At 42.4% G+C, this 976,016-nt stretch overlaps 4 protein-coding genes and 1 long non-coding RNA gene across 9 annotated transcripts; 3 read left to right on the forward strand and 2 right to left on the reverse strand.

Moving 5' to 3' along the window:
• On the forward strand, positions 3,807–55,014 carry LOC106505102. Of its 3 annotated transcripts, XR_001299189.2 has the most exons (6): positions 3,807–4,254; positions 5,228–5,318; positions 43,642–43,720; positions 46,764–46,862; positions 47,409–47,505; positions 53,668–54,061. It is a non-coding gene; the product is annotated as an uncharacterized LOC106505102 (long non-coding RNA). The 3 variants fall into 3 exon arrangements; XR_002336129.1 differs by lacking the exons at positions 43,642–43,720; positions 46,764–46,862 and having other exon boundaries at positions 53,668–54,060; XR_002336128.1 differs by lacking the exons at positions 43,642–43,720; positions 46,764–46,862; positions 47,409–47,505 and having other exon boundaries at positions 53,668–55,014.
• On the reverse strand, positions 45,884–797,806 carry SMYD3 (SET and MYND domain containing 3). The gene is given in 12 exon segments (NM_001160092.2): positions 45,884–46,208; positions 78,116–78,224; positions 178,044–178,218; positions 185,136–185,223; positions 227,699–227,809; positions 240,051–240,153; positions 241,997–242,064; positions 607,835–607,971; positions 610,486–610,543; positions 613,020–613,127; positions 639,756–639,819; positions 797,566–797,806. Coding segments are annotated over 12 exon segments (1,287 nt in total). The 5' UTR covers positions 797,730–797,806; the 3' UTR covers positions 45,884–46,106.
• On the reverse strand, positions 807,099–824,629 carry TFB2M (transcription factor B2, mitochondrial). 2 transcript variants are annotated; one of them, XM_021064472.1, is made up of 8 exons: positions 824,174–824,629; positions 822,974–823,062; positions 819,253–819,406; positions 818,079–818,227; positions 815,442–815,531; positions 812,610–812,672; positions 808,950–809,098; positions 807,099–808,105 (listed from the first exon to the last, which is right to left on the reverse strand). In XM_021064472.1, exons 1-8 carry the CDS (start codon positions 824,475–824,477, stop codon positions 807,928–807,930), a joined length of 1,176 nt encoding a protein of 391 aa, XP_020920131.1. In that variant the 5' UTR covers positions 824,478–824,629; the 3' UTR covers positions 807,099–807,927. The 2 variants fall into 2 exon arrangements, with proteins under 2 accessions (XP_020920131.1, XP_020920132.1); XM_021064473.1 differs by lacking the exon at positions 815,442–815,531 and having other exon boundaries at positions 824,174–824,624.
• CNST (consortin, connexin sorting protein) lies at positions 824,670–917,948 on the forward strand. 2 transcript variants are annotated; one of them, XM_021064469.1, is made up of 11 exons: positions 824,670–824,979; positions 853,017–853,445; positions 876,840–877,045; positions 882,644–882,674; positions 886,637–886,723; positions 887,173–887,287; positions 892,031–892,052; positions 892,232–892,328; positions 900,080–900,969; positions 912,333–912,468; positions 915,016–917,948. In XM_021064469.1, the coding sequence occupies exons 2-11, from the start codon at positions 853,067–853,069 to the stop codon at positions 915,219–915,221; spliced, it is 2,169 nt and encodes a 722-aa protein (XP_020920128.1). In that variant the 5' UTR covers positions 824,670–824,979; positions 853,017–853,066; the 3' UTR covers positions 915,222–917,948. The 2 variants fall into 2 exon arrangements, with proteins under 2 accessions (XP_020920128.1, XP_020920129.1); XM_021064470.1 differs by lacking the exons at positions 824,670–824,979; positions 853,017–853,445 and adding an exon at positions 862,381–862,809.
• LOC102162044 (saccharopine dehydrogenase-like oxidoreductase) lies at positions 926,966–962,179 on the forward strand. Its single transcript, XM_021064265.1, has 8 exons — positions 926,966–926,999; positions 931,724–931,831; positions 931,901–931,987; positions 934,216–934,328; positions 952,594–952,724; positions 953,431–953,548; positions 954,870–954,989; positions 959,214–962,179. Exons 1-8 carry the CDS (start codon positions 926,966–926,968, stop codon positions 959,235–959,237), a joined length of 735 nt encoding a protein of 244 aa, XP_020919924.1. The 3' UTR covers positions 959,238–962,179.

A 976,016-nucleotide genomic window follows, 5' to 3' on the forward strand; every position in this document is an offset into this window, starting at 1 on the left:
ACAGTCCCCCTCAAGGTAGGGTGAAGTCTTCTCCCGCCACCCCCCAACCCCCACCGTGCACCCCTTTTCCTCTATTTGGAGCCTTGGGCCAGGCCTTACTTCCAGAAGAGTCTTCTTGGGCCCAAGGTCTAAGAGAGGGGAAGGAAGGAGCGAGAACAAGCATAGCTCCTTCTGCAGGTCACTCCCCCTGCTCCCCACCACTGCCCCATGGACGTTCAGCCCCCCCACGGAGCCCCAGGGCAGCCCAGCCCTCGGCCTGTCTGCTGGGCCTCACTGTCCCCAGTGCCCCTCAGCTGTGCCCAGAAGCCCTTGCCCAGAAGCCTTCTCCCTGCATTTGCCAAGAGCTGGAGAAGAATCTAGGAGGCTGAGGGGTTTAGGAGGAGGGGCAGACTTCTCCAAGCCCCACCCCCACCCCCAAGCCACCTAGCCTCTCTATCAGGGAAGGTGACCGATCCGAAGCCACCTGAGGAAGTTGCTCTGGGTGCCCAGGTCCAGGTCCGTCTGCGTGCTGGGGAAACAATGTGGCATCTGTTTGCCACTTGTAATTAAGTTGCCCCTGCTCAGCCCAGCCTTCCGGCCCCTTCCCTCCTCAGGGGTCCTGGGTCCAGATGTCTGCATGACACCTCCTTGCATGTGCTCAGAAGAAAAACTGGAAATAAAGGCTTTGCATTGGCTAACAGAGCTCTACAAACCCCAAGTTCCCTGAAGAGCCAGCAAAAAAAAAAAAAAAAGCCTTTTTTAAAAACTGGACTTTGGAAAAGCTGGAACTAGACAATAAACATGACCTTTAATCTCACTCCCTAGAACCCCTGTGATTATTTTATAAACACACACAAACACCTGTACAAATTTTGTATAATCATAGACATAACCCTTTTGGAACTGGCTTTCCACCCATTAAAAATCCCACCACGCACATTTATTTCCCCAATCAGAACATGTGCTCCTAATTGACTTTAACTGGCTGCAGAATATTCCAACCATTATTCCATATTACACTTCCCTGCTATTGGATCTTAAAATCATTTTCACTTTTTTTTTTTTTTTTTTTGGTCTTTTTATGGCCACACCTGAGGCATATGGAGGTTCCCAAGCTAGGCGGCAAATCCCACAGCCACAGCAACACAGGATCCGAGTTGCATCTGTGACCTACACCACAGCTCAGGACAACGCCGGATGTTAACCCACCGAGGGAGGCCAGGGATCGCACTGGTGTCCTCATGGATGCGAGTCAGATTCATTTCCACTGAGCCACGACGGGAACTCCTGTTGTCACTTTTTTGCTATGATAAATTATAATATGATAAACATGTTGAACATAAATCTCTTTGGCCTCTCTGGCAAGCCCCGTAGGATAAATTCCTAAAAGTGAAACAGCTGTAACAAGACGAATAAAACATTACTAGCGTTTTACACACACTGAGAGTAACCATGTCTTAAATTGCCTCCCCTGAACAGTACTTAGAGGCCTCCCCTGATGGCCCCACTTAGAGTGATGTCTTCCTCTCTCAACTCCGATTTCATTGAGTCACTGATTTGTTCATTCCACAAATACATAGCGAGGAGGTCCAGCGTGGGCCGCCCTCCTGCTGTAAGATGCAACAAGTTCTCACTATGAGTTCCGTTATACCTAAAGTAGGACATGTGTATACATCCCTAAATATTAGGCTCTAGAGACGTAGCAAAGGCAAGACTTTATCTCGCCTCTTAGGGGCTGGGCCTTGGACTTAAATTGACATGAGACAGATTAACACGAGGAAAGCACACACACTAATTTAATATGAGCTTTCCATACCACGAGAGCCTTCCTTAAAAAAAAAAAAAAAAAAGAAGAACCAGAGTTCCCACTGTGTCTCAGTGGTAACGAACCCGACTAGGATCCATGAGGATGTGGGTTCGATCCCTGGCCTTGCTCAGTGGGTTGGGGAATCCTGCGTTGCCATGAGCTGTGGTGTAGGCCAGCAGCTGCAGCTCTGATTCGACCCCTAGCCTGGGAATGTCCATATGCTGCAGCTGCAGCCCTAAAAAAAAAAAAAAAGAAAAGAACCAAAGACTTGGCAGAACCTAAATGCTTTGAAAAACAGCTGTGGAAATGGAACCAGAATATGTGGGGAGCCTAAAGGAAGATGAGCTACCTTAATAAGGCTGTTTGCAGAGATTTTTCTCAGCTTTGACTCCCCATCCCTGAGGATAAGGATGTTTCTTTTCGCCTAGTACCTGGAGGGTATCTTACCTGTGGGAGTGTCTCTCCTGTTTTCAGAAAGAAAAGGGGAGATCAGAACATCCTTCTTGCCTCTGCTATTTTTCAAACTCCTTTAGCTCAAAATAATCCTCATGCTGAGCTCGCATGTTTTGGTGGCAGCTTCTGCAACTTTTCCAAGGGTAGTGGATCTTTCTACGGCTTCCAGTGTGTATGTAGCACAGTCCTGGGCGTGTAGTGAGTGTTAAGATAGAAGTTTTGGGTCATCACTCTCAGAAAGGAACTTTTATATACATTATGCATACCCATGTTTGGGGAATGCTTCTCTGAGAATTCTGACATGTATCTTTTTTTTTTTTTTTTAAGGACCACACCTGAGCCACATGGAAGTTCCCAGGTCGAATTGGAGCTGCAGCTGCCGACCTGCACCACAGCCACAGCAATGCCAGATTCTCCACCCACTGAATGAGGCCCACGTCCTCATGGATACTAGTTGGGTTCTTAACCTCCGGCCATGATGGGAACTCGCTGACGTGCATCTTAACTCTTAGCCAAGGAGTCACCGAGCCTGGGTGCTGGTTTGAGAACTGCCTCCTGCAGTCGACTTGGAGGGAGTTGGAGAAACTCTCTGGGCTCAGATTCTTTGTCCCTGCAGAAGAGAAGCCTTATCGGTCTGGCCTGGGTCCCTCTGGCTTGTTCGGAGGATGAGACACTGTATGCAGGAGGATGTCGGAATCTGGCTAAGTGCTCAGCAGATGTATGGGATAGAGTGACAGGCATTTGTTTTAATAATTGGATGGAACAAAGACCCATTTGGCAGGCTTTTTCTTCTTCAGGACCTTGCCTGTTGCCCAGTGGTCTCATTCAGCCCTTGTCCATTCATTTGCAAATGTCAATGGCCTCCATCTGTTAGAAGCCCACGGGCTGTATATGCCCACGCCCTAAACCATCCCCAGGTGGGATGATTGACAAAGGCCCGGATGGGATTCTGCTACAGGTGTAACCTGGTTCACCCACAAGTTCGCGGTTCCCTGCAGCCATGCCTGCTCTCTGTCCTCAGCCCGTCCGTCCGAGGAGAGCCCCACATAAAGGGCGCAGGCAGCTGGCTCTACCGGCAGCGCAACCAGCCCCTCCCTGAGCGGAGGGGACTCGGGACCAAGAGGCGCACTAGACCCAGGGCCTTGCTTTGGCCTCTCTTTGGAGAGAACAAGTCAGGGCTTGCTGGATGCAGATAGGCCCCTCAGGTAAGGATGGGCCAGCTGGTTTTTCAACTCGATCACATGTCTTCAACCTCTCTTATTTTACTGAGAAAAATAATTCCAAAAATGCCTTGGCTATTAATTCACAAGCCTCCTGGTTCGATTCAGGTAATGAGATTTAAAGTGCTTATTATAGGGGAGTGTATGCGCGGAGTCTTGCGCGTGCTGACTAGCCACTGCAAGATGCGCCTCCAGACTAAGTTGCAGACGCTAACTACCCCTGAGATGCATACTGAAAGCTTTAAACCGAAGCCCCGGCACAGCACTGTCAGCAGCCGGGCTCAGGGGGGCCCGAGCCACTCTGCGCAGGCGCGGGGCCTCAGCGGGGCTCTCCCGTGGGCGGGGCCGGAGCTGCCTGGTCGGAGCACCTGCCGCTCGTGCGGCCGCCCCGCCCTGGGCTGACCCGGGTGTTCATGGGGTCTTCGCCGAATACCGGATCCCTCAGAAACCGAGAATTGAGGCTTGAGACCGTGCCTCTCAGGAGAGAGGCAGCCTTGCCCTCCACGGTTTACCGAAGTCCGCTGAGAGAGGTCCGCGGGCATCCTCCGCGTCCACAGCGGGCACTAGGGCTGCAGCCTGCGCGCCCCCCGACCTCCCGGCCACCTGGCCCCGCCCGGATAGTGCTGCTGCCCTGAACCTGGGCGGCGGCAGTGCTGCCTAATCCGAAGACACCAGCCTCGGACTGCTGATCCTTCTGCAGAGTTTGAACTGTGAAGGGGAAAGAACAGGTCTTCGCTTTAGAAGCTAGGCCTGCCTCGAGGGCCTGGATTCTAAGAAGTAGCGAGGAGGCCGCAGGTGAGAAAGGTTCAAAGGCTAAGAGGAGACAGGTTTTACCTTCTTCACAGCCTCTCTCAGCCCCCAAGCTCCACCGCCCCCCCCCAACCCCAAGTTTCCTTTTTGGACATCTGAACACCTGAGCTGACTTTGCCAGCCCCTAGATCCGGCCTGGTCCCTTTTCTTGCGGTGCCTGTGTCTGGGGAGAATATTAGCATCTACCCCGTCTTTCTCCAATCGGCATCACGTGCTTTTTAACAGGCAGCGGAGGCTGTGCTGTAAAACGCCCGCATAAGCATCTTAGACCACGGTGCTGCGCCAGCCCGGAGAAGGGAGCGACCTAAACCCTCAGGCTTCTCGCATTTCTCATGAGGTCACCTCGTTTGTCCCTGACCTCCGGCAGCTGAGTTCCTAAGCCATAGCACGGGACTGGGGATGTCTCGGCTCTGGGGCTCTTGGGGAGAAGGAAGCGCTTCCCAACACCCCAGCCCCTGCAGGTTTCAAGTCACTAAGGCACAAGCAGGACCAGGGGCTTGCTCCAGGATGCACCTCTCGGCAGCCACCTGAGCCGTCTCAGGCTCCAGTGACAGCCCCGCTTCCAGCCCCAACTCATGATCCAAGCCTGGTTTAGACCTTCCATCCTCCTGCACGACCCACGTGGTGAATGGAAACCTTTTTTTCCTCTATGTACATACATCCTCCCAGTACTGTTTCTCTGGAGAACCCCGACTATCGCAGGCTCTACCTCCCACCATGACCGTGGAATTCCTTTTTCTCTAATAAGCGCTCCCTGTGGGAGAGCACAACATGAAAAAAGAAAAACCCTCATTAGGAGTGCCCACAGGAGCAGTGGCTGCTGAACCCTCGTTACTGCACCTGAATTATTCGTTTCTCATTGCCAAGGAAGGAATCTCTAAGGTCCTTATTAAAACCTACGAAACTTCTAAAGAATGGTAAATTGAGAATGCTTGAGTCTCTTTTTGTGTATTGGCAGGAGCATACATAGGTCCTGAGGGCATCCGAACCCCTACCAGCCCAGCCCAGCACTGACTTCACCCCACCTACCTCTTGGAAGGGAAGCAGCGGTGAGTCGTAACTCATGTTTATAGACCACTTTCTACTAAGCTAAGTGCGTTCATATTTATTAGGGCTTTTGATCTTCAGCACCACCCCTACTGAGGTAAGTATTAGCTCACATCTTTGGACAAGTCAGAAAGGGAGAGGGAAGGTGGGAAAAGCATTTGCCAGAAACACAGGAAGGAGGACCTGGTTGTTGGTTCATTCTTGCGCTCATCACATAGACACTTACTGGTTGCCGCAATGTGTCAGATGTGCTGGAAGCTGGGGAGACAGCAGTGAATGGGGCAGGCACGGTCCACATCCTTACGGAGCTGAGAGTCTAGCAGCCCTTTATGTCTGCAACACTGGCCCCTGGAAAGGCTCTTGTTGGCAACGTCCAAGGGTGTCAAGCCATCTTAATGGAAGGCTTTCCACATCTGAAACCTGCCCTCCGTGAGCTTCCTCATCACCTCCAGCTTACCTCTGTCCCTTCCTGCCAAGTGGTTGCCCATTTTATCATCTTTCCTCCCTCTCTTGGCCTGAGAGCTGCCCCAAGGCAGGATCCCTCTCCACCTGGCCCAGCACAGTGTCTGGTCCACAGTTCCTAAGGCGCATTCATTCAGCGATGATCCATGATGAGCCACATGGGGTGTCAGTAGCTGAGGCTGCAGAGAAAGATGCAGCCCAGAGATTTGGCATCTCGTGGGGAGGAAGACAAATACAAATCCATTTATCGGGATGTGATGCATTTTGAGGGGGAGGAACTGTGCTCAAGCTCAAAAGGAGGGCATGCTTGGAAAGGTCAGGAAGAAAGAGTAGGATGTAGCCAGGGGCATCCGGAGGAGGGAAGAAGGGCCTTTGGCACAAGAGGCCTGATCACAGGCACATGAGGGAACAGACTGCCAGGAGCTTGGCCTGGCTGCAGGGCAGGAGGCAGCTGGCCAATTACATGCAGATGAGGGTGAACACTGGGTTAAAGGCCATCGGCTGGCAAGCACAGCGGGCAAAGGGTGGGCAGGGGTGCTTGGCACTAGTGGACAGGACTGAGTCATCTTTGCCCTTTAACCTCATGGTAGGAAAAAAAAATGCCCTCAGACATTAAAATCACAGAGTGCTTGCGTAGGACGTGAACTCGCATGTTGCATAGTCCAGTTGTCACTGGAAGCAGAGGTGATTTCGCCAAGGTCCCCAAGCTTAGGTAGAGCCAGGACACAGCCTTGTTCTAATATCCCACACCCTCGGGGAGGCCTGTGCTTTGCTCTCAGGAAGTGCTACCCCATCCCTCATTTTCTGCAGCGTGAACCTGTCTCCATTAGAATCTTCGCCTCACTTGGAGAAAACTCTTAGGAACTTTGTCGTGTGTCAACAATTTACTTTCACACTTTCATTACTTTTATGGGGAAAAAAATTTTTTTTTCTGTCCTGTGCTTGCCACTTTTCTGGGGTTTTTTGTTTGTTTGTTTGTTTCAAAAAACCCAATAGAAATAATAGTTAATATATTGGTTTGCTAGGGCTGCCATAACAAAATACCACAGGCTTACACAACAGACGTGTGTTCTTACTGTTCTGGAGGCTGGAAATTCAAAATCAAGGTGCTGGCAGGGTTTGTTTCCTCTGAGATCCTCCCCGCCCCCCCTTAGATGGCTGCCCCCCTGCTGCCCCTTCACATGGTCTTTTGTCCGCGTACATGCCCCCCTGGTGTAAGTTTTTGTTTTTGTTTTTTGGCATATGGAGGTTCCCAGGTAGGGTCAATCGAGCTGCAGCTGGCCTACACCACAGCCACAGCAATGCGGGATCCAAGGCACATCTGCCACCTACACCACAGCTTACGGCAACGCCGGATCCTTAACCCACTGAGCGAGGTCAGGGATCGAACCCACAACCTCGTGGTTCCTAGTCAGATTCATTTCTGCTGTGCCACGACCATGACAATGGGAACTCCCTTTCTTTGTCTGAATTTCCTCTTTTAAGGGCATCAGTCAGATAGGATAATGGCCCATCCTAATAGCCTCTTTTTAATTCAGTCGGTTTTATAAAGGCCTTCTGTGGGATACAGTCGTATCCTGAGGTGCTAGGGGCTAGGATTGCAACATACGACTTTGGGAGAAGGCAGAATTCAGCCCACAACCATTCATTTCTTCACTTTATCGTCTCCTCTCTTTTTTTTTTTTTTGTCTTTTTTTTTTTTTTTGCTATTTCTTTGGCCGCTCCGCAGCATATGGAGTTTCCCAGGCTGGGGGTCCAATCGGAGCTGTAGCCACTGGCCTACGCCAGAGCCACAGCAGCTCAGGATCCGAGCCGCGTCTGCAACCTACACCACAGCTCACGGCAACGCCGGATTGTTAACCCACTGAGCAAGGGCAGGGACCGAACCGCAATCTCATGATTCCTTGTCGGATTCGTTAACCACTGTGCTACTCTTGAGAGTCAAATATCCTCAATTTTCTGGGAATTGGCAATGATGACTCTCTAGAAGGCTCATCCTATGTCTTCAGCACTCAGGAGAAGCGTACTTAGTGGCTAAAAATGAGGCATTATTATTTTGTCCGCTCTGTGTCTTCACTATGGGACAGTGAGCTCTGGGGGTCTCTGCAGCGTCTTTTTCCCAGTACCCACCCAGCACAGGGCCTTGCACAAAACAGACATGATTTCAGTGAGTAAATGAGTTCAGGAGTCACGTAACAGGGAATCTGAAGTTATTTAAGAAAGTCAGAATTGCAAAGAACTGGATAACATTTCATCTTTTATATTAGTTAAAAATGCATACTCTATGCTCAGGAAGTACAGACCCATAAAGTCCCAGAGCACAGTTTTTATAAGTGCTTGAAATGTGATGCATCATTGTTCTCTGAAAACTCATAAAAATCCAGTAATAGCCCCATACTTAACGAATGAAAAAGCTCCCTGAATCACAGGGGAATGTTGCTTGATGGGACACAGTCAATTTTCTTATCTAATTCTTGTTTTTGTTTCGCATTGGTCATTGCAAATGCAGGTACCGCCACATGATCATAAAGATTAATATCTGGTTTCTGGGAGTTCCTGTCGTGGCTCAGCAGTTAAGGAATCTGACTAGCATCCTCAAGGATCCAGTTTGGATCCCTCGCCTTGCTCAGTGGGTTAAGGATCTGGCATTGCCGTGAGCTGTGGTGTAGGTCGCATATATGGCTCAGATCCTGAGTAGCTGAGGCTGTGGTGTAGGCCCGCAGATGCAGCTCCAATTTGACCCCTAGCCTGGGAACCTCCATATGCCACAGGTGCAGCCCTAAAAAACAAAAAAAAAAACAAAACAAAAAATCTGGTTTCTGTAGGAGATTCTCAGAAGGTAGGAAACCTCTCTGTCTTTCCAGAATCTTGCCTAACTCAGCACATTGCTATTCTCAGGGACATTCAGAGCCTGAAGTATCTCAGAAATTAGTCTGTGGGTGATGCTTATTATTTTTACAGGTTTTGTTTGGTAATTACCCTGTCAGACTTTCTCACACTCTGTTATTCGAGAGGCACTAGTTTCTAAGGAGTAAAATGCCTGCAGGAGAAATAAAACAGAGTGGTTGAGGAAAGGAAGGAAGTGTAATTCCATTCACTCCTCATGGGTCATGCTTCTCAACTTAGCTGCAGGAAAATCCTAGTTCATGCAAAAGTAATTCTGTCTTTATTATTCCATCATCCAGGGGTGTCTGTGGCAATTTGAGCCCTCCTTTTCTGAAAGGAGAAAATCAGCCTGTGTGTCTTAGCAATGCATTCCTCTTGTTCTTTCTGAAATGTTACATTACTGACCGCCCTTGATTGCTGTGTAACCTGGCTCAGGCCCCCTGCTGGGTTCTTACAGACCATTGTTAATGCAGACCCCTTCGGGGCCTGTAATTTGAGACTCAATTTGCCGTAAAATTGTCCTAAGTGTCACCTTAGTAATCGAGGATCATGTGACCCGTGAAACACATTGAACCGAAAGATGGCACCTCTTGAAAATTAATGTCAAATTGTCTCCAATAGTAAAAAGGCTCTGGCCATTGTATATGAAGCGAACATCACTGTAGCTCAGAGATGATGAGGGGTTGAGAGAAGGGTGCTCCCCCTCACGCCTTGAGCTGGGGTTACGTGGCCTCCCAGCAGAACCTTTCCCAGTAAATATCCCAAGGCTCAGCACGCAGACTGGCCAGTCCGGCAACCCCTCCAGTTGATTTTGATGGCATGTACCTTCTTTTTAACCAAAGATCTACATGTGGTCTAGCAAAGGACTTTTAGTCTGAGTCTAGATATAAAGGCAGTTGAAGTGTCAAATCTGGCCAAACATAGGCATTCTGGCTCATCACTTGGGAAATGCTAATCAAAAGCACAGTGAAATATCACTTCTCACCCATTAGGATGGCTGATGCTAGGAAGGGAGGAAGGATGAGGGAGGCAAGAAGGAATAGCAGGTGTTAGCGAGGATATGAAGAAGTTGGACCCATTGTGCATCGCAGATAGGCATGTAAGAAGGTGCAGCTGCTGTGAAAAATAGGACAGCAGTGCCTCAAAAAATCAAACACAGGATTATCCTGTGTAATTCCACTTCTGGTGAGTGTACATAAAATAATTGGAAAGATGTGCTTGAAAAGACGTTCGTATGCCAGTGTTTGTAGCAACACTATTCACAATAGCGAAAAGGTGGAAACAACCCAAATGTCCATGGAGTGAATACACACAATGTGGTATGTATTTGGTACAAACACCACACACACACACACACACACACACACACACACACACACACACACACACGCGTATTTGTTAGCCTTAAAAAGGAATTAAGTCTGACACATGCTACAACATGGATGAACCTGGGAGACATTATGCTAAGTGAAATAAGCCAGACACAAAAGGAAAACTAGTGTATGATTCTACTTATACCTAGAAGAGTCAAGTTCAGAGAGACAGAAAGCAGAGTGGTGCTTGTAGGAGGCTGCAGGGAATGAGGAATGAAGGGTCATTGTTTAGTGGGTATAGAATTTTAGTTTGACAAGAGTTTTTGGAGACTGGCTGTCCCACAGTTGGAATGTACTTAAGGTCCTGGAGCTGTACTTTTAAAAATAATTAAAATGATGAATTACATGTTAGGTATTTTTCACTCTAATTTCTTTTTTAAATGGTAATTTGGTTGTCGCAGTGTTAGAATTTCAGAGCTATCTTAATTGTTCATGGAGGCAAAAAAGTAAATGTGCAAAATCTGGGAAAGCCCTGGAAAAGCCTAGGCATTTGGATGGCTCCCTTGTAACTGTGTTATAGGTAAGACAGCTCAAGACAGGGAGACCCTGAGGAGAAGCAGGTGGAGCCATAGAGATGGACAGACTGGACCTGTCTGCCTCCATCCGTGGCATCAAGTGCAGTGGTGACTTGCTCACCTTTACCTGATGGCTCTGGCTCTAGAGAGGTGCAGCCTTAGTGCCTTTGTTTATCCCTGAGGCCCATTTGGAAACTTCAACCAAATCAGCTTTTTTGCAGCCTTATTCTACCACAGGGACTTCTGCTGTTCCTTCTGTTCATGGTGACTCCCTTGATTCGGAATTGAGCCAAGCAGAGTGGGATGCCCTACACAGGGGCCCTTCTGGACATTGCCTTCATTCTCACGTATGTCCTTGCCCCAACTCTCCCCAACAAGGCACCAGCAGCAACATTCCTCGCTATGTTCTACAGCAGAGATCAGAGGCACTAGTGCCCTGATAATATTAGAACTTCAAAGCCACAGCACATAAGGCACTCTTAGGTGATTCTACTCTAAAAAAAAATTGCATGATTTATCTGATCACTTGGAGGGACCAGGTCAGTATGATCACAATGCTTTTTATAGACATGAGAGTACTTTTAATGAAACAAAAATTGACAGGAGATCAAGTTGGTATTTTTTATCCCATTATTGAAGGTGTTTTATACATTGGCATCACCTCTTCCCACTACACTGACTTCAGAAGAGTCTGTGAGAAGCTGAAAAGCCGAGCAACACTTTGGACAGCTTCATGGGACCATGGGACAAAAGTTGGGTCTAGAGCTTGACCACAGGGGCCTGACGATCCCCTCTACTTTGGGTTGTGGCCCCAAAGGGCTGCACCCTAAGAGTGAGGGTAAACTGGAGTAGACTGAAGCTCAGCATAGATCATCTCAGTTCTTGAAGTTGGATTATGATAATCCAAGATGGGTACTCTGCCTTGCCAAGATAACATTTTCCTATGTCTTATTTCTGACTTTGTAATGTTCAGCACTCAAAAAATAATCAGGCATACAAAAATAAACACAGTATGAAAGAAAACAAAAACAACAACATATGCGTCAAACAGTTACATGGAGGCTCAGATAATGGCATGATCAGATACAGGCTTTCAAATAGGTATGCTTAATATATTCAAAAAGAAGAAGGGCAAAATTTAGAATTTGTACAGGAACTAGGCTATTTTAAAAAAAGAGCTATAAAAAGCAGCTGAAATTAAGAACTAAGAACTATTAGGTTTAATAGCCGATGAGACTCAGCTGAAGAAAGAACTAATAAACTAATTTTCAGAAGCAAATATCCAGTATGAAGTGATAAAGTCAAAAGAATGTAAAATAGAAGCGAGGCTAAGAGACAAGGAGACTCAGAAACAAGGTCTAACATATATGGAATTGGAGTCTCTGAAGAAGCAAGAGAATGAGTCAGAAGCAATAGTTGAATAGATGTTTGCTGAGAATTTTCTGTGACAGATGAAAGATATAGTGTTGCACCAATGTACATTCCCACCAACAGTGTGAGAGGGTTGCCTTTTCTCCACACCTTCTCCAGGATTTATTATTTGTACACTTTTTGATGATAGTTATTCTGGCTGGTGTAAAGTGGTACCTCATAGTAGTTTTGACTTGCATTTTTCTAATAATTGGTGATGTTGAGCAGTTTTTCATGTGTTTTATGGCCATCCATATGTCCTTCTTTGGAAATATCTATTTAGATCTTCTGCTAATTTTTGTAGTGGGTTGTTTGTTTCTTTGATATTGAGCTGTGGGAGGTGTTGTATATCTTGGATATTAATCCCTTGTCAGTTGCTTCATTTGCAAATATTTTCTCCCATTCTGTGGGTTGTCTTTTTGTTGTTGTTGTGTATGGTTTCCTTTGCTGTGCAAAACCTTTTAAGTTTAACTGGGTCCCATTTGTTTATTATTGCTTTTATTGTAATTATTCTAGGAGGTGGATCTGAGAAGAATTTGCTGCGGTTTACATGAGAGAGGTTTTGGCCTATGTTTTCCTCCAAGAGATTTATAGTGTCCAGTTGTATGTTTAGGTATATAATCCATTTTTGGTTTATTTTTGAGTATGGTGTTAGAGAGTGTTCTAATTTCATACTTTTGCATGTAGCTGTCCAGTTTTCCCAGCACCACTTATTGAAGAAACTGTCTTTTCAGCATTGTATATTCCTGCCTCCTTTGTCATAGATTGACCATTGGTGCTTTGGTTTATTTCTGGGCTTTCTATCCTGTCCCATTGATCTATATTTGTTTTTGTGTCAGTACTATACTGTTTAGATGACTATAGTTTTGTGGTATAGTTGAAGTCAGGGAGCCTTATTCCACCAGCTCCACTTTTATTTCTCAGGATTGCTTTGGGTATTCAGGGTCTTTTGTGTTTCCATGCAAATTAAAAATTTTTCTGATCTATTTCTGTAAAAAATGCCATTGGTGATTTGATAGGGATTGCATTGAATTTGTAGATTGCCTTGGGTAGATACTCATTTTGACAATATTGATTCTTCCAATCCAAGAACGTGGTATGTATTTCCATCTATTTGATCATCTTTGATTTCTTTCATCAACATCTTGTAGTTCTTAGAGTACAGGTCTTTTGTCTCTTTTTGTAGGTTTATCCCTAGGTATTTTATTCTTTTTGATAGAATGGTAAATGGGACTTTTTTTCCTAATTTCTCTTTCTGACCTTTCATTGTTAACATATAGAAATGCAATGGATTTCTGTGTATTAATTTTGTATCCTGCAAATTTACCAAATTCATTGATGAGGTCTAAGAGTTTTCTGATATTGTTTTTAGGATTTTCTAGGTACAGTATCATGTCACCTGCAAAGTGATAGTTTCACTTCTTCCTTTTCAGTTTGGATTCTTTTTTTTTTTTTTTTTTTTTTGGTCTTTTTGCTATTTCTTTGGGCCGCTCCCGCGGCATATGGAGGTTCCCAGGCTAGGGGTCCAATCGGAACTGTAACCACCGGCCTACGCCAGAGCCACAGCAACGCGGGATCCGAGCCGCGTCTGCAACCTACACCACAGCTCACGGCAACGCCGGATCGTCAACCCACAGAGCAAGCGCAGGGACCGAACCCGCAACCTCATGGTTCCTAGTCGGATTCGTTAACCACTGCGCCACGACAGGAACTCCAGTTTGGATTCTTTTTAGCTCCTTTTCTCCTCTGATTGCTGGAGGATTTCTAAAACTATGTTGAATAGAAGTGGCGAGAGTGGACATCCTTGTTTTGTTCCTAATCTTAGCGGAAATTCTTTCAGCTTTTCACCATTGAGAATGATGTTAGCTGTGGGTTTGTCATATATGGTGGCCTTTATTATGTTGAGGTAGGTTCCCTCTCTGCCCACTTTCTGGAGGATTTTATCGGAATTGTGTGTTGGATTTTGTCAAAAGCTTTCTCTGCATCTATTGAGAGAATCATATGGTTTTTATTCTTTAGTTTGTTAATTGGTGTATTGCACTGATTGATTTGTGATTATTGAAAAATCCTTACATCCCTGGGATAAAATCTCACTTGATCATGGTGTATGATCCTTTTAACGTATTGCTGGATTTGGTTTGCTAGTATTTTGTTGAGAATTTTTTGCATCTATGTTTATCAGTGATATTGGCCTTTAATTTTCTTTTTTTGTGATATCTTTGTCTGGTTTTGGTATCATGGTGATGGTGGCCTCATAGGATGAGTTTGGAAATGTTCGTTCCTCTGCAATTAGTTGGGAGAGTTTCAGAGGGATAGGTGTTAACTCTTCTCTAAATGTTTGATAGAATTCACCTGTGAGGCTCTCTGGTCCTGGACTTTTGTTTGTTGGAAGTTTTTAAATCATGGTTTTAATTTCAGTCCTTGCGATTTGTCCGTTCATCTCTTCTACTTCTTCCTGGTTTAGTCCTAGAAGATTGTTCCTTTCTAGGAATTTGTCCATTTCTTTGAGGTTGTCCATTTTATTAGCATATAGTTGCTTGTAGTGGTCTTATGATCCTTTCTATTTCTGTGATCCACTGAAACATCTCCTTTTTCATTTCTATTTTTTTTTTTGTCTTTTTGCTATTTCTTGGGCCGCTCCCGCGGCATATGGAGGTTCCCAGGATAGGGGTCTAATCAGAGCTATAGTCTCCAGCCTACGCCAGAGCCACAGCAACTCGGGATCCAGCCGCGTCTGCAACCTACACCACAGCTCACAGCAACGCCCGATCGTCAACCCACTGAGCAAGGGCAGGGACTGAACCCGGAACCTCATGGTTCCTAGTCGGATTCGTTAACCACTGCGCCATGACAGGAACTCCTTTCATTTCTAATTTTATTGATTTGGGTCCTCTCTCTTTTTTCCTTGGTGAGTCTGGCTGTTTATCAATTCTGTTGATCTTTACAAAGAACCAGCTTTTAGTTTCATTGACCTTTTCTATTTTCTTTGTTTCTGTTTCATTTATTTCTGCTCTGATCTTTATGATTTCTTTCCCTCTGCTAACTTTGGGTTTTATTTGTTCTTTCTCTAGTTGCTCTAGGTGTAAAGTTAGGTTGTTTATTGGAGATTTTTTTGTGTCCTGAGGTAGGTTTGCATTGCTATAAATGTCCCTCTATAATTGCTTTTGCTGCATCCCATAGCTTTTGGATTGTTGTGTCTTTGTTGTCATTTGCTTCTAGGCATTTTTTAATACCCTCTTTGATTTCCTCAGTGATCCATTGGTTGTTTAGTACCATGTTGTTTAGTCTCCATGTGTTTTTTGGCAGTTTTTTTCTTGCTGATTTCTAATCATATAGTGCTGCCATTGGAAAAGATGCTTGATATTGTTTCAGGTTTTTTTTTTTTTAATTTACTGAGACTTGATTTGTGGCCCAGAATGTGATCTGTCCCAGAGAATATTCCATGTACACTTGAGAAGATTTTGCATTCTGCTGCTTTTGGACAGAAGATTCTATAAATATCTATTCAGTCCATCTGGTCAAATTCATCATTTAAGGAATAGTCTGTAAACTAGGCCCTTTTTTTTCCTTTCTCTGTCAACTGATCATAAAGAATCCCTATGGACTGATGGAGGTAGCATTGTAACAAGCATGGGTGTTGTGGCAAATGAACCTATCTACAAAACAGAAGCGGACTCACAGCATAGAGAACAGATTTGTGGTTGCAAGAGGGAAGGTGGAAGGAATGGGTGGACTGGGAGTTTGGGGTTAGTAGATACAAGTTATTACATTTAGAATGGATAAGCAATGAGGTCCTGCTCTATAGCATGGGGAACTATAGCCAGTCTCTTGAGATGGACCACAACGGAAGATAATATAAGAAAAAGAATGTATAGATATGTATGATTGAGTCACTTTACAGTAGAAATTGGCACAACATTGTAAATCAACTATAATTAAAAAATTTTAGGGAGTTCCCATTGTGGTGCAGTGGAAATAATCCAACTAGTATCCATGAGGATGTGGGTTTGATCCCTGGCCTCGCTCGGTGGGTCAGGGATCTGGTGTCACCCTGAGATGTGGTGTAGGTTGCAGATGCAGCTTGGATCCTGCATTGCAGTGTCTGTAGCTCTAAATTGACCCCAGCCTGGAACTTCCATTTGCCATGGGTGTGGCCCTAAAAAGAAAAAAAAATTTTTAAAGGAATGGAAACCTGAGCTACCTGCTCATGCAACTTATTTTTTGTGTCTTTATGACTTACCTGAACCTAATAACTGTATATACTATTTCTACCTGGTTTCAAATTGAATCTTCATGTACTAAGTATGTATCTTGGTGAATTAGATAACACCCAGTTCTTATCTGGTAGCTCTGTTGCAAGGCAGATGCTGATTATATTAAAAAAAAAAAATTATCTGGAGTTCCTGTCATGGCGCAGTGGTTAACGAATCCGACTAGGAACCATGAGGTTGTGGGTTCGGTCCCTGCCCTTGCTCAGTGGGTTAAGGATCCGGCGTTGCTGTGAGCTGTGGTGTAGGTTGCAGACACGGCTTGGATCCCATGTTGCTGTGGCTCTGGCGTAGGCCGGTGGCTACAGCTCCGATTAGACCCCTAGCCTGGGAACCTCCATATGCTGCGGGAGTGGCCCAAGAAATAGCAACAACAACAATAACAACAACAACAACAAAAAAAGACAAAAAAAAATTATCTGCAGAAGAGGGAGTGCCTTTGCTCCTAAACTCTAGGGATCTTCATGTGATTTTTGAATGAATGTCAGAGGTTCCATGCAGTGTCTCTGTTTTACACAAAGACTTCAAATATCTAAGTGGCAGAGCCTTCCTTGCCCTGGTTCAAGTTAAAACTGACAGCCTTATGGGTAATAGATCAAAGTAGCACAGTCAAACGTGTATATAGCACCTCAAAAATCAAAGAAGTCCACCAAGTGCTCTGCCATTCTCTTAGTGGTAGGTTTTGTAAAGTGCAATAACTCATTTTTTACTTTGAAAAGGAGACTCCTAATTCTCTACATTGTTATAACTTAGAAACTGTATTTTTGTAGTAAAGTCCTGAACTTTGTCTCCCACTCTCTGGCATGTACAGAATCACTGAATCAGTGAAGTTACGTTCTATTTACTGTACACCAGGTTAATTTAGCATGTGTAGTGGATCTGTGAAGGCTAGATTTTGGCAGGAGAATTGATAGCCCAGAGGCAAAATGGTGCAGGTGTACTGCTGACTCGACCAGGTGAAAGCAAACTGCTCTGGTGGTCCTTGCAAAAAAATTAATGTCTGAAGTCAAAACATTCTGATTGCCACATTGTCTGTGCTACTCATTATGGTCAATTAGTCCCACCTTGTATCTGGAGGTTAAGCCCTGTCTCTCTGGCATCTCATCATTCCCAATGAAAGCAGAGAATGGGTTCAGTACTCATCATCCCTGAGTCTGAGAGCATCACCACCTCAGGTTTTCAAGGAGCTCTTGGTGTAGTAAGGCTCCCTTCAGTAGCGCTTCTTAGAATGTGTTAGTAAAGGGAGTGTCTTCTGCAGGTTGTGTGATTGTGGAGATGTGGTAGCACATGATGGAACATTCAACGATTTTTAATCTCATGTTTTTGGATGCTTTCCTCTTCATCCTACCTGGTACATCCTGACACTTCAACCTCATTGAATGAGGCAACTTAATCTAGGTTTCAGTCAACCGAGCAAGCACATTGTTTTAGCTACTCACAGATCTCAGGTTAAAACATTAAATCCATAATCTCTGCTATGTTCGCCCATATTGATAAATTCAGCCTGCATAGTCATCTCCCTTGCCCTAATAACTTTAGACTTAATCCCTACACGTGTTCCTCAGGATATATAAGCTGTCTCTTGCTGGGTAGTCCCCATGCAGGGTTTAAGATCCAACTCTAGTTATGGATCTGCAGGTATTGAAAGGTGGTAAGGGTGTTCCTGGAGAGGAAGGAGAGTATCCATTGTAAGTCAGTTACTTCTAATGGCATTGCTGCTGGGTCTTCAATCAAAGGAAAGGAGGTGTCCTCACACAGGGGAGGAGGAGCTGCTTTCTTCAGTAGTAAGGAACCTCAGTGCTATTTGGAAAGTCAGGCTGGTCAGACTTCTTAAACATGCTTCTTCCATATCCTCAATGCTGTATCTTTTAGGTAAGAGGTTTGGTGGGGCCCTGGAATCAACTTTCATGGAATTCTACCTATAATTACAAGAAAAAGTCCTCTTAGGACTGCCCTAGGAGTTTTCCATTTCTCTCATATTATATCTTGAATGAGACTTTAGAATACTAAGCTTGTCTTTTTTTAAAAACTTTGATCTCTCTGACATAGAAAAAGTTATCCCAACCACAGCCTTCATAGGCATCATTACAACACCAGTCAAGTGCAGTAACAACCTCTTCTCTCCAAATCTTTCTTCATAGGTTCTTTAATCCTAAGCAAGCACAGGTAGTCACGATGCCTCTACAGTCTTTAGACTAACAGTATCTATTTCCATCAGCAGTGAGGTCTTTACTGTTCAAATCAAAGAAGTCAATACTAAATCCCTGGTTCCCAGGTTTTTTCCTGGAATCTCACTAAACTGCCACCTGTATATGTTGAGGTACATTCTGGAAAACAGAATGCAGACTCAGTACAGGAAAGGGTTGGCAAAGGTGTTGGGAGCAAGAAGAGAAAGATGTGATAATCCAGAATTTAGTAACAGCAGAAAGCAGCCACCACTCGTAAGGCTGGAGAAACAAATGTAGAAAATGATGTTGCCAGAGCCCAGGAGCTTCTGGGCTCCCCAGTATAGTTTGGAGTGCTAAGTTCACCAAAGGAGGAGCAGCACAACAGGTGCTAGGACTGTGGAAGAGGGTTCATCCTGGCTTTGGTGAGTCTCTAAATGAGATGCAGCCATTTCCAGAGACCCTGCAAGAAGCTAAAATAATGAAGATCAAGGTCAGGAGGGAGAGAGGAAATGGAAGAGAGGGAGAGGCCGGGAAGAGCAGGAGGGAAGAAGGAAGGACGAGGACTGCCTCTTCTTCTCTTCCTCCCACCTCTCGTAGTCCGTTACACGTACCACTGGAAGAACCTAATACTAGGACCGCTGGCAAGGGAACCCCTGAAAAATATAGTTTGAAATGCTCCAAGACAAAGATTTCAGAGCAGAGTACAAAAGGGCAAAAAATGGGACTGAGAGACCATAGTGAAGTACTGGCACCATTCAAGTTGTCCCTGTACCACTTATTGGAGACTGTCCTTTCTCCACTGCTTTGTAAGATATTTCTGTCCCCTTTCAAGTGTCCATATACATTCAAGTGTGGATCTGTTCCAGAGCGTCTGTGCTGCTCTGGCAGTCTATTTGCTGTATTGTGCTATACTGCATTGCTCGCTGTTGCATTATAACGTATCTCAATGTCTAATAGAGACACTTGATCTCACCTTGATCTTCAAAAGTATTTGGTCACTTTTGAGACTTTGAACTTCCTTATACTTTTTAGAATAAGCTGATCAAATTCCATGAAATAAAATCTCTTGAGATTGGAATTGAAATTTATATTAAGTCTATAAATCAATTTCGGTAGAATTGACATCTTAACAGTATTGTATTCCAAATGAGGAAGTTGGCATCTTTTCTGGAAATTTTATTTGATGTTTATCATAAGTTAAATTTTTCTTTGTTGAATTACAGTCTTACACATATTTGGTATATTCCTAAGTACTTAAGGGGTTTTTAAATACTTTTTGTAAATGGCATAATTTATAAAATTTCACTTTTTGTTTACTGATGGTATATAGAAATAGGATTGATTTTTTACATTACTTTTTCTATCCAGAAACTTAGTGAAATCACTTAACTCAGAGTTTTTATTAGGTTATTTTGGATTTCTATGTGTACACATATCATTTGAGAGAAATCATTATTTAAGAACATGATTTTAATGATTATATCACTACAATGATTACATCATTACAATGATTATATGTGTGATTATTTTATTTGTGATTATATTTATTATCTATTTTATATAATATATATTACAATGTAATTATTATATCATTATATCAATAATGATATAATGATTATAATGATTAATAATGATTCTTAAATCTTTTATTTCTTTTTCTTGCCTTATGACACTGGCTAGGAGCTCTTGTACAATGCTGAGAAAATATTTCTTGGTAGGATCTTTTTTTAAGTCAAATATATTTGACACATAACATGTATGTTTAAGGTGTACAAAATGTTGATTTGATATATTTATATATGATGGCCATTGTAGTGCGAGCACCTCTGTCACATCACATGATCATCATTTCTTTTTTTGTGATAGGAATAATTGAGATCTAGTCTCTTAGCAAATTTGATTATTATAATACAGTATTGTTGCTTATATTCACTATACTATGCATTGAGCTCTAGGACGTATCAACACATAAAGACAAGCTTTCAACGTTCACTATAAATATGATGCTTGTTATAGATTTTTGTAGATATCCTTCACCTTTTAAGAAGTTTCTTCTGGAGTTCCCGTCATGGCACAGTGGTTAATGAATCCAACTAGGAACATGAGGTTGCAGGTTTGATCGCTGGCCTTGCTCAGTGGGTTAAGGACCGGCATTGCTGTGAGCTGTGGTAGGTGGCAGATGCGGTTCAGATCCCGCGTTGCTGTGGCTCTGGATAGGCCAGCAGCTACAGCTCTGATGAGACCCCTAGCCTGTGAACCTCCATGTGCAAGGGTAAAGACCCTAAAAATTAAAAAAAAAAAGTTTCCTTCTATTTTTAGCTTGCTGAGATTTTATTTAATCTTGAAAAGATGTTGAAGTTTATCAAATGCTTTCTCTGTGCATCCTAAGATGGTCACATGATAACATCTCTCTAATGTGTTATAGTGGATTTACTGGATGCATTATCACTTTTATTTATGCTAACTTTGGTTTAGCAACTATGTATGCTATCTTTGGCTTGGTAATATTTGTTTAGGATTCTTAGACCTATATTTTTGAGTGAAATTATTTTTTACTTTTCCATTCTGTACTGTCAGATTTTGGTACTAGGTAGAACATCTGAGTTCTCTTACTTGAAACAAAATTGTCAAGGGTTGGATTTTTTTCTTAAATGTTTTGATGGAATACACTAGTGAAACCAACTCAGCTTGTCATTATCTTTTTGAAAAGAGTCATGTGTTCATTGTTTTTCATCAGTGCATGTGTAATTTTTTCAAAATTTTTAAAATGTTCTTCAGTCAACTTTAGTAGGTATATTTCTCTAGGAATTTGTTAATTTTACCTATCTTTTCAATATTTTTGGTGTAAAGCTCTTAAAATTCTCCTACTTCTTAAATGCTGAAGCATCTAGAGTTGCTGTTCTCTTTTCATTTCTGATACTAGATACTTGTAGTTTCTCTTTTTTTCTTCATTAATTTTGTCAGAGGTTTTGTCAGTTTATATAGTCTTTTCAAAAAATAGACTTTTTGTTCTTGTTGTTGATCCACTCTATTTTGTGCTTGCTTTGTACTTTCTCGAATTGTGTTCTGATCTTTACCATTTCCTTCCTTCTGCTTTTGTTGGGTAAAATTTCTGAATTTTTCCTAAGCCCTTGAGATAGGTTCTCGTTTATTTTTGGCCTAATTTTCTATTTGAACAATACAAGGACTTTAGAACATTTGTGGCTTATATATTTATGATTGTTTATATCTGATTAACTACTTCTGATCCTACAAGTTTTTGTTATCATTCAGTTAGGATATGTTCATATTCCCATTGTAATTTTTTTGTTCGATCCATGAGTTAATACCTTATTATGATTGTTGATATGGCTGTTTCATTGAAAATGTTGTTCATTTTCTGCTTTGGATATAATAATGCTCTATTATGTGCCCACAAATTATAGAGTTGTCAGACTTTCCTGGTAGATTCAACATTTTACCTTGGTTAATATCTCTATGTTTAATAATACCTTTTGCCTTAAATTCTCTTACGTTATATTATATTATATTACATTACATTCTAATAGCCATACCAGATTTCTTTTTTCTTTTTCTTTCTTTTTTTTTTTTTGCCATTTCTTGGGCTGCTCCTGTGGCATATGCAGGCCACTGGCCTATGCCAGAACCACAGCAACGCGGGATCCGAGCCGCATCTGCAACCTACACCACAGCTCATGGCAACGCCAGATCCTTAACCCACTGAGCAAGGGCAGGGACCGAACCCGCAACCTCATGGTTCCTAGTCGGATTCGTTAACCACTGAGCCACAACGGGAACTCCCAGATTTCTTTTTGATAGTATGTGCATAACATACCCTTAAATTTTTTAATTGAAGTGTAGTTATGTACAATATCGTGTTAGTTTCAAGCATACAGAATAGCGATTCAGTTTTATATATATATATATTTATACATGCATACATAAATACAGATACTTTTTCAGAGTCTTTCACTTACAGATTGTAACAAAATAGTGTAGTTCCCTGTTCTATCCAGTAGGTCCTTGTTGGTTAACAATTTTATATATAGTAGTATGTATATGTTATCGCACCTCCTCATTTATCCCTCCCTACACCCTCATTTGCCCTTTGGTAACCATAACTTGGTTTCTATTTCTATGAGTCTCTTGCTGTTTTGGAAAAAAGGTAATTTGCATATATATGTATATATATATTATTTATATTTTAGATTCCACATATAAGTGATATCATATGATATGTGTCTTTGGTTTGCTTCGCTAAGTATTATAATTTCTAGGTCCATTAATGTTGTGGCAAATGGCATTATTTCTTTCCATTTTATGGTTGAGTAATATTCCATATGTGTGTGTGTGTACACCACATCTTAAACCATTCATCCATCAGTGGTAATTTATTTTGCTTTCATGTCTTGGGTATTGTTAATATTACTGCAATGAACATGTATGTGAATCTTTTCAGATTATGGCTTTTTTCAGATATATATTCAGGAGTGGGGTTGCAGGATCATATGGTAGCTCTATTTTTAATTTTTTAACGAACCTCCATACCATTCTCCATAGTGGCTATATGAATTTACTTTCCCACCAACAATGTAGGAAGGTTCCATTTTCTCCACACCCTCTCCAGCATTTATTGTTTGTAGACTTTGATGATGAGCATTCTGACTGGTGTAAGGTGGTATCTCATTGTAGCTTTGATTTGCATTTCTCATATGCCTACTGGCCATCTTTAGGTCTTATTTGGAGAAATGTTGGTTTAGATTTTCTGCCCATTTTTTTATTGAGTTATTTGTTTTTTCATGTTCAGCTGCGTGAGCTGTTCATATATTTTGGAGATTAACCCCTTGTTAATTTTTATTTATTTATTTTTTGTCTTTTTGCCATTTCTTGGGCTGCTCTCGTGGCATATGGAGGTTCCCAGGCTAGGGTTCAAATCGGAGCCATAGCTGCCGGCCTATGCCAGAGCCACAGCAACACAGGATCTGAGCCGCATCTGCAGCCTACACCACAGCTCACGGCAACGCCAGATCCTTAACCCACTGAGCAAGGGCAGGGATTGAACCTGCAACCTCATGGTTCCTAGTCGGATTCGTTAATCACTGAGCCATGATGGGAACTCCTAAACCCTGTTTATTACAAATATTTTCTCCCACTCTGTAGGTTGTCTCTTTGTTTTGTTTATAATTTCTTTTCCTGTGGAAAAGCTTTTAAGTGTGATTAGGTCCCATTTGTTTATTTTTGTTTTTATTTCTGTTACACTAGGAGATGGATCAAAAAATATTACTGCAATTTAGACAGAGTGTTCTGCCTATGTTTTTATAGTATCTGAACTTAAATTTGATCTCTAATCCATCTTGAGTTTTTTTTGTGTGTGTGTTAGAGAACGTTCTAATTTCATTCTTTTACACATAGCTGTCCAGTTTTTCTAGCACCACTTATTAAAGAGACTATCTTTTCTCTATTATATATTCTTCCCCCCTTTGCTATAAATTAATTGACCATAGGCATGTGGGTTTATTTCTGGTCTTTCTGTCCTGTTCCACTGTCTATATGTCTGTTTCTGTGCCAGTACCATACTGTTTTGATGACTATAGATTGTCTTGGGTAGTATAGTCATTTTGACAGTATTGATTCTTCCAATCCAAGAACATGGTATGTCCTTCCATCTGTTTGTGTCATCTTCAGTTTCTTTCACCAGCATCTTATAGTTTTCAGAGTGCAGATTTTTCACCTCCTTAGGCAGGATTATTCCAAAGTATTTCATTCTTTTTGATGAAATGTAAGTGGAATTGTTTCCCTAATTTCTCTTTCTGATCTTTCATTATTAGTATATAGAATTGCAAGAGATTTCTGTGTATTAATTTTGAATTCTGCAACCTAACTAAATTCATTGATGATCCCTAGTAGTTTTCTGGTAGCATTTAGGATTTTCTGTGTATAGTATCATGTCATACACTAACAACAACAGTTTTACTTCATTTTCCAGTTTAGATGTCTTTTCATTTGTTTTTCATCTCTGGTTGCTATGGCTAGGACCTCTGAAACTATGTTGAATAAAAGTGGCGAGAATGCACATTCTTGTCTTTTTTCCTGATCTTAGCAGAAATGCTTTCATTGTTTCACATTGAGTATGATGTTAGCTATGGTTTTGTCATTTACAGCCTTTATTGAGATATGTTCCTTCTATGCCCACTTTCTAGATAGGTTTTTAATCATAAATAATGGAGAATTTTCTTAAAAGCTTTCTCTGCATCTCTTGAGATGATCATATGTTTTTTATTCTTCAGTTTGTTAATGTGGTGTATCACACTGATTGATTTGCAGATATTGAAAAATCCTTACAGACATGAATGAGAGCATAATTGTGAGCATAGAGTTTGAGAAAAACTGGGTTAGGTTTTGATGGAATGGTGGTTCCATAGGGTCATACTCTCTTTAAGTCTCTAGCACTGAATGTTCAGTCCATTCCACTGAGTGCTGGTTGTACCTTAACTCTTTGGGGCTCAGGCTCATGACAGTCTTTGAGTATTTTAGCTTTTTCTCCTGTTCCCTTTGCCTTCCCATATTTCATGGGCATTACTTTTACCCTAGGGAAGGTGCAAGAATAAAAGCAGCTGCATAAGAAAAAAGAGAAAGAAAAATCTTTGTATCCCTGGGATAAATCCCACTCGATCACGGGGTATGATCCTGTTGATATATTTGGGTTTGGTTTGCTAGTATTTTATTGAGATTTTTTTTTTCTATTTTGGCCACCCCATGGAACATGGAGTTCCCAGGGCAGGGATCAGGTCTGAGCCACAGCTGCAGCAATGTCATATCCTTAAACCAGTGTGCTGGGCCAGGGATTGAACCTATGTCCCAGAGCTCCAGAGACACAGAAAACCCCATTGCGCCACAGCTGGAACCCCTTGTTGAGAAGTTTTGCATCTATGTTCATCAGTTAAGTTGACCTGTACTTTCTTTTTTTGTATTATCTTTGTCTGGTTTTTGTATCAGGGTAATGGTACCTTCATAGAATGAAGTGGGAGAATTCCTTCCTCTGCAATTATTTGGAATAGTCAGAAAGATAGGGGTTAACTCTTCTTTAAACGTTTGGTAGAACTCAGCCATGACACCATCTGGTTCTGGAGTTATTTGTTGGAAGTTTTTGAACCACAGTTAGATTCAATTTCGGTAGTTGTATTTGGTCTGTTCATATTTTCCATTTCTTCCTGGTTCAGTCTTGGGAAATTGTACATGTCTACAAATTTATCCATTTCTTGTAGGTTGTCCATATTATTGGCATATAGCTTCCTGTAGTAGTTTCATATGGCCTTTTGTATTTCTGTGGTGTCAGTTGTAACTTCTTTTTCATTTCTAATTGCATTTCCAATTTTCTAACTTTAAATTTCTAAATTTTCCAATTTCATTTCTAATTATGGACCCTCTTCCTTTTTTCTTGATGAGTCTAGCTAAAGGCTTATCTTTTCAAATAACCAGGTTTTAGTTTCATTGACCTTTTTATTTTTTCTTTCTATTTCATTTATTTCTGATTTGATCTTTATGATTTCTTTCCTTCTACTATTTTTGGGTTTTGTTTGTTCTTCTTTATCTGGTTGCTTTAGGTATAAGGTTAGGTGGTTTGAGATTATTCTTATTTCCTGAGGTAAGTTTGTATCACTGTACACTTCACTCGTAGAACTGCCTTTCTGTATCCCATAGGTTTTGGATCATTGTGGCTTCATTTTCATTTGTCTCTATGTATTGTTTATTTCATCTTTGGTTTATTCAATGATTGTTTAGTAGTACATTGTTTAGCCTCCACGTATCCATGTTTTTTTGCCGTTTTTTCTATATTTGATTTCTAATCCCACAGCATTGTGGTCAGAAAAGAAGGTTGATATGATTTCCATTTTCTTCAATTTGCTGAGGTGCAGTGGGTTAATAATCCGACTGCAATGGCTAAGTTTGCTGTGGAGGTATGATTTTGATCCCTGGCCCAGCACAGTGGGTTAAAGGATCTGGCATTGCCACAGCTGCAGCTCATGTCACAGCTATGGCTTGGATTCAGTCCCTGGCCTGGGAACTTATAAATGCCATGGGTGCAGCCATAAAAAAAAAAATTACTGAGGCTTGCTTGTGGCCTGTCCTGTGATCTCTGCTGGAGAATATTCCCTGTGCACTTGAGAATAACGTGTATATTTCTGCCTTCAGATGGAACACTATATAAATGTCAATTAAATCCATCTGGTCTAATGTGTTATTTAAGGTGTGTGTTTCCTTATTGCTATTTCTCCCTAGATGAGCTGTCCGTTAATGTATATGGGTCTTATAATTCATCAACTATTATTGTATTACTGTCAATTTCTCCTTTTATATCTGTTAACATTTCCCTTATATATTTAGGTGCTCCTGTGTTTGGTGCATATATATTCACAATTGTTATATCTTCTTCTTGGATTAATCCCTTGATCCTTACGTAGTGTCCTTGTCTCTTATAACAGTCTTTATTTTGAAGTCTATTTTGTCTGATATGACTATTGCTATTCCACCTTTCTTTCAGTTTCCATTTCCATGGAATATCTACTTTCATCCTCTCACATTCAGTTTGTATGTGTCCCTGGAACTGAATGGGTCTCTTGTAGATAGCATATGTATGGGTCTTTTTGTATCTGTTCAGCCAGTCTGTGTCTTTTGGTTGAACATTTAGTCCATATACATTTAAGATAATTTTTGATATGTATGTTCTTAATGCCATTTTGTTAATTGTTTTGGACTTGTTGTTATAGGTCTTTTTCTTCTCTTCTTCTTTTGTTCTCTTGTGATTTGATGACCATATTTAATTGTTGTGGTTGGATCCTTTTTCCTTTTTTTTTTTTTTTTTTTTTTTTTTTTTTTTTTTGTCTTTTTGCTTTTTTGGCACTCCTCGGCATATGGAGTTCCAGGCTAGGGTCTAATCAGAGCCGTAGCACGCCTACCAGAGCACAGAACGCAGATCGAGGCGTCTGCAACTACACACAGCTCACGCACCCAGATCGTTACCACTGAGCAGGCAGGACGACCTGCAACTCATGTTCTAGTCGGATTCGTTAACCACTGTGCCACGACAGGAACTTCCCTTTTTCCTTTTTTGGTGTGTATAGATAATTTAGATTTTTCATTTATGGTTACCATGGTTTTTTTTTTCTTTTTCTTTTTTAGCCACCCCATGGCATATGGAGTTACCAGGCCAGGGATCAGATCCGAGCTGCAGTTGCCACCTATGCTGCAGCTGTGGCAACCCTGAATTGTTTAATCCCCTGTACCTGGTTGGGGCTCATATCTGCATCCTGATGCTGCAGGGATGCAACCAATCCTGTTGCACCACAGTGGGAATTCCTTTATTATTATTGTTATTAAAGTATTGTTGATTTACAATGTTGTGCCAATTTCTGCTATACAGTAAAGTGACCCAGTCTCACATTCATATATATATATGCATTCTTTATCTCATATTATCTTCGGTCATGTTCTATCTCAAGAGAAGGATATAGTTCCCTATGCTATATAGTAGGATCTCATTCCTTATCCTTCTAAATGTAATAGTTTGTATCTGCTAATCCCAAACTCCCACCTCATCCCACTCCCTCCTCATTCCCCCTTGGCAACCACAAATCTGTTCTCTATGTTTGTGAGTCTGTTTCTGTTTGGTAGATAGGTTCATTTGTGCCATATCTTAGATTCTACATATAAGTGATATAATATGGTGTTTGCCTTTCTCTTTCTGACTGACTTCACTTAGGACGAGCACCTTTAGTTGCATCCTTGTTGCTTCAAATGGTGTCTTTTAATTGACCAAGTAGTATTCCATTGTATATATGTCCCACATCTTCATACAGTCATCTGTCAGTAGACATTTAAGTTGTTTCTGTGTCTTGGCTGTTCTGAATAATGCTGCTCTGAACATAGGAATGCATGTATCTTTTTGAATTATAGGTTTTTTTTCTGGCTATATGCACAGGAGTGGGATTTCTGAACCATATCATAGTTTTATATTTAGTTGTTGAGGAACCTCCATACAGTTTTCCTAGTGGTTGTACCATTTACATTCCCACAAACAGTATGGGGGGGGTCCCTTTTCTCCACACCCTCTCCAGCATTTGTTATTCGTAGACTTACTAATATTGGCTATTCTGACTGTGGTAAGATGGTACCTCATTGTAGTTTTGATTTGGATTCCTCTTATAATTAGTGATGTCGAACAACTTTTAATGTGCCTATTGGACAGCTGTATGTCTTATTGGAGAAATGTCTATGTCATTCCCAGGCTAGGGGTTGAACTGGAGCTGTAGCTATCAGCCTCCACCACAGCCACAGCAACTCCAGATCCATGCCTCATCTGTGACCTACACTACAGCTCATGGCAACAATGGATCCTTAACCCACTGAGCGAGGCAAAGGATTGAACCTGTGTCCTCATGGATCCTAGTTGGGTTTGTTACCACTGAGCCACAACTCCCTCTGCTCTCATTTTTATGATTTATTTCCTTATAATAACTTTGGGCTTTGTTGCTTCTTCCTTCTCTAGTTGCTTTAGGTGTAAGGTTAGGTTGTTTATTTGAGATTTTTCTTGTTTCCTGAGATAAGATAGTATTGCTGTAAATTTCCTTCTCAGAACTGATTTTGCTATGTCCCACAGGTTTTGAATTGCCACATCTTTGTTGTCATTTTTCTCTAAGTATCTTTTGATTTCCTCTGTGATTTCTTCAGTGACCCATTGTTTGTTCAGTAGCATATTGTCTAGCTTCCAGGAGATTGTGTTTTTTAGCTGTTTTTTTTTTTTTTTCATGTAGTTGATTTCTAGTTTCATAAGGTTGTGGTCAGAAAAAAAATGCTTGATATTATTTCATCTTTAAAAATTTACCAAGTCTTGATCTGTGGCCCAAGGTGTGATCTGGCCTTGGAGAACGTTCCATGTGCCCTTGAGAAGAATGTATATCCTACTGATCTGGGATAGAATGTTCTATAAATATCAGTTAAGTCTGTCTGGTCTGGGTGTCATTTAAGGCCTGTGTTTCTTTGTTGATATTCTATCTGGATGGTCTGTCCATTGATGGAAGTTGGGTGTTGAAGCCCCCCATTGTTGTATTTTTCTTGGTTTCTCCTTTTATTGTTGTTAGTAGTTGTCTTATATATTGGGGTGCTCCTATCTTGGGAGAATAAATATTTACAACTGTTATATCTCTTTCTTGGATTGATTCTTTGATCGTTATGCAGTGTCTCTCTTTGTCTCTTATAACTTATATTTTAAAGTCTATTTTGTCTGATATGAGTATTGCTATTCCAGCTTTCTTTTGATTTCCATTTTATGTGATACCTTCTTCCATCCCCTCACTATCAGTCTTTTTAGGTCTAAAACAGGTCTCTCATAAACAGCATATATACAAGTCTTGTTTTTGGATCCATTCAGCCAGTCTGTGTGTTTTGGTTGGAGCATTTAATCCATTTACATTCAATGTAATGATGGATATGTATCTACTTATTTCCATTTTCTTAATTGTTTTGGATTTATTATTTTAGGTCTTTTTTCTTCCCTTACTCTTCTGTTGTCATGTGATTTTCTGACCATCTTTAGTGTTGCATTTTGTTTGCTTTTTCTTTTTTATTTATGTCTTATTATAGTTCTTTTTCGTTTGCAGTTTCCATTAGATTGTGATATAGCAATCTATATATGTAGAGAACTATTTTTTTTTGGTTGCTGGTGTCTTAATTTCAAATGTATTTTCAATGTTCTGCATTCATCCTTTCCTCACACATGCTAGTTTTGATAGCATATTTGTCAATGGATGATTTCCTGCATTTATATTATGTTTGCCTTCACCAGTGAACTTTCTCATTTGTAGTTTTCTTGTTTCTAATTGTGCTCTTTCTTTTCTGCATAGAGAAGTTCCTTTAGTAGTTGTAAATCTGTTTTGGAGGTCCTGTATTCTCTTAACTTTTGCTTGTATGAAAAGCTTTTGACTCTGTCAAATTTGAATGAGAGCCTTGCTGTGTAGAGTATTCTTGGTTTTAGGTTCCTCCCCTTCATCACCTTAAATACTCCCTTCTAGCTTGCAGAGTTTCTGCGGAAAAATCAGCTGTTATTCTTATGTAGGTTCCCTTGTATGTTATTTGTTGCTTTTCCCTAGTAGCTTTTACTATTTTTTTCTTGGTATTTAATTTTTGTCAGTTTGATTAGTATGTGTCTTGCTGTGTTCCTCCTTGTGTTTATGCTGATTGGGATTCTCTGTGCTTCTTCAACTTGAGTGTTTCCTTTCCCACATTGGCGATGTCTTTGGTTATAACCTCTTCAGTGGTTTTTCTGGCCCTTTCCCTATTCTCATTCTGTAACCTCTGTGATGTGAATGTTGGCATCTTTAATGTCTGAGGTCTCAGACTCTCAACTCTTTCATTCTTTGTTCTTTTCTGAGGCAGTGATTTCTATCACTCTGTCTTCCACCTCACTTATTCATTCTTCTGCCTCCATTATACTGCTGTTGATTCTTTCTAGTGTGTTTTTCATTTAAAATAATGTGCTGTATCTATCTTAATTTGCTTGTTCTTTAAATCTGTGAGATCTTTGTTAAATATTTCTTGTAACTTCTCCATCTGTGCCTCCATTCTTTTCCTGATATCCTAGATCATCTTTACTTTCGTCACTCAGAATTCCTTTTCAGGTAGATTGCCTGTCTCCACTTCATTTGATGTTTTTTGTGTTTTTTTTCTTGTTCCTTTGTCCTAAAGCTATTTCCTTGTTGTCTTATTTTGTCTAACTTTCCATGTTTGTGGTCCACTTGACAGCAGGTGTGTAGATGCAGCACTTGGTGTCCATTCCTGGAGTTCTCGAGGATGGTGGGGGCTCACGTGTACCCATAGCACATGAACGGAGCAGATATAACATGCTACTTCTCCTGGAGCCAGGTGGCTGCTAGGGATGAAGTCCTCTGAGGGAGGTGGCAGTCATTCACGGTTCACAGAACTCCTAGCAGGCAGGAGTAGCAATAGCTTCTGCGACCCCCACCTGTTACCAAGCAGCTCTCAGGACTGTTTCCTATAGCTGGCAATGTCAGCAGCTGTTCCTGCAATCCCTCCCTTTGCTGGTAGGCTTGTGGGAGCATCCTCTGTAGTCCCAAGGCAAAGGGCTGCTCCCTAGCTGTTGCTATGCAGCAGCTGCTCGGGCTGTGGCTCCTCGAGCTGGAGCAGGTGGCATCCTACCACCTGAGAGCATAAGCAGGGAACAAGGCTGTCCTGATGGATCCAGCCCCTTCTTGCCAACAGCCCCTAACAATGGTGTCTGCCCTCCAGGTTTCCTCAGCCAACACCCTCAGATGTGATCACCCTAAACTCTAGTCCCTTCAGGCTGTTTCTGTGCAGCCAAACACAGTTTTTTTTTCATATGCAGCCAATCATTCCACATATAGATGTATTTTCACTGTATTTGTAGGAATAGGTGAGCTTCATGTCCTACTATTCTGCCATCCTCTCCTGTTTCCCATGAGGTTTGATATGTGTATGTCTATACTACACCTGATTTTATCAAAAAGGCTGAGAAGCAATGTGTGTGTTTGTTTTAAGTTGCCAATCTCTTAATTTCAAATGAATTTCAAATATCCTGCATTCCTACTTTACTTTCAGGATTACTGGTTTTGATGGCACATTTGTGTGTGGACAATTTCCTACCTTTACTATACGTTAGCTTTTACTGGTGAGTTTTTCTATTTCATAATTTCTTCTTTCTAGTTATGCCCTTTTCTTTTCCATTTAGAGAGGTCCTTCAGTATTTGTTTCTTTTCCAATTAGAGAGTTCCTCTGGTATTTGTTATAAAGCTGATTTGGTGGTTCTGCATTCTTTTAGCTTTTGCTTGTCTTTATTTCTCCATCAAATCAGAATGAGATCCCTGCTAGGTATTCTTGGCTGAAGTTTTTCCCTTTAATCACTTTAAATATATTGTGCCACTCCCTTTCAGCCTGCAGAGTTTCTGCTGAAAGATCAGCTGTTACCTTTATGAAGCTTCCCTTGTATGTTATTTGTTGCTTTTAGTATTTTCTCTGACTTTAATTTTTTTTTCTCAGTTTGATTACTCTGTGTCTCAGGGTATTCTTCCTTGGGTTAATCCTGTATGGAATGCTGCACTTCCTGGACTTGGGTGATCTTTCCCTTTCCCATGTAAGAGAAGTTTTAGTTATTAGCTCTTCAGATATTTTCTCAGGCCCTTTCTGTCTGTCTTTTCCTTCAGGGACCCCTAGGGATCTTAAACTGTCCTCATTTCTTTTCATTCTTTTTTCTTTGTTCTGTTCTGTTGCAGTGACTCCCACCACTCTGTCTTCCAGCTCACTGATTTTTTTTCATTCTTATGCCTCATTTATTCTGATGTTGATTCCTTCTAGTGTTGTTGTTGTTGTTTTTCATTTAGTTAGTGTATTCTTTAGCTCTGTTTGGTTGTTCTTTATGTTTTGTAACTTTTGGCTAAAAACTTCTTGTAACTTCTTGATCTGTCCATCCATTCTTTTCCTGAGTTCCTGGATCATCTTTACAATATGTTCATTACTTTAAACTCTCTTTGGGTAGATTTCCTATCTCCACTTGAGTTGGTTGTTCTTCTAGGGTTTAATCTTGTTCCTTCATCTGGAACATATTCCTTCACTGTCTCATTTTGCTTACATTTCTAATTATATTTTTACATATGCAGTAGCTTAGTTATGTTAGTTATGTTTCTCCATCTCAGAAAAGTGGTAGGGGATGTCCTATGTGTCCCAGCAACATACTCCCCTCTCATCACCCAAGGTCTAGGCACAAGTTGGTCCCAGGGGAGGTTCTGACTTGTGTTTGTGAACTCAGTTCTGCAGGCTGCAGGATCATATTTTCTTGCTTTGGGTCCCTGCTTCCTGGTGGGTGAGGCTGGTCTAGAGGCTTGTACAGTCTTCCTGGTGGAAGGGGCTGGTGCCTACCCACTGGTGGATTGATGTGGTCATGGCTCTCTGGTGGACAAAGCCACATCAAGGGACTTGTCTAAAGGTGACTGTGATCTCACAGTGTCTTTAACCAACCTTTGGCTGATGGGTAGGGCTGTGTTCCACCCTATTGGGTTTTGGAGCTGGGAGCACTGGAGCTAAAGGATTTTGTGTCATGCCAGGTCTCAGTGCCAAAGACTCAAAATGTCTGTCTGTAGCTAAAGTTCATGTAGGTCCCTATTGTGTCTGCTATGACCCCATGGAGAGAGCCAAATCCCCCCCCAACCCTACCCCTGCCTCCCCAGATGACCCTCCAAGACAGTAGGTAGGTCTGGTCTAGGCTTCTATGGAGTAACTGCTTTTTAACTGGGTTCTGGGACATGTGAAGTCTTGTGTGTGCCCTCTAAAAATGGAATCTCTGCTTCTACCAGTTATTTGGAGCTCCTGCAATCAAGCCCTGCTGCCTTCAAAGCTAAATGCTCTGGGGCTCCTGCTCCTGGACCCCTAGACTGGGGAGCCTGGCATGGGACTCAGAGATTTCTCTCTTTTTTTTTTTTTTGGACAACTTCTGTGATATAATTATTCTCCAGTTTGTGAGTCACCCACCTGGGTGGCATGGAATTTGATTATGAGTATGACAATCCTTCCATCTTATGGTTCCTTGTTTATGTCTTTGGATATCTTTTTTTTTTTTTTTGGAGATTCCAGTCTTTTTTATTAATGGTTGTTCAGCTGTTAGTTGTGATTTTGGTGTTCTCATGATAGGAAGAGGTCCATAACATACTTTTTTCTTTTACTTTAAAATTATAGGAGCTTCCACTGTGGGATAATGGGATAGGTGGTGTCTTGGGAGCACTGGGACATGGGTTTGATCCCTGGCCCAGCACAGTGGGTTAAGAATCATTGCTGGAGCTGCAGCTTAGGTTGTGACTGCAGCTTGATCTGATCCTGGTCTCAGAGCTCCACATGCCATGGGGTGGCCAAAATGAAAAAAAATTCTGTATCCCTCTGTTTAGATGTCTCTCTTTAACAGCATATAATTGGAATTTTAAAATCTGGTCTGATATTATTTTAATGGAAACGTTTACTCTTTTTATATATACTCTGTTTACTAAATTACACTTAGTATAATTACTGATATATTTAGATTTAAATCTAATATTTTGTGCTTAAAAACTCCCTCTTATTTTAAAATTTCTACTTCTCCTTGTTCTCTGTCCCTTGTCTCTGTCTGAGAGATGTCTGAATATTTTAAAAATGATTCCCTTTTCTCTTCTAAGTGTTATACACTCTAACTGTATCCTCTTGGTGGTTACCCTAGAAATTAAAACATGTGTAATTAACTTACCAAGTATAAAGTTAATCAGAATCTTTATTCTCAATTTGAACCATAAAAGAACCCTAGAACATTTCGAGTTTATTTACTCCTTTCCTATATACTTTTATTGTTATCTAATGTTCACGTGTAATTTTTTTAACCCTGGTAGACATTATTGTTACTCTTTGTAAAAATAAACGTCATTTATATTTTTCTTTTTTCTTATTTTCTTTTTAGGGCTGCACCCATGGCGTATGGAAGTTCCCAGGCTAGGGGTCGAATCAGAGCTACAGCTGCCAGCCTACACCACAGCCACAGCAACGCAGGATCTGAGCTGTGTCTGTGACCTACACCACAGCTCATGGCAATGCCAGATCCTTAACCCACTGAGTGAGGCCAAGGGTTGAGCCCACCTCATGGTTCCTAATCGGATTAGTTTCTGCTGCGCCACACCAGGAATCCGGTTTGTTTTTAAATGTCTTCATTTCATCCTTACTATTGAAAGGTACTTTTGCAGAGTGCAACATTGTAGGGGACTGTTAAGGTTCTTTCAGCAGTAGAAAAACAGCATTCCATTTTTTCTGACTTCTAGTGATGCTGAAGTGAAATCATCTGTGAGTCTCACTGGGTTTTTTTTTTTTTTAAGGTTATTTGCCTTTTTTACTTTTATTACTTTAAATTTTCTCTTTTTTCACTTTAAATTCACAGTGATTCATCATGTTATTTATCATGATAAATACTGGATTTATTGAAATTACTGGATCTTTGAATCTGAGGATTAGTGCTTTTATTAGTTTTGGAAATTTTTCAACCATTATATGGTCAAATCTGGTCTCTGTATTCTTACTCTTCTACTATTTTTATGGATCTTAGATCAAATGTGTGGTAAACCTTATTACTATTTCCTCCTCATATCTTCACTTATTTTTCTCTTTCTGTGCTGCCTTATGGATAATTCTTCTGACTATCTTCCAGTCCACAATTTTTTCTTCTATTCTGACCAGTCAGCTGCCAAAGACATCCACTGCAGTTTTCATTTCAGCTATAGTATTTTTGAATCTCAAGTATCTGTATGATTCTTTTTCAAATATACTGTTTCACTTTTTTATTATTCCTCATTCTCTATAGTTTAAAAATCTATCATTTATTTAGTTAAATAGTGAACCTAATTGTTTTAAAATACATGTATGATGTTTCTGTAATTTGGAAAATGAGTATGTAGCAGTTGTTTGTTGCTTTCCTGGTACATGTTCATATTGCTTTTGTTCTCAAGTTCCTGATTTCAAGGTCTTCACTGACCTTGAAAAAGGACTTGTGGGATTTCCCACAGGCTGAGGATAAATGTATTCTTCTGCACTGAGGCTTTTCATTTGTTTCTGCCGGAGATTTGTGGGCATTATCAGCTGAGAGTCGCCTCAAGTCAGTTCACAACCTGAGGTTCTGTGGTCAACCCAGGCTTTGCTGCTTGGACAGTAAATTCATGTAAGTTCTGATCTTAGGCACTAGTGTTACTGGGTCTTCTTTTTGACTCTCTTTTCATTTCATTTTTCATGTATACTCTTCAATACAAAGACTCTGAGCCTGCTTCCCCTTACAATAAGTGTTTAGCCTTGTGGGGTCCCAGTTCAATATAAATAGAATCTCTTTTAAGTCTTATCACTTTAGAGATTTTGTGAGCCTTAACTTCTTCCCCCATTTCTCCATAAGCATCTGAAATTCAAGTATGTGGCACTGACAAATGCCTCTAGTGGACAAACAGCTTTGGTTGTGATATCTAGTAGTTCAATAACTTCTCTGTTACAGCCTTTTATCCAAAAATTAGCCTGGATTTAATCTCTTCAGTGTTTTCAAAGTTATTCTTCTGTTTTTCCTCTGCATTTTTCATTGTTTTTGATGAGAGGACTGTGCCACAAAACTCAGGCATCTGTAATCGGAAGCCAAAAAATCTACCAGTTTTTAAGGAATCTTACTCTGAATGATAAATGGATAGCCAATGGTCACTAGATATTTGAGAAAAAATATTATAGGAAAGATAGAGTACAATACAAACAAAAAGAGAAAGGTAAGTTGGCAGAAACAAATTCTGCAGAGAAAAATAAATCAACCTTCTCCTTACTATTATTAGCATCTTTAGATAAGAACTGAATTCATAAAATAAGAAAAGTATCGTATTTTAAAAGAACACTGGAAGGTAAAACAGGAGCTCTTGAAATTTAAAAGTAATGCTAATACCCACATACCTATGGACAGTTAATCTTGGAAAAAGGAAAGAATATAAAATGGGGAAGAGAAAGTCTCTTTGGAAAGTGGTGTTGGGAAAGTTGGACAACTGCATATAAATCAGTGAAACTAGAACACAGCCTCCCCATGCACAAAACAACTCAAAATGGCTTCAAGACTTAAATATAAGACATGAGACCATAAAACTCCTAGAAGAGAACATAGGCAGAATATTCTCTGACATAAAACATACCAATGTTTTCTTAGATCACTCCCCAAAGACAAAATAAATAAAAGCAAAAGTAATCAATGAGACCTAATCAAACCTATAGGCTTTTGCATAGCAAAGGAAACCATTAAAAAATGAAAAGACAACCCACAGTCTGGTAGAAAATATTTGCAAATGATCCAACCGACAAGGGCTTAGTTTCCAAAATATACAAACAGCTCATATAACTCAATATGAAAAAAGCAAACAACCCAATCAAAAAATGGGCAGGGAGTACCTTCGTGGCGCAGCTAGAAACAAATCTGACTACGAACCATGAGGTTGTGGATTTGATCCCTGGCCTGGCTCAGTGGGTTAAGGATCTGGCATTGCCGTGAGTTGTGGTGTAGGTCACAGATACAGCTCAGATCTGGCATTGCTGTGGCTGTGGTGTAGGCCGGCAGCTGTAGCTCTGATTGGACCCCCTAGCCTGGGAACCTCCATATGCCACTGGTATGCCCTAAAAAGACAAATGACCCCCTGCCAAAAAAAGGGCAGATGTCCTAAATAGACATTTCTCCAAAGAAGACATACAAATGGCCAATGGGCACATGTATAGATGCTCATTATTACTAATTATTAGAGAATGCAAATAAAAACTACAATGAGGTGCCATCTCACACCAGTCAGAATGGCCATCATTAAAAAGTCTACAAATAACAAAGGCTGGGAGGGTGTGGAGAAGATGGAACCCTCCTACACTATTGGTGGGAGTTTAAATTGATGCAACCACTATGGAAAACTAAAAATAGAGTTTCCACATGATCCAGCAGTCTCACTCCTGCACATCTGTCTGTACAAAAGTATAATTTAGAAAGATACCTGCACCCGTATGTTCATTGCAACATTATTCACAATAGCCAAGACATGGAAGAAACCCAAATGGTCATCAGAAGATGAATGGATAAAGAAGATGTGGGTATTCCCATCGTGGCTCAGCAGGTTACAAACCTGACTAGTATCCACGAGGAGGGGGTTTGATCCCTGGCCTCGCTCAGTGGGTTAAGGATCTAGCATTCCCATGAGCTGTGGTATAGGTCACTCTTGCAGCTTGGGTTCCATGTGGCTGTGCCTGTGTCTGTGGCAGCTGCAGCTCTGATTAGACCCCTAGCCTGGGAACTTCCGTGTGCCACAGGTGCAGCCCTGAACAGCGAGGGGGGGTAAAAAAAAAAAGGAAGCTATGGGAATATATACATATGGTAGAATACTAGTTAACTATAAAAACAATGAAATCATGCCATTTGCAGTAATGTGGATGCACCTAGAGATTATCATACTAAGTGAAGTGTGAAAGAGAAAGACAAACACCGTATGGTAGCATTTTTACGTGGGATCTAAAATACAACACAAATGAACATATCTACAAAATGGAAATAGATTCACAGACCTAGAGAACAGACTTGTGGTTGTCGGGGGCGGGGGGAGAGGTAGGGCGAGGGAAGGATTGGGAGTTTGGGATTAGCAGATGCCAACTATTATATATAGGATGGCTAGAGTCCTACTGTATAGCACAGGGAACTATATTCAGTGGAAAAGAATATGAAAAAGAATATATATATTCTTCAGATATATATATATATCTGCATCACTTTGCTGTACAGCAGAAACTAACACAATTATTGTAAACCAGTTGTACTTCAATAAAATTTTAAAAAATGCTAGAAGTGAAAAAACTCATAAAAATTGGGGTTTAAAATGGTGAAAATCTTTCACAACATAAAACAAAAATATAATAGAAAATAAGAAAGAAAGAGACAAGATAAAATTAGAGAACTAAAACTATCCAAGAATTCCCATTTGTGGCTCAGCAGTGATGAGCCTGACTGGTGTCCGTAAAGATGTGGATTCGATCCCTGGCCTTGCTCAGTGGGTTGGGGATCTGGCACTGCCATGAGCTGTGGTGTAGGTCGCAGATGCGGCTCAGATCCCGCGTTGCTGTGGCTCTGGCATAGGCTGGCAGCTGTAGCTCTGATTTGACCCCTAGCCTGGGAACCTCCAAATGCCGTGGGTGCAGCCCTAAAAAGAAAGAGAAAAAAAAGTATTCATGGGAAACACAATTTCGGAGACTTGCATTTACTTTTAACATATGAGGTTGATATTCAAATATAGTATTGTAAATTTTTTTCCCTTTACAATTACAGTTTGTATTTGTGGAGTTTTTGGGATTCCTATGACTTTGGGATCTGCTGGTTTAAGTATCTTTTTTTTTTTGTCTTTTCCTAGGGCCGCACCCACGGCACATGGAGGTTCCCAGGCTAGGGGTCCAATCGGGAGCTGTAGCCGCCAGCCTACACCACAGCCACAACAACGCAGGATCTGAGCCGCCTCTGCAACCTACACCACAGCTCATGGCAGTGCCAGATCCTCAACCCACTGAGCGAGGCCAGGGATCGAATCCGCAACCGTATAGTTCCTAGTTGGGTTCGCCAACCACTGCACCATGACAGGGACTTCTCCTTAAGTGTCTTTCTAAGGAAGGAATGGTTCCTCCAGGGACTAGAGCAGTGGCTCCACTACCAAGGAGACTGCGACTGCCATGCATTCCTCTGGGGCTCTTCATGCCTCTGAAACTACAGGCAAAGAAGCAGATTACTGATTGGGTTGAATAGATTGATGCTGATCTCAAATTGCTGCTCTACAGTGGGGTGAAGGAGGACCATGTCTGAACAGAGGGGATTCTCCGAAGTACATCTCAAGTAGTTGTATATCTGGTTTAATGACGATCGAAGCAACATACAAAGCCAAGGCCAGTAAGGAGCCCAGATAGTTGAGGAGTGAAGGTCAAGAACCTGATGCTGGCTGAAGATGAGACGGTCATAGAATAGGTCGTAGAAGAATGAATTTTTAAATATCAGTTCGACTCGAGTTGTTAACAATCAAGAACCATATGAGGAAGGTTGGTGGTGCTTTGCCTTATAACTGCAGTCTGATTTATCATGGAGTAGATTTCTTCTGGAATGTTTTTGAAAATTCTGTCTACAGGAACCCAGGACCAAAAACGAAAGCAAAGTCAAAAAGCAGGAGTTGCCATTGTGCTCAGTGGGTTAAGAACCCACCATAGTGTTCGTGAGGGTGCAGGTTAGATACCCGGTCTCATTCAGTGGGTGACAGGTCTGGCATTGCCGTGAGCTGTGGCATGGCTTGCATATGCGGCTTGGATCTAGTACTGCTGTGGCTGTGGTGTAGGCTGGCAGCTGCAGCTCTGATTCAACCCTAGCCCAGGAACTTCCACATGCTTCAGGTGTAGGCATAAAACGAAGAAGAAGAAAACGACCAGGTGGGAGATTAAAAATACTAGAGAGGGGAGTCGTGGCGCAGGTAACGATCGATAGAACATGAGGGGGGATCGGCAGGGCAGGTTGGGGCATGAGTGGGGGTCAGACGAGGGATTGGTGGGTTGGGTAGGGCAGTACATGAGAAAAGAACCCATAGGAGAGGAAGAAATAAAAAAAAAAAAAAAGAAAAATACTAGAGAGGGACAATCTCCCTAAATATAAAGAGAAAAAGAAACTAAAAAAACTGATAGAAAAATGAGAAAAATATAAGGTAGCTCATGAAGGCCTTTAAATATTTGAAGACATCCAACTTCACTAATGAGAAAAAATGCAAGTTTAAACTAAATTGAGATACCTTTTTTCACCTACCAGCTTAGAACAGCCCATACTGTTGGCAAGGCTGAGGGGAAATAGGCATTATTATATCACCCTTCTCAATGTAAATTTGACAATAACTAATAAAATTACATATACATTTACCCTTTGACTCAGCAGTTGCCACTTTTAGGAAATTACCCTGAAGATAGATCTCTAGCAATAGGCAAAAACACAGGCACAGAGTTTTTCATTAGGGCATTATTTATAATAGCAATATATAATATGTATTAATATACATATTGACATTTATATACTAGCAGAAATCAATAGGGCAAACCCTAAAGTTGAATAATAAATCTAATTGGATATCAAATTGATTGATTACATAATCACCCAGGAAAATTTAATTCAAAGAATTTTTTAAAATAGTATTTTGAAAATACAGCCTTTTTTGCCTAAGAATAAAGAACACTAGAAATGAACCTTGGAGTTCCCTGGTGGCTCAGCAGGTTAAGGATCCAGCATTGTCACTACTGTGGCTCTGGTTACTGCTGTGGTGGGGGTTTGATCCCTGGCCTGGGAACTTCTGCATGCTGCAGGCATGACCCAAAAGAAAAGAATCTTAAATTTTACTTGGTAGGTTTTCTGTTAGTAGTGGTCATAGTCGTACTTTTTGCAACTATTTTGTGTGTATGAGAGAAGTACAGACATGGAAGGAGGAAGATGAAAAGCCATCCCACGTATTGGATTTTAATTGATGGTGTTAGAGTGAACTCATGATTTTAAAAAGGCGTGGAAAGTAGACTCCCTAGGAGCACTGAGAAAGTGCAGAGCCTTGGGAGTTCCCGTGGTGGTGCAGCAGAAACGAATCCTACTAGGGACCATGAGGTTGTGGGTTCGATCCCTGGCCTTGCTCAGTGGGTTAAGGAGCCAGCATTGCCATGACCTATGGTGTAGGCCATAGATGTGTCTTGGATCCCAAGTTGCTATGACTGTGGTGTAGGCTGGCACCTGTAGCTCCGATTCAACCCTAGGCTGGGAACCTCGTATGCCGTGGGTGCAGCCCCCAAAAGACAAAATAAATAGATAAAAAGTAGAAAAAGAAAGAAGAGACTTGGGCTAGACCTTTGAGAATGAGATTTGAATAGATGGAGAAGAAAGGTCACTTGATATGAACAGAATAAGGACCCGTAAAGAAGAGGGCATCACCCAGGAGACTGGAGTGGGCTGGGGGGTGGTCCAGCTGGCTCGGCAGGCTCACAGGGACACCAGTTAGTATGGCAGTCGGTAGCGGGAGATCATCCTTGCCAGTCGGAAGATGAGACTTTGAGGGTTGTGGCAGTGGGGCGCCCCTGTGTTTGGGCAGAGGAGTTGTATGAGGAAATGACAAACTCGGTGTTTTGGGGTGACGACTGGCCTTTAGATGGAAGACTGGGAAAGGAGGGCAGCGAGTAAGGCGGTCACCGAGGAAGTCTTTGCAGAGGTGCCGGGGCCCGCAAAGAGCCTGCAAATGGGTGAGGACAAGAATGGCTGACACTTAAAAAAGCACTTCAGAGGGTGAATAGACAGAATTTCTCCTCTGATCAAGGACAAGGGACGAGTCCGTGACTCTGAGTTTCTGTGCCAAAGGGGAGGAGCATGATGCTGGAACTGAGCTGACATGAAGAGCAGAGAATTGAGTGTTGATACATTTTCAATTGGTTCTGAACATATTGACGGCGAGCCAGTAGCATTTTGATGTTTACAAACCTCAGAAAGGTCAGGCGAGCGTCCCACTTTGGGGGTGGCGCTGCTGGGCCTCCTCACCCAGCTCCATCTCTCACAGAGCTCAGGCCAAAGCACGGCTCTGCTGTTTCTCTGCAGCTGCTGCCAGTGATTGCGTGTCATAGAATTTTATGATGCACCACGGATAATGCTCAGAATCGTCTCCCCGTGGAACCCCTACTCGGAGTGATGGTCACTTCCTGGTTGGGCCAGAAAAGAATTTTTGATTTTTTTTTTTTTTTTTTTTTTTTTTTTGCTTTTTTAGGGCTGCATGTGCGGCTTATGGAGGTTCCCAGGCTAGGGGTCAAATCGGAGCTGCAGCTGCCGACCTACCCCACAGCCACAGCAACACAGGATCCCAGCCGCGTCTGTGACCTACACCACAGCTCACACAATGCCGGATCCTTAGCTCACTAAGCAAGGCCAGGGATTGAGTCCGCATCCTTGAGTCCTCTTGGATACTAGTTGGGTTCATTACTGCTGAGCCGTGATGGGAACTCCCAGAAAAGAATTTTTAAGACATAACTCAGAGGAGGGCCTGTACGTATGGAATTTCTCTTTGATCCCTGCCATGGATCCTGGCTCAGGAGCCTCTGTGGCTTGGGCTGTCTGGCTTCACAGGAGGACGGCTGCCCTCTCCACCGGCCCGGCACTCTTGCTCGGCTAGAGGAAGCCAGACCTGAGCTCTCACAGTCAGCAGGCTTGCCAGGCAGCCTTCCTCCTCTGCGCTCTTGGCATTCACGTGGCACGGCCATAAATTATGCCCAGCGTGTTCCTTTTCAGTTTAAATGTGCTCTCATCCCAGAGGAGCAACTAATGGCTTTAAGTTACTGATGTGAAAAAAGCCCGCCGCTACAATGACTGTGGATTAATGAAGCAGCACATACGGAGACTGGGGCAGCAGTAAATTGTCAGCCATGGGTGACATGGATTTTAAATTATGTGCTCCATCTCCTTCCTCCTTCTCCAAAATTATTTTGCGGTAGAGTTGTTTGGTAAATGTTTATTTACCATTGTGTTTGCGTTCCATTAAAAGTTGGTGCAAACTGGGGCCCTCCCTCTTAAACGTCTTTCCTCAGAAAACTGGAGGTGGCCTGAGAGGGATTTAAAAGCCTATCCTGCTTTCTCTAGGAGGCATGAAGGCAAATCTCTTAATCCGGGATCATCACTGACTGATAAATTTCATTCTGGGAACGCTGCTCGTTGGCATGTAAGTTACTCCTTCCACCTGTTATGGCTTTTTTCTTTTCCTGATGAATTTAAAATGAGGAACCCATACAACACGCAGTGTTTTTGAAAGGAAGCAAGTCTCTTTTTAAAAATTATTATTAGATGAAGGACCCCAGGAAGTCTATTAATGGGCCATAGGAGAGTTCAAGAATCCTTGATCCACAAGCAAATTGCTCATATGTATGTTTCTCTAGGAAGAAGGTCTACGGATGGCATCAGATTCACTAAATGTTCCCTAACACTGAGACAGCTTGCAGGCTGCTGGGGTGGGCGGCACCAACGACCACAGTGCCTTCCTCTCCCCAGATCTATGTTCTGGCAATGGAATTGGAAGCACCCCTGATTCTAGGCTTGTATTGTGATTGGCGTCGGCCCATGGCACGTGACTAAGTGTGACACAAGCAGCTGTAAACAGCGCTTGCACCCGGGGGCTTGCCTCCTTTCTGTTTCTGGAACCCTCCTGCCACGTGAAGAAGGCTGGACCAGCCCAGTGAGCTTCGTGGCCCAGTCATCCTCGTTTCCCCGCGGACCCACCAGCAAGTACTGACAGTGAGGTGCCCAAGCCAAGGTCAGCGGAGTTCGCCAGATTCCCTGAATGCTCGTTACCCCCGGTAGCGCAAAGGCTGCTACGGGCAACTGGACACATGGCCACAACTTCTTCCTCTCCAGACTTCCACCCCTTGCAGTGGGACTTTATAGGGCCAGGGGTGTGTGGAGCCTGGGCCAAACCAGAAGCAACTGTCCAGCCCACATCGCTGCCATAGAGAATAATGAACAAAATCAGCACATTTGTGGGTCATTGTCATGCAATCAAAGCTGCCTAATACAAATACTCTCCCAGACAGTGTACATTTTGACAACAAGGGGCACATTTTTATTCAGGTTTGGTATCTCTTTTTCCTAAAAACGCCATAACCATTCCATAAATATTTGTGGCATTGGGTAGAACTGGTCTCTGAGAAAGACTGAGATTCAGCTACTTTCTCAAGGTCACTGAATAAATCAGAAGAGATCCCCGAGCCCTAACTCCGGGCGTCAGTTTCCTAACTTATAGACATGGGGGCCGTGGCTGGTAGAGACACTGTGTGCTTTCGAGGCGCCTGGTACTCAACAGTGGCTGGAGCCAGGCAGGCTGATGATGTGGCCGAGGGGCTCATCAGCGTGCAGATGGGCACGTCTCAGCGATCAGTGACCACCAGGCGTTTGGCAGGTAGGCTCCCCCTTCCAGGCATCAGTCAGCTTTCCCGGCTGCCAAATGAGGCAGGTTCCTGCCGACGTGATCAGAGGCCCAAGTGTCACTGTGACAGCGCTGCTGCCGCAGTGCAGCCACGTGGCCAGAGGACGTGCCACTCCCTCTGTGAGGGTTGAGGAGGCTCCTGAACAGAACTGGGGAAACACAGGTCACGGCGGGTGGCTTCCGCCGCGACCAGTGTCTCCGCTAAGCCTGAGGGACCAAACTGCTTACAGCATCACTGAGCTGTGAAAGGACTTACCTTTGTTTTTGCGGGAGGAAAAAGAAGAGGTTTTCTGTGTTTGTCTAAAGCAGAAGGTGGAAAAGCATGCCATAGAATCGGGGGCTCCTAGAGAGAAAGGGGGGAGAAAAGCCTGATTTGAGCTGGGGTGTGAGAACCCTGCTTCCTGCAGGAGCTTCGTGCGAGGCAGATCATATATGCTCGATCCATAAACATAGAGAATTACAGAAAAAAAATTTCAAAAGAAAAGCGTGACACACGCGAAGGGTTATAAAATGCTCAGAACGAGTTACGCAAAGAGCCGTGAGACATAGGAAAAGACATTTTTTTTTCTTTTCCATTAAGATCGCCTGTCCTTTTTGAAGAAAACCTAACGTGACTTCTTTCTAGGATTTAGGATAAAACTTCTTGTGTTGGAGATGGATTTGGAAGTGAATAATGGACACACATGTCACTTACCACAAGCAGTGAAGACAACAGCTGAAAATCTTATTTTTTGCCAAAAATAGGCAGTAAGCTTTTGCTTGGAAGCAAATGTGAAAGGATTGATTTTTATCCAAGGAGAGAGTTACAGTCTACTCTGTTATGCTTTTAATAGGATATTCTATCTTTAATGTGAAATAGTGAACATTAAAATTACTCATGAGTAAGCAAGGAAAACAACTGCCAGATGGCATTTTCAACCAAGTTTTTAATATTTATTATAATCGTGTTTCTCTATAACTAAGGATTCTCATGGTGTGCAAACCATATGTCTGCCTTGATTTAGCTACATAAACACACAACAGCATTGCCAAGAGGGGAGGTTCACACAGCAAACAAAATAACAGAGTGTGTGACCCCAGTAAGGCATTCAATAAAGGTATAAGCCGTCTCTCCCTGAATGGGGTTCTCTTAGGATGCTCGGATGTTGGCGTCACATTCTTCTAAGAGTAGGATCAAATCTTCAATCAGGCTGTGCTCTCTGCCATGTGTCACTCTCATAATATCAAAAGCCTACAGGGAAAAGAGAGAGATGGATTAGATCTCTGCCTGCTCCTTGTCGTTTCCCAGGACTCCAGGATGCCAGAGAGGCCTGCAGTCCTCAGATGAAGAGACCAGGGTGATTTTGTAATGCGGTGCGAGGCAAGCACAATGACCCCTTGAGTCACGCTGGACCTAGTGTCCAGCTCTGATCTTTAGGGTGGTGGTTAGCACTTAGGTTGGGTGGGGTAGTTACAGAGGTTTAAGAAGAGTTACTGAAATTATTAAGTAGTATTAAAGATGAACTACCATGTTAAATTTGTCATTTTTCCATACTGTATTTAATTTTCAACTATATGCACTGATACATACAATGTATACACATTTTTGGATTCTTTTTAAAACAATTTTATTGTAGTTGATTTACAATGTTGTGTTAATTTCTATTGTACAGCAAGGTGAATTAGTTACATATATGTGTGTGTGTATATATATATTCTTTTCTGTTATGATTTTCCTTGTCTAATTGCCATGGACTTCTAACACTGTGTTGGAGTGGTAAGAGTGGGTATACTTGTCTTGGTCTAGATTTTAGCAGGAAGACTTCACCGTTGAGTATTATGTTGGCTGTGGATGTCACAACTGGCTTTTGTTACATTGAGATATGTTCCTTCTGTACCCACTTTGGTAAGAGTTTTTATCATTCATGCATGTTGAATTTTATGGAATGCTTTTTCTGCATCTATTGAGATGATCATTTTGTGTGTTTGTTTATGTGGTGTTATCTCATTGATTCATTTGCATATGTCGAACTATCTTGTGACCCTGGAATGAACTGCACTTGGTCATGGTGTGTGATCTTTTTTATGTGTTGTTGGATTCAGTTTGCTAAATTTCTTTTTCTTTTTTCTTTTTATGGTTGCACCTGCAGCATATGGAAGCTCTCAGGCTATGGGTGGAATCAGAGCTGCAGATGCCAGTCTATACCATAGCCACAGCAATGCTGGCACTGGATCTGAGCCACATCTGTGACCTACACTGCAGGCTGGGGCAATGCCAGATCCATAACCCACTGAGTGAGGCCAGGGATTGAACCTGCATCCTCATGGACACCACATTGGGTTTTTAAGCCATTGAGCTACAGTGAGGACTCTAATTTGCTAAAATTTTGATGAGAATTTTTGCATCTTTATTCATCAAAGTCATGGACCTGTAATTTTCTTTTTTTGGCAGGTCTTTGGTTTTGGTACCAGCGTGATGGAGGCTTCACATGATGTCTTTGGAAGTGTTCCCTCCTCTTCAGTCTTTTGGAAGAGTTTGAGAAGAACTGGTATAAGTCATTTATAAGTTTGGTAGAATTCGCTTGTGAAGCTCTCTGGCCCTGGATGTTTGTTTGTAAGGGTGTTCTTTTTGGTAGATTCTGTTTCATTTCTGGTGAAATTGGTCTGTTCAAGTTATCAATTTGTTCTTAATTCAGTTTTAGTGGGCTATATGTTTCCAGAAAGTTAATCTGTTTCTTGTAGGTTGTTACATTTGTTGGCATATAATTGTTCATAGTATTCTCTTAGGTATTATTTTGCATTTCTGTGGTATCAATTGTGAATTCTCCTCTTTCATTTCTTACTTTATTTGGGTCTTCTCTGTTTTCTTCTTGGTGAGCCTGGCCAGAAAGAAGTTTGTCAATTTTGTTTACCGGTTCAAATAATCAGCTCTTGGTTTTACTGGTTTTTTTTCTGTTCTTTTTTAATTAAAATTTTATTTCCTCTCTAATTTTTATTATCTCCTTCCTTCTGCTCACTAGGTTTTGTTTATTCTTCTTTTTCTAATTCCTGTAGTTGGTGGGTTATGTTGTTTGAGATTTTAAGAAGGCCTGCATCACTGTGAACTTCCATCTAAGAACTGATTTTGCTGCATCCCATAGATCGTGTATGGTCATGTTTTCATTTCTATTTTCCTCAAGGTTCTTTTTAATTTCCTTGTTCACTCACTGGTTTTTTAGAGGCATGTTGTTTAGTATCCATGTAACTGTTTCAATCCTAGAGAATGTTCCATGTTACTTAAAAAGAATGTATTCTGGGAGTTCCCGCTGTGGTGCAGTGGGTTAAGAATCTGACTGCAGTGGCTCAGGTCACTACAGAAGCATGGGTTCAATCCCTGGCCCAGCACAGTGGGTTAAAGGATCTGGAGTTGCCAGAGCTACAGTATAGGTCACAGCTGCAGCTTGGATTCACTTTCTGGCCCAGGAACTTCCAAATGCCATGGGTGTGGCCATTAAAAAAAAAAAAAAAGAATGTTTATTCTCCTGTTTTTGGATGTAATGTTCTGAACATGTCAATTAAGCCTAGCTGTTATATTGCACTATTTAGGATCTCTGTTGCTTTACTGATTTTCTGTCTAGAAGTGCCATCCAAAGTGTGAGTGGGGTGTTAAATTCTCCGTGGCATTGTGTTCCCATCAGTTTCTTCCTTTGTGTATATTAGTATTTGTTTTACGCATTTGGGTGTTCCTGTATTGGGTGCATAGATGTTGACGAGTATAATATCCTCTTCTTGTATTGTTCCTTTTATCATTACAACTGCACTTCTCTTTATAGCCTGTTTTATTTTGTCTGGTATAAGTATTGTGGCTCCCACTTTGTCATTTGTTTGCATGAAATGTCTTTTTCCTTCTCTCACTTTCACTCTATATGTCTCCTTTGCCCTAAAGCAGATCTCTTGTAAGCAGCATATTGTAGGCTGTTTTTTTTTTTTTAAAAAAATCCAATCTGCCACTCTGTGTCTTTTTATTACAGCATTGAGTCTATGGACATTTAAGGTAATTTATGATACATATGTATTTATTGCCATTTTAGATCTTGTTTTCCCATTGATTTTATTTTCTTCCTTGTCCCTTTCTTTTCTTTTTCCTTTTGTGGTTTGATGATTTCTTTGGTCCTGATGCTTCTTTTTGGTTTTTGTGAATCTACTTTATGTTTTTGTGTTTTCCCCTGTTTTTCAAATACGTTACCCCTTCCTATATTTACTTGCTTTAGACTGGTAGTCATATAGGCTCAAACACACTCTAGGAAAAAAATCTACATTTTCTTACTCTCTTTCCACACATTTTATGATTTTGCTGTCCTCTTGTACATCTTCATAGTCACTCTTCTGCTCTTCATCGTGGTTGTCATCACTTTCACAGAAATGTTTTGATTTTTTTTTTTTTAAATCTGTGTATTGGGTTAAGTGATTTACTTTCCAGCTGTGCTTTTCTCTTTCTTCTGGATTCTTACTTCTATTCTATTTAGAGAAGACCTTTCGATATTTCCTTTAGGATAGGTTTAGTATTGCTGTATTTGAGTTTTTGCTTGTCTGAGAAATTCTCTCGCTCTCCTTCTATCCTAAGTGATAATCTTGTTGGGGAGAGTATCCCAGGCTGCAGATTTTTCCCTTTCAGGACTTTGAATATATCTTGTCACTCCCTTTTGGCCTGCAGTGTTTATGTAGAGAAGTCAGCTGATACTCTTAGAAGGTTCCCTTGTAATTAACTGTTGCTCTCTTGCAGCCTTTAGAATCCTCTCTTTAACTTCTGCCTTTATTATGATGTCATGGTGTAGATCTGTTTGGGTTTATCTTTTTGGGGACCCTCTGTGCTTCCTGTACTTGAAGATCTGCTTCTTTAGGTTTGGGAAGTTTTCAGCCACTATTTGGTCTAATAACATTTTCAATTCCCTTTTCTCTTTCTTCTCCTTCTAAGATCCCTATAGATTGGAATACGTTACATTATCCACAGGTCTTTTTTTTTTTTTCTTTTTAGTTGGCTTTCTATCTGCTGTTTATTAGGTGATTTCTATTGTCTTCCACTTCGCTATTTGTTCTTCTGCACTATTCATTCTGCTATTCATTGCCTCAGCTGAAATTTTTTTTTTTTGACTTTTGCTTTTTCTAGGGCCGCTCCCGAGGCATATGGAGGTTCCCAGGCTAGGGGTCTAATTGGAGCTGTAGCTGCTGGCCTACGCCAGAGCCACAGCAGTGGGGGATCTGAGCTGCGCCTACGAACTACACCACAGCTCACGGCAACACATCCTTGACCTACACCACAGCTCACAGCAACGCTGGATCTCTAACCCACTGAACCAAGCCAGGGATTGAACCTGCAACCTCATGGTTCCTAGTCAGATTCCTTAACCACTGAGCCACGATGGGAACTCCTCAGGTTTAGTCTTGATGAATGAATTTTCTAATTTTTCTTGGCTTTTCTTTATAGTTTCTAGTTCCCGTTTACAGTAATCAGCATTTCTACCAATAGTCCTTAATTCCTTCAGTATTTTCATTACCTCCTTGTTGAAATTGATGTCTGTTAGGCTGAAGAGGTCAATTTCATTGTTCTATCAGGGGAATTCTCTGAATCATAATTGGGAGTGGTTTCTTTGTCTCTTCATTGTACTTCTATTTCTCTTGTTCTATGAGTTTAGTAGAAGCAATTATCTATTATGGTCTTGGAGGGCTATTTTGATGTGGGAGCATCTCTGTGTAGTCTGTGTGGGTTTAATGATTTTGGGGACAAGGATTTTTAGTGTGGATGCCTGCTGCACCTTTCCTCAGTGTATTCTGGCCGTTTATCCCCTTGATAGGAGGTGTGAGTGGTGTTACGATGACCAGAACCTGCACTGGATATTGAGTGACATCTCCTCTTTGCTCTGCCATTGTCACTGACCTGGCAGGGGCCAGGTCTGTTCCCTAGTTGTTTGAGTAGAAGCCCCAGGTTCATTTCTGAGCTGCAGTGCAAAGTAAGTGGGGTTGGCACACTCCCAGTGGGAGAAGAGCCCCTGAGTATTCCTCTTCCAGAGCTCTTCACCAATTAGTGTGCTCTTTTGTGTCACCTGTCACCTGTTGTGCAGGCTCACAAAGTACACTGCTGTTGGCACTGCTCTTGGCCCCATCTCAGCCTTGGGCATGCTGGCAGTAGGCCCTGGTGTCCATCCCTCAGATATTGTTTTCACAAGCCACCAGTACAGATCCACTGAGGTCAGATACCAGAATTGCAGTAGTCATGCACCTGGACCTGATATGGGAGGTATGGATGGAGGCATCTCAGACATTTGCCCGGCCCAGCCCCTATGTGCAGGCACCCACAAATAGCTGCTAAGGCCAGACGGGTCCCAGCCACAGGAGCACCTGCTGTCCACTTGGAAGTCCTGCAGCTGGTGGTGGAGCATAAGTCAGCAGCTTGTGCAGCAACAGGGAGAGATTTCAACCCTGCTTCCTAAGTCGCAAGGGCCCTGGAGCTCAGCTGTGGTTTCAGCTCTGCTTCTGCATGTGAACAACTAGCTGGCATCTGGCTTCCAGAGCCCACTGAGAAGGTGGCTGAGGCCCGAGACCCTGCAGAGGTGGGGGCTGGTGCGTGGAGAAAAAAGCTGTCAGGCAGCCCTGCCTCTTTGTGTGCCACTTAACAGTGGGTGCTTTGCTTCCATGGTAGGCCCAGGCTTCTTCCACGAACACTCCCATTGCAGCAGTACCCTAGTCCAGCCCTTGAGGCTCTATGCATCCAGGAGCAGCCCTCTGCCTGGGTCTGTCCCCTGTCCCCTGAGTTTTAGCACCCAGCCCTTGCCCATTCTAGCAGACGAGTGTCTCAGGCTGGAGCAGAGAGTGTGGTGGCCTGGCCGTCTGCGCAGGTCTCGCTCTTCTGCCTGCCACGAACCAGTTGTTGCTCTCTCCTCCCTTCCAACCTTAAGAATCAGGCCTTCTCCTTGAGAGCCAAAGTTCGTGTGGCTGATGGGGAGGCTTCCCTTTCATTCCTGCTCATCCCACGGCAGGGCAGGTGCCTGAGGTCAGCAGGAGGCTTCCAGCCCCGCAGCCCTCTCGGAACCACAGAACCAGAGCCAGGAAGGGCAGCAGCCTGGCCTTCCTCAGGCCTCACTTCCACACCTCATCTCCCAGCCTGTTTCCTGGCGGAAGGGCTGTTAAGACCATCTGGTCCAGTGTCCTCCTGTTTGGCCTGAGAGGTGGGTGGGGTGAGCATCTAGCGCTCAGGACTCAGTCCAGTGTTTGTTCCATGACTGCCTGTGCAGCTTCCACCTACAGTCTGCAGTGGCCAAGGAGGGCCTGGAGGGTCTCCAAGATGGGGCTTCTGAGACACCCGGAGGGGGACGAAGATCTTCTAGTCAGGATGTGCCTGGTATGTCCTGTGTTCTCTTATTGGTGTTGAATGCGGCACCAGAAGCAAGAGCAGGCTGGGGGCAACGCCTGGGTGCGGATGTGTAGGATGTGAGATGCTAAGATCAGAAGATCTTATCCCCAGGGGTGGCTAGAAGTGGAGAGGAAATCGATGTAACTGGGAGCAGAGGACCAATTTGAAGAGTCTAGAAAAAAATCCATATCATTCGTCTAGAAGGTGAAACCAAAACATAAGTGCGATTGTTAAGCAAACACTCATTTTCTCTGCATGATGGGTGGGCTGGAAAGGAAAAGGAAGAAAGAAGAGAGGAAAGGGAGGAGTAGGATTTAGTGAACTATGCGAGATAGGACAGCACCTATGTTTTCTGTGTGTGTGGTGTGTGTCAAGTGGAGTGTACAGGAAGCCGAAACCTGGACCTGGCCAGGAGGGTATCTGGTCCTTGTCCTGGATGTCACCTGGGTTGCAGGTGAGCTGGGGCGGCAGTTCTCGGAGATGTAGGATGGGACCCCTCTGCTGCTGTCAGCATGGGCAGGCTCTCCGGGGTGGCCACAGCCCCCCCAGTGCAGCAAGATAAGGAGGGGCTGTTTTCCCCACCCGAAATTTACCATAAATCTCTGACAAACCAGAACAGTTGTTTCCTGGAGCTCTGTGTCTGCCTCCCCTCTCCGCGCTCCCAACTGCCACACACGCGCATGTCAGAGAGGGCAATTTGGGTTTAATTTCCTGCAGCAGTATGTAAAACAGATTAAGGAAATATAAAATTGGAGCCGGCCTGTGCTGGGAAAAGCTTATCTCTTTCCATTAAATTTTATTTTTTTTAATGGTAGCATTTAAAAAGAGCGTGCACGTAATCTTCCACAAAAGACCCATTTGAAGCCTTCAACGGGGGGTTGGTGCCCCCGTGCACAGACTCTAAATGTCACACGAGAAATGGAAGCATAGACTGTCTGCCCCACGACAGGCATGGTTCACTCAGGAGTAAAAAGATAGGGTCCCCAGGACTGATTTCAATCTTATCACAGCTTTTTTTAAAAAAAGCAATTTTAGCACTGTGGCCATGTATTACATAAAATGAATTCAAATCAAATTATGATTTAACGTTGCAAACAATATAGCTTTCTTATTAATTTTTAATAAAAATATATTAAGCTTATCAGGGATCTCATATACTCTCTGCTATAAGCCTGAGGGAATCCATTAAAATGACTTCCCCAAGCAGGATTTAAATACGGATATAAATCAGAGGGAAAAGAAATGAATGCGTGGTAAGAACCTCTGGCATTAGATCACAAGAGGGAAGCAATGCAAGCAAGTTTTCTTACTCTGCCCACTTCAGGATGAAAACAGAGGAGGGACCGGGCAGTCCCAGCAGGATGGGGAAGCAGACAGACCTATGACACACCAAGCAGCTCCAGAGCCATGACCAGCCCCTGACAAGGAGCAGCAGAAGTCTCAAAGCCTGTGATGACCAGCCTGAGCTCACAGCAGCCCTGCTGACTGCTGTGCCCTGCACCTTGTAGAGGATCTGCTGGGAGGACCTGGCTTCCTGGGAGGCAAAACTTCCTTGAAGAAAACACCTCTCCATTCATTCACGAAATACTGTCTAGGCAGCTGTGATGACTAAGACCTGGCCCTTGCCGTGGGAGGGGTGCTGGCACAGCCAGGATTATAGCAGGGCAGTGTGTGATGGAGATGTAAGGTGCTGGGGGGCTAGAGGAGGGAGGGATCAGCAGAGCTGGGGCAGGGGAGTGCAGAAGGGGCTACAGATGTGGTGGACTCAGGTCTGTGCCTTCCATGGGAGTAGCTATTCCAGAAGAGAGCTGCTGCTATTTGCTGTGTTTAATCAGTCAATCCAGTGCATATTTACTGAGTACCCGAGGACCCTGAAGACATCCTGTCTCCTCCCTGAGCCCCTGTTTCTTCACTTGAATAATGAGGAAATTAGACTAGGTAAATTCTAGGGACAAACTGAGTCCCAGATACAGAGCTAAGAAGTACAGATTTGGGTTTTTTTCCCCTAAATACTGTGTTATTGATCTAATTTAATAACTCTATTGTGGTCAGAGAATTTACTTCGTATGACTGAATACATTTACATGTATAGAGACTTGTTTTATGGCCCAGAATATGGTCCTTCTTGGTATATGGTCTGTGTGTACTTGAAAAGAATGTGCATTTTGCTACTGTTGGTGGAATTTTACGTCAGATCCTGTTGGTTGATGGTGTTGTTAACGTCTATATCTTTTCTGTTTATGTCTAGTTTTGGTGGAGTTTTTTTATTTTTTATTTTTTTTAGGGCTGCACCTGCCGCATATGGAAGTTCCAAGGCTAGGGGTTGAATTGGAGCTGCAGCTGCTGGCCTGTGCCACAGCCACAGCAATGCCAGATCCAAGCCCCACCTGTGACCTACACCACAGTTCACGGCAATGCCAGATCCATAAACTACTGAGCAAGGCCAGGGACTGAACCATGTCCTCCTGGATACTAGTCGGGTTCATTACCGCTGAGTCACAATGGGAATTCCTGCTTTTGTCTAGTTCTGTCAGTTGTTGATGGCAGGGGCGGGGGGCGCGATATCCCCACCTATATCTGTATCCATAAGCCTATTTATTGTCTGTTTCTTCTTTCTGTTCTATCAGTTTTTGTTTCCCACAATTTGCAAATGGTTGTTTGGTGTATACACATTTAGGATTGCAAAGTATATTCTTCATAAGTGGACATTTTTTTCTCATTATATAATGACCTTCTCTGTTTCTAGCAACATTTGCTTTGCTCTGAAGCCAATATTAATATAGCCTCTCAAGCTTTCTTTTAATGTTTAGTGTTTTCATTATGTATCTTTTTCCATCCTCTTAGTTTCAACCTGCCTGTATCACTATATTTAGTTTCCTATAGACAGCATATAGCTGAGTCCTTAAAAAAAATCCACTGTAATAACCTGTGTCATTCAATTAGTATATTTAAGATAACACATATTTTTACATAGGTCACTTACATAATAATTAAGGTAGTCATTCATATATTAGGGTTTTAAGTTTGCCATTCTTTGGCCACACCAACAGAATGTGGAAGTTCCCGAGCAGGGGATGAAGCCTGCTCCACAGCAGCAATCCAAGATGCTTCAGTGACAAGGCCAGATCCTTGACCTGCTGCACCACAAAAGGACTACAAGTCTGCCATTGTTTTTTGGTTTTCTGTTTATTCTGGGTTTTTTGCTTCTATATATTTTTCTTGCCATTCTGGTAGATTACCACATTTTTTCGAATTCTGTTCTGTAATATTTTGAATGTATTCATTTTTATAGATTTTTTAAGGGGTTGCTCTAGGTCTTACCTTATATGTATGTGCATGTGAGTATATATATATGATATATGTAAGATACATAAGTGTGGGGATATATATACACACACACACATGTGTGTGTGTGTGTATCACTCTACTGGTGTCCTCATTTTACCAGCAAGGTAGCATTTTTCAGTTGCTGCTTTTAAGATATTTTCTTTGTCTTTAGTTTTCAGAAGTTTGACTAGGATGAATCTTGATGTGGATTTCCTGGGATTTTTCATATTTGGATTCACTTAGCATCTGGAATCTGCAGATAAGTTTTTATGTGTACAGGTCAGTGGCACTGTGTACCTTCACACTGCTGTGCATCCATCACCACTATCCATATCCAAAACTTCTGCATTATCCCAAACTGAATCTGTGTACTCCCTAAACAATAATTACCCATTCCTTCTCTCTCCAGCCCTGGTTACCACTATTCTACTTTCTGTCTCTGTTTTCAACTACTATGGGTACCTCATATAAGTGCAAGCATACAATATTTGTCCTTTTGTGACTGGCTTATTTCACTCAGCATGATCTCTTCAAGCTTCTTCTATGTGGTTTCACTTTTAAGGCTGAATGATATTTCATTGTATGTATATTCCACATTTTATTTATTCATCTATCCATGGACAATTAGGTTATTTCAACCTTTTAGCTATTTTCAATAATGCCTGTTATGAACACTGGTGTACAAATATTTGTTCAAGCCCCTGCTTTCAGTTTTTTTTGTGTGTGTATACCAGAAGTGGAATTGCTGGATCAAATGGTAATTCTATGTTTGATATTTTTGAGGAACTGCTATACTCTTTCCCCACAGTGACTGCTCAACTTTGCATTGCTGCCAGTAATGCAAAGGGTTGAGTTTTTCCACATCCATACCAACAACTTGTTTTTTGTTTTTGTTTTTGTTTTTTAACAATAGCTGTCCTAGGATATGGGTAAGATGTAACATCTCATTGTGGTCTTGGTTTGCATTTCCCTAATGATTAGTGATGTTAAGCATCTTTTAATATGCATTTTGGCTATTTGTATATCTTCTTTGGAGAAATGTCTATTCAAGTCCTTTGCCTATTTTTGACTTGGGCTATTTTGATATTGAAGTTTAGGTGTTCTGGATACTAATCCCTTATCAGATATGTGACCTGCGAATATTTTATTCCATTCCGTTGATTGCTTCTTTACTCTGTTGATAGTGTTCTTTGATGCACAAATGTTTTTAATTTTTAAAAAATTCAATTTTTCGATATTTTCTTTTTTGCCTGTGCCTTTGGTGTCACATCCAAAAAAATAATTGCCAAACCCAATGTCATGAAGCTTTACATCTGTTTTCTTCTAAGAGTTTTATAGCTTTAGCTCTTATATTAGGTCTTTAATCCATGCATTACTGTATCCTTTTTAAGATTCTTTTCCATTATATTTTTTAAGATTTTAATTTTTCCATTATAGTTGATTTATAGCATTGTGTCAATTTATACTATATAGCAAAATGACCCAGTCAAATATAAATATATATATAGAATACATATCTTTTTCTCACATTACCCTCCATCATGCTCCATCACAAGTGACCAGATATATTTCCCTGTGCTATACAGCAGGATCCCATTGCTTATCCACTCCAAATGTCATAGTTTGCATCTATTAACCCCAAACTCCCAGTTTATCCCACTCCCTCCCCTCTCCCTTGGCAACCACAAATCTGTTCTCCAAGTCTATGAGTTTCTTTTCTACTACAGGTATTGAACATAGTTCCCTGGGGTATACAGTAGGATTCTGTTGTTTATCTATTTTGTATATAGTAGTGTGTATATGTTAATTCCAAACTCCTCATTTATCACCTCCTTCCTCTTTGGTAACCATAAATTTGTGAGTCTATTTCTGTTTTGTGAATAAGTTCATTCTCTAAGATTCCACTTCAGGGATATCATATTTGTCTTTTGCTGTCTGTGCATGATAATCTCTAGGTCTGTGCATGTTGCTGGAAATTGCATTATTTCATTATTTTTAATAACTAATAGTCCATATATGAACCACATCCTCTTTATCCATTACTCTGTTGATGGACACATAGGTGCTTCTATGTCTCAGATATTATGAATAGCGCTGAGATGAACATTGGGGTGCATGTATCTTTTTGAATTATAGATTTTGTATTTTCCGAATATATGCCTGGAAGTGGGATTGCGAGATCATATGGTAACTCTATTTTTAGTTTTTATCAGGAATGTCTGTTCTGTTCTCCATAGTGGCCTCACCAGTGAGGGCAACACCCTTCCCACCAACGGTGTAAGAAGGTTCCCTTTTCTCCACACCCTGTTAAGCATTAATTCCTTGTAGACTTTTTGATGATGGCCATTATGACTGGTATGAGGTAATACCTCACTGTAGTCTCGATTTACATTTGTTTCATTATTTAGCAGCATTGAGCATCTTTTCATTGCCTATTAGGCCATCTGGATGTTGTCTTTGGAGAAATGTCTATTTAGGTTCTTTGCCCATTTTTTGATTGGGTCGTTTTTTTTTAATATTGAGATATATGAATTGTTTGTATATTTTGGAACTAAAGCCCTTGTTGGATACATTATTCAAGTATCACTTTTTTATATGGTGTTAGGGAAGGGTCCAACATCATTCTTTTGCATGTGGATATCTAGTTTTCCCAACATAATTTGTTCAATAGACTGTCCTATCCCCACCGAATGGTATTGGATGCTTGCCAAAAAGTTGTTTATTTGATATATATGTGAGAGTTTATTTCTGGGCTCTCTATTCTACTCCATTGCTCTATATAGCTGTCTTTATGTAGTAAAATTGGACATTAGAAAGTGTGAGTCTTCCACCTTTTTCTTTTTCAAGATTTTTATGCTGGTGGGGTCCCTTGAGGTTTATAGAATGGATTTTTCCACTTCTAGAAAAACGTCATTGGGATTTTGATAGTGATTGCACTGAATCTAAAGATTGTTTGGGTAGTTTTGACATCTTAACAATATTAAGTCTTTCAGTCAATACGAAATTTTAATCTGTTTATGTCTCCTTAAATTTTTTTTCAGCAGTGTTTTATAGTTTGCAGTGCATAACACATTGGTTAACTTAACTCCTTGGTTAAGGTAATTCGTAAGAACTTTGTTCAGAAAATTGCTATTGTGCCTGGAACTGTTTACTTAATTTCCTTTTGGGATTGTTCCCTGTCAGTGTATAGAAACACAGCTGACTTTTGCATGTTAATTTTATATCCTACTACCTTCCTGAATTTGTTATTGTTATTGTTATTATTATTTTTTGAGGGCCACATCCACAGTATAAGGAAGTTCCCAGGCTAGGGGTCAAATCGCAGGTGCAGCTGCCAGCTTACACCACAGCCACAGCAATGCCAGATCTGAGCTGCATCTGCAACCTACATACACCACAGCTCATGGCAATGCTGGATCCTTAACCCACTGAGCAAGGCCAGGGGCTGAACCCATCCCCCATGGACCCTAGTTGGGTTACCTCTGAGTCACAAGGGGAACTCCTGAATTTATTTTTTTTTTAATTTTGTGGAGTCTTTAGGGTTTCCTATAGTATAATATCATGTTATCTATGAAGAGAGATAATTTTACTTCTATTCAATTTAGATATCTATTATTTCTTCAAATACTTTTTCCACTCTGCCCTCTTTTTCCTCCTTCTGGGACTTCAATATTAGATCTTTTGTTATAGGTATGATGGGCCTCTGAAGCTCTTTCCAGTTTTACCTTTTTATTAGTCACTTTATCTATTTTTGAGATTAGACAGATTATATTGTTCTTTCTTTAGGTTCATTAATTAATTCCTCTATTTTTTACATTCTGTTAAGCTCAAATCTGTCAGTTTTGGTAATGTCAATTTTGGTATTATTTATCAGTGCTTAAATTTCTGTTCATTTCTTATTTATATCTTATATTTCTTTACTGAGATGATCTCTTTTTTCATTTGTTTTGAGGATGTTTCTAACTGCTTGTTAAGCACTTTTATGATGACTTTAAAATCTTTGTCAGATCATTATAAAATCTGTAATCTTGCAGTTGATCTATTGATTGGCATCTATTTTTTCTTAAGATTGAGATCCTCCTGATTCAGGACTTGGAGACAAGTTGGTGGAGTAGGAGGACTCCAGCTCATCTCCTCCATGAAAACACCAAAATCACAACTAAGTGCTGAACAACTATCAACAAAAAATACTGGAAACTACCAAAAACCAAGTATTTTATACATGAAGACAAAGCAGAAGCCACAATGAGACTGTAGGAGGGGCTTTTTTGCAGCATAAGCAAATCTCATACCCACTGGGTGAGTGACCCACAAACTGGAATATAACTATGTCACAGAGGTTCCCCACAGGAAGGAGAGTTCTGAACCCCATGTCATGTTCCCCAGCCTGGATGTCTGGCATCAGGAGGAGGAGCCCCCAAAGAATTTGGCTTTACATTTGGTGGAGCTTGACTGCAGGAGCTCCACAGGACTGGGGAAAATAGAGACTCCCCTCTTGGAGGGTGCACATGAGGTTTCATGTGCAAAGCAGTGTCTCCATAGGCATCTGGACCAGACCTACCTGTGGGTCTTGGAGGGTCTCCTGGGGAGGCAGGGGTTGGCTGTGGGTCATTGTAGAGGAAGGAAAATAATCATTGGTGTAAACTTTCCTGGAAGGTACCATTTTGGAAATGGGACCTGGCCCCACCCAACTGGGAAGCCTCAGGCCAAATATCCAACAGGGTGGGAACAGAGTTCTACACATCAGCAGACAGGCTGCTTAAAGTTGTGCTGGGCACACAGCTGCCTCTAAACACAACATGGCCCAGCCCACCAGAGGTACAAAACCAGTTCCACCCACCAGTGGGCAGGGCCCAGTTCAATGCACCAGGAAGCCTGGGCAAGCCCCTGGATCAACTTCACCCATCAGGGGACAGACACCAGAAATAAGAGGGGCTACAACCCTGAAGCATGTGGAAAGAAGACCACAGATTTACAGAAAGTTAGATAAAATGAGATGGCAGAGAAATATGTTTCTGACAAAGTAACAAACAAAAAGCCGTAAGAACAACTAAATACAACCAAGGCTATCCAGCAAGACTCTTGTTTGGAGTTGACAGAGAAATCAAAAGCTCTGCAGACAAGAAAAGCTAAGTGAATTCAGCACAACAGCCAGCTTTACAGCAAAAGCTAAAGGAACTTCTCTAGGTGGAAAAGAAAAAGCCACAACTGAAAATAAGAAAATTACACATGGAAAAGGTTACTGAGAAAAGGCAAACATATAGTACAGATAGGAAATCATCCATGTACAAATATGATATCAAAACCAGTAATCTTTGGAGCAGGACCAAGACGGTGGAGGAGTAAGATGTGGGGCTAACCTTCTCCCACAAACAAACAAAAGCATCTCCATGCAGAATGATTGGCACAGATCACCTAGAGAATGCTGGCCAAACACCTTAAAGCTCCACAAAGGGCAAGAAACCCTCCTCATAACTGGGTAGAACAAAGGAGACAAAAAGAGAGAAGAGAAAAAGTATTTAAAAAGTCAGGATGGAAGCAGCACTCCTGAAAGGGAGCTGTGAAGAGGAAAGGAATCTGCACCCTGAGAGGCCACCTAACTAACAGGGAGATCAGCCAGGATGGAGGGGAATCTCAAAGCATTAGGTTAAGTGCAGCAGCTGGACGAAGGAGGGAAAGCACAAAGAGGGCCTCACAGACTATGGGCATCACTGCCCCCAGACACCACAGCCTGAGATTCAAGCTCCAGAAATCAGTTTGGGGGGAAGAAGTGGGTTGGCTGTGTGTGTAGACAGCCAGAGGGGCTAGGGTGTGGTGTGCCATAGGTTGGGGGGCAGAGTGCCACAGCCGAGGAAGCCTGGGAGGCCTGGGCCCTCAGGAGAAGCAAGGTGCCATTGCTGGAGAGGGCAAGAAGAGGAAGGGCGGGACCACCATAGGATTATCCTTCTCTCTGTATGTATGGGCTCTTGGGAGGTGGGACCTTTTGCATGGGCTACAGGGGCAAACCACTGCAGCCATCTCAGACGCCAGAGGTGGACACAGCCTGCGGCCACTAGGGGTCAGTGACAGGCAGCACCTGCAGTTCCAATAACCTGAGAGGTTGATAAGGAGGGCACTGCAACTGAGAGCCACCCATTGTCTTACTCACCTGGGAACGAACATGCTCTGCTGCTGCCACTGCCAAAGACTCTGGGCATGGCCTCCACCTACCTGAGCGTCACTGGACTTCCTAAGGCCATGCAACCAGGAGCAGCCTGTGCCACCTCCCTGTGGGTCCTCACCACTGTCAAGGGCCCAGCAACCAGGCATGGGCTACAGGCCTTACCCACAGCCTCCATCTTCCTGGAAGCATGCACATGCCATATGTGGGCATACCCCCATCAAGGGGCCAACAGCCTGAATGCACTGGGGAAAGACAGAAAGCATCCAAACCAAAAGCAGCCCTCATGTCCCCACCCCACCCCCAAAAAACCAGTAAGCCCTACAAGCTACCTAGGTGTGCTCCACATAAAAAACAGCCCTTTTCCAAGACTAAAGTACATAGTTGCTTTCCCTAAACTCAGAGAATAAAATTATAAGCATAATGAAGCAGTTCAGGAACCATTCCCGGTTAAAAGAACATTTCCCCTGAAGGAACAAACAATGAAATAGACCGCTAGAGTCTATCAGACTTTGAGTTAAAAAAGAAGAAAGTGAAAATACTGAAGGAATTAAGAGTAGATATGAACAGTAATGCAGATTACTTTAGAAAGGAACTAGAAGTATCAGGAGAAGCCAAGAAAAATTAGAAAATTCTTTTGCAGAGACACAAGCTGAGTTGCAGGCACTGAAGAGCAGAATGAATAATGCAGAGGAACAAAGAAGTGACCTGGAAGATAGAATAATGGAAATCACACAATGAGGACAGCAGACAGAATACCAAATGAAAAAACAAGAAAGCAATATAAGACATTTAAGGGATAATATAAAGAGGGCCAATCTGTACCTAATTGGGATTCCAGAAGGAGAAGAGAAAGAAAAGGGGATTGGAAATATATTTGGAGAAATGATGGCTGAAAACTTTCCAAAGCTAAAGAAATGGGTATCAAGATACAGGAAGCACAGAGGGCCCCAATAAGTTGACCCAAACAGACCCACACCAAAATATATTAATGGCAAAAGTTAAAGATAAGGAGAGGATTTAAAGGCAGCAAGAGAAAAACAAACAGTTAATTATAAGGGAACCCCCATAAGGCTATCAGCTGACTTTTCTACAAAAACACTAACAGGCCAGAAGCAAGTGGCAGGATATATTCAAAAACGTAAAAGGGAAAAATTTATGGCCTAGAATACTCTACCCAGCAAAATTATCATTTTAAAATAGAAGAAGAAATAATTTCTCAAACAAACAAAAACCAAAGAGTATGGCAAAACTAAACTCATTCTAAAGAAATACTGAAAGGTCTCCTATAAATAGCAAAGAATTAAGAAGATAAGGATGGATGAAGTCATAGCTGGAAAATAATTACTTAAGCCAGTATACAGATCTAAATTGGGGAAAAGAAAAAAAAAAACCTATTTGTAAAAGTGACAATAAACACAAGGAACAGAAAAATCAAAATCATAAAATGTGGGGAAGAGAAAGCAAGAAAATCTTTTTTTTTTTTTTTTTTTTTTTAGAATATCTTTGAGCCTGTGACTATGGGCTTAATTAAAGCAAGCAGATATAGGAGGGGGTTAATATGCAAAACAGCAACACAAATCAAAACCAAAAAACACATTCACAAAAACTAAAGAGAACACAGTCATAAAAGGAAATCATCCAATCAAAAAAAGAAAGGAACAAAGGAAAAACTTAGAACCAACTGGAAAACAAGGTTTAAAATGGCAATAAATACATTTTTATTGATAATTACCTTAAATGTCAATAGACTGAATGCTCCAATCAAAAGAGACAGAGTGGCAGACTGGATAAAAAAAATAAGAGCCTACAATATGCTGCCTACAAGAGATTCATCTAAGGGCAAAGGACACATATAAATTGAAAAGTGAAGGGATGGAAAAAGATAATTCATGCAAATAGAAATGACTAGAAAGCAGGAGCTGCAATAGTCATAGCAAACAAAATAGACTTTAAAACAAAGGCCAGAAAGACAAGAAGGACACTACTTAATGATAAAAGGATCATTCAAGAAGGGGATATTATACTTGTCAGTATACATGTGCTAATATAAGAGCACCCAAATACATACAAAAATACTAACAGGTATGGTTGATGGGAATGCAATAATAGCAGGAGATTTTGAACAAACCATACACATCAATGGACAGGTCCTCTATACAGAAAATCAATAAGGCAACAGAGATCCTAAGTAACACAATAGAACAGTTAGACTTAATTGATATTTTCTGGACAGTACATCCACCCCCACCCCAAAGAATATACATTCTTTGCAAGTGTACATGGAACATTCTCAAGAACTGACTCAATACTGGGGCACAAAACTAACCTCAACAAATTTAAGGGTATAGAAATTATTTCAAGCATCTTCTCTGACCACAATGGCATGAAACTAGAAATCAATCACAGGAAAAGAAATGAGAAAAAAAAATGACTACATGAAGACTAAACAATATGCTACTAAAAAGCCAGTGGGTCAACGAAAATCAAAAGGGAAATTAAAAAATAACTCGAGACAAATGACATTGAAAAACAACTGTACAAAATCTATGGGATGCTGCAAAAGCAGTGCTTAGAGGGAAGTTCATAGCGATACAGGCCCTCCTCAAAAAAGAAGAAAAATCTTAAATCATCAACTTAACCTACCACCTGAAAGAATTACAAAAAGAAGAACAAAGAAAACCTAAAGTCAGCAGAGGAAGGAAATCATAACAATCAGAGAGGAAATCAATAAAATAGAGATTTAAAAAATAGAAAAAAAGCAGTAATACCAAGATCTATTTTTTTGAAAGGGTAAACAAAATTGACAAAACTCTGATCATACTCACCAAGAAGAGACAGAGAGAACCCAAATAAGAAGTAAAATAAAAGAGAAACCTCATTGGATGCTGCAAAAATAATAAAAAAGAGTACTATGAACAATTAAATGCCAATGTATTTGACAATCTAGAAGAAATGGACAACTTTCTAGAGACTTACAGCCCACCAAAATTGAATCAGGAAGAAATAGATTGTCTGAATAAGCCCATAACTAGAAATGAAATTGAATATGTAATAATAAAAGAAAAACACTCCCTAAAACAAAAGTCCAGGATCAGATGGCTTCACAGGCAAATTCTACCAAACATACAATGAAGAACTTATACCCATTCTTCTTAAACGTTTCCAAAAGGTTGAAGAAGAAGGAACATTCCCAAAGACATTCTATGAAGCCACATCACCCTAACACCAAAACCAGACAAAGAAACTACAAAAAAAAAAATTATAGGCCAATATCTTCCATTAATATGGATGTAAAAATTCTCAACAAAATCTTAGCCAACCGAATTCAACAACATATAGAAGATCATACAGCACAACCAAGTGGGATTTATCCTACATTCACAAGGATGGTTCAACATTTGCAAATCAATCAACATCATACACCACATTAACAAAAGTCAGAACCCACATGATCATCTCAATAGATGCAGAAAAAGCATTTGGCAAAATCCAGCATCCATTCATGATAAAAACTCCAACCAAAGTAGGCAGAGAGAGAACATAATAAAACATTAATATCTTAACATAATAAACATTATTATCTTAACATAATAAAAGCCGTGTATGACAAACCCACAGCCAATATAATATTCAACAGAGGAAAGCTGAAAACCTTTATGCTAAAGTTTGGAACAAGACAATTATGCCCATTCTCACTACTTTTATTCAATATAGTACTAGAAGTTCTAGCCACAGCAATCAGACAAACAAAAGAAATGAAAGGTATCCAAATTGAATGAAAGAAGTAAAACATAATACTATATATAGATGACATAATACTATATATAGAAAATCCTAAGGACTCCATACAGAAACAACTAAAACCGATCAATGAATTCAGCAAAGTAGCAGGATACAAGACTAACATTCAGAAATGAGTTGCATTTCTCTATACTGCAATGAAATATTAGAAAATACTTAAAAGTAACCTTTTTAAATTGCACCCCAGAAAATTAAATACCTAGGAATAAACCTGACAAAGGAGGTGAAAAACATATGCTGAGAAGTAGAAAACATTAATTAAGAAATAAAAGAGGATTCAAAGAAATGAAAGATATCCCATGTTCTTGGATTGGAAGAACTAATATCACTAAATAAGCCATACAACCCAAGCAATCTGCAGATTTAATGCAATCGCTATCAAATTATCCATGGCATTTTTCATAGGAACTGGAACAAACAATCCAGAAATTAACATGGAACCATAAAAGTCCCAGAATTGCCAAAGCAACACTGAGGGGGAAAAAAACAAGCAGCAGGCACATTAAGAAGATATGGTACAGGAGTTTCTGTCATGGTACAGTGGAAACAAATCTGACTAGGAACCATGAGGTTGTGGGTTCAATCCCTGGCCTCGCTTATGGGTTAAGGATCTGGCATGCCGTGAGCTGTGGTGTAGGTTGCAGACAGGGCTCGGATCCTGCATTGCTATGGCTGTGGCATAGGCTGGCAGCTGTAGCTGTAGCCTGGGAACCTCCATATGCTGTGAGTGTGGTCCTAAAAAGTGGAAAAAAAAAAAAGGTGTGGTACATATACACAATGGAATACTACTCAGCCATTAAAGGGAACAAAATAATTCCAGTTGCAGCAACATGGATGGAACTAGAGATTCTCATGCTAAGTGAAGTAAGTCAGAAAGAGAAAACAAATACCATATGATATCACTTATTTGTGAAATCTAAAATAGGGCACAGATGCACCTATCTACAGAACATAAACAGTCTCACAGACCTTGAGGGCAGACCTGTGGTTGCCAGTGGAGAGGGGGAGGAGTGGGAAGGACTGGGAGATTGGGGTTAACAGAGGCAAACCATTACATTTAGAATGATACCAGTGAGGTCCTGTTGTATAGCACAAGAACTATATTTAATCACTTGTGATAGAACATGATGGAAGATAATGTGAGAAGAAGAGTGTGTATGTATGTATGACTAGGTCACTTTGCTGTGCAGCAGAAACTGACAGAACATTAGAAATCAACTATAGTAAAAATTTTAAAAAACAGTAATTTTGAAAGGAGAGTACAAATTCAGGCTATTAGAAAGTGATTTCAGGTTGAGACAAGCAACTTAAAAAAATCTTGTGTGTGGGTTTGTGTGCACTTGTATGATGTATGTATATATAGACAGTTATGAAAACCTCCTGGTAACAGCAAACCAGAAATATACAACACAAACACACACACACACAGAAAAAGCAGTTCAAATACAACACTAAAATAGTCATCAAACCACAAGAAAGGAAAACAAAAGAAGAAGGGAAAAAAAAAAAGACCTACAAAAACAAATCCAAATCAATTAACAAAATGGGAGTAAAGACATACATATCTATTATTACCTTAAATGTAAATGGATTAAATTCTCCAACACAAGATACAGATTGACTGAATGGATCAAAACACAAGACCTGTCTATATGCTGTGTACAAGTTCCTTCAGATTTGGGAACATATACAGATTCAAAAGTCAGGGGATAGATAAAATTATTCCATGCAAATAGAAATCTAAAGAAAGCTATACTGGTATATCAATGTTCATAGACAAAGTAGACTCTAAAATAAAGATGTTAGGAGTTCCCTGGTGGCTCAGTGGGTTAAAGATATGTCATTGTCACTGCTGTGAGGTAGGTTCCACTCCAGGCCCCAGAACTTCTGCATGCTGCAGGCACAGCCAAAAATAAAAATAAAAAAAATAAAGAAGGCTACATGAGACAAAGAAGGATACTACATAGTGACAAAGGATTTATCCAAGAAGAAGACAGAACATTGCAAATATATGTGCACATATACATGCACCCAACATAGGAGAACCTCAATATATAAGACAAATGCTAACAACCATAAAAGGAAAAATCGACCGTAACACATAAAGGTGGGGGGATTTTAACAATCCACTTACATCAATGGACAGATCATTGAGACAGAAAATCAGTAAGGAAACAGGCCTCCAATGACACATTAGACAGAGGGACTTAATATTTTAGAATATTCCATGTGAAAGCAGCCGAATATACATTCTTCCCAGTGCGCACAGAACATTCTGCAGGATAGAACACAGCTGGGCCACAAATCAAGCCTCTTTAACTTAAGAAGAAAACAAATAATATCAAACATCTTTTCTAATCACAGTGCTGAGATATTAGAAATCAGTTTCATGACAAAAAAAACAAAACAAAAACCTGCAAAAAAAAAAACCCACAAAAACACGGAGACTAAACAATATACTACTAAACAATCACTGAATAAATCAAAAAATGAAGTAAAAAAAATTCCTAGAGACAAATGAAAACACTATGACCTAAATCCTATGGGACACAGCAAAACCAATTCTAAGAGGAAAGTTTATAGCAATACAATCTTATTTCAGGGAACAAAAATCTCAAACAACCTAACCTTACACCTAAAGCAACTAGAGAAAGAAGAACAAACAAAACCCAAATTTAGTAAAGGAAAGAAATCAAAGATCAGAGCAAAACAAATGAAATAGAGACAAAGAAAACAATAGGAAAGATCAATGAAACCAAAGTTGGTTCTTTGAAAAGATCAACAAAACTGGTAAACTTTTAGCCACCTCATCTAGAAAAAAAAAGGGGAGAGGGTTCAAATCAGTAAAATTAGAAGTGAAAAAAGAGAAGTTATAACTGTCACCACAGAAATACAAAGGATCATAAGAGACTATTTCAGGCAACAATATTCCAATAAAATGGACAATCTAGAAGAAATGGACAAATTCTTAGAAAGGTACAATCTTCCAAGACTAAACCAGGAAGAAATAGAAAATATGAACAGACTAATCACAAGTTGTAAAAATGAAACTGTGATTTTAAAACTTCCAAAAAACAAAGTCTAGGACCAGATAGCTTCATGAGTGAATTCTATCAAATATTCATAGAAGAGTTAACATCTATCCTTCTGACTATTCCAAAAGATTGTAGAGGAAGGAATACTTCCAACTCTTTCTATGAAGCTATTATCACCCTGATACCTATTTATGAGAAATACTCTCCAGAAAGTGGGCATAGAGGGAACCTACCTCAAATAATAAAGGCCATATATGACAAACCTGCAGCTAACATTAGAGTTAATGGTGAAAAAGTGAAAGCATTTCCACTAAGATCAGGAACAAGACAAGGATGTCCATTTTCTTTCTTTCTTTCTTTCTTTTTTAAGGGCTGTACCCATGGCATATGGAAGTTCCCATGACAAGTATTGAATTGAGCTACAAATGCCAGCCTATGCTACAGCCACAGAAACACTAGATCTGAGCCATGTCTGCAACCTACACCACAGATCACAGCAATGCCAGATCCTTAACCCACTGAGTGGGGCCATGGATCAAACCCATGTCCTCATGGATACTAGTTGGGTTCGTTACCACTGAGCCACAATAAGAACTCTGGACGTCCATTTTCACCACTGTTATTCAACATGGTTTTAGAATTCCTAACAGTAACCAGGGACAGAAAAAGAAATGAATACAGTGCAGAAAAGAATTAGTAAATGTGTCACTCTTGATACCAAACATATAAAAGTATGGCCTAATCTCCAAAATATACAAACAACTCATACAACTCAACAGCAAAAAACCCAAAGAACCCAATCAAAACATGGCAGAAGACCTAAATACACGTTTCTCAAAAGAAGACATGGTTAGCCAGTAGGCATGTGAAAAAATGCTCAACATCATTAATTACTAGAGAAATGAAGGTAAATAAACTACATGAGGTACCATCTCACACCTGTCAGAAGCCATCATTAACAAGTCAATGAATAACATGCTGGAGAGGGTGTGGAGAAAAGGGAGAGAATGTAAATTGATACAACCACTATGGAAAACAGTATGGAGGTACCTCAGAAAACTAAATGTAGAGCTACTACATGATCTACCAATCCCACTTCTGGACATATATCTGGATAAAACATTCATTCAAAAACATAAATACACCCCTATGTTCACTGCAGCACTATTCACAATAGACAAGACATGGAAACAACCTAATGTCCACTGACAGATGAATGGATTAAGAAGATGTGATATATATACACACACACATACATACACACAATGGAATACTACTTGGCCATAAAAAGGACAAAATAATGCCATTTGCAGCAACATGGATGCAACTAGAGATTCTCGTACTAAATGAAGTCATTCAAAAAGAGAAAGACAGATACCGTATGATATCGCTTATACGTGGAATCTAAAATATGGCACAAATGATCCTATTTACAAAACAGAAACAGATCACAGACATGAAGAGCAGACTTGTGATTGCTGGGGGGTGGGGAGTGGGATGGATGGGGAGTTTGGGGCTAGTAGATGCAGTTTGTTATATTTGGAATGGATAAGCAAGGGGGTCCTACTGTACAGCACAGGGAATTATGTCCAGTTCTTGGGCTGGAACATGATGGAAGATAGTATTAAAAAAATGTACATATATGTATGACTGGGTCAGTTTGCTTTAAAACAGAAACAAAGAAACACTGTAAATCAACCATACTTTAATATAAATAAATAAATAAATAAGCTACCAGAAAACTACTAGAGCTCATCAGTAAAGCTGCAGGATACAAAATTAATACACAGAAATGTCTTGCATTTCTATACACTAACAATTAACAATCAGAAAGAGAAATTAAGGAAACAGTCCCATTTACCTATGCATCAAAAAGAATAGAATACCTAGTAATAAACCTACCTAAAGAGGTAAAAGACATGTACTCTGAAAAGATGTGGATGTAAGAAAAAGAAGGTGACACAAACAGATGGAATGATATACCATGTTCTTGGACTGGAATAATCAATCTTGTCAAAACAACTGCACTACCCAAGGCAACCTACAGATTCAATGCAATCTCAATCAAATAATCAATAGCATTTTTTCATAGAACTACAACAAAAATTTAAATTTGAAAAACAGAGTTGGGGGAATCAGGCTCCCTGACTTCAGACTGTACTACAAAACTACAATCATCAAAACAGTATGATACAGCCACAAAAAAAGAAATATAGATCAATGGAACAGGATTGAATCCCAGAAACAAACTCTCACACCTATGGTCAATTAATCTAAGAAAAATGGGGCAAGAATATACAATGGAAAAAAGTCTCTTCAATAATTGTCCTGGAAAAACTGGACACCACATGTAAAAGAATATGAGAATATTCTCTAATACCATAGACAAAAATAAACTCGAAATAGATTAGCGATCAAAATATAGGTCTGGATACTATAAAACTCTTAGAGGAAAACATAACAGAATACTCTCTGACGTTAACTACAGCAATATCTTTTCAGATCCACCTCCTAGAGTAATGAAATGAAAAACAAAAATAAACAAATGGGACCTAATTAAACTTGAAAGTTTTTGCAACCAAAGAGAACCATAAACAAAACGAAAAGACAACCCTCAGCATGGGAGAAAATATTTGCAAATGAAGCAACAGACAAGGGATTAATCTCCAAAACAAATAACTCATGCAGCTCAATATCAAAAAAAAAAAAAAACCAAACAGCCCAATTAAAAAGTGGGCAGAAACCTAAATAGACATTTCTCCAAAGAAGATGTTCAGATGGCCAATAGGCACATGAAAAGATGCTCATCATCACTAATTATTAGAGAAATGCATATCAGAATTACAGTGGGGTATCTCACCTCACACTGTTCAAAATGGCCATCATCAAGAAGACTACAAACAATAAATGCTGGAGAGAGCATGAATCAATGGGAACCATCCTACACTGCTGGTGGGAATGTAAACTGGTACAATTACTATGAACAACAATATGGAGTTTCCTCAAAAACCAAAAATAAAACTACCATATGATCCAGGAATCCCACTCCTGGTATATATTCAGAGAAAACCATAATTGGAAAAGATACATGCACCCCAACGTTCACTGCAGCACTATTTACAATAGCTAAAACATGGAAGCCACCTGAATGTTCAACAGAGGAATGGATTAAGAAGATGTGGTACATATACTCAATGGAATATTAGTCATTAAAAATAATGAAATAATGCCATTTGCAGTAACATGGATGGGCCTTATCAAAGTAAGTGAGTAAGTTGGACAGAGAAAGACAAACACCATATGATATCACTTATGTGGGGAACCCCAAAATTGATACAAGTGAACTTATTTACAAAACAGAAATAGACTCACAGATTTTGAAAACAAACTTAGGGTTATTAAAAGGGAAACCTGGTGGTAGAGGATGGACTGGGAATTTAGGATTGGTATAATATACAAACTATTATATATAAATTGGATGGTCGATGGGAATCTGCTATACAGGACAGGGAACTGTACTTGATATTCTGTCCTAACTCATGGGAAAATAATATGAAAAAAATGGATATGTGTATATGTATAACTAAGTTACTTTGTTGTACAGGAGAAATTAACACAACATTGTGAATCAACTATGCTTCAATAAAATTTTTAACAATAAAGATTGAGATCTTCCAGGTTCTTAGTATGATGAGTGATTTTCAATTGAAACCCAGACATTTTTTAAAATAATGATTTTTATTTTTTCCATTATAGCTGGTTTACAGTGTTCTGTCAAGTTTTCTACTGTACAGCAAGGTGACCCAGTCACACATACAAATATACATTCTTTTTCTCACTTTATCCTCCATCCTGCTCCATCACAAGTGCCTGGATATAGCTCCCTGTGCTCTACAGCAGGATCTCATTGCTTATCCACTCATAGGGCAATAGTTTGCATCTGTTAACCCCAAATTCCCAGGAAACCTGGACATTTTGAATGTTATGTTGGGAATTTTATTTAAACTTTCTGTTTTAGCTGACCCTCTCCCCAGCATTGCTCCAGCAGGAGAACAGCAAGTGGCTCCTTGTTACTGCTGGGCGAGGTACAAGTTCAGGTTCCTCCCGTGGCTCCTTGTTACTGCTAGGCTTAAACTTGCTGGTAGGTAAATTTCTGTTTATCTCCTTTAATGTGACATAATCACTGTGCTTTCATTTCACGATCATTCTCTTCTCCTTTTTTGAATCAGAAACATACATAGTCTTGAGACTAATGTTCTCTACTTCAGATCAGCAGGGGACAGTCAAAAATATCAGAGCCACAGACTTGGAAACAACTCTTCAAAGGCATTACTGATGGGAATGGCACATCTCCTCTGCATGCCCTCTTGTCCCCCCTTTCTCCTGTCCATCTGTCCACATCTTAAGGTGACATGATACATTTAGAGGAGAGCTTTTAAACCTAGAGACTGTAGGTCTGTAGACAGTCCATGGGGAGGTTACAGGTGGTCCCTAAATCCCCCTTCCCACCAACTATAACAAACGTTCTGTGTCTATACATTCTCTGATGGTGCTTCTCCCAGTTCCTCAGTAAGAGCATGACCAAGGAGGCTAAGAATCACTGCAGCAGATTAAGAAATGGGAACAATAGAATTTCAGGCTCTCAGTCATCCATTTAGAGGGGCTTGAAATCAGGGTGCAGGCTGGGGAAGACAGGGACCAGGATGTGCTTGGATCTGTCCCTTGATGTGCTGGAACAGATACTAACCATGTGGGTCTGAGAGGAGCAACACTGGGGACTGGGCCTGAAAAAGGTCCAGAAAAAGCTCAAGATCCTCGAAAGGTACAAGGTCTCAACATAAGAAATGAGAAAAAGCATTATAATGTCATGTCAGAAATGTGTATCTGAATTAAAAAATGGTTATTGTGGGAGAAGAAGTTAGATTTTTTTTTTCCCAACCCAGCTTCGGTTAAGAAGGCACTCCTAACAAAGCAGCGAGTCTAGCCCAGGGTGAGGGGGTGGCAGCAGGCAGACCTCACAGAAGAGGCGTCTGATGAGACAGCCCACGTGAGGATGGTTGCCCTGAGGTCCACGAAGTCAAACTAGTGGCTAACAAAATTCTTCTAAGAAATGGAAAGAAATGACAATAGATTAGAGACAGGAGAGAGCAGGAGGGAGGTACTGAGAAAGCACCCCAGGACTGTCCTGTGGCAGCAGCAATCACAAGACTCTCGGCTGGGCCCTGTGGAGATGGGAGCCTAAACCAAATCAGAGCTGGGCTAAGTGGATTCCTTTCCTGGAGGAGGCTGGGCCTAATTGAATCTGTCACAAATTTCTGTGTCTGAAGTACTTCTCATTTTTGTTCCACACTCAGCCTTTGAAAACTTTATTCAAACACTTTCTTTCACTGTATTATCTCTAGTTTCTAAAAAAGAATATCTAGGGGTGCCAGTCTAAAGAGAACCTGAGTTTAAAAAGGCACAAAAGATATCTTCCATTCCCCTCTCTGGGTTACTGAGCCCTGAGAAAGCTCAGGAGGAGAGGCTTTCTGCAGAAGGAAACTGACCAGCTTCTAGACTCACAGGTCCTGTGAGCTTGCAGAGATGCATGTGTTCAGGACAGCCCGCTTGAGACACTCTGATAGAGAATAAGCAATACATGCTTGGTGCTCATCCCTGTTTCTGACAAAGAGCTCCTGAAACCCTTGGAGTTCCCTAAGAGATAAAAACAATAAAGTGCCTTTTTCTTATTTGACAAAGGTGACTTTTAGAAGCACCTAAAGATGGAGGCTGGTTGTCAGGAAAGCCAACCATGTGATTAGAGAATTGGAACTTTAGTCCTAACCCCTGAGCTCTGGGCAGGGATGAGGGGCTGGAGGTTGAATCAGTCACCAACGACCAGTGGTTTAATCACACGTGCCTGTAATGAAGCCTCCATAAAACCCTAAAAGGACAGACTTTGGAAAGCTTGCAGGTTGGTGAACACATAGAGGTCTGAGCATGTGTGTTCTCCACACCCTTTCCCAATGCCCTGCCCTATATGCCTCTCTTCCATCTGGCTGCTCCTGATTTATGGCCTTTTATAATAAACTGGTGATCTAGTAAGTAAAGTGTTTCTGTGAGTTCTGTGAGCTGCCATTAGCAAATTAATCAAACCTAAGGTGGGGTGCTTCTTCACCAAGAAGAGAAGAAAACCCAAATAAACAAAATAAGAAACGAAATATGAGACATCTCAATGGATACTGCAGAAATACAAAAAACCATAAGAGAATACTATGAATAATTATATGCCAACAAATTTGACAATCTAGAAGAAATGGACAACTTTCTAGAGACATACAGCTGCTAAATCTGAATCGAGGAAAAAAATTAATTTGAATAGACTTGAAAAATGAAATTGAATATGTAATAAAAGACACTCCTTACAAACAAAAGTACAGGATCAGATGGCTTAACAGGTGAATTCTACCAAACCTACAAAGAAGAACTTATACCCATCCTTCTTAAACTTTTCCAAAATGTTGAAGAAGGAATACTTCCAAAGACCTTCTATGAAGCCACCATTGCCCTAATACAAAAACTAGACAAAGATAACACCAAAAGAAAAAAATTATAGCAATACGAGAAATAGACAAAATTCTAAAAATTTTAGGCCCAATATCAGGCATTGTGGATGAATAATAGAACCAAATTCCTTGCTCAAAAAGATTTTTAGCGCAACCGCCGGAACTCCCAACCAACATATTAGAAAAATCAATCATACAGCACAACCAAGCAGGATTCATCCCAAGTTCACAAGGATGGTTCAACATTTGAAAATCAAACAATTACACATTAACAAAAGAAAAGTCAAATACCACATGATCATCTCAATAGACGTAGAATAAGCATTTGACAAAATCCAACATCCATTTAAGATAAAAATTCTTACCAAAGTGGGTATATAGGGAACACACCTTAACACAATAAAAGTCATTTGTGCAAAGCCACAGCCAGTGTAATACTCAATGGAGAAAAGCTGTAAACCTTTCTGCTAAAATCTGGAACAAGACAAGGATGCCCACTCTCACTACTTTTCTTCAACAGAGTATTGGAAGTCCTAGCATTAGCAATCACACAAACAAAAGAAATAAAAGGTATCCAAATTGGAAGGGAAGAGATAAAGTTGTTACTCTATGCAGATGACATGAAACTATATATAGAAAACCCTAAGGACTCCACACAAAACTATTCAAACTGATCAATGAATTCAGCAAAGTAGCAGGGTACAAGATTAACATTCAGAAATCATCGAAACAATGAAATATTAGAAAAGGAATATAAAAATAAAATACCTTTTAAAATCACCCCAAAAACCTAAATACCTAGGAATAACCTGACCAAGGAGGTGAAAGATTTATATGCTGAGAACTATAAAACATTAATCAAGGAAATTAGAGAATTTGAAGAAATGGAAAGATATTCCATGAGCCTGGACTGGAAGAATTAATATCATTAAAATGGCCATACTACCCCAAAAATCTCAGATTTAATGCCATCTCTAACAAATTACCCATGACATTTTTCAGAGAACTAGACCAATCAATCCAAAAATTAATATGGAACCATAAAAGACCCAGAATTGCTAAAGCAATCCTGAGGAAAAAAAACAAGCAGGAGGCATAACTCTCCCAGACTTCAGACAATCTTACAAAGCTACAGTCATCAAGACAGTGTGGTGCTGGTACAAAAATAGACATATGGACCAATGGAACAAAATAGAGAGCCCAGAAATAAACCAAAACACCTACACTCAATTAATCTTTGACAAAGAAGGCAAGAATATTAAATGGGAAAAGACAGTCTCTTTAGCAGGTGGTGCTGGGAAAACTGGACAGCTGCATGTAAATCAAGGAAGTTAGAACATAACCTCATTCCATGCACAAAGATAAACTCAAAATGGCTTAAAGACTTAAATATAAGACAAGACACCATAAAACTCCTAGAAGAGAACATAGGCAAAACATTCTCTGACATCAACTGTACAAATGTTTTAAGTCAGTCTCCAAGGCAATAGAAATAAAAACAAAAAATAAACCAATGGAACCTAATCAAACTTAAAAACTTTTGCACACAAAGGAAACCATAAACAACAACAACAAAAACAACCTAAGAAATGGGAGAAAATAGTTGCAAACAATGCAGCCAACAAGGGCTTAATCTCCAAAATATACAAACAACTCACAACCACTCAACAGCAAAAAAACATTAACAACCAAATTTAAAAATGGGCAGAAGGCCTAAATAGACATTTCTCCAAGGAAAACATATGGACGACCCACAGGCACACAAAAAATGCTCAACATCACTAATTATTAGAGAATGCAAATCAAAACTACAATGAGGTACAACCTCACCAGTCAGAATGGCTCTCATTAATAAGTCTACAAACAAATGTTGGAGAGGGTGTAGAGAAAAGGCAACCCTCCTACACTGGTGGGAATGTAAATTGGTACAATCACTATGAAGAACAGTATGGAGGTACCTAGAAAACTAAGTATACAACTACCATATGACCCAGCATTGCAGCACTATTCACAACAGCCAAGATATGGAAACAAATGTCCATCAACAGATGAATGGATTAAGAAGATGTGGTATATATACATATGGAATACAACTCAACCATGAAAAAGAACAAAATAATGTCATTTGCCATTTGCAGCAACATGGATGGAACTAGAGATTCTCATACTAAGTGGAGTAAGTCAGAAACAGAAAGACAAATACCATATGATTTCACTTCAATGTGGAATCTAAAATATGGCACAAATGAACCTATCTACAAAACAGAAACAAACTTCTGGTCAGAGAGAACAGACTGTGGTGGCGATGGGGAGAGGGAGGGAGTGGGATGGACTGGGAGTCTGGGGTTAGCAGATACAAACGATTGCATTTGGAGTGGATAAGCAATGAGGTCCTGCTGTATGTATAGCACAGGGAACTCTATCCCATCATTGTGATAGAAAATGACATTAGTAATATGATAAAAAGAGTGTGTCTATATGTATGACTGGGTCACTTTGCTATACAGCAGAAATTGACAGAACATTATAAAACCAACAATGAAAATTTTTTAAAAGAAGTGAAGAGAGTTGAAAAAATGTTGTTAACATTTTCCTGATTTTTGTCATTGGTTGATTGGAAATTAGTAGTTTAAAATTAGCCACAGTGGGCATGTTTATACCATAGAAATTGGCAAACATACAAATCAGCTTTTTCTTTTTTTCCCCCAGAGCCAGTTTGTGACTCCGTGACTCCTCATTTGTGGGCATGTATTTGTGCATGAATAGGTGCATGTGTACATGTGCGTATACATGCATGTCATTGCACTGGTGTGTAGAGTTGCTAGAAATCACAGGGAAGAAGCCAGCAATAGCCAGAAAAAGGTCTGAAAGGCAGAACGCAAACAGTCCCGGCATACTCACCAGCCTCAGATTCTTCATCGCCTGGGGAAACATGCCTTGGTGTAACTGCAGTTTGCCAACTTTCATGACTTGCACACCTCTGACAGGGTGGCTTCCTGGGAAAAAAATCCTGGAAGAAAACAAATAGCAAACAGCATCAGTACTTCTCATCTTTGCAGTCGGCATTTCATCAGGAGACAATGCAAGTGGAGCAGGAGTTCCCGTTGTGGCTCAGCAGGTTAAGAACCTGATTAAGTATCCATTAGGATGTGGGTTCCATTCCTGGCCTCACTCAGAGGGTTAAGGATCTGGCGTTGCTGCAAGCTATGGTGTAGGTCGCAGATGGGGCTCGTATCCTGCATTACTAGGGCTGTGGTATAGGCTACCTGCAGCTATAGCTCCAATTCGACCCCTAGCCTGGGCACGTCCATATGCTGCAGGTGCAGCCTTAAGAAGAAAGAAAGAAAGAAAGAGGAGGCAAACACTGGCTGTGAATGTCAATGAGCTGCTGGGAAGTAACCAGCTTTGCAGCCAGGAGCGCTCAATACCATCCATCTCCTGCTCTCCTGAAGTGCCTTTTGCATTAGGGAAAAAAAAAAAATCACAGGACTGGATTGACTCTCTAATAAACATAGAAAAGAGAATCTGACCTCTGTGTTTACATTTGGCAGGGGGTGTGGGAAGCAGGTGTGCATCTTATCCTCCAATCTGCCCATGAAGCTCTAGCACCCAGGACAGCCTTGCACAGAAGCTGGCCTCTCAGTTGTAACGGAGAAGTCAATGAATGAAAGCTCCGTGACTCCTCATCTAGAGACGCTCTCAGCCTCCTTTTAACTGCAGAGCCCTCTGAGTCTCAGGCACAGAGTTCATTGTTCATCCCAGTCCACCTTTCTTACAGGTCCTGTGTATCTATTCTGTCCTCCCACTGGATTTCAGAGCTTTCAGTTCAGACACCCCATCTCTATCTGCCACGATGTCCTGCCTGCAGGAACTCCACACATAGCTCTTTCACACATAACAGAATAGTAATAGGTTGTGGGAGTGGACCAAAGAATGAAAACGTAGGGCTCGGTTTCAGCTCCAATGTTATTTCAAGTCGATTCGACAATAATTTATCATATCAGAGTTTGGCCTCTTTGGCTCCCCACATCCTCCAAGCATCTCCCGAGCTCCCACTGTGTATGAACGATCCATCCTGGGGCCATGGAAATCCCGTGCTGTTGTTATGTGATCTGTTCCCTCGAGGCCCAATAATCCCATCAGACCCAAGACAAACATTCACACAATAGTCAAAAATACCACGGGATGGTGCCTGATTCAGCACCTGGGTGAAGCCTACATTAATGCACGGCTCTGCTCAGTTCAGGTGTGTGGAACTGAACTGAGAAAAGGATACAGGAATTTTGAAGAGCAGTGACTGATGACGGGCTGGACCAGGGAAGGTTTCCTGGAGGAGGGAAGCGGGACTGAACTTGGCTCCTCTGGATCGGGGAAGGCTTGTCTCCGTGGGGAGAATGGAAATGCATCCAGGCTGCTGGAGGGCACGAGCCAGGGTGCAGCCCAGATGCTGCTCATCCGGAGACCCCAGGAGGCCCCAGGGCCTCCAAGAGAGCATCCTGAGGGGTGACTTACATGGGGCTGGCCATGTGCCAAGCAGTGTTCTGCTTTCATTTATGAACAAGTCATGGACCCACATCTATGCTGCTGTGTCACAGAGACGAGCAAGATTCAGCATGAGAGACACACATGTCCTCTGAAGAACAGACACATGTCTGCAAACCATTCCATGTCCCTCTTCCTCACGTGCAATGTGAGACGACACCTTTTTTCATCCAGGCTCTTCGAGTGGACAGCAGCACCTGAGAGGGAGGTGTTTCAACTAATAGAAGGTGGGCCACGCTTCTTTGAAAGAACTGAAAAGGGAGGAGATGGGAGAAACAAAGGAGACACTGGGTCCCGAACTTCCGTCATCGGCTGAGCGTGCCAAGAGATCAGTCACATCACCTCTTGCCCTTAAAAACGAACATCAGGAGTTCCCGTCGTGGCGCAGTGGTTAGCGAATCCGACTAGGAACCATGAGGTTGCGGGTTCGGTCCCTGGCCTCGCTCAGTGGGTTAAGGATCCGGCGTTGCCATGAGCTGTGGTGTAGGGCTCGGATCCCACGTTGCTGTGGCTCTGGCGTAGGCCAGTGGCTACAGCTCCGATTCGATCCCTAGCCTGGGAAACTCCATATGCCACGGGAGTGGCCCAAGAAATAGCAAAAAGACAAAAACAAACAAACAAACAAACAAAAACAAACATCATTATCTACTTGTGTGGGAACAACTTTAAGATCCCCGGACCAAAGGTCTCAGCATAGGATGCTATTGTCCTGGACTTAACCGGCCTGGACACTTGCCTTGAAAAGGACACCTGGATTTGGCCATGATTTGACTGCTCTGAAAGTAGCATGATTATGTTTAAGGCACAAAGTAATTTCATATGAATAATCATTCCATTAAGAGGCTTTCTGTCATGTCAGTTAGCAGAGGGAAAGGAAATCTTTGGTTCTATGGTAGCAAGTTACTCTGGGATAGGCACCTGCTCTGGTTGCTTAAAGATCTTAAAAAAAAAAACAGCAAAAAAAACCCAGTGGAGTTTAATCAGGAGAGGGTGAGGAAGGGCCTGGGAGGGGGGCTTCCACATAAATATTTACGGAGCAGCCTCCCCGGCTCCGGCAGGGGTGCTGAGCGTGTGCCTGGCTTGTTGCTGGAGTCTTCCCAGCTGACATATGGAACGAGCATCCTGAGGACTGGCTGGAATAGCACCCCGAGGAAAACTGGTGAAGCTCGCTCCTGCTGGGAGAAGTTCTCACCCAACTTCACCATGTGGGTCAGTGAGGAGGAGGGAGGAGGGCTTGCGAGTCGTCCGCAATCACAGGGCTGCCAGAGAGCCAGGCCGGGCTGAGAGCCTGAACCAGAGAGGAGGCCCGGATGCCAGCGGACTTCGAAGACTGAAACAGGGATGTGGGTGAGAAGGTGAGGGGAAGGTGCAGCTAGGAGAGAGAAGCCAGGTTCTGTGTTCCGGGCGTGAGGGATGCGAGAAGTCCAAGGTGAGTCCCCACCCTTGATTCGTGTGGTTGCAGATTAGAGGCAAGTTGAGTCACCATAGGGAGAGGAGAGCTGAGAGCTGCTAGACCTGGGCATGGACAATGGGTGCTCCTGAAGCAGCGGAGACTGCAGTGATCAGGGGAGGTTCCTGGCAGAGGAACTGGGTGGTTCAGCCTGGGAGCAGTGATGGGCTCCCAGGCAGCAGGTGGGGCCTGGGGAGGGCGGGTCGCTCTGTGATAGTGCAGGAGGCTGAATACAAAGGGCCAGCGAGCTCAGGACCTGGTTGGCAGAGTGGGTGAGAGCTGTGCCTGAGGCCAGGCTGGGCAGAGGCAGCCGGGCTATGCTAGGAGGTTAGCCTCCACTGCAGAAGCATCCGCGCCCCGCTAGGAGGTTAGCCTTCGCTGCAGAAGCACCTGCGCCCTGCTAGGAGGTTAGCCTCCGCTGGCAGGCAGCCACATAAGGGGGCTGAACGTATTTCACCAAAACAGGAAACAAGGAAAAGAGACCCTAGAGGCAGAGGGGTCTGGGCCAGGATGAGGGTAATGAGAATAGAAAAAAAAGGATCTGATGCAAAGCATGTTCTATAGCTGATTCAATAGGACCTAGACACCTGCTCAGATCCGGTGGTCAGAGCTGACTTCAAGAGGCAGAAATGATGCTACAAAATATGCAAGCAAACTATGTAATAACAAAAGCATTCAACAAGGCATGCTACTTGTTTGGGTTGTTACAATATTTTCTTTTCATGAGGTCCAGGATGCTGGGCCCAGAATGGAAAAAGTGCCCTTGGTGTTCCTGGGATAAGTGCATGGCAAGGAAGGTGTTAAGCAGAGAAACGCTGCAGCACACAGGCTAGTTTGACTCAGACCCATGAGCACCAAGATCTTGCTGCCAAGGAGCGGGGAGGCTGAGGGTCAAAACTGCGGTGTCTCCAGTTAAAAGGGGGTAGAGAAAAACATACCCAATGGTGGGACCTACGTTGTTGGTCTTGCAAGCAAAGGATTTTTTCATGATACAATTACCAGTCACACTGCTTCACTACAGATAGCAGTTTTCACATGGAAATGGCAGGAAAAACCTTTATTGTTAGGAATATTTTTTTAGAACGGATAAAATACATCACAATCTAAAGCAAGAGTTTAACTTGACTATATAAACTGCATTTTAGAGTCAACAAAGAGCTCCAGTGTATGAATTTTAGCTGATCAATGTGAAATATAATTCTATGATGGACTTAGAGAAAGCAGTAGTTTGCAATTTTGAAGAAACAACTGCTCCAGAGAAAACGTATCACTAGACAAAACCAGTAGATCAAAGACTGATGGAAATTTTTAAATGGATAAATTAGGTTGTTACCGTTTAAACTCAATGATCAGTCTTAAGATCATTCAATGTGACACTACCAGACATTACATGCTATCTGATATGATGCAACAGGAATTATTTTCAAGTACCTGTAAAGGATCCTTGATACAAAAACAAAAACAAACCGAATTTAATCAAACTGAAGTTAAATTTCATTTCACAGGAAAAATAAGTGAGAGCGGAACAAAGGAAAGCCCCCACCCAAATTCAAGATATGGAAAATTCTACCGGACTTTTACCCAGGATCTTCAACAGGTCAACAGCATGAAAAGAAAAAGATAGCAGGGGAGGAGAACACTCTAGATTAAAAGAGACCTAAGAGCTACAACAAATCTAATTTGTAGACCTTTTGCATCTTAAACAAATGAAAAATTATAAAAAACATTTCTAAGTCAATCTAGGAAATTGAACATGAAGTGGCATTGTGGGTGTGTAAGAAAATGTCCATACGCTTTTTGGAGATACAAATTGAAGTATGCATGGATGCAATGATTTAATGTCTGAATTTGATTAAATTTCTTCAGCCTGATTTCTCCTTCCAGCAATGATGGATTAGCTTGTTTCAGACCAAACTCCTTCATAAGACCAAGAAAAGTTAGATAAAATATTTTTTTAATCTGTTAGAAGGAATCAAAGAACCACTGAGGGAGAGGGGTGTGAATAAGTCAAGACATCAATAAGAGCAGAAGCCAAGACCGTTATCCTCACATTTGTTGCTACTTTTCCCTTTGATGATTTGAAAGTAGAAGCAGATAAGCTAAAGAGCTGAGAAGAAGTGCTGGCAGTCTCAAAGATACAGAGACACAGAATTTGGAAATCAGGGCTCAGCAAAGGTGAGAAGGAGCCCTAGTAAACATCGTTTGTGACGACAGAGGCCTACAGTCCAGGAATAGCAGTAAGCTAGAAACAGACCAGCCTTCACAAAGACTGAATTGGCTCAAATCTTGATACAATTAAGGTGACCTGTTTCTACCCTGACTGCCAGAAGCAAAAAGTAAATTCTCCCTGAAAGAAGATAATGTCATTCTGAACCTCAAATTATCTATTTTTCTATACAATGTCCTGCATTCAGTAAAATTATAACCAAGCACACAAAAAGACAAGGACTATCTGAAAACCAAGAGAAAACATAGACAATGAAACAGACCTACAGGGGTGGAAATGACTGAGGCTCTCATAAATCAACTTTCAAATAATTATAATAAGTATGTGTGCAAACTTAATAATAGAAAAGAATTTCAGCAGAAAATTAGAAACTATATAAAAATAGCTAACAAAAATTCTAGCACTGAAAAATAGAAAACTGAAATTAAGAACTCAAGAGTTTAACATCAGACTTGTCACAGCCAAGGAAAGAATTAAAGAACTGGAAGGCAGGTCAAAAGAAAATATCAATTGTAAAACTTAAAGAGATGATGAAAAGAAAATAAAGAGGAACACAGTTTTCATTACAGGTTAAATGGAATCTCAAATGAAAGGAGGGATAGAATGGGGCAGAGGTAATACAGAAAGCCATAATGGCTGAGAATTTTGTAAAGCAATGGCAGTTAATACCTGTGAAAAGAATAAAATAATTCGACAAAGGGAAAAAAGGGGGAGAGGTCATGTGGGAAATAAGTGTTGCAAAACCTTGATAATTATTAAAACTGGATGACAGATATCAGAAGGTTTATTGTATTATTCTATTTTTGTGTATGTTTGGGATTTTTCATAATTAAAAGAGCAGGACACTGGGTTTTACTTCTTCACTCTCAGAAGTTATGGACGCTGATAGATAACTGCACCAAGCTGCAAAAGATTTTGCAATTTTACTGAATTAAAGGCTTATCCCGAAATGAAAATGATACAGTGAGTGGCACACAGTGGCCTTCCACACTGTTTCAAGACATAAGACACTGACTTGAGAGCTAGAAGAACAGCACATGTAACAGCACCTCACGCTCAACATCAAGAAGCTTTGTTTTATTTAGGTCTTAAAACATGTCATACAGCATGGGAACTGGGACAAGAAAGCATGGAAAGGCAGACAGAGTCGTATGCTGTTCCTTAAGTTCTAAGTTGAACCAGCTGCTGAATGGAATTTATTTATGCTTTTGTGGTAGGGTAGCTTTATTTTTTTATTTATTATTTTTTTAAATCATCATAAACTTCTTGTGTTTCCCTACTTTTGAACAGTAAGTGAACAGATGGTCTTTTTGTCTTTTTTTTTTAGGACCGCACCTGTGGCACATGGAGGTTCCCAGACTAGGGGTTGAATCAGGGCTGTAGCCACCAGCCTACACCACCGCCACAGTAATGTCATATCTGAGCTGCGTCTGTGACCTACACCACAACTCACGGCAATGCCAGATCCTTAACCCACTGAGCAAGGCCAGGGATCAAACCCATGTCCTCATGGATGCTAGTAGGTTCGCTAACCACTGAGCCATGACGGGAGCTCCAGGATAACTTTATTGGTAATATGATACGTTTTTATTGTGGTTAGTTTTTTTTTTTTTTTAATCCTAACATCAGAAACAAAACCAAAGACAGAAAAGATAGACCACACCATCTAAGAACTTCAGAACTAGGAGGCGTATTTCTTACCATGACCTTAATAATTCACGGAGTTACTGTGGAGAGGTGCTCCCCCCCCCCCCCGGGGTGATGAATCCTTATTCCTCCATCACCTCTACTGCTTGACTCTGCTGGGGACAGGAGGGTCAGAGCCACGAATTCTCACTTGTTTTCGAAAGAAAAGATCCTGGGTTCCAGCTCGATTGACCCCTCAATTCCTGCTTTATCTACAACAAATGCTGCTGGCCCCACATCACTGAGGGAGGTGAGTCTGTCACATACCCCCACCTCCCGCAACCTAATATGTAAAAATACATTCATGGTGCTTCTTATAATTCCACCACAAGGGACAACAGGATTTCCCCAATGTTACAAGGAGATTGTGTCTCATTGAAATGAGATTTTTCTTGGGTATATTTTATCCCATAAAACGAGTAAGCAGGATCATTTCCTTACACAAAGGAAATGCTTCTCTTAATTTCCACCAAAGAAGTCCTTCACTCACAAAGCAGGGCTTTCTTACTCTCAGAAGTTTAACAATTTATAATTATTAGTATCTGATCTGTTGTTCCAAACCACCTCTAGATCAAATAATAAGAACAAAAAAGAGCTTTTTTTTTTTTTTTTGTCTTTTTTGCCATTTCTTGGGCCGCTCCCATGGCATATGGAGGTTCCCAGGCTAGGGGTCTCATCGGAGCTGTAGCCCTGTCCTAAACCACAGCCACAGCAACGCGGGATCCAAGCCACGTCTGCAACCTACACCACAGCTCATGGCAACGCTGGATCCTTAACCCACGAGCAAGGCCAGGGATCGAACCCATAACCTCATGGCTCCTAGTCAGATTCATTAACCACTGATCCACATGGGAACTCCCTTTTTTGGTTTATTTTAAATGCTCCTTCTTTCAGCCTCTGGAGCAGAGGTTTGCTGGTAGATAAATTAGAATGCGGGAGTTAAAGGAGATTTCCATTCAAGACCTGGTTGTTCCAGGCATTAGTGAAGTGACCACTTCACATGACAATTAACTTGCTGGTAAGAAAAGATGAACATATAAGAACGTATACAACTACCTACAAACACAAACTAGTGTTATGAAGTTCCCAGGGACAGTAGCTATAAGATAGTTAGCTGCAAGGCACTTTTACACCCATATTGAGAAAAACAATGGGCGAAGAAAAAGTCACCCAATTTTGTTGCAAAGTTAAAAGAAATAAATAGGGAGCTCTTGTTGTGGCTCAGCAGTAATGAACCCAACTAGTATCCATGAGGATGTGGGTTCGATCCCTGGCCTTGCTCAGTGGGTTAAGGATCTGGTGTTGCCATGAGCTGTGGCATAGGTCACAAGATGCAGCCGGATCTGGCATTGCTGTGGCTGTGGCGTAGGCCAGCAACCACAGCTCCTATTCGACCCCTAGCCTGGGAAATTCCATATGCTGCAGGTGTAGCCCTAAAAAGCAAAATAATAATAACAACATATAGATATAGATATAGCCTAAGAGCACCAAAACATTATTTTCCAACAGCCAAAAGACCCACTTGGATCATCTGTATGTTTAAGGGGTTTGTTTTGTTTTGTTTTTAGGCAAGTTGAATGAATAAGTAGCAACACAAAGAGAAGTCTGGCAGGGCTTGGAGGAGTGGAGAAGATACTGGATGAGTGGCCAGGAGCTGCCTCAGGAAGGCAAAGGAAGGACTTATGTTACACATAGGGTTAAGTGTCCAATTTTGAACCTAAAAGTTTTATCTTGCTTTTTGAAAAATAAATGGAGAAGACATTGCCCATATTTGTAACTTTCAACTTAGGTTGAAAGTTATTTTCAATTAACTTGTGCACAAATTTCCTCATCCTCTTGCCAGACTTGCTCGTGGGCTGCCCGGCCCACTGGAAGTTCACCTTGTAAGCAGCAGGGAGGCGTCACAGCCTGTTCACGCAGCTGACCTTGCATTTAGCAGAATCAGGGTCAGAATCTTCCAGGCAGGCAGGATGCTAGCCCACGGCATGCAAACAGTTTCCTTTTTAGTACGCACAAGGGTGATACTACTGTCCTTTGTCTGGCTTTTGCCTCTCTCATATCTTAAAGCACTTTTTTTTGGGGGGGGGAATGTTTAATAATATTTTGAAATGTTTCAAAAAGGTCAGCCAGCATGACTGAATTATACTCCAACTATAATTAAGTCCTTGAGAAAAAAATGGCAATGAGATTTGTGATAAAAGTTGCACTTTTTATCCCATATAAGATCTATTTATCCACTTATATGGGCAATAAAAGCCACCTCTGAAGTTCTGGAAATATACTCTAAATCCCCTCAACATCTGAATACACAGATGGTCATATGACCTGGAGATCATTTCTCAAGAAGAAGCCTTTGAGTAGAAATTTTAAGGTTATTTTAAGTGACAATTTTAAGTTACTGTATTTATTTGAGCCTGTTAGTCCAAATTTATGACAATTGTTTTGCATGCTGTTTCTGGTAATATAGCAAGCTTGGGAGCCATATTCATTATCTCATTGCAAACAATGTATTATGCTAGATAAAACATTTTAAAAGGAAAAAAGTGATGGCAAGATAGAAAAGTATTATCAGGCCAAGATCTAAATGCAAAGGGACCCTTGAGAAAAATGGATAGGTAAAAGGTACATTATTTTTTTCCCTTGCTTTTTAGTGCTGCACCCATGGCACATGGAAGTTTCCAGGCTAGGGGTCAAACTGGAGCTGCAGCCACAGCAACACCAGATCCGAGCTGCGTCTGCAACCTACACCACAGCTCATGGCAATGCTGGATCCCTGACATACTGAGCAAGGCCCGGGATCAAACCCACATCCTCATGGATACTAGTTGGATTCGTTTCTGCTGCATCACAGCGGGAACTCCGAAGGTTACTTTTGAAGTGATGTAATGTTCTAGAATTGACTGTGTTGATAGTTGTACTTATCTTTGAACATACTTTAAACATCAGTGAATTGTATGCTTTAAATGGGTAACTTGCATGGTATGTGAGTTATAACAAAACTGCCTTAAAAAAAATTCAGACATTAGGGAGTTCCCGTGTGGCGCAGTGGTTAATGAATCCGACTAGGAACCATGAGGCTGTGGGTTCGGTCCCTGCCCTTGCTCAGTGGGTTAACGATCCGGCGTTGCCATGAGCTGTGGTGTAGGTTGCAGACGCAGCTCGGATCCCGCGTTGCTGTGGCTCTGGCGTAGGCCGGTGGCTGCAGCTCCGATTGGACCCTAGCCTGGGAACCTATGCGCAGCCCAAAGAAATAGCAAAAAAAGACAAAAAAAAAAAAATTCAGACATTAGCACCCCCCCAAAATGAAATACTTAGGATTAAATCTAACAAAATACACAGAAGGTCTATATCAGGAAAACTACAAAACCTGATGAGGATTCCGTCGTGGCAGTGGTTAACGATCGACTGACCATGAGGTGGGTGGTGCGCGGGGTTCGATCCGCGTGCGTGAGCTGTGGGTAGGGCGCGGGCTGGATCCGGTGTGGCCTGGCGGGGGGCTACAGCTCGATTCAACCCTAGCTGGAACTCATATGCGGACGCCAAAAATAGCACAAAACAAAACAACAAAAAAAAACAAAAACAAACAAACAAAAAAAAAACCCTGATGAACCAAATCAGAATATGTGGAAAGATATTCCACATTCACTGACGGGAAAATTCAGTATTATCAAATGTCAGTTCTTGATCTAGAGACTCAATGCAAACTCAATCAAACCTAGCAAGTTATTTTGTGATGCTGACAAACTGATTCTAAAGTTTAAACGGAGGGGCAAAAGGCCCAGAATAGCTGGCACAGTACTGAGGAAGGAGAATAAAGTTGGAGAATTGGCCCTACATAACTTTACCACTACTATAAAGCTATAGCAATCAAGACAGTGTGGTATTAGAGAAAAGACAAAACAGATGACTGAAACAGAATCGAGAGCTCAGAAAGACCCACATGCATAGTCAGCTGATCTCTGACCAAAGGCGATGTATAATGAGACAAAGAGAGGTTTTTCAAGAAATGGTTCTGAAACAACTGGATATCCACATGCAAACAAAATGAATCTAGGAGTTCCGTTGTGGCTCAGCGGAAACGAATCCAACTAGTATCCATGAGGACTCAGGTTGGGACCTTGGCTTCGCTCAGTGGGTTAAGGATCCAGCATTGCTATGAGCTGTGGTGTAGGTTGCAGACAAGGTTAGGATCCTGTGGGGCAGGCAGGCCAGCAGCTGCAGCTCTGATTTGATCCTAGGCTGGGAACTTTCATATGCTGTGGGTGCAGCCCTAAAAAACAAACAAACAAACAAAAAAGAATATAAAGATCCTGCACCCCTCACAAAAAAGATCTCAAAATCAATCATGGGTATAGTACTGCCTTTTAAGATACAACACCAAAGACATGATCCATGAGAATGCTTATATGGGCAAATCTATGAACACTGACAGACAAAAATATTTTATTTAATAATTTTGTTGTTGTTGTTGTTGTTGTTGTTGCTATTTCTTGGGCCGCTCCCGCGGCATATGGAGGTTCCCAGGCTAGGGGTCAATTGGAGCTGTAGCCACCAGTCTACGCCAGAGCCACAGCAACGCGGGATCCGAGCCACGTCTGCAACCTACACCACAGCTCACGGCAACGCCGGATCCTTAACCCACTGATCGAGGCCAGGGACCGAACCCACAACCTCATGGTTCCTAGTAGGATTGTTAACCACTGCGCCATGACGGGAACTCCTAATTTGTTTTTTTTTTTTAGGGCCATTCTGCAGCATCTGGTGGTTCGCAGGCTAGGGGTAGAACCAGAGGTACAGCTGCTGGCCTGCACCACAGCCACAGCCACACCAGATCCTTAACCCACTGATCGAGGCCAGGGATGGAACTTGCATCCTCATGGATTCTAGTAGGGTTCTAACCTGCTGTGCCACAGCGGGAACTCTACAGACAAAACTATTTTAGAAGGTTAAAATTACTCGAGTTCCCGCTGTGGCACAGCAGGTTAAGGATCCAGCACTGTTGCAGCTGCAGTAGGTCCTGTGACCCAGGATTCGATCCCTGGTCCAGGAACTTCCATATGCTGTGGGTGTGGCCACAGAAACCCCCCAAAATGGTAAAAATAAAAGATACAAGCACATGATATATGTAGTCGGGAAGAAAACAGGATTCGTGAGCTCTCAAGTCCTGCTATAGCCACGAAGAACCTAACCTATATTTACTTTATAATTCTTTAAGCAGCTCGTCTGTAATTTATATACTGTTGGAATGTATGATATATTTAGTAATAAAATAGTCTTAAAAACTGATGTATCATTCTGTCCTAATTTCTAGGCACAAAGCCATTGTGTAAGGAGCAATTAGATTAGTATAATCTATCGCTTTAATGCTCTTCCAAAGATTGAGTGTTAAGGCAAAAAGGGAATATTGTGGTTTTAAAAATGTACATACCTTTCCTTTGTGTAGAAGGGAAAAACTCTATTTATAAGAGTTAAATATAGAACTACCATATGATCCAGCAATCCCATCCTGGGCATCTACCCAAACAAAACTACAATTCAAAAGATACAAGCACCTGTATGTTCACAGCAGCACTATTCACAATGGACCTAGAGAGTCTCATCCTAAGTGAAGTCCGTCAGAAAGAGAAAGACAAATACCGTATGATATCACTTATATGTAGAATCTAAAACATGGCACAAGTGAACCTATCTACAAAACAGAGACAGACCCACAGACACAGAGAACAGGCGTGTGGTTGCCGAGGGGGAGGTGGGGGGAGTGGGGTGGGCAGGGAGTTTGGGGTTAGCAGATGCAAACTCTTGCATTTAGAATGGATAAGCAATGAGGTCCTACTGTAGAGCACAGGGAACTATATCCAATCTCTTGTGAGAGACCATGATGGAAAATAATATCAGAAAAAGAAAAAGAACGTGTGTGTGTGTGTGTGTGAGAGAGAGAGAGAGAGAGAGAGAGAGAGAGAGAGAGGAGAGAGAGAGAGAGAGAGAGAGAGGAGAGAGAGAGAGAGAGAGAGAGAGAGACGGGTCACTTTTGCTGTACAACAGAAATTGGCACACCATTGTAAATCAACTATAACTTTTAAAAAATTTAAAAAACTAACAAAAAGCTATACAATCGAGTTCTAGATAGAATAGTTTTCCATCAATAAGCTTAACTAACTCCTGTGTCTATGTCTACAATACAATGTGTTGCTATCTAATAACACTAAGTGGCGTTCTTGACGTATATCCAGAAGTGACAGGTCCTTCTCCTGAAATCACTTGATAAGGATGCCAAGTACCCAAGGGCCCCGTGCTCTGGAAGAAGTCTTAGCTCCCAGAGCTCAGGTGTTGGGAGGGGTTGGAGTGTGTGCCAGGAGTCTCTTCTTCTTCAGTGCTTTTCAAAGGAAAATACAGCCTGTCAGGGCTGGGCTGATGGCACTGCTTAGATGCACAATCATGAGACAGTGTGTCTGCAGCAGGGGTTGCCAAACTATAGTCCGGAGGCCAAATCCCACGGGCAGCAGGTTCTCATAAACAGTCTTCCTGGTTTAGAGCCACACCTGTTCATTTACATACTGTCTACGGCTGCTCTCAGCCTGCATCAGCAGCACTGAGCAGACAGGTGACCGGGGGACTTGCAAAGCCTAAGTATTGACTACCTGGCACTTTACAGAAAATGTTTGCAGACAGCTGGTCTACATAGTAAAGGAGTTTCTAGAAGTTAAGAGGCTGGAGAGGAGTTCCCGTAGTGGCACGGTGGTTAACGAATCTGGCTAGGAACCATGAGGTTGCAGGTTCGATCCTGGCCTTGCTCAGTGGGTTAGGGATCCGGCGATGCCGTGAGCTGTGGTATAGGTTGCAGACACGGCTTGGATCCCATGTTGTTGTGGCTCCGGTGTAGGCCGGTGGCTACAGCTCCAATTGGACCCCTAGCCTAGGAACCTCCATATGCCACGAGAGCAGCCCTAGAAAAGGCAAAAAGACAAAAAAAAGAGGCTGGAGAGAGGATCTAAAATAAACAACAACAAACCCCACTGTATAGGGGTTACAATGTATGTATGTGAGTATACAGTTGTGTCTGTCACAAGAATAATGATAACTGTAAGAAATACAGTTAGAGCCCTTGCTACATATCATGCACTGTCCAAGGATTTTATTTGTTTGAGCTATATGTCTTCTCAAACAACCTTATGCAAGTAAACTTGGTAAAGATGATGTGATCAGAGAGTCTTTTCTGCAAAAAAACAAGTATGAAGCTGGACACAATTGCCAAAAGCAATCACTTCCAGGCATGAGAAACTGACCAGAGGTAAGCAACACATTGAGAAATGTTTATTCTTTAAAAACAACTAGAACTTAAGAGTGCCCTTGTGGCTCAGCTGGTTAAGGATCCAGTGTCGTCGCTGCTGTGGCTCTGGTTACAGCTGTAGCTCAGGTTCCGTCCCTTGCCCGAGAACTTCCTCATGCTGTGGGCATGGCCAAAAAAGTCAAAGTAATAAAAAACTGGAGCTTCGAGTAAGAAAAGCGGGAGTCTATGGTCTGCGTCCCTGGGTCTATTTGCATCCACCACCGCCCCTCCACGGGAATGAGCATGGAAGGACACAGACATGCTCTCCGTATCACCTGATGTACAGAAGGGAGACATCACTGAGCCCAGTGAAAAGTGAAGGGCAAAGGAGGCTTGAGAACTAGCTACAGCTTTGTATGCATACACCTCCCTACACACAGCAGATGGTGGAAGCCTTCCAGGTTCAAGGGGTTGGAGCAACACCTCCGGCCACATCACTGGCTGACCACTATGCGATGCAGACACAGGGGAGACCCCAGGAAGCGAGGCTAAAAACATAAAAATAAAAACCTGAGCAAGGCCACCATGAATAAACTGCACGGCCCACTCCACAGTTTATACCCAGGCAAGTTACAAAAACAACACATGACAAAACAACCACTAACAACCTTCAGAACAATAAAACAGAATGCAGAGCTAATGTATGATTTTAAATGTTCAGTTTTCAATTAAAAAAAATCATTAGACATACTGTGGTAAAGAGAGAAATGGCCCCCAATAAATCCATAACCTAATCTCCAGCGTCTGTCAATATTTACCTTACAAAAGCAAAATGAATTTGGGGGATGTGATTGAGGTTAAAAACTTTGAGATGGGGAGAATATTCTGGATTTTCCAAGTAGGTCCCATCTAATCTCATGAATCTTTAAAAGCGGAGACCCATTCCCAGCTGTGGTCAGGGAAAGAGATGTGATGATGGAAGCAGGCTCAGAGAGATGTTATGTTGTCAGCTTTGAAGATTCAGGAAGGGAACCATGAACCAAGGAATGTGAGCAGCCTCTATAAACGGGAAAAGGGAGAGAAACAGGTTCTCCCACAGAACCTTCAGGAAGGAGCTCGGGCCTGCTGACACCTGAATTTTAGCCCAGTGAGATCCACGCTATGCTTCTGACCAACGGAACTGTAAGGTAATTTATGTTGTTTTAAACCACTGAATTTGTGATCATTTGCTACAACAGCAAAAGAAAACTTATAAAACACGTGTAATAAAGCAGAAAGTAGGAGAGTTCCTGTTGTGGCTTGGCAGTAACAAACCCAATTAGTATCCATGAAGACGTGGGTTTGATCCCTGGCCTGCTCAGTGGGTAAAGGATCTGGCATTGCTGTGAGCTGTGGTGTAGGTCACAGACGTGGCTCAGATCTGGCGTTGTTGTGGCTGTAGCGTAGACTGGCAGCTACAGCTCTGATTTGACTCCTAGCCTGGGAACTTCCATATGTTGTGAGTGGGGCCCTAAAAAGACCAAAACAGACAGACAAACAAAAAGGAAAGTAGGAATCATACTTTGGAAAAGAAAAAAAAAAGGCTGTCAAAAGAATTTGACTCTGAGTGAACCCAGATGTTAGATTTAGAAGACACAATCATTAAAGCAGTTATTGTAAATATTTTTAAGGAATTCAAGTAAATATGTTCAAAGGATTAAAGAGATACAGTAAAGAAAAGGGGGAATTGGGAAGGAATTTTAATGGAGAAATAAAAACTATAAAAAAGAACCGAATGTAAATTTCAGGGCTGAAATGAAAAGTTCCCTAGGGGGAATTCAACCGCAGATTTGATATGCAGGAGAAATAATCAGTAAACTAGTAGATCAACAGAAATGTCAAAACTGCAGAACAGAGAAAAGAAAAATAATGGAAGAAGAATAAACAGAACCCCCAAATACAGTGAGATGTCACCTCACACCAGAAAGAATGACCATCATCAAAAAAAGTCTACAAATAAGAAAGGCTGGAGAGGGTGTGGGGAAAAGGGAACCCTCTACACTGTAGGTGGGAATATAAATTGGTACAAGCATTATGGAGAACAGTATGGAAGTCCTTGAAAAACTAAATATAGAACTACCATATGATCCAACAATCTCACTCCTGGGCATATTTGGGAAAAAAACCTAACTCAAAAAGATACATGCCCCTCAATGTTCACTGCAATGCTATGTACAATAGCCAAGACATGGAAACAACCTAAATGTCCACTGACAGAGGACTGGGTCAAGAAGATGTGGGTACATATACACAATGGAATATTACTTAGCTCTAAAAAGGAAAGAAATAATGCCATTTGCAGCCACAAGGATGGACCTAGAGATTATCATACTAAATAAAGTAGAAGGAAAAAGACAAAAACCATACGATATCATTTATATGTGGAATATAATAAAAATGATACAAAAGAACTCATAAAACAGAAACAGACTCAAAGATTTCAAAATCAAACTTATGGTCACAAAAGGGGAAATGGGGGGGAGGGATAAACTAGGAGACTGAGATTGACACTATTGTATATAAATATCGGTGTCTATACACACTACCATATATAAAATAGGTAACTTACAAGGACCTACTGTACAGCACAGGGAAATAAATCTACTCAAGAGTATAATAACCTACACGGGAATAGAATCTGAAAAATAATGGATGTATGTAACGTATAACTGATTCACGTTGCTGAACACATGAAACTAAGATAGCATTTTAAGTCAACGATACACCAATAAAACGTTTTAAAAGAGAGAAAAAAGGTAAAAACTGACAAGCTGGATTTCATAAAAATTAAAAGTGCTCTACAAAAGATACTGTTAAGAGCATGAAAAGAAATCTAAAGATTGGATGAAATTATTTGCAAAATCCACTTCCAAGACTTCTATCCAACATGTATCAATAACTTCTACAACTCCGTAATATGACAAAAACAAAACATGAAAACTAAGCAGGACACTTTACTAGATATTTCAAAGGAGATATATGAATGGCAAGTCAGTTCATGAAAAGATGCCCAAGATAATTAACCATCCAGGAACTATTTTACAGCGAGTAGCCCTATATGCCCACCAGAGGGGCTAAAATTAGAGTGACCGACAATACTGTGGGTTTTGTTGTTGTTGTTGTTGTTGTATTGGCGAGCATATGGAGGAACTGGGATTCCCATAAATTGCTAGCAGGAATATAAAAAGGTGCAAGCCCTTTGAAAACATCTTGTTAATTTCTTAAAACAAACAGAAGATGAACTAATTGAAATGGACAAAGGATTTGAATAGACAGTTCTCCAAAGATGATATACAAGCATTGAATAAGCACACAAGAAGCTCACCATCATTGGTCATTAGGGAAGTGCAAAATGAAAACCAAAATGAGTTACTCCTTTACAACCACTATGGCTTTAATAAAAAAAAAAAAAAAAAAAGACAAGACAGCAAGTGTGGGGTGAAGACAGAGACACTGGAATTTTCATATCCCATTGATGGAAATGCAAACTGGTGCAGGCACTTTGGAGACTAGTCTGGCAGACAGTGTTCTGCTGTATGATTCCATTTACTGAATATCCAGAACAGGTGAATCCATAGAGATAGAAAGTAGATTAGTGGTTTCTAGAAGCTGGGGAAAGGAGAGCAGAGGATTAGGGGTGAGTGCCATGGGTTTCTTTGTGGGTGATAAAAATATTCTTGAATTAGTGATAAAGTTGTAAAACTTTGAGAATATACTAAAACCACTGAATTGTACCTTTTTTTTTTTTTAGGGCCGTGCCAGTGGCATAAGGAAATTCCCGGGCTAGGCGTTGAATAGGAGCCGCAGCTGCCGGTCTACGCCACAGCCACAGCAACACAAGATCTGAGCCACGTCTGCGACCTACACCACAGCTCGTGGCAACACTGGATCCTTAACCCACCAAGCGACACCAGGGATCGAACATACATCCTCATGGATACTAGTTGGGTCCATAACCTATTGAGCCATAACATTTTAAAAATGTATAGTGAGTTATAGCCAGATTTTTTTGAAAGTATATTTGACCATGTGTCCTTGCTATGATCTGAATGTTTGGGTTCCCCCAAAATTCACACATTAAAATCCTAGCCTCAAAAGATGATGGCATTAGGAAGCAGAGCTTTTGGGAGGTGCACAGGTCATGACAGTGGAATCCTCGTGTATGAGATTAGAGCTGCTGGAGTTCCTATTGTGGCTCAGCGGAAATGAATCTGACTAGCATCCATGAGGATGCAGGTTCGATCCCTGGCCTTGATCAGTGGGTTAAGGATCCTAAGGATCCGGTGTTGCCATGAGCTGTGGTATAGGTTGCACATGTGGCTTGGATCCTGCATTGCTATGGCTGTGGCGTAGGCTGGCAGCTACAGCTCTGATTCAATCCCTAGCCTGGGATCATCCATATCCCCCAGCTGCAGCCCCCCCAAAAAAAAAAAGAGAGAGAGAGAGAGATTAGAGTTGCTATAAACGATATAAAAGAGATGTGAGCGAGATTCTGGGCCCTTCCACCATCGTGAGGACACAGTGAGAAGGCGCCAGCTGTGAATCAGAAGGTCCTCACCCAGCGGTGTTGGCACCGTGATCTCGCACTTCCAGCCTCCAGAACTATGAGGGATAGTTTTTGTTTATGGGCTACCCAGTCTACGATATTTTTATGCAGCAGCACAAATGGACTAAGACGGCCCCAGAGTTCCATTACTAGGAATTCATTCAGGAGAAATGAAAATGTCTCTACACAAGGATTTATATGTGCATGATCATAGAAGTATCAGTCAAAATATCCAAAAAGGTAGAAGTAGCACAAATAATTCACTGCTGAATGGATAAATAAAATGCGATATATCCATACGATGTAATATTATTCTGCAATACAAAGGAATGAAGTACTGCTGTAACATCCACGAATTTCAAACAACACTCAGTGAAAGAAACTAGACAACAAGGCTACATATTGTACGTTCGAGTGATGTGACATTTCTAGAAAAAGCAAAACTACAGAAACAGCAGTTAAGTGGTTGCCTGGGGCTGGGTGTGGAAGTAGGACGCAACAGCAAAGAGCCACAAAGGAATCGTTGGAGATGAGAGAAATCATTGAAGAAATGGGTGTTCCTATTGTGGTGCAGCGGAAGTGAACCCAGCTAGTATCCATAAAGATGAGGGTTCAATCCCTGGTCTCGCTCTAGTGGGTCAAGGATCTCGTGTTGCCGTGAGCTATGCTGTAGGTTGTAGACACGGCTCAGATCCTGCACTACTGTGGCTGTGGTGTGGGTCAGCAGCCACAGCTCCAATTCGATTAGACCCCTAGCTTGGCAACTTCCCTATGCCACACCTGTGGCTCTAAAAAGCAAAATAATAATAATAATAATAATAATAATAGAAATAGATTGTGGTGCTCATTATCCAACTGTAAAATTTTGTAAAACTCTAGAGCTGTACACTTAAAATGGTTGCATTTTATGGTACTTACATACTTTAATAAAGCTGCTTAAAAAATTAACCTTATGAGGCACATAACATTACCATTCTTTCACCAATGAGAACACTGAAGCACAGAGAGATTTGTGAACTTGATAGAAAATCGTGGCGTTATGAACTGGCTCCTTACAAGGGGTTCTCAACAATGGGTCAAATCTAGTGTAATTTGCTAAAGATGAGAGTCAGGGACTAGGGACATGGAATAAAGTCCTGCCTCCTCCTCAGCCATTCTCTTTCTTTTTTTCTTTTTTCTTTTTTTTTTTTGGCTGCCCCCTTGGCATGCGCAAGTTCCCAGGCCAGGAGTCAAACCTGTGCCGCAGGACTGACACCACCAGATCCTTAACCTGCTAGGCTGGTAGTCATTTTACATGAAATAAGAGGAGCTACCTCACACTAAGTGTAACCCACAAGCCTGACCCTGTGCAAGGAACCTTCGTTCCATTTGCTCTAATTAGCACAATTTGCAGGGTCGTTACTGTGATTACCTATTTCACAAATTAGGAAATGAGCACAGAAAAATGAAATAATCTGTTGAATATCACACATCTAGTTATGTTATTCCGGTAAGAACTTAAACCAGTGTCTGTCTGAATCCAACATCTTTGTATAGTGGACCAGTGAACAACCTGGGTTTGAACAGCACCAGTCCATTTATATGTGCATAATTTTTCAAGAATAGCCTTGCACTGTTCAGGGGTCAACTGCATGGTACTGCAATTTGCACAAAAATAGATTTCTCTTTTAAATAGGATATTTAAACGATCTGGCCTTTTAACATTAAAATACACAACTTTTTTTAAAGAGTCCCAAGTGCTCTTGGGAAGTTCCCGTTGTGCCTCAGTGGTCACAAACCTGACTAGCATCCATGAGGACACAGGTTCCATCCCTGGCCTCACTCAGTGGGTTGAGGATCTGGCGTTGCCATGAGCTGCGGTATAGTTTGCAGATGTGGCTCGGCTGCAGCTCGAATGCTGCATGCCTGTTGGCATAAGCTGGCAGCTATGGCTCCGATTGGACCCCTAGCCTGGGAACTTCCATATGCTGCATGTGTGGCCCTAAAAAGCAAAAGGGAAGAGAGAGAGAAAAAGAGAGAGAAAGAAAAAGTTATGTGCTATTGAATAGTTTCCCTGAATTCTGCAGTGTCTATGAGAAAATATATCTTTCAGTTACAGGTATACGTAAAACTCTCTTTGCTAATGGATCCTCTTCTCACACAACGTGAGGGCCAGGTAGGCACAGACAGGTAGCTCTCTACTTTCTCTGCACCCAAACATATATCACTCTCTCTAGATTACAGAAATATATCTTCATTCACTTTATTACATCATAAAAATCTCTACTTAGATGTCAAATTACCCTAGTTCCTTTAGTCTTGTTTCTAGAAGAGCCACTGCAGCTGTAACTATTTTTTTCTCAAGCTTATCACCTTATAAGATTTTACCAGTTATGAGTACTGCTGACATTATACACAGACATAAAGACGGCGCACATGGCATTTTTCAAAGGGAGGATTAAGGCAAAGAGATCAGGCAGGAGGAAACGTTCACAAAAGGAAGGCTCTTCTTTGGGGAAGCTGTTTCTCCTGCCACTGTTGAAAAGGATGTGAATCAAAAGTTCAGCGTGATAGAGAAGCAGCAACACCACTGGAACCAGGAAACCTCCGGCAATACTTTCCTTCTGCGAGAATAATTAATGATCTGCTTACTCTTTCGGCCCATTTCAAGAAGGGACTATAACTGCCTGTGACAAAATCAATAATCAGCCAAGGTACTCATAATTAAAATAGCCCCTGAAAAGTTATCTCCCAATTTTTTACTAAAATGCCTATGAAGCGAGTTCCCATCATGGCTCAGTGGCTATCGAATCCGACTAGGAACCATGAGGTTGTGGGTTCGATCCCTGGCCTCGATCAGTGGGTTAAGGATCCGGCACCGCCGTGAGCTGTGGTGTAGGCCGGCAGCTATAGCTCCGTTAAGATCCCTAGCCTGGGAACCTCCATATGCTTTCTAGGTGCGGCCCTAGAAAAGAGGGAAAAAAAAAAAAAAACCACACCCCCCCAAAAAAATGCCTATGAAGACATAATTTAGATTTTAAAAAATCACCTTGCAACGTAAAACTAACGCTAATAAGCCAACCTAATGCCGAAGTCTAGGCAGTCTTTTTAGATACAACTTAGCTGAGTGTAACACATACTGAAACACTCTCTGAATAAGTCTGTCTGCTTGAAAGGGATAGGGAGGCGCTTTCCCACAATCTGAGTTGTTGACCAGTAATGCAAATCTGTGCTAAGCAGGAATCAGTGACACTGTCCATGCCCTGGGTGGGGCTGGTTTTTGAAGTAGCCAAAGCCAGCCATCCTGCATCCCTCTTTCCCCTTAACCAATTCAGACCTTTATTCCATGTACAGACTGTAACTCCTAGGGAAACAAAAATCCAAGGTAGAGAGGGAGTTAACGGGCAAAAGTGGAGTAGATGTACCACACTGAATACTGAGCAGGTGCCCTAAATAACGTGTTAAGTGGACATATCCTGAGAAATGAGGAGCCTTGATAGAAGTACATTGTGGGGTGTGTGGTTTTCAAGATGCACAAGTCTGTTTCAACTCCCAGAGGGCCAGGATAAGAGAAGATGGCATTTAAATCCAATTAGTACCCAATTGATGAAAATCCACTACATTATGAGAAATGGTTCTAAGCTGAGCATATCAGCCTGCTGTCCACTTACAGATTCAATGAGGAAACTCAAAATCTATGGGGTTAAGGGCATTTTACATACTATGTCCACTGGCACACACCAAGACTCAATGTTTTCTCACTAAAATTGGGGAAAAGGCAAGAATATCCACTGCCATCCTTAGACACAACGTAGTACTAGCCAATGCAATCAGGCAAGAAAAGAGATAAAAAAGGAAAAAATAAACTGTCCCTATTTGCAGGTAACATGACTGCATGTATAGAAAATACCAAGCAATTTATAAAAGCATTCCTAGGACTAATAAATGAATTCGGTAAAGTCACAGGATAATAAACTCAGCACAAACAATTAATGATAGGAGCAATAAACACATGAAGATCAATATTAAAGATATAATACCAATTATAATTAACTTAGAAAATGAAGTACTTAGGTATAAATCTAAAAATACCATGTATAATGTCTATATGTTGAAAATTATAAAACACTGATGAAAGAAATCCAAGAGAGAGAAGACATTCTGTGGTCATGGATTAGAAGATACGATATAGTAAAGATAACAATTCTCCCCATAGTGATTTACAGGTTACACATAATTTTTATAAAAATCCCAGTAAGAATGTTTGTAGATAGAAACTAGATGATTCTAAAACTTATATGGAAAAACAAAGGAACTGGAATAGCTAGCACGACTTTGAAAAAGAGGGAGGAAACTGGAAGATTCACTCTGATCTCAAGTTTTTCTACAGAAGTACAGCAATCAAAGCAGTAATCAAGACCAGAAGTAACTCTATTCTATTCCCAGCTCTTGGCACATTCACGTACCACATTTCCCTCTGTTCCCAGGTTTCCACTATGCCCTGGCAAAGCTAGTGTTAAAGCTATATAGGAAGACTATCTAAGTATCTTTAGATGGCAAATGGTTGTTCTAGTTACCTACTGCTGTGTAATATACACCCTTCCAAAATGTAATGGTATAAAGAAGCAATCGTTTCTTAATGCTCACATTTTGTGGGTCAGAAATTAAGAAGACAGTAGGACACCTCGGTTCTATAATATGTGGGACCTTAGCTGGGATGGCTAGAGGTGTCTCAAAACAGCTCTGGAGTCTGGAACAGCTAGAGCAAGAGGATCTGCTGGGTGATACCAAGATAATTTCTTCTGGCACCTGAGCTGGGGAGGATGAAGAATAAGCTCAAGCAAGGACTTTTGACCAGATTACTTATATGGTCTTTTGAGGCAGCTTCTCAAAACATGGCAGCTAAAAGGATAAAACTCTTAATTTTAATGAACATTTCCAAAATGAAGTCTTTCAAAACCAAAACCAACCAACCTAAAAACCATGGCAGCTAGGTTCTGAGAGGGATTGTCCAAAGAATAAGCATCTGGAGAGGAGTGTTCCAAGGGACCAAGATAGAGGCTGCAAGGGTTCATCTTATTCTTACAGAGAACAAAGCTCCACAAGAATAAGCTTGGAGTTGAAACTGGTTGTATTGGTGGGAAAGGGGTACTGATGGCCAACAAAGGATTAAGAATATGGAGAACAGTTTGGAGATACCTTAGAAATCTATACATAGAACTTCCATATGACCCCGCAATCCCACTCTAGGGCATATATCCTGACAAAACTCTACTTAAAAGAGACACATGCACCCGCATGTTCATTGCAGCACTCTTCACAATAGCCAGGACATGGAAACAATCCAAATGTCCATCAACAGATGATTGGATTCGGAAGATGTGGTATATATACACAATGGAATACTACTCAGCCATAAAAAAGAATGACATAATGCCATTTGCAGCAACACGGATGGAACTAGAGAATCTCATACTGAGTGAAATGAGCCAGAAAGACAAAGACAAATACCATATGATATCACTGATAACTGGAATCTAATATCCAGCACAAATGAACATCTCCTCAGAAAAGGAAATCATGGACTTGGAGAAGAGACTTGTGGCTGCCTGATGGGAGGGGGAGGGAGTGGGAGGGATCGGGAGCTTGGGCTTATCAGACACAACTTAGAATAGATTTACAAGGAGATCCTGCTGAGTAGCATTGAGAACTTTGTTTAGATACTCATGTTGCAACAGAACAACGGGTGGGGGGAAAAATGTAATTGTAATGTATACATGTAAGGATAACCTGACCCCCTTACTGTACAGTGGGAAAATAAAAAAATTTTTAAAAAAAGTTTTAACCTTAAAAAAAAAAAAAAGAATATTCAAAAGGCTATGAAAAGCTGGGAAGGTACCAAGGCAGCAAAGATTATACAAAACAATTTCATATCCACTATTTCACTGATAACTAATTATAATTATGATGTTTATTATCCTGGTTATACAGATGTATGGGTGTAGACCCCAAAGTTTAAGGGGCTATCTATTTAATTTTCCCAAAGTGGTAGAGCCAGTCAATGGAGGAGCTGATTTCAGGAACACAGCAATGGCTTCCTAAGTCTGCTCTCTTACCCATCTACCTCACTGCCTCACGAAACCTCCCCAAACTAGGTTTTGCCTTAGATTAGCTCTGTGCACTTTGTTAATTTCCTATAGTGCAATGAAGACATCATCAATTTCCACAGCCCCTAACACACAGCTTTGATTCCACTGAGTACAAACATGCCAGCAGCCTGATATCACCCCTCGCCACCAGAAGCCTACAGGTGAAACCAAAATCATCACTTAACGGGAAAAAAAAAAAGTGTTGAAAAAATGTGAAACCAATGAAACTGTCAGCATGGTTGTTTCACACAGAAAACCGGGAATCCAGCATCCAAATAGCATACTACTACTGCCAGCTGTGTTTCCATTTAAGATGCCATTTGTGGAAAATATTTATCACAGTCTTCCATTTTCTCTGTGCAAAATCAAAGAAAAAATTGAGAAATGCCAAATTACATTGTCTTCAGAAATCCTGCCATAGCGCATATCAGCTCTCACAAGCTATTCTCTGAAGACATTATTGATGTTCTACCCAGTTGATGGAGTAATATAATCTGCTAGCAGGAAGAAAGGCTGGCAAACAGAACTGTGTTCATTAAAGGAGTATCTTTACAATGCCTTGCTCCATTTTCATTACTTTTCAAGATCACACATTACATCACAGGGCAGAATGATTGCTCTGGCTATGCCCTGGGTGTTTCAGTATTTTTACAGTTGGGAGTAGATTTTTAACGCTTTGGCAAATTAGAGCTGTTCTTGCTAGAAAGGGCTCTTTATGTAGCTGGGGGTGTGAACACTCTCTGAAAGCCTTGGGGGCCTTGTTTACATGCAGCTACCATCATTTTAGACTCATAAATTCCTATGGAGACAATCTCTTCCACAATCAATTCACCAAGCCCAGTCCTACTACTGGACCAGCTCTAGAACTGACATCAAAGTTCTGAGGTCATCTGCCTTCACTCTTTTCATTTCTCCTATATCCTGGAAAATTTTCTCTTTTATTCAGGCTGAAGGACCCACCCATGGTCTCCTCCGTGGTGCCTCATAAATGCTGCCTTCCTCAGTATAACTCTTCCCCCTCAAAAAAAAAAAAAAAAAAAAATCCATCACCCAATCAAAACTCCAAAGCCTCCTTTCAAAAAGTCTGATCTCAGCAAGGTGTTGAAGCAATCTTTATTAAGATTAAATTACACTTGTTAGTGATTGATAATTTCATAGAGGAATCTGCAATTTGGAGGAGACATGTTCATTAACTCCAAAGAATTTCTAACAGAAAAAAATTCAAAACAATGTAACCAAGTGATGACTTTTCATCAGTGAGGGGGACAAGTATTTTAGGGCATAAGTACATCCTAGAATTTGAAAAAAACCCATGGTGAGTTGAGGTTCACAAGTGTGGTAGTTGACAACCAAGCATATGGTACAGCTAAGGTGAGCCATGTCCTGGCTGCTCAACCTTCCTGCCAAGATGCCCACTAGATTGCCCAGTCCTGAGAGGTGAATGCAAGATGCCAGGAAGGGCTTCAAACCACCTGCCAGACTCCGCCACGGTGAACAGGAAGCGGGGAAACTTTAGGCATTTCACACTTTCTAAGTTGTTGGTATTTGGAAAGACTTAAAACGATGAACTCTGTCATGTGCCTTCCTCTGCCTCTACCCATCTTTCATAGGATTGGGGTGGCCAGGTGATATTCTTGGTACTTGTCTTGAGAAAAAGGGGTGGGAGGTGCTCTGCTTATAACTATTAAAATGATAACACAGGACAGTTTTAGAACTAGAAAGAATCAGAGATCACCTCCTTCAATCCCTTCCATTTAAAGAAGAGATACTCAGAGTTCTTGTTATGGTGCAGGGAGAACAGCTCCGACTGGGAACCATAAGGTTGTGGCTTCGATCCCTGGCCTCCCTCAGTGGGGATCCGGCATTGTGGTGAGCTGTGTGTGGTGTAGGTTGCAGATGTGGCTCGGATCTGGTGTTGCTGTGGCTGTGGTGTAGGCCGGTGGCTGCAGGTCCAGTTGGACCCCTGGCCTGGGAACTTCATGTGCCGTGGGTGCAAGCCCTAAAAAAAAAGACAAAAATAAATAAATAAATAAATAAATAAATAAAGATGAGATACTCTGGGCCCACTGACTCACTCTAGGTCATGTTAGCAGGATAACGTGCTGTCTTTTAGGAACCGAAGAATAGAACTCCTTTTAGAGATGTTTTCAAAGGCAGCTCACTAAGGAGGCAAATGTCCCATCACCATCACCTATAAATGGAAAGCTGTTCACAGAGCGGATAAGGGTCTATCCCCAGAGCAGGAATGGCGCTCGAACCAAGTGCAATTTAGCACAGACCTGGGATTATGAGTAGTTTGCAACTTGGCAAGCTGTGGGCAAGCCAGGATCCCAATTAAAAAATAAATAAATTTTAGAGTCATGAAAAAGCTGTAGTCCATTTTTGATTACTGAATTCAATGGACAAGAACAAGCAACTAGGGCAATTCAAACAGGGAATGACCTGGAATCCTTTGTGTTGATGACAGAATATTATTATTTAAATGTGAGTAGGACTATGTGGTCTGTGTTCTGGAAATTTCCTTCAAACCAAATACTGGTGCCAGACAAGTGACTTCTAAAGCAAAGAGAATTCCATCGGTTTTCCATTGTACCTACTTTCACCGTTTTCCAACTCCACTCAACACTGAGAGCGGACTTCTTTCGGCTGCTTTCAAACTGTTGCTGGCACAAGGACTATCAATCGGTTAATGGATTTCCCTGCTCAGGGGTTTGGCTGGAAAGCAAAGCTCCTTACATATTCTTTTTGTTTTTTCTTTTTTAGGGCCGCACCCATAGCACATGAAGGTTCCCAAACGAGGGGTCAAATGGGAACTGTAGCTGCCAGCCTACACCACAGCTACAGCAACGCTAGATCACAGCCATGTCTGCAACCTACACCACAGCTCACAGCAACGCTGGATCCTTAACCCACTGAGTGAGGCCAGGAATTGAAACCCACATCCTCATGGTCACTAGTCAGGTTTATAACCCACTGAGCCACAATGGGAACTCCTCCATACATATATATATTTTTTTAATTATTCAATTTATTACATTTACAGTTGTACAATGATCATCACAATTCAATTTTATAGGCTCTCCATCCCACAACCCCAGCGCATCCCCCCACCCCCGACCTGTCTCCTTTGGAAACCATAAGTTTTTCAAAGTCTGTGAGTCAGTATCTGTTCTGCAAAGAAGTTCCTTCTGTCCTTTTTTCAGATTCCACATGTCAATAAAAGCATTTATTGTGTCTCATTGTATGACAAAAAGCCCCATCATTGACGCACCAGGAGACATCACTTATCTGTTCCTTTGTTCTTTAGTTCATTCTTTCATTCACTCACATTTACTGAGACCCCTTATGTGCCAGGCATTACAGAGATAAACTGGGAAAGAAGGCCGACAAAGGTTCCTGTCCTTATGACACTTTCATCACTGTGGAAGCACCAGACACTGCACAGTATTAACAAGACTGATGAGTACCAGGTAGGCGCCAAGAGGGGTCTATGGCAGGGCACCTACTCTAAACTGAAGGGTCAGGAAAACTCCTGAGATGAGGAAACATTCTAGTTGGAGGCAGATAGATGAGTCAATGTTAGACCAATGAAGAATATTCAGGGCAGAAGGAACAGTAGGCACAAAAGTTCTCGGGCACAAAACAACACTAAGTGCTACAAAGTCCAGATGTCCTGAGTATGAAATGAAGGTTATACACGTAATATCGATTTGCAGTGGGAAGAAAGGGTGCACCCCTCTACCTGCTCATCAGCTGCACCAACCCTGGTGATAAGTGAGGTGACACAGGGCCAAGCCCCCCCTTATCCACCCACTTGGGTATGGAGTCCAAGCAAGGGAGAGTCACCAGGGTCAGGGTCAAGGTCAGCAAAGCTCTTCAAGGGCAGGCCCTGGGGCTCACAGGCGACTATATCCTTCACATCTAGCTCCAAACCAGGTCAACACCCGACACAGGTGAAGGCTTTCAAAATAGGGAGAGAGAGGCCCAAGCACATAATTAAAGGCAGAGTGGCAGCCGCATTTCTGAAGCGGGAATTTCCACGGACAAGCCACCATGGGAGGCAAGTGTGTTATGTAATTCTCTGGTACCACCGCTTGAATCATCTACATGAAGCAAGGTGACTTTAAGAGAGACATCTGGGAGTTACCGCTGTGGCTCAGCAGTAACAAACCCGACTAGAATCCACAAGGATGTGGGTTCCATCCCTGGCCTTGCTCAGTGGACTGGAGATCCAGTGTTGCCATGAGCTGTGATGTAGGTCACAGACCCGGCTTGGAACTGGCGGTGCTGTGGCTGTGGTATAGACCAGCAGCTGCAGCTATGATTTGACCCCTAGCCTGGGAACTTCCATATGTTGAGGGTGTGGCCCTAAAAAAAGAGGACCCCCCCAAAAAAAAGGAGAAAAAAATAGACATCTGAGCACCTTTATGGATCAACCAAAATTTGAAACTTAGCAACAGGGTTGAATTTGAATCCAAGACTCTCAATGGCTTTGTTCCATCTAACCATCAGGCCCATTCGTTTCCAGTGTGGAATAATCAAGTTTTTGCTTAATTCACCATATATTCTTGAGTAAGTTGTATTTTTCAGTTGAAAAAGCATTTCATCTTCCTCAAAAGCCCATGGAATTTAAAGATGGGTGATACAACTGAATCTGTTTTCTATAATCACAGGCGTGCATTTGGCCGTAAGAAGGGATGCAGGGAAGAAAGGAGGCAGCTGCAGAGACATATTGGAGCAGCCTGTGTGTCTTCAGTAAGCTGTGCTGTTAGAATGCCACGTCCTTATCAGATGAGCAGTTCTTCCGCAGCATCTAAGAACTCTGTCATTTCCTGAAACTGGTCGTTTTTGCCCCTCATCCACAAGGGACGTCTTTATGAAACTGTTTTGGGCATTTTGCAGGGAATGGAATCAGCTGGGAAAAAGACCACTTGTTATTTCACCCAGGCAAAGGGGGCTGGCGAGCACAGCAAGAGCCTTTCCAAATCCCTCTTGGGCACCAGAGCACTGCTTGCAGCACTTGTTAGCGTGGTGGATCAGTTTATCCCACTAACTCCATGACGCCGGGAAATGGCATATGGGAACGGCAGGAGCCCCCAACTTGGGGCACTGTGACGCTGTGGTCACCAAGGTTTATGTGCTCACTGTCCAGGTTTTTCTTGAGTAGGGCTGTGGAGCAGGGCTCAGCCTGGAGGATGATCATTTTCTATAGTGAATGAATTTGTCTCTTAGGAAAGAAACAGAAGGGCGGGGAGGGAGAGAGAGTGAAACAGCAAGAATGTGTCCACGCTCTATGAGCATCGGTGGACATTTGTTGTGTAGAAATTCAATTTATTAAACAGAGATTCTGGTCTTTTTTATCCTCCAGCCAGATTGTTGCTGATACCCAGAGGGTCACATGTGTTGAGAAGCCACGGAAGAGGTGACACGGACCAGCTTCTGCAGGACAGGCAGCCTCCTCCACTCTTCTTGTTTTTCTCTCCGGAATCACCGCCGGCCACCCCTGTCTCGGAGCCTCTCCCTCCCCCACTGTCTGCTCTCCTCTCATCCTTTCCGTCTTTTTTTTTTTTTTTTTTTTGCTTTTTAGGGGCCACGCCTTGGCATATGGAGGTTTCCAGGCTGGGGTTGAATTGGAGCTACAGCTGCCAGCCTACACCACAGCCACCGCAACACAAGGCCCGAGCTGCGTCTGCAACCTACACCATAGCTCATGGCAACACTGGATCCTTAATCCACTGAACGAGGCCAGGGACCAAACCCACATCCTCATGGATGCTAGTTGGATTGCATGCACTGTGCCGCAAAGGGAACTCCCTTCTTATTCTTTCTGATTAGTTCTCATTGCCAGGGCCAATGAAAGATAACCCCCTGATTAGATCTTTTAAACATTCTAATCTTAAACACTGTGTGTGTGTGTGTGCTAGTGGGATGCATAAATTCCTTCCCCAAAAGGCTGCTCAGTGGAACTCTGTCCTTGTCACTACTGTCGGCTTGCTCTCAAATACGGTTAAAAGCGCCCTGTGCTAAGGGCTTGCCCTCCCTCCCCTGCTCGCTTCCTCGCCCCCACCACCTTCCTTCCTAGAGTATCTACTGAGTACCTACAATTAGCCAAGTCCTTTCCTAGGTGCTGAGTACTGTTCCGGAAAAGCATTACCTCAAAGAATGTTAACATTCTTTTTTTAAAAAAAAATAATGATTCTTATTTTTTCCATTATAGCTGGTTTAATTTACAGGGTTCTGTCAATTTTCTACTGTACAGCAAGGTGACTCAGTCACACATACATATATACATTCTTTTTCTCACATTATCATGCTCCATCCTAAGTGACTAGATATAGTTTCCAGTGCTACACAGCAGGATCTCATTGCTAATCCATTCCAAAGGCAATAGTTTGCATCTATTAACCCCAAATTCCCAGTCCATCCCACTCCCTCCCCCTATCCCGAGGACAGGGCAACCACAAGTCTGTTCTCCAAGTCCATGGGTTTCTTTTCTGTGGAAAGGTTCATTTGTGCCTTATATTAGATTCCAGATATAAGTGATATCATACGGTATTTGTCTTTCTCTTTCTGACTTACTTCACTTAGCATGAGAGTTTCTAGTTTCATCCATGTTGCTGCAAATGGCATTATTTTGTTCTTTTTTATGGCTGAGTAGTTTTCCATTGTGTATATATACCACATCTTCTTGATCCATTCATCTGTCAATGGACATTTAGGTTGTTTCCATGTCTTGGCTGTTGTGAATAGTGCTGCAATGAGCATGCAGGTGCATGTTTTTTTTTCATGGAAAGTTTTGTCCGGATATGTGCCCAAGAGTGGGATTGCTGGGTTATATGGTAGTTCTATATATGGTTTTCTGTATATAGTTTTCTAAGGTAACTCCATGCTGTTTTCCATAGTGGTTGTACCAGCTTACATTCCCACCAAGCGTTAACATTCTTATTCCCATTTTACATATGAGAAAACTGCAGCTCACAGAGGTTAAGTCACATAACCAGTCCTGTGCAAAACTGGCCTGTCTCTAATGGTACTCTTTTCACAATGCTATACGTTATTAGTACATAGCATCTTTCTCACTCTGTAATCAGATCAGGTAAATACACAGGCCGCCTTCTTCAGGCCACAGTAGACTCCAAAAATTGATTTGTTAATGATGACCACCAACGGGCAAAATCTTGGGAATAAGTCGAGAATGGATTTCTATCCCGCTTCTCAATGAGCATGGAATTTTGACCTTTCACTTGTCTTTCCTTTTGGGGTACCAAGCAAATGGGGAACACAATGAGTATGTCAAAATTATCTGTAGGCCATGACCCTTGGTGCTATCTGAAAACTGCCTATAGTTAACACACAGCTTCTTTATAAATAGTGGCCAGTAAATAGTTGAGAGAGCAGGAGCAGTCTCTGTAGAGTTAGCGTTAGAGCAGGGGTGGGGTGGGCAAGGGCCAGAAATCAAGGTTGAAGACAATGAAATTCTCCAGGATTCCACACGGGCTCAGCTCATTCATCTCAGCAGCTGCCTGGTGGCTGTGGCCATCCAGCTCCATAACGACGACAAAATGTGCTCCCTTAAGTTATCAAGACTCTGTTACAAGCAATACCCTCAGATAAAGGCTTGCGTTTCAGCAGAGTCACTGCATGGCCTTTGCTGCATTTCTTGTCAGAAACTGTCTCTCACCTGGAGTCTTTGCTATGTTCTCTGGGGGGTGGCAGAGACAGGACAGCACTGATTTGGCTGTGATTCCCAGACCAGACTCAGGTGAGACTGGAAAAGGGGGCAGCAATGTCCTGCCTTCTGGCCAGGCCGCGGCTTCCCCCAGGCCCTCTCAACCGCCACACCTGCACCTGAGTGATGCCACCATCCCACGCCACCTTCACCCCTCCACAGAGGGCACTGGTTTATCTTTCCTCCAAGCAGGCCCTCCTGGCATCCCTAAGACACACCCCTCAGCCCCTCTGCCCCACTCACCCCACCTCTCAGCCTCTGCCCTGCCCTCCGCATAGCTCTTGTCTGCACTGACTGCCCATGAAGTAAGGACGCCAAGCAAACTCCCACCACGGCCACTGCTCTTTTCCAACTACACAGAATGTTATCGTTATGAAATTTTTTTTTTTTTGCCTTAAACCCGCATTATCTTAGGATTGTCACCCTTATTTCTCCTGGTTAATGTTGTATTAGTGTCGCTCTTTCCAACAACTATTTTAAGCCATTTGGGGTTGTCTCCTGAAGCAGCGTGTAACTTTGTTTTTATTTTTTAACCTAGCTAATAACTTGGGGGGGGCACACCTGTGGCATGTGAAACTTCTGGGCCAGGGATTGAACCCGTGTCACAGCAGTAACCAGAGCCATGGCAGTGACAACACTGGGTCCTTAACCTGCCGAGCCACCAGGGAACTCCATCTCTTTTACTATTTACATGTAATCTTAATCCATTTATATTTATGGTGATACATGTTGATTTATAAGCTTCTTGTCATTGTTATCCAGAATTTGAGTTTCACCTTTTGATATAAACATGGGGAAATAGTTATTTTGGTGGCCATTATTCATTTTATTTACTGACATTTCAGTCACTTCCATATTCGCTATTATTCTAGGCATCTTAAAACGTTCCTCTGGGATTACTTTTCTTCTTGTAATATACATGATTTCACAATTCTTTCAGCAAGTTTCGTTGTAAAATATCTTTATTTCATTCTCACTCTTGAAAGATAGTGTTTTTTTTTGGTCTTTTTGCCTTTTCTAGGGCCACTCCCGTGGCATATAGAGCTTCCCAGGTTAGGGGTTGAATTGGAGCTGTAGCTGCCGGCCTATGCCAGAGCCACAGCAACTCAGGATCCGAGCCACGTCTGCAACCTGCACCACAGCTCATGGCAACGCCGGATCCTTAACCCACTGAGCAAGGCCAGGGATCGAACCCACAACCTCATGGTTCCTAGTCAAATTCGTTAACCACTGTGTCAAAACAGGAACTCTGAAAGACAGTTTTGCTACAGAGAATTCTTTCTAGACAATTATTTGCTTTCATATGTTGAAGATATTATTCCATGTGTTCTGGCATCGTTGGCTATTGATGAGAAAATGTCTATCAACCTCACTGAAATCAGGCTTTAAGATCCTTTATCCTTGATGTTTTGAAGTTTCACTACAACATGTCCGAGTTTGGAGGTATTTTATGGATCCTACTCAGTACTGAGGAGTATAGTTAAATTTGAGCACTCAGATCTTCTAAAAATTCCAGCCCAAAAAAAAAAAATTCTGATTATTGGTTCTATTCTTTGGTTTAGAACCTCTTATTAGAAGTTTACTGGAGAGTCCCAAAATATCTTTCATGCTTCTTAGCTGCTTTTTGGTATTTTTCTAAAAATTTCTTTTTTTCTGAGTTGTCTTCTTCACATTTTTAACAATTATTAATTTGAAATATAGCTGATCTACCATATTGTGCTAAGTTTCAGGAACAATGTGTACAACATGGTGAATCAACATTTAAATGTATTATGAACAGAATACCTCGGTTAAGTCCAATAATGACGTGTCCTCATAAAAGTTGTTACTGCATTATTAACGATGCTATTTCTTACGCTGTATATTACATCCCCAAGACTCATTTATTTTATAACTGCAGGTTTGTACTTCTTAACTGCCTCCACCTATTTCATTACTGCCTCTTGCCATTTCTTTCTGGTAAGAAGCCAGTAGTTCTCTGTATCTATGAGTCTGCTATCATTTTATTTATTTGGATTTTTTAGATTCCACATATGAATGAGATCACACAGTTTTAGAGAGAGTACATATATTCTATAGGCCAATTTGTTCATCGTCTTCTGGTTCTTTTTGGAGTTCTTTTTTCTTCTTTTCTTGCTCTCTTCCCTTGTGATTTGATGACTACCTTTAGTCTTATGTTTTGATTCCTTTCTCTTTGTATGTCCTTATTATCAATTTTTGGTTTGTGCTTAGCATGAGGGGTGTGTGTGTGTGTGATTACTATATATATAGAGAGAGTAATATATATTTATAATTATAAATATATAATATCATTATATATAAATCATATATATATAAATCATATATTATATATATATATAAATCATTATATATATATATGATTTTTTTCTTGTCTTTTTCTAGGGCCACACCCACGGCATATGGAGATTCCCAGGCTAGGGGTCTAATAGAGGCTGTAGCTGCTGGCCTACACCACAGCCACAGCAATGTAGGATCCAAGCTGTGTCTGCAACCTATACTACAGCTCACAGCAACATTGGATCCTTAACCCACTGAGTGAGGCCAGGGGTCGAACCTGCAACCTCATGGTTCCTAGTCGGATTCGTTAACCACTGCGCCATGATGAGAACTCCCTCTATGTGATTATTTAATATATGATTACTTATGATTATTTTACATATCTCTGAACATTTTATATATAATTATAAGGTGATGGTCTCTTGAAAACATCCTAACAGGCCTGTATTTTTACCTTCTCACTACATTTTATGTTTCTGATATCATATTTCACATCATTTTATTTTGTGTGGCCCATAACTACTTATTGTAACTATAGATTATTTTACTATTACTTTTGTTTTTTAACTTCCTACTACCTTTATAAGTGGTTGATCCACCACCTTTACTATAATGTTTTCCTTTCGTAATTTTTATTTCTAGTTGTGCCCTTTTCTTTCCCACTTAAGAGAAAAATTTAACACTTAACATTTCTTGTAAGGCGAGTTTAGTGATGATAAATTCTTTTATCTTTTGCTTGTCTGTAAAAAACTCTTTATATCTCCTTCAATTCTGAAGGATAAAATTTCTGAGTACAATATTCATAATTGTAGGTTTTTTCCTTTCAGCACTTTGAATATATTGTGCCCTTCCCTTTTGGCCTGCAAAGTTTATGCTAAAAAGTCAGGTAATAGTCTTATGGAAGTTCCTTCTTATGCAAGTAGTTGATTAACTCTTGCTGACTTTAAGATTCTCTCTTTTAGGTAAAGGACCTATATGCCGAGAACTATAAAACTTTAATCAAAGAAATCAAAGAAGATGTAAAGAAATGGAAAGATATTCCATGTTCATGGATTGGAAAAACCAATATTGCAAAAATGGCCATACTACCCAAAGCAATCTACACATTCAATGCAATCCCTATCAAATGACCCAGGACATTTTTCACAGAACTAGAACAAACTATCCAAACATTTCTATGGAACCACAAAAGACCCAGAATCGCCAAAGCAATCCTGAGAAACAAAAACCAAGCAGGAGGCATCACTCTCCCAGACTTCAAGAAATACTACAAAGCCACAGGCATCAAAACAGTGTGGTACTGGGATCAAAACAGACAGACAGACCAATGGAACAGAATAGAGAATCCGGAAATAAACCCTGACACCTATGGTCAATTAATCTTTGACAAGGGAGGCAAGAACATAAAATGGGAAAAAGAAAGTCTATTCAGCAAGCATTGCTGGGAAACCTGGACAGCTGCATGCAAAGCAATGAAGCTAGAACACACCCTCACACCATGCACAAAAATAAACTCCAAATGGCTGAAAGACTTAAATATACGACAGGACACCATCAAACTCCTAGAAGGGAACATAGGCAAAACACTCGCTGACATCAACCTCATGAATATTTTCTCAGATCAGTCTCCCAAAGCAATAGAAATTAGAGCAAACATCAACCAATGGGACCTCATCAAATTGAAAAGCTTTTGCACAGCAAAGGAAACCAAAAAGAAAACAAAAAGACACCTTTCAGAATGGAAGAAAATAGTTTCAAATGATGCAACGACAAGGGCTTAATCTCTAGAATATATAAGCAACTTATATAACCCAACAGCAAAAAAGCCAATCAACCAATGGAAAAATGGGCAAAAGACCTGAATAGACTTTCTCCAAGGAAGATATACAGATGGCCAGCAAACACATGAAAAAATGTTCAACATCGCTGATTATAAGAGAAATGCAAATCAAAACTACCATGAGGTATCACCTCACACCAGTCAGAATGGCCATCATTAATAATCCACAAATAACAAGTGCTGGAGGGGCTGTGGAGAAAAGGGAACCCTCCTGCACTGTTGGTGGGAATGGAAACTGGTACAGCCACTATGGAGAACAGTTTGGAGATACCTTAGAAATCTATACATAGAACTTCCATATGACCCCGCAATCCCACTCTTGGGCATATATCCGGACAAAACTCTACTTAAAAGAGACACATGCGCCCACGTGTTCATTGCAGCACTATTCACAATAGCCAGGACATGGAAACAACCCAAATGTCCATCGACAGATGATTGGATTCAGAAGATGTGGTGTATATATACACAATGGAATACTACTCAGCCATAAAAAAGAATGACATAATGCCATTTGCAGCAACATGGATGGAACTAGAGACTCTCATACTGAGTGAAATGAGCCAGAAAGACAAATACCATATGATATCACTTATAACTGGAATCTAATATCCAGCACAAATGAACATCTCCTCAGAAAAGAAAATCATGGACTTGGAGAAGAGACTTGTGGCTGCCTGATGGGAGGGGGAGGGAGTGGGAGGGATCGGGAGCTTGGGCTTATCAGACACAACTTTGAATAGATTTACAAGGAGATCCTGCTGAGTAGCATTGAGAACTTTGTTTAGATACTCATGTTGCAACAGAACAAAGGGTGGGGGGAAAAATGTAATTGTAATGTATACATGTAAGGATAACTTGATCCCCTTGCTGTACAGTGGGGAAAAAAAAGATTCTCTCTTTTAAGTTTTGCCATTTTATTTATAATACGTCTTTGTGTGAACCTCTTCTCTTTGTGTTCATCTTGTTCGGGATTCTCTTTGCTTCCTGGACCTGGATATCTGTTTCCTTCCCCAGGTTAGGAAAGTTTTCCACTACTATTTCTTCCAGAAATTTCTCTGTTCCTCTCTCCCCCTCGTTTCCTTCTGGGACCCTCATAATGTGTATGTTAGAATGCTTTATGCTGTCCCAGAGGTCTGTTAAACTATCTTCACTTTTTAATATACTTTTTCTTTTTTCAGTGGTTAATTTCCACTACTCTGTCTTCCAGATTGCTGATCTGTTCTTCTATATCATCTCATCTACTGTTGATTCCCAGTAGTATTTTTTGAGTTATTGTATTCTTTACCTTTGAGGTGTTTTTTTTTTTTTTAAGTTTTCTAACTGTTGAAGTTCTCACTGTGTTCACCCATTCTCCTGAGATCAAAGAACATTTTTATGATCACTACTTTGAACTTTTTGTCTCTTTGATGAGTTCTTTTTTTCTGAGGTTTTGTCTTGTTCATTCATTTAGAACATATTCCTCTGTCTCCTTATTTTGCTTAATTCTCTGTATTTACTTGGTACAGACATAATGGTAGTTCCATTATGTCTCCAAGTCTTAGAGAAGTGGCCTTATATAAAAGATGCCTTATGGGGCCCAGCATCATGCTCCCCTGCCCACCACAGCTAGAGAGTTCAGGGGTGTCTGCTATGTGAGTTGCATGCACCCTTCTGTTGTGGCATGGCTGACTGTGTTGTGGGTGAACTGGTGGGTGGGGTTAGCCCTCAACCCAGTTGGCTGCCAGACCCTGCCTTATGTGGTGGTTGCTAGCGTCGAGGTCATTCTCACAGACAGCAACTCTGTAAGTAGTTGTGATTTGGGTGTGTCTGTGAGAGGAGAGTTCAGAGTCTTCCTATTCTACCATCTTGATTCCCCTCCACCTCTGAACTGCATGCTGAACAAATACCTAAGTACTATCTTTTTCTTTTTGGTCTTTTTAGGACTGCACCTGTAGCATGTGGAAATTCCCAGGCTAGGAGTCAAACTGGAGCTGTAGCTGCCAGCCATAGCCACAGCCACACCAGATCTGAAGCTGTGGCAGCTCATGGCAATGCCAGACCCCCAACCCACCGAATGAGCCAAGGGATTGAACCCGCATCCTCATGGTTACTAGTTGAGTTTGCTACTGCTGAGCCACAATGGGAATGCCAGTGCTCTCTTTAAATTCAATATACTTATATTGGCTTTTTATTTTAGTGACTATAGTTTTCATTCTTAAGACCTCTAATTGGTTCTTTTCCTCCTCTTCCCCTATCCTGTTTCGTTTCTGTCTGCCCCCAACCTTGGTAGATAGTATTTTTCCCTCTGCAAATTCAAAATATATTTAAAACTTTTATTATGTAATTTTATTTGCATATGGAGTGATTTTTATCTTCTGACCATGGATGTCACTGGTTCACTTTCTTGATGTTGTGTCTCCTCACATGTTTTGGAATTTTGGTGCATAAATTCATTTTCAGTGGGACATTCTCACTCATCTGTCTCTGTCCTTGTCTCTATTTGCACCAAGTCCCCACAACTGCCTGGGAACCCATCTTGAATAGAATCTTAAATGATAGCTCAAGGATCCTACCTTCAGCAACAGAAATATTGCAATTCTAGGCACTAAAGCAGCAAGTAGTCTGGCTCAGGTCCTAGTCAGAACCCTGTGTCTGAGATGCTATACCTCTATAGAGATACAAGAATCATTTAGTCCATGATCTAGGCAACCATTGTTTAGCAGTCACTTTTATCTGCCTCTTGTCATAAGTGAAGATGCCCTTTCTCACTATAAACAGCCCTGGTTTTAAGCAGTGAGCCTGATGCCACTCCCCATTTCACAGAGTACATATCTAGTCTTTGAAACATTACAGGAGCCAAATTACCAGCCTTTCTGCCTGCTTTATCCCAGAGCTGGGCAACTGGTGGCTTCAGCTCTGTACCTGCTTTGTAACTCCCTTCTTTTTCTGATCCACAGAGATATTTATCTTGCTTTGATCCTTGCTCTAACATTTAAATTTCCCCAATAAACTTGCTGTTATATTTTATCTCTTGTGGCTTAAAGCATGATCTAATAATGCCATCTTACCAAGAAATTCCCTGAGTACCTTTATAATCCCATCTCATGCAACTGGCTCATATGCTCCACTCACCTTCTGTGGTATCTGCTCAGGTATCAGGCCAACTAAGACTTCTCCCACCTCGGGACCGGATACATACCTAGAGACATATAGCCAAGCACCAAAACCTCTAGGTTCCTCTTCTCCCCAAAGGCCTTTCTCAGTCTTCACATTTCAGCTCGAATACATCTTCTGAGAGTTCTTTTCTGACCACTCTATCTTAGACCCCTCCCCCAAGTATTTATTGTGATATGCGGCTAATTTTCTTCAAAGTTGCAAAGAGGCACCAGATCTCCAAGACAGTAGCCACAGGCTGTTGTTCTGTCCAAACCTCCCTACATAACAGACACTGAGAGGAGTGCTATATACACAATGTAAAGGTCGAGATTACACACAGACATGCCCTCAAGTGCAAGGAAACATACTTCTTGGGTTGGGAAACCGGATTTCCTTTCTGGGACTTAGATGATGAAATTATCCAGAAGTTAATTTTATGTTTAATAAGTAAAGATTCTGTTGTTTCAACATTTCATAAAAATACCATAAAATAAATCCTTTTGGGAGTTCCCATCGTGGCGCAGCAGAAACAAATCCGACTAGGAACCATGAGGTTGTGGGTTCGATCCCTGACCTCACTCAGTGGGTTAAGGATCTGGCAATGCTATGAGCTGTGGTGTCAGTCGCAGATGTGACTGAGATCTGGGGTTGCTGTGGTATAGACCAGCAGCTACAGCTCCAATTTGACCCCTAGCCTGGGAACCTCCCTACGTCACAGGTGCAGCCCTAAAAGGACAAAAAACGACAAAAAAAAAAATCCTTTTGTATTAAAACTAACTGGGATGATGAAACAATCTATTTAATAGAAATCTGACATTCTGGTTTCTTTTAGTAAAATAAAGGTTGATTTTTCTTCTATGAGTCTGTGCAATAACACAGAGTAAATGGCTAAGAGAACACTGCCAAGAAGAGACCTACTGTAATAAAGACTGAGGAATTATCTATGACTAGCATTGTTTACTTGGGACAGCAGAAGGTGGTGTGAATGAGTATGTCCCCTATAGTTTTCTGCATATTCATTACTGGCTTTTTAGGAAATATTTTTCTTTCTTCTGTCAATACTGCAAATGCGAACATGAGCCCAAGTCCCTTCTCAACTACCATAAATTCAAAACCGATGAGGCCAGATCAATGGGATTTGATCTGCACAAAATTCCTGCAGGTTCTGATAGGAATTTGGAAGACTCCCTCTCAGCCACAGTCTCTGCTCTTCTGCTGCATAGGATGCTCTTCCACTGAAACTCCATCACTGCCCCATTCTGTCAATTTCAATCAGACGGCAAATATCTGGGGAAGTGAGGCGTCTCGAGTGTTTCCTTCTCCTCCTTCCTCTCTCAGTCTCTCTACAGAAGGCATCACTATCCTGATGAGTCTGTCAAAAATGAAAAGCCATGATTAAAGTGCAAAGCCCCTAAGAGACAACGATGCATTTGGACGAACAGGAGGCGGCATAGCTATACCAGCTCGTGCCCTCAGGAATCAGATGATGGAAGAAATTGCTTCTTCGGTAGCAAGGAATGAAAGTTTTCCGAACAGGCACTACAAAGAACTTTCTATTTAAGTATGAAATTGCTGGATACAGAATATAAGGGGATTCGGTGCATGGTTTCCTTTGAACAGAGCTTTCCTTTCAAAAGGCTGCTGATGGCAGGGCAGGAAATGACCAACTCCAGGAGATGTCAGGTCTGCTGCAAACATGCACTACTAGCAGCCTTTCAAAACTATGCCAAGACATGTCCCCTACGTGTTTCTGGGTTCGAAGAGAGCTGAACCAAGAGATCATCAGGGCTCATTATACGTGGTCTGTTTCCTGTGTGTTCTAGTGAATTTCATTTTCAAAACCTGTAGGGTTTTTCATGCGATGGGTTCAAGGATCCTCAGTGTTTGAGATTAGTAGCTTTGGGTATAGAAAACAGATAAAGATTAGGCATAAATCTCCAGCATTTCCCTATGTAAATGAATCACAGTCCAGAATATCAAAATAATCTCTTTTTTAAAAGTTTTTATAGACATTATCTTACTTTTAAAAGTATATAAAGGAGTTCCCATTCTGGCTCAGTGGAAATGAATCTGACTGGCATCCATGAGGATGCAGGTTTGATCCCTGGCCTCGCTCAATGAGTTAAGGATCTGGCGTTCCTGTGAGCTGTGGTGTAGGCTGGCAGCTGCAGCTCCAATTCGACCCCTAGCTTGGGAACTTCTATGTGCCATGGGTGCGACTATACAATTCATGGCTGTCTCTGGCTACTTCGAATTCCAGGAAAGCACACGTGAGGATTCTCACATCAAGTGGCGGCAGGTGAGCCGGACAGCCCCAGCCACCCCATCCCAGCCCCTCCGCCCGGCCCAGGCTGTTCCAGCCCTGAGTAGAGGGGGTGCCAGGCTTGGCCATGGTCCCTCTGCCCTGCACAGAGGAGGGAGTTTCCAGTGTAAGCCAGAGAGGTCCCAGCCCACAGGGAATCACAGTCTGAGAAGCCTTCTGATGAGGAGCCTTGGCTGTTCAGCATGCACACGTGCACTCATGCACACACACACACGCGCGCGCTCCCATGCCGAGCCTTCTCCATGCTGCAGTGTCACCCAGCTTCTCAGTGTGCCCACTGCAGAGCACGAAGGAGAAGAGTAGCATCAAGGGTTCAGGCTGATGCCAGGCTCGTCTGGGATGAGGCGGCACCAGAGCAGCACAGGCATCCTGATGCTGCTCTCGCTGTGCCTCCCGCATCCCCTCGTTCCCGTCCCTGGACCACCACTCCGAGCATCACTCCTCACTCAGGTTGTTTGAGGCTCTTCAGATCAGCACCCCTGCCTGGCTCTTCTTACTCTCCCACTTCTCCCCTTCAGTTCCCCCTAAGAATGTAGCGGGCCCCTCAGTCCAGTTGTTCTCTCGCTCCCCTCAGAACTGTGGCAGCGCCCCCCACAAGCATGTCCTGCCCCCTTCTGCTTCCAACTTCTGACGACATCCCTGTGACTTTTTCACAGACGTGCATCCATCCACACGCCCTCTATATGCTTTCCAGCAGCCCCAGCCTTTCCACGGTCAGAGAACCTGCCTCTCCTCTAGGAAACAACTGCATTTCCAGAAGCAGAGCTGCATGCAAAAGCCCCCGCTTCAGGTCAGATGCACAGCGCAATGGGGGTGGGGGGCTGGGCATCCTCTGACACATGTGGGCAAGGAGCACAGCCAGGTCACAGCACAGGGTGGGGCAGGGAGCAGCTGTGGCTCAACAGGCAAGTCCACAAGCTGGACTTCACCCAGACACTCGTTTCTACACATTCTGCTTCTTGCACCCAGACCCAATGGCAGCCGCTTAGGACCCCGAAACGAGGGTCTGCAAACAGCTCATCCACCAGAATCACCAGGGAGTGTCCTCATAGGCGGGAGACACCATCTTCTATGGGGAAGCCCCTTTCCTCTCCTTTCCAATGAAATGAAATGAAAACGTCATAGGCTTAAATGCATGGAGGCTGGACATAGATTTAGTTGCCCTGAAGCAGACCACAGGCTGTGTGTTTATGAAAATGACCATTTTCCTGCTTTGTTGGAAAGCATCAATAACATAAATCACGGGTGTCCACAGAGCTCAGCGCACAGCTCTCCCTGCATCCGGCCGCGGTGCTGGTGGAGGAGGTATCTGTCCCGCCCCGGAGAAGGTTCTCTCTGCTATCTGCTTGTGAACTGGCAAGCCAGAGAGGATGCCTGTGGCATCTCCAGCCACGGGCTGCACCTGCCCACCTGCCCGCCTGCCCACCTCAGGCGGCTCCGCAGGAATTCACACCAACCACGTGAGCAGTTGGCATCCACTCGACACCCCAAGGGGGCATCCACACGTAGTACCAAAAACCCGAGACACCTACCGGGTAACAACAGCGGACCCAAGGCACGTGCCCACTTTCTAGCCTCATTCCGGGCCATTACTCCTGCCCGGGCTTCAGCGCCCACCCTGGCCCCCACCCACGCTACCCTCTATCCCTCCTCCCTCACGACCTGTGGGCGAGCGTCTCTCTGAGGCTGGCCAGCCCGGGGCCACTCACATCAGTCTCTCAGAGCAGTGTCCCCTCCACACCCCTGTCCCTCTCCACCCAGACCAGGTCCGCACCTTCCAGCTGAAGCTCTTAGAACAGTGTCTGCTTGCACAGCTCGAACACAGGTCCCAGCCACAGGCCAGGTTTTTAAAATTATGTCATTAAGGTATGTCTCTCACACCAGGGTGGGAGCTGCCTGGTGGCAGGATTCCTATATGCTTTTCATTAAAAAAAAAAAAATCTAGATCTAATGGTGCTTGGGACATGGGGGATACTCAATAAATAAATATTTCAGAAGCTGATGACTGAATGTGAGTAAGAATGCAGACAGACCTTGGTGAGCCAGAGAGCCCCCATCTGGCCTGTGTAAACAAGCAGTGAACTTTCACAGACCACACTGCCTGCGAAAAATCAAAGTGACAGAAACTTTGTTCTTAAAACTCTGTTTTTATCCAAAGCGTAAGAAAAGACTAGGACCTTTTGGGGGGACTTAGTCATACGGATCCTAAAACAAGCAGTAGAGCACCTGGCACCATTTACAGGAGAATCAGACACACTGGGGGGGGGGGGGCAGGGCCTGGGAGAAGGGTGCAGTCTGGCCCATGAAAGAGGCTGTTTTCCCCAGACACTGTGGCTCAAGCTAAGCATCACCATCCCCACGGGGAAGCAAGAGAAACTAACACCGTGGGGCACCTGAGTGGTCAGTTGTACGTGACCGAATGCAGGTGACGCAGTTCTCATTAACGGAGCACGGCCCTTGGTTATTCTGCACAAATTCATTGTCCATCACACCGAATCCCGCGTTGGCGAAGCTCTCTAGATGGGACCGGGTAGAGGTGCCAGGACACCCTGGCTCCAATCTGGCTTTTCAAGTCAAGTGTCTGGAAGGCAAACCAAACACACGGCCCCACGTGCAGAGAATTTGATCCGCAAGCAGTTTATTTTTGTCTGGGTGTGCTACATAGGATACCAGGACCCATCACAAATGTTTAAAATAGCTGAACTTTTAAAAACCTGTTGGATGCTTTTATACGGAAAAGCGTTTTCAAAAACAATAATAATGTCAACGCACAGAGTATCGGCTTTGACAAGGCGGATTAGTAAGTGGTTGAAGCCCTGTTCCCAGAGGAAGGTGATTAACGTTCACCTCCGGCCTGGAGGGCATTGGAAACAGGCCATCCCTGGCCTGGGTTTATTCAACATTCTCCAGCCAGGATCTGGGTAAAGATAGTCAAGGCATGTTTATCAAACCTGCAGCTGCTACAAAGTTCAGAGGAAGGGATAATCGCCCTAGAATCCTGGCGTGTTACTTAATCCACTGGATGCTCCATTTCCTCATCTATAAAATGGGGCTAACGAGTCCTACCTTACAGGGGGACTGTGCAGCATGAACGAGCTAAACGTAGGTAATGTGAGCCAGTAACGGTAGATATCCTCCTTCCTAAGCAGCTGGATAGACTCAGGATTTCTCAAAAAGTCTCAAGCTGGAGAAATAGACGAACGATTCTTACATCAAAGTAAAAGGCGAATCCTGCACGTACGCTTCCAAAAGAATGGCGTTAGGGAAGGACCACACAATGACAAGGTACACGAGGACACCAACACGTGGGAAAGAAAAAGAAAACATCAAAAAAAAAAAAAAAAAAAAAAAAAAAAAAAAAAAAACCCAAGCCTGGAATAATGTCATCAAATCACATGCTTCCAAAATAGGACAATGTCCTGTACAGCGTCTTGATTACAGCTATGCTATACCCGTCAATCAGTCCTTCCGTTAAAGGCAGGCCGTGTGTTGTACCATCCAGTCCAATGATTCCTGGGGAATGGATTTCAGGAATGTATCAACATTGCTGTGAATGCATTCCACTGTGTTTTACACTCTAATCATTTGATTTATTTAAAATAAATTTGAGTTACCTTCAGAATGAACCTGCACATAAACAAAAAATTACTGAAAGTCCACAGCATGGGAGAGACCCGACCTGACCCTGTTCCTGAGATAGAGTTCTACAAGTTTTCACTGGGGACCAGCTCAACAGGTGCTACAAGGCCACTGCGGCCCCCAGCTACGTGAGTCCTAGCATCAGAGTCAAGTACTGATCTGTCCTTCACCCCAAATCATGCAGTGACTCTCTCCTCTTCTTTACTATAAACTATAAAAATAGCTACTTGATAGTAAGACCAAGGCGAATTTTATTTATTTAATTTCTTTGAAATGATTATTTGTTTTTAAGATGATGTTTTTTAAATTTCTCCAACATATTTTTTTTTTTCTACTGGACTTGGAGAAATAATCTTTTAAAAACTTCTTCTGGCTCCTAGAGCAGAAGGATTGTTGTATTAGAGATGGAATTCAATCACACTTCAGAGACCCCAGGTCAGCGGCTGCAGGCTGTCGTCTAGGGCCTGGCTCTGGGCTCTGAAGATTTCTGGCTTCAGTTTCTAATGTCCCTCCATCTATCTATCTGTGACCTAAAATTCCATAATTAAAAAGAATAAACAGGAGTTCCCGTTGTGGCGCAGCAGAAACAAATCCAACTAGGATCCATGAGGACGTGGGTTCGATCTCTGGCTCACTCAGTGGATTAAGGATCCAGCGTTGCCATGAGCTGTGGTGTAGGTCATAGATGAAGCTTGGGTCCCATGTTGCTGTGGCTGTGGCATAGGCTTGTGGCTACAGTTCCAGTGTGACCCCTAACCTGGGAACTTCTATACGCCAAAGGTTCAGCCCTAAAAAGAAAAAAAAAAAAGAATAACCAAAGTGGAGGTATGAAGAGGGTAGGGAATGATATGATGTCCCTCTCTGGAAGGCCAGTCAGCATTGCTCTCTGAAATGACAGAATATGAGGGAAAAGTCAGGACCAGGAGGCCCTGAGCCCTGTCCTGGTTCTGACCCTGGGCAAGTTTCTTAACTCGCTGATATGATACTTGCATCTATAAAGGGACAGGCTGTAGCTCAACAATCCTTAGAGTCCTCTCCACAAAAAGACACACACACACACAATGGAGTCCGTCGTGGCGCAGTGGTTAATGAATCCGACTAGGAATCATGAGGTTGCGGGTTTGATCCCTGGCCCCGCTCAGTGGGTTAAGGATCCGGTGTTGCCGTGATCCTGTCATGTAGGCAGGCGGCTACAGCTCTGATTCGACCCCTAGCCTAGGAAACTCCATATGCCATAGGTGCAGCCCTAGACAAAGACCAAAAAAAAAAAAAAAAAATCAAGTTATTAGATTGCAGCTATTAGAATATTCCCACATTATTCTAGTAATAAAAACACTGGAGGAGTTCCCTGGTGGCTCAGTAGGTTAAAGATCTGGCGTTTTCATGACTGTGGCTTGGGTTACTGCTGTGGTGTGGGTTGGATCCCTGGCCCAGGAACTTCTGCATGCTGCACACAGCCAAAAATAAGTAAACTTTTAAAATAAGATAAAATTAAAAAATCAGAATAATACTCAATGTTCCGAGTAAAATCTGTCTCTTCTCTGAACCCGTTAAACATCTGCGAATGCACAATGCAGAAAGTAATAACCATCTGCTCGTTTGTGTCCTGAGTCCTCCTGCCTACTTTCTGCTCTTGTAATTTATTGTTTCAGGCAAATAAAGGTTGATTTTAATGTACTGCCAAAATCGGTGGCATGGGCAAAGCACGAGATGGAACCAAAAAACATTCTGCCTTTTCCTATCTATTAGTCACCATTGGAAAATCAGTATTCAGTGTTCACCCCATCCCTGGCTCCAGACGACCGAACGAAAATGGTGCACTGTTCCCAATGCCGACTGATGATGCATTGTGCCATTATCCCGTGAGCTAATAGGAGACTCCGTAGCTGCTGTCTCACCTGATAAATATGCTTTCAGCATCCAGGCGCGGGCACATTACTTGAAGAATCTGCGGCTACGAGTTTAGCATAATTTATACTCCCAAGTCCCTCGCTACTGCTGCTGCGTGCGGCAGATGACTGGAGACGGAAGGATACAGAAATCAGAATGGTTCTTTTCTCTCCGACCCCACGGTCTAATTGGTTTTGGACCTTCCTTCTACCCCGTAGACATCCATTATACATTGAGGCCTACCAGGCGCCCTGAAACAAGTTAGCTGCTGGTGAGATGATGAAGAATAAAACAGTCTTTCCAGGGGGTTCAACTTCCTTGCTATTCACGGGGACGGGCAAAGGAAGAGAAAGACAAGGGGAAGAAGTCTAAGCTGTAGGGTGTTAGGAAGTATTCTAAAAGAACTCCAAAGTGGCGATGCGGAATTAAAATGTGCCCCCCAAAAAGGAGGTCCTGCTGTGTTGCAACAGATCGAGGGTGTCTTGGGCGCGCTGGGATGCAGGTTCGGTCTCCAGCCTGGCACCGTGGGTTAAGGATCTGGCATTGCCACGGCTGCAGCTTAGGTCACAATGCAGCTCAATCTGATCCCTGGCCCAGGAACTCCCTATGCCACAGGGCAGCCAAAAAAACAAAAAACAAACAAAACAAAACCCCAAAAAGAATGCCAATACTCCATCCCATATATCAATAATGAAAACATTCGCAGCAAATATTTGCTGAGTGCTTGTTGTGTGCCATGCATTTCACTAAGATTTATCTCCTGTAAGCCTTATTACAACCCTATGGAGCGGGTAATGTCAACACATCCACCTTAGAGATAGGAAAAGTGAGGCTGAGAGACGCAGAAACCTATGTCTAAACTAAGAGACTTCAAAGCAGTGGATATGCAGCACTGCCCTACTTGATTCCTATCTCACCTCTTAGCTGCTACATTGGACTGTGCAAATTTGCTCAAAAACTTATGTAAGAGGAAGAACAAATCTGACTCCACATCAGATCCGTTCTTTTTCGTTTAACTTTAACCTCATCTTCTGTCACTCGTGCTGAGTCATCCTGGCTCTGCACCTATTGCAAAAGGATGTTACCCAGAGCTTGAAATATCCAGGAGAGTCTATTCTCAAGGCTACAACTTTTAAAAGTATTACATTTTTAGATAAAAAGTTGGAGAACAGGGCGTTCCCGTCGTGGCTCAGTAGTTAAGGAACCCGACTAGTAACCATGAGGGTGCGGGTTCGATCCCTGGCCTTGCTCAGTGGGTTAAGGATCCGGCATCGCCGTGAGATATGGTGTAGGTTGCACACGTGGCTTGGATCCCATATTGCTGTGGCTGTGGTGTAGGCCGGTGGCAACAGCTCCAATTAGACCCCTAGCCTGGGAACCTCCATATGCTGTGGGAGCAACCCTAGAAAAAGGCAAAAAGACCCCCCCCCAAAAAAAAAAGTTGCAGAGCAGAGAAGGACACTTGTTTGTTTGGAGGTTTACAGGACCATGGCGACCTGACTGTGACCTGAGCGAGGAGGAGAGCCCCGAGAACAAAGGCTTTTCTGCAACAAGAGGTTTGCAACAACTGACCACAGGACTGCTCCCCTTCCACTTTCTGGTAAAAAAGGAGCCTGCATTCTGACTTTGGGGAGAAGGGTCTATGAGACACTGGTCTGCCGGCTTTCGGATTAAAAATTGTTATTCTGGAGTTCCCATTGTGGCTCAGCAGGTTACAAACTCCACTAATATCCATGAAGATGCGAGTTCAATCCCTGGTCTCTCTCAGTGGGTTAAGGATCTGGTGTTGCCGTGAGCTGTGGTGTAGGCTGCAGATGTGGCTTGGATCCTGTGTTGCTGTGGCTGTGGCGTAGGCCAGCAGCTGCAGCTCCGATTTGACCCCTAGCCTGGGAACTTCCATATGCCGCGGATGCAGGCCTAAAAAGCAAAGATGTTGTCCTTGCCCCGGCACCTCATCTCCCGATTTACTGGCCTGTCGTGTGGTGAACAGAATGAGCTTGGACTCGGTAACACTTACATCCTGCCAATTCGGGATGTGGTATTTCTCGAGATGAATTTGCAAAATGGGATTTTTTTTTTTTTTTAAAGCCATATCTTCCCAAAAGTTTGAAATGAATCTGATTGAAGATAGGGCCTGAAGGTGGGCCTCTGTGACACTCAGGGGTGAGGCACGGTCCAGCTGCTGCTTCCAAGTCTCACCCCTTCCCAGCCAGCACCCTAGCATCTCCTGGCACAGTGGCCAGGCTAAGGGAGCTGGAGCTCTACTCTAGGTGCTTCACCTCCGGCCAGGGTGCTCTCAGCATGGAGACCCCAGAACTGACCAGGTCTCGGTGGAGCCACTGGCCTCAGATCGAGTCAAGAAATTCCTTATTAGCACAGCCCTGCAACCCAAGGACATTGTCAATGAAGGGAAGGAAAGAAGGAAAAAAACATTTGGCCAATGCCAGACCGGGTCAAGAAATGAAGCCTCCCAACTTCTGCCCAGGGTGACAAGTCGGGAAGGGGCCCTGGATTGTGCAAAGTTACTTGCAAAAAGCGAAGCTGGCAGCGGAACTGTCACTGCTGGCACATGTTCGTGAGAGGCAGCAACAGCCAATTTGAAAATGGCCTTTCATTCATGGACTGGTAGTTATTTTCTGGTCTCTAAGAAACCAAATAAAATTAAAATGCACCATTAATATCACGACAATACCATACTATTCCCCTTCCCTTTCAGAGAGCCGTCAGCAACTGCATCTGATCAAAGCTGAATTATTAAATGTCTGTAGATTAATCCCATAACTCTCAAGGGCCCGGAGTTTGTAATTTCCCTGAAAAAAACAGTCACCATCTACACCGTGAAAAATTTAATTGCACTTTAATTACCAGTTAGGCTGACTAGCATGAGATATGGGTGCCTTCAATTTCTAATAGTCATTATGATTCCAAGAGAATTTTGAAGGGAAATAATTGAATCTCTTGGGAGTATTCTCTTCTTCTGCCCCTGCCAAAATCAAAATGAGAACAGGGAAAAAAACGTAAAGGGTGATTCAAATTCTTCCAGATCATAACCCAGGACGGCCCCCAGCCATAATAATCTGGCCATTCCCAGGCAGCTGCAGTGCACATTTTGATGATATGCTAACACAGGAACCGGTTTCCTGCAGTTGAGTTCTGGTACATTAAACAGATAAAGGCTCTGGGCTGGGGTGTTGCTTTTCTTCTTTAAAATCAGAGGCAAAGATGCCACACTCATTTCTTTGTTTCTCAGAGCTGGGCACCAGGGTGGGCATGTGTGCCCCAGCCCCATGGCGCATACGCGGCACACACATGCACGCACACTCCTCTCCCACCTGTTTCCACGTTTCACAAGTATCATTTATGAAGGGGAAAAAAAGGAGAGAAAGTAACATCCTCATGGAAGTCTCTGGCAGAAATGGAAATTCAAGCGGATACAACTAGTTTAGCCTTCCAACATCCTCCCTTTATCAGAGACGCTGCCTGACCCGAGGAAGAGCTGGCCTCCTGGGAGCTGGTGCAGGAGGGGCCCACTGACCACTCCTCTACCATCCTCAAGGCCCTGCTGGCCTTGGAGACATGCCGAGGTTCTTGAGGTGTTTGCCGTGTGTGTGTGTGTGTGTGTGTGTGTGTGTGTCCATGTCCATCTAGACGACAGAATGCCCCAGCCACGTCTAGGGACACTGTCCTGCTCCAACACAGGACTTTCCACATGGAAAGAAATCTGGCTGTGCTTTTAAAAAGTCAGGCTGCAGTCAAAATAAGGTGTTTCAGGAGATCTCCAAACAACCTGGAGCTCCGTGCTAGCTGCCTCTGCTCAGGACCGCCGGGTCCACCACCTCGCTATCAGGGAGTGACTGGGAGCGGGATTACCATTTTGTCAGCCAGGTAAATAAGAGAAGAAAAAAAAAAAAAACTGTTCAGAATCATTTGCCACTTTTCTCCACCTGTGCACTCATTTCCCCCGGAAGCCTCTGCATCAAACCTGCACCGACACACAGCACTGTACTGGATTTTGGCGGGATTTACACGTGTCTCCATCAGGGACCCAACAGCTGGGTTGACCCACGTCCTACCCCAGCCACATGGGTCCCAAGCTACAGAGCACGGCGCAGTGACCTCTTCTTCCTGAGCCCCAGGGTTCAAGAGGCGGAAGAAGCGGAGTTTGACTCTGCCATCAACACTCAGAGGCACCCTTCACGGGGTCCCTGCTCGTAACTTTCTCGGGGCGGCAGCTAGGCCCACAGACACAAAATCCTCAGGTTAGAGACCAAGAGTCGGGGGGGGCAACATCAGAACGACATTCTACAGATCACCAAGGAGTGACCGTGAGGAAGTGAGACGTAGCAGGGAGCCTAGCTCGGGTGAACTGCACAAGCGAGGATCCAGGCCAGCCCGGCCCAGGGCTGGTTCCAGAACCCCGCTGCTCAGGGACAATCCCTTCGTGAGACAGAACTGGGGGGACTGGTAGCAGTTCCTTGAAAGTATCCTTGAAAAACTGTTATAAGCATCTGGAATAAGTGTCTCGAGTCTTATAGATGGTGAACTCTCACTCTCACTTTCACCAAGTCACAAGACAAAGGGAGCCTCTGGGGAGCTGATCTGCAGGTGCCCAGGTTACACCAGAGCCAAGATCCTACAGCAGAGGAAGCAAACTGATGAGCAGGCAGCTTTGGCGCATGCATTTCGCCAGGAGAAGCCGGCTACACTGGGATTAATAGGTCTCCCTGCTTCCTGGGCAGAAGGAGGCGCGCCTCCCTCCAATCACGCTCTGTGGGGTTTCAGCCAGGACGGCAGAGGAGCTCCTGAGTGACAGTGGCCCTTCTAAGCCTGCACTGCCTCCCTTGCTGGGTGCCAAGCAGAAGCCCCTCACCCTACAGGCTGGGGAGGCTGTGTCCATGCAACACAGAACAGGGAATCTAGAACCTGTTCCGGAGATGCCCAGGGGAGCACAGCAACCTGGACTGGTGACCCGTCCCATCCCCAGGTGATGACACGGAACCTGTGGGGCTCTAAGTGGGGGGGGGGGGCACCTAGTCAGTGTCCCCCCAGATGCTCCGTACTCCATTCCTGGGGCTGGGAAGGTCCCTGTACAAAGGGTTTGAAACTGACCAGCATGAGTGGTCAGGATGCAGCACCACCTCCTGTCATTGATCGAGAGCTCCGTCTCCACTGAGCCCCTCCTTCCAGGCAGGGTGGGCTGGTGGTGGGGGGACCTGACGGGCCCTCCAAGCTGGGCTCCTGCTGGCCGCTGTCTTCAGAGCCTGGAGCAGCAGCTTTAGCTTTGAGGAGGCTGGAATGTGAAAGCCATCAGAGCCTCTGTGCCCGTCCCGGGCCGGTGGATCCAAGTCACAATGGTGCAGTTTGAGAGACAGAACCGAACCAGGAGCCGAGGAGAACGGACTGGGGTTCAAAAACCTCCTCGATGGAAAACTGAACTGTGACAGCAGCAAGATGCTGCCCGGGGACTGGCTGCTAAAGCCTGGGCGACAGGAAATGCAGCTGCCACACTGAGGCAGGCTGGAAAAAAAGATTCCCAGGGAATTTATTACCAGCTGTGGAGGTTATCAGATATTCTGGCCCAAGTCCCCAGTGCTCATTATCCTCCGATATTATTTTCTCTCCTCCCTGCAGGCTATGGGCACGCCTGCCCGTTCAGCAGGGCCACCTATCTCTGAACGGAGGGCTAGTCCTGCTCAGATGTTAAAAGCGTGAAGGCTGCGCTGCTGCTGTCACATGCGGGCAGATCACTGACACATCCTCCATCGGCGGCCCCAGGTTGTCAGTGGGCTGCGAATGAACACTGTGCAGCAGGTAAACAGAGTGCAAAGCCAGCTCGTATTTATAGATCAAACACCTGCCATCAATTTAAACAGTAGTTAGCTAACTTGAAAGTTGAGCAAGAGACCAAATGCCCGCTTGAAGCAAGAAATTCTGAAGCGGCAGTTCATGTATACAGAAGTGTCTAAAGCCTACTTCAGAACGCTGTAATTATCATCAAAAAGACAGATTCCGTTAAATATCTGTTATGCTCTTCGTATCTGTACCCTCGGGCAGATCTGAACAAATGATGGACAGTCCTGGGTTTCTTAATACTGCACTTTTAACATTGTCTCTTTAAAGGACTGGTGCTTAGGATCTTCAGAATTTGGAAAACCATCTGATCAGAGGTTTGTGGCAGAGTTAGTGATACAATGTGGCTGTGCCTGTCCTTTTGCCTTTTCAACCACAGTTCTGTTTCTAGCCTCTCTCTCTTTCTCTCTCTCTGATACATAACAAACAATATTTGCAAAAAGGTATCTTAACACACGTCAGTGAAGAATGAATGGATCTCTACTTGCCAAGCAAATACTGACCATCATTTCTTGGCTATTAAAAATTAGGATGTGCATTACAGGTAAACTATGGATGTTATTCTACTTGTGATGAACTCTTTTTTTTTTTCCTTTGGTCTTTTTTTTGCTATTTCTTGGGCCGCTCCCGTGGCATATGGAGTTTCCCAGGCTAGGGGTCTAATCGGAGCTGTAGCTGCCAGCCTATGCCAGAGCCACAGCAACTCGGGATCCGAGCCGCGTCTGCAACCTACACCACAGCTCACAGCAACACCAGATCCTTAACCCACTGAGCAAGGGCAGGGATCGAACCCGCAACCTCATGGTTCCTAGTCGGATTCGTTAACCACTGCGCCACGATGGGAACTCCTCTTTTTTTTTTTTTTTTTTTTCATTTTAGGGCGGCACCTGTGGCACATGGAAGCTCCCAAGCTAGGGGTCAGATTAGAGTTGCAGCTGGTGCACACAGTCATACAACTACATCACAGTCATAGCAACTCAGGATCTGAGCCGCATCTGTGACCTCCACCACAGCTCACGGAAACGCCAGATCCTTAACCCACTGAGTGAAGCCAGGGATCGAACCTGCATCCTCATGGATACTAGCTGGGTTTGTTACTGCTGGGCCACAGCGGGAACTCCAGAACTCTTGAAGGTGGATGTTTTTATCTTCACTTTACAAATGATAAATACTGAGGTTCTGAGAGGTTAAGTACACTGCCTGAGGTCGCCCAGGTAGGAAGTGGAAGAATCTGGATTTGACTGTGGGCTGGTCTGGCTCCAAAGGCCTTGTTCTTCCCACTAGACCATGCTAGCTTAGGAAATGCCCCTTCTTCTTTGCTCAGGTGACTGCACAACTGATTTTCATATACAGGGACATGAAATGTCCTTCTGGAAATAACTGACGACTGTGTGCAGCCGCTTGAGACTGGCCTGACCTTTGAGACATGAGCCAGCCAAGGACGGGCCTCAGCTGCAGGCCACTGCGGTCAGTCACACGTGTGGGCAGGTCCCTTCCCTCAGGGGTCTTTCTTCTCCCCCAGGAACTCATAAGGTCGGAGAACTTCGACGGTCCTTGTCATTCTCAACTTCTCTTATCTTTTGCAGTCACGACTGTTCCAGGCTTTGCCTGAGGAGGACGGGCTTGTGCTCAGAGGAGCCTGTACTAGTTGGGGTCCCCGACTGAACCAGCCCTCCTCACGTAGGAGCTGTTCTCGTGACTCAGAATACCCTCCTCCTTCCACCAGGTAGCTGGCTTGCCGTGGGAGGAATGGAACGTGGCCGTGTGTGAACTTGGCATGCACCTGTCTGTCTACCCTAAGCTCTGCGGGAGGCGGTGCTGACTTGGTGCCCCCTTTATGACCAACAGCACACCTACAGCCCGACACAGCCTATACACCGAGGGGAAACCAAGCCTGGGGTCAGGTGGAGAGCGCCTTCCCCTCATCTGGGTGGCCTGACAAAGCATAGTCCCAGTCACCTGACACAAATGAGAGACTCACCCAGCAGCAGAAACAGAAAAGACAGAGGTGCCTTGAGAGGGAAGCATTCTTGCATTTGCTAGGATCTAATAAGCAGCACCTTTTTCTTTTTTTTTTGTTCAAAATGTTTGCTTTATAGAGCTGCACCAATGGCCTACAGAAGTTCCAGGCCAGGGTTGAATCAGAGCCTCAGCTACAGGCCTGCACCACAGCCACAGCAACTCAGGATCTGAGCCACGTCTGCAACCTACACCACACTCACAGCAATGCCGGATCCTTAACACATTGAGTGAGCCAGGGATCAAACCTGTGTCCTCATGGATACTAGTTGGGTTCATTACCACTGAGCCACAGTGGGAACTCCCAGCCCCTTTTTCTTTTTTTGGTACCAGCTCCTGTGATGAGCTCCAGCTCATCCAATGGGCAAGCCAGAGAATTGGACCAGAGGGGACAGAGATGCAGCCTGGGTGTGGGGAAGGTGCAGGCACAGAGGGGCAGCAATGGGGATGAGAGGGCTGCGTTCATTTGAAAAGGTCCCTTCGATAAAACATCAGAGGTCAACGCGCAGCCTGAGGGGCAAACCTCCCTCCCTCTGCAGGCTCAGCAGCTGGCCTCGGGCTAAGATTCAATGAATCCATGCCCTGAAGCAGGGAGGCTGCCCAAGCAGAAGAACCACAGCTTGAAGATGGCAGGAAAGGAGGCTATTCCCTAGTGGAAAGGCATCTGAACAGTTGATCTGAAAAGAGAGAGCCAACCAAGATTGAGAAGGCCAAGCCCCAGTCTAACTTACGGTAGCAACCCTTACTCTAAGGCTAAAGGCAAGGTGGATAATGGCCTGCTCATCAGAGAGTTTACTGTGATTTCTAGCAGCTCCACACAAGGCCTCCAGATAAGACCAGAAGCTGGGGAAAGGCTCTGGGAAGCACAACGTCAAAGCGGGACGAGGGGAGTAGCTGTCGCAGGAGAAAGGCAAAAGTTAGTATTTAGAGGCCATCAGGATATTAGCACCTAAACCGCTCTTTCACGTGGGGGACCTCCTGGGCCATATCTACGCCCCGTGGATCACTGGTATGAAAGGAGCTAACTATTCATTGTAGTTGCTTCTGGGTGATGGGATGGTTGGAGGGGTCCACTGTTAAATATTTTTTAAAAAAATCAACGATAGCATAACTTTTATAATCAGAATAAAAAAGCGGGGGTAGGGGGAGGGAAAGGGCAGTCATACTGCTGGCCTCACATGCTGTGAAAGCCGCAACAAGGAACCCAAGTCAGTGGCAGTGCTCTTTGCTCCTAGCGAAGGAGTGAACATGACTCTTGCATTGTGAATGATTACATAAGGTTTGGACTGCTGTTCCCAGGAGAAGCACTCACATCTCTGGTACCTCCTGCTCTGAACGGAAACAACGGAATGATGTCACTTATAACCATGGCCAATTATCCAAGCCATCGTCTTTGTAGAAATCTTGGAAAATTACAATGGAAAAAAAATTTGTGAAGCAGCAAGTGTAAGGACAGATACAGCTCAGCTTCCTAAAAGATGATTCCTTCCTTTTTGATCTTCTCATTTAATTGGTGGCAAAAAGAGACCCCTCCACTGTGACGTCACAGCCATGTTTCAAAGCCGTGTCTCTCTGGTATTGAACACACGCCACCGCAGGGAGCAGGGAAATGGATGCTGCCTGTCAGTGACACACAGGATCTGGTGTCAGTGACTCACTGGATCTCCCGTGCTGTGTGACCTGAGACCGGCATTGCTGAGTCTCTGCTCTTTCTAAAGGGTATGAGATCACTTTGCTTGGCCAGCTCTGCCAGGAGCTCCAGTGAGGACTTTAGCAACCTTGGCCTTCCCAGCAGGTATGTCCTCCTCAGCTTCTGGATCCTTGGCCATGACCTTAGACCATGGATTCCATCACTCCTACAGCTGACTTCAAGGCTCCCAAGACATCTCACAAAAGAGCCTCTGGAGATGAAGGGTAAATGGAGGTCACGGAGGATGAGGGTGGACGAGGTGAGGGCAGGCAATGGTCTGGATCCCTACTCGACATTTCCAGGTACCACCTCCAAGGGAAAGGACTTCAAGGCAAGCCAGGCAATTACTGCTACCCAAACGGTGGGATCTTCCGTGTAAGACACAGAGGATGCTCTGCATCCGTGACCCCTGCTCTACCCCAAGGCCTCCTTCCCAGACAGGGGGATGACCACTCTGTGTGTGGCTAGGGATGCCCACTGACTTCCCAGGCATGGAAGCTCTGGGATGGGATATGCTCCAGCCCTCTTTCTAAAGTAACAAGTAGATGCAAAACTCAACATCAGAAATCTGCGACCAAGCATTGCTTCTTATCCACAACTACGAGAAGCCAAATATCCCAACCAGAAGAAAACAGGAACACACAGAGGGAGCTCTTGTTGACAAAGGGGACATCACAGTGGCAGAACCAGAAGAGCTGCTAGTTACCTCACCATAAGGAATCCTGCCTCCCACAGGTGCGATGGGCACGTGGATATCACACCTGTGTCCCCTTGCATGCCCCAGTCACCCGTTCCTGTAGTGCACTCTAAGTTTTCTTGAAGTGCAGTTTATATAACATGCCTCAGAAGAGTTGGGGAGCTAATAACACATGGATCCAGACTGACCAAGGAGCTATTAGAGTCAGGGTCCAGGGAATCTGTATGTTGAACCCCCAATGAATCCTGATGCTATCAACATTTGAGCATCACACCCAGGGAAGGATTCAGATCCCGTTGCCAACACAACCTGAGGGGTGGTAGCAGAAGCCACCGTGTCCCTGCAGCACCTCCTCTGTGTGGCTGCCAACTGGCTGGATGCCATCAGAATACCCTTCACAAGTTCTCTGGTGGCCTAGTGGTTGGGACCCAGTGCTTTCACCACTGCAGCCTGGGTTCAATCCCTGGTCTGGGAAGTGAGATCCCACACCATGCCACGGCCAAAAAAAAAAAAAAAAAAAAAAAAAAAAAAAGAATATCCTTCACAGATAAGGACGGTGACAAAAAGTAACATGTTTAACACCTCACAGCCTACAAACTTTTTCCACAGTCATTGTCTCATTGCAACAACCCCCCTCTGAGGTAGGAATCAGAATCCATATTTTTGCAAACTCAGAAATCATGTGCCTGACAAGGGATTCATCTCCAGAATTTATAAACACCTTCTGCAGCTCCATACCAAAAAAACAAACAACCCCATCAAAAATGGGCAGAAGATCTAAACAGACAATTCTCCAAAGAGACATACAGGTGGCCAAGAAACACATGAAAAGATGTTCAACATCACTCATTATTAGAGAAACTCAAATCAAAACTACAATGAGGTACCACCTTACACCAGCCAGAATGGCCATCATCAAAACGTCTACAAACAGTTAAGTGCTGGAGAGGGTGTGCAGAAAAGGACCCTATGACACTGTTGGTGGGATTGTAAATTGGTGCAACCACTGTGGAAAGCAGTATGGAGATGCCTCAGAAAACTAAACATAGAACTACCATTTGACCCAGCAATCCCACTCCTGGGCATCTATCCAGAGAAAACCACGACTCGCAAAAACAGATGTACTCCGATGTTCATTGCAGCCCTATTTGCAATAGCCAAGACATGGAAACAACCTAAATGTCCATCGACAGAGGAGTGGATCAAGAAGATGTGGTACATATACACAACGGAATATGACTCAGCCATTAAAAGGAACAAAATACTGGCATTTTTAGCAACATGGATGGACCTAGAAACTATCATGCTAAGTGAAGTCAGCCATACAATGAGACACCAACATCATATGCTTTCACTGACATGTGGAATCTGAAAAAAGAACAGACTGAACTTCTTTGCAGAACAGATGCTGACTCACAGACATTGAAAAACTTACAGTCTCCGGAGGAAACAGTTTGGGGGGTGGGGGGATGTGCTTGGTTGTGGGATGGAAATCCTGTGAAACTGGATTGTTATAATGATTATACAACTACAGATGTGATAAATTCATTTGAGTAATAAAAAAAAATAAACTGGAAAAAAAAAAAAAAAGAAATCACGTGCCCTAAAAATACTGCGCAGCTAGCTGGTAACGAACTGAGCTGAGTCAGCCTTGGACACAGGCTTGGTGATTCCGAACCCTACAATTCAGCCATTCATGAGAGAGCCTCCTTCCACCTGCCCACGGGGCTGCCCCGCCGTGCTCACCGACGTGGAGTGAGTGGGTCAGGTAAGGCTCACAGTTCTTTAAAATAAAAACAAAACCAAAAAGCACCCCCATGCAAAGAAGATGGGCCAGGGTACCTCGGAGGGATGTTGGGTGAAGGCTTGGGGGGTGAGGAGTCATGTCAGAGGGAAGAGAAGACCAGGTCCAGGAGCTCCTTCCGCCAGTCGGCCAAGGATCTACGCCAAGGGATCAAGATTTTATCCAAACGGATTACAACTGAGCAGAAAAGAAGTTCAAGTCTGTTCCTGTGCAGAGCACCGGGGTACCTCCCCCCACCCAGGGTGTTGGGGGCACAGCGCCATCACTCTGCCAAGACAGACCAGGGAGTGGGGCTCACTCTCACATTGGTGGAATCTGCTCAGCTAAGCAGGATCCTCAGACACATCTCAAGATGGAAGACCGAGGTGACGCGCTAATCGGCTGAGCCACGGCAAGGCCAGACATCACCTGGTCCCAGGCGACCTCCTCCACGAGAGGTCCTCTGCCTCTGCAGAGAAAACGCCACAGCCAGCTGGCTGCCTGGGTGCTGGTGGTTCAGGGTTACACTGAACGCTCTACGTTCGGGCAGACACTGTGTGGTTGTAGCATCCTCTGCAAGATGCTCACTTCCCCAGCAGAGGACAAGGACTCAGAATCGCTCTCCATGACCCCCAGTGACCTCAAGTCCACTGCCCCTCCCCGTGGCTCCTTCAGCCACCTGCTGTACCCCAGGTCTCTAGCCTGCCTCTAACTCTTCAATCAAAAGACATTTTCCTGGCCAGACTCACTAAAAAGAGGATAGAAAGAACTCAAATAAACAAAATTATAAATGAAAAAGGAGAAATCACAATGGATACAGCAGAAATACAAAAAACCGTAAGAGAATACTATGAACCACTATACACCAACAAATTTGACAATCTGGAAGAAATGGACAATTTTCTAGAATCTTACAGCCTGCCAAAACTGAATCAAGAAGAAACAGACCCAAATGAACAGACCGATCACTAGAAATGAAATTGAAGAAGTCATAAAAACACTCCCTACAAATAAACGTCCAGGACCAGATGGCTTCACAGGTGAACTCTATCAAACATATAAAGAGGAACTGGTGCCCATCCTCCTTAAACTCTTTCAAAAGGTTGAAGAAGAAGGAATACTCCCAAAGACATTCTATGATGCCACCATCACCCTCATTCCAAAACCAGACAAAGATAACACCAAAAAAGAAAACTATCGGCCAATATCTTTGATGAATATAGATGCAAAAATTCTCAACAAAATCTTAGCCAACTGAATCCAACAACATATCAAAAAAATTATACACCATGACCAGGTTGGGTTCATCCCAGGTTCACAAGGATGGTTCAACATATGCAAATCAATCAGCATCATACACCACATTAACAAAAAAAAAGTCAAAAATCATATGATCATCTCAATAGACGCAGAAAAAGCATTTGACAAAGTTCAACATCCACTCATGATCAAGACCCTCACTAAAGTGGGTATAGAGGGAACATTCCTGAACATAATCAAAGCCATTTATGATAAACCCACAGCAAATATAATCCTCAATGGGGAAAAACTGAAAGCCTTCTCACTCAATCTGGAACAAGACAGGGATGCCCACTCTCACCATTGCATTTCAACATAGTTTTGGAAGTCCTAGCCACAGCAATTAGACAAACAAAAGAAATCAAAGGCATCAATATAGGAAGAGAAGAGATAAAACTGTCACTGTTCACAGACGACATGATACTATACATAGAAAACCCTAAGGACTCAACCCCAAAACTACTTGAACTGATTAATAAATTCAGCAAAGTAGCAGGATATAAGATTAACATTCAGAAGTCAGTCGCATTTCTGTATACCAGCAATGAAATATTAGAAAAGGAATACAAAAATACGATACCTTTTAAAATTGCACCTCACAAAATCAAATACCTCGGAATACACCTGACCAAGGAGGTAAAGGACTTATATGCCGAGAACTATAAAACTTTAATCAAAGAAATCAAAGAAGACGTAAAGAAATGGAAAGATACTCCATGTTCATGGATTGGAAAAATCAATATTGTAAAAATGGCCATACTACCCAAAGCAATCTACAGATTCAATGCAATCCCTATCAAATGACCCATGACATTTTTCACAGAACTAGAACAAACTATCCAAACATTTCTATGGAACAACCAAAGACCCAGAATCGCCAAAGCAATCCTGAGAAACAAAAACCAAGCAGGAGGCATCACTCTCCCAGACTTCAAGAAATACTACAAAGCCACAGGCATCAAAACAGTGTGGTACTGGGATCAAAACAGACAGACAGACCAATGGAACAGAATAGAGAACCCGGAAATAAACCCTGACGCCTATGGTCAATTAAGCTTTCACAAGGGAGGCAAGAACATAAAATGGGAAAAAGAAAGTCTCTTCAGCAAGCATTGCTGGGAAACCTGGACAGCTGCATGAAAAGCAATGAAACTAGAACACACCCCCACACCATGCACAAAAATAAACTCCAAATGGCTGAAAGACTTAAATATACGACAGGACACCATCAAACTCCTAGAAGAAAACATAGGCAAAACACTCTCTGACATCAACATCATGAATATTTTCTCAGGTCAGTCTCCCAAAGCAATAGAAATTAGAGCAAACATCAACCAATGGGACCTCATCAAACTGAAAATCTTTTTCACAGCAAAGGAAACCCAAAAGAAAACAAAAAGACAACTTAACAGAATGGAAGAAAATAGTTTCAAATGATGCAATGGACAAGGGCTTAATCTCTAGAATATATAAACAACTTATACAACCCAACAGCAAAAAAGCCAATCACCCAATGGAAAAATGGGCAAAAGACCTGAATAGACTGTTCTCCAAGGAAGATATACAGATGGCCAGCAAACACATGAGAAAATGCTCAACATCGCTGATCATAAGAGAAATGCAAATCAAAACTACCATGAGATACCACCTCACACCAGTCAGAATGGCCATCATTAATAAATCCACAAATAACAAGTGCTAGAGGGGCTGTGGAGAAAAGGGAACCCTCCTGCACTGTTGGTGGAGAACAGTTTGGAGATACCTTAGAAATTTATACATAGAACTTCCATGTGACCCCGCAATCCCACTCTTGGGCATATATCCGGACAAAACTCTACTTAAAAGAGACACATGCACCTGCATGTTCATTGCAGCACTATTCACAATAGCCAGGACATGGAAACAACCCAAATGTCCATCAATAGATGATTGGATTCGGAAGATGTGGTATATATACACAATGGAATACTACTCAGCCATAAAAAAGAATGACATAATGCCATTTGCAGCAACATAGATGGAACTAAAGACTCTCATACTGAGTGAAATGAGCCAGAAAGACAAAGACAAATACCATATGATATCACTTATAACTGGAATCTAATATCCAGCACAAAGGAACATCTCCACAGAAAAGAAAATCATGGACTTGGAGAAAAGACTTGTGGCTGCCTGATGGGAGGGGGAGGGAGTGGGAGGGATCGGGAGCTTGGGCTTATCAGACACAACTTAGAATAGATTTACAAGGAGATCCTGCTGAGTAGCATTGAGAACTGTCTAGACACTCATATTGCAACAGAACAAAGGGTGGGGGAAAAATGTATACATGTAAGAATAACTTGATCCCCATGCTGTACAGCGGGAAAAAATTTTAAAAAAATTAAAAGAAAAAAAGACATTTTCCCACAGGTGGCATAAAGGCCCATTAAAAATCCTCCTGTGAAAGACTGTCATCAAATCTACAAGAAGAGGGCTGAGCCCAAGTGGGCATTTAATAAACAGAACCGGGGGAGGATAAAGACACGCTCTGCTCTGGCTCCATCAGTCCAGGGCCAGCGCCGTGAAGCACCAGATGCCGTGGGAGCAAAGGGTTTCGTCCTCTGCCTCCTAATGGCCATGAGGCCCCGAGGAGGGAGAGCTCGGTCCTCTGGTGACAGTACAGAGTGACAGAGGCCTTGGCTTTAGGAGAACAGGCTGGATACATAGGTATAAAAGGGAACAAGGGAATAGTACTTAGAGGATCTGATTCTTTCTTGCCTGTTTCCTCTTCCACCTTTAGGACAAGCTTAAAACCCACTTTTTTTCTCTCGTCCTCCTTCTCTGCCCTTTCCCAAAGTTTTTCTGTGCTTGAGCTCGCCCTTCTCACACACACGTGCACGCACATGCATGCACGATGCACGTACACACACCTGAATGCCTGTTTCCGAGGCTGTGGCATTTGTGCCCAGAAGCACACCTTAGAAATGCAGCGGAGTCAGTGAGGAAATGAAAGTGAACATCCTTTAAACTCTAACTATCTAAACCTGGTACCACATGCTCTTGCTAGTTTCTGAGTCAACTACTTTATCCAGGCAAAGCTGCCACTCACGTCACGGTCTGGGAGGATTTATCAATTGGCCATAAGGACGGTGTTCATAGGTGTTCCGTTCAGGAAGCTCGCACTATTCCCGTGTTGACGGCTGACTCTCTCTCTCATCTGCTTTTTTTCCCCAAGTTGTTCACTTACGTCATGGGCGACCTTTCAGAGAAGCCTGTAAGCAGGGTTTCTGCTCTCCTTTCCCGCTGAAGAGAGGACGGGCATGGTGGCATTAAGGCCCAGTGTGGACCGAAAGCTGGAATGACCTCCCTGACTCGGTGCCGGTCCTGCCCCAGAAGGAAATGGCACTGGCAGAGCAGCAAGTGCCAGGGGCAGGCGAGGTGCTGAGCCCGCACCCCCCACAGCTCACTGTGCAACGGAGGGGGTGCACTGCCACAAGAGCGCCTTCTAGGCAGGGCCTGGCGTGGCCCAAATGATGCAAGACACCAGCTCTTTTTATTGGTGTTTTAATTATAGTTGATTTACAATGTTTCTTCAATTTCCATTGTACACACAGTTCCCTGAGCTGTACCGTAGGACCCCACTGCCCATCCATTCCAAATGTTACAGCTTGCATCCACCAACCCCAAGCTCGCCGTCCATCCGCTCCCTCCCCCGCACCCCCATCCCAGCAACCACAAGTCTACGCTCCATGTCCGTAATCTGTTTCGGTTTTGTAGATCGGATCATCTGTGCCATACTTTAGATTCCACACAAAAGTGGTATCTTATAGTATTTGTCTTTCTCTTTCTGACTTGGTTCACTTAGTATGAGAGTCTCTAGTTCCATCCACGTTGCTGCAAATGGCATTATTTTTTCTTTTTTATGGCCCAGTAGTATTCCATTGTGTATATGTACCACTTCTTCTTAATCCATTCATCTGTCGATGGACATTTTTGGTCGTTTCCATGTCTTGTCTATTGTCAATAGTACTGCAATGAACATAGGGGTGCATGTACCTTTTTCAAGGAAAGTTGTGTCTGGATATACGCCCAGGAATAGGATTGCTGGATCATATGGTATTTCTAGATTTAGTTTTCCATAGTGGTTGTACCAATTTACATTCCCACCAACAAACAGTGCAGGAGGGTTCCCTTTTCTCCACCCCCTCTCCAGCATTTGTTATTTGTGGACTTATTACTGAGGGCCATTCTGACCCATATGAGGTGGTACCTAGTTGTAGTTTTGATTTGCGTTTCTCTAGTAATTAGTGCTGTTGAACATTTTTTCATGTGCCTGTTGACCATCTCTGAAGACACCGGCAGGGACCCAAAGGCCGGGGTGCGCTTCCTGTTACACAGCAGCCTCCTCTCCCATCACGACCGCAAAGGAGCTTCTTTCCCATTTGTCACAGCCAACTTGTGGGCAGGTCTGAAAGCACTAGGGCCCAGGCCATTGGTGATGCTTTCCAGGCAGGTGACAACAGAGTCGAGTCAGCACAGCCTTGGCACAGAGGCATCCTCACGGCCACCCTGCACTCCCATGACTGGCCCTGGATCACGATACCCCCTCACCATTTAGGCAAATGGCCTGAAAGAAGAGATGCTTCATAGCAGGGGTTCTCTTCCATACTGGACACCACAAAAGGTTTGCTGTCTAAGTGACGGGGAGATGAAGGGATGACAGGACGAGAGAAAGGCAGGCGCCAGTCTCTCACGCCACAGGCTGGGCACTCACTGAGTGACCCTGGGAAATGGAGACCGACCAAGTGACCAGCAGGGATCTGGATATGTCACCCTTAGGGAGGACCCCAGAAAAGCCACCCCAGATGCGTGAGAGCACTGCTTTGCCGTAGGTCAGACGTTAAAGGAAGAAGCTCTACCAGGACTCCCAGCGCTTCCTAGCCGTCACCCTCGGGAGGTTTTCCATTTCTCCGCCACCTCCTAGAGTCTCACGGCAGCTCCCAACCACCTCTTCCAGAAGGCTGCACACCTGCTATGGTCCAAGGCCTTTGCCAGTCCCAGATCTAGAAGGAGATTCCACCACTGCTAAGTCACTGGGATGACATTTCTGAGTGACCGACCGTATTCATCTGCTGGGACCACTACACCAAAGTACTATAACCGGGGTGGCTTAAATGATGCAGTCACTTCTCACAGATCTGGAAGCCCCGGGACAGAGGCATCCTCACGTCACGTTCAAGGTGCCAGCTGATTCCGCTCCTGGTGAGAACCCCCGTCCAGGCTTGCAGACAGCGCCCTTCGGACTGCGGGAAGAGACAGGGAGCGAGCCTTCTGGTCTCTTCTTATGCTCCCGTCGTGAGGACCCCCCTCTCAGGACCTCCTCTAAACCCAAGACCTCCAAAGGCGCTACCTCCAAACACGGTCGCATAGAGGATGAGGCTTCAACATATGAAATCTGGGGGAACACGAATCCTCTGTCCCTAATAGCAGCCACCCTCAGGTCGGCTTTCCTGTCTCCAGACCAGCAGCGCGAAGAAGCTGGGACGCGGCGGTCCCTGGGCTTCCCCGAACACCTCCTCCCTCCACCACTTTTCTCCTGCCTCCAGGGATACTGGGGGGGACAGTCTTTCCCTTACCTCCCCCGATGATGAGGAACCGATGATGAGCGCACTTACTGAGCATGTGGTTTGGGGCTGGCCCGTGCACACTGAGGTATAAGGAATGACTGGCCCCTGGGGGTCTGCTGTAGCGCACAGGGAGCTCTTCCCAATAGTCTATGATGATCTATATAATACAGGAACAGAATCTCACAGCAAGAATGGGTGTGTGTGTACACATAGAACTGAGTCACTCTGTTGTACAGCAAAAAATGATCACAACCTTGTAAACGCTACTTCAATAAACTTGAAAAAATGAAAAAAAAAACCATTTTCATTTAATTCCTAGGACAGCCCGTGAGATCAATATGAATCATTCCTATTTTACATCTGCAGAGTTCCAGAGTTTGGGAGAAGTAACGTGCCCAAGGTCATGCCCCAGCTAGAGCTTGTCTCACACTGGAATTGAGGTCTCTCCGCAAGACTCTGTTATTTTCCTCTTTCACGACACTCCCCTGAAAGCAGGACCCTCCTCTGAGATACCCGTGTACCCCTGCTCCTACCTCTAGCACCTCTAGGGCATATGAAAAGTACCATCTTTTAATTTCTACAGGGAAAAGAAGATGAAAAGGAAATACTGGACAGAAATACATAAAGACTAGTGCAAATTCCCTATTCTTAGATATTCAACAACTGAAAGGCAAGACTGTTTCTCGCTCACCTTCTTTCTCTGCCCCCTCCCACCCCAACACTGCTTGCTTTTGAGGAAGACCAAGGAGAATGCAACTCACTCCAGGGTAAAGTGTGAAAATTCTAGAAAGGGGCACTCACACTTGATGACCTAGGACGTTTCAATAAATTAACTTTATTAGGGAGTTCCGGCTGTGGCGCAGTGTTTAACGAATCCGACTAGGAACCATGAGGTTGCAGGTTCGGTCCCTGCCCTTGCTCAGTGGGTTAACGATCTGGCGTTGCCGTGCGCTGCAGTGTAGGTTGCAGACGCGGCTCGGATCCTGCATTGCTGTGGCTCTGGCGTAGGCGGTGGCTACAGCTCCGATTCGACCCCCAGCCTGGGAACCTCCATATGCCGAGGGAGCGGCCCAAGAAATAGCAAAAAGACAAAAAAAAAAAAAATTAACTTTATTAAAGGATCTCTGGTTTTTCAGTACCTTGGAAATGAAATGACTCCTTCTAGAAAATATATATTCACCTCATTTGCAGGTTTGCTACCCATATCTCTTTCCACTAGAAAGAAAGGAAATCATACATTTCTGTAGCATTCTGAAGTTTCTAAAACAGCTGAACACATTATTTTTTTTTTTTAAAAAAAGCCTATCCTCAAGTTCCCATTGTGGCTCAGTGGTAATGAGCCCAACTAGTATCCATGAGGATATGGGTCCAATCCCTGGCCTTGCTCAGTGGGTTAAGGATCCGGCATTGCCCTGAGCTGTGGTATAGGTCACAGTCATGGCTTGGATCTGGTACTGCTGTGGCTGTGGTGTAGACCAGCAGCGACAGCTCCGATTCGACCTCTAGCCTGGAAACTTCCATATGCGCAGGTCCAGCCCTAAAAAGACAGAAAAATAAAAGCCTATCTTATAATAAACCTAAGAGATTATATAATGGAGGTATAATTTATCTAATCAACAAATATTTTCTGAGAGCCTACTGTGTGCCGGGCATTATTCTAGGCCCTTGGGATGCAGGCTTAAACAAAGCAGAGGAAGTTCCTGCTCTCCTGGGGTTTATATCCAATTAGCTCCCCTTTCATGAGACAATTGAGTCTTAGACAGCAGGTTAGTGATTTGCCCATGGCTGCCTGGTTAATGAGCAAGAGGACTGGAACTTGGATCAAGGCTTAAGATGACAGCTGTTGCTCTTTTGGCTTCGAATACTCCTGCTTTGTGTGAACAAGGTTTGTTTTCTCTGAGGTCAAGAGTGTCTTTGTTCTCTGGACACCTGTCCCTCACTGGTGGGATATGGCTGTGCAGAGCCGGTGGTCCTTAACACAACCAGAGCGACTGTCCATAAAAGGCCTCTGCTTTTCTCTCTTAGATGATATACAACACCTGGATATCCGCCCTACACCTCATTTCCATGAACAAACTTTAACTCAAGATGGATCAAAGACCTGAATGTTAGAGCTAAAACAACAAAACTATTAGAAGAAAACACAGGCATGAATCTTCATGGCTTCGTATTAGGCAATGGTTTCTTAGGACACCAAAAGTGCAAGTGACAAAAGAAAACACACATAAACGAAACACCATTAAAATGAAAACTTATGTGCTGCAAAAAAAAAAAAAAGGCGAAACAATAACCCATAGAATGGGAGAAAGCATATGCAAATTGTCTATGTGGTAAAGCACTTGTCTCTAGAATACATCAAGAACTATTACAACTCAATAATGCCAAGACAAATAACTCAGTTAAAATACGGGCAAAGGGTATAAACAGACATTTCTCTAAAGGAGAAATACTAATGACCAATAGGCAAATTGAAGCCACGGGGCGCTACCAATGCACACCCACTGGATGGCTAGACTCAAAAGACAGATACGAGCAAGTGGTAGTGAGGATATGGAGTGATTGGAACCCTCCAGTATTACCAGTGAGAATGGCAAATTATGCACCCATTTAGGAAAAGTTTGGCAGTTCCTCTCAAGGTTACACATAGAGTTACCACATGATCCAGCCGCACCACTCTTTGGTGTATATCTGAGAGAGATGAAAACAGATGCCCATACAAAAAGTTGTGCACAAATAAATGTTCACAGCAACATTATTCTTAATAGCCAAGAAGTAAGAAAAACCACATGTCCATCATCAACTGATGCGTGGATAACTAAAGTGTGGTCCACCCAGAAAATGGAATATTATTTGTCAATAAAAAGAAATAGAGTACTAATATGAGCTACGATATGGGGGAACCTTGAAAATATGCCAAGTGAAAGAAGCCAGTCACAAAAGTCCACATATTGTATGACTTCATTCATATAAAATGTCCAGAAGAGGCAAACAGAAAGAGACAGGAAGCAGGTTGCTAGCTGCTTAGGGATCAGGGGCTGAGAGACTGTGGTGTGAGTCCTAAAATGGTATTGAAAAGATAGTTGCATTCTATAATTCTATGCATATACTGAAAGCTATGGAGTTGTACACTTTAAATGGGTGAGTTATATACTGCAAGAATCACACATCAACAGAACTGTTTAAAAAAGAAAAGATGATGCATAACTGGTATGAAGACAACAGGGAGCTGGTGGAAGATGGCCCCAGGAGCTCTGTGTCTGAGTGAGCAGGATGCTGGCCTGGGCAGGACTTCGTCTTTTATCTTCTGTAAACCTATAGAGAATGAGCCTCTGGGTCCACTTTCTAGACCTAACTATTCATGACAGACTGTAGGCAGCAAATACTGCCCAGACCACCATTGAAAGCAGAAGGCTTAGTCAGAGATGACCAATGTTCCTGGCAAAACAGCTACTGATCAGGTTTACAACTCACTACAGTGGCACAAGCTGCAGGCAGAGTCACAGATCTTTCATCCGAGATAGCCATTACATCTGTCTTTGAACGAGACGAGACCTATTATTTCTTTTTTCTTCCTCTCTAAATGTCACCCCTCTGCACCTGGCCTCACAATGCCTGTCCTGAGTTTCAGAATCGGCATTTAGCGTAAGGTGAGGCGCCTTGGTGGGCAGCCTCTTAGCAGAGGGTCCCTGCCCCACTCCCCACCTTATAGCACAAGTACCCTGGTTTCTCTCACCACAAACAGCAGTATCAACAACCCCATCCAAAAGCCACGGCTTCTTAACCAAACTAGAGCTAATTCCAAGTAAACCGTACTTGAACCTCCCAAGTCTGGGTCCATACATTTGTGTGAATGACACACTTTGCAATCTTTAGCCAGGGCCCACCCTCAGTTACTGTGCTCCTCTAAGAATGCTTCTCCACTTTCCTGAGGGTGGTAAATGCTTGTCTTTCGCAACAGAGCCACACACGTGACCTTAAATGACAACGTGGCTAAAATACAGCTGCTCTGTATCCAGTGAGGGAACGCTGGCCATGACCTATACAAAGAAACTAAGTGTCTTGCCTCATCTTCACCACTGGCAATGAGCTAAGACATCTTTTTTTTTTTTTTTTTTTTGTCTTTTTGCCATTTCTTGGGCTGCTCCTGCGGCATATGGTGGTTCCCAGGCTAGGGGTCGAATCCGAGCTATAGCTGCTGGCCTAAGCCACAGCCACAGCAACTCGGGATCCGAGCCGCATCTGCGACCTACACCACAGCTCACAGCAACGCCTGATCCTTAACCCACTGAGCTAAGCCAGGGACCGAACCCGCATCCTCATGGTTCCTAGTCAGATTCATTAACCACTGAGCCAAGGCGGGAACTCCACTAAGACATCTATCCACGGCTCTTCGGGGGCAAAGCACGTGCCTCAGTACCTTTCTCTCTCATTTGTTATTTGGCCGCAGTGGGGGCCACTTCGGCCCTTACCGCCTGTCCCAGAAGTGCCATTACCAAGCAGGGGTCTCCAGAAGCTGGAAACACACCTGTCACGCCGCTGCTTTAGGGCATCGCTCACGCAAAGGTTGCCAACGTCTGGACCAAGGCCCACAGAGTGTTTTTCATCTAGTTGAAGCTGTTGTTAATGTTTTCTTGTTTCCCAGTGATGGAAGGTCACGTCTGGAGCAGGGGACTGGATGAGTAAAGCCCTTGCCAGGGGAACTGCGGCAATGACACTTTAACCCTTGGGTCCCCAGAGAACAGGAAACTGCCAAGCAAGCCTCTGGGGGCAGCAACTCTCAAACAGGCCCTCAATAAACTGGTGCAGCTTCTGGAGAAAGCCAAGGTCTATAAACGTATGTGTGTGTGTGTGCGCGCACGTGCGTGCACGCGGGATAGAGGCAAATCACTGCTCACACGTAGGGAGTTTTGAATCAGAAACCTTACTAGCTGTCTCCCAAGCCAGTGTCACAGGAGTAGTTTGTTTCTTGCCTCCGTGACCGATGCAGGTTTCCTAGTGCTCATTGCCCTTCCTGAGGGAGCCGGGAAGACCTGGGCAACTCTGTGTGTCGCCATGCTTTTCAGCCCTATTGTGTAATGAATGGGCAAGGGCTGGGGCACCCTGATCGTGTTCCAAGAATCTAAAAAGGATCTTTATGTCACATCCGACTTGAAGCCTGGCTCAGGATTCAGCCAAGAACCTGGCTCTCCCCTCTTTAGGGCTCGTTTATATGCATAGCGCCTCTGGGTTCTGAAACTCTGAATAAACCAGTGTGTAGCACATGCATCCCCCAACATAACAGCTTCAGTCTTGATGGCCTTTAGGCTGAGAATCGATCCTGGATCAAAAGGATTGGCAGGGAGCAGAAGACAGCATTGCTACCCAAGTGTGTTGCATGGAGCCCCAGGGTTCCACGGGCAGGCACGTTTGAAAAACACATTCCGCCTCTGCTTTATTCTGGGATGTCAATCGTAAGCTCCCTGTTGGTTTCACAGCAGTTTTTGGAAGGGATGGGGAGAAACATGTGATTTCAAGTAGATGGTTTTGTTTTTAAATAAGAACTCACATTTACCTATGCAGGTTCTTGTAGACTTCTTTCTTCAGTAGCTCAGTAACAGTCTGTATCTCAACATTCTCTGCTTTCAGTTTCTGAAGGCTTTTTTGAGTCACTTTTTTTTTTTTTTTTTTTTTTGTCTTTTTACAGCTGCAGCTGTGGCATATGGAGGTTCCCAGGCTAGGAGTCGAATTGGAGCCATAGCTGCTGGCCTACACCACAGCCACAGCCACATCAGATCCGAGCCGCATCCGAGACCTATGCTGCAGCGACAATGCCAGATCCTTAACCCACTGAGTGATGCCAGGGATTGAACTCACAACCTCATGGATACTAGTTGGGTTCTTAACACACTGAGCCACAGCAGGAACTCCTTCTGAGTCCCTTTTGACTTTGGAAGTTATCTTAACTATCACAGCGATGACTTGCTTTTTATGAACTTTCCATAATCTTGATTTCCTTCGCCTCTTTAGGACAAACAACATAACTCTGAATCCTATAAAGGAATATTAGTTTCATGTGCCTTCTCTTTTGGGTAAGTTTGTCGTTTCATCTTTTCCTTACCTGAATAACATGTCACTAGAAGGTACCAACATCACTTAAGTGTTAGCTGGAAGCTTTTGATAGACGCTCAGGGACAAAGTTAAGGTTCTTCATCATGAAGGAATTATCATTTTAAGAACTGTCACACCATCTTCTTGTGTTTAAGCTTTTATGATCCATTCCTTGAAATTGGGCAATTTTGATCACCTTTAACGATACTGCCTGGGGCGTGACAGATAATCTGCCTTTATAATGCTACTTTATAAGCATCTTTTCAAAAACACACTTTGGGGATAATTTTAGATTTACAGACAAGTTGAAAAGATAGTACAGAGTTCCCATAAACCCTTCTTCAGTTGTGCCTGTTGTTAAAATCTCACATTACCCACCAGTCAGAATGGCCATCACCAAAAAGTCTACAAACAATAAGTGCTGGAGAGGGTGCGGAGAAAAGGGAACCCTATTACACTGTTGGTGGGAATGTAAATTGGGGCAACCACTATGGAAAACACCACGGAAGTGCCTCAAAAAACTAAAAATAGAATTACCATATGATCCAGCAACTCCACTCCTTGGCATCTATCAGAAAAAACCATGACTCGAAAAGATACACGTACCCCAATGTTCACTGCAGCACTACATGCAATAGCCAAGACATGGAAACAACCTAAATGTCCATCGACAGAGGAGTGGATAAAGATGCAGTACATATACACACTGGAATATTACGCAGCCATTAAAAGCATGAAAAAATGCTATTTGCAGCAACATGGTTGGACCGAGAAATTATCATACTAAATGAAGTTAGACAGTGAGACACAAACATCATATGGTATCACTTGTATGTGGAATCTAAAAAAAGGATACAATGAACTTAATTGCAGAACAGAAACAGACTCACAGATTTTGAAAACATATGGCTACCAAAGGGGACAAGTTGAAGGGGCGTGGGCTGGGGGTTTGGGATGGAAATGTTCTAACATTAGGTTGTGATGATGGTTGCACAACTATAAATACAATAAAACTCACTGAATTTAAAAAAGAAAAAAGAAAAAAAAAGATCTCACATCACCAAGGCATGTTTGTCAAAACTAGCAAACCGATGTTGGTAGATTACAGTTCTTTAAGTTCCAGGCTCTCCTTGCGTTTCCAACAAAGTGCTCTCTCTGTTCTGGAGAGAGCCAGAACAATTCAGGAGCCACATTGCATTCAGCCATCATGCCTCCCTAGTCCCTTCTGGTCTATGGCAGTTCCTCAGTCTTTCCTTGACAGTCTTAAATAGCACTGGCCAGGGATTCTGCACAACGTACCCCTCTCTGGGTTTTTCTCACGACTAAATGAGTGTTCACACTATCACAGGGGACATGGCAGCACTGCTGATGCTAAATGGACTGCTACTTGGTGAAGGTGCTGTTCACTAGGCTGTTCCCACTGTAATTAATAATAGTTTCTCCTGTTCTTTTTTTTTTTTTTACAGCTGCACCTGCAGCATATGGAAGTTCACAGGCCAGGGGTCGAATCACAGCTGTAGCTGCCAGCCTATACCACAGCCATGCCAAATCCGAGCCTGTCTGTGACCTACACCACAGCTCATGGCAATGCCAGATCCTTAACCCACTGAGTGAGGCCAGGGATCGAACCTGCATCATCATGGATACTAGCAGGATTCTTAACCCGCTGAGCCACAATGGGAATGCCCGATCTTCTTTTTTTATATAATAACCCTTTAAAAAGCATGTTAAGGAGTTCCTGTCATGGCTCAGTGGTTAATGAATCCAACTAGGAACCATGAGGTTGCAGGTTCAATCCCTGGCCTTGCTCAGTGGCTTAAGGATCTGGAGTTGCCGTGAGCTGTGGTGTAAGTTGCAGACGTGGCTCAGATTCTGCATTGCTGTGGCTCTGGCATAGGCTGGCAGCTACAGCTCCGATTAGACCCCTAGCCTGGGAACCTCCATGTGCCACCGGAGCGGCCCTAGAAAAGGCAAAAAAAAAACAAAATAAATAAATAAATAGCAAGCATGTTAAGAGTCAATGAAAAGACCTAAGTTAAAATTGAACCTTGGTGGGCTAGGATGGACTGGGAGTTTGGGGTTAGTAGGTGCAAACTATGGCATTTGGAGTGGATGAGCAATGAGATCCTGCTAAATAGCATAGGGAACTCTATCTAGTCACTCATGATGGAGCATGATGGAGGATAACGTGAGAAAAAGAATGTATACATACGTGTATGACTGGCCACTTTGCTTACAGCAGAAATTGACAGAACACTGTAAATCAACTATCATAGCAAAAATAAAAATCTTTCAAAAAAGAAAAAAACCAACAAAACAACAACAAAAGAATGCCACGGAAACCAATGGACACCAAGTCCCGGCATTTTGTGCAGGTGGGGCAGCCTCAGCACAGCAGCGTCCCCGTGCTGGGCACCCGGCAGGTGCTCTGACCAGGGTCTGAGGGAGGAGGCTCTGGGCACACACACTCCCGGGTCTTTCCTGCAGGACCTGAGAAGCCTGGCACCCTCCAGCCTTACCTCTCCCTCCCCCAGTCCCGCTTCTGACACCACTTCTAAGGTTTACTCTGTTTCGAAACACGAGAAGGTACAAAGATGTACTCTTCATTTCAGGATGCAGTGTACAGCAGAGGCTCTGACACAGCTCTTGAGCCCACTGTTTCTCAACTTGATCCCAGAGTCACTCCCCCTGCCACTTTTTTTTTTTCACTTAGGAGCCCTTTCTTCACCCAAACCTATGAATACTCTTTGGGGAAATGAGAAGAGAGGGGGAGGCAGTGGATGGGGTCCAGCCACTGGGGTCCTGGACCAGAGTCGGCCTCCAGTCCCACCTGCTTGATGGGACCAAGTTCCCTCATCAAGAAACCCCCTTCAAAGAGAGAAAAAAAAAAGAGGAGTTCCTGTCGTGGTGCAGTGGTTAACGAATCCGACTAGGAACCATGAGGTTGCGGGTTCGACCCCTGCCCTTGCTCAGTGGGTTAAGGATATGGCGTTGCTGTGAGCTGTGGTGTAGGTCGAAGACGCAGCTCAGATCCCGCGTTGCTGTGGCTCTGGTGTAGGCCAGTGGCTACAGCTCCAATTAGACCCCTAGCCTGGGAACCTCCATATGCTGCGGGAGAGGCCCAAGAAATGGCAAAAAAAAAAAAGAAAAAAAAGAAATCCTCTTTGGAGCTGCCGACATCCGCGGCCCCCATCTCTGATGCATTTAAATGGATTTCTTTGACCTCTCCCTCACCCCAGGATGGCTGTGCTTGCAGTTCTGAGCGCTGTGGATGGTCCTGCTGGAAGTCCTCTGGGAGGGGCTGACCCCTGTCACCATGTCAGGGAGTCAAAACCAGCTGGAAAATAACTATTTAAAAAGAAATAACAACAACAACAACAAAACCCGGCTGGATGGGCAGCCAAGCGCTCAAACACGGACTCTAGTGAGAATCCCACCAGAACCGCTCACTGTCCCCCGTGAAGGGCTGTGGGCTGCAGCATGCCCAGTGCTGGCCCCCCACCCACTGACCCTTGTGTCTCTTAACAGCCAGGACTCAGCACAGCTGTCACGGAACAGATTCCTGTTCTCTGACACACGATCGTTAATATCCTCTGAAGAACACTGCACCCGCAGGCCAGTAAGCTGAGAATTTAGGAAGCAAATTACGACAGCCAACCTCATCGCACAGATCTGAGTAGTTCGGATGGAGGAATCTTCCCGTTCAGAAGATCCCAGCACCCCACCAGTCATGGTTCAGCCCATAAGCCAGAGACCAGAAAGGGAGATTGAATGTCAGCTCTGCCTCGGCTCTTGACAAGGGCTCTTAGGACGAAGGCTTCTATTTTCCCTACAAATGACAGCAGCACTTGGTGGGCAGCGGGCATACGTGTACACACGTGCAGAGGGCCACCCATCAAATGACTAAGTCACATGAGGGGTCTCTGGGGAAAATTCCACAGTCTGAGAATGGGAGCCTTTTTTCCCCCGCTTTTTTCTTCTTAAGACTACACCTGCAGCATATGGAGGTTCCCAGGCTAGGGGTGGAATCAGAGCAGCAGCTACAGGCCTATGCCACAGCCACACCAGATCCAAGCCGCTTCGGTCACCTACACCACAGCCACGCCAGATCCGAGCCTCGTTGGGCACCTATGCCACAGCGCATGGCAACACTGGATTCTTAACCCACTGAGCGAGGTCAGGGAGCGAACTCACATTCTCAGGGACATATTGGGTTAACCTGCTGAGCCACAACAGGAACTCCATGGAGCCTTTTCAACTATCCAATGAGGCAAGCTTAGAAATCAACGAAGGCAGCTATTCACTTACTGTGAAAAAAAAACAAAAAGAGACCTGCCATCTTTTATGAAAAGACGAGTGTTAGGGGAGAACAGCTCTGAGACTTGGAGGTGGACGATCCCAAGACTCCAAGTCTGTTTCCCGGAGCAAGTTTCTTAACGTCTCTGAATGTCAGTTTCCTCATCAGTGAAATGAAGATACTAACACAAGAATTATTATATCAATGATGATCCTTAACAGATCAGTGAGATAACTTGTCTAAAGCATGTGAGCCCGAGCCTGGCACAGGGTGATGAGTAGGAAGCAGGGCACTTCTCCTCCCTGAAAGCTTCCGTCTCAAGGGATCATCTCATGGCTGGCACCACAGGAGATGGCCTCAATTCTACAAAGCCCGGTATTCCGATGCCCCAGTTTTGAGAAGGTCTCAAGAACAGTCTAGAGGCAGATGCCTTTCAAGCCAGTCTCTGGATTGGGCGGCAGGCGATGGGGACAGGTGCCAGCGCCTGAAGCGAGTGCATCTGAACCGCCGGCACTGCCCAGAGCAAAGATGTCTCATCCTCATTCGGCATCCTCAGAACAGTATTTCTCCCTCTTTTGCCAGCTCGCTCTCTGCCCACATTTTGTCTGTGTGCAGTTACACTGCTCACGGGCAGGAATGAAGAGGGCAGCTCAAACTTGAGCTGCCGATGTAGCCATACCCAGCCTGCTGGACGAGGGGTGAGGGGAGTTCAAGGGCCGGGATGGTCCAGGGGCCGTTGCACTGGTTTGTGCCTGGTGACCAGGTACGATCATCACAGTTTTGCCAATTTAGCTTCAGGCTTTGCTTCCTGTTAAAATCCAGGTGGCCTTGGGGAAGCCAGCTTAGAGCTCGCCCAGGGAGATGAAGGATCTGCGAATGGGTTTAGAAAGGACTAGAGGGAGATGAGAGCGAGGCCTGGAGCCCCTCGGGGGCTAGAGGAGCCAGCACTGGGGGAGCCAGGGAAGAGGGTACGGGAGGACTGGCACCAAGTAAGAGGTGGGCCTGCCACAGACTCGCCCAGCACTGGGAGCCATGAAACTAACTCCTGCATTAACCGAGGGGAAGGGACAGACCTCACTTCTCTATCTTTTCCATTCTTCTTTCCTAGGACCGTGGCTGCAGGTGGCTTCTTCTTAGGCATCGGTAACTCCCTATTTTCAATGGTTTGGTCCCTCCACCCGTCATTTAAGAGATGCTTTGTAGCATAATACCTGGGCCCATGTGGTCAGCCTCCTTCCTGCCAGACCAAAAGCCCCCGGCTCCTGCCAAACACTCGCCACGCTGCTGGGTGTGGAGTCTCTAAAGCAACTGGGGAAATACCTTTTGGCAAAAAACCAATTCTGGCCAATGTGGTTCATTTTAAATACTGCTGTGACCATGAGACAAAAAGATGACCCTGTCTGAGTTATATACACACATAACCTAGAGGCTTAAGAGGTGAGATGGGATAAACCCAAAGCAATGACTCGGTCCAGGAGGGCCTGGCTCACACTGAGCAGAGGGGTGAGGCTGACTACTAGCCAGGCTAGTGCTCCCTCTTCTTGGCCGCTGGCCTTTCCACCTGCTGCCTGGCCACGCACCCACGACACATAGCTTTCGGGAGCCGGCTGTTCAGGAGTGAGCTTTTCTCGCAGGACATCTGGAGAGAGGAGTCTGTGTTTAAGAAGGTTAATTCCAGGCTCAACCAAAGGCCACCTAAGGTGCTAAGGCGCTGGGTCCGGTGGGTTTGACATGTTCTGTCTGTTGCTGAACACCTGGCTGTGGACTGTTTCCAGACGACTGTCCCAAACATTTTAGGCTGCTGATGGACAAAGGCCAGCCTCACTGGTGGCACTCGTTCCTTGATTTGTACACAAGCCCCCTAAGGAAGCGGAGCTCAGGGCACCTCACTCTCTCACAGCCGGGGTCTGGTGCTCCCCAAAATGGCCAGACTTGGACTCAGGAACGGCTCCAGTGCCTTAGTTTGTGCCTTTCCTGTCACCTGTGTTGATGAAGCCCTGACAAAGCAAAGCCAAAAGGCAGGTGTGCCTTGACAGAAGGCCTGAGACTCAACCTTTAAAGGGGCAGCTGTGCTTCTGATGTGCCAAAGAACCGGGGTGTCAAACAGGAGCCTATTACCCATTTCAACACCCTCCCCCTCCAAGTGATCATACTTTGTCAGAACTTGGGCTGATTTTTCAAATATTTAATAACCTGCAATATGGCACAGTCTCTAACCAATTAGAAGCCATGCCAGCCACAGCAATGGAGCAGGGGCCCAGAAGTGCCCTGTGGTGCATCCACCCTTTCTTTTCTTTTTTTTTTTATTTTAGATCACACATGTGGCACATGGAGCCTTCCAGGTCAGGGGTTGAACAGGAGCTACAGCTGCCAGCCTACGCCACAGCCACAGCAACGGCAGATCCAAGCCACGTCTGCGACTTACACCCCAGCTCACGGCAACGCCAGATCTTCAACCCACTGAGCGAGGCCAGGGTTTGAACCCACATCCTCATGGATACCAGTCAGGTTCTTAACTGCTGAGCCACAACGGGAACTCCACATGTGCCTTTTTTGGCTCTCAGATATGGGAAAGTTTCAGAAGAGCCTGAGTAGCTGCTCAGAGCCTTGGGGGCAGTGCTTGCTTGTCATCTTGGAAGAGAGGATCCTGACACCACCATGAGCGCAAGTCAGCACCAAGCCAAGGTGATTCTCGGGACTTTGATGCGTTGGGGGCACAGAGGGAAGAGGTGACAAAGGAAGGAAGCCTATAATCGTTGCCCTTCGGATCACACCACGGTATTACCCGGGAGACTTTGTGCCCTTAACTTGCTAGTGGACCAATAACCTCAGAATAAGGAAGTTCTGGGAGGAAGGAAACGCCTCCTGGAGCCAAGTCCCCATGAGCCCGGGGGCTGGCAGGCCACGGGAGACTCAGACCCGAGACGTCTGGAGATCACTTCTCTGTCTCCGGGGAATGGTCTCAGTCCTGCAGCAGACAGAGACTGTCTCCTCCAGGCCTTGCCGGCTCAGGTTTCTACTCAAAACACACACACTCATGTCTGGGGAAAGGCAAGCATGAAATATACTTCGTGGCAAAGTTGAAATGCATGGAGGCTAAGTTCACTTTCAAAGAAGAAAGTCAGCGGCATGACATGACAGGATGCGGGGATGCGCGGCTCACCTCTGCGGAGCACTGATTTTCCCACCTGGGAGAGTCATCAAATTAGCTGGCAGATGACAATACCATCTCTGACTTTTTTTTTTTTTTCCATTCCCCTTAGATCGTATATTTTAACCGTGAAACAACATGAGATTAAAAGCCTGACGCAGAAACAGAAGTGGAAAGGAGAATTCAGTGTCTCTCTTTGTTCAGAGAAAATACTTTCAAAAGTTTCTTTCATAACTAGAAGTGACATATGTCGGTGGAGGGAGGGCAGGGCGGCGGCTGTCCTTGCTTGGTTCTTGTTGGAGAGAAAGAGACAGCCTGTGAGCTTGGGGGGATCAGAAGCCTCTCCCCAACTACGGTCATCACTGGTTGCCCTGGATCCAGCCCTTACTGATGGATATTTGCAGAATGCTCAGCTCTGCGTTGCTCCCTATGGCTGGTCCTGGGTACCAATCCGAAGCTGTCTGTCTTACGGGAGTGGGGGCAGGGAGGACAAGAAAGGGGAGAAATCGTTCAGCCAGTTACTGGATGATGTGGGATTTGGGGCAAGGCACCCAACTCTCTCAGCCATAGCTTTTTTTTTTTTTTTAATTGAGGTATAGTTGATTTACAATGTTGTTTTAATTTCTGCTGTAAAGTGATTCAGTTATATATATATATATATATATATATATATATATATATATATATACACATTCTTTTAAAATATTCTTTTCCTTTATGGTTTATCACAGGATAGTGATTCTAGTTCCCTGTGTTCTACAGTGGGACCTTGTGGTTTATACACTATTATATATATATATATATATGTTAGTTTGCATCTGCTAATCCCAGCCTCCCAGTCTATCCCTCCCCACCTGCCTACTCCTTGGCAACCATGGTCTGTTCTCTACGTCTGTGAGTCTGTTTCTGTTTTGTAGGTAGGTTCGTTTGTGTCTTAGTTTAGACTTCACATATACATGATAGCATCTGGTATTTGCCTTTCTCTTTCTCACTTACTTTGCTCAGCAGGATAATCTCTAGGTCTATCTACATTGGCACAAATGGTATATTATTTTGTTCTTTTTAGGACTGAGTACTATTTCATTGCATATTCCATTGTATATATGACCACATATTCTTTATCTATTCCTCTATCAATGGCCATTTAAGCTGTTTCCATGTCTTTATGCCACAGTTTTTTTATGGTTCTAAATTGGGGTTAATCATTCCTGTTACCTAGAGAGGCAGATCTAGGTTCAGGTTTTCTGACGCCTGACTTTACGACATATAACTGTGTAGGCCTTCCTTGAGGAAAAGAATGCAACACTGACAAATACATAATTCAGAACAGGGTTTTGGAAGGGGTTCATGCATGTGGGGGGGTCCTACAGCTTAGGCCTCATTAGCTCCATGGTGAATCTACTTTTGCATACCTGGCTATCTCAAATGAGCTAAGAGCTGAGGGCATAAATATACTTTGCAAATTTATCTAAGGCATTATATAAATGAATGACACTGAATTCTTCTACCAGGATATAATACCTACTGTGTGCTAAACAATATGCCAAGAGCAAGAGACAGAGCTGCAAAGACAGACGTGTCCCCTCCCCCACCCCCTCCCGCTCCACCTTATGAAACCTAGAGTCTGGTGGTGCTGCAGCATTGTCTGCGGCAGAATGGCCTCTGAATCCTGAGTACAGAATGGATGCTGGTCCACACAGAAGGTCCGACTGCTTATTTGCAACACCAGCCCCTTTCAAGGCTCTCCAAGGTTCTGATTCCCACACCCAGCTTTCTGGGACTTGGTTTCTACTCAGTCTCCTCCTCTGCCTTCTCTTTCTTCCCGAGCACTGTCTTCTTGGCAAATGTCATTTTGAAAACCCCAGAGCAATGGGTCCAACTTTTTTCAAATGAACAATATGAATGGACAGTGCTTGCTGGGGTGGGGGGGCGGTGAGTGAAAAGATTAGGGGAGGGATAGCAGCTGAGGAGCACGGCGAGCGCTCGAAGATGCTCGCAACATGATTATTCTATTAGATCGATGCCCAACTTGTCCATACACTGCAAGCCAGGGAATTGCAAACTTTAAATGGCTAAGTTAAATGATATGGGAATTACAGCTCAATCAAGTTGTTAAAAGATATGCATGGACAACTGAGAAACACAAATTCAAGAAAAATTCAGAACAAGAAAAAGACCAGAATAAATAAATAGAAGGGGAAAAAATCTGAAGGAAGGAAATGGAGATCATTCAGAAAATGGGAAATAATTTTTTTCAAAGGCCAATTTTCTTCAGATTTGAGAAAACATTGTTTCCAAAAAATAAGAATAGGGGGCTATGAAAAAGGAAATCTTCAAGAACAAGAGTTCTTATAAACTGAAATGGGGGAGTTCCCGTCGTGGCGCAGTGGCTAACGAATCCGACTAGGAACCATGAGGTTGAAGGTTCGATCCCTGGCCTTGCTCAGTGGGTTAAGGATCCGGCGTTGCCATGAGCTGTGGTGTAGATTGCAGACGCGGTTCAGATCCCGTGTTGCTGTGGCTCTGGCATAGGCTGGCAGCTACAGCTCCAATTTGACCCCTAGCCTGGGAACCTCCATGTGCCGAGGGAGCAGCCCAAGAAAATGGCAAAAAGACAAAAATAAATAAATAGATAAACTGAAACAGGGAAGTGAAAAGATGCTCATCATTGCTAATTATTAGAGAAATGCAAATCAAAACTGCAATGAGGTACCACTCCCCACTGGTCAGATTGGCCATCATTAAAAAGTCTACAAATAGAAGTTCCCACTGGGGTCCAGTAGGTTAAGAATCTGACTGCAGCAGCTCAGATGGCTGCAGAAGCACAGTTTGATCCATGGCCCCATGCAGTGGGTTAAGGGATCTGGCATTGCCACAACTACAGTATAGGTTGCAGCTGCAGTGTGAGTTCAATCCCTAGGCCAGGAACTTCCACATGCCACAGGTACAGCCATTAAAAAAAGAAAAAAAAAAAAAAGACTACAAATAACAAATGTTGGAGCAAGTGTGGAGAAAAGACAACTCTCCTACCATGTTGGTGGGAATGTAAATTGGTGCAACCGTTATGGAGAACAGTGTGGAAATTTCCTTAAAAAACTAAAAATAGAGTTGCCATATGATCCTGCAATCCCTTCCTGGGCATATTATCTGGAGAAAAGTCTAATTCAAAAAGATACATGCACCCCAATGTTCACAGCAGCACTATTCACAACAGCCAAGACACGGAGACAACCTAAATGTCCATCAACAGATGAATGGATAGAGAAGACGTGGTACATATACACAATGGAATACTACTCAGCCATAAAAAGGAATAATGCCATTTGCAGCAACACGGATGCAACTGGAGATGATCATACTAAGCAAAGTAGAGAAAGAGAAAGACAAATACTATGTGCTATCACTCACATGTGGAGTCTAAAATATGACACAAACGAGGAGTTCCCATTGTGGCTCAGTGGATTAAGAACCCGACATAGTGTCCATGAGGATGCAGGTTCAATCCTTGGTCTCACTCAGTGGGTTAAGGATCCAGCACTGCTGCAACTTGCAGTGTAGGTCACAGATGTGGCTTTGATCTGGTGTTGCTGTGACATAGGCCAGCTGTAGTTCTGATGTGACCCCTAGCCCAGGAACTTCCATATGCTGCAGGTGAAGCCATAAATATACATAAGGCACAAGTGAACTTACCTGCAAAACAGAAACAGACTCACAGACATAGAGAACAGACTTGTAATTGCCAATGAGGAGTGAGGAGGAGGGACAGATGGGGAGTTTGAGATTAGCAGATTCAAACTAGTATATACATGATGGATAAACAACAAGTCCCACTGTATAGCACAGGGAACTATATTCAATAACCTATAATAAATCATAACGGAAATAATATAAAAAATATATATATGTAGAACGGAATCACTTTGCTGTAGAGCAGAAATTAACACAATATTTTAAATCAATTATCCATCAATAAAATAACTTTTTTTAAAAAATCCGAATAAAGCTTTGGAAGATAAAGTCAAGGATAAGTCTCAGAACATAGAGCAAAAGACCCAAGACGTCAGAAACATAGAAAGTTAACATCTGACGACCAGGACTTTGAGGACAAAAGAACAGAGAAAACACAGGAAATGGAATTAAAAAGGAAAAAATAAAGAAAAATTTCCCCAGTGATAAAGGAAGACAGGAGTCTTTAAAATGAAAGAGTCCAGCCTAAATGAAAAAATACCCATGCTTGGATACATCAATGTGAATTTTCAGAACATCAAAGGGCAGAACAGTGCCTAAAAACTTACAGAAAGATAAAATGGGGATCAACAAAGAAGTCCAAATCCAAGTGGAATTGGAAATAATAGATCTTGGAAGACAAAGTCACAGGCTTTTCCAATGGCCACTGAAAGTAATTTTGACCCCTCAAAAGACAGTCCATTTCGTACTTTGTAAAGTGTTCATTAAAATGGAGGGGGAAGAAAAGGAATTTTGAACGAGAATTTTATATTCTAATTTCCCATGAAGAACAAGAGCCCTAAACCTCCATCTAATATTATCGTGGGAAATCCAGAGGCACTGCCCAAAGTTGACAAAATGAGAAACAGAAAATCCAGTGTACGGTTTGACGCTTAGCAGGGAGCCATTAAAAGAATTAAGCAATCTTCGTAATTTTTTAAGGGAAGGGAAGACGAAGGATAGAGAAAAGAGGAGGGTTTCACCAACAGCTTTACTTTTTCATAACTGGGAGGAGAAAATTAATTTAGTTGATAACACAAGAAACATACATCTGAAGTATTATTCAAAGGGATAAAAACTATCAGAAGTACTGAAAACGAAAATGGTTTTTCACAGTTGCTATTAAGAAGCAGGCTTGAAAGTTGGGAGGGGGCAGGCAAAGCCTGTGCTTGTGATTTAAAAAATGAGATACAAGGTTAAAATAAAAAAGTTTTACAATCTAATTAACAGGACTTTTGAATACAGAGCCCAAAAGCTCCAAGCAGAGCCCAAACCCAACAGCAGAGCAGCCACTCCCAAAGTTACCGCGTGAAATCAACTCCTTCAATGTTTGTGGCTTTGCGGTTATTTGAGATGCAGAAACATCATCTTACTCAAAATGCCTCTTTCGGAGGTTCAAAATCTACATAAGTTTACAAAAACTCTGAGAAGTTCTACAGAAATGAGACCAGTTTAACTTCATGTGAAAGCAGGTCAATTCACTGAAAGATCAATTTGAGGAATTATTTGCCGAGTTTAATAAATTTACCAATAGTCATTTTTCTTTCCTTTAAGATTTATGACTTGGGAATATTTTCAAAGCTTTGACAGGAAGGTGCAAGTGGCAGAAAAAAATGTTAAATAGGAAAAAAGTTAGTAAAACATAAATTAACCTCAATGGATAACTTTCCAGAAATGAAATTGTTTAGGCTGTTTCTGGTTTCTTTTGGATGTTTCTGAGTATTAACTTCATTTAAAATGTCAAGCATTTAAAGTTTCTCTTTCCCACAATTCCTCCAGCGGCTTGTCAGCCTTAATTTAGTGTTTCTAGCAATTAAACATTTAAATTAAATATAAATTCAAAAATGTCCCAAAGATACCAGAATTTTAAATTAATTTAAATTGAATCTAAATTCTAAATTGACAGAAATATAAAATTAAGGGTAATAAGCTATTTAGGAATTGGTAAAAAAAAATTAAAATGCTTAAATTTTAAAAAATATTTTAAAAAGCATAGAAAAAAATCAAATATACTTGGAACAGTCCTGTCACATATGAAATGTCAAACCAGTAGACAGAAAATTGTAGTATTCCAACTACTATATTATCCAGTATTCAATAATACTGAATTCTGTTTTGCCAGCCTTCCAGAATTCATAGGATTCCCCCCCACCCAATATCTTGGGGGGCATCTCTATGTTAGAGTTGAGTTGGTTTCTTTGTTTATTTTATTTGTGACTAAAACCTAAAAGGTTTCAGAGGGTTCTGAAACTCAAGACTCAGCCAGAAAGGACATTAAGGCTCATTTGGACAAGGCTCCCATCTAATAATTATTTTGACAATATTCCAACAGATGGTCACCTAGTATGTAAACACTTCCAAAGACGGGTTATTTACTAGTCATCGAAATAGACTGGATACCTGAACTGTTACAAATTGCTCGCCTTCCTCTAACTCCAAGGCATTCATCCTAGTTCCTCCTCCTCTGGGCATAAGGAAGAGCCTTCTCCCTTCCTTCACGGCTGCCCTTTTAAGATTTGAAACCTTAAAACAAGGTCTCCTTTTCCTGCACAAAGTCTTTTCATCTGGTGATGAAACCTCTCCAGTTCTCAATGGCCGTTTCTCACAGAATGTTGCTACGAGATTCTTCTCATGCTGGTCCCTCTCGGCTACAGTCGCCAGACACAGTGCGATGGATATAAGTATCCCATCTCTTACAGTTACTTATAATCATGCAGCATAAGGTTGTATTATCTTTCCTGGCCCCGGCACTGCACTAGTTCCCAGCAAACTTCCCCCCAACCCCTGCCCCGTATACATCCGTTAGGATTCTTGATGTTGTATGAACCATGAAATTCAACTCAGGAGTTCCCGTTGTGGCTCAGCGGTAATGAACCTGACTGGTATCCATGAGGATACGGGCTCGATCCCTGGCCTCTCTCAGTGGGTTAAGGATCCAGTGTTGCTGTGAGCTGAGGTGTAGGTCGGCAGCTGCAGCTCTGATGTGACCCCTAGCCTGGGAACTTCCATATGCTGCAGGTGTGGCCCTAAAAAGGAACAACAACAAAAAATTTTTCAATTCAAATTGATAAAAAATGAAATCTATCAGCCCAAGTGTTTCTGTAACTCAATCCTACAGGGCTAAATTTGGTTTCAGGCAAGGTTTGAACAACATGAGTAGGCTCTCTCTCCATCCTTTACATCTGCTTCCGGGGCTTCATCTCTCATCTCTCTCTTTGTGATCCCAAGAGACCTGACAGCCTGCATCTTCTATGGCCATATGTTTCCTCTATCCCAAGCCATAGGAAAGGGAAGTTTACTTTCTTAATGCTGCAAATAAAAGTCTAAGAATAGACCACCATTGGCTCTCATTGGTCCCACTGGAGTCAGGTGACCAGGGAAATAGGATTCTCTAGCTTAAGCTAATCATGGACTGCCCCTTTGGTCAATCCATAACATACAAACTGAGGTTCTGTTAAGAAAGAGAAGGGAGGAATTAATGCTAGGGAGGCAACCAAAAAAAAAAAAAATCCATTAAAAATCACTAGAAAGGGAGCTCCACTGTGGCTCAGCGGTAATGAACTCAACTAATAGCCATGAGGACGCGGGTTCAAGCCCTGGCCTCGATCAGTGGGTTAAGGACCTGGCATTGCTGTGAGCTGAGGTGTAGGTCACAGACATGGCTTGGATCTGGCGTTGCTGTGGTGTATGCCGACAACTGCAGCTCCAATTTGACCCCTAGCCTGGGAACTTCCATATGTCGCAGGTACCGCCCTAAAAAGACAAAAACAAACAAACTAGAAAAATTTTCCACCCTGTTACTGAATTTTTAATCACAAATGCAGACATTTCCATGTATCCCTAAGTTCATCTTGTTGATATCAACCAAACGTTTCTAATTAAGGAGATAATTTTGAAGTTTGGTTTAGCTCCCCCAAAGTATTAGTTATTCTTCTCAATTTTGCATCCCTTACAAATTTGATATACATAACGTCTATGTATTCAGCTCATTAAGTCTTTAATAAAAATGTTGACACGCAACCAAAAAAGTGGAGCTTTGGGGCATACCATTATATATTGCCCCAAAGGAGTCTACCAATCCATTAATGGCTGCTGTTCAGAAAGAGCTGTTTAATGGGTATAAATAATAAACCCGACTAGCCCAAGTTTTCCATCTAAAAGGAATGTAGCAGAAGATGTTATCAAATACGCTGCTGGAATCCAGGTGCTCTCTTTCTGCAGCATTTCCAGAATGAAGGCAGTCTTCTGGCTATGCTCCGTAGCGCATGCAGCCAGAAATAAGTAGTCGTACACTGGGACCTTGAAACATCCACAAAACGTGTCACACGCTCCCATCGGGGACTTTCTCACATACCTCTTTGCCTCAGAAAGCGTCTCACCAGCTTCCCGAGCCTTCCTTTCCTCTTATAGCTGACAGACTCCTCGAGCAGCGAGCTTGTATTCTGGTTCAAATGAATACGGCTGCTCCCTTAAAATTCTCGGAATCTGCTCTTGCAAAACTTCATTCCCCACATAGAGCCATAATGGTGCAGGGCTGCTACGGCTTCTTCCTCTCCCATGTCACAGCTTTTTATTTATCAGCCTTTGGATTTTTTTTTTTCCTTTCCTGTCTTTTTAGGGCCACACCTGCGGCATATGGAAGTTCCCAGGCTAGGGGTCGAATTGGAGCTGCAGCTGCCAACCTACACCACAGCCACAGCAACGCAGGATCCAAGCCGCATCTGTGACCTGCACCACAGCTCACGGCCACACTGGATCCTTAACCCACTGAGTGAGGCCAGGGATCAAACCCACATCCTCATGGAGACTAGTCAGATTCATTTCCCCTGAGCCACAGTGGGAACTCCTGGACTCTCTTTACCACCTCTGCATCTTCTTCTTTCCAAAGTTGTCACTAGATGATTTCTGGGTCAGCCAGGACGGCGGGCAACTTCCTTCTGGCTTGTCCATCACCTACCACCCTCTGAGCTTCTGAATAACGTCTGTCCCATGCAAACCTCCTTCCTGGTAGGGCTGCCAGCACATCATCCCCCCTGGTCCAGGCGGCATGGGCATCATGAGACCCAAAGAGGCCAAAGACGTCTGTCCTAAACACCTATTTTTAAACTTGGAGGAAACAACCTTTCCTTTGGTCACAGGGCTAGGAGAATGCCAGCGGGGGTGGGGTCCCCATCTTCTCCACGGCATTGTGGGGAGACCGCCTGAGTGGGAGAGAGTGAAGACGACGTGCAGGAATGAGCGGTGCAGAGAGAAGCAGATCCAGGGAGATGGGGGGCTGAGAGTAAGACAGAGCGAGGCCAATCTGCTGACCCCGAGTGTGTCCCCGAATTCTGCCACACCACTTCTGTCCCTGCATGTGAGGTTATGAGGGCAGCAACCCCCCCCCCTTTTTTTGTCTTTTTAGGGCCGCACCCATGGCATATGGAGGGTCCCAGGCTAGGGGTCGAATTGGAGCTGTCGGCCTCCAACACAGCCACAGAAACCAGATCTGAGCCTCATCTGTGACCTACACCACAGCTCATGGCCAACACTGGATCCTTAACCCCCTGAGCAAGGCCAGGGATCAAACCTGCCTCCTCATGGATACTAGTTGGGTTCGTTACCACTGAGGCACAAGGGGAACTCCCAGCAAACCCCCTCTTATGCTCAGGCAGTTGGAGCTGGGTTTCTGTCATTTGGAACACCAAGAATCTTGATAGGTTCCTGCAGTAGGAAGGCGGGGTGGTGTAGCTGCAAAGACAGCTCAGGCCTCTATAGCACAGTCATGGCCTAGACCTTCATAACCAGGTGACTCTGAGGCCCTGTGGGTAAACTCTCATCAAGATAAAATAAATAAACCTGAGGCCCTAGTTTGAAGCCCAGCCCTGCCCTGGAACGGGCAAGCCATCCTGGCCTCCTCACTGGAAGACAGGACGGCTAGCTTCCCCCTCGCTGTGCAGGAGGATGAGAAGGAGCTGCCTGGTCTGCAGGAACCTCTTAACACACAACAGCAATTACTCTGGAGTTCAGGAAAGTTGAAAGGCAGAGGAGAGTTCTTACAGCCCGCTCGTCCAGTCCTCTCAGAAGATGAGGCTAACAAATAGCTGGCAGATGCTTCCACGACGGCCGAACGTGATTTATCTTACTTTGGGAGGATATTACAGGGGTAGTGCCCATTACGAGTGAGAGCAGATCTGTTCCTCTTTAAATGAGAAGGGCAGTGGCAGAGTGTGACTGGTGTTCTTTGGGCAGGAAGAGCCACAGCCATGAGCCACCCATGCTTTGCAGAGCAGGTGCCATGTCCACTCCCCAAGCCCCCTCTGCCCCATTCAAGGCCACAGCCCGCTGCTCGCCTGCACTCCGGTTTCCTAGTACCTGGCTGGGCCACTTCCCCAGAGCATTCCTCACAACACGAACCTCACACATTTTTCCAGCCAGTACACGCTCATGAGCTCAAGAGCTGTGCACCATCTAGGCCGAGGGATGTTTTTCAAGCTCAAAATAACTTGGCTATCTCAAAAAAAAACGATCATTTGCAGGGCCATGTACTCCCCATCTTTCATTTCTTTCCAGGACCTCTTACCGTTCCTTACAAAACGGTATCACCGTTCTAAGTGATCAAATGCACAAGGTTTGATAAATCGGTTTTACTTGCACAATTTAATTGAAGGTCCATTCATCTATCCTTGGAGAATTTCTGAAAACTCAGTATGGATGGATGTCACTCAAAACACACAGAGAAATACCATGTGTGTTCATCAAGAAAAAAATTTTTTTAATCTCAAAACATGTATTTATAGGAAATTAACGTTTTTTAATCAATTCTTTTGGAGGCTTTCAAAGTCATATCCTCATTTCCCATTTCCCAGGATGACCTGATTTTCTGTCGGCTCCCTACAGGGGAAAATAGGATATTTTTTTCTACTTTTCCTTCCAAGAGCTGAGAAAAAGGCAAAGAGATAGCAGCTATGGAGCTGCAGGGGCAGCCAAGCAAGAGATTGATTCAACTGGAGAAATTCAATGCGTCCCCAAAGATTCCCTCGGATTTGCTATCCTGCTGCTTAGAGTACGATTTGTCGTAATAAGAAACTGAAGATTTTCTGTCAGGAAAGTCAAAGCACTCAGTGATGGCTTGTGAAAGTTAAGGGGGAAAAAAGTGAAATGCAATGGGAAGTGTTTTTATTCTGGAAATGCCTTCATAAATCGGAAGACTAAAGACCCCTTCTCCAAGGATGTCACTGGCACACGCAGAAGATGAAATGTTTTGCTGTGCAGGTGACCCAACCAGGGGTGGGGTGGGGGGGTCGGTTTTCATCCTGCTCCACGGGAGGTTGTTTGTTTACTGGGAATCAGGCAAATGCAACAGAGGACAAGTATGTCCTGTGTGCTGACCCGGCCGCATGTCTCTAGAGTCAAGGCAGGTGGGAGTGTGGGAGTGGGTGAGGTCACGTCCTTGGCTGGGGACAATGTATGGATCTAACAATCCCAGCAGAGAGGGAGGTGGTGGAATAAAGGTCAGCCGAGGATTTCAACTCTGTGATCCAGGATCAAGCAGAAGGCGGGGGTTTCTGGCTCTGCAGTGGCCAGGAGAGACAAACCACACAGCTGTGTGGCCAGGAGAAGTGGGAAGCATAAGCACAGGTTTCTCACCTGCTCAGCCACACAGAGCATGTGGGAAGCCAGGTGGGGTCACCTTCCCCTCCCCAGCAGGGGCTGTAACATGTATCAGTAGTGCCCAGTTATTCGTGCCATCTGTAAGGCGCATGGGGAGAGCCAGGCTGGGCATAGACTGGGTCTCGGTAGCTGTCACCCAGAGCTGCGTCAGGATCTACAGCCCTTGCCCAAGCGCCCGAGGCCTGGGTGGCAGCAATGGGAGAGGAGGTACTGCGCCGGGGAGAAATGGACAGGCTCAGGGCCACCTGCTTCCTCCTTTTGGGGGGCTGGAGGGTCAGCGCCTGATGCCAGTTCCCAGCACGTATGGTCCTTTATGTCTTTTTCAGAACTGAGGTCACAAGACTGGGTCATTCTCATGCAACTAGTGGGTTCAGGGCTGGAACCAACCAGCACATTCGTCAATAAGTATGTCTTTACCCAAGCACAAAGGGGGCATCTCCAGCAGGACGGTTTGAGCCAAAGGGAAGTTAGGGCCCTTTTAGAGGGTGGCCGCTGAAGGTGAGATGTTTCCATGGCTCTGCTGCTTCAAGAAACATACAGTCTGAGAAATTGCTTGTCCAGCCCTCTTTTATTCTCCTACTAATAACCTCACACCAGCTCTGGGTTTCCCTTCCTGAAAAGCACAAGTAACGCCGCCGCCCAGGCTCAAGCCAGCAGTTTAGCAAACACATGCATACCTGAACTGCTGCCCTCATCATCGTCACCATCCTCACCTCCTCTCTCTTCCTCTATCCTCTCCCTTGCCTTCTTTTCCCTTTTGTTGTATGCTGACATTCTGAATTTTAAAAGCCCTTTGATGTAGAGAAGAGGGAACCCTCTTACACTGCACCATAGTTGGTGCAGCCACTACGGAAGAGCATGGAGGTTCTTAGAAAACTAAGGATAGAGTAACCCTGTGACCCAGCAATCCCACCCCTGGGCATCTATCCAGACAAAGCTATCATTCAGAAAGACACATGCACCTGTATGTTCACAGTAGCACTAGCCAAGACATGGAAACAACCTAAATGTCCATTGACAGATGAACGGATTAAGAAGATGTGGTATGTATATACAATGGAATACTACTCAGCCATAAAAAAGAACAAAAAAATGCCATTTGCAACAACATGGATGGACCGAGAGACTGTCATACTAAGTGAAGTCAGACAGAGAAAGAAAAATACCGCATGTTATCATGTATATGTGGACTCCAAAATAGGACACAAATGAACCTATCTACAAAACAGAAACAGAGTCACAGACAAGAACAGACCTGTACTTGCCAAGGGAGGAGGGGGTTGGGACAGGGATGGACTGGGAGGCTGGGGTTAAGCTATTATGCACAGAGGGGGATAAGTGACAAGGTCCTACTGTATGGCACAGAGAACTATATTAATGTCCCATGATCAACCATAAAGGAAAAGAACATATAAAAAAGACTGTATACATGTATACACATGTATGTATAACTGAGTCACTTTGCTGTATAGCAGAAATTAACACATTGCAAATCAACTCTATTTGAATAAAAAATAAAAACGTTTTTAAAAAGCCCTTTGGAATTAAATTAAGGGACTGATATTAAACCGGTTAAATTAAGAGTGCTGGCACCTTGCTGCCACCCCCCCACCACCACAGCCAGGGAAGGTAGTCACTGCTCCAGGGTCAAGACAAGGGGCTGTGGCTAAGAAATCATCTCACAGAACTGGCAGCAAAGGAAGAGAGGCCCTGATTACAGGTAACTTGGCATTTCTCTCTCTCCCTCTCTCTCTCACACTCACTCACTCACTCACACACACACACACACACACAGAGCTCAAAATCTCTATACAGGGGTTTGGCCACCAAAGACACTTTAATTGAAAATTACAGTGTGGAAAAAAATGATTAAGTGGCTAAAGGATTATCGCCCACATCAATAAGCAGAGAATAAAACATGTGATCATTCACTGGGCAAAAGAATTCTGTAAACCTCACCGCGGAAGGGAGATGGCAAACGAGGGAAGGGAACACAACACTGGGTGACGCTCTGGCTCTCAGGCCCCCCCCCTCCCCCCAGGTTGGGGACCCCACCGTGTGAGTGTGGCTTCGGGAAGTCCCACAGCAGACACCTCGGCCAGGACCCTGCCCCCCAGGAACAAACTTCACTGACAGGACATCAACATCCTCCGGGAGCAACCTGACAACTTGTGTCTGTGCCACAGAGAGACGAGGGGAGGCGGGGCAGGTCCAGGAAAGGGCCTAGCACCGCAAGGCTGCGCCCCATGTAACGTGCGCCCACACGTCCTGCTGGCTCCTGGGCTGTAATGTCACAGCGACTGATGATAAAAACCCACAAAGGAGCAATTGTCTTAAGGAGAAAAACCAGCTTGAAGACAGTAATAGAAGGTACCGCTGTGATGAAACCTTACTTTTTTTTTTCTTTTTGTCTTTTTAGGGCTGCACCCAAGGCATATGGAGGTTCCCAGGCAAGGGGTGGAATCAGAGCTGTAGCTGCTGGCCCACGCCACAGCCACAGCAACGTGGGATCCAAGCCACATCTTCAGCCTACACCACAGCTCACAGCAATGCTGGATCCTTGACCCACTGAGCGAGGCCAGGGATCAAACCCATGTCCTCATGGATGCTCCCGTCAGATTCGCTTCCACTGAGTCACAACAGAACTCCCCGAAACCTTACATTTTATCAATTTATCTATGAAAGCTTCTGAGGGAGAAGTTCAAAAATTACTGGAAAAATGGAAACAGATACAGCTGCTATGTAATGACTGGCCATCTCTGAGCTACAAACACTGACTTGTAACTCTGTCATGTATACAAGAGACTGGCTACATTGGACTTCCAGTCTTCCCATTATTATTTTTTTTTTTTTCCTAACGACAAAGCACAGAAAATGAACTCAGTTTTAATCTGGCTCTTTCACAGTTTCTCCTCTTTGAGGGGGGTTTCCTACCCTTGGGCTCTTTCTCTGATCAGGGTGCCACCCCCCACACGCACGCTCAAGGTCTGGTTTAAGACCCTTCCTCATTCCTGTTCTTCCGTCTCTTTCCAAGTAACGTGCAAAATGTCAGACCCGTCACTATTTGTGGACAAGAAAATCAATACAAGCAAACCTTACTTTAGAAACACGGATGGATCAGGAAAATGAGAAGCCCTTATATATTATGAAATGAATTTAAATCAGATATCGTGTTATCCATTCTTAACTTTTGAGAAATTAGGGACATTTTGGTGGATGGGGGATGCAATTTGGTAACAGTCATCTACATTTAAAATGAACATAACCTAATTGGCACAACACTGTAAATCACCTATACTTTAATTTTAAAAATGCTAATGGGGAGTTCACGTGGTGGCTCAGCGGTAACAAACCTGACTAGTATCCATGAGGATGCAGGTTCGATCCCCAGCCCCTGCTCAGTGGGTTAAGGATCCGGTGTTGCTGTGAGCTGTGGTGTAGGTCGCAGACATGGCTCGGATCCCATGTTGCGATGGCTGTGGTTGGCAGGTTCAGCTCTGATTAGACCCCTAGCCTGGGAACTTCCACATGCCTCAAGGGCGGCCCTAAAAAACAAAAATAAAAACATTTTTTTAATAAAAAAGGTTAAATGAAAAAAATTAAATGAGTATAATCTTTGATGCGTCGAGTTAGTATTTAGGGATTTATCCTATGGATTGAGTCACATCCGAGCACAAAGGTACATACAGTACATGGGTGCTAATCGCAGTACCGTTTGCCATAGTAACATAAATGGAAGAGAGACTGACAAATGATGATAGATTCATAAGATGACATCTATTAAAAAGAATGAGGCAGGTATTTAGGAGTCAATCTGCGCAGGATGAAAGTGAAAAAAGCAAGTTATGGAACATGAGACGGTGAGGCCCTATTTTTCCCCTCCTCTTGCCCACAAAGGGTGAGTCCTGGCTTCCCCATCCGGCTTCCCCCTCGCCTCCCCTTCCCCATCCACACGCTAGGAGGCACTTTAATAGATCAGGATTGGGGGGACTGAATTTCTCCCCAAGAAGGACAAGAAGGAGAGAGACAGAAAGGAAGGAAAGGAGGGACAAGTGAAAAAACCTACGTGAACAGCACAGTTTTGAGGGAAGGGAGTCGAGAGCGAGGGAAAGGAGATGCTCTGGGGGTGTGAGGACAGTGCGGAGAAGAGCGCCAAACTGGGGGCTCGGAACATATATGGAATTCTACCCTGAATGGAACCCCCACTCATGTTCTTTGAGGGACTCTGGTAAAGGTTAGGATGGTTTATTTGCTTTCAATGTTCCCTCTCCATCCCCCTACCTCTGCTCCGGCCAAGACTGAGTCACGTGAGGCTTTGGACTCTATTCAGACAGGTGCCTCCCATGGAAAAGTTCAGAAAGAAACTTGCCATGGTTATCTTCAGGGAGTGGGACAGGCGTGTGAAAGGTGAGGTGCTTTTTACCTTTCCATTCTGTGGAAAATGTCCTTCCCTAAAAGTATATATTATTCATACAACAAAAATGAACAGAACATGTGCACATCTATGGAAAGCCCCCTGCAAAGCCTTAAAAAGTCTCTGTATCACCATGTCTTCTTCTAAAGAAAATCAAGGTCCATGTGTATTCAACATAATTTAAATCTTAATTTTTAACAACTATGTTCAATTTTCATTTTTCTTTCCTTTTTTGCAGCCACACTCGTGGCCTATGGAAGTTCCCAGGCTAGGGGTCCAATTAGAGCTACAGCTGCTGACCCACACCACAGCCACAGTAATACCAGATCTGAACTGCTTCTGTGACCTACACCACAGCTCACAGCAACGCCGGATCCTTAACCCACTGACGGAGGCCGGGGATCGAACCCACATCCTCACGGATACTCGCAGGGCATCAGAGCCACGGGCTCCTATTTTCCCTTTTGTCAGGTTCTTAACCCACTGAGCCACAACGGGAACTCCAGCAACTATGTTCAGTTTTCTTTTTGTATTCCTTTCTCTTATTTTTTTTTTTCCCCAGTTTATAGCCTACATTGATGACATTACAGGCTGAGCAGACTTTCACAGGCTAGACCAGGGGACCTCGACCTGATCTGTCACACCCTCCTCAGTAGGGAAACCCTTTCCAAGTTCGAAACTCTACCAACTAGCAAAGTAACTTGGAACCTGATTCATCTTACAGTCGAGATTTGACTGAATTATGTTTTAAAGTAAAATTTGTGAAATACCTTCAAATCGTTTTCATTCCACTGAATGTTTATAGGGCTAAGTGACTGCATATATAATCACAGATACACAGACCCTCTCAGAAGTGTCATGAGCTAATATGAAAGATTATACATTTTGCTGCATATGAATGACTTCTAAATTGCTTTATGAAACATAAAGAACTCAACATTTTGTATTGCATCATAAAAAGAACTTGTATGAGCAAATACAGATGATGGAGTAGCAAGAAAGGCGGGGAAGGCAATGCGGTGGTGATTTGGATAAAAATGGAACATGGACACTTTCCCCCCTAAGGGCAGCAGTGAAGATCGAGCCAAGGTCAGAAGGGACAAAGTCATCCCTTAGAGCCTTGACCTCACTCTAGTTGTTGCAAGCAGCATATTAACATGATAACACTATTACAGCGGATGGCAATCCAGTCACCTTGCAGTAACTGGGGACTAACTGTACACGTCCTCAGCTGCAGGGGGACACAGAGCCTGCCCAGAGCACTGGCCAGGAGGCCATGTAGACGGCTGACGGCCCATGGCCTGGTTTCCTCGTGCACACCTGGGCCGAAAACCAGGGCCCACCTCTGGACTCCTGCCCACACTCGGGGGGGGGGGGGGGCCTTGCAGGGCATGGGATCCTCGGGCTCCTATTTTCGCTTTTGCCTGAGCTAAAGTGGACAAAGGCCAACAGCTACGGCCTCCCTGCTCTGCTGTCTCTTGACTCTGTTGGTCTGGACTGCACACAGCTCTTGCCTCTGCTGTGACTCAGAAAGCCAACGGTTCGGATCTCACTCACATGAGGTGGATCAGTGCAGACTGGATTTCCCGAAACACCGCAGAACAAGCCCTCAACAAGCTCCAGGAAAAAGAACCGCGGGGGGACCCGGGTCACCCGCCTAAGAACCGCGCGTGCGTTTATTTCCAGAGGGTTCTCGACCTGCAAAAACGCCGGGAAGACATAACCCAGAGTTTCTCAAACACCGTGGAGGACGTTCCATGGACTCGGCCTGGCCTATGAGAAAGGCCTCTTTGACTCTGGGCGACTGCTGGTTAAGGGAGAGGTAGGAAGGTCCCTGAGAGAAGCCTTGATGGGTACAGGGAAAGAAGATTCGGAGAAACGAGGACCCTCAAAGGCGTGCGGCCTTCTTAAAGATGCGGGGGACCACGGACATGCTGTGCAGGGGGCGGGGGCCTGGGCGGTAAAGGAAGGGGGGCGAGGGGGAGGGAGAGGGAGGTGGAGGGGGGGCGAGGGAGAGGGAGGCGGAGGGGGGGCGAGGGGGAGTGAGAGAGGGGGAGGAGGAGGGGAGGGTCAGGGTACAGCCAGCACCAGCCAGCAGCACGGGGCCTGCAGTCACCCAGGGCTCCGGAGGAAGGCGCATTTTCGTGTCCGTCTCCTGGCCGGCGTCCATCCCCTCACCCAGCCACCTGCGGTCTGGCTTCCTGAGAGCGAGCCCCAAGTTCACAGAGGTGACGCCAACCGTCCCCAGCCTGCCTCTGGGTTGCAACACAGAGGCTCAGAGAACGCACGCAGCCTTATCGCTTTGCATTCACTTCGTATTTTCTGAGAACCCACAAGATTCATCATACCTCGCAGACGTTTCAGGCTCCTGGGAACGTCTACAGTCTCGGCCCCCAGGGCGATCTCCTCTCCGCTTGATTACAGCTGACTCACAGTCTGGATTCCTAAGCTGCTCAACCACAAGGCAGTGGAAGAAACCACCTAGAGAGGCTCTGAAAACACCCTCCCGGTCACCCCAGTGCCACGGCTGGCCCGTGGGCTTCAGCCACGCACCTGGCTGATGGGACCATGCCATCTTCAGGCTCTTCTCTGCCTGCACCGAGCTCCGGGCCCAGGCCGGCCTCCCGATCCATGCACCATTTCCGGCTTCCACCTTTGCACGAACTGCTGTCTGAGACTCTGAACTTGCTTCTGCTCTTCTCCAGCAGATCCTGGTAACTCCCCCCCTCAGCTGTCTTCTAAGGCTCCCCCTCAAGTGGGGACGGGCCATCCCCGGAGCTCTGCCCCCGCCACTCACCCTCCCTGAGGACCACTCCCCTGCCTGTTGCTCCATGTCACACAGGTCTAGACCTGAAGTCCCTCTGCTCAGCCTCTTAGGGCCAATGTCATGTTTGCATGATCTTCAGATCTGGGCAACTCAAGCTCTGCCCAGAATGGTAGCCCTCCTCCCCAGGGACACCCCCACAACCCTCCCCAGTCCCAGATGTTTCAGGGCACCTTCCTGAAGGTGAGTGACCTTGTTCTGGGCTGGAGACGGCTACTCCAACCCCAGATGACGGCATGTAAGTCTCTGTGGCCTTTCCTGTGCACCGGTCTATCTCGTCTTCCAAACGTAGGTCCTAGCCCACTGCAAACCAGGGTCCCACACCCACCAGCACCAGATTCTCGGCTCTTCCATACTGCCCTCCCTCCCAAAGCTCCTCTGAGTTACCAGAACATCTAGGAGCAAAACACCTGCTGGTCTGGAGGAGCCAGTCAGGAACATGGATTAGCAATTGTTCCTTCACTGGACTGCATGACATATTTGAGCAGGGCTGTCTCCTCAAAAGAGGGTTATGAGGCCACATGATTCAGGGAAGGCCCCCTGGGAACCACGAAGCCCTGAAAAACGGAAGAAACCAGCACCGCTGTCAGCCAGACTGAGGGTCCCACAGGGCCACGCTCCCCTGCATGGAGGCGGGGTGGGGGTGGAGCCAATGATAGCCACGCCCCCCAGCTACTGCAGAGCTGCTCGCCTCTTTGCTCCCCAGCGCTGTGGACTTGCCTCTGCCATCGCCAGCAGCACATCTTGGCACCCCTGGCTCCGCCTGGGGATGGCCTCTCATTAGTCTGGACACACCCACAGTGCCCGACGCGCAAAAGGAACTTTGCAAGTGAGGCGTGAACGATAAACGCACAACCGAGCGAGCGAGCGAGACAAGGATCGGTTTTACCCCCTGATTGAGAAGCGGATGGAACGCGCTCCATGTAAAGCAGTAGCGATGGGAATGACGTCACGCTGTCTGGCCTTTGCCAGCCCCCTCCCTGGGACTCACCTGTACGGCTCCATGGTCCGCATGCCGTAGAAGAGCGCCTCCTCCAGCAGCCCCAGGTTGATGCAGGCGTCCATGGCGCAGTCGAGCACCTTCAGCTGGTAGATGTTGATGTCAGGAAGCCGCTCGGCATTGCTGCTTATGATCGTCTGGCACATGGCCAGAACCTGCTCCCACTCTGTTATTAACCTCAGTTAAGGATTCATTGTCTTCATCAGGAAAAACACAAAAGTAAAATGAGATTCTTTAAAAGACTGAAGAGCTCCTGGCGCAGGAGGGAAGGAAGCGCCATTATTTTGCACAGATGAGCTGCCTGAAAACACACTTGAGAAACAAAAACACCTAAGTGGTGTCTCAGAGAAGGAAATTCTGTTTACATCAACAAACCATCTCCCAGCCAAGCCGATGCTCTGGGGGATTAAGATTTATTGAGAACCACTCTCGCTTCACACTCTTACATGTATTCTCCTTAAACCCAGGCATGAGATGCATGCAGCTGTTTATTACACTGAATGAAAGATGAAGTTCAGTTTAACAGACTTATTTACTCTGTTGGCTTCTGTTTCACAACCGATCTGAGATTAAAGACACTTTAAAGAGATTCCTCTTTTAAAAGAACCTTGTTTTGGAGTTCCCATTGTGGTACAACAGGATCAGCAGTGTCTTGGAAGTTCTGGGTTGCAGAGTCGATCCCCGGCCCAGCACAGTGGGTTAAGGATCCAGTGTTGCCGTAGCTGTGACTTAGGTCACACCTGCGGCTCGGATCTGATTCCTGGTCCAGGAACTCCATATCCTGTGGGGCGACCAAAAATGAAAAAAGAAAAGAGAAAAAAAATAGGAAAAAAAAAAAAAAAGGAGCTCATTTTGCTTGTATCATTTGAACCTCAGGCATACATGAAACCAAAAACACAACTCATTAGGGGAGGCTTCTCAAAGAAATCCATTTCCACTTTAAGTTTTTTGATTATAAAGCAAAAGTGATCCAAGCCTATACCTAACCAAACAAAGGTATTCTTATTTTAAACACCCAAAGTAAAAGATAGTATCAAGAACATGTGGCTTCTGTACACAAAGTGTAGACAGGGGGAAAGGATGGTTTAGAAAGGACGGGGAGAAGCCCCAACCGTCACTTCAGAGCTGACTTGACCATTAACCATGAGGCCATAACTTGCTCTCAGGGAGCCTCCGTGTGACTTTTTAAAAAAACTGATGGGGTAGTCAGAGTGAGGACCTGGCACCTGCAGCCTCGAGTCCCTCTGGGGTATCTCCCTGTGGAAGCACAGGGGGGAGGGCAGGTCCCAGGGCCTCACAGCACTTCTTTCCTGCACTGCCCTGTTAGGTGAGGCGGAGGCCAAGGGCAACGCTAGGCTGGAACAGGCCCTGCTCCCATCTCTCCCTCACCTTCACCTGTGTAGCTCCAAATTCATCTGCTTCCATATGCTGGAACCCCCCTGGGCGAAAGGTGTGCAGATTTACAGAAATGGCATAGCCTCTGACTGGAGAAAAGGCTGGATTTAAACCTGAGTGCGTTCTGTCCCTTGTCAGATGAGAGGTTCTGAGGACGTCACCTGTGCTTTGAGGTAGGCCAGAAATGGAAAAACCTCGTGTCACTGTAAGAACTAAAGAAGATACGGTACTTCTTCTGCACTTCTGTAACATTTTAAAAAATGTTTCATGGTTCTGCACAGCAAAGGAAACCCTAAACACAACAAAAAGACAACCCACAGAATGGGAGAAAATCTTTGCAAATGAATCGACTGACAAGGGATTCATCTCCAAAATTTATCAACACCTTCTGCAGCTCCATACCAGAAAAACAAACAACCCCATCAAAAAATAGGCAGAAGATCTAAACAGACCGTTCTCCAAGGAAGACATACAGATGGCCAAAAAACACATGAAAAGATGTTCAACATCACTCATTATTAGAGAAATGCAACTCAAAACCACTCTGAGGTACCTACCACCTTATACCAGCCAGAATGGCCATCATCAAAAAGTCTACGGACAATAAGTGCTTGAGAGGGTGTGGAGAAAAAGGAACCCTGTGACACTGTTGGTGGGATTGTAAATTGGTGCAACCACTGTGGAAAACAGTATGGAGATTGTTCAGAAAACTAAACATAGAGCTACCATTTGATCCAGCAATCCCACGCCTGGGCATCTACCCAGAGAAAACCATGACTCGCAAACACACATGTACTCCGATGATCACTGCAGCACTCTTTGCAATAGTCAACACATGGAAACAACCTAAATGTCCATCGACAGAGGAGTGGATCAAGAAGATGGGGCACATCTACACCTTGGAATATGACTCAGCCTTTAAAAGGAATGAAATCCCGGCATTTTTAGCAACATGGATGGATCTAGAAATTATGCTAAGTGAAGTCAGTCAAACAATGAGACACCAACATCCAATGCTTTCACTGACATGTGGAATCTGAAAAAAAGGACAGAATGAACTTCTTTGCAAAACAGATACTGACTCACAGACTTTGAAAAACTTATGGTTTCCAAAGGAGACAGTTCAGGGGTGGAGGGATGCGCTGGGGTTGTGGGATGGAAATCCTATAAAATTGGATTGTGATGATCATTGTACAACTATAAATGTAATAAATTCATTGAGTAATAAAAAACAACAAAAGCTTCATGGGTCCTCTCCTGAGCCAGGCAGAACCCGGGGGACACTGAGTGGCATACAGAGAATCATGCTGCAGGAACATCAGTGCCTCCCTCCTCCTTTTACTGTGTCACCACCTCTGAGTGTGACGGGGCTTAAGGAAAATGGTTCAATGGACGGAGTGTGATCAATTTCCCCACATGCAGGCACAGCTCTCCGGCTCTCACACCTGCCAGCGCTCTGCTCCACCCTGCCTCCAAGTCCAAGGCCCCTCTCGGGTCCTGGGGCGCCATGCCCTGCCCTGGCTGGAGACAGGGCACCTGGGCTACCATGCTCCTCTGCCTCCTTCCAGCAAAATCTACCTCTTCTGGCATTCACACTCTGGACTCATGATGCCCACACAAGAGGAAACCCTTTCAGTCAACCAACAAAGCCCCGAGTGGGAACTCCTATCTTTGTTAACTTTTTATAAATTAAGTCATTCTTCAAAAGTGCATTTTTCTTTCATTAGCAGCCCCCTGGAGGCACGACACCTAACCCCACAGGCTTGACGTCCTGGTGAGAACTTTAAGCACCACCACACATGGCTGAGGGCCTTGCCGTCCCCCTTTCTGTAGTGACACACTCTCTAATTTTAGGACAAGTCCCATCTCTGAGGCATTGACTCTGGTCTCAGAAGAGGCATATTCCTTGAAGAAAAGGGACTTGGTGACTTTCTTTTGTATTCATCCGACCGGTAGGTTGAAAGTTTGCTAAATGTACCCCCTAGAGGCTGGGGGAGGCAGCGACATCGGCAGGGCACTGGTTTTGTAACAGACTCTGCGGGGCTCACCGCTGTGGCTTTTCATTCCAGCCTTAGAGATCTGATGGGCTGTCAGGAGCAATGACTGTCTGTTACGCAATGCTAGACGTTTCTGTGGCAAGACTTCGTACCCTGTTTTAACATCACGTTGTGTGACCTCAGGATTATTTCCCTATTCACGTACATATGCTTCAGGTTTTTTTTTGTTTGTTTGTTTTTTCTGCCTTTTCTAGGGCCACACCCATGGCACATGGAGGTTCCCAAGCTAGGGGTTGGATCGGAGCTGCAGCCACCGGCCTACGCCACAGCCACAGCCACAGGGGATCTGAACCACGTCTGTGACCTACACCACAACCCAAGGCAATCCCAGATCCTTAACCCACTGAGCGAGGCCAGGGGTTGAACCCATGTCCTCGTGGACACTGGTCAAGCTCGTTACTGCTGAGCCACGACAGAAACTCCGCTCCGGCTCTTTCTACAGAGGTTTGAGGTGACAAGCCTGGGAAGTAAAAGCCAGATGCAGCCAGTGATAGGAGCACATCCAGTTTCCCCCCAGCCAGTGGGGAGGGACCACATAACCAGGTCTCCCCGCAACACTGGCAACAGTCTCCCAGCCCACCGGGCAAACCTCTGCTGTACGGCGCCCCAGGGAGCAAAAAAATGGAATTATTTTAACTAAGAGGCTTTCCTCCCAAGCTAAGGCTGACATGTATTTGCTCAAAAATATAGTCCCTGGCATCTGCTTGGTGTTCACAAGTCAGTCTGTTCCGGTGAGACGAGCAGGGCAGGGAGCCACGGGGAGCAGAGACGATCAAGGGCAGCACAGGCCCCTTTCTGCAAACTTTTAAATGACCACGAGGATTAGGGGCGAAGAGAAAGGGGAAGGCAGAGAACCCTCTTGGGAGTTAATCCCCTCCTTAGACTCCAAGACGGAGGGACCCCGGGCTCTTACAATATTCCACTGCTTACAGCCGCTCCCAGGGGGCCCTCGCCTGTCGGTCTGGTCGCCCTTGCATGGCATTCAAGGCCTTGCCCGGGCCCCTCTCTGGCACGGACACTGATCACTCCCAACAGCAGGGTGTGCACCTTCTCTGCGCATGTGCAGGCTCCGGCTCTGAGGGGCTCCCCTCTGTCACTGTCACCGCTGGCCCGGCCATGGCCTAAGAGCCCTGCCAGACACAACTCTGCAACTCTACAGCAGTCGCCTCCTCTGTGAACCTCCTTCGCCTCCCCAAGCAAACTGCTGTGCCTCTGATACCCCTCAAATATTTTATTTTTCTTTTCTGGCTTCCCTGTGGCATATGGAGCTCCTGGGCCAGGGATCAGATCTGAGCTGTAGGCTCAACCTGAGCTGCAGCTGTGGCAACACCAGATCCTTAATCCACTGTGCTGGGCCGGGAATCAAACCTGTGTCCCAGCGCTCCCAAGACACCACCAATCCCGTGGCGCCACAGCAGCAACACCCCCCTCAAATATCAGTTTAAGTATTTAGTACCCTGCTGCTTGTAAGTGTTGTGAGTGCAGGGTTGTGAATGTCTTCTTCATCCTGTCTGGACCGGAAGGCGAGTTACAAAGCACCCAGCACAGGGTTAGTTTTTAGGACAGCTTCGTCCCTTGGAGGCTGATCCGTAGCTGGGTCATCCTTGCGTGGGACACACAGAAAAGTCTTCTCTGCAGAGAAACAGCTCTTTGAGCCCACAAACAGCCCTCTTGCCCTCACTTCTGACTGTTTTCTCAACATCTCCCATCCTGCCTACAGACAGGGGTTCCAATTCCATCTTGATACCGGTTTCATTCCTCAAAACTTCTTTTCCTTTTTCGCCATCCCTCTGAATATGCCTCCCTCAAGCTGAGGAGAAAATTCCAGATACGATCAGACCAACCCTATGATCTTTCTCATGTTCTCTTCTCTAATTCTCTTCATGCAGCCCCAGACTGCAGGAGGTCATAGTAGGTTTAGGGGGATTATATCATACTCTTAAACTTTACCCAATTTTGCTGTTTTCTAAAATCCTAAAACTCATCAGTTCTGTTGCTAAGCTGTTCTCTGTATTTCTGCACTTGAACTGTGGGGCACAAATAGGAGATGTGAGACACAGTCTGGTTGAAGTTCACCTTTTTAGACTCAGGCATCATTGTGTCATTGAGACCTTCAAAGATCTTTTGAGCTCCTGATTCTATCATCTGCCACCCCCTATCCATAGCCCTTTGGGATGTGAAGAGCCTCATTCAAGGAACAGAATCAAAAGTGGAAGAGGACTGGGATGGGAACAGAGCTCTCCACAGGGACAATGGGCCATGAAGCATCACTTTTTCAGGAGGGCTATTCAACCATTTAGTGAGACGTCTGGTAAGGCCAGCATAGCACACATTTCTTGGCTCTTTTTCAATCAAATCTCTTTCTGAAATCTACTGCTATCTCTACATCTTTACCAAAGAGAGTCATGACTCTGCACACTCGCTGGCTCTTAGTGAATCCCGAGCAGCATCCTGGTGACTCCACCTTCCCTTCCGTTCCTATAGTAGCCAATTCTAGATTCTTCCTTTTTTTTTTTAGGGCTGCACCCATGGCATATGGAAGTTACCGGCGAGGGGTTGAAATGGACCTGTAGCCTCTGCCCTAAGCCACAGCCACAACCATGCCAGATCCAAGCCACGTCTGCAACCTACACCATAGCTCACAGCAACGTTGGATCCTTAACCCACTGAGCGAGGCCATGGATTGAACCTGCGTCCTCATGGATGCTAGTCAGATTCGTTTCCGCTGAGCCGCAATGGGAGCTCCCCAATCCTAGATTCTTTCCCAAAACTTGCTAACAACAAACAAACCACCCACTGGGCTACAGATTGCAGATATTACTTAATTCATCTTTAAAAACAGGAACACTTGTCACGCTGCCTCTCCTGTTCCTTACAATTCTTTAAAGAACACGGTAGACTAGAAACCTCAATTGTGGAGTTTCCTAGTGCTCCAGATATGATTTACCCAAGGCATCTGAAGGCCTTTCATGATCTTTTTTACCTACCTGTGTTTCTTCCTTCTTACCTTCTGGTTTCCTTTTGTCACATTTTTGCCCCAACTAAGTCCTCTACTGGAAGTGACTCCTTCTTAGCCTCTGCTTATCCAAACCCTTTCCCTAACTTGGGCTGCCGTTCACAAGGTATCCCATCGATGGAGGCTTCCCTTCATCATCAGTGGTCTCTCCTTCCTCTGAGATTTGACCTGCTTGTGGTCCTTACTATTTATGCCAAGAAAATTCATTGTGCAGCAACTCCCATGGCCACTGCGGACACGGTAGACAACAGTCATCAAATGCTAAGGATTCTAAGTGTACTTTTTAGAGGCGTAGGTTATGAGAAGAAGGGAATCCAGAAATTTGCTACCTTGTACGTATACAGAGAGCACGCCTTACTGTCCTGTGATACTGGCTCTGAGTTTTGATTACCATCTAACGGGGTCGAGGAATCTGTGCTGACCTCACCACAAGCCAGCCGAGACATTACCAAAATTGTTGGCCTGGAGTCAGGAAGGCAGCCCGAGACCATGTAAGAGAATGAAGCTCACCGGTTCATGGAGAGGTCAAAGCCTGGACTGGGATCATTAATACCAGGCTCGGATCAATAGGGAAGCAATCACACAGTACCACTCAATCCACAGGTCAAAGGATACTCCAATGTGCCTTCAGTTCTTCAATTTTTTTCAGGGATTCTTGCACTTCCTTCCATACTTGTTCATCACCGGTCAGCATGTCAGCATCCTGCTCAGGCCAAAGGAAAAGAACAGCAGAGAAAAATGCCTCAATTAAAAAATGGGCAAAGGATCTGAAGAGACATTTCTCCAAAGAAGATATACAAACAGCCAATAAGTGCATGAAAAGATGCTAACATTATTAGCCATCAAGGAAATACAAAATCAAGGAGTTCCCTTGTGGTGCAGCAGAGATGAATAGTATCCATGAGGATGTAGGTATCAATTCCTGATCAGTGGGTTAAGGACCCAGTGTTGCTGTGAGCTGTGGTGCAGGCTGCAGATGCAGCTCGGATCCCAAGTTGCTGTGGTAGATACAGCTCCGATTCAACCCCTAGCCTGGGAACTTGCAGACTACATGGTGGGTTCAGCCTTAAAAAGCAAAAAAAAAAAAAAAAGGAAATACAACTCAAAACCAAAGGAGATAACACTTCACACCTAATAGGATGACTATAATCAAAAAGGCAGATAGTAACCCATGCTGGTAAGGCTGTGGAGAAATTGGAACCCTCAAACATTACTGGGAGGAATGTAAAATGGCACAACCGCTTTGGAAAACAGACTGGCAGCTCCTCTAAAAATTCAATGTAGAATTATTCATAACCATTCTACTCCTCAGGTATATTTGCAACAGAAATGAAAATACATGTTCACACAATAACTTATGCATAAATGTTCATAGCAGCATTTATCAGAGCAGCAAATAAAGTGGACACCACCCAAATGTCCATCAACTGACGAATGGATAAACACAATGTGGCACAGGCACACAATGGGATGCCAGCTGACAATGAGAAGAAATGAGGTGTGAATACGTGCTACAGCATGGATGAACCTTAACACGCCATGGTAAGTGAAAGTAGCTATACACAAATATTGTATGATTCTACCAATACGAAATGTTCACAACAGATCAATCCATAGAGACAGGCAAACAGATTAGTAAATGGCTAGGGCAGGGGTGGTGGGTGGGGAGGACTGGGGAGTGATGGCTAATGAGTTTTGGTGGGATGATGAACATGTTCTGAACTCAATCACAGGAGTTCCCATCATCGTGGCTCAGTGGTTAACGAATCCGACTAGGAACCATGAGGTTGCAGGTTCGATCCCTGGCCTTGCTCAGCGGGTTAAGGATCCGGCATTGCCGTGAGCTACAGTGTAGGTTGCAGATGTGGCTCAGATCCCGCATGGCTGTAGCTCTGGCATAGGCCGGTGGGTACAGCTCCAATTGGACCCCTAGCCTGGGAACCTCCATATGCCGCGGGAGCGGCCCAAGAAATGGCAAAAAGACAAAAAAATAAAATAAAATCAATCACAGTGATGGTTACACAACTGTTATACCAAAAGCTGCTAAGTTATACACTTTAACAGACTGAATTATATCATATGTGAATTATACCTCAATAAAGCATGCATATATACATGTGCTTATTATTATATAGGCATGCATAGGAATATATCATGCATACATATATAATTATGCATGTATATTATGCATAATATATACACTTATGCATATATTATATAATCTGGAGAACAGAGGAAAGAGAATCATTTATCAGGAGATCTACAGATAACACTAATCCAATGGAGTTATCAACCAAAACAGGTGAACAATGAATACAGTTACACCATATGAACCATTCTGACTCCTGCGAAAACAAACAAAAATAGTTTAAGAAGCAATTCAAAATGAAAGTAGGAGTTACCATTGATTAACTGCCTGTCCCCTCTCTAGTCCTCTATTTTATCTTGTACTTCTGCATTTCAAGAACTCAAGAGGCGCACGTAGCTGTGGCTGTCATATCGGGCAGCACAGATACAGAAAAGTTTTATCATCACAGAAAGTTCTACTGGACAGCACTGCTTTAAAGAGGCTAATCAAAGGGTAAGAAATTCTCATCAGACTTTATTCAAAAGCCAGGTGTTCAGAGTTCCCATTGTGGCTCAGTGGTAATGAACCCGACTAGGATTCATGGTGATGGGGGTTTGATCCCTGGCCTGGCTCAGTGGGTTAAGGATCCGGCACTGCTGTGAGCCATGGTATAAGTCACAAATGAGGTTCAGATCCTGTGTTGCTGTGGTGTAGGCCGGTGGCTACAGCTCCAATTCGACCCCTAGCCTGGGAATTTCCATATGCCGCACATGCAGCCTTTAAAAATAAAAAATAAAAAAAAAAACCCTCAAAACAGGTGTTCAATATCTGTTAGTCCTCAGTGGATGCCAGGGAGAACCATTCTACCATTCTAGGAAGTTACATCTAATCATGGCCACGGGGGGGAGGGCGGGTGACGATCAAGGCAAAGGAGGGAGACTTTTTCTAACTACAGTCTCTCCCTGGAGATTCTTCTGTGCCCTAGGGGGAGGTTTACAGAATGACCCCTGTGAGAACCACTGGCACAGCAGATAAGCCCTTGTCCCTCAGGGGTGCCAGGGCAGGGGGAGAAAATGAGCGCCACTGAGAACCACAGAAAAGAGATCCCAAGAAGAGTTTGTGGCAGTGGGCGGGGTGAGGATGTGTGAGTGTGAGTGTGTCTGGGTAACAGGGCTTTATGAGTTTCTAAGCACATGTTTTGTACATATGCATAAGACACCGGAAGTGGATCCTGCCACTTTTAGGAAATTTCTTTTTTTCTGCCTTTTTTTTAGGGCCACACCTGCAACCTATGGAGTTTCCCAGGCTAGGGGTCTAATTGGAGATACAGCTGCCGGCCTACCCCACAGCCACAGCAATGCTGGATTCAAACTGCATGTCTGCAACCTACACCACAGCTCACGGCAACGCAGCATCCTTAACCCACAGAGCGAGGCCAGGGATCGAACCTGAAAACTCATGGTTCCTAGTCAGATTTGTTTCTGCTGCACCACGACAGCAACTCCAGGAAATAAGAATCTAGCTTTCTGTATGTAGAAGGAAATAAAAATCAATTGCTTTTTAAAAGGTAAACACCAATATCTCCCTCCAAACACCTGTTCGAAGTCCATCTTCATCTCCTGAAGCCTCAGTTCCACCAATCACTTCAAAGTCTTTAGTAACTGCCTAGTGTGGGCTTCCCAGGTAAAGCCCATCTAGTTCTATTTTTCTTTTTCTTTTTTTTTTTTGGCTGCACCTGCAACTTATGGACGTTCCTGAGCCAGTGGTCAAACTTGTGCCACATCAGTACCCAAGCCGCTGCAGGGGCAAGATGGATCCTTAACCTGCTGCACCAGAAGAGAGCTCCTAAAGCCCACCTATTAAATCTCAACAAACATGCCCTTCTTGATCAATTTTCCGCTCCAACCTTAGGCTCTAGGCTCAACATCTTGCTTGTTAGACTCTATGGTAGGCAGAATAATGGGTCCCCACAGATGTCCACGTCCCGAGCCCCCAGAACCTGTGGAATCTGTTAGGTTACACGGCAAAGGGGAATTAAGACGTAAGCAGGACTGAGATTGTGGGTCAGCTGATCGTAAAGTAAGGAGAGTGCCCTGGACTAGCCAGGCCAGCCCACTGGAATCACAATGAAAGGAGGCAGAAGAGAAGCTCAGAGCAGTGGGTGAGGACTTAAACTGCCTTCGTTGGCTTTAAAGAAGGAGGGAGGAGCCCACAGACCAAGGAACGGAGGCAGCCCCCAGAAGCTGGAAAAGGCAGGGAAACGGATTCTCCCCCGGAGCCTCCAGAAAGAACCTAGCCCTGCCAAGAGCTTGATTGTGGCCCAGGGAGACCTGGATCAGGGCTCTGACCTACAAAACCGTAATAATGAATTTGTGTTAAGTCACTAATTTGCTGATGATCTGTTACAGCAGCCACAGGAAACCAATACAGTCCCTAACACACTACTATCCTTTTGGCCACTGGCACGTGGCCCAGGCCCCTTCTGGCACCTGGTTAATGAATGTGATCACTCATCTACTCAGTTAACATCGACTGATGCCTACTAGGCACGGTTCTGGGTACTGAGGAGAGAGCGGTAAAGACAGCAGACAATCGCCGTGTTGATACTGAGACGCTGGAGGAGCCTGAGATGACAGAACACACAACAGTCGGAGGAAAGAACCACTGGGAGTTGAGACTGATCGAGAGTGATCCTGCTAAGAGGATGGCATGAGTGAAGGAAGAGGTGAAAGAGCAGGGGATAAGCATTGTAGGGAGAGGGAACAGTAAATCCTGCAGTGCAGAGGCAGGAGCGTGCCTGAATGTTCCAGGAGCAGCAAGGGAGCTGGTGTGGACAGAGTTCTGGGCTGTAGGTTGTGTGTGTGTCATGTCTTCCCCATTTTGGAGCTGTTTACAACAAGGTCTTAATGGTTTTCGATCTTGCTTCTCCCCAATACCTAGCATAGAACGATGTCGGTAACAAATGCTCAGTTACACATCTGGAGAATGGATCTGCAAGAAGAAAATTAACATTTATTTGATAATGATGTGGATGACTCGTGCATGGACTTCAGCTGTGCTCACCATCCTTGGAGAGCATCCCTGCTTACAATTTACAAAGCACAAGATAGTCCTAAAGCTTAAGTAACTGCGACCCATGTCGTTTTGCCCCTAAATACCAGAGCTAAGAGCCAAGTCTGTCTGGCTTCAGAACCATGCTTTCCCCACTATCTTTGTGTTTCATTGGACTTTGTTTTGCTCCTAGGCTTGCTTAAGAGGTGAAACGCGTTCGGGTGAGACAGTGAGCTCACCATATAGTCAACTACCATCTTCCTAGTCTTGGCAGCTGGAAAAGGGCAATCAAATTCTTCAATATGGAAGCCACGGTGGAACGCGTATCTGTCCACCAAGCAGAGCGAGACCGCGGCCCGAGATAGAACAGTTTCGTCTGGGAACTAGATTCACAACTAAATCCCCCCCATAATCTGATTAGCTGCTCTCTAAATAAAGCCTCAGGCTCAACCCACTTACCAGAAGAGAGGCAAGCTTTGAAACTGTTTCCAAACATTCAGAAAACAATAGCTCTTGGGAACACTTCATATTGGAGTTGGACAAAGCTGCAATCACCAACGGTACCCAACCACTCTCCCGTCACCACCCTCACTGCCACCCCCTGAGCCTCCCGATCCACTCGAGCCCCTCTCCCCAAACTACCCCTACAAGGTGACTGGCCCCCTACCCCCATACCAAGCGTAGGAAGAGACCCTTCAGAGGGGTGGGCGTGTGTGATATACACAGAGGAGCAGAACTTAAATCTTCAACTTTTTCAATGTGGACATATGAGTAAATTATTATGCTCTTTTTTCACAGTCCCTGTGGCATGAAATTAGTACATTTCATTATTTCTTATCCAAACATATCAAGGATACCTGTGATCATTTAGGACAAAGTTATTTAGGGAAAAAAGTTCCTTTTTTGAATTCAATTTCTGCTATAATAGGTAAAAGGGGCTTGAAGAGTTCCCATTGTGGCGCAGCGGAAACCAGTCTGACTAGCGTCCATGAGGACGCAGGTTCGATCCCTGGCCTTGCTCAGTGGGTTAATAAGGAGCCGGCGTTACGGTGAGCTGCGGTGTAGGTTGCAGATGCAGCTCAGCTCCCACGTTGCTGTGGCTGTAGTGTAGGCTGGCAGCTGCATCTCTGATTGCACCCCTAGCCTGGGAACCTCCAGATGCCACAGGTGCAGCCCTAAAAATCGGGAAAAAAAAAAAAAAAAAAAAAAGGAAATCTGTTTCCTCAACTAGGCTCAGAACACCTTGCGGGACCACAACCTAATCCTATCTACTCCCAGGGCTGGCACAGTATGTTATTCATTCAGTAAACATTTGGTAACAGAGTAAATGAATGCAGAGAGGAGTGATCTTCTAGAATCTATAGTCCAGTCTTGTATGAATAAAATGCCTTAATTCCACAACAGTCACAATGACAATCTCACCCAAGGAAAAAGAAGAGTGTTCTTTTCACTCCATGCTTTCACCCCAAGTCCTACCTTGACTTGTCTCTAATATTGCACTATGGTAATTATGTTGGAAAATGAGGTGTTCTCACTGTAAATGTTGGTATTTACCAAATGCTCAGATATCGGTCCAGAACCTAAGTGTGATTTCTACCGCCAGCATAAGAAATCCCACACTTAAAGGGGGAAAAAAAAAAAAAAAGTTCCTGCTGTGGCTCAGTGGGTTAAGGACCTGATGAATATCCATGAGGTTGTGAGATCAATCCTTGGCCTTGCTCAGTGGGTTAAGGATCTGGTGTTGCCGTGAGCTGTAGTGTAGGTCACTGATGCAGCTCGAATCTGGCGTTGCTGTGGCTGTGCTGTAGGTCACAGATGTGGTTCGGATTCAACCCCTAGCCAGGGGTCATATGCCCAAGGTGTGGCCCTAAAAAGAAAAAAAAAGAACCCCAACACTAGCCGAGGACCTGTACTCTCGGACAACAGTATCGAGCCCATCCAGGAGTGAGCTCTGTGGACTTTCCTGGCTTCTACCTCCACCATCAGCCTGAGCCTCTTGTCACTCAAGTCAGCAGAGAGGTCCCTGCACCATCTACCCATGGCTGGAACCCTGAGGCCATCTAAGTGCCCCCAGACATAGCCACTAAATCAATACCCTAAAGTTATTCCCTTAAGAGCAAAAAAAAAAAAAAAAAAAAAAAAAAAAAAAAAAAAAAAAGGTACCAGAAGAGATGAGATAATGCACTACATAAAATCCACACCAAGACATTCAAGTGGCCCACTGTTCCCTCTGGGTTTCAGAAGCATCCCTGCCAGCTGGTTACTGTTACAAGTCCTGAGTGTCTTCCATAGGGCCAGGCTGGAATCCAGCAAGACCAGCTGAGCACACCCTTGTTAAAACATGACCAATGGGTCTATCAGTCTCAAGCATCAGATGCAGCCATCCAGACCGACTCTGCCTCTGGACCACCTGAACAGGTGTGTTCGCTTGGCTTACAAGTGTTTGATGTTGAAACTCTCGACTAGATTAATTTCACATTAAAAGGAAAGAGAGAAAGGCAATCTGCTTTCCAGTACTTCCTGGTATCCGAGCCTCATGCAAACCAGAATTAGATTGGATCAGAGAGAGATGAGGCTAGGTGGGAAATAAAATTTCTCATACACTTACAAACTTTTCTTGCGATTCAATAATTTGAGGGTCTTGCAAGAAGAAGTTCTTTTGTGTTTTGTTTCTCAAGCAAAATGAGGTTTAAATACAGTGTCTGCACTCAAGAGAGATTGAGAAGTCCCGCTTCAAAATTAGGAAGGAAACCAAATTTAATTTGCAGGGCTTTCAATTGAGGTGCTCCGGTTCTCAGATACTAAACTGGGTCTAATATTAACATCCAACACCATTCAAAACCTTCATGATTCACAGGAAACATCTCTGCTGGAACCAATTTCCACCTCCTTTGGAAAAAAACTGAAAACATTTCAGATTTAACTGGAGGGGAAAAGTGGCTCTTTCATCAAGTGGAAAAATAGTGGTTAAAAATAGAGCTTTCATGATTATCCCATCAACCACAGACCAGTCAATGGGGCATCATGGCCTAGGGAAGAGGAAAAAGAGGTTCCCAACCTGAAGCACGTTCAGCTGGCGGAAGGCTCGAATGAGCAATTAACAAGCAACAGAACCCGAGAATGGAGTTTCCATTGGGGTGCAGCAGAGAGGAACCTGATGAATATCCATGAGGTCGCAGGTTCGATCCCTGGCCTGGCTCAATGGTTAAGGACCTGGCATTGCCATGAACTGTGGTGTAGGTTACAGACGTGGGTCAAATCTGGCATTGCTGTGGTGTAGGCGGGTAGCTGTAGCTCTGATTCGAACCCTAGCCTGGGAACCTCCATGTGCCTCGGGTGCACCTTAAAATTAAAAAAAAAAAAAAACGCACAGTAATTAGAATTTAGTGAAAGGAACACTGGATTTAGTTATAAAGAGACTCTCTGCTCCACAGCTGTGTCACGTGGCAAGATCCGTAACCTCCCAAAGCTAAGATTTTCAATGGTAATAACCCTCTGAGTGGATGCCCTTTCTAACCACAACCTGGATACCCTCCAGCAGCCCACATGTCACCAATGGCACAGCGGTCTGAGTTTTCAGTTCCCATCCCTGAGACCAGGGGTCTGACTGGGGTTTGCTTTGCTGGGTGGGAGGAAGGAAAACAGTCTCACCTGAACGGAGTGGGGGCATTGACTCGCCGTGTGATCCATAACCACGCTGCCACACCCTGATCTCTGCATCTTTCACCCCCTCTGTCACCCCTTCCTAAGCTTAGTCATCCAGACAAATGCCTCTCAGGCACTAAGAACATCTGACCTCCAGGGACGCGATCCTCTGGGTGCACCTTCCTCTGGCGGGGGTGGTAGGGGGTGAGGTGGTCCCATGGTAACTATAGCAACAGGTCCCACCCAGATGCAGGTGAAAAGGTGCTATTCCCAGTCCATAGCCTGGGAAATAAAATCACCTGGCAAAAGTTCTGTCTTCCATCTCCTTCAGAAAAAGGGGAGATCTCAGCACCTGCAGGGCTGGGCACAAGCTGGATCCAGCAGGGCTCTAAGCTCTGGGTCCCCCAGGAGCCCAAAGCTCTAGCCTCTGGCCCCTCGCACCCCCAGAGCTGGCTGATCGCAGAATAGATGTTTTCTTCTCTGGCTGGCAAGCCTTCTCCGGCCCTTCCTCAGATCCAGGTGAGGACCATCTGGTCCACCAGGAGCATCAAGCCAACAAGGGCTCATGTTCATGCAGCAACCGAGGCCTCCAGCAGCGCGGTTCCACTACCTGCTGTGGGACTTTCTGTTCCCATGGCAGCTGCCAGCACCTGCCCACGCTTATTCAGCTGTACCCCTCAGGACTCCATGGCAACTCGGATTTCCACAGGCTGGGGAACCAACTGCGGGGTCAAGGTTAAATGTCCAGGAACACAGAACTGCCAGAAGGAAGGTGCGTGTCCCCTTCATGCTTCAGAAACATGGCCAAAGCCTTGAGTGTGGAAAGCTGGAACACTGAGAACCATCAGAGGCTTTTACCAGCTACAACCTCCACACCTCCACCCTCTGTGTTGGACCTTTTGTCCCAGGGACTAAAACCCCTTCTCAGAGACCTAAGCTCATTTGCTTATAAAAAATCAGGTCAATTTCCAGGAAATAAAAAACAGCTCCGGAGTCCTTACTGTGGTGAAGTCTCAATGAACCCGACTTGTATCTATGAGGATGCAGATTGGATCCCTGGCCTCACTCAGTGGGTTAAGGATCTGGCATTGCCATGAACTGTGGTGTAGGTTGCAGACGTGGCTCAGATCCCGTGTGGTGTGGCTGTGGTGTAGGCTGACATCTGTAGCTCCGATTCGACCCCTAGCCTGGGAACTTCCATATGCTACAGGTGCGGCCCTAGAAAGCAAAAAAAAAAAAAAAAAAAAAGCCAGCTGGCATCCATATTTGGGGGAATTTGAAGGCCTACCTTGTCAGTGGTACTGGCTGGAAATCTGCCCTTAACGCAACACTGTGGAAAACTAGCATGACTGGCTGATATACAAAGGCAGTTAAAGGCTACGTGAAGATACTGAGAAAGCAGACACTTCCTAGCACCCAACTCCTGAAACTGACAGCACTAACGGCCTGAACCCAGCCTAAAACCAGACTGGGGACTTAAACCCATGTTTTTTTGTATGTTCGTTTGTTTTAAACCCACGGTTTTAAATTCGAGTTACCTATATCTGGACTCACTGGGGTTCAGGTTCTTCAAGGCTCCGCGCAGAAGGAATTCAGCAAGAGACAAAGTGACAGGCAAGAAACAGACTTATTAGGATACGACGCTTGTAAGAGCTACAAGCAGGCAGGCACAGAAGTTCTCTCTGCCCGAGGATGGAGGACCCGTGGACCACAATTTTATCAGCCCAGGGGCGTGGGGATTGGAAAAACCCGCCTCTTCCTTTCTGGGAGTAGTAGCTCCTCCTTGGTATCCTGTAAGGTGTGTATTCAAATCAGCTGAAGGGTGGTCCTCAAACTCAGGCCCTTGGTCTGAAAATGAATGAAGCACTCATCCCATCTCCCCACCAACGACCTGAGGCAATTCTCTCACTTTCACTAGTCAAGCCAGGCTGCCCTGTTCCGATGGCTTTCTTGAACTTACAGTGGGCTCCCAACACCCCCAGGTTTCCCTCTTTCTCTATAATCCCCAACGGGGACCACAATCACCTGTGCCTACTCCATCCCTCTCACTCCCAAACTAGACAGCTATCCTCCTGAGAATTCATACGAAGCAGAAGGCTACTGACTCTGCAGAAGCACATTTAAGCAGAATTTGCACAGAGACGGGCTTTGATGTTTAGTTTTTGGTTTGGGTTTTTTTTTTTTCCCTTTTTAGGGCCACACCTGTGGTAAATGGAGGTTCCCAGACTAGGGGTCGAATCCCAGCTGCAGCTGCTGGCCTACACCACAGCCACAGCCACGCTGGATCCTTAACCCACTGAGCGGGGCCAGGGACCGAACCTGTGTCCTCATGGCTACTAGTCATATTTGTTTCTGCTGCGCCATGATGGGAACTCCCGGATGGTTTTGAGAAGCTGTAAACTCACAAAACCATCTGGAGCTGGAGCTGTAGTCGCAGCTCCCTGCAGCGTCCTGCCAACCTTGTTGTGGAAACGCCACGAGGTGGGAGGTTGGAGACTGGGGAAAATTGTCCGAATGGCACTTTCAGGGCAGACTTGGTTTTCATGGAGTCGCTAACCGCGGCCCTCACCTCCTCCTTTCTGCCACGCCTCCGCCTGTCTGGCCTTAGGATCGGCTGCTTTCACTTTCCACGAGAGGCACATGCTCGATGGCACAGCGCACGCACCACAACAGATTCAAGTTAGGTGTAGGGGGCACCGTGCTGAGATCGATGGTTAGCATCAGCCAGACGGGGCTCCTCCAGAGACCTTTGTAAACAGGATGAGCAGCAGCATGACGTGGTTCTGTGCTCCTGGGAGTGCATGGCAGGCAGCAGCACGAAATGGAAAAACAAGGCGGCTGCGGCCCCCATCCCAGCTCTGCTGCAGGCCAGCTGGGCGCCTGAGGCTCACGGGGCCTCCCGGCTCCGCGTCCCCAGGTGAGAACCTGATGAAGGTTACCATGGCAATGGAAGCGCATCCTTCCCCTCCATTAGTCACCTGTGGACGTGGTGGCTGCTGTGTGTGAAGAGAGACCTGAGATTCTGATGAGAGAGCCTTTGGAATTTGCGGTTGTGCCACCGATTACAGATGCCTTCATTCTAGGTTTTTTTCCCTTCATTCTCTTTTAAGCTGCTTTTTCTCACATATAAAATAACGCCGGGCAGAGCAGAGGGAGTATGCGGACGACTGAACAAAGATGAGACCCAGCCCAGTACCTGCCCTCTGCCAACCCAGGAACTTGACAATGATTATCTAATTCTCACGTCCCCCGTAGCACTTGAATGGATAATGATTTAGAGTGGGCAACATTCCAAACTCACACGAGAACACGGTGTTTGCTTATCTGCTAAAGCAAGCACGTCGGAGTATTTACTCCTCGATCTCAAACCAAGGGATTGTTTAACTGGGGTCCACACTAACAATGTCAGATAATAGTCCTGGATAGAAGTCTAGACAGGCTTTTGGTGGGGGAGAGTTTAATCATAAGGGTCACCATAGGAAATTCTTTTTTTTTTTTGGTCTTTTTAGGGCCGCACCTGCAGCATATGGAGGTTCCCAGGCTAGGGGTCAAATCAGAGGTGTAGCCACCAGCCTATACCACAGCAACTCAGGATCCAAGCCGCGTCGGCAACCTACAACCACAGCTCATGGCAATGCCAGCTCCTTAACCCCCTGAGCAAGGCCAGGGATCGAACCTGCGTCCTCATGGATCCTAGTCAGATTCGTTTCCACTGAGCCACGACGGGAACTTCCCCAGGAAATCATATAAGGTGACATCAGAAGCTGTTCCTAAACACCAGTGAATGCAATTCCCATTAGCCTCCTGTACCCTTTCAGAGCTGGCGTGCACAGACTCACCAGTTCTTCCTAACGCCTTGCAAGGCAGCATTGAAATCTGCAGACCATGGGCCACGCAGGCAAAAATTTCCAGAGAAATATGTCCCTGTTTGAGGGGAAGAATTATCTGTATCATCTCAGCCATATTTTCGAAGAGACAGAGCCCAGAATTGCATCTGCCCCCCGAAGGAGAAGAGCCAGGGCTCCAACAGTTATTCTTCAACCATTCTGCCTGTGAATTAATCTGCTCAGAGCTCTGTTCCTGGAGGCGGGTGGGGCGGGGGTGGGGGAGGGGAGGGTGATTCCAGAGGGTGCCACTCATCAGCTGAGGGGGAGGGCTGGCGGGGAGACCACTCCTTCTAAAGTCTGGGAGGAGATGGGAGAGGAGGTGACCCATGGTTCAGCTTTTCTGGTTATTTCTGGCTGCCTTATGGCATATGGAGCTCCTGAACCAGGCATCAGATATGAGCCACAGGCTCCACCGAAGCCAAAGCTGCAGCAACACCAGATCCCTAATCCACTGTGCCAGGCTGGGGATCGAACCCTCATTCCAGTGGCTCCCAAGATGCTGCCAATCCTGTTGCACCACAGCAGGAACTCCGGGTCAGCTCTTTTTTGCCCCTCTTCATACCCACGAGAGATCCTGCACACAATCACCAGGACCCAGAGGCTCTTCCTGGCAGCTGTGCATCCGTGCAAGTGATGTGCTGGCCAAACGCATGGCGAGCCTTCTCTGGTGCCTCACCAGCACAACGCACACCTCTGCATTTTATATGCCGGGAAGCTCCAATCTGGCCCTCGGCCAGGGGACCTTTTCATAAACTCAAAGATAAAAGCACGGGCCCTGTTGGGTACCCCGCCCCACCTCCATCCCCTGTCCACCGTCTCATCAGCCAGGCAGGCATTACGTTCACGGAGCCTCAAGACAAAAGTCTGATGGAGCTTTGGAAGCATTTCCAGATGCCGGTCAGAAATGCCCCCATGGCCCAGGAAGAGAAAGATGTGTAGGAAGGGGCGTGGGGTGTCGCACTGGAAGTCCTAGGGAGAGCTGGAAACACACACTCGGGATATGCCTGCTCCTGGAGAGCCATGGGCATCTTCCGTGAGGACCTGGGGTGTTGGTGACGCCAAATCTCGGATCTGCCCCCAACAGGAGAGGTAGAGATATAATCTGTATATGAATGTCTGACAAGGTCTCTGTCAAAGCTGGGGTGTCCAAGATGGCCTGCTTCTCTCTTCTCATTCCCTTTGCTGCAGGAAATGCTGGGAGACCAGCCACAGAGGATTTATAAAATCACTGCCTCTGCATCAGCTTTTGCTTTCTTCTTGAGTCACAGTATAGACTCCCAGCTGTTTTCCCTTAACACGTCTGTTTTACTATTTGTTTAATGTTCTACATTACCTGAAAGTACGATTCCAAGAGTAGTCAATGATCATCATCAATTAGACTGTGTGTGGAGGAGTTCCCATCATGGCGCAGTGGTTAACGAATCCGACTAGGAACCATGAGGTTGTGGGTTCAATCCCTGGCCTTGCTCAGTGGGTTAAGGAGCCGGCGTTGCCATGAGCTGTGGTGTAGGTTGCAGATGTGGCTCGGATCCCGTGTTGCTGTGGCTGTGGTGTAAGTCAGCAGCTGCAGCTCTGATTCGATCCCTAGCCTGGGAACCTCCATGTGCCTCGAGTGTGGCCCTAAAAAGGAAAAAAAAAAAAAAAAAAAAAAAAGAATATGTGTGGAATCCTTTTCTGGAAGTAAACAAAAAGGAAAATCCCTCTTGCTCTGTACAAGAGTAGACAGAACTCCATTCAGAGTGTTTAACATATGACAAGACCTGTTTCTCATCACCAGTGGGAGCTGAATTTTTGGGGATATGCCTATTTTTTATATATCAGAGACTTTGATTCAGTCCAGGAGGCTAGAGCGTGCCAACTTCCTCTCCCATCCCACCAAGAACTCACAAGGAGCAGATGCCTCAACGTGCAATCCGGCCCTAGGGAGGCGCTTTAAGGGATCCCAAGGTCTCTGACTTTGCTCTAAACCCAGACCTATGGCTCTCTCCTCTGCTGTCGGGTCCGATGCAGTGGGCATATTTTTAGGATCACCTAGAGAGCTTTTTAAACACAGAAGCCCAGGTCTCCTGGAGGCAAAAGAGAGCAGAAGGCCTCGGAGGCGAGCAGGTATCCGCACTGTTTAAGCCCCTCAGGTGATTCCACTGCACAGTCGGGGCCCAAGGGCCACACCTGGTCTTTGCTGCCTCAGTCAAGGCTGCTTTTTGTTTTTTTGATTTTGGGGGCCGCACCTGCGGCCTATGGAGGTTCCCAGGTTAGGGGTCAAATCAGAGCTGCAGCTGCCAGCCTACACCACAGCCACAGCAACGCCAGAACCGAGCCACATCTGCAACCTACATACAGCTCACCAGAAAGTTGGATCCCACTGAGTGAGGTCAGGGATAAAGCCACGTCCTCATGGGTACTAGTCAGGTTTGTAACCACTGAGCAACGACGGGAACTCCAAGGCTTCTAATCTCTGCAGTCAGATTCACTTTTCTTGCCAGCACTGTTCAGATTTGCTGCAAGTGGCTGCTTAATGGTTGAGGCTGCTTTTCCTGGTCTCCTCAAGCTACAGTTGCATCTCCCATGCTCCCTGCTTCTGCACAAATCAGTTTATTTATAAGAGACACAAAAAGTGACCCAGTCCAGGACACTACGACTGTTTTAAGCTCAACATACATCAGTATGTCCAAATGCACATGAGGGCGAGGCAGTGGGCCTATGGAGATATTGATAAGACGAGGCCTTAGCCTTGAGGGGCTTAGAGTCTAAAGGTGAAAGAGCCAGTAAACATAACATTTCTAACTACAGCGCGTGATAAGAGAGAGAAGCCGTCCTGGGGCTGTGAGCCCAGAGGCAGGGCCCTCTGCCCAAGAGGGTTTAGGGAATGTATGGCAGAGAGGACAATGCCTGAGCTTGGTCTTGAAGGCTACAGGAGAGTTAGGCAGAGGAGGCGAGCAGGAGGGGAAGCCTGAGGAAAGAGAGGGGCCGGCACCGCTGAGCAGGTGGCTGACGGTCAGGGTGGGCGGCCCCCGCAGTCCGCTATTACCCTCCTGTGTCCGCAGGTACTTGCTGCTTGGTGGCTGCTCTTTCACAGCTCGCGGATTTATTAGGGGGCCTAGTTCAGGACACATCCACAGACCTGAAAACCTAAGGTTGGGTTAACAGGTGAATGGAGGGCATTCCCATCGTGGCTCAGCAGAAACGAACCCGATGAGTAACCACAAGGACATGGGTTCGATCCCTGGCCTCGCTCAGTGGGTTAAGGATCTGGGATTGCCGTGAGCTGTGGTGTAGATCAAAAATGTGGCTTGGATCCCGCATGGCTGTGGCTGTGGCTGTGGCATAGGCCGGCAGCTGCAGCTCCAGTTGGACCCCTAGCCTGGGAACCTCCATATGCTGCAGGGGTGGCCCTAAAAAGACAAAAAAATAAAAGGAATAAAAGGTGAATGGAGCAAAAGAGGAGAAAATAAAGGCTTAGAGATGAGGATGCAGAGCAGGGCAGGGCCAGATGGAAGGGGGGGGGGTCCGATCCCGTGTGGGCCACGTGGAGACGGGGAAGGATCTGAAGAATAACCACCGTGTGGTCCAACATTCATGTGGAAAACACACTGACAGGTGGAGGGACTCGGGTGAGGGGCAGCTGGGTAGCTGCTCCAGCAGGTGCACAAAGAGATGCCTGAACCCAGATAAGGCCATGGCCTTAGGGACAGAGAGAGGGGAAGGGATCAGTTTAAGGGGGCTTGAAAAAGGGAGTGACTCAGGAGGAAATAGTCTGTGGAGGAAGATGATAGAATAACGGCCAAGCATCTGCCTTCAGTTACTGAATGCATGGAGAGGCTTCAGTGAGGTTAGGGATGAAGGAAGAAGGCATTCAGAAAGGCGAGTTCCAAAAATAGAGGTTAAAAAATTAAAAAAGGAGTTCCCGTCATGGCTCACGGGTAATGAACCTGACTAGTATCCATGAGGATGTGGGTTCGACCCCTGGTCTTGCTCAGTGGGTTAAGGATCCGGCGTTGCTGTGGCTGTGGAGTAGGCCGGCAGCTGTAGCTCCTACTTGATTCCTAGCCTGGGAACTTCCATAAGCCGCAGGTGTGGCCCTAAAAAAATTTTTTTTTAATGCAGTTTAACTACTGGAAAACTCTGAGTTTGTCTAATTCCTGATAGTCACTTAAGTTTGCATTTGCTTTACCCATTTCTGCTCATACAAGGGCATTCATTTGCCTTTCAGAAGAAAGCCTGAGAATGATGATGCTAAAATAGCTGTTAAGCACTTTCCAACAGGGACTAGAGGACCCACCTCGTAGGCTGTTATCAAGACTAAATGAGAGAATGTGTGTAAAATGCTCTGCACAGCAACAAGAACTGCTCCACACACACGCGCACGCACGCACGCATGCACGTGCAAGGTATAGCATGACAGAAGCTGAGTCACGAGCAGACAGCACCAGGGCAGTCCCAGGAGAGGAGCAGTCACTTATAAGAGTGCAATAAGGAGGAACAAACCTGACTCCATATTGGATCTATTCTGCTGCCTGTTGGTGCTGGCTCTGTACCTTTTGTAAAACAACCTTGCCTATAGCCTAAAATACACAGGATGGACTCGTCCCAGGACTCTGACCTTTAAGAGTCCATTCATACAGAGAGAAAAAGTTGCAGAGCAGAGAATAACATTTGTTATTGGAGGTTTATAGGGATATTGTATACGTGGACATGCCTCTCCCTCACCTTGCCTTTTAAAGTGCTTTGCTGAAACCCTTCCACAAGTTGGGGGAGGGGGGGCTTGGGAGGCATAAGCTGCCAATCTCCAGGCATGGCCCTGACAGGAACCCTTCTTTGCTCTCAACTCTGTTTTGTTTCGGTTTGTCTGGCCTCACTGTGTGTCTAGCACACGAAACTGTGTTAGCTAACAAGAACGCTACGGAGTTCCCGACGTGGCACAGCGGAAAGGAATCCGACTAGGAACCATGGGGTTGCAGGCTTGATCCCTGGCTTCACTCAGTGGGTTAGGGATTTGGAGTTGCTGTGAGAGGTGGTGTAGGTTGCAGATGCAGCTCGGATCTTGAGTTGCTCTGGCTGTGGTGTAGGCTGGCAGCTGCAGCTCTGATTCGACCCCTAGCCTGGGAACCTCCATATGTCATGGGTGCAGCCCTAAAAAACCAAAACACAAACACACACAAAAAACAAGAATGTGAAGAAGATATCACTGAATGAGCGGAGCTTTTTTCTTTTCTGTCTTTTTAGGGCCCCACCTGTGGCATATGGAGGTTCCCAGGCTAGGGGTCGAATCAGAGCTGCAGCTGCTGGCCTACACCACAGCCACAGCAACACCAGATCCAGGCCTCATCTGTGACCTACACCACAGCTCACGGCAACGCCAGATCCTTAACCCACTGAGCGAGGCCAGGGATCGAACCCACAACCCCAAGGTTCCCAGTTGGATTCGTTTCCACTGCGCCACGACGGGAACTCCATGAATGAGTGGAGCTTCTGAGAGAAGGTTCCAGGTTCTTCTGTGAGGCATGAAGGCCATTCCCTGTCTGCGGCAAGTGGTACAAGATTAACGGACACAGAAAGAACAAAGCACTTGATGCTGAGTTTTTTCCCTTTCCTTTCTCCCAAAAGAAATTATTCTCAAACAGGACAGAGTAGAACAGGGTATTTCAGGAACGTTCCCATGCTTCATTCCAGGTGAACTATATACATCCTGGGGTGGTCCAGGAGCTTGACAAAGGCAGTCAGGAGCTATTCCTATTCCTCTGCAGAACCGAGGAAAAGGGAGTGGCAGCAGAAGCCCGAAGTGGTGGCACATAGAGTCCCCAAAAAACATAAACAAAAATAGATGGTGCCTCATGAAGCCTCCTCCAGTGAGATAACTTAATGGCTTTCTTTGGTTCATGCTTATTACTGAGACTTAAAAGGATAAAGTGGTCTCGACGAGAGGGTACCAGCAAGGGGGCTGCTGGAGCTGATGCACTACAGCCACAAGGCTGCCACTGGAGCTGATACACTGCAGCTGCGGGGCTGCTGGGCCGCTGCCATAACAGGTTCAAGTCCCAGTCTGGGTTTTGGCTGGGCTCGAGTCCCAATCTGTGTTCTGGCGAGGTTCAGGCCATTAGTGCTGTCAGTTTCAAAAGTGTTCCATGATATTCTGCGGGCAAGATACTAAAAAATCTGAGATCTACTCTATGTCACAGTGCCTATCTTTAACAAGACTGGATTGTATTCTTAAAAATGTGCAATGAGAGTAGATCTTACTTTACGTGTTCTTATCACAAAAATAGAACAATAAAGACAGTTGAAGGGACTCTTGGAGGTGATGGACGTGTTTATAGCACTAATCGTGGTGATGGTTTCACGTGGGTGTACGTACCTCCAAATTCATCAAGTAGCGTGCATTAAATATGTACAACTCTTGGTATGTCAATCATCCTTCAATAAAGTGGGTTTTTTCTTTCTTTCTTTTTTTTTTTGGCATTTTAGGACCAAACCCACAGCATGTGGAAGTTCCCAGGCTAGGAGCTGAATCGGAGCTGCAACTGCTGGCCTACACTACAGCCACAGCCATGCGGGATCCTTAACACACTGCTCAAGGCCAGGGATCAAACCCATGTCCTCATGAACACTAGTCAGGGTCATTATCACTGAGCCACAGTGGGAACTCCAAAAGAATTTTTTTTTTAAAGGTAATTAAATCTGGTTAGGATGAGAATGCCTGTATAGATCTCTGGCTAGTGGAACAACCAACCACCTCTTAGGATGCACTGAGGTCACCCTCGGACCAGTGCTTGATAGGAATCATTTTCCTTATTTTACAGAGGAGGCTGAGTTTCAAAGAGCTGGCAGGCTGCAGGTCAAATAATAATAATGACATTTATCCAGGGGCTACTGATCGTATCACTTTAAGGGCTTTACTGCATTTAATCATTTCGCTAAGGTAGGAGGTAAAACCACTCAGTCCCTCATTTATAGATAAGACTGCAGCTGAGAAAGATGAAGTAACACCCTCAAGTTCAAGTAGCTGGAAAGTGGTGGAGACGGAGCTGAGCTCCTGGTGGTGTACCTGGAAAGCCTGAGTGCTCTTTGCTACACCACACTGCCTGGAACCCTCGAGCACGCGAAGACCGGCAGGTGAAATAAGGAATCTATTCACTTTTTTTTTTTTTTCTCCCAGGGCCGCACCCTCAGCAAATGGAAGTTCCCAGGCTAGGAGGGGTGGAAGCAGAGCTGCAGCTGCCAGCCTGCACCGCAGCCATAGCCACATGGGATCTCAGCGCGTCTGCAACCTACACCACAGCTCACGGCAATGCCGCATCCCTGACCCGCTGAGCAGCCAGGGATCGAGCCTGCATCTTCATGGATACTAGTGGGGTTCCTTTCCACTGTGCCACAACGGGAACTCCCCCTGTTTACTTTCTACTGCTCCACAGGGCAGAACTAGGACTCTGATGTAAGTTTAAAGGGGCAGATTTTAGTTCATGAGGCTAATTCACTTTGCAATCACAGTTGCCCGAGGGTGGAATGGTCTAGTCAAAAGACTGAGTGTGCCGAGATCTCCACTAAAAATGTTTGCATTGGGCGTTCTCATTGTGGCTCATCGGGTTAAGATCCTGACTAGTATCCATGAAAATGTGGGTTAAGGATCGGGCATTGCTGTGAGCATCGGGGTAGGTCGAAGATGTGGCTCGGATCCTGCGTTGCTGTGGCTGTGGTGTAGGCTGGCAGCTGTGGCTCTGATTCAGCCCCTCGCCTGGGAACCTCCACATGCTGAGGGCACAGCCCTAAAAAGAAAAAAGAAAAAAAAAAAGTGTTCCCATCAAGTCAGACACCCACCTGGCAGGAATTTGACGATGAGGGTCCCAGCCTGGCCAGGTGGAGCCTCCAAGGTCAGGTGCAATCCTGGGCTTACGGACCCCTAGGAAATGACTCTTTTATACTTTATGAATTATAAACACCACACAGATATCCAACAAGATATAGGAATACTATTTGTTCCTAGTCAGACTAGAAAAGTCACACAGAAAGGTATACATGAGGCTGTGTTCCCAAAATCTGGTTTCGCACACTCTTGAAATGTATGCTTTCCAGGAAAAGGCACAAACTGCACAGGAAAGAATCATCCATGGAGGTCCCTGGAACTATGCAAACTGTCTTTCTGGCTGGTTTACTTGAGGGCGTGTGAGCCTTGGTGTTGGGAACTGGGAGAGGTCAAGTTCAAAGCCACAAGCTACTGGAAGAAGAAGGGCAAGAATATTCCTTCCTGATAGCCCATCCTTTAAACTATTATGAAGTTAGTTGTTTTATGAGCAAAAGTCATTTCGAAGCTTCCAGGAATACTGTTACTTGGCATAGCCTACAGAGCTTCATTCGATGCTAGGCAAATGGGAGTATTTATTGACTTAGCCATGCGACATCAATTTGTTACGTGCTGTAAGAATTACGGAAGCCCTGTGCTGGGCAGTGAGGACACAAGAAAAGCAAGACCGATAAATTCATTCTTGCTTAATAAGTGAGCAAGTGATCATATCTTTTTTTTTTTGTCTTTTTGCCAAATTTTTTTTGGGGGGGCCGCTCCCGTGGCATATGGAGGTTCCCAGGCTGGGGGTCCAATCGGAGCTGTAGCCGCCGGCCTACGCCAGAGCCACAGCAACGCGGGATCCGAGCCGCATCTGCAACCTATACCACAGCTGACAGCAACACCGGATCGTTAACCCACTGAGCAAGGGCAGGGATCGAACCCGCAACCTCATGGTTCCTAGTTGGATTCGTTAACCACTGCGCCACGACGGGAACTCCAAGTGATCATATCTAATCACTGTCTGTGCTCCGAAAGATAAAGAGGGATGAGGGAGTTCCCGACGTGACTCAGAATAACGAACCCAACTAGTATCCATGAGGACGTGGGTTTGATCCCTGGCCTTGCTCAGAGGTTAAGGATCCAGCACTGCCACGAGCTGTGGTATAGGTCGCAGACACAGTGCAGATCTGGCATTGCTGTGGCTGTGGCGTAGGCTAGCAGCTGTAGCTCGGATTCGACCACTAGCCTGGGAACTTCCATATGCTCCTGTGGAGGCCCTAAAGAGACAAAAATAAACAAAATTCTGATGGAAAAAGGGGGGAGTGATCAGGACATAGCAAGGAGGGGGGCCCTGACTTTCACAGGGCAGAGTCCAGGATGCCTCTCTGAGGATGGAGGCTGAGCTGGGAGTCGAGTAATAATAATAAAAAAAGAGCCAGACAAGCATGGAGCTGCAGAAAGACTGTGTCAGACCCAGGGGAGACCAGGGCAAGGACCCCAGGGCTGGAAAAGCACTGGGCAAGTTGCAGCCAATGGCCTGGCAAGGTGAGCAGGAGCCCGACCACACAGGGGCCCGTGGGTCTCATCAGAGATGCCCTGCCTCCCCTTCCAGGGACTGGGAAGTGACTGAGGTCCTTCCTCCTCCTGGCTTCTGTCTGAAAACGAAATTCCAGACCCGCAGGGTAGAAAGAGGCAGATCACTTAGGACTCTCCTGCAGCAGCTCAGGTAGGAGAGAACGGGGCTGAAGAGATCCTTAGAAAATTACAGCTGTAATTGGCAAGAAAGAAGTGTCAACAGTCTGGTGTAGTCGTGAGGGCTTAACTTATTTCACTCTGGTGTGCTGGTCTGCAAATCACTGGTTTGGTTTTGCTTTTTTTTTTTTTTTTTTCCTTTGTTGGCCGCCCCTTGGCACATGCAGTTCCCGGGCCAGGGATCAGATCCAAGCTGCAAGAGTGACTTATGCCACAGCTGCAGCCATGCTGGATCCTTAACCCAATGAGCTGGGCCGGGGATCGAACTCACAGCCCAGGGCTCTGAAGACGCTGCCGATCCCACAGGGCCACAGCAGGAACTCCAACGCTGGTTTGGTTTATTAACCTAGCCCCAGCTACCAACAAACAGCTGCTGCGAAACCTTCTGCAGGTTTCCAACAAAAGCCCCTGTTTATGTAATGTATTCTCAACTCTTAGTCATCAAACTTTTATCTCATCTGAAAGAGAGGCTATTTGTAGCTTGGAAAATGAGCCAAAAATGAGTTGATAATTGGGGGTGATTCCTCTCAACTGACTTTTAACCATAAGTGGGGGTGGGGGGGTAGTAATGGTAAAGAAAACAAACTTTTGGAAATCTGCAATGAGGTGTCTGAATCAACAAGAACGCCTTAAAATAAAAAATAAACAAACGTGCTAGAGGGCCCTGGGACCGCAGTTCTTAGTTACACATCTGTTCTGCAGCGGAACGAGGAAGTTAATCGCTTCCCCGTGACACGCATGCATTTTGTGAGACACTGCACTGTACCAGTTAATAATGATCTACGTTCTGTTGACACAAGATGTTTACATAAATAAAAATCTAAATGATACAGCTCATAACAAAGCGTATTCTGTTAAAAGGCTGGATGGCGGGAGTAGTCATTTTCCCGGGTAAAAATTATTGGGATGAGCTTATGGTAGCACGAAAAGCTCAGTCAATAGAGGGGCTTGTGCAGGCAAATTGTTTTCAAGTGTCTATACTTCAAAGAAAGGGTAGGCTTGGCTGCTCGAATTGCTAATAGAGTGGCATTGGAATTGGTACAGAAAGCAACGGAGACTGATGGCCAATCCCTGCCCGTAATTGACAATATTAGCAATTTTCCATTTCAGCCTGTCTGTTCGGTCTTTACCGTCTGTAATGACAAATGCAGAAAGGGCATAAGCAACCTCGTGAGGCTCTGCTATGAACATTAAAAATCTTCCTGCTCTTTGCTGAGTGCACCCTTGGTAACCAGATATCCAACCAATGGCATTATGGAAACGGTTTATTCTTCCCAAACTATAGAATGTGATTAGATTTCCTCCAAAGAATCCAGATGACACCTAGAGCAGGCGCCCAGCACTAAGATTCAGGGGCACTGTCCAAAGAAAGCTGACAGCAAGGTCTTGTTCAAGCCCTGAAACCACCCAAAGAAAAGTCTGAAACCCAGGACACCCTGAAATAATTTTGCTATTTTCCACATATCTGGGGGAAAAGAACAAAGCGGTTGACGACCTTTCTTTCATTTTTAAACTTCCCCTCTCACTGCTTTTTCTGCCATTCTATCTGGCTTTAGGAACAGAACAAAAACAGTATGGAAATATCTCAGAAAACTAAATCTAGAACTAGCCTCTGACCCAGCAATCCCACTCCTGGGCATATATCCAGACAAAACTTGCATTCAAAAAGACACATGCACCCCTACATTCACTGCAGCACTATTCACAAGAGCCAAGACATGGAAACAGCCTAAATGCCCATCGACAGATGAATGGATTAAGACGATGTGGTACATCTACACAATGGAACACGACTCAGCCACTAAAAAGAGCAAAATAATGCCACTTGCAGCAGCGTGGATGCAACTAGAGACTCGCAGGCTAAGTGAAGTAGGTCCGAAAGAGAAAGACAAATACCATATGATTTCACTTATATCTGGAATCTAGTATACGGCACAAATGAACCTGTCTACAGAAAAGAAACAAACTCATGGACTTGGAGACCAGACTTGTGGTTCCAGGGGGTGGGGAGGGAGCGAGAAGGACTGGAAATTTGGGGTGAGTAGATGCAAACTATTGCCTTAGGAACACATAAGTGATGAGATCCTGCTGTAGAGCCCTGGGAACTGTATCTAGTCACTTGTGATGGAACATGACGGAGGATGATGTGAGAAAGAGAATGTATATATATCTGTGTGTGTGTGTGTGTGTGTGTGTGACTGGGTCGCTGTGCTGTACAGCAGAAATTGACAGAATGCTGTAAATCAACTATAATGGAAAGAATAAAAATCTTACAAAAAAAAAAAAAAAGAGAGAGAACAAAAACGACAATATTGACACTGAAGTCCAGGAGAACACTGCGTGTCCTGTGTACTAATTTTTCCTTTTTGGGTGATGATAATGACGGGCCAGGGAAGACAATTCCTTTTTTTCTGACCACTCGACATCTTTAGTCAATGAGCCCAACATAAAAGGGCATGATTGGATGAGAAATTAGACCTCAACCTAACAGGCTTAACCCTTTCCTCACCCTTGCCGACTTCTGGCTTGCTTTCTAGAACTTCAGGTAACAGGGTCTTCTCTTAGGCCTTTGAGTACATAGCAGGCACTCAGCAAATGCCTGTTGATCACGGGTCATGGTAATCCACAGAAGAAAGGGAAAATGGCCCAAACCCAGAGTCAGTGATGTAAAAATAAATACTCATTTTATAGGGTAAAATTCTTTTTTTAGAGGTGGAATGTGTGATTTATTTATTTATTTATTTATTTATTTTGCTTTTTAGAGCCACACCCATGGCATATGGAGGTTCCCAGGCTAGGGGTTGAATTGGAGCTGCAGCTGCCAGCCTAAGACACAGCCACAGAAACATGGGGTCCAAGCCACGTCGGTGACCTACACCATAGCTCGCGGCAACACCAGATCCTTAACCCACTGAGCGAGGCCAGGGATCGAACCCGCAACCTCATGGTTCCTTGTGGGATTCATTTCCGCTGCGCCACAATGGGAACTCCTCGAATGTGTGATTTTTTAAAGGCTGCTGCCCTCCACCCCCTTTCCGTATCTAACTTATCTAGGGACCTATTTCAGTCAAGGTACACCAGAATTTGTGGACTGGGAAGCTTCTTGGGAATTCAACCCATCTTCAGATGGGAAAGACTTTGTTCCTAGAAGAGGCCCCACAAAGCTAATGCCACCATTCCCTAAAAAAGAAAGTTTGGGTGTTTCCTTTGTGACTCAGTGGTTAACAACCTCAACTAGGATCCACAAGGATGTGGGTTCGATCCCTGGCCTTGCTCACTGGGTTAAGGATCCAGCGTTGCTGTGGCTGTGGCATAGGCTGACAGACGCAGCTCCCATTTGACCCTGAGCCTGGGAACTTCCTTATGCCGAGGGTACAGCCCTAAAAATGAGGCACCTTCAAAATGCAATTATTGGCCTTGGGAGTCAGGGCCTGGGATCTCATTCACAATTTGGGCTGCCCTCCCTGCCCCTAGAAGGGTGACCACTTGCAGAGAGACTGCTGAACTGCCATGTGCACAAACACACACTCTGTCACACACACACACACACCCCTCTCCCAGGCACACACAGTAGGAACTGTCATCATTCAGAACAATGGCTATTAAAAGAATCTTAAGGAATTCCCATTGTGGCTCAGTGGTAATGAGCTCAACTCATATCATGAGGATGTGAGTTCAATCCCTGGCCTCGCTCAGCGGATTAAGGATCTGGCATTGTTGTGAGCTATGATGTAGGTCGCAGATGCAGCTCAGATTCTGAGTTGCTGTGGCTGTGGTATAGGCCAGCAGCTGTAGCTCCAATTCGACCTCTAGCCTGGGAACCCCCATATGCTGAGGGTACAGCCCTAAAAAGCAAAAAAAAAGAAAAGAACCTTTGGAAGGTTGGTGGACCTAATCCAAATGCCTGCAGGTTAGGTCTGTTTCTGTAACCAAGTTAGGGCCCTGTGGGGCTCCTGGGCACACAAGTCTTTCTGTGTCCTCCTTTTTTTGTTTTTAGTGAATCAACTTCGGCCCCCATGACCTTCCCTGAGCTCCCAAGGGCAGGTTCTAGGTTCTAGGGAAGGGAGGGGATTGAGACCAGGCAAGAGCCGTCCAGAGACGATAGTGCAGCCTTGGGACAGGGTCCTGGGTCCTCCTCAAGGAAGATACAGAACAATACCTTTGAGCCTTTCTGCAGAACAACTATCTGATGAAGCTTCTTCATTCCTGAAAGAAGGAGAACCACCAGAACCAGTCCTGGGGCCACTAAACACCAGCTCTGAGAAATAATGCAAGCTGGCCTCTCCCCTGATCCTTATCTACAGCTCTGATGCTTATTCCACTCCCCAAACTATAAAACTACCTCCTAATCTCTCCCAAGAGGGCACAGTCTTTAGGGCATGAGCCTGCTGTGACCCTCCTTTGCCTGGCAAAGCAATAAAGCTGTCTTTTTCTCCTCCACCCAAACTCTGTCTCTGCGCATTCTATTCCGCAACGGTGGACAGAGGCCAAGTTATGGCAACATTTCCCCAGCTTAGTGATGACTGCAGATGGGAGTTCACCCCCCTGGGAGCAGCCCCCACCCTTCCTCTTCATCTCTTAGGCATCTTACTTTTCTATGGTGCTTCTTGGAGCACAGGGAGGTTCTCCTTGTCCTTTTGTAAAGGGATGGGGCTGCTGGACATGGTGAACTGTGACAGGTTTCCTGGAGGACAGAGACAGACCCCCCCCAACCCCCAAATGTGGCTGTTCACCCTGGAGACCTGCAGTGGACACCCTCTCCCCGAAGGTGGAGGCTCAAGTTGGGCAGCAAGAAACAATGGCTTGTGGGAAACAACTGCCTGCATAGATTAACCTACTACAAGGATTCACTGCCCTGTCCTGGGACTCTTCGACCCTCTACCCCTCCCTTGATCTTCCCCTCCTTCTATTGCCCTTCCTGCCACAAATTCCCACCATGAACTCCATCCAGCCACAGATTCCCGCCACAGATCCTGTATAAGCCTAACCCCCCACCCCCACAGTCAGAGCTGGTGCCATCTGGAGCTCAGCCCGTCCCCTCTGACGCCTTAATAAGTCTCTTTTGCTTTACTACCTTGGCCTTGTGCGTTCCTCCCTCGGCAAACCTAACAAACTGAAGCTATAGAAAAGATGTGGTATATATACACAATGGAATACTACTCGGCCATGAAAAATAACAAAATGCCATTTGCAGCAACATGGATGCAACTAGAGACTCTCATATTAAGTGAAGTAAGTTAGAAGGAGAAAGATAAATACCATACGATATCACTTATATCTGGAATCCAATATATGGCACAAATGAATCTGTCTACAGAAAAGAAACAAACTCATGGACTTGGAGAAAAGACTTATGGTTGCCAACAGGACAGGGAGGGAGTGGGATGGACTGGGAGTCTAGGGTTAGTAGATGCAAACTATTGTATTTGGAGTAGATAAGCAATGAGACCCTGCTGTATAGCACAGAGAACTATATTTAGTCACTTATGATGCAGCATGATGGAGGAAAACATGAGAAAAATATATATATATATATATATTTATGTGACTGGGTCACTTTGCTGTATAGTAGACAATTGATGGAACACTAAACCAACCATAATGGAAAAAATAAAAATCACTTTTTTAAAAAAGAAAAAATCTGCTCTGGGTCTTTGGTTGAGCTGAAAGGTGATGCTACAGAATTAAGGAGGCTGGTATTCACGATTCTTTCAATGCCTTTAATTGACCTTATTCATAACAAGAAGCAGTGGCAAAAAGTAGCTCTTCATGGACATGATGTCAAACTCAGGGAGTTCTCAGCTTCTAAGGCTGCGTGCTGTTCCTACTGAGGAACTCTCCATGGTGAATGCAGCCTAATTGTTTAGAAATAATTAACATGTTTTTATTTCATTTGCAGAAAGCATAATTTATTAATTGGCTGCTACTTTATGTGTTTCTTCTTAAGAAGCACGATAAATAAAGAAATTAGCATAAGAAGGCACTGAAAAAAAATGCCAAGATTGACTAAAATCTGAAAAAAGCAAAATGATGCTAAATTAAGGATCGGCAAATTTATTGCATAAAGGGGCTTAATGACAAATGCGGAGACAACTGCTTTTATGGGATTTCAGGAGCAGCTTTCAAATTTTAATTTCAGGGACAGCAAAGCATCATCAATGCTTTAATAATGCCAGGAATCCAATTTACATATCAAATCGCAGGACCCAGAAAGCCTCCATTTCTCTACTTGGTTCTCTGCCTCTGAAGATGAGTTGGCAATAAAGGTTGAAAGAAAAGAAAACAGCAGCTATGCTGATGTCTGCATCTGAAGCAACAGGATATCCTAATTACTAAGAAGTAGGCTTAGGTCAGAGACCCATCCCACCCCCTCCTCAGCAATTACTAGTCAGCATGATTGGTAAACACAGCCTTCTTTTTTTTTTTTTTGGCTTTTTGGGGCCACACTCGTGGCATATGGAAGGTCCTGATCAGAGCTCTAGCCGCTGGCCTATGCCACAGCCACAGCCATGCCAGATCCGAGCCTCATCCATCCACAGTTCACGGCAACACTGGATCCTTGAACCCACTGAGCGAGGCCAGGGATCCTCATGGATACTAGTCAGATTTGTTACTGCTGTGCCACGATGGGAACTCTGGTTAAGAGTCTTTAATTGAAGCCCCCAGCCTGTAAGCAGATAACCATGTGAAAGGAGCCTTTTGCCATATCCCCCCCACCCCAGATACTAACTGGACCCAATACCACCTGACTCTGTGGGAGGGAGAAAGGCTGCCATCACAGATATGCAAAGGCAGCTCTCAGAAGGCCCCTCTTCTGGGAGCAATAGTGTGAGAACCACGCTCATTTCCTCATTTGTGTTTAGAGTTTACGATTCTCCTTCTTTGTGAAATAGCTTCTGACTTTTTTTTTTTTTTTTTGACCGCACCCACGGGGTGTGGAATTTCCCAGACTGGGAATCAAACCTGCACCCCAGCAGCAACCCAAGCCACGGCAGTGAAAACGTGGGCTCCTTAACCTGCTGCACCACAAGGGGACTCCACTGGCGTTTTGCTTCGATATACATCATTATGGTTTTCTGGCTGCTGCTGGTCAAAAGCCAATCCTCACTTTCTGCAATGGCTTCCCATCCCTACACGAGGAAAACCTGAAGCCTGTGCCTGGCACACCTGCCTCCTTGCCCCGGGCACTCCCCTCGCCAGCCTTTATTCCCCAGGAACACTGAACCATGTGGAATCTCCTGATTCGCCACTCTCCAGACCTCCGGGACATTTCCTGGGGTGTGTCCCCAGTCTGAAATGCCCCCTCTGAACCCCCTCACTGGAGAGCCTCCCTATCTGAGGTTAATGTCTCCTCCTCTGTGAAGCCCTCCCTGACTGACCAGGGAGATTTTTTTTCTCCTCTGTTCCCACTGCCCTCAAAACAGACTTCCACTAAAATAATGGCCACAGGTGCTCCCTTCGTGGCTCAGCGGTTACCGAACCCGACTAGGATCCGTGAGGATGCAGGTTCGATTCCTGGCCTTGTTCAGTGGGTTAAGGATCTGGCATTGCCATGAGCTGTGGTGCAGGCTGCAGACGCAGCTCAGATCCCGAGTTGCTGTGGCTGTGGCGTAGGCCAGCCGCTGTAGCTCCAATTCAACCCCTAGCCTGGGAACTTCCATGTGCCCCAGGTGTAGCCCTAAAAAGCAAAAAAAAAAAAAAAAAAAAAAAAAAAAAAAAAAAAAAAAAGGCAATGGCCATATTGAACTGAACTGTGTGTTTGGTGTCTGACTCCAAGCTAGAATATAAGCCGCTTGCAGGAAGGGGAGATCTTTTCATCTTAGGATTCCCATAGTTGGTATAAGCCTTCTCTCACTAATACCGGAGGGAGGAAGGAAGAAGGGGGGGGGCAATGAGGGAGGAGCCGTCCAGAGACAATAGTGCAGCCTTGGGGAAGGGTCCTGGGTCCTCCTCAAGGAAGATACAGAACGATACCTTTGAGTTCTTCTGCAGAACTCACCCTCCAACACATGAAAGCCAGAGAGAAGGAGCACCAGAACCAGTCCCGGGGCCCCTAAACACCAACTGTGAAGAATGACAGCTCGCCTCTACCCTGAGCCTTATCTGCGGCCCTATTTCCTGCCCCTAAATGATGAAACCCCTTCCTAAGCTCTGCCAAGGTGGGGCGCCGTCTTTAAGGCATTAGGCGGTTGTGGCCCCCTTTGCCTGGCAAAGCAGTCAAGCTATGTTTTTCTCCCTTGCCCAAAACTCCATCTCCATATTTCTATTCGGCACCGGTGGACAGAGGCTGAGTTTCGGCAACAAGAGCAGAGACGTGCACCTGCTCAACCTGCCATATTTACCTGGAGCCCAAGAGCTGCTTTTCAGAGCAAGGGACTGAGGAGGCGGAACCACAGTTGGGAGCCTGCCGCCCCGAGTTGAGAAAGCTGCATGGTACATTCTCCTGGAGTTTCACCCATGGCACCAATTCCCCAGCTTCAAGGAGACAGTGTCGCTGCCGGGCCTGTCTAGGACTGGGCACATGAGGCGCCCCAAAGAGTTACCATGAAATTCACTAGTTTGCTTCGTCACATATTCCAACACTGAGGGGTTGGTGCAAGTTTGTGCAACAGAAACCTGCAGGACTCCAAACCGCCGCGCAGTTGGGCATGTCGTGTTTTGAAGGGCCTTGGGCAGGTACCGTGGACCCAAAGTGTCCACCTTCAAGTTCACTGTTGAGCCCAGCAAACAGCTAAGGAGAAGCGTGTACTTTGCAAGTAGATTCAATGAAAGCTCTTTCTGAATGGCACCATATCCCCTTCATTCCTACATAGACTAAGACCATGGAAAGGACTGGAACACCCATCGCCCCACTCCTGACATCTGGGACATCCTTCCCCTTGTCACTGCTGGGCCCGTGACAGGTTTGATGCACAGCCCTCTGCTGCCGCCCCCACTGCAGGGGGATCTGGTCCCCAGCACCTGGGCGCCCTGGGGAGGCCTCGCCTCGGGCTCAGGCTGAGGAAGTGTGGGCGACACGCCCCTGCACCGCCGTACAGAGCACACAGCAAAGGCAGCCGCGTCCGCTCTCGGTTCCCCCGGGGTTTCATTACATCGGTTTCATTGTGGGCAAAAGACTCCGAGGGCGGTCCCCCTCAGAAGGGAAGGCCAGTGGCCCCAGGGTCAACCCTAAAAGAAGAATCAGCTGCTTTGGGAGAGAAGTGGAGCAAAGAGCCAAAGATGCCACCTAAGCTGTCCAGGGATGGGGGTGGGGACGGGAGGGAGAAATGGCCTGCGCGTTACTCATGCTGTCTTCTTACTCAGTCTGAAAACCCCCTCCCTAGGACACCCCCTCAACACACAACCCCCCCCCCAAGCTCTCAGTGTGGACCGTGTCGGGAACTGCAGGCAGGGAAGGGGAGAACACGAGCGTGAAAAGCACCAGCCACCGCGACACCGTGGCCACCAGAACCACGCCACTGGCACCGGGAACAAAAACAGGGAAGGGAGCAGAGATTACTGAAAGTCGGAGCAGGCAGAATTGAAAGGCTCTTGGAAGATGACACGAGCAATTCAGGGAACCTGATCGGCCACTGATGGGAAGCAAGGAGGCTCTAGTTCCTGGAACTTTCCAAACAGTCTATTTCCTCAGGTCATTCAATAACAATAACGGCTCCCATGATTGAGGAACTCCCGTCTCCCAAGCTAGACTTTCATTCTCTAATTGACCCTCCAAGCAGCTTTGCCAAATATGGATTCTTCTCGTCTTACAAGAGAAAACTAAGACTAATGTAGGGAACGCTGCCCAAGTCAGGAGGCAGCCTGTAGATGTTTCCAAGAGTCATATGCCCTGTAACCCACCATGCAGGTCTCATCTCTCTGGCCAGTGTCACCGGTGTCACCAGTAGATGGTCTGGGACCAGAATGCAACTACTGCTATATCTAATGCTGCACTCTTTCTATAAGATCCTACTGTTTCACATAAGACAGTGGTTCAGCCAATGGCACTGCAATACTGGGACATACATGTGCCAAAAAATAAATCTTGTGCCATGTATAAAAAAATTAACTCAAAATGTATTGAAGACCTAAATGTAAAACCTAAAACTATCAAAGTTGTAACAGAGGACGCAGGAGAAAAATCTTCATTCCCTTAGATGAGGCAAAGGTTTCTTCGATATGGAATCCAAAAAAGTGAACTGTGAAAGAAAAAGAATGAAAACTGGACGACATCAAAATTTCAAACTTTGGCTCTTCAAAATACTCTGTCAAAAGAATGAAAGGACAAGTCACGGACAGGGAAAAAAGATGTCTGAAACACATACCAGATTTAAAAAACTTGCCTACAGAATAAAGAATTCTCAAAACTCAGTAAGAAGGAAACACCTAATTTTAAAAATAGAAAAAAGATCTGAACAAATCTATCCCCAAATAAGACATACAGATGGCAAATAAGCACATGAAAAAAAAACCCCACGTCATTAGCCAGTAAGGGACTGCCAATTAATACCAGAATGCAATATACATCTACTGGAATGATTCAAAACAAAAACAAAAGCCAAACTGACATGAACAAGTGCTGGCAACTGGAACCTGCCTTCCTTGCTGGTGGGAAGTCAAAATGGTACAGCTCCTTTGGAAAACAATTTGGCAATTTCTTATAAAGTGCAGCATGTATGTACCACACAACCCAGCAATCTTACTCCTCGGCATGTACCCAAACAAGACGAAAACTTAGGTTCACCTGTATGTGAATGTTTAAAGTGGCTTTATTGATAACCACCCCGCATTGGTAAAGAACTAAATTCCTTCCATGGGTGAAGAGGTAAACAAACCGTGAGAGAGCCACGTAACAGAAGACAAGTGGGCAATAAAAAGGAACCAAATGCTGAGATGATCTCCTTGTGTGTGTGTCAAAACAATACGGCTGACGATCAAATAAATGCATGACGCTAAGTAGAGGAAGTCAGAATCAGATGGCGGTTTAGACCAACTTCTAGACGTTCTGGAAAAGGTAAAGCTGTAGGGACAGGAAGCAGGTCAGGGTGGCAGGGGCTGGAAGCGGGGTCAGAGGCTGACTAGAAAGCGGTGGAAGGGAACTTGGGGAGGGGTGATGGGATGGTTCCCGGTCTTGGTAGTGGCGGCGATGGGGACGATGCACTTGGCAAAACTGATAGGACTGGGTGCTAGAACGAGTGAATTTTCCTGGCTGCAAATGACACTCCAATATTTAAAAAACTAAGATAGGGAAGTGTATCTGTTATTCATGAAGTTTGAGAGACAGTAGAGAGGCGTGGTTAAAAATATAGCTCTTGGGAGTTCCCGTCATGGTGCAGCGCAAACGAATCGGACTAGGAACCATGAAGTTGCAGGTTCGATCCCTGGCCTCCCTCAGTGGGTGAAGGATCCGGTGTTGCCGTGAGCTGTGGTGTAGGCCAGCAGCTGCAGCTCCGATTCGACCCCTAGCCTGGGAACCTCCATATGCTGTGGGTGCGGCCCTAAAAAGACAAAAAACAAACAAAAAAATTCATCTCACACACACAGAGACACACACACACACAGACACACACACACTCTCTCTCCCCATTCAATTCTCTGCCAAATCTTCCTAATCTTGCTGAAGATAATGTAATTCGGTTATGATGAAAACCTTAGAAACAGGAAACACATTCTGCTTAGATTGTTAAAACTTGAACCATAAAACAATTCAGAGCTGGTTGGGCTCATCATCCCCCCACGAGGCATTTCTGCTTATAATGAAGTCAGCAAATGAGAGGAAGGCAGCAGGAAAAAAAAAAAAATCTTTTTTTAATGACCTTTAAGTAATTGCTCATATTTCAAATAGACTCAAGTTACTATAAAAACTTGTTCTGTGGCAAAAAAAATGCTCATTTCCTCTGAAGGCAGTTTTAACTCCAACATTCCTTCACTCCTTCTTGAGACAAATACTGTTCCTCCTGCTGGTTCCTGTTCCTCCCTGTGGATCACTGTCTCTCCCTGTGGGTCCCCCCTGCCTCCTCTGCCCGGTTTCTCCAGTTTAACTTAAACAGTCGAGTGAAGGTGCCACACCTATAGGAACTGAGGCCCTTCTTGCTGGGGAACCGGCCCTGGCTGTGTCTCTGCGGCGTGCTGGGCTCCCCAACCCGCAGATGCAGTGGAGGGTCTCTGAGGGACCCAAGAAACATGATTCCACGTTACAAAAGAGTCGCAAGAAGAAACTGAAATAATTACATGACAGCCATTAACATGGCTTTTTGGAGTTCCCACTGTGGCTCAGTGGTAATGAACCCGACTAGCATCCATGAGGATGCGGGTTGGATCCCTGGCCTCACTCAGTGGATTCAGGATCTGGCGTTGCCATGTGCTGTGATGTAGGTCACAGGCGCGGCCCTAAAAAGACAAAACAAAAACCAAACAAAAAAACCAGGAGTTCCCGTCCTGGTGCAGTGGTTAATGAATCCGACTAGGAACCATGAGGGTGCGGGTTCGATCCCTGGCCTCACTCAGTGGGTTAAGGATCTGGTGTTGCCGTGAGCTGTGGTGTAGGCTGCAGACAAGGCTCAGATCCTATGTTGCTGTGGCTCTGGCGTAGGCCAGTGGCTACAGCTCTGATTCGACCCCTAGCCTGGGAATCTCCATATGCCACAGAAGCGGCCCTAGAAAAGGCAAACAAACAAACAAACAAACAAAAAACCCCACACGTTGCTTTATTTCTACAGAAGAAAATAAGAGCAAGTGGACTTAGAAGTGTAGCATGACCTCTCAGGACTTTTCTCCCTACAGAACCATTATTAAACTATTTTTTGAGATGGATACATTTTCATAATGACTCTACTCTACTCTCCGTCCTTAGAAGGCTCAGTGATAAAAGACACAGATCCCAGCTCTGCAGACAGGCTGGTACTGGGTAAAAATGCACACATGCATGGAAGCCCTCGGGAGAATTAGATCATTGTTTATCCTTCTAGTTCCTTTTGCCGCCAGTCTTGAATGCTTAGCTATGCAGTCGAAAAGCAAACTGCAGGCTTCCAACAAGATGTTTTCAGTTCAGATTTGGAGGGGCTCCCCTTTACACCAAACTCACAATAATGGTAAATAAAATAGAAAAAGAGAAGCCAAAAATGGCTTTAGTAATTCACAAACTAGATAGACATCTCCCTGGACTAACAATAGAACAGAAATGCAGAGCAGTCTGTACAGCTGAGCCAGGGCCTCAGGTCGGAAAGCTGGCGGTCACAGGCGCGAGTTCAGTTGCAATGGTTAAAAGAGATAAAAATGCTTCACCTACGAAAGTGAGTACATCTGGCTTTAACACTTAAAGCTCAGGGATGAGATGCAGCTCCCTGACAAAAACGGGATGAATTTTTTTTAAAGGAGTTCCCTGGTGGCTCAGCAAGTTAAGGACCTGGCATTGTCACTGCTGTGGCTCTGGTTACCTCTGTGGCATGGCTTTGATCCCTGGCCCAGGAACTTCTGCATGTCATGGGTGTGGCCAATTAAAAAAAAAAAAAAAAGAGGAGTTCCCTTCGTGGTGCATCGGAAACAAATCTGACTAGGAACCTTGAGTTGCAGGTTCAATCTCTGGCCTTGCTCAATGGGTTAAGGATCCGGTGTTGCTGTGAGCTGGGGTGTCAGTTGCAGACTCGGCTAGGATCTCAGGTTGCTGTGGCTGTGGTATAGGCTGGCGGCTACAGCTCCAATTGGACCCCTAGCCTGGGAACCTCCATATGTTGCAGGTGCAGGCCCAAAAAGACCAAAAAAAAAAAAAAAGAGGCTAAAAATACAGGTTGATATCATGTTGCCTTGGGTTAAATATCTATGGGAATCTTGGGCCTGGTGAGGCTGGAAGACACAGAGCTGGAGGCGTCCCTGCAGTGCAACACTTGCAAGGCCATTAGGTCCTGGCTCTGACCTGGGGCCTGAGTAGCCTGAGGGAGGCCAGTGCAAGGCCACCAGACAGAGGGGATGAGCAGAGAAGGAGAAAAAGGAACACAAACCCTTTCCCAAACTAAAAATGGGCCCGCCATACAAAATTCCAGAACGCTTGGCAGAACACAGCACTCAGGAAGATAACCGACAAAAATCAAAAATCACCAATCAGAATGTGATACGACTCCACTAAAATAAGCGACAGCACTGACTGACTGACCAAGATTTAAATGAAGCATGATCAGGAGGCTCCAACAGGTAAAGAACAGCGCAGCATGCATTGGAAGAGAATGAGACATCATGAAACAAAAATAGGTAGAAATAAAACCTAAACCGGGAGATATGGGGTGGGAGGAAGCAACCTTGAAATCCTGAAAATAAAAAGTCCTTAAACCGACCCAAGAGCAAAAAACATCCCTAGGATGTGATTTAAGGGAGCTGTAGTTTTAGAAACGTGGAATAAATGCCAGAAGCCGAAAGGGCTTCCCTCAGCATGGAGAGGGCCAGACTTGGGCAGGAGAGGGAAAATGCCCTAACATTTGCACCTGGGGTCAGTACTTTGTTCAAACTACATGCATGTATAGTTTAAATAATCTTTTTTTTTTTTCTTTTTAGGGCCGCACCTGAGGCATATGGTGGTCCCCAGGCTTGGAGTTAAATCAGAGCTACAGCAGCCAGCCTATGCCAGCGCCACAGCCATGCCGGATCCGAGCCGCGGCTGCAACCTACACCACAACTCATAGATCCTTAACCCACTGAGTGAGGCCAGGGATTGAACCTGCATCCTCATAGATTCTAATCAGATTCATTACCACTGAGCCACCACGGGAACTCCTCTTAACTTCTTTTATTAAGCTGTAATGTGAAACGATGTCCATCAGCCACACTAAGGAATCTTATAAACCCAGCACTTTGAACCACTGCGGATGTTTGACAAGAGTGCTGACTCTTCAGTGTTGGTGGGACCCTTGGTGATTGCTCAGCCCTCAGGACCAGGAAAAACTGCTCTTGCCAAAGAACATGGATGTGTCCAGTCTTGCAGGTACTGCTTCTGAAATGAGTCTTTTAGCTTTGCTGAGAAATTTAGAGCAAATATGTGATTTATGTCTTGTTACCATATAAGATCAAAGAAAAAGCTGGCTAAGAACCTGCTTTTATCTTCTGTTTTGTCACTCTTGTTTCACCAATCAATGTGAAATTTATTGTTCTTGGATTACACACACATGCATACATTCATACATCATGTGTATGTGTGTGCCGGTGCGACTGGAAGCTTCATGAAAGCCTCTTGGGTGAGGGAAAGGGTATAATGAAATAAAACAAGTTAAAGAAGAGAAGCGAGGAGAATGGAAAAGAAAAGAGCAAAACGAAGCAAAGATAGGCTGGATCTTGGGGTCACACCTTTGGAGGACAACTGAACATCTTTTTAAAAAAAAAAGAAAAAAAGACTCAATGGATTTTATTCCATTTATAGTCATACAATGATCATCACAACCCAATTTTATAGCCTTTCCATCCCAACCTCCCACCCCCAACCTGTCTCCTTTGGAAACCGTATGTTTTTCAAAGTCTGTGAGTCAGGATCTGTTCTGCAAAGGAGCTCACTGTGGAGGACACTGAGCATCTAGCTAAGAGTTTGATGTTTATCCTGGAGACTAAAGATAAGCCTAAATATTTTTAAAATTTCCAAGCAAAGCAACGGCATGGAAACAGGGCTAGTTCAGAAACCTTACTCTAAAACTGGGCAAAATGGAGGAAAGGAAAGAAATTGAGGGCCGGGTGACCAACCAGGGGCTGTTTCCACAATCTAGGAACGAGGCAAGAGGGCTGTAAGTAAATTGATCAACACTGCGGTTGCGGGGGGCGGGGGGGGTGCCTTTTTGTCTTTTTACGGCTGCACGTGCAGCACATGGATGTCCCCAGGCAAGGGGTCAAATCTGAGCTGTAGCCGCCGGCCTACGCCAGAGCCACAGCAACGCCAGATCCGAGCTGTGTCTGTGACCTACACCACAGCTACAGCAACGCTGGATCCTTAACCCACTGAGCGAAGCCAGGGATCGAACCCACAACCTCATGGTTCCTAGTCGGATTGTTTTCACTGTGCCATGACAGGAACTCCTGACACTGCATTTTAAAAGAAGGGTCAAATGTAAGAGGCATTAGGAAAGAATGTGACATGGAAAGTAAATATAGCTTGTTTTGTGTGTGTGTGTGTGTGTGTGTGTGTGTGTGTGTGTGTGTGTGTGTGTGTGTGTGTGTGTGTGTTATTTGCAATAAAGCCTGTGGCATTCAGGCAAGTACACTATGTACTATCCACAGACTTATGGAAACAATCAATTCCATTTGGTCTGTTCTGCTTCTATTGCCTTGGCTCAAGCCACAGGAGAATTCGTATCATTCCCAAACCTCCTTTCGAAGGTAAGTTTTATTTCTTACAGAAATTGAGTGGCTGCTGATTACAAATGACAACTAACTCCACACATGCAAATTACACTCACTTTTCAAAGGTCTCTCGCCTGCCTGAAACATGATACCTTGCAAGCCCCATACCATGCAAATGTGGGCATCTGATAAATATTTCTAGATGTAGAAACCTGTTGAGATGAATATTCTAGGTTCCAGGAAAAGCAGAAAAATAAGCTTGAAAACTTTTAAGTCTAGGAAGTGAACTCATTTTGAGTTTATACTCTTTAGGGGATGCATGAAGGCAAAGTGACCTCTGAAGAATTTCTTCAAAAGAAATTGACAGTATAGAGATTTCAAAAGGGATGCTTCTAGTACTACACAGAACACATTTCTCAGATACATAGAAATTCAAAAATACAACGGACGGTGCAGGCTCTAAAAAAATATAACTGATGAACTAAGTGACATCAAGTTGACAGTTCGCATCTAAATACATCCTATGTCCGACTCACTTCCACTAGGAAACATTTCATAGAAATGGGGGACAGCAGAACTGGAAAGGGCCTGAAGACCATCTAGCCTAATTCCCTCGAATTACGGATGATGGAGCCAGTCTCTCTGGCTGAATAACTTGCCCAAGACCGCCCCTCCTGTTAGGTTCAGAATGGACCGGAATCCAGCAGAGCAAACACGCACGTTTTTCTTTCATAATTGAGATTTTCTGGGTTGTTTTGAAGAGGAGGACACAGACATTTCAGTTTGTACACAATTCTTAAAATCTAAAAAATGGCGTAGTTGGGACAGTCATTCCAGTGACTCTCTAGCTTCAAATTCGAAGGCAAATTTCCCAGTCGGCAATCAAGTACCAAAGTGCTCAATTACTGTTAAGTGGTTATGTCCTCAGTTCCACGAGTTCCCAATTTATTTTTTATGTATTTATTTATTTATTTTGTCTTTTCAGGGCCGCACCCGTGGCATATGGAGGTTCTCAGGTGAGGGGTCGAATTGGAGCTGTAGCCGCCGGTCTACACCACAGCCACAGCAATGCTGGATCTGAGCTGCGTCTGTGACCTACACCACAGCTCACAGCAATGACGGATCCTTAACCCACTGAGCAAAGCCAGGGCTCAAACCCACCTCCTCATGGATGCTCATCAGGTTCGTTTACTTCTAAGCCATGACAGGAACTCCTGTGGTGATGAACAGATGTCAACTTGACTGGGCCACAGGATACCCAGACATTTGGTCAAACATTATTCTGGTGTGTCTGTGAGAGTGTTTGTGGATGAAATGAACATTAAGATACACTGACTGAATAAGACAGATTGCTCTCCCCAGCCTGGGTGGGCCACACCTAATCAGTTGAAGCCCTGAATAGAACAAAAAGGCTGATCCTCCTATGAGTAAGAGGGAACTCCTCCTCCCTGACTACCTTCTAGGGGGGACATCAGTTTCTTCCTGCCTTTGGACTCAAACTCAAACACTGGCTTTCTTGGGTCTGGACTCTGCCAGTTTTCTATTTATTTATTTACCTATTTATTTATTTTTGTCTTTTTGCCATTTCTTGGGCTACTCCCACGGCACGTGGAGGTTCCCAGGCTAGGGGTCAAATTGGAGCTGTAGCCACCGGCCTACGCCAGAGCCACAGCAATGCGAGACCTGAGCCGCGTTTGCAACCTATACCACAGCTCACAGCAACGCCGGATCATTAACCCACTGAGCAAGGGCAGGGACCGAACCTGCAACCTCATGGTTCCTAGTCGGATTCGTTAACCACTGCGCCACGATGGGAACTCCCCTGCCGGTTTTCAGACTGGAACTTACACCATCGGCAACCCTGGGCCTCCCACCTGTTGACTACAAATCTTGCAACCTGTCAGACTCCACAATCACATAAGCCAAATCCTTTTAATCAATCAATCAATCTATCTATCTATCTATCTCTCTTTCTACACACACACACACACACACACACACACACACACATGCACTCGCGCACACACCCTGCTAGTTCTCTTTCTTTAGACAATCATACTATTATCTCAAACGAAATTAATGGATATGATAGACATTGTAGATCGGCTCCCAAAAAGCTGTTCACAGCGTTCTCCTCCCTTCTCTTCTTCTAGCATAAAGGCTGAAAAGGTCAAGTTCTGTTTCCTTGCCTCTTTTACACCTAAGGTGGCAGGTGACATAGCTCTGACCCATAAGGTCTAGGTGGAAATCCTAAGAAGGATCCTCCTTATTCTTTGCTTTATCACCCCTTTCGTTTTCCTGTCTAGAGCACGGATGCACTGACTAGAGGTTGCAGGCAGCAGTCATCCTGGAACCATGAAGACCAAAGCAAATGCTTGGCAGGCTAAGGAGGAAGATGGAAGGAGTTTGGGTCTGTGTTGAGACCAAGGAATAGCTGTTCCCGTCTTGAATGGCTTCTCTAGAATTCTTGAGAAAAACATTCTTATGAAAGCCAGTTTTCGTTGGGTTATCTGGTATTCGTAGCCAAACCCTACTTTAGTGCAGATTTCTGCTATGACAATAACCCCAAAGTGAACAAGACCTCAGTTTAAAAAAAAATCACCTACTTCAAAAAATAACTGAGAGTCTGCAATCCAGATGGCATGTAAGCGGCATTAAATTTAAAAGCCTTCCCATTCCCATCCAGGGAAGCTTATGGGAAGCTAGCTGCTCCCTACCGTTTCCCACTATACTCTGAGGAGGGATTATAGGGGATCCCCTGTGATTCCTAGAAAGCTGGCAAATGGCAAAATGTGACCATGACAGTGGACTGAATCTTGGGGAGCTCTTAGCAGTGGATCCAACTTTCCCCGTTCAATTCACTTATTCCTAAAAGTTCTTCTTTAAAAAAAAAAGTATATATTTTATTTTTCATTTATTGGCTGCCCTGTGGCACATGGAATTCCTGGCCCAGGGGTCAGATCCAAGCCGCAGCTGCGACCTAGGCCACAGCTGCAGCAATGCCAGATCCTTTAACACACTGTGCCTGGCCAGGGATCAAACCTGCATCCTGGTGCTGCAGAGATACCACCGATCACACTGCACCACAGCAGGAACTCCTTTTTTAATTTTTTTTTTTTTTTTTTTTTTGGCTTTTTACAGTCATACCTGTGGCATATGGAAGTTCCTGGGCCAGAGGTTGAATCAGAGTTGCAGCCTCAGGCCGGCACCACAGCCACAGCAACACCAGATCTAAGCCGCATCCATGACCTACACCACAGCTTAGCAGCTGGATCCTTAACCCACTGAGAGAGGCCAGGAACCAAACCAGCATCCTCAGAGACATTTTTTTTTTTTTTTTGGTCCTTTTGTTGTCTTTTAGGGCTGCTCCCGTGGTATATGGAGGTTTCCAGGCTAGGGGTCAAATTGGAGCTGTAGCTACCGGCCTATGCCAGACCCACAGCAACAGGGGATCTGAGCAGCATTTGTGACCTACACCACAGCTCACGGCAACACCAGCTCCTTAACGCACTGATCGAGGCCAGGGATCGAACCCACATTTACAGGGATGCTAGTCAGGTTCGTTAACCACTGAGCCACGATGGGAACTCTCTAAAAGTTCTTCTTAGTGAAAAACTAATCCTGATCACTGACACCTGCATCTTCAGAACGAGCTAGTGGTCCCTTCACATGCAGTGAAAGCAACCACCTCTCTGCATCAATGCTGGTGCCTGAAGTCCCAGGAAGCTGTGGGACAGGGGAGGAGCACCAGATTGATTGAGTTTGAGACTTGGGCCTGTCACTTTTTCCTGCATCCTATCCCAGAGGCCTATCTCCGAACCTTTCTGAGTTCTGTTTCCTATTTTATGAGCATGAAGTCCAAATGAGATAGTGACTATAAAAGAACGCCAACAAATGTAAAACACACCATCAAAGTAAGATTTCCTGAGACCACCGATTGTGTGCCAACTAACAATAAATAGTCAACGTGAGGAAAGGGTACGAGTCACGTGAGAAGAGCTCAATCACTATCTTTACGGCCTGTATTCTGGCTCCTCTTCGTTTCTCAGAGAGTGAACGTTGCTAGATAAGTGATTTCATCTCCATCTGAGAAAGAACTGCAGCCAAAAGGCTCACAGAAGACACTTCAAAGAAATAAAAAACGAGATAAAACTTGGTGTGTTTATTACTGAGCAATAGCTGTTATAATCATAACGTGACTTAACTCTCTTGCCCTGTGTTCTAACAGCACTCCAGCCCTCAACAATTTTTTTTTTTTTTTTTTTTTTTGGTCTTTTTAGGGCTGCGCCCACAGCATATGGAAGTTCCCAGGCTAGGGGTCAAATCGGAGCTGTGTCTGCGACCTACACCACTGCTCACGGCAATGCCGGATCCTTAACCCGCGGAGCAAGGCCAGGGATCAAACCTGCGTCCTCATGATTGCTAGCCAGATTTGTTTCCACTGCACCATGACGGGAACTCCCTCAACATCCTTTTAACTACATGTTTCATACCTACGTTCCTTCCAAACCCTAAGCTCCGTGGACCCTTTCCTGAGATCAAACCTCTTACTGCTTGGTAGTCACAATGCATTATTTTATGTACCCTTGTTTCCTCCTATGCACGGAGGGTCATTTACTTTTGGTTCAATGAAGGAAAAGCAGAGTTCTCTGAAAAATCAGGGAGCGATTGCCTGGGAGGTGTTCCAAGCTGGTTCCGTACAACATACCTTGTCCTGGGTTTGACACCGGAAACAGTCACACTCGAAGCAGTACTGGTCCCTCAGCTGCTTCCGGCGCTCCTCACTGGTCATCAGCATATCCAGGTAGCAGATGGTGAGCTGGCAGGGCAGAGAGGGAGGGGTCACACCGCTGCTGTGCTCATTTTCCTTAACAATGGCTATGATGGCTGATCATTTTTTTGTTTTTGTTTTTGTCTTTTTGCCATTTCCAGGGCCGTGCCAGCAGCTTATGGAGGTTCCCAGGCTAGGGGTCTAATCAGAGCTGTAGCCACCGGCCCAGGCCACAGCCACAGCAACGCAAGATCCCAGCTGCACCTTCAACCTGCACCACAGCTCGCGGCAACGCCGGATCCTTAACCCACCAATCGAGGCCAGGGATCAAACCCGAAACCTCATGGTTCCCAGTCGGACTCCTTAACCACTGAGCCATGATGGGGAACTCCTCCTATGATGGCTAATTGTTGAAGTCACTTGTCTTCATGACACACCAAACAGTGTAAGAGAGAAGATTCTATTCACACTCTCTCCACGCAAATAATCACACGTAAAAATTTAATGCACTACCTTCCAGTCTTTGTGATGAGTGCATGTGCATCAAGTATTTACTTGAGGAGTTCCCATTGTGGTGCAGTGGGAATGAACCTGACTAGTAACCATAAGGATGTGGGTTCAATCCCTGGCCTTGCTCAGTGGGTTAAGGATCCAGCATTGCCGTGAGCTGTGGTGTAGCTCACAGATGTGGCTCGGATCCTGCATTGCTGCAGCTGTGGCATAGGCTGGGAGCTCTAGCTCCAATTCACCCCTAGCCTGGGAACTTCCATATACCACCGATGCAGCTCCCCCACACACACACACAAAAAAGGCAAAAAAAAAGAATTTGTTTGAAAGAATTTGTCTCATTAACTCTACATATTTTTGCTCCTTCTCTTTTATTCACTAAACAGTAAAAGATCAAGAGCTGTTCTGTGTTTGGTAGTACCAAGTTCTGGCAATAAATTCTGTATCCATTGGCGATCAGAGAAGCTAAATTAATGCTGGCAGTCAAATGAGTGGCAGATCATCCAGGCAGACTGCTCTTAAATCCTAAAAATCCTATAGCTGCTTCATGGAATTTAGGGTCAACCAGATATGAAGTCTGGCCAACATAGGTTTACATGTATATTTTATTGTATACAAAATTTATACAATTTATACAATTACTAACCTAATCTCTTGTTGCAGGGACTTCTTGGGCTTCTCTCTAGCACTAAGATTCCACTTTAAGACCTGAGTCTTACAGAAAACAGACTTGTGGTTGCAAAGGGGTGGAGGTGGGGGGAGGGAGTGGGATGGACGGGGAGTTTGGGCTTAGTAGATGCAAACTATTCCATTTAGAATGGATAAGCAATGAGGTCCTGCTGTGTAGCAAAGGGAACACTATCCAATCTCTTGGGATAAACCATGATGGAAGATAATATAAGGAAGGAAATGTATACATATGTATGTATGACTAGGTCACTGTGCAGAAATTGGCACAACACTGTAAATCAACTATAATTTTTTTTTTTTTGTCTTTTCTAGGGCTGCACCCATGGCACATGAAGGTTCCCAGGCTAGGGGTCACATCAGAGCTGTAGCCTCAGGCCTACACCACAGCCACAGCAACACAAGATCCCAGCCAAGTCTGCGACCTACACCACAGCTCTCGGCAACGCCGGATCCTTACCCCACTGAGCGAGGCCAGGGATTGAACACGTGTCCTCATGGACCCTAGTCAGATTCATTAACCACTGAGCCATGTCGGGAACTCCAATCAACTATAATTTTTTTAATTTTTTTTTAAAAGGCTTAAGTCTTTAGGTAACATCGTGATAATTTAACCATTTCTCGCTTGACTCGATCTCCTATGTACCAAGAGCCTAATTCAAAATATACAAACCGGGAACTCCTGATTTCCCCAATCCTTGCATCACCACTGTGGCCTCCCCAATCTCAGGGGATATTAATTCATGTGTTATTCAAGCCAAAACCCTGGAGTTACCCCGACTTTTCTTGCTCTCACACCCCCCACTCCATCCACTAGGCAACTCGACTGGGCTCAATGGTAGAGATATACCCGGGACCAACCACCTTCCACCTTTCCCAATGCTGGCCTCCTGATCCAGCCTGGTCTGAGCCACCGCCACTTCCTGCCTGTAAGATACAAGTCACACCGCTGGTCTCTCTGCCTCTGCCCTGGGCCCCCTGCATGCCATCCTCCAATCAGAGTGATTCACTTAAAATGTCAGTTGGATCAGATCTTTCCTCTATTTGAAACATTCCAACAGCTCCTTTTTTTTTTTTTTTTTTGCTTTTTAGGGCCATACCTGCAGCACATGGAGGTTCCCAGGCTAGGGGTTGAATTGGAGCTACAGCTGCTGGCCTACATCACAGCCAAAGCAATGCCAGATCCGAGCCATGTTTGCGACCTACACCACAGCTCACAGCAACACTGGATCTTAACCCAGTGAGCGAGGCCAGGGATCAAAGCTGCATCCTCATGGCAACTAGTCGGGTTCGTTAACACTGAGTCACAACAGGAACTCCCTATTTTCATTAAATTTTATAAAAATATAAGGATGCAATGGATTAGGGAAAAAAGTAATAAAGAAACCAGTTCTTGGAGTTCTCATCGTGTTGCAGTGGAAATGAATCCAACTAGGAACCATGAGGATTCAGGTTCGATCCCTGGCCTTGCTCAGTGGGTTACGGATCCAGCGTTGCTGTGAGCTGTGGTGTAGGTCTTAGACGTGGCTCAGATCCTGCATTGCTGCGGCAGTGGTGGAAGCCGGCAGCCGTAACTCTGATTTGACTCCTAGCCTGGGAACCTCCATATGCCGCAGGTGCGGCCCTTAAAAGCAAAAAAAAGAGAAAAAAAGAAAGAAGCCAGTTCTTCACCCCAGGTAGTGGGACAGCCAGTGGCTTCACCTCACCCAGCCCCGATCCTGCTCAGAACTCATCCCATCTCCCCTCTTCGTTGCCCCAGGCAGCCAGCCTCATCTGGGTTCCACGCACACTCCCGCGTCAAGGCCTGGGCACTGGCTGTTTCCCCTGCCCTCCCCCCCAGATCCATCACGGGCCCGCCCTCATCTCCCTCTCTCTCCCTCTAACTCTCACTTTTTTAATGGCTGACTCTGCCGTATATGGAAGTTCCTGGGCCAGGGATTGAATCTGATCTGCAGCCTCACCGGATCCTTTAATCCGCTGCGCAGGGATCTAACCTGTGCCTGTGCAGCTACCAGAGTCACTGCAGTGGGATTCTCAACGCGCTGCGCCCTGGCAAGATCGCCCATCCCCACCTCTTTTGAGCTTCAATCAAATCTCGGGGTCTCACTGAGGTCTCACTGCCCGATGAAGAATAAACCAGCTCCTTCCTTGGCCATGCACTCTCAGGTCCCTCATGCTTCTCTGGTTCTCCTTTTTGTAACATACTGTACAGATTACTTCTTCTTTTTTTTTGCCTTTTAGGGCCGCACTTGAGGCACGCAGAGGTTCCCAGGCTAGGGGTCGAATCGGAGTTGTGGCTGCCGGCTTACACCACAGCCATAGCCACGCCCGATCCTTAACCCACTGAGCAAAGCCAGGCATCGAACCTGCATCCTCACGGATACTGGCTGGATCCGTTTCCACTGTGCCATGCCCAGAACGCCCTACAGATTACTTCTTCATTTGCTTTTACAAGAAGAAAATGATGACGGCGGCGTGTGCGTGTTGGGGAAGAAAGGAGAGGAAGGCAGCAGGATTACCCACTACGGGAGATGACAAAACCCCCTAGAGCAGAACACTCCGTGGGGTTTTTGTAGACTTAAAGGAAAACATCTCGTGTCTATAAAGCATGACCTTACTTGCTTGACAGATTGGCAGGGCAGAGAGGCCATCCTCACACAGAAAACACAGCCTCATTAAAGTGGTCAGCGGGGAAAGAGGTCAAGTCCACCCTGGCCATCACCAGGGTGACAGAAACCACAGCATCATCCGGCAGGCGGGCCCTCTAGAGACCCTTCACGTGTTAGGAGCGGTAACACACTGCTCCACACACGGGACCGGGAGTCCCTGCCTTTAAGAAACGTACAAGGACGTTACTGAATGACCACGGTGGGCCGGGCACACCGCGAACCAGGCAGCAGGAGACAGTGGAAACCAGCCAAGGATTAGATCCCTTTGGGATTTGCAGCCATATCTATTGATTCAGGCCTGATGCTCTTTTTGACAAGTACGCAGCTGCTGCTCATACCTCTGCTGGGGTGGGGAGCCGGGCAACAGGAGACCCCTTTCTTCGGGAGCAGCTGCAGCACTCTCAGACCCGCAGCACGCAGGTCCCCGCCAAGCAATGACCTGTAATAACTGGGCTCCTGCCGCTGACACCACAGACACTTTTTAATTCCCTAAATCGTTCTTTTGCTTCATGATCTGAAGCCAAGCTGCCTCTGAGGTACAAAGGGCCATCACATCGGGCAAGTTCCTCTTAAATTCCAAATCACCAGTTTCTTTCTTTCTTTCTCTCTTTCCTCTTTCTCTCTCTTTATTTCATGAAAGTATAGCTGATTTACAATATTGTGCTATTTTCTACTGCACAACAAAGTGGCCCAGCTATATATACACATACATTCTTTTTCTCATATTATCTTCCATCATGTTCTAGCCCAAGAGACCGGATAGAGTCCCCTGTGCTCTAGAGCAAGACCTCATTGCTTATCCATTCTGAGTGTAATAGTTTGCATCTACTAAGCCCAATCTCCCCTTCTATCCCACTCTCTCCCCCTCCCCCTCAGCAACCACATGTCTCTTCTCTATGTGTGTGAGTCTGTTTCTGTTCTGTAGACAGGTTCATTTGTGCCATATTTTAGCTTCCACATATAAGTAATATCATATGATATTCACCTTTCTCTTTCTGACTTACTTAGTATGAGAGTGTCTAGTTGCATCCATGTTGCTGCAAATGTCATTATTTTGTTCTTTTTTATGGCTGAGTAGTATTCCACTGTATATATGTACCACATCCTCTTAATCCATTCATCTGTCCATGGATGTTGAAGTTGTTTCCATGTCTTAGGTATTGTGAATAGGGCTGCTATGAGCATAGGAATGAATATATCTTTTTGAATTATAGTTTTGTCTGGATATATGCCCAGGAGTGGGACTGCTGGATCATATATGGTAGTTCTAGATTTAATTTTCTGAGGAACCTCCATACTATTTTCCACGGTGGTTGTACCCACTTACACTCCCACCAGCAGTGTAGAAAGGCTCCCTTTCCAAATGACCAATTTCTAAGCACACTTTTGAAAGATTCTAACGGGGAGTTTGGGGGACCGTATGCATTCATTGTATATTTTCAGTCTCTCAGGGCCCCAGTTTCCTGCTATGAGGTGAGGTGGTAAAATGAGCTGGTCTCTGTTTTCCCTCCTGGGTGAACTCCAGGCCCCTATTCTCTGTCCAGCCCAGTGGCTCTTAGGCATCCACCCCAGCGAGAGGGTCAGATTAATCAGTAGTAGTTACCGGGTGATTAAATGTTCTCATCGAGAAGCCAACAAATCCAGGGCCTGCCACACCAGAGAAATACGCTTGACAAATCTGAGATTTATTACAGGGGCCAAAACTCATGAGTGATCATACAGGGCACTGAATAGGGAGCGAGAGACTATTTCACTGAATGCCTGTAAAGAGACTCCCGCGGCCTCCCTCCGTGTTCTGTAACCACCGTGACCAGAACTCTCTCCTTCAGGCTTGGCTCAAATATGCTTCCTCCACCCCCACCCCCCCACCTCCCGCCTTCATGCCTGTTTCATGTCTTTAAAGTTTACAAAATACACTGCATCAAAACCGAAGTTCTTGGAGTTCCCGTCATGGCGCAGCAGAAACAAATTCGACTAGAAACCATGAGGTTGCAGGTTCAATCCCTGGCCTCGCTCTGTGGGTTGAGGATCCAGTGTTGCCGTGAGCTGTGGTGTAGGTTGCAGATGCGGCTCGGATCCCATGTTGCTGTGGCTCTGGTGTAGGCCAGAGGCTACAGCTCCAATTCGACCCCTCACCCGGGAACCTCCATGTGCTGGGGGTGCGGCCCTAAAAAGACAAGAAGAGCCCCCCCCCAAAAAAAACCCCACAAACCCTGAAGTTCTCAACAGCAAAAACATTGTTATTCATATTTTGGGGGTGGGGGGGGAAGAACACGGCCAGAGTACTAACTAGTACTGACAGCGAAATCATTTTATCTGCCCACGTTAAAAACCTTGATTAAAGACGCAGAGACTCACCAGTTTTAATGGAGAGACTGCTCCCTAAATGTATGGTTCATTTAGTGGGAACATACACATGAAACTCCGCCATCGATCAGTGGATGCTTTAACAGCACAAAACAAAATCACGTTGAAATATTAATGCTACTGACCATTGCTTTACCATTTTAGTGCAGCTCTTACGGAAAACACAGTAAATCATTTCCAACATTAGAGTAATATCAAGAAAACCATTTGCTGGATATTGAATTTGTGGCCTATTTGAAATTTCAAGGCAACATGCACCCCTTTTCCATGAAGCCCATCATTATGTCCTTTCATTCTAGACTTCCGGGTGGATAATAAGATCAAATTAAAATAAGACTTTGTATTCCTTTCTCAAATTACACTGTCACAATTATCAATGTTCCTAATACAGGTTCTGAATTGAAAACATCTTCCTTCTCTTTCAAATCCAACCGGAGTGTTATTCACGTCTCTTCACTTTGTCACACCCTCGTTGCCAGTCAAGTTTCCAGTTCTGCTCATTCTAGCTTCTAAATGTATTCTTCAGACCCCATCACAAGCCAACATCTGCATCGCCTCAGTCTTCGATCTGCCACTGTCACCTCTGGCCTGGATTATGCATCATTTGACCCTTATTCATCCAACCTTGCTCACACCCAGAACACCCGTTCACGCAGTTCCTCTGCGTAAACTCTTCAACGAAGCCCCGTTTTCTGTCACCCTCTCTTCCAACAAATACGGACTGAGTGCATCCTATGTGGGAGGCACCAGTACGGAAGCTTCGGGTGAACCAAGGGCCTCAATAAGGCCCCCGGGGGTTGCCTGGTCTGGTCCCTCAATATCCCCTTATCTGCTGTCACATCTGAATTCTTCCATCTATTGATGTGAACGGATTCCCATTCCTTGAAGTCACCATTCCTGTCTCTGGCCCCTGCGTCTTTGTCTAGGATGCCTGCCCCTGTCTTAGCTAAATTTTTTTTTTCTTTTTTTAGGGCCGCACCCATGGCATATGGAGGTTCCCAGGTGAGGGGTTGAATCTGAGCTGCAGCCACAACAACGCCAGATCCGAACCATGTCTGTGACCTACACCACAGCTCACAGCAATGATGGATTCTTAACCCACTGGGCAAGGCCAGGGATCGAACCTGCATCCTCCTGGATGCTAGTTGGGTTTGTAACCCACTGAGTCACAATGGGAACTCCCTGTCTTAGCCAGTTTGAACTCGATGGATCCTTTAGGAGTCTAAGAGCCGCTTTTCTGAAAGCCTTCCTTTACTGCACCCTGGCCCCCACTCCAACCACCCCTTGGGTACCCTTGCTCTGAATTTCTAGAATGCCCTGTGCCCACTTACTCTATTTGAGTTTTCCTGTTCTATTTTTGTGCTCTGTTCTGTGTCAGTTTCCCCAAAGACACTGTAGACTCTTGAGGGCCAGGCCGGGTCTTACTCATCTTTATTCCCAACGCCCACCCCAACAAGATACCAGTAAGCATGCCGTGAATTTGTTAAGTGACTTAGAAAGTAAGCGAAAATGGCTGGTGGAAGAAACAGACTGTTCTGACCCCCAAACACTTTAGCTGACACCTAACAGCGGGGATGCTGATATGCTCAATGTATGCAAATCACATTTCTCCCAACAGCGATGGCGCCAGAGAACGCGGGCTGCCAATGGCATTATTCACAACAACTGCAACGTCTTCTCGCCATGGTTTTGCCCCATTGTTTGTACCAGCCTCAACCTCTTCTAGCCCTAACATTTTCCAATCCCATGAGGGTGGACTGTCCCGCTGTCTTCCCCGACCGTATCCTAGAAGACTGGCAGAGGGGAACATGTTCCACGGCTTCACAAAACCCTGAAGAGGCAGCCACCAGCACGCCAGCCAGTGAGCCCTGACACGCACATCTCTTCGCAGGAGGTGCTGGATGAGGACACAAAAACCCAAGACTGGAGTTCTCGTCATGTTCAGTGGTTAACGAATCCGACTAGGAACCATGAGGTTGCAGGTTCGATCCCTGCCCTTGCTCAGTGGGTCAAGGATCCGGGCATTGCTGTGAGCTGTGGTGTAGGTCACAGACTGGCTCGGATCCGGAGTTGCTGTGGCTGTGGTGTAGGCCGGCGCTATGGCTCCGGTGAGACCCCCAGCCTGGGAACCTCCATATGCCACAGGAGCAGCCCTGGAAAAGGCGAAAAGACACAAACAAAACAAAACAAAAAAAAAAAACCAAGACCAAGAAAACAAACACCCCCCTTCATCACACACACACACACACACACACACACACACACGAGACCCAACAACTCAACATCATATGAAAATTCCTCCAGCGCAGAGCGTTAGACATGACGCTGCTCTGAAGGGAAATGGTCCCAAAGGCCCAAAGCCTGGCTCCGTGTGGACGGAAACCAAACCCTGAGCGGCGTTCCAGTTCTCCTTGCCTGGCTGTGAAAGCTTCTCATCAAAGGGCAGGGGGCTGGCTTTCGTGTTCCTTCCATGTCATCCACCGAGCACACTGAGGCTTGGTGGCAGCTGCAAAATGGCTGGTTCTGGTTCTGTTAGCAAGCCTCATTCATTCACTCGACAAACACAGGCTGAGGCGCTTCCGTATCACGGGTGCTGTCCAGGCTTCCCTTACGGAGTCTACGTTCTGAGACTTCCATCCCAAATAGCACATTTTATTATTTTATTTTATTATTTATTTATTTGTTTGTCTTTTTAGGGCCGCACCTGCGGCACATGGAGGTTCCCAGGCTAGGGGTCAAATTGAAGCTGCAGCTGCTGGTCTATACCACAGCCACAGCAACGCCAGATCCAAGCTGCATCTGTGACCTACACCACAGCTCATTGCAATGCCAGATCCCTAACCCAGTGGGTGAGGTCAGGGATCGAACCTGCATCCTCATGATGCTAGTCAGATTCGTTTCCGCTGAGACGCGACAGGAACTCCCCAAGTAGCACATTTTAAAAGTGGGGGTGACTTAATGAGCAATAAGGCCAAACTGCAAAAGTGATGTGATCAAATTAAAAGATGTCTCACTTGACTTCCTTATCCAATTTCCCAAAAGTGAATATTTTCACAATAAAAAAGAAGTGCTCCTCTGACCCTCCAAATGTCCTTTCTCATGGGTCTCCCTCTCTCCCACCTCTGCCGCAAGGGACCAGTGTTAAGCGTGCAGGCTGCATCTTAGGTGTTGGGGTGGCTGCAAGCATTAACTGAGCAGAGGCTAGACACCATTCTTCAGGGATGCAAGAGTCCTGTGCAACGAAGAGCTGTTCCATGTGAGAAACTCTGCCAGTGGTTATAGCACGTATGCTCAATTTAACAGAAAGACCCTCAAAACAAAGTCCATGCAGGATTAAAAAGATGGGGTACATACACACAACGGAGTACTATTCAGCCACAACAAGAACAAAATAATGCCATCCATCTGCAGCAACATGGATGCAAGCTGAGACTCTCATATTAAGTGATGTAAGTAAGAAAGAGAAAGGCATATACCATATGGTATCATTTACAGGTAGAATCTAAAATAAGGCACAGATGAAACTATCTATAGAACAGAAACAGACTCAGACACGGACTGCAGACTTGTGATTGCCAAGGGGGAGAGGGAGGGAGTAGGATGGAGTAGGAGTTTGGGATTCATAGATGCAAACTGTTACATTAAGAATGGATAGGCAGGAGTTCCTGTTGTGGCACAGTGGCAACGAAGTATCCACGAGGACTTGGGTCGATCCCTGGCCTTGTTCGGTGGGTGGGGGATCTGGCGTTGCCAAGAGCTGTGGTGTAGGTGGCAGACACAGCTTGGATCAGGCGTTGCTGTGGCTGTGGTACAGGCCGGCAGCTACAGCTCTGATTCAACCCCTAGCCTAGGAATTTCCGTGTGCTGAGAGTGCGGCCCTAAAAAGACCCCCCCCCCCGCCAAAAAAAAAAAAAAAAGAATGGATAGTCAATGTGGTTCTGCAGTATAGCACAGGGAACCATGTCCAATCATTTGTAATAGAACATGATAAAAGACAGTATGAGAAAAAGAATGTATATGTGTATGTGTATGACTGGGTCCCCTTTACTGTGCAGCAGAAATTGACAAAACTGTGTAAATCAACTATAATAAAATATTTTTTTAAAGGGAAAAAAGAGTCCATTCAATAACAAAGAGTTACTGATTGCCTCTTGGGCGTAAGACAAAGTGCTAGGTTCTAAAGGAGACATAGTAAGACACCACTGCCCGCCCTCGTGAAGCTCAAAGCTGGATGGAGAAGACACCAGAAGAGCCAGAATAAATACCAAAGAAATATCAGTAACTGCTATGAGAGATCTCAGAGGAAAAGTGCTCCCTTTAATTCAGGAAATCAGGGACAGCTGTATAGAAGAGGGTGTTTGAGAGGGGCTTGAAGGGTGGATAATGTAAGGACAGACAGACAGACGTGATGGCCAGACAGAGGGAAGCAACGGGGCAGAGAAGATGACATGGACCAGGATGAGTGTCATGGCAGGGAAAGCATTTTATTTTCTGCACAAGCTGATACGTAAAGGACTTAGGAGGAGCATCTGCTCTTTGGTGGGAAGCCTCTTTGATAAGTACCGCAGAGAAAACGATCTGAGTCTGAACGGCCTGATGCTGAGCAGAGCTAGTCTGTGTCTGGCAAAAAAAAAAAATCTGCTTGTTGCTCCAGAAATGGAAAGAGATGGACATGAAATAAACACCACAAGACAATGTTTTCGCAACTAAATGAAAACCAACCAAGGAGAATAAGTGGCACCCAAGCCCAGAAAACAAGATATAAAGAAATATCTTTGTTGTGTCTGAAAATTCCAACTCTTTCTCGCAGTTTTTCTGTTTGCTTGTCAAATGACCTGTTAGGTTTTGTTTTGTTTTTTTTTAAATTTAATAACACACCACCACCATCATATCAAAAGGCCATCATCCCTCAGCTCCCAAACGCCATTGTTGAAAGTGGAGAGTGGTCCCTGTCTTATCTGCTTTGAAGTCACATGTGGCCCAAGGGGAAAAAAACCCTAAATTCCACATATTGTTGACAGATACCCCAGTGTACCTGGTACGCTGGACCTAAAAACTGGAAATTTAATAAGAGGCAGCTTATTCAGTTGAAAATCAGTTTAGAAGGAGTCTTATCAAAGCCAAATCCCTGTCTACATAAAATATGGGACCTCTGAGTTTCGGTTTTATGGGCTGAGTGCTGCATAAATGTAATAAAAGCTTATGATAGTCTGTTTTCCCTGCAATAAATATCCACTTTAGCAAATTGGAAGGTAGAGGGAAACTGGTTTCTAAAAAGCATAAACATCTTTAACCCAGAATTCAGGGTTAGCAGTTGTGCAAACCCTGCCAGCCTCAGGTTCAGCAGCCCTGGAGCAGCCCATCTGCAGCTGCCTCGTGAGATCTCAGACTTCACAGAAGGCTCCCCATCAAAACAGGCTGGCTGGGCAGCCTGCAGAACTGGAGGGGTCAAAGCCAAGGCACCGTGGGAGGTCAAGCTGCCTGTCCTCCTGCCCCCTTCACGTCTTTGCTCAGACAGTTACCCCGAGATGCTGATACGTTTGTCAAGGAACAAAGATACCCTGAAAGGGTAACACTTGTTTGCTTTCTTAATAAAAAGGTAAAAACGAGCCACCTTCAGGAGTTCCCATTGTGGCTCAGTGGTAATGAGCTCAACTAGTATCATGAGGATGTGGGTTCCATCCCTGGCCTCGCTTAGTGGGTTAAGGATCTGGGGTTGCTGAGAGCGGTGATGTAGGTTGCAGACACAGCTCGGATCCTGCATTGCTGCGGCTGTGGTGTAGGCCAGCAGCTGCAGCTCCGATTGGACCCCTAGCCTGGGAACCTCCATATGCTGTGGGTGTGGCCCTAAAAAGACCAAAAAAAAATAGCCCATCTGGGAGAAGTCACGATGGGCAGTGTCTCTGCCTCCATCACTGGGCAGATGTATTACCTACCTTCTCCTTGGCAGAAAGACGCTAAAAAGCTGCTCCTCAGCCCCAACTGGTGTGAGGGAAGAGCCTTGCTGAGAGGGTCTTGCATGGAAAAGAAGGTGGGCAGGGCGAACAAGAGCTCCTTACCTCCTCTCCCGCCTCAATGTCTCGGACTGCGCGCAGTAAGAGGTGGGGCCCATTGAACACAATCGAACAGTTGGGGTCACAGCTGTGATTGAGCAAAGACATACTGGAAGCAAGAGAAAAAGAAAAAAAAAAGTAAGAGACCATCCTGGCTCAGTAGGTAGAGCCAGACATCTATATTTGATGAGTATAAAGACACTTCAGCTTAGGGGCAGGGGGCAGGTAAGGCTGACAGGGGTACCAGGGATTGAGCGCTCTCGGGATGTGCTCTTAGGAAGGTGGGGTAATAACAACATTTTCTGAGTCCTTTAGGGGGGTGGGGGTGGGGAGGTGGCTGTCTCATTAGATACCAGCCCATAAGGCGACCCAACAGGAAGATGGGAAAAGAAAAACTGACCTGCAGAGAAATAATCTCTGAGATAATGGGATGCGGCAGTTACCATGGCAGTTATCAAAGCCCAGGGACCAGTGAGCTTTCCACTCAGGATCTCAGACGTGAGGTCCTTTGGGAGAACGGCCATGCCTACTAGAACATGCATGGTGACACTGAAGAATAGTTAGGAGCGCTTCCTCTTCAATGCAACAGTGAGGTTATCTTGCTAACTAGCTCCTCATGCCTTCCAAGCCATGAGCCATGGCCCAGGAATTTTACGACCTTGGAGGCACATTTTTTTTTTTTTTTTAACCATCTGGGAAGGTAGTGGATTTAAGCTGCCACCACATTTGATAATAATTAGAAATAACTGTGAGTGAGCATCCATGATGGAGAACGCACTTTCTGAGCACCTGAGCATGTTTACCACATTTAATCATCCCAATAATCTTAGGAGGACCATTTAGAGATGAAGAAGCTGATATGCGGACGTCTGATAACTTGCCCAAGGATGCAATAACTAGCAAGTGGTGACTGAATTGAAACCAGGTGGTCTGAACTCAGGGCCATGTCTGCCCCATTCTATGTTACTGCTTTTTTTTTTTGTTGTTGTTGTTGTTGTTGTTGTTGTTGTTGTTGCTATTTCTTGGGCCGCTCCCGCGGCATATGGAGGTTCCCAGGCTAGGGGTCGAATTGGAGCTGTAGCCACCAGCCTACGCCAGAGCCACAGCAACTCAGGATCCGAGCCGCGTCTGCAACCTACACCACAGCTCACGGCAACGCCGGATCATTAACCCACTGAGCAAGGGCAGGGACTGAACCCGCAACCTCATGGTTCCTAGTCGGATTCGTTAACCACTGCGCCACGACGGGAACTCCTGTTACTGCTTTTTGAAGATCCATTGGGCAGATCGGTAGCTTATAATGTGTCAGAAATAAGCTGGGTTCTCAGATTCACCGTTAATTATAAGCAAGACCCATTTTGTATTAGATCCTAACAGCATGAAGACAAAACGGAAGTAGCAGTGACCCTGGAGTGCCTGTGGAAGGACAGCCTGGTTCCTCAGTGCCATCGCCTCAGGGGTAGAGAGAGAACACTTTCCAGGGCAAAGCCCCGTGAGTGCTCTTGCCTCCTGGAGCACTGGGCCCAGAGCATCAAGCTGAAAGACCAAACGAACCCAAATGGTACAGGACCACAAGTCTGCTGAAATAATCATGTGCATCAGCCCAGAAGGTTGGGGAAAAGGACCAAGGCAGGAGTGGGGGATTAACCAAACCTCAGGTGGATGGTTTATTAGCATCCACAGTCCCCAGCTTGGTACCTCAAAGTTCCTGAAAACAAGACTTTAGATCGGAGGTCTGCCTCTTTGTTAATACCGCACCGTATACTGTGGGTTATGGAACCGTTTTCGTTACACTTCACATTTTCCATTTTCTGGTAATTTATCATTACGTTTCAAGCCTGGTTCTGGAAGCAGCTGCCTGTAATAGCCTTTTGAACTCCTTTTAAAAGGCTGGGAAGCTGGGTGGGAATTAAAGTCATTTCTTCCAGTAAATGAAATACCATCCACCATACCTGGGATACAGGCCAACACCAACTTCCTGCATCTCTGCATTACAGATGGTGAAGGAGTTGCAGATCACCTGTAAAAACAAGAGGAAAACACTTAGGATTACGAGTCACCTAAGAAACTTCATAGGCAAGAGAACAAAAGTTTTCAAACTAAAAGGGAGCCTTTTAGCAACTGCTTAGGGAAGACTCAAGCCAAACGCAGATGCTCTTCCCTTTGCAAGAGAACAGGTCTGGAATACACTTTCCTTGAGAACGTCAGGTAGGTAAATGCAGAACTAGCAACACCCTGTTAAAACTCAGGCTTAAACCCAGCACAGTCTAATCCTCTCCCCCACGTTACGAGGTTACGTGAAATGTTCAAAATTCCGAATACAAATCGTCTACTTATTGAGAACGAGGCTCTGGTGGTGTTGGATTTTTCACGCAAACAAAACTGCCTGTGGTTTCCGGACACCACTGTGTGTCTGATGAGTAACAGCGGCTTGTCTTTTATTCCTAAGAAGGATGAAATATACCCTGAGTGAGTCTATGATCCAAGTCGATGACAGACCACAACGAGCACAGGAAGTAATTCAGGCAAGCTACGGCATTTACTGGGCACAAGGAGCCCCTCACTGAGTGGACAGCAGGGTCCTATACCCTATCAAAGAAATAAGAGATGCTCGGAGGACTTAAAACCTATGAAAGGCCACACGCAGTCCCAGAAAGAACACTGGCCTTAGAATCCGAAAATCTAGGTCCTGGCCCACACATCACTGCCTCAGGCAGGTGCTGAAGAGTGAAGGCAACAACCACAATCCCTGCCTTCACATGAGCTTCCATTCTAGTGGGGAAGACAGATAAAAATTCTAGAGAAAAATGTCACATGTGGATAAATGCTAAGAAAGAAAGTTGGTTGTTCCCTTCATGGCTCAGGGGTTGACAAACCTGACTAGGATCCATGAGGACACAGGTTGGATCCGTGGCCTTGCTCAGTGGGTGAAGGATCTGGCATTGCTGTGAGCCTGCGGTGTAGGTCACAGATGCAGCTTGGATCCTGTGTTGCTGGGGCTGTGCTGCGGGCTGGCAGCTGCAGCTCTGATTCGACCCCTAGCCTGGGAACTTCCATATGCCCTGGGTGGGGCCCTAAAAAGCAAAATAAATAAAAAATAAATTTTAAAAAAAGAAAATAAAAGGGCAGGAAAAAGTGCTCAGGATATTTAAGAAGAAACCTGAAGGCAGCAAGGAAATGGAGGTGCTGAAGGTTCACATCAGAGCAGGTGCAAAGGCCCTGAGGCGGGGATGTTCTTGGGTACAGAAAACATCAAGAAGGCTGGCATGACCAAAGAGAGCAGGGGCAAGACATGAGATGAGAGAGGCAGCTAGAGCATATGGAGACTTATAGCCATGTTTGGATTTTATTCTGAATGAGACAGAAAACCACCATCTTGATTCTGAGCCACAGATTGAAAGGAGCTGGTTTCCATTTTGAAAGGATCATTCTGGTTGTTTTGTAGAGAATAGGCTATAGAAAGACAGGGTGGGGAGTTCCCGTGGTGGCTCAGCAGTAAGAACCCAACTAGTGTTCATGAGGAGGCAGGGTCGATCCCTGGCCTCGCTCAGGGGGTTAAGGATCCAGCGTTGCCGTGAGCTGTGGTGTAAGTCACAGATGCAGCTCACATCTGGCGTTGCTGTGGCTGTGGTGTAGGCTGGGAGCTGTAGCTCTGATTCAACCCCTATTTGGGGAACTTCCATATGCCACATGCACAGCCCTAAAAAAATTTTTTTTTATATATTAAAATTAAAAAAAAAAAAAAAAAAAAAAGGAAGACAAGGGTGGAGGCAGAGGAAGCAGGAGAGCACGGCAACAGCCCAGGCAAGAGATGACGGTGGCTTGGAGGCTGGCAGCGTAGAAGTGGTTCTGCCAGCAGGATCTAGGGAGGGGCTGCTGCTGGGAATGAAAGGCATCAAGGACCACGCCTGGGGCCTGAACAAGTTGCCCTACACCAAGGAAGACCATGAAAGGCACAGGCTTGGCTGCAGGGAGTTGGAGGGAAGTCCAAGGGTTGTGTTTTGGTTACGTTCACCTTGCAACGGCCCATTAGACATCAAGCCGAGACTAAGAATGAGCGGTTGGAGTTCAGGGGGGCAGTTAGGGCGGGAGATGGAGACTTAGGGCCAGTGGTTAATGCATCCAACTAGGAACCATGAGGTGGCGGGTTCAATCCCTGGCCTTGCTCAGTGGGTTAAGGATCGGGCATTGCAGTGAGCTGTGGTGTAGGTTGCAGATGAGGCTCGGATCTGGCCTTGCTGTGGCTGTGGTGTAGACCAGCGTCTACAGCTCCGATTCAACCCCTAGCCTGGGAACCTCCAAAGCCGCGGGTGCGGCCCTAAAAAGACAAAAGACAAAAAAAGAGAGAAGGAAATAGAAGAGGCCCCGACAGACCTATGGTGAACCCATGACTGCAAATGGATCTGACTTATTAAATAGTTTCTGCAAAGGCAAAGGCAGCAAGAAGCAATTTCTCTAAATCAGATTTCCTTGAAGGAACATAAAGTATGAAACAGCCTTGAGTCCTCTGGGCCTCTCCCACTGCTCCGAGGAGCTCTTCGATGAAATCTCGTGCAACCTATTGTGATTTGGCATTTTTTCCTCCAACAGTCTGATAAAACTGCACGTTCAAATCAGAAAATAAATTGGTGCACGTATTTTAAACACACATTAGTTCAACTGCTTTAAGGGCATCTGTTTCGAATTAAGATGCAAGAGTGTACTGCCCGTGCATATGTATGCACCAAATGGATGGTAAAAATACCGCACAAAAGAGTCTGTGGTTTTTTTTTTTTTTTTTTTTTTTTGGTCTTTTTGCCATTTCTTGGGCCGCTCCCGCGGCATATGGAGGTTCCCAGGCTAGGGGTCGAATCAGAGCTATAGCCACCAGACTACACCACAGCCACAGCAACTCGGGATCCTTAACCCACTGAGCAAGGGCAGGGATCGAACCTGCACCCTCATGGTTCCTAGTCGGATTCGTTAACCACTGTGCCACGACAGGATCTCCTTGTGTTTTCTTTTCGAAACTTTAAACATTTAAAAATGGGTATGAATTATTTTGGGGGGCAGAATATGAATTATAACACATATTTTTAAAAGTATAATCAGGATTCTTTTTTTTTTTTTTGTCTTTTGTCTTTTTTGTTGTTGTTGTTGTTGCTATTTCTTGGGCCGCTCCCTCGGCATATGGAGGTTCCCAGGCTAGGGGTCGAATCGGAGCTGTAGCCACTGGCCTACACCACAGCCACAGCAACGCAGGATCCGAGCCGCGTCTGCAACCTACACCACAGCTCACGGCAACGCCGGATCGTTAACCCACTGAGCAAGGGCAGGGACCGAACCTGCAACCTCATTTCCTAGTCGGATTCGTTAACCACTGTGCCACGACAGGATCTCCTTGTGTTTTCTTTTCAAAACTTTAAACATTTAAAGATGGGTATGAATTATTTTGGGGGGCAGAATATGAATTATAACACATATTTTTAAAAGTATAATCAGGATTCTACCTGAAGCAATTCACCAATGAAAACCCAGGCCAAGGAGATTTGGTTTGAATAAAAGCAAATTTCAAATTTTTTTCCTGGCTGTAAAGTAAATTAAAGGTTTTGGGGTTTTTTTCCCCACCAAAAATAATGGAATTTTCTTAAAAGGAAGAGCTATTGTTGGGAAATGTCGACTTAGCTGTTTCTTCCTCCAGGAAACGCTTCCTGATCCCTTGACTAAGCTGACTTTTTCCTCTCTCTCTTTTTTTGCACCCGCAGCATATGGAGGTTCCCAGGATAGAGGTTGAATTGGAGCTGCAGCTGCCGGTTACACCACAGCCACAGCCACGCCAGATCTGATCAGGGTCTGCAACCTACACCACAACTCACGGCAACGCCAGATCCTAGACCTACTGAGCGAGGCCAGGGATCGAACCCATGTCCTCACGGTTCCTACTTGGATCTGTTTCTGCTGCACCACGATGGGAACTCCTGACTTTTCTCTCTTAAGCAGCATTTATCACACTGAATCGTTTACCATTTACTGGATCCTATATACGGTGAGCCTGTGAAGTACTCCGAGGGCAGTGACAGCATCTCATTCACCTCTGCAGTCCTGTGTCTACACAAGGCCCAGCACAGGGAAGATATTAATAAACGTTTTTTCTTTTTTTCATTTCCTTCTAAGTGGTTTTTATTTTTTTACTTTTTAAAATATTTTTTAAAATTAAAGTATAGTTGATAAAACTTTTTTTTCACTCAGTAGTTGCAATGGGTATGGTGCTCAGTGTCCACAGAGAGTCATCATGCAAACAGGGGCAGAGAGGGGGCTGGAAACAAATTATAGGTATCCTGTGGGTGTGGAAGGGGGGGATGGATGTAGTTCTGTGCCATGAAAAGGAGGGAGTAGAAGTTGACTTCCGTCTCTCTTGTCCTTAGGCCTCCGGTTTTCATATGCACCTGCTCTTATCTCTCTGTCCATTCTTTCTTTCCATTCTAGCCCATCTTTTTGTGTGTGTGTCTTTTCAAGGCCTCACTCACGGCTTATTGAAGTTCCCGGGCTAGGGGTCGAATCGGAGCTTCAGCTGCCGGACTGCACCACAGCCACAGCAATGCCAGATCTGAGCCTCATCTTTGACTTACACCACAGCTCATGGCCATGCTGGATCCTTAACCCACTGAGGGAGGCCAGGGATCGAACCCTTGTCCTTATGGAGGCTACTTGGGTTGAACCACGACGGGAACTCGCTGGCTTATCTTTTGTCTCCTCCTCTTTTCTATCAGTCCAGTGGATGGGAAGACTGGATTATCCTCAGAGGAGCACAAGGACTTGTTTGGTTCCCTGATTCGTTGGGCACAAAATAAGTATCTGCAAAATGAATGAATCAACGAATGGAAGACAGGCCTTCTCGTCCCCTTTCACTTCTCTTCTTGCATCTTCTCCTTTTATCGCTCACTTTCCTCCCTTCTTTTCCTATTTTCACTATTATGCCTCTGCCACCATCTCTCATTCTGCCCCACTCCACAATATAAGTAGGACTGTTTTAAAGTTTTATGTAACACATTCCTGGAGGAGTTCCTGTCGTGGCGCAGAGGAAACAAATCTGACTAGCATTCATGAAGATGCAGGTTTGATCCCTGGCCTCGCACAGGGGGTTAAGGACCCAGCATTGCCGTGAGCTGTGATGTAGGTCACAGACCCAGTTTGGATCTGGTGTTGCTGTGGCTGTGGTGTAGGCCGGCAGCTGTAGCTCCAATTTAAGTCCTAGCCTGGGAACCTCCATATACTGTGGGTATGGCCCTAAAAAAAAAATTCTTGACCAGTTCCTCATTTGCATTCTTCTGAGAGATGTTATGGGCTCTGTTATCAAGCTAGTAAATAAAAAGTTTAACTATTTGCCTATATCCACTTTTACTAAAAAATATTGGTTCCATTCAGCAATACTGATTTAAGAAGCATGTTACGGGGAAGTACTTTTTACATACAGAACTGATAGCATTGGTGGATATGGGTTAGCCCTCAGGTTTGATTTTTTTTTTTTTTGTCTTTTTTTGTCTTTTTGCCATTTTTGGGGCTGTTCCCTCAGCATATGGAGGTTTCCAGGCTAGGGGTCGAATCGGAGCTGTAGCCACCGCCTGTAGCCACAAGCCTACACCAGAGCCACAGCAACATGGGATCCGAGCCGCATTTGCAACCTACACCACAGCTCACGGCAACGCCATATCCTTAACCCACTGAGCAAGGGCAGGGACCGAACCCGCAACCTCATGGTTCTTAGTCGGATTCGTTAACCACTGTGCCACAACGGGAACTCCCCAGGTTTGATCTTTTTTTAAAACGATGTATAGGTAGATAATATGTCCATATGTGCTTTACTGAAAATTTGTAAACTGTAAATCAACTATACTTTAATAATTTTTTTATTTTAAGGAATTTTTCTTTCTATAAAGAAAGAGAAGAATATAAGCAAAGCCAAGAAATAAAAGTTGGAACATTTTTCAAAATATTATCTTTGTATAAACCATTTTCCTAGGAAATTAAACAAGTTCAACAATTAATGAATGAATATTTCACGCAAAAATGCATTTAGAAAAGCATATAAATAGGATTACTTCAATACAAAAGCAATTAGGTTAAAAAAAGTTCTTTCTAAAGGCTAAGCTTGAGTATTACTTTAATAAGACTATTTCCCATGGCACAAAATTAAAACATTCATTTAAATTATTTTACCATTATTGAATATAAAGTTGTTTACTCTTCATAATGTCTTTTGAAATAATGGGAAACCTTTGCCTTTCTAAATGATAAAAGCTAGTGAACTAGTACAAGTAGCCATTGAACCTCTATGTTTAATTACAAAACAACTGAAGTGAAATTTATTTATTTACTTAGGGTTTTAGGGCCGCACGTGTGGCATATGGAGGTTCACATGATCGGGGTTGAATCAGAGCTGCTACTGCCAGCCTTCACAGCCACAGCAACGCCAGATCTGAGCTGCATCTGCGACCTACACCACAGCTCACGGTAATGCTAGATCTTTAACCCACTCAGCAAGACCAGGGTTCGAACCTATATCTTCATGTACACTATAGTTGGGCTCATTACCACTGAGCCACAGCAGGAACTCCAAAGTGAATGTTAAAGTAGTCGATAGGAGTTCCCATCACGGCTTAGCAGTAACGAATCTGACTACTCTCCATGAGGATGCAGGTTCGATCCCTAGCCTCAATCAGCGGGTTAAGGATCCAGTGTTGCCACGAGCTGTGGTGCAGGTCGAAGACTCGACTTGGATCCCGAGTGGCTGTGGCTCTGGTGTAGGCCAGAGCTACAGCTCTGATTCGACCCCTAGCCTGGGAAACTCCCCATGCCGCAGGTGTGGCCATAAAAAGACAAAAATAAATAAATAAATAAAGTAGTCTACAAATCAAATTCTTATGTCATTTGGCTCATGTTCTAGATATAGAACCTAATGTTTTTGTTCTTTTTTATTTTTATTTTTGGCTTCCCCGAAGCATATGGAGTTCCCTTAACCCACTGAGCTGGGCTGGGGATTGAACCTGCTTGCTGGTGCTACAGAGGTGCTGCCCTTCCTGACGCGCCACAGTGGGAACCCCCAGAACCTGACCTTTTTTTGTTCAGAGTTTAAAAATCCCCTTGCAGCAAATCAATATCATGTATTTAACATTTTTTTTGTGAAACATTATGAACTAGAAGCCTTTTATTACAGCACTAAACATATGAATATGTTTGAGACACAAGAGAAAAGCAGCAACATACATGGCGAAGCTGAACAGCCATAAGAGAGCTTACAACCGCCAGAAAGAGAAAGACAAATTCCAAATGATGTCCCTTATACCTGGAATCTAATAATACGGCACAAATGAACCTTTCCGCAGAAAAGAAACTCACGGACAGACGTGTGGTTGCCAACCAGGAGGGGGAGGGAGTGGGATGGATGGGGAATCCGGGGTTCAGAGATGCTGACTGTTGCCTTTGGAGTGGATGAGCAATGAGATCCTGCTGCACAGCACTGGGAACTCTATCTCATCACTTATGATGGAGCGTGATGGAGGATAAAGTGAGAAAAAGAATATATATGTGTGTGTGCCTGGGTCACTTTGCTGTGCAGTAGAAAACTGACAGAACACTGTAAACCAACTATGATAATAATTTAAAAAAATAAGACAAGAGAGCTTACAAGCTATTCAGAACAGGGTAACTCCGCGTCACGACAGCAAAAGCCATCTACGTCCTAACCACCCCCACTCAGGTCCATTCCTGATTCTTCCAAAGAACTGAGTGTGTGTGTGCAAGGAGCTTTAGCTGGTGTCTAAGCCGACTTCAAAGAATGCTTTCAATTTATATATATATAGATAGATAGAAATTTTAAAACATTTAAACAGAAGGAAACTCAGTTTCTGAACACAAATATAAAGCAATTTCCTCAAAGACCATCTGTGTCTCCTTTAAAATGTCTCTGTTTGAAGCCCAAGTAGAACATTCAGGACACAGAACTTCTGACACACAGAGCTGATGAATTAGAGGGACGGAAGGTAACTTTTCAAAAGGAAGCTTACTGCACTTGGTTTTATTAAGCTCCGTGGACACAAGGGGAAGAAGAGAAGGAAGAGCTGGCAGGTTTGAACACCCAAAGTCGGGGTTTTCGTACAAAATAACTGCCCCTCCTGCCTACTCTTTGCACTAATAATTCTCTAACTTAAAAACAAGGTAAGTATTTCAGTCAGGGCATATTAAGCTCTTCTCACAGCATATGATAGTTTATTACATACAGAACTATTTTTTCCTGAACATTCTCATAAACCTTAAGAGATTAAAAATCCTCCCTCTTGCTTCCTCCTATCCACATGGTGCATATTTATCCCACTTTTATGAGTCAAATCGGGCCTTTCCTAATCATTCCCTTCTAGGGTGGCTCATTTACAACCCTTTCCTACCCTTGAAGATGCAGGTTTTGCAATCTCCAAACCAGAAGAACAAGAGGAGGAGACTAAGCTGGGGAAGGAAGTCAGCCCACAAGCAAAGAGGTATTTCTTTTATTTCTTTTTTAGGGCCGCACCCTCGGCATATGAAGTTCCCAGGCTAGGGGTCAAGTTGGGGCTGCAGCCACCAGCTTATACCACGGCCACAGCAACACGGGATCCTTAACCCACTGAGCAGGGCCAGGGATTGAACCTGTGTCCTCATGGATACTAGTCGGGTTTGTTACCACGGAGCCACAACGGGAACTCCCAAGAGGCGGCATTTCTCAAAAGACAAAATCACAAATCCCGGGCTTCATGAAAGTGTTTCCAGAAGGTTTACAACAATAAGAATGGTTACGGCATCTGTTTCAATTATGCTTTTTAAAAATCAATGAGTAAGACGAGTACAGCAATATATTTTCCCTTTATCGGGAAGTAGCTGGAGAGCTTCCGTGGTTTGCCAGTGATCAGGCTTGAAGGAGACGGCGGCCGACCAGGATGCTGACAACTCCATCACTGATCTGCGTCTTTGCTCCGTGGCTAGCCTGCTGGAGGGCTGACCTTAGAATGTTTTCTGATGTTTCTCAGTCATAAACTATTTCATTTGGAAACCTAATGGACCACTGGCTAAAGACAGCAAGCAAGGTTATTGGAAAATAAGTTAAGGAGGAACATAAAAATGGTAATTCCAGAAATCTGACTCAAGATGCTCCATATAATGACTTTTACCTGGTTGAAATTCTTAGACAGCCCCTAAGACGCCTCTAGTATTTAGGAAATGTTACAAAGGGAATATATAATGAGCATATGATCTTATTTTTAGCAGACTCTTAAAGCCTGCAGTGTGTGACTTGAAATGTGCCTTGCACCTAGTCACGGAAAACCTTATCTACTTACCTCGTCACTTAGAAACAGATCATAAAAATGACGAAATCTAATTGTCTAAATGACAGGGATGGCAAAACATCAGGTCACTAAGCCATGACGCTATCAAAAGCCAAATCAAAAATATTCATTTCCAAATTTATGTGTTGGGAGTTCCCGTTGTGACTCAAGGGTTAACAAATCTGACTATCATCCATGAGGATGCAGGTTCGATCCCTGGCCTCGCTCAGTGGGTTAAGGATCTGGTGTTGCCATGAGCTGTGGTGTAGGTCGCAGATGAGGCTCAGATCCCGCATTGCTGTGGCTGAGACGTAGGCCGGCAGCTACAGCTCCGATTGGACCCCTAGCCTGGGAACCTCCATATGCTGCAGCTGCGGCCCTAAATAAAGCAAAAATAAAAATAAAAAAGAATAAAAATCTACACGTCGATAAATAAGACTTTGTTGGGGCACAAAACTAAAGCAAATTAAACCCCCTCTTCCACTTGTTAAGTAGAAAAATCAAAATTTATCTTTAATTGACCATCGAAGTAATATCGATTTTGCAAACATACCTTATACTATAAGCCCAGTAATAAAGACATTCATCTTACGTAAGTAAACTCCTTTAATACATCCCAGGTAACAATATCCTCGGACATGTGTCTTTCTAGACCGTGGTCCATGCAAGCACGGTGTCCACACCTTCAGAAGTGTCTGTCACATTTCAAGCTGTGGTCACAACTTGAGCACACAAGACACACAGAACACTTAGCATCCACGTGCCACGGCTAAAATCAACATTAAAGCCAGCAGCAGAAGCAAGCGACTAGCAGACCCCAAATGGTGCTTCCCATTTTACATCTGTCCCAAGGTCAAGCTACCAAATGTTAGCAAACGAAGATGCACGGAACGAAGCCCCGGCAGAGAACATGTTCGCTTTCTAAAATCCACCCCCATGTTCATTTTTCTAAGGGCTTTACTCACGGCAGAACTTACTTTAGCGTCAACAGTCATCCTTGACGATAGAAAGCAAAACAGGAGTGATATTCACACAGGGACCCATTGTTCTTTCCCTGAGGATACTACCTGGCATTTCACCTCCACAGAAGTCATCTGATGAAAAAAAGCACTGACTCTAGATGTCTGTCCAGTGCGTATAAAGATAGAAAGCCCTGGAACACGATTTCCATTGTTTAATATTCCTCCCACATTCTGCGGCTCAGCACTACAATATTCTTCAATAATTTATTACGAGATATTCTTGTAGGTTTCCATAGCTCCGACATGAGTCTTTTCTGCTAAAAATTTCATTCAGTCATGTTCCCACCTAAAAGGTTTATTATGGAGTTCCCGTCGTGGCGAAGCGGAAACGAATCCGACTAGGAACCATGAGGTGGCGGGTTCGATCCCTGGCCTCGCTCAGTGGCTCAGTGGGTTAAGGATCTGGCGTTGCCGTGAGCTGTGGTGTAGGTCACAGATGAGGCTCGGATCTGGCGTTGTTGTGGCTGTGGTGTAGGCCGGAAACAACAGCTCTGATTGGACTCCTAGCCTGGGAACCTCCATATGCCACAGGTGCGGCCCTAAAAAGCAAAAAGTAAAAAGCTTCTTAGCCAAAAATTCAATCCTGAAGGAATTATACACAGGACAGACTGGGAGAGGGGGTTAAGTGAAAGGCAAGGCTTGGAACAGTGTTGTAATCCGGGGCTTTCCGAAATGAAGATTCGTTCATTCCTTTATCAAGGGCCTACTGCGTCCCAGGCACCAGGAGCAAGGAGCAGAAACGGGCCCTTTGCACCACGTTGCCTGCGGATCCAAGTGAAAGAAGACTGTACAAAGTGTCACGTTTCTCTCTGGTTCGGACAAATGGGAGCCCTCCTCAGCCTAAGATGATTTTCCTGACTCCTGGCTGTTTGTCTTTGTAAGTCACTGTGTCAAGATACAAGCTGCCGTCATGCAGGGCCGCCCTCGGATCTGTCAGATCAATTTAGAAACACACGCGTCTGCTGCTCTTCCAGGGCCCTGGGAAGGGGGCGGGCCTCGCATCCTCTGATCATCCCCACGAAGGCCGGCCGGGGATTACGGAGGACCAGCTGGGAGACGTGCACCGAAACGGACGGCCTCTGAGGTCTCCACCCTCCCACTCACCGTCTGAGGGCAGCCAGCCCCCGTTACCAAATGACAGCCACAAAGAGCCAGATCCTCGCTCCCCAGGGCAGGCTGGAAAGATCAATCGGCTCCAAAGGAGCAAGTGGCTAGAGGAGGAAGGAGGAAGCCAGGCCTTGCTCCTCCGTCAGGGGATGGTCACAACCTCTGCAGGTATTCCTGCAGGGCCTGATGAGAGACGGAACCGGAAGGGACCCTTCCCTCCCACCTGGCCCTCCGGCCTTCTCCATCCTAAATAAGCATGCGTGTTCGCTCTGGTTTCCTGCAGGCCTTCTGCCTTCCCACCTGATGGCATTTAAGAACATCAGAGAAGCCACAGTTTTAGGTGGGGGGAAATGTGCAAAATTATGTATGTGTCTGCATTTCCACACTACTGGCCACTTAGTTTAGATTAGGAAGAGCCCAGAAATAAAGGACCAGACTCCACCAGAGAGCCATAAAACAGAGGAATTGGGAGGATGAAGGGAGATATTACATGTAGGCCTCAGAAGGGTTCCTGGCACATAGGAAGCCGAGCAACTGTAGCAAGATTATTATTCCTCCCCAGCTCATCGGCTACACGCTAATGAAGAGTAAGATGCACTATTAAGTCATGCACAGCTGGAGCTACGGCAGTGGCGCAACAGGATCAGCTGTGTCTTGGGAGCGCGGGGACAAGGGTTTGGACCCTGACCCGGCACCATGGATGAAGGATCCCACGTCCTTGCTGCAGCTGCGGTTTAGATCTTGACTGGGGATCGGATCTGATTCCTGGCCCAGGAGCTCCACACACTGCAGGGTGGCCAAAAATCATAAAAAAAACAAACAAACAAACAAAACACACACACACACACACACACAACTAAGAAAAACCACCACCACCAGCACCAAAAAAGTAAAATTGAAAGAAAGAAAACAAACCTATGGTTACCTAAGGGGAAAGGAGTGGGATGGATTAGAGGTTTGGGACTGGCAAATGAACTCTGCAGTATACAGAGCGGATGGTCAACAGGGACCTGCTGGATAGCACAGGACACTCCGCTCGAACTCTGTGATGACCTGTATGGGAAATGAATCTGTAAAAGAATGACTGTCTCTCTGAGTATAACTGAATCGCTCTGCTGTACAGGAGAAATAACACGACACTGTAAATCAACTATGCAGTGTCAAATCAATACAATTTTTAAAATTAAAAAAAAGAAAGAAAAACCACCAACAAACTGTGTCAGGCTATCAGTTGTAAAACTAATTCCAATTTCAGAGATGTCATATTGTTTTGGGGGGGGTTGTTCTTTTCACAGCCACACCTGTAGCACGTGGCGGTTCCCAGGCTAAGGGTCGAATTGCAACTGTAGCTATAGATGCCGGCTTATGCCACAGCCACAGCAACACGGGATCCGAGCTGGGCCTGCAACCTACACCACAGCTCACAGCAACACTGGATCCTTAACCCACTGAGCAAGGCCAGGGATGGAACCTGCGTCCTCATGGATGCTAGTCGGATTCGTTTCTGCTGAGCCATGACAGGAACTCCAGAGAGGGCATATTGTGAAAAAATACACATCTTGAAATTACTGAAATACAGCATCACTATGTACCCTCCAGTTTCCTGGAAGAACCGCAATTGAGGTTGTATAGCTGGTGTCTGAGGATGTACAGGACGTTGGTGTCAGCACAGCCTCATCAGCCCTGAGTTTCTGACCCCTGAGAACCTCTTCCACTAAGAGACCGGTTAGCTCTCTCTGGACTCTTAGCGTCACCCAAAGGCACTCACCACCACTGTCAGCTCATTGTTTTCATCACCCTCTGAATCAGTCATCACAGAACAGACTATCATAAGTCACTCAAAATCCAAAGTACAACCCTGATATAAAGTTACATTGCTTAAGCCAAGTCTACAGTCTTGCCAAATGTAGCTGTACTCTGGAGGTGACCTAATGCACATATGGTCCCAGGATCTTCTTTCAGGACTGAGTCAAGCAGTGCAATTTCCCCCAGAGCGGAATTTAAATTAGTTACTTTAAAACCCACATTCACATTCCACCCCTACCCCTCAACATACACTCATGCCACATAACTCACGCTAAATAACAAGGTGAAAGCACTTATGAGGAGAGTTTGGGTAGAGAAGCTGCGCATGGATTGCAAAGTCACTCATCGTTAGCCTGACAAATCATACGGATAGGGATCGAATGCTCTGGAATCTTCACTGGCTATTTTTCAAGGAGCGCACTGGCCTCCAAGTCTACTTCACATATTAGGAACTGAAGAGAGATACACAAAGACAGATACAGAAAATACATATGACCCAAAGTAAAACAGGGCGCACATTGTTTCTGCGACACCCTTGTGACGTCAATGCCAAGAAGTGGGTGATCTTCCAAAGCGCCAGCTGGAGCCTTGGTGTTTGGTCCTTGAGCCAAGAGCCACTGCATTCCTCGGCTCTGCAAATATCTGCACACGAACTGTCCACTCAATGGTCACTTAATCATAATGCACATATCCTCTTTAGATATACTTTCAAGAACACTTTTTCAGGGAGCTCCCGTTGTGGCTCCATGGTTAACAAATCCAACTAGAACCCATGAGGACGGGCGTTCGATCCTTGTCCTCAGTGAGCTGAGGATCCAGCAGTGCTGTGGCTGTGGCATAGGCCGGTGGCTACAGGTCCGATTCAGCCCCTAGCCCCGAACTTCCATATGCCACAGGTGCGGCCCTAAAAAGACAAAAAAATCAAACAAACATTTGTTCATGACTATTGACATAACGTACTTATTAAAAGACAAATTATGCTGCCTGTGGTCTGGCCATGAAAACATCCTGCTTCCTGGAGTTCCTGCTGTGGAGCAATGGGATGGGCAGTGTCCTGGGAGCACTGGGACCAAGGTTCGATCCCCAGCCCAGCACAGTTGGGTTAAGGATCTGGCATTGCCACAGCTGCAGCTTGGGTGGCAACTGTGGTTCGGATTTGAGCCCTGGCCCAGGAACTCCATGTGCTGCGGGGGCGGCCAAAAAAGAAAAAAACAAAAACAAAACGAAAAAAACCCTCCCTGCATCCTCTGCACTGTCCTTTGTAATGATCACTCACTACACAGCGTCCACGAGGAAGGAACCTTTCCCTAATTTGAAAGGTTCACCAATCCACCCACCTGATCCCAAGAGGCAAGCCTTCCTTTTCTTAGGTTATACACGGATTTAATCAGTTATTTTTAATAAAACATAAATGCCAAAAGATTCTTTCTTTCCCTCCAGCCTTATTTGGCACATATTCTCCTCATTTTCCCGCAACATCTAAATGCAAAACAGAACACATTCACTGCAGGAAACAGATGATAATGAAAGCAAACATACAGGAATTTGCATATGTGAAGTTTCCAACTCTGAATTCAGAGACAAGGAAGAGCAAGAGTCCACATGAGAATCAACCTGTGGTTGGTGAAGAAATCACAGTGGTTAATGGCAGGAAAAGAAATGTTAGTTTCAAAGAAAAATAACACGAAAAGACCTGTAAGTGAAGATTATTATGGTAAAGCCTATTGGAAGGAGAAAAATACACCAAAGCATTATTTATAAAAGACATATCTAAAAAAACTGAAATGCAAGGATCATTTTGGGAAACAGAGCAAAAATGAAACAGCAAGGAAAAAGGCATGCAAAGAAAATCAAGGAAACAATAAGCTGACAATCAAAAATCTAAAGAGAGGTATGAGATTTACTGATGGCCATGGATGTGTCTGGATTGCCAGGAAGAAAAAGAGAAGATGGACGAGAACAGAAAAAAAGATGCCAAGACTTGACGTGGCTGCCGGATCACAGTTCAGTCCAATAAGTCAGGGGGTTGATTTTCGGAAGTAAATCAATGAAGACGTAGCTTATGGGCAAATGAGGAGCATATTGGGTGATGGGCGCCATTGTCACCACCGTTCTAATCTGAGCAGATGGTGATACAGGCTCCTCAGACGCTCCTGTTACTCACAGGAGAAAGGCACGGCCCCTGCTTCCACCACCACGAAGAGTTCAGTCCAAAAGAAACCACTGCAAGTCTACATGCACTCCTGGTATGTTTTCTGCAGCCCAGGTGTTTACTCAGCGAAAGGCGGATAAAGCATCGGCTACACACGGTAGCAGAAAGCTGTAAAAGCTCTTTCTAAAATGATGGACCCTCCACTCCCCCAAGGTCCTTAAGCACATAGACAGTGTCGCCACCCCTTCAGAGCCTTTTGAACAGACCCAACTCCTGGTCCTCAGGCGGGGGTCAGTGCGTGCCTAGGTGCTCTATTGAGGTGGAGACTCACTATCTTTAGTTTTAGGAAGGCACGAGGTTCAGAGCAGAAGAGAGGTATCAGGGAAAGTAGGTAGCAATGAGAGGCCCAGCAGGAAGCTGCAGGAATCTGAAACAGAGGAACGTGGCAGGCGTGTAATCATGAACACCGCCCCCCCCCGCCAAACATCCCAGAAAGTGAGAAAGATCCATACCTGTGGGTAAAGTGTTGTTATTTTCCCAAAGAGGAATTCAAGACAGTTAGACGTCTTTGGTCATAATATAAACTATTATCAGTGAATTAAGAGAAAGAAACGAAGCAAAGTAAGATGCTTTTTTTCCTTCCATGTGTAACTTGGTTACACTGGGAAACTTGTCCACACATGGCTGCACTGCACTCCAACCACACAGAATCTTTCAATAAACTAAAAATATTTTTTTCAGGATGTGACTCGGAGGAGAGGAGACGGGGAGAGCAAATGTCCAGAAAACTAGCTCCTATGCAGGGTTCGGTTTTTAAAAATGAATGGCAAATGTGACAAAAACCCTACTTATATTTTTTGAGGTATATTTGGTGATGAGCCTGTTCTTCAACCACAGGGCTACAAGTTCAACATCAGGTAAGGTTACAATGTGTTTAGGAAATTGTACCTACTCACACCAACAGAACTTCAGCAAGATCTTCAACAATGATTTTTTTTGTTGAAATTTATTATCATTATTATGATTATTACTTTGGTCTTTTGACTTTTTAGGGCTGCACCTGCAGCATATGGAGGTTCCCAGGCTAGGGGTCTAATCAGAGCTGCAATGGCTGGCCTACACCACAGCTCACAGCAATGCTGGATCCTTAACCCACTGAGCGAGGCCAGGGATTGAACCCGAATCCTCATGGATACTAGTTGGGTTCGTTACCACGGACCCACGATGGGAACTCCCTTTTGTTGAAATTTATTAATTTTTAAATTTTTTTTTATTTTTTGTTTATTTATATTATTATTATTATTATTTGTCTTTTGTCTTTATAGGGCTGCACCTGTGGCACATGGAGGTTCCCAGGCCAGGGGTCTAATCAGAGCTATAGCTGCCGGCCTACGCCAGAGCCACAGCCACAGATCCGAGACTCGTCTGCAACCTACACCGCGGCTCACAGCAACGAGAGATCCTTAACCCACCGAGCTAGGCCAGGGATCGAACCTGTAACCTCATGGTTCCTAGTCAGATTTGTTTCTGCTATGCCATGATGGGAACTCCACCTTTTGTTGAAATTAAAACAAGATTTTATGTTTAACTGTTTTGAAATACATTAATCCTCTTTGTCTTGAATAATTAAAAATAAGAAAGCTAATTAATGCCATACTTTTTTTTTTTTTTTGCCTTTTTAGGGCCACACCTGAGGCACATGCAAGTTCCCAGGCTAGGCGTCGAATCAGAGTTACAGCCGCTGGCCTACAGGACAGTCAGCAACAATGCAGGATCCAAACTGAGTGTGCGACCTACACCACAGCTCATGGCAATGCCGGATCCCTAACCCACTGAGCAAGGCCAGGGATCGAACCCGCATCCCTATGGATCCTAGTCAGGTTCGTTAACCACTGAGCCATGAAGGGAACTCCCTGGTATCTCCTCTTTAGCAAATACTTCCATCATGACTTTTGTTGCTTCTAGTTTTATTCATCCTTCAAGATCCAGCTTAAATGGCACCTCCTTCCAGAAGCTTCCTATATCCTATAAATTTCTCTAGACTCTCAGAGCACTTTATTCATATATGACCTACAGCTCTGATCACATTCTGCTTTGAATGGAAGCTAATTATGCAAAAATCAATCTCCACCAGTAGACTGGAAGCCACGGACCACCACCCGAGACGTCGCTGAAGCAGTTTGCGGCATTTATTTGCTCATCTGTCTTTTCTAGTCATTAAACCATCAATTTCTTGAGGTCATGATCCACGCTTACCTTTGAAAACACTTTAACTACAAGTTAAAGGCATATTTAAACTATAAATATAGTCTTACTATAAATGGTTCCACTGTCCCACCACGCACTGGTCAGAACTACCCGGACCTTCCAGTAGTGGCAGAACAGCGCAGCATCCTCGGGCTCCTTCCCCTCTCACTCCCTCTCCATCGTGCAGAGATAGTCGCTCTCTTCGTTTTGTGTGTCTTAGCCCCTTGTTTTTATGATAGTCTTATTCCATGGGCATGTATCCATAAACAACCTATTGTTTCTTTTTGTATGGTTTTGGTGTCTTATAAACGGAACCATACTGCATTTATTGTGCTGCAACTCGTATGTGTTTGTTTTGGGTTTGGGGCTCAACAGTATGTGCCTAAGATTCACATACACTGACGCGTGTAGCTATAGCACACTCATGTTCACTAAGACAACCTCCTGCAGAGGAGCTTTGGGCGGCACAAATGAAAAGAATGTCCATAGTAACATCGTTTGTAAATGCAAGAACTGTAAATGACCAAACGTTCATGCTCAAGAGGAGACATAAATAAATTATGATATTTCCTACACTTTCACTTCCTAACATGTCGGGCATACAGTAAAGCATCCATAAGTATTTATCGAGTGGATAATGGGCTTAAGGAAAAGAAAAAAAAACTGATGCATCACGGCCTCTGAGCTCAGCCCATGCTCAGATGCTCAGGAAACAACGGAGACATTCACCCACAAAACCATGTTATTAGCCCCCAAGGCTGGCACTGGACAGATACTCAGGCAAACTGACAACTCAGAGGACCTGCACTGAGTGACTGAGAAAACAAAATGGGAATCTTGATGTGGGAATGCCTAGCATAAGCTAGGCAGACAGCGTGTTATCTTGGATGCTGTTATTTCGACCTGCTTACTTTCAAGTCCCAACGAACCATTGTGGTTCACAAGTATCCCTGTCTCTCCCTATAGGCCCACCCGAAACATCTCCTCAGCTGCTCCCTACTGGCTGTGTCTGCTCTGATACACCTGGGAAGGATTTCACGTCGGGGATAAGAACTGACGTTCGAATTTCCCTTCTCTGCCTCCCCATCTCAAGCTCTGACGTCGTCCAAGGGTAATTACATTCTGTTGGGCAGCGATTGGTCTCACGCTCTGCCACCCTTTGAGCGCTGCATACCCATTTTAAGGCAGTTGAGCCAGCCTACTTATTGCCTTTTTAAACATAGTTGAAGTCAGCTCTTCAGCAGCACCAACTCCCTAGAAAAATGATCACCATCCCAGCATGTTATTCGTCTACTTCTCATTTTACTGAAATAGAAACGAATCCTCAGGATGACGCTGCCGGTAAAGATGCAGAGGAAGACAAATTACATCAAACCAAAAGCGTGTGTGCTTCTCTGCAGCACAAGTCAATTACTTTCCAAAGAACCAGTGTAGAAAATCATGAGAGGGAACACAAAGGTACAGAAAAGACAGTCAACTCCAACTTTTTCCATGAAAGGGATTATGATTCACAGAAATTCATCTTACTTTGAGCTGATTTCACCATGGTCATAACTTCCACCTGACTATTCAGTCAAAAGAACGGGGGATGGGGGTTGGAGAGGAAGGAAGAGAAAAAGCTATGATTCTGACAGGAGACATACAGCATCTTTCCTTCGCGGCCGTTTCATCGTTAAATCTTTCTCTGTTCCCTTTCCTATTCCCCCGCTAGACTCACTTCCTCTTTCACATTTCTCTCGCCCGCTCGCCTCTCTTGATAAAGATCCTTGAATGGGATTAAAGAGCACAGTCCTTACTTTTAAAGTTCAACTTTTCTCCAGGCAAACTTTTTTCTCGGCGGGGGGCCGGGTGTGTGTGTGTGTGTGTGTGTGTGTGTGTGTGTGTGTGTGTGTGCGGCATCTGGAAGTTCCCAGGCTAGGGGATGAATGTGAACTGTAGCTGCCGGTCTACGCCAATAGCCACAGCAACTCAGGATCCGAGCTGTGTCTGTGGGCTATACCACAGCTCATGGCAATCCTTAACCCACAGAGCAAGGCCAGGGATGGAACCCACATCCTCATGGATGCTAGTCGGGTTCATTACCGCAGAGCCACGGTAGGAACTCCAAGCCCTTTTCCTTTTCATTTGTGCTACCGTTTCACCGCAAAGAATTTAACTTTTTCTTTTACCAAATGGATCTTTCCTAAGGTTACTATATTTCTTATCCGCACTTTAGCTAAAGCACACTACACCCTCTGCTCCAGATATACTGCTACTATGTTTGAGTAGGTTCAAAAAACATACCTGTCATATAAATACTGTCTCCTCCACGTACTTCAATCAAATCCACTAGCTTCCCTGACCTTTCTGTCTGTCCCTACCCTAAGTCCTCATCATCTAACTCTTTTAGTTAGCAGCCGGCTAAAAGCAGGATATCTGGAAAAGTCATAACTTACCTTTCTAATTACTTCCACTCCCAAGCCTTAGGAAGTAATAAGGGAAATCTTTACTTTGGACTTAATTTCACTCCAAAATATATTATTGTGTGGTTAGGTAAAAAGGACAGATCTTTGCAGGAAAAAAAAAAAAAAAAAGAGCCAGTCTAATGGTAAGAGTTCATAACAGCCAAGGCAGGGACTCTGGATGTAATTATTACAGAGACTTTAGGAAAAGAAGGGAAACCAATATGTTGAATGGCTACAGTGAGTCAGACACAATGTCACAATGTAAGGTGCCTTCAGCCCTCCTTTTAGCTCCCCAAAAGTTGGGAGAAGTTACTTCCGCCCTCATTTTACAGATGAGATGAATGCTTAGAAAGGCCAAATCCTGGTGTCAGGATTTGGATCCAGAGTTTTCTGATCCTCAAGCTCCAAAGTAGGGCAAGTTAAATTTGAAGGCATTTAAGAGAAATGAAGGCCATCAAATACTCTTCTGGCAATTCGACCGTGCCCGATGTAGGCGGCTGCACCTCCTCTCCTGTCACTGACCGTCAATCTCCCTCATGCGCTGCGCAAAACCTTGTCCTCTTCTCTCAAGTGACAGGCAGATGGAGTTCCCATCGTGGCTCAGTGGTTACTGAATCCGACTAGGATCCATGAGCTTGCGGGTTCGATCCCTGGCCTTGCTCAGCGGGTTAACGATCCGGCATTGCCATGAGCTGTGGTGTGGGTTGCAGACGAGGCTTGGATCCCAGAGTCGCTGTGGCTCTGGCAAAGGCCGGCGGCTATGGCTCCAATTCAACCCCTAGCCTGGGAACCTCCATATGCCGCAGGAGCAGCCCAAGAAATGACCCAAAAAAAAAGACAAAAAAATAACTAACTAACTAAATAAAGTGATGGGCTGATGAATAATTCTGTGCCTTTCCACAGGTCCTTTCCTTTGTCTGAGATGCTCCTCCTTCTTTTTTCAGTCTCTCATCTCCTCCTTCAAAATCCAGCTCAAGGGATCACCTCCTTCCAGAAGCATTTCCTCACCTGCTTCCAGTCTGATGGAGAAGTTCCTTCCACACCACAAATACCTACTCACCCCATGGACCGTGAGTGCTCGCGTAACTGTTGGCTTCCCCTACAAAGCGATAAAGCTTCGCCTGGAGGGAAGGGACTACGTTTTCTTTCACTTTGTATCGCTAGCAGGTGGCGCAAGGAAGAAAATCGGGATGCACGGACAGACATCCTCAGACAGTCTGACGGGGATCCCCACATCGAGCAGCTTTCAGAAATGGACCAACCCATCTCGTGAACCCGTGTTTAGATAGAAGCTGGACAGCAACCTACCGGGCGTGGTTAAAGACCTCAGACCTCATGAGAAGAGGTGCAGACAGTCTGCCGCTTCGGACAGCGCCCCGTCCAAGTTCTCTGACAAGATGAGCCAACATCTCAGAAGCTACTGTGCCAGGTGGTAAGAAGACGGGGGGCTCGGAAAACCTGGGTTCCATTGTATGACTTTAGGGAGACATGTCGTTTCCTCTCAGTTTTCCCATTTAAAAAATCAAAGGTGAAGCATGCCTGCTGTGGCTCAGCAGTAATGAGCCCGACTAGTATCCATGAAGACGTGGGTTCGATCCCTGGCCTCGCTCGGTGGGTTGAGGATCCAGGGTTGCCGTGAGCTGTGGTGTAGGTCGGATCCCACGTTGCGGTGGCTGTAGTGTAGGCTGGCAGCTGCAGCTCCAAGTTGACCCTAGCCTGGGAACTTCCATGTGCTGCGGGTGTGGCCCTAACAAGAAAAAAAGAAAAGAAAAAGAAAAATCAAAGGGGAAAAGAGAGTTGGATAGAGGTGCCCATCTGGATGGCCTTCCTACATTAAGAAACACTTCCATCATTGAGTAATAAAAACAAAACAAAAACAAAAACAAAAAACAAACAAACAAAGAAATGCTTCCAGTTTCTTTCCCCATCACTCACTGTGTCCCCACACGGCACACTCATGCCCAAAGTCCACTACCTGGCACCAAGATTTTTTTTCTCTGTCTGATGGCTCCTTTTTCTAAACAACAAGCCATCCTATGCCCAGGAAAACTTGAGTGAAGTCTAATATTTGAGTGTCCTGGACACGATGACTTTGGGGAAAAAATTAATAAAACAAATGAATGCTGGTAAAATCCGAATCCAAAGGGAAACTGGTGTTGGACTTACAACATTTAATCAGCTGCAGTACAGGAGACATTTAGTATTCCTGGATCTTACACTTGTGTATTTGGCTGTGCTTGACGCTGAAGGTACACTATAGGGGGTCATTTGTAATTTTATTGAGGAAGACGTCAGCATCGTGCTTGCCACAAGGCTGATGTCCTCAGGAAAAGGTTCCCTACCTAATGTCTGGTCCACAGGCTTTGTGATGCTTGGCTCTTTGTTACAAAAGCAGAAACTTGGGCAAAATGGCAAAAACTTTTTGCTGCCTGAAAATGATCCTGACATGAAAACCAACGGTGTTGGTGATGGAAGTGAATCAGTCTAAAAAATAGCCAGAGGGGTTCCCGTCATGGCTCAGTGGTTAATGAACCCAACCAGTATCCTTGAGGACAAGGGTTTGATCCCTGGCCTTGCTCAGTGGGTTAAGGATCCATTGTTGCCGTGAGCTGTGGTGTAGGCTGGCACCTACAGCTCAGATTTGACCCCTAGCCTGGGAACCTCCATATGCTGTGGGTGAGGCCCTAAAAAGACCAAAAAAAAAAAAAAAAAGGCCAGAAGTTGGCTTTCTAAATCACTTTAATCCTGAATGTACAGAATCAATGCCTATCTGGGTTAATTAACTTTTTCAATTATACTTTATATTTTTCAGGGCAAGAGAAAAGAAGAATTACATGTTACATGGCATTTTTATACTTGGACTTTTTTTTTTTTTTTTGGTCTTTTTTGGGCCACCCACAGCATATGAAGATTCCCAGGCCAGGGGTTGAATCAGAGCTGTAGCTGCTGGCCTACGCCACAGCCACAGCCACAAGGGATCCCAGTTGCATCTGCAACCTATACCACAGCTCACAGCAATGCTGGATCCTTAACCCACTGAGCAAGGCCAGGGATCTAACCGGCAACCTCATGGTTCCTAGTCGGATTCGTTTCTGCTGCTCCATGACAGGAACTCCATACTTGGAAATTTGTAATCATCCTGGGACATCTTTCAGAAGGAGGCCAAAGGTTTCCTATGGCAACAGTAGGAGCCCTTTAACATGGCAATGGTAAAAAAAAAACAACAAACCAAAAACAAAAAAAACCTACTCCTTTCCCCCTCAAAATGAACTGTTTGCTGAAATGCTCCCAGATGTCTTTGAAAATGACTGAGGGAAGGCCGAGTTAGAGAAGGTTTGCGTGTTTGTAGGTATCTGAAAAGAACTGGAGATAATCACGAAATAGGGTTCATTATCCACCCTGAGTTTGCTCTCAGGCACCACAACAAAGCAGTTTCATGTGCTTCCTTGCAGAGCAGCACGTGCTCATTCTTCTGATATTAACCGAGTCAACCGCGATGTCTAAGAACATAATTTTCAACCAAATGTTTTGCTAGAGGCTTCTACTTTCCCCACATCAGTTGGCTAAGAGAAGATTATCTGGCTTGTCACTTCACTTTGAAGGGGAATGAGTCCTTGGAGAACATTTTAACCTTGTTAGCATTTTGGATCTGAATTTCCTTCGCATCCATCCTCTCACCTAATAGTAACCGCCTGCATGAGACGCAAAGTAAGATGCACAGCAACGAGCATTCAAGATGCTTAAGGAGGTGTTCCCGTTGTGGCTCAGGAGTAAAGAACCTGACTAGTATCCACGAAGATTCGGGTTCTATCCCTGGCCTTGCTCAGCGGGTTAAAGGATCCAGCATCACTGTGAGCTGCAGTGTGGGTCCAGAATCGGCTTGGATCCCGTGTTGCCGTGGCTGCGGCAAAGGCCAGCCGCTGAAGCTCCGATCTGAGCCCTAGCCTGGGAACTTCCACAGGGCCCTAAAAACCAAAACAAACAAAAACAACAACAAAAAAAAGATGCTTAAGGAGGGAAAAGCAGACAAGCTGCTCATCAACTCCGCAAACTGGACCCTCAAACATAGAAATCATCCTTCTCTCCTACCTGATCTTTCTGGAAGAGTTTATGTCAGTAATGGAACACTGAGATGGCATCATTCAATTCCACTTCTTTGCCCCCCAGTCTAGCTCTGCACAATGTTCTGGGTGTTAAGATGTACCTACAGCCTATTGCAGTGGTTTTCACACGGTGCCCTCAGGAGAGGAGAGAAAGGAGGTAGAATCAGCAGAGGTCCTGGGTCTCCTGACCCCGCTTCACTACAGGTAATGTTTATCATGAGAATGTAAGTTCCATGAAAGCGAGGTATCTGTTTTCTTCTCTGCTGTAACCCCGTGCTTCAAACAGGGCCTAGGATATGGTCAAAGGGGCTCCACAAAAACTTTTTTTTTTTTTTTGTCTTTTTGCTATTTCTTTGGGCCGCTCCCACGGCATATGGAGGTTCCCAGGCTAGGGATCTAATCAGAGCTGTAGTCTCTGGCCTACACCAGAGCCACAGCAATGCGGGATCCGAGCCGCGTCTGCAACCTACACCACAGCTCACGGCAACGCCGGATCGTTAACCCACCGAGCAAGCGCAGGGACCGAACCCGCAACCTCATGGTTCCTAGTCGGATTCGTTAACCACTGCACCACGACGGGAACTCCCCACAAAAACTTTTGAATGAACAAATGAGAGGCTGGATGAACTGTACGTGCTCCACAGCGGGCACGGTTCGGGGTGATCAGCAGAGCCACCGTCTGAAGCAGGTACCCGGTTATCCTCATTGTTCAGATGAGGTACCCAGGAGGTGCATCTCCACATGGCCACACTGCACGGCCTCTCACGTGGGCCAGCAGCTTTTTCTCACCTACGTCACATGTTTCCCAGCCCTTGACTAAAGAAAGGGCTGGTGGTAAAGAAAAAATATGCTTCAAAAGCACTGACTTCACGGCGAGATCCAGAGGCTGCAAGGACCACAACTCACTTCTTGCTCCGTGGGTACCACTACACCCTTGGGTCTTGAAACATGTGGCTGAATTTCTCACTGTTTCCAGTTTCTTCATCTCATTTTATCGCGTATTTTGCAAGGTCATTACACGTGAAATGATTAGAGAATCCTGAGGCTGTCAGAAATACAACTTTGTGGGGTTCCTGTTGTATCTCAGCAGTAACAAACTCGACTAGTATCCATAAGGACACGAGTTCAATTCCTGGCCTCGCTCAGTGGGTTAAGCATCCGGCATTGCTGTGAGCTGCGATGTAGGTCGCAGACACAGCTCGGATCCCACAGATGCTGTGGCTTGGTGTAGGCTGGCAGCTACAGGTTCAATTCAACCCCTAGCCTGGGAACTTCCATATGACATGGGTGTGGCCCTAAAAAAAAAGAAAGAAAGAAAAAGAAATACAGCTTTGCTAACATGGATTGCAGAACTATGAAAGGGGGGGATGAGGTGACTACAACGCTCCTTCTAAAGTCCAATGCCTCCACGACTGAAGACTTTGTGCAGGGCTGTCCCAAGCTTATTTTATCCTGAACATCCTTTCCGACTAAATAAGCCATATGGCTTTTGGTTCAGTTGCCAGGCAGCCTGGCCAAGCTCCTATCAACATGTCAAGCAGATGAAGTGGATGGGAAGGAGAAACAGAACTCTGCGTGTTGGTTGTGCCAAACACGAAAGAGCAAACAGAGATACAAAACCTTGGGCCAAGGTTTGACCTCCACAGCTGCGAAACCAATCATCTCCACATTTCTCTATGGTTCTAGAAACATCCATAGAGGAAAAATCACAGTAGCCCTTAATATACGATGATGCCTCTCGTGGGCTTACTTCTGGTATGGTGTTTTAAATACGGGACAAAACCAAAAAGCTACAGTTTCGGATCTTGCCAGAAATTGGGATTTTATTTAGACTGTAAAAGAGTCAAGGGGAACTTACTGGGTAAGACATGAAGTCTTTCTTTATAAGCTCTTCAAAACCAGAAACCACTGGATTGCTATGTAGTTCCTGCCGCTGGCGCTGTGTTCAGGAAAACAGACATGTCCAAAGCCTTGTTTTAAAAACAGGATGAGACTTCTAGTGTCTGGCCCAGTGTGTAAGGAGCTTAGAGGTCATCACTCCATCCTAACAAATGAACATCAACAATTCCTTCTTAACACTGTCAGAGACGTGAGGTCACAGGGAAGGTTGCTGCCCCCAAACTGGAGAGACAGATACAGAGAATCACAGCCTACAGGAAGCAGAAACCTCCACGGGAACCAGTGCTGGCAAAGGAAAAGCTGAACTGTAACTGACAAGTTGCTAGAGGCTCAGTGTGGACAAATCTGAGACTGAAAAACGCCAGGGCCCCCCCAGCACACACACACCTTTGTGAGTTTTACTTCCAAGAGCTCTACTAGCCCCTCACAGTGAATGCTGGAGAGAAATCCTTTCATGCTTTTGGCAGAAAGAGAGGAAAAGGAACCATTTTGAAAACCACCACAGAATCCTGTTCTTGACAAGACTTGGCCTTGGGAGAAACTATTTACCAGAACCCCCCACCACTCACTGGGATTTTTTTTTTTTTTTTTGGCTTTTTAGGGCCCCACCCATGGCATATGGAGGTTCCCAGGCTAGGGGTCGAATCAGAGCTACAGCTGCCAGCCTACACCACAGCCACAGCAATGCAGGATCTGAGCTGCGTCTGCAACCTACACCACAGCTCATGGCGATGCCAGATCCTTAACCCACTGAGTGAGGCCAGGGATCGAACCTGAAATCTCATGGTTCCTGGTCAGATTTGTTTCCACTGCACCAGGATGGGAACTCCCCCCTCCCTGGGATTTTACCTGAGCCTAAATGACCTGGGGGAAGGGAAGTAAAGTAGCTTCCTCTAACTTGGCTAAATACTCGAGCCATCTTGCTCCACCTAAGGGGGAGGGGTGAGACTGAGAAACACTGGTGAAGACCACAGCCCAGGACACACGCTCGCCAAAAGACGGAGACCTAATCCCAGGTCCCTCGCACCTTATTCAAGGTCTGGCTACAGCAGTTCCTTTTCCCCATGACACCATGTCTACCTTTCAACAACAAATGACAAGGTGCAATAAAAGGCAAACAGCACAGTTTGAACAGACTGAGAAAGCATCAGAACCAGAATCACATGTGGTCGCAATGCTGGAATTATCAGACCAGGCATTTAAAAATACAGATTAGCATGCTGAGGGCTTTAATGGACCAACTAGACAACATGCCAAAGTAGATGGATAATATTAGCAGAGAGATGGAAGTTCTAAGAAAGAATCCACAAGAAATGCTCGAGGTGAAAAACAAAGTAACAGGAATGAAGAATGCCTCTGATGGACACAGCTAAGAAAAAACAAACAAAACAGCAACAACAAAACCCCTCTGAACTTGAGGGTGTGGCAGTAGAAACTTCCAAAATGGAAAAGCAAAGAAAAAAAAAAAAAAGACTAGAAAAAAATAGAACAGAATATCTAAGAATTTGGGGGCAACTATAAAAGGTGTAACACATGTGTAATGGGAAGTCCAGAAGGAGAAGAGAGAAAGAAATCAAAGCACTATTTGAAGCAATAATAATTGAAAACTTCCCCCCAATTAATGTCAGACACCAAACCATAGCTCCAGAAGCTCAAAATGCACCAAGCAGGATAAATGCCAAAAAAGCTACACCTAAAACATATCATATCTAAACTTCAAAAAAAATCAAAGATTAAAAAAAAAATCCTGATTGGATTGTGATGATCATTGTACAACTACAAATGTAATAAATTCATTGAGTGATAAAAAAAGAAAATCCTGGAGTTCCCATCGTGGTGCAGTAGTTAACGAATCCAACTAGGAACCATGAGGTTGCAGGTTCAATCCCTGGCCTCACTCAGTGAGTTAAGGATCCAGCATTGCCATGAGCTGTGGTGTAGGTTGCAGACATGGCTCGGATCCCAAGTTGCTGTGGCTGTGATGTAGGCTGGCGGCTACAGACCCAATTAGACCCCAGGCCTGGGAACCTCCATATGCTGTGGGTGCAGCCCTAGGAAAAAAAAAAAGAATCCTAAAAGAGCCAGAAGGAAACAGAACCTTACCTTTAGAGGAACAAGAACAAGAATTCATCTGACTTCTCAGAAACCATGCAAGCAAGATAGTAGAATGAAATATTTAAAATATTGAGAGAAAAAAAATCACCAACGGAGAACTCTGTACCCTATGAAATTATGCTTCAAAAGTGAGGGAGCATTAAAGGCTTTCTCAGATAAACAAAACTTGTGGGAAAGTGTTTCCAAAAGATCTGCTTTGCAAGAAATGTTAAATAAGTTCTTCAGAGAAAAGGAAAATGATATAGATGTGAAATTTGTATCTACATCAAAAAAAAGAGCACAGAAGAAAGAGTACATGAGGGCAAAGTAAAAACTTTTATATTTTTAATTGATCTAACAAACCAAAGTTTGTTCAAAATAATAATAGTAACAATGTACTCAATTAAATATACTTACATAAAAGTGATATGAACGACAGCAATTACACAAAGATCAGGAAGGAGAAATCAGGATTATTTTGTTCTTATAAGTACTCACACAAACCATGAAGTGGTGGTACAGAGTTATTTGAACGTGGACTTGGTTGTAAATACATATTGCAATATATTTTATATATATTATAAATATGTATTGTAAATATATATTTCAAACTCTAGGGCATCCTCTAAAAAAGTTGTAAAATGTATATAATTCATATGCTAAGATTAATATGCTAAGAAAAGAAAGAAAACAGAATCACAGAAACGAAAATCATATAAAATACAGCTTTCACTTCCCAAACCTAGAAGCAACCAAGATGTCTTTCAGTAGGTGAATGGATAAACAAACAGTGAAATATTCAATGCTGAAGAAAAATGAGCTATCCAGCCATGAAAGACATGGGGGAAGTTAAATGCACATTGCTCACTAAGTGATGAAGCCGACCTGAAAAGGCAATATGCTGTGTGATTCCAACTATAGGACTTTCTGGAAAGGGGAAAACCACGGAGACAGTAAAGAGATGAGTGTTGCCAGGAGTTAATGGGGAGGATGGATAGGCAGAGCCCGTAGGGTGTGCATCTACTCTCTGTGATGGATACGTTACACACCTGTTTAAACCCACAGAATGTGCAACACCAAGAGTGCACCCTAACCATGGGCCAGGGTGGGTGCACTGACTGTAACAAATGGACCACTGTGGTGGGGATGGCAGAAGTGGGCAAGGCTGTGCTTGTGTGGGGACAGCTGGTTTACGGGAGCCCTCTGCACCTGCCATACAACATTGCTGAGAACCTAAAACAGCTCTAAAAAAGAGTTTGTTAAAAAAAAAAGAAAAAGAAAAAGATGATTTTGGAGTTCCCGTCGTGGTGTAGCAAAAATGAATCCAACTAGGAACAGTGAGGTTGCAGGTTCGATCCCTGGCCTCGCTCAGTGGGTTAAGGATCCGGCATTGCCATGAGCTGTGGTGTAGGTCGCAGACGCGGCTTGGATCCCGAGTTGCTGTGGCTCTGGCATAGGCCAGTGGCTACAGCTCCGATTGGACCCCTAGCCTGGGAACCTCCATATGCCGCGGGAGCGGCCCAAGAAATAACTAAAAAGACAAAAAAAAAAAAAAAAAAAAAGATTATGGACATGATGCCACATAAATAAATTGGAGAGAAGTTCAAAATTCCAAACATCATTTTCTGGGTGGAACTTCCTCCATCAATTCCTAAGATACTGCCAGGCACATAGCTGGTGATCAATACCTGTTGAGTGATCATGATATGCTGTGTGGGAAGAGTCAAGAGCATAGGGGCATTTACAAATAAACCTTTCCACAGAAAGGAAACTCAGGGACTTGGAGAACAGACTCGTGGTTGCCAAGGGGGAGGAGGAGAGAGTGGGAAGGACTGGGAGTCTGAGGTTCATAGATGCAAACTATTGCCTTTGGGGTGTATAAGCAATGAGACCTGCTGTAGAGCAATGGGAACTATATCTAGTCACTTATGATGGAGCATGATAATGTGAGAAAAAAAGAATGTATGTATGTATGTGTGACTGGGTCACCTGACTGTGCAGTAGAAAATTGAACACTGTAAACCAGCTATGACGGAAAAATAAAAATCATTAAAAAAAAAAAAAAAAGAACATAGGGGCATTTATGGAACCCTGGGCTTGTAGGTGACCATCTGTGTCCTGTGAATTGTTTTAGGCTGAGAAGCAAGGAAGGCTGGCCTGTGGCCACATCTGGTGTCTATATGCACCTACTACGCTGTGTGTTGGGCCATAAAAAATGAAGCATCTGTAACACAGACTTAGTTCATCTGGAGGGCTCATGCTTGGGCTGCTTACTGTGTGACACAGACTTCCTGGGGCCCTGGGATCAGGGGCAGGCATAATTCAAGAATTTCTTCTTAATTAAAGCAACAGAGATCAAAGACCTAAACAGAGCGGTAACGGCAGAGCATTAAATGCATCATTCCTTGAATAATTCCATTTGTGACCAATTTACCCAAAGAGGCATAGGAGAAACCAAGTGGCAGCGGAGTGGCTGGTGAAAGGCAAAAGGCAGAAAGCGTGGTATGAATTAGCGTTTTCCTATTTCCACTGCTTTTGCACCACTTCTAGGGCATATTTAATTTTTAAGCATCTACCTTGTGGCGTAAGGGTGTGCCTTAACTTCCCCTCAAACCTTGCATCTGGAACTAGTATAATGTAGTATTTATTCCTATTGCTGGGAAATATTTGAAACAAAGTTAACATGGCCCCAACTCAACAAATGAAAACCCAGATTTCTCTAGCTCCCTAACAGCTTCTATGGATAATGCTACTTCTCCATTAGTTTATTTCAGCACCCCTCCAATCTAAGTCTACACACCACTGCCTGAACAATCTTAGAACCCAACTCTGACACCTGAATCCTCTCTTAGAAATGGCTCTGCTCACCAGCTCCTGGGCTAGGTCTCCACAGGCTTGTCAGGATTAAAACCCGTTGATACCTAGTGATGCACTCAGACAGCCTCAAAACAAGCCACTCTTTATTCCCTAAGCCTGCCATCTGTCACCCCCGTGCCTTCACCATGCTGCATCTTGCACCTGAAGTGCCGTCCATCAGACAAGTGAAATGCTGATCATCCTTCAAGGCCCCCTACTCCTCTTTTAAGAAGACATGGTTAGAACTTTTCACTTCAACAAAATCATTCAGAATTTGCATTATAGGGATTTCCCTTTGTGGTTCAGTGGTTAACGATCTGGACTAGGATCCATGAGGATCTGGGTTCGATCCCTGGCCTCGCTCATTGGGTTAACGATCCGGCATTGCTGTGAGCTGTGGTGCAGGTTGCAGTGCGGCTTGGATCCTGCTTTGCTGTGGCTGTGGCGTCGGCTGGCATTTTCATCTCCAATTCAACCCCTAGCCTGCGAACTTCCATATGCTGTGGGTGCAGCCCTAAAAAGGCGGAAAAAAAAAAAAATCTGTGGAGGAAATGTTCTCTCGTCCCATCCCTGCTCATGCGAGAAGCTGATAACATTCTACATTGTACAATGCTGAGACTTCCCGACTTCAGATTCTGAGCGTCTCCTGTGAAGGCAACCTCTAAAAAGCATGCAATTCTGCCTGTTTTCTCAATTAAGACTGTGTTACCCTGCTAATACTATTTAAACAGATCTCTCTACTTTCTCAAAAATGTAAGTACAAGAATTCTCGTTGTTGAGTCAGAAGGGGCGGCAAGATAAAATAAAAATAAATCTGCAGGATTTCTCATTTAAACGGAGAAATTGAGAGTCTGGGATGAATTATAATTAACATTGTGGAAATTAATCTCAACAATTAACAAATGACTGCTCTGGAGCTGGCACATAACAAAAGAGAGCAACAATGTAGCAACTGTGACCATTTCTTCAGACAGTAATGATGCCCATACCCTTCTGCCAGCACCCACAGTATCCGTGCTTTCAAGGTCTTGGCCAAACCCTCTCTCCTACAGTTGGGGGGAAGCGTAAGCAAAGCTCTCGGGACTGAATTAGCTGAGCGTCTCAGCCAGGGTACTTGCCTGACCGTGTTTTCTGTGCTGAATTTGCCATCCTGTTGTAAATCAGTCATCACAAACCCAGAAACATACTCTGTTCATTTACTGAATCGTGTCCAACTCTTCAAAGTGCAAAGGGGTCCCAAGGAAATCCGAACTAACTGACGAGGGAAAAGGCCAGCAGTATGGGTTCCTCTGCTGGAGATAAATGGTACTTATCAAACACGCCTCCAGATCCCTGGATAAATCCCAAGAGCATTCCTTTTTGGTTGTTTTCAAATTTAGGCTGCATTAAGAAAAGAGCAAGGAGACTTACTTTTTGTCACACGGCTAAGTCGTCCCTCCGTCAGAATGCCATAAGCCTTAATGGGAGGTTTTATTACCTCTCATAGTGCGTGTAAAAACCAAGTGTCTCTAAAAAGTATTATTTTGTTGGCATTTACCATAAAGTCTATTAAAACCACATATAAAAATGTCAATGTTTCATTTGAATACCCAGTTGCACCCAAACTGGCTATTGCACAATTTTAGTTTATACAACCTATTAACAGAGCACACACTCCAGTCTGATTAGACGGCATTATCCTTCCCGAGGGAAAACCTGACGCTATTTTGTGGCAGGTCCTCGACGTACGTGATCCATGGTACTTAAAACAGGGCTGCGAAGTAGGTTTAATTAACCCCACTTTTCAGAGGAGAAATCTCAAGCTTAAGAAGATTAAGAAACCTGTCCAGGGAGTTCCCGTTGTGGCTCAGTGATAACAAACCTGACGAGTATCCATGAGGACGTGGGTTCAATCCCTGGCCTCGCTGAGTGGGTTAAGGATCAGGCATTGCGGTGAGCTGTGGTGCCAGTCGCAGACACAGCTCAGATCCCCAAGTTGCTGTGGCTGTGGTGTAGGCCGGTGGCTACAGCTTCGATTGGACCCCTAGCCTGGGAACTTCCATATGCTGTGGGTACGGCCCTGGGGAAAACAACAACAACCAAAAAAACAAAAACAAACCAAAAAAAAAAACAAAAAAACACTGGCTCAAGGAACAAGGAAGCAAACTCTTCTAAGTCTGAGCATCCGGAGAAGTTTGGTATCTTTTTATGTTCTGGAACTCAGTCCCAGTTCTATTATTTATGGAGGTAATTGTTTTCTCTCCCCTGCTAATTAATAAGCAAGAATCATGTCTTCTCCGTCTTCATAGCCCTCATGGTATCCAATACAATGGCAGGTGCTCAAAACAGTTGGCCTCGTATGTGTGCTGGCAAATTAAAAGTTAGTAGAAATGAACCAGCACTGCAATGAACTAAAGGTCGTTGGTCTGTCCCTCTACAACTAAGTACCCCAGTCGCCCCTTGTCATTCTGGTCACTCACAGAGTTGATCTGATCTGATCTGATTCCCCGTGTTTCCAAAACTAAAGAGCCATGTGGTGGACTCGGGTGTTCTACTCCAGAGTGAGGAGAAGTCATCTTTCCTGAAAACATTCAGGGTGGGGGAGGGAAGGGAGAATGATTTCAGAAGCCTAAATCCCCCCCAAGCAGGCAGCCCGCCTCAAGCCTGGCATTCCAGGGCATGGCTCATCCACCACAAGCCTTGCAAGCCACGGCAGCCCAGCCTGGTCCTCCAAGGGGCTTTCTCGCTTCTGATCAGCACTGCTCCCAGCACGGCCCTCTGCTCCTGCTTCCCAGGCTGCTTGCCCACTTCCTCCTGGAACCTCCAACTTCTGCAATACCTGATCCTTAACCCACTGAGTGAGGCGAGGGATCGAACCTGCATCCTCATGGATACTAGTCAGGTTCATTACCGCTGAGCCACAATGGGAACGCCCTCCTTTCTGCCATGCGAATAAAGAACTCCTTTCCCGGGAAACTGGGGAGAGGGACTAAAAATTCAGGGCACCGCAGCCGAATCTGAAATATCTATCCTCTGACAATGGGTGTGGATTTTGCGAGAATAAGGCTACTGTAATAAACTAGAGATCCCATCTGGGGAATGTGGCTTTCTGTTCCACGAGAGGGTAGAAACGGTCTTTAGTGAAAAGAATGCACTCAGCTTCACATGGAAGGACATCTAGATGACAGAAGATTTGTCATTCAACCCTTCTCTGCAAACAGAAGTACCCTGAAGGCAGGAACAGTCAAGGCAAATGTCCGACGAGGCCAGAAGCGCAGAGATTTGTGGATCTGTCCTAGAGGAAATTAAAGCGAGTGAAGTGGGGGCGAATGGGGGGTTTCTGTCCTGTCCAAAGGTATCTGTTACGGGTGGAATTATGTCCCCGTCGAAAAAGATATGCCGGGAGTTCCCCATGTGGCGCAGCGGTAACAAACCTGACTAGTATCCATGAGGATGCAGGTTTGATCCCTGGCCTCACTCAGTGGATCCAGAGTCGCCATGAGCTGCGGTGTAGGTCGTAGATAAGGCTCAGATTCCACATTGCTGTGGCTGTGGTGTAGGTGGCAGCTGTATCTCCAATTTGACTCCTGGCCTGGGAACTTCCATGTGTCACGGGTGTGGCCCTAAAAGACCCCACCCACCCACCCCCAAAAAGATAAGCTGATGCCCCAACCATGGGCACCTCAGGATGTGGCTTTATTTGGAACTAGGTACTGCAGATGTGATTAGTTAAGCTGAGGTCACACTGGAGTGGGGGTGGGCCCTCAGCAGAAGCTGGTGACCCCATAAGAAGGCTGGAGAAAGACGAGGAGAAGGCTGCGTGGAGACGGAGGCAGAGGCTGGCGCAACGTTATCTACACACCAGGAAGCAGGGAGGGCTGCCCGCTGGCACCAAGAGACTAATGGGACACACTCGCCCTGGGGACCCTCGGGAGGTGCTAACTCTGCCGACCCTGGGAGAGCAGACAGCTGGCCTGCAGCACCGTGAGGGAATAAACTGCTCTTGTTTTAAGCCACCCAGTTTGCAGTACCTTTTTGTTTTGTTTTGTTTTGCAGTCCTAGGAAACTAATCCAGTGTTCAAATTAGATCTCTCAATAAACCCTGTGTTGGCCCAGCAGCACATCTGTGGGCTGGATCCAGACCCCAGCAGCCAGACTGCCTCTAATTCGGTGCTCAAGGTCCGGGGGTGGGGGGGAGTCATGGTTTTGCTGAGAAATGAAAACGCTGTTACAAAACTTTTGTTTTGTTTCCCCAAAATTCAATCTGGATGTTACTTGTCAGCACATACACTTATAAAGAGCAGGATGAGGAGTTCCCACTATGGTTCAGTGGTAATGAACCTGACTAGTGTCCATGAGGATGTGTGTTCAATCCCCGGCCTCGATCAGTGGGTTAAGGATCTGGCGGGGCTGTGGCTGTGGAGGAGGCCAGCAGCTTCAGGTCTGATTTGACCCCTAGCTTGGGAACCTCCATATGCCACGTGCGGCCCAAAAAAGCAAATAAAATAAAATAAAGAGCAGGATTATCTTTCAGGGTCTGGAGGGAAGAAGCATGGGTTCTAGGGTCAGACTGCCTAGGTTCATATGCTAGCCCTGCAGAACCTAGCTGTGGGGTTTGGGTCTCTGCACCTCAGGTTTCTCGTCAGTAAATGGGGATGACACTGTGACCGTGCTTTACCGAAGAGCACCCTGGGAACCTTCTGAATGTCACAGAGGAAGGGGAACTCAGGAAGCAGGATGGTGCTGTTTCCAGCACAGGCTGCATACCAGATTGCACGTTGCTCTGCATGCTTTCTGTCTGCTTTCTTGTGAACTGGTCTAGGACAGGGCCTGGGTCCTGGCCATTGTCACCTTCCTTGTATGTATGTGACGGGCAGTCAAACCTCTATGGGGAAGAAAGGCAGGATTTACTTCATCTATCTCACGTCTGTGATCGGGAACTCCCTGAGAGCCAAACCTAAATTGCGTATAATACGCAGGGACCAGCCCCAGCTAAAAGGTGACACACAGAGTAAATGGGAGACTTTTACTGGACTGGAGCTGTGTCTGTGGCTGTGTCCCTCCACTCTACCAAGCTGGAACGGGAGCCGGAATTAAATGCTTCATTCCAAGTTCAGAGTTTGAACCTGGGTTTGCCTATTTCCTTTCTGCTTATCACACACACATGACATGTAGAACAAATTACAGTGATACTTCCTAACTCAGGACTCAGGGAAAACCTATTACATCTAAGGCAGAGGAAACGAGTCCAAGAACATGACAAATGCAGCGGTTAGTAATTCTGCAATAACCAGCAGAGGCGGAGAAGTGCATGCACTCTCTCATGCCTGCCTGATGCAGTCTGCGGAGATGCCTTAGAGTCTAGAAAAAGAAATCCTAGTCCAGACTGAGTGATATGGAGGCTTCCCCACTGGATCACTGGCATTAGCTGGGCAAACTGCAGCTCATGATCCATCATCCATCTGTTGTATAAATAAAGTTTTATTGATACTTAGCCCTCCCCATCATTCACTTACACATTGTCCGTGACTGCTTTTGCCTTCAAGGACAGGCTAGTAGATTTATAATGAAGATCAGAAAGCCTAAAAAGGCCCAGAAAGCCTACAATAGTTACTGTCTGTTTTGAGTTTTGTTTTTTGTTTTTTGCTTTTTTAGGGCCGCCGCACTTGCAGCATATGGAGGTTCCCAGGCCCGGGGTCAAATTGGAGCTACAGCCACCAGCCTACACCACAGTCACAGCCACAGGGATCCAAGCTGCATCTGCAACCTATACCACAGCTCACAGCAACACAGAGCCTTAACCCACTGATCGAGGCCAGGGATTGAACCCACGTCCTCATGAATACTATTCGGGTTCATTAACCACTAAGCTGCGGCGGGAATTCCTACTGCCTGGTTCTTTACAGAAAAGTCTGCCAACCCCTAATCTGAGCCATCCTCCTGTGACAGTACTACAATTTAAAGTCCAAGAGGACAGAAGCCTTGTCTGTCTGGCTCAGCCCTCTACCTCTGATGCCTAAGATGCCTGGTTGATAGCAGTAGGCAATAAACCCCTGAGTATGAATGACGACACAGCTGAATAAATGGCGAGATTTCAAGACAGGTAGTACCAACAGCACACAAAGTCCTAGCGGGGGAGGCCCATGCGGTTGGGCCAGTGTCCAGAGCTCTGCCTCCTTTAAGAGGCAAAACCACTGGTGTGGTCGCTGGCTGTTCCTTGGCTAATCAAAGACCTAGGAGCCCTCACTGAGCACCAGGCTGGACAAACACCCAGGACAGAATCATGACAAGAATCCAATAATGCTGGTCTGTCAGGACAGATTAAACCTCAGAAACTTTCATACACACACACACACACACACACACACACACACATTTACATTAGACATGTTTTAAGGGAATAAACACTTGCAAAGCAGTTCAGATTCAAGGGTTCCCTTACACAGTTGAACCCAAAACAGCTGTCAGAAGCCAAACATTTATAAACACAAATGCTCAAGGTATTGCGGAAAAAAAAGAAAAAAAAAGATGTTCAGATCTGAAAGAAAAAGCCCAATCTAACCTGCCATAACAAAAGCAAAGAAAGAAACAGAAAAGCCAGACATTTCTGAGAAAGATCCTTTAGGGTAAATATTAAAAGCATGTGCATGTTCTGGCTCCAATAAAATCGTTTAGGGTTGGACTGAAAGTAAGAACAGGTCCTTTAACTTGGAAAATGATCACACAGAATTTGTTGCATAAAGGAAGAGTTTGATATTATTTTTTTCTCTTTCTATTTTTGCCCTTCAATCAAAGAACTATTGCTTCCATGCACATGTCTTGAAGGCAGGCTTGAGTGAGGGACTCTCCCAGCCCTGCCTCCAGTGATCTGGGGGACATTCAAGGTCCCTGAGACCCTAAGCACTGCAGTGTCTTCTTTTCAGGAGGCCTACAGAGCTGTGACTCTCTCAGAATCCACGTATATCCCCCCTTAAAATTTTGGGAGTAACACTGAATTATCATCTTTGAAGACAGTGGGAGTTTAAATGATAGTTATGATAGGATCACATTTAGGAGTACCCGTAGTGGCGCAGCGGAAACGAATCCTCCTAGGAACCATGAGGTTGAGGGTTCGATCCCTGGACCTGCTCAGTGGGTTAAGGATCTGGCATTGCCGAAAGCTGCTCAGATCCTGTGTTGCTAGGCTGTGGCATAGGCCGGCAGTCGTAGCTCCGATTGGACCCCCTAGCCTGGGAACCTCCATGTGCCATGGGTGTGGACCTAAAAAAAAAAAAAAAAAGGGATCACATTTATACTTAAATAAAAGCAGCATTTATTTAATTACTCATTGGCTACAACGCTGGCATGTGGAATTTCCTGGGCCAGGGGATCGAACCCGAGCCACAGCAGTGACCTGAGCCACTGCAGTGACAACACCAGATCCTTAGCCTGCTAAGTCATCAGGGCACTCCAAAAAGTGGCCTTTATGATCTCAGTTTCTGATCAAATATGAAACAGTCAAAATGTCAGCCTGAAGGCTGGCCTAACAGTAAAAGCCTTATTTATAAGTTAAATACTGAGTCAAAGAAATCTCAACATAACAAGTTTTTAAAAATTAATTCAGGAGTTCCCACTGTGGCTCAGCAGTAGCAAACCCAACTAGTACCCATGCGACCGCGGGTTTGACGCCTGGCTTGCTCGGTGGGTTAAGGATCTCGTGTTGCTGTGGCTGGGGTGTAGGCCGACACCTACAGCTCTGATTCGACCCCTAGCCTGGGAACTTCCATATGCTGCAGGTGTGGCCTTAAAAAGACAGAAAAAAAAAAATTCCCTCCTAAGCCCATATAATTCTTATTTAATTCATATTCCCCCATAACAACAGCAATAACAAAAATCCAGGTACTACAGAAAATTAGCATGGTCCATATAAACTGTTTTACAACATGAAGAAGAATTATTTATTCCACAGGCTGAACAAAGAATCAGGCAAGGATTGACTTCCTGGACTTGGTGACATCCCAGCGTTACCTGCTCCCCTGCTACCAGCTGGAAACACCAGGGACCAAAGATCTAACAGACCTGGCACGTCCCCTCCTCCTCCCTTATGTCATTTTCCCCTGGCCCTCACGACACTTTTTTCAGTTGCAAAATTCAGACCCTCGCCCTTAAGGGTCTCTGAGCCTCTAAAAGAATTAATACAAATGCACATTCATTAAAAGGAAAGAAAATAGGAAAAAAGACAATGAATGGTTAATTACAGCAAATCATATTTTTCTGTAAAAACCAGGCATGTCAAAATGGTGCTTCTTTGTCAAAGTTGCCATAATCCTGAAATTGTAAAATGAAATAACAGCCACTTTTTTCACGACCAGCCAAGAAACACATCTGCAGAGATCCAAAGTCCAGCATCCTGGATCCTTGACCAGGCACCTACAGTAGATTTTGAAATTGTTTGGCTTTTCTTTTTAAAATACATGTTCTGCTTTCCTCTTGATCATTTCAAGCTGGCTGTGTGGGAGTGTGAATAAATCTAACGTCTCTAAATCTTTCCTATTGATAGGATGGATCCTTGATCAAATTTTCTTCTGGTTCTGAGTCACATGATCTCAGGCATTTCCTAAAGTACCCAATGACCAAGACGATGTAAAAGCCTCACTGAAATCACAGATGGACAAAAAGCCCCCAAACACCTAAAAGACAGAGACTCCAAAACACATGATCTGATGGGATAGTTGTAGTTGGAAGGCATTAGAAACCTGGCAAGTGAAATAGTTTGTACCTGGTGAGAAAGAGCCAGGAGGAAGAATAGAATGAAAGAATAAAAGCACATTGTAGCTTAAAATTAATCATATTGCAGTTCAATGAAAAAGCAAAAGGTTTCCAAAGCTTTCATGTGTATTACATTTGTATGAGCTCAATCAAGCCTACTCTCATCCCAGAATCTTTCAGTAGACAAAGCTGCTGCCTATTTCTGAAAGAAACATGATGCAACCAAAAGCAATGCCACAACCACCCACCATGAATCTATTTGCACTGAAACCCTGCAGAGGCACCGCCCCTCCTGGGCAAGGTGCCGGCACCCACCTGGCCTCTGGACCCCACCCTTCATCTCCCTCCAGGACAGGAGACCTCGAACTTGAGTGGGCCTCATGTCACCAAGAGGGCTTGTTAAAACTCTGGCTGCCTGGACCCAAACCCAGAGTTTCTGATTCAGCAGATACGAGGTGAAGACTGAAAATTACTTTTCTCACAACTTTCCAGGTAATGCTGATACTGCTGATCCCAAACCAGACTTTGAGAAACGCTTGTCTAGAACCTGCTACACTGTCCTCTCTAATCCCAGATTCTTTTTTTTTTTTTTTTTTTTTTTTTGTCTTTTAGGTTCACACTCACGGCACATGGAGGTTCCCAGGCTAGGGCTCGAATCAGAGCTGCAGCCACCAGCCACAGCCACAGCCACAGCAACTCTGTCTTCGACCTACACCACAGCTCATCGCAACGCTGGATCCTTAACCCACAGAGCAAGGCCAGGGATCGAACCGTGTCCTCATGTCCTCATGGATGCTAGTCAGGTTCACCAACCACTGAGCCACGACGGGAACTCCTCTAATGCCAGATCCTGAGATCCCCTCCAGATCACTCTAAGCATATAAACCTGTTCAAATGTCCCTCATCTTAAAATACAAATGGGCGTTCCCATCGTGGCTCTGCAGTAATGAACCCAACTAGGATCCATGAGGATGCGGGTTTGATCCCTGTCCTCACTCAGTGGGTTAAGGATCCAGCTGTGAGCTGTGGTGTAGGTTTCAGATGCGGCTCAGACCTGTCGCTGCTGTGGCTGTGCTGTAGGCCGGCAGCTGCAGCTCTGATCTGACCCCTAGCCTAGGAACTTCCATATGCTACAGACGCGGCAAAAGAAAGAAAGAAAAGAAAGGAAAAGAAAAGAAGCATCGCCTCTGCCATCTCGGGGAACGAGCTTGGCATGTTTCACCTCCTCCCTCACACACTCAAACTCTCAAGAGAATCTTCTCCGAGTATCACATTCTTCCCACTTACTTGTCGCTGCCTTGCAAGCTGACAGCTGCCCTGACAAGTTCACTGGACCCGCACAGCCTGGGGTCCTGCGTGAACTAGAGTTTCCAGGTCGAGGGCTACTTCTCAGTCCCTGTTTTACGCAATCCTTCTGCTCCGTCTGGCTCGCTCACCTGCCCAGACGGCATCCCCTTTCCGCCTGGATTCTGTAACGTCTGCCTCTATCCTGCGTCTGGACCACCTCCCTCGCTGTCCCTTCTTGGTCTCCTTTTTAGGAATGTGTGCTCTTCACCAGTCCCTTAAGGGCTGGCGATCCTCTGAGTCCTTTCCGTGGCCGTTCTCCTCTTGCTCCATACATCTTGCCCGAGAATTCCCATCTGTGCCTGCATTTCGACTGTCACCTATACGCTGATGACTCCTGAAGAATTTAGACTTCTTTCCTCAACTACAAATATACAGAATAGTCACCAACTAGACAGTTCTATTTACCCAAGAGACACCTCAAAGATTTCGATGCCTAAAAGTAAACCTCCTTCTCCCCTTCCTTTATTTTCTATCTAACACAATTCCCCTACTACTCAGTCATGCAAACCAGTCCTTAAGGACAAGCCTGTCCTTAGGTCTCATGCCCAATTACATCCCAACCTCTGCAATCCACCTCCTATCTCAAATCTGTCCATGTGTTCCCATCTCCACGACCTCTGCCCCAACTTGGGGCAACATCATCCAGGGGACCAAGGTCATGTCTCCCACCCAGGTCTCCTTACTTCTAAGCTCTCCCCTTCCCGTCTCGACATTGCAAATGCACTGACCTTTCAGTCACACCTGTCACTTCTCTCTGCAAAATGATTCAGTGCCCCCCGTTACCACTGAAAGAGTTTTTAACTCTTCTTCCCGGCATTCAGAGCTTTCCATATCTGGCTCTTCCTGAGTTCCTCTTGTGGCTCAGTGGTAATGAACCTGACTAGGATCCGTGAAGATGGAGGTTCGATCCCCAGCCTCGCTCAGTGGGTTAAGGATCTGGAGTTGCCACTGAGCTGTGGTGTAGGTTGCAGACATGGTTGGATCCTGCGTTGCTGTGGCTGTGGTGTAGGCTGGCAGCTGCAGCTCTGATTCAACCCCCAGCCTGGGAACTTTCATAGGCTGCAGGTAACGTCCTAAAAAGATAAAAAAAATGAGGAGGAAATGACTAGAAATTAGCTTAGATAGATAGGGAAGAGCCTTTTTTTTCTTCTTTTTTAAATAGGGTGTAATAGAACCTGAGCCACATCTGCAAACTACACCACAGCTCATGGCAATGCCGGATTCTTAATCCACTGAATGAGGCCAGAGACTGAACCAGCACCCTCGTGGATACTACTCAGGTTCATAACCCGATGAGCCACGATGGGAACTCCCCTCATACTTTAAGCTCTAGCAATATCAAACTATTTAATTACATCTTCGAATACATCGTGTTCTCTTACCTCTGAAAGTGTCTGTATATCTTATTCCTTCTGTCTAGAAAACTATGTGTATCTTTAAACCCCTGCAGCAGTATTTCCTTCTTGCCAAAACCTTCCCTAGTTCTCTTGGATTCTGGTCCTCTTTCTGCTCCCATTCCCCAGGGCTCCTGCCTGCACGAAAGCAACGTTCTGTTCCCAAGCTACCACTGCACTGGACTGTAGCACTCACAAAGGGAAATCTTCGAATCTCCACTGCTGAGAGTCGTACCTGGCTCAGAGTATGGGTCCTCCAAAAAGTAAATTTGACCTAACTCAGCAGTGACCCTGAACGAGAGAACACGTCCCTCTGGCAGGGTCCCTGACATAGGACATTTTAGTCAACCAGGGTCTTTCTTTCACTTCAACAGGCATACTCTCGTCTCGTGTTCATTTCTTCAAGGAACTGGGGAAGGAGACACTGATGGTGGATTTGGGGATGGTTAGGAGTCTGTTCAAACAGTTTCGGTTGTTTTTTTTTTTTTTTTTTTTTTTTGTCTTTTTGTCTTTTTGCCTTTTCTAGGGCCACTCCTGCAGCATATGGAGGTTCCCAGGCCAGGGGTCCAATCGGAGCTGTAGCCGCCGGCCTACACCACAGCCACAGCAACATGGGATCCAAGCCACGTCTGCCACCTACGCCACAGCTCACGGCAATGCTGGATCCTTAACCCACTGAGCAAGGCCAGGGATCGAACCTGCAACCTCATAGTTCCTAGTCGGATTCGTTAACCACTGAGCCACGACGGGAACTCTCAAACAGTTTTTGAAGTGCCTCTCATGACAACAGTTTTTCTCCTCCAGTTGTCGGAAGAATGAGGGGAGCTAAAGGAAGCTGGTACTTGGGAATGTTCCATTTTGGGTAAGTACCTGAGTTTGTTTTCTGACATTTGAATCCAAGACGGCCACCTCGAAACACAGTCATAGTACAGGAAGCTGGGCTGTTATTCCTGCAGCTGGGCCAAGTGTGACAGACGACTTAGCCCCTTGGTAAGCCCGACTGCTGTTACACTGTAATGAGACCATAAACAAGACATTTTAAGGCCCATCATAAAGGCCTCCAGTAGCTGACGGAAAACCAGGAGCCTTTGGGCGTGTTCATGGTCTTTAGCAAAGGCTTTACAGCCCTGAAGGGCCCACCCTGTGCACAGCAAAGAAGCACCGACACCCCACCATCCAGTCCCAGCTCTTCCGCATGAGGTGTGGCCCAGGCAAGGCTGCAGCAGGGTGCCCCTCAGAGAGGCAGGCTGGGCGCCTTGCAACTCGGGTGCTACCTCCATCAAGACTGAGCAGTCACAGAGTTCCCGTCGTGGCTCAGTGGTTAGCGAATCTGACTAGGAACCATGAGGTTGCGGGTTGGATACCTGGCCTTGCTCAGTGGGTTAATGATCTGGCGTTGCCTATGAGCTGTGTGGTGTACGTAGAATATGCGGCTCGGATCCTGCATTTCTGTGGCTCTGGCATAGGCCAATGTCTACAGCTCCAATGAGACCCCTAGCCTGGGGACCTCCATATGCCACAGGAAGCAGCCCTAGAAAAAGACAAAAAAAAAAAAAAAAAGACCGAGCGGTTGCGGTCTTGCCCCACAGCTATTTTATTATTTATTGATTGATTTATGTTTGCTTTTTAGGGCCGCACCTGAGGCATATGGAGGTTCCCAGGCTAGGGGTTGAATTGGAGCTACAGCTGCTGGTCTATGCCAGAGCCACAGCAACGCAGGACCTGAGCCCCGTCTGTGACCTATACCATAGCCCACGGCAACGCTGGATCCTTAACCCACTGAGCAAGGCCAGGGATCGAACCTGCGTCCTCATGGATACTCGCTGGGTTCGCTACCGCTGAGCCGCTAGGGAACTCCCCCTCACAGCTATCTTAAAGAAAAGATATTCAGAGGGATACAGCACACAAACATGGATTTGAGGAACAAGAAACAAAAATAAATGGAACTAAATGAACACACCTGCATGTTACGTAGATGTCAACGCATGTGTTGGGGTCAAGCCGGCTCTGCTGGAGAGGACACCGAGTTTCAAGCGCATCACCAGCAGAGCTGTGCTGGCAAATGCTGACAGATCTGTACGAGATAAAACGGAGCATGGCCGTCTTGGAACCAACCCACTCTGATGTGAAACCAACGCTCCTATTCATACCTCCAGACACAGAAAGCTAAGCTGAAGAAATGTCCAAAAAATCTGAAAGAATCCAGATGTTCTTGTAATTGTCCACTGATAAATTTCCCAATCGAAGAGAACGTGCACAAGGATGGGAAAGTCCAAGATGTTTAATATCCAGAGACGATCTGCAGGCAGAGAAACTTTGCCCTCAGAGGCCAGGAAGCTATAGTCCTGCTGTTTGGCGGCGCGGCCAGGTATCCAGAGACTTCTGGGCTAACATCCACCCCCCACACCACCACCCACTGCTTTCCAAAGAAAGTAGAAGGGAATCACATTTTAAGAGAAAAATTAAAATGCACCAAAAATTACAAGTGGGAGATAGGGATCTTGAAAACACTTTGGTAAAAAGAGTTGCAGGAACCGAGGCATTTCATTGTTTTTAATAACTAGTAACATCCATTGAACCCCTTCTGTGTGCCAGCATCCTGCAGCTCCGATTCAACCCCTAGCCTGGGAACTTCCATATGCTGAGGTAAAGCCCTATAAAAAAGAGGCAAAATATATATATAATATGTATATATGTATGTGTATGTATGTATATTTGGTTCTTCCCTATCTAACCTAATTTCTAGGCACCTCCTCTTTCTTTCCTTTTTTTTTTTTTTTCTTTTTAGGGCCACACCAGAATATGACATGCTTTAATTTTTTTTTAATAATTTTTTTGTCTTTTATCTTTTTAGGGCTGCACCCAAGGCATATGGAGGTTCCCAGGCTAGGGGTCTCATTGGAGCTGCAGCTGCCAGCCTACACCACAGTAACAGCAACGCCAGATCCAAGCTGTGTCTGTGACCTACACCACCGCTCAGGGCAACACCTGATCCTCAACCCACTGAGTGAGGCCAGGGATCGAACCTGCAACCTCATGGTTCCTAGTCAGATTCGTTAACCACTGCGCCACGACGGGAACTCCTATCCCCTTTTATAATTTAAGCTGGTTTGCGGTTGTTTTTCTATGACTGAGACTGCCTGGACGATCCTGTCCTCTTCCACCCCCTAAAAATCCTCCTCGCCTTGTAGGGCCCAACCTAAATGTCACCATTGCTGCAAGGCCTCGAGGAGAAACACCCTCTCCCCTGCACTCCCTCAAGCACTTTAGCATTCCCCTTTTGTCCCCAATGTCCCTGAGGATTTGCCCCAGGCCTTTCTCCCCCAAAACACAGGCTTGTGAGCACCCCGAGGCCACCATCCCTAAGCATGATCTGCTTACAGGCAAACTGTGCAGCTCGCACAAATCTAGCTTACTGTGCATGTCTGATGCCTAGGACGGGGCCGGACCTGCAGGCGGCATGCAGTAAATTACTGCTGGTTCATTCAGTGCCAGACGACTGGCGGGCTGCAGACAAGAGAGGAAGATACTATGACAAAGACTGGAGCCCTGAACCTTCTAGATGCTTTGCCTTCGGCCTTGAAGGAATCAAAGAGGAACACATTCTCCACCTTGCACTGTGGATTTCCGATTGCGAGTGTTTTGTTTTGTTTCTTCCCCCAGACGCTTACAGGTTAATTGAAGTGGGTGGGATACAGTTGGGGTGACAGAGGTGGCTGAGAGTCTTTTCCAACCTTATTAAACTTAATCAGAGCTTAACGTGTAGGATAAAAGTAGAAAACTCCACCCCTATGGATACCTGGTCTTAAGGTATAAAAATTCAATGTCAAAATATTACAGACGCCAAATAAAAGATATCTATCCAGTCATCTCTGACCGACGTGAGGAAACCATCACCTCGTCTGTAAACTATAAACATCACACATCTAAATTCTTTTTTTAAAAGAGGGATTGATTGATTGGTTTTGCTTTTTAGGGCCACACCTGCAGCATATGGAGGTTCCCAGACTAGGGGTCAAATCGGAGCTACAGCTGCCGGTCTAGACCACAGCCACAGCAATGCTGGATCCAAGCCGAATCTGTGACCTACACCACACCTCAGGGCAACACCAGAGCCTTAACCCACTGAGCGAGGCCTTTCGGAGACTGAATCAGCTTCTTAACAACGGGAACTCCCAAATGAGTGGTTTTCAAAGCCCCTGGGTTAGTGGTACTTTGTTAGGATGGTATGAGAACCCCAACATACTGACTTTCCCAGAGAGGTGACTGCTCTCTCCTTGCTATTTACAGCAGCTCCTTCCCACCTGACTAACGCTACTTCAAAGAAACCGCTGCGATTATCAAGCAGAAATCTCGATAAGAAGTCATGATAATAAGTCAAGGTTAAATCGGGAAAAAGAAAGTATTATTAAAATGTATCATGGATCCAAAGAAGAGGAAAACTCAGATAACCGCCCAGATCTGAGTATGAAACATTCCTCTCATATTTACAAAACAGACTTAAATAAGCAGATACGTTAACTTGAATGCCTTTTTGTCTTTACTTGGGTAAAATGTATGTATTCATTAACTCCACGCATAATTTACAGACACCCCCCACACACACACACCACGTCGCAGGCACTGTGGGGAGTCCTGAGAAGGTTCTCCCTTCGAGATGCTTACAATCTGTGTGAGCGCGGGCAGGCACCGAAAGCAATTCTTCCCATCTTAGCTCCTCGATGCCAAAATAGGAAACGGCGGTGGAACCAGAGGTTAAAGCTACGTCATTACAGACAGAAAGACTGAGACCACGGCCACGTGTGTGTGTCGCCCCTGCTGCATCGTACCTTAGCTGCTTAGAGCACAAACATTCCTGCACAGTCTTGGGGCTCAGGATTGCGGAGATGGCTGAGCTGGTTGGTTGGGGCTCAGGGCATCTCACGAGGTTGCCGTCAAGCTGTCGGCAGGGACCACGGTCAGTTCAAGGATGGACGGGGGCTGGAGGACTGGCTCCCAAGCTCACGCCCGAGACTGCCAGCAGACCTCAGGTGCTCGCTGGCTGTTTCAGAGGCTTCCACCCCCACCCCATGGCCTCTCCCTACAGCTGCTTGGAGAAGACAGGGGGCCTCTCCCCAAGAAGGAAAGGACCAAACCGGAAGCCAGTGCCTTTCCTAATTTCAAAAACAACACAGCATCCATTCCGCTGTATTCCACTGGTCACAGAGACCAGCTCTCATCCGAGGCGGAAGGGGACCCTACACACGGCTGTGAATATCTGGCCGCAGGACTCACTGGGGGCCATGGTGGAGGGGGGCTGTCACACTACGTTCTCCCAAAACATTTCAGAAGGAAAGCCAAAGAGCATCACAAGCATGGCTCTAGAATATGGTCACAGGGTCTGGTGTCACCATGGATCTGCTACCAGCTAGCGGGTGTGACCCATCAAGGCTCCGTGTCCAGGACTGTAAGGTGTGATGGAGCCACAACCAGTAACAACCCTAATGGTAGCAGGGCTGCCACTCCTGCTACTTGACACATGCTGAGTGTTTGCCCCACGCCAGACACTGTCAGAAGCATCGCACCCTCATGAGTTTATCGCCTCCTCACTGCACCCCATGAGGCCCGCACAGGGTTCACCCCTACGTGCTGGCTGGGGAGACTGAAGCACAGAGAGGTTCATCCACCTGCCTGGAGATGCAGCGCTAGGAAGAGGCAGTCAGGATTTGAACCTCAGCAGTAAAGATGCTGGCTCTCTAACAGAATGGAAATAACACAGGTAAGTATACTACTTATAAAACTCTAGCAATAGTAAAGCTTACAAAAAGAAATCACATTGAAAAATGTGGTTCCAGAGTTCCCATTGTGGCTCAGCAGTAACAAACCCGACTAGCATCCGTGAGGATGCAGTTTTGATCCCTGGCCCTGTTCAGTGGGTTAAGGATCTGGCATGGTCCCTGCAGCAGCCTGGGTCACCGCTGTGGCACGGGTTTGATCTCTGGCCCAGGACCTCCAACATGCCACAGGCATGGCCATAAATAAATAAATTTGGCTTTAAACTAGTACGTGTCCACTCTTTGAAGGAGCTAGAGTAGCCAAATTCATAAAGACAGGACACAGAACAGTGGATGCCAGGGGCTGGGGGAGGACGAGAATGAGGAGTTATTGCTTGATGGGTATAGAGGTTCAGGTTGAGAAGATGGAAAGTTCTAGAGATGACGGGTGGTGATGGCTGCACAACACTGGGCATGTACCTAACATCGCAGAACTGCAGGCTTAGAAATGGGTAAAACGGTAACATCTGTGTTCTATATTTTACCATAATTAAAAAAAAAACCCAGTAAACTCAGTATCTGATATTTTGTTCAGAATTTCAGACACAATGAAGAATCCCACGTGGTTAAGCACGTTAGATGCTTAGCAAAGTGCTGTAAAGCACGGAAAGGCAGCCAGAGGACTGTGTGTCCTCGTTGGCTCTTCGTCTTTCTCATGCCTTCCTCTCGCTGCTCTTTCCTTCACACAAAAAATAAAATGTTAGAATAGTTTCCTCTATGCTTCTATCTCCCAAGTCGTATAAGCAGCAATTCTAAAGTGGAGATTGCCGGGAGTTCCCATCGTGGCGCAGTGGTTAACGAATCCAGCTAGGAACCATGAGGTTTCGGGTTCGATCCCTGGCCTTGCTCAGTGGGTTAAGGATCCAGCTGTGAGCTGTGGTGTAGGTTGCAGACGCAGCTTGGATCCCACGTTGCTGTGGCTCTGGTGTAAGCCGGTGGCTACAGCTCCGATTCGACCCCTCGCCTAGGAACCTCCCTATGCCGTGGGTGCGGCCCTAAAAGACAAAAAATAATAATAATAAAATAAATAAAGTGGAGACCCTAAACCCTAAGCCCAGGGAAAAGCTGCCCACACTCTGAAGTGCTTCAGAGCCTCCACGTGAGAAGCTGCTCTGAGATGATCACTCTCCCGACTCTTCCCAGACATCTCCTGTGTGCTTCCAGAGTCAGAGATGGGCCCAGTGAACCCAAAGCTCCAGAGTCAGCAGAGAGGGAGCTGGGACTTCGGGGTAAAAGATGCCCAGTGACAAACAGGCCCCTGGCAGTGGGGGGGTGGGTTCTCATTCAATTCCCGCTGCGGACGCGCTGGCTCAGGGGAGGGGATACGGAAGGTTAGTCTCTCCCAGGGTCGGCTCCCCTGTGCGCATCCTCTGCAACAGGCACTTTCTCCCGGTGCACCTGGAGCCAGGGGTTCACAGCCCACGGCTTTGGCTACTTCCTCACCAACCCGGTGACCTTCCACGGTGGCGCAGGAGTTACACTTCCACAAGGCATTTCAGGTCTCGTTTCAGAAACAAGAAAGACCCGATTCATAAATGACGTTCTCTGCCCTTAGTAAAGAACACAGGAGTTCCTGTCATGTCCCAGCGGTAACGAACCTGACTAGTAGCCATGAGGATGCGGGTTCGATCCCTGGTCTCGCTCAGTGGGTTAAGGATCTGGTGTTGCTGTGGCTGTGGCTGGCAGCTGTAGCTCCAATTTGACCCCTAGCCTCGGAACCTCCATATGCTGCAGCATACTTTTTTTTTTTTTTTTTTTTTTATGGCCTGCATATGGAAGTTTCCAGACTAGGGGTGGAATCGAAGCTGAACCCACTGAGTGAGGCCAGGGATGGAATCTGCATCCATGTGACTGCTAGTCCAGTTCTTAATCTGCTGATCCAGATCACCGTACTAGGTAGTATGGAGCAAGATAAAGTAAAAGATATAGAAAAACATTTTTAAAGAGGATACCATAAAAAGGACAGTTTGCAAAACCCAACCTTCAAAGAAATTACATTCTTTACAAATACAAATAAAGACATAAAACAAAGTTCACCGTTTACCTGACGTTCCTAATGCACACTTGCTAAAGGAACTTTCCTGCCTGTGAAAGCTACTCATCAGGGGAGGCTTCGTAAACCTCAGAACACCCCGAGATGTTCTCTGCTGCAGAAAGATCACCGCTAATTCCTTCACTGCCCGCGTGATTTCCAGTGACAGCACATAACCTAAGCCTGTTTCATGCACCTGAACAACGGTGAGACCAGCAACAAACTGGGAGTTCCTGCTGTGGCTCAACAGGTTACCAACCCGATTAGGATCCATGAGGATGCAGGTTCCATCCCTGGCCCTGCTCAGTGGGTTAAGGATCCAGCGTTGCCACGAGCTGTGGTGTAGGTTGCAGATGCAGCTCAGATCTGGCGCTGCGGCTGTGGTGTAGACCAGCAGCGGCAGCTCCGATTCGACCCCTAGCCTGGGAACCTCCATATGCCACAAGTGCAGCCCTTAAAAAAAAAAAAAGAACAGTAACAAACTCATAGGTGCTGTGAGGACTAACTAGATAATTTCAACCTGTTTGGTAAATCTTTACAGATTAGATGGATATGAACTGTGGGGCCGGGTGACGTGTCGAAGCATTACTGAGCATTCTCCTCTTTGCACGGCCTCTTTCTCTTTCTCACAGGGGGAAGACTCTGTCCCAGGGGCCTCGGGTGAGGCCAAGGGGCAACGGGGGAGGCCGGGAAGTCCGAGCCAGTGGGGGCCCGAGCCCTTATGCCTGGTAGTGCTGACACCTGGCAACACAACTTCTCCAGGAGGAGGAAATGTGTAACCAGAGCTACATGCAACCTCTCGAGAGACTCCCGAGAAATCTGGATGGCGAGGAAGCAGCAGGGAGCAGCCAGCTGCAGCAGAGACGCCGCTGAGAGACCCGATCCGCTCATGGCTGGGTCCTGGGGTGACCCCAGAACCTGGAGAGGGAGGCTGTGTTCCACCACACCAGTGGAAAGAGGAATCTGAGCCAGAAATTGGGCAGCTTTATAGAAAAACTTTAAAATGTTATTTCTTATGCACTGTAGTTTTTTCCACGGAGATTATGCTCATTACAGCTTCTAATTTTCCAACACCTAATGTCTTTCTGGCAGTTAATAATGCTCAGTGCAATGAATGTTTAATGCAGTTTCTACTTTTATTATACAAATATATATAAATAAGCCATCTTATCTGACACACACATTACACTGCTCTAGCAAAAAGAGCATTAGCAGGGCATGTTCTGAAATGCTTCTCTCCATGTGCACAGGTACACAGAAGATGCTCCATGCAAACCTACTGGCTGCCTGGAAACAAAGTGTCTCTAGCACCTCGGCATCAATGGCACAAACCTGCCAACCAGGTGGCTGGAATTAGGGATACGGTGTGCTGTGACGAAGAAGATTTTCCTCTATGCAATGCTAATGGGTTTGCATGGAAATGAACTCACGATATGGATGTTACTTTATACACCAGGATCTGGAGTTCCCGTTGTGGCAGAGTGATTACTGCATCCGACTAGGAATCATGAGGCTGTGCATTCGATCCCTGGCCTTGCTCAGTGGGTTAAGGATCCGGCATTGCCATGAGCTGTGGTGTAGGTTGCAGACGCGGCTTGGATCCAGTGTTGCTGTGGCTCTGGCGTAGGCCGGCGGCTTCAGCTCTGATGGGACCCCCAGCCTGGGAATCTCCATATGCCATGGGAGCAGCCCTACAAAAAGGCAAAAAGACAAAAAAAAAAAAAAAAAAAAAAAAAAAAAAATACCATGATCTAACCATAGGAGAATGGAACAAGCAGATAAACCCATGAGGCCAGGACCTAATGCATTTCCAGGGTCCAGAAAAGGGCTCAGCACATCGTAGGAATTCAATAAATACCTGGTATGTTTTGATTGACTGTCAAAAGACACAAGATTTCTTTTATATATATATATATATATATATATATACATATATATTTGTAAAATATAAATAAAGTAGGGGTAGCCTCAACAAATACAGCCAAATCCAGGATTCAAGAACCCAACAAGACAAAATCAAGAAGGGCATGTGGGGAGTTCCCGCTGTGGCTCAGGGGTAATGAACCTGACTAGTATCCATGAGGATGTGGGTTCAATCCCTGGCCTCACTCCGTGGGTTAAGGATCCAGTGTTGCCCTGAGTTGCAGTGCAGGTCACAGATGTGGTTTGGATCTGGCATGCTGTGGCTGTGGTGTAGGCCGGCAGCTGCACTTCTGATTCGACCCCTAGTCTGGGAACTTCCATATGCAGCAGGTGCGGCCCTAAGGAGCCAAAAAGAAAAAGCATGTGGAACAAGGGCTGACTGGCTTTCCAGTGCCGCCAACCAAACTGTGGACACCTCCTGAGACACAAAAAGCTCAAAGCCTGTGGATGTTGGGGCAGAGTGAAGAGGAAGCAGCTATTCATCAGTGCCAGGCTTAAACTTCCTCCAGCTCCTTCCTACTGTTTATTTAACAAGATGCCTCTGTGCTCTGGACGAAGGAGTCTGCCCCAGATCCTGAAGTCCTAACATGACCTACACTGCACAGAAGTTCTGACTGGTTCCAGGACCACACCGGCTGGTGCAGATCCCATGGTGTCTGTTTCCAGGAGAGGCACACATAGAGTGTTTTTCCACGGTTGAGGTCAGCTCCGGCTTTCTTAGGGCTTCTGAGCCCAGTTCAGGGCATGAACTTTAATCAAAGAAATGACACACTGGGAGTTTCCATCATGGCTCAGTGGTTAACGAATCCGATTAACCATGAGGTTGCGGGTTCGATCCCTGGCCTTGCTCAGTGGGTTAAGGATCTGGCATTGCCGTGAGCTGTGGTGTATGTAGGTCGCAGACACAGCTTGGATCCCACGTTGCTGTGGCTCTGGCGTAGGCTGGCAGCTACAGCTCCGATTAGACCCCTAGCCTGGGAATCTCCATATCCTGCGAGAGCAGCCCTAGAAAAGGCAAAAAGACAAAAATAAAAAAAATTTAAAAAATAAAAAGAAATGACACGCTGGCCCTGCACAATGGGACACTGAATGACTATATTTCATGGTGGCAAATACGGGAGCCCCTTTTCAATGAAACAGCACAAGGAGCAGGAAAAGAAAGAAGGACCGATTTGTTAGAAGCCACCTCCAAGCGGCTGAGTCACCTGAAAGTTAATCGAAGACAACTGGGAATGTCATGGGGCTGGGGGGGGGGAAATAGATCCCTGGAGAACTGACTTGGTTGTGAAATCGGAAGTGTGAGCCTCTTGCTTTGGGCTGGAATGTACTGAGCTTGTGCTTTGTGCTCCAAGACACAGAAGACTCCCTCTCTCCCCAAGAGGCTTTGGACAGATACCAACAGCTACCATTTGGGATGAGCAATGCACTTTCATCTCACACAATCTCATTCCGTCTTAGCTGGGCATCAGCAGTGGCAGGGATTGTTCTCCCCGGGAAAAAAATGAGAGGTGGGCTGGGGCAGGCAGGGCTTGCAGTGCGGTAAGAGGCTCTCTCCAGGTCACTTAGCTATGCAAATGGTGCGCCCTGAGCAAGGGCTGCAGCCCACGCTCATGCTTCCCAGCCCTTCCCAGAACCTCAGAGCATCCGCAGCACCAGGAAAACTGGACCTGACCCAAGGCAGCTGGAAGTATGTGAGGACACAGGAGGAAGTACAAAGGTGAGTGGTGAGACAGAATGCAGGCCTTGCGGTCAGGGAGTGATGAGAGCTGCTGGGAGCAGGACCAGCCCCTATCAGGGGCATCTTCAAGCCCTCAGCTGCCCTGCAGAGATAAGAGCTTTCTCTGGCAGGTGCTCAGACAAGAGGTCATGCGTAGGTACGGCTCTGGCAACGCCCAGACAAACCAACCTCTCTCTGATCCCAGCCGAAAGGTTTGACAATAACACAGTCTGCAGACAAGGAAATCCAAAGAGTGGCGCTTCTCCAGTGAAAACGGTGTGCTGGACCTAAGCCAGGGCTGCCAACAACTGCGAGTGAGTGAATTCCCAAATGTACAGTCACAGGTTGGCTCCCAAGGCTCCGCTCACAGCATTTCTGCCAAACGGAGAAACGGAGACGAGCAGGTATCTCCCTGCTAAGAGCCCCAGTTGGCAGCATCCCACCCTCTCTTAAGTGCCTTTTGGGGAGGGCATGCAGAGAGAGAGCCCTGGATAAAAAGTACAATAAAACTTCCTCTTCTGAACTCTCAGGGTTTTGAAACCTGATAGATCTCATCAAGGCATGATTCTTCTTGAATAAAGAATTCGAAGTTAGCAACCTACCCAGAGATTCACATCTGAAACATAGTTTGGCGTCTTCGAGTTTTATTATGCACTAGCTTCAGTTTATTTAATAGCTATAATTCTTTTTTTTCTTTTTTTTTGTCTTTTTGTCTTTTTGTCTTTTTGCCATTTCTTGGGCCACTCCTGCGGCACATGGAGGTTCCCAGGCAAGGGGTCTAATCGGAGCTGTAGCTACCGGCCTATACCAGAGCCACAGCAACACGGGATCCGAGCCACGTCTGCAACCTACACCACAGCTCACGGCAACACCAGATCGTTAACCCACTGAGCAAGGCCAGGGATCGAACCCGCAACCTCATGGTTCCTAGTTGGATTTGTTAACCACTGTGCCACGACGGGAACTCCAAATAGCTATAATTCTGATAAGGACTATGTGACAGCCAAATGAGATACCACTTCCTATCTATTAGGATAGCTGGAAGGAAGGAGAAAGGATGGAAGGAAGAAAGGAAGAGAAGAAGGGAGAGGGAGAGAAAAAAAAAAAAAAGAGGGAGAGAGGGAAGAAGAAAAGAGAGGAAAGAGAAAAATCAATGTCCAAGGTGAAGATGTGGAGAAACCAGAACCCCTGTGCCTTGATGGTGGGAAGGGAAAGCAGTATAGCTGCTGTGAAAAGCAGTCTGGCAGCTGCTGAAAGAACTAAACATATAATTACCACATGATCCAGCAATGCCACTTTTTATACCGAAGAGAATTAAAAGCCGGAACTCAAAAGGATGCTTGTGCCCCAATCTTCACAGCAGTACTATTCACAACAGCAAAAAAAGGTGGAAACAACCCAAATGTCCTTGGGCAGAGGAATAAATAAACAAAATGTGGTTTATACAGCCAATGGACTATTATTCAGCTATAAAAATTAATGCAGTTCTGATACATGCTACAATATGGATGAATCTTGCAGACATTTTGCTAAGTGAAAAAAGGAGAGATTATTGATGAAGAGGATACAGTTTCAGGTGATGAAAAACTTTGGAAATAAACCGTGGTGATGTTGCACAATGTCGTGAATGTAATTAATGCCAATGAACTGGACGTTTAAAGATGGTTAAAATGGCATGTTTTACCTCGATACAAATAAACAACCCATCGTGAAATTAAAACATGAGGAAGAAAACAATGTGTCAATTTTTAAAATATCAACAGAGAGCTTATCAAAAAGTATTTAAAAAAAAAATAAAGACTGTGATAATGACACACTCTGCTGTCCTGCAGTTTATTTCCAAAGGTAGGAAAAACACAGGATAATGGTAAAAACATTCACCACAGGGCGACCTGGATACCAATAATTAATTACATTCACATAGTACCGATTCTATACCAGGAATTGTTTTAAATGCTATACACATAATCCTCACAATAACCCCTTGATGTACCTTCTATTTTCATCCCTATTTTAAAGTTAGTGACTCTGAGACACCTAAAGGTTAAATAACTTGCTCAAGGTCACAGAGCCAGTAGGTGGCAGGAAACTCAGGACGTCTGGACCCGGAATTTCTATGTTCACCACTGAGCCTCCTGCCAATATAAAAGACGTAAGGATGAAAAAAGAGGGGGGACTCAGGATAGGAATGTCTAACAAAAATTATAAGCTAAACTAAAGTTAAAGAGACAGATAAAGGCTAATGAAACAGACATATTCCTCTTCTTTGCAAATCCGACATTAACTGTTGACTAAACAGCACGGGATACCATGGATCTTTTAGGCTCATCCAAGTCCCTCCCAGGAAGACAAATACTAGAGCAGAAAGAGCACTGGACTTGAGTGTACAAAATCAGGCTTTAAATCCTGGCTCTGTGACTTTGCTTCTTCATTTAGCAAGTACCGATGGACCACCAGCTAGGGACTGGGCACTGCGCTGGCCAGTTCACTCAATGTTTTGAATCCTAGGGCCTCGGCCAAAAAATGGGGATAATTATACCTACCTCCTAAGATTGTCAAGGGAGTAAACGAGATAAGCTATGACAGTTCTTGACTCCCACTTATTCTCCGTGATGGTTGATGGAAGACTTTCTCTTGCTTCATTCCTCAGAATAAAGATTCTTGATAATGATCAGATCTATAAATCTCACTGCTTGTTTTTCCAAGGCATGGTGCCCGCCAGGCTGCAGACAAATACACACAAACAGCTACCTTGTTTCTTCTGCTCCTCCCAACTTTTTACCCTCAAGCCAGCCAGATGGTGACACATGGCAGGGCACGGATGAGAGCGTCAGGACTTTTCTTCTCAGAAGAGGAGGGAGGGAAGAGAGGAAAGGAGAAAAGAGGAGGAGAGAGGGGGAAAAAAGAACACAGAAGACAAGGAAACAGGATGTGAAGACAGAGATGGGGCATTACTTCCTTCCCTTCCCCCCCCCCGCTGGTCTGTAGGAGGCTCCCACCTTCCACTGATCTCCAGAATGTTCCAGAACATCGTCCATGTTCGCGCACTGAAGAAGACGGGAAATAGCGACCTTCAAAACCAGGCTTGGGTCCAAAGGATTCCTCCCCTGCGCCCCTCCCCTGGCCACCAGCACACACACTTATATTAGGACTCTTTCGTTCGCAACGTGGCCAAAACAGTCATCAGGAGTTTCATTGTCATCTACGCACCAACCAAAATAACAGGGAACTTAAATACGAAGTCAACAGGCCTTATGTTGATCACTGGTTATTCACTGAGTTCGCACTGTCAAGTAAACTGTAGGATTCTGGGAGGCAGAAAACCCGCCTTAATATAAGTCACATCCGAGAGTTCTTGTTAACTTCATCCTTGGTTTATTTGGTGTTGGAAAACAAAGGGATCAAAGATTTCTTTGAAAAAATATATTCTGTACAGACTGAAGGTTTAGATAAAACCGATTTATTTCACCTAAGTAAGATTTGACTTAATCGTTAAAGTCTTGTAACATGTAAGGGCAAGTCTGCCAATCAATTACACATTTTTTTTTAACCACTATTTCGCCCATGTCTTAGGAAATGGGGCCACTGTCCCACCTCCCTGAAGAAGGGAGCGAGGTGAACGCAAAGGACACTCCTCAGATCACCAGACAGAACCATATTCAGGGTCTTTACAGGCCCGTTGCAAACACTGCCTTCCAAGCGTCTCACCAAGAGTCTAGTCTGAAGAGCCCCTCCCCGTCAGTCGTTAGTGTGGATTAAATGACATCTGGGAAAATGTGCTTCTGACTAGCGAGGAAGTTTTGTTTCAACAGAAGATGAATCGCACCTGAGAGAAAACACATCAGGCAAGTCCAAACATGTTTGCCCAACTACACGGTTGGTTCCCATAAGCACCTCCTTCTCTTGCCAACCCGTCTTCAACCTCACAAGGTGTAGGTGTTTCGAAAGTTTCTCCCTGCTCTAGGCACTCTGAAGAGACAGCACCTAGCTTCATTCTAGAAACCAAAGGACCTGAGGAGGAATATCAACAAGTGTTGAAGGTGGGGAGTCGTTTTTACATTAGCCGCCCTTGCAAAAATCTAAGTCTGGGAAGCAGGTCTGGTTCCCACCACGCAATGCCTGGCTTTGCAAAGCTGTGGTTTGAAGATGGAAACAATAATAATCCCATGCAGCAAAGACAAATACTTGATGGGGACGATTGAAAATAGTTTAAATGTTTTTCGTGCTCCTCTTTTGAACTAAAGATGATAGTCAAGCGGAGGTCACCTCTCTGAGTAATCCTCAGAACTGCAACCCTACAATAAAAAACATTCACAGATGGTTCCTGTCCCTGCCTGTCAAGGCTCTCCCTCTTTGGAGCTGGCAGCTACTCAGCAGACAGCCCTCAACTGACCAGGAGGAGACAGGACTCTTCCAGGCATCTCTTGCCTCGCTTCAAAATGAGGGATTGAGATACAAGCTCTGGCAGCTCCCTTTCAACCCTGGTTCTGGGCGATGCCTTCGAAGATCAAAATACTTTATGCACCTCCCACAGTCTACGCGCCATCCCAGGGTCCCTATCCTTCTTTTGACTGTATTGGCTAAAGCCAAAACCACCGCTTTTGAGAAAGCACCACATTCCCTGCAAGAGGAGCCCACTGAGGAGCCCACACATGCGTGAGGAAAGAGTCTAGTCTGAAGAGCAAGACGACCCTCTCCTTGCAAAGTAGCCCCAGCGGTTCCGTTGAACAGCTCATCAATGTCTCTGTTTACATCATTGCACAACATTCCCCTCAAAGAGAAAACGTGTGAAGAATAAAGGAGAGAAGAGGGAAGGTTCCCGGTAAACAGGGTTGGTGGGCAGGACTTAGGAAAAAAAATATGTGGAAGAGCTACAGGGAAAGAGGGTAACAGGACAAAGAAGGACCCCAGGTGAGGATACACAGACACACAGAAAAAGAACTGGAACCAGATCCAGAAGTGGGGCTTGAATTCACCCTTGGTTAGGCTGATCTGTTATCCCAACAGAGCACCCAAAGGTCTTCGCCTGCTTCTCAAACCCATGGTGGGGCATCAGGCATATCTATGCTACCACGGCGCCATCTAGTGGAGTGGCGGGACTTGTGATGACCTCACCAGAAGTGTCCAGGACTAAGTCCATAAAGAAAATATGCCAGGCAATAAATACAGGTGACAGAAACTATTACCAAGAAATATGTACAACTGAAGTTCAAAATTTTTTTTATGTCCTATGGGTTACCTCCTCTCGGAACAAATGGAGCATAACTTGACAGTCCACATTCTGAAAGATCTCCTGCCCCCACCCTTTAAAATCAGCACAGCTATTCATGACATTTTTAATGAAAAAAATTGTTATTGTTCTAATGAAAGCTACTTTAAGCATGTCTTCAAATTAGATACAGATGTCATGAAACACATGTTTATTGTTATAATATAAATATTTCCTATATAGTCATTAAACACTAACATACAATTTTACTGCATTTCTTTCGCCATTGTTTTCCCATGAAATGCCCTTGAAAGGTTACAACGGTGTGAATCTCAGTGCTTTATTGTATAACTGATTATACTGGGGATATCTGGACCCAGGACATGGGGCTTCAGCAGTGCTACTGGTTTTTCTGTGGCCTCAGGTATGAGTCCTGGGAGGCAACATACGGTGCTGCAGGCAGAGCACATGTTCTGGCTCAGCTCTTGGCTGAAATTCAGGCACTACCACCTACTGAGTGACCATGGACTGATGACTTCATTTCTTGAGTCTGTCTCATTCCTACCTGTAAAATGGGAATTCTAGCATTCACCTCATTGGACTGCTATGAGGATTCAATGAAAACAATTGAACACCAAATGGCTTAGAAAGTCGTAAAGATCTACTCCTTCTTTTTCAGCTGCCCTTTCCTGGAGAGACCCAACCGAGAAAGAACAATTCTCATTTCCAGGTGAGCAACCAGAGTAAGTCCCCTCACCTCTGATCTGCTTTGTGAAAAGCACAAAGACGAGAGAAAAGAAAAAGCCTTCCAAGATCCTGCAACCCGCCCCCCACCATCCCAGGTTTCAGTTGAAAGTCAACCAATTAATGAGCACTAGGGTGAAGCTGGAATCCTGCCAGGCAGGGTACCTGGGAGAGGTCACAACACACTTGACTTTAATTCATGTGCACTATAATCCTGTGGGTTAAGGGGCCATAAAAGTTGTTCTGGTTTTTCTTACACTTCAAAGGAAGCAATTTAATGACCATGAATTACAGTTTCCCGATTGCACTGTAACTATGAAACACAACTGTTCTGGTACGATTTCCAGCCTGGCTCCTTCACCAAAGGAACTTCAAGGAAAGAATTTAAACAAAATAACCTTTCCAGGCTTCCATCCAGCTTCCTCCTGCAGGAGACTATCTTTGGGAGGCCAAGGACACATGTGCACACAAAGGGTTATGCTGGGTCTGGAATTAGAACAGGGTGGGGTCACAGAGTCCAGCTGGGGTGGGGACAACTCACATGAAATGGGGAGCAAATAAACACAGCTCCCTAGGGAGACCCATACGATGACAAATGTTATTAGAAATCAAAGAATGGAATAATAATAAAACATCTACAGGGAGGAGGGTCAGGAGTTCCCGTTGTGGCTCAGCAGTAATGAACCCAACTAGCATCCATGAGGACGCAGGTTTGATCCCTGACCTCACTCAGTGGCTTAAGGATCGGGCATTTCCGTGAGCTGCGGTGTAGGTCACAGATACGGTTCAGATCCCGAGTTCCTGTGGCTGTGGTATAGGCCAGCAGGTGTAGCTCTGATATGATCCCTAGCCTGGGAACTTCCACAAACTACAAGTGTGGCCCTTTTTTTCTTTTCTTTTCTTTTTTTTTTTTTTTTTTTTTTTTGCCTTTTCTAGGGCCGCTCCCTCGGCATATGGAGGCTCCCAGGCTAGGGGTCGAATCGGAGCTGTAGCCTCCGGCCTACACCAGAGCCATAGCAACTCGGGATCTGAGCCGTGTCTGCAATCTATACTAGAGCTCACGGCAAAGCCAGATCCTTAACCCACTGAGCAAGGCCAGGGATCAAACCTACAACCTCATGGTTCCTAGTCGGATTCATTAACCACTGTGCCACAACGGGAACTCCCAGGTGTGGCCCTTTAAAAAAAAGAAAATAATACATAAAAATTTAAAAGGGAGGAGGGCCATACGAAGAATATAAGAAAGACTTCACAAGTGTGGGCTCTTCTCATCTTTTGAACCAGGTATTAATTAGGTTCAGGCAAGCCTAAGAGATTCCCATTGTCCTGAGGCTCAGCAGGCAAAGCGTAACTCTTGTTCATGGGGGCAGAGCAAATCCTTACAGCAAGGACGTGCTCCCACACGGCGGAGAGAAGACTGCGCTTGGAATCAGCTTTAAACCCTCGCTTCTCGACGACCTCGCTGCCCGACTTCGGACGACGCCCCTGTACACGGTGTGGTCACCTAACTGTACAAGGAGCTGCCGCGAGGCTAAGAGGAGAGGATGTGAGAAAGGAGATCAAACCGCTTAAGGTCCTCAAGGAGGCTCCACTCCTGAGCTCCAGTGGACCACAGCTAGCGACACAGCCATGGTTAAGGAAGAAGCCAAGAGGCATCTTTAGAATGACACTGCGAAGGCACAACAGGCATATTGGCTCCCGACGGAGTTCTCTTACAGAGTCCAGTGAAAGCGGCCAAGGGGGAAAGAAAAGGCAGCGAAGCCAAGGCCCCCCGCCCCAAGCTCCAGTCACCTGACATCCCCAGGGAAGCTGGAACCAGCTAGAGGGTGCAGCCCAGGTGGGAGGTCAGCCTGCCTCTCTTGGTAACGTTCCTCTGCAGTCAGTCTCTGCACAGCGCTGACCTCTGCAGCCAGATGTGGCGTTTGAGAACCTAACTGTTCCCAAGATCCCCGAATCAAACTGAGTCACTCTAAAGACCACTGGGCATTTACATGGTAAGGGGAAAGCAGAAACAGGGGATCTTGCTTTTGGGGGGGGGAACACACCCGCAGCATATGGAGGTTCCCAGGCTAGGGGTCGAATCAGAGCTACAGCTGCCGGTCTACACCACAGCCACAGCAACACTGAATCCTTAACCCACTGAGCAAGGCCAGGGGTGGAACCCGCATCCTCACGGATCCTAGTCGGATTCATTTCCACTGTGCCACAACAGGAACTCCAAAAAACAGGGGATCCTGACTGCACACTGGGAAGCAGTTCTACTATGTTTTAAGATCAGTTTAAAAGTCAACATTGTGCATTTGATGTTTGCATTAAGAGCACAAACAGGCCCTGGCTGCTAAAAGAAATCTAACTGTATGCAGTGGACCCCTGAGGTCAATTTTAAAGTTGTTGGAGTCAAAATAGACTTGGTGTGGGAAGCAAGTCTTGCTGTTGTGCTTTATGACCGACTATAAAGGGAGAGGGATAGGAGAGGGAGAGAAAATGTGTGGAGACGGCAGCTCAGGAACGTTCCGACAGACCCACCGACGTGCCTCTTCTGGCCACAGGGCAGATAACACCCGCTCCCCGCCTTCCCAGATGGAAGTCCTGAGCGGTAACAGGGCAAGCCTCTCCCTCACATCTGCCTTTCCCCACATTTTAAACAATGAGAGGAAGGTGGGGCATGATATGCAACCCAGGAGCTCCCCCTGTGGCACAGCAAAAATGAATCCACTCAGATCCATGAGGAGGTGGGTACTACCCCTGACCTTGCTCAGTGGGTTAAGGATCCGGCATTGCCATGAGCTGTGGTATAGGTTGTACATGCAGCTCAGATCCTGCATTGCTGTGGCTGTGGTGTAGACCGGCAGCTGTGGCTCTGATTCGACCCCTAACCTGGGAACTTCCATATGCCACGGGTGCGGTCATAAAAAAAGCAAAAAAAAAAAAAAAAAGAGCAGCCCATCTGTAATTCTGACTTACTCTGAGAAGATTGTCTGAATAAAAGAGATGGTGAACCAGGGAAACCAGCTAGTTTCTGTCGTTCTTAGGGACAGGTCAAGGTTGGTCATTGCCAAAGACAACAGGGTGAGCCAAAGGGGTCGGTTTTTAAGGTGTCTTTTAAGAAAATCCGAAGAAACCGGAATTGGGCTGCAGCCTTCCTGATGTGTAATTCAACAGGTGGGGCATCAGGTGCGGTCCACGGACCCGTCTCACGTAGCAGAGGGCCTGTCTTTCCCAACCACAGAACACAGGTGGGGCACAAGCTGGCCCTGCAGACCCCGTCCACGCAGACCCCGACGGCATGGACCGCATCCACCATCATGAGCACAATCACTGGTAACCGGCAATGAGCAAGGCAAAGGAGCCTGGACCCTCTAGAACATAAAAGCGATTAACATCCTGAAATGCAAGATCAGGAACAGCCAGAGATTGAGAAAGGCGGGGGAGGGGAAAAGCGGGTGTATTCTCTCCTGATCTGGAGCAAAAAAGGCTAGGTCTCTCTTTCCCTTCTCTCTTCCTTCCTGCCATCCCAGGTGGGAGAGGGCCTTTCCCTTCTGGTCTGGAACCGAGGCTGAGGCCCAACGCTAAATGCCCCACAGTCTGAGCAGACTATTGGAGAAGCTGCCAGCAGTTGGCACCAGACTCTCCCCAGAGCTTACGAGGCAGAACTCTGCCATCGGCTCTCTGTTGACCCTGCTTGTCCTTCCCCAAGGGTACAATCTGAAGTGCCAGTTTGTCTTTGGCCTTGTTTTCAAAGTGAAAAGTGATTCCATGGGGGCTGGGAGGGAAGGGGTGCTTTCCCTTCCAGAGGAAATGGTCTGGGACCTGCAAGAAATGAGCCTAGGAGTTCCCGCCGTGGCGCAGCGGTTTACAGACCCAACTAGTATCCAGCTCGGATGTGGTGTGGCTGTGGCGGTGGGGCTGGCCGGCAGCTGCAGCTCTGATTCGACCCCTAGCCTGGGAACCTCCATTTGCCACGGGAGCAGCCCAAGAAATGGCAAAAAGACAAATAAATAAATAAATACATAAATTCTTTTATTTCAGTTGATTTACAATGATCGGCCCATTTCTGCTGTACAGCAAATTAACTCAGTTATGCATATATATAAATATGTATATATACACATTCTTTTTCTCATCTTCTATCACTTTCTATCACAAGTGATTAGATACAGTTCCCTGTGCCATCCACACGACCTCATCACATATCTGTTCTAAAAGTAACAGTTTGCATCTACGAACCCCAGATTCCCAGTCCATCCCACTCCCTCCCCTCTGCCTGGCAACCACAAGTCCACTCTCCATGTCTGTTTCTGTTCGATTGATAAGTTCATTTGTGCCGTATGTTAGATTTCACCGTGGCATTACCGATAGTGGCCTAGATGTGGAAACAATCCAAATGTCCATCAAAGGATGAACGGATTTTTTTTTTTTTTTGGTCTTTTTGTCCTGTTAGGGCCACATCTGTGGCATGTGGAAGTTCCGAGGGGCTAGGGTTCGAATCGGAGTTACAGCTCCTGGCCTAAGCCACAGCCACAGCAACACGGGATCCGTGTCTGCAACCTACACCACAGCTCACGGCAATGCTGGATCCTCAACCTACTGAGCGAGGCCAGGGATCGAACCCACGTCCTCGTGGATGCTAGTTGGGTTCGCTAACCGCTGAGCCTCGACAGGAACTCCTGAATGGATTTCTAAAATGTGGTATATACATACAATGCAATATTATTCAGCCTTAAAGAAGAAGAAAATTCTGCAGTGTGCAACGACGTGGATAAACCTTGAGAACATAAGGCTAAGTCAAATAAAAGATTCGCAGAAGCACAAATACTGCATGATTCCACCTATATGAGATATCTAAAATAGTCAAACATGAGAGTTCCCATTGTGGCTCAGTGGGTTTGGAGCCTGACTAGTATCCTTGAGGACACAGGTTCGATGCCTGGCCCCACTCAGTAGGTTAAGGATTCAGCATTGCCGTGAGCTGTGGTGTAGGCTGCAGATGCGGCTCGGATCTGGTGTTGCTCTGGTTGTGGTGTAGGCCGGCAGCTGCAACTCCAAGTCGACCCCTAGCCTGGCACCTTCCATATGCTGCACGGGCGACCCTAAATTAAAAAAAAAAAAAAAAAGATAGTCAAACACACATAAAAGCAAAGGACAGAATGGTGGATGTCAGGGGCTGGGGGGAGGGAGGGGAACTGCTCATCAATGGATAAAGACTTTCAGTTATGGAAGATGAGTAAGTTCCAGAGATCTGTTGTACAATATTGTGCCTCTAGATAACAACATAAGAACAACTGTGCCTTATACATGTAAAAATCTGTTTAGGCGGTAGATCTTACCTTGTGTCCTTGCCGTAATAAAACAAATTTTTTTTTTTTTTTTGGTCTTTTCTAGGGCCGCTCCCAAGGCATATGGAGGTTCCCAGGCTAGGGGTCCAATCGGAGCTGTAGCCACCAGCCTACACCACAGCCACAGCAACACAGGATCAGAGCCGCATCTTCGACCTACACCACAGCTCACGGCAATGCCAGATCCTTAACCCACTGAGCAAGGCCAGGGATCGAACCTGCAACCTCATGGTTCCTAGTCGGATTCGTTAACCACTGCGCCACGACGGGAACTCCAATAAAACAATTTTAAAGAAAATAATGGAAGAAAAGGCAGAAGGGGAAGAAATGTACTCCAGGACAATTAGTACCCAGAGTACTAATTAGTACCAATTAGTACCCAGCAGTGAGAACTGGGGGGGTTACATTCATTAGAAAAGAACAAAGTTGGAATTATGAAAAATGGCATCAATTAGTCCATTAACAAGCTATTACCTATGTTAAGAAAGTGATTTTATACCAAAGGAAAAAAAAAAACCCAAAAACAAAAAGAAAAAGAATCTGTCAGGGCCCCGCTCAGACAGCAAAGCAATGCCAGCCAGTGCGTGCTGTTCCCGGATGCTGGCTGCCTGGAGGAAGATCACTGGTACCGCAGCTGTGTGACAGTAATGAGGTCCCTTCCCAAGTCTCCTTATCTGCAAATAGGGCAAGAGAGGAAGGTAAAATACCCGGGGCCTCTCAACTCTGGACGGTAATGAGGAGCCACAGGCTACACTCAGCAGCTTGTCCAGGGGACTCCAGGGAAGAGCGGCCGTCAGGCCCCTACCCCCCCACACACACACCCGAGCCCGTGGGGGACCCCCGTTCCCGCTCGCCTCTGCCAGGTCTGCGGGCTCCTTGATGTATTCTGCGCCTCCACATAAATAAGAAATCAAGGTGGGCCCTGGCGAGGCCAGTGCCTCGCAGGACCTGAGGACTGGCTCAGCCAGAACTGCTCAGACGGAGGCCGCCTCCCACCTCCCGATTAACATTTCTGGGCTTGGAAGTCAAGGCTGGCATCCCCCGGGAGCAAGGGCTCTAGGAAAGCCACCACCAGTTTTCCAGTTTTGGAAAGTAGGTACTGGAAGCTCCGGCAACGACAGGGCTCTGGGAGGAGCTGCCGCACCTCTGAAGTTCTCCTCTCCCTCCTCCAGCAACACGGGCAGGGAGTCCTTTCAGGAGGAGCAGCCACGCAGCGAAACAAAGCAGCGGTGTCTGCACACAAAGCCGGGTGCCCGCAGTTTTCTAGGCCTCGTTTTTTCTTTCATGAATGCCAACATCATTGATTTGGAAAATAGGCGCCCCTCCTGTGCCCTCGGCAGACCTGTTAAGAAATTAAACCATGGAGTTCCCGCCCTGGTGCAGGGGAAGCAATCCAACTAGGAACCATGAGGTTGCGGGTTCGGTCCCTGCCCTTGCTCAGTGGGTTAAGGATCCGGCGTTGCCGTGAGCTGTGGTGTAGGTTGCAGACACGGCTCGGATCCCGCGTTGCTGTGGCTCTGGTGTAGGCTGGTGGCTACAGCTCCGATTGGACCCCTAGCCTGGGAACCTCCATATGCCGCGGGAGTGGCCCTAGAAAAGGCAAAAAGACAAAATAGATAAATAAATAAATAAAAGAAAGAAAGAAATTAAACCACAGGACTGTGTTTAGGCTTGCAGAGTGTGCACAGATCCTCGGCGACACCATCGCACCTTTTCCAGGTGACATGGCAGAGTACACGGGTGAGGAGCTTCTTAGACTCTGGAGTCGGAGACCCAAGTTCAAGTACCAGCCAAGCCACACGCCGGCAGTGTGACCTTGGGCGAGACATTCAGAATCAGTTTCTTCTCCTTAGCTGAAACTAAGGAACGTAGCGTTGCTGTGAAATGCCTGACTCCTGCACAGTCAATGCTCAATAAACGTTAACTACATAAAACAGGGGCCACACTGACAAAATACCTACAGGAGTGTGTAACCCTGGGCTGCAACGTGACATCCCACCCAAAGCACTGGACTCGCATCCATCACTAGGCTCGCGGTGTCTGAGGCGGTCACGTCATAAATGCCCCGTGGATCCTTGTGATGGAGGAGACACTCTACCAACATAAAGTTTAGGCGATTTGTCAAGGGTTTTTTTTGGTGCAGAACAGCCCGAAGCTAGAGGATTTAATTAACTTACTCTTAAGTGTCCTTTCCATTTCAGAGTAGATTCTCCAATCCTAACTTTAATAATGCATTCTCATCTAAACTAGGAGTCTTCCACTTTTTGTTTTCCTTCGAGCCCCACCCTTGGCGTATGTAAGTTCCTAGGCTAGGGGTCAAATCGAATTGTAGCTGGGGCCTACGCCACAACCACAGCCACAGCAACACCACATCCGAGCCGCGTCTGCTACCTACACTGCCGCTCACAGCAACAGCGGATCCTTAACCCACTGAGCAAGTGCAGGGATCGAACCCATGTCCTCATGGATACGAGTCTGGTTCATTACCTCTGAGCCACAGTGGGAACTCCACGGAGTCTTTCCACGTTTTGAAGCTGTGGAAGTATTTACGGGTACATATTTTTAATTGGAACTTTGATTGCTCTCTAATATGTATATGAAAGGGTATCAAAGGAGAAAATAACACTGGTTTGTATGGGGAATATCAGTGGAAAGAGTATTAGATTCCAAGGTAGACCACCTACTTCTAATACTAAACACAGCAGGAGTCTTCGGTCTCAGCCTCTCTAGGTCCAGTCTCAGGAGTCTCATTATTTAAAAAAGGAAAGAAACATTTGAAAGGTTTTCAGAAATGAGAAATGCCTACAGAATATTGTTGTGAGCCCAAGAAGAATAACTAAACAAAGGGGAAAGAGCTACTGGGAGGTGATTTTGTCTCATCTCAGAGTGTGTATACCACAAAGCTTAGTATTGTCCCCAGTAAGAATAAAAGCTGGAAATAATAATAAGGCTGATAACAGTGTTAGAAATAACACTGGAAATGGCATTTACGGGTGTTACGGGACCCTCCTCTTTTTCTGGATGTCTCATGGAAAGCAACACAGCATCATAGTTTCTACTGGGAGCACCAGTGTGGTTGTAACGAAAATGCACAAAGGGGATAAAAGTGGACTTTTTTGTCTTTGTCTTTTTAGGGCCGCACCCACAGCATATGGAAGTTCCCAGGCCAGGGCTCCAATCTGGGCTGTAGCTGCCCGCCTACACCGCAGCCACAGCCACGCAGGATCCAAGCCGCGTCTGCGACCTACACCACAGCTCACGGCAACACCGGATCCTTACCCCACGGAGCGAGGCCAGGGATTGAATCTGCGTCCTCATGGATGCTAGACAGATTCGTTTCCCCTGAGCCAGAACCGGAACTCCAAAATGGACTTTTAAAAGTGGATCTTTCCTCTGGTTTTCTCCCCTCTTTGGCCAGTTTATTACTAGACCTCACGTGAGCGATGAACCATCTCCCTACATAAAGTGAGGACCTACTGCTCCAGTGCAAGGTCCTGACCAACGCACATTCTGCCCACCCTCGTCCCTGGACACAAATGTTCCCTAAAGCAAGCGGCCAGGTCAACATGTACCCAGAATAAGCACAATTTTATAAACTCTGTTGTCTTCTTTACCTATTACTTTGGTTTGCTTAAAAATGAGTTCGGGCAGGAGAAATCTAAGTGCATGTTTGGTGAACCATTAACTGAATTACCTTTGCCAATCATGGAATGGATCGTTATGATGGAGAAAATCCAAATAGGAAAACAAAACAAAACAGGAAATGAGGAAAAGTTAATTTCCCCATCTTTTTTTTTTTTTTTTTTTTTGCCTTTTCTAGGGCCACTCCTGCGGCATATGGAGGTTCCCAGGCTAGGGGTCGAATTGGAGCTGTAGCCACCGGCCTACGCCAGAGCCATAGTAACTCTAGTAACTCGGGATCTGAGCCGCGTCTGCAACCTACACCACAGCTCACAGCAACGCCGGATCGTTAACCCACTGAGCAAGGGCAGGGACCAAACCCGCAACCTCATGGTTCCCAGTCGGATTCGTTAACCACTGCGCCACGACGGGAACTCCACCCCACCTTTTTTGACCATCATATTTCTTAGATTAAAAAAACATCTTATTCATGCTTAAAGTCTGGAGGTCGAAAATAACTGTTCCAAAACACAGCTGTTAAGAGGTATCAGATATTGGAGTTCCCGTTGTGGCGCAGTGATTAACGAATCCGACTAGGAACCATGAGGTTTCGGGTTCGATCCCTGCCCTTGCTCAGTGGGTTAACAATCCAGCGTTGTTGCCGTGAGCTGTGGTGCAGGTTGCAGACGCGGCTCGGATCCCGCGTTGCTGTGGCTCTGGCGTAGGCCGGCGGCTACAGCTCTGATTCGACCCCTAGCCTGGGAACCTCCATATGCCGTGGGAGCGGCCCAAAGAAATAGCAAAAAGACAAAAAAAAAAAAAAAAAAAAAAGTATCAGATATTTACTGACCTGTTCTTTAGGGATGTAAAATTCGTGTCATCTATTTATTTATTGTGTGATGAAAATCAAAAACATTAGGCTGAAGAGGACTAAGGGAAGACAGTATTTCCCCAGGGAAAGCTGTGTGTATCCTAAGTTATCTGCGATTCTTCTAGGAAAACTTTGGAGAATTTCTGCCACAGGAAACATGTGTAATGTTCTCCCCAAATCATGGGGCTACAAGAAGTCTGGAGAGGTTGTCCCGTCGCCACACAAGAGATCCAGGGAAAGGAAAAGCTAGCATTGCAACTGCACTAGGAATCTGCATTTTATGTATTTATTTAGTCTTTTTAGGCCACACCTGTGGCATATGGAGGTCCCCAGGCTAGGGGCCAAGTCAGAGCTGTAGCTGCCAGCCTACACCACAGCCTGCGGGCAACTTGGGATCCAAGCCCCATCTGTGACCTACATCACAGCTCATGGCAGCACCAGATCCCTAACCCACTGAGCAAGGCCAGGGATCGAACCTGCGTCCTCATGGATACTAGTCGGGTTCTAAACACACTGAACCACACAGGAACACCAAGTCTATCCTCTTTAGTTGGACTGGTGTTGCCTTCTGACCTAGCTTTCTGTTCCTAGGCATAGAATATTTTAATTCTGTGAAAGCCGCTGAATTATACCGTGGTAAATCCATACAGCAGGCATTGGTCTCGAGCAATTAAAGAGATCTGAAACCTACATGATCACAGACCGTCTGTCAGAAACTCCTCCTACTACGTTCACATTTGCCCCACTACATAAACTTAACACCCGCTCTTAATGCCCCAACGAGCGATCCTTCTTTCCCTGCAGGACAAACACCCAGGACCAAAGCAAGTCACCTGCTACCTAAATCAGGCCACACATGGACAGCAGTCAAAGCAACCGTAGTGGCCGTCACAGACTGTGCTGAGCTGCTGGCTGGATGACAGAATGTGACATGACACTAGTCTCAAGCACCCCACTACTTTTTTATCCATCATCAGCAGCTGTAAGGTAGAGAAATTCCTTTTGTTTTTGTTTCCTTGAGAGACAGAGCAGCGATATGGAGAGCTCCAAGCTCCACCGTGTGTAAGGCGTTGAAAATCACACGACATAAACAAGGACCAATGTATGTTTTTAATTTAAATGATCGTCCTATATGCTGTGAAAATTTATTTGATCCATAGCCTACTTTATAAGGAATGCAGAAGATTAAAAACAAGGAGTTGGAGTTTCCCTGCGTGGAGACAAGAGAAAAGCTTGCTGGTGTTCCCTCCCCGCGTTTGGCCCCTGTTTGTGCAACAGAACGTGACGCTGTTCTCAGGCTTAAACAACCGCGGCATTGCCATGTCTACATTTTTCCCTGGCAAGAAATCTTTGCAGTTTGCGATTTCACCTTCCAGGAGGCATCAACAGTTTTTGTAATCACCTCTATCGATAGCACGTTCCTACGTGATAGATGCAAACACGCGTAGAGAGATGGAATTTGTGTCAATGCAGTTTCACCAACCACCACCCCCACGCTCACGCCCCTCCCACATGATCGTCTACACACGTCCTGTCCATCCAGGAAACACCACAGCAGGGACGAAGCAGAGAGGAACTGGATTCCGTCGCACATGTTCTGATCTTCGGTTACTAAATCCATGTGGACAAGGGCGGCGTCACAAGGTCCCTGGGCACATTCTAGGCAAATGACTATGAAATCTCGGACCTGGGGAGTCTGTTGATTAATTCACATCAAGAAAAAACACCCTACTGTCCATTTTCTATAAGCACTGTCTCCACTCTCCTACACCCAAAGAGCATGCTTCATGCTTGGAAGGAACGAATAGGTCCAGAAATTACATCTCCACGAGGAAAACACAGAATTCAGAACTGTTCTCAAAGGTGCCAAGAAGACAGATGACATTCCACAGGCTTTTTTATCTGCTTTAAAAATGAGAAAATTGCTTTGTCAAGAATCTCTCATTCAACACCTACGGCTCATTTTCGTACTCACAGGCAAAATTGTATTATGTAGCAGCAGTTCCTATATGATTTCTGGACTATAATGTAACAGTTATTGGTTCCATATATATTAAATTTATTTAATTTTGAGTTTGTGAGTTGCTTTTTTTTTTTTTTTCCCCCAGTAGGACAATTTAACAATGGAAATCTTGCCAAGATGACGGATGGGCAAGTCATGAGCCTAAAGGGAATGCCAGGTATGAGACAGTTTGGCATATTTAGCCAAGCAAGTACTCAAAAATGTATTTTTGTAAAGATGGATGGGGAGATAAGAGGAATATTACACAGAATGATAGTTTGTACTACAAAGAGATAGTGTGCTTTTCTTGTGCCATCTGTGACACAACATCAAATGTCCAAACTCCTGCTTTCTGAGAAGAGTCTGAAAAGTCTGCCTGAGAGGCCTTCTGGTGTACAATTTACACTCTTATTATCTTAAAAACAGAAAGAGAGAGAGAGAAATGCAGAAAAAAATCAAAATACATCTCCTAGGTTCAAAAGCATCATAGAAATCTGGCTTTCGGGAGTTCCCGTTGTGGTGCCATGGAAACAAATCCGACTAGGGACCGTGAGGTTTTGGGTTCGATCCCTGGCCTCACTCAGTGGGTTAAGGATCTGGCATCGCTATGAGCTGTGGTGTAGATCACAGATGAGGCTCAGATCCCACCTTGCTGACCGCTGTAGCTGCGATCCAACCCCTAGCCTGGGACTCTCCATATGCTGTGGGTGCGGCCCTAAAAAGCAAAAGAAAGAAAGAAATCTGGCTCTCATTAGCAACTTTGTCACAAAGAGCAAGTACACGTCCTAGGCAATAAATTGTGATGTTTAGCCCTTATGATTCCCTGGTGATCAGAAAACATTTCACCTGTGCTTTCTACAGGAACTGGGGTTTCATGAAAAGACATGAATTTGAACCAACAGGTGTGGGCTGACTCTACCGCTTACTAGCTGGTTAACCAGTCCTAATGTGAGCCTCTCTAAACGCCACTTTCCTGTTGTGATAACACAACAAATCTAAAGCTATTATGAATCTTTTTAAAGGGTTATGTATGTATAGCAGATATTTGATAAAAGTTAGTTTTAGGCTTTCTGGATTTTAGTAGATGTCTTCTTTTAATTTCCCAGTAAAATACCCAAAAAGATGCCCACAATCCAGCCACAGTACCATAAACCAAAGATGAGAGAAGACTCCTAACTGAACAATCTGAGGGGAGTTTCCTTTGAGGATGACACTGATGGATGAGTGCTTAAGCTTCTAATTGGCTGGCATTTTGAAATCTAGGATGTAGAACCCAAGCAATAATCCCTGCCTACATCAAAGCGGGCACCTGGGGCTGCCCACAGCTACACAATCCTGTCCATCTTTATTGGTAGTTGCAGATTTGAAAGAGAACAGCCTTAACCCGGGTCTACCACGAGGGAATAGGATCAAAACACACATTTTCAAATGTTTCAACACAAGAAACAGATGCAGGAGGGCAGAGGGAGGCAGCGACAGACTAAAACAAGGGGGCAGGGGGCATAGTAAGCTGGCTAAGGCCAAAGGAAAAAGGATACAAGGAAATGGAACTACCTTAATGGAAATAAAATGTACACTGAAAAAAAAAATAATGGGAAAATAGTTTAGCCAATTTGTGGCTATTCAGAGCATTCAGAGTCATCCTGCCTTGAAAGGCTAACACTAAGAATAATGGGGGGGGGTTCCAGTCTTTTAATATTTTTGTACATAGTAAATAACCTACTGTATGTACAGATCATTGATAGAACTTTTCCACTTAACACTATAATACAACTACCTTTTCAATATTTTTCTTTGTTTCCATAGAAGAGAATACTAGATGTTGGTCAGGATGTGGGCATTTAAGGCTTCTGATACAGATTGTTAACTTGGTATGTAAAGGGTGATATCAACAAGGTATGAAGCTACCAGCACTGCCATTTTTAATTTTTTTTATTTCAAAAGAATAGCAAACTTAGAAGAAAAGGTGCAAAAACAGGATAATTTGGAGTTCCCATTGTGGCTCAGTGGGTTAAGAATCCAACTAGTGTCCATGAGGATGCAGCTTCAATCCCTGGCCTTGCTTAATGGGTTAAGGATGTGGCACTGCCGTGAACTGTGGTGTCGTTGCATATGTAGTTGCTGATGCAGCTCAGATCTGACGTGGCTGTGGCTGTGGCATAAGTCCCCAGCTGCAGCTCTGATTCAACCCCTAGCCTGGGAACCTCCATATGTCACAGGAGTGGCCCTAAAAAGACAAAAAAAAAAAAAAAAAGGATAACTTACTTTTGTTCTGAACCAACTGAGAGGAAGTTGCCCCATCCCCACCAAATAGCATATTTCCCATAAGCAACAACACTATCCTATGATGATGAAAATTAGGAAATTAACCCTGGCATATTACTGCCACCTAATCTTTAAACTCTATATAAGGTTCACCAATTGCTCCATAATGACTTCCATGGCAATAGGAGCCCATTCAAAGCATACGTTTCTTTACCTTTCACAACTCTGACACTTTTGAAGATGAGAGGTAAGTTATTTTACAAAATGCCCTCAAATTTGGGTCTGCTCGTTGTTTCTTCACGATTAGATTCAAGTTATGCATCTTTGGCGAGACTATCACAGCGACGGTACTGTATTCTTCTCATTACATCCTAGCAGGTGGTCATAATCTCAATCAGTCCTATTACCAAGGCTGTTAACTCTGATCACTTGTTAACGTGGAGTCTGCCTGGCTTCTCTATTGTGAAGTCACCCATTTTCCCTTTGCAATTAGTAAGTATCTGAGGGTAGGGCAGTCACTTTGACACGATGCAAATATCCCATTCCCCATCAAACTTGGACTTTAAGCACTGACTTATTTCGACCAGTTGGGGCTCATGAATTCCTCTTTTATTCGACTCTATTACTATCATTACTTGGATGTTCAAATTGCAGCAGACTTGGCTAGAGGGAGCCCCTTTAAGCTTGCTCCTATGTCCTTTTGATGACTCCCCATCTTCCTCGGAGCACTTCCTGACTTTATGGAACAGAAAGATATTCCAGGCTCATCTTTTGCGTTCTCTTGGCCCTAGAATTAGCCATGTGTCCAAGGAAGACTTTAAGTGGAGACAGTTTTTAGAAACGGAATGCTAAAACAAGTTCCTACTGTATAGCACAGAGAACTATATATTCAACCTAAGACACACCAACAGTGGAAAAGAATATTTAAAAAAGAGTGTTCTGCCATACCCTTGGCTGTACGGCAGAAATTAACACAACATTGTAAGTCAGCTATGCTTCAATTACAAAAAGAAACCAAGTTCTAGGACCAGGTGTACACTAGGTACTCACAGACCCTTTCTGTGGACAGAGCTAGGAAATACATGTATGCATCTATGTCTATTTCTGCAACGCTCTACTTAACATCAGGTGTTCACACCAATACCTACAGTGAAGAGAGTTTATTCTAGTTTCTTCCCTTTCCAAAACAAGAAGTCATGTCTCTGTCGCTCTCCCCATCCTGCTCCGACATGAACTTATGGAAAGTTCTCCTGACTTGCCCTGAGTTTAGACCCTCAGCTCTGGGCCACTGTGGCTCTCTTCCCTCCCAGAACCCTTTCTTGATTTTTTTAAAAAAATTTTAAGTGATACTTGTCAATTCCTGCTCTACAGCAGCAAGGTGATCCAGTTATATATACATAGACATTCTTTGTCTCATAATATCTTCCATCGTATTCCACCTCAACAGCACTCATTATTAGAGAAATGCAAATCAAAACTACAATGAGGGACCACCTCACATCGGTCAGAATGGCCATCATTAATAAGACAACAAACAACAAATGCTAGAGAGGGTGTGGAGAAAAGGGAACCCTCCTATGCCGTCGGTGGGAATGTAAATTGGTACAACCACTGTGGAAAACAGTATGGAGGTTCTTCCCAAAACTAAATATAGAACTGCCTTATGATCCAGTGGTCCCACGGCAGGGCATCTATCCAGACAGAACTTTGACTCAAAAAGATACATGCACCCCCATGTTCACTGCAGCACTATTCACAATAGCCAAGACATGGAAACAACCCAAATGTCCACTGATAAATGAATAGATTAAGAAGATGTGGTACCAGGACACTTTCTTAAAAACAGCCCCTATTTTTCTCTGCTTCATTTAATAACTTTTGCGCTGAACCGTAAAGCAACAGTAAGAATAACAAATGCTGTAAATTTTGCCTATGAGTTTGAATATTGCATTCTGCCATTATATTTCCATGAGAAAATTGTTTCATGGTCTTTGTCCATTTATCTAAATGGGTCTTTGTCAATTTCCTGTTGATTCACTTATGATCTCTGTACGGTAAAAGTATTAACTTTGATTTACACGTTGCAAATAATTTTCTGATGTCTTTTTTAGTTCTTAATTTTTTATCTTTTTGATGTGGACTTTTATTTTATTGATCGAGAAATCTGGGCCTCTTGCAGTTTTTAGACTGCCTCTGAGTTCTACTTTTTTCTTTTTCTTTCTTTCTTCCTCTTTTATTGGCCATGCCCACAGCATGTGGAAGTTCCCAGGCCAGGGAGCAAACCTGAACCACAGCAGTGACCCAAGCCACAGCAGGGACAACACCAGGTCCTTAACCCACTGAGCCACCAGGGGACTCCAAGTCCCACTCTTTGCTGAGTTTTTGCCATTTCTGTTATTCTCTCCTCCAGCAGTTCTCAATCAGGGATAATGTTACCCGGCAGGGAACGTGTGACAACATCAGGAGACATTTAGGATTGTTGTTGCTCGGGGAGGGAGGCAAGTGATTGGCATCGAGTAGGTAAGCCAAGGATGGTGCTAATCTTCCTACAACACACAGGACAGCCTCACAACCAAAAACTAAATGTCAGCAGCGCCGAGGTTGAAAAACCCTGTTGTATGGCTCTCTCCACTGCTTATAGGTAGTCTTTTGGTTTCTTCCAAAACAAGACATAGGAGGGAAAAAAAGGATAAAGAGACGTATCTTAAATGTAGACAATGGCTTTCTCTAAATGTGATTTATAAATATTGGTCATAGAGTCTTCTATAATCCAAAGCCACTGTCCAAAAAAAAAAAAAAAGAAAGAAAAAGAAAAAGAAAAAAAAAAAAAAGAAAAAAAGCTGCTACTACTATTTCCACGAAGGATTCTCTGAGCAGAGGTCTTAACATAAAGACACTCACCTGCTCCATTAAGTCTTGAATCTGTGTTTGTTCTGTTGTCAAAAATTCATATCTAAATTATCTGGGGGCATTTGTTCCACCTTACCTTAAATGCCCATAAAGAGGAAGGCAATGAATAATCTAATTTTTCAAATCCTAGGATGCAGGTACCAAAACAAACAAACAAAAAAAAACCCAAAAAATAAATATGTATTTTTTTAAAAAATAAAGAGCAGTATTAAAAACTAAAATCCCAGGAGTTCCCATCGTGGCACAGTGGAAACAAATCCGACTAGGAACCATGAGGTTGTGGGTTCGATCCCTGGCCTTGCTCAGTGGGTTAAGGGCCCAGCATTGCTGTGAGCTGTGGTGTATGTAGGCTGCAGACACGGCTTGGATCTGGCATTGTTGTGGCTCTGATGCAGGCCGGCAGCTGTACCTCTGATTAGACCCCTAGCCTGGGAATCTCCGTATGCCGAGGCTGCGGCCCTAAAAAGCCAAAAATAAAAAAAAAAGAACACCTAAAATCCCCACTTTCTTGGAGTTCAGGTCCTTGAAAGAAAACATTTATATAGCAGAATAACATGAAGAAATATAACAAGAGTCAATTATACCTCAATAAAGCTGGATGAAAAAAGAAATTGAACAAGATGTATAAGGTCTATTAGGAAGATAGGAGATGTTACAGTATTTTTCTCTTGGCACACACAGCATCTATCTTCTTGCTTATGGAATCGTTACTGGCCTGCCAGAACAGTTTACGATCATTTTCACAAGTATCCAATTCTTAGAACCGAGGGATTGCATGAGCTCCTCTGCCCCATCAGAGCAATATCTTTGTTCCAGATGCATCTGATCATAATCCTATTCTCCTGACAGATTTGACATCTTTCTGCCATCACCCCACAGGAACAGAGCAGAGAGCTGAATCCGCTAAGACTCATCTAGAGGCTAACAGCCAAACAAAACCCACACTGGCTCCCTTTTCTTCTGCACAATACCTTTTAAAAAGCACCGCCGGTAAAGCCGTATGTTCTCCGAAACTCTGATTTCCAGTGAGAAATTGCTCTACTCATTAGAGAGGCTTCTTGTGGTCTAGCTTCCCTAATGGGTTGTGGGAACTTACATAATGAAGAGAACTTTTCTAGGCCTACCTGGGTTAAAAGCCTACAAATTCTGTCAATCCTGCTTCCTCTCCTACAAAGCACCAAATCCAGCTTTTGTTCACATTTCTAACCGCTCTATGTTACATGCTTTTGTCTCTTTCCTGACTTGTTATAAGAAACAAGCCTATGAGAATGACAAAATAATAATTATTATTTAATAATAACACAATCATAATAGCAGCTAACATTTATTGCATCGAGGGCTTTCTATGGGTGCTACATGCTCTTCTAAATGCTTTACGTGTGTTAACCCCATGACAACCTACAAAGTAGATACTATTATTAGTAGTAATAGATAAAGAAACTGAAGCCCAGGGCTTTTTCTGACCTTTTTCTAGGTTCAAACCAGGACTGAAATCAGAAAGCCTGATTATAAAACCCATGGGACCAACCACTATTCTGCTTCTCTGGTTTACACCCTCCTCATAGCATCGTGGTTTCTCTTTTAGGTACTTTAAAACATATGCTAAAAAGGATGTTACTTTTTTTTTTTTTTGTCTTTTTGCCTTTTCTAGGGCCACTTCTGAAGTATATGGAGGTTCCCAGGCTAGGGGTCTAATTGGAGCTGTAGCCACAGGCCTACGCCAGAGCCACAGAAACGCAGGATCCGAGCTGAGTCTGCAACCTACACCACAGCTGACGGTAACGCCGGATCCTTAACCCACTAAGTGAGGCCAGGGACCGAACCTGAAACCTCATGGTTCCGAGTCGGATACGTTAACCGCTGAGCCACGACGGGAACTCCAAAGGATGTTACTATTAAATGGAAAAAATTTTTAAACTTTCTTCAACTTAAAAAAAAACAAAAAAATTGAGGAGTTCCTGTCGTGGCTCAGCGGTTAACGTATCTGACTCGGAACCATGAGATTGTGGGTTCGCTCCCTGGCCTTGCTCAGTGGGTTAAGGATCCGGCATTGCCATGAGCTGTGGTGTAGGTGGCAGATGCGGCTCGGGTCTGGTGTTGCTGTGGCTGTGGTGTAGGCTGGTGGCTACAGCTCTAATTAGACCCCTAGCCTGGGAACCTCCATATGCTGCAGGTACCGCCCTAAAAAAACAAAAAAAGGGAGTTCCCGTCGCGGCGCAGTGGTTAGCGAATCCGACTAGGAACCATGAGGTTGCGGGTATAGTCCCTGCCCTTGCTCAGTGGGTTAACGATCCGGCGTTGCCGTGAGCTGTGGTGTAGGTTGCAGACGCGGCTCGGATCCCGAGTTGCTGTGGCTCTGGTATAGGCCGGTGGCTACAGCTCCGATTCAACCCCTAGCCTGGGAACCTCCATATGCCGCGGGAGCGGCCCAAGAAATAGCAACAATAATAACAACAACAAAAAAGACAAAAGACAAAAAAAAAAAAAAATTTGAATCTGATAGGTCAATGTTCATTAGAGCACAAAAGCCAGAACTCCTTTTTTATAAGGCCTAACTGCATAATCATATACCTGGACTTGTGTTTATATAGTTGCCAGTACAAATCTTCATAGGTTTGTCTGGGTCAATGGCAAATTTGATGGGAAAAATAAAAGCTAAGGCGCATATGAGATGCTTTTTGAAGATGATGAGCAACTATTCTCAAGGCCAAGGGAAGAAACACGTGATTCTCACCAGGTGGTCTGCAAATTATCTGAGGAAAACGAGAAACCGAGCACATCTCTCCAAACTCGGATGAAAGCCCCCTCTCTGTCCTCCTCACCACCTAGAGCAAAGGGCAGAAGGAGCTTCTGCTGCCCTGGCTGTCACGAGCAGAGTTCAGAGAAGACAGAAGAGCTTTGAAGCCTCGTGACCTGGGTGCAGAATTCCACGAGGTCTATCTCCGTGCAAAAGATAAACTCTACCGTGATGGAAAGTGTGCAGAGTGAATATTCCCATGGTCAGGATCGCATATTCTGCATCTTTCTTTCTTTTCTTTCTTCCTTTCTTTCTTTCTTTCTCTCTTTCTTTCTTTCTGTTTCTTTCCTTCCTTCCTTCCTTCTTTCTTTCTTTTTTTCTCTCTCTCTCCCTCCCTTCCCTCCTTTTCTTTCTCTCCCTTTCTTGCTTTCAGTCTTTCTTTAATTGGCCGCACCTGCCAATTACATTCAAAAATTTAATTCGACCCAGGCTAGGGGTGGAATCGGAGCTGCAGCTTCCGGCCTACACCACAGCCACAGCAATGCCAGACCCGAGTCCCATCTGCGATCTACACCACAGCTCATGGCAACACTGGATCCTTAACCCACTGAGCGAGGCCAGGGATCGAACCTGCATCCTCATGGACACTATGTTGGTTCTTAACCTGCTGAGCCACAGCGGGAACTCCTATATTCTGACTTCAGATCTACCTACACTATCCCAGAGGCACCTGCCACAGGGCAAGTTTGTGGTCAGGCAATGGGAGGTTGTGGGCTGAAACCTACATTTAGAAGGACCACAGCCCATGGATTTGGAATCCTACAACCACAAAGACGCAGACCTGGCCAACCGGCCTCCCAATCTAGCATAAGGATCTGTTGGGTAGATAGTAGGAAGGAATTTCCTGGGAGGCAAGAAATTCCCTTATCAATCATTATATTACTGATCAGCCTCCACATTCTCGGATGTCGTAATTTAATCACTCTATCAATGAAAAGCCATCTCAGCGTTACACTTCTGTTGCTTTCTCAGCATTACAGGCAAAAATTTCACAGACCAAGTTCTTTTGGTTTATTTTGTACTCATTTTTTAGCAAATCTACACCCATTCAAATGGGAAATGGAAAAAAAAAACAAAAACAAACCCTGTGCTTTTCAGTGTGACACAGACTGTAAGATATCAGCACCTCATGTTATAAGTGCTATGTCCAATATCCTGCAGGTGACATCTTCAAAGATTTGACTCCTGAAGAGTCAAACTCCAAACTGGTACACAATCAGGGTTTCCTCTCCTGGGCTTTGAATGACACTGACAGTAGAAAACAGGACTTCCAGCAGCAACTGAGAGCACTGCTGAACCCAAAGATTGGTAGGCTTGTGTTAAATAAATAAAAGTCTAATAAAATGGCAAAAGAATAGAAATTCATTGTCATTATCAAAAGAATGCATTGCTATGCTTAAGGCTTCAGCCCCTCAGCAGGTAGGGTGTAACTTCTTCACACAAGTCAACATGGACTAAAATCATTTTTTAAAAAACAGACAGGGTCTCAAACATCAAAAGATTTGTATCAGGGAGTTCCTATCACGCATGGCTCAGCGAGAATGAATCTGACTAATACCCATGAGGACGCATGCTTGATCTCTGGCCTCGATCGGTGGGGTTCAGGATCTGGTGTGGCTGTGGCTTTGGCTGTGGCTGTAGCTCCAATTCGACCCCTAGCCTGGGAACCTCCAAATGCCACGGGTGTGCCCTACAAAAAGACCACACACACAAAAAGATATGTATCAAAGAGAAACACTTGCACAAGCATCTATGTACAAAGAAGGTCCTTACAGAAATGTGTGTCACAGCGAAATAATGTCCTCAAGCAGAGGACTAGTTCCATGGATTACAGTGCACACATGGGTTCTGGTGCCACATGGCCTGGGTTTAAATGCTGGTTCTGCCACATACTGTGTGGCCTTGGGCGAATTACTTAATCTCTATGAATCTTGGTTTCCTCATCTGTATGTACAGGTCTTAGTACAATAGCTGACACAGAATAAGAGTTCGACCAATGTGAGCAATCATTATCATACAATGTCACTACTGTGCTATGTGGCCATTACAAAAGGATAGACCTGGCTCTTTTAGCATGTAAAGGTGACCTTGCATCATTGTTGCAAGCTGGAGATGAGTACAAGTTGCATATAGCTCAGCATGTGTGCACAGGCATGTGTGTGTGTGTGTGTGTGTGTACACGCACATAAGCAGCATATACCTTGGCACGTGTGCACACGCCTGTGTGTGTGTGTGTATGTGTGTGTACACACACACCCACATGTGGAAGGGCTGCAGGGATACATCCCAGATTGTTACATGGATCCCCCTGGAAGAAGACGCGTGGCCGACCGATGGCAGGCTTTCCTTTCTACCCTTGCCATGGTGCCAGGGTGATCCGACAACATTAAATAGCAGTCCTAACAACCTGAACTCTAAATTGCCTCATCTAAATTTTAATTCTGTGAAGAATTTTCCATTTCTTCTTTTTCACATCAGGACAGTAGAATGGGATTGAGCAAGAGTGAGGTCACTCGTTAGCTCGTGAATTTTTAGAGCAGCAATAAAGTACACTGCTCAGCTTCTCTACCAAGCCAATGTCTAAACTTCCCAGCCAGGGTCGCCTCTCCAGCTAGGACACAGGCAGACTTTTGTTCCTCTCAGATTCACTGGGTAATGGTCTTGGATTGAGACTCTTTGGTGAATGAAAACAACTAAGAGACACAAGTGATGGGAATTAAAGAAGCATCTACTTCAAAAGCAAACTCTTGCTAATCAGTGATGGGAGTCTCAAGAAATGATATGCTGAAGTACTGATGGGAAGCTTTTTAGAGTAAAATTAGCAATTAGAAAATAGAATATTAGCTAATACGGCAAGCTCTAACTGATAAATCAAATGTGTCTTGTTACTATATTATGGAATGAGATATGATAAGAGAATACTGGCTGTCTGAAAATGACCAAGTGAAGCTGTCTGAATCATTTTCCTCGCCACCCCCTGTGCCCAGTTTTCACCAGAAAGGGGTCATGCTTTGTCATTTTTCCAAAGTCATTGCTATTTTGGAATGATCCAGAAAAGAGGATACGTGTTTTGTTCTTTTCAGTGTCTAAGATGATGCTGAGAATGAACTGCTTCACTTGGGGTTCTTGTCTTGCTTGGAAAATGAAGCTGTAGCTTTCATGTTAAGACAAAGAGAAGCAGGTAACAGAAGAAAAGAGAGATCACGGCTCAGGAGTTAAACTGCATGAGTTCAAACTGGCTCTCCACTTTTCAATTATGTTAGGCAAGTTATATAGCCTCTCTGGAGCTACGTTTCTTCATCATGTAAATGAGGATACTACTAGAATCCCCTTCACCGGATTGTCAACTGGATCATATGAATTAATACATATAAAGTGCTTTAAAACAATGCCTGGTTCTTGGTACAACCTAGTAGCTGCTGGTTATTATTTCAGAGAGATCTTTGTGGATGGTAAATACTGATCATTTAGTGAAACTAAATAGAGAATAATGACAGACTGACTTCTTCAAATTGCTATATGATTACCATTCTATTAGGTGGGAGGAGATAACATAAGAAATTACAGAAATCATCAAATTTAGAGTCGAATGTCTTGGCCAGGTCATCTAGGAATGAACTTGAGCTAAAATTGGGTCCCACTCCCAGACGAAACTAAACAGGGAAGCACTTGCCAGGGAAGGAACCTCATTACACATAAAAGCTTTTTTTCTATATGCTTCTAGCAGTGGTGTTTTATGACTCTATTATATGAGGTCCTCATCGGAAATCACATAAACAGAGAAAGGATCATTGGCAACATACTAAATAGATCATACTAAGCAATTCTGGTGGCAAATTAGCTACCTGCCAAGAAAAGAGGGAGTGAGAGCTTAATCAGACCATCGTGGGGTCTTATTCATATATTTATTATATATAAAATATTGAGATCTGGAACTGAGTGAAGAATTAATGGGGGAAATTCGTTGTTATAACAGAAATGATACTGACCTCTGGAAATAAACATTATTTCAGGTTAAAAAGATGTTGTTATGCAAGACGATGATTTCAAAAGGCTTTGCTGCTATGAACATAAAATCAGGTCATTTTCATTCCAGCCCCAACACAGTCTGCAAGGACTAAACTGACATCAGCCATCTTAATTCAGAAACAATATTTCGGTTACAGAGAGCAGTGATCACCACCCTGCCTTTGTTCAAAATCTCTGAAACAAAAGGGATATTTTCTATAATTGCATGAATTACACAGGCTCTCAAGTTAGGTGAAAAAGACTCTTTCACTCTAGCAGCAACGTGCAATTTTGTGGCTGCAATTTTACGAAACTGCTTAATGAAACTCGCTCCTTTTTATTGGAAAAAATAAGCTCCAAACCCAATAGCTCCAAAGCCGATGCCCAGGTAACATCATTCTACTGATCAGGGCATGAAGTATTAATAATTAACTGTTGGTCGGGCGCACTGAGTGAGCACTTTTCTCCCACAGGACAGTTCCCTGTCAAGATGTCACCCAGAAATAACCCTTTAGATTCCAGGAAGGGGCTGCAGTGCCCCACAGGGCATCTCATAACCACAGACATCGTCAGTTTCAGTACCTGCCACGATCAGCTCATCCCACACCCAGAACTGCCTCATCGCCTCCTTCCTGACTCACATCGCTCCCACGCACGGCAATAATGGACAGCACATGCCTTTCTGAGGATCCCCTGTCACCAGCTGCCTGCCCCGGCACTGAACGATGTACAAGTAGAAGAGAGATGACAACCAGATGGAAGCGGGAGGGAGGGTTTCTATCCATCCGAGCCCAGGCTCTGCTCCTGAGTCACTGGGCAAGCAGTTCCAGCCCTTCGACCTCTCGGCAAAGAGGGGATCATAAAACTTGCTGCCTTTGCACTGAAATGCTGGGAGTCCTAATTAATCAGGTCTGCATGGTTTCTAGTACCTTCTGTACTGATACTTGCTTTCTGCGCTCTGAGATTAAAAATATGTACAGTGGGGTAACCATTAAATCACCCCTCAGTTTTAGGGATCCACGGTCAGGTGTAACGGCATCCTTAGTTTCTCATTCCAAACACATGTAAAGACTAACTACTGTATTGGAGTTCCTGATTTAAAAAAAAAAAAAAAAAAAAAAAAGTAGTTCCCCTTGTGGCTCAGTGGAGTCCATCTAGGAACCATGAGGTTGTGGGTTCCATCCCTGGCCTTGCTCAGTGGGTTAAGGATCCACTGTTGCCGTGAGCCGTGGTGTAGGTCGTAGACGCGACTCAGATCTGGTTTTGCTGTGGCTCTGGTGTCGGCAGGCAGCTACGGCTCCAATTAGACCCCTAGCCTGGGAACCTCCATATGCCATAGGTGCAGCCCTAAAAAGACAAAAAAAAGAAAAAAGAAAAAAAAGAAGAAGAAGAAGAAGCTATGGATTTGGAGAGTCTGAAAGACCCGAGTCTGACTTCAAGTCGTAGCTCTACTACTTATTAGCCATGGACGTAAGCCTGGGCAAGTCCACAAACTACTCTGAGCTTCAGTTCCCTCATCTGCAAATAATTAATAATAGCAGCAGTAGCACTAATAATAAATAAAGATAATGCACACTCGAGAGGGTCACTGCAAGTTGACATACAACTACCATCCAAACTCTCAATGAGTCGCCTGAGCATGTATCACCTAGAGATGAAAATGTATGTTTCTGTAAAAACCTGCACATGAATTTTATAGCAACTGTATTTGTAATAGCCAGAAACTGGAAGCAATGCAGATGTCCTTCTTTGGGGTGACAGGTTAAACGGGGGTATATCCATACCATGGAATACGACGTCATTAATACACCAGGAAGAAAAAGATGGATAGACACAACCACCTTGGATGGATCGTCAAAGAGTTATGTTGAGTGAAAAAAAACAGTTCAAAAGGTGACATAGTCTCTGTTTCTATTTACACGATTTGACATTTATACATTTTCTGGAAATGATAAAATTATAGAAATGGAGTAGAGATTAGGGGTTGTTTGGGTTAAAGATGGGTGAAGGTGGAAAGAAAATGGATGTAACCATAAAATTGCAACATTCAAGGGATTCTCTTGGCGATGAAATGCTGTCTCTTGACTGCAGCAAAGTCAGTGTTCTAGTTGTGACACTATAGTTTTGCAGGATGTTACCCCTGGAGGAAACTGGGTAACAGAAACAGAGATTCCTCTGTATTATTTACTTATGTACTTAATTTTTTCCCCCTTTTTTGGCTGCCCCCATGGCACATAGAAACTTCCCAGGCCAAGGAATGAACCTGAGTTGTATGTGTGGCCCACACCACAGCTGTGGCAATGCCAGATCCTTAACTCACTGTGTGGAGCCGGGGATCAAACTGGCAATGCCCAGAGATAAGCCAGATCATTAACCTACTACGCCAGAGTGGAAACGCCTCTCTGTATTATTAATGACAACTGCATCTGAATCTACAACTATTTCAAAAGAAAAGGTTTAGTTAAAAGAAAATTTTAGGGGCACGGACTGGGAGTTTGGAGCTAGCAGATGCAAACTATTCCATTTAGGATGGATAAGCAATGAGGTCCTACTGTATAGCACAGGGAACTATGTCCAGTCTCTTGGGACAGAACATGAAGGAAGGTAATATCAGAAAAGGAATGTATATATATGTATGACTAGGTCACTCTGTGGTGCAGCAGAAATTGACACGACCTTGTAAACGAACTACACCTTAATAAAAAATAGGAGTTCCTGCTGTGGCACAGTGGAAACGAATCCGACTAGTATATATGGGGATGTGGGTTCGATCCCTGCCCTCACTCATTGGGCTGGGGATCTGGCATTGCTGTGAGCTGTGAAGGTCACAGAAGCGGCTCAGACCCTGCCTTGCTGTGGCTGTAGCACAGGCCGGCAGCTGTAGCTCCGATTTGACCCCTAAACTTCTATATGCCATGGGTGCCGGCCCTAAAAAGCAGAAACATTAAAAAATAAAAAATAAATTAAAAAAGAAAAATTTTAAATAATGCATATTACAGACTATCACTACAAGGATTAATATATGAAACGGAACAATAATTAAATAATCAGTAAATATTATATTGAAAATCTAGCACAGTCAGTTCTCAGCAAAAACAGACTGAGTAAAGATTCATTTCTTTTCTTTAGGAAGTTGCTCATAGAATTCAGTCCACCGGATTTTTGTTTGTGGATCAAATGAAAATGTAACTACGTAAAAACAATCCGGTAATAATAAAACCTTTCTTGGCCTGTTCAGCCTTTTTTTCTGTAAATCCCGACTTTCAGAAAAATTTATATTATTTCTTATCAAACAGAATCAGTCCAATTCCCACGGCAAACTTGTGCTATTCAGACACCATCAAAAATGTGAATAGTCGGGAGTTCCTGTTGTGGCTCAGCGGAAACAAATCTGACTGGCATCCAGGAGGACACATCCTTAACCCCCTGGCCTCGCTCAGTGGGTTAAGGATCCGGCGTTACTGTGAGCTGTGGTATAAGCCAGCAGCTGTAGCCCCAATATGACCCCTCACCTGGGAACCTCCATATGCCTAAAAAGACAAAAAAAAAAAAGTGTCTGTAGTGGATTTTGATTCAACTGGCCCAGAACAAAAAAAAAAAAAAAGTGTCTGTAGTGGATTTTGATTCAACTGGCCCAGAGCCACAGTCAAAAGAGAAAAACCATAGCCAAAAATCAATCTGTATGTTCTGCTAGAGACACTGAAGAAAGCAAATGGAAAGGATTGGTATGGCACATGCACACTGGGGAATCTGGAACGGATGGTTCACGGGGACCTGCTGTCTAGCACCGGGACCTCTACTCAACATTGTGTGCTAACCTTTATGGGAAAAGACGCTGAAAAAGAATGGCTATATGCATGTATATAATGGAATGGCTTTGTTGTACAGCAGAAATGAATACAACATTGTAAATCAACTATACTTCAAATTTTAAGATTCGGGAAAAAAATTTTTTTTTTTTTAAACCCTGGTGGCAATTTGGTCGAAATTTCACATCTGGTTAAGAAAGGAAAAGTCTCGCACATAAGGAGTCAGAGAACAAGAGAGCGCAGAACTGGCCATTAAGGTGACCCTCAGTGCAACGTGAAGAGAAGGGAAGTTAAGCGTGGGCTGGGCATCTGGGCATGGGGCTGGGAGGGGGCAAGCAGGATGCTGCTGACTCCACATGGTACCACTCCTGGTGCTGCTGGCTGGTACATGACCTTGGCCTCCTCAAGGACGGCAGCAATCCTCAGTACTTTGTTGATGCTGTAAAGTAATCCCACCTTCCCCAGAGACCTCTGACTTTGCCTGATCCCTGCTGTGTAAAGCTCCTGGTTACAACACAAGCAAAGGAAAAGAATGAACAGAAACACACACACACACACACACACAGAGGAAGAAGCATCATAGTGTTCTAGCCTAGGAGCAAAGTCTTTGGCTGTGCAAATGTCTGCAGCCCTCTTCAGCCAGTGCACTGCCCCAGGACATGTAATTACCAGTGGCCCTGTGTGAACTCTATCTTTTTTTTTTTTTTTTTTGCCATTTCTTGGGCCGCTCCCGCAGCATATGGAGGTTCCCAGGCCCGGGGTCGAATCAGAACTGTAGCCGCAGGCCTTCGCCAAAGCCACAGCAATGCAGGATCCGAGCCGCGTCTGCAACCTACACCACAGCTGACGGTAACGCCGGATCGTTAACCCACTGAGCAAGGACAGGGATCGAACCCGCAACCTCATGGTTCCTAGTTGGATTCGTTAACCACTGAGCCACGACGGGAACTCTGTGAACTCTTCCATTCTAAATTAGGACCAGAAATGGTCCACACACTGTCCCAAGCATTTTCATGCCACAATCAAGGTGGTAAACCTATCTTTATTCCAGTGATCAAAGCCTGGCCATTTGCTATGTTAAACCCCCACTCCGCAGCCTTGTATTGGAAGAGCATATGTTTTCAGAATTGCATTTATTGCATAAAGGCCATTTTGTTCCTGGCCTTCCAGCTCAGAGGGTTCCCTGGAAGCTGCTGGTCCTGAGTTGAAGTAAATGGAAGGGAATGAGGGTCACAGCCCACAGCAAAGTTTCCAGGATGACTCCTGCGCCACTCACTAAATGAGCCTTCTGACTGACTTCAACATCAGGACAGTATTGTCATTTCATGAGGTGAGCTGTTGGCAGACAGATGCCTCCGAATCACATTAATTGGAACCTCTTGTCACAAGATAGCAGCATTTCAATTTCTCTGTGGATGCTTGTGTGCGCCACATGGTATCTGGCAGGTGTAGGAATCTCATCTCTGATTGCCTATATTCTCAATCTACTTTCTCTGTCTATTTTCGTCCTGCAAAGCAATTACGGTTGAAAATCAGTTTGCAACATGCGCTCATCCATATTCAGTTTATTCCACTTCAGGCAAATATTGCCCAGAAAAAAAAAAAATTCAAAAAGGAGACAGAATTGAGAAATCCAGATTTGCTCCTATATTTTGATCCTCTGATTGTCCAAATGTTTACTTGTTAGTAATCCACAATTTGCTCTACATCAAAATAAATATTCAAAAGACATGGCTCCAAATAGCTACAGCATACATCTATCTTTGGGAGGAATGACACATGCACCGTAACATCTCCATAAGTCACAAAAATAGATGGGGGTAGGATGAATTCGTTGAAAGCCCAGTGATGGAGAACAGTTTAAAAACTAAATGGCATTATTGATTGAAAGTATGCAAGGAAAACAAAGATTGAAGAGGCGATACCTAGGACCAACACCAACTGGCCAAGGAAACTGGGTCTCCAAGGAGACAGAACATGCTCTCTGAAGACTTAAGAGCCAGCACATGACACTGGATCTGCCAATCAGCTTCTCAGATCCTACTGGTGAAATTACCAGAAGTCCTGAGTCAGGACTAGAATTTTGAGATTCTCCTAAATGAAATTTTCAGGTGAAACCTATCTAAGACTGAAACTAACTAGTCCACATTATTCTTACTTTCTGTATTATTAAAGAGGTAAACCACTGACATGAATCACAATTTTAAAGGTTCAAACACATGCAAAAGTCTCTTGCTCCCAGCAGCCCCCCAATTCCCCAGAGCCATCCAGTTTTATGAGTTCGTGGGTTTTCTAATTTCTGCCTATATAAGAAAGTATATTTATGTATTCTCCTTCCTAATTTTTACCTAAATGACCATATACTACACATCCCATTTTCATTTCCTCTGCTCGCTTAACAACAGAACTTAGATTTAATGTCACATGAGGCCAGAAGAGCTTCTTCATTCTTTTTAACGACTTCATAGTATTCCATCGACTGGATATAGCTTAATTTATATAACCAGTTTACTGGTGGACATTAGGCTATTTCCATTCTTTTCATATTACAAATAAGGATGCAGTGAACAGCCTTATACATGTCACTTCATGTATTTGCTAAACTATCTATTGGATAAATTCATAGTAATCTGTGTAACTGCTGAGTCAAAGGGTGTGTGTATTTTTAATTTGGGAGATCCTGTATTCACATGTGTGCACACACACAGACGCACAGTTCTGCCATCCTCCTGCAAACCCAGGGGACTAGCAAACACCTTGCTCTTGGCCCATTTGATTGGTAAAAATGACATCTCAGTGTAGGTTTCACTTACACTGCCCTTAGAATGAAGGAGTTGAGCATCTTGTCGTCTGTGTCCTAGGAGGCTGACCTCTGAGGACAGCATCCCTTGGTCTTCCTTGCCTGATAAGGATCAGTCCCTGGGAGGCACCACGAGGAGACTAGATATATGTCAGAGTCTTCCTTTCCTATCTCTGTCTTGTTTCAATGCCATAGTTTTCACAATGGCCACATCCCTCCACCTTCTAGCTCCCTTTGGACAATCTGTCCCTTCCTGCTACAGTTCCCACTAAGTCTGGTAAACACTATTTTCTCTCTTTGTGCCTTCAATTCAAGGGGTAATAACGGCTCCCCAACTTGCTGGTCTTGGAGTGCCTCACCACGCCTTGTTCATTCCCTTACTTTTTTTTTTTTTTTTTTTTTTAAGCATCATCTCTTACCTTGGAAAGCCTTTTTTATTTTAAAAAGATTTTTTTAAAAATTATAGTTGATTTACAGTGTTCTGCCCATTCCTTTAATCTTGCCCCTTAATCTATGTCTCCTCATGCAAACCATTTGGGAGAAAACAACTTGCTGATTTTGTGTTTTGCTGAGACATGCACCTACAAACCTCTTGCCTATTTTTCTATTGAGTTGTTAGTCTTTTTCATATTGATTTGTAGCTGAAGAAACTTATTAGGCATCAGAGCAAGGGGTGGCAAACTTTTTCTGTAAAGGGCTGTAAATATTATTCTGAAAATATTTTTGGCTTTGCGGGCCATAGGGTTTCTGCTGCAACTGCTCAGCTCTGCCATCTTAAAGTGCAAACAGTCTCCAAAAAGATGCAAGCAAATGTGTGTGGCTGTGTTCTAATAAAACTTGATTTCTTTTCTTTCTTTTTTTTTTTTTTTCTTTTTTGCCTTTTCTAGGGCCGCTCCCACGACATATGGAGGTTCCCAGGCTAGGAGTCCAATTGGAGCTGTAGCCGCCGGCCTACACCAGAGCCACAACAACGCAGGATCCAAGCCATGTCTGCAACCTATACCACAGCTCACGGCAACACCGGATCCCTAACCCACTGAGCAAGGCCAGGGATCGAACCCGCAACCTCATGGTTCCTAGTCAGATTCGTTAACCACTGAGCCACGACGGGAACTCCAAAACTTGATTTCTAAAAGCAGGCTGGATTGGGCTCTGGGGCTGTAGTTAAAACCATCTATTAGGTAAATGATCCCTTCTCTAGGACGTAGGCTGCAAATATTTTTTTCCCCCCAGTTTGGTCTTTAACTTTTCTCCTAGGGGGGTTGCGATGCAAAATTTTTAATTTTTAATTTGCACATGGTAGAATTCATCTGCTATTTGTGGCTTCAGGTTTCTGTGTTATGCTCAGAAAGAAAACAAAGAGTAAAACTGCAAGAAATTCAAGGCGGAAAGACTGCACCTTAAGCTGAAACCGGCAGCCTGTGCCGCCATTAATGGGCTTAGTAATGAGACCACCACTCAGCCTTCAAACCAGGGTTTTAACAACATGTCTTAATTAGCAGAACCTATTTCTCAAGTGAAATCTTCCATGGAAGGAAGGTTGGAACATGAAAGGGAGCGAGCACCAAGGCTAAGGCAAACTATCTTCTCCCAAGTGCCTAGGGGAACCTCATGGGCTGCTGGACTCTGGACATTAAAAACCATTTCTCCACATGAACACTCAGGACCTCAGAAATCAGAAGAGTTTTCTACATTATATCCTTGTAAAAATCCCAGGGCATCTCCACTGCATCACGTACGGAATTAGAAGGGCATATGCCCACGCCAAGGTCCCTCCACCTGCAGTGATACACCTGCTACAGTTGTCATCACCCAAGGGTCTCCTGGTGTTTCCATCTCAGACCCACACTCACTTTCCTGCATAATTTTGCTCCAGGGTCTAGGGGATCTTAGTCTAACTCTATAATGAATTTAGTGCAGAGAATTTCTGCCTTCTACAAATTGAAAAACAAATATCTTCAGGGAAATTTTGGAAGCAGAAACAGGGAAATTAAAATGTTGCCAATTTAAATACTTATTTGCATAAACTAGGATAGGTTTTTCTCGCAGGAAAAAAAAAAAAAACATTGGACATTCAAGTCCCTCCTGGGGTTTAATATTTTAAAACGACAATCCGCTTTGCTTATTTTCTCCCACGAGGAAGAAGAGAACCCAGTTATAGGTGAAGGAATGAAATACAGACTGTGGAAACTTGGAGGTTTCAGCATGGATTTGCATTCTAAATAACAGTAGTAGCAATGAGCACAAATAATCTGAAATTTCTCAGCTGATACATAAAAATAATCCTTGCAATTGCAATCACTTGCTCTGTCCCTGGCAGAACAAACATTCATATTTAGATGCTCTCTCTACATGTATGTGGATATGCAGGTATATATTTTATATGCTCATCCACACGGAAACAACCACATATACAGATCCACACCCACCCCATCTCACTACGTTGCCTATAAAATATGTATTTACAAAGGCCAACATACAAACCCAAAGTGGCTGAGGTAAATGTATACACTTCGGGGAACAGGAAAGACATAGCTTAATAAAAACTACAATACCTAGCATAATCTGAGGCAGCCTTTGAAATGTGACCATAATATAACCATACCCCTCAAACTGGTTAGCAATCTCATGTCTCCGTTTACTAACTGCCTCCATAAATTTTACGAAGTGCCCATGAGCAAGAATACCATGTGGGATTAAAAAGGTAGGAGTAATTGGTGGCAGCTGAGTTGAGTCCCGGCTAACAAACATCAGTGATATGGCAATAAAGAGAGGGGCACCCGCAAAAGGAAAGCTGTGGACAGGACTTCCCTCAATTGATTGGGTCGGACTGTAGGGCGGCAAGGTCACAGGTTCAATCCTCTCTTTGCCAATTACCTTTTATTGTCTTTCAAAGACAGAGCCCAGGCCTGAGGGTTCCCTATGTCTGACTGCAAGATCAAAAGAGATTTAGGAAGGAAAAAAGAGTGTCTGAGCACAAATTCATTCCAAGAACTAGAACAGTAACTTAGACTAATTCAGAGTGGCTCAGTGCCATTGCTGTAGCATACATTATACTCAATGTCCAGCATAATCTGCAACGATACGAAACAAAGACATTTCTCCTAGGTAGTGGGAATAATCTGAATTTTTTCAAACGACCTTACAAGACCCTGTGATGAATGAGAAAAAGCATCCACCTTGCAAATGGATGTGTTCTAATGCTTTGGTTTACAATTCATTTGGGGCTCTTTTGAATACTTCCAGCACCATATACACAATCTGAATGTTATGGACATGCAAAGATTTAAAAAGGGGAGGATTTATTTAACTCTAAGATGAGGAGTTAAAGAAATGGGCAAACCACCAGGTGAAACCTCTTGGTTTGACACCCCACCATTCCAGCCTATTCAAAAATCAATTACCTGGGCTTTGCCATCATAGATCTAAGAATGGCTCCTGTTTAATCTTTTCTCTCGCGCAAATATGAATGTGGGCTTGCAATGGCTCTGACACAATGCTTTGCTTCTCTCCGATGAAAGAGTCCAATAAAGCTGATAGATGCCCTCTGAACAACGCTTTCTGATAGGAATTGGCTAAATTAATTCAAAATGCAGCTTCCCAAAGACAGAAGCAGTCTGAGTTTAGCCACACTGGGATAACTCCTGGGTGCTGAGGTTTCAGCTAGGGCTTATAGCAAACCAGTAGCTACAAAGTCTGCTTCCCAGAACTTCCCTGGAATCCAATAAGCTGAGTGAGAGACAGTCAAGGAAAAGGCACCGGGCTCGTGGGGCTTCCCACCGCCCCCACCCCCAACTCCCCTCAGTAAGCATCATGGATACACTTTTACCAAAGTGGCTCGGGGGAGCTCCAGGATCTTCTTTTATTTGAAAAAGGGGTTTTATGTTAAAATATCCTGACAACTCCTCCACTAAGCTAATTTTTAAATTCCTGTAGAGCTTTATCATTTTGTGGTCTACACTTCACTGACTCTACTGCATCTTAATATCCTGCTGCTAAGAGTTATGTTTGAAAATTGTTCAATAGTGCACAAATGGCAAATAACCGAAAGACAGATGGTTGTGCTTTTCGCATCTCTGACATAGAATTGTTGAAGAACTACAAACTACACACTGGCAACTCCTTCCTAATTAAGATATACCTATCATCCTGCGGGTGGGAATGAAATCTTTAAAGCCTCCATGCCATGAAAAGAGGCGGTCTCCTTCCTTTCGTCCTACGCTGTGGATTTCAAAATAGAAACAACACTACATATCAAAAGAAAAAATATTATGTATGCTAAAATTAATGTGACATCTTTACATATAAGCGTTTTCTTTCTTTTTTTTTTTTTTTTTGTCTTTTTGCCATTTCTTGGGCTGCTCCCATGGCATATGGAGGTTCCCAGGCTAGGGGTCAGATCGGAACTGTAGCAGCCAGCCTACACCAGAGCCACAGCAATGCCAGATCCAAGCCGCATCTGCGACCTACACCACAGCTCACGGCAACGCCGGATCCTTAACCCACTGGGCAAGGCCAGGGATCGAGCCCACAACCTCATGGTTCCTAGTCGGATTCATTAACCACTGAGCCACGACGGGAACTCCAAGGTACAGCGAATTTAAAGATGACACAGGCAGTCTCGTATTTGGCAGAGAGGCTAGAAGTCAGGTCACTGAAGAAATAATTCATGGAGCAAACTGATTTCCAACCCTCTTCATCAGGCACAACATTTTATAATGAAGCATTCTCTATTTGAATCAAGGCTGCAGAGACCAGCATATATACAAACAAATGAAGTCAATAAGTGTGCAAAAAATGCTTAAATATGAAAGATGAAAATTACTTGAACGTCTAAAAGACATTTTGGCAAAATTCAATAACAAACGACGCTAAATTGTTAAATGTTAAAGTCATTTTTATTAAAATGAGAAACTTGACAAGTATGGCTATTATTATTAACTCTTTAAAAATACTGCTTTGAAGGTTCTGGTTGATGTAAGAAAAAATTCACATGTATATACATTTTTATATGTGCATACAAATAGTCTTTCCTTGCAGATGATATGACCCCGAGCCTAGGAATCCCTATATGCCGTGGGTGTGGCCCTAAACACACACACACACACACACACACACGCACACGCACACACACAAAGAGAATCACCAAAAAGTCTGAGCCCACGTAATGGTCTCTAAACAGGTCAGCCCAGTCCAACGCACACAGAGATTTCATAGGTAAAATCTTTGGTAACTATGAATTTTAAAAGTATCCATATACAACATAGTATTTCTTCGGTATCTGCCAAGGATTGGTTCCAGAACCCATCAAAGATGATAAAACCTGTGGATGCTCGAGTGCCTTATATAAAATGGAATGGTCTTTGCAGATAACCTAGGCACCTCCTCCTGTGTACTTTTAGTCACCTCTAGATTATCTGTAATACCTAATGCAATGTACATACTATGTAAATAGTTGCTAGCCCACAGCAATCAAGGTTTGCTTCTTGGAACTTTTGGGAATTGCTTTTTAATTCCCTGGATATTTTCAATCCGTGGTTGAATCTGAGGATGCAGAACCCATGGATATGGAAGACCAACTGCGTATGTGTTAAGAGAGAGCTCCCAGATGAACTAGGAGGAGGGTATCCTGTATAAGAGGCTCAGCCAAAAAATGAGGTCTTAAGGGCAGGAGGGCTGGGTATGCTGTTCACCTGGTGTAACTAAAGGTCGTCTGCCTGCAGGAACAGTATCAATCTCCGTCATGGAAGGAAGCAAAAGCACAGACAAGAGGTGGTGCTGAGTTTCAGGCCCAACACACAGGACGAGCTCATCAAAAGCCAAAGGAATTCCGAGGTCAGACATGAGGAAGATCAGGAGCTAAAGAGTATGGAGGAAGAAAACTGGATCTCTGCTAGCAGTTCGAAACAAAAATTGTGAATTCTGAGCACTGGCTGGAGAATTTCTGTTATATTGTGCCAGTCGCATAGTGTGTGCGATTATGCAGGCCATACGTGGATGCAAATCCACAGAGAGCCGGCGAGGAAAGTGCAGGTCTCATGGCTTAAAGGAGGTAGACAAGACCAGAGTTCCGACCGAATATTAACCACCAAATTCTATTTGAATATTGTCCTTTCCTGAATAACATTTCAGGACTGCTTGGGACCAAGCATAGTGAAACTGAAAGACTCAATTATGCAAGTGGGGAAAAGCTCTGAAGGGCATCAGGACCACATGGTCAGAGCTAAAAGGATGAGCAAGTTCAAGACCACAGACATACTTTGATTTAGAAAGTATAAAACTATGAAGAGGACGCCACCCCAAGAACAAGTCTTTAAAAAAGAGAATTTTGTTAAGTGCAGCTGAATATTAATTTCCTTTTTAATGTGGTAGATCAGCCAGTCCTATGGAAGTTGGTCATTATGTCTAAAACAAACTGAGCGTAAAAATATCCCCAAACCTTTAAATACAAATTATGTAACTCAGGCTAACATGAGTCACTTTCCTTTTTTTCACATCAATTTCTAGCTTAGATCCTTCTCTCTGACCCTGGAAAAAAATCAGCAATTAAACTAAACACTATGAAACTAATTTCTTCTCCAGTACAAAAATCACAGTAAGCCAAATATAATTTCTTTTCTCTTTGAGCTCGATTATACAGATCACTTTAGATGTTTTATTTCCCATATGTACCAGAAGGTTCAAATGATACATAACCTTCTAAGAAGACTTTGCCTCATTCCCCTGTGGTTCTTTCTCTGAAACAACAAACTTCACTCATTAACCATTCTGAAAACTGTGTGCTCACAAAAACATGAGCAAAACTGAAAGCACGAACTACCCCAAATTAAACAGCCAGTGAAATCAGATAGACAGGTTATTTCCCCCCCGCCCCCAATCAGGCACTGCTGGCATGATCACAAAATTTAGAAGACCCAGATGATTCTGCATAAATCTAACTCATCATCTTTCTTATAAAAAGTCCAGCTCTAATGAAGTCCATAATGATCGGGATAAAATACATTTAATTAGATTATAAACTGCAACATAAAACAGCTGCACCATCCCTTTCAACATTTTCCTCTCTGAAGATCAGAGGATTGAAAAAGGGCTATAAAAGAGCCCGTTCGCTTTGCTTGTCTTTTAAAAGGAGGAAGAAAGAACCATTAGGCACAACTAAATTTCCAGGCAACTTTTAACAAATGCAACCCAAGTCTTCCATATTCTGAGACCTCACACAGAGGGCAAGATAACGGTCCAGGTGACCAGCACATCAATGGGGTGGCATGTCATCAGAACATGGGAACCTTCTAATGATTTCCTATGCTATACTGACAGCCTAAGACTTATTTTCTCCTCGATGGTGTCTAGATGAGCAAGACAAGAGAGAAAAAAATTCAGGCTCCTTGAAATGCATTTCAGAACTAATCCTGACATGACTTTCTAATGACACACGAGTCCACTGTGAGTCTGACATGGTGGACTACAGACATATCTCTCCTTCCATGAATTGTATCTATCCACCCATATAGTTTATATGTTTATTTCAGGTTGGAAGAAATAGGTGAAAAATTGACAGGCAACAATGGCTAAGCGTATCTTTACATAAATATCTGCAGTGCCCCCACATATCATCTTGACTATTGGTGGCGAAGATCATGGCCTCTGGACGCCGCAGACCTTTCTTGCATGCCAGTTCCCATACTCCTTAGCTCTGTGATTCTGGGCAAGTGACATCCTTTCTCAATTCCAGGTGCCCCACCGAACATGGTGAGAATAACACAGGCTTTAGGACAGTAACAGGGGGTGAAGGTATGGGACTTTGTCGTTTGCCTGACGTAGAGTAGGTGTTGCATAATCATAATCAAAAGAGACAAGCACACTTGAGAAAATTAAAGATGACCACTATATAAATGAAGAGATTCGGAGTTCCCGTCGTGGCTCAGTAGTTAAGGAATCTGACTAGGAGCCATGAGGTTGTGGGTTTAATCCCTGGACTTGCTTAGTGGGTTAAGGATCTGGCATTGCCGTGAGCTATGGTGTAGGTTGCAGACTTGGCTCAGATCCCGTGTTGCTGCAGTTGTGGTGTAGGCCAGCAGCTACAGCTCCAATTCGATCCCTAGCCTGGGAACCTCCATATGCCATGGCAGCGGCCCAAGAAATGGCAAAAAGACAAAAAATAAATAAGTAAATAAATAAATGAAGAGATTCACTAAGTTTATAGACTAGAAAATTTAACATTAATATGTCAAATCTCCCAAGTGCTCTATATTCAATACTGTTTCAATTGAAATAGCAACAGGCTTAAGGGAAAAAGAAACACCAAAACTGATGCTAAAATTTATATGGAATAAACAACCTGGAACAGCCAAATCAATTTTAAAAAAGAAAATAAATTAGAGGATGTGCACTACCTGATTTCAAGGCTTATTAAAAAGTGACACTCGTCAGAGTTCCTGTCGGGGCGCAGCAGAAATGAATCCGACTAGGAACCATGAGGTTGCACAAAAAGATTTGTATATCAATGTACATAGCAGATTTATTCGGAGTAAGTAACCATCAGCAGATAAATGAAAAAACAGAATGGGATATGTTTCCACAATGGAAGGCTACTCATCAGTAAGTGTCAGTCAATTACTGATAGTGCCAACAGAATGGGTATATCTCAAGACCATTATGCCAAGTGAAAGAAGTCAGATATAAAGATATATACCAGATGATTTTGCTTACATAAAATGCCAGCTAGGAGTTCCCATCGTGGCTTAGCGGAAAAGAATATGACTAGCATCCATAAGGACACAGGTTCGACCCCTGGCCTCACTCAGTGGGTTAAAGATCCAGTGTTGCTGTGAGCTATGGTGTAGGGTGCAGATGTGGTTTGGCTCGGATCCCGTGTTGCTGTGACTGTACAGCTCCGACTGGACCCCTAGCCTGGGAACCTCCATATCCCGCAGGTGTAGCCCTAAAAAGACAAAAAAAATGCACATGAATGTGGAGTAACAAAAAGGAGCTCAGTGGTTACCTAGCGCTGAGGATGCAGGGAGGGAGGGATGGACCCGAAAAGGGTAGAGTCGCAGAGACCATCATCGCACCCAGGAAAAAATGTTCAACATCACCAATTATTAGGGAAATGCCAATTAAAACCTTCACACCAGCAGGATCACTATTATCAAAAACAAAACAAAAGTTGACAGGATGCAGAGAAACTAGAGCTTTTGTGTGATTACTGGTGAGAATGTAAAATGGTGCAGCTGCTGTGGAAAACATGATGGCAGTTCCTCAAAAAACTAAACACAGTATGATCCAGCAATTCCACCCTAGGTAAATAAAAGAAGTGAAAGCAGAGGCTCATATTTTTTATACCAATATGCATCACGGCATTAACGACCACAGCCAAAAAGGTGGAGACAACCAAATATCAAAACAGGTAAGTGGATAAACAAACAGCGATGTATATACACACCTACACACACACACACACACACAGGAATATTATTCAGTCATAAAAAGGAAAGAGGTTCCAATAGATGCTTCAACATAGAAGAATCTTGAAAACATGCTAAGTGAGAAAAGCCAGACATAAAAGGAGAAATATCGTATGATTCCACTGACATGAAATATCCAGAATGGGCAAATTCATAGAGAAAGAAAGTAGGCTGGAAGTTACCAGAAGCTGGAGGGAGGGACAGAAGGAGGAGTTACTGTTTTATGCCTACAGAGGTTCTGTTAGGGGCAATGAAAACTGTTGCAAACAGTGGTAATGGTTGTACAATGTTGCGAATGTAATTAATGCCCCTGAGTTGTATACTTAAAAATAGTTTAGGCTGTTCCTGTGGTGGCTCAGTGGTAATGAAACCAACTAGGATCCATGAGGACGTGGGTTCGATCCCTGGCCTCACTCAATGGGTTGGGGATCCAGCATTGCCGTGAGCTGTAGTGTAGTCCCAGACACAGTTTATCTGGGGTTGTTGCTGTGGCTGTGGTGTAGGCCGGCAGCTGTAGCTCTGATTTGACCCCTAGCCCAGGAACTTCCATATGCCCCAGTCGCAGGCCCTAAAAAGTCAGAAAAAAAAAAGTTAAAATGGCAAATTTCATATTGGGCATATTTTACTGTAATAAAAAAATTATAAAGAAAAAAAGTGGCACAGAAAATCTTTTTAGAGTAATGGAGATGTTCTGTATCTTGAGTGTGATTATGGTTTCATGGGTACATAAAACTGTCAAAACTCATCCAATTAAATAGATTCATTTAATTGCATAAAATTATTGCTCAATAAAGTTGATAAGGGAAAAAAAGAAACCAACAAATTAGCGAGAATATAATTGATTATGCCTCCGCTCTCTGCCTTCCCTCATTTCATTCTGTCATGCGCTCCCCACCCCCAGCCATGACACGCAGGAGGAAAAGTAAGAAAAAGCGAGAAAAAAATCATTCATTCAACAAAGATTTTGGAAGCATCTATTTCATCTGTTATTCCAGTAACAGGTGTATGGATGAGGAACCTAGGTTTGGCATGGTGAAGTAATTTATTTAGGTCACACAGAGTAAATGGCTGAGCTCAGCTGGCAACCACTGTCTGTGATGCAAAGTCCTGGCAGATGTGCACTGCAAAGATTTTCTCCCTACCTGTGATCTCACCAGGCCCATGAGCATGAGGGGAGATGGTACACAAGTAGGACCCTCCATCCAGGAGGGGAAGTGATAAAATGCAAAGCCATCACAACCGTGCATTATCAATGAAAATCAAATATGTGGAACACAGGCACAAGAACTTGTAAAGAGTTCAACACTTTGTCTTTGCCAACATCTCCTTACTGAAGTCAATACTGCATGATGAATTTAAGAGCACACGCCAGAGTCACACTTTCCAGGTCCAAATCCTGGTGCTATTGATAGGGATGGAGTAGACACAGGTATTTTTAGAAGTCCCAGTAAAGAACCACAGATAATGAGGCAAATGTAGGGGACATTGGGAGATCCCTGTAAGTTAATACATTGCACAAAAAAGCCATCAGCACAAGGCAGGCTTGCCTCAGTAGTGGAGCCTTGAGAACTGCCTCAGGTCATCGGGTGGGGGGTGGGAGGGGGTCTGCATTGAGATTCAGACCCAGGGCAGGAGTTTGAGGACCACCCTTCTGCGGATTTGAATACACACCTTACCTGATACTAAGGAGCTACCACTCCCAGAAAGGAAGAGGCGGGCTTTTCCAACCCCCACTCCCCTTGAATGTTAAAAATGGTAGCCCACTGGGATCCTCGAGGCAGAGCTTCTGTGCCAGTCTGCTTGCATCTCTCCCAAGCGTCCCATCTTAACAAATCTATTTCTTGTCTATCACTTTGTCTCTCGCTGAATTCCTTCTGTACGGAGACATGAAGAACCTGAGCCTCCGTGAGTCCAGACATAGGGTAAGGGATTCTAATTTAAAACCTTGGATTCAGGTCCCAATCTGGGTTTAGGCCGGGTTCGAGTCCCAGCATGTGGGTTCAAGTCCCAATCTGGGTTCTGGCTGGGTTCAGGCCGTTAATGCTGTCAGGTTCTCTATGAGCGGATGGGATCCCTTCCTGCTTCATTTTCCTCCAAGGCAAAGTGGAGACCATGACAGCATCTGCCACAAAAGGCCTTTGCAACAATTAAATTAAATAACGGATGTGACACATTTTACATAATGTTGGGGACATCATAACTTGTTAATAAATGTTAGCCTTCCTCTTCATTCATAAATTCCACTTGTAATATCTAGGTACAGAAAGTATAGAGTTGGAGTTCCCGTCGTGGCGCAGTGGTTAACGAAACCGACTAGGAACCATGAGGTTGCGGGTTCGGTCCCTGGCCTTGCTCAGTGGGTTGATGATCCGGCATTGCCGTGAGCTGTGGTGTAGGTGGGAGAGGAGGCTTGGATCCCACGTTGCTGTGGCTGAGGCGTAGGCCGGTGGCTGCAGCTCTGATTCAACCACTAGCTTGGGAACCTCCATATGCTGTGGGAGTGGCCCAAAGAAATAGCAAAAAGACAAAAAAAAAAAAAAAAAGAAAAAGAAAAAAAAAGAAAGAAAGAAAGTATAGAGTTACTTGCAAAAATGAAAAAGAAAAATGCAGCTTCTTAGACGGTGGTTTCACTGGTGTTTTGCCTCCTCTTTGAATGCACTACTGTTCTTCAAATAAAGTTTTTGCATTAAAAATGTATGATGGAAACCATGAATGATAGAAACACACCCCAGTCAGGAACCTAAAGGACCACATTATCTTATGAAGGAATAAATGATTCATTTCTCTTTGGCAGAACTGGGTCCTTTCCCTGTCTTTCTCTTTCTAGGGAAATAAAAAGTTTATTCTTTCTCAAAAACTTGGAAGATTGCTTTTGATAAGTCAGTATGAGGAAGCTTGAGGAAGTCTTTTTATAGCAAAGTGTAACAGCTGGCAATCTGAAGGGCCATATAAAAACATTCTCTGTTCTCTAGAACTCAAACTGTAGTAGCTCACAAAAGCAAAACCATTTTATTGAGGAAACAATAAAAAATTGCCGGAAATTTTCAAACTCATGCAGTACAGAAATGGACTTTTAGCGCACTAAAATTAATGGAGAGATAATGCTTCCTATTATTAACAAAGGGGACCACTTGCCTACTCAAATCCTGCATTTTCTAATGGACTTCAAATTCACTAGCGGTTGAAGTAAATGAGAAAGGAAACAGGACCTTTGGGTGTGATGTGAAGTCAGGTGCCATGCTGCTGCTAGCTTTTCCAAAGCAGCGGAGTCTGGGATGATAAAAGACAGTCACTTAGAAAAATAAAGAAAGAACTATTCAAATTAAAATGATTAGGCATCATCTAAAATAAAAGGAAAGCTTTTAAATTAGAAGTGAATCCCTTGTGCTTAAAATTGAATAGATATTTGAGCAACTGGAGGTGTTTCATCTCCTGCTATGACACTGGAATTAGGATCCTTTTTTTTTTTTAACTCATGTTTTACTAGCAGGTATGTTGAGCTGACCTGTGTCATATTAGAATGTTGCATCAGTCTCATGAACAAGAACTAAAAGCATTATCTCTCAGAAGTTACAAGAAGTAATTTTTTTTTTTTTTTTTTTTTTTGCTTTTTAGGGCTACACCTGCAGTATTTGTAAGTTCCCAGGCTAGGGGTCAAATTGGAGCTTCGGCCACAGCTACATCAGATCCAAGCCTTGTCTGTGACCTACACCACAGCTCATGACAAAAATCGAATGCTTAACTCACTGTGAGGCCAGGGACAAAACCCGCACCCTCATGGATACTAGTGGGGCTCATGACCACTGAGCCATGATGGGAATTTCCCATAAAAAGTAATTTTAGACTTGAGGCTGAGGGATAGATTTAAGAAAAACAATTGGTCTTCTCTTTTTAAAAGATCTTAAATGTTTAAGAAGCTTAGGGGAAAAGGCAAATAAGACAATCATGCTACGGCATAGTCATATTTCATTTTCTGAAACTCAATTAGGAGAACTAATGAAGAAGAAATGTGTTTCTTGCTTGTAAAAAGCCTAATTACCAGCAATATTTGTTAGGAAAAATCCATTTATCCTGGAAAGAAGGCGTGTAAGTATTACCGTGAAAGTTAAAATAGACAGTGCAGAACACTTACGGGACGATTTCAAATTTGGCAGTGCCAACAAATAGAGCTGCTCCAGACAGTACTGCACTTATTACTTTAAAAAATTTTCATAAATAACATGTTTCTGACTTGTCTATTTTAATGTATTTTTAGTTGTTGTTATTCCCATTTGCAGAGTAAGTCCTACATCTGAGCATAATCACTCAGTTTCCACTAAAAAAGACACCAGGACCCATTCCACCTTCTTGTTACTTTGCTCATAAGCCAGGCAATCAAAAGCCTGGGGAGGCGGTCACTCTTCCCCCTCCTGGGAAAACCCTCCAGCTTGGTACATCACCTCCCCAACAACCATGCCTTCTCTTCCATTTCTAACCTAATCCTGATTTTACTCAGGTTCCCACCCTCACTAGAAATAGATATTTAAACCCTTTAAAATGCTTCATGGTAAAACGGAAGGGAAAGAGAGTTGCAACAAGATATTTAAGTGAGGACTTGGGTACCATCAGAGTGTTTCAGCCAATGGATAGCCAATAGATAAATGGAGAAAATGTACTGATGCCTGCTCTTGTAGGGTCATCACGTGTGACAATGCACATCAAGGCCACAAAAAGTAGTTTAAAATATTAAATTTAGCAAAATATAAGAAACCAACCTAACATAAAAATCCAGAAATAGTGTACCCAGAAGAGGACCTTTTGATCCATTTGCAAGAAAAGGAGACCTGCCTTGACAGACTGGCTCTATCACAAAGACGTGCGCAGCTTCAGAAAAAAAAAAGCAGTGCTGCTCAGATGTTTTAAATCAAAGTCTGATGCAGGAAAGGGTCTCAGTTCATCTACACGTGTTTCACATCACTGACTTCCTGGTAACATAAAGACCATCACCATACACTGCTCGTAAGAAGGAAAAAAAAATCTGGAGAATATTTCCCAGAGACGATCAAGAAGTCACCACTGAATTAAGTGTCACCATTTAAGGGTGACTTGACCTCTCTTCGGGTGAAAATACCCATCAAGAAGAGCCGGAAAATGTTGTGCTGAATTTAGGGCACTCGTTTCAAGTGATGATGGCTCTGCAACGCCTAAACAATGAAAAGGCTCTGAGGCTTAGTTTTAAATATATTGTGACATCAGAATAGAAGAATTATTGCTCAAGTGATGATGATGAACCTGGTATGTGTGGGTGTCCATGTAGAAACAAGTACAATTTTCCCGATTTCATATTCTAGTGTCTTGGACTGCTAACTTGAGGTATGGTTTCTCTCAAGGACAAAAAATATTTACATATTGAAATATTTCAATATTTCACATCTGAAATGGATGCCTTTTTTTTTTTTTTTTTTTTTGCCTTTTCTAGGGCCGCTCCTGCGGCATATGGAGGTTCCCAGGCTAGGGGTCCAATTGGAGCTGTAGCCGCCGGCCTACGCCAGAGCCACAGCAACGCAGGATCCAAGCCACATCTGCAACCTACACTACAGCTCACGGCAACACCGGATCCTTAACCTACTGAGCAATGCCAGGATCGAACCCGCAACCTCAAGGTTCCTAGTCAGATTCATTAACCACTGCGCCACGACGGGAACTCCGCCATTCTATTGTTTTAAAGGCAAATATCTCATTTTCCCAGTGACATGATAACCTCTCTGAACACTAGACCCATATTCCAAAGTATCATTTATGGCCTATAAAACGTCTAACTAGTTCCAAACATTCAATACGGTTTTCCACAAACATTTTAAATGAATGAATGGGTGAATATGTTGAAAAAAAATTCCTATAAATTAATTTTGAAATAGCCCCCACACAGTCAATAACTAATGCTAGATCAAAAGAACTCTAATAGGAGTTCCCGTCATGGCGCAGTGGTTAACGAATCTGACTAGGAACCATGAGGTTGCGGGTTCGGTCCCTGCCCTTGCTCAGTGGGTTAACGATCCGGCGTTGCCGTGAGCTGTGGTGTAGGTTGCAGACGCGGCTCGGATCCCGCGTTGCTGTGGCTCTGGCGTAGGCCGGCGGCTACAGCTCCGATTCAACCCCTAGCCTGGGAACCTCCATATGCTGCGGGAGCGGCCCAAGAAATAGCAACAACAGCCAAAAAGACAAAAGACAAAAGACAAAAAAAAAAAAAAAAGAACTCTAATAAAGCAGTTCAGAACTAAACTGGAAACCTTAGAGAATTTATCACTGGTTCCACTCCCAACCCAAACTTGCTCCTCCTTTTGTGTGCTTTCTCTGCAAGAGGTACCTCTTTCTAGAGAGACAACTCTATCAAGAGAGAGCCAACACCACCCCCAGTTTCGATGGTTCCTAAGGACAGATAAGCATGGTCATACTCAAGGCTGTGACGTATTACACTGAAAGGACACCAAGCACAATCAGCAAAGGGAAAAGGAAACCAACGAAATGCAAGGTTTCAAGGGTCCTCTCCCAGGAGAGTCACCAAGGAGTGCACACTTCCTCTTGCAAAGAATTGTGATTACACCTGTGGCATTCAGTCAAACAGAAGCTTGGACTCAGCAGCCAGGGCGTTCCCGGGGGGGCTGGTCACACAGACAGCCTCTGTCCAATTTCAGACTCCCAGAAGGACAGCGGGTCCTCCGCAAGAACTACAGGGTTTGTGCAAACAGCTTCACATGGTTGAGCCACTCTTAGGAGATACAGGGAAAACCATCCTGAAACCTAAGTTCCCAGATGTCGGCCAAGGACCAACCTTGCAAGTGGCCCTTTCCAGGGACAGCACATCAGGCTCTGCTGCCCCAAACTAGAATGACCTCAGTTCCTGCTTCTTCCTCACTGTCCCTCATCCGTTGAAGGCCGAACCGGTCAGTTCTGGCCCTTAGTAATGCCTGCATCCACCCCTTCTCCCGGCCTATCCCCACTCTGGTCCAGACCTCAGTCATTCCTTACTCGAATCCCTGCCGTAAGTCCCATCTGGTTCCCGGCCTATGCTCCACTCCATTTGTCGGGATCTTATCAGGACCAACGCCTTGATGTCTTCATCTTGTAACCGAGCAGGGCCCTATGGGGCTCCCAGGAACACAAGCCTTTCCGCGTCCTCCATTGCTTGTTTTTAGCGAATGAGCCTCAGCCTCCATGCCCTTCCCTGAGTTTCCAAAGGGCAGTTGCTCATCAGGAAAGGGAGGGGGTGAGAGACCAGGGAGGAGCCATCAAGACACACAGTGCAGCCTCAGGGCAGGGTCCTGGCTCCTCCTTAAGGAATATACAGAACAATAGCTTTGATTCTTTCTGCAGAACTGAAACCCCCAGCAAAAGGAAGAACTACCTGATGAAGCGTCTTCATTCCAGGAAGGAGGAGGACCAGCAGAGCCAGTCCTGGGGCCACTAAACACCAGCTTTGAAAGACAATGCAAGCTTGCTTCTACCAGGATCCTTATCTAAGGGCCTATTTCCATGCCCCAAACTATAAAACCACCTCCTAATCTCTACGGAGAGGGGGCACAGTCTTTAAGGCTGGGCCCTTAAAGGTCCTGCTGTGACCCTCTCTAGCAAAGCCATAAAGCTATTGGTTTCTCCTTTCCCCAAAACTCTTGTCTCTACATTTCTATTCAGCACCAGTGGACAGAGGTTGAGTTTTGGCAACAATCTCCTGCCCTCTATCACCATTTTTGGAGGGTTCTCCTGAGGTCAGCTTTATCTCTCAGTTTTGGGAGGAGGACACAGACTCTGGGGTGTTGCATTATTCATGCTGTCCTCTTTGTACTGGCTTTGTTCAAAAGCTAAAGCCAAACATGGGGTCGATCTCCTGGGACCGGTGCATGGAATCTGGACCCCAATCCCAAATCTGCTTTCAACTCATTTTCCTTCCTTCATCTTTTATCCTGATTACTTCATTTATGCTTTATCTGTTTGTATTCTCCTTTTATTCTTCTCTTTAGGGGGCATGGGTGTGGCATATGGAGGTTCCCAGGCTAGGGGTCAAATTGGAGCTACAGTTGCCGGTAGTCTACACCACAACCACAGCAACCAATCCCCTGAGCCACACCAGGGATCGAACCCAAATCATCATGGATCCTAGTCGGATTCGTTACGGCTGAGCCACGAAGGGAACTCCTGTTTTTTCTTTTTTACTTAGATTCTTTCTAGAACAAGGCAGAATATAAAGTCCAGAGAGAGGAAAACACTATCCCATTTTTCTCTAGAAGAAGTGAACCCTTAGTGTTCCTCGGCCACCCATTCCTAGCTGAATCTGAGTCAGTGTAGGCGCATGGGCTTTGATGCATTCTTTGATGTGGCCACTGATGAACATTTGTGGCTTAAGGGCTCCGGGGAGTGACATCCCCACAGGCCTTGTTTACTGTAGGGAGTGTGCCTACCCCCAGATGGACATGAATCCCTAGCCCCCTGAGACTCAGTTTAAAGGAGGAAAAGGGCAAAGAAGCTATGAGACTTACGGGTCATTTCCACCCCTAAGACCCTATTGGACAAGGATTGATAGAGGTAACTGGGCAAGGCCAATGGGAGAAAGCCACATCTTTCTGGACCCCACGTTGGTACCCCCTCATCTTTAAGAGATAAAATCCCCTATAGGACAATAGAGAAAGGGGGGCTCTTCTCCCCTCTCCCAGCAGCCCTGGGAGCTATCTGCTTCCCCTTCATAAAGACTTTGCTTCCTTGCTGCCTGTGTGTTCGCGGAATTCATTCTTCAACTGCCGTGAACAAGAATCCAGATTCCGGTATCATCTTTCCAGTATCAAAAGTAATATAAAGCACATCTTACAGAAGGAAATCTTTTCCTTCTGGTTCTGCAGCTCAACTTCATGCAATTAAGTCAAACAAAGGCAAGCATAGGTGGGCCCACAGTTTCCTCCCAAGGTTTAGAAATGAAACTCAAGCAAGTCCAGATGTGTACCTCGCTTTATTCAGTACATGCACTGCTAAAAAGCTATGTGTAATGTGAGCTGTGTAAACAATCACACAAAAAAACTTTTTTTTGTCTTTTTAGGACCTTCTAGGGCTGCAGCCTATGGAGGTTGCCAGGCTAGGGGCTGAATCAGAGCTATAGTCAGTCGCTGGCCTACGCCACAGCCACAGCAACACCAGATCCGAACCACATCTGCAACCTATACTGCAGCTCATGACAACGCCGGAGCCTAAACCCACTGGGCGAGGCCAGGGATCAAACCTGCCTCCTCATGGATACTCGTTGGGTTTGTTACTGCTGAGCCACGATGAGAACTCCCAACAGAATCCAAATTTAAATTTCCTTGAGATGCTCACAATTGAGAGGAATGCTGGGACACATCAGTGAAGTCACACTAGGGCAAAGGGAGTGATCATCTCACCATGTTCCAACTTGGCGATGCCGCATTTACAGACGGAGGCTCTTTAAAACTGTCCTGTGCGAAAACCCTGCTCGGACTCTACTGGGTATAAACACACAAGCCTCTTCACGCGTTTCCTCACCTCTAAGCAGAAATCAAATTCAAGATCAGCAAGAGAAATCAAATTAATAGGACATACGGAGACACTGTTATCACCAAATTCACACCAGAGATGATTAGCACCTCAAATGTGAGAATGAGCTCAGAGCTCTGTTCATGTCTGCACCCCCCCCCGCCCCCCGACAGACACGCCTTGACAGCATCCTAAGTAAAATACTGTGCTGAGTGTCCAATGGGATTCAAGGTAACTAAGGTACAGTTCTTGTCCTCAAGGAACTTGAATGCCTATTTCATGAGCAAACTCATGCAGTTCCATCCCTCCCTCCCTCTTCTTTCATTATGATAAGAATATCTAACTACTATTGACATCAGATGATTTTTTTTCCAGTTTCTTTTTTTTTTTTAATTTATTTTTGGGCCACATCCAAGGCATGCAGCATTTCCCTGGCCAGGGATCAAACCCACACCACATCAGTGACAAATGTCAGATCCTTAATCCACACAGCCACCAAAAAGCTCCACAAGTTATTGTCTTTATTTTTTTCCCTCCTTTATATCTGCTTTTATTTCATAAACACCCAGCAGGAGACAGGTTTCATGAATTTGCTTTTTAAAATTCCTAACAACTACAAAGCTTCATAGAGGGAGGACAGAACATACAGGGTTGGGAGGGAAAAAAAAGAAAACCCTGAAGAAGATTCAAAGCTTTTGTCACCAGAACAATATCTAAATTTAATACATAATCTTACTGTTAGGATGGCAGAGTCGAGAGAAACAGAGGCTGCAGCACTGAGATCACAAGCAGGTTTATGGACCAACACAGTGGCCGGGAGCACCGAGCAGGGAGAACTCAGGCTCCCCACTATTGGGGCAAGGGCTTTTTTATAGCTAGGGTTTCGTGGGATGGATCACAGAGGCTCAAGGGGAATGGGGAAGAGAGCTTGAGAAACGCAGAGGGAGGATTTAGGTCTTAGGTGTGAGTTTCAGTAGTCTTTTTGGCTCTGTTCATTTTGAGGTTTCAACAGCTCCTTAACTTATCTTGGTCCTGGAGCCTTCATCCTGCCGGCATCTGTTTTTCCTGTTGGTTTGCTCCGCTGACAAGGTGTCTGGAGCCTGGGTGGGATCTTGATGGCGTGGTGTTTTCTGTCCTCCATTTAGTGTTCTCTCTCCAGTTTATAGACCCCAACACTTACTAGTTTTTGGGGTTTTTTTTGTCTTTTGTCTTTTTAGCCCCCACTCCCCCACCTGGCATATGGAGGTTCCCAGGCTAGGGGTCAAATCAGACCTGTAGCCGCCAGCCTACAGCCACAGCCACGCCAGATCCGAGCCGCATCTGCGACCTACACCATAGCTCACGGCAAGGCCGTTCCTTAACCTGCTGAGCAAGGCCAGGGATGGAACCCTCAACCTCATGGTTCCCAGTCGATTCGTTTCCGCTGCGCCACGACGGGAACTTCAACACTTACTAGTTTTAATTACAGGATGAAAACTCTGAATTAATTACAGATTTGAATTTTTAAAGTAGTTCAGTTTATCTCAAGTACGAAAGACAGTAATTCAAACTGCGCTAATCAAAGGTGGCTCAGTGGACATCCTAAGAGGTTTAGTTTTAATGAATTAATAGATTTATGATTCACTTCTCAACAATTTGAGTAGAAACAAGATATTTTAGACAGGATCTGAAAATTGTTCTTTAATGTCGGTTAAGAATCCGTCTTGGAGAGTTCCTGTCATGGCTCAACAGTTAACGAACCCAAATAGCATCCAAGAGGACGCAGGCTCAGTCCCTGGCCTCACTCAGTGCATTGGGGATCTGACGTTGCTGTGAGCTGTGGTGTAGGTGGCAGGCAAGGCTCGGATCCCGAGTTGCTGTGGTGTGGTGTCGGCTGGTGGCTACAGCTCCAATTCCACCCCTGGGAACCTGGGAACCTCCACGTGGCCGCAGGTGTGGAGGAAAAGGCAAAAGAAAAAAGAATCAGTCTTGGAGTTCCCCTTGTGCTGCAGCATAAATGAACCCGACTAGAATCCATGAAGATGAGGGTTCGATCCCTGCCGTTACTCAGTGGGTTAAGGATCCATGAGCTGTGGTGTAGGTCACAGAGGCCAGCCCCTAGCATGGGAACTTCCTTATGCTGTGGGTGAGGCCCTAAAAAAAAATAAATCATCTTTTTAGTATGGTAACAGATGGAAACCAAATTCTGGGGAGTGAGCACAATGCAGTGTATACAAAAGTAGAAACAGAATGTATACATAGAGTATATAACATTATAAACCAATGTATCTCAATTTTTTAAAGGTATAAAAAAAGAATCAGTCTTTTCATACTTTTTACATTACTCTTTTTGTCTTCAAATAATTTTTCCAAACAGTGAAAAGATAAATTTTAGCCAGTTTATATCCAAAATAACAACAATTTCTAAATAAGTATGACCAAATGGAAAATATCTTGTGAATAAATCTGGCAATGGACTTAGCTGTTCTTTCAGTTGCTCAATAAAATTTGAGCCCAATTCTAAATTTACAAGCAAATATTTTCTAAAATATCTGATAGGTGTGTTTTTAAATCCTTGTTAACTGTTTAAAAGTTCCTTAGGTTGTCACACCTGTTATATCTGCATATACTTAACCTACTCATAGATATTTATGCTAATTCATTAGCTCCCTCAGGGTGGGAAGGGCCGACTTTATCGTCTTAGAGCACTGATGCATGGCTTCCCGGGTCAGAGACAAATAAATCTTTTAGTATAATTGCGGTTGCTTTATGTGCCGCTGTCTCCCTGCTGGGAAAAATGTTAAAATATTTAAGGTTTACTATCTCCTGTGAGGGTGCTTGTATAATTAAAATGTGGGATGGGAGGAGAGAATGGCAGAATTTAATACTTGCTTTTAGTTGGAATAAGTTAGTTTGAATTAGTAAACTTTGAGAGAGAGTCGATAGAAGGACAAGTTTTGCTGAAGAAGAGCTGGCAGCGTCGTTTTGAGATCTCTGCGACAGTCCTTTGGATTCAGACTAGCTCAGGTAGGACAGAGGTAGAACTGGGGGATAGGTATGGCACAGAGATCACGATTCCTGTCCATGTTAAACTAAACTAAACCCTATCATCAGTGCTCACACACACCAAGCCTTCATACCACATCTGCTTTTACCTTTCTCCTCCGTATCTGTCTACACACCTGAAGAGCAGGTGGGAAAGCAGTTTTGTCCTTAATAAGCACATGATTTTGGAGTTCCCATGGTGGCTCAGTGGTTAACGAACCTGGCTAGGAACCATGAGGTTGCGGGTTTGATCCCTGGCCTTGCTCAGTGGGTTAAGGATCCAGTGTTGCCGTGAGCTGTGGTGTAGGTGGCAGACGCGGCTCGGATGCCACGTTGGTGTGGCTCTGGCGTAGGCCGGTGGCTATGGCTCCAATTGGACCACTAGCCTGGGAACCTCCATATGCCGTGAGAGCGGCCGCAGAAATGGCAAAAAAAAAAGACAAATAAATAAATAAATAAATAAATAAATAAGCACATGAGTTCGAGCTGAACTATCCGACTGCAGAGATTCTTCAAATTCTTCATCTTGGCCTTGCTCTGCAGACTTGTGCTTCCCAGTACAACCAATAGATACGCCTCGGCTCACCAATTCCCTCCCAGGGCCCACAGCCTTGGGGTTCTCCAAGGAAAATAAAGTTCCATCTCACACCTAAGAAGGATGACTTACTCCTGGATGTGAATCCAACGAGCAAGATTATTTTTCTTTGAAACATAATTCAGTCAATAACCTGATTTCATTCTAGTCGCTTATCCTGTTTGAGGGGAAAGCATGTGCATAAGAGCAGCCTGCAAGAGAAACCAGAGTTTTCCAGTGCACATTACGGTCTGTGCACTGTGCCCCGGAGAGGGCTGGATCAGTCAGCATCATGGGGCAGGAAAAACGCAAACGGTTATAAAGGCCACACACTCCAGTGACAGCTACGCTGCTGCAGCCAGAAGAGGAGCAAATGGTCCTTAGTAAGACCCTATTTGGGGGAAGAAGAGACTGTGCAGAGGGTCCAAGAGAATGACTCTGTGGTTTGCAATTGGCTAGTCAATTCTCAACATAAGTGAATCCAGCAGACATGATTGTTTAGAAAAGCAATTAAACACGGTTCAATCTTTCTTGGTTAATTAAGGGATTTTCATCTGGAGGTGTGGCTGGAGGAAGGAGCCTCCTGGAAACCAGGATCTGAAAGAAGTGTTAAGTGTGAAAAAAAATCAGTTCCAGATGATTCTGTTTATATCCAGACTATTACATCTAGACACTGGAAATTAAACTATAGGTCAGCAAAAAAAAAAAAAAAAAACCAAAAACAAACACAAAAAACACCCAAGCGGGAAAATGCTGTCAGTCATGTCACTTTGTCCTTTGTCTTTCTTTATTCAAGGAGTACAATTTGCTTCCTTCAAATCAATGTTTTATAATTCTCTTCTTCATAGCAAAACCTGGATTCTGATGATACAAACAATTTTAAAGGAAAAATTAAAAGTAATAATAAAACAAAACTAAACGCTTAAGCACAATGTCTGTGCTGATCCATGCAACGCTCAGGAGGAGGATATGATTGGGAAGGAACATGAAAGGCTGGGGAAGAACAAGGGCAGAAGAGACAGTGCCCTTCAGCCGATCACACTGTCCCATCTCTACCAAAAGTACAGTAATGCATGCAAGTTAGCATCAGTAGTAAGGACCTCCCCAAGCATTTGCTACTGTTACACAAATAGAAACCACAATAACAAGTGCCACTCATTAGTAACAAATCAACAAATTCATATGGAATCCGGGTGAATGGCTCTCAAGAGGGAATCAGTTATATAGGCTTATGCCTTATGAGCCATACAATTGGCAAAGTCATCCATCCAGCATCACCATGCACAGCTCCACAGGGAAAGGGCCAACGTTTAGTGTGTATGGTTATTGAAAAGGTGATCGCCCTGTCAAAAATAAAGCATGAAAACCAACACGGGAAGAAGAATCGTGCACGAGGCTATGTCTAAACTGGAAACAAGGGAGCTCCCATCTGAAAATAAAACAGTGGTGATCAGCTACACAGAGCACCATCTGTATTGCTAGCTCCATTTTTCAGATGCTGCAACAGAGTCACAGAGAGGTCAGTAACTTTGTCAATGGCAAAATGCTAATCAAGTGCCCTGCTCTGGAACCCATGTTTTGTTTGTTTTGGCCATGCCCATGGCATACAGAAGTTCCCGGGCCAGGGATCGAACCTGTGACCTGAGCCATAGCAAGGACCTGAGCCACAGCACTGACAACACCTAATCCTTAACCTGCTGAGCCACCAGGGAACTACTGGACCCTGTGATCTCAGTCATGACATTGCAGCTGCCTCATCTTGTCCTGCTATGAAAAGAAGAATTCTGAAACAAAAATCTACATTAAAATATTCTAGTGTTTAATAAAAGAAAACTATGAGATTTTTCTCACAGCATACATTTTTTCTTCTGCATGAGGAAAGCTTCATGCCAAATGCCTTCGACTCAAGATTAATATCCAACACATTTCATACAAAACAAAAGAATATTGTCATGGTAATTATGCTTCTAAACTGGATAAAAATCTTGAAAACAAGTCTCTCTGCAGATGTAAATCTGCATTGTAAAACTACAATGATGCACTGTATTTGTTTTTTCCAATAAACCATGCAAAACATTTAAGGACAAAAACGTTGTCAGAAATTAAACCTAAGACAATTTCCTAAAGGTATGTGTTATTTTCATAATTATTTTAATGTTAATAAGCCAAACAAACACAATCTCACATCAAGAAACAAGGACAACCTAAGAGAGAAAGATGGCTTTTTTTTTTTTTTTTTTTTTTTTTTTGTCTTTTGCCTTTTTAGGGCCCCACCCCTGGCATATGGAAGCTCCCAGGCTAGCAGTCCAATCGGAGCAATAGCCACCTGCCTACCCGGAGCCACACAGCAACACCAGATCTGAGCCGCTTCTGCGACCCACACCACAGCTCTTGGCAATGCCGGATCCTTAACCCACTCGGCGAGGACAGGGATCGATCCTTAACCCACTGGGCGAGGACAGGGATTGAACCCACGACCTCATGGTTCCTAGTCAGATTCGTTAACCATTGAGCCATGACCAGAACTCCAGCTTTGTTGCTTCTGAACAGGAAGACACCATTCTCTGCAGGCTCATTCCTGAATCAGAGGCAGCCGTATTCTCTCACTACTTCAGGCCTCTGCCAAGGCTCAATTCCACTTGGAGTTAGCACCTTGCAGGCCTTGCAGAGGGTACTGCCTCAGACCCCATCATCCCCCAACATCCACGTGTGTGTAGATTCGGTGTGAGGGGAAGGAAATTAGGAGACCCCACTTCCCTCTCCGCTAAGGGGCTGAATCTGTGCTCAGAGGGATGGTCACCCTCCCCTTTCTAACCTACTTCAGGGCTGAGAGGCAATGGGGATTCAGAGTCCCAGAAACCAAGAGACGCAGAAAACTAGCCAGGTGTGAACTGGCAATGCCTAAATGCATGGCAATAGTGTGTGTGTCAGGTCCTCTTCTTGTCCTGTCCCTGCCATCCTTGAGGGCTGCACTGGCAACCTCTTTATGAAAGATGAGAGAAGATGCTACAAGTGAGTCAAATTCTCAAAAAAGGAGAAAGCAGGTGTTTTTTGTTTTTGTTTTTGTTTTTTTTTTGGTTTGTCTTTTTGAGGCCACACATGTGGCATATGGAGGTTCTCAGGCTGGGGGTCAAATCAGAGCTATAGCTGCGGGCCTACAGCACAGCCATAGCAACACGGGATCTGAAGTGCATTTGTGACCTATATACCACAGCTCACGGCAATGCCGGATCCTTGACCCACTGATTGAGGCCAGGGATTGAACCTGCATCCTCATGGATACTAGTCGGGTTCGGTAACTGGTGAGCCACAACGGGAACACCAAGAAAGTAGAATTTTACATCAGGTCCAATTATACTTTCTTGGTGTTCAGTCTGAAATACATATGGGTATATCGATAGCAATCTGTAGGAGACTTTGTAAATGTATCCATTTAAAAATAATTGGCTTTGGAGTTCCCACTGTGGCTCAGTGGTTAACAAATCTGACTAGCAACCATAAGGTTGCGGGTTCGATCCCTGGCCTCACTCAGTGGGTTAAGGATCCGGCATCGCCGTGAGCTGTGGTGTAGGTCGCAGACTCGGCTCGGATCCCACGTTGCTGTGGCTGTGGTGTAGGCCGGTGGCTACAACTCCCATTAGACCCCTAGCCTGGGAACCTCCATATGCTGTGGGTGCGGCCCCAAAAAGACAGATAGATAGATAGATAGATAGATAGATAGATAGATAGATAAATTAAATAATGGGCTTTGAACTTTCCCTTGTGGCTCAGCGATGTGACCCTAAAAAAAAAAAATTATATTTTAAAATAATAGGCTCTAAGTTATTAGTTGTATGATACATGCTTTATTCACTTCCATTTTATCTTCTGAAAATGATATCTAAAATGACCAAAAAAAAAAAAAAAAAGGTTTAGGCTATAGAAGCACCAGAGGACCAAGTCTCTGTCTGTATTCCCTTCCCCTAAGGATGCAGGAATAGGCCCAAGGGGTGTCCTCTTCACCAAGACGTAAGGTCCTTACCCAGGGATCTGGCAGAACTCTCCACAGAAAGTAAGAGAGCCAAGTGATGAGTGGGATAAAATGGTTAAGTGATGTATTTAACGTACAAACGCAGAGTCCTAATTAGTGACAAGTCTGATTGTGGAATTATTTTAATGGCATGTACCTTTTATTGCTTGCAAATGCATAGAGTTAGTAGAACAAGCTAATACCTTGTTAGATAATGAAACGGATAAAACTTTATGTGTAATTGGTACATTTTAAACGAGGGTTTAAAAGCTATTTATCTCTTAGAAAAATATTCTTTTAAAGTCATTAATTGGCATCTGTAAATTTTAATTCTGTTCTTAGACTAATTATCGCAAATTTCAAGTAAGTAGGCTCCAAAACAATGAGGCTTTACTGGTTCAATTAAGAATACTAGTTGAAGAGTTTCCTAAAGAGATTACAACAGGATAAATTAACTCTATCTACAGAAACCCTGGAGTATGGAATATCAAATGTAGTGTATCTGCATATAGTAAACATGGAAAGATATCCAAGGCCCATTTAGTCAGTAAAAATAAAGATGTTACATATATGTGCACATATCTATGCACACACATAGATACACGCACACACTATAAAGGTACGTATCAAAACGGCACAGAACAATTCTCTATTTTCTTATGGTGTGTGTGGGAGAGAGAGTGAGTTAGACCTTGAAAATCACATGCAAAAACGTTTGCAAGGACAAGGACAGGGAGAAGCAGAGGAAATGGGCATTTGGGACAATGACCAAGGGGTGTTTTAGCTTTGTATGGATTTTTCTTTAGTGAAATGATTTTTGCAACTAAAAATTAATTTCAAAATTTCAGATTATTTATTTATACCTCATTGTCATTAATCGCAAATAGTGACTGCTGAGAACCGAAGATGTACGCTGCACTACAGCCGAGGCTGCAGAAGTCCCTAAAGCATATGCCTCCACTCATGCCCCCCCTTATGAGAACCGTGTCTCCGGCACAATTTCCAAAGAAGAAATCAAGTGCACGGACTGGCAAACTGATTGGGGCCTAGGCCTCGAATACCACAGGAAAATCTAGACAGGATCACACGAAATTAACAAGTGGTCTGTAGCACCAAAGAATCTCCTTCAATCCTTCTGAGAGTCAGACTGATTCTGAGTAAAATACTTTTTTTTTTTTTTAAGCTGTGCCTATAGCTTGAAGAAGTTCCCGGTGCAGGGATTGAACCTGTGTCACAGCAGTGACCCGAGCCAGTGGATATCGCCGGATCCTTTTTTGTTTGTTTGTTCGGTTTTGGTCTTTTTAGGGCCACACCCACAGCATTTGGAATTTCCCAGGCTAGGGGTTGAATCTGAGCTACAGCTGCTGGCCTACACCACAGCCACAGTAATGCAGGATCCAAGCTGTGTCTGCGACCTACACTGCAACTCACAGCAATGCCAGATCCCTTGCCTAACCACTGAGCGAGGCCAGGGATTGAATTTGTGTCCTCATGGATACTAGCCAGATTAGTTACTGTGGAGCTGCGACAGGAACTTACCCCCTGCCCTTTTTTAGGAGAACCTTTTTATTATTTCCATTTTTAAAGGAGAAAAATAAAACACAGAGTTTAAATGATTTTTTGAGATCACATAACTAAGGATGATGCCAGAATGGACTCAGCAATCAGACTCCAGAATCCTTTGATACTATACTCTCTAGGTGTAGTCTATATTTGGCTTCAAAAAGGCATATACATCTAAGGATCATGATAAAATTGCAAATGAATTACAGGTACTGTAAAATCAAACTATAAATTATGAAGGCAAATGTATCCGTATTTTGAATATATCTTTACGAATCCTTTCTTCTCTTACAGTCAATGTCATTTTATCCTTGTCTCCAAATATCACCTTGTGAAAAGCAAATCTGAAATAATACACATTAAAAAGGTATATAACGCCAGATCCTAACTCTGAACTACCAGGGAACTCCTCTGAGTAAAACACTTTTTGCAAATAAAAACAGGGGAAAAAATTATCTTTCTTTTTTATTGGCTTGCTTTAAAAAAGCTATAAACATATATTAGAAGCAACAATTATTAAAAATTATAATAAGCTGGACTTCCTATCGTGGCTCAGCAGTTAGCAAACCCGACTAGCATCCATGAGGACACGGGTTCGATCCCTGGCCTCACTCAGTGGGCTAAGGATCTGGCATTGCCATGAGCTGTGGTGTAGGTTGCAGACACGGCTCAGATCTGGCATTGCTGTGGCAGTGGTGCAGGCCAGCAGCCGTGGTTCCCGTTAGACCCCTAGCCTGGGATCTTCCATATGCCGTGGGCACGGCCCTGAGAAGCAAAAACAAACACAAAAATTTACTGCATAAACTCTGCCTGAATCTCTGGTTGATCCCTGAAACTCAACTGCATCAAGTAGATGCCAAGCAGCCCAGCTAAGGCCAAAGGAACTTAAAGGCTGCCCTTGAGAGAATTAAAATATTTGGAGCATCAGTGGTTAATGAACCCAGCTAGTATTCATGAGGACATAGGTTTGATCCCTGGCCTGGCTCAAGTGGGTAAGGATCCAGCGTTGCTGTGAACTAGGGTGTAGGTTGCAGGCTCGGCTCAGATCTGGTGTTGCTGTGGCTGTGGTGTAGGCTGGCGGTTGCAGCTCCACTTGGGCCCCTAGCCTGGGAACCTCCATATGCCATGGGTGCGGGCCTCAAAACAAATAAACCAACAAACAAACCAAAAACATTTCAGTACGTGTATTGTAATCCCTAAAAAAGAATACGGAAGTATAGCCAGAAAGCCAAAAGAAAACATCAATAAAAATTTTTCAATTAACCCAAAGACAGCAAAAAAGGAGGAATAGGGCAACAAAAAACAAGAGAACAAACAGAAAATAAATAGTAAAATGGTACCTGAACATTATCATAACTACAGCACAATAAAGCAGCATTTCCCAACATAAATTGTCATGGAGTAAATGTTGGTGTTTCCAGGAAATTCATGCGTTGAGGCACCAAACCCTAATGTGATGGTACGTGGAAGCAGGGTCTTTGAGAGGTACTTAGGTCATGAGAGCTGAGCCTTCATGGATGGGATTAATGTCTTCCTAAGAGACACAGAGAGGGGCTCTCCTTCTCTGCCATGTGAGGATATAGCAAGAAGGCAGCCATCTGCCACCCAGGAGGTGGGCCCTCGCCAGACACTGAATCCACGGCCCCCCTGCCCCCCTCCCCTAGATGTTGGATGTCTCAGATTCCAGAACTGTGACAAATATTTATTGTTTCAGCTCCCCAGTGAAGGTTAACTAGTTAGAGCAGTGTTAGCGAAAGTCCGTGTGCCCCACACACACCGAAGTCGTAAGAACCAAAATGTAAGCTTGGAGCAGAGAAGAGTTGATTACATGGCCATGCGAGGGAGGAGAGAGGGTGGTGTGTGGCCCCCAAACAGCTCAAACTCTCTGAACCAAAATTGCAAAGTATTTTTAAAGGCAAGGTGAGGGAGGAGCGGGGTTGGTTGTTGCAAACTTCTTGGTGCAGAAGTCCTTTGTTCTTGTAGCTGTCCTCGGGGGTTAGGTCACATGTTCCTATAAACCTCCAACAAGACACATGGTATACACTTCAGAGAGGAGCTGCAGCAGAGGATATGGGGGAAGGGCCTGCCCCAGGAAGGCCCTGTAGCATCCTGCTTGGTTACAGTTGCCCAACTAAGAAATAAGCTTTCTTTGAAGTGTGCTGCCCTGGTACAAGTTTAGGAAACACTGGGATAAACAAAGTTAAACAAGTTGTTTGTTTGTATTTTTTTAGAGCAGAGCCTCTCATCCTTTAATGTGCAAATATACACTGGGTCGCTCCAGGGTTTGTACCACCCAAGCCCTGTACCTTTATATCCTCATTCGGGATTAGTTTTTCACAGAAAAACTAATGAATACTTTTGGCAATGCTATTATAAAGTCTCAGCCAGCAATGATCTCATTCATGCAGTTCCTGCCAATATGGTCATTTGCATAAGAAGTGGTATGAGATATACTGGCAGATTTAAACACATACACAAACACATATGTCCATTAAAATGTTTTCGTTTTCTACTTTTCATTCAATTAAAGAAGAATGAAGCCACGGAAACAGACACCAAAATGCAAAATAACAAATCTATCTCTAGTTCTGCTGTTAGCCATTCACAAGTCCCATTGAGGAAAGAAAAAATGGAAGAGAAGCAACAACAGAGCTGAGAATGCATTTCCCACATGCTCAGCCAAGCAGTGCATTTCTTCAGTCTTAATCCACACCGATTCGCCCACACTGAGAAATGCAAGGTGAGGTTTCACTGTCTTTCTAATATATCCCACTTTATTTGAGGCAAATTTGATTCAGTGTAACTCTTCTGGGTTAAAAAAAAGTTCAAAGTCTCAACACTTGACAGCACGGTTGTTTAATATATAAACTAATGAATTAATGGTACTGGCTGAAATATTTCTAAACATGCCCCAGAGTTATTTCAGTCACTTGCCCTTTGTGGCTCCTTTATTTGAACTGCTTCCACTAGCATCCTACAATTTTTGCCATGGTCAGGCTATACAAATGATTGAATTGTCTTCCCTTTGGTTGAGGCAAAAAAATAAAAATAAAAAAGAGAGAGAGAGAGAAAATGCTTTACCTCATAGTGAGCCCGCATTTGTTGAATGTATTTATTGTAACAGAGTATTTATTGAAAGACTATCATTGGGAGATAGAGACAAATCTGAGACAGAGCTAAGATGGATTTAAGATGAATAAGGCAGCCCTATCCTCTAAGAGTTTTTTGTTTTTGTTTTGCTGTAATCAGAATTCCTACTATCTAGTAAGAAATCAAAAGGGAGTTCCCTGGTGGCTCAGTGGGTTAAGGATCCAATATGGTCACTGCTGTGGCATGAATTCAATCCCTTGCCCAGGAACTCACACATGCCATAGGTGGTGACCAAAAAAAAAAAAGTCATAAAATAGTGCAAAACAATATTATTAGCCTAAGAGAAGAAAGAGGTTTTGGTTTTTTGTTATTTTTTCTTTTTTGCAGATTTTTTTTTCTGCAGTGACAAAGGCCAGATTCTTAACCTACTGCACCACAGGAGAACTCTGGACGAGTTTTTTTTTGGTAGCAAAATTATTGCAGAACTTATTTGCAAAATTTACTTGTTCCTTTCCTGTTCTGATGATATTCTCATTTTTAAAAAGAAAATAATGGTTTGTCAAATGAAAACAGTAACTAATATCTTCTCTTCTTGCCAGGGATCAAACCTGCAACCTCATGGTAACTAGTTGGATTTGTTTCTGCTGCACCACAGTGGGAACTCTCATAGTTTCATTTATAACCACAGCAACAACAAAATGAACTCTTTCTTTTTTTAAGCTGGTTCCCCTCTACCCTACAACATTGATGTTTTCTCACCTCTAATAATATTCAGTTCACTTCAGTCTTGAGAGTATATGAAGTCCATCCATCTTGCAATTGGACATTCAAGTTCCACTAATTAGCCTTTCACTCATTCATTCAATATTTATTGCACGCTATATGCCAGACTTCTGATTGCTCCTAGAATTAAAAAATTTCATAAAACAGAGTTCCTGGCCTCAGAGAGATAACAGAATGTTGGAGGAGTCAGAGAAGTAAAACGTAATTTTTTTCTTTTGCTTTTTAGGGGCACGCCTGTGGTTCCCAGGCTAGGGGTTGAATCGGAGCTACCGCTGCTGACCTACGCTACAGCCACAGCAACACGGGATCTGAGCTGCGTCTGCAACCTACACCACAGCTCATGGCAACGCCAGATCCTTAACCCACTCAGCAAGGCCAGGGATCAAACCTGCAACCTCATAGTTCCTAGTCGGATTCGTTTCTGCTGCGCCATGACAGGAACTCTGTAAACAGGTAATTTTAACACCATGGGATAAGCATCCTAATCACAGAGAGAGAAGCAGGGCACTATGGGAGCCTAAAGGTGTGAAAGCTCAGCCAGACTGTAAAGTCAAGTCCAGGGAAAGCTTTACAGAACAGTTACAGCCCTAAAGAATGGGGGTGGAGAGAGGAAGGCGGCAGTTCAGACATGGACCATGGCTTACAGGAACCATCTTGAGGAGAAAAGCACGGCAGGATGAGGGAACTTCAGTAAGGGAGAAACACACAAGGCACATGAGGGTACACGGTCAAAAGACTGCAGAGGAAGCAGGAGACAGCTTATGAAGGGTTTTATATTTATGTCAAGTTAAAGACTCTTGACTTTTATAAGAAGCCAGTGGGGAGTCATAAAGGATTTCAAGAGTAGTTTTTCAATCCACATGCTTTGGAAGGATCCTTGCTGACAGACAGCAAGACTGGAAGCACCTGCACCCGGTGGCGGTGTGACCCATGTAATGGTGTGGGTGGTAGCGATGCAGAGCAATGCATAGAGATTCTGTGACTCAAAGAGAAGGAGCGGATAGAACTGATACAATGTATTGACTAACTGCATGTGGCGATAAGACAGGGAAGAAGAGCCGATGACTTCCAGGTTTCCTGCAGTCATTTACCAATTTTTCTTTTTTTTTTTTTTCTTTGTATTTTCTAGGGCTGCACCTGTGGCATATGGAGGTTCCCAGGCTAGGGGTCTAATTTGGAGCTGTAGCCGCCGGCCTATGCCAGAGTCACAGCAACGCGGGATCTGAGCCGCGTCTGAAACCTACACCACAGCTCATGGCAACGCCGGATCCTTAACCCACTGAGTGAGGCCAGGGATCGAACCCACAACCTCAAGGTTCCTAGCCGGATTTGTTAATCACTAAGCCACGACAGGAACTCCCATTTAACAATCTGCGATTAAGCACCTGGTATATACCATGGTTCTAGGTACCAGAGATACACTAATGCACAAAAGAACACTGTGTGCTACCTTGGTGGTTCTGTTCTATCAAGAGAAAATAGACCATAAACAAATAAAGCTGTCCATAAAACCATCCCTGCTCATTCTGGCCCAAAGTCATTTTTCTGTCCTCTTAAGAGTGATGGAGTACAACACACATTTGGGAACTAGACGACACAGAGTGGAGGCATATCACATACACACTGATGGTAAGTGAGCCTGGCTGGAAGTCCCACAGCGCTTCCATTAGAGAAATGATGGGGCCGATCAGTCTGAAAGAGGCCATTCGTGTTGCAACATCTCAGTAATTTTAGGGCTTCTTCTGGCTTTTGGTAAAGAAGTAAAATATTGTCTATATTTTTTGGACAATTTAAGAAATGATCAAAATAATTTTGACTATTCCTTTTTTTTCACGTTATGCAATAAATTTAAGACCTAATTTATTTCCCATCCCTGCTTCTTCCCAAGTAGACACTACTGTATTTTTCATTATTTTTCTCTAATTGAAAAACTACTTAGGTAAGGGAGTTCCCATCGTGGCTCAGTGGTTAACGAACCCAACTAGCATTTATGAGGATGCGGGTTTGATCCCTGGCCTCGCTCAGTGGTTTAAGGATCTGGTGTTGCTGTGAGCTGTGGTGTAGGTTGCAGACAAGGCTCAGATCCTGCGTTGCTGTGGCTGTGGTGTAGGCTGGCGGCTACGGCTCCGAATGGACCCCTGGCCTGGGAACTTCCATATGCTGCAGGGGCGGCCCTAAAAGACAAAAAAAAAAAAAAAAAAATGACTTAGGTAAGTTTCTGAGTAGTTTGAGGAGGCTCACAGAACACAGCACTGTGCCCTGCATGTCTTCACAATCCCTGTGGTTCACCAGCAGGGTTCCAGCCACATATGAAGTGTTCCATAAACATTAGCTGAATGGAAACTGAGGAGGCTACGTATAAAACCTCATTGTAAATTCTGGTCTCTGGTCCAAAAACAAAGACAAAACCATAACCAGAGACACACTAGAGGATGTTAGCAGTAAAGGAAAAAGATAAAAATCTGTCTCCAACAAGAGTAGACTGTAACAAAATTTCACACAAAAGCATAAATGTTACTGCATTTAAATGACCTCTGTAAGCCTTTGAATGTGATGGAAAAAAAAAATTTCCCATATTGAGGTATGAAGAAGTCATCTGGCTTATACAGGATTTGGCTCGAACTTTATATCAACTAGAATAGCTTGTCTGATGGCCTGTCAAACATAACGTTGTACATCTGCTACCACCACTGAGAGAGAGAGAGAGAGAGAGAGAGAGAGAGAGAGAGAGAGAGAGAGAGAGAGAGAGAGAGAGAGAGAGAGAAGGAAAAAGAAAATGCACTTACAAGCCCGTTTAGAATGTCTACCTAGAAGTTCCCGTCGTGGCGCAGTGGTTAACAAATCCGACTAGGAACCATGAGGTTGCAGGTTCGATCCCTGGCCTCACTCAGTGGGTTGAGGATCCGGCGTTGCCAGGAGCTGTGGTGGAGGTTGCAGATGTGGCTCAGATCTGGCGTTGCTGTGGCTCTGGCGTAGGCTGGCAGCTGTAGCTCCGATCTGACCCCTAGCCTGGGAACATCCACATGCCGCGGGAGCAGCTCAAGAAAAAGCAAAAAGACAGGAAAAAAAAAAGAATGTCTACCTTGAAGACAGGGACAGATGGCCAGGGTACTGACATTCCCATTCCAGACACCAAGATGGGGTGACTCACTGTGTACATGCTGATCTCTTTTGAAACCCTGAAGGAATATACCCCGGTCATGTCTGATGTTTGTTCTTTGTTCTGACGGGATTCAACTCGGGTTCAGGTATCCAAGATGGATCCAATGACCACTGTGAGTGCGGGTTCAGGCCTGTTCTTGCAACACTGAGAACATGAATTTTCTGAACTGTATCAAACTTAAATGCGCCACCAGCCATTCTCAACACAACATCTGCTAGCAGCTGCAGCCTCACGGTCTCAAGGTCTCCGCCCTGGAACTATGCAACCTCTTCCGGCCCCAACCAATCCTTGCTTATTAACAAGCACTCTTACTTCTTGCCAGCTCCCATCCTAATTCTTGACAGTTCATGTAACTTGTGGGTTTTGCCATTGTAAGACTCCCCCATTTTGTAGTCCAGCAAAACACAATTCAAGTGCTTCTTTTTTTTTTTTTCTTTTGTCGTCTTTTGTCTTTGTTGTTGTTGTTGTTGTTGTTGTTGTTGTTGCTATTTCTTGGGCCGCTCCCGTGGCATATGGAGGTTCCCAGGCTAGGGGTTGAATCGGAGCTGTAGCCACCGGCCTACACCAGAGCCACAGCAACGTGGGATCCGAGCCGCGTCTGCAACCTACACCACAGCTCACGGCAACGCCGGATCGTTAACCCACTGAGCAAGGCCAGGGACCGAACCCGCAACCTCATGGTTCCTAGTCGGATTCGTTAACCACTGCGCCATGACGGGAACTCCTCTTTTGTCTTTTTAGGGCCACACCCGTGGCATATGGGTTCTGAGACCTCCACCACAGCTCATGGCAACACCAGAACCTTAATCCATGGAGCGAGGCCAGGGATCGAACTTGCATTCTCATGGATACTAGTCAGATTCGTTTCCGCTGAGCCACAGCAGGAACTCTTCAAGTGCTTCTTGAATCTGTGTGTCTCCCAGGGTATCATCCTTAGCTTGGTTCAAATAAAACTCCTCTCTTCCTATTATAGATTGTTTATTGATTATTTCCATTGAAAAATGTGATCTCTAATGAGTCACCGTAGAGCAGTTTAATGTCCAAATAATTACAAAAGAATTGAGAAAAGCAGAATGAGGAGAGAGAAGATCAATTAGGGAAACAGACAATTTTTTGAGGGGGGGAGCTGTCCTTTCAGACCCTTTGGGGCAACCTGGAATAGTAGCGCTACACATGAAAATGCACCTGTCATCATCCCTAAATTTATCTTTTACTTTTTTCATCAACACTTAACTCAATGTCCAAGGGGAACCTTACCTTATAGGAAAAGTCCTTTAAGAAAGCAGAGGGATTTAGAAGGAAAGAGAACTATTATTAATGTAAAAAGAAAGATTATCAAGGACTCTTTTCCAGAGATCTCTTATGGTCTAGTGGGTTGAGGCTCCTGTGTTCTCACCGAAATGTCTCTGGTTGTTGCTGTGTGGTGTAGGTTCGATCCCTGGCCCAGGAACTTCCATATACTGCCTGTGTGGCACGCGTGCACACTTACACACACACACACACACACACACACACACACACGAGAACCTGAAATAAACATTGCAACTCTCATTAAAAAAAAAGAATTCTACTTCTTGCCAGACAAAGAGGGGAAACCCTTAAGGTACCTTGAACTTAAGAGTCCATCCTCAGTGTACTTTCTTTTTTTGGCTTTTTAGGGCCACACTTGAGGCATATGGAAGTTCCCAGGCTAGGGGGCGAATCAGAGCTGCAACTGCTGGCCTCCACCACAGCCACAGCTACATGGATCCAAGCCACATCTGCGACCTACACCAGAGCTCACGGCAACACCAGATCCCCCAGCCCACTAAGGGGGGCCAAGGATGGAACCTGTGTCCTCATGGATCCTAGTCGGGTTCCTTACTGGTGAGCACGATGGGAACTCCGGGTACTCTTTCAGTATATAATACCCAACACTTTACTCTTTACTGTCTGCCTCCCAACTAGGATTCGAACTCCACAGGACAAGGAACTACCAAAGAATACAATATTTCTTACAAACTCTAAGTGTGGTTACATAGAGGATGGTTTTCTTTTTCCCCCAGCTTCTATCTCTTAATTACTAGGGTGCCAGCTTAGAATTGAAATATATCTTTCCCTTTGGTAGAAAAAAAATTTTAAGTAGATGTACCTCTCTCAAGTTGGCTTAAGGACCAAACTGAGCTCCTGGATTTCTCAAGAGCTCCCTTCACACAGAATAAGGCGCCAAACCAATAACACAGCTGGTCTTGCTTACATTTCAGATAACGTCAAAACTCTCAGCCCCCTTCCTTCCTGGGTCCCAAGGACCACTCTTGGATCCAAACCGATAAACAAACAAAAATAGAGACAAAACACATACAAAGGTCACAATTTGGTATCTGCTTAAGAGTCAGGTAATTCAATATAAACCAAAACCAAACTAAACAAAAACCCTGTTAGGAAAAACCATGAAAAATTTAGAAATAAGGATAACTTCATGCCCTTTCGATATTACACTGGATTGGAGTTCCCACAGTGGCTCAGCAGTAACAAACCCAACTAGATCCATGAGGACTCAGGTTCAATCCCTGGCCTCACTTAGTGGGTGCTGGATCCAGGTGCTGGATTGCGTTGCCAGTCACAGATGTGGCTCAGATCCCAAGTTGCTGTGGCTGTGGTCTAGGCCGGCACCTGTGGCTCCAATTTGACCCCTAACCTGGGACCTACCATATGCCGCAGGTGCGGCCCTAAAAAGACAAAATATATATACATCAATCACACTGGCATGGCCTAACAGGCCCACCCAAGGATTATTTAGTAGTGCAAGATAAGGCCCCTTTGTTTGGCTTACCATTTATTATCCGTCAGGGTCCAGACTGCTGTTACCTGCTAATTGGTAGATTTTTGTCATTTGATGCAAATGAATTTTCTGTGGTAGAAAGATAACCCCAAAGATTACACTTTCACTGCCCTATACAATCATAACCAGCATCCAGTCTTACAACCTTACGTCAGCCTTCTGGAAGTGTTCCCATGTACTGAATCTGGAATTTGGGGCAAATCGGCTTTACCCTGCTGTTGACGGCCACACCCATGAGGGAGGCCAAGGCACGCAGGCCATGTGCTCATTTTGTAGGAGAATCTTATTTTCATGGCTACAGAATACAGGAAAGGGAAACTGTCACTGTCCGATCAAGGGCAACAAAAGACTGTGAATCAACTGCATTATCCATTCTTCAGCCAGCTGACTATTGATCCTCTAGTGCTACTGCTGAATTATTTACTTAAAAAATCTAGTAATTACAAAGTATCAGGTGACTGTTTGTATTCTTTAGTGCACACTATTTTATCCCTAAAGTGCACATTAATATTTTATGATTAGAGTGGCCAGAAGATAAAGTATATACTAAATGCCGCGTCTACCTGTGCTTTCCTCTTAATGCAGCTTTACGCTGTATTTACGCTGGACCTACTGAGGACTACTGCATTTTCTCTGTTAAAACCACCTGGATTTTTGGGAGTTCCCATCGTGGCTCAGTGGTTAGCGAATCCGACTAGGAACCATGAGGACGAGGGTTTGATCCCTGGCCTTGCTCAGTGGGTTAAGGATCCGTCGTTGTGGTGAGCTGTGGTGTAGGTCATAGACATGGCTCGGATCCCGCATCGCTGTGGCTCTGGCACAGGCTGGTGGCTGCAGCTCCAACTGGACTCCTAACCTGGGATCCTCCATATGCCATGGGTGTGGCCCTTAAAAAAAAAAAAAAAAAGACAAAAAATAAAAATAAAAAAATAAAATAAAACCACCTGGATTTTATCTTCCAGCAAAGGTACTGCTCCACTTTCTGTAGTAACTTTTAAGTACTTCAATATAGAAGTATGACAGTGTGATTTATATGTTCTAGTGAGTTTCAATTCACATCTGAAAGGTATTAGTTAACATCTCAAGAACATTAATGAGGAATTACTCCACGAGTGGTTAGTTATTATCTGACATGTGATGCCACAGAGCCCAAAGTAGCTACAAAAAGGTTTCAGATATCTTTGTCTCTGGCCAACCTTACTGCGTATGTCAATCTGCGTCAGAGATGATAGAAATAATTTTTCCTTGGTGGAAACAATGGGTGTTTAACGTATGTGATGTAAAAATAGTATGTAAATACTATGTAAATAGTATTTAAATAGGTATTTTTGCTGTGCTTAGACAGGGTATAAGAATCGAGCCGCCCAATGCTAGGATAATCACAGGTTCCAATTTGCCGGGAACTGTCCGGATTTACACCACTTATCCCAGAATAATTACCAATAGCTCCTCCCACCCTACAACAATAGCATACCGTTCTTAAGGGTCTTGTACAGTTAATACCACAATGCAAACTGAATGGATTTTTGTCAACCAACCAGGATGAACAGCTGAGCCCGGAAGCTAAAATACTATCGCATCTACTTCTAGTGACCAATTCCCTGCAAAGGACTTGCGAGAGCACTAAAAGGACAAAGGGCTAGGGGCTTCCAGAGTTTACAGGACAGGCTGTGTGACAGTTTTTGTGCCTGGTTGGTAACAAATGTTTGTGTTTGTCCATGATTCAGTCTGATATTTGCTTTCATTACAACCCACTGCCTGGAACTGGGCTTGCAGGTGACAAGACCTTCGGTTCTCTTTGACCTCTAACTCTTGGAGGCGACAGGCATATTTCCAAAGAATCAGTAACAAATAAATCTGCTTCAGTCAGTTTGCACCTGAGACACATCTGGAGGATGTCATGAAGTTTGTCACTCTGTACATATCTCTAAAAACCCTGCGAACAAAGCTGAATGGCAGAAAGAGTGACACGAGGGGACTGACCATTTACACAAAAGTACAGTGGAGAAGGCAGGAAAATGCTTCAGTCTCTGAGAGAGCAATGTCACAAGGATAAACAAAAGGAATGAAATACTTTAAAAGCTCCAGGCCAGGAAGCAGATCAACCTCTGAGCTGGAAATCTTGGGGATGAGCTGGGTAACAACAGACTCAAACACAGCACAAACAAGCAGAACTACCAAGAAAGTTTACAAAAGCTCTTCTAAGGAAGTGGTGCTGGATGTTTCTGCGTCCCTCCTGGGTCTGCAGAACACTGCAGAAGCAGCTCCAACGGCACCATACGATCCCTTCTCCTGACTCTTTTCCTTGCTGTTATTACCTATAAACATTAATGTGGTTTGTGTGGATGTGTCTTAAAGGTAAAGGTACTTCAGTACTTTTATATCTTGGGAACAAGAGACAGCGAACTGAAATGCATCCAAAAATTCCTCAGTTCCATCAGCTTTTCTTTTTTTTCTTTTTTCTTTTTTTTTTTTAATTTATTTATTGTCTTTTTGCCTTTTCTAGGGCCGCTTCCGAGGCATATTGAGGTTCCTAGGCCAGGGGTTGAATCAGAGCTGTAGCCCCCGGCCTACGCCAGAGTCACAGCAAGCGAGATCCGAGCTGCGTCTGCAAACTACACCACAGCTCACGGCAACACCGGATCCTTAACCCACTGAGCAAGGCCAGGGATCGAACCCACAACCTCATGGTTCCTAGTCGTATTCGTTAACCACTGAGCCACGACGGGAACTCCCCATCAGCTTTTCTGTTAGGGCAAGAATATTAACCTGTGTGCCGACCAAAAGTCCAATCTTACATAAATATAGATGACTATGTTGTGTGTGTATAAAAACATTAAAGATAGGCCGAATACCAGAAGAGGAAGAATATGAATGCAACTTACTTTTTTGTTTGTTTGTTTTTTTGTCTTTTTAGGGCCACGCCCATAGCATATGGAGGTTCCCAGGCTAGGGGTCAGATCAGAGCTACAGCTGCCAGCCTACGCCAGATCTGAGCCACATCTGCAACCTACACTACAGCTCATGGCAACGCCGGATCCACTGAGCAAGGCCAGGGATCGAACCCACAACCTCACGGTTCCTAGTTAGATGCACTTCCCCTGCGTCATGACGGGAACTCCACAACTTACTTTTAAAAAGCAAATATCTTCATAGACACAGCCTCAGAGGCAGTATCACTGATTTTCTTTTAAGTAGATTCCAACCTACGGGAACAATTAAAATTCTTCTTAAGAACTTAAAACTCCTCTCAATACACTGATCTCTAGAGCTGAACTTCGAGTTGGAAATCTTGTTTATGACTGGCTTAGGCAATAATGACAAGTTCTGACAAGCTCTGACAGCTTTTTCTGGTCAGGACCCTAAGCAAAGCCCATCAGAGCTGCTTGCCAACTCCCGCCCTTGAGACCAGATCAGGGCTCCAGGGACCGAGGTTCTGGGCGCATCCAGATAAATCATGTGGAACTAAAACTAAAGGTTAATGGTTTGGGGAAAGCATAAGATTCTCAACGGCAAAATGTTTCCTATAAATTCTCAGGTGTGGGAAGAAAAATGGAACATTTTCGAGATCTCTCTTAGGAATACCTGCTCAACACAGAAAAGCACAACTTCATCTAATACACCTTATACAAAATACCTCTTATGTTCTCACAAAATAAGAGAGGTAAAGAGAGAGCAAGAAAAACTAAGGGAAGAAGGAAATGTACTTTTTTTTTTTTTGGCTTCTGTCTTTTTAGGGCTGCACCTGTGGCACATGGAGGTTCCCAGACTAGGGGTCGAATTGGAGCTGTAGCCACCAGCCTACACCACAGCCACGGCAACACCAGATCCGAACCACATCTTCAACCTACACCACAGCTCATGGTAACGCCAGATCCTTAATCCACTGAGCAAGGCCGGGGATCGAACCCGCAACCTCACGGTTCCTAGTCGGGTTCATTAACCACTGAGCCACAACGGGAACTCCAAGAAGGAAATGTACTGACCCTGCACACTTATTAAGCATCTTTAAAACATCTTCTATTTTACAAGGAGATCCTGCTGAATAGCATTGAGAACTTTGTCTAGATACTCATGTTGCAACAGAAGAAAGAGTGGGGGAAAAAATGTAATTGTAATGTATACATGTAAGGATAACCTGACTCCCTTGCTGTACAGTGGGAAAATAAAAAAAAAATTTATTAAAAAAAATTAAAATTAAAAAAAAATCTTCTATTGATTTAATCTTGCTCTCTCTTTCTCTCTCTCTTTTGCATCTGGGGGGGTCTTTAGGGCCGCACCTGTGGCATATGGAAGTTCCCAGGCTAGGGGTCGAATCAGGGCTATAGCCGCCGGCCTACACCACAGCCACAGCAATGCCACACCCAAGCCTCATCTGCGACCTACACCACGGCTCATGACAACACCGGATCCCTAACCCACTAAGCAAGGCCACTGAACTCTCGACCTTTGGATACTAGTTGGGTTTGTTACCACTGAGCCACAACGGGAACTCCCTAATCTCATTTTAAATTAGTTTCTCAGACAGAAATATTATGCTCAGCTCCCAAAGAAGGGATCATTAGCCAGAACACCTTAGAAAGATGTCTTCTCCTTCAGAATGAGTGATTTCTATAGTACAAGGTCAATTTTAACCATTTTTGCCAACTTACATGATCATATAAGCTCTTAAAAACCTCCTATGAGGTTTATTTGTCTTTCTATAGTAAAATGTCAATTTTAACCTTTTTTATTGTCTTTCTATAGTACAATGTCAATTTTAACCATTTTTGCCAACGTCCTTGATCATATAAGCTCTTAAAAACCTCTTATGAGGATTTTTTTTTGTCTTTTTTTCTAGGGCCACACCCGCAGCATATGGAGGTTCCCAGCCTAGGAGTCCAGTTGGAGCTACAGCCACTGGCCCTCACCACAGCCCCAGCAAGCCAGATCGAGCTGCATCTTCGACCTATACCACAGCTCACAGCAACGCTGTATCCTTAACCCACTGAATGAGGCCAGGGTTTGAACCCACAACCTCATGGTTCCTAGTCGGATTCATTAACCGTGGAGCCATGACGGGAACTACTCAATTTTTTTTTTTTTTTTTTTTTTTTGCCTTTTGCCTTTTTGCCATTTCTTGGGCCACTCCCATGGCATATGGAGGTTCCCAGGCTAGGGGCCGAATCAGAGCTGTAGCCGCCGGCCTATGCCAGAGCCATAGCAACATGGGATCCGAGCCACATCTGCAACCTACACCACAGCTCACGGCAACGCCGGATCCTTAACCCACTGAGCAAGGCCAGGGATCGAACCTGCAACCTCATGGTTCCTAGTCGGATTCGTTAACCACTGAGGCACAATAGGAACTCCAAGAGAATCATTATTTTAGAAAGGATGTATATCCAACTCAGGCACATTTCTCGTTGGAATCACCTGAACTGCTGCAAATCACTTAAACTGTTCTTTTAAGACCTCCAGAAAGGAACATTTCCAATCTTCATAAAATCTTCACCGAAGCTCACTGAAGTTACCATTCCTTTTTAAGCTCATCATGCTTTTCTTTTGATTTCCATCTGCAGGGAATACTTTTTCCATCTCCTCCTTCCTGGCTGAATGTGTCCACAGAGCTGAAGTGGGTCTCTTATAGAGAGCATAGAAATGGGTTTGGTATCCATTCAGCTAGTCTAGGTCTTTTACTTGGAGCATTAATCCACTTACATTTAAGAAAATAATCAACATGTATGTTTTTATTGTCATTTTGTTAATTGTTTTAGATTTCACTTTGTAGGTTTTTTTTTCCCCCTTCATCTTTTGCTCTGTTCTCTTGTGATTTGATGACTAACTTTAGTATTGTGTTTGGATTGATTTTCCTTTTTTGTATGTATACATATTTTTTAATTAATTAATTTATTTATTTATTTGTGTTTCTGTCCTTTTTAGGGCTGCACCCACAGCATAGGGAGGTTCCCAGGCTAAGGGTCTAATCAGAGCTGTAGCTGCCAGCCTACACCACAGCCACAGCAACGCCAGATCTGAGCCACATCTGCAACCTACACCACAGCTCACAGGAACGCCGGATCTTTAACCCACTGAGCAAGGCCAGGGATCGAACTGGAAACCTCATGGTTCCTAGTCAGATTCGTTTCCACTGCACCAAGATGGGAACTCCTGTATACCTATTTTAGATTTTTTATTTGCTGTTACCATGAGATTGATAAAGCAGTCTATACATATACCAGTTTAAGTTGCTGGTCTCTTAATTTCAAATGCATTTCCAACATCCTGCATTTGTACTCTCCTCTTCTTACCATTGCTGTTGATTTGTGTGTGGATAGCTGACGTCCTACCTGTAGAGTTTGTTTGCCTTTACCAGTAAGCTTTCCTTTCATTATCTTCTTGTTTCTACTTATTGCCTTTTCTTTTCCACCTAGATAAATTCCTTTACCATTTGTTGTCAGGCTGCATTGGTGGTGCTTAAGTCTCCTAGCTTTGGCTTGCTTGTAAAGCTTAGGATTTCTCCATCGAATCTGAACGAGAGCCTTGCTAGATAGCGTACTCTTGGCTGTTAAGTTTTTTCTTTTCATCACTTTAAACATATTGTGCCATTCCCTTCTGACCTTCAGAGTTTCTTCTGAAAAATCAGCTGATAACCTTATGGGGATTCCCTTGTATTTGTTGCTTTTCCCTTCCTGCTTTTAATATTTTCTCTTTGTCTTTGATTTTAGTCAATTCCATTAACGTGTCAGCATGTTCCTCCTTGGGACTTTGTGTTTCCTGGACTTCAGTGTGTTTTCTTTTCACATATTATGGAAGTTTTTGTTATAATCTCTTCAAATATTTTCTCTGGCCCTTTCTCTCTTCACCTTCTGGGACCCCTACAATGTGAATGTTGGTGCGTTTAATCTTGTCCCAGAGTTCTTTTAGACTGTCATTATTTTTTATAATTATTTTTTCCTTTATTCTGTTCCATGGCAGTGATTTGTCTTCCAGCTCACTGATTCATTGTTCTGTCTCATTTATTCTGGTACTGATTGCTTCTAGTGTATTTTTCATTTCAGTTATTACATTATTCAACCATGTTCTTTAAATCTTCTAGCTCTTTGTTAAACAATTCTTGTATCTTCTCAATCTGTGGCTCCATTCTTTTTATAAGATCTTGGATCATCTATACTATCAATACGCCAATTTTCAGGTAGATTGCCTATGTCCACTTCACTTAGTTATTCTGGGATTTTATCTTGTTCCCTCATCTGGAAAATATTCCTCTTCTGTTTCATTCTGTCTGACTTTCTGTGTTTGTGGTTTCTGTTCAGCAGGCAGCAGGATTATAAATTCCTCTTGTTTCTGGTGAGCTTCCTAGTGGGAGGGACTGGTACCTGCCCACAGGTAGGGGGTCTTGTCCCTCTGGTAGGCAGCTCCATGTCAAGAGGTGGGTTTAAAGGTAGCTATGGACTCAAGTTGACATTAGGCAGCCTGTCTGCTGATGAGTGGAGCTATGTTCCCACCCAGCTGATTGTTTCGCCTGAGACATCCTAACACTGGAGCTTGCAGGCTGTTGGGTAGGGCCAGACATGATGTCAAAATGGTGACAGCCAGGAGAGCTCACACCAATGACTATTCCCTGGGGCATCTGCCACCAGTGTGCTTGTCCTCACAGTGAGCCACAGCCAACCCCTACCTCCCTGGGAGATCCTCCAAGACCTGCAGATAGGTCTGGACCAGGCTCCTGTGGCATTACTGCTTTGCTTTGGGTCCCAGTGCGTGTGAGACCTTGTGTGTGCCCTCCAAGAGTGGAGTCTCTGTTACATCCAGTCCTGTGGAGCTCCTGCACTCAGGCCCCACTGACCTTCAAAGCCAAATGCTCTGGGGGATCCTCTTCCTGATTCTAGATCCTTAGGCTAGGGAGCCTGACGTGGGGCTCAGAACTCTCAGTCCTGTGGGAGAACCTCTGTGGTATAATTATTTTCTGGTTTGTAGGTCGCCCACCTGGTGGGTACAAGATTTGATCAGACTGCAAAAGTGCCCCTCACACTGTCTCATTGTGGCTCCCTCTTTGTCTTTGGAGCTTTTCTCATGGGTTCTAGTCTTTTTTGTCAATGGTTGCTTAGAAGTTGTGATTTTTATTGTTTTGGTGAGAGGGGGTAAGCTCAAGTCCTTCTATTCTGCCATCTTGTCTCTGATTCTCTGTGATTTTCATCTTATGTAACTTCTATACATCCATGAAAACAGACTTCTGACTGTTCAACCAAGGCCTCTGGCAGAAGACTGCCCATCCTTCTCATAGAGGCAGGAGTAGTAAAGGAGATAAGAACACACAGTGACAGACCCTAATTTACCACCTTCTGCCACTCCAGATGCCAGCCACACACACATACAACATTGAACCAGCCTCCAAATAGCTCAGAGGTTTCTATGGTGCTCTTATTTAATACCTAGCTTGGAATTAGTAAGGTTTGTTTTTTCTTTTCTTTTTTTTTTTTTTTTTGTGAGGGGAGATTGGGGGAAATATGAGTAGGGAATAATTATTTCCAATTCGCAGTGGCTAAGACTAGAAAAATCTAGTCACTTTTTTTTCCTGCTATTTTTCCCCTCTGTCCTATAGGAGTTGCCCTCAGAGTGTCTACTTTTCAATCTACCATTTAACAAGGAATTATTTTTCCAACAAAGAAAATGCGAAGCTGTTTCATATCTAGGCTTAAACTACAGACGGATAAAATATAAAAGTGTAAGAAGTAGAAAAATAATCTACAAAGATGCATACAAACAGCAAAACTGACCAAAATACATACTTTTGCATGAACACTCAATATGTCCTAAAATAGAGAGAACTCAGTTCTAGAAAAAGAAATTCGTATCATCATATCCAAGAGCTCTTCGCTTCCAGCCCCTCACTGACAGCTAAAAGTTGGTTATAAAACAGGCACTGGGGAACCAGACAGAGTGGTGTGCTCTTTTTGAACAAAACCCCAGTGTCAGCCAAGAACTGAAATCAGTTCTGGCCTCATACTGGGAAAATGTGCTTTAAATTTGGCTGAGGTTCTTTTCGCCCATGGTCAAGAAGAGAGTATGCTAGTGATCTGGGCTTTGGCACTTCCACTGCACCCTGACAGGCAGCTCTTTTTAAACACATCCTTGAGGGATTTAGACAAAGTTCTGTGTATGACTGTAGCTTCGCTAGAAATCCTAACAGTTCCTGGAAAAGTATATGCTCACTGAGTAAAACACAGTGGCAGCAGGCATGAGTGATTAGCTGGGTGCTAACTCTGCATCAGGAATGTTCATTTTATGCTTCAAATGCTACTTTCATCTTTGATCACAAAGGATATTTCTTTAAACATTCCTTTCCATAACACCTGTAACCTTTCTGTTGGGCATGGAAGACAAAACAGAGGGAAAAAATAGGTGTTTTAAGCAAGTTATCACCATGTATCACCAGTAAAACTGGTAATAATCACTGAACACTTGATCCGATTTCTTCTAATCATTTAATAAAATTTAAACATATGTAGCCATTACTCATCTATGTTATAAAAACTTCTGTCCTAATTATGCACATCATCCTTTGAAATCTTACTTCAAGACTAAAAGTATCAACTTAGATGAAAGGCCACGTGTGCACCATTATACTTCACTTATGACAAAATGTGACTAACTGTGGGGTTAATCTTACTTTCTCAGGGTCGAGGTCACCCTATATGTTTATTTTTTTCCAAAAGAGAAAATGCTGAAATAGCTTCAAAATCCTTACATGGCAGAGGGCAAACTTAGGCTGCTGTTTGAAATTACCCAAGACCCATCAAATAAGAGGAAACCACAGAGGGAATAAGGAAAACCAGGAATAAACATATTCCTACTTTTTGGAAAACAACTCTGTACATAAAATCTGAAGATTCTAACACTAGAAAACAGTTTCTTTGGGAAACCAATTTCTAGTTTATTTTTAAAATTCCAACAAAAATTATATTAACATAAGGATAAGTTCTAAAATGTTATGAAAGGGCCCTGTGCTTATTTGGATACACTGAAAATGTAAATAAATCTCATTTACTGGCATTTCTCTCTCTGCCTGTTACTGTCAACTTTTTTTAAAAAAAAAGAAGAAAAAAAATACAATCTATACACATTTCTGGTTGATGTGCCCTGTCACCTCACACACATGCCCATCAGGACAGGGACAGGGCTGTGACAAAACCCACTTGGCCATGAGCAAGTGGCGAAGAGCTGTGTTCTCACTACAGAGACTTCTCCAGCCCCTCCCATAGGGGCAAATGCCTAGGAGAGGCCCCTGGGATCATGCAGTGCTTTTAATATTCCCATGTTTCTGGCCAAAGGAAAAATACTACCATGAAGGCTGGTGGTAACCTTATACTATAACAAAGAAAGGGAAAGGCGGAGTTCCTGTTGTGGCTCAGCAGTAATGAGCCTGACTAGTATCTATAAGGATCAGGGTTCGATCCCTGGCCTCCCTCAGTGGGTTTAGGATCTGGTGTTGCCTAGAGCTGTGGTACAGGTCGCAGATGCAGCTCAGATCCTCTGTTTTGGTGGCTGTGGCATAGGCTGGCAGCTGTAGCTCCAATTCGACCCCTAGCCTGGGAACTTCCATATGCCACAGGTACAGCCCTAAAAAGAAAAAAATAATAATAATAAATTAAAAATTAAAAAAATAAAAGAATGCAGAATAGCTTGCTGCTGAGTATATATAAGCACTCATGCTTATTTCTATTAGCTCAAGTGCATAGAGCTTGCTTTGTGTCTAGAGCTTGCTTTCTTCAATCTGCAAACTCAGAACAAGCAGAATAGACAATCTGAAACACTAAACCCTTAACTGGCCTTGCCAGAGGGCTTGGCGGAAGCTCTGTGTAGATGGGCTCTTATTATCCCCTTGGCCAGGCCTCTTTGCTGGCAAAAAGTATAACTGAACAAACAGAGAGACAAGGTCTGTAATGCCTCGGCATTTAGAAAAATATGACAGTGGGAAGAATGAAGATCTGAGGTCTAAATCCTTTAAACTGAAATACTCTTTGCTCCATACAAGAAACCTGGCAACCTCAGTCCACTGTGTTTTATGGCAACACTCTTTAGATACTCTGCTTAATACAGGTACTCTGGAATAGGACTACAAAGACCCAATGACAATACACCGCAAACCAGAGCCTCAGTCTCCAAATGAGTTGAGTCAGTGGCCTGAGAAAACAACATATATGAAAAAGATGCCAGACCAGCTTTTGCTGAACAAAGGATTCATGGCTTTTGCAAGTGTTTGTCATCTAAACTCAACTTCCAATTATATGACAAAAAGCAGAGTTTATGAGAAGAGACACTTATAACTGGCCCATGATGCGCCCATCTTATCAAAGACAAGGAAAACACGGGCTCTCTGCCAGTGCATGAACACTTTTTATCCAAGTCTTTGATTTCCATGTGTTCAATCCATTTTCTCATGTGTAATCCCGGACTAGAAGGAGTTTCATAAGTACTAGCCACAGAATACAATTTAAAGTCACCCTACAGGGCCAGTTAAATGTTCTTCCATTACAAAGTATTTATGTAATGATTTTTTTCCATTACAGTTGATTTGCAGTATTCTGTCGATTTCTACTGTACAGCCAAGTGACCCAGTTATACATACATATATTTTTTTTTCTTTTCCTCACATTATCCTCCAGCATGTTCCATCACAAACGACTAGATATAGTTCCCTGTGTTGTACAGCAGGATCTTATCCACTCCAAATACAATAGTCTGTATCTAGTAAGCCCAGACTCCCAGTCTATCCCACTCCCTCCACCTCCTCCTCGGCAACCACAAGTCTTTTCTCCAAGTCCATGAGTTTCTTTTCTGTGGAAAGGTTCATTGTGCCATATATTAGATTCTAGATATAAGTGATATCATATGGTATTTGTCTTTCTCTTTCTGACTGAATTCACTTTGTATGAGTCTCTAGTTCCATCCATGTTGCTGCAAATGGCATTATTTTTGTTCTTTGTATGGCTGAGTAGTATTCCATTGTGCCTTCTTAATCCATTCATCCGTCAGGGGACATTTAGGCTGTTTCCATGTCTTGACTATTGTGAATAGGACTGCAATGAATGTACAGCTGTATGTATCTTTTTCAGTGAAAGCTGTGTCTGGATACATGCCCACGAGTGGGACAGCTGGGTCATATGGTAGTTGTAGATTAGTTTTCTGAGGTACCTCCATACTGTTTTCCATAGTGGTTGTACTAACTCACATTGCCACCAACAGTGAGGGAGGGTTCCCTTTTCTGCGAACTCTCTCCAGCATTTTTTACTTGTTGACTTGATGATGGCCATTCTGACCGGTATGAGGTGGTGCCACATCCTAGTTTTGATCTGCGTTTCTCTAATAATCAGTGATGCTGAGCATTTTTTCATGTGCTTCTTGACAGCAGTTTTCAACTAGCAGATTTAACCTGTTTGGTTTTGTGGAACTAGTGAGTTAAGAACAAAAGGTGGTAACCGCACAGTTGGGGGACTGCAATACTCTGGAGATGGACGCTGCCCTGAGACCCTCACTGCCCAACGGCCTCCAAACAAAAGAGGTGGTGCCAAGTCTCTGCCTATCAAACTGTCTCATAAACTAGTTTTCAAGCTCTTTGTTGATTTGAAAGAGAATCCATATCCACTATTCAATGCTTGGTAAAGTGTCTTGAAGAAGTGTTGACAGAGCTGTTAGGACAGCAGAGTCGAGAGAAACAGAGGCTGCAGCACTGAGATCACAAGCAGGTGTATGGACCAACAGAGTGGCCAGGAGTACCAAGCAGGGAGAACTCAGGCTCCCTGCTTTTGGGGCAAGGGCTTTTTTTCATAGTTAGGGTTTTGTGGGATAGGTCACGGGGTCTCAAGGAGGAAGGGGAAGAGGGCTTGGGAAACAGAGAAGGAGGATTTAGGTCATTAAGTGTGATTTTTTTGTTGTTGTTGTCATTTTAGGGCCACACCCCTGGCATATGGAGGTTCCCAGGCTAGGGGTCAAATTGGAACTGTAGTCGCCAGCCCACACCACAGCCACAGCAATGCGGGATCCGAGCCGTGTCTGCGACCTACACCACAGCTCATGGCAACGCTGGATCCTTAACCGATGAGCGAGGTCAGGGATCAAACCTGAGTCCTCATGGATGCCAGTCAGATTCGTTTCCGCTGAGCCACGACAGAATTCCTGATGGTGAATTGTAATAGTCCTTTTGGCTCTGTTTATTTTGAGGTTTAACAGCTCCTTAAATTATCTTGGTCCTGGAGCCTTCATCCTGCTGGCATCTGGTTTTCCTGTTTTGTTTGGGTTTTGGAGCCCAGGTAGGATCTTGATGGAGTGGTTGTGTTACACACTTAATGTAACACACTTAAACTGTGAGTGTCTAGGTCCACAATAAGTACATAAGCCTTCAACAAAAAGGAGTTCTTATCATGAATACCCCTGGATCGAATAGGCAAGTTCTCGCCTCAGAATAACATTCAATTTGAGCTGTATTTTGACACAAACAATTATTCTGTCCCATGGCTGGCTGCAGAATAAACAGCCTTCTCTAAGTTACTGGTAAAAGGACAGCAAAATTCGACCACGTCATCTACCCATCTGCTTCTCTGTGGCAACAAACTGATCTACGTGCAACACATGCCTACAGCAAAGCTGTTTGTTCAAAAGGACAGAACCAGGCCTGCAAGAAACAATGGAGCAATTACGGAAACTGAGCACTAAAAGCTGTCACCGACAGCCACAATAATAAAGCTTTAAACTCAAAAAGCTATAAAGAAAACTTAAAACTGATTCTGGTCTGGTCCCAGTGGAGCTCTGAAAAACTACTCTCTAATAAACACTGATTCACTGACAATTGGAAGGGAAAAAATATAAATTCCAACAGTTATGCTGTTAATAATAATTTCATCTGCAGCAACATTCAGGAAGTTGATTAGATGATCCTAATGGGTGATTTAAAGTGAAAGGAAAAGACACCCTTCGCATAATTTAATAAGTTCTTCAGACTGAAGCATATTCAAGAGTTGCATGAAAGACCTTCTCATGGCCTTTTAATAGCTCTTTCCAGTTCCAATTAACTTGTTAAATGCCAATTCTTATTACCTCATCAGAAATCTACAGGCAGCCCTTTCTGATTAAATCATTAAATAAGCATTAACAGCACAATGCCTAGTAAGTATTTATGGACAGTCCAGCACAGATAAGCAGCTCATCATTTTTCATGCCAATAAAAAAGCGAAGCTGGAGTTTTGCTCCAGTTAATTAAAAATAGTAATAAATTCTCTTCATCTTTTGGATGCTTACCTAACACATCACCCTTCCTAATTGTTTAGATTAGCATAACCTTTTTATGGTCCCTCAATAGACAGTGCAGAAATGTTGATTAGGAGAGAGCTCATTTACATGACAACGATGGTTTGGTACAGAAGAAATCCAGAGACACCTGACAAGCCTGCTGAGCAGTCACCCCAGTCCTGAGTCACTCAAACGTCTGTCTGCAGACTCCTCTGCTGGGCAAGCACGACACTGACAGGCAGTGCCAACCTCAGTCCCATCCTGACACCCGCTATTTCCACCCATCTGCCTGCAACCTTCGCCTCCCCAACTCTTAGACTGCTCGCTGCCAGAGGACTGGACAAGCCTGGCTCAAAACACCAACAAGCACACCTAGGAGTCTGGTTCAAAGTTCAAGGTCATTCCCAGCCTCCTGAGACAGAGGACACCTACCTCCTGAACGGTGAACAGGCCAGCTCTGCTGCATCCCCTTTCCTCGGACTTTGTTTGACTCCTTGCATTCAGGAGTCATCTCAGACCCTAACCCTCTGAGAGAGTTACTTAATTTGCAAAGGGGGATCCAAAGGTAGCCGAGCCTCCTGTGCTTAGAGTATTGTACAGACTCCGGTGGACCTGTCTAGTTTCCCTGCACCTGTTCGCCCGGCAGGCATACAGACATTATCATGAGGGAAAACAGACTGTGAGGATGGAAAGCAAAATAAAACAATAAATAAAAACTACCCTTGAACTTACACTATTGGATACTACACTCAAGAAAAGGGACGATGAGCAGTTTCCATAGCAGCTCAGTGGGTTATGAACCTGACTAGTATCGTTGAGGATGCAGGTTCTATCCCTGGCCTCGCTCAGTGGGTTAAGGATCCAGGGTTGCCCTGAGCTTCGGTGTAGGTCAAGGATCTGGCTGGGATCCCGTGCTGCTATGGCTGTGGTATAGGCTGTCAGCTGCAGCTTCAACTTGACCCCTAGCTTGGGAATGTCCATAGGCCACAGGTGTGGCCCTTTAAAAAAAAAGGCAAAAACCGCCCCAAAAACCCTCCCTTCAAGCAAAGGGATGATTAAGTTCCAGTCTCTTCCAGAAACCAGATAAATTATTAAAACTTATTTCAATGAATATGTTACTAGTAACACTTTCATTTTTTTATGGATTAAGAAGCTTGTAATATGCGAAGTTCTGTCAACTACTTCTTGAGATGCTAGGGTTGGTTCTGCTTACAATTACATTTTTAATCAGAGGCAGCCAAATATAACGTTTGAATGTGAAACAAAATTTAGTTGCAATGCTAGTATAACTCTATATCTTCCAATTAAGGGCTAACAGCAGCACACAGGAACGAATATCACAAAATCACATTCAGACCAATAGTTTCATGAAGACAGGGTGTTATCCTTTAAAAACTGTTTACAATGTTACCAGACTGACTGTATATCCCTGCCTCTTCCAGCATCGCATCTGGCACACAGTGGGCTCTAATTCTGCCCATGTCCACCAACACAACCTTCCAACTAGCAGGGAATTGTGATATTTTTAACTTTCTCTGAAATGTCATAGTACTTAAATGCCTAATTTATAACTGTATCTTTTTCTTTTTTCTTTCTTTTTTGATTTTTAGGGCTGCATCTGTGGCATATGGAAGTTCCCAGGCTAGGGGTCAAATCGGAGCTGCAGCTCCCAGCCTACGACACAGCCACAGCAACGCCAGATTGGAGCCTTGTCTGCGACCTTCACCGCAGCTCATGGCAACGCTGGATCCTTATCCTACTGCATGAGGCCAGGGATCAAACCCACGTCCTCATGGATACTAGTCAGGTTCATTACTGCTATACCACAATGGGAACTCCTAACTATATCTTTTCATACTTAAAAAATACGGCTTACATAAATTATATAAGAATTATTTAATTGTACACTTGAAGTGGTATCTTATGTTAATATATTGCTTTTGTTCTCAAATTATTGCCTGTTCACATTTTTTTTAATTTCTTCAACTGTACAGTCCAAGGAAAGATCCCCTCTTTGCTTCTTTAGTATCTCTGCACCCATCCTAGTAGGAAAGCAAAAGAAAAACACTAGAAGTTCCACTTAAATTGGCTGCTTTTGTTTTGGGGGGGGGGTCAATTCCCTATAAATTTTACCCAGAGAATGAAACAGGATGACAATGTCAATTCTCAACTCCACCCGTGAAAACTCCTCCATTCTTCCAAGCCGCCTCTTCCCACAGGTTGATGACTTTCCCCAAATCCGCATCTGCTAACACGTCTCCAGGGTCCTCTGTACATGAACATTCACCTGCCGGCTAGACCTCTCCAGGTGTCCCCTAGTGTGTGGAAAGCTCAGCTCATCATCTTTCTCCCCAGTGTGGTTGGCCCGGGCACTGAGAGGTGGTCCCAGCAAGTATGCAGCTCAAGTTCAAACCTGTGTCATCGCAAACTCCTTCCCTCTCCCTTTCTGACCTGAATCCATCTCTACGTCCTGTCCACGCTGCTTCTCTTTCTCCTGGTAACTCCTTGTTCTAGCCCCCACATTGCCTGTCGAGTTCAGATCCCAATCATTTCTCACTTGAGCTACTGCCATGTCTCCCAGCGGGTCTCGCTGATTCTGCCCTTGGCTGGCAGGACGTACATCCACTCTCCAGCATCCTCTACCTAAACCGAGAGGCGTTCACTTAACTGCGCCTCTTAAACCTTCCAAAGACTCCTCCTCACTCACCCTAAACTCGCACGTGTCATACTGGCCCTTTAAGAATCTGGCGCCAGCTTGCCTCGCCCTCTAACCTCTACTGTCCCCTCTTCCTGGTAAGACCCTCTGACTTCTTTTTACCTTAGAAGGTCCTCAAAACTCATGTCTTTCAGTGCTTTGCATGGCCCTCGGTCTTGTTATCAGCAACATTAGACACCCCTTCGGTGAGCCTGTACAAGTGTCTGGCCCTAATAGTCAGTCTGGGTGATCCTGTGGGCAGGGCTTGTATCTCACATATATATCTCTAGCTCATAATCCCAGACTTCTCACATGGTAGCCTTCAATAAATACCGAAGAATGGGCAGTTCCTGCTGTGGCTCAGTGGCTTATGAACCTGAACTAGTATGCATGAGGATGTGGGTTTGATCCCTGGCCTCTCTCAGTGGGTTAAGGATCCGATGTTGCCATGAGCTGTGGTGTAGGTCGCAGACACGGCTCAGATCCCGCGTTGCCGTGGCTGTGGTGTAGGCCGGCAGCTGCAGCTCCAATTTGACCCCTAGCCTGGGAACCTCCATATGCCGTGGGTATGGCCCTAAAAAGAAAAATAATAATAACAAAATAAAAATACTTAGGAATGAATGACCATGTGGAGTTTTATATAGTTCTAAAGATCTATATAAAAAGATGAGAGTCAAAGATCCCAGCTGCTTTGCAATAAAACTCGTTCCCTAGGGCAAATTTGTGTTTTTTCCATTGTCCTCCAATTCAGTTTTTAAACCGCTTCTCCCATTCCTGAAGTAACTTCAATTATTTTGAGAATATCAAAACACCCTTGAAGGTGACATTTCTATCCTCTCTTCTCCTTGCTGCAAAAATGATTTGGATCTTCATCCTCAGAAAAACACATCCCTCTGTGATTCAGTTTACCCGAGGGAAGAAGCTCCTGATGATGGGAAGCAGCTCCCAGCCTCTCTCCTCCTGCAATCCACCCTTCACTTTCACCTCGGAAAAGGTCCTGAGACCACTGACCCCTCCTCTGCACTCCCAGGGCCAGGTCTTCACCACGCCTCACTCTTACTATTTTAACACGCTTCTAACTAGTCTCCCATTCTTCAGTCTCTCCTTTTAATAACCTACTCTTTCAGCTGTCTGAGCCGTACCCACCAACCTGATCAGGTTCCTACCATCCTGCCCCATCCTGCCTCTCTAACCTTACCTCCCTTGGTACACTCTAGAATCACAACTATCTGCCAATCCCTGATCCCTTCTTAGCAAGCTATGGTTGGCCGCCTATTGCCAGTGGTGCTCATGTTTGTGCCCTGGACTCTATCCCTTCGTCAGTTTGAAAAATCCCTACTCATCCTTTAAGAAGACCCAGTTCAGGAGTTCCCTTCGAGGTGCAGCGGAAATGAATCCACCTGGGAACCATGAGGTTGTGGGTTCAATCCCAGGCCTTGACCAGTGGGTTATGGATCCAGCATTGCCGTGAGCTGTGGCTCGGATCCCGCGTTGCTGTGGGTGTGGTGTAGGCCGGTGGCTACAGCTCTGATTAGACCCCTAGCCTGGGAACCTCCATATGCCATGGGTGCAGCCCCCCCCAAAAAAAAAACAAAAGACAAAAAACAAACAAAAAAAGAAGCCCCAGTTCAAATAAGCTTCTTTTCTACAAAACCTTTCAACCAGTCCAATTACAAATCATTCCAATTTTCAGGGTCTCCACAGCATTTAGCATATACACCTGGTATGGATAAAAAAATATTGGATCTCTCTCTACTATAAGATGGAAACTCCTTTAAAAAAAAAAGCCTATGAATTACACATCTTTGAATATTTGCTGCCTAAGATAAAGCTTAAGACAAAGCAAGTGCTCAAAAAAGAAAAAAGTTAAATTAAGCTGCCTTCATCACATAGCAAATTTTTGTCAACCGGAGCAATGTCATTCATCCCCACATTTTTAGGTGCACCCAGCACAGCTCCGAGATCAAGGTCAACTTGCAGAATAAAAGAATGGCCCACTTTTGGATCGAACATGCAGAATAGGTAAATGAGCTCACATGAAATGTTTGGAAAACATAAATAAATATTTCCAAAACGATTCAAATGCTTTCCTCATGAAGTATTTCTGGCATACAAAGCCTAGAGGGTCCTATTGACCAGGACATAGTTGCAGTTCTACTGTGAGATGAGAACTGAAATTAAGAAGATTTGCTTAGAAACTTTTACAGCAAGTTGACAAGGCTGATGCATCCATAAATACCATCGTGGGCTTGTCTGAAGGTGCTGGCTTAAGGCATTGAGGTATTGGCTGGGTCGTATTGAATGGACGTGGTACGTGGCACGAGCAGCAAGAGCTGCAGGCCATTTACGGCTCAACAGGTCTGCATATCAGTTCAAGATAGACTGTAAGTGAGAAGAAACAAGTCTTTCACTAGAGACAGTTTGAAAGACACCAGCAAAGAGAATACTCTACTAACCTCCTATGTACCACAACCAATTTCTTCATATTCACCTTCCATATCTGCTTGAAAACTTTTCCCTATGACATAAAATATTACAGATACATTGAAGCCACCTCTATGTCCTTCCTGAATCCTTGTGTCCTCATTTCCTCTACAGAAACAGCCTCCAATAAGTTTTTTTTTTTTTTTTTTTTTTTTTTGGTCTTTTTGCCTTTTCTAGGGCTGCTTCCCATGACATACGGAGGTTCCCAGGCTAGGGGTCTAATCAGAGCTGTAGCCACCGGTCTATGCCAGAGCCAAAGCAACATGGGATCCAAGCCACATCTACGACCTGCACCACAGCTCATGGCAACGCAGGATTCCCAACCCATGGAGCAAGGCCAGGGATCAAACCCGAAGCCCCATGGTTCCTAGTTGGATTCGCTAACCACTGTGCCCCATGACAGGAACTCCACAATTTTTTAAATAGGGTACTAAGCCCTGTTTAATAGTGTAAAAATTTCCTGCTGAGGTTTATGGAAATGTTTCACTAGAAAACACTAAAACTTAACAGTTATCTTGGGAGTTCCCATAGTGGCTCAGAGGTTAACGAAACCGACTAGCATCCATGAGGATGTGGGTTCGATCCGAGGCTGCTCAGTGGGTTAAGGATCCCGAGTTGCCGTGAGCTGTGGTGTAGGTCGAAGACGTGACTCGGATCCCACATTGCTGTGGCTGTGCTGTAGGCCAGCAGCTGTAGCTCCAATGAGACCCCTAGCCTGGGAACCTCCATATGCCACAGGTGCAGCCTTAAAAGAGACAAAAAGACAAAAAGAAAAAAACAGAAAAACAGGGATCAAGGTTATTTTGAAGACTTCTGCCTATTTAATATCATCGTATGTGAAACATGCATTGTGTCCCCTATGTGTGATTCTTCAGCTACTGAAAGACTTGAACTCCAAGTCAAGGGAATCGTCTCCTACCTCAATCTTTAGAGAAAGACCTTAAAATGCCCACACCTTGCAAAGAAAGATGAAAGCATGTGTGGCAGGAGTGGAGCAAAATGGTCCCACTGATTTCCACTGATATAACAGGCTTTCTGAGAACTGGGCTGATGCGACTTGACTATAAAAGACGCCTATTTCAATGGAACAGGTCAACTTGGAGAAGACACAGGAAAGAGAAGAGACGCCTGACAGAAAACACGGGCTTTCTACAGTTAATCAAATGGGCCCTGCCTGCAAAGCCAACATGTCTCCTGAAATCCAAACCTTTGATTTTTGCATGGCTGCCAGCTCATTTCCAAAGCATCCACTGCTAATCAAACTTGTTTGGCTGCTTCCTTATCGAAACTTTACAAAACTTTAATTTCAGCCTCATGAGCCCTGCAGCTGTAAATTAATTGAATAAAATTTACAAATATTATGCAGTGAGATAATGCACTTTCAAAGTCTTTTCCCTATTCAGTTGACTTAGCGCCCAGCACGCCAGTTTTGCTTGACGTGAGTTCAGAGCCCCCTGGAAACCTTCCTAATCCTACTCTCTAGGCCTTGTGCCTATTCGTGGAACCATGTTAACCCATATCTGGAAAATTAATAAACCTCAGATGGGTTGAAGCACTCAGAAATATCCCTGATACTTCTTGCCATTCATTATATTTAGGTATCCTTTGCAGTGGCAGAATCCTTCTCCAAAGACCACCACAGCAGCAGATAAAATCCCTGAAGTTATCAGCATGCAACAAAATATCTCATTTAAGATTTCTGTCATCTAAAGCCGAAGCCAGGAATTAAACGTACTGAAGGTGAAATCGCTTACGCTTTGGTTTAATACAGATATTCCCCAAAACTGTTTGCTGAACTCATCTACTTCACAACGACAGTGCAAAAATTATCATGATTTTTTAAAGCAGCAAAAGGAGTAAAACTGACTGTTCCGACGTATGCCAACAGGCGAGCAGCTCATCAGTGGTTGCTCGGTCCCACATCACACTGACAGAGAGAAGACAAAAGACTATTCATTTCTCAAAATATACTCAGGTGCCATCATTCATTTATGATTTCCATGGTTACCAAGGAAGAAGTTGAAATGTCCCTCTCTGGTTGATTATCACAGCACAACTGTCACCCTTTCCAACCTGGGTGGGCTTTCGTTTCCAACAATTTTATCAGCATCTGGAAGCCTTCTAGCCCTTCTGGAGCTGCGCAGACAGACGCTTATCTCAGAAGCTTCCCCCTTAAGCCAGAAGATGTTGCTTTGAAGGAACTTCCCTGTCCCCCACACCTGTGGCATGAGGAAGTCCCCAGGCCAGGGATCGAACCTGTGCCACAGCAGTGAGCCAAGCAGTTGCCGTGGCAATGCCGGATCTTTAACCCGCTCAGCCACAAGAGAACTCCTGAAATAACTTCTGATATTGCCTGCTAAGGGAGTTTTATAGATTTCTTAAGCTCTCAGAAACATGGTTCTGAACAGTAAAGTGAGGATAAAAACAGTACTCAAGGAGGGTTGGTGTGAACGTAAAATAAGAGAAAGCAAGGCAACAGCCGGGCATAAAACAGCTCTCCGTGAGAAAATTGCAAAATGTAAGCATAGCTATTTTTCCCTTCTTTAGAAAACAAACCAAAAATAAAGCCAATTTATCTCACTGCTGACTGGTCTTTGAAAATAGGGTCTTGATAAACAACAAGGTCTTACTGGTTGACACAGGGAACTATATTTGCTATCCTGTGATAAAGCCTAATGGAAAAGAATACAAAAAAATATACATATACATGTATAATGAGGTCACTTTGTAGAACAAGTCCGGCGTCGGAAATCAACGCAACTTCAATACATTTTTTTTTAATGCAGCCTTATACAGAACCAAGGAAGTTCACAAATTCTTCTTAAAATGAATCCCAGAAAAGAAAAATATCATGTGTTCCGGGGCAATAAAAGTGGTACCTCTGCCTCTGCCCTTCCGAGCAAGAACTGGATGGACTCTGCCTTGCAATAACTACTCATGACTTCCCTCAAGAATTTCAGACAGTGGGAAAATTAGCTGACGCAAACAAAAGTTCATGAAATAAATAAAATCCCAACCCGCGTCCCTTTAGACAAAAAGCAGATGGAAACAATACAAAAGATTGTTAATGCTCTGGCAAACTCATCGTTCTTCCAAATGGCATTTACAAAAGCTCACCAGACCTCCAGCTGTGGCTATGCCATGGGAAGCCCCTACAGCAATCGTGAGTGTATTTAACTCAAGACCATAAATACAAGAGTATTAAAAAAAAAAAACCTCCTAAATAAATAAATCTAGAAAAGAATTACTGTTTATATTAGAGCCATAGGTTCAAATAGCCAAAGTTAAAGATAGATAGATAGATAGATAGATAGATAGATAGATAGAGCATAGGTATTTGTGTGTGTATTTACATATGTATATGTCAGGATGAAATTATACCACGCGCGCACGCACACACACACACACACACACAAACTCTTCTCTTGAGTTCTTGTAGCTAAACTAATAATAAAATTGATACAATACAGATTATCAGAAGAGAAACAAATTTTAACTCATGTGCACCAGGTCTCATAGAAATGGGACCTAAGAAGTCACCAAAGCAGGCGGCTTTTACGTGTTTTAGACAAAGAAACATAAATTTGCCACGAATCAACAGGACAAAGAAACTTAGGCTTTGGATGCTTACTTAGTGGCCAGTCTAAAGAGTGTGGGCTTGGGTAGTAAATTAAAGAAGTAACAGGTTTGTGGACATAAGCTTCTTGGCCCCAAATTCCCTATTTCTGGTGATGAAGGTGTCCTTCCATCTCCAGATGCCCGGAGCGTACCTTTCACACGAGAGATTTATTTCCTGTTTCAGGGAGACAGAGAGGAGGGGCGGAGTGTCCCGCTTGCACTGGCTGTTTCTTAAGTCGCTTTAATTCAAAACAATCCATATGTCATGAGGCGCAGTTGGGAACGGCCTGCCTTGGGCCCCAACCTATACACCGACTTCATCATGTAATCTCTAAACAGTAAGACCTTTGGTGAGTTGTCACCAAGGAAACAGTCAAAGGTAAGCCTGGGCAGTTTCTGGAACATCAACGTCCAGCGAAACTTGCGCACACACTGAAAATTATAACTTTTAGAACTAATTAGTCTTGTTTCTGACAAGAAATTAAATCTTGGACAAAGGAAGACGTCTGTAGAGACATTCCATGAGGAAGTGGCTGATGCATCTATCCAACATCGAAGTCCTTGCCGAGAACCTACTGCACACCAAACACCGAGCCAGGCGCTACAGTAACAGCCACAACAGAGTAAAAGGAGCCCCTGACCCCACAGCGTTGATAGTCCAGGGAAATGACAATGACCATACAAAAAGCACAAGGGCTGTTATGCCCAAGAGGGTCGAAGGTTAGCTATGAGTGCAGGAATCTCAGAAAATCACTCTACTTACAACCTCGATGCTCAGAGAGAAAATGCCCTCCCATGATGAATGCTATTAACATTAACCAGTGTCTAAAAATCACCCTCTTCTAAATTCCCTGCTTTCCTGAGTTCCAGACCTACCTCCAGAATATCTTCCAAGTTGATTCTGACATCACAGCCACTGCCTGCTTCTCAGCACATACCCCGCACCTTCTACTGTAAATGCTTCTGAATCAGTGTACACCCCCTTCCTTATTTAACAGTTAGCTACTAAAATACTTTTTACAAACAAGAACCTGACTTCACTCTATTTCTGAAAAACCTCCAACAGTTCCTGAGAGAGGATGACGTTTAGCTAGTACAGCTCTGCCTAACGAGCAAAGCAAAGACTAGCTTTATCCTCCCAAGCCAGCTCACACAGAGGCAATGAGACTGAACTCAGCATTGACACACCACCCCAGGCTCCCTCAAGCCTCCCTTGGTTTGTACATGCTGTTCCCTCTCCGTAGAACATGCTGTTCCCCTTCCCCTTGGCCTTGCCCCGGCTGGATCATTCTCTTTCTTCTAGTTACTGTCTTCTTTGGCTGGGGGCAGATTTAACATCTTGACCCTGGGCAACTACATACGTCACAAAATGGTATTCGGTACATTGGTATAATGTTATTAGTCCTTTCTCTTCCTAGAAAAGGGCCATTTCTTAATCATCTCCCAGAACTTAGCATAATGCGTGATGCCAAGAATATGTTGGAGAAAAATCTGATGAATGAACAAGAATTACTAGTCCATCCTAAACACAAATTTAATAAAGGAAATGACTGCCTATTAGGTTGGTACTGTACCATGTTACGAAGATAAAAGTATCCTGGGCCTCATAAAGAAATACGATTATACTCCTGGAGAGAGCTGGAAGGGAAGGCTTTTTATCAATGGATTCCCTACCACTCAACGGCATCAACCTCTAAGGCTGGCCCCACAGCAGTCACCTTGCAGTCTGCGGGTCATTGGACATGGGAAAATAAGATTGGGATCTGACAGACTTATTTTTCAGCTTAAGGTCAGATTTTATTTGGAAAAAAAAAAAAAAAAAGGACAAGTGTGTCCTAAGAATCAGAAGGCTTTTTTAACTTTTATCATTAAATTTATTTTTTATTAAGGTAGAGTAGATTTACAGTGTTGCGTTGGTTTTTGCTGTACAGTGTAGTGATCCAGTCATACATATATATATATGTGTGTGTGTATATATATATATATACACATATATATGTGTGTGTGTGTATATATACATATATATGTGTGTGTGTATATATACATATATACATTCTTTTTCTCATATTATCTTCCATTGTTGTCTATCCCAAGAGACTGGATTTTTTTTTTTTTTTAATCTCTGCAGCTGAAATCTCTGCATGGTCAAGAAAACCTTAATTGTTTGCTTGCTTCCAAGAATGTCATTAACCCACCCTACAAAAACCCAGGTTTTCATCAACAGCCTCACACATCCTATAAACAGTTCACAACAAAAAATGATTAGAGGTCTCTGACCGAGTTCTCACTTAAACCCAAACCACTGATTATAGATCTCCCAGTCTCCAAGTTTGTTTGTTTCACTAAAATAAATTTCTCCTGGGGCTGCAGATGTGTACCAGGGAGCTGCCAGGTGGAAAGAGGTCTGACTGTGAGGATGTCACTTTGCCACCTGGGAGCCCAGAGGAGAAGCAGAGACTCAGGAGAGGGCTCAGGAGTGAGGGACTTTGTTGCAGGGTCCCTGGACTCCCCATCAGATGCTGCAGGAAGGCAGGGCTCTTAGGATAAGAGCAAGAATCAAAACAAGGGCCAGTGATGCTGGGTATCAGTCAGCGCTCCAGCTGCAGCCACAACAGAACACACATCCAAGCTATTTCTCATTCAGCGATATACACCTACTGCAGGTGGACAGACTCAGCCACAAGTAAACAGAAATGCGAATTGCATGCCAGTGAGTGAGGAAGGGTCCCGGTCTAGGAGTCAGAAGTCAGGTTCCGGCTTGGCTTCGTCTCTAAACGAGATGTGTGGCCTGGGACAAGTCACTTACCCTGTGGGGGACCCAGTCTCTTGTCTCTAAAGTAAGAGTCCAATCAGATCATCTCTTAGGTCCCTTCTAATTGTCAACTCCCACCATTCCATGTAAGGGCTCTAAACTCTGAAAGCGAAGATGTTATGAGCTTAGATATTTTTCAAATACAAATTGAAGACAGGATCTCTCATTGGGATGTTTCCTCTTTCACTGCCTGTGAGATAAATCGCCATATCCTCTCACAAAGGGAAACAAGTATAAAATACAATGGAAATGCCAACGAAGCCTCACCCAGCACAGCATTTGAGCATAGCATGGAATTCAAACACGGTCCTCATATAACACAGACATGCCTGGAGCTTTCACACCCCCTTTAATAGCTCATTGAGAAGTGTCAACCCCCAAAGAAGGCAACTTCTGTTCTTCTTCCTTAAGAGAATCCAGGTGTTTTCACCCGTGATGCTCTCGAAGCGATCCCATCCATTGGAACCAGTTCTGCCAGCGTTACAGCTAGCTTCAGGTTTCCTAAGGCTCATGCCCTCCCTCTTATTGTGACTCAGGAGTAAATGATCTTGAAGGGAACCTGCATGGGCCAGCGTGGCTGCAGAAAGCAGAGGTTCTTTCCAGGTCACACAAGGAATGCAGCCTGAAGAATCTTTAGCATTGCCTTAACACTCTTCTGGAGAGCTCTGCTCAAGAAGTTGACTAGAGGGAGTTCCTGTTGTGGTGCAGCAGAAACGAACCCGACTCGGATCCATGAGGAGGTAGGTTCCATCCCTGGCCTCGCCCAGTGGGCTAAGGATCTGGCATTGCCCTGAGCTGTGGTGTAGGTCGCAGAGGCAGCTCAGATCTGGCACTGCCGCGGCTGTGGTGCAGGCCGGTGGCTACGGCCCTGACTCGACCCCTAGCCTGGGAACTTCCATATGCAGCAGGTGCATCCCTCATTGACAAAAAAAAAAAAAAAAAAAAAAAAAAAAAAAAAAAACCAAACCCAAACAGTTTACTTGAGCCATCCTTCCTGTACACAAGCTCGTGCATATCAGGAGGACTGCTTGCACTCATGTCGTAATGTCTCTACTCAGCTCATAAGCAAACTCTCTGATCCTGTCCTCCTTGACAAGGAGGGGTACACAACAGTCTCCAAAACACTCGACATCCTCTTTGCATCTCCACAGCGTTCTGGTGGCTTATGCAATATCTCAACCACAGCCACCTGTCTGGAGTGGACAAATGACAGAACTTTTTCCCCACAGTATTGTACCATGTAGGGGGAACAATACAGTTAGCCATAGATCTGCTCAGTTTATGGCTAACACAGGATAGGCCTGCTTATGATAGACCGTCAGGAGCTGCTTATTAACCAGCTCTAACTGACCAGTTAATTTATACATACTGGAGTTCCCATAGTGGCTTGGCGGTGAACAAACCCTACGAGCATCCATGAGGACACAGGTTTGATCCCTGGCCTCACTCAGTGGGTTAAGGATCCGGTGTCACCGTGAGCTGTGGTGTAGGTCCCAGAGGCGGCTCGGATCCAGCTTTGCTGTGACTGTGGTGTAGGCCGGCAGCTGCAGCTCCGATTGAACCCCTAGCCTGGGAACCCCCATATGCTGAGGGTGTGGCCCTAAAAAGACAAAAAAAAAAGGTTGTTTTAACATACTGCCCAGAAATGAGTGTTGCAGGAATCGTGCTTGTATAATACTATGCTTAACCTTGGAAAGGATTCTGTAGTTTTCAATGAGGAGTGTTCACCCTGGAGAGAATGGCTGCTTACACGCGAAACACTTAAAATGCTAATTACTACGTTAGTCCCGGATTAAGGCTGTATTACATGTTAGAAACACCCCTAAATTTACCCTTATGAGGTGATTCTTCAAAAGATAAGACAGATTACCATGCAAAAAGAGGAGAACCAATCTCCATTTTTTTGTGGTGGCCAATATTTGAGCTGTTTTCTCTAGGATTCTCATTGACTGTTACGAAAAAATTCAAAATGGGTGAATTTCGCAAGAAATTTTAAAATGGCCAAATGTTCTAATAAATCTAAGTTCCATGTTTGGGTCTCCAATGAGTAGAGCCATTACTCTACTTTGGATTACTTTATTTCTCCCAAATCACTTCTTTACCAGAGACTCCGAAATTAGGTAAATAATTAGGTTTCTTTGAGAGAAGCCAATGACAATACACAGAGATTGCCAGGTCCAATCTCTTGGGATAGAACATGATGGAGGATAATATGAGAAAAAAGAATGTGCATATATATATAATATATATATATATTATATATATATATATGTTGTATATATGTAATATATATATGTTGTGTATATATGTAATATATATGTGTTGTGTATATATGTGTTGTGTGTATATAATATATATATATATGTTGTGTATATATATAATATATATGTTGTATATATAATATATATGTGTGTGTTGTATATATATATATGTGTTGTGTGTATATATGTATATATAATATATATATATGACCGGGTCACTTTGCTGTATAGCAGAAATTGACACCACAGTAAACATCAACTACACCTTAATAAAAAAATTTTTTTAAAGGAAAAGGATCAGAGCTAAACAAGTTCAGTGCTTCTTCCTCCATGTGCGACAGAGAACAAGTTGCTGAAAAACTTATATTGTGGATGATGTGTGAAAACTTTGAAAGCTTTGAAAACCCAAGCTTTGAGAAGTCATATTTTATTTGTTTGTTTTGGTATCAAAAGATATAACAACGAAAATTAAAAGCCAGGCATACTAATGTGCTTTGTCAAATATACCTGGAAAAGAAAACTATTTCATTTAATAATATCTTGCAGTATAGCAAGGCTTCGGGAATATATTTTTTGCAGAAATAATTCTGCTTCTTAAAGCACAGGTTAAAATACCAGTGAAGACCAAACATCTCACAGTCGTTTTATGAAAAAACAGAAGAAATTTAATAAAAAGAGACAATCCTATTTTTTCTGCTAGAATTGCTGCCAAAGGGAATGTATATTTTAAAGATGAAGGCTTAGAATTGCCCTCTCCATGGTAAACAGAATAAAACCCATCACCAGCTCAAATAATTATAAAAACAAACAGCAAATTCTAGGTAGGTGGCTACAAACTGGATAAATTAATAAAACGTATCACACGGAGATAGTCTTGGTAAGAAGGAATGTTTAAAGTATTCTTCTGCACTTTGATGGTTTGCTGACAAATGATAAAACAGAGAAGTTTGTTTTCGCCAAGAAATCCAAAGTACAAAAAAAAGCACCACCAGGATGGTATTGCACTGCTTATGTTATAATAATACAAGGAATGACAGACCATCTCTGCTAAGTGTTTAAATAGGAAAACCACAGCTTATCACATTGTGTTATTGTTTCTATCTGCATATTCATTTCTCACGTAGGTCATGAGCAAGCTCCCCATAGGCTACAACATCTGCTTGCCATTCATCCTGTATCCTGAGCATCATAACAGGTCATGACTGGTACACAGAGAGCCTTTAAAAGTGCCGCACTTTACAACGTCAACCTTGAGCCTTTGAAAAAGAGGCTGTGGGAAACAATGAACACATTGGCTTAGAAACAGCCACCTTGTCCTGCTCTTTTTCAGAATGCCCACCCCATGCTGAGTCACTACCAACAGGCAGAGATGTGGCCATCCTCACGGGGCTCCCTAAATCCACCAAAGGAAGCGATCCAGCAGGCAGCATGGGGATGGTGCTTCTTGGGGAGGCTGTGTGGTTTTCCATGGTGGGACCCAGAACGTAAACATGCACCACAACTAACAGAATGCCAACAAGAGGAGAGAAAAAAACACGAAGGTTAGGTTGGCTCTGACAAGGGACAGCGTTAAGAATTTAGATAGAGGAGTTCCCATGGTGGCTCACTGGTACAACTCCAATTAGTATCCATGAGGATGCAGGTTCAATCCCTGGCCTGGCTCAGTGGGTGAAGGATCCGGTGTTGCCATGAGCTATCGTGTAGGTCACAGATGCAGCTCGGATCCCACGTTGCTGTGGCTGTGTGGTGTAGGCCTGTAGCTGCAGCTCTGATTCGACCCGTAACCTGGAAACTCCCATATGGGTGTGGCCCTATTTTTTTTTCTTTAAAGAGGAATTTAGATTGAGACATTTCAGCTACCAATCATAATGGAGGGATAGAACTGGATCTACTCTTCCACATGAAACAGCCAAAAACCTAGACAAAGTATATGAAAAAAAAAAGTGGGAAAAATAGTTCTTATGACACTGAACATCAGGAAATGAAGAACCAGGGGTTGCTGAGAGACGGAAAAGGAAGCAAAAGTTGGCCCCAGCTTACTGAAGTCATGACGAAGGGAGGGGAAGCCTGGTGGATTCCCTGGGTTAAGATGATGAAGTTGAGAGCCCAGAGAGACCAACAAGGGTAGACCTCACAGGTCAGAAGGCCAGAGAAGAAAGAACTGCACAGTGGGAACTCTACAAACCAGCCTGGGCTCCCCCTAGGTACTCAACAGAGTACTGATCAGCACGGGCGCATGGGTCACCATGGCTCTAGGCTGGGGACAGACCAAGGGAAAAGACTAGAGGTGATAGGACCAGGTACTCGAATAGGGCCCCAAACCTGTCCCCATCCACCAGAATAGAAAATCTCAAGAGTCACAGGGCACTGGACAGAAGACTCAGAGTCCTGCCTCAGTAATTTAACTTAGACTAAACATTGCTCTGGCACCACCCTGAAAATCTTGAAAGCAAACCTCCGCAAAATCCAACTATTCCCAAGTAACTTAATCATGTTCCGGGGGGGGGGAAAGCACAAGAATTTGAAGGAATACAAACATATCCAGCACCCCAAAAAGTAAAATAATCATATTCAACATTCAATCAAACAGTATTAGGTGGAGAGAGAATCAGGAAAATACAGCGAAGGAAGAAAAAAACAACAAACTGAAATGAACCCAGAACCAACACAGATGTTAGCATGAACAGACAAGGCCGTGAAGAGATATTCTAATTGTATTGCATATGTTCAATAAACTAGCAAGGAAAAGATACAAAAAAGGCGCCCCCCAAAAACCTCCTACAGATGAAAACCACAAGGTCAGAGATGAAAAATGCACTGGATGAGATTCACAGTGGGTGACTTGAAGACACAGTAAAATTGTGGAAATATACCAAATAAAGTATGGACAAAAAATAATTTTTAAAAAAAGGAAAGTGCATCAGGGAGCTGTGACTTCAAGAAGGCAAATACCCCTGAGAGGAAAGAGTCTGGTCTCGGCACACTTTAACCAGGCAGCTGGCCCATAATGAGGTCAAGGACATGGTCTGGAGGCACGGAGGACCACAAAGGTCACGCTTCCTTGATGAAATCAGATCCATTACTTCTGTACAATTAGCACTTAACAAATGTCATCTACCACTTGGGGGAGAAGGCGGAGGACCAGGATCGAGAGCCACCAAGCGCTTTCGGTGAGAATGAACTGTAATCCTAGGTGTGAGGCACCTTGAAATTCTCTTTCTCTCTCTCTCACACACACTTTTTGGTCTTTTTTTAGGGTCACACCTACAGTATAGGGATGTTCCCAGGCTAGGGGTCAAATCAGAGCTGCAGCCGCTGGCCTACACCACAGCCACCGAAACAACGGGATCTGAGCCGTGTCTGTGACCTACACCACAGCTCAGAGCAACACCGGATCCTCAACCCACCAGGCCAGGGGTGGAACTTGCAAAACCTCATGGGTGCTGGTCAGGTCTGTAACCTGCTGAGCCCCACAGGAAGTCCCTCCCTCCACCTTCTTAGACTTCCTGCTAAACACTAGGCCCTGGTACATAACCTTTAAAGTACAGCTAACACTTCTCACTTTGTAAATCACATTGAGGCCATTTACTTCACAGTTTATCTTACAAAACAGCGCTATAACAAAGAAATCAATAGGTTAAATTTACCACAATATAAAAACAACACATGTAATAGATTTAGAACAGAATTGCAGCTCTATCTTCATTGGTTTCCTTGCAGAGGGAGATACTATAAAACTTTAGGATCCCGAGGTTTCACTTGTAAACCAGTGCAAAGAAGCACCAGTTACGTGTTAAGCACTAGACACTGTTCTTTATCTTAAACACAGAATATATTAAAATACCAGATTGGCTTTCAGAGAGAAGCCCTTAGCTCGGTATTTTACTGTCCTTAATCATGGAGGAAAAAAATATCAAAGATTAATGAGAAACAGAATAGCTTTCATACATAGTAAATAAAACTACTTAGCCAGGCCCATGGACATAACCTAAGCCATCCTTTACAGAAAATAGTATTCCTTCAATTAATTACACAACACATTCTGAAAGGTCAAGGACATGAAACCAATCAGCCAGCTTAGACCTCATTCCTTGCAATGAACAGGAAAAAAAAATCATGCAGGCTATATATAGATAGATAGATAGATAGATAGATAGATAGGTAGATAGATAGATAGATAGATAGATAGATAGATAGATAGACAGGCTTTTTAGGGCCGCACCTGTGGCATATGGAGGTTTCCAGGCTAGGGGTCTCATTGGGGCTACAGCTACCAGCCTACACCACAGCCACCAGCCTACACCACAGCCACAGCAACGCCAGACCCTTAACCCCCTGAGCGAGGCCAGGGATTATACCCGCAACCTCATGGTTCCTAGTCGGATCTGTTTCCGCTGCGTCATGACGGGAAGTCTGTAGGCAATGTTTTTTATTTTATTTTTTTATTATTTATTTATTTATTTTTGTCTTTTTTCCTCTTCTAGGGCCGCTTCCTGTGGCATATGGAGGTTCCCAGGCTAGGGGTCTAATTGGAGCTGTAGCCACCGGCCTACGCCAGAGCCACAGCAACTCGGGATTCGAGCCGCGTCTGCCACCTACACCATAGCTCATGGCAACGCCAGATCCTTAACCCACTGAGCAAGGTCAGGGAGCAAACTCGCAACCTCATGGTTCCTAGTTGGATTCGTTAACCGAGCCATGATGGGAACTCCCTCTAGGCAATGTTTTTTAAATGAAACAACAAAAAATCAGATCTCAGACTCTACAACCAAAATTCAGTCAAAAGGCATTAAATTCCCTTTGTTTTAACAAGAAATGAAGTGGTTTTCTTTAGAAACTCTAACTCCAATGGAGAAACACATTAGAATAAACCACAAAAAACCATCGGAGCATCTGCTTTTCTATAAACACGCAGGATGTCTTGGGAGGAACAAGCCTCACTGAAAGCAGAACTGCCTTAAATAATGGGGCTCTACGTTTGCTTGTCAGATTTTAGAAGACCAACAAAACTCACAAACACTACATCCACTTTGCAACGTCCATATAACAAAGCTAAAACTGACAAGCACACATCCCAATCACGGTATTTTAATTTTGTTCGAATAATCTCTAGGTTTAAAGAAATGAAAAATATTGATTTCAATTTTCATTTCCTTTCGATATGTTTATATGGCACAACTTCTATTGGAAGGAAACAAACCAGGATGTTGCCTTTCCAACTGGTTTCTCTGCTGCCCCCTGCTGTTTAAACAGGACACTGGGAGCAGGTTCCCCATATGACAAAAATATCTTGAAGCCAGGATAACAGAATGCAAAATCCAGACTGGCACTAAGACTTGATTCTCTCTCTCTCTCTCTCTCTTTTTTTTTTTTAGGGACGTTTTTCATTTTACAACAGACATCATTTCACGTGCATCCTGAAATCTGATTCATGCGCCAGGTTATGCAAAGCCAGTAAGAACAAGGCACTTATGCTGTTTAACAGGAAGCAATTTAGGAAGCCATTTTGTCATGCATGCAGCCAGCAACTTCACGCTTATAGTTAAAAAAAAAAAAAAAAAAAAAAAAAAAAAAAAACCTGTAAAAATTAGGTGCTTTTATTCCTACAAAACAATGCAATAATAGTATTTCTCACCACTGGTCAAATGTATGTATTCTTTCTATGACAGCATTTCCTCCTGCCAGGAACTTAGAAGCTAATAGTTACAATGTCAAGATTCTCAGTGTATTTCTCCATCTCACGATGTAGCACAAGTGATATAAATCCCCAGGAGGTGAAAAACAATACCTGCGTAACCTTGATAATGAACTTTTAAAGGGAAGGGAGTACAAGAACAAGAAGTGGTTCCAAAAAGGCCTGTTATCAGTAACGGAGTATGTACATCTGAAGCGCTGTAACATTTTACAAATAATTACTTTAAAATACAATAGAAGAGAGAATGAAGGGGGAAAAGGGAGCCGAACACACCTCTGTTTTCTAGTTGCATTTTCCAAAATTCATATGTTAGAAAATAAGAGAAGCAAAGGAGTTCCTGCTGTGGCACAACAGGATTGGTGGTGTCTTGGGAGTGCTGGGATGAAGGATCGATCCCCGGCCCGGCACAGAGGGTTAAGGATGGGGTGTTGCCACAGCTGCTGCTTAGGTCACAACTGTGGATCAGATCTGAATGCTGGCCCAGGACCTCCATATGCTGCAGGGCAGCCAAAAAAGAAGGGAGGGGGGAAAAAAAAGCAGCAGCAGAAGACATCATAAGGGCTGCCTTGAAGACCACTCAAAGGGCAAACATAATTTTACTTTATTTATTTATTTATTTTTTTGTCTTTTTTTCTTTCCTAGGGCCGATTCCACGGCATATGGAGGTTCCCAGGCTAGGGGTCGAATCGGAGCCGTAGCCACCAGCTTACGCCAGAGCCACAGCAACGCAGGATCCAAGCCACGTCTGCAACCTTCACCACAGCTCACAGCAACACCGGATCCCTAACCCACTGAGCAAGGCCAGGGATCGAACCCGCAACCTCATGGTTCCTAGTCGGATTCGTTAACCACTGCGCCACAACGGGAACTCCGGCAAACATAATTTTAAAAGCAGATTTTGAGATTTTTTTTTTTCTAGGTTCAAGGTCCACCAAAAAAATGAAATCATAGACGACTGAATGCAACATTAACCCTTCATCTCGAAGGCACTGAAAACATGCAGAGGCCTACAGTACATCCCACTGGGAGTTACTCATGCAGGTATCATGGGGGACACAGTTCACCTTCACCCAGAGGGGAAGGGAATCAAGCTGGAACTACCATTTGTGCCTCTCCTCAAGAAGGTCAGGGATGGGAAACACTGGCGAGAGAAAGAGACTGAGGAGGGCCTGGTTCTGGTCCTTGCAGGTCCATTTCCCACCCTGTCTAACACACTCTCCATCCTCTGCCAGAGAATCCTTACAAATCCAGATGTGGTGTCACCCCTCCAGGTGACAGGGACTGCCACCTGCTGTCACACATCTCTTCTCCCTCTTCCTCAATAAAGAAGACCCCCCCCCTTTTTTTTGCTTGCTTGTTTTTAAGTGTGTGGTACATAGAAGCAGTGTAAAACCTTGAGGAGCTTACTTCAAAGGCATGGGGCAGGTGGCCTCGTAGGCTTCCCTGCCCTCGTCACCGGTGCAGAAACTATGGCTGAAGCTCCAACCGCTGCCCTAAAGCAGGCAGCTCCCAGGAGAAAGCCCGGGGCGGGGCAGCCAAAGACAGACCGAGCCAAGACCTCTGAGGACATAAAGCTATGACTCCAGCCCTGGAATACCTGCCTGGCTTCTTTTACGTGGGAGTCACCTCCTCTATCTCCGCCCCTCTAGATGTATCTCTGTTTCTCGCAGCTACATACCCGTGCTACCTAACACCCTCACCCCTGAATGATGCTCCATTCCCCACCAGATGTTCCAAATCCTGCTTCGCCTTCTGTCACATACTGCGCTGCCTTTGCTAAGAATGCTCTTCCTTATCAGGCCCCAGATTTTCATAGCCCCGTTCCCCTTGCCTGAAACCAGAGCCAGGGCTGGCTTATGAAATTCCCCGCCATCCTCCTAGGCTCAGGGCATTCCTGTGGGGGCTTTGCTGGACTGGACCCCTCTTCTGCAGCCCAAGGGAGGCTCTTCTCTTCTGTCTCCCTTCTTCCCCGCCAGCAGCCCACTCTCAGCGCTCCTTGTGGGTTTCAACCCTCTGGATATGTATCTGTCTTCAACAAAACCCTGTTCTTGAGGGCGGGGAGTGCGTCCTGTTCATCTCTATTACCCTTAACATCTGGCGGAGTGTCTGGCTCATGACCTTGACTGGTTGGCCAATACTCTGATTTATAAATAATGGGGCACGGGCCACCCAAGCATGAATGTGACTTGTTCTGTGAGATCGTTATCCTCAAGCCAACCTCTCCCTCCCGTGTGTCTCTGGAACACTCTGTACAGTCCATTGATGATGGACTGCGGTGAGCTATTCACACATTTGCCTCTGCTGCTCGTCTGGGAGACCCACAAGGGCAGGGACCACGTATCACATGAGTTGGTACCGACACTGAGCACCATGCCTGACTTACAACATCTGCTCAATAAGTATCTACTCAGGGCTGACGCAGAATGACTGGATGAAGAGCAGCCTTCTTTAATCTCCTGTTCATCACATACTCCTGCAGTGGGGTTGAACATAAATCCGATACAGGAGTTTCCGTCGTGGCCCAGCAGTTAACGAATCTGACTAGCATCCATGAAGACACAGGTTCCATCCCTGGCCTCGCTCAGTGGGTTAAGGATCTGGCATTGCCATGAGCTATGGTGTAGGTTGCAGATGCCGCTCAGATCCTGTGTTGCTGTGGCTGTGGTGTAGGCCGGCAGCTATAGCTCCAATTCGATCCCTAGCCTGGGACCCTCCATATGCCGCAGGTGCAGCCCTAAAAAAGCAAAAAAAAAAAAAAAAAATCAGATACAGTCTCTGCTTTGAGAAGGTGATATCTAAAAATAATTAGAAAGCAAGAACAGACCTTTTAAGACCAAACATTGGAATTCTCTTGTGCCACAGCAGGTTAAAGATCTGCTGTCGTCACTGCAGTGGCTGGGTTCGATCCCTGATCTGGGAGGCTCCCACATGCCACAGGCATGGCCCCCGCCCCCCAAAAAAGACAGAACATCATGCCGTGTCTCCATCTCTAGCCCATATTATGTGATAGTCTGTAAATATTTTGTTGTTGTTTGTTGTTACTGTTGTTTTCTTTTTATGACTCCATCGGCAGCATGGAGAAGTTCCCGGGCCATGGGCTGAATCAGAACTGCAGTTGCAGGCCGCAGCCACAGCCACACCAGATCCACGCCTCATCTGTGACCCACACCACAGCTTATGGCAAAGCCAGATCCTTAACCCACTGAGTGAGGCTTGGGATCGACCCTGCATCCTCCGAGAGACAATGCCAGGTCCCTAACCTACTGATGTACAACAGGACCCCCCAGTCTGTAAGTATGTTGTAATACTCAAGATGAAGCAAAAGTAACTAGGATATCATCCTAGTGTATGCTATTTCCTGTTCTATGAGTATTTTTCAAACCCATGTAATACATAAGCAGCAAGTCATCATCTTGCAAACTGAGTGGGATCATGGCTGAGATTCTCGCTCGAGTCTGGCTGTTTGACTTGACTTTCCACCATCACCTGACATTCTGACACTCCTCCCATTTCGTCAAGGACAACTGCCTTCCTAATTATTGCTCACTTTAACTGTACTCTTCTCAAAATGAAAAACTACAGCAAGTTCCCACGGTGGTGAAGCAGGGTAAGGATCCAGAGTTTGTCCCTGTGGCAGTGTTGGTTCGATCCCTGGCCTGGTGTGGTGGGTTAACCATCCGGCGTTGCTGCAGCTGTGGCGCAGGTCACGGCTGTGGCTCAACTTTCATCCCTGGCCTGGAAACTTCCATGTGCCACAAGTGTGCCTATGAAAATTGTTCAAAAAATAGGAAAAATGGGATTTCCCGTCGTGGTTTAGTGGTTAACGAATCCGACTAGTAACTACGAAGTTGCGGGTTTGATCCCTGACCTCACTCAGTGGGTTAAGGATCCAGCGTTGCCATGAGCTGTGGCGTAGGTCACAGATGCAGCTCAGATCCCACGTTGCTGTGGCTGTGGTGCAGGCCTGCGGCTATAGCTCCGATTCGACCCTAGCCTGGGAACCTCCATATGCTGCAGGTACAGCCCTAAAAAAAAGGCAAAAGACAAAAGACAAAAAAAAAAAAAAGGAAAAACGAATCATGGAAACTGGCCCTTAAATGAGAATTCAACAATGCCCTTCTGGGATTAGGAGCAGGGTTAATGAGGGCATCTGGGAATACTATTCATTAAGGGGCATCAGGACCCAAGAGAGATTTACTAAAAGATTTCTAATCAAACAAAACACTGTAAGCAAATTTAAAATTTCCAAGGTCAGAACAAAACTTTGGTTAATATAATACCTATGTCTTTTATAGTAACATATACACCTCTGATGAGCGATCATGATACCCAAAAATATTTCCATTTTTAAGGGAAAAATCCCCTTTTATTTATCCTCTTGAATTTCAAAAAGAAACATATTTTATAGAATGTTTGGGAAGGAAAAACTGATAGCACACAAAGGAAGAAAAGAAAAAGAGAATTTCCAATATTTTATCGCACCAAGCAGACACAATGCCAAGAATATATATGTGTTCACCTCAATGACACACATCTACAAACCCTTATGAAAATGCATTCATATAGGATGGCACTAAGGATTCTCAAAACGACGTCTTACTGCCAAGTGATAAACTACTAAGGCCCCAAACATCTGTCATGTATTTCAAAAATGATTCGCTAAATATTAATCCTATTACATGTTAATGAAATATCCCCAGTTGCCAAGTAATTTTCAAAAATACACCAACGCATTAAAGAAAAAACTCAGAGGCATGACTAAAGGACATACTTCATTTAACTCTTAGCTGAACCTTTTCATGGAAGCCTAGGAAGTTAGTCTGAATAACTCAGTAACCAAATGCAAGAGGGCAGCGTGCGTGGTGCCAGACCAAACACAGGGATGTCCTAACCAAGGAACTCAACCAGCATTCCCCCTGCCATCCAGGACCACTTTCAGACGCGTGATGAAAAACACAGCGTGGAATACAACAATTACCTTCAGGCAAATCCAAAGGTTCCCAAAGGAGGGATAATTTTAAATCCGTAGATCATGGAATGTATTCAGAGCAAGTTTCTGCCAAGAGAAAACATACTTGGAGTTTTGGGTTTTCACTTCGATTTCCAGGGACCAATGCTCAGCCAAGTGCAGTTCAAGAGAAAGATTGGGGAGCTCCTGTCATGGCTCAGAGGCAACAAGCCCGACTAGGATCCATGAAGATGTAGGTTCGATCCCTGGCCTTGCTCAGTGGGTTAAGGATCCAGCGTTGCCCTGAGCTGTGGTGTAGGTCACAGATGCAGCTCAGATCCCGCGTTGCTGTGGCTGTGGCGCAGGCCGGCGGCTATAGCTCCGATCCGCCCCTTAGCCTGGGAACTTCCATATGCTGCAGGTGCAGCCTTAAAAAGAAAAAAAAAAAAAAAAGAGAGAGAGAGAGAGAAAGATTAAAGGGCAGCGAAGAGCCCATCCCTATAATGATTTCTCCTCCTTTGTTATCCTGTTCTCTCACCAAAGCCTGAATAACTTCAGTCAACTATGAAGTTCAAAAACCACAGAAATCCAAAATTTGGAAGTACCAGAACACGTGCCAGATAGTAACTGGAACTGATTATGTTTAAACATAATACAGCAATTCAGAATTAAAGAGAACTTCATGTTGCAGGCATCTGAGGCCCAAACAAAAGGAGAGCCGCAGAGGCAGTGGCCTAAGTCGGTCTGTGTTATAAAATAAGACCTTTCCTGATGGCGACCGTCCTTGGTCTGCATCTTTATATTTTTGTTCCTAATAAAACCAGTGCTACTAAAATTTATTACATGCTTTTAGTGTTTCACATAAGGTCATATAAACACAAAGTCCAAAAGACCTAATTAAACTATCACACAGACACTGTTATCAAATTTTCCTTGTTTTTTTTTTTTTTTTTTTTTTTTTTTTTTCTGGGAAATGCCTAGTTTTATAGAAAGGCTGTCAAAGTAAGAGCAGCCCCAGCACCGAGGGTAAGGGGGCTACTGATCCATCTACTGCCATCAGGGGTTCCTCCCACCCCCGCCTCACACAGGTCATCTCTGCACCCCTTTCATTACCGTTCTACAATTGCATTACGGTTTTTCAATTTTAATTGTTTTAATTTTAGGGTTGCACCTGCAGAATAAGGAAGTGCCCAGGCCAGGGGCTGAATTGGAGTTTTGCCTGCTGACCTACACCACAGCCACAGCCATGCCAGATCTGAGCCACATCTGTGACCTACACCACAGCTCATGGCAAGGCCAGATCCTCAACCCACTGATCAAGGACAGGGATAGAACCCAAATCCTCATGGATACTAGTCGGGTTCTTAACCTGCTGAGCCAGAATGGGAACTCCATGTTTTCTTTATCCATGTTTTCTTTTTTAATCTCTGCATTTAAGATCCTTCTCAGAAACATGCTTGTCCTTGTATAGACCTCACTGCTAAAGCCTAATACTGTATTTATGCATAAAAAATCGCCAATGCGTATTTGTTGAATTAATGATGAATTAGCCGACATGTATCACTGTGAAAGCAGTAGTCAGTTTTAGTAAATGAAAAATAATCTCTTTCTAAAGTACTTTGAGACCCCTAGCCTGGGAACCTCCATATGCCACAGGTGCACCCCTAAAAAGACCAAAAAAAAAATGTTCTTTGGCCTATACTTTTGACTTAGTGCTGTTACCAACTAGTTAATGATTTAGAGCAAGTCACTAACCTCTCTAGTTTTCTGTTCCCCCATCTTTATATATGAAGTTGGCCATGGTGATCTTTTAAGAAATTCTTTCCAGCAATAAAAGTCTGGAATGCTGGAGTTCCCATCGTGGTGCAGCAGAAATGAATCCAACTAGGAACCATGAGGTTGCAGGTTTCATCCCTGGCCTCACTCAGTCGGTTAAGGATCTGGCGTTGCCGTGAGCTGTAGTGTAGGTCACAGATGTGGCTTGGATCCAGCTTTGCTGTGGCTCTGGCATGGGCTGGCAGTTGTAGCTCTGGTGAGACCCCTAGCTTGGGAACCTCCATATGCCATGGGTGTGGCCGTAAAAAAAAAAAAAGTCTGGAATGCTATGATTTTTTTAAAAGACAGTATTAGCTGAATCACTGTCTAAAAGTCTTTGCAGGTGATTTGAAAATGGCATAAAATTTGAAGATGCTGTGCTCTAAGAAGATGAAGTGGAGGTAGACAGGTTTGCTAACGTGTATTGATCAAGGATTAAGTGTAACACACTACGCTAGGCAATATGATCTCGGATTAAGTGCACAAAAGTCACAAGCCTATCCCCAGGGCTTCCAATCTACTGGGGAGATGAATAAGCAAAAGACTAACTCTAACACAAGGCAGATGTTCTAAGCACTAGAGAGACACACAAAGAGCATAATTTTAAAAAGAAAACAACTGGCTGTGACGTCTCAAGCGAGAACAGAAACCTGGAAAGCTTGCATCCCAAGGCACCCACGACACTGCATGGGAGTGTGTTCTACTTAAAACAAAATCTGATCCTATTTCCTTTAATGGATTTCTGATGTGTCAAAAATTATGGAATTTTATTCTAATTGGTAAAGATGATGATAGTGGCATATTTAAAATCTTGAATAGGATTTCCCGTCATGGCGCAGTGGTTAACGAATCTGACTAGGAACCATGAGGTTGCGGGTTCGGTCCCTGCCCTTGCTCAGTGGGTTAACGATCCGGCGTTGCCGTGAGCTGTGGTGTAGGTTGCAGATGCAGCTCGGATCCCGCATTGCTGTGGCTCTGGCGTAGGCCGGCGACTACAGCGCTGATTCGACCCCTAGCCTGGGAACCTCCCATATGCCGCGGGAGCGGCCCAAAGAAATAGCAAAAAGACCAAAAAAACCCCCCCAAAAAAACAAAAAAAAACCTTGAATAATTTTCCTTAGTATGCCATATACGGAAAGAGAATCCACATCCAATTTTTCTCCCTCCGAAAACCCCACCAAAACAAACGCTGGAGAATAAATGCAATTTAAGGCATCAGGATACAACTTTCATCATTTCACTCACCTCAAGACCATGTACTCATTCTTTATTGTCTGCCCCATCAAAGACATGAAAGACAAGGTCCTATTGCGGCCGTGTGAGAAACGTGGTAACCATATTATATACTACAGGTTTCTGTGACAAAGAAGCTAGAGCTTTCTGGATCAAGTCGTTCAGCTAGTTCTTATTCTGGCATAGACAGAACAGAAAACGGAGTCAATAAAAGGCTTCCTGAACTTTAAATGAATTTTTAAAAATCCCAATATTAAACAAGGCATTCCTGAGTTTATAGCAGTGTTAAAGGCACAGCCAAGAACCGTGATGAACTGATGAGCTAGAAGGAAAGAAATACTCTGATGAAGTGGTGATAAATCTTAACAGAGAACAGCTATAGTGATGACGACCAAGATCAGAAGGGGTAACAGAGATACTGAAAAACACACAAATGTCAGGAAATGGCCACAAAATTTAGATGAAAACGGAAAGAAAAACAGCCAATCAATCAATAAATCCCCAACAACAACCACCAGTTCTGGAATCAGGAAGGTGGTGAAAAGCACTGAAAACCACCTATCCATCCTACTCCTTTTCTACACAATAATCTTTGAAGAATCTGAACAATGTATCTGCAGACAGGGGCTAGGGAATCAGGAGAATTAGAAGCCTCCTGAACAGACGTCAGCATCCCCAGAAGCTATCAGCCAGCCATCTGGAAAGTGCTTTTAGCACAACATTTCCAGAGCACTAAAGGGCACTCAGGCGTGGGGCAGCACGGTGCCAAGCGAAGAAGCAAAAAGCTCTGTGGCTTGGGTAGGACCTCACGTGGGCACAGCACGCAGAACAGCCTCAGACCTAGTTCTCCGTGCGAGGGGCCTAGGGACCATTTTGTGTGCTTTCCATGCTCATGATGGCATCTGGCAAGGTGCAGCTAGGCAGGCTAGACAGGGAAGTTTTGAAAAATGAAGAATTATCCTGCCTCCTGCAAGTCTTTCACATGGGCCACTGGACTTTGCTGTAGATGAAAACGTGCTGTTTGTAATTATCTAAATGTTTCATGCACATTTCAATGTTTACTAAATTTTCAAAGACGGCAACTTCCTTGAATGGAAAATGAGGAAGGGTTATACTTTGTTCTGCTTGTAACTGCACCAAGAGTAGTGCCCCATTTGGGAAAACTGCCACTAACTCATGGTGTTTAAGTTACCAAACACCTGCATCGATCTGCATTGGCAGCTGCTACATTTATGATCATTCTGTGTATGTCCGTATATACTTATTTGGTCGTTATTTCAAAGTTTCAAATATAAAGAACTTTTGCCAATACTCAGTTGAACTTTTCTTTAACCCAAACTTATTCATTACCAACCGGTTCCAATATCTGATAACTTCATTATATCTCTTAGCATAGGAAGGAGCCAAGTATTTACATAGTAAAATACATTAGAAGTTATCCTTTTTATTTATAATCACAGCATTATTCTAATTTCAAAATTACATGTGTAGGTGGTAATATGATCTATAAATTTCATTACAGATAACTCATTATTTTATATTATTTCATTCCAGAAATGAGGGGAGGGGCATTTCCAAATACATTATCAAGAGGGGGCACTGAATCTGAGGGGCTGGTAACTTCTATTTTAGCAGCATCAGAGAAAAGCTACAGAATAGATTCTGACTTTCCTATAGAGAAAGGCAAAGTATCCAAAGTTGACGCTAGCACTGAAAAAGAAAACACCACCAAATTGTGACTAGAAAAGGGAAATACTACCAGATTTGAGCAGCACCAGCATCTGAAAGGGCAGCTTCCCATTCTTTCAGGTGCACCATGGAGCCAGTCGGTATCAACAGTTAATTCTCATTCACAAAGAAGGCAACACCTGAAACTGAAATGAACCCTGTATTTTCAGAAACACTGCTGCTTCAGTGTGATGATATTATTATTTTTAAAATTTTTTTGTCTTTTTAGGGCCACACCCGTGGTATATGGAAGTTCCCAGATTAGAGGTGGAATCGGAGCTGTAGCCGCCGCCCTACACCACAGCCACAGCAACGCCAGATCCGAGCCGTGACTCCAACCTACACCACAGCTCATGGCAATGCCGGATCCTTAACCCACTGACTGAGTGAGGCCAGGGATCGAACCTGCGTCCTCATGGATACCAGTTGGGTTTGCTTCTGCTGAGCCACAATGGGAACACCCCAGTGTGATGATATTCTATCGCAAAGTATTTGACAAAAGATAGTTGGGACATCTTGAATCTGCAGAACAGTTCTCTATTGTCCATTCTATTTTGCTTTGAAAGAACTGATTTCCAAACGAGTTGAATCCATAAACTCAGTGAAGACAGGAGAGCTGCAGAGGCTGAGAAGAGGCGTACATAGAGTCTACTGTCTTTTCTGTGATTAGAGGTACATTTACGAGCATTAGGTATCAAGTTGACCTACACATGGGGAGGGCAGAAGTGTAGACACAAAGTAACACTGGATTTGGCAGAGTTCATCATATTAACTTTATTATTTTTTATTTTATTTTATTTTATTTATTTATTTTTTTGTCTTTTTGCTATTTCTTGGGCCACTCTCGAGGCATATGGAGGTTCCCAGGCTAGGGGTCGAATCGGAGCTGTAGCCACTGGCCTACGCCAGAGCCACAGCAACACGGGATCCGAGCCGCCTCTGCAACCTACACCACAGCTCACGGCAACGCCGGATCGTTAACCCACTGAGCAAGGGCAGGGACTGAACCCACAACCTCATGGTTCCTAGTCGGATTCGTTAACCACTGCGCCATGACGGGAACTCCCATCATATTAACTTTAAAGACCTTGAATGTCATCTCCTCAATGAGGCCTAAAGTGACTCCCTGCTTAAAACTGTCATTTACTCCAGAGCCCACACTCCCAACCCCTGCAAGGATGCTCAGTTTTGCCCCATAGCGCTCATCAATTTTAGCATGCTTCCTAATTGACTTATTGATTATCTTTATTGTTGCCTCCTGTTACTAAAGCATAAGTGCCTCGAACGGAGGAGAAACACTGGCTATTCTGCTCACATTAGATCCTAGCATCTAGGACACTGCCTGAAACATAGTAGGTACAATATACACATTTGTGCAAAGAATGAATAAGAGCACCTACCATTTACGGAATGCTTTCCATGTGCCAGATACACTGTAACGTGTTAAAGCACACAGAAGATTTGTTGGGGTTTTTTGTCTTTTTATGGCCACACCTGCGGCATATGAAAGTTCCCAAGCTAGGGGTCAAATCCGAGCTCTAGCTGCTGGCCTACACCACAGCCACAGCAACGCCGGATTCAAGCCGCACCTGCGACCTACCCCACAGCTCAGGACAATACCAGATCTTTAACCCACTGAGCGAGGCCAGGGATTGAACCTGCGTCCTCATGGATACTGGTCAGATTTGTTTCCACTGAGCCACGATGGGAACTCCACAGAAGGTTTTTGTTTAATCCTTACTAATAAAGCCTGCAAGGTAAATATTCTTTTCTTTTCTTTTCTTTTTTTTTTTTTTTTGTCTTTTGTCTTTTTAGGGCCACACCCACAGCATATGCAGGTTCGCAAGTGAGAGGTCGAATCAGAGCTGTTGCTGCTGGCCTACATCAGAACCACAGCAATGCCAGATCTGAGCCGTGTCTGCAACCTACACCACAGCTCACGGCAATGCTGGATCTTTAACCCACTGAGCGAGGCCGGGGATCGAACCCACAACCTCATGGTTCCTACTCGGATTTGCTTCCGCTGCGCCAAGACAGGAACTCTAGGTAAATATTCTTAATCTCCATTTTATAGATAAGAAAATTGGAACTTGGAGAAATTAAGAAAGTTCTTTAATATGGTACAGCCAGTGAGCAGTGGGGCTGGCATTAACGTTAAGCCTGTCCCATAATCCATGCAATGAACCTTGGTAGAGCTCAGACGTGGCCCTTCTCCCTTCAGGGGATGAAAAAGGTCTCTGGACTACTCAGTCCCAGTGCTAATCCCAATTTTGCTCACTGACACCCTCAACAAAATATACAAGATAAAAAACAATGCCTTAACACATCTGTGTTTCTAAATATTCCTGTTTTGTGCCATACAAGCTTTATTACGTAATTGTCAACACCTCTGAGACAAAGAAAGGCTTGCACCAAAAAATTCCTTAAGATGAAATGTAGTCATCAAATGCAGTAAAAATAAAAATTAACAATAGAGCAAGAGCATGGTTGATCTCAACTTCCAAAAGCGACATTCTGACATTTTCTCATTCTTCAATCTTTGAGAGACTAACCTTTGGACATTCAGTGCTATTTCTTTTCAACTCACAGCATCTTCGGCTGCATGTTCACTATTCAAACTAGACTAAAGGGAACAAGGAGCGTCGGCATCCATGATGTTGCTGTTTCATCGAACCTGAATAAAGCGTTTGTGCCCACAAGGCAAGGGACGTGGGCCAAGGGACTCACTAGAGGTTACATGGAGGGGCTGCCAGGAGAGGACTCAGCTGTTCACACCAGAGGAATACCTTCTCCATTGGGGTTGAGGGAGTGCTGAACTTATTTATTTATTTATTTTTGCCTTTTCTAGGGCTGCACCCATGGCATATGGAGGTTCCCAGGCTAGGGGTCTCATCGGAGCTGTAGCTGCCAGCCTACGTCAGAGCCACAGCAACGCATGATCCCCAGCCATGTCTGCAACCTACAGCACAGCTCACGGCATCACCGGATCCTTAACCCACTGAGCGAGGCCAGGGATCGAACCCACAATCTCATGCTTCCTAGTCGGATTCGTTAAGCACTGAGCCACAATGGGAACTCCTGAATACATGTCTTTCTCTCTCTTTTTTTAAGATGGAGAATAGAGATGATTCCACAGCACCTGTTCACTGGAAAGGCAAAGACTCTTGACAGATAAATAAATAACCATGACCCCACAGCAGACAATACATCTTTGGACACTGTTTACTGAATTATCTCAAGTATTTCTAATGAATCAAGTATGCAACTGTAGCTATGTCTACTCCTACTTGAAGGCACAGAGGCTAGAAAACGAAGAACATCAAGTGAGGCCGCAATCTCAAGAGGAGTTAAAAATGCAGAAGAAGAAAGAGTATCCCCAAGAAGATCGGGTCTTCAGAAGCAGGTGACCACAGAAAGTTATCTGCATTCTTAAGCATCAATTCCTCACATCACTTTAGGAGGTTATAGTTTAGGATGAAGGACTTACGGCTCAGTATATAGACAAAACTATCTCCAAAAAAGACTTAGGCTTGTCCACTCTTTTACACCTTAGTTCCCAGAACTCCAATCTGTGGTGTTATACACAGAGATAGAATTTGCTCAAATTGAGCTCCTATACCCATTCAATATCCCCCCAAAACCAAAAGTTTTCAAGTGCATAAGATAATCCAGAGTGACTGCCTCCCATAAGAACACCAATTTATGCTAGAAGGTGCTTATTCTTATAGTGACTGCCCTTTTAAAATTCAAAACCGCATCACTCAGAGAAAATTACAATCTACATTTATTATTTTTAAAGAAGCTAGAAATCGTAAGTGAAAACAATGCATTTTTGTTTTCAAAAGCCCAGGTTTTATTCTCCTATAACAGAGAATTTTAATCTCCTCCTCATCACAAGGAGGAAACGCTGTCTGGATGAAAGGCAGCAGCTATGTGCCACTCACTGCCCTTCAGATGGTTTGGACCCTTCTGAAAGAGCCCAATGCTGCATCTCCACTTCGGCCTAAACCTCCGTAAGGACTGGGCTCCTTCTCACTTTTGAATCTATCTGTGACATCATCGCCAGAATCCTTTGACTAAATCAGCATAACAGCGTTCTCCTCCTGTTTAGAAACCTGAAGTCGCTCCCTATTTACTGCAGAACAAGGTCCAAACTTTATACCAGAGCATTGAAGAACCCCACAATCAAAGCTGGTTTCACGTTCCCAGGCCCCTATGTCACACACAAAGCCCAACAGCCCCGGGGCTCCAAGGACTGGGTGCACGCTGAGTCCTTTACTGGTCTGCCTCTGAAATGTAACAACCCGACTCCACACAAAGTCTATCTTTTTCATGAAGGTGTTCCTGGGTCCTCTCTGTCAGAATTACCTGTTTCTTCCTTTGCATTCTCACCACACACAGGTTTTCTCTCTAGAACAATGCTTATTTTGCCATGATTAGTATTACAGGTGGTTGTCTGCATTGCTTTTTTTTTTTTTTTTTTGCTACTGTATGAGATCAAAGGTCCTGTCTTTTTTAACTCCAAATTAACAGAGGTACCTAACAAAGAACTATGGACAGGGTGGCCATCCAGTGACTGTTTGCTAAATGAAAGAATGAACGGATCAAGTAGTCGCCCAACCAATCAGTAAGAAAAGGGAAAGATGAAGCTTAGAGTCAAAGACAGGACTTCTGCACTTACACATATCATTGCCATAGATTTTTTAGGACACAAGGTAAACATACCAAAATCAAGTAAGTGTGTGTGTTTGTGTGTGTGTGTGAACATGCATGTGTGTGCATGCACGTACACATGCATGCAAGAACACATAAACACACAAATTTGAGATTCAATGTTATCAATACTTGCTCAAAAAGTGAAATACTTAGTTGGAAACCTACCAAAACATGCACAGGACTTGTATGATGAAACTACTAATTGTTGATAAAAGAAATTATAGAAAATCTAAAAAAATGGAGAGACATATCACGTGCCAGGATTAGAAGACTCAACGTAGTAAAAGTGTAAATTCTTCCCCAAACTGATACACAGGTTTAATGTAATTACCATTGAAATCCTAGCAAGAAATTTTACAGCTACACAGAAGGTTATTCTAAAATCTAGTTGGAAAGACAAAGGAACCAGTATAGCCGAAATAATGAACAAGAATATAAGGAGAAAAATCAATCTACCTGATTTCAAGACACTATACAGCTTCCAGGGACTAAGACTGTGTAATATTGGTAAAGGGAGAGACACAGATCAGTGAAACAGAAAAGAGTCTACAAATAGAGACAAAGTATTTTTGATCCAGGGCTAGGGCAAAGAGCTCTTAGACTCAACACCAAAAAGCACTATCCTCCCCACCACAAAAAAAAAAAAAGAAAAAAAAAAACTATTGATAAAATGGATTTCAACAAAATTTGAAACTTTTGTCCTGCAAAAGACTTCAGAGAATGAAAAGCTGAATTACATACTAGGAGAAACTTATTTGCAAACCCTATATCTGATAAAGGACTAGAATCTAGAATAAAGAAAGAACACAAAAAACTCAACAGTTTGAAAAACTGAGTATTTTTTTATTTAATGCAGGAAAGATAACTTTCTCGAAATGTGTCCTTTAAGTTAATTTGTAGAGCCTGACTGAGGGAAGAGTATCCTGAGCATTCTGTTCCCAGGCTCTTGGATTTATTGAAAATGTCAGTTAGGGAGTTCCCGTCATGGCGCAGCAGAAACGAATCCAACTAGGAACCATGAGGTTGCGGGTTCTATCCCTGGCCTCAATCAGTGGGTTAAGGATCTGGCGTTGCCGTGAGCTGTGGTGTAGGTGGCAGACACGGCTCGGATCTGGCTGTGGCTGTGGCTGGGGTGTAGGCTGGCACCTATACCTCCGATTCGACCCTTAGCCTAGGAACCTCCATAAGCTGTGGGTGTGGCCATAAAAAGACAAAAAGACCAAAAAAAAAAAAAAAGAAAAGAAAAGAAAAAGAAAATGTCAGTTGGTCCAATTCCCACAAAGTCAGAGGAGGAGGAGAATGTTTTCCACGGTGCTTCGTGCTGCACTAAATGGAGAAGCTAGAAAGCTTAAAAAAAGAAAAGAAATTCCTTCAAAAGGCCTGAAAGTTATCAGACTTGCTATCTAACGATAGTAACTCATTGCCTCTTAGGAGTTTTCAATTTTGTTTTCCTTGGTTGAGAATTTCTACAAAATGAAGGGCCTGAGGCGCCAATCTGTTACAAAGGCTTACTTGGTCTAAAACCTGATCTTGATTCAAGTCGCTAATTGGAGGGAGGAACATGCTATCCTGGGAACAGCAGAAGAAAACATCCTCTTAAAGAAATGAAAACTTAACTCTCTTTCATGAACATATTACAAAAAAAAAAAAAAGCAGCAAAAGAGCACAATACATTCAACTGCTATCAAAATAATGCTTCAAAACATTTCATTATTTTACTAATAGCCAAAGCTAAGTTAGGCAATTGATACTGTACGGCTATTATTATTATAATTAAAATTATACCCTTAAGTTTTCCTTTTAAACTCCATAATTAAACCACTGCCATCTATAGGCTAAAAGAACTTCAAAAGGAACGTCTTATTGTTCTGATCAACTATTTAAAAATGCATGATTTTTTGCACCAAAAGAACCCATTTTCATACACAGGCAAAGATAGCCCTGGGGAAATGACTAGTGAATCTTCAGATAAAATGACATTTTAATCTTTCTTTACAAACTACATCTCCACCTAGCTTCCTAAGCATGTCAGCTCACTTTGTCACTTGCTGTACTACATTAAGAAAAATATTTTTATTTTCTCACCTTTCCTTCGAGAAGTGGCATATGACTGACATTTAAAGAGGAATATAGCCTTTTCCTGAAAATACTTTCTTTTAGAAATGTACTCTAAAAGTATATTCTAACCTAAACTCCATTAAGACATGATTTAAATTGGGGTTTTTCATATAAAGCACTTACTAACATATATATGTGTATGTATTATATATATATACATATATATATTCAACACAGCTAGTTTATATTTGTTATAAATAACCTAATTTATAAATATTACAGACAAAATTTAAATTATATATCATAAAATAAATTAACACATGCTATTTATATGCTCTTAGCAGGTCCACTACTGTATTTCAGAATCCATGAACCTCTTGAAATTATATGCAAATTTTGTTTTGTTTTTTTTTTTGGTTTTTTTTTTTTGTTTTTTTGTGTTTTTTTTGTCTTTTGTCTTTTTTGTTGTTGTTATTATTGTTGCTATTTCTTGGGCCGCTCCCGTGGCATATGGAGGTTCCCAGGCTAGGGGTTGAATCGGAGCTGTAGCCACCGGCCTACGCCAGAGCCACAGCAACGCGGGATCCGAGCCGCGTCTGCAACCTACACCACAGCTCACGGCAACGCCAGATCGTTAACCCACTGAGCAAGGGCAGGGATCGAACCCGCAACCTCATGGTTCCTAGTCGGATTCGTTAACCAATGCACCACGACGGGAACTCCTATATGCAAATTTTGTATGCATGCTTAGCTTTAACCAGTCCCTGGTTTATTCCCAAATGACCATTATTTAACTGTAAGTAGAGTGTCAAACAGGAAGCCTCTGACTTTTGAAGGGCTTAAGTACCCATATAGCTTTCCATTACACTATACCTACATGCAACTGAAATGGGTTAGGTTTACTAAAATTTTCTTTTTGTCCCACTCCCTCTTAATTATTCACTTTAAATATCTACTCAAGCACTAAGTAACAGATACTTTCAAAGGATGCTTGTCTGTACATGCAGATGACCTAAAAATTATGTCCCCTAGAAAATGTCGGCAGTCAAACCACAAAGAAAATTGGGCTCATACACTGGAGAAGCTGCTGTGTGATCCCTTGATTGGTGCTGAAGTAGAGAGGAAGAACTAGAAATGAGGAAAGAGCTTCTCTGACTCAAAACTACATCAATATTTGAGTGCAAAACATTACTATTATTTAAAACTCGAAAGTGCTCATTAAAATCAACAACTAAATCTAAATCTTTCTTCTGCCTCAATATGCCAAAGAGCCACAACAGTAGTAATCTACCTGAAAGCTTTTCAGTTTAAACCTTTTTTTTTTTTTTTTTTTTTTTTTTTTTGTCTTTTTGCTATTTCTTGGGCCACTCCCACAGCATATGGAGTTTCCCAGGCTAGGGGTTGAATCGGAGCTGTAGCTGCCAGCCTGTGCCAGAGCCACAGCAACGCGGGATCCGAGCCACGTCTGCAACCTACACCACAGCTCACGGCAACGCCGGATCGTTAACCCACTGAGCAAGGGCAGGGACCGAACCTGCAACCTCATGGTTCCTAGTCGGATTCGTTAACCACTGCGCCACGACAGGAACTCCTCAGTTTAAACCTTTTAAAATAGCTCTGCCTCTGCTATTCCTTAAACGCTGCTTAGAATAGGGACCTTTGTCTCATTCATCCTTCTATATCTAGTGTCACATACAGGAGCCGGTTAACACAGCAGATTAAACCATTTTTAATTAGTTAATACTACATTACCTAATTAAATCCTATCATCTGACCTTTGGAAAGCAATCCAAATTCGGATAGCTTCAGTATGCTCTAAAACAATGGAAGGTCATAAATAAAATAAGCCATCTTAGGGCCATGTGTCAAATTCCTCCAAAGAACGGTCACTTCCGGTAGCATTCCTTGACTCATTTCAAAACAAGTCAGTGGTCATAAACATAGAAGCAATTGGACAAAGATCATAAACTTGCTTAAAATACAGAGATAGTAAGTGATTCCAATATCAACTACTCTGAAGCTTCTTCATTAAAAGGAATATGGAAATTTTCAACAACAAAAGCACATAGAGAGTTCCCGTTGTGGCTCAGAGCTCCCATCGTGGCTCAGTGGTTAACAAATCTGACTAGGAACCATGAGGTTGTGGGTTTGATGCTCAGTGGGTTAAGGATCCAGCGTTGCTGTGAGCTGTGCTGTAGGTTGCACACGAGGCTCGGATCTGGCGTTGCTGTGGCTGTGGTGTAGGCCAGCAGCTACTTCTCTGATGAGACCCCTAGCCTGGGAATCTCCATATGCCGCAGGTGTGGCCCTAGAAAACACAAAAACAAAAACAAAAACCAAAAACCTCACATATGTAAAAAACAGAGGGGGAAATACACAGTTGAAATTCTTTTCCTGTTCAAACCAAAATGAAATTCTAAACAAAAGAGAGGCATAAGAGTTCATCCAAATAGAAGGAATTGCTAAATCATCTCATTCACACTCCAGTCTGGCCATTTGTCATGCAAAGTAAGGTTTACCTTTTGTTTTTAAGAGGATTCTGGGATTACACAATGCATTATTTGCTGTAAAGCTTTCCAAAATCATCCTTTGTTCACTTACACCAACAGGAAAGAAAACTGGATGGGAAAGCGGAGGGTTTTCAGATCCGGCAGTGCCCACAGATAACAAGGGTCCTTGGGATTGTCTCATCAGTCCCTCGTGCCGGTTTCTGATCCCTGGCCTTGCTCAGTGGGTTAAGGATCCAGCGTTGCTGTGAGCTGTGAACCATCACTCGTATCCTTAAATCCTCTCACATACGCCAGGAGGTGCCCTTGTCCCGAAGCTACCATCTCAGCATTGTCCCAACAGATCTGAGTTAACCATAAACAGAACACTCTACAGAGATGAAGCTTACGCCGCCGACTCTGGTAAATATGTAGATCTTCCTTGATTTGTAGTTACTCTCCCACAATAGCAAAAAAACTAGCTAACTGGGTGAGGAGCAGCTCTTCATTTTTCAGTTTGAAAATCCTTTAACAACTCCCAAAGCATAGGTCCCTCATGTTCAGATCTGAAAGCTGAAAGCAAGGCAGGTATTTTCCAGAAACAGCTGGGAAGAATGACTCTCCTTATTGTTTCTGTTCCCACTTTAAGATAGAATCTTCTTTTGCTGTTTATGGAGGACTTTGCAGAGAGGAAATACTGACCCTGCAATGGCAAAGAAAAGTTGCAGAGAAGAGGGAATGTAAGGAGGGCTTTGAGGATGCCTAGGAGTTGAAGGAAGCAAATGGGGAAGGACTGGGATGAAAAAAGCATGGTCTCTGCAGATCAGACAGAGGGAACACACCAACCAGAGAGCAATTTTTTGTTTTGTTTTGTCTTTTTGTCTTTTCTGGGGCCACACCGGCGGCATATACCAGCGAGCAATTTTAAGATGAGAAACACAGTTTATTGAGTGAGTGAATAAATGAATGAACCAACAAAGCAACCAATGAACAAATAAAATAAATGAAAAAATAAGTAAGTGAATGAGGTTGATGAGGGGTAGGCGGAAACTAAGATGCAGGTAGACCTAAATGCCAAGCAATGTTTGAATCGATCCGAAAAAGCAGGATAAAGCGACAGTCTGCCCAACTGCATGAAAAGACTTGCCAAAAGCAGAGTTCAATCTAAGTTTCTATCAGTATGAAATAAGTGATTGAGGAAGGTTAATTAGGAAGCAGTAGGTAAAATATAAGACAAAGAAGCCTTACAACAGGTCATCAAGTAAAAGCTAAGCCACTGTTTTGATTACACAACACTGGCATATGGTATCAGATGAGAACTAGAATTTTAGAAGTAATGACCTTTTTAAAAATTGGATATATAATTTACATGCTAAAATATCTATGCTCTTAAAGCATATAATTCAGTGGTTTGAGTATATTTGCCATTATGAAATTTACCACTATCTAATTTCAGAAAATGTCATCACAATTCCTATTAACAGCGGCTCGCCTCCAGCCCATGGATTCAACATGCGATAATCTTAATATGAATTTCCACTTTTTAAAAATTACCCCCCCCTCAGAGTTCCCGTCATGGCGCAGTGGAAATGAATCTGACTAGGCACCATGAGGCTGCAGGTTTGATCCCTGGCCTCGTTCAATGGGTTAAGGATCTGGCGTTGCCCTGAGCTGTGGTGTAGGCTGGCAGCTGTAGCTCTGATTAGACCCCTAGCCTGGGAACCTCCATGTGCCTTGGGTGCGGCCCTAAAAAGACAAAAGACAAAAAAATAAAAACAAAAAACATTATCCCAAAGTGCACGTATGGAGATTTGCACACATAAGAATCTCAGTAGAAGATAAATGATTATTTACTGAAGAAATACTGCCCAAACTGAGGAAGTATCAAAGAAGAAAACGTCTGTTTGATGTGGCATTTTCACTTTCACATGGTAAGTGACAATTTTCAAGGTTCATTAAGTTTTGTAAAGTATCACTTGATTTCCTAATTGCAAAAGTTTAAGGTTTTTCTCTCCCTTTTGGATATGATAACAACCTAAATAGAGCGGCCAGATCAAAAAGATGGTTAAAGTTGATGGCACACAGCTAATCACCCACTTCAGCAACCCCAACCTTAGGTCATAATTGATTTTTCCTTCAAGCCACAGTATGAAACTGAAGTTCTATCCAAGAATGCACAGATACTTCTCTGCAAGTCCCTAGATGGTATTTTTTTTTTTTTTATTTCCACTTTAAGGTCAACTGAGAATGAACCTCCATGAAATTATGTACTTACAGTTCTGCTACTGGGTTTGAGAATTGTTCTTTAGTAGCATATTTAAAAAAAATCAGATCTCCAAATTTCAACCAAAATAATATGAGGGTCTTACTGTGTTTCCCCATTAGATGAATATAGCCCAAGAGACTGAATTTCCAAACAGGACAGATGTTGTACCCAGGTCTCACATGCCCCACCCCCACTCGGCCTGCAGGTGCTGTGGTCCGAGGACACGCATCCCCCACGCATCCCCTTCACTCATATGGAAACACCAGTTATAAGACGTTAATATTAAAAGAACTGCTTTAATGACAGTCAGCTTCTGGGATTGAAAAAAATAAAACCCAAGCACCCAAATATAAAGAATGTATTTGAGTCAATTTACCTTTTCGTACCGACTATTAAGAAAAAATCTATTTTTTTATGTGTCTTTTTATTCCCGCTCCCGTGGCATATGGAGGTTCCCACATATGCAGCCACTGGCCACAGCCACAGCCACAGCCAAAGTCACGAGGGACCCAAGCCGTGTCTGTGACAGCTTACGGCAGCCAGATCCCTAAACCACTAAGCAGGGCCAGGGATCAAACCAGCAACCTCATGGATCCCAGTCAGATTTGTTTCTGCTGAGCCATAATGAGGAATCCTCTACTTTGTTTTTTTTTTTTTAAGTTTAAATACTTCTTCCAATGCCTAAAGTTCTTTGAACTGCTCTCTGTCAATAAGTCTATGTGAAATATCTTTTTCTAAAGTGGTCAGGCCCATCAAGTTTGCTGGGCACAGTCTAAGCCTTTCATATCTGCTCCCAGTGACTCTGGACTTTGTAGGGCCACAAGGTGGTTGAGATAACAGGGAGCCAAGGGAGGTGGCCTTCACAGGCAGCAAAGCCACCAAGCCCCTTGTCTGAGCCATTCAGAGAAAGAGGTTTTATTTTCTCCCTTTGCAATACCAGAATACTCTAAGGGGATCTTCTATCAATAATTCATGAGCAGCCAAAGAACGTGAGCTAATCAATAACAAGTAATGGTGAAACTCACAGCAGGTGCCACAGGACTGATGGGATGGCGCATTAACATCTGATTAAACTTCCCGGGAAATGTAATTCTTCATAAACCAAAGACCTAAAATTAAACTTTTAACCTTAGGTTTATAAAGTATCTTTCCCAAGGATGCAAAAAAAAAAAAAAGTTCAAAAAGCATATTTAATGAAAACAAGAGGCTGAAATGAGGATTTCAATATGTGGGAGATTTGGTCGAGATCACACAGCAGAAGAGAGTTAGTATTGCTTTTTCCTCACACTTACCTAAAACATTCTTAATGAGATTATTTTTACCTACATTTAACAATTATTTTCAGGTGCAAGCTATACGGGCTTTACAATACACTCGAGTTATTTTCAACAGCCAATTCCACATATTCAAGAAAGGAATTCAGATTACTCTCCATCTTATTTCTCTTTTTCTAGTAACTTCCTTTGTCATTCATAGCAAATCAATCAAATCGCATACTTATGTGACGTCTCAGAAAGTCAAATTAATAAACGTCTAACTCTGGGTTCCCGTCACAGCTCAGCAGTTAATGAACCCATCTAGTATCCCTGAGGATGTGGGTTCGATCCCTGGCCTTGCTCCGTGGGTTAAGGATCCGGCACTGCTGTGACCTGTGGTGTAGGCTGTAGGTGCGATGCGGATCCCGCGTTGCTGTGGCTGTGGTGTAGGCTGGCAGCTACAGCTCTGATTTGACCCCTAGCCAGGGAACCTCCATATGCCGCAGATGCGGGCCTAAAAAGACAAAAAGACCAAAAAAAAAAAAAAAAGTCTAACTATATATAAAATGAAGAACTGCAAGGATAGATTGTACAGCATAGGGAATATAGCCAATATGTCATAACGATAAATGGAGTGTAAGCTTTAAAAACTGTAAATCACTATGTTGTATACTGGACACACATAGTATTATAAAGCAACCATACCGTAATAAAAAAAAATCAATTAAAGTCTAAATTCTCAAGATTTTGCTTATTTATGTTTGGGACCCCATAAGGAACTCCTCCTCCGTGGCCACGATACTTCGCAAAATTGCCCCGGATCCTTTCATCTGAGGAGCAGGTCAACCTCATTCATCGACACCCCAACTACATAACCGCACTGAAGGGCACTGGATGAAGATATCAAAATCTGATTGAATGCAGAAAAAGTAGCTTTCCCAAAGCGTTTGCAAGGTCAGGCAGACATTTTCATTCTCACAGAGCCGCAGCATGGCTAATAAACTGCTTCTAGAAGCTCCTGTAAAGATTGATAACAGTAGCTGGAAGAAAAGCTGGAGATTTCTTTTCCATTCCCGGACTGTACTTATAACTACTTACTGCACCCCAGCAAGGCTCTCCTTGCCCAAATCGACAGCATCCTCGTAGAGCTGACAAGTGGCGATGGATCTATCTGCCGGGGTATAACTGAGGATTTGAGAGGCTGTCACTGCCATGTCGCTGGCACTCCTCTGAATGACAGCGTTGCCCCTCAGATGCAGCAAAATTCTGAGATGGAACCAGCTTTAAAATTCTAACCCGGTCCCATGTCAATTCAATTTCTTCTCTGGGTTACACCAAGGAAGCAATATGTTTTTGTTCGGGTATCTGAAGCTCATTGTTATGTTTGCAATGGTGTCAGTTTGATTGACCCATTATTATTAAACTACAGTTGTTAATGAAACTCCATGTCACCAGAGCATCTAAAATACTACAGCTGAAATTGATTCATTACACCCTAGAAGAAAGTAATAACAGGCTTTCCTATTTCAGATACATAATGGGAGGCTGCCGCTTTATTCCTCTAATTATGTAAGAATGGACAAAGTAATATACCTTCCCTGTCAACAAAGTTCAAGAATCTGCTTTTATCTTTTTCTTTCTTTTCTCCAGTTAGGATTGTTATTAATGACAGGAGCATATCATAATTTAATGAGCTGACACTGACTGGCAATCTATCCACTTCTTTTTAATTGGAACCATTTCACAGAACTATTCATCAAGGCAGATTCTGTATAATTAATAACCGCCATCAAAAGAGACCCTGAGAAATCTCATAGAAGGATAGAAAATCTTTGGACACAGTCACTGTGTCCCACGTCACTGAAGACTAGGACACAGAATTTCCCCTGCAGCATACACACCTGGCTAGTTCTGAAAGCATGAAACAAGTGCCCCGGGGCAGCACAAAACTGCCAAAAAGTCACCTTGGCTGCCACCTCACATAGGCATCCTTTAATGATATGCAGTGGCCCAGAGGTGTGGCTCTGTTTGGGAGAGGCTTGGAAAGTATTTCAGAAGGCTGGGTCTCACTAACTTGTCAAATGTAACTAAAGAGGAAGGAACTGCATCTTAAAAACATGATGGGAAATGTGGTTACAGCCAAATGTCAGGTTCACGCCCTCAAGATAAAATATATGCTTTATCTGCCTGAAAATAGTTTGCAGACAATCTCTAGTACATTATTTTTCTGGTAACTAGAGTTAGAAAAGTGTGGAAGTGTGGGATGTGTGCCTGTGTGGATGTGTGACTCCAGAAAATTGTACAAGTATTTTCTTTTAGGGAACAAAGTCTGGGGAACGAAGATAAATGATAAAATAATGTTTAGGTTTATGCTCACTCTTTTTATATAAAATGTCAGGCTCCTTTGAAGTAGATTCTTTTTTTTTTTTTTTTTTTTTTTTTTTTGTCTTTTTAGGGCTGCACCGGTGGCATATGGAAGTTCCCAGATTAGGGGTTGAATAGGAGCTGCAGCTGCTGGCCTAGGCCACAGCCACAGCAACGTGGGATTCGAGCCACATCTGTGACCTACACCTCAGATTCCCCCACCCACTGAGCAAGGCCAGGGATCGAATCTGCATTCTCATGTATACTAGTCAGATTCGTTTCCGCTGAGCTACAATGGGAACTCTGAGGAAGTAGATTTTTAAAACAGAAATATCAATAAAATAATTGTTTAAAATATGACTCCAAGAAAAGGGAACTTCCCTACACTACTGGTAGGAATGTAACATGATGCAGCCTCTATGGAAACCAGGATGGAGGTTCCTCAGAAAACTAAAAATAGGGTTGGCTTATGAACCAGCAATCCCACTCCTGGGCATATACTCAGACAAAACTTTAATTCCAAAAGATACATGCACCCCTATGTTCCTACCAGCACTACTGACAAATAGCCAAGACCTGGAACCAACATAAATGTCCACTGACAGATGATTGGATAAAGAAGGTGTGGCATTTACATACGATGGATATGAGCCATTAAAAGAATGAAGTACTGCCATGTGCAGCAATGTAGACAGACCTAGAGATTATCATGCTAAATGACGTACGTCAGAAAGAGAAGGACAAACATCCTAGGATATCCCTTATATGTGGAATCTAAAATATAACACAAATGAGCTTATCGTCACAGATACAGAGAACAAACATCTTGTTGCCAAGGAAGGAGTGGGATAGGGAATGACTGGGAGTTTGGGATGAGCAGATGCAAAGTTTTTTGTTTGTTTGTTTTTTTGTCTTTTTGCCTTTTCTAGGCCCACTCCCGAGGCATATGGAGGTTCCCAGGCCAGGGATCGAACCCGCAACCTCATGGTTTCTAGTCGGATTCATTAACCACTGTGCCACAACGGGAACTATATAATGCAAACTATTATATAGATGATGGATAAACAACAAGTTGTACTGTAGAGCACAGGGAACTATATTCAATATCCTGTGATAAACCACATTGGAAAGGAAGATGAAACAGAATATATGGGAGTTCCCTGTCATGGCTCCGTGGTTAATGAACCCAACTAGGATCCATGAGGACACAAATTTGATCCCCGGCCTCCCTCAGTGGGTCAAGGACCCGGCGTTGCCGTGAGCTGTGGTGTAGGGCTCACGGCTACAGCTCCAATTGGACACCTAGGGGATGGGGCTCAGATCCCATGTTGCTGTGGCTGTGGCGTAGGCTGGCGGCTACAGCTCCAATTGGACACCTAGCCTGGGACCCTCCATATGCCACGGGTGCAGCCCTAAAAGACAAAAAGACCAAAAAGACAAAAAAAAAAAAAGAGTGTATGTATAACTGAATCATTTTGCTGTACAGCAGAAATTAATACAACATTGTACATCAACTGTACTTCAATGAAATAAAAAATAAAATAAATTACGACTCTTCTCTCAATTCACAACATTTCTGTCCACCCACAATTTTGTAGGAACCTAAGTCAAACTGGACTTTTCCCTTTGTAGGGTGATGGTGGTCTCACTGAGAAAGCTCTACATGCAGTCAAGTAGGCTGGGCTCTCTAGTCACAGTTCTAATTTATTAGGTGTGTGTACAGGGAAGAACATGGACTTGGGAATCGGATCCGAGTTCCAATATGAGTTCTGCCACTGTCGCTACAAGGAGACCTTGATCACTTTTGTTGATGCCTCTGAGCCTGAGGTTCTTATTTGAAAAATGAAGGCACGCTAGTAACACCATTGCTGCATCTCATCTTCATTGGATTAAAGGCAATTTTTAACGTATCGTTCCGGTCCTTCATTTGATTTGATTATCAAAGTGCAGTTATTGAATAACTGCTACATTTTCACCGAACATTCCTACTTTCAAAGAGCCAGCAAGCTAAGAAACATAGGCTCGGGACTCAGAGGACCAAGTATTAACTTCTAGCTCAGCCATGTCCTAGCTGTGTGACCTTGAGTGAGTGACTTAAACTTCTTAAAGCCTTGACTTTCCCATTCAAAAATAGCAAGTAATAAGAAACAGTTCGGCGGTTTCCCAGGAACCTAAAAGTAGAACTATCATATGACCACATGACACAGCACTTGCTCTTCTGGGCATATATCCATAAAACCCCCCCAAAACAAAAACACAAATTCAAAAAGATACATGCACCCCTATGTTCTCAGGAGCACGACTGACAATAGCCAAGTCATGGAAGCAACCTAAGAGTCCATTAACAAATGAATGGATAAAGAAAATGTCACACACACACACACACACACACACACACACACACACACACACACACACAGGAATATTACTCAGCCATAAAAAAGAAAAAAAATCTGCCATTTGAAACAACACGGATGGACTTGGAGGGCATTATGCTAAGTGAGTAAAGTCAGAAGAGAAAGACAAATCCTATTTGATCTCACTTCTATGTGGAATCTAAAAATGTAACAAACTAGTGAATAAAACCAAACAGAAACAGGCTCACAGACACAGAGAACACTCTAGGGAGAGAGGAAAGGCAGGGGAGAGAGGGAAGGTGGGGGGGAACAGACGGTTGGAGAGAAAAAGGTTATCACCGAATTCTATGAAATCATGCATGTGAAACTTCTGAAAACTGTAAAGCACTACAGAATTTAAAGACTCCTTCATTCAACTAAAAAATAAAAAACAATGTGCTAAGCTAAACGTGACTATCCAGACACATCCACTATAAAATGAGCCTACTGTACACAGATCAAAGGCTAGTAATTCTCTTACACTTTTTACCCTTGTCCATAAAGATGTCTTTCCCACAAGCGAACAAAACCAAAAACAGCAGTTAAGGGAGTTCCCTCTTGGCGCAGGGAGCTAAGGATCCGGTGTTTTCCTTGCAGCGGCTGGGGTCACTACTGCGGTGTGGGTTCAATCCCTGGGCCAGGAATGTCCGCTGCTGTGGGCATGGCCAAACCCACACAAACAAGCAAGCAAACAAAACAGCAGGTAGTGATAACAGTACTAACGTCACACATGCTTCGAAGGTTCAACGAAACGTTCCCGGCAGATCGCTTAGCACAATGCCGGCACTTAGCACCCCACGTGTGTCAGCTGTGACTACCTGATTAATGACAAATCAAGATCATACCTGCTACAGGGGCTTACAAAGGTCCGATCCTTGCTGCTGTTCAGAAGTAGAGGTGGGGATTTTATCCCCAGTCTGTCTGACTTATGATAATGAACAAGATGCAGGGAGCTCACGTATCTGGGAGAAACAGACAAGAGACTGGACTTTACAAGACAGGGTGCCCTTGAGCTGACAGGAAAAATACACAGGGCTCAGGGAGCACCAGTGGGGAGGGACTGGAAAGTGAACAAACGTGGGACTTTTTAGAAGACAGGAATATAGGTAACAGAAATGCTGACATCACCTCACATTTGACCGTTTCTGAAAACCAAAATTTCCAGAGATGTCCAGCAGCTTAGGACATTGGAGGAGCAAAAATTCAGGCTGCAGGCATATGAATGCCCCCAAAAGAAGGACTGAAATGAGTGGATCGAGTACAGGCAGAGTTATGTCAGAGGTTTGATAAAGAGTCCCCTGCCAAGCTGTTCACACAAGGGGCACAACTTTCTCTTCTACAACTAAGGAAAAGTCTTCAAATACAACAGCAAATGGGCCGGAGGCATTGTGAGGCATGAATGACTGACAGGAGATCTTTCCTGAAGATTTTTTGTTTGTTCGTTTGTTTGTTTTGTTTTGTTGTTTGCTTTTTAGGGCTGCAGGTGCAGCATATGGAGGTTCCCAGGCTAAGGGTCAAATCAGAACTGCAGCATATGGAGGTTCCCAGGCTAAGGGTCAAATCAGAACTGCTGTGCCTACACCACAGCCACAGCAACACCAGATCCAAGCCACATCTGTGACCTACACCACAGCCACAGCAACACTGGATACTTAACTCACTGAGTGAGGCCAGGGATCGAACCTGCATCCTCATGGATACTAGTGGGGTTCATTACTGCTGATCCATAATGGGAACTCCCTGAAGGTGAGTTTTAAGGAGGGCCTGGAAGGGACGCAAGGTATGGAAAACTGGAGTGGAAAACGGGAGAGCAAAAAGGAGGTGAACCAGCTGAGGAATCTAAATAATGGAGCCTCTACATCCATGTTCTCCGGAGCCACATACCAATAATGAACTTGCTATTAGCAAGTCATTAAAATGCATTCAGAGAGGAGGAGAAACAGGAGTGGGGATGGAGAGAAAAGAAGCAGCTTAAAATTTCAAGCTCCAGGAGTTCCTGCTGTGGCTTAGCGGGTTTAGAGCCCCACTAGTATCCATGAGGATGCAGGTTGGATCCCTGGCCTCTCTCAGTGGGTTAAAGATCCGGTGTTGCTGTGGCTGTGGTGTAGGCTAGCAGCTACAGCTCCGATTTGACTCCTAGCCTGAGAGCTTCCATGTGCGGCAGATTTGGCCCTAAAAAGAGAAGAAAAAAAAAAAAAAATCAAGCTCTAAACAGTTCCTTATCTGGTGAAGATTGATGGTATTTTCCATCTAGTCAGTGCAGTTGACTGTCAGAGGCCAGAGACAGCTCTGCGCGGTTTCTGAGTTGGACACGGGCCGTGTTCTTGTTCATCTGCACTCAAGGACGATACAGCACTTGGCAGAGGAATAATGAGATTCCCCCTCACCTCTTGCCTTGGTGGCAGAAGCACCCAGTATATTCACAGTATCCCATTTTGCTTCCATCTGAACACATATGTTCGCTGATAAGGTTAAAGCTGGAGCTGCAATGGCACATTTCTCACTGTAAACAAACTTTGCTTCAGCAAACCCGTGGGGAAAGTAGAGGATTCTGCTCTCTTAATTTCCTAGGTCAAGGAAAGGCTCCCCTTTGGGAACAGGAGTAGCTAAGCTGATTTATTGCTAGAGAGAGGCCATGCCTCAGAGGATTCATGTCAAGAGCTGCAGGTGCAGCCAAGGGAGCAGCCCCCATTCACGCTGAGACAGGAGAGAAAAGCTGGGAAACAGCCACTGTGAAGAATATGCCTTTAGGAGTTCCTGTCGTGGCTCAGTGGAAACGAATCCCACTAGAAACCATGAGGTTGTGGGTTCAATCCCTGGCTTTGCTCAGTGGGTTAAGGATCCGGCATTGCCATGAGCTGTGGTATAGGTCGCAGACACGGCTCAGATCTGGCATTGCTGTGGCTCTGGCATAGGCTGGTGGCTACAGCTCTGATTAGACCCCTAGCTTGGGAACCTCCATGTGCAGCAGTGCGGCCCTACAAAGACAAAAGACAAATAAAATAAAATAAAAGAATATGCCTTTTTACAAAAGACAAAAAATAAAAAAAAAAGAATATGACGTTATTACATGTTGAATCAGGATATGCTCTGTGGTTATAATGCTATGCTATGATTTAAAGGCCAAGCCTAGGAGTTCCCGCTGTGGCTCAGCAGTAATGAACCCAACTAGTATCCATGAGGATGTGGGTTCGATCCCTGGCCTTGCTCAGTGGGTTAAGGATCTGGCGTTGCTGTGGCTGTGGCATAGGCTAGCAGCTGTAGCTCTGAATCGACCCCTAGCCTAGGAACTTTCCTATGCCGCAAGAATAGCTCTAAAAAGCAAACAAAACGAAAAAACCAAAAATGAAGACCAAGGCTAAAGGGTGGAGGAAAGATAGAGGGAGGAAGAAAAGATGGAGAAAAATCCTACAGTTGTAGAGTGCCTGCTGTTCACCAGCCACTGTGCTAGGCACGCTTCACAGGTGATCTCAAAGAACAGGTTACCTTGTGACATCTGAGGGGAAAAGCGCAATTCCCATTCGAGGCTCCATCAATTTCCCAGGATCAGCCCTTTCCTTGGGTAGTAAATAAGTGATAACACATCTGTCACAATTCTGTCTTCAGGATGACACTACGGCAGAGACTCACGTGCCCTAAGCAGCCAAGGGCACTTGAAGGCTTAGTTAGTGCTCTCAGGTGGATGGGTGGCAAGGAAACCCTACGCCCCACGGTGGATCCTAGGACAAATGCATAGGGTTTAACAATGCAGTTACTTTGACAGCAGGTGTGACTGCAGTGGCGGGGACCAATGAGTGATGGAGAAAGTTTAAGAAAAATAAAATAAAAAGGGACTAAGAAGCTGAGAAGTAGAACAAGGAGTAGCAACATCTCCTTAGAAAAGTGTTTCTGTAGGGGGCTCCCATTGTGGCGCAGCGGAAACGAATCCTACCAGGAACCATGAGGTTGCGGGTTCGATCCCTGGCCTTGCTCAGTGGGTTAAGGATCTGGTGTTGCCGTGAGCTGTGGTGTAGGTCACAAACGCAGGTCAGATCCCACGTTGCTGTGGCTCTGGCGTAGGCTGGTGACTACAGCTCTGATTAGACCCCTAGCCTGGGAACCTCCATGTGCCGAGGGAGCGGCTCTAGAAAAGGCAAAAAAAAGACAAAAAAAAAAAAAAAAAAAAAAAGAGAGAGAGAGAGTGAGAGAGAGAGAGTTTAGGTGGCTTCCTGTGTAAGACACAGTTCTAAGGAAGAGCAGGGCTGGGTTCAGAATTGGGGTGTCCAGCCGCATCCCTGAGCCTCTGCTCCACCCATTATCATGCCACACAACGCCACGTCCCTCCCTCCTCCATGTCTTTACCGGATGTTCTGGTTTTGTTTTCCCTGAGATATTTCACAAGACTTGAAGGCCAAAGTACCAGATTAACTAGAAAAAGTGAATTTTTTTTTCTCCCCTTTCAGAAGGGAAATTTTAACTACCTCACCAACAAAGGGATTAAGTCTGCTCTATGACAGAACTGCATTCAAAATAATGAGGCGGATAAAGAAAAGCTTTTATTATTTTAATGAATTCAAGAGCTGGAAGCATTATTGAGATGAGCAATGTGTTCACTGCCCTAATCCAATGTAATCATGTTTAAAAAATTATTCTGCTTAGGAATTTTTCTGCTACATCAGAACAAATCCAAAAGGTGCTAAGGAGACAGGATATTAAAATTAACTTCAAGTCCCAAGTGCCTTCAAAATAGAGATCAGTACTCTAAGCACCATCTTTGAAATTATTAACACATGTAAGACACAAAGCTTCCTGATATTCTAAGATGGTCCTACTATTTACAATTTAACCCAAAGATTTATCTGTCTGTCATTTAACTCATGTCCTAAGACTTTTTTTTTTTTTTTTTTTTTTGCTTTTGGCCACGCCGGCACAATGCAGAAGTTCCTGGGCCAGGGATCAAACCCACATCATAGCAGTGACAATGTCAGGTTCTTAACCAACTAAACCACCAGGGAACTAACTCCATACAAAATCTATGATTCTATATAATTTTTCCACCTGAATCAACTATTTACTTCTGTGTATAAGGAAGCGCATTTAACTACTCTGTTCTTTTGCATCCAAAGCTACTGAAAAAGAAATTTGGTTTCTGACTCCCCTATTCACTGAGTTTCTTGCTTTGTTTTGTTATGTGTTTTTATTTATTTTTTGGCCTCGGCATGCAGTGGCTTGATGTGGGATCCACACCAGGGATTGAAGCCCAGTCGTAGCAGTGAAAACACTGAGTCCTAACTACTAGACTGCTATGGAAGTCTAGTAGTTATCGCTGAGATTGATTCTAAAGAAGAAAACACCATAGTAACTCTTAGCATAAAAACAAATTTGCAGAGTTCCCATGGTGGCGCAGCGGAAACGAATCCGACTAGGAACCATGAGGTTGTGGGTTCGATCCCTGGCCTCCCTCAGTGGGTTAAGGATCCAGCATTGCCATGAGCTGTGGTGTAGGTCGAAGACGAGGCTCGGATCCCTCGTTGCTGTGGCTCTGGTGTGGGCCGGCAGCTACAGCTCCGATTCGACCCCTAGCCTGGGAACCACCATGTGCCGCGGGTACAGCCCTAAAAAGACAAAAAGACAAAAATAAATAAATAAATAAATAAATAAATAAATTTGCTATACAAATGTTTTCATCTTTTAAATTGCTGAAAAAAAGATCAAAATCTTTTCTTTCTCAACAATTTGAATGCCCAAAGAAATAAATGTTACCCAGAGAAAGTATAACATAGGACGTCTATAGTAATACTCTCTTCTTTCTCAAAATATATCACACTTCTTGGCTATTACCTACTACAATCCTGAAACACCAAGCATAGATACGTGTACTCAAGTAACTGTAGGGGCAAAAATGACTTTGATGAAGTGAGGTTAATTGCAGTTCACATACTTTGAGGTTTTGTATTTTTCACTACAGCTCACTCATGATGAACACATCATTTCAACAATAAAAAAGCAAGTCACCAATCTTGGGTTCAGCTTTAATTTTAGCAAGAGCACAGCAGTAGTTATAATTAAATGTGGGAGGAGAGTTCAATTCATCTTCCTACAGATATGTGATTAAAACCACTCATCCCAAATTATTCCAAAATCCTGTCCTCGCTATCTTCAAATGATTATGCCATGTTCAACAACCCCCAAAACCTCCCTCAACATCCAATCTAGACTACAGTACATGAATTGGTCAAAATGCTCTATACCCAAAATTTGGAATAGAATACAATACAAATTTCAAAACTAATAGAAATATTAATAAGTGAATTGGTAATTAAGTTTTTGTAATTAGGGGTCAACTACCTGGTTTATCATTTCCAAAATTCTTCCAATAACATCGTAACTGTCTAGAGTCTGAGAATGCTGTTGTCGTGAGTGTCCTCCAGAATAAGAGAAACAGACTATCCTTAGCCCCTAAGTAGGGCTGGTAAGAAGGTCGAATGAAGCGTGTTTTACATCTATTCATTAAAAATAATACAGGAGCCCCCATCGTGGCACAGTGGTTAACGAATCCGACTAGGAACCATGAGGTTGCGGGTTCGATCCCTGCCCTTGCTCAGTGGGTTAACGATCCGGCGTTGCCGTGAGCTGTGGTGTAGGTTGCAGATGCGGCTCGGATCCCGCGTTGCTGTGGCTCTGGCGTAGGCTGGCTGCTACAGCTCCAATTCAACCCCTAGCCTGGGAATCTCCATATGCCGCGGGAGCGGCCCAAAGAAATAGCAAAAAGACAAAAAAAAAAAAAAGAAAAGTAAAAAATAATACAGACTTATTGGTTCATATAACACTATATTGCTAATTCTAGACACGCTAATGTTTCTCTCTGCATAAAGTATAAGAAAACACATATAGGAGTTCCCGTCATGGTGCAGCGGAAAGGAATCTAACTAGGAACCATGAGGTTGTGGGTTCGATCCCTGGTCTTGCTCAGTGGGTTAAGGATCCGGCATTGCTGTGAGCTGTGGTGCAGGTCGCAGATGTGGTTTGGATCTGGTGTGGCTGTGGCTGTGGCGTAGGCCAGCAGCTGTAGCTCCAATTCGCCCCCGAGCCTGGGACTCTCCAAGGGAATGGCCCTAAAAAAAACAAAAACGAAAAAACCCACATGTGGACAGACTGGGACCCAAACCAGGGATTTGTCCTCTGCAGACATGGAGGGGACAGACTAAGACTATTTGTCAAAGAAAGGAACCTCTTGACCCAACCATGAAAGATGACAGAAGTGGGGACACAGGTAAGCGGGCACAGGGCGACAGAACCAAAACCTCCTATCCATGTTATCATGGCTACACCTTAATGGCTAATTTCCCCATCTAGAACCCTGCACGAAAAAGGCGAAGATTTGGAAAACAATGCCCCTAGTTTACCAACCTGAAAGATACTGGAAAAAGAAGCTTGGCTGCAGGGTGAAATAATATTCTACTTAAGTTATAACTTAAATAAATATTCTTTGAGGGGGAAAAATAGCCCTGTAACTCCCTATTTTCCATATGCTCTTATGCTCTTCCTCATGCAGGACGGAGTTTCTATTAGGAAGTCAGTCTTCCTGAGATAGCAGAAAAAGTACAGGGTTTGCGGCGAGCAGTTTACAATCCTGGCTCTGCTAAATATTGCAGAATATATAACAAAATATTGTGCAAGGAACCAGTAACTAACCTCCGACCTTCAGTTTCCCAGTTTGTGAAATGGAGATAATAAACCTGTCTGGAAAGACTATTGAAAAAAATGAAAAATTAAATTACGACTTGAAAAGAACCTAACCTAAGACCTACCATTCAGCAGAGACTCAATAAACAATTATTTCTTCCCCTCTTCCCACAATCTCCATTCTATTGCCAACAGTCAAGGTCAAAACTCACTTGATTACATAAGCAAATACATGGCTGGTTAAGAAAAATTACCTTACAGGTCCATTTCAACACTGGAAGTATATTCACTACTAGACGAAGGTATTTTAAGAGCTTATGTTGTGTATACCCATGTCAGGTATACTATGTTGTGTATACCCAAGTTATGTATACTCAAGGTTGTGTATACTATGTTGTGTATACCCAAGTTATGTATACTCAAGGTTGTGTATACGATGTGGTGCATATCCAAAGTTGTGTATACCATGGGATGCATATCCATAGTATACCCATGTTGTGTATATCGTGTTGTATATACTATGTTGTATATACATCTTTACACAGGTGGCCCTGTTTGGCACTTTAGTAGACTTGCTCTCCAACCATATTCCAGTGGGATGAACATAGACTCTTCCAAAGAAAGCAGTCATCCTAAGGCAAAAAGCACATGCTTTCAAATGTGGTCAAAAAACAGTCGAGGAGTCAAGAAAAGAGGAAAATCTTAAGTAGACCACCTGGTCTCCTGGTCTGAGGTCAGTGTCCTCGGGTATAGGGGACAAAACAACAAGAGAACTGCTTGACTGACATGGGTGTTCCTGGGAGCACAATACATCACCACTTCCTTTGGAGCCTACAAAGCGGAATATAATCACCGGAAGTGAAGCATTCAGTCTAGTAGCTAAAGATAAGAGATCCACCCTGGGTGATGGACAGAAGAAGCTCCCAGTAGGTGGCCCACACTTTGAAAAGGAAAGAGACAGCTAAGGCTGCCTTGCACCTGGAAGCAGGGATGATGATGCCAGAGACGTGGAGGGAAGAGAGTCTGTGAACACACCCTGCACCAGTGGGGCACCGCCAGGACAGCCACAAGGACTTGCAGAGCAGATGTGGAGGAGATAGAGCATAACAAGCACCATCGTGTTGGTATTTTCATCCTAGCAGAACCTGGTGAAGCAAAAATTACATGCCTTTAGACTAGTGTCATCTCCAACTAGGTGCTTAATAAGAGGGAAGTGAAGAACAGAGGAATATTGGAAGGGAACCAACATTTTCTGTGCAGTTATAAGCAGTTTAAGCAGTGAGTGAGACTTTTTCTCATTTAATTCCACATAATTTTATTTTAAAGAACAGAATATCAATTTTATCTGATTAGATATACTTCTACAATAAAGGTTTTTGAACGAAAGCAGATTTAATTTTGATTCACAGGCTGCATTCTTTGCATGTCATCACCCCAAAGATAAATTACCCCAGAATTCACAACAAGTATTTTTATTGATTTATTTGGAAAAGATACCTATCGTACACCAGTTCTAAAGCAGCTCTCAAAGACCCTTTCAGAGCATCTGAGAGGTCAAAACTATCTTCATAATAATACTGTCTCTTCACGCTCATCATCTGTGAGTGGACAGAGGAGTCTTCCAGAGGCCACATCATATGTGGGTTCACAAAAGACTGAAAACATTTAGTAGATATAAGAACTCAATTGTTGGAGTTCCCGTTGTGGTGCAGTGGTTAACCAATCCAAATGGGAACCTTGAGGTTGTGGGTTCGATCCCTAGCCTTGCTCAGTGGGTTAAGGATCCAGCATTGCCGGGAGCTATTGGTGTAGATTGCAGACACAGCTCGGATCCCGAGTTGCTGTGGCTGTGGTGTAGACCCGCGGCTACAGTTCCTATTGGACCCCTAGCCTGGGAACCTCCATATGCCGCAGGAGCGGCTCAAGAAAAGGCAAAAAGGCAAAAAAAAAACCCAAAAACAAACAAACAAAAAAAACAAAACTCAATTGTTGTCTAGTAAGCTAGACACCAAACGGATTTGCAAAATCATAAAGCAAAGTCAATTTTTCTAATTATTTTTGGTTTTTGAAAAATAAATTTTCGGAAATGTATTTTATTAACATTTAATGGATTGATTTAAAGAAATTAATAAAAAGTATAAATTTCTCAGTTTTAAATTCTAACATGATACAAATTGATAGACATAAGTTATACAAAAAAGTATCTTTGGGCCCCTGAATAATTTTGAAGAGGATAAAGGGATCCTGAGGACAAAAAGTTTGAGACTTGCTGGTGTACATCACAGTTTATCTTTCTCTGCTCTTCAAAAATTCCAGGAGACCAAGCAGTGGTACAACTGCCGCAGTCATGCTGACCTGGCCTGGGCTGATCTGAAATTCATTGTTCTGCAAAGAGCAAGGAACACATAGCCTTTGCTCTTTCGCTCTTTCCGACCAAGTTGTACTTCTTTCTGAGTTACGGAGAAAGTATTTTTAAAGTTTACATGCTTTTAGATTTGGAGATAGCTATATTCTTGCTATTCGGTTCTGGGCTTTTGGTGCTTGTAGTAATTGAGATTTTCTTTGGCCTAATGCATGATCAACTTTCCTAATTCTGATCATGTAAACGAATGAATGAACTCCTAAATGGTCCTTATTCAAAGCCATCTCTTCTTTCGCTATAGATGCAATGTTCACCAAAGCTCACTGAGAAGAGGAAAGAAACCCCTTTTAAAGTTTTCTCCTATTTTCTCAGTTGCTTTGCGTGAGTCCTGGACTCTGAGGGCTGCCAAGCCTCTTCACAGGTAAAAACACTTTTTAAAAATGTTGGCGTGGATTGTCTGGTATTGATATGCCCTTATAATCCAGGTAAGTCACTGTTCAGTGTTCCTACACTGTCCTCAGAGAGACGCCCTGTGGATGAAGAAAGTTAGCCAGTGTATTTCAGTCTGAGGGATGGAAAAGCCAAAAAGTTTTAATAAAACTCATCACTCAGCTCACTGTGCAACAGACCACATGAAACGTTACTGCTTAGAGTTTGTATTTCCCAACAGAACACAGGGGTATTAGTGTCAGTACATTTCCCCCCCCCCTTTTTTTTGCTTTTTAGGGCCACACCTGCAGCATATAGAAGTTCTCCAGCTAGGGGTCCAATTGGAGCTACAGCAGCCAGCCTATACCACAGCCACAGCAACATCAGATCCTCAGCCAAATAAGCGGGACCCAATAGTGAACCTCCATCCTCATGGATACTAATCGGGTTCATTTCCACCGAGGCATGACAAAATATCTCCAGTGTTAAGCTCTTCTTCTACAGGTGGAAAGTTGTGTAGAGACTGATCAGTCAAAAAGAGTGCTCACATCAATACATGGCCAGAACCTTTTAAAGAAAATAGAATGCTTCAGGGAAAGTAAACTTCCAAATGTGTATTCTGGATGAAAAACATCTCCCCCTCCATCATATGTCCACTCTCGTCCCGTATGTACTCTGTTCTCCAAGGACACCAAACTCCTAGACCCACTCCAGTTCCACTCCCTTTCCTACCAACCAGACCCCAAGGGATATATCATTTAATTCCATATAATTTCAATCCTTCTATTACCAGCATCATCACCTCCTTGGCTTTCTGTCTTGGTGTTCACCTGCTCAGCAGAATGCAACATAGAGTTGCACTGTGTCGCACTTTCACCACGCAATTTTCTGCCCTAAACCAGGAAGGCACAAGGCCAAGCAGGCTCTGAAACAATACTGTCTGCACCCGAACATCGGCCCTGCTACTTATGAATGGCTGGGCACTGAGCAATGTATTTAACGTCCCAGTCCAATCCGCAAAGTGGGCATGGTAATAGCAGGTGCTTATCTGATAGCATTGCCGTGAGGACAGAGTGAGGCACCACCCAGAAGGGGCCTGGCACAAAGCAAGCCGTCAACAACTGTTTGCGGTTTGCATTTGCTATAACTCCTGGCTGCGAAGCTGTGATGGAGGAACACGTGGAACTCTGTGGATGAGAGTTTCGATGCGTGCATGGTGCCTGGTTTACCCTTAAAACTTGCATGGGACCCTGGAGCCCTATCACACGGTCCAGATTCATTCCTCAGCTCTCTCAAACCTCCCTCTCTCTGCTCAAGCCCTAACCCTCCCCGTGTGCTCTTCCTCAATTGATAACCTTGCTGCCAAGATCACAGAGAAAACAGAAGCCACATCCTGCTCTCAACCCCAAATCCTCATGAACAGCATGTGTTCCCCTTTCAGAGGAACGGCTTCCCTCCTCCTCCAAGAACCCATTCTCCTGTCTTCATCCTTCCTGCTCCAGCAATCCCAACTTCTACTTCCCAATCGTTCCCCTCGGCCCAAGACCTACTTGGAGCTCTCCATCTTCCAGCAAAGTAACACAAAGCCCTCCTCTGGCTCCATTCACCTCCAGCTACACTGTATTTCTCCCTTCACAGCCACGTTGCTAGGAAAAAATGTCTACACTTGTTATCTCCATTATCCAGGTTTTCAATATTTTATTTATTTTTATTTGTTGTCTTTTTAGGGCCACACCCACGGCATGGGGAGGTTCCCAGGCTAGGGGTCCGTTCAGAGTTACAGATACGAGCCTACACCACAGCTCACGGCAACGCCAGATCCTTGACCCACTGAACGAGGCCAGGGATCAAACCCGAGTCCTCAGGGATGCTAGTAGAGTTCGTTAACCACTGAGCCACGACGGGAACTCCAGTATTTTATAATACGTACTATGCCATCATTAAGGACTATAGCTAATCTTGCGTTGGTTTCTAATGACCTCTTTACATGCAAAGTCAGAGGATTTTAAAGTTCGTACTTTTATGCTCACTCTCCCACCCTTCAATCATGCTACATTTCAGTGGCTTTACTACTCTTGGAAGTTCACTAAGGCAAAACAGTGGCATGATTTGGTCTCTATAACCAAGCAGAGAATACAGTACCCAGCCTGTACTGAATGAATCAGTGAAACGATGAATCAGTGAAAACGATCAGAGTCTTGGTGCCTCCAAAGCCTTTAGTGCGCTATCTCTGCTGATTCCATCTCCAGCAAAAACTTAAAAAGAGATTCAGTAAGTGACTTCTTTGGCAAAGTGGGATATGAGGGACCAAGGTTCTACCTGAAGCTAATTTATTCGGCTCTTTTTTTTTTTTTTTTTTTTTTTTTTTTCTTGTGGGAAATACGTTTATACTGGTATAGTGGGTGATTCAGGGCTTCAAACTTCAAAGCCTCACCCCAGCTCACAGCACAGAAGGATGCCCAATACACACTCCAAGGCCATAGGGCTTCACCTGTGGTGTTACAAAGATTTTGGAGCCAAAGCCAGTATTCCTCCTCGTTCATCTTTCTTTAAATACAGTTCCAGACTCAATGTTTTCCCCTCTCCTCTCCCTTAAACAAAGTAGGATAGTACTTAAAATTTTGCAAGAGACACACAACACAGAAAAATTTCTTCCTTTATTGTTTCTACTTAATTTATGTTAATGACAGTGTATTAAAGAAATGAAGTGGAGTTCCCGTCACGGCGCAGTGATTAACGCATCCGACTAGGCACCATGAGGTTGCAGGTTTGATCCCTGTCCTTGCTCAGTGGGTTAAGGTTCTGGCGTTTCCGTGAGCTGTGGTGTAGGTTGCAGACGCAGCTCGGATCCTGCGTTTCTGTGGCTCTGGCGTAGGCCGGTGGCTACAGCTCCGATTAGACCCCTAGCCTGGGAACCTCCACATGCCGCAGGAGCGGCCCTAGAAAAGGCAAAAATAAGTAAATAAATAAATGAAGTGACTACAAAATGAACATTACACTAAATTAGCAAAATGAATTAATGAATTAGTTTTCTTCATTCCCAAACTCCTTTACCCTAAACAAACCATGCATCTGATGGAGTAAAAGGAACTTAGAGATTTATTTTTATTCTTGTTGTTACAGTCTGGCATTACTTTAAAAACAAGAAGACTATTTTTTGACATTTAGCTTTTCCTCCATGGCTAATTCCAATTCTTTGAAGACAATAAGAAAACATAGAGCAGATAATTTTCATCCCTTTCATTCCATAATTTTCTTGATTCAAAACAGCAACCCAGTAGGAGTCGACTGATTGTTTCTATATATTTTGATTGAATCGAAATATAAAGCAGTGAGCCCATCCACCAACTCTTCTCTACAGTAATCAAAACCTACCTTCATGAACTATAAAGAAAAAAGTATCAAACCAAATAGCTTGATGAAAGCCAACAAGGAAATATAATCATTCCATTATGGATTCATCGCTCACCAAACATTTATTATGCTAGATGCTGGCAACATAGTAAATACTATCCACTTCCCCTCCTCGAGATTTTCAGAGTCAGCAGGAGAGGCGGAACCCAAACCACAATATGGCAAAGATCTTATCTATCCTCAGCTAGGACAGCTGTAAGGACAGATTTTTTTTTTTTTTTGGTCTTTTTTTTTTTTTTTTTTTTTTTTTTGTATTTTTAGGGCCTCATCCGAGGCATATGGAGGTTCCCAGGCTGGGGGTCAAATCAGAGCTGTAGCTGCTGGCCTACACCACAGCAATGTGGGATCCGAGCCGCGTCTGCGACCTACACCACAGCTCACGGCAACACCAGATCCTTAACACACTGAGCAAGGCCAGGGATCAAACCCACAACCTCATGGTTTCTAGTCAGGTTCATTAACCACTGAGCCAGGAAGGGAACTCCAAAGATTTTTTTTAATTAATATTAAGGTCTGGGAGGTTTGCCTTGGCTTTGAACTTCAAATACCTATTTCGACTATTATGTGTTTACTACACGCAAACAGACTTCCTTGAATTTGTTCATCATTTCAAGTAAATTTAGCTACGACCCTTTCATCAACAGCCCTTGCCCCTAGTTCCAGAAACCCCAGAAATGGGTAACAAAAAAGTGAAAGGAAATAAAACAACATGACAAGGACGGTGAAAGTCCCCACTGGGATGCTGTGGACCAGGGCAGGGGACTGGCAACCTACCATCATGCGGAATCCACTTTTAAAAGAGTATAGATGGTAATCTTAAAAGGAACGTTTAGAATGCTGCCTGCTAATACTCTAAAGCTTGTAACCCTTGTAACCCTAAGTTATTTTATTTTCCCATGAAAATACGTTCTACATCATGGTTATGAGCCACGGTTACCTGGCAAAGACCTGTTTCTTTGATTCCTTCAATAAACATCAAATGCCTGGGAGGCACTGTGCCAAGAGTTAGGGATGTAAAGTCAAATAAGACCTAATCTCTGCCCCCCCCGCCAAAGCTTAGAGTCTAGTGGAGGAACTCAGTGTTTAGAAAAGAATGCTCTAAGTGTTTTCTAGAATATGCACAGGGTGTTTTGGAGATTCAAGAAAGGGAGCCCCCAAGTCAGCTTGCAAGGGGACCGCCACAGAACAGCTTCCCTGTAAGAGGTTGCATTTGAGCTGAATTGGAAAGTGAGTAGGGATCAGCTACACTAAAAAGGGGCTAGTAGGTAAGAGGTAGAACACACACCTGACCGACAGCTGATTGAACCCTGCGTGTGGGTGACACAAAGGAGCCTGGAAGGACCCAGGTGTCTGGCTAGGGGAACGGATTCATCGTGGGCACTGGGCATAGGGAAGTACAGGAAATAGGAGGGCAGAGATGGCAAGTTCATATGCAGACCACACCAAGTTTAAACCTTTGCCTTACGTCTGCTTGGAACAGCAGGAGATTTCAATTTAGGGTTTACAGCTACAAAGCTGAGGCGTCACAAGGTATGAGACAAAGGAAAAGTGCTGCTCCAAGCACCCCTGCAATGACAGTGCACAGGGGCTACCTACCCCCACCCCCAAGACGGCATCGCAGTCTCCACTTTTTTGCCTGTTTGCAGCTCATGCTTTGGCCTTGGCAGCAAGGCACACCTCAGGAAGCTCTGGCTAGCCACAGGGCCCAGATGAGGAAACAGAGCCAGAGACAGAGTCAACAACTTGCCTGGGAGGAGGCACATGGTCTTCTTGCTGCAGGGCCCAAGCTCTTCACTAGGAGACCAGACTGCCTGGTTCAAGAAACAGCAGCAATTCCCTCTCTTAGGAACTCGTGCTTTCCGAAAGCAGGCTCTAAGTCATTGAGACATCATGTGTAGTTATCAAGGCAACAGATGCTGAGAGGCAGTCCCTTTCAAACTGTACCTTTTAATCATGTTCTTTGTTACATGCAAAGGGCCTACTTGAATACTAGGATGGCTCTTTAGCCTTTATAGGGTCATCTGGGTAGCCCACCCTTAAGGAATGGAGGCGTCTCCTTTGCTCCAACAAATTTGCCGCCCTTTTTTTGTTGTTGATATTCTGCTACAGTCTGCTGTTGTGCTTCATTATATCAGACCAGGAACTCTATCAATCCCTAGTGAAACTGCTTGGAGAATCTGCAAACCAGGCCATCTATCACAGGGCTTCTAAATTCTCAAGAGTCATTGAACCACATGCTTCTGATCACTGCATTAAGGATCTGGACCCACGGTTCAAATGAAAGATAAGCTTTCCGAAGAAATATGTTGCCAGTGAGACCCCAGTACGTTGAAGGCTGTAGGAAACTGAGATGCCTAAATTATTCTAGTTAATGGGCTTATTCTCCACTGGTTATGCACAGTAGATTGAACGGGCAGTTGCAGGTGCGAACCGAGAGGTAAACAGACCTCTAAATAAGTAAAGAGCCAGGGAGCACTGGCCCGGGAAGCGCAGGTTTCAGAATGAATTATTAAAGCTTGCACTGGTTCACACTTAAGGGTAAGACTGATTTTAACATGAAAACGTCTTATCCTGAATGCTGCAACTTTAAGGTAAAAATAGACTCATTATTCCCCTGGCTCTCTTTCTCTATCATTGGTGGAAAATGAAATAGCTCCATTGGGTTGTAATTGATGCGTTTGACACTAAAATTTCATTCTCTGTACAGCCATCCTTTGAAATGCACAGTAAGGGAAGAAGAGCATCTTGACATGCAAAATAGCACGTTTGACAAAAAGCCACTGAGATGTATGCGAAAGAGCATTTTCCACTGGGACAGAAATTCAGTTCTATCTCAAAGTTCCCCACACATCTCAAATTTCACTTTAAGCAAACATTTTGGAATAAACAAATATACAATGGTTAAAAGAGGAAACTGGCTTTACTTTCGTTTTTTAGAAATACCCAGTATAGGTAAAGTAAGGTGTAAATTTTTCTATTTTCTTATTTTACACAAGCTATTTGTTGAAAAATATGAAAAGCAAGAAGATGCTTAGAATATCTAGCACATAAGTGCCCAATTTATTGATCTGAATTATCTAAATACACACACAAGCACAGACTATATAAATATAGCTATGTAATCAGTCCAACTCCACTTATTTTACTTTTTTCCTCTTCCCAATAATCTGGTGACGACATCAAAAAAATTGCACTTTAATCCGGATAATAACTTTAGATACATTTCCAAAATATTTACTGAGCATCTACTTTGTATCAGGTACAATTCTCTGTGCGGACAGAGCAGTGAACAAGAGATACTAGGTCTTACTGTAACAGAGCTTAATTCTTCAGAAAGGGACACGGACAGTACCAAGAAGCAAAGAAACGAGATAATTTCAGGTAAGGTTAATGATATGATGAGAAAACAGTGATGTCACAGGGATGAGAAAAGAAGAGCGACTGAGGGGAGCACCAGGGAAGACCACTTTCTTGGAGGTCCTTTTCACCTGAACCCCAAATCATAAGAAGATGGTCATACAAATTTTTTTTTTTAAATTTCAAGTGGTGGGAGAAGAGCATGTATAACAGAATTAAATTTAGCTGCTTACAACAGAATACCCAATAAAATGGTTTATCCAAACAGGGAATTCCTCCTCCCACAGGGGTTCCTCAGTGCAACTGCAGACCTGCGCTCCCTTCCCGCAGTGGGGTAGGTCCTTCCTCCTTCTGCTCACTCAGAGGGCTAGTCTATCACTGAGCAGGAAATCAGCATTCTGGTAGAAGAACGGAGACGGGGGAAGGGTGTAAGTGCAGCCAGCCTAGTCAGTTCCTTCGTACTAGAAAACAGAAGCTTTCCCAGAAGCCCTGCCCATACACCTCAACTGACATTCGCTCTGAACACTGTCCCCCAGCTACGGCAAGGCGGCCTGGAAAGCTGCATGCTTTTAACTGGACCGGGCCTTTTCGCAGACCCCCGACCTAGGGCTCAGGAAGAAGGAAGCGTGGTTGAGTCTGCCTGCGAGGAGCAGCGTCTGCTGAGGCTTGCTAGCCAGGGCAGTGGCAGGGGCAAGGCCATCGATGTGACCATGAGCTTGGCTTATGAAACAGACCAGCGTGTGGAGTGTAGGGAACACGAGTTAGTGAGATGAGAGCCACGGCGTTGAGGGCCCCTGGTCCTGGATGTGCTGAACGGGAGAAGTGTTCTTCATACAAACCTCGCGGAACTCCCCCCCCTCCCCCGCCCCACCCAAGGGATGGGTATCGCCTCTACTGTACAAATAAGGAAGCCAACTCTTAGGTTAACCGACTGACCTCGATTCACAGAGTTAGGAAGGAGAGGGACCCGACTGTAACTCCTAAATTCACGGTCATAACCCCTCGACCTCTTCTGCTGCCTTCATTTCCCCACTTTTAACAATGCCTCTGAATACTGGAGTTCCCGTTGTGGCACAGTGGTTAACGAATCTGACTAGGAACCATGAGGTTGCAGGTTCAATCCCTGGCCTTGCTCAGTGGGTTAAGGATCCCGCATTGCTGTGGCTGTGGTGTAGGCTGGCGGCTACAGCTCCGATTCGACCCCTAGCCTGGGAACCTCCATATGCCGCAGGAAGTGGCCCTAGAAAAGGCAAAAAGACAAAACAAAACAACAATGCCTCTGAATACTGAACTGATGGGACTCATCCTTCTACATCCATGCTGGTTATTACCACTGTCTTATTCACTCACATGTTATGAGGGCTGTTCCTTTATTTGTTCTAATCGTTTCATTAATTTGGAATTCTAGATAGAGGAATTTCCACGTGACTCTTTATCTAATATGTGACTCTTTATCTAATATGTATGGGAAGAAAAAAAATCTTAAATCCAGACTGACTGTATCCCTTTCTGACATTGAGGTTTGGGGATGTGAAACTCACATTAGTGGGAAAATAAATCTCGATATTGCTACTTTTCACTCTGAAATACCTGGGGAGGAAAAAAAAAAAGAGAGAAATTTCAAAGCTCCTGCCAGCTCCTCAGTGCTGTGAAACATTAATGAGCTTCTGGATTTGCAAAGGTGGGCCCAGAGCCTAAGGATGTTTGAGAGTTAAATTGCTCTGCATAATGAAGCAAAGGTAATTGAGTTTCCTGAGGAATTAGAGAATAAAGAGGTCTAGGAGAATGGAGCAAGCAGGGAGCTAGGAGGGCTGCTGGCTGTTGTCTAACCTCACGTTAATCTCTCAGGGTTCCAGTGCATCCCAGGTTCCCGAAGGAGGGAAGAGGCGGCAGGGAGTGAGGATTCTGTAGGTGAATCTTGAGGGCAGGGGCTGGGGGAATGCTCTGAGATCACATCACACCCAGGACAAGCCACTATTCAAAATCTGGGAAGAATAAAAAGGAGATGGTGAGGGAGTTCCCATGTGGCACAGTGGGTTAAGGATTAGGCATTGTCATTGCCATGGCTCAGGTTCGACCCCTGGCCAGGGAAGTTTCCCACGCCTGGTGAGGCCAAAAAAAAAGAGATGGTGAGCCTCCAAGAATGCAATGAGGCCTGGCAGAGCTCCTCTGGTTTCTCTAAGGCAGACACAGGGAAGGGGGGCTGTTTGCTTACACCTCTCACCCCGAACAGGAAGGCCCTGCAAACTGAGGCTGCAAGACAAGACATCAGACCAGCCTCGAGTTTTCATGAGTGCTTTAGGTAAACCTCGTTCCCTCCCCTCACCCCTCAGCACCCCCCAACCCCACACCTCAAAGCAGAGTCATCTGCATACACAAATGTACCTGGCTGGCAGCCTGGTGTAGCTAAACCTCCCCAGGGACTGTTTGCACTGTAGTAGTTAAAAAGGTCTGTTTTCCTCCAGAGACCTCTCTTCTCTGGGGAAGTGTCAGTAAGTTAGTTCAGGTAATGGTGCATGAACAGGTGTCTGGCCTCACCTGTGCTGCTCCCCACCTGCCCCCTGAGCACCAGCAGGACTGGGCTGCCTTGTCTCCTCCCAGTGCCAGGTTACATCCTCCCCTTCCCAGGCACAGGCTGTTCCCTCTTTTCACACTGCACCTGCTGCCACAAAACTATCTTCTGTGAAGACTTCAAAAAGCATTTCAAGGAGTTCCTGTCGTGGCACAGCAGAAACAAATCCAACTAGGAACCATGAGGTTGCGGGTTCGATCCCTGGCCTCATTCAGTGAGTTAAGAATCTGGCGTTGCTGTGGCTGTGGCATAGGCCTGCAGCAACAGCTCCGATTAGACCCCTAGCCTAGGAACCTCCATATGCCGCGGGTGCCTCCCCCAGCCTCCACATCTATGTCCCCGTCACACTGAGGTTACTCCTTCCAGCACAATGGGCTCTGCCAAAGTCACTAATTTACTCCTATGTCACCCCAGGAGCTGTACCACAGAGCGTGGCACCAGGCTTACAACATAGCAACTGTTACATACATTCTTGAGAATAAATGCACCACCTAAAAGCTTTCACTCCAAAGCCTAAAAAAGATAATCAGATACAGACCTACCCAAGGAGAGTCTATTTCAAATGACTGTCAGGCAGGAATATGTCTTCCCAAATCCTGATTTTTCCTTCAACACGTGGCTATGATTCTTTCAGGCTCCAACCCGACCCTCTTATTACCCTTCCCCAGTTGAGCCAACAGCGGCCTTCAAACCAAAAGATGAATGCGAATTGTGAAATGCGAACATTCTTTCATTCAACAAATATGTGTCTCGTGCTTCATACAGGAGGCACAGTGCTAAGCCCTGGGACTATACTCGTGAGCAAAACCAGCACTGCTCCCAACCTAGTGGAATGAAACCGAGGAATGCGTGTTTACGATATTATAATTGTGATAAACACTTTTTGAGGAAAATGACAAAGTATCACAGAGAGTGTCATACTTTAATAAGGGAACCTAACATAGCCCGGGTCTGGGTCTGGGTCGGAGGTGGGAGATTTGCTAATATGAGTGTATATGGACTAGGGTAGGTTACCTTTGGAAGTAGGCGTTTGTTAGCGACTGTGTGTGTGTGTGTGTGTGTGTCCATGCTGGTTAGCAGAGCGTGAAAAGATGATCGTTACAGTGATAAAAGCCTGTGTGCAGCCTGAAAGAGTCTGCAGAGTCTCAGGAACAGAGAAGAGGACAAGGCGGCTGGAGCCATGAGCTCCCAGTACAAGTGAGTGAGGTTGAACTGCAGTGTATCCAATTGGCTAAACTGAATTATTTTTCCTTCCTGAATCTGTCAGAGAAGGACTAACTACACAGGCTACATCTGTGGAAGCAATGTTTCTAAATTGAAAAAGAGCAACAGTGAAGTAATAACACCAGACAGAAATGAGTCAACTAAAGAGGCAGCATCTCCAAGCTGACTAAACACAGGGAGATTCTCAGCTCAAGTACTCCAAGAGAACCCCCCAGAATTAGGTTAAGCTCAAGAGAAGAAGCATACGGGGGTGGGGGTGTTACTGGGGAAGGAAGGAACTCAGACCCTGGCATGCATCCTGGCTAGAACATGTCTCAGAAACAGCCTGGGCTAAAGCCATTCATACAGAGAAGTATTTCCGAAAACTGAAGCCAAATGATCTGCATGGCACTGCCACCCAAGGTACATTGGTTTTTGTAAACGTATAAAGGGGCTGTGAATGCTGTGGATCATTTAAAATGTGTATCTCCTATTTATAAGACTCTGAATTTGTTTGTGTTACCTCTCAATCAAAACTGATACAATGCTGAGGAGTCCATGGCTTCCAGGCATCATTACAAAATCACTAGCGCTTCTTAACAGCTGGTGGCAGCAAAAATCTGAATCTTGAGATCAGATTTCTTCATTTGATGCCTAGCTAAGACTCACCTCAAGTTCTCAAGCACAGTAAAATGGGAGGGTTGCCCCAGAGGCAGAGGTTAATGCATGTCAGGATCTGAACATATACCTGCCTGATGAATAAGCTGGACTTCCTATTTAAGAGTTATAATCACAACTTATATTGAAGATCTTATGTGACTAGTATTTGCTCTGTACAAGGAAAACATTTTCAGCTGAAGTGGTAGGGTGCCGGCAATGTACTTCATCTATATCCTAAGTGGCTTAGGGGCTAAGTACATAATCCCTTCAGCTGGATGCCTCAATTACATTTATCTTATTGTAGCTACTATTGCACAGTTAATCACCTCCATCTGTATTGTTAACCTGATGCTTTAAATATTCATACTCGCAGAGCACATCCATTATTTTTTTGGCATTCTTTCATCTGAAAAGATCCTTGGAACATTAATGGTTGGTGAGATAATGAATGGCATGTTCCTAATATTATAAATTATTGTGACTTTTATACTCAATGACTGGTTGTGACTTGGAAATTCAAAACCACAACTATATGTGTGACTATAAAATGATGATGAAAATAGGTGTGCATTCTATACTTATGGGCTGTTTGACATTTTACAGCTTGCCCAGATTTTATAAAAAGAAATGACCTTGAAAATAATTAAGCATATCACATGGTAAGACTGCAGCTCACTGAAATATGACAATATGCTCATGTCTTTATAATGCGGCTAAGCATTCAAGAAACAGGAAAAAAACTTTATTGCTCTTTACAATACAATTTATACTTGCATTTTATAGGCTCATGCATATTCACCACAAGGCCATTTTAATCTTTGTTTACCTATATACCTCTGAACTTGGAAATAAAGGCAATCAGGTCTCAGCCGACTAGATTGGGAAGATCAGACTTGCACGAGGCCTAAGGGTCTGGTTGAGGTTTTATCAGCCTGTGTTTAATTAGAATGCTCTCAGTAAAAACAGAAATTGAGATTAGCTTTCTTTAAAAGGGAACGTGTAAGCAGCATGATACATAAATTTAGCTGCTGTCATTTTATAAAAATGCAATAGTAACAACAAAGAGTAACAAACAAATGCAATAGTAACAACAACAAAAAAGACAATGAGATGGAAAGAAAATACCTAAGAGACCTGGATGTTATCAGGCCCCTGGTGTTTAGATAAGTATGCTCCCTGCAGCGCTGGGAAGGGCTCAGAGAAGTCACATTCAGCCACATCTTAGGACTCTAGGGCAGGTGGTCCTGATATGGAAAGTCAATTCAGAGATCTAAAGAAAAGGTCCTCCGGGAGTGCCCGTTGTGGCTCAGCAGAAAGAAATCTAACTAGCATCCATGAGGAGGCAGGTTCAACTCCTGGCCTCGCTCAGTGGGTTAAGGATCTGGCGTTGCTGTGAGCTGTGGTGTAGGTCTCAGATGCAGCTCAGATCCCACATTGCTGTGGCTGTGGTGTAGGCCAGCAGCGGCAGCTTTGATTCGATTCCTAGCCTGGAAACTTCCATGTGCTGTGGGTTTGGCCCTAAAAAGACCAAAAAAAAAAAAAAAAAAAAAAAAAAAAAGAAAGAAAGAAAGAGAGAAAGAAAAGGACTACCCAGGAGAAAAGAGGCACAGTTCCTGGTTAGGTCAGGTTCTCTGCTGGGTCTCCTCTTCTCCGGCCCCAGCAGGGTCCATCCACAGCACGGAGTTTAAATGTGCACAGAGTTGAGCTGGGTTTCCGACGGGTCCCTTTGAAAAGGGCTTGAAGGAGATGGTACTAAAAGCTGTTCTCATGGGGCGAGGGACTGCCCCTAGAGATTTTGTAAACAGATAGGGTAGGGGGTTCCAGGAGAAAGAGAACCAAAATTGGTTTTCTTGACAGAAGAGAAGCCATTTTTGGCCTAAGACATTTTGTAGTCTAATCCTGGCCCCAATGCTTGCCCTTGAAAAGTCTTAGTAATTAAAGATCTTAAGGGGAGTGAGAAAATGGAGGAACGAAGGAAAAACAATCAAGAAACAATGGTTTAGTGAAAGAAAAAAAAAAAAAAAAGAGTCCTTGTTACTCCTCAAGGGATTTTTCCATAGCAATCTGATAGATATCTTTGAATTGTTCTGCAGAAACTAACCCTCCCCTCTGCCACCACCACCATCACCCCCCACACCCCCGGTGATGTCGACTTTGCTGAGCCCCCTGACCTCAGTCAACTAAAGCTTGGACTCAGTCAACCTATGCTGTGATTCTATGCTGAATTCTCCTCTGCTCAAGCCCCTTCAGGAGCATGCCTGTTCCCTTAGCTTAAACCTTCCCAAATTTTGTATTCAGGCAGACACTGCTTGGGAAAAGATCCCCAGTGTTTTCCTTACTTGCTGCAAGTGATAATAAATCCTTCTCTTCCTGATGGTTGGCTTGGTTGTGTCTTTTGGCTTGGCACCCACCAAGCAGCAAACCCGGTTTTCAGACATCAGGAGGGAGAGAGAAAAAAGAAAGATTTCTTAGAAATATTAGGACTTTCTCCTTAACATAGGCAGGAGTGGTGCTGGTAGTGATGCAAATAGAGGCACAGGCGGTTGTAGAAATCCCAGGAGGGGACCACAGACAGGGAAACCTAGGGAACTTTGGGAGACCACTGTAAGTTAATAATCACTCAAGAAAGCTATTAGATTGTTGAACAAAGCAGGCTTGCTTAACAATAAAATCATAAATAAAAGCATGAGATATGCCTCAGGTCATTAAGTGAAAGATTCAATGAGGCCTGCATTCAAGTTCGGCAAGATAATGATCCTCAGGATCTAAGACAGGAATTTCAGGGAAAGATGACATCCCAAGGAGGAGACCCTCATTATACGGAAACCTGAGATGATTCAACATATATTAGCATCTGTTACCACCCTCCTGCTGACCTGACTAAGGGCCAGGACAGTCTCCTTTGACCTCACAGGGTCAAATACTCTCTAACCCGATCCGAAGGAGGAGCCAATGGTGTAAGAGGGAGAGGCAGTCACTTCCCCCTTCCCGCTTTCCTTGGGTTATAAAAATGTAGTCCACCGAATGCTCAGGGCAGAGCTTAATCACCTGCCCACTTGCATCTATCACAAGTGTCCTATCTTAACAAGTCTATTTCTTGCCTATCACTTCATCTCTTGCTGAATTCCTTCTGCGCTGAGACACAAAGAACCTGAGCTTCGGTAAGTCCAGACACCAGGTGAGTGATTCTAATTTATTTTATTTTATTTTATTTTATCTTTTGAGGGCCACACCTGCGGCATATGGAGGTTCCCAGGCTAGGGGGTCAGATTGGAGCTGTAGCTGCCAGCCTACACCACAGCCACAGCAACACCAGATCCAAACCGCATCTGCGACTTACAGCACAGCTTACGGCAACACCGGATCTCTAACCCACTGGAGCGAAGCTAGGGATCGAACTTGCGTCCTCATGGATGCTTGTCAGATTTGTTTACCACTGAGCCACAATGGGAATTCCTGATTCTAATTTGAAAAAAAAAAAAAAAAAAAAAAAAAGTGGATTCAAATCCCAATCTGGGTTTCGGCTGGGTTCAAGTCAGAGGTGTTTTGGTTTCAATGGGACTGGGATGAAAAAAGAGTTCCCCAACCACGGTCCTCAGTGATGTCCAGGAGGAGGGCACATGGATGGGGAAGAAGTAACTGAGGACACGAGCACCAGGATCTTCTTCGGGGACCCACTCCTTCACTTGCTCCTACTGAATGAGTCCCTACTGTGCACCAGGCACACAGTCCTGGCAGCGAAGGAGAATGACGATGTCTCTATTCACATCAAGGCTACATTGTTGTAAACAGTGACTAATAATAACAACACCATCTTTGGGAGAGTAATCAGTGCTACTAAGCCACAGTATCCATCAGTCTGTTCATTCCCTCAAGAAAGACTGAATGCATGCTGTGCAGCTGGGAGCGTGCAAAGGGAATTAAAACCCAGATGAAGTCTGGGGGTCAGTCCTACGTAGATGGTAAATGAATCTACAGGAATGAAGGAGGTGCCCCAGAGAGACAGTGTGTATACAAGACAAAGACGGGAGAGGAGTCCACAAATCTGGAAGGTGGTGACGTGGGAAGAAAACTGGGAGAGTAGGTGTCACGCAAACCGGGACAGTGTTTTGAGAAGGAGCCATCCCTCGTAGATATGCAGTTACCAAGTCAAATACAAGGAGGACCGGGACTCACTGGATTTAGCAACAGACTGTCAGCGACATCAGCTAGCACAGCTTCAATAGACTTACAGCCCTGGACGGGGCAGGTGAGCCACGCAGACATAAGGAAGTGGAGACTAATGATGCAGACACACTATGCTGAATAAAAGTGGGCATCCTTGTTTTGTTCCAGATTGTACTGGGAAGGCTTTCAGCTCTTCTCCAATGAGTATTACATTAGCTGTAAGTTTGCTGTAAATGGCTTTTATTACGTTGAGATATGTTCCCTTTATACCCACTTTGGTAGGAGTGTTTTTTGTTTTGTTTTGTTTTTTATCATGAATGGAAGTTGAATTTTGTCAAATGCTTTTTCTGCATCTATTGAGATAATTATGTGGTTTTTTAAAAAAACTTTTCTTTGTTAATACGGTGTATCCGTCTGTATAACGGAGTGAATTTGCTGTACAGCAGAAATTGGCACAACACTTTAATTAAAAAAATAAGTTTAAAAAACGCATAGTAAACAAAAGAATGCAAAGAATTTCAGTTGTGATAATGAAAGAAGAGACTGATTGAAAGATGAGTAGAGGAGTTCCCGTCGTGGCGCAGTGGTTAACGAATCCGACTAGGAACCATGAGGTTGCGGGTTCCATCCCTGGCCTTGCTCAGTGGGTTAAGGAACCAGCGTTGCCGTGAGCTGTGGTGTAGGTTGCAAATGTGGATGGGATCTCGCATTGCTGTGGTGTAGGCCGGTGGCTGCAGCTCCGATTCGACCCCTAGCCTGGAACCTCCATATGCCATAGTATGGCCCTAAAAAGACAAAAAAAAAAAAAAAAAAGAGAGAAAAGTACTATTTATTTTCCTTTCAACTCCTCAAGGATATTGCAGAGATGAATATAATATATACTTAAAGCTTCTGGCCAACTTCGAACAGAACCTGAGAAAATCAAGGCCCACAACACTCTGGAAGAACCTCTGGGCAGAGGCCACAATGGGCCACATGCTGGTAAGTTCCCTTCACATTCAGGAAGGACACAGTATGGATGTGTATGGGGTTCCTGCATGAGCATTTCCCTTTCCTGAGTCATCTGTTCCAGGATGTCTGACTGAAAGCTACTCTAGTGGAAGAAAGAGACCATCACACTGTCTAAACATGCATGAAGTCCCATGTTCACTGCAGCACTATTCACAATAGCCAAGACATGGGAACGACCTAAATGTCCATGGACAGATGAGTGGATTAAGATAAGATGGGGTGCATATATACCATGGAATATTACTCAGCCCTAAAAAAGTCCAACTAATGTCATTTGCAGCAACATGGATGAAACTAGAGACTCTCATACGAAGTGAAGAAAGGCAGGAGAAAAAAAAGACAAATACCATATGCTATCACTTATCTGTAGAATCTAAAATATGGATGAGATAATCCTATCTTAAAAAAAAACAAAACAAAACAAAACAAAACAAAAAAACAGAAAGAGATCATGGCCAAGGACAGCAGACTTGGGGTTCCCAGGAGGGAAGGGGAGGGAGTGGGATGGATGGGCCTTTGGGTGGCTTTTTGGATGCAAACTGTTATATTTGGGATAGATGGGCAGTGGGGCCCTACTGTCCAGCACAGGGAACTGCGTGTAATTAGGTCACTTTGCTTTACAACAGAACTTGAAAAAACATTGTAAATCAACTACACTTTAATAATAATAAACAAAATAAATACATGAACACTCATGATGCCCTCTGATTCCCTTCTTACTACTCGCTCTGTGAAAAGGCCTATTAACCCAAACGTGAGCCCCTTATTTACTGAGTGTCAGCGCAGTCAGCACACAGCCTTCATGCTGTGTCTGTCCCTCTGTGAATTCTTGGAGACAGTAGGATCCAAGGGCCTGGGAACCATGTCAGTCCTTGTGTCCTGCACACATTGGGTACTCCATACAACGTTTGCTGGTGAGAGTGCTCGCCTGCCCTGCTCCACCACGGAACATGTGTCTGCGCCACAAAAGCAGCGATAACTGCAGGCCAGGTGAGGAGGGGAATCTTGGTCATTTAATTTAAATTTGATTTCATATAAATTTGCTTTGCTTTTTTTTTTTTTTTTTTGTCTTTTTAGCTATTTCTTGGGCCGCTCCCGCGGCACATGGAGGTTCCCAGGCTAGGGGTTGATTTGCTTTTTAGGGCTACACCCACGGCATATAGAAGTTCCCAGGCTAGGGTCAAATCGGAGCTGCAGCTGCCGGCCTATACCACAGCCACAGCAACACGGGATCTGAGCCGAGACTGCAACCTCCACCATAGGTCACAGCAACGCCGGATCTTTAACCCACTGAGTGAGGCCAGGGATTGAACCTGCATCCTCATGAATATCATGAAGACTAGTCGGGTTCTGAACCATTGAGCCACGACGGGAACTCCCTTCATTTAATTTTTTATTGAAGTGAAATCCACATAACAAAAAATGGACTTCTTTTTTTTAAGGGCCGCACTCACGGCATATGGAGGTTCCCAGGCTAGGGGTCGAGTCAGGAACTGTAGCTGTTGGCCTACACCACAGCCACAGCAACGCCAGATTGGATCTGTGTCTGCCACCTACACCAAAGCTCACGGCATCGCCAGATCTTTTAACCCACTGAGTGAGGCCAGGGATCAAACCTGCATCCTCAAGAATACCAGCCAGGTTCATTAACCGCTGAGCCACAATGAGAACACCTCGAAAATACACAATTTTAAATGAACAATTCAGTGCCTTCACAATACTGCACAATCACCACCTCTATCTAGTCCTAAAACATTTTCATTGCCTCGGAAGGAAATGCTAGACTCATTAAGCAGTGGCTCCCACTGCCCCTTCCCACAACCCCTGGGAATATTCCATATAAATGGAATCATGCATGGGGTGACCTTTTGTGTCCAGCTTCTTTTATTTATGGATTGCACCACTAGCCCACCTATGGCTTCTTTTTTTGTAAGCATAATGTTTTGGAAATTAATTCATGTTGTACCATGCATCGGTATTTCTTCTTTTTCATAGCTGAAAAATATTCCATTGTATGGATTTAACACAATTGGCTTATCCAGTCATCCATCCATGAACATCTGGGATGTTCTGACTAGTGGGAATAGAGCTGCTATGGACATATGTACACACGTATTTGTTAATCACTGTTTCTCAGTTCTTTGGGGGTATAGACCTAGGAGTGGAATTACTTAGAAATAGGATAATTCTATTTTTAATTTTTCGAGTAATTGTTTTCCACAGTGGCTGCACCACTTTGCATTCCCACCAGCAATGTACACGAGACAGGATTCTAATTTCTCCACATCCTCACCAACCTTTGTTATTTTCCTTTTTTTAAATTTTTTTTAAGTATAGCCATCCTAGGGAATCTTAAATGGTACCACATTCTGGGTTCAATTTGCATTTCCCTGATGACTTATGACGTTGGCATCTTTCCCTGTGTTTGTTGGCCATTTGTGTATCCTCCCTGGAGAAATGTCTATTCAAGCCCTTTGCCCATTTTTTTAAATTGGATTATGTGTCTTTTGGTCATTTTTAAGCAAGGTACTCCAATACTCATTTCTAAACGTACTGCTTCAAGCAAAACAAGATGCTGGAGTTCCCATTATGGCGCAGCGGAAACGAATCCGACTAGGAACCATGAGGTTGCGGGTTCGATCCCTGGCCTTGCTCAGTGGGTCAAGGATCAGCCGTGAGCTGTGGTGTAGGTTGCAGACGCAGGCTCGAATCCCGTGTTGCTATGGCTCTGGTTTAGGCTGGTGGCTACAGCTCCGATTAGACCCCTAGCCTGGGAACCTCCATATGCCACAGAAATGGTCCCAGAAATGGCAAAAAAAAAAAAAAAAAAATTAGGGAAAAACCTTCTCTCACTGTAGAACAGAAAGTAGAACCCACATCTGTGAAGTTTAGAGAACTAAATACTAATCAAGGATCAAACCTTCTATGTCATCATGCATTCCTTAGAACAAAAAAAAAAAAATGATAAAGTTTGAAAGCTGCTATATTTTATAATTTTATAACTGTGACTTCTTTGATATGTCTATCACTGTGAATGAGAACAATAAATCACAGGACATGGTTGAGAAGTATCAAGACTCTCTCCTTTCTGTACACAGAAAAACTTCATTGCACCCAGAGGAATCATGTCAAGTCATGCACCTGTTCACATCCAAAAGCCGTATACATCTTTCTGCCAAGTCTATTTTGCTGTCACTATGCTTTGCACAGTTTTTGGAAAGGAGCGTTCAGTATAACATGTGACACCAATCCAGTGCCAATGTATAAAGGTCTCTGTGCTCCACTTCTATCCTACCATGTAATAAATAAAGGCTTTTCCAGGGTAGAGGTTCAATATTACCAACTACACACTCTGGTCCAGTTACGTTTTCAATTTGTTATATACAATTTCATACCTGTAATTTGTCCTGTCATTCTGCATTGCTCTAAGAATGAAGTCCTGATTTCATTTGAATTCCTTAGAGAGCTTGAGTTTTCTAAATGCTTATGTATGTCCCTTCCACCAGCAAATTTAAACCTTGACATACTAAATAACTTGGATTGCAATTCTTGAGCTCAGCAAAAGACAGATGCCAAAGAATTAGACTCATGCCTGAATTCATGTTTATTCTCAATACTGGGGGAAAAATGGATATAGAATGGAAGGGGTGGTCAGAAATTAGTAATTCAAAAGGAAAAATGTTAACATTAATTTACCAAGTAGAGAGAAGGGAAATTAATGAAAGTCTGTTATAGAGAAGGAAACTTTCTATCTTTGAAAAACATCTAATATAGGAAATGTGCAAGCTTAATTAAGGGAACTTACTCTAAAAAGAAATTATGTTCCTGGAAAGGCAAATAAATACAAATAAGTCCTGGATTGGTCATCAAAATGTTCTCTCTTCATTTAAGAGTTAAAGAAGAACACTTAAGAGGCAGAGTAATAGAATGCAGAGTTCCAGCTCTAAGTTGTACCTTTAGAGCTGGAACTCTGCATTCTATTACTAATAGTACTAAGTGTACTAATAAGCTCATTTCTCAGAGATTATGGAAATGATTTTGATTTTCAAGTTTGGTTGACAACCAGAATTTGTTGCAGCTTGACTCTGGGTATTGCATCTTTTTTTTTGTTTTCTGACCATTATATAGAATATATAAAAATCACAGAATAATATAAGGAAGAAAAAAAGCGAATCTACATATATCACATATACATTATTTTTTCCTTGAATATTGTTTAATAATGTGTCAGTTTAGCTATAATTTGATTATATTTGAATATTAATAGGTATTCATGTAACCCATGCTGCCATCAAAACAAATTATTTCTATGACCAAAGAACTATACTTTAATTTATAATATTGTAGTGGTCCCAATTTTAAAATTAGCAGAGAACCCTCAAGTAGCAATCAAAGAAAACCATTATTTCAGTTAATTAGGTACTTACACTTAAGGAATATTTTTGGTGTAGCTCCTAATAATCAAAGACAAGAATTAATTAATATATTTTGTACTTTTTTAAATTAAAAATTTACATACTATGGTTTCCTCTCCTCCAGAAATATATTTGATTTTAAAATATCATAATGATATTACATGTATATATATATTAACTAATAGTGCATCGCAGCATTTTCCCCTATAATTAAATACATTTAATGGTTGCAAGTAACTTCTTTTTAGTTTTACTTATAATTCATTTAACCACTTCCACATCGCATGTTCTACTTCCACATTCCATATCCACGGCTGGATTTTTTTTTCTTTTTTGCCATTAGAAGAAAAATATAACTACTAGAATCATGAGTGAAATTATTATAAAATTTTGAATAATTTTAAGACTAGATAAATATTTCTAAATTTGTTTCATACTAAATATAAATCAATTTACACAATATCAGTAATATGGAAGTGACTGCCTTACTAAGTTCTTGCTAACATTTCAGCCTTGACATTTCTTATTAATTTCTGCCAATGGCATCTCCTTATTTGTCTTTCTTTGACTATTAGTAAGATTTAAAATGTCCCACATATTTATAGGTTAATTTTGTGGATTCTCTGTGTATTAACTTTAATTGTTGCACTTGCAAGTGCAGCCCTAAAAAGACAAAAGACAAAAAAAGAAGTATTAGAGGTAAAAAATATAAATATGATTCAAGGAATCAGAACTATGTAGAAGAGATATCAGCAATACACACATTAATTTCATTTATAAAATCACATTTGAATACAAATTACTATGTCATGGTATTTGGTGACAGGATAAATACTCCTTTGTTGCACCAACAATTAAAGTTAGGTTTCTAGATGAGTTATGATAATAAACTTAGTATTTTCCTACTGATACATGAGAAAAAAACAAAACAAAAAGCACTCCTGGGAGTTTACCAATCAAGCAAAATAACTGGTGTAGTCTTTAATATTTAGGACAATGATTATCTATGTATTAAACAAATAAAAAAGGTTAGGTTTTTTTTTTTCTATAAGTAAATTTATACATCAGAGGTACCTTGAACGTCAAAGTTATTTTACTACCAAGGGATCAAAACACTATGAATATTCATATCTTCATATCTACCTACTTAAGCTGACTCACACTTTCTTTCTTTCTTTTTTTTGCTTTTTAGGCAAAGGAGTGGAACAAGGAGGTTCCCAGGCTAGGGGTCGAATTGGAGTTGCAGCCACCAGCCTACACCACAGCCACAGCACCTCAGGATCCGAGCTGCATCTGCGACCTACACCACAGCTCACGGCAACGCCGGATCCTTAACCCACTGAGCGAGGACAGGAATTGAACCCACAACCTCATGATTACGAGTTGGATTTGTTTCCGCTGCACCACAACGTAACTCCTGAACCACACTTTCCATCATCGAACTGGAAGCACTTCATCAACAATCCAGGAAGACAGGGCATTCCAGGATGACCATTCACTCCGTTTGTGGAAATAAAGTAGCCTTCAGTCCTTTACAATTTTGCTGAACAATGACTGCTAAGAGAAGTTTCAAATATTTGCTGGAGATACTCTTGGAAAATAGAGGGCAATTTACTGGCCTGTGTGATTTTCAAGTGGAAGAATATGTCAATCACCTAATTACCAACTATTCATCAAGGAGGGCTTTTAAATACATTGTAAATGAAACGTGTAAATTAGCCACGAATTCTAAATGTACTATACTGTATAAACACAGAGCAGAAATCTTTTCAAAAGTGTAATTTATTCAAAGGCGTTTCCTAGCTTAAATACATTCTCCCTGAAAAGCTATCTGTATTGACCCAAGTTACTACATCTTCCATGGTCCTTTTAGAATAGATATTTATTCAAAAGCTGCAAAATAATGGGGAACGAGTCTTCCAGTTGAAGTTAGTATTACACAAAGTCACTTAGGACATCACTTTTTATTATTCCAGTCCAGCATCCTCCCTTCCTTTCCATTGCGTCCTCTAGGCCTCAACACAACCTCCGTTTCTAGTAAGCACGAAATAATCCTTATTTTTTACATGACAGTTAGTCTCAAAAACAAAACAGGGAGTTGCAAAATTGGAGGTCAGTGAACAAAATTTGCTGCCCCTCAACCACACTGATGCGTGCCAGGGTAGAAAAGTCATTCCTAATTCCTCCCATTGCCGTCCAGATCCAAAAAGGAAAGGGAACCAAGATTTGGGACCAGAGTCCTTGGCAAAAAGAGAAAACCATAAAAGTTTAAAAGAAAATTTAAAAAATTTAGAAAGCAGCATTTAAAATTGAACTGATCCTGTGAGCAAAAAGGAATTTGTTACTTAAAACAGAAATGACATACATGATGGGATATTAAGCAACAGGTAAGTATTTTATATTGGACTTCCGTCGACGATGCTGTTAAATGCTGGCTCTCCCCATTACATGGTGAGCGTAGCCACTCTTGAGCTAAAAGAACACACACAGACAAACTTAATGCATGCATTCCCAAACTACACACTTTCACCTAATTTGTGGAAATAGATTATATTTCTGTTTAAATACAAAGTAAAAGGAGGAGAAATTTTGAAACGTTTGTCAGTCTTATGATTCGCAAACTGCAGGAACCACTGTGATTCATATTAGCCAACAGGGTACGAAGATCTCTGTTTACATCCACGACGTGATCAAATCTTTTCACAACACCAGGGGCGCCTATTCATGGCATTAAGAAGCAAGGTGATTTAAACTTCCAGACACTGTCGATGTGCTGTTCTTTTCAAAGGAAAAGTACGGGGTATATCAAAGGCAACCTCTGTATTAAGAGCGAATTTACAACTTCACTGCTTTCTTAAATCAGAACCCATTGCTCACAATTTTTACATCATTTAAGAATTTGTAAGAAGAACAAGAAGGAGTTTCCATTGTGGTGCAGAGGAAATGAATCCAACTAGTATTCATGAAGATGTGGGTTTGATCCCTGGCCTTGCCCAGTGGGTCGGGGATCCAGCATTGCCATGAGCCGTGGTGTAGGTCGCAGATGTGGCTCAGATCCTGCATTGCTGTGGCTGTGGTGCAGGCTGGCAGCTGCAGCTCTGATTTGACCCCTAGCCTGGGAACCTCCATATGCTACGAGCGCAGCCCTAAAAAAAAGAAAAAAAAAATACCAAGAACAAAAATCATAATAATTCATTATTACCAAAGGCAGAGTTGCGCCCAGGGTTATAACATCAACTTTCTACATAAATTCTAGACATATTAGTAGTCTATTGAGTGAATAAAAGAAATAACATAATCCCAACCACAAAAGGCAGACTAAAATCTTCCCAAACCTTCTTGGGTTTGACCTGCTCACACACTACTCACCAAATGAGGATAAAAGCAGCTACAGATCATTTTGTATTCGTTTTGTACGTCGTTACTACATAATTTAATTCCTCCTACTCCACTTGAGCTTATCACTGTTTGAGTACTGCCATTAAAAATTACTGAATACGAGATAAGATAATGTTAGGCTAGGAGCTATACTGAGCAAGAAAATCGGTTCCCTCTATAGAGGAGCTCAAAGGCCCAACATAAAATCAAGAGACCACACAGAACAAGAATAAGCGTTGTCATAGCAGAAGAGCACTGAATGCATAAGGAACGAGCATGGGATTGTTGAAAAACGGGTTCTGAAGAGGCCGTGGGCTGCTTTCCAAGCAAAGCCTAGCACACAAAATGTATTGTGACCAGAGAGAAGTATTTTGGTACTTGCCACATCATACATGCTCAATAAATATTTCCTGAAATAAGCAACAGAATGAGGGGATAAATGGATGGATGAAGTCCTATGTGAAATATAGGGAGGAAAAAAAAGAGAGAGAGAGAGAAGACAACTTTGTATGACCATGAGGAGAAAGAAGGTGATGATAAATGCAGAGAAAGTTCTATTTCTAAGGATTTAGATAAAAACGGGGCAACTCCGAAATTAATCTCTCCAATTACATCAATCTCACCCAGATTTTTTTCAGCATTCATTCTAGCAACACGCCAGAGCATGCTTACAGCAGGCTTCAGGGAGGGAGCACCCTCTTGCTTCCTGCTTTCAAAGGGTGCTGCCTCCACTTAGTGATGTTTATAAAAATGGCAGCAGTTTCCTATTTGAATGTTAATTACTGTTATGACACACAAGCTAATTTAACTTGCTTCAGTAATTTATTCTTCCTTGTAATTAGATGCAGTAATTGGAAACTCTTCCAGAGTGTAACACCAGTTTCTGAAGGTGAAATGGCAGGGGGAGGGAGCTTTCCCACAGGCTCGCCACGGTGCATCGGTGCATCGGGAGCTGGCTCTTCAGCTGGCCGGCACTCGGATGAACCAGGCCAGGCATCAGAGATGGTCCTTCTGGAATCAAGTAGGTGGCACCCATGACCTTTAAAGAGTTGGATGATTCAGGAGCAAGGCGAAGCCCCAGCAGAAGGTTACAGCTACCCTGAGAAGCGGACTAAAAGCTAAACTGGAATGAATCCAGGAATGGTAGCACGCGGGGCCATTTTAAACGCTCTAGACTGGGAGCTAGTTACATGCAGTGCAGAGACTCCCCCGTAGGATTACAGGCCAAACACACCACGGGGTGTGATGGACTCTTCATTTTACATGATTTACAGAAGTATTTTGGTACTTGCCACATCATACATGCTCAATAAATATTTCCTGAAATGAGCCACAGAATGAGGGGATAAATGGATGGATGCAGGCATGGCTTAGCAATAATTATAGCCAACACGTATTCAATACACAGAACACACCAGGTACCATGCTGAGCGCCTGCCTTTCCTCCTCTCCCGATTTCCTTGTACCCAATGCCTTATTATGTATCTTGACCTAAAATCTTTTTATTTGTTCTTTTATTTTATGATTTTTATTTTTTCCATTATAGTTGATTTACTGTGTTCTGTCAATTTCTAGGCACAACAAAGTGACCCAGTAATACATGCCTACATACATACATACATATATTCTTTTTCTCGCATTGTCCTCCATTACATTATATTGCAAGTGACTAGACAGAGTTCCCTGTGAAAATCCCTTTTTAAAAATAATTCTATCAGGATTATTTCAATTATACACATAAGTAGGGAGAATAACCCAAGTATTTATCTTCCAGATTCAACAGTATTGGACAATCTTTCTTCATTGACATTTTGTATCATTAGCCTTCCTGTATTATTTTGAAGCAAATCCCAAGTATCAAATCATTTCGTCTGTCAATATTAATAGGGCTCATTTTTTAAAAACTTCACTGGAATTATTCCTTAAATATATTAACAAGAATTCCTTAATAGCAGTCAGGTATTGTACCTCTTCTTCTGCATTACAATCTTTCATAGTTTGTATAAAGTGGTATCTAAAAAAGGTCCATGGGTCCCCTTGCTGTATGGTAGAAAATGGACAGAACACTGTAAGGCAGCTATAATGGAAAAAAAGAAAAATCATTATAAAAAATAATAATCATAAAAATAAATACAATTTTAAAAAAATAAAAAGGTCCAGACATGAGGATTAGTTGACATATCTTGTAAATGCTTTTAATCTATAAATTTCCCCCTCCATTTCTCTTTAAGTTATGTTGCATTTTTACTGCTGCTGTTGTTAGTGAAACAAAGTCATCTGCTCTGTACAGCTGCCCAGTCTAGGTTTTTAAAATTGCATTTCCATGATGTTTTACTTTGCTCTGTTCCCCTGCCCTCTGTTCTTCCTGTTGGTAGACAGAGAAAGAGGCCAGATCAGATTCCGGTTTCAAATTCTGGCAAGACCGCTTCATCAGCTGTGTACTTCCATAGGAGACCACAATCTCAGGCTGCCTCTCCGTGATGTCTATGGTGGGGGTTGCTCACCGCTGGGACCCCCCCGACTTGTCCGGAGCTGCAAAATAATAAATTCTGACTTTCCGAATCCTTCCTCATCTGTTAGCTGGACTAAGTCTCTCTAAAGAGAAACTGTCTCCCCAACTATGTGGTTAACACGAGGTACAATTTGTAAAGGAAATCAAGTTAAATACTTCATTCTTTCCCTGCGTCAGTTTTCAAAATAATGAGCTGACTTCCTAATATCATGACGGAAAGAACCAGTAAAGATTTTATTTTTAACCCTAACATTTCCTTGGGAGGAACAATCTCCACATCTGTGTCAGAAATCTAAAACTGCCCATTAGGTGCGTACGTCTAGGGACTGGAGATAAATAAAGATACAATGCACTTTAAAACCATATGTCTCATTAGGGCCTCTTCAGCAAGCAGCTATTTTTTCTTTTTCTTCTTTTTTTTGCTCTTTGGCACCACACAAATGGCATATGGAGGTTCCCAGGCTAGGGGTCGAATTGGAGCTACAGCTGCAGGCCTACACCACAACCACAGTAACATCAGATCAGAGCTATGTCTGCAACCTGCACCACAGCTCATGACAACGCCAGATCCCTAACCCACTGAGCGAGGCCAGGGATCGAACCCGCCACCTCATGGTTTCTGGTTGAATTTGTTTCCTCTGTGCCATGATGGGAATTCGAGCAGCTGTTTTTTCTTAATGTGAACATCTCCAAGTAAGAAAATTAACAAAAATCCTGTGTCCTTAATTAAGAAAATTCAATATCTAGCATCTTCCTCTCAAAGTCACAATGCAGGTGCTTGCCACCTGATTTCAGAAGCTCAAAGGGTAGACGAGAATGGGTAGCAATCACTATACAGTGGTTCCTGGTATTTGCGGGGAGATTGGTTGTAGGCTCCTCATTGATACTAAAACTTGGGACACTCGAGTCCCTTACATAAAGCAGTAGAGTATCTGCATAAAATCTGTGCCCATCCTCCTGTATATTTTTATGTATATTTAAAAAAATTTTGTTATAGTTGATTTATAATGTTGTGCCAATTTCTGCTATATAGCAAAGTGACCCAGTTTTATATATACATACACATATTCCCTTTTTTCGCTTACTAAATGAATTTTATTATGTTTACAGTTGTACAACAATCATCACAACCCTTCAATTTTATAGCATTTCCATCCCAAACCCCCAGCGCATCCTCCCACCCCTCGACCTGTCTCCTTTGGAAACCATAAGTTTTTCAAAGTCTGTGAATCAGTATCTGTTCTACAAAGAAGTTCATTGTGTCCTTTTTTTCAGATTCCACATGTAAGTGATAGCATTTGATGTCGGTGTCTCACCTCTGACGGACTTCACTTAGAATAATTTCTAGGTCCATCCATGTTGCTGCAAATGCTATTATTTCTTTCCTTTTAATGACTGACTAGTATTCCATTGTGTATATGTACCACATCTTCTTTATCCACTCCTATGTGGATGGACGTTTAGATGTTTCCATGTCTTGGCTATTGTAAATAGTGCTGCAATGGACACTGGTGTACATGTATCTTTTCCAGTCATGGTTTTCTCTGGATAGATGCCTAGGACTGGGATTGCTGGATCAATACTCCCTTTCTTGTATTATCTTCCATCACGGTCTCTCCCAAGAGACTGGATATAGTTCCCTGCACTGTACAGTAGGACTCATTCCTCCTGTATACTTTAAATCGTCTCTAGAGTACTTATAATACCTAATACAATGTAAATGCTATGTAAATAGTTCCTGGCATGCGGAAAACTACAGTTTTCTATTCTGGAACTTTCTCAAATGCTGTTTTTAATATTCCAACCCTCAGTTGAATTTGTGGACGCGGAATCCGCAGATAAGGAAGGCACAGATTGGGAGGGCTGACTGCTACTGGTTTCCAGGAGGAGATGCCTCCCTTTGCAAACACTCCTCAGAACTGATATAAGCAGAGCCTGTGAAGTAGGAGCCATACAGAGACGTGATAAAAGCAACCAAACACCATGCAAGGAACATAGTCTACTATACTATGTACATGGCTCTATTTTTTTCCTCTAGAGATAAAGTGATCACTTAAACTATGAAAATTACTATCATCTCTCTCTCCACATGCATTTCCGTCCTTGAGAGGTGGTAGGAACTAGGGGGCAACATGATGTGCAAACAAATGCTCTCGTGAACAGAGGAGAGGTCATTCCTAGAGGTTCCGTTCACTCAGAGAAGCAACTATGCAAAGCGTGCCTCCAGAGAGGGCTCGCCTAGCATGTACTGTAAACATTACAGCACAACAGACTTCGATGGAGGAACACGTTTTTGCTGCATTCTTTCTACCTCCCACCTTCAAACAGACAGCCTCGTTTCCACTTTAGTGGAAAGATGTCCTTGAAATTACATGCAGCTGTGATGTAAGCAGTCTATCTACTCACAAAATTCATGAAAAGCATTTCAGACTATCAACTGACAGCCTCTTCACTCCCCGCCCCAAAGCTGAGACTCCTCAGGAATAGCAGTACATCTTATTTGTCACATACAGGACTCAGGAAATTCAAGGAAATGTTACGAATTATATTCTTTCATGAATGGCACGTAGGGCGACCAAAGGTCCCCTCTACACACAAACCCAGGAAATCTCAGAATTTCTGTTTCCCGTGGGTACAGATATTTTCTTAATCTGCAGTCATTTTATTTATAAGAGAGAGAATTCAAACTCCTGAATTATGAAACCAGTACACAGACAGGGTGGTCTGTCTTGGGATCCATTCCCCAATCTGAGTTCCAGAGAATGAAGGGCACCTATCTCAAAGATATAATATTACTTTTGCTAACTGCCAGCTGAGCACTAGTTATCTAAATAATACAGCCTCCAGATTCCCACACACCACGGAAAGCAGAGAAACCTAAGAGAACCGAGAAACTGGATCCTAACACTAGCATATTTATCATTTGAATAAGTTGCTTAGCCACCTCGCACCTTTTATTTCTCTGCTTATAAAGATAACTACCGGACTTCCCGTGTGGCTCACAACATAACTACTCGGCGTTGCTTCTACAGTGGCTGTGGCTCGACCCCTAGCCTGGGAACCTCCATATGCCGCAGGTGCGGCCACTTGTTTTAAAAAAAATAAAAAATAAAAAATAAAAAATAAAATAAAGATAACTACCTTTACTTATTCTGCAGGGGCTTTTTTTTTTTCTTTTTTTTTTTTTAATGGTCTTTTTAGGGCCACACGGATAGCATATGGAAATTCCCAGGGTAGAGGTCAAATCAGAGCTGGAGCTGCCAGCCTATGCCAGAGCCACTGCAACACAGGATCTGAGCCACATCTACAACCTACACCACAGCTCAGGGCATGGCTGGATCCTTAACCCACTAAGTGAGGCCAGGGATCAAAACCACATCCTCACAGACACTAGTCGGGGTCATCACTGCTGAGCCAAGATGGGAACTCCTGCGGGGACATTTTTGAAGGACTTAAAAAAAAAAAAAAATTCTTTGAAATCTTCCAAGAAAGAGCACCATCTTAACCTAATTATGAAGGACACAGAAAAACCTAAATAAGCAAACTATCTCAAACCTGTCGTCTTAATCCAACTTAAGAGAGAAAGAGCTCAACTTCCAAGACTAAAAGGCAGCCCTTATCAGTGGCCTTAGACCTTGTCTCCTCTTATCAATTCCCCACCAGGTTAAAAGCTCCTCCCTCCCCTTTGCATCTCCATCCTTCTTCTTCCTCTCACCACCGCACCTTCCTCAGGTACCCGTCTATCTCTTGGATCCTCTCTCGTGTTCATCTCCCCTATTTGAGCCTCTCTCCCCTCTACAACTATAACCTCCTCTCACTGTCTCCCATAAGACTGAGCTGATGGGGACCTCAGAATTCTTCTCCTCAGGCTCATGCGTGGTAAGAACAGAAAGCGGTGGCCTGAACTGAAGAAGGCACAGGCTCAAAGCCAGGGAGCCACCACCTGCAAAGCTAGGTCCTCATCCAGGTATCTGCGTCCGGGCTCTCTCCACCGCACCGCCCTTCCTTCTGCCTGGCACTATTCACCGGGCAAAGGGCGCAGAGGAACAGGCGGAGGCCTCTCATTGTTTTCAACCATATGGAGGGCGTCCAGGCACAGTTAGAAAAATAAGACAAAACTGAGCACATCAATCAGATCAGAATCTCCTGTTTAGAAGAAGCCTCCAAAAGTTCATATTTCTGCCCCCTTCATTCACTTCATCTAGGGAGTAAGATTTGACGGCTGAGGCCACAGCAACCCCCTCCCAACTGTTCTTTCCACAGGTCAAACCTAAATCCTTCCTAATGGAGGAACCAGCTCTTGATTCTTAAATGCGATGCCGAAGCACAAGCACCGCACAAGGTTGAAAAGCCCTCTTCTGCGCAAGCCCCTAAGTGCAAGTGCAGAGAGATGACGAGGGACTTTTCTGAGAGTCATGGCTCGATTTCTCCATGGGCTTATTAGCTTTTAGGTTAAATAATCTTACTCCCTTTAATGTTACCAATTTTGGAATGATATTTTTGGCTTTTGTCTAAGCCTTCTTCCAATTGAACATGTGGCTTTTTGGAAGCTAGACTCCAGAACCAGGAACTGGTTAATATAAGGGCCAAGGACGTCCTTGATATAAGAGAAAGCCATCAACAAAAGGATTGGAAAATTGGTGTATAAGTCCCCTGGCAATTAATGAAACCTCCAAGCAAAAGACGTGGTCTTCTAGACAAAAGTGCTTTTCAGACAAACTTGTGAACTTAAGGAATAACCAGAATCTAAGAAGAAAAATCAAATGTCTTGTTTTTATTTATTTATTTATTTTAAATGGCTGCAACTGCAGCATATGGAAATTTCTGGGCCAGGGATCAAATGAGATCAGCAACTGTGGCAATGCCAGATCCTTTAACCCACTGCACCGGGCTGGGGATTGAACCTGCACATCTGTGGCAACCCAAGCTGCTACAGTGTGATTCTCAATCCACTGCACCACGGTGGGAACTCCAAAGGAGTCTTAAAAACATTTTCAAGCACTAACCCAAATACAGTCCATTAGACATTATTTACTTGGACAGCTCGAACCATGCAGCTAAACATGAGAAGGTTGGGTTGGCCCAAGAGGTGAAAGACAGAAATGTCCTAGCGAAATTCTGTAAATGTTAACAGAACAAAGTTATGAAGAATCAAGAGAAGGGAATTATGGAAAATAGAAATAGAAACTCCACTGCCAACAAGGTAAAAGAAATTAAATAAAATTCCTGACTGAGCTAGGGAAGTAGGTCCAGAAAAAAATAAAATATTAGTTGTGTGTGAGCTTTCGGTGTCAAGTCTTGAGAATAATAAGGTAACAAAATTGCAAGCATCAAGGAAGTGCACCGCTAGCTCAAAGGATTATGAAAATGTAGCCTTCCGAACTGAATTTGAAAAGGAAACATAAAAAGAGGTCAGTTCATCATAGGCAAAAAGGAGTTCCTATTATTTGGCTGGCTGTTTAAATTAATATCCTAGAACATTAGCAGGTTAAAGAGCCCTATGAAAACGACAGAGAGAAGCAAATGGCGTAGAAACAACAGTGTTTACACCTTAGTAATAGAAGGGTATTGCTAGAAGGATTTGCAAGGTACTAACATGACAGACATCAAAGTCCAAAAGGCTAGCTTTAATAAATGATGCCAAAAGGCATTAGGCAGGGAAGTAAAGCCAGAGGACTAGAAATCACTCCACCTATGCAATACTAGATTATTTTAAACCAAGTAAGCCACCCCCAGATCCAGGAAAGATCCTGCTTTATTATTCCCTAAGTGGCCGTGTTCCCACTGCATGAAACCTGTAAAGGCAGGTAGATGGAGAAACTAAGAGTAAAAAGAATATAAAATGCCTGTCCTTTCCAAGATAACATTATAAATGCTGAAAGAATCCTAAGAAATACCTCGACCCACCGAGGTCCCAGCCTTTATATTCAAAAGGAAAGAAAAGCTGGAGTTCCCGTCATGGCTCAACAGTTAAGGAATCTGACTTGCAACCACCAGGATGCAGGTTCGATCCCTGGCTTCGCTCAGAGGGTTATGGATCTGGCATCACTGTGAGCTTCTGTGTAGGTTGCAGACAAAGCTGGGATCCTACATTGCTGTGGCTGTGGCCTGCAGCTACATCTCCAATTTGACCCCTAGCCTGGGAAACTCCATATGCCGTGGATGCAGCCCTTAAAAAAAAAGGAAAGAAAAAAGAACATCAAGTACATTACACTTTTTTTCCTATTGGGAAATATTTGCAAGATAACAGTAGAAAAATCAGAGCAGATGAGCAATAATGGGTCAGCAGACCTAACACTGTCCAAATCTGCACACACATTGGCAGCATCAAACTCATCAAGAATGGCTGATGTCCTCAGCAATGACCCGGTCACCTCTGGGGACAGGTGCTTCCTGTCATCCTCTAATTTGTACCTTAGATGTGTGATTTCCACTTCTGAAAGTATCACTCTTTGTTATGGCCTGAAAGTTTGTGGGCCTGCAAAATTCATTCTGTCGAAGCCCTGACTCCTGGTGTGGCCGTATTTAGAGAAGGTACCTCTAAGGGAGTAGTTACGGTTAAGTGAGGTCATGGGGACGCAGTCCTGATCCAGTAAAATTAGTGTCCTTTTAAGAAGAGGCAGCAGAGATATTTGCCCTCTCTCACCACACATACACACAAAGGAAAGGCCGTGCAAGGATAGCAAGAAGGCAGCACTCTGCAAGCCAGAAAGTCCTCACCAGAAATCAGTCATAACCTTAGTCGTGGACTTCAAGGCTCCAGAACTGTGAGGAATTGAATTTCTGTGGTTGAAGCCACCCAATCTGTCCTATTTGTTACAGGAGACTGAGCCAAGACACACCTGCTCTGTCCATGTCTCTTAGTGACTTCCCAAACAGCAGGAATGAAATTTTAAATTATTTCTTATATTTCATAAGGGAATGCTGAGGCTGAGTGCTTCAGAAATGTCTTTCCGAATATAACAATGGTTAAAAAAAAATGCCACCGTCTACAATAATTTTCTATAAGCACTGATGATGACATAAGCCAAGATATCATTTTTACAGCAAACAAACATTTCTCCTTATTAAAAAGTAGACTGTAGAACACTCACCCTTTCTTCAATTACCCCTGAGAACTGTCAATAGCAACTTAAGCACTAGAACTCCTTTTTTTTTTTTTTGGTCTTTTTGCCTTTTCTAGGGCTGCTCCCACAGCACATGGAGGTTCCTAGGCTAGGGGTCTAAGCGGAGCTGTAGCCACCGGCCTACGCCAGAGCCACAGCAACACGGGATCCGAGCCGTGTCTGTGACCTACATCACAGCTCACGGCAATGCCAGATCCCTGACCCACTGAGCGAGGCCAGGAATCGAACCCGCAATCTCATGGTTCCTAGCTGGATTCGTAAACCACTGCGCCACGACGGGACCTCTACTTAATAAGAGATGATCCATTCATTCAGCTGGTGCTGGCCTAGCAGGACCAAGACGTAGCAGACTGCTGGCCGGGTGGAGCTGACGATCTCTGTACTGAAGTACATAAAGGGGGTCTACTGTGCACAGAATCTGTGCAGCGTGGTCCCAGCTCCAGCTTCCCCCGGGCTGGATAACTCCCAAAAGGACACTGGGAATATTCACCTCACTGACTTCCTTTTTTTTTTAAAGGAAATTTGCCATTTTAACTATTCCTAAGTGTATAATTCAGTGGCATTAATTACATTCACAATGGAGTGTAACTGTGACCACAGCTTCTAAGACTTTTTCATCACCCCAAAATGGAAACTCTGCAATAACTCTGCTTTTATTTTTAAAGGGCCAGAGGTTACTAACATTTCTGTTTGACACAGTCCTTTTAAAGGTATCCTATCAGTCAGATTACAGGCCTGCTATAAAATCTGTCCCTTTAGCCTATACGTTACTTTAGCTATTATTGTGCTTTGACTTTATAATCGGTTTCCAGGAGGCAAACTTATTTCTTAAGAAGAGAGGCAGCTCCCTGCCATTGCATTTCCGCTACCCAGACGCTGCAGAGAGGCATTTTCTTCTGTGGTGGACACTATCTTATCCACGTCTTACAAACATCTAGAGACACACTGACATCCCCTTTGTACAGATAAGGGAGCTGGGGCTCAAAGGAATGAATGAATTTTCTCAAGGCTACTCAGCTAGTAAGGGGAAAAGCCCAGAATCAACACTATTCTATATTGGAGCAATGATGAAAGAAAGGAAAGCAAAGCAGAACAGAAAGAAAGGGAAGAAGGTAAAAAAAAAAAAAATTTTTTTTAATAAAATAAAAAATAAAAATAAATACATAGAAAAAGAAAGGGAAGGTGGGAGGGAGGGAAGATAGCTAGATTTGGTATAGAGTTACCATTAATAATAAATATTCACTAAACCCTGATTCTAAATCTAAATATTATATCATACTGTTTTTAAAAGATGTATTCACACAATAAAAAGAGATAGACAAGAAAAAATAGGAAAGATGAAAAAATTTTTCTTCAAAGACACAGGAGAGGCCAAGGAAGTGGTTTTAAATGACTACGCTTTGGGTGATATTCTCAGCTAGCTCCTTACAAATGGGTCATCCCAGTCACTTAGGGTGGCAGCCTTTTCTGAAAGCTGCCAAAATTTCAAGCGCAAAATAGAGAAAGATCCCAATATCTACCCTGCAGTTTACGGGTGTCTGTGTCACACTGGCACTCTATGCTTTTCAGACAAATAGAAACTCCATCACATGCTGCTTTAAAGACTAGAATAAAAACTCCCAAGCACAGTGAAGGTAAGATACTGCCAATTGTGCGTGCTTAGGAGAGGCAGACATCTCTGAAAACAGTATCATTCTTTCATTCTCTTTACAGAATTTTTTTTTTTTTTTCTCTTTTGGCTGTCCTGCAGCACATGGAGGTCCTGGGCCAGGGATCAGATCCAAGCTGCAGCTGTGACCTACGCTGCTCTTGCGACCTATGCCACAGCTGCAGCAACACCGGATCCTCTAACCCACTGTGCAGGCCGGGGACCAAACCTGCATCCTGGTGTTGCAGAGATGCCACGGTTACCACTGTGACACAGTGGAAAAAATCCCACAAGAATTTTTTTTCCAAAAAGAACTGACAAACAAGAGGAAACAAGGAAACAAGCTTAAAGTTAGGACCTTGTTTTTTGAGAAGTCTAATTTATTTCAAGAAATCTCTGTTATTAAATACAACTCTGAGTAATGGGCTCAAAGGGGGAATAATATAAAATAAGACCTTAAATGCATAAGCTTCAGAGTCCAGAAGATCTGAATTCACATCCCAGCTCTACCACTTACTAGGTATGAGACCTCGGTCATGTTACATAACCTCTGTGACTCTATTTCCTCAAAACTCAACTCACAAGGCTGATGGGAGATTAACTAAAATAGTGCATATAAAGCACCAGACCGAGTCTGGCACATGCTAAGGCTTATTATAAGTTTTCAAAAAGTGTGGCGAGAGGGGCGGAGGAGCTGAAGCACCGAGGGAGCTGCAGATGTGACAGCAGGGTGATCTCAATTAATGTTCAGCAAGGCTACGTAACACATATCAAGTCTTCCTCTTTCCACCCAAAACAGAGAGAGACAATAAGAATACAACAATTAATAACAACAGAAGTCAGTCGAGGTCATGATGTTCAATTTGTTCTCCTGTCATTATTTTTCTCTACTCCTTTTTTGAGTTACAAGGTCAAAGTAGAATAGAAGTAGGAGAAACAAGAGAATACGGAAGGTAGGGAAAAGAAAAAAAAAAAAAACAGTATCAGAAAAGAGCACCCACATTTTCCTCATCACATGAGATAAGATCACCAGGCAACATTCAGAAGGTAAGTTCCGAATACGGGGTGACGCTCGGTTTGAGTTATCCTTCCACAAACGCCCTTTATACTGAATACCTTGGACCAGTTCAGAGAGACGTTGTGGGGAAGGGAGAGAAAGCAGCCCTCATGCTTCATTCTGGACACAAATGTTTTACACACCAGAGCTGTGATCTTAAGATTCCTTCTCCTGGATCATTCATGATCCATCCTCATTGGCTGCACCCACAAGTAATGGTTGTGCCTTTACCGTCACCACAAATTAGAATGAAAAAAATTGCCAGAACACTAGGCGAGTGGGCTAAAAAAAAAATCAACATCATTCCTCAGGATTAATGGAAGACTGTAACATATTAGTTTTTTGTTTATTTTGTTTGTTTGTTTTTGCTTTTTAGGGCTGCACCTGTGGCACATGGAAGTTCCCAGGCTAGGGGTTGAATAGGAGCTGCAGCTGCCAGCCACAGCCACAGCAATGCAGGATCTGAACCATGTCTGCGAACTGCACCACAGCTCACGGCAACACCGGTCCCCGACCCACTGAGCGAGGCCAGGGATTGAACCCGCGCCCGGATACTAGCTGGATTCATTTCTGCTGCACCACAGTGGGAACTCCCCATAACATATTGTTGTTTACACAGAAGGACTGAGTGTTTTTAGAATATCTTGAGGCACTAAAATCAGTTATATCTTTGGAGGGGAAAATGTTTTGAAACACATTAAGTGTGAACACTAGGAAAGAGTGTATCTACACAGAAAAATGGCTCTGTGTAGAATGCAACAAAAATAATCAAACATTTTAAAGCAAGAAAGACTTTTTTGGGAACTCAACTCTTGCCCTGAGCAGGACATCTCAAAGGTTCTCATGTCTGGTCAACCACTAATTCATTACGTGCCACTCGGAAAATCACGAATTTCTACAAGCCAAAGTTTCCTCATCTACATCTGCCTAAAAAGCAGCACACTGGGTTCTTGTGAGGATCAAATATACCGACACAGTCCTTCTTGAATTGTGGTCCCCATTACCTGCAGCATCAGAAACCTGGGAATTCCTTCTAAATCGCAAACCCTATCGCAGGCCTACCTACCTCAAACCTATCAGAAACTCCAATGCTCTGCCATTCTGATGCACTAAAAGTTTGAGAATCATCACACAAATACATATAAACAATCAGAAAATCTTAAAACACTAAAGTTGTTACTATGGAAAAATGAAGAATGTGACATTTGTTTGGCATTTCTGCTGCGGCACAGTGGGTTAAGGGTGCAGCATTGTCTCTTGCCTAGGCTGCTGCAGAGGTGGAGGTTCAATTCCAGGCCCAGCGCAACAGGTTAAGAACCAGTGTTGCGGGAGTTCCCACTGTGGTGCAGCAGAAACAATTCCAACTATCATCCATGAGGATGCAGGTTCAATCTGTGGCCTCACTCAATGGATCAGGGATCTACTGATGCTGCGGGTGTGGCATAGGCCAGCAGCTGCAACTGCAGCTCCGATTCGACCCCTAGCCTGGAAGCTTCCATACACTGCAGGTACAGCCCTAAAAAGCAAAAAAAAAAAAAAAAAAAGAAAAAAAAGAAAAAGAACCAGTGTTGCTGCAGCTGTGGTGTAGGCCTCAGGTGCGCCTTGGATTCAGTCCCAGGCCTGAGAACTTCCATATGCCATAGGTGTGGCCAGAAAAAAAAAAAAAGAAATAAGAATGTTCTATTTGTTTTGCTTTAAATTTTAAAGATATTCATTTACACATAACTGGGTATAGATACGGCTCTGTGTGTATGTGTGTTTCACAGCCAGGTGGACATCCCAACAGTTTCTGTAGTAAATGTTACTAGGAAATAAGATGAAATCTGAAATTATGGCACCTATCTGTGTTAAAATGTACTATTATTTCGTCGTAACTTTAAAAGGACTGGGGGGAAGAAATCGAATTAATAACCATCACATATTCTTTAAAAGAGTAAATATTAGACTAAATTAATTGAAATCCAGTTATTAGTAAATTAAAGAATGAATGTGAGATTAGCTCTCTCTTGGGGAAAAAAAGGAGAAAAATAAATATCATTGGGACCTTTACATTTTCTTGGCAACAGTAATGTTATTTCTTTTTCTTTTCTTTTTTTTTTTTTTGCTTTTGAGGGATGCACTTGCCTCATATAGAGGTTCCCAGGCTAGGGGTCGAATCAGAGCTACAGCTGCCAGCCTACACTACAGCCACAGCAACACGGGATCCAAGCCGCATCTGCGACCTACACCACAGCTCACGGCAACACCGGATCCCTAACCCACTGAGGGAGGCCAGAGATCGAATCCACAACTTCGTGGTTCCTAGTAGGATTTGTTTTCACTGCACCAAGATGGGAACTCCTAACACGTTATTTCTAAAAGGTAAAATGTGAAGTCAAAATAAAAAGAAAGTGGTTACAAAGGATGCATCTCAACTGACAATGGAGGCTGTTAATGTAATAATTATAGGAAGTCTTTGAGGACTTCTAATAAGCAGAACTAAAGAAGAAAATACGCTAAGAAAACTGAGTTGGCATTAAGATTATTTTTTCATTCTGCATTCTAGTTAAACCCAACAAAACATGTTAAGCAAAAACACCCTATATCAGAAAAATTCTTTATCTCTAAAGAATGTATAAATATAAATATCTTTATATTTTTCTATAAAGGAATTTATAAATATTTATATTTATCTTTATATCTCATTTACTACCTATATTTAAGGGAAGCCAGGACTGCAGCCCCTGACAAATTAGACACAACTTGAGAGTCACATTGCTAAGAATATACATTTCTGAAGTAAAGAGGATGGAGAAGTAAGGGAGATATAAAGAATAAATCAGGCGTTCCTGTCGTGGTGTATCGGAAACGAATCTGACTAGGAACCATGAGGTTGCGGGTTTGATCCCTGGGCTGACTCAGTAGGTTAAGGATCCGGCGTTGCCGTGAGCTGTGGTGTAGGTTGCAGATGCAGCTCGGATCCCGAGTTGCTGTGGCTGTGGCGTAGGCTGGTGGCTACAGCTCCAATTAGACCCCTAGCCTGGGAACCTCCATATGCCCTGGGTGCGGCCCCAAAGAGACAAAAAAAAAAAAAAAAAAAGAATAATTTCAATATTTAAAATACAATGAGGAATAGGATAACTAATGAAAAGATGTGCCCAAAAAAGTGAAATCACCAACTATTTGGAGCTTAGAGGTGAACTATGCTGATTTATGTATCTTTAGAGCATGTTCATTTGTAAGCCATTGTTTAATGTGCCCTCAGGGACAAATCTAGGCCATGCACCGTACTGGATGAGCTGGCTGGACGAGAAAAGAAGAGCAGCCCCAGCAGTGGCCTCACAGTTTGGCCCACTGTTTAGAGACAGCAAAGTAGCCCACGCCCCCCACCCATCACTATCACATCTGTCCTTTCCACACTTCTCTCCAGGCTTCTTTCCCACAGTATAAACCAGATTCAAGTCAATTGCTAATCACCGTCCACCAAAAAGAGCAGGTAGACCCACTCGTACATCAGACGCATCCCTAGTCACCTCCAGAAGGAGCCCCTTGGCAGCACAGCTGCACGTATCTGGCCGGCTCCATGACCAGTTCTGACAAGCTGCAAACAGCTACCATGGTACTCTCAGCTCTGCAAGTACTTTCCTTTCTGCAGGTACTTCTCCTTCTTTAATTCTAGGCTTGCTTTCTTTTCCTGCCACCTCTGTACCTCCTTCCAATGTCCAATTTTATTCGAGGAGGGGAAATACATGGCAAAACCTAGCAAAGGATCCTAAAGCATGCCTACCTACTCTAGAGCTGGGGAACAAAATGGATACAAATTTCGCAACTCTGTGCTCTTTGGTTTAGGGACACACTTGACTCACAGAGGTATGTTCTTTTCAGTTATATTTCTCTACAGTTCCATAGTCCTAAGGGGACCTGATTCTATCCTAAAGATTTAAGAGATACATGGTGCTACATTTGGAAAGTTAAATGAAAGATTGATCCTCCTCTAGGATGTTATTTCCAAGAAGTATACATACTTCCTAAAGGGAAATGTCACATTTTTTTGAGTTACCTACTCTGACACAGTTCTTGGATGTTATCTCATGAATAGATGTGATAAATACAGCCATCTCGAGCTGTGCTATTTAATGAAAAATTAAATGACATTAACTGAAAAATTAAATGACATTAAATTAAAAATTCAGTTCTGGAGTTCCCGTCGTGGCGAAGTGGTTAACGAATCTGACTAGGAACCATGAGGTTGTGGGTTCGATCCCTGGCCTTGCCCAGTGGGTTAAGGATCCGGCTTTGCTGTGAGCTGTGGTGTAGGTTGCAGACGCAGCTCGGATCCTGCGTTTCTGTGGCTCTGGCGTAGGCCGGTGGCTACAGCTCCGATTAGACCCCTAGCCTGGGAACCTCCATATGCCGTGGGAGCGGCCCAAGAAACAGCAAAAATAAAAAAAAAATAAAAATAAATAAAAATAAATAAAAATTCAGTTCCTTTGGCACGTTCGCCACATTTCAAGTGCTCAAAAGAGGCACGTGGCTAGCGACCCCCACGTCGCACGGTCCTGAACGAGGTCCTCTCCATCATCACAGGACGTGCTGTGGGACAACACTGCTGTCCTTTTTCCTTACTGAAGGTTTTCCACAAAAAAAATATCTGCAGAATTACACACAGTCCCTCTGGCACAATGAAAATAAATTCTCTCAAATCAAAGCTCTAATAGAAGCCCGCAGCCTTCTGCATGAGCTGCCTGGTTTTTCACCTCTGCAATTTTCTACACTCTACCTGGCCTGCAGAGAGCTCCAGTCTTTCAACTCCGACCACATTCTCACCTCTCCTGAACATCTAGCAGTGGTTGGGATCAAAGAAGACATTAAAGTGTTGCACATATGAAATAATAGTGTAGTTCCCTGGAAATTCATGGTCCCCTAAGAAGCGTGACTCCCAGGGCAGTGGCAGAAAGTAAAGCTCATGCTACTGAGGTTTCGAGATTGAAAGGATCGGTGCTACTGTGAAGTAATGGTAAATAACTTAATGGCTTTTCAAATGAATGTAAAAAAAAAAAATTAATGAGTATCATGTCACTTTCAAATTTGGGGGAAAAAAAAGCTATATTTGAAATAGAGTTCAATTTTAGATAGATTTCCCTGTGAGGTCCAGTAACAATACTGTCGTGCTGGCCCACATGTGACACTGGGTCTCTGTGATAACAGGCAAGTTTTTTCATAAACATTTAAGCACATCTGGACTCTATTCCAGTGACCTACAAGGTAATACATCATTCTGTCAGTTGTACAGGTATATTCATAAACCCAGAATGATTCCTAGACCCTATGACATACTGCTCAAGAATACACACGCACACACACACACAGTGAAACAGTAATACAACAGTTCACCTTCCTTCAGAATTTTACCTTTCATGGTTCAGTCTTTCCCTGTTCTGAAAAAGAATACCTCTCAAAACATTACTTCACAGGTCACTGGAATATATCATCACATGCCTGGATTATTAAAATTGGTGCATATACTATAGCAGGTTGGGAAGCTCTGAAAACTCTTGCTTTTGCTGAATTTTAAACCAAAGAGTTCAGAGACTTTGTCCATGCTGTAGTTGCTGTGGTCAGCTGCTTTTCCTCTGAAAGAATGAAGATTCTCTTAGAGCAATATATTACCATATAGAGGACAGCACTGTCTTAAAAGCTAGCAAAAATAATTTTTACTGTCATTTCTGGAGTTTTAAACAGTTGCTTTTGGAAATACTACGGATATTTTAAAGATTATTACTTCATGCTATTTATAAGCCAGACGTTCTCATACCTGTGGCAGCTCTTTAGACTTGTGCAGGGGTGAGAGTGATCCAGAGCACACCTGGCATGATCTCCTCGCTTCTGGCTCTCCTGTCCTCACTATCAGTCAGGGCTAGCTAGTGAATATTCTGAAAATTAGTCTGGGGCACAGACCCTGAAGTCTACCCCCTTTTTTCCATGATGTAACTAAGACAGCATATCTCCAGCTTCCAGCTAAATTCAATCGCTGAGCTGTTTCCATTTCTAACTCTAATCCAAAGTTAACAAATGTAAAACCTACCTCCATTTGGAAAAAGAAAAGCAAAATGGTACTCTGTATAGTCAACTATCCAGGAAACCAATGATTTTTTTTTTTTTTTTTTTGTCTTTTTGCTATTTCTTTGGGCCGCTCCCGCGGCATATGGAGGTTCCCAGGCTAGGGGTCCAATCGGAGCTGTAGCCACCAGCCTACGCCAGAGCCACAGCAACGCAGGATCCGAGCCGCATCTGCAACCTACACCACAGCTCACGGCAACGCCGGATCGTTAACCCACTGAGCAAGGCCAGGGACCGAACCCACAACCTCATGGTTCCTAGTCAGATTCGTTAACCACTGCGCCACGACGGGAACTCCACCAATGATTTTTAAAAAGGGAATTGGGGGTTAATAGATGCAAACTATTGCCTTTGGAAGGGATAAGCAATGAGATCCTGCTGTGTAGCACTGGGAACTATGTCTAGTCACTTATGATGGAGCATGATAATGTGAGAAAAAAGAATGTATACATGTATGTGTAACTGGGTCACCATGCTGTACAGTGGAAAACTGACAGAACACTGCAAACCAGATATAATGGAAAAAATACCTATCATTATAAATGAAAATATATATATATATACACTTTTAAAAACTACAAAAGCAAATTTAAGGAGATGGTTTGGCAATTCTAAGATGAGTGCAAATTCTTATAAAGTATGTTTTCTTTTTTAATTGTATTTTTAGCAATTTTTGACCATAGCTAAAATAGAATGTTCTTTCTCTAAGGAACAACAAATTAAAAACTACTTATTTAACGTTTTTGGTTACCCAACATTTAAAAGTACTGCTCAGTATAGACGGTCAGGCAATTAAAAAGTTAAGAGTTACAACTTTTAAATAAGGTTAAAAGTTTTAGACACCCCAGTTGCAAAAAGCAGAAGGAGCATCCAGCTCTTGGTTTCTAAGAACATTCTCTGATAAAAGAAGCCAGGGCTCACTGCAGAAATGGTGGAATACAAGAGAAGCCTGGAGCATTTTTGAGGTATACATGATAAGCCTGGAGCATTCTGAGATGCCAGAAAGAAAGGAAGTGCTAAAAACAAACAAACCAAACTCCACAAAGGTGGGGACACGTCAAAGAGACACAAGAGGAGTCAACTGAGAGCGCTCCCCATGACAAAACCTGGAATGCTCGGAGCAACAGCATAAACGAAACCGTACTGAATTACAAGCCAAAGTGTGAAATAAATATCCGAATCCATATATCAGAAAATAAATAAATTATTTAAGGGAGAAGAGACCATATTCCTATTGAGGAGAATCCCAAACAATTTATATAAATACTCCTCCTGCAAGGCAGTAGCCATGACCCCCCGACTCCTTAAGCATGAACGGCACATCAGTGACTTCCTTTCAAAGAGGACAAAACGGAAGGAGGGAAGAGGTAACCCTGCGGTGGAGAAGCTCCACCAACACTACCCGCAGCCGGATGATCAAGGGCAGTATCATCAGGACGTCATTTCGTTTTTCTAAAGAAGCCATACAGATGGTTTTTCTAAAGAAGCCATACAGATGGCCAACGGGCACATGAAAAGATGCTCAACACCACTAATTATCAGGGAAATGAGTCATGCCAATTGGAATGACTATTATCAAAAAGGCAAGAAATAGCAGGTGTTGACAAGGGCGTAGAGAAAGGGGGCCCCTCAGGCACAGTTGGTTGGACTATAAACTGATGCCACCACCATGGAGTGTGGAGATTATTTAAAAAATTAAGAAACTGAACTACACATAATCCAGCCATTGCACTTCTGGGTATTATTCAAAGGGTACAAAAACACTCATTCCAAAAAATATATGCACCCCTATGTTTGTTGCAGCATTATTTACAATTGCCAAGATATGGGACAACCTAAGTGCCTATCAACAGATGAATGGATCAAAATGATGTGAGATATATATGTATGTGTGTGCATGTGTGTATAATGAAATACTCCTCAGTTATTTAAAAAATATGAAATCTTGCTGTCTGCAACAACATGGATGGACCATGGAGAAAGGCAGATACCAAATGATTTCAATCACAGGTGGAAGACACATAGACAGATAGACATACATACATTCAAACAAACACACAGAGATAAGCAAGCAAGCAAACCAAATCAGACAAAACCAAACACACAGATACAGAGGGTAAGAAGTTGGGGTCGGGGGTGGGGAGCTCGAGTGAAATGAGTAAAGGGGGTCAGCTATACGGTGACAGATGGAAACAAAGCTTGGCGGTGAGCCACGCGTTAGGGTATACAGAGGTCAAAATGTAATGCTGCATACGAGTAACTTACAATGTCAGAAACCAATGGTACGGCACTAAATGAAACAAAAACAAAAACAATGTCATGTTGAAGATGCCCCTGAAATGATCGAATGCAAATGGCACTTTGGCTCCGTGGTCTTCCTCTCCAAACCCCAAAACTCCACGCGCTAATCATAACTCAGGCAAATCGTACTTTCTTTCCGCGTAAGGGGCATTCTATAAAAATCTGACCAGTACTTCTCAAAACGGTCAAGATTATCGAAAACAAAACCTGAGAACCTGTCGCAGAGGCGCCTAAGGCAATGGATGATAAAGGGTAACGAGGTGTCCTGTGGGGGATCCTGGTACAGACAAAGAGTGTTAGGTATAAACAGAGGAGATCCGAACAAAGTATGCACGTCAGTTAATCGCAGTGCACCCACTATCGGTCCATTGATTCTAACGATGGTACCGCAGTATGATGTAAAGTATTAATGACAAGAAAAACTGTGTGGAAGATGCGGAAATCCGGTACTAGCTTCACGATTTTGCAGTAAATCCAAACTGTTCTAAAATTAAGTTTATTTTGAGAGTTCCTGTCGTGGCGCAGTGGTTAACGAATCCGACTAGGAACCATAAGGTTGCGGGTTCGATCCCTGGCCTTGCTCAGTGGGTTGAGGATCCAATGTTGCCGTGAGCTATGGTGTAGGCTGTAGACACGGCTCAGATCTTGCGTTACGGTGGCTCTGGTGTAGGCCGGTGGCTCGGCTCCAATTAGACCCCTAGCCTGGGAATCTCCATATGCCTCGGGAGTGGCCCTAGAAAAGGCAAAAAAGACTAAATAAATAAATAAATAAAATTAAAAGTCTCTTTTAAAAAAAGTTTATTTTGAAAATGTATGCTATCTTTTCAAGGCTAAATCATATACCATTATTGGGTGTTTTTAAATTTTTTTTGACACTGCAACTGTGGTGAAGAATGTGAACTAGGATCATGGATTGGGCTCCCGCTCAACTGTCTGCATCGATTTTTATTAGCTCTGTGCCCGCCCTGCACACAGCATAGAGCTAACTCTAGGGCCCAGCCTGACTTCAGTTGTATTCAGCATAATCTCTGCTTTCTCAGCAAGAGAGAAAATAAGATAAGTAAGGCCTGACCAGCCATGACCTTCTTACCACAAGGCAGCCATGTGTAGTCACGACCAGGCCAGTGTGTTGCTCCGAATTAACACTGGGAATAAGCAGGTGGCAACCTTGTCCCCATTCACAGTCAAGGCAGGTTCTGTTTCCCAAGAACAGATGTAACCAGCAAAGTGATTAATGCCTCTGAGCAACGTGTAGGACTGATTTTAGGAACTTCAGCAATTTTGCATGATATGGACACTACCTGTTTACTTCTATTATTCAGATGAGGTTAATGAAATCCTATTCTTCCTTCCTCAAGCAAAGCTTATCATAAGAAAAAGGAGCAAAACGGATGTGTTGAAAATATCAGAAGATAATTTAATATAAAAATGGCCAGGGTTTATAATGTTTTTTAAACAAAATGTATTTGTAAGGTTTACAACTTCTTTCCTACCAATGAAAGCTTCTCAAGTAAATATTCATGCAGCAATTGTATGGGCTTTCGCCAGCTAAGATAGTCATTAAAGGCTTGTCATTTTGTTCCAACAATGTCTCTGGTGCTTCTAAATTATTAGACCTTAGTCTACTGCTTTCCTTTTATTACAGTCTAATGCTATAACAGTAACATGAAGAAAGAAATCATCAGGAGTTCCCATTGTGGCTCAGCAGTAACAAATCTGACCAGTGTCCATGAGGATGTGGGTTCAATCCCTGGCCTCGTTCATGGGGGTTAAGGATCTGGTGTTGCCATGACCTGTGATGTAGGTCACAGATGCAGCTCAGATCTTGAGATGCTGAGGCTGTGGTATATGCTGGCAGCTGCAGCTCTGATTTGACCCCTAGCCTGGAAACTTCCGTATGCTGCAGGTGTGGCCCTAAAAAGGAGAAAAATAAATAAAAGAAAAGAAGAAGAAGAGCACATCTGATTGGCTGGCTTAAGATGTATATTCACTAGGGATCTTGAATGACAATTAGATGAAGCCTTTATCCAAAGGTGGAGGAGAAGTGAGCCAAAGCTAACATGGGGCTGCTGTTCCTAGAAGCGGGAGGTTTGGACGCATGCCTGCCTGCACTGAGAGGTCCACTGTGGTGAAGATGGAGCAGAGGACGGGAAAAACCAACCAATCTCCAAACAGTATAGGAGGCATTTTGCTTTTCACATATCTGATTCAGTTCTCCCAACTACCATGTAAGGTGGGTATTAGCAGCCTCTTTTTACTAACGCTGAAGCTGAAGTTCACAGAGTTTAAGGGAGTTAGCTGCAGCCACATGGGATCAAACCTGGGTCTTGCCATTCTCTTCAACCGTCAATGGAAACAGAACTTTCTTATCAAAGTGTCAAGGTGTGAAATATTAAACCCACGCACAAAATCATTTTGAAAACGATTCCTGACTGATAAATATGTCTTACCCTCATATTCTCCAGCTTCTTTTCACATAATATATTCAGAATCCTTTTCATTCAATAAAAATACATTATTTGCTTATATATAAACCTGTAACTTCATGGCTAGTAACAGAATATGGTGATACTAAGGTAACAAACACAATTCTTAGAGACAAGTTAATGAATTAGTTCATTTCTACATGCTCAGAATGCCCCCTAATTTTTGGGGGGGTCACACCTGCAACACGTGGAAATTCCCAGGCCAGGGGTCAAACCCAGATCACTGTGTCAACCTGAGCCGCTGCAGTAACAACACCAGATCCTGAACCCACTGCATCACAAGGGGAGTCCTCCTCTAAATTTCTATCAGGGCACATGTTTGATACTGGTAACAAGAGAAACCAGGTGAGAAGATGGACACATAAGGAAAACTCACTAATCTCTAATGGCAAAGAGTCAGCCCTACTAATAGGGGTCAGAAGCAGGAGCACTTTTTAAACCAGTGCAAGCCCAGCATTTTTGCACTACGGAGAAAATGCAGGTCCATCTCCAGATCAGCTTAAGCACACACATTGCAATTCAGCTGATTATTTGGGCCACACTCTACCTGTAACCTAAGCAGATGGTATATATGTTTCACGTGAAATATTTAATGAGGCCATCAGAAAGGGGGTGGTACCGGGGTCCTGGCCTACAGACCTTGGTAAAGGAGAAGGTGTCAGCAAAATGATGACAGCAACGTTCAGACGAAACCCAGAAGTGGAGTCTGCTGACAAAACTATCACCGGCTCTCACTTAGCCACACTGCCAGCCAAGAAACGTCAGCCTACACCCAGTCATCTCTTTCACGTCACTCACTTTCAGGCCCTCTAGGTTTATTAAAAATGATTTTTAAATGATTTATACTGATACATACATAGGGAAAATTCTGGAAATACGAACTTCAAAATATTAATGTTGTTATTTCTAGATGGTGAGCTTTTGGGTCATTTTTATTTCATGGTTTCGGGGTTTTTTTTGGTCTTTTTAGAGCTGCACCCATGGCATATGGAAGTTCCCAGGCTAGGGGTCGAACTGGAGCTGCAGCTGCTGGCCTACACCACAGACACAGCAGTGCCAGATCCGAGCTGCATCTGAGATCTACACCACAGATCATGGCAACACTGTATCCATAACCCACTGAGTGGGGCCAGGGATCGAACCCACAACCTCACAGATACTAGTTGGGTTTGCTTCTGCTGAGCCACAACAGGAACTCCTATTTTATGTTTCTAATCAGTATCTTCAGCAATGTACTTTTATTATTTGAAGTATTTTAATTAAAAAAAAAATCAATGACTTTTACAAATCTTTTTATATACTACATATTTTGGCAGAATGACTTTTCTAGAAGCTCTGATAGAATACTGAAAACCACACCGAGAGAGAAAATGTCTTGAAGCACAGATAAACAGGAAAGGCGCTGAGCGAATTACTGTCTCCGGTATTTACAGAAGTCATGTTCCTAATATCCACTCAGGTCAGAGAAAGGTAAACTCTGTTCTGACCTTTTACCATGTGAAGGAGTGAGCACCACTTTCTCCCACTTTCAGCGAAACTGCGATTCAAGTCAACACCGTCCTTTCAGAGTTATGTGAGAAACTTCTATTTTGTTTTTGAACTGCTGAGACACAAGCTACAGTTCAGATTCTCAGGGTTTTGCACTAGCAAACATGATATTATTTCAGCAAAATACAATTTTTGAAACTTTTTCAGTTAGTAAATTAACAATTTCGTTTTTAGTTCAAAAAAAAAAAAAAAGAAAGAAACCCTGAAACACTGCTTCATAAATTCATTTTTTTCTTACAAATAAAAAAAAAAACTTGTTTTTTCTCCTTTACATTTAAGTAATTTTGCATTTTTTATATTTGACCTCCCCAGTTGGCCTATGAAGCCCCTTCCTTTTTTGTGGAGTGTGTGGTCATTTTAGGGCTGCACCTGCAGCAAAGGAAGGTCCTTTGGGAGGGGTCCAATCAGAGCTGTAGCTGCTGGCCACACCACAGCCATAGTAACGCCAGATCTGAGCCACATCTATGACCTACAGCTCATGGCAATGCCAGATCCTTAACCCACTGAGCAGGGCCAGGGATTGAATCTGCGTCCTCATGGATACTGGTCAAGTTCTTAACCTGCTGAGCTACAACGGGAACTCCCTATGATGCCTTCTAATACCTCAGTGCTATGTTCTTCCAGCCCAGTCAGAGGACTCCTCTTCCTGCAAATTCCAAGCTGGGCCTCGACCTGCCTGCAAATTCTGCTGGAACAAGGTCAACTTCTTCCCCTTTTCCTCAGGGGCATTTCCAAAGATGCCCCTCCCCTGCCCCTTTCTCAATTCCTTCAACCCATCACCTCTCTTCAAACCATCAAGATGAGAAGCATTAAATCTGCACAAGTCTCAGAAATTTAAGTCTCCCTTGAAAACAACAGTTCTTGATAACGAAGACTTCTTGCCTTCATATATCTAATAAAACACAGTCAAAATCCTTTTTCACAACAAAGGCATAATACTCACATATAAACCTACAGTCTCCATGGCTAGTGATATACTATGTTGAGATCTAGATAACAAATCTGACCTACTCACCCCTCAACCGCTTTACGAAAGGAAAGAAGAGCTGGAAACTCAGAACGCCCTCAGTTCCTTCCCTTTTTTCCGGAGTGAGTCCCTCTGATTCTGGGCCTGTTTCCCTCTTACTGGTAATTCAGTTAAAGTCATTCAATAACCGTTCATTGAGCACTGAGCCAGATGTGTTTAAGGTGCTGGGGAGTTTTCAGAACAACAACGAGAGGCCCCTGTCTCCACAGAGCCAAGGGTCTGCGCTACCTCAGTTATCCTCCCCTCTCCCTCCCTCCCAGGAATCTGCAGGAATCAGCTAGAGATCCCAAAACAAAGGACCAGAGACTGGCTGGATTAAACGGGAATTGATGTTCTCATAGTTCTGGAGGCTGGACGTCTGAGCTCAAGGTGTTTGCAGGGTTGGTTTCTCCTGAGGCCTCTCCACATGGCTTGCACAAGGCCATCTCCTCACAGTGGCCTCACGGTGGCCCTCTGCGTGTGCCCATGGCCAGGACTGCTCCCTCTTCTATAAGAACACCATTCGGGAGTTCCCGTCGTGGCGCAGTGGTTAACGAACCCGACTAGGAACCATGAGGTTGCGGGTTCGGTCCCTGCCCTTGCTCAGTGGGTTAAGGATCTGGCGTTGCCGTGAGCTGTGGTGTAGGTTGCAGACACGGCTCGGATCCCACGTTGCTGTGGCTCTGGCGTAGGCTGGTGGCTACACTTCCGATTGGACCCCTAGCCTGGGAACCTCCATATGCCTCGGGAGCGGCCCAAGAAATAGCAAAAAGACAAAAAGACAAAAAAAAAAAAAAAAAAAGAACACCATTCATACTGGATCAGGGCTCCATTCTGAACCTCTTTAAGAACTTTATCTCCAAGTGTACTTACATGTTGAGGTAACTGGGGATTGAGATATCAACATATGAATTCTGAAGGAACACAATTCAGGTCATAACCCATCGGGTCCAGGTCCAATCTCTCACTTGAGCCCAGTTCTTCTCCCTCAACCAATAACATTCTCAAGTCCTTTTCATATTTAAAGCACAAAGAATGGGCCCCTAGCCTCTAACTTCCCTGTTCCATTGGGCTGCTTCTCTTAACTGCTGAGATGTGTGAAAATGCCCTGAACTACGGGTCTCTGGCTCAGAGCAGGGGGCAGATCATCAGGGGGCCTGGCAGAGAACCAGAGGGCACCAGTCCATCTAAAAGTGGAAAGCATGGCCCACTGCCACCTCACTTCCGTCATTCATGATAACAGAGTCCAGGGTACCCAGTTCTTCTGACTTTCAAGAGAACCTAGAAATATACTGATATAAAATTTCCAACGTTTTGGAGTTCCTATCATGGTGCGGTGGAAACGAATCCAGCCAGGAACCATGAGGCTGTGGATTTGATCCCTGGCCTCACTCAGCAGGTCAAGGATCCGGCGTTGCCGTGAGCTGTGGTGTAGGTCACAGACGTGGCTCGGATCCCGAGTTGCTGAGGCTGTGGCGTAGGCTGGCAGCTGTAGCTCCGATGGGACCCCTAGCCTGGGAATCTCCATATGCCATGGCTATGGCCCTAAAAAGAAAAAGAAAAAAAAAAAAATTCCCAAGTTTTATATGCTGGTGACAAACCACAAACTCTAGGTGGGCAAAATAAAAAAATTAGGCCCCAAATCTCTTTTCTTCCTTAATTTTTTCCTATTATTTTCCCCATAATCTCTTAGCCTCCCCATCTCTCATCATTCATTTCTCACATTTCTGAAATCCAGTTGCTCTGCACCAGTTCCTTTCCCCACATTCCACTGCTGAGGTCCCCACAGTCTTCCTGCCATCCTCCCAACCTCCAAAGGGAGCTCCCCCAGGGCAGACTGTGCATGTTTAATCGCCATGTGTCAAATGCTTAGCACTGTATCCCTTACAGGGTGTGGCCTCAACTAATGACTGGCTAATCCTTTAGAACAAACAAAGCACATGATGACTCTAAATCAAAGAACTCTACCTTGAATAATTTAGTAAAAGCTCCCCATTTATTTGATTTACCTATTTGCTTCATTGTTCTAGTAAGATTCCTATCTATCATGCCATGGATATACACCTTCATGGCAGGGGGGTTTAAATTTCCACTTTTCTTCCAAATGGCAAATTTTAGCTTCTTCTTCTTCTTCCTTTTTTTTTTTTTTGGCTTTTCAAGGTCACACCCATGGCATATGGAGGTTCCCAGGCTAGGGGTCAAATCAGAGCTATAGCTTCTGGCCTATACACCACAGCCACAGCAACATCAGATCCAAGCTGCATCTGGGACCTATACCACAGCTCATGGCAATGCCAGATCCTTAACCCACTGAGTGAGGCCAGGGATGGAACCTGTGTCCTCATGGATACCAGTCAGGTTCGTTAACTACAGAGCCGCAACAGGAACTCCCTATTTTTTTTTTTTTTTAAATGTTAGGCCTTCCTGGAAATTTGAATTATGTGTCCTGTGATGTTAAGATACTTCCAAAATATCAGAAAAGTATTTTTGACCCAAACTCTCATAAAACCATCATAAATTTTAAAACAAAAGGTTAGTCTAGATGATAGATGAAGAAAGATGAAAATAGCAGGCTAAGATCTATAGTGAAAGCAACATTCCATCATAAAACAACATGAAATTTCCTGGTAAGAAGAACAAGAGTTCTAAATTTCTCTCAAGTAAAAGCAACATGAATTCTACGGGTAAATAAAGCAGATGAATAAATTTTAAAAGGTATCTGTGCATGCTGAATGTCACATACAAGAAAGAAATTGAGCTGGCATCACACGGCAGGTTCCAGTGGTACCAAAAAACCCACACAAAACCAACAGAGAAAAACTCTGCACAGAACTGACATGCTTGAATGAAAGATTGCAAGTATCATTTTTCTCTTGCTACAAATGCAAAACAAGCAAAATCAATAACCAATTTTATTTCTAGATTTGTATCCATTGTAGTGCATAAAGGCAATTTGGGCACTGCCTAAAAAGAACTCCTAACTCAGCATCTTCTCAGACAAGTAAATTTGTCATTCTGACCAATACATAATTAATCATACAATGGCAAAGAGAGCACTTTGTAGTTGATGCTTTAATAAAACTCAGAAAAGGCTGGGGAAACTTTAAAGCTTGAGCTGCTTTAGAATACATATATTATATTTTACTATAATTTTAGAAATTATATCATTTCAGCTGATTCAACAACTATTAAAAGCCAAGTTCACAGCGATATATTCTGATATATTCAATCAATTTTCAATTCACCAACAGAAATGGTGATTTGCCAAAAGGGCTGAAAGTCTTAGAAATTTTCAACAACCAAAAAAAAAAAAAAAAATTGAATTTCCCAAACATTTCATTGGTAGGCATTGAAATACCATCCCATTGACATACCAGGGAATGCCATTCTAAATCACAGCACATAAGTCAGGTATTAGGACTTCAGATTACCTAAAACAAATGTCATGAGAGGTCTTTTCTATATAGATAATGGATACTGGATATAACAAGTAGATTGGACTTATTTGCCATACCCAAGCTATATAAATAAATGTTTTACAAGAAACAGCACAGAATGTGAACGCGTGGGTATGAGTCATTCCTATGTCTACCCCCCCTTTGAAATGACTCCTCACCACGATCAGAGTCTCATACCTATTACCTGGACGTATGTTTCTCTTTCTTATTTACGTTGCATCTTCTCCCATGTTTTCATGTTCATTCTTGGCCCATGCTATTACATTAATCTCATTCTGTAAACCGTAAGCTCTCCCAGAGCTCCAAAATGGAACAGTGGGTCCTCTTTTTTCCAACTAAAGTACAGAGTAAGAAGTAGAAAAGGACAATGGATGGGCTGCTACTAAATAAAGCTCAAGGGAAAACAAACCATGTCACAAGCAATGTGACCCAGACCAGAGTGCCACTTATGATAATACTGATCAAGGCTGTTGCATGAAGAATAAAAGCTGAAAGTCGGATTTGTTAACCACTGCGCCACGACGGGAACTCCCGAAAGCTTTTAATTTAATTTTATTTTATTATTATTATTTTTTGGTCTTTTTGTTATTTCTTTGGGCCGCTCCCGCGGCATATGGAGGTTCCCAGGCTAGGGGTCGAATCAGAGCTGTAGCCACCAGCCTACGCCAGAGCCACAGCAACGCAGGATCCGAGCCGCATCTGCAACCTACGCCACAGCTCACGGCAACGCCGGATCGTTAACCCACTGAGCAAGGGCAGGGACCGAACCCGCACCCTCATGGTTCCTAGTCGGATTCGTTAACCACTGCGCCACGACGGGAACTCCCCTTTTAATTTTAAATTTGCTTTCTTGGGGTTGACAAGCACCTTTAAATCATATCTATTATTCAATCTCAATTTTTCACAGGATTCATATGAGACTGAGACAAGGGCTGGACTCTAAAGAGCCCGGGAAGTGGTACATTTTGTGGGGGGTGTCATTGTTTTGCATTAATGGGTCAGTTAAGTAAGATCTGCAAACTACTTTTGATGATGCAGATGTAAACTTTCATTCTCAAAAGTTTTTAAAGTAAAGAGTGACAGGAAAGGAGTTCCTGTCCTGGCTCAGCGGAAATGAATCTGACTAGGAACTATGAATTGCAGGTTTGATCCCTGGCCTCACCCAGTGGGTTAAGGGTCTGGCGTTGCTGTGAGCTGTAGAGTAGGTCACAGACACAGCTCAGATCTGGCGTTGCTGTGGCTGTGGTGCAGGCCAGCAGCTGTACCTTAGATTAGACCCCTAGCCTGGGAACCTCCATATGCTGCAAGGGTGGCCCTAAAAAGCAAAACAAAAACAAAATCAACAACAACAAAAAAAAATGAGTGACAGGAAAGAATATGCCTCATTCTAACAAAGTCACACCAAGAGAAAGAGTTGGGAAAATGAGTGAAGCTAGGTGAAACAAAACACTTATGGCTTAAAATAAGACAAGGATCTGTAAGCAGTGAGGGAACAAAGGGGGAGCCACATAATGATTTGTTTAAATTTTTTTTTTTTTTTTTTGTCTTTTTGCGTTTTCTAGGGCCGCTTCCCACAGCATATGGAGGTTCCCAGGCTAGGGGTCTAATTGGAGCTGTAGCCACCAGCCTACGCCAGAGCCACAGCAACGCGGGATCTGAGCCACGTCCGTGACCTACACCACAGCTCACGGCAACGCCGGATCCTTAACCCACTGAGCAAGGCCAGGAATCGAACCCACAACGTCATGGTTCCTAGTCGGATTCGTAAATCACTGTGCCACGACGGGAACTCCCGTAAATTTTGAGAGAGTCTTGTGCTTAAATTTGCCTTTATGAAAAGACAAAAATAAAATTGGAAGCATGGAATGAACCTATGAAAATCGTAAGCTTTAAGATAAGGTGATTCCTTTGGAGGTACACAGAAAATCATCTGAAAATGACCTAGTAGGAGGACTATTTTAAAAAGTCTTCTATTCTGCATTTCCAAGAAAACAAAAAATAGGGCTTCAAAAAGAACAAAGAACAGGGATGAATATGATATGAAAAGTCAACAGGTTGAAATGTACAGGAAAATAGCTAAGACTTTAGAATAATAAGTGGAAGCAAAATTTACATGCAAGGCAATTAAAAGCAAAACTGACAATACAGAAAATCAGTTCTCAAAAACTGAAGACAAGTCTGAGAAGTTCTCCAAGACTTTAGAACAGAGGTCAGCAAACTATAGCCTGAAAGACAAATCTGGCTTGCCCCCTGTTTTTGTTATGTCCTGAGAGCTAAGGATGGTTTTGACAGATGAACATTTGCAATCAAGTAATGATTAAGAACTTAGAATCCCAATTAAGCAAAAGGTTATCTCTCCCAAAAAGAACTATTGTCTTCTCATTAGCAGATCCATATCACAAGAAAACAAAACAAAGCTAAAAACTCTACTCAAGTATTATTTTATTTTGAATTTCACCAATGAAAATTTTATAGAAATTTCTCTCTCATCATGGTAGCTACATAATATCTTCGATTTTGCCTCTTGGTCCACAAAGCATAAAATATTTACTATCTAGTTCTTTACAGAAAAAGTTTTCTGACCTCTGCTTTAGAGGAAAGAGAGAGATCAACAAGCAAGGGAAACGACAACGCCTTTAGGGTCAGGACAAGATCCAACCAATGGGTAATGGATGTCTCCAAAGAACCAAAGCAAATGAAACTAATAAGCAAAGATAATAATTCAAGAGACAGAGTTCCCGTGGCGGCTCAGTGGTTAACGAAGCCGACTAGGAACCATGAGGTTGCGGGTTCAATCCCTGGCCTTACTCAGTGGGTGAAGGATCCAGCGTTGCCATGAGCTGTAGTGTAGATCACAGACGCGGCTCGGATCCCATGTTGCTGTGGCTCTGGTAAAGGCCGGCGGCTATAGCTCCAATTTGATCCCTAGCCTGGGAACCTCCGTATGTTGCAGGTGTGGCCCTAGAAAAGACAAAAAAATAACAATAATAATAATTCAAGAACCTTTCCTGATCTAAAGATATATCTAAATCTGACATCCGAAGGGATTTCAGAATGTCAGGCAAAATTAATTCCAAGTGACTCGCACCTGGACAAACCTTAGTAGATTTTTTGAATTTTAAGGTTAACAAAAAAATTCTGAGAACATATATGCAGATTTGCAGCAGAGAGTACAGGATGCCTAGAACAAAACACAAATAGGGATGTCCTCACACTTTCCCTCTGAACAGGGAAATAATGGCATGATGGAAACAGTTGTACTTTCCTCTTGAAGGAAAAAAGGTTGTGACTCAAGGATTTCATATTGAACTAAACTGATGTTCTGTCTAGCAGTTGTAAAAGACACTCTCTCAGACAAGCAAAGGGTTCAGAAAATTTACTACCTACCCCGAAGTTTCTTAAATATGTATGAGTGTGTATCTTCTTCCAGGCAACAGAGGTGAGGCAGTAGGAAGGTACGTTTTAGAGCATGGACTCTGGGGAGAGAGGGACGGAAATTTATCCAGAGTCTTGGCTCCTGAGAGGATTTGTGACCGTGGACAAATTACTTCAGTTTTAAGTGCCTCTATGTCTTCACCTGTAAGTGGAGGTGTTAATGGATCTACCTCAGAACAAGGAGCAGAAGATTAAACATGAGTTAGCTCATTCATACAAAGCATTGAGCACAATGCAGATGGCATTTTGTAAATACTTAATACACTTTTGCTGTTGTGTTGCACAGAACTAGAATAAACAATCCAAAAATTTATATGGAACCATAAAAGACCCAGAATTGCCAAAAAATCCTGAGGGGAGAAAAAAACAAGCAAGGGAGTTCCCGTAGTGGCTCAGCAATAACAAACTGGACTAGTATCCATGAGGATGTGGGTTCAATCCCTGACCTCGCTCAGGGGGTTAAGGATCCAGCGCTGACATGAGAGTTGTGGTATGGGTCGCAGTTGCGCTCAGATCCCATGTTGCTGTGGTTGTGGCTATGCCTGGCAGTATCAGCTCCTATCAATCCCTAGCCCGGGAACTTCCATATGCCAAGGGTGTGGGTCTATAAAGCAAAAAACAAAACAAACAAAAACAAGCAAGAGGCATAACATCAGGCAATATAACAAAGCTACAGTAATCAAGACAGTGTGTTACTGGTACAAAAACAGAAATAACAGATGAGTGGAATAGAATAGAGAACCCAGAAATAAACTCAAACGCCTATAGTCAATTAATCTTCAACAAAGGAGCCAAGAATATAAAATTGGAAAAAACAGTCTCTTCAGCAAGTGGTACTGGGAAAACTGGACAGCGCATATAAGTCAATGAAACTAGAAAACACCCTCACACCATGCACAAAAATAAACTCAAAATGGCTTAAAGACTTAAACATAAGACAAGACACCATAAAACTGGAAGAGAACATATGGAAAACATTCTCTGACATCAACTATACAAATATTTTCTCGCATCAGTCTCTCAAAGCAAAAGAAATAAAAACCAATGGGAACTAATCAAAGTAAAAAGCTTTTGCACAACAAAGGAAACCATTTAAAAAAAACAAAAAAAACAAAAAGACAACTTATAGAATGGGATAAAATATTTGCAAACAATGCAATTACAAGGGCTTAATATCCAAAATATACAAACAACTCACACAACTCAAAAGCAAAAAAAAAAAAAAAAAAAAAAAACAAACCCAAACAAACCAATTGAAAAATGGGCATTAGACCTGAATAGATATTTTTCCAAAGAAGACATACAGATGGCCAAAGGCACGTGAAAAAATGCTCAACATCACTAAAGAAATGCAAATCAAAACTACAATGAGGGACCACCTCACACCGGTCAGAATGGCTACAATTAATAAGTCTGCAAACAACAAATGCTGGAGAAAAGGGAAACCTCCTACACTGTTGGTGGGAATGTAAATTGGCACAACCACTATGGAGGACAGTATGGAGGTACCTCAGAAAACTAAATATAGAACTACCATATGATCCAGCAATCCCACTTCTGGGCATATAGCTGGACAAAACCACCATTCAAAAAGATATATGCACCCCTATGTGCACTGCAGCACTATTCACAATAGCAAAGACATGGAATCAACCTAAATGTCCATTGACAGATGAATGGATAAAGAAGATGTGGTACATATATACCAGAGAATCCTACTCAGCCATAAAAAAGGACAAAATAATGCCATTTGCAGCAACATGGATGGAACTAGAGACTCTGTTATTAAGTGAAATAAGTCAGAAAGAACAAGACAAATACCATATGATATCATATATCTGGAATCTAATATTTGGCACAAATGAACTTATTTAGAGAAAAGAAACAAACTCATGGACATGGAAACCAGACTTGTGGTTGTCAAGCGGAATGGGGGAGGGAGTGGGATGGACTGGGAGTTTGGGGTTAGTAGATGCAAACTATTACTTTTGGAGTCGATAAGTAATGAGATCCTGCTCTAGAGCACAGGCAACAATATCGAATCACTTGCAATGGAACATGATGGAGGACAATGTAAAAAAATAATGTATATACATGTATACACTGTGTACACAAGCTGGGTCGCTTTGTTATACTGCAGAAATTGACAGAACATTGTAAATCAACTACAATAAAAAATGCCCCAAAAATTGGCTCCTGTTGCTGCTATTATCCTGCTGCTATTATCCAGATGAAAAGAAATGAAGAACCAGAAAAACTGGGAATTTAAAGTATCATAGCACTGATGACTACTGTGACCATTCAACAGTCAAGTCTATGTAATAACTGTAAACATGTCAAAATAAAACAATTATTGAAGGAGAAAAAATACATATATATAAATTAAAATCCAATAATGATATAGTTTCAAAAGACTAGTTTAAGACACTGGAGGCAGAAAAGTCATAATAACATACATTGATTTGTTTGTCTTTTTAGGGCCACACCCAGAGTATATGGAAATTTGCAGGCTAAGGGTTGAATTGGAGCTGCAGCCGGCAGCCTACATCACAGCCACAGCAATGCCAGATTTGAGCCGCACTGTCCGCCTACGACAGTTCACAGTAATGCCAGATCCTTAATCCTCTGAGGCAGGCCAGGGACCGAACCTGCATCCTCATGGATACTAAGTCGGATCTGTTCCACTGCACCACAACGGGAACTCTGAGACATTTTAAAAACTACATAAGCATAGTATTAGAAACAGAAAATTAAATTTGAGTAGTTTACAGAACAAGAAACATGTTGTTCTCAAGTTTCCTGAGATGAGTGATCAGTAATCACCTCGCACCCACTTTTTAAATAAGTCAATGCTACATTTCAAACCACTGTCTCATGTAAACCAGTTAAACCTGCACAATGCTGTGTGATGTGGGTTCCCCCGAAGAGCTATGCAGTAGATACTTCTCAGCTGCCTCGCCAAAGCAGCTCCCTGACTTATTTGTCCTTCAGGACACCAAATGTAAAAATGAGGCCAGTTATTTGAGAACTAGTAGGTTTTCTTGGAAAAATTTATTATCTCCCTATATACCTGTGATTTCTAAAGTCTTACGAAACCTGATGCTTTCATGATGTCATATTGCCTAGATCTTGACAGAATGGCTTCTCATCTAGGTAAGTATCTCTCTATCCATGCAAAGAAAATATAAAGGAAGATCAAGTCAGTACATAAAAATTCAGGTGACAAGGCACTTTTCACTTTTTTTTTTTTTTTTTTTTTTGGTCTTTTTAGGGCCACATCTATGGCATATGGAAGTTCCCAGGCTGAGGGCTGAATCAGAGCTGCAGCGGTCAGGAACAGCCACAGCAATGCCAGATCTGAGCCACATCTGTGACCTACACCAAAGCTCATGGCAATGCTGGATCCTTAACCCACTGAGTGAAGCCAGGGATCAAACCTGAATCCTCATGGATACTAGTCGGGTTCATTACCGCTGAGCCGCAATGGGGGCTCCAGTAAGGAAATTTTTAGATGCATCTGTTCTAGAAAGTAAGATTATCCATTTTGTTTTGTGTGTACATGATGTAAAATAATTCTAGAATGATAGTCATCTTTACCTCATAGGTTAATTAAAAGCACAGCTATCTCTCTGTGTGCACTTTTTGTTTCTGCAACAGAGCTGCTACAAGAGCCATTACAATGGCTACAAAGTAAACTAGGGGAGTTTGAGGGGTCCAAGCTTTGTAAACAAGGCTGAGACTGTCCCACTGACTTCATATAGTGAAGTGCATTACTAGGGAGCTGATAAGACTGCAAAATGTATGTATGTACTATTAGGTTGAAATGAATCTAAACATGTGCAGAGTTCCCTTCTCCTCACATTTCATTGATAATAGAGTTAAATATTCTGAAGAATTCATTCTTAAGGGATTACCACACTTCCCCAGGACTCAATGTCACTTATGCCTTTCAATTTATTTGAAAAGTTCAGTAATAACTCCTCAAATATTCACTGCTCGTCATATCCTAAATACTGAATTCCTGGATGCAAATACACAAGCCCTACTAGCACTAATGGAAGTCATATATACGTTCCTAGGAAAGAACATTTATCTAGAAATCTGTCCTCTACTGCTTAGAGGCAATCATACTGCATTTTTTCTTGCAGACAAAATAAAAATGCATTGCTATTTATAATTAACCATTCAGGTGTTACAGGCACTTTTGTAACATCCAAGAATGCATTAGCCAAAAACAACTAGGGTCATTTTTTTTGTCTCACCATCATTCAAGCTGAATTAATAATATTAAACAGCATGTGGGATGAGGAAAAACACAGTTCAGAGCAACATTAAAATCCCTTTCCACTCAAGCATAATTCATCTTGATCTTTACTACTTGATTCAGCTAAAGGTCAAACCATATATGAAGGTTTAGAGCCAGAAAATTTATTATTTCACTGTTGAGTATGGTCTGAAACGAGGGCAACTAATTTAAAAATGGAAACAATTTAGAAAATATATGTGTAATGAAAAATGTCTCTATTATAAGGTATATAAATTAAGTTCTACTATTGATACTGCCAACATTTTAAACCTCCCTACTCATATTGGTAATGCCTTTAGTGCCCCTTAATTTTCTTCTTATTGTGTCATATACACTCAATGAACATCATTTTGGTAAGGGACCAAGAAGAAGGTCAGAAATGTTAGCGATGATAAATTACAGACTTTAATAGCTTTTGAACAATTTTAAATGTACAAGTCATCTATAAGTCATTTAGCTTGATAGGTGAATGGTCAACGAACTACATAAACTAATAAGACCCATGTGTATTGGTCTCTACTACTACGTGGCATGAAAGCAAGTTTTCAAACGTGGTCTAATTAAGACCCAAACTGGGCTATGGAGCATATACAACTGGAGAAAGAAAGGGAAAAAATTATCTTATTAAAAGACTGTAAAGCCAATAATTACTCATTAATTTAGGCAAATAATGTAGAAGCACACAAGAGTTTATTAAGGATTGGCCAGACTCACAATTGAAAGAAACATGAAATGTTATCAGCTTTGGGGTTTAAAAAAAAAAAAGTGACCAGTCAGAGGTGTTTGGCTTGATCATTTGTTTTTTGCTTTCAATGAAAGGCAGTTTAAAATTTTAGTCTTTAGGGTCTGTACTGTGGACAAATGCAGAGCATTGTTTGTCTCCTTTATACACACACACACACACACACACACACACAGAGTCCCATTTCTTGTCTTGGGTGCGTCACAAGCAGTGATGATGGGCTGCCATTCAGTATCCTCCAGGGGGAGACCCCCAGCGCAGGTTCTGGAATGAATCCAAGCTGGTCTAAACCTACTGAATCAGAAGCATTTCTAAATGGAGAAATCCAAGTTGCAAGAGGTACCGATTGACTAAATAAAACCACAAGCAGTTTCCCTGATACTGAATTAAATTATTATTTTTTTAATTTTTTAAAGTTTTATTTATTTTATTATTATTATTATTATTATTATTATTATTTTTGCTTTTTAGGGCCAAACCTAAGGCATGTGGAGGTTCCCAGGCTAGGGGTTGAATCAGAGCTACAGCTGCTGGCCTACACCACAGCCATAGTAATGTGTGATCCAAGCCGTGTCTGCGACCTATACCACAGCTCACGGCAATGTCAGATCTTTAATCCACTGAGCAAGGGCAGGGATCGAACCCACAACACCTCACAATTCCTAGTCAGATTCGTTTCTGCTGCACCACATGGGAACTCCCTGAATTAAATTAAATTTAATTAATTAAAACTCACAGGTGACATCTTGCCTAGTAACAGTGATGAAATCTTCACTAATCCATCTACTTCAGTATTTCTTAAGAGTGGTTCTCCTGCTGCCAGTATCAGAATCATTCAGACAGCTTCTTTAAAAAAACGCATATTCGTAAACTACCTTCCTGACTTCTGATAATAGGATTACCAGGAATGAAGAAGAGAAATCTTTTAACAAGCTGCCCAGGAGATTTTCAGGCGCCCTAAAGCTTGAGGGCTGCAGTCCTAGTAGGAAGGCCCAAGAGGCTCTTCATTATACACATGTGTGCTGCTGCTCTGCCACCTCTAATTTCCTACCATCTCACCTACAGCATACCTGCCAGCAATACTAGAGATCCCGGACTCTTAAGAGAAACATAATGCCTTGAATATGAAAGCTAAATGAACATGTGAACATATGCATGAATGAATGGGAAATGCATGAATGGGAAAATAGATAGTATTTCTGAAATAAAATAGGAATTCTGATTCCTTTAGAGTTGGCCTTACAAATCCATTCACAGCTCTCTAAAAATTCCCAAGTGTTACAAATTGTTCGGTCTCTATATTTGACGACGTGATCTTAACTTCTTGAATACTGATCACAGAAAATTGTGCAGGAAGAGGCAAGGCAGGGCTCTGATTCCGATTCCTCAGAAACGTCGCGGTGCTGCACTGCTTTCTACCCTGCCTAGTGAGCTGGCAGACACCACCGGTGTCCCCTGCACATCTGCTGTGAAGGCCGTTGCTTAGCAACAGCAATCAATGCAGTATTTCCTCTTCACCATTTTCCTCAAGATTGAGACACTGCTCCAAGGTATTATTTTCAAATACCTTCTGTTTCACTGACCAAATGTGTGTGTTAATTTTTCTGCTATAAAAAAAAAAAAGCATGAATCAAATCAGCATAAGAATCTAAGGAAGAAGAGTGAGGGAAGGTCAGTATATTTCACAGAGTGTTTGGGGACCTGTTTGATGAAGAAAAATTCTTTGACAGCTCATTGACTTTATTTGCTATAGCCTTTCATTCTGCCATTTTAGAACTGATTTCTGCTACCTCATGGGAGATGAAAGCCATTAGCATGAATTATCATTCTAAATGCAGATCCATAAGGTACTGCCATAAAGTACGAAAAGCAAATGACTTTTCAGAAACTGGCTGAATACACATCTCATCTCTGTTAAAGTGCATGTCTCAGTTACATCATTACTAACCACTAGCCACATTTTCCAGGATCTCTCCACTGACATAGGATTCTTTCAGATGGGCATTGCTTACAAGCTAAATTACTTGGTGTTTTTGATGTAATTTATAAGGTAAATTGCACATACATGATACTAACACTGACTGTGGGAGGAAAGGATAAGAATCCTTTTTAAAAAATATTTTATTATAGTTGATTTACAATGTTCTGTCAATTTCTGCTGTACAACAAAGTGACCCAGTTATACATATATATACACATATTCTTTTTGTCACATTATCCCCCATCATGTTCCATCACAGTAATAAGATATAGTTCCCTGTGTTATACAGCAGCATGTCATTGCTTATCTACTCCAAATGCAATAGTTTGCATCTACTAACCCCAAACTCCCAGTCCATCCCACTCCCTACCCCTCCCCCTTGACATCCACAAGTCTGGTCTCCATGTCCATGAGTTTGCTTCTTTTCTCTAGATAGGTTCATTTCTGCCAAATATCAGATTCCAGATATGTGATATCCTACAGTATTTGTCTTTCTCTTTCTGACTTACTTCACTTAGTATGAGAATCTCTAGGTCCAGCCATGTTGCTTTAAATCGCATTATTTTGTTCTTTTTAAGGGCCAAATAGTATTCCATTGTGTATATGTACCCCATCTTCTTAATCCATTCATCTGTGGAGGGACATTTAGGTTGTTTCTATGTCTTGGCTATTGTGAATAGTACTGCAATGAACACAGGGGTACATGTATCTTTTTGAATTAAAGTTTTGTTATTTTAAATGCATCAATATGGCCTACCAATGAATGGATCCTTCATACAAAAACAAAAATGAGACCCAGAAACTTTATGCACTGCTTTCTATTAAAAAGAGTTGACATGTGTTTAAAGCATATGCACAGAAATGTTAGTAAGTGATGGAATCTATCTAGATGGGTATTATGTAATAATTATTTTCCATGTTTATTGAGCACCTAATATATGCTCATATCTTTATGTGCAGTATAAAGTATAGTGCCTTGAATATTAAGCTAAATGTGATCCCTGTACAGTCTTGTGGTAGAAATAGTCACATCAGTAAGTAAAACAAAAGTAATACAAAAGAATATAGATATTACCTCAGGTATTTGTTTAGTTAAAGCAAATGTTCCAGTTAATACAGATTATATATCTGCAACACAAACTAGATGAATAAATAAGAGTCCAAAGCTTTTTTTTTTTAATGAAAATACTCAGGGTTGACAAGGATATAGGAAGAATAAAAGGCCGCAATACACTTCAAAAGATATCAGAGCTGGTAAACTAAGTCAATCTTTCTAAAAAATATTGGTAATATGTAACAAAACTTCTAAAAACATGTATATTTAAATTTTTCATATTGAAATTGTTTATCTAATAAATTATTTTAAGGAAATAATCAAAGGTGTCAACAAAGGTATTTATTTCAGGTACGTACCTTCAATGCCCAATATTAGAAGAATGATTGAGTGAATAATTGTAAAGCTATATGACAAGCAGTAAGAAAGTATTTTTCAAGAATAATTTACGAAAATAAGTAATTCTTATAATAAGGAGAAAAACAACAAAACAAAATAACCAATACATAAATGCACAGAAAACATAGGGGAAGAAAACATAACAAAATACTAGTAATTAGGGATTACTTTCTCCTTTCCTTTACTTCTTTTTTTCTTTTTTTTATCTTTTTGCCATTTCTTGGGCCGCTCCCACGGCCTATGGAGGTTCCCGGGCTAGCGGTTGAATCGGAGCTGTAGCCACCAGCCTACGCCAGAGCCACAGCAACGCGGGATCGGAGCCGCGTCTGCAACCTACACCACAGCTCACGGCAACACCAGATCATCAACCCACTGAGCAAGGGCAGGGACCGAACCGCAACCTCATGGTTCCTAGTTGGATTCGTTAACCACTGCGCCATGACGGGAACTCCTCCTTTACTTCTTCTATGCCTTTCGAATTTATTCACACTGTCAATCACATATTTTGTAATCAGAAAAATGCCCTAATAAACAAAATATATCAGAACCTTATTTGAACTTCCATGAATAGATTTTAAAATTTCAACTCAGAACTTCAGCCCTCACTGGTCTCCTAAGTACAGACAAGCTGATGTACTTAAATTTCAAAAGTATTTTTAGATCAACTGTTTTGCACTTCCAAAACATCGGATAAACTGAGTCAATATTTTCACAGAGAACGATTATAATAAAGGCATATGATTTAATTTAATCTAAAGAAAATTTTCCTTTATTTAACAATTCAACAAACATGCACCAAGCACAGGACACACAAATACTGTTAGAATATTCTTGAGATGTTAGGGATATATTTCACTAACTTGTTCTCCTTCAATGACTTTCAGGGGTTTCAGGCACAGCATTTCTCTTGTATCAAAATGTACTGCCTTTTCATAAGAGAAGTTTCTAGGACCATCTGGGGCCTGTGACTATGCTATCTACCATTGCTAACTCTCTGCCAGCGGAGACCAAAGGGTCAAACTTGTAGAGAAACAAATAAAATTAAGAGAACCTTGTCAAGGGAAATCTGTATTTCTTTAAATCTTTCTCTAGATTTCACATTATATCTGTGCAGATACAGAAGATTTCACATCATCTTTTTCTCAGAGACTGTAGGTGCTGAAAAAAGCAGTTTTCTAAGCCCCAAAACTGAGGGATCGATTTTTCAACCCTTACACCAGCAGAGAATATAGGACTATTTCCACTATCAAAGGAGGAAACTGGAGTTTTGAACGGTGAAGTAACTTGGCCAGGGTCACCCAGTCAACTAGCAAGAAGACAAAACTCAAGTCTAGGTCAGTTTACCTCCTAGGACTATGCTCCTCCCATCCCAGCACATGTGACCTTTGGGTAAACAGACAGGAGAAAGCTCTTTCAAAGGAAGAGCATGAGCAAAACACGGAGCAAGATGTTCTCAGGCCCACAATTCCCCCCGCCCCCGAGTCTGCCAGGACAGAGCAATGGGACACCCAGCTTCCTGGTTTGTGTCAGACGGGCCCTATCTAGGCTACATTTCCAGGCCAGGAGAGTGGCCCTGTTCAAAGGTCATGATCATTCCTAACCCGCTGCTCCCCTCTCTGGCTCTATTCCCTTCAGCTTAATGACCTCCCCATGATCCCCAAAACAACCGTAATGGCCACTGGCTTTGAGCAACCCCCCGTTTTAAACCTGCTTACGACTAAAGAACTTTTCCTCCTGTCCTGCTGTTCTCTCTCACTCAATAAAGTTCCTTTTCCTTCAAAAAGCGCCTTTTGGGGACGCCTTGGGTATCCTAGCTTTTTATCTTCTGAACTTCTGCTATCAAGAACTCTGGAGAAATGTCTCCCATAACCTGCCCTGTCTGGTGGCTCTCCTATAACACCAACATCTACCTCCTGGCATCAGGAAGCTAAAGATGCAGTCATTTGGCCATAGTTTAACTTCTAGGTACTGAATTAAACACACACTCTCTTCCCCATTTTCCAGAATCAGCCACACCTTTTAATTTTTTTAACAAAGGGATGGTATTGCCGAAATGGAACATGGTCTTCATGATGCCAAGCTGTGATAATGATGTTGAAATAGCCAAGAGAGGGGTCTTCAAATCTAGTCAGAGAACAGATGTCACATTCTAGATCACTGATCAGGAGGCAAGTGATAACTTTTTCTAAAGATTTATTTGATAAAAGCATGCAAAACGGACCAAAGAGGAAGGAGACAAGTATCAAATGTCATGGCAATCTAGCTGGAAGTGTCCAGTCTGTGCTAGAACATGGAAGCAAAGGAAGGGAAGAAATCTCAGGAAGAGCAAACCCGATTCTCAATTAACCACATGGGGTTAAAGTAAAGGGAAAGGACAAGACATGAGATTTGAAATCAAGCTGTTAAAGTTAATCGTATCAGCTTATCTATTGTAGGATGGATGAAATACATTAAGGAGTTAACGTAAAAACCAAGGAATCTAACCATTAGCATGTGGACGTGAATAAATAACCATAAAATAAATATGCCCCCAAGAAGCAGGGCAAAGACTGTTTTAGACCACTGGGTTCTGGCATGCCAAGAGACGGTTCTGTGCTATCCAACATTTTCCATAATGGTCACTGAAAATATTTTAGAACCCTTCCAACAACAGCTAATGGGATATTTTAGTCTAAAAAAATCAAGAAACAGAACCTCCTGATTACTGAGGAATGAACATTTAAAAACAAACGAAGAGGGATGCAGAAAAGTCATTCTGCAGCTAAACCAACTGAACCCAAATAATTATATGCCCATGTTTATATCAGCAGTACTATAAAAGCATATATATATATATATACATTCTATTATCAAAGTCACTTTTCCACTATCTAGTAAGTTAAAATTCATGGATATACCTTATTTTCTTTTTTCCCCCCTCTTTTTTTTCTTTTAAGATTTTTTACCTCCCTAATGCATGCTTCTGCTGAGCTTTCTATTTTTTATTCACTCAAATTAAAATGCAATGATTCACCAGTTATTACCACAATAGCCATACACATGTTGAAGAGAAGCTCATGATTATAATCGGCACAATTACTGACTGCTAGACAGCATGCCTAAACAGTGTTTGAAAAAGCAGCTTCATTTCCGATGGAGAGCAGAACAGTAATAAAACAGTTTCACAATCTCTTCACTAAATACATCTTTGTTTGCATGGTCTATGTATATTGTCATGGGGCAGGTGCCGGAAAATATGAAATATAAATATTTAAAATCCTACTGAGCTGATGTGAAGTCAGTGGCAAAGAAAAACGCAAACATGGGGCTTCATGTGTGTAGCTAAATACGTAAATAACTACGAAATCTTCAAAAAGAAGCAGGGCAGCCATATTTCCTACATGGTGTTTATTATTATTCAACAGCAATATTTTTTTTTAATCCCGAGCCTTTGTAAAAGTATGTCAGGCCACACTAAATTCCTCAAGTCTTAAGCTCTAAGGAAAGTTACCGGTAATGAGTAGCAACATTCAGATAGATTTATGTTCAAGAAGAAATCTTTATCCATCTGTCTTCTCCCCAAGTCCTACCTCGGATCACTCTTTGTCTTCAACTTCTCTGTCCTATCTGCAGGCAGCTGGGGTGACCAGCATCAGGACATAATAGGGTTCAGTAGAATTCAGAGGCCCAAAGAAAAGTCCAAGGACAAATTGATTTTCTGCTGTAAAGACAAATGTCTTTTTTTTTTTTTTTAATTGGATACCCAGAGGTGGCACCTTAGGTGAGGTCAATCCCTTGACGGAACAAAACTTAGAATATGTAGCTATTTGGAAGAAAGACAATGAGCTAACCTCTTCCGGATCCTCCACTTGAGAGAGACAACTCTTTTAAAAGGAAGTAAAACAGTTTTTCAACTAAATTATAGTTCTTTAACTGCATACCAAATAATAAGCAATTCACAAGGAAAGTGAATAGAGAGCAAAAGATACAGTAATTCTAGACGTTCCCATCATGGCTCAGCAGTAACGAACCTAACTAGTATGTATGAGGATGTGGGTTTGATCCCTGGCCCTGCTCAGTGGGTTAGGAACCCGGCGTTGCCGTGACCTATGGTGTAGACGGAAGACATGGCTCGGATCCCACATTGCTGTGGCTATGGTGTAGGCCAGCAGCTGCAGCTCTGATTGGACCCCTAGCCTGGGGACATATGGTGCCAGTGCGGCCCTAAAAAGCAAAAAAAAAAAAAAAAAAAAAAGAGAGAACAAAAAAAAACAGTAATTTGGCTACTAGAAAAATGTAGTAGTCAAGAAGCAAAGTTCAGAAAAGGCCAAACAATAAAGTTTGTTTCCACATCTGAAAGTATGGTGAACCAAATAGCCCTACTGACAAATAAATATCTTTAAAAATGCATCACTACATTACTCCCATTTTAGGGGAAAAATATATATAACATATATTTAGGGACAACTGGGGAATTTAAATATGGACGAGGTGTCAGACAAAATATTAGAGACTTCTTATTCATTTTCTAAGGTATGATATGGTATAGTGATTATAAAGGAGAATATCCTTATTTTCAGAAGATGTACAGCAAAACATGCAGGGTTAAGTGACGTGATATATGTCACAGACTTCCAAATGGTTCATAAAATTATACATATGCACGCATACACACATGGCAAATATGACAAAATACTACAATGGAATTTCCCATGGTGGCTCAGTGGTAATGAACCTGACTAGTGTCTAGGAGGACTTGGGTTTGATCCCTGGAAACTTCCACAAGCCGTGGGTACGGCCCTAAAAAGACAAAACAAGAAAAAGAAAAAACAAAACAAAACAAAAAAAAAAACAAAAAAAAAACACTAAAACTAACAATGGACTCAGGTCATACACTTCCTATCCATCCTACCCCATCTTTTTTGCACAACTGAAAGGTTTTATCATAAAAAAAAAAAAAATCAAGGCATAGAAGAAGTTCTATTTAAAAAGAGAAAAATGGAAAATAATATTCTGTCATCCAGATGACAAGAAAGGAAAATAGCATTGGATTAAATAACACCACTGATTCTACTAAAGCAAAAGCAGCAAACCAGAGAGATGAGTCAAGTCTGAAGCTAGTTCTCTCACTGAGGCCATGTGGCTACCAGGGGGATGCTGACTTCCGTTCTGACTGAAGCCAGGGTACAAGACACAGGAGACTGTGCCAGCGCCGAACTCCTGAACAGACCTAGATGCCAAAGGAGCATATAACCTTAGTCTGAATTAGAATAAACCCACTCCATGGAAGGGACAGCAAGGAAGTTGCCACTAGACTTCAGCACTGGAGAGAGTGGGATGATATTTTCCAGAGAACTCATAACTTCATCACTGGCCAAGCATGAAGCCTATATTATCTTTCTGACACAAGAAGCCTCAAACACAGAAATTAAACTTAGAGGGAGGGATCCAGGGCTGTTAATGCCACACACACACACACACACACACACACAAAAGCGAATTCACTCCGGATAAAAACACCTTCAGGAGTCCCCGTCATTGATCAGTGGTAATGAACTCAACTAGTATCCATGAGAGTTCGGGTTGGATCCCTGGCCTCCCTCAGTGGGTTAAGGATCTGGTGTTGCCATGAGCTGGGAGGTAGGTCGCAGACACAGCTCCGATTGGACCCCTAGCCTGGGAACCTACATATGTCGTGGGAAGCAGCCCTAGAAAAGTCAAAAAGACCAAAAAAAAACAAAAAAACAAACACCTTCAATACAGACCTCAAAGAATTTCAAAAGAGCCTAAGCTTACAGTTAAAAAAAAAAAAAAAAAAAAGTCGCTAAAGGAAACAAAACCTAGTGAGGAAAACTTGGCAGAAATATCATATAGCTGAAATCAACGCACAAAGACCTCAAAATTTGGTCTGTCAGAATTTAAAGTAAATGCCTAGCATGTTTTAACAATTAAAACATTAAAAATATGAGAAAAGATAAAAACGTCCTTTAATGTTTAAGCCAAAAAAACTTCTGGAACTACAAAACAAAATTAAAATGATCATTAAAAATTGGCAACAATCCTTAAATCCTGCAGTGTTAGGAAGATCTGAAGTAACAGGAACTCTGATACACAGATGGTTAAGTATAATGTATACAGTCCTTTTGGAAAACAATTTGACAGTATCTAGTGAAGCTGCGATAAGCATGTTCATGGCCCAACAATTCCATTCTGAGTTTTATACCCTAGAAAAACTTCTGTATACGTTCAACAGGAGATAGGTTTCTGAATGTTCATGGCAAAGGAGTGTGTAATTGTTAAAAACAGAAAGCCAACAGACTATGATACACATACATAATAGAAAACTATCATCATCATGGATAAATCTCACAATACTGGGCCAAAAAGAAAGTAGAAAAAAAAATAAGCATAATCTGACTTCACTCAAACACGGTTAAAAACATAAAAATCAAAGCAAGTATCAATTGTAATCCATACGTGAAAAACTATGACGAAAACCCAGTGATTGATACATAAGATCTGAAAGACGGGAACCTCACAGGACAGAAAGGGAGATAAGATAAAAGAGGGTGGTGGAACTTCAAAGATCATAGAAACATTCTGCTTCTTCTTTTTTCTTTCTTTTTGGTCGTGCCCATGGCATGCAAAAGTTCTGAGGCCAGGGGTCAAACACACACCAGAGCAGCGACTAGGTCATAGCAGTGACAATGCTGGATCCTTCACCTGCTGAGCCACCAGGGAGCTCCAACATTCTATTTCGTAGCTTGACGGATTGCTATCTAGGTTTGTGTTTACTATGATTTGTGCCTTATATTTGTGTTAGAAACATTCTGGGGTTTAATAATAAAAATTATTTAACCAAACCAAGAAACCAATCATATGCAAGGGCATCCTGCCAAAAGCATCAAGTTATTATACTAGTTCTGCATGAAAGAAGCACACCTTGGACAAAAAGGGAAACAATAACACTCAGGATGATTGCAGCCAAATGTCCGTGTGCTTCAAGAATATACTGCATACTGAGGCAAGTAACTGAGCATCTACTCAAGCAGACCTCCAGCCTCTGGAGCATCTAGAGCCTTCCTTCTGTGTCTAGCAGATGTCAAGTCTATCTGCAATACAGGCTGGGCTTGAGCTAACTCGTTTAGTCTTTTTTTCCCCTCTCTCTCCCACTATTTCTGTTCATTCAGTTTCAACTCTAATGATGTATATAAGTGCAATTTTTGGCATTTGCAATGTCCTAAGTTAAGCCTTAACTTTCTATGATGAAAATCTTACATTCTTCCTGACAGATACGGCCTCTTTCCACATCTGTTGACGAGGATATGACTTGTATTCTATGTTACGCTGTCTCATCGTAATTCATGTTAGAGTCGAATCTGCTATTTTGACTGTGATGTTTTGGCTAGCAGCTGAACAGATGGATGGTTTTCTCCAGGATGAATATTTGCCAACAATTGGAAGGGTGTAAAACTCATTCTCAAAGAAGCCCAAACATAACCACAAGGAGTCCAACAAATAATTAAAATACCCACTGCTGCAGACAGAAGGCTTCACAGAATCACAACATGTATTCAGAAATCTTGCTATAACGGAGTTCCCATGGTGGGTTAAGAACCCAACTAGTATCCATGAGGATGCGGGTTAAGAACCCAACTAGTATCCATGAGGATGCAGGTTTGATCCCTGGCCTTGCTCAGTGGGTTAAGGATCCTGTGCTGCCACAAGGTGCAGCATAGGTTGTTTGCTGTGGTTCAGATCTAGCGTCATTGTGGCTGTGGTGTAGGCCAGCAGCTGTAGCTCCAATTCAACCCCTAGCCTGGGAACTTCCATATGCCACATGTGTGGCCCTAAAAAGAAAAAGAAGAAAAGAGAAAGAAATCTTGGTATAAAATAACAGTTAATTAAATAATAGAGCCTGGAATTTTTGTTGGTACTGTATTCATACTCATCTGGCTCTCATGGTTTTCCACAAATAGATATGGAGATATTATTATCTTACTTTATACAGACAAGGAGTAAAGCACAGGGAGACACCCATGTTATCCCAGAAAATGGGCTGATTTCAGACATCAGAATTGGGATTTGAGCTCATGTGCGCCTCATTAGGTGCATATTTTTTCAGCAAGAAATTAATTTCTCTGAGCCTCCATCGCCTCATTTGTAAATAGTTACCATAATACTAAAATCACAAGGTTCCTATGAGAACAACATAAAAAAACCCAGTGTGAGTGAGGTCAGTGATGGGGGGAGGGAGTGTAAGATACCAAAGAAGTTAGGCTGAGGTTAGATCTGTTGGAACTAACATGGCAGGTACTTAATAAAGAATTCAAATCGTATTCTAAGTGTAATGAGAATCAATGAAGTGGAGGAGAGGGGGTGGCATATTATAAAAAAAATCATTCTGGTTGCTGTGTGGAAAGATTATGGAGGGGCAATAAAGGAAGAAGACCAGTGAAATCTGGAGGAAAAAAACCCCAACAAAGTTTAGATGGAATTCTGAAGGAAGTGCTAACAGGACTCAGTGAGGGACTGGATGGGGGAGGGGGAGCACAGCAATAGAAAGAATTAATGAAAAGTGACAACTACATTTTTGTCCTGAGCAACTGAATGGAGGGTAATGTAAATTACGAGGTAAGAAACAGAGAGAGGAGTGAAAGGTAAGCAGGAAAGGAGGCTGGGGTACCAAGATTTCTGTTCTGGCTATGCTGAGTTTGCAATGCTTTTCAGACATCCGAGCGGATGCCAACAGGAAACTAGATAGACAAATGTGAAGTTCAGGGTAGAGGTCAGGGCTGGAGATACAAATGCTGGAGTATCTTGGCATAAAAGAGGGCATTCAAAGCCATCAACTAAATGAGAATGCTCTAAGGAGAGAGTTAAGTTAAAAAGAAAGGAGAAGAATACCCAGGACTGAGCCTTTGGGAATCCCAATATTTAAAGGCTCATAACAGAAGCAAAACCCATCAAAGGTTGTTGGGGAAAAAAATGGCCATCCAGTGACAGCAAAATGAAGGTGTGAGATACAGGGAGCTAAGACATGAGAAGCTATTAAAGAAAAAAACGAGTGGTCAATGATGTGAAAGACCCCCGAACAATCAAGGAGACAGAGATAAGGTACTGGATTTGGCGAGATTAAAGATCTTTGGTAAGCTTCTGTTAGTGCAGTTTCAATGAGGTATGGGAATGAAAGTCCCATCGGAGTGAACCGATGAGAGAATGGAAGGCGAGGAAGATGGGGAAAAGGAAGAGACGGTACACAAGTCTTTAAAAAGACTATACACACACACATCTTTCATTATATTGGCCCCAAGCATTCAGACTCTCTGAGTAAGCTGTTATCTGAATGTATCCACCCAAAGTTTATCCAAAAGACTTATCTAAAAACAAAAGGCTCTAGGGCTCCATGGATCTGCACTTCATGCTTTTGACAAAGAAAGGCAGAGAGAAAGAAGAGAGGCAGATGCGTTAAAAGCCAGGAAAGAATCAAAAATGATAAAATAAAATATGATAAATGATCAAAAAAATGGTAAATGATGAAAATGCATCTCTGTTCAAAAGCAAGATCTGTTGCAGTAAAGCATACTTTCTTTGGGATGGGAGGGCTGCTCTCATCTTTATGCACACAGTTCTTTGTCGCCTTATTAAGAGCAATAAGGGGAGTTCCCACTGTGTGCAGAGGTTAACGAACCCGACTAGGAACCATGAGGTTGCGGGTTTGATCTCTGGCCTTGCTCAGTGGGTTAAGGATCCGGCATTGCCATGAGCTATGGTGTAGGTTGCAGACGCAGCTTGGATCCCGAGTTGCTGTGGCTCTGGCGTAGGCCAGTGGCTGCAGCTCTGATTGGACCCCTAGCCTGAGAACCTCCATACGCCGCAGGAGCAGCCCTAGAAAAGGCAAAAAGACAAAAAATAAAAATAAAATTAAGAGCAATAAGAGATTAATGTGATATTGAAGAACTGGGGCATTCTCCACTGAAAAGAGTGGCCAAAATCGGGTCAAAGCAGAGAATTCCAATGAGGCACAATAAAACATTTAGTTCCTTTTAAAAAATTAAATATTGTCTGAATTATTTATTTTTGCTTAAAACATATTTCCTCGCTGCATCTAATGGCATCCGGGCCTAAAGACATGCCTGGAAAACCAAAAGAACCCGGGGCAGATGCTAGGAAACAGGAGCCAATGCAGACAACCTGTAAATCGTAACCATATCAGGTGGAAAAAAAAGTTTCACTGTCCTTAGAAACACAGCAATACCTGCAAAGAACGTAAGTCAAAAGAACTATGTAAGTGTGGGTACACATGCACTCAACATAGGTCATGCCAGAGTGACTGTCGGTGTTGGAACACCCTGAAAATCCCCTCCCTTTGTTCCCCATTCAAATCCACCTGCTGAAGCCTAATTCTAAAAATCATCTTACTGAATAATCAATATGGACCCATGACATATGTACCTCTCGGGCACAATATCTCTTTTGTTCAACTTCTCTCTCCATATTTTTCTTCCAAATCTAATCAAGAGTTTTGAGGATGGATAGGATCAACTATAATCTTGACATACCAATTCTATACCTCAGCAATAATTCATAAAGACTATTAAGCAAGTCTAATTTCCCATAGATCTCATGGTAAAATGAGACCCTAAGGAGAAAAGAGGTAATACTTTCATTGAAACACATCACGATCCACAGTAGATGCACTTCTTCACTCTTTCCACTCCTGGACAGCAGTGTTTCTCTTCTAGGAAATATTGATGATATATTCTACTCCTGTATGCTTCTTTTCCATCTCCTGTACTCAAGAGGCCCAGGAAGGACTAAATAAAGCAACTGAGGTGGGGGAATATACTCCATGCTATGATGCCAGGCTGGAGACCTGGGTTCCTTTGGCACTGAATTTACTCGTTAAACTTGAGCAGACGACCTATCTGGCCCCTGGAATTTTACGTACAAGACAAAACCAATACTACTTTACATGTAATCATTCAAAGACTTTTCTAAAGTCCCACCTATCTCGAAAAATCTATGACAATATAAGCAACATGCGTTTTCACATGCTGTTATTTACACTTAGATAAAATATTTCCCTTACTTCAAAGTTTACTTCAGAAGACCCTAAAGCAGGGCAATTCAACTGGCTTCCATGTTTAACTAGAACTAAATAGTTTCTTATAGAACTCTTTAGTTTATAGCATTTTTTTTTTCTTTTTAGGGCTGCGCCCATATCATGTGGAAGTTTCCAGGCTAGGGGTCAAATCGGAGCTGTAGCTGCCGGCCTACACCACAGCCACAGCGATGCGGGATCCAAGCTGCGTCTGCAAACTACACCACAGCTCACAGCAATGCCGGATCCTTAACCCAATGAGCAAGGCCAGGGATCGAACCTGCATCTCATGGATACTAGTCGGGTACTTTACCACTGAGCCATGAATAGGAACTCACAGTTTACAGCATATTTGAAGGAAGGACAAGCTTATAGAATATTGAACTGTGTGGTACTGTTTCTATCCTAACTTTTGACATTTTGAGGCATAAGAAAATCAAACATTGGGTACTAATTTTCACACATCCTTGCCTACACTTTCAGTGCTAGTCAGTGATTCAGCCATAACTTGGGCCTTCCCTGTATTTCCTGCTGAAGGGCAACATAAAATCCCTAATGGTTAGAAGTCTAGATCACAGTTTTTACAGTAGCTGAGGTGGCAATTTAGGCCCCAATGGTTAAAAAGTTCAAAAACCTCTATTCTACTAAATTCCTTCATGAACTAGTTTCTCAGAGAGAGGAAAAACAAGATGTGTGTTGCCTGACAGCATAGTTACTTCTCTGATTTTATGAAAACAATTAAAATTCTATCATGAAGATTAAGTGCTTCTTCTAAAAGAAGCAAGGCCTCTTTTTAATTACGTATATTATTCCAGATTCCCCTATTGCTGTTAGAAGTTCCCATTATCTTTGGGAATACCCATAATAAAACCAAAAATGAAAAAATTCCTGAAGCAGGATTTTTGAGCCAGATTTAAAAAATTTTTTAACTACTTTAACATCAGATAAATTTAAAAACTACATCGGCATCATTTACACGAAGAAGAATAATTTAGTGGCCTAAAATAATTTCCACAAATAGAGCTCCGATATTCTTTTTTACATTTATTAATAATGACTATTATTCTAAATCTTCAATGATTAGTTCATTAATTTAAAACTAAAATTCATTACAGGAATAAGGTTAGAACATCTCCTAATAGTTATCTTTGCTTATATGCAAAAATTCAATACAATCTTTTGCCTGAGAAACTCTACATTTGGTTTTTGTTCATCTTATCTTCATGCTAAAATTCTCTTAAAATCAATTTGTCTTACCAATCAAAAATAAAAGGGATTAGTGTCAATGTATATGAAATAACTAATAATAACCTATTGAACATTTAGTTTAGGTTCATAAGTGTTATACTGCCACAGTACAATATACCAAGAATGTATTTAATCCTAAAATTTTGAAAAATACTAAATCTATACAAAAATAATTTAAATTGCCCCTTATCCATCTCATAGAGATTTTGCAAAGTTAAATAACACAGCTTTCAAGTATTTTGAGCTTTCCAGAAATTGACATAATTTTGAAACTTAGCTCAGTGTCTATATATACCTACACAGAATATACATATTTTCAGTCATAAAAATCTAGGTCTGGGTTTTTCCAGGTGTTCAAACAAATGAATCCTCAAAATGAGGTATTGACTTCAGTCACTGTCAGACATAAAAGAATTTCAATATCATAGTATTTAAACAATAATTTGAGAAATCCCTTAGGACTTTTTAATTGAAATTGCACCAACCCTTTAAGAACCATTGCTTTTCCTATATATGGAAAACACATGGTGTTTTCTAGATATCTATGCCACTCTATATATAATGTTTCACACTTTTCCAACTGTTCCCAATTGATCGGTTCATTAATTCTTATGCTACTATAGTTTGTAGATTAGCAATACCAAGTCTTTTTTAACAAGGAGGAAAACCAAGTGAAAGAGAAAGAAAGGGTCATTTATCTCTAACCCTCATCCCCCCAGAAGGAATAAAGTGGGATGCATAAACACAATTAATACAACAAGCTAACAAAAAAAAAATTTTTTTTTGGTCTTTTTGTATTTTCTAGGGCTGCACCCACAGCATATGGAAGTTCCCAGGCTGGGGGTCTAATCGGAGCTGTAGCCACCAGCCTACGCCACAGCCACAGCAACTCGGGATCCAAGCTGCATCTGCAACCTACACTACAGCTCACGGCAACGCCGGATCCTTAACCCACTGAGCGAGGCCAGGGATCGAACCTGCAACCTCATGGTTCCTAGTCGGATTCGTTAACCACTGAGCCATGATGGGAACTCCAAAATTGTAAAGCTACATAAAGAAATCATAATCTGGAGAGGGGTCCAGATCAAGATAGTGAAATAAGAAGATCCTGAGCTCACTTCCTCCCACAGACACACCACAACTACAACTACATACAGCACAAGCATCCCTGAGAAGGTCAGGACAAGTAGAACAGATTTTCTACAGCTAAAGTCACAAAGAAAAGGCTGCATTGAGATAGGTGGAAAGGGTCTCCCTCCTAAAATATGAAGCAGTCTAGTCAGAACCCACATCTAATGTGGAGACCCAAGGGGTTGGAATATCACAGCCAGAGGTCCCCCCTTAGAAATGAGGGGTCTAAGCCCCAGACTAGCCTCTTTGATATCAGTCATGCCTGTATTTTTTTATATCTGTCTCCTCAGGAAAGGGCAACAAAAGCAAAAGTAAACAAATGGAACTACATCCAACTGAAAAGGTTTTGCACAGCAAAAGATATCATCAAGAAGAAAGGGCAACTTACTGTATTAGAAAAGATTTTTTAAAGAATAAATATAATAAGGGGTTAATATCAAGACTATATAAAGAACTCACATAGCTCATGTAAAAAAAAAAAAATCTAATTTAAAAATGGGATAATTGGAGTTCCCGCTGTGGTGCAGCAGAAATGAATCTGACTAGGAACCATGAGGTTGTGGGTTCAATCCCTAGCCTCACTCAGTGGGTTAAGGATCTGGTGTCGCTGTGAGCTGTGGTGTAGGTCGCAGATGCGGCTCGGATCTAGCATTGCTGTGGCTGTGATGTAGGCCAGCAGCTACAGCTCTGATCAGAACCCTAGCCTGAGAACCTCCATATGCCACGGGCATGGCCCTAAAATGACAAAAGACAAAAATTAAATTAAAAAAATAAAAATGGGTAGACACTTTCACATCCTCTATTCAACACAGTATTGGAAGTCCTAGCCACAGCAATCAGATAAAAAACAGAAATGAAAAGTATACAACTTGGAAAGGAAGAGGTAAAACTGTCACTATATGCTGACAACATGATACTACATATAGAAAACCCTAAAGACTCCACACAAAAACTACTAGAACTGATTCAGCAAGGAAGCAGGATACAGGATTAACATATAGAAATCAGTAGCATTTCTTTAAATAAACAAAGAAATATAAGAAAGGGAATGTGAAAAAAAAGAATAACTTTTAAAAACACACCAGAAAAAATAAAATACTTAATGTATAAACATGACCAAGGAAGTGAAAGACCTATACCATGAGAACTATAAAATATTAATAAAGGGAATTAATATGATTTAAATAAATGGAAGTATATCCTATGCTCTTAGATTGTAAGAATTAATATTGCTAAAATGACCATACTACCCAAAGCAACCTAGAGATTTAATATGATCCTTATCAAATTACCCATGATATTTTTCACAGAACTAGATCAAATAATCCTAAAATATATATAGAACAATAGAAGACACAGAATTGTCAAAGCAATCCTGAGGAAAAAAGAAAAAAAGTAGGAGGCATAACCCTTCTAGACTTTAGACAGTGCTACAAAGCTACAGTAATCTGTATGGTATGGTATTGGTACAAGAACAGCTATATGGATCAATGGAACAGAACAGAGAGCTCATAAATAAACCCACACATGTACAGTCAACTAATCTCTGACAAAGGAGGGAAGAATATACATGAGTCAGGGGAAACCAGTCTCTTCAGCAAGCGGTATTGGGAAAGTTGGACAGACACATATAAGCCAATGAAGTTAGATCACACCCTCTCACCATACACAAAAATGAACTCCAAATAGTTTAAAGATTTACGCATAAGAAAGACACCATAAAACTCTTAGAAGAGATCATAGGTAAAACATTCTCTGACATAATCATAATATTTTCTTAGGTCACTCTCCCAAGGCAATAGAAATAAAAAGAAAAAGAAACAAATGAGATCTAATTAAACTTACAAACTTTTGTACAGCAAAGGCAACCATAAAGAGAATGAAAAGACAACCTATAGAGTGGGAGAAAATAGTTGCAAATAATGCAACAGAAAAGGGCCTAATCTCCACAATATACAAATAGCTCATACAGCTCAACAACAACAACAAAAACAAAAACCCAACTGAAAAAATGAGCAGAAGACCTAAACAGATATTTATCCAAAGAATAAATACAAATGGTCAATAGACATATGAAAAAATGCTGAACGTAATTAACTATTGGAGAAATGCAAATCAAAACTACAATGAGGTCCCACCTCACACAGGTCAGAATGGCCATCATTAAAAGTCTACAAAAAACAAATGGTCAAGAGGATGCAGAGAAAAGGGAACCCTCCTACACTGTTGGTGGGAATGTAAGTTGGAAAACAGTATGGAGGTTCCTCAGAAAACTAAGGAGAGAGTTACTATATGATCTAGCAATCCCACTACTGAGCATATATCCAGACAAAATTATAATTCAAAAAGATACATGCACCCCTATGTTCACTGCAACACTATTCACAATAGGAAAGACAAGGAAACAATCTAAACGTCCATGGATAGATGAATGGTTAAAGAAGATGTGGCACATATCTATAATGGAATACTACTCAGCCATAATAAAGAACAAAATACTGCCATTTCAGCAACATAGATGCAACTAAAGACTCTCACACTAAGTGAAGTAACTCAGAAAGAGAAAGACAAATACCATATAATATTACTTTTATGTGGAATCTAAAATATGACATAAGTGAACCTATCTACGAAACAGAAATAGACTCATGGACAAGGCTGCCAAGGGGAAGGGGGTTGGGGCAGGGATAGAGTAGGAGTTGGGGTTAGCAGATATAAGCTATTATACACAGAGAAGATAACAAGATCCTACTTTATAGCACAGAGAAGTAAATTCAATGTGTTATGATAAACCATAATGGAAAAGAATATAAAAAGAGTGTGCATATATATGTATAATTGAATCATTTTCCTGTACAGCAGAAACTAAGACAACACTGTAAATCAACTAACTATACTTCAGTAAAATTATTAGAAAATGGGCAAAGAACTTGAATAGACATTTTCCCAAAGAAGATATACTGATGGCAAACATAAACATGAAAAGATGTTTGACATCACAAATCATGAAGGAAATGCAAATAAAAACCACAATGAGATATCACCTCACACCTGCTAGGATGACTATTACCAAAAAGACAAGAAATAACAAGTGTTGGCAAGAATGTGGAGAAAAGGAACCCTTATACCTTGTTAGTGGAAGTATAATTTGGTGCAGGCACCACGAAAAACAACATGGATGCTTAAAAATTTTTAAATAGAACTACCATATGATCCAGTAATTCTACTTCGAGGTATTTATCCAAAGAAAACAAAACACTCACTCGAAAAGATATGTGTACCCTTATGTTCACTGGAGCATCGTTCACATTAGCAAAGATGTAAAAGAAACTTTAGTGTCCATCCAGAGATGAATGGGTGAATATCATGTGAGACATACATGATATTCTGAGTATTACTCAGCTATAAAAATGACATCATGCTATTTGAGCTAACATGGATGCACCTAGAGGAGGTTATGCTAAAGGAATTTAGACATTAAAAGACAAATACTGCATGAAATCACTTATATGTGGAATCCAAAAAACAAAACAGAAACACAGACTCATAGAATGAACAAATTGGTGGTCTCCAGAAGGAATGTGACCAAGGGGTTGGTTGAAATAGCGAAAGGAGATTATGAGGTACAGCTTCCAGTTATAAAATAAGTAAGTTATGGGGATATAACTCCCAGCACAGGGAATACAGTCCATAACTTTGCATGGTCACAGATGGGTACTAGACTCAGCACTAGTGATTAATGTGCAATGTATATAAACGTAGAGTCACTATGTAGTACATCTGAAACTTACACAATATTGTACGTCAACTATACTTCAATTTAAAAAAGAAAAAGAAGAAAAAAGAAACTTATAACCTAAAGAAAATGAGAGAGGAAACAGCAAACCAGGAGTTATGCTGGTATGGAACACGCGTGCAACACAGGTTACAAGTTTGGAGAGATATGATAATAGGTCCAAAATAGCACAGAGAAATTTTCAAGCAGAGCTGGGGATTGCTTCCTCGTTCATAATTCTCAGGTTACCATTACGCCCCCAAGCTAAGATAGCTGCAAAATATATTCTCACTATTATACTGTTTGGCTCATTTTTATCATTAAAATAGTATCATGATCTTTGTGCCTTTCTTTCTTTCTTTTTAGGGCCACACCCACGGCACATGGAGGTTCCCAGGCTAGGGGTCGAACTGGAGCTGCAGCTGCCGGCCTACGCCACAGCCACAGCAACACGGGATCCGAGCTGCATCTGCAACCTACACCACAGCTCAAGGCAACACCAGATCCTTAACCCACTGAGCGAGGCCAGGGATGGAACCCCCATCCTCATGGATACTAGTTGGATTCGTTTCCGCTGCGTCACGACAGGAACTCTGTGCCTTTCTTGATTAAGAAAAAAATTCTTCGAGAGCAGCCTTATCTTATACAACTTTCTGCAATAATAAAAATGTTCTATGCGGCTTTAGCCACATGCGGCTGTCTAACAGTTGAAATAGGATGAATGAAGCTGAAAAACTTAATTTTGAACTTTATTTTAATTAATTTAAATTTAAGTAGGCAAATGTACTCAGCGGCTGCTGTATTTGACAGTTTAGCTCTAAGGTATATGTGTGTGTATAAATTTCTCTGTCACAGAAGTATCTTCTTCAAGTTACTTAGCTTCCTAACTCAGAACTGTTTTTCATATAAGGTATATTTCACCTAAATACTTTAATTTAGTTACTTTTTCTCTATCTAATGCATTTTATTCAAGATAATTTTTCAAATCATGGACTCGGTATTCTTTTGCCCAGGGGTTCCCCTGGATTATTTGCCAAACACGATATGTGATGCACTCAGATTCATGTCCTCATTCATTCCCAAATGCAGTCTTGCAGGCTCTTCAACTATCAATCGTTCTTACCCTTCTCTCACTCCAGCTGACATTCTGCTTTCAAAGAGGTATGTTTTCTCTCCGGTCTCCTGCATTTTGATATGGCTCATGAACACTTGCCATAAAGAAGATATCCAGAAAGCAACTTCTGGAGTCACTGGGCAGTTGACATCAGCAACAGCAGGACATGGATTTTTTTTTTTTTTTTTTTTTTTAAAGTAAGGACATATCCCTACTATAGGGAACACTGTAGCATACAAAATGCAGCTATAGAATTTTTACGGTACTCCGACACACATCAACATAACAATGCTACACTCCACATTAAAAACTGATTTTTGGTATTTACTAAAATGCACATATGCACACTCACATTAACGTACAGAAAAAAAGAAAGAAAGAAAGTACTGTCTTACATGGCAAGGGAAAAATCAAAATAAGATCCTAAGACGTTTCATAATATCCTGGCGACCATATCCCGTACATTTCAAAACCGCCTTAGTCATCTGGGGCGCCAGTTGTTCATCAGATACAGCACTTGACACACTGAGGCATGGCATGAATGACAATTACTGTTTTGGACACAAATCTGGACACATTACACACAGGATCCAATACCAGTCAACCTCCCATAACAAATCAATTTTTCAAAATAAAGGTTACACTCAATGTTTATTCTGTGTTAAGGATGGGAAGTCAAAGGAAACGGGAACGAGTAACGTTAAAATCCTTATGCCTTAGTTTAGTGCTTCCACAGGAGCAATGAGCAGATTTTATTAAATTTAACCTAATTTTGCTATGGCAACAGTTGTATCACTTGAGATCATACTCCAGGAGGAACACAGTATTTACTGTCTCATTCCAGCACTTTGACCTTTTCATGGTTTGACTTAAAAGCCATGGTTTTAATGCCCGTGAGACATATATGTGTGTGTATATACATACATATGTACAAAGAGAGAAATTTAGTAATGATTAAAACATCTATAATAAATCCAGTGCATGACCCTTCTTTGGAAGCTCTTTTGTGACATGAAGCTTAGTCAGTGGTTAGAGGGTTAATGAAGAAAATGGATCACTGGACTGAAAATAAAAATCACTATCAAAAAAAATGCAATGCCAAGAGAATTAGGCACTACATAATATTGTAACCACTGAGAATTCTCAACAGTAAAATAAGCCTTGTAGTCCCAGCATTTTCATTAGTTTTCCAGTAGCGCTGGATGCAGTGTGAATTACAATGAGGCAGAAAAGCAATGGCTGCTGCCTTTCAAGAAGGTACACTACGGAGAAGGAAAGCCCCCCTTGCCCAGGGATGGTTACTGGCCTAGCACACCACTATGTGTTCTAAATTTTGGTACCTTAAAACATCTCCTGTAACAAAATACTACCTTTATTCTGCAAGAGGATAAATACTAAATAGCCTCCACAGTGAAACATGCTGCACTGTACATTTTCACTTAAATATACAGAATTCTATGTATCAGTTAAAACGTGCAACAAACCTTGAATTACACAATTTGGAATTAGAAGTGTGTTTAAATTGTGTCTAAGCAGATGTAAAAGTAACATAAAGGGTGACCGAAACCCATACAAAGAAAAACAAATTCAGGTTCTATTACCTGCAAGACTGTTTCAGTTCAAAAGGAGAAAGGTGGGGGGGCAGAGATGCACAGAGCACTGAGAAGTGAAACGCGACACTAAATCAGATTTTACAACACGGATTTGTGTTTTACTCTTGCGTCAGTGCCTATTCTCCCAATCCTAAAAATAGCACTACTTTTTTTGAATGACTGACTTGGAAAAAAATTTAAAGGTCAAATATTGCATTAACAGACCTGTGCTTAAGTGTAAGGCTGAGAGAGAACGTGCCAGATCATAGAAGAAAAAACAAGAGTTAACAGTTTTACCCACTGCAATGAGAAAGTGTCAGAACCTTATACTAGCTTCTGTCCTCATCATCCTACGTGTGTAACCCTTTCCAGTTCACTTAAACTGAAGAATTATTCTCAATTTCTGCTGAAATATGAATAACACTGTCTGTAAGCCAAATTATGATGCTTTTCCTATACATATGTTACTAAAGCGTTAGTCACGAAGGAAGATGCAGAATTATAAAACACAATCCCTGCTCTCAGGTCAGTGTGGTTAGGGTTATATAATGAAATATAACCATAGAGGCAAATTCAATACAGTTGTGGTCCTCAGCTGGGCAACGGCAAGGCTCTGGGGAATTATTTACCTAGAGAGCCATCTCCACCTACCAGGCTCACGGCACTGCTATGTCCTCTTAGAGGTTGGCCCTAGTGTTCCATATTCCTCACACTCCTAGAACCTCTACTTGAACTTCCTTTGCAGAGCAAATTCCTAACCTCGAGGCAGGAAAGTGCTGAGAACAGGATGCTTGGAATCAATACAAGGGGTTCACATATCCTTACGTGCGCCAGCCTCTCTCTACAGCTGTGCGGTCCGGCATGGGAGCCATGAGCCACGAGAGGCTTCTGAGCACTTGCACTATGGCTAGTGCAACCGAGAAAGTGAATCTGTTTTTTTTTTTTTTTTTTTTTTTTTTTTTTTTGTCTTTTGTCTTTTGTCTTGTTGTTGTTGTTGTTGCTATTTCTTGGGCCGCTCCCGCGGCATATGGAGGTTCCCAGGCTAGGGGTTGAATCAGAGCTGTAGCCACCAGCCTACGCCAGAGCCACAGCAACGCGGGATCCGAGCCATGTCTGCAACCTACACCACAGCTCACGGCAACGCCGGATTGTTAACCCACTGAGCAAGGGCAGGGACCGAACCCGCAACCTCATGGTTCCTAGTCGGATTCGTTAACCACTGCGCCACGATGGGGAACTCCTGAATCTGGTATTTTTATTTACTTTTTTATTTTTGCTTTTTAGGGCCACACCCAAGGTATATGGAAGTTCCCAGGCTAGGGGTTGAATGGGAACTACAGCTGCCAGCCTACATGACAGCCACAGCAACGCCAGATCCGAGCCACGTCTGCAATCAACACCCCGGCTCACGGCAATGCCGGATCCTTAACCCACTGAGCGAGGCCAGGGATCAAACTTGAAACCTCACGGTTACTAGTCTGCTGCGCCACAACGGGAACTCCTGAATTTGGTATTTAATCCAATAAACTTAAAATGAAATAGCTATGTGTGGCTAATGGCTACTGTATTAGATGCCAGACATAAAACATTTTCACCATCATAGAGAGTTCTATTGGACAGTCCTACTCTATAAGCTAGAGGTTATGACAACTGGACATAAGTATTCCTGAAAAACTCATGGTCTGGAAACATCTTGCACAATGAGAGATGATAAGGCAGAACACTCAAAACCTACACAATATTTACCCGAACCCTAAAAGAATCCTAATTTTAATATACTAATACCATCGAAAAAAACATATTAAATTCTTAGGAAAGAAACACTACAGTAGGAGTTCCTGTCATGGCGCAGTGGTTAACGAATCCGACTAGGAACCATGAGGTTGCAGGTTCCATCCCTGGCCTTGCTCAGTGGGTTAAGGATCCGGCGTTGCCGTGAGCTGTGGTGTAGGTTACAGGTGTGGCTCGGATCCCGCGTTGCTGTGGTTCTGGTGTAGGCTGGCAGCTACAGCTCCAATTAGACCCCTAGCCTGGGAACCTCCATGTGCCATGGGAGCAGACCAAGAAACGGCAAAAAGACAAAAAAAAAAAAAAAAAAAACAGAAACACTACAGTAAATATACAGCACATCTTTGAAAGTAAAGGTGTAGCATGAAGAAGGCTGGAAGAAGGGTGTCTAAGTTACAGAAATGCACAGAGGATCGACAGAATTGGGACCACACCAAGGGAAGGAGGACAGCATGGGAAAGGGCCTCAGGCTCCCACTGAGCTCTTTCCATGCTGCCTGGGGCTGTGTATTTAGGTTACTGTGCTTTGGGTTCAGTTGCTACTACTTGGTGACAAAACCCACTAACATGTCAAGAAAAATAAGCCAAAGAGACTGCCACATTCATTCAATATCATTCCCTACCTATCAAGTGTCTATGAATTCATTCTTATGATAGAAACCTGAAGAGTAACAAAAAAAGACTGCATTTGTCACCCCAAGCTCTTTTTTGGTGACCTTGAACCACCTGGAATAACTCTGGCCACAGCTCTGCTCCCACCCTGGTTTGTCAAAACGATGCCCATTGTCCAAGGCTTTTCCCAACTGTCATCTCCTTTTCTTAAGCCTTTCCTTATCATCCTCACCTCACACCAACATGTCAGAGATACTGGCTTTTTCTTTCTTCTGGAGATATTTTTATTCACACGTTGCATAAAATTTAAAACATGTGCTCGTTAATATTTTTGTTGATGTCGTCGTTACCATTTTCAGTAGGGTGGCTCAGAGGGCTGATGGGAATTTGCAGAGGAGGGCTAAAATTTCCCAAGACTTGGCAACCTCACTACGAACTGGATTTTAGTCTCGATTCTGCCACTGGCCTCCTGGCCGATCTGGGGCACGTCGTTCGCCTTCTCTGGGCTTCACAAACAATCTCATTTTTCCAAATGTCTTTACTGAGTGTTGTACCCACCAAAGTGATTGAAAGCCCCTGTAAACTTTTAAATATCTAAACAACTCTAAAAAGAAGTGAGAGCAGCTACACAGCCTCCTAGACTTTTTTCACATGAACATATGTAAACATCAAAGCAATTTAATCTAGATTATGCATACCATATGGCGACTTAGTTTATTCCCTAAAATTTTGATTTCGGTACATATATTAATCTCCATTTGTTTTATCTACCACATTGTAAGGAAGAATTATAATTTAACAACCTCCTATTGATGAAAACATCCTTTAAGGTTTAAGCTTTTCTTAAAACTAGGAGAGTAATGCAAGCACATAGTTTTTTTAAGTATAAAATGAAAATCTTCTTTCCTCCAATACTACTCTCTCTGGGGAAAAAAAAAAACTAAAATTTTTTGTTGCAATTGTTCTTCAGATGGCTACCATCAGAGTTTTAAATAATGCATTTCTGTATTTCTTGATTTTTCTTATTATTTTACACTGCCATAAATTATTAAATTTTTTTCCATTAATAGAACTGGTCCTCTGTACTTTCTCAGTAGTGATTTTAGGGGACTAACAACCAACAGACGGCATTTACAATATTCTAATCATATAAATATTATTGACCACAGAACTAAGTATTGTGGCTAGGTGAATAGACCAACAGAGGAAGAAACGCCAGGAAGCCCCTCTTCTTTAAAGGAAAATGTTCCAAGAATCAAGATCAAGTGGATTCAACCTCCTGCTGTTGTTTGTGATATCTCAAGTTACCTTTTATTTAGATTTTTTTTTTTTTTGTCATTTCACTGAAGTAACCCTCCAAGTTTTTTTTTTTTTTTTCATATAGGAATCATGGATAATACTAAATGGCTTATGGCTTATATCCATGCATATTTGAATATTTCTTATTGTTGTCTTAATTATTAAATTGTTTTGACTTCATAAGATTTTTGGCTCAAAATTATTTTCCCTGAGAACTTTGAAAATATTTCTCTATTATCTTCCAGAATACAATGCAGCTCATGAGAAATATAATTTATAGTATAGAAATACAATTCTTACAGCTTTTGCAACATATTTTTTTCCTCTCTAGAAGTATGTAGGGATATACACACAATGTTTTTTAAATCTATAGAGTTATAACTGAGAACAGTAATATCTGACTATTTGATTCTTTTTTTCATCTGACTCAACGCATAGTAAGTTCTTTTAATCTGAAGACTGGTATAGCTTTTTTCAGCTTTGTGAAAAATTCTTCTATAATATCATTTATTATTTCATCTCCCTGTTTTGACTATTACCTGCTTATAAAAATCTTAATAAAAATATCTTGATTTTCCCTAGATATTAACCCCTAAATCTTTTATTTCCCAAATTATCCATTACTTAATCTTTTTTTCCTACATATTCTGGTAATTTTCCTGAACTTCACTTTCAAAATCAGTCTTGGCTATGTTTATTCCATTAGTTTGTCCATACACTGAATTTTTATTTTTGAAATCATGCTGCAAGTCTCAGGAAAAACTTTAACTATTTCAATACTGTTTTGATTCCTACCTTGAAAAGCTGGTGTGGAAAGAATTCTTGGTTCATGGATAAAGAACACCACAGGTGAGGGTTGAATCAGAAAGAAATGTTTTCAAGGTTTTCTAAATCTTTCTTTCTCTATAATTTGGAGGTAAAAGATGATTATCTTTAAGCATAAAAGCCAACGAATCTCTCAATCTAATGTGACATACAACCTGAAACACAGCCTACCATCAATAAGAACTTTATACTCTGCCCATGCAAACTTCCATGTCATCAAATTTAAAACGTGTGTCCAGGCAACCATGGATTCAATCGACCACTGTGACAGATTTTGCCTAGCCCTGCGGTCTAGGAGAAGGATAATTACAGATAAAAAGAAAAATATATATGAAGAGAATTCCTGCTAAACTAGTTTCCATGTGAAAAAAAAATACTTTATTATCATACACATAGGAAACATTAACACAGAACACTTTCCTACGTTTTTATTGGGCTCTAAAATACTCCGTGAAAGGGGTTAGCTACAGTTCACGAATCAGCTGCCATCACTCAGCGCCCACACCTGAAAGAGTCTAAGGACACTTAAATGCAAATGCACGGCACAATTCACCTCCTTGAGTGACCCCATTTCAAATGCAGCGTGAGACTATCTGCACAGTAGAATTTTTAATTCTGAAATGCTGACTCACTTCATTGGAGAGAATGAGGCTTCCAATTGCGAAGGTGAAAGAAGTCCTGATTTTCTGGATCATTTTCCTCTGTTCACTTTGGAAACCTTATAGATAGGATTTAATTCTCGCCAAAGAGCAAACTGAAAGCACCAGTGGTATACACTATAGGCATGTAGTTTCATATTTATAAACGCCTCATTATTAATGGAAAATAGCTTTAAAGCCACCCGTGATATGTAATACAGCTAACTCAATGTGACAGTGACAGATGCCGTGTTAGTCTGCAATGGAAGATATAAAACACACACCATAAGAGTAGTCCTGCATATATAATCAAATTCTTTGTGCTTCATATTTTTGGGCATTATAAAAAGGGACAGAAAACAGTACTAACGCTGCTTTTATGAGATTTTTCCAGTGTTTTCTGTTGTCTACGATAAACATTTAAACATGTCTTTATTTATTGTCTAGCTACAACAGAAAAAAAATTTCAGTTCTAATATGAATTGGGTTTATGTGAATTCCATCTTAACATTATTTGTGAACTATTCTGAATGCATACAAAAATGGTATCTCAATGATCCTCAAAATGCTGAAGTTTCAAGTTTCTATAATTCTGCTATCTGGCCAAGCAATGGGTTCACCTCTGTGTGCATCCTGCCTTTCAGGCATCATTAATGTTTCAGATTTTCATAAATTCTGCTATGGTCAAACAGACCAAGTACGTGGAATCTATAAACTTCCTGAAGGAAGTAAGCGGTTACTAACTTTTTTTTTCTTTTGATCTCATCACAAATAAAGTGAAGCTTAAAAATAAGAACAAAAATTGGGAATAAAAATATTTTGGAACATGCTAAAATATACAGTTTCTGCTCTATTAAGAAACGAGCAGACAATCAATACTCTCTGGATAATCCTCAACCCCAAAGGGGAGAGACAAGTGAAAAAGACATTTTATAAATTAGGTGAAAATATCTCATTGAAATAATAGCAGAGTTCCCGTCATGATGCCCGGGAAATGAATCCGACTAGGAACCATGAGGTTGCAGGTTCGATCCCTGCTCTCACTCTGTGGGTTAAGGATCCAGCATTGCCGTGAGCTGTGGTGTAGGTCGAAGACATGGCTCTCGGATCTGGCGTTGCTGGGGCTCTGGCTGCAGCTCCGGTTGGACCCTTAGCCTGGGAACCTCCATATGCCGTGGGTGCAGCAACTAAAAAGACAAAACACACACACACACACAAAAGCAACAATAGCAACTTATATCTAAGAGATTAAAACTTGAGATTTAAAGTAGAAAATGTTTGAAAAATGTTGTAATTCTGAGTAAGCCTTATAATATTTCTATATCGCTCTTGGCTGCATTAACATTAACTAATTAACGCTCCTTCTACACCAACAAACCACTGAGAACTTAAATGCGTGATAATGAGGAGGGGATTCTTTCATGTTGATACTTTGCTCTGAATACTCCAACTACATGCAAAGTTACAGCTACAGCTTTCTCAGCTCTGTAAGTGCAAGTTCAACCAGGTAACCACAAATAACATAGACGGCCAAGGCATCAGTCCACTACTAATTTAGCCATGTTTTCCTAACCAGAATATGCATTTGTTTTTGGTGACAGTAGTAATAAAATTATTTTTTAATTTATTCATTTGTTTTTCATTTGGTTATTTAATCATATTGGTGCTCTAGTTTGTTCCATAAAGAGACTGAGAAAGCCTAGAGTAAAATTACATGAGGTGCATTAAAATTATCTAGGACAGGAGTTCCCGTCGTGGCGCAGTGGTTAACGAATCCGACTAGGAACCATGAGGTTGCGGGTTCGGTCCCTGCCCATGCTCAGTGGGTTAACGATCTGGCATTGCCATGAGCTGTGGTGTAGATTGCACACGCGGCTCGGATCCCGCGTTGCTGTGGCTCTGGCGTAGGCCGGTGGCTACAGCTCCGATTCGACCCCTAGCCTGGGAACCTCCATATGCCGCGAAAGCGGCCCGAGAAATGGCAAAAAGACCCAAAAAAAAAAAAAAAAATTATCTAGGACAAGGAAATCAGCATTTAAATAGGAAACCCAGACCAGAAGAAATCCCAAAATGCAAAGACTCAGGATCTTAGGTTCAGCAAATATTTTGTGCTTCTGATAAACTGTGATGTTGACTGCTACCAAACAATGACTTCACTTCCTTCCTAGCTGCTAGGAAAGTCAGGTTTAAGGTTTACATTCAATTACTATGGCTTTCCTTAGTCAAAAATTGTTTATATAAAGTAAAACTGTAGATACAATAAGATCAAGGATCATATCACAATGGCAAAGACTAAAGACAGGGAGCAAAGGGGAAGCAAAGAGAAAAATCATATTTAAAAAAAATTTTTTTTGGAGTTCCCATCATGGTGCAGTGGAAATGAATCCAACTAGTAACGATGAGGTTGTGGGTTCGATCCCTGGCCTCGCTCAGGGGTTAAGGATCTGGCACTGCTGTGGCTCTGGTGCAGGCTGCCAGCTATAGCTCTGATACAACCCCTAGCCTGGGAACCTCCATATGCCTTGGGTACAGCCCTAAAAAACAAAAAACAACAAAAAAAGTTTTGGTTTTTTTTTTTTTTTTACTAAGGAAAGCCATAATAATTAAATGTAAACCTTAGCCCTGACTTTCCTAGCAGTTAGAAAGGAAGTGAAATCGTTGTCCAGTAGCAGTCAACGTCTCAGTTGATTGGAACAACAAAATAATGCAAGATAGTGTGTGTTAAACGAAAGACAACGGCAATACGCTGTGGGAGAGCAGGAGAAGGCTGGGATTCTGATGAGATGGTCAGGAAAGGCATCATGTTGGAGGGAGACCGTGAGCTGCACTGAGAAGAGGTCGACCGACAGCAGGGTCAAAAGCAGAAGGAACATCAGAAATACAAAGACTGTTCAGCACCTGGACCATGGAGCAGTCGTGTCATGAGATCGGGGCCTTGGGTTAATAATCTCCCTTTTCTAGAGATGTTTACCAAATGCTCATTTCTGAGCCATGTGACCCTCGTGACCGATGCCTAACCCAAACTGGTCCAAATAGGTTCCCATCCTAGGGTAGAGAGATCTGAAACGGAGCCGCTCAGGGACAGGACACTGGTGGAGTGGTGGCATCGAAGAGGACACTCTGGAGGAGAGGCAGGTAGATCCAGAAGGTCAGCCAAGGAATGCTTTTGATCTTACAAAATAATGCAGGGTCCACCCAACTAATACTCCTTTTACTTAATCGAACCAAAGTTGGCTTCTATTGCCTTCCCCACCAGGTCTCTTAATTAACACACTACCTTGGGGAAATGGTTATGGCCAGACTAGAAAGAGAAGGAAGCCAGCTGGTGGAAACTGCTTGAGGCTTGAATGTGGGATCAAGGTGAGCCAGCAGGCCAAAGGGCAGAATTTAGCTCTGGTTTTATGAGCTAAATTTTAAGGTAAGATGCATCCACGAACACGGGGCTTTTGGTCTCACTAAGCCTAGAGTGCGTATCTTTTTTTTACATTGAACGCTAACATTTCTTTTTTTCTTTTTTTTTTCTTTTTTTTGGTCTTTTTGCCTTTTCTAGGGCCGCTTCCCGCAGCATATGGAGGTTCCCAGGCTATAGGGGTCGAATCGGAGCTGTAGCCACTGGCCTACGCCAGAGCCACAGCAACGTGGGATCCGAGCCGAGTCTGCCACCTACACCACAGCTCACGGCAACGCCAGATCCTTAACCCACTGAGCAAGGCCAGGGATCGAACCTGCAACCTCATTGGTTTCTGGTCGGATTCGTTAACCACTGTGCCACCACGGGAACTCCTGAAGGCTAACATTTCTTGAGCACTTTTTCTATGTTCCTCCCCTGTGATATCTGATTACCCTTACAGCAAACCTGTAAAGAGGATTTGACCATCCCTGTTTCACAGGTTAGAGCTCAGGTGGTTGGTCCGAAGACACAGCTAGTACACAGAACGGGATTATGAACTTGGGGTCTATCTGCTGCCAAAAAAAAAACACCCTCCTGACTTTGCTAGTGGCTTCCTTGGTTGAAAGGAATTCTCCTTGGTATGCACTGAGTCATTCATCCTCTTAAACTGTTTACTGTGACAGAGTGTATATCTTGACTGCAAAGAAAAATACCTTGTATCTCTTTTTAACCAATTCAAGTGTGTCAGACTGGAGCCCTGCAGCTCTAGGATGCTCCCAGTCATACCAAACTATAGGGTCGATACACTCAAACTTCCCTTTCCCTTCCCTTCACTGGTTGGAAATCTAAGTTTCAGGAAGGTTTCTGATTTAAAGGAATACTATGTTTACTGCACAGTTCATGGAACTATACTCAATATTTTGTAATAAACCCAGCGTGGAAAAGAATCTGAAAAAGAATATATATGTACACGGAGTACCTGTTGTGGCGCAGCAGAAACGAACCCAACTAGTATCCATGAGGACATGGGTAGGCTCCCTGGCCTTGCGCAGTGGTTGGGGATCCAGAGTTGCCATGAGTTGTGGTGTAGATTGCAGACGTGGCTCAGGTCCCAAGTTGCTGTGGCTGGGGTGTAGGCTGGTGGCTGTGGCTCTGATTCGACTCCTAGCCTGCGAACTTCCATATGTCATGGGTGCGGCCATAAAAGAAAAGAAAAAATATAGGAGTTCCCGTCATGGCACAGTGGTTAACAAATCCAACCAGGAACCATGAGGTTTCGGGTTCGATCCCTGGCCTCGATCAGTGGGTTAACGATCTGGCGTTGCTACGAGCTGTGGTGTAGGTCACAGACATGGCTCGGATCCCGAGTTGCTGTGGCTGTGGTATAGGCCGGCGGCTACAGCTCCGATTAGACCCCTAGCCTGGGAACCTCCATATGCCGAGGGAAGCGGCCCAAGAAAAGGCAAAAAAAATAGTATATGTGTGTGTGTGTGTAACTGAATCACTTTGCTATACACTTGACACTAATACATTGTAAATTAATGATACTTCAGTGAAATAAGCAAAGATACAGGGAGTACTATGGTGTATCCTCCTACACTGCAAATAATTACTTCCTTTATTTCATAAGTCAAGGGTATTTATGAATGAGGATTTTCTCTAGCCAGACATACATATGGAAATTCATACATTTCAAAGTCCTCTCTAATAAACTCATTACGGAGATGTGCTGTAAAAGAAAAAGAAATAATGGCCCTCTCTCCCCTGATTATGTTTTGTTATCACAAGATCTATAATGTGTAACAAAGGTTTACTCCAGGGAAGTAGTGGCCATGAGGCCTGCTGACCCCACTCACATGGGAACCAACCACTGATACAGCTTGTAAAAAAGAACAAGCAACTCCACAGACGATAAGGCCTGAGAGGTTACCACAAAATGAAAGTGGAAAGTGGGAGGTGATGGCCAAGCTACTATGCTTCCCTTAACAATTTCACATCCAAATGAGAAAAGAGTCAAAGGTACTACTTCATTCATGACAAGATAACTGGGTGATGAGCTTTTGATCAAATGCAAGGGACCAGACTGAATTGAAGAGCAATCTTTTTCACTCTGCAGTTAACAAACGGCTAAATAATTAGGGAATGGGAGGGTTTCTGCTTAATAACCTAAGGGATTTAGGGCCTTCACCTTCTGAAGATCACATTGCCACCTGTGCCCTGTATGAATTACACACTAGTATAGCATTCTCATTTGAGCTGGAACATTAATATTGATGAGATATTCTGACCCAAGAGACAACTGTAATATGAAATCAAAGGAATTTATTTCCCACTAGCTTAAAAAAGTAAACAAAAGACAATATATCATGGTGTGATCTTCACTTGAGATGGGGTTTGGGTGGGGACTAGAGTAGGTAAATAGGACTTTTATTTCTTTCTGATAAAATTACCTTCTTGAAGTTCCTGCTGCAGCTCAGCAGTAACGAACTTGACTAGTATCCATGAGGATGAAGGTTCCATCCCCAGCCCTGCTCAGTGGGTTAAGGATCCGGAGTTGCCGGGAGCTGTGGTGTAGGTCGCAGACATAGCTCGGATCCCGTGTTGCTGGGGCTGTGGTGTAGGCCGACAGCTCTAGCTCCTATTCCACCCCTAGACTGGGAACTACCATATGCTGTGGGTGTGGCCCTAAAAAAGAAAAAAAAATTACCTTCTTGATGTTGGCACCCAAGATGGTACAAGGCTGACAGCAGTATACCCAAAATGAACATGCCAAGAACCAGGCAGCCACCAGCAAAGGAGAAGAGGCCGAGATCAAGACTCCAGTTAGCTAGGAGGGTGGAGCTTGAAGGGGCCCCACTGATTTTGTGAAAAAGAAGTTTAATCCCTTGATGACAATGGCACTTCCAAAAATGTACGTCTCTAGTTCATAAACGCCAGCCTGCAATTATGATCAAGAACCCTGTTTACACAAAAAATTTTTATCATAAAAATATTTAAGTATACCTATTATATATTATGAGACAATAAAGGAAAAATGGATAATTTAATGTATATCCTATACAATCTGATGTTTAATACTATTCTTTATTTTGAATTAAGATTATTAATATAAACAATTAACCATGGAAATGTGCTTATTATATGGGACTGGACATTGCTCTAATTATTCAAATAAGACCCTACCTGGAGTGTAAACACACACTGTTTTACTAGACAGTCCAGTTGAGTCTATTTGAGTAGCTAGAGTTCCTGTCATAGTGGAAAGGGCACCAATTCCATTTAATGAGGTTTCTAAAGTAGAGTCATTATCATAAGTGGAGAATATCAATCCATACTTCATATTATTTCAGAGCAAGTATAACTTATGAAGAGTGAATTGCTCATATCAAATATTATATATTTGTTATGATCAAAAAAGGTTCATTTTCATAAATGAATGCCATCAAACTCAGTAAGTACAACTTATCGGACACTTTATAATGTGCATTAATAGTATATCTATGATTTTATTTCACCCCCACAGTAGCTTTATGACGTTGCTATTTTTAGCATCCTCATGTTACAGATGTAAAAACTGAGGCACAGAGCTGTCCAAATGACACAGTGTTTCTGCCAAAATTCAAGCCCAATTTTCCTGATGCCAACATTGTACACTGCTGAACACGATTGTAATATCTCAAACCGAAGTAAAGATATCTAGATTCCAATTATTCCGATAATTAAATTATTTTTACAGAGAAAATGGCATTCAGCATATGTCTTGGTTAGTTATATAGATGTCAAATACCCAGACTACATGTCTCACCACTAAATGAATTAACAGCCCAAATGCTAAAACAACTTCCCTATTAAGCCTGAAGGTTACACAGTTGTAAACTCACTTGGCACCTAATCTGAATTCAGACTGCTACTCCGATATGTCAGTTGTGTTCTATGACTTTGCACTCAGCCCGGAGAGGAATCACATTGAAAAATTAGCCGCTCAGTATAACAAATTGCCAGACGTGGACTCCAGCAGGCAACGGCATTTCAAAGTACGTGTGCAGCTTGGGAAGAAATATCTAGAGCCCCAGATCTCAAATTTTATGTGTTACAGGCACCATGCTTAAAAAAAAAAACCCCATTTCATTTATTATGATTAAATACATGACCTGAAAATGCTTTTTAAAGAAAACAAAAACTGCAGTACGACTTTTTATTTTCTAGCTAAGGGTCACCTATTTTCTTTCACAGGGATAAAGTCTAGTGGGTTACCATGTTTGCTTTGAAAAATTTTAGTAGCCTTTTCCTCCTAAAAGAATCCAGGTAGTGGTAGAGTCTGGATAATTATGACCTGGCCTGCCTAGCTGCTACGGATCAAAGCTCCCTCAAAACAACACTGGGCTTTCCTGAGTGATTGCTTGCTTGCTTTTACTCTTCCCTCATCACCAAAATCCCTCCCACTAACTTGCTGAAAGTCAAAAGTTACAGACGGATTCATTCTCTTGACATAAGGTTTGGGTTTCAATCTAAGTAGTTAATAGGCAGGGAGGGTATCTCTCTTGAGAATAAATTTTGAAGTAAAGGATTAGGACCTTGAGTCCTTAAGGAGGTATCTGGGGCTAAATTGTTTCATAATACTGAAAAATAACCATGAGAAAGTGAGGCTTGGGCCAATAAGACAAAAACGGATGACTTAGCAATTTTGCCCAGACTGTTCTTGACCGCATAATCAAATCATGCTCTCTAACCAATGTAACAGACACAGGAGAAGTCTGGCCACAAAACAGAAGCTGGGCTCTGACACACTGGTTCTGGATTTTGAAAAGATTTCACAAGAAATCTTTCTGCCTCATCCCCCCAGTTGCTCTTCTTTCCAGTTTGAAACTTCTCCAGAGACATTATTTTATTGGAAAGTAATTCTGGCCAAATCAAAATACACCATCTAATTTATCTAAGTCTGGAAACTTCACTTCACTTCAGATCTAAGTGCCTGTTTTCACATGCCTCTTCTGCATGGTTTACTGATAAAGCTTAGTCGGAGTCATCTCCTCCGCCATCAATTACTGAATTGCATTTAAAGACTTCTTGTCCTAAATCAGAGATGTTCCTGAGCTTCCACGTGCGTACGCCTCCTCTCTCTGAAAACCTCTGAAAAGCTGGATCACAGACCCACATCTCTGGGCAAGTCGTGTAAGCAATTTGGCCTCAACGTCCTCGTCTATCTGTTTCTTAGATAGAATGTTTTTATGAACTTGCAAGTTATTTCCCCTTCTGATAAGAGATCTTGTCCTTCCTATATTAAATGCTGTGTCTTTTCTGCTGAGAGTGGTTCCCCCGGGTAGTCAAATTTGTTCCCTGGTCACCTGCCTTTAAATTGAGCTGCTTTTGGCAAATGCCATGATGGAGTAGTCCATTCATAATTTTAAGTGCTTGCAGGGTAAATTTAAACGCCTTCCTTTCCCCCTTCCTCTTCTTCATTCTCCCATCAACCCCCTTTCTCTTTCTCTCTTGATACCTATCTGTGAAACTGTCTCAAAAATCTTGCTATAAAACTGCACTTAAAAAATGGACTTCTCAGGGAGTTCCTGTCATGGCTCAGTGGTTAATGAATCCAACTAGGGACCATGAGGTTGTGGGTTCCATCCCTGGCCTTGCTCAGTGGGTTAAGTATCCATCGTTGCTGTGAGCTGTGATGTAGGTTGCAGACATGGCTCAGATCCTGCGTTGCTATGGCTCTGGTGTAGGCCGGCAGCTACAGCTCCGATTAGACCCCTAGCCTGGGAACCTCCATATGCCTCGGGAATGGCCCTAGAAAAGGCAAGAGGGGAGTTCCCGTCATGGCAGTGGTTAACGAATCCGACTAGGAACCATGAGGTTGCGGGTTCGGTCCCTGCCCTTGCTCAGTGGGTTAACGATCCGGCATTGCCGTGAGCTGCGGTGTAGGTTGCAGACGCGGCTCGGATCCCGCGTTGCTGTGGCTCTGGCGTAGGCCGGTGGCTGCAGCTCCGATTGGACCCCTAGCCTGGGAACCTCCATATGCCGCAGGAGCGGCCCAAGAAATAGCAACAACAACAACAACAACAAAAAAAAAGACCAAAAAAAAAAAAAAAAAAGAAAAGGCAAGAGAAAAAAAAACTTCTCTATATTGACAAGTTCCTCTTTTGATTCTCCAGTCTAACCTATCTCTACAAATTTGACGACACTAAGCTACTCGCACCTTGTGTCTTCTGTGACACCTTTGGAAATTTCATTTTCATAGTCCAATACTTACATCTTCAACTGTTTCTTGACAAATCTGGTTATGACGGAATATCTATGTAAAGAAAAGCAACTAAGCTCAGAACACTGTTTTTCGAGACTACAAAACCATAGCACACAAGGCAGACAATGTGCCACATAAGCTGTGTGGAAAGGCAGATAATGTTCAAATTTCATAAGAGAATATTTTATTTCAAAAAATAAGTCTTCACCAGACCAAAGGAACTTGTTCACAGAAAACCAGTAAGACACCATTACACTTACACAGCACATTTAATAACCCAAAAGCAGCCCAATGATAACATCAGAAATAGTCAGTTGGCTTATAACACTGCCAAAATGGTAGAAAGTGACTAAATGAAGTGGAAATTAAATAACAATTGAAAGATTAGAATTTTACCAAACAAAACAAGAAAAAAAATTGATACGCAATTTTAAAGATGACTACGAAATTTTACTTTTTAATTTTTTATGTATTTATTTATTGTCTTTTTTTTTTTTTTTTTTTTTTTTTTTTGCCATTTCTTGGGCCGCTCCTGCGGCATATGGAGGTTCCCAGGCTAGGGGTCGAATCGGAGCTGTAGCCACTGGCCCACACCAGAGCCACAGCAACTCAGGATCCGAGCCACATCTGTAGCCTACACCACAGTTCACGGCAACGCCGGATCGTTAACCCACTGAGCAAGGCCAGGGATCGAACCCGCAACCTGATGGATCTTAGTCGGATTCGTTAACCACTGCGCCACGCCAGGAACTCCTGAAATTTTAGACTGTAAATAAAACTGTGCTCAATCAAACATTAAAAAGGCAGCCATCTGAAACCAAAAGCAAAGGCAACAAAAGCAAAATTAAACAAGTAGCACCACATTAAGCTAAAAAGCTACTTTACAGCAAAGGAAATCATGAACAAAATGAAAAGGCAACTTATCAAACAGGAGAAAATATTTGCAAATCATGTACCAAATAAGAGGTTAATATTCAAAACATATAAAGAGCTCCTTTAACCAAGTTTAAAAAAATGAACAACCCAATTAAATTTGGGCGGAGGATTTGAATAGACATTTTTTTCCAAAAATGATGAAAACAAAGACAGTCAACACCCACATAAAAATGTACTCAACATCACAAATCATCAGAGAAATACAATTCAAAACCACAAAAAGTCATTCACACTTCTGAGAATGACAGTTATTAGAAAGACAAGAAATAAATGTTAGGGAGAAGAGACACACACACATACTCACATATGCTCTGAATACTATTCAGCCATGAAAAAGAAACCTTGCCATCTGAGACAACACGGATGGACTTTGAGGGCATTATGCTAAGTGAAATAAGTCAGAAAGAAAAGGATAAATGATTTCACTTATTTGTGGAATCTTAAAAAAAAAAAACTAAACAAACAACTGAGTTCATACATACAGAGAACACTCTGGTGCTTGTCAGGAATGAAGGGTTGAAAAGGGACAAAATGGGTGAAGGGGGCCCAAAAAGTACAAGCTTCCAATTATAAAATAAGTCAGTGATGTAACAGACAGCATGGTGACTACAGTTAATAATAACTGTACTGCATATATGAAAGTTGCTAAAAGAAAATCTTAAAAGTTCTCATCATAAATAAAAATTCGATAATGATAAATAGTGACAGATGTTAACTAGATCTACTGTGGTATTAATTTTGCCAAATATACAAATATTGGATCATTGTTTTGTACACCTGAAACTAATACAGTGTTTTATGTCAATTATACCTCAATTAAAAAAAACAAAAAAGGTAGTCATCTTTTAATGAGAGCTAATGGCTTTAAGAGATCAATAAACTACAATGAAAACCTAAATGCCAACTATGTTAAGAGCTTCTAAAAAGTAAACCCTATATGTAGTTCTAGAAATTTGTTTCAGATGTGATTTTTTAATTCGAAGAAAATCAATAGATAGAACCAACAAAGATTTGAGTTGGAGGTAGGGACTGTGTTGCTGGATTTGGGGTTTGTGGGTGAGGTAAAGGGATTTTATAGAGGGACAATAATTTTTTCTCATAATGGAAAGTAACTGAGCTCATTTCATGTAGTAACTGTCTTCCGAAATATTTATAGGCAAACCCGTGGAGATAAGTAAGACACCTTCCACAGAATATTATCAGTTTGTGATCAGAGTTCATCTCAAGTGCAAAAACATTGAGCCTGCATCCCTAGAAAATTCCCTGACAGTGTGCTATTTCAGTTGATTTTGAATGGTTCTTTCTCTGTTCTCACTTCCCTACTCCCTAAATGACTGCACATATTATATATGATAATAACAAAAGATGACACTTAGGTAGTGTTTGCCAAGTACCATGTGCATGTCCAGGTATACTATTCCAGGTAGGAACTATTATTATATCCACTGTTCAGATGAAGAAACTGAAGCACAGACACATTAGTAACTTGCCCAAGATCACACATTTAGCGGTATAATCAAATCCTATGTGTAACTATACTGACTCTAAAATAGGCTGAAATGAATCTGTTCTTTGTTAAAGATTTCTAGTTAATTCTGCTCCAGCTAGTACATTCTATTGTTATAGCTTCATTACCTTTATTTAAAGCAGCATTTTTTCAAACTCATTTATAGGAAGATTTTAATACCTACATAAAACCTATCACTGGGGAAAAGCAGCTAGTTTTATCAAGGCCTGGGTTACAGTAAGGACTGTCGTATATGAGGTACAGGAAGCTTTTCATAAATAATTTCTTTCATAGAAGAAATAGACATATTTCCCAAAAGTTATACAATTTGTGGATTTTCATTATAGATTTTATGAAATATGTCTATTCATACATTCCTTATAAATCATATATAAGGATGCACTAGCAGAACAAAGCCTCTTAATCCATCGTAAGTAAACATGCACAATTATAATACAATACATGGGAGTCATCAAACAGACGATATGTTTTTCATTAAACACTGAATCATTGTGTCCTGCCAGCAGCATGAAATAAATTAATGTTTAATATTTAATACTGTACGATGGTAATACTGAACCAAATGTGTATTCTAAATTTTATGTTATTTGACATTTCAATTTTAACTCAGAAGTATTTCTAAAAGGGTCGAACATGTGTGGCTGAAAGTAATGGTTTAAAGCTAATAAGTGTTTCTGACTTTTAATGCCACCTTCTAGTCATAGCATTTTATCCTTTAATGATTCAAATCCAATTCCATAAAATGTGAGGCATTTTTAGCATTGAAGATATGATAATCTTTCAAACAAAGGCATTCAAAAAATCAAAAAAATACAGAAAGGTTATCAAATGACCTATGGGATTTAAACAATTATGTATAAAATGATCAGTCTAGAGATCAAAATGTTTTAAATGGTTCAATCTGAAGCTAGACAAGCACAAAACACATCATTAAAATATGAATTGACCTTAACAAGTGAAAACTCAGCTTTGCATCTAGTATACTTGACACCAGCAATTTTTCTTAAAAACAGCAACAAGGACTAAAACAAATCAGTTCACTGTTTTCTAGAAGGAAACAAAAAAGAGCATTTTCTGTTCCTATTAGGAAAGAAAGGAAAAAGCTCTTTAAAAGGAGTGGCATTCTGCGAAAAGAGGCGCAAACAGCAGCCTATGTCACGTGTGCATCACATCCCTTGGGCATCACTCAGCTTAATTTCCATCTATTTTCAATCACGAGGAAAACATGCAACAAATCTGTTTATACGAACAATATGATGTGTAGAAGGGAGAAAAAAATCAAGCTGTTGAAATTTCAATACCTACACACCTCTTTCTGTATCAAAGTTTTATCCAATAATATAAGTCCGCTCCTTCTGTTCATTCCCCATGTTCTCTTGTTATTACGGAAAACATTTAAATGTGAAAATATCTGATGGTATTGAGCAATACATTTGTGAACAAGAGAAAAAAATTAAGTATGGGTGCAGAAGCAGGAGAGTATGTGGGCATGTTTATACATATGTGTGTTTTCTTCTTAGAGTCCCAAATCCCTTTGGATTATTAGTGAAGCTCAGATAGAATTTTAAAGCAAATAGAGGGATAGGACCACTAAAGGCCAACTTTCCAGTGCATAAGAATCCCCTGTTCTAAACCTTGACACTGCTTAAGAATAGGGAAATGTGATTTTGTTTTTGTCTTTTTTAGGGCCGCACTGGTGGCATATGGAGGTTCCCAGGCTAGGGGTAGAATCAGAGCTGCATCCGTGACCTACACCACAGCTCACAGCAGCACCAAATCCTTAAGCCACTGAGCGAGGCCAGCGACTGAACCCCCATCCTCAGAGAAACTAGTCAGGTTCGTTAACCACTGAGCCACGACAGGAACTCCATGGGAAATGTGTTTTTTATTTTTCACTATGGGACCAACAATTATTAACCATCTGATATGTGCCAAACGCACTCCTGGGCATACTTCTGTATCTTATTTAATCTCTTTTTTAAAATTAAATAATATATGTTACATAATTTTTAAAGATTACATTCCATTTAGAGTTATTATAAAATATTGGCCAATATTCCCTGTGTTGGATCATAAATCCTTGAGCAAATCTTATACAAAAGTTTGTCCTTTCCACTCTCCCACCCCCCTATTGCACCCCACACCCCGCCACTGGTAACCACTAGTTTGTTCTTTATGAATCTGCTTCATTTTGTTATAGTCATTAGCTTGTATTTTTTAGATACCACATATAAGCGATATCATACAGTATTTCCTTCTCTGTTCAACTTATTTCATCTAGCATAATGCCCTCCAAGTCCATTCATGTTGCTGCAAATGGCAAAATTTCCTTCTTTTTATAGCTGAGTAATATCCCATTTTGTGTGTGTGTATGTATGTGTGTGTGTGTGTGTATCTTTTTTATCCATTCATCTGTTGATAGACACTTAGGTTGCTTCCTTATCTTGGCAATTGTAAATAATGCTGCTATGAACTTGAGGTGCATACATCATTTTGAATAAGTGTTTTTGTTTTTTTCAGATATATACTCAGGAGCGGAATTGCTAGGTCCTATGGTAGTTCTACTTTTAGTTTTTTAAGAAAGCTACATACTGTTTTCCACAGTGGCTTGGCTGTACCAATCTACACTCCCAGCAACAGTATATGAGGGTTCCCTTATCTCCACGTCTACCAGTTTTTTATTTGGGTTCTTTTTTATTATACCCATTTTAACAGGTATGAGGTGGTATCTCACTGGGGTTCTGATCTGCAATCCCCTGATGATTAGCAATGTTGAGCATCTTTTCATGTGCTGTTGGCCATCTCCATTTCCTTGTTGGAAAAATGTCTAATCAGCTCTGCCCATTTTTTAATGGAGTTGTTTGCTTGTTTATTTTGATGCTGAGTTGTATGAGCTGTTTATAATTCTTGGGTATCAACGCCTTATTGGTCATATCATTTGCAATATTTTCTCCCATTCAGTAGGTTGGCGTTTCATTCTGTCTATTAACTCATGTAATCTTAACAACAATCCCTCTGATGTGGGTTTATTACTCTTTGTCTCTGATGAAGAAACAAACGTAGCACATTAACTAATTTGCCCAATTTAGACAGACCAGTTTCAACTCTGTTTCCTGAAACACAGTTTCAGTAAACATGTCTTAGTGCTTTTTTAACGTACCAGGCCCTGTGCTTCATTCAGTATCTACCCTACAATTCCATTTATCTTTAGCCCCACATAGCCAGTCCCTGACATCCAGCATAGTACTTAGCCCATGTTGGGTTTTTAGCAAAGGTTCACTGAATTATTTGGTTAAGTTACCTGTCGCTACAAAATACGCATTTCAATAGACATCGGGATCCAGGGTACTATTATCTTAAAATGTTTTGCTCTTCAACACTAAAATACATTTTTTTAAATTTGTTTGTTTACTTTTTAGGGTTGCACCCTCAGCATATGGAGGTTCCCAGGAGAGGGGTCTAATCAGAGCTACAGCTGCCAGCCTACACCACAGCCACAGCAACTCAGGATCCGAGCCATGTCTGTGACCTAGGCCACAGCTCACAGCAACACCGGATCCTTAACCCACCGAGTGAGGCCAGGGATCGAACCTGCGTCCTCATGGATACTAGTAGGGTTTGTTACCGCTGAGCTGAGCCATGAAGGGAGCTCCCTAAAATACATGTTTTAAAAATAAGTTTTAAGAAGAGGAATTAGTTCAGTGATTATGACCATCCAAGAAGCCCACATTGGATGGCAAAACCCTGTACTTCAAACTTACAGACAGAGGAAAGGTGGGACGGTGTGGTTGGTGCAGTAGGATGCACATTCCTCCGAGCCAGTATATAAATAAACCATCACACAGTCATTATCTAATTACTCAGGAGTGTGTGACTTGCATACCCAATTCAACTACAAATATCACATGGGCAAAGGCTTCTTCTTTTTTTTAAGATCCACAAGGCCTGAAATACCTTTACTCTATACTCACACTTAAAAGTAGGGCATGGGCTTCTAATGCTTTGTCATAGATGCAAGGCATAACGCGTAATGTTGGCAAATAAAGCAACACAAGGAAACCGTGTAATGTGACGCTTAATTTGTAGCCAGACATCAAGGAGTTTGAATGCTACAAACAATCTCATCTTGGGGCAACCTCATCTTTACTCCTCAGAGCTTCAGTTTCTATGTTGTAAAATGCAGGTGATTAAAACGACACCTAGCCTACATGTCACAGACTACTGAGGACTAAATGCATGAGGTATGTAAAATATTTAGCACCTGCCCAGGTCAGGGCTAGGGCTCATTAAGTGTGAGCTTTATATTAGAATAAGAATTAAGAGGGCTGGGAAATAAATTTTCTGGTTGCTCTGAAGTTGAACAGACTAGACATCCTTCTTCTCTCTAATCTTTACAGCTTTTTAATATGCAGGAAAATGCTTCCTCCTGAATCAGCTGATCTCCATAATGCAGGATTCCAGAGAAATTACCTCATTAATTTTTCTTAATTTAACAACATTCTGCTTAAATCACATACACACACTTTTTCACACTACCATTCAAAATAACTGCTTATAACTTAATAGTAAAAATGGGAGAAATTACTCATTTCTTTCTAAATTATTCTATACTCTCTCAACAAAATTTGCCATTTCACTCTTAAAAGAAACACCAATTCCTTCCAAAGGCATGATCACACACGATCACACCCAAAGGGTCGTGATAAAAGTAAACAATTTAAAAAGCAGGTCTCAGAAAAAACATTAGTGACATTCGTATCATAAATGACAAATGAGGAGTGGTGCAGTGGTTAACGAATCCGACTAGGAACCATCATGAGGTTGCGGGTTCGGTCCCTGCCCTTGCTCAGTGGGTTAACGATCCGGTGTTGCCGTGAGCTGTGGTGTAGGTTGCAGACGCGGCTCGGATCCAGCGTTGCTGTGGCTCCGGTGTAGGCCAATGGCTACAGCTCCGATTTGACCCCTAGCCTGGGAACCTCCATATGCCTCGGGAGCGGCCCAAAGAAATAGCAAAAAGACAAAAAATAAAAAAATTTAAAAATTAAAAAAAAAAAAAAGACAAATGGATAAGACTGTAACTGGCTTAGATAATTATATTCTTCCTGGAGTTCCCACTGTGGCTCAGTGGTAAAGAGCCCATGTACTATCCATGAGGATGCAGGTTCAATATCTGATCTTGCTCAGTGGGTTATGGATCTGGTGTTGCTATGAGCTGTGGTGTATGTAGGTCATGGACATGGCTCTGATTTGGCGTTGATGTAGCTGTGGTGTAGGCCAGCAGCTGTAGCTCCAATTCTACCCCTAGCTTGGAAACTACCATATACTGCACCTGCGACCCTAAAAAGCAAAAAAAAAAAAAAAAAAAAAAAAAATAGTGGGTGGCACACAATCTGTTATCTCCAAATTACTAATTACTTGAATGTAGGATGTCTATACAACAAACAGATATATATCAGGCTTTTAGTTTCTAAGTTTTAGCCAAAAGACCATACTATTCCAGTGGAACAGGAATAAATGTTTTATTTTGTTTTTTACTTTATGACCTAGATACGAGGAAATTCAGGTTCAGAATACAGTCTTTTAAGGGAAGTCAAACAGATGGAAACTTTTCCTGTAAGAAGCAAAACTTACTGTGTCTTAACTAATACCTCTTGTTTTATTCTATCACTTGGATAGTCATCTCCTTTTGGATTCATATATCATTATTCTGGATACAGTAATTCAATACAATTATTTTCCCAAGGGTCCATTTTAATTATCTTTTTGAACAAGCAAAAGACAGGAACAAAGCATAAGTTATAGCAGGGCTAAAAAACTAATACCATTACCTACAAAAAAAAAAAAAAAAAAAAGCCCAAATTTGGTACAGATACACTATATCAGCAGAAGGATAGGTCTTGGCAGCCTGGGAAATATTTAGGTAGTAGAGTCAGACGTCTAGGCATTCAGCTTAGTACACCAGAGTGATGACTAGCAAAACTGAGCTAACAGCTCTGTGAGAAGTTGAGAGAGTAGGCAGTTAGGCAAAACTGTTCAACAGAATAACACTTGAAGGCTGGTGATTGTTCTGAGGTAGTACAGAAACAAAAAAGAAGCAATTAAAAAAGAAATCAAACACCCTCTCCAATCTATCTTTCACATCGCTCCCAGATTTGAGGCACAATTCTCATGTTATTCTCCTGCACAAGAAGGTAGCAATGGTACCAAGAAGGTAGCAAAGGTGTTCACCTGTAATAGGCCAGTTTTCAATACACAAAACGAAACATGAAAAAACATCTGCATCAGGAGTTCTCATTAGGGGTCAGCAGGTTAAGGACCCAACATTGTCTCTGTGAGGATGCGGGTTTGATCCCTGGCCTTGCTTAGTAGATTAAGGATCCAGCATTGCTGTGGCTGTGGCGTAGGCCAGCAGCTTCAGCTCCAATTCAACCCCTAGCCTAGGAATGTCCATGTGCCCCAGGTGCAGCCATAAAAAGGAGAAAAAAAGTCCATGATTTTCTTTTCTGTGGAGATGTTCATTTGTGCTGGATATTAGATTCCAGATATCTTGATCCCCTTGCTGTACAGTGGGGAAAAAAATAAATTAATAGTAAAAAAAGGAGAGGAGTTCCCGTCGTGGCTCAGTGGTTAACGAATCTGACTAGGAACCATCATGAGGTTGTGGGTTCAGTCCCTGCCCTTGCTCAGTGGGTTAACGATCCGGCGTTGCCGTGAGCTGTGGTGTAGGTTGCAGACGCGGCTCAGATCCCGCGTTGCTGTGGCTCTGGTGTAGGCTAGAGACTACAGCTCCGATTCGACCCCTAGCCTGGGAACCTCCATAGGCCACGGGAGCAGCCCAAGAAATAGCAAAAAGACAAAAAAAAAGGGGGGGGGGAGAAAATCACATTTTTTTACCTAGGATTGATGAAATAGGGTAACTTTTCTATATTTTTCAATAACATTTTATTCTCACACCTCAGGAAGACCATGTCTTTCAAGGAATAGTTTTTTTTTTAATGCCATGGCCTTTCATGCAAGGCAGGGCTTTATAATCATTCTGGGGGTTGCACACACTGTCTTCGCAGCAAAGAGCACGCAACCTGGGCCACATCCTTCTCTGTCCAGGACATTGAAGGGCTTCTTGAATTCCTGAGATCTGCGACCCAGCTGGCTACTCTTCATTACCTGTTCGTGACTCTGCTGTAACAGAGAATGTGAAAGTGAGCACTTACAAAGAATGACAACGATGGTGTTGGTGATGGTGGCCCTGGGGGTGGTGACCGCAAGAGTGATAACTGCTATTTAATCGGTGCTTACTGTGTTCTAAATACTCTATGGACTTTGTTGCTTAATTCTTGCAATTCTATGATGTATACAGCACCAGCAATCTTATTACCAGAAGAGGAAGGTCAGTTTCCAACTGGTCATTTTGAAGAAATAAAAACCTAAAGGAGAGTGATTTTTAAATCAAAGGTGCACATGAAGAGAAACATGCCTAAGAAATAATCCTGCTAGCTGATGCTTTTCCTGATTTTGTGAAAGCTTAACTCAACACGAGTTTGTTGTTGTTGCGTGGATCAGACAGACGTGCCTGGACAGCATATATTCCTTTCTTTCTTTCTTAAGAATAAACCCTCATTTCATGAATATAAGCCAGTATAAAGAGGCACGAGATAGACTCCAGAGAGCCTGCAGCCCTCACTCTTCAAGAACACATCTTTCAGGGGTGATAGCTCTTGGGATTTTGTCATGTCAGCAGCTCTCAATATAACATGAAACAACAACGAAAAGTCAGCAAATCAGCAGGAGGAATAAACATGTCAGAAACATGATGGCATTTAGTGACCACCACATATCTTAATAAATGAGATCAGAGTGCAGCTTGCATAAGCCTTCCCCTGTGAGGACATCTTGAAAAAGTGAAGAATCATCAGAAGATACCCCCATAGTGCTTGCTTTTTTTAAGAAGGATGATGTGAAAGCAACTGAGAATAACTCCCGCCCCTTTCTATTGACAATCTTCCAATTAAGGATAAAATGGATTTCCCCCCAAACTATTAGCTTGAGAATCTTCTGTTCTACATTAACTAATTTTTCACAAGTGTTTTTAAAGCTTAAGGTCCGCAAATTTGCTGTTTATACAAATGCAGATGCAACTGACTCACCTCCTTACAATTTTGAGCTTGCTCCTCCATTAACTACTTTTCAGTTCTGTGTGCTGAAAACCTGATTTCAAAAGGTAACCACACAAATTCCCCTTAACAACGCTTTCGTTTTAGTCATCCTTAACAGTCATCTGATAAACTTTGTTGCTCTCCATATACAGCAAAGCTTATAACCCCTAAAAAGAGCATTTTTTAAAAGGACAGGGAGAATGCCATGCCTGTTCCCTCCCCACCTCTTCTTTCCCTCAGACAACTTCTTTTTTTTCTTTTTACAGCCACACCTGCAGCATATGGAAAGTCCTGGGCTAGGGGTAGAATCAGAGCTGCAGCTGCCCGCCTGCACCACAGCCACCACCACGCAGGATCCCAGCCACATCTGTGGCCTTAACCACAGTTTGCGGCAATGCCAGATACCTAACCGCCTGAGCGAGGCCAGGGATCGAATCCAAATCCTCATGGATACTGTATCAGGTTCTTAACCCACCGAGCCACAATGGGAATCTTTATGTTCATGCTACAAGGACCAGCTCAAATGTTATTTCCAAACTGCTCTAACTGAATAACAGTTTCTCCCTCTGCATTCCCATAGGGTTTTTTCATGCAACTATTAGAACACTAATCAATTTATTACGGTAAATTGTTTACATCCCAGACAATGAAGTCGGTGAAAGACAGAAAACAGCATTTATTTCTCTTTCCATGTCTAAAATGTACCTAATTCGGGGTAGTTATTCAATTTAAAACCAAAAAAAAAAAAAAAAAAGGTTTTTTTGGCCATACCTGCAGCATATAGAACTTCCTGGGCCAGGGATCCAACCTGAGCCACAGCTGCAACAATGCCATATTCCTAACCCACTGCCCTGGGCTGAGGATCAAACCCATGCAGCCGCAGAGAATATGCCAGATCCTCAACTCCTCAACCCGCTGCACCACAGCATGAACTCCTCAATAAATCTGTGTTGAATAATTTTATTAACATGACTCAAGATCCTTACTAATAATTTTATTTTATTTAAGGAGATATTATAATATTAGTCTTTGAAACAGCAATGAAAAAGAGAACTCTTTTTTTTATTGCACCTGCAGTATGCAGAAGTTCCCGGGCCAGGGAGCAAACCATGCCACAGCAGTGACCCGAACCACTGTAATGACAATGCTGCATCCTTAACCCACTGTGTCACAAAGGAACTCCAAGAAAATGTCTTTTAAAGTAGAAAAAGTCAAAATGGAGTATAATCCCAAATAAAAAAATATAAATTGCAGAAAATAATATTTTCCTTTTCTCATTCATTTTCCATGGTTTCTTAATTCTCTTCCATTAAACATCACCTGGGGCGATTTTTATTTATGAATGGTTACATCTAGCTTTATGAACCTGACAAATGTCTTGCCCCAAAGATATGGAATATATATTTCATACTTAATAATGCAAAATTCGCTTTGAAACTTTTTGTCAGAATATTTGCCTGCCTCTTAAGGATGAAATAGAGATATATTAAAATATATTTGCATAGCCTGAATATAGATCCGCCTAGAGAGCCAGCTGAGTATATGCTTGGTCAAAAGGAAAAGAAGAGGCACAATTATAAATATAACCTAAGTAATCTACAAAGCTAATAATCCTATGTTAATGTATGGATTACAGTTTTCTCAATTGATAAAATACCTATAAATCTATATTCTTAGCCCACTTCTAAAAATAGAAAAATATATGGTTTATGTTATTTCATTATTCCTAGCCCATAGCAAATTCCTAAAATCTGACATGAAGAATGCTCTGGGGAAACATTTCAAATTTCCATCTAAGCATATTCAACAATATACTTCTCAAATGCCAGCAAACTGTTCTTGGCATAAAGGAGCAGAGAGGTCTTATCAGAAAATAAGGCTTTTAAGACATCCTTAATTCTCCCCACTATCCAACTAGACATTATGCCTATCTATCCTCGGACCACTTTTTGCATCGATCTTACAACCCTTGAGATAGTCTTCCTGGAATGTAACCGATGAGGAGAGGCTCCGCCGTAGGTATCTGAGCAGAGTCCTGTGCTCAGTGATACTAGCTAAACTGAAAGCAGGCTTTTGGTCAACCCCGATCTCAGTTTCACATTTCAACAGACTTCTACTCTCACACCTGGCCTGAGGTTCTCCATCTTTCTTCTGTCAGCCCCTAAAGAATCAATGTCGTTTCTGGCTTTTTCTATGGACAATAAGAGAGGACCCCTATGTTCACCATTCCCGGGTGTGGGTTGTGTAAATGATACACACGCAGATTTCTCTCCAGACTTCTTTTGGTTTTTGGAAGACCCCCTGATTCCCTATCATCTCTGACATATTTTACCAGGGTATCAAGTATCAATTGGGAATCATAGCATCTTTAATAAAATGGTCCAAGCTCTAATTAACATTACCATTAACCTGATAACTTGATTAATCTGAAGGAGCTGAAGAATTTATAAGTTCTCATTACTAGGTCCATCGAGACCAGCAAGTGTATGGGCCTGAACCTAATTAACAAAATCTTCCTTTTGTCTATCCCACTCTATCCCACCAATCTAAAGTGACCCTTTGAGGCCCAGGGTTACATCCTATCTCCTTCCTGAAGTCTCGCAGTTTCCTCTGCTTACTTGTTGATTGATGTCATCGCTTGTTCCAGATCTGCCACTACACTTAGTAGATATATTAATAACATAACTATAACCTATACTAGCAACTCAATTAATACTGAATTGAATGACTTCTATGTCATCACTGAAAGAATTAGTTCGGGAGTTCCCGATGTGGTGCAATGGGATCAGTGGCGTCTCTGTAGCGCCAGGACACAGGTTCAATTCCCAGCCCAGCACAGTGGGTTAAAGGATCCAGTGTTGCCAAAGCTGCAGCATAGGTTACAACTGCAGCTTGGATCTGATCCCTGGCCTGGGAACTCCACATGCCGCAGGATAGCTCCCCCTCCAAAAAATAGAATAGTTTAATATTGTAATGGTGATATTACATTCTCACTTTCTACATCAGGAAACTGAGGTTCATAAATTAAATAATTGGGACAAGGGATGGAGCCAGAATTAGAATCTAGATCTAATTTATAAATTCGCATTTTTCTCCCATACGACTGTATGACTCTTGCATTTACTGTGTCAAGTGTTATTCTTAAATGACACTATTGGGGTTGGCTTAACATTTCTAATACATTACTTGTAAAATTGAATCCTGATATAAGCAGAGAGCAGGGGAGAAGGGCTGAGACAGAAGCTACTGGCTCTCTGTTCTGTCAGAGATGCTTTAGGTCATGTTCTCATGACGTGTGATTGGCTCTCAGGCTGCCTATATCTATGGCGAGGGATTTTATTCCACAGGGATTATGGCTAGTCAATAAAATCTCGATGAATCTTGCCTGGACAGAAGAACTCCCAGCCTGAATCAGTGAAAATCCTGAGTTGTAGAATTTTTAAAATGTTACTGTATTGCTTTCAATTATATGCAGTAATTTAGAAACAAGAAACAAGAAATAGGAGTTCCCGTCATGGCTCAGTGGTTAACAAATCCGACTAGGAACCACGAGGTTGCGGGTTCGATCCCTGCCCTTGCTCAGTGGGTTAACGATCCGGTGTTGCCATGAGCTGTGGTGGCTTGGATCCAGCGTTGCTGTGGCTCTGGCATAGGCCGGCGGCTACAGCTCTGATTCGACCCCTAGCTTGGGAACCCCCATATGCCGTGGGAGCGGCCCAAGAAAATGGCAATAAATAAATAAAACAAGAAATAATCATGTGCATAGTGGTTTGAAGCAAGAGCCCTGAATACTGGCTTTGAATGTCCATATGCTCACATCAGTGTTTCATGTTATACAACTGTGTTCTTTCTAGAAAAGTCAGGAATTGTTACACGCCCAGATGCGAAACTGAAAACAGCTATTGGACTCAGAGAACTGTAAAATAAGTACGTATTGTTTTAAGCCACTAAGTTGGTGGCAATCTATCACACAACAGAAAACCCATATAGACAGAAAAGGAAATACTTCAATGCTTAAAAAGAAAAAACTTAATGCAGCCAAGAAAATAGCCTGTTTGAGACACAAGTGTGAGGCAGAGCCACCTGCCTGCTGTCCAAACCACAGAGCCCCTTGGTAATTCAATGAGTACTGCTGCCCTGGGTTCCCTTGCTCACACCGCACCAGCCCTTCATCTCCAAGCCCTAAAGTGTAACCACAGATGCATCACAGACCTCACAACCGTCCCTATGAGCACCGCAGGCAGCGTGTTACCTACTGGACTTTCAGGTGGTGCCCTGGTCCCTTCTGGGGAGAACTATACTCTTGTGGCTCTAAGTGGCCCTAGTGGACATGGCTCAAGACAATCCTATGGGAGCCATGAAAGCCAGGATGGGAGATTGCTGTGACCTGCCTGCTGTCTAGACCACTGTGACCAGTCCTTATGAACAGGAGGTTCTTTTTTTTCTTTTGTTTCTTTCTTTCTTTCTTTCTTTTTTTGCTTTTTAGGGCCACACTTGCAGCATATGGAAGTTCCCAGGTTAGGGCTGAATCGGAGCTATGACTGCCACCACAGCCACAGCCACAGCAACACCAGGTCCAGGCCGCATGTGTGACCTACACCACACCACACGGTAACACCAGATCCTTAACCCACTGAGCAAGGCCAGAGATCGAACCTACATCCTCATGGATCCTAATCAGGTTTGTTACCACTGGGCCACAATGGAAACTCGGGCATGGGATTCTAGTCCACGACCGAAGAAAGAGAGTACAAGAAAAGGCAGGCTCTCTAATTTTGATAATATATTTAGCATTAAACCCAAATATGCAGAATAGTGAACAAGCAAACCCACAGTATGGAGAGAAACAAGATGGTGTGGTATCATGGAAAAAGAACAATATAAAAAGTCTGAACTGCTCTGCCGGCAACAGTCCTGCCCATGATGCATCTTATAGCCTTGTATAAAACAGAGGCTACTGGAGTTTCCTCGTGGCGCAGAGGAAATGAATCTGACTAGTGTCCACAAGAATGCAGGTTCCATCCCTGGCCTCGCTCAGTGGGTTAAGGATCCGGGGTTGCTGTGAGCTGTGGTGTAGGCTGGTGGCTATCACTCCTATCTGACCCTTAGCCTGGGAGCTCCCATATGCTGTGAGCTACGACTGCCACCACAGCCACAGCCACAGCAACACCAGGTCCAGGCCACATGTGTGACCTACACCACAGCACACGGTAACACCAGATTAAATAGATACATAAATAAACCACATTAAATGAAGGCTATGACCCTTCAGGTGTTTTCCAGGTCTAACAGTCTACCATTCTTCAGTCTTAACACAAAAATACTTGGTTCAACAACTATAGTAACAAAGAGCTACCCCCTTACGAAAAAGTGGACTAAGACACCAAGAAAACAACTATTCTGTCTGATAAGAGTACTTATTCTCAGTAACTAAGAATAGCAGGCAGGGCTGAGTTTTAGCACATACTGTATTCCCAGCATTTGAGAGCCTAGTCTTATAAATGTCAACCTCATGTATCTAGGTGGCAAAGATAAGGCCATTCAAATCCTTCAGCTAATATGTATGTATATTAATTAATATATACTCATATAATTAACATTAATAATTTATAATATTTCTATATTATACCACTGAAATTATATAATTATATAAAATATATTTGACAAATATATAAATATATTAAGTATATTTATATGTATATATAATATAGTATATATACTAAAATATATAATTGAATTATTACTAAAATATAAAACATATAATTACTTTATGTTGTATACTAAAATATATAATTATAATTGTTATAACATAATTATAACATAATATAAATAATTATAATTATAATGATTACTAAAATATAAAAATATTTAATTATTTTACTATATTTTATATACTAAAATATCTAATTATAATTATGTTATAACATAATTATATATATAAAATGATATTAATTATATATTCCTTTGTTATTTGACTTGAAGTTTAGTGTCCAAAAGTAATCATTTCATGTAAAATTTCTTATTATAAATTTAACTCCACGAAATACTGACATTTCAAATACAAGTTATGACTAGGGCTGGTTTATCTTTATAGCCAGCCAGCCAAACAATAGGCATAAATTATGCCTATATTATGTAAGAAAGCCTACCAAGGAGCTAAGACCAAAGGAATGCACATGGTATCTCCAAGCTTCTTCTAGCGCATGTCAACACCAAACAGCCAGTGAGGAAAAATAACTTTGGCTGAAAAGTCCTATTCTGCATATGAGAAAAAAGAGAGCTAAGCCACCTACTGTCCATAGCTTATCTTCTATCACTAGAAGTCTTTATCGTTCATTAAAAATAGTTACATAGTTCTACCTAAATTTTTGGAAATTCTCTGCGATAGCTTGAAATTGAAAATCTTATATCTGGACTGTACATTTCAGTTTCCATTCTCAGTCCAGTTTACAGAGAGGTGAGAAGTACTGTGCTCGCAACTTACACTGGTATTAAACTGACCCCTGCTGGCCTCATCTTTTCCGTATGTGCATTTATCCTATGCTACAACACTCAACTGCATCCTATAGATGAAACTGCATTTGATCAGATTCCCAAAACAAAAATATGACATAGGAGAGAGTTCCCATTGTAGCTCAGTGGTAACGAACCCGACTAGTATCCATGAGGATGCAGGTTCAATCCCTGGCCTCCATCAGTGGGTTAAGGCATTGTCGTGAGCTGTGGTGTAGGTCAAAAATGTGGCTTAGATCTGGTGTTGCTGTGGCTGTGTCATACAGGGCAGTAGCAGCTCCAACTCCCTAGCCTGGGAACCTCCATATGCCACAGGTGTGAACCAATAAAGAAAAAAAAAGACATAGGAAAAAGATGACTATTCATCTGCCCATGGAAAGATGCTGTCTTCAATCTGGCTACCTTATTTGCAAAGACTTTACTAAAATCACCCTAGTATTCCATAGAAGTGTTTCCTAGAATCTATAGATTTATTCTACAAATTCACTCAACAAACATTTACAGATTTCTGAAAGAACAGAGAAAAACAGAAATGCTTAGGATTACATATGGCACTGCCCTCCAGGTACTCACAGACTCTTACCAGTCACTAAAAAGGTACAACTGGGAATTAGATTCTAGCATGTGATTGGATACCACAAAGGTGAGAAGGAAGCAGGGCTAAGATAAGAGTTGGTGGTACAGCCTTGCCTGCATCAAGGGCCTCAATTAACTTAGGATTCTTGACTGAACAAGCCCAAGAAAATTTTATCTCCTTCTTCAAGAACACATTATACTTTATAGGTAATAATGACTGCCGTTTATGAATGATTGCCTAGTGCCCACGGCTGTGGCGAGGGGCTTTTCAGACAGTAGAGCATTCGCTTCACTTGATAACTCTATGAAATACGTTTTTTTTTGTCTTTTTGCTATTTCTTGGGCCGCTCCCGCGGCATATGGAGGTTCCCAGGCTAGGGGTCTCATCGGAGCTGTAGCCACCAGCCTACGCCGGAGCCACAGCAACGCGGGATCCGAGCCACGCCTGTAACCTACACCACAGCTCAGGGCAACGCTGGATCCTTAACCCACTGAGCAAGGCCAGGGATCGAACCCGCAACCTCATGGTTCCTAGTCGGATTCGTTAACCACTGAGCCACGACGGGAACTCCTGAAATATGTATTTTTATGCTTATGCTTAGTTCATGGATGAGAAAAGCTCTGTATACAACACTACGATGTTTTTCTTTTAAACAAATTATTTCTTCCCTACAAGAAATGTGCATCTTTAGCACGGGCGATTATATTTTCGTCATTTTTGTATCCCCAGAATCTGGCACATCCCCAGGACTTGGCATGTAGTATGTACTCAAAAAATGTCTGTATCATATATGAATGAGGTCATACTGAACATATATGGCTTCTCAATGCATACTATGCGCATGACTTGTGCTTAAGCACTGAGCAAGTCGTAGAGAAAAAAAAGAAGAGGAAGAAGTTTAGATTCATGAACACAGACACCCATACTTCATGCTATGGCAAGAAAAGGAGAAATTCCCACGACATGAGTTAAACAGAATGCTATGGAAAACAGCTTAACACTATCCAGTTAAAAACCAAAGAGAAAAGGACCCCAACATCAGAAGATGATGACATCACAGGTGCTGGACTTTATTAGAACCTAAAACCTATTAAGAGAAGGGAAAAGAAGAAAACCATAGAAAAAAAAGAAGAAAGAATCATGAAATGGAGAAAGGAAAGCAGGAAAACAAATACAATACAGAGATTCAAAACTCTGATTACGTCCTCAAGAAAGTAATGTATTTTTCTTTTCCTATCTCCCCTTATTTTTCAACATCTTTTTTTCTTGCCACTTAGAGACAGATGAAGATAAATGAAGTACAGTGGTTAAACTTCTTTGTTTGGATACAAACGATCTTGTATATCACCGTTATTGTTATGTAAGCACTTTTAATACTGCTTCTAGCAGATGAAACTTCTGCTTCAACATATGTTATGGGGGGAAATGGTAAAAAAATGTATTCATGACTAAAATAACTTAACAGGCAACAAAAACTGCCTAGAAATATTATACACAAATCTGGTTTATTGTGGTTGTTAACAATTTAAGGTAAAACCTAGGGTGTAATCTCTGTCCCCAAACAAGAATAACACCAGGTTGTCAATACTTCCTATGCTGTTCCACCCTACACCAAACCATCAAAACCATTCCTTAAGAGGGACTGGAATTTAACCCCCTCTTCCTGCACTTTCCTTAATACAGTAACACATGAGACAGAAGAAACAGGGTTCTTATATTCAGCAATGGTCACTGTAAAAATGTAAAGTTTACTGTAGGAACATGTAAACCCTCATAAAATATAAAGCAGGGGTCACACTTCTAGGCTCTGGGTTTAGACAGAAGGTCCACAACTGTAATTGTTGGCAAGTCTCCTACATTTCGAAATCAAATATAATAAGATTGCCTTTGTAAAACCAAGCGACCCCATGCAAAGAGCTTAACCTACTAGCTGGAACATAAGTATTAAATAAGCATAATCTTTAACTATCATTATTACAACCCCATATGACATCTCTCCTAAAGTTTTGCCTTCAATTCTCAATCTGAACAAAGAAGTAGGATCTCAGAATCCTCACTCTAGAAAAGCTGGGCTTTACATGTGTTAAACAAATCCATCTCATCCTTCTTCCTCCTCTTCCCCTTCTTGCCTATAATCAGCACCACAGGAAAGGTTCCTTTGCTCATACACAAATGAAGCTCCTGGAGTTCCTGTCGTGGCTCAGCAGACACTAATCTGACTAGCATCCAAGGGAGATGCAGGTTCAATCCCTGACCTTGCTCGGTGGGTTAAGGATCCAGCATTGCTGTGAGCTGTGGTGTGGGTCGCAGACGTGGCTTGGATCTGGCATTGTAGCTGTGGCGCAGGCCAGTGGTAACAGCTCTGATTTGACCCCAGCCTGGGAACCTCCTTATGCCTCAGATTCAGTCCTAAAAAGACCAAAAAAAAAAAAAAAAAAAAAAGTCCCAGTAAGCAAGTGCTGCATCGAGCATCTGGTATTGTGTGGCAAATGCAGCACAAAGAAAGCAGCAGACTCAGAAGGCATCCAGCTTCCCTCTGGCCATCTGCAGCATATTCTAAGAGTCACCTGGTCTACAAGGTGAATTCTCCCAGTATCAGGAAAGGGGAGCAAAATTTCCAACCTCTGAGGTTTCTGGACTCTAAAGTGAAGTCTCTGCCCAACAAAAAGCTTAGTGAAGAAGTAAATAAAACCTTGCCTTCTAACGCCAGTACCGGTACTTTTTAAAAAATCTGACAATCAAAAATCATCCACCTGCCCTGATCCATTCCTCTTATGAGCAAGTATTTTCCACTGTCTTGGGAAATCCAAACTATTTAAATTTTGCCTTACAAATTAATTCCCCAAGTTTGCACTCAGTATAAATTTTGAGCGTGACACAAGACTGATACAAGTTCTATACCCACATTCTGAGAAAATTAGTGCTTGTTTTCTACCAACTCCCTAAATGACTGGAAAAAATGTTTTAGTTTAGAAATCTGCACAGTTCCCAGTGGCTCAGCGGCTTAAGAACTTGACTAGTCTCCATGAGGATGCAGCTTTGAACCTTGGCCTTGCTCAGTGGGTTAAAGATCCAGCATTGCTGTGGTGTAAGTCACAGATGGGGCTTGGATCTGGCATTGCTGCGGCTGTGCTCTCGGCCACAGCTGCATCTCCAATTCAACCCCTATCCCAGGAACTGCTATGTGCCACAGGTGGGGCCATAAAAAGAAAAAGGAAAGAAAAAAGAAATTTGTATGTAGTAATAACTTACCAATATGACTGTGAATGTAGAGACAATATTTTTGTTCATTTCAAAATATTCAGCACAGGGCCTGGCACATACCAGACACTCAATATCTGCTGACTAAAGAGTAGATCTGTTGCCTCTCAAATATATGATAATCAGACTTTTTGAATACCAAATTCAAAATGTGTTCCCACTGACCTTCATTATGGGAAAGAGGAATCGAACATCATTGGAAAATCCTTGACCTCAAGACATAATATAATAAAATCACACTTTAAAAAGCAACAATTATTTTAGAACTCCATGAATATTAATTGATAAGAAACTATTAATAAAGATAAGCCCCCAAAGTCAGATATTTAAAGTCCAAAGCTGGTCTGACTTAAGACATTTTTTCTCCTATAAACAGTCTTTTGAATAAGGATTAGGTCGAATGAGCTGAAGATTTCAATTTATAGTTTCATTATAAGTATTTAAAGCTTTTGTACTAAAGTCCATGAATCTAATCACTATTTAATAATTTGGGTTTGTTTGGCTTTTTAGGGCCTCACCCATGGCATACGGAGGTTCCCTGACTAAGGAGGGTTGAATTGGAGCTGCAGCTGTCAGCCTACACCACAACCACAGCAACACAGCTCATGGCAACACCAGAACCCCAACCCACTAAGCAAGGGCAGGGATCGAACCCGGATTCTCATGGATACTAGCTGGATTTGTTCCCACTGAGCCACAGCGGGAACTCCAATAGTTAATATGTTTTACAAATGTCTATGGCATCATATCTCTTAAGTCAGGACGCCAGAAGAACTCACTTCCATGTCCAACAGGGCTGGAAGAATGGGCTTAAATTCCAGCCTCATTACTGGCTAAGTGACTTTGATCAAGTTATACTAAATCTTTCTTCAGTTGGCTTTGCTTTTTTGTGTTTCCTCAGACCTGACCCTGCCTCTATTTTGGAATACTTAACTGTGCGGAATATTAAGGGATATTTAAGTTTGTGGAAACCAGAAGGCCTCAATGATCAGTTTTGAAACCCAGAAACCATTATTTTAAATCAACTGAAAGACAATATTCTTGAAAGCCAAGTCTTGTCAGGAGAAACCATATCTTCTAAATTCTTTAAACATCAGTTTTAACAATTAACATGAACCTCAGCACCGGTGGTGACCTGCTTTCCTGAACATGGCTACACATGAGAACACCTGGGACATCTTTGCAGCATCTTAATGCCTGGCCCCACTCACACACACTTTGATGGGTCCAGGGTGAGATATTTAGGTGAGATAGTATTTTTTAAGCACCATCAGATGATTGTGATACAAAGCCTGGCTTTGGAAGGACACCTCTAAGAGAAGCCTCCCATTTGGTTCAAAACTGTGGCCAACACAGAATAGGGAGGAAAACCCAGCAGGGGCCTCCTGGCCCCAGAGCCCTGTGTGTACAGCATGCAGGGGATCCTGAACTCTCCTGTGATCCATGGAGTGACGTGGAGATGGGACAGGATGGCTGGAAAGAGGAGACTGAGGCCAGGGTGGCGTGATTATCCAAACAGAGGCCAAGGCCAGTCAGGGACCAGATTAGGTCTGGTCCACCGGGTGGAGAAACACATAGGATCACTGGACGGCCTTGCTTCGACAGTCACAGAGAGAGCCCGAAGGAGAAAGTGCAAAGGGCTGAGCGTTTACCTTAGACAAGCTGGACTAGCCAAGGGAAACTGTTCAAATGAAAAGAAACAGAGGCACCGTGACTTGCCAAGTCTGTCCTAGCCGTGCACATTCCTCTATGCCACCCTGCCCCCTCCAGGCTGTGAGGCCCTACAGAATATCAAGAAGCCATTGGTGTTAAAATTATGGGAGTTCCCATCACGGCTCAGCAGAAACAAATCTGACTAGTATCCATGAGGACGCAGGTTCAATCCCTGGCCTCGCTCAGCTCAGTGGGTTATGGATATGGCATGACCAGGAGCTATGGCATAGGTCGCAGACGTGGCTCAGATCCTGCACTGCTGCAGCTGGGGTGTAGGCCGGCAGCTGCAGCTCCGATTCAACCCCTAGCCTGGGAACCTCCATATGCTGCGGTTGAGGCCCTAAAAGAAAAAAATTTTTAAAAATTAAAAAAAATTAAAATTACCCAAAACATGAAAAAAAGGAAAAGGTGAGAGAGCCACATGTTTTGCAGTGCCATGCTGGGGTACCATGTAATGGGCTTGCCCGAAGTTTCTTTAATTCTCTGGGAGAATGTCCCTGCATTTGACCTTGTCATGTACTTTCCCATTAGAGTGCAGACACTGCAGAACTGCATGTTAACTTGTAGCTTCCTGTCCAGTAGGGAAAATAATCCTAAAAGTTGTGGGTTTACTGACAGTAGAATAAAACCTAGACATCTCATATATATTTAATGTGTCTCATATATATTTAATGGAACCAGCATTAATCTTTACTGGTTCCCTTATTAATAAGTTAATAAATCATTGACACATTTCGCTCTGTATTGCTAAGAGAGGCAAGTTCTAACTTTTTGGGAGTTCCCGTCGTGGCTCAGTGGTTAATGAATCCGACTAGGAACCATGAGGTTGCGGGTTCGATCCCTGGCCTTGCTCAGTGGGTTAAGGATCCGGTGTTGCCGTGAGCTGTGGTGTAGTTTGCAGACGCGGCTCGGATCCCGCGTTGCTGTGGCTCTCGTGTAGGCCGGCAGCTATGGCTCCGATTCGACCCCTAGCCTGGGAACCTCCATATGCTGCAAGAGCGGTCCAAGAAATGGCAAAAAGACAAAAAAAAAAAAAAAAAAAAAGTTCTAACTTTCTCAAAATTATACTTTGACACTCTATTTTCTTTGCAGATCTCACTGTGTATTTGAATCTACTACCCAATGACCCTGACCTCAAATGCATGTGTTACAAGATAATTCAAACAATATGCTTAGCACGGTGCAGAATACATAGTAAATGCTCACTAAATGTGCTATTATGCGTAGCTACTCATAGCTAGAGGGGATTTGACATGGCCCCCAGCAGTGGCCATAGACTCAACAACAGGTATCCACAGCAGTAATCCAGGGTGGCCCAGGTCAGCAGTTACATGGAAGCCTCCTTCAGCAGGGTCCATTTGCAAATACTACAAATGCAGGGAGCCCCTCCGCTCAGAATAATTCCCAAACTATCAGTGCAGATGATGAGACTCACTTGTATATTCATCATGACAAGTGTGTGGGCCTATAGGGAAAAGACAATGAGAATTGCAAAATCAAGTACATTGATCTAAAAGAAGCCATCTCCTTGTTGAACAAAGGTGCATTCTTCCTTGCTTCATGAGGATGTTTGAAAGATATTCAAAACTTGTGTGGCTGATCTTGGCTACAGAAGAAAAAGCAATACAGCAAAGTTAACTCTATTGGCATATGGGCAGAGAGAAATGGCCAAGGGAGGAAGCAAAAGCTATTGAGAAAGAGAATACATGGTTAATTTCTTTTCTTTTCCTTTTTTTTTTTTTTTTTTTTTTTTTTTGTCTTTTTGCCGTTTCTTGAACTGCTCCCGCAGCATATGGAGGTTCCCAGGCTAGGGGTTGAATTGGAGCTGTAGCCACTGGCCTATGCCACATCCACAGCAAGGCGGGATCCAAGCCACATCTGCAACCTACACCACAGCTCAGGCAACGCCAGATCCTTAACCCACCGAGAAAGGCCAGGGATCGAACCCACAACCTCATGGTTCCTAGTCAGATTTGTTAACCACTGAGCCACGACAGGTTCAAACTCCATACGTAGGATTTTCTTAAATTATAAACTCCATAGGTAGGATTTTTCTACAGGAGGTTTCTTCACAAATGAAGAACCTGTAAAAACAACAGCTTGTAAAAACAACCCCTGTAAAAACAACAGTTTCCCCAAAGTTAAAACAAGGCTTGTAAGAAACTTCAAGGCAGAACACTGAATTTAACTTAGAGAGTGAGCGTTTCAGACACATCAACACACTGTCAAAGCCATAGCCATTGGCGATCCTTCATTCCACTGCTTCTCTTTCAAGTGCCTGGAGTTTTCCTAACAGCAATAAGCAATATCATGACTGTCAAGACAGAAGGAACGGAAGCGCATTCGCCTCACAAAATGCAGAAAGAAAACTCTATAGTATTCTTTTTTTCCCCTACTCCATCTTCTCCCCTGCCCAGATGGGGGAAAAAAAAAATCTAGCTTTATTTGCAGGTGACGTACATATGAGACACACAATCTTCCTAATTTACCACCCTGACATCTTCATCATCAACTACTCTGTGACAAAACATAAAGCAGCTGAAAGAAAAGCAATAATTAATGTCTGAATTATATATTTAAACAAGCAATTTTCGACATTATAAAATATATACTTTCCCCTGTTTAAAAAAAAAGACTATTACCTTGTGACGGTACAGTTGAGCTTTTCAGCACAACAGAAAATATGGAGGTTCATAAAGTAATTTCAGTAAAAAGAAAAGATCTGAGACTATCGGTGTTTGCACGTTCTACAGAGCGCCGACGACGGCATGGTCAGGATGAGCATCAGTTACAAATTATGTGTACAGCTTGCTAACACATTAGGGAAATGCTCCCCTTTGGTTTCTTGTCTGACTACTTGCAAAATAATATCGCACAAAAATTTGCAATTCAGATTCGATGTCTTAGGAGTACATTTTGCGGATCATGCTCTGAGAAGGGAGAGGGGGAGCTAACGGCTGCATGGGAAGTATAATTTGCCGCTGGCTGTTAGCCAGAAACACTAGACCAAATGTTTAGAGACCACGAGGCATCTAACAAGCCCAGTGCATCTGGACTTCTCAGCACTAGCTGTTGCTGTTTATATGCGAACCTCCAAGTAAAGGGCAAAACAAATTCGAAATTCATGCATTTACAAATGTATTTATTTTGTTTACAGGGGACAGAAAAGGAAGCAACTTGGAGCCCCTTTGGGAACATTTGTAACAGCCCTGACACAAAGTCCCAATGATTTAAGCCACACTAATAACCATATGTCTGGACCTATGTTCAGCTGTAATTTACACATTAAGTATAAGCTTTTATTTTCATACTTGAGAAAACATGCCAACTATTCAGTATTTATTATCATAGTTAACTTACAGAATGAGAAAGCTAATTACAAGGGAATGAAGGAAATACTGGTCATGGGAAAAAACTGAATTGGATTATCACACAGGTAGGTAGTAAAAGAGTCATTACTGGAGTTCCCGTCGTGGTGCAGTGGTTAACGAATCCGACCAGGAACCATGAGGTTGCAGGTTCGATCCCTGGCCTTGCTCAGTGGGTTAAGGATCCGGCGTTGCCATGAGCAGTGGTGTAGGTTGTAGACGCAGCTTGGATCCAGCGTTGCTGTGGCTCTGGCGTAGGCTGGCACCTGTAGCTCTGATTCGACCCCTAGCCTAGGAACCTCCATATGCCGTGGGAACGGCCCTGGAAAAGGCAAAAAATAAAAAAAAATTAAAAAAATAAAGTCATTACTACTTCCCACAACCAATCCAATATGTCTGTACCTTAAACTCATGATAAAAGCACATATTAAAGCAGATATGATCACTGTATGGGTAAATATATTGCTAATAAAAATCCCTTCCAATATACAAGGCATTCCAGTGCAGTACAGCATAATTACGGCAGGAATATTCTATAGTCAACCATGTGACACAGTAAAAGGTATGACATATTACAAGCCTTCCTCGAACAAAGTACTGTGAGCAGATAGTGTCAGCATATTACTTGAGATCATTCAGGGGTAAAGAGGTCACATCGTGAGGGAAGTCTGCAACAGAAAGCAACACAGGGGGCTGAGCAAAGACAGGGCCACCAGGCAGGAAGGGTGGGGGACGGAGGAACTGAAAAAAAAGCGTAAGGAAAGCAGTCGATAGATAACCATTTTCAAGAAAATACTTGTAGTTTATTTTAAGCATTAAGATTAAAATCTGAAGCATGAGTTGAGAAAACCTGCAGATAAAAACAAGGAGGGCTACAAAGAACAATCCAGCTGCCACCCTTGGCGGGTGAACGCCTATCTTCCTTACGCATCTGTGCCAGGAAGGCACTGCAGACAGACTAGATCACGGCCAAGGCTATTCTACGGGTGGTGTCTAATTATGAGGCCAACTTGCAGCTCCTCAGCAGGAAGGGGCTGTGAATCTCTAAACTATATCACATCACCCTCGAAAGACAATCATGGGCCCAGGACCTCATAGGTGACTTCATCAGGAGGCCCAGCACCGGCAGGCCACTTCTGAGTTGTGTTGGTTGTTAGTTTGTGCAACAACCCGTTCACCACTTTCATCTCCTCTGTACATACCATGTACTCCAGTGGTTCGCTGGCACCTTAGAGCATCTGGTGCTTCTAGAGAGCTACCCGTGTTCAACATACACTTTTTATTAAACTGTGATTCATTTTAAGCTATTATCAGAAGGTGAGGTTAAAAATTGGCAGACTGTGGAGTTCCCGTCGTGGCGCAGTGGTTAACGAATCCGACTAGGAATCATGAGGTTGCGGGTTCAGTCCCTGGCCTTGCTCAGTGGGTTAAGGATCTGGCGTTGCCGTGAGCTGTGGTGTAGGTTGCAGATGTGGCTTGGATCCCGCCTTGCTGTGGATGTGGCATAGGCTTGTGGCTACGGCTCCGATTGGACCCCTAGCCTGGGAATCTCCATATGCCGCGGGAGCGGCCCAAGAAATAGCAACAACAACAACAACAACAAAAGACAAAAGACAAAAAAAAAAAAATAAAAAAAATAAAAAAACATAGAATCATCTGTCCTTACACTTGGACTCCGGTAAATAGCACATCCTGGGTCATTTAAAAAAAAAAAAAAAATTGGCAGACTGTGACCTCAAAGTACTATCACAATGGCACAGGCACATGGACTTCCAGTTTTGAGGACATGGGGCACTTTGAGGCTCTCCGACTGGTGAGGCCACTCTGAGAAATTTTGTAGCCCGCACAGTGAAACAATCTACAATAGTCTGAGAGAGACAATATCTATCCTGGGACTCAAGGCTCATTCCTTTGCTCTCACCTTCTCAAAAATCTCACTTCGGGAGTTCCCCTCATGGCTCAGGGGTAATGAACCCAACTAGTACCCATGATGATGTAGCTTCAATCCCGGGCCTTGCTCAGTGGGTTGCGGATCCGGCGTTGCCATGAGCTATGGTGTAGGCTGGTAGCCGAAGCTCCAGTTCAACCATAGCCTGGGAACTTCCATATGCCGCAGGTGTGGCCCTAAAAAGCAAAAAAACAAAAACAAAAACAAAAACAAAAAAACTCACTTCATCACTTAGTCGCCATCTCCCCCATATACATTTACATGTACATCCTCACTGGTCCCCAACCTCAAATCTCTTTAAAACAACCAACAAACCAAAAAACTATATTCCCCTTCTAACTGCCATCTTAGTCTTTTGTCTTTTTAGGGTCACAAACCCATGGCATATGGAGGTTCCCAGGTTAGAGGTCCAATCGGAGCTGCAGCTGCCAGCCTACACCACAGCCACGGCAATGCCTTGTCCTTAACCCACAGAGCAAGATCAGGGATCGAACCCACATCCTCATGGATACTAGTCAGGTTCGTGAGCCACACACAACGGGAACTCCGTATTTTTATTTCTTATTCATAGTCAAGTTTCTTTTAAAGATCCAGCATTCATCACTCCAGCAAAGCTCAAGAAAGGATTCCTGTTCGTTTGCTTTTGCTTTTTAGGGCCACACATGCAGCATATGTTCCCACGCTAGGTGTTGAATCGGAGCTACAGCTGCCGGTCTACACCACAGCCATAGCAACGAGGGATCTGAGCTGCGTCTGTGACCTACACCACAGCTCACAGCAACACTGGATCCTTAATCCACTGAGCGAGGCCAGGGATGGATTCCACATCCTCATGGATATTAGTTGCATTTGTTTCCGCTGCACCACAGGGGGAACTCCAGTATTCTTTTACTGAAAACAAGCAACACTTTTCGGTCCTCATCTTAACTGACGTCTCTACAGCACGAAACTTGACTTTCTTTTTGAAATGTTTTTTTCTCCCTCGCTTTCTGCGACATCTTTCTCTCTAGGTTTTCTTTTCCTCTGCCTTTTCCTCTCAGTCACTTTTCTGGTTTCTCTTTTTTTCACCCAGCCTCTTAAATATTCCTTTCCACGGGGTTCCATCCATACTCTTACTGCCTTCAGTGTTTCCACTCTCTCCCTGTAGCTTCTCTCTATTTTGGAGAATATTTACTATATTTTCAAGTCTTAATTTCCCACCCACATTGCTCTTGAGAATCAGTCACATACATCGAGCTCTCTTAGAAATACATCCACACAGAGGTCCCACAAGCATCTCATGCCCCCACATCCAAAATGAAATCATGACCTGCATGCATGTGCCACGCCCTCTCCTCTTTCTCTAGTCCCCTGCTGTCAACTCCTCTGGCTTGACAGGCATTGTCTTTCTGAGACATTAGCACTCACTCCCCAAGTCTGCCAGGTGAGAAACATGGGCATCCTCTCTCAGGCCTTTCTTTCTAACACCTGTAGCAGGCAGTTTCCAAGTGCTAGCAATTCCACCTTCTTAAAATGTTCTCATTCCTTCCCTCTTCCTTGTGCAAGGCCATGGCTATGGGACAGGACCACATCATTTCCTTTTTTTTTTTTTTTTTTTGTCTTTTTGTCTTTTCTAGGGCCGCACCTGCGGCATATGGAGGTTCCCAGGCTAGGGGTCCAATCGGAGCTGTAGCTGCCAGCCTACACCACAGCCACAGCAACTCAGGATCCGAGCCGCATCTGTGACCCACACCACAGCTCACGGCAATGCCGGATCCTTAACCCACTGAGTGAGGCCAGGGATCGAACCTGCAACCTCATGGTTCCTAGTCGGATTCGTTAACCACTGAGCCACGATGGGAACTCCAGGACCACATCATTTCTTGACCTGATGGCTGCAGTGGTCTCCTGGTCTCAGTGTTACTTTCCTCCCAATCATCCTCCAAACTGAGACACAAAGAGCTTTCTAAAGAGCACATCTCACTCACCAAACCCCTTGTAATCTGTCAAATTAAAAATGTGTAAGTGGTTCTCCTTCAAGGTAAGATCCAATTCTTTGGCTCCTGCCTACCTTTAAGCTTAGCACCAAGCAAGTTCCTGCCTCCTGGCCACACCGAATCACTTAGCAGTCTCCCAAAAGCAACAGCTTTTACATCTGTGCCTTGGCACATGTTGCCTCTGACTGCTAACTCTTGTCCCAACTTTACTAGACTGCAAAGACTTTCCCAGAGCCTTCCCAGACACCTATGGCCTGGATGTCATGCTCTTCCCGTGTGTTCAAGGGCAGGAGCCCCCTATGAACGGTGGACTATACTGAGACTGTTATATTTGCTGAGATCAAACGGTAGTTAATAATCTTTATACAGAGACTATAACCAAATATAAGCGGCTAGCATAGCAGGCACTCAGTAAACGGGTTTCAAAGAATGTAGGATGAATAAATAATTTGGCTTGAAATTTGCAGCTAGTATAATGGCTGTAGCACCTAAAGGATCTGCGTCAAATTGCATTTAATGAGAACTTGGGAGTAATATATTTCTTGATGGTTTTAAGTGCTGATAAAGGGCCAAAGAATGGAACAGTCTCTAGGCCTTAATAACGAAGTTATCATTTACGCTTAAAAGAGCTCATGTACCCTCGAAGGCCTTGGCTGCAAAGGCTGTCTTGTTCATCTCCGCATACCTGACACGGTATCATTCACGGGGTCTGACGAAAGCCTGATGAATGAGAGATTATAAAGAAACTCATAGAAGCAACTCGAGCCTATCAAATTAGCAATTTCTAATTTCATGACTAGCCTAGATTCAGCTTACCTACAAGCAGTGTTACTGAAGGCAGACTAGGATTTCCAGGAAGTTTTCAGCTGTGGGTATAAGAATTAGTAGGGAAAGCAATGGAAATAAACATAGAATTCTGGTTCCAAATTCACCCAGACATTTAATAATGGTGTGATCAGTGTCCAAACCAATTAAGCACTCTGCTTATAAACATCTTCATATGTAAGATCACACATGAACTAAACACATAAGTTCATGTATAAGCATCTTCATATATAAGTAATATACCTACTTCACAGGGTTATTGTGGGAATCAAATAAGATAATACATAAACCCAACAGGATACAAATACATTAGTTGTTCCCATTGTTCACTGTGAATAAAAAAATAAATATTTTATGTATTACTTTATTAAAACAAGCCCATGAGGCAAATAAAACAGGGATTAATATTCCCACTTACAATTTTTTAAACCAGTACTAGAGAATCTAAGTGATTTTCCCAAGACCACTCACTCATGCAATTAGTAGGTAGCCAAGTTCTTTAGGGTCAGGTATAATGCTGTGATTCTCTCCTTTTTATTTTTACTTTTTTGCTTTTTGCTTTTTAGGGCCATACCTCGGCATTTGTAGGTTCCAGGCTAGGGGTTCAAATCAGATCTTTAGCTGCTGGCCTATGCCACAGCAAAGGCAGCTTGGGATCCGAGTCGCATCTGCAAACTACACCACAGCTGTCAGCAACGCCAGAGCCTTAACCCACTGATCAAGGCCAGGGATCGAACCCGCATCCTCATGGATCCTAGTCGGGTTCATAACTGCTGAGCCACGACGCGAACTCCCTGGGATGCTCTTAGTGTTTCTTACAAATCTTACTAGTGCCTAACTATAAAAGGCCCTACAACCAAAGAAAGAGACTATAGCTGAGAAAGCATAGGTCTTTAGGAGATGAGGGGTTGATGAACAAATAAAGCGTTTCAATTAATTGCTGTCTGGCAAAAGAATAACAGTTTTCTTAGTGGACCCAGAATAACAATAACTATAAGAGACAGTATAAAGTTTTTACAGTCAGGGAAAGGTCCCCAATGTCATAAGTTCTGCTTTAACAAGAAAATTCTAATATTAAAAGCTGTTGGGTTGCCATGGTAACAATCTATTTGTAATCATGATGCTGGTGGTATTCAGTTATATTTCTCTCAAGGAAAAGTAAACTAGATGTAGCCAAGGAATTTAATAAAAGTATCTGCCGGACCAGAAGCCAAGATATGACCATTTTTAGGCAATACGACAGAATTTAAATACACAGCAGGGGACCCTCAGGTTACCATACCAGTTCCATCAATAAAATTAAAAGATTTTGACCTTGACACCAATACAAGGTATTGCTATATTATCTGGAAAACCCAATTCTCTGAGCAAGAAAAATAAATCATTAAACAACTGAGATGACAGCCAAGAAACAAGAAAGTCCGAATTCATCAAAAGGAGGACAAAATCAATCCTCAAAGGAAATATGAATTGTAAAGACTAAATTTCTCACAGAAATCTCCAAGGGTTCATTTCAGTGTTCCGTTTGTGTGTGTGTGTAGATGTATATATTGGGAGGTGTATTTTGATTTAACCTTCTCCTTTTATCTAGACAACGTCAGAAGGACATATTCAAAATAAACTGATACTACACAAAAAGGGAAGGAAGTTACTGGTTTTAATTAGACCATTCTGAAGTCTGTACATGCAGCCTACTTAGGCAGACAGGGACAATTTCTACACAATCAGCCAAGCTTCAGCCATGACTATGAAAATCATATAAGCTTTTCTAGTACTTACTTCTACAAAAATCCAAGATAGGGTAATATATTCCCCACAATTTGAGCTGTGAACAAATTGCTTCTTTTCTATTTGTAATGATTTTTCATAGCAGTATATGCATGCTCAGTGTCATCAAAGAAACCAGAATAAAAATTACGCTCCCTCTATTTCAACAATAAACTGGCTTTGTAAGAAAATATTGACATTCATAATAGAAGAAAATTTTTCCTCATTGGCCAACTTGTTCCCTCACTTATATAGTTAATGCAGACATATATAAAAGCTTTGTTTTGATAATTAGTATATGTCTCATTATAACATATATAACATCTACTTCTACACATACGTATATTTACATATAAAAATGACTAGTTTGTTTTCTGAAATACAATCCTGAAAACAACATGTAATCAGATTTTCCATAAAGGAAGTCATGTTTTCCTTCTACTTTCAATATAAAATTATATTACTGTTCCCCAATCTCTCTGAAAAACATTGGCTAAAGACACTTTTTTACTGATTTTTTCTATTTTTTTAATCTGTATTTTATTGATTTCCTCTCTGATCTTTTTTTTTTTTTTTTTTTGTCCTTTTTATGGCCAAACCTGCAACACATGGGAGTTCCTGGGCTAGAGGTCAAATCAGAGCTGCAGCTGCCAGCATATGCCACATCCACAGCAACACCGAATCTGAGCTGCACCTGCGACTTACACAACAGCTTGAGGCAACACTGGAGCCTTAACCCACTGAGCAAGGCCAGGGATCGAACTCGCATCCTCAGAGAGACAGTACTGGTTCTTAACTCACCGAGCCACAACGGGAACTCCTCCTTTCTGATCTTTATTATTTCCTTGCTTCTGCTGACTTTAGGTTTTGTTTGTTTTGTTTTGTTTTTTCTAATTCTTTTAGGTGGTAGGTTAGGTTGATGATTTGAGATTTTTCTTCTCTTTTGAGGAAGGCCCCTATCGCTATGCACTTCCCTCTAACAACTGCTTTTTCGGCATCCCATAGATTTTGTATGGTTTTGTTTTCACTGCCATTTGTCTCAAGGTATTTTTTAGTTTTCTTTTTTGATGTCCTTGTTGACCAACTGGTGTTTTAATAACATGTTGTTCGGTCTCCATGTAGTCAATTTTTTTCTCATTTCTTTTCCTGTGGTTGATTTCTAGTTTCATGTCATTGTGGTCAGAGAAGAAGCTTGAAAAAATTTCTATATTCTTAAATTTGCTGAGGTGAGTTTTGTGCCCCAGTATGTGGTCAATCCTAGACAATGTTCCATGTGCACTTAAAAGAATGTATATTCTGGTTTTCTTAGATGTAATGTCCTGAAAATATCAATTAAGCCTAACTGTTCTGTTGTGTCATTCAGAATCTGTTGCCTTATTGATTTTCTGTCTAGAGGGTCTGTCCATTAATGCGGATGGGGTGTTAAAGCCTCCTACTATTATTGTATTCCCATCAATTTCTCCTTTTACGTCTGTTAGTATTTGTTGTGTCTTTGGGTGCTCCTATATTAGAGGCATATATATTGATGAGTATAATATCCTCTTCTTAAATTGATTCTTCTCTAAAGACAGTCTTTTAAAATCACAGATAAGATCACAAAAAAACTTTGTAAAATCTACTCTCTTAAATTTTATTAAATTCAGACAAAATACTTACAACTTAGCATCTATAGCGAGCACGAACTACATACTTTTGCTTACTGTTCGTAAAGATTATGGAGATGCTAAATTCAAAGACTTCTAGGCTGAGGAACTTAAATGGAAGATAACAACATTAAATGGCATAGGAACTATATGAGTGAGTACAAATGTGAGGGAGACTGCTAGATAAGGAGCTCCTGTCGTGGCTCAGTGGTTAACGAATCCAACTAGGAACCATGAGGTTGTGGGTTTGATCCCCGACCTTGCTCAGTGGGTTAAGGATCCGGCATTGCCGTGAGCTGTGATGTAGGTTGCAGACTCGACTCAGATCCCCGCTGCTGTGGCTGTGGCGAAGGCCAATGGCTACAGCTTTGATTAGCCTGGGAACCTAGCCTGGGAACCTCCATATGCCGTGGGTACAGCCCTAGAAAAAGACGGAAAAAAAAAAAAAAAAGAAAGAAAGAAAAGAAACGGCTAAATAAGCAATAAGCATCCATGTTTCAAAAAGATTGGATAATGAGCTGGGAATATGTGATAAAGAGTTGGAAGTTGGACATATTGGGTTGGAACTCTGTAGGACTGTCTGCAATAGATTCAGAGATTCACTCACTGGTGAATAAGCAATAACTAAATCTACAAAAGAGGATGGCATCTCTGAGGGAAGCCTTGTGAGAAAGAGTAATAAAGAGAACAAGGATTGGAGCTCCCACAGTGGCATGGTGGGTTAAGAATCTAATTGCAGCAGCTGTGGCCACCACAGAGGCACAGGTTCTGCCTCCAGCCCAGTGCAGTGGGCTAAGGATCCGGCATTGCTGTAGGTCACAGCAGTGGCTTGGATTCAATCCATGACCTGGGGACTTCCATATGCTGCAGGTGTGGCAAAAGAAAAAGGAGAGAGAGAGAAAAACTAGAATAAACCTTGAGGGAGCCCAAATATTTATAAAGGTCAGAATTTAAAACAAAAAAGGCAGCAGAAGTATCTTGAAAGTCATGAACGGAGAGTTTCAAGAAGAGAACAATCAACAAAACACAGAAGCAGAAGAGGCATACTGGAATCTACATTTAGAATGTGACTTGGGGAGTTCCCATTGTGGCGCAGCAGAAACAAATCCAACTAGGAACCATGAGGTTGTGGGTTCAATCCCTGGCCTCACTCAGTGGGTTGAGGATCCAGCACTGCCGTGAGCTGTAGTGTAGGCTGCAGAGACGCGGCTCAGATCTGGTGTGGCTGTCGCATAAGCCAGCAGCTGTACCTCTGATTGGACCCCTAGCCTGGAAACTTCCACATGCTGCTAGTGCAGCCTTAAAAATCAAAAAAAAAAAAAAAAGAAAGAAAAAAAGAAAAAAAGAAAGAATGTGACTTGGTATATCAGTGAAAGTATTTTCAATACAATAGTTGAGGCAGAATCTAGCCTACAAAGGGTGAATTAATGAGAAAGGGAAACAACGCATCCAACATTGCTATGTTCGATGCTCTGAATAATACAATCAGAACCCTTAACAACTACAAGTGTTTCAGAATGACATAATAACCACTCTTATGTGAAAGAAACAATAGCAGGATCGTTTTCAAGGCGAAAACGTGAAATTACTGACTTGTATTAAGTAGCAGCAACTCATCCTTTTTTTTTTTTTCTGAAATGCTAGCAATATAAATACATTTCTTGGCAAAAATAAGATTATTTTCTCATGCATCAAATGTCAAAATTTTGTTGATTTTTTTTCTGATACGTAAATACCATAGATCCACTGCATCAGTTAAAGGATACTATGAATCTATCTGGGATTAGTAATATTATAATTAAATTAAAAGATTTTTCCTTCCAAGACGTGTTCTCGTCATTCATCCTTGTCTCACAGGGTAACATTCTTCATATTTTAAAGGGAGACAGCTTTACATTTTGGTTCCTGTTAACAGGATACCTTGGATCTAATTGCCAATATCATTTAGGAATGACAAGTGTAGGAGTGTTTTTCAGTGTGATGAATATTCCATCATCTTCAATTTTTAAGAGATGCTTAATGTGAAGAGGAGTGGGACCGTATAGCTGCTCTTCTCTCTTGCTACACCCTCTTCAGGAAAGACAATAAACAGCAAAGGCTTTTTCCTTTGTCTGTTTAAACCTGCAGGTTCAGCGACAGTTTTGTCAACAGCCAAAAAGAAATAGGAAGGAACTTAGTTTTTGTTTTTGTTTTCTTTTGTCTTTTTAGGGCCTCACCCGCAGCATGTGGAGGTTCCCAGGCTAGGGGTCCAAGCGGAGCTACAGCTGCTGACCTACACCACAGGCACAACAACGCGGGATCCTTAACCCACTGAGCAGGGCCAGGGATCGAACCTGCATCCTCATGGATACTAGTTGGGTTCATTAACCTCTGAGCCACGATCTCCAGAAGGAATTTCTATGAGAAATATTCCTAAAAGGCAAGAACGTGCTTACCAAGGTAAAATGTGATAATTAGCAGCTATTACAGCCAGCAAAAAAAAAAAAAAAAAAAAAAAAAAAAAAGGAGGGGATAAAATATAACAGTAATATCAAAAACTATAAAGTTAGTAAACTGGAAAATATTTTAAATATTTAATATTAATTTTCTTCTATAACCAAAAAGCACAGTAAGCTTACAAACTCAACTAACGCCTAAAGGGCTGATTTAAATTCAAAGTACCTGAATATAGAGAAGAAAGCTGAAGATAATATAGGGGATTCACCTGTGTTTACAGCACAACTTCAGATATCATATAGGAGCCGCCACATTTGGTTCCAGATATTCTTGCATAAAAATACCAGAAACAAGGTGGAAATTTTGCTCTTACAGTAAAAGATCTACGCCACCAGGTTAAAACATTCTACACCTCATGGCTTTTAAAATAAGGCTGTACAAAAAGCTATCATAACATTGTGATAATGACTAGATCATCAAGAATATACAACACTGGAGTTCCCATCGCGGCGCAGTGGAAACAAATCCAACAGGGAACCATGAGGTTGTGGGTTCGATCCCTGGCCTTGAAAAAAAAAGCAAAAAAAGAAAAAATATACAACATTACCTGTAGATCACCCCTTACCATGTAAAGGAGGAAGAAACATTTCTACTTTTAAAAGCCAGAGAAAATGTCTAAATCCACTTAGAACTGTCATGGCTTCAATGTCATACAGAAGGAGTCAAGGTCTCAAGGTTTTTATCCGGCAAAATTTCCAGAATTAGAACCAACAGAACTTAATAACCCAAGAAATTAAAATTAAAGCTACAAAGAACTGTTGCTTACATCATTTATGATTGACACACACACACACACAAAAAACAGTGCACTCATTCAGTGTTGATGGGTATAAACTAATACAATATATACTGGAGCACAATTTGGCAACATATAGGAAAATGCAAAATATGCCTCAGGAAATTCATTTTTGTTCATTTATTCTTGGCAAAAAAAACCACTTTATCATGTAAAGATATATGTATACTGATGTTTCTTGCACTAAAAAAAAAAAAAAAAAAAAGGAACAAACCCCAAAGGGTACTGGTTAATTACATTTTGACATGTTTCATAGCATGGAATAGTATATAAGCATTAAAAGAAAAATATGTATGGTATCCATGCAGGAGTGTATGTATTAAATACAGATAAAGATCCAACTGTCAACAGTGATGGTCTCTAGAAGTAGGGTTTCTGGGGCACCTCAATTTCTGATCTGCACTTATTATTTAAACTTTTACAATGCATATAAAATTTCTAAAACACCTGAATGAATGTTTGAGATGTGTTGAAATTTACTTTAGCACGGTTGAAAAATACCTATCTTCAGATATCATAGACAAGAGCTTTTATTTGTGTCCAAGGATTAAAAATACTTAGTAATATGAAAGGTAATGTGGTGACTACAGTCTACTGCTGTTATTGCAGAAGAGATGAAAAGGAATACATCCACAAAATTGCCTTCTGGGGAATATTGGTGAAAATATAGTCCAGCAAATGTTTAATGTAGTAACAGCATGAAGATGCTGTCAACCTTCACAGTGCGGGGAGGGGAAATGGGTGGCGGGCGAGGTATGAATTTGGGATTTTTAAATGCCTTTGTGCTTTCCAGGTGTTGAGACAATGGGCTCTGGGGTCAGAGATACGTGGTTTAGGGGACTAATTCTGCCAGTGACTAGCTATGTGATGGAGCAGGTTCCTTCACCTTTCCAAGACTCAGTTTATCTCCTAAAATACAGGGATAATAACAGTACTGACCCCATAAAACTGTTGGGAATATTTAATAGATAATACATACGAGGCACAGTATCTGGCATGTGGCCAATGCTAGATGTTGGCTCTTATCCTTCTCAAACCACACCTGGTTTGTTTTTTTCATTAGCAATTACAAAGATCTCAGGAAATCAAGGCCTGAACTTAATGCAAACAAGATAGAAACAAGGGATATTAACTACAGATTGAATCACGAAAAATACCCAGCCTGTCAGTGGAATTCATTTTCTTTACGTAATAATGCCACCTAACCTGAAGACAGAATTAGCTTTCCAGAGTTATGTCCTCTCTGATTATTAAGACCAACCCTGACTTTGTAATAGGATTAAAATACTACCAGTTCGGAGTTCCCGTCTTAGCGCAGTGGTTAACAAATCTGACTGGGAACCGTGAGGTTGCGGGTTTGATCCCTGGCCTTGCTCAGTGGGTTAAGGATCCAGCATTGCCGTGAGCTGTGGTGTAGGTTGCAGACGTGGCTCGGATATGGTGTTGCTATGGCTCTGGCGTAGGCCTGTGGCTACAGCTCCGGTTCAACCCCTAGCCTGGAAATCTCCATATGCCGTGGGAGCGGTCCAAGAAATGGCAGAAAAACAAACAAACAAAAAAAGACAAAAAAAAGAACCACTACCAGTTCAAAATGTACACACGAAAACCTGAACGAAGAACAAAACCCAAATCTGCCTATCAAACATAAATGAGAACTTGAGGGAAAATCTAGACAAAAGTCTTATGAACAATAAAATATAAAGGGATTGTGAAAAAAGAACCGAAAATATTTCCTGCAATCAAAGCACATACATTTCCATCACTCAACAGACTGAAATCAACAAACATGTATTAAGCAATTTGCCGCCCTCAGGAATATCCAGTTCTACTACAAGAGCCAAGATAAACCAACTAGTAACTAGGATACCAAGCTCCATAGGAGCCTGACAAAGAGACAGCAAAGTCTATTTCTTGCCAGGCCAAGGGAGCACCACAAGGTATAGTGGGGATGCTTTTCAGGTGTGAGTACAAACAAGATGGCCACAAATTGAGATTCATTCATCTAGCAAGACTGAAGTAATGAAACTATGTTTTAATAAGCTGAATGCACAAACTATCGAGAATCTCTTTCGTGGAAAATACTATGTCACATGCTATAAGGGAACACAATATTTTTGACATATCCTAGGCTTTAAAATGCATTTGGGAAACAAATGATACATACTGTAATGTGAATTCCCCAAGGGCAACTGGTATGTCCTTTTTATCTTTGTATTCACATCCCCTTGCACAAGGCCTGCAAAATCCCTGGCACTAAATAAATGTCTGGCAAATAAAGGAATAAACAAATGACTATAGTGCAAACCAGAATATTATAGGTGCCACTGATCACCAATATCAGAGAAGTTTAGCAGAGGACAGCACACTGGCAACAGGGCAGGCAAGGAGGGTGAAGGTATCCAGCATTCATCCCCATGTTCCTCTGGCAGGCATCTCTTCCTCATTATCCCTTGGAGCTAACTCCAGCGATGGGCATGGGACCTAGGCCCAGCAAATCCAAACATTACATCCCCTTGGTTACAGCAAATGCACTCCTGATGGAAGCCATGCTAATTAGACACAATCACAGCTAATCTTGGGAATTCTGCTTAAGCCACCAAAAAAGACCAGTTCTCTTTCATGTTGGATTTGGAGCTGAAAGGATGAAAACTTAGAGCCTGTGACCAGTCTGGCCATCACAACAGGAGAGCTTATCTGAGAATGGAAGTGTCTCACGGAAAGAAGGTCTGGCAAGAGAGGGATACCAGATCCTAATGACATCTTTTGAGCCCCTGGGTTTAGCGCTGCTAAAGGAGGCAGTTTTCAGTGTGTAGCAAACACATCCCTTTTTCACTTCATTTAGTATCAAGCCAGGTTTTCAATCATACAAAACTGTAAGAGTTTGCATGCAAAGATGGAATTTGAACAGATCACTGAAGAATGTGGTGGGTTTTCAATAGGGAACGAGATTCCGAGTGGAAAGAACTGTACAAACAATAAGATAGAGAAAAGAAACAGAAGACTACTTCAGTTATAATGACTTTAAAAAATCTACAGCTCAAGTTGCGGTTTAGATTAAATCTGAAAGAACGGGCTGGGGTTAGCCGAGCGGGCTGGGTATGGCAACTTAGCGTGAGTGCTCACACTTCACTAAAAGGAGTAGCTTGCTATCCAGCTCAAGCAAATTGTGAAACAGTGCAGCCACATCCATCTCCCTCTCCCTCTCCCTGTCCCTGCCTCTCTCCCTCTTCCTCTCCTTCTCCTCCCTCCCTTCTTCTCCAAGACAGATAAAGAGAGTCAGACACACACACATAGAGTTGGTTCTGTTTCTCTGAAGAATCCCAATGATACAGGGAACTGGGCAAGCAATTTATGAAAATACTTTTTATACTATATGTATTGAGAGGGATTTTAAAATAATTTTGTAGGAGGAAAGTAACTGTTATGTTTATATACTATGGCCTAGAATCCAATTGGAAAAAAAATCAAGTCCAGGATATGCAATGATAGTCTATAATCTAAAACAAAACTTAGCATCACAAAGTTATTTCTTAAGTGATTTAGATCAAAATATACTTAGCACATAAAAGAGCATAATAATTTTCCAATAAATAAAATCCTATGTCACAGTATTAAATAATGGTGTTACATACCAGATGACACCAATAACTAACAAAACAAGCTATAATATAAAATACATTTGAATGAACTCCTATTGACCACATATACAAAAGAAATGCAACAGTAAAAACCCGTATAAAGCAAAATAAGTTTGAAAAAAATTCCTATGGAGGTAACCATACTACATGTAGAAACATATGTCAGTTAAAAGGAAAAAACTAGCTCAAAGGACAAGAAAAATAAGGAGTTTGAAAAAATACTCCTGTAATGTGCTTACATGCCATAAAACACTATTTCTCTGAAAATATAACTGAAACAAGCAGTTTTGCCAAGGCTTGGGCTGAAATGAGCAAGCAACAGAAAACTGAAAATATAACTTTAAAAAGATTTCAATGAACACATAAGCAGAAAAAAATAGGAAAAAAGTATCATCAAGATTTTTTTTTCACCTTCAAAATCAAGTGATCATAGCCCAAAGCCTAAAGCACATCCACCCACCCATGCTGCCAGAACTAGGAGTATGCTCTCCATCCCCAGCATTCATCACTAGCCACAGTCAGCACTGCCTTGAAAATACTACTTTACAACACACTATTTGGAGACACCTGTGACACTTAGCTTGCACTTAATGTTCTGTCAATGCCTCTGTTGTTTTTGAGCCCCTGGCTACACATTAATAAGTTTATATCTCAAATAATATAGAACAGTCCTCTGGCAAATCTCTGTGCGTTGTGACTTGTTTTACTTAAAAACTACCAATTGATATGAAACTTTCATCTTGGTTGAAAACTATTACACTGCTGAGCTCCATCACTTAGCAGAGCCTTGCTGCTGCTGCTTCTGCTGCTCAGAACCATCAGCATAAACTCACTTGGTCTTGAATCTCTACAAGAGGCACACAATTTTGATACAATTACTTGAAATACGAAACAAATGTAACTTTGCCTAATGTAATAAATCACTTTTCCTGAGGTTGCTTCAAGCTTTCAGGAGAAGTGTCCTAAATCTCTCATAATAATCCAAAAAAGGGTTCAGCCCTCACATTTTGAGGAGCACAGACTTCATTTAGTGAAACAGTGATTGAAGATTGTTTCATATTTGATTCCAAAAATCTTATAAGATACAAAGCCGCCTCAAGAAAAAAGTTAAAACAACAATTTAATAGAATTACAGAAAAACCTCATTTCAGCCCAAGCCTTAGCATAAGAGCTTCATTGTTATCCTCAATATAACACAAATGGTCCTTTTACCATAAAGTATTAGGGATCACGGTAATTTCACAGCTTTATTACATTAGGAAAAAAAAAATTCTAATGGTCACGTCAGACTGTCTCCATTTTACAATATGCGGATAAGGACTACTTTCTCATAAAGATGTTAAGAAGTGAATATTAAAGAGGGATGATAAAGGAAATAAAACCATTTGAAAATGATCATTTGAAATTAACATAACTTCCATAGTCATACGTAGAAGGAAAACTCTACCGGAAGTTTGATTTATATTAATTACCACACAATTTTTAATTAGAAAATCTAACATGAAAGAACCAAAAATACCTGAAGGCTCCTTTCTTTAATGAGTATACAAATTTAACTTGTCTTACGGTTTTTCAACTCCTCTCTTGTCTTAATAAGTGAGTATGATATTTAACAGCCCAGCTCTCCTCCTTCAATATGCTCCTGGAATCTAATGGCAGCATTCAACCATGACAAACCATATTACTAAAGTTCTCATTCCTTTCACACTTGTAAAGAGCTAGACTTGATAGGTAAGCCAGATACTCACACCACTGATTTGGGGAACCTTACACACATATTTCTAAGTTGAGTTTAAAAAAAAAAAAAAACATTCAAGAAGGAAGTCAAACTTCCTTCAAGTTTTACTTCACCTGTGCCATTACGCTTCTTCGAAATATTTTTTCCAAAAATGTAAAGTGTAAACCGAGACAGACACATTTTACTGTTTTAATGCTCATGAAGGAAACGATATTCTCTCTATGCAAATATGACCATTTCTGGCCATTCAAGCAGCTCCCAATTCAAAACGATAGGGACACAATTTGCTTTCCATCTCCTACAGCACCCACCAGCCAGTAAATACTTCAACAGCAGGATGGAGCCACTGACAGGTATGGCTTTTCAATGGATAATCACTTTTGCTGGCGCCTTAGAACAATACATAAGAGATCACACACATACATAAAAATAAACCTCTATTTTCCATTTAGTAAAGTGTAAGTAATCCCAAAACTAAATTGGCGAACCACCTTTAAGTTTAATATTGTGAAACGATGCTTTCCAGAGGACTGACTAAAGCAAATGATTGTTCAGATAAGATGCTTTTGACTTCCTTCTTCTTTGTCCTAAATACTTTCATTACAGAACATAACATAATAGCAAGTTTGCAAAATCCTAAGGCACCATGACTCCTAGCTGTTCATGAAATACTTTAAAACATACTGGCTAATTTTTAAGCCAACAAACTAACATACCGACTTAGCTAGAAGTAATTCTGAGCTCAAAGATAGGGGAGGTGAGGGATTTGTTTTCTAAGAATGAAAAAGAATAACTCAGCTTTTCATTAGAGGCAATACATCCTGAGAAACAACTTTTGGTAATAACACCAAAAGCCTAATTCACTCAATTTCTATTCTACAGTAAAACTGTAAGAGTCTTCCCACTTTTAGTCCACACAAAACATGAAAATAGCACTAGTGAATTTCTTTCTTTCTTTTTTTTCAGGGCTGCACCCGTGGCACATGGAGGTTCCCGAGTTCGGGGTCCAATTGGAGCTGTAGCAGCCAGCCTACGCCACAGCCACAGCAACTGGGGATCCAAGCTGCGTCTGCGACCTACACCACAGCTCATGGTGACGCCGGATTCTTAACCCACTGAGCAAGGCCAGAGATCAAACCTGCGTCCTCATGGTTCCTAGTCGGATTCGTTTCTGCTGCACCATGACAGGAACTCCACTAGTGAATTTCTAATCGCAAAATGCAATACTGAATTTATTCCCCCTTAATGTCTTTGCACTTTCATACCTACTGGCCACCTCCTTTTTGAAACTGTCTTCTTGAAATTCCCCTTGCAGCTCAGGGGCTTAAGAGCCCAACCTAGTGTCCATGAGGATGTGGGTCCAATCCCTAGCCTGGCCCAAGAGATTAAGGATCCGGGGTTGCTGTGCCTGTGGCACAGGCTGGCAGCTGCAGCTCTCATTAGACCCCTAGCCTGGGGACTTCCCTATGACACAGGTGAGGGAGGGAGGGAGGCAGGGAGGGGAGGTCTTCTTTCATGGATCCCAAACATCCTGAGATCATCAAGACTCCTGAGATACCGAGGCTACTCTTTCTCTTCATGTTTTTAAAGGATCCTTCTCAGTTTATTTTGAAAAGTAGAAAGCAAAAAGCAAAATAAACGAAAGTCTACAGCCAAATTTCCCACCTGAAAAATTGTTATCATGAATTAGAGGGTTCCACCAGGATCAGGAAGAGCAAGTGGCAGAGGAAGGGCACACATAGGGAAGTGAGACTCACTGGTACAAACATCAAAGCAAACCAAAAATAGCCAGATCCACTAAGCTTGCATTGCTTCTTCCTATGACATCCAGAGTCAGCAGTCTAATTCTCAGTCCCAGGGTCCACATTGTCCTACATAGAACAGTGGCTATTAATTTTGAGGATATCAAAATTGACTCTTCCACCTGCAATACCCTTCATTAAAGGCGCCAATCAAACAATCTCCTCACACCAAATCTCCATGTCCAGAGCACCTGTGATATACAGTGTGGCATGCAAAATTTTTAAAAAAGAAGATTAAGGCATAGTCCTGCTTTCTAGGAACTTTCCATACAATTATATTTCGTTATTTATACATTTCTTCTTTGTTTCCTACCAGATGAGGCAGAAACTGAGTCTTAATTAGCCTTCTTTTTCCACATACTGCTGCAGACAGAGTCAGTACAAACGTATTAAGCTGGTTCTTTCTAACCTAAAACATCCAAGCAAGGATCCCACTGCTTTGTTTTGACCCTATTTCTCTACTTCTCCAATATGTTCTAGAAATAAAAGGAGTTTAGGAATGACAAGTGAAACCAACTTTTCCCCACCGCGTGACTGCCACTACATAATACTAACGACCCTAGTGACACGCAAAGCTGAGGAAAGAGCTTAGTCCCAGAAGAATGTCCTCCTAGCCAACAACACCAGCAATCCTAGCAAAACAGCCAACCATGCTGACAAATCTAAACAATAGCATATGATACTTCAGAGGAAGAATGGTTCACATTTAAAATTTATGATTGCACAAAGGCACTCTAGAATTTTATGTTCAATGTACTGAATCAAAAGCAGCTGTTAGACAAAGAACGATTAAAGGACTTCAATGTGCAAGAATTAATCACATTTTCTTATTATCGGAAGTCTGCTGTCCCTGAAAATGAAGATGGAAAAGGACTGCAAAGTCAACATTCTAAAGATAGTATCGAAATAAGCACCCCAACTAGTATTCATCTGCAAAAATGTAAAATCACTTCCTGGCCTAAGATTTTAAAAGCTTAATTACACTAAAAGGTTTTCAAAACATTCATTCCATATCAATAAAATTAATCAAGGTTATTACATAAAAGAACATCAAAGTTATTTCTAAAATCAATTAACTGTTTTTAAACTGTTCCAAAATATTTAGCGTTAAAAAACATTTGGCCTATACTCTCTTCATGAGCTCTCTCTCTCTCTCTCTTTTTTTTTTTTTTGCTTTTTAGGGCCATACCCGTGGCATATGGAGGTTCCCAGGCTAAGGCTCGAATCAGAGCTGCAGCTGCTGGCCTACACCACAGTCACAGCAACACCAGATCCGAGCCACGTCTGTGACCTACACCACAGCTCACAGCAAAGTCAGATCCTTAACCCACTGAGTGAGGCCATGGATCGAACCCGCAACTTCATGGTTCCTAGTCAGATTGGTGTCTGCTGCACCACGACGAGAATTCCTCAAGGGCTTTCCATTTCACAGAATAGGCTCAAATTCCAGGAAACATGTTATCATATTATGAAATGAATGGAAAAGTCGAAGTGTGAAAACTACATGCAGATAAAAACATCAGAACAAGCACTTGGATTGTTATACTCCTTCAGTCAAGTACCAGTACAGTGATCTGGCCAGTTTATCACAAAAGGTGATAGAACAGCCAAAATCTCCACTATGTTAACTAGATCAGACTTGAATTGAATAGCTGCATGAGGAGCAATGAATAACACCCTATTTCCTCTACTGAACAGGTAGAACGTTTCAGGATTCTATTGTGTCTCTCATGCTCTGGGTCTAAAACCTGCTAATGTTATTGGGCTTTGAAATTCCATTTAGAGGAGAATAAGCTGGACTGTGGAATAGGTATTTTACACAGACATGTTCCCAGGGACACTAATCAGGTTTTGGAAAAGAGGAAACCAGCCACTTGCTGAGCGGCATCGTGGCCAAAAGATTTTAAAAGCCAATTCCATAGCACTCTTTCCATGAAGTACAATTCAGCAAAACAGATCCCAACCAATTCTAGAAATATAAGGGCAAATGGGCCCCCAGAATTTGGTAAAGTCCATTAAGGAAACAGCTGGTCCTTGCAAAAGAAATAAAAAAGGCTGATTTAACCACAAATGTGCCCTGATTTAGGGAAAACTAGAAGCATGTGGAAATACAGTTTTTTTAAAATAGAGCAATGAGCTTACCAAAATAAATCTTCCTGCACAAAAAGATTCAAGACACTATTAATCTCCAAATTTTCCTGCTTTATATAACCTAATTTCTGGTGGAAATTAAATTCACAAACAAGATTTTCAAGAAAAAAATATACCATACATCATTTCATCCCTATCTTTATCATTTTGTTATAATGACCATTATGATTCGTAACTTGGTAATTTTTTAAGATCTGCTTTTTCAAAAACCATGCCTCCTTTGATTCTTCATAGAGGATCAGAATGAGAAGGGATAAAACGACCTAAAAAGGAAGAATGACATGAATAGACTGGGAGGAAAGGTTTTTTTCTGGATGTGAGATGCTGCCATTCATCTCCAGCAGCCGTTCAATCCTGATGGACTGGAGCCTTTGCTCGGGCCCTTCTGTGATAAACTGGCCAACTCATGACAGCAGCTCCTGGCTGGAGGGATAAAATAAGATATGACTGCTCTTATTTTTTTTTATCCGCTTATATTTAATATTTCTATTTTCTCATTCCTGTCCTAATGGGATGTGTCCAAGGAAGTTGAAAGACACTTCCTAGAAAAGGGGGAATTTGAAGTGAATCTTGAAAAACGAAAATGAATTTGCCTAATTTGGAATTAGGAAAGGAATCTTGGTTGTTAGAGAAAACAACAAATGGCACGAATTTAGAGTATGAGTTCCCTTCATGACTCAGAGGTAACGAACCTAACTGGCATCCATGAAGACTCGGGTTCGATCCCTGTCTCGCTCAGTGGATTAAGGATCCAGCACTGCCATGAGCTGTGGTGTAGGTCGCAGACATGGCTTGGATCCTGTGTTGCTGTGGCTGTGGTGTAGGCCAGCGGCTACAGCTCTGATTCGACCCCTAGCCTGGGAACCTCCATATGTTGCTGGTGTGGCCCTAAAAAGCAAAAAAGAAAAAAAATGAAAAAGAAAGAAAGAATTCAGAGTACTATGACTCCTACTCAACTAATGCTGATAACTATTAGAAATATATGTGAATTATCACACCCACTGAGCCGCTATATTGTTGCATATTTGAAACCATGAAATTGTTTTCAAAGGAACTTTCAAACACCAAAATCAGTGAAGTCTAAACCGCTGCCATGTAGAAAATACCCTTCTATCCCAATAAACTGAAAGGGCTATAACTATGGAGCACAATGCCTTGCTTCCACAAAATACAAAGGACTTCGCAAGCTTCTCTAAGGAGTCAGAAGGGACAACGATCATTCCAACATCACTGATACGAGGAAAATATTTTCAGTATTAAAAAAAGTATGTTTAGCAGAGTTCCCACCGTGGCTCAGGGGAAACAAATCCAACTAGGAACCATGAGGTTGCGGGTTCCATCCCTGGCCTTGCTCAGTGGGTGAAGGATCCGGTGTTGCCATGAGCTGTGGTGTAGGTTGCAGATGCTGCTCAGATCCTGTGTTGCTGTGGCTGTGGTGTAGGCAGGCAGCTGCAGCTCTGATCCGACCCCCAGCCTGGGAACCTCCATATGCCGCAAATGCGGCCCTCAAAAGCAAAAAAAAAAAAAAAAAAAAAAAAAAAAAGTGTATTTACCAATTATCATTGCTCTAAAGAAAAGCTAGAAGCCCACTTGACAACCATTAACAAACACACAGAGATAGCCTCTAGGGATGGATTTCCAAAATCCGATCACACCCCGTAATTCTCTAATGAACAAACCCAGCAGTGTTGGCAGGGCAGAAGGCCACTCACTGTTGCTGGTGATTAGTATTCAAAGCTAAACGTCCTCTGTCAAACCAAATGACTTATAGGTGGAAGCACACTACCTTAGGATCCAAAGGAGCGCAATGATTTCCACCTCCTTGCCTGCACGTTACACACACAGAGAGAGAGAGAGAGAGAGAGCAGCACAGCAGCCATAACCAGGCTTTGCTGATTTGTCACACTGGCTTTGATAACCTCTCCTTGTGTGTGTTCATATACACAGGCAGCTTTACAAATTGGCTCAAAAGTACCTTAGACTGCCAAAGATAATTCCCTATCCAGAGCACAGAGTTGCCCTGCCTACATGTGTTTTCTACTGTCATGGCAACAGTGCTCAGATAGCATCAAGCTTTGGAAGTGTGAAGAAACAAATGTGAAGGAGGAAATGCAAAATTCAAGTGACAATATAATAATGTAAAGGAGTGAAGGCAGCATTGACTAAAATCCCTACAACTTACTGGTGAACATGCAAGTGTTACGAAAATGGTTACACCCCTCCAGTTGTCTTCTATGCAGGCAGTTATCTGGCTCCAAGAAAGCAGCATGCGATAAGGCCCATAGAACCCTCAAATGCCATAGTTTAAAACCTTGATTTTATACAATAGGTAGGAGGAAATCCGCATTTTAAAGCAGGGACACACATTATACATATATACATAAAACCTCGAATGGCAGTGTTCAAAAATAGGTTAGGAGTTCCCGTCGTGGCGCAGTGGTTAACGAATCCGACTAGGAATCATGAGGTTGCGGGTTCGGTCCCTGCCCTTGCTCAGTGGGTTAACAATCCGGCGTTGCCGTGAGCTGTGGTGTAGGTTGCAGAGGAGGCTCGGATCCCGAGTTGCTGTGGCTCTGGCGTAGGCTGGCGGCTACAGCTCCGATTCGACCCCCGGCCTGGGAACCTCCATAAGCTGCGGGAGCGGCCCAAGAAATAGCAAAAAGACAAAAAAAAAAAAGGTTAAAATCCAGGGATATGAGAGACAAAAAGATTAAAGCTACATAGACAAGATTAAACAAAACAAAACAAAAAACACTTTCACTAGGTCCTTGGTAAAAAACATATAAAAAGAAAAGAACAGAGTTAAAGAGATATTTCAAAAGCTGCAGTAGCCGGACATACAGAAGGAAAGAAAAGAAGAAGAAAAAGAAGGAAAGACAGGGGAATATTGAGAGGCACCCATGCCTGTGGTTTCTGGTGGGGCTGCCTCAGGAGACCGCTGTGCCAAGAGAAAAGACAATGAAGCTGCACATCTGATTGAGAATAAGACAGGAGTCTAAGTATTGTTCACGAGGACTCTGAAGTTAAAACAGATCATGCAAGTGGGGATTTTTATTAAGTAGAAAATATGAGGTTGGAGGTCAGAGCAAATGGCAAGGCTCAGCAAGCCACACGATGGCACTGGAGGGCTGGTCCCTCAGCAGACAAAAAGAGGACCAGGGAATGACAATTGTTTAAACAAAATGGTAAAAGAGAATCAGGGTGAGAATCAGGGGCAGATCATGCCACAGACGGCAACTTAAATATTTCTAAAATTTGGATAATATCATACCTTAAGAGCTGCATGCTTGAGATTTAAATGGGTATTGGTCTATGGAATTTGGGACAAATGGAAAAACACTATCACCAAAGCCTTCCGAAGCACCAAAAAGACACACTTTACCCTTTTTTTTTTTTTTTTTTTTTTTGGCCGCCCCGTGGCACATGGAGTCCCTGGGCCAGGGATCAGGTCCAAGCCACAGTCTGCACCTAAGCCAAAGTTCTGGCAGTGCCAGTTCCTTAACCCAGTGTCCAAGGTCGGAGATAGAACCTGCAACCCAGTGTCCCCAAGATGCCACTGATCCCGTTGCGCTAGAGCAAGAACTCCTATCTTAACAACTTGCACTCTAAACTTGAAACACCAAGAGCGCCTGAAAGGTTGTGAAGGATGACACAGGCCCCAGGACATCAACCAGCAATTTACATGGGACTCTTCAAATGCTGAGTGGCCCTCTTATTTCAATAAAATACTGCTACTCATAGAGGGGGCAGGGGAAGAAGGGTAGGAGAGAAAGCGCTATAAAAGGTATTTTTAATTGTGTTCCTAATTCAGCTGATCCTAATGAAAGAGCTCTGCATGAACAGTGCAGTGATAAATCTTTTCCTACAGCATCAAAACTAAATCGAAATGTTAATTAGAACTTGAAATAGTACCCGCAATTGCCAAGTCTGGTCCCACATACTTCCAATACTTTTACTTGATAAGTATTTGTTCAAAAATCATATTTCTAAATTATTTGCACGGCCATATGCAGCAATATGGATGGACCTAGAGGTTTTCATACTAAGACAGAGAAAGGCAAATATCATCTGATATCACTTACATGTGGAATCTAATACAAAATGACGCAAAAGAACTTGTTTATAAAATAAAAACAAACTCACAGATTTCAAAATTAAACTTATGGTTACCAATGGGGAAACAGCAGGGGTGGAGGGATAAACTGGGGGGAAAGGACTGGAATATACACACTATTATGTATAGAACAGATACCTGGAGAGAACCTACTATGTAGCACAGGGAACTCTTCTCAATATTCTGTAAATTACCTATACGGGGAAAAAAGAATCACTTTGCTGTACACCTGAAACTAATCCAACAATGTCAGCTATACTACAATAAAATTTAAAATAAATAATGAAATAAATCAATTATTTGCCTATATCATTACTATCAGGTATACATTTTGATATATAACAAAAATAGGTGCCGAAGAAGCCAGAGAGAATTTTCTTCTATATTACACATGTATTCTATTGCACTATAAAATGTTTTAATCTGTAAACGCAAAGGTTTATAGAATTACAAGAAAAAAAAATGTCCAATAATGGCTTGAAAGCAGGACAGAACCCAGTGAGGGCTCTTGAATAATTAATGTTTTAATATTCAAGCACTTCAAGGTTGTGGAATCTAGATTTCAAAAAAGAGCTCAACTCCATGCCAATTCCATTTTAATTATCTTTATTTTCACAGAGTTGTGGGAGCACCAACTCAGAAATATTGGATATGAAAACCCCACCCTCCTCCCACCCACCCTACCAGCACTTAGATTTGAATACATGAAGGAGAGAGCTGTATAAGCCACGATGCCCTGCCCCGTATGAAAATAGCAGGGATCGTAAGTAAATAATTTAAATAATTTAAAGCTTCGCCTATAGCAGTAATTCAGTATTATTGACAGAAATCTTACCAAACACATATCCTCACTTCTTTCACCCTGGATTTTGCTCCCAAGGCTCACAAGAGTTCATAATTAGAGCTTTAACACAGAACTAACATAAGACAGGACGCAGTATTGTGGAATGAGGAAAATCTGAAAGCATGATAGGTCAAAGCTCTGGCTCCTTTATTTAAGAACAATGTGACTTGGGAGTTCCCGTCGTGGCACAGTGGTTAACGAATCCGACTAGGAACCATGAGGTTTCGGGTTCGGTCCCTGCCCTTGCTCAGTGGGTTAAGGATCCAGCGTTGCCGTGAGCTGTGGTGTAGGTTGCAGACGCGGCTTGGATCCCGCGTTGCTGTGGCTCTGGTGTAGGCTGGGGGCTGCAGCTCCGATTCAACCCCTAGCCTGGGAACCTCCATATGCCTCGGGAGCGGCCCAAAGAAAATAGCAAAAAAGACAAAAAAAAAAAAAAAAAAAAAAAAGAACAATGTGACTTTAAGCATTCCATCATCTGCAAAAGGAACAATAACAACCATAACTTAGGTTTTTGTAATAAACGTGATTATATTTGTTAAAGTACTTTATAGAGAAAGTTCCCACTGCAGTGCAGTGGGTTAAGGATCCAGTGTTGTCTCTGCAGTGGCTCAGATCACTGCCGAGGTGCAGATTCGATCCTTGGCCAGGGGCGGCGGATTAATGATCTGGAGTTGCAGCAGCGGTGGCATAGGTTGCAGCTGTGATTCAGATTCAATCCCTGGCCTGGGAACTTCCATAGGTTGGGGGCACGCTCAAAAGAAATAATAATAATAAAGTACTTTGTAGAGTAAAACAAATTACAATAAAAAATAAAATCAGGTGAATGAGCAGTAAGCATCCCTCAAGTGTCTCTTGATCTATTAATGGAAGACAAAGATCAATGGTTAATACCCAGTGGCTTCCCAGTAAGTATGGGAACAGGAAACGAGGAATACAAGAAAAATTCACAGACGTTCAAGTATATAATACAGCAGTTCTGTTCATAACTGAGTTATCTGAAGGGAATGTATCCAGATGGTTTAGAAAGACACCATTATTAAACACAGCCATTCGGAGACTCTGAGATTGAAACTCATCATTAGAGAGACAATCAAATTGAGATTCAAATGCTATAAGAATAATCTCACAGGATAACTTTCCTAATTTTCTGCCTTTAAACCAATCATCTTCAATATAAGGAGGGGGAGTCAAAGGAAATGGGTAGATACTGGTCAAAGGGTACACACTTCCAGCTATAAGATGAAGAAGTTCTGGGAATCTATTGGCTAGATGTTGATTATAGCTGATAATACTGTGTATTTAAAAATTGCCACGTGGGTAGATCTAAATATTTTCATTACAAAAAGAAGTGGCAATTACGTGGCATGCCAGAGGTGTTCCCTAACAGAATCATTCTGCAATATATGAGTATATCAAATCGAGACCTTGTACATATTAAACTTAAATAATGTTATATGCCAACTACATCTCAATAAAACTGGAAACATATATAAGGAATAGATATCGCTGAAAAGTGATTTGTAATGTTAACTTCTGTTCACTCTATCACATTTTTACTTCAACTCAGAAGCTAGTTCTTGAGCGCTTAGGCAGCAACTAGGAGAAAGAGCATTTGATTGAGCTCAAAAGACCTAAATTTTAGCATCCATCCCATCACTCGGTGACTATGTATTAACCTTCTCTGAGCCATAACTGATGTATTGTGGAAAGAGGGAGAGCAGAGGAAGCAGGGAGGCTATGGAACTGGACAGTTTCATGATCTTTTCAGGCCTAAAATTGAAAGGTTCTACGATGCTTAAGGAAGGAACTGGGTAACATGGCTCCTGTTCTCACAAAGCTTACGGTCTAACTGGGAATGCAGGAAATGAAGACACAGAGCTAATGAGGAGAGAATCTTCACAGTTTGCCAAATGATTGGCAGAGAAAATACCAGTGACTGCTGATTTTACAACAAGGAAGGATCAATCCGAATTGAGTGGATTTCACCAAAGCCTTGAACTGAAATGTTACGAATAAGGAGGACCTGGATAGAGAGGATGGAGGAAGATAAGACTGCATTCTTCCGTGCAGTACCATGAATGTGATGAACTCAAAGACCACTTCATGTATCATCTAACCCTACCTTATTCACGGAGATAACACTTCCTGACATGTGCTTCTTATGGGGAATGAAACTCTTCTTCTTTGACAGGAAGCTCCAACCTACGCCAAGGGCAGCCTCATACATCCCTGGACCACTCTAAAGATAAAGCTCTTTCACATACTGGACCACAGTCAGCTTGCCTAACAAGATAGGGCTTTCCATCCTTCCTCTGTCACACATTACAAATAACTACTTACCTAAATGTGTCTCCTAAAATATGTAATACCAGTTACTGAAAATAAAAAATTTAATGAAAATTGACCCGTTCAGAGTGAAGTTGGGCTATTTTCTCTCTTGATCAGGACACTTTTTTTTTTTTTTTTTTTTTTTTTTTTGGATGCACCCATGGTGTATAAAAGTTTCCAGGCCAGGGACTGAACCAGTGCCACAGTTGTAACCAGAGTCACAGGAGTGACAATGCCAGGTCCTCAACCCAGTAAGCAACCAGGGAACTCCCAAGCCACAATTTCTTCATCTGACTTAGACAAGTCATCCCCAAATTCACCTGCTTACCTTTAAATGCAGCAAGTCACTTTATTTGCCACATCAAATAGCAGCGTTTAATTTCTGCCATCAAATTAAATTAGTTTCTGCCACAGAAACTATCACTCTGTTTCTGCCTGTTACAAATTTAAAAGACCAGTTTATCACAAATTTTCATTACTGTTATACACTTATTGTTGTTGTTGTTGGCAAGAAGTGCATTTATTAGGATAGGATGCTTGTGACAGATACAAGTGGGCAGGCAAGGAAGCTCTGCCCCTCATTACTGTGATACTCTTAAAACATTTTTTTTGGTCCCATGAGAGGTCCTTCTTTTTCTTTTTCTTTTTTTTTTTTCGGTCTTTTTGCCTTTTCTAGGGCCGATCCTGGGGCATATGGAGACTAGCAGTCTAATCGGAGCTGTAGCCGCCGGCCTATGCCACAGCCACAGCAACATGGGATCCGAGCCATGTCTTCGACCTACACCACAGCTCACGGCAACACCAGATCCTTAACCCACTGAGTGAGGCCAGGGATCGAACCCGAAACCTCATAGTTCCTAGTAAGATTCGTTAACCACTGAGCCACAAAGAGAACTCCAAGAGGTCCTTCTCCTTCATTACAGAAACAATCAAATCACAGTGTAAAGACTGAAGGCAATATCCATAATCTAAGAAAAAGATCTGAAGAATCAAAAAATTTCTGAACTTGAATTATATAATCAAAATAATTCCACTTGAAAATTATGTCTTTACAGTTCATTTCAATGGAAAATAACAAAATATAACACCTATAGTTAAAGAAATCAAAAGCAAAAAACTAAGAATGATAGTTTAAGTATACATTTTTTCTATTTACGAATTTTATTTTGGGGGTTTTTGCTGTGGCGCAACGAGATCATCGGCATCTCTGAAGCACTGGGACATGTGTTCAATTCCCAGCCCAGCACAGTGGGTTAAGGATCTGGTGTTGCCACAGCTGCAGCATAGACTGGATCTAATCCCTAGCCCGGGAACTCCATATGCTCAGGGGCAGCCAAAAAAAAGAAAAGGAAAAAAAAAAAATGTATTTCTGGAATTCCCTGGTGACTCATTGTTAAGGATCTAGCACTGTCACTGCTGTAGTTGGGTCATAACTACAGCACAAGTTCAATCCCTGGCCCGGGACACTTCCACATGCCATGGAGGTGACCAAAAAAAAAAAAACAAAAAAAAGAATTTTATTTCTTTCTAATCCTTCTTTGTGAAATACTACATCTCTCCTACTAAATTACTGAATTATTTTAAAGTTATTGAATCAGGAGTACCCGTTGTGGCTCAGTGGTTAACGCATCCGACTAGCAACCATGAGGTTGCAGGTTCGATCTCTGGCCTTGATCAGTGGGTTAAGGATCCAGCGTTGCCATGAGCTGTGGTGTAGGTTGCAGACGCAGCTCGGATCCTATGTTGCTATGGCTCTGGTGTACGCCAGCAGCTATAGCTCTGATTAGAACCCCAGCCTGGGACCCTCCATATGCTGTGGGTGCAGCCCTAGAAAAGACCAAAAAAAAAAAAAAAAAAGTTATTAAATCAAATTTTCTTGGTTTAAAAAATAATAAATTCAAAAGACAGTTTTTGTGTGCTTACAACTATGACTGGCAATACACAACTGTAGAACCAATAGCTTGTTAGAAAGTAACAGATAAATATTTCCTATCTTTTTTAATTAGAGAATTTTTTGATAGCATATTCTCTCTCCTACTGTGCACACACACACAAATTTTGGCTTACAAAAAAAAATAATTTAAGGGTCGGCAAGCAATGGCCTATGGAGCAAATCTAATCCACCACCTGTTTTTGCACAGCCTGCAAGCTCAGAATGTTTTCTTACATTTTTAAACAGATGAAGGAAAATTAAAAGAAGACTATTTGGGTATAAGTGAAAATTATATGAAAAGCAATGTTCTGTGCCCATAAATAAAGTTTTATTGGAACACACCCATGCCCGTTCACTTTTATATTATCCAGGGATGCTTTCCACTATAATGGAAGAGTTAAGGAGTTGCCATGGAGACCATCAGCAACCCTCTCACTGTGCATTACAAATCACCAGTAATAATTCACTTCTGCCTCTTGGCCTACAAAGCCTAAAATATTTACCATGTGGGCTCTCACAGAAAAGGTTTGCTGAACTCTGGAATAATTAACATGATGATTTGTCATTTCCTAAAGAATTTAGGATAATGGCAGCTTCTGAGTTTCTGAGCTATCAAATAACTCACCGAACTGCTTACATTTTACCACAATAAAGAATCCTTTTTACCTAGTCTTGTATATTTTTAGTAACGTAATAATTATTAAATGTATTTAACAAAGTATACTTCATAAAGCAAAAAAGGCACAGTTTTCCCACACATTAGCAATTAAACACTTACTGTAAAACATGAAGATTTCCAGGGATTCAAAATAAATAAAATATAATTCCCAGCCCTAGGAAAGTCACACTCTAGTAGGGAGACACAGAACTCTAGTAAAGGTTTTTCCACTAAAGGGAAGGCCAAGCCAATGAAGGTAACCTCTGCCATTTCCCAGTGACATACTGTCATTTTAAAAATATTACCTCTATATGAATTAATGGCAAGTTATACACTCAAATAGACAAGGCAACAAGGCTTGGCAAACACGTTTATGCCTCAATAGTTTTAAATAAAGCATTAGTCTTGTATATATAATTAACCTTGACCAACAGAGGTATAAGTAAAAACGCTGATTAAGAATTTACTAATTATCCTTCTGAACTTCAGAAGTTAGCTGGCATCTGGTTCTTAACTATGATAAACATATACCAACTCATCACGGGTTATTTACACATAAATGAAGAGAAATTTTAACTGACGGTTCAAAATGAAGAATATAAGAGATAAATAGCATCATTAAAAACACATGAATTGTTTTGTTTTGAAATCCCAAGTGTCCTACAAAAGCCGCTTTACATGGAGGAACATTTTTGAGAATAATTGTCTCTTGAATCTGTTCAGAGATTCGATGTATTGTAAAACACAGAAATCATAAATGCATCTACATTTCATAATGAGAATGCCAGGGTCCGCATGCAATGAAGTTTCTTGGCGATTTGCCTGCTTTACTTAAAACCAGAAGAAAAGCGTAATCCCAATAACTAAGTCTTCTAGCAGCTGTTCTGAGCAGACAAGAGAGATGTCTCATCTAGCTCCTACTTCCAGATGTATAGCTCCTTGCACACCAGTGACTGGAGGTTAGCAATCCCGGTGTGTCTGCTGGTTTTTAGTTTTAAATATTTAATGGCGCATTTTTTCCTTAATGGAATCCAGGCACATCTGATCAGTCACTGGGATCATTTAGTAATGCAGTCAAAGTTATCATACTGCCATTTCACATAAACTTTGTAATTAGGTAATTCATCACTTTATTAATTCAAAAGATTGCTTTCTTTACTACTTTACAGCCTGCTACAGTAGCGACACCCAACTGAGCCGATCGACAAAAAGGCTCTAAAACTTGGTCTTATATGAACTTGAAACCCTCAAGTGGTAAACACACACACACACACACACACACACACTCTTGACCTTTCAAAACAACAGAGCTATAATGATATTCTTCCCACAAATTGGCCTACCAGCATCAGTAAAGTAATAAAGCACCAGCTCATCCAGAATGAGAGGGCTAACCAAAGAAAAAATTTAAGATAAAAAATTGAACATATCATGAACAAATCTGTTCTTGCTTTTTCTTGAAGCATTCATCGGCAAATAGAAACACCCAAAAAAGGTTATTTAGCAATTTTTTCCTCTATGCTGACTTATATACTTTACTAAAATTATGAGGTTACGGAAGAATATCATGTAGACTATTTATTAACACTTTAATGGCACATAGCAGGCAAATGAAAGTATAAAATCTTCAATATAAGATCACTGTGTTTTGGAGTTCCCGTTGTGGCGCAGTAGTTAACGAATCCAACTAAGAACCATGAGGTTTCGGGTTCGATCCCTGGCCTTGCTCAGTGGGTTAAGGATCCAGCACTGCCATGAGCTGTGGTGTGGGTCGCAGATGCAGCTCGGATTCCGCGTTGCTGTGGCTCTGGAGTAGGCCAAGTGCTACAGCTCCAATTAGACCCCTAGCCTGGGAAACTCCATATGCCACAGGTGCAGCCCTAGAAAAGTCAAAAAGACAAAAAAAAAAAAAAAAAAAAAAAAAAAAAAAAATCATTTGTGTCTTATTTCTAACATGAAATTACTATCCCTTTTCATACTACGAATAAGCAAGATTCTTGTTTTAACCCATTTTCCACCGCTTCTCCAGTAAAAAAAAAAAAAAAAAAAAAAAAAAAATTTCTCTCCCAATAAAAAAGAATTTACTAAGAATGAAACTGAATGTAGGAATTCCTGTCGTGGCTCAGTGATAACGAATCCGACGAAGAACCATGAGGCTGCAGGTTTAATCCCTGGCCTCACTCAGAGGGTTAAGGATCTGGCATTGCCATGAGCTGTGGTGTAGGCCGGCTGCTGTAGCTCTGATTCAACCCCTAGCCTGAACCTCCATGTGCTGCGGGTGCAGCCCAAGAAGCAAAAAAAAAAAAGAAAGAAAAAGAAACTGAGTGTAAACTTTTAAGTATCATAGCACAAAAGAAAAAAACAAAACAAAAATCATAGCACAAAAGAAAAAAACAAAACAAAACCCTTCCAAAATCCTCACTTTCAAATCTATACAACCACAGTGTAGACTGCAAAAATTAGCTGCCACTAATAGCATTAAAAATTAAAGTTTTGGAAAGGCAAGCTCTGGAGGTCACAGATGTGCTCTAAATAATAAAAATAATGTACTACCAGGAAAATTATTATTTTGTTGGAAAGAAAAAAAGAGGGAACATCTTCTCAAACAGACATGAAATTTCTAATCAAAAAATTCAGTGGCAGTTGTTCAACACTACAGAGTTAAAAAGCACTCTGCAGAGCTCTGGCAGCACTAACAATGACATATGTTCTGTGGTCAGGAAGGTCACTTTGAGTCTGGCTGCTTCCAATTTAATGTCTGTTTTTGAAACACTTTATGCAACCAGTTCGCAACCAGTCCGTTTTCTATTTCATTGTTCAGAGCATATCACATTCTCATCAGTCTACCAAATGCTTTTTTAGAAATGGAATTTATAAATCCAGAAAAAAATTAGTATATTTTTCTAGAACTCTGTACAATAACTGCTAAAAAATCTGCTGTATGCGTAGAAAATAAGCTCAAAGCCAAGTCTATCGACGTTAAGTTTAGGCTATGAATAATCATTACCAGTAATTGCCACTGTACACGTAGGGGAAGAGAATAGAGAAATACTATATATTCCATGTCATTTCAGTGAATTATGACAATGACAACTAACACAACTCTTATTTAATTTGATCCTTTTAAGATGAATGGGTGAGAAAAATTTCATTCATCCCTGAAACTTGCTTTTGTATTTTCTGAGTGAAATCCCAAGGGGCTACTCGGAAATCACGGAGTTGCCATGAATGCAGGACACAGTCAACGACTTCTGTGCACAAGAGCTATGGGCGGAAACCAAGCCGGTTACTAGGGGAAAGATACTATCTGTTGTTTGCAAATTTTTTTCTCAGTAAGACAGGTAATTCTCAGCATGGGATGCCAGCACTGGGCACAATTGGAAACAACCATCTGAGGCTCCGGCTTACAATCGTTTGCAGATTACACTCTTGGCTATATAACAACATAGGGAGACCTAAAACACTGAAGCTTTCCATTAGCATACAAATAAAGAGGGGAAGTAGGGGAGTCCCTGTCTTGGCTCAGTGGGAATAAACACATCTAGTATCCATGAAGATGCAGGTTCAATCCCCGGGCCCTGCTCAGTGGGTTAAGGATCTGGTGTTGCCGAGAGCTGTGGTGTAAGGTATAGACGCAGCTCGGATCCGGTGTTGATGTGGCTGTGGTGTAGGCCGGCAGCTACAGCTCTGATTTGACCGTAGCCTGGAAACTTCCATATGCTGAGGGTGTGGCCCTTAAAAAAAAAAAAAGGTGGGAGGCAGGGCCAGCAGGAGCAAAAGTTAATAACTTGTGTCACACACCCTAAGTATTTTAGAGTTAATCCTCACTTTCATCTGTAGTTATTAGCATTAATCCTGTTTACAGATGAGGACACTGAGGTGGAATTTCACTTACTTGTCTGAAAAAGTGATTTAACCATCATACTCAGCCTCCCATTTTAAGGCGTCCTCTCTCTAACAATTTTCCTCTCTAATTGCAATTTTCTTACCTTTTAAAGTTTATATTCATGGTTATTACTATAGACATGCTCTGTATGTGTAGCAAATGTTTAGAACTCAACAGACTGAAGCACAGCAGTTGTCTTGCCAAGATAAATCCATTTTGAAACCTAACCAGAACTTACCTCAAAATAGAAGTGAAATGGAACAAAAGTTGGGGAGTGGAAAGAAGGAGGGACTTATGCAGACAGAAACATACATCCTCCCTTTTCCAAACAATCTGAAAAGGAGTCAGCGGCAATGACTCTGTCCTCTATTTTGTTGTTGTTATTGTCTTTTTAGGGCCGCACGCACCCAAAGCGTATGGACGTTTCCAGGCTAGGGGTCCAGTTGGAGATTTAGCCACCAGCCTACATCGCAGCCACAGCCACGAGAATCCGAGCTACACCACAGCTCACAGCGTCTTAACCCACGGAGCGAGGCCAGGGATTGAACCTGCATCCTCGTGGATACTAGTCAGATTCATTTCCTCTGAGCCACCACAGGAACTCCTCTGGCCTCTATTTTTGAGGAACACAGGACTAATTGTGTGCCTCCAGTGTTCTCACTGACAAACATCTCCAGTGCATCTCTTACCCTTTGGCACTTTCATTACTGTCAGTGGCAACCACCACTTTCCCCACACCTGATACTTCTATTTCATTCAGCCATACCCTGAGGTAATATACAATCTAAACAAACAAACAAACAAAAAAAACCTGCTATGCAAATAAAGCTTCAAGCACCAGTCTCACCTTTTCACCCAACCAGATCATCACTTCCCAGCCCACACTTTGGAAATCCTGGAGGTACCACTACCCCTGCTAGTTTTCCAGTACTACCTAAAGTATAATAAACATTTTAAGCATCATGCGTTCATTCAAACTCTTATTGTAATTATTAAATATAACTGAAACGTATTCCACAGATAACAAGTGTCTTTTCAAATCTTCTCAATACATTTTTCTTGGCCAGGGTGGGGGTGAGGGTGGGGGTTAAAAGAGTCAGGACCTCCTCACTCCCCACAGGTATTCCTAGACCACTGTCTATAATTACTGCCCAACACCATCTTCTGAAATTCCTGCCATTAATTTCTGTTTCCTCTTTGATATCTTCCCCTAGCAAAATGTCTTCTTTCTACTTAATTTTTACAGCCAGGCAAGAAATTCCTATGTGGATAGCAAACTTCTAGCATCTAAATCCCAACTGCTAATTGCTGTGTGTGTGCCTGTGTGCGTGGATGTTTATGCGGGAGTGGGAAGTAGGAAGCTAACACTGGCAATAAGGAAGTGGAGAAAGAAAAGGAACACCCAGGAGTTCCCGTCGTGGCACAGTGGTTAACGAATCCGACTAGGAACCATAAGGTTGCGGGTTCGGTCCCTGCCCTTGCTCAGTGGGTTAACGATCCAGCGTTGCCGTGAGCTGTGGTGTAGGTTGCAGACGCAGCTCAGATCCTGCATTGCTATGGCTCTAGCGTAGGCCGGCAGCTACAGCTCCGATTCGACCCCTAGCCTGGGAACCTTCATATGCTGCGGGAGCGGCCCAAGAAATGGCAAAAAGACAAAAAAAAAAAAAGAAAAGAAAAAGAAAAGAAAAGGAACACCTGGAAATATACCTGGCAACACGACTACACCATAGTCTTTGGAGCAATGAAGGGGAGCAGGACGTTTTCCAGGTAAAATTGAGTCTTAAGCAGTAGAAGCACAATTGACACTAAGAACCCACAGGAAACATACACTATTTTTCAACAGAAAACTCCAGAGCATTCAAAATATAAACTGCCAACTTTTAAAAATTAATTATGGTCTTCCATTAGAAAACTCATCAGTTGAGCAGAGAAGAAAATGGGCTCTCAGGATTCAGAGCCTTCACATCCAGGCAGTGCAAGGTTGATAAACACATGCATATCCCCAGGCAAGACTTTTGACTTGCTGAGGTTCTTTGCCTCAGTAGATAATTTCCATAGTTAGAATTAGCCACATATTTCTATAACCCAAGATCAAGAGCGGTTTGCACACAGTAGGCCTTAAAAAAAAAAAAAATGCTTCATTCGATCAGTGAATTCCACTAACAAACCCAGGAGGCCAAGAGACCTACCTGATCACAAAAGACTAGTTGTAGGGAATGTCTGGAAATCCAAACAGAGGAAAAGCACATCTGTGTGAAACCCACCTGACATAAAACAGTCTTGGAAATTATTGAAGCCAGGGGATGAAAGCATGAGGGCGCGTTAGAATTGTTTCTCTACCTTTATGTTTGTTTGCAAAAACTCCACAATCAAAATGTCAAGAAATGGGGAAAAGTGCTCCAAATTCCTTAAAACATCAGCCTAGCTGGTCTCATACCTGCACAGACCCTGAATGAACATAAGTGAGTGGGAGGAAAAGTAAAGCATGAAACAGGATTTTCTTTATTGAGGCCGGGCCAAGCAGCTTCCTTTGAAGCATAAATTCAAAAGTTAGTGCCTTAGGTTGAGAAAAGCAGGCCAGCATGGGGCCACTCCTGCCAGTTTGTATATAAAGCAGCAGCAGGCAGAGGCAGGGCTCTCTGAAAAGCCCATCTCTTCTCTTTGATTAATTCTATGCCAGGGAGACAGGGACGAGGCAGTAAAAATGGGAAAAAAAATGCCCTGTCCAGCATTCTCCATACTTCCACTGCATTTGTCAGGACACACATGCAAACTTCTAAGTTTGATGGCTGTTCCTGAGCTTTGCAGGCCACTGATTAGCTTAATTTAAAACTATTCTATTCTTTAAAAAAAAAAAAGAAGGAGGGGAAGGGGAGGAAAATGATCTCTTAAGGACAAATGGATAAGCAGAAAAATCACTCATTTTAAAAATATATACAAAGCTTTCACGCCTAAGTACAAGAGCCACAGGTTAGTGCTGCTTCCCTCTGATTAACCTAAATTTTAAGGCAGAAATCACACATCTGAGTCCAATTCCCCCATAAATCACAAAAATGTATCTGTTTGCCTATTGTAACAATAACAAATACAAGTACGTGGCGGGAAAGAAAGTATATTATTAAAATTGTGTCTGCTCAATCATAGTAACAGAATTTCTTCCCTACACAACAAAAAGAAAAGTTCACTGTAAAATACATGAAATTAAAATTATTTAAAAAGAAGAAAACTAAGACTAATTCACATTTTACATTGAGACAGTATTTTTGACTAGTTGTTATGAATACTAACAACTCCTGTAATTAGCACTTGAACATTTTCCAACAACAGGAAACAGCAGGAATGAAGTTACAGTCATCATAAGGTCTATTTTTATCTTTCAGTAGGTGTTACTTTATACCGGTCTAACTTGAAAAGAGTTCCTAGGCACCGCACACATAGTGCTACTATTCGTTATAATTTTCAGAAGCCTATGAAATAAACATGAGAAACTTCTCAGGTGCAGTATAAGTAACCCATATATGTCAAAGTCAATTTTAAATCCTAGACAAACCAGAATGTAATGCTAAGATGACAGTATCAGAAAATCATAAGAACACACCCCCAAGTATAAAAATACATTTGAGAAAACAAGAATAAATCTGTAGTCATCACACTAATCACAAATTCTTAGAAAATAAGTAGATTATAAAACATACCTTAAAAATATTCACGAGATAAATACATCATTGGACGTGTGCTTCTAAGTTGTAAAATTGACGAAATCATCCACAAATGTAAAATTTTACTCATTATTAAAATATAATCATTTAAACAAATCCAAACACACAATATGAGAAAGTTAGGGCGGCAAATGCAGGGTAATAACAAGGGAACTTGCAGTTCCTTTGCACCTCTTGCAAGGTTCACACCAAGAATCAACCAGTGCATTCTTTCTCCCAGGGCCTAAACAAGCCCTCAGAATCACTTCCAAAAAGATCACTTCAGGTACCCATTACCAAGAGACCACAAAGAAATATTAAATTACATCTATTTTATCTTCCTCATCTAAGATTTTAATAACTTGAAACACAAACCAATTTGGGGGCAATTTAGGCAATTATTTTAAAATAAGAAATGGTTATTTATATTTTCATATTATTTAGAATTCACATAATCAAGCCATGGATTCCAACACATTTTTCACGGCAAAGACAGGTGCTAAGACAAGCTGGGATGTAGGGCCTGGGAGCCTTTGCTGCAGTGAAGCGCTTGTACCTGGATAAACATTTCCTTGAGCAACCAAATACAAAGACACTCTAAGGGACGCAAAGTAGCTGAGTGCACAATTGGGGACAAAGATGAACCAGATACAAAAGAGACCAAAATCCCAACAAAAACAGGGTGCTGGGAACAAAAGGAGGGTACTACACGTGCACATTCACCTTGCACAAAGTACCACCAAAGGAGAGGGCAAACCAGCTAAGCCACCCTCTGACCTGACCCACGGACCTATGCCCACCCTCACCTGCTGTAAGAAACCAGCTCAAGCCCCCACTTAGGGAGAAAGCACAGGAAGCTGTTACTTGCTGTTGTTTCGTGCTGCTGCAGCAGGAGCCCCAGTGAAGGCTCGCCTGAATTTCCTGTCTGGCCTCTTACCAATTTCTATTGATTAAGGAGGCCAAGAACCCTGGTCAGTAACAGTTCCATTGCTGAAACAACCACCACAGAACTAAATAAATTCAATGGCCCACTTGAATCCCTTAGTAAGAAGAAATGAAGTACGTTACTTTTTTTTTTTCTTTTTTAATTAAAAACAACTTTTTGGGCCACATTTGCCGCATATGGAAGTTCCCAGGCCAGGGATTGAACCCGTGCCACAGCAGCAACCCAAGCTACTGCAGTGACAATCCCAGGTCCTTAACCCGCTGCACCACAAGGGAACTCCCTGTGTTACATGCTTTTGAGAAAAGAAAGCACACTCTTTTGAGGGTGTGGACTGAGAGCGGACAGTGAACATGCTTGTGGTCACCGCTAACACCCTTTTCAACATAAGCAATACATTCTCTCACTTGCTATTCATTAAGTTAAGGGAGTGATAAAGGCATGAAGGCCCTGGATTTTCACAGATCAACAACCGAATAAGGAGCAAAGGCTGATTTGTGGCATTAGTAAAGATACCAATGTTAACACTTACCTTTGCGAAGGCTTCAAAAATGTCAAAAGACGGTGGCAGCTGAGAAGCATCCTGTATTTCCTCTCTCATGAAATGCTGAAATGTCAATACAAGCTGCCTGAGGCCCTCCTTCTTCTCTTCTGTCAGTTTGTTCATATCTTTTTTTAAAGAGAAAATAAATAGCACAATCACATGGTGAACTTTCAATGGATAATTTTCAGGTGATCAATGGTAGCTGGTAAGCCAGATGTTTCCTGCCCTAGATGCCATTCTGACAGAGATCAAATGCATAACTTTCTATTTTCTGACAACTACAAATCATTATATATATATGTTGTCAATGAAATTCTTCCAAATGTCATTTACAACCTAACAGCCAACACCTATCAAAACAAAATATACACAGAGATGAAAAAACATTAAAACCAAGATCAGTAATGATGTGTGTTAGCAGGTTTTCTACATCATTCTGTACACATGTTTACACCAACATCAACACTTTTTTTTTGTTTTTTGTGTTTTGTTTTTGTCTTTTTGCCTTTTCTATGGCTGCTCCCGTGGAATATGGAGATTCCCAGGCTAGGGGGTCTAATCGGAGCTGTAGCCACGGGCCTACACAGAGCCACAGCAACGCGGGATCTGAGCCTTGTCTATGACCTACACCACAGCTCACAGAAACACGGGATCCTTAACCCACTGAGCAAGGGCAGGAATCAAACCCACAACCTCATGGTTCCGAGTCAGATTTGCTAACCACTGCGCCACGACGGGAACTCCTAAACCAACATCAACACTTATTTAGTCAGTGAGTTTAGACAGACATTTCCACGAAATAACTTACAACCAGGTCATGACTAACTGATAAACAGTGTCATCTCAAAAGTAATTAAAAAAAAAAAACAGAAAATGAGAAATAAAAGTGCAGCTAAAGTTCACTTTGGTGAAATTAATGAAGTAGAGTACATCAAGAAGAAAACGTGGGGAGTTCCCATGTGCCACAGTGGAAATGAATCCGACTAGTATTCACGAGGATGTGAGTTCCGTCCCTGGCCTCACTCAGTGGGTTAAGGATCCAGTGTTGCCATGAGCTGTAGTGTAGGTCGAAGATGTGGCTTGGATCTGGCATTGCTGTGGCTGTGGTGTAGACCAGCAGCTGCAGCTCTGATTAGACCCCCTAGCCTGGGAACCTCCATATGCCACAGGTGTGGCCCTGAAAAGATAAAAAGAGGACAAAAAAAAAAAAAAAAAAAGGAATAAGAAGAAAACATGGATCAATCGAAGAAATCTCATCTTCAAGTTTTTTCCAGGTTGAATAAACAAGATATGATTCTGCATCAACCCAAACAGGAGAAGGTTCCAAAGCCAACATCAGCCCTTTAAGAACTCAGTTTAATTTATACCGCAAAGGGGTGTGAAGACTAAGGCTGCACAATTCAATTAATGATGGTCGTGAGCACGTCATCGAAGGCAGCGTGTGTGACACTGCTACTGAGCGGGGCTAATGCTCATAGTAAAACTCACTGCAAGGGATGTTAATTACCAGCAGGAATATAACAAGAAAAAAATGACTAATTAGGCCTCTATTAAAACTTGAAGAGATACATCAAGAGGAACCACAGTATAACTCTGTCGCTCATGTCAGGTCTACATATTTTCTTTAAATTACTTGTTCAACAGAACAATTAACCCAGTGGTTTCTTAAATAATAATTTATTATCATTGGCACTTAGGATCCCATAACCATAAATCTGTCCTAGATTCGTCTTCTTATTTGTCTCCATCCAGAAACATTAAACTAAGCGGCAAATTTACTCCACGATCTCTTGCTACTTTTAAGGTGAAGTCACTGAGAACCTCAATGAAGAAGAGGGTTTGTGCCAATATGAAAGAAAAATAAACCCTATGTTCCCTTAACGCTCAGATTGGCAAAGCTTCTCGGTGTTCTCAAGGAGGTTGGCCACTGCCGTGGTAGTTCGGGAGAAGAACAATGCTCAGTGTGGGCAGAGAGCCTAAATCATTGGTACCTTCTTCCTTACTTTTGTAGGGTTGCACCTGCAGCATATGGAAGTTGCTGGGCTAGGAGTCGAATCAGAGCTGCAGCTATCAGCCTACACCACAGCCACGGCAATGCCAGATCCAGGCCGCACGTGCAACCTCTGCTGCAGCTCACGGCAACGCTGGATCCTTAATCTACTGAGCGAGGCCAGGAATCGAACCCTCATCCTCATGGATACCAGTCAGGTTCATTACCTGATGAGCCACAACAGGATCTCCCTTCCTTTCTTATTATCTAAAAGACCGATGAACCTAACACGGTCTCTGGAGCCCCCCCCACCCCCATTCACATTACCGGTTCCAGATGTCAAAAAAAAACCAAGCGTGAGAAGAAGGGAAGGGGGGAGAGAAAAAGAGAAATAAATTTATTCTGTCAACGCGACTAAAGGTGACACTCCCCGCACTGTCTGACTTGAACACCTCTATAGCACTTCATGAACTGCTATATGGCCAAAGCTCCCCTGGAGTAAATAGAGCTCACGTGTCAGGCTATGTAGGAACAATGAAAAGTTTTGTTGCTGCACAAAGGGAAGAAAAACAGAGTTAAAAATAAAGCCATTCATCAACTTAGCAAGTAAACAGTAGCATTTTTAAGATGCTGATAGACGACCACTTACTTGATTCCAGATCATAAAATGAGTAAAGTTTCTCCGATTCAGAAGGCGTTTCTTCCATCTATGAAACAGAAGAAAAACACCAAAAAATGTTCAAATACTCCAACATAGAAAAGAATGTGTTCGAGTGTCTTTAGATATTTAAATGCAAGACTCTTTAAAAGACATTTTCTATATATTCCTTCTTTTTATCATGTTCTTAAGAGTTAAATTTTTCAGTCACGATTTAAAAATAAAATCTGTGTTGTGGAGTTCCCGTCGTGGCGCAGTTGTTAACGAATCCGACTAGGAACCATAAGGTTGCGGGTTCGGTCCCTGCCCTTGCTCAGTGGGTTAACGATCCGGCGTTGCCGTGAGCTGTGGTGTAGGTTGTAGACGCAGCTCGGATCCCGTGTTGCTGTGGCTCTGGTGTAGGCCAGTGGCTACAGCTCCAATTCAACCCCTAGCCTGGGAATCTCCATATGCTGCGAGAGTGGCCGAAGAAATAGCAAAAAGACAAAAAAAAAAAAAAAAAAAAAAAAAAAATCTGTGTTACAACAACTCATCAGTTTAATTTCCAAATGCAAAACTCTTTTCTTTTACAAGAAGTTTCCACACTTTTCTTTCCTTTTTTTTTTTTTTTTGCTTTTTAGGGCCGCACGCACAGCATACGGAGGTTCCCAGGCTACCAGTCGAATTGGAGCTAAAGCTGCCGGCCTACACCACAGCCACAGCAATCCAGGATCTGAGTCGAATCTGCGACCTATACCACAGCTCACAGCAACGCGGGATCCTTAACCCACTGAGCGAGGCCAGGGATCGAACCCACAACCTGATCATTCCTAGTCAGATTCGTTTCCACGACGCCACAATGGGAACTCCCACATGTTTCTTTTTTTCCCCAGTTCTACCACAGACATGTATTCTTGTCAGGATTTTATGATGAATTATTATGGAAAAGGAAAGACGGATGAATAAAAATAAGAGTTTATCACAAAGTGCTAGCTTAGGCAAGTCACTTAACCTTGAGTCAAGAGGAATCATTTCTTTACGTGAAACATAGGAATAATAAAAGCACTGAGTTACTGAGGCATGAAGTAAGGATCATCATGCAAAGCAGTTAGCACAGGACCTAGAAATAGCACATGCTCAATAGAGTGTCGTTATTATTACACATTGCTTTCTATTCGACTCTGATTCACTAGGTCAGGGGTGGAAGCTGAGAACTATTACCCTGGGTGATTCCGAAGCCACCTATTTCTAAGTTAATAGTGGTCTTCTATCTTCTGAACATTAATGAAGTAAAAAAAAAAAGTTCAGACTCGAAGATAACAGTGATGATACTTTTAATACCCAGTGACTAACAAAATGCATAATGACCAAGTTGCCTGAATTTGTTAAAGCTTTAGAATAAATTTGGTATTTCTGTTCAACACAATATATACATTTGAAAATAGCAGTTAAGTATATGTGACAGTAGTTGTATACTCAATCCAAAGACAACACCTGTTTGGTATGCTACATCCATTCTTTTAGTAAAGATATAGTTGATATATAACATTGTATTAGTTCTAGGTGTATAATCACATGCCACTATAAAAAACCCTCTATAAGATTTGAGGGTTTATATTGCCCCCAAAAACCAAGCTAACAAGCAACAGGACAGAACAGAGCTAAAGTCTGCAATAAAGAGATATTCATGCTAAAGTCTAGCAGAAAAACCTGAAACCTCCCTCCCCCCCCCAAAAAAAAAATGGAAGGTGAATTTCACAAAATCCACTAGCTGCTTTGGCATAGCAGGGAAATGGAGAGGTGAAACAATTTCAACGAATCTTGGCTTTAAAAAAAAAAAAAAGGATAAACACTTTTCCATGTAAGATGAATTATCTTCTAATTAAAAATCTCACTTGGAAGTTCCTGTTGTGGCTCAGCAGGTTAAGAACCTGACTAGTATGCAGGAAGATGAGGTTTGATCCCTGGCCTCTCTCAGTGGGTTAAGGATCCGACATTGCCACAAGCCATGGCTTAGGTCACAGAAACGGCTTGGATCTGGCGTTGCTGTGGCTGTGGTGTAGGCCGGCAGATGAAGCTGATTTGACCCCTAGCCTGGGAACTTCCATATGCTGTGGGTGCAGCCCCTAAAAGACACACGCATGCACGCACACACACACATGCACGCATGCACATGCACACACAAAAACCACCCGAAGAGACAAACAAAAAAATTACATACTTGTCCTGTACACTAGGTCTCAGTAGAAAAGTGGCAAAGGCAATGTAACAGACATTACTAACATCTCATGCCCCAAAAACAGGACTTTAAGTCTCTATTCCCAGGAAATCACACATAAGGCCTTCAAAAAAAGGCCATGTGCTCCATCATTGCCATTGATGCTGGGATTAATAGGAAAATAGCACGTTTTGTCTTAAAATACTCCCCGAAATAATCTACCTTCCACATTAACGTCAAATTAAATTCAGCCTTAAATATGAATAATACATGCGACTGCAAGTGCTTATGTTAAAACCTAAGCATATTTTGCAAGTTTTATACTCACAAGTTTGAAAATAACTCTGCCAAGAAGTCGGACAGAGTCGGGAGGATATCTGGGTTTGCAGCTTTTAAGGCATTTGCATTCTCGCTTGTGGTCCTGCCAAGCTTTTTTCTGTGAAGATAAGAGTGGAGAGGGCATGTAAGACATAAAAATTTAACTTTCATTTACGCTGGTGGTGAATGTTCAGAGTCATCAACATTACGTTAATTTCAACAGCCTAAATATAACTGCAAATAGAAAATGAAAGCAATATTCTAATACTGTTAATGATCCAGGATTCAGGATGCAATTACCAGGCGTGGACATCAAGAGCTTCCATTCTACCTCTGCCCTTTAATTTGCCCCATGGTTATTACCTGGCTGGTAGAGTCCAAAGAAAGAGTCATTATGTCTTGCTTCATAATTTATGAGACAGTCTTTTAGGTGATTAAATAGGATTCAATAATAGTGATTTTGAATATAAAAGAAAAGATCACTCTGAATTAGAAACTAAAACACACAGTTCAGAAAAATCAAAGCAGGGCAGGTAGCTTTCTGAATTTCTGTGTTACTACAGCATGTATATAAATATCAGGAGGGCTAACATAACAAAAAATATAAAATCTTTTTGTTTTTGAAGACAACATAGAAAGGTGTTATTAGCTAAAATGACCAAATACTTTTGCTCAGGACTGCCTTGGTTTATGTTGTCCTGGACAAATTATTAACAGCACCCCTTTTCATTTTGAAAAGTGTGGTTCGGATGATAAATTATCCAGTCACTTAATCCAGGATCCCAGCCACATGCTGGTGTGGCTGAAGAGATCACAGAGCCAGTCACCAAATCTCGCAACACTAGGAATGAGAGGACAAAATAGAGAGATGTTATCCTGGAGTCTTGAGTCGGAAATGCCGTGACATCCTCTCTTTTTTAAAATTTTATTGAAATACTTGATTCACAATGTTGTATTAATTTCTTCTGCACAGCAAGGTGACTCAGATACACATATATATACATATATATACATACATACATACACACACACATATAGAGAGTGTGTGTGTGTGGGTGTGTGTGTGTGTGGGTGTGTGCTTTTTGGGGCCACACCTGTGGCACATGGATGTTCCCAGGCTAGGGGTCGAATTGGAGCTGCAGCTGCCAGCCTACACAATAGTCACAGCAACACAAGATCCAAGCCATGTCTGCAACCTACTCCACAGTTCACAGCAATGCCAGCTGGATCCTTAACCCACTGAGCGAGGCCAGGGATCAAACCCGCATCTTCATGATACTAGTCAGGTTCGTAACCCACTGAGCCACAATGGGAACTCCCCTATATATTCTTTTTTTATATTCTTTTCCTCATGGTTTCTTACAGGATATTGAATATAGTTCCCAGGCCTTGTTTTTTAATCCATAGTAGTTTTTGTTTTGTTTTGTTTTTCTTTTTAGGGCCAAACGTGTGGCACATGGAAGTTCCCAGGCTAGGGGGTGAATCAGAGGTGCAGTTGCCAGACACAGCCATGAGGGATCCGAGCTGCATCTGTGACCTACACCACAGCTCATGGCAATGCCTGATCCTTAACCCACTGAGTGAGGCCAGGGATTGAACCTGCACCCTCATAGATACCAGTTGGGTTTGTTACTGCTAGGCCACAATGGGAACTCCAATCCTAAACATAGCAGTTTGCATCTGCTAAACCCAAACTCCCAATCTTTCCCTCTCCTATCTCCTTCCCGCTTAGCAACACAAGTCTATTCTCTATATCTGTATATTTCTCTTCACATATATGATTTGTGTCGTATTTTAGAATCTACATATAAATTATATCATACGTTTGTCCTTCTCTGTCTCACTTCACTTAGTACGATAATCTATAGGTCCACCCATGTTGCGGCAAATGGCATTATTTCATTCTTTCTCATGGCTGAGTAGTATTCCACAGTACACCTATACCATATCTTCTTTATCCATGTATCTGTCAATGGACATTCAGGTTGTTCCCACAGCCATGACTGTCTTTATATGGGATTACTTCTATATGGAAATAAATCCAGAGTATCTAATATTCAACCCTGGAGAGGAGGCAGCTGGACCAAATAGCTAACATGTCCTTTTCCAAGTTCCACCACTGAAATACCTGATGCTCACACTCAGTCTTATTTCAGAAACTATAAATACGCTTGCCAAATTCTGTGCCTATAAACTCCCCCTAGAAGAGGTCTCTCTTTTCCCCTTACAGCACAAACATGCAGCACAACCAAAACAGTAGCTGCAGCTACTTTGAGACTGGGACTCAGACGTAAACGCAAGCCAACACTTTGCTCAGAAAGACGGCATGTGTCAGTTCACTGGGTGAAGGCGTAGCTTGCTATTTCCTAGTAAACCAAATCTTGGAGACACTCTATACCAGGGGTACGTTACTTCTTTTATCAACTCCACTCACAGTTGCCTCACTTCATTCCTTCATCTCCACTATGGTAAGGCTCATAATGTGATTTTGTTTTTTTTAAGTGTTTATAAGTTGTTTATGCCTAAATAAAACTGAGTGACTTCAAAGTAAAGATGAGTATGAAATAAGATTGTAAAATTAGAAACAAAAAAAATGTTAAAATTATGGGGGAGAAACACCCTCGACTTTACTTAGCATTGTACAGCGTATCAGACACATGGCTACGCAATTTTTAAAAATGCTTCATTTTATTCTTGCAATAATCCAAACGGTAGATTTTACCCTAATATTAAAGATGAAGAAGGGAGTTCCCGTCTGTGGCTCAGTGGTTAACCAATCTGACTAGGAACCATGAGGTTTTGGGTTCGGTCCCTGCCCTTGCTCAGTGGGTTAAGGATCTGGTGTTGCCGTGAGCTGTGGTGTAGGTTGCAGACGCGGCTCAGATCCCGCGTTGCTGTGGCTCTGGTGTAGGCCGGCGGCAACAGCTCTGATTAGACCTCTAGCCTGGGAACCTCCATATGCCTCGGATGTGGCCCCAGAAAAAGACAAAAAGACAAAAAAAAAAAAAAAAGATGAAGAAAGAAAGGCTCAAGAGCTGGAATCTAACATAAATATAAAGGGGGGGGAGAGTATAAACTCTGAGGATGCTAACCAGGAGAGCTAAGAAAGTATCGTGTTTCTGTGCTATATATACTTGAGTTGCCTTACAGGCAAAGCAAAAAAAGAAAGCATGATGGCTTAGATAATTCTCATCTGACAGAAGAGAAAAACACCGAGCTTTCCCAAGTATTAAATCACAGGAGGGATTTATTCCAATCTATTCTAATCAGCATATTGGACAATGTCTTCCACCAGGGTTCACAACTACAATGGCCTCAGCAAAAGAAAAGGTTTCTATTGTTCAGGGGGCTAGTCTTGGACCAGCACTTGGTAAGTACCAACGGGTTCTAAAACCCCTACAGTAAATGTGATCATAGTGTCAAATAAGTTTGAAAAACGGCTCATATAATAGACCCTGCTTCGAGATGTGAAATATATTTAGCTTATTAGAAGTCCTAAAAGGCACTGTTTAAAAGCAATGTGTACAAACAAGTTAACACAGAGTTTCACATGATTTTTACTGTCCTCCTTTGGGAAGTTAGGTTGGTAAATACAGATTCGGATACATCTATACACTTTCCTTCAGCTTCTCTTTGAATGAGTGTGGGCTACACAGACAAATTCACGGTCATTCCCACTGACAGAAAGCCAGAGGGTCAATACGTGTGATTGCTGATGGAAGGATGAACCATGGCTTCAGTGGAAGCGTTTTCATTTGGTATTGAAAGTAAATGTCCAGCTGAAAAATAATTGCACCGAGTAAAATAAGGCTGAGATAATGAAACAGTGAAGAACAAATCCAACCCCATTTGAGATCTGTTTCTTTAGCTCTAACCCTTGCTCTCTGCTGCCTGTGCTTGGTCACGGTGGCTCTGTACCTTTCCTAAAAGAATGTTGCGTACAGCCTGAAATATGTAGGATAGCCTATTCTCAGAGCTCTGATCTTTAGGAGTCTATTCATAAAGATATAAAGTTTAACAACCCCATCAAAAAATGGGCAGAAGATCTAAACAGACGATTCTCCAAAGAAGACACACAGATGGCCTGGAGTTCCTGTCGTGGCGCAGTGGTTAATGAATCCGACTAGGAACCATGAGGTTGTGGGTTCGATCCCTGGCCTTGCTCAGTGGGTTAAAGGGTCCGGCATTGCTGTGAGCTGTGGTGTAGGTCACAGATGCAGATCAGATCCTGCATTGCTGTGGCTCTGGCGTAGGCCAGCGACTACAGCTCCAATTGGACCCCTAGCCTGGGAACCTCCATATGCCGTGGGAGCAGCTCAAGAAAAGGCAAAAAGACAAAAAAAAAAAAAAGAAAAAGTTAGCTAACCTTAATCCATAGGTAATAAAACTGAAGTCCAAAGCAGAACAATAACTTTGATAAGATAGAATCTAGCTAGTGGAAGAGTCATTTATAAAAATAAAAATAAAAATAAAAATAAAAATAAAAAAAGACATACAGATGGCCAAAAAGCACATGAAAAGATGTTCAACATCACTCATTATTAGAGAAATGCAAATCAAAACCACGATGAGGTACCACCTTGCACCAGCCAGAATGGCCATCATCCAAAAGTCTACAAACAATAAGTGCTGGAGAGGGTGTGGAGAAAAAGGAACCCTATGACACTGTTGGTGGGATTGTAAATTGGTGCAACCACTGCGGAAAACAGGATGGAGATGCCTCAGAAAACTAAACATAGAACTCCCATTGGATCCAGCAGTCCCACACCTGGGCATCTATCCAGAGAAAACCACAACTCACAAAGACACATGTACTCCAATGTTCATTGCAGCACTATTTGCAATAGCCAAGACAAGGAAACAACCTAAATGTCCATCGACGGAGAAGTGGATCAAGAAGATGTGGTACATATACACAATGGAATATTACTCAGCCATTAAAAGGAATGAAATACTGGTATTTTCAGCAACACGGATGGACCTAGAAATTATCGTGCTAAGTGAAGTCAGTCAGACAGTGAGACACCAACATCATATGCTATCACTGACACATGGAATCTGAAAAAAGGACAGACTGAACTTCTTTGCAGAACAGATACTGACACACAGACTTTCAAAAATGTTTGGTTTCCAAAGGAGACAGTTCGGGGGATGGGAGGATGTGCTGGGGGTATGGGATGAAAATCCTATAAAATTGGATTGTGATGATATTGTACAACTATAAATGTAATAAATTCATTGAGTAATTAAAAAAAAAGATATGAAGTTTAAGAATAGAAAAGAACATTTGTCTTGTTGGAGGTTTATAGGAACACCATGACCTGATCTACTAGGACCGCTTTAAGGACAAAGGATTCGCACACCAAGAAGTTTGCAACAACTAACCAAGGCCCTCCCTTCACCTTGCCTTTAAAGGTGATTTCCTAAGGGTTAAGGACCCTGTATTGTCACAGCTATGGCTCTGGTGACAGCTGTGGCATAGGTTTGATCCCTGGCCCAGGGAATTTCTACATGCTGCAGGTACAGGCCCCCAAAAAACAAAACAAAAAAACTGTTTTGCTGAAATCCTTCAAGGAGTTTGGGGGCTTTTGGGAACATGAGCCACACATCTCCTTGTGTGGCCCAGCAATAAACCTTTCTCTGCACTGAACTCTGAACTCCAAAGCTTCAGATGGCTTGTCCTCACTGTGTGTGAGGCGTACGAACCTGAATTCAGTAACAATAATTTGGATCAAATGAAATTTTGGGCAGATTTTAATTGATACTTGCCAACTATATGGGATCATCCATAATTCTTTTTTTAGAACCTCCAGTTTTGGAGTTCCCATTGTGGCTCAGCGGTTAAGAACCTGACTAGCATCCATGAGGATGCAGGTTAGATCCCTGGCCCCACTCAGTGGGTTTGGGATCTGGCATTGCCGTAAGCTGTGGTGTAAGTTGCAGACACAGGTTGGATCCTGCATTGGTATGGTTGTGGTGCAGCCAGCAGCTCCAGCTCCGATTCAACACCTAGCCTGGAAACTCCCATGTGCCTCGGGTGCAGCCCTATAAAGCCAAAAAAAAAAAAAAAAAACCCTCCAGTTTTGAGTAGTTCAGCCTTGCAGACACTTACCAAGGAAAAATAACTACAACATGTACCCAAGGTAATGAAACAACTGATCTGTCAGATGATGTTATTTGGAATGAAACATTCAAATTTTAGAAAACTCTTGTCAAAAATGACTTTATTTCTTTCATATAATTAATATTGAGCTCCTACTTCTCGACAGTAATTAGAAAGCAGAAGATAGTTGCTTAAGGCTCTTCCTAGATCACTGCATAAAAACATCAGACAACGTGCTTATCTTTCCACTTGCTTCAGCAAAAAGCATGCTCATTCTTTTCATCTAAAAGCCAAATCAGATCTATATACATATGGAAAGTAATCATACCACTTTAAACCGGCCTATAATAATGTTGACTTTACAGCCTACTCCAATTCTTATCACGATATTAAAAATCGTAAGGCTTACTAATGGAAGGACACCAGTGAAAAGGCTTACAAAGAAATCTTTAAAGCAACTGCATTTGACTTTGAAGCAAAACATACAAACGATCACACAAGAACATTAGGAATTATCTTCACAAACTCTTAACCTGGGTCACGACTTCAAGGGCACATTATAAATCTACAGTTTCTCCAAGACAACCTTCCTGATTTCCTTTTCCTCTTCTGTTACTGTAAATACAGGAATATGAGTAAGATTTTGTTCATAACAGCGACGGTAATGTTCTCTGTTCTCATAGTTGAAAGTTAACAATGATGTACAATAAGCACAAATTCGCATGAAAGACAAAGGAAATTAAAATACCACATTAAGAAATGAAGACAACAGGAGACAAAAGTTTTACATGGGAAAACAAAGGAAATTGAGACATCTACAACTCAATTCCATGTATCAGTACATACATGACTCAAAAAATAACTTCAGATTCTACACATTTTCGTATAGGATTTTTTTACAGTATTTATATTGATTCAGAACCTAAACAGATTAACTAAATCTAATGGTTGCCATTGGAGACAATCCTAACCCTGGGAGTGGTTTGGGAATTCTATGAGGGTATTTTTGTTTGTCACAATGCTTGGGAAGCACCACAGGCATTTACTGGCCAGGAACCAGAGATGCCAGACATTCTGTGTAGGACAGGTCCATACAATGAAGAAATATTCCAAATCCAACATGACTTTTTTTTTTAATGGCTACACCCTCAGCACATGGAAGTTCCCAAGCCAGGGACTGACTTCAAACTGCAGCTGCAACCTAAACCACAGCTTTGGCAATGCAGGACACCCCCCCCCCTTTTTTAGGGCTACACCTGCAGCATATGGAGGTTTCCAGGCTAGGGGTTGAATCAGAGTTGCAGCTGCTGGCCTACACCACAACCACAGCAACACGGGATCTGAGCCATGTCTGCAACCTACACCACAGCTCACGGCAACACCAGATCCTTAACCCACTGAGCAAGGTCAGGGATGGATCCTGCAACCTCATTGTTACTAGTCAGTTTCATTAACCGCTGATCCTCAATGGGAACTCCTGAAATGCAGGATCCTTTAACCCTCTGCACCAGGCCAGAGGTCAAACCCCTGCCTCTGCAGCGATCCAAGCCACTGCACTAGGATTCTTAACCCACTGCGCCACAGCAGGAACTTCAATGTGACTTTAAAGTGTCCAATCAGATATTTTATAAGCATGGCAGACTTGTTTATAATTATCTGAGCCTAGAACTAAACCCCTTTTCACATATAAAAACACAGACTTCGTTTTCACCTGGTCTTAAGAACACTGTATTTGAAGAACTTTAGCTAAAATTATTCAGTATCCCATAAAACATCGCCGAAGCCAACCCAGCTATAATATTTGTGTAACCGATAGAACACATTTTCTCATCCTCGTTTTGCACTTTCCACGGTGACTTTGTATATGACTTTATATTTCTTGTTTTCTTTTTTTCTGTTTCAGCCACGCATATGTAAGTTCCTGAGCCAGGAAGTAAATCTGAGCCACAGATGCTACCTATGCCACGGCTGCGACAACACTGGATTCTTAACCCACTGTGCCAAGCTGGGGATCAAGCCCGTGCTGCCTCAGAGAATGCTGGATCCTTAACTCACTGCACCACAGTGTGAAATTCTATGCCTTCTTAATTACGTCCTCTAGTCTAGTCACAGCTGAGTATTTACACACTAAGGCACATGTTATTTTTAGGTGTCTTAATGTTCTCTCTACTTTATCTTCTAGTTGTGGCATTAATATTAATATTCAATTTTAAAGCATATAACTCGGTAGACTGTATTATCTACGAAATTTTGTTTCAAGATAGTAGAGAGGACAATAGCTGTCCTAGAAAGATAGAGTTGAGTCTGAGAGCGTTGAAAACCCCAGATCTAAAACAATGCCACAGTTATACACACCACACACACACACACATAAAAAAAAATTTTTAAATACACAGTCTGGGACACACCTCAGAGAGCCTTCCAGGGATGATGAGACAGAATCAGGTATCTAAATTGCTTTTAAGCATTGCAGGCAATTCCATGTATAGCTAAAGATGAAAAACCACTGAGCTAGACTAAACTGTAAAGGAAGTAATTATTTATATACATATATATAAAATAGATTAAACAACAAAATACTATTCTATACTTAAAATTAACATTAGGAATTAACATTGTATAATGTTGAGGTCAGGGGAAAATGTTTCTAAATCAGCACATAAAAACCAAAAATTAAAAGATGTACGTATTAGGAGTTCCCGTCGTGGCGCAGTGGTTAACGAATCCGACTAGGAACCATGAGGTTGCGGGTTCGGTCCCTGCCCTTGCTCAGTGGGTTAACGATCCGGAGTTGCCATGAGCTGTGGTGTAGGTTGCAGACGCGGCTCAGATCCCGCGTTGCTGTGGCTCTGGCGTAGGCCGGCGGCTACAGCTCCGATTCGACCCCTAGCCTGGAAATCTCCATATGCCGCGGGAGCGGCCCAAGAAATAGCAACAACAACAACAAAAAAAAGACAAAAAAGACAAAAAAATAAATAAATAAATAAAAATAAATAAAAAAAATAAAAATAAAATAAAAAAAGATGTACGTATTAAACAACAGAAAAGCAAATAACAGAAAGAAACTCTCATAACACAAACACAGTTGAAAAATAAAGGACAAACTAGAAAAACAAAAAACTCTACAATATGCTTGCAGACAGTGTTAAATGTCTCCGAAATGCAAAGTCTTATAAAGTAACTAAGAAAAAGGTGACTATTTCAACAATAGGAAAAAAAAAAGTGAAGAACATGAATACAAAATTCGTGCTTAAAAAAGAAAAGCTAATAAACAAAAAATACAAACCAAACCTGAGGTCAAAGAAATGCTAAAAGCAACAAGATAACATAGTAACCCATTACTGTAGCAAAGATGAATAAAATAACAGTATTTAGAAGTTCCCAGAGTTCCTGTTGTGGCACAGCAGAAATGAATCCAACTGGTATCCCTGAAGATGAGGGTTTGATCCCTGGCCTTGCTCAAGGGATCTGGCATTGCCCTGAGCTGTGGTGTAGGTTGCTGACACAGCTCAGATCCTGCATTGCTGTGGCTGTGGTGTAGGCTGGCAGCACTAGCTCTGATTCTACCCCTAGACTGGGAACTTCCACATGCTGCAGGTGTGGCCCTAAAAAGAAAAAAAAAAAAAAAGAATTTTTAATGTGCCTAGTGCTTGCACATAAATATTTCTAATGCAATTAATCTTAAATAATTTAAATTATGCACATAAATAAGCTTAAGAATGTTCACTGTAGATCTGTTAAAATACTGGAAAATTGGCAACAATTTTTCCAGCTTTTCCTAAGAAAAAGCAATTTTTTTGTTTTTCTCCTTATGCTTTCCCAATACAGTTTAAATCTTCTACAAATATCATGTATTATATTTATAAATTAAAGCAAATATAATTATCTTTCTTATATCTATTAACTGTGATTCCCAGGGAAGCATTTTTATATGAAAGAAAAAACAAAATCACCTTAATAAACACTTAACTTTTAATTTTTTTTTTTTGGAAAATCTAGTTGTAACTCAAAAAATGCTTTAAATTTATTAATTTGTTTGCCCACACCCATGGCATGCAGAAGTCCCCGGGCCAGGTACTGAACCTGAGCCACAGAAGTGACAATGCTGAATCCTTAACCACTAGGCCACCAGGTAAAAACATAAATGTTATTAATTTTTAAATGCTAAAAAAGGCTTCAATGAATTCTTTTGAAATACAAATGAAATCTTTTGAAATGCAAAGACTTAGTAAACTTTTATGGATTATTAAATGCTATAATTTTAAGTTTAGCATTGTTTGGTTTTCTTAAATAAGTGTACTACCAATTAGGTTCATCATGCATGTAACATGTGTAAAGATATCTGATGATTTATTATAAAATCAGTGTCATTTAGGAGATATACTATATATTTATCACTGTTTATTTGAAATTAAAACCATCCAAAAACAAAGTCAGGATAATCCCTATCAATTTTTGCTTGAATTGAAAAATCCCTATCAATTCTCAAGTCTTGTAGTCTGAGAGGTCTTGACTGCTTAATTATGAAAGGAGAGGATTGATGAGATGTTATAATAGAAAGAGAAAAATCCCCTTTTTCTTCTTTCTTACTGAAAATAACCTTCACACTATTATTGTAACATTCCCGCCCCTCCTTGCATATAAAGCCATTACAGCTCAATAACCCATTGAAATACTATTTAACACTGAATTTTGGTGGGTTAAATATTCATTTTAGGACAGCTTACTTTTTTTTTTTTTTTGTCTTTTTGCCATTTCTTGGGCCACTCCCACGGCATATGGAGGTTCCCAGGCTAGGGGTCGAATCGGAGCTGTAGCCGCCGGCCTACGCCAGAGCCACAGCAACACTGGATCCGAGCTGGATCCGAGCTGTGTCTGCGACCTACACCACAGCCCACAGCAACGCCGGATCATCAACCCACCGAGCAAGGGCAGGGATCGAACCCACAACCTCATTGCTCCTAGTCGGATTCGTTAACCACTGTGCCACAACCGGAACTCCTAGGACAGCTTATTATTTGGGGGAGATGGAGTATGGTATGGGTCAATACATATTACATCCCAGTTTGGGTAAAACACATCTAATTCACAACCAGGGTTCACTAAACGTTTATTCCAAGAGGACAAGATTCCGCGATCTCTAAGGCAGCCTCTCAATGATAAAATCTATGATTCTGTCATATCTGTTCTTAACAAATATATGAATTATGTCAAAAAGGCTTGAAACCTCCCCCAAGTTAGGCTTACAGAAAGTTTAGAATGGTATTTTCCTCAGATTTGGGGTCATTTAAAGATGAAGAAATTGGGAGTTCCGGTCGTGGAACAACGGTTAACGAACCTGTTTAGTATCCATGAGGACATGGGTTCGATCCCTGGCCTTGCTCAGTGGGTTAAGGATCCGGTGTTGCTGTGAGCTGTGGTGTAGGTCACAGATGCGGCTCGGATCCTGCATTGCTGTGGCTGTGATGCAGGCTGGCAGCTGTAGTTCCGACTGGACCCCAGCCTGGGAACCTCACATGCCACAGGGGCAGCCCTAAAAAGACAAAAGACCAAAAAAAAAAAAAAAAAAAAAAAAGCGAATTCTTTTAAGCCCGCTTACTCAAATTCGTTTGTGATTAATAATCACCGTTAATTGAACATCTTCTATGTGACATATTCCCATTATTTTTTTAAGCATATGTTCATGTCTCATTCCACTCACAATCAGTCTTCCACAGAGGTTTCCTATGGGCAAAACCTAGGCTAGTTGAGTTGCCGTGTACCTTGCAGGAAAGAAAAGAGGCCCAACAGTTGGCTATTCACTTAGAGACTGCTTCATAGCAAATAAATCTGCTTCCTTAGGCTTCAAATGCAGTTCACTATTGAATTACAAGTTAACAGATGCATGAAGACCTGAAAAGCTGGACTCTGGGAAAAGAAAAAACAGGAAGCTAAGCAGGCTGTCTAAGAAGCTGAAGTTGACTGACAGATATTGATTAAAATCTTGAATAAAATCTCCTTAGAGCACGCTAGAGACCTAGTGATGGACGTGAGTCTTCTCATTTTAAAAGCTTTCTGGATAACGTATCAAATGCAGAACAAGAGCACCTTCCCACTGGCCTTAATCAAATTAGACAGGCAGGACCAAACACAAAGACAGAGTGAAGCAGGAGGATGGTCACGGGGCAAGGAGGTGACAGAAGAACCAAGAATAAATCATTACTCCTCAGGAAAATGGGAATTACAGTCTCCTGGTTAACTGAAGAACCTTAAACAAATAATAACATTACTGTCCCAAAGTCAATCGGTCATCACCTCGTATAGCATTTAGGTCAAATCGATTCTGCCACGTGTTTTTGTAGCGTTTTACTGAAACATAACCACACTCATGGTTTACACTTGCTCATCTCATATCATGACAACAGAGTTGAATCATTATGACAGAAATCCCATGGTCCATAAATCCTAGAGTATTTATTATCCCGCCCTCTAGTGACGAGGTCAGATCAAGACAGAATGACCTGGAGATCCTGTTATGGCTCAGTGGTAATGAACCCATCTACTATCCATGAGAACGCGGGTTTGATCCCTGGCCTCGATCAGTGGGTTAAGGATCTGGCTATGCTATGAGCTGTGGTATAGGTCGCAGATGTAGTTCAGATCTGGCATTGCTGTGGCTGTCATGTAGGCCAGTGGCTGGCTACAGCTCCAACTCGCCCCCTAGCCTGCGAACTTCCAAAAAAAAAATAAAATAAAAAAATAAATAAAATATATCAATGACCTAATTGATATATTTTAGTTGGAAGAGCAAAATAAATCATTCGCCTCTACAGACTTCCAATTTTCTTTGAAAGAAACCTCCATGCTAGACTTATCGAAATGCCAATGCCACGTTCTGGTGGAACATGGCAGATGGGACACACACATTTTGTCTCCCCAACACAAGTAATTACCAAGTTTTTAACTCCCAAAGTAAACCAGAAGGGCCACCAATGAAGGAGGGGTTTAACCTCATTTTTCTACGTCAGAAAGAAGGGCTAAGAGAAGAGGCTGCAGAAACAGGGCAAAGGATGCTGCTTCAAATGGCAGGTACATTTAGAAGCGTTTATCTTCCAAGTCTTTGACTCCCGCCAAGCAGAACCCCAATAAGAATTTAGAACTGAAGACCACATATGGGACACAGGATGGGGACTGAAAAGTGACTGAAAAGGAGAATTAACCAGACAGAGAATCTCAAAACACTTCCTTTCTATTAGCATAATTTTGAGTCAGCAGTGGGGTGTTAAAGTGGAGAATCTAGTTAAAGGCGAGGCTAAGAATATCTGATCTGGACCACTGCTTTAGCCCTCTGGTCTTCCTGCCCCCATCCCTATCCTATGACAGCTTCCTCAAACAGCAGTCTCATTTTGAGTGGCTTAAAGGCTGTGATCACTTTATTACAGAGAAAGATATAAGATTTATTTCTTATTATGCACACGTAATGACTCTGCACTGAGCCCAATATTTTTGTCAACAATTTATTGAGATGTAACTTGCATTACAATGATATGTATCTATTTTAAGAGTACAGGCTGATGTAACCTACACCAAATTTAAGATACAGAATGTTATTACACCCAAAAGTTCCTTTGTGAGCCTTTCTAAGCTCTCCATCCTTGCCGACCAGTTATCTGATCTCCACAATTATAGGCTAGTTGTACCTGTTCTAGAACAGTACTACTTCTTTCGATCTGCCTCTATTTCCTTAGTATAATGCTTCTGAGATTCCCTCATGTTGCTGCAGGTATCAAAAGTCTGTCCTTTTTATAGCTGAGGGTGGGTACTGGTATATATATAACACACCACCTAGGAGTAGAATTGCTAGGTGGGTTGGTAAGTGTACATTTACCATTTTTAGGAATTACTAAAACTTCCAAAGCAGTTGTACCACATCACATGCCCACCAGCAGTATATGTGGTCCTAGGCGTTCCACTTCCTTGTCACCACTTGGTAGAGTCAGTCTTTTCCATTTTAGCCATTTCAGTGGGTATGTAATGGAATCTCATTGTGGTTTTCATTTTCATTTCTCTGATGACGAATGATGTTGAGTATTTTTTACTATGTATCTTTGAAGTATCTATTCAAATCTTTTGTCCAGTTTACTGGATGATCTATTGAATTATAAGCACTTTTTAAAAATTCTGGATACAACTCCTTAGTCAAATATATATGTAGTACAAATATTTTCCCCCAATCTGTAGCTTACCTTTTCATTTTTTCGGTGGCTGGGGGTGGGGGGGAGGGCGCTTGTACCCATGGCATGTGGAAGTTCTCAGGCCAGGGATCAAACCCACACCAGAGTTGTGACCTGCACCACAGCTGTGGCAACACTGGATCCTCCTGCTGCACCACAGGGGAACTTTCTTACCTTTTCGTTTTCTTAGTGAGGTCTTTCAAAGAACATAAGGGTTCAGTTTTGATAAAGTCCACTTCATCAATACTTCTTGTATAGTTAGTGCTTTCTGTGTCCAGCCTGAGAAACTTTACCTCCTCAAGGTCCAACTTTTGTCAAAAGTTTTCTCCTAGAAGTTTTTATAGCTTTAAGCTTTTAAGTTTAAGCCTTTAATCTATTATGAGACTCTTAAGGGTGACTGTTTTTTTTTTTTTGTCTTTTTGTCTTTTTTTTGTTGTTGTTGTTGTTGTTGCTATTTCTTTGGGCCGCTCCTGCAGCATATGGAGGTTCCCAGGCTAGGGGTTGAATCGGAGCTGTAGCCACCGGCCTACGCCAGAGCCACAGGAACGTGGGATCAGAGCCGCGTCTGCAACCTACACCACAGCTCACGGCAACGCCGGATCGTTAACCCACTGAGCAAGGCCGGGGATCGAACCCGCAACCTCATGGTTCCTAGTCGGATTCGTTAACCACTGCGCCACGACGGGAACTCCAAGGGTGACTGTTTTTATATCATTTCTTTTCCATGGGTATATCCATCACCATGTGTTAAAAAGACTATCCTTTCAACACTGAGTTACCTGGGTACCTCTGTAGAAAATCACTGGTTATATATGACTGGGTCTGTATTTACATTTTTCATTTTCTGTATATTATGATACTTTGACATCTTAAAAACCTTTCTGGCTGGAGTTCCTGTTGTAGCTCAGTGGTTAACGAATCCGACTAGAAACCATGAGGTTGTGGGTTTGATCCCTGGCCTTGCTCAGTGGGTTAAGGATCCGGCATTGCTGTGGGCTGTGGTGTAGGTTGCAGATGCGGCTTGGATCCCTCGTTGCTGTGGCTCTGGCGTAGGCGGGTGGCTACAGCTCTGATTAGACCCCTAGCCTAGGAACCTCCATATGTGGCAGGAGAGGCACAAGAAAAGTCAAAAGGCAAAAAAAAAAAACCACAACCCTTTCTGGCTGGAGAGAGACTGCCCACCCCAGAGCTAGCCAGTTCTTAGAGATAGCCAAGGGCTGGGTAGGCAGCATGCCTTTGATATGTAAACTAACCAATCCAGAGCACTGCCTCCTCGGTCAGCTTTAGAATTAAAGAGCCAGGTACTTCTTCTACAACTACTTCTACAGCCCCAGCCCTCTGGAATTGTTCCAATTAGCCAATCCTAAACTGTTTACCTCAACCTGCCTTTCTCCCTCCTGCAGAAACCTAGTAAAAGCCTAGCCTTAGTTTCCCCCTTGCTCCTCCCTTCTGCCTCCTGACCACCCTGAGGCCTCCCCCACGCAATCCTGGGTGGCGATCATGCTCCTGTTTCTAGAACTTCTGAGTAAAATAAACTTTGTTTCGCCTGAGTCTCTCCAAGTCCCCTCTTGCGGCCCCATCGGACTGTCACACAAAAGAACACCGAACAGCCGGGCCAGTTTCTGAACTCTATTCACTGCTCTATAAGCCTATCCTAATGCCAATAATACACTGTCTTCATTCCTGGAGCTTAGAGTGTTTAAATCAAGTGGCCTAAGCCCTCCAATTTGTCTCTTCTGTTATATAAAGGACTCAGTTTAAATCTTTGGCCTTCCCATATAAATTTCAGTCAGCTGATCAATCTGTGGAACTTTGAACAAGACTGCACTAAATCTGAATCTACAAAGGGATATTTCAAAAATCACTTATTATGAGGGAGTTCCCATTGTGGCTCAGTGGCAACGAATCTGACTAGTATCCATGAGGACATGGGTTTGATTCCTGGCCTATCAGTAGGTTAAGGATCCGGTGTTGCTGTGAGCTGTGGTGTATGTTGCAGATGTGGCTCGGATCTGGCGTTGCTGTGGCTCTGGTGTATGCTGGCAGCGACAGCTTCAATTTAACCCCTAGCCTGGGAACCTCCATATGCCAGGGGTGCAGCCCTAAAAAGGCCAACCACAAAAAAAAATCACTTATTATGGCTTTTTAAGGATTTTGAACTTTTAAAATCAATTCATACGCAGGGCTTAATGTTGTGTTCTAAAACAGAATGGAAATATCAATAACCTTGACAATATGAAAGTAAAAGCACAGCTGGCAAATTATGGAGGACAGAGCGAGAAGAGATAGAAGAAAGAGTGGGGATACTGATATCTTCACCTTGAAAGCAGGAGGGTGAGAGATATTGTCTATAATTGATAGAACATAAATGGAGGCTTACGCATAGTGTTTAAAGCTACAGACACATGAAAAGGAAACTGGGCCCAGTAGACGCATAAAAGTCATCACAAATCTAACACGGCCGAAGCAGAATCTTCCACCCAAGACTCGGTGCGGTACACTGTCGTCCTCATGTCACTAAATGGAATCTACCCAGTTGCTAAAGCCAAAAACCAAGGAGTCGTTCCTATTCTTCTCTTTCCCTTGCTATCCCCAGATTCACTCCCCTACATATTTTTCATATAGTCCTAGCCCCCTTCCCTCTGAACAAGGATATCCAGTTGCCAATCAACATCTCCATGTGTATGTTCAACAGGCACAAACTCAAGATGTGTACATTGGAATTCTCCTTCCAGAACCTGCTCTTCATTAAGATTTCTATCAGTCACTAAATGGCACCGCCATTCACCCAAAGGTGCTCAGGCCAGAAACTTAAAAGCCCTGTCTCTGAAAAGTCTATCTTCTTCTTTGTCACATCACTTATATCTACCCTATGAGCAAACTCTTTCAGCTACACCTTCTAAATAGGTCTCGAATCCCATAATTTCTTACCACCTCCTGCTGCCATCTCATCCAAGCCATAGTGCTTTGGACTAGCTCAGGACCTGGCATCTGCTGAGTTCTCAACTTGAATCAATGTATGAATGCATGAAAGCATCCATGAGCCAATTCAGTCAGTTCTTCCTTCAAAAGATACCCCAAATCTAACAATTCTCTCTGCTGTTACTGCTCTAGTCTAGCCACCATCAGATGGCAACCAGTCTACAGTGACAACCTCCTAACTGGTTTCACAGCATCTACCCTTACCCTCCTATAACCCATGCCCACAGCACTCAGAAAGATTCCTTTAAAATCTCAACCAGGCAGTTCCTGTTATGGCTCAGCAGGTTAAGGACCCGATATTGTCTCTCTGAGGATGCAAGTTCCATCCCTGGCCTCCATCAGTGGGTTAAGGATCCAGCATTGCCACAAGCTGTAGCATGGGTTGCAGATACATCCTGGATTCGGTGTTGCCATGGCTGTGGTATAGGCCTACAGCTCCAATTCAACCCACTAGCCTGGGAACTTCCATATGCTGCAGGTGTGGCCGTGAAAAGAAAAAGAAAAAAAAAAAAAAAAAAAAAAAAACCTCAATCAGTCCATAATACTGATCCTCTTCCCCCCTCCTGGAACTCTATAGCAGCAGCTGATCACACATAGAACAAAATGTATATTTTTAACACAATGGCCTCATAACCGGACCAACCCCCACCCCACCCCCACTTATCTCTCAAATCTTATTGCCTACAACTCCCTTTGTCACATACTCAGGTCCACCATACTGGCGTTCTCCCCTCCCCTGGCCACAGCAGAGTTATTCCTGCTTTTTCCTTTTGGTGATCTGAATCCAACCTGAAACTCTCCCATCTTCCTCTTGACTAATTCTTTCAGGCCTCCACTCAAATGCACCTCCTGAGAGGTCTTAAATAGACAGATATAGAAATAGTTATCTCCCCTACAGATATAGGTCTATCTCTCTTTCTCAAGATAGATAGGTATATCTATTTCCTCTTACATATTAGATGTATAAGATAAATATAGATATGGCAGTTCCCATCGTGGCTCAGCGGTTAGTGAACCTGATTAGCATCCATGACGACGAGGGTTCGATCCCTGACCTCACTCAGTGGGTTAAGGATCCAGCGTTGCCGTGAGCTGTAGTGTAGGTCAAAGACACGGCTCGGATCCCAAGTTGCTGTGGCTGTGGCGTAGGCCGGTGGCTACAGCTCCAATTGGACCCCTAACCTGGGAACCTCTATATGCTGTGGGTGCGGCCCTAAAAAGACAAAAAGACCAAAAATAAATAAATAAGTATAGATAAGCATATGTGCATATGTGTATAGGTACAGACTCACATTCATATATAATAATAGTCTCCAAATACCTATCGTTTTCTCTTATCCCCTTTATTTTTGACATAAAAATAAGATAATACTATATATCAGTCCCACAAACAAAATAAAAGTTCCATAATGGTAAAGCTTTTCTGTGTCTTGTCCAATGATATTGGGCCAGAGCCTAGAAAAGTCCAAGAATTGGCACTAATATTTGCTGGGTAAATTAATGGATGGATGAATCCATTATCATATCCTCATGTCTTAACTCAGTGGCCTCTTCTCCAACTCCTTTTTTTCCCCTCATATTAATGTTTGAAGACTTGAATTTTCAGAACAATTTTAAGTTCATAGCAAAACTGAGAAAGTCCCCTGTACTCTCTGCCTCAGCACAGGCAGAGCCCCCTCTGCTTACCAGCACCCCCATCACAGTGGGGCCTGTGTAAAAACCGACGCACTGACCTTGACACATCATCACCACCCAAGGTCCACAGTGTACATCAGGCTTCATTCTTGGTACTGAACATTCTACAGGCTTGAACAAATGTATATGACATGCATCCAACATTATCCAACTCCCTTTTTCCCCCAAAGAAGTTTAATTTAAATTTATTAATAATTAAGAGTTCCTCCCGTCGTGGCGCAGTGGTTAACGAATCCGACTAGGAACCATGAGGTTGCGGGATCGGTCCCTGCCCTCGCTCAGTGGGTTAACGATCTGGCGTTGCCGTGAGCTGTGGTGTAGGTTGCAGACGCGGCTCGGATCCCGCGTTGCTGTGGCTCTGGCGTAGGCCGGTGGCCACAGCTCCGATTGGACCCCTAGCCTGGGAACCTCCATATGCCGCGGGAGCAGTCCAAGAAATAGCAACAACAACAACAACAACAACAACAACAAAAAAGACAAAAGACAAAAGACAAAAATAAAAAAAATAATTAAGAGTTCCCATCGTGGCGAGCAGAAATGAATCTGACTGGGAACCATGTGGTTGCTCTTTGATCCCTGGCCTCGCTCAGTGGGTCAAGGAACTGCATTGCTGTGAGCTGTGGTGTAGGTCACAGATGCAGCTCAGATCTGGCACTGCTGTGGCTATAGCGTAGGCCGGCAGCTACAGCTCAGTATTCGACTCCTAGCCTGGGAACCTCCATATGCTGTAGGTGCGGCCCTAAAAAGACCCCCCCCCAAAAAAAATTACCAATAATTAGCTCTTAAAAATTCTGAGAACCAGGTGTGTAATGAACTAGCGCAAAATGTTTTTAACAAACTCTCAGTTTGTCAAATTTCTCTATTTTCCAGCTAACCACTAAATTTCTCTATTTTCCAGCTAACCAGAAATGTACCTAACAAAAAGACACCCAAAACACATAACTCTACAGTACTGTATAAAGCAGGGCAAGAAAGTTAAGATTTATAAGCATCATTTAATTGTAAGTCAGTCATTTTGGCTTGTAGGGATCATATTTTATAAAATAATCTGATAAAAGATTGTTTTGGAGTCCACGTTGTGGCACAGCAGAAACTAACCCAACTAGTATCCATGAGGAGGCAGGTTTGATCCCTGGCCTTGCTCAGCAGGTTAAGGATCTGGCATTGCTGCAAGCTGTGGTGAAGGTTGCAGATGCAGCTCAGATCTGGTGTTGCTGAGGTTATGGTGCAGGCCGGCAGCTACAGCTCTCAATCAACCCCTAGCCTGGGAACTGCAATATACTGCACCTGTGGCCCTTAAAAAAAAAAATCTAATTTAAAAAAAAAAATCTAATTCAACATTTATCACCAATGAAGGTATTTATTCATTCATTCACTCAACAAATGATACTTCATCTGCAGCAGTGAACCATGAAACGAGCACACCCTCCAGGAGCCTGACATCTAACTGCAGCAAGAGGCAATTAACTCAAGAATTAATACCATCGGATTTCTGTAATAATAAAGGAAGGACACAAACTCACCTCTAGGGTTTAGGAAAGAAGGGAGTGACTTTTATTTATTTCTTATTTATTTATTTATTTCTGTCTCTTGACTTTATAGGGCCACACCTGCGGCATATGGAGGTTCCCAGGCTAGGGGTCTAATTGGAGCTGTTGCTGCCAGCCTACACCAGAGCCACAGCAATGCCAGATCTGAGCCATGCTGGCGACCTACACCACAGCTCACGGCAACACCAGATGCTTAATCCACTGAGCAAGGCCAGGGATCGAACCCACAACCTCATGGTTCCTAGTCGGATTCATTTCCGCTACGCCACGACAGGAACTCCGGGAGTGACTTTTAATCTGTGTTCTAATGGATAAATATTAGGGTTCAGCAGCTAAGGAAGGGGAGAGGTCTGATCCAGGCCTAGGGACTTACTTATAAAAAACCAAAGGACCAGAAGTGAGTATGTGCTAGTCTGTGAGTTCGAATTTCATCCTGGGGGCGCCAAAAGGCCGGGTTTCAGGCTGGTAAGAGATTATGCTAACATTCTAGAATAAAATAACCACTCTGGTTCCCGGTTAGAAAACAGAATAGAAGCTGGTGAGAGTTTAAAGATTGCCGATAACCTAGGAAAGAGAGCACGGCAACGAGCACAAGAGTAGTGGTAGAAAAGCTAGAGAGGGAAGTTCCCATTATGGCTCAAGGGAAACGAACCCGACTAGTATCCATGAGGATGCAGGTTCGATCCCTGGCCTCCCTCAGTGGGTTAAGGATATGGCGTTGCCGTGAGCTGTGGTGTAGGCTGCAGATGTGGCAGGGATCCTGTGTTGCTGTGGCTGTGGGTGAGCTGACAGCTGTAGCTCTGATTCGACCTCAGCCTGGGAACTCCATATGCCAAGGGTACAGCCCTAGAAACCAAAAAAAAAAAAAAAAAAAAAAAAAAAAAACAGAAAAGCTAGAAAGAAGTAAATGAATTCAGATCTTGAGGTGATAAAATCAGTAGGACCTGGTGACTAATGGGATGTGGGGCCAAGAAAGAATGTAAATCAGAGATGAGCTCACCCTAGGCACCCGGGACTGCTGAGTGGTTGGTGAGATTATTTACTGAGGCTGAAAAACGTGGAGGAGAGCAGGTTTGGGGGAAGATAATGCACTTGGGTATAGATACATGGCATTTGGGATTCCAGCGCAACACCCAAGGAGAGTTGTGCCCCTGTAAGAAATAGGTCTGGTGCTCAGGAGAAAGGAGGAGGCTAGAGACGGCGTCTCAAGAATAATTAACATACAGATGCCCACTGAAGTCATGGGGGTAGATGGGTTCACTCTGCAGGCAAATGTAAAGTGAGAAAAGAAAAGCTAAGGGCCACAAACACTTGCAGAAATCAAAAAGTCAAATATGATCAAATATTTTTAACCTTTATACACTATTTTTTTTAAATGAGATATGAAACTAACTTCTCTGGCACGCACAGCGCATGTCCTATCGGTATGAAGCCTGGCGTGCATCTATTCATAAAATAAACAAAAGGCTTGGTTTTCTGTGTTATCATCACTTTGGGTACGATATTCTAGAAACCACCTTATTAAATCCCCCTGTTAAGTGCTTACTAATGTGGGATTCATCAAAAATGAATCAAATCATTTTAGAACTAAACCTAAAAGGCAATCTCCAAAATATGATTCACATTTTTAAAGAGGTCTATAATTACCAACATAAAATAGAGTCTCTTTCTGCTAATATAGTACTTTTTAAAAGTATATAAACTGCAATTTGATGTGGTATTCAGCTGCTTATTTTGCTCAGCAATTAATTCAATTAGAAATGTACATATTATGAATCAAATTAAATCCAGCAGAGATGAAAGAACAATTGGTGAATTTGCCAGAAAATGGTTTACTTGCTATCAATTTTACAAAGTTTGAGGATGCTTTTTGATAAGAAAACTTAGCCTGCTCCTCCTCTTAGATCTCATAATTATCTGTGATGTTCTGATTATGCCGATATAGAAATAAGACTAGTTCCCATATGTAACCCTCTATTGCATTATATGACACCTCCCAATAATGTATACACAGAGGAATGCAAAGCTACTGATGAAAAAAATATTTTGGCCAGCATCAGAAATAGTACTGTACCTAGCAGTAAATATATACATGAACTCTGTGTATGAAGAATTTGGTGTATATCCTCCACTCCCAAAACAAACACAAAGACATTCCCTCTGGAAAAGAGAAACAGGAATGAGGGAAGAATGCTAGAGAAAGATTGTTAGTTTTTATTCTGTATTAGTCTATATTGTGTTAATTTTTTTTTTTTTTTTTTGTCTTTATGCCTTTTCTAGGGCCACTCCATCAGCATATGGAGATTCCCAGGCTAGGAGTCTAACCAGACCTGTAGCCACCGGCCTATACCAGAGCCAGAGCAATGCAGGATCCGAGCCGAGTCTGTGACCTACACCACTGCTCACAGCAATGCCAGATCCTTAACCCACTGAGCAAGGCCAGGGATCAAACCTGCAACCTTATGGCTCCTAGACAGATTCATTAACCACTGCGCCACGATGGGAACTCCTATATCGTGCTAATTTTTATAATGCAAATGTATCCTTATATTGCATATGTTTAAAAATGAAGTATGAGGAGTTCCCCTTGCGGTGCAGCAGAAACTAGTATCTATGAGGATGCAGGTTCAATCCCTGGCCTCGCTCAGTGGGTCAGGGATCCGCCATTGCCGTGGGCTGTCGTGTAGGTCACAGATGTGGGTTGGATCCTGAGTTGCTGTGGCTGTGGTGTAGGCCTGCAGCTGTAGCTCTGATTCAACCCCTAATCTGGGAATTTCCATGTGCCACGAGTGCAGCCCTAAAAAAGCACAAAAAAAAAAAAAAAAAAAGTGCGAAAAACGATGGCACAGATACTTAACTATGGGCACAAGGGACACTGTACCCTGTAACACCCCAGCCTCACACAGACAACTCATTGATGCTGTAGCCCCGCACATCAAATGCTAAGCTATGAACAAAAGTTATGTCCCCTTAGGGTAAGCATATCATAGATTTTATGCTATGAATTCACATTCTCTATATCAATTTCCATTCCAAGTGCTTTTGTTCATTACTGTTCATAGTTCAGTTTGTCAGTTTAATTTGAGGCTGCTGTGTAGGTATCCACAATAATTACAATGTTTAATGCTGTACCTTAAGGGTGAGCTAAACAGAGCAGTTTAAATGCATATGTTCTAGCCATTCTTTGACTCCCATCCCACCTCTACACACACACACACACACACACCATCCCCTGACACACACAGCATATGCACTAGCTGTGTTATATATATGACGACATTATTATTGATGCTACAGTAAACGGCTAATGTATGTGGTAAAAATACATGAACTATAATGAATCAAAATGACATACCTACCCACCAGACTCCCTCTACTCATTCTAATCAGATAATGGGTTTTGCTTTTTTTTATTATTATTATTATTTTTTCCCGTGAGTGTACCGCAAAACGCAGAGGTAGCTTTGGGGATAAAAACATACATAAAAACAAAGGAAGATAAAAGTAAATGTTTAGGTCATTGAGAATAGAAAGGAAACTCGTCTAGAAAATTTGGATCAAGTAATACGACGATTTGTTTGGTTCCACGAGGTGGTCTTCTTAACTTGAAGTTCCCTGAAACAGGTAGCCCAGTGTCACATGAATAAAATACCTAAAACATCACCATACGACTGTCTTCCTGAAATTTATTCTGCAGAAAAGGCATGGCTTTGTTTTCTTTTTCTTGCTTTTTGTTGCTATTATTGCTAATGATCTTACATAAATCTGTTATCTTTCTAACTTGGATAGACTTTTTGGTTTACAAAATGAGGTAAAAAAAATCATTCAATTCTTCTTCACATTCTCTTTTTTTATTAGGAAAGTGTTGATTCCAACTTTCTATTACCATATTTTTTGTTTTGTGTTCCTTGGGGATAGGGTGCATCCTTATTAAAAATAAAAGACAACCAAGGCCAGGAGGGAAAAGAATACAACAGAAAATGGAAAACTACACCTAGTCAGACTGTTAGGACAAGAACGAAATTTAGATTTAGAAGAGAAATTAAAAGTTTGGATTCTGGGAGTTCCCGTCGTGGCTCAGTGGTTAACGAATCAGACTAGGAACCATGGGGTTGCGGGTTCGATCCCTGGACTTCCTCAGTGGGTTCAGGATCCAGCATTGCCGTGAGCTGTGGTGTAGGTTGCAGGCGCAGCTCGGATCCCGCGTTGCTGTGGCTGTGGTGTAGGCCGGTGGCTACAGCTCCAATTAGACCCCTAGCCTAGGACCCTCCATATGCCGAGGGAGCAGCCACAGAAAAGGCAAAAAGACCAAAAAAAGAAAAAAAAGTTTGGATTCTGACTACACTGGTTCATTTCCCAAACTGTAGAGCCTACTAGCCACAGAATGCATAGAATGCTTGGCAGGCTGCTTGCCATTCTGTACCTCAGTGTCCCTATTATTATAATAAGCATAATAATAATAGTCCTCTCAGGATTCTTGCTAAGAATAAACAGAATATGGAGTTCCCGTTGTGGCGCATCAGAAACGGACCTGACTTGGAGCCATGAGGTTATGGGTTTGATCCCTGGCCTCACTCAGTGGGTTAAGGTTCTGACGTTGCCGTGAGCTGGTGTAGGCCAGTGGCTACAGCTCCAATTAGAGCCCTAGCCTGGGAACCTCCATATGTCTCAGGTGCGGCCCTAAAAAGACAAAAAAAAAAAAATTAGTAGTAAAGACTAGGGAACTGAGAATTTAAGGGCTTTCTCTGGGATAATTTAACTAGATACTGGCAGAACTGTCATTAAAACTTGGGTCTCCTGACTATTACATGTTTTCGTTTCTTTTCCATTGAGATCACTGTATTTTCAGTCTGAAGAAATTTTTTTTTCTTTTATCTCTTTCTCTTTTTAGGGCCACACCCTCAGCATATGGAGGTTCCCAGGCTAGGGGTCCAATCGGAGCTGTTGCTGACGGCCTACACCACAGCCACAACAGTGCCAGATCCCAGCTTCGACTGCAACCTACACCACAGCTCATGGCAACACCAGATCCTTAACCCACTGAGAGAGGCCAGGGATCGAACCCACTACTTTATGGATGCTAGTCGGATTCATTTCCACTGTGCCACATCAGGAACTCCTGAAGAAATTACATTCAAAGAAAAAGTGAGATGGCAGCAAATCCTTCAGATTAAGTATGGTCTAGATTTTTTAAAAAGAAAAAAGAGGAACTTACACATGCATCCCAAAAGAAGAAGCAAAAAGAATGGGTGGAGGGTGAATGGCAAGTGACACAGACACAAAACCTCTGGTTAGACTTTTTATTATGACACAATTCATTACAGCGTAATTACATTTCTTATTAAATGATTAATCATAAGGTTAGACGAAAAGGTCATGTTGAATGTTAATTATACATCCTTTAAAGAATTTCAAAGAGGTTAACAGCAAGTACGCTCATTGACTGTTAGTTGCTGTAAATTAACTCAAACTCTTGGAAGGCAACTGGGCACTACTTTTACAAATTCAGAATGCGTATATCCATTTGCTAATCACTACAACAGGCAAGCATTTATCCTATGGTTAATTTGCACAAGTGTGCAAAAATGTGCATGACTAGATGCTTGGGGTACTACTGGTATTACCAAATATCAGGGGGGAAATATGCCTTCATTAGTGGGGAAAGTATGATTGCAGGACATTCCTACGACAGAATAATCAAGATGACTGTCAGAAAAAGATCTAGAAACTGTTCTTCTAGATAGATTAGTAAGAAAGAGAAAATCAGGTTACACAAGAATTTGTGCCAGAAAAAAAAAAAAAAAAAAAAAGAATTTCTGCCAGAATGACCTGTATCTGTTTTTTAAAACAAAGTAGAAAGATGTATGTATGTGTCTGCACAGAAAAATGCCACAAAGATACACAAGAAATTTAACCATGATGGTTACCTCTGGGAAACAGGACTGTGGTCAAGAAGACAAGAAGATGAAGAGGGGTACCCGGCAAACTTTTTTTCCGAGGTATATATACTACCTAGGTAGCCTTTATATATACACACCTATGTTATGAATATATTATAGACATATATTACTTTTAAATTGAAGGTTTACAGGTTAACATAAATCAAAGATTATGAAGAAACAGAAGTAAGCCAACAGGCATAATGGAGAACAAATTTAAGAGAAGGGAACCCACAAATTTTACATGAGGCAGAACATTCTTACCTGACACTTGGCACTACAGTATTTGGCAACTCGGCATTGAGAACATCGCATCAGCTTCTCCTTCCTGTTAAAAAATAAAGTTCACATTAGGAAATGAGTGCGAAGACACATAAGTCAACACACTGACGCCCCTATGTTCTGCTCACTCCATCTGCGGGTCCACTGGATCTAGATTAGAGTGTAGTGACGAACACCTTTCAACGTTCGACGTGTACAAACCAACCAGTGTCCTTTTTTTTTTTTCTTTTTTCTATTGTAGAAAAACACACATGACATGAAATTAACCATTCTAACCACGTTTAAGTGTACGGTTCTGTAGCATCAAGTACACTGACACTGTCGTTGTAACGATCACCACCAATGTTCTTTTTAACAGAAATTTAATGAAAATTCAGCATTCCACTCAGGCACAAAATTTCACGGCATAGAGTTGTTTAAGCTCTCCATAGGAAGTTCAGAAGCCAGCCCATCAACTAACTCAAAGGAATCTATACACTTCAAACACAAAAACTTCACAAGTTTAAATGTGTCATATAGTTGAACTATAATATACTCCTTCTGGGAAATGATTTTCAATTTCCATTAAGTTCAATTGCTACTTTCAACATGGGAAATTGATACGCATCAAAGTTATGGCTCCCCAAATCGCCTGAGGAGGAAAGAAAGCCCAAATGGGAGTTCCCCACATGGCTCAGCAGTTAAACAAATCCGACTAGCATCCATGAGGACGTGGGTTTGATCTTTGGCCTCGTTCGGTGGGTTAAGGATCCACCATTGCCTTGAGCTGTGGTGTAGGTCACAGACAGGGCTCAGATCCTGTGTTGCTGTGGCTGTGGTGTAGGCCAGCAGCTGGAGCTCCGATTTGACCCCTAGCCTGGGAACCTCCATTTGCTGCAGGTGTGGCCCTTAAAAGTAAAAACAATTTAAAAATTAAAAAAAAATTAAGAGCAAGGAGCTCTAGCATTCACCTGATATCATGCAATACACAGATCCATGCATCTTTTACATGAAAGTGTTTTCACATATTCTTCTTAGGCACCCACTGGCCATTTATAAAATGTGACCACATACTAGGCCACCAAGCAAATCTCTAAAATCCCAGAGAATCAGTATTATACAGATCATTTTCTCCAACCACAACAGAATTAAATTAGAAAAATCTGTAACAAAAATAAATCCATTGAAATCTCATATTTATGGAAATTTAAAAGCTTACTCCTATATAATTCAAGGATCAAAGAACTGTCATGAAAATCAGAAAAGAAATAATGAAAAAATCAAAATGTGAGATAAAGCCAAAGCAATACTTAAAGGAACATTTAGACCTTTAAATGTTTATGTTGACCACAGTGGTATAATTTTTTTAATCTCCTTAACTTTCCCATTAAAAAAATGACAGAGCAAGGAGGAAATAGGAAAAGCTAACCATCACTCCTCACCTTAGAAAATATCTACAACAAACCCAAAAATATTAGCAGGAAAAAAAAAATCTCTAATTGCTTCAAGACCTGAATTCAATCAGCTATTTGTAGGAGAAAACAAAGAAGGGTTTCCAATAGACTTGAAAACAGAAGCTGCCCCAAACAGCCAAAAGATGCTCGGCAGAAGGCCCGTCAGCCAGTCTGAGAACTGCAGCCAGAACTGGGACAGGATGCTTTCTGCAGGAAGCCTCCTGAGGATGAGGTCCCTGGAGCTCCCTGAATCCTGCTTTCCTGACACCTGGCACCTCAGGTTTTCCCTCATTTCCCTTTTGCTTGCTTGCTTGCTTTCTTTCTTGCTTTCTTTTTCTTTTTTCCTTTTTTTAAGGCTGCACCCAAGGCATATGGAGGTTCCCAAGTGAGAGGTCAAATTGAAGCGACAGCTGCCAGCCTACACCACAGCCGAAGCAACACCAGATCCAAGCAGCATCTTCGACCTACAGCACAGCTCATGGCAACACCGGATCCCTAACCCACTGAGCAAAGCTAGGGATCAAACCTGCATCCTCATGGGTGCTAGTCAGGTTTGTTTCTGCTGAGCCACGACAGTAACTCCCATTTTTCTTTTTCTTGTCTAAGTTATTCCGGGGCTATTTCTATTGCTTGCAAGTAAAGAGCCCCAATTATACAAAACGTTTCATCTCAATTTTTTTAAATAATGAGCAGAATCAAGATACCCAGAAAGATCAGCGATGATCAGTAGTTAGTACTAAAATATTTGTCTTCTCCCTCACACAGCTCTCACCAACAGGCTTTAATGAATTTTAACAGAAATTCAGCAAGATGATTCAAACTATTGGGATAATTCAGTTGCCATTTGATGTGTGAAAAAACTTCCTTAGCATGAGTTATTTCAATGGTTGGGGTTAAATACCAAATAACTAAGAAAACAAGCACATAAGTTCTCAAGTTCCAAAAAAAAAAAAAAAAAAAAAAAAAAAGGTCTACTGAATCCAAGAGAAAAGTTGTGTGTTTGATTAGATGGACCACTAAGCCTTTGAAGAGTTTCTGCTTTTCTCTTTTGGGTAAGGTTCGGAGTAATAGCATCTGGTAAGGTTTCCTTGCAGAGAAAAAACTTGGGCAGTAGTGGGAGAGAAAAATCAGTATTAGAAACATAGCCACGAAAGAGTTCATGGAAAAAAAAAAAAATCAACACATCCTTTCCAACTGAAAGAAAAACCCACATTTTGCTCTAAAAAAGAAATCAGAAATGCACATGGAGATCCCGCCATGGTACCATGGGTTAAGGATCTGACTGCAAGTAGCTCAAGTTGCTACTGAGACTCAGGTCTGATCCCCAGTCAGGCAAAGTGAGTTAAACAGTCCAGCGTTGCCACAGCTGTGGCGGGGATTCAGTCCTTGGCCTGGGAACTTCCATGTAAGGTGGGTGTGGCCATTAAAAAAAAAAAATCAGAAATGCACATGTCAAATAAAAAACAGAATTAAGTTATAGCCCTAAAGAAAAAGCATCACTCATTCTAGGTAGCTCCAGAGACTAAAACAAGAACTACTGAATAGAAGTTAAGAGACAGGTAGGGTTTGTCTAAAGATCTTTGTGGCAACAGCAACTGTTCAAAAATCAAAATGCCGTGAGAAGGTGGAGTCCCCAGTCATCTGACAGGTTCAAGGAGAATCTAGGAGGTGCATCTGCAGATATAATGTAAAGGGAATTCCAGCACTGCAATGGAGCCTGAGTTAAATAAGTTTCCTTCTAATTCCAAAATTACCTGGCTCTGCTTCTCTTGTATAACCAACAAATATATACTAAATTTGAGGACGACAAAAGTTGTGCACGTTATAAAGCGACGTACGATGATCTCAGAGGAGTAGAAAAGTGAAGAATACACAGTTTTCACAGAATGCACAAACATCCTGTTTTCAAAGTGATTATCTCAGGAGTCCATCCGGAACTAGAATTTCTGAATAAAACAGAATCTAAAGAAATACGTAAGGAATGGATCAGTAACAGAAAGGTGATTAAATTTACTTCTTTTACCCTCTCCTCTTAAGAGTCAAATAGTAGTATTCTAGCTCTAACTTTAAAAAGATATTGAAATTACTGCAGACGTAAATAAATAGGAGGTTTAGGCCCCCACCGCCCAAAAAGCAAAAAGGAAGCTCTTATCACCTGTTCATATAAACTCAGATATGTTACTGAATAGAATGGCAAGTCAGAAAAAATTCTTAGGTTTCTTAGTGCCCAGAAACAGTGCTTCATCAAGTATAACAAGGTTGTTTGTTTTTTTGTTTTGTTTTGTTTTGTTTTTTCTTTTTATGGCCGCACCTGCAGCATATGGAGGTTCCCAGGTTAGGGGTCAAACTGGAGCTGCAGCTGCTGGCCTACACTACAGCCACAACAATGCCAGATCAGAGCCAGATCTGAGACCTATGCTGCAGCTCAGAGCAACACCAGATCATTAACCCACTGAGTGAGGCCAGGGATTGAACCCACATCCTCATGGAGACTACGTTGAGTCCTTAACTAATTGAGCCTCAACGAGAACTCCTAATTCCAAAATTTGACTAGCATCATAAGTTTTTCACTACATTCACTAAAGTTTGTATTATTACTATTTTTAATTTGATCAGAATTATTAACTTCAAAGTAGTGTGCATCAAGAAGCTAAAAACGTTTTATGAAAGTCTCATTTGTGGAAATTAAAATAAGAAAAGGCTGTTACATCTTCAATAACATTAAAAGACAATTACAACTAATATTCTGCTTGCTTTATGCAAAGTAATGTCTTTTACAAGTTAAGGAGAAAATTAACATTTTTACAAGAGTACAGATTTAGTTTAAACTCTCCTAATTATAAGATGTTTCTCTACAAAATTGGATATTGTGTGCTGTGGGTCACTCTAACAGCTAATAATTGAAAACTGGAAACTGACAGGTGTTTTTTAGGGAGAGAACACAGAAGAGACTGAAGAAAGCTGTGACCAAAATGAATTACTGAAAAGGAATTTGCTCTAGCGACATCTGCTTTTCTAAATAGGAAACTCTTTAGCCTTGTCTACTAATTCAGCTCTGATCAGTCTAAAAGATGAATTCAATTTCTCTAAGCCTTCTTGAAAATTAATTTTTTTTTTTTTTTTTTTTTTTGTCTTTTTGCTATTTCTTTGGGCCGCTCCTGCGGCATATGGAGATTCCCAGCCTAGGGGTCGAATCGGAGCTGTAGCCACCGGCCTACGCTGGAGCCACAGCAACTCAGGATCCGAGCCGAGTCTGCGACCTACACCACAGCTCACGGCAACGCCAGGTCGTTAACCCACTGAGCAAGGGCAGGGACCGAACCCGCAACCTCATGGTTCCTAGTCGGATTCATTAACCACTGCGCCATGACGGGAACTCCGAAAATTAAAATTTTTTAATGAGAAAGATGAAAATCACCTGATTTTTCCCAAAGACTGAAATCAAATACTTTCTAAATATACAAGTATTGTCATCATAAGTATCACATAGTGTATATATAAAAATAAAATACCATGGGTAAAATTTCAAAGAAGGTACAAGGAAATCTGGTCAACATTTTCATTAATATTCTACAACCTAATCCTTAAATATGGCAAAAGAGGTTCACCTTGGTTTCAAATCCAGGGTATACTTTATCACTACAAATGAATTACCTGTCACGCTACCTCTAGTTAAAAAATGAAACGTATTAGCAGCATGTTTCCATTTTAGCACAGCGGAAATGAATCCAACTAGGAACCATAAGGTTGCGGGTTCAATCTCTGGCCTTGCTCAGTGGGTTAAGGATTCCGAGTTGCTATGAGCTGTGTAGGTCTCAGATGTGGGCTGGGATCCTGCATTGCTGTGGCTGTGGTGTAGGCTGGCAGCTGTAGCTCTGATTAGACCCCTAGCCTGGGAACCTCCATATGCCACAGGTGCAGCCCTAAAAAGCAAAAAAAAGAGAAATCCAAAAGTCAAATTCACTATCTAATTATATTAATCTGTCATTTCAAAGGCTTGGAAACCATTTTCTCCTCTGGCTGCTTTAAAAATTTGTTCTCCTATTTTATAGTTAAATACTTCACTTTAATTTTTAACCATAAATATCCTCAAGTCCGCCTGAAAGTAAGCAATGATGAAATTACAAATAACTCGTCCTCAATTTTGGAGATAAGAACAGCACTTTTAAGTTTATAAAGAAACACTGTTCTGACCTTGTCCCAAAGTAAAGAAATCTTAGGAGTCCTTAAGAGACATAGAATTAAATGTTTCACCTGCCAATGAATTATAATTATGAATTCTTAATGATTTTAATTTAAAAGATGATCATGAGTTGACAGCCACTGAATGAGAGTTAACAGGGGTCATGCAAGGGTTTTCATGCCCAAAACATTACCCTCACATATTCTACTCATCAAACACCCTTCTGACTTTGATAATACCTTGTGATAAAATATAAACATTACCCAAAAAAACTTATGACTAAAAGTCATTTGCAACGTAGTATAAGTTACCTTAATCATATAATCATATTATTTTTCTCTAAACACTTAGCTAAGATTTCTGAGAACAGGAGTTCTCATCATGGATCAGCGGAAAAGAATCCAACTAGCATCCATGAGGACGCAGGTTTGATCCCTGGCCTCACCCCGTGGGTTAAGGATCCAGCATTGTTGTGAGGTGTGGTGTAGGTCACAGGTATGGCTCGGATGTGGTGTTGCTGTGGCTGTCGTGTAGGCCGGTAGCTACAGCTCCAATTAGACCCCTAGCCTGGGAACCTCCATATGCAGTAGGCTCACCCTAAAAAGACAAAAACAAAAAAAGATTCCTGAAATAGAATTTTTGCTTAGAGTGGGTATGGAAAGGGAAGAGAACTACCAGAATGTTAAACATTCAAAAGGCCTAAGGAGAACAGCAGGAACTATGACAATGCACCAAAAGTCAGAAATGTACAAGAAGGAGTTCCCGTCGTGGTGCAGTGGTTAACGAATCCGATTAGGAACCATGAGGTTGCAGGTTCGGTCCCTGGCCTCGCTCAGTGGGTTAACGATCCGGCATTGCCATGAGCTGTGGTGTTGCAGACACGGCTAGGAGTCCGTGTTGCTGTGGCTCTAGCGTAGGCCAGCGGCTACAGCTCCAATTCGACCCCTAGCCTGGGAAACTCCATATGCCGCAGGAGCGGCCCATGAAATGGCAAAAAGACAAAAAAATAAAATAAAATAAATAAATAAATAAAAGAAATGTACAAGAAGAAGACTTTCACTTACCCTCAAATTTGGACACATGCTCAGTATGCAGGCAGCTATGGAATCTAGGAAATCATACTTTAATCCTGGCTGTTCCATTTCCTGCTCTGCAACTGACAGTAATAAATGCACTTCTCTGTCCCTAGAGATATTCTAATATATGATAATAACAGTAATAATAATAATAATAATAATAATAATAATAATAATAATGGCTACCTAGAATGTTGAGCAGATTTTTCATATTACATATAATTTGTAAAATTAACTTTCTGTAATGTGTGAAAGACTGAAAAGAAATAGACCAAATTGTTGAAATTTATCTTTAGGTGATATGAACTGGGGTGATTTCCCTTCTGTTTTCTCTTTTCCAATTTATATAATAATATTATTTTACTTCTATAATCAAAAAACCAAACTTTAATGAAAAGGCAATATGTATTGTTTAATAACTTTAAATTGCTCTTGGTCTAAGGCAGGACACAGTGAGAAAGAGACAGAAAAATCAAATTGAATTACAATTTTTCCCAATGTCTGGAATAGTAATAAACACAAATACATGTTTGTTGAAACAAGATTTAAATGACACTGTATTTTTTTTTAATGGTCACATCTGCAGTATATGAAAGTTCCCGGGCTAGAGGTTGAATCAGAAATGCAGCTGCAGGCCTACACCACAACTATAGCTACATCAGATCTGAGCCACATCTGTGACCTACACCACAGCACCACAGCTTGAGGCAACACCAGATCCTTAACCCACTGAGAGGGGCCAGGGAGTGAACCCACATCCTTAGGGACACTATATTGGGTTCTTAACCTGCTGAGTGACGATGGGAGCTCCAAAATTGTACTTTAGTAATTGATTTTACTTTTAACCAGCAATTGCTACAAATGGTGGTATTAAAAAGTAAAATATTTACTACTTGATAATATATGAGAACCTATTGTATACTGATATCTGTATCATCTTATTATAGTTTAAAAACTAATATTTCTAGATTTCATATCTTCCAAAATAAAAAAAAGCAATCATTTCAGAAAATGAACAATATGAGATAAAAGTTTTACCCCATTAAACCTTTTCTCTTTTCCATTTATATAATAATATTATTTTACTTCTATAATCAAAAAATCAAAATCTTAGCCTCTTTCTAACCTGTTTCAACTTCATCTGATGCTTCATGTTTTTAAACTTTTCTGATTTATTTAAGTTGAAGTTAATCCAAATAAAGTAAATTTTCTTTCTCTCTCTCTTTTTTTTTTTGTCTTTTGTCTTTTTAGGGCCACACCCACAGCATATGGAGGTTCCCAGGCTAGGGGTCAAATCAGAGCTACAGCTCCTGGCCTACACCACAACCACACCAACACCAGATCCGAGCCATGTCTGTGATCCACACCACAGCTTAGGGCAATGCCGGATCCCCAACACACTGGGTAAGGCCAGGGATTGAACCTGCAACCACGACCGGGACTCGTTGTTTGTTTTGTTTTTTGTTTTTTGTTTTTTTGTTTTTGGTCTTTTTTCTTTATTTTTTACACTAACTTTAACATTGATTTGGAGTTAGCCAGTCAAAATACCACTTTAAGAGAAAATTCAGATGAAAATGGAGAAATCTTTGGGATGAGAAAGAAATCAAAGGCTGTTTCCGAAAATGACCCTATCATTCATTAACCAGTTCATTCCTCAAGAAAAATGTACTGGGGCCCTTCCAAATGCCAAATACCTGATTAGACATCTGGGAGGTGCTGCCCAATGCTTGGCAAATGACCTCTTCACTCTTCCCTGCCAAGGGAACTGTCATTGGTTGAAACAGCAAAGATTACTTGATTGCAGGGAGTGTAGGTCGCCAAGCCCAGGAGGATAAATAATGACTGGTCTAAACTAGTAAAAATCTCACATTCCGTGGCCACTGGTGGCTCTAAGAACAGGCCCCGTCACCCAGTTCTAGCTAATGACTTGTAACAGGATATACCTGATCCTCATGAATCAAGGATTTCTTATTTGCAAATCTGCCTACTCACTAAGATTTGTAACCCCAAAGCAATACTTGCAGCATTTTTTGCTGGGATTTGTGGATATGTGTGGAGAGGCAAAAAAAAAAAAAAAAAAGAAAAAAAGTCGCACAACGTACAGGTTCCCAAAGTGACACGCTGCTTTCTTGTTTCAGCTTTCATCCTATAAACAGGTGTCCTTTTCATGGCCTATCTAGTGCCACATTTTTCTCATGTCTGGGCTTTTCTTTGGTGATTTCACTATGTGAAACAGCCAACTAGCAGAGGGCCGCAGTGCTATCCAGTGTCCAAAGCACAAGAAAGCTTTGATGAGTGTTACCCAGGAAATGTGTTTAGATAAGCTTCATTCAGGCTTGCCATGAGTTCAATGAGTTCAATTTGAATTAACAATGCATATTGAATAAGGTACCTTTAATCATAAACACACATACAACAAGATTATGCATTGATTGACATGTGCCCAGAGACTTACAGGAACCTAATTCTGTGTATCCCAAAGGAGCAATAGTTCAGTATTGGCTAATTCAGTGTTTGTGGTGAATAACAAAAATCGATCGTATTTCTTTTTTCTCTCCGGCTTTTTCAGCCACACCTGTGGCATATGGAAGTTCCTGGGCCAGGGACTGAATCCGAGTCGGAGCTGCAACCTACACCACAACTGCCAGATTCTTAACCCACTGCACCGGGCCAGGGAGCCAACAGATGCCTCCACAGAAACAAGGCAGATCATTAACCCACTGTGCCACGGCAGGAACTCATTCCCCCCCGTTTTTTCTTTCTTTTTTTTTTTCTTTCTTCTCTTTCTTCTTTCTTTTTTCCAATTATGTTTCTAATTTTGCCCATTTCAACTTTCTTAGAGGCAGCAAGAGAATAAATACCATCAACAGATCTTGATCACATCCAATAGCCAGCAGCTACCAAACTCCATTTTTCAGATGAGAAAAATGTTTCTATTTGTTGAAGCCACTACAGTGGAAATGTGCATACAAAGATATAATAAAATGATGCTTCCTTTTCAATAAAATATACACAGTATAGAACTCCTGAAATAAAACAATAAACCTGTGTTCTGAAAATCAAGTCCTATGAATACTGCTTACGCTGCAATTCTAGGCCAATGGAGTAGCTTATATCTGTCACCACTTTTATTTCTACCCTTTGAGGTTAAGGGTAACAAATCTGCAATATTATGAACTAGTATTTAATTCTTAATAAACGTGGCACTTAATTTTATTATGTACTGGTAAAAAGAAAAATACATTCTCAAAAAACCATTTTAACTCACATACGAGGTAAGGATCATCTGACAAATATACTTTCTGATTAATATACAAAGATGCGTGTATATATAAAGATACATTATAATTTATTTCACCATTCCATATTAATAGAATTGACACCATGTCCATATTGATGGACATTTGGACTGATTACAATGTTTTGCTGTTACAGTTTTACAATGAACACCTGGATTATAAACAAAGGCAAGGATTTTCAAAACTATTTGGTCCGCATCTTGGGAGCACTGGGAAGAAGGTTCAATCCCTGGCCCAGCACAGTTAGTTAAAGGATCTGGCAGTGCCACAGCTATGGCTTGGGTTGCAGCCGCGGCTCAGATCTGATCCCTGGCCCCAGGAACTCCAACAACAAAAAGATGGCGGGATGGCCAACAACAAAAACAAAAACTATCCGGTCTCAAATCAGACTTAAAAATTACTGAAGGATTCCAAAGAGATTTTATTTATGTGTGTTATATCTATCCATATTTACTATATTAAAGATTAAAATTAAGACATTTAAAAAGTATTTATTTGTTTAAAATAATAATTCAATTAAATGCTGATATAAATAATATGTTTTTATGAGGATAACTATATTTTCCAAAACAAAAATAAGTTAGTGAGGAGAGTGGCACTGTTTCACATTCCTGCAAATCTCTTAAATATCTGGCTTAGTAGAATGAAGGTGGATTCTCATTTATGTTTTTGAATTCAATCTACTGAATGATCAGATATAATGTAGCTTCTGGAAAACTCTACTGTGTAATCATGAGGTAATGAGAGTGAAGAAGGCAAATACCATCTTAATATTACTACAAAAATAGTTTTCACCTTATAGATCATTTGAAACTACCTTAGGAAACCCCCAGAAGTTCCAGAACCCCACTTTGACTTCAGCTGCTTTACAGTACATACTCCTAGAAGTGGAATTACTGAGTCAAACGAATGCACATCCTGAAATATTTTGCATGTTGGCAAATGGTCTCCAAAGTGGTTGTGGGAATTTACACTCCCACTGCAGTAGAGTGAGCGTTCTCTTAAATCCGTGTCTTGTCAACCCTGCTGACAGTCATTTTACTTTCAGCCAGCCTGATGGATAAGAAATACTATCTCACTCTGCTTTTACTGGGCATTCTCTTGATAAACAGTCAGAGTCTGGGCATCTTTTCAAGTTCATTCATCAGTCCTGGTTTCTTTTGTGTGAACTGCCTATTCCTATCATTTGCCCATTTTCTGCTGGGTTGTCTTTTTAAGAGATTAAACTTACTGGGTTTGATCTCTTGGATGCATGATTTGTAAATTAATTTCTCACAGACTGTATTTGTATTTATTCCTCAATTAGGCACTATGAGAGAATACAACACAGTAGTTGAATCATTGACAATGGAGCCATATGGCCTGGAACTGAATTCCAGTTTATCATTTAGTGCTTATGTGATACTAATACATTTAATCTCTCTAAACCACCGAACTAAAGTGAGAATAATAATAGTACCAACATTATTTGGCTGTAATGAGAAATGAATAATGTGAAAAACTTATCCTGCTTGGCTTATCGGAAATACTCCTTATTATCATTACATTAGTATATTACTTTAAGAGATTTTTTGCATGGTAAACTCTCAATAGAAGTTTCTAGATATTATTTTAAATACCTCAAGGGCTGGGCAGAAATGTATTAATAGATCAAAAAGTTTAATATTCTAGAAATTCAGAATTTTATAAACACTTGAATGTTTATAAACCCTTGGAATATTTTTCCCAGTTATTTTCAAGTGTTTCATTTATCTAACTATGAAAAATTATTGAAAAGTATAATAATGGTATAAGTTATTAATAGAAATATTCATAGATATAATTAAATAGTAATCACTTCTTATTTTAAAAGCAACCACACATGAATACAATAATAATGAAACTAGTGTTTGTGTGAAAAATTGTTGGTCAGCATTAGTTTTAAATGTTCTATAAAGTCAACAAACACCCCACCCAAATAAGTAGAAAATGCTTACATTTTTTCTCTGGTCTCAAAAAAATCAGAAATGATAGAGTGGCATTTAATGCTTTTATTTTTCTACACAGATTATAAGAAAGGCTGAGAAAATCTTAATCCATCAATTTCCCTCTCCTCTCCACTCATTAGGCTAGTAGTAAAAAGTCTTTCAACACAGAAGAGAAAATTAACTCTTCTCAGGTAAGCTAACGCATTTTCCTAAAAAGCAATCTCCTTGTTTAGAGCTCATTTACAATAATCTTTAGAAGATGGAAATTTGTAATTGACCAACCTTGACTAAACTAGAAGAATCCTAATGGCAATAAATTATAACATCTATTTTTCCCTAGAGGAAATGAGAAAGAAAACAATTTTTTAAATGTCATTATTCAAATGGTTTTTTAAATTTGTGGGATACTTAAATGGTAATTATCTTTTTTCTAATATAAAGTTTTGGGGTTTTTTCTTTTCCTTTTTTTTTTTTTTTTGACTTTTTTTAGAACCGCAGGTGCAGCATATGGAAGTTCCCAGGCTAGGGGTTGAATTAGAGCTACAGCTGCTGGCCTACAGGACCACAGCCAGAGCCACGCAGGATCCGAGCTGCATCTTCAACCTACACTGGAGCTCACGACAATGCCGGATCCACTGAGCAAGGCCAGGGATCAAACCTACGCCCTCACGGATACTAGTCAGATTCGTTTCTGCTGAGCCACAACGGGGATTCCTAACGATTTTTCGAAAGTCAAATTCTTCTTATTATGGTTGCTCTTTATTTTATTGGGCCCATAAATGTCACTAAGGACCATTTGGTACAATAGACAATTTCCAGAGAAATAGGGATCATAATAAGATACAGTTCTTGTTTTCAAGGACTGTTGATGCTACACAGAAGCAGAATAGCAGTAACGGGATAACACTTACTCTACCCCTATTATGTGGTGTCAGGTACGGTGCTGGACAGCTGTCTAATGGCTACTTGGCCGCACCCAAGAACCTTCAGTGACCCATAACTTCTGCTATTTCAGTTTCAGGGTTCCCACTGTCTAACTGCCAACACTGTATGAGGGTTCCTTTTTCTCCACACCGTCTCCAGCACTTATGGTTTGTAGACGTTTTGATGATGGCCATTCTGGCAGATATAGGTGGTACCTCAGAGTGGTACAGTTAAGACAGTGGGAACCCTGAAACTGAAATAGCAGAAGTTATTGGTCACCACAGGTGCTTGGGTGCGGCCATGGGAAGAGGTAGCTAAACTGGGGTAAAGGCAAAGATAATCAGAACTGGGGATGAAGAGGCCAGGTGTTAGGTGAATATTCACTTCACCGAGAATGAGACCAAGAGTGATGATGAAGGAAAGAAGGGAGCCATGAAGGGATGGCAAATAACTGGAAGGTGAGGTAATGGGGGTACAAGGGCAAAGGCTTCAAAGGCACTGTCACTTTTGAGGGAGAAGAGAAAAGCAGCTAGAGCAGCAAGAAAGAGACACTGTTTTTCTAGATGTTGAGGTACTTAGGATATGAGAAAAAAAAATAGCCGCCCCTTAGGAAGATAGGAAGCCATGCCCGTAGAAGGCAGTCAGGTTTTAATTAGAGCAGGAGTTCCCATGGTGGTGCAGTGGTTAATGAATCCGACTAGGAACCATGAGGTTGCAGGTTCGATCCCTGGCCTTGCTCAGTGGGTTAAGGATCCGGTGTTGCTGTGAGCTGTGGTTGTAGGTCGCAGACTCGGCTCAGATCCCATGTTGCTGTGGCTCTGGCATAGGCAGGTGGCTACAGCTCCGACTGGACCCCTAGCCTGGGAACCTCCATATGCCTTGGAGAGCGGCTCTGGAAAAGGCAAAAAGACAAAAAAAAAAAAAAAAAAAAAAAAAAAGATTTTAATTAGAGCAGCAAGAGAACACTCTGAGAAGACCTTCAGGATATATAGGTTTTGCCGATGACAAAGCATATTCCACGAGGTGATACAGAAGAAAGGATGGGGGTGGGAGTGTTAAGAAAGAACTTAGGGTCAAGGTTCACACAGAGATCAGGGTAGACACAGAGCATTTGGTATTGATGGCGAACTTCGGGTGTTAGCTGATTCAAAGGCCATGTTCATTTTACCTATACTCTTAAAATATCCTTGATGCAAAATGACAAATATTTTGGAGTTCCCATCGTGGTTCAGTGGTAACGAACCAGACTAGTGTCCGTGAGGATGTGGGTTCGATCCCTGGCCTTGCTCAGTGGGCCAGGATCCAGCATTTCCCCGAGCTATGGTGTGGGTTGCAGATGTGGCTCGGATCTGGTGCTGCTGTGGCTATGGTGTAAGCTGGTAGCCATAGCTCTGATTTGATCCCTAGTCTGGGAGCTTCCTTATGCTGCAGGTGTGGCCCTTAAACACACACACACACACACACACACACACACACACAGACACACACACACAAAGATATCCAGGAAAACTCAAGATTAGAAACAAAGAGCTGTCAGAAGGCAACTCATTAAAAATGATCAGCCAAATAAGAACTACAGGACAGATAAGAATTTGCTGAGTGAATAAGGTTTAAAAAAGGATGGCAGAACTCCGGATGATGGGAACAGCATTTACGATCTACAGGTGTCAGCTGGAGGGCAGTCCCTGTGGCTCAATCACAGAGTATACCGAGAGGTAAAGTTGTGAAAACATGAAGGGGCCAAACATGAACAACCTATAGATTGAAGGCAACAATAATATATCAAGTAGATGTAGTTATTTACAGAAAATCCAGTATTACAGTGGCTGGAACACATAGGCTTCTATTGTTTCTCTCATGTAAACTAAGTCAGGAAATTGGAATTCTCAAACAGGATGATAGATCCAGGTAACCATGCATCCCGCTCCCACTGACCGCTCAGAGAATCTGAGGAGGCTACTAGGGCTCCAAACACCACATCTACATTCCAGGCAGCAGGAAGGAGTAAAAAGGTTTACCTTGGTCAGCTCCCTGTTAAGATTCTTCCTGGAAATCACACACAATGCATGCTTTTATCTTACTGGCCAGAACCAAGTCCCACGACCACACCTAACTGCAAGGAAAATAGAAACATAATTCCTTTCTCTCTCTCTCTTTTTAGAGCCATGCCCATGGCATATGGAGGTTCCCACAAGAGGGGTTGAATTAAAGCTGCAGCTGCCAACCTACACCACAGTCACAGCAGCAAGGGATCCAAGCCTCATCTGTGACCTACACCACAGCTCACAGTAATGCCGTGAGGTAATGCGAGGCCAGGGATTGAACCTGCATCCTCACAGATGCTAGTCAGATTCGTTTCTGCTGAGCCACAATGGAAACTCCAAAACATATAAATCTTTAGCTGGGCTTAATGCCACCTCAAGTAAAAGTGGAATTCTGTTATTAAGGAAGAAGTGCCCAATGAATATTAAGTAGATAACCAAGTCTTTCCATTAAAAAAAATAATAACAGAACCTAACATTTATTGAACACTGAGAATCACGCGCTATGCATGCATTATCTTAATGTTCGCAGAAACTCTGCACAGTAGATCTTTTCATTATAAAGGTTTCTTTCATAGATGAGGAAACTGAGGTACATAGAAGTTCGGTAACTTTCCAGGGCCACATGCTAGGCATTGATTTCATGTGATTCCACAGCCTTCACTCTTAACCACTGTGCCACTGCCTATTCATGAGTCTCTCCAAACAGACAAAGGATGGAAAGACCTGAACCAAGGCAAGGAAAACAAAGGCGGGGGGTGGAGGGGAAATGCCTTCAAAAAGTACTCAAGAGCCACATTAGAAAACAACCTGACAATTATTCAACACTTCAAACATAGAGTTCACTCAGCAATTCCACTCCTAGGTATAAAAGTAATGAAAACATGAACGCATAAAATTTTGTACGTGAATGCTCACGGAGTATTATTCGTAACAGCTCAAAAGTGGAAACAATCTAATGTCAACTGATTGATAATGGATAAACAAAATGTGGTACAGACATGCAATGAACCATTCAGCCATAAAAAGAACTAAAGCGTTGACATGTGCTAAAACACACATGAACCTTGAAAATATTATGTTACATGAAAGGACTCGGTCACATAAAAATCACATATTGTATGATTCCATTGATATGAAATATGCAGAGTAGACAAACCCAGAGAGAAAGAAAGCAGACCAGCGGTGGCTGGAGCCAGGGAAGGATATGGTGGAGGACGGGAAGTGGGATATATCTCTAACAGTTCAGAATTTCTTTTGGACTGATTAAAAAGAAATTCTAAATTGATTGTGGTGATGGTTTCACAACTGCATGGATATACTAAAAACCACTAAAATGTACACTTTTTTTTTTTTTTACAGCCACACCCTCGGTATATGGAGGTTCCCCGGCTAAGGACTGAACTGGAGCTTCAGCTGCCGACCTACACCGCAGGCACAGCAACACCAGATCCGAGCCGCATCTGTGATCTACTGCGCAGCTTGCAGCAACACCAGATCCTTAACCCACTGAGGGAGGCCAGGGATCAAACCCATATCCTCATAAACACTTAACCTGCTAAGCCACAATGAGAACTCCATAAACTGTACAATTTGAGTAAATGGTATGATGAGTGAATTATATCTCAATAAAGCTGTTATAGAAAAAAAAGGCAATCATGAGATGACAGTAGATTCTTCTGATTAGTTCAGCTCTATTCTAAAGTCCGAGAAGGACAAAGATTGTGGTAGCAAAGAAAACTCTTTACTTCTAAAGTGAACGGAGGAGTGCCCGCTGTGACGTGCTGGGTTGCATTGGGTTAAAAATCCAACCTCAGCAGCCTGGGTCCCCATGGAGGCACGGGTTTGATCCTTGGCCCAGTGCAGTGGGTTAAAGGATCTGGCATTACCCCAAGTGGAGCTCAAATTCAGTCCCTGGCCTGGGAACTTTCCATGTACTGTGGTGCGGCCACAATAAAAAATAAATGCATGCATACACACATACATAAAAATAAAAAGGACGTAGCCCTTTGCTCCCTTTAGATCGAGATAGCAAGGAATGTCCACACAATGGCTAATCCCACCTGGAGAGATGCTAACCTCCCCATGCCCAGGCCTCACCTCCTATTATAGAAATGGAGGTCACGCCTGTTCTGCCTGTTCTAGCCTTCAGCCTCCCTGAAGCCTCTCACCTTCTCCCTCCACAGCCACTACATAACTCAGTAGATGTTATCTGACAAGAAGAAAGAATCGACATGGGCGTTCCCATTATGGCTCAGTGGTAACGAACCTGACTAGTATCCACAAGGACACAGGTTCGATCCCTGGCCTTGCTCAGTGGGTTAAGGACATTACTGGGAACAGCTGTGGTGCAAGTCACAGATGTGGCTTGGATCTGGTGTTGCTGTGGGCTGTGGTGTAGGCCAGCAGATGCAGCTCCAATTTGACCCCTATCCTGGGAACCTCCATATGCCATGGGTGCAGCCCTAAAAATGACCAAAAAAAAAGGAAAGAAAAGAAAGAATCGACATAAAACAGATACAAGTTTAAGGGGTCCCAAAAAAGGCTCTCATCCTAAAGGCTGTAAATGCAATCTGAGTAAGTAGCTGTCTTAATTTTGTTAGAGACAAAAACACTGAAAGAGTCCATGAATCCAGGAGATTAGATAAGTCTTCTAAATTAGTTAAGTACACCATAAGAGATACAGGTGATAAGCACTGGAGAGCAATCGAGAGATTAAAGACACTGCCTGGCAACAGGGTGGGAGAGAGAGACAAAATGTATTAATGCTTTTCTGTAAAATATCAAAGACGAACAGCAGTCAAATCAAATCAGAAGACTTAAAGCTTGTCTCATACCATGAGGGAAGACCAGTGAACTCAGGCTGACTGATAAATGCACTAGAGGCAAAGGTGAACTTTCTTCAAAAGATGAAATACATCTGGTACCTTTGTGTCCCCATCAATGTCTCCCACAGTGCCTTGAAAGTTTACACAGTGAATGAATATTTGTTTTTAAAAAAATGTATCTACTTTCAACTAGACCCCCCAGACCAGTAATAGTTCAGACTTTAAAAGAAAATCAGCCAATTTTTCCAAAGTAATTTTCCTGGAGGTCAGGAGGTTAAGTTTCAGATCAAATAGCCTAATTTTAGCCCTTTGTGCTTCTCAAACCTTATACTATTTCAAAGATAAAAGTGAAATGGTCTCTACCTTCACTGAGGTAAATATCCCAACAAACACTATACAGAAACACAACACGATTGTCAAAATTTTAGGAGTTCCCGTCATGGCGCAGTGGTTAACGAATCTGACTAGGAACCATGAGGTTGCAGGTTCGATCCCTGCCCTTGCTCAGTGGGTTAACGATCCGGCATTGCCATGAGCTGTGGTGTAGGTTGCAGACGTGGCTCGGATCCTGCGTTGCTGTGGCTCTGGCGTAGGCCAGTGGCTACAGCTCCGATGAGACCCCTAGCCTGGGAACCTCCATATGCCGCGAGAGTGGCCCAAGAAATGCCAAAAAGACAAAAAAAAAAAAAAAAAAAAAAAAAAAAAAATTTATGTTAAATGCTTGGTTTAAGAGCAAACTCAAACTTCTCACCAGCAACCATGCAAATTTCTTACAGAGGAAGTGCTCTAAGGAATAAAAAGTGTAGAACACTATGCTTTTCCCACCACATTACTTATAGAGCAAGTTTGAAATTTTATAAATTCTCAAGTAAAAACATATGCAAACATAGACTAGCCTTCTGTATATATATTTGTCTTTTCAGGGCCGCACCTGAGGCACATAGAGGTTCCCAGGTTAGGCGTCACATCGGAGCCATAGCCGCTGGCCTACACCACAGCCACAGCAACGTGGGATATGAGCCGTGTCTGGGAGCTACACCACAGCTCACGACAATGCCGGATCCTTAACCCACCGAGAAATGCCAGGGATGGAACCTGCGTCCTCATGGATACCAGTCAGATTCATTTCCACTGAGCCATGACAGGAACTCCCAACATTCTTTTTTTTTTTTTTTTTTTTTAATTTTAATGATTTTCATTTTTTCCATTATAGTTGGTTTACAGTGTTCTGTCAATTCCAAGCTTCTTTTAAAAACCCAACACAGGAGTTCCCATTGTGGCTCAGTGGGTTAAGAACCCAATATAGTCTCTGTGAGGATGTGGGTTCAATCCCTGGTCTGGCTCAGTGGGTTAAGGATCCAGTGTTGCCACAGATAGGGTTCAGATCCAGGGTTGCCATGGCTGTGGTGCAGACCTGCAGCTTGCAGCTCTGATTCAACCCCTAGCCCAGGAACTTCCACATGCTACAGGTGAGGTTGATGAAATGAAAATGCTATGAAAAGAAATGCCAATATACAGAAACACTAACACAAATGAAAATCAGGGAATAATTATTTTTTGAAAAGGAATTCTTCATACTCACTTTTCAGAAAGATTTAAATCCTATTAAATGGGATTGTTTCTACTAAACCTAACATTATAAAATTCATTAAACTTTATTTGTGCTCATCATGCCAAGACTATGGCTCCAAACTAAAAATGAGTATTTGCCTCACTATGTATCATAAACACAAGTAAAGTTCCTGACATTCATAGGTCAGAAGTCAGCTAAATAACTCAGAGAATGGCTCCAACCTCTCCCCAAGTGAGGTGGCCCTCCTCCCCTCAGAGGATGGGGTGGTACAGAGGGAAGGCAAAGGGATCTGACAGGCGTGAAAGATGACTAAGGAATCACTACAAAATAGACACAGACTCAGATACAGAGAACAAGCTTGTTTGTGGTTGTCACAGGGGACAGTCGTGGCGGAAGGATGAACTGGGAGTTTTGGATTAACAGATGCAAGCTATTATATACAGAATGAATAAATGACAAGAGTCTACAACATGGCACGGGGAACTATATTCAATGTCCTGTGATAAACCATACCAGAAAGAATGTGAAAAAGAATATATCTATATATGTGTGTATAACTGAATCATGTTGCCAGACAGAAGAAATGAGCACATTGTAAATCAACTATACTTCAATAAAACTTTAAAGAATGAAGAAAGAAATGAACACAACATTGTAAATCAACTGTATTTTAATAAAATACTTTTTTTTTCTTTGCTTTTTAAGGTCACCCCTGCAGCATATGGAGGTTCCCAGGCTAGTGGTCAAACTGGAGCTGTGGCTGCCAGCCTACACCACAGCCACAGTGAAAGAGGATCTTAGCCAGGTCTGCGACCTACACCACAGCTCACAGCAATGCCAGATCCTTAACCCACTTAGCAAGGCCAGGGGTTGAAGCTGCGTCCTCATGGATGCTAGTCAGATTCCTTAACTGCTGAGCCAAAATGGGAACTCCTAAAACACATTATTTTTAAAAAGTAGAAAAGCACTGGTCTAACCTACAAAAAAACAGCCATATATGAAATGGTAATATAGGCAATTATTCTGGATTTGAAGCCTCTTTGGTTGCAAAATCTTATCTTTGAAATAGCAGGCACAAAATCTAACACATCATATGAAATAAAAGCTGCCATAACGCTGCTTTTTAGAAGATGGTCAAAATATCAAGATAACTTATCCTTTATCTCTAAAATTTAGGACAGAATAAACACACACACTACATACAATATTATGTTTTATCAAATTGAGTCAAAGCGAAGCTAATAACATAATTGTTATCAATCCTATTAATTAACCTACTACTTCACCATTTGAAAATCTAAAATAGGTAGCTGTAAATTTGAAAAAATACTGATAAAAGAAAGTATAACTCAGTTCACCACTATGAAGCTTCCAATTTAAAACATCTCATGTTTTAGTGAAACATGCAACATAGAATAAATACTGATAAAAGGTGACAGGAGAGTCTTTTAGGAAAAGCCTTAAAAGTACCCAGACCAAAAGGAGAGAGGTACAAACATGCTACCAGAAATAGAAGAAAAAAAACAGGATCAAGGGAAAGGCAAGGAAGAATAAAAGCAAAAGTGAGTTATAAAATTATGAAAATAGTGCAATAGTGCTCCCAGAACTATAGACAGCATGTGAACAATTACTGTTTTCTTAAGAACTTGTTATTCCTAAAAACTTTAAATCGGTTTCCAAGGTCACATTGGTCCTTCAATGGAGCAATTTTGAAATGAAAGTCGCAAGTAAAAATAGAAAATGCTTTTGAAATGTGTTTCACAGTGAATTTTCCAAAGTACATCTCTTTTTCCCAAGACACAGCTGCCATGAAGTCTGGCAACTCTGAATGTTGAAACTTATAGGACAAACTAAAGTACATCATGATGGAGCCCACCACTCACTGGGGGACTACTTCGCTGAATTATATTGAGTGGCTTTATTCATGTATTCTTCACCTCATCCCCCTCCATGTCTTTATGTCATCCGCATCTGATACAAGGTCAAGTGCATAACAGGAGCTCAACAAGTATTTAGTGAATGGATGAATAATTCAGACTGCTTAATCTAATGATTCAATTTATTAAAAAAAGACCACATAGGATTGCACAGAGAAAAACACTGCCAACCCAACAGCCAGCCTCACTCCATACCAAGTGCCTTGCAAACACGTATCACAAGTCATGGGGGAAATGACTATAAGGAAAAAAAATCGCAAAACTCCAAACATTAATACGATCATTTTAGTCTTCCAAACATCACCATAAATGTGTTTCGTCCTCTTCAAAGGACGAATTTTTCTAGTGAAAGGGTACGAGCGAGAATAATCCAGGAAGGATCCCCAGACACTGATGCCAGCCGCTGCTGGTCCATACCCGCCAAGAATGCGCATCTCATTCCACTCCAGGACTAGATTCTGGTCCTGAATTTCTGCTCTGGTAAGCTGCACACCCTGGATTCACTTCTCTGTCTCTTCGGTTTTGGAGACAGGAGTTATCTCCTTTCCTCTCTTATGGATCCAAGAAGTGTTGCTGATTTTTCAGGGGCTTTAGCCCCTTACTTTTTGGTAAGGTAGAGAAGTAACTTCCATGTTCCTTACATGCGGAACTAGAAACAAGAAGTATAATGTGTTTTTTTCATCTTTCTCATAAGGTCAGTTCTCAAGTTCGAATTCCACTTATAGCTGAGACAAAATTTAGAAATTAATTCCATAATGTTCTAAGCAGAGATGACTATAAAGGGAGGAAAATGTAACTGATGAACAAAAGACTACACTTGATAGAAATTTTATATGTAACCTGTGTGTGTGTATCTACAAACGTATCACTATTTACTGTCCTTAAAAAGCCTGGTTTGGAAAATAAATTATAACGGAAAACATACCTCAAAAGCTCAGTAAAAGAAAACTAAAGGAGGCAATTCATCCTTCTATTTATCAGCTGTCAAAAGACATTATTTGTAGTAAATGAACTGGGCTGATTTTCTTTCTACCTTAGAAATATTTCACCCATGGGACATATGTATTACCCAAGACTTACGGGGTAATAAAAACCTGACCAAATTTCTCATGAACAAATCTTTCATTCACACATTAAAAGTAATAACATTAAAGAGTTCCCATAGTGGCTCAGCAGGTTAAGAGCCTGACTAGTACCCATGAGGATGCAGGATCAATCCATGGCCTTGTTTAGTGATTTAAGGATCTGGCATTGCTGTGAGCTTTGGCCTAGATCACAGACATGGCTCAGATCTGGCGTTGCTGTGGCTGAGGTATAGGCGGGCAGTGCAGCTCAGTTCGACCCCTACCCCAGGAACTTCCATATGCCACAGGTGCAGCCTAAAGAGAAAAAAAGAATAATAATTTTTTTTTTTTTTTGGTCTTTTCTTTTCAGGGCTGCACACACAGCTTATAGAGTTTCCCAGGCTAGGGGTCGAATCTGAGCTGTTGCCACCGGTCTACGTCACAACCACAGAAATGCGGGGATCCGAGCCACGTCTGTGACCTACACCACAGCTCACAGCAACGCCGGATCTGTAACCCACTGAGCGAGGCCAGGGATCGAACCGAGTCCTCATGGATACTAGTCGGGTTCATTAACAACTCAGCCCTGATGGGAACTCCATGGAGTAATAATATTAGGAAGAAAATTAATTGGTTAAGATTCTGGAGGGCAAAGATCTGTCACTTTTCATCTGAGGATTTTGTTGAATAAAACCTTGCCAGACGAGGTTTTTCCAATGTGCTCAAATATTAAAAACTTATTATCTTCAGAATCTCTTTTAAACTGATTTTTTTTTTTTTTTTTTTTTTGGTCTTTTGTCTCTTTTGGGCCACACCTGCGGCATATGGAGGTTCCCAGGTGAGGGGTCGAATCAGAGCTACAGCTGCCGGCCTACACCACAGCCATAGCAACACCAGATCCAAGCCGAGTCTGTGACCTATACCACAGCTCACAGCAACGCCGGATCCTTAACCACTAAGCGAGGTCAGGGATCAAACCTGCAACCTCATGGTGCCTAGTCGGATTCATTTCGGCTGTGCCACGACAGAAACACCTCAAATAGAATCTAATAGATAAATTATTTAAACTCTATGTGCATAACACAATACCAAATATTTGAACATTGATCTAAATAAATGACGAGCATAAAACATTTGAGAAAGAGAAACAAAATATGCACATTTCCTAAATATTTCAATTTATCCTGCTTAAAACTCACGTGACTCTATAAACTTTAAATTTTTTATAAATATTAAAAGCAAATGCCTTATTCCATTTCTGCTTCTACCTCAAATCCCAATATAAAGAGGTACTGGCCAGCAAATGAAGATCCTTTGGGGTGATGAGCAGGGGACACCTATGTCACATGACTTTCATAAAGAATCCACAAAGAAGGCAAGTGCAGAGTAGAGCCAGAAGACTGGCTAGCATAGTGCTAAGGACCACTGTTCAGAACAACCTGATTAAACATGACCATCAGGAGCTCCCTTCATGGCTCAGCATTTAACCAACCTGACTCGCATCCAGAAGGACACAGGTTCAATCTCTGGCCTCCCTCAATGGGTTAAGGATCCAGCGTTGCCGTGAGCTGTGGTGTAGGTCCAAGACGCAGCTCAGATATGGTGTTGCTGTGGCTCTGGCGTAGGCTGGCAGCAGCTATAGCTCTGACTCAACCCCTAGCCTAGGAATCTCCATAGGCCACAGGTGCAGCTCTAAAAAGCAAAAAAAACAAAAACAAAAACAAAAACAAAACCCACAAAAACCAAAAAAGGCTACTATCAGCATGTAGAGGCTGCCTTAAATGAAACAAAGTCTCTGGATAAATATCTCCTGCAAACATTGTGTGAGGCACTGTACTGCAGCACTTAGCATAGAGTAAGGGCTCAGACTCACGATCAGAATCTGGCTCCACACGTAAAATTTATATGGATCAGGATAATTTAGTTAACTCTTCCAATTCCTAACTCCTTCTCATGGAGGCAACACTGCTACGTTTATTCTAGGAAATAAACTGAATAATACATGCAAACATGTAACGTCATAAGTACCTCATACGTCGCCCTTCGTAAAGGACAGTTGCAATTACCATCTAGGTTATTCTCAATAAAATTTAAAATTAACACATTATCAAAAGAGACTCAAAATCCTAGTAAAACATATTCATCTCCTAAATATCTGTTACTAAGTGCCCGGCAGTGTGTTTGCAAAAGAAATACAGTATTTAAAAAGGTTACTGCCTCCTAGAGTTTACAATCTAGCATAAGGACAAAAAATTAGTCTGACAATAAAAAGAAGTACTAGATGTTACCAGAACACACCAACAGAGAGATCTAAGGTGGTATGAGACAGGAAAGACTCCTTAGAGGGAAAAAAATCTGAAGGAAGGAGTTCCCATTGTGGCCGAGTGGGTTAAGGACCCAACGAGTATCCACAAGGGTGCAGGTTCCCTCCCTGGCCTTGCTCAGTGGGTTAAAGCAGTCTGTGTTGCCGCGAGCTGCGGTAGAGGTTGCAGATGTGGCTCAGATATGGCATTGCTCTGACTGTGGCATAGGCTGGCAGCTGCAGCTCCTATTTGACCCCTAGCCTGTAAATTTCCATATGCCACAGGAAAGGCCCTAAAAAACACAAACAAAAAAATCTGAAGGAAAAGTAATAGTTCTAGAGAAAATTCTAGTTATAGCTATATGAAGTCAGTAACTCACCACTACGTAAAACAAGTACAAAATCAGATAACACTACACTAAAAATTACAAAACCCAAGTTCCTGTCATGGCTCAGTGGTTAAACGAATCCACCTAAGAACCATGAGGTTTCAGGTTCGATCTCTGGCCTCGCTCAGCGGGTTAAGGATCCAGTGCTGCTGTGAGCTGTGGTGTAGGTTGCAGACGCGGCTCGGATCTGGCATGGCTGTGGCTGTGATGTAGGCCGGCAGCTGTAGCTTTGATTCGACCCCTAGCCTGGGAACCTCCATATGCCGAGTGTGCGGCCCTAGAAAATACTAAAAGACAAAAAGACAAAAAAAATTACAAAACCATATGAGTACTGAAAATAGACCAAATGCATATAACAAATTATTTTTGAAAATCTGCTAGAGGTATATTTATATAATCAGTATAAAACTTAATGAAATATTTTATATTCTACATTTCATACTAAGTCATTGAAATCTGGTTGGTATTTCACTTTAGCATGTATCAATTCAGACTTGCCACATTTCAAGTGCACAATAGCCACACGTGGCTGATGGCTACTGCATTGGACAGAGCAGCCTAGAGCAATCAATAAAAGGAATAACTCAAAAAAAGATGACTTTTTTAAAAAACCAATTAAAATGATACACTCGAAAACCATTTATTTAGGAGTTCCCTTTCTGGCGCAATGGAAACAAATCCGACTAGTATCCATGAGGATGCGGGTTCAATCCCTGCTCTCGCTCAGGGGGTTGGGGATCCAGTGTTGCCATGAGCTGTGGGGTAGGTTCCAGATGTGTCTTGGATCCCGTGTTGCTGTGGCTGTGGCGTAGGCCGGTAGCTGTACCTCCAACTTGACCCCTAGCCTGGGAACTTCCATACTCCGCAGGTGCAGTCCTTTTAAAAAAAAATTATTGAATGGCTTAAAGACAAACATAAAACATGACACCACAAAACTCCTAGAAGAGAACACAGGCAAAACATTTTCTGACATAAATTGTGTGAGTGTTTTATTAGGTCATTCTCCCAAGGCAACAGAAATAAAAACAAAAATAAATGTCACCTAATCGAACTTACAAGATTTTGCACAGCAAAGGAAACCATAAGCAAAACTAAAAGACAACCTACAGAAGGAAAGAAAATAGCTCCAAAAGATGCAACCAACAGGGGCTTATCTCCAAAAGAGACAAACAACTCTTCCAACTCAACAACTACTTATATGTGAAATCGAAAATATGGCACCAATGAACCTATCCACAAAACAGAAACAGGCTCACAGACATGGAGAAAAGGCTGGGGGCTGCCAAAGGGGAATGGGAAGGAAATAGGATGACCTGGGAGTTTGGGGTTAGTAGATGCAAATGATTACATTTAGCATGTAAACAATAAGGTGCTACTGTAGAGCACAGGGAACTGTATCCAATCTCCTGCAACAGACCATGGTGGAAAGTAATATTCAAAAAAGAATGTAAAAACAAATTGTATTTAAAACAAAAGAAGGCAATAACAAAGGAACAGAGGAATAAAAAAAGACATGAAACCTACAGAAAACGCACAGCAAAATGACAGACATAAATCCAACTACATCCAAAAATATATTGGGGAATTCCCATTGTGGCTCAGAGGTAACAACCTGACTAGTGTCCATGAGGACGTGCGTTCTATCCCTGACCCAGGTCAGTGGGTTAAGGACCCAACGTTGCTGTGAGCTGCAGTGTAGGTCACAGATGTGGCTCAATGTGGCACTGCTGTGGCTGTGGCAGAGGCCAGAAGCTGCAGCTCCTATCTGACCCCTAGCCTAGGAACCTCCACATGCTACAGGCGAGGCCCTAAAAAAGATGAATATATATAGATTTGGAGTTCCCCCTACAGTGCAGAAGGTTAAGAATCTGACTGCAGCGGCTCAGGTCAGGGTGGCGGCACGGGGTATCCTCAGCCCAGCACAGTGATTAAAAGATCTGGTGTTGCTGCAGCAACAGTGTAGGTCTCAGTTGCAGCTCAGATTCAATCCCTGGCCCAGGAACTTCCATTTGTAGCAGGTACGGCCATAAAAAATATACATATATATTAATGCGAATGAACTAAACATGAACCAAACAAATCAAAGGGAGATATTGTTGGACTGCATAAAAAAGCAAGATCTAACTATATGCTGTCTAGAGGAGACATACGCTAGATTCAAAGAGACAAGCTAAAATAGTAACCCTAAGACTGAAATGGCAAGTATATTAATGTCAGATAAAAGAGTCTTTGAGACAAGAATATTATTAGGGACAAAGAAAGACATTTGACCATGAAAAGGGAGGCATTTCCTAATGAAAAACTAGACATGTTAAGAAGGGGAAAGAGAAGAATGTTCTGAACAGTGAAAGTTGGCAAGTAAGACAGGCATTTTGCTATTCAGTGCTGCCCTCTCTACAGTGGATACCACACAGCCACTCCCTCTCAGCATCACCCAGAGCAGCATCCTATAATTCTCACCTTACCTGAACATTCAGAGCTTTCAAATTCCCTTGTATTTGAACACGCCCTTGCACTGCCCAGAACACTGAACCCAGCACTTTGCAGGACCCTATTCATCCTCCAAGTTTCAGCTTGTCTATAAAGCCTTTCTGAATCCCAGGCTCTAACCACAGCTTGTACATATGTATATTAAAGCACTTATTACAATTTTTTTTTTTATAGCCGTACCTGCGCCATACGGAAGGGCCCGGGCTAGGGGTCAAATTGGAGCCACAGCCACAGCAACACTGGATCCAAGACACATCTCTGACCTATGCCACAGCTTGCAGCAACGCCAGATCCTTAACCCACAGGATCGAACCTGCATCCTCACCAACACTATGTCGGGTTCTTAACCCACTGAGCCACAACTGGAACTCCAACACTTATCATTCTGATATCTCACTCTACAGACTTTCTGAAAATAAGAACGGTCATTTTTTTTCTTTGCATTGTCTGCTTCTTTCACATAATGCATCCCATAATAGGTGTTCAATAAACACCCGCTGAAGAAATGAACAATCGAACATACGTAGCAAAAACCAAGGTTGGGAACTGGGAGTTAAAGATCAACTTTATTCTCATTATTCCAACAGAGAAATTAAAACAGAGTCACTAAGAAATAGTAAGCACATGAAGAAACTGTTGTAAGTGATAATAATAACCAACATTAAAGGTGCATTTAATGTGTCAAGCACTGCTCTAAGCATTTTGCATATGTTAATTATAGTTAATCCTCGTAATAACTCCACTAGGACGGTATTAGTTTTACCACCATTTTAGAGAAATGCTAACAACAAAAAGTTAGATAAAATAGATGGAGGAGTTCCCTCATGGCTCCATGGGTTCAGGGTCCCGTGTAGTCACTGCTGTGGCTCTGGGTACAGCTGTGGCACGGGTTTGATCTCCGGCCACAGCTGTACCTAGCTGGATGCTGCAAGTGCGGTCCAAAAAAAAAAAAAAAAAAAAGAATGGACATTTCTTCAAAGAAAATACACAAATGGCTGATAAGCCTATGAAAATGGGCTCAACAACATTAATGAATAGGGAGGAAAATATCAACCAAAACCTTCAAATACCTTGATGGCTCTAATCAAAAAGACAGACATGAACAAGTGTTGTTAAGGATGACGAGAAATAAAATTGGATTGTGATGATCACTGCACAACTATAAATGTAATACATTCATTGAGTAATTTAAAAAAAAAAGATTGAAGAGAAATTGGAAGCCCCACCTATTACTGGTGGGAATGTGGAATGGCACATCGCTTTGGAAACAATTTGGTAGTTCCTCAAAGTATTAAACACAGAGTCACCATACGATCCACCAGGTTACAGAGTAACAGGTAATGATTACAGATTTTCTTTTAGGGGGAAAGAAAATGTTCTCAAGTGGGTGATGGCTACACAACTCTGAGAAGATCCTGAAAAAAGCTGAACCATACCATTTAAATAAGCAAACTGTATAGCATATGAACTGCATATTCTAAATAAACTAACTTAAAAAAATGTAACTCACCCATTATGATACATTTATTTGCTGGCAGAACCAGAATTTGAACCCAGGCATCCCAATTCTGTGCTCTGGATTCCTGCAGACTTCACAATGTTAAAAAGAGAAGCATGGGAGTTCCCGTCGTGGCGCAGTGGTTAACGAATTCAACTAGGAACCATGAGGTTGCGGGTTCGGTCCCTGCCCTTGCTCAGTGGGTTAAGGATCTGGCGTTGCCATGAGCTGTGGTGTAGGTTGCAGACGCGGCTCGGATCCCGCGTTGCTGTGGCTCTGGCGTAGGCCAGTGGCTACAGCTCCGATGAGACCCCTAGCCTGGGAACCTCCATATGCCGCGGGAGCGGCCCAAAAAATAGCAAAAAGACAAAAAAAAAAAAGAGAGAAGCATGGTAATTAGAAAAAAAGGGCTTCATCTAAATCCTAAACCAAAGCAATAAATTTTCATATGAGCATTTTTCTACTTTGTTTTTTTGCTTCTTAGGGCCACACCTGCAGCATATGGAGGTTCTCAGGCTAGGAGACGAATCAGAACTACAGTTGCCGGCCCACAACACCACAGCCACAGCAACAGCAGATCTGAGCCACATCTGTGACCTACACAACAGCTCACGGCAACACCAGATCCTTAACCCATTGAGGGAGGCCAGGGATCGAACCCGCAACCCCATGGTTCCTAGTTGGATTCATTTCCCCTGTGCCACGACAGGAACTCCATCTACTGATGTACTATTTTTTAAAAAGCTAAGTAGCTTAAGAAAAAAATTTATGATATAAAAAAATCTAAAGGAAAGTGACTATTTCTAGCTAATTTCTGTACTTATGCGACATCCTATGGTCAAAATTGAAAATTGGCACTAGCTGTTGAAAGAAGATGATTTTTCCCATGTGAATTCTGATTTTCTTAGTTTTACTTCTACTTATTTCATAAAGCTGGAAAAAGAGGACAAACTAATCAGTTTCATCATTCCTCCCTAGGGTTATATTCTAATAACACTTTCCTGTATTCTTCAGGGAAGGGGGCAGACTAACAGGCAAGTGATAGTTATGTTTTGATTGCTCTTGTTAGCAGTTATCTGAAATATTAGACAAACGAATTCATACAACCCAGGAGTGTAACTGATGAAACCGACAATGTCTAACACACCGCTGAAAGCTGAGGAAGCACTGATTTCCCTGAGGAATGGAATCGAAATGGCTAGTACTGACCAACACACTCTGGGAGAGACCACCACCTCCTCCCCTGTATGAAAGGACCACACAGACAAGACCCTGATGTCAGAACCCCAAAACTGAGGGCCTGACAATATGAACATACAGCACCAGAGTAATGACTATTTGGCAGGGGCAGAGGCTGACGCATTTCCCCCAACCTCTAGAATCCTGTGTTGAACTTCACTGCATCACAGGCTTTTGATGCAGAGATTAGAGTATTTCAAAACAAGAAACCACCAATATCAAATACTCAAGCCTAAATCCTACTGCTGTAAAGAGACTGAGTAATAAACAGCATAATCAACACATGAATTCAGCTATTCTTTATCATGTAAGAGTGACAATGAGGCCACTTGCTGGGTGGAACCACCTGGGACAACCAGTCTTTTTTTTTTTTTTTTTTGTCTGTTTGCCATTTCTTGGGCCACTTCCGCAGTATATGGAGGTTCCCAGGCTAGGGGTCGAATCGGAGCTGCAGCCACCGGCCTACGCCAGAGCCACAGCAACGCAGGATCCGAGCCGCGTCTGCAACCTACACCACAGCTCACGGCAATGCCGGATCGTTAACCCACTGAGCAAGGGCAGGGACCGAACCCGCAAGCTCATGGTTCCTAGTCGGATTCGTTAACCACTGCGCCACGACGGGAACTCCTGGGACAGCCAGTCTTAACCCCAAGAAAGAGGTTCATAGTCTCCCCATTTTGAAACAAAGACTGAATTTCTGCCATTATCCACAAGCAAACAATCTATAACCAAATAGCATAGATCTTAAAACCTCAATGTTTAAAATGAGGCAGACTAAATATATTAATATACAAATGCACACACATAATGCAAAGTAAAACTGTAGGAATAGCCATTTTGCTCCATCCCTGAAATGTACTCTGTTGGCCAAATAAGCAACCTCAACACTAACATCACTCATCCATTATGGGAAAATATTTTTTTCTATTTCCCTTCAGCCTGAGACAAATTGACTCTTTTCAAAGAGTCATTTGAACTGCCCTGAGGGGTTCTCTAAATGCAGACAGGGCCAAATCACTGGCTGGCAGGGTGTCTTTGAAAAGTTCCCGCAGTTTCACAAATGAACTGTGTGTGTGCATCACCCCTGTATGAGGACCACCTGTGAGGCAGGGAAGGGGCCGCAATCAAGGGCTTTATGTCCTGCTACCACCTGAAGAATACGAGCAAGGATATCACACGCCCAGAACCTGCAGATGTCAAGACACCCAAGTCAGGGACCTTGAGAGGGTAGAATATCTTTAAACATAATTCTTTTTTTTTTTTTTTTTTCTTTTTAGGGCCACTAGTGTGGCATATGGACATTCCCAGGCTAGGGGTCCAATCACAGCTGCAGCTGCCGGCCTACACCACAGCCACCGCATCACCAGATCCAAACCACGTCTGTGACCTACACCAAAGCTCATGGCAATGCTGGAGCCTTAGCCCATTGAGCGAGGCCAGGAATCGAACCCGGGTCCTTATGGATACTAGTCTGGTTCATTACCACTGAGCCATGACAGGAAATCCCCTTTAAACCTGATTCTTAAAGTCGAAGGTAAGTAAAATGTATGGGGTAGCCCACCACGACAAAGGAAGACGTATGGAGCACACAAGAGCTTGGTAAAGAATCTGCCTGAGTGAAGTTAACTGTATCTCACCATGGAGGGGGCCTCAGGAACACGCCCCAAAATATTGGAGCGCCTTGGGAAAATACCGTCTACTTTAAGATGAGGATAAAAGCCATTGTTGCTTTTAATGTATCTATTTGATAGAGCTACATCGTCTTCTGTAAATCAGGCTTTACAGGCACTTTTATATCGACGTCACATTGATACAAGAAGCCTCCATTTTTCTTGATTTTATACGCTTCAGAAATCTTAGGTAGCTGCCTAATTATTTATTATTCAAAAGTGGTTGTTCTCACAAGCTCAATTACTAATTATATCTCACATCGTAAAGCCCTCTGAGTTTCTGTTCCTTGTTATCACCCTATCTGGATCATCAGAAAGCTTCTGAATTAAGAGTCGATAAATGTCATCAGCATATCTGAATAGGCCATTTCCTGCACACTGGACTAATTCAGGATAACTTTCATAAAAGCAAATCTTTATTTTGAGATTTGGAAGACAACCAGTGTTTTTATATATTCAGAAAGTATAGAGGCTGTATTTAGCTAAATGAATATGACAACAGCAATATTTCTTTTCTTTTTTTTTTTTTTTTTTTGGCTTTTTAGGGCCCCAGGTGTGTCATATGGAAGTTCCCAGGGTAGGGGTTGAATTAGAGCTGCAGCTGCCAGCCTGCACCACAGCTCACAGCAACACCGGATGCATTAACCCACTGAGGCAGGCCACAGATCAAAACAGCATCCTCATGGATACTAGTCGGGTTCATTACCACTGAGCCACTGTGGGGACTCCCAACAACATTATTTCTTTACCAAATATGCCTTAAGACAAAGTAGTAAGTGTGTCAATCTTCCAGAGATTACTAGGAATCCCTAGAATTTGTGCTCTCCAAGGGAAACTGTTCAATTTCTTATCTGCCTGGTGGTCTGTGATTTTTTAGGACAGTCTACATCACACACTAGCTCTGTGATTGTCTTAACTATGTGAGACGGTTAGTTCCTTCCGCCGTCTGTGCAGGAACGCAGTCACAGAAGACAGGAGCTATTCTAGCACAAGCCCTAAATCTCTCACTTATTAAAAATGATAAATGTTTATTATTGCCAGTCCTCCAAGAAGATCATGGTACTAGGAAAAATATATCTATATACAGGAGTTCCTGTCGTGACTCGGGAGTTAACGAATCCGACTAGGAGCCATGAGGTTGTGGGTTCGATCCCTGGCCCTGCTCAGTGGGTTAAGGATCCGGCGTTGCCGGTGTAGGTTGCAGACGCGCCTCAGATCCTGCATTGCTGTGGCTGTGGTGTAGGCCAGCGGCTACAGCTCCGATGCGACCCCTAGCCTGGGAACCTCCATATACTGTGGGTGCGGCCCTAGAGAAGAAAAAAGACAAATAAATAAGTAAAAGCTTTACAGACAAAATACTTGGGATGGGTTCTTTTTTTTTTTTTTTTTTTTTGTCTTTTTGCTATTTCTTTGGGTCGCTCTCGTGGCACATGGAGGTTCCCAGGCTAGGGGTCGAATCGGAGCTGTAGCCACTGGCCTACGCCAGAGCCACAGCAACACGGGATCCGAGCCGCGTCTGCAACCTACACCACAGCTCACGGCAACGCTGGGTCCTTAACCCACTGAGCAAGGGTAGGGATCGAACCCGCAACCTCATGGTTCCTAGTGGGATTCGTTAACCACTGCGCCACGAGGGGAACTCCCCTAGGATGGGTTCTTAAAGAATAAGTAAGAGTTCTCTGGCAGGCTGACCAGAAAAAGGAAAGATATTCCAGGCAGCAGGAAAAGCATGTGCAAAAATGCAGAGCACAGTCCATTTGGGGAACCTTAAATAGTCTACAATGACTGGCACACACAACATGAACAGGGCAGCACTGGGGGCTGAGAGTAATCAGATGGCAGAAGCCAAAAGGAGCAGGAGACTAGGAAACAAAAATTGAGAATGAGATATGTATGACAAAGGAGGATGATAAACAGGTGAGAGCACTCCTAGAGGTCAAGGAAATGGTGAATTGAGTCTGACACAGCTGTAAAAAATAGATGGACTGGAGTTCCCGTCATGGCGCAGTGGTTAACGAATCCGACTAGGAACCATGAGGTTGCAGGTTCGGTCCCTGGCCTTGCTCAGTGGGTTAACGATTCGGCGTTGCCGTGAACTGTGGTGTAGGTCGCAGACTCGGCTCGGATTCCACATTGCTATGGCTGTGGTGTAGGCCAGCGGCTACAGCTCCGATGAGACCCCTAGCCTGGGAACCTCCATATGCCATGGGTACGGCCCTAGAAAAGGCAAAAAGACAAAAAAAAAAAAAAAAAAAAAAATAGATGGACTAAACTAGATCTAACACCCAGCCCCTTCTACTATTCATTAAAGACTGATTCACACAAGGCCAAGTGCCCAGCACCACTGGTCATACCATAAACGAAAAATCTTGAGATGGCTAAAGATTTTCTCTTGTGATTTCAATTATGCATATATTTACAATGACTACTATTGAAAACTGTACTGTGAAAGAGAAAAATAAGATGAGAAGGACACATGCTTAGCCCTATGATCTTATATCCTACCAGACTATAAAGTCATTTATGGATTTATAGCAATATGTCATCCTGTAAACTATATTATAGAGACTAGATATGAGATATTCCAGGTCTATAAATAAGATGCATTAACATCAACTTTAATTGTGTGAAGAAACATAAAATTCAAACAAAAAATGGAAGATTCTGATCTAAAAATCAGTACATTATATATACATATATATGTGTGTGTGAGTGGGGTGTGTGTGTGTGTGTGTGTGTGTGTGTGTGTGTGTGGGTGTGTGTGTATTTAGGGCCACACCTGCGGCATATGGAAGTTCCCAGGCTAGGGGTCAAATCAAAGCTATAGCTGCCGTCCTACACCACAGCCACAGCAATGCTGGATCCACAGCTCATGGCAACTCCGGATCCCTCACCCACTGAGCGAGGCCAGGGATTGGACCCGCATCCTCATGGATACTACTAGTCAGATTCATTTCCACGGAACCACAATGGGAACTCTAAAAATTACATGTTTCTATTCCACAATTTTCATCTTTGTCTTTTGTTCTTATACTGCTTTTTCAAAAGAAATGAAAGGCAAAGAAAATCCTCTAAGATTAAAAGTGATATATTTAAGATACATAATCCTCAAAAAAGTTCAATTGCTAGGAAACTAATTTTAAGATATGTCACCATATGATACTATATATAGAAAACCCTAAAGACTCCACACAGGAACTACTAAAACTGAAATTTAGCAACACAGCAGGTCGTAAGATGAACACAGAGAAAGTGGCTGCATTTCTTTACATTAACAATTAAGTTTCAGAAGGGGAATATAAAAAAAAATCCCTTTTAAAAATCACATAAAAAATACTTAGGAATAAACCTGATCCTAGGAGGGGAAAGACATATGCTGAGAACAATAAAACAATGATAAAAGAAATTAAAGAGGACTCAAAGAAATGGAAAAATATCCCACGTTCCTGGATTGGAAGAATTAATATTGTTAAAATGGCCATACTAATTACAGCAATCTACAGATTTAATTCAATCCCTATCAAATTATTCATGATTTACTATTTTTGCTTTTTAAGGCTGCATGCACGGCATATGGAGGTTCCCAAGTGAGGGGTCGAATTGGAGCTACAGCTTCTGGCCTATGCCACAGCCACAGCAACGCCAGATCTGAGCTCACGGCAACACTGGATTCTTAACCCACTGAGCGAGGCCAGGGATCGAACCCACAACCTCATTGTTCCTAGTCAGATTTACTTCCGCTGTGCCATGATGGGAACTCCTCCGTGATATTTTCGCAGAACTAGAACAAATAACACAAAAATTTATATGGAACCAAAAAAGACCCAGAACTACAAAAGCAATCCTGAAGAAAAAAAAAAGAAAAAAAGAACAAAGCAGGAGGCATAATCCTCCCAGATGTCAGACAATACTACAAAGCCACAGTAATCAAAACAGCATAGTACTGGCACAAAAATAGGCATGGATCAATGGAACAGCATGGAGAGCCCAGAGATAAACCCACACACCTATGGTCAATTAATCTTCAACAGAAGAGGCAAGAAAAAACAATGCGGAAAAGACTGTCTCTTCAGCAAGTGGTGCTGAGAAAGCTGGACAGCTGCATGTAAATCAATGTTGTTAAAACACACCCTCATTTCATACACAAAAATACATTCAGAATGGCTTATGGAGTTCCCGTCGTGGTGCAGTGGTTGACGAATCTGACTAGGAATCAAGAGTTTGCAGGTTCGATCCCTGGCCTTGCTCAGTGGGTTAAGGTTCTGGCGTTTCCATGAGCTGTGGTGTAGGTTGCAGATGCAGCTTGGATCCCGTGTTGCTGTGGCTGAGATATAGGCCTGTAGCTACAGCTCCGACTGGACCCCTAGCCCGGGAACCTCCATATGCCGTGGGAGCGGCCCTGGAAAAGGCAAAAAGACAAAAAATAAATAAATAAATGGCTTAAAGGAGTTCCTATCGTGGCTCAGTGGTTAAAGAACCCAACTAGCATCCATGAGAGTACAGGCTTGATCCCTGGCCTTGCTTAGTGGGTTAAGGATCCAGTGTTGTCACAAGCTGTGGTGTAGGTCACAGATGTGGCTCGGATCCCGTGTTGCTGTGGCTGTGCACAGGCCATTGGTTTAAGCTCCATCTCAACTCCATCTAGTCTGGGAACCTCTATATGCCACGGGTGCGACTCTAAAAAGACAAAAGACAAAAAAAAATGGCTTAAAAACTTAAATATAAGATGTGATCCTATAAAACTCCTAGACAAGAACATAAGTAAAACATTTTCTGGCATAAATCACACCAATGCTTTCTTCGGTCAGTCTCCCAAGGCAATAGAAATAACAGCAAAAATAAACAAATGGGACCTTATCAAACTTACAAGCTTTTTGTACAGCAAAGAAAACCATAAACAAAACGAAAAGGCTGCCTAGAGAATGGGAGAAAATAAGTGCAAAGATATGACCAACAAGGACTTAATTTTTTTTATTTTTTATTTTTTTTTTGAAATATACATATACAGCTCATACAACTCAAAAAAGGAGAAATTGGATACTAAAGAGGGGGCAGAGAAAAAGGGACCCTCTTACATTGCTGGGAATGTAGACTGGTACAAGTCACTACGGAAAACAGTATGGAAGTTCCTTAAAAAAGTAAAAATAGAGTAGCCATGTGCCCTAGCAATCCCACTCCTGGGTATATGTAAATACACACACACACACATATGCATACCCAGACACAACTACAATTCGATAAGATACATGCAGACCGATGTGTTCACCGCAACACCATTTACAAGAGCCAAGATATGGACTCAACCTAAATGTCCATCAACAGATGAATGAATTAAAAAGATGTGGTACACATACACAATGGAATAAAATTCAGCCATAAAAAAGAATAATGCCATTTGCAGCAACATGGATGCAACAAGAGATCCTTATACTAAGTGGAGTCACAAAGAGAAAGACAAATACTATATGATATCACTTATAAGTGGAATCTAAAATATGACACAAATGAACTTATCTATGAAACAGAAACAGAATTCAGACAGAGAACAGACATGTGCTTGCCAAGAGCGAGTGGGAGGGAGTGGGCTGGACCAGGAATTTGGAGTTGGTAGATGCAAACAATTACATATAGAATGGATTAATAATAACAAGGTCCTACTGTATAGCAAAGGGAATGATATTCAGTATCCTAAGGTAAACCAGAATGGAAAAAGAATAGGAAAAAAAAATTACATATATATAACTGAATCGATTTGCTATACAGCAGAAATTAATACCACACTGTAAATCAACTAAACATCAGTCATTAATTGCGCTATCTTATGACTTCTAATACTGATACAGTATAGTTTCCTAGCCATTTCCAAATTCTTGCCCCTATGAGGCTACTGCAGTTGAGATGGAAAACCTGGTATTTTTTAAAACAAAACCAAACAGCCACAGGAAATGATAACCGCCATGTAATAAGAGACCTAATACACTTTAACTTTATTAATTATTCTAGGCAGAAAAAAAAAAGGACTCCGAATTATGTAGTATCTGGGCACGTATTCTTTGAAAGGCACTGAAAAACAACAACATTCATGTGGAAAGAAATGACTTTATTCCTGCCATTGTCTTTTTTCAGAAACACTTGAAATTCATAAATTTCACAAAAATCTAAAATTTATAAATCATAAGAAACCAGTCATACCCGATGAATACAATAACATTTTTAAAAAATGTCTGGAGCAGCTGAACACCACCTTAAGACTCATATTTACTTTGATTAAGGATCATTTTCAAAGCAAAGCTTTTTTTTTTTTTTTTTAAGGGCTTTTTAGGGCTGCACTCACGGCATGTGGAGGTTCCCAGGCTAGGGGTCGAATCCAAGCTACAGCTGCTGGCCTACACCACAGCCACAGCAACACGAGATCCAAGCTGCATCTGCAACCTACACCACAGCTCCCAGCAATGCCAGATACCTAACCCACTGAGCGCAGCCAGGGATCAGACCGAAACCTCATTGTTCCAAGTCCATTTCCGCTGCACCACAACAGGAATTCCAAAGCAAAGCTTTCTTTGAAAGCTAAAAGAATGTTTCAAGGTAACTAAGAGTCATTGAAATGGAAAACACTGACAATACCCAACTCTAAAAATAAGGTATGTAATAACCATATAAAGTTTGAACAGTAACAATGACTTTAAAGCCTAATAACTCAAATATGGTTTTAAACTTATTACTACAATGCATTCTAGCCTAGGATAGAATAACATCTCTGAACAGTACATACCACCTTTATCTATCCTTTCTTTTTCCAAAAAAAGGGCAAAAACAAAATTGCAATGATTTGTATTTTAATCATGAGACTATTAATTCAATACATAGAGGTGAACATACGAAAATATAAAATACACTAAATAGGAGTTCCTGTCATGGCACAGTGGTTAACAAATCTGACTAGGAACCATGAGGTTGCGGGTTCGATCCCTGCCCTTGCTCAGTGGGTTAACGATCCGGCGTTGCCGTGAGCTGTGGTATAGGTTGCAGACGCGGCTCAGATCCTGCGTTGCTGTGGCTCTGGCGTAGGCCAGAGGCTTCAGCTCCGATTAGACCCCTAGCCTGGGAACTTCCATATGCCACAGGAGCGGCCCAAGAAATGGCAGAAAGACAAAAAAATAAATAAATAAATAAATAAAAATAAAATAAAATACACTAAATATCCATATACAGATTTTATTCATCCTAAGGAGAAAATTCAAGATCAGATTTGCTGGTTACTTATTTTCCAAAGTGATGAAATTTGGAAACAATAAAATGTGAAGCAAAACTGTTGGAAATCAGTGAGACTGAGTCTTGATCTGCTAAAATGATCCACCACGCCGTCTTCAAGATGATCCCAGGTCTGAGCACGTGATACCTTTGTGATTTCAGGGCCCAAATCCCTCTATCCATCAAACTGAATGGAAGGTTAGAGGGGTTAATAGAGACAGAGTATCTGTAACAGACCTGTGCATTTCATCCTCCACTCAATATACTCCAATGATCACGGAGCTATTTGTAATGTTCATATATGAATCAATGCTCCCTTCTCACTCCAGACAGCCGCTAGAAGCCACTGTGCGGAGCAATAAAGCTCACCTCTGCCGATGCTCATCAAGCTGATCAGCTGCTTCCATCTATGTGAGGCTTCATGAACAACTGAAGTGCAGGCACAACTTTAATGAAAAACTCAAATGACACCACTAAACACCTAAACAAACGTGAACAATACAATAGCCTCCTGCAAAAAGAAATGCCAATTTCCAGCCTGTTTAGCAAAAGAGAATTTTCTGAATAGTCATGTGCACAATCACTCAGGCTGTATGATCCCTGGGCTAACAGGAGCAAGCAGTCAATACTTTAAAATCATGGAAATAAATTGTGAATACGTACTTAATTATGAATTAAAGTAGCCATCACAAAGTGTTACAGACAGAAAAAAAAAAAATTCTCTCATTTGCTAGGCTGGCACTCAACTCTGTCCTAACTTTCTATAAAGATTCACCATTGAAAAAAAAAAAAATCCAGAACTGCACATGGCATACAGCTGACTAATCAAGGTCAGCTTATTCTGTTGACATCTGATTAGGGGTGATCCTGGCACTACGTGACCTTTAGTCCATCCCTGACAGGAGGGAAATTTCTAAGAAGAGTAAGACTGAAGAGCTAGTTGGGTAAGTCACAGCCCAAGTCAAAATGTTGTAGAGTCAGAAAGATTTGTGCTGGAGTTCCCATCGTGGCACAGCCAGGAACCATGGCGTTGAGGGTTCAACCCCTGGCCTCGCTCAGTGGGTTAAAGATCTGGCGTTGCTGTGAGCTATGGTGTAGGTCACAGTTGCAGCTCGGATCTGGTGTTGCTGTGGCTGTGGTGTAGGCCAGCAGCTGAAGCTCCGATTCGACCCCTAGCCTGGGAACCTCCATATGCCACGGGTGCAGCCCTAAAAAGACAAAAAAAGATTTGTGCTGGAGAGTAATATGCACGGGCCTGGTACATAAAGTGCCTTCTGTTTTTCTTTATCTGACTACCTTGAATTCAAATTTCCCCAGTGCTGTGTTAATTTGCTATTTTAAGGGACAGAGCCTAATGGTAACTGCTTTCCCTTTATACTTTGGAAAGCATTACATAACCATGAGGGGATCTGTCTCCCCTCATGGTCCTATAATCCTGAATGTTCCAGTCAGCCCCAGGTACAGAGAACATAAAGGATTTTGGTCAGAAAGACTCAGGTTGAACGTTTAGCTCCCTATCTCACTAGCTGTGTGATCTTATTTTTTTTTTTTTTTTTTTTGTCTTTCGTCTTTTTAGGGCCCCACCCCTGGCATATAGAGGTTCCCAGGTGAGGGGATGAATCGGAGCTGTAGCCACCAGCCTACACCACAGCCACAGCAACACCAGATCCGAGCCACATCTGTGACCTACACCACAGCTCAAGGCAACGCTGGATCCTTAACCCACTGAGTGAGGCCAGGGATCGAACCTACAACTCATGGAACTCTCCTGTGTCTTAGAAAAGCTACTTTTTCTCCATGTGGGTCCATTTCTCCACTTATTTTGTTTGTTTGTTTGTTTGTTTTGTCTTTTTGCCATTTTCTTGGGCCGCTCTGGCGGCATGTGGAGGTTCCCAGGCTAGGGGTTCAATCGGAGCTGAAGCCACCAGCCTACGCCAGAGCCACAGCAACACGGGATCCGAGCCGCGTCTGCAACCTACACCACAGCTCACGGCAACGCCGGATCGTTAACCCACTGAGCAAGGCCAGGGATCGAACCCGCAACCTCATGGTTCCTAGTCGGGTTCGTTAACCACTGTGCCACAACAGGAACTCCCATTTCTCCACTTATTAAAGGAAGAGAATTTCTCACATGACTGAGATGAAAATTAAATGAGATGGCATACATGATAGTTCCAGATACCCAGGAAATAATATTTATTCGATCCCATCTCTTCTACTTTAAATACATCCTATATTCCAGATCCCTCTTCCTACTGGTCTCTCCATCTGAAAGGTGGAAAAGCTATGCCCTAGGCTTGCGACCTTCAAACAATAATGCAACAGCAAGTGTAATCAACTGAAGGAACATACAAGGAAATAAACCAGGAGTCCACTGACAGAAGGAATACAGTGTGGTACAGTGGAATCTCAAACAAGAGTGAAAATGAATGAACTTTATCTACACACAGTAAGAGATGAATCTTGAAAATGTAATGTCCAGTACCCCAAAATCCCATAAGACTACATGTAGTAATGATACTATTTTATAGAGCTCAAGTAATAGGAATAAATATCTAAGTTCAAGAATACATATATTTGTGAGGAAAAAAATAAGCATAGAAACATCTCAGATACACTGATTTAAAGTCAACATTTTCACAGAAATTTATTCATGTTTGGATACACACTTAAATTGGAATCTATACTGCAATATACATGGACACACTGAATACAAACAATTTCTGTTCTAATACTGTTGATTTTTTAAAAATAAAGCCAGCAACTCACGCCACCTTTCAGATACCCACCCTGAATGTGAATCGCGATGATGGCTATAAAAGGACATTTATTATTATAAAAGCTTTTCACATTCTGTGGCAACCACAGCTGTTGAGGTCAGCAGCATCATGGCAACTGCGAAGGGTTAGCAATTTAGTTCTTTCGTATCGAGGCCTCAGCTACAGAATCCCATCTGTGCTGACTTGAGGCTGAAGGGAATAAATTTCCTCCAGCCTGAAAACTGAAACATATGCTGCAATAATTAAAGGTTTCTTGAGCCAGTTTAGCAGTACCAGGGGGCACAGCAGAGGACTTCACATGGGGCACACACCTGCTAAACAAAGGAACCTTCGGAAGGCAGGGCACTAGGCCTCTATGTCCAAAACCTCATAAGTCCCACTACCTATATGTATTCTTTCTATACCTTATGGCAGACTCTGGCTCTTAGCAAAACACAGACGGGTAGTTTTGCAAGTCCAGCATTTTCTTCTTGCATCTTTTACTCATCTAGACCTGCACTAATACTAGTCACATGTGGCCTTTTTTTTTTTTTTTTTGGTCTTTTTAGGGTCACACCTGCGGCATATGAACGTTCCTGGCTAGGGGTCAAATCAGAGCTATAGCCGCAGGCCTACACCACAGCCACAGCAACACCAGATCCAGGCCACGTCTGTGACCTATACCACAACTCACAGCAATGCCACTGGATCCTAATCCACTGAGCGAGGCCAGGGATCAAACCTGCATTCTCATGGAGGCTAGTCAGATTCGTTTCCATTGAGTCATAATGGGAACTCCACACATGGCTATTTATATACCTAATTAAAAGTCAACAAAATTTTAAAATAAACTTAGTCACCCAAGCCAATTTCAAGTACTCAAGAGCAACCTGACTATTAGCTGGTTATGGTGCTGAACATTAGAGAAGGTATTTTTGGAGAGTCCTGATCTGGACACTAATGCATCTGTAAGACAAAACCAAACCTCCAGCAGAGTGCTGAACATAAAAACCTTAATGACAACCAGAAAATGTCTAGGATTAGTCACCCAGCACAATTATCTGAGATTGTTCACAGGCTTGGACCCTTAAGGCTTCTCTCCAGTGCTGTCTGTATTTGCCCATTTCACTGTTAAGTGTTGCCAGTGATTAAAAAGAATGGACCGGAGTTCCCGTTGTTGTGGCTCAGCAGAAATGAATCCAACCAGCATCCATGAGGATGTGGGTTTGATCCTGGCCCGCTCAGTGAATCAGTGGGTTAGAGATCCAGTGCTGCCACGAGCTGCGGTGTAGGTCACAGATGCAGCTTGGATCTGGTGTTGCTATGGCTGTGGTGTAGGCTGGCAGCTGCAGCCTGGGAACTTCCTGTGGCCCTAAAAAAAACAAAAAAAAAAAAAAAAAAAAACAAAAAACCCAGAAAGGACCTGGAATTAAATGATTGAGTTTGACTCTAAACTGCGGCTCTCTGAGTTAATTATTCCACCTGTCTCGTTTTTCTATATGTAGGAATGAAGATAATAACAGTAACAACTTCACAGGTTTGTTTAAAAATTAAATGATACTATACTTGTAAATCTATTAGTGCCATGCTTGGTACATGTTAAGAGCTCTATAACTGTGAGCTATTAACAATCATTATGCTTGCAAAAGAGAGGAAAAGGAAACAAGTGTGATGAAATATAGCCATTAGGAGCTCCACTAAAGATTCGCTATGAGAGAAAATCAAACTACACAATCTTTTTAATTTTCTGCACTATATATTTCCAAGTTAATAATTTCCTTTCTCACCTTTTAAAAGCCCATTCACTCTTCTCTCGGGTCTCACACACTGCGTGCACAGTGCTATGCATCAAGAACTATTCAAAGCAGGTGAACTCAGCCATAAAAAAGAATGAAATAATGCCATCTGAGCAACACGGATGGACCTAGAGATTATCGTACTCAGTGAAGTAAATCAAAGAGACATACAAATACCATATGATATCACTTATATGTGGAATGTAAAATATGACACAAATGAACTTATTTACAAAACAGAAACAGACTCACAGATATAGAAAACAAACTTATGGTTACTAAAGGGGGAACAGGGGAGTTCCTGGTAGCTCAGCAGGTTAAGGATCCAGCCTTGTCATTGCTGTGGCTCTGGTTACTGCTGTGGTTCAGGTTGGATCCCTTGGCCTGAGAAGTTCAGCATGCCCAGGGCGTGGTCAGAAAAGGGGGTAGGCTGGGGGAGGGATGAATTAGGAGTCTGGAAATAGAGGAAACAAACTACTATACATACAATAGATAAATGACAAGGTCCTACTGCATAGCACAGGGAACTATATTCAGATTAAAAGAAGACAACTCTTTTCAAAAGAGCAACTACAAGTTCCTGTTGTGGCACAGCGGAAATGAATCCGACTAGGAACCATTTGGTTGTGGGTTCGATCCCTGGCCTCGCTCAGTGGGTTAGGGATCTGGCATTGCAATGAGCTGTGGTGTAGGTCAAAGATGCAGCTCAGATCCTGCGTGCTGTGGCTGTGGTGTAGGCTGGCAGCTGTAGGTCCAATTCAACCCCTTGCCTGGGAACCTCCATATGCTGCAGGTGTTGCCCCCCCCCAAAAAATGACAACAAAACAACAAACACACATGACATAAGCCAGCATATTAAATCCTCTCAAACAATAAATAAATAAATAAATAACTCCTCTCAACCCCACAAGGTAGGTAACTTAGTGTATCCATCGATCCATTTTCAGATGACAAGATAGAGCAGTAAGCGGCAGTGACTGGACTGGAATGCAGGCAGTCTGGACCCGGAGTTCCTGCGGGCAGCTTAGTAGCAATTCTGTCTCTAGAGGATGAAATCTCCCTTCCCCAACAAGCAAAACACTTCCAAGCTATTTGTTAGGTACTATTGTTAGAAACAGAGAGCTGACTGAATGGCTTTGGCAACGGCAGGGAAGGGATCTGGATGGGACCAGAGAGCAGTAATCAGGGTCCTGTCTTCTAACTCCCTTGGCAAAATGCGGAAGGAATCAAACTCTGCTCCTCAGAAGGGTTGGCACTGAGCCTGGGAGGTGTGGTAGAAAGCTGTGAGGGTGGGGTGGCTTCCACAATGACTAGGGGGCACCGCAGGCATTCACTCTGAAGGAGACAGAGTGCGGATGTCCTACAATACGTGTCGCCATCCTCTGTGGCTTTCAAATATCCAGCGAGCACATTTAGGTCTAGAAGCAAATTCCTTTTTACATACGGGCATAAGCAATTCTTGTATTGTTTTAGGATATTTAACATGCTGACTTTTCAGATGTCCTGCTACTAGGGAAACAGAAGAAAATTGGTACTTTTTTGGTCTAAAACTTTACCCAGAGCGGTTCATCATTTCAGATGATAATGGCATGCTATTTGAATCATCAGTGCCTTTCTCTCAGTCTCCATTTACGAAGCTGCACCTGTACAGTAATTCTCCATGAATGCTATTGGTGCCTAAACAGTCATATATGGTAACATACACTATTTTATGATAACTTTCCATATATTTCTTTTTTTATATTATCATTAGGGCCTTATATTGGTATTTTGAAACTACCTGCATACGTGGCTATATGAACTAAGTTTTCTTCCTGAAGGATAGTGAGTGTGCGTCTGTCTCACATACATGCTTATAAAAACAGTACACTGTTCTGTGAAACTAGTGGTCCACAGAACGAACTCACGGGATATGCACCTTGCTGTTCCCTATTGATATTTTACTATCCTCAGGGCTCCATATCCCCATCGCCAGCATTCTAGGTGCCCAGGAGTACTGACAAACAAAGGGGAAATTAAAACCTGTAAATCCTTCAGAGTCCCCTATCCCAAACCCTACCCTGAAGCAAGTGTGGCAGAACAGAAACGACTACCCTCACTGCCCTCCTGTCAGAGTCAACCTAGTCTGAGTTTACCAGTCTCAGGACATCCTCAAGAGGCTCTTAGCTTGATCTTAGCTTGATCATCCACACCCATGATCTTAGCTTGATCACCACCAGATCTTCTCAACCTCCAGCATCTCTATCCACCCACTGAATGAGAATGGGTTGGGCTGTTCCTACAGGACTCTTCCAGCTTGAATAGTTTCCTGACGTTGCTGATGTTTCCATCAGCAAATCGAAGACAAAACACAGGACTCCTATTTCACTTCCCTGACCTAGGAGGCCTATCTTTAGTTTCTTACCCATTGGTTCTAATGAAAACCAAACAATGGCACTGCCTATTCCTTTATTTTCTATTTATTCTTTAGATAGAAAACCTTAAAGCACTCTAATGCTTGATCTCTTCTCAATGCCTTCTATTCATGTCCTATAATTCAGCCAAAAACCAGGGCAAGCATTAAAAAAAGATCCCAATAAAACTAAACAAAACATACTGAATGACATGTGTTATAAAAGAATGCTTGCTGGGGTATTTTTTTTGGGGGGGGGATGTGGTGGGAGGCAGGCAGAAAATTAAAGATTTTCTGATTGTGCAGCATTCCTGAACTGAACTAAGAACTAGAAAGAAAGGGAGAAAAGAATAACACAGTGGCAGTTTTTCTTTAGTCTTTATTTTTCTTTTTGGTCTTTTTGTCTTTTTAGGGCCACACCCTCGCCTATGGAGGTTCCCAGGCTAGGGGTCCAATCAAAGCCGTGGCTGCTGGCCTATACCACAGCTACAGCAATGTGGAATCCTTAACCCACTGAGTGAGGCCAGGGATCGAACCTGCGTCCTCATGGATGCTAGTCGGGTTTGATAACCACTGAGCCACGACAGGAACTCCCAGTGGCAGTTTTATAATTTTGCCATCAACCAGATCTTCCCCATTACCTGATAAGGAAGGTTGCTCAAAATTGTTAAGTTGAAGAAATCAATATAGAGAAATTGGACAGTTTGTTCAATGTCAGGTGTAAAAACACCTCCATCCGAACCAACACCTCAGTGCTAAGACTACAAGCCATGTTTGCCTAATTCCATTCTACTTTACTGCCTCTTAACAATAATTATTAAGGAGTTCCCATTGTGGCATAGTGGAATCGAATCTGACTAGTATCCATGAGGAGGCGGGTTTGGTCCCTGGCCTCACTCAGTGGGTCAGGGATCTGGCATTGCCGTGAGCTGTGGTGTAGATCACAGATGTGGCTTGGATCCTGAGTTGCTGTGGTTGTGGTGGTGGCCAGCAGGTGTAGCTCCAATTCAACCCCTAGCCTGGGAACTTCCATACCCCGTGAGTGTGGCCCTAAAAAGCAAAAAAAAAAAAAAAAAAATTATTAAACTAGTTAACAACACGCCAGGAGCCATGCTAAATTTCTTTTTTTTTTTTTTCCTTTCTTTCTTTTTCTTTTTCTTTTCTTTTTTTTTGGAGGCACCGGTGGCACATGGACGTTCCTGAGCCATGGATCGAATCTGAGCCTGAGCTGCAACCTAAGCCACAGGTGCAGCAACACCAATCCTTAACCTACTGTGCCGGGCAGGGGATCGAACCAGAACCTCCACAGAGACAAGTCAGATCATGAACCCACTGTGCCACAGTGGGAATTCCAGCTACGTTTCTTATTTAATCTTCATAATAACCCTATGAAGTAGGTACCAAATTTAGCCCTATTTTGCAAATGAGAAAACTGAGGCTAGGGGAAAAAAGTTACATCACTCCCAAATCACATAGTAAATAGTGCAGCTTATGTTCAAACCAAGGCAGTCAGACCCCAGAACCCATGCCCTTCATCATTAGACTACACTCTGCCAAGACTAAAATGCACTAGGCAAAAACTGAGTCAACAGCTAATTTTCACCAGTAAAGATTACTAATGGAATTACAACAATTCTAGTCACGCCAAGATGGTATATTTATTTAACAGCAGCTACATTCATGAGGGTGGATGAGCAAATCAAAACGGGATTTTTTTAAAGTACACAAATGATTAAAATTCTTAAAAATCATAACCATTAACCTTCAGAATTAAATATCCTCTTTTGATGTGCTAATGTAAATACCAAGCATGACGCGATTAAAGAATAATTCCGTATAATTGCTATTTATGGGTGGAAAGGGAGTGGGTGATACTTAACGCTGCAACACAGAAATGTCTCCCTCTGTCTACTCCCCGGACATCCAGTTTTCTCCTTGAACTCCAGGCTCTTCCAATCCCTGGAGCAGTCAGAGAAAAGCGGCTACAAAATGTAAAACAGAGCTACAGTCTCCTGAGAACACCAGGGCTGAGGTATCCCACACTGTTATTTATAAATAAAGTCCACAGTTATTTATAAATAAAGCCCACAGTGACAAATGCGAAGGTTCTGTAAATATATTAGAGGAAAGCAAAAGACTCAAAGTAAATCTAATGGCATTTAAACATTGTTCTTAGAAAACAGGTAGGAAACACTAAAGACATTATCTAATAAATTAACAGGAGTTCCCACTGTGGTGCAACGCGGTTGGCAGCATCTTGCAAGCACTGGGATTCAGGTTCAATCCCCCGGCCCAGAACCATGGGTTAAGGATTCAGTGTTGCCGCAGCTGTGGCTTAGGTCGTGATGGCAGCTCGGATTGATTCCTTCCCCGGGAACTCCACATGCCGTGGGGCAGCCAAAAATGAAAATAAAATAAAATAAAAAACTAACAAAGCCCTGAAGCATGAATCAGGTATCTCAACTCAACCGTGTGGCACACAAAGAATCCAGACAAGACAACTGTCCTCTCCTCCTCACAGGTTAGGGTTTAGCACAAGTTTGCCAGAAGAACTAAGAGCTTTATCATGTATGATATCATGTAATACTTCTCATTGTCACCATTCTGACAATATACATATACATATTTTATCTGCATAATAAATACCTAGACAGGATATACACATATGTATATATCCTCATATATGTTCCCAGATACATACACAGCCGTAAATTGGAAATACACACCTAGATCAGGTAAACCTAAACACTGGAGCCAGGTTTCTGAATGTGCATTGGGGAAATCCTGGTGAGCAGCACAGCATTTGCAACAAAATGCTATTTTTTTTTTTTTTGCCCTTTTTTGGGGGCCACACTCATGGTGTATGGAAGTTCCCAGGCTAGGGGTCGAATCAGAGCTGTAGCCACAGGCCTACGTCACATCACAGCAATGCCAGATCCGAGCCACGTGTGCAACCTACCTCACAGCTCACATCAACACCAGATCCTCAACCCACTGAGCAAGGCCAGCGGTTGAACCCATGTCCTCATGGACACTAGTCGGGTTCATTACCACTGAGCCATGACGGGAACTCTGGTCTTGTTTTCTTAGCATTGCTTGTGTCATTTTTTTCTTCCCACTTTTCATTCTTTTTTTTGTTTGTTTTTGTTTTGTCTTTTTGCCTTTTCTAGGGCTGCTTCCCAAGGCATATGGAGGTTCCCAGGCTAGGGGTCGAATTGGAGCTGTAGCTGCTGGCCTACACCAGAACCACAGCAACACAGGATCGGAGTTGCGTCTGCAACCTACACCACAGCTCATGGCAGCGCCGGATCCTTAACCCACTGAGCAAGGCCAGGGATGGAACCTGCAACCTCATGGTTCCTAGTCGGATTCATTAACCACTGAGCCACGACGGGAACTCCCCCACTTTTCATTCTTATAAGACATTAAATTTGCAAACTTTCCTTTTGGTCTCCTACTCCAGGTCAGCCAGCCCCTTTCCCAACCCACAATGTCTCCGAAACTGATGACTTTTGTGGGGTTTTTTTGGTTTTTTGGGGGGAAGGGTGGAAGAATTCATTTTATTTATTTATCATTTATTTATATTTTTCCACTATACAGCATGGTGACCCACTTACACATAAATGTATACATTCTTTTTTCTCACATTATGTGTTCATCTTAAGTGACTAGACAGAGTTCCCAGTGCTACACAGCAGGATCCCACTGCTAATCCATCCCGAAGGCAACAATCTGCATCTATTTACCCCAAGCTCCCACTCCCTCCCACTCCCTCCCCTTCCCCTTGGCAACCACAAATCTATTCTCCAAGTCCATGATTTTCTTTTCTGTGGAAAGGTTCTTTTGTGCCGTATATTAGATTCCAGATATAAGTGATTAGATTCCAGATATAAGTATTTGTCTTTCTCTTTCTGACTTACTTCACTCAGGATGAGAGTCTCTAGCTCCACCCATGTTGCTGCAAATGGCATTATTTCGCTCTTTGTTACGGCTGAGTAGTACTCCATTGTGTATATATACCACATCTTCCTGATCCAATTATCTCTCCAAACTGATGGCTTTTGGATGGCTCTGTCTACCTGACCCAGCTCACAGGTCTCCAACATCACGTATGACCGCAGGCATGCCACGAAAGGCTTACTGGGGCAGAGAACAAGCCCTGGGCTAGGGCTGAGATGGGGTCTACTGTCTGGGAAACCAGTTACCTTCTTCATTCAAAGACTGAAGAAAATGTTTAAATTTCCATCCAATAATTTACATGCTTTTTAAAACTGGGCCAATATGTATGTATGTGTGTGTATCATAAAATTTACCATTTCATCTATTTTTAAGTACAATTCAATGGCCTTAATTACGTCCATAATGTTGTGCAATCATTACAACATTTTCAAAAATTTTAATCACCCCCACCAAAAAAATTCTGTAACCATTAATCAATGAGTCCCATTTCCTCCTTCCCACCAGCCCCAGGTCACCTCTAATCTGCTTTGTCCCATGAATTTACCTCTTCTAGATACTTTCATATAAGTGGGATCAAACCATATCCGTCCTTTTGTGTCTGGCTCATTTCACTTAGCCTAATGCTTTCAAGGTTGACGCATGTTGTAAAATACAACAGAACTTCATCTATTGGTTTTATTTATTTACTTATTTATTTATTTAGTCTTTTTTGCCTTTTCTAGGGCCACTCCCGAGGCATATGGAGGTTCCCAGCCTAGGGGTTGAATTGGAGCTGTAGCTGCCAGCCCATGCCAGAACCACAGCAACACAGGATCCAAGCCGCGTCTGTGACCTACACCATAGCTCATGGCAACACCGGATCTTAACCCACTGAGCGAGGCCAGGGATCAAACCTGCAACCTCATGGTTCCTAGTCAGATTCGTTAACCACTGAGCCACAACGGGAACTCCTTCCTCTATTGGTTTTAGATCTTAGATAGTCAAACTGGTTTTCTCTTGAAAAACTTTTATGGTTTTCAATGCAAAAAAGAATTTTTTCCTTCTTTTCTTTCATATCACATGACCTTAGTAAGAGCTTTTTTTTTTTACTTTTCCCAGTGGATACTATTATACTTGTGGGTTTACTGATTCATGCTGATGAATAGTAATTTCTTGCAAGTTATGCTGCCATGTAGGGTTCATATTTCATGCGATCTGCATAAATATAGTTGTGGTGAATATTAATCAAGTAAGAACGCAGATTTGAATGCTACACTTCAAAAAGAGCATAACTAGAATACACAAGTCACACTAGCCATCCCTCTGCAGGAAAGTATGTTCTACCAGTTTTGCAGCTTAAAACATTTTTCTTAATCCAACTTATGAATTGATAGGTCTCACTATAGGAGTAAGAAATTGGGGGGGAGTGGTGGATGCAGAACTGCTGTTCTCCTATAACATTCTCAAGATTGTTCATTATTATCAGTGGCATATTTTATACCAAATTCAAATTGTTTTCCCAAGGACAAAAAAATATGGCTTTATTCAACCAGTTAAACCAAGTTTTCTTGTTGAAAAATTTCTATGTGAAGGCACTGCGCTGGATGCCACATAGGAGATATAAAGAAATATAAGTTCTCCAGGAACATCCGGTCTAATGAACTTATCTGTGAGGAGTTTATACCCAAATGTTGCAGTTCAATACATAAATATATTTACCGCAAACATCAGAAAGTTAAACAACACAGAATTGAAGAATGCATCAAGGAATTCCTGTTGTGGCTCAGCAGAAATGAACCCGACTAATATTTAGGAGAACTTGGGTTCCATCCCTGGCCCTGCTCAGTGGGTTAAGGATCCAGCCTTGCCATGAGCTGTGGTGTAGGTCACAGATGTGGCTCAGATCTGGCATTGCTGTGGTTGTGTCGTAGACCAGTAGCAATAACTCCAATTCAACCCCTAGCCTGAGAATTTCCATATGCCATGGGTATGGCCCTAAAAAGCAGAAAAAATATATAAAGAAAGAAAGAAACCATCAAGATCACAATAAAATTGATATTAAAGGATAATGAACTTTGCAAACTAGTAGTATTTAACATTTTTATTGTAAATAGTAAAAATCTTTCCTTTTCCCCTGCAAATGAAATTTTAAACCCAGTGTGTTTAAAAAGGGAGGGGAGGCACACAAAGTCTCTATTATTGTTAGAAGCCTGAGTTCCAGACCCAGGTCTGCCAACTGACTGTATGACCTGAAACAATTTATCTAAATTCTACGTCAATTTCCTTATTAACAAATGAAATTAATAACATTACTGCAAGGATTAAAAATAGTGGAGTATGTAAAGTATTTAAAACCATCGGGAAGTATTAAATACATTTTCACTGTTAATATAGCACAACTCATTTTAGTAAGCTTCCTGTACTGCACTTCACAGGTACTGTTTTGGTTTTTTTGTGGTTTGTCTTTTTATCTTTTAGGGCCACACCCACGGCATATGGAGTTTCCCAGGTTAGGGGTCGAATCAGAGGTACAGCTGCTGGCCTACACCACAGCTCACAGCAATGCCGGATCCTTTCACCCACTGAGCAAGGCCAGGGATCGAACCTGCAACCTCATGGCTCCTAGTCGGATTCATTTCCACTGCGCCTCGATGGGAACTCCGGATACTGCTTTTTTTGCCAGTTGAAGGCTTGTGGCAACCCTGTGCTGAGTACCATTTTTCCAAGAGCACTTGCTCACTTCATGGGTTGTGTGTCCCATTTTGGTAATTCTCACACTATTTCAAGCTTTTTCATTATTATATTGGTTATGTGCTCTGTGATCAGTGATCTTTGATGTCAGTACTGTAACTGTTTTGGGGGCACCAGGAACTTCACCCATAAGAAGGTGAACCTAATCAATAGATGTGTGTGTTCTGAATGTTCCACCAACTGGTTAGTCCTTGTCCCTCTCCCTTTCCTCAGGCCTCCCTGTTCCCTGAGACACAACAACATTAAAATTAGGCCAATTAAAAACCATACAGCAGCCTCTACATGTTTAAGTGGAAGGAAAAGCTGAACATCTCTCATGTTAAATCAAAAGCTAGAAATCATGAAGCTTGGTGAAGAAGGCATGTCAAAAGTCGAGAAAGACCCGAAGCTAGGGCTCTTGCATCAGTTGGCCAAGTTATGAATGCAAAGGAAAAGTTTTGGAAGGAGATAAAAAGTGCTACGTCAGTGAACACATGAATGACAAGAAAGCAAAACAACCTTATTGCAACATGGAGGAAGCTTTAGCGATCTGGATAGAGGGTCAAACCAGCCACAACATTCCCTTAAACCTAAGCCTCGTGCAGAGCAAGGCCCTAACCCTCTGCGATTCTATGAACGCTGAGAGAGGTGAGGGAGCTGCCTAAGAAACGTCTGAAGTTAGCAGAGGTTGGTTCATGAAGTTTCAGGAAAAAGTTGTCTTCATAACATAGAAGTGCAAGGTGAAGCCACAAGTGCTGGTTTAGAAGCTGCAGCAAGTTATCCAGAAAATACAGCTAACATAATTAATGAAGTGGTGACATAAAACAATAAAGTTCCAATCTAGACAAAAGAGCCGTCTATGCAAAGATGCCGTTTTTTTTGGTTTTTTGTTTTTTTTTTGTTTTTTTTGCCTTTTCTAGGGCCGCTCCCGCGGCATATGGAGGTTCCCAGGCTAGGGGTCAAATCGGAGCTGTAGCCGCCGGCCTACGCCAGAGCCACAGCAACGTGGGATCCGAGCCGCATCTGCAACCTACACCACAGCTCACGGCAACACCAGATCCTTAACCCACTGAGCAAGGCCAGGGATCGAACCCACAATCTCATGGTTCCTAGTCAGATTCGTTACCCACTCAGCCACGACGGGAACTCCTGCAAAGATGCCATTTAGATCTTTGGTAGCTAGGGAGAAGAAATCAAGGCATGGCTTCAAAGGTCAGGCTGACTCTCCTGTTAGAGAAGAAGTGGCTTGAAGTTGAAACCAAAGCTCATTTTACCACTCTGAAAATCCTAGGGTTAAGAATTATGCTAAATCTACTCTGCCTGAGCTCTCTAAATGGAACAGCAAAGGCTAGATGACAACACGTCTGTTTACAACATGGTTTATTGAATATTTAAAGCCCACTGTTGAGACCTACTGCTCTACTATCTGTAAGATTCCTTTCAAAATATTACTGTTCACTAACAACGCACCTGGCTACCAAGAGCTCTGATGGAGATGTGCAGGAGATGCATGCTATTTTCGTGCCCACCAACACAACATCTGTTCGAAGCCCACAGCTCATAAGTAATCTCTGGTTTTCAAGTCTTATTGAGAAATACATTTCAGAGTTCCAGTGGCTCAGCGGAAACAATCTGACTAGCATCCACGAGGAGGCAGGTTCAATCCCTGGTCTCGCTCAGTGGGTTAAGGGATCCGGCGTTGCCGCGAGCCCTGGTGTAGGTCACAGCATGGCTCAGATCTGGTGTTGCTGTGGCTGTGGTGTAGGGCAGTGGCTACAGCTCCAATTCGACCCCTAGCCCGGGAACCTCCATGGGCTGAGGTGTGGCCCTAAAAAGACAAAAAAAAAAAAAAAAAATTTTTTGTTAGACTAGAGCTAGTGATTCCTCTGATGCATCTGGACAAGGTAAAGTGAAAACCTTCTGGAAAGGATTTACCATTCTAGACGTCATTAAGAACATTGAAATTCATGGGAAGAGGTCAAAGTATTAACATTAACAGGAGTTTGGAAGAATTCATTCCAACACTTGTGATGACTCTGAGGGGTTCAAAACTTTACCAGAGGAAGTAACTAACGATATGATGCAACGAGCAAGAGAACTAGAATCAGAGTCTGAAGGAGTTCCCTTTGTGGCTCAGCAGTTAGCAAATCCGACTAGGAACCAAGAGGATGTGGGTTTGATCCCCGGCCTTGCTCAGTAGGTTAAGGATACAGTGGTGCCGTGAGCTGTGGTGTAGGTCACAGATGCTGCTTGGATCTGGCATAGCTGTGGCTGTGGTGTAGGCCAGCAGCTATAGCTCTGATTCAACCCCTAGCCTGGAACTTCCATATGCTGCAGGTGCGGCCCTAAAAAGCCAAAAAAAAAAAAAAAAAAAAAAAAAAAGAAAAAGGAAAAAAAGAATTAGAGTCTAAAGATGTGATTCAATTGCTGCAAATCTCATGGTAAAACTAACAAAGGAGTTGCTTGTGGATGAGCAAAGGAAGTGGTTTCTTAAGATGGAATCTACTCCTGGTGAAGACTTGAAACAATAAGGATTTAGAACATTACATAAACTTAGTTGATGAAGCAGTGACAGGGTTTTGAGAGGACTGGCTCCAATTTTGGGAGAAGTTCTACTGTGGGTAAAATGCTATCGAACAGTACTGCCTACTATAGAGAAATCACTCCTGAAAGAAGAGTCAATCGATGCAGCAAACTTCACTGTTGTCTTATTTTAAGAATGGGGAGTTCCCCTCATGGCGCAGGGAAACAAATCTGACTAGGAACCATGAGGTGTGGGTTCGATCCCTAGCCTCGCTCAGCAGGTTAAGGATCCGGCATTGCCGTGAGCTGTGGTGTGGGTCTCAGACACGGCTCGGATCCCACCTTGCTGTGGCTGTGGTGTAGGCGGCGGCTGAATCTCTGATTGGACCCCTAGCCTGGGAACCTACATATGCCACAGGTGCAGCCCTCAAAAGACAAAACACACACACACACACACACACACACACACACACACACAAAATTGCCACAGCCACCCCAGCCTTCAGTGATGACAACCCTGACTAGTCAGTAACCTTTAATATCAAGGCAAGACCCTCCACCAGCAAAAAAGATTAGGAATCAGATGACAGTTAGCAATTTTTAGCTGTCCACGTATTTTTAAATTAAGGTATGCACATTGTTTTACGCTACTGCATACTTCATAGGTTACAGTATAGTGTAAACATAACTTTTATATGCACTGGGAAACCAAAAAAATTGTGACTCACTTTACTGTGATACATTCGTTTTATCTCAATGATCTGGAACCAACCCACAAAGTCTCTGAGGTATGCCTGTACATGTCAAGACGTGGTCTTGTGAAAGTATGATATCCTACACTGAATAAACTCTCAACTCCTCAAATACCCTTTCTTCTTTCATTTGCACATTGTTACATCTAACAGGTAAGGTCAACTCTACATCATTAACTGGCAGGAAGTAATCTAAATTACTAATTATAGAAAGAAGTTTCTTTACGCCAAAATCATATTCGATATTTCACTGTGATTAAATAAACAAAACTACCAATAAGGCTAAAACAGATATGTTTTGATGTACCTTACAATAAAGAATAGTAAATGACTTGATAAATTCCTTTTCTTTTTTTTCTCCTTTTTAGGGCCCACACCTGCTGCATATGGAAGTTCCTAGGTAGGGGTCGAATCAGAGCTGAAGCCGCTGGCCTATGCCAGAGCCACAGCCACGCAGGATCCAAGCCGAGTCTTGTGACCTACATCGAAACTCACAGCAACGCCGGATCCTTAACCTACACTGAGCAAGGGCAGGAATCAAACCTACATCCTCATGGATACTAGTTGGGTGTGTAATCCCCTGAACCACAATGGGAACTCCCTTCCTGTCCTTTTAAAAAGATTCCTTTACTGATATTTGAAAACCAGTAAAAGTTATCAAAAGAATTTGAATAAAAGGATCTCAAGAGATGCCCTTTGTATAAAACACGGAAAGGCAATAAAGTAATAGGACAATAAAATCCAAAAGGCAACCTTCAAATCCATGAGAGAAATGGGTAAAAAATATGACCTTAAAACTAAAGTTCTAATGTGATTTTATTTTATTGAGTCAGAGAGCCACAGGGTCTATATTAAAGGCAATCTTATAACACTTAAAATACTAAATAAAAAATACTAGAAATAATTATAAAGGATTTAGAGGTACCTGAAAATAACAGAGAATTCAGGCTATTACACATAAATCAGATTTTTTTAACTCTAAAAAGAGGCAGGAAAGGGAGGAAGAGGAGAGCTGGCGTGCAATGCCCAATTATCAAGTACAGTAAGAACCAAAGCATGTGCCCTGGGATTTAGGTTGTTGATGACCTGGCTGAAAGCAGTTAAACGGAGAGGCAGGAATGCAAGTGGAGTACGCACGGGGAGGACAGAAAAGACTGCCCCGGAGCCGAGCTGAGGTTACCCAAAGGAACAGGGAAAGTGGTTCTAAATTACTAACCATAGAAAGAAGTGTCTTTAGTTTAGGAAACTTAAATCCTGCTGAAGGAAAGGAAAACATCATTTGCAAAGGATGAGCTGGGTCCAATCCCAAGATGTTTATCCTAAACAAAAAAAAGCACATTTTAAAAGATCAGGTGTTGTCCACTGCTTGGGTCGGTGGCGTGGCGCAGGTAAGACCCCTGGCCCAGGAACTTCCACATGCCGCAGTTGAGAACAAAAACAAAACAAGATTTGTAAATTTAGCAGAACCAACTGCCTTGTTTTTTGGGGCAAAATAATTTTTTTGTTAATTACAACGCTACCTTTTTGAGAAAAGGAAATTAATAAAAATTCGGCAACTACACTGCTCAGCAAAATTTGATGAATAAGTACATAAAAGATGTAACAATTTTTATATGACCAATTTCCTAAAAGAAGCACATTTATGTATATCTGCTATAGAAATAAATTACTCTCCAATTCTGCCACAATCTCTTCAAGCTCAATCCAGGCAACCAAACTTCAATCTTAATCCTCAGTTCCTCTTAGAGCCATTAAAAAAAAAAAAAAAAATCAGAATTTCCTTTACCTTTTAGAACTGAGAAAAATCAGTCAGTTCCTAAAAATCCACACTGGTGACCACAATGAGGGAGAAAAAAACAGAGACATCACAACACATATGCAAGTTTCTGACCTCACTGTATGACTGCAGATACCACACAATAGTAATGAAAAAGTTATGTCAAAATCAGGTTGGACTTTAAGTGTGAAAGTACCCTCTCCCCTAACACTTGCTCCAAGGAAACTATCAGAGCCATTTATTATCAACTGCATGTACAGAGCTGAACTATCAGTTATGTGACACCCTTTAAAAAGATAGACACAATTCCTAATTATATCCATTCTTTTTAATTACTCTGGCAAGTGATTACATATTTAACTTGGCTATCTTTTAAAAATTAAATTGCTTTAATGAATGTATTTTAGATAGCTATGCCACCATACATCAACTACAAAGTTAATCATTCTCCTTGTTCTCACAAAAAGATTTCAGAGGAGGTAGGGAGGTACTAGTGTGTGCTGCTTTTTAAAAAGCTAATTAGAGGGCACGCAGCAAGAGAGATCATCCACGGAAAAAGTTTATCAAAAACTCAAAATATGTAAACTGCAGAGAGTCAGGACACAGCAAGAGATTCTCTTTAATGAGTTTACTTGTGTTCACTTGAGAAGAAAAATTTCATTTCGCCGTGTCAGGTTTAGTTTTTAATATGCTGTGAGACTTCACTGTGTAATAAAAGGACTACACTAGAATTTTTCTTAGAATATTTCTAAGTGACACAACGCAAAGTCATAATCTATGACTAACAAAGCTCAAAATTATCTCAAATACATGACAAATTAAACTATAAATAAGAAAATTTTTCATAGAATAGAATCCAAGATATTACCAATCAGCAAGGAAGCCATCCATGCACTGCAATGGTAAAACACATTTCTCTCATCTTAGATGCATTAATACTAAAGCAATTTATTTCTTTAGGTGAGTACTCCGTCTTAAGATGTCAACTCATGATGGTTTTATGCAGGCAAATGTCTCATCACTAGCACTTACTGGTAGAGGTGACTTTCAAAAGATACACACAACCTTATCTTTCAGTCTTATCGGCTTTTCTGTGCTTTATACCTATTTTGCACCAGTCTGCCCCTATCTTCCATTATGGTAACTCTTAACCGTAGTAACTCTTAAAATATCCATTAGTAATTCTTAAAATATCAATTCAGGTTTCCCACACACTTCTCGAAGACAATGCAGCCCACACAATAAAACGGTATTGTGCCCCAGCTATATTTCAAAGTCTCACTTAATTATAATAAGCTCACATGAAATAATGCATAAAAAGTAGATTTTGCACGGTCTACCACATAGTAGATATTTAATCAACGTAGAATCTTATTTCAGCACAACTCCTCTGACATGGAAACATCAGGAACGAGAACTTTCACATTTAACATCCAATTCGACCACCATCACAGCAAGAGCATAAGGGCAAATGGAACACATCCAAAGTGAGAAATGGGAGTTCCCGTCGTGGCACAATGGAAAAGAACCCAACTAGGAACCATGAGGCTGCAGGTTCGATCCCTGGCCTCGCTCAGTGGGTTAAGATCCGGCCTTGCCATGAGCTGTGGTGTAGATCGAAGACAGGGCTCAGATCTGGCGTTCCTGTGGCTCTGGTATAGGCCATGGCTACAGCTCTGATTAGACCACTAGCCTGGGAAACTGCATATGCCACAGGTGCAGCTCTAAAGAGACAAAAGACAAAGAAAAGGAGATTGGAGTTCCTTTCCTGGCCTAGTGGTTAAGGATTCAGTGTTGTCACTGCTGTGGCTCCTTGGCCTGGGATCTTCATAGCCACCTCCGACCCCTACCACCAAAAAAGGGAAGTGGGAAGAAGCAAAAGAATTTGACATAATTGCAGATGAGACGAGTAATGTAAGAGATGCCCAGGTCTATCATCCTTCCGCTATGTTCCTTGCTCATTCTACTGAAGGAAAAAAGCAGGGCACTCACTTACCTGATCTTGGCTACCTAACTGATGGCAGACTATCTCCTAAATCATATTCTGACTTTGAAGGCAGCTTTCTACTTAGCCATGATCCTGCTGTTTGCCTTCACAGTCATCATTACAAAACGTTCCAGTCTTTTTTTTTTTTTTTTTACAATTTTTCTTTTAATTATCATAATTACCTTTCCTAATCTTTTTTTTTTCTTTTTTTCAGGGCCGCTCTTGCGGCATATGGAGGTTCCAGGATTGGGGTCCAATTGGAGCTACAACTGCTGGCCTACACCATAGCCACACCAACATCGGATCCGAGCTGATCTGCAAGCTACACCACAGCTCACAGCAACGCGGGATCCTTAACCCACTGAGTGAGGCCAGGGATCGAACCCACAACCTGATCATTCCTAGTCAGATTCATTTCCACTGCACCAGGATGGGAACTCCCCTGATCATTTTCTAATGCACTAAGAACTAAACCAAGTCTCAAGATGAATTGATATTTCCTTTTTTGCCCCCAAACGTGATTTTTTATTTAGGGTCAACAGATAAGCTTTGGTGAGATCAGATTATCTGAAATTACTGCAAAATGTATAAATATACCTTTTTCTACGAGTCCACAGATTTCATAAGTTATTTTATTCCATGAATAAACCATGGAATACACAAAACAAAGGAGCAGAATCTTAAGTGAAGGCATTTTACTTACTCCTAAGTTTCTTTGGTAAGAGTAGTCTGTCAAGAAAGAAGGCATTTTGAGTAACTGTAGTATTAGATAATGTTCAACCAGGACAAGAACTACCATTCTTCTCTAAGTTAGGAAAACCAAAGGAACTACTGAGAATTCCAAAATGGCTTTAGGGAGTTCCCATCTTGGCGCAGTGGAAACGAATCCGGCTAGGAACCATGAGGTTGCAAGTTCGATCCCTGGCCCCGATCAGTGGATTAAGGATCAGCGTTGCTGTGAGCTGTGGTGTAGGTCACAGACATGGCACAAATCTGGCGTTGCTGTGGCTCTGGCATGGGCCGGCAGCAACAGCTCCGATTATTTCCCCTAGCCTGGGAACCTCTATATGGTGTGGGTGTGGCCCTAAAAAGACCAAAAAAAAAAAAAAAAGATCAAAATGGCTTTAGGGAGTAGAGGAAGAATAACAGTGCTGAGGTATTGAGATTCTACATAAAAGAAGAATTTCAAAGAGAAGATACAAAGAAACTAGAGAAAATATGCTCAATAAAACCACAACATTAGAGGCGTTCCCTGGTCAGGGTTAAGGATCTGGCGTTGCTGTCACTGCTGTGGCTTCGATTCGATCCCTGGCCTGGGAACTCCCCATGCCACAAGCGCAGCCAAAAACCAAAAACACCCAATGATGAGAATGTCCCACTTGACAATGAACTTTACTACAGTTTTTTCTACATTCTCGAAATAACTGCAAATTCACCAAAAAGAGAGACTACCTTAACGGGCTTTGTACCCCAAGTCCCAGCTAAGCACCTGTCACATAGTTGTTACTCAATATTTCATGAATCAATAATGCAAATAAGTTAGAAGTAAATGCCACGTTTAAAACAATTTTTAGGCCTGAAGCTTTTAAGTAATAGTTACGTGCTCAAATTTCCTGCACACCTATTTAAGAAATAAAATGTACAGGTCCCCAAATATTTGAGAAGAAAACTTACTTAGGAAACCTTCCTTTTTTAAACAAAACTATGTAACAATAGTAGGAGATTGCAAAAGAACCTAATCTTCCTAAATTGAACTGAAATTTACAAATTTAAATCTCTGGTAAGTGTGGATAGGAGCTTTATTTTTATAAACTAAGTGATCAGGCAGCAGTCTTTAAAAAAAAAAAAACAACTTTTTTTACTCTTTAACTTTTTATTTTAAAATAATTTTAAACTTACAGAAAATTCCCATATACTCTTCACCTAACTTCCTCTAATATTAACACCTTACTTAACATCATACTATAATTATCGAAACTAAGAAACAAAACTGATACAATAACTATCAAGTAAACTACAGGCCTTACTCAGATTTCATCCAAATAAATTTTTCCACCAACATCCTCATTTTGTCCAGGATTCCACAATGCGTTTAGGTTTCCTGTACCTTTAGTCTCCTTCAATTTGGGACAATCCCTAAATCTTTCCTTGTCTTTGACACTTGATACTTTTTTTTTTTTTGTCTTTTTGCCTTTTCTAGGGCCGCTCCCTCGGCATATGGAGGTTCCCAGGCTAGGGGTCTCATTGGAGCTGTAGCCACTGGCCTACACCAGAGCCACAGCAACTCGGGCTCCAAGCTGTGTCTGCCACCTACACCACAGCTCATGGCAACGCCGCATCCTTAACCCACTGAGCAAGGCCAGGGATCGAACCCACAACTTCATGGTCCTAGTCGGATTCGTTAACCACTGCGCCAAGACAGGAGCTCCAACACTTGATACTTTTAAAGAACAATGAATATTTAGGGTCCATTGGATGTTTCCTCAAATTAAACTGAGATTATGCGTTTTTAGAGAATACCGCAAAGGTAAGGTGCTCTTCTCTTGGTTAAGGTGCTATTTGCCAGGTTTATCCAATGTAAAGTTGCTCTCTTTCCCTTGCAGTTAATATAATGGAATAAGAGTCCACATAGATACTGCTGCTCATCAAACTTTCACCCACTAATTTAGCATCTGTCATGGGATCTTGCCTTATGACAATCACAACTATAATTTTCTAATGGTGACTTTCTATTTCCCCCATTCCTTCTACTCATATAATTCCAATTTTCTATGTGCTATCTCCCCATTCATTTATTCATCTAATTTATTTATATCATTATGGGCTTATAGATATTATTTTATTCTGAGTTATAATCCAAAACTATTGGGACACTGTGTTGTTCTAATTCTCCAGCTTCGGCTGTTTCGAGCTCTTCCAGTTTGGCTCCTGTGCCTTTCAACATGTCCCTACCCTTCTTTTTTTTAAGTTTTTTTGAAGTCCAGTTAATTGACAACACTGCGATCATTTCGCTGTACAACAAAGTGACCCAGTCATACATATACAATGCTCATTCTGATTCTTTTCCCACATAGATGATCAGAGAATTGGGCAGGGTTCTCTGTGCTATAATATAAGCAGGTCTCTTTTGGCCAACCGTTCCATATACCTCAGTGTGCATATGCCAATCCCAAACCCACAGTCCATCCCACTCCCACCCGCCCCTTTTGGTAACCCTAAGTTGGAAGAACTTCCATAGTTCCAGTAAGACAAGATGCTCCAGGTTGATCCTGGAATCAACCCCTTCGCTAGTTGCTTTGATTGGAGAATGTTATTAGAAAACAAGATATTGGAACCAAGTGTGCTCACTGCCACTGCGATATCTGTTTCTAGAACTTCTTAGCAGTCAATGATAAGAAATACTGTTGATCCTTGAACAATGTGGGGGTTATTCCTGTATAACTATAGTCAGCTCTCTGGAGTCTCAGTTCCTCTGCATCCTCGGATTCAATCAACCACAGACCATCTAGTACTGTATTATCTACCACTGAAAAACATCTCCATCTAAGTGGACCCAGGCAGTTCAAATCCATGTTGTTACAGGGTCAACTGTATATACTATGCCACACATACATCTGTATTTCTGTATCTATTTACATATGTAGCTAAAATATTGAGAATAAATTCATACTGATATTTCTGATTTCACTCCAACTCCTCAGGGTTCATTCTAACCTGCACGTTATTTGTAATTTCTCTGACAAGCAGAAGACTCAATCTCCTTATCTACTGTACCTATTTTTTCAACCTTAGTAAACATATAGTTTCAGAAATGGTAATCCACACTTCTGTGAGAAACAAATTTGCCAAAAAAGAGTACAGTAAGCTTGTGTGCAGCTCTTTTTTGTCTTCAGCCTAACAATATTCATTCAAAAGACTATTTTCCAACATGACTTAGGCTAGTTCTTTCCTTCCCCACTCCCTTTGATGCCAGAAAGATGTTACTGGAATCCGGGTTCTTGTTCACACGGCCAAAGAATGAACTTCGAGAACACACAGGCAGCAAGCAAGCCAGCAAAGTCTTTATTACAGGAAAGCAAACAGCTCCCAGGACAGCTGGGAGAGGGAAGAAGAGCCCCCTCTCTCCCTATTGTCTGATAGGGGCTTTTATCCCTTAAAGATGGGGGGATACCAACGTGGGATCCAGAAAGATGTGGTTTTCTCCCATTGGCCTTGCCCAGTTACCTATATTAGTCCTTGTCCAATAGGGGCCTTAGGGGTGGAAATGCCCCATAAGTCTCACGGTTTCTTTGCCCTTTTCTTCCCATAAACTGAGTCTCAGGGGCTAGGGATTCATGTCCATCTGGGGGTAGGCACACTCCCTACAGTAAACAAGGCCTGTGGGGATGTTACTCCCGGAGCCCTTAAGCCACAAATGTTCATCAATAACCGTATCAAAGAATACATCGAAGCCCATGCTCCTACATGATGACCTGACTTAGTATTCTGCCTCAATCCCCTCTTCTAGAGTTGGAGACTCTAATTGCGGGGGGGAGGGGGTGATGGCCACTCTGACTGCCTCCTGCTGAAAAGCGGTGTCGTTAGGGGAAAGCAGTTAGGTCTCCACTCGTGAGACGGTCGAGTGGGCTTTGATACATTACATTGGGTACCCCTTCTATCACCACTTGAAGGTTGACAGGTTCTAACTGGGATGTAATGAAACAAGAAATACAATTACTTATACAGGGTCTGAATAAAATGATCAAAACCACGATGATGACTATGGTGAGGAAATGTTTCCACCAGGAGGAGGAGGTCAAGCAGTTCCAGAGGGCAGCTCCAAAAGCTGGAGCTGGATCGGACATCTCATGAATCTGCTGCCGGAGATCTCGCAGGCAATCGGACACATTCTGCGAATAATCAGGAATAAAGACACAACGTTGAGATTTTTACAATAGCACAGGTACCTCCTTGAGCTGCAGTAAGTATAGCTAAGGACATTTGGTTTCGTAGCACTACTTTTCTTATTTGTCGTTATTCCGTGTTTAGGGTAAAAATAGCTTCTGCAGTATCATTAAGAACTTGTCAAGTAAAGTTAGTTAAGGCTTCCACCATCACCATTAGGTCAGTGGTTCCTAATGAAGGCACAAATATTGCTGCTAGGTAATCATACCGGTGGAACACTGATCTGGCCCATCTGGCATGTAAAGAGGGAACATTGGCTGGTTCTCAGCTCAGAGTTTTCATAGTGTTGCCATGAGCAAGAGCCAATCTCAGAGTGCAGTGCCCTACCCATCCTGGGGGCAGCCACGGCCACAGATTAGTTCCACACATCCAATAAGTTCCATTTGGGACTAGCCAACGCACTCCAGGGTTAGATCCCAAGTCCATTCCAGGCCATATGGGAGTCTTATCTGGATTTTATGTGACCTGGATGATTTGTAAACATTTGGTTCCCAAATATCCTAAAGGTTTTGGCTAATTAGAGAATAGGGGTCGCCCCTCAAATCTGACATAATGTTTATTTTGCTTCCAACAAACAGATGCGGGCTGGGTTATTTATTTATTTTGTCTTTTGCCTTTTCCAGGGCCGCTCCCGCGGCAAATGGAGGTTCCCAGGCTAGGGGTCCAATCGGAGCTGTTGCCGCCAGCCTACGCCAGAGCCACAGCAACAACGCAGAATCCGAGCCGCGTCTGCAACCTACACCACAGCTCACAGCAACACCGGATCTTTAACCCACTGAACGAGGCCAGGGATCGAACCCACAACCTCATGGTTCCTAGTCGGATTCATTAACCACTGAGCCACGAAGGGAGCTCCACCAGCTGGGTTAAATAACCCTTTTCAGGAGTACTCCACATATACTGATCTCATATTTGATAAAATTGATTAAAATACCTATAACCCGTATGATTTTTATGATTTCTCTGGCTGGTCATGAAATATGTGTAGGCCATTTCTTTGGTCAGCATATAACTAAAAGTTACCTTACATTGTTCTTCCGTATCAGCAGAGAAGAATGTCTCCCACATACTGAATAACTTTTAACAGGCTTAGAAGCCTTAAAGTTTGCTAAATCTCTGGCTAATGCCTGTCCAAATAAATGAGGGATGTCTCTAAATCCTTGAGGCAAGACAGTCCAAATTAGCTGCGTGGATGAGTCTGGGGGATCCTCATAAGCAAATAAAAATTATGAAGCCTTAGCCAAGGGAATGCAGAAACAGGCCTCCTTTAAATCTAAGACAGTAAACCAAGCTGCTGTTTCTGGAATCTTCGAGAGGAGAGTACAGGAGTCAGGGCACCACTGGATGTAATAGGACCACTGCCTCATTTACCAGACAAAGGTCTGGCACTAGGCACCAATCCCCATTAGGCTTTTGCATTCCCAAAATGCTGTTACATCAATTAAGAGTCCCTCTTCCTTTAGGTTTCTCATAACTGGGATAAATCCCTGTTGCGCCTCAGTTCTCAGAGGATACTGTTTCTGGCAAGGAAATAAATTTTGATCTTCAGGAGTTACTTTCACCGGCTGAGCATTTTCTGCTCTTCCCATCTTTCCTCCTACGGCCCAGACTTCTGGGTCTCCTGGGTCTACTTGTATCAAAGGCAGGTATAAACCTTGATTAGGTTCCATTGTCATGCAAATTGAGGCTTTAACCTCTGACAAAATTTCTCTTCCTAAAAGGGGAGTTGGATGCTTGAGAACAATCAGAAAAGCACAAGAGAAGAGAATGGACTCCCAGTCACAACCCAAAGGTTTTGTGTAAACAATTTTGTAACCCGCTTGCCAGAAATACGATGAATAGTGGCATATTTATTTGAGGGGGTTCCAGCGTTGGAGAGGAGGACTGAATAGGTGGCTCCTATATCCACGAGGAGCCCCTGAGAGGTGGCAAGGACAGGAGCCAATGTGGAAAGCCTCAGGTCCTGTCAGTCTTGATCCCAGGCCTTGAGGGGTCGACTTCTGAGACCTTCGTCTTCGGGGGCAGTCCTTTTTCCAGTGATCTCCCTGACATGGTCTAGACCAAGACACAGACTAGGTGCTGCGGTCTGAGCCTTGGGGCATTCCCATTTAAAGTGTTCCTCTTTCCGGAGTTTCTACTGGCTCAGCGGTTAAGGTTAACGAACCTGACTAGCATCCATGAGGACTCGGGTTTGATCCCTGGCCTTGCTCAGTGGGTTAAGGATCTGGCATTGCTGTGAGCTGTGGTGTAGGTCACAGATGTGGCTTGTATCCCACCGTTGGTTCCGATTGGACCCCTAGCCTGGGAACCTCCATACGTGGCCCTAAAAAAAAGAAGAAAGGAAAAGAAAGAAGAAAGAAAGAAGAAAGAAAGAAAGAAAGAAAGAAAGAAAGAGAAAAGAAAAGAAAAGAAAGAGAAAACAAAAGAAAGGAGATAGTGTCCCTCTTTTCCACAGACGAAACAGGCTCCAGGCTTAGGTCTCTGCCCTAGCCCTGTCACCTTGGAAGCTTCCAGGTTGACTCCCTGTAGCGCCATAACCAGAGCCTCACCCTTTTCCCTGTCTCTCCTTCTGTTCTCCTTTCATTCTTCCTGGTCCCAATTATTATATACTTGAGTTGCTACTCTAAGGAGGAGCTCTAGGTCCTGATCAGGGGCAAAAGCCAATTTTTAGAGCTTTCTCTGTATATGTGGCACAGACTGACTTATGAATCTGCCTTTAAGAATTATTTGGCCCCCAGTGATTCTGGGTCTACTGGCGTCTGCTTCCTCAATGCCTCTCTGAGTCTTTCTAAGAAAGCCGATGGACTCTCATTTCCCTTGACAAGCCTCTGAGTTTGGAGTAGCTAATGGGCTTTACTCATCGACTTTCAGTCCCTCAACGTCTTTCCTTATCGTAAAGATCTGAACATAAGGCACCTCTGACCATTTCCCTTCTCATGTACAAAACAGGACTAATTGGAGAACAATATTATAATCTAGAGAGGCTTCAGATGGCCATCGCTCCCTGTCCAACAGGTTATATAGAGCTGGGCTTTCATATAAAAGAAAATTAAACATTTCTTTCTCAGAGTCTAAGGGTCAAACGTTGTCCTTTTTTTTTTTTTAAGGCACATGTCAGAGGGGTTGCTACTGAGCTGTGCACCAGGCTCAAGGATTTGGCTCCCATCTGAAAAAAAGACCAGCGTCCAACATCTACTGTCCTTTCTCGGTTATGTGTGGGCGTCCCCTCTCGTGTACGGAGTAGCTAGACATTAGTGGTCAAACGTCCCATCTGACCTTAGGCTGACCAGAATTAACCACTCCTTAACCACGTAGCCTCTTCTCCCAACATCCCTGCCCACTGCCTGTCTCTGGACAGAAGCAAAGAAAACCCAGGCATACAGGCGCTGTCCTGAGTTTCAGAATCCTAGGATCCTCGCTCTGACAAGCCATTAATGTTAGCAAAGTTCCTAAGCCACAGTTAAGGATGAAGTTGGATGAACCCATTGGTGGTTCCTCAACTGTGGTGAAAGTAAAGAGCAAAAAGCAAAACTGACCGTGTCTAGCCTCTGAGACTGGGTACTTGGCCTAAGTTGGATGTATGCCAATTATGAACTCCTCCCTCAGAGGCAAGGTAACAGGGTGTCTTAACATCCAGAGGTCTGTTTCCTTTTGCCCCCGCAGCTCCACTGGAGGTAACAGCAAAGAAATGATAAAGGATCAGATTAGTCGAGCCCTTTAAAGGACTCCTAAGGAGATCAGGCATCCCCCGACGGGAAGAATATAATGACAACCGATCCCAGCATAGGGGATGAGGCAGAAATCATATAAGAGGTGATAATAATTGGCCAAGGGGTGCTCAACTGGCTAAAAATAGCGAGGGATAGAAGACCCATATAATGGGATGCATTATAATTTAAGAGCAACTCCCTAAGCTTACAGAACTGCATTATGAGGACTTTCGTCCATATAGGCCTTTATGGTTTTTTTTGTTTTGTTTTTGTTTTTCACAGCGCAAGGGGTCTCCTTGCGTCCTGTCCTCTTAGGGATGCCATTAAAAGATGGATTTCCATCAAAAATTGCACTCCACTAACATCACTTACTGTGAAATGCTGGCTCCTAACATACTGTAGGAAGCAGGGAAGGGGAGACAAGTCTCCTAAGGGGTGAGGGACAGCTACTTTAAATCCTTCACCACCCTTCGGGAATTCACAAAAACAACATTTTTGTTCCTCGCATGCCTTTCAAAAATTGCTAGGCTTCAGAAATACAGTAACCTGTGATTTCCCAATGCTTTACAAAGGCTAGAGTACACAGAGAAGATTTTGGGGTTGGGGAATGGGAAGGAAACTTTGCCTCGTGACTCGCTTCATCTGTCTCCCTCTGGGGACACCCTGTTTGGTGCCTCTTGGCATACGGCAGGATGGTATAAACCCCCGACCAGACTCCTGGCTTGACTGTTCTCAGGAGGGCTACCTTTTAGCTGTATGAGGTCACTCGGGAGCTTAAACAGAACTGCCAATCGGGACTCCACACTCGCTTCGTGTCCAGCATGTGTCTCAGACTCATACACTCAGCCTCGAGTTCAGTGAAGTTGTGTTATTCATTTGTAATACAGTCAGTTTCATCAGTAATAACTGTATTTCATTTTGGTTTCCCCTCACTACCTGGTGGTGGTTTTTTTTTTTTTTTCCAAAGAACTTTTTTTTTTTTTTTTTTTTTTTTTAAATCACCCCTCAGCATATGGAGTTCCTAGGCCAGGGATCAGATCTGAGCCACAGCTGCAACCTATGCTACAGCTCTGGCAACACCAGATCCTTAACCCACGGTGCTGGGCCAGGGATCAAACCTGCATCCCAGCATTCCAGAGATACCACCAATCCCACTGTGCCACAGCAGGAACTCCTGGTTGTTGCTTTTAATTTACATAAGAGTAAAATTCACTCTTTGAGATACACAGTTCTATTCCGATAAATGCACTGAGTTAGGTGTCCAAGAGCACAGCCTAATACAGAACAGCTCCATCACCCCAAATCCCCTCATGCTGCCCCTTGGAATCAATCCTTCCTCACCTCCAACTCTGACAACCCTGATGTGTTTTCCTTTCCTATAAGTTTACCTTTTCCAGTTTAATGTTTTAGCGGTTTACGGTATACCAAGTATGCTTACATTTTATCTGCTGATATTGTTCCATACTCAGTTCTGTTTTCTGTTTTTCCCGACTTTTTTTTTTTTCTTTTCCAGTAATTCCTATTGGCCTATCTGATGACGGAAAGATGTTACCACAATCTGGGTTCTTGTTCATGCAGCTGAAGAATGAACTTCGAGAACACACAGGCAGCAAGCAAGCAAAGTCTATTATTACAGGAAAACAAACAGCTCCCAGGACAGCTGGGACGAGGGAGAAGAGCCCCCTCCTATTGTCTGATAGGGGTTTTATCCCTTAAAGATGGGGGGATACCAATGTGGGATCCAGAAAGATGTGGTTTTCTCCCATTGGCCTTGCCCAGTTACCTATATCAGCCCTTGTCCAATAGGGGCCTTAGGGGTGGAAATACCCCATAAGTCTCACGGTTTCTTTGCCCTTTTCTTCCCATAAACTGAGTCACAGCAGGCTAGGGATTCATGTCCATCTGGGGGTAGGCACACTCCCTACAGTAAACAAGGCCTGTGGGGATGTTACTCCCTGGAGCCCTTAAGCCACAAATGTTTATCAACAGTCATATCAAAGAATGCCTCGAAGCCCATGCTGCTACACTGACGACCCGAGTTAGTGTTCTGCCTCATATTCACAAGCCCACTGATTCTTTCCTTGACTACTAACCCCAGTAAAGGCAGTATTGCTTTTTCTCACTTCTAGTGCTTCTATTTAATTCTTTCCTATAGTTTCTGTCCTTAGCTAAAAGTACCCGTCTAATTTATCATGCTGTTAACTTTTTCATTAGAGCTTTCAATACAGTAATCATAGCTATTTTAAATTCTCTGTCAGAAAGTTCTGTCTTATCCAAATCTGACTCTGCTGATTGGTTTGTCTCTTAGCAGTGTGTTGGGGTTTTTTGTTGCCTTTTGGTATGCCACCTAATTTTTTGTTGTTGAAAGCTGAACTTGTGAAGGAGATTAGGAACCAAGGTAGCAGTTTTGATGCAAAAAAATGGGCATACCTTTCCTTTTGCTGTGCCTTTCAGGTGGGGGTTTAAGTTAGTTTAGTCAGACATCAGGTTAGGTTGGAGGTTTGTTATGGATAATGGTTACCCTCCCGGCAGCACGGCCTTCAAATTCCTCTACCAGTATAGTAGCTTGTGTTTAGAGTGGAGACCACATCTCAGTATTTGCCATATCTCTCAGCTTTACGTCTTCCCTTTGTGCTGCACCTAAGAGAGGTCTTCAGGGTCTGGCGACTCTCCTGGCAGTATCCACTATTACTTTGCTACCTGATGCTTTAACACTCTAGTGATAGGAGATGGGAATAGGAATTTTCTGCTGTGCTGAATAAGCATCAGTCTTAGACAATCACTGTATCCCTGGGTCTCAGGGATGTGGCCTTCTCAGTGCTTCTCCTCACCCAGCTGAGGCTCTGAACATCCCACCAAGTGTAGGTTTGAATTTATGTTCTTTCCCCACGTGCAATGGGTTTTCACCAGGGCCCTAAAGGCAACAGTGATTTTTCTGCCCTTTCCCGTTTTCATTCAGTAGAGGAGAAAGGAAAGATATGGAAGAAGGCTCCTGGCAAAATTTCTTGCTCCCTCTATAGCAACTGCTCTTCTCCCCAAGCCCTACACCACCAGAGGATGCTTTCTCAGGAATCTCGTGTGTCTTCTGGGGGACCACCTGGTAGAGTTCATAGAGAAAAAGGTTGCAAGTGGATATAAACTTCCCTCCACGTGCAGCCTCCAGAGTCTGCACCCTCTCTTACCTGCCCACATTCATCATCCATCAGCTTCTTGATTCTAGCTAAGTCTTATCAGCAACCAGCAGGGTCTGCCCCAGGTAAATAAGTGCTCATGTCTCTCTCTGCAGGAATCTGTTTCTCCTTAGACATCAAGCTAGCTGGCAGCCCTGGAACCTAAGCTCTCTGGTGAGTTCCAAACAAGTCATAAGCTTGCAGTTGTCTGGATTTTTTTTGGGTGGAGGGGAGTCATGTTTTAAGAGTAGAAAAAATAGTCTTTCTGCACCACGATCTTTTTTTTTAGTAAAGCGTGAACTTGTTTGCTAAAAGGCTATAAAACCCAATTTAAAACTTTTTGAAAAGTCAACTTAAAAACATTCCAAACTAAAATATTCTAATACAACTTTCAGACTTAAAACTTAGAGAGTTTTGGCTGTTCACTAATGTGATTTTTTCTTCCCAGCTATGTGCTGCTATATCAAGAAAAGTCTAATTATTTCCCTAACAAAGTAAGCTCAAAACTCAATTACAATAATGCACTTAGGCATAAACTACACTGAGGATTCAGTTTAATAAAAAACACATAACAGCTGATAATGATTTCTTAAAAGCATTTACTTTACATTTGACAGAATGCTTTGAGAACACCAATTATGTATTCATAGTCCCCATAATTTTGTTTTACAAAATGTATCCTCAAATCTCTTGGGAGATTACTACAGGGTTAAAAGCTGCCTTAAGATCAAAGATCAAATAGAGGGGAAAAAACCTTGTAATTCTCTATAGCAGCTCATTGATCTTTCCCATCTGCTCTGCAAAAAGGTGTATGTTCGATTTGAAAAAAGAAAAACTTTTTAACTAAAAATGACAGCAAACTGATTCTGGCAGATGTTCAGAGGGAATTTTTTCTTTATGAGATCTGACTTCCTTTTGCCAAAACATAAACGATGTCAACAATAAGAAAATAAAATCCAGTCAATAAAGTACTGTCTCTTATTTATATCTTTCTTCCTGCAAATATATCACAGGATCAGATTTCTATTATAAAACCACACTTAGTAAATAAAATGTTCAACCATCAAGAGGATTTTAAGAGCACAAGCTTATGGGTAAATGATGAGAGACAGCTGGGGCAAGACAGTGAAAAATGCCATTAACTCAGACCCAGAGAGTCTCACAATCATCAAAATGTACATTTAAAATGGGTAAATTTCACAGTATTTAAGTGATATGTTAATAAAGTTGTTTAAGAAAAAAGAGAGATTACTGAATCCATGTTATTGAACCAATGGGTCAATATACAAACAACTCCCATTCTCCTTCCTATATAAAGAGGTGTACCTAGGTCTCAAAAAAGATGGAGGAAGAAAAAAATGGTCTTTTCAACAAAAAATAGTAGAACAACGTGATATTATCCACATATCCAAAGAATAATCTTGAACCCTTACCTCATCCCATATATGAAAATTAACTTGGAATTCCGCCATGGCTCAGTGGTAATGAACCCGACTGGTATCCATGAAGACGCAGGTTCAAAGCCTGGCCTCGCTCAATGGGTTAAGGATCGGAATTGCCATGAGCTGTGGTGTAGGTCACAGATGTGGCTGGGATACTGTGTTGCTGTGGCTGAGGTATAGGTGGGCAGCAGCTGCAGTTCTGATTCAACCCCTAGCCTGGGAACCTGGAACCTTCATATGCCACGGGTACAGCTCTTAAAAGGAAAAAAAAAAAAAAAAAAGAAAAGAAAACTAACTTGATCAGGGTCAAAGAACAAATGGATGAGTTACCACCTCTTAAAAGAAATGCAGATACAAATCTTCATGATGATACATTAGACAACACTTTCTTAAATATACACAAATAACAAATGCACAAATAACAAAAGAAAAAAAAGGTAAGTGAACTTTATCAAACTTAAAACTTTTGTGCAGGAGCTCCCGTTGTGGTGCAGTGGTTAACGAATCTGACTAGAAACCATAAGGTTGCTGGTTTGATCCCTGGCCTTGCTCAGTGGGTTAAGGATCTGGCATTGCCGTGAGCTGTGGGGTAGGTCGAAGACATGGCTCAGATCCTGAGTTGCTGTGGCTCTGGCATAGGCCGGTGGCTACAGCTCCTATTAGACCCCTAGCCTGGGAACCTCCATATGCCGCAGGAGCGGCCCTAGAAAAGGCAAAAAGAAAAACCAAAAAAAAGAACCCCCCCAAAAAAAACCTTTTGTGCAAAGGACACTATCAAGAAAACTAAAAGACTACACAAAATGGGAGAAAATACTTGAAAAATCATGTATCTAATGAAGGTCTACTATTTGGAATAAAGAACTCTTACAATTTATCAATAAAGAGACAACCCAACTTTAATAATGGGCAAAGGGAGTTCCCGTTGTGGCGCAACGGAAACGAATCCGACTAGGAACCAAAAAAAAAAAAAAAAAAAAAAAAGACAAAGAAAGAATTTGAACATTTCTCCCAAGAATATATAAAATAGCCAACAAGCATATGAAAAAATGCTCACATCATTTATCATTAGGGAAATGCTAACCAAACCACAATGGAATACCATTTAATACCCACAAGGATGACTACAATAACTTTTTTTAATGGTAGTAACAAGCGTTGCTGAAGACGTGAACAAACTGGAACCCTCATACACTGCAAGTAGAAAATGGTACAGCCAACGTGGAAGAGTTGGCAATTCCTCGAAGAGATAAAGAGTTACTATGTGACCCAGGTTTTCCACTCCTAGGTATATAACATATACCCAGGGAAATAAAAGCATACGCCCACACAAAAACTTGTTCATGAATGTTCACAGCAACATTATTCAAAATAGAAAGCGGAAAAAACCCCAAATGCCCATCAAATGAATGTATAAAAAACTATGGTAATATATGCATAAAATGTAATATTATTCAGCCATAAAAAGGAATGGTATCACAATATATAAAAACATCAAACATTATGCTATATACGTGAAACTAATGCAATGTTATATGTCAATTATACCACAAATTTTAAAAAGTAATGAAGTACAAACATATGCTATAGCATGAATGAACCTTGAAAACAATATGCTGAGTGAAATAAGTCACAAAAGACTACATACCATGTGATTCCACTTATATGAGTTGTCCAGAATAGGCAAATTCACAGAGACAGAAAATAGTCTAGTTGACAGCAGATTGGGAAGGGGAAAATTGTGAGATAAAGCCCTTTTTTCTGGAGTAAAATTGAAATGACATTAGGTAATAAAGCTCTGCAATATAATACAAAAGGAAGAAGGCATATAGGGTGCTGGTAACACTATGGTGTTCAGTTTGTAAAATTTCATCAGCCTGCATGCTGTGTGTGTGTGTACAATTTATGTACATAAGGGTATGTGCTTTTCATATATTTTGTGTACATATATTAAATATATTATATAAGTATAAAAACAGTCTGATAAAGAGTTCCCATGGTGGCATAATGGGTTAAGAATCCGACTACAGCAGCTTGGGTTGCTATGGAGATGCACCAAGCTGCTGGCCCAGCACAGTGGGTTAAAGGATCTGACATTGCTGCAGCTGTGGCACAGGTCACAGCTGTTGCTCAGATCAATCACAGGCCTGGGACCTTCCATGTGACACAAGTGCAACCATTTAAAACAAAATTTTTAAAAGTTCAATAAAAATTTTTAAAGAATTGATAGGTTTATAAACAAATCCTTTTTGTGGGTGTTTGAGGTTTCTGAAGAATATTGTTGCTGTTGTTTTGTTTTGGATGGGTTTATTTTCTAATTCTTTTTATCTTCAGATATAAAGAAAGCATTTCTGGCTCCATGGTTCCACTCAGCAAATCATCTCCACAATGACACGGGACAGTTTGGACATACCTCATGTAGGTCAAACAATAAAGTATAATCATGTTTTAGACCCTTTAGATGGGCACTGCCCATCGGAAGTTTCTGCATGGTGGCAATGTTCTATGTCTGCCCTGGGCAACAGAGAAGCCACTAGCCACGTGTGGCTATCTACTGCACACAAAAATGTAGGTATGTGGTCAAAGTACTAAATGTTTTCATTTAAATCAATTTAAATATAAAGAATTACAAGTGGCTATTACCTACTGTACTAGACACTGCAGCTCTAGATAGGAGCCAGTATCTTCTGCTTTGCAGACATCAAGCTGTGCTTCACTTTTGTCAGCAAGAGAACATTCCGAAGGACCTGACTCATTGTGACTACTACAGACACAAGAAGTGAAAACCTCTGGTACTCCTCACATGAGAAGATCACCCTTCTCTTTCATTAGTATCAAAAGACTACAATGAGTAAGTCTATAAATTTAAGACTAAAATTATTAAAACCATCTAAAGAAACCACTAAAAAACAGCTCCCACTTACAAGCAGACTGTCTAGGGTATGCACATAGAAAAAAAAAAGGCCTCTTTCTCACAGGGAACTAATTGATAGTTAAGGCTTGAATATGTTAAGTAAGGTTGTAAATCACTAAGTCTAATGAGACCTTTGAACAATAAGTTTTTCAGAACAGTAAAATTCTCCTAAGGAATGAGAGTTAAACATTTCTTTAAATCAGTATTTACCAAACTATGTGGCATAAGCCACTCCCTACCCAGGGCAGCCCACTCTCTCCCTCTCTGAGAAAGAGAGAAAGGTCTCAGATATTTGTACACCCATGTTCACAGTTGAACTATACACAATAGCCATAAAGGACATAAATAAAACTTGCTGTACACTGGAAAAAAAAGAAAAAGAAAAGAAATAATAGCATGGTGTAAGAAGTAAAATATGCTTCCAAAAAAGTGCTCAGGGTTAATCTGAGAAATGCTGGACTAAATAAAGACAAAGTAGCTTTGGGGGGACATTTTTACATATCCTTTAATAAGGAAATTTCACTGTGAATCTTCAAGAAGGAAACTTAAAAGGTCTATGAACCTATCTGACCAATAATCACGGAAAATAATCCTTAAGTCAGTATTTCTCAAATTTGCCAGGTTCTAAGAATCACCTGCCATCAAATTACAGCGATTTCCAGGCCTTAAGATTTCAATTCTGGAGTTTCCGTCATGGCGCAGCAGAAACGAATCCGACTAGGAACCATGAGGTTGCAGATTCGATCCCTGGCTCGCTCAGTGGGTTAAGGATCCGGCGTTGCTGTGAGCTATGGTATAAGTCAAAGACATGGCTGAGTTTGCTGTGGCTGTGGTGTAGGCCAGCAGCTACAGCTCCAATTAGACCCTAGCTTGGGAACATCCATACGCCATGGGTGCAGCCCTAAAAAAGACAAAAAAAAAAAAAAAAAAAAAAGTGAATGTACTTAATGCCACTGAAGCTTACGCTTACCAAGACAAGATGGTAAATTTAATGTTATATATATATATTTTATTACAACTTTGAAAAAAACAACCACATAATCAGAATTACCTGGTCACACAGCAAAGGTTAGTGCTAGAAGCAGTCTAGAGCTTCCTGACCGAAGGCCATTGTCCTTATTACTACTGCCTCCCATCCCAAAGAACAGATAGCCAGGTCTGGGTCTGAATATAAAGTCATAGGTCCAGCATATCCTAGGTCTAAGAGGATTTCATTTTCTCCAGTTCTGTTAATTTAGAATTTGTCATAACCCAAGGAAAAACTTCAGAACACCTGAATTATAAAGTGTTTACTGATGCACAGAGAACATATGTAACCTACCTAAGAAATCAGACTTCTTCAGTATTTCCCCAGTATTCATTGTGCTTCTCATCTCAGGGTCTACGATTACCATTTCTTGAATTATACGATGGAAATAATAAAGGACTGACTTTTACCTTAATCTCTCCACATGCTTTTTAAACTATTCCAGCAACGATGTCTAGTTCCCCACTGTTACTAGTGAGTCCAGTTTGTATTTTATTAAAGATACACTAACAAACAGTAAAAATGAAGTGGCTATGTTATATATTCTAAAATTTTTATTATCCTCACATGAAGATAGTCATTACTACTTTGAGCTTTTTATGTGAAATGCCGATAGAAATTATTACCATAGGATCAGTAAGGATTTTATCTTCTTTTAACCCAAATGTAACATATGAGAAATAAAAATTTGACTGGCAGATCATCTAATATTACCTCAGACAGATTAAAAAAAAAAAAAACTAATTTAGAAATTTTCCAAAAAGTCAAAATAGATTCTGGGAGAGGTTTATAATGATCAGCCATCCTAAAATTCTGCATTTTTTTTTTTTACACCAATACCATTACTGCCCCAAACACCAAATGTCATCCATATATCCCGCAAAGTAAAAAGATTCTATTCCAAACCGGAGGAGAGTATTCTCAATTTATCCTCTGGCTAAAAGAAGTTAAACATTATTTATTTCTGCAGGCATTGTGGCAGTTTTCAACAGCATTCTTTAAAAAAAAAAATTAAAAGAAAGGGAAGGAGGGAGAAAGAGAGGAAGAAAAGGAGAAAGAAAAGAAAAAAGCTTTCACTCAGATAAACAGTCCTGTTTGTGGGGAGTTTTTTAAACTGTAAAATAATGAGAAAAACAGAATGCAATTACCCACAGCAACCACTGTTAAATTAATACACATAATATATGATTTTTTTTTTCAAGATCTGGGATAAAGTTTTGTAATTTACTTTCATCGCTCAATATGATTATTTCCCCATGTTATCAAATATCTTTAAAAATGAATAATAACAAAAGATCTACCACATATTATGTCCTTACCATCTGCCAAGCACTCAACCCAGCACTCTGCTTAAGTTCCTTTCTCACAAAAAAACCTGTGGGGAAGGTTATCATAATGCTCATTATACTGATAAACACAAACTGAATGTCAATATTTAATGACATTCAGGGTTACAGGACAAATAATCACAACAGTACTTTTTTTTTAATTACAAAGTCAAATGTTAGAAGTCTTTTCACGAACAATCTCATGAGATAAGAACTCTCTCCTCAAATCAACAAGCACATGTCCATGGGGGAAAAAAAAAAACTTGGAGTGCATAAACTAAATTAAAAGAAGTATAAGAACATACTTTAGGTGAAGTTGAATATCACGACTTTGATGTGATTATAAAGCAAAGCTGCGTGCATGACGACCTTACAGGAGGAGAGACGGCTAATTCAAAAAACCTGCAGCAGCTTCATGAGCTTTCAGAGAAAAAGTTTGCAAAATCCCTTTCATAATTACAGGGTTGGAGCTTTCTCATCTGGGACCGTCTTTCTGAACGTCCTGGTATACTCCTTCCTTTATATTTTCCTAAGAGAAGAAGAAATCCCTTCGTGAATGGAACAATGGCCTTGGGGCCATGTGCTGTAAGGCTATCTATGCCTGTTGTTTGGTTTAAGGCCATGGGGAACTATGCACACCTGTTAGTGGGAAAAACATGTTCCTCCAATCTGGGTATATCATGCAGAAACAAATTATAGGTAAGCCTTAATCTCTGTTTTGTGCCTGTCCCCTTAGCCTGCCATTCATAAGCACACACATATTATAGACCTATTTGGAGAAATCTTTTCCCCAAGAAAGAGCTCACTTGGAGGCTCACAGAAAGATCTCTACAGAGTAATCACTGTAAGTGAAATTCATTCTGAAGTGGTTCTTTCTTACACCTCACTGGTGGACATTTACTCATTAAAGTAACACAATACCTCTGCCTCAAGGTCCCTTCACCTGCAGGGGAGAGTCACGGTTTGTAACAATGCAGCAGAGTTTGTGATCACAGTACTCATTTCATTTCATTTCACCCATACAGGAACCCTGTGAGCAAAGTACCACTGGTCACTCCTTTTCTGACATCACTGAAACTTCAACATTTTCAAGAAATTGAAAAGCATTCCTTTTTTTTAACTTTTTGCTTTTGTAGGGCGGTTCCCAGGCTAGGGGCTGAATCAGAGCTGCAGCTGCCGGACTACACCACAGCCACGGCAAAGGGGGATCCGAGCCGCATCTGTGACCTATGCCACAGCTCATGGCAACGCCAGATCCTTAACTGCTAAGGGAGGCCAGGGATTGAACCCGCATCCTCATGGCTCGTAGTCAGGTTCATCTCCACTGAGCCACAACAGGAATTTCTGAAAAGCATTTTAGTGGCTCAAACGGAAACAATGAAACAAGGACAAAGAACTAATTCTTATTTCCCCTAAATTAACAAGACTGACATTTTTAGGGTTTAAGTAATTTTTAAACCGTAGAGAAGATATCTCCTATTCTCTACTGTTGAGCCTTCTCTTCTGAAAAAGCAAATAGCCACAAGTCTGATATTTAAGATAGATGACTGTATTAAGTCAAAGTGTCAATAGTCATTTTATGAAATGATAATGCCTAGCATTTGGTGGTTGTTTCTTTTTAACAGGCACAGCCGAAGCATGCTGCCAACCTTAACTTATTTAGCATTCACAATAATCATATAAGGTATATTTTGTTGTCATCACCTTTTTAGCAGATGAGCAAAACAAGCACGTCTGCCCAATAACTTGCACAACCAATTAAAGTCAGAGCCAGATTTGAACCCAGGAAGCTTGGCTCTAGAGCCCATAGTCTTAACCTTGAAGCTATATTGCCACCTACAGTGGGCAATATAGACTATAAAAGCTAACTTTGTATTTTCAACTAAGAATGAACTAAAGCTGAGTTTCTAAGGCACTCTCACTTGTCTTTAATCTATGAAATAAAATTTGAGAAGTAATTCATGGAGCAGTTGTGAGGTTTTGATGAGTTAGTACAGGCAAAACACTTATTACGACACATAATAAACACACTATAAATGTTAGCTAGTACTGTTATTGATTTTTTTTTTTTTTTTTTGCATTTCTCTCTGTTTAATGTCTTCGATGCTCAAGTACCCATTCATTCAGTCAACAAGCATAAAATGCCTATTCTATGATAGGCTCCACAGGTGGCACTGAAGAACTACAGATAATACATGCTCTCAAGGCTCTCCAATAATTAGCTGAGGAATCAGTTTATACACCACCACGTACTATACTATATGATAGATGCTACAACATACAAGTGTTTGGGGAGCACAATACAGGTGTTACTTGAGTCATACCATGAAGTACCCCTCCAACAGGCAAGCACAAGGTAATGTAATAACCCATTAGAGCTAAAGCACAGGGGACAAAAATAATGTGCCTTTAAGGAAAATTTTTTTTATTAAAAGACTTCTCATTAAAGGTTTAGTGAAGTAAAAAGCAGTAAAAAGTAAAGTAAAAAGAGTAAAAGGAGTCACATGGAAAATGAGGAAAGGAAAGGCAATATTGTGATAAAGTAGAACTGGGGACCAGGTGGAGGTTAAGTTTATTTATTTATTTATTTATTTATTTTGGGGGGGCACACCTATGGCATATGGAAGGTCGGCAGGACAGGGGTCAAACAGGAGCTGCAGCTGCCAGCCTTCACCACAGCCACAGCAATGCCAGGTCCGAGCCACGCCTGCAACCTACACCGCAGCTCACAGCAACACTAGATCCTAAACCCACTGAGCGAGGCCAGGGATTGAATCTGCATGAATACTAGTTGGATTTGTTACTGCTGAGCCACAATGGGAACTCCGCAATTCTTTTGCTTTTGCACCTCCAAAAACAACATAATCCTCTGAAATCTTAGTTTGATATCTTAAAAATTTTTGATTTGGCTGCACCTGAGGCATGTAGAAGTTTCTGGGCCAGGCACTGAACCCAAGCCACATCAGTAACCCAAGCCACTGCAGTGACAACACTGGATCCTTAACCCACTGTGCCACAAGGGAACTCGGACATCTTAAGTTTTTATCATAAATTTAATGAAGGCAGAGAATATGATTTCAAAGATTATATATATGTATTCTATTTTTCGAGCTTTAATGAGGTAAAACTAACAAACTAAAATTATATATTCAGGGTGTACAACATGATATATATACTGTATGAGATGATTACCACAATCAAAAACACATACATCACTTACCTAGTTAACTTTTTTTGTGGTAAGAACATTTAAGATCTAGTCTCTTAGCAAATTTCAAGTATAATACAGTACTACTAACAACAGTCATCACACTATGCATTTCATCTCTAAAGCTTATTCATCTCACAACTGCAAGTTTAACCAACATCTAACTCATTTCCCCCACCCCTTAGTCCCTGGAAACCATCATTCTGCTCCTGGTTCTGTGAGTCTGACTTTTTGAGATTTCACATATAAATGATATACGATATTTTTCTTTCTGTGTCACCTGGCTTATTTCACTTAGCATAATGTCCTCCAGGTTCATCCATGCTGTCTCAACAGGCAAAGACTTCCTTCTGCTTTATGAGTGACTAATACTTCACTAGGGCATATATATGCACACACCCAGGATGTTTTGCTGTAACCCTGAGAACTGTAGATTTCACTCATTTACTTAATATGTCTACCAAACAATCTAACTGCTAAGCATGTCCTCACTGTCAAATCAATAAACCAAATCAACTTACTATCGGTCACAAAAGCCTGACTTCATTTTTAAGTGCACTTAAATGTGCTAAATCTGCCATCTCAGCAAACCCCCCTACACCACAACAATCAAGTCCAATCCCAAAGAAATAAATAAGGCATGGAAATCTGTCCTACATTTGCTACCAAAATAAAATAAAGCTCTCCCCTGTATGAGTCTGACCAAAGCTCTCTTTGCTTTGCTATTTATAAATTCTTGCTCAGGAGCTAAGAATTGTTAAATGGTCCCTTTATTGGGAGAAGCAGGTTTTTATTCCCTGAGGCAATCAACTACTGAAAGATTCAGGCAGCGAAGTTAAGAGTGACTCAGTGAAGTGAAAGAAAAGCGATTTGTGAAGGGGAAGGTAGGAAAGGAGAATCTGCCAACCACAAGGGCTCCCAGGCAACCACTTTCAGGAAAGTAAATATGTGCATTGAGCAACTAAGTAGCATTTAAACTACTTCTGCATGCAAAATCCCTGTAAAGCTCCCAGGAAAACACCAGGTGTCCATATACTCCAGGTTGAAGACCACTAATCTAAGAACAGCTCCAGAGTGGAACTCAGAATTGAAAGCAAGGCACACCAACTGTGAAAACTATCAACTATTATGTTCTAATCAGAGAAGCAGAATCAACATACAGGGCAACAAGGTGAAAGCTCTAGGATATGTAGGTTCAAATTGGAAGTAAAGAGCTTGGACTCTGGAATTATAAAGTTCAGGGTTTGGATTCTAGCTCTACTACTTAAGAGCCCTAGGACTTCAAATATAAATTCCTTTATCTCCTTTTTCTTGGCAGACCTTTACTGACATATAATTGATGTATAACACTGGATAAATTTAAGCTGTACAGCATGATCTATATACATATACATATTATGAAATGATCACAAGAAGGTTAGTTAACACATCCATCACCTCACAGTTACAGTCTGTGTGGTGAGAATTTTTAAGACCCACTCTCATACATAGAGCATTGTTAACTACAGTCACCATGCTGTATATTAGATTAGATTAGTTTGTATCCTGCAACTCTACTGAATTCACTTAGTTCAAACAGTTTTTCAGTAGTCTTCAGGGTTTTCTACTTAGAAAACCATGCCATCAGCAAACAGGCAACTTGACTTCTTCGTTTTCAATTCATATGCCTGTTATTTCTTCTCTTGCCTGACTGCTCTGGTGAGGACGTGCAGTACTACATTGAATAGGAATGGTGGGAGTGGATACCCTTGTCTTGTTGCTGATCTTAGAATAAAGGCTTTCCATCTTTCACCACTGAGTATGACGTCTGATATATATGCCTATCAATAAGTGTAGTACATCCCATTAGCAGAATGAAAGATAAAAATCAGATGAACATCTCAATACATGCAAAAAAAAAAGTACTGGACAGGGAGTTCCCGTCGTGGCGCAGTGGTTAACGAATCCGACTAGGAACCATGAGGTTGCGGGTTCGTCCCTGCCCTTGCTCAGTGGGTTAACCATCTGGCGTTGCCGTGAGCTGTGGTGTAGGTTGCAGACGTGGCTCGGATCCTGCGTTGCTGTGGCTCTGGCGTAGGCCGGTGGCTACAGCTCTGATTCGACCCCTAGCCTGGGAACCTCCATATGCCGCGGGAGCGGCCCAAGAAATAGCAACAACAACAACAAAAGACAAAAGACAAAAAAAAAAAAAAAAAAGTACTGGACAAAACTCAACATTCACTTGAGATAAAAAAAAAAAACTCTCAACAAACTGGATAAAAAAGCAATGTACTTCAACATAATAAAGGCCATCTATGACAAGTTCTTGGCCTCCTTAAGGCTCAGTTTACTCATCTATACAAAGGACTGATGGTCATCATGTCATGGTGATAATGCTATGTTATCTATAAGTAACCACGCTTCACTGAATTGCTGTAATGGTGATGAGACAGCGTGACACACGTAACACAAAGTCTCCATTTTGCCTGAGTTGACTTGATACTATTAACAAGTCCTCTTACTCACAGCCTAACCTGCTGGACTGCAGACCAACTACTGGAAGAGTGAAGAGGTTACTGCACTCTCTTGTGCCATGCTTTTATGGAAGCAGATCCCAAAATCATGGCTGTTCTAGCTGGACAAACTACGAAACAGTCTGTAGTTTGTCCAGTGTTGTAAATACCACTGCATGTGGCAAATAGTAAGTAAGCAGAGAATCAAGGCATCAAGAGCTATACCCCTAAGATAATATGTTTGTTAACCTCATTTATCCTAAAGTCAATTCTAGAAATCTATTTGTCTAATAAGAAAAGACGGACAATTTACTATATATAAACAACATAAACCTTCAAAAGAAGGTCAAAATAGAAAGGCTACATCCTTTAAGTTCCGTGATCTGGGAGAGAAAATGTACTAATCTTTGGTAAATGATACTTTCCATTTGAGATATTATTAAGAGGTGCTGTTTATCTAAACCCATTCAAGCAAACTCTTTGATCTCTGCCTAAGAGAAGTTTCATTTCTAAAAATTCAATTAAAACGTATCTGTGATTTAGACTGGTACCATATGGAGATAAGTTTTACGAACCTCTGTAAGCAGAGACATCTGATGACACTGCATACTTAAAATGAATTTTCTGTTACGGCAGCAATACAGTAATTTAGAAATGGTATCCTAGCTAATTTCATCACACTGTAACTTAAAGTTCTCTATTTTAAAATACATAGCTTTCAAAACCAAATCCTATAAATGAAAATTTTATTAAAATGTTAAATGCATTATTATTATAATCTCTCCTTTAGAAACTAGATTTAACTGTAAGGTAATCTTGATGTTTTGCCTTATTCGGAGAAATTGAGTGGCTTATTAGATAAGTGAATTAGAGTGTGCACTATAATTTTTTGTTCCATGAACTTTCTTAATGTTACATAACAAAATGTAGTATGAAAGAACTCTTGTAAAATCAATACAATGATACAAACTGCTTCAAGACAGAAAAAAATCAATTATTCGCTATAAAAATCAGAGGGAAATTTCAGGTTTATGACAAGATGAAAGCAGTTTTAAAAATATTTGAGGGAGGTCCTGTTGTGGCACAGCGGGAGGGTGAGGGTTCGATCCCTAGCCTCGCTCAGTGGGCTAAGGATCCAGCATTGCCGTAAGCTGTGGTATAAGCTGCAGATGCAGCTTGGATCCAGCATTGCTGAGGCCGTGGTGTAGGCCAGCAGCAACAGTTCTGACTGGACCCCTAGCCTGGGAACCTCCATATGCCGTGGGTGTGGCCCTAAAAAGAAAAGACAAAAAAGACCAAAAAAAAAAAAATTTTTTTTGATATTTAAAAACAAACCTATTTATGGAGTTCCCATTGTGGCTCAGTGGTTAACGAATCCGACTAGGAACCATGAGGTTGCAGGTTCGGTCCCTGGCCTTGCTCAGTGGGTTAAGGATCCGGCGTTGCCGGGACCTGTGGTGCAGGTCGTAGACGTGGCTCGGATCCCGCGTTGCTGTGGCTCTGGTATAGGCCGGCGGCTACACCTCTGATTTGACCCCTAGCCTGGGAACCTCCATATGCTGCGGGAGCAGCCTAAGAAATGGCAAAAAGACAAAAAAAAAACCTATTTATAATAACCAAGATATCATGTCCATCAACAGAGGAATGGAAAAAGATGTGGTATATACATACAATGAAATATTACTCAGCCATAAAAATCAAAGAAATAATGCCATTTGTAGCAACATGGATGGACCTAGAGGCGATCATGCTAAGTAAGTCAGAGAAAGACATATAACCATATGACTTATATCAAATCAGATTTTAAAAAATGACACAAATGAACTTATTTACAAAACAGAAATAGACACACGGACTTCAAAAACAAACTTAAGGTTACCAAAGGGAAAGGGTGGGGAAGGAGGGATGGACTGGGGGTTTGGGATTGGCAAATGCACGCTGTGGTATATGGAAGGTCAAGAAGGACCTGCTGGAGAGCAGAGCATTCTACTCAATGCTCTATGATAACCTTTATAGGAATGTGCATACATGTTGCTTTATGGCTGAATCATTTTGTTGTACAGCAGAAACTAACACATTATAAATCAACTGTACTTCAATATTTTTTTTTTAATTTTTAAAAATTTAAAAAACCTAATCCTCACAGTTTCTCTCAAAAACATCAGAGAGGCTGACTCAGTCACAGACCACATCCCTGAAGTCGTTTTACCTGCCTTTTAAGATTGATTCTCTCAATACAAGAATGATTGCCTTTCTGATATTTCTTTTTCAACCTTACAGTCTACAGAAATACCCATATAAGGAGAATAAGAAGGACACACACACATCATAAATCATAGCAGACAGGTCAGCTTCATGCTTAGTCCATTCTTCATTCAACACCCTTTCCGAGGTCAAGGCAACCTCAGCTCCCCTCGGGGGTTAATTGCCACGTAATCATCACCCGGATTACTGAGCTCCAGTCTCTTTTACATGAAGCTTTTTAAGAAAACTGTTTTCCTTGTTTTCTTCCCACCTCTTTCAAATAGAAAAGTAGAGGGGAGACAATACAATGATCACTAATAAACCCTTCCCCCAGATTCAACATTTGCTAACAACCCACCACATTGGCTTCATCTACCTTTCCATAGATGTGTACGTTCTTTTGTTCATCCCTTTCAAAGTCACAGAAATCGTAACTCATCCCCCAAATCTCCAACACGTGACTGTGATTCTTAAGACTAGTATCTCTTGGGAGCTCCCGCTGTGGCTCAGTGGTTAACGAATCCGACTAGGAACCATGAGGTTGCAGGTTCGGTCCCTGCCCTCGCTCAGTGGGTTAAGGATCCGGCATTGCTATGAGGTGTGGTCTAGGCCAGCAGACACAGCTCCGATTCGACCCCTAGCCTGGGAACCTCCATATGCCGAGTGTGCGGCCCTAAAAAGACCAAAAAAAAAAAAAAAAAAAAAAGTAACTGTTCTCTTGGGGGCATTTACCTTGTTTCTCTATCCTCTGTGGTTCCTAAAACATGAATTTGCTATAGGCTTGATGAGAGTCAAGTTAAAATTTTAGAAAGAATTACTTCACAGTGGTGATGTTCTTTCATCCATCTATACTTAGTAGGGGGACTTCTTCTGTGGCTAAGGCAGAGCTTTGCTTTTTGTTTTTCTCTCTCCTTCCCCTGACCCCACCACCCTTTTTGAGTACCACTATGGACTAAGGGATTGCTACCTTTTTGAAATGTTGCAAGCAGTTATTATTCTTTCTTAATACTCAAATTGCCTCAAATTCAATAATTAGGAGCTTCTTTAGGCTGCTTTTTTTAAAAAAAACCTGAGTTTTAATATAGTATGATTAACATCATCTTTTAAGTTATTTCCCTACTGAAGAAAATAGCCTACTCATTCATTCAAATTAATTCAAAAATATCTGTTAAGTATTTACCATGCCAGATGCTTTTGTAGGTATTGGGTATATATTAAGGAGCAACAGCCACCCCTACTACCATGGACCTTATACTATCATTTATGAAGACAAACAAGAGAAAGAAAAACAATTGTGTAATGTATCAGATATGCACAGAAGAAAAATAAAGCAGTACAAGGGATAGAGAATGATAAAGAGTTGATATTTTATTTTTGTCTTTTTTAGGGCCACACCCACAGCACAAGGAAGTTCCCAGGCTAGGAGTCGATTCAGAGCTGCAGCTACCACCTACACCACAGCAACGCTGGATCCAAGCTGCATCGGCGACCTGCACTACAGCTGGTGGCAACACCAGATCCTTAACCCACTGAGTGAGGCCAGAGATCAAACCCACATCCTCATGGATACTAGCTGGGTTCTTAACCCAATAAGCCACAACAGAACTCCCAAGAGCTGATATTTTAAATAAAGTTGAGAAAGCCTTCCCAATAACATTAGGCAGGGACCCAAATGAATGTGAGTCCGTAGCTTGTTAGCATTTGGAGGATGAGAAACCCAGACCATGAGAACAGAGCAGAGGCCTTGCCTTAAGTCTTTGAAGATCAGCAAGAGGCAGTGTGGCTGGAGTCCAGTAAGCGGGACATAGTTGCAGAATGTAAGATCAGAGAAGAATGAACCCTAACACCCACGTACACTCAGTGTAGGGACATGTTTTTGTTTTGCATTCTATCATAAAGGAACAATTTCTCAAGCAGGGAACTCAGCATGGTTCTGTGGGTTGAAAGGCAGCCTTAAAAAGATACGAACATGTCTTAACTTCAGAAACTTGTGAATGTGACCTTATTTGGAAAAAAGGATATTTGCAGATATAATTAAGGATCTTGAGATAAGCGCCATCCTGAATCATCTGGGTAGGCCCCAAATCTAGGGACACCCATTCTTTTAAGAGGCAGAAGAGAAGAGAGAAGAGAAAACCATGGGAAGAAGGAGACAGAGACTGAGGTTATACAACCATGAGCCAAGGAACACCTCCCAGCAGGCTTTTGTGCAGAAACTGACAAACTGATTCTAAAATTTATATGGAAAAACAAAAGACCTAAACAATTTTTACGAAGAACAAAGTTGGAGAATACACACCATGTGATGTCAGGATTTACTATAAAGCTAGAATAATCAAAACGATACATCATTAACATAAAGACAGATACACTGAAGTTCCCTAGGGGCCTAGCCATTACAAATCTGGTTGTCACTGCAGTGGCTCTGGTCACTGGCCTGGGAACGTCCTCATGACACGGGGTGGCAAAAAAAAAAAAAAAAAAAAAGAGAGAGAGAGAGAAAGAAAAGGACAGATATATACACCAGTGGGACCTAAGTGTCCAGAAACAGACCCTATATATTACCAAGTGGTTTTCTATGAGGATGTTTTTGGTGGACTGAACACTGTGCCCCCAAAATTTGTGCCCAGCCAGAACCTCAGAATATGACCCTATTTGGAAATAGGGTCTTTGCAGATGTCATTAGTTAGGATGAGGTCATACTGGATTTGATGGGCCCTAAACCCAGTGACTGGTGTCTTTCTAAGCATGGACACACAGAGGCACAGACACATAGGAAGAAAGCCATGTGACAACAGAGGCAGAGAGTGGAATCATGCAACTACAAGCCAAAAATGCCACGAATTGCTGCGAGCCATCAGAAGCTTGGAAGAATCAAGGAAGGATTCTCCCCTACAACGTCTAGAGAAAGCCTGTCAAATCTTTTTTTTTTTTTTTTTTTTTTTTGCTACACCCATGGCATGGGGGAGTTCCAGGGCCAGGGATCAAACCCACACCACAGCAGTGACCCAAGCAGCTGACGTGACAACACCAGATCCTTACCCACTGAGCCACAAGAGACCACCAGGACAAATCTTGACTTCAGACTTCTGGCCTCCAAAACTGTGAGTAGACATTTTTAAGTCATCAAATCTGCATTATTTTAAGGCAGCCCTAGAAAACTAATACAGTTTTAGTTTGTGGTGGTTGTTTGGTTGGTTGGTTTTTATTGAGGTAAAAATGAAAAAACATAAAGTTTACTTGAGCATGAGTTTTATAGGCAGACCACTCCTATCAATTCCTATATTTTCCAGAGCAGGTTGCCAATCTGAACCTCAATTTCTTACCTATGACATAGGGATACAGTCTAACCTGCCTTGTGGTTATTAGGATTCGTTTATATGAAACAGTGGTTTTCTACTTTGGCATACATGAGAGTAATTCGTAGAGCCTGTAAAAACATCAATTAGTGGGTCCCACTCACAGAACTTCTGATTCAGTGGGTCTGGGGTGAGGCCTAACAACTGACATTGTTCACGAGTTCTACGTGATGCTGAAGCTGCTGCTCCCAAGACCACACTTTGAGAACCAATGCACAGAGATTGGGGTAAAAGAGATGTTCAGTAAATGCTCCTTTTCCTCTACTCTTTCCTTTCCAAAAGTCAGTTACTACCCTATGAAAATAAATTTGAATACATTACAAAAATCAATCTTTCAGCAAGAAATGTCCATCCCTAACACATCTACAATGAGAGACTAAATATATAAATGAGCAATGGCCACAACCTGCAGCAGCAAGTCCAGGAAGCCAAGCCACTATCTAGAGTAACCAGTGCAGGAACTCAGAATGCAACCTCTAACAACCAGCCCAACGAAGCCAAACAATAACTTCTATAACAATCAGCCCCATGGTCAGGACTTGATTATACCTGACAGCCTCCCTCCTACTTCAACGGAGAAAACCAAAAACACGCCCCTAACCAATCACACAGGATGTCCTGCTTCCAACTAGCTTGCCCACAGCCTCCCCAGGCCAACAGCCTCCAATCAGGGCAGACCTGGAGGCTTCCTTCTTTCCTCTCTTAAGGTTTCCCACACCACTACCTGCCTCTGACTCTGACAAACACCAAGAGTTGGTGGCTGATTCCCTCGTCACAACAAGCTCTAAGTAAATGGCCATTGGCTGTTCTCGTTTGGATGGTCTTTATTTACTTCCGCAACTAAAATAAAATTTAAAAATCCTCGTTTTTGTTTTTTTTTGGTTTTTTTTTTTTTTTCCTGCAGTGTTTTCACTCTGTAACTTAAAAATTCCTTCTTCTAAAACAGTGTGATATAACTGGGGGAGGGGGAACCTGCTTTGGAACCAGTGAGACCTGGATTTCAAGATCTGGCTTCTCTAGCTAATAAAAGTTCTATAAGTTCTTTGGACATCAGCTACCTCACCCATGTTCCCAACCAAGGGAACAATAACCACCTACTGCTATTTCTCTGAATAGAGATGATGAACACAAAGAGGACAGTGCCTGGGACAGAGTAAGTCCTCAGTGAAGTTAGCTGCTTTGATTAGACTATGATTTTTAGCACTGAAACATTTAATACTGTGATTCAATAATCTGCTGGATTAGGGTTGGGAGTTAATTTTTCTTTTTTAACTTATGATCAGTATAGTGCCAGGTCCCTCATCTGAGAAAGCAAAGAATGGCATGGATGTGGTGTTTGTACTACAAGGGACAGAAAACCACCAAAACCAGTTCATGTAAAATCTCACAGACAGATCCAAAGTACACCTAGGACTGAAAAGGACTGAATTTGAACTAATCAATAATAACTCAAGAAACCAGGTTACGCTCTCAGGAAATGCTTGATCATCTTTTCATTTTTCCCTCACCTAGCTTCCTCTGCACATGGTCCTTAAAAATAGCCTCCCCAAGATGATATATCACGTGATAGGGATTTGGGTTTAAACAGGTATATACATTTGTCAAAACTCATCTAATACTACACTTAAGACACACACGTTTCATTATATGTACTGAATCTCATGTCTGTCTCCGTCATCAAACTGAGACATGTCAAGGACAAAAAGGAAATCATATTCCATTCTGAGTCCTCAATACTAGTACAATGCCTAGCATGTAGCCAAATCGCAATAAATGTTTCATTATCAAACAAAGGAAGATAAACTTAAGAATTTGAAAACTTTTACTTATTGGAATTCATTCTGAAAGATGTGTCAAAAGTTCTCATTTTAATTAGTGATTAACTCCTAATCAGTTAATATAAACAGAGTTAAATTTTACTTATTATAAAGAGAACCATATTTATAAGCAAACAATTAGTGTTAATTATGGTGCAAACAGCTCTGGGTACATGACACTATCCCCACCTAGTGGAAATAAGTGCGTATTACCATGACTGGAAAATCAAAAAAAGAAAAATGAGAATTTCCAAATTGGTTGATGGGCCATAAGCAAACATATTTTAACCATATTCAACAGGCACTTGCTAGGTTCTGAAAATTATGTCAGGTTCCATGAGGACAGCTCATATCTATTTTGATCACTTTGTTAGCTTTTAGTAAATACTGTGTTAGCCAACAGACTAGATTCTGGGACTTAAAAGGACATAAATCATCAGGAAGACATTTAGCCATCCAAAATTAACTTAATTTTATCCAAATCAAGCACGCATGCGCTTTCTTACAAGTCATGAAAAGACCTACAAACCTTAAATATACGTTACTTTGTAAAAGAAGCCAATCAAAAAAGGCTATATACTATATGATTCTAACCATACGACATTCTGGGAAAGGCAAAACTATGGAGACAGTTAAAAAAATCAGTGGTTGCAATCAAAACTAATGTGAGGTACCACCTCATGCCTGTGGAATGGCCATCATTAATAAGTCTACAAATAACAAATGCTGGAGAGGGCGTGGAGAAAAGGGAACCCTCCTACACTGTTGGTGAGAATATAAATTGGTACAACCACTAAGGAAAACAATATGGAGGCACCTCAGAAAACTAAATATAAAGAACTGCCATATGATCCAGCAATCCCACTCTTAGGCATATATATCCAGACAAAACTTTCCTCGAGAAAGATACATGCACCCATGTGTTCATGCACTATTCACAAGAGCCAATACATGGAAACAACCTAAATGTCCACCAACAGATGAATGGATTAAGAAGATGTGGTACATACACACAATGGAATACTACTCAGCCATAAAAAAGAACAAAATAATCCCAGTTGCAGCAACATGGAAGGAACTAGAGACTCTCATAGTAAGTGAAGTAAGGCAGAAAGAGAAAGACAAATACCATATGATAGCACTTATATCTGGAATCTAATATACAGCACAAATAAACCTTTCCACAGAAAAGAAACTCAAGGAATTAAAACAGACATGTGGTTGCCAAAGGGCAGGGGAGTAGGACAGACTGGGAGTCTGAGGTTAACAGATGCAGACTACTGCCTTTGCAGTGTATAAGCAATGAGATCCAGCTGTATAGCAATGGGAACTGTATCTAGTCACTTATGATGGAACATGATGGAGGATAATGTGAGAAAAAGAATGTATATACATATATATGTGTGACTGGGTCACTTTGCTGTACAGTAGAAACTGACAGAACACTGTAAACCAACTATAATGGAAAAAATAAAAACAACTTTAAAAAAATCAGTGGCTGCAAGGGGTTAGGAGGAGGGAGGGATGAATAGGCAGAGCACAGGATTTTTAGGACAGTGAAACTATTCTTTGTGATATTAGTTTAAGAAAGTCATCATACAGTTGTCAAAATCCATAGAGTATTTAACCCTAATGTAACTATGGACATGAGATGATAATGATGCATCAATGTAGGTTCATCAATTATAACAAGTGAACTCTAGTCGGGGATGTTGACAGTGGGAGAGCTATGCATGGGTAGGGAGAGGGAGTATATGGGAACTCTGTATTTTCCACTCAACTTTGCCTTAAGGAGTTCCTGCTGTAGTGCAACAGGTTAAGAATCCGGCATTGTCTCTGCAGGGGCTCAGGTCACTGCTGAGGTGTGGGTTTCATCCCCTGCCCAGTGCATTGGGTTAAAGATCTGGAGTTGTGCAGCTATGGTGGAGGTTGCAGCTATGGCTCGGATTTGATCCCTGGCCATGGAACATCCCCAAGCCACAGGTGCAACCAAAAAATAAAAAAATCTTTAAAACTTGGGAGTTCCCGTCGTGGCGCAGTGGTTAACGAATCCGACTAGGAACCATGAGGTTTCGTGTTCGATCCCTGGCCTTGCTCAGTGGGTTAAGGATCCTGCGTTGCCATGCGCTGTGGTATAGGTCGCAGACGCGGCTCGGATCCCACTTTGCTATGGCTCTGGTGTAGGCCGGCAGCTACAGCTCCAATTAGACCCCTAGCCTGGGAACCTCAGGAGCAGTCCTAAAAAATAAATAAATAAATAAATAAAATAAAATAAAAAATAAAAACTTAAGAAAAACTGTCTTTAAAAAGGTCTATCTTTTAAAAATACTAAAAATTTTCCCTGATCTTCAAATAAGCAAACCCACATCTAATGAGCACATCAAAAGTATGATATGTTTTTTTAAACACCTAAGTAAATGCTCAGTAAATGCCATTTCCTCATCTCTATGGCACAACCCCACCCCCACACCCCAAGCAGCTGCCATTAACTGGCTATAATCAAGTCACTCTTTCTTCATCTGTAAAATTAAGATAGCTTTTTTTTTTTTTTTTTTTTTTTTTTTTTTTTTTTTTTTTTTTTTTTTTTTTTTTTTTTTTTTTTTTTTTTCATCTGTAAAATTAAGATAGCTTGTTTTCTTCCTAATTTAAGATTTTTTTAATTTTAAAAGAATAATACAAGTTAAACTCTTCTCGGGCATAAAGGAAGAAGGGAAACTGTCAAATATTTATAGCATCACACTGACACAAAAGTCTGACAAATAACACAAAAAAACTACTCCAAAAACTTTAAAAGTGACACCAAAAAGAACTCCCAGGGGTGCTCTAAATGAACGATATGAGCACAAAGTGTTCATTCCAGTAATGGGAGACATTTACTCATGTAAATAACTATACAAAAGGGTCAAAAAAGAAGTTAATGACCATCTCAGTATATGCCAAAATGCATATTAAAAAGTTTTAGAGCCACTTCTGATTTTAACCCTTAGCAAAGTAGCAGTAGATGACCTTTCCTTAATATAACCGGAAAATGCAAAATGTGATATCAGTCCACAACTTCCTAATGTTTCATTTGAAACATTATTGAAACACTAAAGCCATGAAATATTAGAAGCATTTATACTGCAGTCTGGAAGGAATAAAGAAAGCTCATCATCAGTTTTTAATATTCATCTAGAATAGAGGCAATGCAAGAGGAAAAAAGATGGCAAGTTATTATTTATCTAACATTTTTGTGGTGATTACTATGTGGTAGACACTAGCATAAGTGATTTAATACTTATAAAATGCTTAATTCATATAATCTTCATAACAGTCCTACGAGGTAGTACTATTATTATCCCACTGTACAGATGGCAAGATAGAGGCACAGAGAACACAAGTAACTTGCCCCAAGTCACACAGCTAGTGAGTTAGTAGAGACAGGATTAAAACCCAAGCAGTAGTGGGTTCCAGAGTCTATGCTCTTCAACACTATGCTACATAAAATTTGATACTGCAAGGGAGATGGGAAAAGCCTCCTACAAATATAGCTAGAAAACCAGGAGGGACAAAAGCTGAAATGCTGTTAGAAACGAGAATTTACTAAAGTAGCTGATTACAAAATCACATAAAAAGTCAACAGCATTTCTACATATTAACAGTAAAAACCTAAAAACTATATTTTTTAATAAAGATGCCATTTACACTCATGACCAAAAAACTCTAACTGGAAATAAATATATGGGTCCTATTTGAATAAAAAGTCACACCTCTGCTAGTTTATCCATGAATATGAACTCCACATTCACAGGAAGAGAGCTATTCAAATAGTGTGGACTGGCTCAAAGGCTCCTCAGGCACCAGCTGCAAGAGCAGGAAGCAAGCCAAAGGGAAAAAGGCCCACCCCTCCCTCACCTACCTGGATCAGGTGAGCACATGATCACCAACGAAAGCACAAGAGCCTGGTCAAGTAAATTACTTATGCCCAGCCCCTCAGACAACCCTTAACAAACTGAATCCCTTGTTTCACCAGCCTAAGAGCATGGATGGGATACAGAGTAGTTTTTTGGAAAAGTTATCAGTGCACCTCAACTGTGTTCATGTTTTTACTACCTAAGCAAGCACCAACTCTAGGAACAAAGAGAGGGAGGCAGAATCTGATGGAACCAATGGATCTTCTCATTGGCTCCTACTCCAGTTGAAAGGCTGTAACTGAAGTGGAGCAGTTAACGCCTAGAGGTGAAGGCAGCTGCTTCAGACCAGCTGATTCACATTAAGTCACATGTGAAGACCCTGTTCATAAGGCAAAAAGAGAAATCCCAAATAAATATACAAAGACATGCTCCCTGAAAAGTAAGGATCATTCACATATGAAATGAGTTGACAAGGGACACTGGGATTCTCTCTAGAAAATATTTTTATAGGATGGATATGCATCTATAAAGGAACTGTCATGCACTGAGATAGGAGGAAATGCTTTCATTGTCAAGTTAGCTCCATAACTAATCAGTTGGCCAAGCAACCAACTAACAACTTATGTAGTTTTTACTATGTGCACAATTCTGCAGCAGTTATAACTTTTAAAAAAAGATATGGTTCCATCAAAAGAAATATTTATTACATGGTTGGGGAGACAAAACACAAATGAAGAGAACACAAAAGCCATACATGAAATGGGCAATGCAAATAATAGAAGGTTTTCTCTCTGCTTTCCCACATGTTTTATGAATAAAAATACAAAAAGTCAATCAGAATAGAATTTTATTTCCTTCACCTTTCAGAAGCTGAACAGATTTGAAGCTTTTTCTATAGCAATGGTAATAACTGACCAGAGATGATTAAAAACAAAACAACTTCAAAGAAATCTCAGTAATGTTTATTCTCCTACTCATCAAAGCATATTCACTAATTAACCATTATTATATACACAAGCCACTGTGCTAGGTTCCCACTGACTGAGCCTACTGAATTTGAAAATACTCAAATAATTCTTACATAAAAACAACAGGATTAAAAGCGAGTTCGGAGGGAAGCTCTTTAACAATGAAAACTGGGACTGAAATTCTTGAGTTTAAACTGAAAAAAATTACTTAGCTACGTAATAAGCTCTACTTACACTACTAGGATAAAAACCAATGATGAGCATAAATTAAGTCCTCCCATCCCTAAGATAACCCACTTTACAATACACTGCACTTCTACAGTGATACTGATGACAGTTCACGTTAATGCAACAAACATACTGAGTTAGAACACTGCACTCGGTCCCTGAAATGTGAAGTTGAATAAGACCCAGTTTATTGTGTTTTTAAATAAAGAGACAGCCAAGGCCAAGTCCTTGATCTGAAAGAGCGCATGTTACAGAGTTCTTTCCCTTCGCTGGGGAGGAAAAAAACAGTATGCCTTTAAAAAGTAAGGTTCCTTGAAACAGTCCTGTTTTTCCAATCATTAACTACCTAACCAAGAGACTACAAAGCCAGAAAACCACTGCACTTCACTTTTAAGAAATGAATGGGATATGAATTGGAAATAAAAATTAAATATCTTTAAAACTATAATACCGTACTGATTCAATGTAAAACCATGACATCCTACATCAAGAAATTTTATTTACACGAAATCTATTACACAAAGCAAGATATAACCAGCTAGTATTTCATGGCACTATTACCAAGTATAAAAAGGTTTCCAGTAAGAACTGTGCTCTATTAAAATCTTTAGGGACACTGAGTGAGCCTCCAAATCCTACAGAAAAGGCAGATACAGCCTCGAGGCAAAAATGCTTAGACGTGATAGAATACCTTCTTTACAATTTGCAGCTAGGTTATTACCCATGATAAATTGATAACCATTCATTAACTTTGAGAGCAATAGACAACTGGCAGGCTATTTCATGCCTCAAAGAATTTATGGCAAAAATGACAGGTGACTTTGAATTCAGAAAATAAAATGGATTCTTGGAAATTGTTACTTTCATGCATTCTTCTTTTAAATAAACTTAGAAGCAGATATAGATATTTGCTGATAATAAGAATTAATGGTCATGATTTTCTACATCAATGACAACAGGATAAATGTTCATGAGTTGCATCAGTCTGTCAATCAACATGAATGTGAGTCAGACATTTATAAAGTATATCCTGATAGACAATTCACTCTGGGTCAAAAAAAAAGGGAAGAATTATGCAAAATATACATTAATAACCTAAATTAATACAGGGTACAAGATTGAGGGATCTACCTGGCTGGGACTTCCTTGCCATCCACCACAGTGTTGGTGTTCCCTTGTCAGGGTTCTTGCCTGGTTCTATTTTCTTCGAATTCTCCCTGTCCCCAAAGAGATCTATACCTAAGGCATCAGCTATCACCTGTACACCATAATCCCCAGGATTAAACTGACTGCCAACCGGAGCTGCTCATCAGCATCACCCCAGTAGCTTTTAAAACAGACCAAGCTGGGTCACTATCCCACATTCCTTAAATCAGAATCTCTATGAATACCAACAAATCATGGATTTGCTGTCGTTTGGTTTCCCTAGCAGGCAAACAAGGTCCAGACCTACTGCTCTTCTAGATCCATCACTCCAACCCTCACCTGAATACCCCACCCACACCTCAAACTTCTCTCCTGTCTGACACACTCAACCACCAGCACTGAGAGCATTTTTCTCTCCTCTTCCTTAACTGGCCCTAGAGGCACTAAGCAGTCCTTCCTCCAAGCTTCCACAGAATTCTGCCCACGCCCCCATTAGGCATTTATCACTATTTATTATAGCTGACTGTGCATATGTCTATCATTCCCATAAGACTGGACTTTTTTTCATTTTAATATCCAAAACATCCATGAATGGGTGGCATGAGAGGGTGAGTGATAGCCAAAAAGACTAGTCCTAAGAAGAAACCACATGACGAGAAAACAAGATACACAGCTAAGGCTAAGGGACGATTAACCAGGAAAAGACAGGATGAGAGTCATCAAGGAGAACCCAGGGGAAGAGGATGGTATACATGAGCCCCAGCTTTATTAGCCTCCACCTCACATACCAGAAGGACCCAAATGATTAAATCTGACCCTGTGCTGGGGACAAATGGTCCTGAAAGGTCTATCTCACCAAAGTATATCAAATTTAAGTTCTTTTCACCCTCATTGCTACAGCCTTTTGATGGAGGCTTCATTGTCTTTTGTGTAGACTTTGGAGTTCCCTGGTGGCTCAGAAGGTTAAGGATCCAGCATTGTCTCCGCTGTGGCTCAGGTCACTGCTGTGGCATGGGTTTGATTCCTGAACCAGGAACTTCTGCATGTCTCGGGCAAGGCCAAAACATAAATAATTTTTAAAAAATTAAACAGTATCGTATTTCATGCCCATACTACCTATCCCTTGCTGCTCCAGGTAAAGACTTACAGAGAGTTACCTTTAAAAGAACTCTCCTCTCTTTATTCCTTCCTTGGAATTCTCCTGGAGCTCTCAGAGCTCTACTATGGCTTATAAGGCCTTTCTCAAGCTAGCTCTCACCAATCTCTTCAACTATTCTCCAACCATAGCCAATACTATGTTCATGCTTCATCAGCTCATAACTTAGTTCCCATACACGAGCTGAATCTTACAGGAAAAAAAAAAAAATGGCAACTCATTACTCATCCACCTTCCAAATTTTACAGATACTGCAAAAATCAGCTTAAATGTTACCTCTTCGGTGAGGCTATAGAAAATGAACACATTCATTTACTGATTCCTCCCAAAAGCTCTTCTGGAAGCCCTGGTATGTGACAGGCACTGGCATTCACATTCCTTTGGTACTATATTCAAACTTGAGTTATGACAGTTATAATGCTGTACTAAGAACATTTGTGATTCTATCTTCGTCAATGCACGCGTTTCTTGAAAATAGGAACCATATTTTCCGGTGCAGCTCTCTTGTTTTTCTGACTTTGGATCCAAGAGGAGCCCAGCATGCCAGGCTATGCCTAGTAAAGACTCCCTTTGAGGTCAGTTCATAACTGTAGGGTTCCCGGATCAGGGTACAAGGACTGACAATGGCCTGAGCCCACAGGTAGAATACAAAGAGTGAACCCGAGACTGAAGAAGGGTTAAAGAAGATCTTCATCCCAGATGAGAAGAATAGAGAGGTAAAAGTAACAGACAGGGTGGGTAGAGATGAAACTGAAGTATGGGAAAATTGAAGAATAATTCTGAACTAACACTACAAACACAGCTCATCAATGCATCACTTTCCTGAAACAGGGCCATAACCTTCAAGGGGTAAAACCATGCTAAATACATTAATCTTTGTAACCATCCTACAGCCTAACCTAGTAACAAGAATGAGTGCTGCAAATGTGTGCTAAATAGCGCTTTTGCAAGCAATGTATGCAGTGTGCATTCATATGACCAAAAAGGTTAAAAAAAAAGCCATTAGAAACACTAAATTTTAGAGCAGGACGTCACAGGCGATCTAATCTAAAACCAGTGACTTGAGATTACTAACATCCATCATAAAGTGTATATCAAAAGACTAATTTATTCTACCATATACAAGTCACGTGCAATACAAAAAGCTGGACTGAAATATAAAATCAGGAGCTTTAAACATAAACTGTCTATCATGTGGACTGAGCACCAGAGCAAACCATTCTGCAGCAACACAAGCAGACAAAAACCAAAGCAGCCAAGCAGAGATGGAAAAACCGCAGGAAACCATGCCCAGGATCTTGAAGGCTTTCCAGTCTCTAGCGTCAATCCCTTCCCAAGTTGCAAGAGGCACCCCTGCCCTTCATTTCTGTAAGACACCTCGAATCCTTTTAATATATTTTTCTTTGCTTAAGCTAGCTCGAGCTGGTTTCTGTTACCTGAAAACAAGAAATCTTACACCAAATACTAGTATCACATGTGCTTTGCCTCTGCTGCCTGGATTACATCCAAGAACTTCGCTGCCAAAAACATTCACTCCTTTTATAACCCCTATTTCATTTCTTACTCCTCTTTCCAACCATCAATGCACTGACTTAGCATGAAACGCGCACCAACTTCATGCCAGGCACTGCCAGCACCTGGCAACAGAAAGATGATGAAGCCAAGGTCCCTGCATTCAAATTCCTAACTAGTGCAGTACTTTTGTCAAAATGTGGGTCTCAATCAATTTGTATAATTAACTTAGTCGGTCCCAGGAAACACTTTTTAAATTCTGAAACATATGAAAATAAGAATAGAGATAGGTGGGTAAGGTTAAATATTGTTTTCAATAACTTTCAGCTGTTTTTCTGTATTGGTAGCTGTATAAGATAAATTTCTTACGGTAAGTCATGAACAAAGAGTTTGAAAAATACCTAGTGGGTCCTTATTTCCTAATATCCTCAACAAAAGCCAAAGAGAGGAGACAAAAGTTATGCCTGAGAGAATCCATTAGTGCATTAATAAAAAATAATTTTAATTGGCATATCTTTAGTTTGTGTTGATTTTACATGCTTGAAAACAGTTATTGGTTTGCCTCAAGTAGATTAAACATGCCTTCTTGTTTAGTTTTAATTAGCTAAGCAAATCCTTTTCTCTTTGCCTGAAACAGTACAAAGAAAGTTCAAATCAGCATGTCAGAATTATTATAAACTCTTAATTAGTGAACTACAAATTTAGTAACTTTTTGCCATACTTACAAAGAATGCTGACTGGGTGAAACCCCAGTCACCATCAGAGTAACTACTGAGCTGCGAGAGATAACGAGTTAGCCTAGAAAAAAAGAAGACCATGAGGCAGAAGAGAGCTGAGTTCAAATATTATTAAAGGCCTGCAATGACTCTAAATTGTATAAAGTAACTTTGGAAAAACATTAACTGAGGAGAATGTAAGAATATTACATCAAATAAGACGAGTATATTCTAGTATTTCACGTATTTTCCAAGGCTTTTGAGCCTAAGAATTAGATTTCATTTCAAGGAAAATGAATTCAAACATGTTTATTCTCTAATTTAAAGGCTGTCAATCTTTATCAGACAGTGGAAGTTATGATACATTGATCAGTCAACAAGAATCTTTGGGAGTTCACTTGTGGCACACCAAGTTAAGGATCCAGTGGGTCACTGCAGCAGCCTGGGTTGCTGCTGTGGTGGGAGTTTGGTCCCTAGCCCAGGAATTATGCAGAACACCATAAATAACATGGAATGAAATGAGATGTTGACGTGTTTGAAATTCATCATAGGAGTTCCCGTCGTGGCACAGTGGAAACGAATCTGACTAGGAACCATGAGGTTGCCAGTTCGATCCCTGGCCTTGTTCAGTGGATTAAGGATCTGGTGTTGCCGTGAGCTGTGGTGTAGGTTGCAGACAAGGCTCGGATCTGGTGTTGCTGTGGCTGTGTGGAGGCCAGTGGCTAAAGCTTCAATTAGACCCCTAGCCTGGGAATTTCCATATGCCATAGGTGTGGTCCTAAAAAGACAAAAAAAAAAAAAAAAAAAAAAAAAAAGGAAAAAAAATAAAATTCATCATAAAAAACGTAGGATAACTTTAATGGCAGCAAATGATCATGTCATAAGCACACTTCCAAACAAAAATCTATCACACAAAGCATAATAGTCTGTTTCCATGTTTTTTCAAAAACACACCTGCTACTTATTCATTTTGTTAGGGAGAAGCATGTAACTGAAAGTTAAAGAAAATGTGGGCTAAAAACTTACAACTGAGAAAACGTCCTCACAATTTTTTTCTCCTGACCCAGGAAAAGTACTTCCATTATTTCATTTCTGCTGTGGCACATACTTCTAGCTCACAGAACACCCATATACTGGCATTTATTCTCACTTATTCTAAATAAATTGCATGTCTGGCTAATTCCAGGGATACAAAGGTACTCACTGTTTAGAAAAGGAGCAAACATATAAACCTGTCATTTAATTTGGAAAGTACAATGGAGGAGGGTACCTAACACAAGGTGAGGAGGTAGGGAGAGCAAGGAAGGCTTCCAAGAGGTGAATCTAAAACAAAGGGCAGGAGTTCCCGTCGTGGCGCAGTGGTTAACGAATCCGACTAGGAACCATGAGGGTGCGGGTTCGGTCCCTGCCCTTGTTCAGTAGGTTAACGATCCGGCGTTGCCCTGACCTGTGGTGTAGGTGGCAGATGAGGCTCAGATCCCACGTTGCTGTGGCTGTGGCGTAGGCCGGTGGCTGCAGCTCAGATTCAACCACCAGCCTGGGAACCTCCATATGCTGTGGGAGTGGCCCAAGAAATAGCAAAAATAAATAAATAAAAGACAAAAATAAAAAAAAATAAAACAAAGGGCAGAAGGTACCCAGGTAAAGATGTGTGTCTGTGTGTGCATGCATGTGTGTAGATGCAGGAAGCCTGGCATTTTGAGTACAGCCCAGGTCTGCTGGGTGTGGAGGAGGGCAGGAGGATCTCCTTCAGGCAATCCAGTTTAGCCAAAACAAGAGCAACGAAGAGACAATCAGGAGATGAGCCCAGAGTTAAGGGAAGGATCAGAACTACAGGGTTATTGGAGTTCCCATTGTGGCTCCACGGGTTAAGGACCAAATGCTGTCTCTGTGAGGACGCTGGTTTGATTCCTGGCCTCACTCAGTGGGTTAAGGATCTGACATTGTTGCAGGGGAGGCCACAGATACAACTCCGATTCAACCTCTAGCCTGGGAACATACATATGCTACAGGTGCAGCCTTAAAAAAAAAAATTTTAATTTTTAAATTTTTTTAGGAGTTCCCATCGTGGCTCAGCGGTTAAGGAAACTGACTAGTATTCATAAGGACGTGGGTTCAATCCCTTGCTCAGTGGGTTAAGGATCCGGCGTTGCCATGAGCTGTGGTATAGGTCGCAGACGTGGCTCAGATCTGGTGGCATTGCTATGGCTGTGGTGTAGGCCAGCACTATAGCTCTGATTCGACCCCTAGCTTGGGAACTTCCATATGCTGCAGGTGCAGTCCTTAAAAAAACACCAAAACAAAATTAAAAGAAGAACTACAGAGTTATAGGAGCTGTAAGAACTTCCACATGCCACAGGTGCAGCCCTAAAAAGACCAAAAAAAAAAAAAAAAAAAATGTGTGAAGAAGATTTAAGAAGGAAAACTGAGAATCCAGTTTTTTTTAAGAAGGAAGACTGAGAATCCAGGATTTTTTTTCTTTTTTTGCCACCCCTAGGCATATGGAGTTCCTGGACCAGGGATCAAATGAGAGCCACAGCTGTAAACTATGCTGCAGCTATGACTGGATCCTTAACCCACTGTGATGGGCAGGGATCAAACCTGCGTGTCAGTGCTCCAGAGAAGCCGCAGATCCCGTTATGCCACAACAGGAACTCTAAAATTCAGTATTTTAAACATATTCAATTTCAAGCACCTCTGAGGTATCCAGGGAGAAATATCAGACAGCTGAATATAAAGATCATATATGAATATATCATATATCAGATTAGTATGTCATATATCATATATGTGAATATAAAGTTCATATCATATATAATATATACAATACACAATATGACATTGTATATATCATACGTTGCATATATATCATAAAAAATTCAGGGAGTTCCCGTCGTGGTGCAGTGGTTAACGAATCTGACTAGGAACCATGAGGTTGCGGGTTCGGTCCCTGCCCTTGCTCAGTGGGTTGACGATCCGGCGTTGCCGTGAGCTGTGGTGTAGGTTGCAGACGTGGCTCGGATCCCGTGTTGCTGTGGCTCTGGCGCAGGCCTGTGGCTACAGCTCCGATTAGACCCCTAGCCTGGGAACCTCCATTTGCCGCAGGAGCAGCCCAAGAAATAGCAAAAAGACAAAAAAAAAAAAAAAAATTCATATATGAATATAATGAATATAAAAGAGAAGCCTCTTGGAGTTCCCACTGCGGTGCATCAGAAAGGAATCTGACCAGTATCCATGAAGATGCGGGTTCAATCCCTGGCCTCACTCAGTGGGTTAAGGATCCAGCGCTGTGACCCGTGGTGTGGGCCGGCAGCTCTAGCTCTGATTCAGCCTAAAGCCTCGGAACTTCCATGTGCCACAGGTGCGGCCCTGAAAAAAACAAAACAAAAAAGAGTCCTCTTTAACTGAAACTATACTTTGGGGACTCACTAGTATATAACTGATTGCAACAATGCCTGAGATCACCAGAGGAAATGAAAGAGTGTGGGCTGAAAACATGGTCTAGGAACAGGCCATCTAAAAGGTCTAATATCAAATTTTAGATGTTGGAAAAAGACAGCCTACAAAGAACACTGAAGTCTTCAAGGGTAAACAAAGCTTTTCAGAAAATCGCTTGTGCAAAAGAGCAAAATACAGTAAGTACAGTAAGTAGCCTTAAGAGACAAGAGGCTAAGGCAGAGGGATGCCGTTTTATTTTTTGATGGAAGACAATATAACATGTTTAAGTTCTGGTGGGAATGAGTCCATATAGAGAAAAGGGTTAAAGACCTGAGAGAGACAGGCTAGACAACAGCCTAAATTCCAAGAAGGCTGTAAAATGGGCTCCAGCACCCACATGAGGGAATGGGCCCCTCCTTCCCAGACGGTGTCTGCTGACATAGTTTGTAAGCGCTGTGGTTGAAGAAGCAGTCTTGGAGCCACACAGTAGCCACCAGGTTCTCACAGTTTTTCCAGCCCACTGGGTGATGGCTAGTCTGGGTGGCCACCGAGGTACAAGTGGGCCTGTGTGGCCTTCTTTCCCCCCACCCAGGGATCTATGAATGTTTCTTTATTGTAAATAAGGTCTTACTTGGTCCTGTATATGCAAGCAAAGAAAGAAAGATTATGGTTTTGTTATATAAACTTTTTTAGCTTGATTTGAAAGATTTGAGATTGTCATTGGGTACATCTTCTTGCTTCAGGAAACTAATTCCTCGAAAGAGAGAAGCACAAAATGCAAGGATAAATTAAATGAAAAACAAATAAATGATTTATAAATAAATAAATGAAATAAGAGAAAATTAAATAAAATGAAAGGTTCTTATTTTTGCCTTCCAGATGCCACTATCCTTGAAAATGATAGTAAGAAGAAGATGGAAAACTTCCCTTCAACAACAACCAAAAAAACAGTAATTATGTGAAGGATATGTTAACTAACCATACTTGGTAAACATTTTGAGATATATATATATACATCAGTATCATAACACTGCACACCTTAAATTTACACAATATGTCAATTATATATCAATAAAGCAGGGGTGGGGGGGATGCCCAAACACAAACTGATGGATTCTTGTCAAAAATCTGTCTCATGGAGTTCCCGTCGTGGCGCAGTGGTTAACGAATCCGACTAGGAACCATGAGGTTGCGGGTTCGGTCCCTGCCCTTGCTCAGTGGGTTAACGATCCGGCGTTGCCGTGAGCTGTGGTGTAGGTTGCAGACACAGCTCGGATCCAGCGTTGCTGTGGCTCTGGCGTAGGCCGGTGGCTACAGCTCTGATTCGACCCCTAGCCTGGGAACCTCCATATGCCGCGGGAGCGGCCCAAAGAAATAGCAAAAAGACAAAAAAAAAAAAAAAAAAAAAAAAATCTGTCTCATGGCAGGAGATGGTATTCTAACCAAATAATTTGGAAATCTGGATCCTCTAACACTGTGAATTGTTTCAGAAAAAAAAAAAAATGGACTAATTCACAAACCTGGTAGTGATGCACTTGCAGGAGGAACTCCTCACTGCCATCACTCTAGATGACCAAAATATGACAATATCTACTTCTGGAACTGTAAGTACACTGCTTACAGTACAAATATACTGCTAATATCTCTCCCTGTGGCATGGGGATTCAATGCTGGTAATAAAACATAAATTAATGAAGGAAGTCCAGAAGTTTGAAAGAAAACACTGAAAGGACATCTACCGTCCAAATACTGGGAGCTTAGTATCATGCCATTATTTAGGACAAGAGACACATACCATTTGACAGAGTTTTCATATACTATAGGATGGCTCCTCTTTACCTTGACAAAAAACTCCCAATATGACTTTTAAAAAATTTTACATACTATTAAGTTCACTTCTTGATATACGATTCTATAATTTTTCATAAGTACACAGAGGCAGAACAGTTCTACATTCCCCCAAATTCTCATGTCACACTCCTTTGTAGTGAATCCCTCTCTCCACCCCTTCCACCTGCCGAGTGCACACCACAGGGGTCCACGGCCACAGTCATCTGCCTCTGTTCATTCAGTCACTATACAAGGCAGCCTTTTCATCCTAAGCCCAGGTCACTGCCTACCACTGACCCATTCAGTACCTCCACCATCCATCAGAAGAGCAAAAGGGAACTTCCGGAATCCCAGCATGACAACTATAAAAGCCATAAAGAACCAGAAATACTGTCATATTTAGCCAATATCCTTGGCCACACACTGGAGTGGCCTCTGCTGCTGGCTGTCAGCTCCCCACCGTCAACTATCAAACACACCTCCCAAACAGGTGAAAGCCTTACCAACTACTCCTTTAATCTGGGCCTTTTTCTTCTTCCCACAATTTCCACTGGTTGGAAAAAGCCCTATAATAGTGAATGTTCCACTGTGTCACAGTCTAGGCTTGGATGTTAGTAAATCAAAAGAAGCTAAAGGAATTTATTTAGAAAACTGGCTGATTCCAGACTGGGGAAGGAAGACACTGATAAACCTGGAATATTCTGTTATGCCAGAGTAAAAAAGTATTCTAAAAAATTATGGAGGAAGATCAAAAGCACAGGAATAAACTGACATGGCATGCCTCCTGATGTGACACCAAGAGAAGGATACAACATCGCTTACACAGCACTCTGACGGGCTGAATAATCCAAGTCTCACCATGAAGAAACACCAAACAAGCCCTAATTAGGAAAATCCTATAAAATAACCAGCCTGCACTATTCGAAATATAAACATCATAAAACTATGTCATAAAAGACGAGAAAAACTATTAAGGAACTATTCCAGATTAAAGGACAATAAAGAGTCTTAACAACTACATGTCACATGTGATTCTAGAACTAATCTTGGACCAGAAGAAAAAAAAGCAACAAAGGACATTATAGGAACAATTGACAAAAATGGAAATATAGACTACAGATACAAAGACTGTGGGAGCGTTAAATTTCCTGGCTTTGATTAAGTGTGCAGCGGTGATATGAGAGAATGTCCTTTTTCTTAGGAAATGCACACTAAAGTATTAAGTAAAGGAATATTATGTATGCAGTCTACTCTCAAATGGTATAGAAAAAAAATAAATTGTGTGTGTGCACGTGTGTGTTTGGAGACAGAGAAAAAATAAACATAATAAAGCTAATGTGGCAAAATGTTAAATTTTGCTGAATTTGGATAAAGGACATATGAGAGCTCACTGTACTATTCCTTCTACTTTTCTGTAAACTTAAAATCCAAAATAAAGCTTTTTAAGTAATTTAATCTATTTTAAAACATATTTAAAATAAGAATGCATCTATGCTTTGTCTTTAATTTCAATTGTAATTAGCAAAGTAATAAAACATACCTTCCAATAGAAAAAAATCTAAAAATCGATGTGACATGAAGCATAGATAAATACTTCATGAGAGAATTAGAGCTTCAGCTAACACAGCAATTACTCACTGGTGCTCAGCTTATTGTTTCACTTGGACTTCATCTGGGCCTCATTGGGGATCCCCTGAGTAAGATTAAAACACTTTATCTCTCATCTATACATAGATCATTACATATTGATAAAAAAAGTTCTGTAAAAATGTAGGAAGATGGCTCATAAAGTCAACCAGGTTAAGAACGGCATAGGCACCAAATTTCGCACTTAATCTCATTAACCTTCGAAAGCTAATTAGCAGGAAGCATAATTCACATATAGAAAGTGGAAGACATTCAGACTAATCTTGGGAAACAAAAATGTCAAGAAGTTGTTATTTATGATGTCTTACGCTATGGATGATTCTACCTAAAATATGTAAACATTCAACCAAAATACTTCATTTTAGTTTCCCAATGATTCCTGATGTTCTTTCAATAACAAAAATATAGCAAGAATATAAACTAAAGGTTAATTACCCAGCACAAGAGCTCCAGAAAAACACATACACATTTCTACAAACCCATTCAACTAGCACTCATATAGAAAGTACCAAACATAATTAAAATAATCAGAGGCTTTCAATCATATGAAGAAGAACCCAGAACAGTGACAGGCAGCCCTTTCTGCAATTTAATGAGTGGATATTCCTCCACAATAGATTGAAGTACATTTTACTTTTTTTAAATTTTTAATTAAAGTAATAAATAGCATAGAGTTAAAAAAATCAAAGACTCCCTTCCTCCTCCTGTTCCCAAAGGCAATCATGATTAACCATACCATTTTAGGGAGTCTTCCAGCAGTTACTCCCAATTTTCTAAATAATACAGTTTTACCACTATTTCTTCATTTAGCACATACAGGAATCTTTAAGATACATCTGTTAGGAGATGATGCTTTTGCCAACTTATACTTCCCATGAACACCCCTCTCTCTTTCTTTCAACGTTTATCACTAATTTTAGTTTTTCTGTTGGTTACTTTTTAAGATGTACTTCCAATTTCATTTTCTGTTCCATCAACTACAAAATATTTTGACTCCTCCATCACAAAATAAGACTATCAGAACCTGTACTGTTCTTCTACATCTCCTCCCAACTTCTGTCAGCTGTGCTTTTTTTTTTTTTTTCACATTGTCAAGATTTAAAATTCACATTCCATCACATAGCCATAAATAAATGAGTCCTCCATGCGCCGTCTGTATGTAGCAGTGGCTCTTAAACAGTGGCTCTTAAAATGTGAGTCAGAATCACCTGAAGCACTTGTTAAAACACAAGACTGATAGACCTGGTCAGTTTCTGATTTATAGGTTTGGGGTGTGATCTGAGTCTTTGCATTTCTAACAAGTTGCTGATGCTGCTGGTCCAGGGATGATACTGTGACTACCACTGATCTAAAAGATGATTCCAAAGGTGGAAACCAATAAAAAAAAAAAAAAAAAAAAAAAAAAAAAAACACTGTTGAACAAAGGACTAAACAGTGCATTTACGATTATATTTCATTTCCTATGGTTATAATGTCATGACTCTTTCTGCTACCAGAAAAAGAATGTTCCCGGCGCCACAGTTAAATATCCTTTCTGTCTACTACCGGTTGCTCCAAAGCACACCAGGTATTTAATTTGATTTCTATTTAGATCACAATTTATTGTACTATTTCCCCCTTTAGCATTTATTTCCCTTTATTTTTCTTGTGCACCTTTTACTCTATCTATAGCCTGGGTTAGGAAGCTAACGGCCTTCTCTTCTAATTCTAACTATACGCAAATCACAAGCAGTTATTCTGGGACTTCACTGTACTACAGGATGGTCTCCTGGAGCTTAGGGTAGAGGTTAGAACTGGAGATACACATTTGAGAATCATCAATTTACAGCAATGTTTTAAGAGACAGCCAAGGGTTATTACCATCAGGGTATAAACTTGGTAATAGATCTGTCTCTGGTTCTTTACCCTAAATATCAGAAGGACAAGAAACACTTGCAGATTAAATCTACAAACTTACTTATTATTAACTCCAGGAGTGCCTGTCGTGGTTCAGTGGTTAACAAATCCAACTAGGAACCATGAGGTTGTGGGTTTGATCCCTGGCCTTGCTCAGTGGGTTAGGGATCCAGCGTTGCCATGAGCTGTGATGTAGGCTGCAGACATGGCTCAGGTCCCCAAGTTGCTGTGGCTGTGGCGTAGGCCAGTGGCTACAGCTCCAGTTGGACTCCTAGCCTGGGAACCTCCATATGCCGTGGGAGCGGCCTAAGAAATGGCAAAAAGACAAAAAAAAAAAAACTCCCACCTGTCCTTAAGTCAAAAGGAGAAGAAAGTGAGGCTCCCAGTCAGAAGAAATGCCCCACAATCTCACTAACCAGTAAAGGCCACTGGTTACAGAAGGAAAGTAGCCCATGGCAGTCATCTAAGGCACTGGCTCCTAGAACCTCTTTTGGTCAGACAAATGAGAAAGTTTTTCTGCAGTGAGGAGGTCCTAGCAGGCGAGCAAATTCCGACATGCTCCAGAAAAATGCTTAGAATTTCCAGCAGCCAAAAGTTTCCCTCTCCATCACCCCACAGCACATACACACTCATCTGAAGTTCAGACACTTAGAATACCATAATCCAGTTGCTCACAATTTTCAAACCACAAATTTTTTTGCTGTTTTTTTGTTTTTTGTTGTTTTTGGGGGGGGCTGCATCCCGGGCATATAAAGTTCCCAGGTCAGGGGGCAAATTGGAGCTGTAGCTGCCGGCCTACACCACAGCCACAGCCACGCCAGATCTGAGCCATGTCTGCAACCTACTCCACAGCTCACGGCAACGCTGGATCCTTAATCCACTGAGCAAGGCCAGGGATCAAACCCGCATCCTCATGGATGCCAGTCAGGTTCATTACTGCTGAGCCATGATGGAAACTCCCTCAAACCACAGATTTTAATTTGGTCAGTCAGCTGATGATCATCTTGAGGGAGTGTCATTATATTATACCTGAAAGTCAAGGAAAATGGAGGCCCAGCAGGACTGCCTCCGCTACAGAAGGTATTCAAATGCATGAGACTGGATAAATTTACCTAAGAGCGCAGAAAGACGACTCAAGATGGTACCTGAGGTACTCCATATTTCACAGGCAGGCAGAAGAAGCAGACTCAGCAAAAGAGACTAAGACGAAGTAGACAGTAAGACAAGAGGGAAACCAGGAAAATGTGGTATTATGTCCAAGACAAGAGAGTAGGTATTTCAAGAATAAGGCAGACATGAGGGAAATGCAAATCAAAACCACAAAGAAATAAATTTCTAACCCACTCTGATGGCTATAATCAAAACAAAGATTACAAACAAAGATGAGGAGAAATTAGAACCCTTGTGTATGTTGGTAAGAATGTAAAATGGCACAGCCACTTTGGAAAACAATTTGGCATTTCTTCATATGATTAAACACAGCATGACTACAGGATTCAGAAATTCTGGTCCTACACACTGAAGAAAAATTATTATTATTTTTTTTTTGTCTTTTTGTCTTGTCTAGGGCCACACCCACAGCATATGGAGGTTCCCAGGCCAGGGGTCCAATTGAAGCTGTAGTCACCAGCCTATACCACAGCCACCACAACGCCAGATCCGAGCCACGCCTGTGACCTACATCACAGCTCACAGCAACACTAGACCCTTAACCCACTGAGCGAGGCCAGGGATCCAACTCGCAACCTCATGGTTCCTAGTCGAATTTGTTTCTGCTGTGCCATGAGGGGAACTCCTGAAGAAAAATTAAAATATCATTTGGGGTTAGTAGATGCAAACTACTGCATTTGGAGTGGATAAGCAATGAGATCCTACTGTACACAGCATAGGGAACTAAATCCAATCACTTGTGACGGAACAGGATGGAGGACAATGTGAAAAAAAAGAATGTATATAAATGTATAAATGGGTCACTTTGCTGTACAGGAGAAACTGTCAGAATGCTGTAAATCAACTATAATAGAAAAAATAATAATCTTTAAAAAATAAAAATTAGGAGTTCTCATCGTGGCTCAGTGGTTAACAAATCCGACTAGGAACCATGAGGTTGCGGGTTTGATCCCTTGCCTTGCTCAGTGGGTTAAGGATCCGGCGTTGCCGTGAGCTGTGGTATAGGTTGCAGACGCTGCTCGGATCTTGCGTTGCTGTGGCCCTGGTATAGGCCGGCAGCTACAGCTCCGATTAGACCCCTAGCCTGGGAATTTCCATATGCCATAGGATTGGCCCTAGAAAAGGCAAAAAGACAAAAAAAAATAAAAATAAATTAAAATTAAAATGTCCACATAAAAACTTGTATATGAATGTTCGTGGCAGCCTTATTTATAACAGCCAATAGGTAGAAACAACCCACGTGTCCATCAATAGGTGAATGGATAATCAAAATGTAACATATACATAACATAAAAAGGAATGACGATACATGCTACAACATGGATGAACCTTGAAAACATAATGCTAAGTGAAAGAAGCCAGGGAGTTTCCATCATGTTGCAGTGGAAACAAATCTGACTAGTATCCATGAGGATGCGGGTTCGATCCCTGGCCTCGCTCAGTAGATTTTGGATCCGGCGTTGCTGTGAGCTATAGTGTAGGTCACAGATGCAGCTCAGATCCTGCATTGCTATGACTGTGGTGCAGGCCAGCAGCTACAGCTCTGACTGACCCCTAGCCTGGGAACCTCCATATGTGGCCCAAGCCAGTCATAAAAGAACACATATTATATGAAATATCTAGAAGAGGCAAATTCATGAAGACAGAAATTAGATTAGACGTTACCAAGGCTGGGGAAGAGTGAGTGGAGAGTTACCACATAATGGTTACAGAGCTTTCGTAAAAGATGATTAAAATAGTTTTGGAAACATAATGGTAATGGTTGCATAATATTGCGAATGTAATTAATGCCACTTAATTACACATAAAATGGTTAAACTGACAAGTTCTATGTTATTTCCACATCAAAACAAACAAACAAACAAAAAAGATGAATGAGCAGCTACAGAAAAATGGTTAAGAAAGAACAAGACTATAAGCAGAGAACAAGGAAGCTACTAGAGTTACTGTGGCAAGAGGTACCGAGACTTGGACTAGGATAACCAGTAGAGATGGAAAGAAGTGCATTCAGTATCTTTGAGAGGTAAAACCAACAGACTATGTTGGTGAACTGACTTTAGTGGAGCAAGAGAATGAGAAGGGATGGATGGGGACTGTACACTCAGGGCTACTCCCAGCAGTATGGATGCAAGACCTGGGGCAGAACCCCCCCACCCCCGGACCCTCAGTAGGAAACGCAAGATGGACAGTGATACAATTCTCCAAAAAAGATGCCTCTTCAACTACAAGGCAATATCAAGAATTACCAGATGAGGGAGTTCCCATTGTGGCTCAGTGGAAATGAACCCAACTAGTATCCATGAGGATTCAGGTTCGATCCCTGGCCTTGCTCAGTGGGTTAAGGACCTCCTGTTGCCATGAGCTGTAGTGTAGGTTGCAGACATGGCTTGGATCCCGAGTTACTGTGGCTGTGGTGTAGGCCGGTAGCTACAGCTCCAATTCGACCCCTAGCCTGGAAACTTCCATATGCCGCAGGTAAGGCCCTAAATTAAAAAAGAAAAAAAACAACAAAGGAATTAGCAGATGATCACACTATCACATTTTAACAGAGACAGCAGAGTAGCCCATTCAGAGATATCACACTGAGAAGTCTGTCCAAAGTTTCCCCTTTTCACAGACACCTGATAGAACACAAAACCTCCCATGAAATACTCTTACAAGACAGTGATCAAACCTTGATCCAACTATCAATTTATAATTTACAGGGAAAGAGAAACATATTAAATGACCGTTTGGGTACACAATCAGAAAAATTCAGATTTGGGAAACCCTAGAGGCAAACAAAACAAAACAAGTTCCCTCAAAGAATAAATTGCAAAGAAAAGAAAAATATACAGAATGAATCAACAGAATTACGAACCAATATCAAGGAGTTCCCATCATGACTCAGTGGAAACGAATCTAACTAGTACTCATGAGGATGTGGGTTCGATCCCTGCCCTGGCTCAGCGGTTAACTATACAGTGTTGCTGCGAGCTGTGGTGTAGGTCACAGACATGGCGTGAGTTGGCGTTGCTGTAGCTGTGGTATGGGCTAACCGCTGTAGCTCTGATTTGACCCCAGCCCAGGAACTTCCACAGGCCACAGGTATGGCCCTAAAAGTCCAAAAAAAAAAAAAAAAGAACCAATATCAAGAGGAGGTGGTTGCACAGCATTGTTAATGTACTTAATGCCACTGATTTGTCCACTCTAAAATGGTTAATGTTGTGAGTTCCCACTGTGGTACAACAGGATTGGCAGCATCTCTGCAGCACCAGGACACAGGTTCAATCCCTGGGCCGGCACAGTGGGTTAAAGCATCTGGCAATGCTGCACCTGTGACTCAGGTCGCAACTTTGGCTTGGATCTGATCCTGGCCTGGGATCTCTATGTGCATTGGGGTGGCCAAAAAAGGGTTAATGTTATGTAAATTTTACCTAAATATGAAAAGCTTTTAAAATCCTATATTAACCCATAACAATGTATTCCTTATTTAGGTCCTAATTTGAACAAATAATGGGACAACTGGAGAAACCTAAACACTGAAGGAAAGTTCAGCAATACTAAAGAATTCCTGAATTAATTATTCGATGATGACATAATTTTTTTTTTTTTTTTTACTTCTTAGGGCTGCACCTGTGGCATATGGAAGTTCCCGGGCTAGGGGTTGAATCTGAGCTGCAGCTGCCAGCCTACACCACAGCCTCAGCAACATGGGGTCCAAGCCGCATCTGCGATCTACACCACAGCTCACAGCATCGCCAGATCCTTAATGCACCAAGAGAGGCCAGGGATCAAACCCAAGTCCTCATGGATACTAGATGGGTTCGTTACCGCTGAGCCACAACAGGAACTCCACCATTATGACGAAATTTTGAGTGTCCTTTTAAAAGAGTCATGTAACTTAGAGCTATATATTAAAATATTGATAGGTCAAATGGTTGATACTTGAGACTTGCTTCCTAAACCTAAGGGAAGCAAGAAGAGAGCGATCCAATCACACGCTGAAACCACTAACGAACAATAGCCTAATGAATAAGTGGGCTATTTTGTACTCCAGCCTCTCCAGTATTACTTCCACAGAAGCATGGCATTCTTATTTGGCAAAATTTTCTATTCTCTTTAAGTGTGCAATTGTAACCCTACCAGCCTGCCTCCCCATGCCAAGAAAGAGAATCAGCATAAATTCCCCAAACACCTCTGCCTCCACACATCACCTATAACTTCACCAAACCTGATTCCATCCACCCAACTAATGTGCCCTGACCAATCTATGCAATTGCCTCCCCATAAACCAGTCTTTTCTTCTCTTGTTTCTTGACTTCTCTCAAGGATTTACACACTCTGGAACCACTCCTCCTCCTTGAAACTCTATCTTCTCTTGGCATCTATGACCTGCTCCCTACTTCTGAATGCCGTGACATGGCCAAAAAAAAAAAAAAAAAAAAAAAAAAAAATTATCCCAAGAGCAATAGAAAACCATAGAAGCTGAAAACAGGGAGTGATGTGATCAGACTTTTTTAGCTTGATCAGCTGAGATGAGAAAACAGGAAGAAGTTACTTGTTTGAGGTAAAGATAAGGAATCTGAATCCACGAAGAAAGTGCCAAGAGTTCACTTGAGATATGTGTATGGAACTCAGGGAAGGCACAAAGAATACAGATAAAGATGTCAAAGTCAGGGGTTCCCAAGATTTGAAAACTTAAGTCCACACAAAGACTTGTATATGAATATTCATAGCAGCATTATTCATAACAGCCAAAAAGCAGAAACAACCCAAATGCCCAACTGATGAATGGATAAACGAAATGTGTATATCCATGCAACAGAAATTATTCAGGTATAAAAAGGGATGAAGTAGTAACACATGATACAACATGGATACACCCTGAAAACATTACACAAAGTGAAAGAAGCTACACACAAAAGGCTACATAGTATATAATTCCACTTACAAGGAATGTCTAGAATTGGCAAACCTATAGATAGGTTACTGGTTGCCAGGCACTCAGGAGAATGGGGAGTGACTGCTAGTGAGTATAGGATTTCTTTGGGGGGGTGATTAAAATGTTTTAGAATTAAATAGTGGTAACGGTTACACAGTTTTGTAAATATACTAAAAACCACTTAATTATACACTTTAAAAGGGGGAATTGATGGTATGTTAGCTACATCTCAATTTTTTTTAAAAAGCAAAGGACTAAAAAGTCATGAGTAATGAGCTCCTATATGGAACAATCCTTCCACCCACAACATCTATAAACTCTGGGCAAATACACAAAAAACAACTACCTGAAAGCATGGAGAGCAACCAAAAGCAGTGTGTGGGGAGGTGGGGAATGGGAGTTATATTTAGGAAAAGAGAGTGGCACTGGGTGGATTTCCAGGTTGGTTGATTAGTTTGAGTGACTTTTATTCTGAAGGCAGGCCCCAGTTTGTACTGTGACAGACAGCTGAAGCGATGATTAAAACTCACTCTTACTGACTTGGAAAAACAGAGTTTGGGGTAACTAAAACAGCTAGAAAATGAAAGGGAGAAATGAGAAAAGGAGACCCATAGTGAGAGGGTGCCCAAAATTCTAAGTAAGAACTCTGCTGAAATTTTTGGCTGACCCTCAAACTATACATGGATAGGACAAGCGACAAGCAGCCCAACCAAAAGTAAAACTGAACAGAGATTTCAGCTGCTGCCCACTGCAGAGGAGGGAGTCTAGAGCTTGAGGCCAGCTACTGTAACTATGATCAAAGACTTAAAAGATTTCAGTCACAGAGTGATCATGTGTGAAGCCTTAAGATGAGACTGCCCAGGGCCCTCTACATAATAAGTAGGAAAGGGTTTCACATTACGTTGTATAATCGGTTGATAATGGCCTGCTAAGAGAAGAATGGTATTAAGAAAGATTCTGAGGCCAAATTCCAAAATACCATAGGTTAGTCAACTCAGAGAAGAAGGACTATTAGCATGCATGACATATTTCTGACATTTCTTTTTATGTGTGTGTGTGGGGGGGTTGCCTTTTCTAGGGCCGATCCTACGGCATAGGGATGGAATCAGAACTGTAGCCACCAGCCTCCGCCAGAGCCACAGCAACACAGGATCAGAGCCACGTCTGCAACCTACACCAGAGCTCATGGCAACACCAGATCCTTAACCCACTGAGCAAGGCAAGGGATCAAACCTGCAACCTCATGGTTCCTAGTCGGATTCGTTAACCACTGAGCCATGACAGGAACTCCTTTCTGACATTTCTAAGAGATCAAAATCATAATTACTGTACCCTGGATAAAACTAATACAGAAGCCTGTACACTGTGGGCTCACTCTACTTTGATGACATAACCACCCCACATGTCTTAATGCTCCCTGTTTCCTGCTCTAAGATAAATACCAACATCTGGGGCAGGACAGAATACAATGTTTTACGTTTACTTCTCCGAAACCCAAATGTACTGCATGAGGTTTTGTCAAACCATCTCCTCTCTTAAAATACAAAAGCATATACATTTGCATGTGTGCATTGTGTATAGTTAGATATAGCTATATAGATATGTTTGCTTATTTGTGTGTACACGTGCACACGTGTCTGCCTAGATAACGTTGGCTGTAGTGAAAATAAAGAGAAAGGTACAAATTCAAGTTACATATTGAAGAAATAGCTCACAACACTTAATGTTTAATTGAATGTAGAGAGTAAGACAGTTCCCTTTAAAGATTTTCCACGCTTTTGCAGTTTGATTATTATTAAAGAGTCATACAAGACTTTCTGGTCAGTCTGGTCTTCTCTGATGAATGTTTTTCATTCCCTTATTTAGCATGCATCTTAATGTTTTAGTTAATCTTTTTACACTGCTCTGGTTCTGGAAATAAGGAAAACCAGTAAACTAAGTCTAACTTGTTTTACATCTTGGAGATAAATAGTACTTTAGCAGTCTGAGTCCAGAACAAATTTAGAGGAAACCTGATTTATGATGGTACTATGTATTTTATTTTATACATATTCTTTAACTGGGAAAAGTACTTTGGCTCCTTATTACTTTGTGATGGGGATTCTGTTTATCTCAGAAGAAAACTCTACGACTAGCTCTATAAATTACCACTCTAGGCTTATTTCAGAACCATTTTTCTAAAAACACTATTGTACAAGTTCATTCACTTTTGGCTCGAAATAATTACGACTTTGTAAAAGGGCTTGCAAGGTTTGAAAAACATTTTTCTGTACTAAAGGGATCAACACCCCCCTTCCCCAGCAGACAGATGCTAGGCACTGACAATCCAAAAGCCAATTATGACTTACATGAGTTTGGGAAGTGGACACACTTAGGGATCTTCAGGGGAACAACTCCTCCATGTCCATAACCATGCAGAGAAGCTGGTTCTGCCCCTCAGAGGAGAGCCTGGGGTTGACTGGCAGAGACTATACTTGCCTCTGTTGCCTCATCTTGTGGAGGCTCACTGTTGCCATACACCAAAACCTTGTTTTCCAAATGCTCTATCGCTAATAAAGCTGAGGTTTCAATCTTCAAAAGAAAACAAATTCGTAGGACCACTCAAACTCACTATACCTTAGGCCTCCCAAAGCTCCCAAGACTTTTTTTTTTAAGGGCCGCACCGGTGTCATATGGAAGTTCCCAGGCTAGGGGTCGAATCAGAGCTGTAGCTGCCGGCCTACACCAGAGCCACAGCAATGCCAGATCGGAGCTACGTCTGCGACCTACACCACAGCTCACGGCAACGCAGGATCCTTAACCCACTGAGCGAGGCCAGGGATCAAATTCACATCCTCACAGATCCTAATGTGGTTCTTTACCACTGTGCCACAACGGGAACGCCTCCCAAGACTTATTTTTAAGCTAATCCTACCTATGCTTAATCATAATTAACGCCTGCATGAATTAACTGGAATAGAATAAAAAATATTCTAACTCAACATTAGGGTGCATTTAGCTTTTACTTAAACTTTGCTGTCTGCAACTCCCCCCTCCCCAGATAAGACATTCATTTTACACAGTTCTTAACAGAAATTCGGGAGTAATGAGGCACAATTACTCTCTTTAAAAATTGATACTCACCAATTATTAACAGCAAAGTTTAATTCTGCATATAGAATTATAAAATGGAGGCACTGTGTTCTTCTCCCTTGTTTTCAACTCTAATAGGTATAGAGGACTCCAACATTCAGGCAGAGGCCAACGACCCTCTGAGGCTAATGCAGAGGAAAGGCAGACAGGGTGGGGGTGGAGGTTCTGCAGGTCCTTCTCCCCCTTCCTTTCCACTATCTCTCTTTCCTGCCCCTGATTCCAAGAAGGTGCTCTTTTATGAGGCATTTAGTCAAGTACAGGGAAGGAGGGGAAGAAGGAGCTGAGCCTTAGACCTAGGCTTAGTAGGAGAGAAGAAATGAAACAGGCCTGTCCGTGCTATCGGAATTTAAGGTGCTGCCTTTGGTACTTGTGGCAAAGATGGTCAAATCCTCAATTCCAACCTTATGGTGCTGATTTATGGGGCATTAAAAGTTTTACAATGAATTTTTACTTATATTGATTTTATTCATGCTCAAAAGTCATAAATGATCTAGATTTCACTTTGTTATTCTATGACAAATAATACTGATACGGGAATTCCGATAATACTAGCATATGACCCTAAAGCTACTTTTAGGAGCTTTACCAATAAATTAACAGGGAGGTTCATGGTAATGAACATGGGCATTTAATTTTGCAATTACTCATGTACAGTACACAGGGCACCCTACGTTTGAAAAGTATCTTGCTAACTCTAACGGAGCGTTTCCAGTCAACTCCATTCCTCTAAGCAACACACATCATTCATTACTATCCCTGTTCTACACATAAGGAAACTGAGACACCAGAGGTTAAATAACTTGCCCAATGTCACAACATTAGACAGTGTCAGATTCAGGATTTAAACTCCAGCCATAGCTCATGTCCAATTGGTGCGTCTCAGACTTTGATACGCACACAAATCACCTGGCCCTCTTGTTAAACTACACACTTTGATTAAGCCGGTCCAGGGTTGGGCCTGACGTTTACATTTCCAGAAAGCACTAGTTACAGCCATGCTGCTGGTCCACAGACCACACTTTCGGTAACGAGATTCTAAATCACTTCACCCTTCTGCACACTAAGAAGAATATGATATTTAACTTAGGATCTAGTAACCAAAGCAAAAAAGGCATTTATATCCCTAATTCAGGTGCTGGACCAAGGTGCTATTTCAATCTATGTGAGAAGTTTCAATTGATAATGAAGTTCCAAACCCAACTAAAATACACTTGATTTGTGCAACGTCCTTTTTTTTTCTACTCTTGGAACAAAAACCTATTTCTCCCTATTCCCATGCAAATTCACAGAAGAAAAAAACAACTCTTCACAGGGAGTAGGGTGGCAGGGGGAGAGCAGACAAGCTTTTTCGACTTGGCATTTGACTGAACATTACACATAAAAACAGACACATCATTAAGACACAAAACTCTTGACTACTCAATTCTCAAGTATGCCACAAAAAGCTGCAAAAGACAGCTTGTCTCTGGATTCCTCCAGCTCAGCAACTTTTTAAAGGAGGGATTACAAAAAGATATTGTTCCAACTAGTCACGCTTGTCTACTAAAAAACAACATGCTTTAAGCCCTTTCATTTAAAGGCATCACTGATGTAAACTGAAATAGATTTGCTTGTTTGAATCTACATTAAAATATGGTTAATACTTAAATCCCATTTCTCTTTCTCAAAATCAAGCTGTTTCTAAAAATTACCTTGTACAGTCTCTTTTAAGGACCATTCGGAGCTGTCTTTGTTCACACATTCTATTTTTTTCTCCTTCTGAGACACATGAATGAATGTAATCAAGGAATTTATTAGATTTTGAAATTTAAAATCTAGGTTTACTAACCAAATTATAATTCTCCAACAGGTACCATACTTTAAAAAGCAAAAACAAAAACCTCTGCATTCTAAAATGACCTGTCAACAAGAATATATTCTAATGCTCTTTCTGAAACCTAGAGAACCTACTCAAGAAAATGGTAGCGGGGACTATTTTTTACAGCATACCTACCAGAATGTGGGCAAAAGCTTGGCAAATGGGCAGACTTGGGTTTACATTCACCCCTTGTGACTGTGTGACTGATGGGGCAGGTTTATCTTAACTTGCTATGTCCGAGTGCTTTGTTTTGCATATGTCAAACACTCAATTACATAGTTATTATTGCAACAGATACGATAAACTCTTTTCTTAAAAAAATTGAAGCTCATGAATTCATGCAACTTGAAGGTCACACAATAACTAAAAAGCTGGAGTAAGTCCAGTTCTATCTGACTCCAAAGCCCAGGATTTCACCTCTGACCCAGATATTGCATCCTAAAGTAGAATTGTTGATAGCTTAACTGAGATAGTAAGATTCTCACACACTAAGAACAGATCTTTAATTTCAAAAAATTAAGCACAGAAGTCACTTATATCTACAGTATCAGTATTCAGACAACCAATTATCAGATATCAACTGGAGGAAAAAAACTTAAAAGTCAATCTTAAGTAAACTAATACACACATATGTACCTGAGGATAAGGATGACTGAGAAAAATAGCTTATGGCCCCTCCCTGTTTTTTATTCTAACATCTGTGGAAGATACACTATGAGAGCATAGTGCTAGGGACTAAGTTATATTTTACCAGAAACTATGACAGGGATTAAGACTAAAGATAAGGACAATTTAAAACAAGAAAAATAAATCACAATAAGAGTATCTAATAATTGTTTTGAGTGAGAGGAGATTTAATTTAATTGGATCTCAGGATATTTACCTAAAAGTACAGCTAAATACTAAAGATGCTCTGTTTAAAAGTGGTAGTGGGTGAGAAAGTGTCTATCGACAGGCATGTACACAAGTGTCCTCTATCTTGGAGGCAGTACAGGGTCATGGTTCAAGCTTGGGCCTGAAATCACAAAGACTTGAGTTTAATATGCAGCTCTGTCACTTACAGCTGTGTGCCTTTGGTCAAGGAACCTCTTTAAGCATTAGTGACACCAACTGCCAAACAGAGACAAAAATCTAACTCTACCCAGCATTCTGTGATGACCTATGTGGGAGAAGAGGAGAAGACCTGAGTGAGAATGGATATGTGTTTATGTATGACTGGGTCACTTTGTTGTACAGCAGAAAGTGTCACAGACTTATAAATCAACCACGCTTCAATAAAACTTAAAAATAATAATAAAATAGGAGTTCCCACTGTGGCTCAGTGGAAAACCAAACCAGTAACCATGAGGATGCAGGTTCAATCTCTGGCCATGATCAGTGGGTTACAGAGCTGGCACTGCCTCGAGCTGTGCTGTAGGTTACAAAGGCAGTTCGGATCTTGTGTTGCTGTGCCTGTGACATAGCCTGGCAGTTGTAGCTCCGATTCAACCCCTAGCCCAGGAACTTCCATATGCTGCACCTGTGGCCCTGAAAAAATGTATAAATACAAATAAAATAAAATAAATCACACTTGCTCTATAAAGTTGTTCATTTAACACACCTTCACTTAAGGCATACCTTGTCATGTGGTATTGTGCGAGGCACTGTGGATTAGATGTGAAAATACATGCAATGCGCTTGGCCTGTGTCAACAACAAAACAGGGGTTTTTGTCTGGTTAGTTCCTTGCTGTATTTTCAGTACCTAGAACAATGACTGAAGGCTTGAAATAAGTATTGTGATAAATAACTGAATAAACTGTTGAATGCCCAGTGGGTCAGAAACTATCCCCTCCCTTATGACTCTTGTTTGGATTCAGTCTCAGTCTCAGTCTCTCAGTCTCTCTCTCTCGGGCTATACCTGCGGCATATGGAGGTTCCCAGGCTAGGGGTCGAATCAGAGCTACAGCTGCTGGCCTACGCAGGAGCCAAGCCACATCTGTGACCTACACCACAGTTCACAGCCAGATCCTATCCCAGTGAGTAAGCCCAGGGATCGAACGTGCATTCTCATGGATACTAGTCGTATTTGCTTCCACTGCACCACAATGGGAACTCCATGGATTTGGCCTTCTTGAGCATATTCATCTGTAAGCATTGCCCAAAGTTCGAGTCTCCTATTTTTAATAAGAGTTAGAAGTCTAGCTCCTAGGATTCCATGTGAGATCTCCTGTCACACATTTAAAGTATTTTCAACTGTACATTTTGCACAATAAAACATTAAAACATACAAAGAAGTATAATGCACTTTCATGTATTTATCAATCAGCTTCAACAATTATCCACAGATTTAAAATGCTTTCAGGAGTTCCCTGGCAGCCTATCAGTTAAGGACTTGGCATTGTCATTGCTGTGGCTTGGCTTTCAGCTGTGACTTGGCTTCAATCCCTGGCCTGGGAGCTTCTGCATGCCACAGACACAGCCAAATAAATAAATAAAATGCTTCTAAAACCTTAGCAAGGTAAGACTAATAAACAATTATCTATTCAGACATAACTATTAGTTCCTAGTCTAAGAGAAAGAAGGAGGTGTGTTTATGTTTTCCGATACAAGGATGGCTTTCCTATGAAAGGAAAATGTGACTTAGGGATTTCCCATCATGGCATAGCGGAAATGAATCTGACTAGGAACTATGAGGTTGCGGGTTCAATCCCTGGCCTTGCTCAGTGGGTTAAGGGTCCAGCGTTGCCGTAAGCCGTGATGAAGCTTGCAGACATGGCTCGGATCCGGCGTTGCAATGGCCCTGGTGCAGGCTGGCAGCAACAGCTCCAGTTAGACCCCTAGCCTGGGAATCTCCATATGCTGTGAGTGTGGCCTTAAAAGATAAAGAAAAACCAACCAAACAAACAAACAAACAAACAAACAAAAAAAAAAAAAAACCAAGAGAGAGAGAAAAGAAAAGAAAAGCTGACTTGGATTGCATTGAGATTTCCTTCCATTTTGTCAGAAAGGCCCAAAGGAGCAGAGTGGAGCAGAGTGGAGTGGGGAGGACTGATTGCTGTGTTTTCTGTGAATGCACATTGCTAGTAAAATTTGATTGTGCTACATAATAATCTTATAGGAGAGATTAGACCCCTAGCCTGGGAACTTCCATATGCTGTGGGTGCAGCCCTAAAAAGACAAAAAAAAAAAAGCTATGTACTTCTCACCTGGGGGAATGTCCAATAAGACCCTAGAAAACTACTAGTCAGGAACAAACAGAAGAAAACACTGCATAAGCGAGGGTGGACCAGGGAACCTCTGAGATTCCCAGGAGTTTATAGTTATAAGTAGATTTCCCAAAGGGATAAAACTAGTTACCCCAAATTTCAGGTTTCTTAAGACCACATGTTTTTACACAACCAGGCTGATCTCACTGCCCCTCTCCTGAACCTAAACAAAACCTAGTTGTACACGTAGCAAGGATTTACTGTTCACAGCCACAAAACTGACTTTCTACTGCACCCAGGTGACTTCTTTTTTAATGTTCCTTTAAAGTTAAGATAATCAAAGGAGGAGTTCCCTCTTGATGATATGTATAACTCAACTGATGTGCTTTAATGTTAAGAATTAAGCTGTTGATAAGTCCTTGAAATCTGGTATTCTCATAAAACATTCACATTAATTCAAGCAAAACATTAAAGAGCATTACATAATCAGTCATACTCAACTGGCAATGAAAAGAACCACCATTAAGATACCCAGAGCATCAGTTTATCACAAGTTATCATTCACAGCATGAAAATATGTTTTAAGACTAACATCAAAATATTTACCGAACCCCCAAAGGTACCCTATTCTTCCCTTAAAGCACACAACATTTACCAAAGCATTGCTGTATGCAAACACAAAGACTGTTCCCTCTAAAAATGAAACTAAGTAACTTCTTTGGAAGAACAGCCAATAAGTTATCTCTAGCGCTGACCTAAAGGCTTAAGGACCAATTATGGGAAGCAGGGTTGTATAATTATGTAATTATGTTCTCTCATACAACTGTGACTCTCACATCAGCTTTCTTACAAGAGCATAGAGCAAATAAGATGGCACAACACTCTGAGTCCCCTTATGGTGCAGTGGGTTAAGGATCTGGCATCGTCACTGCAGTACTTGGGTTGCTGATGTGGCATGGGTTGATCCCTGGTCCAGGAACTTCCACATGCTGCAGGTGAAGCCAAAAAGAAAGAAAGAAAAAAAAAAAATGGCACGACACAGTAAAAAGTATACATATGTACCAGCAATGAGCATTCACAGAAAACATAATAATCAGTCCTTCTCAGAGTTCCCACTGTGGTTCAGTGGTAAGGAACCTGACTAGTATCCATGAGGACACAGATTTGATCCCTGGCCTCACTCAGTGGGTTAACAATTCAGTGTTGCCATGAGCTGTGGTATAGGTTGCAGATGTGGCTGTGGTATAGGCTGGCAGATGCAGCTCTGATTCAACCCCAGCCTGGGAACTTCCATGTGCCGCATCTATGGCCCTAAAAAAATCAGTACCTCTCTCTTCCTTTTTCTCTTTCCCCCTTTTTCATCCATTTTGCATTTGAGGTCCTTCTGCTAAAAAGAAAACTTCAATGCAATCCAAATAGTTTTGTGATTAATTCCAAATAATATTTCATATTTTAGTAAATGTACCATTGTTTTCTCTATGTAAACACATGCCATTCACAAAAAAATTTTAGAGATACTTAAATGTAACTTCAACCTAAATCTCTAAACCATTGGACTAGCTACAAATTATCAAAAAGGGTTTTTATATTCAGTCCTATCTGTACATTTTTTTCTAATCTCTAAAAGAGACGCTATTTTATTGTCAATTTTATTACAACACAGAATGTATAATTACCGCCAACATCTGATGAGTGTTGAATAGGAATAAAAAGCTTAATTAGTAACAAAGATTATGGGCTGGCTTCAGGTAGAATAGCTGTATAACTTGGACAAGTTATAACCTATCTAAACTATAGATAGGTATCTATAAAATGGGAATAATAAGAATACCTAGAGAGACTGCACTCAATTTTGCAAGATTTTTTTTTCCGCTGAACAGCATGGGGACCAAGTTACACACATGTATACATACTTTTTCCTCCCATTGTTGTGTTGCGATGTAAGTATCTAGACATAGTTCTCAATGCTACACAGATTTTGTAAGATATTATATAATGCCCATTAAAAACCCTTGGCATCGTTCCTAACACAGCAAGTATTCCATAAGCATTAACCACCATCATCCTCTATCGTTACTGCTATCATCATCACCTTTCACTTAGCAATCAGAAACAATATCTTAAGCGCTGCACTAGACGCTAGATACTTTATCATAGGTTTTCTCATTTATCCCTTTCAGCAACCTTGTAAGGTAGGTGTTATTACTGTTGTTACGGGTATTATCATTAACCTCCTTTTATCAATGTAAAACCTATGCTCAGCTAGCAATTTTTCAGGTTCATACAATTAGTAAATGGCATAACCAGAACCTGAACCAGAATCTGACAGCAAAGCTCCTTAACAGACAGGATATTAACAGGTTCAAATTCCTCTAGAATGGGTAAGGGCAGATTTATTACCCAAAAGACACTATAGGTGACATTCATCTGTAAGTAACTATACTAAACTTCTGAATGTTTCAGACAGAAAGAGAAAAACCCAATTCCAACCCTACACTTACCAACTGATCTTTCATTTCTAACAGCTATTTCAGAGATAAGAGTGATGACCATGATAATATATCACATTTATATAATTCTTTGGTATATTTACCAACTTCATCTTCACTACAATTCCATGGATATAGGAAGGAACTACTTACTGCCTCCATTTTGCAGATGAGGCAACTGAAAGGTTACACATTGATAAATAATAGAAGGACTCAAACCTAAGTCTTCTTGCTCCAAGTACAGAGCTATTTTTTTCTCTATACCATGGAGACAGATGAATAAATAAATACTAATTTTAAAATCTCAAAAAAAGAGGAGTTCCCATCATGGCACAGTGGAAACGAATCCAACTAGGAACCATGAGGTTGAAGGTTCAACCCTGGCCTCGCTCAGTGGATTAAGGATCTGGCATTGCCATGAGCTATGGTGAAGGTCGTAGACATGGCTTGGATCTTGCATTGCTGTGGCTGTGGTGTAGGCCAGCAGCTGTAACTCCAATTCAACCCCTAGCCTGGGAACCTCCATATGCCGTGAGTTTGGCGCTAAAAAGAAAAAAAAGACAACAAACAAACGAACAAAAAAAAAAAAACCTCAAAAAAGAGTAATCGCCCCCCTAAAAAAAGGAGTTACACATCATACTCATCCTCATCAGTGATCAAAGCCTTAAAAACAAACAATGTTGCATTCTCCAAAGGCCATTTTAAAAAAGGAGAATCTGGAGTTCCCACCATGGGCCATGGCACACTGGGTTAAGAATCTGAGTGCAGCAACTTGGGTCACTATGGAACTGTAGGTTTGATCCCCAGCCTGGCACAATGGGCTAAAGGATCCAGCAGTGCCACAGATACAACTCCGATTCAATCCTTGGCCTGGGAACTTCCACACGCAACAAGTGTGACCATAAAATTAAAAAAAAAAAAAAAAAAAAAAAGGAAAAAAATTTTTTTGAAAAATAATTTTTAAAAAAATAAAGGGAGTTCCCGTTGTGGCGCAGTGGTTAACGAATCCGACTAGGAACCATGAGGTTGCGGGTTCGATCCCTGCCCTTGCTCAGTTGGTTAACGATTCGGCGTTGCCGTGAGCTGTGGTGTAGGTTGCAGACGCGGCTCGGATCCTGCGTTGCTGTGGCTCTGGCGTAGGCCCGCAGCTACAGCTCCGATTCAACCCCTAGCCTGGGAACCTCCATATGCCACGGGAGCGGCCCAAGAAATAGCAACAACAACAACAAAAAGACAAAAAAAAAATAATAATAAAAAAATAAAAAAATAAAGAAAAGAGAATCTATTTAAAAGAGCATAGCACTCTTCAAAAAGGATGGCTATTGGACCTACAAGGAAGGCAGAGGCTCAGTCTCCAAGGTAAGACAATAAATTATCCACCTGTACTGAAAGAAAAATGAAGAAAACAGGACTTAGAAGTATACTGAGGAATTTATGTAAGGAAGAACCATCAAAAATATACAAGACACAGTCCTGCATCAGTTTCCAGGGGAGACAAAAAATTACCTAATAAATATTGGTTCAAATATTTAATTAAAACACAATGTAGTGTGTGGAATAAAAGATATATGCTATGAGTACATGGAAGAGAGGGCACGACTTTAAACAAACAGGATTAATCAAATCATCTGTTGATCTACAGAAAAGGGAAAAAAAGGAGATGCCCCAAAATACAAGAAAAACAGTTGCAGAAGTGTCAGTCTGCTGTAGAAAACCATGCTCAGTTTCTAACTTAGCCTCCACTTAATGGTCTTTTACCATTTCCTACACCTAGTAGCTACATGAATCACTGACCTCTCAATAAATCAATTTCCCGAAAGTGCACTGCTCATTAAATCCTGCTCATTAAGGGGTAGGCTCCAAATTATAATTAAATCAAGTTATTTGCTCTGTGACAGATAAATTAATGATTAAAGACAGTTATTACAAGGCAATTTTAAAACAGATTTCTAGAGTTATCTGCCAGCTTGTGTCGTATATCTTGACTGAAACCAACAGATCTTACTATAGCTCTCCAATAAAAAAAGGTCATGTTCGGAGTTCCCACTGTGACGTGGCGTAGCAGAAACGAATTCAACTAGTATCCACAAGGATGCGGGTTCAATTCCTGGCCTTGCTCAGTCGGTTAAGGATCCAGCGTTGCCATGAGCTGTGGTGTAGGTCACAGACACAGCTCAGATCTCAAGCTCCTGTGGCTGTGGCATAGGCAGGCAGCTGCAGCTCCGATTCAACCTCTAGCCTGGGAACCTTCATATGCTGTGGAACTAAAAAGCAAAAAAAGCAAAAAAAATAATAAAATAAAAAATTTTTAAAAAAAGGTCATGTTCAGGAAATTCAATCAAAAAGCAAAGGTAAGACAGATGATGGTGAAGGGGGCTATGAAAAAAGCCTGAACTCCTAAACTTACAGTTACCAAAGAGGAAACGTTGGGGGGAGAGATAAATTAGAAGGCTGGGATTAACATATATATACTACTATATACAAAATAAGTAACAAGGACCTACTGTATAGCATGGGGTAATCTACTCAATATTCTATATGGGAAAAGAATCTGAAAAAGAATGGTTATATGTATATGTATAACTGGTTGACGTTGCTATACACCTGAAATTAACACAACATTGTAAGCCAACTATACTCCAATAACTTTTTTAAAAAAAGAAAAGAGTCTTTAAAAAAAAAAAAAAAAAAGGAGTTCCCATTGTGGCGCAGTGGTTAACGAATCCGACTAGGAACCATGAGGTTGTGGGTTCGATCCCTGGCCTTGCTCAGGGGGTTAAGGATCTGGCGTTGCCGTGAGCTGTGGTGTAGGTTGCAGATGCGGCTTGGATCCCGCATTGCTGTGGCTCTGGTGTAGGCCAGCGGCTACAGCTCCGATTCAACCCCTAGCCTGGGAACCTCCTTATGCCACGGGAGCGGCCCAAGAAATAGCAAAAAGACAAAAAAAAAAAAAAAAAAAGAAGAAAAAAGTCTGAGCTAAACTCAGAAAAAATAATAAAAGACTTTAATCTGGCTTTTACTGAGATTTGCTACAAATAGTCACATTCAAGCAACATTAATTTGGCCCTGTATTCTCAAACTTTAGCCAGTAAGACAAATTAAGTAGGCAAAGGATAGATTTCAAAAGCAATATGTCCTTATCCAGCAGGTAAGCAGGTCTTAAAATCTAATGGGTACCCATGTTTTCTTAGGTCAGTCTCCCAAGGCAATAGAAATACAACAAAAATACACAAATGGGACCTAATCAAACTCACAAGCTTTTGCACAGCAAAATAAATCATGAACAAAACAAAACAGACAACCAACCTACAGAATGGGAGAAAACATTTGACAACAATATAACCAACATGGGCTTAATTTCCAAAATAAAGAGCTCACATAGCTCAACAACAACAACGACAAAACAACCCAATCAAAACATGGGCAGTGGAGTTCCCGTCGTGGCGCAGTGGTTAACAAATCCGACTAGGAACCATGAGGTTGTGGGTTCGGTCCCTGCCCTTGCTCAGTGGGTTGACGATCCGGCGTTGCCGTGACCTGTGGTGTAGGTTGCAGACGCGGCTCGGATCCCACGTTGCTGTGGCTCTGGCGTGAGCCAGTGGCTACAGCTCCGATTAGACCCCTAGCCTGGGAACCTCCATACACCGCGGGAGCGGCCCAAAGAAATAGCAAAAAGACAAAAAAACAAAAACAAAACAAAACATGGGCAGGAGTTCCCGTCTTGGTGCAGCGGAAATTAATCCAACTAGGAACCATGAGGTTGAGAGTTCAATCCCTGGCCTCGCTCAGTGGGCGAAGGATCTGGTGTTGCCGTGAGCTGTGGTGTAGGTCACAGATGCGGCTGGGATCACGAGTTACTGTGGCTGTGTTGTAGGCCAGCAGCTGCAGCTCTGATTCAACCCCTAGTCTGGGAACTTCCATATGCTGAAGGTGCAGCCCTAAAAAAACAAAAACAAAAAAAAATTTACTTTTTTTGAGCATTAAGTCATCTTTTATAGGTGAATTAAACGTTAAATGAACATTTAATTTGCTATACACTTTTGAGGGACTACAGAGAATTATGGTTTTTGATACTAAGAAGTCAGCTTGAAAAAAAAAAAAAGGAGTTCCCATCGTGGCGCAGAGGAAACGAATCCAACTAGCAAACCATGAGGTTGCCAGGAGCTGTGGTGTAGATCACAGACTCAGCTCAGATCTAGCGTTGCTGTGGCTCTGACATAGACCAGCAGCAACAGCTGTGATTAGACCCCTAGCCTGGGACCCTCCATATGCCTCGGGTGTGGCCCTAAAAAGGACCAAAAAAAAAAAAAAAAGAAGTCAGCCTGTGGCTCAAAATATACTAGTTCACAGAGTTCCCTGGTGGCACAGCAGATTAAGAACCTGTCATTGTCATTGCAGTGGCTTGGGTTTGATACCTGGCCCAGGAACTTCTCTGCATGCTGTGTGTGCGGCCAAAAATACGCGCACACACACACTCTCTTAACCAGCAGCACCAACTGACAGAGAGTGGTAATTAAGTAAGCTAAGGAGAAAGTTTCAAAAAGTATCAGGAAAATGTCTCAGATGTTACCTATAGACAGTGCTCTGACAACCCTGCAAATCTGTCATTGAGATGTTTATTAAGCATCCCTGTGTGCTCAGCACTGTGCTAGGCTCTGGAAATTCACAGAAAAATAAGACTAGGTCCCTGTCCTTAAGAAGGCTAAAATCAAATGAGAAATAATTAACCAAATCTAAAATAGCCAAATGAAGAACTAAATTAACGTAATATTACCAAATGCCATGAGTCCATGAAGGATGTCAATGAAAACTAAGGAGAACAAGAAAAGAACACTCATTATTAAGTATGAACACGTATCACATACCAAACACTTCATGTGTATTATCTCTTTGACTTCTAAGAATACCCTGAGAGGCAGGGTTCAAGATGAAGAAAGCAGGCTTCAGTGCAGTTAAGTAGCTTTCCCAACTCACATAACATAAAAGACAACAATGAAGGGAAAGCACTGAGGGAAGGGACGCGTGACTGGTTCGAAGGCATGGAGGAAACCAGGCTAAAACAGAGAGTACCTTGGGAAATAAAGCCAGTCAGAGTTGGGCCAGATTAGAAAGCACTGCTGTTAATGTTTGATGAGATAAGAACCAGTCACTAAAGGTACACTTAAGAGAGACCACCCTCCTATACTGTTGGTGAGAGTGTAAACTGGTACAACCTCCATGAAAAACAGTATGCAGGTACCTCAGAAAACTAAATACAGAACTACCATATGACCCAGCAATTCCACTCTTAGGCATCTATCTGGACAAAACTTTCCTTGAAAAAGATACATGCACCTGTATGTTCACTGCAGCACAATTCACAGCACTATTCACAAGAGCCAAGACATGGGAACAACCTAAATGCCCATCAACAGATGAAAGGATTAAGAAGAGGTGCTATATATACACAATGGACTACTACTTAGCCATAAAAAATAACAATACCTTTTGTAGCAACATGGATGGAACTAGAGACTCTCATACCAAGTGAAGTAAGTTAGAAAGACAAATACCACATGATATCACTTATATCCAGAATCTAATACATAGCAAAATGAACCTTTACACAGAAAAGAACCTCATGGACTTGGAGAACAGGCCTGTGGTTGCCAAGGGGGAGGGGGTGGGATGAACTGGGAGTCTGGGGTTAATAGATGCAAACTATTGCATTTGGAGTGGATAAGCAATGAGATCCTGCTGTACAACACAGAGAATTATATCTAGTCACTTATGATAGAACATGATGGAGAACAATGTGAGAAAAAGAATGTGTGTGTATATATATGTGTGTGTGTGTGTGACTGGGTCACTTTGCTGTACAGTAGAAATTGACACAACACTGTAAACCATCCATGTTGGAAAAAATAAAAAGAGACTAATAATATGTTTGTACTTCATAGAACAAAGTGAAATAAGGAAGATCTATAAAGAGATACACACAATCAGGTAAAAAACAGCTCTAGAAAGGAGCTGCCCCTTCACTGCCAGAGCTGCCTGGCACTACCAGCGATGCTAAGGTGTTGCTAGGACCTGGCCAACACTCAACAGCTAGGCCATGGTCCTCTCCTGTTGAGCACAAACAATTTCACAGAGCATTAACATCAGATAAAGCTACTCTGTGGCCAGGGTGAATCAAAACAAAACACAAGACATCTCTGTAATCATGTCTGAACATGGACAAAACGTGAACCATGCCCAAGCCACAAAAATGATCAAACATTCCCCACCATACTAACAGAGGTGACTGCTGCTTCTTTACCAATCACAGCTTCGGTCTCATTTTATTCCTCCTGCCATCTAGCTAAGATTTAAAACATGGAATTACCCCTACTTTTTGACAGCGTCTAATTCAGAGCAAAACCCTACTTCCTTGAACCCTCTCCAAATGACCCAACACAAGTCAAATCCTATAATAAATCCCTTCTAACATCCTCTGAGACATCCTACAATTCCCCCATGGAGTGTGAGTTTTTTCACTGCAACAACTTAATCCAACTTTGTCCAAATACTGGTGTGTTCCTGGTAGTCTCTGGTTGGAGAGCACTGACAGGAGCCTGTACTAGGTTGGTAACAACAGAAATGAAGGAAAGAAATACATTTTTGATGTTCCCGTCATGGCTCGGGGGAAACAAATCTGAGTAGTATCCATGAGGATGCAGGTTCGACCCCTGGCCCCATTCATTGGGTTAAGGATATGGCATTGCCATGAGCTGTGGTGTAGGTCAAGGACACGACTCATACCTCACATTGCTGTGGCTGTGTTATAGGCCTGCTGCTACAGCTCCAATTCAACCCCTAACCCGGGAATTTCCACATGCCACGGTTGTGGCCCTAAAAAAGCAAGAAAAGAAAAAAAGAAAAGAAAGAAGTAAGAATGGGGAGTTCCCATCATGGTACAGCAGAAATGAACCCGACTAGTATCCATGAGGACGCGGGTTCGATCCCTGGCCTCACTCAGTGGGTTAAGGATCCAGCATTGCCGTGAGCTGTGGTGTAGTTCGCAGACGAGGCTTGGATCCTGAGTTGCTGTGGCTGTGGCACAGGCTGGCAGCTGCAGCTCCAATTTGACCCCTAGCCTGGGAACTTCCATATGCCACATATGCAGCCCTAAAAAGCAAAAATAAAAATAAAAATAAAATAAGGAGTCACTGCACTTAAACAATATACAGAAACCAGAGAGGGATGTGAAGATAGATTAGATGACTAGGAAACATGGTCAACTGGTAAAGACAGTATTGTACATTAGCAAATTATTCAAGCAGGAGCCTTTCAGTCCTCTGAGGCTGCTTGTATAACAACTACACCTACTACTACAAATAGATGTGATGTTGTAGAGCCTGTTATAATTGTGTACAAATAAGAGGTGGATTCCTCCAGCCACTTTTCCTACCTATTGTTGCCACACTGCCATCTAGTGGTTCATAATGGTAAGGAGATGATTTCAACTGGAAGTGATTTCTAGGAAGCTGTAAACTCTGGTTACAAGGCAGGTAGAAAAGAGCCCGAATTCAATGCTTTATCTTAATGCTTTCCTCTGTTTATTTAGAGTAGAAGATAGGCTTAAGGTACAGGGTTGACAAAAACGTTCTAAAACTGACTGTGGTGATGGTTGCATAACATTTCGATGTACTTGTCACTGAATTATTACTCAATTAAAAATGGATAAAATGGTCTTTTACGTTATTTTATATCACTTTAAGTGGATATGGCATATGAATTATATCTCAGTAAAGCTCTTACAAAAAAGGAGGAAGAGGGAGTTCCCACTGTGGCTCAGCAGAAACAAATCCAACTAATATCCATGAGAACGCAGGTATGATCCCTGGCCTTGCTCAGTGGGTTAAGGATCCAGCGTTGCCGTGAGCTGTGGTATAAGTCACACACGTGGCTCAGATCCCACACTGCTGTGGCTGTGGCTGAGGCCAGTGACTGTAGCTCTGATTTGACCCCTAGTCTGGGAACTTCCATGTGCCACGGGCACAATTCCTCCCCTACCCCACCCCCCAAAAAATGGGGGGAAGAGGTAGCAAATACAGAAATGATATCAAGAATTGTAGAAAAGTTTTTAAAGGATGTCAGAAATTATTCAATCCCGGAGTTCCCGTCGTGGCGCAGTGGTTAACGAATCCGACTAGGAACCATGAGGTTGTGGGTTCGGTCCCTGCCCTTGCTCAGTGGGTTAACGATCCGGCGTTGCCGTGAGCTGTGGTGTAGGTTGCAGACGCGGCTCGGATCCCACGTTGCTGTGGCTCTGGCGTAGGCCGGTGGCTACAGCTCCGATTCAACCCCTAGCCTGGGAATCTCCATATGCCGCGGGAGCGGCCCAAGAAATAGCAACAACAACAACAAAGACAAAAGACAAAAAAAAAAAAAAAAAAAAAAGAAATTATTCAATCCCTTCACTTCAAGCCCCCTTCATTTCAAAAAAATGTAAAAAACTGAGACTCAGGAACTAAATTACTTACCTTACATGGACAGTAAAACCTAAGCCCAATAAAGGAGGACTGTTAAAAGAACAAAATAATGCCATTTGCAGCAACATGAGTGCAACTAGAGATTCTCATACTGAGTGATGTAAGTCACAAAGAGAAAAGACAAATACCATATGATACCACTTATATGTGGAATCTAAAATATGGCACAAATGATCCTATCTACAAAACAGAAACAGATCACAAAGAGAACAGACATGTGGTTGCCAGGGGGAGGGAGGAAGAAGTGGGATGGACAGGGAGTTTGGGATTGGTAGATAACAATTACATCTGGAATGGATAAGCAATGTGGTCCTACTGTACAGTACAGGGAACTAGGTCCAATCTCTTGGAGTAGAACAAGATGCAAGACAATATAAGGAAAAGAATGTATATATATATGCATGACTGGGTCACTATGCTGTCCTGTAGAAATTGATACAACAGTGTATATCAATTATTTAAAAAAAAAAAAAAAAAAGGAAGGGAGTTCCCATTGTGGCTCTGCGGGTTTAAGAACCCAACTAGTATTCATAAGAATGTGGGTTCAATCCCTGGCCTCACTCAATGGGTTAAGGAGCCAATGTTGCTGCCAGCTGTGGTGCAGGTAGCAGATGCAGCTCGAATCTTACATTGCTGTGGCTGTGGTTTAGGCCGGCAGCTGCAGCTCCAATTCAACCCCTAGCCTGGGAACTTCCATATGCCATGGGAATAGCCCTAAAGAAAAAGGGCAGGGGGGACTATTACCTTATTTAATAGCCCTCTCTTGTCTCTCAGGCCTGAAAACTGATTCTTCTTAAGCTTGGTCCTCAGCAATGCTATCTTGTGCTGCATAACTCACTACCTGGAGATCCCACCCATGCCAATGACTTCAAATAGCAGTAGTATCATTACTATTAGTATCATTATTCCAACAATTCAAGCTCAAAACCCTGCACTCATCCTTCATTCCTCCCTCGCCTGATAACCAGTCAACAAATTGGGTCAACTCTTCCCTCAAAAGTGCTTTTTTTATTGCTCTGCTCCCCTTTCCCTCCTAATGCAGACCTTCATCACTTCACACCTAGAAGAGAACAAATCTCCTCCTGACTGGAACCCCCACGGCCAGTCTTTCCCCATCCTTTCCCAATCACATTCGCCGGATCAGTACTCCCGCACTCACCTTCTATAACTTTGTACATTTCACATTGCTACTCAAAAATCTTTATGAGCTTTTCAATATGCACAAAATAAAGTTCAAATTCTTTAGCCTGACCATCAAGGACTTCCATAGTTCAGAATTTATTCCAACCTTTGCCCCATAACATCCTACACAGACAGCATTCCACTGCCATCGGAATGGCCTACCTCAGAATCTACGTGCATCTCCCCACTCTGTATTCCCCCACAGCTATTATCTGCGCCACTTCTATTTACTACTAACCTGTTTGTCTTCTTTCCTTTCTGGAAGGTTCTCAATTCAGGCTATGCATCAGCTTTACTTGTGGAGCTTAAAAGATGTAGTCTAGACATCTGGATAGTTTTCAAAATTGTACAGGTAAATTTGTACAAGGAGTGAAAACCAATGATTCATAGACTTTCATGTCTTTTGTAAACTGGTTATGTTTTCAGCACCTAAACTGAGTATCTAATATTATACAGTCAAAAAGTTAAAAATTAAATTGCGCAGGAGTTCCAGTCGTGGCACAGTGGAAACAAATCCGACTAGGAACCATAAGGTTGTGGGTTTGATCCCTGGCCTTGCTCAGTGGATTAAAGATATGGCAGTGCCATGAGCTGTAGTGTAGGTAGCAGGCTCGGCTGGGATCCCACATTGCTGTGGCTGTGGTTTAGGCCAGCAGCTGTAGCTCTGATTAGACCCCTAGCCTGGGACCCTCCATATGCCATGCGAGCGGCTTAAAAAGCATAAAAAAAAATTAAATTGCCCAGAGAAACCATTACCTAAATATCTTTCTAATTTATATCTATTCCCTCACAAGAAGTAAACAGAAAAATGCTTACAAGAATTAAATTTGTATGTACTCATCAAATTCGTTTGTGAGAAACATCACAATCATTCAAAGTAAAAATTCAACTTAATACATGTTTTTCCTACCTATGTATGACAATCATTTAAATGTGAACAGAACATGCTAGTGTAAATATCCAGTTTGAAATTCAACAGCAGAATTATTTACGGCTATCATAAGTAGCCTGACTGAATCCGGCTGCACCAATTTCACCCTAGCCCTTGAATATAAAGATGCAGAGAAGGGAGTCAGTTAAGATGAAAAAGAAAGATAGTAGCTGTCAACCCAGACTGCACATTACAATAACCTAGGGAGCTTTTAAAATTTCTATGTTCAAGCTACACTCTAAACCAATTAAAAAGAACCTCTGGCTAGGATCTATGTATCATATTTTTTAAAGCTCTTCAGTTGCTTTCAACGCATGGCCAATGTTGAGAGCCTATGAATCAGAAGAGAATCACAGAGAACTCTAAACTATACAGAGACAGAGACAAAGAGGGGAAAAGTCCCAGAAAGTAGGTGGTATTTCACAAGTAAGATGTTTTCTCATTAATTTATGATTTTTATATATTAAGGAATGTGCCTTTTTATGTTGCAAATATTTTCCTCCGTTTCTTCTCTATTATAAGACAATTCCCTGAATACAGATGTTTTTAACTTTCATGAAGTCAAATCTGTTGATCTGCCAATTTACCTTTACCCCCTTTTGTGGTTTCTCTTATCGTTTTTGCCTCAATGGCTAACAACAACAACAATAACAAAAACCCAGAGAAATGCTTGTTTGTATGTTGTTTTAGAAGTGGCACATTTTTATTTTTTGGCTACCCCACAGCATAGGGAGTTCCCAGGCCAGGGATTAGACCCGAGCAGCAGTTGCAACCTAAGCCACAGCAGTGGCAACACCAGATCCTTAACCCACTGTGCCAGGCCAAGGATCGAACCTTTGTCCCAGTGATCCCAAAATGCCACCAATCCCACTGCACCGCAGTGGGAACTCCAAAAACCCAGAGAAATTTCTAACATTATAATTCTCAACTAAATTAATGAGTAAAAAATAATATTAACCTAGGACTATAAATGCCCTTAAATATTTAAAATGAAACATGAACAGGCCACATGTAAGACAGTAAAATGGCAACAAGCTAACTTTAAAAGGATATTTTCTTGATTTTACTGTATGCAAGCAAGTAAAATAATGGCTTTATTAGATGATTTTTATTCTAAAATAAAACATCTAAGATGTTTATGACATGGGTTATGTGCCTTTTCAAAAACCTCTCACATATACAGCTTTGCTCCTGGGAAAGCAAACATTTGAGTTCTAAGATTAGAATTAGATATAAAAGGAGTTTCCACTGTGGCTCAGAGGGTTATGAAACCAACTAGTATCCATGAGGATGTGGGTTCGATCCCTGGCCTCACTCAGTGGGCTAAGGACCCAGCATTGCCATGAGCTGTGGTGTAGGTCGCAGACGTAGCTCAGATCCCGCGCTGCTATGGTTGTGATGTAGGCCAGCAACTATAGCTCCGATTATTAGCTGTAGCCTGGGAACTTCCATGTGCTACAGGTGGAGCCCTAAAAAAAAAAAAAAAAAAAAAAAAAAATTTAAGGCAATAAACCCCATTATAAGTACTGGCACAATTCACCAAGCACAATTTTCCCCTTCATCATCACAAATTCAAGTCTGACTACTAGTTTCAGACAGGAGTTTTTGACTGCTGTGAATAACATGGTCAATAATTATAAGCCACTGTTACCATATCAATTTGTCCAGTGCTCTTTCATTAGAGTGAGTTTTATATATGTATGTATGACAAAAATCGATTTTTGTCTTTAGGGGGTTCAAATTCAAGACAAAAGCTATGATAAACGTCAGAGGTTGAGAACAGTTTGGAAAGGAAGGTCACAAGGAGGATCACTCAGGGATATTAAGTATTTTGGGGGGGGGGTTGGGTTTGTTTGGTTGGTTTTTTTGTCTTTTTAGGGGCACACCCATGGCATATGGAAGTTCCCAGGCTAGGGGTTGAATTGGAGCTGAAGCTGCCATCCTATACCGCAACCATAGCAATGCAGGATCTGAGCCACGTCTGCAACCTACAACCACGGCTCATGGCAACGCCAGATCGTTAACCCACTGAGCGAGGCCAGGGATCGAACCTGCATCCTCATGGATACTAGTCAGATTCATTTACGCTGAGCCACCAACAGGAACTCCAGGGATAATAAGTTTTTAATAGCTAAAAACCAAGTCACTATTCTAAAAAATGTTTGTGTGCTTTTCATGCCATTGTCCACCAGAGGGAGCATCACATCTACTTAAGACTTCATGGGAGGACTCCCAGATGGATGGAAATGCAGATGCAGCATGTATAGATTTAAAAGTAAAACAAAACTACAGAATTACCCAAAATAACCTCAAAGATAATACTTATCCAAAAACTGAGCTGCTGAGAACTTTAAAAGTACATACATAAATCAGTTTGGCTTAGCTTAATGTAAATACAAGTGACACAGAGATCTTGAAATTTATATACAGCAAATGTATATGCTGATTCAGTACGTCTGTGGTCCAGCATAAAACTCTGCTTTGCTAACAAGCTCCCAGGTGATGATGCTGATCCAGAGACAACAACGTACACTGAATTTCCAAACTCACATGTTTAACTCTTACACAAAGTTAGGGAACTGATGGGTAAGGAGTGAGGCCCTAAGTACAAACACAAACATTTGAACAGATACCGATGAAACTTGGTACCCTGAACTCTTAAAGTGTGTTGAGGAGTTCCCATCGTGACTCAGTGGTTAACAAATCCGACTAGGAACCATGAGGTTGAGGGTTCAATCCTTGGCCTTGCTCAGTGGGTTAAGGATCCAGCGTTGCCGTGAGCTGCGGTGTAGGTCACAGACACGGCTGGGATCTGGCGTTGCTGTGGCTGTGGCGTAGGCCAGCGGCTACAGCTCTGATTCAGCCTGCGAACCTCCATATGCCACAGGAACGGCCCAAGAAATGGCAAAAAGCCAAAAAAAAAAAAAAAAAAAAAAAAAGTGTGTTGAACTGCCTTTACCAGTAAAAAACACTTTGAAGTGGTTGTTTTCCCTTTGCCTGAAGAACCTGCAAGACATCTCTATGGAGGGTGCCTTATGAAGGACTACCGATCCACCTCCGAGAGTTCTCGACTCAAGTCCTAGCAGGCCCCAAAGAATAAAGCTAAAAAACGCAACCCATACAGAGATGCATAACACACCAAAAGAACTGCAAGATTTTACCAATTTCTACGAACAAAAACTTGAGGAACACATATGGTAAAGGGTCCTAAGAGTGACGGATTCAGGTGGAAGATAATGCTGGATTAAGCTGAATTTATTGATATGGAGTAGAGACTGTGGATTCAACAGGCAAAGGCACATCCTCATATAACTTGCCTATTTGGCCAACAGAAGGATGTTGGAGAATGACAGTGGGTAACAAGACATCAAGCTATAGAATGCGAAAGAGAAAATGTGATTCTGCTGCAAGAAGAATGAAATCACCCAAAGATGGGTAAAGGGATTCCGTATACTCTTTTTGGGAGAGGGCTAGTGTTTTCAGTTGTGCAAAGGATAATCAGGTGGGAGAGTGAGCTTGCACTTGTCTCCTAAGTATGGTTAAGTAGGGTTCAATCATACAGGTTGATTCTAGGTTAAGGTTGGCCACAAAAGACATGGGTGGGATTTGGAAGACAGAAGTGTCATTATAATTCTGACAGTTTGTGTAGGGTGCCAGGTACTGTCGCAGCTTGTGTGCACCATCATTGATCTAACACCTCATCTTGTTGGCCTGGGGTAGCAGCCGGGCTCTCTCCTCCAAAAGCTCCTGCTATATCTCTCCTGAACCTTCTCCAAGGCATGGGACCCAGTACATAAACAGTTCTGTGGCAAAGGGCATTAGCAATTTCTGCAGGCTATCAGTGTCGTTGAGGGGGAAGGTAGTGACAGACAGACACAGGTTTCAATTGTCCTATTAGTTCCAACTGGATTCCAACTTCTTCCTGCTTTCTCTCAATTGATGCTGGCTTATCGTTCTGCCAGCTCTGCTGACCTCACAGTGTCTTCAGACCCAACACATAATGTAGAGACAATAGCATCTTTACCAACTTATAAGGTCTAGCATCTATAATCCTTATCCTTTGCCATTCAGAGGCTCTGCTTCTCTGATCAAACCCCATCTGATATAATCCCTAGAAAAACTGACCAGCCCCAGAGAATGGCCTGACAGCTGGGAAATACCAGATGACTATGGATATAGTCACCCACTGGGCAAGAATCTGCACAAATGCCCAGAAGTACTTTAACCTAAAACTTTTTGGTGCCTTGCTCTTTTTTGTTTCTTTCTCTTTCTTCTTAGAGCTGCACCTGCGGCATACGCAAGTTCCCAGGCTAGGGGGTCTAACTGGAGTTGCAGCTGCTGGCCTGGACCACAGCCACAGCAACTTGGGATCCGAGCCCATGTGCAATGACCTCTACCACAGCTTGTGGAAACACCAGACCCTTAACCTACTGAGGAAGCCCAGGGATCAAACCTGCATCCGCAGGGATACTAGTTGAATTTTTAACCTGCTGAGCCGCAACGGAAACTCCATGGTGCCTCACTCTTGAATATGGCTGGCCAAGAATGAGCATACACTAAAGGACAGCTCTTTTTCCGTTCCTTTTACTTCTTTTTTATTACTCAAATGAATTTATCACATCTCTAGCTGTATAATGATCATAACAATCTGATCTCACAGGATTTCCATCCCACAGCCCAAGCACATCCTTTTACTTCTTACCATAGAAAATTTCAAACATTCCCAAAAAAGAGAGAATAGTATAATGAATCCCCCCAGCCAGCTTCAGAAATTACCCTTACATGGCCAATCTTATACCCACACCAATACCTCCCAACCACATTGTTTTAAAGCAAAAACCAAACATCCAGTCACTTCGCCCATCATCTGTCTCAAAAAGATAAAAATTCTCATTGTTTTCAGTTTTTTTTGTTTGTTTTTGTCTTTTTAGGGCCACACCCGCAGCAGCATATGAAGGTTCCCAGGCTAGGGGTCAAATCAGAGCCATAGCCACTAGCCTACACCACAGCCACAGCAACACTGGATCCGAGCCGCATCTGCTACCTACACCACAGTTCACAGCAATGCCAGAGCCTGAACCCACTGACCAAGGCCAGGGATCGAACCCACACATCCTCAGGGATACTAGTCAGATTCATTTCCTCTGAGTCATGATAGGAACTCCTGTTTATAGGGTTTGTTTGTTTTTGGGAGGAGGGATTGTCTTTTTTGTCTTTTTTCTCCTTTTAGGGCTGCACCCATGGCACATGGAGGTTCCCAGGCTAGGGGTCTAATCAGAGCTGTAGCATCTGCCCTAATGCCAGAGCCACAGCAACGCCAGATCTGAGCTGTGTCTGTACCTACACTACAGCTCATGGCAACACCAGATCCTTAACCCACTGAGCGAGGCCAGGGATCAAACCCGAAACCTCATGATTCATAGTCGGAGTCGTTTCCGCTACGCCATGACGGGAGCTCATATTTATAGTTTTTAACTTTTCATTTTTAAATAATTTCAAACTGATTTAAAAAGTTGCAAGAAATAGTAAAGAATTTCCACTATGTCCTTCACAAGGATTCCTTAAATATTGATATTTAACATAATCAAAAATTATCAAAATATAAAAAATTAATATTGATTCAATAAATAATATCAAATCTACAGCCTTTATTCAAATGTCATCCACTGCCCCACTAGTGTCCGATACCTGATCCAGGATCATGCTTTGCATTTAGTTGCTGTGCTTTCTTGATCTGCTTTAACGGAGGAGTTCTTCAGTCTCTCCTTGTCATTCACAACCTTGATACTTTTGCAGGGTACTAGCAACTTTGTCGTCTGTCCCTCAACTTGGTTTTCCCTGAAATTTCCTCATATTAAATTCCAGCTACGAGTTTTGGCATCTATACATCACAGAAGTGATGCTGTGTCCTTCTCAGAGCATTTTAGAAGCACATGATGTCAACTAGTCTTATTGGTGATACTAACTTGGATCACCTGGCTAAAGTGATGCCTGCCAAGTTTTTCCACTGTAAAGTTATGATATATTTTTCCCTTGCACTTATTAAGTAATAAGGAGACTCTTTGAAACCATATAAATATCTTTTTTTTTTTCTGTTTTTTTGCCTTTTCTAGGGCCACTTCCCACGGCATATGGAGATTCCCAGGCTAGGGGTCTAATTGGAGCTGCAGCCACCGGCCTACACCAGAGCCACAGCAACGCGGGATCCGAGCCAAGTCTGCAACCTACACCACAGCTCACGGCAACGCTGGATCCTTAACCCACTGAGCAAGGCCAGGGATCGGACCCAAAACCTCACGGTTCCTAGTCGGATTCGTTACCCACAGCGCCACGATGGGAACTTCGTAAAAATCTATTTTTGACCATACTCTGGTCCACTTGTTATAGCATCCACTGATGATTCCTGTCCAAAGGCATTGGATTAGATTTCTTCTGAAATCCCATTCAACTCAAACATCCTATCCCATGATTCTAACAACTTAAATTAAGGATTTCACCTTAATCTGGTTAAACTTGGAAATTTTGGACAGCAAGACTACAGTGGAGGAAGTAGTTTACATAAATACTCCACTGATGAAAATTTCACAACACTGAAACATTTAAGGATGTTCTCTTTAGCTAAGCAAGCAAACCTGAAATATAAGGAGACTTACATACAAATTCGTTCTACAGTCTCTCTTATGTAAATTTATGGTGGGATATTAATAAGTGTACAGGAAAAACAATCATATGACTCTCCATAGATGAAGAAAATGTCTTTGACAGAACTCAAGACCTACTTATTAAAAACTCTTGAGAAAATTAGACACAACTAGAGATTCTCATATTAAGTGAAGTAAATCAAAAAGAGAAGGATAGGAGTTTCCATTGTGGTGCAGCAGAATAAAATCCTACTAGTATCCATGAGGATGTGGTTTCAATCCCTGGCTTCGATCAGTGGGCTGGGGATCCGGCATTGCCATGAGCTGTGGTGGAGGTAGCAAACTCGGCTGGGATCCCACATTGCTGTGGCTGTGGTGTAGGCCAGCAGCTGTAGCTCTGAAGCAACCCCTAGCCTGGGAATTTCCATATGCCAAGGGTGCAGCCCTAAAAAGCAAAAAGATAGAAAGACAAATACCATATGCTATCACTTTCATGTGGAATCCAATATATGGCACAAATCGATCTATCTACAGAACAGAAACAGACTCACAGACACAGAGAACAGACTTGTGGTTGCTGAGGGGGAAGGGGAAGGAGTGCAATGTACTGGGAATTTGGGGTTAGTAGATGCAAATTATTACATTTAGAATAAACAATGAGGTCCTGCTCTATAGCACAGAGAACTATAGCCAATCTCGTGTGACAGAACATGATGGAATATGAGAAAGACTGTGTGTGTTCTATGAGTGTGTGTATATAAATATATATATATACACACACACACACACATATATATATACATATATATATATAACTGGGTCACTTTGCTGTACAACAGAAAGTGACACAACATTGTAAATCAACTATACTTTAAAAATTTTTTAAAAACCTCTTGAGAAAACAGAAATGGATGGATACTTCCTCAACATGATAATGTATATATCTCAGTCCTAAAACCAGTATCTTAATTATAAGGAAACCCTAATGGCCAGAACAACACAAGAATACCCACTACTATTAAATAGTGTTCAGGAGGTATTACTCAAAGTAATTAGCCTAGAAAGAACACTTAGAAGCACAAAAATTGAAAAAGAATAGACTATGTATTTGAAGATGGCATAAGAGTACGCCTAGAAATTAAATATGCTATAACTAAAATGTGGTACCTACGGATAAACAGACAGATAAACTAGTGGAATAGGCTATAAAGTCAAGAGTTAGACCCAATTAGTATATGATCTAGAAGCTGATCACTGGAGCGAATCATTGGAACAAAATTCATATTTTTAATAAATAGTAATGGCAACATGTGGTTGCCATTTGAGAAAAGTTAAAAGTAGGTCCATTCCTTATATCATATATAAGAATAAATTCAAATGAAGCAGAGATCTAAATGTGAAGATTTAAAAAAATATAAGTTCTAGGGAAAAAAAGTGGGTGAATTACTCTAACACAAGCAAAATCAAAAGTCAAATGAGTTCCTGTCATGACCCAGTGGTTAACAAATATGACTAGGAACCATGAGGTTGCGGGTTCGATCCTTGGCCTCGCTCAGTGGATTAAGGATCCGGCATTGCCATGAACTGTGGTGTAGGTTGCAGAAGCAGCTCGGATCTAGTGTTGCTGTGGCGTAGGCCGGCAGCTGTAGCTTGGATTCAGCCCCTAGCCTGGGAACCTCCATATGCCATGGGTGTGCCCTAAAAAGCAAATAAATAAATAAGTAAATAAATAAATGTCAAAAGAAAACCAGAAAGAAAATATTTGTAATATTCATCAAACATAAGGGACTAATATCTCCAATATGCAAAAAAAAAAAAAAAAGTTTTAAATTTGGAGGAACAAAAGACCAGAAGTCTAATAGAAAAACAGGCAAAATATATATATACAGACAATTCACAAAGAGATATAAACATAGCCTTTAAATTTATGAGAAGATATTTAACTTTACTGATAACACAATTTAAACACAAATCAAAACTATACTGAGATACCACTTCTCCACCATCGGATTGGCAAAAATTCTAAAGCTTGACAAGACAGTCAACCTGTAAATCTGGGGAAAACAAGCACTCTCACACACTGCTAGTGTAAATGTAAAATGGTACCATCCTCACACAGGTATTTTCACTTGGACCTAGCAGTCCCACTTCTGGGAATTTACTCTGAACGTACATCTGCAATAAAACAAAAATACCTAAGTGCAAGGTTATTCACTACAGCACCATTCACAATTGCAAAATACTGCAAATTACCTAAATGTCCAAGCATAGGAAATGAGAAACTATGGTACATACATAAAATAGATTATGGAGCTATTAAAAAAAAAAGAATAAGAAAGATCTCTATAAATATACGGAGTGATTTCCAACAGATTTTTTAAGTGAGGAAAGCAGGTGCAAAAGAGCAAATACAGTATGCTGCTTTTGCAGAAGAATGTAAAAATTTTAAAACACACGTATTTGCTTATCTTTACGAGCAAGAGAGAGAGGGGGGAGAAGATAAACCAGGAAACAATGAATCTCATTACCTACAAGGAGTGGGAGCGGGGAATAGCATGGATACAGGAAGGGCTGACATGGCTTTTTTCTAGTTTGAGTTTTTTGGAAGCATGTGAAGCATGGAAGCAAGTATTCAAAATACAGAATTAAAACCAAAAAGGATGGGAAAGAAAGTCTAAAACTGAAAGCAAAGTGAAACAAATGAACACTCCCTCCTCCCCAGCTCCAAATCCGATTCATATTAGAATTCTGGGGTGTCCTCCTAGACCTTTTCTACACAAACAACATATATACAAAGATTTTATTTAAAATTCATACACTGTTCTACAACTTTATTCACCCAGCAATGTGTCAGTGACATCCATCCACATCTGGAGAAACAGATCCACTTCAGTCTTTTTTTTTTTTTTTTTTTTGGCTTTTTTTCTCTTTTTAGGGCAGCACCTGCAGCATATGGAGGTTCCCAGGCTATGGGTCCAACTGGAGCTGCAGCTGCTGGCCTACACCACAGCCACAGCAATGCAGGATCCGAACTGCGTCTGCGACCTCCACCACAGCTCACAGCAACACCTGATCCTTAACCCACTGAGTGAGGCCAGGGATTGAACCCGCAACCCCATGGTTCCTAGTCGGATTGGTTTCCACTGTGCCACGACAGGAACTCCTAGATTCACTTCAATCTTAACAGCTGCACCATAATTTAACCCACTCCTACTGACAGACATTAAAATTCTCTCTCCCTTTTTTAAATTACCAAGATGCTGTGTTGAGTGTCTTTGTGCAACCAGTTATTTGTATTTGTCAGAATTGCCCTCCAAAGGAGCATACCAATTCACACTTCTATAAATGAATGCTCTCTAGTCCATATATGTACATATAAGGAACATAATAAACACTTTTTTAGGATTGTTATGAGAATTAAGTGGCTAGTACACAAGGTAAAGCACTGAAAATCATGCTTGTCATTGCTTAGTAAGTGATAATAAATATTAGCTATTGTAGGAGTTCCCGTCGTGGCACAGTGGTTAACGAATCCGACTAGGAACCATGAGGTTGCGGGTTCGATCCCTGACCTTGCTCAGTGGGCTAACGATCCGGTGTTGCCGTGAGCTGTGGTGTAGGTCGCAGACGCAGCTCGGATCCCGTGTTGCTGTGGCTCTAGCATAAACTGGCAGCTATAGCTCCGATTAGACCCCTAGCCTGGGAACAGCCCAAGAAATGGCAAAAAGACCACAAAAAAAAAAAAAATAGCTATTGTATAATAATTTTCACTCATCATATGTCGTGGTAACAAGTAAATGAAAAATGGCTGTCTTACTTTCCCTTGATATCAAACTTACTCACCATCCCACATCCCGTGACTGTTAAACAACGAGAACCAGCCCAGAGTTAGAAGATGAGAGACAAATGCTCAGCAATTCATCCTGAGAGACACTAACTCCAAACCTTATTCCTGATCCCAGTACATCCTGGAAGGTTATGAGAAAACCAGAACTAAATATTGTTTATTGGCTCACAACATACACTAGAGAACAAATCGAAGCCTCTCAAAATACCACAAAAGACATGTTCAGTGTTTTTTAACAGTGGTTCTCAAAGTATGGTCCAGGGACCCCTGAAGCCCTCCTCAAAAGGGCCACAAAGTCAAAACTAATTTCATGATAATACTAAGACATTTTCTGCCTTTTTTATCCTCTCTCGTATGTAGAGTTTGCTAAAAAATATGACGTGATTTTACAATACACTAAATGTAAACAAAGTTATGAGAATCTTAGGGTCTTCTATGAAGTCGGACGTTAAAGAAATATGCAAAAATGTCCAGCAAGCAACTTTCTCAGTAAGTTTTGGTTTACAAATTTAGTTCATTTGATTAAAAACTTTGTCAAAATGTAATATTGTCCCTTGGTATCTAAGTGAACTGGTTCCAGGATGCCCCAATGCTAAAACCCAATACCAAGTCCCCTATGTAAAATGGCATATTATTTGCATGTGACATACACATATCCTTTTTAGGCTGCACCCTAAAAAGACCAAGGAAGTTCCCAGGCTAGGGGTCAAATTAGAGCTGCAGCTGCCGGCCTATGCCACAGCCACAGCAATGCCAGATTCAAGCTGCATCCTCACCTACACCACAGCTCACAGCAACACCTGATCCTTAACCCACTGAGTGAGGCCAGGGATCGAACCCATGTTCTCATGGATTCTAGTCAGACTCATTACCACTAAGCCGCAATGGGAACACTTCACATATCCTTTTATATACTTTAAGTCATCTTAAGGTGACTTTAAGCCACCTTATAATAGGAGTTCCCGTCGTGGCGCAGTGGTTAACGAATCCGACTAGGAACCATGAGGTTGTGGGTTCGATCCCTACCCTTGCTCAGTGGGTTGACATCCGGCGTTGCCATGAGCTGTGGTGCAGGTTGCAGGCGAAGCTCGGACCCCGAGTTACTGTGACTCTGGCGTAGGCTGGCAGCTACAGCTCCCATTCGACTCCTAACCTGGGAACCTCCATATGCCGTGGGAGCGGCCCAAGAAATGGCAAAAAGACAAAACAAAAAAAGATTACTTATCTCATATAATGTAAATGTATGTGAATAGTTATAAATACAAAGTAAATGTTATGTAAACAGTTGCTACTACACTGCAAATCCAAGGGGTTTCTTTTGGACCTCTGTGGGGTTGTTTTGTCCCCTGAATATTTTTGATCCACGGATGTGGAACTCACACGGAGGACCAACTGAATACATTTTCAAAACCTATCAGTTTTAATTTTTTTTTAACAGTAAAATTAACAGATACAACCACATAAACAAAACGTTTCAGGGTCCAAAACAACATTTTTTTTTTAAAGCCCTTCCTATGAAATTCTTTTCTGTAAGTTTTAAGAGAGTAAAGGGGTCCTGAGACTAAAGTTTGAGAACTACTGGTCTATGAAATCAGCTGCCTCAAATGACAACATAAATTAAGAGAAGTCAAACCATAGGTATTAGCCCACTGCTTCAATTCTCTTTCCGTAAAGATCAGAGGCAACCTTGTGAGGAATACCACAGCTTCACAGAAGATTTCAGGAGGTCTCAGAGATGGTAGAACAAGTAGAAAAGACAAATGCAAGTGCAGGAAAAAAATGAGTGTTCCAGTGAGAACAAATCAGTGATCTCTCTACAGCAAAAGAGTCTAAAATAAAAAACCCAACACCAGTTAGCCAGCTGGCTGTTCCCAAAGCAGTGTTGGCATTTGGGGAACCAAGGTTCCCCTTGCTACCAGGAGCACACTAGGCAATCTGTACCTGTAGAAGCCACAACGGCCAGGGTGAGAGGAAGTCCGAATTGCAGAGTTCCCGGCACCAGCCTCCACCTCTGGTTGCTCTGTTCTTGAGCCCTTGAACAAGCACCAGGCTTCTGAAGAAGGAGAACTTACTGCTATCCACAAAGCAGGCCCTCCTGTCTGATTAAGAATAGCCTCAGCTGTGGCATTCACAAGGAGCAAATGTTTTCAAGCTCAGGGCTCTGCCATACAGTCCTTTCCCAAACCTCCCTACAGAAGAAAAGCAGCAAAAGCAACAGGAATTAACAGTACAGCAGTTCCCTTGCACTTGGTGCTGGTATGCTTCGCAAAATCATCTATAAACCCAGAGAAGACCTTTTCTCCACCGTGTGAACAGAATTGAGTGCCTCCCTGCCTCCACCCGGCTCTTTCTAGTAGCCCTCAAACCCATATAGGAAGCCACTATGAGAATTCTGCCTTTGTTGAAACTGTTCATTCCAATGTCTAACATTCTTCGTAATTTCACCCATTTAGAAGGTTCATCTAACGCCCCAGACTCTCAGTTTCTTCCTGATCATTTCAATGTTTCTTTTCTCATTCCCTCCCTCAGCCACTTTCTGCCATACCCTAAACCCTGTTGCACCAAATCACAAAACGACTCTAAAGCATATACCATCCCCAGACCACTTCACCGTGTCTTGAGCACACAAGTTCTCTAATCCACTGCATCTACCACATTTCACAGCCTATCACCTTCCCCATGGCTCAGTCTCCAGAACAGAAATATGGTCCCTGGAGTTCCCATCATGGCTCAGCAGTAATGAACACGACTAGTACCCATGAGGATGCAGGCTCAATCCATGGCTGCACTCAGTGGGTTAAGGATCCAGTATTGCTGTGGCTGTGGTGTAGGCTGGCAGGTGCAGCTCCGATTCAACCCCTAGCCTGGGAACTTCCATAGTGTGAGGCCCTAAAACAAACAAACAAAAAAGACGGGGGAAAAAAAAAAAAAAAAAAAAAAGAGTCCCTGATCACATCCTTCCTTGCCTACAACTTCATCTTCCTTCTCCCTCTCCCCATCCATCACAGTAACTGGGCAGTCCTGGGTGAACCCAATTCTCAAAACGGCTGACCACTGGGAGAGAAAAAAGCACTACCCTGCTCACTGCTCTCCCTGTAAATAAAAGAACACAAGTTTTGAGTGGACCCTTAGCACTTCCCAGCAACCTACTCTATTTTACTAGGCAATTCACTTTTCTCTCCTAGTAACATTTCAATCCTTCTAAGACTGTGTCACTCAGCAACCACTTCCCTAGTTGTCCCCAAGCCTTCCAATCACTGCAGGTACCTTCTTGAGCACCCCTTCTTCTTCCCCAAAAGAAGAAAGTATCCCCTCCTGCTGCCACCACAGGTTCAATCTTTGGCCAACATGGATTACATCATCACACCAAACCCAGTATTCTTTTTCTCCCCTTTACTGTCTGTTCATATTTACCCAAAATATAGCTCAGATGAAGTTGTTTTATTTTCTATAATTGACCTAATCTGTCTTATGAACATGAGGCTGTTTTTTTCTGTAATCAATATTCCTCGTGAACACTCACCCTAGTAAATAGCCAGAAACTTAATACTTGCCAAGTAATATCTCAGTCTCTTGCACTTAATATTCAGACATTTAACTGCTTACCAGAGCTGCTTTATTTTTTTTGTTTGTCTGTTTGCTTTTTAGGGCCACACTCGCAGCATGTGGAAGTTCTCAGGCTAGGGGTCCAATTGAAGCTGCAGCTGCCAGCCTTACACCACAGCCACAGCCACACCACATAAGCAACCTACACCACAGCTCACAGCAATGCCGGATCCTGAACCCAATGATCGAGGCCAGGGATTGAACCCGCATCCTCTTGGTGGTTAGTCGGGTTCATTACCTCTGAGCCACAACGCAAACTCCTAGAGGTGCTTTAAACATGGACCTTGGTGTGTCTATGGATTCTCACTGGTCTCTGCTGCAATGATCAGGTCCTGTGACTGGACTGGTACCATCTCACCTTTGGGGATATCATGCTGACTCCCATGATCCTGGACTAAAGTCACACAGTCCTTTATCATGAGGTCTGCTGTTCCACCAGCCTGTAAGCTCCTCCACATCCTTCAAGTGATATGAAAGCATTTCAGAATTCCTCGCTACCACAAGTTCAACCAGCCAGCCACTTTCTTCTACCACTGCCATGCTACAGCCCCCAATGTGCAAATGGCACCAAACTACAGCTCTCAAGATTACAAATAAGCGAGTTCCCGCCGTGGCTCAGTGGTTAACAAACCCAACTAGTATCCATGAGGACATAGGTTCAATCCCTGGCCTCACTCAGTGGATTAAGGACCCAGCATTGCAATGAGCTGTGGTGTGGGACACAGACAAGGCTGAGATCCCAAGCTGCTATGGCTGTGGTGTAGGCCAGCAGCTACAGCTCTAATTCAACCCCTAGCCTGAGAACCTCCATATGACGCGGGTGTGGCCCTAAGAAGACCAAAGACCAAAAAAAAAGATTAAAATAAGGAGCAGAGCCAAAGACCTACTTCTGACTATCCCCTCAACTCATTTAATACCCTCACCCCAACCCCAGAACTTTGGCCAGACAGGGAAGGTCAGAACATATATTTCTCACAACCTATTTTTCCCTACCTCTGCTCCTGTTTCCCACAATCCACCAGGGATGAAAAAGATGTAATTTCCACTTCCAATTCATTCTTCTTCCTCCTGGGAGACACTAAGACTCATAGAGAGCCTTAGTGATGTAAAAAATATCCTCTTTTGGAGTTCCCGTTGTGGCTCAGCGGTAATGAACCCAACTAGTATCCATGAAGACGCGGGTTCAATCCTTTGCTCCACTCAGTGGATTAAAGATCCAGCACTGCTGTGAGCTGCAGTGCAGATCACAGATACAGCTGAGATCTAGTGTTGCTGTGGCTGTGTCATAGGTTGGCAGCTGCAGCTCTGACTCATCCCTTAGCCTGAGAAGTTCTACATGCCTTGGTGCAGCCCTAAAACAACAAGAAAGAAAGAAAGAAGAAAAGAAAGAAAAGAAAAGAAATATTCTGGAGTTCCCATCGTGGCGCAGTGGTTAACGAATCCAACTAGGAACCATGACATTGTGGGTTCGGTCCCTGCCCTTGCTCAGTGCGTTAACGATCCGGCGTTGCCACGAGCTGTAGTGTAGGTTGCAGACGCGGCTCGGATTCCACGTTGCTGCGGCTCTGGTGTAGGCCGGCAGCTACAGCTCCGATTGGACCCCTAGCCTGGGAACCTCCATATGCCGCAGGAGCGGCCAAAGAAATAGCAAAAAGACAAAAAAAAAAAAAAAAAAAAGAAAGAAAAGAAATATTCTCTTTACCCCGCAGAAAAAAAACTATCAGTAGAGTTTGCCAGAGGAAGTGCTTGATATGGAAACTGCAGGCAATGTGGAACTTTAAAAAACCAAAAACAAACATACACTGACTTAAAATTCCCCAAGATATTATTCTTTCACAACTTCAACAGTTAGCATCTCCTGGGAGTTCCCGTCCATCTGAATTGAGAAATGGAAGAGTTCCCATCATGGGTCAATGATAACAAACCCAACTAGTATCTGTGACGATACAGGTTCGATCCCTGGCCTCGATCAGTGGCTTAAAGGATCAAGTGGGTGAAATGGAAGCAGGAAAAGGGCAATAATAGCTAATGGAAAATTCTGCCAGACATTCACACCATAAACTAAGAGCTTACTATGGGCCAGGCCTTAGGGTTTGCAAAACTTGTAAGACATTGACTCTAAAGGACTTCACAATTGATGATGGGTTAAAAAAAAATTTTTCACTTAAAAGAAGGTAAGAAACACAGAGCCATATCCCCCAATGACAGGCATTCAATATTGGTAGAAAACTGCATAAGACAGTACACCAAAGTTTGATTTCTCCAATGTTATCCTCAGGTTGCAGTGATTCCCACCTAGGCACTTTATTTATTTATTTATTTTGTTTTTTCTAGGGCCACACCCGCGGCATATGGAGGTTCCAGGCTAGGGGTTGAATTGGAGCTGTAGCCGCCGGCCTACGCCAGAGCCACAGCAACGCAGGATACGAACTGCATCTGCAACCTACACCTCAGCTCATGGCAACACCGGATCCTTAACCTACTGAGCAAGGCCAGGGATCAAACCCACAACCTCGTGGTTCCTAGTCAGATTCGTTAACCACTGAGCCACGATGGGAACTCCCCACCTAGTCCTTTTTTTTTTTTTTTTTTTTTGGTCTTTTTGCTATTTCTTGGGCCGCTCCCGCGGCATATGGAGGTTCCCAGGCTAGGGGTCCAATCGGAGCTGTAGCCACCGGCCTACGCCAGAGCCACAGCAACGCAGGATCCGAGCCGCGTCTGCAACCTACACCACAGCTCAAGGCAACCCGGATCCTTAACCCACTGAGCAAGGGCAGGGACCGAACCCGCAATGTCATGGTTCCTAGTTGGATTCGTTAACCACTGCGCCGCCACGACGGGAACTCCCCACCTAGTCATTTTAAAACTGTATCAGCCCTTGTTACATTACAGCACTTGTGAACTATATCCTAACAATTCAAGATAAGTACAGATATTTCTGTGTGCATAAAGTACTAATAAATATGGAGTTCCCGTCCTGGCACAGAGGAAATGAATCCGACTAGGAACCATGAGGTTGTAGGTTCGATCCTGGCCTTGCTCAGTGGCTTAAGGATCCAGCGTTGCCATGAGCTATGAGTAGGTTGAAGATTTGGCCCAGATCTGGCAAGGCTGTGGCTTTGGCGTAGGCTGGCAGCTGTAGCTCTGATTAGATCCCTAGCCTGGAAACCTCCATATGCCGCGGGTGCAGCCCTAAAAGGACAAAAGACAATAAAAAATAAAGTACTAATAAATAAATGTTAGTATTTTTTTAAAAATCCCAGAGTTCCCGTCGTGGCTCAGTGGAAACGAATCTATCTAGTATCTAAGAGGATGTAGGTTGGATCCCTGGCCTCATTCAGTGGGTTAAGGATCCAGTGCTGCCATGAGCTGTGGTGTAGGTTGCAGACGCAGCCCAGATATGATGTTGCTAGTGTACGCCAGCGGCTACAGCTCCAATTCAACCCCTAGCCTGGGAACTTCCATATGCCACACGGATATGGCCCTAAGAAGACCAAAAAAAAAACAAACCACCTTTGTTTTGTGTAAATCCCTGGCATATTCTCATATCCCCTTTCCTCTGTTTATGTTTGCTGATGTTCCCACTACATCAATATTAGCGGGAAGTAGAGCCTGTTCCCTTTCTTTTGATTTTTTTTTTTTTTTTGGACACACTTGCAACATGTAGAAGTTCCTGGGCCAGGGATGGAACCTGTCCCACAAGAGGGACCCAAGCCACTGAAGTGACAACACCAAATCCTTAATCCACGGTACCACAAGGGAACTCCAACTCTGCCTCCATTCTTAAAAGCCAAAACTGCCAAATACTCATCTTATCAACGTCCCCTGTAGCTAGCATTCAGGCAGTGACCTAAATTCAACCAATCCAAGACACTCACTGACAACTCTGCATCAAAAGCTAACATCACAAAGAAGCATGGTTAAGACAGAAACTTTCCAGTAACCATCAGTTTCCCAGGCACCAGTCGCAGTGGCAGTCATAGCAAGAACAGCAGCAGCAGTGGGGTCATGGTGCTGGTGATACATGCTGAAGTATTAGCAGCCAACATCAGTGTTAGCAGCCAACATCAGTGTTAGCAGCCAACATCAGAAGTGACGTTCTCCTCAAGTCCCAACCCCAACCACTTCTGAAGTACAACTCTGTGGACCTCACCTTGGTTCCTGCCCTTTTTTTTTTTTTTTTTAAGGGCCACACCTGCAGCCTATGAAAGGTCCCAGGCTAGCAGTCAAATCAGAGCTGCAGCTGCCAGGCTACACCACAGCCACAGTAACACCAGATTCGAGCCGCATCTTCGACCTACACCACAGCTCACAGCAACAGCGGATCCTTAACCCACTGAGCGAGGCCAGGGATTGAACCCTCATCCTTATGGATACCATTTGGATTCTTAACCCGATGAGCCACAACAAGGACTCTGGTTCCTGCCCACTTTTAGAGTTGAGTTTCTTTCCTCCAGACTTTAAAGCAGTACTGAGAACTCCCCAGTACCTCTTTCATGAGATTCCTTTTTTGTTTAAATCATTACAGTTCTTGCTAATAAGAAAAATGAGTGATAACAGTAATGGAATAGTATGGTAAATCAAGAGGCATTCCACACACGAAGGGTTGGGGTTGTGTAGTCTGTTTTGGAAACTAGACAATTCCATGTGTCTTATGACTCAAATTCAGTTCCGATTATTCAATTAATAATCTATCAACATGTATTCAATCCAAAACTTTTCTATTCCAACTACAAGATAAACGTGGCAGTCTGGTTTTATCTGTAAGATGACCCACATCTTCTTCATCAATTAGTGTTACAGGAATTAAGAAAATGCAAGTTGTTTTGGACTACCTTCAAACTCTAGAAATGCCCCCAAGGGATTTAACAGCATGAGGAGCCCAGCCTTCTAATTTGCTTGAATGAGAATAAAAGAGCTAAAACGTTCAATGTTGAGGCCTTAAAAGGAATGAATTGTTTTGAACCATAGTTGAAAACAAGTTTACAAAAACTTCAAGGTGCTCTCTCCTCAACAGACTTTTTTGTTATTGCTGTCATCATTACTTCAGGAAGCAACAGATACGATTAAGTAAGCATATGTAAGTTCCCAGGTTAGGGGTCGAATGGGAGCAGCAGCTCTACACCACAGCATCATGGATTCCAGGTGTGTCTGCAACCTACACCACAGCTCATGGCAACGGCAGATCCTTAATCCACTTAGCAAGGCCAGGGATAGAAACCGCGACCTCGTGGATACCAGTTGCGTTCGTTATCACTGAGCCACAAAGGTAACTCCACAATTAAGTACCTTTAAATACAAAATTAAATAAATTCCTCGATTATGAACTAAACAAGGACACAGTACTATCAATGGCCCAGTTACTGAGTTGAGCTTTGCAGTTTTCCCCTCATGACCACCCATCCCAACCCCAGGCTAAGAGGTCTGGAAGAGCAGTCGTGGAAAAAATCATCCTGCCCATCTCCAACAGAGCTCTTCTCCCTGACATATAATAGAAAATCAAAACAACTGTTGTTTGAATACAATTCCTATGACCGGGAATATATATTACACATTTCCATAAACTGCTTTCGCATAGCACTTTACACTGGCCCAGTGCTTCCAGGCTTACAAAACACTTGCACGTGAATTCTTTCTTGCACCTAGACAGGTGGTGAAGAGCTGGACCTGTCTTCACGGGCATTAAATGCAAAGTACATTGTGAAATCTCCATAACTTCTGCTCCTACAGCACAGTGCTGCACCTCTATTTCAGCCCTTCTGATACATTCTAATTCATCATCTTTCTCACTTATCTGCTCTTTAAGAATTCTTAAGGATGCCCCGTTCATCTCTGTATCCCCAGACCGAACAACCTGGACCACAGGAAATGCTCCGCAAACAGCAAGATTCTTCCGCCTCCAGCAAACCCCGTCCTTTCCCGGCGGGGCCTCAGCCGTGAGCCTGATTTACACCACCCCTGCTCCCACTCAGCAGCACCTCCGCCACCTGTGATTTCCACAACCGCACCAATGAGGCTTATTACTCAGGACACAGACTTTTTTTCTTCCCAGCAAAATTACTCTCGGCCCAACGCTTCCCTTTAAGTCTACCCTACCGGCTCTCCCCAGTTCCTACTGCCGCCGGGTGGGTGATAGCGGGTCCAGCGCCGCTCTGCAGAGAAGCGGGGCTGAGCCTGGGGTCCCTCCAACCCCCGTGGCGGCAGCCCAAGGGCCAGGAAGAGTCTGTCAGCCGCGACGCGCCCGCGGGAGCCGCGCGTCTGGAGGTGTGCGGGGCTGGACAGCTAGGCAGCACCGAGACGCCGTGCAGCCACGGCCAGGGGGCGTCCCAAGAAGGGCGAACCCCCACGCCACCAGCACCCCGGACCCCGCAATGCTCCGGACTCAGGTGGGTGAAGGCGCTCCGTACGTACCCGAGGAGGCAGCGGTCGCAGACGACACCACGACTCCCCTTGCACACCGTGTACGCCAGAGGATCCGAGCGGAAGAGCAGCTCTCCCGGGCGCAGCCGCGCCAACGCGCGCAGCCCGTTCCCCCTGTCGGCGGTGCTGAACTTTTCCACTTTCGACGGCTCCATCCTCGCCGGACTCTCTCACCTCAGGCGTCCGCCGCTTCTTGCAGCTGGCGTCTCGCGGGCTGCCGGGAGCCGCGCGCGCCTGCGCCAAGCGCGCACGTACGCCCGAGGGGCGGGGCGGGCGCGGCGGGCCTCTGAGCATGCCCAGATGGGGTCCTGAGGCTGGTCACGCGGGCCGGGATAGAGGCTTGGGGGGCTGTCGCTGCTGCTGTTGGAGTTGCTCGTGCTGAAGCCGGCTCCGCGAGACGAGGCAGTTTTTCCCCCTCCAGCAGTTTCTTATAATGCAGACGGAAAGTTATATATCCTCCACCTAAGTCAAACAATTCTTAGCATTTTGCCTTTTCTGCTCACTTTCTCCCAGTAGTATGTACATATGTGTGTGTGTATATATATAATTTGTTCAACCACTTGAACGTAAGTTGTGCTAAGCCATTTGAAAGTTGAAGACATCATAACATAACTAATACTTTGTCATGACATCATAATTACTGTAACATGTGTTTCCTCTAAATAAGAACAATATTTCTATAAAACTACAATATCACATCTAAGAAAATTATTCTGTAAGTGCAAATAAAAAAATTCACTTCTGGAATATTTTTGGTAATTTTCTTTTTAAGTGGGATCCAATTGAAGAGCATGCATTTTCTTTTTCATGACATTGGTTCTTTTAAGGTTCCAAACTAGGAGTCGTCTAAAATGTTCCACATTCTGTATTGGCCTCTTGTTTTCCCCTAGTGTCTTTTCACTTGTTCCTCTATTCCCTGTATTCCTTGTAAACTTCAGACCAGATCTAGATGCTAGAATCTAAAGGTTTTATTTGACTCATGTTAAGTGTTTAGTAAAAATACATTACAAATGTTATTGTTCACTTCATATTGCACCAAAGTGTGCATGTCAGGTTGTCCACTATTAATAAAACTAAGTTTTATCAGTTAGTAAAGTGGTGGCTGCTAAAACTCTTCATTGTAGGGTACATTTTACCTTTGCTATTAGTAAGTAATCTGTAGGCACTGTAAGAATGGCCTCATTTACAAATTACAGAGGCAAACTTTTTTTTTTTTTGCATTTTGGAGGGCTGCAACTGCAGCATATGGGAGTCCCCAGACTAGGGACCGAATCAGAGCTATAGCTGCCTGCCTACACACAGCCACAGCAATGCCAGGTCTGGGCCATATCTGTGACCTACACTGAAGCGCATGGTAATGATGGATCCTTAACCCACCAGTCAAGGCCAGGGATCAAACCCATATCCTCATAGATACTAGTTGGGTTCATTACCTCTCAGTCACAGTGGGAACTCCTAGAGAGGCAAACTTTTGACACTTCCTGAATTATTAGAAGTGGCTGTGGTGTAGTGGAAAGAGTAGTGGATGAAGATTTCAAAGAGAGGGATTTGAGTCCCAATTCCTGCTGTGTGACCTTCAGCAGCTTTTCCAAGCCTATTTATTAATTTTGTAATGAAGATGATAATACCTTACAGAGTAATAAGAATAAATCCTATGAAACCATTTTGAAAAATCTTTAATTCAGCATACAAATGTAATCAGTACTCTGAGTTAAAGCTTTTACGTCTGTAAGTATAGGATAATGCCTGAGCATTCACCAGCACCACTAGTGTAATTATCTCATATAAATGCTTAGCACTAAGCATGATACTTAGAAGGAACTGAAAAACTGTTTATGCAACCAAGTAACATGTCATAAGGAGGTCCAGAGAACCAGAAGCTGAATCTACTGCAGAATATTCCCAATTACTGGAGAGTGTGAGAAGCCTTCTTAAGGGAAATACTGTGCTGGTCTCCATAGTCGGAGATGTGATGACCCAGTCTCTCCTATTGTGAGATGGGGTCCCAGCTCCCCAGACATGACCCATTTCCTCTAAGGTGTGTCTCACTCCCCCTCCCCCGACCCAGAAAGCCAACTGGCCCAGATTGTAAAGGAATGTCCCATTCCTGCAGTCTAACTTTCTCCTAGACTGTGCATATAAATATTTCTCATTTCCCACTGGTTGGGACTTGGATGTTGGGTTGGTCGTGAGCTATGAGCTGCCATGGAGAAAAAAGCAATATCCCAGAAAACGCTGCAATGAAAAAGAAAGAGCCCTACAACCCTGACTGTTCACCTGATTGGACATTTCCATGAGAGAGACAGTTGGGTTAAATAACTCTTATTTTGGTCTGGATTAAAGAAACAAACCCAATGTCATCATCTTCCAGCCTCTTTTTGTCACTTAAGTGCAGTACCTGGGCTCTGCCTACCTGGCCCCCCCTTGCAGGGTTATGGAGGCCTTGGGGAGTAAGTAAACTTCATAATCAAGAGTCCTTCACTTGAAAAGCCCCTTTCTAAGGCCCTCCGTTTTCTTTAATGAACGAAGGAAGGAAGCAGAAGTCTCAGGTTCATGGAAGCCATGGAGCACTGGGTGTCATGCTCTATTCCCTAGTGGCAGTCTTGAGGTTGTCAATATCACCTCTACATTCACATCTTAGACCCCGAGGAGAAGGAACTAAATGATGTCACTGCTTGGGACAACCATGATCCAGGTTTCACTCACCAACTAAAACCAAACTGGCAGAGGTAAGGTTGTGGGCCGTGGCGGGGAAGGGGTGGAAGAGGACCAGATACTTCAAGGGCGTGGCAAAGCTGGGGTGTGACAGTGTGGAGGGAGATTAAAGGGCTGTAGCCCCAAGGGGCTGGCTGTCCGTGCAAGACAATGCAGAGGAAGAGACGTGGAATCACCAATTAGTGGAGAGGCTGAAATAAAAAGTTTTAAACAATAATGAAAAGGAAATTTCAACCATGTTAGAAAGTCTGTATTATCTTTTCACTCTCCCTGTAGAAACTAATATAAGATTGCTGTCTTGGGAGTTCCTATTGTGGCTCAGCAGCAATCAACCCAACTAGCATCCATGAGGATGAGGGTTCAATCCCTGGCCTCACTCAGTGGGTTAAGGATCCCGCATTGCCATGAACTGCAGTGTAGGTCACAGATGCGGCTCAGATCTGGGGTTGCTGTGGTGTAGTGTAGGCCAGCAGCTACAGCTCTGATTTGACCTCTAGCCTAGGAACTTCTGTGTACTGCAGGTAGGGCACTAAAAAGACAAAAAAAAAAAAAAAAGAAGAAGAAGAAGAAGAAAAGATTGTTGTCTTTCTCTCTGGGCTCAGAACTAATTTGTGGCAACATACACAATGAAGGTTGCACTAAGAAGGTTGGAAGAGTAAATACAAAACTTCATGGTGCCTTTCTCAGGAAAATGGTGAAGAAAATTGAAATCAACCAGCATACCAAGTAGACCTGGTTCTTCTCTGGCAAAACCAAGATAAAGAGATGAGCACGTGGTTCCTGTGTGAATGGTAGCTGGGGGTGCCTAGACTGACAGTATAGCTTCTGCCCTCAGCCATCAGAAGACTAAAGGAGTTGAAAGTCCAGGAGAAGCGCCACCATTTGAACCATTGCCAGCTTAAAATAAGTGGGTCCATTTATATAACAAAAACAACAAAGTTGTTGTCTTCTAAAGAAATTATTAAAAACTATGCAGTCGGAGTTCCTGTCGTGGCGCAGTGATTAACGAATCCGACTAGGAACCATGAGGTTGCAGGTTCAATCCCTGGCCTCGCTCAGTGGGTTAACGATCCGGCGTTGCCGTGAGCTGTGGTGTAGGTTGCAGACGCGGCTCGGATCCCGTGTTGCTGTGGCTCTGGCGCAGGCCAGTGGTTACAGCTCCGATTCGACCCCTAGCCTGGGAACCTCCATATGCCGCGAGAGCGGCCCAAAGAAATAGCAAAAAAAACAAAAAACAAAACAAAAAAAAAACCAAAAAACAAAAAACTATGCAGTCAAATCATTGTACAACTATAAATGTAATAAATTCATTGAGTAATATATTAAAAAATGTATGCAGCCAAAGATGTAGGAAATAAAAGTATCACAGAGCATCACAGTTAGTATATGTTATTTCTTCTGGATTTTTTTTTATGTCTGTGGTATCACACCAGAGCCACAGCAACGTGGGATCCGAACTGCGTCTGCAACCTACACCACAGCTCACGGCATCGCCAGATCCTTAACCCACTGAGCGAAGCCAGGGATCGAACCCGTAACCTCATGGTTCCTAGTTGGATTTGTTAACCACTGAGCCATGACAGGAACTCCTGTTTTTATTTTCTTATTAAGAGATCCATCTGGAGTTCCCGTCGTGGCGCAGTGGTTAACGAATCCGACTAGGAACCATGAGGTTGCGGGTTCGGTCCCTGCCCTTGCTCAGTGGGTTAAGGATCTGGCGTTGCCGTGAGCTGTGGTGTAGGTTGCAGACGCGGCTCGGATCCCGCGGTGCTGTGGCTCTGGCATAGGCTGGTGGCTACAGCTCCGATTAGACCCCTAGCCTGGGAATTTCCATATGCCGCGGGAGCAGCCCAAGAAATAGCAACAACAACAACAACAAAAGACAAAAGACAAAAGACAAAAAAAAAAAAAGAGATCCATCTATTGTAAAATGGGCAGTTCTGCTTTCCAGAATTATTTTTATTTTTTAATTATATTTATTTATTTATTTATTTATTTAGCTTTTCAGGGCTATACGTGAAGTATATGGAAATTCCCCGGCTAGGATTTGAATCAGAGCTGCAGCTGCTGGCCACAGCCACAGCCACAGCAATGCCAGATTCGAGCCTTGTCTTCGACCTACACCACAGCTCATGGCAATGCTGGGTCCTTAACCCACAGATCAAGGCCAGGGATTGAACCTGTATCCTCATGGATACTAGCTGGGTTTGTTATCACCGATCCATAACAGGAACTCCCCAGAATTCTTTTTTTTTTTTTTTTTTTGTCTTTTTGCTATTTCTTTGGGCCACTCCTGCGGCATATGGAGGTTCCTAGGCTAGGGGTCTAATCGGATCTGTAGCCACCGGCCTATGCCAGAGCCACAGCACTGCGGGATCCGAGCCGCGTCTGCAACCTACACCACAGCTCATGGCAATGCCGAATCGTTAACCCACTGAGCAAGGGCAGGGACCGAACCCGCAACCTCCTGGTTTCTAGTTGGATTCATTAACCACTGCACCACGACGGGAACTCCCCACAGAATTCTTAAATGATAAATCACAGGCATCAGATTCCACATTCCCTATACAAAGACCACCCTACTCGTTCTGTAACTTTCATATCCTCACTTTTAACGAGCAGATAAAAACTGAGAAGAGCATAGAATATTGTGCCTCAATTCCCCATAAATCCTGAGAGTTTAACACAATATTTTATTAGCAAGAGGTAAATTAAGTGGTAACTATAAATGTTCAACACAGAATTACGCACTAATTTTAATAATAAACCAAGTGAACATATAACCAAGAATTATTGGATTATTTTAAAGTCTATTACATATCTCATCAGGTAACTAGAATTCCTTTTTCAAGCCTTAGAATGGTGCAAATAATATATTCACAGGGCAGGAAACTTAAAAAAAAAAAAAAAAAACTAATCCAAAGGCCCATGATTGTGGCTTGGAGGTCACCAACCAGAGTCAAAACCTTAAGAACATGATAATTTTTAGTAGTTAAACTTAGAAGAATCCCTGCAGTAATGTAGGAAGGGAATGTTATTGATGAATGCTATTACAGTAGTATTTATATTAGGACCCTTGGTTAAAAGTGATAGAATTCCATTCCAAACTAGTTTAAACGAAAAAGAAATTGACTGGCTTCAGACATTTGCTTTGCTTTGGACATGCTTATGGCTTCAGGTATGGCTAGAACCAGAGGCTCAAATGTTATGAGAATCATGTCTCCCTATTTCCATGTTAGCTCCACTTTCTGTATGCTGACTTCATCATTCTCCAGAAGATTTTCCTCATGTGGTAGGCTAAGGACAAATTTTTCTCCCTACAGGAGATATACTTTTGACAATGTATTGTGAGGTAATTATAGAATATCACAGGTAAGAAGGAGGTCACATATAAAACCAAGACCCAGATAAGTAACCTGCTAAATGCCGTTCTAGCATTTAGTGATGAGGGAACAAATGGTAATATTCCACATCAACAAAGAATTTTTGTTTTCCTCTACTAGTATAGAGCGTACCCATTTGGTCCCAAACACCTTCTGTATTTATGCTGAATGCCTTCTTACATATGCTAAAGAAAAACATCCTTTCTTTCTTTCTTTCTTTCTTTCTTTCTTTCTTTCTTTCTCTCTCTCTCTCTCTCTCTCTCTCTCTCTCTCTCTCTCTCTCTTTCTCTCTCTTTCCTTCTTTCTCTCTCTCTCTCTCTCTCTTTCCTTCTTTCTTTTTCTCTCTCTCTCTTTCTTTTCCCCATATCCGCAGCATATGGAGGTTTCCAGGCTAGGGGCCGAATCGGGGCTATAGCTGCTGGCCTACACCACAGCAAACCAGATCTGAGCCACATCTGCGACCTACACCACAGCTCACGGCAACGCCAGATCCTTAACCCACTGAGCGAGGCCAGGGATCAAACCCGAAATTTCACAGGCACTATGCTGGGTTCTTAGCCTGCTGAGCCACAATGGGAACTCCTAACAGCTAAACTCTTTAATACACAACTTTCACTTTTTATTAATATAATCAGCCATATTCTCTATTGTTCCATTCCTGCAATGACATGAGAGTGTAAGATAAAATGATACCACTGTGAATTTTGTTTCCGTTCTTAGCTAAATCCTCTGAATTAGTGTCCTTCCTTAACTCCCAGATTGGCCACAGAAGTTAATCTTTGTTATTCTCGAATCCCCTCTTCCATTCTGCCTGATATTTCTCAGGAGCTTATACCAGTTAGTTCATCTGCATTACTGTATCAGCATCCACACTCAATTCTTTATCTAGGCTAAGAGCAAAATGTGCTTCTCTGGTCTTTTGACTACACCCCCTTTCTTAAAAAACATCAGTTATTCCCTCAAAGCTATATTTAAAATGTCTTTCTCAGCTGACTTCACTCTTGAGACCTAGTAACATGTTTAAATGCCTCATCTTAAAAAAATAAACTAAAAAACATAAGAACTCACCCCAAACCCTGAATTCTTTATTCTTGCCCTACACAGCCAAGGTTATCACAAATCACACACCCTACCAGGGTTCTGTCTTCAACACTTTTTTTTTTTTTGGTCTTTTTGCCATTTGTTGGGCTGCTCCCCGGCATATGGAGGTTCCCAGGCTAGGGGTCTAATCAGAGCTGTAGCCGCCGGCCTAACCAGAGCCACAACTCGGGACCTGAGCCGTGTCTGCAACCTACACCACAGCTCACGGCAATGCCGGATCCTTAATCCACTGATCAAGGCTAGGAATCGAACCTGCAACCTCATGGTTTCTAGTCAGATTCCTTAACCACTGAGCCACAACGGGAACTCCTAAACTCTAGTTTCTTGAATGCAGAGTGAAGATAGAAGAGGCTTCTGGCTACCTACACATGAGGGAGTGGTGGTAGAAGATAATATATTACACCAACATTTTTTTTTTTTTTTTTTTGGCTGAACCTGCAGCATGTGGAAGTTCCCCAGCTAGGGATGGAACCCGAGCCACAGCAGTGACTTGACTTGCTGCAGTGACAACACCGGATCCTTATTAACCCACTGCACCACAAGGGAATTCCTATACCAACATTTACAACTAAATGTTAGCTATTATCTGTTATTTTCTATGCTAAGCCCTTTCAGTTTTTTTTTGTTTTTTTTTTAAAGGGCTGCACCTGTGGCTTATGGAGGTTCCCAGGCTAGGGGTCTTATTGGAGCTACAGCTGCCGACCTACGCCAGAGCCACAGCAACGCCAGATCCAAGCCGCATCTACTACCTACACAACTCATGGCAACGTAAGATCCTTAACCCACTGATCAAGGCCAGGCTTCGAACTTGCAACCTCATGGTTCCTAGTCAGATTTGTTTCTTTTGTACCATGACAGGAACTCCTGAACTTTGTTGACAGAACAAAAATGCATGAGAAACCAAAAACAAAACAAAAAGACAACTTACAGAATGGGAGAAAACAGTTTCAAATGATGCAACCAACAAGGGCTTAATCTCTAGAATATATAAACAACTTAAACAACCCAACAGCAAAAAAGCCAATCAATCAATGGAAAAATGGGCAAAAGACCTGAATAGACATTTCTCCAAAGAAGATATACAGATGCCCAACAAACACATGAAAAAATGCTCAACATCGCTGGTTATAAGAGAAATGCAAATCAAAACTACCATGAGATATCACCTCACACATCAGAATGGCCATCATTAATAAATCCACAAATAACAAGTGCTGGAGGGGCTGTGGAGAAAAGGAAACCCTCCTGCACTGTTGGTGGGAATGTAAACTGGTACAGCCACTATGGAGAACAGTCTGGAGATACCTTAGAAATCTATCCATAGAACTTCCATATGACCCTGCAATCCCACTCTTGGGCATCTATCCGGACAAAACTCTACTTAAGAGACACGTGCACCCGCATGTTCATTGCAGCACTATTCACAATAGCCTGGACGTGGAAACAACCCAAATGTCCATCGACAGATGATTGGATTAGGAAGATGTGGTATATATACACAGTGGAATACTACTCAGCCATAAAAAGGATGACATAATGCCATTTGCAGCAACATGGATGGAACTAGAGACTCTCATACTGAGTGAGATGAGTCGGAAAGACAAAGACAAATACCATATGATATCACTTATAACTGGAATCTAATATCCAGCACAAATGAACATCTCCTCAGAAAAGAAAATCATGGACTTGGAGAAGAGACTTGTGGCTGCCTGATGGGAGGGAGAGGGAGTGGGAGGGATCGGGAGCTTGGGCTTATCAGACACAACTTAGAATAGATTTACAAGGAGATCCTGCTGAATAGCATTGAGAACTATGTCTAGATACTCATGTTGCAACAGAAGAAAGGCTGGGGGAAAAAAATGTAATTGTAATGTATACATGTAAGGATAACCTGACTCCCTTGCTGTACAGTGGGAAAATAAAAAAAAATTAAAAAAAAGGCATGAAGGCTTCTGAATAACAAAGACAGAATTACTCACTCAAATTACCCTGACTATACATGACAGAATTTTTTTTTAGGGCCGTACCTGTGGCATTTGGAAGTTCCCAAGCTAGGGGTCGATTTAGAGCTGTAGCTGCCAGCCTACGACACAGTCACAGCAACGCGGGATCCAAACTGTGTCTGAGACCTACAACACAGCTCAGAGCAATACCGGATCCTTGACCCACTGATCAAGGCCAGGGATCGAACCTGCATCTTCATGGATATTAGTTGGGTTCGTTTCTGCTGAGCCACAATGGGAACTCCCATATGACAGAATTTAAAGTGAATAAGTTAGGGTCAATTTAACATTTCATTGCATAGAGAAAAAAGTCACAAAATCTTATTAAAATATTTTAATTTCTAAAAACATTTTAAGCCATATTAAAATTTAAATAATTTAATTGTACAATACTTGATAATACATCTCAACACATTGAAAAGTAAAACAAACCTCTTAAGTCAGTTTACTTCCTAAGTGTAACATGTACAAACTCTTCTGACCCTCAGCCCACCCTGGGAGGATATAAAAATTTACAGTGAAAATAGAGTATTTAAATTAATACAATGTACAGTATTTAGCCAAAAGAATTTCTAAAACTAAATTTCATCCCGTAATACCCTACAACTACCAGTATGCTTATAACAGATAGGAATTTAGGACAAATCTTTTTTTGTCTTTTTAGGGCCACACACATGGCACAGGGAGATTCCCGGGCTAGGAGCTGAGTTGGAGCTATAGCCGCTGGCATACACCACAGCCACAGCGATGCCAAATCCAAGCCTCATCTGTGACCTACATCACAGTTCATGGCAACACTAGATCCTTAACCTACTGAGCAAGTCCAGGGATCAAACCTACATCCTCATGGATGCTAGTCAGATTCGTTTCCATTGAGCCATGTTGGGAACTCCAAGACAAATCTAATTTGATCAAATCCACAATGAACTGAAGTCTTCATTTTATTCAGTTTAAATAAAACAGCAGCTATTATTTCATCCAATACACTAATGGTATCGACTGCAGAAGAAATTATCTGCTCAGTTGCGCAAAACAAGAAGTTATCTTCTGTTGAAAGGCTGTGAGCTTTTCCAGCTCGGTTCTTTTTCATTTGTGTCATAATTCCAAATAAACAAAAAGCTCCAATAAATGGCTTAGCAGTCCACTTCCTATGTGAGTGTATCTTCCATGAAGTCATCATATAGCCACCTACAGGCACCATCTTTGGAACATTCTATAATTTCAAAGAGACGCTGAAAGTCTTCAGGGTACATATCTACTATTTTCATACTGTGTTTTTTTCTCATTTGGTTCATTATATGCAATGCATCAACTGGACTCAATGAACTGCAAAATAAACACAAAGTAAATATGCTTAATTCTTCTTCATAACAAACGTCAGTCAATAGTGTTAGAGGTGGCTTCTAAGCCCAATTTAAAATGCCTAACTTATTATATACAATTAATCTTATTTAAAGAGCCTGAGTATAACATACAGCTTTAAATATGTCTATTCCTAAAATTTTACAGTTTGCCTGTAATGGAAAGAGCAGATTTAGGCTTTAAAAACATGTCCTAATGGAGTTCCCGTCGCAGCGGGATTATTTTAACATTTTGCCGGTCCTCTGACAGTACTTTGTCTATGGGCTACTGAGGACGCGGTACAATGCATGACGTACAGAACTGTACCCATCAGCCCTACATAAAAAGTATAGCGATACGAAACAGGTAATAACAGTGTAAGTTTATACGACTAGGTAGAAATATACAGAGCAGGAGGACCAGGGGGATATAATGATCTGTGACTACTTTGCTTAGGAAGCAGAACCACTGAGGACAGGCAATGACGAGAGAGAGAGAGAGATGGTGGCTATGCTGGAGTGCTAACTTTCTCCACGCCCGCCAGTTCTTCAGGTACCTTAATCCCGGGCGTTTACTCTAACAAAGACAAAACAACTTGCAGCCATTCCCGGTTGTTTTTTCAAAGAAGGAAAAAAAAACCATTAGGCTTAGGAGCTTATGTGGAAAATACATTTTCCTCAAAACGTGTACCAGCAAGAGGTATTCTGAAGAAATAGACAAGCAAAAAGATGTTACCTCACTCTGTTAACGAAGATACAAAACAACATAGCTCTAACACAAAAGTATAATTCTCACATTAAGTGGATAATTTTTTACTCTTTTTACTTACCGTAAATGGTCTACCAGCATGGCGTTGCGTTTCATAAAACACTGCCTTACCATGTGAAAAAACACATCATAGTTAAAAGGTGTTAAGGTTCTTGCAAATAAATTTCTATGAGGACTCAATTGAATAAAACACAGGTTTTGTTCTGATTCCTGCAAAGAAAGGAAAATAAATTGTGTTAGTCATAAAATATATACCATTGTTTGCTAACATACTTAAGCCACATTTTGGAAGAGGCAGGCACAATAGACCCTGTTTATCTCTGTAGGTTCTTTTCTTTCTTTTTTGGCCACACCTGTGGCATATAAAAGTTCCCAGGCCAGGGATCGCATCCAAGCCACCGCTGTAACCTATGCTACAGATGTGGCAATTCGGGATCCTTAACCCACTGCGCCGGGCCAGGAAACAAACTTGTACTGCTGGAGAGACAATGCTGTGTCCTTAACCTGCTGTGCCACAGTGGAAACTCCCTCTCTATAGGTTCTTGGTGGATGTGCCAACCCTGGGACATTTCTCAGGGTTGTTTGCAGTGAGCCGCCTTGAAGGATAAAAGAATGTCTCCCTACAGCACAAAAAGTGGGCTTCCTTAATATTTGCTATAAAAGTGGTGGACTCCCCCAACTCTGTGCTCCTCAGTTGCAATGCAAACTCACTGTATGCGCACCATCCATCCAACTGAGCAACAATATTACACTATTCCATGGGATTTAGGGACCAATAAAGTCCTTTGACTGATCCAGGAAAATGTGTCTTTGGCCAGCATCCATGAAAGAGTGATGGCTTATTAACTTGTAAGCAGGGAAAAAAATGAAATCATAAACTGAATACTAACATATAGTGAGTTTCTTCTGTATTGGAGATGTAATACCAGATCCTATGGATAAGAAAAACTGACTTGTCATTTTTAATTGGATTTTTAAAAATTATAGAGTGTGGAGCTAAACATGGTTTTTTACAGTCAAAGGATTTTTAAAAGCAAACACCAATGATCCCACAAAGAACATGTGCCAGAGACTGTATATGGCCTGCAAAGCATAAAATGTTTAAAATCTGGCCCTTTACACAAAAAGTTTGCCAGCATGCGCTGGTATACAGTATTATACAGATTAAAATAAAACTGTATATGATCTAATGAAAAGTTAACATATCTTCTCCCCTAAAATTATTCCTCAGAAGAGGAAGCTTTATGTTTCAGTTCTTAGGAAATCTCACATATTAGCTAATAATCTCTTATTTACTTTAAAATAAGTAAGTATAATATGCATATTTAAACGTAAATACTGTTTTTTGGAAGACATGTTGTCCAAAAATAATTTCCATCAATTCTGATTTTTAGTTTTGAATGCCTATAGCTGAAGAAATCAGTAAAAAAAAAAAAAAAAAAAAGAAAGAAAAAAGAAAAGAAAAAAGGAAGATAATAACACAAACATTTAGGTTTTTTTTTTTTTTTGCTTTTTAGGGCCACACGTGTAGCATATGAAAGTTCTAGGCTAGGGGTTAAATCAGAGCTACAGCTGCCAGCCACAGTCACGGCCACAGCAATGCCAGATCCAAGCCACATCTGCGACCTACCCCACAGCTCACGGCAATGCTGGATGCTTAACCCACTGAGTGAGGCCAGTGGTTGAACCCGAATGCTCATGAATACTAGCTGGGTTCATTACCGCTGAGGCACAACAGGAACTCCTATTTTGTAATTACTAATCAGGGATAGGAATAGCCTCACAATAGAAAGCATTATAGGTTGTTGTTACCAAATCTTTTGAAGGTGACTTTAAAAAGCACCTGGTGAGGATCCTGCATTGCTGTGAGCTGTGGTGTAGATCACAGTTGCAGCTCCGATCCTGTGTTGCTGTTGCTGTGCTGTAGGCTGGCAGCTAAAGCTCCAATTTGACCCCCAGCATGGGAACTTCCATATGCTATAGGTGTGGCCCTAAAAAGCAAAAAATAAATACATAAATGAAAAGCACCTTGTAAATAGATTTAGAGTTACAGATATAGGGAAGAAAAAATCTTTCCTGATGTTCAATGACTATTTATAGCTTAGGAAAAAAGTTCCAGTGGAAGCACAAAAATATAGCTTTAAGAAAGTGGAAACTTGGAGTTCCCGTCGTGGCACAGTAGAAATGAATCCTACTAGGAACCATGAAATTGCAGGTTTGATCCCTGGCCTCGCTCAGTGGGTTAAGGATCTGGCATTGCTGTGAGCTGTGGTGTAGGCTGCAGATGTGGCTCGGATCCAGCATTGCCATGAACTGTGTTGTAGGTCACACACAGGGCTCAGATCTGGCGTTGCTGTGGCTGCAGCATAGGCCAGCAGCTGTAGCTCTGATTAGACCCCTAGCCTGGGAACCTCCATATGCCACAGGTTTGGCCCTAAAAAAAGAAAAAAATAGTGGAAACTTCAAACCACTTGGATAGAAATGAAGATCATGTGCTTTAAAAAACTGTTAAATGTCTCCAAGTGCCTCTGTAGCAATTACGAACACACTGATATCAAAGATACGTGAAATACCTGAATAAAATTCTCTCACGAAACATAACATTTGGTTATTTCATCTTCATCCCTAAAAGTTTATATAATTATGTTAGCCAAATATGTGTTTTAGCTTTTGACACTGTCATTGAGAAAGTGAGAAAGTGTGCTGTATGCAGCTATTCATTTTGAGATCACTTGGATAAGTGCCTAGTGGCATCAAGCCAAAATGTATTACTCCTATTTTGTGAGCCTATGTAACTTATGTTTCTGGATGGTGAAAGAGAACTAAAATCCTACAATCACCAATCACATTAAAATCAGAATACTCCTGGGGTTCTCTTGTGGTGCAGCAGGTTAAGGATCTGGTATTGTCACTGCAGCAGCCTGTACTGCTGCTGTGCTGCAGGTTTGTTCCCTGGCTCAGGAACTTCCACATGCTGAGGGTGTGGCCAATGAGTAATAAAAACAAATAAATAAAATCAGAATACATCTAAATTGATAATTTTCTGTTTTTCCTCTGGAGGCAAGAGCAAGTGAAGAAACAAAGTAGTAAGCAAACTACTTCAGACTGAACTAATATGTGGAGATTATGGCGTCATTAACAGTCAATCCTGAAGTGGCACTTCTGAACTGAGTACAAACTTTTTTGCTGACACTTTAGCTACTTGATTACAATTTCACTGTAAATTGCCCTATTATAATCTAAATGGAGAATCACAAATTTATAATATCATCACTTTGGTTCTATAGAAAGGGAAAAAATAAACAAAAATTAAAGCCTCACCCCTAAGCTTAGACACAAGATGTACCTGTTAGTGAAATAAACTGCTGTAAGCAGTGACATTACATATCTGATTTACTAATAAGGTATAAAACCTTTTAGTTGATCAAATCAGGTTAATATCAAAATGATTATATTTTCCAAACTTGAGAGTTATCTTCCTTTCAAAAGATGAAAAACAGAAGTCAGATTTGGTGTTTAGGCCTATTACTATGCTAGCACACACTGTATAAAAGGGCTGAAAAACACAACTCTCTTTCAAAATAATTTGAACTTATTAAAGCAATAAGATATTTTAAAAATTTCAAGATATTCTAAAATCAAAAATTTCCAGATAATGTAAAAGAAAACAAAGGATGTTTCATTTAGAGGAAAACAGGGAAAGGTATTCATTCTTTCTTACCCTATGCTGCTTCTTTTCCAGCTGCCCATTTTGGATAAATGTTCTGAATGATGAGCAAGGCTCCTTGAGGAAAGATAAACAAAACATTACTTTTAATTCTCTTTCGTCAAAGTACTCTACGATATTACTGCCTTTATAGATGTCTTGCCTGAACAACAGAACGAAATTAAATCCAAGTCACTAGTCTAACTGAACTTAAGAAAAACAACATGTGGCGTTCCCGTTGTGGCTCAGTGGTTAACGAACTCGACTAGCATCGACATGGGTTTGATTCCTGGCCTCGCTCAGTGGGTTAAGGATCCAGTATTGCTGGGAGCTGTGGTGTAGGTCACAGACATGGCTCAGATCCCGCATTGCTGTGGCTGTGGCCGTGGCTAGGAACTACAGTTCCGATTCGACCCCTAGCCTGGAAACCTCCATATGCTGCGGGTGCAGTCCTAAAAGGACAAAAAAAAAGAAGAACCAACCAGAAGATAGTTACATGTACACACATGCACACATTAAATTCCAAAATAACCGCTTTTAACACAGACTGAAGAGACTAAAACGTACAATACTGGACCTAAGGTTTGAAAGCCTATTGTAGAAAAGCTAATTTAATACTAACTGCAGTAGCAATGGAAGTGGAATAAAAATGCATTGCTGCCTATCTGTGAAATTCTCAGCAGTTCTAGGAACATCGCTAAGTAGAGGAAGGCAAAGCAGCAGCGGCAGCAGCAGCAAGCAGTGGGCACTACAGCTTCCCCCCCGATTTGGTCTATCCCCAGCAGCGGGCACAGAGGGGACCTTATTCCCATCCACCAAACCCACATGAGAGGAAAATCTGCAGGCCCCTGGGCACTGAGTTCAACAATAGACCCTCCAGATGTAGACACACAATGGACCAATGTTAAAAATGTTGGGTCCAGAAAGATTTCTCCTTTCTGGAGGCTAATAAACAGTAAAACTCAACACAGGGCCTTTAAAAACGAATACTGCAGAAAAAGACAACTATCCTGAAAACCTCACTGGGCTTCTATGAAGAAACTAGCCAAACGCCACGAGGAGAGAGGAGCTGAGATGAAAAGCTCACAGAAGGAGAGATCCTTGGAGTTAAGAAAAGATTTTAGGGAAACCAAGAACTACCGTACCAAGATCACAATGTAAAGTACAGGCAGAAAGCTAAGTGTGAAAAAGATTTCTGGGAATACAGAAAGAGAATGAGAGCATTATAGATAAGAAAGACAAGGAACATAGAGAGCCAATCTAACCACCTGATATGGTTTGGAGGGAAGAAAACAGAATCAGAACAAAAGTTAAAATTAAATAACATTCCAACAACTAATTATGCACTGAAGGTCTTACTGTATTTCTGGACAAAAGCAATGAAGAGTCTACATAGACAAACACTCTAAAATTTTTTTAAATTAAACCAGTATAACCTTGGAAGAACAGGGGATAACAAACACAATGATATACCTTATAAAAACTACTTGATATATACTCTAGTCTACTAAAATAAAAGAGAGAATGGGCTCCTACTGTATAACACGGGGAACTATATCCAGTATCTTTTGATAAACCATAATAGAAAAGAACATGAAAAAATATGTATAACTAAGTCACTCTGCTATAGAGCAGAAATTAACAAAACATTGTAAATCTGTACTCGTCTGTACTCATAATCTATACTCATTAAAATTTAAAAAAGAGCGCTAATGGGCAAATTACAACATGAAAGTAGTATTGATCATTTTTCCCCGGTACTCTAGACTTCTATTAAGATCAACAGCCCCCCTAAAAAATAGTAGCTACCAGTCACATGTTGCTAGTGAACACATGAAATATGTCCAGTCTGAATTGAGATGTTTTAACTAAAATATACATTGGACTTCTAGTACACACACAAAAAAGGATATAAATTATGTGATAACTAGTTTTAAAATATTGATTACGCACTGAAATTATATTTTGAATTGAGGTTGAATACAATATTAAAATTAATTTCACCTATTTCCTTTCTACTTTTCATAACATGGCTACTGGAAAATGTATAACTAACCATACATGTGGCCTGTATTACCTTTCTACTAGACAACTCTGATCTTGCCTAAGGAAATAAACTAAAAAGGGCAATGCTCTATAATGAGGTATTGAGTAACCATTAAAAACTTAAATGTTTAGGTAGAGGGAAAAAAAAAATCTTAAAAATAGCTATTACCTAGTAAATGAAAACAATAATACACTCTTCACTATATAAAGGGAAGAAGAAAAGAAAAAAAAAAAAACAAAAAAAACCCACCAGGAAAAATTATGCCGCAAATGTCAACAGTGATTTCTGGGCGGTAGAACTATAGTGATGATTTTTTTTTTAACTTTTTTTTTTTTTTTGCATGTATGTGTGTATGTATTTTTTTTTTTGGCCACTCCCATGGCATTTGGAGTTTCTAGGCCAGGGATCAGATCTGAGCCAAGCCATAGTTGCAACCTATGCCATAGCTATGGCAATGCTGGATCCCTAACCCACTGGGCCGGGCCAGGGCTAGAAACCATGCCAATCCGGTTGTGCCACGGCGGAACTCCTACAGTGATGATTTTAAAAGACTTTTCTTCTTTTTCTTTAACATGTCTCGCATTTTTATAATGATATTATTTTTACAATCAGAGAAAAATATAAATATTTCTGACAGAAAAATATCAGCACAAAGTTACCTTGCTCTATTATCTTCAACACTTGGGGAAAATTAAAAAAAAATTCATCTTTTAATTTTTCTCCATTTACTGGTTACAGAAATCTAACTTCTTTGAAAAATGATGAAGTCCTCTGCTGAAATTTAGAAGGCTTTTACTTACCGTATGCAGGACCTTAATCCCACAAGCTAACTGACAGAGTACACTTAGTGCTTGATATAAGTTTGGATTTTGAGGATTTGCCATTATTTTCTAGTAAAAAGAAAACAGAAGGTACATGTTACACATAGCTATAGTCAATTAATCAAAATCAAATGTTGGGAGTTCCCATCGTGGCTCATTGGTAACAAACCCAACTAGGAGCCATGAGGATGCAGGTTTGATCCCTGGCTTCGCTCAGTGGGTCCAGGATCTGGCATTGCTGTGAGCTGTGGTGAAGGTCGCGGGCATGGCTTGGATCCTATGTTGCTGTGCTTATGTGCAGCTATGGTTCTGATTTAGCCCCTAGTCTGGGAATTTCCATATGCTGTGGAGGTGGCCCTAAAGACAAAAAAAAAAAAAAAAAAAAAAAAAAGTTGGATCTTAATTCTATCTAGAAATGAAAGAAAATTAGAATTAAGTGCAAAATCTTAACAATAACTATTTCAAAGAGGAAAAAATCTTAAAATTTTCATACTGAAATATATTATTATGCACACTTAAAATATAATGCATTTGAGATTTTCTTTAACTATATAATCTCATAAATTCTCATAAAACAAAAAAAGTGAAACGAAAATGTGTAATTACTGTGGAGAATGGTAATTGTGTTAGAAATATGTATTAGCTGGACTATTAAATTTTGAGTCAAGAAAGATTTAGGCTGACACTTGGAAGCTTGGAGGTCACCTCACTGAATGAGAGGGCACTAGAGAGAGAAGAAACCAAATGTGACAAGGTCCATGGTAAAAGAAACATTAGAACATTTTCCCAGGAGCAAGATGTAACCTGATGAAGCATTTTTTATTTCACTTCCTTTCATTCTCTCATGGGTGTAAAGCCTCAAGGATCTGAGTCTCCTGCTCTTTCCAGGGATAGTCAATATTTACTTACAACTTGGATCTCAGTGAAGAAATCACCCCTTCCTTTCTTGCCTCCACCTCCCTCCCAACTCAGAGCTCTCCTACATACAAACAGGGATTTCGGGTTATACTGCATTAAAAGACTAATAACATGAAGCGCTCTGGACAGCAAAGACATATAACTCTCAAGGACTTAAGGGCGCCCTTCGATTTCAGAGAATAAAAAAGTAGTGTAAAACCTTATGTTCACTAGGGCATTAGTCACAATAGCCAAGAAAGCGATATAACCTAAGTGTCTAATGACATACGAATGGATGAGGATATGATATATATATATATACACACACACATATATACCTTAGCCATAAAAGACTAAAATCTTGCCACTTTTGACATGGATAGACCCAGAGAGTGTTATGCGAAATAAGTCAAAGATAACTACAGCATGATTTCACTTATATGTGAATCTAAAAAACAAAATACATAAACACAGAAACAGTCATAGATACAGGAAACAAACAGAAGGCTGCTACAGGTGAGTGGATGGGGGAGTAAGTGAAACAGATGAAGGAACTATAGAGGTAGATACTCTTTTAGTTACGAAATAAATGAACCAGGGGGATGCCACGCACAGGGTGGGAAACATAGTCAAAACCACTGTAGTATCTTTGTATGATGACGGATGGTAACTAGACTTATCATGGTGATCCCTTTGTAAGGTAGAAATAATCAAATAATCATGTTGTATAGCAGGAACTAACATAATGTTTAGATCGATTATACTTCAAAAAACAAAAGATCCTGATTGTGGTTCTCAGAGGCAGGGAGTGGAGGGGAGGGGGAACTGAATGAAGGTGGTCAAAAGGTATAGATGTCCAGTTATGTAACGCATGACATGATTAGTATCATTAACACTGAGCTGTGTTATATACGGAAGTTGTGAAGAGTAAATCTGAAGAGCTCTCATGACAAGGAAAAATATTTATTTTATTTTGTATCTGTATATGACGATGGATGTTCACCAAACTCATACAATAATCATTTCATGGCATATGTAAGTCCAAATATTATGCTATATGCCTTTAATTTATACAGTGCTACACGTCAATTATATTCATTGACAGAAATGGATAAACAAAAGGTGTTGAGGTGGTGTAAATGTACCATGAAATATTACTCAGCATATTATTATTATTAACAAAGAATGACATACTGACACATGCTACAACTTGGATGAACCCTAAAGATACTATGCTAAGTCAAATAAGCCAGACCCAAAACGGAATGCTGTATGATTCCATTTACATGAAGTACCTAGACTAGTCAAATTCACAAACAATTCATAGTAAAACAACAGTTGCCAGGGGTGCAGGGAATTAGTGTTTCATGAGCGCTGAGTGTGAGTGTGGAACGATGAAAAAGTTCTGAAGAAGAGCTGGTTGGTGGTAACAGTTGGACCACAAGGTGAAAAGACTTGTTACTGAAGTGTACATATATAAAAACTGTTAAAATGGTAAGCTGTATGTGTTACATATATTTTAACACACATACACCAAAAAAAAACTTAAAAAAAAAAAAAAATCTAAAGAGTGCGCCATAGAAACTGAAAAAACCACCTCAGCAGTACTCTCAAACGTCATGACCCAAATAAAAACCACATGGATTAGGACAACTCAGAGAAAAATCACAGAACTTTTTTAAAACAAAAAAACTAATCAGGTACTTGTTAATAACCTACCCGGCATTCTTTTTCGGTAACAAACATGTTTACTTCTACCCGTCCATATTCATATATAGAAGTACAAGAATACAGATCATGTAAGAGTTTCCAAAGTGTATTTCTCTCATTTCTAGTTGGTAGGACGCCAACTACTTTAAAAGCCGCACCTGTTAAGAATATAAGCAAAAAAGATTCTCATACTAAATGAGGTAAGTCAGGAAGAGAAAGACAAATACCATATGATATCACTTATATCTGGAATCTAATATATGGCACAAATGAACCTTTCCACAGAAAACAAAGTCATGGACTTGGAGAAAAGACTTGTGGTTGCAAGGGGGAGGAGGAGGGAACCGGATGGACTGAGAACTTGGGGTTAATAGATGCAGACTATTGCCTTTGGAATGGATTAGCAATGAGATCCTGCTGCATAGCAGGAACTGGGAACTATATCTAGTCAATTACGATGGAGCATGAAAATATGAGAAAAAAGAATCTATACATGTATGTGTAACTGGGTCACCATGCTGTACAATAGAAAACTGACAAAACACTGCAAACCAGCTATAATGAAAAAAAATATCATTATATAAATAGCAAAAAAATAATAAAATACTGGAAGTCTTTTAAAAAAAGAATATTAGCAAAAGTCTTTAAATAAGTCTTTTTTTTTTTTTTTTTTTTTTATCTTTTTAGGGCCACACCTGCAGCACATGGAGGTTCCCAGGCTAGGGGTCTAATCAAAGCTGTTGCTGCCGGCCTACACCACAGTCACAGCCACGCAGGATCCCAGCCACATCTGCAACTTATACCATAGCTCACGGCAACACGGGATCCTTAACCCACTGAGCGAGGCCAGAGATCGAACCTGCAACCTCATGGTTCCTAGTCGGATTTGTTTCCACTGCGCCATGACCAGAACACCTAAATAAATTCTTAACACTGTTTCCATGACCATACTTCACTGAGTCAAACCAAATTATTAGGTATATTAAGTTTATTTCAATTAAAACCAAGCCTTAGCATCTCTCCTTGATCCATAACTTAGCTTCTATAAAAGCGCTGTGTGTCGAGGTGAGGGAAAAACCATATTCAATTTAAGAGCAACTGACCATAAACTTTATATCTGGTGTACTGCTATACAAAGCTGACAAATTATAAGGTACCTGATTTACTGAATGACAAAAATCACCTTTTGACCAAGGATTTGGTCCTATTCCCAAATTCCGAAAAAGTGTCTCTGCAGTCATGATCGGAGGTGTTAGGGCTCCATGACCTCTAGGATCCAGTTTAAAGAAGTCACAGTAGACCACTTTTAGTTTTCCACCCAGCTTCTGTCCTAGATCCTAAAGAGAGACAGAGATAACATGTTTAGAAATGTCAGTGTTATGCAGACCTTGTAACAATTCCAAGATTTATTTCAAAAACTAATTCTTTGAAAAATATTACTCTCTCAAAAAAGGTATAAAGCAAACATTACAGGAGTTCCTGTTGTAGCTCAGTGGGTTAAGAACCCAACTCATTCATGAGCATGTGGGTTTGATCCCTGGCTTCAATCAGCAGTTTAAGAACCCAGCATTGCCGAAAGCTGTGACTTCAGTCGCAGATGTGGCTGAGATCTGGCCTTACTGTGGTTATGGTGTAAGCCAGAAGCTGCAGCTCAGATTTGACCCCTAGCCTGGGAACTTCCATATGCTGCAGGTGCGGCCCTAAAAAATAAAAAAATAAAAAAAAGTAAAGAAAACATTACTAACATACCCTAAAATGTAACAGTTAATAGAAATCAATGTGACAAAGTGACATTAACAAATTATTACTTATCCTTTTACTTTCTTTACTTTCCCTCAATGGCTTCTATTATTCAGAGCTGCACTCCATTGGTTAGACATGGGAGAATTTTTTACAACAGAAAATAATAATTACATTAAAGTGAAGGGCACATAGATTCAAGAGAGTATTTCTTTTATCCAGAACAGTTTAGTTGGTCCTTCACCAAGCGAACTTAGTTCAATGTGTAGGGCACTCTCCATTTTCCTCTATCATTTACTTTTTCTAAAAACAGAGGCAACTATAGAAAAAAAGGCCACCAGAAGCATCCAATATACCCAAATCTTTTTACTGCCCTACACCTGGCAGTAGGGCTAGAGAACACAATAGTGAGAGGAAGTATTAGCTACAGACTCTACAAACTTAATACCAAGTTACAACAAAATCAAACAGAAGAGAGCAATGTTTTGATGTATACACTGATGTTCTCATGCACAAAAAAATTGTACTGGTATTTATTGATGTTTCAATGAATTCACAATTTAAAGTTATAAATTAAAAAAAAAGTTTTCTTAACTTAGAATTCAACCAATAAATATGATTTTATTTCTAAATCTAGTAAATTTGAATGATTTTTCTCAAGAGAACCCTTGAGAAAAAAAACAAGTGAAGGGAGTTCCCGTCGTGGCGCAGTGGTTAACGAATCCGACTAGGAACCATGAGGTTTCGGGTTCGGTCCCTGCCCTTGCTCAGTGGGTTAACGATCCGGCGTTGCCGTGAGCTGTGGTGTAGGTTGCAGACGCGGCTCGGATCCCGCGTTGCTGTGGCTCTGGCGTAGGCCAGTGGCTACAGCTCCGATTGGACCCCTAGCCTGGGAACCTCCATATGCCGCAGGAGCGGCCCAAAGAAATAGCAAAAAGACAAAAAAAAAAAAAAAAAAAAAAAAAAAGTGAAAAGAACAGACTGCAACTGGAAATCATGTTTATGGTCCCTTAATTTTGAGATGGCTATTGGACCATCCAAGTGGAGATGCTAGGTAGGAGGAAGCTGCAGACCTGAACAGAGAAGTCCGTGGAGTAGTCTAGACTAAAGACATAAATGTGCTGAAGTATGACGCAGTTTACCACAAAACCTGATGTCTCTTGAACTGAAGATATAGTTATTTCTGCAGCAATAGCTTTCACAATTCAAATGAGATATATCATGACTTACTCTTATGGAACACAATTTGCAACATGTGTATCTTTTGGACATCCAGATAAGAAAACAAACTGCTGCTGCTTGTTAATGTGAAGTCCCAGGAATTTTATCTCGGGAATGGAGTAGGGTGAGAGAGAGTCTAAATTCAGATAAAAACCCAGAGTCAAGCATTATCCTTGAAAATCCTTTCAGTTTTTAGGAACGAAATTGAGAGCATTAGGGTAGCTAGAAATACTGTCTGGTAAGAGCATCATCACGTTAAGGTCCTGATTCAGGGACACAAAGGTTCTATTTAAATTCTTTGTTAATTCTGGCAAATACATGAATTCACGCAAAACTCTGAATGTCTTTTCACTTTATGACATAGGTAAAAGAAATTCTGCTGAAGGCTCAGCTCGCTTATGCTGAGGAGGGAATAAGGAGTTAGAAAAGCCTTAACCAAAGAAAAAACTAGTTCTAATCAAAGACTGGATTTAGTCAATGATGTTTAAATTTTGTGCTTACATTATCAGCTTTAGAAACATTTTATGACTGATGTTCCGGTAGGAAATACTGTTTGTGAGGAATTTCCTAGCCTCTAACCCTCTTTTTATCTCCCCAATGAATCAACTGTTTTTAAATTAAGACTGTTATCTTGATCTTACAGGAAAGCAACTATGGTGCTACAGGATAACCAACTATAAACAGAAGAACATTTTAATGTCATCTTAATTATTTTGTAAAATGTAGATTAATCTTCAAAACTAGGCTTCCTTTTTAAAGACCAAGACAAGAGCTATCTTGCTTTTAATTTCCAGGTTGAAATTACAAATGGCTATGTTTAATTAATCATTTCATGACCTTGAATCTTTGAACAATTTAATGTGTTCTTTCTCTATGTTTTTGGCATTCCAGCAGATTTAACATCAATTAAAGAACCTGGCTAAACTCTAGGTTTTTTAATTTGTGGAAAAAATAACAATCTAATTACACAGTTTTATTTAAAAATAGCTGGATTTGGGAGTTCCTGTTGTGGCACAGCAGAAACGAATCCGACTAGGAACCATGAGGTTGCAGATTCGATCCTTGGCCTTGCTCAGTGGGTTAAGGATCTGGTGTTGCTGTGAGCTGTGGTATAGGTTACATATAAGGAAGGATATGGCTCAGATCTGGTGTGGCTGTGGCCGGCAGCTGTAGCTCCGATTCGACCCCTAGCATGGGAACCTCCATATGCCGAGAGTGTGGCCCTAAAAAGCAAAAAAACAAAAAACAAAAACCTGGATTTTGTCATTTTTTGTTGTCATCTTGTGGTTTCAGATAATACCATTTAACGTGGTTTTAGGAAGTTGAAACAAGGAAGTATAAGCTTCCTGAATTGAATGGAAAGATGTATGAAGAAGGGAGGGAGAGAAAGAGAAAGAAAAAGAGGCGGGCAATGAGGCAAGTAATTTCCACATCACTGTTATGTGAAGTTGTCTGCTATACATGAATCCAAATTCATTACAAAATCCAACTGGATAATGCCTTTAGTCCATGAAATTTTGTCTGAATGTATCAATTCTTTCTTACCTTGGGAACTCTAAATCCAGAGTTAACATAGTCTTATGTTAGCACTCTACATCTAATCTTTTACTCCAACTAGACTCTAAGCTTAGTTCTAAGCCTTAAGAAAGAAGGGGCACAGCATAGTCTACTAGTGATGACAAAACAAGCCTCGAGATACCAATTTAACATTTTAATCAAAGTTATCCATCTGTAGCAGAGATAGAACCAGAAAAAGAAAAGTCTCTGAATCCAATCTTCTAGTAATTCAACAAACATTGATATTTACTATGTCCTAGTCACTGGGAGCAATATATTTAAGGCATGGCCCCTGAAAACAATTCTTTGAAGATAAACTATGCTTACCTAAACCAGTCAAAGGTAGCTGATTGAACAATAAGTTATTTCTAGAAACAAAAATATACCTCCAATTGTGGAATAAAAGCTTTGTCACTTTCACAGGCAATCACTCTGGCACCACTTTCAAGTAATGCTCGTGTCAGGAATCCAGGACCTAATACATTAACAAAATGAAAACTTTATTTGCAAAAGAAAATAATTTCTTTCAATATAAAGAAATCACGTTTTACCTGGATAACCTAATTATTTTTCTTCTTTTTGTGGCCATGCCTGAAGTGTCCTGGCTAGAGGTCCAACTGGAGCTGCAACTGCTGAGCTATGCCACAACCACAGCAAATCGGGATCCTTAATCCACTGAGGCGGGAGATCGAACCAGCATCCTCACAAACACTATGTCAAGTTCTTAACCCTCTGACTCACAGTGGGAACCCCTGTATGATCTAATTTTAATTCTCACAACATCCCCAGAGTATAATTACTCTATATAAGGAAACTGGGAATTAAATACAGTCACTTGACTCCAACATCACAATTGGTTAAGCAGTGCTCCTTGGCTTTGAATTTATTCCATTGAAGACTGCAAAGCCTGTCCCCTTTATTTTTTTTTGTCTTTTTAGGGCCACACCCCGTGGCATATAGAAGTTCCCAGGTAGGAGGTCAATCTGAGCTGTAGCTGCCGGCCTACACCACAGCCACAGGAATGTGGGACCCTAGCCATGTCTGCGACCTACACCACAGCTCACCGCAACGCCGGATCCCTGACCCACTTAGCGAGGCCAGGGATCAAACCCAAATCCTCTTCGATGCTAGCTAGTCGGATTCGTTTCTGCTGAGCCACAATGGGAACTCCAAAATCAGCACTCTTAATCACGATGTTTTACTATCTCTCAAGAAAAAATCCCAAAAAACCAAACCAAAAAAGACTGCCTTTAGCCTACCACTTTCAGGCTATCTGCCAGACCTAAACAGAACTAATTCATGATAGGAAATAGTGCTTTAAAAAAATTCTTTGTCAAGTTTATAAATCTTGTGCTCCCAGTATCCTGCTATGGTCTATAAAAGATGCACAGAAAAGATAAAAGTTGTTTTGGGAAGACGGGGAAATAGAAGCACAGCTTTTATCAAAATACTTTTCAAAGTGCAAACTGCTACGGAAATATCTTGTGGTGTCATGATTAACACAGACCATATAAACTGCTCAAATCCTGTTTTAGACGATCTGCAGAAGTGAATATCCAAGAAAATGCAGTCCATGAAGGACTCACCCGGATTGCACTCCAGGAAGAGCTGGCCAGATTTTCGTTTTCTTCGCAGGATCCGCACCAAGTTCTCAGCCACTCTCGGATTAGTTATGTACCGCTTGGGTTCTGAGTTGTGCTTGTACACACGCGACTTCCCGAAACCCACACAGGGCACCAGCTTCGGTTGGAAATCAGACAAGGCACGGCGGTGCCCCGCCGGAACATCCTTCCTCCTTGCCGCTCCGGACCTCAAAGTGCAAAAGCGCCCAGGGACGGTCAAGGCTGAGAGCGTTAGCCGTGGTGGAAGCCCCGCCCATGGGACCCACATTGTCCCCCTCTAAGGTTCGTCCCAAAGTCACCCGGGCTCGTTACAACGTTGACGAACTCCATACAGGACGACCCACGTGCAACCTCTCCTGATCCCGGGACTACGCCGGCGGAAGTAAACACTCCACACTGTGCGTGCGAGCGACCTCGCCGGTGTGACCTTGACGTCACATCCGCTTCCGTGCCGGCACAGACGCCCGAGGGTTGTGAGTGGACGGCCGGAGGTAGCTGGGCTCCTACTCTATGGTCGTCAGCCCTCTGTACCTCCTCTCTAGCCGCCCGCGCTCTATGCTCCGCGGTCAGGGGCCGCCGGCCGCCAGCCCGCCCGCCGGGAGGGGTGCGCAGAGAGAGGCGGGGCGGGAAGGCAAGAGGTGTCCCCTCCACCCGAACGGCGGGAGACCCGAGCAAGCTCTGTGACAGCTCGTCGGCCGCCATGTCAGCGAGCGGGGCTGGAAACAGACCCGGCGCCCGGTGGTAGCCCTCCTTTCGTCTCCCGTTCCCAGGTGAGGAGAGGACGAGTGGGACGCAGGGGGCCGGCCAGCTCGCGGCCCTGGGAAAAGCCTTTGGGAACCCACTCGCTCCTCCCCCGGTGCTGTCCTCCCCCGGCGGCGGAGCCGCCTCTGCCCTCCTGGTGCGGTGGAGCGCGGTACTCTCACCCCCGCCCCGTCTCCGCTCTCCTGTTTTTCTCTCTTTTCTCTCGCCGCCCTCGTCTCTCCTTGCGCAGCGCGCCCATTTCTCCCTCCCTAGGGCACTCGCGCCCAAAGCCGTCCCTCGCCCGGCTCCCCGCGGAGCCTGCGGCTGCCGCTGTGCCTCTGTTCCTTCCTGTTCTGCTGCTCATAGCCCCGACTCTCCATCCCTGAGAGGGGTTTTATCTTCCTTCCTACCTGTGTTTTTTGGTTTTTTTTCCGCTCACCGCCTTGGTTGTCAGGAACCGCCTAGTGTCTCCCTTCCTTTCCTCCTCCTGGGACAATGTTTACCTTGATTGTTATTTTTAATTTGCGTATTTAAAAGATTTAAAATTAAGATTTAAAAGCTTACAATGTATTTCTAAGCTTCAGAAGATTAAGGTCTTTGGATGCTTATTTTGTTGCCTTTGTAAACTTAGTCAAAGACATTGTACCGTGGAATGCAATTTAAAAGACCAGTTCCAAAGACTCTAAAAATAGGATGCTCTAATGGAAATTTTGGCAGTCTTTTTACCTATTGGACGGTGTTAGAAGGCTCAATTCTTTGAGAGTGATTTCAGTGATTAAGGATCATACTCAAAAAGAGCTTTATCCAAAACCCTTTCCACCAAGGCAAGAAACCGCAGCCAGTCAACTTCCTATTTTAAAATATGTACAATTCTTTCTGCTTACTTTCCTGGGAGCGTAGTTGAGCTTGGCATTTAAATGCACAAGGAAAAGGTTTCTAAGGAATGCATCACCTAGCAAATAGGAGCCAGAAGATTTACTCTGTGGATGAATCGCATATGGATAAAGAATTGGTGGCCAAATATGACCTTTTTCGGAGTATATATTTGTTAGGCACCGTAGAAAGTATCTCACCAACTCTTTTGGAAGCCGTGGGGACTCTTTGGTCTTAATTTTTTAATATCCTTTTAAAATACAATTTCCCCGTTGACAGTTCTCTAGGAGTTATTTGTGCATCCTCTAAACACCTGAGTGAGTTCCATCCCCCTTATCCTTTACCTAGCTGTCTCCGCCTCTGTCCTTATAAAAATATTTTCGTAGATTCAGAAATATACTCGATCCCCCCCACACAAGGGCCCGGGGGGGGCCTAAATATTTCTAAAATCAAAGCAGAGTGATGTATTACAGTAGAGGAAGAAGTGATTCACTCATGGAACTGTGTTGTTGAATTTTTCACTTTCAAAATATACTTTTAAAAATTGTGGTAAAAAATACTTATTTTAAACTATGCTTTCTTATTTCATGCTATTTGCGAATCCAAGCTAGCCTGCTCAGCCTTAGAGAAACTGATGTAGTTTTTAATTTTGCTTTTGAGTGGTGTTATTTTCTTTTTGGTTTTTGAAAAGAGAGTTAGGTTATGGTAATTATTTCCCTTTCTATAGCATTAATGATTTGTTTGTAGCTGAGGGTGCTTGAATAATATCAGAAACAGAATCTTATACATTTAATTTTCCTGAAATGAAAGAAATGTCCATTTCACATTAAAGATGAGCTTATAATTGGCATTTAGACCTATTTTATTAGAAAAACTTTGTATGTTTCCTATATTTTCTTAAGAGGTGTGATTTTTTGCATCCTGTGCTATTTTTGCTGTTTTGAAGTAATGCACTCTTTAAAGTAGTATCAGACAAAGTGAGTCTACTGTTTGTACACTCTTCTTTTTTTTTTAATAGTTATTTCCCCAGTACAATTTTTTTTTCTACTGTACAGCATGGTGACCCACTTACACATACATGTACACATTCTATTTTCTTACATTATCATGCTCCATCATAAGTGACTAGACATAGTTCCCAGTGCCTCACAGCAGAATCTCATTGCTAATCCATTCCAAAGGCAATAGTTTGTTTCTATTAACCCCAAGCTCCCCAACCACCCCACTCCCTCCCTCTCCCCCTTGGTAACCACAAGTCTATTCTCCAAGTCCATGATTTTCTTTTCTGTGGAAAGGTTCATTTGTGCTATATATTAGATTCCAGATATAAGTGCTATCATACAATATTTGTCTTTCTCTTTCTGACTTAACTTCACTCAGTATCAGTCTCTAGTTCCATCCATGTTGCTGCAAATGGCATTATTTCATTCTTTTTTATGGCTGAGTGTACACTCTTAAGTTATTTTTATTATTATCTCAAGTTAATTGGTAGAGAAGCCAAAATATTGCTTTTTCTTTTGACTTTTTATATGCAATTGGAATTGGAAAATGCCAAGTGATAGTTCTTGCTTGTCATCAAAATTAATGCTGTGGGTCTAGGGTAGTGCTGTCCATTAGAAATGGACTGCAAGCTACATGAGCAATTTAAAGTTTTCTGGTCACACTAACAAAGTAAAAAGGACACAGGTGGAATTAATTTTAATACATTTATTTAATCTTATACACGATTTCAACATGTAATCAGTTTTAAAAGTTAATAATGAGCTATTTTACATTTTTTCCACACTGAATCTGAAATCTGATGTGCATGTTACATTTACGGTACCTCTGAGTTTAGACTACCTGTATGTCTTAGCTGATGGCTAAGACCTTATTGGGCAGTGCGTATCTATAGAATTGCTGTGTGATTTGTCTTCCTCTGAGTGTTGACTGTGTTAACACTGAGGGGGATAAACAGGTGCCCCGTGCTTGTTTAGTGAGGGTCATAAGATGAACAGAGTGCACAGTCATTTCCTGGGGTGTCATTGTTACTCTTGTTTACTCCTACATGTCAACGATGTGTCAAGGCATTGCATGAGTCTTTGTGTACTACCTCTGTTAGTATTAAGTAAGGAGAACTTGAAGACACACAGAAGATTGAACTTTATTGTGAACAGGTAGGGTGCCTGCTGCTGTAGACTTATTTTCTGAGTCAGTTTCAGGTGCGGCTAAGAGCTTTGTAAATGTACTTCTTTGTATGATGGTGTTTTATCAAAGGAAACATAAAATCTTTTTGCAAAAATTTAGAAAAGAAGAGGGTTTGCTTTTTGGCTGTAAAACACTGAGACCTGAGTAGTAGCAACACACACACACACACACAGACACACGTATGTGTGATGGTTTAGGTAAATTTTAAAGAAGCATGGCAGTTTTAGTAGAAAGCTTCTGATGTATTGCTTAGGTATGTTTTTTAAGTTGTTTTGGCAGCAGAGGTGGTGATGTTAATGGAACTTTCTCTTGTTCAGAAGTGTTACAACCGTGTTGGAAAGGTGATTGCAGCTCACTGACTTCAGTGGGGCTCATTATTCTTATCTTGACCTCTATATTCTAATAAACTTCCCTAAATATTATTTTAGCTGCACTATTCTACATCTAGATTTAATGTCAAAATTCAGTGTCAAAATTCACCTGAAGACCTGATAAATATCCAGTGTAATTTAATACGAGAAACATACCCCCTCCACAACTTTTATGGTATAAAAAAATCTTAAATTACCTGGTCAGTAACAAACTCTGTAAAACCAAGTCAGTATACACCTAGCACAGTATTGGCAGTTTGTGGGGAAGGGGATAGTTATTAGATGTTGCCTGCTTTATGAGAGGTGCAGGCACATTAGGTAGAAAAATAAAGCATTTTCATTTGTCTCTAAGTATGGATAGCTATCCATTGATACTATTTTAGTTGGGTAAGACAGAAAATACATAATTTTGTTCCTTCAAATAGCGAAATAGTCTTGGCAGAATTTTCTTCTTCTTCTTTTTTTTTGGGGGGGGGGGACTGTGTCTGTGGCATGCTGAAGTTCCTAGGCCAGGGAGTGAACCTGAGCTACAGTAGTGAAAATGCTGAGTTCTTAACCACAAGGCTGCCAGGGAACTTTCAAATTTTTCTTCAGTTACCTGAGGAAGAATAATTGATACTCTGGAAATTTTCAGTTTTTAAAAAAGCTCAATTTAAGTGACCTCTACAAGGATCATATATATATATTTTTTTTTTTTTTGTCTTTTTGTCTTTTTGTCTTTTTGTTGTTGTTGTTGTTGCTATCTCTTGGTTCTTGGGCCGCTCCCGCGGCATATGGAGGTTCCCAGGCTAGGGGTTGAATCGGAGCTGTAGCCACCGGCCTACGCCAGAGCCACAGCAACGTGGGATCCGAGCCGCGTCTGCAACCTACACCACAGCTCACGGCAACGCCGGATCGTTAACCCAGTGAGCAAGGGCAGGGACCGAACCTGCAACCTCATGGTTCCTAGTCGGATTCGTTAACCACTGCGCCACGACGGGAACTCCAGGATCATATTTTTATTAAACTCTATACTCAATATGTCTATGTCTTGGAGTTCCCTGGTGGCCTGCAGTTAAGGATCCAGTGTTGTCGTGCTGTGGCTCTGGTTACTGCTTCAGTGTGGATTCTATCCCTGGCCCAGGAACTAAGGCATTCTGTGGGCGAGGCCAAAAAAAAAAAAAGTGTGCTTATTTTGATACTGTTATGAGTGTGTTCTTCTGTTGAACATAAATATAGGCTTTTCTTTATAAATCATTCCTTTGGGGGAAATTATATTCCTTTTCACCAGGGAATACTTTTGCTTTTCATATATTTGTCTTTTTTTTTTTTTTGTCTTTTTTTTTTTTTGTTGTTGTTGTTGTTGCTATTTCTTGGGCCGCTCCTGCGGCATATGGAGGTTCCCAGGCTAGGGGTTGAATCAGAGCTGTAGCCACCGGCCTACGCCAGAGCCACAGCAACGCGGGATCCGAGCCGCGTCTGCAACCTACACCACAGCTCACGGCAACGCCGGATCGTTAACCCACTGAGCAAGGGCAGGGACCGAACCCGCAACCTCATGGTTCCTAGTCGGATTCGTTAACCACTGCGCCACGGGAACTCCTGCTTTTCATATATTTGAAATAATTATTTTGTAATATCCTTTAAAGAAATACATCCATAGTCAGTTATACCTCAATTAAAAAATGAAAGTAAAAAATCAAAAATAATATCTGAACAATCTTCCATAAAAACGAAATACATCATTGAAAACAATTTAAGAAAGCTTAAGCTTTCTTAAATTGTTTGAGTCACAGTTTTGAGCTTCTGCTCTTTAACATATTTGGAGATGGAAACTTTTTGCCTTTATATCACCTCCTTTCTGCCATCTCTTAAGACTTCCCCTTTTTTCATCATTAGCCATGTGGAAAGGAAAGATAGTATGTGTTTGTCATAATACTGACAAATCAGATTGTTTTTCTCTTTGACTGTAGGAAGAATTCTGAAGCAGTAAGTGACAAACTTAGTCACCCTTTTGACATTTGGGCATTTGATATTTTAATTGACAGCACCTAAGAGATTTTAAGAATTAACAATATTTTGTAATTGTCATACTTATTAAATTCTCTTATAAGAATACTTAGTCTGGGGGAGTTCTCCTCGTGGCTCAGTGGTTAACGATTCCAACTAGGAACCATGAGGTTACAGGTTCGATCCCTGGCCTTGCTCAGTGCGTTAAGGATCCAGCGTTGCTGTGGCTGTGGTGTAGGCCCGCGGCAACAGCTCCGATTAGACCCCTACCCTGGGAACCTCTGTATGCCACTGGTGCAGCCCTAAAAAGAAAAAAAAAAGCTTAGTCTGATTTTCCTGGAAAACTACTACCTAAATATATGATTACATTTTCCTATGTTTGCTGCATTTTTAAAGTCCAGTGAATTAGGTGGCTATGGTTTTGTAATTTGAATGAAGGCAAACTAATATTTTAAGATACCTTCTAGGAGTTCCCGTTGTGGCTCAGTGGTTTACGAATCTGACTAGGAACCATGAGGTTGCAGGTTCGATCCCTGGCCTCACTCAGTGAGTTAAGGATCCAGCGTTGCCATGAGCTGTGGTTTAGGTCACAGAGGTGGCTCGGGTTCCACATTGCTGTGGCTGTGGTGTGGGCAGGCGGCGGCTACAGCTCTGCTTCTACCCCTAGCCTGGGAACCTCCATATGCTGTGGGTGCGGCCCTAAAAAGACAAAAAAAAAAAAGACAAAAACCCTTCTATTTTTTTAAAAACACCTTTTATAGTATAGATTTTTAATAAATAATTTCCTTAAAATATGTGAACTTTATAATAAGATAAAGCATGCTGTTGTTTCTGGGTATTGGAGAGCATACCACCAGTAATTTTTTTTTTTTTTTTTGGCTGCCCTGAGTCATGTGGAGTTTCTTGGCCAGGGATAAGATACCAAGGCAGCTGCAACAACACCAGATCCTTAACCCACTGTGCCGGGCTGAGGAATGAACCTGTGTCCCAGCACTCTAGAGACACCAGATCCCATTGTGCCACGGCAGGAACGCCATACCGCTTTGTATTTTTATTTCATGCATGCATTGTTTTTCTTCTTCACTGCTCTTTTCTGTAGGTATTACCACCATACAACTCAATCTTAAAAATAATTTTTAGATGATTTGAAAAATATTGCTTAAGATTTTTTTCAACAAGGGCTTATTTTTGTGAATATGTATTTTTTATTTATTGAGCATTAGTGGAGTTGTGTTTTTTGTTTGTTTTGTTCTCCCTTATGAAGCACCAAAGATTTTTCTTTTTTCCACTTGTGGACATGAAAAAGGTTTACTTAAATCAGGTCTCAAAGGATTTGTAGCAAACAACATTTCCTCCCTCATGTTTGACTTAGACAACAGGAGGAGTGGAAGTTTGTAGAAACTATGCTGATTAGAAAATTATGAAATTTAGTTTCCTGAAAAAACCCTTTATCTCCATTTGTGACTTCTTAACCCAAATTCAATCATTAAGTTTATTTTCTAAGATAATTTACAAAGTAATCACTAGATTCCTTTTGCTCAAATAGTTTAAGAAATTATTGTGAAGTTCTTTGTCATGCCAATTAGAATTTATGTCTGTGGCATTGGTTAAGCACTGTAAAGAGCCAAAATTAGAAGCAATGTCATGTGACTTCCTTATTTTAATCCTATAATGAGTGATTAGTAAGACAGATTTGTCTTATGAGTCTTACATTTGAACTCTAAATTATTTATTTATTTATTTATTTTTTGTCTTTTTAGGGCCCTACCCACAGCATATGGAAGTTCCCAGGCTAAGGGTTGAATTGGAGCTATAGCTGCCGGCCTACACCACAGCCACAGCAAAGCAGGACCCAAGCCGCATCTGCGACCTACACCACAGCTCATGGCAATGCCAGATCCTTAATCCACTACGCGAGGCCAGGGATCAAACCTGTGTCCTCATGGATACTAGTCGGGTTCATTACTGCTAAGCCATGATGGAAACTCCTGAACTCTAGTTTAAATTTGTCCTAATAGATCTTATGTCCATCAAAGTTCCCGTTTTTGCTAGCCAGAGAAAGACCGATTTCAGATTATGCTAAAGTAATTCAGGAGGTAATTTCTTATTATACCAAGTACCCTCGTGGTTAATTATAATTTTGTGGATTTTGATGCCTACAGGCTTTTGTCCTCTTTCAGCTGTTTGCCTGGGGAAAACCTAGGGATTCCATAGTGAACCACACCCTTTGACCTTTGAGTATATGGCTCACCTTCTCTGATGGCCTCAAAGAGTATAACTATGTACAGAAAACTTATGAGCAAAAATTCTGCTCTGGTCACACTTATCTACACTGAGGAAACAGATATTCTAAGAATGTCTGTCTTATAATTACATTTTCCATGTACTTGTATAATACTTTGTTTTAAAACTATGTATGTTTTGTATAGCCTCTGTTGGAGAGTTTCCACTTTGTTCCAGCGCTTCAGAGTATGTAAAAGGATATCCAGAATAATATGCCTTATAGCTTATTCTGCCTTACCTCACCTTTTGTTTTTTTTCCCTATTCTGTCTTCCATGGGAAGTTCAAAAGTCAGAACAAGTCATGGTTTGTTATAAACTTGGGTGGGGTGGGTGGGAGTACAACAAATCTTATTCCTTCCCTCTTGTTACAAAAGTAATAGTGCTCTAGAGAGAAAAAAAGGTAGGTAAATTTTAACTTGAGGTAAACATGGTTATTCACAGATTAGTGTTGTCTTTTCTGTAATGAAAGTTGAACAGCTTTTATTTAGCAGTCAGAATCCATTGATCGCTCTCATCCTACTTTTGATGTCTGATGGATTTTCCAGGAAAAAGCTTTTGAGTACAAGTGTTAGCAAGTTGAAACTTATATTGCCCACTGCACCGTAAGCCAGTAAATTGAGAGTCAAGCTGTTGGGGGGGAGGAATAGCAATTTAATTTGGAAAACTGGCAGTCTGAGAAGATAGTAAACTAGTGTCCGGAAGAACCTTCTTCCCTTAAAATTCAGACTTCTTAAAAGGGGTTCTGGTGTGGTTCCTGGCTGCAAACTACTTGGTGCCAGAATCCTTTGTTCTTGCAGCTGTCTGCATAGGTCTGGTTACAAGTTCCTATAAACATAGAGCAACACAAATGTTATTTTCTGTTCTGCAACTTTCTATTTTTGTGTCATTGGAAAAGTGTTATTATCTTTAAAGGTCAGTGTCTTGAGAATGGGCTATCCTATATATTTTAGGCTATAGGCAACATTCTTGTAGCAAAAGCAATAGAAATCAAAAGTTTAAAGAGATCCAGTATGGGGGTCAGACTTGTTCTCTGTTGCACTGTTACTAGACTATTACTGGAGTATATTTAATATTATCTTGGAGTTCCTGTCGTGGCTCAGTGGTTAATGAATCTGACTAGGAGCCATGAGGTCTTGGGTTCGATACCTGGCCTTGCTCAGTGGATTAAGGATCCGGTGTTGCTGTGAGCTGTGGTGTAGGTTGCAGACGTGGCTTGGATGCCACGTTGCTGTGGCTCTGGTGTAGGCTGGTGGCTACAGCTCTGATTGGATCCCTAACCTGGGAGCCTCCATATGCTTCGGGTGCAGCCCTAGAAAGGGCAAAAAGACAAAAATGTGTCTTTGTATGTGTGTGTGTGTGTGTGTGTGTGTGTATAAAATCTCTTTTGTCGTGTTTTTTTCTTTTTGAAATATTATCCACTGAAAGAAAACATCTTTGGGGAAAAGTCATATTATACCAACAGGCTTTTAAAACATTGTAAGATACCTCCGTTTAGGGCAAATTTTTTCTTTATTAGTTTATTCTTTTCTTAGAATTTCTTACCTAGAATAAATTGCCTTACTCTGGGTTTATTTCTTTTCCCAAACCCCCATCAAAATACTTCCTTTTGAATGACTAATTATATGAAAGCATAGTCACTTTGATACCTATCTCCTTTCCTGCCTTTCTATTCACTTTTGGTATGCTGAAGTTGTAAATCAGGGTGTCACTGTTATGTCAAACATCACAGTAAGGATTAATAACATTAATATTTATTTAGATATTATAGGAATGGAAATATTTATTTAGATATTTTATTATAGGAATGGAAAACAGCAGCTATCTATTTGAGGTGGATAAAATATAATGTCTTGGGAATAATAGTTTCAACCTCAGGTCCAAGAATAGGCTTCAAGGGGTCTGTAAGCTCCTTGAAATAACATTTATAATAGTAGGAGTGCTCGTTGTGGCGCAGTGGTTAATGAATCTGACTGGGAACCATGAGGTTGCGGGTTCGGTCCCTGGCCTTGCTCAGTGGGTTAAGGATCCAGCGTTGCCATGAGCTGTGGTGTAGGTTGCAGACGCAGCTTGGATCCCGCGTTGCTGTGGCTGTGGTGTAGGCCGGTGGCTACAGCTCCAATTAGACCCCTAGCCTGGGAAACTCCATATGCCGTGGGAGCAGCCCAAGAAATGGCAAAAAGACAAAACAAAAACTTAATAGTAGCATATATATGTTTTTCTGAGGAGAGAATTCTTAGCTTTTGTTAGGTTCTTAAGGTGGGCCATGACCCAGAAAAGGATAAGAACCACAGAATTAATTTGAGCTTAGTTACAAATCTCTAATCCTTATAAGCAGCTATGGTTTTGTAAGGATCCCTATGTATAAGCTTCATTCTTTAAGTAATACGTTATTTACAACAAAGATAATTTAATAGATCATTTTACAAGAAAAGTCTTAGTGATTCTTTTTAAAAAAAATCTTCCTTAAATATCTTACATTTTATTTTGTATACCTTTAGGTATTTTTCTTTATATTTCTCTAGTATTTCACAGGTTAACTGTTTTTTATAATTTGTTCGCCTTATGTGCATTTTACAGAAAGATGATTAATTCTTGTGGTTTAATTTTTCCTGGCATTTCAAAGAGTTGTTGACAGACTTGAGATCAGGATAAAGGAGATCTGCATTTTATAAGGATGCACTACCCAGTGAGAGGAATGAGTCCATAGAAATGTCGATTATACAACACCCTCCAGATTGTGGAAAAGGATGAGAAACTGAGTATAAGTAGAAGATTATCCTTGCACAGTGAGTGGAGACATTCTACTACTGAGATAAGAGGGGGAAATACTGGTAACCAGCTAATCTGGTAACCTCTGTTTACTTGAGGTCCAGCTGAGCCTGCTGAGCCAGGGATAAGAAGAGGACTTGAGGCCATTGGTAAAGGTTTAGTATAGCTTTGGAGGACATGGTCCTGGGAGGTCTATGAGAAAGGATGTCTGGCCAGGATTCCAGCTCCATCTGACGTGGGACAGATATTGCTTTTGTAGTTAGCGATCTGCATAGTTGGTGATTTTTCTTTAGCAATAGATAACAGCTTGAGGATAAGAGCAGAGAGAGTGATTAGGTTGATCAGGGCTGGGGTTTTTTAGGGAGACTACAGTAGGAGGTATAAGAGGACTGAGGGACGGAGTTCCCGTCGTGGCGTGGTGGTTAACGAATCCAACTAGGAACCATGAGGTTGCGGGTTCAATCCCTGCCCTTGCTCAGTGGGTTAAGGATCTGGTGTGGCTGTGAGCTGTGGTGTAGGTCACAGACGCAGCTCGGATCCTGCGTTGCTGTGGCTCTGGCGTAGGCCGGCGGCTACAGCTCCAATTCGACCCCTACCCTGGGAACCTCCATATGCTGTGGGAGAGGCCCTAGAAAAGGCAAAAAGACAAAAAGACAAAAAAAAAAAAAAAAAAAAGGATTGAGGAAATAGCTAGGGGTGATTGATGAATTTAGTGCTAGAAAGGAAAGAAAATGCCAGGAAGATGCTGACTAATGTTGGGGGGCGGCAGGAGGGAGGAGTTCTTGATCTGGTTGAATCTGGTAATGGCAGTAAGGGATCGAGAGTTGAAAGAATAGGAATTTAGAACCAGACAGTGGGATATAGGTAGTGGAATGTTGGAGATATTGAGACTCATCTTAGATGAATTGTTTTGATGATCAGTAAAATGGTAACACTGGGGTTATACTTGCTAAAGTGACCGGAAAGTACGATGTCTTTATTGATCTTTGAGGCATGAAGACATATTGATTCCACTAGTCTATTAAGTCACTGTTTTTCTTATGTGAAACACAAAGGTAGTGTTTTCTGAATAGTAATCTGCCCCTCCTGTTCAGGATGGGTTGAAAGGGCTTTGTGAGACAACAAGAACCTTAATTAAAAGTAAACATATTAGTCTAAACTCATTTTGAAATTTCCTGACTTCCGAAATGATAAAATCAGTAAATTTTTGCTTCTGGTTCAAAAGAAGAAAAGAGCGTAAACTACAGAGCTCCTGGCTTAGGTTCTGTGAGTAATAGTGTTAAAATTGTGTTTGATGCAGTATGGATTATATTCTTTATGCTAGCTGAATTCGTAGGTTAATTTAAATTGACTGATAATCCATATGAACCTATGCAACATCCATATACACTTTGGTGAATACTTTTGAAATATAGTGGCTTGTCATAGACCCTATCAGTTTATTGGCTAATGTTTGAGCCCATAGGTGATCAGCATTGTACTAATTTTTTATTTTTTTAATGACCACACCCTTGGCATATCAAAGTTCCTTGACCAAGGATTGAGTCTGAGCTGCAGCTGTGACCCAAGCTGCAACTGCAGCAATGCTGAATCCTTTTAACCCACTGCGTCGGGCCAGGGATTGTACCTGCACCTTCTCAGCAGCCCAAGCTGCTGCATTCGGATTCTTAACCCACTGTGCCATGGCAGGAACTCCTGGTTTTAATTTTTTAAAGAAGAACAAGGAAATTTACATGAAAACCTTTTTTGGTCTAGCATAGTTTATAATTAATTCAGTAATATTTTATACAATTTTGTTTCCTCATTTTGCCAGAATTTTAAATGCTGTCTTCCTGACTTAGTTTGGTTCAGCATACTGGGACAAGTTATGTAACAATTCAGATGAGTTCAGTTCTAAGATCTGTGGAGTTTCACCATTGAGGTCTCTACTTTGTGCCCTTGAGAAGTGGCTTTGTAGGTAAGGAACTCCTGTTTGCCTTTTCTATCCAGGATGCCTCTCTGCCGTTTCTGTCTAGGATGCCTGCCCAGCTAAAACAACAGCAGAGCAGAGTCCATTTTCCAATGGCAGGCTCACTCAATGAATAAAGATGGCTGAGACAGTCAAGCTTAGGTATTACCAAGTTTACCAAACAGATAATCAGTCTACCTCCCCCGACCAGAGGTAAGTAAAGGAGTACATCAGGCGTGAGGGAGGTTTCTATTCTTTTCTTTCTTTTCTTTTTCTTTTTAGGGTGGCTTCTGTGGCATAAGAAAGTTCCCAGGCTAGGAGTCAAATCAGAGCCGTAGCTGCCAGCCTACGCCACAGCCACAGCAACGCAGGATTCAAGCTGTGTGTGTGACCTATACCACAGCTTATGGCAACGCCAGATCCACCACCACTGAGCAAGGCCAGGGATTGAACCTGCTTCCTCTTGGATACTAGTTGGATTCGTTTCTGCTGGGCCACAGCGGGAACTCCCAAGGGAGGTTTCTTCACTAAAACAACCCTCAATATTGGTATTAACCCTGCTATATTCTTAGTGACTGAAAAAAAAAAGTGTGTGTGTGTATAATGTAAGCATATACTCAATGCATTTTAAAAAGTTATTTTCTGAGTATAAAAATAATGCAGCTTACAATTCAATAAATAAAAACATAAATAACCCAATAAAAATTGGGCAAAGGAGGAGTTCCCATGTGGCTTAGTGGGATAAGGATCTGGCATTGTTACTGCAGTGTCAACCACAGTGGCTTGGCTCGCTGCTATGGCATGAGTTTGATCACTGGCCTAGGGGAAAAAAAAAAAAAGGAAGGGCAAAGGAGTTGAATAGACATTTCTCTGAAGAGACAGGCGGCTAGTAAATACATGAAAATATGCTCAACATCTTTAGCCATCAGGGAAATGCAAATTAAAACAATAAGATAACACTTCATACTTGGAAATAAAGAAACTGGAACCCTCATACATTGTTGATAGGATTTTTTTTTTGGGGGGGGGGCCTTTTGAGGGCCATGCCCTTGGCATGTAGAGGTTCCCAGACTAGGGGTCCAATCAGAGCTACAGCTGCCTGCCCACACCACAGCCACAGCAACTCCAGATCTGAGCCGAGTCTGTGACCTATACCACAGCTCATGGCAACCCTGGATCCTTAACCCACTGAGCAAGGCCAGGGATTGAACTCGTGTCCTCATGGTTCCTAGTTGGATTTGTTTCTTCTGCGCCACAACAGGAACTCCTATTGATGGGAATTAAAATGGTATGGCCGCTACAAAATTAGTATGGTGGTTTCTCAATAACTTAAACATCAAATTAGGGTATGACTCACAGTTCCATTCCAAAAGAATTGAGAACAGCTGTTCCCAAAATACCCCAAAACTTGTATAGGCGTGTTTATGGCAGCACTATTCATAATAGCTAGAAAGTAGAAACAACCTAAATGTCAGTCAGGTGATGAATGGATAATGTGGTCTACAGTGGAATGTTATTTGGCAATGAAAGAATTGCATATTGATAATATGCTACCACAGAAAACATTATGCTAAACAAAAGAAGCGGGTCATAAAGACCACATATTATGTGATTCCATTCATACGAAATATTCAGAAAGGACTGATCCATAGAGAAGGAAAGTAGGTCAGTGATTGCTTACAGCTGGCTGGTGGGCCTCGGGGGCCGGGGGGAGCAGCAGGAGGAGCAGAGAGAATGGAAAGTGACTACTAATGAATAATATGTGAGTATGGGAAGTAGGGAGGTTCTTTTTGGGGTCATGAGAATATTCTAAAATAAAATCGTAGTATAGGTGCACAACTTTTTTAAAAACTGCTTTTCAGGGCTGCACCTGAGGCATATGGAAGTTCCCAGAGTAAGGCTTGCATCGGAGTTGTAGCTGCCGCCCTACACCACAGCTCACAGCAACACCAGATCCTTAACCTACTGAATGAGGCCAGTAATTGAACCCTTATTCTAATGGATACTGGTTGGGTTCGTTACCAGTGAGCCATGGTGGAACTCCTGTATACAACTTTGAATATACTAAAATCTGTTAAATTGTACTTTTTTTCCTTTTTTTTTTTTTCTTATTTTCTTCAACATGCCACACTTGTGGCATATGGAAGCTCCTGGGCCAGGAGTCGAAGCTGCTGCAGAGAAAATGCTGAGTAAAGTTCCCTTTTTTCATTTTTATGATAAGCTAAAAATAATATGAGCTTGTTTAAGATCATCATAACTAATACCTTTTCACATTTTTATTTTATTTATTTATTTATTTGGTTGTCATGCCTCTGGCATGTGGAAGTTCCCAGCCAAAGACTGAACCCATGCCACAATAGTAACAACACTGGATCCTTAACCCCCTGAGAAGTGCATGACTAATACTTTTTTTTTTTTTTTTTTTGTCTTTTTGCCTTTTCTAGGGCTGCACCAGCCGCATATGGAGGTTCCCAGGCTAGGGATCTAATCGGAGCTGTAGCTGCCAGCCTATGTCAGAGCCACAGCAACGCGGAATACAAGCAGTGTCTGCAACCTACACCACAGCTCACAGCAATGCCAGATCCTTAACCCACTGAGCAAGGCCAGGGATCGAACTCGCAACCTCATGGTTCTTAGTTGGATACGTTAACCACCGAGCCACGATGGGAACTCCTCTTGGGCGGTTTTAATTGTAACTATTTATGCCATTATTTCTTTTGAATGGCTCTGTTAGAAAAAATTATTATAATGGTCCTTAAGCACTGACATATTATTATTATTTTGTCTTTTTTTTTTTTTTTTTTTTTTTTTTGCTATTTCTTGGGCTGCTCCCACGGCATATGGAGGTTCCCAGGCTAGGGGTCTAATCGGAGCTGTAGCCGCCACCCTACACCAGAGCCACAGCCACGCGGGCAGGATCCGAGCCGCGTCTGCAACCTACACCACAGCTCACGGCAATGCCGGATCGTTAACCCACTGAGCAAGGGCAGGGACCGAACCCGCAACCTCATGGTTCCTAGTCGGATTCGTTAACCACTGTGCCACGAAGGGAACTCCTGACATATTATTTTTACTAAGATGTAAAAAGAGAATTTTTATGTGCTTACAACTCCAATAAAACTATTAAACTGAAACAAAATTTAAAAGTAAAACAAGCAATAAAATTAAATTTAATAAAATAAATTTTACTGTTTTATTAATAAATAATAAAATTAAAATTAATATTACTTAATACGTTGTACGATGCTGCTCTATAAAAATTATATGTCTGTTCACAGGAATTCCCGTCATGGTGAAGCAGAAACGAATCCAACTAGGAACCATGAGGTTGCAGGTTTGATCCCTGGCCTCGCTTAGTGGGTTACGGATCTGGCATTGCCATGAGCTGTGGTGTAGGTCACAGACATGGCTCAGATACTGTGTTGCTGTGGCTGTGGTGTAGACCGGCAGCTGTAGCTCCAAGTCAACCTCCATGTGCCTAGGGAGTGGCTGTAGAAAAGGCAAAAAGACCAAAAATAAAAATAAATAAATAAATAAATAAAAGCACCCATGATTTTTATTGCTAAAGAAAGTAAGGCTCAGAAGGGTTTCTTTCCCAGGTTTTTCAAACAAATTATTAACAGGGCTTGAAATTCAGATTTCAGTATTTACAGCCCAATGTTTTGTTTTGTTGTTTTTCTCTCATACTTTATCCCTTTTTTCACTCATTTGTTTTCAGTCATTATTAATAGCTTGTCTTCTAGTGTTGTTTCTTATACATGAGCTGTTTCCTCAGAGCACTCTTAGGCACAGGTGACACCTCAGTTCTCTTTGTCCTTTGTAGCCCACTGCTCGCCCCCCTCCTAGATACACTGCACTGAGCCTGGTGTATATACTTAGTAGGCACTTGGTAAATGTTAATACAGGACAGTAACTTTGCCTTCGGGAGGCATGGAAACTTAGTCTTCAAAATTTAAGCAGGGGCCAGAGTGCAAACATTTGTGAGTCTTGTGCTAACATGGAACAAATAAAGTTAACATTTTTTACTTTAAAAACTTATAAATATTGTTTTCAGTTTTTACCTTTTTAGAAATTATCCTGCCCTCTGTTTTTTGATGGGACATTGCCAAGTTATAGGTCTTTTGATAATTGCTAAGGTGGACATCTTTCTTTTTTAGTAAAGAAAAGAGCACGTACTAAAGAAGTGATTCAGGTTCAAATGTTTTTTTGGTTAAAACATCTTCAAAATTGACAAATCTTGTGAAATAAAAGTTCAAGCAGTACAAACAAATCCTCTTGTACTATTAGTATGATTGTTGTTCATCATCCCTCCCCCCCATCGTGTTACTCCCTTTATTTCCTCTTCCCTCTCATACTTTTACCTCATTATTGTCATTCTCTTTTTAGACCTTCTGATCATCCTCTGAGTCTTTTTTTAAACGAACTTTGGGCTGTGGTTCCTCTGAAACTCAGTAGTCTGGGTAATATCCTCTAATCCATCCACTACTTATATCCATTATTCAAATTCTCAAAGTATATCTCCAGGTCACTTGGACCTCTGAGGTTACCCTACTATTATTTTAGTCTTTTACTTATAAAATTTCAGGAGAGTTCTATTAATAAAATAATATATATTCTTTTTTTTTTTTTTTTGGATGCAGCATGCAGCGACTTGATTTGGGATCTCAGTTCTTAGGGTGAAAACGCTGAGTCCTAACCACTAGACCACCTAGGAACTCCCTAAAATAATGTATAGTCTTAATTTCATTAATGGTGGTCGTAATTCTTGTTAGGGCCAGTTTTATTCCATTTGTTTCATAGATTTTTATTTTGTCTTTTAAATGGGCATGGTATTATCTTTTATGTTTTTATAGAGTGGAGAAATCCAGTCAAGAATGTGAGAGGATGAAGCTTTCAAGTAAAATTGTAGTTGAAGAAAAAACAAAGGAAAGTCTAGGTTAAAATAAATTTGACCTGGGTGTAATTCCATTTGTCTTATCTCCGTTTTTGAAAAGAACTTAACATCTTTCTTCTCTATGTTCTTAGACTGTTTAAACCTTATCCTTTAATTTGTGTACCATCAGCAGCAAGGATTTATAATTATAGACTCAGAATTTTCTAGGTTTAGAAAATGGAGTGGACCCATTTAATTTAGTTCTTTGCTTTCTCTACTAACCTGCTCCTTTTATGGAATTTGCTGACTTGCCCTCCTTTTGTTTAATCTTTCAGTGACAAAAATACTCTCTGTTTCTGTTTCCTACCAGATATATTTGTGGGTTTTTTGTTGTTAAATAAATTTCGAACATTATCTTAAGTGATGTAATTGTTTTTCCTAAATCTGTTTCCTGAGGTAAGTGGTAGTGAAAGAGAGACTTTAATGTTTTAGTTTACTTTAACAAGCATTTATTTAGCACCTATTCTGTGCCTAGGGCCATGCTGCAGTAAGGGTTGCAGAAGTAACACACACATTCTCTTGCCTCAAACACTTGAATTGTACTTGGGATATAATACACATGCATGGAATAGCTTATGAACAAAGTCTAAAGCAATAAATAAGCAAACCCGAGACAGTTTCCCATAGATGTGTTAAAAAATACTGTGCTTGTTTTATTTAAAAAAAACATCTTTGAAAATGTTTTAACATAGATTCTGTATTAGCTATTCTCTCCATCTATGATTGGACCTTTTAAAAATTTATTTTATGATTTTAATTTTTTCCATTATAGTTGATTTATAGTGTTCTGTCAATTTCTATTATACAGCAAAGTGACCCAGTCGTTCATATATATATATTCTTTTTCTCACATTATCCTCCATCATGTTCTGTCACAAGTGAAAGGATATAGTTCCCTGTGCTATACAGCAGGATTTCATTGTTTATCCACTCCAAATGCAATAGTTTGCATCTATTAACCCCAGACTCTCAGTCCATCCCACTCCCTCCCCCTCCCCCTCGGCAACCACAAATCTGTTCTCCAAGTCCACGAGTTTCTTTTTTGTGGAAAGGTTCATTTTGCTGTGTTTTAGATTCCAGATATAAGTGATAGCATATGGTATTTGTGTTTCTCTTTCTGACTGAATTCACTTAGTATGAGAGTCTCTAGTTCCATCCATGTTGCTGCAAATGGCATTATTTTGTTATTTTTTAATGGCTGAGTAGTATTCTATTGTGTATATATACCACATCTTCTCAATCCATTCATCTGTCAGTGGACGATTAGGTTGTTTCCATGTCTTGGCTCTTGTGAACAGTGCTGCATTGAACGTACGGGTGCATATATTTTTTTTCAAGGAAAAGTTTTGTCTGGATATAGGCTGAGTGGTATGGTAGTTCTGTATTTAGTTTTCTAAGTTGCCTCCATACTGTTTTGCATAGTGGTTATACCAAGTTAGTTCCCACCAGCAGTGCAGGAGGGGGTTCCCTTTTCTCCACACCCTCTCCAGCATTTGTTATTTGTTGACTTGTTAATGATGGCCATTCTGACTGGTGTGAGGTGGTACCTCATAGTAGTTTTCACTTGCATTTCTCTAATAATTACCGATGTTGAGCATTTTTTCATGTGCCTATTGGCCATCTGTATATCTTCTTTGGAGAAATGTCTATTTAGGTCTTTTGCCCATTTTTCAATTGGGTTGTTGTTTTTGTTTTTGATGTTGAGTTGTATAAGTTGTTTGTATGTTTTAGAGATTAATCCTTTGTCAGTTGCATCATTTGAAAGTATTTTCTCCCATTCTGTCAGTTGTCCTTTTGTTTTTTTAATGGTTTCCTTTGCCGTGAAAAAGCTTTTGTCAGTTTGATTAGGTCCCATTGGTTTATTTTTGCTTTTATTTCTTTTGAGGCAGACATTTCTTAATTCAACCAGAAACGAAGGTCATTTTACTGGGCTTTTAGTCCCTGTGAAGGCTGGTCTGTTTCAAGTTCATCTTTTCTTCTAGGGAGCAACCTTTTTAGGTTCCATGTGAAAGCCTAAGGCTCCCTTCTTCTTGGCAAGTCCATTGTTGTTTCCAGCTCTGTAGATCTGCTAAAGGCTCTGCTTAGCTTTTTTGACCTCCAGATTGAAGCTCTCTGCCAGTTTTTCTAACTGTTATCAAAAGGAAGGTTTGGGAGTTCCTGTCGTGGCTCAGTGGTTAACGAATTAGATTAGGAACCATGAGGTTGCTGCAGGTCTGATCCCTGGCCTCGCTCAGTGAGTTAAAGATCCAGCGTTGCAGTGAGCTGTGGTGTAGATCGCAGATGCGGCTCGGATCCCGAGTTGCTGTGGCTCTGGGGTAGGCCCACGGCTATATATATATATATGTATATGTATATATACATATACATATATATATATATATAACATAGATAATCTATATAACTTATGCTATATAGATTATAACACCTATAATCTATAGATTAATGTGTAAACCTAAAGAAATGAGTCCATCACATTTAAAGGATACAGCAAGTAGGATTTCCTGTCTTGGCGCAATGGCAGTGGATCTGACTAGGAATCATGAGGTTGTGGGTTCGATCCCTGGCCTCCCCCAATGGGTTAAGGATCCGGAGTTGCTGTGTGCTGCGGTGTCAGTTGCAGACGCGGCTCAGATCTGGTGTTGCTGTGGCTGTGGTGTAGGCCAGCAGCTGTAGCTCCAATTTGACCCCTAGCCTGTGAACTTCCATATGCTATGAATGCATAAATAGCCTTATTGGTGGGTGTTATTTTATTATGCCTCCACCTATTTTTCTAAACTCTTTATATCTGAAAACTATCTCAAGATACTAGGAATTATTCATGTTGCCCTCTCCTTAAAGCTAGCAGTTTGGTGTTTAAAAAAATATATGTATGAGATTAGTTTATTTTTAAAATTAATATAAAAATCATTATATTGATTAAGGGTACAAGCTGTGAAGTCAGGCTCTTTGAGATTGAATGCTGACTTTGTTATGTACTAGCTATGTGACCTTGACCTATTATTGAATCTTTGTTACTGTTTCTTTATCTGTAATATGGATATAATTACAGAAGTACTTGGTAGCACCTATGTGAAGATTAATTTATAAATTATAGTTTAATAAGTTTAAATAGTTTTATATCATAAATTTATATATCTATTATAGGAAATTCCTGTGTGGTGCTGTGGATTAAAGATTAAGTGTTACCGCAGTTGTGGCACAGGATGAAACTGTGGCATGGGTTTGATGCCTGGCCTGGGAACTTCCAAATGCCTTGGGTGCTGACAAAAAGAAAAATAAAAAGATAATATGTATCTATTATATATGCCTAAAACACTAATTTATTTGTTTATTTTTAGGGCTGCTCCTGAAGCATATGAAGATTCCTATGCTAGGGGTCTAATTGTGGCTATAGCTGTCGGCCTATGCCACAGCCACAGCAACACCAGATCTGAGCCGCATCTGCAACCTACACCACAGCTTATAGTGATTCCAGATCCTTAACCCACTGAGCAAGGCTAGGGATTGAACCCGCAACCTCGTGGTTCCTAGTCAGATTGGTTTCCACTGAGCCACGATGGGAACTCTGTTTAAAGGCCTTGAAAGGGAAGGTTCTAATGATCTATTTGCTCTTGCCTCCAGATTAGCAAGAATTATTTTAAAACAAAAAATATAGTTTTGTGTATATTTAGTAATTAAAATGTAAACAGGTAGTTCCCATTGTGGCTCAGTGGTTAACGAATCCAACTAGGAACCATGAGGTTGCGGGTTTGATCCCTGGCCTTCCTCAGTGGGTTAAGGATCCAGCGTTGCCGTGAGCTGTGGTGCAGGTCGCAGACACGGCTGGGATCCTGCGTTGCTGTGGCTCTGGCGTAGGCCAGCACCTGTAGCTCTGATTTGACCCCTAGCCTGGGAACATGCATATGCTACAGGTGTGACCCTAAAAAGCAAATAAAATAAAATAAAAGGAGTTCCCATCGTGGCGCAGTGGTTAACGAATCTGACTAGGAACATGAGGTTGCAGGATCGGTCCCTGCCCTTGCTCAGTGGGTTAACAATCCGGCGTTGCCGTGAGCTGTGGTGTAGGTTGCTGACGCGGCTCGGATCCCGCGTTGTGGTGGCTCTGGCGTAGGCCGGAGGCTTACAGCTCCGATTAGACCCCTAGCCTGGGAACCTCCATATGCCGCGGGATCGGCCCAAGAAATAGCAAAAAGACAACATAAATAAATAAATAAAATAAAAATAAATAAATAGGAAATAGTTTTGAATAGAATGGAAGAATGTATCAGAGTGCTTCATGTGTGTTTAGTTTTGAGAAACCTTTGTTTCAGTTATATATATATGTTTTGTATGCATATGATTGCAATGAAAATTGTAATTTTTGTTTTGGGTTGCAGAATTTTTGGGAATCCTTCTTTTGGGGCATGCTTTTTGATTGCTGGTATACTGAATATTGTCTACGGTACATACATCTAAACAAAACACAGAAAACTATGTATTTAGCAATGAGATATAAGTAGTATTGGAACATGTCTAGGGAGTAAGATGGCAAAATGTATAGTTACCATCATAAACACAACATTTGTGTGTGGTGACTTTCTTCCTCAATTTGGAGTAAACCGTAAGTAGCCAGGTTTGAATTTAAGGTTAAAAGGATATGTTACTGGTTTGTTATTGGTAACTGTTTTTTCCTGAATTTTGGTTTGACTGTAAGTCATCAAATTAAACTTGGGGTTAAGCATCTTAATCTTAAGAAGAATCTTGGCTTCTTTCACAGGTTAAAAGCATAGTATTTAGGCCTGATTTATATGGATTACAGAAAAACAGCACTCAGAATCTTCTTAAAGTATTTTCATAAACTAATTGAGTAATATTATATATTTAACCATGCCCATAAATTAATTCTTTAATTTTATTAATACCTGGTGTTTAATCTGATCAGATATCTATTAAGATGTGTGAAAAATAACTCATACCTAGATTGACATTTTATTTTTGACAAAATGTAGATTTGTTTTTGTTAGTCTTTTTTATTTAAAGCTTCTTCCTCAAAGTTTTGTTTTTCAAGTTTTGTATAATTCTCACTTGAATAGTTTGCTTGAAATTCTTCAGCTGTACAGAGTCAACATGTCAAATAACTTTTATACAGTGTACATATTTGGAATGCTATTTTGCCACAAGTGGCTGGAAACTTGGGCGGCACTTATTATCATGCTTTTAAAAGGTAAAAATATGTCCGAGTTGGTGCTGTGCAGTGATTGTACTGTGTTGCTATTTCTTTTGTGCGAATTGGTACAGACATAGGAGCTCTTACAGAATAGGCATACAATTTAGATATAGCAAATCACGTGGAATACCATTTTCAACTATACTTCTAACCTCCAGATCCCATACAATGTAAGAGCATCTTTAAAAATACTTTGTATCAACTGATGCTTCTTTCTCCCTGTGCTTTCCTACAGTGAGGTAACAGATGTACTTGAAGATCAACCTTTTGAAATGCTGTTGGTGTAGCATTGAGGGAGAGGAAAGAGGAAGAAAAATAGACAAAAATAACGCTTATTTATAATTTGTCAAAAGCAGTAGAACTATACTAATTTGAAATCCCATTAAGAAAAGGTATCCTACAAAAGTGTTCCAGTTGAAATGTGTTAGGAATGCAGATAGAAGCCAAGTATTGTATAATAGGTCCTTTTACCTTTCCTTGGCAGAGTATTCAATGGAAATCCATGTGGCTTTCTCCTTTTCAGAGAGAAACTGTAGAAAATAAGTCCTTTACCTCTTTATGTATATAGTACGGGTCAGGCCCAGAACTAGACATGGTGAGGAATAAAAATTATGTATGGCTGGGTTATGGATATTCAAATGGCCTATTCACATGGTCTGGTAGGACACATACACAAATGTATTTGTTGCAGAGCTATATTTGGGAAGGACTCTTCCCATACTCATATTATGTATGGGTCCTTGGACTGGAGAAGTCTTAAAATATTAGAAAGTAGTTTATAGAGAGTTTCTGTTGTGGCTCAGTGGAAATGAATCAGACTAGCATTTATGAGGACGCAGGTTCGATCCCTGGCCTCACTCAGTGCATTAAGGATCCTGTGTTGCTGTGGCTGTGGTGTAGGCCAGCAGCTACAGTTCCGATTAGACCCCTAACCTGGGAACCTCCACATGCCATGGGTATGGCCCTAAAGAGACAAAAGAAAAAAGTAGTTTACAAAGTAGCCTTTTTTTTTTTCTTTTCTTTTTAGGGCCAAACCTGCGGCATATATAGGTTCCCAGGTTAGGGGTCGAATTGGAGCAGCTGCTGCCGGCCTGCATACACCATAGCCACAGTAACGCCGGATCCAAGCCACATCTGCAACCTATGCCACAGTCTGTAGCAACACCAGATCCTTAACCCACTGAAAAAGGCCAGGAATTGAACTTGCATCCTCATGGACACTAGTCGAGTTCTTAACATGCTTAGCCACAATGGGAATTCCCAATGCTACTTAATTTAAATAGTACATTAGTATGTCTTAAAAAAAAAAAAAGATTTGCAACAGAAGAAGGAGGGTTATATAGGAAATTTTGCATTGTGTGGATCCAGCAAGTTCTAAGGAAAGAGAATTTCAGGAACTTGAACTGTTTGGTTATTAGAAATGTGTCCTCTGCTGTAGGGTCAAAATTCTTCACTGAAGTATACCACAGCTGAAGTAAAATTCTTTCACTTACTTTCACCCATTTCCGTAGAACATAATTATTCAGAGTATTGCCTCAGGATAACAACCTATCTGTTCTATTTCTGAACTGACTAACTGAATGATTCTTTTGTCTTTTGGATTTTTTTTTTTTTTTTTTTATGGCCGCACCTGTGGCATATAGAGGTTCCCAGGCTAGGGGTCGAATTGGAGCCGTAGCTACTGTCCTGTGCTGCAGCCACAACGCCAGATCCAAGCTTCATCTGCACCCTACATCACAGCTTGCGGCAGTGCTAGATCCTTAACCAACTGAGCGAGGCCAGGGAATGGACCTTCCTCCTCATGAATACTAGTCGGATCAGTTTCTGCTGAGCTATGATGGGAACTCTCATAACTGAATGACTATTTTTTTTTTTTTTTGTCTTTTGGCCTTTTCTAGGGCCACTCCTGTGGCATATAGAGCTTCCCAGCCTAGGGGTCGAATTAGAGCTGTAGCCACCGGCCTACGCCAGAGCCACAGCCACGAGGGATCCAAGGCACATCTGCAACCTACACCACAGCTCACGGCAACGCCGGATCCTTAACCCACTGAGCAAGGCCAGGGATCGAACCCACAACCTCATGGTTCCTAGTCGGATTTGTTAACCAATGCACCATGACGGGAACTCCCTGAATGACTCTTGACAAGATATGAGACTTGGTTTCTTCATTAGTATAATAGGACTAAAATTACCTATCTGTAGAACATTTGTGAGTATTGAATAAGAGTATTGGGCTGAAGAGTTTAACTTGGGGCCTGGTACATGGCACTCAACAAAATTGCAAAATGTGATCTGTAATTTTATACTCACCAAGAAGCCCTAATCAATTTGTAGATATGTTCATCATCTGAAATGGTGTGCAGAATAAATGGTTAAGCTTCCAGGAACTGACTGAGATATCCCAATCATAAATTAATGCTTTAGCATTCTTGAATGATGATGGTTAGCATTAGCTTATCCTCAGGAACCTAATCACTTCCAGGAAGTCAAGAAAAGCTCTGTTTCTGAACCTTCAGTAAGGCTGTAGACCCGCATGAATAAACCTACTAGTGTTTAAAGCCAACCTGTGAGACTTCTTTTTTTTTTTTTTTTGTCTTTTTGCTATTTCTCGGACTGCTCCCGCGGCATATGGAGGTTCCCAGGCTAGGGGTCGAATCAGAGCTGCAGCCACCAGTCTACGCCAGAGCCACAGCAACGCTGGATCCGAGCCGCGTCTGCAACCTACACCACAGCTCACGGCAACGCCGGATCGGCAACCCGCTGAACAAGGGCAGGGACCGAACCTCCAACCTCATGGTTCCTAGTCGGATTCGTTAACCACTGCGCCACGACGGGAACTCCCTTTTTTTTTTTTTTTTTTTTGAGACTTCTTGAGCAGTAATAATGGCTAGCTTTTCTTGAGCATTTACTAAGGGCCAAGTATTCTACTAAGTGCTTTACCTGCCACGTTGTCTAAGCCTCACAAATGACTCTTCTTCAGGGTAGGTATTACAGTCCTCCACCTTTATACATGAGGAAATTAAAGCTTGAAGATGCTAGGTAACTTGCCTAAGGTCTCACACACAATTGGTTAAAAAGCAGAGCTAGAATTTGAGCCTTGGTCTGTCTGTGTTCTCAGCCATTACGCTGTACTGCACAGGATTCAAATCAGGACAACCCGGTTTCAGATCCAGTTCCACTTTGTTCCAGGAATATGATCTTAAACAAGTTATTTTTGCCTCCCTGAGCCTTAGATTCTTCATCTAAAACACACTATGAATATGTCCCATGTAGGCTTGTTTGGAGGATTTGAAATAACATGTAAAGTGCCTGGCACAGTTTCTAATGCATGACCCATACTCAGCAAGAGCTGACTATTACTGTATTACTCTGTAAGGTGCTCTAGACTGCTTTCTGCTTCCCACCTTCCCCCATCACCCTAAGCAGAATCTCTGTAACTATTAAGCTGCAACTCCCTTTTCCTCTCTTGACCTCAGCCCCTCTAATCTATTTTCTCTCCATATGAATTTTAAATATTTCATAAAGTGGGATCATAGAGTATCCTTTTGTGTCTAATTTATTTCACTTAGCATAATGTCTTCCTTGACAAGAAGTACTTTAATATCTGAATCAAATAAAATATTCCAGCTGCAGAATAAGTTGAAAGCATATGATACAGTCAGTGTAAAGTTCATGTTTTATTTTGTGCTTTGTTTTCATGTTTTTGAAGAATTGTACTTTATTTAAATATATGTTTACTTACTGTTTATAGTTACTGACTCTAAAGAGCAAATAAATATTTCTATTTATTAAATTGAAGAATTAAAAAAGTTCTGTCTGAGTTCCTGTTGTGGTGCAGTGGAAATGAATCCAACTAGGAACCATGAGGTTGCCGGTTCAATCCCTGGCCTTGCTCAGTGGATTAAGGATCCGAAATTGTGGTGAGCTGTGGTATAGGTTGCAGATACAGCTTGGATCTGGCATTGCTGTGGCTGTGGTGTAGGCCGGCACCTGTAGCTCCGATTAGACCTCTAGCCTGGGAACGGGGAACCTCCATATGCCACGAGTGTGGCCCTAAAAAGCAAAAGCAAAAAAAAAAAAAAAAAAAAAGTTCTATCATTGGGAGTTTCTGCCATAGCCCATTGGGTTAGGAATCTGATGGCAGCGGCTTGGGTCACTGCAGAGGTTCAGGTTCCATCCCTGGCCCAGCACAGTGGGTTAAAGGATCTGGCATTGCTGCACCCGTGACATAGGTTGCAGCTAGGGCTTGAATTCAACCCATGGCCTGGAACTTCCATATGCTACAGGTGCAGCCATTCAATTTTTTTTCTTTTCTTTTTTTTAATCTTTGAGTTTTTCTCACCATTACTGAAATTTTATATTTGATTCAAACCCAAAATAATGCTCGGCAAGCATAAAAAAATCTAAACCTGGCTGGCATCTTTTTCCTTAAAATGTAATGTACTTTTGGATGATAACACCAGATATAACATGACTGATAAAGGGCTTAGAATCTGTTTTATATATCTTCAAAATGCTAGACGGAGTCTTGGAGCTGAAGATTTAGATTTTTTTTCTAAGTCTAAACTAAATAACCTGTAATTAAACATGGCCCTCTCTTTTTTTTAATTTTATAAAAGGAATTTGCTGACAATTCTAAGGTCCTTTTCAGGGCTTATTTTTAGGAAGTAAAGGATGTAGTGAGAGTATGGTATAAATATATGCTACCTGAATTTTCTCCCATTAACTTTTTTTTTTTATTAAAAAAAATTTTTAGGAGTTCCCATTGTGGCTCAGTGGTAATGAGCCCAACTAGTATCCGTGAAGATTCAGGTTTGATCCCTGGCCGCATTCAGTGACTTCAGGATCCAGTGTTGCCATGAGCTGTGGTATAGGTCACAGGCTTGGCTCAGATCCTGCTGTGGTTGTGGTGTAGGCTATCAGCTGCAGCTCTGATTTGACCCCTAGCCTGGGAACTTCCACATGCTGCACATGCAGCCCTAAAACGCAAAAAAAAATTTGAAAAATTAAATGTTTTCATTTGCAAATATTGCTGCTGTTTAGCCAGATAAGGACCTACATAACTAACTTTCACTTGTATGGTATCTAGGGATAACATGAGTGATTGGTTTTAGCAGACAACCTCATTTTATCAATAATTTCTTTAATCAAGGCAGTGCTCCCAACATGATGCACATTAGAATAATCTAGAAAACTTCAAAAAATATATCAGTACTTAGGCTCCACGCTTAGAGGTTCTGATTTCATATGTCTAGGATAGAAATTTGATAAGCTCCATGGATAGTAAACATGCAGCTGGAGTTTACAGCCATTGTATTCAAGGACGAACTAGATGAGGCGGGGTGGGGTTGTGAGTGGGGTAGAAGTAGGAGGAATGAGCCTTAGTCCCTTCTTTCTCTTCCCTGCCTACAGTAAAACAACCCGGGAGAAGAGAAACATCAGAGATCCCTGAAAATCCACAATTTAAAAAATGAAGTCGTTTTTTTTTTTCTTTTTTGTCATTGTAGACATTGAAGGACTTTGATGAAACTTAAATGATTCAACAAAAGATGCTCTAATGGATGACAGAGAAACTCCTACATATAATCTGCAGAGAGAACCACAAGATGGATGCCATCCTGGTGACGGTGTGGAAAGTCTAGTAACGTGCTTGCCCTCTGCATCAGATGAAAATGAAAACCAACTTGATGGGGATGGGTGTGAGCGTCTGACCAGCAGTGACGGTGCAATGGGCAAAGCTGGAGTGTTTGAGCAGGACACTCTCAACAATAATGAAAGCTGCTCACCAAGTTGTGAGGTGGCTGCAAGCGAGAACTCAGAAAACCCTTCTTGTGAAGTCCCCAAAGATGGACAGGCCTTTTTGGGAAAGGACAAAGAAATACCTGGAAAAAGAAGTTTAAAAAGCAAAAGAGGCACTGTTAAGAAGATACCACAAGGTATTTTTTTTTTAAATTACACTATTTTGAAGAATAAACTGTCTTCCCATCCCATTCTGTGTGTACTGTCCTGCTTCTTGCTTTTCTTCTCTTAATATTTTCTAGGGCTAGTTCTGTGATAGCACGTGTAGATACAGCTGTGTGGTAGGCCATGCATGTGACATGTCTCTGCAGTGTTCCATTGTATGAGTGTACTGTAATTGACTTATCTGCTTCTTTATGGCTAGTCCCAGCCTTTTGCTATATTTAATGGCGTGAAATTGACATTCTTTGTACATATATTCACCTTTGGTGCTTTAAATATATATAGCCTCTTTCCTTTATATATTAGACCACTTTCTACCAATAACAGTCTTAAAAATCGCCTGCTGTCATCACTTTGGCTTTGATTTCTAACCTGTAAATTACTGCTAGTACAGTCTCACTCTACCTCTTTTTCAGATCTTTCTATCACTTGGTAGGTAAATAATAAACATTAACATATATTAATATACATCATTAACAATGTTGAATAAGACGTCTAGCTTTATATTGCTTTGGTTACAAAGTTATTCAGCATATTTCTCATTCGGTGTATAGTTTGGCAGTTAAAGTTTGGAGCTCTGGACCTTTTTCCCTGAATCACAGGGCACCCTTGGGAAAAGGCAGTTTTAGGTTATTTTTGATGAGACACATGTGGGACTAGAGAGTTCTGGACGTCCTAGACTGGGACTCAGTGTAGCGCACTCTACCCATGCCATCGGTCAGCGTAGACTCTAGTGAACAGGTGAAGTGTCTCCTCTCATCTTCTGCTCTCTTCTGCTTCTTTGGCTGATGATTTTGAATATAGCCAGTCCGTCCATATCCTCTTTTTTATTTGTAGTAAAATGAAACTTTCCAGTTCCTACAAATCCTTATTTATTCAATAGGGCAGTTTGATAACTTTTGATGTATTTATTTATTTGCTTTTTAGGGCCACGCCCAGGACATATGGAAGTTCCCAGGCTAGCGGTCGCATTGGAGCTGCAGCTGCCGGCCTACACCACAGCCACAGCCACACGGGATCTAGAGCCGCATCTGCGGCCTACACCACAGCTCACGGCAATGCTGGATTCTCTGCCCACTGAGTAAGGTCAGGAATCAAACCTGCATCCTCATGGATATTAGTTGGATTCATTTCCCCTGTGCCACAGTGGGGACTCCCTTTGATAACTTTTTAATGTAACTCATCATTTGGGCTTTCCTGTTAACAGATCCCTTTTTCTTTGCTTTTCCTTAGTAGACCTAAAGCAAATTAAAATAATTTGAGTATAAGGAAAGTGAATCATGAGTTATAAAACCCAATTTCATATCTTACGTCTGGTTCTAGGTCACTTGGTGATATTTAACTGTTTTGTGCTTTAGTTTCCTCGTCTGTGTAATGATGTTCATCTACAATATATTTGTAAAATCATTTCTGAAAAGCTGTGAATTTCTCAGATGTCTAAATAGAGGTGGTGTAATCTAAATTCGATTACAGTTTGGTGATTCAACTCTAGTGTATCTGTAGAGTTTTTCATGTGTAAAGAGTACGCTGGTACATTTTTACTTGTTTTTAATCATTATCTTTAGTTGGAAGTACTGCAGAAGACCCCGAAAGGTGTCTCCCATCCTGCATGTCAAAAGCTAACAATGTGAAGAGTTTATGGTTAGAGATCTAGGCATGGGGATATTTACTCTTTTTACTGTTTCATTCTAATATCCTAGGTAAAGTTTCAAATTTTTGCACATAAATACTCTTATAATAATCGAATAGCTTCTCAACTGTGAAATGAAATTTCATGTAAAACATGATATCATTATAAAACATGCTATTCAGTTCCAAATCAGAAATACATTTTTTGTAGCTGAGTGCCCTCTCAATACCTTTTTGCAAACATACATTAAGGTGAAACTATTCACTATTAGGGCTTCTTACCTTGTTTAATTTATAGTAATATTTCATGTATCCAAAAGCTAATACTAGAGAAAAAGGCTGGAGCAATAGTGTTAGGAGCAATAGTATCAGTAGATGTCTTTATTTACTGGTTTTCTGGAGGCAGCATTTCTGCAAACCTGCTAAAACCTTTAACTTAGACCTAGGAAAGTCCAGTTGTCATTATATTACAAGAATTTTTTTTTCCTTAAGAGAATTTAATTTTGTTGATATAGTCAGCTAAGCAGTGTTTCAAGCTGTATTACATCAAATTTTCACTGTAGTTAAATTTGGTGTGGCTTTAGGTAAATATCCTAAAAACAAATGAAAATGAGCCAATAAAGTTTTAACAGCTTGATTGAAATATAATTCACCTATATAAAGTGTATAATTCAGTGATTTTTAGTGTATCACCAAGTTATGCAGTCATTACCACAGTCAGTTTTAGAACAAAGGAAACACCTTATCAATTAGTAATCATTTCCCATTTTCCCCTGAGCCATCCCAGCTCTAGGTTGCCACTGATCTGCCTTCTTTCTTCATAGATTTGCTTCTCTGGCCAATTCAAATAAATAGAATTAATACGCTTGATAGTCTTTTACGACTGGCTTCTTTAAGCATAGTAATTTCAGGATTCACCCATGTTGTAATGTGTATCAGTGCTATATTACTTTTTATGGTCAAATAATATTCCTTTGCATGGATATACCACATTTCATTTGTCTGTTTTTCAGCTGATGAGCTGACTCCACTCTTTGGCTATAGTGAATAATGCTCATGAAAACATTGCATGCAAGTCTTTTTGTGGACCAAAAAAAATGGTGGTATTTTGTTTTGTTTTTGGTTTTTGGTTATATATGCCTAAGATTAAAATTACTGGATCATAAAGTAACTCTGCATTTAACTTTTTGAGGTCCCGCCAAACTGTTTTCCTAAGTGGCTATACCATTTTACGTTCCCACCAGCGACATATGGGGGTTATAATTTTTCTGCATCCTCTCCAACACTTGTGAATATCTGACTCTCTGATTATAGCCATTTTAAAAATTGAGATAGAATTTTTGTGCCATAAAAATTCACCTTTATAAGGTTTACAACTTAGTGGGTGTGGCTTATTTACAAAGTTGTACAACCAGTATCTCATTCTAGAACATTTTATCCTCTCCCAAAAGAAATCCTGTATACATGAGGAATCACTCCCCATTCATCTCTAACCCCAGCCCCTGGCAACCACCAGCCCATAAATTTTGTATGGTGGTGAGAAACAAGTTTAGATTTAAGTGTCTGATGGGTGCCATAGCAACATAGTTATTTCCTCAGTCACCATGGTATCTAAGCTTTGGACAAAACAGTTCAGTGGCAAAAAGCCAGGAATAGGCAGCATGTGGAAATTAAGAAAAGAAGACCCTTACCAGATTGAGCTGCGCCTATTTATTTCCCTGATTTGTTCTACTCAAGGCCTTTGTAGTGTGACCAGGTAGGAAGTGATGAGGATGCCATGAAAACTAGAGGAAAACAAACCTTGAAGATGGATCTGTGGCTTGGAGTCAGGGTTGTGTAGTGAGAAGGAGCAAAGACTACTTTTGAATATTGGCTATGTCTGTTCTTATCTGTGTAACCTTAGAAAAATAACTTCTTTTCCTGAGCTTTTTTCCTTATCCGTAGGAGGGCTAATCCTACATGTCTTGTAGGATTGTCCTTAGAATGAGTGATCCTGTTTGCTAAGCACCTTGTAAAGTGTTCAGCATAAAATAGGTGCTTCTAAATAATGGTAGTTGTCTTCTTTTATGTATATCACAGGATGATTTTTTAAACCATTTTTAAAAATTGAAGTATAGTTAATTTGCAATGTATTAGTTTCAGGTGTACAGCAAAGCGATTCAGTACAAGATGATTTTTGAGTGGCATGACTTAGGAACAACATTCAGCAAAGTGGAGACATTGATTTAATTTCTAAAATTTGACTTTAAGTCCATCTTACCTCTTTTGTCAGGATCTTTCTTTACCTTCTGGAGTCTTTTTAAGATTCTGTTTTCAAACTTACCTATCCCTGCTTCTCTCCTCTGATGTATTTTTCTTTTTTTCTTTCCTTTTTTTTTTTTTTTTTGTCTTTTTGCTATTTCTTTGGCTGCTCCCGCGGCATATGGAGGTTCCCAGGCTAGGGGTCGAATGGGAGCTGTAGCCACAGGCCTACGCCAGAGCCACAGCAACGTGGGATCCGAGCCGCATCTGCAACCTACACCACAGCTCAGGGCAACGCCAAATCGTTAACCCAGTGAGCAAGGGCAGGGACCAAACCTGCAACCTCATGGTTCCTAGTTGGATTCGTTAACCACTGCACCACGACGGGAACTCCTAATGTATATTTCTAAAAATGTATTTCCAGCGCCATCCTAGTTTAATGTTACCTATAGTGTGTCTGCTGGAATGTTAACTGATACCTAAAGGAATAACTGGTAATGCTATAAAGTATGACTTCTCAAGGCATATTTGCATTTTCCACATCTGGCTTTGACTATGATAGAGCCTTTATAGCTGGCCTCTAAATAGAATGTCAAGTGGAGTCAGTTGAGTGATTATACACTGGTTGTTGTGGTTAGGATTGAGGTCATTAGGATCAATGTGAGCTATGGTGCATTCAAATTTAAAAAGTGTAGGAGTTTCTGTCGTGGCTCAGTGGTTGACGAATCCGACTAGGAACCATGAGGTTGTGGGTTCTATCCCTGGCCTTGCTCAGTGGGTTAAGGATCCAGCATTGCCATGAGCTGTGGTGTAGGCTGCAGACGCAGCTTGGATCCTGCATGGCTGTGGCTCTGGTGTAGGCCGGTGGCTACAGCTCCAATTCAACCCCTAGCCTGGGAATCTCCATATGCCGCGGGAGCGGCCCAAGAAATGGCAAAAAAAAAAAAAAGACCAAAAAAAAAAAAAAAGTTTAAAAGCCTCGCTAAACCCCAGTAAGAAGAATGATAAGTGCTGGGATTGATATTTGGGGAATGTAACCTTTCTGTCAGTTGGGTAGGCAAATGAACAATTTAATTGTCTTAGAGACTAAACATAAAATTCCATAATTCTGAAGTCCTGGTTTTTCTTGTCTCTTCTCCTAGTAGATATTTCAGCTCTTTTTTTTTCTTTTTTCTTTTCTTTTTTTTTGTCTTTTTGCCTTTTCTTGATCTGCTCCCGAGACATATGAAGGTTCCCAGGCTAGGGGTCCAATCGGAGCTGTAGCCACCGGCCTACACCAGAGCCACAGCAACGTGGGATCCGAGCCGCATCTGCAACCTACACCACAGCTCACGGCAACGCCAGATCCTTAACCCACTGAGCAAGGGCAGGGATCGAACCCGCAACCTCATGGTTCCTAGTCGGATTCATTAACCACTGCACCATGATGGGTACTCCTCAGCTCTTTTATACTAAAATTTCTTTGTAAAGTGACCTGCAGAAACAGTTGCCTCTTTTTTTACTCTTCGTTCATTAAGGGAATGATCCTTGAAGACAGATGATAAGATGATGACTCTTCTGAAAGGTAGCTATTCTGTGTAAGAGTAGAATAAAAGAGTTCCTGCTTTATATAGATTCTTTTTTTTTTTTTTCCTTTTTTCTTTTTTTCTTTTAGGGCCACACCCTGAGCATATGGAGGTTCCCAGGCTAGGGGTCAAATCGGAGCTATAGCTGCCGGCCTACACCACAGCCACGGCAATGCCAGATCTGAGCTGCATCTTCGACCTACATACACCACAGCTCACTGCAAATGTCAGATCCTTAATCCACTGAACGAGGGCATGGGTTGGAACCCACATCCTTATGAATCCTAGTTGAGTTTGTTACTACTCTGCCACGAGGGGAATTCTTCAAATAATTTTAGAATCAAAAGGGACTTTAAGGTCACCAGCCAAACTTAACTTAAAACAATCTCCAATATTAAAAGTATATTGCTGGAGTTTCCGTCGTGGTGCAGTGGTTAACAAATCCAACTAGGAACCATGAGGTTGCGGGTTCGATCCCTGGCCTTGTTCAGTGGGTTAAGGATGCGGCGTTGCCATGAGCTGTGGTGTAGGTGGCAGACGCAGCTCAGATCCCGTGTTGCTGTGGCTCTGGCGTAGGCCAGTAGCTACAGCTCCGATTCGACCCCTAGCCTGGGAACCTCCATATGTCATGGGAGTGGCCCTAGAAAAAGGCAAAAAGACAGACAGACACACACACACACAAAGTATATTGCTGCTATAACAAATGAGTGGATTAAAACCAATATAAATGTATTATCATATAGTTCTCGAGGTCAGGAATCTGACCCAGGTCTCACTGGGCCAAAATCAAGGTGTCAGCAGTGCTGCATTCCTTTCTGAAGACTCCAGGGCAGAATCAGCTTCCTTGCCTTTTTTACCTTTGGAGGCTGCTTGCATTCCTCAGCTTGTGGTGTCTTTCCTCCCACTTCAAAGCCAGCAAGGACAGATGGTTTGATTCCTTGTATGTCTCCCCTCTCCCATGTTTAAGGATGCTCATGATTACATTGGGTCCATCCAGATGAGTCAGGATGATCTCCCCCTTCTCATGGTAAGCTGATCAGCAACCTTAATTCTGTCTGCATCCCTAATTCCCTTTAGCAGTATAATCTAACGTATTTACAGGTTCTGAGGATTGGGACATGGTTATCTTTGGGGGCCATTATTCTGCATACTGCAAAAAGATTTTAAGATAGACTAGATGATGACTTTACATTATAGAAGAATTTTTCCCTTTATAAAATTTTTTCTTAGACTATTATGTAGAACCATACAGGGTTACTTAATCCACAGGTATTTATTGTATACCAGGGACTATAAAACTGTAGGTGAACTTGCCTTTGAGTTTTTTAAGCTTGAGTAGGTACAAGAGCCAAGTAACTAACAAGTGTAGTCTAGCAAGATGGGAGTCATGACTGGTGCTAAGTAAGCACATAGCTATGGAAGGAAATACACTGTCCTTGGAGGGTTATGGGAAGCCTCCAGAAGAACCGATGTAAAAGCTGAGGCAGGACAAATAGGTGCTGGCCAAGTAAAGGAGCTGTGGATAAAGGGGAGAGGAAGGACATGAGAGGTAGCAGGCATGTCATGGCTTTGAAGCCCAGAAGATGAGAATAGAGCACCCTAAGTTTTGGTGGCTGTCAATATTCCATTTGGCTGGAGCACAATAAAAGGGAAAAATTAATCTAGGGGCAATATAATAGAGCAGTAGAGATTGAGGCTCAAAAGATTAGCAAGGTTCAGATTGCAAAAAGATTTTTTTGTGTTATAGTAAGCAATTTGGGCCTTCCCAACAGGTTTGAACAAGAGAGTGACATGATGTGAGGTGTATTTTTTTTTTTTTTAAGAAAGATTGCCCAATTTGCAGTGTGGAGAATGAGTTAGAACACTTCAAGATTAGAGGCAGTGCAACAGGTTAAGCGGCTTTGACAGTGTGCAAGGGATGTGCTGGTGGTCTCTGTTGGGAGAGTAACTGGGGGGCTCTAAAAAAGGAAGTGGATTCAGAGTTATTAAGGAAAATAAAGTTACTAAGGAGTGGAATTGACTGAACTAAATCATAGATTAGGTATGAAAAAAGAGGTCCTGATGTGGCTCTGCGGTAACAAACCCAACTAGTATCCATGAGGACACGAATTTGATCCCAGGCCTCACTCAGTAGGTTAAGGACCCTGTGCTGCTATGAGCTGTGGTATAGGTTGCAGATGCGGTTCCGATTTGGCATTGCTATGGCTCTGGTGGCTGTGGCTCCAATTTGACTCCTAGCCTGGGAACATCCTTATGCTGCAGGTGCGGCTCTACAAAGCAAAAAAAAAAAAAAAGGTGTCGGGGGGCAAATAGGGATAGGGATAGTAGTGGTTTGGTGATAGAAGAAACAGTGTGAGATATGGTCCTTTGCAAATTTAAAGATGATTTCTCTCATAGAATTTGATATAACATAATTTTATGTAAACCTTACAGTGAAATGCCATTTAGCATGTTTCTCTGTGCTTTTCTTTTGCTTTATTGGTTTTATAAATCTCTTATATGACTCCAGCTAATGCAAAAGGATCTCTGGTGTCAGCAGTTTTTAGGGAATTATAGGATATTGAGGAAAATTTAGCAGTCAGACTCCCTTTGGATATTTAGGCTTTCTCTTTTCTTCCACGGGCAGATACTGTTTTTAGGTTTTGAACTTAAATATATGCCTTTATTTTAGAGAAACAAAATATAGATATTTTCAGACTTACATAAAATTTGAGAATTTTACTTATCCTAGAGAATCAAGGACTATTTTATATATAATAGCTGATAAATTAAGTGGAATGAACTAGAAAATGTGGTAAGATATAGCCATATTAAGAAAGCATTTATGGGGAGTTCCCGTGGTGGCGCAGTGGTTAACGAATCCGACTAGGAACCATGAGGTTGCGGGTTCAATCCCTGCCCTTGCTCAGCGGGTTAAAGATCCGGTGTTGCCGTGAGCTGTGGTGTGGGTCGCAGACTCGGCTCGGATCCTGCGTTGCTGTGGCTCTGGCATAGGCTGGTGGCTACGGCACCGATTAGACCCCTAGCCTGGGAACCTCCATATGCCGCGAGAGCGGCCCAAGAAATGGCAAAAAGACAAAAAAAAAAAAAAAAAAAAAAAAAAAAGAAAGGATTTATGTTAGCAAAGTTAGTGTACTTTTGACAGAAAAACAACATATTAATCACATTTGAAGCTCTGCTTGAGTTGTCTGTAGATCTGGATAAGAAGTTAAAAAAAGCATAATCAATTGAATGCTTAGGGAAATCCCTTGCGTGTTCTTAGTTTTTAATAAAACATGCTGAAGTGTAAAATGTCTAATTAAATTTCTAAGAGAGGAGCTCCCGTCCTGGCACAGTGGTTAATGAATCCGACTAGGAACCATGGGGTTGCGGGTTTGATCCCTGGCCTCACTCAGTGGGTTAAGGATCCAGCATGGCTGTGGTGTAGGCCAGCAGGATTAGACCCCTAGCCTGGGAACCTCCATATGCCGTGGGTGTGGCCCTAGAAAAGACAAAAAAAAAAAAAAAAAAACGAACAAAAATTTTTTTCTAAGAGAAAATGTAGAGAATCCAAAAATTGGTGCCGTTTGACATACTATATGTAATTTAGAGTATAAATCCCAGCAATGTTAATGTGTATTAGTTGTGCTTTCAATATTAATTGAAAACACCCTGGAGCAAACTAGAAAATGGTGCAACACTGTGCACTAGTATTCTGAGAGTGAAAGTTGAAAACGTGCCAGCTTCCCTCTCACCTAACCTGGGATCAGAGGGGTTTCTTACGTAATTATGGCATAATTACCATTTGCTCCACGTGGCACATTTTCTTCCTGTGCCCTCAAGTGGCAGCCTCTGCCTTTAGAGGGAGCAGGACGGGGCTGTGGTTGGGAGCTCAGGCCACAGAGAAGCTGCCCTATGGCCGAAGGTAAGTGACCTGGCTCCTCCTAAATTAATAGCTAAGGATTAAATGAAGTGACGTACAAAGTGCACTCAGCGGTAGCAGAGTTCTCTCGGTTGGGTGGCGGTGTCTGATAGGATGATTGTCTTGTTAAGTTCACTGACTTTTTTACTTGCTCAAATCTGCCAAGAAGTTTTCATGTCAATCATTGTATTTTTAAGTTCCAGAATTTTTGTTTCACTTCTGTTTATAAGTTCTTTCTTTAATTGATATTCTTATTTTTCTCATAACATTGTTTCCTGATATCCTTTAGTTCTCTGTCCATGGTTTCAGCTACCTCTTTGAGCATATTTAAGACAGGTGATTTAAAGTGGTTGTCCAGTCCCACATACAGACTTCCTTGGGATTGTTTTGAATCAGTTTATTTACTTCTTCCAAATGAGCCATATTTTATTTCTTTGTATGCTTTGGGACTTCTTGTTGAAAACTGGACACTTGAAGATTATAATGTGGTAACTCTGGAAATCCTACTCCCTCTTTCTCAAGATGGGCTCTTCTCGGTGGTTTGTATTCTTTTTTCATTCTCTGTGATTTGACTCTGCTTGCTAGGTCCTCTCTGAACACTTAGGCCATTTACAATTCTGCCTCAGGCTTCACTTCCTGCTTGCACTGAGTTTGTTCATCCAGTAGGGAAAGTTAGGTATACTCACGTCTCATCTAAGCCTGCATCCTGTCCTGGGCATCCGTGTAGCTTTCTAAATTCCCTAGTATATGCAAGCACTTCTGAGCACTCTGATTTCCCGAAGAAAAGATTCCTGGCCTTTGCTCCCTGGTTTTAAGCATTCTGTTGTATGCCTCAGTTGTAAATTTCTTGCCCCAGGTGGCTGCAGATTTTTTGAACACCTGGTAATGTAATCTAGCAAGGGCTTCTGTGTGTGCCCCTGCCCCCCAGCAACAAACAAACTCTGTGTGCTGCAAAGTGAAGGCTTATTTCCAGGGCTCCAAGTGAGGGGGTAGGAAGCACGTCTCAGATCCACTTCAATTTGGTCTTTGAGTGAGGGGTTTTTTTTTTTTTTATTTTTAAAGAGAAAGAAAAAGAGGCTGGGCTTAATCATCCACTTGTAACATTTCTCAATCACTGTTTCAGGAGTCAGGCTGTCTCTGGTTTACATTTTTCAGGCCAGGTGGTCCACAGCTTGGGGAGGTCTATTAACTCGCTTTGGAGAAACAACTTGAGTTGACATGTTAATGATATCTGTAAGAGCAGTGTTAGTACATTAATGACCATGTTACTGACATCTGACTCTGGTTGATTAGTGTTCACTTAGCGCAGGATTGATGTCAGAAGGGACAAGAAATAAAGTTTTGGATGGAGAGTGTAATCATAAACTCAGTAAGGGAACTTGGTGTTAGAGGGATTTGGTATAAATAATGCTTTCCAGCAATGCCTGCTGCTCTTCTGCTCTGAGTTGGGTGATGAAACAGAGATGAACACTTCGCATCAGTCCTTCAGGTAGCCCTGGATAAGTTTGACTAGACGAACAATAATGTTCAGGTAAGGTCTGCCCCATTCCCTTCTGAACCAGAGACCAGGGTCCCATTAGAGATATTGTCCTGCTGTCTTCAAGACTGCTACTGAGCTGGGCAGGACAGGGGTTTTACCATGCCACAAATCTGTCCTACCAGTTTTACAATGTCTTTTTCTGTCTTTTTTATGACTTTTATTTTTTCCATCATAGTTGATTTACAGTGTTCTGTCAGTTTCTGCTCTACAGCAAGTTCTTGATTCAGCATCCACTTTGTTGCTGTACCCCTATGACTTTTCCCAGAGTTCTGACAAAATCGATTTAGGTAGTTTTAGGGTTTTTTGTTTTGTTGTTTTGGTTTTTTTCAGGGAGGTGGTTGTTATTTTCCTGTGAAAGGATGGGCATTTAGAGCTGCCTATTCTATGATTTTGCTTATTACACACAAGGCCTTTTTTTTTTTTTTTTTTTTTTTTGTCATTTTAGGGCCACACCTATGGCATATGGAAGTTCCCAGGGCAGGGGTCAAATCAGAGCTATAGCCGCTGGCCTACACCACAGCCACAGCAGTGGCTGCATACATGCCATGTCTATGACCTACACCACAGCTCACAGCAATGCTGGATCCTTAATCCACTGTGCAAAGCCAGGGATCGAACTCGAGTCCTCATGGATACTAGTTGGGTTTGTTATCGCTGAGCCATGATGGGAACTCCAAAGCCTTTTAATTTTAGCGTTTCTAATAGCAAGAAATATGCTCAGAGGCATGGAATTAAATTAAAATGCTCTGAAGAAAACTGCTCTTTCATTTTTTTGTATAATAGCAGCTTTTTAGATAAAGATGCTGTTAGGAAACATCAACTGAATTTTTGAGACGTGATATTATATCTCTGTTTTAGAAATAAAGGGGAGAGAAAGCATAAATGTTGAAGACTCATAAAGATACAGTGGTTGAGGGAGTTCCCTTCGTGGCTTAGTAGTTAACAAAGCCTGCTAGGATCCGTGAGGTTGCAGGCTCAATCCCTGGCCTCGCTCAGTGTGTTAAGGATCCGGTGTTACCGTGAGCTGTGGTGTAGGTCACAGATGCGGCAAGGATCTGGCATTACTATGGCTGTAGTGTAGGCTGGTAGCTGTAGCTCCGATTCAACCCCTAGCCTAGGAACTTCCATATGCTTTGGGTGTGGCCCTAAAAAGCAAAAAAAAAAAAAAAAAAAAAAAAGACAAAAAAAAAAAAAAAAAGTGGTTGAGAAAAGTTTAAATTCTGTAGAGCTCCCGGAAGACAGTTTGTCAGTTCCTCAGAAAGTTAAACGTACAATTACCATATAATCCAGCAATTCTACTTTTAGATATCTACCCAAAGTAACTGAAAGTAAGGACTATGCAGTGTTCATGGCAGCATTATTCACAATAACCAAAAGGTGTTAACCCAAATATCCATTGATAGGCAATGGGCAAATAAAATGCATGAAAAAAAGCATATGTAAGTACAAATGAAAACATTATTCAGCCTACAAAAGAAGTGAAAGTCTCCGACATTTTCAGGTCACTGCTGTGGTCTGGCCCGGGAACTTCCACATGCAGTGGGCACGCCCCCCGCCCCCCCAAAAAAACATATGCTACAGCATAGATGAATCTTGAAGTCATGCTGAGTGAAACAAGCCAGACACAAAAACCAAATATTGTATGATTCCACTTATATGAGGTACCTAGACTAAGCAAATTCGTAGAGACTGAAAGAGTAGAAGTGTCACCTGGAAGGAAAAAAATACACAATCTAGAAGTTGAGAATTATGTTTAATTCGACAGACTTTCTGGGCATTTAAGCCCGGGAGGCAGCCTCTCAGGTAGCTCTGAGGGACTGTTCCAAAGAGGTGAGAGCTAGGATATATAGCAGTTTTTGCAACAAAAACCAGGTAGTCAGAACATCACAAGATTACTGTTAAAGAAAACCATGTATCTTTTTGTGTGTCAGGGGTATGTGTGTGTGTCTTTTGTCTTTTAGGGCCACTCCTGCTGCATATGGAGATTCCTAGGCTAGGGGTTGAATTGGAGCTGTTGCTGCTGACCTACACTAGAGCCACAGCAAAGCCAGATCCAGGCCTACACCACAGCTCATGGCAACGCCGGATCCTTAACCCACTGAGCGACGCCAGAGATCGAACCCGAAACCTCATGGTTCCTTGTCAGATTCATTTCCACTGTGCCAAGATGGGAACTCCAAAAACCATATATCTCAAATTAATGAATTTAGTGCTTTTCTGTGTATGGGAAGATGAAAGAGTCTGGGCTCATTGAAATCCTTCCTTAGATGTGCAACTTAACTGTCTAGGGCCAGCATCCTGCTTTTTTTCTCCTGAATCCCCTCAGGGTGCACTATCATGGGTGGCACCTTCAATGGCTGAGGGATTGGTGGATGTGTTTGTTTACTGAGATGGCAGTACTGATATTGCAGTCCACAGAGGACTCCAGGTGTGAAACAGGAGAGGAATGGGGAGTCAGTGTTTAATGAGTACAAAGTTTCTGTTTGGGGTGATGAGAAAGTTCTAGAAGATAGATAATGATGGTTGTACAACATCGTGGATGTAGTTAAGGTCACTGAATTATACGCTTCAAAATGTTGTTAAATGATACATATAGGAAAAATCACCAAAAAAATTTCATAGAGCTCCAGACTTATTGTTAGGAATGGATACAGTTAGATAGTTTGCTGAGTTTTATTTCTTTATTTTTTTTAACTTTTTTTATTAGTTTCTGTTTTGTTTTGTTTTAAGGGCCACACCTGCAGCATATGGAAGTTCCCAGGCTAGGGGTACAATTGGAGCTGCAGCTGCCAGCCTACGCCATGGCCACAGCAGCACCAGATCTGAGCCACATCTTCAACCTACACTGCAGCTCACACAGCTCATGGCAACATTGGAGCCTTAACCCACTGAGCGGGGCCAGGGATCGAACCTGCAACCTTATGCATACTAGTCAGGTTCCTTACCAATGACCTACAGCGGGAACTACAACTTGCTGAGTTTTAAAATAAAAGTTCTTGAGAATTTATTGAGCACTACTAACAGCTACTGTTACATGCTTGGTGTGAGATGTCTCATTTAATCTTCTCAATAGCCTTATTAAGTACCACTTAGCCTCAATCTATAGATGAGGAGTCTACAGAACAGAGGTAAATAACTTGCCCAATCTCATACTGCTGACGAGTGACACTCTCTGGATGTGATCCCAGGCAGTCTGACTTCAAACTGAGCCTAATTGTTCAACCATGCTCTTTGACTTTTTCTGAATGTTAAAATGTGTTTAAAGGAAAAGTTCTGTTTCACGTTTGACTCACCATAATTTGCCACAGAACCAATTTCACACATGCCTTTTCCGAGTGTGTTGCCAGCCGTGCCTCTTAGGAATAATTCTTGTCTGCTGGCCTCAGCAAGACGAAACATGATCAGAGAAGGGGTGGATGGTTCACTGTAAAGGGAAGTGATGGAGTTTGGTTTGTGTCAGTAATTGTCTCTGAATCCTGGAATGACTTTCCCTCAGATACTTCATCTGATCTAGCCTCAGTGTAGTGAGAGGGACATTCAACGAGTTAAGTATTTTTATGAAAGCAGTGAATGTTGTTTTGTTTCCTAATATCTTTGAAAAAACTCATTTCTGGAGTAGTGGATAAATCGTGATGTCTCTTTATTTCTTATCTAAATGTAATTTCTTAGGAAGGTGCATCTAAGCCAATATCCTCATTTAACAAATGGGAGAATTCAGCATTAAAGAAATTAACTTGCCTAGAGTCACAGAACTAGAAAGCAGTCAATTTAGAATTCAAACCCAGGTACCTGACTTCAGAGCCAAAGTTCTTGTTTAATCTGATAAATTTCAGTCATTTTATCCATAATTTCTAATACCCGGAGTTCCCGTTGTGGCGCAGTGGAAACAAATCCACCTAGGAACCGTGAGATGTCAGGTTTGATCCCCTGGCCTTGCTCAGTGGGTTAAAGATCCGGCGGCGTTGCTGTGAGCTGTGGTGTAGGTCGCAGACGCGGCTCGGATCTGACATTGCCGTGGCTCTGGCGTAGGCCGGCAGCTCTAGGTCCGATTGGACCCCTAGCCTGGAAACCTCCATATGCCGCGGGTGTGGCCCTAAAAAGCCAAAAGGAAAGAAAAAGATAATTTCTAATACCCACTTTATAGTGTTGTGAGAATCAAGTGGCATAGTGAATATGGGCTTGTAGTATACACCATGATACTTACTAATATTTCATTAAAAATTTTCCCAGAAGTACTTTAAGTATCTGCTCTGTGTCAGGCACTGTGTTCAGTATTGATGTCACAATGGTGATTCCAACTCTTGGCCTTTAAAAGCTGACAGCCCAAGCAGAGGGACCAGCCTAAAGAAAGGCAGGTTGCTTTCTAAAGTCACACGAAGCTGCATACAAGATAGTATCCTGGAGTCCCTGTTGCAGCTCAGTGGTAACAAACCCAACTAGTATCCATGAGGATGTGGGTTTGATCCCTGCCCTCACTCACTGGGCAGGGGGTTAATGATTCAGTGTTGCCAGGAGCTATGGTGTAGGTGTAGGTGGCAGACGTAGCTTGGATCTGGTGGCATTGCTGTGGCTGTGGTGTAGGCTGGCAGCTGCAGCTCTAATTCGACCCCTAGCCTGGGAACGTCCATATGCTCCGGGTATGGCCCTTAAAAAGACAAAAGACAAAAAAAAAAAAAAAAAAAAAAAGAGCGCATGAGAGATAATGTCCTTACACTCTGAGTAGTAATAGACAGTATTTGAAATTCATTAAGACTTTAAATAACCCTTCTCCCATTTCTCAAACATCCCTATCAGCTTGGCTTACATCATCACTATCATTGTTTTATCCTAAGTATACCTGTTGCTGCTGCCTTTACCTGGGTCTTGCCGTCTTCTCTGTAGCATCTTTCAAACCCTCCTTTGTCTGTGATAATTTTTCATATCTTGATTAATTACTAGCTAAAGTCCCAGCAGTGAGGTTTTTACCTTTAAGTTTTCTAGTCACATCATTCTCCCTGTCATGCACAGAAACAGTTACGTCCCTTCATTGTATTAACAAATAGCAGAACACAGTGCTAGATTATTAAAGAGAATAATGTGAGTAATAACATCAGGGTACATTCCTAATGCTTTAAGGTAAAGGATACTAGTCCTGTATTCTTCCACAGTAAGTCTCCTGTCTGTCTCTCAGACTCAGAGACAGATTCTAAGTTTATAAATCACCTATCTGTCAAAATTCAGATGGTATGATAAGTTGAATAAAATCTCTCAGTGAAGGTAATTTCTCTGATTTCTGGCCCAAAGAAGTTGCAAGTAATTTTTTTTTTAAATGTAAAACCTTTGTAGGTGCATATAAATTGTGATGTCTATTTTAGAGCTTGGTGAATTGACAGATAAATTAAGGCCTACATGAATTTGACAGGTACCACCTACATATGCTTAAAAATAGAATCGCAAAATTGCTTAATGGGGAGTTTTAACTATAGTCCATTTGACTTTCGCAGATCAAGATAAATAGAATTTTCTGGTCGTTTCTGAATGTGTAGATTCATATCTGGTAAAGCTTCATTTATATTGAATGAAAATTTGTAGTGAAGGTGTAATTATATGTGCCAGTATATGTTTTGATTTGGCTTTTCTCATAACTATAACTGTATCCTTGCCAGAAAACTTTTTATGTATTAAAGGGATTTTCATTTTGTTTTGTTTTGTTTTCTTTTATCTTCTGGCCACACCCGAGGCATGTAGAATTTCCTGGGCCAGGAAGTGAACCCATGCCTCTGCAGCAACCCAAGCCACTGCAGCCGGATTCTTAACCATTGCACCACAGTGGGAACTCCTCATTTGTTTGTTTTTTTAAAAGCTTTTGTTTTCTGATACAGATCCAAAAAAAATTTTGCTGCAATTTATTTTCCCAAAGAGAGTTCTGCCTGTGTTTTCTTCTAGGAGTTTTTATGGTATCCAGCCTTAAATTTAGGTCATTAATCCATTTTTGAGTTTGTTTCTGTATGTCATGTTAGAGAATGTTCCCACTTTTGCCACCCCCCCCAGCTTTTGGCCACCCCACAGCATACTGAGTTCATGGGCCAGGGGTCAGATCTGAGCCACAGTTGTGACCTATGTCACGCTGTGGCAATGCTGTTTCCTTTAACCCACTGTGCTGGGCCTTGGATCAAACCTGTGTCCTGCAGAGATGCTGCTAATCCTGTTGCGCCACAGTGAGAACTCCCACCCTAGCCTCATTATTCAACATAGTGTTAGAAGTCTTCCATGAGATAAGAAAAAGAAAGGAATCCAAACTGGAAAGGAAGAAGTAAAACTGTCACTGTTTTCAGGTGACTATACATAGAAAATCCTAAAGATGCCACCAAAAACTCATCAGTGAGCTTGGTGAATTTGCAAGATACAGAATTAATACACAAAATCTGTTGCATTTCTATACACTAACAACAAATTATCAGAGAAATTAAGAAAACCACTGCATTTATAATCACATAGAAAAGAACAAGATACCTGGGAATAAATACAAGTAAGGAGGTAAAAGACCTATCTATACTCAGGAAACTGTAAGACACTGATGAAAACAACTGAAGATGACACAAAATGATTGAACAATGTACCATGCTCTTGGATCAGAAGAATTAATATTGTTAAAATGACCATAGTACCCCAATCTACAGATTCAGTGTCATCCCTTTCAAAATACCAATGGCTGCAGCTATCAAAACAATATGATACTTGCACAAAGACAGATACATAGACCAATGGAACAGAACAGAGAGCCCAGAAATAAACCCACACTTTTCTGGTCAATTAATCTACAACAAAAGAGGCAAGAATATACAGTGGGGATAAGAAAGCCTCTTCAGTAAACAGTGTTGGGAAAACTGGACCACTTTCTCACACCATATACAAAAAATTAAAGTGGATTAAAGACTTTACATAAGACCTAAAACCATAAAACTTCTAGGCAAAGACACAGGCAGTACACTCTGTGACATTGGTCATAGCAACATTTCTTTGGATCTGTCTCATCTGGTGAGGGAAACAAAAGCAAACATAAATAAATTGGACTTCATCAAACTAAAAAGCTTTTAAACCTTTTTTTTTTAGGTCCACAGTTTGGGCATCTGGAAATTCCCAGGCTAGGGGTCGAATCAGAGCTGCAACTCGGGATCTGAGCCCCATCAGTAATCCACACCACAGCTTATGGCAGTGCGAGGTCCCAAACCCACTGAGTGAGGCCAGGGATAGAACCCACATCGTCATGGATACCAATCGGGTTTCATAATCTGCCAAGCCACAACCGAACTCCCCATCAAACTAAAAAGCTTTTGTGCAGCGAAGGGAACTATCAGCAAAACAAAAAAGCCACCTACCGAATGGGAGAAAATATTTGCACATGATGTATTTGAGGAGTTAATATCCAAAATATAAAAAGAAATCATACAACTTGACATTAAAAAAACCCAGTTTAAAAATTGACAGAGGACTGAATAGACATTTTTCCAAGGAAGACGTGCAAATGGCTAACAGTCATATGAAAAGGTGTGCAATGTCACTAATCGTCAGGGAAACGCAAATGTAAACCAGAATGATGTATCTATCACCTCACACCTGTCTGAATGGCTTTTATCAAAAAGACAACAGGAATTTCCGTCATGTCTTAGTGGTCAATGAACCTAACTAGCATCCATGAGGACGCGGGTATGATTCCTGACCTTGCTCAGTGGGTTAAGGATCTGGCGTTGCCGTGAGCTGTGGTGTAGGTCGCAGACGCAGCTTGGATCCGCTATGGCTGTGGCTGTGGTATAGGCTGGCAGCTATAGCTCTGATTCGACCCCTAGCCTGGGAACTTCCATATGCCCCGGGTGCAGCCCTAAAAAGACAAAAAATTGTTAAAAAATTTAAAAAGACAGCAAATAGCAAGTCTTGATGGGAATGTAGAGAAAAGAAAACCTTCCTGCTCTGTTGGTGGGAATGTAAATTGGTACAATCGCTAAAGAAAACAGTATGGAGATTGCTCAAAAAAGTAAAAAAAGTACTACAGGAATTCCACTCCTGAGTACTTACCTGAAGAAAAGGAAAACCATAATTCAAAATGATATGTGCATCTCTGCGTCTATTACAGCATTATTTATAATGTCAAGATATGGAATAAGCTAAGTGCGCATAAATAGTTGAGTAGGTTTTATATATATACACAATACATATATACATACACGCAGTGGAATATTAGTCATAAAAAAGATTGAAATCATGCCCTTTGCAACAATATAGAGAGTATTATGCTTAGTGAAAGTGAATTAAATCAGAGAGACAATCACATGTGATTTCACTTACATATGGAGTCAAAAAAACAAAATAACAAATGCAACTAAACAGAAACAGAGCCATAGTTACAGAGAACAAACAGGTGGTTGGCAGAGGAGAATGGAATGCAGGGAGAGAGAAATAGGTGAGGGAGGTGAAGAGGTACAAATCTTCAGTAACAAATGAGTCAGGTATGAAATGTACAGTATTGGGAATAAAGTCAATAATCGTGTCATATCTTTGTAATAATGACAGAGGACAACTAGACTTGTTATGGTGATCATGTTGAGATAGAAATATCAAATCACTAGGTTGTGCACTAGGAAGTAACATCGTGTTGCAAGTTATACTTCATAAACAGACACATAGAAAAAGATCAGGTTTGTGGTTTTTGGTGGTAAGAGTGATGGGAAGGGGAATTGCAAGAAGGTGGCCAAAAAGGTACAAATTTCCAATTACAGGGTGATCAGGTGCTAGAGATGTAGTGTACAACATGATAAGTATAATTAACACTGCTGTACCTTAAATATGAAAGTTAAGAAAGTTAATATTGGCAGTTCCCTTGTGGTGCATGCAGCAGGTTAAGTTTCCAGCATTGTCACTGCAGCACCTGGGGTCACTGCTGTGACACAGGTTTGATCCCTGCCCCAGGAACTTCCACATGCCTTGGGTGCAGCCAAAAAAAAAGTAAATTCTGAGAGTTCTCATCATAGGGAATTTTTTTTCTATTTATTAAATGTTTTATCTGTATGAATGATTTATGTTCATGAAACTTACTGTTATCATTTCATGTTATTTAAGTCAAATTGTTATGTTGTATACCTTAAATTTATATGACTGACACCTGTATGTCAATTACATCAGTAAAACTGGAAGGAAAACAATTTTTTTTCTTTGCACACGTGTTTAATAAATTCATGTGGATTAATTAAATTGTCACAAACTTACTCCATAAACTTAGGAATGGGAGTTTACCAGCAGAGAACATCCAAAGACACAGTGAATAAAGAATTAAAAGTCGCTTTGCTTGGGAGTTCCCGTCGTGGCTCAGCAGTTAACAAACCCGATGAGTATCCATGAGGACGTGGGTTCAATCCCTGGCCTTGCTCAGTGGGTTAAGGAGGAAAACAATTTTTTAAATAACTTAGAAAATGGATGTAGCAGAAACTATGACTATTATGAGTCTGTACTAGGTAACAGAGATAATCATAATGCATGTTTTCATTTCTATTATTTAGATCTCCTTCAGATAAAGGAGTCATAAATTCTATCTTTTTTCCTTACTTTGGAGACTTCTGCTCTTCTTTGGCAATATTCTTCAAAAGTTTTGTATAAGTCTTCTTTACTGAAAATGAGCAGTATAAAATTTTAATTTTTTTTTCAAAGAGGAAGTGTGGAATATAATTATGTGGAAGAATTAAATTAAATACAGAATTTGATAGGTTGACCTTATTACAGTCTATCTGAGATCAATTGTCTTGAGCATAGTAGTGTGACTGGGAAAACAAGGAAGAAAACCAGAATTTCTCTTACTTTCTTTGTAGTTTTTTCTAGAAACTTTTTTTGCATATATATGTGTGTGTTTTTAGGACCACACCTGCAGCATATGGAGTTTCAAGGGCTAGGGGTCGAATCGTAACTTTAGCTAGCAGCCTGCACCACAGCCACAGCACCTCGGGATCCAATCCACGTATGTGACCTACACCACAGCTCACGGCAGTGCAGGATCCTTAACCCACTGAGCAAGGCCAGGGATCAAACCTGCATCCTCATGGATACTATTCGGGTTTGTTAACCACTGAGCCATGACAGTTCCCACATTGGCATTACCATTCTGGTTAGAAAATTAGAAAGCAGAGGAATTATCCTTGTTTTCACAAATACTCTTCCTGCAAAATAAAATGGCAAGGCATCTCTAGGCCTTGTATTTCTGGAACCCAAATGATATAGAATTCATAGAAGAGACTTTTCTAAAATACAGGAAGTCGCTGTGGAGTTCCCGTCGTGGCTCGGTGGTTAACTAACCTGACTAGCATTTGTGAGGATGTGGGTTCGATCCCTGGCTTCGCTCTGTAGGTTAAGGATCTGGTATTGCCATGAACCGTAGTGTAGGTCGCAGACGCAGCTCGGATCCCATATTGCAGTGACTCTGGCGTTGGCTGGAGGCTACAGCCTGGAAACCTCCACATGCCGCAGGTGCGGCCCTAGAAAGACAAAAAAAAAAAAAAAAAAAAAAAAAAAAAAGTCACTGTAGGTGATTATTTATAGAAAGTACAGCACTTGGAATTTTAGTTCCTAATACACTGCTGGATGTAATTGCAATACCATGGTACATAAATTAATCCTTGCGCTGCTGGAGTTATCATCTAATAAAGATAAGACCTTTCACTAATCACTGTAGTGCAACCCCACATAATGTAGGACCACAGACCATATACAGAATTGAGAAGAAAGTGTTTACTTCTGACTCATATATAAACACATGAATTTTTTAAGGCAGAACATATTTAGACATTGAGGGAAGGAAACTTTTTTTTTAGAATTTGTAGTTGCTCAGAAAGACACAGTATTTTACTAGGGAAATAATAATTGGTCGGTCTGGCTAGAATAGTGGATTTATTTAGAAGGCAATTGAAAACAGGGTTCTGGGCACACTCTAGAGGGCTGGTAGGAGGCATCTTTAGTCATGGTACCAACCCACTAAATTAGGGAGAAAGATCCTTTCCAAGCAGACTAGCTGAAGGTTGTATAGATGTAGACAGTTTATTCAATTTCAGTATGAAAATTAGAACTGATGCTGAGATTTCAGTGAAGGGTGAAGTTAGAATGTGTAACGTTTAATAAAATTTGATGTGACATTTCAGGAGTTGTAGGCCAAGGATTCACTGCTGTTTTTTTTTTTTTTCTTTCCTCAAGTTTGTATTCCTACTTTTATTTATTTACTTATTTGGCTGCATCTGAGGCATGTGGAAGTTCCCAGGCCAGGGACAGAACTTGTACCACAGCTGTAACCAGAGCTACAGCAGTGGCAACACCAGATCCTTAAGCTGCCAAGCCATGAGGGAACTCCCTGTATTATTCATTTTTGTAAGGAAAAAAGTTTCCCGTGGCTATTAGCTTTGGACATCTATCTAAATTCCTTCTGCTCTCCTGGGATCCAGAAGTTGTTCTAAAGTTATCAGACCAGAGTTTAGCCTTCGTATGATAAACACATTTATCTTCCTGTTCAGTTCTGTTTCATTTTGGGCAAAGCATGACTTCGGATTATAGTTAGTTCACTTTGGGGAGAATCATGTTTTTGTTCAGATTTTAATTTACTTTTCTTTAGATCTCTCTTTTTTTATATTCTTAATTATAATCCTCAATTTAGAATATAAATTATCTGGAAGTTTCTGTTGTAGCTCAGTGGGTTATCAACTTGACTAATATCCACGAGGCTGTGGGTTTGCTCCCTGGCATCGCTTAGTGCGTTAAAGATCTGGCACTGCTGTGAGCTGGGGTGTGCATCACAGATGCGGCTCAGATCTGGTGTGGCTGTGGCTGTGGCTTAGGCTGGCAACTGCAGCTCTGATTAGACCTCAGCCTGGGAAATTCCATATGCTGCAGGTGTGGCCCTAGAAAGCAAAAATATATATGTGTATGTATTTTTTATTTATATTCTTAATTTTTAAAACAAAAGTTTGTATAGAACTAATCAAATTATTTCTATTAATACTAATGCTTCTCTTAACTAATTGCTAATAAAAGCAATCAGATATTAGCACAATTCATTTTTTTTTTTTTTTTTGGTCTTTTTGTCTTTTTAGGGCCACATCCAGGGCATATGGAGGTTCCCAGGCTAGGGGTCTAATCAGAGCTGTTGCTGCTGGCCTACACCATAGTCACAGCAACACCAGATCGGAGCCCCGTCTGTGACCTACACCACAGCTCACGGCAACACCGAATCCTTAATTCACTGTGCAAGGCCAGGGATCGAACCTGAGTCCTCATGGATACTAGTCGGATTCGTTTCCACTGTGCCACGACGGGAACTCCAGCACAATTCAATTTAATGAGAATAACTTGTGGTTTCTGTGTTTGGTTTTTTTCCATATAATTAGTTTTCTTTGGAAATTTTATGGTTAACCGGAATAATCGTTTTAAGGTGCTCTCCCATGATGGAAATTTATCCTAACCTAGGCATTTTATTTACCTCTCAAAGGGTTTTCCTCAGGAGATACCACACATTTAATGCAAGAAAATAGACTTCATGAAGCCTCTCATGCTGTTAGTGATGAAGAGCCTGCAGAAGTAAATGCTAATGATCAACTAGAAGGCCCGAAGCTCATTCTGCAGTCTCTGTTCTCTCTTATACGAGGTGAAGTTGAGCAGTTGGATTCAAGAGCACTTCCCCTTTTTCTTCATCAGGTACCATGTTAAACCCTTCACTTTCAGCCTCACCAAAATTCTGGGACCAGTATTTGTAATTATCTAAAACCCAGCTCTCTGTAATTGATTCTACCCCACACCTGTCATTGGCGAGCTCAGGAGACGTTAACCCTGGATTAGTGGCTGGTGGGAAATTTGGCCTATCAGTGACTGCTGGCCACACATTGGCTTGGATAATGAACCTGTAGTTCAAACAGAAATTGCACCTTTTTTTATTTAGTGAATACACTGTGTGCAAATAAGAGTCCATGTAATGAGCACTTAGTACCAACAAAGTGCCAAAAACTAAGCTAGACACTGGGGAAACAGATTATGTAACAGCATGTCTTTAAGAGAGGCACTGTGGAATAGGAAAAGCAGTTAGGTAGATAAATAATTGTAGAAGTCTGTATAAAGTATTAGATGTGTGTTTAAGGTTCAGCAAAAGAACAGACTGTGTGACTTTATTTTTTTGATTTATCAGTCTTTATTTATTTTTTATTTAGGATTGCACGCGGCATATGGAGGTTCCCAGGCTAGGGGTCGAATTGTAGCCTCTGGCCTATGCCATGGTCACAGCAACACCAGATCCAAGCCCCGTCTGCAACCTACACCACAGCTCACTGTGACACTGGCTCCTTAACCCACTTAGCAAGGCCAGGGAGCAAAACTGTGTCCTCATAGATGCTAGTCAAATTCGTTTCCGCTGAGCCACGACAGGAGCTCCACAAAATGTGCGATTAACTTTGGCCTGTGGATATTAAGGAAAGAGGAAGTGATTCTTGGGTTGGATTTTACAGGATGTGTGGGTTCTCCCCAAATAAACCAAGTGAGCTTTTACAGAAAGGGAGATGATCCTGTGCAGAGGCACGGCTGGGATGTTATTGGAGATGAAGATAGAAGAGAGATAAGAATTAAGATCGGATAGTTTGTGCCATTAAGGCCTCACTTTTAGGGGCTGTGATCTCCTTAATTGTGATGTTGCCGGAATTTGAATTTTAGAAAAATAACTCTTCTGATGTTTGGGAGGGTAAATGAGAAGATGGGGAGCCTAGAGACCGGGGGACCTTTAGGACAGTGATCAGGAAACTTTTTTACACAAGAGCTAATTTATGAGCTGTGTTTTATTTTATTTTATTCTGTCTTTTTAGAGCCACACCTGAAACATATAGAATTTCATAGGCTGGGGGTCAAATCAGAACTGTATCTGCCGGCCTACATCATAGCCACAGCAACCCGGAATCCAAGCCGAGTCTGCAACCTACTATGCCGGATCCTTAACCCACTGAGTGGGGCCAGGGATCAAACCCATGTCCTCATGGATACTAGTTGGGTTCGTTACTGCTGAGGCACGACAGGAACTCCCTGTGTTTTATTTTAAAGTGAAAATAATTGGTGTATGGGAATAGAAAAAGCTTCACCTTTTATTTCACTCACTCTTCCTGTTTCATGTAACTTTTACAATGAGCAGTGAATAATTTTTAATTTTTAAAAAGTAAAATAGCTTTGGAGTTTGCAGATGCGGCTCGGATCCTGCGTTGCTGTGGCTCTGGTGTAGGCCGGTGGCTACAGCTCCGATTCCCCCCTAGCCTGGGACCTCCATATGCCGGGAAGCGGCCCAAGAAATGGCAAAAAGACAAAAAAAAAAAAAAAAAAAAAAAAAGAAAAAAAACTTTTGTTCCAAGGCAGGAAAACATATATTCTTATAAATTTATATCACCTCCTTGGTAGGCTTGAAGAATGCCTTTGAGAAAACGTATACTACTTTTTGGCGTCTAAGTTGTTACTAACATATGTAGTATGTTACATGTTCTCATTGTTGAGAGAGAGCCTTAGTTGAGAAGCACCAATACCAAAGCAGCTTTCTGATCTTTCAGCCTCCCTTAAATTTGTGCGGTGGATTAAGTTTGTAAAGGGTATTCACACTTAACTGTTCTTTCATTCTCCAAACAATCTAGAGCTGTAAGTATTATCATCATGCTTACAAATGAGGTGACTGAGATTCCCTCACAAAGTTCCTTATAATTCTAGGGCTATAATTTGTTAATTTCATTCAGCGCATCTATTTTAAAGACAACTTGGGAAAATGTGAATATGGATTGTATATTAAATAATACTAGCACATCAGTGTCTAATTTCTTAAAATTGATAATGGAGTTGAAGGTCATATAGGACCATATCCTCATTTCTTAGGAGATACATGTGCAAGTAGTATTTAGGGGTGAAGCGACATAATGCCTGAAGTTTACTTAAGATATTTCTGTGGGAAAAAAAATATGTCAGAGAGGGAAGGACAGAGAGAAAGGAAATTTGGCAAAATGTTAACCGTTGATAGGTCTAGTTAAGAGGTATATGGTTACTGATTTCACTATCCTTTCAACTCTTTTGTAGACTTTCAACAAAAAGTTGAGGAAAAGGACATTTGGAACTAGTGTAGTCAAATCTTTTCAAGCAGCTTATGTCACTGGGCTATTGTTACATTAAAGGTGAGAAGAATGCTGTTTTCTACTGACAGGTGATCCGACATCTGAAGCAGATCTAGAAGAAAATCACATTTTTTAGGCAGGAAGATGATAACAATCTTGATCAGATAAAGATTATATAATTTTTTTATGTCTCAAAGTAAAATTCCGCTCTCATCCCCCAGGAACATGTCAGTTTGCTGAGCCCTGTAGGTTATGCTTCTTAAATATCTCAGCAATCTGTCCTCTCCTGGCAAAGAAGCTTAGAGAGTATAGTGGTGGTTTTAAAGTATGGGCTTTGGCTCTACCACTAACAAGCTAAGTAGCTTTCCATTTCTTCTTCTGTAAATTTTTAGAGGACTAAATGAAATAATGCACGTGAAAGCACTTAACATAGTACTGGATATACTTAACATAAAAGCCAAATAAACATTAAGCCTTGTAACGATTTTTCACTGTCACTGATTCAAACATAGCTTGCTGGAAAGAGATGCTGAAGCTGCAGTAAGCTGAGACATCAGGGCAACAGGAGTCCGCTGATGGCGGCCTTCCTCAGCCCAAGATTACAAAGGATCCTGCCACCTCCCAAGGGAAACACATGTCTGGGAGAAATGGAGTAACATTTTATTCCTAATTCAGTCATTTCCAGCATCTTACACTGTGCCTTTCATTTGGATTTGCCAGTATTGACATTTGCCAAATTTTCATGTCCTTCCTCCCCCTCACACACATATTTTCCACTGAAAGTTTTTTGTTTTTTGCTTTAATTTTAGGGCTGTACCTGCAGCATATGGAAGCTCCCAGGCTAGGGGTCAGATTGGAGCTGTAGTTGCCAGCCTACACCAGAGCCACAGCAACACCAGATCCAAGCCTCCTCTGTGACCCACACCACAGCTCATAGCAGTGCCGGATCCTTAACCCACTGAGCAAGGCCAGGGACCGAACCCCTATCCTCATGGATACTAGTCAGGTTCATGACTGCTGAGCCACAATGGGAACTCGCCCACCAAAAGATTTTAAAATAATTTTCAGGGATTATATCACTTCACCCTTAAATATTTCCACATAAATTTCCCAAGAACAGTGATACTTTCCTGCATAACCTAAAATGTCACAGGACTCTCCTTTGCATCTTACATTCTGGTCCAGGGTTGGACTCCGAAACCATTTTTAAGCATGCAGTGCTGTGTGCTGGGCATTATGCTGGATACACATTCTCTTACTTAGTCCTTACAGCAGCCCTGTCTCAGAGAGTTGCAGGTATTATTGTCCCTGTTTTACAGACAAGGAAGCGGAGTTTAAGACACGAAGTGACATGTCCAGGGTCATACAGCTATTGGTGGCAAAGCTTGGACTAGAACATAGTCAGGTTATTCATCTCCAACCTCATGTTTTTTCTGCTCTACCAGGCAACCTCCCAGATTTAGACATATGGGGCATCGAAGAAGAAAAAATCACATCTTCTTCTGCCCTGCTAGACTTGCCAAGGGTAGGTTTTTTTATAGGGGAAATGCCCTGTGTATTTATTTTTCAAGCTGCCCTTTCACCTGGAAATGGCTTTTACTTTTGAGGCTTTGGGTTTCATGACCCTGTCTTTTTTGTCTTTTTAGGGCTGCACTCTTGGCATATGGAGGTTCCCAGGCTAGGGGTCTAATTGGAGCTGTAGCTGCTGACCTATACCACAGCCACAGCAGTGTGAGGTCCAAGCTGTGTCTGCAACCTACACCACAGCTCATGGCAATGCCGGATCCTTAACCCGCTAAGGGAGGACAAGGATTGAACCTGCGTCCTCACGGATACTAGTCAGATTTGTTTCCACTGAGCCACAACGGCAACCCCCATCCCTGTCTCTTTGGTTGCACTTAATGGTACTAGAACTGTTACAGAAAGTAACAATTGATTGAACTATTTACACAGAGATGATTGAGTCCGTCTATATTGCTTGTATTGCTCCTGGAAGAATGTTAGCTATATAGAATAAATTTTAAGCTAGGAAAATATTTCTTTTAAAAGTCTGCTTTTTTACCGTGTGATTTGTGAAAAACCACTCCTATTTATTGCTAGCTTATAGGTTTGACAAATGCTTTATTGTTCTTTGCATAGGCAGCTTCCTGGAAAAGGGAGACAGTGATCTATAAACAGAATACCGTTTTCACTAGAGACTTAGTAAAAATCAGCGGAAGCTGAAAGTATACCAATGAAGTATTCTAAATATGGCACTTGTTAATTTTATTATATTTTTAAAATTTTTAAATTTTTAATTATTTTTTTATTTTTTTGTCTTTTTAGGACTATACCTGCAGCATATGGAGTGTCCCAGGCTAGGGGTCAAATCAGAGCTACAGCTGCCAGCCTACACCACAGCCACAGCAACACCAGATCCTTAACCCACTGATCGAGGCCAGGGATCAGACCTGTGTCCTCATGGTTCCTAGTTGGATTCGTTGCCATTGTGCCACGATGGGAACTCCAGAATCAAAGAATTTTTAAGTTTAATTTCAAGATGCCCTGAAATGAATCTGCTAAGTGATAAGCCTTCAGTGGATCCAGATCCTGAGTCTCTGGAGCAGCCCCCAACCATCCAGTGACCTCAACGCTTTGTATGTGTTCGATACTTCATTGCTCAGCTATTATCACTGGGCCCAGCCTGTTCTGAGATATCAAAAGAAAATGAAAAGTCACTGTCCCATGAGGTACTGTGTGAAATAGAAATGAAACCAGTGCGTTTTAAGATCTCATGTGGCATGACATATTTCACCTTTTTAATTGGTGATAAAGTCATCCTTTCACTCATGTTATACCTTTATAAGCTTGGTAGCATTTCCCTCATTCTTTAGAGTTCTTACTTCTAAACTCTAATGAATCAGTGATGTTTGCTTTGACTTGAAATAGAATAGAAAGAATGAAGTTGTTTTCAGGCCAAAGAATGTCTGTGTTTGCTTTGCTTGAGGTAAGTTACTCCAGAAATGTGTCAAGTGCCTACAAGTCAGATGTTTTCTGCACCAGTGAATGTAATTAAATAAGAGTTTTCTTAGTTTTATATCAAAGACTTTGAAAGTTTCAAGGTCTGGGTTTCTTCCAATTGACTTTTCATCCAAGTGTTAATTTCCTCTGTTTTTGTCTTTGTTTTTAACAGATAGCTGAATCCTATTTCCAGGAGGAGGACTGTATCCTTTTCTTCATTACAAGGAGAAATTCACAGAACTCTTAGAGAGCTGCCCATTAAAAAAAAAAAAAAAAAAAAAAAAAAAAAAAAAAAAAATTGAGACTTAGATACAATGAAATGTATAATCTGTTGTTTTCACTGGGTTTTAATTGTATGCACCTTTGTAACCATCTCAGAAAGCAAGATGTAGGGAATTTATCTCTCCAGAACATTGTCTAGATCCACCCAAATTTGACCTTTCATAAACAAGCCCTAATTTTACCAAAACCAAAATATTTTGTGTGTGCAGGAAGGGGGCAAAAAGCGTATTACCAAAAAATATAATTGAAAACCCATTGGGGGTGTTCCCATTGTGGCTCAGCCAGTTAAGAACTCTACATAGTGTTCATGAGTGTCGCTCAGTGGGTTAAAGATCCGGCACTGCTGCAAGCTGCGGCATGATCACATATGTGGCTTGGATCTGGTGTTGCCATGGCTGTGGCATAGGCTGACAGCTGCAGCTCTGATTCGACCCCTAGCCCAGGAACTTCCATATGCACAGGTGTGACCATAAAAAGAACAAATAAATTTTAAAAATTAAAAATAAAAACCCATTGGATTTTTCTTTTTTAAATTATTATTATTTTTATTTTTACTTTTTAGGGCCGTACCTGTGGCATATGGAAGTGCCCCGGCTAAGGGTCAAATTGGCCAGCCTACATCACTGCCACAGCAACTTGGGATCCCAGCCTCATCTGTGACCGTCATACAGCTCACGGCAACACCAGATCCTTTAACCCACTGACTGAGGTCAGGGATTGAACCCTCATCCTCATGGATACTAGTCGGGCTTGTTACTGCTGAGCCATAACAGGAACTTCCAGATTTTTCCTTTTAAACAGAAATACAAGTCAAAGCGCTCCCGTTGTGGCACAGTAGAAACAAATCTGACTAGTATCCATGAGGACGCGGGTTTGATCCCTGGCCCTGCTCTATGGGTCAGGTATCCAGCATTGCGTTGAGCTGTGGCGTAGGTTGCAGATGCAGCTCAGATCCTGCGTTGCTATTGGTGTTGCTGTGCTGTAGGCTGGCAGCTGTAGCTCCTATTCAACCCCTAGCCTAGGAACCTCCATATGCCAAGGGTGTGGCCCTAAAAAGAAAAAAAAAAAAAAGAAGTACCAGTCAAGTAATATTCATATGGTATGAGCCTGTCAAGCATATTATACGTAGTAAGTCTCATGACTGTCTTGTTGTAGTTATATATTTGCAAAGCGTAGTTTGAGTTCTTCGCTGGCAGAAAACAATAAATGTTGTCAGGTGACACCGTGGATTAACTTTTATTTGGGAAAGATTTCTTCCCTCAGTTTTTAAATTTTCCTTTTCAAAAATTAAAATTTTTTTTTCTTTTTCAGGGATGTATACTGTTAAGAATGTTTCCTAAGTATCTCTCCTTTTCCATTTGTGTGCTTTCTTTTTCCTCCTAATCTTACTGACTTTCACCACATCTCTGAGCAGATTAAGGAGTAAGCAGTTATCACTCTGATGTGACCAGCAGGGGAAGTCCATGGGGTTATCATTCTGAACCCTATCAAGCAAACTGTGGTCAGTGTTGTAATGACAGTTCAGTACTAAGTATGTAGAAAATCAGATTCTGATGGAAATGAAGCTAGAACTAACCAAATCATGAATGTGATACAGAGCAGTGCATGTCTGCATCAGCATCCCTGGGAGCTTCTTAGAAATTGTAAATCAGGGGCCTTTGGAGGGGCGTTTCTGGGAATCAGACACATGAATCTGTATTTTAGCAAGATTTTCAGTAAAGCTTGAGAAGCACTGGTATACTTTAAGTCATGGGCAGAGGAAAATGGAATTGTCTCGTTTCTCCCTGGCCTATTTTATGATCCCTGGCATATCTTTATGACTACAAATGAGAGAGAGAACTGAACCCTTGAGTGATCATGGGAAGGACAAAAAGCTAAACGGTGAGTTTTTTCTCTTCTTTCTGGGTCAACATTTAGAACATGGCCCAAAGGAAGGTAGACAGTTGGACAGTTTATCACGACCTCATATGATGCTAAATGTGTGATACAAATGGAGAAGGCAGAAGTTTATAAGAAAATCTACAAAAAAAAAAAAAGATGGACTCACATAACTGTGAAAATCACTATGGCAAGTTAATTTAAAATTTTTTTCAGTGTTCAGTAAGTAGATAAAGGATCACAGGGAGTTGAAATCAAAAACATTTGACTAGAGGGTAACATGGTTGCTTGACAGAAAAAAATTAAAAGAGAGAGAAAACAAAAAGATGAAATTTTGCTGAAACTCTGTCCACTGGTGCAGAATAGAAACACAAGCACAGGGTTTTGGGTGAAGTAGAAAAAATAGCTTTTATTGCTTTGCCAGCCAAAGGAGGCCATAGCAAGCTAATGCCTTATGGTCTGTCCCCTCCCTAGAAGAATTGCAGGGAGTTTTGTAGTCTAAAAGGAGAAAAACAGGGTTTCAGGTAAGAATCAGGATTGGGGCAAACATGCATTCTTCTTTCTATCTGGGAATCTTTTTTTTTTTTTCTTTTGTCTTTTCAGGGCTACACCCTAAAAAGGTGTGGCATATGGAAGTTCCCAGACTAGGAGTCAAATCAGAGCTTCAGCTGCCAGCCTACACCACAGCCACAGCCACAGCAACACCAGATCCAAGCTGCGTCTGCGACGTATACCACAGCTCACAGCAATGCCAGATCCTTAACCCACTGAGCAAGGCCAGGGATTGAACCTGCATCCTCATGGATGCTCGTCAGATTCCTTTTCCCCTGAGCCACAAGGGGAACTCCTCTATCAGGGAATCTTCCTCATCAAAGCTGATGTCAGGAGATCTGGTGGTGGTCATCTAGATTATGGCATCTTGAGTTTTCCTAGAATAACAGTACTTGCAAAAAGGGCATATTGATCAGAGATTAGAACAAACTAGGAAAATTCCTGAAAAACATCATGTGCTTATAATTTTAACCACAGTAACGAATCGACTAGAACATGAGTTCGTTCTCCTTGCTCACTGGTTAACGATCGCATTGCCGTGAGCTGTGGCGTAGGTTGCAGACCGGCTCGATCCCGTGCTGGCTCTGTTAGGCGTGCTACAGCTCCGATTCAACCCTAGCTGGAACTCCATATGCCGGGAGCGCCAAGAAATAGCAACAACAACAAAAAGACAAAAGACAAAAAAAATAAATAAATAAAATAAAAAATAATTTTAACCCACAGACAGTTGTGCCCAGGGTGCCTAATCTAGTTTATCTTTAAAGGGTGCAATCAAATGAAGGAGAAACACAAGGAAGGCCTCTAAGCTATTCAGTTTTAAGGTATTCACTTCTGAAAGAAGCACAAGGAATATAACTTTTCCCTTAGGTGTATAAGATGCCTACATCATTATGTGCATCCCTTGAGGGGGAACCAGAATCTTGCCCCAAGGTTGGACTGTTGTTTCCTGACTGTTCCTCCCTTGTCTTTGCATCCTCTCCCTTCCCTGATCAGCAGCTGTCTAAGCCGGTCTCTTTGGGACTCTGGGAAGGCCACGGAGGCTGAATGAGGCCTATTTCTTAAAAACAAGAAATGGGGGACACAGAAAGGCTTTTGTGCCCAGGAGCTCCACAGGGCCCCGCTTGGTTTCAGAAACAGATTCCAAGATTTCATATGGGTCCTATTTCCAATTAAATTATATTTAATTGACTCTGCTAGAGATACATTAGCAGGCGGGCATTCTTTGTGCTTTAAAACTTTTGTTTGTTTGTTTCTACTGTTTGTTGATAGAATAGAACCCAAGTAACTCCTGTATAATATATGCTAAAATTTACTTACTTCAAACCCAAGAAACCTTACTTTAAGATTTGTTTAAATTTTAAAATAGAGTCATCTTATTTTTTGGTAAATTTCAAATTTCTCGACTTAGGACATTATTCTTTAGATTTCTGTTTTCCTCAAATTTTCTGTCCAGATGAGAAAGCAATGAAATTCATTCAGCTTGAACGACTGTATCATGAGCAATTGCTCACAAATCTTTCTGCCATTCAAGAACAGTGGGGTGAGTACAGACTAACGTGGAATATAGAATCATCAGTAATCTAATAAAGATGCTATCTACATATTTGACCTGGTTTTGTATGTCAGGAAATAAGATGTTTCTTTAGTCAAGTTAATGTTGGGAAGAAAGTAGCATTTTTACCACAAGTTTGTGTCATTGTGAGAAAGTTTTTCTCTTTGTATTTTGTTCTTCATATCAGCACCAAGAAAAGAATTTTGAAACTATTTGCATTTTTTTCTGATCCTTTTGTATGGCCTATTGGCTAAGTTAATCTCTGGGATAATATTTACTTATATTGAAAAGTAATCGCTTAGCTATTTCTAATTGTGTTAACTTTGGGGTTGAGAAGATAATTTTGCATGATGATCTTAGTGGTGCCAGTTAACTATTTTTTTCCCTGCTAAACATGTTTTGCAATAATCAGTGACTAACAGATATTTTAAATTTAGAAACAAAATGGAAAACTGTAGAGCCACATGCAGTTACATCTTTAAGGAATTCAGAAAAAGGATTTAATGGTGAAGATTTTGAACGGCTTACTAAATTTTGTACAACACATCAAGAGTAAGTATTTCTGTATTTATTTACAATGAGCTGGAACAGAATATTGACGAAGCTTTGTAGCATTGAATATTTGACATAGAAATTTGTTTTGTTAATGCTTTCAACTGGAGAAATTAAAATTGATAAAAAGATTAGGTTACTTCTTCAGCTTTTATCTCAGCTTCTTATGCTAAACTCAGTTAAAGGTCTACTTTACAAAATTCAAAACACCTTCTAAGTAGGAATTTTAAAATATAACTTTGAATTTTGATCACTTTTGGTTAAGAGATTATTTGATTCAGACAAAAAATTTTGTGTTTTATTTTTTTTTTTATTTTTATTTTTTTGTCTTTTTGCCTTCTCTAGGGCCGCTCCCGTGGCATGTGGAGGTTCCCAGGCTAGGGGTCGAATCAGAGCTGTAGCCACTGGCATACGCCAGAGCCACAGCAACTCAGGATCGAGCCGTGTCTGCACCTACACCACAGCTCAGGGCAACGCCGGATCCTTAACCCACTGAGCGAGGCCAGGGATCAAACCTGCAACCTCATGGTTCCTAGTCAGATTCGTTAACCACTGCACTATGACAGGAACTCCAAAATTTTGTGTTTTAGGATTTTTTTTATTATATTGCTTTTCGCTGTTTGTATGTTGTAATAAATATACATTTTTAAGAGTACTCTAATACTGGAAAGCAAATGCAATATGATACTTAACCAAACCACTGTAGAAGGAAAACTGCATTTACCATTTTATTATATTTTATTTTTTACCAGCTAATTTTAAATTGTTTGATTTGTATCAAAGAGCTGGATTTTTGGAGTTCTGTCGTGGCGCACTGGTTAATGAATCCGACTAGGAACCATGAGGTTGCAGGTTCGATCCCTGGCCTTGCTCTGTGGGTTAAGGATCCGGGTTGCCATGAGCTGTGGTGTAGGTTACAGATGCAGCTCGGATCCCGGATCCTGCGTTGCTGTGGCTCTGGCGTAGGCCAGCGGCTACAGCTCCGATTAGACCCCTAGCTTGGGAACCTCCATATGCTGTGGGAGCAGCCCTAGAAAAGGCAAAAAGACCAAAAAAAGAAGCTGGATTTTTAAAACTAAGTATAGCAATAATAAAGCATATAAACATATTTTTTGAATTCGTTATTTGAAGACTCAGAATCATAAAGGTGGGCGGACATGATAGAGATTAAACAAGTGCAGATTTCTGGGATGGTAGTTTTTTTATGTTAGTCAATTTGAACCTTTGAGACATTATTTTTATGGATTCTGCAAATAAACTGGTTTCCTAGCATGTTAAATGGTTAACTTTCAACTTTGTAGAGTTTTAAAATCATGAAATCTTTTAAAATAAAGGAGATTGTCTTCTTACTTTCAAAATATTCAGTATAGACACTTTTCTGCCCTTCCCATGAGACTAAAAATGTGTTAAATGTTTTAATTATTTAAAAACAAGTATTTATTGAACATAATATGGGCATGACTTTTTTTTTCTTTTTCTCTTTTTAAATATAAGGCAACTTATACCAACACATAATTTAAAAACTAGTCTTCAGTCACATTGCTTCAGGTCATTAGACAATTTCAGGCTAAAGAGCAGTGGATAGTATAGTAAACAAAATCCAAAATTTTAATGCTTTAAATTTGATAATTCACTCAAATTATACTCCTAGAATTTTTTAATATAAAAATATTTTTTGAGGTGTTCCGATCGTGGCACAGAGGAAATAAATCCAACTAGGAACCATGAGGTTGTGGGTTCGATCCCTGGCCTCGCTCAGTGGGTTAAGGATCCATCATTGCTGTGAACTGTGGTGTAAGTCGCAGATGCGGCTTGGATCTGTGACTGCGGTGTAGACCAGCAGCTGTAGTTCCAATTTGACCCCTATCCTGGGAACCTCCACATGCCGTGGGTGCGGCCCTTAAAAAAAAAAATTGAGTTATACATACATTAAAGTACATAATTTTGAGGAATTTTCATGTACAGATACGTGTATGTAACTACCACTCTAACCAAGATACAGAACAGTTTAGCCCCCTCAGAAAGCTCCTTTGTTTGTGTATAAAATCAGTACCTATTCCCAGAGTAACTAATCTCTGAGTTCTGTGATGATGTATTTGCCTCTTCTGTAGTTTTATATAAATGCTAATCAGACGGACTGTAGATTTTTGTATCTAGCTTCTTTTGCCCATCATTATGTATGTGTTACACATTGCTACCTGTAATGATAATTTGTTCTGTTTTACTCCTGTATGGATTCATTATATGACTGTTTAGCAATTTATCCATCATAAATAAATTGATATTTAACTTTATGATGGATAATTGATATCTATCATAAGTAAATTTTTATTTAACTTTTTTTTTTTTTTTTTTGCCACACCAGCAGCACATGGAAGTTCCCGGGCTAGGGATCAAAACCTGCACCATTGCTCCGACCCAGGCTGCTGCAGTAACAATGCCCAACCCTTAACCCACTGTGCCGTAAGAAAACTCCATCATACTGTTTAAAATAGATACTTGGATTACTTCTTGTTTTGTTTTGTTTTGCTTATTGTCTTTTTGCCATTTCTTGGGCTGCTCCCACAGTATATGGAGGTTCCCAGGCTAGGGGTTGAATCGGAGCTATAACCGCCGGCCTACGCCAGAGCCACAGCAACGCGGGATCCAAGCCATGTCTGCAACCTACACCACAGCTCACGGCAATGCCAGATCCTTAACCCACTGAGCGAGGCCAGGGATCGAACCTGCAACCTCATGGTTCCTTGTTGGATTCATTAACCACTGCGCCATGACAGGAACTCCTGTTTGGATTATTTCTTGTTTTTGATTATTATGAATAAAGTGGCTGTGAACATTTTTGTGTATGCTTTTTGTTGAATATACGCATTCTTTTATCTTGGGTAGTCCCTAAAATACAGTGTTAAAAGATTACTTTTAGTTACCCTTTTCTAAGTAATGCCAATAAAATTATCTTCCTCCACAATGTATTTTAGACTATAATAACATAAACTGAAATTTTAAAAATATGTGTGAAATACTCTTTAAATACCTTACTAGCAAAAAGTTATTTCCTTCCCTTGATCTCAGCATTTATAGCTTCTTTGGGGGCTTTCATTAGTTATTGGCCATTTAAGGATATTAACACACGATATAGCTGCCCTTTGAACTGTGTGAACCAGTGGTAATGTTTCAGCAGTGGAAGTGTTCTGTACTAACAATAGAATCCAGAGAAGCTGGTTTTTTTTTTTTGCTTTTTAGGGCCACTCCCGTGTGGGGAGCCAAGAAGATGTAGGGACTTGAAAAAAGGACCTTGCCTGACGGTAGAAAAACCTGAAGGCAGGTTCCTAACCAAGGAAGGGAACTCACCTGAATGGTACAAGCCGAAGGTGGGCTTCTGGTCAGGATAAAAGCCTGCCTGTAAGGTGCAAAACCAAGGGCAGGCTGAAGCCTGCCTGTACAGTACAAGCCGAGGGCAGGCCTCAGGTTACACGGCTCTCATGTTGATGTTGATGGGAAGGAATTGGGGCTTTCCTGGAAAACCATTTCCATGTTTGCGCCGGAGAACGTGGATTGTTTGTCGGGTGACCTAGTCTTCTGTTATTCACTTGTTATTCAGTTTTCCTCAGTCTTTCCTGATTATTTGCTTATTATTCTTATTTTCCATTTTTACTTTCCTGTGGTGATTTGTGATTTAACAAAGTTACAACAATAATATAATAAGAATTTCATCCTGAAGGACTTTCCCCTATTTAAATCCAACTTAGTTAAAACATAGTGTTTATCTACTAACTAGTTATATATTAAACTTTAGAGTTAGGATTTTAATGAGGTTCATAAAAGTTAGACACATATTATTCATGAAACCTAGCTGTGAGTTTTGTCCTTGATTAAGTGATAGCTAGTTAAGTTGATTTATATTTTCTTACACTGTCTCCCTGCTATAACGCTTTAAAGATAAGCACCAGTCTAAAAACAAGATTTGTGAATGCCAAATTCTTGTGTCTGTGACCTCTTTAACTTGTAAAGACTGGCTGGCCATGGGATGATTTGTACTGAGTCTCCTCCTTTCCACATGATGTATTGTACCTAATTGCCCTTAAATTGTACTCACTAAATTTAGTTAAGATAAAGATCTTAAAACATGATGTATTGTACCTAATTGCCCTTAAATTGTACTCACTAAATTTAGTTAAGATAAAGATCTTAGAACATGATGTATAGCTGCTTTATCATGTAATAGTTAACCAGTGTACTTTTAACACTGTGATGTTAACTGTAGTGAAAAACTGTCTATATAATCAACCACTTATGCCAATAAAATTTGAGCAGTCCACCGCCCTGAAAGAAGGGACAAAGAGGCTGTCTCCGTGTGCATACGCCGACGCTCATCCATCTCCTTCAGGGAAAAGTGTACACTCCCTGGCTGCCAGAGCTGGCCTCTGGCACTCCCGCAGCATATGGAGGTTCCCAGGATAGGGGTCAAATTGGAGCTACAGCTGCCAGACTATGCCACAGATACAGCAACGCCAGATCTGAGCCACATCTGTGACCTACACCACAACTCACGGCAACGCTAGATCCTTAACCCACTGAGCGAGGCCAGGGATCGAACCTGAAACCTCATGGTTCCTAGTTGGATTGGTTTCTGCTGCACCATGATGGGAACTCCTATATTTTTACAGCTGTTTCAGTGACATTTGTTAGGAAGCATGTTACTACTGTTATTTTTTTTAATTCTTTTTTTCTCTATTTTTTCTACAGTCCCCTTTTATCCAAATGTAAGGTAAGAGATTGTTTTCTTTGAAAATATTTATAGGAAAAATGTTAGATGTCATGTTTGTTGGGTGAAATATTTTAGAGAGTAATGAAACCTTTCTCAAATTATTTTCAGCTTTCTAATATAATACAACAATTTCCCCCAAAGTTTTTTTTTTTCTTTTTTCTTTTTAAAAAACTTTTTAGATAGCAGCTGTACAGAAGTCCCTGGGAAGGAAATGCTTTACGCAGTTAGTAGTGTCTGAAGATCCAAAGGAAAGAGGAGCTACAGCCAAAGAGCCTGGTATGTTTTTAAATTAGGATTGTAAGAGATGCCTGCCTCTTACAATATTTTACAACTGCTACATCTGAGTAGCTGTGAAGGAGTCTTTTGCCTATACCTTTCCTATACAAAGAGTAAAATGAGATATTTTTTTTTACATTTTTCTAACTATTTTTAGATATCTAGTAGTGGAAATTGTAAAATCTAAATTCTTATAAAAACAAAATTATTGGGGTTCCCATGGTGGCTCATTGGAAACAAATCTGACTAGCATCCATGAGGACATAGGTTTGATCCCTGGCCTTGCTCAATGGATTAAGGATCTGGCATTGCAGCGCTTGAACTGTGTTGTAGGTCACAGATGTGGCTCAGATCTGATGTTGCTGTGGCTGTGGCTGTGGCCAGTAGCTACAGCTCAGATTTGACCCCTAGCCTGGGAACCTCCATATGCCACAGGTGCGGCCCTAAAAAAAGACCAAAAAAAAAAAAAAAATTATTTCATGTTTTCAGTTAAGTGATTATATGTATTGAAGACTATAACAAGATTATAGAAATAACCTCTGAAATAGAATTGGTTGTAGCATATTCAGACATCCTTTTCTATTTAAAAACCAATAATTATATAAATTTTACCAGATTTTTTTCTGTAAATCTAGATATTATCAAGATAAGCTCTGTATCTTGATAATTTATCTATAGTAATTTATTTTTGTCCTTTTTTGTGGATGGACTTATACTTTAATTTGTATATATCACTTCTAAAGCATTTATATATATATATTTTAACTTTTTATATTTTCATTTTATTTTTTTCTTAGTGTATGTTTATTTTGGGGGGAGGGGTTGTTTTATTTTGTTTTGGGGGTTTTTTTTGCTTGTTTTTAATGGCCACACTCATGGCATATGAAAGTTCTTGGGCCAGGAATTGAATCCAGGCCACAGCCAGGGATCTATCTGGTGCTGCCACAGAGACAAGGCAGATCATTAACCCACTGAGCCATAGCAGAAACTCCAGGGATGTATTTTATATCACTTTGTATTTTTTGTCAAAAGTTAACGATTTTTAGAAACTTTTTATGTAGTAGTAATGTATGTTCATTATAAACACTTTAGAAAATGAAGAAAAATAAATGTTTTAGGTGTTTGTTTTTCCTTGTATATGATTTTAGTATTAATTTATATTCCTGGGCCTGAGAGTCCAATATTGGACAGGCAGCATGAGGTGTTTTGACTGAGTTGCCTAAAGAGATATGATGATGATGATGTCGTCAATTTCACTTGCCTTTTTCTGTCCTTTTTCTTTCTCCCCTAAATCTTACTTTATCCCCTCTTCCTTTTTTTGTTTTCTGTTTTCTTTTTATGGCCACACATGTGGCATATGGATGTTCCCAGGCTAGGTATCAAATCAGAGCTGCAGCTGCTGACCTATACTGCAGCTTGTGGCCACCCCTGATCCTTAATCCACTGAGCAAGGCCATGGATTGAACCTACATGCTTACGGGCACTGTGTCAGCTTCTTAACCCACTGAGCCACAGCAGGAACTTCCTGTCCCCACTTAGAAGAAAAATTGGGGTTGCTTTAGTAGGTCAGTCCTACTATATTCTACTCATCCTGTCTCTTTTTCCAGTCACTTTTGTGCTGGAAATCAGAATACAATAAACCTCATAAAAACCTTAGAGGAAAAAGTTCCAAAATAGCCACCTAGTTTGGGCGTGTGCCTCTGTGTTGTGCACCTTGGGAAGAATGCTGTTAAGAACTGATTGTTTGAGTCCAACACTGCCCAGCACTAGCCTGGCATTACTTCTGGCCTGGCCTCTGCTGCGAGATGGGTGACACAGAGAGGGACACTGAGTTGTCATGTTTAAGCTATTTTGCTTGGTGCTTTATTCACAATTGGAACCTGGGTCTCCTGGTTTCTACTTTTTTTAAAATTAAAGATATAATTGATTTAAAAATGTCCCAATTTATGCTGTATAATCAGCATACTTTTTTTTTTGAGAATCACTCCTTTTGTTGTATGTTTCATTAGTTCATATCTTTTCATTGCTGAATAGTATTCCATTTTTTGACTATACCACATTTGTTTATCCAGACACCTGTTGATAAACATTTGGATTGTTTCCAAGTTAGAAATATGAATGAAACTGCTAGGAAGTTTTTGTGTGGGGGGGTGGGGGTGGGGGTTATATGTTTTCATTTCTCCTGGATAAAGAACTGAGAGTGGAATCACTGGGTCATAGTGAAGGCACATGTTTAACTTTCTAAGAAACTGTTAAATAGTTCTCCAGCCGTTATTACCATTTTATACCCCACCAGTAATATATGAGAATTCCAGTTGCTCCACACCCTTGCTGACATTTAATGTTGTCAGTCTTTTTTCTTCAGACATTTTAGTGGATATAAATGTCATTGTCATTTATTTTTTTGTTTTGTTGTTTTGTTTTTTGTGTTTTGTGGGTTTTTTTGCCACAACTGGGCCATGTGGAAGTTCCCAAGCAGCTGCAGTGACACTGCCAGATCCCTAACCTGCTGCACCACATTGTGCTTTTAACTTGCTTTTCCCTGATGACTGGGTGTGTATATTTTTAATTAGGAATTAATTTCTGTAGAAGCTGTACTATTTTAAACTATTATTAACATTTCAAACTTAAAGTTCAGTTTTTTTAATCTGCTGAAATATTTACATCGAAAAGTTCTTTTTCAAGCCTGATATCACATTTCTACCTAATGATAATTAGTGGGATTCTCAGAAAATTGAAGGAATATGTTAATTTATGAGTGCTTTAGTCTCATATCATGAATTGCATGAACCATTTTTCCCTAAAGAGAATATATGGGAGAATAGGAGAGCAGAGAGTAGCTCAAAAGCATGTGCATTTGTAGAGCATGTGTTAGAACTTAGGTTGAATCTAACTTCTCATTTTAGAACTCTACCTCTTTATTTATTTATTTATTTATTTATTTATTTATTTATTCATTTGTCTTTTCAGGGCTGCACCTGCAGCATATGGAAGTTCCCAGGCTAGGGATCAAATTGGGGCCTACACCACCACCACAGCAATGCCAAGTCCAAGCCTCGTCTATGACCTACACCACAGTTCACGGCAATGCCAGATCCTTAACCCACTGAGCAAGGCCAGGGGTCGAACCTGCATCCTCACAGACACCAGTTAGATTCTTTCACACTGAGCCACAATGGAAACTCCCAGAACTCTACCTCTTTAATTTGGTATTTGCTAAGTATCTGTCATGCACTTAGCTATTATTCCATTTTTTTCTTTCTTTCTTGGCCACCCTGTGGCATATGGAGTTCCCAGGCCAAGGATCAGATCTGAGCCTCAGTTGTGACTGAAGCTGCAGTTGTGGCAACACCGAATCCTTAACCTGCCATACCAGGCCAGGAATCAAACCTGTGTCCCGGTGTTCCCAAGACACTGCCACCAATCCCCTTGCACCACAGCAGGAACTCCTATTATTCTATTTTTATTTCATCAGATTAGATTTTTTTTTAAAGTATGTATTAAGTCAGTGCAGAAGAGATTAGTAAACTTAGCTCACTAGATCTTTAGATCTTTGGGTTTAGGGGAGCCAATTAACAGAAACTCATGTTAATATTAAGAGAAATATTAATAATAAGCTTTGTGCTATGATACATACTTGTAGAAAATTCAGAAATTATTTTTGTTAACCATAGTGGTTCAAACATTTACTTCCACATTTTCTTGGAACACTGTTAAAATGTCAGAAAGGAATCCTTAAAGGCAGAAAGCCAGAAGGACAGAACTGGCAAGGAAACAGCAGCAGATGTGACATCTAGAAAATTTTGGAAGCTGGAAAGCAGATGGATGGGTGGCACCAGGCTTAATATACCAGAGAAGCCAAAAACTAAATGTCTACAGGGAAAAAGTTGTTTTCTGCCTGGAAGGGTTTGGGAATTGGAGTCATGGAAGTTACCTCCAAATGTAAGGATTTGGAGTTGGGCTAAAAAGACTGTACAAGAAGCATTTAGACCTTCATATTCCCGCTTTATTGAGCAGGAGGCCCTATGGAAAGCTAGGTACAATACAACAGTGTTATGAGAGAAACTGATTTCTAACCTGGAAAACTTTACCCAACCAAAGTTTTAGTCAGAGGTGAAGGAGTAAAGACTTTTATTTTTATTTATTTATTTATCTTTTGGGGGCTACACCTGTGGCATATGGAAGCTCCCAGATGAGGGGTCAAATTGGAGCTGTAGCTTCCGGCCTATACCACAGACACAGCAACACCAGATCCAAGCCTCATCTGTGACCCACACCATGGCTCACAGCAGTGCCGGATCCTTAACCCACTGAGCCAGGCCAGGGATCGAACCCATATCCTCATGGATACTAGTCGGGTTCATGACTGCTGAGCCACAACAGGAACTCTTAAGAAGGATGTGTTTTAAAATTGATGGATTATCTGTTCATACATATGCCATAGTTGTTCATCTGTCAGAGTCTGAAAATATTTTTTAATGAAATAATGAGGCAGTTATAAACACCAAGGAAAACAAAGCATAAAGGAAAGAGGAAAATGTATCATAGCACACAGTGTGGGTCAGTTGTGAATAGTATTTACAAAGCCATAGTAATGTAAACATTTGAATGTTATTTGCCCCAGAAATGTGTTGAATTGTACTAGGAACAAGAGAAAGGGAAAGAAAACATCGCTCTGGGGGAAAGGACTGTAAAGAACCATGCGGACTAACCCTCTTCCATAGTAGGAAGTCAGTGGGCCGTCTCGAAAACTACAAGTCAATAAATAGCAATATAAATCTTACCTGGAAATAGAGGGTACGTGTGAGAGGAGACAGCTACAGGAATTGAAAGGGGCTATCTCTAGAGAGCAGGAATCAGACAGGTGGGAGAGTCAAGCCAAGGACTCGTTTTTATGACCTGGAGGGACGTATTTTAGCTTTTCCCCCAAAGCATAATTTGAGATAGCAAATTATAAAATAGCATACATTATGTTTGATTTGGAGACCGAATATGTATTAAAAATATTACTTAGATTTTATTGGCATCAAACATAAAACTATAGCTATTCTCCTGATGTAGTCTGGAACTCTTGCCCTTTGCGTCTTAAATGACATTTTCTTTTCATATTTTGTATTGTTCCTAATGGTGGAATGAAGCAACTGCTTTCAGGCTAGTATCTTATAAATAATACATTGTGCTCTGTGTAGTCTTTGTTATGCACCACTTAAGTGGTATCTTGCTTCATTAGAAACAGGACTTAAGTAGTTCCCGTTGTGACTCAGCGGGTTACGAACCCTGCTAGCATCCCTGAAGATTCGGGTTTGATCCCTGCCCTCAAAGCAGTGGGTTAAGGATGAGGCATTGCTGAGAGCTGCATAGGTCACAGACATGGCTCAGATCCCCTCGTTGCTGTGGCTGTGGTGTAGGCCGGCAGCTGTAGCTCTGATTCAACCCCTGGTCTGGGAACTTCCATATGCTGTAGGTATGACCCTAAAAAGCAAAACAAAAACAAAAGAAGCAATACTTAAAATGACTGTATCTTGTCTAGTAACTGTAGTCAACCACCTCGCTTTCTACTCATATCATGGCATCTCAGACTGATTCTCTAATTTTTAAGTCACAGCTATTAAGTTGTCTCATTTTGATTCTTTGTGACTTAGTCCTCTTCAGTTCCTAACTTTCCCTTAACACTTAAGTCTCATTTTATTTGAAGTTCTTCTTTGTCCACCAGCTCTGCAGGGGCTGGGAGCATGGTGTGCTGTCTGTTGAAGCTAAATTACTGCACATGACTGAATCCAAAGTGTGGGGAGGCATGGTTGCTCCAGTAGGACCAGCTGAGGAGGAGCTTATTTCCAAGTCTCCCTCTTAGATATTTATGGTCCCGTAGGTAACTGACCCTCAACTAGAGTTCCCCTGATGTGGGGGCCTCTCTGCCTTGTGTTTTTGCCACTTACTCTCTGAATTCTATGGATATGTTTTGAGGGCTGTCTTCTTCTTCTTCTTTTTTTTTTTTTTTTTTTTTTTTTTGGCTAGCCTCTAGCATGTGGGAGTTCCTGAGCGAGGGATTGAACCTGAGCCAGGGATTGAACCCGAGCCAAAGCAGTGACGTTGCCGCCTGCCCAACCCTCTGAGCCATGGGAGAACGCCTGGGGACCGACTTCTGAACCTTGGGGTACTGGGAACTTGTGGAGGAGACCTTCCCATCTGGCTTGGCCCTTTGCTCTGATCTCGAAGGGCAGACCAGTGAGCTCAGTGGTCAGGCAGACAGCATGATGGGGAATAAAACGTCTGTGTGTTTTCTTACCATCTTCCAAACTGAGTGATTCTTTGAGGTGGGACGAGAGGACGAGTACTGTACTCTCCCTCCAAATGCCTTCTGTTTTCCCTGGCCTCTCTTCATCTGATGTTAGAGTCAGGATGTTGGGGGAGGTAGCACAAACTCTAGTAAATGCAGCAGTGCAAAGTCAAGGTGGCTAGCCGCTGGCCCTGATTCCCTGAAGTCAGAAGATGGCATTTAGGTACTACCTTTTCTTTGGTATGGTATGGACCTCCATTGCCAATTGGTAATTACCAATATAAGTAAAGTACCAATAAATGAAAAACCAGGTGAAATATAGTCATCACTATAGTTCATCCTTGATTATAACCTTTGGCCCATTATGTGCATAAATTAAACCGTCTATGAGAAAGAATTAAAGCTCTGTGGTAGTTGGGGATTCCTAATGGACCAAAAAGTGAATCATGAGCAAGCTTCTCTGCTATCTACTGTTTTATGCATTTAGTATATATTTTGTGAATGTTTTAATTAATCATTTATTTTTGCTTTTTAGGGCCACCCTTGTGGTATATGGAAGTTCCCAGGCTAGGGGTCGAATGGGAGCTGCAGCTGCTGGTCCATGCCACAGCCACAGCCACAGCCACAGCAACATGGGATCCGAGCTGTGTCTGTGACCTACACCACAGCTCATGGCAATGCCTGATCCTTAACCTACTGAGCAAAGCCAGGGATCAAACCTGCACCCTCATGGATACTAGTTGGGTTCGTAACCTGCTGAAACCACAATGGGAACTCCCTGTGAAGGCTTTTGATGGTTAGGTTTTAAAGTGAAAGAAAAATAGTTAAAATTGGTATTATTTAAAATAGAAATTGAAAGAAATGTCAAAATTCCAAACCCATTTCTGCCTGGTACCTTTTACTGTCTTGCTTTTAGAAATTATAAGTACTTTCAAACACATTAATTAAAGATGTCGTTATTAAGGATATTATACTTAAACAAATTTGAACAAAACAGACTTATGTTCCTTAATTTAGTCTTAATAGATCAGAACTGGTATTGTTTTTCTTATATATTACTAAGGTTCATCATGTAAAAAAAAATGTGTTTAATATATCATGTCTTAAATACACAGAAAATAATTTTCCTACATTTTAAAGTATTTATTTAACTGTAGATGGCCAATAAAGCTCAGAAGAACATCTTTTAAACCTTTGAAAAATGACTTTTTCAATGATAGTGAAGACTAAATTATATATTCATGTTCTCAGCATGTTTTTGAATAATCCCTGTTAATTCTTATATGTAAAGGATTATTTGCTGAATATTTAGGATATTTTCTCTACCTAAAGATGCTATTATCCAACAGGTAGAATTTTCATTTCAGAGGTTTAGAATAGTGTTCTGTCTCACATGTTTTTATGTCCTTTCTCTTCCCTCCTGTACAAAATGCTGATTTGAATCTTAAAACAACTTGTTTTCCTTCATCTTCAGAGAGTGAAACCTGTCTTGGCATGGATTCAGGGAAAGAAGGCCAACATAACAAAGAGACCAGGGAGAGCAGTCCCTGCTGTAATCAGGTGGACAGGCAGGCAGATCCCCCCGGCCTTGTGGTAACTGCAGGGAAGAGCCACACGGAGGAGCCGCTCTGCAGCACTGAAGCCACGCTGGAGCTCCACGCCCAGCCCTTGGAGTCTGCCGGGAGCAGGTCTGGGCCACACTCTGCCGAGAATGCTTGTGAGGACAACAGCCGCCTGCAGCTGGCTCACACCGAGGCCGGCCAGGATGTGGCCGGATCAGAGGGCATTGCTGAAGATGCGAAGGTTTCCAGTGAGTCAGTGATAGTGCCGTTGATTTTACCAGGCTCTGACCATATACCTCCTGTGTTGATTTCTGAAGGTAAATATTCACAGACGCGAAGAAAGGAACTCCATTTGCCACTTCAGGATGCTTCTGAGGCGTTGCCCACAGATCAACTTGAGAATAATGAATTAACTGAGCTGCAGCAACCTGATCTCACAGACAGTGATGGAAAATCACCACAGAGGCAGACTGACTCACAGGGCTCTGAGAATGTACTTTGTGAAAATAATCAAGTCTCTGACTTAAGTACAGTGCTTCCAGAGGTGTATATGGCCCCAGAGGAACAGGGAGATAAGGACGACCAAGTCAGCAAAGAAACAGAAGACTATCTAAACAGCCTTTTGGAAGGATGCTTAAAAGATTCTGAAGATTCTCTTTTATGTGAAGATAACCAAGAGGAAGATTCTGATCTTCAAGATCTTTCTCCTGAAGAAGCATCCTACAGTTTACAGGAGAGCCTGCCTTCTGATGAAAGCTCTCTTTCTCTCGATGATCTTGCAAAAAGGATAGAAATTGCAGAGGTAAATTTGAGATTTCATATAAATACAATTAAAAGGAAAATGAAATTTGAAACGCATGTATGCTAAATATTGTCTTGTTTGTCCCTGGCCTCAAATATGAGGGGGAAATTTAGTTAACATGAACTTTTAATCATTAGTTTTATTTATTTATTGTATAATCATGATGTTTATACCTTAAGAAATTATATTGCATGTGTATAATTTCCAGTTCAGTGAGCATTTGTGTACTATTTTTTATATTCTTGTGGTTTTTATTTGGCAGTCCTGGGAATTATGACCAAGACAAGATTATTTACATTCTTACAAGGAAATCTTATTTTTCTTTTCATATCTCTAGAATAAAATGTAATATACTCACGTTTCTTATTAATGTATTTTTTAATTCTTTAAAACAATGAAGGAAACATTTTAAAATACAGTAAGAGTAGGGGATACTGAGTGGATTCATAAGCTCTACGTTTGAACAAACTTAATGCTTAATACTTGACTAAGTTAAATATTATAAATAATTCAAATTTTAAAGTTTCTCTAAACAATAATTAAGCTAATCAAAACCAACAAGGAGGGCAGAGGAGAGTATCATGATAACTGTCCTCCTTTGCTGGATAATATAAATTTTTTAGGTTGGGGGGGATGCGGAAAGCCATACCCAAACTGTAACGCCTCAGGAAGGCAGCCTGGCATAGTGGAAGGAGCAGAGTCTGATAGCCTTAGTTCAAATACTGACTATACCAGTTACCAGCCTTATGGAGCTACGATTTACTTCTCTAATTCTGTTTACTTCTCTGAGAATTGGGCTTCTTCTTTGTCTTCATCTTATAAAATTTATATCCATTGTTTTCAATTTCCGCATTATCACGAAAAAAAAAATCAAGTAGAAAATGGAAACGTAATAAAGCCTAAGTAGAGAACAGAATACACATGAAAATGGAATCCTGTAAAACCTTTTTAAGAGAATTACTGTTACATGACTAGCTTCCTTTATTGCCATTTATAGTTGATTCTCCATCAATTATGATTTTTTCCTTTTTAATTTTTTCTTGACAAAATTAGATAAGGTAGTCATTATTTTGCTTATTTTAACCAGCTCTTTTTATTGCCATTTACAGTCAGTCCTCCATAAATTATGGCTTTTCTTCTTAATTTTTTTTCCTAAAATCTATTTTTTTTTTTTTTTTTGGCTTTTTAGGCCACACCCATGGCATATGGAGATTCCCAGGCTAGGGGTCTAATCAGAGCTACAACTGCTGGCCTACGCTATAGCCACAGCAACATGGGATCCAAGTGGTGTCAGGGACCTACACCACAGCTCACGGCAACACTGGATCCTTAAACCAATGAGTGAGGCCGGGGATCGAACCTGCATCCTCAAGGATACTAGTCAGATTCGTTTCTTCTGAGCCATGATGGGAACTCCACTTTCCTTACTTTTTATACATGAAGGATGCTTCCCTTTCCTAAAAGTTCTGTTAAGTTGTACTATCTTAAGAACCTCAAAAGCGGAGGTGCCTATCGTGCCACAATGGAAACAAATCCAACTAGGAACCATGAGGTTTTGGGTTCAATCCCTGGCCTTGCTCAGTGGGTTAAGGATCTGGCGTTGCCGTGAGCTGTGGTGTAGGTCGCAGATGCAGCTTGGATCTGGCATTGCTGTGGTTGTGGTGTAGGCCAGCAGCTATAGGTCTCATTTGATCCCTAGCCTGGGAACCTCCATATGCTGTGGGTGTGGCCCTGAAAAGACAAAAGACCAAAAAAAAAAAAAAAAAAAAAAAGAGCTTCAAAAGCTTCATATGACTATAACAAAATTAGTTTACTTCCCTGTGATAACGCTAAAAGATTGTTTTTGAATACATTCTTCTCTCTTCTGAAAAATATACTTTGATAAAATCTGCCTATATCAGGAAAAGTTTTTATTTTTTAAATTTTTTAAAAAACTCTTATTTTTTTTTATCTTTTTAGGGCCGCACCTGTGGCATATGGAAGTTCCCAGGCTAGGGATTGAATCAGAGCTGCAGCTGCCAGCCCATGCCCCAGCCACAGCAACAGGGGATCAGCTTAGGGCAATGCCAGATCCCTGACCCACTGAATGAGGCTGGGGGTCAAACCCACAACCTCATGGATACTAGTTGGATTTGTTTCCTCTGTGCCACAGTGGGACCTCTTAGAACCTTCTGATGGGGAGAAGGATGACAGCCCAGATGGCTGCTGAGTTTGTCTCCAGAGAAGCTATGGAATCTAAGTGGCTTCTGTGCGGTATCATCTCTGTCTCTTGGCTGGACTCAGGGAAGTTAAGTTACATTAAGACTTGCCACTGTGACATTCCCTTACCAGATTAAGATGGGAGGCTAGGAGTATGCAGTAGGATTTTATGAAATCATATAGTTAGTCATTCTATGGGTCTCAAACGAGGGGCTTAGAAACAGCAATCGTGGTGTTCTTGAATGGCTCTTTGAAGGCGAGCAGGGGAAGTCCAGCCTTCTCACAACAGAGGAAATACAGTCTTCCAGTAACATAAGAGGCTTCATGGAAAGTGCTTGACCCAGAATTTCTGTATCTAAAAAGCCCCAAAGGATTATCCAGGGATTACCTATCTTTTCTTTGTGCCAGATGGTTTCATCTTTGCCTTTCTTTTTATCCCATTCTCTAAATTTTCTAATTGATGAATGCTTCTCTTATTTGTCATGTCTCTTGCACCTAGCTCCCTTTCTTTTCCATTTTAATCATTCTTTTAATTTACATCTTTACTCTCTGTTCCTGGATTTTTGCAATAGCTACTTATAGTAATAAGTTTCCTCCTCCTTCATGCCATTTTCTCCTGCTCCAAATGATCTTGCGTTAGCCCTATATAAACTTAAGGTCTCGGACTGACACCCAGAGGGGCCAGTCAAGTAATAGGAGTAAATGAAAGGACTTAGTTGTGGAGTGGCACGGAGAGTGTGCTAGGGATGGATCTAACGACAGACTGTTAGTTTGAACCTCTGCTATAAAATAATGTTTGCTTGTCAGTCTCTTCCCATGACTCTGTTTGGCTCCAGGATAAAGGCTGTACTGCTTGGCCTGGTATTCAGGACACCCGGTAACCTGGCCCACGTTACCTTCCCAACCCCACCTCCTACTGTTCCTTTGTTCTCAACTGTATCTTTCCTCAGCCTGGCCTCCCTGCTTCCATCTCGATAGACCTTAGATATTGTCACCTCTGATTTTTACCTTCTGTGTTCATCTGCTCTGGAGTGAACTCTTTTTCATATATTTATTTCTTCTCAGCCCTCAAGATCTAGGCAGATCCTTTTTAGCGTGTAGAATGCCAAGCACAGGGCCTGCCATGGTCAGTACTCAGGAAATGCTGGCCGCTGCCATTCTTTCTTTTCCTTCCTTCCTTCCTTCCTTCCTTCCTTCCTTCCTTCCTTCCTTCCTTTCTTTTAAAAACACAGTGCAACTAGCGTTTATATTTACTTATTTTTGCTTTTTAGGGCCACACCCTTGGCAGATGGATGTTCCCAGGCTTGCGGGTGGAATCTGAGCTACAACTGTCAGCCTACACCACAGCTCATGGCAACATTGGATCCCTAACCCACGGAGCGAGGTCGGGGGTCAGACCCAAATCCTCATGCATACTAGTCAGATTTGTTTCCACTGGGCCACAACCGGAACTCCTGCCATTATTTCTTCATCACTGACATCTGTAGTATTTATTACTTTGACTTTGAAACAAGGGAGGGGCTTGAACACCATTCCTCCTAAAGTTCTGTCTGCCTTTATAATATTCCCTGGTTATTTTAGGACAAACACATGTGTGCGCAACCTGCCTTCCACACAAAATTGCAAATGCCTTAAGGATGAGGATCCTGTTGAATACGTTTTTCTATTCTCTACAAAGTCAGCGCAGCCACCTCTACACAGCAACCCTTGACCCAACTTCTTTCCCCCCTTTTTCCTTGTTTTTTTTTAAACCTAGTTCATTTAGAAAAATAAATCACCTTTAAGGACAGATGTAATTTTGATTATTTAGAAACTGAGGAGACCCCAGTGAACACAGATCAAGTCCCTGCTTTCCTGAAGCTTACTCTCTAGAGGAAGAGACACATAATAAATAAGTTCACGTAAAAATAAATGGTCCAGTTTCATATATGGTGGTGGCTCTGAAGCAGTTTCAGCAGGGTGAAGGGGTGCAGAGAGACTGAAGTGGTGGAAGGGCAGGGGAATAGAATAGGGTCCACCATCCAGGGTGTCAGCGAAGGCAATGGGAGGACCAGCGGAAGGGCCAGCACAGCTGGAGCACAGTGCACAGAAGAGCAGTAGGACATTCAGGTGGAAAAGGCAAGGTTGAGCTGGGTCCTCTAGGGCCTTGTAGACCAGGGTGAGGGACTGGACTTAAATCTACATGGTCATAGGATTTTGAAATGGATTATGAACAGAAGGTGTGACCTCATTTGCTTCCTGGCTACTCAGTGGAGTCTAGAAAAAATGGAGGCAAGAGCCAAAAAAGGGAGACTAGTCCAGGAGTTCCCGTCGTGGCTCAGCGGGAATGAACCCAACTGGTATCCATGAGGATTCGGGTTCAAGCCCTGGCCACACTCAGTGGGTTAAGGATCCATTGTTGTCATGAGCTGTGTGTAGGTCGCAGAGGAGGCTCGGATCTGGCATTGCTGTGGCTGTGGTGTACGCTGGCAGCTGCAGTTCCAATTTGACCCCTAGCTTGGGAACCTCCATATGCCGGAGTGCAGCCCTAAAACAGACAAAAGGGGTGGGGTGGGGAGACTAATCTATTTATTGCAGTTATTCAGATGAGAAATAATGAAGGCCTCAGTAGCAATGGCTCTGGTGAAAATACATTTTTGAAGAAAGAACCTACAGAATTTGCTAATGGATTAGATACTGGGTATGGTGGTGAGGGGCACTTTTGAGAGGAAGGGAATCAAGAGTTCTATTGTGGAGGCTACCGATTTAAATGATTTACTGCTTGTTAAAACCTGGGGTGGTTATCTTGACATTCCTACCATTTCTTTTCCTCTTTCCTACTTACTAAATTGCCCCTTTAAGCAAACAAAAACTATTACAGGAACATGAGGTAGTATCTAATCTAGGAAGTTAGATACAGTATCAAATTTATGTATGTATGTATGTATTTATTTATTTATCTTTTCTAGGGCCGCACCCACGGCATGTGGAGGTTCCCAGGCTAGGGGTCAAATCGGAGCTGCAGCTGCCGGCCTGCACCACAGCTCACAGCAGCGCCGGATCCTTAATCCATTGATAGAGGCCAGGAATCAAACTCGAAACCTCATGGTTCCTGGTCGAATTTATTTCTGCTGCACCACAATGGGAACTCCCAAAAGTTTTTTTAAAAAATAAAAGTATAGGAGTTCCCTTCGTGGTGCAGTGGAAACGAATCCAACCACGAACAATGAGGTTTCGGGTTTGATCCCTGGCCTCGCTCATTGGGTTAAGGATCTGGCATTTCCGTGAGCTGTGGTGTAGGTCGCAGACACAGCTTGGATCTGACGTTGCTGTGGCTGTGGGGTAGGCCGGCAGCTGCAGCTCCGATTCAACTCCTAGCCTGGGAACCTCCATATGCCTCGGGTGCGGCCCTAAAAAGACAAAAAGAAACAAACAAACCTACACTTTTGTTCTTTTTAAATTGACCTTTAAAAAATTCACCATCGGTGTACTTCATCATTTGTTTGTCTACTCTCTCCGTATTGTGGTGTTCTAAAATGTAGCATCGTAGGGGTCAGAGGTCACCATACTGTTCTTTCTAGAAGGTGGCTTTCCTCCATCTAGGGGCCTCCTCTTGCTCCAGCTGTGACTTGTTAATTTGCTATAGTAGTAACCATGACATTAATCTATGTCTAAATTAACTGAATGACACAAAGAATCTTTTCTCTAAGCATCTCCTCCACAGTCTCTAGATTGACAGATTCAGCCATTAGTTTAATTAACTCATTAATTCAGGTGATGTATAAGATAAGGATTTGTTGCTATAAAAGTGCCCTGCAAAGACAAACTTACTAGGTTGATTTGAAAGTTCTGTTCATCTCACTTTAATTGTCATATATATTACAACAAATTATTAAAGCAAAATTTTAATAATCACAGAAAATAAGATCATTTCACATTATGGAAATGGCAAGAGGTGTAATCTTGTGTTTGTATTCAAACTCTGCCAGTAACTGGTGCTACAAATGTAAGCAGGTTATTTAAGGTCTCAGCTTGGCTTCTTCATCTGTAAAATAGGATTGATAATGCCTGTGTCATTGAGTTGTAAAGATTAAGTGTAGCATATTATGTAAACGTCTTTACATAAAGTGTGCAGATTCACTAAATTATAGTTCTTATTATGGAACTCAAATCTAAAGGACCAGGCAGAGAACCATTCCTTATTCTTTCAGTGAAGAATAGTAGTGGAAAATTTGACATGTGTTTCTCTATTGAAATTGCTGGCACTTTAGCTATTTATAATATGCTATATGACTTAGGAATTTAATCCTCAAGTTAGTTGGGAACCAAGCATGTGTTCTTGTTCAAAATTTACCAACCTTGGGGAGTTCCCGTCGTGGCTCAGTGATTGACAAATCCGACTAGGAACCATGAGGTTGCAGGTTCGATCCCTGGCTTTGCTCGGTGGTTAAGGATCTGGCGTTGCCGTGAGCTGTGGTGTAGGTTGCAGACTCGGCTCGGGTCCCACGTTGCTGTGGCTCTGGTGTAGGCTGGCAGCTACAGCTCCAATTAGACCCCTAGCCTGGGAACCTCCATATGCCGCAGGAGCGGCCCTAGAAAAGGAAAAAAGGCAAAAAAAACAAACAAACAAAAATTACCAACCTTGAGGTTCTGGATTGAGCAAAACCTAGATCAGTAAAAGAATATTATTTGGTATCTTTTTTGTTTGTTTTGGCTTTTTTTAGAGCTGAACCCACAGCATATGGAGGTTCCCAGGCTAGGCATCAAATCAGAGCTGTAGCTGCCAACCTACGCCAGAGCCACAGCAGCTCAGGATCCTAGCTGTGTCTGCAACCTACACCCCACCTCGTAGCAACGCCGGATCTTTAACGTACCAAGTGAGGCCAGGGATGGAACCCACATCCTTGTGGATCCTAGTCGGGTTCATTAACCACTGAGCCATGAAGGGAACGCCATTATTTGGTATCTATTTTCTCCTTTAATTTGAGGGGCAGTTCTCATAGCAAATATCTCTGAATGTTTTCCTTGTCGCATAATGAGTTCCCATGCCAGCAGAGTTGATAGAATATTCTTGTTTTTACAACCAGTTCATTCTTCAAATGCTAGTTAAGATGATCATTGGTGTTTGAGGGGAGGCGCAGAAGATCTGTTTATTTACAAATATGCAGGGCTAGGTCAGATAGATGTTTTGTTGTTTATTTTAATTCTGCACTTATTCATAGTAGAGTACCACCAATAGCAATTACATTAATTACAGCTTTGACATTCTTTTTGTTCTCAGTGGAACGGCTTGGTATGAAAGGAATTGAAGTCGGAAACTAAATTTAGTTTTTAAAGCTTTATTTTTTGAGATTTAAAGTTTATTGATTTTTTTTTAGTATTGAAATTATGTTAAAAAATTAAAAGGTACAGAATTGTTTTGTTTTGCTTTGTTTTGGTCTTTTTAGGGCTGCATCCATGGCATATGGAAGTTCCCAGGCTCAGGGTCGAATCAGAGCTACAGCTGCAGGCCTACGCCACAGCCACAGCGATGCCAGATCCGAGCTGCATCTTCCATCTACACCACAGCTCACAGCAATGCCAGATCCTTAACCCACTGCACAAGAGGCCAGGGATCAGACCCAAGTCCTCATGGATACTAGCCAGGTTCGTCACCACTGAGCCACGACGGGAACTCTACAGATGTGTTTTTTAAAGAGTAGTTTGAAGAAAACACATTTCTATGTGTCCCACCTCAACCTACTTAGAAACCTACTGAAAAACACTTGGCAGTCTTGAATGAGAGCTCAGACTAAGACCATGGCCTGGTTTTAACTTACTTGCCCTTCTACCATAAAATTAAAGGAAGCTGTACTAGTTATTTCTCAATTTTTTTTTAAATTTTTGCCTGGTATCGTACATAGGAATCAATGTGTGAGGGGTCATTTCTAAGACCTTTGCCCACAACTCTTGCTGAACTGAAGGGACCACACCCACCTGTCGTCTAAGAGTTTCCCCGTTGGCTTGCATCTCCTATACCTGACCTTGTCCCACCACCCCTATAGACTACTCTAGGACCAGAGGGCAGTTAAAAAAGCTCCCTGGAAAAGATCCCTGATTGAAAGGAAATCATGGGGAGCACAGCACATTCCTTCAGTTCAGACCCTGAAGCAGGCCTGTCTGCTGAAACAAAAGGTCCGTGTGGGAGAGAAGAAGGAAAAGAAAGTAAAAGTTTTGGTTAGATTTTTGCCAAGAGTTAAGTGCTAAGTCAGGGGACGGTGTCAAGACAGAAGTATCGACTCACCCCACACAACTGTAATTTCTCATACTTGACTTCTTTCCTCTTTTAAAAGTTTGCCAGAGTTCATTGCCCTCCATAGTAACTAAGATGGGGCCACTTGGGAAGGCTTGTATCCTTAATTGCATGGCTTTCAGAGCCAAATACCCCAGATGAGGCCAAGCAGAGGCTGAGTATAGCTACCTTACGTAGGACTAGCTTCTAAGTCTTGGAAGCAACATTCTCTATCTTTCCACATGGTTTCAAGAGTTTCTCTAGGTCTTTTAACATCCATTTATTCCTATTTGCAATTTACTATTGGGTCTGTTTCTTGAATTTGCATATTTCAAACTCATAAAGATATGAGTTCACAGTAATGCAACTCTGGGGCTCATCTTCAGAATTGTTCTTATATATTTTGCATTGCTTTTTCTAAGTAGTTAAAGCAACTTGAAAACACATGTGATGGGTGAATTTACTCTTGGTAAATGCACTGTTTTATTTTATGGAGAAAATAGTGAATGAATCTATGAAAATTCCCCCTTTCTTAACATTTACTAAAAACTTAAAAATTCGGTGATATAGCTTTAGTAGTAATATACTCACTAAAATTAATTTCAATTTTCCATCTTTTGCTCTTTAAAAACTTATTAGGACTTCCTTCCCCGCCGAAATACCCAGTTTCAACAAGGTACTTACAAAATCAGTTTTCTTCACTGTATGAAGAGGCTCTTTAATGTTGCTTTCTAAAGAAAGATTTGAAAGACTATTCCTTTGCATATTTATACTTATCATTTTACTGTCACTAAAGTACTTTACCTTTCTCAGAAGAAATGCATCATCTGAAACACATATTTCCTATAAAAAGAATAAATTGCCGGCGTATTGATTTTTTTTTTTTTTTTGAGATAATGGCTTCTATAGACCCATGTTCAGGGAAGCCAGTTCAGTAGAAGACTATTTGTCCCTAAAAGTTATTTGTCCCTAAAAGCCTTGAGTTATAAAAAGAACTAATAGAATCTATAATATTTCTGCATAGCTCATTATCAGAGAAGAGCAGCTAGAACTGAAAGTTAAGTGTTTTAAACCACTGATCAGATAAATGACGTGACAGGCAGTCCTCACCTTACAGTGATCTGACGGCAGCATGTCACTGACAGCTACAGTGTTAGGCCCACAATGCCCAGTTGTGTCATCACCTACCGCTGGTCCAAGTGGGCATCTCACAAGTCAGCTTCTGTGAATCAACCTACTGCTTAGGGGGCCTTTGATAAGGCCCCCTGTTTCCCAGCCTGGCTCTACCAAGTGATGGTTTTCTCTTTCTCCCTCACTTTGGAGTCTTTTCACTCCTAAATGGCAAGGGTTTCTGTTTTCGTCTTTGTTCTTAAATAAAGGGTTGGGTGGATGGCGTTCCCGCCGTGGCGCAGTGGTTAACAAATCCGACTAGGAAACAGGAGGTTGCAGGTTCCATCCCTGGCCTTGCTCAGTGGGTTAAGGATCTGGCGTTGCCATGAGCTGTGGCATAGGTTGCAGATGCAGCTCAGATCCTGTGTTGCTGTGGCTGTGGTGTAGGCTGGCAGCTGCAGCTCCAATTCGACCCCTACCCTGGGAACCTCCATATGCTGAGGGATCGGCCTTAGAAAAGGCAAAAAGACAAAAAAAAAAAAAAAAAAAAAGAGGTTGGGTGGAGGCAGAAAAGAAGTGTCCCATTTGAAAACCTAGAAGACAACAGAGGAAGAGGTGGAGGTGGGGGACTAAAGAGATGATAGAAAGTAGATTCTTTTTCTATGAAAAGCCAAATATTGAATATTTTAGACATTATGGTTTGTTGCACCTATTCAGTTCTGCCATTGTAGCTGCCATACGCAGTATGTAGATGAGTGGGTTTAGCTGTGTTCTAATTAAATTGTGTTTACAAAACTTGGCAGTGGGCCTTTTGCCTCCTGGCCATAGCTGACCAAACTTTGCCTACTACAGGGTAATATGTCCCTAGTAAACTGGGTTTGAGAGATATTCTAGAAGAGAAGTCCTTAAAATATTTAGAACACTAGAGCATTATTTAGTAAATGCATAGTTTTTCAGAGGAACTGAGGACAACAACTCATTTCGATGTTAAAGTTGATATCACAAATATTTTGCCTCACATATTCATTTCTTAAAAATTGCTGATGAATGAAAAAACCAATAGTGAATGATCAGCCTCTGTTATAAAGCAAATCCCAGCACTAACAGTGAAAGAAGGAGGGACCATAAGGAATCCTTGTATCGATGACTTAACAGGGAAGTGGAACTATGAATTGGGGTGGTTAAAGGAGCCCGGAGTTCCAGTCCATAGTGTCACACTGCCTGGCCCTGGAGTCAATTCAGGGCTTTAGAAAAGCAATCAGAGTTTTAGACATGTATATTTGGCAGTCATCTGAACAGAAGTGAAATTACTATTCTGTTAGATTCTGAAGATTTTTGATTTTTTTTCCATAGGAATTGGATAAACTCTTAATAGAAATTCAAATTGGGAGTTTTCATTGTGGCACAGCAGTACAAACCTGACTAGTATCCATGAGGATGCAGGTTTGATCCCTGGCCTTGCTCAGTGGGTTAAGGATCCAGCGTTGCCATGAGCCGTGGTATATAGGTCGTGGACATTGCTCGGAGCCCGCATTGCTGTGGCTGTGGTGTAGGCTGGCAGCTGCAGCTGCGATTCAACCCCTATCCTGGGAACTTCCATAGGCCACAGGTGTGGCCCTAGAAACAAAAAAACAAACAAAGAAACAAACCTGTTGAACTGAATCAGCCTTCTTACGATTCCATGTAAAACATCATTGATATGTCCACCATAATATGAACTGAATCAGCCTTCTTACGATTCCATGTAAAACATCATTGATATGTCCACCATAATATAACAGACAGGTCTTATCATCTGTGACAGGTTGTTCCTGCCGAAGGACTGGTCTCAATATTAAAGAAGAGGAATGATACTGTAGGAGACCAACCAGCCCAGATGCAGCAGAAACCATCTAAGCGAAGAGTGAGGTTTCAAGAAATAGACGACAGCTTGGATCAAGGTAAAGTGTTGGGCCCTGCGTCTGGCACAGTGATGTGCAGTGTTTGCTGGAAGAATGAATTGATGTACAGTAAGATGTTTGGTAACAGGATTCGTAAGGAGAGTGTCACATTATCATCTGTAAAGAAACACAGAGCATCAAACTATCGTCAGTTCTTAGGTAATCCCTAAGCATTTTGCAAGTTCAAACTTCATCTCATTCCCCTCTTATCCTAGAAATAGTCCTCAGTGTTCAGGGCTCATTGCAGTTTCCTAGTTCAATGTTCTGTTTTCTGGTTTGGGTTTTTTTTTTTTTTTCATGAGTCTGCTACTTTTGTCTTTTCAGTGGCAATTCGTTCTCCTTCTCTTCCTTCTTTTTTTTTGGCCATAGCCACAGCATATGGAAGTTTTTGGGCCAGGGATTTAAACCCAAGGTGCAGCTGTGACCTATACCACAGCTGCTGCAACACCAGATCCTTTTAACCCACTGCGCCAGACCAAGGATGGAACCCGTGCTGCCACACACTGGATCTGTAACCCACCGCACCACAGCAAGAACTCCATTCCTACTACTACTTGATCGATGTGGAAAATATATATGGATTACAAATATTATCTCTTTGGTGATTTCTTCTTGACTCTATAGAAAAAAAGTGTCTCCCAAGAGCAGTTTAACATACTGCTACTGTTCGATATTTTTTTTTCTTCCTGAGCCTATATTTCAGACGGTCATTACATTTACCTAAGGCCTTCATAAAGCAGGGTGAGTGTTTGAAATATAGCCAGGAACCTGTCAGCATCCTTCTTGTGTTTACAAAACAACTGCATTGTTAAAACAACTGTGTCAACATGTGGATGTGCTTTCTTAGTATGACATAAAGTGACAGCATTAGAAGTTTCTAAATTTTTATAGTTATAAAGGTGGTAGGAGCCTTATGAATAATCTGTTCCCCTCCCCCTCATTTTACCTCTGCAAATGGCTTATAATTATCGTAGTCTCATCCAGATAAAGTGTTCGATTCTTTGTTTGTAGAATTGTTGCTGAATCGTTGTATAGTCGAGGAAGCCTGGATTTGGAACTGACATCCCTCCTTCACTCAGTAGCATTTCATCTTGGACTAAGTCACGTTACTTGTGCTCAGTAACACCTCTGCCTCTCAGTGTTGGACAGCACAGCTCTAAACAGTTTCAGTGCATGTAGAAAAAACCAAAATAGATGTTTTTAAATACATTGTAAACATTTGTATATAAATATATGCTAATGAAGAAAAACATAGACAAACTAGACTATTAACAAAGATAAGGGGGTGGGACAGAATCATGCTAAGAAAAGAAAAGATGGTAAAAATACTGAACTGACAAAAACCATAAAAACCCCCAAGGAACACAACATGAATGATGTGATCATATTTGTTCATGTGTATAAAAATTATATATGCATGCATTAAGTATAAACTATTAAATCTGTTAATGTCTATTAACTATTAAAATCTATAAAACTATAAATATGTAGATTATGTAGATAATCCTGCCTCTATAAAAATCCTGAAACCATATGTGTTTGATAAAGAAGGCTGCACATCACATTTAACAGTGTTTGCCTCTTGGTCGAGAGGGGAGTGTGATTGGGTAGGAGTGAGAGAGTCCCTTAGACTCTTAGATACGTTCATGTTTAAATTTTTACAGGGAGAATATATTCTCATATTACAGTAAAATCTTGCAAGTAAATTCTCTTTGGCTTATGTTGAGTTCTAGAATTTGTGTGTGTGTGTGTTTTTTTTTTAATCATAAAAGCAATATATGCTAAAACTCAGTAGAGAAGCAAAAAAGTATAAATCCTTCAACCCTCCCTTGGGCGTTCCCTCCAGGTATTGATTAAAGTTTCAAAACATCCTTCCAAAACACATTCTGCTGGAATTCCCATTGTGGCTGACTCTGATTCAACCCCTAACTTGGGAACTTCCATATGCCATGGGTGTGGCCCCCCCAAAAAAGAAAGAAATCACATTCTGTATATGTGTATGCATACATGTGTGTGTAAACACTGATATATACATGTGGGTTTTTGTTTGTTTGGGTTTTTTTGGTTTTTTTCTGTATTTGTCTTTTTTGGGGCCATACCCACAGCTTGTGGAGGTTCCCAAGCTAGGGGTCTAATTGGAGCTGGTGCCACCGGTCCATGCCGGAGCCACAGCAACGCCAGATCCGAGCCGTGTCTGCGACCTACACCACAGCTCACGGCAACGCCAGATCCTTAACCCATTGAGCAAGGCCAGGGATCGAACCCACAACCTCATGGTTCCTAGTCGGATTCATTAACCACTGTGCCACAACGGGAACTCCTAAATGAGCTAGTTTTAATTTTAGCACTCACAAGCTCCACAGGTGTGTATCTCTGTAGTAACTAGTAAGTCCTTGTACAGTCTTTAGGTGCACTAGCTTTCTGTCATTGACTGTCCATGCAGAGCTAATATTAGAAACGCAGAGCTGTCTTAATCAGTGAGCAGATAGCAGATACTAGGATTTAATTTTGTGTCAGTTTAACCTTACTCTGCTCTTATGTTTGCAGATGAAGTTGGAAGTGGTTCCTGTATTTTACTGGTCTTGCTGTGCATAGCGACGGTTTTCCTTAGCATTGGAGGAACTGCATTATACTGCACTTTTGGTGACTTGGAGTCACCTGTTTGTGTAGACTTTGCAGACAACGTGGACTTCTATTACACTAAGTTACTGCAGGGAATGGCAGAATTGAAACACTGGATCTACCTCTCCTAGCAGCGTTCAAGTGGGACCGGCATGCCGTCATTGAGAATCAAAGAGTGAAACTTTCTAAACAGCTTTTATTTCAGGAATTCTGTAACATGCACCTCCCCCCCTTCCCCAGCGAGGAACCTTGAACGTCAGAAACAGCAGTGTTAAGAGGCAATCCAGGGGAACTCTTAGAACAGTCCACCTCATGAGGCAGATACTGATCTGAGCACCATGGATAGAAGGACTGTTCTTTGGAGAGCATGTCCTCCGCCTCCTCGCTGCTTCCTGGTGTCCTGAGCTACACTGAGCAGAATTTAACAGGGCAGCATTGGAGCCAAACCATTTGTGGCTGCCTTGAAAAGCTAATGGTTAAAGGACACTTTTGGTTTACATTTGTTGGTCCAAAGACATTGCTTCCAGCCATCATGCAGTACATTTGTGTGTCATGAAAAAGGGTTACTTTATGGTTTCAGTGTCTTTTTTTAGTTCACCTTGGGAGCTATGTATTTTAGGCTTTGAGCACTCTTTCCAGATTTGTTTTCCATTTGTGAAATGGTTATGTGTTTGTGTGCACGCGTGTGCGTGCGTGCGTGGATCTTTTAGACATTTATCATGAGCAAATACCCAACATAGAATAACAAAGATTATTCTTTTCTTTCCTTTTTTTTTTTTTTTTGGTTTTTAGGGCTGCACCCACGGCATATAGAGGTGCCCAGGCCAGGGATCTAATCAGAGCTACAGCTGCTGGCCTATGCCACAGCCACAGCCACAGCCACAGCAAGCTGCGTATGTGACCTACACCATAGCTCATGGCAACACCAGATCCTTAACCCACTGAGCGAGGCCAGGGATCGAACCCACAACCTCATGGTTGCTAGTCAGATTCGTTTCCGCTGCACCAGGACAGGAACTCCAAGATTATTCTTTTAACATGACTCTAGATGTGCAGGTACAAATCTTTCAAGAAGGCATAATTGTGGAATAGATGAATTGTAGAAATCTTGGCCCCCAGTTGAGGAACTGTGTCAGATCTATGCCAATTAATATGATTCACTAGCCAGAAATTAATCACAGGCCTAGAGGTAAAATTAAAGCGCTCCCTCTGAGTCTCAGGCAACCAAGTTTCATCATGGATTCAGTGCTTCCTGATATAATGAGTGCTGGACTCAACTCAGTTCATTAAACTCTTATTGAGCACCTATTATGTTAAGAACCAGAATACAAAGATAAATAAGATATTAGTTCCTATTCTAGATGTTTTAATTCTGGTCTTATGTAAAATAAATGAATACTTTGGAAAATGAAATTAAATCATATGTAATTCAGTATTAATAGATCATACATTCAGATACTTGAATGTGCATTCATATAATGGGCTTGATTTAGACCTATTATGGAGTCGTTAGGCGAAAATTCAATCATAAATAGACAAACGTCTGATTTTTATTTAAATCTCAATTAGGTGGCATTTCCTTTTCTAAGGTACAGTAGTCTAACAATTAGGAAGCATAGCTTTTGCTTTTTATATCATTGGCATCATTCTAAAAGAAACAAAACAAATGAATTACAGGTTTTTAGCAGTGATCATTATTTCATGCTTTTCTGTTAGGATCATTTGAAAGAAAAAGAGAGAATTTACTTTCTAGTTGTTACTGGCTGGTACAGTACCTCCCTTTGTGTTTCTGCTTATTTATTTAGACTTATGATTTTTAAAGGGCTTTTTGTATAAGTTGAAAATGTGTCATTGAGCATGTATTTGATTTTTCCAGTGCTAGCTACTTAATTACTGTGTACTTAGCATTTTGATTTTCTATAATTGCAGCTCAGTGTGTGTTTAGGCTTGTTTATTTTTAAATTGATGGTTTATTTTTATTCATAATACTCTTTGACTTATCTCTATCATGTCACCATAAACTATAATATTTTCAAGGATTATAGATCAAAGATATTTATTTAGACGTGTACAAGATACTGAAATCTAGATTCCTTATACTTAAGGCTGATTTTATTAGAAGATTATTTTAATGTTCTATTATAAATTTTAAGAATTTGTATTCAAATTGTATGTAAAATATGTAAAATGTTGATGGTACTATCTGATGTGGTTCCGTAAAAGACATTCATAAAGTCTTCTATGAGGGGCGTCCCCAACATAGACAAACCTCTTCTGTTTTACCCTCTTGATTTCTAGCTAAAGAAATTTGGTGATGCCGATTTCTGCCAGTTTTATGTCAAGATAAATCCTCCTGTTCACCTCTTTTTAGGTCACTACCAAAGTCCTAAGTAATCTCTAGTGTCATACTTGCTTATTGGCCACCACGGCCATTACTTCTGAAACTGAAGACTTCCTGGGAGCCTTCACACTGACATGAAAGAACTGAGATTGCATTTTGGTGCTCTGGGGGTCCAGTGGAGTCTCAGGAGAAAACCACGTGTGTCCTCAACTGCTTCCCAGGGAGGGTGAGGTGAGCTCAGGAGCATAGTGATGTCTTGATTTAAAATAGGCATGAAATCTCAACTAGAAAAATTAGGGCAACTTTAATGGTCATTTATTGCATGAATTGGAGTAAGTCCATCTGGTGATGAGAGAATTGTTGTCTCTCACATAAAAAAAGTTCATCCAGTTTTACAATAATGTAATTTTTTTCTGTCCTTTGAAAGAACTAACAACTATTTGTAACTAATCTTCCTTAAGAACTGTATTTGAGGGTAACAGATCAAGCTTGTAATTTAAAATCTACACCAACAAAACGTCTCAGAGAGCTTATTTGAACTCCTCGGGTCCTGAGAAAAAATGCTCTAAACTGAAAGTGAAATCATTTCAGAAATTGGTCTGGCTGCACAAGTAGGTGGCCCTCTATTTGGGGTCATCTAACAGGTTCCTCGGGAAAGGCCCCTGTGCTACTAAAACACCTCCCCATCTGCCTGAAACAGCCACTGACATTCACACTAAAAACTCATTCCTTTAGATTTATAAATCAAATCCCTCTGGAAGGTTTACTTTATTGAGCTGTGATTTGGGTATTATAGTAAGAGGATTTGAAATCTGAAGGTAGGCCTTATTCTGAAGGGACAGATATGAATTGGGTCTTGCTAGAGTGGCAGGGGGATAAAGGATGGGAGGGGAAGGAGAGGGTGGAAAGGGGGTGGAATGGAGAAATAAAAGAGGGGTGATGGAAAAGAACAAAGAAATCTTACCTCTTAATCTAACTGAAGCCAACTTTGTGGCATTTAATGCCAATCCAGAAAGAGACTGAATTTTTGTGCTCCCACTAATGTGACCTGTATAACTCTATTCATTTCTGTGGGCCCAGTTAACATTAATTCACCCTTATATACTTAATTGTGATGTGTAGATAGTGTTCCTCATTTACTCATTTGATGTTTAGCTCAGTAAATACACATTCCTTAAATCAGATCTTATTTTAACTCCCAAATCCATACTTTCCCTTTGACCATGTTGCTTCCAACTTGAATAGAAGTGATCTAGGGTTTATAGCACAAATTCTAATGCCATCTGCTCTTTTAACAACCTCGGAGATAAATATTTAGTGAGCCTCATATACTAACCCTCAAAAAGCCATACTGAATTAAATTAAATTCTCTTTAAGGAATTCTAGTGTCATTTAAATCTCTCTTGGTGTAGGCTACTGGGCATCTCTTCTTCCTGGTCCTAAGAAGAGTAACTCGTAATCGCAAGTTCTTATCTGTTGCTCTGAGGGACAGTACAGAACCAAAAGCCACAGTGTTCCTTGGCAACACTGAAACACCTGCAAGTGTGTCTAGCACTGAGCTGGGTCCTGGGGCTCTCAAGACAAGAAACAGTACCAGCTTAAAGAAGTGAACATCTCCTAAGGTAAACATATTTGTGAAAGGGGAAAAAAGGAAGAAATCGAGGATAATACTACTCCTGAGGGTGGAAACTTGAGCTCATTCCTTCCTACCTGTGTCATGCATTATTAGGAGTCAGATTCTGTCTAGGCCACCTGCATAGCATCTTGATAGATAGGAATCCTTTCTTCCAGCCACAATTCTAGTAACTACTACTTTTTGCTTCTAGTTAGTGTTTGTGGCATTAATAGCTAGGGAGCTTCCCAGGAGTAGAAAGCTCCTTAGCAAGAGTCTTCTTCAAAATTGAAGGTCTGAATAGCACCATTGACAACCTCACAAAACTCCAGAGGCTTCTCCAGTAAATTCTAGCAATCATGTAAGAAATAATACCCACCCAACAAAACACTCTTTCAAAAGGAGAAAATACTTGCTAATTCATTTTATGAAAACAATACTGATCTGCAGACCTGACACATCCTAATCAGAATTCCAGCAACTTTAGAAATTGACAGGCTGATTTTATTTTTAAAATTTTATTTATTTTTGCTTTTTAGGGCCACACCCACAGCAGATTGGAAGTTCCCAGGCTAGGGATCCAGTTGGAGCCGCAGCTACTGGCCTACACACAGCTCACAGCAACACAGGATCCTTAACCTACTGATGGGAGGGGATCGTACCCAAGTCTCATGGATCCTAGTCAGGTTCATTACCACTGAGCCACAATGGGAACTCCGACAAGCTGATTTAAAAATGTTTGGAGATGCATGTGACCTAGAAGATAGCTATTGAACTTATTAGAACAAAACTGGAGGACTTGTACTTCTTGATTTCAAGACTGAAGGCTGCCATAATCAAACTGTGGTGTGGCAAAAGGAAATCCATGTGCATGTGTTCACGTGATCTACAAAGGTGCCAGGGCAGTTCAAAGGGGAAAAAGTCTTGAGCAAATAATGCTGGGACAACTCTGTATCCCACTGGGAAATAAAATTAACTTAGACCTTTGCCTCACACAACACAAAAAATTAACTTGAAATTAATGGATCTAAACATAAAAGCCAAAACTGTAAAACTTGAGAAACAAGATAGGAGAAAATTTTTGCAGTTTGAATAAGCAAAGATTTCTTAGAACACAAAATACTCAAACCATAAAAGAAAAGGCTGATGAGCTGGACTTAAAAAACCCATGGTTGGAGGTTGCTGTGCTGTGCAGTGGGTTAAGGATCCTGCATTGCCACAGCTGTGGAGTAAGTTGCAACTGTGTTTCAGGTTTGATCCCTGGCAGGGAACTTCCACATGCCACAGGAATGGCCAGAAAAACAATGATAAAAACATGTGCTCTTTGAACATTGTTAGGAAAATGAAAAAGCAATCTGAAGATTCCAGTGGGAGATTCACAATACTTTTATCTAGTAAAAGCCTTGTATTCAGAATACGTAAGGATATCATGCAACTTAATATTATGACAACCCATTTAAAAACTTTGAACACCCCTTTCAAAAATATGCATACAGATGGCTAATGGGCACATGAAAAAATGCTGAATATCATTAGTCATTGAGAAGCAGACAGAACTATGAGGTACCATCACAAACCTGCTAGAATGATTAAAGTCTAAAAGACTGACACCACCCCAAGAATGCAGAGGTGGTTCAGCCTAAGAAAATCAATGTGGAGCTTCCATCGTGGCTCAGCAGAAGCGAATCTGACTGGTATCCATGAGGACAATGTAAAATCAATGTAATACATCACAGTAATAGAATAAGGGGGGGGGAACTACATGATTATCCCAACTGATGCAGATAAAAAATTTGGCAAAATCCAACATTCTTTAATGATAAAAACTCAATAAACTAGGAACAGAGGGGAACTTCCTCAGCATGTTAAAGGGCATTGGTGAAAAATCCACAGCTAATATGGTGAAAGACTAACCTTTCCCACCAAGATCAGGGACAAGACTATGCTCACACCACTTACTCAACGTAGTACTGGGAGTTCTAGCCAGAACAATTAGACCAAAAAAAGGTTACACCAGCAAAGTAGCAGCATGTAAGAGCAACCCATAAAAATCCGTTGTGTTTCTGTGTACCAGCAATTAACATTATAGAAAGAAAATTAAGATAGCAATTTCATTTGCAGTAGATTCTGAAAGAATAAAATACCTAGGAATAAGTTTAACCAAGGAGAAGCCTTGTATACGGAAAACTACAAACACTGATAAAAGAAATTAAAGAATGTCTAAACAAATGGAAAGGAACCTTGCATTTATAGATAGAAAGACAACGTTGTTGTCAATAATACCTGAAAGATCTACAGATTTAATGCAATCCTTATTGAAATTTCAAGACGCTTTTTTTTTTTTACACAAATGAAAAAGCCAATTAACAAATTTATATGGTATTGCAAGGGGACACAAATAGCCAAAATCTTGAATAAAGACAGACAAAATTGGAGTACTCACATTTCCCAATTTCAAAACATACTGCAAAGCTTCAGTAATCAAAACAGTGTGATGCTTTGCAGTATTGTCTAAAGTCTGGGATAATTATGCTTCCTGCTTTGTCCTTTTTCCTCAGGATGGCTTTGGCAATTCTGGATCTTCGATGGTTCCATATGCATTTTAGGATTTTAGGATTATTTGTTCCAGTTCTGTGAAAAATGTCATGGGAAATTTGATAGGGATTGTATTAAATCTGTATAAGAAACAGCTTGGCAGTGTCTTACAAAGTTCCGTAGACATCCCTACATGACCCAACAATTCACACCTAGTTCTTACCTAAGAAAGAGAGAGGTATGTCCACACAAAAACTTTACACAAATATTCATAGTAGCTCTGTATATAACAGCCACAAGATGGAAACACTACAGAGTTCATCACTGATTAACAATAGAGTATTATTCATCATTAAAAAAGAACAAACTATGCATGCACAAACTAACATGAATGAATCTCAAAACAACTATTCTGAGTGAAAGAACCCAGGAATGAAAGAATATATATTGTGTTTCCATTTATATTACATATATATTTTTTGGGGGGGAGGGGAGGGCCATGCCTGTGGCATGCAGAAGTTCTGGGGCCAGGGATTGAACCTGCACCATAGCAGCAGCCCGAGCCACTGACAACAGGATCCTTAACCCACTGAGCCACCAGGGAACTCTATTTATATACAATTTTAGACAATGCAGACTAATCCATAGTGACAGAAACAGACCAGTGGTTCCTTGGGGAACAAAGGATGGTGGGAGGGTGGACGGCAAAGGTCACAGGGCAACTTCTGAAATTGATAGAAAAGCTACGTAACTTGACTATGGTCATAATTTCATGGGTAAGTTTATCTTTCAAAATGCATTGTACACTTCACAGTGATGCAGTTATGTATATAAATTACACCTTAATAAAATTGTTATTAAAAAATAAGTTCAGTTTGTAGCTTTATGACAGTGTAGGGTATTTGGAGGGGCAAGGGAATCTTTGCTATAAGAATACTTTATTCCAGTACTTCCCATCATGGCTCAGTGGAAACAACTCTGACTAGTAACCAAGAGGACGCAGGTTCAATCCCTGGCCTGCTCAGTGGGTTAAGGATCCCGCATTGCCATGAGCTGTAGTGTAGGTCACAGATGTGGCTCAGATCTGGCATAGCTGTGGCTGTGGTGTAGGCCAGCAGCTGCAGCTCTGATTTGACCCCTAGCCTGGGAACCTGTATATGCCATGGGTGCGGCCCTAAAAATATATAAATAAAAAACAAAAACAACTTTATTCACACCCAAAGCATAAGTTCCCAGGCTAGTGGTCGAGTTGGAGCTACAGCTGCTGACTTACACCACAGCAACACCAGATCTGAGCTTCATCTCCTACCTACACCACAGCTCATGGCAACACCATATCCTTAACTCACTGAGGGAGGCTAGGGATTGAACCCACATTCTCATGGATACTAGTTGGGCTCATAACCCACTGAGCCACAACAGGAACTCCCTTGCTGTTGTTTCTTAATTGGACAAAATAGGCAAGAATGTTTGATGACCCCTCATTTGGTTAAGACCTAACTACACAACTAGCTACTTATAAAGTCACTAGTTCAAAATGCGTTGATTTCAGCCCTAATTTAGTTCACAGATTCTGGACATCCTGGCTCCTTCAGAAATGTTGCAGTGTTGATTGAAACACTGTGCTTTTTTTCCTACTTGATGCAGCAGTCCAGATTTTAAACCCAATCTATTTAGATATTCTGTAAGGACAACCTGATCTCCCTCTGGCCAGAAGGCATTGATCAAAAGGGAGGTTTTGTGATTGTATTGCTTTTCTTAATTGCCTTAGATCAAAGGTCAGGAAGGAGATATGCACTTAGGGAGCAGATGAGAATGACGACAGCCTACAGTGGCTTTTTTTTTTCTTTTCTTCCTGTCTCTTTATAGGGCTGCACCCCGAGCATATGGAATTTTCCGGGCTAGAGGTCAAATTGGAGCTACATGCAGCTGCCAGCCTACACCACAACTCACAGCAATGCCAGATCCTTAGCCTACTGAGTGGAGACAGGGATCGAATCCAAATCCTCATGGATACTAGTTGCATTCGTGCCCCACTGAGCCATAACAGGAACTCCAGGCATCCTTTATTTTTGTTTGCTCAATCTGCCAATCCTGACAGTGCCACAGCATAGTGCAGATACTGAGGACAAGAGGGAGAGGCTCATCAGGGTGAGAAGAGCAGAGGATGAGACGCAAGGAGCTCTGGGGTACAGCCTTCAGCACCCCTTTCTGGTTTTCCTAGGTATTTCCAATACATTGGGTGTGTAAACAGAAGATAGAGCATCAGCACAGCTATGAGATCAAGTGCCTGCAGAGGGGCAGAAGGTGGCCAGAAGTTGTTGGCATGTATGGTACTCAAAACACAAAAATGAAAATTTAAGGGAGTTCCCTGGTGGCCTAGCAGTTAAGAACTCAGCATTGTCACTGCTGTGGCTCAGGTTTACTCCTGTGATTTGGAAATTTCCACAGGTGCAGCCAAAAGAAAGAGAAGGAGAGAGAGAATTCAATCAGAGCTTAGAATGTAACGCCAAAAACACAACTATAAATGTAATAAATTCATTGAGTAATAAAAAAAGAATGTAATGCCAAAAATTAATTCAGTACTTTACCTGAAGTGAAAAACCTTGCAAATGTGGTTCTGTGTGATGTTTGTCCTAAAGTGACCATGACATTTGATGATCCAAATTCACAGAATTGTGTTTTAGCCTGGTATCCAGATGTCACCAGCTAATAACAGCAATATAAGAGACAGCCTCTAGTACCCACTTTGTTTTAGCTCTTAGGTCATCCTGTTTTTATTCAGCCTTTGTTCCAGATACGTAATTGCTGGCTATACCTAGCCAAAACTCAATTATTCATTTCTTCCTCTCATGAAAAAAGATGGCATTTCCGTTCGGTGTATTCATAGGCTTAGCTTTGGAAGACTGCTTTTCACCAGCAACTGTGAGCCCCTCTGCCTTTTTGTTTTCACTCAGTGAAACCAGTTTCTCCTGATTGTCTGACCTTCTCTTCAGACAGCAATCTCCATTTTCTGTTTAAAATGATTACTCATAAATAGAAGTACATTAGTATTAGCGGTAGCCCCAATCCATCTGGTCCCTTCCCTTCTGCGCAGATTGATAAATTGGCAAAAGGACAGGAAGGGGAGGGTGGGGGAGCGGGCGAGGCGGGTCCCTGCAGAGCCACAGGCTGTGTGCTCCTTGTGCGGAGTGAGCATCTGTGTGTCCTGGGAGGCACCCTCCCCAGAGCTCCCCTGGCCACTGCAGATTCTAATATTGGATGCAGTACAGGCTGTGCTTGCAAAGCAGCCTGGATTTAGCAAATAAGGATACAGAGAAACAAAAGCACTAAAAAGCAAAAAACAAACAAACAAAAAAACTCCATTTGTGCAAGAGTATATGACTTGGGGTTTCTTTAATAAGATACTTGTATTTCAAAGGGCAATAAATTCCACCTACGGAATGGATTGGGAAAACTTTTATTTACCTGCATGTCAAGAGTCCTGGGAACATTTGAGTTAAAGAGCTATGTTTTTGCAAAGCAGCCTGGATTTAGCAAATAAGGATACAGAGAAACAAAAGATAACAAAATTTTAGAAATCATACATTTGGAGTGTGTATGTATAAGTTCCCCCTACCCCCCGCATCACAGCCCCACACCACTTAGCTAGCTACTACTCAGTCTTGCTAGGCATTAAACATTAAGGAATTAATCATTTAAATAATAATAAAGGGGAGCTCCAGCTGTGGCAGCATCTAGGGAGCACTGGGACACAGGTTCCTTCCCACCCCACACAGTGGGTTAAGGATCAGGCATTGCCACAGCTGTGGGTTAGATCCTACCTGTGGACTGGATCTGATCCCTGGCTTGGGAGCTCCATATGCTGTGGGGCAGCCAAAAATAAAACTAAAATTTAATAATGAAGGCATATGGAAAACATTGAAATGATAAGAGAACAAACACCCCCAAATGCAGGCCTGAAAGTGGCCAGGGTCGGGAAGTGATGGGAGGTAACTGTCTGAAAAGCTTTTGTATAGAAGGTGTTCATGCAGCCAACAGACCTTTGCCCAGTGCAGGTGGTTCCCCTCTGCAGAGTCCCCCAGGCCCAGAGGCAATGCTCCTGGGGAAGCTTCCCCAGCAACCTTTCTGTGACCTCGCATGCTGAGTGTTGTCTTAGCTACAAGGTGGAAAATGCAGTCAGCCACCCCATTATTTCTGGGGTTGCTTAGGGGTTAGGACCCTCCCTTGCCCTTCCCATCTTAAATATTCTAGCTCCCATTTCTAATGGTATTTTTTCCCCTACATTATTTTCAATAGGACTTGTTAGTGCTTCTGTAGAATACTAGGGTAAAAATGAAAAGGAAAACACTTCTTATTCCCATAAGGATAAATTGGGACAAGGGAGAAGCCTCAGAAGACCTCAGTGGGAGGAGTTCCCATCATGGCTCAGTAGTTAACGAATCCAACTAGGAACCATGAGGTTTTGGGTTTGATCCCTGGCCTCGCTCAGTGGGTTAAGATCCAGCATTGCCATGAGCTGTGGTGTAGGTTGCAGATGTGGTTCAGATCCTGCGTTGCTGGCTGTGGTGTAGGCCATGGGCTACAGCTCCAATGAGACCCCTAGCCTGGGAACCGCCATATGCTGCGGGTGTGGGCATAGGGAGAAAAAAGAAAAAAGAAAGAAAAACCACAATGGGAGAGAAAACCCAGTCCTCAATTCCTGGATGCTTTTCTGGGACTTCAGCTCTTGCCTCACTCATGTAATTACAAGGAGGAATATTCCGTGGGTACACCAATCCGAGCCTGAAGTCCCCTTGAAAACACATGGCCTTCTGGAAAAGAGGCTGGGAACTGGGGCAGGAAAGGGCACAGATCCTGTCTTCAATAATAATTAGTGCATGTCCCAAAAGTTAGTCAAACCAGTGGGAAGTCAGGCATTGATGAGAAAGTCTTTTGTCTTCTTCGGTAATGTTTCTACATCTACGAATGGTGACGAGGAAATGATGTGCATAATTTTTCATGTTTTCTAGTAAGTTGCAAGATTTTCTTTCTTTCTTCCTCTCTTTCGCCACCCCTGTGGATATGGATGTTCCCCTGCCAGTGATCAAATCTGAGCCGGAGCTGCGACCTACACCCAGCTGCAGCACTGGATTCTTAACCCATTGTGCCTGGTAAGGGCACCTCCAGAAAGACAAGCTGGATCATTAACCCACTGCAGCACAGGGGGACTTCTCAAGCAGAATTATTGACATGCAAATTTTAATGCACGTCATCTTTCTTGCATCACTGAGTTGCCTCTGGTGGCTATAGCTGATCAATGGGGGCTCTCACCCTTCCTTGATAAAAGTGCTGGTGGCCTGGAGCCAGCCTTCCTTACATTAACCTACCCGGGAGAGGCTGACACAATGGCAAGCAAAGGTTTGGCAGTGCCCCTCTTGGGTAAGGAGGGACTGGCACCCATACAGTTTCCTAGGTGGATCCCATGCTGGAGGAATGGGGAACTGTGGAACAGAGGTGTGGAAAAGGCAATGAGAGTTCTCACTCAGAGGCTCAGAGGTGAACCTGGCGTGCACCCTGAGAACTCCCAGCCAGTCAGAGCCTGACTCACCTCTCCTCTCCACAACTCAAGGCCTTAAAAGGGGCATGTGCCTCTACCAATCAGAGCCAGGATCTCCTCTCCTGTCCTCCAATCAGGGCTTGTACCTTCCCCCCACCCCACCAATTCTCCTTCCAATCAGAGCCAAGCTTCCTACTCCTATCTATCAATCAAGGCTGTGGAGAAAGAAAGAAAGGTCTTTTCATCGAAGCCGGCAGGAATTATTTGCTTCATTCTCCAGATGTGCAGACTGCATCCTCCAATCTGTGCAGAAGGCTGGGCCTCCAGGTCTTTGTTACTGTAGAGGAAAGAAAGGGGAAGAGCAAACAGAGGGAGGGCAGGGCAAGGTAGGGCAATTTTGGGGATTTAAATTTAATAGGATTTTTTCCTTTTTTAAAAATATCCCTATTTGTGGTGTGAAAACAAAGTGCAGAGTGGAAGAGAGAGTCAGGGTGGGAACCACCCCTCCTGGCCTGCAGATGTGGCTTCAAGCTCACTGTATCAGAAGGCACCCCATTCTCTGGGCTTTGCCTCCTCAGCGTGGTCCCACTCTGGATATGCTCAGCTCTCGAATTCCCCTCATTTTCTCCTTGTGGCTCTTTGGATTGATTCTGTTTGGGAGTGTTTGCTTTGGCTCCAATCCTATTTCTGCAGGAACACTGTCTTTCACGTTCCCTTTTGCTCCCATAAAACTAGATTAAAGGAAGGTCCCCCCCCCCCCCGCCAGTCACTGGTTGATAAGATTCTGACACATCGCAGGAATAGATCAAAAACATAGCTCTTTAACTCAAATGTTCCCAGGACTCTTGACATGCAGGTAAATAAAAGTTTTCCCAATCCATTCCGTAGGTGGAATTTATTGCCCTTTGAAATACAAGTATCTTATTAAAGAAACCCCAAGTCATTTACTCTTGCACAAATGGAGTTTTTTTGTTTGTTTGTTTCTTGCTTTTTAGTGCTGCATCGGCTGTAGCCGCTGGTCTGCACCACAGCCACAGCACCTCAGGTTCTAAGCCACGCCTTCCACCCACACCGAAGCTCATGGCAACACTGGATCCTTAACCCACTGAGCAAGGCCAGGTCTCAAACCCGTGTCCTCATGGATACTAGTCAGCTTCATTACTGCTGAGCCATGACAGGAACTCCTAAAAAGTTTATTCTAAGAAAATAAGTCTTACAGGTGCTTTGGCTTCTAGGACCCTGTCCAGGCAGAGATCTGCATCTGTGAAAAAACACTGGTTAATGGACAGTCATCAAAAACCTAGAGTCAGGGGTTCCCGTCGTGGCTCAGTGGTTAACGAATCTGACTAGGAACCATGAGGTTGTGGGTTTGATCCCTGGCCTTTCTCAGTGGCTGAAGGATCCAGTGTTGCCGTGAGCTGTGGTGTTGGTCGCAGACATGGCTCGGTTCTGGTGTTGCTGTGGCGCTGGCCTAGGCTGGTGGCTACAGCTCCAATTAGACCCCTAGCCTGGGAACCTCCATATGCTGTGGGAGCGGCCCAAAAAATGGCAAAAAGACCAAAACAAAAACCAAAACCCATATAGTGATATATGAGTCCATATGCTACTGATATGCCTTAAATACATTAATTACAAATTTACTTTATAAAACTGGGATTGGTTGGTAAACACAGTGGTGTGCTGCTAGAACCTCCTTCGAGGAAATATTTGTTGCCTCGGCTGCTCCAGACACAGACTGTGGTGAAATTACCTGGTGACCTAGCTGCATTCCAGCTGGGCTACAAAGGTTCTGAGAGATAGTTGCTCAGGGTAGTTCTGTGAGTTCATTTCCTATATAAACTCCATGGCAAGCTCACATTGTTTTTCCTCAAATAAGAGATTCCAAAGACTAGGCCTTGACCTTGACTGAGAGACTGCTCTTTTGGTTGTAGCCTCAGGAACTGCTTCAGCTTCTGAGATGCCTCTCCAACATCACACCCCTCCAGTGCCTCACACTGAGCAATGGGTCAAAGCCAGGGTTTGAGGACCTGCTCACCTCAGTCCCAAGGACGACTCTGAAGGGCATTCTAGATCCAGAGATCCCTGTGGGTTGACCAAGGCTGTCCTTGAGCCTATGCTCAGGTCCACTTCGCCCTCTTCCCACTCCTGCTTTGGTCCCCTCTCTCCCAGAGTCACTGAACTTGAGGATGCTCCTTTACAAACACCCTGTGCACTAAACTCCACTTTGGAGTCTGCTTCCCAGGGAACCCATCCTTCAGAGAACTGTGCCAGTTCTCTGCTCTGTGCTGGTTGTTGCACACTTGAGAGCTGCCTTCAGAATTTGGACATAGGAGTTCCCGTCGTGGCGCAGTGGTCAACGAATCCGACTAGGAACCATGACGTTGCGGGTTCTATCCCTGCCCTTGCTCAGTGGGTTAACGATCTGGCGTTGCTGTGAGCTGTGGTGTAGGTCGCAGATGCGGCTCGGATCCCGCGTTGCTGCGGCTGTGGTGTAGGCTGGCTGCTACAGCTCCAATGAGACCCCTAGCCTGGGAACCTCCATATGCCGTGGGAGCGGCCCAAGAAATGACCAAAAAAAAAAAAAAAAAAAAAAAAAGAATTTGGACATAGATTTCACTCAATCTACGAAGCTGTTGGTGTTTCCATTGTGGCTTGGCGGGTTAAGTTCGATCCCTGGCCTTGCTCAGTGGGTTAAGGATCTGGCAATGCTGTGAGCTGCAGTGTAGGTCACAGATGTGGCTTGGATCTGGCGTTGCTGTGGCTATGGTGTAGGCTGGCAGCTGCAGCTCTGATTTGACCCCTAGCCTGGGAACTTCCATATGCTGCAGGTGTGGCCCTAAAAAGGAAATAAGTACTTAAATAAATAAATGAAGTGGACTTACTGGAGAGCTTTGCAAGGCAATTTTGTAATGAGATCCAGTGAGCCCACCACAACACGGATATATAGAACTTCTGGAGTGTATACCCCTGAGACTGTCTATGCCCCAGCATGGAGCCTGGAATGTTTCAAATCATGTTGATTGAATGAATAAACCATTCAATAAAGAGATGCCCATATGGACCTGGTGCAGCTTCCTTGCACTCTTCTTTGTGTTTATGTGTCTCCTCAGCTAAGTTAGAAGTTTCTTGAGGTCTGGGAACCTGGCTGGTTTTGTCTTTGTAACCTGCTCTCTGCCTTCCCAGTGGAGGTTTATTAATAACCATGACAGTCCCTCTGGGGTTGAGGGACTCCTCTCTTTCCTAGGATGTAGGCACCAGCTCCATTTCCCAAAGCAGCCCCTCCTCTCTCCCATCTTGTCCCTCCCACCTCTGCAGGTGACCTCAGATGTTACCCCTACAAGCTTGGGGTCCTGAGAGGGCCCTCCTCCAGGGCCATCTGTCAGGGATCTATGTAATGAGCCTTCCTAACCACTAGAGGGCAGGCTGAACTAGCAGCACAGATATGACCAATGGGTAAGATGATCTAAAATTTATCTAAAACCAGGCTACTTTGGAGCTGGTATAATTACCCCAGGACATGAGATGTAAGCAGGGGTTTTGCCAGGCCAACTGGGACGTATGATCACCCTAATGAGTCCCAGGGCCTGGAAGGAAGAAAATGACAGCTTTTTGGGTTCTCTCTCTCCCTCACATGCATGCAGGCAGTATGTGATCCCCGGGCCAGGGATCGAACCTATGCCACACAGCAGCAACCAGAGCCACAGCGGTGAGAATGCAGGATCTTCAACTCGCTAGGCCATCATAGAACTCCTGAAAATCAGGGGTTTGGGGAAGGTGGACACCTTGTGTGTCTGTCATTTGCTCAGGAGTAATCTCCAGGGACCTTCCAAATAGCTGAGAGCCTGAAATCAAAGGAGGATGCTGTCTGTAAACACTGAGTGTGTGGAACAGCTTTTCTCAGAGGCATTCACAGGGTGGGCGTTTCCTCCTGCTGTCTCTGACAGGGAGGTGGAAGCAGCTCAGAGAGGGAGTTTGGTAAATGCTGGTGCTATTCTGGGAAATGGTAAATGCCCGCAAAAGGCATCCAATTCTCCAGAGGATAGCTCGGAAGCAGTCTCTGTAAACACAGCTGCCCCTCCTGTCCAAGTGCCCATGGGGGCTGGGTCACTGTACCTGAGTTAGCAGCCCTGCCTGTTGAGTCCTCTGAATGTAGCGACTAGCTTACACCAGCGTGAGTTCGAGGCTCCCCACTGTACAATCCACTGACCCATCTTGACTACTGTCTAAGATGCTGCGATGAACATAGGATTCTAGTTGTCTCTTCGTCATACGGATTCGCTGGATCAAATGGTAGTTCTTTTATTTAATTTAATTTATTTATTTGTCTTTTTAGGGCTGCACCCTGGCATAAGGAGGTTCCCAGGCTAGGCGTGAATCAGAGCTGTAGCTGCGGGCCTACACCATATCCACAGCAAAGCGGGATTCGAGCAGAGTTTGCGACCTACACAACGGCTCAAGGGCAATACCGGATTCAGAGTCAGGAGAGCAGGCAGCACCTCGGGGAAGAGCCCCTAAGAGAAGGCTCAGCAGCCTTGCGGGTGTGAGGGGCGGGGCCAGTGTGGCTGCACGATTTCCCACCGCGGCGGAGCGTGGGCTGGACTTTGAGAGCGCAGCGCGCAGCTGCGGCGGCTGAAGCGGCATTGCAAGCAACGGAGGCGGCGGCGAGGCCGGTGGCGGCCGTCCAGCGGCGGTTGCGCGGCCGGCGGCGGCGGCGGCGGGCGGCGGCAGCGAGGCGGCGGGCGGCGGCGGCGGCGGTGAGGCGGCGCGGCCGTCGTGCGGCCAGCGGTGGCGGCGGCGACGAGGCAGTCTTGCGGGGTCTCCGGAGGCGGCGGCGGCGGCTGGCCCCCTTGCATGGGCCACAATGGAGGCGGTTAGTGCTTCTGGTTGTGCGGCAGCCGCCTGAGGCGCAGGAACCCAGGACGCAGTGGGTTCCAGGGTTAGCTTATGTGCCACGCATCATGGCGGAGACTCAGCAGAGGACTTTCCACTCGGTGGTGTTCAGCGTGTCTGGCTTCCCTGGCGAGTTTGTGACGGAGGAGGTGGCTCGGGAGCAGGTGTCCCTAGAGCGGGAAGAAGCTGCAGCAAGTGCTGGAGTTGGCGGCCATGAAGCTGGGTAAAGGGGACGTGCAGGGGTGGGGGACTCCAGCACGGCCCCCCCCTGCCGCCAGGGCCACTCTCTCCCTGGAGCCCCCTTCTCAGGGCTGAGGGTTCTAGTCACGTGAAATGAGCATTTCGCTCGCCCTCGTGCTCCCCAAGCCCTGCGGGAGGCCAGGAGGAGGAGAGCCAAGCTTCAGATCTTGCCCGAGCTTTGTTTCATTCCCTAAACTAAAAAGAAAAGAAAAGAAAGACTCAGCTCCTTGGATTTCTCCTTTGGCAGGAGGATCCTCGCAGGGGAAATAATCAGGAACTTGAATGTCTCCTTCTCTGCCCTGTCCCATTATGGAGCCCCCGGGGCTCCTGGTGGTCTCTTGGTATTTCTGTGGATACACAAGCAGAGAGAGCACTGGTTTCCCGGGATGGTTTGTGCTCTCCCTGTGCCTTGTGTTTTGGAGATGGAAGAGAAAGCTTAAGAGTTTCACTGGTAACATTGCTGTGGCATTGATTTTTTGCTGGTGAGAATTCTTCAGCAGTCCCAGTCTTCACCCAGAGCCATTTTTAGGTGTTTCTGGCTTGGCAGTTTACTTATTCTTGCTTCATTAATTCCATATGGTTTTTTTTTTTTGTTTTTTTGTCTTTGTTGTTGTTGTTGTTGTTGTTGCTATTTCTTGGGCCGCTCCCACGGCATATGGAGGTTCCCAGGCTAGGGGTTGAATGGGAGCTGTAGCCACCGGCCTACGCCAGAGCCACAGCAACTCGGGATCCGAGCCGCGTCTGCAACCTACACCACAGCTCACGGCAACGCCGGATCGTTAACCCACTGAGCAAGGGCAGGGATCGAACCCGCAACCTCATGGTTTCTAGTCGGATTCGTTAACCACTGCGCCATGACGGGAACTCCTAATTCCATATGTTTTTAATTGAGTCGTTTTTGTTTATGGCAGATCCCAGTCTAAGTGCTGGGGAGAGAGGTGTGGGGAAGAGAGAGACACAGAGACCCCACCCTTGTGATCAGTGCGGGGGTGGGGGGAGGAGGGAAGGAGGAGACCTCTGATTTAGGAGTCAGTGGTCTTGAAACTTGGCTGTTAAATTTCCACCCATTGTCCCCTGGTACAGACAGATAGCCCCTGGTGGAGTGCTGGTCATCCTTTGTGTTTCTCTTTAACCTGCATCTCACTTCCTTGGAATTGCATCCAGGGTCCTGTTTATGGTGGGAATTGTCCCCTGTTTGGTTGTACAGAAGCTACCGTGTAGCCTAGACTCTCCGACAACTCTTCCTGCTGCCCCTAGGAAATACAGAATCTTGACCAAAGAGCTTTTCGGTCTGTCTTTATTTTTCCAAGAGAAGGACTTTCACTCTTAAAATAGGCTCTTGCATTTCTTTTTCCTGTTGAACACGTGTGTTGTCTAGTTATCTGTTTGTGGTGCTCAGGTCAAGTTTTGGCCGGGAGTGCACCTTGAGCCCTGAAGCCTGCCTTCCTTAGGGTATGTATGGATTCAGTTTATTCCCATTATCTGCTTAATCGGGAACCTGCGTGTTCGTGCCTAGACGGCTTTTCACCTGAGTCCCTGTTTGCCGTGTGGAGGTTGTTCACGACCATCCTCTCTCTCACACTCTTCTTGTCAGACGTAACTGTTGAATGGTTGATGAGAATCTACTTTTCTAATATAATTCTTTGTGGATTGGAAGTCCGCGCAGTCATCGACAAAGTATCTGAACAGTTGTAAAATCTTCTCTTTGCGGCGTTTTCGAATTCCTGATGTTAGACGTCCTTTGAAAGGTTAGTGATGGTTTTTGTAGTCACTCTTAGCATCACCTCTGTTTCCCTCCTGGTAGTTTCCTTTTTTCTGCTAGGAACAGTTTTATCTTTCGTTTTAGAGGGAGAGTCCGCTTTCAGTATGTGCAGTAAGTTTGCCGTCACTGGTTACTAGGAAGAGAAGATTTGGGAGATTTCACTGCTATATCCGGATTTGCTTAACACAGTTTATTTCTGATTTTAGGAAGACCGACACTGCCGTCTGAAGTTGGAATGATAGTTTGTGCTGTCACTAATCCAGCCTCCCTTGATGAAATGGCTGCACAGGCAGCGGTGATCCTCAATTGTGTCAGACCAGTAAGTAATCAGCACTTCTTTGTATTGGAACAAGGAATCTGTTCATGTCTAGCAGAATGTGGTAGTTCCTGTTCCAGAGAAGCACAAGGGCAGGGGGCAGAAGACCTGATTCAGGGCCTTAACTCCACTTGGGACGTGTTTCCTTCTCATAAGGAGCACATGGATATAAGCAAAGTCTCCTGAGAGCGAGAGAGACTCCAGGGGTGTGCTGGTTGAATTTAATGGTGACAGCTGTAACGGCCAAACTTTGTTTCTTGTACTGCATGCCCCTTAAGTAAAACAGTTTGACTCTGTGCCCCGAATATACTTTTTATTTGTCTTTACATTACATTTGGGATTACTGTACCAGGACAGATGTTAAGTACATGTACAAAGAAGGAGATTCAAAAAGGAGTCATTCCTTGATTCGGTGTTTATTGGTTGTTACCCGTATATGGCCGTAGTCTGGAGGCGTCATGGGAATAAAACAAAATCGCTCGTGGAGCTTGCTGTCTGTTGAGGGAGACCAGTAAGGTTTTGACAGTCGGTAAATGACCAGTGCTCTGAACTCTAGAACAGGGAGAGCAGATAAGGAGATGGGCACATCAGTCTCTTGTTAGACGGGTGGCCCGGGAAGGTCTGTGTGAAGTCCTGAGTTTATACCGGGAGCCACAGGTAAGGCAGCCTCACCGGTCAGCAGATCTGGAGATAGAGGTTGAAAGTCCTCGGGAGACCTGTTGGAGTTGAAATGGAGGGAGTAGGTAAGAATTTCCAGGGAGAAGGGTGGGCGGCGGCTGTGGGGGCAGTTGTCCACGTCAGAATCCCCCGTGAGGCTCCTGGAACACGCAGGTGTCTGGAGTCTCCCCCAGCCAAGGTTTGACTGGAGGGGGTGGGGTGGGACTGAGTAACCGGCATGTTGAACGAGCGGCCCAGGTGATTCGAACCCAGTGGACTCCTGACCAGCCTGAGATATTTGGAGGTAGAATAACCAAGAGAAAGGCCAAAATCTCTCAATGCGTTTCAGACGGTGATGTGTCAAAATCTGATCCATTGAGTACACAAAGAAAATAGAGCTTTGACTTGTGTTCATTTTAATCGCAACTGTATTTCCATTTTATGTGTTTAACCTGTGTGTCGTATCAGTAGAGTCGTTCATGTAAGTGATTTGTAAACCGATTCACATAGCTGGTAGATGAGGGAATTAGGATGTGGACTTGGGTCTTACTGCCTTGAAAGCCCTTGTTTGTTCCTTGGCACTGCATTGCTTCAGCAGTTTGACGTGGTTGGTCGAGGAGGGCCCAGAACTGAAACACATCTGCTCTTCTTGAGGAGGAGGAGGAGGCTATGGAGTCAGGTGGAGAGGAGGCTGTTTGGCCTCCTGGAAAGGGTCCTTGCAGTGCCCTTTCTTTTCTTTGCAGTGTCCCTGTACTTGTTGGTTTCTTTTTTTTTTGCTTTTTTGTTTGGGTTGCCCCTGCATGTGGAAGTTCCCAGACCAGGGGTCGAATTGGAGTTGCAACTGCCGGCACAGCAATACTGGCTCCTTAACCCGCAACCTCTTGGCTCCCAGTCGGATTTGTTAACCACTGAGCTAGGACAGGAACTCCCCTTTTAGCTGTTTCTTTTGAAGGCTAGAGGAAACGGATGATCTTCTTTCTCCATCTTATGCTTTGAGGAGTGAGAGAAGCAGAGGAGTTTGTGCTACTCCTTACCCTGCCCTCACAAAGGGAAAAAATGCCTCCTGTTTCCTTTGAAATGGGACCAACTCTCATACGTTAACTATTATATAGTAACTTTTTATTTCTTTTTTTTTTGGAGATTATAGCCTATCTTTTTTTTGTATATATATATTTTTAAGTTTATTTATTTATTTTATTTTACTTTTTTTTTTTGGTTTTTTTTTTTTTTTTTCGCTATTTCTTGGGCTACTCCCGTGGCATATGGAGGTTCCCAGGCTAGGGGTCTGTTTGGAGCTGTAGCCACCGGCCTGCGCCAGAGCCACAGCAACGCGGGATCCGAGCCGCGTCTGCAACCTACATCACAGCTCATGGCAACGCCGGATCGTTAACCCACTGAGCGAGGCCAGAGATCGAACCTGCAACCTCATGGTTCCTAGTCAGATTCGTTAACCACTGCGCCACGACGGGAACTCCCCTTTCTTTCTTTCTTTTTTTTTTTTTTATTTTCCCACTGTACAGCAAGGGGGTCAGGTTATCCTTACATGTATACATTACAATTACGTTCTTCCCCCAGCCTTTCTTCTGTTGCAACATGAGTATCTAGACATAGTTCTCAATGCTATTCAGCAGGATCTCCTTGTAAATCTATTCTAAGTTGTGTCTGATAAGCCCAAGCTCCCGATCCCTCCCACTCCCTCCCCCTCCCATCAGGCAGCCACCAGTCTCTTCTCCAAGTCCATGATTTTCTTTTCTGAGGAGATGTTCATTTGTGCTGGATATTAGATTCCAGTTATAAGCGATATCATACAGTATTTGTCTTTGTCTTTCTGGCTGATTTCACTCAGGATGAGATTCTCTAGCTCCATCCATGTTGCTGCAAATGGCATTATGTCATTCTTTTTTATGGCTGAGTAGTATTCCATTGTGTGTATATACCACCTCTTCCGAATCCAATCATCTGTCGATGGACATTTGGGTTGTTTCCATGTCCTGGCTATTGTGAATAGTGCTGCAATGAACATGCGGGTGCGGGTGTCTCTTTTAAGTAGAGTTTTGTCCGGATGGATGCCCAAGAGTGGGATTGCAGGGTCATATGGAAGTTCTATGTATAGATTTCTAAGGTATCTCCAGACTGTTCTCCATAGTGGCTGTACCAGTTTACATTCCCACCAACAGTGCAGGAGGGTTGCCTTTTCTCCACAGCCCCTCCAGCACTTGTTATTTGTGGATTTATTAATGATGGCCATTCTGATGTGTGAGGGGATATCTCATGGTAGTTTTGATTTGCATTTCTCTTATAACCAGCGATGTTGAGCATTTTTTCATGTGTTTGTTGGCCATCTGTGTATCTTCTTTGGAGAAATGTCTATTCAGGTCCTTTGCCCATTTTTCCATTGATTGGCTTTTTTGCTGTTGGGTTGTATAAGTTGTTTATATATTCTAGAGATTAAGCCCTTGTCGGTTGCATCATTTGAAACTATTTTCTCCCATTCTGTAAGTTGTCTTTTTGTTTTCTTTTTGGTTTCCTTTGCTGTGCAAAAGCTTTTCAGTTTGATGAGGTCCCATGGATTTATTTTTGCTCTAATTTCTATTGCTTTGGGAGACTGACCTGAGAAAATATTCATGATGTTGATGTCAGAGAGTGTTTTGCCTATGTTTTCTTCTAGGAGTTTGATGGTGTCCTGGCGTATATTTAAGTCTTTCAGCCATTTGGAGTTTATTTTTGTGCATGGTGTGAGGGTGTGTTCTAGTTTCATTGCTTTGCATGCAGCTGTCCAGGTTTCCCAGCAATGCTTGCTGAATAGACTTTCTTTGTCCCATTTTATGTTCTTGCCTCCCTTGTCAAAGATTAATTGACCATAGGTGTCAGGGTTTATTTCCGGATTCTCTATTCTGTTCCATTGGTCTGTCTGTCTGTTTTGATACCAGTACCACACTGTTTTGATGACTGTGGCTTTGTAGTATTTCTTGAAGTCTGGGAGAGTGATGCCTCCTGCTTGGTTTTTGTTTCTCAGGATTGCTTTGGCGATTCTGGGTCTTTGGTTGTTCCATATAAATGTTTGGATAGTTTGTTCTAGTTCTGTGAAAAATGTCATGGGTCATTTGATAGGGATTGCATTGAATGTGTAGATTGCTTTGGGTAGTATGGCCATTTTTACAATATTGATTTTCCCAATCCAGGAACATGGAATATCTTTCCATTTCTTTACATCTTCTTTGATTTCTTTGATTAAAGTTTTATAGTTCTCGGCATATAGGTCCTTTACCTCCTTGGTCAGGTGTATTCCGAGGTATTTGATTTTGTGTGGTACAATTTTAAAAGGTATCGTATTTTTGTATTCCTTTTCTAATGTTTCATTGCTGGTATACAGAAATGCGACTGACTTCTGAATGTTAATCTTATATCCTGCTACTTTGCTGAATTTATTAATCAGTTCAAGTAGTTTTGAAGTTGAGTCCTTAGGGTTTTCTAGGTATAGTATCATGTCATCTGCATACAGTGACAGTTTTATCTCTTCTCTTCCTATATGGATGCCTTTGATTTCTTTTGTTTGTCTAATTGCTGTGGCCAGGACTTCCAAAACTATGTTGAAGAGCAGTGGTGAGAGTGGGCATCCCTGTCTTGTTCCAGATTTGAGTGAGAAGGCTTTCAGTTTTTCCCCCTTGAGGATTATATTTGCTGTGGGTTTATCATAAATGGCTTTGATTATATTCAGGAATGTTCCCTCTATACCCACTCTGGCGAGGGTCTTGATCATGAATGGATGTTGAACTTTGTCAAATGCTTTTTCTGCGTCTATTGAGATGATCATATGATTTTTGACTTTTTTTTTTTTTGTTAATGTGGTGTATTTGCTGATTGATTTTCGTATGTTGAACCATCCTTGTGAACCTGGGATGAACCCAACCTGGTCATTGTGTATAATTTTTTTGATATGTTGTTGGATTCGGTTGGCTAAGATTTTGTTGAGAATTTTTGCATCTATATTCATCAATGATATTGGGCGATAGTTTTCTTTTTTGGTGGTATCTCTGTCTGGTTTTGGAATGAGGGTGATGGTGGCATCATAGAATGTCTTTGGGAGTATTCCTTCTTCTTCAACCTTTTGAAAGAGTTTAAGGAGGATGGGCACCAATTCCTTTTTATATGTTTGATAGAATTCACCTGTGAAGCCATCTGGTCCTGGACTTTTATTTGTAGGGAGTGATTTTATGACCTCTTCAATTTCATTTCTAGTGATCGGTCTGTTCATTTGGTCTGTTTCTACTTGATTCAGTTTTGGCAGGCTGTAAGATTCTAGAAAATTGTCCATTTCTTCCAGATTGTCAAACTTGTTGCCATGTAGTTGTTCATAGCATTCTCTTATGGTTTTTTGTATTTCTGCTCTATCCGTTGTGATTTCTCCTTTTTCATTTATAATTTTGGTGATTTGGGTTCTTTCTCTCCTCTTTTTAGTGAGTCTGGCCAGGGGTTTGTCAATTTTGTTGACCTTTTCAAAGAACCAGCTCTTGGTTTTATTAATTTTCTCTATTGTTTTTTGAGTCTCTATTTTATTGATTTCTTCTTTGATCTTTATAATTTCCTTCCTTCTGCTGACTTTAGGACTTTTTTGTTCTTCTTTCTCTTTTTTTCTTTTTCTTTTTTTTTTTTGCTATTTCTTGGGCCGTCTCCCGCGGCATATGGAGGTTCCCAGGCTAGGGGTCGAATCGGAGCTGTAGCCACCGGCCTACGCCAGAGCCACAGCAACTCGGGATCCGAGCCGCGTCTGCAACCTACACTGCAGCTCACGGCAACGCCGGATCATTAACCCACTGAGCAAGGGCAGGGACCGAACCCGCGATCTCATGGTTCCTAGTTGGATTCGTTAACCACTGCGCCACAACGGGAACTCCCTGTTCTTCTTTTTCTAATTCATTTAGGTGGAGGGTTAAGTTGTCAATTTGGGATCTTCTTTTTTCAGAAAGGCCTGTATTGCTATAAATTTCCCTCTGAGCACTGCTTTAGCAGCATCCCATAGATTTTGAGAGGTTGTGTCTTCATTATCATTTGTTTCAAGGTAGTTTTTAATTTCCTTCTTGATTTCCTCATTGACCCATTGGTTTTTTAGTAGCATGTTGTTTAGTCTCCATGTAATGGGTTTTTTCTCTTTCCTTTTCCCATGGTTGGTTTCTAATTTCGTGGCATTGTGGTCAGAGAAGATACTTGAGATAATTTCTATGCTCCTAAATTTATTGAAGTTAGCTTTGTGTCCCAATATGTGGTCGATTCTTGAGAATGTTCCATGAGCATATGAGAAGAATGTGTATTCTGATTTTTTTTGGATGTAGTGTCCTGAAGATATCAATTAAGTCTAACTTTTCTATTGTTTCCTTTTGGATCTCTGTTGCTTTATTGGTTTTCTGTCTAGAGGATCTGTCCATTGATGTGAGGGGGGTATTAAGGTCTCCTACTATGATTGTATTCTCATCAATATCTCCCTTTATGTCTGTTAATATTTGTTGTGTGTATCTGGGTGCTCCTGTATTTGGGGCATATATGTTGACGATAGTAACATCCTCTCCTTGGATGGATCCCTTAATCATTAAGTAGTGTCCTTCTTTGTCTTTCTTTATGTCTTTTGTTTTAAAGTCTATTTTGTCTGATATGAGCATTGCGACTCCTGCTTTTCTGTCATGTCTATTGGCGTGAAATATTTTTCCCCATCCTTTCACTTTCAATCTATATGTATCTTTTGTCCTAAGGTGAGTTTCTTGTAGGCAGCATATTGAAGGTTTTTGCCTTTTAATCCACTCAGCCACTCTGTGTCTTTTGCTTGGGGCGTTCAGTCCATTGACATTTAAGGTGATAATTGATCGGTGATTATTTATTGCCATTTGAACCTCGTGTTCCAGTTGATTCTATGGTTCTCCATTCTTCCTTCCTTTCTTTCTTTCTTTTTTTTTTTAGTTGGATGGTCTCCTGTTATTATCTGCTTGAGTGTATTTTTTTTTCATTTTTTGCAAAGGCAATATTTGGTTTTGGCTTGTGGTTGCCCTGTTTTTTAAGTATGCTAACCCCTTCCCATAATTGTGTGTTTTAGCCTGATGGTCCTGTAAGTTCAAACACTTCATTACTATATTAAAATTAAGAAGAGAAACATACAAACAAACAAAAAGGGTTATTTACTTCCTAACATCCCTTGCCCACATTTTATGGTTTTGATGACTCTTTTTAATTTTTTTCTTTTTAATTTTATTTTGTTTGAAGCTTGTTCATGATTAAATCTGTATGCTGGCTTATTTGAGTGACTGCTCTCTGATTGCGGTTTCCTCAGTCCTAGTTCTTCCTCTTCTTCTTCTTTTTTTTTTTTCTCTTTTCTTTTTTCTTCCCTTTCCTTCCTTTCTTTTTGGTTTAGAGAAGCCCTTTCAATATTTCCTTTAACCTGGGTTTTGTGTTGCTGTATTCTTTAGGTTTTTGTTTGTTGGAAAAAATTTTTATTTCCCCTTCTATTTTAAATGATATTCTTGCTGGATAGAGTATTCTAGGTTGCATATTTTTTCCTTTTAGCTCTTTAAATATCTCTTTCCATTCCCTCCTGGCCTGTAGTGTTTCTGTAGAGAAATCAGCTGATATTCTTATGGGGGTTCCCTTGTAGGTAACATTCTGTTTTTCTCTTGCTGCCTTTAGGATCCTCTCTTTATTACTAACTTTTGCCATTTTTATTATGATGTGTCTTGGTGTGGGTCTGTTTGGGTTCATTTTGTTTGGGGCCCTCTGTGCTTCTTGTATCTTGAACCCAGTATCCTTTAGATTTGGGAAGTTTCCAGCGATAATTTCTTCAAATATAATTTCCATCCCCTTATCTTTTTCTACTCCTTCTGGAATTCCTATTATGCGTAGATTGGCCTGCTTTATATTATCCCATAGGTCTCTTATATTGCTTTCCAGTTTTTTGATTCGGTTTTCTGTCTGTTGACCGGATTGAGTGATTTCCATTATTTTATCTTCCATATCACTGATTCGTTCTTCTGCATTATTCATTCTGGTTTTTACTGCCCTCAATTCAGTTTGCATCTCTGCAAATGAATGTTCTAGTTTTTCTTGGCTCCTCCTTATATTTTCTAGTTCCTTTCTGAGGGTATCTGCATTACTGTTCATATCTTCTCTTAATTCCTTCAGTATTTTCACTATTTTTGTTTTGAACTCCAGGTCTGTCTGACTGCAGAGATCTGTTTCATTGTTGGCTGTTTTAGGTGAGTTCTCCTGTTGGTTTGACTGGGGGTGGTTTCTCAGCTTCTTCATCTTGCTTGTTGTTTTCTTCCTTCTGAGGGAGTTGTACTCTCCGTGATTGGGCAGTGTTTGCCTTGTCACTGCCGTGGAATATTTCCTGAGGGCTGGCGTTGTTGGTCAATCTTTTTTGAGGCAGTGTGGCTTTTCTGGAGTGTTGATGGGGCTAACAGTGTTTCTTTGAAGCAAAGGAGGACTTCCTGAGGGCAGACAGGCCTGGGAGGTCCACCCCACGATGGTAGCAGATTTCACTTGGTCATGCAGAGCTTGCTCTGGTGTTTTTAGGCTGTGGGGTTCTTGCAGGGGGTTGGTGGTGTTGGGCAGCTGTTCCTCAGGAGTGCAGCACCCCCTGGGGGCTGGAGCAGCTATCTGGGTCACTGAAAACCTAAGAGGCTCTTCCCTAGGGCAGCCCAACTCAGAAGGATGGCCTGAGAATGTAGGCGGATCTTTTCACAGTCTGGCCGAGCTTGTTGCAGCTTTTCTGGGCTGCAGGGGCTCTTCTAGGGGGCTGGTGGTGCTGAGCAGCTATTCCGTGGGAGTGGGGCACCCCCTAGGGGCTTGGGCCACTGGAAACCCAAGAGGCTCCTCCCCAGGGCAGCCCGACTCAGAAAGACCGTCTGAGATCTTTTCCCGGCTTGCCGAGCTTGTTGCAGCTTTTCTGGGCTGCAGGGGGTCCTGCCTGGAGCTGGCAGTCCTATGCAGCTGATCCACTAGGGCACCCCTTGGGGGCTTGGGTGGGTAGCAGGGCCGTTGGAAACCGAAGAGGCTCCTCCCCGGGGCAGCCCGACTCAGAAAAACTGTCCGAGAATTAGGCAGATCTATTCACTGCCTGGCTAGGCTTGTTCTAGCTTTTCTGGGCTGCAGGCCTTTTCTCGGGGGCTGGTGGTGTTTGGTGCTGCTCTGCAGAAGTGTAGCCCCTCCAAAGGGCAAGCAGGCCTGTGCAGGGACAGCCTCTGCGGTGGTAGGCTTCAGGCAATTGTTGAGGCCAGCCCTCCTGGATGGCAGGCAGCCCTAGGTTCGGTGAGAGCGTAGGGGGTGGCGGGGGTGGGGGGAGGGGATGCACTGGGAAGCAAGCTTTCTGCTAGCTAGTGGGCCTGTAAGCTTGCTGTGGCATGGGGGGTATTCTATGGGGACCCACCCCTTCTTCTCTCCCCTCCCCAGCACGGGCGCAGACCAGGCTCTTCTCCCAGGTTCCCTCTGATGCGGCTTTCCACTTCCCCGCTCCTAGGGTATTGCTCCCTTCCTCTGCGACAGCTTTGTTTTCTAGTCTCCCAGGCAGTCTCTGCCCTGACAAATGGTTTCTAGACCTCTCAAGCAGTTTCTGCTCCACCCTGCCCCCCCCAGCCTGGGGACTAACCTCTGGAGCCTAGGTCTCGGTGCCCAGACGCCACCCAGGCATCCCCCGGCCCTTTCTCGGGGACTAACCTCCGGAGGCGAGGTCTCGGTGCCCAGCCCCCACCCAGGCGTCCCCTGGCCCTTTCCCGGGGACTAACCTCTGGAGCCGAGGATTCGGTGCCCAGCCCCCACCCAGGCATCTCAATTTTTGGTGACTGTGCCCGTAGTTCAGATGGTTCGTTTGGTTCTTGATTGGCTTTTCCGTACTCCAACTTACTGCTACACTCTTCTCTGCATCTGGAGATTCCTCTGGTTCGTTTGATCTTTCCCCCGGTAGGTGACTTTCCAGGGTGCGGGATCCCTTTCTCCTCCGCAGTTCCCTTTCGGGAGCGCCCGTCCCGCTCGGATTCACCTTCTCTCACTCTCCTGTTTTCTCCCATTCTGCCCAGTAATGTCACGAACTTCTTGCCGTTATTGGAGTTTAGGTTCCTCTGCCAGTGATTGGTTGCTGTTCTGTGCGAGTCATTTATTCTGTAGATGTGCTTTTTTTGTTGTGTTTGTGGGAGAGGGCGAGCGTGTCCCCCTACTCCTCCGCCATCTTGTCCTCTCCCTCCTTGGGTTTATTTTATATGGTACTCGTTCTGCTTCCTGGATTTGAGTGAGTGATTCCTTTCCCATGTTAGGGGAATTTTTGGCTATTATCTCTTGAAATATTTTTTCTGTCCCCTTCTCTCTCTCTTCTCTTGGCACCTCTATAATACGGATGTTGGTGTGTTTAACATTGTCCCAGAGTTCTCTGAGACTCTCTTCATTTGTTTTCAATCTTTTTTCTCTTTTCTGTTCTGCATCTGTAATTTCTTCTAATCTGTTCTCCACCTCACTTATTCGTTCTTCTGCCTCCTGTATTCTGCTGTTAGCTGCTTCTAGTGCATTTTTTATTTCAGTTACTGTATTTTGCATCTCTTCTTGTTTAAGTTTTATATCTTGTATCTCTTTGGTCAGTGTTTCCTGTAAGTTATCCATCTTTTCCTCCAGTTTATTTCCAATGTCTTGCATCGTCTTCAGCATCGACAGTCTAAAGTCTTTTCCCTAGAGGCTGAGAATCTCCTCATTGCTTAGTTGATTTTCTGGGGATTTTCCTTTCTCCCTCATCTGAGTTATGGTTCTCTGTCTTTTCATTTTTATAGGTTTTTGGTGTGGTGCCCTTCTTACAGATAATAGGGTTGTAGCCTCTCTTACTTCTGGTGTCTGCCCCCCTTGTGGCTGAAGTCTATATGGGGGCTTGCTGTAGGCTTCCTGATGGGAGGGGCTGATGCTGCCCCCTGGAGGTGGAGCTGATTCTAGTCCCTCTGGTGGGTGAGGCTTAGTCTCTGGATGGGATTAGGGGCAGCTGTGTGCCTGAGGCTCTTTAGGTAGCCTCTTTACTGAGGGGCGGGGCTGTGATCCCACCTGGATTGTTGTTTGCCCTGGGGCTTCTCAGACCTGACTGACGGGTGGGGCCAGATTTTCCCAAAATGGCCACCTCCAGAGAAAGGCAGCTGCTGAATATTCCCGAGAGCTTTGCCTTCAGTGTCCTTCGGTCACAACAAGCCACATTCACCCCTGTTTTCCCAGGATGTCCTCCAAGAACTGCACTCAGTTTTGACCAGGTTCCTATGGAGACTTTGCTTTGCCCTGGGACCCAGTGCACGTGAAAGTCTGTGTGTGCCTTTTAAGAATGGGGTCTCCGTTTCCCCCAGTCCTGTGGCGCTCCTGTGCACAAGCCCTGCTGGTCTTCAATGCCAGATGCTCCAGGGGCTCTTTCTCCCAGTGCCAGATCCCCACATGTGGGAGTTTGATGTGAGGCTCAGAACTCTCACTCCTGTAGGTGAGTCTCTCTTGATGTGGCCTCCTCTTTTTCTTCTGGAGTAGGGTATGGGTTTCCAGTCCATTTGGGTGGAGATTGCTCAGTCTTTAGTTGTGAATTTTGTTGTTTTTAGGAGAGAAGTTGAGCTCCAGTCCTTCTATTCTGCCATCTTAATCCCGTCTCTCTCTCTCATTTCTTTACCTGAGGTTGATGTCTAGTTTCATGCCATTGTGGTCAGAGAAGATACTTGCAATAATGTCTATGCTCTTATATTTGTTGAGGTGAGTTTTGTGGCCCAGTATGTCGTCACTCCTTGAAAATGTTCCGTATGCGCTTGAAAAGAAGGTATATTGTGATTTTTTTGGATGTAATGTCCTGAAGATGTCAATCAAGTCTAACTTTCCTGTTGTGTCATTAGGATTTCTGTTGCCGTATTGATCTTCTGTCTAGAGGATCTGTCCATTGATGTGAATGGGGTATTGGAAGTCTTCTACTGTTACTGTATTCCCATCATTTTCTCCTTCTATGTCTGTTAGTATTTGTTGTATGTATCTGGGTGCTCCTATATCAGGGGCATATATATCGACGAGTGTAATATCCTCTTCTTGAATGGATTCCATTATCATTAAATGGTGTCCTTCTTTTTCTTTATGGGCCTACGTTTTAAAGTCTCTCTTGTCTGATGGGAGTATTGCAACTCCCGCTTTCCTGTTTTTTCCATTTGCATGAAATAGCTTTTTCCAACCACTCACTTTCAAACCAGATGCGTCCTTTGCCGTAAGGTGAGTCTCTTGTAGGCAGCATATCGTAGGCTCTTGTTTTTTTATCCAGTCTGCCACTCTGTGTCTTTTGATTGGAGCATTCAGGCCATTGACATTTAAAGTAATTGTCGATGAGTATGTATTTGTCGCCATTTTAAACCTTGTTTACCAGTTGATTCTTTGTTCCTTTCTTTTTTGGATTGGATGATTTCCTTTTATTGTCTGCTTGTGTCCTCTTCTTTTTAGTTTTTGTGACTGTATTGTTTGGTTTTGACTTGTGGTTGCCCTGTTTTTCAGTTATGTTAACCCCTACCTATGTCTGCTTGCCTGATAGTCATATAGGCTCCAAGACATTCTTAAAAAAAAAAAAAAAGTCTAGATTTTCTCTTTCCTTCCTCACATTGTATGATTTTGAAGTCCTTTTTAAACATCTTCATGTTTGTCCTTTTGCTATTCCTTGTGTTTATCATCACTTTTATAGTAGGTTTTTTTTCTCCCTTTTAGATCTGTATACTGGCTTATTTAAGTGATTGCTTTCCAATTGTGATTTCCTCCATCCTATTTCTTCTTCTTTTTTTATTTGGAGAAGCCCTGTCAGTATTTCTTTGAGAATGGGTTTAGTATTGCTGTACTCTTTTAGCTTTTGTTCATCGGAGAAAAACTGTAGTTCTCCTTGTATTGTAAATGATATTCTTCCTGGGTAGAGTAGTCTAGGCTGCAGATGTTTCCCTTTTAGAACTTTGAGTATGTCTTGGCACTCTCTTCTGCCGTGTATTGTTTCTATAGAGGAATGAGCTGATAGCATTATGGTGGGTCCCTTCTAATTAACTCTTTGTTTTCCTCTTGCTGCCTTTTGATTCCTCTCTTTAACTTTTGCCATTTTTATTATAGTATGTCTTGGTGTGGGACTGATGGGATTCAACTTGTTTGGGGCCCTCTGTGCTTCCTGTACCTTGATGTCTGTTTGCTTTAATTTGGAACATTTTCAGCCATAATTTCATCAAATATCTTTTCCGTCTAATTTTCTTTTTCTTCTCCTTCTGGAATCCCTGTTTTGTGTAGATTGGGCTGCTCTATCTTGTCCCATGGAGCTCTTCCATTGCTTTTGTGGTTTTTCATTTGGTTTTCTGTCTGCTGTCTTGATTGGGTGGGTGATTTCCAAGATTCTATCTTCCAAGTCACTGATTTGTTCCTCTGCATTATTCATTCTGCTCTTCGGTGCCTTTAACTCAGCTTGTGTCTCTGCCAATGAATTTTCTCATTTTCCTTGGCTCCTCCTTATGTTTTTGAGTTCCTTTCTAAAGTAGTCTGCACTGCTGTTCGTATCAGTTCTTAGTTCCTTAATAATTCAATCTTAATTCCTTCAGTATCTTCTCTTTTTTTTTTTCTTTTTTGGTCTCTTTGTCATTTCTTGGGCTGCTCCTTTGGCATGTGGAGGGTCCCAGGCTAGGGGTCGAATCAGAGCTGTAGCCACCGGCCTATGCCATAGCCACAGCAACAAGGAATCCGAGCCACATCTGCCACCTACACCACAGCTCACAGCAACACCGGATCATTAACCCACTGAGCAAAGGCAGGGATAGAACCTGCAACCTCATGGTTCCTAGTCAGATTCTTTAACCACTGAGTCAGGATGGGAACTCCTTCAATGTCTCTTTTTGAACTCGGTGTCTGTTAGTCTGCAGAGGTCTCTTTCACTGTTTACTCCTTCAGGGGAATTTTCCTGTTCTCGTAACTGGGAATGGTTCCTGAGCTGGTTCATTTTGCTTCTATTTTCCTTATTCTGTGAGTTTCGGGAAAACAACTACTGTTGACTCGGAGGGCTTTTCATAGGCAAGAACGCCCCTGGGTGTCTTGTGAGGGCTTACGATTTAGTTTTGGCGTGCAGGCTGCTTTTTTGGATGCTTTCTCTCTCTTTCTTAGTGTGTGCAGACTATCATCCCCTTGATACGGTGCTTCGTGTGCTTCCAGGGAGATGGAGGCTGTGGGCAGGGCTAGTAGCCAGTGCCTGGTTACTGGGCCCTTGACAATGGCAAAGACCCACAGGAAGGTGGCTCAGGCTGCTCCTAGTTGCAGGACCTTGGTGGTGTCAGTGACTGTCAGGCAGATGTAGGTGGCACCTGGAGTATTTGGCAGTGGCAGTGGCAAGATGTGTGGGTTCCCAGGGGTGTGAGAGCAGCAATGGGTGGTTGTGGTTGCAGTGCCCTTCTGTTTGGTGACCTCTGAGGTGACTGTGGCCATAGGTGGTGTCTGTTCACAGATCCCTAGTGGTGGCGGGCCATGCCCGCCTCTGGAGTCTGAGATGACTGTCGACCATGCAAGAGGTGCTCGGTTGCAGGTAGCCCGAACAGGAAGCACCACCACCCATAGCCCATGTAAGAAGGGCCTGTCACCTCTACCCCTCGCAAACAGGTGCCTCGCCGCCCATAACCCTGCCCTTTGAGAGTCCGTTTGTGTGCAGAGAAAGATACTCCTGTGGTGATTCACCCCTCCTCCTCCCAACCTCCCCAACAATTGCGCCTTGCTTCTCCTGTGGTCCCACACCTCCTCCTGGGTTCCCTTGGCTGTGGCACTCCTCTCCCTAGCCCTTTGCACATGCTCCTTACCCCCTTGGGCTGTCTCTACACAGCCAACCCTAGTCCTCATCCCAGTACTGACCTCTGGAGCCTGAGTCTCAGTGCCCAGCGGCTTTCCAAGCATCTCAGGCTGTGGTGTCCTAGGCAGTGGCACCATTGGTCTGTGTGGCTCTCTCTCTTTGCTTTGCCCTCCACTGTCCAGCTGTTGTGCTTTTCTCTGAGGCTCTGAGGTCCCTCTCTCTTGGCTGATCTCCCTGTCAGTTAGGTGGCTTCCCAGGGTGTGGGTTCCTTTCTTCTTTCTTAGCTCCCTCTCAGGAGAGCTAATCCCATCCTGATTCTCCCCTCCTTTTTTTTCTTCCCTTTTGTTCTACCCAGTTATGTGGAGGCTTTCTTGCTCTTTTGGGTGGTTTAAGGTCTTCTGCCGGCATTCTGTAGATGTTCTGCATGAATTATTCTACAGGTAGATGTTTTTCTTTTCTGTGTTTGTAGAAAATGGTGAACACCACTGCTTACTCCTCCACTTTCTTGATCCCAGCTCCCACTGTGTTTATTTTTGAAAAGTAAAGATTGCTGAGAATTATTTTGCTTTTTTAGGACAGCAGGTACAGCATATGGAAGTTCCCAGGCTAAGGGTTGAATCAGAGCTCTAGCTGCCAGCATACACCACAGCCACAGCAATGCAAGATTTGAGCCACGTCTGCGATCTGCACCTCAGGTCATGGTAACACTGCCTCCTTAGCCCCCTGAGCAAAGCTATGGATTGAACCCACATCCTCATGGGTACTAGTTGGAATCGTTTTGCTGAGCCACAGTGGGATTTCCCTGTTGAGAATTATTTTGATTTAAGATAGAATTTGTTTAAAATCCCTGCCTAACTCATTATGTTAGACGGAGTTACCATTATCCTAACGTTAAGGATCTATTGTTGTTACGTGATGAGTGTTGTCAGCCTAGAAAGTTATCACCTTACTGCAAAGCACTGAATAGTTATTGTGTATCTCACTTGGCCTTAGAAGTTGTAGCTGTAGAAGGAATGTATGGTAGAAGTGTAATCTTACTGAATTTATGGTCTATTTAGGAACATAAAATAGTTTCATTTCTGGGAATGGACCACATTTTATTTGATTTCTTTTTAGGGCCACGCCTGTGGCATATGAAAGTTCCCTGGCTAGGGGCCAGTTGGAGCTTCAGCTGCCAGCCTACACCATAGGCACAGCAACACGGAGTCCAAGCTGCATCTGTGACCTACTCCAGAGCTTGTGACCACACCATATCCTTAACCGACTATGGGAAGGCCACGGATCAAACCTCTATCCTCACGGACATTACACTGCGTTCTTAATCCGATGACCACAATGGGAACTCCTTGTTTTGTTTTGTTTTTATGGCTCACTACGAGCATACGGAAGTTCCTGTGCCAGGCATTGAGCCTGAGCTGCAGCTGCTGTTGATGCCAAAGCTGCAGCAATGCTAGATCCTTTAACCTACTGTGCATAGCTGGGGATTGAAGCTACCTACGCCTCTGCTGCACCCAAGCTTCTACACTCAGATTCTTAACCCACTGCACCAGAACAGAAACTCCTTGGTTTCCTAGGAACAATGACCAGAGTTTGTATATGAAATGATATAGAAGATTGTGGCTCAGCAGTAACAACGCAACTAGTATTCATGAGGATGCAGTTTTCATCCCTGGCCTCACTCGTCTACACCACAGCCACAGTCACATCAGATCTGAGTTGCATCTGAGACTTACACCACAGCTCACTGCAACGCTAAATCATTAACCCACTGAGCAAGGCCAGGGATTGAACCCGCCACCTCATGGTTCCACCTCATTCGTTACCTCTGAGCCACGACGGGAAATCCTGGAATAGCCAAGACTTTCTTAAAGGAGAAAGTGGAAAGATGCTCTCAAATATGAAGACTTATTATTAAGTCTGTGTGTTACGTTGGCAGGGAAATAGTGACAGGCCAGTGGAACGGGATAAAGAGCTCAGAGTAGTTTGTGTGTATATGAGCACTTGATTTCTGTTAAAGGGTCTTTTCAGGAGGTGATGAGTCTGGAAAATCAGTGAAATTGGATTCGTATATTGCATTATATGCAAAAATTAAGTTTAGGTGTATTATAAATGCATAAGGCAAAACAGTAAGGTTTTGGAAGATGACATATTTCATGGCCTCAAGGTTAGGAATGCCTTATTTTTTTCCCCTGAAATACATTTTATTTTATTAATTTATTTTTATTGAGGTATAGTTGACATATAACATTATACTATTCAGGTGTCCAGCATAAGGATTCTGTATTTGTATATATTACAAAATAATCACCATTGGTTAGCATCCATCACCATACTTAGCTGTAACATTTTTTCTTGGGATGAGAACTTTTGAAATCATCTCAGCCAATTTCTCATATGCTATGTAGTATTAACTATATTCACCATGCCGTACAAGGAATGGTTGCTTATAACAAAAACCAAAACACAGTAAGCATTAAATATAAAGAAAAAGTAATACATTTGTATACATTTAAAATTTAAGATTGAGGATGTCTGTTTATCAAAAGACACCATTAAGAACATGGAAAGATCACAGTTCCCGTCATGGCTCAGTGGTCAGCGAACCCAACTAGTATCACTGAGGATGTGGGTTCGATCCCTGGCCTTGCTCAGTGGGTTAAGGATCTGGCGTTGCCATGAGCTATTGTGCAGATCAAAGACGTGGCTCAGATCTGATGTTGCTATGGCTCTGGCATAGGCTGGCACCTACAGCTCTGATTGGACCCCTAGCCTGGGAACCTCCATATGCCGCAGGGGGAGCTGTCAAAAGACAAAAAAAAAAAAAAAAAAAAAGGAAAGAAGGTCAGCTGTAGAGTAGGAGGTGCTTCTAACACATAATGAATCCTGACGTCATAATTTTGAACAAAAGAAGCCAAACTCAAGGCATATACACTGTACAATTCCATTTCTGTAAAATTTAGAAGCAGCAAAACTCACTGTACTGTATAGGAATGAATACTTACTTAGGTGGTAAAATACTAACAAAAAAAGCAAAACTTTTTCTTGATTCCCACAAAGACAAGACAGAAGGAGGGCCTTTGGGCTTCTATAGATGTTTGCATCATAATTTCATTAAATTATACATTTATGTCATGCACTTTTCTATTTTTCAATGAAATAGAGATTTTTTTTGGAGTATAATGTAAGTTTTGCCTTTTTGATGGCTTATTTGTCTAAAAAGATATTTGTAGGTTTTTAAAAAACTTTTCTCCTGTATTTTGGAAATCTTTGTAAAAGGTCCTATTAGATAGGGGCAGATTTAGGATAGTTTCATAAATCCAACTCTTCAGACTTTTAGTTTTAACAAAGCAGAAGAACTTAATCCGCACCAACATGGAAATTCGGTTGATGTCTCTGCTTTCAGAAGTGTCATCAAAGCTCTGATACGAAAAGCTGAATCTTCTGGTGGTTTTATTGTTTCTTTTATTCTGCTTAAAGCAATCAGTGCTAATTAGTTGAGTGAAGGGGATGAAGTGAAACTCACTGGCTTATTAAAAAGAACATAAAGGTAGGAGGAAAGAAGAAAGGGCATATGTTGTAAATACGTAGACTGTAAACCGAGTATCAATAGTGAATATGGTCAAACTAATGAGTGTTACTGTTGCCTAGCCAGTTGTGAGACTACATCTCAAGGCTATTAAAGAGGGACTGTGTCTGCTCAAATAGAGGCAAAGTGTTCTTCGTATCAGTTATAAGTTACTCGGTTTTATATTTAATAATTATCCCTTAAGACATGTTACTTTAACTCTTGAATTATTTCATCAGGGGTTGTGCATTCATGATGGTACCTGGAAGTCAGCAGCTTATGATTTTGCAGATAAGAGTCAGTTGAAAAAACTACGAAATGAATCACATCTGAAGCCTGTCCCAGTTGTTGGTCCAAAACTGAAAAGAAGGTATATTATCTCAAAAATCTATTCTTCAGTTTATTGCAGCATGTTGTTGTTGATCTGGCTGTTAATAGCACATGGTGCTAAGAAAAGCCTGGAGATTTTTTTTATCATGAGCTCAGGATAGCTAAGACTTGATGAAACACTTCCTCTGTTTCAGATACTCTTTTATGTGTTCACATTTCAATAAAGTACAATTGATATGTTACCCCAAGATTTAAGTACTTCATATATAATAATAAACAGGGATTCTGAGGAAAAAGTGGTTTTATGACCCTTCACTACCAATATCAAAATTAAACATCAATTAAATTTTATGCAGTAAAAAGGTGATGATCTTATGGACATGAATCAGTCAACCTTTTAATAGTATTTGTATGTGAGAACTCTAAACTCAGAGTCTGGCTGTTGAAATGCGTTTTCCTTTGAGCATTGTCTAGGGAAATTGATGGGGTATAAAACGTGGTTAAACTCTACATGTTAAGAGCCCATGGTGTGAAGCCTGCTTCATTTTTACACCTTGTCACGTGTTTGGATGTCATTGTAGAGGACAAAGGACAAATACTGAAGTAGTTTGAATTAAGAGCAGGTCTACTGTCTTCATTGTTGTTATTAACTGCTTTAAGAAAGGTTAAGATTTTTATTCATAAATAAACCAATTCAATTGTGGTCACTATAAATGGAGAAGTTGCAACATGGGTCTGTCTTGCAGGTGGCCAGTTTCTTACTGCAGAGAACTCAACAGTTATTCCATTCCATTCCTGGGAGCAGATGTGTCTGTTGTGAAGCGGACTCAGTGTTACTTGCATGAAAATTTAGAGCAGTCACCTGTAAGTGTACATGACTTACTTTTTAATAAAGGATAGTCTATGTTTGTTTCAGTTCCCCTGTCAGTTTATTGAGGATTTTTATGTTTATAAAGCAAAAACAAACAAACAAACAAAAAAATAGGAGCTAAATCCTACATGTTTCATTTCCTGGAAGCATAAAGAATTAGTAGTATATAAAGTATTTTGTATTTTATGGGGTTGGTAATAGCCTCCTCCCATAATTCAAATCTGGCCTGCTGAATACCTTTTTTTGTTTCTGTTTTGGGTTTTTTTTGGGTCTTTTTAGGGCCGCATCTGTGGTATATGGAGGTTCCCAGGCTAGGGGTCAAATCAGAGCTACAGCTGCCGGCCTACACCACAGCCACAGCAATGCAACATTAGCTCCAAGCCTCATCTGTGACCCACACCACAGCTGACGGCAAGGCCAGTCCTCAACCCACTGAACAAGGCCAGGGATCGAACCTGCATCCTCATGGATACTCATCAAGTTTGTAACCCACTGAGCCACAAAGGAAATTCTGCTGAATACCTTTTTATTTATTTATTTATTTATTTATTTATTTATTTATTTATTTATGTATTTATTTTCCCACTGTACAGCAAGGGGATCAAGTTATCCTTACATGCATACATTACAATTACATTTTTTCCCCACCCTTTGTTCTGTTGCGACATGAGTATCTAGACAAAGTTCTCAATGCTCTTCAGCAGGATCTCCTTGTAAATCTTGAATACCTTTTTCATGTAATACAACAGAGCAAGTTCAGTGCGGGAAATCGTGGTGTCGTGAGCACCCGGTCGTCCTATTAAGAGTTTCGGCTGCTAGAATCCTCTCTCTCTTGCTTATGGAGATGTCTGGGTTCTTCCCTCTTCTCTCCTTGATACCTCTGGAGTACCATCCTACTTCTGTTTGATTAAGGCAGTAATTACTCCCACTGCTGAGACCTGAAGAGGAAGCGATCTCGGGTTTTTTTTTCTTTTAGAAAAAAAGAGTATTTGGTCATTAAAGGTTGTAAGTGGAGTCTTCACTTTCTAATGTCTTATTGTTAATCTGAAGTGTATTATTACGGACTTTTCCTACAGAGATTATGTGGACTTCTGTGTTCAAGTAGGGGGAACTAATTACAATTTCTTTTTTAAACTGTCTTCTCAGTGTCTGGTTTCTGAACAAGCTTTTAGAACATAACACATTCATAAAATGGAAACTGCTTTTGTTTGGTATTTATGACTAGGGAGTAAGTTGGAAGTAGCTCACATTCTTTATGGTGACTTGGTCTAAGAACAGAGGGAGTGACATCCTGGCTTTCTATTCTTCATTTAGGTTCAGTATGCTGCTTATGTAACTATGGGAGGCATCACCTCTATTATTAGGCTGATGTTTGCTGGACTGTTTTTTTTATTCTTTGTGAGGTTTGGCATTGGAAGGCCACTTCTTATAAAGGTAAGTAATATTTTTATGAAATTAGACCTTTAGAAATATTTTCCATGAATTTTCAAAAACATCACTGAAGGTTTTGTTTGTTTGTTTTGTTTTTCCCTTTAGTTCCCATGGCTCTTTTCCTTTGGTTATTTTTCAAAACAAGGCCCAACACAAAAATAGGTAACCCTTTCCTTTGTTTCCAGGTCTCTAAAGTATTTTTCTTTATTTTATTTTTACTTTTCCTCAGTGCCATGAAAATAATAGTTAAGACTTGATGAAGCACTTACTGTGTTTCAGGTACTTTTTTTACATTCTTTCCATAAATTACATTACTTTATCTTTTCTAACACTCCTTAGGGTAGGTGTTATCTCTGTTTTACAGATGAGGAAAATGAGTCACAGAGAGGCCAAGAAATTTGCCAAAGTCCTAGGATGGGTAAATGGCCAGCCTAGGATGAGAGCCCAGCTGTCTGGCTCCAGAAATTATATTCTCTTCCCTTCATAGAGATTTCACATATTTTTACTTTTCCATTTTTTTTCCTCCTTTTTACCTCCTCTCTCTCCCTCCCCCACACACCTTCCCTTTCTGCTTCCACACACCCTGGATCTCTGTTGGAAAGTGAATTACTTCTGTCCGGTATCCTCAACAATATGACTGCTTCAGGCACTTCAAATTTAATGTGTCAAAAATCTGAACTTCTTTCCACCAAACACTCTTCTTCTTTCTCTGTGTTCCATCTCAGTTGGTGCCACTGTCATCTACCCAGTCATGAATGTATGCATCCTTCTAGATTTTTCTCCAAACACATCACAACTGTCTTAGTTCAGGCTCTTGTCTCTCTCTTCCTCTTTCTCTCGCTCCCGCTCCTAATGTGGGAAAATACACATGACATGAAATCTATCATTTTCACCATTTTTAAGCATCAGTGGTATCAAATACATTCATATTGTTACACAGCCATCACCACCATCCAATTCCAGAATTCTTTCATCTTGCAAAACTGAAGCTTTATACTCATTAAGAAACAACTCTCCTTTCCCTTTTTTTCCCCCACAGTTCCTGGCAAAGACCACTCTACTTTGTCTGTATGAATTTGACCACACTAAATACTTCATGAGTGGAATCATGCAGTACTTGTCCTTTTGATGAGATTATTTTGCATAACGTAATGTCCTCAGACTTCATCCATGTTGTGGCATGTGTCAGAATTTCCTTTCTTATTGCAGCCAAATAGTATTCCATTATATATGGTTGTTTTTTCAGTATATGCAGGGACTTGGTTCCAGAACCCCCCCACCCGCAAATACCAAAATTTGCAATGCTCAATATCCCTTATATAAAATGGCGCAGTATTTGCATTTAACCAGTGGACATTGTCCTGTGTCCTTTAAATCATCTCTATATTACTTTATAATGCATATGTAAATGATATGTAAATAACTGTAAAGGCTGTGTGGGTGGCATGAGGCAGATTCAAGTTTTGCTCTTTGAAAAAATGTTTTGCTGTTTGGAACTTTCTGGAATTTTTTTCTGAATAATTTTGATTTGCAATTGATGAATCTATGGGACACAGAAATCATGGATGTGGTGGGCTGGTTGTATATACCATATTTTGCTTACCCATTCAACTGTCCATAGACCCTTGGGTTATTTCCACCTTTTGTCTATTTTGAATACCTTTATGAAATTGGGTGTGCAGATTATCTTTGAGTCCCTACTTTCAATTCTTTAGGGTAGGGCATGGCTCTGTGGAAATGAAACTGACTAGCATCCATGAGGACGCAGGCTTGATCCCTGGCCTCACTCAGTGGGTTAAGGATGTGGCATTGCCATGAGTTTTGGTGTAGGTCACAGATGCAGCTTGGATCTGGCGTTGCTGTGGCTGTGGTGTAGGCCGGCAGCTACAGCTCCGATTAGACCCCTAGCCTGGGAACCTCCATGTGCCGTGGGTGCAGCCCTAAAAAGACAAAAAAAAAAATTCTTTAGGGTATATCCCAGAAGTGCAATTTCTGGGTCCTATGGTAATTCTACTTTTAATTTTTTGAGGAACCACCAAGCTGTTTTCCACCCTAGCTGTACCATCTTATATTCCCACCAACTGTGCACAAAGGTTCCAGTTTCTCCACATCCTTAGCACTGGTTATTTCCTCTTTTTTTTTTTTTTTTTTTTTTTAAGGTATCCGTCCTGATAAGTGTGAGGGGATACCTCATTTTTGTTTTGATTTGAAGTTTCCCAGTTATTAGTGATGTCAAACTTCTTTTCATGTTCCTAGTGGTCATTTGCATATCTTCTTTAGAGAAATGTATAAGCAAGTCTCCTGCCCATTTTTTCCTTATATTGTTGAGTTTGACAAGTTCTCTATATATTGTGCATATTAATCCCTTATCAGATATGTGATTTGAATATATTTTCTCCCACTCCGTGAGGCTGTCTTTTCAGTCTGCCAATAGTGAAGGCCCTTATCTCTTAGCTGAATTGTTCATAGCCTTCCTGTGTTACCAGTCTATTTCATTTCCCCACTGCTGTATAAGAAATCAGTGCACAAACCTGACCCTGTTCCCAAGGATGGTTCAACATTTGCAGATCAATCAAGGTGATACACCACCTTAGCAAAAGAGAATCCGAAAACACATGGTCATCTCCATAGATGCAGGAAAAGTATTTGTTGAAATCCATCATCCACTCATGAGAAAAACTCTCACCAAACTGGGCATAGAGGGAACACATCTCAACATCATAAAAGCCACTTACTGCCCATAGCCAACATAATACTCAGCAGTGAAAAGTGTCCTGCTGAGTTCAGGAATGAGACACGGATGCCCACTCTCACCAGTTCTGGTCAACATAGTTTTGGAAGTCCTAGCCACTGCAGTCAGACCAAAAATAAGAAACAAAAGGTATCCAAATTGGAAGAGAAGAGGTAAAAGTGAAGACATGATAGTCTGTATAGAAAACCCTAAAGACTCCACACGAAAACTATTAGAACTAATAGAATAATTCAGCAAGGTAGCAGGGTAAAAGATTAGCAAACAGAAACCTGTTGCATATGTTTACCCTAAAAATGAAATATGAGAAAAAAGAAAGTAAAAAAATAAACCCCATTTAAAATCGTGTCCAAGGAGTTCCTGGTGGCACAGCAGATTAAGGATCCAGCATTGTCACTGCTATAGCTTGGGTCATTGCTGTGTTGCACATTTGATTCCTGGCCCAGGAACTTCTGCATGCTGCTGGGGCAGCTGGTACTGGAATGGAGTGGAGTGGAATGGAATGGAATACCTAGGAATAAAATTAGCCAAGAAGGAGTTCCCATCATGGTGCAGCGGAAACAAATCATGGTGCAGCGGAAACAAATCATGGTGCAGTGGGAACATGGAGCTTGCGGGTTCTATCCCTGGCCTCGCTCAGTGGGTTAAGGATCTGGTGTTTCCATGTGCTGTGGTGTAGGGCACAGATATGGCTCGGATTCTGCATTGCTGTGGCTGTGGCACAGGCCGGCAGCTGTAGCTCCAATGTGACCCCTAGCCTGGGAATTTCCATATGCCGTGGGTGCAGCCCTAAAAAACAAACAAACAAAAAATAGCATAAAATAAAATTAGCCAAGGAAATTAAAGAGCTATATGCTACAAACTATAAGACATTGATAAAATAAATTGAGGATGATCCTTGCAAAGATATCCCATGCTCTTAGATGGAAAAATTAATATTGTAAAAATGGTTATAGCATCCAAAACAATCTATAGATTTAATGCCATTGTTCTCAATCCTGAGGAAAAATACAAAGCTGGAGGGCATAACTCTCCCAGATTTTAGGCAATACTACAAAGCCATGGTAATCAAAGCAGTGTGATATGGATGCAAAAACAGGCCTGTCAGTGGAGCAGACTAGAGAGCCCAGAAATAAAACTACACATCTATGGTCAATTAATCTGTGACAAAGGAGGCAAGATACGTATGATGGAGAAAAGACAGTTTCTTTAACAGGTGGCATTGGGAAAGTTGGGGAACATTGTGTGTCAATGAAATGAGTCCTTCATGTCATATACAAAAATACACTCAAAATGGTTTAAAGACCTAGATGTGAGACATGATGCCATAAAACTCATGCAAGAAAACATAGGCAAAGCATTCTTGGACATAAGTCATAGCAATATTTTCTTAGATCTGTATTCCAAGGTAAAGAAAATAATAATAAAAGTAAAAATAAACAAATGGGACCTAATTCAACTTAAAACCTTTTGCACAGCAAAGGAAACCATCAACAAAATGAAAGAACAACCCACGGACTGAGAGAAAATTACACTGCAAACAATGCAGCCAAGAAGGGGCTAATGTCCAGAATATACAGACAGCTCATGCAATTCAATAGCAGAAAAACAACCCAATCCAAAAAATGGGCAGAATACCTAAATAGACATTTCTTCAACGACGTCATACCCATGGCCAACAGGAAAATGAAAAAGATGCTCAACATCACTAATGATTAGAGAAGTGCAAATCAAGACCACGGTAATGCATGACCACAGTCAGAAGAGCTGTCATCAAACAATCTGCCAATAATAAATGCTGGAGAGGGTACGTAGCAAAGAGAACCCTTCTACACTGTTAGTGGGTAAGAATGTAGATGAAATTTGTGCAGCCCCTTTGGAAAACACTTTGGAACTTCCTTTAAAAACTAAAAACAGAGCTGCCTTGTGATCCATCAATCCCTTTCTTGGGCATACATCCAAAACAGAGGAAAACTCTAATTTGAAAGGATAAATGTCCTTCCGTATTCATAGCAGTACTATTTACAATAGCCAAGGCAAGGAAACCAACAACCCAAGTGCCCATCCACAGACAATTTGTTGAAGAAGATTTGGGGTGTGTGTGTGTACACAGACAAGAGTCTGAGGCATACAAATCAGAGTACAGTTCATTACCTTAATCAGAAATATATCTGTTAGGTAGGATAATTTCAGGACAAGGCATTGTCTTACTTACTTATTCTCTCCATTTAAGCAAATTACAGAAGACATGTATTTTTTTTTTTAATCAGTCTTCCCAACAGATGGACTACAGTTCTTGGCCTGGTGGAGTTATCCTCTTTCTTAGACCATCTTTGGACAGGAAAAACCAACAAGTTCTCTCCATTTTCCTTTCCTCTTTTCCTTTCTTCTCTGCTCTTACCCCGCTCTTTTTTCTCTACTTCACAGGCTGACCAACACTCATTCTGAGAAGTCTAGTATATAGTGGACAGTCAGCCTTGAAAGGCGTGGATGCCATCCCATTCTTTTAAGATCATCTCTGCTTATGGAGTTCCCCAGGGGCCTATTGGTTGAGGATCCGATGTTGTCACTGCTGTGACATGGTTTTGATCCCTGGCCCAGGAACTTTTGTATGCCTCTGGTGCCGCCAAAAAAAAAAAAAAAAAAAAAAAAAAAAAAAAATCTCTGCTCAGATCTCATGAACTCACACTGTATAATTTAATGCTTAGATAAGGCTACATGTTGTGGGATGAAGTGAGGGAAATGGGAAGGAAAATCAGTCATGCCTGAAAAAGCTACCAGATACCTTTACAGTAAGGAAATACACTTGGTTTCTTTTGTGCAACTTCACCAATTTGATTTCCTCCTATTTTTTATTGGAAATTCATCTTCTTTAGTATTGGCCCTTGAGAGCATATGGCCTTGGACATACATGAGTAGCTGAATTTACTGCTCTTTTTCAATAATAGTCCCTTAGTGTTGGTAAATGTATTGAAAAGCTCTTATCTTTATTTTTTCTTCAAATAATATTTTACTGCATTTATTTAAACTGGAAAAACAATCCAGTTCAATCATGTCTTCCACCCCTTTCCCCGGCCTCTGGCAACCACCATTCTGTTCACTGTATATATGACCTTCATATATGAACAAGGTCATACTCAGTCTTGGTTCACTTTGAATAGTGCCCTTGCAGTCTATCCATGTTGTCCCAGATGGCAGGATATCTTTCGTTTTATGGCTGAATACTGTTCCATCACGTGTGTGTACACACCCCACATTTTCTTTATCCATCTGTGGACATTTAGGTGGTTTCCATGCCTTGGCTATTGCAAGGCATGCTGCAGTGACCATGGGGGATGCATATATTTTTCCAAATTAGAGTTTGTTTTCTTCAAATAGATGTCCAGAAGTGGACTTGGTGGATCACATGGTAGTTCTGTTTTACTGTCTTCCATAGTGGCTGTATCAGTTTCCCTGCCTTCCAGCAGTGCAGGAGGGTTCCCTTTTGTCCACATCACCAACATGTATCTGTTCTTTTTGATAATGGTCATTCTGATGGTTGTGAGGTGATATCTCATTATGGTTTTGATGTGCATTTCTCTGATGATGTGTCTGCTTTTCGTGCCAGGATGAAGGTTCCCTTTTCTTCACATCACCAATAACATTTATTTGTTCTTTTTGATGACAGTCATTCTGATGGGTGTGAGGTGCTTTCTCATTAGGGTTTTATTTTACATTTATCTAATGATGATTGATATTGAGTGTATTTTCATGTCTGTCTCTATTGGAACAATATCTATTCATCTCCACTGCCCAGTTTTAATTAATTTCTTTGGGGTTTTGTTGATGTTGAGTTGTATGCGTTCTTTGTGTTTTAGGTCTTAACCCCATATTAGATAGATTGTTTGAACATGTCCTCTTCCTTTCAGTAGGCAGTCTGTTCTGTTTGTTGATAGTTTCCTTCACTGCAAAAGCTTTTTAGTTTAATGTAGTCTGAATTGTTTATTTTTGCTTTTGTTTTCCTTGGCTGAGGAGACATATCCACTAAAATATTGCTAAGACCAATGTCAAAGAGCATACTACCTATGTTTTATTCTAGGGAGTTTCATGGGTTCATGTATTACATTGAAGTTTTTAAATACTTTTTCGAGTTTATTTTTGTATGTGATGTGAGACAGCAGTCCAGTTTGATTTTTTTTTTGCATGTATGTGTTTCCAGTTTTTCCAGCACAATTTATCAAGGAGGGTGTCTTTCCTATTGTATATTCTTGCCTCCTTTGTCATAGAGTAATTGAACATGTGCGTGTGAAATTATTTCTGAGATCTCTCTTTTGCTCTGTTGATCTGTGTGTCAGTTTTTTGGTGCCAGTACCATAGTGTTTTGATTACTGGGCCTTTGCAGTATAGTTTGAAATTAGGGAAGATGATACTCTAGCTTTGTTCTTTCACAGGATTCTTTGGCTATTTGAGGTCTGTGAAAAATACCATTAGTGTTTTGATAGGAATTACATTGATTCTATATGTTGCCTGGGGTAGTATGGTCATTTTAAACAGTATTAATTTTTACAATCACAGAGCATGGTATATATTTCCATGCATTGTCTTTAGTTTCTTTCATAAATATCTTATAATTTTTTGAGGACAATTATTTTACCTCCTTGTTTAGATTTATTCCTAGGTAGTATTCCTTTTGATGCAGTGGTCAATGAGATTGTTTTCTTAATTTCTTTTGCTAATAGTTTGTTGTGAGTGTATAGAAATATAGCAGATTTCTGTATATTAACTTTATATTGTATCCTGCAACTCTACTGAATTCATTTATTAGTTTTTAATAGGTTTTTTTATTTTGCATCTTTAGGATCTTCTCTCTATAGTATTGTGACCTCTACAGACAGTGGCAGTTTTGCGTCTTCCTTTCCAATTTAGTTTACTTTTATTACTTTTTCTTGTCTAATTGTTGTGGCTAGGACTTCTAGTACTATGTTGATCATAAGTGGCAGGAATGGGCACTCTTGTCTTATTTGTGATCTTGGAGGAAATGCCTTTTCACCATTGAGTGTTAGCTGTGAGCTTGACATATACGGCCTTTATTGTGTTGAAGTATGTTCCTCGCAACAAACCCACTTTGTTGAGAGTTTCTGTCATGAATGAATGTTGAATTTTCTTAAAAGTTTTTCTGCATCCATTGAGATGATCATATGACTTTTTTATGGCAATATGCATGACATATGGAAGTTCCCGGGCCAGGGATTGGATCCAGGCTGCAGCTGTGACCTGTGCCAAATCTGCAGCAAGGCTAGATCCTTTAACACCACTGCACCAGGCCGGGGATAGAACCTATCCCTCCACAGCAATCCAAGCTGCTGCATTTGGATTCTTAACCCACCGTGCCACAGTGGAAACTCCGAGAAGATCATGCAGTTTTTAAACTTCTGTTTCTTAATTTGTATCACGATGATTGATTCATGGTTATCAGTTATTCATCTCTTAATGTATTGTTAAATTCAGTTTGTTAATATTTGGTTGAGGACATTTTGCATCTGTGTTCGTCAGTGATACATTGGCCTGTAATTTTCCTTTTTTTTTTTTTTTTTTTTTTTTTGGTAATGTCTTTGGTATTGGTGTCAGGGAGATGGAGGTTCATAAAATGACTTTGGAAGCAGTTCTTCCTCTGCAGTTTTTTTGAATAGTTGAGAATGATAGGCATAAACGCTTCTTGATATTTATTATTTACTTATTTTCTGTGTTTTTGTCTTTTTAGGGCGTCACCCATGGCATATAGAGGTTCCCAGGCTAGGGGTCCAATTGGAGCTGCAGCCAGCGGCCATTGCCACAGCCACAGCAATGTGGGATCCGAGCCATGTCTGCAACCCACACCACTGCTCATGGCAACTCCGGGTCCTTAACCCCACTAAGTGAGGCCATGGATCAAACCACTACCTCATAGATGCTCGTCAGGTTTCCCAGCCATTGAGCCCCAAAGGGAACTCTCAACTCTTCCTTAAATGTTTGGTAGAATTCACCTGTGACAGACACTCTTTGGTGCTGGACTTTTGTTTATTGGGAATTGAGGGGTTTTAAAATTATTGATTCAGTTTCATTCCTGGTAATCAGTCTGTTCATATTTTCTATTTTTCCTGAATCTGTGTTGGGAGATTGAACATTTCTAGAAGTTCATCCATTTCTTTTATGTTCTCCATTTTATTCACATAAAATTGTTTCTAATATCTTCTATGATACTTTGTCTTTCTGTGATGTCACTTGGAATGTCTTCTTCAGTTCTGATTGTAGTTATTTTCTCTCTTTCTTTCTTGATGAGTCTGGCCTAAAGTTTATCAATTTTGTGTACCCAAGGAACCAGGTCTTAGTTCCATTGATCTTTTCTATCATTGTTGGAGTATCTGTTTCACTTATTTCTTCTCTGATCCTTGTGATTTTTTCTTCTGCTAACTTTGGCGTTCATTTATTCTTAATTGTCTAGTTCATTTAGGTACAAAGTGAGGTTGCTTATTTTAGATTTTTGTTTGTTTCCCGAGGGTGCTTGTATTCCTATAAGCTTCCCCCTTAGAATTACTTTTCTTTCGTCCTATAGATTTTGGATGGTTGTGTTTCCATTTTCTTTTGCCTCCAGGTATTTTTTGATATTCCCTTTCTTTGGTGATCCATTAGTTGTTTAGTAACATGTTGTGTATCCTCCACCTGTTTGATTTTTGCAGTTTTTTCCCTGAGAGTTGATTTCGAGTCTCCTAGTGTTCTGGTCAGAAAGATGCTTGATGTGATTTCAGTTTTCTTACATTTACCAAGGCTTGTTATGTGGCCTAGTATGTGATCTGCCCTGGAGACTATCCATGTGCACTTGAAAAGAATGTGTATTTGGATGCTTTGGGATGAAATGCTTTGTATATGTATCTCTTGAGTTCATCAATGTCTTCTGTGTCATTTAAGGTCAGTATTTCCATCCTGATTTTCTGTTTGGGTGATCTGTTCATTGATGTCAGTGAGGTGTTAAAGTCCCTTAGTCTAATTGTTTACCATCAATTTCTCCTTGTGTGTTTGTTGAGATTTGTTTCATGTATTTGGGGGCGCCTATGTTGGGTACCTATATCTTTACAGTTGTTTTGGTATCTTCCTTTTGGATTGCTCCCTTTATAATTAGTAATATCCATCGTTGTATCTTGTTACAGCCTTGGTTTTATTTACCTTTTTGGTTTTGGGGCCACACAAACGACATAATGAAGGTTTCCAGGCTAGGGTCTAATGGGAGCTGTAGCCACCGGCCTACACCACAGCCACAACAACACCAGATCCAAGCCGCATCTGCAACCTACACCACAGCTCATGGCAACACTGGATCCTTAACCCATTGAGTGAGGCTGGGGATCGAATCCCGCAACCTCATGGTTACTAGTTGGATTCCTTTCCACTGCGCCATTTCTTGGGCCGCTCCTGCGGCATATGGAGGTTCCCAGGCTAGGGGTCCAATCAGATTTGTAGCTGCTGGCCTATGCCAGAGCCATAGCAATGCAGGATCCGAGCCGCGTCGGCAACCTACACCACAGCTCACGGCAATGCCAGATTGTTAACCCACTGCGCAAGGGCAGAGATCAAACCCGCAACTTCATGGTTCTAGTCGGATTTGTTAACCACTGTGTGATGACAGGAACTCCTAGTCTTGGTTTTAAAGTCTGTTTTCTCTGATGTAAGTATTGCTAACCTCACTTTCTTTTCATTTCCCTTTGTCTAGAATACCTTTTCCATTCCCTTACTTTCAGTCTGTGTCTTTATAGCTGAAGTCTCTTGTAGGCTATATATGTGTGTGTGTATATATATATATTATATATACATATATATATATATACACACATGTCTTGTTTATGTATCCATTCACTCACTCTATTCTTTTGACTAGAGCATTTAATCTATTTACATTTAAAGTAATATTGATAGGTGTGTACATTTTGTTAATAGTTTTCTGGTTGTTTTGTATTTTCTGAGATCAGCTTGTATTGCTATAAACTTTCCTCTTAGACCTGCTTTTGCTGCATCCCATAGGTTTTGGAGTGTTGTGTCTTTGTTGTCATTTGCTTCTAGATATTTTTAATTTCCTCCTTGATTTATTCAGTGATCCATTTGATTGTGGAGTAGTAGCATGTTGTTGAGTCTCCATGTATTTTGTTTTTTGCAGTTTTTTCTTGTTGTTGATTTCCAGTCGTATAGCGTTGTGCTTGGAAAAGATGCTTGATATGATTTCCATTTTCTTAAAGTCACCAAGGCTTGATTTGTAGCCAGGATGTGATCCACCTTAGAGAACGTTCTGTGTGCCCTTGAGAAGAACGTGTATTCTGTTGGTTTTGGATGGAATGTCCTATAAATATCTATTAAGTCCATCTGGTCTAATGCTTTATGCAGGGCCTGTGTTTCCTTATTGATTTTCTGTCTGGATGATCTGTCCATTGCTGTCAGTGGGGTGTTAAAGTCCCCCACTATGATTGTGTTATTGTTGATTTCTCCTTTAAGGTTGTTAGCAGTTGCCTTATGTATTGTGGTGAACCTATGTTGGGTGCATAGGTATTTCAAATTGTTATATCTTCTTGGATTGATCCTTTGATCATTCTGTAGTGTCCTTCCTTGTCTCTTAAAATAGTCTTCATTTTAAAGTCTATTTTGTCTGATATGAGTATTGCTAGTCCAGCTTTCTTTGATTCCCGTTTGCATGGAATACTTTCTTCCGTCCTCTCACTTTCAATTTGTATGTGTCCCTAGAAGTGAAGTGGGCCTCTTGAGACAGAAAATATATGAGTCTTGTTTTGTATCCGTTCAGACAGTCTGTGTCGTTGGTTAGGGCATTTGGTCCATTAACATGTAAGGTAGTTATTGATATGTATGTTCTTGTTGCCATTTAATTCATTGTTTTAAATTTGTTTTTGTTGCTCTTTTTCCTTCCCTTCTTCTCTTGTTCTCTCCTCTTGCGGTTTGATGATGGTCTTTGGTGTTGTATTTGAGTTGATTTTTCTTATTTGTTTGTGTGTCAGTTATAGATTTTTGGTTCGCAGTCACTCTGAAGTTTTGATATGAGTGTATATACATGTGCGAGATTGTTTTAGGTTGTTGGTCTCTTAATTGCAAGTGCATCTCCATTATCCTGCCTTTACCCTCCTCTTCTCAGAGTTTCTGATTTTGGTAGCATAATTTTGTGTGCATGATTCTTACCTTTACTACATGTATGCCTTCACTGGTGAGTCTCGTCATTTGTGGTATTTTTGTTTCTGGTTGCAGCCTTTCTTTTCTGACTAGAGAAGTTCTTTTAGTATTTGTTGTTTTTATATATGTATATATATGTGTGTGTGTGTTATATATATATATATATATTATTACTCAAATGAATTTATCACATCTGTAGTTGTATAATGATCATCACAATCCAATTTCACAGAATTTCCATCCCACAACCCAAGCACATCCCCCCACCCCCAAACTGTCTCCTCCAGAGACTAAATTTTCAATGTCTGTGAGTCAGCATCTGTTCTGCAAAGAAGTTCATTGTGTCCTTTTTTCAGATTCCACATGTCAGTGACAGCATTTGATGTTGGTGTCTCATTGTATGGCTGACTTCACTTAGCATGATAGTTTCTAGGTCCATCCATGTTGCTAAAAATGCCGGGATTTCATTCCTTTTAATGGCTGAGTCATATTCCATTGTGTGTATGTACCACATATTCTTGATCCACTCCTCTGTCGATGGACATTTCGGTTGTTTCCATGTGTTGGCTATTGAAAAGAGTGCTGCAATGAACATCGGGTACATGTGTCTTTGCAGTCGTGGTTTTCTCTGGATAGATGCCCAGGAGTGGGATGGCTGGATCAAATGGTAGTTCCATGTTTAGTTTTCTGAGGACTCTCCATACTGTGTTCCACAGTGGTTGCACCAATTTACAGTCCCATCAACAGTGTCATAGGGTGCCTTTTTCTCCACACCCTCTCCAGAACTTACTGTTTGTAGACGTTTTGATGATGGCCATTCTGGCTGGTGTAGGGGGTACCTCATCGTGGTTTTGATTTGCATTTCTCTAATCATGAGAGATGCTGAACATCTTTTCATGTGTTTTTTGGCCATCTGTATGTCGTCTTTGGAGAACTGTCTGTTTAGATCTTCTGCCCATTTTTGGTGGTTTTTTTTTGGTATGGGGCAGCAGAAGGTGTTAATAAATTGGGGATGAATCCCTTGTCAGTCGATTCATTTGCAAAGATTTTCTCCCATTCTGTGGGTTGTCTTTTTGTGTTTAGGGTTTCCTTTGCTGTGCAGAAACTTTAAGTTTGATTAGGTCCCATTTGTTTATTTTGTTTTTGTTGTCAATACTCTGAGAGGTGGATCTGAGAAGATGTTGCTGTCGTTTATGTCAGAGAGTGTTTGGCCTATGTTTTCTCTAGGCGTTTTATAGTGTCTGGTGTTCATCTAGGTCTTTAATCCATTTGGAGTTTATTTTGTGTATGGTGTTAGGGATGTTCTCATTTCATTCTTTTCCATGTGGCTGTCCAGGTTTGCCAGCACCACTTATTGAACTGTCCTTCTCCATTGTACATTCTTGCCTCCTTTGTCAGAGATGAGTTGGCTGTAGGTGCGTGGGTTGACTTCTGGGCTTTCTCCTGTTGCACTGATCTCTTTTTCTGTCTTTGTGCCAGCACCATATGGTTTTGATGAGTGTTGCTTTGTAGTGTAGCCTGAAGTCTGCGAGCCTGATTCCTCCAGCTCCATGTTTCTTTTCAGGATGTCTTTGGCTAATCTGGGTTTTTTGTGCTTGCAAACAAATTTTAAAATATTTTGTTCAAGTTCTGTGAAAATTGTCCTTGGTAGTTTGATAGGGATTGCATTGAATCTGTAGATGTCTTAGGTAGTGTAGTCATTTTGATAATATGAACTCTTCCAATCCACAAGCATGGTATATCTTCCATCTGTTTGTGTCCTTTGATTTCTTTTCATCAGTGTCTTATAGTTTTCAGAGTACAGATCTTTTGTCTCTTTAGGTAGGTTTACTCCTAGGTGTTTTATTCCTTTGGATGCGATGGTAAACGGGATTGCTTCCCTCATTTCTTTCTGATCTTTCATTGTTAGTGTATAGAGTGCTGTCGATGTGTATTAATTTTGTATCCTGCGACTTTGCCAAATTCGTGGATGAGCTCTAACAGTTTTCTGGTAGAGTCTTTAGGATTCTCTAGGTATAGTATCATGTCATCTGAAATAGTGATAGTTTTTTACTTCTTCCTTCCAAATTTGGATTCCTTTTATTTCTTTTACTTCTCTGATTGCTGTAGCCAGGACTTCCAAAACTGTGTTGAAGGGTAGTGGTGAGAACAGACATCCTTGCCTTGTTCCTGATCTTGGCGGGAATTCATTCAGCTTTTCACCATTGAGAATGATGTTTGCTGTGGGTTTGTCATATATGGCCTTTATTACTTGAGGTAGGTTCCACTCTGCCACTTTCTGAAGGGTTTTTATCAGAAATGGGTGTGGCTTTTGTCAAAGCCTTTTTCTAAGTCTATCGAGAGGATCATATGGTTTTGATTCTTCAGTTTGTTAATGTGGTATATCACACTGATGGATTTGCGGATAGTGAAGAACCCTTGCATCCCTGGGATAATCCACTTGATCATGAGTACAATCCTTTGAATGTATTGTTGGATGCGGTTTGCTAGTATTTTGTTGAGGATTTTTGCATCGATGTTCATCAGAGAAATTGGCCTGTTGTTTTCTTTTTTGGTGGTATCTTTGTCTGGTTTGGTATCAGGGTGATGGTGCCTCATAGAATGAGTTTGGGAGTATCCTTCCTCTGCAATTTTTGAAATAGTTTCAGAAGGAGAGGTGTTAGTGCTTCTCTAAATGTTTGATAGAATTTGCTGTGAAGCCATCTGGTCCTGGACTTTCGTTTGTTGGAAGTTTTAAATCACAGTTTCATTTCAGTCCTTGTGATGGGTCTATTCATCTTTTCTATTTCATCTGGTTTAGTCTTGGAAGATGGTACTTTTCTAAGGATTTGTCCATTTCTTCTAAGTTTTCTGTTTATTGGCATATAGTAGCATATAGTAGTCTCTTATGATCCTTTATATTTCTGTGATGTCTGTTGTTACTTCTTCTTTTTCATTTTAATGTTATTGATTTGAGTCCTCTCTCTTTTTTGCTTGATAAGTCTGGCTAAGGGTTTTTCAATTTTGTTGATCTTTTCAAAGAACCAGCTTTTCGTTTCATTGATCTTTTCTATGGGTTCTTGGTTTCTATTTCATTGATTTCTGCTCTGATCTTTATGATTTCTTTCCTTCTACTAACTTTAGGTCTTGTCTGTTCTTCTCTCTCGAGCTGCTTTAGATATAAAGTTATCTTGTTATTTGAGCTTTTTCTTGTTTCCTGAGGTAGGCTTGTATTGCTATACACTTTCCTCTTAGAATGGCTTTGCTACATCCCATAGGTTTTGGAGTGTTGGAACTTCATTGTCGTTTGCTTCTAGGTATTTTTGTTGTTGTTGCTGTTGTTGTTGTTGTTGCTATTTCTTGGGCCGCTCCGCAGCATATGGAGGTTCCCAGGCTAGGGGTTGAATCTGAGCTGTAGCCACCGGCCTACGCCAGAGCCACAGCAACACGGGATCCGAGCCGCATCTGCAACCTACACCACAGCTACGGCAACGCCAGATCGTTAACCCACTGAGCTAGGGCAGGGACCGAACCCGCAACCTCATGGTTCCTAGTCGGATTCGTTAACCACTGCGCCATGACGGAACTCCTAGGTATTTTTTTAATTTCCTCTTTGACTTCTTCAGTGATCCATTGGTTGTTTAGTAGCATGTTGCTTAGTCTCCATGTGTTTGTGTTTTTTGCAGCTTTTTCTTGTTGTTGATTTCCAGTCGTGTAGCGTTGCGATTGGAAAAGATGTTGATGTGATTTCAATTTTCTTAAAGTACTGAGGTTGCTCCGTTGCATGGAATATTTTCTTTTTCTTTTCTTTTTTGTCTTTTGTCTTTTTTTTGTTGTGTTGTTGCATTTCTTGGGCCGATCCTGTGGCACATGGAATTCCAGGCTAGGGTTGAATCGGAGCTGTAGCCACCGCCTACGCAGAGCCACAGCAACACGGATCCGAGCCGCATCTCAACCTACACCACAGCTCATGGCAACGCCGGATCGTTAACCCACTGAGCAAGGCCAGGGGTCAAACCCGCAACCTCATGGTCCTAGTTGGATCTGTTGACCACTGTGCCATGACGGGAACTCCATTCCGCTTGTTTAATTTCCCTTTCTATCACTTGCCTTTGAAGTCAGATCCAAGTGTAAGCAGACAGATTCCGGTGCTTACCACTATTTTCTAGACATTGTATGGTTTCATTCTTCCATTCGAGTCTTAGTCCATTTTAATTTGGGATGTGTGAGATAGTTCTAGTTCCATTCCTTTGCATGTGCTGGCAGTTCTTCCAGCACATGATGACGAACTGTCCTTGTCCATTGTATGCTCTCTGTCTTGTGAAATGATTGTCTGTGTCTGTGTTGTTTACTTCTGGCTGTCAATGTTGTTTCACTGTCTGTAGTTTGTTTTTGCCAGTCCTAACTGTTTGATATCTATACTTTGTAGTATAGTTGAAATCAAGCAATGTAATCCTTCCATCTTTGCTGCTCTTTCTCAAGATGTTGTAGCTGATGGGATCTATTTGGTTCCATACAAATTTTAGAAGGTTTCTCCTAGTTCTGTGCAATGGCATGGGATTTGGTAGAGAGTGCACTGAGTCTCTGTTGCTTGTAACCTGACATTTGAATGATATGAATCACTCATAAACATGAAGATCTTTCCATTCATTATGTCTTTCTTCCTCAACATTGTATAATTTCAGTGTACATTCTTTACGTTTTGGTTAAATTTATTCTAGGTACTTTATTTTTGATGGAATCATGAATATGATTTTTTGGTTTGTTTCTGTTTTAACCTTCTATGTCTTTGTTCGTCTTCTGTAATGTGTTGATCTTTGCCTCCAGTTTTTTTCTAAGCTCTTGGATCCTCTTCACTATCATTATTCCAAAGTCATTTTGCATGGAGGTGGGGCGGGGTTGTCTTGTTCCTTCGTCTAGTTCATATTTCTCTGGCTTTTCACTTTGTATACTTTTTGGTGATCTTGTTTGAGGCGTGTGGCCTCTCTTGCGTCTGGTGTCTGGCCCCTTGTAGGTGAAATGGATAGAGGGCTGTGGCCAGCTTCCTGATGGGAGGGACAGGTGCCTGCCCGCTGGTAGGTGGAGCTGAGCCTTGTCTCTCTAGGGGTGGACCTTGTCTTTGGGTGTGATGTGGGCACTTTAGGTATCTGTTTGTTGATCAGTGGGCTGTGTCCCAGCTTGTTTGTTGTTTGGCCTGGACTTCTCAGCCCTAATTTGAGGACCAGATGTTTCCAAAATGGCCACCTCCAGGAGAGCTCATGCCAACAGCTATTCCTGGGACCTCTGCCTAGACTGTCTTGCCCCCACAGCGTGCCCCAGCCACCCCCTCCTTTCCCAGAGACCCTCCATGTCCGGCCAGGTCATTCTGACCCAGATTCTTCTTGAGTGCCTGCTTAGCCCTGGGACCCAGTGCACATGAAAGCCTGTGTGCAGCCTCCGGGAGTGGAGTTTCTGTCTCCCCCAGTCCTGTGGAGCTCTTGCACACAAGCCTCAGTGGCCTTCAATGTCATGTGTCCCAGGGCTCCTCCTTCCCGTGCCAGACTCCCTGGCTTAGGCACCTGCTGTGGGGTTCAGAGTCTCCTGTGGCAAAGCCTCTGAAATAGAGTTCTTTTGCAGTCTGTGGGCCGCCCACGCAGAGGGTATGGGATTGCTTATATCATGAATGAGCACCTCCTGCTGTCTCAGTGTGGTCCTTATTGCCTTTGGTGTAGGATATCTTTTCTTGGTAGTTTCCAGTCTATTTGCTGATGGTTGTTCAGCACTTAGTTGTAATTTTGGTGTTTTCATGAGAGGAGAGAGCTTGAGTCCTCCTACTCTGCCATCTTGTCTATTTCTCTATTTCTTTTTTTGTCTTTTTGCCTTTCTATGGCCGCTCTTGAGCGTATGGAGTTCCCAGGCTAGGGGTCTAATCGAGCTATACTGTCGGCCTACACCAGAGCCACAGCAATGCAGGATCCTCAACCCACTGAGCGAGGCTAGGGATCAAACCCGCAATGTCATGGTCCTAGTCAGATGCGTTAACCACTGAGTCACAATGGAACTCCTTGTCTGTTTCTCTTCTTGGGTTTTTATTTGTTTTGTTTGCTTTTGGGCTGCACTTGCGGCATGTAGAAGTTTCCAGGTTAGGGGTTGAATTGGAGCTGTAGCCACCGGCCTACACCACAGCCACATGGGATCTGAGCCACTCTGCAACTATGCCACAGCTCATGGCAACACAGGATCTTTCACCCATTGAGCAAGACCAGGGATTGAACCTGTGTCCTCATGGATACTAGTTGGTTTGTTAACCATTGAGCCATGACAGGAACTCCTGTTTCTCTTTTTGATGTTTGTTATCATTGTATAGAAATGCCACTGATCTGTATGTTGATTATGTAAACTGAAACGTGACAATGTATTCATTCTAACAGGTTTTGCTGGAGTTTGTAGGATTTTCTGTAGAGTATCATGTAATCTGCAAAAAAGAAACTTTACTTTTTTCATTTATGATTCGAATGCCTTTTATTTCTGTTTCTTGTCTAATTGTTAGCAGGACTTCAAATCCTATGTGGAATAAAAAGGTAAGAGTGGACATCCTTGTCTTCATCATCATCTTAGGGGAGAAAAAGCATTTAGCTTGTCACTGTTGAGTGGCATGTTAGCTAGGGTTTGCAATTGATGGCCTTTATTAAGTTGAGGTCCATTCCCTTATTTTTTAATTTTTAATTTTTTGTCTTTTTGCCTTTTCTAGGGCCGCTCCAGCGGCATTTGGAGTTCCAGGCTAGGGTCCAATCGAGCTGTAGCTGCTGCTTCGCCAGAGCCACAGCAACACCAGATCCAAGCCTCTGCAACTGCACCACAGCTCACAGCAACGCCGGATCCTTAACCCACTGAGCAAGCAGGACCGAACGAACCTCATGGTTCCTAGTCATTCGTTATACCACTGCACCCAGACTGAGTGAGTTAACTCGGCCACATTATGTTCCCTGTTATGGTTATCTTCCTATTTTTTGTTTTTTCTCTTTGAACACGTAATGATCTGCTGATGTCTCCTAATTTTTTAAAATTCTTTTTTCTTTTGCCTCTCTATCTGATGAGTTCATTGTTTTGTCGGCAGTCTCTGATTAATTTCCTTCATCCAGTCCTGTAACCCCGGTGTGTTTTTCAGTTCTATAACTTCTCTTTGTTCTTTCCTCTCTCCTTTCTTTTGAGATCTCTTTGTGTTCATCCTTCTTCGATTCAGTAAGCATCTTTATGTCCATGACTTCTGACTCTTCAGTGATGCTTATTTCCACTTCATTTTGTTCTTTTCTGTGATTTTGTTTTTTTTTTTTTTTAGAAGATATCCCTGTGTTTCATTTGCCTATTTTCTGTGTGTGTTCTCATTAGGTCATTGCATCTCTCCGTCTTGAGGAGAGATATCTTTGGAGCTGTCCTGTAGGGCCAGAGGCCCATCCCACTTGGCCACAAGAGCCAGGCACTCAAGGGTGTCTCCTCTGTGGTCTGTGTGAACCCTCCTGTTGTGGTGGGGCCCAGCTGGATCTCTTGCTGGGAGTGGGGAAGCACCGGTCTGGGACACAGGTGCCTGCTGCGGTGGGTGGAAGCCCTGATTTTTTCATGTTCTCTTGCTTGAAAGCCCTTGTGTCCTGATGTTTAATTTGGAACATAGTCCTCCATTGTTCCAGAGCTGGTTTTCTCCCATGTGGACTAAGGGGGCGATCTAGGCCCTGGTCCTCAGGAAGGCTTTGCAGCCTCTCTGGGTTGCTTTCTTCCCTTTCCCTTGCTTCAGCAGGTTGCTACAGCCACAGCTGAGCAGCAGTCCACAACGCATACTTATAACACACCAGCCTTGCCAAGCAGAAGGTGGGAATGGGTTCCTCTCAGTCAGCAGAAGGGAGGCTGTTTTCCAGAGCCCATTTCTCCAGCCAGGAGACACCCGCGATGAGCTCCAGTGCTGAGCAGGTCACTTCCTTTTGTCAGAGAGTTGGGGGCTGTGTGTTCACATTTTCCTCTGTTGGACTGGATATGAAGGTTAAAAGTGAGATTTTTAAGTAGAACTGTGAGAGGGTTACAGAAATGTGAGCAGAGGTAGTAATTGTTAGGTAGCCATGGACCCAGTGCTCTTTTTGTCTGATTGATTGTAGCAGCTCTAGTTTTCTTTTTTTTTCTTTTTTTTTTTTTTTTGGCTTTTTCTATTTTTGGCTGCTCCGAGGTATATGGAGTTCCAGGCTAGGGTCAAATCGAGCTGTAGCCACTGCCTACGCCAGAGCACAGCAACCAGGATCGAGCTGCGTCTGCGACCTACACCACAGCTCACGCAATGCCGATCGTTAACCCACTGAGCAAGGCAGGGACCGAACCCACAACCTTATGATTCCTATCGGATTCGTTAACCACTGTGCCACACGGGAACTCGAGCAGCTTGTTTTGACTGAGAACTTATTAGGTGTTCGTCTTTGTAGCTCAGATTGATTTTTTCTTTGTGTTTAATTGTTTTTAATTTTTAGAGTATTTACCGAATACTTTTTTATTGTATTTTTACAGTGACTTTTTTTATGACAAATCTGTTTTTTTTTTTTTTTTTTTGGCCCCCCAGCGGCATGAGGGTTCCTGAACTAGGGATCAGATCTGATCTGAGCTGCAGTCACGATCTATGCCGAACTGTCATGCTAGTTTCTTAATCCATGTGCTAGGCCTGGGATTGAACATGGTCCAATACTCCCAAGGCCACACTGATCCATTGCACCACAGTGGGAACTCCCAAATGGTTCTTATAGTTGTTTAATGAAGTTTGTTTTTTTTTTATTTTTTATTTTTTTTAATTTTTTTGTCTTTTTTCCACTTCTTGGGTGCTCCCATGGCATGTGGAGGTTCCCACACTAGGTTTGAATTGGAGCTGTCATGCCGCTTATGCCACAGCAAACATGGGATCCGAGCAGCGTCTGCCACCTACACCACAGCTCATGGCAATGCCGCAACCTTAACCCACTGAGGAAGGCCAGGGATCGAACCCGCAACCTCATGGTTCCTAGTTGGATTCGTTAAGCACTGAGCCATGACGGGAACTCCTGAAGTTTGCTTTTTAAATGAGTTTAAGTTGAATATGTGTCCATTTGAAGAATTCATTCCTCCTTACAGCAAAG

Source organism: Sus scrofa, chromosome 10 (assembly GCF_000003025.6).
Source record: "Sus scrofa isolate TJ Tabasco breed Duroc chromosome 10, Sscrofa11.1, whole genome shotgun sequence".
In the NCBI taxonomy this organism is placed as follows: domain Eukaryota; kingdom Metazoa; phylum Chordata; class Mammalia; order Artiodactyla; family Suidae; genus Sus; species Sus scrofa.

Excerpts from the sequence above, each read along its gene's own strand:
- TFB2M (XM_021064472.1), bottom strand. The coding sequence starts at position 824,477 with ATGTGGGTCCCATGGGCGGGGCTTCCACCACGGCTAACGCTCTCAGCC. Across the intron at positions 819,407-822,973 it reads CTTTTATTCCACAATTGGAG|GATCTAGGACAGAAGCTGGG; the intron begins GTATATTTTTGT and ends GTCTCTCTTTAG. Across the intron at positions 809,099-812,609 it reads TGGAAAAGAAGCAGCATAGG|GAATCAGAACAAAACCTGTG; the intron begins GTAAGAAAGAAT and ends CTTTCTTTGCAG.
- CNST (XM_021064469.1), top strand. The coding sequence starts at position 853,067 with ATGGATGACAGAGAAACTCCTACATATAATCTGCAGAGAGAACCACAA. Across the intron at positions 853,446-876,839 it reads TGTTAAGAAGATACCACAAG|GGTTTTCCTCAGGAGATACC; the intron begins GTATTTTTTTTT and ends TACCTCTCAAAG. Across the intron at positions 886,724-887,172 it reads TGCCATTCAAGAACAGTGGG|AAACAAAATGGAAAACTGTA; the intron begins GTGAGTACAGAC and ends TTTTAAATTTAG.
- LOC102162044 (XM_021064265.1), top strand. The coding sequence starts at position 926,966 with ATGGCAAGCAAAGGTTTGGCAGTGCCCCTCTTGG. Across the intron at positions 934,329-952,593 it reads TCCTCAATTGTGTCAGACCA|GGGTTGTGCATTCATGATGG; the intron begins GTAAGTAATCAG and ends TTATTTCATCAG. Across the intron at positions 953,549-954,869 it reads AAAATTTAGAGCAGTCACCT|GTTCAGTATGCTGCTTATGT; the intron begins GTAAGTGTACAT and ends TTCTTCATTTAG.